At 37.3% G+C, this 1,153,433-nt stretch overlaps 4 protein-coding genes, 2 long non-coding RNA genes and 1 other non-coding gene across 20 annotated transcripts; 3 read left to right on the top strand and 4 right to left on the bottom strand.

Moving 5' to 3' along the window:
- Positions 1-55,640: 55,640 nt before the first annotated feature.
- On the top strand, positions 55,641-55,743 carry LOC113983783. Its single transcript, XR_003539218.1, has one exon. It is a non-coding gene; the product is annotated as a U6 spliceosomal RNA (small nuclear RNA).
- A 190,924-nt stretch (positions 55,744-246,667) lies between these two features.
- Positions 246,668-709,885, top strand: ADGRB3 (adhesion G protein-coupled receptor B3). Of its 10 annotated transcripts, none has more exons than XM_039389000.1 (33): positions 246,668-246,988; positions 249,692-250,460; positions 429,195-429,305; positions 431,540-431,569; positions 434,381-434,542; positions 441,218-441,382; positions 445,052-445,216; positions 446,264-446,428; positions 452,639-452,740; positions 453,273-453,379; positions 470,031-470,225; positions 476,575-476,643; positions 480,590-480,698; positions 509,512-509,658; positions 510,408-510,483; positions 519,171-519,273; positions 524,848-524,891; positions 604,114-604,240; positions 605,873-605,976; positions 609,302-609,404; positions 663,102-663,252; positions 663,803-663,872; positions 668,752-668,818; positions 670,981-671,066; positions 674,503-674,601; positions 674,931-675,102; positions 683,113-683,208; positions 684,605-684,644; positions 686,929-687,572; positions 687,731-687,844; positions 698,442-698,477; positions 707,093-707,197; positions 707,949-709,058. In XM_039389000.1, exons 2-33 carry the CDS (start codon positions 249,707-249,709, stop codon positions 707,967-707,969), a joined length of 4,539 nt encoding a protein of 1,512 aa, XP_039244934.1. In that variant the 5' UTR covers positions 246,668-246,988; positions 249,692-249,706; the 3' UTR covers positions 707,970-709,058. The 10 variants fall into 10 exon arrangements, with proteins under 10 accessions (XP_039244934.1, XP_027569041.2, XP_027569037.2 ...); XM_027713236.2 differs by lacking the exon at positions 707,949-709,058 and adding an exon at positions 709,065-709,885 and having other exon boundaries at positions 246,669-246,988; XM_039388975.1 differs by lacking the exons at positions 246,668-246,988; positions 707,949-709,058 and adding exons at positions 247,115-247,233; positions 709,065-709,758.
- LOC120324785 lies at positions 612,088-616,436 on the bottom strand. The gene is made up of 3 exons (XR_005566356.1): positions 616,352-616,436; positions 614,529-614,627; positions 612,088-612,143 (listed from the first exon to the last, which is right to left on the bottom strand). It is a non-coding gene; the product is annotated as an uncharacterized LOC120324785 (long non-coding RNA).
- On the bottom strand, positions 694,253-761,301 carry LOC120324784. The gene is made up of 4 exons (XR_005566354.1): positions 761,213-761,301; positions 755,802-755,875; positions 720,064-720,251; positions 694,253-695,190 (listed from the first exon to the last, which is right to left on the bottom strand). It is a non-coding gene; the product is annotated as an uncharacterized LOC120324784 (long non-coding RNA).
- A 34,037-nt stretch (positions 761,302-795,338) lies between these two features.
- LMBRD1 (LMBR1 domain containing 1) lies at positions 795,339-868,627 on the bottom strand. 2 transcript variants are annotated; one of them, XM_027713253.2, is made up of 16 exons: positions 868,528-868,627; positions 867,867-868,043; positions 860,101-860,161; positions 853,000-853,097; positions 851,943-852,010; positions 846,609-846,697; positions 842,535-842,608; positions 826,775-826,900; positions 824,471-824,623; positions 818,537-818,601; positions 817,660-817,762; positions 816,430-816,534; positions 814,349-814,498; positions 808,937-809,012; positions 797,428-797,519; positions 795,339-797,270 (listed from the first exon to the last, which is right to left on the bottom strand). In XM_027713253.2, the coding sequence occupies exons 1-16, from the start codon at positions 868,585-868,587 to the stop codon at positions 797,151-797,153; spliced, it is 1,617 nt and encodes a 538-aa protein (XP_027569054.1). In that variant the 5' UTR covers positions 868,588-868,627; the 3' UTR covers positions 795,339-797,150. The 2 variants fall into 2 exon arrangements, with proteins under 2 accessions (XP_027569054.1, XP_039244899.1); XM_039388965.1 differs by having other exon boundaries at positions 796,843-797,270; positions 851,943-852,007.
- A 22,879-nt stretch (positions 868,628-891,506) lies between these two features.
- On the top strand, positions 891,507-1,078,448 carry COL19A1 (collagen type XIX alpha 1 chain). Of its 4 annotated transcripts, XM_027713247.2 has the most exons (51): positions 891,507-891,563; positions 892,574-892,746; positions 894,868-894,997; positions 903,431-903,505; positions 903,990-904,089; positions 925,574-925,697; positions 926,072-926,347; positions 928,096-928,176; positions 930,707-930,832; positions 931,296-931,358; positions 940,085-940,138; positions 962,962-963,006; positions 984,951-985,004; positions 992,891-992,944; positions 993,633-993,668; positions 1,004,985-1,005,032; positions 1,018,530-1,018,583; positions 1,026,403-1,026,456; positions 1,030,858-1,030,920; positions 1,031,705-1,031,749; positions 1,032,723-1,032,758; positions 1,033,642-1,033,677; positions 1,033,786-1,033,839; positions 1,035,839-1,035,892; positions 1,039,198-1,039,251; positions 1,040,480-1,040,569; positions 1,041,167-1,041,211; positions 1,041,331-1,041,408; positions 1,042,285-1,042,320; positions 1,042,423-1,042,476; positions 1,042,565-1,042,618; positions 1,044,693-1,044,734; positions 1,045,383-1,045,436; positions 1,046,805-1,046,858; positions 1,049,639-1,049,692; positions 1,050,649-1,050,702; positions 1,052,801-1,052,845; positions 1,053,457-1,053,507; positions 1,053,590-1,053,634; positions 1,054,551-1,054,577; positions 1,057,515-1,057,568; positions 1,060,196-1,060,240; positions 1,062,313-1,062,357; positions 1,062,464-1,062,526; positions 1,064,961-1,064,996; positions 1,065,144-1,065,188; positions 1,067,601-1,067,771; positions 1,068,706-1,068,772; positions 1,070,573-1,070,728; positions 1,077,303-1,077,380; positions 1,077,618-1,078,448. In XM_027713247.2, exons 3-51 carry the CDS (start codon positions 894,904-894,906, stop codon positions 1,077,752-1,077,754), a joined length of 3,360 nt encoding a protein of 1,119 aa, XP_027569048.2. In that variant the 5' UTR covers positions 891,507-891,563; positions 892,574-892,746; positions 894,868-894,903; the 3' UTR covers positions 1,077,755-1,078,448. The 4 variants fall into 4 exon arrangements, with proteins under 4 accessions (XP_027569048.2, XP_039244889.1, XP_027569049.2 ...); XM_039388955.1 differs by lacking the exons at positions 891,507-891,563; positions 892,574-892,746 and adding an exon at positions 893,654-893,896 and having other exon boundaries at positions 894,868-894,981; XM_027713248.2 differs by lacking the exons at positions 891,507-891,563; positions 892,574-892,746 and adding an exon at positions 893,654-893,896.
- An 8,476-nt stretch (positions 1,078,449-1,086,924) lies between these two features.
- Positions 1,086,925-1,153,088, bottom strand: COL9A1 (collagen type IX alpha 1 chain). The gene is made up of 38 exons (XM_027713254.2): positions 1,153,057-1,153,088; positions 1,152,648-1,152,721; positions 1,151,206-1,151,283; positions 1,150,932-1,151,064; positions 1,143,100-1,143,496; positions 1,135,571-1,135,648; positions 1,134,910-1,134,930; positions 1,133,853-1,133,927; positions 1,133,286-1,133,321; positions 1,133,114-1,133,176; positions 1,131,017-1,131,070; positions 1,130,390-1,130,425; positions 1,125,189-1,125,212; positions 1,124,831-1,124,884; positions 1,123,129-1,123,182; positions 1,121,458-1,121,490; positions 1,121,313-1,121,369; positions 1,120,522-1,120,575; positions 1,119,074-1,119,127; positions 1,116,797-1,116,850; positions 1,115,365-1,115,418; positions 1,114,585-1,114,638; positions 1,114,354-1,114,407; positions 1,114,185-1,114,238; positions 1,113,918-1,113,971; positions 1,112,754-1,112,798; positions 1,111,884-1,111,937; positions 1,111,718-1,111,771; positions 1,102,799-1,102,852; positions 1,101,975-1,102,046; positions 1,098,853-1,098,888; positions 1,098,702-1,098,746; positions 1,096,916-1,096,948; positions 1,094,550-1,094,696; positions 1,093,247-1,093,301; positions 1,091,842-1,092,030; positions 1,089,360-1,089,437; positions 1,086,925-1,088,146 (listed from the first exon to the last, which is right to left on the bottom strand). The coding sequence occupies exons 1-38, from the start codon at positions 1,153,068-1,153,070 to the stop codon at positions 1,087,962-1,087,964; spliced, it is 2,760 nt and encodes a 919-aa protein (XP_027569055.2). The 5' UTR covers positions 1,153,071-1,153,088; the 3' UTR covers positions 1,086,925-1,087,961.
- Positions 1,153,089-1,153,433: the final 345 nt, after the last annotated feature.

Raw genomic sequence — 1,153,433 nt, 5'->3', positions numbered from 1 at the left:
GTGTTTGCATCCAAACTTTATAAGAGAAAATTTCTCAAAATCTACAATAGCTTTTTCATTCAAGAATACTGAAAGCCAACATGCAAGCAAAACTGTAAAGTTACAATTCCCTAATCCTCCAGCAGACTTGGAAACATACAGCACCTCTTTGATGTTTGTAGACAATGTGCTAAGCTGAAGAGAATGGACTGGGGAACCCAAAGGAATTCAGAGTATTTATAAACTGTTCTCTTTGCTCTCCTATTGGTAATTCATCCTGCTTCATCTAGGGAATCAGTAAACATAGCTTTAGTGCAATGGGCTAAAGAGAATAGAAGCTTCCCAAAGATGAGATCTTTCATTTAGAATAAAGTGCAATTGTAACATCGGTGCACTGTGGAATCTCACAGAATCACCATGATAGCATTTTGATTGAAGTAAAAAAAAAATCTAATTACAATGTAGAAACTATTAAACCCAAACTTCAATAAGTAGCTGTGTTTAATGCAAGGAGATTCTCAGATGATGCCATTTCTCAAAACATTCAACTATTTCAAGTTTATAAAATGACGAAGAATGTTTGTCTACAATTAGATATTAGCAATACATATGTACAGAAAAATTTATCCAAAGAATGCAGCAGTATCTTGTGTAACTAATAGACTGCATTAAAATCTATGTTTCAACTTGTGCCTCAGAAAAGAACAATTAACATTTATTGTATCAAATTTGTTGTTTCACAAAATGGCCTGAAGTTTACTTACTAAAAATCACTTCAATAACAGGAGTTCAACAGGTGAATTCTTCACCACTTATAGGTTGCAACATAATCAAGGAGAAATTTGGAGCGAAAGGAATTTGCTGGGATTCTAAAGAGCAGTAAATTTACATTATTCAGGAGGTAAAAATATTTAGCTAGATGTTGTGGTTTAATCCAGTAGGTAGCTAAGCACCAGAGCTGCTCATTCGCTCTCCCACAGAGCAATGGGGAAGAGAACTGGAAGGGTAAAAGTGAGAACACTCATGGGTTGAAATAAAGACAGTTTAGTAGGGAAGGCAAATGCTGTATTCCCAAGCAAAGCAAAATAAGGAACTCATTCACCACTTCCCATGGGCAGGCAGGTGTTCAGCCATCTCTTTTAAAGCAGGGCTCCATCACATGCAACTGCAAATTGGTAAGACAAATGCCATCACTCCAAGTGTTCCCCTCTTCCCTTCTAAGCATGACTCCATATGGTGTGGGAAATCCTTTTGGTCAGTTGGGTTCAGCTGTCCCGTCTGTGTCCATTCCAACTTCTGTGTACCCCTGGTCTGCTCACTGGCAAGGCAGTATGACAAGCAGAAAATACTTTGTCACTGGGTAAAACATTATTGTGTTATCAACACTGCTTTGGTCACAAATCAAAAACATAGCACTCTGCATACCACTATGAAGAAAATTAACTCCTTACCAGCCAAAACCAGTAGAGTGGACTACAGTTTCAGCCAAGTGCCTTTGTAGGAGAGTACAAAAAAGAGTGGTATAGTAGTTTTTTGCAAAAATCAATAAATAGTACTGAGTTTCTGAAGTTTGAGGTATAAAGTAACTAATTCTATCAGATCTTGACTAAAAAATAAAAGTTTTTTTTTAAATAAATAAATAAAAGACCTCTGAGACTGTATAGGAATTCTTAAAACCAAACAACAATAAATCCAACCCACTAAAAATACCTCAATATGTTGTTAGAGTAAATTTAATGTTGACCTAAAAAAAAAGTAAAAAAATGACATGCCTTTAAAAAACTAACCTGTTCCATACTTAATGAAGAAAATCAGAACCCTATCCTAGATAAACCAGGTGGCCTACTGAGCTGAACAATTTCTGACTCTCTCTTGCACCTTATTTCAGCACTGGATGAAACAGTCAGCCATGAAAACAGTCTAAGAAAGTGCCAGATGGATGTAGCACCAACTTCTGAACTTGAGCTTGGATGTTCTGAAAACTGGCCTATTTCCTATTCTGATTATAATGGATGGATATAGACCACAAAGTAAGTGACATTTCTAGAAGCTTATTGAAATTTTCTCTTAGCCTTTGAAAGCAAGTTAGGAGACTTTGCATTGAAGAAGCAATTGTGATGATAACTTATAGAATATATAATCTATTTGGGGACTATAGACAGTTTTTTGGGGACTGTAAGGTGTGATGCCCTACACAATACATGGAACTGGAACAAGGCAGGTTTCTCCACAAACTCATTGTAAGCCATACAGTTCTGAATGATTATATGTAAGAGTATTAAAATAAAAAGCAACCAGCAAGCCAAGAGAATCAATCATGTCTGCAGTACTGACAAAAAGAAAAAGTGACAGAGCTCCTTGGTTAAATTTTCTGGTAAAGTATGTTTGGAAATCATTAGGTAGGAATTGTTTGCTCTTTGTTCATGCTTTATCCAAGACATGAAAACCTCTGGTGCGATAATGATCTTTCACAAAAAAAGTGCAATAAAGAAGTGCTCAGCTCAAACAACTTCTTTTACTAACAGAAAAATGGCAGTGATGCAAAATAAGTTAATCACTTTGGCCATGAGGAACAACTGTTTTGTTTTAATTACTCAAAAAAGTTTAACTTAAACTTTCTAAAGTTCAAAGCAGACATACAAGTTTATATATGCAATATATAACCATAAAACTTGCTGACAGTTGAATGTACTCATTATGAATTGTAAATCAGCAGCACTACTTTCAAAAACAGAAAACTGTGTTAATATGCAGACTTCAGCTGAAGAAATAAATGAAATAAATCAAATATTTAGCTTGATAAATTTAGACATTTTTCTATCTATGCAATGTACTTTCAGATCACAGCTTCTTTGTATTTATTAGTTATTCCAATATATTCCCCAAATACTTTATGAAATTGTATATTATATAAAACACAAATAAAGAATCAGAAACCAGGCATATCTGGTTCATGGCTACTCTACGCATCTGAAATCTTTTATCAAGAAAGTTGCCCCAACTGATTAATTCAAAAAGAGGTTAATGGGGAAACCAGCATCAATAAGCCAGGAAAATCCCTTTTACACTTTTCTAGAATGATCAACACCTCTGAACAATGTAATTCATTGTGGATAAAGACTGTCAGCCTACTGATATTAAAGACTAGGTTAACAGAGGAAAATATCCAGAAAACAACCAATGAATTAGAAACTGATTAAATTAATATCTAGGCACATAGAGATAATCCAGTGAAATAGATTTAATGCTTTGTATTTAAATTATCCTACTGAAAATAATATAATTTAAAATAAAATTAGAGACATGGCAGCTGGGAAGGTAACAAAGTTAGAATCCTATCTGTGTAATTTACTTGCATTTACAAAGCTCTCAGTCTGCACTTTACTTATAATTGGTCACTCACATTTGCTATCTAGGACATGTTCGTTCCATGTGCTTCCTGTAAAATTATCTACTGATAAGTCAATCCTTCAGAAGCTTAATGCTGTGACAGCCAAGCTTGTAATTTCAGTTTTGCATAAGGCATTGCGGACTTCTCTGTTCAGACATTTCTTACTTTTGAGGAGATCAAAATTCAAAGCAAAGGGAAGTAATTTAAAATTGTAGATAAAAACACATGAGTAAATTTAACCTTGTGCAAAATACCCTGAAGCATCAAGGAACAGCAGATTGTCCCATCATGATACACAGTTTGAAGCAGGTTCTTTTCAAGTTATTTCATTGGGATGAAAAAAATAAGCAGTGCTGAGCATTCAAGGTGGTCTCAGCATGGAAGTTCAAGATTGCTACATGAATTGTTTATAATGTAATTTCACTATTTCCATGTAAAATAACTAATGTTAATGAACTAATGAATGTGCTGTAGCCTCCTTTCTGCACCTTGCTCCTCTCCATGTAATTAAAGTATGAGTTAAACTGCTCTGGCCGCATTAGGTTTCATGGCAGATCAAGATCTTTCACAGAAATCAGATTCTTAAATCAATCACTGTGCCCCCCCAAAAATATTTCTGGCATATCACCCTCTGCAGAAGCTGATCTATTTTGACTACCTTTTCTTATTAGTAATCTACATTTGTGTTTTCTCAACACCTGGAAAAATGTAAATTACCGCATAAAAAGGGATAACAGAGACCAGAAATAGGGTGGATTACAAACAAAAGATCTCTCCAATTTACATTGCTTTGATAAATGATTTGTACTTAAAGCTATTAGTTTAATCTTTAATAATCTTCTGTTTTCTTTTACTAGAGAAAAATTTAATTTTACTGTGTCTGTGTCTTATCTACTCGTCAAATGCAGACTTAGTGTTCTCTAACAGTTAGGAGGACGTAAGAGAGTGTTGAAAAATTACATATGATTCTTAATTTCATAATGCTAACTTCCTACAAGAACATTATTCTTACCAGACATTAGTACAAATATAAAGACACTTTTAAGCTACATTAAAATTTTAAGTGTTTATCTATTTCACTGGTAAGATAGAAAGCTGTTTATGAACAGACCGCATTTCACTAATTAAAGCACTTGTGGATAATACAGAAAAAAAACACTTTCTTTTAGGTAAAAAGAAGTCATCTTCCTAAAAAGTTGGCTCTATTTACTGGAAAAAAATTTTCAAAATATTATTGAAAAGAAAGAAAGCCAAAAATGCTGTCTGCAGACATTATAAGGAACTAAGCATAAATTGTAACAAAAGAATGTTTCGTACAGATGTTCCTGTTGGTGCACTGAAACAAATCAAAAGGAGCTCTAAATAATAGTTTTCACATGGAAACATAATTTTTCTCTAAAGAAAAAATTAAAATACACATTAAACAAAAGAAATTACTTGTGACACTTTCAAAATGCTCCCCAGGTGAGCGTTCTTCAGGACAAAGTCTATAGCCATCGTATGTTCTAGGGAGGGCCCTTGATTTGGAGAAAATTATTTTGAAAATGGAGAATACCAGGGATGAGACACCTCTAATGAGACTTCAAGGTCTAGAATTTAAATACCTTTCAAGTTTCATTTAACTTTAACTGTGACTGGCTGTCTTGGAGTAAAAAATGCTGACCTAGAATCAAAGACCCCCTTTCGAGCACCGCAACAGACAGAAATTGAAGAGAACCTATGGATTGCACAGCCAATCTGTGACTCACAAGCACTCTGAGAACATCCTGTGGCAAGCACTTCTGGAATTATTTCAGGAGGAAATACTAACCTCTTCTCTGCACATGGACATGTTTGAGTTATCCTACAGGTATTTGGTGATACATCATGAACTGTATTTTGTGACAACAGTAAGTTTGAAAACACCTCTGAAAGAGGAAAGTCTTTCACAGACCCTAACTATGTGCTTTAACTGCCTTGTTTTTGTTTCCCAACTGCATGACTTTGAACCTGCAACAACATTTCTGTTACACTCTACAGAAGCTTCACCAGTAGGGTTGAAAAGGGTAGATCCATGAGTAGATAGACTTCCACAATGAAATCAGGTATCTGTATATGGTTGCTATGCTGTCAGAACTGTTTGGTGGGTAAACAAACACACACGAAAGTAATGAATTATACTTGATTCTGCAAATAATTTTGCCTGACTCCTACTCCGTTCTTTCATCTAAATTAGATCCTCCTGGTTTTTGGTTTTCAAATTGAAATGCATTGAAATGCATAAATCTGTGTTTAAATAACAAAGTTAACATTTAAAGAGATTTACCAACATTAAATTACAAATGTGCACACCACTGCAATGCAGCAAGTTTGAACAAGTTAAAAACAGGATGGTTCTGAATTAAAATATATTTATGTAATAATTTGAAACTGCAACATCCTTTAAGAAGAAATACTGTTTCCTGGTGGCTTAGTTTTATTTAAAAAATAAATAAAAATTAAAGGTATGTTACAGAGTATAAGTCTCAAGTTTTAGACTTATAAAATAATTTTACTTTCATCCTTTTTTGGATTTTTAAAAAACTCCTCAGACCAGTTATAGTAAGAGAGCTTTGCAAGCAGGTCTTTTTCAGTCCCTATTAAAAATATATGTGAGATCAGGAACCCTCAGATATTATCAGCTTTATAGCCTGGAATCAAATGAGCCTCCACTAATCTTTTATGAAGGATTCTCTTCCGTGATGCCAAGTCCCTCATGATTTCAGGAGATCCTGAAACATGCTACTAGTCCAAAAGGCATCACAGGCACAAAGCTAAAAACAGGACCTTAAGACCCCCCTTGGGAGTCTCAACCTTATTGACTGTATTACATGGATCAAGAGGCTGCTCTAGTAGCATGAATTTCCCTGGTGGTTTTGTGCTGCCTTAATCCAAAACTTTTTAATTGATTCTTTTCCACTTAACAATTACAAAAGTTTGGCAACCAAAACCCCCCACAATCTTTGGAAATTTAGTGAGATAAATACCACTCTTCTGTTCCTTGTGCGTTGGTCTAGACCCAAACTAAGTCAAATAGCAGTTAAATAGACAAATCAGTTTCTATTAAAAACAGCAACGTAGCCACTAAAAGCATTAAACATGTACTCATTAAGTTTTCATTTTATATAATCCTCAACCTTATTATCAAGAGTGTTAAAAGACTTTTAATTACAAATATGCATGTTTAAGAAACAATCCAAGACTGTAAGCTTGAAAGCAATGCATAAATTTGTTAATTTAGTTAGTTTATTTTGCAGAATCTTCTTTTTTTTTCAAGGATTATAAGAGGGCTTATTCTTATAATGATACCTTCAAGTAAGTTGCCAGCATGTAATTCAATAGCCACTCATTATTTGCCTAAATTTAATTGATTGAAGAAATGAAGAACCAGTAGTCCAACAATGTTTTTATCTGTATGATCCTTCCTCTTGTCAATTCTTCCATTTCATGCATTTTATTGTGTATTTTTTGTATTTTGTTGTGTATTTGTTTCCTGTGACTTGTGAAAGTCATACTAATCTTTTCAAGATGCAAACTAATTGATGAATGGCAAATAAGTTCTTTGAATTTTGCCTGTAAGTTGAGATGTGCCAATAATTGGAGGTTAATGTCTGTGTCAGATGTATCATATACTTCATTAATGCCTTCACCATGTTGTTCTGAAAGAATCTGGGACTTCATTTTTACTTCATGTCTAGTTCCCTTGATCATAGCAGTATATTACAAACATATTTACTGTATGTAGCAACAGTTCACACTTGTGACTGGACAATGGGCATAAAGGCCTGTGCAGCCAGAAGCTAAATGAAACCTCTGCATAGTAATGGAGTAACAACCCTCAAGGTGTTGTTGCAAACTGAACAGTCTGAAGAAAGCTGAAAAAGTAAGCCTCCTGGTTATGAATTCATCAAGCCATTCTCTTGCCATGCCTGTGTGTCTCATATTTTTGCCTTTTATGCAGTTAAGATGAAATCTCTTCTATCCTTTGGCTCAGTCCTTTGGCACAAATAATTACTTCTGTAGATTAAAAACTTATGAATTGCATTTTTTTAAGGGTAAAAATCACAACCAAAACAAGAAAATAAACCTTTGCAAACTCAATGCTCCCTAGAGTAATAATTGCAATGACCCATGTACATCAAAAGAACGACTCAACTTTGGGAGTAAAGGCTTCCCTTTTCCTCTCAGTCATTTCTGCTTATGTTAACAGTAACCTACATAAGGCCTTAAGATGGAAAATGCATTGTAAAAAACTGAAAGTATACTTATAAAAAACTGCAACATTTGAATAACACTTGCCACCATGTGAACTTTTTCACCAACACATTCTACAAGCAACAATTGTTTGATTAAAGAAAATACAAAAGTTTCAAACAAGGATCATAAAAGCTTGGAACTGCAAAAAATGTGTGCTAAAACACTGGTGTGGATCTGAGCCTTAATATTTACACAGCACTCTATATGTTTAAAAAGTACCTCAGAATTTTTACCTAATTAAGCCACAAAACACGTGTATAATTCCCACTTAATACACAAGTAAACTGTAGCACAAAAAAAATTCCTTTCAATATACACAAGTGGGTAGCAGATGCAGAATTGTGACTCAAGATCTCTTTATGCTTCACCAAGTCCATATTCTCCCATGCCAACCAAATTTCTGGTAATTGAAAGATAAACTTATAAAAGTTACAAACAACATGACGACATATTCCGTGCTTCAACCAACATCTAAACACAGTAGACTTCCCTGTATTTCATAATGTGTTTAATGACATGAGTTAGAAGACATATGGAGTGTTTCATTCATAACTGGGTTACCTTGGGTTTGGTTTTTGTTTTGCATTGCTTTTCTGGCACTCGGCTTAAAAGTCTCCCTCTGTGGCCTTTTTGTGTGTGTGTGTGTCTGAACATAATTACAGCCAGGTTTTGTTATCTGGAACTTTATATTTCATGTTCTGTATTGCAGTTCAATTTATAGTTTCTAACAGCAAGGTGTGGGGTTTCTCAGTGATTAAATAAAGAGGCTGATAGATATGATTACTTCTGAAGAGAAGAAGGAAAAGAGAGAAGTCTTTGTGGTAGTGTAATTCTGTTTGTTTCTAAGCAAGGGGAATTATGATCAATAAAGCTCATCAAATGAACTATAGTTATGAATAAAATAGTTTTGATCATATTTATGAAGAGTTTTCTCTAAGATTTAGAGCACCAACAGAGAGAATCTCATAAAGCAGGAAATCAAGTTAATTGCAGCAAAGAGAATTAGTCTTCCTTGAACAACAAATGCTAGAAACTGGAAGTGGTATTTCCAGACATCAGATTTGCCTGCACTTCAGTTCGAAGCAGAAAGCTAGACTATGTAACACAGATATGAGGGTTACTACAGCTGTAACTAAACTGAGGCCAGTACAGGTTGCCTACTGGATAGTAAGTAAATCATTCCCAGCCCTGTAATTCTGTATGTATGTTTTTAGAGGTCACCAAGATACGTGGCTTCAGTTCAGCACTGTTAAGTTGGCGTTATACTGATTTTATTGCTATGACTGTAGTATGGGTGTGCATATTCTGTTTGATTTTTCATGACCATATCAGCAATACTCATCTAAAGAAGGATAAGGGGTGATCTGTGAGTGAGGCAGCTGAGCTGACAAATTTTAGCAAAGATAAAGCAGTATCATCAAATTGCATTTCAGAAAGAGATCTTGTTTTGTTTGAAGTGGTAGAATTAATAATTATGGAGCAAAGTGCAGATTTTCCAATAGAGTTTTTTCTATCTATTTATATTAAAAGACTCCTTTGCTTGTATCACACACTAGTGTCTTACAGTGTATTTCTCATGTAGGACTGTCCAACAACAGCAGAGATTCTGAAGGATGAAGTGACAGCAAGGAAAAAGTATCAGAACAGGGGAAAAATGTTTTCAGTTTTGCAGTCCACTATTTCAGTCTAGACAAACTGTATGATCTTTGAGCAGTAACTATGAGCTTATTTAGAAGGTTATAAATGTAATGCAATAGTTATCTTAAAAGGAATTAATGGTATGCTTAAGAAGAGTACGTTTATCCAAAGTCTTCTCTCTGACAGTGACCAGTAACAGATGCCACAGGGAAGAAAAATTATACAGTACAAGTGTAAATACATAGTTCCCTAGAAAATTCCCTCAATTTTTAGCCTACAATATGGAAATAATAAAAGCCTGTGGTTAGAAACATCATTAACTAATTAAATTTTGAACTGCAAAGCTCTCTGAGCTCCTAGTCTATGTATGTAACAACATTACTTTGTAGGACTGGTCATCTAGTCATCTAGTGCTTGCCTAACTTCCATTATAGGTCAGATATAACATTGTGAAACACACAAAGCTCCCCAATCTCAATGGCAGACAATTTGATAAATACTCTTATATCATATCAAACACACTCCAGTAGGACTGAGCACCTCACAGAGGAAATTGTTGCTTGGCATTGCTTTTGAAAGCACATTGTCTCTGATATCACCAAGACTTTCTGAAGATAGGACAAATTTTGCAGTATTTATGTAGTGTATTTTGAAGCTGTAAGAGATTGAAATGCTGCAGAATGGTACTTTTCCTCATCACATATACACATACACGGGTTTGGGTTTTTTTCTTTAACTTGGCAACCCGGTAAACCAAACAACTCAAAGAGCATATCTATTGCATGTCAATAATAGGAATGGGGGGGTTTTCTATGCTAACTATACTTCATACCAACACTGATGTTAGAATATTGATCTGTATGTGCCTGTGAGTACTTTAAGTTCGTAGTTTATAATTCTACCAAATGCGCTAATAGGAACTTTGTAATGCTAAAAGTGCAAGACGTTAAATACCTGTGTAAAATAATGTGTTTGTCTACCCACCTGCAATCCACAAGTGAAGAGAAAAACTCTATCTTATGCCATAAGACTCTGTAAAATATTTATTAAATTAGGGACTATCTTTTTGTCAATGTTTGAGACTATTTACTTAAAAAAATAAAGTCTTTAGTGTTAATTTTTGATATTTTATTCAAAAATAACAAAAAATATTATGTGCTCAGCTGCATATTGTAAATCAACATCTATCTTATAACATAGTCACACAGGAATGATTAGCTCAAAGAAGCAAAAATGGTTGGATAAGGTGACCTTTCAGTCATTCGTATGACTGTCCTTCTGCCACAAAAGCTAGTATTTCTTGCATTGGAAATTAATGGGGGAAACAGATGATCAACTCACCTCTATTCATGTGTACTGCAGTTCAAAAAGAACTCGGTGTTCCCTGGGGCAAATTAGTTGTTGGTAATATGAGCTGCTGCTGTTGGTACAAAGAGCAAAGTAATACAGTAATATTTTACTAGAGTCAGATAGTGTTGTGTAGTAAGAGGCTAGGGCAATTTAATGCAATGCCATTTATTTATAATGGAAGACTGAATCTCCATCCACTGAGCTATAAACTTACATTTTGTTGAATATAGTCTATTTCCCTAGATCACTGAAGATATTAAAATCTGAAGGCTAAGTTATTGATATGGAAACCTGTGGCTGAGCTCTTTAGATCTATCCAGTTTTCTAGCACATATATTTTGGAGGTCTTAGATGTTTGTTTCTTTTTCAGGCTTTATGGTATACTTAAGCCAGTCACATAGTCACTATTTATCTTATTGATGATGTTATAGAAAATATGGCATTAATAGCCAAATGGGACAGAAGTTCGTACATGGTATAAACTGATTTATCTTCAAAATCAGCATATTGTCACTGACCCTTCATATTTTAAGAAAATGGTCAGATATAATTTTACAAGTAAAATCATCCTTCTCAGACTCATCCTTGTATTCTACAGTGGACGTATAATTGACATCACTGAATTGAAAAGTTTCATATAAATTTAATTCTAGAAACAATGAAGAAAGATAGTCAAAATTTTTCTTGTACTTTATAATAATTTAAGCTATGCAACACATGTATTGTAGTGTTATCTCTCTCTTCAACACACACTGTTACAGAGCATTATCCAAGCACCATAGAGGAAAAAAGATTAACTCAGATTTCTGCTTTTGATAGGTCTAATATACTCATGGATACTGAATGATAAACTATAGTTAGAATAAATCATATCCTGATATGGCTGACTTACAGAATTCTTTTATGTCTAACCAGAATCTTAGCCATACCTACTGCTTTTATAATTTTCACTGCCAATGTTACATCTCTATCAGGTCAATTTTTTAGTTTTTTTTTTTTAATTAGAGGCAGGGTACACTTATTTAAAAACTGCCTATACAAAACAGAATCTGCATCATGGTGTCTAATAGGTAATGCTTTTTACTGAAGTGGGTTTAATTCACAAAGATACTAAATTTACCAAGGATACCAAGCTTCAAAGAATGGAAGTAGTAACATATGAATGTATGATGGAAGAACAAAATAGTCCAAGATGCTTTTCCTAAGGATAGTAGAAAGGTTGTTCCCACAGTCCTAGATATGTCACAGACAATGCCATTTTGATCGTTCTCCCACTATTTCTGCTAACAGGTAGATATGATTCATTCAAAATCTGCTCACAATCTTAAATTTTAAAAATCTGGCTCAAATTCCATCTTGGCAAGATCAGAGAATATACTGAAAACTAAGCCAAAACTATCATTACGAGTTTCTCAGATGATGTATGTGGCAGAGAGTCCTCAGATGCTAGTGGAGTCTACATTAGTTTTCTGCGTGGAGAAAGTGTACATAAGAAGAGTAGAAAAATACATACGGTGTATATCCAGACTCTTTTTTTCTCTAGTTACTAATTTTTGTTTTATTGAAGACATTAAACTTGTTGGGTTAAATTAATTTTTGGTCTAGGACCATCAAAATCAATATGACAAAAAAAATTAATCTGATGAAAGTTTGGAAGCCTCTTTGTGTTATGCCCTAAGGCTGATTCACAATCACTTATTACAAGAGAAAACAGAGCTCCTGCATTTATCATCAGGAGTCCTTAGTTTTCAGCCAACGTTAAACAGAACTGTCTGTTCCCCCAAATATTGGTTAATGGGCTTTTGTTTTCACCAGGTCTTTCACATCTGCATATCACATGTTGATAGCTACAGCTCAGACACATTGCCTAGAAGAAAGCAACATATATTCCTAAGTAATATGAGCCTTCAGAACTTATGGAAAAGAACATTACAAAATACAAAATACACCAGCGGAATTACATCTGTTTATATCAGATAAGACTTAGTCTAATGTGCAGTGATATTTCCAAGGGTGACTACCAGCTGTGAATTAAGAATGCATATTCCCTTCCTGCAGCACTTTGTTTGTGCAAGCAGAGTTTGGGGTAACTATATTTTAAATACCTTTCTAATTGTTCACGGCAATTACAGTAATAGTGGTATTGACAAAAAGAAAAGCAAATAGAAATGTTATTATATCCAACAGGGAAGTAAAAGGGCTAGGGAGACTTTTCCTCTACTAGTTAGTAACAATCAATTCAATATTAGTGGTCCCTGAAAAGTATTGTGACTCTACTCACCAAGTTGTTCAGCTTTCCTCTTCTTTTCTTATATATAACTTCATATGCTTTATTTTAAATAATAAAAATCCAAAGTCACAGTGATACCACCTATTGGGTGCACAGACTTCAATCCAATAACATCCAAGCTGTGAACTGGACTGTGTAGTCACCATGCCCTTCACTTTTCCTACACTAACAAAGCTTAAAGACTTTCTGTTGTTAGCCTTGCAGTTTCCTTGGTGTCTGAAGTTAAACACAATTCTCCAAAAGTGATGATGGTGAAATTCCTGTGTTTTGTATTTGATTAGCTGAAGAAAAAAGACCTGATGTCTCCCTAACAATGGAATTGACACACCTTGACAGAAGGAAGAAGCATCATGAAGGGTCTCTTAAAATGAAGTGGTTGCAACTACTTTGATTAAGTTAGGCCATAAGGTGGTCATATATGTAGAGAGCATAGGGCAGGATGCTCTCTCATCCCTGTGAGTTAACTCCTTCAGATGAACGAGGAAGGCTCCAGTTATAAGAAGAATCAATAGACTTGTGATTTGGGATGTTCTTTTTTTTTTCAGTGGTCTCGGACAAAAATCCAGGATTCTTGGCTCTTAGCCCCCTAGACATACTAAAAGATATGACTTAATATAAATATTATAACACACGGGGCAGACTTACTTTTTATTCAGACATCTAAAAATCAAAGGAGTTCTATCTCTGCAATGAATACTGTAGGGTAAGACATAAAGGACGCAAGGAAGAATTATTCAGCATTATACATTCATTCAGAAAAATAAAAATCCCAGTCATATTCAGACATGTTTATTTGAGACATTTCTACAGATGAAGGCCTTTGGGTAGCATATTCACACAGGATCAAGAAGTTAAAGCCATTTTTTCATGCTTAACTGAAAATGAATCAGTGCATTAATTGGCAGAATGTAATAACTTTGTTATCTTAAAATTTACAACACATAACAATGCCAACTATTTAATAATAAACATTTCAATTGGCATTATAATTTTAAAAATCAGAGAGAGATGTATTTCATCAAATTTCCTTCACTATACAAAGAAAGGTATTAATAAAGAGGGAACAAAAAAACCCAGCTTAAAATCAATGCCTGTCTAATTTTGTGAAACCATTAAGATCTCTCGGTACTTTGCTACCTTATGCACTAAGTCACTCTAAAAGATTGCAATGCTTTTTAAGACGTTTCAAGGACACAGTGAAGAAAAATTAAATTATTGAGTAATGTTACTGCTTGTTCTTGTATTTACATTTATCCTTAATGAAGTTAATTTATTAAGAGGGAGGAGGCAAAAAGAACCATACATCACACTAATGTAAAGTCCATGAAAAATTTGTCCATCATGCTGTCACTGGACACTGTCGAGCAAGGTTTGCAACCTTTTTATCTGTATCTAAGAAAAGCTGCAGAATTTAGTTACTTCAGTTGTCACCAGTTACAATATTTTCCCCTGAATATATTTATAAAGAAAAGGAGGAAAAAAAATCATTTGTTAAAAAGAAATAACCTCTAAAGCAAAACCTCCAGAATCTGATGTATTATGTTTCCCCAGATGGCAAAGTGGTGAAACAGAACAAAGAACACCCAGAGGCAGTTGCTGTGGCTTCTCTGTATAGGACTTAAGGAAGATGAAGCTTATGGTCTCATTGTCCCTAATATTGCTTTGGTTCCTTCCACATTACATGCATACAAATTCCCATGTGAAATGTGTGAAAATGAAATTTAAAATAGACTGTAGTCATGACATGAGAGCTATCAGTGAAACCCCAGGTCTTAATGCAATGTGTAAAGTAAGTAGATACTCAGAATGAGATTGAAATCTCACTGCTATAGAATGAGATTGAAATCTCACTGCTATAGAACAGAACAGCACTGTAGAACAGACTACTGGACAATAAGATTATGACAAATCCACGATGTTTTATTTTTGCAACAAGGAGTTAATTTAAATTCAATTTCAAGTTAATTTAATTCTATTTCAACTAAATTTCCTGTGCGAAAACTGAATCTTATTTTCACTGATATTCTACCTATCATAGAAAAGCCCTAGAGTAGAAGCTTTGTTCCAGAGAATTTCCATTGTATTCTAAATCACGTGAATAATCACCATTATTTGTCTTCTTGAAATTAAAGAAGTATTTTAAAATCCAATATTCTAAATTGAAAATAATCAAATTAAGATGAAACTAAGGAGAAAAACAAGCAAAATGAAACCTTTGCAAAGATAGTAAAGTATACAGTTCACTCTGCCTCTAGCCACATTATTTCCTACTGTTTTTTTCTAGCAGTATTTCCATCTCTATCATTTCATCTCAATTTACTCTGTTTGTTTCAAAGACAGGGATGCTGTTTTATTCCTGCTGCAACACAAAACTCGGAGCCATATGGATTGTCCCGCAGAGACCCCTATGGGCTCCTAGAAAGGCTTTGCAGCCTACACATGGTCCTTTTAAAAGTATTCTGCTCCTTTCTAGACCCATAAACCTCATAGGTAATATGAAGAGAAGACAAAAAACTCCCAGTGCTGCTACAGATCATGAATATAAACATGAATATAAACAGACTGACTTCATGAACAACCTGTTTATTAAGAGATACAGAGTCAGTAGGATCAGTGCATCTGCTAATGAGTCTGAAAGCTTTCTTTTTTGCCCTCTAATAGGGCACAGAGGATAGCAGCAATAGTGAAAACATTTAGACATGATGCACTAGATAATCTTGTCTGGCCTGAATTATTACATGGCACTAAGCAAAAACTATTAAAATGTGGGAAAAGGACCAATAATATACAATATATCTTGTGAAAACACTCTCGGGAATTTATAATTTTAAAAAGTTTTTTCATTAAGATAGGATCAACTTCTATTGAAGTATTGATGTTTAGTGTATTTTTCTATCTAAATTTTATTATGGAACATTACCTTTCAAAATGCAACATGTAAATGCAGGTGAATATTGAAACTGGCAATAGAGGGAACTGCTCAGAAAGTTGGTAATTAGCTTTACAACTTGACAGAACCTGGTACCTCTGAAGTTTAGTTGGTTCTTCCTTACCTGTGCTCACTTACTGGTGAGATAACATTGCTACCATCTTTTTCAGGAATTGCATACTTCTCTTACTAAGTCTTTTCAGCTTTCTTCTTAAGTCAGCATTTGGCTTCTGATGTATGCAATACCTTTTATCCCTCTTTAATAAACTTTGGTAACAGACTGTATACGTTCTGAGTGCAATTATGCTTTTCAAAACCAAAACCAATTGAATAGTGCAAAGGCTTTCACAAGTATTTCAGTAAATTATACAAAATAATACAATATTGATCTTTTATCAGTTCAAATAATAATTATCTACCTTTAGATTACAAGTAACCTAGCTATAAAAGTCAAAGTAACAATTTTATTGTCCCGAACTGATATGTAGAAGTCATGTGTAAAAGATGTTGGAGCAATTCTGTGGGAAGCAACAATAATCATCCATTGCTCTCCTGGACAGACACAGCACACACATGCAAATGTATATCACAGCCTCATGGTCTTTCTCATCCTGCAGCTGTAGAAAAACCATGGGAATATTACAAGAGCACAGACTTCTCAAAGAACAGTCACTCTCTGATTCTGCCTTGACCAAATTTCTTAGTCTAAGAGAGTTTTACATCAGCAGTGGCATCAAGAAATTCTGTTGCTGTAAAAGTAAATTCACCAGACCTTGAAATCCTTTTATGGATTTAGACCTACTATAAATTCAGAACATTCTGCCCAAGTTCTGCATTTACTTTTAATGTAACTGCAGTACTGAAATTTTAGCTTGATACTTTTGCTGTCAAACACTTTCCAACAAAGTCCTGACTTTTTTCTGCATCACTTTATGCAGAGCACCATTGTTTTACAACCTATGTGCAGAATTATATTAATGGGCTGTACTCACTATTATCAAGAGAATGTCCCCTTATAGCAGTGAATGGTTAAAGAGTTTTGTCATCAAAATACTGGATAGATCATACAATAGTGTATTGTAATACTGCAAATACTACATATAGGTAAAATTTGCATGTCTACACGTAATTTTCTTGTTGTCTGGGATTTTAAACTTACACTCCTCTGTGGTCTTCTTCAGACATGTGTTGAGAAGTGGATAGGTAGATCTTATTATTCCATACCAGGAAACAGTTCTAAACCTAAACCAAGGCAGATCTTTTAGTCTTTCTTTCTGTAACAGCAAATTATTCTCCATCTCTGCAATTTGAAATCTCAAATTTCAAGTAGCATCTGCACCAATTTATTAGCTGAAAAATTGTCTCTGAATCTCACTTTGCGCCTTGAATTGTTCTCTAATTACCTTTCAGAAAAGGGTATATTCAGATTACATTTCCATTTTTTTAACAGATTGTTTTGGTCTTGTTAATAATACAAGAATGGTCTCTGAAATGCAGATATAAATTATGATTGCATTGCAATATAATTGTAAAAAGCCTATAAATATACTGCATTGTTTCCAAAGTATAATGAGGAGATCATATAGGGATACAACATAAGATTTCAGACGCTGGATCAGCAACTGAAACAAAAATAGGTACTTTGTTTTTTCTCATAAACATATGGTGGAATCCTATCTGATATATTTAACCAGTTTGAGAATTATAACATGTCCTGGACTGTTTTGTTAGGTCTTTTCTAGCTGTATGGGTAAAATTTCTCTATTCTCAATGCAATAGGTAAATCTGAACTTACATGTGAATCATGAAGAATCATGCAAAGTAATTTTTACAGAGGTATGTAGGTAATGGGGCCCCCTGGTGGTCTAGTGGTTAGGATGCGGCGCTCTCACCGCCGCGGCCTGGGTTCGATTCCCGGGCAGGGAACTCCTCCGGGCAGATGGAGCTCGTCAGCCCTGTAAGGCCATCCATCTAAGAGAAGGTCACTCTAAACAAACCTACGTCCCGAGGACTTCGCTGCCACCCTCCGAGCTTGCTCGGCCTCAACAGATGAACCTCAGGATTAAAGGGTGGGCTCAGTTCAGCACACACTGTGTCTCACCTAAAAAATCCACTGCGCAGGCTTGAAGGGTAAAGACCTTTCCCAAATCTTCATTTGCAAAGACTGGCCATGATGTAGGCAATGGTTTCAAAATATAATTTATACTTCGATGCCTGATGATACAAATCCATATGCAATTATACCGGTGAATTCTTATTATATAAGGTGAATTCTTATGTATTGATGTAAAATGCCAAAACAACTGCAGAAGTTTTTTTGGTTTTCTTGGGTTTTTTCCCTTGTTCATTCTTTATGGAGAATGGTTAACTGCAGCCAGCCAGATATCAGTTCTTCAGTTTGGCACATCATGCATTTCTATTAGAAATGAGAAAGCACCTGTGTTAGCACAGGTTTCAGGACAGCACCAATGATTCTTTCACCGATGAATGGTAAATTATCCTTTCCCCTCCGGAAGCTGCCGCGTGGCCTGGGACCACCCCCGGGCCCGTGCAGGGCCGCCCCCAGCGGGGGAAAGGAGAGAGGGAGCTTCGCCAGCATGGCTTTGCGCCATTGTGAGAGAGGAGAGTGGCAGCCTCAGAGCACACAGAGGTTTGCCGGTCTGGTTTGGGGGAGGGGAAGGGTACTAGGTGGGCCATGGGGGTCCTTGGACTGGCAGGTGGGCAGGTAGGGTAGCCCTGCATGAAGTGTCGCAGGTAAGCGGTGCACGGGAAGATATGAGGTAACATGGTGGGGGAAGGATAAGGTCAGGGTGGATAATGGTTTCTTCCGGGGCGTTGGGAGTCTCAGCCAGGTTAGGGCCTTGAGAGGTACTCGAGCCCTGGTGGGTACGGGGGCCGGAATGGTTTTGTTCGTTTGTTTGTTTTTGGCTCACCTGCGGCTACTGCCCAGGTTCGGTATGTTCTGGATATATTAGTTACATCCAGAAAGGGTGGTCAGGACAAAGGGTTGTTCCTGAGTATTTCCTTGGGATTGAATATAGATAGGTGGCAGAAAAGTAGGAAGTGTAAGACTTGCCCTAATTGTTTTAATAGTAGGAATGTAGCCTGTGTACCCCTATGTGGTTGCGAGCTATGCTGGCGATGGTACACGCCTTCGGTAGGGTCGCCCATGCCAGACAGGTCAAAACCGTAGGGTCAGATACAATACATCCTTGGGCTGAACGAGCTCGTTAGCCTTCCGGCAGTCATCCTAGGAGAAGGACAACTCTAATCCCAAATCGGGGCAGATGGAGCTTGCTTAGCCCCGTAAGGCCATTCATCTAAGAGAAGGACAGTCTAATCAAACCTACGTCCTGAGGACCTCACTGCCACCGTTCAAGCTCGCTCAGCCCTGGCAGATGAACCTTAGGATTAAAGGGGGGGCCCATTTCCGCACATACTGCGTCTCACCTAAAAAATCCACTGCGCAGGCTCAAAGGTAAATTATCCTACCTATATCTCTCCTCCCTTCTAAATTAAAACACTTTAAATCCCTTCTGATATACTTTTCCTCATTAAATAGTTTAGATAAAGAGATTTCTGGACTTCCACCAGCCATAATGGCGCCTAATACTAGCAGAGTAACAACTAGTAATTCTGTATGTGTTTATGCTGTGCATAATGCCGCCTGTAGCAAGGTTGCACTAATTGGATTAGGTAAAAGGAAGAAAGGCATCAGAACTGCCAGCCTGACCTCATTATCTCTTCTTGTTACAGTTTAGTTACAATTGAGGGGCGGAACTGAATTCCAGCAATGAATATTCATCTCATTAGGTCATCTGAAGTATGGCAGAGGCTGTTTCCCCCCCTGCCTGAGCCAGATTGGGGAAATGTTTTTCCAGGGTCTTTGGGACATGCTGGAAAGGGGGTCCTTGGAGAGGAGCATCCCGGAAGCTGGGGGACAGGATGTAGAAGTCCGAGCATGGGACAGAACTCTCTCTCTTTTCTGGCTTTGGCTGCCAGAGCACTGCAGACTCTCTGAGTCTTTGCTGGGGCACCCAGCCGTCTCCTCGCTGTCCGACTGAACCCAGACACACCATCGGACAGTCAGTTTGCTGTTTATCCCATACCAAAGCCAGGGAAACCACCACAGCGCTGGTGGTTTTCCCAGCCCCTGTACAGCGCCATCATCCAAAAGTGAAAGCAAAACTCGTCACCTCACCACCAGAGCCACACCATCCCCATGCTGCTGCCATGCCGCCTCAGGCCCCTGGAGCTCAAACCCTGGCAAAGCTGTGCTGCCTCTGCAAGGAGCTGCACCCCTGCGCCAGACATCCACCGCCCGCTGCCCAGCCCCAGTGGGCAGCAGGGAAAAAAGAGCCTTCTGTAGCCATGCCAGCATAAAACCTTTTCAGATGAAATAACCTTACAGATTTTGCTTTTGCCCCTTTTTCCCCTTTTTGTTCCCAAGGTGTGGAGGCGCCACTTGTTTTTGATGGATCTTTGTTTTTGTGGGTAAACCAGTATTTTTCTCCTTGTATTTTTGTAATTATTGCTATATTTTGTTAGTAAATAGTTATTTTTTCACTTATACCTCTATTGTGTCTCCATTGTGACAAATATACAAGTTGTAAGACAGGATTTATTTGTAAAAGATAGAGGCCTAGAGCTATAAGGGAGCCCCTAGATATCCAAAATATTCATATTGATACAATAACATATCGTACAGAGCAATGGGTGACCCATACCTTTCTAAGAGTGGCTGCTAGAAGTGACCTGAGCTGCCCTAATCATTGGATATTCACATGTAGACATCTGAATGATGCACAAGGTGTTTGCAATGCCTGAAGAAGTTTCTCTACTAATAAATTGCATTGTACATATACTGATTTTAAAATTTGAAACATTTCTATACAATTGCCTGAAATGTGTCTTTACAGGTTATAGGCATCATTACACAAACAAACCTATTCCACCATTCCTGTAGGTAAATATTTGCCACCTTTGTTTACTTTTGTAGCGGTTTGACTAATTAAAGTGAATGCTAGATTTGAAAAGCTAGACAATCCAAAATTTCTCACTGAAAATAAAAAACAGGGCAGAAGCTTTATGGGAGTTCTGCTTCACATAATTTCCTTGATGCTTCCACAGCAACGTAATTATTATTTTTGTGCGCAGTGTACACAGAACTTGGATGTATTTCACCTCTGCTATGGAAGAAAGCAGTTCTTAACACACTCCATTTGTCTTGCCAGCCCTAAATCACTTAAATATAAAATATTCTGTCAAGTATTTAGTATTTATACTCCAGTTTGGTATCTATACTCCAATTCTAATTTTATTCAGAATGTGATACTTTTTGAAAGGTACTAACTAAAAAAACCCGTAACCTCCTAGTTTCAGACTGAAATAATTTTTTTAGCTCTCCTAATGGTACACAGACTAATTCTGAACCTTATGCCTTTTTATTTCTTTGGGGGAGTGGGTGAAGTCTGACAAAACTCACAGTATGAGAACCAAGAATTAATGGTGAATCTTTTAGCCAAGTTCCAAGTCTAGTTATTGCATTTATGTTAGATATATTTAATCATCGAACTCATTATGAAGACCTATATAAAACTGTCTTACTGGATATATAAGAACTGAATTTTCTTTCTATATTATCTTAGTGTTTTCAGTAAAGAAAGAAATTACATTTATTTGCCATGGTGTGCCCTGTTAAATTTATGCTCATTATTATATATATCTTAATTCATACACAATTATTAGGCAACATTTTCTGTTTCTCCAGCATAAATTGAGTTTAACTCCTCTTGCTTTAATAGAATTTTGCTGCACATACAGTGATGACACAAAGAACACCATTTTGCTCAGTGACACTCTGCAGATGCTTTCAAATGTCTTCCTGTGTGAAACCAGGACACAGGCAGAATGTGCAGCCTGCATTTAGAGGTGGAAAGCTTTTGTGGTTTCTCCAGGAGATAAAACTTGAGTGGTCCAGTTGAACCCATACTCCTGACTCGCTTTGAGAGTGGCACAGAGCTTAGAAGTAAGGAGACTTGACATACTAAAAATATCCAAAATATTACATGGAATATGATATGTACAAAGACTAACCTTTAGAGATTTCTTTAGAAAAGTGCCAGACATGGGCTTTTATTCCAAAAGAGGCTTAATTTTTCTATTGGACATTTTTAGTGATATAAAATGAAATTCAAATCTAACAAATATCAAAGCTTATTCCAAAATTGAAAAGAAGCAAGTTATCAGAAGAGAGTAAAAGACCCTTGAATAATTGAAAAACAGCTACCTGCTCCATAGGGACTTGCCCTCTCGAGGTTTTAAAAGGGCTGCAAGAAATGCAGCTCGCACCAACCAAAGGGCAAGACTACAAATTTGAATTGAAATATTAATTTTCTAGTAGAATATATATTATTAAATGTAAAATAAATACTAAAATAACTTACTTATTGTAAACTTCTGCATTATCTTTAGGATCATCCTGATTTTATGGGTTATTCTGCTTATGTTGCTTATGCTCACAGGATGGTGAGAAAACTATAACAAAACTATAACAAAAACTAACACCTTAACCCTACCTTCCTTCTCCCCAGGCTTGTCTTCACTCATCTTACATCTCCTTTCCACCCCTGAGCAGTGCAGGGGGATGAGAAATGGGGCTTGTGGTCAGGCCATAACAGCTCCCCTCTGCTGCACCTTCCCTCTCACACTTTTTCCCAGCTCTGACGTGGGCTTACCATGGTCCACAGCTCCTTCAGGAGATCTCCATGTGCTCCAGCATGGGTTCCTTCATAGGCTGCAGTGGGGAAGCCTGCTGCCCATACTCTTCTTCCCGGGTTGCAGGGGAATCTCTGCTCTCGTGTCCAGAGCACCACCTCCCCCTCTTTCTTCAGTGGCCTCAGTGAGAATTGTTGCTCTCATATATTCTCAGTCCTCTCTCTTGTGGCCTTCGGCATGGCATCTTCTGCTACTTCTTCACTATCTTTCCATTGACATGCCCCTGCCTTGGCTGTGGGTTCAGCTGTGTCCTGCAGTGTGTGGATTGGAGCTATCGGGAACCAGCTGTGTCCAGCACCAGGGAATCTGCACCCAGCACAGCCCTCAAAAACTTTCTCAATTTCCTCTAATATAAAGGAAAGTATTTTTTCAATAGTCTCCTACTTATTAAGAACCATCTTTAGATCTGTACCTACCATCAATGGATCTGCCAGCAATCTCACTGAAATTATGGAGAATCTAAATCTAGATATAAAGCTCTTTCCTAAAAACTGCTCAGGTTTTGACTAGCTTAAAAAAATATTATATCCATTACAGTCACCAAAGATATTGCATAAAACCATGCTTGTTTCCTGTGAGTGTCTCAATGGACATCTGATTTATCAAGGTCCTTTTGTCCCATCAGCCAAGTCATAACTGTGATTGAGAAGATGGAGTTAAGGAGTGGTGTGAATCCCTTAGATACCTGGACTAATTGGAAAGTTCTTGTATTCGCTGATTAATTCTAGAAATGGATCATTACATGCCATTTTTTTATTACAACCATAAAGTATAATGTTGACCTGTCATCAGAGATGAAGAAATATTTTAAGTACAACTGCTCAATCCTACTCTCCCTAGAAGTATCTTGTTCTTCTGACAAGTCTTCATTATGCTTTATGGCATTAATTAGAGACACAATATAGAAAAATATTTCAACCGTCTCAGATACTAGACAAAAGTAATATACTTTTTCCACCAATGTGAGCTAACCTCTATATTGAAAGTGCCACTGGAGTATATGAGAATACTCCTTGGACTGTCTATACTTCTATCTATTTAAACAATATAATAGGGATTGTCACTATTTTCCCGGATGGATGTCTTGTATTGTAGAGCAATAACCAACAATATTTTGTATGGTAGATTACAAAAGAAGTTTGAATTGTCTTAGGTGAACTTAGTGTCTTTTTTAACAGTAGAAATCTCAAAACACTTACTAATAATAAATTGAGTACTTTGAGCCAAACTTTTCTTAGGGAAATACCTCCAGCTTGTAGAGACAGGCAGTTACAGGTAGCTTTCATTCAGAACGAGGTGTACCATTACGTAGATGAGCTAATCAAACCTTCAGATACAATACTCTTTCCCTTTAAAAAATAATTGGTCACTAACTGTGTATCACATTGTTGATTGTCTGGCAGTTAAGGTGAAAACATCCACAGGGCCAAAGAACTCTCTGCAATGAACGCTTTAGCCTTTTGCAGCTCTCCCCAGGCTGTACCTGCAGAATAACACAACAAACTGCTATAGTCCAAATGACTTTGGTGCTCGATAGGCTCAGCCAGCAGTAATTGCTCTATTGCAGCTGGAAGGCTTGGCTCATTTTTTGCTAGGAAACATTTAGTTATTTGTCTGGCAGATTTTATGTGGAAATTAGCCATCAGATGATCTGAACTATGTGGCACAGACATATAGAGACACAGTATTATTTTAAAAAAACTAATTTTTGTGATCTTGACACTGGGAAACTTTTTCATGGAGTATGAGAGTCACAAACAGGACAGTCAGTTGCTCTACAGATGGAAACAGGAATCTCTGTTGCATGCATCCTTGCAATAGTGTCTTCAGCTGGGTTGCATAAGCCTTCCAAACTTCCTGTTCTGCTCAGTTTGTAAATTCCAGCTGGTCTGTGGTCCTACATGACTGCTCCAGTTATTGGCCATCTTAACTACGTATAAAATCTCTCTTAATTGTCTTCCCTATGTACAAAAGGCTGGTCTACACGACTATTTCTACATCTGCCGAAACTGTCTCTATTGACCACTTACAAGTGCCTTATCTAAGTACAATTTTGATACTTCTGCAGCAGGAAACACACAGGGGAATGTCTGGAAGGGTCAGATTTTCCACTTGGGATTTTAATCGACATATTTGAGAAGATGAAATTAGTACACCCAGAGCAGAAGCTGCCTGAGGGAAATACTCTGAAAACCTTCTTGAAGCCACCTGGAAACCTTCTGCAACAATTGCTCAAATACTTTGTTGTGACGAATGTGGGATTTCAGTCAATTAACCTGCCTCATGTTCAGTGTGTTGTTTCTGCAGAAGAATGGTTGGGAAATTTCTCACTCCCCAAGGAATTAGCAATCCAAATTAACTGGATATGTAAGAGGTACCACTCTGATACCCAGCTACGCAGCAACTATAATACATAAACTGTATTTAATACTTTAATCTTAAATTCCATAGTGTTTGCCATATTTACAATACCTCATAAAATAGACTTGAGGTACCACATGTATTTTAAGTTGGTTTATAAACTAGATTATAACTACTTCTCAAGCAGAACAAGAAATAAACATGTTCCGAATTATTTCTCTATTCCACCTCCTAGAAGCATTTAACTTCCAGTTGTTGCAGATTCCTAAAGTACCCCAGTCCAGTACTTCCACAGAGGCTACACACAGACTCTCTGCATAAAAACAGACATGTAGGAAACTTTGCAGAAGACGATGGACATGAAAGCAGTTTTTGCTCATACTTTACTCCCAGCAAACTCGGTACCTGCACACATTTCTACAGAAACATGGTCATAACTCTTCAGGTCTTTTACTTCATGCCTTTTACTTTAGGTTAGTTCTTCAACCGAACAGAACTGCTGCGTACTGACAAAAATTTTGAGAAATTTTAGTCCCAGTGATAGTCAGGTACATAAATAACTATACAAAGTAAGGAACAACCAATTTCCAAAAGCAACTCAGATTATGTCTAAGAAATTCTTTTCTGTTGTTTTTTTTCCCCTAGTCTGGAAGTAGCCTGTAATCCTAAAACCAAATGCTTTGCTTCTCCACACGGTGATCTCTGTTGTCTACCTCCACAAAGGAAGATCCAATCTGACTTTTGAGAACAGTCTTTCACACACCGTATCACTAGTGGGAATTAATACAACAGAACAGTCCCAGAGACCACTTAACAGCTGAACATACACAGAAGGAACAATTAAAGAAAGTGAATTTTTAGAAGATTGATTAATTAGTCCAGTTTTAAACTTTCCTGAACCAGAAGTCATTAATAACACACTCCCTGCTAGTGGCTAGTTCTTATTATCAGTCATTATAATTATCACTATGTATTCAAACTATTCAGTCCTTAGCAATCACAGATGACACTGGTTGCCAAAATGAAATACTAAGGATTTTATGCCACTTAATTATCACTGATGGCTTCAGTCCTGAATGTTCTTAGTCTCCACGGTGAAGGTAAGATGGATCTTCAGTGGATGTCTGCTCCCCACCACCAAATTTTATAAGGCTAGTTAATTCCCACCCCTCAGCCTCAACTCCAGGCTGTATCCTGCCTGATCCTAGGGGAAATATTACTTTTTCAGGCTGTGGCAGGTGTCTTATGGTGCCTTATCCTGCTGCTCATGTGCTGCTGCTGCTTTTCCTAAAGCAAAAGAAGTATTTTCCCAGTTCATTAGGCTGCATTTTTTCAACAAGCACTGACTGACTGCCCATTGGTGTGTCGTTAATAGATCTGGGGATGCTGCCCTCAACCAGTCTTCATATTTTCAAGGTCTTTGCTATTAACCCACACTTAAACTGTGCACCATAACAAGAGACACCTGGCATCAAGCTGAGTTCACATCACAATTTCTCATATATTGATAATCAGCCTAACAGGCCAGAGCTGGAACTTCACACTGTTTGCATGAGGCACAATAAGCATAAGGCCCATGGCAGGCAATGGCAATACTATTTTTACTGGCTTATTAGGTAAAAAAATATTCGGGCAGTTATTCTACTAATCTATTCCTGTTTGGGTTCAAAAGAAGCTACAATTAAAGTCTGCTTTGCATGCTTCTACATTTATAGGTGTGATATGCACGTGCTTTAGCTACAGCTGTTTTATTAACTAGTATAGCTGTAGCATCAGGGACTGAAAACTACATAGGGCCAGGCAGTTTTATGAAATTTATTGCTAGATAAGCTTCCTTAGGATAAGGAGCAGCTTCTCAGGCTATGTTTACCAGCAGGGAATCCCTTACACATATTGATGGCGTATTCTTAGTGTTGACTAGGTCAGCCTGGGAAATAAAGCTGAGCTAATTTCATATGTCTATAGAAAATCCTCCAAAAATCAAGTTTTGATCCAAAAACCGACACTGACCTCTAGGTCCTGCTACACCTTTATTAAGCAGCTACAACTGCTTTCTGCCTCTCCTGTTACTCCCTATTAGGCAGAGGAGCCATCAGAATCATCTTTGTACCCGTTAGTTGGCTTCAAGGGACATTCCCAACTCCTCTGCCACATTTCAGTGCCATACCCAGAGTTCGTACTATACATACACTTTTGTGACTGAGATTGTCAATAGCTATTGAAGAAGAGAGTAACAAGCTGCTATTCTTGGGTTTTGAGCTACATGTACTGCATGGCAGTTATATCACTTAATTTTCAAGTATTCACAGGCTGTATCCAAGCTTTTCTCAGCCTCATATATTTGAAACTCTGTAGAATGGCTTAACAGTGTGCAGCTGCTTAGGACAAAATCCAAAACATCTATTTAGGGATCTAAAAATAGGCATTTAAATTTACCTAATTACAAAGTACTAGAAACCCCCCAGCACTGCAGATATGTAACCCTGAAGGCAACGGAAATTCCCCTCTGCAGGTTAATTCAGATTCTGTCATCAGATCAACCAAGCACAAAGTATGTAAAGGAGTCCAGGATCTTCAACTCTTTCCTCTTAGTTACTCGCAGACTCTTTCTGTCTCACCTGATTTCTACATTCCAAGAAAATGACAACCTGTCTTTCATACCCAAATTTGAGATAATTTCTACACAAAGATTCTCCTATTGCCTCATTACTGAATTACTATATCGTCCTGTGTAGGGCTAAGAGCTGGACTCGATGATCCTTGTGGTCCCTTCCAATTTGGCATATTCTGTGATTCTGTGACATAGGAGTTTATCTAGTTAAGGATATGTCCTCAGGAGACCTCCCCCATGCTGATTTCCAAACTCTCAGCTATCTCCTGAGAGTTTTCAAGTCCAGGGTTCAGGATCTGGAGTTCAGTTTCTCTGAAACTCAATCACACCCTACTCTTAGTGGTCTTGACTCTCCTGGGGAGCTTTCATATCTGGAGGGACAATTAATCTCTTAGAAGTATCTAATTGTCTCCAGCCACTATACCAGGAACTCAGCCACCTTATTTCATCATTTTACCTGGCCAAGCTGGTGGGTTAACATTACAATACTAAATAAAGAAGTAGGGGGTACTTGTTTTATGAGTTATGTCATTAAACAAGATACATAATTCCAATAAAGGCAAGAACAGCTGTGAGAAGGAACATGCTGCAAGCAGTCTTCCCATTAATCAAAGAATGGTGTGTTGAATTTTTCCTTTGCTGATCATTATTGCCTCCTAATGCGTGCTGATAGGGATATCTTACTCACTATCTTATCTGTGCTCTGCATTAAGTAATACACCTTGGAAAACTATTAGTCTTTGTTCTTAATATCATGTATATAAAAATTATCGTGATTTAGTGTTGCAGTCCAGGAGAGATGTCAGAAGTTTAAGAGGAAGAATGATAATGCTCAGCAAAGGTAATCCTACTCTGGTATTCTACTGGCATTAAACTTTGTTCCTTGTAATCAGGATTGTATCAGAATCCTTTTCTTCTGGTTTTGTTATGGCTCATCTTAATCAGGCACTCTTTTTAGTATTCACAGAGATCTGGTGTCAATGTTTAGTTTACATCAAATGAAGATAAGTGGTTTGGGTTAGCTTCTCAGATGACAATCTAATTAAACACTTAAATTTGAAAATATAAGTGACATAAAGTACAGAGGTGTTTATATAGCAGTTTCAGGTATAAAACATCCATGATTAAAGCACTACATTTTGCTTTACTCATTATAAAGCAACTGGGCTCAGTTTTATGCAAAGTGAAGGCACACTTTCTTTTTAATTACCCTTATGGGAGTGAAGTATCACTCAATAATGACAGTAAGGAAAAAAACAGCTAAAACAATCCAGCTGCAAATTAAACAATTCAATTATGTATTACAGTAGCTGGGGCAAGACCAAGTCTAATGGGCACTAAATGAAATGGTGACTTCCCATTGGCTGTGTTGGTCATATTCTGTTTGTGTTGCACATTGTCACTGTTAAGGAAGACTGAGGTTGATTGATAAAATGTAGTTAAGAGTCTAGAGTCTCAGACTTAAGTCATAAGCAGCCTGTCACATCAAGTGGCCTGAGATGATCTAGCCATTACTGGTTGTATTTGAGTTGGACTGTGCACGCAACCAACAAATCTGGGCTCTGAAACCCTGCATTCACAGGTGGTTATCTTCATTGCCTGGTGAGTCTACCTTATTATTTTCTCCAGACTACCTTCAGTTTGACTAATAAATGTATTAAATACAGAAAAGTCAAGAATAAATTTTCCGCAATTTCTATTTACTAATAGTCTTTTACCATGGACTGCCTAGCATATCTCAGACTTGCCTTCTTTTAGCATAAAATACAGATTTTTTTTTGTTCCTCTGTTCCTCAGCATAAATTTAATACAGTCTCTCTTCTCTTGAAGCACTTCTTCCATATGTTTAAGATGCTTCTTTTAAGTGGTGCTAGATACAGGTGAATCACTAAAACAGGCAGCTGTATACCCTTAATATCTCTGCATAGAATATCCATTAATCAATGAAACACTATTGAAGTGCCTTGTAATCCAAATGAGAGGACAGTAAATAAATAGTGCCTAACTCTCCACATTTCAAATGCTGCATTAATTTTAAACTTGAGAGAAAGGAACGTACAAATAATCTATCTCTAAATGATAAGTTCAGATTCTCCAACCTATTTAGCTGTCTATATAACTTGGACATTATATTTGAGGATTGCTTCATTATCATAGTACATTTATATGTAAGCTATGCTTTTTTTTCTTTTTCTTTTTTTTTTTTTAACACAGCTCTCTCATACTTCATTGCTCCATACCTCTCCAGGTTTTCATAATGTTTAAGTTTCTTTCTTGATATGGTATGGCATCATGTCAGGTCAGCAAATTCTTCAAAACAATTTCTGATTCTTCAGGAGTCTTTCCTATGATTTTTGAGCTATGACTTTTTAATCCCTGCTCCTCAAAATGGTATTGTACCTAAAACAGGTATAGACTCTAACTCTTAGCTAGATCTCCTTCATGACTTCTACTACACTCTACAGTCCCCTGGAGCTTTCATTCCTTGGGCACAAACACACAGAAGAAGCAAAGAATTAATACCTTTCTCAATCCAGAAGGCTACACCCAGCCCTGTCATCGTTAAGGAACATAGTCTACTAGTAAAACAAATGCTATATACTGCTGATGGGCATTGAACATAAATGTTCGGTCTACTCATCTACCCTTAGCCTCCAAATTTTCTGTACTCCTTTTTTTTTATTATTTTTAGTGATACAAAATGGATTTAACATTTATTGATAAGTTCAAATAATGAAAAATTTGAGCATGCTTACACCTATTATTGTATATAAAAGCCAGAAGTAGCTTCTGCTTGTGTAAGTTGATCCTGTGTTCAGGGAAAAGATTCAGTGATTTTGATTTAGTTACTTTTCTATATATGTTTTTGCTTGATGAAAAATTAGATTATCTTTATGGGGTTTTGCCAGAGAAGGAGGCTCAAAATGGGGGGAGGGGTGTATGGTATGGCTATACCATGGAAATTTTCCATCTGCTTACTTAGAGCATTCTCTGGTGCTCCAATCCAGTTAAGACTACCTCAGCCTATTAGTGACTTATGTCTTTCATAGGACACTCTTTTTGACTGTAAAATAATACATCTCATTCAAGCTCATTTTTAGCCATATTTGCTAAAGATTGTACTCTATTTTCATAGTGCAGTAGCAGCTCTGCCTGGAACTGCTGAGAGAAGAACAATAGAATGTTTTGCTTTCTGGGGCTGCTTTTGGTGTTAAAAAATAATTTCAGAAAATATATCTGTGCAAGTGTGTGGTGGATGATGAAGTGGTACATTTGAAGCAGTTTCCTTTTTTCCTTGTGTATTGCAAACAAAGAAGTGTATGTCCTCCTGCAGAGATTGTTTCCTTATATTTTTTTATGTTACCTTTGTAATGATTCTACATTAAATCACTCTACTTGCAGAACAGATTCCTGGTTTATAGCCTATAGCCTCATTTTTTTATATATTTTATTAATGTTATGAATATTTGGACTTTCATCATTTTGAACTGTCATAGTTTGAAGGGAATAATCTTAATCTTAAACCCCTTCTGCTTGTCATGTCTGATTCCACAGAAATTCTGATTCTAATTTTTTTACCTTAAAAGGTTTTTATTTATGTCCTTACCCCTGTATCTTACTCTTTTCCAGTCCCATATTCCCTCAAAAGATCCTGGTTTAATTTGATTTGAGCTTTATTTCAGTCACTGTACAAAGACAATTTCCCTACTAAAGGCAAGAAAATAATGTCCTAAAAAGCAAGTCCTATGGGAGATCTGTAAATGACAGTCATCTGCTTAAAATATCACAGACTTATTATGCTAAGTATTTCAGTAGTGAATAATGTAGTCCAGTCTTTAAGCTTGCAACCCAGTTTCTTATTTCTCTTCTGGTTTAAGTCATTCACAGGAATTCACTGGCTGAATTATATTTCTGCTAACTTGCCATTCAGTTTTAAGAGAAATGTCATTTTTGTGGAAACCAATTCCTTCCTTGGTTGTGCAAAATATCCTTTCACTTTTTTAATAAAAATATAATTCTCTATATACAGTTGGAGCGAATAAACAGTGCAATAAAAATTAGATGCTCCATTATTGCAGTGTTAGAAGTGCTACTTAGTATTCAAAGGAAATATTATAGGGACTCAGTTTTGATTTAAATAGTGACTTCGGGTCAAAAAGTGACATACTAGTATTATATAGATAGGCTACTAAAAAGCAAAGCTGTTCAGGTACTTGTCTATAGTCTGGCCTTCTGATGGTCCCCACAACATAATTAAAGAATTGTGATGGTGTCTGGTTACTGACAGCTGCCTTCTCGTCTCTTTGTTTTCTCCTTTGTTGTCTCTGATTTACCGCAAGGCTGTACAGTTACTGATCTATTATTCCATTGCCAATCATTAGCTAGTTCTTATTAACAACTTTTTGCCCACTACGATACTGTAGGTATCACAATGTTACACAATCCTTGTTGCTGCATTTCTCCCTGCAGATTTCTTAGATTAAAATGGGCGTTAAAGTAATTTAGACTAAGGAAGTAACAAAATAGAAGGGGCAATTGTGAAGAGGTAAGTGAGTAACCTAAGGTCAGATTTACTGAATCTTAACTAAATATCCAAATAGCAAAGAAGATTAGGCACAACTGTTTTAGTGTTATTTCTTAATTATCCTTGTATTGAAAGTTAACATTTTCATAACATAAAACCTGAAAAGAACTTAATTAAATATACATACACACTTATATATCTTTATATGTGTGTGTGTGTGTGTGTGTGTATTGCTAAGGAAATCTATGTGCTTCAAAATATATCTGTTTTTCTTCTATCAAGTTTAATTTCTCTTGTCTTGAGTGAGGTGTCATTCAATATTCTTATAAATAATCTGGTTAAGCAAGTGCAGGCTGCTCTTATTAACCCTTCTACAAAGTTTAAGCCAACAGGGGTAGCCAATACGCTGCTGGATTAAAAGAAAATGCAAAATAATTTTGAGAATTTGAGGAAACAATTGCATAAAAGTCAACACAAGCAGGTTCTAAGTGATTAATCATCCGCATAAACTTGTTTCAAAGGCATCTGGTTAGCTAATAGTTCTGTATAAAAGCATATAGAGGTTGTAATAGATCACGAAGAGAACATGAGTCAAAATGCTGCCAAAGAAACTCCAACCAAAATAAACCACAACAAAAAACCCCCAGAGGTTATCATGAGATATATAGAGAGAAGCATTGCCTGTTAGATGCCTTTTGTAATTTTTTCCGTCTACTTGTTACTCGTAGGGCCTTAAGGCTGAAACATTGGGTCCAGAGGGTATAGATGAGAACAATGAGAATGATTAGAGGTCTAGAAAACATGACCTATGAGAAAAAATTGAAAAAAATTGGAATTGTTTAGCTTAAGGAAGATTGAGGTGGATTGAGATAATCTTCAAAAAAGAATAAAAGGCTGATGTTGGAAAAAAAGGAATACTCTATTTATGACCACAGTAGATAGAATAAATAATAATGGGCTTCAGTTTCAAAAAAGTATAAATTTACATTTAGGAAAAAAATGTTTCATGGTAATATTAGTGAAGTTTCCTGTGAAACCGTGGCATCTCATAACCTTTTTATTTTTTTCTCGTGAGGTGAGCTAACACCTGTTAGAAACAACTGAGGGAAAGTTGCTGCTGTGTGGGATATTTAAAATATTGTGACCTACTGAATTTCCTACCAGCACTATGAGTACAATATTATAAGACACTTATTTTTCTTTTTACACATTAGTTATGTTATTTCTGATAATATAGTAGATATAACATTCAGTAGGGGAGTAGGGCCTTTAAAAAGTAGTGCTGTGGGACATGTAAATGACAGCAGTATCTAAATGTTTTTACCAGATCCTTACGTGAGGGATTTACTTTGTGTCATGTCTCCTAAAAGTCAAAAACATCAGGCTGCATCCAGAAGGCTGGATAGTTCACAGAATGATATACAGCACTAGAGCATGTAAAACTTTAAACAAAATACAATTTACAGGAAAGAAGCATCAGCTAAATCCTTCCCTATCTTATGAATTCTCAGGCTTTTTTTGAACTTCTTGAAAACTCCACAGGCCTTTGAGCCAGGCTTACATGGCTCCAGTTAAGTCCCTGCTGTGCTGAGTATGTCAAAATCCATTGAATTGTTGACTGCAACTGGCTTGATAAACTGAGCTGTTTATTCTGGGAATTTTATGCATTTGACCAGTTTTGCATTTTTAATAAAATGCCTATGGCTTAACACAGGAAAAAACAATAAAGTTAATGGTGCTGATTCTCATACTGCTTACATCAGTTTGTGTTTGAATTAACTTCACAAATATCAGTGAAATTTCTTCTGGATTACATTAATGAAACCAACTCAGAATCAGGCATACTTTTTATAAAAAATAAATCTATGTTTATTTTTTTAAAAGTCTTCATCACCAAATGCATTAAATACATAGTTAAACACCAAGCTAATAGCATGCAGTATTGTTCCCCCAAGCCATGGCTCAATTTTCTCACTCTGATTAGCTAGCAATTTGTACAATTACACCTAAATGGATGCAATGCTGATTTCACCGCTTATTTTATTATAGCACTAAAGCAGGTACAGAACTATCTGCAATGCTTGTTTACGGTATTACTCATAAACAATTTTTTTACACACTCTATTAAAATTTCCCAGCTTGATTAGCTACCAATCTGCACTAAAACACTCAAGTTAAAATGAAAAGCTAATTGCTCTGAGTTTTTCAGATAATTTACACGCAACAGGATTTATTGGTGCTAATGAAGCTCCAGAATGGGATGGCTTCTACCTCACATCCTTTTTCTACCTTTCTACTCAATAATAAAATACAAAAAAAAAGGTCAATATGAGAAAGTTCTTTTAGATCTGTAGAGTAACCAATAATCTGATGATACCCTTAAGTCTGTGAAAAATCCACTGAAATCAGTGAAACTCTAGGAACTCTAGCTGAAAATTATATTTCAGGACTAATTATTTAAACAAAAATATTCAGTTACAGAAAAAAATTCTCTCAATTCCAGCATATGAAGTTTTGTTTCCTAGCAAAATTAATCTAATTTTGATGCAAATCAGACATTAATTCAGGAGCTTTCTGAATGAATGGGTCATGACTCATTTTTATGGTGCTATCAGCAAGTTTGGGGGGTACATTTTTTTTCCTTTTTTTGTCTCTTTTTTTTTTAATACAAGGGCAGGCAAATTTTGGAATTTTAGAACAAGAGTTCATGAATATAATTTCTAGATAACATAGTTGCCATAGTTTGAAATAACCCCTGATAATAGTTTGTTCACTTCAACAGGTGCTTATTTTCACCACCTAATGGTTCCTTCTTTTCTCCACCTTGCCCGATGCACAATATCCTGCAATGTACAACATATTTCCCCTGCTGTGCAGTTTCATATTGGTTCAAGAGAAGGGACATAAGTCTCTCATCAACTACAGCCCAGCTCATGGCTTGAAAAGGCAAGGCTTCTGAGCCTGGAAATGCAGAAGCTGGGGAAAAACACAGAAATCAAGTCTTGAACAAATACCCTAATCACTGAGAAGCTGTGGTGGGGGAAAAAGTTTTCCCCCTGGAGTTAAAAAAATGGTAACTCCGAGGGGGTGGTGTCACTTGATGTAGACCCAATGAGCACTCCTGCAAAATATAAACATATCACAAGCAGATCGGAAAAGAAGGTTGATCTAGTAGTTGTTGGAGAGAAGTAGCCATGTTCTGAAGCCATGAGGATAAGGGGCAGGAGCCCCATTGGGGGGCCTAGCCCCCCAGACCCTGGCTGGGGCTGTGGAAGACCGGAACAGTGTTAAAAGTGGATCGGGTGCCGTGGTCAAAGGCTGGAGGAGTTTCTCCACTGTAAGCAGCAGCAGGAGATACTGAAAAGCGGTGGCAGAGCAGCAGCGACTGGAGAACAGTGGCAGAGAGCCAGAGGAGATAAGGATCAGCAGAAACAAGCATGAGCTAAGCAGAGAGACAGAGATCCCTAATGGAGAGAGAGAGAGAGAGAGAACTAAGCTCTACAGAGACAGAGTTTTGGGGTAAGAACTGAACCAAATCCTCCATAACCCCTTTTGAGACCCCTCCTAGGAGGAGGGAGATGGACTCCGGCTTGAGAGGAGTCTTGGAGTGCTGCAGCACTGGAGAGAGAGGAGCTAAGAAGCTCAGACATCCCGGAGCTGGACCGGGACGGCCAGATGGAATGCGGAGGGGATGACCTTGTCCCCTCCCCACTGCTGCCACTGCCAAGCTGGCAGCAGCTGAGACACAGCACAGGAGCTCTAATAGAACAGCTGAGGCAAAGGCTTTCAATTGAAAGCTGCCCGAGATGTTCTGACTCAAGGGAGCTTGAATCCCCTGAGGAAGGGACCTCCACGGGGGTCTTACAGCCTGTGATATGACGTGGTGAAGCGAGTCTGTCCCTGCTACGCAGCCCACGGAAGAGAGAGCTGTACTAAAACCTTGTACTAGTCAGTCTTGAAACACTCAAGTCTATTTGTGAATCCACACCCACATAAAATCAAGTCAGTTTCCTAAATGTTTCCACTTGCCAGAGTAACACACATCTCAGATGCTCAGTCAAGATGTAATGTGAGAGGAAAACAAGAACAAAGTCCAAAATCATGAAAGTCCTGATCTGCCCCTGAGGTGCCCCGAAAGAGAATGAGGTCACCATTTACCTGGTACAACACTTGCCTGAAAAGTGTGAGACCTGAAATCTAAAATCATCTTGGGCTGATGAGGGTAAATGCCATAACTGCTTTAAAACTGTCTCAGCTGTTATTTGTAGCTACCTTCTACTTATTCTTCTGGAGATGGATGATATAGATAAAAGTTTCCAATAATCAGGCCCAGAAAAACCCAACCCAACCCAAAACAAAACAAAACAAAACAAAACAAAATAAAACAACCACGAGGGAAATTGACTTTTGTACTTCATTTGGGATGGAATAAAACCCATACTATTGACTTTGGCATATGGTCTCAATTGAACCTTCATATGGGTACAGGCATCTCTCTCTAATCATAATAATCAGATCATAACAGTTATCTTTTTTTCTTCCTTCTTCCCACTCTGCTTCCTGAGCTAGTGGACCGAGGAAGAGGGACTAGGAGATTAGGGGTGGAGACAGACAGGACAGCTGACCCCAACTGACCAAAGGTATATCCCATGCCATAAGATAATATGCTCAGCAATAAAAGCTGGGGAAAAGAGGAGGAAGGGGGTGGTGTTTGGAGTGATGACATTTATCTTCCCAAGTAACTGTTATGTCTGATGAAGCCCTGCTTTTCTGGAGATCCCTGAACACCTGCCTGCCCATGGCAACTATTAAATGAATTCTTTATTTTGCTTTACTTGCACATGCAGCTTTTCCTTTCCCTATTAAACTGCCTTTATCTCAACATATAAGATTTTTCTCACTTTTGCTCTTCTGATTCTGTTCCCCATCCTGCTGGGGCAGAGGTGCATGGACAACTCATGAGAGCTGAGATGAATATGAGAAGCATAAAATACTCCTCCATGCTGATGTGAAACAGATAAATTCTGTAAGGATCACACAGATCACTGGTGGTGTTCTAAGTCTAAGAAAAAAGAAAACAAGACAGTTATAACAAAAATTTCAAGAATGTTAGGCTATTGGCCAGATACCAATTGGCTCTTTAAAACAATTGCACTCAGCGAGCAAAAGTTTTTCTTCAAATAGAGACACTAGAGGGTTTTTTTCACTGATCTATTCATAACTAGAATATGTCCCTGACATATCAAAGTCACTAGAGAACAGCAAATAGAAATTCACAAGAGAAGTTTTTCAGAATAAGAATTCAGAAGTTATCCTCCCAAACTTGTGAGATATTTCTTAGCAAATGTATGAGGTGAAATGCATGTATGAGAAAAGAAACATCCCTTGATAAGTAAGTGATAACAATGTTCGTTAGGAGTTCATTGAATTCAGTAATGTTACTTTTACATTGGCAGGAATAATACTATCAGTAATTGAATTTATGTTATGGTAACTAAACCCTAGAAAAAATATAGATGAAACCACTGCCAGTTTACAGTTTATTTTGAATTCAGAAATATCTCACTTCCTTCAGATAGACCAAATGTCGGCGTTTTCCCAAAGCGTTAAAGCTTTTCAAAAGAAATATTGTGATGACATTAGAAATTAATGTGATAAGCAAGTTTCAGTAAATATCTTGTTAAAATGTCAATAGCTAGGCAAGGAAGACAAACTATTCATGTTCTGATATGAATTTGTACCCAGAAGAAAGCTTTACAGTGTAAAGATATTGCAGAATAAATATTTTCAAGGAAATTAAATTAAATTTTATTTGGAACCGTTACTGTTTCTTCTGGCATGCTTTTTTAGTTATGTTAAAAGATAATTATCCTTCTAAAACTTCACAATCAAACTAAACAATGATAAATAAGCAAAAACTAGTTACAAATGCTGTGATAAAGAATATTACAAGAAATGGGTTATTGCTTCTATTACAGAGGACATCAAACTAGATATTCTAATTGTCCCTCCAACTTTAAAAAAACTCATGATTTTATAAATCTTGAAGAAAATGTCAAAGAAGCTTAAAGATCCCACATGTGATGTAGTTGAGGTTGTTTCAGGAAGCACACAGGAAAATGGAAGCTGATACTCTGTCAAGTAATTCATCATAGATTGTGCAAAGCAACAAACTCGATCTGCCAGTTTTATGAAAAGTTGAGTCACACGTAAACACGATACAACAATACTGAGACTCTAAGTGTCATTAAGAAAAGCTGAAGAGAAGAAAAGAATATAAGTAGAAAACTTGACTCTCTGTGATACTACCTAATGTTAGTCATAGAGGGGTTTGAACTCCCTGGAATCTGAGCTGTGTTCACTAAATGTTGAATTAAGACTTGGAAAATAAATGCATGAAACATCTGCCTCCACACCTCAAAACTAAGGAATTTTTTCATGGAAAAAAAACCCCAAACAACAACATTGCAGATTTTTTATTTTTTTCATTTCCAAATAGAAAGTGATTCTGTGAAAATACATTTATAACAAGAGAATTAAAAGTATAAGAGGGAACATTAGCAAAAGTCCTCTGTATCAAAAGCAAGCTCTGTCAAATAACACACATTTAAAAGCAGGGTTTTATTTGAGAACATACCTCTTCATTGTGGTATATTCCACAAACTAAGTCAAAGTTTGTAAATGAGGAACAAATAATATATTTTTTCCCATTAATAACCCAAATACAAATATTGTAGAAGACTATATGCATGCTGTTGCACTATTTCAGCACTTCAGGACAGAAACAGTTTTATTCTAGAATCTTCAGGGTCTTTGTTTCAAGACCCAATTTATTCTTCAAACAGAACAAATCCAGAAGGAATACAAATCAATGCAGTTTCCTTATTAAAAAAAAAAAATAATTAGTCCCTGCAAGACCTTTTCCATTTGTTTGGTTTTCATATGTCCTCTCAGAATCGTGCCTCTTACTTTAATAGTTTATAGCATATTCAGAGACAGGGAGTACTTAATCTTCTTTTGGACTATTTCACCCTTCCTGAGAGGGAGTCCACACAGCAAACAAAGGATGTGGTTTTAACTTTCAGTGTCTTTTCTGCATTTTGTACCTTAAGCTAAATTAAGGAAGAACTATAACTTCAAGCTTATAGTATCCTCAAGTATCAATGAAAGAATCTAAATATCGAAAAGATATTTTAAATTAACTCAAACCCTCAACTCCAGTGGATCACTCCTTAGTGAACATTTTCTCGTCGTTTGTCCATTTTAATTCAAACAATCCAAAGCAAAATGGGTTTTCAATATAAAAGAGATATTATAAAAAATGTAGAGTTGTCTTCCTTTCTTACTATGTACTACTGCATGGTAAAATACATCTCCATTTCTGAGGCAGTTGCCTATGAAACAGTAATGTGGCAATTAGGATTATTTCAAAATAAAAGGAATAGTGTGGAAAAGCATATCCAGTGGTACAGAATCTGATACCACTCAGAGGCCCAGTTGATCACAATGGCTCTTATGCTGCTTGATTCTCTTGCCTTTATTTGAATTTAAATGCTAACTTTTCCCAACTCTAAAAATAATTTCTGTGATTTTTTTTCGGAACCTGTCCACTATTTGTTTGGTACAAAATCAGCGGAATCTGAGCATTTGTACCTAGACACTGATGTGGAGTTGTGTTATACTCTGACCGAAGTGCATCTTTTTGGGAAATGATATGTCAATTCATAAAATTATAGTGTAGACTAGGTTCTTGAAAACTTTGTTTAGCAACAGGTCACTGAAAAATAGCATGAACTCCATTATGTTTGGCGATGAGCTGTCCAAGACTTCTTGGGATGATTCAGTGCACTGTGGACATGGAACACAGGTCTGTTAAGAGCCTTGTGATGCTTGTCTGGTATTAGATGTAATTGAATATGATTGATGTTGGAACCTTAAAAATGGCTGTGAAAATGAACACTTATGGAAGATCTTTTTAAATTCTCAGATTCACACAATCACAGAATGGGTTGGAAGGGACTGCAGTGGGTCATCTGGTCAAGTGGGTCATCCTGCTCAAGCAGGATCATTCTAGAGCACATTGCACAGGATTGTGTCTGGATGGTTCTTGAATGTCTCCAATGAGGGAGACTTCACAACCTCTCTGAGCAATCTGTTCCAGTGCATGGTCACCTGCACAGTAAAGAAGTTCTTTCTCATATTCAGGTGGAACTTCTTGTGCATCAGTTTCTGCCCAATGTCTCTCACCTCCTATTGCTTGGTCCTACCACCAAGAAGAGCCTGCCTTCATCCTTTTGACACCATTCTTTCACATACTTGTAGACATTGATGAGGTCCCCTGTCAGTTGTCTCTTCCCGATACCAAACAGGCCCAGCTCCTTCAGCCTTTCCTTGTAAGAAAGATGCTCCAGATCCTTAATCATCTTTGTTGCCCTCCACTGCACCTGCTCCAGGATCTCCACGTCTCTCTTGTGGAGAGACTGTGGAGCCCAGAACTGGGCACAGCACTCCAGATTTGCCTCACTAGGGCTGAGTAGAGGGGCAGGATTACCTCCCTTGACCTGCTGACAAGGCTGTTCCTAATGCATTCCGGGATACCGCTGGCCTTCTTGGCCACAAGGGCACACTGCTGGATCATGGACAGCTTGTTGTCCACCAGGACCCCCAGGTCCTTCTCTGCAGAGCTGCTTTCCAGCAGGTCATCCCCTAGCCTGTATCGGTGCAGGGGTTATTGCTTCCCCAGGTGCAGGACCCTGACTTTGCGTTTGTTGAGTATCAGACAGTTCTTCTCTGCCCATCCCTCTGACCTGTTGAGGTCCTTCCAAAGGGTTGCACAGCATTCTGGGGTATTGGCCACTCCTCCCAGCTTTGTGTCATCAGCAAACTTGCTGAGGAGGCAGCTACCCCTTCATCCAAGTAACTGATAAATAAGTTAAACAGTACTGGGCCCAATATTGAACCTTGGGGGACACCACTAGTGACAGGCCTCCAACTAGACCCTGTGCCACTTATTATGACCCTCTAGGATCTGCCGTTCAGCCAGTTCTCAATCCATTTCACTATCCACTCATCCAGTCCACACTTCCTGAGTTTGCCTATATGAGGATGTTGTGAAAGAAAGTGCCAAAAGCCTTGCTGAAATTGAGGTAGACGATATCCACAGCTCTCCCCTTATCCATCCAGGTATCTGTTTCATCATAGAAGACAATCAGCTTGGTCAAGAATAATTCCACTTTAGTGAATCCATGCTGACTACTCCTGTTCAACATTTTGCCACCCATGTGGATAAGGACCTTTAGAATAATGCACTCCATCAACTTCCAGGGTTTGAGGTAAAGCTGACTGGCCAGTAGCTTCTTGGGTCCTCCTTCTTGCCCTTTTTGAAGTCTGGGGTCACACTTGCTTTCTTCCAGTCCTCAGGCATCTCTCCTGATCTCCATGACCTTTCAAAGCTGATTGTGAGTAGCCTCACTATGGTGTCCACCAGTTCTCTCAGCACTCATGGATGCCCATGGATTGATCAGGGCCCATGGACTTGGGGATGTAAAGTTTGTCTAGACAAGGAAGTCTTCCTTAGTCTAGACAACATTCCTGGGTCAGAGATTCCTGAGGACTGGTCTCATTAGTGAAGACCAATGCAAAGAATGTGTTCAGTAACTCTGCCTCCTCTGTGTCCTCTGTTAACAGGGTCCACCCTCCATTTAGTAACAGGCCCACACTATTCATTGTTTTCTTTTTGTTATTGATGTATTTGAAAAAGCTCTTCTTGTTGTCCTTTACATCCTTGGCCAGATCTAATTCCAGGTGGGCCTTGGCTTTCCTTGTTTCATTTCTACTTACCTCTGACAACCTCTCTATATTCATTCCAAGTGGCCTGACCCTGCTTCCATCTCCCATGTGTTTCCTGCTTATACTTGAGTAATGACAGGAGTTCTTTATTCATCCACACGGGTCTCTTACCCCCTTTGCCCCATTTCTTGCTCATCGGGCTGCATAATTCTTGATCTGGAGAAAGCAATCATTGAATATCAACCAAAATCTGGGACTCTTCTTCCATGCAGGACCTGTTCCCATGGGATTCTTCCAAGAAGATCCCTGAAGAAGCTAAAGTGAGCTCTCCTGAAGTCCATGGTTGGTTAACTTGCTGACCTGCTTCCTCCTCGCTCAGTCCAGAACTCCACAGTCTCACTGTCACTGTGCAGCCAAGGCTGTCCCCAATAGTCATGTCTCCAATGAGGCCTTCCCTGTTTGTTAATGTGAGGTCAATCAGCAGACCACTTCTTATGGGATCCTTCACTTCCTGTGATAGGAAGTTTTCATTGATGCTTTCCAGGAGCTTCCTGGGCTGTTTGTACTTATCTGTGTTGCCTGGTCAGGCAGCCTGTAGCAAACGTCCATGACAGTGTCACCCTTAGTCTGCCTTTTTTTTCAAACCCATAAGCTCTCAATTCACTCATTATGCAAACCAAGACAGAGCTCAATACATTTCAAATGTTACCTCACATGAAGGGCAACTCCATCCCCATTCATTGATATTCAATCTGTTATCTCACTGGTAACAAAGTATCTGAAGAGGGAAAAAGACACAGAACAACTATGTAGAAGTTATATTAAATTCTTTGCACATTTAATTGGGAAAAAAGTTTCAGGGTGTAATGAATATTATATTACAGAAACAGGGCAGTTGTTCAAGAGTTGTTCAAACATAAATTTCTTTTTTGATCTCTGTCATTGAGTGAAGGAGATGTAGCAAAGGAGTCTGAAGTTTTCAGTTGTTTAAAAATAATTGCTTTTAATCATATTCTAAAATACTGAAATTCTAAATGATATTGAAAAATAATGATCCAGGAAAGAGACCCAATGTATACTAGGAAATACTCCTAAAAATATTTTGACTGTTTTGTCAGGAAAATCAGATAAGCCAACATAGTCAAGAGAGTAACAGAAGCTACAAGAACTATAAGGCTGTGGCAATAATTTTTTTTTCCTCCATTAAGATGTGAAATTGAAGCTTTGCATCCTCTGGAGCAAGCTGGACCTGCATTGTTTGGCCTAATCGTAGATTCATCACCTCTTTTCTAAAAAAATCAAAAACTGGTATTATTTTCTTTTAAAATAAAGAGAGCAGAAGATTAGGAGAGGTCTTGTGTTTTAATAAATCTTCTGTGTAATGGATTGATACAATTACTATAGAAACCGAGCCATTTCTTTTGGCATTCAATTCATTTGTATTCATTTTGTATTTACAGTTTTTTGATTATAATTCATGTTTACAGTCCACTAACATAAAGGTTTTATATTGGAAATAAAGAATTGGATAAGAAAGCTTTTTGAAAACTGGACAACTGAAAATCTGGCAATGGAGTAGACTGGTGATGGATTTCATGGAATTATGATTGTGTTATCCAAATGGTATTCTCAAAACAACCAGCAGTAATTTACAGTACTAGCTTGCTGACACTCTTAATGGTAGCACTGGGATTAGGCTCCAAATTCCTATTGATACCCATATGCCAAATTTTTTCAACCCTTTTAAAAATTTTTAGTATTTGTAGTCAACATTATACAACAAATACTAAGATAAATTAAACATTCCATGAGTAAATCTCAGGTAGATGGTATTCCATTGTTTTTTTGACTTTTTAAATTGCCTTTTTCAGTATTTTCTAAATGAATAGAAAAAATAATTATATTTTCCTTATTTACAGGATTTCTGATGAACAGCTTTCTCAGCAGTACCATACGCAGAAACATTTTTTCAGAATTAGAAAGCTTTTATCCCTGCTTAGGCTAATACACTTAGGCAAGTCAGCAGAAGTAGTTCTTGAACACAGCAATTTTATAACCACAGATGCAAACTAGATATTGGAAGAACAGTTTGGTGGCAACTTACCATTCCCAGATCTCAAATTCATGTGAATTTTCTACCTTCCTAGTGGTGTTACCCTCTCATTCTCCTCAGAGACATTATGAATGGGATTTCTCTCACTTAACTGTAAATGTTTATGCAGTACAGTCATATTTCAGAAGTAGCCATGTTAGAATTTCTCCACAGTTAGTAGACCAAAAAATAGCTGTGACAAAATACTTTAATCTCTGCTTTTGAATAACATTAATTTTTCCTTGATTTTTTTTTGTTGATTCTCTCCACTGACATAACAGGAGTTTTCTGTGACTAGTTCATACACAGAAATGTCTGCATTTGGTCAGAATAGTATGTCCTCCCTTGATCCAAAAGAACTGTAGTTTCTACATACCTAGATCCAATAGTGCTTTCAGAAGTCATTTGAAAATATGTGACCATCCTTCCTCTTCAGGTGCAACAGGTCATTCTCCTTGATCCTATTTCATGCTCCTGGTTGTAGCTTTCTACAGCAATGTGCTGCTGATCTCTGTGTGGAGGATATGGGACACATTGAGAAAGACCATCAAAAGCAGGTCATATGCTCTGTGAGAACAGAGGATGCAACCTGAGTAGGAAGAGAAAAATAATAGTTATCTTATTCATAACTTTAAATATGTTTGAGAACAGTAAATAAGTAGATTATCTTTGTTTCAAAAAATAGTTTAAATTATTGATTTTGAAGAATTTTTTACAGCTATTTGTGGTATTTCTTCTTAGATAGCTAATCTTCTGAAAGCTCTGAGCAATTCTTAATGAAAATAATAAGTTATATACAATAACTTCAATAATTGCAATATGATAGAATCATGGAACGATTTGAGTTGTAAGGGACTTTCAAAGATATCTAGTCCCACCCCTCTTTCATGGACAGGGACATCTTGTGCTAGAGTGGGTTGCTTAAAGCCCCATCCAGCCTGACCTTGAATACTTGAACAACTTCTCTGGGCAATCTGTTCTCATACCTCACCATGTCATAAAAAATTTCTTCTTTCTGTCCAATATAAATATATATAAATATATCCTCCCTCAATTTAAAGCCATTACCCCTTGTCCTGTCACTAAATTCCTTGGGAAAAAGTGTCTCTCATTCTTTCTTATAATCCTCTGTTATATATTGAAATATTGCAGTATGGTCTCCCCAGAACCTTCTCTTCTGGAGGCTGAGCAACCCCAACTGTTATACTTTCCTCGTAGGAGATGTGTTCCAATCTTCTGACCATTTTTGTGGCCTTTGGACCACTCTCACAGGTCCATGTCTTTATTTTACTGAGGACTCCCTAGTGGAGTAGAAAGGAAGAATCCCCTCCCTCAATCTTCTGGCCACATTTCCTTTGATGCAGCCCAGGATATGGTTGGCTTTCTGGGCTGCATTACACCTTGTCGGTTCATGACCATATTTTCAACCACCAATGTTATCACTGCTCTCAATCCATTCAGTACCCAGTCTGTATTGATACTGGAGGTCGCCCCAGCTCAGATGCAGGTCTTTGCCATGTCAAAATTCATGAGGTTTACATGGGCTCACTCCTCAATCCTATAGAGGTCCCTTAAAATTTCACTCTTCAAATTTCAAGAAACCATGAGACAAATTTTTGAACATAACAATAAATGACTAAATGATTATAACTTTCAAATACTTTTAATTGCCATCTGATATTATCTTAATATTTTTCTTATTTTCTCTGTATCTGTGAGGCCAAGAAAATATTTCAACAAAAAAATAAATTTAATAATATGATAAATTATGAGCAGTAGCAACATCAAATTAGACATACTGGAGAATGAGCAAAGCAAACCATTTTGTTAAATAGCTGCATGATCCAATAATGACTGATGGTTTGGAAGGAAGAAAAATCTAGACAGAAAATCATCCAGAAGCTTAATAACAAAGGTTTCAATTTCCCAGTCACTTGCGTATCCAACTAAGTCAGCTCACTTAGGTAGTTTAAATGAAATTAATGGAAATGTTAGTGGAAGATATAGCTGTCTGCAAGACTGGGGCCATAGAGGGCAATTCTGTTTTCTCTAATAGACAAGAGGAGAACTCTTATTACACAAGCAGGAACTGGTTCAGAAAATGAGGCAAACTAATCTTCAGTTGCCACCAATTAACATATTATAAAGCATGTAGTAAGACCAGTTTATTTCCCTCTTTGCTTTTTGGAAATTCTTAAGTTACTGTTTAAGTTTTTTAAAGGCCAAAATCAGAAGTTTCAGTCATGATAATTGTAGAAATGCATAAGCATATTCAGCTCAAAAAGTGTACAGTCCTATAAATTGGAGAACGAAACAGAAGGAAAAATGTACAAACATATGGGCTGATATAAAATTTCTGCAGCCTGTACTTAATAAAATAAAAGCAGTAAGTAACTAAGTGAGTCACTAAATGATTGAACAAAATATTTCTACTGGAATAAATATTTATTAACAATATTCAAAATTTTGGAATTGATGCTAGAAATGGTTTGTTGCAGAATAAGCTATAAGAACATTTGATTTATTTAAAGTAAATACTTTTTTTTCCAGAAAATTTATGAAGGAAAACGTTTGAATAACCTTTATAAATATTTTTCTTACTGGTAAATAAAGTTGAATTAACTCTACCAATATCTCCTTGTTTTACTTTCCAAAGGGAAAACTGAATGCATCTCATTTAACTCATTCATTATGAATTATGAACCTCAAAACCTAAGGCTTGGAGGTAGAAAGCCAAGCCATGAGTAGCTAGTGCCCTCTTTTATCTCTGCTTTCTAGAATTTCGTCAGCACAGCAGTGCTAATGTCCAACAAAATTCGAATTTTTGCTGAGAGGAGTAAAATATTTTTCTAAATTAAAAATAATGGAAAGGGTGGTGTTATAGTTGTTCTTACTTAGTGCTCTCCTTGTGAAAGCAATTCTGCTGTGGAAAGGGTAACAAACTTCCTGGGAAGTCCCTGGGCCTGCTCCCTTTGATCTGAAGCCTGGAAAACTAAAAAACTTTAAATCGTGCAGAATACATAACTTCACCAGTGCTGGGATACAGCACGAGGACACGTTGTTGCTGCTTAAGTGCTCTGCAATTTACTGCTGTGGGTGTGTTTTGTGGGAGCTCAGGAGTGCTCCTCACTGCAGGTTATTCACCAAGCACACACAGGTGTCCAGGATGAGCACCCCTCTGGTGTTACTCCCTGGCGTTGCAGCTACAGTGTTTCTGTACTCGTCCAGCAAACTCATAATTTGTCTGCAGACCCAGAAGCACTTTTGAATAGTTCCTGTAGGATAGATGGGCACAACCCTCAGAGCCAAGTTCCAAAATCAGAAGATTCACCAGGAGGAAAACTGGATTTCTGAGATTTTTTGAAAGTAAAGATCCCCTAGAGCTACAAATCATTTGAGAAAATCTTGACTCACGTCTTTTTTTCTGTGAATCCCAGAAAGCAGTATCCTGGGCTTTAACACACTTAAACTCTCTCTAATGCTCCCTGACTTGCAGGGTCTCTCTTGGCCTTTCCAGCTGTTCACTGATTGTTCTCAATGCTTGACTGCATCTCTCAACTACTCACCCTCATCCTTTGTGACAGACCCTCTATCTTTGATGCTATGATTTTCTGCCATGTCTCTTTTCACCTTTGTGCCTTTCTCACTACTCACAGGCTTAAGGACTAAACTTCTCTCTCAGATTCTATCAGCAGGGATTTAAGACTCAGCTTCAAAGAAAATTATGCTCAGATGAATCTGATGCATCACTTACGCTCTTAACACAGACTAAAGCCTACTTATGTGTAAAAAGTCTTTCCCCCACACCACCAGATGATGCTTTTAGTAAGCATTGAAATGGGTAAGTTTAATAGGTAATATAATTAAAGCAGCAGAAATGATATGCTTATGTTTTTTCCACACAGCAGTGACAGGCTAATTGTTAATGCATTATCCAAAAAGTGTCAATTTCATAGAAGATGTATCTTCCATTGGTTGCAAAATTCATTTGTTTCATTCTTTTGAAAACTTCTGCAAGCCAGGAAAGAAATCAATATCTCCCTCTCTTTATCCAGTCTTTCCAAATTCTCTACATTGTCATGATCAGGTTATTTCCTCTGCTGCAGACTTCAAATATTGATAAGTGAAGGCTGCACCATAAAGTGCTTATTACCATGGAACAGACTGGGCCTAAGTTTAACGCAAAAACACTATAGGGGATTTGATTTGCTTTTTCAAGAAAAGATAAGGAATTGTAGCATTGTTTACTGTGCAAAGTGCCATGTCCAATCAGCATTAAAGGGTATTTTAGGGCTGCTACCAGAAAGAAGGGTTGTTTTCACTTATGTATCCTTATAGCTGCTAGCTACAAGTTCAGTTTATTTCCCTTGTAGGTAAATACTGTACCTGTACATGAAATTTCTTCAGAAAAGAGGCAGAAAGTGTTTTTTTCTCTTGACCTACTTTAGCTCTTGGAAAAATAAGTAACTTCTCTAAACACTCTATTGCCTGTATGCTGTGTCCTGGACGGCAGCTAAAGTTTGTTTAGAGATCAAATGAAGTTCTCGACAGTATTCCTTTCCTTTTTTTTTTTTATACTTGAGAGATGTTTGTAATACTATATTACATAGGTCACTTGTTGTGTAGACAGGAACACAAAAGGTAACAGTATCTCTCTTTTAGTCAGTTTTTTACACCTAACTACTCCTTCTTAAACAGCAATGCTATTGAGAGGCATTTTTAGGGTTTGATCCTGACATCAAAGTGCTGTGGATGCATCATCCCTGTGTCCAAAATTTCCTGCGGCTGCCATGAGAATTGTTAATGTACCATGCTAACAAATGTCAGCAGTAGTAAAGAAAGGACCACACAGACTCAAAATTTAATTTTAAATCTGCGCACTCTAGAGATTCAAGCTCTGCCAAACATCTAAGGAAAATAAACTATCCCTGGGCGTGTCTAGCAGGCAACACGTTCTTCTCATCCTCACTCCTTGGGCCTTCTGTAGCACCCAAGCCATTCCTATCAAAGACTTACTCTTTAAAGCAATGCAAGTGGATTTTTTTCTCCCTTATTGTTTGCTTCTTTATTTTTTTAAGCTTCATTTATCCACCAGTACATAACTAGACTTCAATTATAGACATGTCAATTAGATTGCAGTTCCTTTTTACTGGAGTTTGTAATATTTTAAGATCTCTATGGTCAAGAGCTACACTTATTTTAGCCCAGATGTTCCCCTATAAAGTATATCTTGGTCTTCTAAATTAAAATGGTCAAGTTAATGTATAGTTACAGATTGCTTTATTCTATAAGAATTTTTGGTCACAAGATTACACAAGGAACACAGATTAAGCCATGAATGTTATCCCCAGTACACCAAGAAAAAAGCATAATTAGCATAATGGTAGAGGACCATGTTATTTTTAAAATGGAAAAGTTCTGTAATTACTAAAAGAGTAGATAAGATGCTAAGTGCAAAAACATAGCAGAATTTCTGATCCAGAATAATTTAATTCACTTTATCTCACTGCCTTGGGCTTATAAAATAACATCACGCATTGTTCAAACTGGCCATTTTAAGATAGTTACACATAGGGAGAACTCTTAGCAAAGCAAAGGCTGTGTAAATAAAGTCCTCAGGAAAGTCCACAAAATTAATGAAACTATGATTTTTTTCCTGAACCCCAGTTACTGTCTTTTCTGCTCACAGAAGAGATTTCATCTTCAGGTTCAGTTTTCTTTCTCAGTTTCTCCACAACATTTGTCTCAGAAGTTCACCTTGAATGAGCTACCCTCAAAAATCATTCTTGTTTTTTCTGTCTTTTATCAACTTCCATCTGTCCACAAACACTAGTATGGTTCTGGACCTTAGTATCTTTCCTAATTCATGCACTTGAAATTTCTCCTCTGTTCTCAAATCCCGTCTCTGTCTAAAGAGATATTTTCAATTTCCTTTTATAATTTGATTCTGTCTTCTTGTGTGTACTGAAAATAATTTATTTCCCTCAGATTTTCCTCTGTGATATTCTCCCTCAGTTATTTGGCTATGTTGTAAACCTTGAATCTAATTATGAAGCAATATTTATCTCTTCATTCAATCTACATTATAATCCATATTTATGCAGAGATTCCACTCCTTTTTCTAAGCATTCAAACCTAACAGGGCAAAAAACCCAAAATCAAACCCAAGGAAAAGTCCAGAGTTTATGAACTTTACTTGAAATATAAATAAGCATCAAGCGTTTTCAACAGTATTTTTTTTCATTTAATTGCACAATAGAATCTGAATGAAGAAGCAAACAAGGTATAAACAAAGTAGGAAAGCAGAACAATTTCTAATTCTGGTATCTAAGGGAAAGGAAATCAAAATATATGTCAGTTTCTTGAGATAACTGTGAATCGTTACCCCATTATGGAAGAAGCAAGGAGACTGAGTGTAGACAGGATTTATTTCTACGCCCATGGGCTTGAATAAAGCATCACGGGTTTGTGCACAGCTTCGATAAGAAAATAAATATGAGAATGTTATCAAAAGTTGAATGGGAAGCAGGCAAATCTTCAGTCCTCTGTTTCATGTGCCTCTCTTACCATGAGTTCATATCCTCAGACGCTGCCATTGCTGCCCCCTACATTGCAATAGGGTACAGATCCTGTGGTGAAGGTGAAGATCCCACTGACTGTGGGAAATTCTTTACAGAAATCTAGTTGTAAGATAGTGCTTTAGTTTCCTCTTCAAAATACAAGACAAAAAAAGAGACAGTTCTTCAGAAAGACTTAAGCACATATACCAAATTATTTCAAAATGAAGAATGAGTAGTATCATTAATTACGATTTGTAGAAGTAGTGTATGTGATAAAGATTGTGATGTCAGCACAATAATCTAGTGATACTAACATAGCTTACACCATTGTCAAAGTTCAGTTCCTCAGATGGAAGAGTTTACTGCAGAGTTTAAAGTAATTGAAATCACATATGCGCATTCCCACAGTCACAAACAAGCCCACACATGCATATACCCATTCCTTTCACTTACCTGTCTATTCCTGTTTTCTGAAGAAACACTTACATTTTTTCATGGAAAGAAGAAAACAACACTTTTAGAGGCAGACGTGAGTCTTAAGTGACTTATCAACAATGAGAGCAGTTTGTATAAAGGAGACTAATGTGAGCCTGAGAACAAGACAAGTGTGGGTTTAGCTGTTGGCTGAGTAAAAAGGAAACAGAGAAGCTGTGGCTCAGTGGACTGCCAAATACAAGGTACATGTACGGCTAGGAAAAGAGAGCCAAGTGTGGTTGACCTACTTATATCTGATCTGCTTTAATACTCTCATATATCCAGTTCTTGAAAACGTTAGATGTTTTCAGGGCCCTGAGTGCCTTCCCTGCTGCCTCCAGGGTTCAGCTGCGTGGGGTCAGGGATAACTTTGAAGATGCTCCTCTCTGACTATGAGAAGCCCCAGCAGTGGCTTGTTCCCCTGCACCTGGGAGATTCTTTTAAGCTCAGGCTCTCTCCCTTGATCTCTAATTGAACAATTCTGCAGGTATTCCAGTCCTGTGCCTCCCTGACTCTGACCCAGAGCCTAACTTGCAGGTGTGACTGCGAGTTTTTAGCTTGGCATTGGACCTGCCTCATTACTATGGACCTACCTGATGTTTTGAACTCTTAGCTGAACAAAGTGACCGCTACCAGAGCTGCTTGCCTGTGTCCATCCCATGTGGCCCCTGCACTGCTGCCACTGCCTCCATCCCTGTCACCTGCCCTTGCAGAAGCTGCCTGCTCTTGCTGCTTCCTGGCAGCTGTAAGAGCTGATTAGCAAGTGCAGCCACTTGCAGAGCATAAATGTCCTATAAATGCCAGGTGGAAGGTTAATAATAAATAAGCACAATAAAAATAACCCTGTCTAATATAAGGAAAGCACCACATGACATGAACTCCTCTGTGCCTACTCTGTAATGGGTGGCTGCCTGGTCAGTAGGAAAGGGGTTGGATTGGTTTCGCCTGATTTTGCTTCATTTTCGACTTGTCACACTGCCTCAATAAAGGAGACTAAGTGATTAGGCCAGCATGGAAAGTGATCTGGTGACTGGATACTTTGGGGTTCCTAAAAGAGATAGGAGGACCCCAGAGCAATTGCCATTGCCTGGTTTGTGAACAGCTGTGCTCTGGAGTAGTCAGCAAACAGAGGTCCCTGCAAGATGCTGAAAGGAGCAGCAACAGCTTTCATATTAGAAAGGCCATATGTTTCTATGCATGGCACATTCTGCATCATGAACTTATATCACATTTAGAAAAAAAATCTGAGATTGTGGCAGCCCCAACATTTGCAGTATTGAAGAGTTTATGAATAGAAAATTTAAATGAAAACAGAAAAAGAATTTTTTTTTTTTTATGGAAAAAAAAATGTGTAAATGTAGAGCACTCAGTGACTGAATTGTCTCATTATAGTTGTGCGCTTGATCCAGCTATATAAAACTATTTGATTCTCAGGGAATTCCCTGCAGTTCTCTGCAGGCTCAAAGGCTTTCAACTCGTAGGTCTTCTGCCAGCATACTGACCTGAGCTGTCTTGCCTGAATCTGGGCATTAGTCTTCATTTAGCTGAGATCACTGGATGTGATCTCTGCTGCTGCACAGCCACAGCAATGAGTTCAGTGAGAGTGACAATCAGCACTATGTTCAGACTTAAAAAGAGAAAATATGAAAGAATTATAATAGTGGGAAAAGAGTAGAGAAATCCAGGTAGGTGAAGCCTAGAAGGAGGGCTTTTTACTACCTATATTTCATTCAGGGCTATTGTTTGTGAGAGATTTTTTTTTTCTGCCTTTGGACAATGTTACAAAGAAAAGGTAATCATTCTCATGGTAGTGATTCTGCCTAGCAGGCTGACAGGTTGAGCACACACACAGAGTCTCTGAAAAACAATCCATCTGATATCAGGTCACATGAATGAGTCATGAGTATTTATCAGTGTGTCTGAATATTTATAGTAGAAAAACATGGTTTGTTTTATATAGTACCGTGCTCTGTGTCAAATAAACTTATGAATCTAGTAGACAGTCTAATGCTGCCATTGCTGTAGAGACCTAATTTTACACATCATGTACATATTATATGTTATACATTAAAAATAGCATTCTGTTGCCTTGGTTTAGTTCTGCTGTAGCCTGTAACAGATCTATAGGAAATCTGAATGTCACTTTCTTTACTCCGGCAGTAATCATAAATTACTTCATGTCAAGTGTCTTGAGAGTCCTCTATGGGCTTCATTTCATTATTTGGCTGTGTATATACCTGCTGCACAAGCAGTGTTCAGTTACCTGGGGTCATTTTCATTCATAGGTATTCTGTAGACCCGTCATTTATAAACACCTAGGGTCCTTGTACACTCAAGCATAAACTGTTCATTATAGTTTCAATCATTTCATACTTACTGAAGTCAATAAAACACTGTCTAAAGGATATTTTCTAAGAAAAATGTACACCACTAAACTACTTAAACTTATTTATAACCTCTTTTTTAAGCATTCAAATAAGCACTCAATGCCTGAATTAAACAGAGCTCTTGTAAAGGCTTCAGAGACTTTTAAACATCTTTATATGAAAACTAGAAAATTCATAGTTCAAATTTATTTATGCAGAAGTTCTCTAAGCTTGTCTTTGAGACTTAAAATCATACTCTACTAAATTATGTTCAGAAAGTTCCACTCAAAGAGAGGACTAAAGAAATCAGCTCTAAAAAAAATTCCACAACACCTTGTCATTTTTTGAATGCTAAAAGAAAAAAAAATTCTGAAAATCAAGTAGCTGAGGGAAATAATTTAATAGAATTAGGGGAGAGATGTTCAGTTCTTGTTTGTGAACACTACCCAAAGCTCTCATATTTTATATCACTGTTCCAGCTTTTATTATTTGCCTCAAAAATAAGGAGAACCTGCATCTTAAAGCAAAATAGGATTTAAGTAGAAAAATGTCTGAACAGCTTTATTTATTAAGCTTTAGGCATATTGACTGCAAGATATCTTAAAACACACACTCTTGCAGACTTTCCGCAAATTTCTAAACAGATTATTAAAAAAAAAAAAAAAGTCCATACTTTTATATTATATTCATATCTTCCTTTGGCTTAAGATAAACGTTTCATACTACACAGGTTTTATCCGTGACCAACTGCTGATAACAATCTATTCAACCTCTCCATGTATTTATCCTTACCCTTTTTCTTACATAAAGAGTTATCTGACACATAAAAAATCAGGATTTATGTTTTGGTCTTAGTTTTCACTTTTTGCTTTATAGAAAATGACCATAATAAAGAAATATGATCACTTATGACTGCACAGGTTCACCTGGTAAATAATAATCTAGTTGTTATAAGGACCGTTTTAGGACATCTCATTTCTTCCACAGTAACAGAATTTTCTTATCTTGGTAACGGCTACTTTCTTACTACTATAAACAAGATACTTATCTTCTTCAGACATCAGACTTAATGATGCCTCAACACATTTGTCCAAATGCTCTGTTTGGATGGGAAATGTTAAATAAAAGTCTGGATTTCTAAACATCACTTTTCGCATAATTTTGTTCCATCTGCAAAAGCCCTGTTACAGCTCTTGGCATTTAATTTTATTTTCTTGGGTTTGGGGGATTTTTGTGGGGGATTTTTTGAGGGATTTTTTATTATGTCTGTCTTAAAAGAGAAAATACATGTGTAAAATGGAGCACATTTTTTATATTATCATATTAATCATAAGGAAGACCTTACATCTTAACTTTTTCTGTAATGGTGGTCAGTTACAGGCTGCCTTAATCCTTCTTGATCATGGCCCATCACAGGTCACATACTGATTTTCTTTCAATTAAAGTGATATTTTCCTAGGTGTTTAGTTTGCCATTGGCTCTACAGAATTAACAGTCAGATTCTATTTAATTTTTGCAGAATTTTATGGAATGCGATAATAACAAAAGAGATTCTTGCAAAGTCTTTAACACCTATTGCAAAAATACACAATAGTATCTTCTAGGTTCTTAGAAATCTGGATAGAATTATTGCTAATGGAAAGAAGTTGAGAGGAGTCAAAAATTCTGTTTAAAGACAACTCATCATGGCTAGGCTTCGTGAACGAAGATTTGGGAAGGGCTCTACCCACATTTGCTACAAGCACGCTGGTGGCTAAAAAGGCCAATACAAGATAGGCAAGTTGCAAAAGGCACAGCAGAAAGACTCCTTAGGTTGTATATTCTGCAAGACGCGGTTCTTTCTGTGTTGTCTTTTCTCCTTGAGAGTGATCCTGCGTGCATTCTCAAAAGCATCAGCAGCGTTAAAGATAGTGTGTCTCCAGGCCTCCCGATTGGAGGACAGAGTAGACCAGTTCTGTTGATCAATATGGCCCAGGCTGAGATGTTGTTTCAGGGAGTCCTTTTATCTTCTCTTTGGGGCTCCTCTCTTGCAGCAGCCGGTGGCAAGTTCACCATAAAGCAAGATCTTAGGGAGACGGTGGTCCTTCATCCTGGAGACGTGCCCTGCCCAGCGCAGTTGAGTTCTCAGCAGCATGGCCTCAATACTTGGACTGCTGCTTGTTCTAGAACAGATGTATTGGTCACATAATCTGACCAGTGGATGTTAAGGATTGTACGGAAACAGTGTTGATGCTTGCTTCAGCAGCACATATACTAAAATTGGAATGATACAGAGAAGATTAGCATGGCCCCTGCGCAAGGATGACACGCAAATTCATGAAGTGTTCCATATTTTCTTTTTCGGGGGTATAGCTCAGGGGAAGAGCACTTGACTGCAAAGAGAACTCATAAGAAAATAAATAAATCTGTAAACCACAGAGACTGAGTCTATTATGTGTCTAGAAGCAACTGCTAAAAAGTGAAAAATTTGTTTATGTTCTTAGCCAAGATATCAGATGTTTGTCTGACAAAATGTATATGCTCCACTTTCAGGCTTGGTCTCCCTCACTGATGTGAAATAAAATGAAATATTGTTGCTGTTTGTTGAGAAGGTCTCAAGGCATTTCTTAACACAGTGTATTACAATTTGAAGAATCTTGCCATGGTTTCTTATTTTTGCTCTATTATTTTTCCTCTGCCTGCATTTCTTCTGATGTTATGTATCTCATTCTGTCCACATTTTAATTGTAAAAACAGCTGTCACCATCAGTTTAAAAGTGAGGTCCAAAATACAGTAAAACCTGCAATGATGAAATTAATACTGTGTATAATATCTGTGATACGAACAATAAAGACTGAGTATAAATAATAACTAATGCATTTCCCTCTAGCACCAAATACTATGAAACAATAGAATTGTATATGTGGTATATGTGGAGGGCAGAGAATAGGTCATTGAGGCTGGAAATTATTAAATTCTCTTTCAGTGACACAGGGTCATTCATTACTGTTGAACACACAAAGGAAATGAGTATGTTTAAATACCTGTGAGCTCTCACACACAACATACAGGTACCTTCCAAAATGTACCCATTTCCAGTCACAGCCTTATCTTTGACTTCTGAATTGGAGTTTGCTTCTAGGACCATTTTAATCCTTCTTTTTTGTCCCTCCTAGTCAAAAGCATAAATTGTTTTACCCAAGAAGGACCTTTACAGTCCAATTTCACTGTATAACAATGTTATTTTTAGGTGAGTCCCATTACTGCCAAAAACAGCTGTTGCAAGTAAAAGGACTGAAGCTGCTTTCAGACACTCCTCTGAAGAGAAGTAAACGGCAAGATGAAGAAATCTTCTGAGTCTTACAGAGATGTCTCTGTAATACTGGAGAGTCCCAAAAGAAGATCAGGTAGGGAAATGGATTAGTTATGTTTATCTGTCCCTCAAAGGCAGTGCTTTCTCCAGCTTCTCCTTTGATTGTAAGCAACAATTAATAGAAAGTTCTCGTGTTGTGTTGTTCATCCTACATATTTATACCTGTACAGAAAGAGGGTTCAGGGATCTTGTGACATCGTATCGAGAGCAGTAAATTGGATTGAAATTTACCAAGAAAATAACATTTTTTCTTTCCTAATTAGAATTGGGTGAAATTGAAATTCCAGTTACTTCTGTTCTTCAGTGTTCTGGATCTCAGCTGAGAGCTTGCCTCTGACTGTTCCTTCCTCCTTGATTAGTAGGCTTCACTAGACAGTGTTGGGGCCAGAGGAATAACAATCCCTCAGAGTGCAGCACTGGATCAAGTTCAAGTTATACAGACCATTTTAGGATTATAATGGTTTTCCTGACTGCATCACGACTATCAGGGTCTTCCAGATTGTGTTACTGTTTGTCAAACAAAATAAAATAGAATAAGATATCAGACCGAGACCTAAACTGTCAATAATTTTTGATGGTAGGAGGGTTAGTTTGTGTTTATTGTTGTTGCTGCTGTTGTAGGAGGGGTGGTTGTGGTTGTTGTTGTTGTTGTTATTATTATTATTATTATCATGCTTTTTAAAATTTATCTTTCATATTGTGATTTTAAGTATGTCAGTAAGAAGCCTGAAGAAAGAAAAGCCACATCTGTTAGATACTGGTGGTTATACTAGGTTCAGAATTTATATAATATTCATTTAAGATCTAGGCACTACAATTAAACATTCCATTTGAAAGTTGCATCATCTAAAACACCAGACTGAAGGAGCAGATATTTCTGAATTTCTATGCTACTGAGAGGATCATTCCATTCCCTGTCACTTCTTGATACTTTATGTGTTGCCACAACAATATGGAATCTGGTTTAGAAAAGGTTGTTCCATACCCTTCAGAAAAATATCTCATTGGAAGACAAAGTGAATTGAGAAATAGGCTTAGCTCATATCCATAGGAGCAGCTGATTAACAGCTGTTTACCAACCGATCTTCATAAAACATCTCTGTTCTTTATATGGGCTTCTAGTCATGCTCCTCCTTAACAGTTTGTTTCTAAGTATAATTGTTTAAGAGTTTATATTACAACTGTTCCTGAAGGCTGTTTCCAGAAAGAGAACTCTTCCTATAGTTTCTTGTCTTTGCAAGGAAATTCCTATTTTCAGGAAATGTTTGCAATTTTCTTTCAACTGACTGCAGAATAGTTACTTTGCATTTCAGTAGATCTCTTTTGAGTGCAGTTATTTATTCTGACATTATCCCTCTTGCTCTGTTAAATATATGACTATTTATCACAAATTCCTGTTAATATTTTCCTCGAAGAAAGTAACCTGCATATATAAATATATTTTCTTTCTTTGATGCTTGAAACTGGGTTTTATACATATTGAAATTGGTGAGAGTACTGGCTGTCTGTCACTGAGGCTAAAAGCAGAGAGGAAAGCTTATGGAAATGGTGGTTAGCTTCAAAATGCCAAATGCTATCTGCTGGAACTGTCCCTGTTTGTAAAAATAATGACACAAGCACAAAGGACACACAGGGACAGACATGCTGGATACGAACACACACAGATTTGAACAATGTCCTGAGAAAAGACCTTTGGGATAAGTACTGGCTAGAACATGTCTTGGAATCTGAGCAAAGAAATGTTCTCCAGCTGTTTGATTCCTCTCATGTAGAAAAAACCAGGATTTTGTTGATATTTTTTGTAAATATAGTAAGCATCAAAGACCTACCTACTTTTAGTCGTTTCTTCCCAAAACAGGAGCAATGGGAAGAACCAAACACAAGAGAAGGTTACCTCTTGAATGCAGACATAAGAATTCTTGAGGATAAATGCCATGTGTTCTTGTTCAGAGGTTTTTTTGTTGTTGTTTTGGTTTGATTTGTTTTTTGTTTTGTTTTGCTTTGTTTTGTTGTTTTGGTTTGGTTTTGGTTTTTATCTGGATTACTTTAAACTGTATTTGGTAGCTAATCACATTTACCAAAAACAAATTGAAATACTGATTAAACACAGCTATACAGCAAATACAGTGATGACAGATTGCCTATGTCCTCATGGTCACCACAGAAGTAAAGTCTACACAAACTGCAAGTGAAAGGGCTCTATTCATTTTTAGTGTACCTTCAACCCAAAGACTGATGGCTTGTCCAAGATCAAAATAGTAAGCAAGGAGCAAAGCTACAATCAAAATTCAGGAACTCCTATTATTTTTATTCTTGATCAACGTACAGTAGGCATGGGGATAAAACTAACAATCTAGACTATATTTTAGATTGTAAAGCTTCACAAGGCAATGCTGAAATCTTATTTCTGCTTATGCAAACAGACTGACAGCTTTGTATGACACAGAAATAATTTTAGAAAGTGTATCTTGTGCATGTTAACTCTTCTGTTGGTCTGATTTGAGCTGCAATTCTGACACTTTAAATTGTTTACAACTGGCATAGAATTTATGGATGCCTCTCAGATGCCTTGTTGCTCTCTGGGTGGTCTAACTTCATAGATGGTTTTTTGCTGCCTCAGAAAAAAGCAGGGAATTATAGGGATTTTGAAGCAAGTGCTCACAAGTTAATAGAATATTTTAGACCAGGGAAAAAATATTTCCTGTTAGAAACGTGTTCAGATCAGATAGTTGAACAACAAGACTAGATTACTGATTTCTTTGGGTATGCATTTCATCCCTGTGCTATTTAAGAGCAGCATGGTGTATCACAGACCTGCAACAAAAAAATCTTCTGAGTTTGCTCTAATAAATCTTTCTGGAATAACATTTCTGAATTTTAACCACGTATTACGAAACATAGGCCACATCTTATATGAAAGAAAAAAGGTAGTATTTAAGTAGAATTATTGTGTCAGTCTATTATCAAACTACTTTCACCCACAGTTTTCTGTCAAGACTATGATGGATGGACAATAAGGGGGACCTTAAGGAAATTAAAGGTGCAAGGTTGCATTTTGAAAGGCAAAAGTTTCAGTCTGGCATATCAGAAATAGGACTAGGTATCGCATAACTTTTTTAATATATGATATCAGAACAGAAGAGTTCAAGGTGGATGTATTAAGAAATGTTTAGTAGCTGGTGTGTTAAAATGTGTATAATAGAAAAGAAAAATTGAAAAATACAGACATTTGGTTTGTGAATCTTAAATAATATTACTGCATGTGTTTCAATTTGCTAGTTAACTCTTGTGTACTTTTCAGCTTTGCAACCAATATTAACTTTTAGGAAAATCTATAAAGAATGGTTCAACAGAATAAAGGAAAGTGCTTTGATGTCTTTTGTTGTTCTTTTTTCCCTTAGCTCCTTCTCTGCTTCCTCTCTGCCCTTTGTATCAAGCTCAATTTTTTCTCCCCTTCGTTCAGATCACTCCACCAGGCTACCCTAGACTGTCTGTCTGATGTGTTTCATTGTGTTCTTCTCCTCCTTCTTTTCCCATGAAACCAGGCTTGACTTCTCCTCCATTTCTTTTATGTTAATAAGTTCACTGTGGTTTTTAGGTCATGGTTCTAGTTTTGTAGCTCATAGTTCCTAAATTTTATTCCCCCAGCCAGTATATTTTCTCGATAAAAACGCATCCTAAAAATGGCTTTCAATTTTTCAATTAAGTAATTTTTCAGCTAAGTAACCATAAAATAATACAATTAATTTTATTTGTATGATCAAGATGTGTACATATTATAAATGTGAAATTGTGCTGTCTTATGGATGCTGCTTGTCCTTTTCCTGTGGTTCCCAAAACCCTGAAAAGCCCTGATTCTTCCTCTGGACAGACTGGCAGCTTCCTGCATGTGGTGCTGATACTATTAGCATCTTCTTCCTTTGAATCTGTCTAAAGTTCAGCAGTGCAGACGTTCATATGTTTTCTAATAAAACAAAATTTGATCAGAAAGTAATAATTAATTTATTGCTATATTACAGCAAGAATACCTCAGGCCCAGAAACTATCCCCCTCCTAATTTGAAAGTTTAATATAACAGATGAGAGTAACTCAAAATGGAGATCTCTCTCACCTCCTCAGCTAAACGTGTATTTTCAGCTAGTTAAATTTCACTTTCCTCAGCTCATGAGGTTACGCTGTATCAAGTTATGTGCTGAGAAAGCAATTAGAGTACTAGATGATGTAGCACAACTGGAGAGCCACATGGGGTTTCATGATAAGAGAGGTTTTTAAAAGACACATGGCAAACAAATAATATGTCGTCTACAGGGATCTTTTCAGCATAAACCCTTCCCTGAAAAGCATAACCCCAGCTGACATGCAAAGCCCTGGTTTCTTGTCCATTGCTTGACCCATGTGCAAGGAGCAGCTGGTTACCAGATTAATAAACCACAAACTAACTGTCTGGTATGTGAAGTCATGAAAAAGGAGAAAGGCCAAGGTAGGATGCTAGAAATACGCGAGACAATTATGAGAAGGGAGTCAACACTGTGCATCTTACAATCAGTGCATGCAGTTTGACAGGTTTTGCATTTTTGCCAGTATCACAGCTCAGAGCTCATTTCTCTGAGCAGCTGCAAAGTCTGGGAAGCTTCCAGCTCACAGGAAATTCTAATTTTTTTGTTTGTTTGTTCATTTTGGGTTGATTCAGAACAAAAAACCTTTTTTCTTTAAAGACATTTTCTGGAAACCATAATGCCATTTTTTAGCCAGCTCTGCTCCATGAACTACTACATGGCAGCATGGTACACCAATTACTGACACTCTCAGTTTGGCTTGAAAGTGGAATCTAATTGCTGATGGCTATAAATGTCACTCTAGGGAAACACTGCCCAAATAAACTTAACAAAACATGAACTATCTAAGTTGTCCATTCAGTGTTCATAATTTTAACAGGTTTTTGTCTTGCTGATTAAAAAAATTTAAAAATAGTCAAGTGCAAAAATAAAAAAAAAATAATTCTTATATTTGAAATAATGCTCCTAGTCTCTTTATGAAAGAAAGACAGTATTCTACACCTGAAAATGTAGCTTTTCTGTAAATTGATTAGGTATTTATAAGTAAAATAAAATATTGTATTTAGCACAGATTCATCCTTCAGCAATTTTGTTAAGGCCAGACAAAAATCCAAACCAGAAACAGAAAACTTTCTAGCATTTTACCCTTAAAATTTTGCAGGATTTTCACCGGAGCTTTTTATCTGCAGTGTCATGCTTGAATAGCTGTAGAAGAGTAGAAATGCTCATCAACATTTCTCATATACAGGATAAATGCAGTGTGTTTCATCATAATTTTAAACCAGCTTAGTTTACATTCCTTCTGAAAAGTCAGTCGTGCTTGTTGGACCTATGTCATGTATTAACGTAAAAATCTTTACACAAACATGCATTATAGCCCCAAATAACCACAACTACCATAGCACTTCTTTGAATCATTGGGATTAAGACATTTTGACATGTTCACAAGAACAGAAAGAACTAGTCATTTTCAACACAGCCTAGACGAGCACAACTGAAGCAACACTTCTGAGCGTATGTCCTACAAGTGAGAAGGAGAATCACTGAATAGTGATCATCTAATCCAACCCTTTTGCATAAGTATGGTACCGTACAGCAGGTTGCCCAGACTGTGTCTAGTTGGGTTTTGAGAATGTGCACAGACAGTGACTCTCAGGACAACCTGTTCCAGTGTTCGGCCACAGTCATGGAGAAGAAGTTTATGTTTAAATAGAATTGCCTCTTGTCCTATCACTGGCCACCTGCAAGCATAGTTTTTCTTCATCTTCTTTACTCCTCCCATCAGTTATTTTTACACATTGATAGGGTTCCCCCGAGCCTTCTTTTCTCCAGGATGAATAGTCCTATATCTACCCTCCTATGTCAGGTGCTCTAGTCCTTCAATGTCTTAGTTCTCGTTTGCTGGACTTGTTCTACTCTCTTGGAGTCTCCATTGTTCATACCTCCCTTGTATCAGCAAGCTCAGAACTGGACATAGCACTCCAGATATGTCTCATCAGTGCTGAGCAGAGGTAAAGGATCATCTCCTTAAATCCGCAGGCAACACTTTTTCAATAGGTGTCACGGTAGCATATGTACCTCAGTATGGAAATCTCTACTTTGTTGTAAAGCTGTCCCTATAGCAGAAGTTTCCAACATCAGCTGATTATTTTTTTTTCATTAACTGTAAAGATGATTCAATGCCTATGAAAAGTAGGACTAAATATGTTGCAAATAAACATGATGTTGTTGGAGTCTGGACTGACACCTAGAAAACTCAGATCTCTGAGCATACCCTTCCAATCCTCTGACTATTGCCTGCTTTATTTTAGCTTTAAAAAAATAGAAGCTAGCTTTGAGCTTGCTTAAGTCTAGAAAATTTGAATCAAATCATTGTTAAAATTTCATCATTTTCTTCTCTTCAACAGAAGCTATTCTTTCCACAGTCCTTGAGGCATCTGAAATCTGCTCAGTTCCTCTGTTTCTACTGGATAATGACCTCAGACTCTTCCCATCATTATAAAATAAACCATCGAGTATCTGTGAGTCACACTACAGCCATAATATCATGACCACTTATCACTCCTGATATTATCCTGTTCCCAGTCCCAAGTGTGCACACCATTTCAGAAATATCCTGACTTGCTGTTGCTAGATCCAAATTGCTACATCACCAAGCATACATCCCAGGTACAAGGTAAAACTAACAGAAAAGCAAAGGTGAGATGAGAGTTGTTTTTTAAACTACCAGTCAGCCATCCTACCTTAAATTTGCCATAGTGTATTAGAAATGCTTACAATGCTAGACACAGGTTTGCACAGCTCAGCATTAAATAGCAGATAAGGGGTGGGATGCTGAACCCGCCTCACTTGTACTAAATGTCTCTTGCCATTTCAGTCTCTTGCCAAATCAAGCAGGTTGAAGCTTTTTCTTCTTTTGCCTTCAAAATATTATATATTTTCTCTTAGAATAATAGAAACATAAAATGTTTAGGTCAGGAAGGGACCATAAAGATCACCTTGTTCCAAACTCCCTGCCATGGAAAGGGACACCTTCCACTAGACCAGGTTGCACCAAGTCCCATCCAACCTGGTCTTGAATATTTCCAGGGATGGGGCAACCTGTTCCAGTGCCTCACCAACCTCAAAATAAAGAATTTCCTCTAATATCTCATTTAAATCTACCCTTCTTCAGCTTAAGGTTATTCCCTCTTGTTTTATTACTACATATCCTCAAGAAAAGTCCCTCTCCAGCCTTCTTGTAGTCCCCCTTTAGGTACTGGAAGGCTGATACAAGACCTCCCTGAAGACTTTTACTGGCTGAAAAACCTCAGCTCTCTCAGCCTGTCTTCATAGGAGAGGTGCTCCAACCCTGTGATTAACTTAGTGGCTCTCCTCTAGACTCATTTCAAGAGGTTAACATCTGTCTTATGTTGGGAGCCCACAGCTGGATGCAGTACTCCAAGTGAAGTCTAACAAGAGCAGAGTAGAGGGGCAGAATCATCTCCCTCTGCCTGCTGGCCTTGCTTCTCTTGATGCAGCCAAGGATGCAGTTGGCCTTCTGGGCTGCAAGCAGGGTCATATTGAGATTTTGGTCCACAAACACTCCCAAGTCCCTCTCCCCAAGGATAGTCTCAATCCATTCTCCACCCATCCTGTACTCGTGTTTGGGATTGCCCCAATCCATGTGCAAGACCTTGCACTTGGCCTTGTGGGACTTGATGAGGTTTGCACCTCACACCTTGCACCTCGTACCTTCAAGAGGTGCACCTCTTGAGCGTGTCAAGGTCCCTCTGGATGGTGACTGTTCCCTCCAGCATGTCAAGTGCACCTGTGCTGGTTTAAGAGTTAACCAGCAGGGGAAGTGAACTCAACTCAAAGGAGAGATTATAAGTCAGAATAACAATTTACTAAAATAATACAGTAAGTACAATCATACAAACAAACAATTGGTCTTAACCCACAAAACCCAAATGTATAACCCAGTACCCTGGGGCATGAACAACGTGGTGTTCCTTGGGCCCCGCTTGAGTCCAAAGTAAAGGGAGAGGGGAAGAACCTGCTGGTGGGAGAGCTGTTGCAGTCTGGTCAAAAGTGGTGATTGGAGTCCAGTATAGGGTGGTGATCCAAGTCTGTTTGAGAGCGATGAGCCGCAGTCCTTCTCTGGATCCCACAGAGTGGTTCCAAATGTTCCAAGACTCCAAGATTATATATCCTGCAGTTCAGGCAGGAATGCTCAGCACTTCCCTCAGGGCGGGGAGTTCCACAAAGGGTGTGAGGACAGGAGCATCCTCCTGTCTTACAGGCCTCTTAACACCTAGTTTATAGCCTGAGGAGTCAGGCTCTATGGGCAGAGGGTGTAAATGGTTCATTGATAACAGTTTCTGGGAAATGGCATGGAAGGCTATAGAATATACAGTTTTGGGTTACACCCATACCCTGATGAACTGGTCTCAGTTGTCCTAACTAGGACAGCACCACACGGCTTGGTGTCATCTGCAAACTTGTCAAGGGTACATTCAATCCCACTGTCCCTGTCACTGTCAATATTATAGAGTGCTGGTCCGTTAGTTCTCAGGGAGCTGTAAAATCATATATAGTCTTTTCTAAGGAAGACCTGGTTTCAGGGTAGTTTGAGAGATGACTTTTTTCTGTAGATTGAAATAGAAAATCTAAGGTTTGGATTTGTTTTCAAATTTTCACTACAAATTATCAGATATAATGGTCAACATCATTAACAGCCTCTATAAAACACATATACTTAGAGACATATGATTTAAAGATTTAAATTATGGATCAAGAAATAGATCTGGATTATTGTATGAAATCACCAGCTTTGTGATCAGTAGCAGTTAAGGCAGCAAACACAAAACACTAAGATTTTTAAGAGAAAGAAAAAAACCCAAAACAGTAAGCTCTACTACACCATTTTATCTCTTTCCATTGCAATATTCTTTCTGTAGTCCTCTTTTTTCTATCCCAAAAGTAAACTAAAGAAGGTACAGAGAAAGATTACATAGATAATCAACATTTTAATTAAGTTTTGATTAAATAAATTAGGATGCACTCTTCTGTAAAAAAATTATTAGAATATATTTATGAAAGGTATACATAACATCATGGACACAACTGAAAAAAAATGAGTAGGGAGTAACTATTTATTCTCTAAGGATATTCTAACCTAGGGGGACATTTTAAAGGAAAAAAAGGAGAGCCTTTTTTGCATTGGACACACCTGACTGACAAAACTTATTGCCATAGAGTATAAAGGATCAAAATACATATATAAATTATGTACTTTAATGGAATTAGATGTAGCAACAAAAAATCATTTAAAGATCATCATTTAATGCTACATCCAAACACCAGCCCAGAAACTTCCTATACCTATAAGTTGATGGGTAATGTGAGAATTATCAATGTTCCTGTAGCCATTTCACAAATTTCAAGAACACAAGGCACTGTCAGACACAGGATATGTGAAAATAATATGTCTATTCTTATGTCCCTGTGATTATAACCCTTCCTCCAGATGAACCCACCAACAGCCATTGTAAAATCAAAACAGACAAGTGAATCTTTTATGTGATACAGACTGTCTGTGATTTGTGGGGAACAAATAAAAAAAAATCACCTTAAAATAGCTCATCATGCATCTGTTAAGATTTCAGGTGTTTCCTAGTGCTGTTTTTCCCTTTCTCTCAAAATGATTTTTCTTAAGTATAAACAAAGTATGTCAGTCTTTATAAAACCTTTCTTTTTATTTTTTGTTCTCTAAATGGCTAAGGGTTTAGTAAGGAACTTCAACATTAAAAATACTGGCTTACCAACTGCATGTGATAGGACGTATCTGGCAGCTTGTTGATGTCATCCATGAAAATGAGGGCAAAAATTCTGTGGCCAGACCAAAGATATGATGAAAAATATATGGGTTTTACCCTCTGACAAACAGGCACTGGACAATAACTGTAAGAAAACATTTCTTCTTTTTTTCTGCCATGTGTTACTATCAGCCTCTGATCTAAATTGCAGCTTTGTGGAATGCTTGAAAATCAAATATTCAAGACAAAAAGATTTGTCTTCAAATCTAATTTATTTAGGTAGATTATTACAGTGAAATAAATTATGATTTCTAAAGTATGGGTTAATTGGTAATGCTAAAAATTTGAAATGCAACCAACACATTTTACTTTATCAAAGCACAGAATTTGGGTTTCGATTATGTAATTGAAAGCAGAAATTGCACGGAAAAAGTAGAAATTAAGAAAGTAGATACTGAATATATATCTGAGATCAAGCTGATGAGCAAAGGTCTCTGAGGTTTTTATTAGCTATGGAAGCCAAGGAACCAGCTGAATAGTATTTAACTGCCAAAGTGCTGCCTTTCAGAGTGGAACATGTTTGGGATTTAATACATAAGACAATTTAGTAGCACTTCAGACTTCGCATATAAAACTGTCTGTGAGCCTAGCTAAGCTCACTACTCCAAAACCTACTAGAATAGTTTGCCTGAAAAAGCCATGACTCTCCATGAGGGAAGCTTTCCATGACCATGTGATAAGAAAAATTGTCTATAACTCACATTATGATAAGGGGAGGGGCTGTATAGCAACTTAGAATCTATTCTAAACCTATTTTCCTGAGAACTAGTCTTATATCTGTGCTTTGCTGACATCCACAAGTAGCCTTTTGTGATACCCAGCCAAGGAAAAATGAAATCATTCCCTACATTTACAGTTTTTATCACCAGAAATAGGTAAGAGATTAGTGATTGCTCTGAACCATCTAAGAAATTGTTACAACATAAAAAGTATACTGAAAACTAATTTCTTCACTGAAATTTCAAAAATTCATACCATGATTGTAGTACATTCTTTGTATGTCACTGTGACTTGCCCACAATGAAAAAGCCAAATCACACTAATTATGTCCAATAAGCTTGGCATATGAATCATATTATTGAATGTTCTTCTTTGGATTCCTCTGATTAATTACAGCATTTTTCTTTCAGAATAATTACAAAATTTATGAAGTGAAACAAAATATAAATTATAAAAAATTATAAATCTGGATTATTTACTCTGGATTAAAATTTTTACAGCAAAGTGAAGAAATAGGTCCTTTTTATCAGTTGGTTTTGTTTCTCTAATGAATATGCAGATTTTCTTTTTCCCAATATATATTTCACTACTAAAATCCCAGGGATTTGGAAAGGTTAGTTTTATTTAGTGGAAGGAAAGAAACAATTTTGATTTAGTTTAATTGCATTCCCACTGACTCCAAATTCTTTCAATAAACTTTGGTGTTGCTTTCTGGAAACTGAATGTTAAAGAGAAAAGGAAAATGAGATTTTTTTATAAGACTATAAGAAAAAATATACTAGACAAGAACAATAGCCAGCTAATCTGGTTGTCTGTTTACACACGATATTAAAACCCCCCAGTACTCTAAAACCTTAAAGTCACCCCCACACACAAAAAAAAAAAAAACCCTAGGAATTTCTCAATATAGTGCAAAATTACTACTTACCTGTCTCATGTTAGAAGTTATTAAGTGAATGTTATCAACATTCACTTAAAAAAAAAGTTGATATTGATAGTAGTTTGTTTGATCTAGTTACTTGAAAAATCTGACAGACATTTTGTGAAAAACAAGAAACAAGCAAAAATCATGTTTTATTTCATAAATTTTACATTTGTTACTTTTCATTTCCTATGAGAGTACTCCTTTGTTCATACTCTGCAAGAATAAATATCCAATTTGCCTCTCTGTATTTTTATTATTTGGAGTAGCATATTGTCATCTCCCATTGTATACATAAAATAAACAATCTCATTTTTTTATGAGTTGTAGAGTAATAACGTTAAATTATTATTTGTTTTTATTTTAAAATGCCACAGAAGTTCTTCTATATACTGGTTCAGGACAACTTAGATTGGCTTTAGTACAAGATCACAATTTTTTTATTTCTTTGTCTTAAAGAAGCTTTCCATAACCATATGGTGTTACAACTCAAAATGCAGTAAATTGGGTAAAGAGACAGAGAAAAATAGTCAGCTCTGAAACTGTGCATTTAACACAATGAACCTAATTGCTGGAGTTTAATTGAAGCCATATTCTTGGTTTTGGTTGGCAGCAGGATTTTCTTCTTTAGAACTCTACTAGTATTCAATTTGCTAGTATTTAAAAATCTGGGTGAACAGGCATTTGCACCAGACATGAGTTTACCTAGTGGGCAAAGCAGCCCCCCTTTGCCTTTAAATAGAGAGATTTGTTCTATCATACGTTTCTCCTGAAAAAAAAAAAAGTACCAAAAATACTGATAAAAGCCCTCAAGCATTTACATTTTCAGTGCACTATAATTAAGTGCCCAAGTTCTCTTTTTTCATTTGTCAAATAAAAACGCATTTTGCCATTTTTTGTGCTTGCAGTAAAACAATAATTGAACACCTGAAGGGCTTTCTGGGGTATATTATACATTTGACAAAGTCTAAGTAAGCAGAAGAAGAAACCACAAAGGATATTGATTTTCTATGGAAGGGTAAGACTGATACTTCTTCATTTGAAGGTTTTGCTTTTATATTGAAAACCACAAAGGAAATCTAGCTTATAAGGAAAGAAGTTAAGAAAGCAGTTTATTAAAAAAATAATAATTATTTCAGAACTATACCACTATGCCATCCTGCTGCTCATAAGGGGAAGAAACACATTTTATACTTAAAAAAAATAAAATAATAAAGACAAATAAAGACATTTCACATGTGCAAAATTTTTAATCCATTCTTCTCTGCTGCATATCCTTTCTGTGCCTGTATTTATAGAATCATAGAATCGATTGGGTTGGAAAAGACCTCCGAGATCATCGAGTCCAACCCTTGGTCCAAATCCAGTCCATTTACTAGATCATGGCACTCAGTGCCACGTCCAATCTGCGTTTAAAAATCTCCAACCAGCAGAAATCTGTATTTCTCCTGATATCCAACTTAAATTTCCCCTGGCGGAGCTTAAATTGCTGAAGAGAAGAGTTAGAAAGGAGTTATAGACGGTGATGAGGTCACCTCTGATCTAACAACCCCAGCTCCCTCAGCCTCTCCCCATAGCACTTAATTATTCTCACCCGAGCACCTCAATATCCTTCCTGAACTGAGGGGCCCAGAACTGAACACAATACTCAAGGTGTGGCCTCACCAACGCAGAGTACAGGGGAAGGATCACTTCCCTGCTCCTGCTGGCCACGCTATTTTTGATACAGGACAAGATCCCATTGGCCTTCTTGGCCAACTGGGCACACTGTTGGCTCATGTTGAGCTTCCTGTCAATTAGTACCCCCAGGTCCCTTTCTGCCTGGCTGCTTCCAGCCACTCTGTGCCCAGCCTGTAGCGCTGCAGGGGGTTGTTGTGGCCAAATGCAGGACCCGGCACTTGGCTTTATTGAACTTCATCCCATTGGAATCAGCCCATCTCTCAAGTCTGTCCAGATCCCTCTGCAGAGCCCTCCTGCCTTCCAGCAGGTCGACACTCCCTCCCATTTGGTGTCATCAGCAAATTTGCTGATGATGGACTCAATCCCCTCATCTAAATCATCAACAAAGATATTAAACAGGACTGGACCCAACACAGACCCCTGGGGAACACCACTGGTGACCGGCTGCCAGCTGGATGCAGCTCCATTCACCAGCACTCTCTGGGCCCGACCCTCCAGCCAGCTCCTAATCCAGGAGAGGGTACACTTGTCCAAGCCATGGGCTACCAGCTTTTCCAGGAGTATTTGGGCTGAGAACCAAGAAGATGCTCCCAAAGGGTCCAGAAGTGCTTGTTTTCCTTAATGAAGCAAACATCAGAATTCACCAGAACATCTGTGTTGAATGACAACTTTAACATCTCTACTGTATTTCCCAGAGATGCACTTTTTCATGGTAAAGTTTTCACAGTTAAGTTACAGTGTTGGTGGAAAAAGAGAACAAGACTCTCATATCTGACGACTAAGGTACAAACACATGGAAGGCTGAGGATCAGGTTCTTATCCTGCTCAATTCAAAACAATCCAAAACCCCTCAGACACAAGGGGACAAGAGCACTCACCCCACACTGAAAGCCCTGGATTTGCCCTCAATATCAATCTAATTTTGTGCTCTACAAAGACTTCTGTTTTCCTTCCAGCAGAGAACAAAAGCAAATTTCAGAATCTCAGAAGTCACCATGTAACAGAATAGTCACCCTGCCATCACCTGCATAGGGAACAGATTTTCAAAGTCAAAAAGTGGGACACCTTATGCCATCTCCCTTTACAGTCATGAAACACTTACATGCTTGGTATTCTGGCTCTGCTCTTTGAGTTGGTTCAGGAAATCTCCTTCAGAGCAGTAAAGCCATCAAAGAAAGTCTTACTGCTACTACTTTTCTGTTATGGGAATATTCCTTTATAAAAACATACAAGGTATTTCTATATTATAGCACAAGAGTTTAGGAAACCAGTTTGCAAGCTAAACTTTGTCCTCCACCTGTTGCTCTGTCATGATTCCTGTGGAACAGCACTTGTATCATTTCATCATACCACTTTTTTCATAAACCCCCAAACATTACTTTAAACTTTATTATAGCGGAATTCCTACATTATTTCATTTTTAATAAATTTAAGAAAGTTACAATCTGTATAAAGCTTATATTTACATGAAAATAAAAAAAAAAACAAAACCAACAAAAAAACCCCCACAACAACAGCAAAAAAAAAAACCAAAACAAAACAACCAAATATATATAAAAAAAAAGATTCTTGAAATACCATGCCTTAACTTGTTTTCAGAACTGGAGAACATACTGCATTTCATGCTGATATGTTTACAGACTTTTCTGTAAAACTCAGTAGCGTCTGCTGAGTGCTTGTAAGTATTTTGAAATCTATACTCAGCAATATAAATTAAATATCCCCAATTTTATCTTTAATAACACCTTTTTCACAGAGGTTCTCTATATACTTCTATTGTGTATATATACAGTTTCACATACATATAGAACATTAATTACTTGAAATAATATTATGTTATTTTTCACAAGGCATTTTGAAAAAGTCCATAATTTCAGTTGCAAATGTAATTACAAAGCAATGAGGTATCTATTCCACATCTATTCCACCTCAGGGATTATATAATTTAAAAAAAAGAAATGTTTGAAAAAATTATGAGCATTTTTCTGCCTTTTTTATATAAGTACTAAAGGTTAACTACATTTTTAAAAAGCATTTTGTATTTCAGACTTGTCTTGGACAGTTTTGAATATGAATTCATTTTTACTTAAAATTTAATGAGCTACATATGTAGAAGGCAAATTCATGACCTTTCACTGCTGTAACATATTACACTCATTTAACCTGAGTGCACATCTCACTGCTCATGCCATATGCACACAAGTGAGATAAGGTGCTTTGAGTCACCATCCCTAGAGGTATTTAAAGGATGTGTAGAAAGGTACTTAGGGATATAGTTTAGTGGTGGAGTTGGCAATGTTACTATAATGATTGGACTTGATGATCTTAAAGAGTGTTTTTCAGCCTTAATGATTCTATAATTCTGTGATTCTATGAGCAAAGTCACCTCATAAAAAGAAAGAAGGGGAAGGAAATATTTGTGAAGTCTTCAAGATTTCTACAACTATGGCTCTACTTCCTTTAAGAATACAGAGATTTGATGAGCTTTCTAAGTTTCTGCAGAAGACCCAGAAAAGTCTAAGGCTGTGGTACCTCACTTACTGTGTAAACTTATTTTGATGCTGTTGATATGACACTTATTTATCCCTATTATGCAGAGTTATCCTGCTATGTAATCATGTACATATATAGTAAAGTAATTGTGCTGATCCTCAGCAAGACTCTTAAGGCTGCTTCTACCTGCAGAAAGGACAAAGATAATCTTACCTTTGCCTACAGAACTTGAAGAAATCTTCTGACAAGCAGAAAAATTCCCACTATTATTAGAATTATAAAATTTAAGTGAAATGGAAGTCCAGATCAGGAGTTATTCACACTCACAGAAATTCTATACCAACATCTAGAAATACACTGACTTGTACTTCCCTGACTCTAAAGCACATAAAATTCAGCTAAGTATGTAATAGGTGTACTAAAAAGAAACTCAGTCAAAGCAGCAAAAACTAAGCAAAATTTCACAGAAGTCTAATATAGACACCAGGAAAAGAAATGGACCTTAAAATCTACCTCTTCTGCAGAAACGACAAGAGGTTCTCAGACAACTGTAGAATTGACTGCTATAGTATTTTAGGTTAGGTAGTGCATGTCTCACAAGAAACTGGGGTATTTGATTTCAGAACCTTCAAAATAATAAACCTACGAGTACTTAAAACCCAAGACTGGATATAGAGTGCATAGAGTGAGTGAACAGTAAGACTCACAAGACTAGCAGATAAACTTGTGCAAAGAAGAGGCATTCATTTGAACTCACTGGGTTTATGACAACTTGCATCAAATGTTATCTTTGCTATATTTGGTTGGCATTTTTTAGGCTGAGAAATTTTTTTTTTCAATACAGAATGATGATAAATTTAGGGCAGAGAACACATATCTACTATTTTTGCTTAGTTAAATGCAGCATTTCCATCACTCTTGATGGATAGATGTTTGATATATTACTTTCTTTCATAGATAGTCAGATGGATGGGTGGATGGATGGGTGGATGTATATTTTGGTGTGCGTGTGTGTTTTCATAAAGTAAAACCTAATATATTTATTGCAATAGGCAGATCTACTTAGCCTATTACATGTGAAAGTTACGTATGAAAATGGATATTATCTAAGAATTTTATTCAACTCACTAAATGAGGCTCTGAAAAAAAAAGTATTTTTAAAATTTACCACTCAGGATGGGTTATTTTTATTTTTTAGTCAAGCTTTGAAAATATGTGATCATATTTGAAAACACACTTTTTCCTTAGATTTTAAGTAACATATAAAATTTCTGTAGATTTTTTTCATACTTAGTAAAAAACTAATAACTTTTAAGAATAAATAATTCATAATAATGAATATCTCTTAAATCCAAATGTAGAGAAATTCTTTATTTTGGGAGAATGCCAGTATTTGGTATTATGTGTTTTTATAAATACACTCAATTTTTTTTTACTAAGTCACATCTGAGTTAAAAAAATACTTAGGTCTGAAGAAACTACAGTACATTGATCTTGCCTTTCCCCTTTTTATGTAGTATGAATATAAAATCCAGCATCATAGCTGGTGGAAGTTCATTTTTAGTTAAGTACTGAAATTGTTAACCTGTCCAGGAATGAGTAATAGTTTGACTCCAGATTCAAGTAAACAGACATCAGACAACTTCTGAGTTGGAATAATTTTTATATTCCTCTCAGTTCTCTCTGTGTACCACCTCCACATACAACTTCTGGAGCTTTAAGACAATTAAAGAAGATAAGTATATTTCTAAGGAATTATGGACTGCTACTCTGTGTACTGTAGCTCCATATGTTGGGTTCTTAAGTTAATGACTGGTTTTGGTTGGTTTCGGTTTTTTTGTTTTTTGAAACATAAGAAGTAGAAAAATACTAAGATGGTGACATTTACTCTCCCGTAACTGTATTGCTCAATTGGTAATTTTTTTCTGCTTTTTAATTAGTGTACTGTGTCCTAAGAATTTATCAATTTCCTATTTCAATTTCTATCTGTTTGTTGTCCTCCAAGCACCAGTGAATTCTAGAATCATAGACTGGTGAAACAATTTTGGTTTGAAGGGACCTCCAGAGATCTTCTAATTCAACCCTAAGACTCGAAGTTCATCCTGTTAAAGACCTCATTTTGAAATTATTACTATTTCTCAGTATTAACATTTCAATGTATTTTTGTACATATTGTGTATCCTGATGTTTTCATGTATAATAAAATTATTAGTATTAGGTCAGAAAACTTATGAGGAGTGGCTGAGGGAGCTGACGTTCTTTAGTCTTGAGAAGAGGAGGCTTAGGGGTGACCTCATCACTCTCTACAACTGCCTGAGAGGAGTTTGTAATGAGGTGGGGGCCAGTCTCTTCTACCGTGCCTGCAGTGAGAGGACAAGAGGAAATGGCCTTAGGCTGGGACAGGGGAGATTCAGATTAGAGAGCAGATAAATTTTTTCACTGTTTGGGTGGTCAGGGGTTGTCCAGGGATGTGGTGAAACCAGTATCCCTGGAGGTGTTTAAAAGGCATCTGGATCTGGCACTGGGTGATGTGGCTTAGTGGTTTAGGGGTTACAATGCTAGTGCTGAGTGGACAGCTGGACTTCATGAACTTAAAGGTCTCTTCCAATCTTGATGATTCTACTATTTTAATCAAGTATTTATAGGAAGAACAGGTTTTCTGATGATTATTATGCAATGTTTTGCCAATATTCATATGTTTGTGGAGATTATGCAAATATCAGATAAGCAATTTTGGTTAAACTTAAGTATTTCAGCCTTTTCTTCCATCCTAAATACATATATACAGCTCTTTACACTGTACAGGTTAAATATGTGTTCCAGATCCCCCTGAACAAACAGTAGAACTCAGACCTAAAATGCATCGTGTCATTTTATATTAACTGTGCTAATAATTTGGATTATTAGACACTTAAAAAAACTAGGTACTTCAGGCATTTTAGGTGTAACATCTATATTTGATCAAGTAAAATTAGGCGTTTAGTCTAGATTAGTCACCCTCTCACCTCTAGATAATAGGAATTCCATCTGCAGGTTAAATATTTTTCACAAAACTTGGCATCCTTTGAGGTTGTTACTATTCAATCAATGAACTCTTAATAATGAACAGTGATATCATACCTGCTTAGCTTTTTAGAAAATTCCTAGCGTGTCATGCCATTAATACAAAGAGGAAGACAGATTCATCATCATACAAAAAAGTAACTCTGTCATTATCCATTTACATGCAGTTTATTGGCTACCTAAGGATTATCCACAGCATTGTTTTCAATAAGTTCTAAATAAAAATGTCTCTGATACTTATCACTGCCTCATTTTTATGTATCAAAGACATTTTTAGATTTTTTGTCTTCACTGAACTGCTGTTTAAAGAAATAGAAGTTAGTAAATCCTCTTTTTCAAACAAGGAGCAAAAGTTCTGGGTAAAACACATAACTAGTCCAAAGCTGCTTTCATGTCTGTGAATCACCTGGGTATGAAAACTTATTTTCTTAGAGTCATTAGTGAATGCATGTAGTAGTTTTCGCTAGGATAGAGTTAATTTTCTTCACAGTAGCATGTGTGGTACTGTAGTTTGGATTTGTGTCTGGAAACAACACTGATAGCACAGGGATGTTTTTGCTATTGCTGAGCAGGGTTAAGGCTTTTTCTGCTCTTCACCCCACCCCACCAGAGAGGAGGCTCAGGGTGCACAAGGAGTTTGGAGGGAACACAGCCAGGACAGCTGACCCCAACTGATCAAAGGGTTATCCCATACCATATGGCATCATGCTCCACATAGCTGGAGGAAGAAGAAGGAAGTGGGAGGTGGCAATTGGAGTGATGATGTTTGTCTTCCCAAGTCAGCATTATGTGTGATGAAGCCCCACCTGCCTGTCCATGGTAAGTGGGGAGTGAATTCCTTGTTTCATTTTGCTTCCATGCACAGTTTTTGCATTATCTATTAAACTGTCAACTCATTGAGCTTTCTCACTTTTATCCTTCTAATTCTCTTCCTCACCCCACTGAGGGAGTACGAGTGAGCAGTTGTGTGGGGTTAGTTGCTGGGGTTCAACCATGACAATATATTGATTTGCAAATGTTCCACTCTTCTTCCCAGGACTTGAAAATACCACTGACAGTAATATCAAAGCAGACTAAAAATTTTTCTCATTTTCAGTCCTTCAAATACTCCAGAAGACAGAGTAGAGAGAACTACAAGGACGAGGCAGAAGATGGGTGCATTAGCTTTGAGTAAAGGAGGAAATTTCTGTGTGGATCAGTAGAGCATAGGACAGTTTGTTTGTTTATTTTTTAACATGTTAGAATGTATTGGTTTCAAATTGAGTAAATCTTTCTTTGTTCATGGATCATTGACTGGGTAGATTGTAACTGCTCCGTTGGAGCCATTATGCTATGTCATTTCAATCCAACCATTGAAAGTGTGTATTCATCCTCTCTGTTCCAACTCCACCAAAAATGTCATTGAAATCATTGCCTGTGTGCTCAGCATATTGTTTTTAAACTTTCACCTAATTGTTATTTATTTTTTTAAATATCATAAGCAGTTAGGCCATGCTGTAAATGAACTGTTAAAAATGTATGCTTTAAAAGATAAAGTAATGGTTTAAGAAAAAAAAATATCTCTACAAGTCAAACAAAAATCATCTAGAAACCTTTTTAAAATGCTATTTAATATTAAAAAATATATTACCAAGGTATAAACACGTTCTCAGACTAGGGCACTTTGCCAGGCTGTGTGGGTATGGAGCTGGTTGTCATTAGCATGCTGAGCATGCCATAGCTCTGCACTGTTTGCTACACCTGCAAATAAAGTAATGATCAGATTCAACAGAGGAAGCTCAAAGTACTTGAGAGAGGCCTTAGAGTTCATCAGCACTTGGAAAACCGTAAAAAATGAACTGAGCAGTATTTCAGGTAGATATAATGCCCCACATGCAAGCCATGAAGGCTATCCTCCAAAGAGGATATTTCAGTCTAAACTAGGGAAAGAATATATGTGAAATATATTGCACATAATGATAATTTCCAATTTCAGATTTCTCTTCTAAAACAATCTATCTCAAGGAAATTTTCTGTGGTCCAAGTAATATCACAGTATAGAAAAATTTCCTGTTATGTCAGAAAAATCAATTACAATACAGAATTTAAATTAATATTTCCATGTTTTAGCATATGGTATTTTAGGATCCTTTCATGGCAAATGGGTTCAAACCCTTTTCCCCCTCCTAATAAAAAGGAAATGAAGGAAAGAACACTAAACACCAGGAAATATGTGATAATTATGTCCTGTCCTGCATGTGTTGATTTTTCAGACGCAGGTAGATTCTGGTTTCTAACTAAAAACTGTATCCAATACCAAAAGGGACTATGAAATGATGTTTTATAATGGGAACAAATGTTTTCTCATAATATCTTACAGCACATCATGGAATCACAGAATGACCTGGGTTGGAAGGGATGTTATACATATACTTCCAAACCTCCTGCCTTGGGCAGGGACACCTTCCACTAGACCAGGTTGCTCAAACCCTCATCCAACCTGGCCTTAAACAGTTCCAGTGATGGGGCATCTACAGCTTTTCTTGGCAACCTGTGCCAGTATCTTACCACACTCACAGCAAGGAATTTCTTCCTAATATCTAACCTAAACCTACCTTCTTTCACTTTAAAGCCATTCCCCTTTTCCTATCACTACATGCCCCTGTAAAGAGTCCCTCTCCAGCTTTCTTATAGGCCCCTTTTCTGTACTGCAAGGCTGCAATTTAGTCATCCTGAAGCCTTCTCTAGGCTGAACAATGCCAACTCTCTTAGCCTGTTTTCGTAGGAGAGGCACTCTAGCCCTTGGATCATCTTTGTTGCCCTGACCTGGAGTTGCTCCAAAAGGTTTAAGACCCTCTTGTGTTGGAGACCCCAGAGCTGGACACAGTTCTGCAGGTGGGGTCTCACTAGAGTGGAGCAGACAGACAGAATCACCACCTGTTGGTCACATTTCTTTAGATGCAGTCCAGGATAGAGTTTGTTTTCTGGACAGCAGATGCACATTTCCCAGCTCGTGTTGAGATTCTCATCAACCAACACCTCCACATCCTTCTCCTCAGGGCTGCTCCAAATCCATTCTCTGCCCAGCTTGCAGTGATGTTTGGAACTTTCCCAGTCAACATTCAGGACCTTGCACTTGTCTTTGTTGAACTTCATGAACAGGTCCACCTCTCAAGGCTGTCAAGGTATTCCTTTCCTCCAGCGTGTCAACCACACCACTCAGCTTGGTGTTACTGACAAACTTGTTGAGGGTGAACTCAATCTCATTGTCTGTGCCACCAACAAAGGTCTTAGAAAATGCCAATCCCAAAGCCAACCTCTGAGGAATGGTACTTTTCATTGGTCCCCACTTGGACATCAAGCCATTGACCACAATTCTTTGAGTGTGACCATTCAGCCAGTTCCTTATGACAGAATGTATTCAGTAAGGCTAAAATAAATGGATTTAGGGGAAAAAGCCACCTATTTAGAATTTCACAGATATCAAAAAACAAAGGACCTCACCCAAAACACAGTGAAAATTCAGCTTTGAAATAGTTCATAATTTCCATTAGCTGTCTCCTTTTTTTATTACCCATAAGAATTGACTTTGTGGTGTGGTTCTAAGCTGTGTATTTACAAAAGAATCATGTATTTTTATACTGATTAGAGAAAAAGCTCATAATAGAACACAATCTAGGGAACAAACCAGCAATTGGCATAATTGGTGAATGACCTGTCTTCTTCCTCTCTTCCCCCTGAAATTCCAGCCCCTGGAGTCATTCACTGAACAAAGGAAACCCCATTAGATTCCTATTCAAAAGGGTTAACAGTATACAAAATGTTATGTTCTCAGAAAAAAAAAAACCACAAAACCAAAACACAAAACAAGACGAAAATGCAGGACTTTTACTTGTCTAGAATTTAGAACAATATTATAAATCTGGCTGCTTTTCCGAAGCTGTTACAGATAAAACTTCCAATATTCCTTTGAGATTACTCCATTGTTTCTGCTATGTCTTAGAGCAGAAGCCCAGAGTCATTCATCATCTCTCAATATGACATCTTGCTGACCAGCAAGTCACTTAGCAAAATCTCCCAGCTTGTTGGCAGTATTATATGCAGAGAGCAGAAAATCTCAGGGGGGAAACAGATCCTTTCCTCCCCCTTTTCTCTTGTCTAAGGTGCACAGATTGCCTGAAAAACAGTTTTTAGGCATCTGTAATTGAATGTGAGATGAACTTCCACAAACTTTAACGAGAAGTAATATTACTACCCAGGCAGTAGAAGTTAGTGCTCTGCTCCATGTCCAAAATTATTTCATTAATATTAACCAAGGTTTCCAACTCTCCCCAGGCAAGAATGCTGTAGTAGGGAAGAAAGATGCAAATAACTCTCACAGTCACCCGTCTAATCACTGGAACGTGCAGGAATAACAAGTATAAGGAAGTGATGTTTGTCAGGTGAGGGAAACAAGTCTTTTCCACTGGGAAAATAGATTTTGTTACTGTAGTTACATATAAAATCCTTTTGTACAGTATTTTAGCATTAAAAGTGTACTTTTTTTTTGTTGCCTTTCACACTTTTAAGCAAAAAAATAATTTGAAATAGAAAGAAGGCATCGATATTACAAACTTTGCATTAGAGAGTGTAAGCAATAATAAAGTCCTTTGTCATGGCCTGTGAAACTATTCTGTTCAATGATAGACTATAACAATTTCAGAATTAAATTTGAATGTAAATATAAATATTTACAAAGAAGACAGAAGTGTCATGAGGACTGTTTTGAAGAGCAGGCAAGTGAGCTTTCAAGGGCAGTGGAAGACCATAATTTCCAAGGTAGCTGTGCAAGTTATTCAACATGAGGCTGAGACATCCTGAAGCTTGTGAGGGCACAAATACTAGTACCTTATCTGATCCTTACCATCCTTTGAATAGCTCCATTCTAATCTTTGTATGGGACAAAGCAGATCTAGAGACCCCCCATAACAGTATAATTTTATGTTCACACTTCTTTAAATTCCTCTCTTATTTTTATCATATTACCTAAAACAGGTTTTTAGTGAAAGCACTTTATATGTTACAATTTAGCACCAATACATTTGACACTACAGGTCCCCAGCCATCATATGTTTGCAATGAAAAGGCCCAGCATGACAGCTAACATGTATCTATCCATAGCATTTGGCTATACATAAAGTATATATTATTTGTATGTTGAATGTGTGTGTACATTATCAAAATCTGAGTCTAGCAGACTAACGTTTCTTTCATACTAGTCACAGAGGGTTTATTGCCTTCGGAATTGTTGCCTAATAACTTCCACTATTGCAGAAGACTTCAAAAAGCTGCCTGGAGTCCCATATGTAAGGATTTTTAAAATTATTTTATTTTTCCCAGTTTGCCTTGGAGGAAGAAAGTGGTGACCCTGCTGTACTGATTCATAGAATATTTCCAAACATGGGGGCTTATTATTGATTGTGAAGTTCGGCAATACTTTATAAGGATTGGTAACAAATTATACACTCCCAAATTATACACAAAATTCCCATCTTCCAGGATTTGACAGTAAGGGGAAATGAAAGAATTTATTATCAAAATGTTCTTCAAAATGGATTATCAGGTATGTTAGATATGCTACCAGTTACTGTGAAGCCAGAGTATAAAACTTAAAGACTCTTGGGTAGAGCAGGAGCAGCAGATGGCTTTGCTAATTTTGCATCTCATCCAGGGACTGTTGTGTGTCTCCCACTGCTGTGACTGTCTCCCAGTTCCCCTTTGACCCTCTGATTCCTCCTTCTGAACATCCCTTCACTTCCATTTCTTCATCCTGTCCTAGCCACATTTTCATCATTGTATCTCCAATCGATTTCTAGAAGCTCCCTGGCAGCACATCACCCTTGCAAAATTAATTTCCTACCTCTTCCAATCTTTGAGGTGTACGCCTGAAAACTTTCTCACTGGAATATATATAATAAAATAAATTGTCAAAAGACAGACACATTAGAAAGGATAAATATATGAGCATTTAAGGACTTAATTTTTAGCTTAAACCTATACACATTAGCGACTTGGTCACTGCAATGCTGCTGTAATGACTAACCACTAGAATCTTCCCTCAGCATATGACTCACCAGTCTTGAGTCAGGTGTGGAGACATGAAGCCTGTAAAGCACCTAGAAAAAACCACTGCTATGCTGGAAGTCAAAAGTAAAAGTGTAAAGAAAAATCCTCTCCTCTCTGTGCTATGGGGGAACATTCTTTCAACGACAGGCTCCCATCTTCCCCCATGGTACTTCTTTCTCCCTCACCCTATATTTTTAACAGAGAACCAAATAAATGAGTTGTCTGGATTATTCTTTTAAAAAGCCTCTCACCTGGGGAGGGAACTGGAGGCTTGGGACACTATCACTCTTCTGCATATAAAGCTCTGCACAAGGTTAAGTATGATAAAATTTGCTCAGGCTATACTCTCCTTCTGCAAAACAAAACAGCTCAGCTTTCAGAAGGCCTGAAAATGGTCCCAATTCCTGAGTAGGGTGTTATCTGGTGGTTGAAGTACTCCCCAGAGAGTAAAGAAATATAGATTTATTTGCATATAAGATGTTAGCCAGGAAAATTCTTTTTTTTTTTCCTTGTGCTTTCATTCAGATTTTGGGTTTAGTATTTCTTCCTCTATGATTAAACTAGCATCCTTGCCCTGTTTCATTCCATAAAATCTTTGCTCCATTCTGAACATAAGATGAATACCCTTAGCAACTTTTAATCTATTATTTATTATTAAACCACATAATTTTATTATTTATAACTTTTCTTATAAAGTATCTTGGGACGCATTTATATGAAGTGCTATTCAAAATAAAATTGTATTGCACTGAAGAACAGTTCTCATTTATTTTTTAATAATTATTTGATCTTGCCTTGATTTACTGAGTCACTAAGGCATCTTATTCCTGATGATTTAAGGGATGCTGTGAAGTTAAAACTCATATAAACTCAGATCCTTAGCTAATGTAGTCGGCAAAGTTCCAGTGCAACCAATGGAGGCCTGCCAATTCACACTAGTTCTGTCCTACTGTAGTTTTAAAAATCTTTCCTCATTTATGTTTTAAATGACACTTTAGATGCCAAATAACTCCTTTAATCTACATTGCTTGCCACTATATAGAGTTTATTTTTTCCATTTCATCTTACTTAGACAGGTAAATCAGACTGGTTTATTTCTAAAAGCCTTTCTGTTCTTCCTCTGATATAATACTACAATTTTGAAATGTTTTCACTGCTAACTCTGCAGGGAAATGTAATAAAATTGAAGCTATATGTTTTGCAAATTTTATGGATATGCTTTTGTCAAATCATAGTCACTGGGAACTTCCTTATTAATATAACATTATAGTGATCATTCTCAAACTCTCTAAGAAGAATATAAAATAATATACACATAAGATAACCCAAGTTTTTGAGTGAATGAATAATTTTAGGTGCCTCCATTTGCAGATACACAAACTGAGAAATCATAGGGACACCTGATTCATCAAGATTCTGAAAAGTGGCATAAATTGTGCATACAAAGAGGGACTCTCAGGGTGAGAAAAAATACAGTGAGAAAGCACTTTTTCCATGTATGAAAAAAAAAGTAGGTGCTATTTTACATTTATCTACCTAACCTGTTTTTACAATTTTTTATTAATATTGGCAGGAAGTTGTTACTAGTACGCATGGCAGAACAGACATCCTAAGACTATCTAGTGCTGTGAAATATAGTTCTGCATTTTGATAAGCTCCATAACTACTTCAGTAGCGCTCTTCATATCTCTAACTTCACCTTCAGTAGCATCCCTAATTTTATCCTCTCTCTTTAATATGACTGCCTACTTGTAATTTTAAATTGTATTATTTTAATAGTTCCCTGGGATCACAAATATACAATTTACTTCAGGTACAGAATGCATATATGGTGGGTTTGCCCTGGCTGGATACCAGGTGCCCACCAAAGCGGCTCTATCACTACCCTCCTCAGCTGGACAGAGGAGACAAAACATAATGAAAGGCTCGTGAGTCGAGAGAAGGGCAGGGGGAGATCACTCACCAGTTACAGTCAAGGGTAAAACAGACACAACTTGGAGAAAATTAATTTATATATCCATCAAATCAGAGTACAAGAATGAGAAATAAACCCAAATCTTTGAAAAACCTTCCCCCACCGCTCCCTTCTTCTCAGGTTTAACTTTACTCCTGATTTACTCTGCCTCCTCACCTCAGCATGAGGGGACAGTGTAGAAGCCCAAAGGGGCTAATGCGTATGTCTCAAACACCGATAGCTGGATAGCTGTGGAGCCAACCAAGTATTGTTGTTAAGAACATGTTCTGAGAAAGAACTGGATGTGGCTGGAGAAAGGGGCCATACAGAGGTAAGACAGCACTTTTCTGGGACAAATGTCCTTGTTATGGCTCCTGGAAATAAGCATAACACAGTACAGCTCAAGCACAGGAATGAGGTTGAGAAGCAGACATGGACTGTCAAGTAAAGACAGACCCAACTGGGGGGATCAAGAGCACCAAAGATCCCCAGAGTCCTCCAACCCATTTCCAGAAAGTCTAGAAGAACAAACTTGAGCATGATAACTAATTTGCATAGAAAACAAGAAACTTAGCTTTGGGAGAGGAACTTTGTCTATCTATCTATATATCTATATATTTATCTATCCATTCATCCATCCATCTATCTATCCCCCCATGAAGCCTGGGCAGAAACCCCAGGATCCTGGACAGCCCCTCAACTGGATTGATGATGGAGCCAGGACTGATGATCTTTCCTGCTTTCTTCCTTACTTCCTTTCTTCCTTTCTTTCTTTCTCTCTCCCTCTCTTTGATCTCTTTCTGTTTTCGCTTTCACCCTAGCCCTTATTCAAAACCCACCACTGTGTATTTATGCTATCAGATAAGGAACTAACACACCAGTTTAACATTCCGTGCCAAGAGTAAACTTTACTAATAAAACTTTGTCAGTTTTTTGCAGATGTTCTGACTTTTGTCCTTTCTTTTTGAACACAAGCATTGACAAATCTCGAGAGCTCCCTTGCCCTTAAGGGTGAGATGCCACACACGGGGAATGGGGATTACAGTCAGTTCATCACATGTCTCTGTCATTCCTTCCTCCTCAGGGGGAGGACTACTTATACTCTTCCTCTGTTCCAGTGTGGAGTGCCTCCAATGGGAGACAGTTCTCCACAAACTTCTCCAACATGAGTCCTTCCCACAGGCTCCAGTTCTTCATAAACTGCTCCAACGTGGGTCTCTTCCACAGGGTGCAGTCCTTCAGGAACGGATTGCTCAGGCATGAGTTCTCCACAGGATCACGTGTTCTGCCATGAACCTACTCCAACACGGGCTTCCCACAGGGTCACAACCTCCTTTGGGCATCCACCTGCTCCAGTGGTCTTCCTCATCATGATCTTCATTATGGGCGGCAGAGTAATGTCTGCTCTGGTGCCTGGAGCATCTCCTCCCCCTTCTTCGCTGACCTCAGTGTCTGCAGAGCTGTTTTTCTCATATATTCTTACTGATCGTTCCCATCAGGGTTGCACAGGTGGTTTTTGCTCTTCCTATGTTATCCCAGATCGGTTACCACTGTCACTGGTGAACTTGGTCTTGGCCAGCAGTGGGTCTGTCTTGGACCCAGCTGGCATTGGTTCTATCAGAGATAGGAAAAGTCCTGAGCAGCTTTTTACACAAGCCAACCCTGTAGCCCCTCTAATACCAAAACCTTGCCATACAAATGTAAGTAAAAATTCCTTATTAATTAAGTAGCATCTTGGCAGCATTATTTTCAGACTTTTTTACTGTAGTGAATCAGTATCACAGTCAAGTATAATGGAATTTGGTGCTTCAATTTAATATAAGCATGAAATAAACTACATTGCACCATATATCTTCAGACTGACATCAATACAAAGATCTGAGAGCTGCTTACTTCATTGAAGGCACATTGTTCCCTTAAATTTTGTCATGGTTTAGCCCCAGCTGGCAACTAAATTCCACCCAGCTGCTTGCTCTGATGAGATGAGGGAGAGATCAGAAAGGTAAAAGCGAGAAAACTACCAGGTTGAGAAAAAGATAGTTTAACAGTAAAGCTGAAGCCACATGTGCAAGCAAAGAAAAACCAGGAATTCATTCACAGTTTCCCATTGTGATAGTTTCAGGGCAGGCAGGTGTGTGAAGGACCAGGAATCAGAATGGGGAAAATTTCAGAAGTGGAAAAAGATGTACAGTGATTGAAAGGACTTTGCGATACAGACTTTACAATTATGTACATACACATTGTATGCTTCCCCAAAATTTGGATCTCCTGGGCATGTTCAGGCTTGTCCACTTCCCTGCTTTCCTGCGGATTGGCTGGAGAAGCTGCAGAGGGGAGACAGCCTCCATTCACCCCTTCTCTCCCCGGTTCCTCCCACATTCCTCCCTCTTTTGCCCGTGTCCCTATCCTGGTTTGTCCCCCCGCTTGTCTGTCTCATGCTCCGCGCTATGTTCTGGCCCTTTCCCCTCCCGAGCTGATAAAAGACCGCATGCACACGTGAATAAAAGATTCTACTTGCACCCTACCTTGTGTCCCGGACCCGTGCTGTGCCATGGTCCCATCCCCCCTTCGGACCGCAGCACAGGTGTTCAGTCATCTCCAGGAAAGTAGGGCTTCATAATGGATAACAGTAACTTGGGAAAGCAAACAACATCACTCTGAGTGTCCTCTCTTTCCCTTTTCTTCCCCCAGCTATATGTGCTGGTATGACACCATATGGTATGGAATGTCCCTTTGGTCATTTGGTGTAAGCTGTCCTGGCTGTATTCCCTCCAAGCTCCATGTGCACCCCCAGCCTCCTCACTGCTAGAGTGATGTGAGGAGCAGAAAAGGCCTTAACCCTGCTCAACAATAGCAAAAACATCCCTGTTTTATCAACATTGTTTCCAGCATAAATTCAAAACATAGCTCCATACTAGAAACTGTGAAGAAAATTAACTCTATCACAGCCAAAACCAGCACAAATGGTTGTTATTTTTGCTATAGAACTGGAAATTGATTTAAAAGAAATGTTCTGACAATTCTAACACATTACTTCTGGGGTTTGATTTTTTTTTAAAAAAAGACTAATATTCAGTTAGAAATGTTATCGATACTGCATTTTTTATTTTATTGCTTTTCTGGGGAAACTTATTTGCTGGTACTATTTTGACAAACCTTTTAATTGGTTAACATAAAATGTAAAAATATGGTAAAAATCTCAGTAGATCATTTTTCAAGTAAGAGAATCAGCAGAGAGCAGAAACATGCATGAAGCAGGAGTTCCTTTTGGTCTTGCAAATTTATCAGCAAGAAATAAATATTTTAACTTTTCACACATGTCCTCATTTCAGCTGGGATAGAGTTAACTCTCCTCCTAGTAACTGGTACAGTTATATTTTTGTTTCAGAGAATAATGTTGATAACGCACTGATGTTTTGGTTTTCTGCAGAATACTGCTTAACATGAAGCAAGGACCTTGCAGTGTCTCATGCTCTGCCAGAGTGGAGGTGCAGATGAAGCCAGGGGGGAGCATAGCCAGGACCTGAACAAGCCAAAGGTCTATTCCATACAATGGAACATCATGCTTAGTATATATAAACTGAGGGGATTTGGCCAGGAGAGGCCAATCACTGTTCAGGAACAAGCTGGGCATCAGTCAGTGGGTGATGAGCAATTGTATCATGCATCACTTGTTTTTCATGGGGTTTATTTCTTTCCTTTTTACTTTATTTTTTCCCCCCATAATTGTTCTTAGCTTAGCTCACAGATTTTACCTATTTCTTATCCTCTTCCCCATCCCACCAGGCTAGGGAGAGTGAGTGTCTGCATGGTGCTTAGTTGCTGAGTCGGGTTAAGCCATGACTTTATAGCAAACTAGTGCATTTGAGAATGATTAAATTTAAAATTGTGATCAATCCTAATCATAAAGACACTGGGTGAACCACTCTCGTGTTAAATTTCAGGAACTAGTAGGTATTAAAAGCCAAGCTAGTCACAGGATTCACAGTAAGAGAAGAGAAATAGGTACTGCTGGCATGCAGTTCATAAAATCAAAATCAGAACTCTGAAATGGATCTAAAATTTCCATTCATTATAAAAAATCCTTGGATGACTAACTCAGTTGTTAACATATCTAGAGCAGAACAAAGTTTAAGATTAAAACATTTATATTTAGGTGCATAAATTAAAGTGTCTACAGACATATGAGCTGTCAAGTCTTACATTGTAGATAATGGAGATCTAGTAAATGCCGTTGGTGTATTTAAGAGAGTGAGCTAATCAGTAATATGGTGTTTTCTTTAGGATCAATTTTATTTTGAGTCACACTGTTCTCCACACTCTACTGGCTAAGCCTTTCCTGTCTGAGAGCTTAGTTAACTAACATATGATTACCCACTATCATACAGGTGGTTACGTACTCGTTAATTTATCTCAGATTGTATCTTGCACCACCTCAGCCTTGGCCATATTGATCACCATAACTGGTCTACTCTGGCCTCCAATCGGGAGGCCTGGAGACACACCATCTATAACACTGCTGTCTCCTTTGAGAACACACGCAGGATCACCCTTGAGGAGAAAAGGCAACGCAGAAAGAACCGTGTATTGCAGAATACACCATCTAAGGAGTCTTTCTGCTGTGCCTTTTGCAATCAGATATGTCTGTCACGTATTGGCCTCATAAGCCACCAACGTGCCTGTAGCAAATGTGGATAGAGCCTTCCCAAATCTTCGTTCGCGAAGCCTAGCCATGACATGACGTATCTTGCACCATTGAATAAGGTTTAGTTACCTAAATATGGATGTTTCATGTCAGTAAAGCCCCGCCACATATGCATGTTGGTGCTGCTGTTGGGCTGCAAGATGTAACATGGGACCTGTGGGAGCCTGTGTCCTTTGGGCACAGCAGCTTGAAGCCAGGAAGGTACCCAGCGACATCTCATACGACACTGGAAATTTGTGTTTAGGCAAACTCTTTTGGTCTTTCACTTAACCACATGATAAATCCTTGTTTGTTATTGATACCCATACATTGTTTGATAAGGATTGTAGTAAAGGATGACAATCCCACTTCTGAAATAGTATGGCTTCCCTGATGAGAAATCTGAATCTGAGTGAGTCTAGCCAAGGCTACGAAAAGGGTTAAGCTGTATATCTCACAACCAACCCTTTAGTATTATAAAAATGTTTTTATATACATATCTATATACATATTTTTTAATATAAATTTAAATTTTTTTTCAGTCAACTATGGCTAAGCTTCTGCTGTCTGTATACAGAAGACTCAAGAAAATGAGTAACTGTAAATTAGAGCTGTGGGAGGCAGGCACACACACAAAACCCAGCATATTAGAGTGGTTTTTTTCTTCTTATATATCATGGCATATTATTTCCATATTTGAAATGAGTTTAAATCTCATCAACCAAGTCAAATATATTTTAGTTCTTCTGCCTCTAGAGATGCAGCTAATTATCATTTCTAGAGGGGCTCAATAATGGAAAATCAAATAAAAACTTGCACTGCTAGTATATTTCAGAATTTTGTATACAAAATTCATAGTGGACTGGCACAGTCAGTTATTGGACTGCATAAGCAAATCTGTTCTATTGGGTAACAGATAGAAACTTTTCTCTCTAGGCCCTGTTTTTGCCTTTTCCCAAAGTGTTGAAGAAAGATTAAACAGATTTACAAGGGTTTTAAGCAATGTCTGTACAATAACATAACTTCCAGAGTAATCTTGAGGCATGTGTACATACATATATATAAAAATATAGCCAAAGTTACTTAGAAGTTTACAGAGTTGTTATCACCTTACAGCTATGCACACTGTCTGATGACATCTAAAACTGTGATCTATAAAAATGAATTTCCTGATTATAGAGCTGCGAATCTGCAGAAAATATGGATGGGAAAGAGTGTTTCTTGTCAAGTTTTGCCTCTACCTGTTCTAATTTCCATGGATCAAATAATTTTGTTTCGGTATTCTCTACAAAAAAAAGATGCAAGATGGAGCCCTTGCAGACATACCTGCTAACTTTCAATTAGCTAATCCAGGTATCAATTAGTATAAATATAGCATAGTAAAATGACAGACTTTTGTGAGACTCGTTTGTTTTTTAGGTAACTATCTCATGGTGGATTCTTTGCTACTGTACAAGACTATAGCTAGTACATGGACCAATAAAAAAACTAGCTCAAGATATATACACAAGATTCAGTCACAAATTTGGCTGGATCATAGAATCATAGAATAGTTCGGGTTGGAAGGGACCTATAAAGGTCGTCTAGTCCATCAATATAGTTTTAATTTTGGCATCTAAATATGCTCCACTTTGCATGAAGTAAATAAATAATTTTTCACCCAGAGAAAGAGAATAAGTGTGAACTATTTCTCATTTCTTTAGAACAACCAGCTGGCAGGCAGAGGCATGGATCCCACCCCCTGCTGCACAGACAGGATAGGGCAGTGGGAAGGCTACTTTGTGAACAGGATAGAGGTAAACACACTGGTGCTCAAAATTTAGCATCTAGCTATTCAGTTTGGCATAAACTTAGGAACATATAGTTAAGGCCCATAAAAACTCTCCAGGGAAGAGAGACTAGCATATAACCTGTTTAGATCTAGAAAGCACCTCAATGATGACTTTAAAGCTCTAAATTTTGGACTTAGAAGTCCAATCTGCACCCCATAGGTACATCCCCCTCTCCTTCTTCTTTAATCCTCTGTCTGTCTATAACATTTAAAAAGTAAAATCTCTCATTTAGTCAATCTTCATCACACTGATAGACATTACCACAGTAGCTAATCACAGTAAGAGTTCCATTTATCTCTCGTAAAGCTCTAAGCATAAACACATATATTTGACCCAAGGTGCCTCCAAGGATATCTGCAGTCTGAAATGCTAAAACGATGTTGTAAAAAACTCCTAAGTAATCTTTGATTAAAGCAGAAGATCTAGAGAGGTACATGTGGGAGCAGCATTAATACAAAATTAGTTCAGTCAGATCAATTCCTTTCTATGCATATAAAATAAATTCATCATGACAGGACACTTGTTACCAAAATATTTCTGAAACTGACTAAACATGACAAGTAAACAGAAAAAGGCATCTGTAAGGAGTAATTTAAAAAGTTTGTCACTTGAAGGAAAAAATGTAAAGAGTAAAGGGCCATGGTCTGCATTAAGTGATATCCAAATAAAGCCACAGTAATTATTCCAACTTTTTGGGTGCTATAACTTTCTTGCACTAATAATTAGACTCTTCATTTTCTTATTCCAGAAATGCAAGCAACACTTTAATGTATACCACTTGGACCACTAAAACACTGCCACTCCCTCAGAGGACCTTTCCAGGAATACCTCTTTCCATCCTGAAAGACGAAGCTACTTCAAGAGAATAGGTGATAGGATGAAGGACATTAAAGTATAGCTCACATTCCTGTAGGCAAGACATGATGGTTTTTGTCCCTCACAAAAAAAGAAACTATATGTGCTCCAACAATAGCTTTTCCAGCTATTTTTCCAAGTTTTAATAAGAAGGGGACACTGCCTTTCCCACTTACTCTCTTGAAAACAATATTTTTCCAGGGAAAAAAGTCTAAAATTTCCTTTTTTCAAGTCATTTGTACATCAAATGAGTGGGCACAGTTTTATTTGTTTACTTGAAAATTGTTTAAGAATCAAAAGAAAACTTGTTCAGAAATTTCTCAGTCTTCACTGTAGAGTTATAATCCTCTGATAACAAGGAATAACAAAGCTAACTTAGACAAAAGTTTAATTATAACAACACTGCAACCCCCCCACATATTTCACTAATGATAGTAATTGAAACAGTGTTTACTTCACTCTCACTATAATTGCACTTCTAAATCCCAAGGAGCCACAGTCATTTTGTTTGAGATGTGCTTTAATACCAAGAGAATGTAACGTCAGAAAATGGAATAATAAATTTGACTTTAGATAGATAAACTATGCTCAAAGACCTGCCTAAGCCAAGTTTATCCTGGGTACTACCAATAAAAATATGTTGACACTAAGAGAAGTATAGTTTTCTCAGTGGTCTGATTGTAAGGCAACTGATTCCACCAACAACTTATTCTAAGGACGTTATGTACCTTAGTATGACAGTACAGCATATCCTTTGCTATTTTGCCATAAAGTCTTATGTTAGTGATATGTTTTCACAGTTTTGTGCTCCTAAAAACCTCATATTCAAATATCACTATAAATTTCAAGACATTTGTAGATAAAGACAGTGCCATTTGCCAATGTGAATTCAAGGGCTTTTTTATTAAGATGCTCATAAAAAATATATGTAGACAACATTTATTATTAAAAAAATGTGTGCCCTATTTGCAGAGGCTTTGAAAAAGTAGTATATAAGTACACAGATACAAACATTCAAAACTCTGTGGGGTTTTGGCTCCTGAGTCTATTATATATTTGGTGGTTTGGAATCAAATTGGTGCTTCAGCCTGTAATTCAGCAAGATATGATGGAAACCGCTTTATAGCCAAAAGTCCATTACAACTTTCCTGAACACTAAAGTGTATCTTAAAGGCTGGCTTTTGAAAAACGAAACAGCTAGTTATGAAATGTTAACTAACAAACACTGATGACCGTAATATTAAATGGAAACTGGTTTTTAAGACCTCTCAATCATGATTACCACAGGATTGCAGATCTAGTCGTGTTCTCATCTGAAGTGTCCAAATTTTGTTGACAGGTAATGAGAATCTAATCAGGTCCTTTATCTGCTGCTTAGGATATTGGCTGGGTCCAAGGAACACTTCTATGGAAGAGATAACAGAGAAAGGGATTTTCAGGGACTTCAGAAAATGTTGCCTTTCAGCATGGCACTTTTTGTGCTGCTTTGTGAAGGGGACTGGATATCTGGTAAATAAAATAGATAGTTCTGAAAACAAAACAAAAGTGACAAATTATGCATGGATGAAACTTAAAAGGGAGGGAAATAGAGTTCTTTGCTCAGTAGCTCGGGGACTGTCTCCCATATGGTTCTCTTCATGCTCATTCCCTTTTTCTTTATTTTCAATCCTACTAGAAGATAAACTCTCAAACAAAAATCCTTCTGTTCAGATTTTCTAGATAGTCATTTTCAAATCTCAATTTTTTTTGTTTTAACAAAAAATATTATATTACAGGCATTCTGGCCTTTGAAGAAGCCAAAATACCATTGAACATATGTTATGCAGTACATTTAAGTCAGTGTTTCTTAAAATAAATTGAAGTTTCTGCTTTTTCTTCTGTAGAAAATCTTTCAAATGTTCAGTGTTTTCAGCTTTTTTGATTGTATAAAAAGCAAATCATATACTTTACCACATCATTCTTGCAGAAGTGGTTTGATCTTAACACTTATAAGGAACCTTCAAGCAAAAAGGAAGTAAAGATTAAAAGAAGATGGAGCTGGAATATCTTGCATTTTGTTTGTTTTTCCTCATGACAAATTAAAAAAAGAGATTCTTATAAATTGAAATAGTGCATAAGCATGTTGTTGATGTGCTGCCAAATTAAGTAATGTATCCTATAAATATTCTTTAATTCTTGTACCATTTATTCATTCATCACTCCTTAATTTTCTTACGATTAGTGGTTAAGAAACATAGATATTAAGTTTAAAGAGAAAGAAGACAAGCACGACCTGGCAATCAACTAATATTTTTAGATGTTATTCTCCAGTAAAGAAATACTACTTGAGATGCTATTTTTATTGTTTCCCCTCCACGTATGTTACACAGATACAAGCATATATGTGCTCACAAAGCTCATTCATCAGGTCATAGGTTCTACATTTCCTGGATATATTAATAGGAGTTAGGGCTGTTAAAAGCATAAGACTTTTGTGTTTAGAGGTGAAGAAAACGCTACTAAAAAATTGAAGAGGAGGTGAGAGGATGAGAGGGGGTGTTGATGCCCCATCCATGGAAACATTCAAGATCAGGTTGACAGGGCTAAGAGCAAACTGATCTCATTGAAGATGTCCCTGCTTGTCGCATGGGAGTTGGACTGGATGATCTTTAAGGGTCCCTTCAAATCCAAACTATTCTATGATGGTTCTATCATTCTATGATTGTCTATTCTACGTTAGCACTGAAAATGGGCTTTTTTTCTTCTAGTTGTAAGAACGTTGTTCACCTTGCTATGTTCTCACCAATTTGTTTGGTTTGTGTAACTACTACCAAGTATATTGCCATACTTGGTTCACATTCCTCCTTGAAAGTCAGTTCAATTTTTTTCCTTTCTTGCCCATGCCCATCAGGGCCCAGACTCCTAGGTACAGTAGAAAGTGGCAATGAAAGACAGATCCACTACTGGTCAAAACCAAGCCCACCAGCAATAGTGGTAGTGCCTCTGGGATAACATAGTTAGGAAGGGTAAAAATAAAAACAAATGGGCAACTGCACCAGGAGTGAGGAGTGAGAATATGAGACAAACAGCCCTGCAGTCCCTAAGGTCGGTGAAGAAGGATGGAGAAAAGGTGGTCCAGGCATTGGAGCAGAGATTCCCTGTGAAGGTCCATGAAGGAGCTGATATCCACCTGCAGTTCAGGAAGGACCCTACACCAGAGGTGGCAGATGGACACACAGGAGGCTGTTATCCCATGTGAAGCCCATACTGGAGTAGGTTCCTGTCAGGACCTGTGGCCCTGTGGAACTCGTGCCGGAGCAGATTTGCTGTCAGAACCTGTGGCCCTGTGGGGGACCATGCTGGAGCAGTCTGTTTTTAAAGGTCTGCACCCCATGGAAGAGACCCACTCGGGAGCAATTGGTGAAAAACTGAAACATGGAAAGGACTTAAGTTGGAGAAGTTCATGGAGGACTCTCTCCCATTGTGGAGAGCACGGAAGCAGAGGAAGAGTGTGAGGAGTCCTTCCCCTAAGGAGGAAGGAGCAGCAGAGACAATGTATGATGAATTTACTGCAATCTCGGTTCCCCATCCCTCTCTGCCACTGGTGAGGAGAGGAGGTAGAGAAAATCAGGACTAAAGTTGAGCCTGGGAAGAAGGGAGGAGTGGAGAAAAGGTGTTTTTAAGATTTGGGTCTATTTCTCATAATCCTGCTCTGATTTGGTCTGCAATCAATTCAATTAATTTATTTTCCCAAAGTTTTTTCTGTTTTGCCCATGATGTTAATTGGTGAGTGATCTTTCCCTCTCCTTATCTGGATCTGCAAGCCTTTCATTATATTCTGTGTCCCCTGACCAGCTGAGAGGGTGAATGACAGAGCAGCTTTGGTGGGCACCTGGTATCCAGCCAGAGTAAACCCAGCACACAGGTACCTGATCAACTGATATCAAGTCTTTATTAGTAGTGGTTCAAAATTTGCATAAATTTGATTCCTTATGCTCAATGACAATAAAATACTTCCTGAATACAAATTTCAAATTGTAGTATTTTTCATTCCTAATTAATTGCCATTTAATTAAATCCATAATGGAATGGAATATGAACTATGTCACCAAATCAAAGTGAAAAGGGCCAGAAAACAAAAAAATATGAAGACGGAAGACTGACAGGTTTGATAAACTGAGAGACATATTTTTTTTATTTTGAAGATACTGTTTGCAATATCTCCCAGAAGTAATACAAAATGATACTCAAAATAGGAAGTAAAAATACTATAGATCAGAGTAAATTTTCTGGTTTCATTACATTGTCCTATACTTCAGGAACTGTGCTAGTGAAATGAATAGAACTACTTGCTTAAGCAAAGAAATGTAGCTTAGCTCATAATACACACTCTTCTGGCAGTCTGAATTCTCGAGCAGCTTTAAAAAGAAAAAAGCTGAAGAAAAAAGAACAAATATAACTTATTAATATGTTCTATATATCAAATACACTGTTACCCAAGAAGCTATCACAAAGTACTTTGAAATAGTTATTCCTCTACTAAAAAACAGTCCCAGGGTTCATAAAAAATAATAAATGTTATTTCAGCAGTATTAATTTCATTCAGTTTTCTCTGACCTTGAGAGAAGTGTTCAAATTCTTGTCTAATAGGGTCATATTTTTGCATCCTTGTGCAACATTAAAAAATTAGATTCCAAAAGTAGTGTTGCATTATAGACAAGGAGATAGTAACAAATCTCAATAAGTTCTGGGGTTTAGTTAAAAATGTTGAGTTTTACAAACCTTTTTCATTTCCGTTCTTCCATCTGACATGTAACACAAAACCAACTGTTCGGTCTCTACAACTACACACGGGAAGACTATTAGGCAGTGGGAGAAATATCAATAATTGTTATTTAACCTCGTAACTCATCTTTCAAAGTAATTTTCAGAGTTGAAGTTGGCCAAATAGGTGCAATGCAGCTTGAAGGGTGCAAATTAAGAAAATGTATATGAAAGTAAGCAGCTACTCTATCACTGCTTCAAGCCCATTATCTCTGCCCTATCAGTGAGAAATACTGTGTTTTCCAAACAAACCTTTGTTGAGAAGCTGGATCAGTTGTGTAAGATGAGTTCACCACCACTGTGATGCTCCTGACTGTACCATGCTTAACAGACATATCTGAGAAGGGAGAATACAGAGAGTATATGACAAATACAGGTTTAGAAAGGGCAGGTCCTGTCTGACCAACCTGATCTTCTTTCATGATCAGGTAACCCATCTGGTGGATGAGGGGAAGGCTGTGGATGTGGTCTGTCTGGACTTCAGCAAAGCCTTTGACACAGTCTCCCACAGCATACTTCTGAAAAAGCTGGCAGCCCACAGCTTGGACGGAGCACCCTGTGCTGGGTTAGGAACTGGCTGGAGGGCCGGGCCCAGAGAGAGGTGGGGAACGGTGCTGCATCCAGTTGGCAGCCGGTCACTAGTGGTGTCCCCCAGGGATCAGTGTTGGGCCCAGTCCTGTTTAATATCTTTATTGATGATCTGGATGGGGGGATTGAGTGTACCATTAGCAAATTTGCAGATGACACCAAGTTGGGGGGAGTGTTGATCTGCTGGAGGGTAGGAGGGCTCTTCAGAGGGACCTGGACAAGCTGGAGAGATGGTCTGATTCCAACAGGATGAGGTCAACAAGGCCAAATGCCGGGTCCTCCACTTTGGCCACAACCCCTGCAGCCCTACAGGCTGGGAACAGAGTGGCTGGAGAGCAGCCAGGCAGAAAGGGACGTGGGAGTTTGGATTGACAAGAAGTTGAACATGAGCCAGCAGTGTGCTCAGGTGACCAAGAAAGCCAATGGCATCCTGGCCTGGATCAGGAGCAGTGTGGCCAACAGATCCAGGGAAGTGATTCTTCCCCTGTACTCAGTGCTGGTGAGGCCACACCTCAAGTACTGTGTCCAGTTCTGGGCCCCTCAGTTCAGGAAGGATATTGAGGTGCTGGAGCAGGTCCAGAGAAGGGCAACGAGGCTGGTGAAGGGACTTGAGCACAAGTCCTATGAGGAGAGGCTGAGGGAGCTGGAGTTGTTTAGCCTGGAGAAAAGGAGGCTCAAGGGGGACCTCATCACTCTCTTCAACTCCCTGTAAGGAGGTTGTGGGCATCGATCTCTTCTCCCAGGCAACCAGCAGTAGGACAAGAGGGCATGGTCTTAAGTTGTGTCAGGGGAGGTTTAGGTTCAATATTAGGAAGAAATTTTTTATGGAGTGAGTCATCACACATTGGAATGGGCTGTCCAGGGAGGTGATGGATTCACCATCCCTGGAAGTTTTTAAGATGAGACTGGATGTGACACTTAGTGCCATGGTCTGGTAACCATGGACGGCGGTGCTGGATTAAGGGTTGGACTTCATGATGTCAGAGGTCTTTTCCAACCTGGTTGACTCTATGATTCTATGAAATATGGATTTAAAAATGCCCGTTATGATGGCCACTGAAACCTGTTGTTTTTTAGAACAGTGTTGAGAAATGGTGAGACTAAATATAGAGACTGTTCTCACTCCTTCCCTAGCAACTTCCCCTGCTCATGCCTCCTCAGTAAAGGACTTGTGAAATCAAGCAATAACAATACAGGGAGAACTCTGTAGGAACATAAATGACTAATGAAGTAAAGTGTTTTTTCAGTTGAGCATTTAGAATGAGAAATTGATACAATAATACAGAGAAAAAGGAGGAAAAGCTTTTGTTCTTTCAGAAGTTAGAATCTGTTTACTATAGAGATTTGTTTGCTTAACCTGCTAAGTGACTCATTGCAGCACAGAGTTGAGCCCTTCACCTTAAATCATCTGCAGTGTAACAGAGTGTAAGAATTAATAGCTGGGTGCTGTGATCCAAAGTGATGCTTTTCTCTATAGTGCCTATATATAGGAAAGTTTTTTATGACAATAGGTTTCAAAATAGCTGAAATTTTCACTTCACAAAGTCTCTATATAAATTTACTGAGTACCCTAAACAAAAAAGATAAAGGATACTCAAACACCGTTTGACTAACAGCTCTTGCCAAAGGAAAGAATACAGAGGAAAGTAAGGTGAAACCATCACTTAATGCTAATCTATATGTTCTAAAGAAGCCATTAAAAAATTTCCTTTTTTAAAGACTATGTCTATTTACAAAAACAACAAATGAGCCAAAAGGAAAGCTTAATTTTAAGCTTAATTTTTAATTTCTCTGATGTTTCCAAGAATTATACACTTCATACAAAAAATATTACTCCACAAAAAATATATCCATTACAAGAAAAAACTAAATTTCATGTAATTTTATGAGAAGTCAGTAGAGTTATTCATAATTTATGGACACATTTTGAAGGATAATATACTTCCTCATATGGACATAAATGTATCTGGACAGTAGGCAAAAATATAGACACTAATAATTCCATTGAAATTACTAAATCATCTACAATGTCTTAGTTTTTAGAAAATAGTGTACTTATTCTGAAAACCTGACACAGATCTTACAGGAATATCACAATCAGGAATTGAACTGCCCTGGCAAAAAATCCAAAATTTGTTTCTCTAGATATCTGAGACATCTTAAATTTCCATACCTGTTAAACAGAAAATAACCTTTGTTTTCATTATCTGTGATAATCTAAAATAGATCAATAATTTAAAATGTTCATCTGATTATCTGGCTTCATCTGACTGAGATAAGCTATTCTACTGGAGGACATAGATTTGCTGACAGCCCTTGGAAAACTGGACAGATATGCAATGAGAACAAATGTATTTAATAGACTAACAAAAAGGAAGATTCTAGTGGTGTATTCATTAACTATTTAGAGAGACAGCATCAAAACTTACAGAGATGTACCTGTACAGTTTTAATTTAGAGTTCCTCTCTCCACTCAAAATCAATCAACTGCTGTTCCTCTCCAGGAGGGACTGGCAGTGTAATTTTGCCTTTATTGTTGCAGTTGGACACACATTACTGATGACCTGTACCTATACTGCTCCAAAGATACCACAAAACTGGTAGTTATTATAGTCCAGGACTGTCTCTTCTACTATATTGGTAGACATACAATGTCAAAGTGCTGGCAGTGGTGGGGTGGAGAGCCCATGCTGGAGTAGGAGAAAAGCATGAAGAGGAAGAAATGGTGGAGAGGAGCTATTATGAACTGACCATAACCCCGAACCCCAGTCCTCCTGTGCTGGCTGTTAGAGGGAGGAGCCAGAGAAGGCAGAAATGAGAGTGCAGTTGAGCCTGGGAAGAGGAATGGGGAGAAGGTGTTGAGATTTTTGTCTGTTCAGATTTTTGTTGTTTTCTCATCATTTATATATATTTGAACCAGTAATAAATGAAATTTATTTTCCCCAAGTCACGTATGCTTTGTCCATGACCGTAATTGATAAGTAATCTCTCTGCCCTTCAGTTGATCCAGGAACATTTCCATCTCATTTTCTCCTCTTGTCCTGTTGGAGTAGGGGGAGTGAGCAAGCATCTGGGTGGGCACCTAACAGTCACAGTTAACCAACCAAAACTGCACAGACATAAGAAGCTGTGGAGAGTTGATGCAGATGCCAAATCAGCTGGATGATGCTATGGCAATCACAGGAACTTTCTGGAATTACACTGTGATGACAGACACATCACAGACCCACAGGATGCTTGATGAATAGTCATGCTCCAAGGAAAATGCTCTCATTTTCCGCGATGCATGTCTTCTCCGCTAGGATTGAAGATCCACTATCCCACTTCTGACTCCTGTCTCTTAGCACTGAGACTAAACAATGTCCCTAAGTAGTCATCAAGATACTTGACCAGTTCATGCTAACACTAAAAAAAATAGTTAAGTAATTTTTTTTGTAAAATAAGTGTATTATTTCCCGTTCAAACACAAAGTACACTTAATCAATCTATTTCCTTTCCATTTCATTTTTCAAGCCAAATATCATGATGCTGCCTCAGTTTCTTCTTTCCCTTGATGCTTTTATTTCACATCCCTAATAATTTATATTCCTGTCCTCTAAAGTCTCTCCTATTAGTCTTTTTTTTTAAGTCCACTGCCCAGTCCTAGAGGCATTATGCCAGATGCCTCCCATGCCAAACAAAGCATCATAATTACCTTCTATGTCTTACATGCATTATTACACTTAATGAAGCAGAGGTTGTAGAGAAAGGTAAGATGTTTTATTAGCCCGATGAATGTAATTTAGATTATCACAGCTGCAATAGTACCATTATGCACTTCTGTAATGCAATGCAGCATTTTCCTCTATAAAGGAATTATTCCTAATTTATTTGTGCAGAGCATAAATAATACAGCTAATTTACAGTAAGTTTGCAGTCCATTGAAACACACAGTTCTTTTCTGCCATAATATCATCTGCCTACTTACTCCCTACTTTTTATTTTACCATTGTATTGTGCATTTTCCCCTTTTGTTGCTTTTTATGTCTTTGGCTTTTGTATGTGTTTTTAGTCTTCCTCTCTCACCCCTACCTTCATTACTCTTTCATACTAATCCTTGCTTTTTCTCTTTATTTACAGATCATTAAGAGATCCTAATGTACCATTTAGTTTCTCATTATCCTTCTTCCATGTCAACATTCTTTTGTAAATTTTCAAGTTTCTGAAACTTTTTATTTCAATAATCTGTGACATTTGCTAATGTATTTCTTCTAGATCACTTCCAGGCAAAATATCTTCAGATTATAGTTTAATCTGTTCTGCCTTTCATGTCAGGTAATTCTTCTACTTTCTGAAGCAAAGTGATCTCATACATAGTATAAGAACTCATTGGATGAGCTTTTATTATTCATATTGTCAAATTTTAGGAAACCAGCATAGGTCCTTCAGTTGCCTTCTACAGCCAAAACAGGGAGTTTAGCTGACATTATGCCTTCTGATTCATCTTTATGTGATGAACCATAACCATAGTGAACTAAAGTATGTTCAGTTCCATTTCTTTTGGGCTATATTATTTTCCTAACAAATATACATAAATAGCAGATCCTGTACTTTGAAGCTTACATTAAAAAGAAAAAAGGAATGACTGCAAACATTTTAGAATATCAACTCCTGCATAGTTTTGTACCCAGAAGCATTTTGGTACCAGCAGGTTTGAGGATTTAGGACGGAATGTGGAAGAAAGAATGAAAAGCAAGCTTTAAATGAAAATTCAGACGGAACCCTGACTATGCAACCATCATGCCCTCTTCCATAAAAGAAGAGTCATTACTGTTTATATTGTATCCTAACTATGCTAACCCATTATATCCCTTTTATTTTATGATTCCATTGCCATTTATTATACCATAAATGATGGAGAAATCTTTTCACAGCAGTCTGAATACAGGTGGATTCCACCATGACTTTAGTATGGCCCCAAGACCACAGCAATCATTTCTGGCAGTTTTCAAACCATCAGTGAAATTTCACATGACTATTTTCAGAGATTCCTACTCCGCACAGTCAAAGGCATCTTTGGCTTTGTTATTCAAGTGCCAAAGGAAGATATTTGCCTTTCTCATTGAATCTAGTATTTACAAAACAGTCTTTTTGTGATCTCTTGCATTCCCTTTCACTCCTCTACTCTCTGTTGGAATGTCTTTCAATATTTGTATATCAGTACTGAGTTAAAAACTCAGTAGGTATGACAAGCTTTCCAGGAACAGACAAGATATTGCAAACTTCATCAAAATGATAATAGCTGTTTATCTTTTTCCAACTTAGAAATAGATGTCTTTGTTTCCTACTAGAGATACAGATAGTCACAATCAATTTATTGATTATTTGGAAATTACTTTCCTTCAGTAAAACATGAGTGTTCACAAGCAAAATTCTATTTCTATTTTCAATCCCAGCAGGAAAAAAAAAAACAAACACAACTCCACACAGTTGTATTGCTCCGTCAACATGAAACACGGTATTTTCAGGTTAAAGAATACTAATTCTGACAGTTGTCTCTGGTTGTCTTACCAAATCTTAAGTCTGTTCAAAGCTGTTTATATTTTTGGGGTGCAGATACTGTTTTGCACTGTAGATACATAAAGCATCTAGATGTGCAACTTAAGTTTTACTGGTTTTGCTCTGGAAGCACACTGTAAACTTTTGGGTTCAGCTATAAATGTACTTGGAGAAAGTAATTAAATATTTCCAATTTTTTTTTAATTACTCATAATTTGGACTTTTTTTTTCCTGTTGGAATAACTTAGCTTTAACTGTACAGCAACCAGTCTATTTTCATCTTTCTGCTTTTTCAATGCATATCTTAGAGTTCCTTAGATTATATCTGTAAGATAATTAGTGTTGTGCATTTGCAATTTTTTTTAGAATGTTCAATCTGTTATGGATTATTCCTAGTCTAAGAACAGTTTGTCCTACTTGAAGCTTCTGCTGGAGTCTCTCATTTTTAAATTGAGATTTTTCTTCAATAAAATTATGTTTTCAGAGATGCTTTCATATAAGTACCGCTTACTACATTGACTGTATTGACATTATATTAGACAACACACAGTTCAAGTAATATATTTATGATAATTTATAATAAAAATACTGCTACATAATGTATTTACATATTATTTAATATAAATATTGCACATAATTTTTCAGAAAATTAAAGTGCAGACTGCCATCTTTTGAGTTGTGACTTCTGCTGTGCCATTCAAAATAGCAGCTGCATGGATATATTGAGTTTAAGGAGATTTATAAGAGCTTATTTCATTTAAACATGTGTATATTTTGCAGCATATTTTGGAGAAATACAGTCTGTGTGAGGATTTTTTAATTAATTTTTTAGTCTAATTGCAACAGATGAAAGGTTGCTGGATGCTTGACTTTCATTATTTTAAAGGCAAATGTTGAATTTGGTGATAAAACTCCCTATTTTTTATTGATTTACTTTTTAATTATTTTTTTCTCTTCTAATATGTGTATTGTGATGTGCATCCAGTTTTCATTTTTAATTGATAACATAAACCAAAAAGCATTCACAGAATCACAGAGTCACAGACTATGCTGAGTTGGAAGGGACCCACAAGGATCATCAAGTCCAACTCCTGGCCCTGCACAGGACCATCCCCAAGAGTCCCACCATGTGCACGGGAGTATCATCCAAATACTTCTTGAACTCTGTCAGGCCTGGGGCTGTGATTCCTTCCCTGGGGAGCCTGTTCCAGTGCCCAACCACCCTCTGGATGAAGAACCTGTTTCTAACATCCAATCTGAACCTCCCCTGACACAACTTCAGGCTATTCCCTCAGATTCTGTCACTGGTCACCTCAGAGAAGAGATCAGTGCCTGTCTCTCCTCTTCCCCTCACAAGGAAGTTGTAGACGGCAACAAGGTCTCCCCTCAGTCTCCTCTTTTCCAGGTTGAACAGATCAAGTGACCTCAGTTGCTCCTCATAGGGCTTCCCCTCAAGGTCCTTCTCTATCTTCGCTGCCCTCCTTTGGACAGCCTCTAATAACTGAATATCTTTCTTATGTTGCAGTGATCAAAACTCCACACAATATTCAAGGTGAGGCCACAGCAGTGCAGAGCAGAGCAGGACAGTGCCCTCCCTTGACTGGCTGGTGATGCTTTGCCTGATGCCCCCCTGGGCACGGTTGGCCCTCCTGGCTGCCAGGGCACTGCTGACTCAGATTCAACTTGCCACTGACCAGAAGCCCCAGGTCCCTTTCCATGGCACTGCTTCCAGCATCCCATTCCCAGTTTGTACATACATCTGGGGTTGGCCCATGCCAGGTTCAGAATCCAGCACTTTCCCTTGTTGAACTTCATATGGTTGGTGATTGTCCAGTCCTCTAATATGTTGAGGTCTCTCTGCAAGGCCTCCTTGCCTTCGAGGGAGTCAACAGCTCCTCTGAGTTTTGTGGCACATGCAAACTTGCTTAGCATCCCTTCCAGTCATGTGTCCAAGTCATTTATGAAAATGTTGAAGAGCACAGGGCCTAAGATGGAGCCCTGTGGAACCCCACTAGTGACAGGTCACCAGTCTGATGTTACCCCATTCACTATTACCCTCTGTGCCCGGCCCATGAGCCAATTGCTCACCCACCACATGATGTGTTTATCCAGTTGTGGGCTGGACATTTTATCCAGAAGGATCCTGTGAGAGACAGTATCGAGAGCTTTACTGAAATCCAAAAAGACTGCATCAGCTGGTCGGGTTACCTTGTCATAAAAGGAAATCACATTTGATAAGCAGGACTTTCCTCTTAGGAAGCCACGCTGGCTGTGACCGATAACTGCGCTGTCTTTCAGGTGGTTTTCAGTACTTCTCAGAATAATATTCTCCATAACATTACCAGGCACTAAAGTGAGACTGTAGTTTCTGAGATACTCTTTCTTGCCCCTCTTGAAAATCAGAACAACGTTCACCAGCTTCCCGTCAGCTGGGACCTCTCCAGATTCCTAAGACTGTTCAAAAATCATCAAGAGGGGTTTTGTGATGACATCAGCCAGCTCTTTGAGGATTCTGGGATGAATCCCATCAGGCCCCATAGACTTGTAGGGATCCAGCTGGAGCAGCAGATCCGACACAATTTCAGGGTTGACTGGGAGTTGATCATTCTCCCAGTCATGGTCCTCCAGCTCAGGGCACTGAGACCCCCTCGGTCCCTCATTTGTGTTGAAGACAGAGGCAAAGAAAGCATTAAACACCTCTGCCTTTTCTCTGTCCCTATGTATGAGGTGACCATCCTCACCCCGTAATGGGCCAATATTATTTCTATACTGACTATTGCCATTACTACATTTGAAATAAACTCTTTTTGCTGTCCCCTGCATTTCTGGCCAGCTTCAACTCCAGCTGAGCTTTGGCCTCACAAATTTTCTTCCTACAGTGGCATGCAGCGTCTCTAAATTCTTCCCATGTCGCATGACCTTGCTTCCGCTGGGCATACAATTGAAACTTGCAGTCTTCATCCTTCTATACAAAAACGAGGACATATAACATGTCAGTTGTTTTTTTGCAATTGCAATACATTTACCTTAGAAAACTCTATTTCCCCCTTCCTTTCTTTTTTCTTTTTTTAAAATTTCACTACACAGAAAGCTTGCTTGATCAAGCCATCCACATTTAGGCCCTTTTCAATTTTTTTTTTTTTTAGGAAACTTCTTATATTACCAAATTATCCTAATTATTATGCTAATTCAACATACCTCAATGTCCTGTCCCTTTAATAAAGAATTAAGTCCTTTTGTTTTGATTACCTGTTTTTATATAAGCAGATATTATTTTATTGAGGCCAGCAGAGACATCACTATTTGCTAGATTTAGATCAAACATTCATTTCATGTTTGAAAAATTAATTCTATAAAATAGTTCCTTATGCAGGTAGGGCTTCAAACCATTTTTCCTTTATTTGGTATCTTGCTTTCCTCCTCTTATTGAAGAATGTTCTGTACTTCTCTCATTTTATTTATTTGTTTGTTTATTTGGTTCCAGTTTCTGAAGATATTTTTTGGACCTGGAATATTTATCTCTGCCCACCACTTTGCTGCTTCTGGCTATTTTCTCTAAAATATGGGTAACAGCAGGTTAGGAGCTCTTAATGATACAAACATATCTATTCCCTGCTAAAAATTCTGAATTATTGCACTCTCTGAAAGACTGCAAATTAATAAATTACCTTGAAAAAGGGCTAGTTTACAGCCATTGTAGTCTGAATTTTATCTGACCAGAAGCTGAAATTCAACTGAAGGAATAACAAGGTAATCCTTAATTTCACCTTGCTCCAGGTTAGAGAACAACAGGAGCTGGGAATTTACCTGGCAGAAGTAGTTTTCCTACCTGTTCTGGTGTCTGAGCTGTCTGGGGCACCAACAGCACAGTGAAAACAAAGGCTATCTGTCCTCATTTCTTCCTCTGCAAAAGAAGAGGAGTCCCACCATCACAAGAGCTGTAATTCACTGCAAAGTTAACAGCAGGGGTTGTGCTGAGAGCACCAAGACACTTCAGCATCTCTTGCATGCATCATTCATTCAAGGAGTGCTTCTTACACAATCTTTCTGGTAACACATACAACTCTTCCGCAATGACAAGTAAACACTGCTCGGTAATACAGTTGTAAATTCAAAATGATGCCAACAGAATGAGAATAATAATTCCATTTTCACAGAATTTCTAATTTCAGCATGATCTATCTCTATTTAAACAAAATTATATTAACCTTAATCAAAGCAGGATTATGCTAAACATCAACAGCTGCAAATTTGCGTTTGCAAAATACAAGAAAAACTTTATCTAGAAAGTTTGACATAAAGAAAAATATATGTTATATAAACAAAACATCTATGTTTTGACACAGCAATTCCATCATTAATAAATTATGAAGTGAAAAAATTCAAAAGTTTTACTTTTTCATAACATATTCGGAATCCATAAAATTTGGGACATCTGAGAAATAAGACATAAATATATAGTTGTGCAGGAACAGAAATTTATATACATAATCACAATGAGAAGTAGCACGATCACAATTAAAATTGTAACTGTAACCCACTAAACTTAGACTGATCCATGTCACAGAGATTTTTCTACTGAGGCTAATTTTTTAAAAAAGAAAATAAGATATTGATAAAATCTGCTACAAATATTCAGTTATAGTTTTCTGTCTTCTCACTTTAGAGATCTCATATTGCCTAAACCCAGAGATCAAATCCATTTTCCAGATAATAGATTTTGTAAGCCCTCTTCTCTTACCTGGTTACCGAAAACAAATTCTGGCCTCCTACACAACTGACACAATATTATATTTCCGTATTTCACCAAAAGAACAAAACCAAACCCACAAAAACAACACTAAACACGTAACACAAACCAACTCTAAACCACCGACACCACCACTGGTGGGTTTTCTTCCACTGAATAACTCAGATAGTATGTCTGCATCTTATATAAACACCACATTACCTGCAAAGAGAGCAGACCACCTAGCATGTGCACCTGAGCTTCAGTAGACCCAAACACACACTTTTACCTTTGCAAGAGTGCTTTTCAGCCACAGGATAACTCCATGTTTGCTGTTTTTCCACTGGGACACAGTCTTCCCTCTCTTGCTTAGTTGTCAAACTACTTAGGTGAAAATATAAATCTCTAGTTTGACACGATTTCTTATTATACAAGAAATTTTCCCTCTAAGTAATAGTTGGAGGACAGGATGTAAGAACTCACTGTGCCAGGTTCAACATCGCTATTACTTTTTCAGTCCTAAAGTACTTCTCGTAGTACAAAATTATTCGGCCATAGAAGATAATCTTCAAATATCAGAGTGACATTGTCCTTTCTGTTCAAAATGGGTATGACCTAACTGGTAGTCTACAAATTTTTCTCTTCTATTCTTTCTGTTTGTTCTCTGACCAAATTTGTTTGCATTTCCTGCTGCATATTGCCATAGCTTCATATTCAGTGTGTAAGAAAGACAGTAACTAGGAGAGGGTATTTTGGACATGAAATATATTAGTTTTGTTGCTTTTCACTAAGAGAAGTGTTTGTCTACCAACTTCTGAGTCAAGGTTTTAACAAGCAAATCATAATATAAAAATATATATTCATGTAGCAATTTTGTTATTAATAAAAAATTATAGTACCACTGTAGTAGTAAACCTAATTTTATCAATGTATGTGAGACAGATGGTGGAATGGATTTGTCCAGTTAAGAATTAATGCTTTGCCCACTGATAACTGTGCTACGTGACGAATATATGCAGCACCTATTATGAGGGTAAATTAAAGATTCTTCAAGTTACACATATTTGGATCTTGCAGGAGAAAGAAAACTGTGTATCAGGTGTAAACTAAGAAGCAGTGATAGCTCTGCTGGAATGAGAGAGCACACAAGCACTGGAAACAGATTTCAAGTAGCACAGTATGGGCTCTGGATCTCTTCTTCAGTAGTTGTACTGCAGAATCAACCTCACTACAGTCACAAAATTCTAAAACATGAATTTACACCATGACTCTTTTGCCATGCAGAACTGACCTGGTGTGTTGGGTCTGGCTGAGCTGGAGTTCATTTACCCACAGTAGTCCTCACAGTGCTGTGCTTTGCATTGGTAGCTAGAAGGGTGTTGATAACACACTGGTGTTTGGGCTACTGCTGAGCACAGCATCAGCAGTGTAACATTCCTTCCCCAAGTAGGCCAGCTGACTCAAACTGACCAAAGGGATGTTCCATACCATATGCTCTCAGCTCAGATATAAAAGCTGAGGCAAGGAGCAGGAAGGCAGGCATTCATTGTCTCCAATGGCTGCCTACTAAGAAACCATCACACATACTGAAGCCCTGCTTCTCAGAGGTGGCTGACCATCGCTGCTGATGGGAAGCAGAGAATAAACTGGCTTATCTTTTGCTTCGCTTTTGAATGCACAAGGTTTCGCTTTGCTTTTGCTTTAAATAAACTGCCTTATCCCAATCCATGAGTTATTTTCCACCTTACTCTCTCCCCTGTCCACTGGGAAAGGGAGTGATAGAGCAGCTGGATGAGCACCTGGCATCCAGCCAAGGTCGACCCACTACATCGAGGAGTACTGGGAATTCTCTGATATAAATGAAGTAACTACAGAGTCCTAAGTGCGTCAGGGATGCATCTAGAACACCTGTTGGAGCATCTTGGTCACCTGCCCCACCCCTCCCATCTTGCCCGAGCTTAATTCCCCAGTTTAATTTGAAATTAAACTCATTCTCTCTTTAAATGATAACAGGAATGCAGAAAGAGAAGAGGAAAATGCAAGAGGAACTCAAAAATCAAATAGTCAAGACCTACCAAACACAAGCGTACATGTGCCTGGACACTGCCTCTGTGCAGCACTTGACAGAGCTTGTGGGTAAAGCAGATTTTTAAATATTTCCCTTAAATTTACCATCTCTTTTCTTATTTTCTTCCTTTATAGTCACTGACAACTGCATGTGTACCTTGACTTAAGGACTGAACTCACTTGCTCATACATAGATGTCTCATGCTATCAGACATACTTTAGGGTACCCCATCTGGTCTCCAGCTGCTACTCCAGTATAGCACAGGTTTCACACAGGTGTCCTGTCTGCCAACAACGCTTGAATGATTGAGGTACCCTAGTGTATCTCAGACAGCACTTACTTATTTGCACTCAAAAGCGAAAATGTGAGCAACTGAGCCTTAAGCGACTTTCTTTAGTGGGGAGACAAATCTTTTGGATCCCGTTCTGATGATTATAATGAGGACCGGGCAGCTGAAAGTTAGGCCTAGTAACATACAGTAGTTAGTTTCCTATATCCATGGCAATAAATACAACGTTCATAATTTATAAACTTACATAGAATTATCAACTTAACCGTGCTACCTATAAACCACAAACATGTCTTAGACTATAGCTTAAATTATGAGAAAAAATTTCCAGTGGAAATAATTTCTGCCTATAAATCCCTTTGACTGACAGTGTTTACCTCCAGCTTTCATATTATTCATCTGGAACATTCTCTAAGGGAAACTTAAATCTTTAGAAAATTGCAAAGAAGGAAGTTATGTTCAAAGATTTTGAAAAATCCTGACTTTGGATAGGCCTAGAAATTAAAAGGGGTCAATAAATTATGCTAACAAGGTAGAGAAGATATTTAACAACACAGTTAGGTCTCAATAAGGATAAACAACAGCTGAGCCTAATTTTTCCTGTCTGTACAACAGAAACCAAGCAGCAAAGGAAAAAAAAATGGATATTTGGAAGCAAATACAATATGTTGAATTTATTACAGTTTTATGTTTATATGTATGTGTGCTATATCTTCAAAAACAAATGTAAAGTGTGTGATCATGCAGCATTACTCTTTCCCGGTATGTTTATAGTCTTATACAGAATATTGGTTTTAGAACAGTATCACTTAATTGTTGCACAGGTACTTCTGTACATTTAAAGAAATACTAATGTGGGCTAACAAACTCTGTATAATACTATTTATATCCTGATTATGTGAAAAAATATCGGTATTTTTCTGTAGAACACTTGGTTTATCAAGAGTATATTAATTGCTCTTTTCAGAAAATGGGAGCATTTGCATATCTATGGCAAGGTGTCAATTTAAGACATATCAAGGCAAGCTATGTGAGTCATAGCATGTCAGAATACAAAGCACAAAGTAACTTTAATTAAATACTGCAACCTGACATTCTATGTCAGAAGCAGATACACCATTACCAAGGTAATCCAATCTATGACAACTTCATTATCTAAAATTTGCAATGCTGAAAAGCCGTGTTAGCTATGGATTGCAAAAGTCTCTTCTAGTCTGGAAGCCTCTGTTTCTTTAGTTTAATATTGTAAGTAATTTACACATCATGCTCAGAACCACCCTTGTATGGACAGAGCAGAATTTTCTTTTCACAAAGGAACCAGCTACAATAAAACATGTTTTCATACATGAAAAATCCTCAAGATCAACATTGCAACAGTGGGAAAGATGTATTTGAAAAAAAAAAGCTGAACAATTGTGCATAGTCAAATATAGCCTTGCATTAATAACCAAGAAAATATTCAACCAGCTTTGTTTGGGGTATTTAACTTTGTCTATTTTAAGTACATACAGCCTGCTTAAAGAGTCCCTAAAGCACCCAAAATTTATCCAGAAATCTAAAATCTTAGCAACTTACTGTCTTTCTTAGGCCCCATTGTCTTTATAGGAAAAAAAGGCCCCTAATACATCCACCTAGATAAATGTTTAAGCATTTCCTAATATCTCTTGGGGTGATTTTTTGTAGTCCTGAGGGAAGATATTTGTCTTTTTAACAGCAAAGTTATGAGATTTTACTAAGGTGAAATACTGTAGTACATAGAAACACTTATTCAAACACATTGCATTTGGCATGCTTCCAACAAAAATGCCTTTTTGTATGACTTTAAAGACATTATTTTGAGACAGTGGGTGCAGAGTACATTACAAATTCTAGATTTTTCATTTCATTTCTCCAGTTAGACAATCAAAGTAGAAATCTATATACTCAAAAAAAAAAAAAAAAGACACTCAAGAACTGTGCCTGGAAGGACCATGGAACAGATCCTCCGAGAAGCAATTCTAAGACACATGGAGGAAAGGGAGGTGATTTGAGACAGCCAGCAAGCTTCACCAAGGGCAAGTACTGCCTGACCAGTCTTCTATGATGGAGCCATTACATCAGTGGACAAGGGAAGGGCCACAGATGTCATTTATCTGGACTTCTGCAATGCCTTTGACGTGGGCACCCACAACATCCTTCTCTCTCAATTTGAGAGAAATGTATTCAATCCATGGACAGCTGGATGAGGAATTGGTTGGATGGTCACAAGCAGAGGGCAGTGGTTAACTCCTCAGAGTCCCAATGAACAACAGTGACAAGTAGTGTCCCTCAGGGAATCCATATTGAGATGATTGTTATTTAATATCTTAATAAATGACATAGACAAAGGGATCAAGTGCACCCTCCTAATGTTTGCAGATGACACCAAACTGAGTGGTGCAGTTGACACACCTGTAGGATGGGATGGCATCCAGAGGGATCTGGAAAAACTTGAGAATTGGACCCATGGGAACCACATGAGGTTTAACAAGACCAAGTACAAGGTGCTGCACCTGGGTTGGGGCAAACCCTGGTTTCATTATAGGCTGGGGGATGAACAGACCTAGAGGACCCCTGAGGAGAAGGTTTTCAGTGTGCTGGTGGATGAGAGGCTGGACATGAGCCAGCAATGCACACTTGCAGACTGCTTTTGATGCAGCCCAGAATACATTTGGCTTACCGGGCTGCATCAAAAGCAATGTGGCCAGCAGGGGGGTGATTCTAACCTCGAAGGAGGTGATTCTGCCCTTCTACTTTGCTCTAGTGAGACCCCACCTGGAGTGCTGCATCCAGCTCTGGGATTCCAGCACAGGAAGGACATGGACACGTTGGAGTGAGTCCAGAGGAGAGCCACCAAGACAATTAGAGTGATGGAAGACCTCTCCTGTGAGGAATGACTGAGAGAACTGAGATTGTTCTGCCTGGAAAAGACAAGGCTTCAGAAAGACCTAATTGGTCCTGAGAGAACTGTTCAAGAAAGATGGGGAGAGACTATTTACAAGAGCATGTAGTGACAGGACGAGGGGGTGTGGCTTCAAACTGAAAGAGGGTAGGTTTGGATTAGATGTTAGGAAGAAATTCTTTACTGTGAGGATGGTGAGACACCAGAACATGCTGCCCAGAGAAATTGTGGATGCCCTGCCCCTGGAAGAGTTCAAGGTCAGGTTGGATGAGGCTTTGAGCAACGTAGTCTAGTGGAAAGTGTCCCTGGTCATGGCAGGGAAGTTGGAAGTAGAGGATTTTTAACATCCCCTCCAACCGAAACCATTCTATGATTCTATGATGATCCTATGACAATATCTGATCATAGTTTTTATCAGCTTGCTTTGGACAATGCTTACAAATTTATTCATTTCTTAAAGAAAACTCCTGGGAAACTTTCCCAAAGTCTCTTCTATGAAGTAAAATTTGAAGATAATTTTCCTCATAGAATAAGCTTGGGAGAGAAAAAGAGACAACAGTCTTCCCAAACTTTGCTTGCTTATTTGTGCTTAAGTTGATTCCACAGATTATGTGGATTATGTATTTTTAGTTTTTTTGCCCATTTTAGAGTAAGTTGTCAGAAATTTAATTTTGTGAGAGTGCTTCAGAAGACCTGTATGATTCCAACAATTAAAGTCAATCTAAAGGACAGTCCACATAGTTAAGTATATGTCTTGGGAAATTTCCAGTCTATGAGTACAAAAAGTTTAGAAATTGCAGCATGGACACAGTCCTTGAAAGTTACACTGTCTAATTGTAGTGCTTCCCAAGCCTGTGGAAGTTAGCATTAGGCAGAGAAATGCAGCAGTCAAGGTACTGCTCTGAAGGTCAGCCGTGTCTTGTTTAACAGTGCTGGAGTTCCTGGGAAAAAGGAAAGAATCATAATCTGCTGAAACTGGCTGTTTTTTTTGGTTTTTTTTTTTTAATGAGAGATACTTAGAGGTGACAATTATAATTGATTTCTCTTGCTCATTATTTAGGTTATCGTCAGGTTCTTGATCCCCTTATTACAACTACAAATTCATATGCCTCATATACCGTGGCAGACTGCACTGCTGTATTCCTGTTTCTTTTTAGCAGTTTAAAAATTAACTGACTCTTTTATCTGGGTACATTTGGTACATGTGCCTATATCTTGTACAAACTGGTTGTCCTGTTGAGTGATGCTTACTCCCACTGACGTCTGCTGTGATAAGATGGAATGAGTCACACTAGGTGTTTGTAAAGGTTAACAAGTAATATATTCAGAGCTGCAGATAAATCACGATGCCCTTCTACGTGGCAGATGCTGCAGAGCAAATTGCTGAGAAATGTCTAAAAGTAGGTAAATAAATAGGTAGAATCAGTAGCTTTAAAATAAATTTAAAGGTGCACAGATGAGTACTATCTCTGCATGAAACAGTGATACTGAATGACCACTGAACATTACTTCATTGTTAAGAATCTGGATACACCATAGAAAAAACCACTTTTTTAGCATCTTCTCACTGTGCATTGCCAGTGTTAAATACAGTTCACATCCTCATTTTGCAGCTTTTACACTGTGCCAGATCTGCACCCTCCCTAGAGGATTTGCTAGCCAAGACAAAATAGCATAATGGTTCTGCTCTTGCTCCCTGCCCCTCCACTATGAGAGTCAAAGAGACAGTCAAAAAACACTGGGGATTTTTCTTTCCTTTTTTATCTTCTACCTCTATTTCTTTCTATATCAAAGGAGCCAAGGAAATCATTGATCATTTCATGAAGGATTTGGTAACTGAGTATTTATCCTCTGAAACACCATTGCAAAAAGGTTTTAGCACAATCTGGATATGTTTAGTTAAGCCAGTTTTCAGAAGCCATGGAAATGTAATGATCTTGATGCAGTCACTACAGATAACTACACAGAATCAAATTAAAGATATTATGAAGCCAAATTCTAGTTTTTACAGTTTTATTCTGGCAAAAAAATGTTTTCCTCAGGTTTTTAAAAATATGTTGCCCATTCTCCTTCCTACAAGAAATCATATAGTTCTACCACTAGAGTAGAAGTTGGTTCATTCTGTCCTTGTGTTGGCCATATTCATTGATGCAGTACTAGCTCTAACTCTCCTCCATCCTTTCTTGACATGAGAGTAAAAGATATATAGTGAAGGCTCTGGATTTTCTATGCTGATGTAATGGCCCATAGAAAATTATTGCTAACTACTAGGCATCTGTTCTGCAAAGCAAGGTCATCAGTAAATTCTGAAGGAGGAATATTTACTCCATATTCCCATATGTTAATTCTAATATGCTCAATATCTTGTGCTTCTTATTTGCTGGGTCTAGACAAGTCTCTGTGCAGACTGTGAAAGTATTATTTCATTCTATGGATGTTTCTATCACTGAGACTGTCTAAAATTGTTTTTCAGAGGCACCCATTTTCTCTGATGATTGGACAGGCAGTCCATCTGTTTAACTAAGGTGCTATGAATCAGGATGCCAAGCCAGCAGTCCACTCATCAACCATTGTAGCATTTGCTTCAGGTGAAAAGTCTACATTTCAAAATGCTGATTACTTATACTGAATGTAAAAGCTTTTACCTATACAGTTACAGTATTGTTTATTATAACAAAGCATTCTAGCTCAATCGATCATTACAAATCTGTACATAAACTCCACTGAACCTTCTGATAAATATATTTGTGAGAGTTGTTGAAGTCATAAATGGGCACCAGTGTTTAACTTGAAATGAATTTCAAGTTATCAGGATAAAAGCCTGCAGGTATGATAGTCATCCTTTGGACAGTTATGTCACCAGTTACTCTTGATGCTTGGTGTTGTTGCTTCTGTTCAGTCTGTCTTTATAACTTTAACTAGCTTATGTTGTGCTTTAGTTCTTTATCAATGACTTACTAACAATGTCACATTTTTTTAATAGCACACAAGTGAATTGATGTAATAAAAGGTATAAAAGCAACAAGGATATTTCTAGATTCAAAACCTCTGTCTTTTTGTAACAGTTTATTACATAATATTACAGAATGCAACTGAGCTAAAATTGTAATAATTGTTTGATATAACTGTTGTGTTGTTTTATATGGTTCTTAGAGAACACAAATAATGTTTCCACAAATGTATCTATGTTTAATATTTTGATATTCAGAAAAGATATTTAAGAAATTTTATCCTGAAATGCAACTGAGTCATCTATGACAAGTATAAATTAAATGAATAATTTTTAAATTATTCTTAATAAGGCAAATATAACTGGATTATTGCCCCATTGTAAAGTCCTGGAGTGATATAACATTTATAATCTCTTTAAGTCACTGACATAGTCCCTTCTCCTTCCATGGAATTGTCCCATCTGTTCCATTTTCAAGCATTTTCTTGCTATGAAATGCACCCTGTGCTGTTCCCCCAGAGCTCTGATTCTGAGAAGGATGAATTTTTCTATGTGATTTGAATTGTTCCAGTACAGTTAAAAGTGTCATCTTTTCACGTATTATTTCATGAGATACAGATTGCTGAAACTTTGCAGAATATGCTAGAAAAGTATCTTTGAAGGCCTGTCCCAGTCATACTCTTCCTGACTCATCACAGACAAGATCCTTGAATACATGGTTCTTTATCATTCTAAAAGTAAACCTTTCAAACTTGCCTCATTTCAAGAAACCTTGATTTTGCACATTTGTTTAACATTTTCAGAAGTACCTAAGGTCTATTTTCAAATGTGACTTATACATATTAGTCTTTAGTGGCATGCAGCTGTCTAGGTGTTTCAACACAAGATAAACATTTTAGATTTTTGAGAAAACCAGAATCTTAAAAAAAATTTGCAAGCGCTGTCCATGGGCAGACACGTACCAAGTAGGGGAAAAATCAGCAAAGGGAAGGAAATCTTCTATAGCTGACTAATATACTGTTTCACTAGAAAAGCAATAGACTGTAAAAGAGGTTCATTTTTTTGCTTTTCTTATATGAGGAAAAAAAAGAGCAAGTTTAGTTAGATATGTAATGTTTAAATGACTTTCTAAAGTTTAGCTGTGTCATTGAAAATGGTCTTTTTTTTTTTTAATCACCTCATTCCCATATACCATTTGTTATGAAAATAAACATATGCCAGCCAGGTAAATGTGTTAACTGTTAACTTAAGGCAAAACAAAAATTACAGCTCTTTACCAAAATCTCTATTGCAGAGCCAGGTGTGAGCTTGCTCCCACAGTAAGTCTACCAATTCTTCTCAATATGCCAGAAAAGGCACGGTCTTGGCCACTGTCATGCCCCATTTAAAGCAAAAGTGGTGATACTCAGGTTTACTTTTTTTCTTCAGTATGTGCATTCAGTGTTGCCAACATAGGGGTCGCAATGCCTGCTAGAGATAAGCAACTGAGGAAAAGAGCAATCTCAGCCAGGAGAGGCCCAAGTGCTACATAAAATAACAGATCCACTTTTCAGGGAAGCTTCATAGATCTAGAGTGTACTTCATCTCAATTCCCCTTCTTTCTCACTGTCCTCCATCATATCACATGTAATCCTTTGTCCCTACTTAAGACTCATTTATAAAAGCAATGTTCAGTCAAAGAATACAGTTAGAACTGCCTTGGTCCCTAAAATAAAGGTTACAGTAGAGAATCTTCTGCAATTAGAGAGGATGATGAACACTTCTGGGAACAGAAGCTAACAAAAATGCTTGCATCAGCTCATGAAACTGGATCCAAATATATGATCAAGGACATCCAGAAAATCAAGTATTTCCAGCATCGCCAATGTTTGCCCTTTTAGAGCAGAACAGAACACACCATTATAGAGCAACCTTCTGGATCTAATTAAAAGGTTCAACACAGAAGGTCATCAAGGGGAACAAAGAAAGAAATAATCTATATTATTTCAGAAACCTGACTTCACTTAATGTTAGGGTGAGGAAAGAGAACCTCAGATTTTCCTATCTGGGAGCAGAATGAGTCTCAATATAAAAAAAAAAAAATACTGGTCCAACTTCATTGCTGAAGAGACAGCACTGTTAAAGTCATTAGAAACCTGTTAGCAGCAGTCAGACATAAGCAATGAAGGCAAAAGAAAAACAGAAGGAGAAAGAGGAGAAAAAAAGAAAGAGGAAAAAAAGGAAAGGAAAGGGAAAGGGAAAGGGAAAGGGAAAGGGAAAGGGAAAGGGAAAGGGAAAGAGAGAGAAAGAGAAAGAGAAAAACCAGAAAAGAAAAAGAAAAAAGAAAGAAAATCGACACTTTGCAAATCAAGTCTGGAGGAAGAGAACTAAAAGAAATTATCCATCTGTAAGGTGATAGATAAGGCTACACAAAAGGAGAAAAAAACTCCTGCTGGTTTCCTGGAAGACTCAAGCTCCTGGGGAGACATTCCCAGAAACTAATAAGAGGATTAAAGGAAAGGAGTGATATGGAGATAACATGACCTTTTTTGCAAACATTCTGCCAGATGGGGAATACAGGAAAATGACCCTTGGGCCTATGTCATATGTCTATCACCCCAAAATTAGTGTATTGACTACAGCCTCTCAAACTGCCTAAGAAAATAGGTATAAAAAGAGATTGGACATAAGCAAGAAAGAGAGGAGAAGTTCTATCAACACTGCGAGAGACAGCTGACTAGTTGTTCTTTCTCCCTCCACTTCTGGGGATGCCTGGAAGGTGAGACGTGTCTTATGCATGCTAGTTAAACTTGTTTCTAAATAACTAGAGTTTACTTTTGCTTCATAGTATTCTTAGTAAGTCGCTTTGCTTTAAAGTTTTTGCTTATGTTTTGTTTTATTATTATTATTACATGATTTAAATATGTTTTTGCAATTAGATCCTATTCCAGACAAAACGAACTCCATAAATTGTCACAAATTTGTAATAATAAACATGCTATTTCATGAACTGTTAGACACCTAGTCCATTTCTAGGTGCTGACAGTTTCATCAAGGGTGAAATAACTCATAGAAGAAACTTGCTAAGGGGTTTTCCTATCACTATTAAGTGCAGTCCCTATATAAATGATATCAAATGTTCTGTCCATCTCAGTAAACCTGGTAAGCGAAGGGTCTCACCCAATGAGATTCTAACAGACTGTTTCGGACATTAAAAGGCTTTGGTCTCCTGTGGGGACACTTATAGACAAAAAATAAATTAATACATGTTGGAGAGAAAATTCTTCTTTTCTGCCCCTTTTAACATGACACTACCTTTAAAAAAACACTGTCTCTTTCTCATCCCCATCACAGTTGCTTTGAGCAGACCATCTTAGGCTGTACTTTACTCTTTTTGACTTAGGATGTTTTTGGTGGTTTGTAATTTTTTGTCATTCTTGAGCTTGTGCCCTGAAATTACTAGCCACAGAGCTTAACCCTTTACCTTGATCCTGCAGATAAATGAACAGGACAAAAAACCAAAACAAAACAAAGCAAAAAACCCAAGATCAATCTATAGATTAAATATTTGCCTGACTAGCTGGCTGTAATCTCTGAAACAAAATTAACAGTGATTTTTTTTTTTCTTTTTCTTTTTGGAGCACCTAGGGGTCCCAATCAAGGACTAGGTCCCAGTATTCAAACATACATAAAAATATTATAATCTAAATAAACTAAAAGATTTCTAAATCTATGATTTTTGCAAAAATTATTAAAAACAATAAAGGAAGTATATGAAGATGAAAAAAAATTTTCAGTGGTCTAACTCTATCATCATCAGCTTTTGTCCCACTGCAATTTTTGTTCATGGATTTTTCTGTGCCTCTGTTTCAAGACCTAACTCTCAGTAAATATCACTACCACTATTGCTAATCTTGACATTATCATCTGCTCTTCTCTCTGTTTTTTTTTTTTTTTTCGGTCCCTAAACATATATCTGTAGAAGATGGGGCAACAGAATGCCTCACTCTTTGCCTCCGGGTTCTGAGCAGACATAAAAGCTAAATCAAATAGAGTTTTTAATTTGCAACTGTTAGCTGCAAAGAAGAGTAGCTATTAATTTAGCTATTTTAAAAAATATTCAGTTTTTATATAAGCTTTTGATAAGGCAATCTTTCTCTTTACTAAAAAGTAACAAAATTTTTAATTCATAACACTATTCATTCTATGTATCCTTAATAGTAATACAAAAATTAAAATAAAATCCTAACAAAAATCATAGTCTTTCATTTACCTGATTTACCCTGTGGCAAGGAAAACATTTGTATTACGCTGATTTGTATGAATATTCAAAAACAAAATACATAACTGTCAAAAATGATCATCAGGCTTTGGCCTTCCTTTTATGTAGTGCAGTGACTGTACTTCCATATAATTTAATTACTCCATTTTAAAACCTTTCTAGAAAGTATATTCTCTGCTTTGAGTAATGGTGTACAAAAGCAATCCACCTCAGCAGTTTAACATTTTAAGTGAAACAATCAATTTGAATGACAATCTGTTATTCATCCATAGAATATATTAACTTGTGAAAAATGGACATTTCTCCGCAATATTACAGTCACACATTTCAGTGGAAGACTTAAAACAACTGGGACCTCAAAACCTTCAGATACAATTAAATATGTGTATGGCTAAATCAGCAGTAAGTGAACTGTTTGAAGTCTATCAGGGTTGAGTGAAATAGCTCCATAACTAGAAGCCATGAATAAAATTAAAGAAGACAAAGACTTAATCACTAGTCAATTTCTTTGTGGATAGAGAGAAAAGAGTCTAGTTATTTGACAGCTTTTATTTATCCAAAGGCCAGAATTAAGAAATATACATTTTATAGAAGCATTCTTTCAATAGATCAGGGAACCTATTCCTTCATATATATGTATTACAAAGCAATATTCATAAAACATGGCCCATGATAAGGAAAATGGAAAAGAAAATATTTTGTGTAAAGGCAGATTCAGAGTCAATTTCCTGTTCCAGGAAACAATTTTACTGTATTTGATTTAGAACTGGATAAACAAATTCCGTCCCCACTGCACCAGGGAGTCTACATGGATATTTTAAAAGTTACAAAATCCCTACATTAAGACTTTAAGAAGGTTGTGGTAAAAATAAAAATATCCAGATATAATTTATGTAATAAAAAGCTTTCAGCCTCATGATGTTTTAAAGCCACTATTTTAAGACTCTTTGTAGAGTTTTGTTCATTATCCTGACAGACAAGTCAAGTATTGAAGGAAGGAACAAGTAGCATGAACCTGTATGAAATAGCATATTATGCCCATAAAAGATGCAGCACAGTAAAACAGCACACCTGTAAAAGCATTTATGCACTAAACAGCTTAGCTAGCAATGCACTGATGGACCATTAGTCTTCCTAGAAAAAAGCACCTGTGAAGACTGCTTCTGCTTTAAGAAAGGGAGCAACAGCCAAGCAACAGGATGAGGCATCTGCTGCAGACTGGAAAATAATTTGTCCTCAGGTTCAGGCAGGGAAAAAGTAGCTCGACGTGGGAGCCAAGAGCTGGGAAATGCCTTGAAAATGAACTGCCTCATAAAAGAAACTTTCATTCTGAATGTGGGGATGGGCAAGAGCGAGGAGATGTTTACTTCAACTCTGGGTCTTTTTGTTGAAGAGCTCTTGGACTTGGTCATCTGCACTGTGGTGACTGAGGACATGAAGGACTGTTGTCATCACTGTTAATTACACAGATGAACTCTGTGTGGCTGAATAATCACAGCTAATGCTGACTGTGATTGCTAAGTAGGTGATAGCTTTGAGTATGTAATGATAATGGTTGATAATGTGAACAAACCATTTGCATGACATGTTGTTAATTAGTACCAGTCTAGAAAAGTTGTGTTTTACCATTACAGGCATTTTTAAACATGTTCATTTATTGAGAAATCTGATTTCTAACTCTTAATTTTTTTGGTTTTGTATTTGTTTTTTGTTTTTTGTATTTATGTGTGTACATGCATGCACGCATAACTCAGGTACGACAAATGGTTTCATCCCTAAAAGTAAAAGGTATTGATAGGGAAATGGAGGAGAGCTGATCCATATTGTGTTCCTACATAGTAACTAGTAAGTGAGCTCTCAGAAAAACTCTAATTTGCTGTATGTGAAAGAATTCTTGTAATCGTCATGGTTGTCTTTGATTTCAGTAGCACTTGGATCAGTCATGAAATCAGCTGTGCAACTCTTCTGTAGAACAAGACTCTCATTTCAAAGTTTTTCTAAGTGGGTCTCTCTAAGAAAGCAGGAGCTTGTTAATATTTGAAGGGTACTGTGCAAAAGAAATGTATCTATCATGAAGGAACAGAATCATTATTGGACAGACTTCAGCTACCATAAATCTGTGCATGTTCACTGATTTCAGAGCAGCTATGCCTGTTTACCATGTTTATGGATAAGATCTAATGATTATAGGACTAAGCCTAGACCAAGAATTTGGCAAGGAGTTTGAGGAAAAAAAAATATTTGCCCGTAAACATAAATGATACAATAATATTAAAATGTTTATCTTTTGCACTACACTTTCTAGTGCATTTTGTCTGAAGTTTTATGATTATCATTTTTAACTAACCATACCTAAGAAGTAGTTCCTCCTGATTTTCCTAATATTATCCTTAAACAAATTATATTGAAGACCTTCAGATCAGAAATGATTTTATGTTTACAAGTAAAGAATTTAGCACAGTCATAAAATATAAAAATAATATACAGCATATAAATGATAGCAAACTTAAGACCTCTTCCCCTTAGTTAGATTCTTATCAACATCAAAATTATTTTACTAATTCTATATCGTTGATACTCTAATATTTTCCTATAGTTAACCACTTCCAATACTTCATAGAAAGATAAGTCTTCCTCTTCTCTCATATCCAGAAAATCAATTATTCTATCAAATAAAGATATCAAGTTATCTATTTTTTTAAAAAAAGTCATGGTTTTGATTTTCCATTAATTTCTATTTCCATAACTAATTTTTTCCCAGTGTATTCCCAAGGTTTCTGCTCTATTGAAATTAAGACATATGTTCCTCTTTCGCTGGGTTATGTTTTTCTTTCTATTAATTCCAGTACAGTATTATTTTACAGGTATATAATATAAGTATATTTCAAATTTGACAAATCAGCTACTCATCAAAATTTAAAAATGTGCCAGTTTTCATTATTCTGCAATGACAATCATTAACTGTCTTGATCTGAGCACATTAAACTCCGAGTTCTGTTTCCTCCTCAGATGCGACAATTTCCTTTTCTATTCTGTCACTGCCATTAGCCCTCCTATCTCTGCCCGTGAATGTAGTTTGGTCTTACTGAAAGTGATGCAAAGTATTAATAATTTTGATTATTAATAACTTGAAGCATTTTAATATCCTTCCAAAATTCTTTTGTTCTCAGGTTTGCGTCTTCCCTTTTGACAGCCATGTCTAAAAGAACTTCAAGACTAAGTAGAGACCAACAACATCTCTCAGGAATAACTTACCCCTGCTAACATCACCAACTCACCCCTGCTAACATCACCAGTGACCAGTTCCTTTGTCTATTAATTATTCGGACAACATGACTGCTGCTTAATGTAACTGTTAGTTGACATAAATTTGTCTATAAGGATTGAAAGTTAAATAAAGTAATAAGAACCTGGAGAATAACTATTTACTTATAAATTCCAGTTGCTGTTACCAGAGTTTCAGTCCCAGATGTCATGTGCTCCATCCGGTTACCACTGGATTCAGTGACAAATTTTTTTAATGAACTTCACTAGGTAGCAAAGTGGGATCGAAAATAAGGGTAAATTTCCCAGTGTTTCAAGTACATTGCTACACATTCAAGGAGCTAAAAAAAATGGCAGAAAAAATCCATTTAGAGTGGGATATAATTCATCACTTGAAACAAAAATTCCCTGCTGAATTTCACATGGCACTATGTAGGTACTTAGAAGATTGAATCATACATTTTGAGCAAAGAATATTAATTTCTCTATTGTCATTCATGTAGTGTATAATAGCTTAGTTGCTGACATAAAACAAAAGGGGGTTGGGGAGTAGTATAGGAACAATAGGAGCAGTAAATGGATTTACAGTCATTAGCCACATGAATTGTATTTCTAGTGTTGATACCACTATATGTTGGCAGTGAAAGTGGTACTAAGAAAATTTTACTTTTCGCGGAAAATATTGATCACAATATCCACCGATGGAAGTATTTGAGTAGAAGTTGAGATTGTATATGCTATGGTTTGATTGGTATTTGAAACCAAGTCAGAAGGGTTCAGACTGAGAGAAAGAATCAATATTACGGAAATTACTACAGCTTTTCCTCTAACATTTTGACCCAAAATAGCAGAAGGAAGCAAATGAGGTGAGTTCTTCTGGTCAGCACATTGTGATTCTGACAAATTGAGGTCTCATAGAATTAACTTTCTCAAAAAACAACCACCACCGTAGGCCAAAATTTTGTTATCATCTGGTCATTGTGATCTACTGGATAGATATATTATGGGTTCATTAATGAATATTTGTATACACTGTACTTGGAGCAGTGCTCAAGGAAAACAATGATCATAACTAAAGGAGCTTAACACATCATCTTTTCAGTTGCTAAAGTAGCACTTTCACAGGCCTCACTTTTCAGCTCAGCTAATTACACTACAGAGATAGGCAACAAGATAAATGGAAGACACAAAATAGGTCAACTGCCCTAAACCAACCCATTGTTATGTTCCTTCTTATCTGCCCAGATGGAAAGTGTGGAGTTGAAACAGATTCCCAGCTAGTGGAGAAACCTTTTAAGTGTTATGTCTATCAGATCTTTATCATGCTACTGTTAGAGGTACAATGCATTCATCCTACTTATGCTTAAGGAAAATGGAGTGACACTGGAATAAAGAAATGCAAACAGGACATTTTTAATACTACTATTTTCAGCACATTTACACGTATAGATAGGATCTGTCTCATTCATTAGTGCTCCTTTTTTTTTCCTTAATATTTTCAACTCTTTCTTGAAAAATCTTGTTCATTGGTAGATATCTCCATAGGTTTATGCAAAACTTTTCGACTGAAACATCTAGATCTAAGGTAACTACTGTTTGAAAACAACAATTAAGTATGTTAATCGGCAGTGGAAAAATAATAAATTGACTAGAGAGTAATGTTTACCTCCCACTCCAGCACCATGAATATTCTTCTGTGTATGCTTTAATTGAAAAACTTATGAGAATCTAAGCCATGAAAATTGAAAAGAACTGTTAGATAAAATTTACAGTTGGATAAATAACTTAATAGGAGATCATCCTACAGTTAATGCTAAAAAGTGAAGATGAGATATCAAAATGTTGACTACAGCAAATAGATCTTAAAATCCATTTTATTTTATTATTTCCAAGCAGCCTCTTGGAAAGTCATCTTGCTTGTGCTGATGTAAAAATCATTTTGTTGTAGTTATGTCTACACAAACTAAAATTGGATTCAAACTAAATTAAGAATAGAAAATCAAAAAGAAAACACAAACAAAACCCCATAATATTACAGGACTGTCTCTTATAAAGAACATGTATATATGCAAGCAGTCACTGCAACAAACAGCCTATAGTTAAGTCTATGCACCTATAAATGTTTAGAACCATCCAAATAGAAGTACAGCTAATATTCTATTTTAAATATTCTTAAGCAAATATATCACCTCAACAAAAAACACATAGATAAAATCAATTTTCTTTGGCTTCAGAAGAGCTACAGCTTCATGTAAGAGCAAATAAGTTAGTTATATTTTTATTAATAATAATACTTACGCATTTCACACACACTGCAGCAGACAGACTCATTATTTTTCTTGACTTCACATGCCTAGTCAGAAACAAAAATTAGAGGAAATAAAGGGAAAAAAAGTACTCCCATCATCTAGGAAGTATGACATAGATTATGACTATGTTAAGGTCAGGCTGAATTACTCTACTGTCCAGTAAGGACTAGAAAACTTTTGAAGTTTTCTGACAGGTCTGTACTAAAGAGATGAGCATCTTTTGTTCCATGCATCATTTGTTCAATGACTTATTTATTGTAGAAAATATTGGTCTTCATATGATTTATTCAGATACCACAGGGTTAAATAAATTCTAATTTCTATATGGAGTACATAATAGCTCTCCTGGAATCAGTCGCTTTTCATGTTGAAACACTAGCATTGCAGACACTGATCTTCAAGAATGAACAAAATGATTTTAAAGCACACATGCACATACAGACACACATAAATACCTTGGTACATTCTGCTAGCCAAAAATGACTCTTGTAAGCAAATTCTGGTGAATCCATGTTATGCAATTAATTGAGGTAATCAAGGTACTCAACATCACAAAGATGTGCCTCTTGCTTCCAGAAATAATCTTGTGATTTCATTAGCTTTTAGAATTAGGACTCATCTATGACTTTAAATATACTACAAGCTCTGTACCTTGCATATAAATGTTCAGTCTATCTGTTTAATCATTCAGTTTTAGTATTTTGCATGATGCCATATGTTCCTGTGACTAAACAATCTGCAGTTGCTATTTAGCTGGCTTTTATTTTTGAGATCTTGGGGATTTAAAATTTCTCTACCAGAAGTGCCATTCCCTTCATATTCTGATCTGCCTCTAAGCTTTACAATCAACAATCCATTTTTATACTCCCTAAAAGAGAACATGGATGGCATGATTTCTTCACATGATGATGTTAATTACTGTCACCCCATCACGCTTAATTTTTCATAACAGAAACTGCAGGGATACATCAAATTAACTTCTTCCTCTTCTGTATGCCTAATCCAAAGCCAAGAAGCTTTATTTCTAAAAGATCTCATCTTTGCGTAAATATATTGATATTTAAATATATTTTTATATATATGTGTAAATATACTCTTTGAAATTTAGAGTATTTCAAAGAGAACAATTGAAATTTAGAATGTCCTTCTTGTTCTCATAAAATTTACATCCATTTTGCTTTTTTGTGTTGTTTGGTTTTTTTTTTAATCAAAATTATATGATGCATTGGGTTGACCTGGGTGGATGCCAAGTGCCCATCAAAGTGACTCTATCACTCTCCTCATCAGTTGCAGGGGAGAGAAAATATAACCCAAAGAAGGCTCTTGGGTCAAGATAAGGACAGGGAGAGAGTGCTCATCAGCTACCATCACCAGCAAAATAGACTCGACTTAGGGAAATTAGTTCAATTTATTGCCAGTCTAATCGGACTAGGGTAATTAGAAATAAAAAGCAAATCCTAAACACTTTCCCTCTACTCTCCCCTTCTTTCCAGGCTCAACTTCCCTCCTGAATTCACTGTTTCATATCCCCAGAGGCACAGGGGGACAGGAAATGGAGATTGTGATCCATTCATCCTAAATTGTCTCTGTTGCTCCGTCTGCAGGGGGAGGACTCTGCCCACTGTTCTCCCATTCCAGTGTAAGTCCTAGGAGACAGTCACAGGAGACAGTCCTCCACAAACTTCACCAACATAAGTGCTTGCCACAGACTACAGTTCTTCACCAGCTGCTCCAGCGGGGGTCCTTCCCATGGGCTGCATTCCTTCTGGAACAGACTGCTCCAGCACGGGTCCTTCACAGGGCCACCATTTCTCACCAGTGTTAGATCCTCTCTCCACAGGTTCTGCCAGGAACCTGCTGCAGCCTGGGCTTCACATGGCATCACAATGTCCTTCAGGCATCCGCCTGCTCTGGTGTGGGATCCTGCAAGGGCTGTAGGCAGCTATTTGCTCCGCTATGGGCCTCCATGGGCTGCAGCCTGCCTCCCCATGGCCCTCACCATGGGCTGCAGGGGAATCTCTGCTCTGGTGTCTGAAATACTTCCTTCCCCTCCTTCATTGGGGTCTGCAGAGCTGTTTTCTCATATATTCTCACTGCTCTCTTTGCCTGCAGTTGTCCGATTGGGTTTTTCTCCTCCTTCTTAACTGTTACCCCAGAGGTGCTACCACCACCACTGATGGACTTAACCTTGATCAGCAGGGGTCCATCTTCTAGTCAGCTGTCATTGTCCCCATTGCACATAGAGAACACTACTGGCAGCTTCTCACAGTAGCCACTCATGTAGCCCCCTCACTACCTAAACCTTGCCATGCAAACCCAATACATATGATCACTTTATGGAATTATGGAGCCACTCAACTGTAGACAGATTACAATCAAGTATTAATTATGACAGAAATACAGTTGTCATCACTTTAAAAATCATAGAAAATAACCCATTAACAATAAATATGTACAACTGCAATTGAGATGGCAATGCTTCATGCTATGCTTGAAATGAGTAATAATTGAACGAAATTGGACACCACTGTCTTACTGCTGTTACAGGCATCATTGCTAATTCAAGGCATCCATAGGTTAATGACAGATCATAGAAGTTTTCACCTACTCAAATCTTGATTCAAGTAGGAAATCAGAAAAAGAGAGAGGCAGGGAAAGATACGTAAAGAAGCAGCCAGCCTTGCACCATTTTAGTTAGCATTCCAGGAGCAAAATAAACTGTACCTGAACCATGTTTTGTGCTATAGTGCACTTAAGGTATCAACTGTTGCCAGTTGTCACTATCATGGCAACTAATAAGTACCCACACTTCTTAAAATAAAATGGGTCTTAGTGATGAAGTCACTAAGGCGATAAGCTTAGTTTTGTCAAGGCAATAAGCTCTGCTTCAGGAGCATTCCACAGTGAAGTGGGGGATCGCAGCACATGGTGGGGGGTCCTGAGCTGGGAAAGCCCGGGGGAAGTGCAAAGACCTGTCAGAAGCTGCTAACTCATGCAAAAGACGATGAGTGATAGCAGTAGACAACTTTCTTCTGAGAGGTATGGAGGCACACATTTGTGTGCTGCTTATTGGGGCTCGTATCAGGGATGTCACTGAGAGAATACCAAGCCTCATACAGTCCACTGACTGTGGCCTGGTACTGGTTTTTTATGTGGGCACCGGAGATACAGCCAGGAGCAGTCTGAAGAGGACCAAGAGGCATTAGAGAGTCCTTGGACAGGTAGGAAGAGACCCTGGAGCACAGGTAGTTTTTTTCATCAGTTTTACTGTTCAAAGGGAAGGTGTTTGAAAGGGACAGTAAAATCTGGCGAATCAACAAGTTGTTTCAAAGGTAACAAAGGTAAGCGTTCAGCTACTTAGACTGCAGGGCTTGCTTTGAGAAACCTATCTACTGGTATCTGATGAAGTCCATCTGTCAGAGAAGAGGAAGAGCATCTTCGGTCATAGGCTTGCCAGGCTGATGAAGAGGGCTTTAAACCAAAGTTTCTGCAGGAGGGAAACCTCAATTGATCCCACTTCTACTTGTTTGATGACAGTGCCAGCAAAAGATATCCATAGCCTGGAGAGGGATCATAGGTCAGAAGGAGAGCATCTGATAAGCAGCTCACAGGAATTCCAGGCACTCCCGTCTGCAAGTCTGGGGCCCAACTTAAATGTCTAGAAGCCCAGAAGATAGGAGGCTAATGTGTATGTCTCCAACACCAATAGCCGGATAGCCATGGAGCCAACTAAGGATTGTTGTTAAAAACATGCCGTGAGAAAGAACAAGATGTGGCTGGAGAATGGGGCCATACAGAGGTAGGGCAGCACTTTTCTGGACAAACATCCTTGTTCTGGTTCCTGGAGACAAGCACAACAAAGTACAGCACAAGTAGAGGAATGAGATCAAGTAGTGGGTATGGACTGTCAACCAAAGATTGATCCAGTAGGGGAGGAAAAAGACCACCAAAAACCCCAAGGCGCTCCAAGCCATTTCCTTTCTTCCTTCCTTCCTTCCTTCCTTCCTTCCTCCCTCCCTCCCTTCCTCCCTGTGGTTTTGTTTTTTGTTCTTTGTTTTCGCAGGGGAAAAAAGGAGAGAAGCACGTGTTGATCATTGGCTTTGTCTGTGCGCAAAAGGGAGTTCAAGCAGATGGGAGGGGAGAGACTAGAAATGATTTCTCTCTCTGTTGTTGGTTTGAACTATTCTGTTGGTATTGTTGTTTTTACTGCTATATTTCTTGTCAGTAAACTGTAATTTTTTTTTTTCACTTATACCTCCTCACATTTTGTCTCTTTGTATTGGTGGGAAATAAAAAGGGAGGGAGTTCATTTCATTGGAGTTCCCACCCCAGTATTTGTCTTTAAACCAAGACAATCATCTTTAAGGTGCTTTCCAACTGAAGCTATTATATGATTTCACAATTATCGAAAACACTTCCAAAAATATTTCCCCCCCCAGATTGGGTTTTTTATGATTTACAGTTTTATGCAGATAGAATTAGCTTCAGGTTATGGGCCCTAAAAGAAAACAGTCACTTTATGTTCAAAGATAGTTTACTCACCAAAGGCAAAATTTACACATTTTGTTTTATGATAGAAATCAAGAACACATACTGGCAGTTTCTGAGGCTCATTAGAGCAACTAATCTGATGCTTTTCTAAATTAATGTAACACCGATTATTTCTTAATACCTTATTTTAACTTATTTTAAGATGTTCTTCCATTTTCATTGTCCTATGAAATCAGCTTCTGGTTTCTGGCAGTGCTTAATTCAGCAACAATGTTTTCTGAAGTGTATCTTTAGTCCTTGTGTCAGATTTAACAGCTTCACTTAGTGTTTTAGTTAACTTCTACACTCAGCTACTTTGCTGTTTATAGTTTCATCTGCTTCCATCTGCTCTGAATAAAGTTGTAGTAAATCTGGCCTCTTGCCTTTTCTGTCAATTTTTAAGTAAAAAGAAAGTAGAGGGCAGCAGCCCCAGACTTGGAAGGCTTCGTGGAAATCCTTACTCCCTCACAGACCTGTGTTGAATAAAACACAAACAGTCCATGAAGGATTTAGGATCCTTAAGGTTTATGATATCTGCTGAGCACCTGGGGAAGGGAAGAAAAGAACATGTAAAAGAAATTCCATGAGAATAGTAAATTATTTTCTACCTATGATTATGAAATTATTCATTCATTTTAGATGCCTTTAGATGGCTTCAGTTACAGTAACATGTGTTTCTCATTTTGATTCATGACATACTGAAAGTTTTGACCTGACTGCTAGAACTAGTTTCTGAAAAATTCAATGGAATTTTTCTGAAAATTCAAATTAAAAAAAATTAAGGAAATCTTTATTATTGATTTCTCTAAGAATGCAAACAAAACACTATTCTCTTGAGCCGACACAGAGAGAGAATGATGAAAGGAAGTAAGTGTTCCTTTAATTAAAACATTCATTTATCTAATCAAAAATGGGAATCACTAAAAACTCAGGATAAAAGAGAGAAAGAGGAAAAGGTAATTGTCTGCCTTCAACTGTGAAACTTGTTTTTACCGGATGTTTGTACTAGTTCTCATTCTCTCCTATACTGCACTGAGGGGGGTGTGATGAAGCTACTGTGTGGTGCTTTCCTGCCTAACCACAGCAACACTAGGGAAAAAAAGGGTCCACAGACTGAACAGATCTATTCTACAAAGTAAATACCAGTAAACAGACAATTAAAAAGTCATCTCTTATGTCTTCTTGGTGCAATATAGTTTGGTAACAGGACACAAAGAATAATAATGTATTTGTCTCACTAATCATTAAGTGGCACAAGGTTAGGCAGCACTACTACTAACTTTGAGACAATACTTCCATTTAGTTGTGAGCTCCCAAATTTCCCCTCATCCAGTAGAGATCTGTTGCAAGTCAGACTTAGTTTTATATTAGAAAGCTGGATGAGTCATTAAAGTGATAGCATGAAAAGCTGAACTATGCCTTGAAAGTATTATGTGGCCTCTTTAGAGAGGCTGTTTAGGCAGTTAACAAACAAGATAACAATTTACTTGTAGAAAACTTGTCTAATAGAGGGGCAGCTTCCATTGGCGAAAGCTGGCAAGAGGAACAGAATACGAGACACTGTGATTCAAGTGAGCACCAGAAAATTCTGTTCACTTCCCATTTCCGAAGTTCCTTTGTGCCAGGAAGAGCACTCCACATCCAAATCTTCTGTTTTGATCTCAACATCACATATATAAGGTAGACATGCCACATATTGGGCAATTAAGACCTAGTGACACACCCCGTTTTCCCTTGAAATAATCGTAAGAAAAGAAAGGAGAAAGAAATAATAATCCCGTGAAATAATCCTAAGAAAAGAACTTCTGTTCACTCTAGTAGGTCCCCAAGGGTGAACAATTAAACCATCACACTTGTGGAGCACACCACAGACCACATCCTTCTCACAGTATATATATGTATATTCACTGACCAGCTTTATTTTACCACTTTTTAACCAATGTCTTCCTTGTATAGAAAACCACGGTAATTATACTTAAGCCCTCCTGAAAGGATATTCCCTGTAACATTAGGAAAACGTAACATGAAAGTACAAAGTATTCAAATGCAAGAGAGAGGAGAGAATGAAAAACAGTCTGCATGAACAAAAAGAAAAAAAAATCACACAGAAATTACTATTAAGAAAAAACTATATATGGACATTGACATATGGGAAAATAGGCTTAAAAACTCAAATACTAAGCTCCTTATATGCAGTACTGAAGAAACTTTAAAAAAAAAAATCATCAGAGGTAACACTATAGACCACTAGAAAAAAATTGTATTAGAAACCTGAATCCTGCTGGAAAGACATTTGATCTATTAGACTTGGAATAGATGGAGAAAGGACATACCTCATGGAAGTGGGATATACTTTTCTCTTCTATGCATCCAAAAGATGGAATTTGTGAGAATAAAACTCATATTATAATGAGAATAAAACTCCATTATAAAGTAACAAAGCAACATATGCAACTGAAATAGAGCAAATAACTCATAGCACATTTCTTACACGGAGGCAAATGTGCTGAAGGTTATATAGAATTATTTTTAAGAGATGAATGGGAGAATTTAAATTATACAACCACATTATTAAATGGCAATCACTAGTCCAATTTTTAAGGAGTCTTCCATACTGCAAACCACAGAACAGAGCAGAGCCACTTTTGTGCCCCCCGGATGCCCCGTCTGGATCCTAGAAAAATCATTCAAAGATGCAAAAAAGAAAACACTGCTCTCTGGCCAAGAAGTTGAGTGCTCTGAACAGGTGGACAATATGTTTCCCAAGTCTTAGCATTCTAAGATTTCTAATGGAAACATAACGCAAATAGTATACAGAAACATTTCTGCAAAGTTTCAGCCTCCAGGGACACTTTCAGACACACTGAATCTCTGCTAGCACCACTTTGATGAATCCTCACTAGCAATGCTTTGGGGCTTTCTTTCACAGCTGAAGACACTGGTGCTTTGTATATACCTCATCTGTGTGAAGTTTGAATAGAGTTCAGCACCCTGCAAACAAAACGTTTGGGTAAACCTTTGAGGAGACCATTTTTTATGATGATTTTCTTCTCAGACTCGTCATTTAGTTTTTTCATGATCTTACTCACAGATTGCAAAAGATAAGGACAAGAAATCAGCTAAATGTTTATTCATAGAACTAGTGTGGGATTATTTTTATCTCAGTAGACACATCATAAGCTCAGAAGCAAAGTATCTACTTTTAAATTTGATAACACTAAGGAAATAAAGTTTAGGGAGCATGAAGATACCAAAGAACAAAGATTTTTTAAAATGTTGAATTTTTTCTTTAAAAAAAAAGACTAGCTAGTGGGAAAAAAAAAAAATCACAGAAGCAAACTTTGTAGATCATAGTTACACTGAGTCAGTTTTCTTAAGGAAAGGCATACATTTTTATTGAAAAAATAGGTTGAGATAAAGAGTGGTAGTAAGCAAGGTCAGATCTCTGCATGGTTAGATCTCTGCATATAATAAAAGGTAAATTGGTTTACCTGTTATAAGCACAACCCCAAGAAGGGGACAAACACTCATAATCTTCAATTAGCATAACATTTTACATGTTTTCACATGTAGTGGTGGTTATCTAGAAAAGATGGTGACATTATACTATAACTGCATCACTGGGTCCAGGCTACTACTAGCCTTTAAATGACCCAAGATTGAGAGGTGTTGTCAGTCAGTATTTATTCATTATTTTTAATTTCCTAAATTTGTGGGTATAGTCTGTTTCTTGCTGTTGAATATCAAATGTGAAATTTAAGTCATGATTCTTAGCTGTAACCATCCACGGAAATTAAATTCAAAGGAAAAATTAATGGGGCCAGAACTAATTGTCACTTACAGTGAATTGAACATTACTGGATTTTTTTCTCACTTGATTTGTTTGGCTTTCTGTTGGCATCACTAAATAAGCTTTAGCCATAGCGAAAGACAAAGCTCATGATCCAAAAATAAATTTCAAAGCTTTGACATGCTTTTTAAAGTGAAATGTACACACCTGATGAAAAATATTCATACTGACAGCTGAATAGTTGAAACTGAGGAAAATAAAATCAGGTATCTTGAAGGATCGCTAGGAAGAAATGCACAAATTTGCTTTGACAGAAAAGAATATGTCTCAGAATACTGAACAAATTGGGGGAGATTTAGTCTCCATTCAACATATATGTAGATATAGCTATGTGTGAAAGTTGCCTGATATTTGCTGCCATGATAGATGGCACAGTTTTAGTCAGTTATGTTAGATGCTTAGTCACAGTGAAGAAGAAGAAAAGGAGAAAGAAAAAAAAAAACACAACAATTTTTATGACACATTTCTACAGACAAAGCACAACAAAATCTCAGAGGAGGCAAGGGTGAAGATAAGGTTTAAGAAGTAGAAAATTATTCAATGTCTTGTGGTAGAAAAGGAAGAATTTCAGAGAAATGGGACAGTAGAACTGAAAAGGTGATACTGATGAGTAAGATGCCAACAGTGCATAAACGAGGAAAGTAGTTATGGGACAAAGTTTATTACGTGAGATCAGAAAAATGTATAGCAATTCTGGAAAGAAATAATATATTCTTTCTTGAGAGGTTAGAAAGGATAAGAACCTTGGAACAAATGGGCAGAAAACAGCAGTTTCAACCTTTTAAGTGATAAATCAGTCTGGACTTGGTATAAGAGACTGAAATGGTTTACGGTTTAAACATTGTTAAGATCACCAAAGCCCACTCTCCACCCAAATATGACTCCCAGAATTCAGGGAATTGGACTGTGTGTTAAGCCTTCTGATGGAAACCTGAAAAAAGATAAAGGTGATACTATTAGATAATCATCTCAGGTTTAAGGAGGAGTGAACAAGGCTGGGAGGAGGCCATAGCTCACAGACTCGTTCACATACTCTCCCCTTCCTGTGAGACACTGGAGTGTTAATGTTGATGGCTCAAACAATCAGAGGGGGGCTTTGCTAACAACGTGCAAAGTAGCTGCGGAAGTGCTGAGGCTGTGCATACCCCCCACCTCAGGGTGTTAAACAAGACAAGAAAAGAGGCAAATCCTTACACAAATGACTCAGCTGCGATAACTCCCCTCTCGGGAAGCACCAAGACTTCCACAAATAGCCTGAAGGTGATAATCTCTGCTGATGGGCCATAATGGACTCATCTGCACTGGCATAATTGGCAGCTGTAATGTCTTTGAAGGTGTCAAAGACTCATGACTGTTACACTCCAGCCCAGAAGTTCCATGCTTTTACCAGCTGTTACACTCTAATTTCAGGCTTCAAGAGATTTTGCCTACACAAACTCTTGCAAAGCCTTTGATACCTTGAGTTCATATCCAGAGAAAAGTCTACACACCTTTTCTCTAAGAGATTTCTTTTAACTTGATGAGAAAATAGGCATTTTGGTAAAAAGAGTTTTACAGAAATAACATGAAAACCAAGGAAAAGCATTTTACTACTATAACCAGTACAAAGAACTTAATTTACAGAAGCATTGTGCTTAATAGCAAGTGACTAGGCAAATACCAACCCAAACTTAGGTGAAATACAAACAATAGGTGTTTAAATTGCCCAGAACAGGAAGAAAAGAGAGATTAGAAGAAATAATAAAGAGAGAAAGAGAAGAGAGAAATATAGTTACCACTCTGGAGGTCACACGTTGAGAGATCAGGAGGGCAGAGACAAAGGCAAGATTGAGACCACCTGTGTGTCCGTTTATAGACTCTGGCTATTGTGGCCACTCCCTCTAGGCGGGACCTTTGGCTCACTGCCGCTCACTGTCCCCCTAGCCAAAGTGAGGGGCATCATAGCCAACCAGAGGCTCTGGGGGAGTGGTGTTGTCACCAGGGACCACCAGGCACTGAAATTGCAACTACCAAATCTCAGCACTGGATCCAATAAGTGGGGACTATTTATCTTTCTACTTTTATGCTTTCTTTCTCTTTCTTTTCCTTAGACATTTACTTGCATTTTATTTTGTGCTTTTATATTGCTATACTACTATTGACAATAACAACCAACACAGCTACAGACCTGTTTTTCTTTGAAACCAGCTGGTTCTAAAATAAACCCTACAGATATATATTCATACACACCAATCATTCAGTGTCATTTCTCTCTAATCCACTTTAAGGGATCTATTAACAAGAACCTGGATTACCCTCACTTTCTGGGGTGAGTCTTAACAGTCGGAAACCGGGATTTGCTGAAATTTCTTGAAAAGTGTGTTTCAGAAAAAGTTACATTGATACGTTCAGGAAGGAGGACTGTAGTGGAGGATGCTACTGCACTGATAATTAAATATCAGAGAAATATGTACACAAATATCTTAAAAATGAAGGCAGAGGAATGGGAAATATGCACTAGATAATGGCCTAACTCTAAGGGTGCACTGAAACTACTCATCATCATGTACAAGCTAAAGTAGTGTATGTTTTTACAGACAGAGGCAAGGTTCGTGCTGCTGGAGAATAAAAGAAAGTAATGACACTGAGTAGCAATAATGAATGAAGGAATAGAAGAGACAGAGTTTGACACCGTAAATATTACTTTGCAATAGCATTGGCTGTTGGAAACACTATTAGAAGGGAAAAATAAATGTAACATTCTAGAGTCGTAGCGATGTCTCTACAGTTGTGACCTTCAAACTGTGTTGTTTACCACTTGGTGCTATTTTGCTTTAAAAATTAATTGAAGGACTGGTCATTGTTTAATTTCAATATTTCTTTAATTTAATTGTTCTTGTCTCCAAAGTAATATTATTTTGGCATAATAGCCATACAAGCACACCTATAAAAGTAAACATGCATATAAATGGCCTGTAATTTTCTTATGTTATTTGTATCATAACAACCATTGTCAAGACTCCCCTTAACACGGGCACCCCACTTGATTGGCCTGTTAAATTTTTTAAGATTTTTTGACACTGTTTCACAAGTGTTTCAAAGCCACTAACTATTTCTGGTTTCAGCTTGAAGGAGTTTCAAGTCTAACTTGATACTATTGCTTCTTCTGTACTGCTTGTAAAACTTTTTAATTCTTTTTTGTATGACTACAATACTGAATGTGTGAGTAAAAAACTGTATGTGAGCAAGAGAGAAGTAGGTTAAAATAGGCGTATTTAGATAAATATATATAGATAAATATAACACGGGCCAATCATAAATTTTAAATTAAAAGTTTCTTTACTGAGGTATGATTATGGTTTTAGACATTACTACACGATGTAGTAATTTCAACAGAAATAGAATTAGGTGAAGTTACATTCTAGAGTTGCAGGCAGAATTTCTGAACAAAACAGTATTAGGAGGATTAAAATAGCCAATAGTCTGACCAGTCTGATGGAGCATAGGGAAAAGAATTAGAAAGGAACAGCTAAATCCTTTTTTTTTCTTGATATGGACAAGAAACATGAATTTGAATCTTTTATATCCAAAGTTAGTATTCCAAGAATTGGATATTTTGTGTTATTATCTAGTTTCCCCCGTAGAAACAAAGGCATTACAACTAATTCAAGAAGGAAAAAAATATTTCATGTCAGGGTATACAAAACATTTTGCACCATCTGCCAGATCCCACAGCTTGTTTATTACAGTTTTGTGGTTGTTGTTGACCAAAGTCTACCTATCTGACTGGCATTTTTCCTTGTCTGAAATGAAGGTCCACTTCCTACTTGTATTAATTTACACTTACTCTTTCACGTACAAAGCAAAACAGTCTGTGAAAACGTTTTTATTATAAATTCAAATAAAATTAAACTCTGCCACTATATACCAACCAAGGATGCTGGTAAGGCCTTTAGGCTGTCGTTTTGGGTATTCAAGCATCAAAAAATGTGTTTTTTAGGAAACTCTCCTGTTGGTTTTGTAATCATGTTGGTTTCCCAAATGCTTATATGAGTGGGTAAACAGCTCAGCCTCTATCCAAAGATGAAAAGCCACCCATGACTCCCAAATAATGTAAATTTAATATTATTTAGGAGTTGATTTTAGAATTCAAGTTATCTCAAATATGGCTTGGACATACTTTTAAATAGGCCTTCTATGGAAATGTTTCTCTAGAGATACTCACTGTGAGACACAAAGTCGAATCAGGGACCAGCAGAGTGTGCAGCCTGGCAAAAGTGGATCAGCAGAGTGGAAATAGTGGTACCAAGAACCATACGTGCTTTGAGGAGCTAACTTCTGATGAACCATGCTGTGTTCCCTTGCATACAACTCCAGGGACACACAGTGTGTGCAAGATGTGTCACTGCTTTTTTTACTTCAGCTAAGCCTTTTAAAAAAATATTCGTCAATTTTTAATTGTGTACTCATATAAAGTATGACTGGGAAGAACCTCATAGGGTTATTTAGTCAAACAATTCTGACCCAAGTCAGGATCAGTTGACATTTTAGCTCATGGCTTTATTTTTTTGTGTGTTTGTTTTTTCTTTTTTCCCCAGTAGACACAGAGAATTTATTACCTTTCAGGTTTTTGGCAGAATGATCAAAAAAGGGACCAGCACCAAACAACTTTTTGCTAATGATCTTTTGAAATTACTAAAATTATTATGTTGCCACAAAAAATGACAGATCATTTCTTCTTTGTGTCTTGTATCAACCCCTGCATGTTCTGTGAAATTCTTTAGCAGGATGCTTAATTTAAATGAACAACCAAATAGTCCTGATTTATGTAAAATTTCTTCCCTGTTGTTTAGCATTACTTTTGTCCTTAATAATTTTTTGTTAATAATGGGTAATATTACCATGAACTCACACAGTAAATGCTAAACAAGGTAAAGCTATTAATTTCTTTATCTCCTTGTCTGTTCCTTCCCAACCCCCCCCAATTTTGCATATCATGGTTTATTATGAACAACAAAGCATTATATTTTGGCATATTTTTTCAAGTAGTTAGGTGGATTATGGTATTATGTGATGCCTTTGAAGCATGTAGATTTTAGACCATCCTTTGTACAAAAAAACACAAACCTACCTAATCATGGAGTATTTTTATGCACAAAACAACAAATGTATTTAGTTAACATTACTTCAGTATTTTTAAACTCAATAATTACTCAAGCATTGTATCTCAAAAGATGCATTTGCCCTGAACTTTCATAGACTGATTTACTATTTATTTCATAACACATCTCCTTTCTATAACTTTCTATAACTTGACACCAAATGATTTTTCTGGAGAAAGGAGTGACAATAAAAGTTAACACTTTATTGCATAATCTGAAATCTTAAATTACTTGTAGTAATTTAGATTATAATAAACCATTAAATAATAATGTCTAGGAAGTTGAACTGAAACTTTATTAATCAGTACTCTACAGCCTGTTAAAATTTCTAGAGAGAACATTCAATGATGGCCTCTGTTAAGAACACTAGCACAGATGAGAGATCTTGTGCTGATTATAGCAACCTTTATGAAATTCATAGCCATTTTCAAGACTACGTACATAAAAATCTACAACTATATTGATATTTGTTATGTTCTTTTAAATGGATCAGTACAAATCTCAAACTGTTGGAACAGATTTCAGAAAGACAATAAAAAGTAATTTGCCTCTAGCAAAAATAAAGCACTTACTAAACAGTGCACACCATGAGAGGATCTCAAAGTACTACATAAAAATTAAATAATTTTGCTATATACCAACACTTATAAATATTAATATATTTGCGTAACATACGGGGAATTTGAAGCAAATGCTCTAATGTGATTCATCTGCAGAATTCAGAAATTAAATCAGTGATCTCAGAGGATCCCAAGGTTCCATCTCGAACTGTTAGGTCATCCTCAAACCATAAATATTTCTGTTTCATATGCATCAAAATTATGTAACAATTAAAATTCCAAACAAGTATTACATCTAACCAAAGTAAAGACAAGTTACAGGAAAGATTATTCTGTTCTTATAACTGTACATAATGCAAATTATTATGCAAAAGTGTAATGCAAAAAAAAAATCTTAACCAGACTATTATTTCCACTTTCATTAGGAAAAAACATTAATCCATTAATGGTTAGCACTGATAAGGATATTTCTCTCAGCATTTTTAGGGGTTATCTGGTGTCTTCTGTTAACGTTGACTGCTTAATGCATATTTTGCTTGTACTAGCAAAAGGCTGAATGACCTAATGAGAGTTATTTCACTGGATTTCTTTCCATGGTGTTGAAAAATGTAGAATTTGGGCAAATTGTTATTACTATGAACGGACTATTAACTGGATAAGTCTTGTTTACATAAACAGAAATTTTGCAAATAACTCTGTTCAATGAGCTGAAAAGTAGCACTAAGCTATAGAAGAAAACTTATGTGCTGACATTAGTAACTACAATGAACTTCTCTTTGAATGTTTTCCTCATAGTATGTAACCTGAAAGAATCTTGGAAGTCTAGGGATTGATTCTGCTGAAATTCATTAAAACTCTAGCTTACAAAATTATTGAACACGTAAAAGAGTTAGTGCCACCAATTTTTTTTCTTCTTTCAGCTGATTGCTGGTCAGTTGTTCACATTCAGGAAGAATGCCAGGCATTTTACTGTTTAATGTGGTTAGTATCTCCATAGAATATTCTAGGCTTTGCTTTCAACCTGAGAATTCCTGTGGCCACCTGTTCTTTACTCTTCTGGAAAAGTGTTCATCAATGGGAAGCATGTCTTGAGACTGTTGTGAACAATATAACCAACCCCTGAAACTAAAAAAAACAAACCAGAAAATCCAGGCTAGTCACTCAGAAACTATTCAAAGAAGGCATTCTGGTCTCTAGTCCAGTTGCTGGCACCCAGGCACATGTACCTACCAACCTCACGTATTGCTGGCATTCAGACACCCTCAGACAGGGGCCCTTTGTATCTCTTCCCCTGCATCCCATAATGTGTTCCATGCACCAGCATTGACTCATTGCAGTGGATGCCACATGTTGACTGATCACAATGAGTCAATGCTGGAGCACCTTTTGGACTGAGTGAGGTGAATGCCTGGGGGTATCGGACTCATTATGGGATGTATGGGAAGAGCATTTGGGGATTGTTCAAGTCTCATTATCAGATGTTTAGGGAAGAATCAAAAGGGTTGAAGGGAATCTAGACAATCTAAGGAGGAGCAAGTTTGGGAAAACATAGGGATAAGGAGATAAAAAGGCCTGGTTGCATGTAAATAGCTTGCTGGCCAGAATTCTTTGTCTGGCCATACCCTGCATTTGATCAGCACAATTTCTCACCATCTTTCTGGGTGAGGGACTCCCACTTTTGTGTGCATGCCTCTGTGAGCATGCCTGCTGGAGCTCTGGTCTGAGTGCCAGCAACAGGTGCAGGGCGACAGGTTGGAGCGTGCATGTGCCTGGGTGCCAGCAACTGGACTGGAGAGACCAGAGTGAGTGAAACTCAAGTGCCACCCCTGGGGTGGGACCAGGGTCAGAAGCCCATGTGTCCATGGTGCAGCACCTAGAATGACTCTTGATGTGGGAAGGCGTGTGATCATTAGTGAATGAAGATCCAGCCAGATGAGCCAGCGAGCAGGTGACATAGTCACCTGGGATCTGGAGGAGAGAGGTGTCTCAAAGGGTGAGAACACAGGGGATGCTCATTTTGGGAAACCAAGGGAGTGCCAGCAGTTACTGGAGAGATTATCTGGAGTCTTTAGGGGCAAGACCTGCTGATGTGTGTGTCTGTAAGGATGAGAGCTTGACTACTGGGCACCAGGGGAGTTCCAGCCAGCTCTGAGTGTTCATGTGTGACTGTGCATGACTGAGATGGTCTGCACCAGCAACTGGAAAGCCGATGCAGTGCCAGGGGCTTCTACGTATGCCCAGTTGCTAGAAATACTGGGATCCAGGCACAGCTACTGGGCAAAAAAGAGTATCTGAGCCCAGCTTCTGAGGAAGATCCATGTTATGCGTATGTAGATAAATATTTATATGTGTGTACATATATATATTCATTCTCACTAGCAAACCTCCACTCTGTTCAGTTAGAGATGGGGGCAGGATAAGGCTGTTGATGCTGCCTGTGTTTGTGGGAGTGCTCCGTGTGTCTGTGATCTGTGTGACAAAGTGTGTGTCCATGTGGTGTATATATGTGCCCTGTGTCTGTGTGCCTGCTGGAACACAAGCTCAGCTTTGCTACTGGTTGCACCTGGCGCATGGAGCTGTAAGAGCCTCAGCAGTCTCTCAGGCTGTTGCACCTAGCAGCAGAATATATTTTTTTGTAACAATAACCTTTTTTAGAAAGTGACCTTTTTTGGCATATTCTTCATAGTATCCTTTTCACTATACTTAGTTTATTCAGTTCTTCCTTTTAGATCACGTTTTCTAGATCTCCAAACTGCATCTGGGATTGTGTTAAATCGAAATTCCTCTCTCTGGCAGACATACTTTTTAATGGTGACCTGTCCAGACAGTACTCTAACTGTTGCCCCATTAATGAGTAAAGTAAATAGGCTGAACATATATTGCAGACTTACATTCTTGACTGTGCTTTCAATACGATGCTTGACTTTGTTCACAAAAGGATGATTTTACAGATTCAAGTTCAGTTTATGATCCCCTATAATCCCTGGAAAGGCAGGGAATTAATTTCTTCGCAACCATTTGTTTTTCTTCTCACTTATGCTGTTAATTATATCTGTCTAAATGTAGTTCCTTACACTTGTCTCTGTTGAACTGCATCTGTTTTTTTTTTCAGGCCATTTCTTCAATTTGTCAAGATAATTTTGGATTCTCAACCTATCCTCCAGTATGCCTACAGTTCCTCCCAGCTATGTGTTGTCTGAAAATTTAATCATGTGCTCTTGATTCCATCATCCCAGTTGCTAATGAAAAAAACCAATGAAGCTCTACTCTGTACATCTTTTCATTCTGGCAGTGAACCACAAATAATTCTCTCGGCACAGTTTTCAAAACACAGTTTAAGGCCTCTGTAGAAGAGTCAACAAAAATCTATTTCTTTACCTGGATTATTAAAGAAAACCCAAAAAACAAACAATAGAAACAACAAAACCCCCAAAAAACACAAACCACCAACAGAAAAGGTTAAAAGTATACTAAATTCCCAGGGCACCTGATGCTGTAAAAAAATTAGGTGAGCTGGGCCAGATTTCGGGTTTTTTCAAACTCAAATAATTCATCTGTCCTTTACACTTCAGAAGCTTGACATAGTATATCAGTTCAGAATTTTTTCTTTGTCTGTAAAATTCTATATCACTTTCCTCTACACCACTCTTCCCCAGAAATTCTATGACCGCTACTGCACTGTCTTTCCTTGTACTTCAGAGTAGGATATATGTCAAACATATATATTTCCTTAATTTATAAGGGTATATTAGCATACCTTCATATCTACATATAATTTTCCACAAGTTTTGAAGCTGTCTAAGCCCTCAATACAGAGAAAATAGACCCCCCGTTTGATTAAACTACACACACAAGTGTCTAGTATCATTTGAGGTCATTCAGGGTCTCCAAGACAGCCACTGGGGGTATAATACCAGGTCTGTGTGAGACCCACAACCTCATTACCTAGCCTGAACATCACAAATGGTACTAGAGGACTAAATTTGAACAACTGAAATGCATTTTAGGTTCTACTGACTGCAGTGGGAATTTAGGACTAGTAACATCTGTTGCTATTTGAGATGTTGCAGGGTATTCTCACTCTGACTCAAGCCCCTGTTTCAAAAGGACACTTGGTGTGGGTACATGTGAGTATTTTAATCAAGCATCTGGCACACCTTCAAACATCTACATAAAAAATCTGAATTTAAGGGTTATAATCTTAAATGGAATCACACACACAGTCATAGATATGCCTTGATATGTCCTTGATATGACAGTGAATTGCCCTGAGATGTTGTCAAAACCTTTGAGTTATGTAAACCATCACTAGTCTAAATTTCTTACTGTAGGCCTATGCCTTGACCTAGATTCAGTTCAAATGCATAGTCTTTGCTCAGACTAAGCACTAAGTACCTGCTGCTGCTAAGATACTTCTAGATGTGCTGACTGACCTCCAGCTGTTTCTCCAAGAGGACTTGTGTCATAACTACCAGGTTCATGAACATATTGCGGATATCCTAACACTTATCAAAAAAACCATTGTATTCTGTATTCAGGCAGAGGAACTGATTCTCTTATTCTGGCTTCACTGACATTGGCTACTATAGTCAGTAGTTCAAGCTAAACTTTTTGGGAAAGCAAAAATTGTGCATTAAACGTTTCATCCTCCTTGGTGTCATCTATTTATATTTATATATTTATATATATAATATATATATATATTTATATATTCCCCAGTGAACAGTAGACCCACAATTTCATACTAATCTACTTACAAGGTTATGGCTACCATTTTTGATGTCTCATACTACTTGCATCTTGTTTTCTGTCTTAGCCTTTCTAACCCAAATCCCTACATGCTTGTACTACGTCTTTATAAACCTCATGGATACTTGCAACTAATTTCTACTTCCTATAAGATTTCTTATGAGTTTAATGAAGAAATCATGACTTAGTCACATTGTTCTCTTACCTGTGCTTCCTTACTTTCTTCCATTTTGGAATAGTTAGTGCTTTTGCCCTTTGTTGTTCCTTAACTCTTTTTACCCTTAAAAATTCATTTATCGTGAAAATTCTATGTAACAGTTTCTTTTACAGATCTGTTAAACCATGCCTTTTTAAAACCATTTTTTTTCTCTAAACTAGGTCAAACTAAACCAAGGAATTTGAAGCAGTGTTAACAGTTTATTATATTACTAAATACTTTTCATTCACTTCATTCATTAACATTTTTCTAACACTTCCAGGGATGGTGACTCCAACACTTCCCTGGGCAAAGGGAAGCAATGTTCAAAATGTAGATATGGGTTAAGAAATTAATTACAAGCTCTTCTAACAAGTAATACTCTGCAATGACTGAAGCCAGAACTCCTTCAGTAAACAGGAAACAAATATTGTCTTGAATGATTGGTCTCATGACAACTCCTCTGTCTCAGTGTAAAGATAGATACAAAGGGCTGTGGTATCTTGTCACACTGATCAACAGCTATGTCACCAAAACATTTTTAAAGTGCCTAAGGGGCACAAGTCCAAGCCTACTTTATTTGCCTAAATTCTATCACAAAGTGAATTATCTTTACATGTTTCCTTCCAGTCATAGCTTCCTCTTCTAGGAAGCTAATCCAAAATCATCAATCAAGGTGTGGTTCAATATGAAATTAATAAACCTTAATACCCCGGTTATATAGGTATCTACATGCACATTGTACCCAAGCTCTCACTGTAGCCAACTGAGATATAGAGCTTAATTTATTCTCTACAGGTAGGTCTCCACTGTAACTATAGATACTATAGGGTGTGCTGCCTGGCATTCATCTATTATATCAGTAAGATCTTTTATCCATAACCTTTCATAGGCAGGTTTTCTTAACTGCCCACGTGTGCAGTGACTGGGATCCTTTTGATCATCTGAGGTGGCAATATTTAGGCAACTGAACTGATCCCCTACTGGCTGTAACTTGTATAAAGAACAGCTCAAGCAAGTGTATGAAATAAATGCAATTTTGGGGTCTAAAATAACATTAGGATTTTTTCAGAAGACAGCTTACTCCCATTTCTCTAAAGTTTCAAATTCAAGAGACAAGCTATTAAATTTATTCTTTCTACAGAACTTTTAGAGCACTTTAGGCTTGATATAAGTTTAAATTTAGAAACAATAAGATTTCTCTTCCAGATATATTTTAAACTCTATTGCTTTCCAAGACCTCTCAGCTCTTATGCTGAATTGATCTGTTCACTATAGCCCTCTTTCATATACAATGTTTTCCTATTATCTTCTTTTAAAATTAACTACTAAATAACAGAGCATCCTATAGTTTCCCATCTAGAAAATATGTCTCAATGACAAGTGGTCAAGCTGAATTAAACGTATTTCTAGACTCAATGAATTACAAGTATTTTGGGGTCACATTTTAAGAGGTTCTGTTATTGGCAGTTCATAGCAATGCATCAAATATCAATGAACACAAGTAACTTTAGCACTGGACAATAAAATGCATTATAGGAGTTGCAAATCTGTCCCCATGCACAACGAAACATCTTCTTGATGCATTGGGAAGAATGAGCATTTATTTATCTGAGTGCATGTACGTGTTTATATTTAGTAATTAGCCAGGAAACATAAGCCATTAGTTCTTTTGCAAGGTTTGTTGTCTGGTTGCTCATAAAATCCAAACACTTTTATTTCTCATTCTTACCACTGAAAAATCTCTGTTGGCTTATCAGCCAATATGACATTTTTGCCTTTTGAGGTTTTGTGCTCAGAATGGTTTGTATAATACGAGATGATATTCAGTTAAGGTATCCTGCATCAAGCAATGTGCTACATATCCTTTCTTATATTCTTCCAATTTTGTTTCACAACAGTGTTAACCTTTCACTGCTTGTATGGGCCTTTTTTCTGAGTATGTTGTACCACTTCTTCATTTGGGCACAAAGCACCTTCACTGACTTTCTATCATTTTTGTTGTTTCATCATCTACAGCAAGAATGCTCCATTAATCCATTTCTATAGGAGAAATCTATAATCTCAAACTACATGACAACTTGATAACATAGAAATGTTGACGAATAGTCCTAGAAATCCGTAAATTAGTGAGCCTTACTCAAATAAATCCACTTTAATTTTCTAACTCCTATAATATTACTCCTATTATTAATAGGAATCCATATGAATGTAATTTAAATTACTCTCTGACTAAATTTGTAACTCCCCCATTTTAAATTAATTTGGAAGATTTAAAATGCATCTTCATGGCAAGAATGCCTCCCAAATATATCTCATGAATACTTATTTTGAGTTTTGGTGCCACTCTTGCTTGAATCAAGGACATTTGATAGTGATGATGGATATTTTAATACAGTACCTATTTAGGAATATCTTAATTCTTATAAATAAATATTTAAGCTTGGTTTGAATGTGTTTGACTGGTTGATGGAGCCAAGATGCAAAAATGATCCTTTGGGGGAAACTATGGTTTCCTGACAAGGAGAAACATAAATTTGTGCACCTAAACCAACAAAATTATATCTCCCTGTTCTCCTTTGCAAAGACAAGGCCTCAGCATCCTCTTCTCATCCCTCCAAGGCTGAACTTCCCTCCCTTAGCCTTTCTGCACCATCACCAGCTCTCTCACACACTAAAACACTGACAACCTTGATTTTTCTCCCTTTCATCTCCTGCCTATACTTCCACAAGTGAGAAGCATCACTCCCTTCACTTCGTACAGTTTACCTATCAGATTCTTTCCAGAAACACCTCAGGGCAAACACTAATCCCTGCTCTCTGAATAGTCCTGATACCTTACTGCAGCACATAGTCAGGTGACAGTAACTGAAAGGAAACTGAAAGCACCTGAGGTACAATTCAGGCACACAAATACAAGCTTCAATCTCTAGGGCCCCTTCAAAAACCCTAGGGTGTCTGAGCTATCTGCAAAGGACTTCATCATGTGAAGTGTGACCTGCAGGAGACATCTTTGAACAATGGGAGGCTAGGGGGAATTTTATGTGAAAAAAAAAATGCTCCTAAAAGTCTATATTTAAGCCACTAAATCTCCTGCTTTCCAAAATGTTTCTACCCGCACATCAACTAACCTCAGCCAGGCATATCTAAATTCTTACCTGCTTCCCTCAGAATATCCTCTGTGACTCTGCATGCCTCTCCATCCCCCTTGAGAATTGCTCACATTTGCAGTAGTAAGTAAAGCTTAGAAGAGGCTTTTACTTATTATTACTCAGTTTGTTGCAAGACAGAACATTACAAGTAGATAAAATAAACAATGTAGGAAAGAGGAGAAGTAGGTGGCAAAACAATTAGCAATATTCAGCAAAGAAATGGAAGCTTAAATTTGCCATTTGTAAAACCAGTACCAGATAATAGTGATCTGTTGATGGTCCAATCTTCTTACATGTAAAATATATACAGCTATGCTGCCCGTAATGCTACAAAATGCCAGGGAATATACTGGGAAGTTTTGCTTCTTACAATCATTCAAGGTCTACCTGCTCCTAGAACAGCTCAGTACACCGAACCATAGGGTGTAATTCTGCATAACGTGATTCAGTGTCACACCGACAGTACCTAAGCTAAAGCTCCAGGCTAAGTAACCTAGTTCCTACTGAAAGATGGATAGCCTTTTTTCCTGAGTGGTGTGTAATCCTAGCGAGGCAATGTATCTATAACAGATGTTGTACAGGTACACTAGTAAAGTGGCAGATTATGTTTTGTTTATGCTATTGGGCTAGAAGTCTGAAGTGCTCAATTTAATTGTGTAGTTTAATATTTGTGTGATTTCCAGTAAGTTATACAGTGATTTTTCTGTCACTGCTGTTTATATATAAAACGATAAACTAGTTATTTGTAGCTATAGTCTATTGTAATTATAGACAATGCTTTTCTTCCATACACTCTATAACTGTACTTTCTGTATTTTCTACAAATGTATGAAATCTTTAGAACAAATACTGCTTCAGCTTTATCTAAGTACCCCCTACAAAAGAATGAGCAGGGGCACGGGGGTTGTGGTCAATCCATAACAGCTCCTTTGCTGTTGTTCAGCTTTTGTTGTTCACGTTTCCCCCCTTCCCCAGCTGGGCTCTCCATGGGACATAGTTCCCTCAACAGATAGCCACATGCTGCAGTGTGGATATCAGCTCACCATGGACTCTCCAGAGGCTGCAGGAGAGTCTCAGCATCAGCAGCACCTACAGCACCTACTACCCTCCTTCTCCCACCTTGGGATGCCCTCTGCTGTTTCTCACTCTTTTTTTCCCTTCTTCTCCCTCAGTGGTATTTTCTCCCCTTTCTTCAACACACTTTCTCCAAGGCTTCCCAGTCTTGACAGTAGGGCTCAGCTGTGCCCTGTGGTGGGTGGGTTGGAGCCAGCTGGAAACTGGCTGTATGGGGTATCTGCTGAAAGAACTGTGGCCCATGGAGAGCCCATGTTGGAGAAGGGGAAAAGCATGAAAAGAAGCACTACCAGAGATGACCTGACCCTGTTCCTCCTCCCCCTGCACTGCTTGGGGTGGGAAGACATGGAAGAGTCATTAATGAAGGAGTGAAGTTTGAGCCAGGGAAAAGGGGTGCTGGGGGAAGAGTGCTTTAGATTTTGTCTTTGTTTCTCACCATCTCACTATTTTAATTGACAATAAATTAGACTAGTTTTCTCAAGTTGAGTCTGTTTCAGCCCATGATGGTACGTGATAAGCGAAGTCCCTGTCTTTATCTCAAGTCACAATCTATTTCATCCTATTTTTTCTTATTTTCTTCATCTGTTCTGTTGAGGAGGGGAAGTGAGAGAGTGTCTGGGTGGGGATCTGACATCCAGTGAAATTCATCCAGTGAAATTTCTACCCACAAAAAAGAAAAATAACATTAAAAAAGAATTCTGTTGTACAGAAAAGTTATAAATATCAATAGCCACATATTTAACCTTGTTTTTACACACATTTCCTGGGTTTTACCTTTCCTGTTTTTTGGTTTTTTTTTAAATTACCCTTCACTTCTCTCTGGAGTCATAACATTTATGGCTTTCATCTGTTGGGGTAGGGGGCAGTGAATCATCAGTGCCCTTTGTCCTTCACCAAGGATGAATTGTGATGCTGATGTTTTTTTCTTTCCCTTTCCAGGATCTAGTTCATTTTAACATTTACTAACCTGCTTTTACATGTTGGTCTTTTTTCACTGGTCAGCAAGTTCACATTATACCCAAATTTGCTAGATATGGTGCATTTTACATAGATTAACTATTTACTTTTTTTCCTCCTTATTACCCCTCAAACTGGTTTTTACCCCTCAAACAGTTACCCCTCAAACAGTTCCCAGTCCGAACTTCTTTAACTGACCACTGGTGAATTGTTTATAAGGATGGGGTTATGACCAGTAAAAAGTCTGTGCCCCATATATTACCATCCCATGCCTGTACTCTCTTATGCTGCATCCTGTATTCCTACTTCTTCAGGCCTCTGCTGTCATAAGAGACATAAATTTCTCCAATATGTATTATTAAATTACAGTTATAATTTTTTCAATTTACACAGAATAATGGCTTCTTACTGTTATCTGTACAAAAAACTGTGATGCTACCACACAAAGATAGGCAGAAGTAAAACCACTTAGACATAGACTCCTGATCACAAAAGAAGTTGCTGTTACAGCAAAAACAAGTAAAATAAAAACTCCAGACACGTCAAGACAACTCCAGAGTGAGACCGAAAAGCCTCATTCATAAGGTCTTCAAAGTCAGTACAAAACATGGTTTAACTTCACTCTCAAACTCTACCTCCTCCGCCACAGCAGCACAGGGGTTGGGGAATGGGAGCTGTTGTCAGTTCTTCACGCTGTCTCTGCTTCTCCTTCCTGCACGGTGGGAGGACTCCTCACACTCTTCCCCTGCTCCAGTGTGGGGTCCCTCACACAGGATGCAGTCCTCCACAAACTTCTCCAACATAAGTCCTTCCCATAGGCTGCAGCTCTTCACAGATTGCTCCAGCATGGGCCCCTTCCATGGGGTGTAGTACTTCAGGAACAGATTGCTCCAGTGTGAGTCTCTGGTGGGGTCTCAAGTCCTGCCAGCAAACCTGCTCTAGCGTGGGCTTCACATGGGGTCACAATCTCCTTCAGGTATCCACCTGCTCTGACATGGGGTCCTCCAGTGGCTACAGGTGGATCTCTGCTCCACTATGGACTTCCACAGGCTGCAGGGGGACAGCCTGCTCCACCATGGTCTGCATCATGGGCTGCAGGGGAATCTCTGCTCTGGGGCCTGAAGCACCTTTGCCCTCTCCTTCTTCACTGATCTTGAGGTCTGCAGAGTTGTTTCTCTCACATATTCTCATTCCTCTCCTCTGACTTCTGCAGGTGTTGCAACAGGGGTTTTTTCCCCTTCTTAACTATGTTATCCCAGAGGTGTTACCACTGTCACTGATGGGCTTGGCATCAGCTAGCAGCAGGTTCATCTTGGAGCTGGCTGGCATTGGCTCTGCTGGACATGTGGGAAGCTTCTTGCCGCTTCCCACAGCAACCACCCTTATAGCTCCCTCACTACCAAAACCATGTCATGAAAACCCTATACAAGTTACTAGCAACAGCAATACAAGTTTTTGTGTCTGCAGGACTACACTCCAGAGAGATATCATGACAGAACTTTGAACAGAAAATAAATTTTTCTATGATTCTGAAGCTATTTATATTCATTGAGTCTTTTATATTAGATAGCCTGCTTCTCTATTTACTAAATAAGCAATTACCAGATACTTGCAGTCTATACTAATCCTCTCCCCTCGACTTAGCCATTCTCACACATGTGATTATGGAATGGACATAATTGGTTCTGCTTTTAGCTGCTTTGCCCCAACAGGCAATTTCTTGCCCAGACAGGAAATTTCATTGACTAAATATGTTCCAGGTGCTAATCTGTGTGTGAAAAGTACAGATTATCAGAGACACTAGTCTAAACTCAAGTAGCATATATATTGCCTCATGATCAGGACCTATGGCCCAAATGGTGATTAACTTTCTGAAAGCTTCTCATTGTCCAAACTGAACACAAGGTATTTATCTATAAGGACTTAAAGAGCAGAGTTGCCTGTCTCAAACATTGTTAAGGCCACAGAAAGAGTTTGCCATGAGATAAGCATAGAATGGAGGGACAAGATGGCACTAACTCCAGGCGTGCCAGGTGGCAGGTGAGATTTGGTTAGCACAGTCTGAATAACATCCAGACAAAAATTCCCACTGTGGCAAACTGTGTAAAGAAGAAACTTCTCATGTGCATGTCACCAGTCAAATGAAGATTACCCCGAGTTATGGGACAGATGGCATCTGCAACCACCAACCACCACCAAAGCCTGGTGCAAATATGCCTCTGTGGATACCTAGAACTTGGACTGTAAATTAAGCCACCACAGCAGGAACTTGGAATAAGATAAAGGTGGTACTATCGTACAGGTGTTATCTCAGATCTAGGAGGAGGTTAACAAAGCTTGGGGAGAAGAATTTATCACTGATAATGGACACAAAGAATGCAGAATTTATGGGCCACAATCAAAACCAACTCAGCAATTGTACTGAAATCAGCTCTGACTGGATAAAAGGTAATTCTGACAGGGGGAGATCATGACCACCAACTCACAGCCCACCAACCCAAGAAACCCACCAACTTAAAGAAGAAAAAGACTGAACATGCAGACTAATTAGCATTAGAAGTGAGAGAATTATTTAAGCAATAGACTAAAAGAACTGTGTAGCCAATGAGTATTAATTCCTTAGTTTGCTAAGACATACAAACAATGAAATGTCTTGAATGACCTCAGGACTCCCACCACTGAGATATCCAGGCTGAAGAAGGACCAACAGAATACCACTGGATCTATGGTTGGTGACTATCTTCTGCTTGATCTTTCCCTCTCTCCCTCTCTCTCACTCTCTTCTGTCCTGTGAGATTAGCTCAGTTGATTAGGGCACGGTGCTAATAATGCTAAGGTCATAGGTTCAATCCTCGTACAGGCCATTTGCTTAAGAGTTGGATTCAGTGATCCTAGGGGGTCCCTTCCAACTCAGAATATTCTATTAATTTCTATTTCTATCTATCTCTCTACCTCCCATTCAATGTTAAATAAAATCCATATTATTGAGTTTGGCATATGGTCTCATTTGTACCTTAGTTTGGGTAGAGGCATCTCTCACTAATTGGATCTTAACATTAAATTGGTGTCACAGACAGGATACCCTTGGATGTGGTGGAGTGATCAGTGTGATCCAAAGCTCTTGTAGGGTTTTCTGGTGTGACCTGGACCTGTTTTAAAGTCTCTTCATGGAGGAAGTCTGACCAACTCCCAGGAGGTAGTGGGGAGAAGAAAATTGACCCTGAGGACTTTAATGACAGATTCAAATAATGATAATTTTTCTCCTCTCTGTATTGACCTGGGAACATCAGACATGTTGAAAGGTTTTCTGGTGTAACCCAGACCTGTTGTAAGGTTTTGTCCAGAAGAAAGTCAAGCTGACCCTCAGGGGTTTAACACCCAGGGTAACTCAAATGGGGACTGTCCTCTACTGATGAAATTAAAGAGATAATGCTAACCTTCTCCTCCTGGCATGATCTGGACTCATAAAAATTGGCATGGCCTACAGACAGTGATGGAGGAAATTAAAAGTCTTGCAAAAGAACATAAACTAAAACCTGGCAAAGGAAAGGCATTGTATGTGCCATTCTGGGTGCTGCCCTTAAAGAATGGCAAAAGGAGTGATTGGCTACTCAGAAATCTGAGTGAAACTATAAGATGGATAATAACCAAAGCAGCTACATATCCCCTTTCCATTGCAACCATGTTGTCCTAAAATAAACCTGCTGCCCATACATATATATAAACACTGGTCATTCGGTGTTGTTTCACTCTAATCCGCCCAAAGGGATCTATTAACAAAAACCTCAGTTACCTGGGATGATGGGTTACACTGTAGGAAAACAGATTACACTGTTTTCACCAAGGCAAAATTACATGAAAAGAAGCAAAACAAAGATACATTGCACAACTAAAACAATTCTCCTTATATCATTAGAATGATTTTTGTCAGACAATGGATGTTTATCCCTTTGGTATATGTGACACCTTATTGGTCCGAAAAATCCCATGTAATTATAAAAAGGAACAAACTTATTCCTCAAAAAATTAACTCTTATTTTTTGTTCCAAAGGAACTTTACCTAGGTTTTCTTGGCTTTTGGTTGATTGTTCAGGTATTTATACAAGCCAAGAAAATGGCTATGCTTTTTATCTTATTAATGAGAGAGGACACGAGTAGAGAAAATAAAGTTTTTATTACCAAATGAATTGCACAGCAGGGTATGATTTGATAAATAGAACATTTCATTTTAACACATAGGCCTTCCTACTGCAGTCCACATCTCCTGAGTAATTTAATGAACTATGATGGTTGAACCAATGCCAGTTTTAATATTCAACATTTTAATCAACTAGCAAAATAACTTGTAACTGAGCAGCACTTGAATAGCACTTCAGTGTGTAAAGGAATATGTTGCAGAAAATGATGCTTGTGACTTTGGATGAATTAGAGAAATTGCTACCTCTGCTGGATGTAACTAGTTGGACATTTGGGGTTGTTACTATTTCCCCTGCACTGATAATTTTGCTCTTCGCAATATAACCAGGTTTACTCTTCCGTTAACCTGGTCTTCCTTCGTCTATTCTCTTCCCATTATTTTCTTACCACTGACTGTTTTGCTGGCATCCAGTGTAGTCTGGAATTGCAAGCATCACATTCATATTTATGTGTGTAAATTTGTCCACTGATGTACATGTTTATTACTTGCAATAATCCAGGCTTGTAATTGCCACAATAGCAGAAGTAAAAGCATGGTCCAAGAATGCCTTCATAGTGGCAAATGTTCTTCTGAAGGAATGAGGTTTTTCTGTTTTGTTCATATTCTCAATTTCCTGTAACTTGAGCTCACAGTGTCCTCCATCCTTTCATTGAGAAAATTAAAACATGCTGTAGAAGTACATTGAGAAAGGCATATCTTGCATCCTGGAGATGTACTCTTTGTTTTCCTAAACTGCCAGTATGGTTGTTTTCTTGTGAAAAGCAAAGAAAAAGGTTGATATTAGAAATACAGAAGGTGCATTAATTTTCTCTTGCAATGATGAATACAGATTTTTAAGTTGGACCTCTGCTTCTACTCAGATTTCAGTTTAGATCAAACAACTAATATTCACCTATTTCTGTGGCTGGCTTTTTTTTTGCAGTGCTCCCACTTGTACTAGCCTTTTTGTTGTTGTGAGAGCAGTTTCAAAGAAGTTCATGCTACATCTCGGTCATTTCTGGAAGTCAACAGGGATTTTTATCTAAGAAGCAACATCCTTAATGTTAGTGTCATGTCTTAAAGGTAAGGCTCTCCCATCACCTCCATTATGTCTGGGTTGAAGAAAGGTGGTTTCATTTTTTTCTATTGAACATCTCTAGTTCCCACAGTGAACCAAGCTGCAGGATGGAGGCACTATAGAGAAGGTGGGCAGTGTGTGTGTGGCTAGGGGTGATAGATCTCTTCCTAATTACAAGAAGTGAAAAGAGCAACAGAATTAAGATGCTGAAACCGGTGGGTTTCCAGAAAATTAGACAGTAGATTTTGGCTTTCTGCTCTCATCCATTCGTTCTGTGAAATAATAGAAATTGTCATCGAAGTGGCCTAGAGCCTGTTTAATTTGGCATAAGCATTTTACAAAAGACTGTCCTACTTTTCCTCCTGCTTGTTTTAGAGAATAATATGACAGGGAAAAAAAAAAGAACACTGAGAAGTTCTTTTTCTCTGTCTCTCCAAGTACGAAATGTACAGAATCCATTCACACAGCTGTTTTCTATATTATAGAATCATAGAACCATAGAATCAACCAGGTTTGAAAAGACCTCTGAGATCATCAAGTCCAACCCTTAATCCAACAATGCCGTGGTTATTAGACCATGGCACTAAGTGCCACATCCAGTCTCATCTTAAAAACCTCCAGGGATACTGAATCCACCACCTCCCTTGGCAGCCCGTTCAAATGTCTGATTACTCTCTCTGTAAAAAATTTCTTCCTAATATCCAACTTAAACCTCTCCTGACACAGCTTAAGACCATGCCCTCTTGTCCTACTGCTGGTTGCCTGGGAGAAAAGACCAACACCTACCTGGCTACAACCTCCTTTCAGGGAGTTGTAGAGAGTGATGAGGTCTCCCCTGAGCCTCCTGTTCTCCAGGCTGAACAACCCCAGCTCCTTCAGACTCTCCTCACAGGACTTGTGCTCGAGTCCCTTTACCAGCCTCGTTGCCCTTCTCTGGACCTGCTCCAGCACCTCAATATCCTTCCTGAACTGAGGCGCCCAGAGCTGGACACAGTACTTGAGGTGTGGCCTCACCAGCACTGAGTACAGGGGAAGAATCACTTTCCTGTACCTGCTGTTCCCAGGTCACTGTTCCGGATACAGGCCAGGATGCCATTGGCCTTCTTGGCCACCTGGGCACACTGCTGGCTCATGTTCAGCTTCCTGTCAATCCAAACTCCCAGGTCCCTTTCTGCCTGGCTGCTCTCCAGCCACTCTGTGCCCAGCCTGTAGTGCTGCAGGGGGTTGTTGTGACCAAAGTGCAGGACTCGGCCCTTGGCCCTGTTGAACCTCATCCCACTGGAATCAGACCATCTCTCCAGCTTGTCCAGGTCCCTCTGAAGAGCCTTCCAGCAGATCAGCACTCCCCACCAGCTTGGTGTCATCTGCAGATTTGCTAATGGTACACTCAATCCCCCCATCCAGATCATCAGTAAAGATATTAAACAGAACTGGGCCCAACTCTGATCCCTGGGGGACACCACTAGTGACGCCAACTGGACGCAGCACCGTTCACCACCACTCTCTGGGCCCGGCCCTCCAGCCAGTTCTTAACTCAGCAGAGAGTGCCTCTGTCCAAGCTGTGGGCTGCCAGCTTTTTCAGGAGTATGCTGTGGGAGACTGTGTCAAAGGCTTTGCTGAAGTCCAGATAGACCATATTCACAGCCTTCCCCTCATCCACCAGGCGGGTCACCTGACAATAAAAGGTGATCAGGTTGGTCAGACAGGACTTGCCCTTCCTAAACCCGTGCTGCCTGCTTTTATCAAATACTATTCAATCAATAATTTCTGTGATTTATTTCATGGCTACTTTTAATAATCATTTCTTTTGCATTACAAAATTGCTGGAACTGCAAGTTTGGACACCTTTCTGATGCCTGTAATGCCATGTTACATGTATTTCCTTTGTAAAAGGCTATGCAACCTTAGTAACTGATTTTAGAGAGGTATTAAAATAAGTTTAAAATGCATCTCATATTCACAATAGGTCTTTCACAAACAGCCTTTTGGTGTAATATTGAAACATTCACACCCATAGTAATTGTACTGACTATTGTACTGCCATAATCCATTGTACATCTACTCTGAATTTTCTCCTCCACTGCTTCCTCCCACCCTATTATTTTTCACTTTATTTAATTTCTATGTTTGATACAGTGTCTATTGTTCTAATGGAAGGTTTCTAATAGCCTTCAATGGGTGTCGCACTCTAAGCCTTTGTTTCTGAACAAAAATACATATGACAAGTTGATCTGTAAATCAATTACTTCAGAAAAAAATTTTCTAAAATCTAAAATTAAAACACTTGTTATAGATGCATAAATGATCATTCTCTCCTTCTCCAGTTGCTAATATATGATTCAAATAAAATATCTATTTTTGGAGTGTTTGCTTTGTAATTTTCAATTTTTTTTAATTTGTCAGTGTTTCTAATGATGTATTTAGTAGGAATTCTACTGTTGATTCAACTGTACTGACATGCTTAACTTGAAAGTCAATTTCTTCAAGATATTTTATTATAGTTAACCTACTGTGATGAAACCACTGCTTCTCATGGTTTGATTATATTTAATATCCCAGAATATATTATTAGCTCTTGCATGAGAGGAGCCCCAAAGAGAAGATTCAAGGGCTCCCTGAAACAACATCTCAGCCTTGGCCATACTGATCAACATAACTGGTCTACTCCGGCCTCCAATCCGGAGGTCTGGAGACACACCATCTATAACGCTGCTGATGCCTTTGAGAATGCATGCAGGATCACTCTTGAGGAGAAAAGACAATGCAGAAAGAATCGTGCCTTACAGAATATACCACCTAAGGAGTCTTTCTGCTGTGCCTTTTGCAACTGGACTTGCCTATCTCATATTGGCCTTTTTAGCCACCAATGCGCTTGTAACAAACGTGGGTAGAGCCCTTCCCAAATCTTCGTTCGCAAAGCCTAGCCATGACGATGATGATGATTAGATCATGTATATTATAGGTTATACAATTGCTTCAGCTTTTCTTTTGCAAATCTGCTTAGCTAAAGTATATGTTTTGGGAAATTTCATTTTGATAGAGAGACAACCCACCACTTCGAAAAGTTCTCCATGCTTTCCATCTTTGTTAAAAATGTACCTACATTCTTGATTTCTTTCGGTGAGCTTTGCATTCTTAGACTGTTCTATGTCTTTCTCCAAAAAAAAAAGTAATTAATGAGTCCTTCTGTACCTACATCTGCTTTTATCCTTGTGAAGATACTCATCATTGCAATTAACTTTGTCTTGGATAGACAGCAAGAATCCATACCAGGAATATATGCAATACTCCAAAATAAGCCCCATCGAGGGACAAATATAGCAACAAAACCACATCTGTGATTGTCTCGGTTATCGCTAACAGAATTCCTAAACATATTGCTAGTACCTGGTCAATTTTATAATTTCATAAGATTTGCTTGACAAAATTTATTTCCTGAAAAGGCCTATTGACTCACTTTAACACAATGCCTGTTGCCTGGATCCTCATCAACCCAGTCCCACATTTTGCATATATTTTTGGGTTTGTTGCTGTTTATTTTTTTGTTCTAAACTACTATCTAGAATACTGGGCTGTGTTTGAACTGACCATGTGGCTTGTTCTTTCTTGGTAATCTTACTCAAAGATTAGGAGCTTTCTAGTATTGTAGATGCATTTCAAGATGTATTAAAAACTGATCTTGACAGACAGATGTTTGTGCAAATTACCAGGACCTGTCAATGTATAACTGTAATGCTTTTTCCCAAGTTACTAGTTGTCTGGAAGGTGCATCATTATGTTTTAGATATTACGAACAAGCAAACCAATAATACATAATTGCTTTCTTGTGATCCCCTTTCTGCTTTAATGTTATCATTGCAGCTGTATTTTTAAATTTTATTCCAAACAATTTTTTTACTGGAAATAAATTTTATTCAGTGAGTGCCTAGCTTAAAGTTTAATTAGAGAACACAAATTTCACCAAAATGTAAATAATAAATTAGTACAGAGCAAACAGACAAACAGAACTCAATTTCAAAGGAGAGGCTTTTGCAATGTGATTTGTAGGCATCTATGTCCCCAAATTTTTAAATGCCTTTTGTGATAGTGTTCACATAGCCACTCAGGTAAATATGTGAATATCATTAGTTCATTTCTAACACGTCTATTTAAAGGATTATGAAACACCATATAAAAGGAAGTTCCAAAAATATTCCAAGAGGATGCTGGTGCATTCCGAGAAGTTACAGTTCTCAAGTGTTACCTCTGAGGTAGATTTCTCCTGCTTGTCTATCTAGCATGAGCACCAAAAAAGATTGTGTACAGTTAATATAGTCAGATAATCTCTTACTTCTGACCTAACACCTTCTTTTAATTGTAACTTTTATTAAAAAAAAAAAAAGACAAAGAAAAAAAATGTTGATAAGGTAATCTTCTTCAAAAGAAACCATATATTTTGTTCTAATATTTTAAAAACCTGGAAGAGTAAAATGTAGGTAAATAACATTTTCTGAAGCGAGAAAACATTGTGGCAAGCACCGTAAGTGATGTATCCTGAGACAGAAAGCATGGAAGACAGATTAACAGAGAGTATATTGTAAAATTCCTTGCAGATTCTTTATCTGATATAATTTATAAGCTGTTTACTAAAATGTTAAACCTTTTTATCTTGGAAGATTAAAGGCAGTAAAATTAGATTCTGGCACATAGACTTGCAGAAGAATTAGTTAGCTTTGTTATTGTAATGAGGTCAGAGATAATTTTTCTCGGGTTTCGTGAATTACTAATTTAATTCTTGAGATCTATTTACATTCAAGTATATCCTGCAGTTCCAATTCTTGTTGAAAAAAAAAATCAATATTTTATTCTCTTTCCTTAAAATATTGCTTGCAAAATATACAACTTGTTGGCTTGCAAACAACAGCCTTCACTGGGGTTACCTATAAACTGTCAAGTTTGGATGAGGAAACTTGGTTGGTAATTTAGAAATGAAACACCACAATGTTACTATAAGAACTTATCATTAAGCCTAATTTTGAAAGCTTTTTTGACAATAAAATCGACCAAACTTGCTAGAAAAGTAAAACATAAGTCAGTCATTGAAACATGATCTCTGCATTATTTCTTCTATGATGCAAGCAATGTTTATTTTGCTATCAAAATTTGGTTTTGAAATGAACGTATATCTACGTGTCCCAGATATTTTCTTCAGATGCATTAAAGTGGAAAATCTCTTGGCTGTCTCCTTCTGTAAGACCCCAGCACCAGTGCTACGAGGTCAACCAGGAGCTTTACTGTAAAAATATACAAGGCACCAAAAAATTCATCCTTCAAATTTATAAATGGGCCTTCAGTTCTCCAATACCTTGAGGTAGCGTAAGGAGAAGACACTTTACAGGTTTTTTCAGGAGGTACTTTTACAGATAAACTTAAGAAAATAAGGGAGAAAATAAGAGATCTTGGCAAAAGTTTAAAGGGTAACATACAATCGAAACAAAGCACTGCACAAAGCTATGACTTAGCACACGCTAACACATACAACTTAGCAAAATCCAACCCATTCAGTCCCAAATTACCCAAAATATTAAGAAAAGAGATTAAAAGAAGAAAAAAGAGTAAAGAAAGAGAGAGAAAAGAGATTAAGAGAAGATCATAGCTACCACCAGAGTCTGTGAGAGTCCACCTTCCACATGTCCCAAGTGGTAGGTCTCAAGCAAAGACAGAGCCCAAGTGTTGCTGTTTGTATGTGGTTTGGCCCTCTATGGCCATCCCTCCCAGGCACGACTTCAGGCCCACTGGCTACTCTGGGGTTTCAAGCCAGGGTGAGGAATGGTGTTGCCACTCTGCCTGCCAATCTGAGGCTGGGTTAGGGGCTCCAGGGAGTGTGGTGTTTTGAAGCTATCCCTGACTGCTTTTGACTGACAGCAGCCCTGGGATTGCTCAAGCAGACTCCAAGGGACTGGGACACAAACGTGCTCCCGGTGTCCAGTGACTGACAGCTTTTCCAGGTCTGTCCCAGGAGGCTCACAGGGACTGGGGTGGAGGATAGGGCATTACCTTACCTCCATGAAATTCTACCTATTCCTCCCCTTCCCCTCTCCCCCCCAACACATTTGAGTTCTGACCCAATAATTAATCTAATAATCCAGTGTCTCACACCTCCCAAAAACCTCAGAGCTAGTAACCATCACAAAAATAGGAACTAAGATATTCAAAATATTCATCCATAATGACAAAATGCGTGCTAACTTTTGCAACTAAAGTCTAAGTAAGATATTCTAGTCTGTGTTTTATGGCATAAAATACTTGAGTATAGACAATTTAATCAGATTTTCAGGTGCTAAATCCTGAGAAATTGCTGAGAATAAGAATGATCAAAAAAATAACCATTACCTTCCCTCTCTATATATATATATATATAAACATTGAATAATTAATTGAAGTCAGTACAGTCTAAATTGGCGGATGACAATAGAAAATATCATACCAAAGACACCAAAATACTTAAAGCAAATAAGATTTTCTATACAATAAGGAATGGAGCCTCAACTTATATAGATATAGACCACTTGAAGATCACTTTTTCTTTTTAAATAAAAAGTAAATAAAACATCAGATCCATGAATCACAAGTGAGAAAGTCACTTTCAGCTGCTTACTTCACTGGCAATACAGTCTTTCTCTCTAAATTATGTCTCCCAGGCAGAGATTCAGCTGTGTAAATACCTAGTAACAAACACTTAGCAGGCACTGAGGCATCTGAAACAGTCAGGGGTTTTATTCCGGAAGGGGCTGGGAGGCATGACACAAATTCTGCAGGAAGACCCCTGCTCTTCTGGGGTGGCAGCTGGGGGTCAGGCAGGATACAGTCAGTATTCACACACCTGAATATTTCCTCTAGCATTTTGCTCCTTCTTATCTAAGCATCTCAGATGATGATTTCTCAGCTTGTATTATCAGCTAATGTAGAACTGCTGCAATTCAGTGTGATTTTACAAACTCTTTGTTATTGTTCTTTTCCCATATTCTTACATCTTATCTTTTCAGAATAAGTTTGATCCTGTTGACTGCCTTAGACTGGAATGGATGCAAAAGACTATAAGCAACTGAGCAGACCTTTCATAACAGCTCAAGGAGCCAGACAAAGTCTGGAAAATATAAGTATTCCTTAGCCACATTAACCCCTGCACCTTGCAGGGAGAATTTTTACTTCCTGCTCTCAGCATGTTTTCACATTGTTATTTGTCATGTATAGCCTGTGTCACAGCCTCATTCTGATGAAATCTATTTTAACCTTTTCCTTCAGGCATGAATCATCAAGGCTATAATATTCTCTCTGACCTCAGATTTTAGTTAGAGAACAGTGTACCTAACCAGGTCAACTGGAATTATGTTGGGATATTTCCCTCAATCAGTCATTTCACCTTTGTTTCCTCGAAAGACTTTTGATATGCTTTAGCACAGCTTTTCTTTCTCTTATTTTGTTTTCTTCTGCTTTCCCCCTTATAATGTATTTTCATTTAATTCAAAGTGCTCAAACAAGTTGACACACAGATAACCTAAGCAGCATGTGACATTTACCTAATTTCTACAGAACAATTCTTCATTTTTCCTGTATGCTAACTAAATTATTGTTTCCATAATGCTACCTCAGTAGCTCTACATATATGGTCTAATAAAATGTCTTTACTGCCCACTTTTATTGCATCCAATATGCTGTCTTTCTACAGTTACAAGAATTATCTTGAGTTTGTGCAGTTTTTTTTAGGACCAAAAAATATATATGAGGAATGGGAGATGTAGCTCTAAAGAAAAACAAATAAACAAACAGCAACCCAACCACAAAACGTGTTCTATGCTGGATTTGGCTGGGATGGAACTAATTTTCTTCATAGCAGCTTGTAAGGTGCTATGTTTTGAATTTGTGATGAAAACAGTGTTGATAACACAGTGATGTTTTACCTGCTGCTGAGCAGTGTTCACACAGCATCAAGGCCTTTTCTGCTTCTCACACCACCCTGCCAGTGAGGAGGCTAGGGGTGCACAAGACTTTGTGAGGGGACACTAGTTGGACGTGGCTGAACACCTGCCTGCCGATGGGAAGCAGCAAAATAATTTCTTATTTTGGCATGCTTAAGCACATGGGTTTTGCTTATTAAATTGTCTTCATCTTGATTCATGAGTTTTCTCACTTTTTTTCCTCACTCTGAGGGAGTGAGTGAGTAGCTGTGTGGGTCTTAGTTGCCTACCAAAGTTAACCCACAACATGATCTTAAGATAGTGTGGGGTTCAGGCAAAGCCAGTACTTTTGATTTATCTATCAAGGGCTTTGACTAGAGTTTTATTAAGAGTGAGAATAGGGTGAATAAACAGTTTCAGAATTTCTCTGTGATGGATTTACTTCTATATGTCCTGGGGCCAGTGGGTGAAGGAAAAAACCATCTTAAAGGAAGGGAGTAGTCTAGAAGAAATCTGCTCTTTTCTGGAAGAGAAATATAAACCTCCTTTATTTAATTTCTGAGAAAAGTCCAGAAAATTTCTGAAGGAAAAAAAGTACAGTTTATTGCCTCTTTCAGAGAAACTCATCATGACTCTGCTCTAAGAAGTTGTGTAGAAGAATTGGAGTGAATGGTCTCATAAGTCTATCACAGTAATTTCCAGACTGTTGAATGCAAGGCTGCAAGGATCAGTTCCTGGATCATAGGCCAAATGGCTTATACTAGATACCATTCATGATGTTTAGGATTAGCATGCAAACTGGGCTACAGCATGGCAAATTGGCCCCCTTCTGGCACCTTATCACAGAATCATTTTGATTTGAAAAAAACTCAAAGATTATTGAGTCCAACTACTGACTTAACACTGTCAAATGCACTATTAAACCATGTCCACATGGTGCCATACCTACACATCTTTAAAATACCTCCGAGGATGGTGACTCTACTTCCCTGGACAGCCTCTTCCACTGCTCGATAAGCTGTTCTGTGAAGAAATTTTTTCTAAAATCAAATCTAAACCTCCCCTGCTGCAACTTGAGGCCATTTTTGCTTCTCCTATACTTGCTAATTGGGAGAAGAAGCCAATCCCCACTTGCCTACAAACTCCTTTCAGGTAATTTTACAGAGTGATACAGGCTCCACTGAGCCTCCTTTTCTCCAGGCTAAACAACTCCAGCTCCCTCAGCTGCTCCTCATAAGACTTGTGCTCTGAACCTTTCCCCAGCTTTGTTACTCTTCTCTGGACTTGCTCCAGCACCTTAATGTTTTTCTGGCAGTGTGGGGCCCAAAAGTGAACACAGGATTCAAGGTGCAGCCTCAACAGTGCCGAGTACAGGGGGACGATCAATGGTCTGGTCCTGCTGGTCACACTATTTCTGACACAAGCCAGGATTCCATTGGCCTTCTTGGCCACTTGGGCACATGGTTTATGGTGACTCCTACAGTGTATTTTTTTTCCTATGCTCTTTCAGTTCAAAGTGCTTGAAGCAACATGAAAAGTGTATATAAAACACCTGTCCCTAAGCTTCAAGCTTTACTGGGAGTTTTACTTTTATTTAAGACTCCGAGAGATTTTGTTCAATCAAACTCTTGCAGAGCCTTTGGTTCTTTGATACCTTGAATTGCAGAAAGAGAACAAGCTAAAAGTGCTTCCCAAGAGAACTTCTTTTAATTTACTGAGAAAATTAATGTTTTGGCAAAAAGGTTTTACAGGAGTAACAAACAACCAAGGAGAAGCAGTCCACAAAGCACTCAGCACAGGACAACCCACAAGTTAGTGAAATATAACCCATGGGTTTTAAGTTACCCACAAGAGAAAGAAAAGAGAGATTAAGAGAAGAAAGAAGTAAAGAAAGAGAGAAGAGGAAAATAGTTACTACTGGGAGTCACATGATGGCAACTTCCAGGACAGAAGGCAGGACAAGATGGGCCCTTCTGCACCTCTATTTATATGGTTCAGCTACTGTGGCCACCCCTCCCAGGCAGGACATCTGGTTCACTGAACACTCAGTGCCTTCCTAGCTGAAGTGAGGGGTGCCATAGCCAGTCAGAGGCTCCAGGGGGCACGGTGTGGGTGGGCTACCAGGCAGGCCTTATCTGATTGACAGCCCAGCCACAGGGCTCCCGATACTGCCACATGTGCTCTGGGCTGCCTGTTAGCTGCAGACCATGTGCCTTCTGATCCTGCCAGGAGGCTGTAGGTGGGACCATGGGCGCTCCCCAGACACACACACAGACAAGATGGTGGATCCAACACTATAATTAAGCAGTCTAATGAGATACAAATCTGGGCTCTCAGAGTGTGTTGCGGGCCACCAAAGCTATGCTTTCAAAGCACAATGCAATGCACGTGCTGGGTGCTCTAGCATATTTACAGGGGTAAGTATAGCAGCACTATGGAAAGAAGGAACAACCAAAAGCAGTGCAGACTTTTCTGTGCTAGGTTTTCCTTTTTTTTTCTTTTTTTTCTTCTTCTTCTTCTTTTTTTTTTTAAAAGACCAAATACAGAAACGTCACTTGCTCTTGCCTGGCAGAAAGAAAGCTAATGGTAGTGATCTGGACGACAGCTGGGAAGCAAACTGACAATTAAGCAGTCTGGACAGATGAGGGTTCAGTGCCCGAGTTTGCTCCCTGGTGAATGTAATTGTCACTGTAGGCATCTACCAGCTATCTGTAGATGATCTCTGTAACAGTCTACCTCTATCAAAATCAGCTATGTGGCATCTGCCACCTAAATGGAACATACCTGGGGGGGGGTATGCAGGCATCATTTCAAAAGTACATTTCCTATACTAAAGCTCTTTTCATAAAATCTGAAACTGAAAGAATGCTGTCATTTAATCTATACGCACTGTACCTGTCATTCTTCAATAGTTTTGTACCTATTGATGTAAGTTATGCCGAATTTAATCATCTGGAACTGCTGGTGCCAAGGTATACTTTGTTTCCATGCAATTTCTGAAATGCAGAAACCTTTCCATATGGCTATCACTTAGGAACTTGCTTTGAATTCCTTTGTCCTCTTCCCATTAACCAGGAGGACAATAGTGCTAGGAAGTATTTCAGGAGTTTCATCTTTTTTTTTTCAAGTGGCTCTCAGTGACAGCTTCAGATGGAAGAAATGTTCCTAGGAAAGTTCCTTCATTCAAGAGCTCAAAAATTGTTTGTTCTTCCCTTAACAAAAAATGCACTCTGCAAGCCGTGTGCGATGTTTATTTATGCTATAGCACCCCCAGGTTAAACAGGGGTCAGATTTATGCCACAAAAGTAAGCTCCCTTGAGGATCTTTGCTGACACTGTAATAAGAAAATTTCACTTTGAATGGCAAGCATGATTAAAATGTGTACTATGCTTTTCACTGTTAGCCACTCATCTGTCATCAACTTTCACGCAAAAGGGTGAGAGAATCAGAGAAACAGACTTAAGCAGATTAGATCACATAGACTTTTAATGAAAGGACTTTCATCTGTAGCAAGCTTAAGGTGATGATGAAACAGTTCAGTTTTATTAAAGTGCAATCCAAGTGCTTCTCTGTGATGGTGAAGGCATAATAACCAATGTTATATGGATTTTCCACATGCCAGAAGGACAAAACATATTTTAAAAAACTGTTAATAATTATTCGACTCTGATTTTTAAAGTGTTAAATTGAGTAACCCTACAAGTGAAGTATTTATTGAGATTTTCTCTACTTCCTGTAGAAATTTTGGTGCGTACTTCTGGTAAATATGGGTATGAGTATACAATTAAATGCACTCATATTTCCATGGCTTAACAAGCTACTGCCAATGACTGAGTTGACCACATTCATGATCCTAATCAGTGCCAATTATAAGTCACATATATTGGCCTCCATTGTATTTCATTATTTAATGTAAGGACAAAAGAACTTCTGAGATTGCAAATGCTTCTGCAATAAAATTAAGAAAAGAAGTCTTATCTTATGAAAGAGGCAGAGCCCTTTACTTGGCTAAGCTGAATATCCAGCTTAAAAATCCACATTTTACATCTAATGATAGCTTTTGTTTATTTAAAAAGTTAAAAATATTTAATCAACATGTCTTTCAAAAGCTTGGTAAAGTAGTGTGGTTTATTATTAGGTAAGATTCATATATGAAAGTGGGTCTAAACTTTGAAAAGTGTATATTTTACTTCCATAAGCAGTAATAATTTTTAATAAGATAATATACCTCCATGAATATAGGAAGAATTAGAGAAAGGCAAAAATAGTATGTGATTGTTCTATTATTTTCCTTGAGGCAACAAAGCAATATAATGTAATGAGTAATAATGTCGAAAAAATATTTCTCTCATATTTAAGCTTTAAAATCATTCTGTGGTAACATACACAAAAAAATAAAAAGAATGAATATGAAAGCATATCTTGAGTATACTTTATATTTAACTGAAACCAGTGAAACCACCTGCCTGCCAGCTTCAAACATCTACTTAAAGAGATATGATTTTCTCCAGTAAGTGGTGAATAACTAGCAGAATTTTAAAAGGCAATATCTAAGGCAAATATGTAGTTGTATATATTATTTATGAAAACATTTTATCTGACATTTAGGGATCTGTTAGTACAATGATTGTAGAACATGGGAGGCAAGTAATCATTTCTCCTGGAGGTTTTTCTATGAGGAACACTGAAACTTTAAACACAGTTTCAAAGATCTTCACTTTGCAGAAAAGATTCTGAACTCTTTTGATGAAAGGGACCTTAGCCATAAAGACTTTACACCACTTAGAGAATTATTCCATCTGTGACTTGCATGGAAAGCTTATATTTTATTTTTGTCTTAAAATTGTCGTTGGTCAACAAGATTTTCAGTACGCTGTAGCACATTTAACCCAAAGTCAGAGGCAAGAAGGAGGTGAAGCAACGGGGCTTATGTATTCTAAAGGAAAAGCTATCTGTGTAAAAGGAAGCTCTTGTCAAACCAAGGAAGCTAAGGTCTCACTGTACCTGCACTAGCCCTTTCAGCTTCTGACATGCATCTTCAAATCATATTCATTTTTCTTCAAATGGTGTAACATGTAGGCTTCATTTTTCCATTCAGTTGCATCAGAATATCGGTCATCCTTTCTTTATTCTTTTAACACAGCTTTTAAAATTATTCGTTTAACATAGGCTTTCTAATATAATTTCCTCTGCAGTTCAAAATTATTTTCCTTCTATACTGCTGTCTTCTCTTTTTTAGTGTCATTTTTCTGTGCAGGGGCACCACATGTACCTTGCTCGGTATTTTGGTATTATGCTTTTTTTCTGTTCATTCTCTTGAGCTACTTAAAATTTGGCTAGCTTCAATTTTGGAAGTTCCCCTGTGTCAAAACCAAGTTTCCATAAATATCCTTTGAGAGGAATTTCTGTGATATGTACAGAATCTCCACTGTGTTCTCTCCCTCTGCAGCCTGCTGCTGACTGTTTTTCAGAAATTCAGAAGAATTTGTAAAGTCAGCCTACATCACCTCATTTCTGTCTCTTTATGTTGTAGTAGAGAGATGAAAGTGGCAAAATAAAGGCAAGTATAATTTGTGGCATTCAGATCACTGGGGCTTTGGCAGGTCTTTCTATCTGAAAGGCAGTTTAAAGGCTTTAAATATATATTTTTTAAAAAAGATTACATAGTGCTGAAGGAATTTTAGTAATATATTTTGGCCAGCTAAAGAAAATTAATGGTTGAAATACTCACTAACATGGTTAATTGATCAACTTTTCACATCCCTAGTATCCACCAACTACAATAAACTTATCAACAACCAGTTACCCTTTGCTGCTACTGATATCATAACAATCCATCTATATAATAAATTTTCAGAAGAAGAAACACAGGCAGTTTTCATGAACAAATCTGTTAAAGATATTTCTAGAGAAATCTGAATTATTTAAGTAAAGTAAATGAATGCTTTTAAATTAAGTGTTCTGATATTTGAAAATTAATCTCAAGGCCATAGGTACTTTCCTACCAATTCAAACAAGACAAAATTCTACTAATTAAATATAATGGTATAATCTATTATGTCTTTTTTTAAAAGAGAATGAGCATTTTTTTATCTACTTTTTGGAGGAAAACATTTTAATATAGCTTACGGTTTCTGCCATAAAATTATTCAGTGCTAATGTAGATATACCTGTACTTTGTAGGGACCTGCAACTAATATTCAAGGGACTTTTCCTCTTAAGCAATTTTAAAAGTACATTTCTTCCTATCTGTAATTTTGTTCTCTGTTTTTATTTTGGGAAGTCACAAAGAACAGATGTCAATGGGATTCTAAACACGATGGATGCTCTGTTTCTGCATTTCCTTTATGGAATTCCCTTGGCAAGGTTCATCATCAGAGCAGGTGAAAGAAAGATAGGAAGCATCTTCTCTGAGATTCAACAGCTTGAAGAACCCTCACCATCATGGTAAGTGCAACTTCTGGAGAAAGTGAAGGATGGAAGCTGGTGACTTCTGATTCCAAAAAGAAGGTTCCTGCCTCCTCTAAAGGTTTACAAATGCAAAATTGGTTCACTCCCCTCAAAGTTGAAGAGAAGCCAGATGTACCTACAAGCAAAGAACCTAGTTCATCCAACTCTAAATATGCAAGACTATCAGGAAGAAATGGTGAGTCATTGTAATGGGTGACTTCCTGCTGCAGGGTAAAGAGACACACAGCTGTCAGCCAAACCCATTACCTAGAGAAGTCTTCTGCCTTCTGGGGGCCAGGATCCTGTATGTCTTGGAAGGACTGACAAACTTGTCTACCCTTCTGACTATCCCAGAAGTAGTTCCCTGTCCAACAACTCAGCATGCTGGGTTACCTCTATAAAGTGGCTGTACAGTAATGCATGCAAATATGGGGAATTCACATGATGAGTTAAAAATCTTTGTACACATGCAGGGCTTTGATCTTACTGGGATCAGGGAAACATAGTGGCATGCACCCATGACGAGAGTGTTGAAATGGAGGAATACAGTCTCTTTAGGAAGGACAATGTCTGATCCTCAAGGGGAAATTTTGACCACCCTGATATCTGCTGGAGGGAAAACACAGCTGGACACAAACAATCCAGGACGTTCCTGAAGTGCATCAATAATAACTTCCTTCTCCAAAAGACAGTCGAGCCAATGAGGAGAGGTGGTCTGCTGGACCTCATATTCACCACCAAGGAGGAACTTGTTGAGGGAGTGAAGATCAAAGGGTTCCAGAGGTCTCCATCTTAGAGGCCCTGTGCTCTTAAACATCTTCATAAATGATTTGGATGCAGAACTTGAAGGGTTACTAAGTGAGTTTGCAGATGACACAAAACTCAGAGGAGCTGTTAACTCCCTCGAAGGCAGGGAGGCTCTGCAGAGAGACCTCAGCAAATCAGAGGACTGGGCAATCACCAACCATGTGAAGTTCAACAAGGGAAAGTGTCAGATTCTAAATCTGGGATGGTGCAACCCCAGATGTATGTACAGACTAGGGAATGAGATGCTGGAAAGCAGAACCATGGAAAGGGACTTGGGAGTTCTAGTTGACAGCAAGTTGAATATGAGTCAGCAGTGCCCTGGCAACCAGGAGGACAACCATGTCCTGGGGGGCATCAGGCAAAGCAGGAGCATCATCCCTCTCTGCTCTGCACTAGGATGGCCTCACCTTGAATAGTTTTGGTCACCGCAATATAAGAAAGATATTAAGCTCTTAGAGAGTGTCCAAAGGAGGGCAACAAAGATGGGGAAGCCTTGAGGGGAAGCCGTATGAGGAACGGCTGAGGTCACTTGGTGTGTTCAGCCTGGAGGAGGCTGAGAGAAGACCTCATTGCAGTCTACAACTTCCTCATGAGGGGAAGTGGGAGGCTAGACACTGATCTCTTCTCTGTGGTGACCAGTGACAGCACCCAAGGGAATGAGCTTAAGTTGTATCAGAGGAGTTTTAGGTTGGATATTAGGGAAAGGTTCTTCACCCAGAGGGTTACTGGGTGCTGGAACAGGATCCTCAGGGAAGTGGTCATAGTACAAACACTGACAGAGTTTAAGAAGTGTTTGGACAATACTCTCAGACACATGGTGTGACTCTTGGGGATGGTCCTGTGCAGGGCTGAGTTGGACTTGATGATCCTTATGGGATTCCTTCCAACTTGGCATATTCTGTGAACCTTGGCTGCAAAGACCATGAGAAGGTTCCTCAGGGCACAGAGGAGGGTGAAAAGCAGGTACACAACCCTGGACCTCAGGAGGGCAGATTTTGGCATCTTCAAAGATCTACTTGGAAGAGTCCTGTGGGATAAGGCTCTTGAGGGAAGGAGGACCCAAGAAAAGTATTAGTTACTATTCAAGGATCACCTCATCCAAGCTCAAGAGTACTCTATTCCAACAAATACAGTCAGGCAAAAATTCAGAAGGCCTGTCTGGATGAACTAAGAGACCACAGGGAAAGGCTGGAGCGAAGAAGATGTCAGCGGATACTTACGCAAACTGAATATATGTAAGTCCATGGGCCCTGATGGGACGGATCCACAGGTACTAAGGGAATGTCAGATATCATTGCAAAGCCATTCTTGATAGTCTTTTATCAATTGTGGCAACTGGGAGTAGCACCTGGAAACTGGAGGAAAGCAAATGTCAATCCTAACTTTAAGAAGGGCAAGGAGATGCAGGGAGCTACGAGTCATTCAGTTTCACCTCAATCCTTGTGAAGGTGATGAAACAATTAATCCTGAAAATCATTTCCAGTTACATTAAAGACAAGAAAATCACCAGGATTAGTCAGGAGTTCGCTAAGGGGAAATCATGTTTGACCAACTTCTTAAACTTTCACAATGAAATGACTGTCTGGTAGACAAGGAGAGAACAGTGAATATTGTCTGCCTGGATTTCAGTAAGGCCTTTGACGCCATCTCCCCTAAGATCCTCATAAACTAGCTGTTGATGTATGGGCTGAATAAGCAGACAGTGAGGTGAGTTATTAACTTCTTGAATGGCCAGGCTCAGAGAGTGGTGATCAGTGACATGAAGTCTCATTGGAGTCCAGTTAATAGCAGTGTACCCCAGGGGTCAATACTGTGTCCATTTTGTTTCAAAATCTTGATTAATTACCTAGATGAGGAAGCAGAGTGTACCCTCAGCAAGTCTGATGATGACACAAAAATGTGAGGAGCAAATGATATGCCAGAGGATTCTGCTGCCAACCAGAGGAGCCTCAACAAGCTAGAGAAAGGGGCTGACAGGAACCTCATAAATTTTAACAAGAAGCAGTACAAAATCCTGCACCCAGGGATGAGCAATTTCCTGCCACCCAGTTGGAATGCAGCCCTCCGGAAAAGGATCCAGGTATCCTGGCAGACACCAAGTTGAACATGAGCCACCACTGAACCCTTGCAGCAAAGAAGGTTAATGGTATCCTAACCTGCAACAAAGTACTGCCAGGAGGCCAAGGGAGGTGATCCTTCCCCTCTGTTCCCCACCAGTGAGGCCACACCTGGAGTGCTGTGTCCAGTTCCAGATTCCTCATTATGAGGCCAAACAAAAGGCCACAAAGATGACCAAGGGACTGGACTCTTTCCCCTATGACAAAAGACTGAGAGAGCTGGCACTGTTCAGCCTGGGGAAAGAAGGTTCAGAGGGATCTTATCTCAGTGTGTGTAAATGACCCAAAGGGAGGGTGCAGAGAGAATGAAACCAGGCTCTTTTCAGTGGTGCTCAGTGAGGGAACAAGAGGCAATGGGCATAAACAGAAATACAGGAACTGATGTCTGAACACCAGGGAACACTTTCTCATCGTGTAGGTAGCTGAGAACTAACATAGGTTGCCCAGGGAGGTTGTGGAGCTTCCATCCTTGGAGATATTCAAAAGCCATCTGGACATGGTTCTGAACAACTAGCTCTGGCCCCACTAAATCAGTCTGGGGGATTGGACCAGATGACCTTCAGCGGTCCTTCCAACTCCAATCATTTTGTAATTCTGTGATAATTGTTTCCTCATTCTACCTATTTAGATAAGAATACTGTCTCATACCTCACAGACCCAAGCTGTGAATTTGGATCATGCCAGCTGATAGAATCCCTAGTGGCTTTTCAAATAACTCTTAGGAGATGCTTTTCCACAGAAAAAAGCTAATTCACTGGACATCTGTCATTTGGTAAGTTAAAGCAGCATGTACTCTACCTTCTGAAATGCCTCATCAAGTCCTAAAAATGAGTAACAATTTTGTGTATGAAGATGCTCTTGGCAGGTCAAATCTATATCTCCCCTCCAAGTACACAGTGATCCAGTGGCTCACCTGAGCTTCTCCAGCCAGTTCGTCTTTAATCTATCAGTCAAAAAAGTAAGATTGCTCTTAATGGGGGAACAGCCTTTTCTTCTTAGCAAAACAACACATCTCTCATTTACTCAAATTATAATTTCATCATAAATTAACCCAATTAAGGGACTTGTTTCCCTTTTTTTTGTTTTTTAAAGCAGAGGGATTTTTGCTATAATGACTTCCAACACAGATTTGTCTTTTTTATTTTTTCTTTCTTTTCACTTCCTTGGTACTCCTCCTGGGTTCTGTTTCATCCTGCAGGAAAGCAATATAGCAGAAAGGTAGCATGTGCAGTCCCACAGGGCACCAGAGATTACAAAGAATTCCTGCTTTATACTACAACATAGGAAGTCAGTTTTGTACTGGCTCATGGGAAGAACCCATGAGATGGTTTTCCAGCTTTGGAAGTATAAAGACATACTTGACAGTCACAATTTGCCTCCATCATTAAGGTAAAAGAATGTTTAAAGCAGTAATGACAATATACTACTGTTTTTACATCTAATTTTCTAGTACCTTTTAGTCTGTACCTTTGCAAATATTCTGGGAGTTGAGCCTTACAACATCCTCATAAATCATGTAAATATCTCATTCGAAAGGCAAAAAGCTCTCAAATGATTTGCCCAAAGTCACATGACAAGTAAACACTAGAGAATAAAATCTAGGAATATTGATTCTCAATTCTTTATTCCAGCCACTAAACTCACTCTTTCATTTAGTTGCACCCAAACTCATACACACTAAGACCCTTGACCTGATTAACTTTGAAAACACTCATGGTAGATTTATTTTCTTCTTTATGTGTAACTTTGTTCTGTCTGTGTGCATGCAAAACATATACTACATCGCTCTTTATTAGCAATTTATTTATGTGCTAATATGCTAGTTTTGCAGAACATTAATGTTACATAGAAGTTTTTGTCAGGAGAGTCCTGTTGTGAAGCACATGTTCCCTTAAGCATGAAAGCAACAGTGTGTTCAATTTTTGGAAGCAAATAATTTAGCCACAGATACAGCTTAGTTTTGAGGGCCATTTGCCCACTACAAAAAACTACCATACTTAATACTTCTATTGTGTGCTACCATTCCATACCTGCTTCAGTAGTAATAGTGTATCACTGTGGATATTCAGATAGTTATTATTTTTGAGGTATTTATTTTCTTCCTAGATATTTTGAAGCTATGTTTTTTGTCTTCCAACATTATCTTTAGAATAGGAGGTTTTATTTTTACCAGTCATTACTGATGCTCGAGCCAAGGATTAAACTAACCAGAGATAGAACATTTTAGAGGCCTTTAGCAAAATCCAAGTTTACTGGCATACCTAAATAGATAGAGAGACAGTCTCACCCTTTTTTCTACTGAGTTGAAGCCTAGGAATAGTTTGAACAAGATTTTCTGAGACTTTACTTTTTTTGCTTGCTAGGCAGCTGCAACACAAAGTGACTCGTTCACTTTGTGCATGTCTGAGTTAGCAGTGTTTTATTTTCTCACTTCTAAAAACATCTAGGTTTCACATCAATTACAGCAGGAGGAATTGGCTGCTCTATAAAGCAGTAGAAATTATAGAAGTAACTAAATCACACCATTTTTTTATTCTGGTGATTTTCAAATCAGATCGTGAGTGACTCAGTCCTGTGTAGTTTCTCACTTCTCACTACTGTGGCACAATAATAAATTAAATGTGTCATTTTTATTCACATTAAAAATCTGAGAGTTTTCTGACTATAAAAACAATACACTGTGAACTAGAGTAATACTTCATGGCAAGTTTTTTTTAGTTTTTCATTATATTACTTTTCACTACCTTCCATTTACTCTATTCCCACCTGGGTGAAAGACAGGGAATAGGAAGGTAACCATCTGCAAAATGAAAGATATTTTTATGCAGAAATAATACTTTCTTTAACTTCCTTTTTCTGAGAATTTCATGTAAATGCTAACTACTTTGTTCTTTCCTTGTTTTTTTACCATAAAAAAAGCACACATTTTATACCTCCATAGTAGTTTTAACTATCTCCCTCCCTCTATTATCTACTTCTTTGTATCCAGGCATTTGTGACTTATCACTTATGGCCTCAGGAGAGTGTTGCTCTTTCTTGATTCCAAGGGTATTGTTATCACAGAAAACATGCCAGGGAACATGGTTCCTGTACTTAGGAAACAGTGATCTTTAAACTCTTAATTTAGCAGTCATTTCAGAGCTAAAACATCTTTCCAGACTTGCAAAGCTTTTGCACTCATCAGTATAACTGAAGAATAGAAAGTCTTTTTCTTTTTTTTTTTTTAATTTGACCTGGGATTAATTCTGATTTGGCAGGACAAACCTGTTACATTTTCATTGGTCCTACAGCTATGTAGGTAAAGTGTTGTTATCTTTCTAACTCTCATGCAAATAGTATAGCCATTGACACATTTAGGGAAAAATTCTGAGAAAACAGGTGTTACAATCACGTATGCCAGCAGATCATAGAATCATAGAATCAACCAGGTTGGAAAGGACCTCTGAGGTCATCAAGTCCAACTCTTGATCCACTACAGCCGTGGTTACTAGATCATGGCACCAAGTGCCACATCTAGTCTCATCTTAAAAACCTCCAGGGACGGAGAATCCACCACTTCCCTTGAGTAGCCCATTCCAATGCCTGATTACCCTCTCTGGAAAGAATTTCTTCCTCAGCCTCTCCTCATAGGACTTGTGCACAAGTCCCTTCACCGGCCTTGTTGCTTCTTGATGCATTCTTTGTTTCAATAAAAATTGGCAGTCACAGTAGAATTCCACTAAAGGGAACCTGGGAAGTTTGAACTGAGTGGCACGTAATTTAACCCTGCCGCTGATTATTCATATGAGGTGTTTCTGTAAGGGATTGTGAGATATGGGCCACTGTTAGAAGCCGGAACCATTATCCCTTAGGCACTATAGAAAGAGATTCACAGTACTTTAGCAAGATCCATAAACCTTCATTTCTCTTTAAACTCTCTTCCTATCACATTTAAGAGAGGATGCGTATTTTGGTTTAGGGTTGTTATTTTGTCCTTTGTTTATGTAAAAATCCTATTGCATCAGGCCAGAAATAAAATATGAAATGTTGTGAAAAAAATATCGTGGTGTAAAATTCTGTTATTGCCCAGTGCAGCAGAAATATGTATGTCTGCATAGATTAAATTGTCTGGTATTTTCTCCTTTCTTTCCTGAGTGAAGAGAACATTGAAACTTAAGCCTCTGAAACCAAGGGAATAAAGTCTGAAGGAAATCACAGAATCACCAAATCTGTCAGGTTGGAAGAGACCACAGTCATGTGGTCCAACCTCCCTGCTCAAGAAGTGTCAACCTAGAGCACAGCACAGGAGCATTATTGAATATCTCCAGTAATGAAGACTCCACAATCTCTTTGGGTAATCTGTTCCAGTGCACGGTCACACACATAGTAAAGAACTTCCTGTGCATCAGTTTCTGCCCATTGTCTCTTGTTCTATTTGTTGGCACCGCCAAGAAGAGCCTGGATCCATCCTCATGACACTCTTCCTTTACATATTAAACACATTAGTGAAGTAATGTGAATGGAGGTAGCTGGAATATAAATGGTGCATTTTCCATAGTACAGCCACAAGAGACCATTCTTAGTCATGCCTACATCTTCTTGCTAAATTTCACTAAGGTGTGTCCAATTCTCTTGATTCAGGGTTAGTTGCTGCAGATGGCTGGTACTTACAGTGTCCTCTCATAAGGGCTTTAAGCGAGATGAAAAACAGGTTTCCGGGGCTATTTTATATAGTGGTCAGAGTAAACAACCACACTAGTCTTTTTCGACCATAAAAACTGTGAGGCTTTGAACTCTTTCTTAACGTTTCCCAGGAGCTCTCTTCTTCCTTTTCCCAACATTTCTCCACAGCATTGGGAGTGCTATAATGTTATGAACTCCCTGAGGAACATCATAGTCTAATCATCAAAGAAGGACAAAATCAGAGGAAAATGTTAGAAACCATATGAAGAGTGTGAAAATGATTTAAGAAGTATAAAATATTCAAAAGATTCCACTGCACTAGCATTCCTGTAATTTCTATCTTTTACTTTGTTGAAAAAACTGTATTTCTGTGATCTGGCACAGGGAGTCATTGAGACATCACCGGAAGGTCTTTGCCTTCCTGCCTCCTCAGTGATAAATGCAATGGGTTTCTCTCATTGTTTTTCTCTGAAGTTATCTATACAAGACTGCTGACATATTCCACAGATAAATAACAAATTTCTAAATAATGCTGGCAAGACCAGCATTACAGGAGCAACAGTGCTAATCAACACATAGACACATAATAAGTAAATAAAAAATAACCAACCCAATTCATTTGCTTACAGAAGAGACCTCAAAAAATTACTAGCACAGAAAAAAATGGCAAAGATATAGTTGTATAATTGCTATTATGTCTTATATATTTGCTCCTTTTGTCTATGAAACATTCAAATAAAGCTCAAAGTCTGGTCTGATTAGATTTCTGCCATTCTGTGAGACTAAAATGGACTAACTAAAGATTTAAAACTCCTAGATAACAAAAAATTAAAGTACCATCTCATGATAACCATAACAGTTATTTGAAGTCTTGTTAAAGGTGCATGTTTTCCACAACATTTTACAGAACCAGAAGGTAGAAGAGAATCTATGTGCTACAGTGAATATACAATTAAAATAAAGATCCTAACACAGCATTAATATAACTTTTATTACTGCTTTCCATATGTCTAGAGAATAATAAGCACAGATGTCTTCCCTGATTGCTTTCCACCGATCTATTCCACTTCACTGTCTCCTTAGCTTGTCAGAGGGTTAGATCTAATTACTGATTAAGACATTTGCCAGTTAAGTGCCAGAATACCATCCATGTTGGAATGGCATCTGAACTCAAGAACTAGACACTTAGACTTATAGCATACATGTCCTGTTGGAAGCTGAGCCCTTGGGCAGAGTTAAAGGTGCGTGGAACAGAGACAGAGTGCACAGAGGAGGCATCCTACTCTCTTTGTGGAGCACCAAAAGGTTTTCACATTTTTCAAAAACAGAACCAATGTATTTTATGAAAACAAATCCAGAGAAAACACACATCTTCTGAAAATCATTTACGTAGAAAACCTTCATCAATTTACTATGAGGGATTTTCTAAGAGAAGAATTTCCATTTCTCCTTGTTATGGCATTACTATAAAAAGGCAGACTTTAAAAAAAGACAACAAAACCTAAAAAAATGTAGGTTATATGGCATTTTATTTGTTACGATAGCCTTATCAAGAAGTTTTTGTGTAAAAAAAAGAAAAATTTAGAGAAACTGTATGCATAATTAAGTCTAATTGAAGCATTCTGGACACTACCCCTTTGAAAAACAACTCATCCTAAAAGGGGGTTGTTGCTAGGATATTATAGCTACAATCATCAGGATAATGTGGTGGGATTTTTAGGTATATACATATAGATAGTTAGATAGATAGATAGACACATATACATATATTTAACAAGAAATCTTCACTGATGAACACCATAGATTATAAACACCATTATAAAAGCTACCTGGTATATTAAAGATTGAATGGAACATTCAATTTCATGCTGAAAAGCCAAAATGAAGTTACTCTTCAAAGTGAAGCCCATCAAAGAGTGTCACAAGAAATGAACAGCCACAACACCTGTTAGCTGCTTGAATAGAAGATCACAGACCCGTAGCTCAGAAGTGAGCTGAGAACACTAGCCAGAGAGACTAAAGAAAAAGAGTGAACAGATGTTGCTGCTGAGGCAATGGAAGTGTGTAGCCGTTTCATTCTGCTGGAATCAAAGACAATTAAAACCATAAGGACCAAAAGTGACCACAAATGGGTGATGAATTAGTCTTCTGATTGGGAATGGCTAGCTAGTTGAAATGATCAAAATAGAGGATAAAAGGAATATATGGAAACTATACAGACCTGAAGTCAAATTAGGCCTATGGGCATAATTATGGCTCTGTTAAGACACCAGTAAAAGTCCTCTCAACTAGAAGAGACCGTTGGATAGTCTTCTACACATTTTCATGTCAAAGAAAGTGTCAGAGGTTCTCCAGGTTGTTCAGGTATCTGTGCCATCTATTTCAGTGCAGTTTTGCCTTGGAGAGTCTGGGCTTGCAGTCAGAGCAGAACAGTTCCCAAAGAAAATCATTTCGCATGACAAATTTCCTACTCTGCCTGAGGAGTGCAAAGGTATTCTCTCCTAATTAAAATATGAATGCTGTCATCTCATAATCTTCCTTGTGAGAAATAACAAGCTTACTAATTAAACGTGCAATTTCATGACATTTAAACAGGTCAATTCTTTTTTCCGTGTGTCTGATCATTTATTTGAGGTGTTTCTTCCAGGCATGTTTATTATACTAACCATAATTAATAACGAGCATAACAGACCCTTCTAAAACAGAAGGGTGAATAATGTAGTTTTGTCCTTTTGCTCAACTGAAGTTATTTTAAAATGGACAATAACTATAATTAAATAGAGGACAGAGGTTTCATATTTGTTAAGTCCTCATCATCTTACTGGGCTTCCCGTGCCTGTCTTCTGACATCTGTCTTTCATAAGGTCACATCTTTAGTCCATTTGGCTTTAATGAATGAAATTTGATTGCATAAAATCCAAGAACATGGAAAGGCAGTCCAGCTTTAATTTAGTGATATTATAAATTAAAAGGATGCTGCCGTAGATAAATTGTAAGTTCTGGTATGGATAGAGTGGAAGACCTGTAGGCACAGACTTTTAAGAGCTTATGTGATTTGCACCATTGTAATAACTTAAAAGAGAACTTGATTTTTAGCACAATTTTGAGAACATGATAAATCATATTTTAGGTGCATGTTTCAACAAGTCAGTCCAAAATTAAATTTTCTGTTTCACAGAAAATTCAAATCTTCTTGAAATTTCCCTTAGTCTGCATGGGATTGAAGAGTAAATGTTTCCAAACATTCAGCTAATCAGAATTTTAAAGTATCCTCTTTTGAAAATACAAGTCCAGTTCCTGTGAATTTACCAAGTTATTAATGAAATATAAACTCCTTATTTCATGAAGTTATTAAGATGATAAAGTTGTGTGTTACAGATTTAAATTTTTTGAGCTAGGGCATGGTCTTTCTCATCAGATTTCTAAAGACAATCTGGCATTTATTACCATCTGCTTTGTTCTTTTTCAATATGAACTTATGTGATCCTTCTGAAGAAAAAAAATGCATGCCCTTCATTGTTTTGGTATGGCTTGGATTTCTTTGATTGTTTTTTTCCCCTAAATGAGATGTCTACCAAGGGGTTGACCTGTTATCTTTATATTTATGCTGTGATTTATGAAGAGTTCACAGTAGTCAACTGTTTGTTACTCTACTGCAGGGACACAGAGCAGGCAACATGTCTATTATGGAGCATTACAGTTCTCAGACCAGGATGTTAATTGCAGTCAGCAATTGTTTGTGTTCATATACCAGGTTATTAACTGCAGCAGTGAGAAACAGATATACTGCCTGCTTAGGGCAGAGAGCTAGGGCAATAACCTCATACACTGCAGAGCAGTGGGAAATGGCAAAACATGTCAGAGCTCTCAGGAATTATAATTTTCTATGTATAGCTAAGGTTAACGGTTGACTTTAGTATAATGAAGATTGAATTGCTCAGAATAAAAATAATGCTTTCTCTTGATTTTTGATTCCTCTTATTTTGGTGTGTGAAAAGAGACTAAACACTTTCACACCTGTGACATCTTTCATCTTTTTATCTTATCTGCCTTAAACTATCCAAAACTTAAGTATTTTACTTTAAGCCCTCAAACTTATCTTAAACTTTTAAGGTTTAGAGAGGTTTTAATTTTATAGGCTTTCTCCATAGCTTGGTGACTCCAGAAAGAATTAATGACAACCTCAAGCAGATAAAAAAATTGGGCAGAATTAACCCAATAGGTAAACAAGCATTGACATATGCTGAATTGCACTTAAATCTTTTATCAACTAGGCTTCAGTAAGAATCCTGGCAAGTGAATTGATGAATTCAGTTGCCAAAATGACACCTAAGACCATTTGAGATTTCCTAAATTGTCTGAGATACCTGCACAGGAATGATATTCATATGCCACATGACAGAGGCAGAGACCTAATTTAGGCATCAACATTGAATTGAATCCTTCCCTTATCTTTCTGATGGCTGAAGTTAAGTGTTGTAAAATCTTTCTGAAAAAGACAATACAGTTGACTAAACACAGCTCCTAATGCCACTTGCAATATCCTAGGGTCTCCAAGATATCTGCATCGATCTGTCAGGTATGCGCAGGCCCTATAGGAGACCAACTCAAATTTTTGGGCCAGTAGCTGAAAAGCTCAAAAGAAATCTTTCACTAAGAAATCTTAAGCATAATCTTGAACCACCCTAAGCCACCTCAGATGACACTGTTTCTAAATTACCACATCAAAAAAAGTATAAATATTGGTAAAAAGAGAAATGAAAACTGTGTTTATTATGTCGTAATTATTAAAATATTAACTTTATTTTGTATCAATAAGATGCATGCCTGGAAGACCTGAAGATTCTGTAAAAAATTATTTCTTCTTGAATACCATGTGCAGTTTCAAATTTCTCTTTTTGACTTATTTACTTTAGAATAAGAATTTATTGATATCTAAGTTTTTTGATAGATTACAAGTGTTCCCTATGTTATATATTGGAAATCATGGCAAGACAAGGTTTTCTGTTTCCTTACATCCAGATTCATGTATTTCAAAATTCACAAAAGGGAAAGGATGTTGTTAATTTATACACATCGGTTTACTATCCTTTATATGTAGGAAATCTAACCTTGTACAAGGCAAAAAAAAAAAATATTTATGAGTGTTTCATCATATATTGTTGGTCACTCATTCTACTATTCAATTTAATTTGTTAATAATATTGTTATGCAATACTTCACTGAAGAGAATTACCAGAAAAGGAAGAGGCATAGAATCTGACTGAAATATACGGGTTATTATTAGCTAAGATATAGTCTTAAAGCAGTTAATAAGCCACGGAATGCAAGGGAATGCATTCTTCCTGGACTTCATTGGTTACACTGCTACTATAGAGCACACCCAGTCTGACAGGTAATGAAGAGAAATGTGGTCTTTAAGATAACTATGATTCAGCACACTGAATATTTGAAAAATAAATTGGATACAGAATTGACATGATTACAATATACTTTGGTCATTTGTTGGAATATGTGAAGGAACTGTATTAAAATCTAAAACAAAAACAGAACTATTGTCAAAATTTGAGATAGATTTTATATACACAGAATAATAGAATAGTTTGAGTTGGAAGGGACTTTTAAAGGTAATCTAGTTCAACGTCTTACAATAAGCAGGGACATCTTCAGTTAGATCAGGTTGGTCAGAGTCCTTTCCAACCTTACCTTGAATGTGTCCAGGGATGGGGCATCCACAACTTCTCTGGGCAACTTATTTCTGTGTTTTACCACCCTCATTGAAAAAAAACTTCTTCCTTATATCTAATCTAAATATATCCTCTCTTAGTTTAAAACCATTACCCCCTGTTCTGTTGCAACAGGCCCTGCTAAAAAGTTTATCCCTGTCTTTCTTATAAGCTTCCTTCAAGTACTGTAAAGCTATAATAAGGTCTTGACAGAACCTTCTCTTCTCCAGGTTGAACAACCCCAATTCTTTTAGCCATTCTTCATAGGGGAGATGCTCCATCCCTCTAATCATCTTCATGGTCCTCCTCTGGACTTGTTCCAATGGGTCCATGCCCTTTCTGTGCTAAGGACCCCAGAGCTGGATGCAGCACTCCAGGTGGGGTCTCATGAGAGCAGAGTAGAGGGGCAGAACCACCTCCCTCGACCTGCTGGCCACACTGCTTTTGGTGCAGCCCAGGATAAAATTGGCTTTCTGGGCTGCAATTGCACATTGCTGGTTCAGGTCCAGCCTCTCATCTACCAGCCCCCTAAAATCCTTCTCCTCAGAGCTGCTCTAGATCTGTTCATCTGCCAGCCTATATTGATACTAGGAGTTGCCCTGACGCAAGTGCAGCACCTTGTACTTGGTCTTGTTAAACCTTCTGAGATTCTCATGGGCCCACTTCTTGAGTTTGTCTGGATTTCTCTGGATGGCATCTCATCCCTCAGGTGTCTCAACTGCACTACTCACCTTTGTGTCGTCTGCAAACCTTAGAAGGGTGCACTTGATCCCACTGTCCATGTCATTAATGAAAACATTAAATAACACTGGTTACCCAATATGGATCCCTGAGGGACACTACTTGTCATCAATGTCCCTTGGGAGTCATTGGCCACAACCCTCTGAATGTGACTATCCAACATATTCCTCATCCGTCTAACAGTCACACATCAAATCCATCTCTCCAATTTAAAAAGAAGGATGTTGTCTGGAACTATGTCAAAAGCTTTACAGAAGTCCAGGTAAATGACATGTGTAGCCCTTCCCTTGTCCACAGATGTAATCACTCCATCATAGAAAGTCAGTAGGTTGGCATTGCCCTTGCTGAAGCTGTGCTGTCTGTCCCAAATCACCTTCTTGCTCTCCATTTGCCTTATCACATCTTCTAGGAGGATCTGTTCCATGATCTTTCCAGGCACAGAGGTGAGACTGACAGATTGGTAATTCCCAGAGTCCTTTCTACGCTTTTTAAAGATGGGTACAATGTTTCCCTTAAGTAATCCACATAGAGTCATATATATATACATATATATATTAAAAAAAATCAAATTCATAGCTACAGGTCTGATTTCCTTTCTCATCTGAGAGGAAAAGCATATACTTCCAAAACAAACCTGTGCTTTTTATTGCTAAGGTCCATTTATTAATTTTGCCTTGTAGTTGTCAGATGTTTAAAATTGGGAATGATTAATTTTGTAGGATTATTTTGAGCCAGACATTGGTAATAAATAATTAGCTTTTGTAAAAATTAAAAATACACAAACTACATGAATCCACCTTCATAAGTGCATTGTTTTCATTTTTAAGTTATGGTCTTTTTTTCAACCTGTCACACTTCTTACTTTCTCTGCTGATCAACCAGGGCACAGCAATGATGAAAGCCCTTTTCAGTCACGACTGTAACACAAAAAATTAATGAGCCTTTGGACCATGCAAAGGTCCAAAGTGAAAGTGCACATCCAGGAATGCACACAACTGACAGAATGTGCTCACAAATCCTTCTAGGAAGTTAGCTTAAACTCTTCAGTTATGAAGTGATATTCATCTGTAGCATCCCCAAAAAAGGGATTCAAATACCTTACTGCCAGAAAAACAGCTACTCTCTCTATTTATTTCTCATTGAATAGAAAAATGGAAAAATAACTGAAAGTAATTTAACTGAGTGAACAAAATTACACTCCAATGAGTTACGAGCCATCAGATACTGCCAAATACCCCAAATATTGCTTACTAATCAAAACCCCAATTTGAATCACTCACTTTCACTAGAATGCTGATATGCAAAAAATATTAGTTATTTGCTAGTTGGGTTGTTTCTGTACTAGAAAGGAGAACAGGGATTGGGCAGTATAAATGCAAGTGTACACAGCTGCAGTGCTGCCCATCTCCCACATGAAAAGGAACATCCAACATACTAAAGTACTCTGTATGTGGGTGCTTTCCTGAGGAGGAAGGATGGAAGGTACTGGGGGCAGGGGGATTCCTTCCCTCGAAGGGTTACTTTGTGGGTACAGAGTACTTCCTTCAGTGGGCTGCAGAGCTCATCTTGATGCTAGTCTTGCTGCTGCTGCTGCCACTACACTGAGTAAAGAGGGAAGAATGACTCAGGGAGATTTTACCTAGTTACAAAATTCAGTGGAGAATGGACCCACACACCCCCCACAGTCAGAGTTGCCCCTGCATGTGTCAGTTCTCTAAGTGTGTGTGCGTGAACACACAGGTATATACAGGCTGAAAAACCATACGAAACTGTAAAAAACATGTATGAAGTCTGATGTAATATGCTGACTGGCCAGTGGATAAAAGATTTAAAAATAAAACATGCTTGGCAAGTTTCAATTCCTACTTGCCAATTTGGAAAGGAGAAGGGTCATCAGAGTAAAGTAATTAAACATTTTTAGCCTTCCTTTTCCATGTTATTGTCTCTTTTTATTGCTCAGTGTTACACTAGCCTAAATATTGCTTCAAAACATGAGCTCTGAGGTCCTCCCCTCATTGCATTCACACTGAGGGTTCTCAGCCACAGTCTCTAGTCACCATTTGTGAGTAATCATGGACTGGCACAACTACCATTAAACACAACAGAACACAAATCTGGTTAGCAGAAAAGACTGCACTTTATAGCCTTTAGCTCAGCAATAAGATGTTTTTGAGATTCCTCCTTGTACAGTGCATTGTAATGGGTTGTGTGATTAACAAGCACCACTGCCAATGGAGTCAGAAACCAGAGCAAAACATTTCCCTGCTCTTGCCAAGCAACAAATTTAGGGCCCAATTCAGTCTGAGTACAGCCAGTTTCCTTGTTACAGAAGCTGGCCATGATTTTTACTGAAAAGCCCTTTGCTTTTAGAATGCAGATGAGACTTCAAGACAACCTAATTAAAAACATTAATGATTTTTTTTCAGTTGCTGTTTGCTCCTGCTTGACATGATTTAATGTCAGATAGCTCTGAGCATCAGAGCTCTCCTAGATGTATGGTTGAAGCAAATTATTCTTCATCTATCTCAGGAACACTGTACCTTCTGCTATATTAATTTTTTAATTTTTTTAATTCTAGAAATGTAAATCACTTCTTCCAAGATCACGTTCCTTTTCTATTGAGCTGCTACTTTCTCAAATATTCATAGTGGTTTCCCAGCATAATAATAAAATCACCCCTTAACCTCTACAAAGTATTTTCATAGTCAGTCTGTTTGGGCATCATTAGCATGGAACAAAAATACTCTGAAAGCAGAATATGGGTAACTCACAGGTTCAGAGCAATTATTTATCGGCCAGTGCATGTAAAACACAGCTAGTATTTAGTGGGCTATGAGGTTAAGCATGGGTGTGCTCACACTCCAGTACAGCACCTGGAGAGTGTTTACCAGCCAGGTAGATGGTGCTGAGGTGCTAAGTGGTGGTGGTCATGGCTCCCAAGAGCCATCATCACAAGTGAAGAGCTGCTGCCTTCCTCCCACTCCATCAGGACTGACAGCCCTGAAGGATCAATCCCAACCTGGCAGCTCCCCACTGTCCCTGACTAGACCAGCCTCCAGCTATATTCATTTCTTTTCTTCAAGATGTTAGCATTTCACGTGGATGTTTTCTCTCATGAATCCTTGACCTCCTAGCAATCGCGGATCAGCATTCCTACTGCTCTTTGTAATTTTTATCTTTCTTATCACTGTACAGACGGTCTCACAGCTTTGTCTCATCAGTCTGAGTCAAGGTGACACAGCTGGAGCATGACAAAGCTGGACCCCTTACACAAGCAGCTAAAATCCCGGCAGTGGGCTGTGAACTTACAGCAGGGACTACAGAGAGAGGGTTACAGTGCTCCATGATATCATATACGACTCTTTTTGGACACCATTTTATTCCATTCATACCTCATTCCTGATTACTTCCCTGATCCTTCTGATTCCACTTGATGTTTTTCTCCTCCACAATGGAGTTTTGAAAGAACAACTATAACTACTAGTTTTCTTCAAAAATTCTCTAGTTTTGTAACGCTGCTATCTAGAGTTGCCACCAACTATTTTGTGTCAGGCACCCAGTATCAATTTGCGATCTACTAGTCATAGAAACAATGTTTGGCACAAGTTGCTCACTGCAGGGTTACAATACTCTGTCAGTAGGGAAAGGATATAATTCTGGACATTTTTACTTATGAGTGAGCAGAATTTTAGCCAAGGAAATACATTTTCTTCTCCTTTAATCCTCTTCACAACAAAACTCAAGAGAAACATCCAGAAAGGACACCATATGGTTGAGAATATGCCATCATATACTTTGTGAACCCTGTAGTTGCTGCTGTCTTTTAGACATTAAAATTGCAAACAGCAGTTTATCTAGGTAGCCAGATCATGTTTATCACAGTACATAAATCCAGTGTGTTGTAACTGATCATGAAACACAGCAGTCATTTCTCTGGGGCTTCCTGAAACCTTCAGTAAGTCATCAAATTCCTCTTTCCTTGGGCAGGGGAAAAAAAAAAAAAAAAGAAAAAAAAAGGCATGATCATTTAAACCCAAATGATATATTTACTTACATGATAAATGTGGATCTCTTCTTGAATCTAGTTGTGGGAGAGCTTCCAAACTGTGCTGTATAGTCAGCCAAGATACAACATTTATTCATAGAGGGTAATATTGATCTTCAGTGCTACACTGTGAATCCAGAAAATTGTGGCTTGCTTCCAGCATTTCAAACATAGGAAAAATGCAGTTTATATTTAGATGCTTAATTCTAGAGTCTAAAATTTTTCTGGATAGAAACTATAACAAAATCAACAAATTGATGTACTATTCTTCCTCAATTTCTCAATATTGTCTCTGTCCAGTCTTCATATACAATGAAAAAAAGAGCAGAAAGGATATATACAATGGGAACATTAGACTGAATTTATGCCAAAAATGAATGCGTAGTGCATAAACATCAATTCCAATCTGACTGTTTTGCTCACCTAAGCAGAACAAAGCAGTAACACCTTTCAGGAACAACATCCATCGAGTAATATAGCACACAGTTATCCCCAGGGTCTAATCTGAAGGTCATCTTCACATGATTTAAGACACAAAATCCCCATTTTCACACGCAGTAATTTGGACCCACCCTACAGTGGTCCACAATATGCTGTTCAAAGTCATTTTAGGATCAGACCTTCTTTCTTTCCTTACTTGATCTAATCACAAGCAAAGTAAAAAGAAACAGAAGTTTGTAGAAGGCTAGAAATGGCAGACCAAGAAATTGCAAAATCACCATTGCTGGATTTACTGCAGTTACAACTTTCAGTATATGGACATACTCCATACACAGCATGAAGGGCCTATAGACATCACTATGTTGCACTTGGACATTCCACATACTGCTGAATTTGAGGCATGACCACCTGCTGGGGCTTGATCTAAGGAATTTTTTACACGAGATCAGCAGTTACAGGCTTAAAAATAAATTTACAATTAAACCTAACATTCAGTATAGTTGTAAATACACCCACACAGATAAATATAGCCTTATATTGGGGAAGAATTTCTTCTTCAGCAGCATAATCATTTAAACAACCTACTCTTTTCTCCCCAGATTACTTCTCAATTTAATCCAAATTTCCCATTTAGTTTTAGGTGGAGGAAATGAGAAGCTGTAAAATTCTGGAGGACACTATGTTCTTTGCTTATTCTGTGAGCAGAGCACACCTTGAAGAGTATCAAGCAATTTCAGTTCCCTTTTCTAAATGAGGGAGTCTGAAACCACATCTCATACTAGTTATATGAATTCCCTAAACACCAAGTGATTGTTCAGTCATTGATCAGTGCAGGAAGATGAACCACAAGTTCCTACCTCCACGTTAAATATGCTCAAAAGAACACTATTTACCGTTACGTGGCTTCCTCCAGCATCAAAGTAAAAATTGGTCTTTAAAAAATGCCTAAACATTTTTGAGGTAGATGACAAATAATAACCTATAGCCCCAAATTTAGAAAGTTCCCCTTGAGCTCAACGTTGCATTATATAATTTATTATTTCAGATATACAGTGGAAACAAGTTCTTGTTTAGAACTTCTTACTGAAAGTTAGGAGATTCAAGAAGCAGTTCTGTATAATTTGGCTCTACACATTATTTGTGTGTTATCAATATCAGTGTCAGTGAGGCCTGTCTTGAGTAATAATTTCAAAATACTAATTTAAACATTTCATAGTGAAATATTAAAAATGTGCATACTCGATTTTGTTATTAAGCAAGACATATTTGACATTTTATTGTTAGAATTCTAACAGATATGAGAGAATTCTTGGGGGTTTTAAACATGTATTCAGCCAAAATGTTCCATGCATGCATGTATTCTAGGCTAATATACAACAATGAAATAAATCAAAATTTGAACAGTACTGGTTTGTGATTTCATTGCTGTGTGAAGAGCTGATGAAATTGAACTGTTGTGTACCATGCCATTTTGCCTGCATAATGTAATAACCACTTTGGGGAAAATAAGTTGAGAATCTCATTACTTGACCAAGATTTATGATGGAACTTGTAAATGTATTTGCTTTCAATAAATCTGACAGTGATTGACCACCATCCTTGTTAACATTTTGATAGACATCCTCCTTTAATGGCACCTAATTACAAAACAGCCTGTGCAATATGCTACTGAGATCAAAACCCGGTCTAGAAATAGTAATAGCTGCCATATTTTACTCATACATTTCTTTTATGGAGATCAGAAATAGCAATCTCCTTTTTGACATGCATATTAGAAAGGCTACTCAAAAAAGATCAGAAATTTTTTCTGAAAAAGGATAAAATCCAAGTCATCAGTAAAGTATTCTGAAGTATTCCTAAAGCACCTACTTCCATGATGTCAGTGTGAAGAGCTCCCCTGTCTGTCTCTGAAGGAAATCATACACTTCCTGTTACTGGGTGATGCAGATTCGTGTGGTCTGCAAGTGAGTCATCCCTGGAGCAGGCAAAAAAACTGCAGGTGATACTTTACCTGTATATATAAGATACTGCATTCAGTATTATGCATTCAGTATTATTCTTTCAGTAGATCAGCTTTACTTCATTTTGCCTAAATCCTTTTCCTCAATTTTTTCAAAGTAGGAAGGTGGAGTTGGAGCATACCCCCATTCCTCATTGTGGCTCTGTTATTGGCATTGGTGCACAAAGATCAAAGCCAGGAAAGTGCCTTTAAAATTTAACCTTTTTTTCCTAGAAAGTCCTGAGTTTTTTCAATACTTAGGATGCAGACACAGAAAAAATTCCAAACTGGCAAATAGACAATAGATTTGAATTATAGATTTATTTCGGCAAGTGCCCAAAAAAGCAGTGTTAACAAAAAGTTACATACATTTGAGGGTAGTATGAAAAGTTTTTGAAAAAAACAGCCTTTAAAATGCACTTCAATGGCACACATTTAAAAGCCCTTCTTGCATCAGTTCACACGGGAAACAGATCAGTTCGGTAACTGACAAGTGTTTCTGCAAGGGGAAGTCTAATTCAAATGTTTCAATTTCTTTATTCAAATTCCACAGTCACGTCTACCACAGCTCACACAGACTGTATGATTAGGAGTCGTGGAGTACTCCAGGGGAATATAGAAGTAATAAAGAATGAGAAGTTTTAAAACGTGAAAAAAATATAAAAATAAACATGGTCATTTTTGACTGAACTTGTTATGAAATTTATATATTAAAAAAACCCTTCTGTATCTTGTACGGGTTAGGGGCTGTTTTTATATTAGTCTGAAATTCATCATCTGTTCCATCAAGTTGTACTGGACTGTCTCATCTTTTTTTCCTAGTTCAACTAGTCTATCTTATGCATGTTTAAATCTGGTTTCATCAGGAAAGATTTAGATTGTTAACTGAACCATGATTAATCATATACCTAATTACATTGCTTTAGTCTTGTGTATAGATGAAGCCTTAGAGTTTTGGGGACTTTATTTTCATCCCCAGTAAGTTACTTTTCTATCTCTTACCTGACATCTATTTTCCAGAGTCTCAGGTTCAGGAAAAAAACAAATTTTATTATTTTGTGGTAGGCTGACCTTGGCTAGTTGCCAGATGCCCACCTAGCTACTCTATCACTCTCCCTCCTTATGAAGATATAGGGAGAAAATATAAAGAACTCATGGGCTGAGATAAGGAAGATTACTTACCAGTTATTGTCACGGGGAAAACAGACTGGACTTGGGAAAAATTATTTAATTTATTGCCAATTAAGCAAAGTATATTAATAAGAAATAAGAATAAATTAAAAACAAACAAATAAAAAACCCTCCACAAAAAAACCCCAACCCAAACAACAAAAAAAACCACCTTTCCCCCACCCATCTTTCTTTCAGGAACAGACTGCTCATGCATGGGTTCCTCATGGGGTCACAGGTCTGTCAACAAACCTGTTCCTGTGTTGTGTTCTCTCTATGGGCTGCAGTTCCTGCCAGGAATTCCAGCATGGGCCCTTTCTGAGTCACGGCTTCGTTTAAGAGACAGTCACCTGCTCTCCTGTGGGGTTATCTATAGGCTGCAGCTGGATATCTGCTCCATGGTGGATCTCCATAGGATGCAAGGAACAACATGTGCCACTGCGGCCCTCTCTGCAGGAGAATCTCTGCTTTGGTGCTTGGAGCACCTCCTTCCCCTCTTTCTGCACTGACCTTGATGCCTGCAGAGCTGTTTCTCTTACATATTCTCACTCCTCTATCCCAGCTTCTGTGTGCAGCACTTTTTTCCCTTTCTTAAATATGATATCAGAGTGGTGCTCCTGATGTTTCTGATGGACTCAGTTTTGCCCAGTGGTGAGTTTATCTTGGAGCCAGCTGGATCTGGCTCTGTCTGACATAGGGTAGCACCTGATGTCTTCTCACAAAGGCCACTCGTGCAGCCCCCAGCTACCAAACCTTTGCCACATAAATCCAATTTGTTTCTTCAATTTGTTTCTCCCTAAATAATAAGGCTGTAGAATGCAATAAAAATATTTAAAAATGTCTAAAATACAGATATTCATAGATGGTAATACCAGACAGTGCTATTTTTTTCATGCAGTCTGACTGCTAGTAAAAACGATCATTTAGTTTCATCCTTTGCTGTGAAAACTCACACCAAGTTCATTACTTATAGTTAATCTGTTTGCAACTCAAACTTATCAGCTTTTTCATTCTTCATTGTACTTAACCATATTGAACTATTCACAGTTACTTCTGACAACAGCCAAAGCTGCCAGATTCCTCTGCAAGCATGAGGAGCACTTCCCATCTTGAGGGATCTGAAGCTCTTCTGTAGCTGCCCTCTGTACTATGGATGAGATTTATCTCACTTAACTTCAGCTGAATAGTCTAGTCCTGGGCAGACAGAAGATTTCAGACAGGAGTTTATCTGTCTTAGATGTCATGGGCTTTAGATACTTCTCCTTATCTTATGAAATAGTCTAGGAGAATCAAACAACTAACTAAGATTAAATCCATACTGTGGATGGGGAAAATCATTCCTCAGTGGTAAGTGAACACTAGCATATCAGTGGTACATAAAATACATTCATTTAAATCTCTCAAGAAATACAATATTACAAATGAATATAATTTCATAGGTTATCATAACAGATTTCATGTTAATGTCCTATTGTGAGGGTGGAAATATTTTTAGCACATCAGCAATAAGCTATAAGTTGCAAGTAGCAGTCTACTTACAGTGTAAGAGGGCTACACAGAATTACAGCAGATTCATGCAGCACATAGTCTGTGAGCTACTCAGGGTCAGGACTGTCCAGAAATACCACTGCAGATACTATTGACTACAGAAAACCATGAGCATTTTCAGTCAACATTTTTACACTGCAGAAGTTTGAATATAAACCAATAGGACTGCAGGTCTGTAGGACCCTGGATCTCTATTACGTATATCTTAGATATGTTAGACCTAATGTCAGCATGGATCTACTGTGTGTTTGATCACTAAAACCCTTTAAGAGTATTAGGCATAATTCCACAATTCATCTAATCTGTGCTCAGAATTTAATGTAAAGCCTGTTATGTTCAAAACAGCCATCTTTTTTCCAGTGCTTTGCCCATTAGGATGACTAATTTTAAAGTTAGCACTTCCATCTAACATGCAGTGTAAGTAAGAAAGTTGAAATATAAAAGTGCACAGATCATTTACAAAGTGTTTATACTGCAAAGGAATGAAATGGTAAGAAAGACAGAAACCTACTTTCTGACACTTTACCCTTATTAAATTCACAGACATTACGAAGATTTCCTTAGCATTCTGTTTTTACCATTTGGGCTAAAGGTTAAATACTAAAATCAACAAAACCATTTTGATAGCTAAATGAGCAGAAGTTATGTGCTTCAGGGGTACTAGATATTTAAATATCTTGCAGTTGAGACTATGCCCACAAATATAACAGAAAACTATTTCCCTGGTTTCCTGAAGCTTAGAGTTGTTTTCAAAAAATGCAATTTTTATTCCTCCTTTCAGATAATCCATCTGCCTACTGAGAGTGGTATTAAGTATCTCAAGACAATCCCATTCTCCTTAGCCCTCATTATCATTTCCCATCTTCTTCTCTATTGAATTAAACAAGCTAAAATAACTCACAGAACAAAACACTCTGGAGGCAAACTGTTTCTAATGCTTTTAATGGTCACTCCCCCACTTGCTGTGACAGTCAATATGATAGATGCCCCTGGAGCAGCCTGATGGGGTCTCTGCAGGGCTTGAACTCTTTCACTGTGGAATCAATCCCACAAAGGACTCTCACAAGTTATTGACAAAAATGGTAGACTTTTCAAACAGAAAGCTTTTTCTTTCTTTCAAGAAAAACTAAGGAATCTTTAGCTGTAGGACCTTCAGAACCCCATGAGAGGCTGTAACATGGGGTTACTCATAGTATGGAAAGGTGTTCTTGAAAGTTCTACCAAAAAAAGGAAAGTAATCAGTGTACGAATGATTTTGTTTACATTTTTAATAGCTTTCCCATAATCTTTTTTTTTTTTTGCACTTACCTTTCCCATAATCTTTTTTTTTTGCACTTACCTGAAAAGAATTTAAATTAACTTATTTTTCATGCAGCCAATCTTCAGTTAAAAAAAAAAAAGAGTGATCATGACAATTTTGAAAATATTTTGTTTGAAGGTAAGTTAACCCTGGAATTCCTCGGTCTATTTAAACTTGTCTTTTTCAATTGTTCATAGTGACAGATTTCCTAATGCTCACCAGGCACTCACGCATTTTATGTTTGTTGGAGTGTGCATCTTGTAATGTTCACAGCTTCACTGATTCAATCATTCCTATTTTTGCTACTGATTCGGAAAGACTTCACAGTATGGGGGAGAACAAGGGGTGATGCTGATTTCGCCCAAGCATTCTTTCAGGATTCAGATATATATACAGAGAGCTTATTCTCACCATTTTCCTCAAAGCGATTTAATTTTCATCATTCTCTTCTCTTTTATAAAATTTCCTTTTACTATTATAGAGCATTGAGTTAAAAAATAAAAAAGAAAAAGGAACAGAAAGAATACAACAGCCTCTGAGCTCTAGATAAGCATCTGTTCAAGCTGTTCAACTTTGTCTCAATAGTTCCATACCTGTATTTTGCAGAGACTTCACAGACAAGGGCATTATCAGCCCTTGCCTCACCCCTTCAATGAATACGTAATCCTTCCTATGAAGTGAAACAATTTCATCCAGAAAACACATGAGCTTCCAAACAGCATGAGACCTAAGACACCATTGAGAGTGGTTATTCCAAATTTGTAGTCCACAGTTTTGCAGTCTCTTTCCATTAGGTTACCTGCATACATTTCCCAAAGGAGGTATGGATCCCTTCAGAAATGTTGCATGTCTGTAGAGTTCTATAGCATACATGAACTTGGCTTTTTATTTGCTGTTTTGCAAACCACAGGGATCTACAGAACAAAGGCTGAAAATCACTGTTCTGGTCTAAATCAGGCATAGCAGAGATGTGAATATGTGTTTCCCCATTTACACAGCGGGGCGTTCCTCATCAAATGTTCACACAGGAGATGGCTCACGAAGAAAAGATTGTGAATCAAATACTCAAAGGACAGGGAGAAAACTGCCTTGTGCAGAAACCAGGAGAGTAGCAAAATCTCCTTGTACTTTTATTTTCTTAAAAAAAATCCAAAGGCTGTAATTTCATAAGATCCATGACAGGAAAATGTTTATATCTTTTTCAGACATTGATAGAATCCTGTTTGTCATTCAGAATTAGTTATGATTTGTCAGACAATTTGATCTGGTGAGGGCTTAGAAAATCTGAGATCTCCAAAGACAAGAAATGCATGGGCCACATTGTACCCACAAAGTAATTTAAAACATTCCTGGAACTTCTTTGAATTCTCTTTCATTTTTTTAGTTATGTATTTATTCCACTTAGAGAATTCAGTTTTGTGGGAAAAGGGAGAGAAATACAGATTAGGAACTGCATCCAAAAGTGATAGTGACTTCCAAAAACAATGCAAATAAATAAAGATATCCAAGCCTCATCAGCACATTTTATCAATGCAGTGTCCAGGTCCTAACTTTATATTCAAACAAATTGAGACTTTTTCACTAAAGATGCTTACACCTATCATTTTTTCAGTTGAAAACCCCCATCTCCTTTCTTTTCTTTATAACGCAATGCATGTATACATATGAGCCATATCTTGGAATGGAGGTATGAAGAAAATACTTTGCTGCTATCAACAGGAATCCTAAAGGAGATTATGATGACAGCTGTGGCTGTACTACCTACCTAGAGTGCTTTCTGAAGTCTTTATTTTTCACCATTGCACATTTAGGTCTTTTCAGAATTCTGATGAAATGTAAGATTATAGAGCTGTCTAACACACACTCACAATCATGGAAAATATTTTTTATTGAAGTGTCTAATATAGGAGTAAGTTTCTTTCATTCACAGAAACAGCACTAACCCATCGCCTACCTACTTGTACAAAACCCAATAGAAATAAATCTGATCAAGTTCTCACATAGCTCAAACTCCCAAATATGCTTAGTACCGTAACAATAAAAATAAATCTACAAAATACTAATAAATAATGCTCCCAATGTACCATGGAAGGTCAAATGATTGTAATGCAATACTTATTTCATGCACAATGCAGTGTAAAAGTACATAATAAATTAATAATTTTCAAATTAAAACCAATAGATTGTGCTCTCTGATTTAAGAAAGTTTAAGTGAAAGCTAAGAAATATATCTTAAATAAAACTGTGGTGTTTAAAAGGTAAGCTTATTATTTCCAGGAAGCTCAAACAATATCTTTTTTTCCTCATATTCTTTTAGTGCATAAGTCATTAGGACAGTTAATTGTAAAACAGGACTTAGCCAAGGAGTTGCAGAAAAAGAGGCAAGTGGTTTGCAAACAGGAGAGCAGTAAAAAGAAAAGATTTCTTTAGGGATTTTACCTAATGAAGACAGAAAGACCTTGGAGTACCCAGAGTAGCTGCTATTTGAGGCTTTCAAGGACAGATCAGTTAGTGTCAGCATCTGTCAACAATGACTGCGTTACAAATGATTCTGCTTTCTATATGAAGCTTGCCTGAGGTTGTCTCCCACAGCCCCTTCCAGACCTCTTTTTCTTGGAATCCATGAATCTGGATTGGAAAATTACCTAAGAGCCTTCATGTCAGAACAAATGCTGAAAACTGTTTCAGCTGTGTTCCTTTGGCATCTGTTCCTACACTGAACAAGGTATTGGAGCATTTGAGAGCCTGATTTCTCATCCACATCCAAGCGGGTTTCAAGAGAAAAGGTCAGGAAACCAGTTGTGGTTCTGTGATCCCAGACCACCACCAATGTACAAGGTAGGACAGGAGAAGTTTCTAGATTTAAGTAATGGGTTGACCTCGAGAGAGTATACAAAGGTAGAGTGATAGGTTGAAAAGTCCCTCCACTGTGGTGGTCCTTGCACAAGACAGTGCCCCTATTCTCTGTCCCCAGTAGAGGAGTGCAAGAAGTAGAAGTGAGCCACATTACCTTGTCTTTGGATCTTTTCTCCCAATGAACATAAACTCTTTCTATTTCTTCATGTTTATTTTAATTTATATTTGCTTTATAAATACTACCCCATTTCCAGCCTTATTGTCTCCAGATACTTGAATATTTAAGAAGGTATATAAATAAGAATATATGGAGATTGAGCATTCCTTTATACAAACACAGTGCTAGGATTGACAGAATATTTGTACTTTTCAGTGACTGATGTTGAGAATTGCAAATATAATTTTCCCGGAGGGTCCATATGGCTCCTGAAAAACCTACTAGTTTTATGCTTTACATTTGAGGGGAAAAAAAGGCTAAATAAATAAATAAATAAATAAAAGCAAGATGCAGGGCAAAAGGCACTAGGTACTTTGTGAGTCTACAGTTAGTCCATGCCCTTTCCCAAGCACTTTCCCTGGTGTTTGAGAGGCAGACACTCCACCACGTAACAAGTCACAGTGTACACAGCTACAATAATTGTCATCAGTGTCAGACTTCTTAAGATGACAGCCTCACACATCCATTCATGTCATCCTTGTTAGTAATAATCCAGCAGTACAGCACTGCATGGAACTGCATGTGCGTGGCAACTAAACTCTGATTTCATTTCTTTTTTTCTTTTGTGTTGCTCCTTTAAATATCTACAACTTCCCTGCAAATATCTTTCGGTTCTCTACAGTGCTATCTAAGCACTATGTAAACAGTTCAGCTGCCATTCAGTTCTCAGAGTTGCTGCTGGCAGAAATTAAAGGATACAAATCATGCTCACTCTTGAGCTGCTAATTCAGTGCTGATACAATGCTAACAACACAGTTAGTTTTCCTGTAGTTAGGACTCAGGAATTTTTGCAGTGCACTATGAAAACTCTGTTCTTTTTCAGGGAGTGCTACCACTTAGGCTTTTGCTAATAACAGTGCTGAAAATTTGGCATGAGATTTGTTCATGCAGATGTAGCCACAGAGACCTTGCTTTTGTGCTTCATTATTGCTATTTTGCTTAATTCAAAAATAAGCCATTCTAGAATGAACATAAATGTTTTATTCTTTGACTATGGAAACAATGAGATGAGAATCCAAGACGAATCACATTTTTGGTAACAATAACTGAAATGGTTTACTCAGCATGCATACATTTTAAGAGACAGTTTCGTAACTGCATTTTACTAGAGGGCAGTAAAACCTTCTGCATCGCTGAGCAGATCCTGTGTCCAAATCTTCATTTACATCCCTGTGTGGGCTGTAACACTGCAAACTTGGATCTGAGTGCACTTTCCTCCCACCTGCTTCTTCTTTCAGCCATTAAAGTTTATCTGAAGAGTAACACTAGATCTACATTAAGCTAGAAGCAATATTACCACTTGTCGGCATCTTCTGTTTTCTTGCAGTCCTAGTTAATCTACGTACATGAGTGTATTTGTTTTTTCTTTTACTTTTGATAGATGGTGATTTTTTTGGTTCAGGATCTTTGCGTTGAAACACCATTCAAAGAGGTTCACTTTATTTATGAAAGCAAAAATATTTGTAAGCCTGCTTTAAATATCATATATTAAGGCAGGCATCTGTTAGTTTGGTTTTTTTTTGCACCCTATGATGTAGTTAAAGAAACAAGGAAGTCCCTTTTTACATAGGCAGCTTACTTCCATTTGCATTTTTCTTCTAAAACATTAGGCAGTTTTATTCAAATACATATTTTCCAATTAAGTGACTTGTAATATGCTTCCCACATGAATGAGAGATCCTAAGTTATGTATGACAATCTTCTATTGTTAGGGTATTTTTCCCACTACGCAATACCAGTGTTGAAATTCCAATGTAGTGATAATAATTAGCAGAAAAAGAAACCAGTTTTATTATCAAGAAAGATATATTTTGGAAGCAGTTGGTTACTTAGCAACAGCTTCAGGTATTAAAACTTCTTTTACTAACATTCAAAAAAAAAGGATACTGCTTTACTGCTTACTACAGTACATTAGATCAGCATGCTTTGTGTAAAGGATTTTAACAGTCAAGAGATGTGACTGTGTTTAAGATTCCTTTTTCCAGTCACTAGTTCATTGTCAGCAGCAGCTACAGAGCAGCTTTATGTGCATTCAGAGACAGCCAGGAAATTAGTTCTGCATGACTGACTCAGCACTGTAGCACTGAGAGCAACTCTCACCCATTTCCTTAAACAATTGTTTATTTCTTAGTGTGATAGGAAAAAACTCAGATACTTATTTGCATTCCAGGTAAAAAAGTATTAACACTAGAAAGGTGAAGACCTTGCTTATTTCTGGCATTATATTACTTTTTCTACAATTATTATTGAAAATTCAGAATAATTCCTGATAACTTGCTTAGTATTTTGTTTGATGCTAAATGGAACTGAGAAGCAAGATGATGGCAAACCAAAAGCAAATGAAATTAATGGAGTCTTTTCAAAGTAAAAAATCTGAAATCAAATAAAATCCTTGAATCAAAAAGAAGGTTTGTTAGACTTTTCATGACAAGAAAACAAGTCAGATCTTTTTAAGGCCTTCATGCATTGAGAATTAAGATGATTCATGGTAAAGCAAAGGCCTAGGATTCAGAGGATAGATATTTGACTTATTCTTTTTGAGCTACCCTTTGCCCAATTGCTTACCGTTTAGCCACCAGTCTAAAGGTAAGCACTGAAAGTCCTAGGGAGTGTTTGGCAGCTTTGAACAGGCCCCAGGAAGGCATTTTGCTGCCCTCTAAATGCAGTATGAAACAGACTGGTCTCTAAGAAAACACAGAACAGAGTGCATCCAGCACCTCGCCTCTCTACCAAACGAATTTATGAAGACACATGAAGTACTCGGCGTTCATAGCATAAGAGTCTTCCCAGAAAATATGGACTATAACACTGATCCTTGAGCACTATTAGGGCTCACTCATTTCTTTCAAAACACATCCGGAAAAAACCTTTCATTTCCCACTACCAGGATAGTGGCTATGGTACTCATGCAGAAAGGTTTCAAAGGTGTAATTCTTCAGTATAGGAAAGCTTAGATGAAAAAAAATAAGAAGCATGCTTATGAAATTCCAGAGCTAACCAGCAACTGAGTGGTTTCTCAGCAACATCATTTTGGATTTGGGCAATATATTCTCTCTAAGGGCTGCTGAAGGGGCCTGAACAATTTTATTGGATCCTAATAATTTCTGCTTCCTTTCTAGCTATAAAGTTAATTTGAAAATACTGTCTGTCGGTGTTTTGTGTTCCTCTTATCTAAAAATGGAGAGTTCTTCAACCAGGGGTTTGCCTTCTATTACAAGTTTCTACAGTGTATTAGTGGGTAGTGCTAAAAGACCACTAAAAACAGTGTGTTTTCTAGTAAATCTCACTATTGCTAATACAGTTTGGCTTCAGCCACATGCAGAATATTTTTCAGTTTTCTTCTTATCTAAAGCAAAAAATCAGCTCTTATTTATGGATTTATCCATTCAGTTGGGTACATTTGTTTCCTGTAGCAACGTGCACTGTTTATTATTAGAGAATGAAAGAATATTGCTTGCTGTTGTGATAATTTTGCATTTTCTTTGATGTCTGATAAGAGATTTTTTTTCTTATTAACCTCGGGGACAGCAAGACAATTTCATGCTGTCAGTAAAATACTGACAAGATTTGGTTCAGAGTTTCCTTTTTTCTATCTTCTTTTAAAAAAATAAAAGCAAAATAAATCTCTGATCTGTAAATATGGATTCCATGAAACATAGAGGACACTCCATATTAGTTATATGCAGGGAATAAAGATAATGGCACTTTAATGTGGGGGTTTTTAATACATTTTACTAGTATGAGTAGCTGAGTAACTTCAGTTTTCAGCCTTCAATGGGTCAGTAAGAAATTCCCAAGTGATGAAATAAGAGTGATATGTGAAGGATAAAGAAATGTTTTAGTGTAAGGAAGACGTGTTATGTGACAGGAGTGAAGTTATCAATTTGAAATTTATATCACCCTGTCCAGTCCAAAATACCTCCTCTCAAATGTATCTGTAACATGCCTTCCTTCAGGATGGAAGACGGGGCATTACAATCGATGTGACCACCCTCACAGTTACTACAGGTCAATGTACCTATCCAGGAACATGTCAATAAAGAGCCACATGGAGTAATAAAAAATTTTTCAGATCATCGTATTAAACATTAAAACCTGTATGCCAGGCATGGTTCACCAAGAACATGTATGCTATATAATTCCCCTGATGTTGACATTTCCTTTAGAAACTTTAAAACAGACGATTCTGAAATAGAATACAGCTGACTGCAAACAGTAATGCATACATCTCAGAGTCCTCACTGAAATTTTGAAAAAAAAAATACAAGAAGTTGGTCAGGAGTTTTATCACCAATTCTTAAGACACCATGTTTAAATAAGTTAAACTTTTAGCTAAACATTCAAATGTAAAAAGAAATGAATGAGTCGGCAATGTGCTCTGAAGGAAGAAATGCCAGCAGCATCCTGGGCCGCATTAGGAAGAACATTGCCAGCAGGTTAAAGGAGGAGTTTAAGTCACTCACATCTGAAGTACTGGGTACATTTCTGGACTTCCCTGTACAACAGAGATATGGACATAATAAACCTCATCTATTGAAGAGCCATGAAGATGTTTAAGGATTGGAACACCTGATGTGTGAGGGGATATTCAAGGGAACTGGGACTGTTCAGCTTTCAGAATAGAAGGCTCAGAGAAGATCTTATGATGTAAATGTAACTAGCTGATGGGAGGGAGTGGAGATGAGAGAACTAGACTCTTCTCTGTGGTACCCAATGACAGAAAAGGGAGCACTGAGCACAAACTGAAATATAAGAAATTAATTGTAATTTTTTTTTTTTTTTTGAGAAGGTGATTTAATTCTAGAATAGGTTTCCAAGACAGGTTTTGGCTGAAGATCTGAATATCCTTGAAGATATTCAGAACAACTGAACATCTTGCTCTAGCTGACCTTGGCTATAACTGGAGTGGTTGGAGTAGGTGATTGACCCATTGTTTGGTGAGGATGGTCACCTCATGAACAGGGACACAGACAAGGCAAAAACGTTTAATGCTTTCTTCACTTCACTCTTCATTACCAATGATGGCTATTGGGGCTCCCAGAGAGCTGTGGCTGTGAGAATGACAAACTTCCAGTCGACCCTGAAATTGTACAGGATCTGCTGCTCCAGCTGGATCCCTATTAGTCTATGGGGACTGATGGGATTAATGTAAAAAGACTCGAAGAGCTAGCTGATGTCATTGTGAGACCTCTCTCCATGACTTTTGAACAGTCTTGGGAATCTGGAGAGGTCTCAGTTGACTGGAAGCTGGCTAACATTATATCAGTTTTCAAGAAGGGCAAGAAGGAGGACCCCAGAAACTACAGGCCTGTCAGTCTCACTTCAGTGACTGGTAAAATTAGGAAGAAGATTATTCTGGGAGATATTGAAAAAGACCTGAAGGACAACACAGTCATTGGTCACAGCCAGCATGGCTTCATGAGGGGAAAGTCCTGCTTACCAAAACTAATTTCCTTTTATGACAAGGTAACACACCTAGTTGATCAAGGGAAGCCAGGTGATGTCATCTTTTTAGATTTCAGTAAAGCTCTCGATACTGTCTCTCACAGAATCCTTCTGGATAAGATGTCCAGCACACAGCTGGATAAACACATCATGTCATCATCACGGCTAGGCTTCACGAACGATGATTTGCTACAAGTGCACTGGTGGCTAAAAAGGCCAATACGAGATAGACAAGTTCGGTTGCGAAAGGCACAGCAGAAAGACTCCTTAGGTAGTATCAGCAAGACATGATTTTTTCTGCGTTGTCTTTTCTCCTCAAGAGTGATCCTGCGTGTGTTCTCAAAGGAAGCAGCAGTGTTATAGTTGGTGTGTCTCCAGACCTCCCAATTGGAGGCCAGAGTAGACCAGTTATGTTGATCAATATGGCCAAGGCTGAGATGTTGTTTCAGGGAGTCCTTGTATCTTCTCTTCAGGGCTCCTCTCTTGTGGCAGCCAGTGGCAAGTTCACCATAAAGCAAGATCTTAGGGAGGAGGTGGTCCTTCATCCCTGAGACGTGTCCTGCCCAACGCAGTTGAGTTCTCAGCAACATGGCCTCAATGCTTGTGACTGCTGCTTGTTCTAGAACAGATGTATTGGTCACATAATCTGACCAGATGCATCATGTGGTGGGTGAGCAGTTGGCTCATGGGTTGAGCATGGAGGGTAATAGTGAATGGGGTAACATCAGACTGGTGACCTGTCAATAGTAGAGTTCCACAGGGCTCCATCTTAGGCCCTGTGCTCTTCAGTGTCTTCATAAATGACTTGGATGCAGGATTTGAAGGAATACTAAGCAAATTTGCAGATGACACAAAACTGGGAAGAGCTATTCACTTCCTCAGAGGCAGGGAGGCCCTGCAGAGAGACCTCGACAAAATAGAGGACTGGGCAATCACCAACCTCATGAAGTTCAACAAGGGAAATTATTATACTTTTTAGTTTTACCTAGTTCTGAGCTGATGTTGCACATGTCCTTTTACAATTCAGGGTGATCTGAGGTTGTATATGCATTTGTATATACCATTACATAAAAGTAGGATAATTCATAGTATTAAAAGCATTATTAAAAAATCAGTACTTATTTTGCAGCGTGCTGGGGGCTCAAGTTGCCTCTTCCTATTCAGATTTAGGAAATTTTGTAAAAGCATACAGAATAAAACCACAGGCAAAGGGAGGCATCCCCTTAGGATACTTGGCCTAGATGGTGTAAGCAAGAGAAGCCTTTCAGAAAGCAAGAAGAAAAGCAAAGAGTTAGACAAGCTAACAAAATTCCACATTTATATATTCATCCGGTTGCATAGTAAGGGGTGATATAGAGCAGTAACCTGAATCAAAGCCTCAGTCCAGAATATGCTACAATCTGTAGATATAGGAGCCCAGACATTCTTATAATATTATGACAATTTATGGGAAGACAGTAGTTACTCAAAGACTAATACTCAGACCACTTATTTCTGGGGGATGCAGAGGGATGGTTGATATCTAATGGTTCAAAGATCAGGCTTACCAGCTATGACAAGAACAACTACTGTGGAAACAGCTAATCAAGCAACTATAATAGATCAAATCAAAGGTAATAGGATTTGCAGTAACTCATAGTGTGGGCCAGATGGAAAGCTGAATGAATTCAACCCCAGGAAAAAAACCAAGCAGCTTGACTATACCACAAATAATGGTGGACAATGGTTTTGAAGAATAAAATGCTTTAGGTTACAAGGGATCTTTCTAAGTCATTTCGTCTACATACTCCTTAAAGCAGGATCAAGAACAAAGTTAGGTCAGGCAGTTCAGGGCTGTTTCGAGTCAAGCTTTGAATATCTCCAAGGATGGAGCTCCCACAGCCTCTCTAAGAAACCTGCTTTAATGTTTAATCACCCTCACTATGATTTTTGATTTTTTTTCTTTATGTAGCCTGCTGGAAGGTCTTTTGCAGCAATTTGTGTCTATTGCCTCTTGTTATTTCACTCTGCATAGCTGTCAGAAGTCTGATTATGTCTTTTCTATAAACCCCTTTAACCTTTGCAGTTAGATTTCCTTGATCTTCTCTTCTCCAACCTGAATAAGTCCTATTCAGTCTTCTTCACCTCCTGCATCGTTTACTCCAGTCCCTAGTCATCTTGCTAGTCAAATGTTGGACTTTCTAAAGCTTGAATATCTCTTTTGTACAGGAGGGGAAGATACTGGGCAGAGTATAAGGCCTGAAAGTGTCAAAGAGAAAGGAGTAATTGACTCGCTGACTACACTGTTTTGTCCACCAGGGCTGCACAATCCTTTCCTGTGCTGCATCTTCCTAGCTGTCAGGCTGTAATGTTACATGAGTTTATTCCATCTCAGATGGCAGGACTTTTTCTCTTTGCTGAATTATTGAGTTTCTGTTAGATTCTAGCTTGTCGAAGCCTCTGTGGAAAGAAATCCTGCCATCCAGTGTATCAAGCAGCCCTCCCAGTCTGAGGTCTCACATCAACTTAATGAAGAAATATTCTGTCCCCTAACAAGGCTCTCAATTAAGAAGTTAAGCAGCATCAACTTCAGTATCACCTGAGAAACACCACTGGTTGTCAATTAGGTTTTTAACCATTAAGCCTAACGGTCAGGCTAATTTTTTCCTATTTATAATTTACCCATTTAGTCCATATCTCCCCAGCTTGGATGCAATGATGCAACATCAGGCAATGGGCAACACTGTCAAAAGCCTAGGTACTGCTAAAGCAAATGCCATTCACTGCTCTCCCTAGCGCCAGCCATCTTCTCGGAGAAGGCATAATCATTGGTACAGAAGGATGTGCCCTTATTAGATCCATGCTAGTTGTTTCAAACCACCTTCTTAACCTTTACGTGTCTTGAACTGGCTTCTAAGAGAATTTGCTTTATAGTGTTCCAGCGAGTGAGGTGAGGCTGACTGCCCTGTTGTTCCCTAGGTCCTCCTTTTTGTTTTTTATGAAGATGTATTTTTCTAGTCATCAGGAAAAATCTACTAGTCAGCGTGACCTTTCAAAGACCTCAGAGAAAAGCCTCAGAATTACAATTGCCAGCTCCTTCAGCACCATCAGATGCATCCTGTCTGGTTGCACAGGCTTGTACATACCCAACTGTATTAAGTAGTTCATAAATCATTCTCTGCTACGGGTAGTACGTCTCTTCCTCAAGCTCAACTACTAGGCAGAAAGATCTAGGAGGTCTAAGACTAGTCTTTACCAGAAAAGATGAAGTAAAGAAGGTAGCAAGGACTTCAGACTTTCCTGTGTCCTTCATTAGTGACAGACCACTCCATCTATAAAGGAAAAATTATTATTTGGCTCTTCTTTTGTTTCTGATGTATCTTTAACAGCCTTCCTTATTCTCCTTCATGTCTTATTCACCTTCCTCTCTCTCTTCACTTTTAAATCTATCTGAATTTTCATCTTTCAGTTCTGCTTCAGCATGTCAGAGCATGATTGTAAATCCCTCCCTGGTATCCCATTCATACTTCCATTTTCCGTATCTACTTCCAGCTCCTATGTACACAGGCAAGTATATCCTGTACTTGACAATCATCTTCTTTCAGCCTAGTCTTAGGAGAGCAAGATCTCAGATTATGGATCATCTTTATAGTAGTTGTGAGAAGTATGATGTCTTATCTATCTCTCTATTTGTGATTCTAGGTTGATTTTGTAATGGTAAGTCTCTGAAGAACTTCTGAACAAATGGAACAGAATATATAATTCTCTCTCAAAACACATTTAAACCTAGGCTGAAGAATCTAACTTTACCTGAAGTCACCGTAAAATTAAAAGAACAGTCAGATTTTTCTCCTGGCAATTCTGACATAATATCATTTTTAACTCCGTAACAGATGTACTTTGAACATATCACAGGAGAAAATTTCCCAGGTGAAGTTTCATTTTCCTTCATCCTCACTGAGAAACAACTGGAATGCAGATAATGTACACTCCTCTAGTTTCTTATACATGCTCATTATGGTTAATGACCTAATCGGTACAATTTTTCACTGCATCTCTACTTTGCATGTACCTAGCCATGTCTTCATTTTCTCAGCATTTCCTAAAATATCTTTTGTTTCCTTCACTTTCAAAAAAATCCTTATCTGGTCAAAGAAAGGTCACTTCACAAAAACAGTCCTGTCTAGTTTCATGATGACAAAAATTATTTAGGTTAAAGAAATTAGGATATTTTAAAAAAAGTAATTTGAAGCTTATATGTACAAGACAATTTAAATAACCTGTTTTTCTCACATGATTAGTCTCACCTTGATATCATTGTCAGAGAGCAATGATTCAAAGGGTAAGGAACAGAATCATGAGATGCATATTGACTAATGATGCTGGCCCAGACATAAGGCAGAGAAACTTTCAGGTTCACGATGTTTCCAACTTACAGATTTCTGAACAAACATGACCATTCATTCTATGGAATAAAGTTCTTCTGATTCCCTTCCAGCTCCTTTGAGAAAATTTATAGCTGCAGGGTGTACTGAAGGGAAAATTCAGTGAACTGTCCTAATGCAAAATTGAAACTGCATAACCATAGGATTTTGTAAAGGGTCACAATGGTGGTGAGATATTTTACACCTTGGATCATAAGTGCTTCACTGGCTTAGATTTTATACAATGTAAATGTAGAAAAAATGGTAAGAAGAGGGAGTTACAATTACTGACAGGAAGTTCAATGTTTTGACAATGATCCAGAGGTGGTGAATTGGATGTACATATAAGCAAAACCAAGAAGGTTCAGAATTAAATATCAGAAAGATGATCTAGAAGTAATGTATAGGTCAAGAAAAGTCCTAATGGAATTAATCTCATACCCAGAAAGACTTAATCCTGAAGGGCCAAATAAGAATGCTAGATGCAGCCAAACAATGAAAATGAATGAGGAAAATTCCCATGAAAATGGAAGAACAGACTAATTAGAATTGACTGTTTGACTTCCATACAGACTGACTGTTCTCTGTCATAAACCAGCCAAGACTGAAATGAACAAATGAAGATGTTTTAGAGTAGGAAGTGTTGTGGGGTAGTGTAGATTAGCAAATACGTGAAGCACCATTAAATTTAAAAAAAAAAATAATTAAAAAATCAGTATAAAATCAAAATTCAAAGTACAAAATTAAATATTGTCATCTTTTAAAAACTCACAAAGAGAGAAGAGTAGCTTTAAATTTGAAAATTTTAAACAAATCAAGCATTCTGAATATCTGTCCAGCAAAACCGTAAGATTTATGTTTTATGGAAATTCAATAGTGATATTCAAAATAACTCAAAATATCATATGAAGACAAGGAACAGAATTATCTAAATACTTCTATAAACTTGCTTGAAGAAGATAGTTTAGCAGTGGGACAATCTTAGCTGCAAAACCATGAAGATTAAAATAGTTTGTTCAGAAGGAATTTGAATGAAGCTAATAGATAACTAGATATCTGTGATTATTGTGATAAGCCAAAGTGGGTAGAGACCAAACTATTGTGTGTGTGACCATTGTCTCTTATTCAAAAGGGAATCAGTGATTCACTAAATAAGATTCAGTGATCAGATGTCTAAGGAAGTGTGTGAGGGATCAAACAGAAGCAGGAGATGGTTTAGCAAAAGGAAAGCTGAGTTACGGGGGAGAATGATCTTTAAAACAAAGAATATAGACTACGAGATACTGATGAACTCTTTCTGTATCAACTTATTGTCAGCTCAGCATTTTAACCATACACACCCCACACACTTTTCAATTATTTTACTCACGCAACAAAATTGCCTTTTTATGATAATACTGATGTATTCTACATAAGTATTGAATATAAACCTAAATTAAATATTTTCCCTTGGAAAAATAATTAAACTTCTTATTCATTTTAGAGCATATCACGGTGCATTTTAATTTGTAAAGAAAAAAGGATAACACCAAATTACACTAATAACCAAAGTAGTGCTAATAATTTTAAAATGAAAAAGATAACAGTTCATTGATTGTGAGCAATTAGTCTATAACAGCAGGTAGCATGAGATTTCATTTCACTGAAGAATTTTTATTTTGTGCCTTCAAGGGATTTAGTTTTTTATGTTTAAATGAATTTTAAAAGAATTCTGAAGCTTCATAACATGTACACACATAATATCACAGTAAACATTTGCCCTTTTCCCATCTAGACTCCACTTACTCTGTGACCTTGACAGCATACAGCACTTAGCTTGTGTAGCTCCCAGGGAAGTCAACTCATTTTTCCTGAAACACTTAATGCTCACTCACACAAAGGCAGTATTCTGGACCTGAACTCCTAGATATGTGCACCTGGATCATGTGTGAATACCGACGATGGGTGTTGGATCGTGGGTGGACCTTGGATGGCTGCTGACTCTCACCAGCCTCTCTGTCCATCACTCACCTCCTCAGCAGGAGAAGGGGGAGAAAGTCAGATAGAAAGCTCATGGGTTGAGATAAGGACAAGGAGATCAGTCACCAGCTGCCATCACAGGCAAAACAGATCAACTTGGGGAAAATGAATTTAATTTCTTGATGATCACAAAAAAAGAAGAATAGTGAGAAACAAAGACAAAAACTAAACCACCCTGCACTCACCCCCGCCTCCTCCTTCTCTCACCTTGGCATTCCCTCTGCTCTTTCTCACTCTTTTTGTTCCTTCCCCCATCCCTCTATGGTGTTTTCTCCTCTTTCCTAAACACTTTTGCCCCGAGGTGTCCCCACCTCAGCAGTGGGCTCAGCTGTGCCCTGCAGTGGGTGGGTTGGACCTGGCTGGAACCAGCTGTGTCCAGGGAAGCCCAGGCTTCTCTTCACAGAACTCACGCTGTCAGTGCTGGGGCACCTGCACTCTGTACAGCTTCAGAATCAAGCCTGGCTGAAATGTGCCTAGTTTTTGTTCCAGGATTTCTGAGGTCCTGATGTAGAGCAGGGGTTTCCCAGCAGTTCTCTGTCTGGCAGAAACAGACTTTGGTTAGTCAGTGCTTATACTCAGGCAGTAGTCACACGCACAACTTGCCAGTTGTTTCTGCAGCACAAGGCAGAGATGCTATATTGGGTGTGGCTGAGATAGAGTGAATTTTCCCCACAGCAGCCCACACAGTGCTGTGCTCTGCATTGGTAGCTAGAAAGGTGTTGATAACACACCACTTTTTTTGGCTAGTGCTAAGCCGTGCACCCTCAGTATCGGCACTGTCCAGCATTTCACCCTTTCATCAGCAGGCTGGAGACGGGCAAGATGCTGGGAGGGGACACAGCTAGGATAGCTGACCCAAATCAATCAAAGGGATATTCCATACCATACAACATCAGCTCAGATACAAAAGCTAAGAAAAGGAGGAGGAAGTGGGGACGTTCATTATTTACAATGTTTGCCTTTTGAAGCAACTGCTACATGCGCTGAAGCCCTGCTTCCTGGGAAGTGGCCCAATATGGCTTGCTGATGGGAAGTAGAGAATAAAGTCTCAGGGTTTTTTTCCTTTGCTTGTGTACATTCATTCTTTCCCTTCTGCTTTAGTAAACTGCCTTGTCTCAACGCAGAAGTCGTTTTCCATCTTATTTTCTCTCCCCTGTCCAGCTGAGAAGGAGCAGTGAGAGAGAGAGTGGTTTTGTGGGCACCTGTGTAGTGGGTTTACCCTGGCAGGATGCCAGGTACCCACTAAAGCCACTCTATCACTCACCTCCAAAGTGGACAGGGGAAAGAAAATGTAATGAAAGGTTCATGAGTTGAGATGAGGACCAGGAGAGACCGCTCACCAAATACTGTCACGAGAAAAACACACTCAATTTGGGGATATTAATTGAATTTATTACTAACAAGATCAGAACAGGATAATGAGAAGCAAAACCAAATCTTAAAATCACCTTCCCTTACCCCTCCCTCTCTTCCAGCTCTGCCTCCTCCCCTCAGTGGCACAGGGAAACAAGTAATGGGGGTTATGGCCAGTTCATCACACATTTTTCCTGCTGCTGGTTAGGGAGAAGACTCTTTCCCCTGCTCCAGTGTGGGGTTCCTCCCACAGGAGACAGTTTTGCATGAACTGCTCCAATGTGGGTCCCTTACAGGGTCACAAATCATACTAGAAAACCTGCTCCAGTGTGGGCTCCACTCTCCATGGGTCCGCAGGTCCCTGCCAGGAGCTTGCTCCAGCATGGGCTTCCCACGGGGTCACAGCATCTTTTGAGCATCCACCTGCTCCAGCATGGGTCTCTTCCATGGACTGCAGGTGGATCTCTTCACCCCCACTAACCTCCAGGGGCTGCAGGGAGACAATCTGTTTCACCATGTTCTTCACCATGGGCTGCAGAGGAATGTCAGCAGATGCCTGGAGCACCTCCTCACCCTCCTTCCCCAGTGACCTTAGTGTCTTTAGAGTTGTTCCTCTCACATATTCTCACTTTGCTCTTCTCTGGCCACAATTCATCTGCACAATAACTTTTTTCCTTCTTAAATATGTTATCATAGAAGTGTTACTATCATTCCTGATTGGCTCAGCCTTGCCCAGCAGTAAGTCCATCCTGGAGCCAGCTGGCATTGGCTCTACCAGACATGGGGAAAGTTTCCAGCAGCTTCTCACAGAAGCCACTCCTGTAGCTCCCCCTGCTACCAAAACCTGGCCATGCAAACCCAATTACAACCTGTCAAAGTCAACCCACAAGAGATGGACCAGCACAGATTGAGAAGCTGCTTTGGAATTCTGTTACTTTAATTAATCCAGTCACTTTGTGAGATGTTTTGACAAAATATATTTGTCTTTCTTAAGATTTTCTACAGCAATACTTTCAGCCTGTCCACCTGTGACACTTTGAGCTCTCCATACCACTTTCTTTGGTTCCAGCCTGTACCAAGCAGCAGGTACTCTCTTCCTATGTGTGGTTTAGCAGCTATTTTAGCAGGATGTAGGAAAATTCTGAGAAAGACACAAAATATCTCTGCTTCCAGATCACTAAGAAGAATTCATTCATGCTTACAATAAGAACATGTCATGACTTTCCATATGCAAACTGGAACACTGGAAGTATGACCACTGCACAGATGGGCAGTGTTCATAACCACTGCATGTGGTCACTTATGTTAGAGGAATATTTATTTGACACCCACCTCTACCAACATCCTCAAGATATTTCAATGCCTGAAGATTTCAAATGCTTCTGCCTAATCCATGCTGCTTGAAGAACTTGCAAAGGTAAATAAAATTCTGCCATACTCTTCTGTGTTGCAAGGCAACATCTAATAGCTGCTTGGCTCATCTCAGTAATCCAAATGATGGCTTCATTTTCACTAGAAGTTGGACAGAAAAAGTCTTCTTTAAACCAAAATCATGCTTCTTTCCATATCTTCATCAATTGTAATACTTTGTCGGTATCTCATGCAGTTGTATCTGCAGTGAAAGCACATACATGTTGGACATAAGGGTTTTACATGAGGGTGGTTAAGAGGAAGAAAAAAATAAAACAGGTTAGAGCTGTCAATAAGGTTTTATGGGATATATGCCTGAGCATAACAACACTATGTCAATAGTAAGGAGAATTACAAATGCACTGCAGTGGCTCAGAAAGAAAATTAGCTTCCTCAGGATCTAATTTGAATATACTTGTTTGTTTTACCAGAGCTGTGTTATAAATATAGTCTAAAGAATGCCAATCAATTGTAAAACAATCTCGGAATGATATACATTCAATTACAAAGCAGTGTCCTGGTATGAAATTTGGAAGACTTTTTCTTAAGCCATTTTAAACTGGACTATATAAATACCTAGACAGCACTTTGTAGATAGAATCATACTCTGAGAAGAGCATTACCTTAACAATCCAATAGATGTTTTGATTTTCTAATTTGTATGACAGTCATCTGATAAGTGTACATAACTAGATGGCTGTAACAAATGCATGCACTTTACTTACTATATTTAGTAACAGCCTCTCAGGAACCTGCAAATATTAATTTCCTTATTCTTTTGTGCTTATGAAATGTTTTTCACAGTATTTCAAGGGCTGTATTTACCAATTAAATATCTAGATCAAATCTACATTATTCCAGTGAGAAATTAATTTCTGTATTACTAATAGCAGCATTCACACTTTTATAGAACTGTTAGTCTCAACCATTGATTATGATATCCCTAAATTCCTATAGTAAAGACCCAAGTTTCAGGCAATCGATATAACCAGGCTATGCCTACAGTAAAAAGAAATTTACTGCCTCCTCTTGCACAGCAACAATTCTGTCAACTTCATTGGACTTGCATATTTCTCTGGTGTTACAATAGCCACTACTGGGTGGCAATCCACTCCTTTTACAACTACCAAGCAGTGATACATGGTTGGAGTAGGTTAGTAGAGCTAAAAACTGAGGCTGTGGACCTGATGTCAGATATACATTTCAGAGATGATTACTCTAAAACCACTTTGGTCCCATGAACCAGATGCTTCTAAACAGCCAGGGTGCCTTATCTAGGCACCCTGGTAGGCAGGCCAGGAGCCTTATCTAGCAGGGTCAGATTAATTTAATCTAAAAGGAATTTCACTTGTGCGCAAGGTCCCTGCTCCATGACACCAACACATGCCTCTAAGACACCAACAGTGCCATAGAATGGGAACTACCTGGGAGATTGATCTCAAAAGTACTTCTCTGATCTTAAGTAAATATGAAAGAACATATAAAATTACTTTGTTAGAAGAGCTTGCTAGAGTAAAAAATAAATTATGAAAAAAGGTAATAAAAAAGACAGTATTAGATAAGGTCAGGTCCATGCATATCTAAGCTTAGCACAAAAAAATTCTTCATGGTCCCTAGGTCAAAATAATCCTCAGTCTAACTTGCATTGCAAACGTTACTGATACTCAAAGGTTGCAATAGTGTCAGCAGCTGCTTGAGGGAAGCATTAAGAAGTGGATTCTGCCTCTAATACTCCTTCAAAGGCCTGTTGTGAAGGGATTTTCAGTGAAGTTGTGAAGCTGATCTGGAAGGGGCAAGACGAGCCATATAACCTTAATAACACTTAAACTACAGCTCTAGGTTGGCAAGTGTTTCCAGGCGGAATTGAAGGGTAAATTTGCCCCTGAAGTAAAAAAATAATATGGCAAGTTACTTCAGTATGTCAAAGGCTAGATAATGAAAGCAAAGAAGAGAACAAATGAGGGAAGGTTGATTGGTTGGTTGGTTTGTTTATATTCTTTGTAAACAGAAAAGAAGGATTTTTCATTTTCTCTGCAGCCAACACTTAGTAAGGTCTACAAATGTTATCCAAACCAAGAATTTCCACAGGAATTATCAGCTCCATGTTTGCATGTTTTTCATATTTAGAGTGAAAGCAATAGGACTTCCTTGCCCAATTCAGTAAATTAAAGAAATATATGGCAAGTAAAGTGTCTTAAAATTTGACATATTAGGATACCTTTGACCTACTGGTATCCTACACTATTATACGTGAGGATGTACATAGTTATTTAAATACAAAACCATGTAGTACAGAACTATATAATATTTTGTTCCTGTATTACAGCATAATGACTATAAGGTATGCTCATTCAAAGATATTCATGAGTTCAAAAGTTTCAACCTGAGTCCATTATCCTCCAGACTTTTTACTTTTCATGTGTACTTTTGGTTCAGTTCTCAGTCAATACAGGAATGACTTAGGGGATCAAGACCTTTTCTTGTCTTTGGTAAAGACATGATGGACATCTCTTAAACACTTAACCCTTACCAGAGCTGGAGTGAGATTGTCTTGCTTGAACGATAGATGCTGCGTGGTTTTGCTCTCCCATTAGACACAATCCCTGTTTCCCATGTGACACAACAAAACTCTCTTCAAAAAATGAAAACCTCTAGCTCTTGTCCAGTGTGGAATTTTTGTTTTCCATCACTGATTCTCAGTTTTAAAGATAATTTTAAATTTCCAAAAATGCCTCTTACTCAGCAGATAGGAGGCTTTGCAATATGTGCATAAATTCTTTAATATTTGTGGTTGTTTGTCTGGTTTATCCAGTTAGCATAAAAGATATGTCTAATTGTGAAAAGGATTTAGTTAGCAGTGGGCTGAGAGGCTGTAAATATTTTGCTTATATATATTCTATATAGGAAAAATTGCCAAAAAGAAAGCATAATATACAAGCATCTATTTTTTTTACATATAGTTGCAAGATTTCGTTCTGAATGGCATGGTATTTTTAAATTGTTAACTATAATTCTTTTCCATTCTTATAGGATAATGAAAAGCAATAAAAAGATAGTTCTGTGAAATATTTTAATTTATGCACATTTTAGAAACCAATTTGGCAAATGAGAAATAGCAAGGCATCTTTTCCAACAACTCCAGGGCAAATCTGATGCTGTTCATCCTTATCATTATAATTTAACACTTGCTCTCTCCAACTTTCTCCATATTTTACTGCCTCTCATAGGAGGAACCCCACACTGGAGCAGGAGAAGAGTTAGAGGAGTACTCCCCTCTTAGGGGGAAGGAGAGGAAGAGACAATGTGTGATGAACTGACCCTAACCTCTATTCCCTATTCCCCTGTGCTGTTCAGGGGGAGCATATAAAGAAGTTAGGAATTAAACTGAACTTGGGAAGAAGGCACAGGTGGGGACAAGGTGTTTTAAGATTTGGTTTTATTTCTCATTACCCTACTCTGATGTGACTGGTAATAAATTAACCTCCCCAAGTCAAATCTGTTTTGCCCATGACAGTAACTTCTGAGTGATGCCTCCCTGACCTTATCTCCACCATTAGCCTCTTTTAATTTTTTTCTCCTCTGTCCATTTGAGGAGGGGGAATGGCTTGGTGGGCACATGGCATTCAGCAAGGGTCTACCCACCACAGACACTTATTTATGGGATCTTGTGGTATGACCTTGCAGTCAGCAGCATAGCAGCAGTTTAATTAAACATCACTGCATTACCATTAGTACCAGGTGATTACACCTCCTTAGACTTTTTAGGAAATAATGTTGACTTCTGGTAACAACTATGTAACAGACTTTATCATGAGGCCTTGTAGGAGGACAACACAGTTTTATTTTAAAAATTTTAAAATATTTTATTTTAAAGCAAAAAAATGCTTAATTCACTCTCATGCACACCTTATAACAAGTAGAACACGTTTGTGCAAGTAGTCTGTCTAACATTCAAGGATTAAAGGGCATGTACTGCAGTGGCCTGGCCAGGACGCCTCATGATGGAGGACAAGAAGCAATGCCTATTGAGTTGTTATCATGTCTCTCAGATTCTTTCTAGGTTGGCACATATGATAGTTTTGAATATCTTTTTTATATCCCTTAGGAGCTGGCCTCAGTTAGGTTTTTTGTTCTTTCAGTCCTGGTCAACCTTTATGCATCATTTGGATTGATTAACTTTCCTTTGTCTCTGTACCTTCATGTCTTAAGATGCCCATCCAGTTCAGGGTGTGGGCTGTCCTTAATATTTTTTTTCCCTAATTTTCTTCTCCTTAGTACGCTGCATGTACCAGCACAGGGATCTTCTTGACCTTCCTATCTAGATGCCATAAACACTTTTTTTTTTTACATCCCTCTTCTGCTATTTCCATATCCAGACACTCCCATCTATTTTCCAGTCTCATTTCTGTTGCAATTCTTTGCAACCTGCAAGGACTGGACGGCATGAGGACCTGAGGTTCAACAAGGCCAAGTGATGAGTCCTGCACTTTGGCCACAACAATCCCATTCAGCACTACAGGCTGGGACAAGAGTGGCTGGAAAGCAGCTCAGGAGAAAAGGATCTGGGGGTGCTGAATATGAGCCAGCAGTGGGCCCAGGTGTCCAAGGAGGTCAATGACATCCTGGCTTGTATGAAGAACAGTGTGGCCAGCAGGACCAGGGAAATGATTGTCGAGTACTGTGTCCAGTTCTGGGTCCCTCAGTTCAGGAAGGACATTGATGTGCTGGAGCGTGTCCAGAGAAGTACAAAGAACCTGGTGAAGTGTCTAGAGGCTAAGTACTATGAAGAGTGGCTGAGGGAGCTGGGGTTGTTTAGCCTGGAGTAAAGGAGGCTTAGTAGGGACCTTATCACTCTCTATATCTACCTGAAAGGAAGTTGTAATCAGGTGGGGTTTGGTCTCTTCTCCCAGGCAATAAGTGACAGCACAAGACAACATAGCCTCAAGCTGCGCCAGGGGAGGTTTAGGTTGGACATTAGGAAGAATTTCTTCATAGAAAGTGTGATTGGGCATTGGAACGGGCTGGCCAGGGAGGGGGTGGAGTCACTGTCCCTGGAGGTGGTTAGGAAAAGACTGGATGTGGTACTTAGTGCCACTTAGGTCTGGTTGGTAAGGTGGTGATCAGTCAAAAGGTGGTGGTCATAAGTCAAAAAGGTTGGACTTGATCTGAGAAGTCTTTTCAACCTAAATCATTCTGTGAGTCTGTGCCATTTTGGGAGCAACTTTGAAGTCACACTGTCTCTCTCATCTGAGTCCAATACTGCGGCCAATAGAGTCCCCCACTTTCTTGATGAAGGCCAAAGTCTCGATCCTTTCATTAGAGGTACCAGAAGAAAAAGGAAGTGACCACTTAAGCAGTTTTAGTGCGTTATTGCACAGAGCAGGAAAACTATTAATAGAAAAATATCCAGGATGACAGCTGATTTTTTAAAAGAAACAGGATTTGCAGGATCATTGGTTCCCTGAAAAGGGTTTTAGTGATTGGCAGTCTAAAATAAATGGGCACAGAAAGGACCTTTTTTTCTGACCCACTGATCTTTTTATGTTTTTACATGTAATGGAAATCAGGAGATTTATGAAAAGAACCTCACATTTGTTAACCTTGTGTTAAAGATATCCATATATCTTATAGCATTCAGAAGATTTTACTAAGTTGATGAAAAATATATGATGCATTCGAAAAAGGGATGAAAATGAGTCAAATTAGTTAGATCTACATCTAATATGATCTCTTGCAACATACACCCTTAACCAAATACTATTAATAATGGTCTGCAGGATAATATGTCATTAGTAGTAATAATTTAAAAATCACCCCTTCATTGGAAGATGAAAACAAACAAAAAGCCTAAATAATAATAGTCTGCACAATGGTGTGTATTTTTTCTTCAATCAAGTAATTAACGAATTTAAGATGCAAGTATAGTCTCTGTAGTTCCATCCCCCACATCCGTAAAACCACAGTTACAGTGAAAGAGAGCATATATGAAGAATACAATTTAACAACCTTTAATACTATTTTCAACAAGCTGCAAATGCAATTGTGGGACTGTTCTATTTTTCAAATTACTTGGTAGGATCTGCAGTGTGTGAGAGTATTATGATAGTATTGTCCTCTTTTACTGTTAATCTGCATAATTATAACTGGAGGTTTGGTTTGATTAAGAAAAAACAATGCTAAACATCTACTCAAATAAGAACCAAACATTTGAGGTTATCTTTTTAAAAAATTCTTAATACTTCATCATTATTGCAAAGGGTAGAAAAATGGCATAAAAAACTATATTTAAAAAACAGTATAAAGAACCAACAGTTATATATAGGTGTTGATATCTATTCTCTTGTGATATAATTTTTTCATAATTCCGCCAACTTATTTGAATGCATATAGTGATACATCATGAGAAATAAAACCAAATCTTAAAAGGCATTGTCCCCACCTGTGCCTTTTTCCCAAGTTCAGTTTAATTCCTAACTTCTTTATATCCTCCCCCTGAACAGCACAGGGGAATAGGGAATAGAGGTTAGGGTCAGTTCATCACACATTGTCTCTTCCTCTCCTTCCCCCTAAGAGGGGAGTACTCCTCTAACTCTTCTCCTACTCCAGTGTGGGGTTCCTCCTATGAGAGGCAGTCCTCCAATGTGAGGAACTTCTCCAACGTGAGTCCTTTCTGTGGGCTGCAGTTATTCACAAGCTAGTTCAGTGTGGAGTGCAGTCCTTCAGGAACAGACTGTTTCAGTAAGAGTCCCCATGGAGTCACAAGTCCTGTCAGCAAACCTGCAAACCTGCTCCAGCATGGGTGCCTTTGTCCACAAGTCCTTCCAGGAGCCTGCTACAGCATGGACTTCCCACAGGGTCCCAGCCTCTGTCGGGCATCCATCTGCTCTGGCATGGGGTCCTCCATAGGCCACAAATAAATCTCGTTGCTGTCGAATCTCTGCTCTGGTGCCTGGAACACCTTCTCCCCCTCCTTCTTCACTGACCTTGGTGTCCACAGAGCAGCTTTGCTCACATATTGTCACTCCTCTCTTTGGCTGCAACTGCTCTCATTCAATAACTTTTTTCCCTGTCTTAAATACATTATCCCAGAAGTGCTACCACCATCTCAGATGGCTTGGCCTTGGACAGCAGCAGGTTCATCTTGGATCTGGCTGGTATTGGTTCTATTAAACATGAAGGAAATATCTAGCAGCTTCTCACAGGAGCCACTCCTGCAAGCCCTGTTACCAGAGCCTTGCCAACGCACTACATTGTCTAAAGAAAGCCTGGACTTTTTCTATATGGATAGAATAATTTCAATATGTGATATTAAAAAACAGTAGTTCTTTTTACTGTGTCCAAAATAATTTGTATAAATTAGTTGTAAAACAGAATAATCTAACATGATGCACCAGAAGTTTCAATCAACTGACCATATTTGCATGCTATTTTTGAGAAGTTTCTTTTTCACTATTCAAAAGTTGCAGTATTTGGTTTATTTCCTTCTAAGGCTATATAAAATGTCTGGTACTTCAGAACAAGAAGGGCACAAATCTATTATAATTTCCTTCAGGGAACAAATGCTTCACTACAATTTTAATGTATTGATTTAGAACTTGGTTTTGTGCATTATTTATTTATTTTAAATCACCTGCATTTAAATGCATTTTTGACAAAGAAAAAGATAATTTATAATATTTGGAAAATATCTCAAATGAAAATTAAAATAGTAATGTAAATAGGCATTATTCATATATTTTACATGAACACAGAATGGAGAATGTTTTACATTTGGACTGCTACTCCACCTAATATCTTCAGACAGCTAAGGATAGCCTATGTAAGCATATAAAGAAGGAGTAGAATCAATTTTGTTTCAGATGAAGGGGTCTTACACACTGATCTGTCTAACAGAATTGATGTACTTCTGAGCAACACCATAAAGCAGCACCATAAAACAGCACTTCAACAATTAAAGGTCTAGTTGCAATGCTGTGATATGGACAAAAAGACAAATACATTCAAATATATACTTCCCAGATGAAAAAGAAAAGGGCAAGAATATTATACTCTAGCAGTAAGTCTTATCAATATGTTGTGAAAGAAAAAATTTTCTACAAACCTATCGTTGCCAGTAACTAGGAAAATGGTGCAAAATTGATTTATATCTCCCTAGATTAAGGAAATAGAGGATATAAATATTGAGATCCACAAATATAGTTGGATCTTGCATATTCTCAAGCTTTCCTGAAATAAGAAAAAAAAAGGTCAAAAGTGGAGGTATTACAGTCAGTTAAACTTACAGAATTTCCTCAACTGGCACAAAGTCAACAGAAATAATTAGCTACCTGATGCTTTCCTTCAAACAAAGAGATAAGGATGGGAGAGGTTTTTGCTGTTTTCAATACTTCATTGATTTCAGGTCATAGAGTATGCTTGTACCAGTGGTACAAGATGTTGTTGACTTCACCCTGCAACTGCAACTTGACTGGAGTCAAGCAATGGGTATCTGTGGACCTCTTTAATGCATCTCCACTGAAAGTAATTTTTCTTTCAAATAATAGACTGTATAGGTATATGAGCAACTTCACAGTAGCATTGTTATCTCAGACACACATAGGCAGCCACCTAAGTACTACTGTCATCCAAACAAAGCACATTTTTCCTTCTTTCTCCTAAAATTACAGCCATTCATAATCACAGAGCTAGTAAGTTCAAAACATAAAAGAACCATTACATTATTTAAACTATCCTTTTCCCAGTGCTGGGCTGTACTTTTTTTTCCTTTTTGTTTCAATATTTCCACTTTTTTTTGTTTTAAAGTTTCAAGTCTAATTGCTATCACCATGTGAAATTATTTCTCTTCTTTCAGTCTGAATTTTCATTTTCTTAATTTCACACTGTCATATTAATTTATAGTTCCTGTTGTTATTTTTTGAACCACTTTTTTCTATGAATTTACAACTTTCAGGTAGATAAGACTTTCTTCACAACTGCCTTGAAAAAAATACTGAACCAAATTAATCAGTTTTGCAACAAACAATTGTTTTCGTAAATCTGTTAAACAGCAATGGACTTTTAATCATACAGTCAAGGCTTGACTACTACAAGACTTAATTTTCACTTTTCTTTGGTCACAAATCAGAAATTATTGTAGCTCTCTACAGAGACCTTGTGGTTTGTAGCAAATGGAGGCTTTATTAATGCATTATGAATGATATATGTAATGATTTTTCCACTAATGTAGAATGTCCTTTTTCAAAAAAGTTGGAAAAAAAAGGATGATTTGATATGATCAGAACATAGCTTGTATATGAACTGTTGATCTATCACATTCTTTCATGCTCTGGAGAGCAAGGGAGTCTATCATCTGCATTTGTGATGGCAAATCTCTTAAAAAGAATAGTTTGACAAAAGGTAAGGGAATCACACATAAAATCTTGTCCTTACGATGTCATCTCAAACAGGCAGATCTGGAACCAATTTATTGAGTGTAAATTACTGCCAATTTTGCTTTGAATAACAAAATGCCTCAGAGATTTCTGAGATATGTAGCCATAGGGAGCTACATATACATGATTTTTATACATGAGGATTTTTATGTTTCTTTAACACCTCTTTCAACTTAATCAGATACTCAAATGCACAACCTAGCACTCAGGGAAATTATGTGGATTTGTCACACTGCCTGCAGGACTTTGGGATCCATGAATCAACGATGGATCAGAGTGAACCATAATTTGTTCATCAGTAACAGATAAATGTGGATATTTGCTGTACTAATGTTTCAGAATATCAGTAAACTAAATAATTATAACAGAATTCAGTTTGTGGTATCAGGGATTAAAAAAAGGAATCTATAAAGTCTGTTCTGTGTCACACAGATTGAGGGACCTTGTTGACTTAAAAAGTGTGAAGGGGAGAGGAGGGGAGGGGAGGGGTGGGCAGGGAAGGGCAGGGCAGGGCAGGGCAGGGAAGGGCAGGGAAGGGAAGGGGAAAGATCAAATTCCTGGGTGCCAAAGGATGAACCTTTTTTTCTTGTCTTTTTTCTTATCCCTAATGTTTTGAGAGTTGCGTTTTATGATGATAATTTTAAAATTTGGTGTGGGAATTAAGAAGAATGTAAATGCATGTTACCAGTGTGGTTTGAGATTTACCTTTTTTCCATATTTTTTTCCTATGACGGTCAATAATTTGTTTAGATAATTAAGTTGAAATATTATTAAGAGGTATACACAGAATATTTCTGATGGATTTTTTTTTTAAACTCAGTGTCCATATAGTTATTTAAATTATTGGTATTTGTAATTTAAGTGACCCACTACCGGCACTTTTACTGATATTTTTCAAATAAAAAATGCAATTACTTTCTGTAGATCTATAAACTCTGTTTCTACTTTAATCTTATTTTCAAACTCTGCTTGAAGAAGAAATAAGTCAAGAATACTAGCCTGAAGTTAAACACATTCTCAACAACTGCATATTCATAACATGAAGCTGTTTATATTCAGCTTGTAGAGTTACATCTTCTTTATCTTTTTACAGTCTATAGTAGATTAGATTTGGTCCTGTGCAGGGCTAAGAGTTGGACTCTGATCCTTGTGGGTCCCTTCCAGCTCAGCATATTCTGTGATTCTGTGAACTGTGGTTGTTTTTCAAAATGAAACATTTCAGCTGAAAAAAACCCCAAAACTGAAAGGGAAAATAAAAAGAGAGAGAGAGATCCATGGGAAAATTCAAAATAATTTGACTTTGCTTTGTTCTAGAAAGCAGCAATTACATTTTGATAAACTCTCAATTAAAATAGAAAAAGTACGTTTTCCACAATGATATACCTATAAACTCTTTAAACATGATTTTCTCCTCTGGAATAATGGTATTTCTATGTTTTTTTCCCAAAAGTATTTATCAGTAGATCAATTTTAACTGCAACGAATATTCTTGAGAATTTTAACTGCAACAAATATTCTTGAGACACACTGAAAGCTGCTGCCCTTAGTATTGCTAAGGGGGAAAACCAAATTCCCCTACTGACCAGAGGAGAATCAAAATTTTCTTCAGTGAATTATGGGTTATCTTTGGATTACTACATTGGTTCAAATAGTATAGAATTCCTTTTAACAAAACCCTTGAGGTCTTTTGTCTCACAATACACTTTTGTGCCACAGTTACTACATTTATTTTTGATGAAGGTCATCAAGGTGTGTGTGACTGATTCTCCAACATATTTTCTTAAGGACATAAACCACTACAGTTTTACACATGACCACTGATGCCAATTTTAAAACAAAATCTAAAACTTAGAAGATAGATACTAGTCCCCTAATCTAGAAAAGATTCCACATCATATTACCACAGTGTCTGCACATGCGCAGGTATGATGCATATGTTCATAATTCTAAACTGAAAAATTAAGTATTACTGCTTTATAAAAAAGCCTATTTGTTGTACAAATACATTACAGTTTAGGAAAGTATCTGTTGATCTCTAGGCTGCAATCTTGAAAGAAAATGCTCTGCAACAAGGGTCTCTCAAGAGTAAGATTTTCAGGTGTTTGGATTAACTACCAGGTTCCTGTAATGTGAAAGAGAGCTAAAACTGTATTGAGATTTCTAATCTGTTGGTCTTGCTGCAGATCTGAGTATCAGGATCAGTCTAGCTATGACAGAACACTTTTCCTCTTTTCCTTTTTCTTTCTCTTTTTTTAAATCTTTTTCTTTTTCTATTTCTTCTGGTTTTGAAGGGAATCTGTAAGCCCTCTCACTTCTTAGTATCCATGGAGGTAGGACTACATGATATCTTCACTGGCAGGTAAGGTGATGAATTTTGAAGAGGTCATGGTAGCTCAATTGAAATTTCCAGGACCTTAAAAAGTTATTATGCAATTAGGACCACTAACTGTGTTGTAACTTGTGTTACCTAGATATTGATACCAAAAAATGTTTACAAATTTCTTTCTGTCAGCAGCTTTCAGGATGTGCAGTTCTGGATCATATTCTAGTTTGAAATAAACTAAACAAGCATCTCTGGCCAAAGATAATGAGTAAAGATGTAGAAAACAAGCATTTCCCATATGAATACCAAGGATTGTACCATTTCTATTTAAAAAACAAAGTATAATAAGTTCCAGCAAAATACTTCAGCAAATAAAAATGGCAGTCCACATGTTAGAGGAATAAAATAGGAAATAAATACATTACAGACCTAAAATATCAAAAGAAAAAAAAGGCAATAAACCTCAGAAAGCCTAGAATGTATTAAAAAATTATTGGTTGTTAGTTTTCCTGCTCTATCATCTTGCAATAATAGACATTTAGAACCCAAACAACAACCAAAAAAGTAAATAAGCTTAGCCCTCACATGTGGCAAGTAAGTAAACCTTGCTAAATAAGAACCTGAATTGTTAGTTTGCTGAAAAAACATAGCTCTTTTCAACATGTCAGTGAATACAACGTCACCTCCCTTGGGCAGCCAGCAGATCTGAGCAGGTTGAAAGCATGTCATGCAATAAATGAGACACTGTCCAAAACTTCATAAAGCATACCAGATCCACTTATTTTACCAAAGTTAACAGTCCATGGATAAGGTCTGTGTTAAGAAAGATGTTTTTAAGGGCTTATGCTTAAAGTTCACACATAATACATTGTACTGTACCTAATGTATCCAATTTTAAAAGCATAAGTGTCTGAAATGACATCAAGGACTCAAACCTGTTGTTCCTGGTATCTTAAGTATGAAACACACTTTCTTTAAGGAACCCTACAGCCTACCGAACATACAATTATACTGTTTAACTTCTTTAATTCTATGTAAAAATCAAACTACTGACTGGCTCTGGGCCGTGAATACTGAGCAGCATCAGATGAGCTGATCAAGCACTGAGACTATGTCCATGGAACTGGAGGAGACCAAGAGTAACCTTCTCAGAGGTGAGTTGCTGAGAAGAAAGATTGTCGGAGCCTCAGCTAAAATCACAGCTCCAACTCCACAGACACAGAGACGAACCCCAGCCATTGCAGAAATGGGAATGGAGAGGGGACAGAGTGGGAAGGATTAAGTGAAATTGATTTTTCCAGAAATCACACATTTCAAAAAGTAAGATATTTTGTGAATTCAGGGTCAAATAATGAAAACTGAAATATAAAAATGTGTTATTTATGAATCCTTATATTAATGTTACAGGTGCTTTATCATACTCTTTTGTCTCTTCACCTGGTGCCATATTGAGTTCAGGATTTTTTCATCCTGCTACCACCAGAAGGAAAGAGTAATTAATCCACCAGAACTGAAAAACACACTTCATCTGGAAGTTCCTGGGGAACTTAGAACTCAACAGGCGCCTAGACACAGAAGTTCTGGGTCTTTGTGTAATTTCGGTAAGAGTAAGAAATCCATCGCCTCCAGCTACCAACGACTTCAGCATTTATAAACCCCATGCCTCCCTCTGAGACAGGATTTTACCTGTGTGAAAGCACATATCTTGGCTCTTGGCTCCTTCTGACTGCATTGGTAGCCAATTCCTGCTGAGTTTGAAGCCATACCTGCCCTTTTTTTTACTTGAAGCCCTGAAGACAATGCACAATTTGATTAAACCATGCCAGAATTGCTATAAAAATACCCCAAACAAATTATTGATCAGAGCACTTTTTTTTTTTTTTACTATTCTTTGATTTATGAGACTCAATTACAGAGTATGGGCTATGCAATCTTAGATAACGTATTCCTCATCTTAATTGTGTAAACAATGTCTTTCATGTGGTAAGTAGGAGGCCTCACTCCAGATCTTAAACTTTTGCGTAATCACAATGACAATGCAGCCATGAGGATATCCAAAAAATAGTGCTCACCTCCTCAAAAGTGGTTAGGCAACCCTAGCCCTGTCTCCATTCTAAGACAATTAAAATAAGAGCAAGGGAAAGAGCTTTATTTTTACCTGTGAGCTGTAAATATTTTTTTTACCCATGTATTTAACCTGTATATTTAATTTAGAGCTGTCTATTTTTACCTGTGACCTGGGCTGTGGGGAAAATACAGTGTTTAAAACACTCTTGGCTAATTAGAGATCCAGCAAAATGTGTTGATGTGATCTTTTAGTCTTTATGTGATCTCAACACTTGCAAGACTTTGGGGATAGGCAACAGATTTTTATTATAGCAGTGAGTAGCAGTTAACCATTGATCCCACAGACAGAAGGCTGCTGTTTGGGGAAATGCTAAAATATTTGCTGACAGAATTCTTAAATTGTTTGGAAAAGGATAGAGGTGATGCCTCACTTTTCAAGTTCTCATATATCCAGATGAGATATTCCATGTATAAGAGCGTAAGAGTTGTTTTGTAAAGTCAGAATCACATCCTTTAAAAATCTGACAGACCAATGTGCTTTCATATGTGTTCATAAACACACACACACACACATATGTGGGCAGAAGTCTACATTTTAAGTCTGTGTAGACATTATATATAGATTGATAGAAAAACAGAGTGGAGAGAGGGGAAGACTGTGGAAAGAGAATTGATGACCTTTAAGTGTGGCTTATCTTGCCTCATTTCAGTCATGTAAAATGTTGATCCAAACTAGTTCACTAGGCTGCCTCCATGGTGAATTAACTGAAAAAAAGGAGATCAAGGAAGGGAGACATCCCACGCTAGGACCTGTATCTAAGGGAGATAGGGTCAAAAAATGAATGTGAGTGCTCATGTGACATCAGACACCCAACTTTGCCTGGAGTCCTGTGGGGTCATTCCCACCCTCTTTGTTCACCCAATTGCTAGCACTATTTATTATCCCCCTATCATTGTCATCTTTTCTGAACATATCAAATCTTTCCCCTCTTATTAAAAGTTGCCTTGAAACTATTAAGAGCCATTTTTCAGGGTTTTACATATGCAGGATCACACTCATATTTACTCTTGCAGGACATCCCTAAATGATGAACCCCTGAATAATGTCTGTGCTACAAGGGGGCATTAGGCTGGCATACAAGAAGAAAGAATTTTAGTAGTTTCACGAACATTGCCTTAGCAGCCCCGTCTCATTGCACACACCTTTAGCTTCTCTAGCAGAACGCACTGTTCTCAGAACATATGAAGGCCTCCATCTTTCAGCTCCTGGAGCATTCTCCCTTTATCTTCCTGTCAGCCTGTCTCCCTAAGCAGTTTGTAACAACTGACCTTCGATTTCCTAGAAATCAAAACATATAAAGGTATTTGCTAACTGTTGTAGCACTTTGATGACTACCTCTGTCAAACCAAAGTTTGCACCTTGTCAAAAAACCCAGAATTGCTGACACTAAGAAATTGCAATACTGTCCTTCACTTAATGTCTCGGGAATGCTGACAGGGATGGATTGTGCACTTTGTTTAGTTATTTATTTATTTTTGCTTATTTTGCACATAGCTTCCTATTAAGTTAATCAGTCTAATACTACAGGGACTGTTCATAACTCACCACAGATATAAAGCAATGGGATTTCAGTGACCAAGGTAACTTCATCAAATAGTGCAAAAATAATATGAAATGCCAGCAAAATAAAATGTCCAAGAATTATCTTCAGTATTAATACATTAATGCATAGTAATTTCATATCCATCATAACTTTCAGTGTACTTCTAAGTCACTCATAAAAAGCGAGCTTATAAAAATCCCACTTAACCTCCTCAAAATCCAATTTTGCAAATCTTTCATTATTATAGATGTTTATTAATAGGGTAACCTGATAGACAAAATTATGAGTGACTTCTGTTGGTTCTTATCCCCTCAAGTACTACTAATCCCCTCAAATACTGCTATATTGTATGTCCTACAAAAATCCCTTCTACATCTCACCAGGGGTCATAACAGAGATTCAAAATTATGCAAACTTACAGACAAAATTAATCATAATCAGTATTTTGGACTGACTTGTTAATTTAGGTTTTTATGTTAATTTAATTGCATATGAATTTTGTCATGCAATATTTTCATGGGCTTTTTTAATAACCACGTACCAGATGGTGTTCCCTAAAAACTATCCATTTTAAACCACTTACATTTAATCTTTTCAAAGGTAAATTTAGTTATACCAATTTTTACCTTGAAAAATGGCTTGCAAAATATATTAAAGTAGTAAAAACACACAAATTAGCAAAAAGACATGAGTGAGAGCCCTGTAAAAAAGCCGAGTATTTATGTACTTAAACTAAGACTTATTCTTTATATAGAAGGCAGGAAGGCTGTTTGTTTTAATGGTAAACTGTAACTTTCCCATATTCATAGATTTTCATAGGACTAGCCATTGCCTTATCTAATAACAAGTCTTTATGAAGGACAGCCAATTAAAAAAAAAAAAAGAAAAAAAGGAAACAAAATTCAAATGTCAAGAGTATGGGTTCAGAAAGAAAACAGAGAACAACCTTGATAATGCTAATGTTATCCACAATGTTTGCATCCTGAAGCCACTTAAATTTCTGTTTAACTTTATGCACCAAATGAATTGAGATCTGAGAAATTTCTCCTATGAATAAAATTAAATGTGCATAGATGTATAAAGAGGTCAGGGCATTCATTTCCTTTCTATTATAGAAGATTTTAGTTTTGTTCGATGTCTTCTGTGAACACATTCCAGCTTTTCTGCATCCAGTGTCATGGTTCTGCACTAAGACCACCCCAGGTTGTCATTGAAGAATAGAGAAAGGAAAAAGTTTTCTATTCTCTTTTTTATTATTGTTCCCTCCTTAGTTACCTTGGCAAAATAAATTAACATCTTGGTGTCTATAGAATACAGTTACTATGACATCTTTTGCAACATTTCAAATCTACAGTTGAAAAAGGTATGATTATTCAATGTGGTATCATAAACACTTTACATGAGAGAAGAGTGAAATGGAAAAAAGAGAAAAAACTATTTAAAAATAAACTATTTAAAAATAAACTAGATACAATAAAAGGGGGAGGGGGGTAAAATAATGTAAGTCTGTTTCATTCACAGTGTCTGGACATTTGTTCCCTCTTGAAATCAAACTTTAGGAAATTGCTTCCACCCCTCATCCCTCATTCTTATGAAAGAGATAACACAAAAAACCCAGAGAACAAAGTGACATGTCTTATGTTGGCAGTGGTGGAGATATGCCAAATACTGAAAAAATAAGGAAAAAGAACTCTTAATTCAATTCAAATGGCAGTTCTCTCAGAGAAAACGTGTGCATGCGTTCATTACTCAAGCAACCCAGCCCATTGTGTATTATCCCTACCCCTGTATAATCCCTAATTAGAGGTTTTCATACAGAACACTACATTACCTGGGTTGTCTGTGACTATAGCATGCTTCAACCACTTCCAAAAATCAACCCCGTACGGTGTGTTCTCTTCAGGCCTTCATAATCATACAAGCATATCCCAGGCACATCCACAGAGTATAGCAAACAAGGAGTCTTCAGACATCTCACCACTCCCACAGGCTCTCACAGCATGCCTGTAAAAACCTGTTCTGGGATATATCTGACAGATCTACCCTGTCTCACCACAGGGTAGACACTAGTTAATTTTGTACTAGCATCTTTGAAGCAATTTGGAAACAGAGGAAGAAACCTGGAATGGTGACATTTGCCTGCCCCTTCCCACTGTCTTCCAACGTCCTGTTGGTGGTGATGTCTGAAACTGAAGATATGCTCTGTTTACAGACTGTAGATTCACCTCACCTGAACTCTTGAACACAGCATCTCAGCTTCCACTCTCCCATGTTTAATGACTAAGACACATCATAATGTCCTTCACTGTCTCCTTTGAGTCAAGACTAGAAAGCTGCTCAATCTACAGACACCCAAACACACATCACACACCCTGCAGAAGAAAGAAGGATGAGGAAGAAAGTCTTCTTTAGGGTCATGTGAATGAAGTGTGCGCACATACGACTCTAGGTATGTAGGAAACAAAAGATTTGAATGAAGACATTCCTTCATGGTGTCAGTTTAGGAGACAGTAATCTGTACACTTTTTTTTTCCAAGGGATTTGAAATATAGTACAGTGAAATACCTTCACTGTTTTCACTCATGGACCTCATGGCAAAAGAACTGACAAAGAGCTACTGGGACCTCGTCTCCAGCTCCTCAGTGCCCTGTGGTTCTTCACAGCAGCTGCTCAAGGCATCATGCAGAAGACTATCGACTCACCCAGATTCAGCTCCTAAGTGAGCACTGACTGCTGAGTCAGAAGGGAAGATGAAGATTGGAAGAAAGTCAACATAATCAAGGGACAGGTTTCTTGCTAGAAATCGCTTGAATTAATTTGTAGCCATAGCACATGGCCCTACACTTATAGAGAATCAACCAGAGAATGTCATAACCAATCTGCTCCTCAAGGTAATGCTGCAAATCAAGGCAAGATTTGTCCATTCAGGTTTTCACACAAAAAGAAAACTGCACAGGGCAGCCTACTTTCTTTAAGGAAAGAAACACAAGCAAACAAAAAAGTCCTTCCCTTGTGCTCAAGGTTCTTTTCCTGTATTTGTGGTACTTACCTCACAGTGTAGCCTGTAGGTTAGCTCCTCACTCATCATAGGGCTGGGCCTCTCAGCAATTCACTTTGATATTGGTCTAAGTCAATTCTGCAAAAGTGTGTATCTCAGCTGTGTACTTGAGACAGAATGCAATCCACAAACATCTTGGTTACCTACTGACTAGGTCAGTACAGGTGGTTGCAGACTAACTGTGATACTCTTGAGTTCAAAGGCAATTCTTGTCAATTCCCATTCCTTAGAGTCATGTTAGATGGAAGACACATAGAGCTGAGGCAAACACTGCTGTGATCAGAGTAGGGTAAATAGTAAGCAGTTATCAAGAATGCTAATCCAGTGCTTTCCAGATAATTTAAATAAGTATAGTCAATTCTTTAAAAAGTTTGTGTCTTCATTTGGGTATTATAAACTGTTATTGTAAAATACACTACAGCAATTTCCTTACTTCTATTTCTGATTAAAGACACCTGTGCTGTTTTCCCTTGTATGTCTTTTACTACAGGAACTCCATTAATCCAATGGTCAACAATTTGTTTGTCCACTGACAAACAAATGGCTTAGTCAAGCAGCAACTGTCCAATCAACCAGTGAAGGACAATACCTTTGAATTTTGTGGCATGAGCTGAATGTACAATGTTCTCTTCTCAATGGCAAAATGTTATTGGGAAAAAAATAAATCTTAGGCGAAATATTTTTTAACTATTCCATTTCCCTTCCCATTTCAGGCAATAATGCCCATTTCTCTCTTCACTTATTTCTCCATCTGATTTGTCAGGAAACATATAAAAACTGTGTGTGTTCCACTGCCATGTCTTTATTCCAAACTCAGTTTTTACATTTATGTTTACCTTACTACCAACCAGCTGGAATAAATAGCAAGTGAGCAAGTGTTTCAACTTACAAAGCAGTAAGTTAATATAAAACTGGGAAAAATGCTTTCCTTTAACATGACAAAGAAAGATGTTAACCTGTCCGAAAGAATCCAGAGGAGAGCCACTAAGTTGATGACAGAGCTGGAACACCTTTTCTATGAAGAAAGGCTGAGAGAGTTGGTGTCGTTCATCCTGGAGAAAAGACTCTGGGGAGACCTTAGAACAGCCTTCCAGTACCTAAAGGGGTACTCCAACAAGAGAGTTGGAGAGGAACTTTTTGCAAGGACATGTAGTGATAGGACAAGGGATAATGGACTTAAGCTGAAGGAAGATAGATTTAGATTAGATATTAGAAAGAAATTCTTTACTCAGGTTGGAGAGGCACTGGAACCAGTTTACTAGAGAAGTTGTGGAGTCCCCATACCTGGAAGTGTTCAAGGCCAGGCTGGATGGGGCTGTGGGTAAATTGGTCTAATGGAAGTTTCCATACCCATGGTAGAGGGGTTGGAACTAGATGATCTTTAAGGTCCCTTAAAACCCTAACTATTCTATGGTTTTATGATACATGTATTAAAATGTAGTCTGGTAAAAATAAATACTTCATGAAAAATTGAACTGAAGTGCACTGGAGCACACCATAACATTCTTTAAAAGCAACGAAATGCATGAGTGCCTCATCCCTCATCTGCTTCACCAAATGGATGAATAATAGAAGTATTAGCAATTTTATTGTTAATAAATGCATGTGATTAATAACTGAGCTTTACAATTATTTTAATTTTGAGTCTATAGAAATGGTTGAGATTTCTTATATATGAAACACCTCTAGTCCTTTTTCTTTGCAACAAGTACAATTTTAAAGTTTTCTAATTAACATCCTGTGTCCAAAAATACAACAGGAAGAAAAATATCTGTGAACATTTTAAAAAATGTTTTCATAAGGGACACAGCTTCTATATTAAAACCACAGAGGTAGTAGGACTTCAGTGCGAAAGTTCAACCTCATAATTAATGCCAGTTGGCACCTCACAAGACATGCCACCTACATCCTTATTTCTAAGTGCTTAGTAGCAGTTACTATATTAAAGTTAATTGCTCAATGGAGTTTTGTAGAATAAAGATCAGATTGAAGAAAAATGTGCAGATTTCAAATCATAAAGTGTTAATTAATCAATACACCATTTATACCAGTACTCATTATTGTATCACAAACCAAATATTTTAAACAAAAAAAAACTCAAAAAACAAACAAACAACAAAAAAGAAATTATGGTGAATTTTCTCCTTTCTATAAGTTACATGTAAAGTATGAGCATTATTACTAATTATAAACTGTGTAGTTATCAGGCCAGACCTTTGCAGACTGTGCCCCTTATTCTGCAAGTATCAGTTTGTTCTGCTCTCAAATGGACATTTCCAACTGCGACCATGTATGTGAATTCAGAGTTTTATTACATCTCACGAATATTTTTTCAATTTTATTCTAGCATGGTAAAAACTGCTTCTACACCACTTCTCAAATTTTAACAAGACATGTCCCTGGCCTCAAAGGGTTCATAGCTTAAAAAAAACTTGTTAAGAATGTTGGAAGACAGTAACTCAAAAAAAGGAAAGATAGAACAGTGCTGCATTAATGAAGACAAGCAGAGAAAAGAGAGTGAATCCAGAATATCATCAAGGTTTTTTAATAGACCATCAGGAAAAAGCCAGACATTTACTCCTGGAAGTCCTTCTCCAGCAACATTTGGGAGGGTAGGTATCAGAACACTTCACACGAACGAGGTATGTTGTTTCCTGACTTGAGGTGTGCCACATACCCCCTGAATTCAGGAATGTTTGTAAAGACTCTCCTCAGATCATAAGAACTCCTCTTCACAGGTATGTGATCAATGGTTAGTCATTCATACTTTTCATTTTTGGTAATTTATGGGCAGGGTTACAGTGGCAGATTGTTTCCAGGCAAGGAGGACACCAAAGCACAGGCTGGGCTTGTCTATACTGTACCAAGCCTGCGGCTGACAGCGGATACATACAGGGACTGCGTGGTGGTTTTCAGTCACGTGCCTTGCAAGCACTGCAGCAACACAGAGATGCTGCCTGAGCTTCAGCACTCCCTGGGGTTTCTGCCAGGCATGAAGCATGCAGCAGGAGGAGTCAGAGCACTTAGCTGGTCCTTACACACTCAGCATCTTGCAGGAGGGCATAGGAGCGTGACCCAAGCGCTGCAGTGATGTCCTACCCCAACTTAGTGTGGGGCCACTGGAAACACCAAGAGATACAGGGTGGGAAGAGAAGGTGGAAACAGGGTCAAGAAAACTACGCTGTTAAAAGGACAAGATATTGAGACAGTTGTGGACATTTTTCTGATGGCTTACTAGGACTTGGGAGGATTCTTCCTCTCTCACAGACTAACAGGACTAGATCTCGCATCAGAGACCTTCTTCAACAGGTTCAAAGGCACAACTTAAGTATGTCTTGTTACAAATGTCAGGTCTCTAGCAGAGAAATTTTATAAAAGGTCTGACTTCCTTTCAAATTATAGACAAAAAGAGACATAGGAAAGAGGATACCCAAAGAAACTGGGGAGTCAAGCAGAGAATTACTTTTACCACCCCACTATCTACTGTCAGAGACAGCAGAAACAAGATTAATTTCACATAATTTCAGACATTTACATCTGAACAGGGAAAAGAGCAACTATCAGCATGTGAATCATCTAACATACTTCTGAGATCTACAGCAAGATTAAGTGAAAAATATTATAGAATCCCCTGTTTCTACTTGTTGATCATACCAAGAGACTGAGCAGCCCAGATATGGACATCTACATATAAGATGTCTTCCATCTGTCTACGTTTTAGCAATCTGTCCAAAATTGGGTATATTAATTCCAATATATATCCCATTGATGGACCAGTTTTCTGAGGAATGTTGGGAGGAAGGGACTGAGAAATACTCACGTCTTGTAGAAACAGTCAAAGAAGGAACCTTGTTCTTCACTGTTGGATGTCTTCAGGTAACTTCAGAAAGTTGCTGTTTAAATAAAAAATAGCCTTCATCTTTTATCTCTATTTCCAAAAAGTTGAAACAATACTGTGGGAATAGAATTCAAAGAGCAATAATAGAGTGTAAAATTAGAATACAGAAGATATTCTAACACTATAGATGCAGTAGCACAGGAGGAAGAGAAGCATGAGAAGAAATACTAAACACATGGAAGAGAAGAAATACATGGTTGAGAGAGAAAAATGGGTGAAAGAACTCTATAAGAGAAAAGATTAGGCAAGGCTCTGTAAGTGGGATGAAAGGATTGTATGAAATATACTGAGAGAAGAAGCCAGTAGAGGCATATAAAAGAAAGGAAGAGATTAGAACAGCTTCTTGTCAGTATATTTGAATATCATGTTTTAGTAGTTTCATCACTATATATTTCTCAGTCTCTTTCACATATTTAAAATGGGTATAAAATAGAAATATTATTCTATCTAAACATTTTACTGAAAACAGGCTACTGATTTTTTTCAACCCTGTATCATTTTTGAACATACAGCACAGTGTAGTGTTTGAAACTACATTTGTTGGCTTCCTTTTTGCATGGTAACCTACTTATTTTTAAAAGCCTAGTATGACACACAAAAAAATAAAGCACAGAAAAAAATCCTATACTAATAAACAAAAATAAAGTTTATGAAGAATAATACTATAAATAGGTTTTTTGATATCAGTGTGTAGCCTTTGATTTCATGTTCTCATGCGATAAAGACATTCATAACCCAATTTCTTCCTGACATAGAAAGCAAGGATTCACTTGCCTACATTTATTTATACATGACATACAGACATTATATGCATCCTATACATACATGAATGTTTACTTCCATATGCACAAAAGCCCATGTATTCACAAGCAGCTAAGACATGAGCTTGTAAGAGCTAAAAAATGTTCAGATAGATTCAAAAATCTTATACTCTCTTCATAGACACACCTATATTAGGAAATCATATGTGTGCATTCAGGCAGGTAAATCAATAAACAGGATGCAGTTGCCAGTGAAAAAAGTCACGTTGTGGTACAGGTACCACTGGAAAATCTGAGATAGGGGATCAGATAATCAATCAGATATCTATACACTGGAAATTCAAAATTTAATTAAATTTAAATTCCTACCCTGGTAAGCTATCATGTCACAGAGAGCAAGACTGAGTAAATTTTGAATCTGAGTTGTTCTGTCTGAACCTGACACCCTCTAAAACACACAGAATTTACAGTTAAGTCAGTTTGAAGGAACCTATACTGAGCCATCCATTCAGGAATTTGTTGCAAGCAGACAAACGACTTTATCAATTATGACTCTTAGGACCAGAATCCATGCCGATTAATTCAGCATAGATCTGCTGACTTCAGTGACACCACTTACATTTACTGTGATAACAGTCAGCAATGTTCATCGAGAACAGAACAATAAATCATTCACCAGCAACTTTTAGTTACATAACTTCAGTAAAAGGTCTAGGATTCACTGATTAACAATAGTGAAATAAGAGATTTAAGTGTGCATACAAGAAGGAAGGAAGAAAGGCAAAAGAGAGAAAGAAAGGGAGAAATAGAGGGGAAAAAATATTTCAGTACAATCAGCCATTATTGGCAGGAGAGGACCGAGAACGCCGCCAGAATGTATGAAACACAAAAGCCTATAACTCTTAGCAGTAGACATAATACATTTAGTGTAGTTGCTATATACTGTATTGGGGTTAATTCCCTTTATTTATTGTCCTTTTCTGATCCAGTGGTAGATAGCTATATAAATTAGTGCATCTCTGCAATTTTGTTCCACTCACCCAAACACAATTTTTCATCTTTAAAAAACCCCAACACAACAATCCTCCACCCTCCTAATACTCTTTTCTTGTGCCTGACAATTTGGGAACTCCTTTTCTTGCAATCTCTCATATTTTGGATAGTGTAGTCAAAAATGTATCTCTTCAGAATGACGACAGCCACCTGCAGCTCTCTACATTAATACCTCACATTTTCACAAAATATATTGCCCTTTGGTAATATAAATGTGTTCCTCTCCTTTCACTCTTCAGTTTGAGCACACAGTACATATCAAGGGCATGATTCTATTCTCACATATGTTTTAGACTGATACAAGGCCACTGATATGAGCTGAGCTACTGCCAGCATACAAATCTCTAACTCAGGTTTCACATTCCTTTAGAATATTAAGTAAACTCAGCTATTTCTCAAATATCTAACATATCCAAAAATCTGCATTTCTTAAACTTTGAATGATACATTCACATCTGTTTTCCCCAAGTACTTGAGCCTCACAGCACCTCTTTGTAGAACTGTGGACTATGCAACCCTTATTGACAGTCATATGAGAAGTCCTAGCCACGTCAGTAAGCAGCTCTGACATTCACGCCTTTGGCTATTATTGTGTGATGTTCTCCCTTTTTCAGATATTATAATAATTTTTATAATGTGATGTCAAAAGTGTGTCTGACATATAAATAAACTTATAAACAAATTGTTTCAACAAAGCAATGTACTCTGGATGCCCACCATGCAGTCAAGGAAGTGATCAGGTCAAGAGAGTATATTTTTTCTTCTTCCAAATATCCTCTTCGAAAATTATAAAGTATGTCACTCTGACATATACACATTTATTCCAAATTTTAAAACATTTATTTAGCTGAAGATAACCCTTGCCACGTTCAATGAGATTTTAGATACTGAACAATTTTAGAACAGGACATAGCTTCATCCTCTTTTAAAACATGGGGGGAAATGAAGATAATGCTAAATATATGTTGTGTTTGCATTTCATTATTCCATTTACAAAACTAATGGTGGTCAGATAGAGAAAAAATAAATTGAGAATTTCTTCTCTGATCTCAATTTGATCTAAGTCTTAACTATATCCTCAAATTTTTAAATGTGAGCACTCACTTTAGCAATTATAGGCACTCAACCAACGTTTTAAAACTGAAATACTGATGTCTTGATATTCTGAACATTAATGTCCAGTGTTTGATTCCAAATTCCAACTGATTCCATGATCTGCACCTCTGAAAATCTACCTCTCTGTCAATCTTAAAATATCCAAAAAGAGTGGAGATGAAAACAGTCATACTAGACCAAACTAAAGTTTTACCCAGCTCCACATTCTTTCAGAAGTGACTGTAAATAAATTCTGAAGGAGGAACACGCTTCTCTCCTAATACATTCCCAATCTACAACTATTTTCAGCTCAGGGAAATTCCTGAAGCACATATGACTTTGCACACTTATTGACAACTCCATCATCACCACCATCATTGGATCTCTCTTTCATATGCTTGTCCAGTCTGACCCTGAGTCTGTGAAAATTTGTATTTTATTTATTTAAATATATATTTTTATTATCTATAAGAAGTTTCAAAGGTCAGTTACCTGTTGCATAACAATCACCTCCTCTGTTTTGAGCATGACTCCTTCACTTTTTTATGATGCCTGCTACTAGACAGGGAATAATCAATCCCCAGCCTGTCTTTCCTTGCCACTTTTGAGTCTGTAGTATCATAGTCTCACAAAGTGTACTTTTTTTCCTTCCCAGGGTGAAGCTTCCTGGTTAACACAGCCAAACCTTGAATGGCCTTTCCATGGAAATATTGGGTATTTGAGAAAATACCATCCTTAAATATTCAGCTTATTAATTTAATTTTTATAAAAATGTGTGCATTTGGATCAAATAAGCATGCAGGGAAGAACTATGGTAAGACTTCAACTCCTATTTCTTTACCATGGAATTTGGAAATCTGAGCTATGATGAAGTTTTTCCTTACATTATGGTTCTTGGGAAGAGTTATGTACCTCAAAAAGTCAACATGCTTAGTGGTGGGCTACCTAAAGCCCCAGATAACTTGAGATACTGCTGCAAGAGACCTTCCTGAAACTTTCCAAAAATTAATTTCAAACTACTACTTCCTGATGCTCAGAATACACAGTTCAGAATCCTCCCATCAAATAAGGTTCATAGAAACTTTCTTTTAAAAAGAAAGTATTTTGTCAGCAGCAGTAAAGCATTAATGCCATACCTTTTTTACTTACCCTTACTAGAACCAAAGACATAAGAGAAAAAAGAGTCACTTGAATTCTGATCCTAGTTTACAAAATTCTTTCTGTATTTCATGCTGAATAGACATTGTGGACTGAGTCCCTGAATGAGGTCTAAGAGGAATAAAAAAAATTGTTGTTAGCCCTAACCAAATGCTGCTATCCTTTTTGCTGGCTTAGCAAGCTATGAGAAGGAGAAAGTGCAGGTTTCAAACTCTCCTCACCCCACTCCAGTAGTGAGGAGGCTGAGGGTGCACAAGGAGTTGAGGGGACACTGCTGGGGCAGCTGACCCCAACTGATCAAAGGGACATTACAAACCATATGGTGTCATGCTCAGTATATAAAGCTGGGGGAAGAAGAAGGAGGGGGGAACATTTGGAGTGATGGCGTTTATCTTTCCAAGCAATCATTACATCTAATGGAGCCCTGCTTTCCTGGGTATGGCTTAACGGCTGCCTGCCCATGGGAAGTGGTGAATGAATTCCTGCTTTTGCTCTCCTTGCATATGCAGTTTCTGCTTTATCTATTAAATTGTCTTTATCTCAACCCATGAGCTTTCTCACTTTTACTCTACTGATTCTTCCCCCAGCATGGCTGAGGTAGGAGTGACTGAGCGGCTGTCTGGAGCTTAGTTGCCAGTTGGGGTTAAACCACCACAGTTTTAAACTCTGAACTCTTACAGAAGAAAGTTAAACTCTAGACATGATTATTAGTCCTTCTTTTTCACTAATGGAAGGAAAAGCTCAACACAAAATGGCATTTTTCAACACTGCACTCTGTGATTAGTGATCTTAACCACACATAAAGTACACAAAATCACTTTTCCCCAGCCTACATAAGGAAAATGAAGGTTATTAAAGAAGTAGTCAGTATCAACTCTGAATTTCTTTCCTTTCAGTAGAGCAAGTCAAAAAGACACAGGGCTGTTTTTTTGTATTTATCACAGTTCAATTTGATTAATGACTAGGCAATATTTTAGAGTAGATTAATAACATCAGAGATGAAAGGGCATTCTTAAAATATTTGTACTCCTTCCAGTATAAAGAGGATTTCAGTGCATTTAGATAATTAACATGAAAACAGTGGCCCTATTTTTTATTTCGATCTTTGCATAAATATTCTCCAGTTAATTTTGTAAAGTTTACGATATAGCCCTCGTATAGGGACTGCAGTGAGTTTCTCCTAGCTTTACAGTCACACAACAGTACAACTAGTTAGTGTCACCACCAGACTACATACATGAAATAGTGACAAGTTTGTTTTCAAATGATAACCATTATATATGCAAGATATAAATTATTGAAAATACTGATTTCATAGATTGAAGGACTAGAAAACATTTCCTGGTCATCTGATAAACAGAGCCAAAGAACACCAATCAACTACGAATGTAACTGGTAATACAAATACTTTTGAGTATCCATTTAAAATGCAACCGAAGAAGCACAAATCCAGGAAATGTGCCATAGAATGACATCTGGTCAAAATAAAGAACTTCAATTATTTATGTGAAATTACAACTTAAAAGCAAAATAAGCAAAATAAAGGGCTTTCCAATAGAAGAAAGCTTTATGTTATTGTCACAATGGAAGTGTAGTAACATAGGAAAATTACTGGATAAATACTAAAAAACTTTAAAAGTACCCAACAGTGCCTTGTTGTAAACTTTCCCAGAATAACAGAATTAACCAATTCTGTGAGGAATTTTGCTCCGTACATAAAAGACTCAATAAATTGTGGTGTGAAAAAAACCTTTAAGTGAAGAGGTCTGTACTTCAGAATGGAAGCCCAGGGCATAGGAGGACATGTGTCAAAGAATACAGGTCACAACTAGGATACTAAGATTGCAGCATTGAATAAGATAAAAAGCAAGAAAACGTAAGAAAACAGGATAATAATAAATCTTATACTGCCCAATTAGAAACAAATCAGGCAAAGTTTACAAATATAGTTTCTTGAACAATTGAAAGAAAGCTATTCTGAGAAATCAGTGTCACCTTGGAAGACATAAGACAGCCTTAAATCAACCAGCTCAGTTTGGTAAGCTGGAGACCCTTAGTAAAATAAAATTTAGACATACTTTTAGACTTCAATAACAATAAGCAGAAAGAAGTCAAGGATTATGGATATCCAAAATAAAACATAAAGTGGTCATAAAATAATGAGGTTAAATGCATCTAGAAAGAGATAAGATAAATAAAAAATGCCACAACACTAAGTTTTGGACAGAGATCTTCAATAGAATGCATGTTAGTTAAAAAAACCATCTCTAGTATCCTTAGATGTGGCATTTGTGTTGCTCACAAAACCAAGAATATTTCCACTGATAAATGCACATATGGGGAGGGGAGGAGATAAACAAGGAAGGTAAGTTGCAAACCAGTGAAGTGAAATGAAAGGATCTGTGATGCTGCTTGAGCTAAGCAGGGAATTGTCAAAATCTGAAAAGGCAGCTTTCAGAAAATGATGGAAATGATCACAGGTTATAATAGTAAAGAGAAAAAAAAAGGAAAAATGAATAGCAAAGATAACTGCTACAAAGCATAGAAAATATAAACATAAAAACAAATTAAAAGAACCCCTTTAAATATATCAAAAGCAATAAACTTTTAAGAGTTACCATGTCTTCTGGGAACTTCACAGAATAAAGACAGCAATTAAAGAAGAGAAGGATGTTGCTAGGAACATAGCAGAATTATTTGCATCAGTCTTCACAATAGAAGATGTTAGGAAGATATCTACTCTTGGGTAATAAAAATTAGGTACTATCAGATGAAGAGGTGCTGGAACAAATCAATCATTTGAAAAGCAGGACTAAAAATTCTGAACAAGGAGTAGTTGAGCTATGCAATCTCTAATTAAAAAACAACTCCTTTACTGGAAGGTAAGAGAGTAGCAAATGTTTCACATGTCATAAAAGGAGTTTAGGATGATTCACGGAATTAAAGATTAATAAATCTTAAATCTGTACCTGGCAAATTAAAAATAAGAAAATAAAACACTCAGAAGACTATGAGATTATAGATCTGTGCAAAGGAAGATGACACCTCACTCATCAGTTAGAATGTTTTTAACACATTGGTAAACTGCTGTAGTGGTCAAAGGAGAACCAACAGACATAATTTATTTAAACTTGTTTGACAAAGTTTCTCACAGGAGACTGATAAAAAGAATAGACAGCTAACTGAAGATCTCTGTTCAGTGTAGCAGCTCTCAGAAGAAGCAAGATATTAAAATTAATCAAGAACAGGACTGAGATGATAACGAAAAACAATGTTATATAAATCAGTGATGCAGCCCCATCTGAACTGCTGTGTGCAGTATTGGTTTCTACATCTTAGAAAGATATCAGAAAACTAGGGAGGGTTTAAGAGAAAAGTGACTAGAATTATAGAAGCATGTTTTTGTGGAAACGGATTTAGATATCTTAAAAGGATATTAAACAGAGGCACGACAGTAAGTCAGAATCTCACTTCTCTCTGCCTTAGCAGAAGGGTATGGTGACACATCATTAAATCAAAAGGTAGCAAATTTAACAGAAGTGATACCATCAGTTTTTACTTAGTATTTATGCTGTGGGACTCATTATTTGATAATGTTGAGATAGAAAAGAAAGTAAGATTGAAAGCAATTAGGTGCTTATGTGGAAAACAAGAACGTATGAAGTTAAACTAGCTAAATGAGTATTGCAGGGGAACTTCAACTTATTTGAAGACTTAAATAGATCTCTGCATACTGGAGACTAGGTGAGATTTTATGAAGTCAGATTGTCAAAAACAGTCATATTCTGGTTTTTCTGCACCTTCCTCAGGAGTCTGCAAAGGCCACTGTCTGAGGTAGGATGCTGCACAGGCCTGATGTGTGATTCAGACCCCTTCTGCCCATACTCTTAGTGCTACCTAGTGCACAAAATTCACTGCTTGAAGCTTAATTATTGTGACTGAATAACAACATTAAAATCTTTAAGTCTAAAAGCAGAATTTAAAAGTACTTGTTAAAATCTTTGCTGAAGAAGTCATACAAAGAATGAAAACAAACAACAAGCAAGCAAATCACTGACCTTTTTAATTTGAAAATTGCCAGCCAACCAAAAGTTTGATTGAATTTGGAAGGTAAAATTGTTTTCTGATGTAAAATCAAATTCTCAAAAGAAGATCAAATTTTTTTCTGAAATTTTTCAATTATTATTCACCCCTACCCCTCAGTTATGGTATATATTCTTGAGCACCATCTACTGGTGCTGCATTATTAATTAGTTATTTATGACTATACAAATCACCTCTCTAAGAAAATTAAATTGAACCATATAATGTTCAAAATATATTTAAAATTGAGAAGGCAGAACATAATCTATTATTTATTAAATTAATCTTTCCTCTTAATAACAAAGACAAAACTAATAATGGCGAAATTCACTTTGAATCTGAACAGAAAAGGGAAATACAATATTTCTTAATAGTTTGTAGCGTCCTCAACCAGAAAACATACACAAGTCCACGAAATTATTTCCAATTTACACTTGCTCTCAACATGTTAGAGCAACAAAATATTTTTCTTTGTTTCATATTCAGGTATTTCTTATATTATATAATACCTGTAATACGGCCAGCATCTTCCATTTTATTTCTTTGCTTCAGACTAAATTAAATAACATTTCTCTTGAGATGGTCACATCAGTTTTGGATTTAAAATTTTCCCTGACTTATAGCAGGGAAATACAGTTTGGTGTAATGCAGCAGAATCTGTAATGCAGAGTAGAAAGTCTATTCTTGCCAAAGGGGATTTTGAAGGGCCTTGTATATCTGAGTGCAGTGGGATGTGGGGAACAGACCAATGCCACTTCTATATAAGCTAAAAGGCTCAGTGAAAATATCCCTCAACTCTTACCTGTAAGTTGACTCTATAGCAAGTTTTATATTGTGCACACAGAAGGACATATCTAAGTGCCTGTAACTCTGGAGTCAGTTACACATGGTGATAATAATAAAGAACTAAGGAAAAAGATTAAAGTCTTTGTTGAAAAACACTTTTATGAGTTTTTTTTCTAAATGTGTGCCTTCAGTATTGGAGACAGACTGTCTTACTTGCTCAAAGGAGTGACATTGAAGGCTGCAACAGTGACCTTGACTTGAAGAGTCCCCCTAAGGGTGACAGGTGATGGAACGAGAGAACAGACCATTCTCCAAAGCCACTTGCTTTAGACTGTGGTCTTCCTTTTAAAATTTGTCCCAAAAATGACAGTGAGTTATAATTCCAATTCCAATTGTGTTGAATTTTGTGCTATGTTCACTAAAATTTGGACTGAAATCATCTAACTGCTGTCACCAAGATCCCAAAGATCTCAAAGTGCTATTGCAGATTGAGAAAAAAAAAAACAACCAAAACCAAAACCAAACAAACAACTAAACAGACTCTTTAACTTATTCCATCCAACATATTAAAATGGGTAAGACTCATTTTTCTCACTAATACAGAGATTACTCAAAAATATTACTTTCCTCTCTCTTTCCTTGTTTGGATCAAACCCAATCTTGCTGAAACAATTGCATTGAGTCTAGAAAGCAGCACTATAAATTTAGCATTCACTATGTTGTGCCTATCCCTACCACACTACTACTGAGCGACGTAACACATCTTTCAGTGCCTTGATACTTTGTAGTACAGATGGTACGTGTACCATGCAGGGCTGACAGCCCTTCCATGAAACAGTGTGGGATTGCATTAATACATTATTCCTAGGTTTTAATAGAAGTACTCAAACAAGATGGATCTACTCAATATTTCCAAATTATGTGTATAGGTTCACTTTACATATGCTGTTCAGACTGTAGTTTGGGAATAAATGTACATACCAAATAGTACCATTCCAAACACAAATGATCTGCATGACCAAATTAAACAAACATATTGTCCCATTTCTACTTATTTATATTTTGCAAACTTAAACATATCCTGACTCTCATTTCTAGACTATCAAAATTCCAGGTATTTCTTATCTCAAATGTTGCGTGACACCTGGCAAACAAAATTATTTCTCAAGTTGGCCTCAGTTCAAGTAGAAAGGCACCTGCAAGTGGATCATGGATATTTGTGTACTCAGAAAAATGGTATAGCCTATTTTAATTAGCTCCAGTCATTAAAACCTGCACTGTTCAAGTGTGAACGCAGCAAATCTTGTAAAGAAATCTGCAGAGTGCTCTGTGCTCCCATCCCTCTGTTCTTCAGATCCCATCATTAACCTAAGTATGATTTGTGCAACTTCCACCCTGTCCTTCAGTTTGTAGACACAGAGAGGCTTAGGAGTCTTCCCTCCCAGATTCCTCTCCAGCATTCCCATGTCTTCACAAAATTAAAAAGTGCAAATTAATCACCATGTTGGAATACCTAGGAGGTTTCTAAAGACAATAGTTTACCATACATTGTGTATTTATTATTTTTTCACTTCCACTCATAATTGAAGGAGCTACAACTTGCCAATGCTATAGGAACAGGTGAAACAGTTCATTCAGGATAGTTTTTTTGTGACTTACCCCCCAGTTCTTCATCTAATATAGAGGAGATGAAAAAAGTATTTAAATAAATGCATTTAAATGCTATTTAAATGCATTGTATGTACACCTTTTGGAAAGCTTCATAAAAGAGTTTGGCAAAATAAACACCTGAAGAAAAGTACAAAGATCAGTGTTTACAGAGCCATAGTGCTGTCTACTCTCTTATATGCATCTGAATCACGGGTCATCTACCGCCACCACCTGCGTCTCCTAGAACGCTTCCATCAACGCTGTCTCCGTACAATCCTAAACATCCACTGGTCAGAATATGTGACCAATACACCTGTTCTAGAACAAGCAGCAGTCACAAGCATTGAGGCCATGTTGCTGAGAACACAGCTGCACTGGGCAGGGCACGTCTCCAGGATGAAGGACCACTGCCTCCCTAAGATCTTGCTTTATGGTGAACTTGCCGCCGGTTGCTGCAAGAGAGGAGCCCCGAAGAAAAGATACAAGGACTCCCTGAAACAACATCTCAGCCTTGGCCATATTGATCACCATAACTGGTCTACTCTGGCCTCCAATCGGGAGGCCTGGAGACACACCATCTATAACGCTGTGGATGCTTTTGAGAAAGCACGCAGGATCACCCTTGAGGAGAAAAGACAATGCAGAAAGAATTGTGCCTTGCAGAATACACCATCTAAGGAGTCTTTCTGCTCTGCCTTTTGCAATCGGACATGCCTATCTCGTATTGGCCTTTTTAGCCACCAACGCGCTTGCAACAAACGTGGGTAGAGCCCTTCCCAAATCTTCGTTCGCGAAGCCTGGCCATGAATGTACACCTTTGATTTGTTCTCCTCATATCACCCTGTCAATGGACCAAACTTTCCCTGAAGTATTTCAAGCAACATGATGATCACCCACATGGAATGTCACCCAATATGGAAGTGAATCTCTAAGCCAGTAACAGTTCAGTTTTCATTGCATTGCATTTGCTGGGCATAGATCCTGCACATCTCTCACATTTTCCTTGGTCAGATATTTTTTGTTTTATTTGTTTTATTTTGACAACAGGGACAAAAAGTATGTACGATTGTAAAAGCTATGAGGGATGTGGTTTACAGCTTGTACCTATGGAAAATACAGTAAAAAGCTATAACCGTGCTTTTGTTTATTTTGGTCAAGTGGTTTGTGACCAGCAATACCTCTGATCAGAATTTGTGCAGCGTGTAATTGTAATCATAAAAGCTCTATATTACTGGAATTCACACCTTGGAGGGTATAGAACAGGGTTGTAGGGGAGAAAACAGACTGATTGATTTGGAAGTTTTCCAGAAGTTTAAACGTTCATTTTCAGAGTGGGTGGGAGGTTGTGTAGCCATGTTACATATGAACTTTGAAGGTGTGGAGGGGCTGTACTGCCCCACAGCCTCAGCAGGGCCTTGTGCTCTGTACAGAATGGCAGTAAGTGGAGCACACGGCAGCCAGGCTGAGAGCTGCTGACTGACAGCAGCATTTATTAAAATGTCATCTCCTAATTTTCACGCCGGATTTCTGTTGTCGTGTAGACTGCCCCAATATCTCACGCCAGAGGGAAAGGCCAGAGAATAACCCAACCCGCCCTGAGGAACGGGAGGCACACAGTCTGAGGGGAGGGAGAAAAAAGCATATCCAACCCTACCCAGCTGTAGCAAAATAAAAAATAAATAAATAAATAAATAAATAAAAGGAGGCGGGGGAGGAGGATGCCCTCCTTGTGCTCCTTGTGGCACGGCTCTTTCCACGAACCTCCCCCGCCTGTCGGACCCCACCCGCCAATAACGGGACGACTTCAGTCGCTGTCGCCTCGCAAACTCCGCTCGCAGCCTGGACAGCGTCTCTCCCGCGCCGGGCATCCTCTTTGGGCACCGCTCCGGGAACCCCTCCGGCTTCCCCTTCCCTCCCGTGCAGAGGGCGGCCGGCGGCGGCCGGGCTAATGGATGCAGCCGCGATCGGGCACAGCCTTATCTCTGCCAGGGAACAAACGCGGCGTTAATTGCAGCCGCTCTGAGGAAATTGCTATTGTTTCCAGTCAAAGGCGGGCGGCAGTTTGAGCGGGTTTATCCCGGGAGCCCTGTATCAGTTAATCTGCATCGCGGGGCCGAGCCGGCAGCTCCTGGGGCTGCGGCGAGTGGGGGGGTTGTGCTTTGGAAGAAAAAATAAGAGGAGAGAGATCAAGTGCCGGCTTCCCGCCCCGGCGTCCCCATTTCCCTCGCTCCCCGCCCGTGGGTTTTTCCTACGCCGAGGCGCAGCCCCAGCGCGCAGCCCCCTCCGTCCGCGGCGAGCAGCGTTTCTGGGGCGCGCTCGGGGCCGCGCAGCCGTGACGCGCGAAAACCACCGCGGGCCCGTCCGCCGGGGTCGGGGGCGCGCCGCGCACACGCGCGGATACGCGCGGAGCGGGGCGCAGGGGCGCGCACGCAGACACCCCCAGCGGGGGCCGCGCACATGCGCGCACTCACGCCCCGGCACACACGGGGGCGGGCGGGCGCTCGCACACGCGCGGGCGCGCACACGGGCGCGCACACCCAGAGCCACACGCAGCGGCACAGACGCGCTCTCGCTCCCGCCGTACTCCCTGCGCGCCCGGCAGCGTTCACACCGCTCCCCGACATCGGCAGCCAAGGACCCCCCCCGCCGCTGTCCGGCCATTAGTGCCTGAGGGGGGGAGGAGGAGGAGGGAGGAAGGAGGAATAAGTCTATTAGTAATAACAGCAACAACAACAACAACAAAACCCACCAACAAATCCGCACTAGCGCCTTAGTCCTTCTCTCAGACCGTCGACTGCCTGGCATCGCCGTGCATCGGGCTGCTGTGCTGGGACTTTGTTTCAAGTAAAAAAAAAAAAAAGGCAAACAAACAAACAAAACCCTTCGATTGCTCAGCCACTTCCATTTTTTCCCCTGCAGTCTCGCTGGTTTGAGGTGGTTGTTTTTTGTTGGTTTTTTTTTTCTTCCCCCTTCATGTGGTTGGATTTGGTGGATCCGGAGCCAAAGCTGCTTTTTTTCCTCAGTGGGGTGTGCGTGTGGCGTGCGGGGATTTTCTCGCTGCGTTTTTTATCTTCTGCTGCTTTTTTTAATCTTGGTTTTGAACCTGAGCCGGGAAAAATGGGAAACGGTGCTTCCGTCAGAAGGGGAATCTCTCCATCACTGTTGTTGGGACGTGTGCCTGTGGTGCTAGTGTTTTAGAGAAATAGCCTGACAGCTTTCGGAGTGGAAGGTAAGGGTGCCCGGGGCATTTCCATTTCCCATTTCCAGGGATTACGACTGGAAAGCTTTTAGCTTGGGATTCCGGGGAGGAGGCGGCGGAGGAGGGGGACAGGCTGTTGCTGAAGGATAGAGACAGCACATACGAAATGATCTCCGCATTTACTTCAGCGCTGCAGTTTAAAAGTTAGAGAAGTCCGTCTTGAGACAGGTCTGCTTCCCTGAGAGTAATTTCCAGCGAGACCGAGAAAACCTGAGGTTTGTGCACGATTGGGGTAATTTGGATTGGGGGGGGGAGGAATGTTAGGTTAATAGGAAGTTAAAATAGGAGAAGTCAGTGGGTCTTCTGTTGGGGGAAAAAAAATAAATGGAGTGATGGCGCCGTCTATGTTCGGCTAAACTACAGTGTCACCTAGAAAATCAGTTTGGGGAATATCCAAACTAAATGCCCCTTTCTTTTCAGCAGAAGAGGATTCTCCCCCTACCCAGATGGGTAGCCTTAAACCTCTGTGGCCGTTTTTTAACCCCCTCTTCCATGGACAAGAATGATCTTTTTAATCTGAGTGTCTAATCCTTTCAGTGATCAGATTCACTCAACATCTAGCAATTCTGCAAACTAACTGAAATGCTGCCGGCACACTCAGTTTGTGTGTCTCTGTACATGTGTGTGTGTAATGCACACAGAGAGAGAGAGATTAAGACACTGTTGTGTTTAAGTAGCATTGTATGAACAAATGCACAACTAAAATGAGGGCTATTTGATCACATTTCTTCATAGGAAACAGCCTAGCACTGCAGACGTCTTTATTTTTCTAGTGCAGATATTACACAGGATGGGAAAAGTCAGAGGCTTTTTTCCTTTTCAAACGGAAAAGTAAATAAGCTCACTTTCTGCTTTCCAGATTATAAAATTAATCCTTTTCCATGGGTGGAATTCTTAATTTAGACACTTATTGTCACATTGGCTTTCAACGCCTACACCATCCTGAATAACACTGCGCAGAACTGCATTGCCTGCAAAGTGCTTCAGCAAAGGGGAAATTGTTTCCAGAATTCCAATAAGTTTCTCTTTCTTAAAACCTTAAATGCTGTACCAGCCCTATTTGGAGAAGGAGGACCATGTTATTCATTGAGATGGATGCTCAGAAAGGAGAAAATCTGATCGTGTGGATAGACCCAGCAGCAGCTCAGCTTTTTTTTTTTTTTAAACCTCTGCTATAAAGAGGGTTAGAGTTGGTGGTGCTTTTTGCCCATTTCAGGATTCAGAGTTTGCATTATAATCTAGGAGATACGAAAATCTCTTCAAGGGAGTTTAATCCGGTGACTTGCTGTGTGTTACGCAATGGGAAACAGAAGATGCCTTGCTGTTTGGTGAGGAGATGAAAAGCTAGGCAAAGACACACATCAAAACTCAGTAACAGCGCCTGTGTGTACGTCTGCCTCTGCTTACTGAGCAACAGTGGAAGAGACTGCAATTTAGAGAGTTTTGAAATTAGGTTAGTATCGCTGCTTTCTGCTTGCATTTAAGAGCAGAAAGCAAAAAGCTACTCATTTGTAAGAGATAAGCAACTTCTCAAAGGTTAATGCTGAAAATGGTCAATTTGATTTTTTTTTTATATCGTTACAGAGATAAATATAACTAAGGTTTGCTGTATCAACCTAGGCCACTGTTGCGAGAACAGAGCATGTGGAGGTTGTGAGGGTTGACAGGTGCAGTAAAACAGCTTTATTTGGAGATACTAGCAGAGAAAATGTAATATGTCTTTCATTGTTCAAGCCCACGGCTGCAAAACACAGGAACTAATCAGACAGTAGAAGATATTTGCAAAAAGAGGGCAAGTGCAGTCCAATAGATGCAGAGATCCTGCTGTAGCACTGCCAGCTATATAGAGCTGCTAGTTGTAGATACTAATACTGTAAACTATTTTATATATCCTTAGAGGTTGAAGCCATTGAAACTATTATCTTAAAAAGCTGGCATTTAGTGGTAGTGTCAGACCAACAATACTTTAATCTGTTTTTGTTTGTTTCTTTGGCAGTGTCAAAATTTTATTAATATATTAATCTCAGTATTTGCTGTCTAAATATCCTTTTTATAGAGACCTCTATATACCAGGTGGCTGGGGTGAAGGCATGTAGGCATATGGGAGATAATGTTCCATCTGTAACAAATAGTAATTTGTGCATTTTTAAATTATGGCTGTAATTCTTCAGTTACCTCTCAGACTTAATAGAAAAATAATGTATAACAACATATGCTACCGGCTTTATTGTTCTATTCCGGTGAAAATCTGCATATGCATATATGAGTATAGCAGATTACTTATTTACTTTTTTGAAGAAATAAATAAATAAATTTCCCTTCTCTTGGTCTGTCAGGTAAGGCATCTAGGCTTTTACTTAAGTTGAGCAGTTCTAGTCCACGCCAGGATGACTACATCCTAGAGAGGAGAGGACATTCCTATTAATAATCTAATAGATGTTGAGTTTTAATTTGCCTGTGGAAGACGTGTCTGTCGCGGTGGCCACATGATGGCGCTGTGAACACAGCGGCAACCCCGGCCCTTGCGTTATAAAATAAAAATTACCTGCCCTTCTTTCTGAAAGGGGTTCTAACTGCAAGCTTGAAAACAGCTGGCTCGAATATTGGAAGGAGTTTGGTTTTCTATGCGTGAAGAATTCTACTTGCATTTTTATTTCATTTCATCTCCTGCAGGCCAAATGACATAGGATGAAGGCTGTTCGTAATTTGCTGATTTATATATTTTCCACCTATCTACTGGTTATGTTTGGATTTAATGCTGCCCAAGACTTCTGGTGTTCCACGTTGGTGAAGGGGGTCATTTATGGATCGTATTCTGTAAGTGAAATGTTTCCTAAAAACTTCACAAACTGCACTTGGACGCTGGAAAATCCAGATCCAACCAAATATAGTATTTACCTGAAATTTTCCAAAAAGGACTTCAGCTGCTCCAACTTTTCCCTCTTGGCTTATCAGTTCGATCATTTTTCCCATGAAAAAATAAAGGATCTTTTAAAGAATAACCATTCTATAATGCAGCTCTGCAATTCCAAGAATGCTTTTGTATTTCTGCAGTACGATAAGAATTTTATTCAGATACGTCGCGTCTATCCTATCAACTTCCCAGGATTACACAAAAAAGAAGAAGAACAAAAATCCTTCTTTGAATTTTTGGTGTTGAACAAGGTGAGCCCAAGCCAGTTTGGGTGCCATGTGTTATGCACTTGGTTGGAGAGCTGCTTGAAATCCGAGAACGGGAGAACTGAGTCCTGTGGGATCATGTATACAAAATGCACCTGCCCTCAGCATTTGGGAGAATGGGGAATAGACGACCAGTCCCTGGTGTTGCTCAATAACGTGGTGCTGCCCCTCAATGAGCAGACGGAAGGCTGCCTGACCCAGGAGCTCCAAACCACCCAGGTCTGCAATCTCACCAGAGAAGCCAAAAGGCCGCCAAAAGAAGGTAGGTGCTTCTTGGAGGGGGGCTGAATTCCACGCCAGTGTGTAAGTCCTGCTGCTGGCTCTCCTTAATACTCACATTCATTTGAGCTGCTCTCCACTCTGGCTCTCCTCTAGACGAGGCAAAAGAGCTGGAGAAGATGCACACTCCCTCAAGGCAGGGAAGGCTGCATTTTCATTTCTAAACTGGTCTGGGCTTCAGCATATAGTTCTGCTGAGCACTGTTGAAACTCCTCACAAGTAAGATCCATCTGTTTTAAGGCCTCACTTACAATAATTCCCACAGGTTGTGAGCCAGGAATCACTCTCCCCCTCACCACCTCTTTACTGCAACCACCCAAATACAAAACCTTGGCCCTCTTGATATGATCCCTTGACTTTGCAAGGAAAACATTTCCAAAGGCATGCAGGCAACCTGACAAAAGACCAAGAGATTTCCATGTTCAGGTCACCTGGTCCTAACTGGGCCAGAACTCAACCACCTAAAACAAAACCCAAAGCAAATGCAATTCCTCAGGGTGAACCCTCTGCCTGAGATACTTGGCAATGTGAGACACTGTGCAGGCAGGACATGCTGGTTTAACCTGCTGGGAGCTCTGCGAAGGGGCCGGGGGCTGCTGCTGCACCTGTTCTCCAGGCAGCTTCGGCTCCCGGAGATGAAGGCTCAGAATCTCATTGCAGTATTAGCGAGGAGGGGGAGGGGGGGCTGATGTGTCATTCCCAGCAGCTGCTTCATGTCCCTGCTGGAAAAAGGGGGTGGCTGTGGAACGGTGTGAAGACAGGGGTCCAGCAATTAGCGTGGCAGCCCTCTGCTTAGTCCCTCTGCTACATACTTCTTGTGTTAGCCTGACATTTTGGGGACGTCGGGGTGGGGAGGGTGATTTTGGGAAGGACGTTAGGGGCTTGCGAGGCAGGGAAGGCATGGGTTGAACCTAGATGGGGGGCTCTGGCTGCAACCTATGGGCGAGGGGGGCCTTCAGAGCTGCCGTGAGGGAGTGGGGGACGGGGGGATAAATTATCGAGCGTTGGATATTGCATTTTAATGCAGGAAATGTTCCCTCTCTCCTTGTTTTTTGCATAGCCACAAAGCTCTCAGTCTGTGGCGAGGCAGTGCCAAGCTCCCAGCCCCCCTAATAGAAGTTGCTTTGTGGAGGAATGTAACATTGACACGTTGTTAGGAGAGAATTTTCTTTAAGGGCAGCCAAGCCCCAGTGCTGTGGGAGAAGAAAAGCTGAACTTGCTCCAGCTGCCGCGGAGCCAGCGTCCAAGGGCAGGGCAGGGGGAGGGGTGGGGGACACTTTTCGGTGTCCTGCGGCTCCGCGCCTCTCCCGCCACCCAGCATCCTGGGAACAGAACGATCCTAACGGACAGGGGAGGCTCGGCTGCCGTAAAAACCTCCCAGAGAAGCGGCGGCAGGGATGGTATTTGAGATAGTTTAGAGCTAATTATTGCCCAGGGAGGCGGAGGCAGCCCCGGCCGCAGCAGGCGGAGCCGGGCAGGAGCCCCGGGCGCTGCGCGGGGGCGCCGCCGCCTCCCCCGCCTGGCGTTGGGCTCGCAGCGCCCGAGACGGCCTCGGGTGAAGCACCGCCTGCGCTCCCTCAGCCTCCACCGTGTGAGAGATGGGAGTCACGGGGGAGCTACGGAGCCCTCTAGAAAATAGAAACGCCGCAGAGCGGAACGCGCGCAGGAACCGCAGCCGCGGTGCGGGGGTCGCCCCGCGTTCTCAGCCTCGCCAGGGTCCAGCGGGACCCCGCGGAGGGGCGAGCGGAGCAGTCGTCGTGGCCCCGGCGCCGCGGGAGGCAGTGTACCCGTGGGAGAAAGGCGCACTATCCCTTCCTCCTCCGCCCCTGCCTCTGATTGCCGTCCTAAGGCACCAGCTGCCTGGTGGGGCCGGGGACGAGGGAACGCGAGCACAGGGGGTGCACAGGCCACCGGGTGTCTTCACATCTTTCCCCAAAACATGCTAAAATCCAAGGGGATGCGTGTCTCCAAGTTAAAGCATCTATTTCAGAAAGGTACTTATTGGAAAGGACAGAGGAAACTGAGGGCAAACACTTGTTTTGGTTTTTTTTCCCTTAAATTTTGTAACATGTTCCCAGCATATTTTGCTTCCAGTTTCAGGCGTATTTTAATTCTTGCCCCTACTTATGCGTTTTCCTCCATATGAGCTTCAGAAATGGCATTGTTAGAGGGGGTGGAAATTTCACTTGGTAGGTGGAAGGTTTGCTTTGCTTGCTTTTCACTGTATTTAGTCTTTTTTTGGGCGTTGCTGAGAATTTTAACATTATTAAAATTATTTCACACTTTTATTTTATTGCTTTAATGCACTTGGAAATCAGTCATCAGATTGTTACTCGAAGTTATAATGAGTTTGCAAATTAAGCCTCACAGTATTTCTCAGTAGCAGTATACTTTTTGTCTTCCACTCAGTTTTGAGCATTTTTTCCTGTTCCTCAGAAGGCTAAAAATGTGCAAGAGAGGTGTGTTGAGTCGTTGTTTTCTGTAGATATAGTCACTTTCATTAGGCACATCAGTCAGTGTATTTGTCTGTATAAAGCTAGTTTGTGGTTCAGTTGAAAGCTTTATTGAAGGATCAAAATGTAGAATGCTCTTGCCACAAACATGATGCAATTCATCACTTCTGTCAACAAACATTAAGGCAAGAAATACAAATTTTGTTTTCACAGACAATCTGCTTTAAGTTATATTGGCACAAGTAGCATAAATAAGGTAGACAATGAGTAAGAGAATGGTTGGTAGGGTTCTTAGTGACAACTGAAAGTACAGTTTTGCCAGTGTAAGTTGAGTTTTAAAGGGAATGGAGTTTGCCATTGGGAAGGTGCTCTGGATTTGATAAGACTCTGTTTTTATGAATTTGTGTATTACTTTTAGGTTTTGTACTGACGTTGCCTAGCAATGATTTTTGGAAACGAATTGCAGAGACCTGACAGCTTTCTGCAGTATTATGAAAACCCTTCCATCCTTCAGATTTGCTTTCATCAAGCTTGACTGTATGAAGTGCAAAATCTTTTCCCAAAACTATTTTCAGTCCCATTTTAGAATAGAGAGCATTTAGATTAAAGCCTGCTGTTTCTATTTTGAATCTCTGAAGTTTTTTACAATTTTGAATATGATAAATGGCTAAGGAAAATGGATGAAAGTCAGTATTTTTCCTTTTTAAGAAGTGTTGCATTTTACAAAAGATGTGACAAGTATACAATGGATGATTGTGTTTCTAAATGTGCTGAAGTGTTGAACAATAAAAGGAACTAGGTCAAAAAAAGAAGCTATCACTATTACTTTGTAATAAAATAGTTTGGAAATATGTGGTCTATTCAACATTTCTTCTGTAGACAGATTATCTTTTGTGTCATTGATTAGAGCAATATTAAAAATTGCTACATTTTCACTTCTTGTATCTAGATCTGTTTCTGTAGCCTTACATTTGAGATGCTTAGCCTAGATAAAAGCACTAGCAAATAGATGTCAGTACTCTCATGGGATCCTGAATTTAAGGGCTATGGGGAATTTGCCCTCTCGATTCTCAGTGCTGTGACTGAACTGTGTTATGAAGTTTCTGTCTATAAGACAAGACTCAGTTCCAAGTCTAGTGGACCTGTAAAACGTTTGCATGTAGTCGATCCACACAATTTTTTGAACAAGGACAAGAAAATCCAAAAATGTCTTTTTTTTACTGTGGCCATTGCCAAACTGTAATATGATTGTGGGGTTTTATAAAAGTTACCTAGACAGAAACTATAGACAGTTTTTCCCCATATTTTACTGCCAAATCTGAGCAGGGCCTTCATAAAACAATTAAAAGAATTTTTTGTCCTCTTCCTTACATCCAACAGAAGAGAGGGGATACTCACATTCATTAAATCTCAGCATTTGGAGTTCCAGGCTTAATCTTGTATATCTCATTCAGACAGTCTAAAGTAGTTTTAATAGGGATTTTTTCTTATGCTAGAAATGTAGCATTGGTCTACTGTGTAGCAAATTCTAACATCTCACTGTGTACCAGCATCACAGTATTCAGCAGTGATTTATTTATTTTTTCCTGATTTCACAACTGGAAACAATGGGGAGATCTTAAAAGAAGATTACAATAATTTATGCCACGTTGTTGAAGAATAGTAAGATGTAGGATGTGGGTAGTTTTGTGGAGCTTTCATGACATGGATGCATTTATTTATATATTATTCCATGAATGCTCGCTTCCTGTTCCAAACATTTAGGATGAATTAATAATATTCACCACATATCCAGAGGTCACTAGCTAGGTGAGTAAGCTGGACATCCCTAGTCAGGAAGTCATAGTCAGTAATACCATGTCAAATCATGGGCCCATCAGAGGATTTAAACTGTTAAATCAGTGCAGGATTTGTCTAGTAGGAACAAAAATTACAAAATGGAGTCCAACAACCTAACACTTCTAGGAGGATATTTAATGTTTATTATGCTATGATTATTTGAGGCTGAAGCAAAACTTAGAAAATCCAAAATAAATAAAAACAGTTGTCCAGAATATTGAATGAGTACAGTAACATACTTGGAAGACTCTTAATAGTTTTTATATCCTGCCGCTTGCTGTGGCTCATTAATTCATGAGTTCAAGGGGACAAAGGAAGATGAACAGTAAGGGAAGAACACACTTTTTAATTTTGTGTGGAAGGTATTTTTCATTATAACTTCACGAAATATTGTTTAGAAACTTTAAAGTTATATTCTAAAATAACCTGTTACCATGCAGGTCATAAGCATCTTGTTATCACACTGTTACAAGCAGTAAAAATCTAGACTGTAAAGAAAAATAATTTCACTTTAAATAATTTTTCTTTTTACGTAAATATTGTCCCTCCTAAAATGCTCATGGCCAAAAACATCATAGAAACTTTCATAAAATCAGTTAAAGACATTCTGTTTGTCAGTCTGGTTCCCAGTGGAAGGAAATATTTTAAGATCTCCTATGGATTCCAGTGTGCTTTATAAAGTGCCCTTTTTGACTTCTTTTGCTAAAAGAAAATGATCGCCCTAAAAATTTATACTCTTAGTACATATTTGAGTCACTCTGAACCACTCATAATAAATAGGATAATTTATCACAGTCATGTGAGTTTGATTTCAAATCCTTTTTTTAAAGTGATGCACTGTAGAAAAAGAATTTATGATCAGAATCTCTTTTAATCAATAAGGCCTCTCTTTGTTTTCAAGTATTATACACGATTATCACAAATGATTGTGCTTTATGCTGTATTGATCATTTCCACCTGATTTACTTCGGTAAACTATGAAAATTCTTGTGTTGATATAAGTTTAGAAGTTTGTGTGCAAGACTAATCAGCATTTCATATATGTGTGTGGAATTCAGTGGGATTTGGATCAACCCGTAAGTGAATTTTCTGATGTCTTCAAAAAGGAAAATACCCAGACCATTTCCTTTACAGTACAAAAAAGCCTACATAAATGACTTTGCTTCCAGTTATTTAAATACTTTATTAGTAAATGTACTTGGCTCAGTCTCTCTATCTGCATGGTAATTTCTTAGGAATCACAGATTCTGTCTGTATTTTGTTTAGCATTTCTAACACTAACAAGATGTCGTGTTACTTATTTTGTGGGAAAGGTGAGCCTGCTTCAGTCTAGTATCTGCCTTCAGAGGGATCACAACTGTCCTGCATAGGATCTGAATACAAGTTTTTCATCAGCTCATTGTTTCTTCAAAACATCCATGGCTTCAGTTGAATAGTATGTTATAACCAAAACCAGGATTTTAGTTCCCCAGCCTGTAATTTTTGCTTGAATTAAACCTCTATTTGTGTACATTATTGCACTCAGACATTGTGAAGATCTGCTCCCAGCTGGGCACAAATACTGCTAGAGACCTCTGCTCTAAAGAGTGCAAAACATAAATAGAAGCCAGTGATAAAGAATGAGGTGTATAAAGAAATGAAGTGTTCAGAATGAAGTCAAAGCAAATATCCAAATTAGGAACAAACTCGCTTGCTGCTGCTTCCAGTGAACAAGTGCTTGATAGTACTGAGTCCTGTACCATCAGATATTTCAGACCAGTCATGCCTTCTTTATTTGCCCTTCTCATATCAGTAGTCTGTGCCTTTTGTCTTCAAATACTTCCATTACCTTTTGTCTGGGTGGATAAGATGCACAATATGTTCACTGTATTTTAGACCTTGTCCTCTGATTTGCTTGTGCTTTTGACAAATGTGGAAGTGTTCCAGTGTAGAACAGCCATTAGCAGAAGTTGATGATTCTGTTTACATAGTGGGAGTGGGATTTCAATTATTAAGTCTCGGTGACTTTACATGGAATTATATTATGACATAATGCAGGTACTGCATTTCTTCTTATTATGCAATGGTTTATACATATGTATTTCTCTTTTATACATTTATATAATACAGTGATTAGATGATGTATTACATCCAGGCTGTTCTCCTGTGTTCTTTTTAAGGCAATTTATCCTCTTCTGTTCAAATCTATGCATATTGCTGTTTTGTTTAGTTTTCTTCTTGCAAAAGCATGGAAAAAATCTGCTCTGTGTGTGGGTATACACAGAGGAATTTTCAGAGGAGACTTGATTTTTCTCTTCTTAGGGAATTAATTTTATGAAGTTTATTCAGTTGTGTTTTATCAAAGGATTCCAACTCAGAGTTGTTGTAGCTCTCAAATTGAAGTTTAGTTGTTCATTTATAAATATGCAGTAATTGTAATAAAACAAAGGTCACTGCAGAATTCCATTGAGCATTATTTGCATTCACTGTTAACAAGAAATATAAAATGCTCTTTAGGACAGAGAAATTGTACACGATATAAAGTACAAATTTACAAATTATGCATCACTGATTTATGAATATTTCAGCATTTGAGCCCCTTGTGATGTTAGTTTAATCTCAAGAGAAAGACAGTCAAATTTTTCAAAGTCATTCTCAGTTTTGTTAATCTTGTAGAGAAGTTACAAAGTTGTCGTCAAATTACTGACACAGTTTTCTGATGTACTAGCCACCATCAGAATTAATAAAAGCAATCAATAATAACAGTATATGAGATCAGTGTTGTTACTTTGCTCTGCAAAGGCCAAATTATTGTCCTTACTCGAGACAAATTCTCCATGGTATCAATATATTTTGGTCTAAATGCAGATTAGATTAGAGCCGTGGAAGAGGTGTGAAACAGTAATAGCATGTGTTCCTACTACCAAAAGCAATTTATTTCATAATTTTCAGTTATAAAGTCTTTTTTTCACTGTAGTTTTACTATTGAAACCGTCATTGACATTGAGTAGAGTGAAGCAGATGTACTTAAAAAAAACCCCACAACAATTTTTTAACCATTTGTTGCACTTCTTTCAATTTTAGCTGGTTAGTCTGTCCCTCTCCATGCTTTACTTCAGTTTCTTGGTTTTTTGTTTCTTCATTATCTGAAGGGGAAACAAGACATATGACATACTCAAATTAGTGTTTCTTTGATAGTGCTGAAAATGCATGCAACTGAAATTTGGAAGCAAGTTATTTTCAGTTATTAAGTTAAAATTTTATTTATATCTCCTAGAAATGGCAAAAACACAGACAAATACAAAATTTGAATCCCATCCATTTTTTGGTAGCTTGATAGAAAATTGGTGACAATGTGGAGAACATGTTACCCACTTTGGGGCAATTTTCACTAATTTGCTCTCTTCAGTTCTTCAGGAGATGTAAAACGTTTTGAGAGCTGACTTTGGTACCTGTTGTTCATCATGTACTGCTAGCTCATTCATATGCAGGGACAGTGTTTGTTCATAGCATGGTGTATAACTCTCAGCCATAGCTGATAGTTACATGCTATTGAACTTCTTCGCTGAAGGACTATCGGAGAATCCAAAGAGCAGTTCTCCAACTCTTAACTGTGAAAAATAAAGATTAACAGGAATTCTAACCTTACCACTTTTAACTAGCATTGGAAATACCTTATGTTAAGTAGGAATCTGTTAACCAGTGTCACCAACTGAGGTTTGTTATCACAAATTGTTTGTGAGAATCTGAGGCCCCATTACTGCTGAGATGGCTCAGGCTTTACTCCTTTCCTGAGTTACGTCAGTACACCAACCAAGAAGAAAACTAATCACCTTGGGTTTTTTTGGTAGGATGATCTTTATGTTGAGTTAGCATGCTACAACAACCCAGCTAAACCTCCCTCAGAACATGGCACACGAAAGAGCTGGAGAGAAACAGTGATGCTGGTTCAGCACAGTTTAGATTTGCTTAGGAAAAAAAAAGTCTATGAAAAAGTGATCAATACGTTACCCTTGCCTGCTATTTTGGATATGTTAGCAGCCAGTTACGTAATACTTTGTTTCTAGGCAAGTGTACCAGGTTTACTTCTGGCAGATGCTTCAAAATAGAGTCCAAGATACATGTTTATCCAGGGCTTCCTGCTGACCATTAAAGAGTGGTGCAGATTGCTGTGAAAGTGTGTGTAGAGTGCTTGGAGACGAGTCTGTGAAGCCATTGTAGCTCATTCCTGTAGTGCAGCTAGAAAGACTTTAAATTACAGGTTAGAAAATCAGGGAATCTAATTCATGCTATTTATTGGTTATGAGAAATAATGTTGTACATGCTTTGTGCAAGAACACTTTTTCCTGAAAGGGTTTTGGAAAATCTTAACTCCAAAGGTTTCGTGTGGAATATTTCTTTGAATTCTAAATGGTTCACTTTTTCTTAGAGTGTTTGCTTCTCTGTCCTATGAACATATTCTTCTGTACTGCATACATAGAAGATTTCAATTGTCTGCAAAGCTGGGCACTTCAACTTGAACTGTAACAAACTGTGTTTTTATCCTTGGAAATGTTTTTGTTTGTTCTGTGGCATTGGCCGATATTTTAAGTGACTGGCAAACATACAGATGCTCCATACTGGTATGTGTGAAGGTTGATAGATGTGCTTCACACTGACAAAGGAGAGGAGGAAAAATGTTCAGCACTGCAGGTGTAATGTGAGTGCAGAGTCTTGTCCAGCTGGTCCGTCTGCACCAAATGTCTAGGAAGTCACTAATAATACAGAGAGGATCATGAAGTTTCACTCTCCTTGGAAGGGAGAAAGGTGCCAAGGCTGGGATATTATCCAATTCCAACACCTAATAAAACTGTGGGAGTTATGTATAGGGCCATAGGGCTTCAGTGTTATTATTTGGGTTATTATTTGGGTTCATAAATGCAACAGGGTTATACCTCTTGAAGCAGAGTTATAATCAGATCAAAAGTTTACTAGTTATTGTCCTGGGAGAATTTAATGTACTTAAATGTACTTAAAAATAAGAGCCAGCCCTGGAACCAGTGTTTCCCCATCTCATAAATGCATGTTCAAGTTGTTGCATATTCATTATCTTTAGTCCAGTGAATTTTTCATTTATTCACAAAAATTAGGGCAGTTTCAGATTTGGGAAAAATAAAGACTATTCCTATTCCTTGATGAGACAGAACCTTCTGAGAAAAAGAGCCACTGAGTCCAGATTGCTCCAAGTGCTGCAGTTGTTTACAGGATATTCAGGTCTGGGTTGGCAGTTTATACACAGATTATGAAATCTTGTGCCTCGTGCAAAGCTTGTTTAAGCTGGGTTGATCCAAGACCACCTTTTTGATTCACTCTGGTTGGGAGTTTGCTACTTATCACAGTAAGGAAGTGCCCAGACCCTTGTGTGCACCTTGCACATATTGCTTATGGCTCTTAAACACCAGCAGGTGTGGGCTTCCCTAGGATGAACATTCTGGAGGTCCCCATTTGGAATGTGCGTCATGAAAGTGATGATGAGGCATGTAAATTTATTTGATTTCTTTTGTAAATGCTTTTTGATGCTTCTGTGCATCAGTTTCTTTCTGTGTGGTATTGTTAGAATGGTACCGCCTCACCTTCTGGTGATATTATGAGGATAAGTACATCAAAGTTTTGCTCTGCAATCAGCATCATACAGGTACTTAGAGTATATGGATTATGCCACCACTGCTAAACATGAAAGGGTTTTTTTCCCTCCCAGGGATGAAAATCAAATCTGTGTTCTTCCCGGGTATTTTTGGTGGTTGAAGTGAAAGTGTATTTTTATTGGTTGCTTTGCAGATGAAATAGATGAAGAGAATGAAGGACTCTTACATTTATCTCCTATTCCATGCTTTTAAGCTTTTGGATAATGGATTTTTGTCCATGTAAAATCGGAAGTGTTGCAAAAAATAGGTTTTAGTCTGATAACATGTACAATAACTTTACAATAACTGAATTTCTAGAATAAATAAGACATGGCAGGGTACCCAAGCATGCCAGGATGTAACATCTCAATATTTTTCAGACATGACTAAATTCCTGCTTTTTGTGTTCATTTGTACATAAATATTCTCATTGAATCAACATCATTATTTATGTAAATAGGATTTAATTAGAAGCAGGTTTGCCAGTAAATACCCTCAATTGAAGTTGTGGGTTCCTGAAATATATCTAATCAATATTAGAACAGGAAACCATTATTTTATTAGTAATATTAATATCTCTAAATATTATTAAAAATTAATCCCAACAACAATAATAAATGCAATCAATCAAATCATTATTAATATATATTAATAATATCAATTAATTTACTATATATGACCTGTCTTATATAAGTTGGATAAATATTCTTTGTTTTTGTTGTCCTAGAACCCAGTTTTGTCCAGTTCCCAGGTCTACACTGATTTAGCTGATCATCAGTGTATTATTTGTTAGCTCTGAGTTCCCCAGGGCCATCCTTTGCCTTTCACTGACCCTTCCAGACCTGTGCTCCCCTGTGCTGCACCTGCACCTGCACCTGGACACCTCTGCTCTCAAACCATTCTTTCTTTACCAGAACTCTGCTCTTCTGCATTGCATTGTTATGCTGGGGTAAGAAGTATGTCATTCTGTACAGAATAACTATTCGTTGCTACCATCTGTAAAAAAAATATGGTTCTACAAAGATAAGCAAAAGTTAAACAAATCAGGCAATAGCTGGCTGGTCATTAGACAAGCTAAATAAAGCTTCAGGAAGAACAGAACAAGTTCAGAAAATACTTGATGTGTCCTAAGGCTTTTTAATTGGCAATGGCAGTACCGTATTTATTGCAATACAGATCTGCACTAAAATACATTTAGAATCATGAAGAATGGCCACGGTTATTGTCATTGTACTTTTTTTTTCTGTTTCTGTTGAATGTGTTCAGAAACTGCCATGGAATTTGTTGCAAAATTTTAGCATTCTAAAGCATACATCTTTTCTCATTAGTTGAAAAAAAAAGTAGTGTCACGTTATTGATTTATATTTGACAAATGGTATCACACTAGACACATCTGGATAAAAACGGGAATCTCTTTAGGAACAGTTGGCTGATGTTTGGCTATGACTGACACAACTACTATAAAACTAGATGCTTTTTAATTCTTATTTTTGTGTAAGTTGGGGTTTGTATTTATCTCTAAAATATGTGTCTGAACATAAAGTTGACAGTCATTTGAGATGACAACCACTGTCAGGGAGTTCTTCCTAAGTATTTACTATAATATGAGCTGTGGAAGAATATGTGACCTAAAGGATGTGAGGATACATGTAAAAAAACACTACAAAATGATCATCTTAACAACAGAATTTACTTAGATCGCATGAGGGTGAAAACTGCAAAAACAAGCATGCAGGATGTTTTGGTGATCTATGGAAACACTGTCCAGCAAATTATTAGATTTCAGAGGTTAGTAAGTGCCATTTTAAAAAATCCTGACTGAATATCTTGAAATAATGCTGTGTCAAAGGATTTTTTTCATTTCTAAGGTCTGTTTTCCATTGTGTGTATACTTCAACCACAATATTTAACTTCAAACACTTGGGCATAGAAAGTTGTAGAAAATCATTTTGCATTAGAATCAATAAATTTTCAATAATCTGTTTGCTAAGACTGATTTCAAAAAGTGCAAGTTATTTTGCTGGCAGCACAGAATGTTGTGAATTGTGTAACCCTGTTAACATGGGTCTTAGCTACATGTCCGATACCAACCAAGGGTTTAAAAGTCTTGTCCGTTCAGTCTTTCCTCACAGCTCAGTTATTGTTACAAGTCCTGAGCTTATGTTTCATGACTACTTACAATCTTTGTACATTTTAAGGGTGAATACTGTTAACTAAAGGTGATCATTTTTTGGCATATTATGGAGAATCACTGTGGTATTCCGAAGAGAAACCTATGTGGACCTTCACACAAGGAGAAAATTAGATTTCAAATTAACAGAAAACATGAAAATTTAGAAGATATTTGTGTCTTTTATACGAGTTAACTCAAAATGCATAAGTAAATGAAACAATGGAGAATAGGGTACAGTGAAGATTTCTTGAGGAAAAAGTACTGAAGATGCTGAATCTCTTTTATTGAAAGACATTACTGTGATATGACACCAAGATAGTGTCTGGTACTGTGATACAGTCGGAAATTCTGCCATTTCAGGACAGGGATCCTTTGGCATAGAGTTAAAAAGACCCCCGGTATTCTTCTTTGTTCCTTTGGCAGACACACGTTGCTCATGGTAGCAGTGATGTGCTGGCGAAGACACAAAGTGCTGTGTTGATCAGAGAATACCTTATGTGCATGCTAACTTGAAGGATGATTACACACTGTGCCTCTCATAAGACAGAACCTCAGGCCACAAAGTCCATTTCAGCATATTTGGTATTTGTAACTTATAGTCTCTGTTAAAAATTGTCACATTGCCCCAGTGGAACTCACAGCTAAATACTGAACAGGCTTCTTGATTAGCAGCTCTTAACACAAGGTTTATACATACTTAAGCTTCCCTTGAAATTATACTGACTCTAAACACGTTTTTTGCTTTTTTCCCACTTTGCTTTGTCTTTCTAGGTTGTTAGCTCTTCACATTACTCTTTTAGCTAAACCGTCAGATTCCTCAGAAGCTTGCACTTTCACAGAGCTGCGGTCTTATTAGTACTCTAAGCTTGCAGTTTATCGTATCCAGGGCATAAAACAGGTGAAGTAAACAAACACAGAAGCTTTGTAGGAATTACAAATGAAAACAAAACAAAACCAAAAGCCAACCCAAAAACAAAAGAAAAAAGTCTTTTTTTCAGTTAGCCTGAGAAATGCACAGGCTTGGACAAAGAAATAGAATCCCTGTATTTAATCCCCTGGTTTTGATTCCTCATCACTTCAGTCACACAACCAGTTGAAGTTGAAGGTTGGTGAAGAGTCTAGTATTCCCAGCTTTATGCTCTACTTTGAGCATGATTCCTCTGTTATAAACTCTGCAGATCTGTTTCTTTTCTCCCACTGCCCTGTGCCATCTGCTTCCACTGGTTTTCTCCATTGGTTTTATGCACAAAATAGGTTTCAGTCACAAAAGGCAGGGTATGCCTTCCAGCCCATGCCTCAGCCATTTCTGGAAGTCCCATTACTTCTCTGATGTAAGAGTCTATCTAGGCAACCAAAATGCAGTGGGCTAAACTAGGATGTGAATTCAATGTGTCGATGTGTCCTACACCTGTATGTCCCAGAGCCCAGTCTTCCCTCTTCACTTCAGTCTCTTCAACAACCAGTACGTAGTGCTGTTTCCTCTGAGTTGCTTCTGCTGACCCCATAAATCTAGTGACAGCAGTATCCCAGGAAAAAGAAAATAAGGGCTTAAGTTTCCTCAGGCTAAGTATAACCGCGATCTTGTGTCTCCTTCTCCTTAAGAGATACTTACTTTAGCATATTTATATATGAAAGGTGTACATCATTTTCTGTAGCTGGTATTTTTGAACAAGAGCAAAAAGTCTTCAGGGTCAGCTCAGTACTCTCTGAGATATATAGCATTGCCCAAGAGCGTATGGAGGTTTGGTCATCAGCAGCCTTTTTCTGGCACACAGCACACTTATATGTTCACCTAGGTCCCTGATAAAGTTCAAAGAGAGAACAAAGTGCAGTTTGCTGTCCTGGAAGCCTTTATTTAGGCCTGTCAGGAACAGGGATGTCCCCACATAGGCTTTTCAGGAGCTAATTTCATGTAATCTGCACCACTTGCTTGAAATGAAACTTTCAATTCTGCTTAGTCCTCTTTTAGACACCAAAGCAGGTATCTAGACCATATGCAAATATTGTGAGTTAATCCATCTGCAGTAATCTTGAAGATTTTAACAATGTTGCTTGTCCAGCTTTGCTTACCTTGGTATTTAATTTCCACTGATGTTAGTAGGATTGAAGGCAAGGATAACCAGAGGGTCTTTCGTGTTCTCTGGTTTTGGGTTCTCACCAGTTAAAGCACAAGAACTACTAGAAAGAGCACATGCACTCTTAAAAATGAAATTCACAGTGGAATTTATAGATTTTATTTATTGCAACCATTATTTTTTCTGTTGATATAAAAGCACAGTTACAAGTTAGTTACTCATTGCTGTAAGAAAGACAAAGATACAGGTGTTATTTAATCAAGATCTTATTTTTTTTACTGTAGTGGTTTCAACGTCACAAATAATTACTACATTTTTAATAGATCTGTCATGTGTAAATGCACTGGAGTCTACTCAAATCTGACAATACCTTAATCTAAATGACATAAGAAGTCTCTGAAATCACATGAATTATAAACAACATTGAAATACTTTCATTTGTGAGTAAAATGTGCTAAAAATGAAATGATTAAAACAATTCAATGTATGTTGTACGATTTCTGTTTCAAATTATTTATGATAAACCATGCTCTATGCTCAGAGAAATGGAAATGATTGTCTACATAGAGACATCATTTACAATTTCCTTTGGAAGATTTAGTTGCTCAGAAACCGTTGAAATCAGTGCTTTTTTACTACAGAAAAAAAACTGTGTTCCTCCAAGCCCACTGTGTCTGCAATATCATAGAATGCTTTAGATTGTCCCCTGGATTTTTGTGGGATTGTCTCTGTGTTGTTTGAGGATTATGGAATGTTAAATACTGTTAGGAGAGAGTAATCCATGTAGGCTGGTTGTCACCTCTGCCAAAGAAACAGATGGACTGATGACCTTTTCAGGGCAATGTTAGATCTTTGTGCTTTTGACTGGCTATGGTGCTGGGAGCACTCTTGCTATCTGAGCTGTCTTTATTCAGTTAATCTTAATTTTTATTACTGAATAGTTGTTTTATTACTGAATACTTGTTTTTTATTCAAGAAAATGCTCTAAATTGCCCCCTCAATCTTTTAGCCACCCTGTCTCTGGCATATTTGCCACAACTGAAGTTGTGCTAGTTCTCCCGTGTGAACATTAAGCAGCATGAATCTTGAACTCTGGCCAGATATCATACACAAATGTCTTTGTCCACACAGGTGTTCCCTACGACCTTTGAGCGCACGTTTCTGTTTTCCAAGAAATTTCATTTTTGTGTACATCACTCATTAGTCACATGATAAGCACAACCACACAGAACTCAGTTGTATAGTCCTAACAATTATGTGTTCCGTTAATGTACAAATCCATGGTAACCTGGGAAAAAATCAATGCCAGCTCACTGAGAAATATGCAGTTAAAATCTTTAGACAGATTTCCTAATGACGTTAACCTGAATTTATTTTTTTTATAATATTTGGCATCTTTCTTATTCTTTTATATGTGTATTAGATTATTTCCTATATTTTTGCAGAAACTGTTGATATACAGCTATCAAAAGGCAATTTACGCCTCCACCAGTAAGTTTGAGAAGTTTATGAGAACAACAGAATCAGTTTCTGAGGCTACCCTCAGCCATTTCAGCGCTAATAAAATAAATTAACAAACTGATGTTGTTCTTTGCAACAGTTCTATTTCATCATTTAGAAAATAAAGTTCATAAACATATGAGCTTTACTTTTTTTTTTTTTAGATTCTGCTCTGAATGTATATAACATAGTTTTAAAGTTAGAATTGGGAAAGCTCTGGATAACATTGATAGGTGAGGTTGGAAACTTGAATCATTTACGACATCAGCGGGGTAAGAAGAGTTAGCTGGACTACTTTTTTTATTGCATTGAGCATTTAGAACCAATAGCAATCCCTGGAAGATCACTTAAGTTAAGAGTCCATAGTCACGATTTGGTTATATTTTAGCATTCCCCTGGTGTGATGTGGTGTGCAGAATTCAGAAACTGAGCATTCCCAGAAGACAAGAGCTCAAGTTTTCCAAATTATCACTGAGGTATTTTTTTAATATATGGATGCATATTAAGATTTTGGGGTTCTTTCATATTTGAGAGTAGTTCATTGTGTTCATGGAACCAGATGGGATAATAAACTCAAGAGATCTTAAAGTTGGTGCCTAAGGCTAAAATTTTACTTTTAGACCTATTTTTGTGAATAGGTTCCAAAATGTTTTTTAAATTATGTGAAACAGATTCATAGATAAATTAGGTTTGAAAGGTTCTGAAGGTCATATAGTCTAATCCCTTTTTCAGGGTAAAACTAATTGAGTATTTTATTTCAGTCTTCTCTTTGGTTCACAGTGAGGTTGTTTTGGTCCCTAGTAGTTTGTACATATGTCAGAATTCAGCAAATACCTAGAGCCACAATAGGAGCTAGTGTATGTGTTGTCAATGAGTTTTGTTATTCCTGTTAGTCACTATAATGGTCCATGGTTTTTTAGTTATTCTTTATCATGCTTCAGGTTTTAGTATTCCAATTAGTAGAAAAATAACTAAATCACAAAGACAGTGTGCAGAATGGCCAAAATAGTTTATCTGAAGAATAGCTAATAAAAAACTCTAGAGAAAATTATCCAAAAATAATTTTGGCTGAGTCGTCTTTAATCTATAGATTTTGGAAAACGTTTGGTGTTTAGCAAGTCAAAGTTCAGTGTTGCCAAGAGGTTGCATTAAAAAAAAAAAAAATTAATAGTTTCTTACAGTATTTTACATCACTCGCACAAAGCAAAGCATGTTTGCGTGCCTTCCCTTTTCCTTGTGATATGTCACAGCTGTACCATGCTGTTGGTAACTTCTGGCACTGAAAGGCAAGATAAGGAATCACTATTGAATAGTGTTCTGGAAAGGGGAAAGAGAAGAGGCAGCCAGACAAGATTATTCGTAGTTAAAGCTTGTAGGGCAAAGATAAGACAGTATAAAAAGAGAAATGGATTAATGCTAGCCAAAGGGGTTAAGATAATAAGGATTTTTGTACAACATCATAGGGGAAAAACAAATACCAAAAAGACTGAAAGGGATGATAATAATCTTATTTAAAATATCTGCGTTAAAAAGCTTCTTTTTAGGAATAAGAAATTAAGGGTGATTCTAGAACAGTAAAAAAGTATGAAGAACTTGACAAACAAGAAATAAGGTCATCTGTGAGAAATCCGAATATGTGGGTATAGAGTGGTATAGGGAATGTGTATTATAGACTATTAAAGTAAATAAATAACACAGGATTGTATATTTTTTTTTAATTTAACAAGAAAATAGTTAACTTTGGAGTTCTAAGAATCCAATTTCTAGACTAGTAAAACTTTGAAAGTAACCTGAAAGGATATCACTATGTGAAAGTAAAAAGATGTTAACAATTACCACAACTTTGTGTATTAAATTTATTTTAATACTATAAATTAACCAGCATTTTTCTGGGGGGGGGAAATTGTAAAGTGGGTAAACAAAAGCATTAAATGAGAAGATATGTATATTATTCATATTTCTATAAAACTTAATTCAGATTGATTTAGGTTTTAACACATTTAAAAACAGACTATGGTCTATGCAAACAGTAGAAATTAATAGCAGTAGGGTACTGACATCTGCATAAGTTTGTATTTGAACTTATATCTTCAGTAGTGATTTAAAGAAAATAATGTACTTGGTGAAACTTGGAGTTTAGCAATAAATTAGGAGGACATGCACATACTAGTGGGGATTGGGAGAAAAGAAAGAAGACTTAAATCAATTAGAAATATGGGAAGGACATAAAATAATAGAATTTAGAATACTGTAAACTAAAACTCTGTCCTGGAACTAAATTGGAATAAAATGGGAAGGATAAATCCTGAAAGCACTAATAGTGAGTGATATGTGGAGGCGTTTGCAGAGAGAAAGAGATGTCAGAGAGTGATTTGGAACTCAAAACAAAAAGTCCCTATGTAAGCAAAGACTAAAAAGGTGGCTTTCAACCTAAATTTATTGTTGTTTGTGAACTGGATATACATTTACAAGTCTTTAATTTTTTTTTATAAGATCATACAATAATGTAATATATGGGAAAATTTCATGCAATATGTCTCTATTTTTCCTAGTCTTAGGCATTATTGTTACATGTTTTTGCTCACTAAATAGGTTACAATGAATCTGATTATATATCTTAGAGACTATAATATATATTTTGATCAACATAACTGGTCTACTCTGGCCTCCAATTGGGAGGCCTGGAGACACACCATCTATAACGCTGCTGTTTCCTTTGAGGACGCACGCAGGATCACTCTCGAGGAGAAAAGACAACGCAGAAAGAATTGTGTCTTGCAGAAGATACCACCTAAGGAGTCTTTCTGCTGTGCCTTTTGCAATCGGATATGTCTGCCACGTATTGGCCTCATTAGCCACCAGTGTGCTTGTAACAAACGTGGGTAGAGCCTTCCTAAATCTTCGTTTGCGCAGCCTAGCCATGACATGACATAATATATATTGTGGATATTATATATTTCATATATGCATATTGTATTTTCCATTAAAACCACTATGATCTGATAGTAAAGAATTTGTATGATCTCATAAATCAGTATGTTAATAAAAGAAAGGAAATTTTTATCCTCTCAACATGAAATAATTAAGATATTGTAGGCAAAATAGGCTAATTTAACTCCTAAATTTATTTGGTATTTTTCATCTAGAATCATAGAATGCCTTGGGTTTGAAGGGTCCTTGAAGATCATCTAGTTCCAACCCTCCTGCCATGGGCAGAGACAGCTCCCGCTACACCAGGTTGCTCAAAGCCCCATCCAGCCTGGCCTTGAACACTTCCAGGGATGGGGCATCCACAACTTCTCTGGGCAACCAGTTCCAGTGCTTAACTATACTCTGAGTAAAAAATTTCTTCCTAACATCTATTCCTCTTGTAGTTTCTGCTTGTCCTATTACTATCTGCCAATGTAAAACGTTGCTCTCCCTCTCTTTTATAAGCCCCCTTTAAGTACTGCATAGCCACAATGAGGTCTTCCTGGAGCCTTCTCTTATCAGGGCTGAACAACCCCAAGCTTTCTCAGCCTGTCTTTGTGGGAGAGGTACTCCAACCCTCTGATCATCTTTGTGGCCCTTCGCTGGACCCACTCCAAAAAGTCCATGTCTTTCCTGTGCTGAGGACCCCAGAGCTGGACAAAGATGAGGTCTCATGAGAGTGGAGCAGAGGGGCAGAATCACCTCCCTAGACCTGCTGGTCGCTCCTCTTTTGATGCAGCCCAGGATGTGGATAATGACATCTTAATGCCAGATATGGATGAAGCATGAATGATAGAAGGACCAGTGGGCATGAGTGACACAAAACAAAGTGTGGGTAGGAAGGCTTAATAGTTCATGGGATAGCAAATTGGACCAACCATCACCATTGCCCCAGGGTGAGATTTTCTGTTCATTGAGTTTTATGAGTATTAAGCTGTCATTTATTTCAGAATAAAAAAAAAGTTAATGAATTACATGTTTCAGTGCTTACAGCAGGACTGAAATGGAACCTAACTGGTGTGTAAACGCTTTTCCTGAGTCTCTGTTGTAAGGTGAATTCTATCCTAAGTACCTCTAGAAAATGTTTCGGACCTGCAAAACAAAGCTAGCCTTTCCAGGGATCACTGTTTTCTCTTTTAAAAAATAGCTTACTTCACCCTGGAGGGATTCTTAAGGGGTCACAGGATATTCAGAAATCAGGGTATTTTTGCAGGAGTTTCTTCTCTGCTATTAAGGTAAAAGCAGTCTTTCAGTCAGCCTCCAGCATTTTTTCTTGTTTGTCTTCTCAATTTCTCATTACAGGATTGATTCCTTGAAGACTAGAGAAGAATATACTCTGGGGAAAGCCTGCAATGATTTCCTATGTCACCCCTAGATTGTCTTAGGGCTAAATACACCAAGCATGTCATACTAAAGCAAAGAATTAATTCACTGCGACCAAGATCTTGGTAAAAAGGATTAGACAGCTATAGGAATAAAAGAGAACATCCTTAGTTATACAAGAGAGAAGTTTAATTCATTTCTTACTGCACAGAATAATTACTTTTTAGATGTTTGGAAAAGACTTGTCTGCTTTGGATTTCTTCTGCTGTCAGAAGACTTGTCTTAAAGTGCCTTTAGCAGGTATATTCTTATATGTTCCAAAACTCAATGCTAAAGAAAACTTAAGATTCTGACATATGTCAGTCAGGTTGTATTGAACTCTAGAAGGCTCACTTTCTTAGTATGTAGAAAGTTCAAATCTGTAACACATTTAATTCCTTGTCAAGATACTTCTAGTAAGAGAATACTTAATTAGATACACCCTTTTCAGATCCAATGTAGTATTTCCTAGGCTCCCATGAACAAATGTGTAGTGAGGCTGTATTTAAGAAAGAAGAAATCTTTATTAGAAAACACATTACAATAGATTAAGGTCATGTATTTGTTCACAAAAATGTGGCTTTAAAATGTATACTTATTTTTTCCCCCAAGGGAACATGAAATGCCATTTATAAGGACACAGTGGCCTCTGAAATGAAAGGGATATAAATGATGGAAAAATGAGTCCTGGAAACACTTTGATATTGTAAGAACACAGAAAGCTGCTTTCTATAGAAAATTTTAACTTTTCTGTTATTTTTGCAGTACATCTTTCAAAAGACCTGCATATTTTTCAGCTCTTCTCATACACAGGAAATAAACAAACACTACTGGTTTTCTTTAAAAAAAAAACAAAACCCAAAAAAACCTGCAAAAAAACCAACCCAAAAAACCCCCCCAAAAACTTGAAGTCTTTTGCACAGTAGTTTGCTGGGGAGACATAAAAATAAACTTTGCGCCTGGAGGAATGTGTTAGAGTTTGCAAAATGTCAAGAAAATTTCTTTTTTTTCCTTTCTTTTCAGCATGCTGTGTTCTGTACAGAAGAACCATATAGAAATTTCTTAATTTAAGGGAAAATAGATCTTTCTGAAGTCTTTGCTACAGAGAAATGCCAGATCTCATCTTTTTAGCAGATGTCATTGAAAAATTCTTTCCAAAGAGAAATATACTTTATATTGAGTACCTCACTTACATACATTGCTCATTAGACTAACAGAGAAACATTGAAATGGCATTTTTTATATATTCTTGGTTTGCACAAGACCAGTTACCTTGCATTGGTTTTTATTTGTTTATTCTTCAATTATAGGAAAACTTGAAAAAAAATCCATGTAAGATAATACAAAATAGAAGTATATGTAAAGACAGAAAAAGAAAATTTCAGCATTTTCTTTGAGAAAAACACTGTTCTTTCCAGACTTAAATATCATTAAATAAGAGGTTCTCTTTCTTTCTGTTTATCTTTGTAGTTGTTCATAAGTAGAATTCCACTTCTGTATTGTTGATGTATTCTCAGATAATAGCCTACCTTGGGCTTTCGTGGTAGAAGTATCTTTTACGTTTCTTCAATGATTTATCTGCAGTAAAATCCTGCCTTTCACTTTAGATTCTGTCAGATTCATAAAACCAACAGAGTAAAAGGCTTTTGTGCCTTAACATATTCAGGGCTTAAGGTCAAGTAGACTATACATATAACTCCATTTCATCTAAAAACATCAGTACATTTATTAATTTTTAAAAGTAATTTAAGCATCTAGAATGTAAACCTCGTATAAGAGGTCCAGTTTCAATCTGTGCTACTCTTCATGATACTCAGTTCAAGAGAAGTAGGCTTTGAAGCAGACCAGAAATCTGACAGTAGGTTTTATAGAACGGAATATAGATGGATTTTCTAACCTTTTTATTGAAGAACATATAGTAAAAAAACAGTAAACAAAATGAATCATCAGAATAGCACACAAGCTGTAATCTTGCATAATCTTAAATCCGCTATCATATTTTATTTCTGGATAGAGTGTTTATCAAATCTGTTGCTAAACAAATGTCTTATGCCATCATTTGATTGATTCATAAAAAATTGATGGTAAAATTCTTGAAAATTTATAAATTATTTCTTTTTCTAAAAGGTTTTGCAATCTCCAGAAGTATTATATAACCTGTTTTTAAATAAATCCCAGTCCTAACATAAACTGCTTGTTACTCTTTTTCTTTCTAATGAAGACAAGGGTAGTGGGATTTGACACACTAATGTGCCAATACAAAAATTTAACTTCTTACATGTAATATGTATTAGCACAACTCAGGGAATGCTTTTTAATGATGAGTTAATAGAAAAGTTTAACCCTCCTTTCTCAAAGCAAACTTGTGACCAAATCAGGATTTTATTAAATGTAGTCTTTTCTAAATATTGTATTATTATTTTTACTCTCTTTTAATCTTTGATTTGAACCTTTGCCCATCAGTGATTGCTTACGTAACTAACATATAATTTCTTCTGTTCCTTACTTGAAAGAACTTAAAACCTGTTCAAAAAATGAAGTTAAATAATTTCAACCAAATCCTTTAAAACCCGTGTGAGAATGTGTGAATCGCACTATCAGTGTAGAAGACAAGTATATTTTCATTTCACAATCTACATCTTCATTTTTGTGTTTGTGCAACTTGTGTTTGAAAATCCTGAGACATGAATTTTTATGGCTGTCATTCCATCCATCTAACTTTTAAATAAGCAGTAGTAGAAAGTCTTCAGCTTAACCTTGCGTGTAGTAGAAGTAAATTACGCTATGCCTTACTTTCTTCAGTATTCCAATTCTTTAAACTTGCAGTGCTAGTAAAAGCAGCATTGCTATCTCAACTCTTGCTCCTATGAATCTCCCCTAGTAATTCTATACATCATTGTACTTGTCTGTCTCCAAAAGGTTCTTGATTTCTGATAAGTTCCTTTCATTTTTGCTGTTAAAAACTGTTTTCTTTTATAAGCAGTTTACTTGGAAGGGAAAGACAATAACTCTGCAGTCCAATAATTGGGCAACTTACTTATGGTGAAAAATAGTAGCGATTTAGGGATATGAATGTGATTTCCCATATTGCCCAGGAGTACTATAATCAAGAAAATTCTGTATTGTCTGCTGTTTATGAGGTCTGTCTTGACCTCATGTACAAGTTGGAAAAAAAATATAGAAAGTTTTAGGTTTTGGTTGGTTCCTTGTCTGCACAGTGCTCTGAATTCAGATTATATTCATTCATTATATTGAGTGAAATTTCTCAGAAAGTTGTTTGAACTAATCAGTTCAAACTGATTCAATTCCATTCAATTTAAGTTCAGTCTGAGAGATCTTGGTTGTCCAAGATCTCTTAGATGCAGTACACAGACCACAGAGTAAAGGCAGAAAATAGTAGGCTTATTACAATGCTTGTGTTCTGATTTCCTGGTTTTATTTGTTGGTTGGTTTCCAAACAGTGTATCCAGGAATATTATGAGGTAAAATATTTTATCCTGCTATCCTACTTAGTACTTATATAGGCTGGATGAGCGAGTTGTTTGTGGCATATCAGAACAAACTGTCTGTACTTATTTCCTTGAAGTGGTCATGTTTGCAGTTCTGATGTACCAGCTGTCATGATATATTGTTGAAGTCTGCCTGCACTACAGGGCAATACACTTTAACTTTGAAGGGACTATGTGCTAGGAGTAGCATGTCTGCAGTTGCTTCTGTTTTTACAAAAGATGGGTATCTTCTACGTCTGAGATTTAGTACTTCGTACTGAAAAACCTGAAGTGCTTTCTCTACCTTAGCGAATTGGTTTAAACTGAATTGTACAAAAAAGCTTGGGAGGACCTTGGGAAATCACATTATCTTTCCTCCTTTCCCCCCAAAAATTCTGGACTTGATCTAAACCATTCCTGAAGAGATGTAAATCTAACCCGTTTTTAGACACTGCCAGAGACTCAGATTTGTCAGCCACCACAGACAAGCTGTTTTACTAGCTGTCCTTAATAAAAGTTTTGGTTGTGATTGGTTTAGTTTTGATTTCTAAAAGTTTTTTCTTATTAACCAGTTCTTTTATTAATCATTGTGAATCTAAAGAAAAAAATATTTCCTTCTTCTTGGTAGGTATCTTTTATGAAACTGAAGTCTGTGATCACCCTAGACATAAGCTTGCAAAAATATGTTTAATAAATCCTTCCATCTATAACTCTTCCATTTTCTAGGCTAATTATCTCCGATTTCTTAATAAACTATAGCTTTATAATTCCTGATTTTCTCCACTAGACTTCCTCCAAGTGAACCACCTTCTGCGAGAGCAATTCTCAAGGCAAGATGCAGAGTTTAAACCAGCTGTTAGTTCAGACAGATTACTCCTCGTGTCTCACAGATGACACAGATGACAAGTGTAACATTTAACTTTCTGAGAACTACTGGATATTGCTGAGTCTGGTCTAGTTAAGATTCCAAAGACTTCTAGATTTCGTGCTAAGTATTGCTGCCTAGTAAGTTATACCTTAAATGTCTCTGTTGCTGTTGCTTAAATAACACTGCATTTGCTCTTATTCATCCCAAGAAAATAGTCAGTTCTCGTTGTTTACTACCACCTTAGAATTATTGTGTGTAATCTTTAGAGTAGTGGTATCCATGTTATTAAAAATGTGAATAGAACGAGAGCCCAAGCAGAACCTTTGGTAATTTTGCTTAATAAATCCTTCTGTTCTGAAAGTGGTCCTCTAATCTTCCAGTTACCTTTTCCATTATGTTTTGCATCTGTTTTATCATATGTTAGTCTTATCTGGACCTTTTTCTTTCTTCTTCTAATTTACAGAATCATGGAATGGTTTCTGTTGGAATGAACCATTAAAGATCATCTAGTTCCAACTCTCCTGCCATGGGCAGGGACACCTTTTGCTTGAACAGCTTGCTCAGAGCTCCATTCAACTTGACCTTGAATAGTTCTAGGAGTGGGGCATCAACAGTTCTTCTAGGCAACCTGTTCCAGTGCCTCCCTACCTTGGCACTAAAGAATTTCTTAGCTAACCCAAACCTACTCTCTTTCAGTTTAAAGCCATTCCATCTCATCCGATCACTACATATCTGTTTGGTTTTTTTTCTTTTTTCCCCTACACGAGAAGTTCACATGTAAATTCACACACTACATTTCTTCCCATCCTTATTCTACATGAGCAGAAGACAACTGTGTCTTAGAGGACAGTATATAAATTTCTACCAAGTGCTGCAGTTGTTTTACTGCATCACTCAGCCAACTGCTGTCCTCCTTCATTCGGGTTAGGATACTTAAGCAGTACAGAGAGGGGACTAAGATTTGTCATTCCTAATTGTTGTCAAACGTTCTGAAAGGTGTCCAATTTCCTCATTCTAGCATTTAGTGTGGTGAAATAAACAGTATGCAGAACAGCATACTTTTTTTTTTAAGGGTAACAGTATGCAGTTTAATAATGTAATTTGAACTTTAAGACATGAGCAACATCCCCATCAGTTTTATAACTCCATTTTGATGTAATGGCTATCCGTTTATCATGGTATTCAGTTGATAAGTAATAATCAATAGATTATTTATTTAGTAACAGTTATACAGCTATGAATATTCTGCAATTTATGTGTCGTTTAAGCTTTTAAAGTCAATCCCCATTTTCAGTTAAGTACATTATATCATAGTTTAGGAGCTGTTAGTGTACAGGATATGTATTGACCCTCTGTACTAGAGTTTTATTGTACCCCAGTTGCTCTCCTGTGAAAAAAAATACGGTTATACTGTCAGAGAGCAGAAACAATGCAATATGACTTCAGGCGCATCTACATGAATGTGGGAGGGGGGACCTGACCTCCTCTGATTACACTCTGAACTCCTGGATAAGAGCCAGCTCTGATGCAAAAACAATGTACTCACATTAGTGAATTTCTGTGCCTTTTTGTAAAGTTCCTTTGCTAGAATATGACACTTTTCTAATGTGACTAAATTGCTTCTGGCCCAAAATGGGCTCATGCCTGACTGTATGGGGTGTGAATGGAGTTCTATCTGTATCCATCCATCCAGACAAGACCTTAGGTAACCAACCACATACGTTAAGTACCAGATTGGGAACAGAGCAAATAATTTCCAGAACCTATTAATCTGACTGTAACAAGCACAAAGGATCTAATTGATTCCTGTGAACAAAAGTTAAATTTGAAAACAGTATGACGTTTTTCTAAAAAATCTCTACTAAAAAAATACATTTTTGCTTATATTTGTCACAAAATCTTCCTTTAGCAAGTGCATAGATATTTAAAATATAATCAAACATGATTTTTTGCTCCACTGGTATTCCCTGGCATGGTTACAATGAGGCTTTGACTGCGCTTGTTTATTCAAGTAAGCTGTTTGGGATTGATTTCTTTATACATAGCATCTAGAGGAGTGGAAGAAGGGGAAAATATTGGTATTTTTAAGTACTCCTACTTGTGATACCAAATACAAAGCAATTTCTCTAACTTAAAGTTTTGATCACCACTGTAGCTCTTTTTAGTAAGGATAGGTACGATGCTGACAAATGAAATACCTAAACTGAGTTTCAAAATTTGCAACTTACAGGAATATATAAGGTCATTTGAAGGTACTTCGGTATCTGTTTCCCCCTTACCCCTTCGAGTGGAGGACTGTGTTCAGCTCTGGGACTCTCAACATAAGGACGCGGACCCGTTGAAGTGGTTCCAAAGGAGGACCATGTTGAGGATCAGAGGGCCGGAACAGCTCTCCTATGAAGACAGGATGAGAGAGCTGGGACTGTTAAGCCTGGAGAAGAGGCCTTGGGGAGATCTTAGAGCAGCCTTCCAGTACCTAAAGGGACCCTACAGGAGAGAGGGAGAAGGACTTTTTACAAGGGGTAGTGATGGGACAAGGGGTAATGACTTCCAACTGAGAGAGCGTAGGTTTAGATTAGATATTAGGAAGAAATTCTATACTCGGAGGGTGGTGAGGCACTGGAACGGTTTGCCCAGAGAAGCTGTGGATGTCACACCACTGAAAGTGTTCAAGGCCAAGTTGGATAGAGCCCTGATCAGTTTGGTCTAGTGGAAGATATCCTTTTTTTCTCAGGGAAAAAAAAGCTCTAAAGAATTTAGTCAACAAAAATGTGAATATAATGGCTTTCATCTGCTACTATGTATAAATGAGGTAAAAAATACTTTTTTTCTAAGCCTCATCTATGATTTTTACATAACAAAACTTGTTCTTAAAGTTGCTGATATCTTCTCTTTTCTCTATGAATGTCTAATTATGAAAAAAGAAAAATATTTGCAACATTTGTAGTGAGGTTTGCAGACCATTCCATTGAATTTATAAAAAAGGATTGAAAACATCCTTCTTTCAGTAGCTCAAATCTTTTCAACCTACTTGATGAAAATAATACTACACTCAAATTGTTATTATTTAGTAGTATGTAGAGGATGTTGAACATTTTATGGCAAATGAATTATCAATTTATTAAACAAGGAAAATTGAGAAATAAACCCCTCAGATTTTTAAAAGTTTCATAAATTCAATTGACTTTTCCATGTTAATTAAAAATAAAACACCACCACCACCAAAAACATCTATCAATCTTTCAAGAACTCATACGCAGAAAAAAAAGATGTAAAAAAATTAGAAAATTAGTGAAGGAGGTCAAAACCAGATTTGGTGGCTTGTGATTCATCCAGGGGAGTCTGTGTTGTCACCAGCATGTCAGCTGCTCACCAAAAATATCCATGGCAGAACTGGGTGGAGACAAGATCATGACAAGACAGCAACTGATGGCTAAAATGCCATTGAAGTTGAGTGGCACTGCTTTAAAAGTTAAAAAAACCCCACTGAAACCCTAAAATACCGTTTTGGTGCAATTTCCCTTATGTGAATATCTGTTCAATAGTTAGGGAACATGTGTTAACATAATAAGAACTACCACCTTTCTGAACCTGAACAGCAAAATAGAAGAAGGGAGATGACTTGATTTCATTGCTGGTTTTGTTTTGTCAATTTACTGGATAATAATCAACCTACACCTCTTCTTAATATCTAAATCCACATTCCTTCTCTTGTTTATATAGTAAAAAAAAGAGATTTTCAATCAATTCTTCTTATTACTAGAACTATCAAAAGCTCTATCGTGAAACACACTCAGCCTTTTCTGTAGGAGTGAAGCCACTTAATGTATTCAGTGGAGCTCCTCTTCAATAGCTTGGTGAGCAGAACTATGTCTTAGTGGAGCTTTTAACCTTCAATCGCTCTCACTTCTATTGCCATTGTGGCCCCCTGATTCTGCGGCAGATTATCCCTGCTCTGCACTCCTGAATTTAATTTCTTAGAAACTAGGAGTGCTTTAGACGAGGGGCTGCATAAAGATCTTTTATGTTTTCTTGGGATAAATATTAAAATTGGCAGACATATGCTGGCTATACTGTGCAGAGTGATCCAGACAGCTGAGTGGTTACTTAAGGATCTGAATGACAACTGGGGACAGCTTAATGGATGTTGACGTTATTGCTTCCATCTCTTTTTGCCACCTGCACTGCACAGATACTGGACTGCTTGTCAGTCACTGATGAAGTGTCACGGCTTCCATCATGGTATTTTATGCTGTGCCACTGCTGTAAACCACTGAGGTTCAGGATGTGACTGCTAAACAGCTTGGAGACTGAGAAAATGCAGGCTGAAACCTCACCAGTCACTGGAAGCTAAACTGTGCCTGGTTGTCCGCAGTCCTGGTCATCAAAGAAAATGGTTATTCAAGACTAGAGAAGGATGTTTTGGAGGAAAAATATTTCTGCCTTGTTGTTCATCAGAGCAATAGAGACTAAAGGGGTGATTTTCACAGGAGCCATTTTACCTCTTAAGAAGCTTTTAAGACATGGAAAATGGAAATCAGAAGTTAAACTAATTCCAGACTTTAATGTTCATTTAAAACTCTTATTGATAAATCTATAACTTAGGAGAAAATAACAATTTATTAATATTTTCAAGGACTTTGAATTATTTTATCTACTACATGTAATAATTTTTATAAATTGCAAGGTACTCAGAATAAAACATCGGCAGTCAGGAGGTTTTGGTACAGTTTAATTTTCTCTAAAAGCTCAAGAGTCAATAGCAAAATTGCACCGTCAGTAAATTTTACTTGAAAATCCTTTCAGGAGATAAAAGGATTGTAGAGAAGCTAAGCAAAACTAATGGAAGATTTGGGGAGGAGTAAGAATGTTAGTTCTGTGACCTAATTTGGTGAGGTATAATCATTCAAAGAAAATGTTCAATGATGAAATGTATTGTTTTGACTATTCACGGTGTTCTAAGATTAATTTAGGTGGTGTCAGTAATTTCCATTCATCGAAGAAGACAGGCCAGTCTCACATAGTCTAAGCTTTAAACTAATTGTGATTCTTTATGTTCTCTAAAAATTAGGCAGTTTTTTTCCTCTATTATTGAAGAAATAAAAGACATAGCAATAATATACCAAGTGCTGGACTGGGGTAATTGTTGGTAGGCATTGACTTTTTAATAGTATCCTCTTGACGGAATAAAATTCAGTTGTGTGAAAAATTTTAACCCTTTTTTTGTACTGTTGACTTCTTCCCTTTATCAGCTTTAGACTAACCATAGGCTGCTCCAGGATAATTTTTAATCCTCTATTTTCTCTTGTAGAAGAGCAGTGCAGCAATTAATAATACTGTGGCTCTAATTAGAAAGCTTGTTTAATAGAGGGACTTTTTATTCCTATGAACAAGGACTTCCACAGTAGTGGAAGGTGGTATGGTATTTTCATATGGTATTTTCATATTAGTATTTCTGTAAGGGTAACTGTTGAGTTGCAGATAGTCTTCTGAATTTTTGTAGAAGTGCAAATGGATGTATGAAAAAGACATGAACCCATGCCAGAAATTAAGTAGCTTTTCTGATATTCCTGACAATTTTTCCTAGTATGTGGCTGCTAGGTTTGAAAGAGCAAAAAGGAAAAGGCCTTAGTTGGGTGATTTATATACTTCTAGATTTTATCAAAATAATAGAAGCTTCTATCAAAGAAGTAAATAGTCAGGAGGACCATGAGAGTTAAAAAAGCCCTGAATCAGAAATGGTAACTTAGCATCATGAGCTTAGTGGCAGTGCTTCCATTAACTGAGGTTACCATTTCTTTATGAGGGACTATAATAGGATTTACATCTTTATATTAAGAGGAATCCCAACTAAAAGGCTTTCATAACTAAGACCCAGAATCCTAAGGGGAGTGAAATGCTCCCATTACCTTTGATGGCAGTTGCACATTCTCCTGTTTCTCTAGACGTATTGGCTAATTCATCATTTACTTGCTTTCCCTCTGAATTCTGCTTTCTGATTAGTTCAGTGTTTTATTTGTGCATGATATTGAGCACACTCTTAGAAAACTTAGAAAATCAATTTGTGTTAAGAGTGATCTACAAGGTAATTACTGTGCCTAGAGTGAATCAGGATATACAATACATTCTGTACCTATACCATTATTTTAAAAAAATTGATTCATGGTAATATGATATTAGTAATTGCTAGTGAAGTCTCTAATCCCAATTATCTGTTATCTTTAGCATACATAACCTTTTAAAAGAGATGAATTTTTAGGGCTTTTCCTGAAGAGCTGAGTGAAAAGGTCTCTCTCTGTATAAGGAGCAAACAAAAGATTGTTCCATTAAGGTATCCAGTGGGTCCATTTGAACATGATTACCATCATGGCATTGCAGAGGTTAGTTGTGTCAATGTAACTGCAAGATATGCTACCTGGACTGTAAAATAAAATCAAAGAAACAAGATGTATCTGTTCTTTAACTGATATAGGACTTACTTTTCTTGTCTTTATGTGCTGCATAAGAACTGTAGGATTTTAAAGTTCCTGATGTGAGGTGAGAGGCAAAGACCAGTAAAAGACCAGTCTATCCAAAAGTAGGTAAACAGGAAAAGGGTACAGAAGGTTAAAGAAGAACGAGTGAGCAGAGATCAGCTTGTTTATCAGAGATCAGGAAAAGGAAATGAAAAAATCTGTAGATAGCCTTGTGTGATTGTCTCTAAGAAAATCCCCAAATGTATTTGTCAGCATTACATTACCCAATGAGCATAGGAAGCTTAAAGATAATGTAAAAAATAGGCAGAAGGCATATTATCAAAAATGCGAATTTTTTCTTGTTCATCTCTAAATTTACCCTCTAAATCTCAACTCATCAGCTGTCGAACCACTGAATGAAGAATACAGGCAAGACTCATGTATTATGGGACTAGTCAGTACAGGAACAAGAAAGATGAATTAAGAGCTACCTCCAGACAGGAGAAAGAGAGCACCTGTACCAGTTATTGTCATTTAGTGACAAGGACTGCCTGTGTGTCTGGCATGAGAAAATTAGTTTATACAAATAGACACCATCTAGGATATTTGATCTGCTGCAACTCTGTTGCTATAAACTTTGACTGCATACATGACTACAACAAGTAATTGTGAGCTGCAAATTCTGTTGAGTGTCCTTCTGCCAGAGCTCAGGGGAATGCAGCACTGGGATATGGGTTACAAGAAGGTTCAGTAAGAGGTCAGTGGGAAAGTAATTGTTGTTGAGAGAGGAAAGACATCATGCAGATGTGAGGATGATGATGAGTCTGTGCTATAGAATTCTTTTTAATTAGCAGGGATAAAATGGAGAATTAATGGTTTTGGGAAGGAAAGATGCAATAATTACTCAGAATTTAAGACTATGTCTTTTAGTTCAAAATGAAGACGCATTCTCTGTAATATAAGGTTTGATAACAAGGAATGTTATTCTCTGTCTACCAACTTAAGGAATGGTTTAGGTTGTACTTGGAGGCTTGAACTCTGGTAATCAAGAAGTTCCATATATAATACATTTTTATGAGCCATTAAAATTAAACCATTATGTCAGAGGTGAGGTGCCTTTCCAGGCACAGGTGATGTAATAACTTGGCTCAGTCAGGAAGAGAGAACCAAACTATTTGAATAATTACTTTGACAGTTAGTAGACACATGATAATGCAGTTTGGGAGAAGTAACCTGAAAACTTGGAAAGGGGGCTCAGGGGACACCTTATCACTCTCTGCATCTATCTGAAAGGAGGTAGTAGTGAGGTGGAGGTCAGTCTCCTCCCAAGTTATAAGTGATAGGACAAGACAAAATGGCCTCAGGTTGAACCAGGGGTGGTGTAAATTGGATATTGGAAAAAAAATATTCATGGAAGAGTTTGTCAAGCACTGGAACAGGCTACCCAGGGAAGTGGTGGAGTCACCATACCTGAAGACATTTAGAAGACATGTAGATGTTGCACTTAGGGATGTGGTTTAGTGATGGAGTTGGCAGTGGTGTATTAAAAGTTAAACTCAATGATCTTAGAAGTCTTTTCTAACACAAATGATTCTATGATTGTATGTGTCTATGATTCTATGAAATGCTGGTTTACTTTGTTGCATTCTAATTGAACTGTATCTGCTCAGGATAGAAAAATCCCAACAAACCTGTAGCTTACAGTAAGGGTTATCTCTATAAGAAATGAGGTTGCATTAAATTGAAAAAAAAATGAGATGTAAGTCTTTATGATTTAGTACCTTGGCTAACTGCTGGCTGAAGGAAGGTGTGAGTATTGGGAGATTCTGACATTTACATTCTGAATGTTGGACTAAAGAGATACTTTCAAGTGTCCCAGAAACTTTGCCTTACTCTCTGATACTTTATTACAAGGAAACACCAAGCTGTTAGACATGCTGTGACCTGTTTATTGTCAGATCATGCGGCATTACTTTCAAAGTCATGGTTGTGCTTTTCCTGGTTTTCCCTTGATCCCTTCAGATTCTGAGAACTGTTTTACTAAGGCAGAGCATGCCACCATCCATTCAGAAAAGCAAGCAGACAGAAAGATATTACCTGCCACATTATCATCATCCTCTGTTTGTCAGTGCTCCGGAGATGAGCAGCGTGATGTGTTTTAAGCAGCCGAATGTGTCAAATGCATGCAATCTCCTGGCTTGTACAGCCACGTTTTTTGGGTCCTTTGCAAAGTGTCACCCCTTCCTATGAAACTATGATTTCACACTCCTGATGTGACAGACTGTGATGGTGTGAGGGTGCAGAGCGAGTGTTTGTTGTTCCTTTTGTATTTGCTCCTCTCAAACTCTCTAAGTAACTGAGGGTTAAGTAGAGTATCAAACATTAGGAGTTGTTTTAGTGCCATGATAGTCTCCAGACAGCAGGAGAACTGCAGAATACAAGGCAGCATGCTTGTAATTCACAATAGGAAGCTACATCTTCCCTTTTGATCGCCATCTTCAGGGAAAAAAAAAGATAAGAGCTCTCTCTGGTTGATAGTTGATGGTTGGTGACAGGCGGGGACAGAAACGTGCTCCTTCTGGAATAGAAAAACCTTTTATAGACTCACACAGTTTGCATTCACAGAGGTAGTCTAAAATTCACAATGTGTTCCCATTAGTTGTACTCTTGTCCTTATATTTAGTGTTTCGATAACAAATGCATGTGAAATGGTTACACCAGAATTTATTTATGTAATAAAATTAGATAAGTTTTTTTTTTAAACTGCTTAGCTTCTAGACAAGTGTATGATTAAGTGGTACTTCAAATACATTTCAATTTTCACATCACATCAGATATTTAAGCATTATATTTATACTGTATTCTGATTTTTTTTCTTCATTTAAAAGCTCCCATTATCTTCAACAGTTTAGGAATTTACAAAGCCTCTTCTCCTAAGGGTTGTATTGTTGCATTGCACTTACTAATGAATCCTGCTTACAAGAGGTTGGTTGTTTTGTTTTTTTTAAAGGATAATTTTGTACATTTGAAAACCTCCTCCATAAGAGGACCTCCTCAGCTAATAATTAAAATGATTATTTTGTTATGCAGTCATTAAAAATGTGTGCTCTCCAGGGGTATTCTAATTTCATGTGTGACAGATTTTCATGTTTATCTTTAAATTTCTTTTGATGGCATTCGTTAGTTCTTAGCATTTCTTGTCTGTTTACTTTGCTAGTTTCTAATTATTTCCATCTGTATTTTTTTCCGTGTGGCCTACATATGTTTTTTCTCTCACTTTAATCTTTCTACTGTTTGATGAGTTGCAACATCTAACATTACATAAAAGTTATATTATTAACATATGATAAAAGCTTACATGATGAAAGAATATAGGAGATTAATCCTTGATCTTCATGATTAAAAATAACTTCAGTTGTGTGGATGATGAGATCTCATGCACTTGCAAATTATATACTGAGATAAAATAATATCCTTTCGAACTCTTTTTTCTACTATTAATCTTAATAAAAGTTTTCTACCTCCAAATTCTAATACTGTATATCTCATGTAAAGTAGCTGAGCATATTAAACCTATAATGGTAAATAGAATTTTTTATGCAGTTCATATTACTTTTGTCTTAGGATATGAAATAGATCCTGTGAATGTAAAAAAAAAATACAGTTTCGCAGAAGGCAATATCAAGATAATATATTCATAACAAGTTCCTTAATAAAGAACATGAGACCTAAACTCTTGATAACAGGTTAAATTATCAAAAAAAAGTGAAGTAACTGGCTGCATTTATAGTCATACAGTGCCTAGTGAAACTGTTGATCCTGTGTAAGGATCACTAATGTCAAATTTACCATTGCCTCATCCTCATTCAAACTAGTGATGCTTCTGTTTTATTTTATGCCTTTGAATATTTGTGTAATGCATATGTATTTCAAATATAAAGATAAGTATGAAAGCATGGGTTTCTTTTCAGTTAGTAATTTATAAACAGCACTTTAGTTATCTGTGGACTTTTAACTAATTTTAAAAGCCTTCTTAACGTCAGTTTTTAGTTTGAAGGGAAAGAAAGTATTGTTTTCTTTAACATGTGAAGTGATGGAGATAAAGATACTCATACTAACTACACTTCTAATTATCTAGGTTCACATGTCCTTCAGTGGGACTTAGCACCTCAGTAATACATTCTTGAGGTTTGCACTTAGAAGCTATTCAAAGTTCTTCCTGGCTGTAAAACCATTGTTTTCTTTTGGAAGGACTCCAATAAATCATCATGAGCTAAATTTACAGTGCTGTTCCTGTATTGCAAGGAGAAGACATTTTGCCTGGTTGCAGTATGACACTCTTGAAAGGGGAGGCATGTAGCAGCGATCTCTAGCACGTCAGGCCAGTGGCTATCAGTGCAAGGGCATGGCAGGGCTATTGTTCCACATTTCTTTATCTTTCCTAGTTTGTGTGTTGCTTCTGAGTAGAGGACTTGGCAGCAATCCATATACTCCCTTGAGTGCTGGCTAGGACTGCTGCAATTCTGCACTGAATTTGCGGAGGCCTTAGAAAAAGAGAAGACTCCTTATTCCCTTCCCACTTGAGGTTACTTGAGGGTTGGCTGCATTCCAGATACACAAAATTAATAGTGGTTATTGTTTAACCAATGAAGTTTGACCAGACATCATGTAACAATTCATATATGTTTGTGTTTGGTATAACGTTTGAAATCACCTTGACTGCATACAACAAAAATGCTGTCTAATTTTCCTCAGATTCAAAATAAATATTTTATTTAGCTAAGGGACCATTAAAGACTAGGGCAGAGATTAATTGGGACTATTAGACCTGAAGAAGTAGTCGCTGACTCCAAACCAGAAGTACTACACCACTGCATGATAGAAAATATACAATGAGTTAGGACCTGCTGCAGAGTTTTTAGAACTAGGTTCTTTGTTTTGGCTCATAAGGAAATAGAATATATTAATGCAGCAAATCTGAACAGATTGTTCTAGGGACTTTGTTCTAGAAGGCTCCTGTGCCCAAATTCATAGTCTCCCAGGACCTGTCTTGTTATATGTAGGTTCTTTTGGGGTGTTTAAAAACAATTGAATGCAGTGAACTGTTTGTGGCAGAGTCTATTAACTTTCCAAATACAGATATATCCACTGAACATACAACCAAACATTTTTTATTAGCATGTCTGATTAGTTCTGTCTCTGATTTGCTTTGCTTTTGGCTTTTGCTGTATGCTCCATGAAGGAGGCAATCTGGCTGCTTGAATAACTTTTGCTTTCTCTTAAAATGATTTAATTTCAAGTGTAGCAGAGAGTATCAAAATATTTTAATTGACTCCATTTCAGCGCTGTTCAAGAATATTGTTCAGTGATTGAAAAGAAAAGAGAATTTATTTTTCTGACCTTTTGAGAAGTGAAAATTAATGTTGTTGATCCTGGAAAAAATGTGATAGCATTATGGCATGTTACCTCTTGCTCTAGATATGCCCAAGTGTTATGCTGTGCTTCAAATTTGATGCAACTTTGTAGATACATGTGCACATTTCTTCAGATAAGCAGGCTTTATAGGTGTGTATAATATAATGGAAGTGGCTACAGAACTAACGACCAAGGAAGCCATATGCAACCTCTGATAGACTTCTGCAAACACTGTCACTTCTCACACTCCATATATTCTATGTATCACATATACAAACAGCCTGTTTAAAAAAAACCAACAAAAACCAAACAAACCACAAAATATTATTTGTGGTCCATTATTACTCTCTAATGCTTGAGATGCCTTAGTTTTCAAACATACAGTAGCAGACATCTCAGAGGGTCACATCAAGGGAGGTGACTGTCCTGCTGTGCTCTGCACTGCTGTGGCCTCACCTTGAATATTGTGTGCAGTTTTGGGCACCACAATATAAGAAAGATGTTAAACTCTTAGAGAGTGTCCAAAGGAGGGCAACAAAGATGGTGAAGGACCTTGAGGGGAAGCCGTATGAGGGGCGGCTGAGGTCACTTGGTTTGTCCAGCCTGGAGAAGAGGAGACTGAGGGGAGACCTCATTGCAGTCTACAACTTCCTCATGAGGGGAAAGAGGGGCAGACACTGACTCATCTCTTCTCTGTGGTGACCAGTGACAGGACCTGAGGGAATGGCATGAATTTGTGTCAGGGGAGGTTTAGATTGGATATTAGAAAGAGGTTCTTCACCCAGAGGGTGGTTGGGCACTGGAACAGGCTCCCCAGGCAAGTGGTCACAGCACCAAGCACCAAAAGTTCAAGAAGCTTTTGGATGATACTGTCAGGCACATGGTGTGACTCTCGTGAATGGTCCTGTGCAGGGCCAGGAGATGGACTCAATGATCCTTGTGGGACCCTTCCAACTCAGCATATTCTATGATTCTTTGACTCTGTAGAAATCATTGTGTAGTTGTGTAATGTTTATAATGCTGCATTTCACAGACTAAAGGTTGAATTTATGACCATTTTTAATACTGGAAGTAGCTACTGAATAACTTGTGCTGAAGCTGGGATATTCCTCTTAAAGGTAATAGTTTCACCTTGAAAGCATGATCATAAGATTTCAAACTTGTCATTTTATAAGCAATAAATATTGTCCATTTCTGCATTTTAGTTCAAGTGTGGTGGGTTTTTCTTTTAATTTATTCTGTTTGTATGTTTGAGGGTTAGAATTCCAGGTTGGGAAAAAAAGAAGTAAATCTGTATCAATGCTACTGTTTTCCCTAAAAGAGTATATACAGGATCTGCCCAAATGATTAAAATATCAGGCATCATCCCTACAAACAAACTTCAGATAAGATAGCCAAGGATGAAAGAAAAATGTCCCACGGAAATACCATGCACATTATACGATGTGTGTATAGATTTTGTAATTTTCCTATGGCAGCTATAACATGTAACAGATAGTTTGTCTATCCTATTATAATACAACGTACAACAGTCTCATATAGCAATCTAGTAAATATTTGAAAGAGAAAGTGTTATAGCTCAGAGATGACAAGTCACCTCATTTAAAACTGTAGGTAGAACAGACACAGAAAATGATATCTAACCCTAGGGGCTCTTCCCAAGTTTTATTTTGGATTATTTGGATTTTTCCATAAAACACATATCCAAATTACATATTCATTATATCTTAGCTTTTCACAGTGGGTACCTGTAGAGTAAGTGGTAAAAGTCTCCCACAGCATGTTCATTTTTAATGAGAACAAAGCACTTACATTGTGTATCACAATCAAATCACTTGTCATTCTGTAATAGGACAACTACCAACTGAGCTGCTCTCACAGAATGCCTTTTTCCTTTGGGCTAGGAGTACAAATCACTTGTCAGGTCTTAGTTATGACCTGTATACAAATTGCAGTCTAGAAAAGGACCATATCATCAAGCTGGTGTTCACTTTGCCCATTACTTATGGTTGTCTGAATAGAAATTAAGGTTCTTATGTCAATTTTCAGGCATTAATCACTGACTTCTCTTTCACATATGGATTGTGATTGAGTGCTCATTATGACTGATACAAGCTCATACTTTTCATTGTACAATCAGGGACAGCCTTTCACTTGTGTAAATTGATACAGTTTTCTTGATGTAGTAGAGCAAGTTTATATCAGCTGAAAAATCTGAATTAAAGCAGTTTTGTAAGATTGTGGAGTCACAAAGGGATGAAACACAGCTGCATAGTACTGTAGCGCCTAACATGTAACCTGCTGATATCTAAATCTATATTACTGTAATACAAAGACTTCCTGTAGAATGTATATCAGAGTTCAGTGTCTCAGAAAAGGGTTTAGGAAAAGCATCATGCTAAGCAGGGAAACTCTGAGTTAGACAGTAGGAAATGCTGAACACAGAAATACATCCTAAATTAGATATCTCTTTAAGATTTAAGGTCCTTACTCAGCACTACTGGGAAGCATTACCATCCTCTTGGGATTACAGTCCTGAGTAATTTCCTGACCTAAGTGTTTCTTGAATGTATTAAATAAACAAATATATAAATAAATTTTCTTAATACTTTTTTTATAGGAGCTACCCTCATGCCTTCCCATCTTTCTTAATAGCTTAATGTTTAGCTTGTTCTAGTGTCAAAGGGATTCAAAAAGATGTTCTGATTTTTGAGGAGGATGACCTAATAATCAGGCATTAGATATGTCAGGGATGGGGCTGAACTGTGTGTTTGCTACCTGATGAAGATATTGCATTCTACATAGAGGAATTAAAGATCTCTTGGTCAACAAAAAACTGCTGGGGGATTCAGTAATGTTACAGAAGATCTGCAACATCAGAAGACCATTCAGTCACCTGCATGAACTAGAATTTCATTACTTTAGGTTCAAATATTTATGATTAAATTACTGTATTGTATAAATAGTAGTGTCAACACCAGTATTTTTCAATCTGCTTTTACTCTTTATATAATAAAATCCGTACAATACCTAGAGAGGAAAAAATATCCTCTAATGTTTCTAAACACATTTTAAATTCTGTTTTCTCTTTTTTAATCAGTGCAATACAAATCCTTGTACTATAGACTTTGGAAAAACTCATCTCTTGCATCCCAAGCATGCAGAATTATTACAAACAGCCTCTTTTTTAATGTATTATGCATCAGCAGTAGGTAATTAAAATTTCTTCAGTCATTTTCTTAGCACCACTTTGATTTACTTATGGAAAGAAGTTTACAAAATGACCATGGGAAAGCAGTTTTCTGCTGAAGGCAGTAGAATGAGAGTTAATAGATCTGTCACAGAAATCCTATATAAAGACATATTGAATACTCTTTTCACTGGTATCCTGACTGTGAAATTGGATGATTGCTGAAAAGCTGTGACAATAAATGCTTAGACAGTTAAGGAATCCTGTCTTCTTGGGAGGTCACAATGTCTAGGCAACTTATGCAAACAGAAGTTGTAAAAAAAGAAGAAAAAAATTATATGAAAGACTCTTTCTTATATACCTTTCAATACGTATTCCGTTATCAATGTCCTTCTTCCAGAGTATAGAAATCAAAAATTTTGAAAATTAACATTATGAAGATTGTTCACATTAGCATAGAAGAAGAGTTCAACCTCGGTTTGCAAATAATAAACAATGATTTTATTTTTTTTATCATGAGAGCTGTGGTGCATCAGTCTGTCACCTGGCTGCTGGTCATGGTCGTGCTGAGGTCATTGATGTTTCTTGTTTTGGCTGAGTTGATATTTTCCTAGTACTTCTTTAAATAGCAGTTTTATTTGGAGGACCCATGATTTGCCCATTATAGTTGAAGACATCGTAAAAACAAACCTAAAACCAGAATGAACTCGTCACCTTGTTTAGCTTTGTTTTTCTTTTTAATGTTAGTCAAAATGTAGTTTTGAAGACACAGGTTTTATGACAATTATAATTTAAAAGGGAAGATATTTTCAGCCATTTAGGAGTGAGTGGACCAAACTAAATTATTACCATTTTCTGAGTCATTACTTTCTCACTTATCAAATGGGGCATAATACACTAATGCATGAATTTTGAGGCTCCTTAGCCAGGCAAAATTCCATTAAATTTAGTGGACATTTTTCTGTGACCTTAAATCTAAACCCATTTGATGGACATTGGATCACTACTCACAGAACAAAATTATAACAAAGGTTTTCAAAACCACCATTTTATAAAATCTCTTTTGTTTCTTTTTGAGCACACAGGAGTTTCAGGAATTACCTATACTGCTTAATTTTTAAGGCATTGGGGTTTTTAACATGGTATCTGTTATAGCTATGTAGAATGTGATTTTAAAGAAAAAATATCTTTACTGTTGCTCCATGTGCTAGTCATTTAATAAGATATATTTTTGTGTGTGGTTTATTCCTCCCATGATATTTCAGCGGTGTAATAGCTCAAATCTTAGGATATTAGAAATATGATCCTTGAGCTAGGTAGACCTAATCTCAGTAAAGGAAATGAAAGAAATGCCCTAGGAAAATATGGCAATTGATAACTTAGCACACATTTTCCCAATAAAATTCAGTTCAAAAGATTTTAAGCAGATTGTATCTGTTAGTTTTTTTACATAATTTTAATTATACGCAATCATTATATTCTTGCACATACCAAAAATGCACTGATTTTTATACATTAATACAATTTAAGAAATAAGATGTTTTATCTATTCAACAGAAGTAGCAGTTTTTCATCAGTTTTACGGTTTAATAAGCAGTTACTGACTGCAACTAGTTGTAAATTTATTATTAAGAGTTCAGCTACAATTTTCAAAAGGCCTATAGATATTTGGACTGAAAGAAATATTGTTGCTTATAAAATTTATTTTAACATATATTACTACACAGTCAGAACAATCAGACTTCAGCCGGCAAACGAGATGATGTTTATAGTCCTCTCAAAGTAAGAATAATTTTTTGTTGTCTTTTTAGTATAGAGAACTTTGAAAAGTTAATCCTATTGCTTTAGCTTCATGAAATACTCCTGGTGCAGTGTTCTGACAAATCAGCTTCTTATAACATGAAAATAATTTCCTTGAAATAGCTTCTTTCCTTTTTGTCCTTGTTGGTGTGTAGTCTTGGGAAAAAAAAAGGTCTAGTAGGGTCACTGTTTCAAAATATGGAGGATTCCTTTCAAAAGAAGTAATACAACTCTTGAATTACATTTCTCTTTTGAGTAGAGAAACTTCATTATCAAAGTGTTAGTCAGGTCAAACCTCTTCTGTCAGCCTATCAGTCATTAGGATATATTGTGCTTTAGCTAAACTAAACCAGCTACTGGATCCTTATGTTGGACCAGGCTGTAGAAAATAAGTGAAAATAATGAAATTAATTTTATTCTACCAAATTAACAGAAAGATAGCAATAATTGTTTGATTACATTAATCTGTTTGATATATGACTTCCATTTTTTTCTGTTTTGTAGATACATAAACTGGGGATTGATTCTATGTCATGAACGTCTCATGTTCATTTGCTTTGTTTTATAGCAACTTCATGAATATAGAGTGTTTGTAAAAGATGTGCTTAAAAAGTACTTCTTTTAATGAGCTTCTGATGGCTTGCACCCTGTTCAGTTTTTTTATGATATTCCCAGCTCAGGGTTTAACTTGCAGAACAGATGGAATTAGTGACAAAAGTATTTGGAATGTATTTCAATTTAATTTTGCTAATCCCAGAAGTAAATTTTATTCTTATATACTTGTAAATTGGATCATTCCCCCATTGCTTACCAAGATAAGTCAGATGCTACCTTTTTTTTTAAGCTACCCTTTCTTGATAATTCGGTTAGGGTTTTTTCCAGGAACCACAGTGTAGCTGCTATGGGCTACATTGAGGCCATAACTTAGAGGAAATGAGTATCCAATGACAGCCTTACTTACATCTGCCTTTACTGAAACTTCAACAGCAATACATCCTAGACCTCGTATTAAGCTTTCTGTTCAGTGCTTAGTTGTTCACAGGATTTGAAAACCTCTCGTGTTGCCTTCCTCTTCTGGTGAAGATAGGCACTGAGGCAGGTTAAGACTGCTCCTGAGAAATGTTAAGCTGGGCTTCTGTGGCATCCTGCCTCCTGCCAGCGCTATGGCAAGAGCAGCTTTCGTGTATGATTTGTGGAGTTAAGGCTCATGGGTTATAAAATGATCGTTCCCGCTGTGAGGACTGGGAGGAGAGAGCAGCTGTTGCAAATCAGGCCTCCTGCATAGCATTAAAACTCCAGATGGAAGTTGCACTGGAGTTATGTTTTTTAGAAAAAAAGAGGGCAAATGTTCTTCTTGGTCTCAGTCACAATAATCAGGTTGAAATTTGTGATATATATATTTTTTTAAAAAACACAGTTTTTACTTCTGTCTACTGAAATTCCTTTGGCCACTGTTAATTATAGGATGGAAGCCATGAACAAATTTGCCCCGGTTGTGAGGACTCTTCAACCCTGGTAGGAGCAGGGTGTCAAAGTACTCTGGGTGTTCCTTGGGATGTAGGGAGTGGGGAAGAGAGAAGCGACTTTGAGTGCAAATGCAATGAAAATTCATAGAATCATAAAATCCTAGAATGGTTAGGGTTGGAAGGGACCTTAAAGGTCATCTAGTTCCAAGCCCCCTGCTGTGGGCAGGAATGCCTCTCACTAGATCAGATTGCTCAAAGCCCCATCCAACCTAGCCTTGAACACTTCTGGAGATGGGACATCCACAGCCTCTCTGAGAAACCTGGTACAGAGTCTCACCACCCTGTGATTAAAGACTTGTGATAATATCTAATCTAGCCCCCCCCCCGTCACTTTAGAACCTTGTCCTGTCGCTATTTGCCCATATAAAAAGTTGCTTTCCCTCCATTTTATAAGTCCCCTTAAGGTATTGGAAAGCTGTAACAATGTCTCCCCAAAGCCTTCTCTTCTCCGTGCTGAACAGCCCCATCTCTCTCAGCCTGTCTTCATAGAATAGATGCTCCAGCCCTCAGATAGTCTTCATGACCCTTCTCTGGACCTGCTCCAACAGGTCTACATTTTGATTGTGCTGAGGACTCCAGACCTGGACACAGTACTCCACGTGGAGTCAGGACACTCTGGGTTATTATAATGAAAGTGGGGTGCTGTGCTGAGTTTTGGTCTGCGCATGCTGCTGTTGTTCCCCGCTGATGGATCTGCAAGTGGGTTTAGCAATAGCCATGATAACACTGTTCAAGTCCCTGACAGCTGGTGGCTACAACATCCTACTTTCTGCCAGTCTGAGACATCTCAAAGCTACATGGCATGTTTGTGCAAGAAAAACAAAACAAAACAAAACCAAACCGCAAGCAGCAGAATACTGCTTGTGTTTGCATTTCTCTGTTTGAAGCACCATTTTGACCACTGCTGATGTCAGTGCAGCAACAGTTGCAATTTCCGTAGCAGTTAATATTACAGCTAATACTGTTAAAAATCTGATACAAATGGAGAAACTTTAAAAGGGCTGTAATACTTCTGCAGAATTTCCACTTGGTCCATTTGACAGTTTTATATGTTTGTTTAGTTATTTTTCCTCAGAAAACCATTAGGAAGGTGATTTGATGCTTTGGTTGCTGCATAGCTACATCATTCAGTACTGATGTGTGCTAAGACACCAATGAAATTTGCATCAATTACTTAAATATTGATAAGCTCAAAATCTTGTTTTGGGCACAAGGAAATACATCATATATATGTGGAGAAATGGATTTATGATTAACCTAACTGGAAACTCAACATTCACATTAAAATACACCAAACAGTTGAGTTTTTGCTACTATAATCAAGTGAGTTTAGTACCCAAGTAATACTGTACAGCTTTATTAGGAATAATACCCTCAAAATTATTAAACAGTTAGACTTGTGAATATCTACTCTTTCTCTGTGCTGCTATACTTGTCCTTCTGGGTGACAAGGTCAGGAACACCAGTGCCACCGGAGGGGGAGGCTAGGATGTCTCAGGGAGCTAGGTCTTCCCCAGGAGGAGCTCATCAGACCCTTCCATTCCAGCCTTGCATCCACCTGTAGTTCTCTTTATGTTTCCCTGTCACAGCCTGCAGACACAAAGGTCTGTTGCTTGTCAGGCAATCACTGCCAGAGGTGCGAGGATACCACTGTCTTCTTAAGACCTCCAGGAACTACTGTGATAGAAAAAAGATGTAATTATATATGGTACTCTGATAGAATTGGAAACTTTTGCTCAAGTGAGGGCTAATGCTGGACAGCGGTAAATCAAAACCATGGGATACTGGCAGAAAAGTAGAGAAATGAGTGTGACAACCCTTTGCAGTTTTGACATTTGACATTTTTGCCAGATTTACCCCATTCTGATTCTAATATTCTGGGCAATTTAGGCTTGTATTTATTGGTTATGAATGTATCTGATCCATTGTATTGCCTTTGCTTGTTAAGCAAATCGAAGGGATTCAAATCGTCTACTCTTTTAGGAGTTTAGGTATTCTGAATCACTGTCCTACAGGCACTTCTGTCTTCCTGTACGAGGGTGCAGGGAATTTAAATTCCTGTTCTCTTAATACAGTCTGCAGTGAGCCATACGACTGTCCTTTTCTCTCTTTTTATGAGTGATTCATGCAGTTTGATAGAAGGTGCTGAGGTAACATTGCTAAACACTTGTCAATTTTGTCAAAGAAGTTTTCCATAATTCATTTCTTATATGACAATCCTGTACAATTTTAAATCATGATATTGCAGTCTGAAACAGTGTGATGGGCGTATGAATAGTTCGGTGACTTCAGAATGAACTGGAAAGTGTATAAATGAACAAAAGTTCATCTTCATAGACTCAGTTTGCAAATTGCAATAAGATTACTTAGATATTCCCTACTTTTAATTCCTTATGAACCTATAACTCAGAAATGGAATTAGCAACCTGGGATAGAATATGGGTGTTCAGAATGTTTCAGTATTTTGGATACTACAGAATCAAAGTAACTTATTAGTGTGACACATGAATAAGTTTCTGTAGCCCATTTTTGGGGAAAGATGTTGTAAAAAAACCTTAAAAAATTAATTAATTAGTTAAAATGTCAAGAATTTGTTTCCTGGTGTTTCAGACTCAGAACATGTATGAAATTTTATTTAAATAAGTAGCAGAAGGGGCCAATAAATGTCCAAAATATTATTCTTAAAATAAATACTCTGTGAAAGTAAGTGGAAAAAATAAAATGGAAGACAAGAGGAGAAGATTTTGTTTAAAAAAAAAACTGGACACTGTTTCTGACAACATGAAAAAGATAACACCCCTTGTAATGATGTCACCTTTGGGGAATCAACGCATCAGTATGCAATGTCTAACAAACTGTGGAGGAGACATTCATCCAAGAGAAATGTCATGCCCAGAGGTGCTGCAATTCTGACAGGCTGAGAAAAACATTGTAACTCAGACACGAATGCTTACTGTTGTGGAGCAAGAAACTTTTTTCTTTTTAGTTTCTCTTCCTTATACCTAATACAAAATATTAAAAATATTAAAATATTTAGAATTATATGCCTTTTTATTTGTAATTGTTATTTAAAATTATGATTGGAAGTAAAAACATGTCAATTTCTGAGATAATTGTTGTGTCCTGGTAGATTACTGCCATTAATGAAGGAAAATGAAATTTTGCTTTAGGCAGGCAGAAAAAAAGGTGAAAGAGTCAGCATTTTTTAAGTCAGACTACGTGTCTTTACTGAAAACCATGCCACAAAGTTTTTAATGTAAGCAGTAGATCTGCACAATGGAGTTGTTTTGTTATAACAGCAACATTCAGCTATTCACAAAACAAACTTTTTTGACAGTTTTTTTCCTATAACAGTTCTGAAAAGGTCAAAGCTTTTTGACCTTTTCAAAATGAAAGACCTCACTTTTTTCACCAACAAATGACATTTTAAAAATAAGCTAATCCTAGTGAAACAATTGTTTTAAAGGTCATAACCAAATGACCTAGACCAAATTAAAAAAAAAATACTTTCTGAAAATTTTAAATGTTTTCGATTTTAGATTTCATTAAAAGACAGGAAAAATATTTGAGATATTTGAACTATTCATAGGATGACAAGAGAATTTCTTTTCCAGCTGTGCTGTAAGCTGTGGAAGATTCACGTTTTAGGCATGTTAAATATTTATTGTTTCTTCACACAGGGAGACTGATTATATCAAGTTGCTCAGGGACTTTTACAGCTGAGTTTTTAGTATCTCCAGAGGCATATCTCTGCCACCAGTTTGGATAATGTTACAGTATTTGACCACTCTCATGCTGAATTTTTATGTAAAGTTAGAATAATCCATGTTTCCTGTGAAGAAAAGCTGAGAGAGTTGAAGCTGTTCAGCCTGGAGTAGAGAAGACACCAGGGAGACCTTATTGTGACCTTTCAATATATAAAAGGGTCATGTAAGAAAAATGCAGAAAATCTTGTTACAAAGATCTGTAGTGTCAGGGCAAGGAACAAGGCTTTTAGACTGAAAGAGAGTAGATTTAAATTGGATAAAATGAAGAAATTTTTGATGATGAGAGTGGTGGGATGCTGGTTGCCCATAGAAATTGTGGATTTCTTTGGGACAGGTTGCCTAGAGAAGTTGTGAATGCCCCATCCCTGGAAGTATTCAAGGCCAGGTTGGATGAGGCTTTTGAACAGCCTGATCTAGGGAAAGCTGTCCTTGCTCGTGGCAAAGAAGTTGGACTAGATGGTCTTTGAAGGTTCCTGCCAACCCAAACCATTCTAGAAATCTATGACTCGATGTTGCAACCTCTGTCTGTTGTCTCCCATCATACTGCTGTCCACCTCTAAATCTATCTCTTGTCTTTGGTGTTGTCCGCAAGCTTTTAAAGAGTGACCTCTGACCCACCCAAACGGATGTTTGCCCTGCTGTCAATGCTAGGGATGCCTTTAGTTAGTCAGCGAGTTGAACTTGATGCTTATAATTGCAACCCTATGCAGTCAACATTTCAGCCCGTTTCTTTTTACCTGCTTATCTAGTCCACATTTGAGATATTTGGGAATAAGGATTTTATAGGAGACATTGTCAAAGAGTGTCTTGTTAACATCAATGCATACTTTCACAGAATATTCTGAGTTGGAAGGGACCCACAAGTCCAGCTCAAGTGAATGGCCCAATCAGGGACTGATCCCACAACTTTGGAGTTATTGGCACTATGCTCTAACCAACTGAGCTAATCTCAGGGTTAAGATGTGCTCTTCTCCAATCCACATGTCATGGGTCACATGATATAGTCTGTGTTCAAAAACAAACTAATGTCATATCCCTTAAAGTAGATTTGAATGCATAGTGCTGCACTGAAATAGTTTGGTGAAAGGCAATTAAACATTTTCTGTGTAAATCTTTATAACTTATTTCAGCTCTCTAAAATATATTTTAAATGCAATTAGTTTAAAATGGGATCTCAAAGAAATAACCTTTTGATATTTAATTTAGCTGCTTCAGAGAACAAGTGAGCGTTGGAATTATAGTGAAACTTTGTAAATTTGTGAGATGTGTATCAGTTTTATAACTGACTTTTTAAAGAAGGAGCGCAAAATATATTTCGACTGCACTAGGATCCATGATATTACCAGAACTGTAGCAAGAGTTTTAGTGCTCCAGAGCAATTTCACTCCAAGTCTATATGACTTTTGTGTTAAACCCCATTAGTGGCAGTGTTCATGATCCCAGTAAGAAAAAGACTCGGGCTTCATAAGGTATTGCTGAGAATATGACTTATTGGAGCCAACAGAAAAATGAAAAAGAGAATAGGTAATGTCATGGTCCTTCCCATGTGGGAACTCCAGGTGTGCAGTGTCATAGGATACACTGCCAGTATGGGCACAGCATGCAGAGGTTTGTCAGCATTGTACTCTTTATTGCTCTTCTGGCATTTTCTTGGAAGAAAACTATTCTGTTCATAATTACTACCATGAAAGAAACATACTTTTGCATAAGAACTTGCTGGTTCACTTTAAGACAGATTATGCAATTAGTGGTACCAAGTGTGAGCTGCCTGCAGCCTCCTCTGTTATAATTAGTCCTCTAAGTTTCTCCTGCAGCCAAGGAAAAAGTGTAACACAACACAGGCCTGAAGCCATGCTGTCCATGCAGTGTAGTACCAGACAGCACAACCTGTTGCACGGATCACTAACTCCTCAATGTACAATAGTCTTCTGGGTAGCATCACTTCATCTCCCATGCTCCATGTCATGTTTGGGCTACTTCCAGCTACTGCTGTGAAATAGATGTCCTTCTTCCAAGAGTAGGGGAAGCTCCAGTTGCAACTGAAGTACACTGAAGATTTATACTCTTCAGCCCTCTCCTTAGAGAATGCTCTCATGTCACCTTTGATTTGTCTTGTCTTTGTCTGAAATGTTAAATAGATACCTGGAGTCCAGAACTGGGTGGGTTTTGCCTCTATGGAGAAGGAATGAGTGCCAAATGAATGCCAGAACTGTTTTTGTCACTCCACTGCCTATAGGGAGGAGTGGCTGCACACTGGATGGCTTCTCCAGAGAATAGTGTTGAAGTGACAAAACAGGAATTGGAAATGTTCTGCATTTTCTAATTTGTAACACCAGAGTACTTACCAAGAATTCCAATAAACAGAAACAGATAAAATTCAATAAAGTAGAAAGAGCGTGGGCTAAATTTTATTCTTCCTACAGTACTGTGAATCTACTCCTGTCAATGTACCCACTGTAATTTACACTATATAGAGAATAGTAGAAGGATAGTTGAAATCAAGTTTAGTAGGTAGCAGGTTTATTTGTCTATCTTCTCTTTTGCTCCTTCTGATGCACATTTACTTTCCCAGTAATTAACTTGTGTGGGTATTTAATTTAATTCACCGCAGCATCAGCCTTTCTAGATTATTGTTTTTCCAATATTTATTCCCCGTATGATGGCAGTCCTGGCTTGTGCAGTTATCCTTAAGGGTGTTTCAGTTTTTCATACTTTTTTTGTAGTGCTTTACAGCCAAGTACTACAAGTTTGATTAAAGTGTCAGTTTGGTCTGACTCATTTATGAGCTTTATGTGCCTTTTTCTCCAAGTGCTACCACTGAAAGCTTTTAGTGGAGGGTGGAAGGCAGGGGGGTGGGGAGGTGTCTATTTATTTTGAAATGTAAGGACTAAATTTAGTCCTTACTAAACAAACTTTAACTGTGATTGATGAGTAAATACTGCATTATTTGTACCCAAATTAATGGATTTTTCATGTTTGTGCCATTAGTACCTATTAGGAGCAGTGAAATGAAGTGTGCTGCAAGTGAAAAATTATAGAATATTTCATCTTCCATCCTTACAATTTTTATATCTTACAATGCCATAAATTCCTGTCAGTGGTACCTAATAGGGCGAAATCCAGGACAGGATTAGGCTGGAGAAATAGAACATAGCTGCAGAAAGAGCAGCATGACAAAGGCTGTCTCAGGATTCAGCAGATCACAGACTCTCCTTTGCTGTTTTTGTTGACAGATATCCTGCATTGTTCATACTGGAATGAAAGCTGTCCCCTTTCATACAGTAGGCCTATGGACAGTAATCCCTTTCTGAAAAAAAAAGTGAAATGTTAGTCTATCTCTGCAGTATATCTTCTGAATCAAGAATATTATGCTCAAATAAAAAAAAAGAAAGACTCTAATTTTCTTCTCATTTAAACATCAGTAAATGAGGAACAATTCTGAAGAAGGAACTAGAAATGTCTGTGAGAAAACAGAATTTCAGCTGCTTAACTTAGTAATATATATGCATCAAAAACTTAAACTTATTGCATGATGTACTTTTGCTTATTTGTTCAACGCTCTTATTTTATAAGGGCAAGGGTTTTTTTAATATGTTTGTGAATTTCTGGTTTTGTCTTCTTTCTAAAAAGCCTTTCTATTGTGTAATAAATGATGATAATGGTCTTAATATCTCAAAGAAATGCTGCTTAGTTTGTGAAGGAACAAAATCACATCTGCATATTAAGTCCAGAGGCTTAAAGTAAGGACTTGGCCTTTGGTTGATTGGTGGACAAATGTTGAATGACTGAATCATTACCCCTTAAGTTAAATAGAGAAATACTGCAGATGTAGCTTCTGCCAGTTATGGCTTTCAGATATTCCTTGGGACTCCTATGCCTCCAAATGCAATTGCCAGCTGACCCAGAAATATTGTGGCTGTTTATGTAATTAGGTGGTTCAGTCATTATGGTATAACTGCCAGCAAATACAATAGCAAACAGAATGATTTTGTTTAGTTTGCAATTTTAGCAAGGGATAATTTGAGTAGCATATAAGAGTAGAGACATTTTTACTTATCCATAGACTTTTTCCGTGACAGATCCTCTTACAAAAGATGTATAAGCCAAGTGATATTTTGGACAGACCTCAAAGCAGAACTTTTTGGACAATAAAAGTTAGATATCATGAAGTTCAAAGCCAGGTTGTATAAGGCCTTCCGTAACCTGGTACAGTGGAACCCCCCCGTGGCAGGGGGATTGGGACCAGATGCTCTTTAAGGTCCCTTCCAACAATTAATATTCTATGATTCTGTGATTCTGAGTTTCTCTTGACTTTAGAGTTTGTTTGAAATCAGAATGAAAAACCACAGTTGCTGTGAGAAAAATACTGAAAAAAATTTTTTGACAGTTTTAAATGTTAAGTAGTACTTTGACCTTGATTAAAAATCCAGGCAGAAGGTAATTAAAATAGAATTGAAAAGATTGCTTAAAAAATATTACTTCAAAAAGAATATTTCAGAATTGTTCATTTGCCTCATTCTGGAAAACATTGGAGTGACATTGCAAATCATGGCTATTGTGAAGAAAATTACTTATTAACAAGAGTAATCCTGACTTCCTTATGAAGAAAACACAGATAAAGAAAATGTTATAAAAAGAAAAAAAAAGTTGCTTCTTTACTTAACCACAGAGGAAAATATAATTAATATAAAACAAAATATATAGAGAAGTGCATAAGATGAAAGTTTAAGAAGCAATCATTCTAAAAGATGGTAAAACTCATGTATGTTGAAGTGTTTCCCAGTCAAATGTAGATCATCAGTCTTAAAGGTGTAGGTGAAAAGCAGCCACCAATTTTTACTGAACATGAGATCTGAACTAGATATGATCTGTAACTTAAGCTGTATGACCAACTTGCTCCCACATCACCAGGGAATGATCTGTCATCAGAATTTATACATGTGAATACTAAAAATTTTATTCATCAACTGTGCTCACAAACCAGACAATACTGAGGAGGTATCTGTGTCAGGTGGACTTGGAAGGTAAACTAAGTTACCTTGGAAATATAGGGGACTTTCATGGCCATGACACATTTAATAACTGGAGTTTGTGCGGTCAAGGAGGACCAGCACTGGTAGTTTAAATATTTGAAAACTTTATCATAGCTGACATGTCTTTACATAATGCCTATGTCTTCTATCCACTTCCATTTTGCAATGTGTATTGTTCATATTTTCATGTTGTTTTTCATACCTAATTTTTTTTTTCAAATACATTGATGGGTTTAAGATAATACAAAAACTGGAGTTTTAAAGAAGAAAATTTTATGTGAGACACTGTAAAACTGCAGGAGTTTGAAAAATGGCAGAATTAATGAATAACCTAATTCTAAGTTGTGATGGGAGGATCTGTCAAAATAAATAGCATTTTTATATTTGTTAGGGGTTTTTCTGGACTAAAGAGAATACCTCACAGAATTACTGATGAGGATTTTTCAAAATGATGATCAGCGGAGTAGCAGTAGATCCCGACTCTGTCTCTAGGCTCCACTGGCTATACCAGCTTCCCAAGGGCTATAATCAGAGTTCAGATGCATTGCTCAAAACTAGAGACTTACATTTGCATATTCTTATTTGGAGCTGATTCCTACACAAAGTGATGAGAAATTCTAACTCCTTTTTTTCTTGTTTTAAATGTTACATGTGACACCATTCACTGTTTCAATGTGAGACGCAGCCTTGCTGTTCTCCTTTGTGATGGACTTAGATCATGCATATTTTGAAGTCGCTTCTGAAGGAAAAAAATGCCTTCTGATGGATATGAGGAAGGGATTTTTTATTCCAATTTTTAGAGATATTTTAGCAATGAATATGAATCAAGCTCTTCCTGTTATGTTTTATTAGTTTTCATCAAATCTACTTTTGTGGTTTTCAGCTGTCTGAGATTACTCAACCAGAATGGCTCCTTACACAAAAGAATTATTTCCTAGGGCTATGAATTGAAGGACACAGACCTTGGATAGACTGGACTCTGAATTCAGAAGGAACTAGCACAAAAAGAAAGCAAAAGTGACATGCCTGTGACAATCCATTTTACCAAGCACAATGTATCGCAGTTAAACTGTACTCATTTGTACTAAATGGAACCTTTTTAAGAAGCTTGTCTCCACTTTTGAGTATGAGGTGCAGTAATCAAAACTACAAACCAGGAATGAGGGGATCAGCCTGTGAGGTAGTATCTCTGGGTCAATAAAATTAAGCAGTGTTTTGTACAAGTGTCTTTTTCTCTCCATTATGTCATCTTGTCATCTCATCTTTACTATGCTCAGGTATTTTAGGAAGACGAGGTGTGTTGGAACTATGGAATAGCTTTACATATATCTGGTATTTTAGCTTGTGTTATCATATTTATTGACTCCTGCACTTATCCTATCTATCCTCCTAGCTGTGAGATACACTGATCTAACTGCAAACTTGAACTATCATCAAGAAAAGAAATAAGTCCTCCTAGCCAACAGAGGAACATTCTGCTTTATAGAAGCTTACTCGGTTTGTGTTTAAATTTTAGGGACATGCATTGTCCCCTTAGTATTTTAACATCTTTTTTAATTTTTTATTAGGATGCTATTTTTATGTATGGAATGATTTATTTTTTCTTTATCTATAGTAACAGCACGGTAATAACTATGTTCAGTTTAATGGTATTCAACCAAAATGTAACAGACTTAATCAGGGGGTAGTGAGCATCAACTCTTTGAATCAATTAGGGAATAGGTATCTAACCCTGTTGGTTCTGCCACTTTTGCTTCCTAAAGCACACTACCTGCACATTTTCTGCTGCTGTATCTCGGAAGTGGAAAGGAAAGGGGCATGAAGTGGGCATTCATATGCTGATGTAATGATAATTAAACAAAATCTAGTAAGAAACACAGCTTATGTTGACTAACATTGTGATGAGTAGCAATGGCCTGCTAAGTGTTCCAAAATACTGCTAAAATCTCAAGATGTATTCTGTTAATAGAATACAGTGAAATAGTATCCAGAGAGGGAAATATTCAAATTTTTGAAACAGGCAAATTTAACTGAGAATACTACAGCTTTACTGCACTTAGAATTATGTTTGCTAAAGAAAAGAAAAGTCTGAAGAAAGAAAATACTGGTATATATCCTATCAAAGGAACCCTCTGAGCCTGACTGAAGAAGCTGCATTTCCGTGACCCTCAGAATGCTGCCAAGGTCGTCCAGTCATCCAGCCCTTTGCTTCTGTGCTACAGCCGTTCATGCAAATTAAAGCTGCCTGCAGGCCTGCTGCAACTTGCAATATGCACATAGCTCTTCAAAGATTTCTGAGTATGTGCGACTTGATTATTTGGGTTAACTTTCTTTTCCAGTTCTTCTTTTATTTGTCAGTTTAAGATTCATGTTACCTCTACCCTTCTTCATCTCATACCATACATCCAATTTGCACATTCTACAAGAAAGAATGCCTTTTTTTTTGATGTAAAGTGAGATGTGGTCAAGGGGAAAAATTACAGCAAGGGAGGAAGAAAGCCTGGAGAAAGCGCTGGGATGCTGCTGCCACAAAAACCTAACGTGTATTCTAGTTTGTTTGCTTGAGTGGTTTCAGTGTTTGTTGTTGCTCTCCTAATTTTGTTATCACTGCAAGCAGCAATGTAAGCAGCATTTTGAATTTCACTTGTTATGAGCTATGTTATAATTGTGTTGTTGCTCATTTGTGGCTGCGTAGTGACTGAAACAGATGTGGCTTTTTGGGGTGAGCAGTGCTCAGGGGCTTATCTATTTGTAATTGCTCAGGGAGCTGATGGATTCAAAGGAGATGGCTCAATGTTACGGCAAAAAAAAACTTAAGCAAGAGTGAGGGCATAGCTCTGAGTGCTGGGGCTATCTACTTAATATATATTCCTTACTCTTTAATCTGTTTGTGTATTCATTTTGTCATGTCCCTGGAGAGCTTCAGATGCAGCAGAAAGCATAATAGAGTTGGGTTTTACAACAAAGCTGTCAGGCAGCCGAGCTCAGCCTTTTGTGCTGTTTCATGAAAGTTTAGGGGCTAGCTGTCAATGAGCTAATCAAATCCCACCTTCCAGTGAGGGTATGGTAACCTTAAGGCCCTCTGTCCTTTTTTATAGGTGAATGAGCTTTCATTTTTGGGTAAATCATACAGTTGTAAAGACTTGCAAAGCAAAAGTCACACTCCCACCATCGTCGCTTTTTCTCTTTTTGAAAAGCCGGAAAACTAAACAGTATGAATAAAAATACTAAAGAATGGCTAAAACCAGATACAAACAGAAAACAGTCTTGGACGGAGGTCAAGGTTAGACAACCTTAACTCTCTTGCGAGAGAAAAGGATTAATTTGTTTCTGGCCGGACATCTGCTTAGCGTTCCTTCTGTAGCTCATCCATCTTAGTATCTCAAGACATCTCATAAGATGGAGTCACCTTCTGTTTCCCATTTGAGACTGTGGTGAAAGCATTAGTTAAAGCTCTGTTTCCTTCAGAGTTCTCTTTTTGCAGTGAGTTTCTTGTAACTGATGCAAAGACATGTTGGAAAAACTATAAGCTGCTCTTGTGGTACTTTGCTCAAGTAATTTCCAGTGATTCTTGGCATATCTTTATGTAAAGTGATCACTACTCATAAACATAGTCAAGCAAATGCCAGCATAACTTCAAAATGTGAGCATAGATTCTTGGGGGTTTTGTCAGTGTTTTGGAAACAAGCTCTTTTGCCTTTGCCAAGCAAGAAGGCAGCCTCTGAAGCCTGGGAACATGTGACTGTTTCCCTGCCTGCTCCCCCTCTTGAAATTCAACTTTTCAGGTAGACTCTTTTCCTCAGATTTTGCCAAAAAATTAACTTGATTTCTGACTGCTTGTAATACAAACTGTAGCTGATAATGAGATTGGAAGAAAGAATATCCTAGTTTCTTGGCTGTATTCCTGTTTTCTTTTCAACCTTGAGCACTGTCAAACTCTAAATGAGTTGAAAATTTTATATGCAGTTATATAAAAAAACCAAAACAGTATTGCTTCGGCAAAACTAGGTTTCCCAGAAAAATGAAATTTATTTAATTTTCTTAAATTTAAAAAAAATAATTCAAAAATTACTTCAAGGCACGATGGAAGGCAAGTTAAATCTTTTGACTTTATACCAACTGAAATACTTTAGTTTAGATCAGTTGGTCAGTTATTTATTTCTGTTTGAAGAAGTACCTCATGAAAACTAGAGCTATGGTGCCTTCCATCCCAGGAATTATCTGTCAAAATCCACTGTAGTTTTTGAGCTGGTTGCATACCTCTATGTGTTAGTGGCAGGCTATGTCTGTGATGCATCATAACATTTGCGCTTCTTTTCCAAATGTGTTGAGATCAGAGGTATAAATGGTTCTCAGACTGCTTCTGTATCGTTAGTAACTTGCTGGTTCCTGCTGTTTGTTGCAGGAAGTCTGAAGACCATTAATGGCATGAAAGCAATCTAAGGGGTTTGAGAATTTTGTCTGTTGGAGGAAATAAAAGTATAAAGAGCCATGGCAATTGGGACTGACTTGAGCCTATACAACTTCAAATGAAATATTTTTAAATTGGAAAAAATTCTTTTATTTTGAAAATATCAAAATGGGATACTTGGTCATATCCATACTGTGATTTAAAAAGGAAAAAAAAAAAGAGGGAAAAGGTTTTAGATTAAACAAAATATTGAATTACCAGGATGGCAGCTCTTACTCTTTACAGATTCCAATTGCATACTTCAGCTCAACTTGCTGATACTAAATGAATCTGATCTTGGGAATAATAGTCAATTACTAAGAACTTAATTATTGTAATTGGTGTAGGCTTTTTTGGTTACATACATGACATTTAAAATTATTTCAGAGAATAATTAAATCTGCTGCAGCTTATATTTGTTATTGTTGAAATATGCCAAAAATACTGCAAATTGAAAAACCCACAAAATTACACATATCAAAAGAGGGTTTTTTAAACCAATTGTGGGGATTTCTGGGTTTTTTTGTTAGTTTTGTTTTTGGTGTTATCGACCTCCCAGTCTTGGAAAGTATGTTTAGCTGACGAAGTGGGGCCAGTATTCATTCAGATCCCTAGTCCTACAAATGCAACAAACTATGTCTAAATATCTGTTTTAGGTCCTCGACTGTGTTACTGCTATTCTGTGCAAATAATATAGGTTATAAAGACACTGCCTTCTTTTATTAGAAAAAATAATTACTTGACTATTTAAATTCACAGGTTCATTTTAAGAGAATCTTATGCAGTAAGATGTGCACACCCTTAGAATAATCTGTTTGGTTTTCTGTTTTTAGAGAAGGGCGAGACTCTACATACTGCACTAGTGCAAAATGGACACTTAGTTACTCTGGCCTGGTAGGAAGTCTTAGGCTAGCAAAGGGCAGCAACTTCACTTGTACTTCATTAATGTAATTCTAAGAATAATCTAATATAGACAGTCTGTTTAAAATTAATTTGACTTCACATTTTTGTTTAAACTGTACTTTTAGGCCATGAATTTTATCTTTTTAAAATTTGAGGCTTTTGTATAGAGTGGAGATGTACCTGCTTTGTAGTCAAGTGCGTAATTTGTTCTGCTACTTCGTGGCACCCCTGTAATTTAGCTCCCTCCCCAAACCTATGCTTGCATCATCACTGATGTTTTATTAACAAATTTTAATGGGTCTTGCCTATTAAGGTAAAAAAACTTCTAGATTGTCTTTCTTCTACACTCATACTGCCAGATCAAGCACAATACACCCACAGCCTTTCTACAGAGAGAACGTGGCTTATCATGAAAAGCATTAAAAAAACAGTAAAAACCCAAAAAACAAAACCAAACCACAAAGCCGGAGCAGTGCAGTGAGGGGGAGTGCTGGAGCAGTCCGGAAGAGAACTCTGTCAAATATGTGCTTCCCACACTCAGTCTGCTGCACCCCTTCTGCTCGTTCCCCTGGGAGCGATGGGACAGCTATGGTCAGGATGGGGGAATGGTAACACAAAGAAGAAGTATCTTAGTACAATATGATAGAAGAAAAAAATATAACCAAAGTGCTTTATGTTAAATATTAAATAGTGTCCAAAAGTAAACGGAAACAGTGGACAGTACCTTTTTTCCAGTCCATAAACAACCATGCATTCCTTCTCTGAGGATACTCTACTCGTATATTAGTACATTTGCTATAGAGTTACCTGGTAGTGTTTTTAGCTGTTCCCACGTTGCCTAGGGTACTAAATGAATCCTGCAGAAGTTTTCTTTGCTGTTTCATCGAGTTTCCTTTGTGAGGGGAAACTGCCCATACTCCACAAGGCAAAATACAATCTTTCTATCCATTCATAAAGAAAAATAAGGGGAAAAAAAAGCTTGATATATAGGAAGAAAATGATATAATCCATTTCTACCCTCTAGTTTGAAGCTCTTAGGAACAACAACAACAACAAATTACTCACATAACCAATGTCAATGAACAGTCTCTGCAACAAAATGCCTATGCACTTCCTAACCTATAGGTTGATTATTGTAAGAATACCAGTTATGCTTTCAGGTAAGAACATTTTTAATTTCTGTCCATATTTCTACTAATAAGAACCAATAAACTAACTAGGAGAGGACAGTGTGTGTAGGTAGTTGGGTCCCATCTTCCTTAGTTGCAGAGATGTAGCAAATAGCAGTGCTGGAGCCATGAGGGTCTAAGTATAAAAATGTGAGATGATTTGTAGGAAAAGGTTATATCTTACTGTACCAGCTGAGAGGGGAGAGATGGAGATGAACTTTCAGGCATACAGAGAAGTATAAGTGAAGATGAGAAGTGTTGCTATAAGCTCAACTTAATTAGATCAATCAGTGACACAAGTTAGTGTGCATTTATGTGGTCATTTTAGTGTAGATTGGATCTTTAAATCACCTCCACATACTGTGTTTGATCCATGGCAAGGAATAAGCTCAGAATTCCTACCAGGTATTCCTACAGAATAAAAGCAAACCAGAAGATTAGCTGTAGGACTGCATTTTAATACTTCAGGCCTTCTGTTTTCTGGATGATACTAAAACTAATCCAAAGTAGCCCTTAAAATGCATGTAGTGTCTACACTGAGTCCATTGCATTAATTTTTTTATTCAATAGATCAGCTTCTACTCAACTGTTTTTTAAGAGATGCAAATTTGCATTTAAGTAGCTTGTTGCCATCATCTATTTTAGTTTTAAGCTTTCAGCCTCTTCTTCCAGACACAGTTTACAAGCCTGAAAACCTAGTTAGGGGAAAAAACATTGAAAACCTAGTTAGGGGAAAAAACATGCTTCAGTTTGCATAACAACCGTCATCATCATCATCGTCATGGTCATGGTCCTCATCCGCCTACAAACTTTGTCTTGCATTTCTGGTTGTTTAACAGCCACTCTTTTCAAAAGCTAAAGAAGAGCAGTGGTGGAGGGGTTAAATATGTACTTCACAAAAACATTGGCATTCTTCACTCTTGTTCTGAGACTTGCCAAGGTAAAGAAATGTGTGAATTATCTTTCACTAGTGTGAAACTAGCAAGAAAAAAGAAGACAATATGTTCAAAAAATCAGTTTAACCAGATTTGGAATCACAGGCTCTGAAAATCTTAACAGAAACCAAATGGTTTCTTTGTGGTGTTACTACAGTACAAAAATTCAGATTGCATGGGGATTATGCTGTGTGTTTCTCCCTTAACATACTTGAATTTCTTTACAGTTTAACCTTCACATTGACTTTTGGGGATATTGAAACAACTATAGTTTTTCTATCATGTGCTTTATCTTAAGTTCCTGATATGCATTCTCAGTTGTAAAAGACTTTTTTTAAAATTTATTTTCTTGGAGAAAGATAACAAAGGTTATAGCAGAACTGAAAAAAGAACAGTTTTCATGAAGGACATATATTAGTTTGGACTAAGGGCATATTTGAAGTTGGTTTTGATGTAGTTGGAAACAGCCAAGTCTGACACTGCTTGTGCACATGAAAGCTCTGTTTCTTACCACTGTGCTTACTGCAGCACTATTCATTGCAGCACTGAAGTACTGGCATATCTGAAATACTGAGATGTCTGAATTTTGCAGCAGAGAGAGAAACCAGGATGAAAATTCAGTGGACGTGGGATTCTGAGGTTGTAGACCTCAATGTGCAAAAAAAAAAAGGGGGGACTGTAAGGGAAAGTGTTTGTTTCTCTAAGGCTTACCTTCGCTTCGGTATTGGGAATTGAGAGCTTAAAATAGTTTTACAGATCCAAAGCAAGTATGAAGGAATACAGATACTCAGTACGTTGAGAATAGTTCTTGTCATATAATGTAGGCATTCTAAGGAAACTGGTGTAGGGGACACTATTTGAAAGAGTAATCTGAAAGAGACTAATCTTAAAGACTAATCTTAATTCAGTTTTAACCTACGAATATATAGAAAGGCAAGAATGAAAGTCCTGGAAGGATGAGTAACCAAGACTAGTCAGGTGTTAGCTTTCCTCCCACCGTGTACAAATGACAGGAGTCCATGGTTGTAAAAGTTTACTGAGACAGATGGCATGAAAGTATGGAAAGTGCCTTGTTGAAGAGAGTTATGGTAGTGTCAGATGCAATTGAAACAAATTGAGGAAGGATTTTGCCAACATTTTGTGTGGAAAAGGTGCAGCACCAGAGAATGTCCTCAGTCCTAGAGAACATATAAAGTTCTCTAGTCCTAGAACATATAAAGACTAAATACTCAGGACAGGAGAAAATCTGGATACAATGTCAAAATTAAAGCAGGAGGTATAAGACTTCATCAGATTATGCTTCAACAAGGCAAAGTGTGAATTAGCACCAGATACAATTATTTAAAAAACATTGTCAATTCAATTTAAAAAAAAGAAAAAAGGAAACAAACAGCCAAACAAAAGTTTTCTTACACCGAGTAGCGACCCATTAGTAATTAACAACAAATTCTAGACAACTCCAATGGAAAATGAACCCTGTAAACTAGAGGTTGAAGACAATTGATGAATTTAAAATAGATAATGTAAAATAGAAGAAATGAGGAATAAGAAGTAATTTTCAAAGGAAATTGCTCTTTCATGACAAAGCTGTGATTTGAAGTCCATGAAAGATGATTACTGTAGAATCAGAAGTTACCGAATATTGACTAATCATTATGGTGGTTGTAAAACAACTACATAGCAAATTATAGATCTACAAACAACTGAACGTACTGAAACGAACACTGTTGTCACTGTCTGCTTTGTATATTGATGATAATCTTGTATGACCTTTCCAGAGAGGGAATATTTATATCCTGTGGAGTCATAAATCTGGCACCTGACATTTAGTTTTTGCACATAGAGCTCGATGAAATGTTCAGCACACTGATGACTTTACAATGCTTTTTTGTCACTACAGATGGCTCTGCACAAGCACAGAGGAAAAGAAAAATTCTGGTATCCTTATGAGGGTATCCACATCCATCCAGGAGAGGTTCAGTGGGATGAAGAACATTGTAACTAGCATCCTCTATGTACATACCATAAGCTGTGACAGCGAGGCAGAAAACAGCCAAGGACAGTAATACTTATAAAGAGGGAAGGACAAGGACCTAAAATTAGAGAGCCCTTCTTCCCAAGATACTAGGATTTGGTAGCCTATTTATCAAAATGGAGAAAGTGAAAGGCTGATTCTAGTGGGTTAGGACAGATAAAAATAATGCCTGCTCCAGAAGTGAAAGTGGAGAACAACAGTATGGAGATATTATGACACTTGTCTAAATTTGGGCCTCATTTGTGGGCAGGAGAATGTAGATCAGTATCTGGGAAAGAATATAATATAACAGATCCCAGTAGTACAGCATGGAGCATTTGAAACTGTGTGTGGCTGATCACATTATATCCCTGCTTTGAGCTCCAGGACTGGTGAAAACATGAAAAGAATCAATACTGATAGCAGAAAAGTAAAAGAATAGCCAGATGTTTATGGAAGTGTACTGTTTAGTGGGATTCAATGCCCCTGTGGCTGTACCCAAATATAGAAAGAGCTTTTGGCTTAATCATTAGGGATGAAGTGGTACTACCAGCTTAGCAGTGGTTATCCTGCTGTTAAAATTGAACTCTCAAATTGTAAATGTTCATTAGTGAGAACTATGGGCAAGGCCTCCAAAGCATTGACATAGTATGCTGCTATATCTCAGTGCTGAAAGATTTACAATCATAGAACCATAAAATATCATGATATCTGGTATCTTTATGATAGTTGCTCTACAGCCTGAACATTCTTGGACAATGGTAAGCTGCTAAAAAGGTTACTGTACATCATCCTGATTTAATCAATTTTTCAGTTAAAAAAAATAAGTAATAAGAACTCAAAATAGCTATTGAGTGACGTGACTGATTAGCACAGCAGGCATAAGTCATGTAGAGCAGAATATGCAAAAAGTGTATTATATTTTTGGAACACAGATGTCCTTTGGGGCATCTTAATCAGGAGGTACTGCAAAAGCATATATGTCCCATTGGGATTTGCAGTTGCTGGTAATAGATTCAAGAGGGTTAGGATGAATGTATGCAACAGTTTCTGATAGAATTTTTTTAAAAAGATAATAAAAAGCAAGTTTCATGGTAGTTGAGTTGGAGAAGGGAAAATCAGGAAAGGGCAAATATATTAGAGATTTGAAAGTGATCTATTACAGCTAAATCCTTTAGGAAAATGCACACCAGATCTAGTCAATAGCCAGTAGAAACACTGAAGTGATTGCAAGCAATCTACCAACATTTGGTTTTGTTAGGGTCAGAGAAAGACTCAAGTTTCAATAAAAGAATTGGGACTAAATTATGTGTTGGCATATGAGATGTAGACAAAGTAATCCATGTGAGTCTTATCACCATATTGCTCCTCTCCTCATTGATTAGTTTTGATACAAATTTTGCAAGTTTGGAAGATATTAAAATGTTACCAAATAGCAATGCTTGGTGCAGTCAAAAGGAGTACAGCAGAAGTTCACTTTCAAGTAAATTGAAGTAAACAAAACAAAACAACAACAACAACAAAATTACCAAACATTCTCTGGCTTGTAATTGCCTCATTTGGTTGAAAGTAAAAAATGGGAAAAGGATGCCAGTGAGGAAGACAGAGGAAAAACCCTTGGCTTTCAGAGGGGAAAGTATTTGGAGGAAGATCAGAAGTCAAAATGTAAGTAGAGAAGGAGCAAAAATAATCTAATCATTTAATGGCAACTTTACCATATTTTGTGGCGGGGGTTGTGGGGGGGAGAAGTGTTTAAACCATTCACATGTGACTGTTCCATGGAGCTCAAGGAAGAAAGTATTTTTGCTGTAGTTATGAGTCATCTTAACCTCTGTGTTGAATATGTGCTGTTACATCTCATTTTTAAAAAAAAATAAAACAACAACAACAAAAAACTGTACAAATTTTAGATGTTGAAAATCTCTAATGGTGAAATAGAAATTGTCAACTTGCAAAATACCAAATGTTTCAGGCTTTTATAGGCAGCAGAAAGGGCTTAGCAAGTAGTAGCAATCAGTTTCAATGTCTCAAAGTAATCCTTAGGGAAATAACTTGTGTAGGCTGAGGTGTTTATAATAGGTTACTTAATAATGACAAAATATTGTCAATGACATAAAAGAAAAATTAATTTACTTTCTTAGAGAACATCTCATCCTGGGTTATAGATAGGAGTGTTTCAGGACTACAACACAGTTATGCAGAAACATCTCCTTGGACTTTGGGCAATTTTTAAACTGAAAATCATTATGATAATAATTGATTTTAAAGTTTCCAGAGAACGCTTTATAATTCAAAATCAATTATAGGTAATTTTAAGAATATTATTTTTTAAAATCATATATGTTGAAACTATATAATTCAATAGGTACTAATTAAGACATAAAATGCTTATGTTTGTACACAGCATTATTGAAGAAATATTTTTTGCCATCTAGATAAGTTACAAATGTACCAGAATATTTTTATTAATGTACAAGTAAACTGAAAGCTTGCTGAGACAGACTTTTCATCTTTCTTTGTCTTCAAATTAAATGAGCATTTACATTTTAAATCATGGCCTGATACAGTCTAAATGGCCAAATGCCATTTAGCAGAAGAACTCTTAATTAATGCCTGCTTTATTAGCAATTTTTAACTTAAAACCACTGCAATTTGTAAAAATTATTATAAATCACTTGAGTGTATACTCTGCATTTGGCAGAATAAAAATACACTTAACTTTCAGTAATGATCAATTTTTAAGATAGTTTGTTCTGCTTTAAAGCCCAATGCTGTGGACATTTTCAACCTATTGCCTCATTAACTACATTTGTATTAAAATATCACTCCATTTCAAATGAGAAGATAATTATAATACCTTGAAGCAAATGAGATGTTATTGCAATAATTAAATCTGAAATGAGATGCAGATAGTTTGGACCTGCTGCTTTGTTGGCTATTTAGTACTGAATACTATTTCCATTGGTCACACTGAATTACAATATTGCATACCAATAACTGTGTAATACCTGTTAGATTAAAATTGCTCCTGTAAACTACAGGATGAGAATTTATTGACCTCTGGATACTTTGTTCGCCATTTATAATACATTATTTCTTTTCCTGTGTAGCTTTTCAGTTGTACACTCCCTTTCTGTATAGAAGAGGGAAAAGAAGAAGGATGCCGAAAAGTTCATCCTCTTTCTTTCATTTCTATAATCATGGTGATGCCCTTCTGCCTTAAGCAGCTAAGGATGAGATTGTAGGAAGAGTCAAGGAAAAAGTTGCTTTCTATAGGCTGTTCCCATGCATTGTCTCAAGACTGAACATACTAATCATGTCTAGCTCGGGCAGAATTTTTTTCCTGCAATTTTTTCCCCAGCTCTTAGACACAGCAAGATGGGGTTCAGAGTCAAGGCTGTTTATATGGAGGAACAGTAATCCACACATTTTTACAATCAGTTGTTCTCATAAACCATAAATTTGTCAGTTCCTTTTGTCCATATTCTATCTGTAAATGACTCCTGTCTTCAGAAAATTCTACCAGGTTATCTAAACATTGCAGTAGTTTGCAGTAGATAATCATAACCTGATTTTTTTAAATGGCTGGTTGTTTAACCACATATAGAGCAGACCCATCAAATAGAAAAAAAAAGTATTTTGTATTTCCTGTTTTGTATATACCTCACTTACAGATGTATACCAGCATTATCTTTTGATGCTGAGAGCATTATTGTTTACATAAAAGGTTAAAAAACAAAAAACAAAACAAAACAAAGCAAATTACAATCAGAGATTAAAGGGACAATGCAGAAGGGGATTTTCAGTGACATGATTTCCATTTGCCAGACGGCTATTGCCTTATCAAAAGATACAATTTTCCCCCGAGGCAGTCTGCCATAAAATCAATGTTTGTAAAAGTTTTATCCCAGTTTATGAATCTGAATTCATGGCAGAACTGTGAATATGCAGGTGGTATAGAAACCGCATGTGTGCTACATTTATACTGCTTTAACTAATAGGCAATCTGGTAACTATCAAAGGAGAATTCATATCAGGTAGGCAAGTGCAGCACGTCTGAGTTCCCTGGTGGCACAGCATAAATGGCACATTGAGACATCGCAGAGAATTGGCTTTCGCGTTAGAAGCCAGTTACTCTAGTTTTAAGGCTGTACCTAGGCAATCCAAACCCCCCCTGCTCAGCAGCTGCTTAACCTGGGAAGTGCTTAAAACTCATTACTTGGCTTTTTGCTTGGCGATAAAATACCCCAGCAGTTGGTTTGCAGCAGTGCTCTGCTCCCTGGCAGAACATCAGTGCCAGGCACAGACAGGCATTCTCTTTCCAACCCAGTTTCACTGGGGTCCACAGGATGGGCAGAAGATGGCCATTGCTCCTTGGCTTCCCAACAGCACGGGTCTCTTCTTAAAATTCACCTGCAACTGGTTTCATGTTGCAAGTAGATTCAGAGAGAAAGGAGAATTAGCTATGCCCATGCTGAAGCAAAAGGATAAAATTTACAGTGATTAAAGGGCTCCGAGGCCAAGGGGAGCTTCAAGTGTGGCTGAAGACACATCCCAGAGGAAAGCTGGTCATGGCAGCATGGAGCTTGGTGTGCTGTGGTTTTCCTCCACCCTGAAGAGCAATGTTGCTTTCCAGAGCCACTGCAGCATTACTGAAAGGAGGAGGACAGGAAAAAGCATAGGACTTTTTTCCTGGTGGTTCAGGACACATTTGGAAATATCCATAGACCTTTTTGTCTTCTGCTGCTTTTGGCACCTGAGAGTATTTGTTTAGGAAATCCCACTTTTATTTCTGTTTACATACAGAAATACATACAGGTAATTGTAATTGTTCTAATTGAAGCCAAGTGCAGGCAGTGATGTGCCAGTTACATGGGAATATGTGCTTAGATGACATTTGTTTTATTCTCCGTAGTGATTTTATTGAGTCTCTTCTGTTTCTTTCAGACAAATGGCACATATATCACAGATACTATAATACTGCAAAAGTTTCCTTGTCTCCCTTTTTACTTGCATAGATCTCGTATTCCTTTCACCATGTTGCTACTGGTTTAACAGGAAAAAAAAAAAAAAAGGGAGAACAAAAGAAGGCTCTCTTATGCCTAAAACCTTAAAATCACTTGGTGGAAAGTCAATGCAATGGGTTTACTCCTGAGTGGACAGGGCACCTTTCCTCAGCACTGGGTCAGGCACACAAACAAGGAGAAACACAAGCAGAAGATCAAACACCTGCAGTCAGCATTTTTATTGGCTGGTGCAGGAGGGTCTTCTCCACAGTGTGCTGGTTTTTTTGATAAACCCTTCTGAAGCTGTTAGCTCTCCCTTACCACTTGTGGAGATGCTTGGCAGATAGCACTAGAAGCTCAAACACACTTTACTGTTTCAGTGTCTGAGTGGTTTTGCAATTTCAAACCTTTCATTAGATATAACTATGTTTTTTGAGACAAGGTCAGCATAAAGATTTCTTTCACTAATTGGAGAGCTTAATTGGATAATCCTTAAATGATGAAGTACATAACAGACTGAGAGAGCTCTCTGAAGTCAACTGTCATTCTTTTATTGTATGATATGGTGTGAGGATTGAAATTTCAGATTTTAGAGTGCAGTTAAAATTGCAGAACTCTTTGAGGGAGCCTGTATTCCTTTATTTGCAGTATACAAGTAACTTACATTGATTGGAAAGGGGTGGTAGAAAACTTCTGCAGGTTGTCTTTTGATTCAGTTATCTTTGAAACTGCTTCTTCTTGGGCCTTAAAAATCTCAAGACCTCAAACTTTGAGGCCTGTCACCTTTTTGAACACAGACCTAAGTAAATGTGTTTGCAGTGAACAGTCGAACTTCAGTTACTTTTAGTATTTTTATCTACATTATTTATAAGAAAAAAATAGAGTATGAATGTTAGAATTGCTTTGTAATTGTAATTCTATCTAAAGGAGAACATTTGAAAAATTACCTCTTCTGAGGTTATTCCTTAGAGCTGTTTCTGTGGCTCAAACATACGCAGCCAGGTGGACAGTATACAAAGGAAGAAGAAAATGAAATATTAAAAGCTCAGAGCACACAAAACATTCTTTTCATAATTTCTGTCTAGCATGAAGTAGGAAAATGACAATCAGAACTGAGCTCCTGAAAGAGTTCTGGGTGTGATAATTGGCTGTTTAATGAGAAATGGTTATGAGAATAAGGCATCTTGCATTTATTTTGATGTGTCACACATCGTGAGAATTTTGATAATTCACACATCTATTTATGTTATTTCTTTAACTCACAGTTGGCTCATCTGTGTGGTTCCAGAATTTATGTCTTAAACAACTCATGAAATTAGAATCTCTGAACATTCCCTCAGTGAAAAATCAAGTGTAAATTAATATTACTTTTTAAAGTAGGATATACGTCTGTTGTCATATGCCTGGTGCTCTCAGAAAGTAACCAGAAGATGGGCCAATCAATTGTAAAACAGCCTTTCCTGTTTCTCTTTCCTCCTCCTTCTCCTCCTCCTCCTCTTCTTAGTTCTGGCATCCTTATCTTACTCAGCTGGCAGAGAGATGATACAATAAAATGAAATTTCAAAACAAGTTACAGTAGGACTGAAATGCACCAGTTATCAATGACAGGAAGGATGGACTGAGTTAGACATCTTGGCTTGTATCTACGTAGTATTTAGGTCTGGACTCTGGCACGGACCATTGTCATCCAGGCTTCTCCACAAAAAAATAATTGTCCCAAGTCAGAAGTCGCAAACAAACAAGAATTTATGTAGTGTGAGTGACAGCAATATTAAATCACCATTGCAGAAGTGTAAAGACTAACTTCACAGTATGGAAGCACCTGACAAAGACTTACTGAGTCATTCAGTAGACCTGCAGAGGCTCAGAAGTGTTTTATAGGTCTGTTGTGTGTTCATAATGCCAATTTTTGTTTTAATTCTTTTTAAAACTTTTGGAAATTAATAGTTAATCCCAATTTACCTGCTGTGATTTTTAAATGAACAGAATCACTTTACTTTGGGCTCTAAATATCAGCTGTAGCTTCATGGCTGTAAAAAATGTGGCAAAAATGTTACTAAGAATTTCATGTCTAGGGATACCTCATGAAGCAAGAAATAACCAATTTTTTGCTTATAAGTTTGAAATACAGAATATTTCCTGGTGAACATCTTTATCTTTTGAAAGCTATCCTGTACAAAGCATCTGCCCTTTATGTGAAAATTAGATGTTCCACAGTGGTTTTTCTTATGGACTTTTTTTTTTCTTAAAATGAAATCAGTAATTCATATATGAAAGTATGCTCTGTGTGTATGGGGAAAAAAACCAACTAAAAAAAAAGAAAATTCCTCTTCTTTTCACATATCAAATGCCCCTTGGCCATTGATAATTGATTATTTTATTCCAGTCTCAGTCCTTTCTACTCAAGTCTTCTTTCACTAGCTATTTCATCAACTGGTTTTTACTGTCACCCTTTATTCTCGTTTCGCTGACTTTGTTTTTTGCAGCTAAACCTCTTACCGTTCAGGATATAGCTGCTTTTTTGTTTGTTTGCTTTTAGTTCTGAGACTGATAAAAACATATTAAGGTTAATGAATGCAAAAATTGTCCATCAGTTTTCAGAGATGAGAATGTCAGAGGTTCAAATTGGGTAAGCTCCCTAGTAACAGAGGCATAATAAACAGCGTTCAGAATAATATAATCTGAGGTTGAAGTCAGTAATGATAAATTCATTGCAATGCTTTTAAGTGTAATCTTCTTCTTTTCACTAGCCTAGATTTCCTTACTTTCTCCACCCTATTTCCAGTTGTTTGTGCTTCACTATTCATTAGTAAATTGTGACAGTACCCTTTATTATTGCTACCTTTGCATTAATGTGATTTAAAGCTTTTTCCTGAGCCACTGTCATCTCTCGACAGATTGTTCTGGAACCTCATAATACCAAAATACTGAAATATTGATGGCATGATTTGAATGTATCTGATTATACCAGCTCCCTGCCTGGCCTATTGTTCTGTTGCCTCTCTGTACAAACACACAGTAGCATGGGCTATTTTGAATAACATAAAGTAGTAGGGGATAGTTCTGGGAGGGTCCACTGAAGCAGTCTTGTAGCAGTGTGGTTTTGTGGAATACATGTTGATGTGTTTAGACCTGTTAAAAATGTCCTTTAAAAATAAAAGCTTTCTTAATTGTCCTAGACAATATGCTGTCTGGTTATGTCTGATACCATTATCCCTGCTTTCCTGCCCTAATATTTAATAACTAATATTGAGCAATTTTCAGAAATGTAGAGGTCTGATTAAAATTAGAGAGCAGTAAAATAACAGTTCAGGAATGCAAGAATCAGAGACGCTGAGTTAGATGCCTTAATGCATTTTTGTTTCCTGCTACTGCTGTCCTGCTGGTAAAACTGTAGCAATGTAAAACCAGTTTAGCAAACTCAGAAGGATTTACATGATAAAATTACTGAAGGCTCCCTACCTACCAGATTATCGGTAGCACTACATGGCTACAGATTTACCACTGGGGTACTTTTCCTTGTGTTCTGCACCCTTACTCAGAGTTCTCAGTGTGGGGTTCAGAGGTTAGCATCCAATGGTGCCCCCAGCAGAGTCATCTGTGGGCCAAAGTCCTGAAATTTGGAAAGCCTTTTTAACATCGATCGAGACCTTTCATCTGATATAGAGCTGCTGGAACAGGAGTGAAAAATTTTAACACTTGTGTCAGTATAATCCATGAAAACAGCATTTTCCTAAATGCATGGTCCGTTACACTGCTGGTCCAGCTGGAAATAGCGAGAATTAAGTCTGCCTTCTTATCCTGTAACAAACCAGAAGATCTCTTTCAAGACTAAAATAAAATTAAGACTAAGATGTACATCCGTGCACAGTGAAATGGTCATACATTTCCATTTAAAAAAAAATATTTTGGCTTTACTTAGAGTAAACATTTCAGCATGGAAAAATGAAGGCTTACTTTTACTGGCCTTATTTGTCTTTTGCCTCACTGTCTACAGCTGCACTATACTTTTTGGTGTTTGCTTGTTTGAATATAAATACACTGTGAAGACATATGCCTCAGAGTAAAGATCTGTCATTAATTGTCTAATTTCACTCATGTTTATACACTAATCTCAGTTAAACAAATGATGCATGGAAGGATTTTCTCTTTCATTTTACTTCCAGGCTGCTCCTGTTATGGATGATAGGAGATATATCACATTTTGTCTTCTTGTTGTCCATGCTGACAGAATTCTCTATCTAACTTTCTAGCAAACATCTTTCTCTAGATATCTAGTAATTCATTTCAGTATATACAAGTTTACTTTATTAGAGATGTAATGGATAGGCATAAAAATATTTTTGAAGAAGAAATTAGAGCCCTAATAGGTTAAACTAGGAAAGAAAAATATAGTTATTGACTTTTTTATTTTCTTTAAAATTAAGATTAACAAACTCACCTTGTTATGACAAAGTCTGTTCTTCATCATTTAAGGCATTTTCAAGATAGACTAATTCAGCTGCCCCTGATCCAGTGTCACTCAAGTTCGACACCCTAACCTTGAGCCAGAAGAAATTTTAAGCCTGAAAAGATTGTTGTACCATCTCAAAATAAGGTAAAGAAATTAAATTGAATTCTGTATAAAAGGCTGAACATTGGTGCAGAACCCGGTCAGTGCCAGATCAGCTCTCCACCTCTTTGTGAACTGTGGGCACAGAAAAGGCACGCCCGATTTTGAAAGGCTGTTGAATCCACTGGCCTTGTATGAGCCAGTCTGGGTCTTCCACAGCAGTGCCAGTAATTGCCAAATACAGTCATTTGAAGTAACAAGAAAAAACCGAAACGTCTTACTGTGTTTTATCAATACAATTTAATGGGTAAGATTGCTTTTGTCTGGTTGAGAGGCACACCTGAATAGGCAGTTAGGTTTATTTGATTTAGCTTTTTTGTGTCTTTTTGTAGCAGTTTGACAGCAGTGTCAGTCCATGCTGACAAGCACATGAGGCTTCCAGAATGCAAGAGTTGCAATAAAAGTATCAGTGGCGCCTCAAAAATAAGCATGAAATGGCTAGTTGTGGCTGTCAGAGGAAATAATCTGACTTGGTAGTGTTTAGAAGAGATGATGTTCTATTTGAATTCTCAAGGATCTGGTGGATGGGAATAAACAGTAAAGACAGAACAACTATATAATACATAATATTTAACTCTGTATATAAATTTTTAACTGCATTATTTGTATTTAACCAAACATATTCCCTGGAAACATTCAAGGTCATGCTGCATGGGGCTCTGAGCAGCTTGATCTAGTTGAAGATGTCCATGCACATGGCAGGGAGGTTAGACTAGATGACCCTTAAAAGATCCCTTCAACCCAAACTCTTGTATCATGCTATGATTTTATGTTATCTTTGTGGTTAAGAATTTTTTCAGTGGAAATTAAACAACTTAGCAAATTTGAATGGGAAGAAGTTTCATAATGCAGATGCAGTTTTGTTGCTTTTCCATGTTATGGGGTAGGCTCTGGGACTCCTTCCCCAAAACATTTTAAGACCTAACCAACCACTAAGAGCTCTGAGTATTTACATAGCATCATTGAGTTTTTTTCTCTGTATAACCCTTCAGTCAAAGGTCAGGCTAGGTATGAACTGTAAAATCTTTAAGCTATCTGTTATGACTCACCCCAGAAAAAGAGGAGAGGAGTAACCCAGGTTCTTATCAATAATTCCCTTGGGGTGGATTAGAGTGAAACGACACTGAATAATCGGTGTCTGAAAACATACATAGGTAGGGTTTATTTTAACAATTTTGTTTTAACAGGTATGATAGCATTTTGGGTGTTGTCATCTATATTATATATCATAGGGATAACCCCTGGGGGGGGAAATGCATAAGGGAGAGAAAGGAAAGACAGGATAAGGCTAAGGGAGAGAAAGGGAAAGAAAAGCTGAGAGTGGACGGATGTATATAGTTACCGCTCACGGGGTCCAGCGATGAAACTTGGTAGTTGCAGCTTCCATGTCTGTCAGTTGAAGTGGTGGCTTTGATCTGCTGGGGGTGAAGGAGGGAAGCCCCCACACTCCAAGAAGTTATGAGTTATTATATCCATGCTCAGTGTCACGGGCCATGCCTCGAGCCTCCAACCTCTCCCTGGGCCCTGCACAGAGTTTCTGTGTCTGGCCTGGTTCCCACCTTTATTTTTAGATTGGCAGAGGGGGGGATGGGCTGTTAAGGGCCATCAGAGGTCCTGCCTTTTCAGGGTTTGACACCTTCAATTGCCCATCAGAGGTATAATGCAACAGTCAAAAGCCTGCAAGCTCTGCTCTTGCCTTTTCAGGGCTTCAGCACTGGAGGGAGGGATGGGCCCAACTGTCCATCCGAAATGCAAGTCAAAAGCCTGCAAAAGTCTCCTAGAATGCATAAATCATTAAATATTTCAGTCTCTGACACTGTCCTATTCAAAAAAATATTACTTTTTTTCTTCCTTTCCGCACACATGCAAAGAAGAAAAATATTTCATAATTGCGTTAGTCAGCATTTATTATAACACTATCCACAGTATTCCTGGTGCCTGGGATTGAAAAAGCAGCTACGTGGTTGATTTTAGGCTGCATGTTATATCTATCTTCATGTAAGCATAGAAAATACAGAAATATAGCAAAGATGTAAACAGATTTCTATATTGTTACAAAAAAAAAAAGGACCAAACAAAAATCCGCAGACCTCTCCTCAGAAAGCACTGGAAAATAAAGGGACTAGATTTGTAGTAAATAGTAATTTTCATCAGAGCAGAGCAACTGCTTATCATCACGATTTTCCCAAAATTACGATGGTTGTTTAGACATACTGATGTGGGCTTTCTAGAGCAGTGCTACTTTTAAGTATTGGAAAGAATGTATGAAAGAAAGTGAAAGAATTTGTCTGTTAGATGGTATTTAGGGATGCAGAATGAGATTCATCTCTTCAGTTCAAAGTTCTGACTTAACCTTCCAGACCCTGTTTATTGTCAATGTCTTATAGAAGAAAAGTAAATTTATAGAACCATAAAACCATAGAACGGCCCAGGTTGGAAAGGACATCGAAAGATCATCTGGTCCAACCTTTAATTCTAAAGTGCCATTAATTAAGTAGTTAAGATGAATTGCACTTTAGAACAGCCTATTTCTCTTCCTTTGTTGTAAAGAAAGCCCAGGTTGGAAAATTGAGATGCCGCTATGTACAGCATGGCCTTTTAAAGTTATTAAATGATATGAATCCCATCCTTAGTGATACAGGGCAAGGATCAAGGGGTACTTAGTCTTACTCATGTGGTTTGATGGTGAGTGAAATATTCAGATTTATATTGTACCTATGTGTAGTCATTGTGAATGTTCTTTTTGTTAGCTACAAAGAATAATTTCTTCTTCTACCTGTTCCGACTTTCTTGTTTTCTGAAATGGGTCTTCCTTGTTTTATATGATTCCTTTTGGATTCCAAAATTTGCTTCAGCTAGGATCTACCAAATTCTCTCAATTTAGGGAGAATAGCTTTATTTTTAGCCTGGTAAAATGCTCAGTACATTTTTAGTATTAAATAATACATATTAAAAAAAATATATAACTTTTCTTATTCAAGAATACATAAATATAATGATTAAAACATAACCAACAAGCCAGGTGACATCATGATAAGTGTAAAGTGGGTTGCTATCTCATTCAGAGTTCCTCAGGTGTGACTTAGTTAATTTGATGTGTCATGACTACATTATTTATGATTCCCATCAGTTACATCAGCAGAGGTGTAAAGGATGGTGTTACAGATAATACTTTCTGTTAGGAAGTTTTAAGAAGTAAATTTATTGGAAACAAAAGTATCTTAAAATAAAGAACAGTTTACAGAAATTGATAGTAATATTTGAACCATATCATTGAACCTTTCCTGAAACCAATTAACTAGAAAAATAAATGTCCAATATAAAAGATAAGAGAATAAGGAAAATTTTTCAAATTACTGTCAGTCCAAATCTAATCAAGATACTACAACAGAAGCTAATTAATTTAGAACATAAGTTCAGATGTTTATTCTTGAAAATGCTTAAACAGTAGGGAAATAAATTCATCTGAGCCTGTGATGTTAAAAGTCTCTTGGTTCATTGGATTTTTTCTCAAATTAAGTTATGAGATTGATTTACAGAAACAGCTTTGGAACAATAACTACTCAGGTTTTTAGCTGAACTGCAAATACGCAAAACTAAAGATACATATTCCTATGTGATTGCATGACAGTACTTATACTTTGATAAACCCACATAAATAACAATATTTTGATATATTGGATTATTTATAACAGTACTCTTGTAAATCCTCTCAAAAATTAAAAGAGGTTGAGACATAAAAATAGAAAATAAATAAATAAATTCTAATTATTTAAAACCTTTTGTTCCATTTTAAATAGAACAATTTATAGCATTTTAAGAGAACTAAAAAACTACATATATAAAAAGTGGGATGATTGTTAAGATTTCTTAGTTGAAAGGTGATTTATTGTTTTTATTTTAATGTTGTCTTCTGATTCAAAATTTCTTTTTGATACTAACATCAGCCTAAATGGATGCTCAATATCCAATAGAAGCAAAGCTGCTATTCCCCCACAGTGTATTCAACTGGACTGTAATGTGATCACAGACACCAAACAGATTGTGGCTGTGCAAAATTATCTTGAAACACAGGCCACAGGAGTTACAGTTTTTCATTAGACTTCTGTGGTTATGTGATGTTCTTTTTATATTTTTGTAGCAGGATGGATGGAGGCCAATGCCTTTTCTATTATATTGCATATATATGAATTTGGTGCTTTGTGCAATTTAAAGATAGCTAGTGAAGTATTAGATAGTATATCTGGCTTTGTTATATCTGAAGACCAAAGTTACCAAGGTCAGTAGATGCACCATCCTAACCATGCATCATGCTGCCTACTCGTTCATTTTTACAACACTTGTTGAAGCTCTTGTTTTATGAACTGTGAAGGAAAGTGCCTTTCTAGGGCTGTATCTATACCATCAAGTGGGGCAGGAGCCATTCTCCGACCCCAAGGCTGACTGGAATGGCACTGCTCATGTTCATATAGATAAATCCCTTACCCTGCAAAACGTGGTAGATGCATCAACACTACGCAGTGAGAATGCTTGTTCACCCAAGACAGACCATTCTTTAAACTGAACCAAATCAGTGCCAGGTTTGGTGCTGTCAGTATGGATAATTGTGGAAATGTGGTTTTTTAGTTGTTACCATTTCTGTTTAGTTAATTATTGCAGATGCTTTCCAGGAGTCCAAAGTAGCCCCAGTGACCACTCCTCTGCTATCTTGTGGAACCTTCTTTTATTATGATTAGCTTCTTTCCAATCAAAGTAAAGAGAAATCATTACTACTGACAACATTAAACCCAAGAAGTAACAAGTTCAAAGAACAGATTTTCTTTCTCCTACTCAATTAAGACAGTCAGGCTTAAGATTTACTTTTGTTGCCATGATCTTAACCAGAATAAAGGAAGTAATGAATATGGATTCATGTCTACAGAATATCTTGTCAGCTAGATAAGCTCCTTCTTTAAATCACATGGAAAAAACTTGCTCTTACTATATAACATTAACTGGATTCCTAACTGAGGCCTGACTGTATACTGTGTTTTTAATTCAAATACAAAATTACTTTTTTATGTAGCTGCCCTTAGTAATGTTATTTTCTTACACCATTAGGTTTAGATTTTTCTCTTAAAAAAAAAATAGTTGAAATTTCTGTATTATAAATAATGACAATTACATCTTACTTGTTAAGAAAATATTTTTTCTAAACTTTATCCCATTCGTGAGATTGATCATGAACTCAACTATTCACTATCATGCAAGTAAAATTAAATAATTAAAATTAGATCCTCAATAGATAGTTTCACTGAGTCTTTCATGATTTATTGGTGCTTACTGACCATTAGGTACAGAAAATAATGGCATTAATGTCCTTTTTTATAGTTACAAGTACTGATGCATATGTGGACTTTTCTTCTTCAAAAAAGGGACATTACTTATGAGTGAAGGTCAACAATTACTCCCTTTACTAATCTTCTTCTTTGTGACCTGAAATCTAAACCCCTTCCCCTGTTCTTTTGACTTTCTAATCAACTAATGATATGGTATTACTCTCTAATCCTTTCTATTATTCTTATCTTAATTCTTCCATCAGGTTCCCTGTGGGCAGCGTGTAAAGGTTTTCTCATTGTCTGTAACACAGAAGATAGAATATTTGTTTGGGTACTTTTTAACAAAAATATCTGTGATATTAATGTGAATATTTGATCTTGAATTACAGTCCTGTCCTTCAGTTTGCATTCATATTAGCTGACATGCAATCTACATAAATAGTGCTGACAACTTCGAAATCCAAGATATCAACCCCATTTTCAGGGCTATGAGTTGCATGTATCCCTGGGCTTTGTTGATTCATCCCTTCTCTGTGAAAATGTTTCTCCCAGGCCTGTTTTTGTCTTTTATTTAATGCTATGAAATGTATAAACTTCCAGAGAATAGAAGATCTGGACAGTACGTGGTCCCTTGGTGATTACTCTTACCACTAGACTAAGATGCAGGCCAGTTTGTGGCGTACTGTGTCTGGACTTGTGATTCTTATACTTTTATTGCACATTGCTTTAGTTTCAGTAAGAAGGGAGAGTGAACTCTAGTGCCTGTGGGTATCCCATAGGTTTGTGTTTAGGTACTTAAGAAAAATTGAAGATGTCTGTTTAATCTGCAATTATAGAACTGACCCCAGGGCATCTAGATCCATAGGTCAGGCTAGGATCAGACAGATTGGACTTCAAAACACTTGAAAACCTCCTGTTTACTATTTGTATGCTTGAGAAAGCTTGCCCCTCACTTCAGTGGGCTGGGCTTATCCCTGGAGATTCACAAATAGCACTTGAATCTTAAATCTACAATCATAAGCTTTCTGGTTTGTCCTCTCACTGTCTAGATTCAGACCATTGAATCAGGCAAACAGAATGCCTCCTTTTATACCTCCAAGTCAAAAATATAGCTGAAGTGCAAGCTGAATTAAATACCACCTAGTTTTTTCAGGGGGTGTTTCAAAATAAGAATGCAAGACTTGGTCCATAAAGTTGACATTGCTATTTTAAGACAGGCAATTTTTTTTATTCCAAAAATAATAAAATTATTACAGTTTCATGTGAAATTATTAATAATTCAGTTTCTTCAAAATTAAAAATGCTGAGAAAGACAGTTCTTGCCTGACTGAGCAGTTGTTCAATAGGTGACAATTCCATTCAGCCCATATTGGTTTACCTTTACATTACCCTGCAATTTAGCAATTAAGGGAAGTTTTAATAGCTGTGGTGGTCTGCACTGCAGTACTGCCTGACACCCTTAGTAGAAAAAGCTGAGTTAATGAGAGCTCATGGATAGAAATCCCTTGCTTTGAGCTACTCTTTCTTTTTCCTTCCTTTGAATACTGACAGTTTGACTCAATAGGTCAACTTGATGTGGAACTAACTTTTCACTAAAGATCTGAAAATCCCATAAATATGGAGATGGATTGGACCTCAAACTTTGTCTGCCTGTTATTCTTAAAATATACGTTGTCATTCAGCTGAACAAGAGGAAAATCAGTACAAGTTATGGTGTAATGGCAGTGGTTTATAAAGAATTTATACAAACATTATTTTAAAAGGAAGAAACTTTTTAGACTAATGTGAAGGTATCTCAGTAAGTGGAGCACACTGACTGAAAAAAAAATTATCAAAGTAGTGAATCACATAGAGCATTCCTTTTCTCTGACGTAGATTCTTGGTCTTCCTGAGAAAACTACAGGTAGTAACTTCAAGCAAGACAAGAGATATATATTCAAGAGATCATATGAGAATTATTTAAAATATAGAGGGAGCAACTCAGACATGAGTAAGAATTTCGTGTGCCATGTTTTTGTGATGTTACTGGGTAAAACAAAAATATTTGCATTTTACAGATCCATTTCCATTCTTGTTTGCTGAATGAAAAAGCTCTACGCAACATGCAGACTAGTCCTGTGATTTACATATGGATCAGATTTCAGTGGCCATTTATTACTGGACCAGCAGTTTATTCTAGTGTCCATAAATTGCTCCACTCTACAAATAGTTAGAACCTTTTTTTACATGGTAAGATTTCATGTAAATTAGAATGTTAAATATCTCTCTAACCAAATAACTGTGTCACCAACAATGTTATATTGTTTAGTAGTTTTCCAATATAAAGATTTTTCTATGGGTAATGAGTACACTAATTTATTTATTTGGTCAGGAAAACTGCTTCTATATTTAGGAAATTTTTATAGTAATGTAGGAAGGTACTTCTCAGTCGTCAGTATTAAAAGTTGCATAAATCTTTTGCCAAGAAGATGGATATGCTAAATAAAAAGAAGGCAAAGCCTTTCTCTTTAAGACAAGGGTTTGTGGGGTTTTTTTCTGTGTGTGGGTTTGGAGGTTTTTTGTTGTTGTTTTTAGTTTGGTTGATTGGTTGGGGTTTTTAAATGCACTTTTATCAATTCATTTTCAGTGGTTTCTATACTGGTCCCTCTTTTCCTTCCTCTCTCTCTCCTTTTTAATAATGTTGTTGGCATGCACTTAAGTTCTAAAATGAGCTGAAACTCTTTTATTTTAAGGAGATCTTTCAGTAATAAGGTGTCTCATAAGCTTTCGATCACTGAACTATTCAGCTTTAGTAACAGATTTACATTTTTCTTTAGGCACATATTCAGCTTTTGCATTTCCAGTGTTTATTTTTCATCTGTATGAAATAAACAAAACCAAACCAAAACAGGCCCCTGAAAACCCCACCCCATGGTTCTAAACTTCTGCTCCAGATTGGTATTGAATCTATGATTTCAGTCCATGTTATCCAAAACTGTTGGAAAATGAAGCATGAATAAACATGAATTGAGATCTTCCTTAAACACTTTAGATGTGAAAGTTTAAGAGCCTACTGGCAAAATTGGCAAAAAACTGATCAGTGTACGCATTGGGATTGTGCACAGATGCCTTTCCAACCATCCTATCCCATTCATCACTTTTGGAAAGAGATCATTGGAATATTCAGCAGTATAAGTCTGTCTCCAATCTGTTAAATATTAGTGTTGTGAAGACTGTGAAGACTGCAAACAGGGAAGTAGATTAAACATCATTTGAAGTATGCACCTTTCTATTCCACGCCTGGGGTCAGTGTCAGCATTTATGGATCTTCGATATGCCATGAGCTTTCTTATAAATCAACAACCTTTCTTATCTGTGGTTCAGAAATGATGTGTATGTGATTGTGACAGAGCAAAACAAAAAGGGGCATGGCACCTCTGAGTAATTTAGCATCACCAAAGAACACAAATCTGGCCATATAACAAATATGCAGCTAAACTCAACACAGAATTACATGGATCAGGATGAGCAAAATACCAACTGGGGAAAGTTAAGACAGAGGAAATAAAAAACCACAAACTTGTCACAAGGTAAAATCACATTTTCAAACAGTTTGAAGGACAGAATTCATATTGCTGATTTGAGCACTGACTCACCAGCCTTCACCTAAATAATCATCTGAGGACTCAGTGTAATGTCAAGAACTCGTTTGAATAACATTCAAGCCATTTAATAGCTCCTGTCATCCTTAAACTGTTGAGAGAAGAATCTGCAAACAACAGTAATTCTCTCAATGAGAGAAACATTCCCTGAAGACACCAACAACTCAAGGCAGAAAGAAATTTAGGGTGGGAAGCAAGGTTGAAGCTGAGACTCCACTAGCAGAAGCAGACACTGAAGAAACTGCTATACACGCCTTGGAAATAATTGATGTCAAGCTATTTTCTCTTTATTCTTTCCCCTTGAACATGGTTCTCACCTGCCAACTACCTGTTCATTCTGATGGAAAAACTTGTTACCCCAAACCAACTCCTTGTTATATATTCTACTTTTTCTTCTTTCTGTCCTCATTCTTTTCATCTTCCTCTTCACAGTCTTTCAGAAACAGAATTATTTTGGTTGGAAGGCAGCTGTGAAGGTCATGCATTACACACACACACTCAAAGTAAGGCTAAATTCAAAGTTACATGAATAAACTCCAATACAACTTTTAACGAGGTCTGTCCTTGAAAATGAGCTCTGATGGACAGTCCACACCTACTGACTGTAGCAATACCCTCAGCCTTCCTGTCTCATAGGAAATTAAATTGTCTTCTTATATTTAAAAGGAATGACTATTCATGTGGCAATATCGACTTATGTTTCTTTTGCTTCTTTCGTTTCATATAGCAGTTATTAGACAACTTTCTCAAGTTTGTCAGTGCTAAATGTATTCAATCAAAGACAATTTGAATGATCTAAATGCAAAAGATTGTTCCATATATTTGAAAGCCTGTAAAATCTAAAAAGATCAATATTCGCTGAAAGATTTGCAAAAAACTGCAGTTATACTTTGAATACTTAAGGTTTTTGCTACCAATTTGTAAAAATTGCATTTTTCATTTTTACATTTTTATTGTTTCAGTTTTATCCACATTTGTGAATAGCTGTGTTAGTCTTTTAAAATAAACACATGATACACCTTGAAAGACTGTTCATTTGGCCAATTCAGCTGTGATAACCAAGAAAAGAAGTAGTATCACTGAAGTATCAGAATTCATTGTAATGTAATCATTGCAAGAACCTAACACAGTCGTTTATAGAAGCTTCTGTGTTCTTTACAGAAATCATGTGTTTAAGAGTGAGTCAAAATTTCTCCTAAGACTTCTCTGAAATGTAATAAAGCATATACATTGAAGAGTCATGAGTAAACATAATGGTGTTACATTGAACTGAGAAGTGAATCAACTTGGTTTCTCTCAGCAGAATGGTGTGCTTTCAGATGGAAAGTTAGTGTGTACATACAACATTTATAATGACTGAAACCCAGTCATCTACCAGTCAAGCTAGTGGTCAGTTCCAGAAGGTATTCCCTGGAAATACTCAGCAACAGGAATAAGGGATAGCCATCTGTAACTGCAGAAAAAATTTTTTGCAATTCCCATTCTTCCTGTCAAAAAATATCTGTATGCTGCTCAGTCAGTTGTATTTTTATGTATTTAAAGCTAGCCTTGGTGTTTATATGTTCCTGTTACAGAAAATAAATAGAGTCTTTGGAGAGGTTCATGTTTTGCCTCATATATTGCTACTGTGATTGGAACTATTATCTGTCCCTACCACCATAAATCTAGGAGAAAAGGCTTAGCACAGGAAAGTTTGAAAAAGTTCATTACCTTCCACCTTTATCCTAGCAGATTATCTTCTGTCATTAACAGAAGGTATGAGGCAGGAAATTGAGTCTATTAAAAAATACAGGAAGAAGTATTAATGACTGGAGTGAAAATATTTGTTTAATGTCAGCAATGGTTTCTTCAGGTGGAGAGGGATAGAGTCAGTGGGAGACAAGACAAGAGAAGGGGAGACAGAGGGCAGTAACAATCTTCTGTGTAACAGAAAGTGCATATAAGCCCTTCTGATAGTCCAAGTGCTTCATTAGTCTTCAGAACTAATGGAGGAAAAAGTGATATTTCTCTCAAACTGGGAAATAGATATGACTGGTTTAAATATCTGGAAAACTGCAGGGTTGATGAAGGCAGGTAAGTGAATGAGTAGTTCTATCTGATAGCTGTCTAGTTCACCGGCTTACTTCTTATACCCTGATCACCTGATGCTGGACTTAGGGAAAAGGAGCACTTTTCAATAGCTGCTGCTTTTTTTATGTAATGAAGAGCATACTTCCTTTCCCCTGAACCATCACACAAAGTGAGAGCAAGACAGGTTCACTGCTGTCTGAGGCCAGTCGTGGATGGGTCATGGGCCGATGACAGTCTCTAATGGAGAGGATTGATGATTTGCACTGTACAAGTTATTGCTTGCTAGCCCTTAGAATTAAGTTAATAAGGTTGTGAACTCAGCTAAACCACATCTGGATATGGTGTCTGTACTTTGTGTGTCAGGCTCAGTGATTAAGTTGCCTCTAGCATTTCAGGGGTTTGGACAGCCTTTCATTTTCAGCTGTTCTGTTTCCCATCAGCTGCTACACAGTGATGGGTCTCAACATGAAACATGCAATGTGAAGTCTGGTTAATGAATGCATGATAATCATGTATTTATTACTCTAATTTGTAAGTAAAAGATTAATGAGTGAAATTCAGTGGTGATGCAGACCCAGTACCAGGCCTCTGTCCCAGTAAGATCTATGGCATATGCAGAGTTTCAAGAATTTATTCTTTTGATCTGGAAATTCAACTGTTAAAACACTCAGCTATCTGGTTTTGCCTAGCATAGTGACTGTTAGCCATCACGAAGGATGAGCGTTACATATTTATAAACTTACTCCACTTGAAAATGTGGAAAAACACTATGGAAAGGAATTTAGAAAAATAATGTATAAATTAATTTGAGTTGCATTTCATTCTAGATTTTTGCATTTAAAATGTTTTAATAATGTACGTTTGTACGCTCATACATTTTCACTGTCTGGGACACTATTATTTCTTTTTTGCTCCTGTTTGCTGACAAAAAGAAATTAATCAAGTACAGTTTGTGTTAGAGAGAGGAAATGTCCCTTTGTCCAACATAAGCAATTGCAGTCTACTTTAACATAGATGTTCACTCAACTATAGTCCTTCAGATGCCTTTCCATTCCAAAATATCATCCATCCAATACCAAGAAGGTCTGCATACTCGGTAGAACAATGTCAGAGAAGACAACTGAACTCTCCACTGCAGACCTTCTATACCAACTCCAGAGAACCACACCTTCTCCCCATCCCCTAGGAGATGGGTAAGGGACTGACACATACCTCCTGCAGTACATTCTGAATACAAAATTATAGGGCTTTGGTAAATCACCAAGGAAATAAAATTCTGAAATTGAAGAACCAGGATGAAGAACATCCTCTTTGTAGCACTGTCCCAACAGAGCCAAAGGGCTTAGAGAGCTTGTGCTTCTCTGACTTGATGCCAGCACTGAGTGCTGCTTCAGCAACATCCTGCATACTGCCAGTGAAAACTGTTTGTAATTCATTCCTGAGCTACTGCTGCAGTTCATAACGAGATGCTGTTCTTTTTGTTTTACTTATCCCAATGTACTAGTTCATCAATTTTATCGCTGTTTATATTTATTTAAAGCAGTGCCAAAACAAGAAAAAAAAGCTTTTGTAACCTGTACTCAGTTGGCTCCCTTGCAAAATAATTACTTGTACTATACACAAAAAATAATTATAGTTCATAATACATTTCATAAAATTAATTCACATTAAAAAAAAAACCTATTTGGGGGGAAAGTGTGATTATGATGTCAAAAAAAGGAAATTTTATTTTCCATTACTAGCTGTATCATAGCTGTTACTATTGTTGAACTAAATCATGTATTAGAAAATGCACTAATTCACCTTCCCTTCCTACTCCAGAGTATCAGGCTGTCAGGTGACTAGCAATTCGGCCTTTTAAATTTTTTTGTGGTATCTTAACATATTATAGAAATCTCTGAAAGTTTATATAGTGTATTGTGTCACTAGTTATAAATAGTTCAGGACTCATTACACCATTAAAGCTGAGAAGTAAGCTAATACACATAATAAGTTTCTTTGACTCTTTTATAAAGCTGCTTGTTTAACGTGAAAATCTCAAGGACATGCATCCCCAGGGGTGGTTGTCTTATGCTCCAGTAATGGAGATTAAATTTGTGGTAGTTAGCTAGCTAGCTCTTTTTCTAACAAGGAAACTAAAATTCATTAAAAACTAATTAGGAATGTATAGGAGGTTAATACTCCATGTTAAGCCTTATTAATGTGAGATAAGTAATTCATAAAGTATCAAAGGACTGCAATGGACAGAATTAAGAAGAATTATACCACCAAAAACTACATTAAAGTAACATTAAGGGTCTTGTTTGAGCTTGAAAAACCCAGGAAATTCAGAGTTAAAGCTAAATCTCTGTTATTAACTCACTTTTTTATGCTGGGGTAATGCACACGATGGTCGTCCATTAGGAAGACTCAGAATACATCATTAGGCATCCTTTTTCAACAACTGAAGTTTCAGTATTAATTAAAAGAGAAATAAATCTTAAAGAATATAGATTATTGACCAAATGGTTTCACATTCTTAGGATGCTTAACATGCAAATTATTGGATAGATCTGAGAAATGTCTGTTCAGATCATGCTATTACTGCTGCTTTCTAAGGCACAGTGACTTGCAAGTTTTAGCAGTCAAAAAAGCTACTGGGCTGTAATACTTGTTTTCTGAAGCATAGTGTTTTGAATGTCACAAATTTCTAAATTAAATAATTAATTACTGTAATTTGTTTTGTTTTTTTTTTTTTCTGTGTAATAATAGGCTTCTTTCAGTCTGACTTTACAGAATAATTTAAAGTAAACAATATTTTGCAAAATCATGCAATAACGTCTAGAAAATAATTTTCATTGTGGTGCTTCAACCTCTACCTGTATCCAGCCCCATTCCTATTTCCTCACTACAGCTGCAGTGAGGCACATATGCTCATGTCCCCCCACCCCAAGCACTTCTGCCCACTTTTAAATCACAGAAAGGGCTGATGTAAATGTCAGCCATAGTCCCATTGCACTAAAGCACTTAACTAGAAAATCTTGTACAAGCTTTCTTCAGCAATGTAAGAATTACTGAAATGACATTTGGGCGAAGGATTAGAAACTGGCATTTGTGGCATCCTATATTTAGTGAAACCTTGCACACTGGAAGGAGAGTGAAGAGGTACAGGCAAAAGAAACTATGTGCATAGCAAACCCTTGCATACGGTCCTTATCATTCCAGTAGCAAAACCCAAAGAAGGAAAACAAATAAATCCAAATTTTTTTTGACCCCAGCAAAAAGATGTTTAGGTCATAGACAACCAAAAGAATTGCTTGCTCTTGCACATGGATAGTAATGTGAGGGAAAGCTGGCCCTGTGCTATTGCATGAGTAAGATTCAAAGGGATATTCCACCCAATCACCTGCGTCCAGTAAAAAAGATGTGCCGGCAATAGATTTTTAACTGAAGTGAATTAACATTTGTGCGTTTCACAGCAAAAGTGAATTTTAAAGATGATTTGAGTGATAAGAAAGTAAGATTTGACAACTTAAACACATGAGAAATACTAATACCTTACACTTTTAAGTGCTTTTTATCCCAAAGGAACTCTAAGTGCTTTAGAAGCTACATAGACGAATTACTTCATGCATCGCTGAAATGCAGCTACCTCTCTCAGTAGGAAACAGGAGAGGCTTTACAGCTCACAGCTTTATAGTACAGTATTGCTAAACAGGCAAAGGAAGATGCTGTAATGTCTTTATTTCAGCTCTCGTCTGTCTACTCAGACAAGAGCATCTTCCATGCATCTGCTTTTGTTTCCATCTTCTAAATGATAAAGTTCAAGGCATTTTTTTCAATACCAAAAGTGATGGCTGGGCCAATAGATGAGCATGTGCCTTAGGAGAGAAAATTCTAACCTGTATTTTATTAAGACCCTAAGTGGCAGCTGCCTGTGGAGGTATGCTCTTTTACCAGAACGTGTAATGAACTTACGTGAGTGGACCAGAGCCTCAGTTATAGACAGTCCTGAGCTCCCCTGAAAATTCTTGCCAATCCAAAGATCCTTAGGAAAGTTGAGTAGCTTTTTTGATAGCATATAAGACAGATGACATGAGATGAGATGTAGGGAGTTTCTCAGGGGGATTTCTTCTCTTCAGTTTTTTTCTTTGTACTGTGAACTATTTTAGGTTTTTATGTACATTGCTTAATTTTACCTGTATTATATAATATTGCCTGTAATATATATTTCAATGTATTGACAATATGCTATGTGAAAAGTAGAAAAATTAGTTGTCTCAGACTTATGAGTAGGGAGATAAAAATACCATTGTTATGGGTAAAAATTAGAGAATTTGAAGTGGCCAGACGTTGACTAACCATTACAGAATTTGTTTCTCAATTATTATGAGGATAACAGCATACAGTGTTCTTAACTTAATAATATAGGCACCAACCCTGTTAGTTGTATGATGTTGAACTGAATTTCTCTCAGTGTTTAATAGAAATTCAGAAGGGATCAAGAGGTTCCTTTTGCATAACTTTTGCAAAGTAAAGGGAATAGTATTTATCTGTTGCTCCTCCACAGAATATAATAATTAGCTGTTTAACTAGAGTATGCCTTGGGGAAAAAAAAACAAAAACCAACAAAAACCCACAAAACAAACAAACACCACATCATCATCATTTAATAATCCCCCATGATGCAAAACCCACTTCATTGCATGGTGATAAACTACAACCTCTAGTCTAGGTATTCACTTAATTTCTAAACAAAATTTGTCTCTCATGACCTTCAAAGGCCACAGAGACCTCTATTTTATCCTTCTATAGAGCATGACTGAGTAATCTTTAAGGTGGCACTCCTCAACATTTTCATCTGAAGTCATTTTTGTTGCATTTCTCTAAACACTGACCAATTTTTCAATATTCTTCAGCATATCAGACCTCAGAGCAGCATACAGTATACTAGACACGCATTCACTAATTGTGCATACACTAGTCTCTTCTCTCTGTTTATTGCTTTCGCCCTCAGAAAGTGATGCATTTTACACAAACAGATAAGCACATAAAACATATGAACCAACTTCTGTTGAAAATAGTCATTTTGCACCTCTTCTGGATACACAGCTATTGAAAACAAAGCCAAGGAGCAAATCTCAGCGTTCCAAACAAGGGAGGTGCTTAATTAACAACCTGCCTAAACCTGCAGTTTTTTTCTGCAGCTCAGAACTTGGCTGAGAGTTTTTCAGCACATGACAGAGCTATTATGACAAAAAAAAACCAGTATGCCCCTTTTCCTCAGCTACACTTACAGAGACTTGTGAAGAATGGTTGAAGGACACAGCACTTTAAGAGGCCTCAAAGGATCCATCATCTTAAAAGCTATTAGGTTTGTATTCCCAGGATATGGTAGGGGTGTCTGTGGATTATGGGAAGTTAGACCTGGCTACAGAAAATATTCTTCCAAAGATATTTGTCTTCAAGAAGCAACAAATGGTTAAACAGCTCATCATAGTGAACAGTTCATCTTCTGTATCTACTCAATATCAGAAGATTTATAGAAACAAGTGATCCTAAATTTGTAGCTTTGGTCATAAAAAAATATGTTTTAATTTTTATTTCATCATAAAAGGAATGGTTCATCCATATAAATGTTGTCAGCAGGTTGTTTAAATTCCATTTTTGTTGTGAAATATCCAAGAAAAAACCATAACACTGTAATTTGATTACATTCTTTTCATTAATTTTTACTACAAACCATACAGAAACTTGGCAGAAAGAGAGCACAACGCCCCTAAGAACTGGGTGGTCGTGGTCAACATGAGCTACTTTCTTTTGTTGCTTGTACCACTTTAGACTTGTAAAATGTACTGTGACACATACACTGTGCACAACATTGCCTAGCTACCTGAGAAACACGTGAAGCAAAATACACTTAGAATATACTTCAAGTCTAAAACAGAGGGCTAGTTTACAAAAATGTAAAAGTCTCATGGAACATGCTGAGTTGGAAGGGACCCATCAGGATCATTGAGTCCAACTCCTGGCACTGCATCAGGTGCTTAAGGATGCAGATAGGCACATTTCTCAGACATTTCTCAGCATTGATGCAGAAATTTGGAATGTTCAGGGACATTTTTCAGGCCTACTGTGGTTGATCTTCATTTTCAAATGCCTCAATATCTTTGAAAAACAATTCTAAAATAAGTAAAGCTATTGTGTTAATAAAATAGAAATTTAGGAGGATTTCTGCTCCAGATTTTACTAAGTACTCTCAAGACACATTCCAGTCGCTGAAATGAAAGACTTTTAGAGAGAGAATAATATGAGAAGAATATTTCAAATAAAATTTAGTCTTTCCCTTGGCTCACAGAAGCAGACAAATCAATACTTTTCTCAAATTTAAGTAAGATATACACTTCAAATCAGGTAGAACGACCCACTGGGTCTTTGAAATGCTTTGAGAAGCATCGTAAGATTGGATAAATATACTTTTAGGAAAAAATAGTGCAACTTAAATTCTTCCTTTTTGCTACAGAAGTCTTTCCTAAAGTCACATTCTCTGAAAAAAATAAGCTGCCACAAGAGTTATTGGCTGGATAAAAACTTTGAAATTAATTTTCTGTCATGACATTCACACAAAGTATTGTGTGGGGGTGAGTGGTTCTTACTGCAGAGGGTGTTGGCAGAGCCTTGACTGTCTCGTCTAAGTGCCTCTGCATCAAGGGCTTTTGGTAACCCTGTCATCAAGCTGCTTTCTATCTTATATGAAATATATCACCATTCAGTGCAACAACTCAAGTTCCAAGTCTAATGTGATTTCTTTGACATCTCTACAAGTAAAATTCATTTCTGAAAATTTGAACAACACTGCAGACTTCCGTGAGTGAATATCTCTTGAAATTTTTATTGGGGGTTTTTGGTATTCATTTGAACCTGAAGTAAAGGTATTTTGTTGGTAAGCAAGCAGTGATGTGCTTATGATGCCTAAAATGGAAGAAGAGAACACAAAGCAGGGGGTTTGTGAGAGAGGGGGTTTAATAACTGTCAACTGCTATTTTAAAGTGTTAGAAACTATACAACTGTATTAAAAATCTGTATGCTAAAAATCTTAAGACTCTTAAGGCATCATTTAGAATTTAGGCATCTGCCCTTTTTGAATGTAAATCAGGTACTGACTAAGGAGGACTTGGAAATTGCATAAACTCAGGTTGAGGAGTGGATCTATTAGTCAGAATATTCTGAATAAAGTTACCTGACATGAGGTAAGGCAGACAAAACAGCTCATTTCTGGCAAAAGGGAAATTTGCCTTTTTTTCCTTTTTTTTTTCTCCACTTCTGACATGTACTTTCCATCTGCTCTGTAGCTCTCCAGGCTCCTCTGAGATCTGATTTCATTCACTATTCTGGAAGAAAACTAAACTCGCAGGAAAAGAAGGATGGATTTCCTTGAATTCAGTGAGTTGAAGTAGCTAATGATGGACTTAAGTGAAAACCAGGGCCAGAGTGAGGGAGGAGGTCTGGCAGCATGGCCAGGAGTAGAGAAGGAGGATTAGGAAGACAAGCTGGTGTGTGTTGGGAACAGCCAAAGTGAGTCAGAGAGACACAATGCTGTCTTTCACAGCTTGGGGTTCCCAGGCAGGGCTGCATCTACTTGCTTTTGTCAAAACCTGTCCAGGGCTTAGTTACTATATCAGTTTTATTTTTCTAGTGAAATACTGCCAAGGAAGAGGATAAAGCAGCTATGATCTTGATGTAGTTGGATAAGTATACTCTTTAACCAGACCCAGGAATCTCCTTGCTCGATCCTGACCAGTTTTAGGGAATACATAGACTTTCTAAATTGCAGCACTTCCCGACAGCAATATAGTTTTAACCTCTTGTAAAGGTTATGGCAGCTAATGTCAGATGGTCAGATGCCAAAGGATTTCAGGTTCCTAAGAAAGTTATGCATTTCTCCCCTTTGTCTTTTTTTTTTTTTTTTTAATAATTTTCCTAAACATTCTGCCTAAATTTCACTTTAGCTGCATCTGCTATTTGGGTCTTGTCCTTTGCTCTATTTATAGCTCCCCTAAATTGTAGTGTAACAGAATGTAAATCCCACTGCAGAGGCCTTTGCAAGATGACAAAACAGTTCCTGTTTAGAAGGCACCCCCAGCCTAGAATGTGGAATCTCATGTCAGCAACTAACTGAGCAGTTCCTGCTCAGCACCTATTAAATAGCTGCTGGAGGACCTAGTCACTGGTCACCTGGGAGTTTCCTGTGTGAGGAAGATTGCCTTTTATTCTGAAATACTCAGTCAGATTTCTGGATACAGGAACCTACAGTTTTAGGTGTATAAAGCTCAGCCTAGCATCTTCCACACTTTTAACCCCTTTTTCCCTAGCATTGCAGTGAAGATCAGAGCCTTCTGAGTAATGTTTCATCATTAAGGTGAGCATCTTAGGTGTGGTGCAGAGCTTCTGAAGTCATAATTGCTTTTGCTTGAGAAAAAACCAGAAGAGGCCACAAAACAGCAGAAAACTGAATGTGCCTCAGTGCAGTGCCTAGAGCAGCCCAAGAGGCACCCAGACAGCCCCTGGAGTCTCAGCACAGACCCCCAGAGTGCTCTAGCTCAGTCATTTCCCTGCAAGACACAGTAAAAAGATAATTTTCTCCTTCTACACTGAGAAAAAATAGAGTTGCCTCTTATCTCCGTAGACTCTTGTTGCATCAGATCCCTCAACTTGAGGCATAAGGGCGAATTACTGGTTTTTTTATAATGATCCAATCTCCTTCAGCACGACTCCCCGATCAGCTTTCATCAAATGATAACGGGCACCTGACAGACGCCTGTTACCAGGCAACCCCTGTGCTCATAAACCAGCTCTCTGTGGCTGAGGATTCTTCATTATCCAGGGTGGTTATATTTCAATGGGCTAACACATAAGTCAATGCCTTCGCTTTGTTAGCCCTGTATGAGACTGTGTATTAATTTTAGCCCAAAATGGAGAGCAGGTGACACTACGAAGGACTGATTTAGCAGTCCAGGTAGACTGCTGTTTGCAACAGGGTGTTGTCCATAGGCTGCTCTTCATGATGACCAAGGTAACAGAAAGTGGAACTAATGTGATTGTACAAGCTAGTTTTGATGCCAGTTCTGCTTTAACAGCAAGCATCGATTAAAGTTATATGCAGTTAAAGAGCTGAGCATGTGTCTATGCAGCTGACCTCCACATTTGTTACCTTTGGTACCTGGAACCGCTCTTTGCCTGAGGTACTTTTCTCACAGACAATTATCATATTATTTGGAGGACTCCAGGGATAGCCAGATTAGGGAGTAATTAGAATTAAGAATAATTGTTGCAAAAAAAGTAACAGAAAACCTGAATAAAAATCAGTAATAGTCCATGTGATTCATGTTTGTACAGGCATTGTGTTTCGTTTACCTTTATGTCAGGGAAACTACGTGGCAGGCTGGAAGGTAATTTTTGGGCTCACTAGATGCCTGATATCTGTAAATGCATGAACTTCGTACAGGACTGTGTTGCCTCAGCCTGGTCATCTCTATATCCATTCACTCTCTTAGCTGAAAGAAGCTAACAAGTACCACTTGTAAAGGATTTGCATGTGATTTGTGAAAACCTGCTTCCCAGGACCTGAGACCACAACTAAAGTTCACAACTAAACTGCCTTCTGATAAGCAATAACTTTCAATTACTGCTCATGAAATCATCAGTCCAATCAAATCTGAGAAATCTGAGTGAAGCATTAATTTTAATTTTTTGCACACACAAAATTAGACAAACCATTTAAGCAAAAAAGTTCATAATTCAGAAAAGAATATCTCAAGAATGAAAACAAAGTCTAATTAGGGAGTTCTGATGTAAGCAAAGCCAAGAAGGAGGAGAGAGAAAGTTTCAATTCTTCCTTTCAGCTCTGCCAGATTAACAAAGACCACTTTATCCATGATTGTGGGAGAGGGCTGAGCTTTAGTTGCTGATTTTTTCAACTCAGTCTAAGCCTTGTGCCAGCAAATGCTTCTTTTTTATAAGTGGTTCCCTGTATTATATATGCATACTTGGAAGACTGCCAAAACATTAGATTTCTATGAACAGATGATAAAGAAAATGTCTTTATATGCTACCAACTGTAGATCTTGTCCTTTCTTTTAACTTTTGCACTGTTCTTAGGGAAGGGCAGAGGAGTAAGCTGAATTGTTCTCACTGCCAGTTAGCCACTTTCTCAGGAAGTGATTTTCTTGTTAAGACAGACTTGTGATCTCTTGTTTGCAGCTAGCTAAACAATAAACCTCAGAAATGTAGGATGTCGCCAGAATGGAGAGATGGAATGAGATGGAGAGCAGGAAAGATAGAGAATTTAGATCACCATCTAAATGGTGATCATTTTATATAAGCAAGGACCAAAAGGAAGCTCAAAAATGCAGCTTCAGTTTTATGAGGCTCACATGTTTGTCTTTAACAAGGGAGAGAGTTTCAGGCTTTTTCTTCTCCTTTCTCAGTAATTTTTATGCACATATAAACAGTTCTTGTAAAAATGCCTAAGTGCACTATATTCCCACAGGTAGCTGATCACTGATTCTGTTACATCTTCTGATTTATGAATAAAGTGATTAATAAATCATTCCACAGAGATAAGGCAGTTTCTTCATAGCAACACAAAAATATTAAACTGAAAAGTAAATTAGAGAGCAACATGTCGTAGAATCATAGAATAGCTGGGGTTGGAAGGGGCCTTTAAAGGTCATCTAGTCCAACCCCCTGCAATGAGCAGGGACATCAACTCAGTCAGCCTGCTCAGAGCCCTGTCCAGCCTGACCTTGAATGTTTCCAGGGATGAGGCATAAAACACCCCTCTGGGCAACTGTTCCAGTGTTTCATAATCCTGATTGTGAAAAATTTCTTCCTTATATCTAATCGAAGTCATCTCTCTTTTAGTTTTAAACCATTACCCTTTGTCTTATTGCAACAGGCACTGCTAAAAAGTTTGTCCCCGTCTGCCTTATAGGCCTCCCTTAAGTATTGAAAGGCTGCTTGATATAAATAATATTGATATGTCCAATTTTCTGTTTATTACTTTGATCAAAATGGAACTTTGGTTTCTAGCATATGTGCATTTTTTAAGAAAAAGTTTTAAATGCTTGGCATTACTATAGTCTTTTACACTCCATGTTGAAGTGTAAATAATCAAATAAAATATCCTGGCAAAGGTATTACTTACTTATTATACCCTGTATTTATGTTTAATTTGTCATTTTATTGCTCCAGCTACAAACACAATGAAACATAACAAAAATATGTGAAACATAAATAGTTGTTGAGTTTAGTGACTTAGTGTCGTTAATTTCGACAATGGCATCGCACCGTTCTGACTTGTTTCCACAACTGCTTACATGTTTCTAAACCTATAATTCAAACTTTTCTAAAGAATAGATGTGGGAAAATTACCACCTGTAGCTGTAAACTCTCCTCCAAGGATTTTGTCTGAGTGTATCACTTTAGGTGAAGAATCCTATGTTGCCTAGAAAATTAGATTGTATTTGAAATTTCTAATTTCTTCATGCTGCTTCATCCCTTTTTTTTTTTTAATTAACATTTTGATTCTAAGAACGAGCTGGTACATTTATTTACCTACCTGTAGATTTTTCTTGTCTTAACAATTGGTTTGTCATACTATAGTGAAACTCTAGAAGTTGGTTGAAGGAGTATTCAGGCTTACAAAAATTATTTTTAAAAGATATATAGATTAAGTATGAAATAGGAAAAGTAAAGCAAAATAAAAATGCTCTCTCTAGCTTTGCTGTGGAATGATAGAATTGTTGAGCAGATCAGTTGCCTGTCTCTCTCATCAGCCATCTGCCAGAGCTGAGATACCAAGTTGTAACTTCCAATTAAGTAAAATATGGAAAGTGACCATCCCAAGGTAGAATACTTGATTTTTATTTTTTAAAAATCTACTTATTCCTGTATTGCACATCAAAAAAAAAAAAAGAGCTCAAGTCTTTTAAGTAACATATCTATGTAAGTGATAACCGAGACAATTTCTCAGCAAAATAAAATTAATTTAAAGTGGCACCCACAGTTATCAAGTGTCCATCTTCTAATGGGGAAGGTCAGTTCAGCAATAAAGAGAATTTTTTCCTGAATCTCAGTTCTGTCTTATAACCAGAGGAAACCAGCAGTAAAACAGTAAACCACACCCCTAGCAAAAAAAGGGAAAGTTAAAATATCAGAAGTGCAGCATCAGGAGGAGAACAACAGCTGCTACCTTAAAGTGTTTTGTCTGCCTATCTGTTGCCTGGGAAATTTTATATTTCTTCTCCCTTACTCCACCATGTGTAAGATATCACAGAAGGAAAACAAGGAGATGTAGGTATTTTCATTCAGAATCACAGCAGACAAAGGAAATGTTTTCCTTTTGCTGAGGTAAAGCAAATGCGGTGGAGACAGGAGGACATGCAGGAAAAAAATGCTCCCTCTTAGCATGACAATCTTGTAGGTAGGACATCTGTCAGATGTAGGAAGCATCCACTTGACACATTTTAAGTGCCTTCCCAAGCAGCTTCACAGTCCTCTAAAATGCTTGCTTATGTCTGTTTGAAGATCGAGTCCTTGGATGCTTTCCTCACCTTTGTCTATCAGTGCCATCAATTGTTGATTTCTACCCATTTTTCTTTTAAAATATGACTAAATATATAATTTCTTTCACTATAAATTGGATCTTGTTCTCCTGATGTCCTGGTTTTGGCTGGGAGAGAGTTAATATTCTGCCTAGTAGCTGGTAGAGTGCTGTGGTTTGGATTCCGTATGAGAATAATGTTGATAACGCACTGATGTTTTAGTCGTTGCTAAGTCATGCTTACTAAGTTAAGGACTTTTTAATTTCCCATGCTCTGCCAGTGAGGCAGCGCTCAAGAGGCTGGGAAGGAGGAGCATGACCTAGCCAGCTGACCAAACTGGACAAAAGGATCCTCCGTACCTTAGAAAGTCATGCCCAGTATAAAAACTGGGGGGAGTTAGCCAGGAGGCACTGCCAACTGCTCAGGGATGGTCTGGGCATCAATCAGTGATGAGTGATGAGCAATGGTATTGTGCATTGCTTCTCTTTCTTCAGTTTTATTTTTCTCTTTCTCTTTGTTGTTCTCCTTTTCCTTACTAAGATATTATTATTATTGTTATTTTATTTCAATTAGTAATCTGTTCTTATGTCAACCCACAGGTTTTACTTTTTTTCCAATTTTTCTCCCCATCCTACTGGTGGGAGAAGTAGGGCAGGGGGTGAGCAAGCAGCTGCATGATACTTAGCTTGATTATAAAAGAATACAAAAGGAAAAAAAGGACAATGATTTGTCTGAAAGCAGAAGATTCTAGTGCATATATGTACACAAGTGTTTTCTATATTTGAACAGCATATTTATGAGTTATCCTGAATATTCATTCTCCAGAAGTCAAAAATCCCTCAGATCCAGGCAAAAAGGGTAGTGTAAACTGCTAACTGACTAAGATTCAGGGAATATGAATTTCTGACCTGTTTTATTCTTGTCAAATGCATGTGGAATAATTGATTTTATAGTTTTCATTCATCCTTTTTTTTCCTCCCTGAAATGCAGGTGTTTTCTATCACTGAAACCTGCAGATAAAATTATTTTCAATTCATTTCAGGAGTACCAGCATATAAGAAATGAGTAGTATTTTATCCTTCAAGAGCAGCACAATAGCTCTTGCTTCATGCAAGATTTTTAAAATGTGAAAATGGGAACACACAAATTGCTTAAATCAAGAGAGAAGGTTGGAAATCAAGCTCTTAAGTTCCTGTAAACTTGGGAGATTGTACTTGCTGGATTCTTGAATCTTGAACTGATTGAACTACTCAGTGGTATGGAAAACAAGATGGTTTCTGATTATAGAAATTCTGTCTACAATTGGAGGAAATCGTAAATTAGACACGTCATATGCATGAATAGCACTTGCATCAAGTTTCCATGATGCAGCCTAACTGGCCTATTTCAGGACTTGGAGTAGTATTTATTTTGAAATGGTTTCTTGAATACATTGATTAGAATCAAGAATACCTTCATAACCTGCCAGTTTCTAATATAATTCCTAGGAGAGTGCAACATTTCTCTATCTGAGAGATTAGGGATTTTATTCACAAAGACTGGACCTTTCAATCAACTTCATAATTTGTTGTATTTGGATCTCATGGAGATATTCTTGATTGCAAACCACTAAAGATATCTAAATTTAGTCTGATGAATTCCATCCCAAGAGAATCAGGGCTGTTGTATAAACTCACAGGTTTGTTGTAGAGTGAATAGAAGAGGTGGAAACATTAGGCTTTCAGGCAAAAATTCTGTCTAATTTTCATATAAACTTATTTCTTTCGCTGACTGGTGCTAGAGTTTCAGAATTGATTTATGTTACTTTTAATGCAAGCCCTTGACACCTGCTTGTCATTTAATGCCAGTTCCATACTGAAGCATAGTGAAAAAGTATAAAAGCTAACATGTATGAATTTCTTGAAGATGTAGCTGACACCATTAGGTTTACACATTATCATTTAGTTCCCAAAGGGTCAAAGAAGTCAGAACTTGTGTTTAACATTCTGTCTAAAGTATATTCCGACCTTGTCACATATTCTGACATTTTGCTCAATAATTCTTAGGAAGGTTGCTATTCACAACTGAATCCCAGTATCAGTGTTTGAAGCTGTCACAAGAATGGAAGCTATCACAAGAGCTTAGCATTCTCTACTGGTTGATCTTGCAATTTAAAAATACCTGTGCACAAAGTGAAAAAGTTACCTTTGTGTAGTAATGTAGATCTTGATGTGATCATCTCTAATGTATTTCATTATCTCACCATCATCTTCACTGAACACTATTTTTGTCTCTTATTGATGTTTCCCTTTTTTCCCAAGTACAAATAAGACATTTTGCTACGCAAAAGATTTTGTGCTTTTCATTTTTCTCTGCCTCTGCTAATCCTCTAGTTTTGAATAGAATAGTTTTGAATATGTACTTTTAAGTAAATGGAATGGAAATATTTGAATTCTGCAACTTTACATTGCTTCACCTTGGTGACTAGTTCTTATTTGGTCTACAATCTTTGTTGTTTATCAGGACAATTTGTGAGATAGATCGGTATGTACTAAAAGCTTTCAGCAGTGACATTTTGCTGGTAAGAACCTCAGTGTAAAAGACTACATTTAGTAAATTTTTTACTAATAAAAAAAAGTGCACTTTCTGTTCTTAAAAATATTATGGTTGAAAATACAAAGTTTTCCTCTTTCTCTGCACTAGTTTAGAGATGGATCTAGTTTAGTTCAGATCCATGGGCATATACATTCTCACATAATACCGTAGGTTAATTTCAGCCCTGTTCTTCTCTCTTCCTCACACAGTATTACTCTTTAAGTTGGTAAATAGCTGAGCTTTCTGTTGCTGTCTTATTCTTCAAACATGAAAATCTATATGTGCATATTACCTAGGATTAGAAAACTCTATGCTAATCCAAGGAAATGTGGTCTGCTTTCAGGTATCTTACAGTTTCAGGAGAAATTTGGTCTGCTCTTACAGTAGTGATGTCTCACTTAATTTTTAAAGTATATGCACAAAAATAAGTTTATAACACAATTTTTTTTTACAATGTCAAGTAGTTGGTACAGTTTTAATAACATGTACACCAGTATACTTTTCGTTTGATCCAGTTGTTCTTTAGTGTCACAACTAACTTCCTTTGGCTTAGGATTTTACTTTTCCTGACAAGAATTGCACTCTTCATGCAGTTCTTACCTTCGAGCACGAGAGCATTTGTTGGTAAGATCACAAAGCTGGAGACAGGAATATATCCTGCTTTTATTCCTTTGTACGCCATAGAGGAAAGACAAATTAAATTGTCCCTGGCAGCTGTAGTTCCAGGAAACAGAGGTTTTTGTTAAGTCACCTATTTAAAATGGTGTGTCAGCTGGCCAGAGGTTTTGTTAATCATGTTTGTTTCTGTGGTCTGATCCTGCTGTCACAAAAAAGTACAGAGAGGCTCGTATTGATTTGAGAAGTAGTTAACTTGCTGCCATAATGACACTGCTGAATAACAACTGCAGTTAAATTATCAGGAGTAATTGTAAAGAATTAAGGAGTCAAAAAACCCATGGAAAAATGCGATCCAATGTGGCAATGAGAGCTCTCCTACAAAGTGCATACCCCATTTGTAAAAGTTACACTCAGTGCCAGAGCTCTCAGAAGTATATTGATTTCCTCGTGAATTCCAATAGTTTCTAATCACAAATAAATTATTCATTTTTCCTCTACAACTAACATAAATATGTGGGAATAAGATTAAAGCGCTATATACACAGATAAAATTCAGTCAAATTTGTAAATTGCCCTTGGGCCAGTAAACTAATAAGATATAGTGACCCACTTAAGCAGCTTGTGTGAGAAAAACTCTTGCATTAAGTCAGCAAAACCCCATTTCTTTGCTGAGATGGTACTTGTAGTATGCTAAGCCTGCTTTTTGTCAGGAGAACTGACTTCTTTAAATGTATGGTTTGGCAGTGTATTGCACAGAACATAATATACCAGCTATGAAAATGTTTCATTGAAAGATTTTACTATATTTGGACAGTTTATATTCAAGTGCTGAAAAAATAATATATTTTTTTAAAAAACAGCACATGCGCCTCAGTATACTTCAAAATACAAGAAAATAGATTATGAGCTTTCTGCATTTAGGATAAATGAAATATATGGTTAGTGCAAATATCAAAGACAAATTAATTTTCATGTAAAATGCAATGTTTTCCAATACTTACCACTTTGAAACACCAGGGAAATTACAGCTGTGGAACAGTTATACCTATCACTAATACATACTGCAAAAATCCATGATGAGCTGGACTTATGGCCAGACTCTGGGTATAATTGTGAAAGTGATCAGTGATAAAATGTGATAGTTGGGGGCAAAAAAAAAAAAAAAAAAAAGGTGTTGCATGGGCATCACTCTCAGATTAATTAAACACTACTCCTATAACCAAAGTTTAAGGAAGACTGGGATTAATTGCCAAGGTAATTTCTTCTGAATACCAATGCAGCTAAATGCTGTGGTACAGGACTACATATAGATGTTAAATCTGTTTAAGAGTAGGCAGCTAATGTGTTTGCTGAAAGGCCTGAACTTTACAGAGACCTCATGGAGGTGGTAGGTAGAAACCCAAAGAGCATATGCTGGCTAGTCAGGAGTTGCAGTACCTGTTAGTATGACCTTTACAGTGGACAGATGAGGGATGAAAGGCCTACTGCAGGTTGTATCTGTGGGTCTGATTAGAGGGTCCCGCAGTGAATAGAAGAGGGTGACTGTTATCTAGGATCTTGTCTTTTGAGGAGCATTTGGACAAGAAAGAGGGGAGATCTCCATAAGCAGTTTAGGTGCCTGCAGTAACCACTGTGGTACCTCATCTTGCCAACAGGAAAGAATCTATCCTTTTATTCATACAGTAAAAATAATCTGAAAAAAATGTCACAAAGACCTTCTGAAGGCAGCAGGCTTTCCAGATGCTAAATTACAAATTGAGATGACCCAAGAACTGCACGAGGAGTTTAAAGATGTGTGAAATGTACGCAACTTCATTAAAAAGTTCATTCAACTAATAATACGTGAGATAAGCTGCTGATGTTTATAGAACACACGTAACCTCTCAAAAATTATATCTTGTTCTGCAGTATACAATTTCACTGCACCTTCTTTAAACAATGTCTTATATCTTTTACTTTGTGCGTAGAGAAAGTAGAATGAAAATTTCATCAACAATAATAGGAGCTATGTGTCTAATTTCTCATTAACAGTTCTGGTTAGTAAATGCTCTTTAATGCTAAGGCTAGTGTAATGGGTTAGTGTAATCTCCCCTTTCTTTAGTTACAAAATGCTTTCCAAACCTGTAAAACCTTTACAACCATTAAATCCTGTACTTTTAAAAATAATTCACCCATAGATTGTGTAATTTATAAATTTATCCTTGACTGACAATAAATTATAGCTTTAGGTACTGCAAATGGGTAATGTAAGGACTGATTTAGTGGCTATGTTGAAAAGCTTTAGTTAGCTTTCTTGCATCTTAAGCACAAATTAATTGGTTATAATCTGTTTACATTTAAAAAGTTTTCTAAACTTTGTGTTGTCATTTGAAATTCTGTTTCATATGACACAAAGACTAAAATCTTTGAAGTGCAATTGTAAACTTCACTGTATACAGAGAGGTATACATGTGAGATATCTATATACCCTTGCCTTCAGCTATGTGTTTGAAAAAATATTTACCCCATCTGGAAGAGGAAGGATTACTTACAAATCTTATACAGTCTCACTTAGTCACCTTTTATTTACGAGACAGCTTTAGGCAAGTGTTTTCAGACATACCTACCTAGATCTAGTTGTAATTTTTTGTATGTACACAGAACCTTGCTTAGATAAGTGACTGAAGTCTTTATTGCATGTTTTGCTTTTGATGCAGGGGAAAGTAATAATTGTTTTGCCAGAGAACTTCACACATGGACCTTGGGCTTCTAGGTTTCATAGGGCAATTTATATGTTTAAATATGCCTGAAAACTTAACTTTGCTTGTTAAATTAATTCCACAGATTGTTACAGGCATTTGAAATTGGAATCCCTATTTCATACTACTGTCCTACCTTTTTATGGCTACTCTTTATTTTAATATGGATGTGTGAAATCGTGATGATTATGAAATGGAGAGCATCCAACTAGTCAATAAAAATATAAATTATGGTACAGAACTTTCCTAAGAGAAGGGGTACATAACAGCACATCATAAATGCCTTATTTTTATAACAATGTCTTTTCAGATAAAAAGCTGAGAAAAGAATTAATGTGTCAAAAGACTATGTTTTGCAGCCCATAAAGCAACAAAGCATTTCTTCCACAGGTCAGCCTTATCCTATATTGTAGATAAAATTGCACTGACCTTTTATCTGTATTGACAAAGATTTCATTCAACAGAACTGATTTCTGACTTTTATACTTGAAAAAGTTGTAAACTTTGACACCATGGCAATCAGACCTTTTCAGCCCAGACAAAATACACAGGCAACTGGGGGAAGATGTTAGAAGCTCTCTTTGAAGATGATCAAAGAAAAGCACTTTAGAGAATATTGACAGACTTCTAAGCTTTTCATACTGCTGTGGTTTTATTCCAGTTGTTCTTCTCAACACTTTTGTTTTTTAAATAGGGCATAAATATAATAGTTTTATCAAGGTTTATGTACAACTTTGAAATCTGAAGTTGATCTGATTTTCTTTTTGAAGGTCTGTATGGAAATGGCAAAACACTAATGTTTCTTATTCCTTAGATTTCTTTCTCAGGGTTTCAGATTATTCTAAGTGTATCAAAAGCATAATTTAATTGTGAACCAGAGAACAGCCTGATACTAACATCCATCAACTTGTCACTGGATACCAAGTGGAAGTATAATCTATTTTACATCCTGCTGGCTGTCATCAATCCAGTGACTACATACACTATATTAATGAGTCAGATGAAGCCCTTCCTTGATGCCACATAACCTGTATTTTCACTTTCCATATACTTTTAAAATGTATTTTAATAGTATGTGGATTGTTCAGCTTCATGGAAAACTGTGTTTAGTACATGTCATCATATGTACTGGATTAATATTCAGGAAACTATTTTTATTTCTGCCTTCATCAGTGATTCACACAGGTACTTTAGATAAAGAACTGAACTACTGAATATTTCAGCTTTCCATCTTTAAAAAATGAGAATAATTTTAGAAAACATTTGCTACAGTAATTAATGCCTGTGGATTGGATCTGATGTAGAAATGCTAGATACTAAGCATGATTTCACCTCATGAAAACGAGACTGGTGCAAACACTCACTATGAGTATTATTTTAGGTAAAGTTCTGCAATACAGACTGCTGAATTATAGAAGTGTTTTTGGTCACTTGGGTGGAGTTTTTTTCCTTACTCTTTTCTACCTTACTTAGTCAAAAAATAATTGCTACTGAGTTTCTGAAAGCCTTCTAGTAAAATCCAATCTGTTCTCCTCATTCCCTTGTTTGAAACATTGACAAATTCATTTGGAAAAAAGAATTTTCCTTTATTATATCAGTGTTAATTATCTCAAATGACAGTTATAATTCTGTAATTTGTCTGGGTTTACATCGTTTAATACTTATGTTCATATTTACTGGTTGATGAACAATACTCTAGAATGAAACTTAACTTGACATATGCAATGGGAAGTTGTGTTAAAAAACATTTTATTAAGCTAAGACTTTTTTAAAGTCAGATCCTCAGCATAAGAATATTATGTAAATCAGGTCAGTTTTTTCCAAACAGTGAAAACTAATGTCAGAAAATACATATTTTAGCATAAATTATTTAGTGAAAAGTTCAGTTCTTTTATAGTAGTGTGCCTGAAGCATTTGAATATGGGCATTTTGTCTGGCCATCGTTAACACATGCCATAGGAGATTTCACTTCCTTCCAGACATTAGTTTCAAGACTTTTGCCATTTGACAGGGCTCTTTTGGTAACACAACTTTTCTTCCATTATATTCTCTGTCAATATTCATGTATTGTCATTTTGCAACATATTTCATAGAATCATAGAATCAGAAAGGTTGGAAAAGACCTCCAAGATATCAACCAAGTGTATTGGCAATTGCATTTTAAATTGCTCAGAAATTTGAAAGTCTATTGTAAAAGCACTGTAAGTCTTTCTGAAAGAAGAGAAGAAGGTTGGAAGAAAGGATCACTGAAGGGTTATAATGTCTGTCCTTTCTACTGTTTCCAACAGGAAACAGTCTTAGCTGTATACCAAGTTCTTGCTTTCTAAAAAAAATAAAATTAAAAATTACATTTTTATTTCCTCTACATAAGTAATTTATGAAGTTCTAAAGTGCACAGATTCTTGTATCTGGGAAGTTATTTTTAGTTACAGCTGAAGAATCCAATTGACAGTTTTAGCCTACCAGCAAGCTTTAAAACTAAAGCTTTGGGGAAAAAACACCCTTGAATTCTTGGGAGTTTTATCCCTGAGGATAAAAACAATCCTCCCAAACCAAAACAATTAACAAATCAACATCATAAATGCATAATATGAGGGCTAGAAGAGACCCTGCAAAGTCATCTAATCTGCTTCTGTACTCCAGGCTAGGATCTGCTATGACACTCATGCTTGACAGGGGTTTCTTGAACCTGTTCTTAATGACACCACCATCACCACTACAATCCCTTTTAAGCATTCATGGGCATTATATTCCAGTGCTTAACTACTCTTGTCATTAGCAAGGTTTTACTAGTTTTTGACTTGAATCCTTACTGCCATTTGATTTCTCAGCATGTCAGTTCCTTCTTCCATCAGCTATGGACATGGTCACTTTTCAAACATCACATCCTAAAGGCACAGGAGCAGGCAATTCCCAAATGCTGGAAGTAGTAGGCGAGGCAGAAGGCTGGCTTGGCTGAGCAGGGATCTTCTCTTGGAAATAAGGCAAAAAAGGAATGTGTATGCCCAGTGGAAGAAAGGTCAAGCCACATGGGAAGAACACAGAGATGCTGCTTGGCACTGTAGGGAGATTTGTGCGGCCAAAGTTCAACTGGAGTTGAAGGTGGCCAGAAATGTGGGGGGCAATGAAAAGAGCTTTTTCAAATACATTAGTGTCAATAGGCAGTGTAGAAATATCATCAGTGCATTACAAGATGAGGATCGTCACCTCACAAACAGGGACAGTGTTTAACACTTTCTTTGCCTCTGTCTTCAACATGGATGACAGACCAAGGGGGTGTCAGTGCCCTGAGCTGGAGGACCATGACTGTGAGAATGATCAACTTCCAGTCAACACTGAAATTGTATAGGATCTGCTGCTCCAGTGGATCCCTACAAATCTACGAGGCCTCATGGGATTCATCCCAGAATCCTCGAAGAGCGGGCTGATGTCATGGCAAAACCTCTCTCGATGATTTTTTAGTTGTCTTGGCAATCTGGTGAGGTCCCAGCCAACTGGAAACCAGCAAACATCGTCCCAGTTGTCTAAAAGAGCAAGAAGCAGAACTCGGAAACTACAGACCTGTCAGTCTCACTTCAGTGACTGGTAAAATTAGGAAGAAGATTATTCTGGGAGGTATTGAAAAACACCTGAAAGACAATGCAGTCATCAGTCACAGCCAGCACGGCTTCAGGAGAGGAAAATCCTGCGTATCAAACCTGACTTCCTTTTATGACAAGATAAGCCACGTAGCTGATCAAGGGAAACCAGTTATTGTAATCTTTTTGTATATCTGATACCAGCAGCTGATGCTAAAGAAAAAACTCAGAAGCAGTTAATTGAGGGTGAGATAAGGAAAGGGTTTAATTTGTACCAAGGCATAGATGTTACAGGATGCGCGCGCAGGCTGTGGCTGAGATATTACATTTTATAATCCTATCTGTCCAATCCCAAGTGTTTCCATCCTGTTGTTTTTGCCCTGGTCCTCCCCTGGCCCAACCCCTGGGAATTGGGTCTGGGGGTTTTTCGGGACCACCTCTTCATCACCATCACCATCTTCAGAGCACAAAGGGTACACGGTCACCCAGTTCTTGACTGTGTTCTGTTGTTCAGGCCAAGATATGAGTGTTCTCTAAACACCATAGGCCTTGCCGTGACAAGAGACTAAACATTTCTGCTGAATTCAGGGGTAGAATTGATATGGGAAGCATGGAATGGGGAAAGAAGGTTGAGGAATGTGTAAACTACTTGTGCTAAAGGGTGAGGAATGTAATATAGCTACTTCTAAAATCTACTTTTACTATAATTACATATAAAGCTTATAAAAATTAGCAAAATCAAAAAACTAAAAGGGTCCTAAGGCATCATTTCAGTAAAGCTTTTTATACTGTCTCTCACAGTATCCTTCTGGACAAAATGTCCAGCACACAGCTGGATAAACACATCCTGTGGTGGGTGGGTGAGCAATTGGCTCATGGGTCGAGCACAGAGGGTAATAGTGAATGAGGTAACATAAGACTGGTGACCTGCCACTAGTTGGCTTCCACAGGGCTCCATCTTAGGCCCTGTGCTCTTCAACATCTTCATAAATGACTTGGACGCAGGACTGGAAGGGATACTAAGCAAGTTTGCAGGTGACACAAAACTCAGAGGAGCTGTTGACTCCCTTGAAAACAGGTAGGCTCTGCAGAGAGACCTTGACAAATTAGAGGACTGGGTAATCACCAACCATATGAAGTTCAACAAGGGAAAGTGCTGGATTCTGAACCTGGGATGGGGTAACCCTGGATGTATGTACAGACTGGGGAATGAGATTCTGGAAAGCAGTGCCAGGGAAAGGGACCTGGGGGTCCTGGTCGATGAGAAGTTGAATCTGAGTCAGCAGTGCCCTGGCAGCCAGGAGGGCCAACCGTGTCCGGGGGGGGCATCAGGCAAAGCATCATCAGCCAGTCATGGGAGGGGATTGTCCTGCTCTGCTCTGCACTGGGGCACCCTCACCTTAAATATTGTGTGCAGGTTTTGCACTGCAATATCGGAAAGATATAAAGCTCTTAGAGAGTGTCCAAAGGAGGACAACAAAGATGATGAAGGACCTTGAGGGGAAGCCGTATGAGGAGTGGTTGAGGTCACTTGGCTTTTTCAGCCTGGAGAAGAGGAGACTGAGGGGGAGACCTCACTGTAGTCTACAACTTCTTCATGAGGGGAAGAGAAGGGGCAGACACTGGTCTCTGTGGTAACCAGTGACAGGACCCAAGGGAATGGCCTGAAGTTGTGTCAGGGGAGGTTTAGGCTGGATATTAGAAAGAGGTTCTTCATCCAGAGGGTGGCTGGGCACTAGAACAGGCTTCCCAGGCAAGTGGTCACAGCACCAAGCCTGACAGAGTTCAAGAAGCTTTTGGACAATACTCTTAGGCACATGGTGTAATTCTTGGAAATTGTCCTATGCAAGAATAAGGGTTGAACTAGTGGGTCTCTTCCAACTCAGCATATTCTGTGATAGGAAAAATATTTCCTCATTTTTTGCAAGAATTTTTTACAGCCTTGAGCACCGCTATTCCATCTTCATCTTTCTGCAGCTGAGCAAATCCAGTTGTTTCAGACTTCATTAGCAGATAAGACATTTGGTCTGATCATTCTCATTATAATCCTTTAGCTGACAGCTAAATCTTTTTTGAATTGCAGTGCAGGATGCTGGACACAGTACTGCATTTGAGGTCTTACCCATCCTGAGATTATCAACAAGATGATTTCATTTGGTGTGTAAGATCCATTCCAGTCTAAACAACCCAGTATAATGAATGCATTCTTCACAGAAATGTGATGGTTTTTACTCAGCAGAAGACCTATTTAGCCATTTTTTCTGTGTCTTGTGGTGACATACTTGGTTTTTTCCATGTAGATAATTTTGCATTTCTCTCTTTTGATTATCCTTTTTTAAAAATTAACCCAAATTTCAATGTGAAATTTTGAATTCTAATCCTGTTTTCCAGTGTATCTGCAGTCTCTGTGCACCTGGTGTCATCTGATGTCTTAATAAGCATTTTAAATTTCCCATCAGAAGTGTCATTAATGAAAGTATTTTAAAAAGTAGACCTTAACTGAAGTGTGTCAGCAACCCTTTGATATTTTCTTCCATGTCAATAATAGACTACTGATACTTAGTGATTATGGTATTCTCATCAGTTTTATATCCACCCCTACAGCTACCTTTTTTTTGATCTCTTTCCTATTTTTTCATATTCTAAACACATTTTTTTTAATGACCATCTGTTATTTCATTAAGTCATTATCTTAATCATTCTTATGATTTTTTAATATTTCTGGTTCACTTTTTTTCCCCTGTATTTGCATGCCAGCATCTAAAGCATTGGATTAATCACTGCTGTCTTCTTGACAAAGTCTCTTATGCTGTCCTCCTCTTTCTCTTTTCTGAGTCCATTTCCAAGTTCATATAGTTTTTACTTTAAAGAGTGAGGGGAGAATATAGTGTATAGTTATAGTTATGAGTTGTAGGTACACACTCAGTACACTCACAGTATACTGGGGTAATATGGAACTGTAGAATCACTCTGTCATAGAAAAGCTGGTTGGAAGAGACCTCTAAAGATCATCTAATATATCAGCTCAAAGCAGAAGCATCCCTGCACTAGGTCAGATCAGTTATGGCTTTATCTACTTAAGTCTTGGAAATCACCAAAGCCTTTCTGGGCTATGTCTGTTCCACATATTTTAATGTGTGTATGTGTGGGAGTGTGTTACCTCCTAATGTCCCACCTGAGACTCCTAAGCATCGATTTTTTGGCATTGTCCAAAATGAGTTTAGCTCCAGCAGTCTCCTTACTATGTTTTGTGTAGTCATAGGCAACTTTCTGTGAATTCTGGCATTTCTACTAGGAGGAAGAACACACTGTAATAAAGTCCATCACATTTCTATATGTTACAATGGAATTGTATTGTAAAATTCCCTAAATCTACAGTTTATAGTTTATGTGTCCCTCCCATTGTATAAATTCAAAATATTTGACAAATTGAACAATATTTCTGTTCCTCTCTGGACAAAGAGACAGTTAAAAGCATGGCTGAAAAATAGTAATGTAGAACATAATTGAGTGTGAAAAAGCTCCACACTTCACTGAAAAATGATGCTGAAATTTGTGACTTTTTATTTAAAAGTTACGAAGGTTATGTCTTTATTTTGAATTGAATCCCCTTCTGGGGGTCAGAGTATGTTTTTTAAGGTAGGAACAGATTAAATGTAATTTCATAAACATATGTGAGACTCTGCCAATATAGCTGTGGCTAAGCTGTAAAAGGACTGAAGTAAAAATATTGCAGTATTTAGACTTCTGAAATTCAAGTTTCTGAAATTGTGACAAAAACATCATAAAATACATTATGGTAAACAGCACAGGGGATTTTACTAGGCTACAGTTTAAAACTATATATATGCAAGGTAGTGATAAAACTGAGCTAAAAATTATAATCTAAAAATATAGCTAGTGGGATATTAATATTTATATTAAACTTAGTGGCAGAAAAAATGCCCTGAGCAAATTTCCTGCTTAAACACTGGTGTTATAAAATACCTTCAAGGTAGGGTCTCAGACAGGACTTTGAGTCCACACTTAATGATATTAAATGTAACAGAATAAATTATGTACAAACCTGTAAAAATGTAGAAATGCTGAAGTCTATTGTAGTTCTCTGTCTGATGTAAATCAGAAGAGATTTGGCAGACAGTAGCAGGCATAAATCAGTGTAAAGAGAGTGAAGAAAAATCAGAACAATTTTTTAATTTAGATGATAAATATTTTTGCTAGGCCTTGAAGAAATTTTGCTCTGGCTTACTTTTTGAAATATAGTATATAAAATAAAATAATATTCGAAATTGATACTTACTTTTGTGTTTAGCTGAATACTTTGTATACTGCCTGCATAGAAAAGGACAACATCACTTAATTTAGAGATAAGCTTATGGTGAATTGAAAGATTTTTCAGGAATATACAGCAATGCTAGGCAATGTGAAGTGTAAAATATTTAAATTACATTGTGAGAAAGAAGCTGATGATGGCTATTGTAACTTGGGAAAGCTTCTACAAGGTCTTTAAACAAAGCGAAAAGAATGTATAGCAAATGAAAAAAAACTACTGTGAAAAATTACAGAGTAGGAGCAGAAATTTGGTCACAGTAGATGGAGCTGCATGAATGAAGCATGAGGTGTAATGTCTGATGATAGGATTTAGTTGAAGTGAAATTAGTAATAAATCAAACCTTCTTAGAGTGAGAGTAATTAATCATGGTAATGGTTTATTGAATAAAGTAGTAAATTCATCACTTGGAGTCTTTACCTGTAATACAATTTATTTCTAAAACTATGCCCCAAGATGTTGAGGTTGATAGTATTTACTTTTGTAGAAGAGAAGAGTATTTCTCTTCTATGCAAAATTTATTAACTAGAAATGTGTTGTGTAAGAGGTAAGAATAAATGACTTTAGGAGATTTCTTGTCCCTTTAAATTCTGTTATTGTGAGTGGTTTTGTCTATTTTAAGATAAAAGTAAAAAGCTGAGAGTTTTTACTTGCTTATTTGAGTCTTTCCTTGGAATTACACTTGCTTATGAACAGTCATGTATTTTATTTCTTTATATATTGCATGCCTTATGTATGTATATACAGTATTTTTCCTTTATGATAATATTGATTGCTTACATTCTTATGAATGTTTGTCCAGACAAGTCATCCAACTGCTGTATGTGTCCATATATAAATAAGCATGTACACACACACTCTTTCTATTAAACAGCTAAGGGAATAAAAATTATCAGGGCTTATGTTTCTTTGCCTTTTCCTGTGTTTCAGATCAATGATATCTCTGTCTTCCTGGAATAGCTAAAATTTGTGCTTGCTTTGGAGTATGACTCAATTCTTTCATGCTTTGTAAATTAGATTGAGGTTTTTATGATTGTATTGGATCGTGGATAATACTATTTACATTCTGTGAAGGAATCTGGTAGCTTTCTGTATTATTTAGAATGAAAATTTGAGATATTGATATTTTACCACGTTTCATCCCAGCTATTTTTTTCAGTTTAGAGCTGTGACCAATTCTGTTATAGTTCTGTCATGAAAGTCCACGTATACATTCACAAAGTGGTTGCTCATTTGCCTTGTCACTCAAATGCAAAATATTACATTTTAACTCTGATAGGTATAGAGGATCTCTCACTTCCTCAAGCTTGCAGCCTGAACAAGCTAAGCCGAGCACACAAAGTACTGTGACAGATCCTATCAACCACTTGGTCAAAGCAGAGTTCTGCATGAGTCTTCGTGGGGACCCAAAAATATTTCATAGTAAAGTTGCTTTTCTATATAAAAAATCTTGTTACATGGTCCTTTGCTATTCTTCTTTCCTCCCATTTTTCTTTTGGTCCTCTGTTGTTTTTCTTATCCACTAACACAGCCCTTTTTTTGTCCAGGTTTTTCATCTGCAGAGTACAGTGTACCGTGTCTTCAAACAACAGAATCATGAGATAAAGCTATAGGGCACTAAAAAATAACACTTGAAAATAACCTGAGATTTTCTCAGACCCCGGTGGCCATTCAAACCCAGAGTAGTGCTGAGCGCCTCTGTCAGACATGATCCTGGCTTTGTGATGAAGCAGACAAGTCTAATTTCCCTTTGACACCTCTGGGTCTAAAGGCCCTGGTCACAGTATGTCAGCAAATGGCACAGCTAATCCTATGTAGCTGAAAGAGTTTTTCTATCTGAGCCTTTGACAATCAATTAGGAGTCAAGGGACTCAGCTTGATTTCCCACATCTTCTAATGCAGGCTACTTCATTATCCAAATTAATTTTGTTCTATACCGTGGTACAGATGTAGATATATAGATGGACCTTACTAATGGAGAATATCCATCTCTTACAGAGAGGTCCCTATTAGTCTCAATAAGAGTCATACATTTACCTAATGTATAGGTTAATAAGCCATGTTCTTTGCCTTAGTTTCCCACACACTACTTTCCCACCAACCTTAAGTTATTGGTATCCTCCACTAAAGCAATGTGGATTTTCTTCACCAAATTGTATATATCCACCTGTCACGAACCTGTAGTTATAATTTCTGTCCTCAAGTCTTAAAGCTTAACTTGTTGCCCCAATAGCAACTCTGTTCTTCTGCAGCTTCTGCCTCCAGAGCTTCAAGCAACCCTTTTTGGGTTGCTGGTGCTTGGTGCTTGTTACGCCTCTCACTGATGATAACCTTTCTGCTTGACTTACTGCTGCCAAAATGATTACAGAAATACCAATCCTGTGCCTGAACATTGCTGAAAACAGTTATCTAAAGACAAGAAATTCTTAAAAAAAATCCAAAGTTTTTCATGAGAGGGATTTTTGAGTTCCACATTAAGCAAGATGTCAACATACCTGTTTTTTCAAGAAACTTCTTCAGCCAAGACTGTTGTTCAAATCCTCAAAATTAAGCGATTCTCAACCTTTATACACCAAGTATGGACTGAAGAATATAATGAAATGTATATAGTAAGAAAATGACAGTTATCTCTTGGCATTTCCAGCTATGTCTATGGCTTTCCTAGAAATGTTTTGAAGACTGGCATTTGTTTAGCAGATACTCAGAGCTCTATATCTTAACCTGGCATTCTGCCTGTCTGTGCTATAGAGAGCTGATGCAGCACTTGTTCAATTGATCCTGTAGTTGCGACTTCCATGAAGAATCAGAAGAAAGGAGCAATTATGGAGTAAGAAACTTCATAATTACTGAATGTATGGGAAGTACTACTTGAAATTTCACGGAGTTTGAAGAGAGCTGTGGAATGGTAGAGGTCAAAAGACAGAAAAGACATTGTATTCACCTGCTGCACAACATTATATGTTGTTCAGGTGTTGATTAATTTCTCATAACCTTCCATTCTTTTACAGTTCTGTTCAGAATTTTTCTGTTACATCCTGCGCTTGAAAGGAAACTGAAGTAATGGTAGCCATACTTTGCTTTAGATGTCTGTATACCTCCAGAGGGGGCCAGAAGGGCTGGGACAAATCTACCTGTCAATCACACATCATAAGAACTCTGGTTATTGGTCAGTAATCTTGCTTTGGATAATATCAGTCTGTTACAGTGTATTTGTAAATGCTAAGATGAAAATTCATACTATGCTTCAGGTTTTGAAAAAAAGAATGGAATTATTCTCCATGAGTACTGTGCACCTGAATTCTTCAGATAGCTTCCAAAAAAACAGTGTGTCTGAATCCTGTTGTAATATTAAAACTTTAAAAGTTAGGGAAAGATTCTGCAATACTGTCTAATATTTCTTCAGCAAGCAATCATCTGGTTCTTGCAGGATTGCAGGACCTGGCTTACAGTTATGAAACATCTCTATCAAGCAATGATACTGTTAAGAGTTATTAGAAAATATTGCTGAGGATATTAATATCTAATTATACTAAACTGATTTGTAATTAACTCCACAGGAGCACAAGAATAATGCTTGCAGAATTAATTAGGACAACATTAAATAGAAGGCATTTTTCTTTTCTATTTTTTTGGTATAAGAAATCAATGTAATAATTTTGGAGGATTTCAATGTTTTTATATCCTTAAGCTTCATAAACATGCAGGTTCCTGTGAAATAATTTATTTTCTTTTTCTTTTAATCTACGCATTTTACTTATGCTCCAATTTGGAACCAAACAAGTGTAAGGACTGCAAGCCAGGATTTCTTCTTCACCTTAATTAAAGATTCTCCAAGTCCCTCAATAAATGTCCCTTAATTTGTCCTATGTAAGATAATGACCGTTTAGGACCTTGGCAAGCCTAAAGGGTTTTTTGAGCTGTTCTTTTGGGCTGCTTAGCTTGATATAAATGCAGTTAGGCATGACCTCATTTACCTCTCATGGAAATAGATAATAGTGGCAAGATGTCAGTCCTTTATTTAGCTGTTTTAATGCCAAGTTTTACCTCTTTTTTCCCCCTCTTTACTACTGACCTTCAGGATAAGCTGCAAAGCCCTACCTATTTGCCAGGTTTTCCATAAGGCTTGAAGAAAGAACATTTAAGAAAGGAGTGGGAAGGGTCTCCATTTCTGTGTATTAGTGAAGGGCTTAATTGGTGTTGTCTCAGCTCCTTAGCTGCAGCTGGAGGGATCACAGCACACAGAAGAGATAGATAGTTAAGAGGTACTGCAAGACACCTCTGTGTTTTTTAACTCTCTTATTAGCATGTATAGTTTTTCTCATGCCCCAGGAGTTTCAAGGGATGTGCACAGTGCACACAGATGTCCTTGTTGTCTTCCAGGGCCACCAATAAATTCCCACTTTAGGGTTACTTAGTTTCAGCTGTACACAGAAAGTAGTTGTAGACTGTCTCAAGGTCTTTGCCGTGTGATTAATTTACATACACTTCATTTTGTAAAATGTGTTTTAACACCTGTTCATTGACTTAAGTAATTTCAATACAGACTTTCCTATAAAAATTACTTATCTGTATTGCTATAGTGCACAAAGGCCTAATCTTCACAGGGCCTTACTGGAATAAGTTGCTCTACAGGTACAGAGTTAGCTGTAATCCTCACATGAAATATTTCCTTCTCAAATAAGCAACATTTGTATTTAAATGTGAAGAATACTTCTCATACCTAAAAGCATGAATCCTCTCTATGTTTCTTTGCTATTTGGCAGCAGACTTCGTGTTTTCACTTCTGTGTTCAAGAGGCGCACAGATCAGATGTTTTCTTTGTCCCTGCTTTCTTTGATAGGAAAGAGGAGCAGTTGTTTCCAGGCTCCACAGCTTTGCACTGAGATACAGCTGCCTCAAGCTAATTTTGGCTGCTTAGAAACACTTTGTCCGTTTTTTTTCTGAAAACCCCTGAGATTTAAACCTACTATCTCCATAGACCCAGGCTTTTTGGTTCACTTGCTTCTGTAGAAGAGGTAACCATTAAATCTAGTTTTAATGTAATTTACTGAGCAAGAAGAAGGAAGCCCAGAAAACGTGGAGTTGATTAGATAAAGTGTGATTGTTGTGTCATGTCTTCTCATGAGCCTTTGAATGTGTATGCTGGTTTCAGCTCTTCTTAGGGAGAACTTCATCCTTGGTGCTTATAATAAACTGTTTCTAATGTACAGTCTTATGTACCTTCTTCTTAGGGGTATTTTCATTTCCAAGCTGATCATGCCACAGTTAGAAAATCACGCAACTGCCTCAAATTGAGTAGTAGTAACAGGTAGCAAAGTTGTTTACTTTTGGCATCTTTTAGCATAACTTGCATCACAGAGTTCAAAGGATATCTCAAAAGAAAGGTGGTAGCATATGACATTCATAGATGTCATTCATATTAGATGACATTCTGAAGAAGGTTGAGTATGAACTATCCATAGCAACCTGCAGCAGAGAGTTCTCAGAGTACAGCTTTGTCAATTTTACTAATATAGTTTGCTGACTACAGAAGCTACAACAGCTTGAACCAGCTAATGTAGTACATTTGTATGCCCCCAGAGGTAAAGTTTTTAGATGCTAGGTAGGACACTTAAAAAGAATAATTGCTTTCCATAATCGAATCCTCATTTATCTCTCCATTAGCAGCATCAGGGCTTATGTGACATTGCACTGTATGTGCTATTAGCAAGGTTGGGAGTGAGACAGATATTAGCGTGCACACGTACAAATGTGTGCATATTTCACACACTTCTCTGTGTGAAAACACATATATGTAACTGAAGGTTCTCTATATGTATGAGGGTAGAAGGTGGGAGCAGAGAGAGAGTGAAAGGTATTCTGAGTGTTCAACAGATGCAGAAAATGCCCTTCTCTTGCCCAAGAAACCCCCATTTTGCTGCCTATCTGCAATACCTCACAGCTGCACCACCTCCAGAGAACACATTTGCTCTAGATTAGAGATGAGTACCTTGTCCAGTGAGAGTCCACAAAGATAAACTAGGGCCTGAAGTATCTCTCCTGTGAGGGAAAGCTGAGAGATCTTGAACTGTTCAGTCTGGAGATAAGAAGGCTCAGGGGGCATTTTATCAGTTTATATATATGCCTAAAGGGAAGGTGCAAAGAAGAGAGAGCCAGGATTTTTGAGTGGTACCCAGTGAGAGGACCAGAGAAAATGGACACAAACTGAAACACAGGAGGTTCCCTCTAAACATTGGGGAACACTTTTTCACTGTGAGGGTGACTGAGCATTGGCAGATTGTCCAGGGAAGTTGTGGAATCTCCCTCCTTGGGAGCCATCCGAACATGGTCTTGGGCAACTGGATCTAGGTGACCCTGTTGATCTGTGAGGTTGGACCAGATGACCTCTAGGGGTCCTTTCAACCAGATGTGATTTCTGCCATCCAAAGTAAAGCTAAATTTTAGCAGAGTAGTGGTTAAACAGAAGGGTGATTCTTCCGGTGACATCTTTTGATTTGAATACAACTTTTCACGTTTGTCCCTTATGTAGGTTTTGATTTTTAATTTTGTATACATTTTAGTCTCTTTGTATGTACTTTATGTGCCAGAACTCCAGAACTGGTGGTGGTGCCTGCTCCAGTGTGGCAATAGCTGAGGTAATTTTGACTAACTCAAGTTCTGGAAGCGGCCTCACTTCTGACCAGAGCATAATAATTCAGAACAGACCCTGCGTTGCTTTGGCTAGAACTCTTTTGATACTTAGATTACCACACTGAATGTGGTAACTGTAATCAAAGATAACTGTATTTTGCACTGCACTTAGTGGTGCTGGCATGGGGTATGTTTGGCCACTAATTATTTTTTTTCTTGCTGATGTGTGGTATGATATGCCATTTTGTTTTTCTGGACTGCGTTCATCTTTTGTCCTTGCCAGGGTTTTTTATTTCTTTTGCTTACCTTCTCAAATATGGCTGTTGTGCTCCTTGAAATTATTTTACCCTGCAGATCTAAAAATAGTTTGAAAATGTTTGGAGGAGATTTGAGACCTGCAATGAGTAACAAATTGCAGGATAGATGCTCTGTGGCCTATTTCTAGTTTAAAATGCTATTGCACAGTTGCATAACTGAATTGTTGAACTCAATTCTCTTGTCCAGTTGTTTTCTCTAAGGTCTATGCTCATACACTTGTATAGGTAAAAAAAACTACGCTTATTTAATATCCAAAAAAAATGCATCAATGTAAGAACTTTGAAATAAAGTTGTAATTAAATTCCAAGTATCATTCTTGATGTTTTAATCAAGAAATTCTTTAAAGAAATATAGAAAACATTTTATTATTGCAGCACCTGTGGAGTTTGCTGATTTTTTTTTCCCTCATCTTTCAGTAGCCAAATTTCAATGTGTTAGCTGAAATTAAGCAGCTATAATTCGTGGAGAGTAGGATCAGATCTGAGTGAAATGTGACTGAAATATCACGCTACAGCTAGATGAAAGAAGGAAATGTAGGCAAAATATTTGGAATGTGTATAAGCCAATTTTTCAATTGATATAAAAATTTATCTTTGCCCTGTAATAATTACCCCAATTTGAAAAAAATTCTTTAAACCACATAAAAACATCCTATGATGTTTTTCTCTCTTTTTCAGGCTCTATATTATGTATATTTTTTACCACTTTCATATATTTTTTTAATTGCTCTTCATTTTCTGTAAATGTTTCCAAACTTTCAGCTAGGTCTTCTGTGGCTGCTCTTCATCCATTTCCATTGCCTCTTGCCTTCCACTGTTACTGCTGAAATCCATGCTATGAAGACAGCAGCCTGTGTTGTTAAGGTTCTCTGTAGCACCAGTCCTCAATCTTTTTTTAATCAAACGACCATTCTTACCAAAATGCTATTTTTTAAACCAAGATTTAAGTCTTACTGGTAAAAGTGAAGCCAAGGGACACGGGGTCAAGAAAAGGGCTAATAGAGTTTTATGTTATTTTCTGCAGTGTTAAGAGAAGGGTTGGTGCTTTAGAAAAGAGTATAAAATCACAGGCATTTGCTTGTGTCTGCTGGAGATGAGAAAGTTAAAACTGAGGTTGACAGGAAAAGGAAAGTATGATGTTGCCTGCAGTCTGTAAGTGCATCGGTATTTTTCTTCACAGAAGTTGTAGACACTCCTCTAAAGGCTTATCTGATAATGGCTACTGTCAACTGCAAACTATCAATTTACAGGGACCTCTTATCTGGTGTAAGGCAATTCTTAACATTCAGGTTTCTGAGCACTTTATTCTCTCTGTTGCCATTTCTTAGGTGCCAAAATATGAATTATCAGAGTCTGGAATTTAAAAAGTGATGGGACTGGGGAAGGAGAGGAAGCAAAAGGCTGAAACTAAATCGAGTAAATTGTGTGTTATGTACTATAAACCCAGTCAGATTTATTGACGGTGCCCTCAGCAAAATCAATGAGGAATTCTGAGGAATTCAGTTTAGTATGTTTCTGATCTGTAAATGCCATTGCTAACCTGTACTAGAATTCCTGCTCTTCAAGGATGTAAATATTTCTCCAAACCCTCTCACATATTCTTTATTTGAAATGCTTGGTTCATTAAGTGAGTTTCTAAATTTTGAAACTGATAGCTATTTATTTATCTCAGCCTGGACTGCCAGCAAATTGTGAGTTTCTTCTGCTTCCTTAATCTTTCCCTCATGGTCCTCATGGAGCTGACAGCAGTACCCTCAGGCTCCATGACAGCTCCTTAATGAAGTTACAACAATTTATCTCTAACTTAGGAAATAATTCTATTTTGGGAGGGTTTGACTGTTTGCTTGATTTGTATTTTAAAATAACAACAGTATTTCTGTATCTGTTAGGATTCTCTCAGTCATTACAGAACAAAACAAAGCAAACTAGAAATCCCACATTTTTTTATGAAGCAAGAAATTCCAGCAAATTTTAAGATCTTCAAGTAAATAACAAATCAAATATATATTTTAAGTAGACAACAGGAAATTTTTTTCTCATTAAATCTTTCCTAACAGATGATCAAGTTGTCGAAGAAAGTAACTCATTTAAGAATGATGGTTTTTTAAAGTACTTTCATTTCCATGACTATGTGTGTGGTAGTAAATGAAATGGGCAAGGGACCACTCCCTGACTGGCTGGTAAAGCACAGCTCAGATCTGTAGCACCCAAGACAGAGAGTGTCATGGTTTGAGATAGTCCCAAAATCCAATTCCCTAGCTCCATCCCCCCTCCCACATCTCAACCTAATGTGAGAGAGGTTTTTCCAGACAAAACACACCAGACTCCAAAGTGGGGGAAAGGGAAATATATTACAATGACTGTACAAATAAATACCATATCACATTATACACATGATCACAAACTATCTCTACCATGACATATGTATTTACAATGGATCAGATCTCTTCTCCCCTCCAAATAAAAGTCCAGGAGGGAAAGAAGGACAGATCCCTTCCAGTCCTTAAACAGCAGCATCTTCTGAGGCAGCAGGTTTCTTCTCATCTCATGCAGCAGCTGATAGCTGGCTTTCTGCCAGCGTCCACGAGGGAGGTATTCAAGCTCCCTCGGCCCCATCGCCTCACAACCGAGGGGTCTTCCGTGGGCTTCGTAACCCCAGACAAGGTCGTTTCACCACGTCATATCACGAAGACACAGGGGGGTCTTCGTGACGGTCTGGTATCTCTTGCAGGGCCTCTGTGCCCTGTCTCTCAGGCTGCCACCGTGGCAGCAGTGCGAGGGGGGGGAAGCCAAGGTCAACTCCCCCTGCATTCCTCTCGGAGCTCTCTAGCTCCTTTCTACAGTGCATGTCGCACTTCAAGGCTCTTTCAAGTAAGAGTCCATCATCTTCCTCCTTCCAGGAGGTCTCAAAGGAGTTTTGGGGATCTGGTATCAGTCTTACCCCCAAGAACTCTGTAGCTCTCAGCTGCTGGCTCTCCTTTCCTCGACTCTCCTTCCAGGAGTCTCCTCTGCAGTGCTGCATGTTGCTTCTGCTGCTTCTTCAGTTCAGGTTCTTATCTCTGGCTCTCTGCCACTGTTTCTCTGGTCAGCGTCGGCTGCTGCTCTGTGCCCATGGAGAAAACATCTCCCGGCATACTACAGGCACCTAGCCCAGCTTTATGCTGTTCCAGGTCCCTGCAGCCCCCCAGCCAGGGCTGGGAGGGGGCCAGAGGGCCCAAGGGGCTCAGAGCCCCTACCTCGTGGCTCTACAACATGGCCACCTCTCCTACAACAACCAAACTACAACTCTTCTTTTCCGGTCTGGTTGTGGTATGTTTACATTTCTGCAGGAGCGCCCATTGGGCAGAACTTCAAAACTTCCAGGGGTTTCCACCCCTTGGGGTCTACCACTTCTCTTAACCTCTGGGGAAAACAAGGTTCAAACCACTACAGAGAGGTAACATTTAAACTGTCGATTGGAAAAGCACCCTGTCCGAGGGTGATTCTTAAGCCTTGATCTGGACTATGGACTGAAGAGTTCTTCTAGTTGACCCAAGCCACATCTGTGCCAGATAGTGAGCTAGTGATTTAAAAGCTAGGATGTCTGTATTACAGAGTTTGAGCCCTAGTTAATGTTGTAGACATGTACTCTATGGCACACAGAACTTTTAGGAAGGACAACTGCAAATAGCTATCTCCCTCCTTTTTCAGTACTTTTTATCCTTCCAAACAAGCATGGCAATGATATGAAAGCAATTCCTTACAGTATCAGTTGTTTCAGTCCTGTTTCAGAACACTGTAATTATAAACTAATGGTATGGATGCCATAAGAAGACTTGATACATTTCATCTGAAAAGCTATTCTATTTCTCTTTAAAATGAACGTACACATCATTGGTCTGACAGTAGAAAGCAGCCTAAATTATAATTTCGCACAATGCCTTTTTGTGCATGCTTCTCAGGTATGGATTGCAGATGTAAAATCAGGGCACTGTTTGTCTCGCTCATATGCATTATTGTCATTATCAAAATTACTACTGAGCTGCAGTTCTTGTACAGTGATATGCTTATTTTTTTTCACTATGGTGATTTGCTGAGATAGAAACAAATTTCTTCACCCATGTGTCTGAGGGCCAAAAACAATGCATAATATAATTGTTTTCTGGGCAGCATGTACCATCTAGGCAGATGATGGAATCTTCTTACCTTGCTGTTTCTAAACCTGTTCAAAACCATTAGGTGGCTTGAGAGCTCAGGTACAGCTGTAACCAATTGCTACAACCTCTTCTTTTTAGAGTGTATGTTCACCCAGAAATCTCAAATCATAAATTCAAGATGAGTCAGAACCAAACCAAAAAGTAGCTCTTGCTCGATGGGAGGACAATTACTGTGTGAGCAAAGGGTTGGACAGAACCTTGAGGTTGTCACATTCAATTGCTATCTCCAAGGCCAACTTCAAAGCTACATGAGATTGTTCAGGCTCTTATCCTGTCAACTTTCTAAATTCTTCAAGAACTGATGCTGCACAACATCTCTGATCTATTGGTTTTGAGGGTCAGGCTCTCCAGATGTATGTCAGACACTGGAATAACTCATACTTATCCATCTACTAATATGCATCATTGTTTGTGCACCAAGGGAGGCAAAGTCTGTCTCCAAATATCTCTTAATGAATGGACTAACTATGAGAATGAGGTACTGCAGTGTCAAAAAAATTCATTTAATCTCTACACTTTTTTTTGAACTGAAAAAAATAAACATTTTCATAGGGAAAATAATTTTTTATTGTGATACACTTAAGACATAGGCAATGATATTCATACCTGTGAACTACGATGATTTGCTTTATTTTTACTGGAATTAGGCAGGTAATTAAAAAAAGAAGAGCATTTCTTTCAAAGAGAACGTACCGTTAAATTTCTCTCTCTTTTAAGGGTCTGTTAAGAGAAAGAATAAGAAAAAAACATAATCTTTCTCCTCCTTAATACAGTGTTAATATCAAATGGTTATAATATAGAAAAAACATCTATATTTTTAGAAAACATTGGGCACTACCTTCTAGACACAGGCATCATGACTCACAGTAGCATTTTCTGTACAAACAAACTGAAGAAAAATTATCAGAAAAGTATTTGCCTATTTTAATTTTCAGATATAGTCAAAGTTACCTTGAGCAGTCTAACTTTGTCATAAACTTTCAGTAAAATTAAAGTAGAAAATATAATTGAGCATGTCTTTTCTTGATTTAGTCTTTATATAAAAATTCCTATGCCAGATCCATCATATTGTTAGCATCTTCTGGTAGTTTATTGTGTGTTGAATATGTTCTGACACTTGGTATTTTTGCAGGATATTCAATACCATTTTAAATTTTTTTTTGTATCATATATGCATCTGCATCTGCAATATATATAATACAGATATATATATGTGTTAATGTTGCTGAAGGCAAGTTCAGAAGGTCAAAGGGGGCTTTTTGATTTGAGGGGGTTTTTTCCTAATTAGACCAGAAAGTTGCAAGTCCATTTGTGTTGCTCTTTGCTTTCTATGGGAAGTACCATGCACAGTTTTAGGCTGGACCTGGAAAAAGGCTATTATAGAAGGCTTCGTGCTCTCATTCATATTTCTTTCATATGAGTAATTTTAACTAGTTTGTGTTTTTAAAAAAGACAGAATCTCCTAACGAGATTGACCATAAGTGAAAGCTGAGGGAAAATTTTGTTGGAAGTCTTTAATTAGAGTAGAACACAAAAGTTCTATTATACTTTGTCCAAAGTATAAAAACACTTGGGAAAAAAATTTACCTTACTGAAGGTCAAAAAATAAGCAGTACAGTAGATGCCAAGAAACACACTGAAGAAATAGATGTGTTTAAAAGCACTAAAATGCTGACCTTCAGAAAGAAGAGTGACAGATGATGCTTTTATTTAAAACAAAAGGTTTCATCTTTTTATGAATCAGATGCATTATCATAATCAGCATCAGTTAGCAGTCTTCACTGACAAATATCATTTTTGACATTTCTAGACTTAGCCTAGTTTCAGCACATAAAGAAAAGACCTTGCCCTTCACTGCCTTTGGAAGAACAGAATATCAAAGGAAAAGTATGTATGATAAGTTATTTAATAAACAAATGGATTAACTTTGAATGTACTTTCTCTTAAAGCAGTTTTTCATCATTTGGTGTTATAACCATTGTGATTCTGTTCTGATTTTAGGTGGGTTAGAGTTAATTTCTTCTCAATAGCTTGTATAGTGCTGTGTTTTGGATTCAGTATGAGAATAATGCTGAGAACACACTAATATTTTGTTTGCTGCTAAGTAGTGTTTATCTTAAGTCAAGGACTTTTTTTGTGTCATGCTCTGCCAGTGAGGAGATACAACAAAAAAACAAAAACGGTGACACAAACTGACCAAAGAGATATTCCACACCTCAGAACATCATGTCCAGTATATAAACTGGGGGAATTACACACAAAAGGGGGCTGATCAAGGTGTGAGTCCAGGGCCTGCCATCAGTCAGCTGGTGGTGAGCAATTGTATTGTGCATTACTTCTTTTCCCTTGAGTTTGGGATTGTGGGGGTTTTTTATTATTATAATTATTATTATTTACTATTATTATTTTTATTTTTGTTTCAATTATTAAACTGTTCTTATCTCAACCTACAAGTTTGACTTTTGATTCTCCTCTCTGGGATAAGGGAGGTGAGCAAAATGGCTGCATGGTGCTTAGTTGCCACCTAGGATTAAGCCATGACTGGTTTTTATCATTTAGTATTATATCCACTGTAATTCATACTAGTCTTCAGTGTAAAGACCAGTTCTGTCAGTACAGGTCTGTAAACTGCAGTCATGCAAACTTAACTACTGGGCTTTGAGATACAATTTTTGTCTGTATGGCAAGTTCAGGTGTGTGACTACGTGCCACTTGCATACTGCAGCTGATCACTATGCTAAAACAGTACATGCTTAGTTCTTCAGTTTTTTATATCCTCCCTTGGTTTTACACAGGTCAAGGCAAGTGTCTCTCTCTTTTTAAGTTTGCCAATTCCCAGTTTATAGTTCAGTCACACTTTTGCCCAATTGGATGACAGTGTAAAAATGTAAAAAGTGAAATACAAAAGTTAGAGTTCAGGTTGTTCTGCCCACTCAGACAAAAAGGAAGTAATGAAAGCTGACAGGTCTGTACCTTTCTTTTTTCGTGTAAGGAGTAATTGAGTACCTCAACTGATAAATTGAATAGAACTATGCCTCTCTGCCTTTCTTTTGATATCCTCTAATACAGGTAATTTGTACCACAAAAGATGGATACAGTCTGAGTATTGCAAAGTTATAACTGTTTACTTATGACACAGATGTCATAAATTCTTCCTTCCTTCCTTCCTTCCTTCCTTCCTTCCTTCCTTCCTTTCCTTCCTTTCCTTCCTTTCCTTCCTTCTTCATCTGCTTCCTGTTACTTCTCTTTTTCCAAAGCCATAAATGCAAGCAGAAGCTTGTAGGATATTTGTTCTTGCAGCTCCATTAGCAAATATGGTACAATTACCAGACTGGGTTGTCAGAGGTGATTTTGCTGGAATTTTGAGAGAATATTAAAAAGAACCATCTTTTATCTTAAGGAGCTAGAAAATAGCAGAAATACATGTACCAGCATTTATGGGTTGATTAACAAAATGTTTCTCTGGCATGTACACTACCTTTTCCTGACTAAATCACAGAGGTCTCCTGGCATGGCATCAAAGAGATGTGGAGAACAACTTCATATTCATCACAGATCTACAGATTTATTCCATTATCTGTCAGCTTCCTGTGTAGAACTTTTTTAGATCATCCTGGACTTTGAATGAGGAAGAGAAGAGAGAAATGTGCACTTAAAGAAAACAGTTGTATTGAAAATTGAATATGGAATCTGTTAAATTCTAGCTAAGAAATACCTGCAATGCTTCTTAACAGACTCCACGGAAGCAAAGATACGTCTTTCTCTTCTGTCCTGGTAAATACTTTATCACAACAAGCAGGACTCTTCACAGTGGTAAATTGCAACTTCAGTTCTCATTTCCTTTACATTTCACATGATGACATTAGAAACGAAGAATTGTCAGGCCCATGTAGAATATAGCATCACTCAAATATACAGAGACCTCTCCAGACAGCATAAATTACAAATTAACCCCAGAGACACAGTTATGTCTTTCCCAATCTCTTGCCTATTTCTAAAGGGAAAAAGAAAAGTGTAATTGGACAAAAGCTACTGTAAAGAATTACCTCCCCAAAATAAATTGATTTTAGCCTGTATCATTCTAGTGATGCAGGCTGTGGCACAGCTCCAGAAACAACTGTACAAATGTGGAAGAGGGAACTTTAATCACTGGAACAGGAAAAGAAGATTGGGGCAGGATGTAATGCAGCAACATTAATATGTTTGTCAAGCTTCACTGCCAAGTCCTGTATCTCATTAAGCTATGCTCCCAGAGTCTTGCAACATTTAGGACTTCTCCAAATGGCTCTCAGGCTTCAAGCATACTCTCTGACACCTTAGTTGGGAGGCTCTTCTAATCTTGAAAAATGAGCTGATGTGGATTCAAGACTGTCTGGAAGCTGGGTGCAAACCAGCTGGATAAGGGACCAAGCTTTCTGTCAAACTTTAAATGTCTGAAGACAAAACTACTTGTCCTTTCTTGCACAAAGACACAGCAATTCCTTCTATTCCTTCTTTCTTTCCCGCTCTAAACTCTGTTGCTAGATAAGAATGGTTAGAACTGAAACAGCTTATAAGGGACCACCCCTGTCAGACAGAGTGACAAGAAGTGACACGGACTGCACAGCTGGTCTTATGGACATGGTAGGTGGATTTTGCCCTGTAGAGTTAGTGTGGAATTCACTTTCAAAGCAAAACATCTGAACTACCCTCCACATGGCTTGCTGATCAGCAGACTATTTCAGAGAGCAGAGTCAAGCTCAGAGAAAATAATACAGCCAGGAAACCACATACGTTCTTTTCTCAGCTTCTCAGAACTTCTTTTTTCGAAAGATGCTGCTAGTCATTTCTGTTTATTATTCTCCCTGTTTCTAGCTGTTCAGTTTGCCAGATGAACATAATTACTGACAGAAATTGCATTTATTTAAAAGTAAAACTGAATTACTCCTACCATGTCCTCCCAATCTGTATGTGAAAGGATTAGAAGGGTGTAGATTACGGACCACTGTACCATTATCATAGACATATTCCTCCATCTTCAACTTTTCCTTGCATATTTCACCTTCCAAATATAATATTTTCCATTCATTTACTGGTCAATCTGTTTATTCCTAAATATAATTATACTAGTTTCACCATTAAGGGATGGGTAGTTGTGCATTCTGGGCAAACCCAGTTTTAGCATCTGCCCAATGCACATCTCACCTGGAAACCAGCTAGCTACTGCTAGGTGCAGTACTCACCTACATTGTAAATCTGATGACATATCTTATTATCATCTGAATATCTGGTCTCAAGGAACAGGTAATAAATAATTTCCTGATAGGGTACTCATTTTTTGTACTTTTTGGTCTCAATAGCCTCCTCTATGTAAAATGCATTTTACATTTCCTATGTCTTAAGTATGATTGTATTGACTTAATATACTATGAGGAGATGTTTGTATAGATAACATGAAGTTTTGGAATGCAAGCTGATGCAGAGCATTCTTCCAAAATATGAGCTGATTGAACTAGCAGATTTCACTGGTGGACATTTGTATCAATGATTCCTACAGTGAATAAGATGAAGCTCCATCAGCTCTGTCTATGCACCAGGGACACAGCTGGAATTTACAGACAGTAAATTCTGTGGTGTACAGTAATCACAATTAAAAAAAAAAGTAAATTAGAAGATTAAAACAAATTAATTAGTCTTTTCACATTTGTATTAAATAATGTATATCCATGTTTTAAAGTAAGAGTTAGAAAGATGGTACAAATGAAACAAAATGGAACAAATAAAAATAAACATCTACAGCTCAATTCTTTTTTCTTTTACTGTCACTCACAATCTTTGACTAAAATGTGGAGTATCTCCAGCCACTGTCCAGTTAAGAAAATATCCTTTTTTCTTCCATTTAATGTGACATCAGCACACTGAGTGAAGCCATAGTACAATGAGTAGCAATACTATGAAACAGAAAACATGAAAAACAGTGCTATGAGAAGCTGGTTTGGCTGCACTGCTGTGGCTTTACATTGGCACCCTACAGACAAGCATCCTGACATCTGACTTTTGATTCCTGGCACTCATTCTAGTCTTTGGTATTCAGCTTAGCGCAATCATGGAGGTTGGATCTACAGAACCTCTGTTTTCTAAATTACTAATAAAGAACAAATATTTTATCTAGGTTACTGTACTTTAAATCAGCCATAAACAAATGGTTACAAGGTTGAGACCTAAGATGGATGCAGTTGCCAAAACAAGTTTTTTGTTGAATTTTACATTGCTTTAAGTACCATGTTTGGACTCACACTTTCTTTACAACCTTCTATACGCATGCACAAATAGATATGTAGATGCATATATATAAAATACATATTTTAAAATGTGGCCTATGTTTTTCTGTGGAATGATGGTTCATGTAAGCAGAATGCACAGTGATCCATATGTGCAGGTAATAGATACAAAGTCATTGAGGCAGGTGTTCCTGGTGCTAGATAAACAAATCTATAGGTGACTCTCATATGATTACATCAACTTTGATCTTCTTATAGACATTAATTTTCTTCCAGTTTTCAATTTTTGAACTCAGTTTGGGTGATTAAAGGAGTACATTTATTTATTTTTAAATAAAATCGTCTTCAAGAATTAACACAGTAGGCAATGTGTACAAGTACAGGGACAATGTGGAGGCCCTATTAAACAAAGGCAAACAGTAGAACAGCAGGTCCCTTTTGTAGTAATACATAGAGGGTTACACTGATTCTTTAAGGAAAGTGCTTCATGCTGAACTGCTATAAATCTGAGAGCTGACAGCAAATGAAGATTTCCTTATATGTCATTTTTGAAGAGGATATTGAAAGCTTCTTCTTTTGCATTTTATTCATCACAGAATCTTTATTGTTTAGCTCTTAGGAGGCAGGGGAAGACTAGGCTTTCTTGCTCCATCTACTCTTATTAGGAACAAAATTATCCTCTTTTTACTCACTTCCACCTATTCCTTCCTTAAAACTTATAAAATATTGCCATATTCATGGTTTCCAATGCTAGACTGAGATTCTCAAGCTTCTGCTTTCCTGGGAAACCTTTGTGGGATTCTGCAGTTCCAAAAAGATTCTTGTTCTCAAAAGATGTTCACAAGCCAAACAAGTCTCTAATAAAATGGTTCCCATAGAAGTTCTCTTCTCTAATGCACAACGTGCCCAGGTGTTCCCCCTTTGTCTCCATTAGACTTTTGGATCAAGCCTGGTTACAGACAGGGAGTGATACCTGGACTTTCTATCCTGCAGTGTCCGAAGTGTTCAGGTTTGTAGTTTTGGTTTTAATACCTGAAGTGTCTTTCCTTCAAAGTGGAACAGACGGTAATGTAAACTATCAGCTAAAAAATGCTCAGTCAAACTAATTTGAAGTGTTCCAACCTGAAAATGGAAGAGCAGATATGTCATGAAAGACTAAACCCTGGAGAAGAATGTCAGACTAGCAATATTACCAGATTGTGCTTCATGTTAGGACATAAACATCAGAGAGTTGTCATGCTCTGAGATGTCATTAATCTTGTTGGGATAACATGTCAAATTATAGGGTTAAGAAGGTAAAGCTTTCTACTTTGGATTGGCTTTTTTCTTTTCTTTTCTGAAATTAATTTTTCGTACCAGGAATTATTCATTCATGGGTCCAGGGCAAAGTAAATGCAAATGCTTGGGAGCCAAGACAGTGAGTTAAAGATGTCCTATAATTAACTTTGTTTTACTAAAATAATGTTTCACAGAGGTAATATCACTGTATTCTTAACATAAGTTATATGCATGTGTAAAATAACGGGAGGGAAATCAGTCTTCCACTGCAACAGCATCTCAACTTGGAAAACACTAAAATGTGGACCTGTGGTCCTGCATACTTGACCCTTGAGTGAGGTTGCTCACATCTTTTGAATGAAAGCAGAGGTATGATGACAGGATTAAGGCCTTCAAATTTGTCTTGATCAGGAGTTCAAGCTGACTGAAAATAATGATCTTTCAAGATTAAGACCTTATTAAATAAAGATACATATATTTCTCTAAGCTGTTTAATATAATGCATATTGCGTATGTACAAAATAAGAATGCAGTAGAAAGATTCAATGCAGAACTACAGCTGCATACTTACTGTCTTTTTATTCTCTTTACCTGTAGTTTATAACAATCCATTCAAATTAAAATGCTATTCTGAAAGTGGCTGAAACACTTTTTTTTTCCAAAGTAGTTGTCAAAAGACAGTGTAACTTAGTGGTTAAAAATATTTACTGAATGTAAATGGAGTTACCCTAAGGACATCTCAGTATTCCAAGAATTTAAATGGTGCTTTGATTAGACTTCCTTCTACTGAAAATAGTTAGATTCATAGAGAGAGGATATATTAAAAATGAATAGCCATTAGCAAAACTAGAGAAGAGGTCATGACATCAGGTCGGTGAGTTGTAAATCAGAAGAATAAAGGATTGCACATTTTATATGAGTAAGGTGAAAACATTACCAGAGAAAAATATGAATTCCTAATTCATAAAGTTATGTAACCAATAAAATGTGGGTTTCTGTGATCCTAGAAAAGCAATATGCACAGAAAGACAGGTCCATCTGAAAACAGTAGGGATTTGTAATGTATCTACCTGATATAATTTATTCCTGTTACCATCATCTTCTACATTTTATGAGGACTTTTTCTCCTTCCTTAAAATGGAAAGGTGCAGGGCAAAGCAAATGTAAAAGCCTTGAAGATAACACAATGAGTTAAATATGTCACTATAAAAATCACTATGTTACAAGAAGTTATTGTAAATTATGGCAATAACCTACCTTTCATGTGCTGAAAAAATTATAGTGACATCACTATAGAGTAGGAAATGTTTATGTTTATATTAAGCATGGTGCACATTCCCTGTAGCAGAAGAAAAAAAGTTCTTCACTAACTAGATTTTTACAGAAGCAGATAAATTTGCTCAGGTAAATACATTCAAAACATTTCCTTCATAAATTACTTAAATTTTAGCTGATTATTTTCAATTCCTAAACAATTGCTAGAGCTAATAAACATTAGATGTTCTTTTGAAGTATCAGGCAGAGCTGAAGTGTTTGGGTCTGGATTTACCTGTACAGGAAATTGCCTCCATCCTTTTTGAAGTGGCATTTGTCATCTGGTTTTCATCAAGGCCTGCTCATTTCTGTTGTGCTGATAGTATTCTTCTGGTAGGGCTAGTGGAGAAAAATAGATTAATGATGCTGAATTGGTACTTAAATACTCCAACAGCTGTAGAATCAATGTGGTTAGTCTGATACAGCTATATACCAATGTTTTCTAGTCCATCCAGTCACAGATTTGAGTTATATTTTTTGTTTAACCACATAACCTCTTTGTGTTCTGACTTCAAGATACTGCTGTAGAAAATTATATAAATGAATCCTTTTTCTCTGAGTGAAACTTACTCAGAGATATGTTGCGTTTCACTCCCCATATTTAAAATGTGATAATGAAGTCTGAAGAAAATCTAGGAGCCCTAGTTTGTTCATATGTGTAAGGTGTTTAGTGATCCTAGGCATTTAGTTTTGCTGGGGGGGAGGTATTATTAGGAAGGGAATTTTTATTCTCTGTAGGCCTCCAACACTAAAGGTTAATAGTCCATATAGCAAGGGAATGTATTTGATTTACTAGCACTAGAAGCATAAACACTGATTCTGATTTAGCAAATGAAAGTTTGCTATACTTCTGTGTATAGGCTAGGACTATAGCCTTGTTACATGAAATAGATAATTTATCTTAAATAATTTGCATCATATGTAAAAGTAATACTGTAGTACTGTTGGCAAAGCCAATCCCTGTTTGGCATCATCCTTTTCATCACAATCTGCAATCTTGACATATGAGCCCAGTCACTTATATGAAAGCAGTGATTGCCTAGAGACAGAAAAATGATTTTTCAAAAGAACTTACATCATTCTACATTATTACATAATTCTATATTACTTTCTATCTTCCTAATTTGAGTTTTGCTTGTGGAATACTACATGTTTTCTAAAGGATATTTTATAATGTTTGTGTCAGGGTTATGCATCTTTGAAGACATAAATAGAAACCTTCCTGAAATTATAACTGAAAATAGAAGTTTATAATAAAATTTAATATAAATAATGCAGTAGAGCTTATTGGCAAAATTGCTACAATACATATCTTCTCCTTAGTGCTGCATTTTGAAAAAAAATTTCGCATATAGGAGGCACATCAGAGTTAAATATGTTAGCACAGAAAAAAGAAATTTCTTCCTGATTTGCGTTTCTCTTCAAAAGAGTCAAGATTCAGCTAAATGAGTCACTTTCCGTCTACTTATGCAAGGTATATCTTGTCTGTGTTGTAATGCACAACAACTGTCTAGACATTCACTACCCCATCAATAGGAGAGCATTCAGAGCCTCAGAGCCCAGGTCTCTGATTTGTTTCCTCAGTAAAGGAGAAGGGAATCATTGAAACCTGTGGGGAATCTGAGAAGAAAATAATATGGATTTCTGTCTAACGTTATTGATGAAAGTTAAATGTCTGCTCAGAACCATAATCAAGCTCAGGAGGTGACAGAACGCTTGTATGAGCTGTTTAAGTGGAAGTGAGGTGAAAAGGAATCCTGTTGTGAAAACATGGGCTATTTAGGGGTTTGGATTGGACAAATATCTGATTCTTAAGAAAAGGAAAGAGATACTGGGAATTGCAAAATGCTTTAAATAAATTAACACCTTCCATCAGGAGTGCCTTGCAATTGATTTTTTTTTCTTCCACATATCTTGCATCAGCTGTAAAGGTTTTTAACTCAGGGTTCAAGAAGCTAGCCATCAAAATGAACATATCCATGGAAGAACAGCTGAGTTTTTCAACTTCAGTAGTTTCAACATTTCCAGCAGTCCATAATGTAATACTCATTTTTCCCCCATTTTTCTTTTTTTTTTTTTTTTAACCATCTTTAAGTTTGAATGCTTCAAGCCTTAACATCATAATTTTTTGCTCCTCAGAACTGATTGCCCTACAGGACAGATTGAAATTATAGGTTCCTTTCTGATTTTTAAGTTTTTTAAAATCTGATGGTTTACTTTCAGCCAGATGGGACTGCCTCTTCTCCCATGACTAAACCAAATGTTGATTTGCATCAAGTTTTTGGGAAAGAGTTCATATAATTTTTGTACTGACTGATCATTTGCATATCAGCCTCATTAATAATGTATAGTCTCACTGCAGTGAATAACCATGACCATCTTTTCTGTATAATTAATTCATATAGCTCATCACTGTCCTAGATAAGTGTACCAATACCTAGAGGTAAACTAGGTGGTAGTGCTACTTATGATCTTCTCAAATCAGACTATAAGAGCTTTTGATCAGTTATTTTAAGCCTTTATAAACTAAAATCCAGAGTTTCCTGATTTAAAACAAAACATGAACCTGCATGAGATGTGTCCATCACTGGGAACAGAGGAGCCCAGGGCCAGAATTACATGACGTAGTCAGAAAGGGAGAAATCAATTGCACAGTGTATTTTACAGTCTTAATTTTGTCCTTTCTTGTGTTCTCCAAGACAAATATGGGAAGATATTCTTTCAGTGAAGTTCTGCAGAACTGAGATGAAACAATGGTGTTTACTAGACTGAAAATCCATTATGAGCCATATGAGGGTGTATGGATAGACCACAGTTGGGACTGCTGTTGCCTCCAGGCATTCACGTCATATGCTGATCATCAAATATGAAATTGCCTTGAATACTGTGATTGGGAAGAGGCTCTGTAATGTACCAGATCTTGAAAGGTTCATTTAGCCCATGAACTGAGCTTATACATACATTTCAGTTTTGGAAGGCACAAGTCTGCCTTTGAATCTTGTCAAAGTTACATATCATGTAGAAAACTGGTTTGATGTTGGGTTTTTTGTTTGTTTGTTTGTTTTTTAAAGGAATAGGGCTTTTCTTATTTCATACAAGACCTACATTACTAAGTGTTATTATGCGTCATAACACTTGGAAATGAAACAGTTTCATTTCTTCCTGAAGTTACTGAAACCTTTTTAAATGATATATTTATCTCCCTGATAGCATCTGTAGTTATATCCAGATATCAGGGAAGACCTGTTTTATGGCCCCTATAGTCCTGAGCTCTTAATTATTCAGCTTTAATTATTAAAGCTTGTAATTTTCTTCCAAGTTTGTTTTCCTTTTCTTCCTTTCTGGGAGAGCCTAGGAGAGCAGAAGCATTAGTGCACACTGATGTCTTGTCCCATCATTTAACTGGGAACATGGCTAACAAAGTCAATAGAGACATGAGAACTGGGAAGTATGCATGTAATTTGTCTGTCTACAGTCAATAGTCCCTCATGTTAGATTGGCTGGAAACCACACTTACCACAGTTTGGGGCTTGCAACATGCCTTCATCATCAGAAGTGGAATACTATGATTAGTATATGGCACAGTGATCATAAAGTAGAAAAAAATGCTGTATTACTCATCTAATAAACCTGACACACAGCTCACATGAAAGGTATTGTCCAGGAAACCTTACTACACTACTCAGATCCACAGGAAATTAAATGGAAGAGTAAACTCTGACTTTGCTTACAGCATGCGTTGATGAGCTAGCCAGGTTGATAATCACTGCTGTAATGGAAGGTAGTTTCCTGTATTTTGGGAAATAACAAAGGTTGTTTTCTTCTTCGTGCAAACTGTTGAAATATGGGCTCTCATGAACATAGAGTTCAGATTGAACTTTCCTTCTGATGTGATTCCAGCAATATCGTTTTAGTAAAGGGTTAGAACTAGCAGCTATTTTTTCATTTAAGAAACTGGAAGCTCAGTTTTTCATTATATTAGTGCTGTATTGCTATTAAAATATTCTGTATCTTCAGAAAAGTCAATTAACCCATTACTTCAGTTTCCGTATGTAAAGACTGGAATAGTCACTTTATAGGAAGGAATGTTTAGAGATCTGATTAATTGGCCAATGCTGCAGTGTAAGCATGAATTCTTTACCCATCTCCAACAACTGAATAATTCCTTCAGAGAAATAAAAAATTGCATTGTTCAACTTGCAGGACAAATTTAGATTTCCAGATGTTCCCACATTAGAGTTTAGTCAAGACTCTATGGCTAACACTTCAATTCCTGTGAAAAATACATATAGAATTGTAATAAAGGACCTTTGTTTTCTCATAACTTGGCTTCATTTCACATAACACATACACATTTCACATATGATATACAACTCTGGGCCATCAGTGTATTGTTAACTATGAATCTACAGATAAAATATGAACACATTTCTTTTTTTTTTTATATCCTAGCACAAAGTTGCTTTGTTCAAAACAGACATTGATAAAATGTAGATAAAACCAATTTGTATAAATTTTTATTCAGAATACATAGGCAACTTTTCTTCAAATAGAGATCTTATCTTCAGTGAGGTCTTGTGTCTTGCTGATTTTTTCACTGAATTTTCTGAAATACAATAGAAAAACAGTAAGAACTGCAGGTTTTTTCGTTTCATGTTTGTGGTTTGTGGGTTTTTTTTGTTTTGTTTGGGGTTTTTTTTGTGATTGGGTTGTTTTGGGGTCCTTTTTTAAGTGAATAACCTGTCTGATAAATTCTCTGGTTTAATAACTATATGTTCTAGTGGGAGCACTATAATTTTACTTTCAGATAGGCTTATGTTTCCAGCTCAGGAAGGTAATGCTAAATGCTAACTTTTTCATGTTTTTATAATGGACCCACTAGTTGCAATTTTCCTCCTGTATAAATAATCTGAGAAATAGCTGGAATGATAAACCAGCAGTGAAGACCTTTTAATTGCCTTTTTTGTTAAAAAAAATAAAAGTCTTATTTGTGCAATATGCACAATAGTCATATTCATATGAGAGACAAAGCAATTAAATTACTTGTTTTTATTATGATAATTCTTCCTTTAAACAGTGAACAAAAGAATACTTGAAAATAGTTTATAAAGAAAAAAGTTGCAAGTGATATTTGGATTATGTAGGAGGAAATGTATACATACAAATTAACTTTTGAAGTGATGAAGTTAGTATTAATTTTCAGATATGGCCTCTGTGTCCATTGTTTCTCAAGTTTTTCTGTAGTTTGGGATAATGTTTTAAGAGAGAAAAAAAATAATTTGTCATATGGTTGCCAAAAGAATCCCACAATAGCTAACAGAAATTACTTTTCAATGGAGTTAAATAAAAATATTTAAGCCTTCCTCATAACTGAGAGGTACAGATTTTTTTCATTTAATAAAATCTGAAATTTAGATATAATTCACTTGTGCTAGGGCCAGTGCCAAAAAAGGAACTGTGACATTTTTTTAAAGTAGCCTGCTCTGCCCATAATGCTGTCTGTGCATATTTCAACAGCAAAAAAAATATCTCCTGCCCTCCTTTTTTTTTTTTTTAATAAAAGTTCTCTTGCCTTCAGCATTGCACATAGGAACAATAAAAGTTGTCAAAAATTAGATAACCAATTTACTTGGAAAATGAATTAATGCTTTCCTCATCTGACATTAATTTTTTTGGAATAGTGTCTCAAGTGGAAAATGTTGGCTTCGAGTGCAGAATAATAACAGTTACTTCTTTAGACTCAACAGGCTGAAATGACAGGACTGGGAAGCCATGTCCCCTGTGTGACTAGAATATCAAGTGACAACCTTGGTGGGGTGTTTTACTCTCGCTGCTCAGTCCTGTGTGGGAAAGAGTGAACAAACTCATTAGGATTAAAATTTGTGGTGCATTAACAAAATTTAATGATGAAAGAAACCGTATTTCCATATATTTGCATGTTGCTTCATAGAACCTAAGACATACTCACTAGACTGTCACTAATATTTTGTGGTAGGTCTCCAATTTGCATGAAGACACTTCTTATTCATGAGTGAGTAGCTACTGCTAGCTCTCTAACGTAGCAGCCAGGCTAGTCTGTAATTGGTTTACTTTGTGTCGTCTGTCGTTCTGTGAAGAGTGCAGCAGCAGTGAGCATGGGGCAATTTTTCTCTGCTGTAGGCACCTCTGTTGGAGAGATACTAGCTTATGACTGGAAATGTGCATTTAAATCATCATTTATTAAGCGTTTTCATCTGCAAAAATGTTCTATGTATTTTTCAGTTTAGCCCTTAAAATCTCATTTTTAGACAGACTGGATTTTTCAATACTGAATGCTGCTCCAGATTTTACTGTCACATTCTTTTTTATGAACACTGGCAATATTTCTCATGATACTTAGTAATGTGAAAGATGACTGTATTTCAAAAGATGGGCAAATTGAAAGTAGAAAGCTTCATGTTGCAAAAAGAAACAAAGAAAGAACTGCAAATTTCTATTTATAACATCGACTGGCTCTTTTTATGTAGGTAAAGGATAACTCACACTGTCTAGGTAAACAACAAGGTCCTTCAGAGTATTACTCTGTTCTGCTTCTTTGGTTAATGACTGTGCTCATCTAGCACATTGGGGCAGTCAGCAAGGCCAGTGAGGGTGGGTGTCAGAGCAACCACTGAAGGACTTTTAGGATTTAATTTGGGTGAGCCAGAAAGCTTAGCATGTAAATAAGAGAATAATAATAATAATAAGCTTCCAGGAAGCTTCTCTGGAAAATTATTACAATTCCATTAATTTATTATCTTACTACAGTCATTAAAACTGTAGCATAATCCATGTGTCATGACAAAGTTTAGGAAAACTCCAAGGGACTTTTTAGATGCTAAAATAGTGTATAGTTTCGTAGATTCATAGTGATTTTTTACAAATACCTTAGAGCACTGTATAATTGCAAAGCATATAAAATTAATTTTGGACAAAATGGTAATTAAACTGCAGCAGATTAATTTTGACCTATGTAAGAATAAACTATAGTCTTTTTTTAATAGTTTTTTTTAAAAATGTATAGTTTATAGTCACCTACAGGTGATTCACGTAAGAATTTGAAGAGAAAAAAAAATTATCCAAATGAACCAAATTGGTATCTCTCTTCTTAATAGCTTATAGGTTAGAAAATTTGTTCCTTCCTCACTAATGGTTTCAACATATCTTGTTTCCTACAGAATTACAGTAACGGAGTACAGGAAGCTATGTGCTACTGTAAATATTATTACAGTCTAATAGACTTTAAGTAAAACAGTGACATATACATCTATGTAAACATAATAATCTACAACATATGCCAGTTGTCTATGTGCTAGAATTTAGATTTACACTTAAGGCCTCCAGCAGGTTTTTTTGATGATGTGTGGTATGCTTCTCTCAACATAAAATGAATCACAAGGTGAATCAGGCCCCAAGAGTGCCTGTTTCTCTCCACTGATTATTAAATGAGTCTAGTGGTCTAGCTGATTTATAAACACTCACTTTTTATAGGTAATCCACATTTAATCACATAAGTCTTACTCTTGTTTCAAGGTTAAAAAAAAGGAATATACTGTGCTAGTACATATAGATTGAAGTGTCAACATACTCAATTTGCTGATCATACATTTTTTCATCACTGGGATGTTTGCTCAGTAAATTACTTCAGACATTAAAAAAGTCTTGCAACTGGAAAGGAGTTCAAATTCATATGTTTAAGCCATCTGGATGCTTGCATTTGGATAGCTTACTGCTATCACTTGATTTGTTGTTTCTTACTGTTCCTTCTTGTTTTCTGGGAACCCTCAGGCGTAATAAATAACTTGTAATTTTTTAATGTTTTTATTTAAATGTAGCTGAGTATAAAAAGATGAAGCATGCAGCCGTGTTTTGAGTAGAGTTCGCAATTTCTTAGAAACTTGTCTACTTCATTAAAGTTGAATTTCACCTTACAACACACAAGTGCTTAACAGTTTGTCATTGTATTTGCAGCAGCAATGTATTATAATTGGAAGTAATGAGCCAAACAAGCTATTCTTAACTCTTCAAAATTACATACTCAGAGATCTGTTCAGAAACTGGGGATGGGGGATGGGGGACACCAAAGGGGTAATTTTTTGTAATTTTGCATAATTTTTATTTCATACCACAGTGAATAATGAAGAAAAAATAATTTCCTAGTATATGAAGACATGTTTTTTTTGAAGTGTGTTTAGCATCAAATCAAGCTGTGTTATGGACAGCACTGGAAACGGAAGACTTCTATTTATCCCTGCAACAGGCAGGACAGCAATGCAAATGATGATAAACTTCAATAATATGGCATCTCAGCCCTGCCCTTGAAAGATTATTATGTGAGAGAAAATAATTATCTTTGCCAACTGAAACATTAGAGCTTTTAGGAGAGTGGCTGTTTAAAACTGTTTTTTACTGACCTGATTTTCAAATAATTTCAGGTGGCAACATGGCGTATTCAGAAACATACTTAATGTACTTAATTTCAGGCATATGTTTCAATCCTAGCCTCTTTCACACAAAGTAATCATGTGCTTCAACACTGTAGTAAAATGGGTTTTTCCCATTACTGACCTCAGCCAGCTATCACTTGGCAGTCAGAAATGGGGAAGGTGCCCTCTCACCAGGTCCTTTAACTCCTCACAGAACACACTCAAGTGCTTCTGTTATCTCCACTGGGAACTGTGTGAGCACAACTTGAGGTGAAGGCACCAAAAAAATGAGGGTGGGAAATGGATGTTTTTCATAACTTTTAACCTATTTTTAATTATTATCCAGATTGCTTGAAACTTATGCCTTTTGTCTTAGCATATACAAGATTCTTTCACTATAGGAAGCCATGGAACTCAGAGTACTCTTTTTTTTTATTATTGAACTACTTCTTAAAATCTGTAATTTTGAAATAAATTTTGCAAACAAAGCTGAACATAGATGATTTCACTAGTGTATAGAGTGTTCTAGTAGTTATAGACTAGGATACAGGAGAGCCTCATTTCCCTCATCTCCTAAATATTTTGACATTTTAGTGTTTTGCCAGATCTGTTTTTAAGCCACTGTTTAAGAGTCGTGGTCATACTTGCATGTTCTCTTCTGGCCTCACAAATTGTTATATGCAAAGTGGAATAACCTCATCAGTTACAGGATCATTCTTTTTTTTCTTGTCATTTCCCTCCCTTACCCCTCCTAATATATAGCTATTGTGTAAAATGCTTTTATAGAAAATAAGAGTTAATATTCCCTCTGGCAAGTATAGAAAGGAAAGCTTTTGTAACCTCTGTTGTGACTGAATGCTTTAACTCTTCAAATCCCAACTCTCATATCAACTTCATCAGAAGAACAGAGCACAATAGGTCTGCTCTAGTAGAGCTTAACAGATTGAGTCCTTTCTGCAAACATAGTAGAGAAAAATCTAGTTTGTGAAGCCTGATAGGGCTTAGTCTAAGATCAGTGCTTCACTTGTTAGCAAATCCCAAAGTAGAACTTCAGGTACCATGAGAGCTTTAATTTGGGAAACTTAGAGCTCTGCAGATTTCAGACATGAGTAGGCAGCAGCAAATTAGATATTTCAGGCATCTGTGTTTTGTATTTCAGTTCCTAAATCCTGGTTATGTCCCACTTTAGATATCTATGCCCTTTTTACAATGTCATCTATAAAACCCAGATCTCAAAGGTATAGCTCTGTGAGAGTATTAGTCTCTCACTGAGTTCAGTAGAAATTTGCTATCTATCTTTAAGTATCACAACTTTAGGATGCTAAATCTTATTTAAAAGCATGAGACTTAAATTCTTTAATACCCCTGTGTTTCATAAAAAGAAAGTTTAATTGTGCAAGAAAGTTGAGGTAATTTTACATGTTTAGGTATCCCACTGGCTAGCTGAATCAAATCATTTGAACTGAACTAGTTGTCTGCAATCCCTCAGCAATGCTTCACAGAAGAGATGCACCTGAGGGAAAGGTATGTTGATGCTGTGTTTATGTGCTACAGATTTCCAGTGTAGAAATACCTAACTTGGGTACTGAAACAGCTCACTATACAGCATGTTGTGCAGACTAATGTACCTTGAGAATATAGGCTCCCTGCAGTAGGAAGCATTTAAAATGGACTTTGATATCTTCACACAACACCGTCAGACTCTGCAGTAAAGCCAGATGCTGACAATGGGCCTGATGAAACTCATCGTGGTTCCGAGTAAGGACCTGATTGAACCACTCTACAGAAAACACTGTGAAAGGAAGTGGGCATAAACTCTGCCATTTGAAGGTCAGAGTAAGGCATATGCTTCTTCTCAGGGCTTTTGGATTGTGCACGAAAGCCAGATCAGGCTTTCCTAAGAAAGAGATTGTTCCTACCTGTTGTACCCTGTGGTAAAAGATGGCAGTTTTCAAATGATTCACTGGTGTGATTTCAAACAGCTTTGCAGCCACCAGGCAGCTAAACTATTCAGTTCTGTGGAGGTCATCTTTTTTTCAGTCTCTGCTGCTTTTGTTGCTGTTTCTTCTTGCACAATTAACTATTCATTGAAGTAAAACTTTGATCCTGACTTCCATCCCCCCAGCTGTGCAGTTTAAGAGGTGGATTAAAGAGTCAGTCAGCAGCATGATATTAAAATTTCTGCAGCAGGGAATGTGTTCTGGGAGGTTATCACGACTTCCCTCTTTTAGCCATGTTTTCTCACCAGGCATCCCAACTTACTCCCTCTCAGTTCTGTCTTGGCAACTCTTACATGGCTGGGCTGCAAATAGGAGCACTCCAAAACCTGGTGCTATTACCTCCTCTAATTTTAGCACTGATGTACTTTGCAATGCAGTACCAAAGAAGTTGGTAAAGGAGGGCGAGGGACTATAAAGGGGTGCAGAGCAAGGCTTAGAGAATTCCCAGGGGCAGGGGAGTTGAAACCCCTTAAACTGTATTGATCATGAAAAACATACTAATGTAGGATTAATTCAAGAGTGTCCCTGCTGTCTTGCATTTTGGCTTGCATTTCATAGTAAAAATACTATGAATCCACACGAAAATAACAGTTCAACAGCATCAGTACAGTCAAAATAGTACATGGTTTCTGTGCAGACTAGCCCTAAAAAATGTACAGATTGTCCATTTAACATGGTCCTTACAGAAGATGTCCATATTCCAAAACTGAGTGGCTCTGGGAAATGAACAGACTTGGTACTACAAAGAGTTGTTTCTCCAGGGTCAAGATTCGAAACACATTAGTGGAGAAGTGTATGCTCTCGCTGCTCAGGTGGAATTTTTCTGCAGATGAATAGGAAGACTTTGCTGCCCAAGGCTGTCAGTTCAGGAATTTTCCATGAAACAAAAAGAAGAAAAACCCTTAACACTGAGCCTTCTAACCTTAATGGTTATTCCTTTCTGGATATATTAACTGATTTTCCTTTTTTTTTTTTTTTAATAACTTAAAGCTATATTGGTATCAGCATAAGCAATGACATTGAAAGCTGTGCTTTCATGATAGAATTTTCTTATAAGTTTTTTGTTAGTGCTCCACAATAAGTGTCTACAGACACTGAAATCACTAGTGCATATTTATTGTGAATAAGTTATATATATGTAGCGGATACAGGTCAGCAAAGAGGAATGCAAAGTTCTGCATGTAGGCAGAACTCATCATCTATTTAGTGCAAGACAGGAAACAACTAAGTGGGTAGAAGTTCTGCAGGAAAAGATCTCAGATTTGGAGAGGGTGACAAATTCTGCATGACTCAATGTTATTAAGCTACTGCAAACAAGGCAAATATCCTACTGGGATTTGTCAACAGGAATATAACCTGTAGGAGTAATCCTTCATCCTGCTTAATGCAGGTAAGGTTTCAGCTCAAGTACTCCATCAAGCTTCAGGAAAGACATAAAGCAATTACATACAGTCCAGAGAAAAGCAATGAAACAGGTCAGCGGTCTAGAAGAATATGGCCTCTGAAAGAAGGTATTTGAGGTTGTTAAGTCTTGACAAAAAAGGGAGAAGATATCATAGTAGTCTTTGAATAAGTAAATAGATGCTATGATGAGAAAGGTGGTATACTGCTCTCAAATAACAGGCTTCAAGGGAGGCACAGGACGCTGGGAAAACCATTCTAAAGGAAAGATTGATCGGGTGTTTGAATGGAGTGCAGTGATGTAGAATTTCTGTTACTGGATGCTTTTAAGAAAAGGTTAGACAAATACCTGTCAGGAATTATTTAGGTCACTAGGATAGACTAGGTCACTAGATAGACTTTTACAGTTGCTTTTTGTAACTATTTTCTATATTTCTCTAAGTACATATGCGACTTCTGTTTTTCACATGACAGATTCTTTGGCTATACACACATCAAGAGAAAATACTAATACAGTTTCCGCACCAGGAACAAACACATATATTTCTGACTTACAGTATTAAATAACAAATGGAAATCTCACAATGACTGTCAGGTCTGTTGAATAAATAATAAGGTGAGAAAAACCATACTCAAATGAGTCATTCAGTACACACCAGAACTCTGTGAAGGCAGAGTCAGTTCTTAGAATACTAAAAAAATCTAAACTTAATTACTGGCATTGCATGAAATCTGCAAGAATATTTTTTTATGTTCATAATGTTCATAATAAAGAAAAATTAAAAGGATAAGTAAAAGGAATCAAATTCATAAAGCACGATACAGTTCTAACTGAAGACTTCAAAGTGATCTTTATAATGAGAAAGAGCAATCATTTACTACTTGTTTAAAAAAATATTTGGAAAAATCTGAACAGGATGATACAGTCCCTGGAGAAGTAAAACATAAAATAAAATATTAGGTGCATTCAAATCAAAAGTACTGAAATTTTCTGGGACACGAAGGTCAAGACCTAGTACTGTACAGTGAAGGAGACTGAGTGAATGTACTATTATGCATAGCAATGCATTAAATACCATCAGCAACATGCGTAGGAGAAGAATAATATTTCATAATTTGTAGTCTTGAACTATTTACTGAAATATCTGGGCATTTTGGTTGCTAGGACTGAAAAAAATGACTTTTTTTATTTTAATACTGGGAAAAATAAATACAAGTCATCGTTATGAAACTGAGCATCATCCCAGGGGTATAACCTTCTACCATTTGATTATATTCTGTTTTATTTGGTCTCACATTAGTTTGTACTGAAATAAAATCTGAATGAGTTATAAAGGAAACACTGAAATGTAAACAAAGATCTATTTCAGCTTTAATTTACTTACTAGCTATGAGGTAGTGCTTGTGAATGAGGGTTAAGCCATGTGTGACAGAGCAGCCTATAGGCCTAAGCAGCCTATTTCATATATGTGTCAAATGAAAGAAGCAAGCAGGCAGGATCCCCGTGTCACACCTGAGAAGTCAGCAGGCTGGTTGTCAGGCATCTGCCTGGGATGATTGTTTTCTTGGTCAATGCCCAGCTGTCTCAACACTTAATGAATGTTTCCAAGACACTGGATTCTTCTTATGTAATATGTGTATTTATATATACATAGAAATATTTATTTTTATAGCAATGACCTAACTCCTCAGGCATGCTGGAAGAGGGGAAATACTCATGTTTTAAACCCATTACATAAGCCTTTTCAGCTAACATAAATTTAAGCAGCAAGTGATTCTGGGGTATGCAGTCAGAGTATTTAGAATATACTACCCAGTCATCATGACTGTGTCTGTACTAGTAAACTCTAAAAATCAGGGTCTGCCCTGGCCCTGATCCTGAGGGAAAGTGACACCGGAGTTTTCATCCATTTGGCTAATTGCTCTTCCCTTCAAAACTGGGAACAACGGAAACAGCAGTAGGAAAACCCACCAGGTACCAAACAACCATGAAGACAGAAGAACTTGTGCCCCTGCTCAGGTGTATATGTGAGAGGGAGCCATAGGCCAAAGGATGGTGGTAAAATATTCTGCTCAGAGCAGCAGAGAACTGCCATGTGTGTATCAGCTCAGCTTCCCCACTATCTGTCCCCTCTCCAGTGAAATACTTGAGAACTGGATGTAACTGGTAGAGAAAATACGGAAAGCTAGGTTTGTGGAGGTGGGAGGATAGACGTTTATGTGCTTGTTTAGTTCTTTGTACTCCTCTCTTTCCCAGTACTTAGAAGAGTAATCAGCAATTTGTGTTGGTTAGCAACTGATTAACTTGAGTAAAATTCTCCAGCTAGTGCCTGGTTGCCCCTTGACACCCATGTTATTCTTATACCCAGGAGGGGACTGGGATAGTACGATCCAGCTCTGGTCAAAGACAAGTCTGAAGCACTGACTGTACAGTACTTGATCCTGTGCTTTGGCCCTTTTTGATAAGGATAATCCTATCATTAGTATAACCTCCAACCAATCCTGGCAACGGCAGAGCCAAGCATAGCATTAACTAACACATTTGTATCTTGGTAGTACCTTTATATCTAGCACATCTTTGATGAAATGGAGTAACTGTTTTCATCCTACTTGTCCCTTGCTTAGTTGCTTCAGATGCAGTTTTATCCAAGAAGAGACCTAGGAGTGACAAGTGAGACCGCAGCCCTATCTTAGAGGAAACGACTCAGACCTAGCGAGTAGTTTGGCAGATTCAGCTACTTGTGGTATGCAAATTCCCAATTATCGACTGACAAAGAAAGAACTGGGAATTGAATGTACTTCAGCTACAGGGAGGTCTAGAAGATAGAGTCTACTTCAGTCCTGCCTCTTGAGGATTTGAATGAGAGATCCATTTTCACCAACAATTTCAGAATGCTTTGTCCTTTCTCAGGACAAGCAGTAGTTACAGCTCAGTGGAGATTTAGTTCAGGTTTTTCTGCTAAACAGGAGATATTTAAAACATCCTAAAACCATAACAAGGCAAACATTTCAATCACTGTGATATTTTAGTAATTTTCAAGATCATTTCTTAAGTATTCCCTTTGAGCAGTTCTTCTTTCTCTACCGTTAATATATTGCTGACTTTTCATTTTAAATGGAGAACTTCTGATGTTGCCTTCTATTCTGCTTGCCTCCTTTCTCCTTACCACTGAAATTACTAGTAAGATTTCTATGTGCCCTGCTGCTCTGGACATGTACTTATTCTTCTTGCAACACTATAAGGTACTGTCTCCCTGGTGTCATTACAGAAAAAAAAATTCTTCTATACAGATAATGTCTAAGTAATAGTAGCAACCTAGTTCAAATTGTTAAACACACTCTTGCCATTTTCAGCCCTTTTCCTAGCATTATGCTCATCCTTCCAATTATCTTCTGGATCTTAAAACCAGTACCTTCAGCAGCATGTCTGTGTGAAGGGAGTAACTTACCATAGGCTCCTGATCTAACCTCCTCCTACAGAAAAACGTCTGCAGGAAAAAAAACCTGCAGGCAAGTCAGGAAGAGATCAGACAGGGCAAGCCCAAGGCCTTGCAAACTGCAGTACAAAGCATATGGTCTCATAGTAGTGATAGCAATACTGTGTTTCAGGGGTACGAGGTAACAGTGAAAGTATTCTCACCACAAGTGTCTGTCACGGAAAAATTATCAGAGACTGTGATAGGCTTTCTTTTCTAATCTCCCCAGCTCCACTTCAGCACATCCTTTCTACTGAATTTTTATCATCTATTATCTTTCTAGCTCGGTTATTCCTTAATTCACCCCCAGCCCTGATCATTTTTAAATTTCAGAGAATTTCAAATAATAATAAAAAAATGAATAGAACTCTTCTTAAGCCATATGCACATGAAAATTTGGAAGAAGCATCTTTCATTATTACTTTTAAACAAATTTTTATTGCTGACAATCATAATAATGAGGTATAAATAATTGAATATGAGTTTAAAGTCATATTTCTCATGAACATGCTAACATAAACTGCTGTAGTTAGTAAATTTTATTTCTAAAATACCTGATTAGAACAAGGCACCTGAAAAACAGCTTGTGTTTTTATGATTGCAGATTTTATCTCAGAAATTAAAATTTATATTGAGCATTAATGTATTAAAATTCATATTGAGCAATTGTACTCATGCAGCTTTGTGTCTGTGTTCATATAAGCTTTTAAGGCACAATTTTTTCCCCAACTTCTACATAAAATTTTGTAAGAGTTTTGGGGACAAGGGACAATGTAAATTAACAAACCCTTTTGCACATGCTAAGGACTGCATTTAATTCTGAATATCCTTTCAGTATCCTTTGTAAACATCAGCTGTCATGCTATTAACATTTTGAAAGTTAATGAAGTGTTAAATTAACCATGGGCCAGATTCGGCTGTGAGAACACCACCGGATCCTCAGCACAGTACCCAGGCCTGCTGTCACTCATTCGAAGTGGCACTTGTGCGCTGGGGTGTTCTAAAATTGAAGCAAGGCTAGGAAGAGAAGCATCTAGAAACCACTAGAGCATGATCACTTAGCTCATATTAAAAAATCCAATTGTGACTTTTTTTTTTCAGGCCATAACCCCCTAATTATGAAACAGCAGACAGGATTTTGCTCCTGCAGCAGTTACAGCCGCGAGTGCTACAAAAGCGGTGGGTGGGAAGGAGGGGTGCCACCTTCCCGCAGGCAGGAAAGGCAGTGCAGCGGGGCAGAGGAGGGGGGCAGGCAGGGCAGGCAGGCAGGCAGGGCAGGCAGGGCAGGCAGGGCAGGCAGGGCAGGCGGTCAGTCCAGCCGAAGCCCCCCGGCAGGCGCGGCCGTGCGCGGTCTCCCGGCTCCCACTAGCGGCGGCCGGGCCGGCGGGAGCGGCGGCGGGAGCGGGAGACGGGCGGTTCCACCAACGCTCTTGGCTCGGGGTTTGTGGCAGAGCTGGCGACGGCTGTTTCCTCAGGAGCCCAGCCCTTGTCTGTGCCTGAATCTCCTGCGGGCAGGTTGCGGGATTTTCCTGGGTTTGGGGTTTGTTTCTTCTTCTTCTTCTTTTTTTTTTTTTTTTTTTTTTTTAAATCAAAGTGCTCCGAGTGGCTCGGTGGGTGGATGGCACAAAGTGTTTTAGATTGTGTGTTCACCGCCGATCATTTAGTTTCTATTATTTATTTCTTCGACTAATTTCTGAGCCGTGTGGCACAGTTGCTCTGCCTGGTTGGATGGCCCAAGCTTTCAAAGCAGGAGAGGGATCCTTCTATTTCTGATTGAACTGAATGTTCTTAATCAGTTAATGAGTTTATTGGACAAATAATAAAAGAGCTCTTCAATATGCCAGCATACTAGTGCAAACACTCCTACATATACCGGTTTGCAGAGATTTTTGGTAACGATGCATATTCTTTTGAAGAAAAGTTGTTTACTGAATATTCATGAAGAGCTGGAGGAAAAAGAGGTCATGAATATGGACAAGTCTAATTTGGCGAGGTTTCTTCTCAAAGCAAAAGGCAGGCATTCGGTTTTGCTGTTGGCATGCAACTATTTTTTTAACTTTTAATGACATCCACATTCAATTCAGCAATGATAAGGTTTACTGGAAAGCTGAATCTCAGGTATTTACCTTTTTTTAGTAAATTATTAGTGTTTCTCTAGTGAAGACATATAGCACTATTCTGCCTTTTCAGGGGAGCATGCACAATACTGTCCATAATTCCTTCCATCTGTGACTGAGAATTGAAATAAATAATAATAAAAAAAATTACATAGAATTCCTTCCTCCTTAAATGTGTTCACTTTTCTGATGAAACATAACAAGAAAAAAGTTTGATCAAAACTTTGTCACTTTTTCTTAAAAATCAGTTTTCATTTCACTTTTCCTTAAAAATCAGCTTTCACCAGGCTACAGCTTTTTAAAAAAAACAGTTTAGAAGCTCCATTTGAGGTTTTAATTTCCTGACAGTTAAAGAAAATAACTTCTGCTTTTACTTTTACTTTTTTTACCTTTTCTTTCCTCTCTCTAAAAGATATATTTTTTCATAATCAAAGATTATGATACTTTTTGTGTTTACAGATGTTTCTAATTTATGATACTTTTAGAAAACTTGGAACAACATAAATATTCACCTGATTTAAAATTCAAATACAGTGTGTAGAGGTAGAGTGAGAGAAAGGAATGAGTTAAAAATATTTCATACATTAGAGAAGATTATCCCAGTTAACCTTGGGCATAACATAACTTGGATGTTTTTCAAACTGTCAAATAAAGATACTTTAAATAATAGGGAAAACATTTAAAATTATAAATTACATCACTATTTACATCACTGAGTCCTACTCACTTTCCATGGCTACTGGATGCTCATGTGTGATTTTTAAAATGTCTGCCAATCTGTTTAATTATTTTTAGCAATTAAGGTTGTAATTTGTGGATGTTGCTTCATCTTCTTGCCATGTTGACTGATGTCTCAATGTGTACAATCTATGTCGTGCCATATGTTCCTTGCTAGCTCCTATTAGGCAGAATTATTTTTTCTTTCTAATCAAGTTTTTGCTGCTACATGTTTTAGGAGAAAACAGAAAAATCAAAGTATACTGGATCTGTTTCTCTGTTGTTATGTTCCTCTTATCTTTTTTCTCCTGAACATGGCAAGTGAATATGAAGTGGCAAAGAACAGAGAATTCTTGTTTTCATGTTTTTAAATGCTCACTTTGTCCAAGTGGAAATAGTTTGGAAAGTATTAAAGAAATAAGAACATCTTCATGCATTTTATACCCCCCTTATGACTCAATTCATGCACATTTTCAAGGTGGCACACAGTCTTTTTTTGACTATAAAATAGAAAGAGTTGAAGCCACCTACCTGCCTGTGGAGTTTGCTGTGGATAAATGAGTGTGCTGGAGCAGAAGCATATTAGGAAGAGAGTGGTTTTAGGAAGTTTGCAATTCTATCAGTCCAGGATGCTTTTTGTCAGAGGAATCAGTTATCTGATTCCCGTTTTCGGTACATTTATATAAGAGTGGAAAAGGAGAATATAAAACCTGTCTCAGGTTTTGTTTTTATTTTTGTGGTGAAGACTAGCTATATCTTTATATGTTGATACAGTGTTTGCTACAGTGTTTGCTACAGTTGGTTGTTAAATTAAATTTACTTGATGGGCTGCTGCTTTTATTTGTATAATGGTGGTTTTGATCAAAGATACAAAAAGATAATACTCGTGATAATTTTGATTGGTGAAATACAGGAGGCACTTCCAAATGTTTTTCAAGCACTATGTGAAAATGAAAAAAACCACAAACATATTAGCAGCACTAATTAGTAGTGGATTTTCTAGGGTGGAAAAAAATTTTAAGATTTGTTCAGAAGCTTCAAAGCTCAATTTTATGTGCTCAACTTATGGTGATAGGAACTGAAGTGACAGTGACAAGGAGTAAACAATATTTACATAGCAAAAACAATTTGACAACTAATTTATAAATATTGTAAATGAGAGGGAAAGCTTACAACATTTTTCAATCAAGATCTCCTTCAGAATTTAGTTCTTATTTTTTTCTCCTACTGTTCTGTGTAGGCAGTTTTATGCTGTTCTCTCATATAGACCTTATTTCATATGAACTTTATTTGGAAAGCAAACTTAGGTATTGAACTGTAATACAAATCCACAGTTAGCAATTGTTAGTACCAAAAGCTACTAAGGACAAATATGTGTTCTACACCTGTGTACAAGCAGATCTCCCACAGATTTTGATTAAAAATCCAGTGCTATGGTACCAAATCTGACTAAAAGACCTACAGTGAAGACCAAAGAGGACAACATTACTATGTTCTAGCAGTTACTTTGGGTGATTGCAGGCAAGATAACTCTGAAGTAGAGGAGTTAGTTCTTGGTAATTCAAGTTACTATTAATTCAACTCCTGTAAGAAAAAAGAAGCTTTACTTATTTTTCAGAAGTAATTTAAATTCCCAGTTTTAGAGCTGTAGATATTTGCAGTTTGCACAATCAGAATTATAATAGAATAACTATAAATATAAGTAAAATAAACATAAACATTCCAAGGGATCACACTTGGTGTTGATCCAAAACACATGCAAAACATTGTACAGAAGCAGTCTACAATTCCCCAGCCTAACTAGTCTGGCATACAAGGTCACATTTCCAAACCAATAACTAAATCCATTCTATTAAAGTCAGCGTGACTCAGTTCACTTTGAGACAACACTGACATTAACACTTCAAAAAAAGACTCTCAAAGGTAGCTTTGACAACAACTCCATAGCTGATCATAATTAAAAAGACAAAATGCCAGGATTACCTTTCTGCTGCCTCTGAGCTAACAGGTCTGTTTGATGCCATCTCAGACAACAGCCTGCTACATTTGATCTCTGGTCTAAGTTTCACTGGTGTCCTTAGGCTAGTGTAAACTATAGTGTTTCTATTTCCAGTGCTGCTCCACTGAATCAGAATTATTGGGGTAGCTATAAAGTAAGCCTAACATGTACATTGCTAATGATTAACTATTAATCAAGTGGATTGTGGTAGTGCCTAGGGACAACTCAGATTCAAGCCCCATTATGTAAGGCACTGTGCAGTTATTCAAGAAGGCTGTAGATGTATTTTCCCTGTTAAAACCAGCTGTGCTGTTACCACATCCGGGCTGGTTCCGCTTTTTACCCTTCTATCCATCCTTACAACTTCAACATATTTGGCAGTTGAACTGCTAAATTCGTTTTGTGTGGCTCCATCTGCTATTTGTTTCCTCAAGAAGTGATCCTTCCCCTGTACTCTGCATTGGTGAGGCCACACCTTGAGTATTGTGTCCAGCTCTGGGTCCCTCAGTTCAGAAAGGATATTGAGGTGCTGGAGCGGGTCCAGAGAAGAGCAACAAGGCTGGTGAAGGGACTGGAGCATAAGTCCTATGGGGAGAGGCTGAGGGAGCTGGGGTTGTTTAGCCTGGAGAAGAGGAGGCTCAGAGGTGACCTCATCACCGTCTATAACTACCTGAAGGGAAGTTCTAACCAGGTGGGGGTTGGTCTCTTCTCTCAGGCACTCAGCAATAGGACAAGGGGGCACGGGCTTAAGCTCCGCCAGGGGAAATTTAAGTTGGATATCAGGAGAAAATTCTTTACAGAGAGAGTAATCAGGCATTGGAATGGGCTGCCCAGAGAGGTGGTGGATTCACCATCCCTGGAGATTTTTAAACGCAGATTGGACGTGGCACTGAGTGCCATGATCTAGTCAATGGACTGGATTTGGACCAAGGGTTGGACTCGATGATCTCAGAGGTCTTTTCCAACCCAATCGATTCTATGATTCTATGTAGGAAGGGGGAGAGATGCTGCTGGAAGTTGCATGTTACTTCATCCTACCTGAGAAGTGTTAAAGTGAAAAATTTTGATCCATTTGAAATCAGGTATTTTACTGTAGTTCTAAGCAGCCAGCTTCTCCTATGCTACTGAACTTTTCTAAATAATAAAAAGTTGAACTCTGAAGTCTCCTAGATTTACTCCTTAGTAGAGCACATTGGCAGCTGGTATCATTGTCGGCAGGAGGGATGCTTCCACAAAAGATACCATGCTCAATACATTTTTGGCACAGTCAGGTGGCCGTCAGTGAGTCACTAAGGTACCTGCTGTAAGTCAGCCTGTTATATTGGCATTCCCAAGTGCATCTGAAATCCAGATCTCACTTTCTTATGTTACTGTTTTTTGGCAGATAACTATCAACAGGTGTGATTATCTGTGATAGGGATCATGTAGTGATGGTGGTTAAAAGCTTTCACAAGTCCTTAAAAGGACTTTTTTTGAAGAAGGTGAGATATTTTTTGGTCAACAGTAGTTTTTTATTAGAATCAGACCTATTCCTTCTGCTGTTACTCTTCCCACTCATTCAGAATCTGAAAAATAAGATGAAAACTGCTGGAAGAATTCTGACTTTGATGTTATTTTCATGAAATACTGTGGGAACAGTTCCATAATAGAGCAAGTGAAAAAAAAGCCACATTCCAGCTGGCAGGAGGAAAAAAAAGCTGGATGAGAAAGCGGTGGTGACAGCTTTATAAGGAAATATTAAAAGAAGAGAGGTGAGGAGAGGAGAATAAGAAATTAATAAAGTGTGAAATGTCAGAGCAAAGGTGAGAACCCTAGCATATTGAGAAAGGACAGAACAAGTTAAAGGAGAAATGGAGAGGTGAGACAGGTAATGGTGAAGGGTTTTTTGTGGTGATGGTCTAAGAGATTCAACAGAACCTCAGAAGATAAAGCAAACTTAGCTGTGCAGAAGTAAAAGATAATCAGCAAGTATATTTCACTCAAAGTACTTAAAAATTGAGAAAAAAAATATAAAAGAGCAACAAAAACTCTTGGAAAATTATATCTAAACTGTGAACACAATCAATATGTAAAATAATCATAAATTTAGAAACTGGTTATATGTTATGGGTTACTGTCATAATTACTAACTTAAACTAACATGGCAGACAAGAGAAATTCTTCAATTCTTGTTCACCATTTTGGAGATGTTTCCTTTCTAAACAGATCATTCACTGGCATCTAAGCAGTCACCTTTCATTGCTTGACACCTCTATCCCCAGGGAAGGGTTTGATGAACTTGTAAACAAGCACCGTACTTTGAAGTTGAGATGAGTATGAGGGTAGACAGCAGACATCACATATGTGCACTGGCTGTAGGACTTCATAGTAGCATTCCTGTCCAAAAATGTGAGTGACTGTTTGCAACATTGTGCCACTTGTACTTTTGCTTTCAGCTGCATCAGCCTTGGAAAAAATCAACCAGAAATCTGTACTACAAAGGTGTTAAACTCCCCTGAGAATATGTTGATTCACTGTTATCGTGTGAATCAGTAGGTAATCATATGGGGAGAGGCAAAAGCTAGTCCACGTGCTTCAATGACTTCAGTTCCTGAAGGCCCACATGTGTTATTTGTATATTGCAGGTTTTTAGGATGCTCCTGTCAAGGTTTTTGGTTCTGAAACAGTATTGAAGTGTAATGAGAATAGATTTTTTTGTAAAATTTCTGATGTTCTCCGTGATCAGCATAGCTTCTCTCATGTTTTTTTTTTCTCTTGCTTTAGGTTATGGTTGAAATTAGTAAGATAAAAGACAGATGATAATTTTGAAAAGTTAATTGAAGTTTAATGAAGTTCAGAAGTTAAACTGAAATTATATGCAGAATTTTTTGCTTGCTTTGTATTTTCTTTTGAATTGCTTATCATTCAGGAATAGGTGAATACCTGAACAAAGTATTCGGGTAATGCCTATTGCAGATATAATAAGCAGAGACAACTTTAACATTAAAAAATGATTCTTATATTAGCATTCCCTTCTCTCTCATTCTCAACTAAGTTGCCAGGGACCACACTCTATGTCCATGCTGTCTGATATGGCAAAGTTTCTAGGAGTATAAAGAAGAAATAACATCACTCTCTCATTTCATGGTACTTAATACTAAGTTTTTATCTGCTACCAAATACTAAAAGTTATATTCCAAAAATGAGAACACCTCCTTCTGTGGTTAAAAGACACAACTGATTAAATCTTCACAGAGAGACTCTTTTAAAGATATTGTTATTTTGGAAGGTGTCCAAGGCCCTGCTATGAGAGACCAACTCTAGCAGTCTTTTTGATACATTTAAGGACTAGATGTGAAATACTTAGGTAAATATATGCATTGTTTTCAGAATGGTAAATAAAAGGATATATCTTAACCAAGGAAAAACCACAGAATTTAGGATTTTATAAGTAACTTTCCTTTCTTTGCATGCTTTCATAAAATCTTTACTCTTGAAAACTGTCAAGGGAAATAAGATGATGATGTAAATTTTGTCAATAGCTTTTTCCAGTTTGATTTGTCACAGTACTACAACTCAAGAGGAATTCAAGACACAGAGTTTCAGTGTTGTTCCCAGCACCACTGCAGTATTTGGTTGCAGAGTTTGATTTGGTTTATAAAAGCGCTACAGCTTTTCTCCACACTTATATCTTTGCAAAACTCCTCTGGAAATTTGAACGCTATTGTATACTACTGGAGTAAGCTTCTCTGTCTCAACTGTGATGAAACCCAGTCAGTTTTCTTAGAATTACTTGAGGATGAAATCAGGGAGGCAGCTGAAAGATTTCCAAGGCCAATTCCCCAGATGATTCTGTCATCAAATTGCACAAGAAGCAGTTTCAACTAAAACACTTGAAAGGATTTTTTTTCTCAATGGATAACTTGGAAATTTGTTGCTTTCCATTATGACTTTGATTGAAGTCAGACTTTGGAATCTCTGGAGTACTACTGTAAGATGAAAAGGTTTCATCTTACTGGAAACGTTTCCTGGATCACTGAGCCATTGCCCTGACTTCTCAGGCTGTACATCTGTTAATCCTAAGTGAAATAAAATTTCTATCCATAACACAGCTCTGCCCAGCAGCAGTTCTGGGTTCTGTCTCGCTTCTAATAAAATGTGGTCAGGAATTGTAAAAGAGTGGTTGATCTTTCAGGTCCCTGCTTGATACCAGAAAGACTATAAACTATGAGGAAAACATAAAAAAGAATGAGTAAAAAGGTGAGTAGACTAGTATCATACTGAGCTATCACCTTTATGCTGTTAGTTTGAATGAGACATTGATGGTGGTCTGTTTCTGCTGCTGAGAGTATTCTGAATGGTAACGGGTTTGGTCCCTGAGGGACAGAGTAGAGCAGCTGAGACAACATTTAATCCAGCAGATGAAGGTACAGTAAATGCCACAGGCGGTGTTCAATTTTATGTGTTAGCAGCAAGGGATAGACATTTAAGAAGTGGAGAAATGGCAACCTTGTGTGATGGGATGTGATGGAAAAACATTGCATTTGTCCTGAATTGGCCTCTTATGCAATTAACTATGCTTTCTGTTGTTTCTTCTGATGGAAATGGCTAATGAGTAGAAAAAAATTAATTGATGGTATAAGCACATTCCCCACAAAACATAATTAGAAGGGTTACTGTATGACACTTGAAAGAAGTGTCTGAAATACATCTATGAAAATCAGACAGAAGCTCATGTTTAGTTCTAAGGACCTAAAGGACATTCTTTCTAAGCCAGAAAGTGGGTTGCAGAATAAGGCTGCAAGATTGCTTATCAGTCTTTCACAGTATACTATCAAAACAATGAGGGTTTTACAGAAAAAAAAGCTTATGGAATAAGATCTCAAACTGCAGTGTAGCAGAGAACACTTACATTTAGTTTTGCTTTGTTTTCTTCAGTTAGCTGTAGGAACTTGAAGCACTTCAAATCTCAGAGTGGTTCTCATGAGAAGGAATCAAGTCAGAACTGTTTCAATTGTACATTCCCCAAAGAGAAGATTAAGCCATCTTATTCTTTCCATTAAATATGTCTACATACAGGGCACACTCTGAAATCTGTGTTCTGTGATCTGTGCTAATTGCCGTGCTGTATGCAGAAGTGTCCAGATAATTCTTCCTGAACACCCTCTCCGAATCAGGAGTGTTCATAAAGCACCCAAGCTACTTGGCCTTAGAGAGGCAGAATTTCTGTACATGTAGATCCACACTACTGTATCTGTATGCATCTGTGCTATAGTGTGTAAGCTCACTGAGCTGTTAGACCAAGAATATACGTGGTGCACAGCATTACCGACTGCAGAAATGTTCTGCACTGCACAGCATTATTAATTGATTGATACTAAGAATCTTGAAAGACATTCTGGCCAAATGTAAACATTGGAAGATATTGTCATTAGCAGCAATAATGACTGCCATATATAATGAAAACTTTTTTCTTATCTGGATCAATTGCTGAAAAATCCCATGTTCCAGGATTCTCTGAATAATATTGTTAAAAATATGGGGTTTTCTTCCTGGGTTACCAGAGTAATGAGTCCTTTTTTCTTTACTGGGCAATTCTGTCCAAACTGTTAGAACCTGGAAGCAGATGTGAATTCCGGTGTGCAGATTTGTCCTCTGCCTACAACCCACCCCCACAGGGGAGGGAAACAGGCACACAGGCCAGATGGAAATACAGAGACTTTCAGACAGGGACTGTCAGAGACTGGAGTGCCTCCTGGGTATCCTGCCATACCTACCTTATTGTGAGTCATGCCAACAGGATTGTGGGCAAGCCACATCAACTACCTGAAAGGACAGTATCCAAACCTACTGATTTCTTTTGGTGGGCAGTAGTAGCTTGGCTAAGGCCTTAGCAGAGAAAACTGAAACTGAAATAAAAATAAAACACATATTCCTCGGCACATGAAGGACACCAGGGTGTTCAGATACAGAATGGCACTCCTGTAGAGGCTGTCATCACTGCAGTGATTTAATAAGGGTATTTCTTAGATATACTAAAATATTAACATTTTTTGCTAATGAACAAGATCTTTCATAACTTTTCATGAGACTCTTTGCTTTCCATTGGTTGTTGACTTGACTACATGACACATCTTTTCAGGGCATTACCTATTGTTTTGATTTTAAATTATTTATTGGAAGTAACTTGCTAAAATCAACAAGAAAATAATGAATCATAGCCAATGAAATCTTATATCAGCCTTTCTTCATACAAACTTAAATTCAAATTTCATTTTAGCCAACAAATAAATCTGGATACCCTTATTCCTAAATTAAATTTTTACACATCAGAAAACAGCAGTGGAAGTGGTAAAATTGTACATATTTGACAAAGTCTTCAATACCAGTACAAGTGGGTAAATGTTGGTCCCAGTTTAAAAAAACCTGACACCTCAACAACATTTTTGTTTCCATCTGATTTCATTTTCCCTTGCTCATAATCAAGTGTCCCAGTGTGAAATAGAAGGACACTGACAAATAGGAATGTTGGTCAGGGACTGGGAAGATACTGCTGTAAATGTCAAATACACCGGTCTAAAATGTATTGTCAACAACAGGGTGTATCAGGGGAGGTGCATCAGGGTTTCATAAGGGAAGTCAACTTAAAAAAATGGGGACTGAGGAGAGTAGTGGAGGTTTCTTCAGTACGAAAGCACAGAATTTTATTTATTTTTTCTAACTTCATTAGTTAGTATAATGTGAGATATTGCCTCTTTCTGCAGAACTTGCTTTGCTTTTATTCTCAGACTATGAGGGCTACAATGGCACATGAGCTCTATACTTTGAGACTTCTCATCTATTCAGTCCTTTCAATCATAGTCTAGTTTTCTTCCTTTCACACAAAATCTAGTGATTATATACTTAATATAACTATATCCCCAAAGCATTTTCAGGTAATTATCCACACAGGATTAAACATGAATGCATTTGGTACGTGATATCCAAGCAACAACTGCAATGTTGTAGATTATTTCTCACTGTTGCACACTGGAGAACCTTTTCGCGTTTGCTCATTTTTACCGGTTTTGGTTGTTTTCAGCCATCTCTCTAGTTGTACTTCATTATCGCCTTTAGGTGGCAGCATTTGAGAACAGTTGTAGTTGTGGGCTGGCCACCATCTGGAATGTCATTCGTGGGCAAGAATTTTAAGTAGATAGGACCAGGCATGTAGGTCCTCTGCTCAGTATCCAATTCACAGCAAAGCTTATACAGAACCATTCAAAACGTAAAAAAATATGACCACTTCCTTCCTAACACTTCTGCTCTCATTTATATATTTTTTATATAGAAGTGTATTTCTACAAATGTATGTATATGCAAAGCTTTTGAAAGCTCTTTTCTTTCTTTCTTTTTCTTTCTTTCTCTTTCTTTTTCTTTCTTTCTTTTTCTTTCTTTCTTTCTTTCTTTCTTTCTCTTTCTTCCTTTCTTTCTTCCTTCCTTTCTTCCCTTCTTTCTTCCTTCCCTCCTTCCTTCTTTCTTTCCTTCCTTCCTTTTTTTTTTTTTTTTTCTAAAAAGCAATTATTATCTAGTAAAGAAATGGGAAATAAAGGGTCTTGAATTTAGCCTGCTGTTTGGTTATCTTTCAGTCACTTTAGAATGCATAAATTACAATGGCCTGAATATGATGTGATCAACAGAATAGTTTTAAAACATACACAAAACTTTTCTCTATTTTAGTTTGCTGAAAAATAAATGAACAATATGTATCTGATGTCAGGTTGTGTATTCCTTATATCTACAAGATTTATTTATTATTTCTCATATGTATTTTATCTTATTGCAATAGGTAATCAAAAAAGACTCATCCTTAGCTTTATGGAGATTGTGGTGTCCATGTGAGGTGGATGGGTAGAGTGAACATCAGTATTGCTATATTTCATTCTACAGATATAATCTCTAATAAATATAATAGAAAAATTTTGTGCCTGTACACTAGTAGAAGATAACTTCTTCCTAGTATCTATCCTAGGTCTGACTTGTTCTAAGCTTAAATTCATTAAATTACTTCTTCATCATGCTAATTGAAGAATCACATGATCACAACACAACCATGCAGTATTCGAATTAATCACATTTGCAAATAATCTGACAAATGCCAAAAGTCAAAAACCTGAGTAGATTGTTTGACTAGATGAAAAAAATAGTAATGGAATTTTTTATTGCAAATGTTTCTTAACATTCAATTGAGGTTTGTTTTTATTTTGTGAGAGATCCAAGGGACTTGCCTCATAATTCATGTTAATATATAAGGATGTAATAAATTATGAAGCTGCATGCTTCTATGCTGGAATTTTTTTACTCAACTAACATAAAAAAAATCTAATAAGATTTTGAGGATCTATTTCATGATGTGTAGACTATAACTGGCCAAACAGTAGAACTTTTCTGAGGAGAGCTATGTATCTATTCCACATAGGAAAAGGAGAAGAGGAGAGCCAGGTCAATCTGTTAGGATCAAAAAAAGAAAGAAAGTCAACCTGACAACCTGAGAGAGTATTCTTTCAATCTGTTCTGTTGATATACTTTGACTGAAAAAAGAAAGGCTGAAAACAGACTTAGTTTCTTCATAGTCTTTGCCTAACTAATATTTTCTGTATTTGTGGCTGTGTTATGCTGGGTTGTGTTGACAGGATCGCACTAACTGATGAGCTCCTTTATTTGGATCTCAGAAGAGAAATTTTATGACAAAATAACGATTGATACACTCAAGGTTTGATCTTTTTCCTTTCTTCTAACTCCTGTTCTCCATTCTACATGGGAACCTGCTATTGAAACAAAGAGAAGGTTGAAGATAAGCGTTCAGCTTGGTTGGTTAAAAGCATTCAGTATGGTTCTTTTGAGAACCATATCAAAATGCTGCAGCAGTTTGATCACAACAAAACCTAGGTTGCATGGAAGAAAAAAAAAGGAAACATAGGCAGGGTGCCCACTAGTTACTGAATGTCTACGCCCATTACTGCTTAGAGAATTACAGAAACTTGAAGTCTGTCATTTAGATGTCCAAATCTTATACAACTAGGATAAAACATTTAAAAACCCAGAAGTCTGGTTGGAATACATAAGAACTGCATGCTGTGAGATAGGGAGACAGATTCCAGACTTGTCTTTGTGGGAATGCCATAGAAAATTCTGAATCAGCTGAAGGTGTGACCCCAAAATAAATTACTTATTCTACTTTGTAGACAAGTCTTTAAGAGTTAGAGTGGCTTTAATTCTTTTTAGCTTAATTTACCAAGTAAGCTAAAAAGAATTAGGGCCATTTTAATTCTGAATGAATAATTTAGTCCGCCAGTTTAAGTGAAATGCTTTGGTAGTTATTCATGAGCTAACCAAAGCCTAGCATCTAAACTGTTTAATGACCAGTGGCTTTAGGCAGCAAGGGACAGAGTGTACTTGTCCCTTTCATTTGCATTTGCAACCACAAAAAGCAATCTAAATGAAGTTTAAAAGTTATCTCTTCTGAATTGTATTTTTTTCCACCAGTGGTTGATATATGATATCCCAGATATGTACTTAATTAACCAAGTCTAACATGCATTGAGGAAGCTGCTATCCACAAATTAATAATTTAAAGGTTTAAGACCCAACATTTTATGCCATTACATATAGTACTTCACTTTCTTTCTAAATTTGTGCTCAGTATTAGCATATATTATGACTACAAGAGAAAGCATAATTATATATTTAGAAAGCTGGGATGGTAAGTCAGATGGATTTATACGGAGGAGTAGTGAGACAAGGAGGATTAGAGCTGCATACATACTAGAATGACAACATAGAACCTTTTTACCCCCTTGATCACATTGAGATGCACGTATATTAATATGCATATTAGTTGTTTTGCCTTTAATTGGTAGCTGTTCAGAGAATGAGATTGATACTGAAGTCTTCATTGTAATGTAGAATATGCAATGTCTTGACTTCTGTAACAATTTTAAAGACAGAATAACATCGGAGGTAAAGATGAGAAACTCTCCTATAAAGTAGTAAATGTTGCTAAAGAATGTAGCTGCAGTGTTTGCCTTTCTCTTGATTACTTACAGATTTATAACACTGTCAATCAGATCTGGCATCACTGGAATGAATGTAGCCATACTGACAACTATGATATAGGGCCATACATAATGGGTTAAGAAAACATCATTATTTTTATTATTGTATCTTAGTTTTTTATTTTTTTTTTTAGAAAGTATCCTAGGATCTACTTGTTCAAAGCATAGAATTATTCAGAAGGTTTAAGGAATTAGTCCTGGAAATTTATGTGTTTATAGGCAAACATCTGCTAGGTCAGAAGGAATAGTTATGTAAATAAAGCCATGATTCAGCTGTAGAAGTCTTAAATATGTTTCTACTGTGATTTCAGTGGAAGATACAGTAGTGTCAGAGACATTTCCAGTACATGAAGGAAAAGTCCTATTTTTTAAAGGCAAGTGAAAGTTCTATGCTCACCACCTACACAGCTGCTGTGCTGTACTTTTTGTTGGTCTGACTATCAGCTTTGGTTCATATTGTGGCATGTATATTTTGAATAGTCTTAAATAATTAGTGTACCTAATCATCCATAGCATCATGTTCCTAAAATCAAAGTCCTGATTCTCATATATCTTTGGAAAGAGGAATTTTAATTTATTTCTTAATGTCATGTAAGGCATATTTATCTGTAATACTATAATAAAATAAACTGTGGTCATGGAAGAAACATGAAAAGAAAAAATAGATATAATTTGTCATAGATGTGCTCTATTTTTTATAAAACAGTAACAAAATAAATGGAACTTTAGGTAATAAAACCTGCTTATATACTTCCCAAATATAAATGCACAACGGTTTTTGTGTGAGAGACATGAGGTAAGCAAATGTACGTAGACGGTCATGGAGAGGAAACCTAAAGAACACACAAAAACATATCATCTTTGTAAACTGACAGTATTGCTCTGTGCTGGTTTAAAGGTAAACCAGCAGGGGAAAATGAACTCAACCCAAAAGAGAGATTATAAGTCAGAATAACAATTTAATAAAATAATACAATAGGTACAATTATACAGACAAACAATTGGTTTTAACCCACAAAACCCAAATATATAACCCAGCACCCTGGGGCATGAACAGAGTGGTGTTCCTTGGGCCCCCTGAGTCCAAAGTAAAGGGAGAGGGGGGAAACCTGTTGGTGAGAGTGCTGTTGCAGTCTGTCAAAAGTGGTGGTTGCAGTCCAGTCGAGAGTGGTGGTCTGCAGTCTGGTTGAGAGCGGTGATCTACAGTCTCCCTCTGGATCCCATGAGTGGTTAAAAAAGTCCGAAGACTCCAAGATTATATATCCTCCAGTTCAGGCAGGAATGCTCAGTACCTCCCTCAGGGCAGGGGGTTCCTCAATGGGCGTGAGGACAAAAACACCCTCCTACCTTGCAGGCCTCTTAACACCTAGTTTATAGCCTGAGGAGTCAGGCTGCTCTGGGCAGAGGGTGTTAATAGTCTATTAACAACAGTTTCTGGGAAATGGCATGGAAGGCTATAGAATACACAGTTTTGGGTTACACCCATCCAGTGATGAACTGGGCCCAGCTGTTCTAACTAGGACATGCTCCCATTAGATTATTCCCTTTTTTTTAGTCATCTCAGTACAATGATCTTGACTGAGGCAGGTTGAGTCTGGGTAACAGAAAAGAGAAGCTAAAGAGCTATGGAGCTGTCAATCCAACCAACTGCATTTAAATAGCCTATGTGTGGCAAGGTGACTGCAAATTTAATATGAAATTATTTGCATTTCTCTTGCTGTTTCAAAATTATCCTCATTGAGCACCTTTATAGCTCCTTTTCTGCTTCATAAGAACTTCTTGTTCTCCATTTTTGTTATCTTATTTTTTTTGCTCTATACCAACAGAGGAGGAAATACTCTGAAAATTAAGTACTTCCCATCTGAGTTGTGCTTCTATCACATAGGTTACTGATGACTGTATGTATATGCTTCAGTGTGTTTATTTTCTAGTTATTGGGCAGCCGAAAGGATATTTACACTTCTGTCTAACTTTTCTCTGCAGGTTGGTTTTCTATTTTGGTCTATTTTTGATCTACATTATTCTTTCAAATTTTCTTTGTAGCGTACGAAGGAATTATCTAGATTAACTAAGCAGTATTGTTTAGTATACATACAAATTAATAAAATAAATTAAAATGTGCTGTAGGTACAGGACGTGTTGACAGTAGTGGAAACCTAGGATTCTCTAAATGTATGGCTTTATGTTTATTGAAAGTATACAAGAACAATTTGCCGTTGCTGAGGTCTATGTGTTGTTTGCTGAACACAAGTGTGGAGCCTTCCTTTGCTTTTCTGAAGCCTAATGAAGTTAAGTGGGCAAGAAGCCTTCAGCTCCTTTTTCAGGAAGGAGGTTACAGAAAGCGTTTGTTGAAATGGAACTGACAGACCAAGAATCAATTTTACCTTAATGTCTAATGAGGATGTGTCCTCATTCTTTTTTATAGATTGCTAGATGCGAAATATTTGTCATTAAAAATTACACCGAAAATGCTACCACTGTTAGTTTAACATTTCTGTTGTAAGTAGTAACTTGGGTCAGAACTGTGTTTCATGGATTCTAGCATGGGAGACTTTAATTGTATGTACATATGAAGTAAAAATAGTGTACTTTCATTCCTTCTCTTTGTATCGTATTGATACTGAACATCACCTCTCATTCTCTTATTACATGATGGAAGTAGTTAGTAAATATACAATTGGACCTCCTGCATTTAATGCTGCAGTACAGTGACATTTCCCATTCTTTTCAGACAGACTGTGCATTCCAACTGGCTAATTTCTTACATTTTGTCAGTCTTCTAACAGAAATACAATAGTTTGTACTGTTTAACACGCTGTGCTAACTTAAATATTCATATTTTGCATAATCATCCCTACCTAAAGTAATTTTGGTATTTTTCACAAGTTTTTAATTTGGTATAAAACATTATTTCAGCCCAATACTTTATTCTAATCCTGACTTATGTCTTAGCAATTGTACTTTCTAAAAGACCTTCAATTAAAAAAAAAAAAGCTTCAAAGCAGAATGCAAAATATGTAAATAATGAAATACCACCACCTTGGCACTGATATTAGAGAAAATGTCTGAAAAAATATGACAAAAAAAAGGAATTTTATATTACTCCTTTTTTTTCAAATTTTCCATAGTTTGCCAATGAAGGTTTCATAACCCAAAGTGTCTATCTGCACGTTTCTGAAACACAATACATATTTCCCAAGAAAAAAGTAGAAATAACTGTTTTACTTTGGAGTTTCTAATACTACTTTCTATGCAAGAATCAAGCTAATGCCATTCAACAAACAGAATATGAGATGCAAAACTTTTCCTTTTGCAGTTATCCATCAGGAGTTATTTTACATGCTGCTGATAAATACATACATTAAAGTTAAATGAAACACTTGACCCACCAGCAGATCTTAAAGCATTACAATTAACAGTGAGTGGGTTTCCCCAGTGTTCAGTGAGTAAATATAAAGCCACAGCTGACCAAATCAGGTAATTCGAAGGATGGAGCAATCCTTCTGAATGACTACAGTATGTTGTTGCACTTTGTTTCACTAATCTAACCCCCTGCTTTTAAATGTGCCTGAGAATTTAGAGAGATTAATGGCTTACTAGAAAGTTATAGATAAATTAATGTGAATACAGTGTGGTGCTGGTACATGAAGGGGGAGAAACAGACGGTAAGTCAGGGGACTGACAGAGAGTCTAAGCTGTAGGTTGAGAGGTATTTTCATGGCCACGAGTTGTACCAAGTAAAACTATGCATGGCTCAGAGTCTCTTGTGAAAGAAACCAGGCAACTGGAGAGGATGCAGAGAAAAGCCTCTGAAATTAAGTACTTATAGAAGGCTATAACAGTAAAGAAAAAAGCAAATATCAATAGGTGGGAAAGTAAAGCTGAGAAATTCAAATATCAAATTAGGGTCTTCCAATTAGTAATTTACAGTGCCAGAGTTGACTGAGCAACAATTTTCTAATGAAACAATCACATGAATACATTTATGAAAAGGAAAGATTTCTAAATTACACAAACAAATCTCAAACACTACCACTGGGATAATTGACTTCTAAAAGAATGAATAATAAATATGTAAGTAGAAGAAAACAAACCTCCTCTCATTTTTTAGGAAAAAAATAACCAAAAGACTGCATTTAAAAAAAGTAAATCTCTATTTGTCTTTGTTTTTCTGAGGTCCAGCTTTTCTGTCATGTGCCATATTTCCAAACTAATATTCCCTCGTGTTTGTTGGCTTATAGCAAACAGCATTGAGCAACTTTATGTTTTCTCCTTCCTAATACCCCAAGGTCATTGCAGTGGCAGCTTTCTGCAGATGTTAGCATCACTGGAGGAAGGCCTGTTTGTTGTCCTGGTGCAGGTGCTATTTAGGCACCTTTGACAGCCAAACTGACTGTCAAGAGAAGTGAGGACCTTGCACCCATTTTCACAGTCAGATCTACATTCGTGACTTTAGTCCTCTTGGTCCAAATGACCATACTTATTCATAAGGAAGAGAGTTCTCCTGCCAAGCTTGGGCAGTCTTGCTGTCTCCAGGTGAAGACCACTGGATTCACCAGCCTCTCTGTAAGCAGGATTACAAGCCCCTGTTCACGGTTTGTGGACTCAGGGGTTGAAGAAAAGGTCCTATTATTGTTCTACAGTGACACACACAGATCTCCAGAACCTTGCTGTGTCACGATTGATCAGACTTCAAATAAAATATCTACTACTGGCTCTCTAACAAGCACCCCACAGGCCTCATCTGTCACTGGTTATTTATATCAAAGTGACCTCAGAATGATGTACAAGCAGAAGATGCTTACGGAACATGATATTGATGATCAAAGAAAATGTCCTACCATGCTGTCAGTGGCCTCAGAACAAGCTCCTTGAGGGCAGCCTGGTTCTTGGCCATCAGTCTCCCCACGCAGAGCACCACAGGATCACAGGCCAGCTCTCTGCCCAAGTCACCAAAGGAAACATTAGCAGTGGAGACAAACACACACTATTCACCCCTTCCATTATAAAACCATTCCAAAAACAGTATTCAGAGAGATCCCATTGGAACAGTTAAGAAGATGCAGAGCATCTGGTTAGGAGCAAAAATGGAAAAGCCAAATTGTTGTTCTGCTGTGGACCAGGTCAGAAAAAATATTCTATATTTAATTTAATAGGCTTTATTCTTTAATTAACAAGTTGAGTGATCATGCTTTATAGTCTAATAGCTAAGGTTTCATGTGGGATCAAAAATGCATCTAATATGTCTGCTTTTAGTTCATTGCAGCAGTTTTGAGCAGTAGCAGAATATTTATGAACTCCTACAAACCCTACCATCAGTTGTAACTCCTTTTCTCTAGTGAAAACTGCAGCTGACAAGCATCATCATCAATAGATTGGACATGATAAAAATTCACAGCCATGAAGCAGTATGCTAAGTCTGAAGCTGAATAAGGTGACTGGTTTTAGGTGCTTGCTTTCCCGGTGGCTCAGTTTATTCATCCTCAGCATGTGTAAAAGTTACCGGCAATTTTTCCATCAGTGCATACGTATATGGAGTACGACATATGAAGAAATACCTGTGTTTCAAAGATTCTTAATTACTATATAATATTTGGTATAAATTTAGAATTGTTAATTTCTTGACAACCTTAGAGGGTAGGATGAGCAGGGTTTGAAGCTGCTTATTGTTTGGCTATTGTCTTTAACATTTTATGTCTGTACATAGTCAATGTAATTATGATTCTTGGATTACATCCCACATAATTATGATTCTTTTATTTCTTTTTTTCACTAGGTAAAGTTGCTATTATTTTTATTATTAAGAATTCTGATGTAGGAAATAATAATTTACTTTTAAGGTAAATCCTAGTACGCTTGAATAGATGAAATAAGGTTTTTCTAATTTCTATTTTGCCAGTTTCTGGAATAACTGATTTTTTGCTTCATGACACAAACAGAAATATTTGGGGCTGACTTAAATGTGTAACTCAGAAAGGGCTTTTGTTTTATTTTCAGTTGTTTGGGGTTTTTTAATTAAAATTCAAATTAAAATTGTAACTATAATACAAAGGAAAGAAATAAAGCTATTCCAACTTTTTGGAAATGCTATTCTTCTGCCTTTCTCCTTTCTTCTCTTTTGTCTGAGACTCTTAGCTTAGATTAACCAGAAAGTCTGGCCTTGAAACAGCTTTTTTACAAAACAAGCTCTTTATATGAAAGATACCACTTATGGCCTACTGGAATGTCCTGTACTATTAGTACAGTATGTCCTGAATTAGATTTAATATTTATCTGTTCATTTGCTGAATAGTATTGCAGTAAACCAATTAATAACCTGCAATTGTTTGTGACACTTTTGTTCTAATAGAAGTTATTTAGCTTAGAGATAATAGTAAATAGTGAAGTAAATAAAATTAAATGTGTATATATATATATATATATAAAACATACTAAAATTTTAGTTAAAAGCAGAGCAATTAAAAAACAGTACCACTTAGCTTATATACCTTGAGGATGCTCTGAATTAAGTTCATATAATGGCAATGAAAACAGAAGCCCTGATGATTAGGTTATCCTCTGTCTTCCTCAACCTCATAATCTTCCTGTGGTGAGCAGAACCAGACTGACCCTGATCAGACATGTGTGCATACATGATTTCTGTGCTTCTGGAGAGACGTGCTTTCTTTTTCTTTCCCCCCTCTCCTCCTTCCCCCCCCATTTTTCTGCTTGGCTGATATTTTTTTTTAGGTATTATTTTAGGTATTTTTAGGTATAATCATAGGACCTCTACTTTTTACTGATGCCCTGAAGCCTGCAGAAATCTCCACATCAAATTCTGTGTCCTTCAAGTAACTGTCTACTTTCAGGTTTTCCAAGACCTGTGAGAGGATGTACTCCTTGCAGAGGTAAGGAGAGGAACCAAAAGGAACTCTCCCAACAATTTCTACCTTAAAGGAATGGAGTTTATGCAGACTCTTTACAGCTTGGTCATAAACACTCTCCAGATCCTCAGTTTATAAGTCTTTTAATTCAGAATCCCTAATCTGTGTTTTGACTCCCAGAGTTAAAAAGTTAAATGACCACAGAAATATTGCACCTCTCCAGCTATTACTCCAAATTTTGAATTTACAGCTAGCTTGTGAAACTGGTGTGGGACTTAAAATTTGCTTCAACTGAAAGTACCAGCTAAGGGATTTATCTTTCCGTACACAAAGAAAGAGTTATCTCTAGGGTGAGGGTTTGGGTTGTTCTTTTTTTACATTTTACTTATATGCTTTGAATAGCACCTTCTTTTCAGACTAATATTTGTGTACTTCTCGATTGCTACAGGCATTTGTTCAGATGAGTACTAGTTGTCCAGCAATCGCACTGCACAAGTGTTTTACTGTTTTTAATGAATTCTTGCTTTTTTAGCAAACTGCCCAGGCCCTGCCACAGGAACCTTAAAAAGGTGTAGTGGCAGATATTCCTAACTTCAGTTTAGTATATATCGAGTGAATACAACCATAACATTTTAAGCCAATAACGGTGATGGGCCTTGGGATAGTAAGAGAACGACAGAAGACATTGTCCCAACCGGCACTTTTCCTCCTGCATCATTGTACTGTGTCATTTTTAATACTGGGAATAGTTTATTGTCATTACCTTTTAAAAGACTGCCACTTAGAGGCAAATCCAAGCTGACCTCATCATGAATAAGGATTTAGTGAAATCACTCTTTAACTAGCTGCAATTGTTCTATAATCTAAAGCATTAAATAGTATGAATATGCATAAGAATCCACATGGTCTAACAGACCAGAGGTCTGTTAGTCCTGTGTGCTGCTCAAAGCCAGAGGAATTAATCCACCTGGAGCCAGTTCTGCTCACACAGCAGTTATACACACATTTAGTTCTGTTATTTCATGACTTGTGATTTACACTGGTGGGGATCATAGTATTGTCATTTACAAGTGATGTTACTCTGATGTATTAAAACAACAGCACGAGGCAGAATGGAACTTGTCTATTCTTTTGATAGTGGAAAATAATTGAAAGGCACCATAAAGTGATCAAAATTATATATTTTCTAACCATGATTACCAATATAGGGAGTTGTATATTAGCATTGATTACTTATTTTTTGACAGAATCTGTTACATAAAAAATTGCTTCTTCATGTCTTTTTGGAACTTGTACTGTTTTTTTTAAAAAGTATAAATTTAAAAATATAAATTGCATGAAAGTACAAAATGGGAACATCTGTTCTATGGTCTAAACTCTATACATGTGCTGTCATATGGCACCAAGCCCTTTTCCCAGAGGTAGACCTTGTGCACCCAGACTATTCTTTGGAGATGTTTTACATATGTTAGCATGTGGGCATTTTTATAACCACGTCTTGCATCAATGGGTTCTGCAGTTACCCTGGGAAATAAACTGCTCTGACTGTAGATATAACTACCTCAGGGCTCCAGTGTCAGTTCTGGCACAGAGCACTCCAGTTCAGTCAGGCTTTGCAAACCCACTGCTGCAGTACTTCGGAAATCTTCATTAAAACTAATGGAACGTTACTTTTGTGACCCAGGATTCCTTGAACAGAGTTTAGTTGAGTTTGCTACTTATATATCATGCAAATAATGATTTTTAAAAAACAAAGATATATTTTCATTTCCTGAAAGCTGTTGCTAAAATTGTAAGATTCTAGTCTTTGAAGAACTTTTATTCTGAGATGTGAATGAAAATGAAGTTGAAGTAACTTTTTTTAAAAAATAAAAACAGAAGATGAAACTTAAATATATCTTAGAAAATGCAAAAATTATTCCGCAGGTTCAATACTGAATGAGCAGTGTGCATTAGGTCTAAAGCTAGGATTTTTTTTTCTGGTCTTCTGAGAACTGATACCTTGTGAGCACCAACATTAGCTTTTCAGAGTACTTAAAATGCTCTTGATTACTAGATTGAAGCAAATAGTACATAATTTATGACTTTCGTGATCAGCATAGTGGTTTTTTTTCTGAATTTTTTGAACTTATAATCTCCTTTGCCTTATTATGTTTTTGAAGTTATCTGTTAATCACTTAACTGAATGTGAAATATGTCTAATTTGTTCATTATGGTAGTAGTGTTGGAGCCATGGTCATCTAAGTATATACATATAGTTCAGATTCTGATTGCTGATTGAACAATCAGAATATGCTATTAAGTCTCTAGTGGGCATAATTTAATTTACTGATTCAGAATTTCTTTTGATGTAAATATTCCATTATACATGCCTACAGTAGAATTCTTTCAGGTAACTAACTAACTGGGATATTTTCAGAAAGCCAACACAAAAGAGACAAAAGCCTAATTTGAGGCACATTCAATTTTTCGTCTGAAAATAGCTTTGTATAAAATCTATTTTTGTAGAGCTCCCTAGCTCAGTATTTTACTGAGCTCCCTAGTGAACCCATTCTTTTCCAGCCCTTTCTAGACAGCAGAGTAAGGCATTTGGAGAGATTTGAAGGTTATCTGCGGGCAGATGTGCAAGTAACACTGTAGATGATTCAAAAAAGGTTCATCGTTAGAAGCAATATGATGAGATTCAAGTCTTAAGCCTCTCTTAGACAGCCATAATACATATCCCAGTTGTAGGTCTCTAGCTGCTAAGAGAAAGTCTCTTTGCACTAAGCAAAACACGACTAACTAAAGACGTAGATATTAGTTATGTAGATATTAGTTTATGTATGTCCATAAGCAATAAGTAGTTCTGAGAATATGTTTATATGTTACAGAGTTCTCAACCTAAATGAGTATCATAAACTGTGTAGCTCTAAGTAGAGAACTAAACACCTTCACTGAAAAATCACTGCTTGCAACCTCCAGACATTCATATATGTTGACTGTTGGCATAATTTCTCCAAACGATGCACCATGTGAGCTAAGACAGCTTTTAGGTTACCACATTTCTTATTATGCTGACAGGCTGGAATGAATTACATGAGATGTATTCTGCGTAGCCACCATGGAGTAGACACTTTTCAATGATTCTTTTTATTGACATCTGTAGGGGAAACAGCCACAATTCGCTGGAGAGTACACTTCCATTAATCATTGTGGAGGTCAAAAGGTACAGATTTTTGCAGTAATATTTGCAGAACATGCATGAGAATTTTAAGTGATTCAAGTGTCTGACATCATGCAGGAATGTAGGAACAATGAGGATACTAAAATCAGTTGGTTTGATGCTTATTGATGAAAGACAAGCATGCTCTTCCACCTCTGAGGATGTACTGCTTCAATAGTGTCATCCTCATAATTCTCCCTAATATGAGCATCAATGTTGTGTCGACTCGATTATGTTTTCTATTGCTTTCTAATTCAATCAGTGAAGTAGGTCAGGAGGCAGTTTGCTATCTAGAGTAGAAATCTGTCACAACTGAAAACCAGCATTTTTTAAAGTTTAAAAAAATATATATGTTGCAAAAAACACCACACACATACTGATGGCTCTGAAAGTAATTATGTATTTGGTAGACCTGTAGAGCATCATTATCAGTCTCACTAATTCTAATGGATTCATTTTCTCAGTCCAGTAAAGTGCTGTTCTTTCTGTGTTAAGAGTAGTACACCACAATCAGATAGATTATGCCCATCAAATACATCTGCTCTTAGGTCAAATTTTCTGCCCCTTTTTTTTTTTTTTTTAATATATTTGTTTTATATTTTGTCATTGGGTATTTGACCTGGTGTTAAGTAGGCAGGAAATCTTGCACCTCTGTTATTCTTTAATGCAGGCTTCAGGGTGAACTTCCCCAAGAGGTGTTTGTCAAATTATGCTTTGTTTAACTCAAATCTGCAGCTGAACAGAGGCATTGCATGAGCAACACCTGTGAAATAAGCAAACTACATGGTACTCTCTGACACTATGGGCCGTAGAGGTAGGAATGATGTGTCAGCAGATACACTCAGATACTTTTTCCTAGTGTGGATTATGCAAGGAAAGTGAAGGAGAACATTGTTTTCTTAGCTTCAGTGAGATATTTGATGTCTTAAAAGTTCAGAATTTCGGAGACCTAGAAAAGTATGCTTTTACTAAAGCCAGCAAAAACATATAATGTATTTTCAGAAGATCTAGGTCCAAGTGATTTTCCTTCATAGTTTTTAGTTAAATCTCTTACATTGTTTTCCTGCTTAAAATCCTGTGCATGCATTTCTGAAGGAAGGATTTAGTTTTAGTTCAGGATTTAGTTTTAGTTATTTAGCACTGGAACAGGCTCTCCAGGGAAGTGGTGGAGTCACGATCCATGAAAGCATTCAAAAAAAATGTGAATATGGTACTCGAGGACATGGTTTAGTAGTGAACATACTAGTGGTGCTACATTGATGGTTGGACTTGGTGATCTTAGAGGTCTTTTCCAACCTTAACAATTCTATGACTGTATGATTGTGAAAATTTGCTCTGAGGTTTAAATTTTGTATCACTGATTTTCTTCTCATTCATTTTGTGTTTTCTCATTAAGGTTATGACTAGAGAAGAGTTATTTATGGGTCTTATTTGTTAAGGCCATAGGTGTCACTATAGGAATTCAGAGAGAACTTATCTCACCATAAGAGACCTTTTAAGAGGTTCCAGGTCCATTTTGGAAACCATTGCAACACCCTCCTATCAGGGGGCTGTGCCGTACGCACATCTCCCATGTTGAACTGGATGGAATAATATGTTTGAAATTGCATGTGTGTGATCATTAACCTGCAAGGGACAGTTAGCAAGGGCTACATCCCCTTGTGAACTGGATAGCTATACCTTCTAGCTCATAGCAGAGCTGTGGTTTTGGAAAAACACCTTCTAGGCTGCATTCTCAGCTGACAAAATTTGGTCTGGCTGGGTGGAACCAGACCAGCTTAAAGCAGCCAAGGCTCTTGTCCTTTACTTTTTTCCTTCTCTTCTCTACATAAAATTTAGCAGCCACCCATAATGTCTGTGTACAAAACAGCCAGCTTTACGGTACCACAGACGATAAAAATGTAATGTGCAAAATTCACATCCAGTGACACTTCCTCCATTTTTTATTATTCTTTCATAAAAACAATTTAGGAGACTTAAACAAGGACAAGAAAATGCTCTTAAAAAGGCATGCAATATCATTTAGCTTCACCTAGAAACTTTACCATTCTAAAAAAAGCCCACACTCAGTTTAACTGGTTTTAGCAAGTACCTGTTTGCAGTACCTGTTATTTAAAATATTGATTCTTGTTCCTTCTCTTCATGCATCTTTAGAATCTTTCACAGACTGTAAGCTTCCCTGTCATAAATTCATAGATAATTCATCTCATATTTTAATGAATGCTGCTATCATTTAGAAAAGATTAGGCAACCATCTGCAGAAATGTTGGCTGTAAGTAGTTGCAGGGCAAGGAAATAGTCTAGATGTCCTTGTGAGTCCTGCTTTCTACAATTACCTTTACTTATTTTTCAGTCTTTCTAGAGCAGAAAAGAAAGAGAAAGAGTTATTGGATTCAAGAATAGCTTAGAAAATTACCATTTATCCTCACTCCTCATCTCTTCAGTTTTAAATGTCTAGAACAATAAAGAGGTATATACTAGCCTGTGTGTAATAACTAGGTAGCTTACTGCAGTGTTCAGAAAAAAGAAATTGTTCATATAAAAATGATGCCATTCCGAAATAACTACTGCACTGGCTAACCATATCAATAATTCAATTAATTAAATATACGACAAAAGTAAAATACTTAATGCAGAAGTAAAATAGTACAAAATATAAAGAAGCAATGAAGATTCCGAAGTATTATTATGATACCATGATTTAAATTTTTAAACTCTACACATGAATAAGTTATTATAGTAGAAACATTAAAATTATGAGAATGCTACAGGAGAATGCATTAAAAATCTTTCATTTAAAAAAGGCAAAAATAGATGAAGGTAATCCCCTGTGTTTTTGCTCTTTAATGTGTTATTACATCCATGAATCTTCTGAGAGAACAATAAGGAATATGAGAGAATAATATACTTCTAAATTTATGGGATTTAAATGTTAAAATTGATAATGTAAAGTGCTTTTATCAGTTTTGTTATTTTTGTTTGAATACAACCATTTTGGGATGGATTACTAGGGAAATATTTGAATGGGAAAAATGTGAACTACAGAGCATCTTCTGCCTCCCTGGCTGTGATAATTACAAATATGCCAGATTTAGTAGATATAAAAAAGGGTAAAGCTGTAGTTTGAGGTTTCATCCACCCCTCCTTTTGCTCTTTGCTTACTTATAATTCTACAAAGCACATGTGAAAACACACTACCTGCTGTGGTGGCATTTGACATTCATTTTGAACAGGTATGAGTCACTTCACTAGATTTTTATGCTCAGTTTCTTCTGCATAGGTATAAGATGGTGAGCAATTGGGACCAGGAAGACAAGTAATAGAGTTCACACAGTTTTAAAATTCTGTGCATATTGAAAGTGAACAAATATTACATCTTTACGATATTCTTCACTGACCAAATCTGTAGCCATAAATTAACAGGTTCAGATCCTACTGAAGATAATGGCTGGCCAAGAGAGTCACTGCAGAGATGCACAGAGAGATTCAGATTGCATTGCCATGAGAAAGTCTAGCTCCTCAGGATTTGTACTATCATTTATATTTTAATTCAGTAATACTTCATTTCTTATGTCATTAAAAATACCAACAAGTAATATTAATCCAAAATTATGTCCTAGGAGCAAATGGGTCTCCCTAGAGACAAATATAAACTAATTACCTTTGTACAATATGTTGACTATTTAAAATACATAATTATTTTCCCTAATTTTTTGAAAGATGAAAGAGTGCATTCATATACGTATTAGAATATCTCTGTGTGTGAAAGGAAATTTTGTATCTAATTTCCTACAAATGCTAACCTGTCTTTTTTCTTTTACTTGATAAAATGCAAAAATATAATTAAAAAAATATACTTTTTTAGTAGAAATGCTTTTGCCTTTTATATTTCCACTGCTATGAAATCCTCTCCATTTTTTCATGGGTAATGGGATATCTTTCTCACTGTGTTCATGAATACGGCTCAGTTCAGATTTTAATTCTCTCTAGTGAAAGAAATTATTCCATTCAGTTTGAAACTGGTAAAAGCTCTTCTATACTGTTTTGAAGAGTCAAAAGAGGACTTTTTATGGGACCAGGATCTATGTAGGAAGTAGGCAAAGGCTGTTTTCAGAATGTTTTCCACATTCATTAAGAAGAGGTTCCCATGGAAATCTAATTCAGCTAATAGTTATGTTACCCTTCTGGCAACTTGCCTGCCTGGTGAGGAAATATCATTTTAAGGGGTTCCCATAGAAAGCTATAGCTTAAATCTGTACTGTAGAGTGATGGTATTCATTGATACCCTGAAGCTCTGTGTCCTGCCAATGCAGCATTAGAGAACAAGTGCTTCCTTGTGGGGCCTGGGTACCCTCCCACAGTGAAGCAGTGCTGGGGACAGGGAAGGGAGTGCTCCTGTCATAGGGTTTACTGTAAGGGAAAAAAAAGCAACTGCAGCTTGTGTTTTGTTTGGTTTGAGTGTTTTGTTGGGTTTTTATTGATCTCCAGTTCTACAAAAAGAAGAAATAAAACAAAAAAAACACAACAAAAAATCAAACCGAAACAAAAATAACAACAACAAGAAAACAGCAAAACCCCCTCAGTCCTTTGAATGTAATGATTTTTTTTTATTTTTATATGTAGGAGAGATAATTTTATAGTGAAAATGAAACAATGAAACAGAAAGTCACGGTTTCTCAAATCAATGCAAAATTGTGCTTCTAAGTCAACACACATTCTGCCATCTAGTGCCCAGAAGAAATTGTACTGACCAGTTGCCAATGTGACGAGAAATCCCAAGTACTGCTACTGCTGCAGATCTTTGTGGGAGAACCTGTAGAAGGAGCTACAAAAAAATTAAATGTGCAGAAAACTTCTGCAAGCTCCTGGAAGTAAAAAATGATCAGATCTACTGAAATTATTTAATAGTTCAGTCAAAAAATTAAACAAACTGATTCTTTCCGTATTTCCATAGTCTTCTTTCTTCCTTTCCCCCTCTGCACCCCCTTCACCTGGGACTTACATCATCATTTTGCATAATTTCTGGGAAAAACATTGTTGTGTTGGCACAGAGAGCATGCCATGCTACTGCACGTGAGACAGTTTGCATTAATGCACATTCTGGCTGCAAGACCTTTAATATTCATTCTGTAGTCAAGAGTAATTGAAAACACTCATTTGGCTATTTACAGTTAGGAGTGGGTAGGACAGTATGAAGCACACTGCTGGAGAGCTGTGGGTGAGAGAAGAAAATGACAGTCACTTTGGGGAATCTATTGGTTTTTCTTGCTTTTAAGGTTCTGAAAAGCCTTCAGGGAGCTGCTCACCGTCTCACCTTCCAGAAGGTTCCGTACAAGCTGACGATACTCAGCAACTCTCAGAGGTTCCTTGACATTGTACATGTCCTAAAGGGATAAACCTAGAAGTCTCAGAATCACTTTTTTTTTTTTAGTTCAAAAGTTCATTCATGTTGTCATCACCAACTGATGCTGAAAAAGGCTTTTTTTTTATTAACTTAGTGTGTTCTGCACCATAAATAGCACAAAATAGCACATAGTAGGTGGTACACCATAACCAGATCAATGCATTTACACTTGAAGTTCCCATGAAATGTGACAAAAAAAAATAACCATAAAAGCCAAACCAGCATGGTTTATAATGTTATCTGATGACTAGGATATATTTGTAGCAATACATATTTATATGTTAAAAATATTATAAATCAGCCTAGGATCTGTTTGATCTGTTTGACACGTACCTTAACTTTAATGATTATCCAGTTGTCCAAAAGCAAAGACTAGTTCTACTACTTGATGAGTAGAACCTTGCAAAGCTGATATTTTTCTTTTGTACTGCTCAGTCTTCCTAGTTTGTATTTTTACACTGTTAACAGATTTTCTTTCTTCTTTGTTCCTACAGAGAGCACATGGCACCTCTCTCCTCTCCTAAAAATGTACACCTACACTGGCTGCAAGACTTTAGCTTCTCCTTTTAAAAACTAAAAAGGTTACTCAATAGAAACAAAAATTCCCGTAAAATAACATAAAAATAAAGGTAAAACCAATGGGACTAGTGATAAGAGTTGCAAATAATACTCAACTGTAAACTCTGGAATTTCAAATTTAATTTTTTTTCAATCCTAGAAGGCATGGAAATATTTTACACGCTCATATGCTCAGCTCATATGCAAAATAAAATCATGGAATCGTAGAATCATTTAGGTTGGAAAAGACCTCCAAGATCATCAAGCTTTGACTGAACACCACCATGCCAACTAAACCATAGCATTAAGTGCCATGTCCAGTTGTTTTTGAACACTTCCAGGGATGGTGACTCCACCACCTCCCTGGGCAGTCTCTTCCAATGCTTAACCGTATGATACATCACATCCATATTAAGATACATGCATTACTAAAATACTTTGAAGTACTGATCCATTGTGTACAGCTGAGGAGAGAGAAAATACGCATCTTATTGCAGGAAACTGTTGTACTTCCATAGCCACCAAAGGACCACTGGCAGCAGGATAAGTTCTTCTGTCAGATAACTAAACCTCAGGTTTTCTACCCCAAATTTTTGGAATGTGTTACGATTTATTATAAGTCATGGTCTGGTTAAAATGATCTATTCAAGGTTCCCAATAATGCTGGTTTTTATTTACATTTTGAGGTATTTATGAGTTTTACCTTCATGCTGTTGGATTATAGCAGTAACAATGTAGTAAAAAGTATTAAAACTCGTTCATGTTTTCAGAGTCATGTTTTAAGAGTCATACTGGTGATTTCTGAATTAGGCCATGTACCTGTTTGTTGCTGAAAGGATTCGTTGTCTCCCTTTATTTAACAAAACAACATAGAATCATAGAATCATAGAATCAGCCAGGTTGGAAAGGACCTCCGAGATCATCAAGTCCAACCCTTGATCCGCTACCACCATGGTTACTATACTATGACACTAAGTGCCACATCCAGTCTCATTTTAAAAACCTCCAGGGACAGAGAATCCACCACCTCCCTGGGCAGCCCATTCCAATGCCTGATTACCCTCCCTGTGAAAAATTTCTTCATAACATGGTTAATATCAATGTTTGAGGTAAAAGCAGAGAAGGACTGTCCTGCACCCAAAGAAAATTTAGGACAGGTATCACAAAAGAAATTCCCTTCAGAATCTGATGTCTACAAAAATACCTTCTGGGTTAGAAAACTTATTTTCAGCAGCAAGAACTAGGTAAGAAGAGTGAGAATGAGAAAAATTCCTTTATTCAGAATGTCAGTTCATATATCCAATCTTATATCCCAGACATCAGGACTTGCATTATACTGACTTGACCTTGCAGGACACCTCTATACCAGATACTGCCTAGATTGAGATGGTTCTTATCACCTTTCCCACACAAATGGGCCCTTGATATTAGTGTGCCATTTAGTCATACTCTAGGCTGACTTGGGTTAAAAAGCTGTCCCTGCCCAGAAAGCATTTAAATACTTCTGCTCTGTGAAGTATTGACAGAAAACAAATGCAAGTGGGTTCATCTTCTACATTCATAACCTAGGATCTGAAAATGGAGGAAAGTTTTATTTTAGTGTTTTTTAGTATTTATTGTAAACTGTGGCAGTCACTTAAGAAAGATATTGTACTTTAAAATGCTTCATAAAAATGCATTACTGTTAAGATTCTTTGATTAAACAATTTTGAGACCATCGTTTATACTTATACGCAGAAAGTGGACATTTCTGATCCCATTACAAAAATGTACTTAATCCTTTTTAAATTTCTTACAAGGGTGGCATTTTAATGAGGCCTCACCCACGCCAGTACACGGCATTTCCTGGTACCACTTTTGTTCTCATGCAGTGTTTGGTTAAATACTTCAGCTGAGTATGAAAATGAGAGCATTGCATAAGTCTGGTTCCATTTTCTGACAAACCTTATACAGACGTTTTTTTAACTTTGTAATGAAACATTTATCTTTAATATATACTTACTATGCTTAATATATCAAAGGGAGATTAGCTGAAAAGTGCATCTCAAAGACCATCAGCAATTGTTGAAATGAATTGAATGCGTAAATTAAAAATGTGTTGTTGCTAAGTGGAAAAATTAAAAAAATTAAAAAATCGAGGCATGATTATCACGCTTGCTGGTATTTGTGAGTAACTCCATTGTTGTGAATGGAGCTACACTGGGTATAATCCAGAACCCAGAAAACTGATCTCCCAGCCTTCCCTTTGCCTCTTCACCAGTGGTCTCTGTCCTGCAGGACACTGCATGTGCCTGCACCCAGCACGAGATGCTGCAGGACTGGGACTGGAACGTTTACCACCTCCCTGTATGCCTCTGGAAAGCCTTCCTCTAGCAAAGGTCTCCCATTATTGCACTCTGTAATTTAAAAAGTAGAACTAAGTCTTCTGCAAGAATGGTGCCGTATCCTCTAAACTGCCTGACGAGCAGAGATCATGGAGGCAGCAAACTGAGAGTAAACATGCCTTGCTGCAATAGTCTCATTGGGGGAAAAGCTATGTAAAGTCTCTTGCCATTACCATGTTATTAATTATGGTTTAAATGTGTCATTTGTACTGCACGTTGTAAAAATTGTAAAAATATTCTAATCATAATTTGCATTAGAGTATCGATTGTAAAACTTTCATTATAGTAAGAAATTTCACACAGAATAAAAAGATATCTTAAATCAGAGGAGCTGTAGAAGAAACGTATTTTGTAAAAATCTATTCATAAAACTTTTAAAAGAGATGTATTTTGTAAAAATCTATTCATAAAATTTTCAGCACACATGTATATATACACATATATATGCTTGTGTGTATATATATATAATTTAATTATCTTTTATATTTATTTCTGGGATGTATTAAAAATGATGAATGTTTAATCCTCAAAATATATTTTATTAACTAGATTTTCAAATATTCTCTTTAGAATGAAAACTGCTTTGCTGTTCTCAAATTAATAATTAAATTTATATTTTAAGTGGTGCAATTAATGAATATTTACAAAAAGAAACACTAATTTGGAAAAATACATTAATAATTTACTGGAAAAGAAAAAACTTCTTTCTGCTGATCGACTCCTTAAAAATCAGCTTACCTTTTATTGTTTCTTTACTCTAAATAGAAAATTAAATATGTTCAATGATTTATCAAAGCAATGTGTTTGCAAATAATATTTATTAGTAACATTTACATCTTATATAGTGTTTTGCATCTTTTGAGGCAGAACGGTAAGTTTTATCTTCATGCCTTTACAAATTGGGGAGAATTTTGAATTTTGCATTTGCAAGGTAACCTTCCAACAGAAAGGTATTTCTTAATGTTTATGTTCTTAGTGTTTCAGACACCTTCTGCCTCATCAGAAACCTCATGTGATGGTAGTTGAAGTACTTTCAATGTTAACCCACATTTCCCAGCACACGCTTCCTGAATTAGAGTCCCAGCAGAAACAGAATATTTAGCACAAAGCTGCAGACAGCTGTGTGTGCCTGGGAGGATCAGAGGGATCCTCCTGTGCTGAAGACGCAGCAGTCCCTCTCTAAGTGCAAAGATCTCTCCACATTAACTCACAGAGAGGAAAAATGGAGCCAAGATAGAAGTGTAGGAGGTTTGCACAGGACCAGAGAGAGAAGATGACAGCAGTAATAGGATAAAAAAACCTGAAGCATTCTTGTGTCCCACACTCGGCTTTTGTGTCACTGATTTTTCATACGTTTCCCTATTAAAATCAGTGTGGAGGGCAAGATAAAGCCTGTAGTCTTTTTAACTGAGAAGTTTCAGAAAGGAAACCGATCACAAGCATTTGTTCTGCTGGACTCAGCCTAAAAATTAAACAGTTCTTTGACTAAATTATTATTATTTCACATTGCCACCATTCCCAAAGATGGCTCATTATCTCTGTTGAAGGCTTCATCAGCCTGAAAGATGAGTGCAGAAATAGAAGTCCTCTGGAGGAGCAGCAGACTCTGCCATAGAACAGCAATGTCTATCACTGTCACAGTCATTTTCTGGTGTGGTTTGCACTGATCCAAGATACAATAATAAAATGTCTGCATTTGAATAAGTGTTTTTGTCCTGTGTTATACAGCTGATTTTTAGTATGTGTCACTGCATTGAATGTTGGTTCATACAATAAAATCATATTGGAAAATCTGCAGACATAAATTTAAGTATTTATTAAAAGCTGAGTGTAGCAAAGTTAAGTTGATGTTAACTGCCATGATCACTTGCCTGACTCTTATCAGCAACTTCCAGGTATGTTTAGGAACATATTGCATGAGACAGTATGTGACTTTTGAGAAATGTCTACACACAAGCTTTCATAAACCTTTATTCTGTCTTTAGAATTTGGAATGATGGGAGATCATACAATTAAAAGTCAGCGACCTCGATCTGTTCATGAGAAAAGGGTCCCTCAGGAACAAGCTGATGCTGCTAAATTTATGGCACAAACTGGTAATACATCAGTTACATTTTTCTATTTACTGTTGTTAATTTTAGCAAAACCACTGCATGTTTCCATAATCTTTTGCTGCATATTTGTCAGTTTTCTAAGCTGATACTTTTTTTGAATCATTTTTTTTTTCACCAGTTAAAGTCCATAAATAAAGTAGCTGAGAATTAGGTAGATCATACAAAAACATGCACTGTGAATGTGGATACTGAATCATTTAATGTAAGCATGAATTTCTTTGGTAGTAAAAGAAGTCTCACATGTACAAGACACAGGACAGCTCACTATGACATATTAACATTTTTTCAAAGATGATAAGAACATGCTTCAGAATGTCTTTATAAATAGACTGAGGTCTAATCCCAGCTTTAGGCATTTATCAAATTAATTAATTACTGGGGTGACTTTAATGTGCATGCGTTCAGCATTTACTATCTTTGGCCCAGCACGACGTTCTATTCTCTAGTTTCCAGATTCATAATTGCTAAATGAAATTGGCCGTAAGTAGTTTTTAATTGGATGTGCAAATTATCTAACAGTTTTTCATCTAAAACATATTTTCTAATTTTGTTTGAGCAACTTCATCTTCTTTATCTAAAGATACCAAAATGATATTGGAAACCTGAAGTAATTAAAAAAAACCAAACCAGCCTGTTTACCAACAGTTACCACAGCTGCCTTTGAGGTCAATAATAAAATTTCAGTGGAGTTGAATTAAGCTTTTATGCACCAAAGCTACTGCCCATTTTGACATTGATAATAGCCCCTTTGTCTGTTGGTAAAATCTAACTCTTTAATGGCACCCTACACACTCCATTCCAGTAAGTTGCTGTGTTGACAATTTTGTGCCCCATATTTTTGTATGGATTTAAAACAACTTACTCTATATTCCATAGTTACTAACCTAGAATATATGCCTGCATCAGCCATACATAATGCTTCCAGTTTTTATGCACTTCAGTAAAAGAGCTATGATTGCTTCTAGTTATATTGCATGTTGACTTCCTTAGTAATAGGGTGCTTTACTTAACAGATTTGCAGAAATCAATATATTAAGCAATCTAAATACATGTATAGCCAATCAGTGTAGATCTGTTTGGTAAAGAACTTAGAATTTAGAAGTCTGTTTACCTCCTGTTAATCTATAGGACTGCTTTTATGGCTAACTCCCAGATACTACTGTAAGAAAATGTAGTGGAAGAAGGGAGCCTAGAGTTCTCTATGCAGTTTTTGTTCAGGGAAGTAGAACTGATTACTCACATACGTAGCTATGACATAGAATGTTAGTTGCTTACTACATAGAATAACACCTCTGCTTTTATGCTGCTTCCTGAATTCATACAATTACTCAAAAAATAAGTAAAATTATCTGGTTTATTTCCTCATATAAATCCCTAAAAGTTTAATAATATCACTTAAAACTTGTATCTGATGATTTCTAGTCATGCATTGCAGTGCATCTGTTATGGGTGCTAGAGAACTGCATTATAAATGCAGCACTTCCTTATACCATCACCTTCTGATAGACTGCGTGTGTGGAGTGGGAGATGAACGTTATACAGGCTTGGTTTTCAAGGTCCTGTTCTGAAAGCATGTGAGATGTATGAGCATTGAGGAAATCTATATTTTCCATGTTGTAGGTTAACACATTTTAAGTAATACTGTGCTCTTTTCGAACATACTAATTTTCATCTTTTCATTTTCATTTTCCTTTGTAGTGATCATTGCATATTTTCTTCACCTCTAATGCATTAATTTTTCTTGCAATAAAATTACTGTGATATCTTTCTAAACTGATTCATAAGGTTATTTTTCTAATACACGTATCTCATTAAATTACCCATGTACCTAATAGTAAATGAAGTCCTAATAGTAAATGAATACTGAGTTTATGAGGTTTTATATTTTGAGCCTGTTTGATATTTTATTTTGTGTAATAATAAAACAGATGCGAAAGTGCACCAAAATGTTTGTATCATTTAAAAAGACAGAGAGAGAGGAATAGAAAACTATCCTGGAAAAGATTTATGAAAAGCATTTAATACTATTAGTTTGATGTACTTAATCCACCAAGTTTTGCTGGGAATGGAAGAGTTTAAAATATCGTATTAAAATATGCATTTTGCTGGTTTGGGGGAGTGATATGAGGCAGTCAAAAATTATTAAAAAATTTTGTGTGAATAATTTATTGTTCTATATTTGTCCTTTTATGTGTTTGGACTGATCCTTCCCTTAGGTGTTATGGGATTTAGAGAGTATAATGCAGGTAAGTTTCACACAGATCAATGAGGCCTTCCATACAGTAAGTTATGTTTCCTCTTACATGTCCAGCAGCAGGGGAGAATAAGGGCTTGGTAGCTTGCCAGTAGCTAATTTGAGGTTGTAGATCTAATATGATAGATATAAAAATGTAAGAGTTCTCAAATAACGGAAAATGAAGGAAAATAAAAAGTAGCCATTTTGAAATTTTCATTTCAGAAAAGAAAAAAATGGAAAAAAGATAAAGCAAACAATGGAAGATATATTAGCATGTTATGCAGTCAGTCGAGGTTTACTCTAGAAAATATAAAAGTCTTTATGTGGTTAAATTAAAAATGGTAAATTAACTATGATATGATATGCCTGTGAAGATATTTCCCTCCTTTTAAATCTTTCAAAATAAGTAATAATCATACTGACAGCAGTACAAAATACTCTGAAAATCTAAAAATTACCAAAATATCATAATGCATTGAACAAAAGAAAGCAAAGCAGGTGATGAGATAAATTGGTTCTTTATTTTCTTTTCATTTCACTGTTTTTGCACCGTACATCATGTTACTGTGGAGGACCTTCTTCCAGCAAATGTTTAAGCATTGTATCGTTTACATATGATAAAATATATTGAGAGTTTATGGCTCTTTTGAATGGACAGTACATATATCCTCAGAACTTTTAATAGTTACTATTATTTCAAAATTCACTCCATACAGTCACACTTCTTAGGATCGTGTTGCTGCTATTTTTCATCATGTCTCAAGGGTTAAGAGCAACATTTTTATCACTTTAAGATATCAAAAAAAATTTTTTAATACTTAATTTCTGTGTTTTGTTAGCTATGCAGTGTCACCATGTCTGTGTTGGATAATTTACACTGAGTATATATGACTGTTTTATATAATGAGGAATGTCTTGAGAAACATAGTTTTGACTTTTTCTACTGTTTGACCTCTTATCTAAACCATTTTAACAAAGACAAAGTCAAACTTCAAAAAAAGTAGGAAAAGACAAAAAATATTAGCCTAGAAACCCATAGTAATACAAGTCTTTTTACCATGTACATACGTCTTATATTGCATATTTTATAATTCTTGATGTCCACCCACGTATTAAATTTATTTACCATGTTATATCATCTAACCTGAACCCAAGCCACGTAACAGCCTAATCAAAGTTCTAAATTCATATTAGAGGAACTATTAAAACAATAATCAGGGATTATTTTTTCATTTTTTCCCTAACAAAGAAAATTACTACAAAAATCACTGATTAATTTTTGTGTGTAAAAAGCTCATAATATTGTCCTTGTCTATAGAAGTTTTTAGAACTGCACACAATTTTATGAAAAGCCGGGGTATTTTCGTGCTAGTTATAAAACATTTTGTCTTGTTACTGAATAAGAAGCACTTTTTTTTTTAAAGCATTGAATAGCCTCAGGATTGCTTCTTAGAGGTATAGCAGAGAAAGCATTTTGCAAAGGCTTCATGCTTGACCTCTAAAAAAACCCAAACCAAACAAACAAAAAAAGAGAGCTTGGGCAGATTCACAGATTCTTGCTAGAAAAGCCCATTTTCAAGAAATAGTATGTCATTTACTGCGTTCTTGGAAGATAGCACCAGAATCTTCCTGGTTTGCAGACAATCTCTCAATTGTGATCAGTATCACAACTTTTGGAAGACTGGAGGTGTATTGAGATAACTAAAATTTTAAGCAAGCTGTTCAAGTCTGCAGATTGTATCACACTATGGATTTTAAAACAGAAAATCCCACTTGTTAAAAAAAGGACATACATTTAAAAATCAATAGAGACTTCAGCGTGCCATTTCACATGATGATTTTTAGTGGAAAAAGCTAAACATCAATGCACAATTATTTACTCAAATTGTTCAGTGAGGTATATTCACATTATTTTTGCATTTGCTTTCTGAGAATACTCAAGGGATCTAGTTTTCTGAACATTATTTCCTTTGGAAAAGGAATTGTGTGTATAACTGTTCATGGAAATTAAATTTAAGCATTCTTTCCCAAGCATCCATGCAAGAAGACTTTATGCATTACTTGCTTTCAAAAAATAAAAATTATGTAATGTGCTGTCTCTCAACAATGAACACATTTCCTCCTTTCTAATATATAGTATTAATGAATCACATCTGACAATTTGAACATAGTGGTATGTACTATGCAGTAGTGAGATCCAGCACACTCAAGAATTTAGCACACCTGTAGGCTGAAAGCAAGGAGTGCAGCAAAAGATCAAACCAAAGTTACCATCCCACAGTTCAGGTTAAAATTTATATCTTTACCAGGGAACTTCTTTCAGATGCTAGATGACTCTCCTCCACTGAAGAAAATATTAGACATTAGGAGGTTGGTTTGTTTGGGGGTTCTTTCATTGAAATTCCCTTAGTGTTAGGGTTCCTTAAATTGTTACCAAGCATTAATTCTAGAGTGATAAAATTTCAAAGATAAATCCTTTGCTATTATATAAAAAGAGTTGTCTATGTTCTTTTAGCATCCTGAGGGCAGTGTTTCTGAAGTGTTGAAGGGCAGTAATTCTCATAGAGTTGTAAGTAATGCCAAAAGATCAAAGTGTTCCCCTCTGACAGGCATTATGTGACTGCAGCACTGTAGGTGTCTTTGTTTTCTATTCATTGCACATTTTCACAGCTGCTTTACTCCATGAATTTTTAAATATTTATTTTGGTGTGTTACTTTTTTCTTTGATTTGTAAGAGCAGATAATAATGAGCTTCAGAAAAAAAAGTTGTGTCATTAATACTTATGTCTATATTCATGTTTGTTTGTTGTCTTGCATACAGGTGAATCTGGTGTTGAAGAGTGGGCCCAGTGGAGTACGTGTTCAGTTACTTGTGGTCAAGGGTCGCAGGTGCGAACCAGAACTTGTGTATCACCTTACGGGACACACTGCAGCGGCCCTTTAAGAGAATCAAGGGTTTGCAATAACACTGCCCTCTGTCCAGGTAGTGTTAGCAGCCAATAAATAAAATTGTGGATGTTTTTTAACTGTATAATGATAAGAATTTGAAACTATATAATTTTTTTATTATTAGTATGGATTTCATAAGGGCATTTCAGTTAAAGCAGAAAGTTGTAATTCTATTCAGCTGTGAAATTTTTTCATGTAGGTTGTTATTTTTACTTTCAGAACATTCAAGATATGCAACAAGAGCCCCTTTTTTCTGGCAGTTTCAGATTTTTTCAAAAAGTCTATATTCTTTCATTTTCATTCAGAAAAGAGAAGGTAACTTGAGTACAAAAGACAAACTAGGGAAGAGATTCAGATCATCAATACATTAAGAAGCAGAGTCTAATTAACAGAGTGGATTAAGTTAACATATATTATTTGACACCATTGTGTGATTTTGTCATTTAGAATACTGTCTTCTAGGCAATGAGCCAGACAATGTTCACTGCAGTTATGTTTTCATGGACTTCCCTTTACATTGTTCTGGCAAGAAAGGGCAGCAGCTACCCATCAAAGGAAAAAAGATCAAACAAAAGTAACTCTCTTACATCTGACACATGGTAAAGGTCATCAGTATCTTGCATCACAGTTTTCCTGCTCCTTTTTTCCAAGAGATCTGGACATAGTTGGAGTTCAGCAGTAGTTATACACTAAGGAGAAGAGACAGGCGTGTACAGATTCATTGCAGAAAGGGCACATCTTTCTTTAGACTTTACCTGGGGATCTGATTAATCTGTGATGGGAAACGAGGGAAGGCATGTGCCCCATGACTACATTAATTTTCCTCTGCTGTGACTGAAATGCAAAAAAAAATATTCCACCCTCCGTGTACAAATTCCTCAGGTCCCTGTAACATTTGATCCCAACAGGGTGGTGAGCTATCTTCAGCTTCTGGGGAAACTCACTCCATTTTTTAAGTAAACGAAACTGTCAGAGAACCCCTGGACTCTATCTCAATTAGTAGTAATATGTAGAATCAAACTCTTATGGTGTTACTTCGTGTTGAAAAATATCCAATGGAAAGGGCATATGTGATCCCATCAGAGGTTTTGTATCAGCATTATAAGCATTTAGGGTACCTCTGTAATGGAAGGCAACTCAAACATGGTAGAAAGGCATTAGGTGCCGAGAGTGGTTCTTATTAGAGTCATGGTTTATCTAGAGACAATCTTTTAAGACAAGCAATTCACATGAGCTTTTCTAATATTTCAGAGTAGAAATGCCTAGCTAGAGCTGAATTTTAACACCTGAATTGTTTCCATACAAAAATGGGAACTATTTCTAAAATGGTTAAGCTAGCTTAGAGTGTGCCACAGATGGGATATATTGCAAAAGAACTCTCAACCTGATAGTACAAAAATGAGAAGTGAAAGAAGAGATCTCTTAAAGGAAAGAGCAAACATTGCAAAAAATCAAAGATAGATTTAAAGATTTATTTGAAACTAGTATTAAATAAGAAGAGGAAAGGTGGTTAATTTTCAAAATTGACAATCTTCATTTCCAAAGTAAAACGGAAAAAAGTTAATTCTTAAAAATCACTTTGTCAAGCAAACTTCTAAACAATGCTCACCCAAAAGGATTGTTCCATATTTCTCAGGTCACAAAGGAGCTTTTTTCTTACATGCTTCCACTTCAGGGTATGGCTTTTGTTTCCAGATGCCCAGTATTAGCAATGGCTGCCAGTTCTTACTGTCTGTACTGCCAAGATATTTTCCTTTATTCTGATAATCTTGATGTATCTTGAGTTACCTTTTCTAAATAATTAGTCGTCTGGGCTTAATTTTGCATTTTGTCTCACACAGTTTCAATAACCTTATTAAATTATGGTGTTCTGTGTCTGACTACAGGGTCACTACTCTGTGGCAGTGTGCAAGAGTTGCAATTTAGAAATGTGCTTTTCCTAGTCACATCTCCATTAATTTTTCAAACATCCCTTTAATTATTAGCCTAAATATCGTCTGTCCTCATTCTATTCTGTATCCTGACTCAGAGAGTTGCATAGTTTAGGATTATCCCTGGTCCATGCATAAAAAACCACCTAGTTTGTACACTAGTGTATTTAAAACAGGCATTTGGCAAAATGATTAGTAAAAGGGTGGGAGACATTATGAGAGCTAGAATAATGTTTCCTAGTCAAAAATTGCCCCTTCAACATAAAAAAGTATGCAGAATGACCTATTGTACTATACTTCAAGCATCTATTCACAGGCTTCAAAGGAACCTGTTAAACTTGCAAACACTATTGCAGAGCTTCCAGACTATTTTTTTCTATTTCCTTTATATACACTTGACATATTATATATGGTGTCCAAGATACTCACTGGGATGTTAGGGAATACATCTCTCTGTATCTCAATGTCCTGGAAAATTTTGAAAATGAGATTCACCAGCTTCACACACACACACACATGCACACACACACATATACATATGCATATATCAAAATAGAACTTTAAATTTCAAAATAATATTCCTGATAATTCAAGTGAAATAATGAAGGAATCACTATTTACATAATTTTTGGTTTATTCATATTTATTCCAGACCAATACTATTCTAGAGAAGTGCAACATAGAAGGCAACAAAACATAGCTCAGGTTAACCTTTGTTGCCATTGGTTCTTTCGAGAGTGAAGACACCTCAGGATCCAGTACTGCAATGCTGCTGTATCATTTCAGTTAGTGAATAATTTCTAACACACCTAAAACTTCAAGGGGAAAGAACATGGAATTTCCATACCTGCAGGTCATCTCAGTTTCTATTTCTCCTTTTCCATTGCCTTCAAGACTTATTACGACAAAATTTAACTGAAGCTCAGCATTTTCAGGCTTATGGGTAAAGCAAGATATGGCAGGAGCAGGAATACCCTAAACCATTTCAAACATTTGCGTGCTCAAAAGCTCTATTTTGGCTGGTAATTTTTTCTTTCCCTTTTCCTAGTGCAACAAGACCCATCATAAAACTTGTCCCCATCTTTCTTAGAGGCCCCCTTTAAGTACTGGCACTCCACAGTAATGTCTTCACGGAACCTTCTCTTTTGCAGTCCGAACAATCCCTCTTTTAATCTGTTTTCATAGGAGAGGTATTCCATCACTCTGATCTGCTTTGTGGTAATGTCTGGACCTGCTCCAACCTGTGCTGAGGGCTCCAGAGATGGATGTAGCAGTCCAGGTGGGGTCTCACCAGAGTGGAGTAAAGGGGCAGAATCCCATCCCTTGTCCGGCTGACCACACTTCTTTTGGTGCAGCCCAGGATACAATTGGCTTTCTGGACTGCAAGTGCACATTGCTGGCTCAGGTCCAACCTCTCATTCACAAAGCACCCCGAAGTCCTTCTTCACAGGACTGCTCTCAATCCTTTTATCTCACATCCTGTGTTGATACTGGGTTGCCCTAAGCTGTATGCAGGGTCTTGTTGAACCTCATAGTGTTCACATGGGCCCACTTCTCGAGCTTGTCCATATCCCTATGGGTAGTATCACATCCCTCAGGTTTATTAACCACACCACTCAGCTCGGTGTTGTCTGCAAACTTGCTGAGCGTGCACTCAATCACACTGGTTATGTCATTGATGAAGATTCTAAACAGTACTGGACCAGTACTACTTACAATGAAACATCAATGGCCATAACAACTTTTCGGTGTCTGTTCAGTTTGAAGTTGAATAATAAATAGCATTTAAAGCCCAATAAAAATTTTCCAAAATATGCTTGTAGGATGAAGGCCAGCATGGCCTCACGCCTCCTCCCACTTCACAGCAGTTGCATATTGTGAACACTGTGGGTGTTCACTTCAACATGATTAGGTTCACAGAGTGGCAGAGAGAGGGAAAGATGCTCTGCAGTAATCCAAACTCGTTGTGCTAGCAATGTTTTTGACAGATAAGTTGGCAATAATCTGAATATTTTTGTCCCAGATAATGAATCTTGCATCTGAAACTGTGTTATAGAAAACAGTAACTCCTCTGTGGGCCAGCTCTCCATCTGGTGTAATTTGGCATAGCTCATCTGGCTGTAATTCTTCAGATGTTATAGGGGTTTTTTCATTTAGAAAATAAGAAAGAAGTAAATGAAATATCAAAAAAATTAGGGGTAAGAAATTTTAAATTAATATGTTCTTTTAAAGCTGATCTGGATGATACTGAGCACTCCTGTAATGCACTGAACATATTAATTCTCATTGATATTTTCTGACATTAGTTGTTTTTTGGTGTTATGCCTTTTCCATCCTTGACTTTATTATTTGTCTACTAGTTTCAGATATACAAGTCTATACATGCAAGAGGTACTATGAAATTTTTACTCAATGAGCTAAAATTTGTCATGGAAGATGATTTTGGATCATTTAAACCACAAACAGATTGAGGTTGCTTTAAGTTTGAGTCCACCTAAAGTGGACAAAATGTTTTGTCTAATGTTCAGATCCAGAATCATGAAAGAATTATTCTGTGCTGCTGCTAATATGTAGTCACTCTTGCCAGAAGAAATATGCAACCTTTTGAGTTAAGACAGTATCTTTAAAGAGCACCTCAGCACTTTCTTTGTAGTTTTTAAATAAAGATAACTAACTTAGAATATTTTTGACAGCATAAAATCAAAATTCCAAATTAATCAATACACTTTAACTTATGCGTACTCTGGAAAACCTCACCCTGTGTCCACATAGCATCAAGACCTTTCTAAATTAGTATTTTTCTAGAGAATAATCTTTTTATAATTTGTATTAATTTTGTTTTGCTAAGTTGAATGCTTTTTGAAATTCTTTTTGCATCTGAACATCTTAATTAACCCTTGTGGTATCAGGAGATGAAATTATATCATTATTATTACTGGCTACTGTTTGGAATCTGGTGTGATAAATTAGTTTCTCATTCATTTTTCACATACGATAAAAATTGAGAATAGCTGTCAAAGTATAGTGCCTGTTGAGAACAGGTGAAACTTAAAGGGTTACATGCACGTATAGTCATCAATTTACTAGTTTTAGAAGAGCTAGACTTTCTGGTTTTGACCAAAATGTCACAGTTAATCAAGGTTTCTAAACTAACTAGACCAAAATCTGTCACTTTTACATTAATTTGGACTCTTCCTCAGTTTTTTTGGGTTTGGGTTTGTTTTTTTTTTTAATATAATGCAGATGGATGTGATATTTGGAATAAGATAATTTTAATAAGGACTGCCATGTAGGACGTGGTTCTTTTTGACTACTTGTACGTGGCCAACTAAAAACCTTTCATCGATTGAGCTGTTATTCAGTGGGTTAAATCTTCCCTGAAAAAAGCTTGACATTTTCTGTCAGGTACAATTTCTCAGAAGTTAGCTAACAAACTTTTTATCTCAACATAGCATCTGAAATGACAATTTTTCTTACTTTTAATGAAAGGCAGTAGAAGTTACCTACTTGCAGAATTCCCCTTGATCTTACTGATGAATTTGTGATAATATGGCAGGGAGCTGAATGTCCTTCTGCAGCCTTGGAACTGAATTTCACCTCAGGAAATGTTATTCTGATCCTTACAAGAAAAGGGTTGTATTTGTAGTAACTGGGCAGGTGATATGTGCCTTCAGGGCAAAGGAAACATATATATGAGAAGTTCTTTCACAGTGATGAAAAAAAGTGAGGACAAACCACAAAATCTATTTCTTCTGTAATGTTGTGAATTTTTTTTTGCAGTATTTTTCAGTTTATAGAGAACTGTCTTACCAGTGCATGTAAGGAATTGTTTTACAAGTATGTGCTTAACTCTAGTATAATAGAGAACTTTCTGAGACTGTAACTCCAATTTTTTCTGTCAAGGGATTGCGTATGGTATGTAAGCTCACATGGATATTGTATATTTCTCCTACAGTTGAAAATACTTAAGGGAGAGAAAGATTCATATTCTATGATTCTTTATATTTATTTTATAAAATATTTGTATATAAAATATTGGTATATGTTTGCAATTTATTGTGTACTCTGAAGGTATCTGAAGTTTGTTGAGTGAACATTTTTCTAAGAGTGATATATGTATTACTGTGTCTGTTAAATCAATTAATATGTTCATTTGAGGAAATGGCACATATCTTTTTTGAGGATGTGGTCTTGGAATTTTTGAGGAATATAATCAAACACATGTGCTGCCATATTTCCACCAGAATTTAAACAACTGAAAAAATTGTAAGATAACTGCCCCAATTTATGATGGGGACACAGTAATAAATTATGTGATAATTCCTATAATTTCAAAAGAAAGCTTAATTTTGATTGCTTATAGTTTTTAGAGTTGACCTGTTGCAGAAAGCATATGCCTGATTTTCACAAAGACTAGCCTCCTGAAAATCAGGTCTATTAAACATGTCAAATCAGGCATCAAAGATGTCATAACTATTGAAAAGGGAAGTCATCTTTCTTAAAAGTGTGAAAGAACAGAAACTGTGGGAGTGAGATTAGTTTAAAGATTAGAAATAATGTTTCAAAGTCAAGTATATTTTTGAGAAAATATGCCTTTTAAATTGAAATTAACTAACTTTTTAAAAGTATTTATTTTCCAATGATAAAGATTACCTATGTACTGATTTTCTTGAAGTTGGAAAAATAATTCCCATTTAAAATATTGATCTTGTTTATTTTCAAATCCTTCTGTTACTTGTTTGTCTGTTTCTGGTTAAAATCTGTCTGGTTTGTTGCAGTACATGGCGTTTGGGAGGAATGGTCACCTTGGAGTTTGTGTTCATTCACATGTGGTCGAGGCCAAAGAACTAGGACAAGGTCATGTATACCTCCCCAGTATGGGGGAAGATCATGTGATGGACCTGAAACACAACACAAACCTTGCAATATTGCACTCTGTCCTGGTGAGCTCATATAGCAACTCTCTGCTTTGTTACAGTGCATTTTTGTAGGTTGTTTGTCATTTTTTTCATAGCTCTTTGCACATAGGAAAAAACCCCACGTTGTCCAAAGTGAGTAGTTGGATAATATCGTTCATAATTGTGACTGGGATTAAAGTAGATAATCAGGATGGTTATTCTGTTCAACATACTACAGAAGCAAACAATTTTTTGTTTCTTTGATGTACTGTCTCTGTAAGGCACAGTATGTTGTGTAGGAAATCTTGATTCAGGATGGGTCTTGGAGAACCAAAAGACAAACAACTTCCCGAGTGTGGCTTAAAGGGAAATATTTAGAGGTCACACAGTTTGTGTCCACTGTATCTGTTTGAATTGTTTGCTTAGAAGTTTACTGTAATTTCAAAAACTGTCACTAAGCAAATAAAAAATGCATGGGCTTCATGTTAAACCTTCCACCCACTAAAACTGAAACTAACTAAAAAAAAATCATATATTCTTTCAAAATTGATTTTTACCTTTTTTGTCTGCGGGTTATAATTAATTTAGACTTAATTTTTCTAAATGTATGTGTACATATATATATGTGTATATAATACCTGAGTATTACAAAAAGTTTGATAAGCATAAAGTTATTTATAATAATCACAGAACCACAAAATCACAGAATATGCTGAGTTGGAAGGGACCCGAAAGGATCATCGAGTCCAACCCTTAGCCCACAGGACCATCCCCAAGTGTCACACCATGTGCCTGAGAGAATTGTCCAAATGCTTCTTGAACTCTGTCAGGCTTGGTGCTGTGACCACTTGCCTGGGGAACATGTTCCAGTGCCCAGCCACCCTCTGGATGAAGACCCTTTTTCTGATATCCAAGCTAAACCTCCACTGACTCAACTTCAGGCCATTCCCTTGGATCGTGTCTCTGGTCACCTCAGAGATCAGTGCCTGCCCCTCCTTTTCCCCTCACAAGGAAGTTGTAACTGCAATGAGGTCCCCCCTCAGTCTCCTCTTTTCCAGGCTGAACAGACCAAGTGACCTCAGCCACTCTCCAACCTTGAGGCTTCCCCTCAAGGTCCTCATTTGGACACTCTCTAAAATCTTTTATAATATAATATATAAAATAATAATTTATAGTTATTGAACTGATTGTAATACTTGGGTATTAAAAAAGTGTCAAGTACGGTAGTGTGAGAGTTCTGCCTGACAGTGTGAAGGTTGCCCATGTAGTGGATTTGTTGAATATCCAGTTTACAACACTGCTGCAAATAGATTCTCCATGACCAACACTCTTCCTGGAAAAAATTGATGGGCATTTCATTAGCAAAGGGTTGTTTGATGATTTAAAAACTGAAATGAAGGAAAAAAATGGAACTTAGTGCCTCACAGAATAAAAACTAAATTTCATAGACTTTTATGAAAGCTGAACCTTGCTTTTCTTCTGGTCAGCATACTCCAACTTTAGGACAAAATATGTGAAAAAGTCTTAACATTGAATGCAGCTGCAAAAATTTTGAATTAATCCAGTTTTTGGCCAAATTGGCAGCTGTGCAATTTTGCATGTGTGTACACCAAACTAACATGATATAGGAGAATGAAGCAGAGTTGTCAACAAGAAAAATGACAAACTAAACAGGAGAGAAGAAATTAATGCGTTCACTTCAGTATTACAAAGTAACACAAAAGATATTACGACTAACCAAAATAAACAATTATTTGAGAATTCTGGATTTTGAACAGTTACTTGTACCTAAATGACTTTCAGAGGAACTTACATAAAGTTACATTTAAAATCTTTTCTCAATGTTAAGATTTGCTGCAATTTGCATGTTCAACTTTATAAGGGAATCTTCATCTTGAATTGTTTATTTTTAATGGTATTTCTAAAACAGAAAACTCATATGCTATTTGCTCCTAAAGATAAAGGGAGATATATGAAATATATATGAGAAGCCACAGAATGAGTTTTCTCCAAAGACAGTATAATAATTGATTCGATCTTTCCTACCCTAAATAATAGTATATAGCCATGAATAAAACTGAAGATGCATTGAAATGTAATTTCCACAATGTTTTCCTCTTCACATAAAGCTTTTATGATTAATGAGTGGAGCTAGCTTCCATGATTGGGAAAATTTCCATTTTCTGCAGAATAAATTATCAGAGAGCAACTTCATAGCTTCAGAAGCATCTTATTGAGAAGTGGTTCACAATAAGGCATTACATAGAATATTTAATATAGGACTTTAGGGAAAAGCCTCAAAAACTCTCCAATTCACTGTTTGCTGAGATTCTTGGCATTAGAGATACAAATAGTATCTTTGAAATGTTCTGTGGTTCATGTCTGACAATAGTAAAATAGTTCACCTCCATACTTCACCGAAGAGTAGTGCACCCATACAGAACTATATGTTTAAAAACTAACCTAAAGATTCTGCTTCCTATTTTAATTATTAACACCTTCAACTTAGGGAGGTGCTATTCCAACCCTCCCTTAGAGGAATCCTGAAAACAGGAATTGGCAAGTGCTCCAAGTAAAGTTCCTCGTTTTCGGCAGTGGTGCTTTTATAGCACTAGTAGTTTTAAAACTAGGTTTTCAAGGACAAGTACTAATCAAAATTGTATTAAAACCTACATTTTGAGTTTATACTGGGTAACTGCAAGGGCAATAAGGAACTGATGATTGCTGAAGTCTATATGGATGCTGGATTCTGAATTAGCGCAATTAGTCATAAATCATCCCATAATGCTTACCTGTTTCAAACATGCTGTCTAGTCCTATTATGTATTATAAACCATATAATTTTTCATTTGTATGGAATCTTAATTGGGATACATTTTTTATTATCTTGGTTTTTAATGTTATTTACCCCAAGAAGCTGTCTGATATACAAAAGTAAAAATAACAGTCATTAACCTTTATTCAGAAGACTATGCATCCACACTCAAATGCACAGGCTAATACAAATTACTAAATGCAGAACTGATCATCATATCCATATTGTTTAGACATTTAACTTGACAAATTCGGAAAGAAGATTGCCTGATACGCAAACACAACAGCAGAACCCAATAAGGAAGGCAGACTGTTTCTGTCCTCCTACATTTTCCTCAAAAGCATGTTGAAGAACTAAGATCGTTTACCTTACAGGGAGGATGAATAATAAAAGTATATTCAGTATTGTAAGTCTATGTAAGAAGAGAGACTATCTGTGAGGCAAAGTGGTAACTCCAGTTTTCCTTTTCCTATTCAATAAAGGCATCCAGTTTTATGGTCAGGACCAATAATCTTATAAGCTGACTCATCTGAACTATCACTGCAACTCTAATAAATCACTTTGAAGGGCTCAGAGTTTACGTCATACAAGACCGGCCCTCACTTTTGCCTAAAAAGACGAGTCTTTTTTATAAGGCCGTCTTTTTAATAAGGCCCTTAAAAATATATGTGACCAAAATCATTATTTATCCTTTGTTATATTAGTGTACAATTAGAGGAAAGGGAACACTCTTTACTTGAAGAAAAAGGAAAACAGTTTTAAATTATTTTAAAGCAGCTCATAATGTCAGCCTCTGTATTTGATTGCTGTAAGAAACCAGGCTGGGCCCAGCCTGAGGGGCTGTGATCACCTGCCTGGTAACTCTGCTGTGTCCATCTCTTTTGTGCCCACGGCGGCAGTGGACGGACAGTGGCAGGAGTGGAGTTCGTGGAGCCAGTGCTCAGTGACCTGCTCCAATGGCACCCAGCAGCGCAGCCGGCAGTGCACAGCAGCAGCCCACGGCGGCTCCGAGTGCCGAGGGCCCTGGGCCGAGAGCCGGGAGTGCTACAACCCCGAGTGCACGGGTGAGTACCGAGCGGGTCCAGCGCAGGACAGAGGGCACATGGCAGGCTTGGCTCGGTGGGCTGCAGGGGGCAGAGCAGGCACCCCCAGAGGGAGGCTAGAACTCAGGAAGTCAGAAACTGAAACACAAGAAATTTCACCTCAACACGAGGAAGAACTTCTTTATGTTGACGGTGGTAGACCACAGGAACAGGCTGCCCAGGGAGGTCGTGGAGCCTCCCTCTCTGGAGACATTCAAAACCCACCTGGACATGTTCCAGTGTAACTTGCTCTAGGTGACCCTGCCTTGCCAGGGAGTTGGAGACTAAATGATCTCCAGAGGTCCCTTACAACCCTAACTATTCTGTTGTGATTCTCTGAGGCCTGGGTCCTCATTCTTATTTATTTGATGAGGTGAAAAGCTAAAGAATGCACCTTGAAAGGCTACATGACACGCTGCACACGCTGCTTTATGGTTTTATCACTGTTTAAAGGACATTCAGCAGTTTGAAGCCTAAAAAACTTAAGTTTTTTATGAAATTGAATGTATATGAACCGACTTGCTTTTGCGCTGAGACTACTTCATGATCTTCTGACAGTACTAAAGCAACCTTTCAGGTTGTGTACATTATGTGTGTACTTACCTTTAAGCCTCATTTTCTCTGTCATAGTATGTAAAAATCAAGATCTTAAAATATCACGTTCAAAAATGGTTTTATTTAGTTTTTTAAAGGTACTTATGCACATTGTAAATGTGTATCATTACTGTACAAAAGCAGTATACAAGTAAAATAAAAAAAAGATGAATGTCAGTTTTGCAGACCAAGTGAAAATTAATGTGTGTCAGTTCTTTTTAGTCTGTCTCGAGATGCCAGTCATTTAGACAACAATCCCATATTTAAGAGACCAGTATAAACTTCCTCATCTTCCATGAACCCACATGTACCACTTCCGTCACTGTTAGTTGTATCTGGAGGGGCTTTCTTTTCTTACCCAAGTAAAGAATAACTTATATATTCTTCTTTATGACTTTAATCCTGTCACCACTTGAATTATGTTTTTCCAAACAGCAAATGGCCAGTGGAACCAGTGGGGCCATTGGAGTGGCTGTTCCAAATCCTGTGATGGTGGCTGGGAGAGGCGGATAAGGATCTGTCAAGGTGCTGCTGTGACTGGGCAACAGTGTGAAGGAACTGGAGAGGAAGTTAGACGGTGCAGTGAACAGAGGTGTCCTGGTGAGATGAAAATATAATCGCTGTTATTATTTACACTACAGTATGCCTTACTTTAATGGATATCTTGAGGAAAGGCAAGATCAATGTCCATAGAACAATAGCTGTAAAGAGCCATGTCTGACCTTGCTTTAGGCAAGTCACTGATGTTTTTCTCTGTAGTGTTTATCTAGCTAGGTGTAAAATTAGCCCAATTGGATATATGAGCACTGCATCATGTTTTAAATAAAGCACAGTACCATAGTAAAAAACTTATCAAAAATATTTTATTTCCTAGGAATGCCTATAGTATTTGGAATGCCAAAGATTTGCTACAGAAATTCTCTTTGAATGCACTATTTCTGAGAATACCAGAGCTGTTTTTGTAAATCATAGAATTCCTGTTATCCAATGTAGGGGTGACATCTTTGTAATACATTTGGGATAAATTCCACTGCAGTAAAAACAGCAGAAGAAGTTGGCCTTACCATACTGTAGAGAATGAATGAATGCATGAGCAACATTTTCTAAAAAGGAAAGTAATTTTAAAAGGCACATCTTTCCTGTTTTAATATAATGCTTAAATATATTACTTTGCAGCACTTTTTCTTTGCTCTCCCAACAGATTTAAGTCTTTCTCAGTGAAAGCTAATAAAAGTGTAGTTTTGAGCTTCTTAAAAAATGGTGAATAAAGAAGAATAACTGGTGAATCAAGTAATATTTATCGGTCAAGACACATTGTCCTAAAGTAAAAGAATGCATTGTTGGATAGGTGAAAGATAACAAAATGAGGTGTAAGTAGGGTAAGATGTTCTAGCTGTTCACTTGGGAAATTATGTGATCTGAACTGCAAGCCAAGAAGTAGCAAAAAATCAATCTTGCGATTTGACTTCTGGACATTTTGCTTAAACGACAGAGATGTGTTGGGTCAGGAAATGAGAAATATATCAGATGTGAATTTTATGTTAGCAACCCCATATTTTCGTGGACAGCATGTTTATCCCTTGATAGCCATCAAAGAACAGTTTTCAAGGTATTTTCAATACTGTAGAACAACAAATCACACTGCATTTGAAGAACAACAAAAAGACTATTTGTAGTTATAAAGTCAAAACACTATACTGTAGAAGCTAACCAAATTTAACTTGGTTTTTAAATGATGTCTTTAATTTTAATAAAACTTTCATTATTTGAAAAGCAGTACAAAACAGAATTTGTGTTGAATTCCTAAAGAAACTGTAATTTCCATAGGTAATGCAGACTTCCTCTATAAAACCACAACACTAAAAGAAGGTTAATATGAACCTTCTTAATAAGTAGACGTTCAGATGAACCAGCTTCTGCTTATAAAACCATTCTTGAAATAATTAACATTTATATATAAAAGTAAAACCATGCTGCTGCAGTCCAATTTTCAAAGGTTGCCACCTGCTGTTAATAAAATATTTTACAGATGTATTTACAAGTCAAATGCACACAGAGCTTTGTTCGCCATTTGGTAAATTTATTTATTTACTTGATTAATTCCAGATAAAATCAGTGTGCTTATAAAAACCATAACCTAAATCACCTTTTAACAAGCTATACTTGTGCAGATGATTGTACATGAATAACAGATTTAATTTATCTGCATCTAGACTGACATTTACTAAAGTGTCTCAGATTTAAATGGAGAGAGTGGATAATTTACTAGAATTTTGCAGAATTATGTGTTGATTTACACTGTGTAAACACCAAAATTTGAAAGTACTATACTGAGAAAATTGTTCAAAATATAAGCAAATTTCATTATTTTTCTGCTTTTCTTCCATAGTCCTAAAATATCTCAGAAAAGCTATTTTCTTCCCAGTGGTTTCTTTTCCCATGTAAACCACTGAGAACATGAGAAACTAAAATGTTGATTTTTTTTTCTTGTATTAGCATTGCTTTGTATAAGACCAGATCCTCAGCTCTGTAAACCTGCGTAATATTTTTGTAAAGGGGATGAAGCTGCACCTTCTTTTATCCCCCAGAGGTCTATAGACTTACAAAAAGTTAAATTATAGCTGACTTTAAACTGTGGAAGCAAAAGGAGAATGAAACGTTTTCCTAGTACGGTGGCTGATCTTAATAAGATGCTATGAAACAGAGCTGTTTACTGACTGAAAATCTTGACTGGACACTTCGTAGTTTGTGTTCTGTATTATCTGAACATTATACAAGATTTTCTTCATAGTTTCTCAGTATTGTTTTCAAATGGTTTGGGCAGGGACTGAATTACATTTATAGAAGCTGAATATAAGCAGCATTAAGGAAGGGAGGCTCAGAACTATCGTCTGAAAGTTGGTTTCTCAAACAGTTTGGTATCTGGACAAATTTTGAGTATCTTTCTTTGTGATTTGTTTTTATTCACAGATATAAATTTTAAAACTGGGTTTTTCCTTCTGTTGTGTAGTATTCTGGGAACAAAAACCAAAAATATGAAGATATTTTGGGTTCAGTTATTTATCCTTTGTTGCATTCCAAATGTCTAAAGTTGAATTTTTCTCCTAGTAGGTCAGCAGTACACTGCACTCAAAGTAGTTTTCTGTGAAGGATAACTTTAGAAAATTTGAAACAAATCAGAGAAAGTAAAAAAACCTTTTAGGTTTGTTAAGTGGCTAGTCACTCTGGAGTCACTGCAGAAAACACACAAGATGAATGAACACTAGATCTGTCCCATAAGAGTAATGAAGACAGCTAGGTAACAAAAGAAATTGAAGTTGATATGTGGTAAGGCATTACATGGCAAGTTGATCAGAAACTTTTAGAAGAACATGTGGGAGAAATAAAGTAATTTCCATCAAAAACTAAGAGATATGAGAATGAACAAAGTACAGCATTATTCAGGATAGAAAACTTCTGTAAATTTATTTTTATAAAAATAGGACCATGTTCTTATGACAGTTTTAAGAATATATTAGGCTCCAATATTAGAGTGTTGGTTTCCAGAAATACTTAATTCCATAATAGTTAAATATATATTGACTCTATGTATGTTTCCAATATTAATGCTTTACCCAGATTTTACTGAAAAGAGATTCTCAACATTTTCCTCGTAAGCATATTGTCAGTGTTAGGAAACCTAATACAGGAACTGTTCAGACCAAAATATTACTGAAAACAATGCTAGACTATCTTGTTTATTAATAAAAAGACAAGAGTGCACAACTGCTACTAAAGATTAGCTAATGATTTCCGACTGAAGCTAGAAGTTTTCTTCAGAGTAATACTACCTAGATAAGATAGAATATGAGAAGGTAAAAAATTCAAATAATTGACAACAACTAAATAATAAAATTAAACCTTTTTGGTTTGTTTTGTCTCTGATTACAACACTATTCTTTTAAGATGTTCAAAAGCATTATTTTCTGTTGTCTTTGTTTAAGATAATATTGCCTGTGGCATTGAATTAGGATTCACAAGAGGAGCGGTAGTTCCACCAACATCTGAGCTACTATATGCCTTAGGCTAACTTACTTCACCCTCATATTACCCTTTCCCGTATTTGTTTCCTGCCTAGGTAGATAGTAAACTCTGTGAGACTGTGCGTCTCTTGCTTTTTCTGTGTGTAGTACAGAGCTTCCACTGATTCTGAGTGGGTCAATTGCCTCTTGGAGATGCACATCCTTTCTCCAGTAATGTCAGAAGATTGTGCTTCTAGACCATTGATCTAGACCATTGACTTTGTTGAGTGTTTGTGCTTAGGTGGGATGAATTCAGGCCTATATTACAGGGGTATAACATGGTAAATTTGAGTACATGCTCTCTGTGGGAAGATATTGCTGAAACACATCATCAGTGAAAGAGATCTGCTTTTTATTTGCCAGTTACGTCAAATTTACCTCAGTATTTGCTGTTTGCTTCTAAATTTTAGCGGTGCTCTGTGGTTTTGTACTGCAAAATCACATTATCTGTGGGTGTGTTATGAATAAATTGTACCATAGTAACAGAAGTACTTGAACTGGTCTGAGCAGAGCCAGCAGGGTCAGCAATGCTTTTTAACTCAGATATGATACCACTCCATTGTGACTATGTCTTCATGAGCAACATGGGTTGGAGCCTCACAGATGCTTTAATGTGGGTGGATGTCTGATGAGTAAGCTCTGTCAGATATACTTTAGTTTTGGGAAGAACTGGTTTATATTTTTTAGGCACAGTGTTCCTTGATCCAGGATATTTGTACAAGGCATTGAAAAGCCAAGGGTCAGCCAGGGACCAGGAAAACTTCTTTACCTGGGCTAAATGATAACAAGTTGCTCCCACACCTCTTTCCTGGTAACTCTGGGTCTTGGCAGTGCTTTTTACTTTGAACACGACACACAGGTGCACAGTTTATCTCTGGCACTAGCCTGAAGTTGAAATATAATCTTGAATTCTGAAAGCTATAATGCAAAAGCACACTAGTACCCTTCCAAATAGATGAGCAATCTCTGATATTACCTGTGACTTGCTAACACAAAAGAGAAAATATGCTGTATATGTGCATATATAGATGCAGGTTTATATTTTTTTCCAGAAAAATAACACATTTAGCATTCAGTATGTGGAAAAAAGTAAGAGTTTTAGTTCTGAGAATCAACACCCAAAATGTTGATTAGTGAACACAACACGTTTGCAATGGTCACAGCTGCATGAAAAATATACTTCTCAAAGAGCTCTAAGCCCTAGCAAATTTATGTAATTTATAATATTACCTCCTTATTATGTTAATTTACGGTCCCCAAAACATAACATTTCTTTTGTTTATAAGGTCATAATAGAATGGTAATTGCATTTGCTTATGTCACCAGATGGCTTATGTTTATCAAAATCTGGCTTTTCACGTTGTAACACTGTCCTGATGCATTCACTCTTTAGGCATATCTGAAGCAGGGCTGGTATTCTAGATTATGAACATAACTAACTTTCTTTAGATTTTGCCATTAATGGATCTCTTGCTTTTTTAGCAGCACCAACTGTCTTGATTTACGATTCAGGAATGCTGATGGTGAGGCAAATTTAGCAAGCAATTTTTCTGCCCAACTGTGATTCATATTAGTATTACTGAGCCATCTGCTAGGTATTCTTTGTCCTCTACAGCTTTGAGGATACAGCTTTGTGCAAAAGTCTACTCAGTTCCCCTGCTCGCACTTCCATCAGCAGAAGTACAAAACAGGGAAGATGGATGATTTTATGGGTTAGGTAATGGGATGGGCAAAATCTGTAGTCTGTCCCTGCCTCTGCTAGAGATTTCCCATGCAACCATGAGTGAATCACTGAGTTGCTTTCTGCCTTATCACACCATCTGTTAAAGCAAATTTCCTTTCTCTTTTCTTTTTCTTGCTTTGTAACCACTTTGCTGAAATACAGTGGGATTACGTATTTTTCCAGGAATACATATAATTATAATAATAAACAATTCTTGGCTTTTCTCTGCTGAACTTGGAATGAATTAGATTTCGGTAACTAGCATGTCAGTGCTGTAAGTTGTGAGACGACTCCAGCCAGAGGTTTTCTGTTAATTCAGTTTACTCAAAAATAATAAACTGGAATCTACAGTAAAATATGAAAAGAAATCTGTAGTTGTGACCTTGTAAAATAAAACATGAAGAATTTGCTGAAGCTTTTTTCCCCCATGCAGCTCTGTTACTACAAAATTGTGACAATATTTTCTCCCTTAAATGGTATTGTGATAAGCAGTAAAAGGTTATTTTTTTTATAGCCACTCAGTCCCACATTATTGACTACTCTTGCTTAATTACCAACTTGTACCGAAACACATTTCAAAGAAATAACCTTCGGAATATACAGCTCTCATTTAGCACCTTTAACACATTTAATGGTTCAGCTGTGGTTGCAGAACTGATTCTTTCACATACAGATTCAATTTTAGAAAAATATTTACAAATTTCCGTGTAAGATAAGCATCATAGCTTATCACATTTTAAGTGTCATCTTCTGATAGATGTTTAATGTTATTGATCAAGATAGAGAAACAAGGAAAGAGTCAAACCTATTAACATTGTAGCTACAACCAAAAGAGTACTTGTTTTCTGGAGAAAATAATGGCACTTGTTATATGAAATAACTACCGTCACAAAGACAGATATACAAAAATTGCAGGATTCTCATTTTTGCATTTTTGTACTTCAAACTTAAAATTAAACCAAATTATGTTAACATACATATCTCAGGAAGAAATAGGATAAGACTGAACACTTGTTTTTCTGACAGCGCCTTATGAAATATGTCCTGAAGACTATTTGATGTCAATGGTGTGGAAAAGGACCCCAGCTGGGGACATGGCATTCAATCGATGTCCTCTCAATGCCACAGGTACAGTACTACTTTGAAATTTTATGATGACAAAAAAGGGGAGGAATATTTTGCATTGTGTCCTAGAGAAATCATTACTAGACTCATGTAAAAATGCATATATGTGAATATATCTATATAAACTCCACATATTTACTCATGCATATGCATGCATATGTGCACATGTACATATATTGTCTCATAGCTTGCATATATGCATGGGAGATATATATATACGTATAAACATACATATGTGCATTATATTCAGAGGCAAAAAGCTGAGGAAAAATCAGTTTGACTGGACCTACCAGGCGAAGTGATGAAAATGAAGCAAAACATAAACATTTTTAAGAAAACAATGATAAAAAGTGATCAAGTATACATTGAAATGTATTTTGAAATCTTACACTAATCTCTATATACTGATCATCATTACATGAAATTGTTTCTGTGTGTGCTTTTAAAATAGTATGAAATATAGTTTAAATAAGGTTCATTCTTGCCAATTGCTCTGACTTATATAAATATTTTCTGTCTTCTTTGTGTCTTACAGGCACCACTAGCAGACGCTGCTCTCTCAGTGTTCATGGAGTGGCCTTTTGGGAACATCCAAGCTTTGCTAGATGCATATCAAATGAGTACAGACACTTGCAGCATTCAGTAGGTGCAAAGCCAGCTTTAGTACTTGCTCTGTTTATTCATTACTAATTATTGGTGTGCAAAAAAAACTACTTTACTCTTGGATTTCTGATAAGAAATGCCAAGAAGAAAATAGACCTGAGAAATAATAATTTATATTAATGGATATTATTTGGATCTTGTATATTACTGGCATTTGTGAAGTAACCTTTGTCTTACTGTAGAAGTGGAAAAATGAATCAGATTCCCTTCTTTCATATCCACTGTGTGAAATTTTTATAGGGGTAATTTTTTCAGAGGTAAGACATATTTTGGTTTATTAGAAAATGAGATACGAATAAATAGGATTTTCTAGAAGAGTGACTTGCTGAGGATTTTATAATACCATGAATTCTTTAATTGCAGACTAGAAAGCCAGGAACGATATTTCTTTTTGCTATCGAATTTAGAACTTCGCCTTTGAATGTAACAATAGGAAATGATTATAGGGTAAAGCAATTGCAGTGTCTTGGAAAAAATAAAGTAACTGTAGATGAAGAATTATTATGTGATGTTTTACAGTATGCCTAAAGAAAAGTTTCTTTGCAAGCATATGCATTATACATTTATCTACTGCCTAAATACGTTTACATGCATGGATGTAATACATTGTGAATTAGAAATATACCACCATGGTATATGCTAGGTATATTGATTACACCGTGATTCCATAGCTGAAGCATTCATCCAGGTTAATACTATAGTGGGAGGCGCGCCTTTGAAGGTTCTCATGGACAATGGTTTTTGCCTGCATGATATATTTTACTGACACTCTTATTACTCTGACTCCTTTTCCAAAGGCCACTGCTCCATTTATCATTCAGCAGAGGGACACTAATTCAGCGCTGTGCTTCATAACTTCCAACCTCTCAACCAAGTGCAACATTTCTGTAACATGTTTAAAAATCTTTGGGGGCTTAAAAAGCAGTAACCTGGCTGTCATCCCTCAAATCTGGATTGCTACTTAGAGAAGATTTTGATGAATACCTTTGAGCTGCATTTCTATTTCATTAGATCCAACTTATTTGGGGGATAGGATTCAGTTTCAGGGAAGGCCAAAGCAAGAATAATTTTTAAAACAAGACAGAATAGATTGTCAAAGGAATTTTTCCCTACTACATAGAAACTTTTCTATTTTATATAGCTTTCTGCATGTTTGTCTTTCCTCTTAATGTTCGTGCTCAAAAAACACATTGAGTTGGCTGTAACTGTTTTGCATTTAATATTTTTGTTATTTTATTTCTTTTGCAACAGCTTATGTCTAAGCTAGTTTGCAACTCAAGGAGTGGGAAATGCTGTTTCATGCTATTCAGTGGTTTGACTTAACTGGCTAACTTTTGGTGAGGCACTGATAGTTTTTCAAAAGCTGCAAGTTTGCCTAGGGGTCATTGTTGAACAAAAGAAGGCATTTCTAACCCAGATCAGATTTATATTTTCTTCTATATTTCCTTTTTCAAAATATTAAATATTAATAGACCACACTATGAAATATTCGATTTACCAAGTAACATTTAAAAATAGGTAAAGCTTCTTTAAAATTGCACAAGCACCTAAACATATCTTAATGCTACACAAAATTTCAGTCCAGCTTATATGTGTATAAATTAAAGGAGAAAAGTGGATTCCTTTTACATTTGAGAGCTGTTCACAAAGAAAACTGGCCTATCTTACATCTTACTGCTTCTCAAAGTGAACAACGTAGCATATTTAAAGAATCAGAGAAAATAGAGGTAACGACCTATAAGGTCATCGCCCTGCAAATGTAGGCTTGTCCCCCCACGATACATATGTTAGTTCCATAAATCCCTGAAAATAGGGCTTTATAAGGAAGCTGCTGACAGACGGTGTTGCTATAATAAATATGTGTGCTTATGAAAGCAATTATGAGATGCCTCAGTGTGCTTAATTTACCAATAAAATTATTTTACTAACTCAGACCAGGAGTGGGGGGTTGTCACTCAGTTCTGTGAGTGTTCCCATAAAATCTGAGTCTGAGCTGAATTCCTTTCATTTATTATCTGAAATACATAAAAGAAAAGTAGGTCTTCAAAAAAAACAATGTTTCTGAAGTTGATTTAAAGCAGTTGATATGCATACTTACAATACTTAATACATTAAAGCATAGAATACAGACAGGTGCCTGTCTCTTTGCCCTCCAAACAAGCCAGATCTGATCCAGAACCAGCCCAGAAATCATGTATGCTGTGCCTAAGAAAATACTCTATAAAGAAAAGTGTTTCATATGATAGGAGCCAGAAAATACTGCTTTGGCCACAGACCCTGCTACCCTGGCTACACAGGTGCTGGACTGGAAGCTTAGTTACACTAGTAAATAAAACTAAACAAGGCGACTGCCCAAGCTTAAAAACTGTCCTTGTAGTCATCTACACTGTTTAACTGTGTATCTGTTAGCATGCTCCCTGACATCATTTAAGACCGTAACAGTGAAGACTCTCCCAAACAATACCTACCATCCTTTAGAGGATAGCATAGCAGAGAGACCATTGTCAGCAGGCAATAAAAGCATAGTTTTCTGGGACAGAGGAGGGATAAAGAGTTTAACTTGAGGGAACCAGAATTCTTTCCTATGTATAGTGTAGAATTTTGCCACATAACTACAGGTGATTGACCCCTGAAAACTGTTTCCTTACTGTATGTAACTACAGTAGGTTCACTGCCTCATGCACAAAGCTTCTTTTATTTTTACAATTTTTTCTATTATTCACCTTGAAGTGACGTGGGACAAAGCTCCACCCTTAATAAGCAGTATTAAAGTAGCAGAAACCCAGTGCACCACATCTCTATTTTTTGTTGATGGGGAACTGAGTGAGACTAATAAAGCAGGAAATTTATCTCCAGTCTTCTGAGTTAGTGTCTAGCCACTTTTCCATCTTAATGTTCCTGCCTCTCCATAGGACAGCACAGAAAATCCCTGGCATGGTAAAAATATAATAACTACAGGGCTTTCTGAAGAGACTTATGCACTTGAACATGATGAAATAGTAAGGGGAATGGTTTGACTTGTGACGATCTGCAGTTAGTTTATGTCTTTCAAGGGCACAGTGCCCTACACAATTCATGTATAGGAGCTCGAGTAAAAGCAGTTAATGGAATGATGCACTTCAGCTATGCCACAAATGTACAGCCTGCACTTCCATTAGTTTATTTTACCTCGTGCACTATGGAATACAAGTTCCTTTTAAAACTCAGGATAACAATTAGATCTCTTTGCATAATGGAACCAATTAGTCATGAATAATTATTCCAACATTTGATATAAATCAGTCATCAAATGAATTCACAAATACTGTTTGATCAGCTTATACAGCTGGTTGACTAATATGAAAATTTATCGATTGAACATATTAAGGGACAAAAATGCCCAAGTCCATGAAACAAACCTTCGGGAAATTATTTGCTTAACTCTAATAATAATACTTAAAGAACCTAATTAGGGTCATTCTTCCTAGAGCACTATAAGTAGAAAATGCAAAGTGATAAATAGGTATACTTTGCCTTCTGGAATCATAACCTAGAGGATCAAGCAATAATTTAATGAACAGAAAAAGAAACATCACAGACTATATATCAGCTTTTTTTCTAGTTTTCTTGCATTGTCGTAATATGCTTGCAGTACCTGCAGCTTTGCATTAAGAAAATGTTTTTAGTCAAGCATGGTGTTTCAGGACTAACAGTCATCCTTGCAGCTAAGAAGGAATATTTTGCCCAGTGATGTGCAATTTGTTAAATGTCTCCTTGAGAAAGAGGAGATAACAACAAACAAATTCTTCAAAGTGTCTTTTTTCTTGTGGATAGAGATGAAGTAAAGTCATACATTTTAATAAAATCTAGTTCCTTCTGGATAGTTCTTGGTCACATACTGATCACCAGATTTTAGTTAATGGGGAGGAATTTCCTTGCCTTCTCTAATTCCAGATTAAATTTTCGGAATTTGGAGGATTTTCTCCCCTCTGTTGGATAGACATGGTTTGGGTTTTCAGACCATTTTGCCAAATCAGTTACTACTGTAGCAGAAGTTTCTAAAGCCTATTCTCTACCGTTGGCATATAGTTTCGTTTTCTGAAAACTGAACTCCTTAAGTCTAACTAACACATTTTAATCTCTTTAAAGTGTGTCTGTTGCTAGCTTAATGGACTGTTATATGTAAAAAGGCACATTAGATGATGATCTAATGACCCAAACATAGTCTGTATAATATTATGAAGTATGCTACTCATTACTAATTATCTTCTTTTGATCTGGAAGCAGAAAATGGTCTGCCTAATTATTTGATGTAGAATTGTTTGCTTTAGCTAGTACTTGGTTAATTTGGACTAGTGTCATCTGAAGTGTTGTTTGGGTTTTTTTACTTTATTTGGATAAACAGGGCAAAGTCTTTCCTGAGACAAAGAAATCTCATGCTGTGATTGGATATGAGTGACTGCTTGACCAAGAATAGAATGAGCGATTAGGAGCCCACAGGCCTATTTCAGATGGTACCTCACTTCCATACTCTTTTGAAGCCTATTGAATTTGGTATACTACAAGAAATAAGACTAGGAAGCAAGATCCCAGCATTGGGAATATCCTATATTATCCTGCTTCCAAGAGGCATAGTTAAAGTCTTCTTCATCTATTCTTAATCCATTCTACAGATAATAGGCACCTAAATTAGAAAAAACAGCAAAACAAACAAAACAAAGTGAAAAACCAAACTGCCACAAGAATCCACTCATACCCTCTTCAATTGCCCAAAATCTAAAAACCAGGAAACAAAAGACTTGAATGGGATTAAATGCAGAAATAAAAATGGGATTAAAATAGTTAATTATAGAAGAACGATGAGTTTACATAGTTTATGAGCTCTTTAGGAATTGATTATGGAAGCCTTTATTACCATTTTAAATTAATACTATTAATGAATAAGATCTCACCATGTAGTATTAAAAACTGATTTTGTGAAAATGGAGAAAATGCTTGAATATATAAGGCTATTTCTATTTTCTCCTCTGTTATGCATTCATACTAAGTAATAGGATTTATTGAATTACAAAAAAAATTAAATTCTGAGGGATCTTCTTAAAAAATATTAGTAATATATAACTGTCTTATCACACACTGGAATAGCCCTTTTGCCTAAAGTGAGATTTCCTCTATATGTCTTTTGGACACTCCAGTTTGGAAGAGATTTGTACTGTGCTCATAAATAATGACTCAAGCTAAAGCCTGTCATCTAGAAACTTTGTTTCTGAAGGTCATCTCCAACATTATCAGAAAATCTCTACTAGTACAGCCCATTATATAAAGCTATGTAACACAGCTTTCTAACCTGGATGATGAAATTCTACATTAAATTGCCATGATAAAATTGAGGTAGTAATTTCTTAGAATCATAGAATCATAGAATGGTTTCAGTTGGATCAGACCCTAAAACTCATCTAGTTCCATCCCCTCACTGCCATGTCCAGGGACACCTTCCACAAGATCAGGTTGCTCAAAGCCCTGTCCAACCTTGAACTTCCAGGGGTGGAGCATTCACAACTTCCACTGCCTCACCACACTCACAGTAAAGAATTTCTCTCTAATATCTAGTCTAAATGTACTTTCAGTGTGAAGCCATTCCTCCTTGTCCTGTCACTGCATGACCTTGTAAAAAGGTGCTGAAAGGCTACTGTGAGGTCTTCCTGGAGGCTTTTCCCCAGCTGAACAGTCCAAATTCCTACAGCCTTTCCTCATAGGAGTGGTGCTCCAGTCCTCTGATCATCTTTGTAGCCCTCCTCTGGACTTGCTCCAACAGGTCTATGTTCTTCTTATGTTGAGGGCCCCAGAGTGGAACACAGTGCCACTTTGAGTGATATAACACCCAATATAACACATTCCTGCAAAATGGGGTGCTTTTTATTGGAAAGTGGGAAAACTAAAACATCTCTTAACTCTTGAGAGTTACAAAGGAAAAATCTGCATATGAATTATCACACTGATGTCAAAATATTAGCACTTAAGCATGGGAAGTTATGCAGGTGAATTTTTACATATGAAACTAATAATATAGCCATAAAAATGCTTTTCGGCTGCTTCTGCTCATACTATAATTTTGTTTCCACTTTTTCCACAGCAGTGTTAGTCATAATTTTGCAAGTGCTTGGCTAAAATATAATTTGATAAAAAGAACTCTGAGGTGAATAATGATTTGCTCAGCTGCAGCTCATTAGAGATGATTTTGTTTTTCCAAATTATATTACAAGGGCAGCATATCAGCCTGTCCATGTACTCCTCACTGAAATGGCTGCTGTACTCTGGGGAATGAAAGGCTTCCTCCTAAAAAATTTACTGCTCTTTTTTTTTTTTTTGTTGCTAGTTTAGTGCTTCATTTCTTTTTATATAGCTGCAGAGCAAAGCAGCCAGGCTTGGTTTTATGGATTTGAATGCAGGGGCCTCAATAACAAGATTTTTGTTCAGCCTCAGTCTGTACTTACACTGGTATACACCAGCTGTTCATCTTCACCTTTGCAGCCTTTGACAGGCAGGGGTGTTATATCAGTAAATGCCTTGCCTTGCTTCCCTTGTAAGCCCAGAATATGTAGGAGTCAGCTCTGTTTTGTCACTTCCATTATCTTGACTGGAGGATGACAAACTTTTCTCTCATCAGAGAACAACTGATCAAGAGAGTGCAACAGGCAACTGTTTTCCCCTGCCTCACTAACATTTTCCCATTCTACACAGAAGATTAAAACTTCAGGGAAAAAAAAGCTAATGACTTCAGTACCACTGTTGCCTTAATGGTGAAGGCATTCATTTGGTTCTGAGAAAGCTTCACCTGCTCTGGCCTGCCAAACTTATTGCATGGGATGAAATGTTGTGGGTTTGAGTGCTTTTAACACCACGTTATAAAGTTAGTACGGTTTTCACAGTCTTCTAACAGATCTGCTTCATCCTCTATAGATATATATGCTCTTAGCCAAAGAAAGGAAATAACCCCATACTTCAGGCACTCATATGAACTACGTAGTATAGAAATCAACTGCTCCATCCCAAGTGAATGCTTTTTTTCATAACTAACCGTGTTACAGTAGGCACCAGAAATTAGTAACTTAGGATCAGTAAAGTGAAATGTGTTGAAAGCTACTCTGGTACCTTCTCCATTCATGACATTTTAGTGCTTTATTTCACCAACATACACCTCAAACTGGCCTGGCTGAACATAGAGCTGTGGCTGGAACTCAGGAAAAAAAGATGACTTTATGACATTGGGGAAAGGGGGCAGACAACGCAGGAGGACTGTGAGAATGTCATGATGTTATGTAGGGAGAAAATCAAAAGGGCCAAAGCCCAACTAGAACTTAATATATATATTAACTTATAATTTTTACTACTGTAAAAAACAATTAAAAATATTTCTATAACTACGTTAGCAACAAAAGGAGGGCTAAGGAGAATCTCCATCCTTTCCTGGATACAGGGGAAACATAATGATGTAGGATGAGAAAAATACTGATGTACTTAATGCCTTCTTTCCCTCAGTCTTTATTCATAAGACCAGTTGCTCTCCAGGTAACCAGTCTGGAAAACAGGGACAGGGAGCAGAATGAAACCCCCATAATCCAAGGGGAAATGGTCAGTGATCTGCTAGACTATGTAGACACATGAGTCTATGCAACTGAATGGGATGCATCCAGTGGTACTGAGGGAGTTAGAGGAAGTGCTCCCTGAGACACTTCCCATTATTTGTCAGCAGTCCTGGCTAACCAGGGAAGTCCCAGCTGACTGAAAGTTAGCAAATGTGATGCTCTTCTACATGAAGGGCCAGAAGGAGGATCCAGGGAACTACAGACCAGTCAGCTTGACCTCAGTGTTGGGGAAGGTCATGGAGTGGATCATCCTGAGTGCCACCACATGGCATGTGCAGGACAACTAGGGGACCAGGCCCAGCCAGAATGGGTTTAGGTAAGGCAGGTCCTGCTTAACCAACCTGATCTTTTATAACAAGTTAAAACCTCTAGGGGATGTAGTCTACCTGGACATCAGTAAGGCCTTTGGCACTGTCTCCAATGGCATTCTCCTGGAGAAATTGGCTTCCCATTACTTGAATGGATGCACTGTTCACTGGGTAAAAAACTTTGGATGGCTGCATCCAGAGACTGGTGGTGAGTGGAGTTACATCCAGTGGGCAGCTGGTCACTAGTGGGTTTCCCCAGGATATTGGGTCAAGTCCTGTTAATATCTTCACTTATGACCTGGATGAGGGGATCAAGTGCACCCTCAGTCAGTTTGCCTATGACACCAAATTGAACAGGTGTGTTGACCTACTGGAGTGCAGGAAGGCTCTGCCAAGGAGTCTGGACAGGCTGGATCAGTGGGCCAGGTATGAGGTTCAACCAGGCCAGGTTCCGGGTCCTGCACTTGTGTCACAACAACCCCATGCACCTCTACAGGCTGGGGGCAAAATGGCTGGAAAGCCTGCCCAGTGGAAAAGGACCTTGGGATGCTGATCAACAGTCAGCTGAACATGAGCCATCAGTGAGCCCAGGTGGCCAAGAAGGCTAGTGGCATCCTGGCCTGTATCAGGAATAGTGTGGCCAGCAGGACAAGGGAGGGCAGTGTTCATCCCTTGTACTTGGCATTGGTGAGGCCACACCTTGAGTCCTGTGTCCAGTTCTGGGCCCCTCACTACAAGAAAGACACTGAGGTGCTGGAGCGTGTCTAGAGAAGGGCGACGAAGCTGGTGAAGGGTCTGGAGCACAAGTCTTATGAGGAGCAGCTGAGAGAGCTGAGGTTGTTTAGCCTGGAAAAGAGGAGGCTCAGGGAGAACCGTATTGCTCTCTACAGCTACCTGAAAGGAAGTCTCCTCTCCCAGGTAACTAGTAACAGGATGAGAGGAAATGGCCTCAAATTGCACCAGGGGAGGTTTAGTTTAAATATTATAAAAAGATTTTTCCTGGAAAGGATTGTCAAGCTTTGAAACAGATTACTGAGGGAGGTGATGGAGTCTCCATCTCTGGAGTTATTTAAAAGATGTATAGATGTGGCACTAGTGGACATGGTTTAGTGGTGGACTTGGATATGCTGTGTTAACAGTTGAACTCAATGATATTAAAGGTCCTTTGCAACTTAAATAATTCTATGATTCTATGATCTTGCCAACATGTACATGCACATTAATCTTAGAGATACTATAGAATGGGAGAAAACATCTACCTGCTTTTCTACACAAGCACATCACAATTTAATTCAACTTGGAAAGACAATTCAACCTGGAAAGCTGCTTTTCTTCCTTTCTGCTTTTGAATATCTGCTTTTTAATAGCCAACCATTCCCCCTTGTTAAATTCAAAGAAAAGTCCCCACTAACATCTGAGGACCTATAATAATTTTTCCATGTCTGGAGGAGACACATTTACCAAAGAGGAATGTGTGTGTTAAATGAAATGTGCTCCTGTGTTTGTGGCTGCTGCTGTGTCTGCAGCAATGAGCAGCTGAGTGTTCCCTGATCATATTGATATTCCAAACCAATCAACACTGCAGCCACATGTGAACTACACTGGGGTCTGGCCAGAGGTAAAGCAATAGAAGGCCATTTAAGAACTCAATACAGAAAGAATTAATCTAATTTTCCCTTAAAGTCTACAAGAACTGCAGGAACCTTCACTCCAACTGAATGCAGCATTAGCTGCAGAATGACTGCACGAATTTGGCTTGGCAGCTAGAGGCAAAAAAGTGGTCACAGCGTCTTACACTTACAGCCTTGCTTTTTTGCCCACTGTTTCATTTGTTGCATTCCCTCACCATGTTTTAGTTCAGGTTTGTTAAGTATGTGAGACACAAAGGATTTTTCTTGTTTATTACTTAATGCAGTACTCTCATGCAGAAATTAAGGCTCCCTGATAATGCTAATTTTCTTGAAGAAACCATTTTGGCTTGTCCTGCAAACAGAAGTGAATGTCATGGGAATGACTGTATAGAAACAAAACCAAATAAATACAGAAATTGGTTAAAATCAAATAGGCACATAAATTGAAGCATTTAATTAGACTTTATGTTTTAGGGACACATACTTACCAGGATGACCATGGAGCATAAAAAAAGAAAGGCAACTCATTTGTAGTACATCCCTTTGTGACCCCTAGCCTCAGCCATTCAGTCAGTATGGAGAACCAGGAGACTTTACCTCAAGCAATGTTATGTCTGTCATAGAATGAAAACAACCTTCTCAGAGTCGTCATTCTCTTTTTCCTCTCAACTCTTGCTCTTGTCAGGTTGCATTATACATAGATAACACAAATCTTGAAGACATGCCCTCTGGTTAAAAACTGAAACAATAACAACAGCAAGATCTCTCACACAGCACGCCAACGTGAGCGGAATTTAATCACAGATAATTGGAGCATTTAAGAGCAGTATTTAATAAAACAATAATAGAAATCTTGGTCAATAAACACAATGATAAGTATAAGGAAAAAAAAAAGAAGTGGTCTGTTTAATGATTATTCATTCCTCAACCCTAGAGTCATTTGTTACTCCACTGAAGAGCAGTCTTATCTATTCAAAATATGTATTAAAATGTTTTGTTGGATCCATCCACAAATTAAAATACTGAAATTTTATAATGACTTTCTCTGTTACCTATTTAGAGGTTATAGTTCAAGGACTAGAATTGACAATATTCATGACGATGATCATGATTTAAAAAAAAGGAATTATGTAATGGGATAAACTGGCAAAAAAAATCTCTTGAGCAACATGGTAGGAGTTTTCTTCTGAGAATGGAGAAAAAAGGTACAAAAAGCACCAAGCATCCCTCTGAGCTGTTCACATTCTTCTTCCAAAAGCGTTTTTGACCTCCAAAGATACTAGATGAGGTTTTCTTCGAAGATGCTTTTATACACCTCATCACATATAGAAGAGCACAATTTCCTGACATCTGTGCAGAGATTCAATTTACCTAAGATTAATGTCTAGAACAACACAGGATTCTGTGTGATTAATCTGCCTCCTTTTCTCTAAAAAGAAATCACTGTTGTGAGGAATATTTTGTTTAAGAATATTTGGAAGTATATGACAGTGGGAAGACTGTTTCTATATGGTGAAGTAATGCTCATTTTTCTTTTCATCAATATAAACTTAGAATAAGTTTCTTAAAGCACAAGGTTGCAGTGATTTCAGCCAAGTGCACTGAGACAGCTTGAAGCACAGTTCTGCAAAAACTTGGTGCAGCAGATTGCACACTGTGAGTGTATAAAAGCAGGAAGGCAAAAGTTCAGTTTCAGGGCACTCCTTACACTTCAGCTTTTCTGGTCGGGGTGAATTATAGGAGGCTTTAGTCTGGGTTTCAGAACATTTAAAGGGACCTGTTACAGAATTGTAGAACTGAAAGGAAATTCATGAGATCATCCAGTCCAAACTCTGGTTCTGTCAGAATCAACTGTACTTGTTATTCCCCACATTTTCTTTTTTTTGGTTGTTATTAAGGCCTCCAATATGGAAGTGTACATAGTTTCTTCAGGTACATCCTTACCTTTACAGTTGAAAAATTTTCCTTAATTTATACCCTTAATATTCTTTGACACAATATATACCAATTACTTTTTTTCCCTTTCCTGGTATACACAAAGGGAATATATGATTGCCTTGCTCTTTGCAGGAACTGTGTATGTTACGATGATTGAGATTGAGACTACTAAATAATTTCACTGATGACAAAGTGCAAAATTACTTTTTATTGCTTTAGCAGTGCCCTTCATAAAATGCTGAATATGGAAAAGAAAAAATCTCCTGCATGATGTTAGGTTATAAATATTCAGATGCATAACTGAAGATGCATATCTTTAGACCTTATTCTGTTTCCTTTAAAAGATGGATGAAATAATATTCTAGAACACTGAAACAGCCTGGAAATAAATGAATAAACTGTAAATAATTTATTATATTGAGGGAAAGTAAACGAAAGTTCTGTGCTAGAAGAGTTAAAGGACTATGTATTGATTATCAGAAAAAAAACAGCCTGTAAAGAAGTTTTCCTCAAATCTGAAAGAAAGCTCTATCTCACAATGACACCACGTTAGAGGTGTGATGTGAATGTTCTTACAATTTCTGCATCTTAAGAGCATTATGAAAAATATTTTATAAAATATTAGTGTTGAGTTGTGGAGGTACAAAGCAAAGTGGTTTGCAGATTAGAAGCAATTTCAGGATATATTTTTATTTCAAACTGTCTTTCCTCACTTCTATATAAGGCTTCCTAATTTGGGTTCTTATATTCCTTCTACCATAAAATGTATTAATGACATCATTAGTAATACCTAGCCATGAATCCATGAATCATAAAAAATAATGAAAAAAGATTGATTGTATAATCACTCTTCAAATTAATAATTCTATTCAGTCTTTTATAGGTTTCTTGAGGGTTCATTGTTTTCTGTCCTTTTAAACCACATCTATCTGTTAAGTTTGCAGTGATTATTATGCAGTAATAAATTTGTACTCCAGTGCTGGGGGCCTAGGAGATCTGACTTTGTAAAGAGGTATTTTTATTATATCATACTTTCTGATAAATCAGGGGACAAAGGCAGTTGGACCCTGAGTCAAAGTCCAGTTAAACAATTCAGTAATTTTTCAAGTATGCAGCCATATAGTGCAAGCAGCTAGAGGTTGGGCTGACAACTGAAGTGTCAGTTTAACAGCTGCTTCATTTCACTATCTCTCGGCTCATAAAGTTTATTTTTAATGAGTCTGCCTGTAAGACCACTAAAAAATGACCTTCACAGAGAACTACAAGGACCCACAGTGGTGGCCAAAATAGCTTTCTTGGGCAGTGTGTAATATCAGGCTGACCATAGCACAGAAAATAGGCAGTATGATGAGAAAGACATTATACTAACTCTTGATGAGAATATACCTACGACCTGAGGACCTCGCTGCCACTGTCCAAGCTCACTCGGCCCCGGCAGATGAACCTCAGGATCAAAGGGTGGGCTCAGTTCAGCGCACACTGTGTCTCACCTAAAAAATCCACTGCGCAGGCTCGAAGGCCTTACCCGCATTTGCAAAGCCCTGTATCACCAGCGCGCTTGTAACAATTGTGGGTGGAGACCTTTCCCGGATCTTCGTTCGCGAAGACTGGCCATGATGATGATGAGAACATTCTGTATTTTCATGCAGAAAGATTATTGTGATAGCTGTACAAGTAACCCACTACATTCAACTCATATTAATCTGGACACTTTCATTGGCTTTAATAATGTTGCACCAGTTTGCATCAACTGAGTGAATCACCTGTGATTTTGAAGTTGTGTTTAGGAGCTGTAAGCTGTTTTACAAGAAAATACATTATTTAACTTCCTATCACTGATAATGAAGAGACTGTTAATTCTTACATTCTTACATTAACAGAGACTGTTAATTCTTAATCCCTGTACATTGCTTGCTGGTCTTAGTCAAAACTCTCTCCTAATGAACTCTAATTTTCACCCACTTTCCTTACCTAAACACATTGCAACTTTCTGTTTTGTTACACTATTACTAAGACTATGCTGCTAGTCTAACTCAAGGCAGTGTGAGCCTGGAGGGGTAGCTGAATATCAGGGAAAGGAACTTCTGGGTTGGAGCTTGGGAGGATGAAAAAAAAGGTGCTCTTGAAACTGTGTATGAGTGGTGTGGCCAAGGGAAGGAAGGATACTTGGGTTGGGAAATTGAGATTTCTGAGTATGACATATTTTTTTTAAAAAAGTACCAAATTGAGCTGTAATTTTAAGAGCTAGTACATCTGAGGTACTTTAAAGCACCTGGTTACTTTTGAAGTAGGTGTAATAATTTAGTCCTGTGGCAATGTGGGCACTTGCTAGACCTTTTTTATCATTGTGTCCAAGAGCAACCAAAATGTCCTGCTGAAAGCACTAAAGGGTATACTACAATTCCCACTTCTGCTGCTAGAGATCTGTAAAATTTTGCACTGAAAAAAGAGCTTTACTTTTTCAAAAACATAAAACCCAGTCAAAACTAGGATAATTTTAATTTATTATTTGCATTCCAAAAGCAGCTGAGACCAAGACTTCTGTGCGCAATGAATGGTCCAAAACCATAACAATTTGGCCCCTACCGTCTTTAAAATGTGAGTTTAAAGTCTGGTAGGAGCATGAAAAAACAAATTGGAGGTGAACATACAGATGAAGCAAAAGGAAGGAAAATAATGCAATACAAAATAACCTGCTAAATAGTTTGACATTTTTCCTACCAGTGTTTATATAAGCATAAGAGCACAGTAGACTTCTTATGAGGATTGATCATATTGCTGTTATTCCTAGTATTGAAAAAACATTTTTGTTCTCCCTTAAACCCTGCCTTCAAGTTGTGTGACGCCTTTCCCACAGTACATCCTGGGGCACATGCTAGATTTGGGAGTTCAGCTTTATGGACCGTCTTTTGTGTTCTATGTCTTTTGGGCTTGACTAAAGGTGCACTGAATATTGTTCATCCTCAAAATCTGGAGATACATTCTGTGGTCAATGAACAGCTGGACGAGTTCCAGAAAAAGTTGTACTCTTATGTGTTACTGTGCTGGCTGATGTTCTTTTAGCTTGCTACTGAGACACAGCATGTGAGCAGATGAGGCAAATGGCAACATTTCACAGGAAAAATGCAAATCAAGTTCATCTTTGCTTCTGCTTGTTCCCAGGAAAGTAGTTCATAATGTTATGTGTACAATGTCAGATCCCTGAATTTACTGAAATTAATTTTCTTTAGTTATCACACCTTTTCCCCCACTATTATTTTCCTACATGATTACTGCCAAAGCCTACTTCTAAAAGGAATGGAAACTGCACAAAATTATGTCTGCAAGCAAGCATCTTGCCTGATTATTTATTACAATATTCTGGAGACTAAGGGAGGTATTTCTGCTGCAATATTTGTTAAAAAATCAAATAGACAAATTAATGGTCTCAGTTGTCACTGAATATTTTTTTCCTAAATATTAATCATACCATTGTGCTGGTGTACTCACAGTATAGAATAGATTTGCTCCCTGTCCATGATGCAGCGAGCAGGTATTCTCCCAAGTCTTAAGTATTTCTAGGGTTTTAGCAAGGCTTTTGTGGTTCATAACAATCCCCAGCTACTATTAGAGACGACTTAAGGCCATAGATGAAATTTGAAGTAGCCACTTTGCCCAACCCCAGCTGTGTTACATATATCTAGTTTACATGAAGACTGCTTAAGAATGTAACCAAAACATGAACCAACAGCATGAAAAAAAACCCAACTACTTAGAGTCTATATGTCAGAGGAGAATTGCATTTTTTAAACTTCTTGCACGAGAGTTATTTTGAACCCTTTCAAACACTGTGCTACTTTTGCTATATATTCTATCCTTTAGTCTATCCTTTTATTTCATGTTTTGTAACGAAGGCCCGCATATCCACACAAAGTGTCTGTGGAGATCTGGAAGTGGCAAAACTATCTTTACACTCTCCCTTCCACATCACCAACACATTGTCACAGAATCATAGAATCATCAAAGTTGGAAGAGACCTTCAAGATCGTCTAGTCCAACTGTATGTTACATTAGTAATTTTTCCCTCTATATATGTCAGTAGTAAGGTCAAGCCCCAAGCAATTAAAGATATATTTATAAAGATGGTGCCAGCGTTTTGGTTGTCAGTTGCATAGCATTTTCTCTTCATCCTTCCTGCTGAGAGTGGGGTCTGTCTAGAGTAATTTTCCTTTGTTTAAAACCCTTCCAATTCAGGATGTTCTGTGTTTCCATGAAAATTTAGCTTTCAATTTGAAAGAACTTGTTTTTGTATACATAAATTCATATGCATGTTTAAAAATAGGTTGTTTAACACATATGCTCTTTTTTTAGCCTTGCCTGGCCTTGTCATATCTTTGTGATACACTCTGCATCTTCCTGGGATGCTAGGTCAACTTTGAGAATTAATCAGATTCACAAGTCAGCTTCTTATCAGGAGTATAGTTCTACCAGCATATTTGTTTCGGATCACTAACCCTGAACAGATCTGCTGGGAGAGCTACTGCTAAAATGTACTCTCCCTTGCAGATACATAGGAGTAATTCATAATTTAATTTGCATTTGTTGGGAAAAGCAAACAGGATTGTTCCAAGTTAACATCTTTGCATTAGTGCTACAGAAGAAAGCACCATAATGCGCCTCCAACTAAACCATCTCTCTTGCACTGACTGGCTAAGATGGGCTGGCAGAGATGAAAGGTCTACTTTCCCATAGTAAATTAGATTTTAAATGTACTGCCTTAGTATTTATTCCTTTCAGAGCTCTTAGTTGTAAATGAGTGGCAGCCATGGTTGTACAGGTGTTCCTCGGAGGAAGGACAGTTCCTTGCTACATCATGGCAGTAGATTAAAGCCACAGTCTGGTCCATGAAGTTCCAAGAAGCAAATGATGAAACACAAGAAATTCAGAGTCTTTCAGTACAAAATTAATGATTCTCTGATAAAAATAATATTTCTGTCATCATAGTCTCTACTATTTTGTCTTATCTTTAACAGGACAAACCTATTTTTTTACTAGTTTTAATATTTAATATTTTGACTGTATTTAGAATTTATCATACCTTTTCCTCAGTAAAGTAGGTTCTGATATTAATTTTGATCTTCTGGTACAGATTAAGGAGCACCTCGCTAAGGGACAGAGGATGTTGGCTGGTGATGGCATGTCCCAAGTAACCAAGACACTGCTGGATTTAACGCAGAGGAAAAATTTTTATGCTGGAGACCTTCTAATTTCTGTGGAAATTCTCAGAAACGTTACAGACACATTTAAAAGAGCGAGTTATATCCCTGCGTCTGATGGGGTGCAGGTAGGAGAAACATTGGTAAGGTAATGTTTCATTACCCAAAAAAACCCCAAACAACTGATGGAGCTTTTGTCAGTACACTGCATGTCAACTGTTCTACCCACTGAATGATAGACATAAGCAGTGTTCACATAAAAGTAAGATACAAGTTTAAAATAGGAAAAAGACTCAACTGCATTTAATAAGACAAATATCTGAAACAATGCATCAAGTGAAAAATGTAAAATACTTTCTTTGTAACCTTCATTATCTTTGTCTTTCAAGGTTTGGTTTGATTGATAGGGATGTGTTGGTATTTTTTTGCACTAAGCATTTCACTAGTGTTGTTTGTTCCAGTACATTTCAGTTCAAAACTAGTTCATTTTTAGTTCAAAATCTCTCCACAATGTTATGTTATTCTGGCATCGCTTCTTCATTTCAGATAAATAAAGCTCATTAAAAGTGCACAGGAGTGATGGATAGTGCATTTGATATGAATTTTCTATTTCACATGTTAAATTAACTCTTCTTGTACAAGAGGACAAAGAAAACGCTGTCAGAGCTAAAACCACTATAATTATTTCTAGATAATAGGCTGCACAACTCATTCTGTAGTGTTGATTAAAATAAATATTACTGAGGACTTCTAAATCAGGATATTGGTTTCATCTGTATCTGAAAATCTAGACATTTTTCAAAGGTTGTAGATGTACTGAAAAAGAATACTGAGAAGGTAACTATATATATTATTTATGAAAAAGAGAGCTTAATGATCATTCATAAATTACTAATGAAGTTATTAATGCAGGTCACGTATACATATTTGTGTAATAGCAAACAGATTATAAATACACTTGGGAATGTATGCATGTAGATGAAGGGAGATATCTTGGAAAAGACAACTTTTCCATAGTTAAGTTTTCAAGAGCTTGCTGTTGCTTTTTACCTTTTCTAGTTTTTCTATGCACAAAGAATGTTAAATTCTGCAATAAAACCAACATTTCTTGTGTTTGCCTGTAGCCAGCTAAAAGTAATAATTTTTTTCAAACAGTGCTTTTGAAAAAGCATTTTTAATGAACAATCCTTTTTTTAATTGAATGAGAGTCTATCTTTTCCTTCTTTCCTGGTTTTACCATTAAACAGTGTGTTGTTCACTGAAAATTTTTCATGCAGTCAGAAATCTAATAGCCCAGTGTGACTTCTTCATGGTTCACAGGCACTACAGAAATCTTAGAACCAGTCTCAAGCAACTGCTTGACACAAGTGATTTTGTTCATGGGCTTAGCAGATCAGGTCATTTGCGGTTTACATACATTACAGAGAATTTGATTCTTTTCCCACTAATAATGGCACCAAAAGTTCTGTTCACTTCAGCAATGTAGAGATGTTTCCAAAATTCGTAACAGTATTCTGGCAGAACTTGGCAAAATTATTAACTATTATTTAAATAATTTTTAATTAATAATTTTGAAGTGAAGACATTAAAATTCATGAGCCACATTCTGAAGGAAATAAGGAAGGATTTCTCAAATCAAAGAAAAATAGCTATATTTCAGTATTTGCATGCCTAAATACCAAGAATTCTTAAATCTCAGCAAAAAAAAAGGTACTTAAACACAGTCAGAAAAAATGAAAGTTAAAAAAAATTAAAAGAAATTTCAAGCTAAGGTAAAATAAAAAGAAAACAATACATGGTGTTCAGGAAAGTAAATGAAATCAGAATCAAGCATATGTTTTGCCCAGGGGATATATTTAGCAATATTCCCATTACTGACATCTGATGATATAAAATGAAATCCTGTCTCAGTAACATAAGTTTAAAATTTACTGTCAATTTCTGAGAAACATGGATTTTTCCATATGTAACAATACTTCATGTTCTACCATGCTCTGTAGGACTGTATTTTCTTTTTATTTTTACTATTATATATTTTCATACTTTCTAGTCCATCATCAAAGTAAGTGACAAAATGATGAAAACGAAGTTAATTTGCACAAAAATTCTTCTTTCTGAAGAAGTCCTGTGTGGTGTTCTAATTACATTCTACATTTTGAACTAGATAGAGAGCAGAATTTTTTAGTTGGTGGATTTCTGTTTTAAAGAAATTATCAGAAAAGAATGAGTGAGGTTTAAAATCCCTGAAAATCATAATTTATCGTTTTGCATGATGTCGGAAAAGTAGGTTAGGATGAATTGTGGGTAACAGTACTTTTTAAGACCTGAAAACAACACTTGCATTAAAACTGAGAAAGGAATCCTATATATGTCTGAGTATATTTATTTCTTATACATTCCGTCCATCTGGATAGTCCCTCAACTGCCTATAATCCCTGTGTTATATCTAGTATTAATATTCATGAATAGTGCAAAAGATGTGATTCAAAGATTCCATAAAAAAAAAATGAACAGAAAAGTGAGATCAAATTTGAAAATTTCAGACTAATTACTCAAAATGAAGGTGCTACTGCCTGATATGCTGCATAGTAAATGTCACTTGTTTAGGCAGACAGATACCAAGAGCAAAATAAAATTTCTAAAGTATACATATCTAGTGGCAAGTTATTTATTATGCAACTCTTTTGCCTTTTGCATCTTTTAACCTTTTTTTTGCAACAATATTTATATATACATTTCATATACAGTGTCAGGAACAAAAATAACCCTGTATTAGGCACTTAAACAAGAAGCTGTCCTGCATCAGTGACTGAAAGTTGCAGTACAGTAACAGACGTAATTGCAAGACGAGTCATTCAATTCTTCTGCAAGCAAGGTCTTTCGTGTAGTATGTGAATGACACTAAAATACCCTGTATAGGTACACTGAGGTAATGAGATGGCCACTGTACTTATGTAAGAAGGATTCTACCAGGAAGATAATAAAAATTCTAAATAAACATAATATAAGCTATAATTTGAAACACTATTCAGAACTGTTGTAAAAGGGCTTGAGCTACCTTTCAGGACAGGATGGCAAAGTGAGTTGTACAATCCCCTGATGCAGCTAACATGAAACAAAGTTTATCCCCAAAGAATTTAAAGCAATATAATCCCATTTATATTAGCCACAGGCCCATTGCTGTCAGTCAGGGATTAAGAGGATTGTCCAATCCTTTTTCCCCCTCCACCTTCCTCCTCCCACACACATATTTCCCTATGTTGAAGTCCAAAACTGGAGGTGACTTAAGGCTATCCATTAATTCCTCTTAGGGAGGAATTCTTCTCTAGCTGTATAAAAGGATTTATGACAGCTTTATGCCTGCAGAGAGGGTCAAAGAATTTGGACTGAAATAGAGAACCGCAGCCATTGTATTATAGAAGAAAAAATTAAAAGGAAGGAAATTAAATTAGGAAAAACATAACTGTCCATTCCCAACTGTAATTGGCATTATTATCAAAAAAGCCTGGGCAAAAATAAAGGACTTCAAAATTTGGTTCTGGCTGTCCCAACATTTCTTGTAGTGGCCAGATCAGTAATATTTAAGCCCTGCCATGAAAGGAAGGAGCTTCAGTCTCCAAGGACGTCCAGCATTTACTGAAGTAATACCTTCGGATCACATCCATAATGCTGCTAAAATTTGGCCTTCATACTTGTCAATCATTTTACTAAAGGGCAATGTTGTTTCTTGCAGCATTCATGCAATAAACAAAAGAATAGTCCAAGTAGAAGAATGAATTTTAACCCTTCCTCTCCTGTTACATTTTTGGACTGCATCTCATGTCTATTCATTATTGAAGCAGGAAATCCATTTAATCATCCTCTTTTTAATTCGCAAAGCACTGGTATTGCTGACTCAAAAAGCTACATACTCCACTGCTACCATAAATATGACATCAACCAGTGATAGAAATAGAAAAAAAAAGATCTCAAGAAGAAAGACATTCTTGTTGCCCAGTTCATCATTTATGGTTTATTGGCAATTATGAAGTATATATCAAGTTATTGCTCATCTTTTGTTTGTGCTTGAGTCTAGGATTATTGATAAGATTTTCACATTTATTTCTGTCAATAATTGGTCATTTTAATGCTTACATGTACCTAAAATAAACATAAAATTTAATTAACACATAACATTATTAGCAAACCCATGTAATAGATCATCTATAAGAAACATTTTAACTCCTGAGTGTTTTTCAGGCAATCTAGGCTCCTCTCAGATAGCTCTCATTGCATGGACATGGATACTGTTGCTATTAAGGCTTAACCTGTTTCTGCAGGGGAATCGGTGGCTGCAATGTAATGCAAAACTAGCTTCAAACCAACTCCCCAGTATGATAAATTATCCCACACTGAGTTCCATGCTGCTGCAGCTAGACGGCTGATGACACCCTAACAAGTTAAAATTAAAATTTCTGTCAGCTACGTTTCTACAATATTGCACTGGAAGAGTGCAGAATTACCGTGTTTTGAAAAGCATTTTCCTCAGGCAAAATCTTCATAAGGTTGACTCTACCTAGTAGAACTCTTCTCCAAAATTACAATGCCCTAAAGTAAAAGTGGTTATAGTGCCATGAAACTGCCTTGGCCAGTTTAGTTTATTTTACCTGGGGAACCAGTGAAGATATACATTTTTCCTAGATGAAATTGCATCTGCACAATTGTGATTTGCTGACCTGGTTGAACTGGCATAATCCTTTAAAATAAATACTAAACATAACTCCTTGCATTGTGCTTAATTTTTCTACTGAAGGCCTGAAAGACATTAAATGTATTCCTGGTATATAAGCAATACATAGTATGTATATCCTCTTCTTATCTTCAGCTTGACTAGAAACTTTTCTTCAGTAATCCTGCAAGTTGGATCAAACCATGAGAACATTTTTCTTTTATGTCCTTTCGTTAATCCATTTTGTTTCTTCTCATTACGTTTTTTGTGTTACTGAAGCTTACGGATATTTTGCTACTGACTTCAGTGAGAGGAGAGTTGTGGCCTCATTAATGTCCAGAATTATTTGATCCAAGTTCAGCAAAGTGTCAGTCACCTCTATATTAAATTTGGTCAAGTTAAAGCAATTTATATCTGTGTGAATTTTATAGTTAACATAGTTAACTTCCTAGTGATTAGGCAAAGATAGATCCTCTTGCTTGTCAAGCAGTTAGTGTTAGGACTAGATTAAACTGGGGAACTGTTATAATGTAAAAATAGTTTTCACAAGTTTTATTCAATTTTCTATCCTAAACTGTTTTACTTATATGGTTGTGAGACACCTTAAGTGTCTGTGACTTCTCATATTTTGAAATTAACGTCTTTTCAAGCATATCAAACACTAAGGTCGGAAGTTATTTCTGCTCTAATTTTTGTCCCTGTGCAGTTTGTACTTAATAATGAGTTAAAGTTACTTCTTACTTAAACCTTATTTAAGTCCTTTTTATCCCCCAAATTGGCTAAAAACTAAGTGCAGGTGAAGTAATGACCATTAATCTGAGTTCCGCAGGGTCCTGTGGTTGGTATTACGGTTAAAAATTTTTTAGAGGTTGGGAGAAACTTATTGCACTCTTCAGTTAAGGTTAGTGGAAAGTACATGTATCTTTTATGAAGGAACAGATAAATTATAATTGGCAGGCTGTAGACAAAATTGACATTCTGCACAAAATGTGATACAAAGATGAGAACAGACTGCACAAATTCTTAGCTTTTAAGGATGAAGAAGTTTGGAATACAAATTGATAGAGAGAACAGACAAAATTAGAAAGGAAATTTCTCCACAAACATTTGGAAGAAAATGATTTTTAAAATGTATGATTCAAAATCGAAGATGTCTTAGCTTTTTCTTTTTCCCCCTTATTCTTAAATGAATAGGAGAATCAGATAAAGAAATTAACAGGCTAAGGCCAAAGAATCAGAAACTATTGCTTTTATGTTGAAATTCCTAAAAAGATAGAGGTAGATGTAACATTTAAAACTAAGAGGCACTTGGTTTCAAACAGTATTTACCAATGAAATACCATTATATGCCCTATGTTTGGTTATTAAGGATAATTTTTATGGTTTGAATAGAAACTAAAGACCCCAAAGCTGGTGTTTTCTCAACTATACTTTGGGTTTTTTGAAAAATATATAGTTGTCTTGTTTCTGGAATGAGAGCAATTTCCAAATAGAACACCATCACACTTAGAAGTTTAGCAAGCCTAAAATAGTTCTTTTTTTATACAAAGCATTACTACGGAACGTGATTATATAGCCAAAAATTAACAATTAACCACGTATTATGTGCCCTATATTTTGTTACCTCATCTCTTCCACTGACAGAAAATAGGCTGCAGAACTGCATCTGTAATAGAAAAAGGAAAGCTTTCTTTATGTCAAATTAAGGATATGGTAGTTTATGCCATTGAAATAATTTTACTTTGTCTTTTATCTAATTGATTTTTCAGAACTTCTTTCAAATCATTAGTAATCTCTTAGATGAAGAAAACAAAGAGAAATGGGAAGATGCACAACAGGTAAGATATTACAAAGTGTAATATATGGTTTTAAAAATCAGGTTAAACATGCACCCGACAGAAAATCCTAAGCAAGAAAATATTTTGGAAAAAACTGATCCTTTTCAAAAAGGAGCAATTTCAGGACCCACTGGCTAATTCCTTAGATTAAAAGAATATAAGGTGCTTCTCTTGATAAACAGATTTTTATTACATTCCATAGGATTATTCACTGTGTCTTTGCTTTGGATGTTGTATTGAAGTACATACAAAAACTGAAAAATGCTATTAAAGGCTATCTGCAGTGCTGCTTTTGTTAAACACAACACATCAGAACTCACCTAAAGACCTCATATGACACCATCAAAGAACTTACAGAAATGTAAACAGTAGACCTTTTCTAAAAGGTTGTATTTAGGAGAACAGTTGTAATTCTCAGACTAACAAATTTCTCAACTAATTTAGCTATGATGATAGCATTGTATAAAATAGGAAAATGTAGCAATAAAAAATCACTATTTTATAATAACAGAGTCTAAAATTCAAATAAAACCCTTTTTTTTGGATATAAGAATTTCCTATAGGCTTATACCAAGAAATTATAAGACAATAATTACGTCATTATAAAAATATAATTATTATATAACTATATAAATATATATATTATATAAAAATATTTGTTAGTGAACATAACCATAATACCGTCAAATTTATTTACATATTTACAGTGACAATGGGGATTAACATAGTTATGTACAGAGGAAAAATCATGGAGGTGGTCAAAGCCAGGGAAACATTTCTATATAAAGAATGCTTAAACAAAGCAAGGTGTTTCAGTATGGGAAATAGTCAAGTGTGCTTATGTGCAATAGAAGATTTTAAAATCAGGAGTGGTTTGGAGAATGCAATGTGTTGTCTTCTTCTACCTCCACCTTGTCTACTTACCCATGCCTTGTCCATCATCTGTCCCACAAAGAACAAGAAATGATTTAGGAGGAAATTCTGAGAACATGGAGGTAAAAGAGGGAAAACAAATCTCCAGTTCCCTCCCTTCCTTGCTGCTGGCAGAAGAAGTGGTGTTAAAAAATGGAGAGGGGACAAGTTATTTCTACTCTTCCATAGCTCCTTCTCTCTATCTCACAGCACTGGTAGGCAGGCAGGAGCCCAAAAGAGCACCAAGATGAGCTGTACACAGGAGCAGTGGGCCCATAGCTACCTGGTTATAAAGCTTGAGAGTTCACTAAATCTTAGAGTTCTGAGATATGACCCCCCCGAAAAAACCATACTGCTGGTCTTATTACTGTTCTTATGCAGTTACACAGGCAGTCTCAAAGAAACTTTGGAAGCGAGTAACCTTTCATATCAGCTATGAAGGATAAGCAGGATTCTTATAAGATTCTTTTTTACTTTCACTATTGAAAGGAAAAAAAAATCCTATGCAGAATATTATTTTCTATGATATTTTGCACAAAACATTGAAAATTTAGGGTTAAAAAGAATTGTATTATAAAACAGAAAAAAGTATCGCTTGAAATTACTACATCCTGTATGAAGATTTTTTCAGGTTTTTATGTCAAAATCAAGGTAGGAACTGAACTTGAAAAGAATCTGTGCAAGCCATTATGTGCTGTGAATACAACCCAGTAAAAACACTATGGACTAAAGGTGATTCTGTTTCTGGTTCAGCCACTCAAACAAATTTTCTGCAAACCTAGGTGCATTCTAACCAACCTTTTTGCCAGCTTGCATAGTTTTCTTAACCTCCTCAACTACTGTTAGCATAGTTCTCTTAGCCTGTTTTCTGTATTCTTTGCTGGAAAGAAAAACTTACTGTCAGCAAATTGCTGATTTCAGTCAAGTGTACAGCTGCAATGCCTCAGCACATCTTTTTTTCTAGATTAAATGCTAACAGTTGATACCATTAATTACAGGTTATATAGGATTCAGATAAGCAACTCACTTTAACGCTTGCCTTTTTTTTTAAGAGCTGATGTAAAGCATAAGCTTTAACACAGGAAACCACTTCAAGTCCACAATGCATAAGTTTTATACCAGTGTTTCAAAACACAAGAACTGTTTTGCATATTCTTAATTCATGATCTGCTGGCATCCTATTGATTAACCAGTAATTCAGATATATAAAAATGCAGAGTACCTCTATAAGACTAACTGCTCAACAGTTTCTGCTGAAGTTATTACTATAAAGTTTTATGTGGAAGAACTAGGGTTTAAAAAATCTTTTCATTGAAATTTTTCTTTAGTACATAATCTGTTAGTTTGTGTACTCTGAATGAGATGGATGCAAAAACCACACTTGCTACCTCAGTAACTCATCATTAGGAAAATGGAAGTTAAATCTCCTTCACTTGAAGCAATATTTGCAACCTCTTAGGATAATAAATGTCACAACAAATTCTTCTTCAAAATAGTATTGCTGCCCTACCTTTTATAAAAGATCCATGGAGAAAACAAAGCACATTGTGAAATTTGCTAAGTAATTCCAAACAGTTATGGATATAGATAGATAAAGCAAGATGACGATGGAGTGCAATATGAAGCAATTTATAGTCTCTATAGGCATTTTTTAGAGTCTGTAGTCCCAGCAGTGGAAAGAATGGGTTGAATATTGCTCATAAAGTAAATTTGGATATCTCACTGATATGAAGTAAAAAGCTCCATGAATGGGTCATCCATTATTTTTCTATTACTGAAAATTGTCTCGTTCATAACAGGCCATAAAAAACAAAAAGAATTTTTTTATATATGTGATATGAACAGAACTTTTAAGCTTATTAATAACTGCTTTGATCTTTAATGCTGTTTTGCTAATGAATCATTATTGTTGAATATAAAAAAAGTTAATGTTTTTGTGATCGTAGTAACTTACAGCTTTGCAAATAAAGTTTCTTGGAAATGTGCCAGTCCTTATCATTTTGAAAGTCAAATTGAGAGGCTACATTAGCAACACCAAGGCTACTGCAATTTATTTTAGTTTACTGTGTCCAGTTCTAGTGCAAGACATGAACATAATGGAAAGAGCCCAGCAAAGAACCATGAAGACATTTAGGGGATTAGAACATCTGATATTCAAGGAGAGGCTGAAATATCTGATGCTATTTTGCTTGGAAGAGTAAGGGTCCTGGCAATACTAAAAAATCTTGAAGGGGAGGGGGATTAAGGAAGACTGAGCCAAGTCTCAGTGGTGTGCAGCGACAGAATAAAAAACAAGGGCAAAACTTAAAATACATAAAGTGCCATTTATATATAAGAAAGACTGTTTGGCTGTGAGAGTGATTGAATGCTAGAACATGTTGTGCAGACAGGCTCTGGGGTGTCTGTCCTGGGAGACATTCAAAATCCAGCTGTATGTGGTTCTGGGCAGCTTGCTAGAGCTCATTTTGCTCTGCACAGAGCAAATGATCTCCAGTGGCCCCTTCCAGCTTCAGCTATTCCATGATTCTACTACTCCACATCAGCAATGAAAATAGAACTACCAGTAAAAATTTATATTACTTACACTTTGATTAAAGCAACAAAATTTATCATCCTGGAGAGGGCACAGTAAGATTTGCATTCAGCCATTTGTATGAATAGTTCTGAAGTTACTGAAGATATCTTCCAGAGGAAGGAAGAATATTTTAATTGGAATTCTTCTGTAATATGAAATGCTGTAACCATTAATGAAAGTAATGGCCAATAAGTTTTTGGTGCAGTGAGTTAGAGCAAACATTCCACAGTTCCAGTGGAAGTCAACAGTCCACAGTTGACTTCACACGACTTCCTGGGAAGTAGTGTCTGTTTGCATGAGGGTTTAATAACAAATGGGTTGTTTTACAGTAACAGAAAATGTTCCATTTTGAAACATGGGAAGAGAAGATGGACTGTTAAGTCTCACATTTTATTTGAATTTGCTGCTGTAGAGATTTTGATATTAAAACTAACGTCATGTCTGACCTTCCTCTGTTAGATCTATCCAGGCTCAGTGGAGTTAATGCAGGTGATTGAAGATTTTATACACATTGTTGGAATGGGAATGATGGATTTTCAGAATTCATACCTAATGACTGGAAATGTAGGTAAGAAATAGAAATTTCTTCTATCAAATTTATGACCTATTGAAAATCAGAAATTGCAAGTATATAGAGTTGCTGCTTCTATCACAATCCAAATTGGGCTGCTCCTCCTCCTCCAGATTATCTGTATTGCTTGATTATCTACTCTCTGGTTTAGCACACATGGAATACCTTACGCACTGGACTTTTCATATCTCAAGATCTAAATGCAAAGGTTCTGAATCAAAACTAGGAAAATACTCATCAGAATACTCTGAACTATGGGTATATGCTAGAGTGTTTCCAGGATATACAGTGTTTCAAATGTTAATTTATAAAATTGTGCTAATTAAGATAATATTTATATACTTAATAGCTTGAGAAATGTTTACTTTGTTCACATTATATCTTTTAATACTCCATTCTCCCAAAGAACAGTCTTTGCACATGTTATGCTGTGATAATAATCAGCATAGACAGATAATCAATAACTAAAAAAGGATCTATTAATTGCCAAAATAATTTAAGCCTAGAATTTCTTACATTAGTTCTTCTATGTGTGACAGTTTCAAAATTTCATTCAGATTTATTTTTCAAACTTTGTTTAAGATACTGGAATGTTGCTAGACAATATAGTCATATAATAACAAAATCAAATATGAAAATGCTTAGCAACTGAATTTCATTTATTAGTAGTCATAAATGCTTCTGCAATATTGCAGCATTTTATTAAAAATTCAACCAAAAAATAGTTTGAAAAGCTATTCTCTAAACATTTTGTCTTTGCTTAGTACTTTCATTGTTCAATTACCTTTCTATAGCTACACTTTTAAAGTGCTGGGAAAGCATTAGGAAGTTATATGTAATGAACGAATTCAAAATATGTGTTTGTCTGATAGCAAAACTGGTGTTAATACATTCTCTCATATTTTGAGTTAGAATCTTATTGCGATAAGTTCTTCAGCATGTCATTAGAATGAGTTAGAAAATATGGTCATTTTGAAATTCGTTGGCAGAATAAAGCAGGGAAAATGTTGGATTGTCCTCATTGAAAATTTAGCTTGCTGTGCAGTAGTAAATATTTATTACTGTTCTTCAGTTCATATTATAGAGTGACAGGACTGTAATACATTTGTCCTCTGAAAAATGTGAAAAAAACCCAAGCTGGAAAATGTTTTAAGAAAATGCGTTCAAATAATCTGTGTCTCTGTATAGTCATGGTTTTGCATGGGAAACAGCAACATCTTTTCAACTGAGTCAGGAACCATGCTGTGCACTGGCTAGTTTAGATAAATGCAGAATCTTAACAGTCTTATTATCTTTCTCTTCCCACATATAAGATATTTTTAGGCACTCAGGAGTAGGCCTGTTCTTAACTGTAAAACCATCAAAGGAATAGAAAGAAACTGAGAAAAATAAAATTAATTTATAGGTTTAATCTGACTACCTAGCTCTGGGCTTTGACATATTGGCATGAATTTATTCCCCGTATGCTTGGTCAACCATCAAAAAAGGATAGGGTCACTGCTGTGCAGATCATTGACCAGAATACTTGAGCTCAGGTGACATGCTGAGACGGGGACAGAAGGTTCTTATCAGCAAGGAGTAATTTCTTATTTTCACTAACAAGTAAGGAATGTATCTGGAATAATTCAGCTTTAGTGTAGCTGTCCTCAGGGGGTTGGCATAGCTGTCTGACTGCCTATGTACTTGGAATTTAGGAAACATTTATGTTGATCTCAGCTGAGAAGAATAAACTATGCAGTTGCTGACTTGTCTTAGCATTAATTATTCTGCACCACTGAGAATTTAAAAATGTCTGAGGTCTTATCTATAACAATAGATAATATTCTTTTAAATCATAAATATTCTTTTAAATCAACAAACACATTTAATGCAGGAAGCGGATATTGTGCATAAAGGAAACCCAACTTTATCTATATTCATCTTTAAACAGACCAATCCAATAGAATAGTTTAAAGAATAGAATCATTGAATGGTTTGGGTTAGAAGAGATCTTTTCCACTCACTCAGGTAGCTCAGACCCACATCCAGTCTGACCCTGAATGTTTCCAGGGATGAGGTATCTACCACCTCTCTGGGAAACCTGTTCCAGTGTTTAACCATTCCTGTTGTAAAAAAATTCTTCCTTGTATCTAGGCTAAATTTACCTTCTTTTATTTTATGACCATTAGCCTGTGTCCTGTTGCAACAGGCCCTAGTACGAATTTTGTCCTCATCTTTCTTATGAGCCCCATTCCAGTAGTGAAAGGCTGCAATAAGGTCTCCCTGGAGCCTTCTCTTCTTCAAGTTCAACAAGTCCAACTCTCTCAGCCTGTTTTCATAGGAGAGGTGGTCCAGCCCTTTAATCATTTTTGTGACCCTCATCTGGACAAAAAATAGGTTCCTGCCTTTCCTGTGCTGGGGACCCCAGAGCTGGATGCAGTACTCCAGGTGGGGTCTCACCAGAGTGAAGTAGAGGGTCAGAATCACCTCCCTCAACCTGCTGGCCATGCTTCTTTTGATGCAGCCCATGACAGAGTTGGGGTTCTCAGCTGCAAGCGCATATTGCCAGCCCAGGTCCAGCTTTTCATGCCTCAGTATCCCCAAGTCCTTCTCAGCAGGGCTGCTCTCAATCAGTTCATACCCCAGTCTGTACTGATAACAGGGGTTGACCTTGCACAGGGTGCAGCACCTTGCACTTGGCCTAGTTTAACACCTTTTGAGGTTCCCATGGGCCCACTTCTTAAACTTGTCTAGGTCTCTGGTGTTGTCATCCACACCACTCAGCTTGGTGTCATCTGCAGACTTGCTGAGGGTGCGCTTGATCCTTTTGTCTATGTCATTGAGTAAGATATTAAACTGTACTTGTCCCAGTACAAACTCCTGGGGAACACTACTTGACATCAGTGTCCATTAGGACACTAAGCCATGAATTGCTACCCTCTGGATGTGACCATTCAACCAAATCCTCATCCACCAGAGTCCCCCCATCAAATCCATCTCTCACCAGTTTAGAGGGAAGGATGTTTTGGGGACCATGTCAGAGGTTTTCACTCTGTCATAGAAGGCCGATAGGTTGGTCAGGCAGGACTTGCCTATGGTGAACCTGTGCTGGCTGTCTCAAATCACCTCCCTGTCCTTCATGAACCTTTGCATAGATTCTATGAGGTTCCCAGGCACGGATGTGAGGCTGACAGGTAGATAGTTCTCAGTGTCCAGGGGTCCTAGATATTCCATAGTTATTTACCATAAAATATTCTCTCAGGACCTTTACATACTTTTTGCTGTATTTTCTGTGTCAATTCACTTTAAAGGTCAGATATATGAGAAAAGTGATTCAGTACTAAGTATGAACTGCTGCTTCTTTTCAGAAAAAAAAAATCCAATTTTGTAGCAAATTTCACAGCAATGCACTGAGTACTTTTTTCCTTCTACTGATTTCAGTTTACAAGTTCATTTCTAATTGAATGATGTTTCTAAGTGAATAGTGGTATATATACAATTTAAACATCTAATTGTGTTTGACAAATATGCTAATCTCCTGACTTCTTCCACAGAGGGGATTTTATTTTCTCTTCCTTTCAAGGCACACAAACAAGTAGCTGTGGCTTAAAAAGTTACTACACAAAAGCCACACTGCAAATTGTGACTGTCCACTGCATATTCTCAGTTCATGACAAATGGGAAATGATGAAAATTACCTTAACTATACAATAGACTATCAAAAGCCACATTATAATGTTTGAAAATAGCTGAGATACAAAAGGACGGTTGCCATACCACTGTTAAACTTTTCAGTGTGATGACTTTTAACTCATATTTTTCATTGCTTCTTAACAAAACATCAAAGACTGGTTTAAAATCCAGATGATCCAATATCTATAATTTAATAGGTTATTTAAGTAGCTCAGTAAAATCATATGTATTTCCATTAAAGCAAGGCCTATCTCCTCAGCTTTCCTCTCAAGGATAGAGAATATCCTATGATAAACTTAACAAATGTAAAAGCAACAATTTGCTTTGATCATGCATGGCTGGGACAGATGGTATTTGTTTTATTTGTATGCTCTCAGTTCTGTGCTATATTCCTTTAAGAAATGATTAGGTGAAATAAAAGCCTTTGAGAGGAGGTAGAAGCCTCCTTCCTCATCCTGCTCCTTCTCTTCTTCTTCCTCCACCTCCTCCTCCTCCTCCAGACCAGCTGAGCAGGCACAGGAAAATGATAGTGTGAACAAACAGAAGCTTTTGCTACCACTCAGAGTCCCTTAATTCACTGAAAGCACAGACCCACCTGCAAGGATACAACATGCAGAGGGAAAAAAATCTTTCAAACCATGTTGTCATTTTCTGTTAACTAATTGCTTTCAGTTTTGTCTGTTTTGAAAGTTGACTTCCTGATTTTAGATTAAAGTAATAATGTTGGCTTTTAATAGCCTTTTGATTTTTTTTTTGATTTTTTTTTTGATTTTTTTTTTTTTTGTTTTTTTTTTTTTTTTGGGCACTGAAGGCCAGAGCAGATCCGTCTTGAGGCTTTGGCTGATTTGGGGTCCCATCACAATAAACCATTGAGAGCTTTGAAGATGTGTACTAGATGGTGGGCAAACTGCTAAGAAGAAATATTCCTCCTTTAACTTAAAAAGAAAATTTCTAAACTGGAAGATTGGAGTGCCAGAGGCATATCTGTCTTTAAAGGTATAGGAGGAATGTGGAACTGGAAATAGGGATTAGTATTAGGAGATATGTATTTTCTACGGCAGATTAGGATTCCTCTGTCAGAGAAAATTTTCCCTGTGTTTTCAAATATATTTCCTTAAAAGCAACAGCCAAAAATTGGTTAAAGGACATTCTCTTGTCCAAAACCAAGCTTACAGCTCTTAGTTGATATTAATGAGAAACCAAATAATCTTGAAGTGCAGTGTGTTGTCATGGATGAACTGACAGAAAATAAAAAAATTTTCAAGTGGAAATCCACTTTTTGTTAATGTTAATTTTGTGAATAACAATGTTTGAATGATCAGTAATTTTATAAAGCATGCAGATATCACAAAGTCACGCAGACTAGTCAAAGACAGGAAAACCTGAAGATCTCCAGGGGGTAACAGAAAAATGAAGAGGATATCTATAGGCAGATTAAATTCAGTGTTGACAGAAATGTAAGAGGGAGTAGTTCAAACCATCCAGAGAAAAGAACAGCATTAATGTGCAAAAAGAACACTAAAAAAATACAGTTTTTTTTTTAAATTTTCAGTAGCCATCATTTGCAATGCTCTTTTAAATTGAGATTTTATGGTTTGGATTCATTTTACTTACTTTAACCATCACGAAGTTTGACAAAATCACCCCAAGCTTTCTTTCAAATCAAGGGAAAATACTGCTTAGGAGAGCAACTCATACCATGTCAGATGTTTAAAATGAGGGTATGGGTTGTCTTCTGGAAGTTCTACCACTGGCTGTAAAGACAGCCTAGTGACTAGCTCAGGCTTGAATGATTCATGTCATCTAAAGCAAAGAGGAATGCTTTTTTGTGAGTAAATAAAACCTGTGAAAACCCACATTGAGAACTGGAATTACATGTACTCAACCGAAAAGTGAATACAAAGAGAAACTAGGCTGACATGTCTGTTTAATCTTGCTCAAGGAAAAACCAAAGATTCCTAACTGTACTTGAACACATTTAATTCTGAATAAACGTGTGACCAAGGTCTTACAAGGGATAAAATAGAAACAAGTAGATGTCTGTATGGTGCATGCAGATAACAATGATATTATATGAAAAAATGAAGACATGTAACCCATACTTCTATGCATAAATCAACTTTTAACTAACAACCTGTTATCTCTCTACTTAAAAAAGGACTGCCGTGACATTGGTGCTCCAATGAGTAATCTGATCCAGTATAGTAATTAACATTTCATTTAAAACTTCATACTGAGCTGCTTACACAAGTTTTATAGACATTGGCAGAGAACAAAGTCTGATTTCTGCCTTCACAGACAGTCTAGAATACCATATCGGAGAAAATTATTTTAAAAGTATCCATTGCCTCCTGTCTTTGCACTTTATTGTTCCACCTTCAATCTTCCATTCCATGTTCATATACATGAAATTTTACAAAAACATTAAATAATCCTGTAGTTATATGAATTATATCATAAAATTTTCCAGTCCTAGCTAGGACACTAAGAAATGTTAGTGAAAGAAGCTTTCAGATTATGTACCTTCTCTAGCTTTGGGAATCCTAGAAAATAAGCAAGTTGGATTTCTGTCTGTTATTGTAAGTTGATTCACCTTTTCCAAGGTAAGATTTTTAGATCTTGTACATTGTAAATCCTGTTTATACTTTCTAGAAACTTCAGCACATTATGTGATTTGTTTACTTATCCAAATGGCATCTGCCTAATCTACTTTGTATCAGAATTAGTGATGTGTATCTTAAATGCAGAACCCAAGATCCTCTGACTCATCTTTCATAAATGTATTGCTGGCCTAAAATATACCAAGAGACTGAATTTATTTAAATGTTTCAAAAGGTCTTTTTTTCAAATATGTTAAAGAAAACAGAAGAAAAAAAAAAAGGCACAGCATTGATATTAACTTGGACAAAGGTGTAAAGAAAAGGTCTAAAATTTTCAGTTAGGAAACAAATATTTTAGTAAACTATTACGCATATACTCAGAATTCATTTGTAATGAAATTACTGCTTGTTCTGAGGCCGTATAGTGCATAAGCACAGCATTGAGAATTTTTAAAGTGGTTATTTGTAGTTAATAAAACTTCAGCTGCTAATATTTCCACATTTTCTCCTAATATGAAAGAAAATTGAACCTGTCACACAAACATAAATTTTGTAGAATGGCCCGAAACACCCATTTAGATCTCTCTCCTGTTTCCATCAAGTTATTCCAGAGCACCCCATGTTTTCACAAAGGAAAATTTAAGGGTAGGGCCTTTAAACCACTGTGTGAATTACACTTGCTATTTTTAAGAATATGAACAGGAATCACTTCTTGTAGTTGCTATAGATGTGTAAATACCTCTAAAATGATTAACATAATTATTCATTTTTTTGTCAACAAGTTTTCACAAGAAAAAAGTAAAGTGAAACTTGCATGGTTTTGCAATGAAATACATTCTTAATAGATATAAAAACACAAGTTATCTTTAATTCATATAATATTTATATTGTCTTCAGACTTATACAGAGCTTTTGAATAACTAGTAAACTACACACCAAAGTAAGCAATATTTAGCTAACCATCTTTTCTTATACTTTATTACATAGTTTTGCTATATAGACTTTTGCCAGTTTTCCTTTCTTCTCAAAAGAGCTTAAAAGAGTCAATGCCCATCATCTTCCCATTTCAGGCTAGGATCTGAGGTTTATGACTGTGTCTATAAATATGAATCAAAAAGGACCCAGTGCAGGCTTCTGAATTGTTGTTCACACTATTTATTTCTTGGCACCTATCCAAACGATGTCGAGGTGTGATTCAGGGAATAGTCCGTGTGAGAAACCAGTCCTCGTAGGCATTCTCATTGCACTGTGGTGTGTAGTTGGTCACACTCTTGTTCTTGGATAGCAAGCATGGTGGTCAGAACAGTTCTAAGTTCTGCCTTCTGCCATATGTTCTTTTCATGCATGACTTTGGCTCCTGGTTCTCATCCTCTTTGTCGCACACTCAGATGTAGCCCACCAGTTTTTCCTGCCCCAAACTTGTATGCTGTTCCTTGAGCAGATGCTTTATTTATGTGAAAGTGAGCACTTGCCAGATTTTTTTCTTCGATCCTCAAAAAAATCCTTCAACTCCTAAGATTCATACACAGCCAGTGTCAGTCCCTTGTTCAACCCATATGTAATAATCTGTGGCTAAACACTTCTAGAAGAGAAAAAATAGATAAAAGAATAGGGAAACTACTGAGAAAAGTCAATTGCAATTTTTTTATGCCCTGATATACTTCTGCTCCATATATATTCATATAATTTCCTTTGCTCCAGTCTCAGCAATTCCTTGATCAGATCAATATGTTGGCTTTCAGAAGACTCAAGCTTTCTCCACTGATTAAAGGAGAAAGACTTCATGCACGCTTTGAAGATCTAGCTCATCGCAGCATCTGATTTAGTGCCTGAAGTAAATGCTCGAGAGCTATATTTCTCTCTCAATATCAAATAAGCTTATTAAATGATTCCTGTTCCCTGAAAACTTAGCTGTGAACAGTGCATAAAAGACTAGAGCTTTTTCACTCTTTTCTAAAACTTCATATCAATGATCCTGATGAAATATGGCTGTCAGTTACTTCAGACTGAAAATTACGAATATCAAGGGAATGTCTGTATGAATCTTTATCAAACAATCTTCATAAATGTGGATAAAAATCTAACTTAATTCTGTAGCTGTACTCAAAGTAATAGTCATAATTGTGTAGCTCGTTTTGTGCATATGATTTATTAATTAACCTTAAAGGTAAAGTTAAATAAATTAACTATTCAGGATTTTTAAAAGGGTACTATAGGAAACTGGAATAATCTATTTCCCTTCTCTACCTTATATTAAGTGTAGTAAAAGGTTCTAAAGAAATGGAAACTATAAAACATGCAGACATTCAGGCTTCAGGATCATTAAAAAGCATGCCTCCAACAGAAGCAGAAAGCAATGACTACAATTTGTGGAAATTACTTTTTGCAATATTTAAGTATATGTATTTTATATACTTGTATCCTTCCTAAATTTCAGCCTTTGTAAACTCCTTTCTGAATCATTCTGTTTTTTCACATGAGTAATTAAAAGCTGTTGTTTTCTAAAGGAATAAACTTTTATGACAGGTCATTTTTTAACAGGTGCATTTAAATGTTGACCTGAGAAATTAAATATCTGAGTTTATTTACTCCTTTGTCTCAGAAAGCTGCATCTTTAAATGACTTCCAACAATTTACAAGTAGAATGAGGCTTAAAGAGATAGCAGTTAAGAGTCTGTGGTGGTAACTTTGCATTAATTCAGTGATGGAGTTAATGCACACCCAAGAGAGTTCATTTCATAGTAAGGTAGTGCCAAGAAGCAACAATCCTGTTCAGTGAAGCATAGTGTCAAGATATGCCAAACAATACAGTCCTCCCCTTAAACAGGAGTATCACAGTCCAGTAACAAGATGCAATTCTAACAGACTGATGATTCATTCTGGTATTTTTTGTCCCTGAAAGACAGTTACCACAAGAGCACCCAGCCATCATTTGATGAGATGATCTGCTTGTATAGTGTGGCTAAGTTACGGCAAATAGCAGAGTTCCCCCTCAGTTTTAATGATTTCTACAAGGTTGTGTTACTCACTAACTACTGAAAATGAAAGAAGGAAAATTAAATAGAATTAAAGTAAAAACTCACAAATTATAAGTTAGTTAAAATAGGAATAAAGCCAGCTATTAGCTCTACATGATACTTACACTGTGTCAGAAAGAGATCTATTACCCAAAGCTCCATTGTGAATGTGGAGTTAACATGGTTTATACTGAGCTAAGGAGGTGGCATACCAACCACCAGAGTTCTTTTTCATTTTCCAGCCTTTCGAGGGTGAGAAAAGAAAAAAAGCAAAACCAACCAACCAAACAGTAAAACACAACCCCCCAAACCAAAAATCAATCAATCAAACAGAAACAACAACCACCACAGAACAAAGAAACAAAAACCCCCAAACAAACGAAAGGAGAAAATAGAGGGGAATGTCTATCTAGAATATTAGACAAATAGACCCTCTGTGTTGAAATTATTTCCTTGGTGATAACTGTACATTTCAATTCCAAATAGTGGTATAGATCTGCCTTTTTCAAACTGCATAGCCTGAAGATAACATAACAATAGAGGTAACTGACTTGAAAAATGAAATATTTCTATCCAGTTGGTTTCATTAGAGTGTTAGTGGATTAATAATATCAGAGAAAAGTATTTTTATGGTAAATAATTATTTTGGCAGTAAGATATTGTTGAGATCAAGCTTCAAAGCCATGTAAACATATGCAGATGTAATTCCGAGTAATCTGTTTATGTAAGTGTAATTATTTTTTTTTTTAATATGGAGAGTTGGAGTTCAGTATATGGACCAAAGATACTACATATTTCTCTGCCATCCTGTTAAGATCAGATTGTATAATGGTAACTATAAACAGAGCTGAGTGACAGTAAGACCAGTTCAAACCGTCTCAAAGGATTCATTTACTAGGTGTGCCAAAATCAAGAACAGGGTCTGAAAGTTTTGAAGTATCTTTTGTGCCTTGTGATTTCTGAACCTATAAGTTCACCCATTTCATGGCACTAGTTTGCTTTCCCTTGACTTCAGCTGTGTTTTAGGACCCCCTTTGCTGCTCTGTCTCAAGGCTGAAATAGAGAATCTCTGATAAGAGTTGTGATATAAATCAGAGGATTGTTCTACTGTGGATGCATATAGCTTTTTCCCACTTTGGAAAATTTCAAAAGGAACTCTGCAAAATACTATTTTTTTTTTTTTGTTCTAAGTCTCCTTTAAAGTGGGAAAGAAGAGAGAAAGAATTTTTCCTCACTTAAAATATGTGGTACAGCTCTCTGGCTTGCAGTGTTTGAATGGCACTAGGTGCATGCACAAATGCTTGAAACACCATGCAGTGGTGCTAAATAGCTTTATATTGTTGTGGATGTTTTTCTTTTTTTTTTTTTTTTTGTTTAAACACTCACTCTCCACATACTTTGAGACATGTAGTCAGCCATAGGCAGCATTCCTCTGTAAATCTTCTATTAATATAGTTTGGGAAATGATCTTGTAGAAAAGTTATTAGATCTCACTGCTTGAATGATTTTTCATAGAATCTGTGGCTCAATGCTTAGGTCTTCTTTAATGACTGTTATTTTGTGTGATTTTTTTCTAACATATAAGATGTTCCACTTTTAGCACCAGTTACATTAGTTAATAGTTAGCAGGGTTACCTATGTGCCGTTTTTTGTAATATATTGCTATCAAAATCTCGTGGCCTCATGCCGTGTTCTGTACTCATTAGGCAAGTATTTTGAAAGGAGATAGATTTCAAGTACACCTCTGGGAAAATAGTGTATTAGTGTAGTCACTTGTACAGTACGTCCTGTCTCTGGTCCTGTTGTAGAGGAGTACAACTAGAATGTGAGCTGGTATCAAAATCAAATACTTGGAAACCCATTCATAGATGTATAAATTGTGCCCTTTGGTGAAACATATTTTGTCCCTATATTGGCACCAAAATTTCATCTCCATTGAAGCAAAGGAATGAAAAGAGACTGGCCTGCCCAAGGGAAAGAAACTGTGGGAAGGTCATCAGGATGGCTGGATCTTCAGGGGTGGGCAGTCAGGTAGGCTGCTTCATCTGCACACAAAAGACTTCTCCTGTTCCTGAGGGAAATGTTTATCAAAAATATAGTGAGCTTATCCCCTTCTTTCTCATTTTAACTTCAAGAGGATACAATATGTTCATAAAGATTAAAGGGAATGTCTTGTTTTGCCATTACGTATCTTAGATTGTTCATTGCAGAAGCATGGAATGAATGTTTTTAATGCTCATTTTGCTTTGAAAATTGCATCACTATCTAGGCAATGAAAAATAATAGTCTCCATTCACAGTCAACAATGCAAAAAGAAAAGTTAATTTCTGCAAAATGACTGTCATTTAACTTTGCCAAATTGAACTTATACCTGTTTCTTGGATGAATAGTTCCACTACTGGAAGACATGGCTGGTGATTTTATATCACATTGACTATTTTACATTTCTGGTTGTTCTTAGAAATAATTTTCAGAAGTTAAAATTATAGATATCCAAAACTCTCATAAACTGAAATGATAGAGACTGCACATCAATAGGGTAAGACATTGAAATATGGCACTACTTGGAAGTGGTATTCAACAGCAAAGTTCAGAGAATTTTGTAGTGTTTATGTAATACTGTTTATCATTTTATATGGCAAGATATTAGATGGAGTTTGCTAACTATATGTGTTTGTTCTTTGGCTGTACATGAAGCATGCATTTAGGAGTTTTCTTTTAAAGTTTGGAAAACAAGGCAAGTAACTGTAGAGGAATTTGGTCATTTTTCTTTCTTGTAGGCATTTGTTAGAATATTTTCTTCTGTTCATAATTTTGTTATTCTTTAAATTCTTTAACAGCATATTCACTCATGAGCTTTTTAATGCATGGTTTGAGGGAGTCTCTGTCTAGTGAGCCAAATGCACACTTTTAATGGATTTTTTTTTCACTGTGGATATAATTTCTATTCATAGCGCCAGTTGCTGGATCCAAATTTTTACCTGTCACTCAGCATTCTCTATGTTCACTTTAATCTGCACTGTTAGTGATTTTAGAGATGTCTCCTAGCTGTATACCTGGGTGATATTGTTCAACCTGCACTTTATTTTTTTAATTTTAGATTTTTTCTTTTATTTAGTGTTTCACTGAAATAAAACTAAACTTTCCATTAAAAAAATCTTAAATGAAGTTATGGTACCTCCCAGCTGTGTTGGACAGTTATTACAGGCTGTCTGACAAGCTACAAATTACTAAATTGCCATAACACTATTTTGTTTCTTCACAGCATTTGAACCTCTTGGTGGTATGGAATGTTAGGACTTAGTGTCTATATTGCCATCTTAATCTTTCATGTTGAAATAGTTTCATTTAGTAGAAGTATCTAAATGGGTAGAATTTTTTTTAATTCAGATCCACTCTATAATATATTGAGGTTTGGACTAGAGGAGGAAATGATTCTGTAGTTGATGGCTAGAGTTTTCCCAATAATGTAAGAAAAACAAGGTCAAGTTACTATTCAAGTGCGACTTCTTTGTTCTCAGTGTAATTATTTGGGCCCATATGAATGTAATTTGTGACAGAAAGAGCTGAAAATGAAAGAAATCATAATATAAAAATTCCATAAGCATAGCATAAATGTAGTACATCATTATTAAAAAGCCCAGAGAATTGCTTATTAAACATACTTTCAGGTTTTGTTTAAGGGCTTCTGTCCCCCTCTTATCCTATCTTGTATATAATTTCCAACCTTATATACTTCTGTTGAATAATAAAATTGTTTATTCCTATTAATGGGCTTAAATGAGCTGTTTCACTTTACTGATTTTACTTCTTTTATAACTTACGCTAAATTCTCATTCATTGTATTTTTAATGTTTATAGAATCATAGAATCATTAAAGTTGGAAAAGACCTCTGAGATCATCAAGTCCAACCATTAACACAGCAACCCTGTGTTTACTACTAAACTGGGTCTCTAAGTGTAACATCTACATATCTTAAATAACTCCAGGGATGGAGACTCCACCACCTCCCTAGGCATCCTGTTCCAATGTTTCACAACCCACTCAGTAAAGAAATTTTTCCAAATATCTAATCTAAATCTCTCCTGGCATAACTTGGGGCCATTTCCTCTTGTCTTGTTACTTGAGAGACAATAATGACCCCCACCTTGCTACAACCTCCTTTCAGGTAGTTGTAGAGAGTGATAAGGTCTTCCCTGAACCTCCTTTGCTCCAGGCTAAACAACCCCACTTCCCTCAGCTTCTCCTCATAAGACTTGTGCTCCAGACCCTTCACCAGCTTTATCACCCTTCTCTGGACACACTCCAGCACCTCAAGGTTTTTCTTGTAGTGAGGGGCCCAGAACTGGATGCAGGACTTAAGGTGTGGTCTCATCAGTGCTGAGTACAGGGGGATGAGCACTGCCGTGGTCTTGCTGGCCATACTATTTCTGATACAAGCCAGGATGCCATTGGCCTTCTTGGCCACCTGGGCACACTGATGGCTCATGTTCAGCTGGCTGTCAACCAGCACCCCCAGTTCCTTTTCCTACAGGCAGCTTTCCAGCCACTCCTCCCCCAAGCCTGTAGCATTACATGGGGCTGCTGTGACCCAAGTACAGGACCCAGCACTTGGCCTTGTTGAACCTCATACAGTTGGACTTGGCCCATTGATCCAGCCTGTCTAGATCCCTTCCTACCCTCCAACTTCCAACACTCCCATCAACTTGGTGTCATCTGCAAACTGATGGAAGGTGCACTTGATCCCCGCATCCAGATCATGGATAAAGACATTTATCCCATTTATCCAGCAGAACTGGGCCCAATGCTGAGCCCTGGGGAACCCCACTAGTGACCAGCCATCAGCTAGATGTAACCACCACTCTCTGGGCCTGGCCACAGAGCCAGTTTTTACCCAGTGAAGGGTGCACCTGTCCCAAGTCATGGTCTGCCAGTTTCTCCAGGAAAATGCTGTGGGAGACGGCCTTTGCTGTGTCAAAGGCTTTACTAAAGTCTAGGTAGACAATGTCCAAAGCCTTTCACCCTTCCACTAAGCGAGTCACCTTGTCATGGAAGGTGACCGGGTAATTCAAGCAGGACCTGCCTTTCCTAAACCCTGATCCACTGGTTGTCCTACATGTGCAACATGTTGCCCCTCAAGAGGATCTGCTCACTCAAGAGCTTACCTGACATGGAGGTCAAGTTGACAGACCTGTAGTTCCCTGGATCCTCCTTCCAACCCTTCCCGTGGATGTGAATGTTTGTGTAAGTTTTTGGGAAAAAATTATTCTATGTCCAATTAATTTCTTGCTCCAAGCAGTGTAACAAGTGTGTTGTTTCAGCACACACAGTGAAAGTCTCATTTCTGGAATGATGACATTAAGCACCTTTTGAAAATGGTTCATTGCCATTCAAATGTCCCTCTGCAATAAACAGTGTAACAGTAGAGTACAAATTTTTAAATCATCCAGATTTAATTAATAGCCACATTTCATATCAAGGTTGGTCCAGATTGTGCTGACCACATCTGTGCTTCTGAAAAAAGTTACTGCTTTGAAATATTATGAAATAACTGAGCATCTATACACTGGCACCATACATTGTTCCTTTATCGTTTAGTTTAGAAATTTTGTTATGAAACTTTGCCACCAGAGTGCAGTCAGTTTGGTTTCCAATAAAGCACCATTTAGATGTTTTGGGATTAGAGACAGAAAATGCATTTAGTACATAAAAAAGTATTCTATAAAAACAATAGCACTGAAGAAACTACACAGAGCAGAGAGAGGAAGAAAAGGGGGAAAAAAGCAATTTTTTTCCAGCATCCTGTAAAATACTATTTCTTGGGTAACAATACTATAATCAGGTTATGGTGGGGAAGAAAGATCATATATAGTGGCATGTTTTGATTGTGCAGCTCTCCAGGGAATGATTTGTACTAGAAAAGCCATCTTGACTGTGGGTTATAATAAAAATACTATTGGAAGGCAAGAAATATTTTTTTTTGCTGGTTATCTCCTAGATATAGCTGTGGAGATAATTACAGTTACCCCAAATATGGCGTGGCAGTAATAGCAAAACTAGACTCTTGTGTAGAATACTTCATGCTGAATAATTTTGCAGAATGAAAGTACAGGTTATTTTTAAAAGAGTTTGCAAAAATTTTCAGTAAATTAATAGCTTCTCTGGCATGTACATTCAGTCACTCTGTGTTAGGACTTTCAGGTGCAGGAAATTCATTGAAGCCATTGTGTTGTGTTGTTGAGTCCCCAAAACTGTTGATCAGTAGAAAACAAAATTCCATCCCTGCTTCTTATTTCCATATTTCATGTTCATGATATTCCATTTAAAAATAATTCACCATGATTTTTCATGTAATAACATGTGCAAATTCTTCCTCTCCACTTTACATCATAGGTATATTGTGTTTTCTGGAATATTGCACATTTTAGAATCAAATTTTAACTTTATAGAGCTTCTACCTACAGGCAATATTTCCAGGAAATAAGGAATAGTTCACTGAAGCAGTATAGTTCCAGTTTGGGAGACTTCATACTGCAATGAACAGCACAAGAAATTAAAGTAATAACAATAGCAATAAACCCCAAATTTGTATTGGAATAACAATAAGAGAAAATAGGTTGCAGATAGGATGTAGTGCCAAAGAGATAGCAGTCACATCAGGTGTGCATGTTAGTAATGCAAGTGTTGCAGAGCCAGACACAATGACGGCTCCTTTTGACTGCATCTGTCATGCCTCAGGAAAACCAGAGATGTTTTCTTCCTCACAGTACTTTCTACACATTGGCTGTCCAAAGTGGTAGTTCTCTACTGCATGTAAAACCAAAACTGAAGGTACTGTAAGGGCATCTGAAAATCTGGTCGACAGGTCTGAATTCAAACAGACTTTTTTTTAAGAATTAGAAGCCTCTCTGCTTCAGGTATAATGCTATGTTATATCTTGAGTTAAATACTTTCACCATATTCTATGATTAGTTTTGGCACTGAGCTTAATAATAATGTGCTTGCATTTTGTATACTCATCACAGGCAAGGGTGAATCCAGCATTCCTAAAATGCAGTTTAAGCTCACTGTGCAATACGTACAAAATTCAGATGATTTTTTTAAACCCTGAGAAGGCAACACAAGCAACTCTAATTAGGCATCTCTCTCTTTCAACTGCACTCAAAATGAATGAACATGTAAGGCACTTGAATTCTGACAAGGGAGACAGTAATGGTATAACATCTGACTTAGTTGACTAGTTGACTGTTTCCATTTCTTTCTTAGCTGATTGGATCTTTTTTGATTCCTCCTCCCACAGCTTTAATAAACATGAAAAGCCTCTCATCTGGGGGGAGTGGGAGGGAAGAAGCGGGGGATGCTGGAGATGGGTTGACCAGAATTAGATAACGAGCTGAGCACAAGGTCCACATGCCATAGTGATTCATGTGATTGCGTTATAACAGCTCATAATAACCAAGCTCTGTCATTCTTTATAGGCCCAATTTTCTAGTTAAATCTTTTTTAAAGCATCTCCTCATTGTGCAGTTGTTTTATTGAAATGACCATAATAACACTAAGATATTTCTCCGGAGTTATTAAAGTTAATTTAGAATTGAACAATGTGAACAAGTAAATCAAACTCCGTCTAATTAGTATTACTTACTACTTATATTGGATAGTGTCTATATGTCCCACCGAGGTACTGAGTTTTGTTCTGCCATGCATGATATAAACAATCTAAATAAAGCATATGTGCATTATCCTGACAGTTATATTTTGCAGTGCCCAAGGGCAACCTTTGACAATCCCTTAAGCAAATCTTAATCCAGTTTATCTACTCCATGGAGAACATTCAAAATGAATTAGACATGGCTCCAGAAAACAAAGACCTAGTTATGAACTCCCGTGAGGAAGGTTAGAGTCATAGCTTCAACATGAAACTGAGACACAGGAGATTTTTGTTTCTAACAGTTCTGTTTCATATTTTCTATGTGACTCTGCTCAAGACTATCTAGAAGGCATTTACTGTGTAGATGTTGCAGCATATGCTTTATCAGGTGCTGGGTTCAGGGAAAAGCAAGAGTAAGCTGCTCTGTGAGAGAAACAGGAGACGACAGGGCATGCACAGCAGCCTTGCTGGCAAAGGGGAGGTCCCACAGCATCCAAACAAGAGCAGAGGAGGTCTGTGAAAGTAGCCAGGCCCAGTTAATATTTCAGATCAGCAGACAAGTCCATAGCAATGAAGTAGATCTGATGTCAAGCTAAGAAATCATATCAAAGCATCAGGGTCAGAATCTGGTCCAGTGGTCCTTAGGAAAGTCCATAGTGATAGGTCACTAGACCTTAACATGGAATCCACAGGTCAAGGTTAAGACAGCCAAAATACATGGCCAGCACAGTCATAGTAGATTCAACTTCAGTGCAGCTCCCAAGTGAAGGGGCAGGGGGCCCAACTTCTCACAACCCTTTTCACTATAGTTTGATCTAAGTTACAAAATTACATAAATTAGGAGCAGATTTTAAGCATGTGCAGCTTAAAATGTAGAGGGGGGGCAGTGTGTGTGTTTAATAGGGATGCACTGGCACTGACAGCTTGGCCATTGTGGTGAATACAAAAGTCAGAATACTAGATGTCCATTAGAGAATTAGTCTGATGCTGACCAGGAAACGCTAAGCTTATGACTGAATTCTTTCTGTCTTCTAAATTATCAGACTCAACAATTTAGTAAAACACTAATTTGAGACATCTCTTGGTTATCTGGGATGAATTAAGCAAACCTGCCTTTCTTTTGAACCCTTGGTTTATGTATTGTGCCTGTTGTCAAATGAGTATTCAAGTAGGGGTTTGGTCTTCCTTTCCTCCTAGATAGTTCAGGTTTTGATGGTGAATCCTAGTGGATATTCTCATCCAAGAAAAGAAAGGTATGGTTTATAATGCCCACAGATGGTTACCCTGTGTTCAGAGGCGAACCTCATTGCATGCAGATCTTCCTACTTCAAGTGATCAAAACATTAGCTCAGTAGTCTAACAAGTAATGTTAGACCAGCAAGTCTTTCTCTGACTTGCCTGGATTTTAAAATAGAAAGCAACTGCAGATGCATTTAATGAGGAGACCAATCTGGTTAGTAAACATACCTACAGGCTTGAACTTTTTGGGGATCTTATCTGTCTAATTTCTCAATCTTTATGGAGCTGAAGTGTAAAGAAAGCACTGGCTTCTTCTTCAGCTTCTGGAAGGGCACATGGAGAAATTTGTACATGCCTGGTGAATTGCTGCAAAAAGAAGGCCACCTGCAATCATTTCCTCCATATCGACTGTTTTGCAGAATATGGCTTTTAATCAGTCTCCACTTTTTAGGATTCACTGGCTGTTTTCCTACTATTAATCTCTGCATTTCTATATCAGAGTAATTTACAGTTCTTTCAGTTTTAGTTTTCTCAGTGTTATCTGAAAGTTCTTCACAACGCCATTTTTTATGATTATGAAAAAGCTGTTCAACAATAAAATACAGTAGAGATCTGTTTCTAGTCTGCTGCAAAAAGCTGTGATTAAAAACATATATTGATTCCACTGTTTTATTTTGTTTCCTCTGTGTGTGGCTTTTCTACATCACATCTTCTATCTCCATGTCTAAGAATTTACTTCTTATATCATCTTTCAATATCCTGCATAACTTGGTTCACATCTTTAGAGATCTGTGAATGATAGGTTTAGTTGTCATTTCCCTAGAGGTAAGACAGAGAATAGCCATCTTTTCTTCACTTCTATTTACTGCTTCTGGGAAGCAATCATCCTACCTCTGCTCTTCATCTCCCCAAGCAATGTAATGTCCACAGAATATTTTTATCAATTCCCTGCTAATGATTTTTATATCTGTTTGACTCCTTACTGATCTCTTGTCCTCTGTCAAATCCCCTCTCTATCTTTTTAATAGTTTTTAGTGGATATCTAATCATCAGTAAACTTGATAAATAAACATATAAATGATGTCTGATTCTCAGCTTTTCTTCTTTCTTCCTTTCTCTGGCAGCTTCATCATCATTCCCACCTTCTGAGCTCAGTACCTTAATATTACCTTTGGTTTCACTCTCTTTGCTCTCATTATGAGCTAGAATCATCAGCAGAGACACTTTTTCAAGTCACCTTGGTGACTAAAAAATGCTTGGTTTCTACACCTTCCCTGCACAGTCAATCTAAAATGGTGTTGCAGGTGACCTTGCCCACTCACTATTACCATGGGTTTCAACTTTGTGTGTAAATTAAAACTCATTCACTGAAATGCCAAATCATTCTATGTCCTGCACCATTCTCCATTTTCTTTCTTGATGCTGAGTCTTTCTTTTCCTTAAGAAGTTTTTTATGACAAGGCAAGAGTTGCTGCTGGAGACCCTAGTTTTAGTAGCATGAATGCACAGTGATACTAAGAAGAATGGAAAAAAATAAAGTTCCTTGAGAAACACAGAGTACCTTTGATGTGGCTCTCGGTCAATTTGGCTGCTCATATCTTTATCTTCTTCAAAATAATGCCCAGAAGATGGAGTTTTCTTCTAGTTAATGACGTACAGTTTCCTACCATGTGTTTAAAGCATTTTTCTAAATAATCACACATTTCAGGAAGCATTCCATTTATCATGAGAATACATTTTCTTCTGACTGCTCATAAAAAGTTGTTTATATTTTCAGTAGTTCAGTTGGGTTCTCTTCAAACTTGTGACTTAGATTAGCAAATTGATTTTGTTTTTTATGTTCCACATTTAGCAGCTTCCAATAGCCATAATAAATATAGAATGTGCATTACTAGTTAGTATATAGTGACAATGATTAAAAATTATAAAAATGCTAAGATTTTAATTTTTCCCCTAGGGGCACCTGCAGAAGTAGCATCTGGAATATGTACAAATTTTATGAAAATACAGCTATTTCTATATGCTCTTTCTCAGGAAATCAAAGTTATATTTTTCATAATTATTTTTAAAGAAAGTTTTTATGGTCTGTAAAAACAATTTTTAATGTTTAATTATTGTTTAAACTTTTAATTTTAATTATTAAATTTTATTTCCATACCTGGAGCAAGGAAAGGTTTGGTAAAAGAGGAATTAAAAATAAATTTATCTATTTTAATTTTATTAATTTAGGTTAGTTATCATAACAAATGTGCAATCAGAAATCACTTATGAGACTGCATATGTATTATTTTACAACAAAAATGGTAATGGGTAACTCTCTTCCACACTACATTGTCTATGGACAACAGAAGGGAGATACTCAGAGATCACTGTTAAGGTAGTTTCTTGATTAACCTAAAGCATTATTCTTAACCTTCAAATGATGAGCCTATTTAAGGCACAGTGTGTTTGACACCAAAGGAAGGACTCATGCAAAGTTCATGCCTGATTAGTGAAAATACCTATGAAATATCTACTTCTGCTTTAGCCTCTGTTGGTACTGTGTTTTGATGCCCAAAGCTTGAATAGTGAGACAGTAGCTGCTTTGGGCTGAAGCTTCAGGGATGCAAGTGCACAGCAGCCATCTAGAGACATCCCTTTCTTGTCTGCCCCTGGAGCAGTGGGTTCTAATTTAAGAAGTTATCATTTCTGTGTTTATAGTCATTAGACTATCATTAGAACTAATATTTGAAGTTCTGTTAAGATATAATTTCATAGGAGCATTTTTCTGACTGTAGTTTGATGTTGGTTCACTGCAAGGAGATTTCATGAGTATTATTTAGAGAAGGAAAATTACCCTGTTTTTCTTATGTTCATATAAGAGGATGCCAATTCACCACAGTCCTTCTGTTATACATAATCTTGTAGGTGGTAAAAAGTGGGTTTATTTTTGTACTGAAGAAAGGGTTTTAAAGGAGATCATCAAGCATGCTTGCATGCAGAGTTCTGTAGCAAATCCAGAGATCCACAAATCAATCTCCTTTAAATGGGGGTTTCACCTGTGTCTGTTGCAGGTTGCCTTTAAAATTATGGAGTTTAAGTGGATAGAGCAAATATGTTATGAATATCATCTTCAGTATGTCCATCTGGCTCTTTGTCGATGGTCCAGACAAGAGTTTGTTCCCCATGTATCCACCATGGGCTAACTTAAGTAAGCTTATTTATTCTACAGAAAACAAGGGTTCTACATTTCAGATCAAAAGAATAATTCTAAAATGTATAAATATTGTTCTAATTGAATATTCTTAACAGAGATATTTGCAGAGATACTCAGTATTCTGAATTTTAACACAAAAATCATTTCAGGTTCTTTGTTCAGAACATATGTGACAATGGCAGAAATTAATTTAGCAGGAGCTGTCACAGAAGGGCAGTATAACATCCACTGTCTCAATATTCAAAACCTATTATGTGAGGAACTCAAGTTTACTAAATGCTGAATAATATAGACCTAGCATGCTGACAATGGACAAATCAAAATAGGATAGAAAAAGAGCAAACAATGCTAATATACACAGTCATTCTCTGTTGTCTGTAACTGGAATGCAATCAAATTCAGAGTTCTGCTTTCTTGCTCTGACAGGAAGGGTTAAGCAGAAGTTGGCATCCTGTGCTGAAGATACCTGTATCGGGTTTTCCAATTCAGTCAAAATACTGATGCCTTTCTAAAATAATTGATCCCCATTCATCTGTATCTTAAGTTATTGCAAATTAGAGATCAATATAATTTCTGTGCTATAAAGCACAACAAACCCAGAACGTTATCACTTAAGAGAAAGGAGAGTCAGAACTGGTATTGCAACTGAAGGGTGACCTCAGTAGCAACCTGTAGACCAGGTCTACAACTTCCTCCATGAGGGGAAGTGGAGGGGCCAGCAACCAAACTTGTCTCTCTGGCGACCAGTGACAAAAGTGGAGGAAATGGCATGAAGCTGTATGGATGGGGTTTAGGTTGGTTTAGAAAAGATTCTTCACCCAGAGGGTGTTTGGGCACTGGAACGTGCTTCATAGCACCAAGCCTGACAGAGTTCAGCAAGTGTTTGGACAATGCTTTCAAGCATATGGTGTGACTCTGGGGGCTGTCCTGTGCAGGACCAAGAGTTGGACTGGATGATTTATCCTGGGAACTACTGACCAATCAGCCTCACCTCTCTGTCTGGGAAGATTGTGGAACAGATCCCCCTAGAAGCTTTGTTAGAGCATGTGGAGGACAGAGAGGTGATTTGAGACAGCCAGCACAGCTTCACCAAGAGAAAGTCCTGCCTCACCAATCTATTGTCCTTCTTCGATGGAGTGACTACATCAGTGGATAAGGGAAGGGCTACAGGTGTCATTTATCTGGACTTCTGTAAAACCTTTGAAATGGTCCCCCACTGCATCCTTTTCTCTAAATTGAAGAGAGATGGATTAAGTGAGTGGATTGTTAGATGGATAAAAAAGTTGGACTGGACCATCACACCCAGAGCGTAGTGGTCAATGGCTCAGAGTCCCAACAAACATCACTGACAAGCAGTGTCCCTCAGGGGTTGCTACTGGGACCATTGTTATTTAATACCTTCATTACATAGATGAAGGGATCCAGTGCACCCTCAGCAAATTTGCGAATGACACCAAGCTGAGTGGTGCACTTGACACATCTGAAGGACGGGATGCCACCTAGAAGGACCTGGACAAGCTCAACAAGTGGGTCCATGGGAATCTCATGCAGTTTAAGAAGACTAAGTGCAAGGGGACAGATGCGGGTCAGGGCAATCCCCAGTATTGATACAGGTTGGGGGATAAACAGATCAAGAGTACCCCTGCTGAGAAGGACTTGGAGCTGCTTCTGGATGAGAGGCTGGATCTGAGCCGGCAATGTGCACTTGCAACCCAGAAAGTCAGTTGTATCCTGGGCTGCATCAAAAGCAGTGTGGCCAGCAGGTCGAGGGTCGTGATTCTGCCCCTCTGCTCTGGTGAGACTCCACCTGGAATCCTGCATCCTGCTCTGGGATCCCCAGCACAGGAAGGACATCGACCTTCCTGTGAGTCCAGAGGAGGCCACCAAGTTGATTAGAGTGATGGAACACCGCTTCTATGAGGAAAGGCTGACAGAATTGGGCTTCTTCAGCCTGTAGAAGAGAAGGCTCCAGGATGACCTAATTGCAGCCTTCCAATACCTGAAGGGAGCCTACAAGAAAGATAGAGACTATTTACAAGAGCATGTAGTGACAGGACAAGGGGGAATGGCTTCAAACTAAAAGATTAGATTAGATTAGATATGAGGAAAAAATTTTTTACTGTGAGGGTGGTGAGGCACTGGCACAGGTTGCCCAGAGAAGCTGTGGATACCCCATCCCTGGAAGTATTCAAGGTCAGGTTGGATGGAGCTCTGTGCAACCTGGTCTAGTGAAAAGTGTCCCTGCCCATGGCGGTGGAGTTGGAACTAGATGATCTTTAAGGTCCCTTCCAACCCAGACCATTCTATGATTCTGTGATCCTTGTGGGTCCCTTTCAACTCAAGATATTTTATGATTCTATGATCCTCTTTTGTAAATACATGAATGCTACAGAATTCAGACTCTTTGAGCATCTTTTGTAAAGATTTTGGTTCAGCATTTAATAAGGACAGGAATCAACTGTTTAATTTGGCTTATGTTGTAATTTTAAAACCTAAACTTCTTATGTGAGAGCTGAAGTTGCATTTAGTCCATGAGCAAACATGCAGTTGTTTTTCTGTCATGCCTTCCAGTGAATCTAATTTCCTGTTCAAAGTGATTAATATTATTCAAGGGGCTAATTCTGAAATGTTACTGGTTTTGTTGAACACAGGAGGCTAATGGATGAATACTAAAGAGAAAGGGACAATGATTCATGCCACTTGTTTGGTTGCTTCATCTTTTGTTGTTTAGCAACCCAGATCAGTCAGAGAGCTACTAGAAGTTTCATTAGGCAGCTTGTAACTCACTCAAGATTATAGGGATCAAGACAATACATTTCAGCGTTTCTTTTCTAGGCCATGATCTACAAGAACTATGTATTTTCAGTCAGTTTTATTGAGAAATTATTAACCACTTTTATGCTGTTTCAAATAAACTGCTGAAATACCATTCACATATTACTGTGTGTAGTCAGCTCATTTAGATAGTGATGGAAAATTCTCTATTCCTATCAGTTTGGCATTAATCAGTTCAAAAGATACTTTATATTATTCAGTAAGTAAAAACAGTTGGTATTTGCCAATTCTGAAATTTTCAGTGGAACAATATCCAACAGGTTGCCTGCAACTGCAGCATGAAAATTAAATAAAGGCAAAAAGAGATGTATTGGTAAAGGATATTAAAAATTAATCCTTTAGGACTCAAAGGAATCACTAAATTGATTAGATTAGACTACTTATATTTTTATGAATCAATAATTGTTATGGAATCATCAAATATGTATGTGTTCTTATGTGCAATTGAACCACTGTCTTGTAATTTATACTAAAATGCATCAAAAAAATGCTCGAAGAATCTTCTCGTCTCAACATGCAGCTCACACTGGAGCTTTTCCTCAAGTCCTGTCACTGGTCACAAGAGTGAAGAGATCACTACTTGCCCCTCCACTTCTCCTCATGAAGATGTTGAAGACCACAGTGAGGTTCTCCCCTCAGTCCCATCTGCTCCAGGCTAAACAAGCTGAGTGACCTCAGCCATTCTTCATACGGCTTCCCCTCAAGGCCCTTCACCATCTTCATTGCCGTCCTTTGGACACTCTCTAAGAGCTTAATATCTTTCTTACATTGTGGTTCCTGAAAGTGCACATAATATTCAAGGTGAGGCTGCACCAGTACAGAGCAGAGCGGGACAATCCCCTCCCTGGGGGCAAAGCTGGCGATGCTTTGCCTGATGGCCCCTCCTGGCTGCCAGGGCACTGCTGACTCATATTCAACTTGCCATCAACCAGGACCCTTTCCACAGCACTTCTCTCCAGCCTCTCATTTCCTGGTCTATGAACATAAGCAGCTGCAGAATCCAGCACTTCCCCTGTTGAACTTCTTATGGTTGGTGATTGCCCATCTCTCTAATTTGTCGAGGTCTCTCTGTAGGGCCTCTCTGCTCTTGAGGGAGTCAATAGCTCCTCCCAGTTTTGTGTCATCTTCAAACTTGCTCAGTATTCCTTTGAGTCCCATGTCCGAGTAATTTATGACGATGTTGAAGAGAACTGGGCTGAAAATGTGTTCCTCAACAATTTATTTTTTTCACCGATGCCTGGAATATCATAGGAATTGCAATAATACAAATAAATAAAAAAAGAGAATTTTCCATATTGGAAGAGTTTTGGTTAATTGTGTCTACAGCAGTGTATGTGCAAACTGTAAGAATGGTTACTTATCAGTATGATAAGTATCAGCATGATACTTATCAGCATAAAAAGTCCATAAAAATGTAATCAGATTAGAACAGAATAAGGTATTACAGCAATAACTCAAACATTTGTCTGAGGCAGTAAGAGATGCTGTATGTTTTGTATATGGTGTATACAAGAATTTTTAGAGTTCTGTAATTTAACATGACATGTGAAGATTTTTTCAGCTTCTGCTAAGATCATTTTCATTTTAGTTTTTCTTTTTTATTCTGCTTTTTCATCTTTGTCCCCCCAATTTACATTCTTATTGTTATTAATATTCTCTTTGACTGTTTTTCCAGTATTATACAGCTTGTATGTATGCATAAACAAGCAAAAATACAATGCCTGTAAGTGAACTTGTTTGCCAGTGTTCCATCTCACAAATTCAGAACATAATGTTTTGGTATGGAAATTTAAAATAATAAAAAAAACCTTATGAGAAACCTTTGTTTTTTCAAATGAGAAGACATAGTGCTTGTGTGGCAGTGGCAGAACTGAATCATTTGGGTTCCAATATTTGAAGCATTGTTTTCTACTACAATAAAAAAAATACAATGAAGTACAAACTGAATAACATGTCATATTATCTATGTATAAGAAACTCACATTTGAGTTTTTAATGTGTGAATGACCCAGCACATAAATAACATACATTTCCCTCTAAAAAGTCTGTTGATTTTTGTGCTCACAATAAGCGATTATTTTATGCTGCAGATTAAAACCAAGTTAGAAAGCCTCACTTCCCAATGGAAATACTGCTGATCATGCTCTGAAGTTTCACTGGAATGAGTTGTAGACTAATATTGAATAAGAATATTAGCTTTCCTAAAATATAAAAATATAAAATGCAGTTCACAGTGGCACCGAAGAGGTGGGAATTGTTTCATGTATCCATCTGATCATGTTGATGGACTGAGAAAGTTTCTTCCAGTCAAATTCTAGCAAATTATCTTACTCCTTAAAGCATCAGTGCGGTGTTAGGCACGTCCTCATGGAATCATTCGGCAAAGTGGCTAAAGAAGGATCTAATAATCTGTGTGGATCTGTAGGAGGCAAACTTTGAAAGACATGGAACAAGCACTTTGGCAAATCTGTTTTAATTACTGGTTTATACAGTGTAATCTGTCTATGCAAAATCTCCAGGATGTTAAGATTGCATCTTCTGTTAAATTAAGTACAGACACTTTTGTTTGATTGTGAGTAGAAAAAAGCCCACTTGTCTGCACCATGAATGGGAATATATAGAATCATAGAAGCATTTAGGTTAGAAAAGAGCTTCAAGATTATTGAGTCTAACTATGAACCTGAGACTGCCCAGCCATAAGTCAAATGTTTAGGCTTTATGTTCTGGTTTTGTTATTTACCACCTAAACATTAGCAAGTATTTTGGAGTTCTTGGTTCTAAGTAGTGTTTAGGTACAATGATAAATGGCCCTATTTAAAATACAAAGAGAGACAGAGTAGAGAGAATATTATCCTAGACCCTCACCATTTATCCAGTCCTAAAGTGGATTTCTGTATTGCAGAGTGAATTTCATTGAATAACATTGATTTCCTATTTCAATAAAGGGAACTGTCATCCAAAAGGTAGATGAAATATTAAGGGTCTACTAGCTAATTAGATACATAGATAGGTATATGCACAGATAAATACTGTGCAAGTAAAAAAAAAACCAAAACCCACTATTTTCTTATACAGGCTGTATTTAATTTTGAAAACTAAATAACTGTTGGTTTAATTTTATTTATGTGGAAAATAAAACAAAATTCTTTTTAGATTTTAAGAACTATGGGGGAAAATCCATTTTTACAGTGCTAATATATTCTGTATAACCATTGATTGCATATGAAAACACGCAATCTATTTTATGCCCCGGTAATTCTGAAACACCTGAAGTCTATTCCCTCCACACACCACCTGAAAATTCATAAGACTAAGCATCCCTTTAGGGCTGGGAATGTATTTGTCAATTGCAGCCTAGAGGGATTGTAACTAGCACTATAAAGCCCTGATGATAGTTTTATAATGGAAAGCCTGAAACAACTTCAAGTACCACCTCGTTAATGTGATTCTGTAATACATAACAGTCTAATTTGAAAATAAGAGTCGGTTATCGAGGAATACATTTGTGAAGTTAATATTGTTACCCTCTTAATTTTCCTCTTCTCTTGGACTGGAATTACAGTTTTCTTTCAAGTAAAATCCACTGATGAGACACCTAATGGTTTTCTACTTTAATTTTGATGTTCTGATTGTTTTACAGTTGTCCCCCATTGTCTTTATGTAAACCCCCTTTCAGAATCCTTGCAGTGAAATCGTTATGCTCATCATAGTCCTGATGTCCAAACTCTTCCAATTGCATTAGCCTCTTCATAAATTGATCGGGAAGTGCATTGGGCAGGAAATGGCTATCAACACGGCTTACATTAAGAATGGAGCTCCAAATGTGTTGTTTGTCATCTCTCTGAGTATACATAAATGCTTGCAGCCCTGTCAGTTCCTTAAAAGTATTTTGAGTCTTACTAGACACGGACAGTGTTGCCATGGAGCTGTGCTGAGATTTCACAGCAAAGATGAAACTGATTTCCAGATCATAGCTGAGTTAGGAAATGGGGAGAAAATGAAAATGAGCAAACAGAATTCTAAACTGGAAGTTAGGGTTTTTGATGGGAAAAGTATAATTAAGAATTCAGAATGGAGATTATTCTTTCAAGAAAAAGAAATCAAGTGTTATACTGCATTACTGTCTTTTGTGTACAAACAATGAGGTCTTTTAATATATGAATCTCCCTATGTATCTATCTTGAAATTGTGCCTGTATAGAGAACAAAAGTTCTGTAATTGCTTCATTAGCCAGCACCTAGCAGTTATGTTTCCCAAAGCAATTTGCAGCATCCTCTTCCTTTCATTGTCACATTTGATGATTTTAGAATTTGCTCTGAAGACACGACAGTGTCCTTATGTGTGAATTTCAGGGTATAAGCCAGTACATTCAATAATACCTGTTAAGAAACTTAATCAGAATCTAGCTGACAAATGATATAATCGATCCATGGTAGAACTGCATAATAAACAGAAGATTGTGCTTTCTGTACTAGTTAATGTCCCATGAATTCCTGCTTTACTTGAAATGTATCATTAAAAACTTTTGTTATTCTTGTACTGTTGACATTGTATGATACTTTAACGTATGAAATCCAATTGTATGATTTCTCTTACTAGTGGCTAGCATTCAGAAGCTTCCTGCTGCATCTGTTTTAACCGACATCAATTTCCCCATGAAAGGAAGAAAAGGAATGGTTGATTGGGCACGAAACTCAGAAGACAGGGTTGTCATTCCAAAAAATATCTTCACTCCTATGTCAACAGGTAAAGAAGCATATCAGCATGTTGATTTTTTTGTTAGCTTTAGCAAGGAGACTCAGAATCTTTGTCTCATAGGACCACTTTGTCTCATAACCACTCATAGGAGTGGTTATTTTTTCCATCTTCAAAAGGAATCCAGTACCCGTAGTTTATCCTAGGGGGAAATGATGGGGTATTATTTCAGCACATTGAACAAAAAGTGCTACAGAAATCCTAGAGATTACTTTCTACACCAAAGAGACAGTGCTTTGCTTAGTTATTGTGCACAGGATTTGATCTGTGGTGGTACGAGGTGAGCTGAAGTGCAGCTCTGCTGAACCCCTTGAAGCTTCTTCATTCCAGCAGACTGAGTCATTCCAATCCAGCTCTTACCAAAGGATGCTCAGCAGGCAAATTACTCTAACTTCAGGTACAATTTACAAATACCTTGCAGTACAGATCTCTGACATCAGAGAATTCACTAGGCATTAAAGACATTCTTGGAGAATACTTAATTATAAAGGTAAATGAACTACCATGGATGTTGGTATACAATGATGGATTTTTTGAAAATGTGATTTTCAATGGTTTAAATCTTTTGATATGTTCCTGGCAATGCTACATCTTTATGAGAGACTTCCAGGATATAATTCAAAATTATGCTGGTTTATTTAAAATAAAACTCATATTACAGAGATAAATGGTATTCACAGTTCTCTATGATGATGAAAGCTTGGGAGAGTTTTAAAATCTTTTTTCCTTACTCTTTTCAGAACTAGATGAATCAACTGTATTTGTACTTGGAGCAGTGCTATACAAAAATTTAGAACTCATTTTGCCCACTTTGAGGTAAGAAATTTCATAAATACGGTATGAATTAAACTATTTCAGAATCATAACCATACTGCATGTAAGGATAAAAGCAGACAGCCAAGACTGCCTTTGCACGTTAGTACTATTGGATTTTTTCCTGATATTTAAAATGTATATGCATATATTCATCTTTCCTTCATACTTAGTCACTTATATGATGCAAATAACCTTTTTTTTTTTCAAATTGGCTTAATTTACATTTTATGTTATCTATATTAAGCTTAATTACAGAAATGTTTTATTAGAAGTATACACACTGATGTACATTAATGCCCAGGCCTCTTATACTTGTGCTTCAATCTACTGTTTGTCCTGTTAGTACAAATGATCTTGTAACGACATCATGACTTGATGTACTAAGGTTGTCTGCTCTCTTTCTACAAAATTCTCTAGCAGTAGTTTTCCAAGTACTTTTTCGATGTAAGCTGTATTCAGAATGGACAGCAGAGCTGTAGAGAGGATCCATTTTGGAAAGAAGACACACACATGTGCAGAGTAGCTGAAGTATGTCAGTTTTGAGAGCCATACACATACATAAAGAAATAGGAGAGCCTCGTGTTTCACCTTTTCCTTTCTGTACTTGATAAAAGACAATTTGGAAATAAGCATTTCACTCCCTCTTTTCTGATTACCACTTAAGATCATTTCATGGTCCATTAATACTACCTTATTTTATATGATCCTGTGCACTAATGGTCTACTAATGCCCTTTTACAGGAAAAGAAAAGACTGTGTCACAACAGTTGCTAATGAATTCACAATCATTAAAAAGAATAGTAATATGGAAGCCACCATAATACTTTTTGCTGCTCCGTTTAACCAAAGCTTCGGGATTTGAAACAAAGGATGGAAAAGTAACAGGCTTTTGCCAAAAACTATCTGAAAACAAAAAAGGGTCATTCCTAATAAAATTAAAAAAACAATTCCCAGTAAAGTTGCAATGTTCTGTGCAATGAGCAGCTGTAACATCAGGGACAGAAACCCCTCTCAGGCAGGCCACAATTTGAACAGTGGTGTCCTGACAAGACACCTGGAAGCCTGGGAAGTGCTGGCAAGAGCCATTTGTGCTTAAGGCATGGTATAAATGACAGCTCATCCACTTCTGAAATGTCGCTAAGCACTTCCCATTTGTTGTACCAGTTCCTGAATTAGCTAGGAAGGAAGAGATGTTTGTAAGTGATTTTTTTTTCTCCCATACTCAAAGAACCAGTGACAACTCACTATTGTCAGTCAGTTCTTTTTGGTAGACCTTAGAAAAAAATCTTCCAGTCCTGGGAAGCATACTTTAGACCTTTATATTGTAAACTGCAGTCTATGATCATGCTTTTTCAGCTCTTACAGGTCAATAGTTTTAGCTTACAGAAAAAAAAAGTAAATCTTGAATGCTGTATGTGAGAAGTCTTTCAAGGCTGTTATTTCATCCATTAGAAAAGTGAGATTTACAGGCCTTATTAGATTTTCTCTAGAAACAATAGCATCTCAAGTAGCAGCAATAAGGGCAGAATAGGAACGTAAAAGTATAGCAACTTAAAAACTATGGAGTATGAAAAAGTGCATTTTGCTTCCCAAATTTTTTGCTTTTGTCTGTTTTGCTTTCAGCTGGCTACTGATTTACACTGCAAAGTAACCATTTCTCTGTACAGTTCAGATAGGTTTTGTGAGTTTCTAAAGCAAAATGGTCTAATAATCTATGTATATCTATACATAAATGAATTATTTAGAAATTCAAATATGAAGGTATCCCACTTTGCCTCTGAATATATTCAGTATTATTTGAATCTAATTCTCAGCTGCCCAAGAAAAGGAAACAAGCACTATTACTTTCTCTTATGTATGTGAACAAGGAATAAAAGTCATTATTAATCCATGATATAAAAATATAACACATATTGCCAGGTACCTCTAGTCTCTTGTTTGTTTGGAATATAGCACCTTGCACTTCTTTAATGAAATATATTTCTTATAATGAACTTATACCAAAACTTTTAAGCTTACATCTCTTACCTCACCAGGAAGTGTTTCATGTTGGATTTCTTTTACCATGACAGTCATATTCAAAATATGATCTCATGCCCTTAAAATAGTACCTAAAAGGTGTCACAGTTTCAAACTGTTTTCATAGAATTATAGAATCATTGAACAGTTTGCACTGGAAGGGACCTTCAAAGATCATGTAATTCTGACTCCCTTCCACTAGACCAGTTCCTCAGAGCCCTATCCAGCCTGACCCTGAACAGTTGTAATGATAGGACATCCACAGCTTCTCTGAGCAACCTGTTCCATTGTCTCAACACCCTTAGAAAAAATGTCTTCCTTATGTCTAATCTAAATCTGTCCTCTTTCAACTTAAAACCATTGGGCCTTGCCTTATCACTACAGACCATGGTAAAAGTCTCAATCATAGGCCCCTTCTAAGTATTGAAAGCCTGCAATAATGTCTTCATGGAGCCTTCTCTTCTCCAGAATGAACAAACTCAACGTTCTGAATCTTTCTTCATAAGAGAGATGTTCCATCCCACTGATCATTTTCATGGCCCTCCCCTGGACCTAATCTAAGTTTCATGCCTTTTTTGTGCTGGGAATCCCAGAGCTGCATGCAGTATTCCAAGCGGGGTCTCACGAGAGCAGAGGAGAGGGGCAGAATCACCTCCTTCAACTTGCTGGCAATACTTTTGATGCAGCCCAGGATACAACTGACTTTCTGAGCTGCAGGCGCACATTGCCAGCTCATGTTCCAATTTTCATCCATCAGTGTCCCCCAGTACTTCACAACAGGACTGCTCTCAATCTCTCTATCCACTACTCTGTATTGATACCAGGGATTGCTTCAACCCAAATGCAAGACCTTTCACTTGGCCTTGTTTAACTTCATGAGGTTTCCACCTCCTGAGTTTTTCAAGGTCCCTCTGGATGGTATCCCTTCCCTCCAGCATGTCGATCACACCACACAGGTTGGTATCATCTGCAAACTTCCTGAAGGTGCACCCAATCCCTTTGTTGGTATCATCAACAAAGATACTAAATGCTATTGAATGTATTTTGACACATTCAGCTGCTTTAATGTTCATTCAGGTGGAATCTTAGCAAAGTCTTTGATACCGTCTGCCGTGGCATTCTCCAGTGAATGGTGCTACATCCAGTTGGTAAACAGTCACTAGTGGAGTTCTCCAAGGCTCAGTATTGGGGCCAGTCCTATTTAATATCTTTATTGATGATCTGGTTGAGGGGATTTAGGGTACCCTCAGTGTGTTCTTGGACGATACTAAGTTGAAAGGGAGTGTTGATCAGCTGGAGGATAGGAAGGCTCTGCCGAGGGATCTAAACAGACTGGACTGATGGGCCAATGGTATGAGATTCAGTAAGGCAAAGTGCCGAGTGCTGCCCTTGGGTCACAAAAGCCCCATGGAACACTACAGATTCGGGGCAGAGTGGCTGGGAAGCTGCTTGGGGAAAAGGACCTGTGATATTGGTCAACAGCTGGCTGAACACGAGCCAGCAGTGTGTTCAGGTGGCCAGGAAGGCCAATGGCATCCTGGCTTGTATCAGAAATAGTGTGGCCAGCAGGATTAGGGCAGTGATTGTCTCCCTGTACTCGGCACTGGTGAGATCACACCTCAAGTCTTATGTCCAGTTCTGAGCCCCTCAATTCAAGAAAGATACTGAGATGCTGGAGCGCGTCCAGAGAAGGGCAACTAACCTAGTTAAGGATCTAGAGAATAAGTCTATGAGGAGGAGCTGAAGGAGCTGGGATTGTTTAGCCTGGAGCACAGGAGGCTCAAGGGAGACCTTATCACTCTCTACAGCTATCTGAAGGGAGGCTGTAACAAGGTGGAGGTCAGCCTCTTCTCCCAGGCAACTGGTGACAGGACAAGAAGAAACATCCTCAAGCTACACCAGAGGAAGTTCAGGATGGACATGAGGGAGAATTTCTTCACTGAAAGGGTGGTTAAGCATTGGAACGGGATGCCAATGGAGGTGATGGAGTCACTACTCCTGGAGGTGTTCAAGAAAGGACTGAATGTGGCATTAAGTGCTATGGTCTAGTTGAGAAGGTGGTGATCAGTCAAAGGTTGGACTCGTTCATCTTGGAGGTCTTTTCCAACCTAAATGATTCTGTGATTCGCTAATTTGAAATTTGAAAAAATCTGCAACTGTAATTAGTGCTGAATTTGTTGAGTTGTTATATTCTTTGTGAAAATTAGAACTGACATGAAGATTTTAAAGGGATCTTTATTATGTTGTTTTATCATTTTATACTTGTTCGAGTACATGAATGAAGGTTTCTGTACATCCCACTGCATTTGAAAAAGGTTTATTTTTGTTTGCTTGCATTTTGCAATGAAAAACTATCATCTCACCTGTGTTTATATTAATTACTATTTCTACTAATCCTGCTTAACTGTGATAAACATTATTGTAATAACCAGAGTAGTGCAGAACATAGTGAAATGGTTAAGGATCACTGCATTAGCATTGTCTATGGAGCAAACACTGTAAAATGTGAAGAAATGTAACATCATCTATTTTTTATATGATATCTAAAATTCTCTTAGCCATGTACAACATAGGAATTAAAAACAACATTCTGGATAAGCATCCTATGGGATCCTTTTCTAAAGAAAATACCAGTTGTTATATATGTCAGTGGTGGGAATGAAGATGAACAAAAATTAAACCAAGCTAAAATAAGTAAAATGGGCTTGTGTTTGATTTCAAAGGCCACATCATTTATACCTTGACAACCTGATAATAGAGGTGATTTCTACTGACTGCAGTTAAATATCTGGAAAGATTTGCCAGTTCCCCTGTGATTTCAGTTCCTGGCTTTACAGAAGTTAAGGTGGGAGTAAAGAAAATATTTGATTGCAATTTCTAGACGAACAAAGGTGACAGGCATTCCAATACATTCCTTAATCTTAGCACTAAAAGGTATGCAAACTCCTGCATCATCACAATGAACTTATTTTTTAAAAAATAAGCAAACAAACAAATACAAAGTATCTCCGTATATCTTTAGGGAAAATTTTCCAAAGCACCTGACCACAGAATCCCCGTCTGGCACATCACAGGTGTTCTGTGAGTAAAATGAGGTTTTTGTTATCTTGGACAGCCTATAAAATATATTACATAAACTCCAAAATTAGCCACATTTTACCATATGGGCTTGATTTTTTTTTGGCATAGAGTCTATTAAAAGTAAGTCTTGTAAACACAGTGCGAGATGAGAACTTGGAATTGCATTAATATGCAATTTTTTTGGGCAATGTGTTTAATCCTACTGGTACATGTATATTATTCTGAGAATTTTGCCAGGAGTCTTTAAGCAAAAGTTTAGGGAAACAAAGATAAAATGAGTTTATTCATCCTCATAAGAATAGAATAATTACTTTTTCCCATGCACAAGTAAATATACTTTAGCTGATTCTATTTCCTAATATACTTTGCTGCATTGCACTGTTCTTGTAATATCTTATGGACTTGTTTATAGCAGATATTGAATATTTTCAGAACTGTAGCCTGAATATTATTTCCACAGCTCTCGCACCCCTGAGCATATTTATGTTATTGTTAGGTTCACAGAAAATTGATTCTCAGTATAATACTCATCTAAAAGATATTATATATAATTCATCTCCTGGGCACTCTGAAGAAATACATTGCATATTGCCATACTGTATGATAGTTTTTACCTTTTCCCTGAACAAATAAGAACAAATAAAGAATCAATGATTTTGCTGTATCAAGTTTTTTCTTTCTGTTCCTTAAACAGCCACCATACTTTTCCTGCTAAAATTTCCTGCACTGAAATGTTGTGTTTCCCCATTTGAAACAGCATTCCTAACCCTCTCCTTCAGGTGCTGTACAACCAAAAAAGCTCTTTAATTTCCTCAGGTCAGGTTTGTTAGACTAAGGATGGAGTACCTCAGACAGGTATTTAATGTGTCACATTATACCTTTAAGTATTTGTAATTTTTCTGTAAACTTGTATACATTGATTTGTAATTTCGATCATGCTGTCTTGAGATAGCAACATGCCTTATTCATGAGTTCATTTTTCTTTAGCAACATAGAGTCATTCTAAAAAGAAAAGAAAATCTGAATTCCCTTATATAAAAAACACCCTCAAAATTTATGCCCAGGTAGGAAAACAGTTTAATAATATAACTCTATTTTATTAATATTGCAGATCAGAAAAGAAACTCTAGGACAGCAGCTCTGGAAGCATTTTACTCAATCAAACTTTGCTGTCTTAAATCTTCAAGGATTTATTCAGCCATAGTCCCAAGGAATTTAATAAATTTTTTTGAATAATTGATTTTTAAACTTAACCTTTATGAGCATCTTTCTGGACAGTCAGCAGAGCACCATCCTGTAAAACTTCATTTCTCATTAAGGTGAATTTTAGATTATTTTTGATAGAATAGAAGGAGCTAATAGTGAAGTCACTCTCCACCATAAGAAATCTGTAAGATAATGCACTTGCCCAAGAAGTGTGACATGGGTCATTCCCATTTTATGTCATTCCCAACATGACAGGGACTGAAACCCACATATTTTACCTTCCAGGACATTTTGTAAAAGCTGATTACTTAAATTCTTGGATAAGTGTTCTCAGAACTAGGCTGTCGTTTCAAAAAAATATCTTAAACAAAGGTAGCAATGGCACCACACTGGTGGTTTTGAGGGAAGTTATCATGATTACGAAGCTTTGAGCTGTAGTTCAGAGGCATCTTAACATGTTGTGTGAGTTTAGAATATACTTGCCAGATTGTATTCTTTCAGAGACTGTCCAAACTGTTAAATATGAAATATGCGACTAGGCACTCAGCCCAGACAGGACAGCAATGAGGGATGCAGTTTTCATTTCACAGCAGTATAGCCAGTTATATTTATTTTCTGGTGAAAGAGTCTGATAGGGGCTCTTGAGAATGTAAGTGGTTTGGTAGAGTTTTCATGAAACTGAGGTAAAATAAATGTACTGAAGTTATAAACTAGGCACTTAGGTGCTCTTTCAGATCTCGTGCTAGAACCATCAGAACAGCACCAAAACGAGATACAGCAAGGAAAAGTTTATTGACGCACAACAACTGACTGTAAAAGAGTACTGAAGTATCAATATTTACACTACTTTGTGTGAATTTCCAAAATGGACATAGTCTCTTAATAGCTAGTAAGCTCTATTTCCACTTGTCATGATCTGTTAGAGAAACCAGTTTTTTCATTATTTGGAATTTTGTTCGTTTGTTTGTTGTTTTTTTTTTTAATTATACCTTGCTTGTGAAGAATTATAGATATTCAACTACTGTCATTCTACAGAATGTACTGAAATATTACCAAGCATTAAATGTTAGTCTGATAGAGATGTTTTCCTCAACAATGTGTGAGATTTTAGAGTACCACTAAAGAGAAGAAATAGGAATTAAGTAAAATAGAAAGCCACTTCTATTATATTTCCATTATGTGATTTGGCTGAGTAAAATTGGACTAGAACTCATACCTTGCCCCAGAAGAATAATTTCATTCCTTGTGCTGAATGAAGTGCCTGCTGAGCTAAGTTTCTATTACTGTAGCCATGGCAATTCCTGTTTCAATGATTCAGGAGAATGGAATCCTCTCCTAAATACAAACTCCCTAAAGAAAATAAGAAATGCAATAACAACGACAATAATAACAAAACAATATTTATACTGTCTATTATAATTACATCTAAACTGCCTAGTTTCTTCTTTGATAATATCTACCTAAATATGACTGAATTTGTCTTTCTGTGAGGTGTTGAAAGCTGCATTACATGCAAAGAAATTACCATAATAATCATCAGAAACAGTAAGGCTGGTAACTGATGGTTGTTCTAGGGTCATAAGAAGCAACGATCTCAGGCATGAACATCTCGTCAACATGTCTTTATGCCTGTAGTAGCATAACCTTGGCATTACTAGGTCTGTCCTGGAAAGGTTGCTATGATACATAGTGATCCACATTTTACATAAAAGAAAAATTGATGATGTGTTAGAAAAATTCACAGAAAATCATTATTTTGCATAACCTGGTACAATAACATAGGATCAAATCTAATCTCACATATGAGATAAAAATAATGTGGTTTGGCAGAATTTAAGTCAGAGCACTTGGTTTAAATTTTAATAAGTATTTAGAGGATGAAGTTGCCCACTCATATACCAAATACATTGTTTTTTTAAAAACTGGAAACAGATAGGTTTTTTTCATGAGCACAGAATCAACTGTACAATCTCCCATTGCACTCATCCATCTTCACAATTTTGCAATTAACAATGAGAAAAAAAGTCCAACACATCACTTTGGAAGAAAAATTACTGTCTCTTATAAAACATATCTAGTGGGCCTATACTGAGAAAAGCAAATGAGATGCACTCAAACATGGACAGAGTGCTTGTGTAATCAATACATTCTTCTAATTAATAACTTGTATTTTAAGGAATTACACTTCCTTATCCTTGGTGCTCTTTAGTCTTGGATATATTGGGTACAGTTGGAAGTGAGTGTTTTCACTACTTCCAAACAAATCTGGTTTCTCACTGAATATTTGTCAACTAAAGTCACTGACAATACCCCATGGGATATAACCTCATTTAACCTCATATGAAGTTAAATCTTCTATTTTTACTTTTTTTTTTTAACAGGAATTTTACAGTTGTTAATTCAAAAATCATTGTTGTTACTATACGACCTGAGCCCAAAACTACGGATTCTTTCCTGGAGATAGAACTGGCCCATCTGTCTAATGTAAGTACAAGGATAGTTGATATGCTCTTACGAGAGTATATGTCAGATCATATGAGAGAAAAAAGAGACATTGTTTTAAAAAACAGTTAATAAAACCTAGTTTAACTTCTGAAATTTAACCTCGGGAACAGTCTAACAGTCTTTGAGGGTAGTGTGTACTTGTTTCATGAATGTGTGTATGCAAAACAAAATTAATTGTTGTTTTGTGTTTTTTGAAGTTTTCATTTAAACAGCAATTTCTACTGAAAAGTTTCCATTAAATGCTTTGATGGTTACAATTGGAAATGTAGTACTGTGCCGAATGCTTAATTTTTTGCTACCTGCATAGGTCATAGAGCTACATAGTTCTTCAGGTCTTTTCTTCTTTGCTTTCATTATTTCGTACTAAAAAACCAGGTTTTACTTATTTTAGCAGACTTTGAAAAAAATGCTCTGGTCCCAATTTAACTTACAGTTCTTATAAATATTTGAGATTTTTTGTGCAATCGTTAAAACTTTTGAGGCTTTAATCTCACATTAAAAATGTTTTAGATCTGAAAAAAAAAGGAACTTTATTTCCAAATATATGAAAAATATGAAGAGTTTTTCTTCTGCTGTTAGTAATCTCCAACAGTCACAGGGATGTACAGTATTAGGAAAATAATGTTAAATAACAAGCATAAAAGTAATTTATGTGAAGGCACAGCATATGAACTCTGTCTGTTTATGTTATTAAGAGCTAGACTTTACTTTGAATAAAACCATAAAGGGTCAATTAGAAAAAACAGTTACTAACGCTTTTGAAAATACTATTGTTATGCAAAAATCTTTAAAGCTCTGGGGTTTTTAGTTATAAACAGTTATTGAAGTGGTCATATAGATGCAATTCAACTGGAGAATTTCCAAATATTTCAGTCAGTAGCAAAATTGGATTAGTGACTCTGGGCAAAAGTATGAAGCAAACTTTTTGAACTCTAGACCTTTAATTAACATTTTACTCAAGGTTAGAAGAAACTATTTTGCCCTCAATGGTTATTATGACCTGCCATTCTGTTCCCAGAAAAGTGCTAATGCAAAGAACATCTCAGCAAAACTTAGGCAGAAAAAAGGAAGAGAGGAATATAAACTGACCTGACTCCTTACCTTTCAATAAGATCAGAAGTTTATTGACAAAGAATTGTGGAGATTTGGGGGTTTGTGGGTCTCTGTTTAACATGCTTTATGGTGGGTAGATTTCATTTGCTGTTTCATTTCATTTTGTTTCCAACCTAAGTTATATCATATATATTAAGAGAAAATATCGGTCATTAACATAACTTTCCTTCCTGTCAGATATTTTGCTAAAAATGAAAAAAATATTTGCTGGAGTAAACCACAAATTAATCCTGTATATCAAGTCAAAAACCCATCACTTTTGAAATAAAATACTCGTTTTGATCTTACTAAGATCATTATTAGGAAGAATTTATGGTAATTTTCGTTGCTAGATTGTATGATCTATTATTTCAACAGTGATTGGTGGGCTACTTAAATGAATCGCAAACTATGATATTTATATTTCGAAATTGCAATTACTATTTACAAAAGTGTAGGGTAGCAGGTAAGAAAAAAAGTTCTCATTAATTTGCTCACTTATGCTAGAAAAGAAATTAAACAATTATAAAAGAAAATAATACCAATAAACAATGTATCAGCATTGAAAATATTTTTAGGCCAAACACAACCTATTAATAGAAGCACAACATGGGCAAGGCTAGACTAAGAAAAGGCTGAACTGCTGTCCCCAGAAGATGAAATTCTAGAAAATTCGTAGAGAGGAATTTTTTTTTTTTAATCCATCCCTTTGGTTAATTTACAGAGCAAGTTTTTGCCAAGTTTGAAAATCTTGCAAATGAAACTTCATTGTTACAAAAGTTCAGATTAGAGACACCAACTGTCACCTAGCTTTGGCAACCTTTCAGTAGCTGAATATTAATTAATATTGTATTAGCTCGTGTCTTGACAAAGCAAAATGACAGTAACCTTGCCAATACATATCAGACTCTTTTTTTTTCTTTTTGGCTCACTTTTTGTCCTATAATATAATCCAGAGAAGCATCAAGAGCTTGTATAAAGTTTTCATCCCTTAAATTAATTTTACCTACATACTATATTTATATAGACTCCTAATCCACCTGCATATATGAGTTGGACTGGCAGATACAATAATATATTGCTCTAGAAAATCTATGAATACGGATCAGTTTTACAGTTTTAATATCTTTAAACATTTGGTGATTTTTGTTCAAGTCCTAGTCTTCATAATGACATTTCAATTATAATATATTACCATAGAAAAAGCTTTATGTTGCATACAGAAAGATAAAACTACTGTTAATATATCTTTAGTGTTTGAACATTACATAATAATGGCTCACAGATTAACCCTTATGTCAGTTAAATAGATTAATTATTAAACAGAAAATAAAATACATTCTCTTTCATCTGATTTTTTTGAAGATCTCCTTGTTATATTTGTTCCTTTCAAAACTTTGTTCTTGAAATTTTACTTATTATTCAGAACAGTTTGTTTGCAAATTGATTTAATGACTAATTTTATAAGCATTTTCTAGACCATGCCTACTAATATATAGGACGATATTCACACATTTGGTTTTTTACCTCCTTATCCATTGACTAAATTAAGTAGATAAGAGAGTATGAAAAGACTTAAAAGAGATAAAAAGAGTTAATATGACTAAGTAAAATTAGCCTTTAAATATTAATTTATTCAAGATCTTTAATGATTTCTTCATTTCATATCAAAACTAACCAGTTTATTAATAAAACTGGAGGATGATTTTTTGGAGGAAGTGCAAATCACAATTACATGTATTGTTTGAAGATTGTAGATAAATTCAAATACAATAGAGAGTTGACCAGAGTGGAATGTGGGTTGCAATGCATAACTTAGAGCACATGATATTTTGTCTTGTGCACTATGAACATGTAGATGACTGTGACCACAATTTTCCAGTAGTTTGGTTAAAGAGACACCAAAGCAATCTTTAAAAAAATGCACAACTCAAACAAAATCCTATTTGCTCCGTAGAGAATATGAACTCTCACCTTCTGACAGTACAGAAGTTTACTCCAGGGATACTAAAGTAATGAGCCAGCAGTAGCATAGAACATCAAGCTTTCAATGAGACTGAAAACCCTGGCTACAAAACACAGTTGGCACTGTGCTGGGTAGCTGTCCAAGTTGCCAATCACATCTGGAAAATTCAATTTTATCTGCTAGGCAGAGATACGTACAAGTAGGCACACACACATATGTCCAAGTAATGAGATATCCAAGTAATGTACTGTAATGTATAAATCAATACTACAGTAGTCATAAATGTTAATGGACGCAATAGCTGCTTCCTTCACTGCAGCTGAGTAATTAACTGGTAAGAGCACTGCCCCCACAAAGGGTGGTGGCTGTTGGAGGCAGCTCAACAGCAGCCGTGTGAGGAGGGATCGCCAAGAGGCCAGACCCAGAAGTACTGTGAAAAAGGGAGCAACAGATTAAGAGCAAAGAAGCATACACAGAGACAGGCTTCTTGTGGTCCTCGCAGTACTTGAAGGGTGTTCGATCAGGATATCAAAAGAGGAAGAAGTTCTGAAAGGCTGCTGTACCCTGGCAAGCTACCAGTCCTGATGGAGCAAACCTTCATACCCTTCTTAAGGAATGGAAGTAATATTTATCCCACTTTCCATGTTTCTGCTTAATCTCTCATTAGTGACTGCAATGGCCAAACATACTGTTTTGTTTTTTTAATTTGAATACATTTCAAAGAGATTGAAGTGTGTGATCTGACAGCAGTTCTATCGTGTTTCAGTTTTCTGCAAAGGCCTTTGTTTCCCTCTATTTTGTAGATTTCTTTATAATGGACATTTTTTCTGAAAATGTTTTTGAATTCATTCTCCTTGAACTGTGGGAATACCAAGCATAAACTGTATGATGTCCACTGCTAGGAGAGAGGTCTTAGATCTGAGAGATGCAAAGCCTTATTATGATGCAGCTATAGGAGTACTTTTTTAATATGCATATAGCTATATCAGATTGCAAATAGAACTTCTTCACCCAGACTTAGGATACAAATTAATACTCTTTATAAAATTACATTTTAAAGAAAAGTTAATTCTGCATCGACATTCTGTTTTCCCTAATTCTTACCTTTCTATATCCTTTTCCATCTATCTATCTGAAAGCTCTTGCCTAATGATGCAGGACCTGGTCTCTGAATCTCAACTGGCCTGTTATCCAGTGCTTTGTTCTGTGCCCTCTTCCCCTTCCTCTTCTTTATCTTATAAATACTTCAGGGAATGGAGCATTCTTTATTTATGTTTGTATAGTTCTATGTAAATATAAAGTGCCATAAGTATATGTTGGTTTCAAATATTTATACTCTACTCATGAAATTCAATGCAGTCAGCAAAATACTGAACCAGAGATTCAAAGTTTCCCTAAATGCCTCTCTCACAAGCATCTCCAGAAGGACCTTTTTTATCTTTGACAAAGAGGTGGATGGAATGATTTAAAAATTTAATAGATTTTTACTTCACAGGTTGCCATGTTTTTTTTCTAAAAATAAAACACTTTTGAGAATGAAATATTAAGGTGTGCTTTGTTTATATGAAACTACTTTTATATCTATTGCATCTACACTGTTCACTAACATCGATATACAAAAATAGTATTTGTTTCTTCAAACCACTTTTCAATTTTTTTAGAAAATATATTTTTATTCTGTACTTTATATAATTTGTTTATATAGTTCTGATTTCTGGGAATACCCAGAGCTTATGATGAACAGGACTATGGTTTTGCAGTTTTAAGTGCCTCTAAGTCAATCTGAGTGAATTTTAATTTTGTCTCAACTCTTCCTAGGCAGCAAAATAAACATGAGTAATAATACTTTTCAATTTCCTGAAACATTCCCCATAGTTCAATGATATGTAATAAACATAGGTTCTCGTCCTGTTCTAAATCAAATAAGAAATTTTCCATTGTTTTTGAAGAGATTGGAGCTGAGATTGTAAAGCTCAACCACATCAGAGATAATATATATATTTTGAGCAAAAAGCTCCACTGATTTAGGACACAATTGACAAATCCTTTTAATATTGAATGTGGGGTCATCTGAAAACTTGGCCTCCAAACATTTTACCCAACATACGCATAAAATTTTTAAAGGCATGACTGGTTTTGACATCCAAGTTCCTAAGGTGTCTAAAGTTCTGCTTCTAAACACACCAGAAATGTTCAGTCAAGTCTCTTAACAGATTAACTTTTATCTCATATTTCACTTCTACCGGGGTATGCCAAATAGACAACTTTATGCTTACCTTGTCTAAGCAGAGAACACACAAGTAGTCTGCTCTTAGGTTCAAGTGCTTTAAAATACTCTATAAGAATTAAGCTTAAGCTTTTGCCACTTCAGTGGTATCAATTCATCAGAGTATAAGGATAATCTTGTAGGAGGAGACTCAAATAAATTTTTAGATACAGCACGACACAGATTTTTTGTATACCAGTAACTAATAGGTTTGTTTGTTTTCTTTTAGGGCACATTGAATCCCTACTGTGTGCTCTGGGATGATTCAAGAATGTAAGTGACAGATGTTTGCTTCTATTGCTATGGCTCAAATATTACAAAGTACCTAATGATATTTAAGTAGTTGGTCAGTAAATGGGTGGTATGAGGGCAGAGAAAAGAAACCTTTGACCGAGTGAAAGTACTGGATTCTCCAGTCACTTGGCTTCCTTTCTGCCGCTATGTAAATTGAAATAATACAATATCTCACCAGGAAGAGATTACTCACATAGTAATTTTAATCTCCTCTCTCAAGATTAAAATGAGGATGTCTAAGAACTGTAGTTCCTTGATGGTAGTTGCTGGGCAACAAGCAAGTGGGTAAACGATGAGACAAATAACTGAGGAAGGCTCCCATTTCTGTTACTGCAGGGAAAAATATAATTTTTAAGTGTGATCCCCACAGCAATCTTCATTTTAGTTGATTGAAATTTTCATTTTAGTTTATTAAAATAATAGCTGTATACTAAGCAGTGAAAGCTTACTATCAGTCTTCTTCTGTTTTTTTTAGTGTGTGTCCCTTCTATAGCAAAAAAGAAAATGTTAATGTATGAAAGTAAAGCAGTAAAATCAGTGTGGTTAAAAAAGAATCCCAAGTTTATGCAGTTGTAATTTGCTGAATTAATCTTTCACAGTAAATCTCCCATTAAAGTCAAGGTGAATTTTGCATACATGCAGATTAAGTGTTTCAAGAAGTATCCCTATATGGTTGTCATATTATTTTAAAGTTGATGTTGTGCTTCTTATCCAGGTATATTTTATATGTCTTATTATACAGACTCATCTGCGGTGTTAGAAATTATATGACTGTGATTTTGTGTGTACTTTCATCCTTGAGCTTGGGTTTACATCAGTACACGGGTGGCTGAGAAACAATATTATAGTACAGAAATGAGAAACTTTGGACATGATACTAGAAATCATTCCAAATACAAGTAATACCATGGTCTGTGCCTCTGCAAAAGAATCATAATGCCATTATTTGCCAGCAACACCATAGTATGCAATTTCTATGAAATCTGTGGGATTAAGTACATGAAAGACTTGATATTATGCATTATTATGAGCACATGGAATGCAAAAGATTTTGAACGAGTTATTTGTTTCCTCTTTACAAAGTTTTGCTTACACAGGAGTGGTTTTCAGTATGCGTTGCTTTAAGCACTGTGTATTTAGAGCACAGACTCTGATATCACTGTTCAAGTCCACAGTATCAGGGGCACATGTACATGAAATTAGACTACTAAAAAAAACCATGCTGTGGATTTAAGAACATGATTAAAAGATTTCATGCAGGTATTTGGGACGAATGTGTGAAGTAATTGCAAACAAATATATTTTGTCCTCACCACTTGTTTTGCAGGTATTTGTCTTAGTATTGCTTATAGAGAAGTTCAGTGGTACCTATAAGTACTGTTTTCAATATGCTTGGAATCTGAATGGAAAAGCAAACTTTTGAAACATCTAAAATTGATGTAAAACTTACGTAAAATAGCCTGAGGTTTTGAGGGAGAAACAAATATATCCTTTGTGCTGAAGGATATATTTTCTAGGCATATTAGTGTAGCCATTGAAGGTGGTAAAATAATTTAAGATTGGAGGTATTCTTGAAGATGTATCCATTTTTAAAAGTGATATAAGCCCTCAAATATTCTCAATAAGATGTGATGCATCTGTAAGATCTGCATGGACACCACTGTGTTTGACACGTGTATGTGTGCTATTGTATGAGAATGTGACACTCTCTCTTACCTGAGTATGCAATGGCAAGAGCAAACTTCTACTTTTTTCCTCCATCCCTTTGGAAAAAAACATCTATAGTGTTGGCTGTGGGAGCATAAGCTTATTCAAAACTTTATTTTTGTAATGCTGTTTCCTTTTGGTTTGGACCATTTTATTTGTATTTGTATTTAGTCAGGAATATTTCAGAATTTGTATTCTGACACTGAGTTTTAAATTATGAAAGCTCTATAATGATGACTCAGTTCCTATTATTTAACAATCTTAAAAAAGAAATAGTTAGGTGCCCACTATTATATTGGATTCTTGGTGGCTTGTTTTCTTTTTTTTTTCCCCACTTTTTTCTAAGCCTCAGGAATTAGTCATCCTCAGCAGCAGGCAACTGGATTTGATGGGTTAATAGCCTAATTCATTGCAAATCCTACAGAGCTGTGATGTACTCATATCATTCCAAATGGAGTAATTTTTGCATAACCAAGATTTAGCAAGTATTTGGGAATAAACCCAACAAAAAGTAGCCCTCTTTTAGTTGAAGGTGTTTAACTAATCAAGTGTCTGTTGTGAGTCAGGTTTTCTAAATTAAGTGGTTTTCAGATGAATCCTGTGTTAGCTTTTATCATCAGCATACAGTCAGCAGTAACCTCTAATGGGTTTTGCCATCTTTTTACCCACTTCTACATCTTTATCTGCATGCCTTGCAAGTTCATATTTGGTAAATGATACTCATCTTGTCAGTTTAATACTTCTCCAGCAGCAAGGAAAGCTTTGTCTATCTGGATTTTGGCCATGCTTTTCAGGAAATGAAACAATGATTACAGTTCCCTGACATCTATCCTTCAAGAAAGTTCTGGATCTGTGAGCTCTTAAATCACATCAAATCATCAAGGTTATCCTACTGCCATGGTCACCCTAACTTTGGCAAAAGCAGCTTTAATCTATTCCATCCATGAGATATGGTGATTCTTCCCTCTGATTGTGTTTTAGTTTTTTCATTCATCAAGCTGGCAGGCTTGTGCCCTTTCTGTAGGCAGCTAGTCAAATATGTGTACAATATTGAGACAGTGCAACTAAAGAATAAGATATTATGTCATGTATTAAACTCAATCCAATAATTCAGCATTTTATTTCAGTTGATTATGCCAAAATATAGAGCACACCTGACTGTGTTGATTGAAACCAGGCTTTTTATGAATTCTTGTGCTTCCTTTGATACTTCCAGCTTTCCTACACAAAGCTGGTAGCATGAGTTGTATGTAAGAGGTGACTTTTCCCTCTCAGAAATCTGAGCGATATCTTCATCTATTCATTTCAGAAAATGTATTTAAATGTTGCCTTCAGTAAAGTCTTAGGATGCTGAATGCTTCTCCTTCTAGTGCGGGGAAAATGTATGGAATATTTGTAATTAACATTCCCAGGAGAAACAATTTTGTTCCTTAAACCAACCAACTAAAAACTCCAGAAAGAGTTATGTCTTTTTTGCTTTGCTCAGATAGTTTGTCTGAGCAAACTATCCCTGCTGTCAGGAACTGTTTGTGATACATTAATTCCAGTGGTTTAGTCTACAAAGAGAAAGAAAAGGAGTTAATCAGGTACTAGGGCTGATTTTCCTACCCCACAGAAGTGATTTTAAAGATTTTAAGATGAAACAAAACTTGAAAGTTTTTCTTTTGTCCCTCCTACCTTTCTGGAAAGTAAAAGAAGACAGTCTCAACTAGCAAGTGATCCAATAGTTAGATGCATTTACTTGGGGACCTCAGGGACTGTCACATCAATTTTTTCTTTATATAAGTTAATTGAGTTCGAAATACACTTTTCAGCCTTACAGGAGCAGCCAATGCCCACTGAGCTGTCAGCTTCTCTGGAGTGTGTTACTCACAATGTGTCCTGCTGGAACTCTGCCATATTATTTAGGAAAATATTCATGGGTTGGGAAGCTGATTCCCAGCACCTCTCTATTTAATTTTACCACTGTTTCTATGTATTTGTGACCATACAAAACCTAAATCTTAACCATATCACTGTCAGGTTTTTTTTCCTAGCACTGTTTTGTTTTATGTAAGTCTGGGTAAGGCTCTGTAAGCCCAAGTGATCAAAGAATCCTTATATGCATGTATACATTTTCATTTAAAGAATGCCATTTTTTGTGGCAGTCCAGACAGTTCTCTTGAACTTTTTTGCCATCTCTGATGTTTATGTCTGTGATAGGTGCCATAACAGACAGTCTGGATGCTGTGGTTTAACTCCAGCCAGCAACCAGGCACTATGCAGCCACTAGCTCACTCTCCCACCAGTAGGATTGGGAAGAATATCAGAAAGGTAAAGCTACAAAATGTATGGGTTGAGATAAAGGCAGTTTAATATGTAAATCAAAAGCCATGCACGCAAGCAAAACAAAACAAGGAATTAATGCACTGCTTCCCATGGGCAGGCAGATGTTTAGACATCTCCAGGAGAGCAAATGTATCATGGACAATGGTCACTTGGATTTATCCATCACTTTCCCCTTCTTCCCCCACTTTATATATGAGCATGATGTCATATGGCATGGAATATCCCTTTGGTCAGTTTGGGTGACCTGTCCTGGCTGTGTCTCCTCCTGGTCTGCCATACACCCTCAACTTCCTTGCCACTGTGGCAGTATGAAAAGCAGAAAAGACTTACACAGTGCTCTGTGTAAGCACTGCTCAGCAATAACAAAAACATCTCTATATTATCAACCCTGCATTCCGCACAAATACAAAACATAACCCCATACTAGCCACTATGAAGAAAATGAACTCTACTTCAGCCAAAAAGCAGCACTATGGATCTCTAGGATCCGTGAAACTTTGGCCTGACAATGCAGCTGGTGCTTGTTCTTTTAGAAATGTGTTGGACATAATGTGGGCACAGGTGTTCTCCACAGGATAGAGTCAGTTGTTGCTGGTGTGCTCCACATCTGTATGCAGTGCAACATGACATCTCACAGCACTGGGTAGGAAAGGGATTTAGTATTCTGAGAGTCTTTTCTGCCAGTTGCTGCAGAAGGATAACAGTATGACAGCATTTTATTCGTCCATATGTGTGCTCATAGTAGTTTGTGCCTGCTGACTATACGGTTGGCAGAACTACAATGCAATTAGCTGGAATTTTTAATATTGCAGGAATTTTGACCTGACTCAGTTTTAGTTTAGGACAAATGATAGGTCTGTTCTATTTTTTTCTCCCACTGCTATACAAATTTACATTGGTAGTGGTTTAGATTTGGTACCCTAAAGTTATGTGGAATTATGAATACCTATATACATCCTCCATTAAAAAGAAGCTTAAAAAAAGTTTACAATTACTTTTATTTTAATTATCCCATAGAGCTTTTAATTATTTTTCTTCCATTGTCCCTGGATACAATTCTGGAGAAATAGTCCATAAGGGAATTTCTTCAATGCAAATAAAGAAGAGTCTACCAGTTAATGGTGATTTTTCTGTCTATAGGGCAGAATACGACTCGGCTTTACGATTTAAGCTTGCTTGCTTTGACAGGGAGTACTGATCTGCTTGCTGTGTCTCTCTCTTCTCCACTTTGACTTTTAAAATTAGCATGATGGACCATTAGAGTTATTTTTTTTGTTTGTCCTAGCCTTGAGAACCTTTGAAAATATGTTCAAGATGACTCTTTATAACTTTCGTCAAAATGTGTCAAGCTAATCATAAAATAATTAGAATATCCTAAGTAATAATTTGCTTATGGAAATATGAATAGTAGCCTCTCCTTACTTTATATTACCTTACAGTTGTGTTATTTTTGTCACCAGAAAGATATGGAGGAAATTGAATGAGAGTAAGTATAGTTTGGAAATATATTCCATCTAAAGCTTTGCTTCTTCCATTGACTTTAGTCAGACTTTTTGGTCCGGCTTTACAGTCAGACTTTGCTTCTATCACATTTTTCAAGGCAGAAAATTCTCTTTCCATATTAGCTTCTATGCTTATGTTCATTAATGAACTTATTCAGAAGATAAATGCCTCCTGGAATGCCTACCTTTATGAAGAACTTTCCATAGTGGAACCTGTGTGATCGCACACTACATAATCTTTTGCTCCTGATGGTCTTGTGTAAAGAATTAGAAGACTACTGAAACATATTCTTTTTCATTAAAACAGTATGGAGTGAAAAATCTGATCCAAACTCCCTTGCAGACAACCAAAAGGCTTTGACTGTTTCAAATCAGATCAGATCAAGTGGCAAACCACTGCTCAAGCCATGCAAGACCTAATTTTAAAATTTTTTCAATTCACAAACTGCTAAGATTATACTGTAGTGCAGAAAACTTAGTTGTGAAATGTTGTACAATATAAAATGGAGCATCTTTATATTGAAACAGTCAGACCAAAATTTGCTCAAGTCATACACAAAATGAATCAGTATATATGGGAGGAATTTATAATTTAGTACTTTTTTATAACACTGCTCTTCACTAACACCTACACAGCTATGAACAGAGCTTACATGGCCTGCTGAGATTTATAATAAAAAAAGGAAATCAGATTAATTCCTGCTAATAAATTCACTTTCTTTTTAATTTTTACTGGGTGATTAATCAATTCGGTTTATTGAGAACTCAATTGCTATTTATTGCCCTTCTGTAAATGTAGATTTTCACAAACTAAAAATAGTGGTTTCTTGTAATATCAGGCAATTAAAATTCTGAAATGTGACTAAAAGGAACTAGCAATTGTATCTTCATAATCAAATTTAAAGATATGAATTGGACTTTTGACAGATCTTTAGTGTATAACGAGGACAAAAGATAATTGAGCAATTTGAATAAACTTCACAACAGAAAAAAATTGGTTGTAATGTGGTTTTGTAGCTACGTTTCCTGAAAAATTCATGTATGTTACTAAGTCAAATATAATGTGATCATTGCTTTCACTAATAATACCTCAAGAAGAAATGCACCAGATGGGATCTGCAAATCCAGCATGGTGGTGGACTTGGGCTGACTTGTAGAGGAAAACAGTGTTTACAAAATCAAATATAGCTTCCAAAAGTACAATATAGCATAATTGCAACTGCAAAAGTTTGGCAACATTTTTTCATTTTTATGATATGCCTCTTAAAGTTTGTTACACCTGTAGATTTAAAAGCAATTAACCACAGACATTCCTATCATCCTTCCAGGTTTACAGATAGGGAAAACTAGAGCATAATGGAAGCAAAGCAGAGTTCCAAATTCCTGAGTCCTAATTGAGGATGCTCTCTAGCTGTTCTCAAAGCCAATACCATTCCCCTGCCACGAAGCAGATCTCTAAAGTTTGAAGAGTGTTATAATGATATTTTTATTTTTTCTTCTGATTCACTCGGATAATCTCATGACTGTTGCCCATTCTGGAGAATTTAGCTCTGTTTATCCAACAGAAGTAGTGCCACAGCACTAAAGGTCCTTGTATTATACCATCCTTAAACAAAATGAAATCTGCTTGCATCACTAAAGACATTGAATAACCTAGGGAATATTTGCTTATCCATGTGACAAGGAGCTGTGCGAAGTATTCTTCTGCCGTTCTCTCCTATTCCTTTGATAGTAGGGGTACAGATCATGTGTATAAAATGCTTGTAAGTAAATCATGATGTTTGTTACTTTTAAATTTATTTGCAGTCAGTACAGAAAAAAACAGAACAACTGGTATAAATATACCTACTTTCAGTAAAATGATAAGGGCAATATGCTACAATATAATTTTTAACACTTGCAGAGTATAGGTTTGCTTGTCTTTACTTCAAAATGTGTGGATCTAAATGTCCTGAATTAATAAGTATTCTCTCTGATAAATCCAACATCATGTAATTTGTTGAATTCTGGTCTGTCTTACTACAAGAAGTGGTTCTTAGCAAAATTACCTTAAATAAATGTTTGAAATAGCATTTTGCAATGCATGCTAGAGGTCATCTTCCAATTCTAATAGTTGTTCTTGAATTGTTAACATTGAAATTGTATCTCTGCCCAATGAAACTGTAAAAATCCGTCAAAAACAGTTGAACACATGTCCAGTGTAAATCTGCCATATTTTATCAATTGCTATCACAAGTATACACACTGTAATGCTGTATCAGCGTCTCACTGACCTCACAGGTGTCTTTACACATAATTAATCTTTCGCTGAATCTCTGTGCCAAAGTTCAGCAAGATGAGCAGATTCAGTTAAATCTCTTCCTGAACCAGTCACTAGAGGGAAGCAAAGACCTTCAGGTGCCTATCCATGACGTCAATCAATGTCTGTGTCCTCAGTGGCAAAATCTGTCAATATTCAATCTAAAATTTTGAAAACGGCCTATTTGGTGGAAAATAACCCTTTGGGAGAAAAAGAAAAGAAAACAAAACAAAACCCAAAAATATATTTCTGTATAGTTGATTTCCAGAGGACATTGTCATTAAAATATGGAGTTATTTTCATGACTCATGCTTTCAGAATTTAAATCTAGACAAGCAATTCAGTGCAGAGTGGATAAAGAAGATGGATTTAAGGTTTTCATTCTTTGAAGCATCCCAATATTAAGAAAAATACATTGAAATATTTGCAGCACAGTAGCTATGCACTTGCATCATATTGCAAAACCTAAGAGATACCAGTTTATTGATATCTTTTTGTTGATCCTCCCTTAGTTATCCATACTTCCATTCCATATTTTTTCTGTGATACTTAGAATCTTATCCTGTACATGCAGTTCTTCAGTGTATACCAGGTAAACAGATCAAGAGAACATCAAATCATTAAATGAGACTAGTTCATCATGCACTCCATTTCAGCACAGAGAAGGCATAATGTGTATATATGAACTTACATTATTCTTCCAGTTTATGAGGGGTTATATGTGAAGTAGGGGTTATATATGAGGTTTACCGTATACTGTGCTTTTACTGTATTTAATTCAGCCTTGTTCTGGTTAATGAGAATACAACTCAACTTACCGTTCTCTCCTATGCGCTGGGCTGATTGAATTCTTTTAAAACAGAAACACTAGAGGCCAATGTTGCATTTGATAAAACATGACATTTGCTTAAAGGAATGTACCTGATATGAATTGAATTAGCCATGGAAATTGAAATGCCCAGAAACAGGGAAAAAATATTAAAAATAGTGATTTTGAGTTTATCACTTAAAATTCTAAATGATTTAAAGATTGCAAGGGCAACATTTGTACAATTTACCACTGAATTTGAATAGAAGATCTTTTATTAAGCTTAAGCTATGCAGGGTGGCCAGACCTTAATGAGAATAATACAAATGTATGTCAGGATTTAAGCAAGTTTAAATGGAAGGTAATATGCTAAATGAACAGCTCCAAGCAAAGCAATTTCACAAAAAACCCCTGTTGTGTTCAAGAGCTGCTAGATTATGGCTAAATAGATTTTTAGCTGAAAGCGTGGTGTATTTGTGATGGCTTTTTAATGTTGTCATCATCTTCTCTGATAATATTGAGTAAGAGAGATTTCTTGCCTAGCTAGTTAACTAAATATAATATACATATGCATTCAAGTGCATGTGCTGGGGATAACATTCTGCAATCCATGATATTATTCTAAGTAATGGAGTATGTAATATAATTCTAAATTTCACAGACTATAGTTAGGATTCTTGATGATACATGTTATCCAAATAATGCCATTTCTAGTGGTTGTCTTCACTGTTCTATCTACCCATAGCTATGGAAGTAGCACAACACAACTTCACATATATCGAAAGCGTGCATTAAAATACCATCGTGTTACTTTTAGTTCATAACTTCACATAAATATGATCCTGATGTCAAGTTTATCAGTAGTTCAATAGAAGGCCCAGGCTTAAACAACATGCCAGATTTGGACCACAGAACCAGAATCAAGCCACAGGTATTGGCACAAATCCAAGAGTCACTCCATCAACATAAATGTCAAAAATAAAGGGATTGCATATATTGACATAAAGAGCAATAGAGAACCAGAAAAATAATATTACTCCTTATAATGAATCTGATATATTTGTATGCCTAGCCTGTAAAAAGTACATTATTTTGACCAAACTTAAAACTAAATCCTTTAGACTTGTACTACTTCATTGTTGCAATTTTAACTGCAGTATAGAGCAGTGTCCTTTTAAATGGCTCTGTGTACTTGCTTTGATATCTACTCAGTTTTAAATGATTATTCACAAAAATAAGCCACTGCTTTATTATAATATAAAATAGCTTAAAATGTAAATATATAAAGTATCAGATAATAACACAAACAAAACATATTTTAAACAAAATATAATTATTTCATTTGAACAATTTCTGATTGCATATAGACAACATAGAGTCATGAAGCTAGTACAGCAATTCTAAAAAGAGAGCAAGACTCAGCAGCATTCAGGAAGTAGTCTAATCTCTTTTTAAACAGTTTATACTCTAAAAGTTATAATGTGTACAGGAAAAAGTCAACAGTGTCCGTTTCTATGCACATCACATCTTCAGCCCATTCTTCCCCTTCTTTCTCCTTCTTGTAAGTGGACAATCAAGCATTCAATGTTTTAGGTACACAAATTGTGTGTGTGCTTACACAAATACTTCATAATTTCATGTACACACAGAGATTAAAATCTCACAGGAGTAAAACGCATAAAAATATTTACCACCACCCCTTCAAGACGTACAGTTGAAAATATGAAGCATCCATCTCTTTATTGTATTACTCAGCAAAGCATGTTCTGTATACTGCAATATATATTTATCTGATGTCAGGTTCTACATGCTTTTAATGTTATTTATATTGAATAATATGTATGAATTTTAAACAAGGTAACATACACCATAATATGAATTATAATTGCGTATTCTTCATTGTAAACACAGAGAAAAACTATGCTAAATTTACCAAAACCATTTGTTTTTATCTGTCTATCTATCTATCTGTCTATCTATCTATCTATCTATCTATCTATCTATCTATCTATCGTCTATCTATCTTTCCTTACCTACTTTGCCTGTACAGTTGACTGCTGAGAATATTTTTGTTTTTTCATCTGAAGCAGACCATTCTGTTCTCATATTTTTGTAATTGATTTACACAAGAAAACTGATCAGACACGATCTTCTTTTCCTCTCAGGTTTTTCCAGTAAATAGAAAAAAATTCATCACAGTCAAGGAAATATACAGATGTCTAAATATCACAGTAAGTTAGCATTTCAGCCAAAATTAGAGAACAAGGTGCTCTTAGGTCCACAACTCTGTGATCTAGTCTCTAGAATTATCCTTATTTCTTTAGTCTAGAAAATGTCTAGCACTTTTGAAAGGACCCACATGTTCCTGGCTTCATTCTCACCTTCCTGCAAAAATAGCAACATCGCTTGTGTGTCATTTTAAGGAACCATGAAAGACTAGTGTGTAGGTGCACAGTTACCTAAGAATGCTGATACAAGTTGAAATCCCAGACAAAAATCATCTTAATCTCAGGAAAACACAGAAGTTGCTTGTTCAGATATTTGCAGGGAAGAACCAGGGAGAACTGGTAGTCAGGTGAGAAGGCATTTGCTAGCACATTCTGCTCTGTATGGAGTTTCTATAGATACTGGGCATTCTATTTTAGAGATATTCTTTTACAACCTCTCCATGATGCTGCCAGCTCAAACTGTTACCCAGATGTCATTTTATAACCTATACAACTAATTTTCCCTTTGTTTTGACTAGACCTTTACATTTTCAGTTTAATTTGACGCAAGTGCCACTGTCACTGGGTACCATATAAAGGTAAACCATCCTTTAGGTTCTATAGATTGTGCTGACTAGATGTCCTTTGACTAATGGAAACTTAAATACTTTGCATACTTATAGGTACCTAATTTTAGAAGTTTCAATACCAGACTGAATTCTGCCCTGTATATCAATTTCTGACTCAGGATATGGATTTTCAAATTATTTCCTTGGGTAAACACTTACTTAATAAAGAAATAAGGGTGGTCTTTTGTAAAATAACCTAAGGTTAAATTTTTTTTTCTTTCCAGGAGATAGCCCTGACCATCATCCTATAAATAATGATCTCATAAAGCTGCTTTCCTTGCAAGCAAAAGTAAAAATAATAAGCATAATTTAAAATACTGAATATATACCACTGACATTGAATTCACAGAACCAGATACAGAAGAATGAACTTCTGAAGTAAATTAATGTGTAAAGTCTGTGGTTCTTGGGGATAAACATCGTCCAGCTTTGTAAATTCGTTGTTAAGGACATAGTGACAACCAGTAACCCTGTGAAGGAAAGATTCTTCAATGAAAATATACAAGATAGCAATATCTTGTCAGAGGACAGGCAGTGCATTCAATAAGTTAATATTGGAAATATAAAATTATTGGATAGACATTTTAAAATAAAATAAAATGAGAAATGAGTCCTCATTGGGACTAAGACATGGTCTGAGATATAATGTTTAGTTTTTAAAAAACAGTTTGTAGTGAGAATCAGGGAGTAACAAAATAATGTTTACCTTATTTCCACACTTGGGTAAGATACTAAAAAATGTATTTTTGTGATCCTGCAAGGGTGATTATGTTCCCAAAAGCACTTTCTGAAGCATTTTCTGCCCTCTTTACAAACTTACTTACAAAGTGAAAGAACTTTATTATCAGCCTTCCATTGTGTTGTCACAGTTAAAAAGCAGAGATTGCAATGAAGATGTTTAAGTAGTAAAAAGTCAATCCATTCTCATTACAACAGCTGTTATAAGAATGTAAAATGCTGAGATTTTTAACTTTTCGGATTTTGAAAAACATAATCTTGCATAACTTTGTGAATGCCATAATTGGTATTGAACAGACTTTCCAGTATGTGTTTAAAAGCAGTGTACATCCTATATTTTGAATTATTGAAGTGCAAACAAGCTCAGGATTTCATATACATGATGACACTTTTTTCTTTTCTTTTCTTTTCTTTTCTTTTCTTTTCTTTTCTTTTCTTTTCTTTTCTTTTCTTTTCTTTTCTTTTCTTTTCTTTTCTTTTCTTTTCTTTTCTTTTCTTTTCTTTTCTTTTCTTTTCTTTTCTTTTCTTTTCTTTTCTTTTTGCTTTTCTTTTCCCTTCCCTGCCCTTCCCTTCCCTTCCTTCCCTTCCCTTCCCTTCCCTTCTTTTTTTTTTTTTTATTTTTAATGCAGTACAACATTTTGAGTGGTTTTAAGCAGTTCTGTTTTTCAGGTTTCAATTCCTGTCATAAAATGCATGTACTATTTATGAGTTTACACAGGCAAAGAATCAATCAGGGTAACTCTTCTGGCTATATGGGTCCTTTGCCATATTTTTTTAATAATGAGAAGGTCTGAAATCTGTGAAGCAGAAAATCCAGTCTATTTCTACATAATGACACAAATAAAGAACACAAGCTTCTCATGATTTATTAATACCAATTGTATCTCATTGTTTTTTATTGCCTCACAAACCAGTTTCTAAGGGCTAAAACTTGAGAAATAACCCTGTCACTATCTTTCTTAATTGAAGTGGGTGATGAACTCCAAAACTTAAAAGCTAGAACTAAATGGCTAACATCACACTCCCCTTTGCCCTACCCACTAATCTAGCACCTTTATTTTCCCATGTGAATTAAAATTCATTTAACAAGACAGTTAGCACTACACCTACAATGTAGAACCCATACCTGAGTCAGGACTACATAGCAAGAAAATTAATTAACAGTAAAACATTATCAGAAGCATTATAACAAGACCTTCATGAATTGTGCCTTATAAATATTCCAAAACTGGTTTTCTGTAGCTCGCACTGACTAATCCACACACTATTAAGTTTGGGTTTTGCTTGTTTTCGCTTATACCTCATATTTTAGTCTCTTCTTCGGTATGCTGTACAGGACATAAATTCTGATCATCATTAAATCACATTTTTTAATTACATTTTATACAGATGAAATTTTCATCGGAGGGATGTTTTCCCCTTTAAAATATTGTAATCAATGAAACGTGTGAAACCTCCCAAGTAGTTACTTCAGTGGTAAAAAGGCAATTAACAACATAAGGATCTTATTTCCTTCAAAAAAAAAAGTTCTGTTTCCAAATAATTCGATATTTATTTATTTTGCTCTACAATTAGTTAGCTTAGATATATCTATCTAAAGTTATTTTTATTTCAGCCTATGTGTTTTTGCCTAATTTTGGGGGAATAATTACATATACAGTATTTTTTAATACTGCAGTTAATGTACCTTGTGTTTTCAACTTGCTCTCCAGCTGGGTGAAAATGCTAGAATGTTTTAAAAATACTATATCAATGGCACTTGTAATTTTTTTCCATCAACTGTGAGGAGTACAGATTAGCCCCTACTGCTGATTTTTAGTGGAAAAATATAAAGCAAAACCATAATATAGCAAAATCCTACATAGCATGCATTCCAATTAGTTATCTAAGTAGGCTCATTATGTTCAATCTATGTGTGTTTAGTTGGATATCTGCACGTTAAATGAGCTTGTCTGTCAAATTATTGGCACTGTTTGTCTCCCTAAATTTAAGCTCCTGCTTTGCTAAGGGAAAGTCTCTTTATTATTTGTCTGCTGAAAGAAAACTTCAGTAGGTTGCTAAAGGCCACAGTACAACTGTAGCAAAGTTTAAAGGAAAAAAAATAGATATATTTAATACCAAGTCTACTCTTGTCTTAAAAAGCATGTCTCGGGTAAAGACAGAGAACAATGATGCCATGCAAAAGCTTGGGAATCTAGGCAGACGTGAGTAGACCCATTTATGATTATAAAGAGATAGTTTAATTTTGGATTTTTTTATAACTGAGGTCTGCTTTTGCCAGGAAAAAAATATTTCTAATAGTCTTATTGACCATCAAAGTCTTCATTTTCTGTTTTACTTGTACACTTCCTTCCTCAAGAAAACTACAGAAAAGACATCTAGAAGTACATGAACAAAACCTAAGTTCATCAATCGAAACAATGGAGAATTTAATACACTGATACACTTTGTCCAAATAAAGGCAATATAAGTACACCACTTTTCTGAAAAGAGACTGCATCAGAATGGCATTATGGAGGGTCATATTTTCTTTCAGTGACTTCCATTTAACTTTGGATGGGTTTATGACTAAAAACAAACAACAGACCAACTGCCTTTCTAATTGTAAAACCTCAGTCAGAGAGCTGAAAGTCAAGCGGTGTCCTTTCTGCCTGTAAGTAATTCTTCCCATTGGAGTGAACTGCCAGAACTGGTAAAGATGCACAAGAGTTGTGCACCATGAGGTGATTCCTCATGTATTGAGGACGCACATTTTCTCTAATTCAATTTCTTAGTTATAGGAGATCTGTGATGCTAAAAGAAGTACTGCTGCTACTGAGTTGATACTGGTATCCTAGACCTTGTTAGTGTCATTTTTAAAAGGAAAATAATTATCACTTTAAAAATGAGAAATCTGAAGCCCAGATGTGCTTGTTTGACTTCCAAAATGGTCAAAAGGTAAGGAGAAGGCAGAGGTGGATGTTGAACCCACAACTTCAGTCCTTGTGAACTCTCAGGGATGCTGTAGTGCCAAATATAGAAGTCCCTGAAACAGGATTCCCACATCTTCCAGGGAAGAGGCATCATCATTTGGTTAGGATCAGTTTCCTTACTTGTCATTTTCTGACCTTATTAATTATATATTATATGTACTTCTGCACAGTGCAACAGGTTGTAAAAATCCAGGTCTCCCTCTTTGCAGTAAAAGGTGTTTGGGACAACACTGCTTCAGTCTTTCTGGCAGTTTCATTTAAAAGGAAATCAGCCAGTCATGTGTATGAGACAGTTATCTGTGAATGTAAATTGGTTTCAGGTGTCAATCTCTGTAGGCACCAACTAAGTCAAATTCTTAACATTTCATTTACCAGTTTTCTTTGATTCATATATCTGTGTTTTACTCAAAGCTGCTGTGAATACTGTCCTCAAGCACCTAACTCTCCCTATTCACTGTTCAAAGAAACTCTCAAGTTTGTGAATTTAATTCTCAATACCATGATTACCATATTATTTAAACACATGGCTACCTTATACCTACCCCCCAGAAAAAGTTTCTCTGAGCTGGAATCAGTCCAAATCTGAACCAAATCAAACATTTTCCTGCTAGTCATTTAGTGCCTTTTAAAAATCATGTGGAACTCAAAAAGATTTTGATGTTTTAGTTCACCAAGAGATAATTCTCAAATGCGATTTTTCTGTTTCACAGTTTCTCTTGAGATCCACATCTTGCCAAAGCATTAGATTAAGATTGCTTAGACACATATTGTTAACAAATCTACAGAAGGGCAATGTTCAAGATCATCTGTAAGCTTGCACAATTGAAGTTGTCTTCAACATAGGACTAGAAATTTGGAGATGCTTTGTTAAAAAGTAAGTTAGAAGAATTTAAAAAAATTATTTCATATCCTCCATCATATATCCTCAAATCTTCCAGATCTTTCTGTATGTATACAGAAAGATGTGAATTTCCAGAGTATATTTTTTGCTTTGTATATTGTGTTGTTTTCCTATTTTATGTGGTTTTGAAAGTAAGGAGGGAAACCCTCCCTTTGGGAAGGGGAAATACTAATAGCAAGATGATGATAGTGTTGTTGTTTAGCTTGGAAGATGATTTTCTCAGTTTTAAGTCTTCCTTGTTTGCATAAAAACAGCAACAAGTATATGTGACTAATGGTAACATTTCAGTGTTGTACTTGTGATGAACTGCAAAATAACACATACCAAGAAGCATCCCACATTTTGCTATTTCTAGTTTCCTTGACTTTCCTATCCAGTGCTCTGTAACATTGATCACAATATTTCAAGTATCACTACAGATGCTCGCTATCTCCAAAGACATCTAGATGCAAAGGGAAAAATAATATTCACAAACTATTTCTACACCAAGTCACTGCAGTGTGACTAGGAAGTCAATATATCTACACTACATTCAGGTCCTGTTTTGGATACTGGTAGCAGCCTAGCTGTGGTAGAAACAGCTCAGCACAGGCAGGATAGTTCTCTCTGATTCTGTAAACTAGGACAAATTATTACATCCTTATGGCATATATGATTAAGACTATGATATACAATTAAAATTATTTAAGTATGCATTTCTAGAAATTCATTTCATTCAATATTTAAGATGGAAATAATAGCAACTTTTGCCTTTCTAAGTACTGGTCAGATAATCCACTGTCTGCATATATGTGCACACACTTTACAGTTGTATTGGACATTTGGTGTCTGGCTACTTGGGTTTTTTTTTTATTGTGGAGGAAGGTCTCCCAGTCAGAAAGTCAGTGGTCCTGGTCAGTGTTTAAATGCACAAGTCAGACATTTACGTTAAAGGAAGAATCTGACTGAAGATGCTGCATGTGGACAATAAAATTACCTGCCTTCCTTTAGTCTTTGATCCAGAATAGCAGAAATGGAAGCAGTGTATAAAAAGTTGATATGAATGAGGACCCAAAAGTTAGAAATTTATTATGCCATAAGATTTGTCTGTTTTCCACATAAAATTAGTAGAAATGTTGAGCAAATATTTTCCAGAGTATCAACAGTAACTTCAGAGAGAAACTTGAGGGTTAGAAAAAGTTAGTTTAATATTGCAGTTTATTTCCATGTTCATACTGTGGGCATTCAAAACAATCTGTAAGGTAACCCTTAGGTGGAACTGGACAGATTAGATTTTATAGAGAGGGACTTCCAGGCAAGAAAACAGAAAGCTTCCTGAGACAACAGTTCTCTAAGTAGTCATCTGTTTCAGTCCATAGCTAGTACAAAAGATGCATTTGCTTTTTCTGATCAGCAAAAGTTCCTCTAAGCAATATTTTTCCTGATATTTTAATTCACACTTCATTTCTTAAATCTTTCTACATAATTTTAAGAAAATGATATTATCTCTTTGTTATAAAATACACAGATCTCCTCATCTCTCTAGATGTTTATTTTTGCCTGCAATACTCTAACAATTTGTATAATTGAATTTCACAGTTTGGCTGAAAGTCATAACTTACCAAAAAAAATATAGCTTGACACATATATAAGGAACATTGTCATAGGCCACTTCTTTCCCTTATATTGTATATGAATAGACTAAATCTGGTTCATTCATTAGGAATATAAAGTGTTTGTGTTACTATATTTTCTAGTAGATTATGAAAATACTAATATTTATCTTTTTGCTCTTACATTCTAGAAAGAATCATGAAAAAGTAACTACTTGTAATTTTTTTTCCCTGTGGAAAGCTCATATTTCTCATTTTGTTAATTTTTCTGTAGTAATTTTTTAGCTTACATCTTCCTTATATTCACTCACAGCGCATGAGTACTTGTTTTCAGTCTCTGTCTTTTTATGGTAATGCCTTCAGAATTCAAATTTTTGACCTATAGTTTCTGATCTAGTTTAAACACGTGTTAACGTCAGCCAGATATTCCTGAAGCTACTGAGAACTCTGTCCATTTTATTATCTGAGGAAAACCTGTTATCCATCTGTCAGGTTTTCATAGTGATGAACAATATATAATCAGAAAGTCGGTCCCTCTAAAATATGCAAATACCTAAAACAAATACACTGTTCCTTATTACATGGCCATATCATGTCTTTTTGTAATGTGAGTAAAAGACACCACAGTGAAAAGATTTGGCTGTTTTAGTTCTGAGTGATGCCAATAGCTGACTGTATTCTCCTAGCTAGGACTTTTTGGGATTGTCAATCATACTGGAATGTTTTTTCTTTTCCAATTATTATGCTTTATGCAAACTTAGTATAGAAATTGAAAATAACCGGGCAAAATACTTCATCAGACAACCTGCCGGTGGGTTTGGAGTTTGTTGTTGAGAGAGAGAATTGGAAGAGAACCAACTGCAGGAATGTCAGTGTTACTTACAAGGTCTTCAGTAGACATATAACGTTAGGACAGAAAGTGCATAATTACCAACTCGGAAGGGTAGGGTTAAGTAAATGTAACTATCGCTGTAAATGATAGACTATATAAGGTACCAGTGCATATTTTTGAGTCAAGGAAGATTCACCATTTCTAAATGCAGGAGGTATTATATCCGACAGCTTTGTAGCCATAGCACCATTTTTCTCCTAATATGCTATCTTCTCACCCAGCCACACTCCCCAAATGCCAAACTCTCAGATATAGTGATGAGATGTAGGCAAATCTATTACATAACAGGAGAATTAAAGAAATGGTTGGAAGCCTTTAATGTGAGATACTCTGAAAAATTTTCAGCCCTCCATGCTTGAAAGACTATTACAGGGACTTTTACTGCCAAAGTAAGAATAGTTAGCAGAAAGATGGAGAGAATTTCAATTATTCTAAAGTTTTCTTCTTCTCTTTTTTTTTTTTTTTTTTGTAATTTATTTTAATACTAAGTCTGTTTACAAGAGTACTAAAAAAAGTGATGTAAGTAATGTTCCTTTGAACATCAGTAATGTGATTTGGGTGTCTTTCATCTACATTTTAGAAAACCTGTGCATTATGTATGCATGCTGGCAAGCTAAATTATTATCTCCCTGTATGCCATCCTTTCTCCATTACTATCTAAGTGCATATGTCTCTCCTAGCTGTTGTAAAAGCATCCAGTATTGTGTCTGTCTTGTCCTTTGTTGGATGTGCTGGTACTTACAAACACCGCCTCTGGCACTGTTTCAGGATCTGTCTGCTACAGAATTGCTCAGGCAGTGTCATGCTTCCATGTACCACTTTCTTTTAATTCACCCTTCAAATTTTACAAGTACATACAATATCTTGTAATTAAATACGCATCTATTCCAAAGTGAAGAGAACGACATATTTTCACTGGGAAAAATATGCAGTTTTCACTTTTAATTTTCTTCATTCACTTTTTTGCAAATATGCATGCCACACACCTTTGGGTGTCAGAGCAAAGTCCTATGATCAAATTATAGCATATATATTTCTGTTGCAAGGGTGCTACTGAAATGAATTTTGAATAATTTTGAATCCAGATGTTCTGAGTCTCTTTAATAGTGGATTTTCCCTATGATAAATGATTTTTAAATTGTCCAATATTTCTTCCTAAATTTATTTTCAAATGTAAGAAATTTGAAATAAGTTTTAGACTTCACTGCAGTTAAAAATTTATTTATTACAAAAATTGTTTGCAGTGCATATAACTACTTTTCACATGTAAGTGATTTGGATTTTAAGATTATGTAACAGCATAATATGATTTGTATTTTAAGATCACATGTAACAGCATAATATGTTTTACTTTCAGATAACTGTTTTTCAGAAATTCATATACACCTTTGAACCACTTAGTATTTGTTTTACTAAAGTAAGTTTGTACATGGTACAAAGTCCTTTGTACATGGTTCATTAGTTAAGATTTTTTCATCTTTGAAGAAATGAAACCCAGAAAAGAATTAATGTATACTACATCTGTCTTTCCAAAATAACATAGGAGAAAGTTGATTAGAAATTCAAAGTACCACTGAGACTCTTAATTGCAACACAACGTTATCACAGTGTTTTATTACTCTGTGTCAAGCAGGATTGGGCAGGGCCTTGTGGATCACTGAATACGGCAACCAGCTTTGGCAGGCAATCACATTATAAGACTCAGTTATTAAAGCTCTATCACAAAACCTGTTATACTGCAACTTGTCCATGTGCCAATGTTGTCCAGGTTAAACCACTCTTTTCCCTCATTACTTTGCTGGTGGATATAACTGCTGTTCTCAAATATCTCTGACTCTTTTGCTAGATTTAACAATTTAAGGTCATTTAGACTTCTCTTTCAGAATGGATAGTCAGGGCAGAGAAAATCTAGTATTCCTTTCTTCACATTACTTTCAATCTGAATTCATTGTTCTTGAGCATGAGTGACAAAAGTAGGGCACATAGATGTAATATTGCACATTAATGATGTGGAAGAGGACAAAGAAGTAAGTAGCAATCTGTTTGAGTCAAAATTGATTTGGAAAAAGCTGCTAAAGCATCTTCTAATGAAATAGAATTAGATATCCATCTTAAATACAAATGTCAGATATGACCTTCGATGAGGCTATTTTAAAGTTTGTAGGGAGATAAATATGACTTAGAACTGTACTGCAGAAATGGTGGGACCTCATTCCAACACACAGGAGCTGATAGAAATTTTTATTTTCATTAACTAAATGCTGTATGTTGCCACTTTGAAAGTTATTTGTGGCAAGCAATAAACACATTGATTGCAAAAGAGTTATTTACATGAAATAACCTTGGATTTAGTGATCATAAATTGACTCAATAAAATAAAACTAAATAGAGAGAACAGTTCACTCCTAAAGTTTCTCCCATTGAAATCAAAGATATGAAAGATTGTTACTTGGTCCAAAAGATTGTTCACCTGAGCAGATTTAAGTGAAACATTTTTGCTGGGAGAAGCTTCTGAACAGCTGTACTGCTGAGGATACAAACACTGAAACATGAAGAGTCTAGTTTTAGAAGTGTTGAAATACCTCTTGTCCCTCTGTTTTCTACAGGAAATACCTCTACAGAAGACTAATATCTAATAAAAGACATAGAAAATAATACAAATATAAACAATGTGGGTTTATGCAGAAATTATTTTTTTGAATAGTCTTCAATAATGATTCTTGGCTTAATGAGTTTTAATAGACATGCAGGAAGCTTCTCATCTGCTATAATTAAGTGTAACTTGAAATCTGTCAAGCAATACCAGACCATGTCAGATGGGATTGTGACCTGTAAACTTTGTGCCGAGTATGTCTGAAATGTAATCAAATGTGTGAACTTCAGCACTGTGTATTTTGAGTATTCATTGAGTACATATGGTAGCTCATAACTTAATTGTATATCATTAAGATAACATTCAAAAGAGTATTATAGTGGTCATAGTATGTGTGGATATTAATACTGGAAAACCAGGAGACATAAAATATAATTACTGTTTTTCACAGGCTTAAAAACTTAGTCATAGAAGTCCTTTATCCTTTTAATAATCCTTTTAACATTTTCCTTTCCAGTAGCTTAATCACAGAATCCAGAGTTCTCTCTAGATATAGGACAAAAGAAACCCTCAACCTAATCAATCTGAAGGTGTATTTTAGCAGACCTTTTCAGATTGTCATCTTTGCCTCCTGAGACAAACTGATCTTTCAGGTTGACCAAACTGACCTCAGGCGATGGGACTCATGATAACTCTAATTTCCTCTCTGTTCAAATATGTACCTGGACGTGTCCCCATCCCGAGCTAGCTGGCTCACTTCCTACATTGTGTGAGTGAGTGGCCGGGTAATCCGAGTGGTGCACCGGCGAGAGAGGCTGCAGCTCAGCTCCGGTGCTTCAGCCGTAAGAGGATCTACCCAGAAACAGACGTAAATGTTTTTAACGCACGGAAAACTTCAGCTGGATCTGAGAATCAGACACCAAGACACAAATCAATAAAATTTATGCTGTCGTAGTTCCACACGTTTGTTTCATATTTTGCCCCCCGCCCCTGCTAGTCCGTCCGTACGGGCTGGGTGATTCCCGCTGCTGTGGTGCGCTCGTACCTCTAGGTGGAACTGAAGGGATTGAGAAGCTTTTTGGTAGGACCTGTACAAACACACATCCAGTGTTTCACAGTTAAGATGATCTCTGCCTTGAAGAATTTCTACCTAAACGGCAAAGTTGTATTACTGGAAGAGAAACAAGCCAGCAAGTCAAACGGCTTTCCTTGAGTGGAAAAGCAGGGATTTATATAGACTTGAAGGTGTATTCATTAAGCAATGAATACACCTGATGGCAGTTTTGTATCACTTTCTAGAACTTCTTTCTGTTGAACTGAATTCCTATTAAATCCTCAGTATATATGCAAAATTTTTTTATAATTAAATTAAATAGATTTCTTTTTCTCTGTAGTTTCCACGATTTAGAGCTGCACTGTTAAATAAATTGCAGGAGAATGGGCAATAATTTTAAAGTATGTAGACTAATCATGACATTTTATCTTTGTCTCTTTTTTTACATTCACTGAGGATTTCAATTTCATTTAGAAACATTACTGGTACAGATATTTTTAACATAAACAAATTAATAAGCTATACTCAAAATATTTGAGAGCTACTAAAGTAATTATTATTATTCCTCATTTCCTGTTTACAAATAAACTCAGCTATATCCAGATTTAATGTATTATATTTTTATTTGTGATCACACTGGGAAAAGGCAAAGGTATTGCTCTTTTGCCATGGTCTGTTGGTCTTCTGGAGAAATCTAGTGAATTATTTAGTATTGATGCATAGATGTCTGTCTATAAGAGATTTTTAGGATCTTTTTATATTGGACAGTTTGTGTGAGAAAGGAATAGAAAGAAAGATGGCTTAACTTTGTCTACTTTATAGGATACACTTATCTTCTACATTTTTCATGGAAGTGAAGTTCACTTGCTGTCCACTTCTCCTGTCTTTTTTTTTTTTAGTATTTGCTTCCCACAAAATTCAAGAAAACAAATCTTTGATGCAGAATTTTGTGTAACATCTACAACATGACAAGAAGAATTACACAGGCTCATTTATAATGGTTCTCTCAAATGTACTTAAGGCACTCAGGCTTATTCTGCTGCTTATACACTGTGGTGCTTTGCCAGTGGAGCTTCTTTAATTTCTGATTGAGTGGGTCATAGAAAAAAAACCCAACTCTTCCATCATGTGTCTGAGATTTTTCTTATAATATGTCAGGAGTGGGAGGTGGAGAATAGGAGTGGGAGTAGAAGGAAAAAGTCCTTAAGTTTTGGCTTTTTTTTTCTGGAATAAGAAGTAGTGTTATTAACTACAGCATGTTGAGATCAGGCCCTTACAATATACTTCTTCAGCTCACAGATATGTGGTCTGTTTGTCTACATGTCCTAGAGGTGCTTGGTTGTCAGGTGAAGTTACAACAGATTTGATTCTTTCTCCTTATTCATTACCTCAGAAAAGTCAGTAATGATCGATCCTGGTGAGGTTTAAAACTCCATTCTCCACTCCTAATTTCTCCAAAGGGGAAGTGGCATTTTTATTTTTCTTGTCAATGTTACTTTATTAAGGGCATCTTTCCACTGCAATCAGGAGCTTGAAAATGTGACATAGGCCACTTGTAATGAATACAGCCTGTGCTGAGAGACAGGAGCAAATATCTCACTTGCCTGTGGCCCTGGGTAAATGGGTAAGTACCTGGCTGTGATAGCAGGCATCAGTTTGAGGCACTTTAACTGGCTGGAGTTATTCTTAAGCAGTTGGACCACACTGGCAATGTTACATTCATATTTTAGGCTAAGATAACGACTGTCATGGACTGCTTTCATAGTTTCAAGGCAGAAATATTCTGATAATTCTCATAGAATCATAGAATCCTAGAATATGCCAAGTTGGAAGGGACCCATCAGGATCATCAAGTCCAATTCCCGGCTCTGCACAGGACAACCCAAGAGTCACATCATGTGCCTGAGAGCGTTGTCCAAACACTTCTTGAACTCTAACAGGCTTGGTGCTGTGACTACTTCCCTTGGTAGCCTGTTCCAGTGCTCAACTACCCTCTGGATGAGAAACTTTTTCCTGATATCCAACCTAAACCTCTCCTGACTCAGCTTCATGCCATTTCCTCCAACCCTGTTACTGGTCATCAGAGTGAAGAGATTGGTACCTTCCCTTCTTCTCTACCTCATGAAGATGTTGCAGACTGCAATTGTAATCTGGTTTGAAAAGTATATTTCAGGCTGCAATTTTAATTTGGTCCTTCTTCTCTGAGAAATGCTCACAATAGTTCCAGATCCTCGGTGTCTATAAATGCAGTTCACAGCTTTATCCCAGTTACTTACACCAGTTAGAACTGAGACGACAGAAACAGAAAGCTGAATAAAATAGCTGTTCTTTTCTTTCTGTTTCTCTTTTCTTTCTCTGTGCTACAATAACTGTGTGAGGTTCTAGAGAGAGAAAAATACAAAATCCATGTTTCTTGCTACAAGAAGTAGACACTCTTTGCAGTGATTCAAACAACAGTCAGCTTAGATTATTTGTATTTCTTTCACTAAGCCTGAAGTCTTGATAACTAACATTTTTTTCAGGTCTTATGACTTTTCAGGAAATAATTCACTGGGAATTCATTAGTCAATTGCCAGCTTCCCTCCTGAGTGTCCCTGGCATTGACTACCCTTCCTGTCCAGAAAACAATAAATACTATGTGTTACCATTTAGAGGATGCTGTTGTGTATCTAGAAGGAAAAGTAGTTAAATTAATTTAGAAATATGAGAGAAATCATGTAAAAATAATGTTTACATTACATATTAAATGAAAGTTCTTTAAAAGTCAGTCTGGAATTAGAAAAAAAAATAAGTGTGTTTGTATTATGTATGAATATGTGGGTATATTTTACCTTCTTGACTGAGATCCATAAAATGCACATATATTCAGAGTGCTTTAAAACTACTTTCTATCTTTTTCCTGAAATCCAGATATTAAAAACAACATAAATGGTGCATTGCATTGACCTTCTCCTTAGTATTTATATGTGCTATTCATGTGAGGAACAGAAAAATAAGCATAGTGTCCAAGAACACTGTGATAATTTTCTGTAAGAAACTTTCCGATGACTTCTTCCACTTATGAGTTTGTAATATTTCCATTTTATCACCCTAGCCTAGTAAACTCATTGTTTCTGCATCACCTGTACCATTCCTGAGCACATAAAATGCATGAGGCAGACTGTGTCTTTTTATCTTGCTTTTCTTACCTTTCTGAGAACTTTTAGGTTGTTAAGAAAACTAATCTTACAAACTGATTTGTTTCCAACAGAATTAAATAAGATTGGCTGTGGGTGAACCGAGGTCAGCATGGCCCAAGGCCAGGCAGGGTAGGGCTAGGAAGGGCTGAACACCAGCCCACTGTAGTGTCACTGAGGCAGGGGCTGATGCCCCCAGGAAGATGACGTGGGGTCCTGGGTTGTGGGCAGGTGGAGAGAGTCCCAGGGCTGTAGCTGGGAAGGGAGATGATGTACTGGCAGTGGCCTCAGGGCCCTGGCTCTTACCACTCTTTGCCTCAAATATGGTTTCTTTCCAGTCAGGAGAGAAGTCAGTCCTTCAAAGATGGGAATTAAATTCTAAACAAACTGCAGTAACTGGAAGGGACTCGGGAGAAAAGCATGTTTAGCACTACTGACCTCTGATTCAGCCTTCAGCTTCCCAGAAGTTCTCAGGTGTTTGTGCGGGGGCAGAAGGAAAAAGTTGCATAGACATATGCGGAAAGTAACACAGTGTGTGAAGGAATGAAGACTTACAGTGTACATCTATGCATTATGGGGCACAGGTAGCCTCATAATTCTAAAATTTATTGATTTTAAAATTCTCATCTAATTTCAGATATAAAACTAAGTTTTCATTTGTTTCCAACTTTGTCTAAGTATGATTGGACCGGTTATTATTGGTGTACCAGGTATTGCTCTCTCCCTAAAATGTAAAGGAGGTAAAATTTAAGCTAAATTCATAGTCATTTGTGTAGAATTTAAGAATCTTTTTCCCTGGTATCTAAACTTACCTCTTTGAAAAGATGTAGGTCTTGCATGCTATGGAACAGGATGTTTAGGGTCAAACACATGAATGTACCTGAGAGCATTGTCCAAATGCTTCTTGAACTTCTTGAATGTGGGCATCTCAGTGAAAACATTATCCCATATATGCAGCCAAGATAAGGATTTCTGAAAAATTTCAGATTCTGTGTATTATGTAGAGTTTTAGTAGTGGTTGATTGCTAAAATTTTTGAAGATCAGCGCTGTCCTAGGCATTTCAGATGTTTTTTAAATTATTTGTGATAACACTGAAACATCAGTGTGGAGCTTGGCAGTGGAAACCAAAAAACTGTCTTTATGCACAAGGACAAAACAACCTAGCTGCAAAGTCTGAGAGTGAAGAGGAATACTTGGGGGGGAGGTAATATTGACATGATGAGTAGGAGAGAGAGATGCTGGCAAGAGAAACTGAGTGGGCAGATTTGAAGCAGTAGAGGGGGAGGGAGTAAAAGGTGTTTAAGAAAGGGAGACTGCAACAGAAGTGGGGAGAGGAGAAATGAAAAACAAGTGCACTGAAAATACAGTGTAAAGTGAAAAGGCTCTGACTACTGGTATATACTCGTCTCAGAACTTAAGGGGAAAAAACCCACATGATTCCTGAATTTTAGAGGATTGTCAGTAAAATATAATGGAATTTCAAACTGAGAGGTTGAGAAGTCTTACCTGTTTATCTTTTAAACCTAAGGAGCTTCATAAAATGAAAAAAAATAACTACAGTATTCATTTGACCACTTGAGTTCTAGATAGTTGTCACGGAAAATGACAGTACTGAAGCTGTCTGTGTAATCTTAATAATTTTGTGCTTTGGTGCAATTTTAAATTATATAATCTTGCACTTCTTGTAAGACACCTGCTTCGCTCAGTGCATAGAGTACATGTCCTCTTCAAATTAATCAAGAAGTTTAGAACATCAATTCTTCCAAGAACTGGAGAGTGTACTTCATTCAAATGGGGCTTTCCTTCTCATAGGCTTCATGAGCTTACAGAGCCAGAACTCCAATTAGTGAAAGAATCTAAGGTGACAAATAGCAAACAAAAAAATCTAAGAAGCTCTGAGGAGGATATAGAACAAAGTGCTGCTGATTGCCAAGAGGAGCAGCAAGTGCTGCCCAAGAGCTGGGTAGTGGCTGTGGACAGAAATACTTCAATGGACAACGAAGTGATCATAGCAAATATCACACAGTTTCAGAAGAGGAAAGAATAGCTTCACATCTAACAGAGTTGAAGGTTGCTATGGAGACTAGGATTCTTATCCTCCCTCTGTCCTCCCTGTGCTGAGTCATATCAATCAAAGCCTTCACAGGTGGTGCTACTTGTATGGTCCTCAGCCATTGCTCATGCAACTCATCCTCAGGTCCAATCTTCGAAACAATTGACTCTTACTTTTGCTTGCCAGTTATGTGTTCCAAAATCTATCCTATTAGTATGATTAATTATAATTATTAATCAGTATTTATTGCAGAAGTTTCTGCAGACTAGTATAGGCTCCATTGCATTAAGAATTTAAAAAGTGATAAAATGGTCTCTCTACTCTAGAGATTGTGACTGTCTGAATACCTAAGACAGGCAGACCACAGGAGGTGAGGCAATGAGGGCAATGGGGTGAAAAATGATTTGCTCGAGGTCACTCAGGAGACATTTAATGGCAGTGTTGGAATGAGATACTGTCAGAATCACAGGAGTTCTGATGCTAGGAGTCATTTGTTTAAAAAGACTACCATGCATTTAAACAAAATGATCTGTAATGGAAGACTGTCACCTGTGATCTGAGCAAAGTAATTTATTATGCAAGAACTATACAGATAATTTACAATAGTTCTTCTGTGCCTTTAATGTATAGTAACTCTAATCACGGAATTGCTTCTGAAATCTTTTATGCTACTTGGCACTCCATATGGTGGTTGGATACTGCAGAAAAAAATATCCTCCAGGAATCATTGAGCCAGGCTTTGAGCCAGACTTTAAGCCAGGCAATCTCCTCTAACAGTTTCAGAGAAAGCCATACTATAAAAATGTAAATGTGGTAGCAATACTTCTTCTTCACACCATTTTTTAAAAGGTAAACGTAAGTGTTGTTCAAACCACAGTGCAGCTTGAGAGCATTTGTAAAGGACATAAAAAATCTGAGTTACTCTGTGTGGCTTTACACGACTGTGAAGGCTCTCTGATTCAGACATTTATCATCAAACCACATCAGTAGACTTACAATAATTGCAACTCTGCACTGGTTTCTTTCCTCTTTTTCTCCCCTTACTTCTCTTCTACACATATTTTGTTGCAAGCACTCAGGCATTTAGGTAAACGTTGCCCACCAAGAGGTGTGATTTTCTGGTGTGTTCACTGGCATAAGTGAAGAAGATTATAACAAATGGGGTAACATGCGTGGATGTGTGTGTGTGATTGGAATGTATCACTAGATACATTAGCAAACACTGAAAGATTATATGCTTATGTGCAATCCAGAATAGGAGAAAAGAGGGAAAGGGGTATCGAAAGGGAGGCAGGAAAGAGAAACTGACAATGGAAAAGGGAAGACAGACTGTTGAACAAGCAAGAGATAGGTTTAAAGGGGAAGAGTAAATAAAGGAGGAAAAAAAAGAATCACTCATGCTGAGTTGGAAGGGACCCACAAGGATCATCGAGTCCAACCCTTAGGCCTGCGCAGGACAGCCCTAAGAGTCACACTATGTGCAAGAGAGCACACTTCCGAACACTTCTTGAACTCTGTCAGGCTTGGTGCTGTGACCAGTTCCCTGGGTAGCCTGTTTCAGTGTCCAACCATCTTCTGAGTGAAGAAACTTTACCTAATATCCAATCTACACCTCCTTTGACACAACTTAAGGTCGTTCCCCTGGGTCCTATCCCTGGTAATCACAGAGAAGAGATCAGTGCCTGCTTTTCCTCTTCCTCTCATGAGGAAGTTGTAACTGCAATGAGGTCTCCCCTCAGTCTCCTCTTCTCCAGGCTGAACAGACCAAGTGACCTCAGCCACTTATCATACAGCTTTTCCTCAAGGTCCTTCATTGCCCTCCTTTGGACACTCTCTAATGGCTTAATATCTTTCTTATATTGTGGTGACCAAAACTGCCACAATATTCAAGGTGAGGGTGCCCCGGTGCAGAGCAGGGCAGGACAGTGCCCTCCCTTGACCAGCTGGAGATGCTTTGCCTGATACCCCCCTGGGCACGGTTGGCCCTCCTGGCTGCCAGGGCACTGCTGACTCAGATTCAACTTGCTGTTGACCAGAACCCCCAGGTCCCTTTGCATGGCACTGATATCTAGCATCTCATTCCTATTCTGTACGTACATCCAGGGTTGTCCCATCCCAGATGCAGAATCCGGCACGTGCCCTTGTTGAACTTCGTATAGTTGGTGATTGCCCAGTACCGTAATTCATTGAGGTCTCTCTGCAGGGCCTGTCTGCCTTCGAGGGAGTCAACAGCTCCTCTGAGTTTTGTGTTACCTGCAAACTTACTTAGTATCCCTTCCAGTTCTGCATCCAAGTCATTTATGAAGATGTTGAAGAGCACAGGGCCCAAGATGGAGCCCTGTGGAACCCCACTAGTGACGGGTCACCAGATGTCACCCCATTCACTCTTACCGTCTGTGCTCGACCCATGAGCCAATTGCTCACTCACCACATGATGTGTTTATCCACCTGTGTGCTGGACATTTTGTCCAGAAGGATTCTGTGAGAGACAACATTGAGAGCTTTGCTGAAATCCAAAAAGATTACATCAACTGGCTTCCCTTGATCAGCTAGGTCGTAAAAGGAATTCAGGTTTGATAAGCAAGACTTTCCTCTCCTGAAGCCATGCTGGCTGTGACCAATGACTGCATTGTCTTTCAGGTGTTTTTCAGTACTTCTCAGAATAATCTTCTCCATAACTTTACCAGGCACTGAAGTGAGACTGACAGGCCTGTAGTTTCTGGGGTACTCCTTCTTGCCCTTCTTGACAACTGGGACAACGTTCACCAGTTTCCAGTCAGCTGGGACCTCTTCAGATTCCCAAGACTGTTCAAAAATCATCAAGAGGGGTTTTGTGATGACATCAGCCAGTTCTTTGAGGATTCTGGTGTGAATCCCATCAGGCCCCGTAGATTTGTCAGGATCCAGCTGGAGCAGCAGATCCTGCACAATTTCAGGGTCAACTGGGAGTTTGTCATTCTCCCAGTCATGGTCCTCCAGTTCAGGGCACTGACACCCCCTTGATCTGTCATCTGTGTTGAAGATAGAGGCAAAGAAAGCATTAAACACCTCTGCCTTGTCTCTATCCCTATGTATGAGGTGACCATCCTCACCCTGTAATGGGCCGATGTTATTTCTATACTGACTATTGCCATTAATGTATTTGAAAAAACTCTTTTTACTGTCCCCCACATTTTTGCCCAGCTTCAACTCCAGCTGAGCTTTGGCCACACAAATTTTCTCCCTACAGTGGCAAGCAACATCTCTGTATTCTTCTCATGTTACTTGACCTTGCTTCCACTGGGCATACACCTTTCTTTTTTGCCTTATTTCCAAGAGGAGATCCCTGCTCAGCCAAGCCAGCCTTCTGCCTCACCTACTTGAATTCCAACATTTGGGAATTGCCTGCTCCTGTGGCCTCAGGAGATGATATTTGAAAAGTGACGAGCATTGATGCACCCCAACGCCTGCAAACACATTTTCCCAGGGGACCTTACTTACTTACTTACTTACTAGCAACCTGAAATCTGCTTTCCTCATGTCCGGAGTTCAGGTTTTGCTGGCACCTTTCCTCCTTTTAAACTCAATCCCTTCGAGGTCACTGTGGCCAAGACAGCCCCAATCTCCACTTCGCTCATGAGATCCACTCTTCTGACAAGGAGCAGATCAAGGAGGGCATCTTTCTGAGTTAGCTCCCTTAGGACCTGTTCCATAAAGATGTTGTCCAGATATTTTAGGAATCTTCTGGCCCAGGTTGTACCAGCTGTGTGGTGCTCCCTGTTAATTTCTGGCAAGTTGAAGTCCCCCATAAGGACAAGGGCAGTTGACTTTGAAGTGTCCCTTAGTTCCTCAAAGAATAATTTGTTGATGTCATTGTCCTGGCTGGGAGGTCTATAGCAGACTCCCATGGTGACATCTGCCTTATTTGTTTGCCCCTTGATTCTTACCCAGAGGCTCCCAACTGTGCCATTGCCAACTGTGAGCTCCATACATTCTAACCCTTCTATAACATACAGTGCCACCCCTCAGCCTCTTCTGCCCTGTCTGTCCATCCCGAAGAGCCTGTAACTGTCCAACAGGGCACTCTGGTCACAGGACTCATCCCACCAGCTTTCACTTATGATGTCAAATCTCTGGGACTGGGCCAAAACTTTGAGCTCCTTTTGTTTGTTCCTCATGCTGCGTGCATTGGTGTAGTAACATTTCAGGTGTGAAGCAGATTGAGGGTTCTTGTTAGTGCTACCAGCCCTTCCCAAAAGGGGTAAGAAGAAATGAGTTAATGGGGTATGAAGACTAAAAGGTCTGTTGTCACAGAAATCAGAAATGAGAAGTGGGAGCCTTGCAGGAAGAAGGTGATAGAAAGAAACTAAATTTTCCCTTCTAATTTTCAAACCTTCAGTTTAGTCATTTGAATGAATTTGACCTGAGTAGTCAGAGCTTTTTTTTTCCCCCCTACCCCCCATTGCCTAAATTAAAATGTAGTAGAACTAGCTGTCAAGGTAAAATCTTGAGGATTCTTCCCCTGCCCTGTGCTATCCCTGTTCCCCTTCCCTCCCTGTCCTTCACCCTTCTTCTGGACTGTCTGAGTTCTCCTGGTTGCTTTCAAAAGCCTTCATTGTATGTAGCTATGTACCAAATGAAGATCTTTTTTGATCTTCTCATTCTGTGCTTAGTCACTTCTTAATATTATGTGAGAATTTGTTGCATCCATGATCATTCTTAAGAGGAATTGAAATAACCTTTAAATAAAGAATACAAAACAATTACAATCCTACTAATCAACATAAATACATTTTAAATGACCTGTTTATTTCTTTGGTGTCAAGAAATCTTATTGGGTTTGATTTCCTAATAGAGGTATATACAAGAAATGTTCTACCCTTCATATATGCTACAGTTAGTTTTAGCTGAAATGCAAATTCTAGCTCAAATTCACAGAGCTCAGGAAGAAATCATGGGGAGAGAGGCAGGAAGCAGGTATATATTTACAAGGTTTTTTTGACAGCATGCCTCTGTAGAAATTAAAAGGTCTGAGGATCACAAGCTATTCTAATGGCATTGCTCTGCTTAGTTTTTATTCTGTAGCCAAGGAAACTGTCAAGTAGTAAGGCTTATTTAAGCAGAGTTCTCCTGCTCAGGATTTGACTAAACCATTTTTGGTGCACAGCATGTTTCAGCAGGCAGTACCGCTTTGGAGTTCCCAACTGTTTCTGGGAGTGTTTCTCAAGAATGTTTCCAACCCGTGTTCCATACCAAGGCCATATATGGCCATGTACACACCGTTTGTATGCCTGCTAACTCTGCTCCTTGTTGTGGAAACCACATAAATTCCAAAAACTAGCTGTGGTGCAAATAATAGATTCCCAGTCTGGATCACCAAGGTGCCCAGGCACCAGGGTATGCAGTGTCTCACCTCCACAACCAAGCACAGGTGCCAATCCAAGAATTCGTGTACTTTAGCCAGCTGAGATGTCCTGAACTCAGTTTTTGGCTCATTAAAGAAAGATCAGTTACTTTTAAGTTGAAGTTTCTGAATTTGAAGATTCATTTAGCAATTTTCTTAATTTATTTTGTACTTATATAAATAAATTTCTTTGAAATACTACCTTTGAAATGTACCTCATAATACACATTTTTCAGAAATCTTCACCATAGAAGTCCTACAGAGCTCTTAGCACTGGTACTTTTTCCCAGATTTAATGAATTGTCTTTATTTATAAATTAAGGATGGGAATTGTTGAGTAATATAAAGTATATCTGGATATAAATTAGGTTTGGTATTTAATAAATACCCTGATGATATTTAATAAATACCCTGATCCATCTTTGTGCATAATTCTGCTGCTTTCTTTTAAGCCTCACTATGCTTTTAAAGGAGCTTTTTTTTTCCCACATACAGGTACTGAAAAGTCATATATTGAGAAGCATTGCTGTTAGTTACAGATGGAGTAAAATGCACAGCAGTGAAAAAGAAGTAAAAGAGTTCTGTTGAATAATGTTGTAGAGTTTCAGGTCTGTTTCTAACATGTCAGCTTTGCTCAGTCCATAAGTTCAGTAACTTCTACTGCCTAGTAGGAGGTCCAATAAATGTTCTTTGAAGGTGGTTATTTTCTTTTCATTTTAAAATATATTTTTACTGATCTTAAAAATTCCACAGATTAAGTTAGAGTGTCAGAAGTAGTTATGTTATTGTTAAGTAAAAGGCATGTGAAAATTTTAAAAATAGACAGGATTCAGTAGTAGTCAATTACTTATTGCGTTACGGGAAAATATTCAACTATAATTCTGCTGTCAGAGTTCTTAAGGGAGGCTACAGGAGATCTGTGTCACTGCAATGTCTTTATTTTTTCTTCCTTTAAAACTCTAATTGCAGTAATATTCCCATGAATCAAGGGAATCCTGGCTTAACTGTAATGGACATAATTTTGCTTCAAATAATATTTGGCCTGTAATGAGTGTAACAAAACCACATTTTATTCTTTAAGTATGCTAGCTAATATTTTCAGTAATTCTTAGGACTAGCTTTTAATTTGTGTATCCAGTCAAAACAGATTTGATGACAAGTGCATGTCTGAGTGTTAAACAAAGAGATTCTCTAGAGATGTAAAAAGGGGCTGTTTTAATACATTCTTTTATCCATGGTTACATATATGAGTTTTAAACAGTCTGCAAATCTCTCCCTGAGAAACCTGCCGTACAAGTTCTTTTTAGCAATTCTACATCTGAATTCAATGGTTGGTGCTCACAACTTGATGCACAAAATCATTCCACAAAGATGCTTGCTGGCACAAATTAGAAGTCAGTAGTAAAGGATTAGCAATAAATATTTTTCTAAAATAAGTTTCAAAGTAACTTTAAAACTTTAAATCGCTCATAAATGTGTTACAAAATGAAAGAAAAAATTGCAGATAATTTAGGAGTGCAGTAAATATAGAGACATGGAAGTAGCTGTTGTTGGGATGAGGAATAGTTTATCAAACCTTAAAGATAAATTAATGTATGTTTCAGCAAGCCTGGTTTTGTTGACAGTACATGGTATGGAGCTAACAGTGCTAAATTCTTGTCCAATTTAAATTCATGCCAATGGCTCAAATCAGCTGCACATGCTCAAGCATAAAGCTCAAGCCCAACAGTTTTTTAGCTGTTTAGTTCTATTCTTCCACAAAGAGAATAAAAAGAATGGAGAGCTGTATTAACACAATATGTTTTCACTTGAGAAGTGTAAGGAGTTATCAGCATGCAGATGGCAGTGCATCAGCTGTGAGAGGATTGGGTTGACAACATAGCATACATGTATCAGCTGATTACAAAGAAAAAAGGGCAGAGATAACCAATTTCTCCCATTTGAGAAGTTTTCTGATTATAATAGTCAAGATTTTGAGGCAGAAATAATTGTTAACAGGCAGAAATAATTGTTATTAAGGAAGGGGTCAAGATATTTAGTAGAGAACTGGTTCAATGTCAGTTCCAGTGAAAAGATTTGGAACAATATTGCACTGTCTTGGAGCACAATCTGTCTAGGAACAACAGCATGTGACAGTAGGACTTACTAAGATTATGAAATTTTATTACAAATGCAGTGTAAAGAGGCCTTACTTTGCTTCTGTTGAATAGAAGAGTTTAGTTGCCCTACCCATCTACAGTCACAGTCAGCTTGGGAAACAAGACCAGTAGCCTTTCACTTTGGCAGGACAAGATTCAGTGTCTAAAGGTTTTTCTTACAGCTCATTATTTTGATTTATGGATCAAATCATGCTTAAACATTAGATAGACATTCATTTGAGAACTGATGCAATATACCACATATTTGGGTCTTCTCACACCCTAAAGAAGTATCTGAGCCAGCTATTAATTCAAAGCTGTGCTCCCAAAATGTATAGTAAAGTATAGCTTTTAGAAACAATTGGCATATTCAAATCTAATTTATGCACGTATTAGATCTCTAAGTGTATAATGATGCACAAAATTAGATGGAAATATAAAATAGCAGCAAGTTTCAAACATTTGGATGATGTATACTCAGGTGTATTCTTTTTATCCTATGTTGTGAGCTGAACATGTATCAGTGTATCAGTGACTGAAAATGATGAGTAGAGTGTTTTTAACAGAAAAAAATATTGATGTAAAAAGGCATTAGAAAATGGATAAAATTAATAAAGTCTAAAAAAACCCTGAAACAGCAAACACCTTTATAAAAACCTGTTAACACAGAAAATATATATAAACTAATGTTGAAATTATATCTCTCACTTTTTATTTATAATGGGAAATAAATACCAGAAAAGGAATAGCCCTGTATGCACAAGTAACACTGACATGAGAACAGATGACTGTAGGAAGTTCATTAATATTTGATATTGAAAATTAAGCATTCAAGAAATTAAATTCATAAAATCACAGAATCATATAAGTTGGAAGAGGCTTCCATAGGTCATCTAGTCCCCTGCTCAAAGGAGTCCAGTTAAAGCAGGTTGCTCAGGTCCCTGTAGTCAAATTCTGAATATCCCCAAGGCTGGAAATGGCACAGCCGTTCTTGGCAACCTGGTCCAATACTTGGTCAACTCATGTTCTGGAAAAGCCATTAAATTTTGGTGATTGTGTGGCAATTAAGAGTGACAGTTATCATACTTGTTCTCAAGAGAGTGCTTATATATTTGTAAACAGGAGCAAATGTACATGGATTAATGTTCAGAATATACCAGCTGACCTTGCATCCTACATATGAATGAAAGAAGGCCCTCTATAAGCTCTGTTCATGAAGATGATGATGATATACTCCAAACACAAGCAAAAAGGACATTAATTCTTTGAGATCAAAAGAATTACTGACTTAATTAAGCCTACAAATGCTCATTTCTAAAAATTTATAGATGAAGGAAAATATACTGTATAGATTGAGAAAATTAAATGTGGTACAGATTTCCTGAAAAGATTGATACTGACAAATATTATGCTATAAATATTGTCTGAAAGCCTTGTAAAGCAATGAAATAAATATTCCATCATCAATAGCTAGGACAAGAGTCCCATGAACTGTAGGCAGTGAGACTTTAGAAGAACTGTATCTCATCAGTCAAACTTCACTGCTTGTTTTGATGCAATTACAAAATTCATGGGCAATTGGAATGAAGTAGATCATATATATTTGGACTCTAGTGAAGTATTTGATATGGCATCTTAGGAATTTTCAGTTTTAAAATTTGATTCAGTACTGCCTTCAGTAAGGTCATGACCATACAGGCTGTAAACTGCCTAAATGAGTACAAAAAATAGAAATAATAAACAGCAGCATACTAGGAAGAGTAATCTAAAAGAGTTGGCATTTGTTAGCAGGAGTTGGCAAGAGTTATATTTGTTTAATGTCTACATTTGTAGTCTGGAAGAAAAAGAAAAGAGCACACTAATGAAGTCTGAAGATGATATTAAATTTGAAGAAATGTGCACATAATTAAAGAAAAAAGATTAAATGGAATTTGAGAAATTACAGATGTGGTAAAACTGAAAAATGCTATTCATCTTACAAATAGGAAAGCCTGTTCCCCTTGAGGTAATAATCTGGAACACTGGTATATTGAAAGATATTGGTATCTGTAAAACACAAGAAAGTAGGTAAATTCAGAAGATTCCATGATGTATTACCATTGGTATATGTAACAGTGATTTTATGGGACTGTAACAATAGTTTCTCCATATGTGCATGAACACAAGTTTCACTTCAGGTGATGCAACTAGGCTGGAAGACATATTGTAAAACTAGGTGCATGCACAATAGAGGGTAATTGAGGAGACTAAGAGGAATGATGTGCAAACAGTGACTAAAACAGAACAGAGCTCAACTGGTTCACCGAGGAGTCTTCAAATTAAGAGATGATTGAGCATAAGTAGGACAAACTTGCCACATTTTATATATTTTCCAGTGATGAGAGCATCCCTTGAATGGATATTGCCTAACATATTTTATGATTATAGGAACTGTTCTTTTGTTGTTCTTAGAAAACATGGGTTCTCAAAAAGGCAGATACAGGAAGAGCAGTTATTAATCAAGTACCAATCTTGTGCTTTAATAAATTATCTCCCATAAGAAAGTGAAGGAAGTAAAAGAGTAATAACATTTGATATTAGGCAATGCAATAAATAAAATTAAAAATAAAAAGGCAAATGCTCCATTACAGCAAACTCTAGTTCCTGCTGGGTCCCCAGGAAAAGTCCTTTCTAAAAATTCACCTCAGTGTCTTAACTGTGTGTCTGCTCCTTGTCTTTGCGAGATTCCCAATCTTGTCTCAAGCTGCCTGTTATCTGAGTTCTCACAGTCTTGCACCTTAGAAGATGTAGCTGTGTGTGCCCAAATGCTACGGGACAATAAGTGATCATCCTTCTCTTCAGAGACTCTCTTGACACCTCAATTGCTAGGCTAAAGCAAGCAGTCATATTTCTGCCAGCTATCCTGCCGCATTCTCAGATAGAAACTTAGCATATAATAAGTTGCAAATCATCATGGCTGGGCTTCGCGAACAAAGATTTGGGAAAGGCTCTATCCACATTTGTTACAAGCACACTGGTGGTTAATAAGACCAATACAAGATAGACATGTCCAATTACAAAAGGCACAGCAGAAGGACTCCTTAGGTGGTATATTCTGCAAGACACGATTCTTTCTGTGTTGTCTTTTCTCCTCGAGAGTGACCCTGTGTGCTTTCTCAAAATCATCAGCAGCGTTATAGTTGATGTGTCTCCAGGCCTCCCGATTTGAGGCCAGAGTAGACCAGTTATGTTGATCATTATGGCCAAGGCTGAGATGTTGTTTCAGGGAGTCCTTGTATCTTCTCTTTGGGGCTCCTCTCTTGCGGCAGCCAGTGGCAAGTTCACCATAAAGCAGGATCTTAGGGAGGCGGTGGTCCTTCATCCTTGAGATGTGCCCTGCCCAGCGCAGTTGTGTTCTCAGCAACAAATAAATTAAAATGAAACAAAGTCCACCCATGAAGATGATGAGCCTATTCTCATCTGCATTTTCTACAATTGTACTGTGTGACTGACTCAGAAGTATGCTTTACCTTCAGCCAGCTACTTGGAATATTCCTTCTTCCCTGCAAGTACTACTAATATTTTGATATAGTATATCTGTGGATAATACCAGGAGAAGGCCTTTGGAAACTTCTTCAGTTCCCATTTTGGTGTCTATTGTAACACTCGTTGCAGGTAAAAAGAAATAAACATATGTAGAGCTAAGGGTTTATTCTAATTGAAATTTTAACAGGCTAATCAAAAGACAAATAACTCTCATTAGTTCAGTTACAATCACAAACTTAAAACTTCATTAGCAATACAAGCAATATTGTTAAACAAAAGCTTCCTACTATCTGCACCTTTTCTCTGGTATTACACTCCCTGTATAATATTCCTCTGTGTCCTAAGCTGATGCTGTCTATATTCCTCAAGCAGAAGGGATACAGTGAGATGTCAGCATCCTGGAACATCAACAGGAAAAGTGCAATGTTCAGGGTGGAGACTGCTGCTTCCTTGGTGCTGAGTATGCTTGGTTTTATTTTTATATGTGTTTTAACACAGTCTGCTCCCTTGCCCAGTATTTTCTTTGGTTCCCAATAAACCAGTCCTCTATTAGTTCCCCTGCTGGCTATACTTGATTTACAAAGCCACAAGCATGTGGTGACCACTGACTGACTGTGATTTGTGATTTCTTGTGACCGTGTTTTGTGGTTGTATTAACTGCAGTTTGTGTTTCTTGTGTGGGACCTCTGGTCTTATCCTGTGTCTCCACTCTTCCACACTGCATTTTATTCTGCAGTCAGAAAGTTCAGTTCACACACAGAATAACTACTTGCCTTTACTGTTAACTAAAGATAAACTAAAACACATTTAGGCTGCTGTATAGCTGCTTTCACAACTGAAATGAATCCAACTGAGAATATTCTGTGAAATTACTGTAAATAGTATAGGGAGACAAGTCCTGAGTTCTCACACTTCAGGTTAACACAAACCCTGTGGCCTTTTTTAATAATGGCATAATTACTGAAAAATATCATCACCACAAAACTTTGCCTTTCATACTTCAGCCTAACATACTGCAGCCAGGGTCACCAGGTAGATAGTGCCTGTCTGCTCTGCCTGACAAAGAAAATGACAGCACTTCTTGGAGAGCTTTCTCAACTTTGCACAAGATGTAGTAACTGTTGTTATGCTGTCACTAAGTTCCAAAAATGTATCTGCCTTATGTAAAAAAAAGAATGCTTTATAATAGTACTTTATAAAATCCACATCATAAAGAACAGTAAGCTGCCACTTTATTAAGGAAAAAAATACAAAAGGCAAAAGAAAAATTGAGACATTACTGGCCTGTGAGTGTAGAGATGTTTCTATCCATCTTATTATGGCAGCCTAATGCTACTATCTAAAAGGAAAACAAGTTTCATGAACTTGTCATGAAGACAACTATGTTTTCTCATCTGATACTCCTAAGTATCATTTATGATCTGATACTTCATAGGACCTGGCCCTTCACCTCTTTTTTTCAGTTACATGCACTATCTAGTGGACTTGTGGATTCTTAAAATACAAATAATGAGATGCAAAAATGAGGGAGGAAGATAAATGACCATATATACCATCTCATTCTTGTCCATCATACATCTGTAAGATTTTGTTACATTAGCCTTATTTTAACTGCTAGATACATTGGTCAAAAGGAATAAGTCAAGAACATATTTATGTGGGTTTTTTTTTCTTTTAACACTATAGTTCATGCTCATCTTCCTTGTTAGTCTTGTAATTGTTGAAGTATAGTTGCAAGTGGTAATAGGTAAGAATCATTTAATGTACAAATGCAAGTGGTCATTGCCATCTTTTCACAAGACAACATGGCTTTAGGATAATAAACAGATATGGTTCCATGTCAATTTTAAATAGAGAAAAATATTCTTAATTTTCAGCTAAAAAATCCTTTATGCTTTTTTTCAAAGGTAGACATTTTCCTTGACACATTTATGTGACTGAGGAAAGCCCATTGTTGAAAATTATTAAAATGGAAAGACTGGAACCAAAAATAAAAGGGAAAAAGAAGACAAATATCTGAATATCTTATTGTAATGAAAAAGCCATAAGAATATTAATTTCTTCCTAATATGCACTCCTAACATGCACTTTCTTCCTCCAAGTCAATCACACTATGCCTAGCAGCCCTGGCTATGAGTGGTTGAGTTACATGGGAAATCAACATCACTGCGGTTCAGTCAGATCCTTATTTGGTGGTCCTACTCAGAATTCATTGGAACTAAATCAGTCTTTTTATTAATAAACTCACTATAAATGGAAAGTTTGTATTGCATCTTTCTTAGAGCACTCTTAGAAGTGTTCTCCTAGGAGAACGTTGTAAAATTTTGGAAAATTACTTTTCTTTCTTGTTCTACATGCTTAATGCTTCCAGCTGTCAAATACTGGAGTGTAATAGTGAAGCATCCAGCAGAGCACTGGACTTCTAAAGCATCTCAATATGACTGAAAAATGTAGTTATTGATCATAAAAAAGTAAAATCTTACATGCAGAGCGGGAAAAAAGGCAATTAGTTTATTTTAAATCTGTATCAGTAAAAGAAAAACAGAGAATCATTTGTCTCTCTATTTCAAGAGATAGCCTTCCAAAACTATTGAAACCACCAAGGAAACATAAAAAAACCCCAATAATTCTTTTTTGTCATAAAGCATTTTCGGTGCTGCTGGAGAGAATGACATAAATTTAATACCTTTCTCCCAAAGCTGTTTGAAGACATTATTGTATTTCTTTTGCTTCTGACTATTGTTCTGAAAATACTTTGAAAGAGATGGAGAACACACAAACACTTTCAAAATGGATTTATTGCTTTCACTGATAAGAGTGGAATATAACCTGTAAATTGTTTTAGGTAAATAGCAATTGGTATAATGCACACAGTTTAGAGTAGACCGTATAATTTGAAATCCAGGTGAAAGACTTACTACAAAAAAATGATTCTGTGTATTTTTGCATTATATGTTCTTGAATTAAGTGTAATTCTTTGAGCCTCTCTGCCTCTCCCCTTCTCGACTGTTCTAGTATTTATTTGCAGACCACTACCATCATTGTCCTTACCCTTGCCAGCTCATCAGGTAAACCACAATATCAAAATAGCATTTTACAATTCTCTTCTATGGCACGTGTCAGTGTGCAAAATACCAGCTCATAATGAACCAAATGTGAGATTACAGCAATGCAATGTTTTTCACTGCTTCACAAAAATATTTTCTCAAACTGTAGCATACTTCTGTATGTGTACTGGTGTACATGTGCATATTTCTAAATAAGGTGAACAAATATTATAGTACTTGTGGCAGGCAATTCAGTCCTCAGCAACATGGCACAAAAAAAATAAGTCAGAGAATTAGGCAAGTAAATCTGTGAAGAACGTCAGTGAAAAGACAATTCCAGGGTAAGAGTCACAGGGTCATTTTGAGGAAGGTAATCCTGCAGCATGTGTGGTTAAAGATAGTATGGTCCCATAGAAGAGCTCCCATGGATGTTCCTTAGACTAAGACTTATATATTCTTGTACTCCATAATGATTAGAACAGGTATGCTATAAAATTAGGTTATCAGATTTATATCAGTCACATAGACAGCTGGTTTGAGTTTTCACTGAGGACTGATTTCTGTACAAAATGAAAGTGCATTGGAGCATTCAGAGCATTTACTTATCACTATAGAAAATGTAATGTGTTGGATATTGGACATTTTATGTATATGTTGAGAACCTTAAAAGCAAGATGCAAGAATTGAATTGGAAGATTCTCTATAGTAAATATGTGAGAAATTTGATGAGTGAAAGATAGTTAGTGAGATAACATAATATATTTTAAGGTAATATTACCTTAAAATATAACATAGTGTGGGTTAAATTTGTATCAAAATGTAGCATAGGATCTCTATGAAATGAACTTTCATACCTGAGTAGAAAGAACATGACATTAAAGTTATGTTGTCAATTAAACAAATGAGATGGTGGCAACGGCTCTGGAGCATAACTCTGTGAATAACTAGAAATACTGCAAAGGCAGAAAACATAACAATAATGGAAGATGAGGAGGCACTTAATGAAATTATCAGGTAAGAGGTTTAAAATAAACAAAGCACTTTTTCACTTAGTATGTAATTAAATTGTGGAGCTGAATGTGCTGGATGTTCTGGAAGCCAAAACTATAAATGAATTCCAAAACCTCCTAGGCATGTTCACTGATGTCAGGTCTATAAATGCTATTATGTATAGTGGGTCCATACGGAGCCTCCAAGTCAGGAAGTTCCCAAGTCCCTGACACCTCAAAGAATATCCAGAGATGTATCACTGTAGGCTTGCCTTGTTCCTGTCCTCGCTTCCAATCAGAAACAATGCTGAGCTAAATTAGACCGTTTTCTACTCCAGTGTGGTAGTGTCATGTTCTTACAATTTTGTATAAGTTTTCTTTCAGAGTGATTCCTGTCTACACTATTTTATCTTTTTTCTTTCACTTCAAAATTACTTTGTCCTAATAACAAACAAATAAACAGACTCCAGTGGGGGTTTCCCACTATGGAAATAATGACTCTTACTTGACCCTAATGATATGAAAGTATTGATAAAAAGCTTATTCTTTTATTGTTTAGCTTTTGAGCCAAGTCATTTGATTTGGAGGGAGGGAAGCTGGTCTACAAATTTTTTAACCATTTAACCCTGTCCATACAACCAGTGTAGCAAAGGCCTGTTCCATTCCCAGTGATAGCCGGTGAAGCAGGTTGTATTGTTAGGTGGGTCCTCCACAGTTTTTCCAGATTTGAAAATGATTAAGGGGAGTCTTGTGCCCCATTATTATGCATTCTTCCAGCAAGAGAATAACAATCAAGAATAAAAGATAATTTTTTAACCTCGATGAAATATATATCCTAATTGTAGCTTCAGAGCTCAGTTCACTGTTATGCTCTGGCTGTGCTTCAGCAACGGAGAACATCTGTAAGCCCAGCTGCATAATGCAGTCAGATCTGTGCAAAGCAGGTGGAGTGAATCTCGTGTGGTTTGCCCTGAGTAGAGAACATTTGCATTTTTAAAGTGCTGAAGAGCAACCTCAGCTTTTTGAATGAAGATACTGCATTTGGCTCCAGACCACTGCAGTACAGAAGTACACTTACTTCCACATGTCAGATCCAGGTGAAGTTGGCCTATTCTCAGAGATGCATGGAAACCACTCTGTTCTCTACAGTAATCAGATGACCTCAAGACATTGCTCTAAACTCTATCTCCTCAAAATCTGTAAGAGTGACTGCACTCCTGCTATCCAGTCCTATGCATCCTGTGCATTTCAGGAAGCAACACACCTGGGATTTACCTCCACAATGGACAGCATGGTATGAAGTAGCCTAAGAAATGCCTAACTAAGTCCTCTGCTTACACGAGTGTGATTATTATAGAGGGAAAGCAACTCGCGTGCACAATGATATGGGCAAGTAGGAGACTACATTATACCCTGTTAAATTCGTGAGCACAGTTACACTAGATGTACACATCATGAGTTGCTTCAACTGTAAATGTTTTTTTGGCAGAGAATATGGTGAGTTCCCTTGAAATCATGTTAAATTTGGCTTACACTGGTTTAAATATTCCCCAAGTTACTGAAGGCTAGCCTAAAATCAAGACAACTCATACTGAATTCTGCCAATCTTAAAAATACACCTAGTAAGAATTTATCAAAGTAAATATCAATTTCAAAACCGATGCAACATTCATGTAATGTCTTTTTGATAACTAGACAGTTGCAAAAAATGAGGCATTAACAAATATAACCATTTGATGCTGCAGAACTGTTCTTAACGTATTTTAGCAAAAGCATTTCTTTGGTGTCCCAACTACAAGAAGCAATCAGAATGCCTCTTAACACTTGTGTTCTCACTGAAACCTCTTCATGTAGGTTTCTAACTAAATCAGTAGCTTCTATAGAAGGAGATGACAAAGATCTTCCTGCTTTACAGGAGCAGAAAAATTGTTTTGGACTCATGCTTTCTGTTAACTTGTTCTTCTGTAGCCCTGAATAGGGACATCAGAGAGATCAAACATATCTTTAATTTCCAGGACAAAATACAGCTTGTGTGAATTTGTCATTACAAGTTTGTATCTTTAGATATGGATATCTTTAAACTGTGCTATTTCCCTGTGGGCAGAAAGTGAAACAACTTGCTCTTTTTGCTTTTGTGTGAAGGAAACCTTTTTATCCTCTGTAGAGAGTACATCAATATCAGGAAGTTAGGTTCTGCTGCACTGAGTCTGAATTCTGCAGATTCCCAGAACTGAAAGAGCCACTTTGTCAATGGATGAAATTGCAGCCAGTCACAGTGAAACGATACCCAATTACAGCTTTCTGTTAAATGCATCATAATGTTACATAGACATATCACAAAACTACCATAGATCAGTGGTGTTTCACACAGAAGTGTTGAACTCCAATGTCAAGATATTAGACCGTGATTATTTTGTTATATTGTTTCACTCTGTTTCACACTATCTTTCTTGTGTAGGAAAAAGGCTACAAATCTCTCCATGGTTAAAAAAAAAAAAAAAAAAAAAAAAAAGGCTGAAACCATGGAGTACTGTGAAGGAATGCATGCTGCTATGAAGTAACAAGCATCTTTGGATTTAAGATAATCACACTGTTTTGTGGGTGATCTCATAAAAGTCAGCAATCTGCTTCCCAAAAGCAGATATGTCTAACTCTCTTGTCACAGTTAGACAATGGTGAATTGAATTAGGACTATGAATACGTTTTGAGGATGGAGAAAGAGAAGAGAGCTAGTTATGTAAATGGAAAAGGCAAAAAGATGTGTTTGAAGCTATAAACAATTCTTACTGAACTGAATGGGATGGCAGTGGGAAGATGATCTCAGAGTCAGTAGTGGTACAGTTCTGTTTCATACCTATTGAATTCACATGAGAACAGACTATAAGCCTCCCCCTCTAACATGGAAAATTACCTACCTCCTAAATTCTAGGTAAAAGTGACTGTGAAACAGTCATGTTCTCTATACCTGACTGCAGATGTATTTTACTTCAGCCTGAGGCACTAAGAGGTTTTGCTCCATAATTCCCCTTCAGAAGAGTAAGGCACTGTGTTGAGAAGTAGGGCATATGAATTCAGATTCCTCCAGAAATACAGAGAAATGGGACCCAAAGCCTTCTGTATCCTATGGCAGTGCTTTAACCCAGGGGAGAGGAAAAAAAGAACTACATCTCTTTGGCTACTATTTTGTGAATTTTCTCTGCAATACTTTTTCCAGACAGATCTGCTCAGCAAATTCAACCTGCATTTGTAAATAGTTTCAGGATATTTTCACTGGCACTACAGCATAAAAAGAAAGAAGAAAAATGTTCATATTGATCTTAAGTTCCTATCTCCAAGCATCATTAATCACAGCCTACCTCTCTGCTTGTTTCACAAAACTGTGCAGATAGTATAGTAATAGCCACATGAGAAAAGTCTACTTGAAGTTAATTGAATGTTTGTATAATGCTTGGTGTTCTAAGACTTTTACTTTATTAGGTATAATTTTGGTCAGCTCACTAATGAGAAAATATGCTCAAGTTGGAGATCATCCAGGAATCCTCAATATAATTAATACAAAGATGTACAGACTAACATGAAAAAGATGAAGAACAGCATGTGAATTTTTTATTTTCTTCCAAATGCTCTCAGTTTACTGTATTTTTATTTTGATCAACTGTTTCTGTTCCTCAGTTGCAACTCTATTTATATAAATCACTGTGCATCTTTAGTAGGAACCTAGTATACATTGGAGACAGACTGTATATAGTAGTTCTACAGAATCTATCCTTAGTGGCAGTTTCAATTTTCCTTTATTATTTTACTTTGAAATCACTTAAATTTCACCATAAACATTTCCTGTGACCATTTCTTTTCTTCTGCTAGCACTGAGCTAGTCCAACGACTCCATCACCTCTAAGCTATTGATCTGTCTGACATCCAATTCAACCTGTTCACAGTTATCTAGAGTGCTCTAAAGATAGATCAGAGAGATTCATTACCTACTTCTCTGACACAAAATGCCTGGAAGAATAACACTTTTCCCTAGTCAACAAGCAAGTTTATTTTTTAATTATAAAAAAAATTATTCACTTGAATAGCAAAATCATGGCAAAATACATACCAAAAAAACCCCCAAATTGCATAAATAGAACTCTCCATGATGGGGCCATGGCTCAGTAGGGTCTCCTGTGTACTTCTTCTCTAGCTAAGTTAGATGCTTAAGTTGAGTCACCTTTAAACAAAAGCTAGCTGGAGTCTTAATTAAAAAAAAAAAAAAAAGGTGAAAAATATATATATCACAAAAGAACGCATTTTTAAAAATTAACTTTCATTTTTATAGAACTGAACTCTTCACATTTCAGCGCATGGATTCATTACACCAGTAGGTCTAAATGGATATTTATGGGAAGGTTACTTTAGACTGCTGTGAATTTTTTTCAGCTCTTCAGTTACCTTGCTGTACATTTGTAAGTTCAATTTACGACAAGTTTGAGAAAGGCAGAATTTGTGTTTGCACTTCAGAAATTTAAGTCAAAAGAATTCTTGAAAATCCAGATTGTATATCTGCACTAAAAATGAGGAAAATTAGATTATTATTAGCTTATTCCTTCAGAACTGTGTTTAGGTCACCTGGAAATGCTAGATGAATGGACAGGAGCACAAAAGAAGTAGTAATCAGCATTTGTAAATCTTCAAACACATCTCCAGCCTTGTGAAATACAAGTTTTGGGTCACTCAGAAGCCAAAAGAAACAGAATTTGTGAAGATCTGAGTACCTAACTCCTTGTAGGAATAACCTGGTGGTCAAGGATATGATTCTGGTATACAAATGTGACTATCACTGACTTCAGAGGGGTCAGGCCTATGTTTTGTCTTCATAATCAAACTCTCCATATACTTTTAAAATTACATGAAATTATAGTCTTTGAGGAAACTGTACCTACATTTTTGACTACTTCTATTGTATTATTATTATTATTCTGTGTATTAGTACAAGATTTGTATTACATGTGTTGCGCTTCTTAGAAAGATCTTAACCATCTTAAGCACACAGAAATAACATGCATTATAAAGAAAATAAGGGTGTTTTTATGTGGGAGCTAAGGAGAAACAACTCGGGGGAAAAGGTGAGTCATCAATATTTAGCTCAGTAGAAATAAAAGCACAGCTCATGCGGCAGACAGACAGGAGGAAAGGAGCAGAAGGGGTGGATGAGGCTGAAAGCAGACTCAGAGAAAGACAATAGGCTGGACTGACTCCAGACACAGCATAGAAATAAACAAGCGTAACGCTGACAAGATACATCGTAATGTGTGCTAGAGGCAAGACCCAGACCTATCTCTGTGGGAGAAGTGTCTTATACTGTAATTAACCAGGAAGTATTCAGGAAAAGAAAACATTCAAAAAAGGTGTGAACTTCTGTGGGAAAGCAGATTCTGCTAGCTAAACACCTAAATTAAGAAGCTGTAAGCAAAGTTAAAACTGTATCAGTTGAATTGCTTTAAGATGTTGAACCAGAGAGATAACATTTTCTGTCTCTCTCTTATACTGTATGATTTTGGAAGCAGAACTATTTTTCTTTCTCAAGCACCAAGAGTTCCTTCGATAACATATTCAAGAGGTACTCAAAATATAGGTGCTTCTTAGTATAGGTCATACAAAGGGTCATAGAGGGAGACACATAACCTTGAAATAAAAGTGACTCAAAGTAAATGAAGAGACATTTCCAGATTGGTAGGGTAGAAGTAAAAGCTTCACCACCTACTCAGAGATGAGATAAGTAGAAGGGACAGGCCTGGAAAAGAAGTGTTCATTGAATAAATGGAAGAGAGAGAGAGAAAAACAAGTTCACATTTAGCCATTGTAGGTAGAAACTGGAATTAGGAAAAGGAAGAAAACAGGATATGGTTATAAACTTTGGCCTGATCCTGAAACCTTTGCAATTGTGAAAATATATTATAACATACACAATAAGGGAAATCTAATGTTTTTTAAAAAATGTAACTTTGTTAGTGAACTGTAGAGTTTCTCGAAAGTGCAAAATTAGTAGTTCATTGTGCATGTCATGTCCTTCATTAATATATACTGCAGTCCTTTTCTGAATCTGTTTTCCCCAGCATCATAAAAACTGAGGCCAGCATTACCAATCTGGTTTTGGTCTTTCCCTTGAGTGCTCTTGACCATCTCAGGAATTCACAGTTGAATGCAGTGAATACTTGCTCACTGTGTGGTATTCCTGCCTCTGCTTCCTCTGAAGCTTGTACTTTTGCAGGCAATATGGATAGATTGCATTTGTAGCAGAGTTGCCAAGCAAAGAGGTCAATTGGCTGGGAACACACTTTATATTCCCAGCAATACTGAATGACCCTGGGAAAATTACTTCTCTTTTCTGTACAAAAGCTTTACCACCTCTGACATAAAAATCGTGTTGACTGCACTTGCAAAATTATTTTCAGATTCACAGTTGTACAAATCTGTGTAATTTTCCCTCATTTTTAGTGACTTTGGTTATGTGTTCATTCATTTCAATAGCAACTTATTTAATTAGCTACAAACTAACTCCACTTGGTGATCAATTTCTTCAGGTCAGTTTTGTTCTGTGGCCCACTGTACCTGCTTTGTCCCTGTTACTTTTTCCAAATATTTCTCTCACAGTCTGTACAGGGAAAAAAAAATTAGTTGAAAGAAGTGCAAAGTCAGTGTGACCTGAATGAATGTGATATTCAGAGCTACTCATATGCAGATATGGCAGAAGAGAGGAGAGCTTTCACAATTTTCATAATTGATGGGGTAAAGAAAACAGGAATTTCAAAGAAACTGCCTAAAGAACAGTTATATGGGGCTCAGAAGAGATAAAAAAGCTGTAAATATTGACCTGCTTTTTGAGATACTCAAGAAGGATCAATAATAGAGAGCTACACAGAGATCACACACGGTGGAAGGAAAAAACAACCCAGAAAATAATAATCAGAGTCACATGATCGATCATAAAGAACCTGTAAAAGAAATATTCAGAGCAAAGTCAGAACTGAAACTGAAGTTTAAAAATCATCAAGGAATCTGTGTTGTAAAAGCTAGTCAGGAAACGGAGGATGATCACTGGTTTTTGCATATGAAGATGTTAGAGACCATGAGGTCAAACGTGTATGGTTTCCAAAACTAGTGAAATAGTGACAGTTCTACAGACAGAAAACCTCAATCTGGGAGTAAAAGATGAATTAATGAGGAATGATATAGTTTATTATAGCAATATAAGAAAATATGAAATAGAAAATATAATATACTAACTGAAAGATGATGTTTTCCAAACAAAACTGACCCAGAATTAATTCCAACATAGGGCAGGATCACAGAGGCAGAATGGAGCTGTCACTTTGCCACTGAAGCTAAATCAGATTTTAGACTAGACTATTGGGGACTATTTTATCTTTTTGTTTCCACTATGAGTTTTCTTTGACCCGTGATCACATTACTGACTTAGTGTTACTCAAACCTATATGGATTTGTTTCTTGTGCCTTGTATTATCAATGAGGAACAGGACCTCTGTATTCTGTTTCTCTCACAACAGTGAAATAAGAAGTGCTTTTGTTTATACACATATAAGTAAAAATGTGCAGGTAAAATTAAACACAGACATCATTTCTTAGAGGAAAAAAAATCACTTACTAGGCTGATCTACTGAACTGATTTCATATATAATACAAATAATGATAACTGGGCAAACCTATAAATCAGGGAAAACAGAGCTATCAGCTGTATTCACAGATACCCAGATGGTTTTTGTATAGTTGCATCTGAAATGTTTATGCACTTTTTTGTATTATGTGTGTTACTTATCTCAGATAAGTTCAAGGTGTCTTTGGTTTTGCAGAGAAGAAACTATTTGATTTGCTTAATTTTTTACGATTGAAAGTGTTCCATTAAAGAAAGTATAGAACTTCAGTGCCTCAGGATGACTCTACACTATATTTACTGATTTGAAATATTGCAGCAGTTCAGTTTTTGCTATGCATCTTTCTTTTAAATGGTAGGGGTTCTGGCTTGCAAATGAGAAAAATAATTTAAAATTATTTGTGTGCTTCATATTTTTAGGAGACCTTAATTCTTCCAAATTAGAATTCCAATTGATGAAGTGCTCCAATAACTTTAAATTCGTGTGTACTCTAGATCCAAACCCTAATCTTTCCAAAGGGTAGAGTTTATGAAACTGTTGAAACTCCTTAATAATTCTGAATTAGATTACAGATACATGACTACAATTTCAGTTTAGTTTTATTTAAATACTTAATTTTAAAAAAAAACTAATTTGAACATAATAAATATAAATATAAACTCATATGGTGTTCAGTTTCTGATATTAGCTCTTGAATTTTTCGCAGTCATGTTAAAAACTTTCTGTTTAATTATTGTCAATGTCGAAGTATTGTTGGGAACATCTGGGTTTTGCTCTGAATCCTTTAGTATTTTTTGTAAGGGACACTCTTCATTTTGTATCACACAACAATATGTATAGACCTTGGACCATTATTAAATTTTTCTATATATGGTCCACAAAAAAATCCAGCTGTAGTTATCACTGACAGAACCATCTGATGATCTGCTGTGGTAGCCAGAGGCAGGAGCTGATCAGCATTTGGAGAGCCAGCTGTTTCCCCAGTTCTTCCTTTGATCTGGCATATCAGGAAGAATATATTTTGCAGGTTTCCTTTTAAGGGTTTACAATGCAAGACTTGGTCATATATGTGCGCGATTTTTGCTGACCACCCATAACCTATCCTAAGCTTGAAGGACTAATACATAGTGTACCAATGTTTATGCATAAAACAAATATAAAGTCATAGAAAACAGTTTATCTACTATTCAGATACAATCTGCAAGATGCTCAGCCCAATTATGCATATTTTTTGTGTAAAACCATTGACCCAGAATTTTCTGGACATTTGCAAAGGAAAGAGAGTGGAGTAGCATTCTATGCAAAGACAAAATTTTATGCATATTACTTGTATAATTCCATACTAAACCATCTGAATGCTCAGAAATGTGAGGGAATGAGGGAAATCTGTATGCATACTTTGTTGAATTGATGTATTGGCATTTGAATTTGATATATATACACATAAAATCTTCCCCATAAGTATGTCAAATTGCCCAAAATTTCATTGAACTACAAACATATTACCATATTCACAGAAGAACACAAACAGATATGTGAGCTTTTTTATATTTAAAATAAGGAACAATGTATTCTTCCTCAGCCTGCTAAAGAGTTAAGAGGGTGTTCAACACTTGACATTGATTTTTTAAAGAATGGCCACATTTACTGGTACATTCTGTCTCACAGTGCTCCATTGATGCCAATCACCTTAATCAGCTAAATAAACTCAGTTCATGCCTGCTGTGCATAACTGAAGAGGTACAAACAAACAAAGCAAAGCACAGCAGTGAAACTGGCTCAAAATGTTACGAATAACATTAAAACACTTCAGGTTAACAGTTAAGCAAATGGAATCACAGTGGAGGAGATATGCAAGTATCCTGATATTGAATTTTATTTAACCCTGCCTAAAAATGGATTTCTGTGTCTTCTCTTGATAAGCAGTACTTGGAACAAAGCTATTGTTTATTCTTCTGTTAAAGCTTCTTTTACATTCTATATATTTTTCATTACCTTTAAAAGTATATGCTAACATAAACACCGAAAGTTCAGAGTTTTAATCTGAGTAAGTGATCCAAATGTAGTGAAATATTTTCATCTTAGAGAATGGAGTAAAGCCCCCTTCTCAACTGTCTGCCCTCCCTTTCAGGCCTTAACTCCATGCAGCTCTGAACTCCTTGTGGCTAACTTAAGACTGTGGAAAAGAAAAAATTAGTGTAAAGATATTTGTTGCAATACCAAAGGTGGTAGAGGCTCCTGTTATGAATAAATTCCAAACATATGCATGTATAACCTGAATGTTTTTAGTTTTCATGAAAAGCTTATGGTCTAGATCGACTACGTAAGAGCAATACTTTTGCACATACTCAGTACCCAGTGACTTTACATCCAGGAACTTCCAAAATGCTCACAGTTTATCCTGGAAATGGAGATCACTCTGTCTTTTTGAACCACATCTGTAAGCAGATAAAATTAATTAGTTCCCAGCTTTCTTAGTTCCACTTTTCTTTTCTGGAGAGTCCAGTTACAGTCAAAAACCACATTACTCGCTTTACTTACTGCCTGCTTTACTTACTGCGGGCAGTATAGTTATTTTAGGGACTTTTTTTCCCTGTATTTTCCAGCGTTTTTTTTTTCCCTATTCTCAGTTACAAAGAGGAGCATTAAGAAAATGAACAAAATTAATCAGATGAGCAATGGGAGAAGCAACTACTCACAATAATAAAATTTGCTCCTAAAACATGTTCATAGAAGTTTTCATTTTGGTAGTTTGGATAAAAGCAACTACTCACAATAATAAAATTTGCTCCTAAAACATGTTCATAGAAGTTTTCATTTTGGTAGTTTGGATAAATTTCTTTTTCTATGCAAACGTATAGATCTTAAAGGAAATCAATAACATCATAACTAGAGAAACTTGACCCAATTTTGGTTAATATTCAGGAATTTTAGGTCTTAAATACCTGAGTTTCAGAGTAGGAAAAGAAAAGAATGCCTCTGTCATGCTGACAGAGGAAATCACCTAACATATCTAAAAAAGTCTTGTCTAAAAATCCCTAAGAGGGAATCTTCTTACATATTCAGTAAACCTTATGTGAGAATGATAGAAAGTTGTTGCATGAAAAATACTTGTTGCATTTATTCATAGCTGATCATCTGAACAGTCTGTTCTTGTTCTGACATGTGAGATGAGAGCCTATAATCAGAAGACCTCCTTTCATTTGGAGATAAAAGATTACTTTTATGAATTTTCTTTTATTTTTTTTTAGATGTTTATTTCACATGTTAGGAAAGAGAAAGCTGGAAATCAAGACTGTGTAAATTTTATGCAAACTTTCAATCTGCCTTGAATTCCAGACCCTATTGACAGAAAAATTGATTTTCAAATTTTAGACTAAAATTCCTCAGATTTTGGCTGGTTCAGCTTTTTAAAATATGAACTGAGTTTCATCCTACTTTGAAAAATTAGGCCCTACTTTTTGTCAAAACTGACTGTTCATTCAAGAAGCCAAACTCAACAGACAAAAGTTCTGCCTTGTGTTTCAGATTCAGATAAAACACAAAACTAGAAAATATTAGCCTGTCTCCAGATTTTACTGCAGGGTCTCCAAAGAGCTCTACCAGAAACTTGTCTGTTGGAGACACAGTTTTCATTGTATGCCCACTGGGATTACATCTGAGTTTGACCCTGATGCCATCACCTGCCATTAATCTAATTGTTTTGGAAAGATCATTTTAAGAACACTGAAAGTCTCCAACTACCTTCTAAAAAACATACTCCAGGCGTCTCCATCTATAATTACATAAAATTAAAAGATAGTCTGAAAAGTGTGCCAAAATAGTTGTAGAATTTAAATTCATTCTCCAGTTCAAAATTGCCAGGGGCTATTCTGACCGTTGTTACTGGGGGTGTACCATACTGATTTGGAACTCTACTGTTTTATGCGTACCACCACTTTTTGATGTGTAAAAATACACGTATGATTTTAGTGCTAGGGGATCTGGATTCTCAGTCCTTGCTTTTGCAGAATTCTTTATAGTGAACCCACAATGACAGATTTACAACAGAATGATTATTTAAAATGGTGACTATTCCCCTGAAGCAATGTATATTTTTGAGACATTAAATTGTACAAAATTTCTAAATGTCCAAACCGTAAGCTTGGCAAGCAGGCAGCACAGATGTGGCAGAAGGAATATTAAGGGCTAATTTTATAACATCAATCTGTTTGTCATCAGCATATAAATGAGATTTAGGCCCACATTGACAGAGCAGATTATTTAAGAGAAGCAGGTATAGACTAAAAATCAGGGCTTTGAGAAAAGAAACCTGTGTGACACCTGCAGAGAAGTTTTTGTGGAACTGATCAAGCCACAGGAGGTAAGACAGTCTCATTTGGATAGAACTAAATAGAACCAAGAAATAACACAACACTTCAAAACATCTCTTACAAAGAATCTGAGTAGAATTGAGTGTCTACTTCTGTCAAAAAAGCTATTATAAGTAGAAGACTAACTGGAAAAAATTCTGCTTGGATTGTCAACCAACTACTGATGACTGTAATGATGAAAGTTTGGTACTGTATTGTGGTCTAAAAACAAACTAGTCCTAGAAGAGCAAATGTCCTTCAAAAGACAGACAGAACAACAATCAGTTCAAGAGCATTAGCAAAAAATCCCCAACTTATCAAATAAATGAATCTAATTATAGGAGAAATGAAAGTTAAAATTAACTTCAGGGTTCTATATCAATTTTTACTGTTACTTACATGAGAAAGAACCAGTTCTGATGAATCAAAGTTAGGATATTAAAAGAGCACATAGAACCATTGAACCTTTTAGTTTGGAAAGGACCTCTAAGATCATTGGATCCAATTGTTAATGTAACATGGCCAAGTCCACAGCTAAACCATGTCCCTAAATGCCATGTCTACATGTCTTTTAAATGCCTCAAGGGATGGTGACTCAACCACTTCCCTGGGCAGCCAGTCCCAAAGCCTGAGAATCCTTTATGTGAAGGATTTTCTTAATATCCAATCTAAACCTCCTCTGGGGCAACTCGAGGCCATTCCCTCTTGTTCTTGTAGTTGTAGAGAGAATTAAGGTCTTCCCTGAGCCTTCTTTTCTTCAGGCTAAACAGTTCCAGCTCCCTCAGCCACTCCTCCTAAGACTTGTGCTCCAGACCCTTCACCAGCTTCGTTGCCCTTCTCTGGACATGCTCCAGCACCTCAATGTCTTTCTTGTAGTGAGGGGCCCAAAACTGAACCTGGGATTTGAGGTATGGCCTCACCAGTGCAGAGTACAGGGGGATGATCTCTGCCGTCCTCCTGCTGATCACATGATTTCTGACATGAGGAATGGATCTAATCCTATCAAATTGATAACTGTTTGAAGAGACCTGACAGTGAACATATCCTTGTTTTTGAAGCACTGTTTGGTTTAACTATCAGCCGGAGTACAAGAAACAGGAAAAACATGAAGAGTGATGAGGGCGTGATCACCTGCTATTTTGAACAGAAAAAGTATAAAATTCTAACCAGAAAAATGGGAATTTCAATGAACATGTTACTTCGTCACAGCTTCCAGAAAACACTCCCAGGTTACCTTCAAGTTTTTACAACAGTAGGAGAGGAATCAATCAGTTCATGTAAGTGTATGCCCAAAACTGAAAGCGTTTTCCCATTCTGAAATTAGTATAATGACTGATAAATATCCAGTGGTTACACATTGATCATAGATAAAAAAGGGCTGATTATTGAGCCCTGGGGATGCCTCAAGTCTGACTCTACATGGATGATTAAAAGTTGTCTGCAGGGTGTTAAATCTGTTAGAAGCATTCAAGTGTAATACAAGTAATTCCCAGACATGTTTCAGGAGTAGAAGGCAAAATTTCCCGGTTTGTAATATCAAATGTTGCAGTAAACTTGCAGAGAAAGGAAAGGAAAACCCTTGCCACAGTTTACCATTTTTCATTCTTTATCTGCTAGGAGGAACTTCAAAGCAGACTTGAAATATTCTTCACCAGCTTTGTTCCAATTGAGCAAAACCCAAAAAGCGCCCTCATACATGAGAACTTAGATAAAAATTAGGGATTTTTAAATCAATTTTTGTTACAAAAAGAAACCCAAACAAACAAACAACAACAACAACAAAACAACCCCACCCTACTTCCTAGCCCCACGATTTAAAGAAAAAGGGATGATCAATGGCTTTTTGGATTTGATATTTGTTTGTTTGTTTGTTTGTTTAAATTTATAGAATGCAGCTAGTTGCTGCAGTCTTAAAGTACAATTTCAACAGCTGCATCTGTGACCATGAGAGAAGGAAAATATTTGTGTATGTTTTAACAAGTAGTAAGTTTATAACAATAAAAACTAAAATTAATATTAAAAAAAAAGGGAAAGGAAGGGAAGGGTTCCAAACAGGCTTTTCCAATTGATTAGTCTTAATAAGTACCTCTGCTTTGTTTTTTCTTGGGAAAATGTTTTTAAAGGCATATTTTTCTCAGGGGTTTTTTATTGTTTTATATTTAAATAATTTATATATTGCAAGCTGACTAAAATACTGGACCTGTGAATCTGTTGCATCACACAGGCTGACAGCAAAACCTCAGATGAAAGGTGCAGGTTCAGTCATAACCCACTGATCACTAAACAGTCAGCCTGTAGTGATGTGACAGGTCTGAGATCAGGCTGGGAAGTCAAGCCAGCAAGGCAAGGTTGGGACTAGTATGGTGCAAGGCCAAGCACAGCATAACTACAGCATAGCACAGACGTGGACCAAGGGCAGGGGCCTGAGCTTAAATGAACCCCTGAGACAAAGAGTGAAGCATATGTACATGGAGGTCTCAGCTTTTCACACCTGTTTTTCTTATGGCATAGGTGTTTTCCCAGCAGTTAGATAAAAAGATATGCAGTTCTGGCAGATCAGAAGTGACCCTGAGCACCAGCAGCCAAGCCTCTGCAAAGGGGCGGGAAAAGAGGTCACAGAGAAGATATATGGGAAAGGACAGTTATAGACTCATCAGAATAATCACAGCCTATTGGCCAAATTAATGAAAAAGTGCAACTTTTATAAAAAGTGTCCTTTCTAATTGCCAGTCACTTTGGCTTCCATTTTTTAATTGTTTATACATAATGTATTACAGTATTAGCATGTACTTCTTTTGGTTCACAAAGTTTCTGTTTAACTCAACAGGAGTTGTATGCACAGATCAATGATAATGAAAAAAAAACAAAAACATTTTTTCAGAATTATAAAATGTTCAATATAGGGCCTTATGCACCTCCTGTGAGGTGATATGGCTTGTCAACTCTAAATAACTTCACAGAAAACGTTGTATCTCACAGCAGGTCATTGTGTAAGAAAATTAGGGGTTGGATCATTTATCCACTTCATGACTCAGTTAAACAGACTGAGTTTGAGTCTGGGCGGGAAAGAACCTTGTTTGAACTATTTATTAGTCCCTTTTACAAATCTCATTGTTTTTCCATACAATGAATACAATACTTAACAGGGGAACTTTCCCACAGAAAATCAATTTTGTGCAATATTATTGTGTTCCTATAAAGAACAATAAAACACTGGAAAAAATCATCAAATCTATTTCTGATTATCATTGATTGGTGTGCTTTATAGCATGGATTTCTTAGTGTGTCAACTAATTAGCTTCACAAATTACTAAGAAAATTCAACTGCTTCCAATTGACTGTTATGAACATACAAAATAGCTTCTGCACCATCTAAAAATGAAATATGACCTTTTAAATGTTTAAACTTTACTTCCCTTTTTTGTGAGTCATGATACTCTGGTTTATGTTCTGTATTATGTTGCTGTTGAAGCAGCATTCACATGCTTAAGATAAGCCAAATGCTTAAAAACATGTTCAATTTGATTGTAAAGTATGTATTTGGATAATAATAAGTGTTTCATACAAGTGTAGAGATTAAGTCTCTTCACTGGCATATGGGGAGCCTGTCCACCACAGAGATTAGGCAGTTTCACTTTTTCTGTCCTGAGCCTGAATGCCATAGGAATTTCAATTCCTATGTTAGGCAGTTTAAATACACTCCTGAGTCAACTACAAAAAGCCAACACTTCAAAGTCAGGCTAAGTGGCTGTACAAATGTCTCGTTCCTCCTCTACTCAGCACACACACACACAAGCGCACGTACAACCTTGAACACTCACATGCTGCGGACCTGCTCCAAAGCCATCAAAGCCAGCTGAGAATCTTTTGCTTACTTCAGCTGTCTTTGGATCTTACATTTGCATTTGCAAAACAGTTCTGCTCAGCTCTGAAATCTATTAGGTCACATCTGTACAAATCCTGAAAGAAGCATAAAACGATTAAAAAAAATAACAAAAAGAAAAAAATAATGCAGCTTTCTAAGCCATGCAGATAAATTGCCAAACTTTTACCTTGTCCAGTTCCCAATTTTGTGCTCAAATGTACCAGATGAAGCACTGTCCTATTACAGTCAGTGGTAGTGGAAGGCACTTCAGCACTTTCAGGAGTGCTCAGCAAATGCAGCTCCCTTTAGAAGAAATGAACAGCTCGTAGCACATAGTGAAGGAGGTTACTCAAGAGATCACTTACCCTTGCCTCTCACCCATTCCCAGCAGACCGTTCTGTAAATTCTGCTCTCAAACACTTGAGATGATGAAGATTCCATAGCTACCCAAGGCAGTATGATCAAGGCTTCACTCTCTCTACAGTTGGGAAGTTTTCACCAGTAGCTCCTGCTTCAGTCTAAGCTCAGCACTTTTTTTCCTGTCTCTGGTGGAAAAGAACAGGACAGTCCTTCCTCTTCCTGGCAACCTCTTATACATGAGAAAACTGTTGTCATGTTTCCTCTCAGGTTCTCTTTTTCCACAATGAAATATGCTGGTTCTTACAGCCTTTCTCATAGGTTGTGTTTTCTGGATCTTTGATCTTCTTTGTTACTTCTATGCTCTCTCCAATCACTTTGCTTTTTCATCAAACATTGTGTGTTAAATTGGAAATTGCCCTTATGTCTGGTTTCAGTAGAGGATTAAAATGTCAAAATATTCTCAGGACACAGATAGAGTTCTTTTTTCATTTGACTTGCAAAGGAAGGGGAATATTTATGTCTCACATTTCTTGGGACACTAGGCAGAGTAGAAGATATTAAGTCTAAACATCAGATCACAAAATTTGTCAACAATGCCAGGTATTTAACTAGGTCTATTTTGGCATTGTAAGACACCAGTAACCCAGTTCAGGCTGCCCTTGGTTGTCCAAGAGTTAATTTCTTCTGCATTTCTTCTTCCAACCATCCTATCTGTTGTATGCTTGATTTTGTACATCTGTCAGTCAGATGAGTTTGAAATCTGTGTAGCTAGTTACTTCTCATATTAGCCTCAAATTAAAATACCAGCTACCTTGTGATGCAGAAGAGAAGGTGGGAAGGAATAAATCTTTTCTTAGCATTAAAAATTTAAAATATGTTAGAGGAAGTGAGTGTAAAAAGTGATGTGACTTTCATATGTTGCAGAGTTGACTCATAAGCTGACAAAGATGGTTGAGAAATATGATCAAACAATGTTTTAGTGACCTATTAATCTAATGAGATTCCAAAGAGGAACTGCAGAGATGAAAGATTACCTGGAAAGAGGAGCAATTGTGGTTGATAGTGAATACAAAATGAAATACGGTATGTGGCTGTAACTTCATAGCTGGAGTAATAAGAATATACACATTCTGTTTGCATGAGCTTTTCACATAATTCCCTTGAGAGGTAGTGAAGAATTTACTTTTCCAAAAGAAAGCTTTGGTAATTTTATATACTGTCTTTTCTTTTAAGAAGCAACCTCCTTTCTTTTATTCAAAAGAAAAAAACACATTGTTAAAACAATTATTCCAGTCCTCTGGCATATAAAGCATGATGTGCATTTGTGAAAGGACCCAAAGCTGGTAAAAGGAAAAATGTAGGAGTCACAAGATAACTGGAGGCCTCTTCCCTTCATTAATGTGATGACTTACTTGTCATGGAAAGCAGTGCTTACAGTACATGCATTTATGGCAATGTTTGAAACAATATATCCAGAAAGACCTTCACAAAACTTTAGTGTGACCTTTTTAGTTTCTGGCAGCAATTTCAGGAAGTCTCTAAACATGAGTACAGATAAAGAAGCAGACTTGTGTGCTGTCCACACTAACATAATCAGATAAATTCTTTTTTAAATTCTATGAAGATATCCACAGAATTAGCAACCTACGATCAGGTTGCTGTTGTCGTTTGTTTTTCAGCTGTCAAAACCACCCTTTTATTATATACATGGTAGCATTAGAACCAGATTCTTCATGGACTTAAATACTTAAAAATGGGACTATCTACATTGCATACACAACTGTGTGAATGCTCAGATTCGCAGTTGTGTGAACAGTAATGTGTCTTGTCAAGGTTTCCTTTGTCAATTCGAGGAACAAAAATACTATGTAAACAAGTAAGTTTCAAGAGGAAAACATAAGATTTACTGGCAGACTATTTTGTTAAGCATCAATAAAATCTAATGTTGCAGCTGTTTTTTTAGTCTTTACATTTATTTCTAAAGCAATTTTTATAAAGTTGATTAAAAGACTACATCAATTTACTTTTAAATCAGAAAGTGTTTTGGGGAAAGTATTGTACTTACAAATGCACCTTTTTTCCATGATTTGGGATCAAATCCTATTCACTGCTCTTTTAAAATATTTTCTAATGTAGTATATGAATCAATATGACTTTCTGCAACATAAGCTTGTAACAAAATTGCAAGCAGAAACCTTATTTATCAAAACCCCCTAAATATTTATTCCTCATGCCCAAGACAATTTTCCCTCACGTTCTTATCCCATTCCTCACTTTTGCCATCACACTTTGTATACACCACAGTTACTACAGGCTCAAGCAAAACATATATTAACATCATGCAAGTAGTGCTGGGTTTGTCCTTCATTGTGGACCAGAAGTTCACATACATCATTGTTAAATGAGGGTAAAATATTTGAAAACCCGTTAATTTTCTGGAGGAGGTACATAAACATGCTGAACACAGAAATCGCAAAGATGTTTTGGGAAAGTTTACAGAACTTTTAATTAAAGTACCATCTGCTATGTGGAGACATAAAAGAATTTCTTGGACGGAATAAGCACAATATGCACAGAGGCATTATGCAATAAGCTTCCCTTTTTCCTGACACCCATCTCAAGTAATGCAGTGTTTCTTTTCCTCCTGGCTGCTCCAGATCACGGTCCTTCTTGAGGTTCCTTGCCATCCTTGTATCCCCAGCAATGCCCTGTCAATAAGCCCTACCTTTCATGCCACAATTCTCACTTTTACAGTATAGGTAGTACAAGGGCCGCTGCGTCAATAGTATTTTCTCTCAGTTGTAAGCATTCATTTTTCTAATAGATACTTCTGAGGAACTCTCTCCCATCAAACAGTTTCATGTGGGCAGTGAAACATTTCATGAGTTTCACATGGTTTCACTCATGGAACAACTACAGTATCCAGGTAGAAAGTACAGCAGTATGATCTTTCTTGCAGTCTAATGACTTCTGCCAGGACTTGTACCAGGATTTCTTCCACTAAATGTACCTTTCCTGATGACGTTGAAGAGTAATGAGTGAAAATTTAGTGGGACAGTGTTACATGAACTTGGCTTAACAAAGAAACATTTTTTAAAACTACTAGCAAATATTTAATTGCCTATTGATATTGTCAACAAATAAATAAAGGGGAGTCTTTTCCTGGATATTCAACACAAGTCATATTCGTGATCTTGTACATGTACTCTAGACTTCAGCTGACTTCTCTTAGGAACTGTAGCATTTGAGAAACATCAAGCCAAATAGATCATGGAAATGGAAAGATGTATTATCAGTCATTTTTCTTTTAGAAATTGGAGAGGAGAGGCTGATAAGGGAATTACGTGTGCAGAGGGGCCTCTAAAACATGTTTTGATAGACAAGCCTGTTTCTATGATTATGATTATTATTTGTAATCAAATTGGAATTGATTCCTAATTCTGCAAATTGTTGCAAAAAGCTATTGAAGTAGCATAAATCTACTTATGGTATCGGTTGTATTTTGAGTTTAATAATGAATTATAATTTACATTATTGATAGAAATTATGCTGATACTATAAAGATCCATTATTTGAACTTAAATTTTTAAAAGATGATTAGGATTAAAATTAAAGACAAATCTGCTCTGATTATCTAGTACAGCAGCATAGTATTTTGCCATCCAGAATATGTGACCAGAGATCCTTACTTTAAAGACCTATTTTGAATTTTAATTCATTGATATTTTGTGATTCTGAGATTAAAATGACTGTGATTTCACAAGAAAGTTGAGCATGTGATTGCCTTTGTGTATATGAGTAAATCTGCTGAAATCACTGGTACATGAAGTAATCATGGCTGGGCTTCGCGAACGAAGATTTGGGAAGGCTCTAACCACATTTGTTACAGGCACGTTGGTGACTTATGAGGCCAGTCATGAAGTTATAGACATATTTAAATATTATGCTGAACCGTGGTCTTAGAAAAGCAATGGGTTATGGCATTTCTGAATTCTATTTCCTGCACTAAAAACCTGAATTTTAAAATAACTTTGTCACAGAAAGGTATTCCAGAGCTCAAGTTGCTGAAGTTAAAAATAACCCAGACTTTGAAGAAAATAAGTTCAGTAGAAGTGGAATTAATTCTGTTTAAAATCTGTTAATTTTTATTATTTTTTTTATATTTAAATGAGCTCAAAATTGGAAATTTGTGAAACTTAGAATTACGGAGCTGTCAAATATTTGCAGCTTTAAAGCAAGTTAACATTTTTCTGAAGCAGACTTTTTTAACATCTCATAAAGAATTAAAGTACTGGTGTGAGTGTTCTTATAACTGGAATCTGCAGGAAATTCCAGTTTGCATTGTACTACATGTTGGTATTAATTAACATATCATTGAAAATGAAGGATGGTTTAATTCAACTAATGCTGAAATCATTTTAATTAGTTTTAATATAAGATGGCCTGAAAGATAAAAAGATATTAGACATTAAAATATGAGAAAAGTTGCAGCTAAGGTCATTGTTTCTATATTTCTGACCTTGAGTGTTTCATTCCTCCATTTTTCCAAAAGTGCTTACATATTTGCATGAGTTTATATTATATAACCTTTAGAAAAAGTTATTCTTTAAAGCATTTACCAGTACTATTTTCATAGGTATCCACCTGTAAAACTAGATATCTGACTCATTAAAAGCATAGGGCAAGAAAGAGCAATAAAAATTTTCTGAAGTGAGCTAAAAACGGTTTTCTGTTCCTATAAAATAACTCCTCCGTATGTTTTCTTTAAAATGTCATGACTTCAAAGTTTGATAGCTGACAGCCCTGCAGGGTTAGATGCAAGGTCTGTGAGTCCAATTGCAAAGCTGAGGATTTGTCCCTTTACAAGTTATTGCCTCTAGCCTTGCAGGGCTGCTAGGTATTGGACTTAAAAGCAGTGACATTTTTAAATACAGAGTAGATGTCACTGGCTTAAAACTTGACCATTTTACTGGATTAAAACATGACCATTTTTAGGGTCAGAAGGTATAATTTTATATAGAGAAAGGCAACGTTATGAAGAAAAGCAGCAAATATTTTTCTGCTTAAACAGTCTTAACAGTTAGGATCATGCACAGAATAAAAAGTGTGAAGTCATTGTTGGGGTAAATCTAAAAGTAGTCCTCAAAAAGTGTATCAAAATCAGATGAGATAAAATAACAAGTATCACTATTGCAACATCTACTATTGATGTCTAAGATGTATATACACATACATATCTCAATAGAATACTGTAATATATTTCAGGATGTGAATACACTTGTAAAATCCCAATTCCACACTATAAAATTTAGGACATAAGAAATTCTCTCTCATTTTAGATAAAACATTAATGCAAAGCAATAAAGATTTCATTCTGGTCAGTGTCCACTTATGTGATGCCAAGAAATTTGATTTGCAAGTTTAGGATGTCATTGCACCTCAACATTATATAGAGGCTCAGCTAAGATTCTGCTGTCTCAGCACTATGTTTTGGGCTTAATATGCATATAGAATGATAGAATCATAGAATTTGTAAGCTTGGAAAAAACCTCTAAGATCATAGAGTTCAACTGTTAACACAGCACTGCCAAGTTCACCACTAAACCAAGTCCCTAAATGCCACATATACAAATCTTTTAAATACTTCCAGGGAGGGTGAGTCCATCACTTTCTTGGGCAGCCTGTTCCAGTGCTTGACAAGCCTAATCTTTCCCAATGTCAAATCTAAACCTTCCCTGGTGCAACTTGAAGCCATTTCCTCTTGTCCTGTCACTTGTTACTTAGGAAAAGAGACTGACTCCCACCTCTCTGCAACCTCCTTTCAGGGTTTTGTAGAGGGCAAAACCTGAGCCTCCTTTTCTCCAGGCTAAAAAACTCCAGCTCCCTCAGCCACTACCCAGAAGACTTGTGCTCCAAACCCTTCACAAACCCTGTTGCCCTTATCTGGTCATACTCCAACACTTCAATGCTTTTCTTGTCGCGAGGGGCCCAAAACCGAACATGGGATTTAAGGCGTGACCTCACTAGTGCCGAGTACAAAGGGACAATCACTGCCCTGGACCTGCTGGACACTGTTTCTGATACAGGCCAGGATGCCAACGGTCTTCTTGGCCACCTGGGCACACTGCTGGCTCATGTTCAGGTGGCTGTCAACCAGCAGCCCCAAGTCACTTTCTGCTGAGCAGCTTTCCAACCACTCTACCCCAAGCCTTTAGCACTGAATGGGGTTGTTGTGACCCAAGTGCAGGAGAATCCTGTGGGAGACAGTGTCCAAGGCCTTACTAATGTCCAGGAAGACTACATCCGCAGCTTTTCCCTCATCCACTTTTGTGACCACCTGGTCACAAAAGGAGATCAGGTTGTTTAATCAAGACCTGCCTTTCCTAAACCTATGTTGGCTTGGCCTGATCCCCTGGTTGCCCTATACATGCTGTGTAATGGCATTCAGGATGATCTGCTCCCAGCATCAGGATGATCGCCTTCCCCAGCACCAAGGCCAGGCTGACAGGCCTGTAGATCCTCTTTCTGGTCCTCCTTGTAACTGGATGTTTCATTTGCCAACTTCATCTGGGACCTCCCTGGTGAGCCAGGACTGCTGGTAAATGATTGGAAGTATCTCGGTGAACACTTCCGCCTGCTCCCTCAGTACTCCTCGGTGGATCCCATCTGACCCCATAGACTTGTGTGTGTCTAAGTGGTGTAGCAGATCACTGACCATTTCTGTTTGTATTATGGGAGCTTCATTCTGCTCCCTGTCCCTGTCTTGAAGGTCAGGAATCTGGGTACCTGGAGAACAACTGGTCATACTATTGAAGACTGAGACAAAGAAGGCATTTCAATACCTGTCCTGGTTTTGGCTGGGATATTTTCCCTTTGTTACTCTGTTTTCCTCTGCATCCAGTAAAGAATGGAGATTCTCCTTGTTGCTAATGTATTTATAGAAACTTTTCTATTGCCTTTTGCAGCAGAAGCCAGATTAAGTTTTACTTGGGCTTTGGCCCTTCTAGTTTTCTCCCCGTGTAACCTCATGACATCCTTGTAGTCCTCCTGAGTTGCCTGCCTCTTCTTTCCCTTTCTTTTTTACCCTGCATTCCAGCCAAAGCTCTCTGTTCAGACAGACCAGTCTTCTTCCCCTCCAGTTTGTTTTTTGGCACATGGTGGTGGCCTACTCCTGCATCTTTAACATTTCCTTGTATAGCCTCATACCTATTATGCCAGGGCACCTGGAAAGTCACAGAGGAGATGTGCCTGCTGTACTAGGCAAAAACTTATTGCCATTGCCCCTATCCCTTAAGTCACTGTGTTCTGCCAGGGGAAGAGGACAGGAAATCCTCCATATCATGCATCCTGTCTGCCTATTGGGCCTGTCCCAGGGAAAATAGGGTGGAATTCCAGTAGTCTTGCTCGCTCTTTCGCAGTTCCTGATGCTCCTCAACCTATTCACCTCCTCCTGGAGATCTGTCACTAAGCAGAGGAGTTCCTTTACCTGGGCACACCTCCCACAGGTGTGCTCACTCCTCCTTGCTGCAGGGCACACCCTGCAGCTTTTTCGCCTGGGTGTCAGTGTGTTCCACCCAGAGCACTATCTTGGCAGCTGCATGTCATGCTGGGTGCAGAGCTTAGAGAAACTGTGGCTTTCTGACAGGTGAATGCCATTGCTTCCTGGCTGAACTTGCAGGGCTTGCAGGGCCCTTCCTGCATGCCCTTCTGCACCGACTGCCATGCCCTGCCCTGGCTGACAGTGGTCCCTAAGGGATTCTTTCATAGGTGTGGGGGGCTTGGCCGCCTTTGCTTCTGGCCCTGCCCAGGTCTGATCAGCCACTGCCACACAAGCTGTGGGTTCCTGGCAGCGCTCTCCACTCCCTTGAGATTCCCCTGGTTTGGGAAACCCCATTATGCACTGTGCCGGAGTGCTCCACTGCTGATCGTACTACCAGTGGAGATGGTTACCTCAGCAACACATATGCAGTGTGAAACAACCAGAAAAGTGAAATGCAATTCATTTGAAAACAAATCCTTTAAACCGGGAATAAAAATTAAACTATAAACTGGGTTGAATAGGCAAAAGATTACTCTAACCCCAGCATCCTGCCTGCCGCAGAGCCTGTTAACAAATGCCTGGAAGAGTGCTTAATAGCAAGGTACTTATTTAGTAGATATTCTACTGGTATGCCTCCTAAATTCCAACAGGTTTGTGGTGTATAGTCAGATTTTTTGTCTTTGGGTGCTGTAGCCTTAAAAGATTTTTTTGTCTATGAATTTATCTAATCACTCTTTCAGTTAGCATAATCTTCTGTCATTTATAACCTCCTGTGGCGATGATTTCCACAGTTTAACTATGCCCTGTGAGAAAAAAATGCCTCCTATTGTTTGTTTTAAATATGCAGCCTAATAATTTCATTTAATGCCTTTAGATCTTATATGACAAGGAATAACAATCATTTCTGGTTCATTTTCACCATGGCAATCCTACAGACATTATCAGACCTCCCTTGACCACCTCCGACCCAGACTGGAGGGACTTACCTTATAGAAGCTGTCCCATGTCTTCCAGAGATTCCTCTAGTTCCACTAGATCTGTTTGTTAGGAAGAGATCAGAACTGCATGCTGCATTCGAAATGTGGGCATACCGCAGACTTTTTTAGTGGCATAGTCATATTTTCTGTTTTGCTATTTCCAAAGCCCTGCAGAAAACTAATATAACTGAAGAACACATCATGTGCTTGACATGCTCAAGCATCTTTGAATTAAAATATACACATAACTTTTCTCCAATGCATAGTCAATAGAAAGATGTTTGCTTATATGTAATTTTAGATATCATTTAGCTGTCTGAGAGATCAAAATATAGTGCCAGGTTCTGATGTGAGTTATACTGAGGATACTCCGTTGAAGTTGACAGGTCCAATCAATATACAGCAAGCACTGACATGAAGTGAATTCATGACATTTCTTGAATACTGTATATGCACAGACAATTATTGCAATTGCTCTCATTATGTAATTTCTAGGAGATATATTCTAGCTAATAAACTTCGTGTACTAAGTAGTCTGTATATAATTCAGATCAAGTAGTGTAATCTAAATTAATTGTATTCTTTATTTATTGCACTTTTAAAACATCAAATAGTGTGAGAACATAACAGAAAGCAAATTACTTCAAAATGGAAGATGCTGTAGCAGTTTTTGCTTGCAATACTATATCTGACTGAAGGGAAAGACACTTCAGATTTGGAGTTTTCAACTAAAGCATGCCACATCTATGTGACACACCACAGACAGATAGACAGACAGACAGACAGACAGACAGACAGACAGACATCTTGAGATATGCCTTTCATGCCAATAAGAGTTGATTCCAGTCTGCAAAAACTGCAACATTAGTAAATACCTTTACTGTGTATGTTTTAGTTACACATATTTTCCATATGATAAATGATCTGATATAATGTAAACATCAAAAATAGTGTATGAGACCTCCATGTAGAGATAGAAGGAAATAAGTATAGCCCTGTATTTGGTAGCATTTTCTTTTGAACATAGAAATACTTTACCTTCACATTTTTATTTTGCCTTTTAGTCCTAGGGATGATCTCTGCCTTATGTTGAGATTCAGGATGACACTGTCTGTCTCTGTTTTAAGGCTTTCAGTTGAAAGCTGTATAATGTGGGTAGATCATTAGTGTATTAACATTGATTATTGTGGGACACTTTCTTCAGTCCCTTTTTACCACACCTGAAGGCTAAAGAGTATACCAGCTTTGTCACTTGACAGAAGACAAGCCCATTGCTACAACTGTTGCACCTGCAGAGTACTGGGTATTCTTCTTGTGCTGTTTCCCATAAGAAGATACAGAGAAACAAAAATTTTGTCAGGAGATGGAAGAAAGTGAATAGGCTAGTAATTGTTGTTCAGACAGACCTTTTCTTTTGCATCTAGTTAAGGCATATATTCCCCAACACCTTTTCTATCCCCTTTTTTTAGACTGTGAAATAAAAGCACTTGTCCAGCCTCTTAACCAATTTATTCAGTTTTTAATGCCAGCAGTCACATTTGTCTAAACAGACAATCTAGCTGGCGTGAGACTAGCAGAAATGGCTTTACCAGAGTAAGAGGACTTAAATCCTGTGTGGCCACTGTTCAATGTAGCAGATTTCTCTGGCAATTCTAGATATATGATCATTACAAATGCAAATTGTGTATTGCATTGTGAATGCATCAGACATATTGTACATGGGCACATCAAATTTGAAGCATGTCCACAGAATCCACTGGACTTCGTGGACCACAGAGCCTCCCCTGAAACACATGCCCTTTTACTATTGAGTCAGCACAATCCATGGTACATAAAGTTTACTGTTCAGACTGTCATTCTTTCCCCAGCATTTTCCAGATGAAATATGGAAGCATCTGCTTTCATATTTTGTGATGCGCGTGCCCTTCTTCCAACCACTGCAGTAGGCACACCTTGCCAAAACCACAGCAGAAAACTTTAGTTGTTATGTCCAGATTATCATCATCCGCTGGCTTTTTTTAAGGCAACACTACCATCACATGAGTGTGAAGTGGTATTAAAAATCATGTCAGTTAGCTGTAGTTTACCTTCCTGGGCAGTTGGTTGGTAAATACAATCACTCAGAAAGATTCAGATCAGCAGTAGCTCACATAGCTGGACTCTGAAGAGACTACATTCAAACCATTTTTAGTTTGGGAGCTAAGCAGACATAATAGTAAGTCTTAAGGTAATAAACCTTACTGAAAGACAAGAATGTCAGGACTAGGACCAGCTTAAAAGAGTCTAAAGTATACACTAAGGAGGTGTGTCTTGCATCTTCTTTTTCTTTAAACAAGAGGATCTCCATTTCCTAAATCTGTATTTGACTTCATTTGACTCTGTAACCACAGCGATTTTCCCACATCTTAAAATAAAAGTGAAAATTGTTAAGACAAGAAAGATGTATTACCTTATAGCATCATAGAATTTAGCTCTCTGTATTATAGAGTTTTCAGTGTATCTTACATCTATCAGCTTTAGCAACATCTGGGTTCTTTAGTTTTGGTTTTTAACCAGATAATAAAAACTATGAGAAAACCTTTTATTTATCTTTATTGCATTACATAACACAGTAGCTGGGGATATACAAAGTCACTGCATCTGAACTGCGTGCTCAGATTTGCTGCACTGCCACATTTTAATTAAGTTTCAGTTATTATATGAATTAGGGAGATACCTGCCACTCAGTCCTTAATGGACTTTGGGAGACCTCTATTCCAGTCACTATACAACTCCAGAGAATCGTAAATCCAGAGGTTCTTATGAGTTTTATGTGAAGCTGTTTTGGCCACCAAGTCTCGCTTCTAACATGCCCAGGAGAACCTTACCATTAACTTAAATGCTAGCCTTAACTAGAAGCTCATCTCTCAGTCATTCTTGACTGTGGCCTTTACTTAGCAGTGAATTGGCTGATACATAAAATGTGGACAGCGCATGTATGAAGACCTATACTACAGGTTTTTTGTCCAGTAGTTCAATAGTTACAAAGCTCACCCAGGACAGGATGAGACCAAGGTGAGGTCTCATCACTGCAAGATTAAGAACCTTTTCAGCAGGAATGAACCTCCATGCTGTAAGAATGAAATCTCCAGGCTGTAGGGCATTTTGGAGTAAGGAAGCTTCTCTAATTTCCTCTATTCACCATTAATCCTATTCTTTCATATCATAAGTAAATATTGATTGTCTGAAAGGGAAAGACTACTCTGTTCTACATGTTGTAGTTAAGGTTTTCAGTGAAGAAAAGATACCCAACTGAAGATGTTAAGCATCAGTCACTACAACTCTCACCTCAAAATGGCTAATTATGATGTCTCTGATCTCAGTCAGAAGCCAATAGCAAGCTATATGCCTTTGTCCTACTGAGGTATTTGTATCAAATGTGTTTTTAATGTGTGGCCTGATAACCAATAAAAGATTTGGTGCAGGTTCAGTCAGGATGCTGGCTGATTCACCAAAGAGAGAATAGGGAGATAAGGATTACTCTTATTGAAGCAGTTGTTAATTGGCCAGTCAGGTACACAAGATAACATCTGATCTAACAAAGAGACATCTCTCAGGAAGAAATAGAATACTTATTTTAATTAAAAGGGGTGGTCAGATTATCTCTCGAATAAGAAAGAAATCAATGCATTTGAAGAAAAACAGATTAGATCTGTTTAGGCTCCTGGGAAGGACTTACAAAAAAGGATTCAGTATAAAAAGCAAGTGCCTTACACAAGAAAAAGGACATAACCTGAGCCCTAACATATAGAGAAAATAGAACTCTTTATAAACTGAATGTTTAGGAAATCTTGCATAATAACAACTGGATAAAAGAGGAGACATACTGCTGACATAATCCCCATGTCAGTAGAGCAAATGTCAGTTTATTTTATTCCTTTTTGTTTATTTTTGTCTTATTTTATTTCTCTTTTTTATTATTATTTTTATCTTATACACATTTGTAACTGTGCCCTATTTTTTTTTATTGATTGTTTGTTTTATCTCAGTCTGACTTGAGTTAAGTTTGTTTTCGAAGTGCAAGGCGACAGGAAAAGGTCTTTACTTCTTTCTTTTAAATTGTACACTGAGATAATTTAACTCCAATTGCCATGACTCCACAGCATGTTCTTCAGAGAACCCACGGATAACTGTTGTAGGATACACAGTAGGATTGTGTAAGAGCAGCAGGTGGTATCACAAGATACAGAGGAGGAGATGCTGACAACTAGGAGGGTTCTTAGTCATGCAACTAAGATATGAAAGAACAAGTATGAAACCTGAGGATCTTCAGACAGCATGTAATACTGATGTTTGAATGCTCAATCTGCAGAGTAAGTAACACTGAAAGAAGCAGGAACTGAAACGCGAGTGCCAATCCCTGTCTTGCAGTGTGGCTACGAAATCCATACTTTGCTTTACCTGTGTAGTTCTGCATAATTCTGCTTCAACAAAAAGGGTTGAGAGTACTCTCAAACCCGAATGTGCTACAGTTTGGGGTTAGGTCATCCACTGCAAATCTGTACCTATTCAACACCCCTCACGCAGAGCAGGAAATGGAATTCATCTCTTCTATCTCAGAACCATTGAGCTGTTAGATAAAAGGGAGACTCTCCATTGTCCATCTTTGAGGGGAACCTAACTCCAGATTTTGAAAGGTAGTGTGTGAACATCTAGCTCTGAAGGAGAGCTCAGCTCTCTCATGTGTCACCAGAGCAATGAGCATCATTTTAGTGCCTGACCACTAAACATATTTGCTTCTGCCATTCTCATTTTGTGTCTTAACTTTTTTCCTTCATTATAATTGGTATCTCTGGAGCCTAATCCAAAGCACACTCTGAGGAGGCTGGACATGTACTGGTTTTAGTTTTATCTGTCTTTTCAATCTAGGATAGCATAGGATGTTGTAACAGTAACACTGGTGGAAGCCCAGCCGCTTTTCTTCCCCTCAGTTTTGTTTCACACTTGTTCCTCTCACTGCTGATCACAGCTGGCCTTGAAACTTGAACTAACAATACTATGCTTTATTGCCTGTCATTTGAAAGAAATATTAACAATAGCTACAACCGCCACCCAGGCTTTAACATTCTTAATTTCCAGGATAAACTTCTGAGCTCCTAATCTTTCCCAGCCCCTGGCAATATACAATTTACAAAGTTCCTTTTTGCTAGAAGGCCCCGTGAGTAATAGTACAGTGTGAAAGATTTTGTAGGTTGATCAATTGGAAAACACTGCATGACAATTTTTCCTTAGTTCATCATAAATCTACATATTTATTTATAGTCTAAACAAAATAAAATGAAAGATTTTACTGAGGGGTGTGCTGCATAAGAGTGTAGAAATTTTGTAGAAAATAAAACCTTTTGCTTTCCAGCTAGTCCTCAGAGATCAGAGGGGCTGGGTGCAGCTAGGCTTTATTTCTGCTTATAACCAATTCAGCACTATAAGCCCAGTGCATTCACTAAAATCCCAGATGCATCAGTAGTATGGGTCTCATTCTCAATCACAGATTCACAAATTGTGTGGTTTACCACTTCAACACCAGAATTTGGTCAAGGTCAATAAGAACTTTCATGAACAGATTCACAAATAATATGGTTTACCGCTTAAACACTGTAAGTGTGATCAAGTTCAATAGGAATTTTCATGAACACAGAATCACAAATAGTATGGTTTACCAATTTGACACAGTAAGTCTGGTTGAGTTCAATAAGAACTTTGCTTCCTGTAGTTTCTAGGAAATCATCTTGGGACTAGATATCCTGGAAGGGAAGTGTGGCCCCTGGTCTGCTCCATTCGTTCTGGAGGTCCATGAGGAAAAAAGACACAGTTCTTATAAATTCTCAACAGATGCCAACATCCTTGTATGCAGGAGGAATGCCCAGTACTTCTATGCTGCTTCTCTGAGAGTTTCTACAGGGTCAGACATAGATAAAGCTATGGAAAGTGATTGCTTTCCCTCCAGTTTTTAGTGCATGGATTCTCATCTTCGTAGGAGATTTTTCTCTATAAATTTGAGAAAGGCAGAAGAATGCTGTTGTTCAAATGTTGATTCATTAGGCTTTTTAAGATACAGAAACAGAGCTGAAGGATTGTCATTTGTCTGATGCTGTTCAAAAACATGGATGAATCCCATACCTCTAAAAATGATGTCTGCATGGTAGCAGTATTACAGAGGACCAGTAATCAGGAACTATACAGTAGGAGGCAGGAAACTTCTAGTATTTTTTTCACCCTGGTTTTGACTTATAATTTCTTTGGAATTTCCTTCCATTTTACACATTGATACTTGCAATATCCTATTAGTAGGGCAACTATTGATTACAGCACAGTTCATAGATATTGTGTGATAGATCATGTCCTAAACTGTTTGGAAGGGGAAGTATAAAGAGTAATAAAATATTACCACAAGCATTAATACTCACTTCCATATATCTCCCCTTTTCATGAATGATTTATATATAGCAGCCAAACAGGTAACCAAGGCAATTTTTGATCCTTTCCATGGACCTTGCTGTGAGCTGTACATTATTAGAAAGTTAGTCTAACAATGCATGCTTGTGACTACAATGACTCTGCTACAAATCCTACTTTTTAGGGTTTAATATCTCATCTGGTTTAAATCATATTAAAATAAAACTTGGTTTCCACCCCAGATACACATTCGTTTTACAAAAGAATTATCCATATAGGATTTATTTTTGATATAAAGATCAGCAAGAAAATTAAATTTTCAAAGATTTCTACTTTCTTTGGCAAAAAAAGGAATTCACAGATATGTCATTGAGGACAAATAAACAATTCAATGTCTGAATAGAAAAAGTGGCCTCAGTCTTCAGGAAAATGAAGTTTTCTAGTTGGAGATCCAGTCAAGATATTCATCACCCAGCTTTTTTTTCTGATACCACACAAATTCAGACATCCTTTTTGGGACATTTCAAGTATTTTAGACATGTAGTCATAAGGCGGTTATTTTTTTCCAATTTATTTATTTTCATTTCCATTATTTAATACATTGGATTTTCTAAGTATGTGAGGGGAAAGAAAGCCTTGGATCATAATGACATAATGTTAATCATATTAACAATTTCAGAGTAAACAATACTTTTTTAAAATGCAGCTTTATGTTTGACATTATTAAGGAAAATGTGTTTGCATCCACCTTTTCTTTGTGCTTTTTTTAAAAAATTATGCATACTAACAGTTAGGTCATGTCTCAGATATATGGACATGCACAACTGAAAGGAGACTCCTGCAGCTGAGCCTTCCCTCTGATTTCCTTGGGATTTTAGGTCCAGGTGTAAAGAAGTAAGCAGGTGTTGGAAGGACTTTATCTTCACTAATATGCCAGCTAGCACACCTGAACAGGATGTCTGTAGTCTGCTACTCATAAGGGCCATGAGCTTCTTTCTTACCTTTTGCTAGGCTAAAAAATTCTGATATCTGCATTTTCCATGTGCTTCTCATCATTATATATCATTATTTACTGAGAATAGAGTTGGAATACCGAAGTCTGTCCTGAAGGAAAAACAGCACCTAGTTGAACAGAAAAAAATTATATAAAAATATACATACTCAAGAATTAAACAGAATTAAAACCATCCCAGCAGAAATTCTTAACTTCTATGTAGTTTGCTTTCACCAAAGCTGTAATTAAATACCTAAATAACAGCTTCTTGCTGTTAAGTAATGTAACTTAATGATTAAAAAGCTTTCTTATCCTACTTTAACCACAGATATCAATCATCAAAGAAATTACTCAAGTGAGCTACCATCATATATGTATAGCAAGATGATAACTCTTTGCTTCTGATGATCAAAACCCAGGCAACTACTTGGATCACTAGTTGCCAATATGGGAAAAAAAGTAGTTAACAGTGTTCCTTCTTCCTTGTCTCACAAAATCTTCCTAAAAAAAAAAAATTAAATCTTTAATCTGAAAAACATTTCTTCAAAATAAACTAATAATATAGAAAGTGTACAATATGAGATGAAGTCCTTTATTGAGTGGGTTTGATAACAAAGCCATAACTGATTTTTATATATCAATATGTTAAAGTAAACAAAACAGTGCAATTAGTAAGATATGTTTATTATTATTTTTTTAAACAAATAAACAGTAAATGGCAAACCGTGTCATGAGACCAAGAAAAATACTGCAAAATAAGGGAAACTTAGTTGCTAGAATATCAAATCTGGCCTGATCATCAGTCTTGGCCAGATTGGCAATTGTGTCTGTGAATGAATTTTTTATTCTACAAATGTACTCCTGTCCTGTAAACTACATTTCCTTTGCAATATCTGAGAAAGTCATATTATCATTTTCAGTAGTGACCATAATTAATTTATAATGCAATATTGCATGTAACATTGTCAGAGTAAAATCCACATTTTTTCTTCTATATCATACATGATTAAAATTTTATGTATATCATTTGGCTATCATTTTTGTTGCATAGTATATTCCCAATCTTGATTAGAACTAAGAAGTTTATATTAAACTCTGAAAGGTTATTGAAAAGACACCACAATATTCCTCTAGCTGTAAGACTACTCTGAGAAGGACACACATGCAGGTAATATTGGAGCTGAGGGGTTTTATGATGCATATGCCATATTAGCCACAGAACCAAGAGCCCAAATTACACCCTACTTAGGATTTTTCCCCTACTTCCCCTGCTTCCCTCAGCTGCAGGATGACACAAGATCTGCAATGGTAAATCTATGCTTCTTGGGAATTCCTTTGCTTCTCTCATGGGAATTTTGCCAGGTTGATTAAATCATCCATAGCTCGGTAAAAAAGTACAAAAATTGCCAATAATGGGCATGAACCTTCATCTATATTTGATACATATTTTCAATTCAATTATTTCCCTTGATATAAATAGAACTTGTGTTAATAGTACCTGTCACTCCTTTATAGCTTTCTGCATAACAAGAAAGATCCACAGGAATAATAGGTGCCCTTTTGCATATTCATATGATCACCCTAAATGTTAGACACATAGTCAAAGAAAATCACACCAAAAAGGAATAAAGCTTCTAAATATGAGATAGATTCTGGCTGGCCCAGAAGAGTTGCATTACACGAGGGACCGATCATAAATGGAGGACTTCATAAGAAGTGTAGCATTGAGATGTACTAAGTATAACAGTTTTAACTCAGTATTTCCATTCCTTATTTACTTTATACCTAAACCCAAATACTTACTTTATGTCAACAAGTCAAAATTACCAGCATCTCTGAGCAAATTGGTAATCATGCATTTACTGTTTTGCTGGCATAAGTGTCATGCAACAAATTGCAGTTACCCTTTTCTTCTGGTTCTGCTCATTACTCCATCTCCTTCATGGACTTAGGATAACATTCTGTGGAGCTTCTGTCAGTGATAATTTCAACAGGCTACAAATATATATTTTTAATGAGGTTTTGTGGGGTTTTTTTAAACTGCATCAGTTAGAAAAGAGAGAAAGAACATATTTAATCACTGAATTTTCATCTGCTGCATATTCAAACACAGTGCTGTTATGCGAGAAATTGAAGTGTATCGCTGAAAAAAATGAACAATAAAATCTAAAAAGTGTCCATATTAGACTGACTCTGCTCCTGCCATGTCAATCATTGCCTTATTGTTGAATCCACTTAAAATACTTTCTTTATTTCAGTACTAAAATTTTCAGTAATGCTGAAAAAATTTTGCAAAATACGTAGTGTATTTATGGCTCAGCTACTGTATGATTAGAATTTTGTATTTGTGCAAGTGACTTGAAGAACAGAATGAGCCCCCTTAAACCTGCTGGATTGCCCATGGTTTATACTAATTTAAATATAGTTATAATTGTAACAGATGTTCTGTTTAAGACTAAACTGGTGTCTGTGATTGTCTACCTTTTATAATTAGAACTTGTCTAATTCTTATGCATTGGACACCATCTGTAAGGATTTAGTTCTAACTGGACATATTCTGCATCCAGTGCTTTTCAGCACAGGCTGAATTCAATTTATTAAATCTTATTCTCAGGATGACTAATACCATTCTTTTGTTTTAAAATATGTCAATTTCTCTTAAGCTATCAATCTGTAATATTTAATCAGCACAGATAAATGCATTTCATTTGGCCTTAACTGTGTGTCACAATAAGAGAAGAGACAGGAACGCTAATAAACTGAATTGTTTAAGTTATCCAGAAGATAATGCTTCCGAATTAGAATATGTAACTATATTTTTCAAAGTGGATGTTGATTTAGCCTATAGCCCTCTGAAAGACACAATTTGTGAAGGAAAGCTAATAAACCGCTTTAGTGGCTTGAAGAATTGGTGATTTTCTCTCAGTTGTTTCCCTCAGTTGCTGTTTGTTTCATTTATTACAGGATTCTGTTTCTAAGACAATAGTGTGTAGGGGTTACGTCTGGTGTGTTCAAAAACTAGTGGCACAAAATGCTGAGGTGGCCTGGGGTGAACTGCACTCTGAGAGCAGGCTTGGGATAACAAATTGCTTTTGCATGAGGGCCCTGGCATATAGAATCACTTATATAGGTGTGTTGTCAAGGCAGAGGAGGTGAAACAAGGGTGGTCACAGGGACTGGAAATTATTATTCCCCCACCTTGTTTCTTCCCCCCTTCATTTTTCCTTTTTTTCAAGCCATTTAGTGACCTGAGGTGAAATGGACAGGAATTGACAGCACACAGGCTGCTGCTGGCAGCAGAGTCACTGCAGTTGCTCCTTGGACATGGAAGGAGGAGGAAAAAAGAAGAAAGAAACCTAGTTGTTTTCTAAACATAATACATGTAAAGATAACATGTTTACTTTAGTGTAAACCAACCCCCTTTTCCCGTAGAAATTATTCTCTCCCCACCCCCACCCCCCCCCGGCAGTTCAGGAAAAAGGGGAGATGATTTTTTCTCTCTTCCTCTCCTTCTTCTTGCTCGCACAAAGAAAACGTGGGTTGATACCATTTTTATTGTTCTGCTGGGGTGGGTTTCAGACCTTGTATTAGCATATTGAATGTCTAATTGAATTCGGGGGCTGTGTTAATCATCTTGTTTTGTTTAAGGGTGGTTGGTGAAAGGTGCCAAAAAATGATTGCTTTGGCTTGGGGTTAGAGTGGTGCTGCCACCCCAAGAAAAAGAATCGAGAAGGGGGAGGGAGCTGGGGAAAGGCGAGTTGACTGAGTGATGTCTGGAGGGCGAACTCGTGTGTCTCTTTGGTGATGTGTGCTGCTGTACTGAAATCCACCCCTCTGCTGGAGCTAAGGCAAGAGTTGGAGGCATCTGATGCTGCCGTTTCCAGGGTGAAATTTCTAAGGCTGGTCGCTAAAAACAACAACCAAAAAAAAACCCCAAATCCTCAGCAAAAATAGCAGTCAGAACAGAAGATCCAGCATCTCGCGGTCCAACTGACATAACCCAGACAGACGTTTGAGAACCACATGGTTTTAACCTAGCCACACACACCGGGGAAGGAGGGGGGGGGAAGGGACTAAAAAAGACACTGCAACTACCGAACATCACATTTCTTACAAAAGGGCCAGGAACAGAGCCGGTAGGAAAAGGGAAAAAAAAAAAAAGAGAGAGAGAGGAAAAGCCTCCCCCTCTTCCCCCATGAGTTTTTCGCAGTGCTCTGGTGAGGCTCGGAGGTGGCTGGCAGCGCAGGGGGCGGCTGCTGGCGCGGCTGGCGGGGCTCGGCGCAGCGCAGCGCGCCCGGCGCTCAGCACCGCGGGGCCGGACAGCTCCGCGCCCCGCCCGGCCCGGCGCTGCCCCACAACAAGTACCGCGCCGCTGTCCGGAACTCCGCCGCTCGCTCCCCGCGCCTGAACTGCATTGTCTCCTCACCGAATCGGCCGTCAGGCGTAATTACCCCCGTTTCCCCCCACCCCCTCCTCTCTCTCTCCTTTGCAGGAACGACTCTTTGGGAACCTGGTCCACCCAGGGATGTAAAACTGTGCTTACCGATGCATCCCATACGAAATGCTTATGTGATCGTCTCTCTACCTTCGCCATTTTGGCTCAGCAACCTAGAGAAATAGTAAGTAACAAAGGGGGGAAAAAACCCCAGTTTTAATGCAAAAGGCAATGCGGGGGGGGGGGGGGGGGGGGGGGGGGGGGGGGGGGGGGGGGGGGGGGGAGCTGGTCCATCTTTCCTCTCAGGTATATTGCAGACGTTGCACTGAGGAATTGTTTAATATTGCAGGTAGGCAAATGTTAGTCTCCTGGTGTCTACACTGTCTCAGATAAATGAATTCCAGATTCTGTGATATAACTAATTCCTCATGAAATTTGCATGCTCTCGAACTCCATAAATATTTCAGAGAAAGCCTTATAATTGTGGTGAAAATGTGTAGAAAACTTTTGTATTGAACAATTAAGGGAATGTACAAGGCTTTATTATTGCTCTTGGTAGGAAAACCTTAGATACTGTAGTTAAACAGATTGCAGATCTGCATTGGACATTTTCAGCATAGATTTTCTATGTAGTCTGTTTATATGATGTAAGAAAAATAATCAAGTTTTCATGAGAAAGAGGGGACATTAAGTGTATAAGCAGACACTCCCAGTATTACTGAAAGTAAAAATAGCTAAAAAGAAAATATTTGTGAAGTTATCCTGCCTAGGCATAATTTAATTTTCCTGGTTTTGGAAGCGTATAATCAGAATCTTTTTAATAGCAAAGTAAATCAGTTTGGAACAAAGTGGTTGAAATAAAATACTACTTACTGCCTGAGATCTGGCCTAAAAGTGCATCTGTCTTATCTCCTTTTTGGGTGACAAAAGATATCTTGATAAATGTAATTTACAGTTCATCCCCAAAGCTTTAAAAAGCATTTTGGTAAACCAGGCACGATATCCTTTCAAACTTTTAGATCTAAATTTTTTCCATATGTATTAGCAAAACCCATGTCTATTTCAGGACATGAGCACATAAACCTACACAGTAAAAACCTGATCTGATATCTGAGGATAATAGTTTCTTTTTTAGAAGGGAAAGCTATTTTGTTTTCAAGGTCATTCATTTTTTTTTTTCATTTTGTATTAGTACACAGAGTACAAATGAAATAATTCTGATTTTGAGGCTTTTTTTAATGGAAGACTTATGATACTGTTGCCATAGATATCATGCCATTTCTTCTAGGCAATCAGGAGCCCAAGGAAATTAAGCATGTGAGAATAGTGGATTGAAGTCAAAGTTATTAAAAGTCAGAAAGTTTGGTAATTCTGCAACAAGCATGAATCAAATTCTGGGACAAATTACTGGATGATCTTTAATATATTACAGTGAAACCAAGCTGTTTGTTTAATGCACAATCCTAAATATTGCTACTTCTCAAGAGAAATGTATCTTTTAATTAATGTCTACTGGGGAGTCATTTAAACTTGTACTACTGCCATAGTCTCCTGTTACATTGTAATATTACTATTTCATTTTTTAAAGTATCATGCAGGTATTACAAGGCATTTTAAAGCTCAAAGGCCTCTGAGGAATGTATTAAGCAGATCTCAGAGTTATGTATGGATCAGTTTTGGAACTAAGTTGATTTCTGCTTCATAAGTAGTATTACTGAAACTGTCTGCGACAATGTGGTTGCTTTTTTTCTTTTAACTTGTTGTTTTAATTGCTGGAGGATGTTTTTTCTTCATGGTTGTCTGTTGTAACCTACAGATCATGGAATCATCTGGTACACCATCAGTGACCTTAATAGTAGGCAGTGGTCTTTCATGCTTGGCTTTGATCACCCTAGCAGTTGTCTATGCAGCATTATGGAGGTATGTGATGGATTAAGAAAGCTAAATGTAAATACATAGTTATATTTAGTTGAATTGAAATTTAGAGAGAGCATTAGATGCAACATTTATTGTTTAGAACATTAAAAAAAATAAAAGCAAAATGTAATGCATGTTTCGATGCCTGAATTTATTGATGTGATTGATCAGTTTTACTGTCTTGGCCTACTGGTGATGTATAGCCCGTTCTTCTCTTTCCCCTCTTCAGTGTGAATGGTATTGCTCTTTTGGTGGAGTATTCATAGATAAATAACAACAGGATTCTTATGTATGATATATTTCATGTGAGGCTTCTGGCCTGTACCTTTAACTGCTTTTTCTCCATTTACATTTTTAAACAAAACTTATAAGTGATAAAATAAACATCAAAGTGGCACATCAGGTATTGAAGATTTATGGAGGTTTAGTCAACTGGTTTTGAATTTAATCAGATCAGTTATAAGTTTGAATAATGACCACAAAATTAAAAAATCTTAAATAGTGAGGTGGTACATTCCAGTAATATTTCGATCCTGATTTTACAATATTAAAATATTATATTGATTTAAAAGTGCAATAAATATTTATGGAGTAAATTAATTTGAGAAGTCAGGAGAAATAGCATGATGTCTTAGTGCAGAAGAAACACAAAATTAAGTTGAAAAGTCATGCAAGTGAACATGGATTCTCATTTAACTTTCTTTCAATAATAATAATAAAAAGGTTCTTATGCAAGTAATAGGGAACATGGGGATAAAATAATAATTTTTAGAGTAATGTAAAATCAACCAGTAGAATTCTGCTTGATAATTTTACACCCTTTTCTCTTACACTTTCTTGTGTACCACAGAGACTCATAGGATTAGACATATATATATTAAATAAGAATATCTAGTTACATAAGTCATGATGGAAAGAGTATAAAAAATATCAGCTCTTATCTGTCAAAACTACGAATGAGAATATTTCAGGATATAATTCCCATCTGAAGAACTATAGTGTTATTTTTGCCCTCCCTGATATATTTAGCACTTGGATAGAAATACTGTCATGCTCAGTGGAACTGATCTTCTCCATTATTTAAATTAGACATAAGGAAGAAATCTTTTACTTTGAGGGTAGTGAGGCATTGAAATAGGTTGCCCAGAGAAGCTGTGGATGCCCCATTCCTTGAAGTGTTCAAGGCCAGGTTGGATGGAGCTTTGAGCAACCTGGTTTGATGGAATATGTCCCTGCCCATGACAACAGGTTGTAACTAGATAATTTTAAGTTCCCTTCCAACCCAAGCCTTTCTATGATTCTATGATTCCATTAACTTCTAAGCAGGGATAAAATGTTATGTGTTATGGATTTAATGTGGATTCTGCATCCAAGTTAAGACGGGATAGCTCATATAGATCTCAGTGTTCTATCAGGGAGATATTTTTAAAGAATTATGACAGCTGAGTGGCATGTCATTTGAATCATTAAAATATGTCTGCAATGTGTTTCTTCAGAGCACATAGTAAACAACCATAGGGAGAAGATAGACACTGAGACTTATATGTACATATACTTGTTTTTATAAATCTAGGGGTAGGGAGAAATCTAATGTTTTGACCCTATGTCTGCATTTATATTTTGGAACACCCACCTTCCCTTTGAATGGCAGGACCTCTTTAGAAGTGATATGAGTTAGATGTATTCTGATCCATAAAAGGCCTGTATGAGCATTCTTTTATGGTTCATTGATTTGATCCCCCAACTGAAAATTCAAACTGAAAAATAAATTCAGTATCAATCAAATATTCATCTGTCCTTTTCCTTTCCCTTCCCTTTTTCTTTTCCTTCCCTTTTCCCTTTCCTTCCCTTCCCTTCCCTTTTCCCTTCCCTTCCCTTCCCTTCCCTTCCCTTCCCTTCCCTTCCCTTCCCTTCCCAAACCTTCCCAAACCTTCCCAAACCTTCCCTTCCCAAACCTTCCCAAACCTTCCCAAACCTTCTCTCAATAGTGGACTGGCAGAAAAACCAAAACCTTCATAACTTAATTCAGTGCTGAAAGCTCCCGCTTGCACTGTATTTACTCAAATACTAAGGTCCTTTGTAGTCTATGGATACTCAGTGTTGGGAACTGATAGTTAACAAGTTAGAAAGTTGCAGCATGCTGTCTATGTGAACAAAGGCATTAGACTTTCTGTATTTGTTTGCCAACACATAGAACTAGCCTTAAGAATGTTGCTATATTTTAAGAAAAGATGTGGATTGTGGTATCAGGGTTGTTATGTATTTAACTAAAAAAGTGTAATCACTTGTATCACTTGATATATCAGCAAAAAGGACTACAATTAATTTCACGTCCAAAACTCAGCCTTTCTTGTGGGCTCAGCAGCCTTTTCTGTGACTAGAGTATCAACTACAGGTGTACAGCTCAGGAGGAGACAGCAATATTAACTGAACTCCAGTGAGCAGCATATAGAATAGGTCATAGAATATATAAAGATATGGCATGGTCTTCAGGGGAACTGAGCCCGCTTAACTTTCATTTATTTTAGTAGTCAACATTTACTGTTAATAGCTCTAAAAATCAGGTCAGAAAGCTACTTCATTTGAAACCGTGGTCATTCTCATTCTGTTCTGGAGCATATAAAAGGCTGTATACAGAAAAAGGCATTTTTAAGGAAATATGTGATAAGAGTTTAAGACTTTTTCATCCTAAACATACATGTAAAATGAATATGATAAGTTTACAAGAGAGACTGTGATGCTTTCTGCTATAATTTAATCTTTCTGTACAGACATAGCTATTTTTTTGGCATTCAGTCTTATGAAGATATTACAGTACTATTGTTTCTCCCCAAAAATTATTTTATGAATCTCTTGGAACATCAAGAGCAATGTTATTGTTATCTCAATAGTGTGTTTCAAAATGCACTGCCATAGTATCATCAACAAACCTTCACCTTATTTATGCATCGTGGACCAAATCTTCTGTTTATGTAAATCACCATATTTTTGCTGAAGATAGTAATTATGAGTGGTCTATGCCAGCTGTGGATATTCCCAGGGATGAGCAGAGAGCATAAAACATTCCTTATATGAATGCATGCAAGCCCGTTACTTATCAGTATGGTGTTAGAACAGTGTTGCCAGCAATTTCTAAAAGAATCGTTACATTACAACCAATGGTTGTAATGTGATAGGTCTCTGATACTTTCTGAGCACTTGAAAGAGAGGCACTTCTCTTTCATAGCATCTTCAATATTTAATGTAAGAACTGCATCAAAGTTTTGTATAACTTACTAGTTGTTTTCCTTTTAGAAAAGTTGTACCCTCTCTTTGTTTATTTAAACAGGTACATCAGATCTGAGAGGTCAATAATTCTAATCAATTTCTGCCTGTCTATTATCTCATCAAATATCCTTATCCTGGTTGGACAAACTCAGACACATAACAAGGTATGATGATGCATTGTATTGAATTTGCATTTAAAGATTGATATCTTTGTTTTATTTGTGTTTAGCTTAAAATAATTACATACATTTAGTCCTATACTCATAGGACTCGGTGGTTTTGGTAAAATATTAACAGACAAGGGAAAATATTTACTGTCTTTCATAGTCTTTTTTTCCCTTCCAAAAATCCCTTTTGGTATTGTTCCCTCTGGATAAGCTGTGTTCTCTGTGGTAGACTTGTGTTTTATAACTAAATTTCAAAGCAAAAAAGTTCAAAGACTCAACATCAAAAGCACAAATTCTGGTTCATTATAATAGTTGTAATAGGATTGTGCTACAGTGTTTTTGTCTTTTTATTAATACACTGGTACTCGAAAGGCAAGTAGGAATTGCTTAGAAATTAGACCATGTTTCTCGAAAATGTGCAGAAACAGACATCATGACAAGCCATGGAACTGTTAGATCTCTGACTGGTGTAGCTATAAGAAAGTAATAAACCTGCATACCTTACTGATATATTGCTGATTTATTGCTAATCTGTTCTCTGAACATAGTTGTCATTTGTCCCTGTTCTGTAGAGCAGGATTGCCAGTGTTTTGAGGAATCACTCAATGCGTAGTGATGATGGGCAACTTTCAGAAGCGACAATAAACGGTTGCTTAAAAGTAACTATAACTACAGGATTGTTTGGAATAGAAAATAATATGTAATTGGTTAATTGGACAATATGTGATAGAATGCTGTTAAGTTTTGGAGTAAGCAAGTTTTTGTAAAGTTGTTTTTTTCCCACTGTGTTAAACTACTTAATGCACTGCTTATCTTAATTTTTCCCAATATTGAATGAAACATATTCATCCTCTGCTATAGGATAACTGGTTTTTCTACAACACACCTGTAATTAATAATTTTTTCTTTTTAAATAACTGCTTAGAAGTTTAGCTGCCAAAAGTCTCATAAATTCAGTGCAAGTTACATAGCTGTACTTTGTAAAACATCCCCAAACCAAACATATTTATTTCCAACACATAATTTGACAAAATTATTGAAATTAAGATATCAATATGCTTTTAAAGTTTTGAAAGTATGTAGAGTGTCACGTGAAAAGAGACAGGAAAGAAGAATTTTCTGTCCAACCTGTATTAATTTATATTTTGTCTATCAGTGTCCTCCTTTCAGGAGATCAAAGCCTTTTAATGTCCAAAAAATTCTGTCAGTGTCTCACATAATGAGACCCTTCACTTATAAGATTCGCTGAGATGGACAGGACATTTGGTACCTTTTTATATAAGGACTGCACCGAAGAGCGGTAGAAAAACCCCTCAGCAGGTTTCTCCTATGAGTTATTTCACCATCGACTAAACTGTCAGCACCTAAAAATGGACTCACTGTAACAGTTCATGAAATAACATGTTTATTAATGCAAATTTGTGACAATTTATCGGGTTTGCTGTGTCTGGAATAGGGTCTAACTGCAAAAAACCCCCACACCTAAACTATGTAGTAATAATAATAATAATAATAATAATAATAATAATGCAAAGCATAGGCACACACGCTAAACAAAAGCAACTTACAAATAAGTAAGGCAACTTACAAAGAATAGGTAAAGCAAAAACTTAAGCACCCTCCCAAAAGCAAAAGAACTAACAAAGAATAAGTAAAAATTTTAAAATGCTATGGAGCAAAAGTAAAATTAGTATATATGTATAAAGCAATCACTCACCCCACAGTGTCCCGAGAAGGTGCAGGGAGAAAAGGCAGCCTGTTGGTTACCTCCACAGAGTTGCTGGAACTTCTCCCCGATTTTTGCTTATGTCCAGTCTCTTTTTATACCTTATTCTGTAGGCAGTTTGAGTGTCTATAGTCAATAAACTAATTTTGGGGTAATAGATGAAATAGGCCCAAGGATCCACTTCCTGAGTTCTGGCAGCGAGGATGTTCAGAAAAAAGGCCATGTTATGTCCATATCCCTCCTTTCTTCATCTTAATCCTTTTATCAGTTTCTGGGAATGTCTCCCCAGGTGCAGGGGTTTTTATAGGAAACCATCAGGAACCTTTTTCTTTCTTTTGTGTGGCCTTATCTATCACCTTACAGTAGCGGTGCAAATGAACAAAATATGGATTTGTAGAAGAAACCCATGTAACTCTCACAGATTTTATTCAGGGGAAAAATAGTCAGAAATGTGCTAGCAACTTCAGCATACCAGCATGCTGAAGATTAACCCTCCCTGGAATTTCAGCACTGACACGCACAGTCATATATACTATTTTATTATGTATTTCAAGAAAAGATATGGTTCAGTAGCTGAAGGTTCCTGTGTATATTGCCACTGTAGAATCAGAGTTTGAGGGTAGCAGAACAACTGTTTTGGGTAACACACTCCCTAGATATGCTGTCAGCCTTTCTCTGATGCTTGACTCAAGGAACTTTGAACCAAAATATGCTCTTAATCCAGTTCCTTCTATTAATCTTAATTTATTTGAGCTCTCTCACTTCTGCTCACTTCCGAACTCCTGAAAGCGCAGAGATATTGCACTGACACATTTCTGAGGCCAGCAGATCCTAAAAATGCAGATTTTCAAAGGAAATAATTGACAAAAAAAAAACCAAACACATCACAAAGTTTAGATTTTTAATATACAGCCTGAAAAATACCACTTTTTTCTACACTTGTCTTCTTTTTGAGTCCACATCTTGCTTTTGATACATCTACCACCCAGGACCTTCTAGCCAGGGAGCACCTATAATGGATCAAGGCCAGAATACATTTTTTATATCAAGGAAGACATTCCTTGTAACAGACCAAAAATATTTTTATCAGTGTCCACTGATATGTGAATATATTGTAGCTCCAAGAGGCTGGCCTGTGAATTCACCATCAACAAAATAGCCAGCTAAAGCCACTGTTTAGAGAAAACTTACTCAAATGAAAGCAATCAGTTCCGGGTATGACTTCATTGTGTTTGTAAGTAGGGATATGTTTAGGCATTAGATGTGTTTGAATTCAAGTTCTGAATTTTTTATTTTCAAGATCATATGTCACCCAAAGAAGCCAGTGTTTGATTTTTAGTCCATAGTTCTAGATTGCAATACTGACATCTGTAAGAAAAATTATGTTTTCATTTTGCTGAGTTGGAAAATTAAATCTGTACATGGAAACTTTAGAAAGAAAATCAGGTCATGACGTGTGGTTTAAGATTAAAAACATTTTAGGTTTTTTTCTGAGACTTTTTTATTTACTAGAAGTCAAACCATGTGGGTTTTTAGTGTTTGTTTGAAAATTTTGGAAGAAATTTTGGAAATATTTTATTAAGACAATGTAATATTCAAGTTATCAAAAATTGTTTGCTGAATAAAGGCTAAAGTAATTTTTTATGGCGAGAAGATGAGCTCTTTTTTTTAAAATGTATTAGAGAATATTTGATATATATGATATGCCAAGTTTGAGTTTGTCTATTCTGTTCCATTCGCATTCTTATGTTCATACTATTCTCAGACTATTGGGGCACTTAGTTAATGTCCACACGATGCTGTAAATATTCACAATACTGAAGCATATCCTTTTTTTTCTGTGCTTTAGTTTGGCTCTGGGTTTAAATTGTCCCTAGCTCTCTATTTGAGAATATCAAAGATATATTTATAACGAACAGCATATTTTCGGTTTGTTTGCAGTTTGTGGTTTTCTTTGTCTGTATTAAATACTTCACCAACTACTTCTATTTTATATTGAAAGCTCAATATATCATTCGTGTTTCCACAAAAGCTTCTTTTAGTGAAGGCTAAGTGAGTTTGAATATGGCATTCCCTTTGGTTCAACTAAGTTCTGGCTTTTTTCAGCAAAAAAAACCACCTCCCATGGATAAAAATGGACAAAACATCTACCAAGGATATGTAGAAGGAATTAACACTTTCAAACAACCATAATTTTTCCATTTCTAGTATTCCCTTTTTAAAAGTTGCTTTTTTTCTCCAGTTTCAATAACTTGAGGATACCAACAGTAGACCAGATATCTAGGTCATGGGGCTTTTTAGCTTGTTTTGGAGTAGTTCATGATGGCAGTCATGGAGGGAAGTAGAATTATTCTTGGAAGATTTGGATTGGGATAGCAAAAAAGTCTTTTGCAAACAGAAAAGCTTTGGTCCTTTATTCCTTATTAGCCAAACATGTTGTGCATTTTATTGAAGGACACAGCTGAGAAATGTTCTGATTTTTTCATTATGTTTTCCCAAACCTTTCAAAACACAGAACTTTATTCAAAGTTTTCTTAATGCTTCAGATTGTGTAAGAGATTTCATTTTTTTTCAGATCCTGTTTTGAAATACAGGTCACTGAAGGCTGAAATTACAAAAATATTATGAAAATAATTATGTATCTTGTTTAAATTTAGTTGGTGTTATACTGTACATGAGAAGCATATTAATTTACTTTAGTATTTCTTTCTGTGTCTTTTTTTCTTTCCAGTGTTAAATGTTAGCCACATAATTGCTTTTAAATTTGAGGATATGCAATTCCTACTACAACTGAATTTAGTTTTAATGCTAAAATTAAGTCTCCTTAATTAAGGAAGGGTAAAACTTCTCATTTATAACATAACTGCTCAAATATCTGTTATTTCACAAATGCTATGAGATGTTCCTGACATCTATAAAAGCATTACATATTTACTTGGAAGAGACTGAGGTTTTTTTGAGGAAATATCTATCAGTGATTTGTAGCATTCACTGTATTATAACTCTTGCTATTTTATGTTTCCTAATGTTCATATTGCCATCAAGAATTGTTGTATTTCTTCTATATGTGGACCTTTAATGCTTAAGCTATAAACTTTTACTATGCTTCTGATCCCATTTAATGAATAGATTCTCTACCCCCATAAGTTATTGATTAATATTGTGTGGATTTTTTCATAAACTCTCTCTCATTTTGCATACATCCAGAAAATACCCTGGTTTTTTCAGTTTTGCCTTAAACACATTAGCTGTTTGATATAAACAGTTCCAGTATATCTGTTTTTTTTTATGAAGAAAACAAAGATGAATACAATTTAAAGGAAACCATAGAATTCATTACACATATGGGAAAAAGTTAATTATTTTCTATATAATCTGTTTCTGACTGTACTTACTTATTGCTGAAGTTGAGGTCACTTGAGAGAAACAGTCATATTTTTAAAAATGCCATCAGACTCAGTACATTTTGTTAGCCATAGTCAGGTTTCTTGTGCCTATCAAGGAAAGAGCAGGGAAGATGTTAAGGCAAGGTTTAGTAACCCTGATATTCTGTGTCATCCCTCTTTAATTGCAATATTCAGTTTATTATTCTTGCTCTTATATTTTGAAATGCATCTCTTAGACCATACCTGAAAGGATATGAAAAAGGCATGTCCTGACCACCTAAAGCACATAACATAACCTTGATAAATACATTGTAAACAAGCAACAACCCCATAAAAATTTGTAGATAATAAGATTAGAATGTTCACTAAATAGACTGACTGGACAAAAATAAATCACTTCTAGTATTTTTTAATAGAGGTGTGAGGCTGAAAGAAGCAAATAGAAGTCGAAAGAAGCTTAGAATCCCCAGCGTCCCATTCCCATAGCACTCTGAAGTAGCTGACTGCGTAACTAGAGCTCCCTCAGGTTTTGAGAGGCAGTGGGTGGTGGGATCCCCTGAGAAATCTGCAAATGTTCAGGTGATACTAATGCTGCCTCTAACCATGTGGCTCTTGCCCCATATCTGCCACTGCCTTACAGATGCAGGCATCATGGCAATATATTTCCTAGGAAACAGCGGGGGAGACCTAAGAGCAGATGGAATGAACAGAGAAATGATGCTAACACAGCATTAAGGTTGTGTTAGAAAATCAATGAGGGAATTCAGTATATCAGGCAATAGCACTCCATATTTCAAGTCTTTCTGGAGAAGTTCAAGGGAATATCCTCCATTTAAGCAGCTGAAGCCCAGGAAAATATATCCTTCCATTTTTTGCCAGTATCCAACTTCCAAATTAACACCTACTCTGCTGATTGTCATCTTTTTCTTTGTGTAACAGCTTTTTGAGCAGCTGACCCAGAGAGTGTCTGATATGGGTCATTCATCCCAGAAACATACCAATAAATAGGTCAGCAGTGAGAGCGCACTGCACCACACACATCTGTCTGCTCTGTGTTTGGAAATTCAGAAACAATCAAAAGGAGAAGAACACACTTAACTGAATAACTATTACAGGAGTAGGTCTGTGTAAGCAATGCTGTTTTACCATGCTAAATTCTGACAAAACCTGTTAACGTCAGCTGAATTAACTACCTGGTTTTAGATTCTCAAAAGAACCTCTGGGAGCAGATCTTTCTTACCCAAGATCAGTAAACATGGTAATTCATGTTACTGTTACCTGCCTCAGAGAAGAAGGTAACATTCTTCTCAAAAGTGCCTGCCAGACCATGTCTCAGTGTATCAACATTATCATTCATTTTGCTATATCTAAACAAAATGGACATTTTCATTGTAAGTGGGTTACAGGGAAAAAACTGGTTAGATATTAGGAGCATGTTTTCTCTGCTTCCAATCCCCAGAACCTTTTAAAGCGCTTTGCGAGCTATTTTAGAATCGTGGAATTGTTCACGTTGGAAGATCTGTCCAACCTCATTCTCAAGGCAGGGTCAGCTGTTCAGTCAAAATGGGTGGTTCAGGGCTTTATATAGTCAAGTCTTGAAAACCTCTAGGTGTAGAAACTGCGCAGCTTCTTTGGGAAAATTGGTCCACTGCTTGACTGTCCTCATGGTCACAATGTGTTTCTATATATTTGATCTGGACCTCCTTTTGTTTCAGCTGATGCCCCTTGTTTTTTGTCATCTCACTACGCATCACTGTGAAGAACCTGGCTTCATCTTGTCAATGACCTCTCTATAGGCACTGATAGGTTGCTCTTAGATGCTGTTAGCTTACCCTTTCCTGAGGTAATCCTCTGCTGTCCTACTCTTCCCAAAATTGTGGAGGTTTTCCTCCTTGCTCTTCAGGAGTTGTTTAGAGTAGTTTTTTCTCTTCTAGAATTCACCCCCACAGCCCTAGGGGAAAATAGCTCATTCTCTCACAAACACCTGTTTGAATAATTTCAGACAATCTGTTGATGATTCAAGCAGCTATTTTTGGGCTTCACACCTCTTTTCTATTTCTCTTTTGCTTATTTGTTGAATTTCAGTGGAAATAGAAAAGCAGTCAATGGGAAATAGATCAATCTACAAACAGTTAAATGTTCATGTCTTTCACTTGCATAATCTTATTTTTAAGAAAGAGGAAACAATAAACATTTCTAAGCAACAATAGTAAAAAGGATTTTTAAATGAAATTACCATAGCAATTGACTTCACAAGACTAAAGGGTCTAAGTAATAATGATAACAACAGCAACAAAAAAAACAACATTAATTTACTTGGTTATTTTCTTTCTAATATAAAAGTTGAATTTCCTATGGATTTTCATATGTGAGTTACCATTTTGTAGGCATAGAACCTCTTTGTCACATAAACTGAAACAGATACAGAAACACAGTAGGATTTTTTTCATAGGTATCTGGTGAAAAAATATGTTAAAAATTACAACTCTGAGATAAATGCAATGAAATCTTATGCCCTACTGCAATGATTAATACATCATTACTCTTTCTGTATAACAGAATGAAACATAATAGAAAGTAAAATCTCTTTTAAAGGACTATCATTTAACAAACAATAGTGTAAATTTGGTGCAAAATATTATCTACCTATTATACTGGATTTTATTTGTACTTCCCTACAACTCCCTGTTGTGTCTGCATATTTTCAGGAACATATGGTATGCTTTAACCTTGACATGCATTATGAAGTTCATTCGTACAGTTTTGCATTTTTTTTCCTTGCATTTTCCTAGGTCACAGTTTTTAGGCCTCTATATCTTGCAGTCAAACCAATTGAGAGCATTTTATCAGGAAATTACTTTATTGGATTGGTCTGATTCTCAGATTGGTCTGATCAGAAGCTGTAAAATAAGCATTTTTTCCTTAACATTACACATTTCACTCTGTGAAAGCTTTGGGGCTCATTCCTGTGATTCTTATACATGAAAGTATTCTCCAGCCCTACATTTACTTTAGAAATAGTGTCACACAGAAGTTAGGAGAATCAGGCTCAGCTATGGTTCAACAGTCAGTATGAAAATGAATCATGGGGTGTGTGTTTGTTACCTATGGTGGAAGTACACTCAGTTCTGAAAACAAAGCTTGTTAGTGAATCAGTTCACTCTTTATGCTGGAGTCCCTCTTGCTTTTGCAGCAACTGAAAAAAAAAAAAGAAAGAAAATGAATCATGTTTTGCTAGATTAAATCAAACTAGTCCAGGATGCTGTTTGAGCAGCAGCCAAAAACAGCCACTCCAGAAGTACAAGAGGCTCTGCCCTTGGCAAGTGTGAGTTAACATAATCTGTAGATTATTTGGTTGTTTAATTTGTGATTGATTTTAAGTCATGACCAAAATAAACTTTCTCTGAAGTGATAATTGTTCTCAGGTGCTAAGATTAAAGTCTGGATTCCAGTGCCTATGTCTAGACTTGTTTATTCTTTTTCTCTCCTCTCCCCTCCTCTCCTCTCTCCTCCCTTCCCCTCCCCTCCCCTCCCCTCCCCTTCCTATCCTCTCCTCTCTTCTCCTCTCTTCCCCTGGTGAATCTTGTCTGCTTGGCTACAAGTAGTCAGGTTGCAACAGGAAAAGTAGAGCTTCGTTCTCATTTCCATTTTCTCTCTTTTCTACAAGGTGATAGTAAGTGAAATTTCATGGGAACTGGGACAAGCAGTATGCAAATCTCTGTTCTAGACTGAGACTAACAATCAGATAGAAAGATGAGGATGATCCCACAAATTCTGATCTTTCCTGCTTTTTCCTTCTGAGAAAGAAAATGTGGTCACTGTGGGCTGAACTCAATGAAGTCAGCAATCACCAAGCATGATCTGAGCATATTTATTACATCATGAGGAAAACCAATGTTGTTAGAGTCACTGGATCACAGCAGGACTTCATCATGGGAGATGTGCTCAGCTTGTCAAAAAAAGGGACTCCTAGGTATGATTAGGGACCCAAAATTATGCACCCAGCATTCCTCTTGGTGCTAATGTAGAAGGCTTGTAGTGCCTCTAATTTTAGACTGCTGCTGAAACATGACCTTTTTATACTTGTTTTCTTGGACATGCATGCTTATTTTGTTGAGTCTCACTGAGTCACACCATAGACATTAAGCCTGGTACTGAAAAACTGACAGTAACTGTGTTCTAATATTTTTGTCTTTTGATGGCTTTGTAAAAATTCATATAAAACTGACATTGTGGATGAATAAGTAGGTATTATGTGAAATTTAATAGAAAATTATGCTCAGAATAACTGTTGAAAAAACCCTGTAAAGGTAAATTTACAAAGCATGCACTTGGCTATAATCATGGACATTTTTAATGAATGTAATTGTGAGATTTCCAGAACCCTGCAGGGAAGTGTACATGTTTGTAATAAAAAAGCCTCAAGCTGTTAAAAGTGATAGAAATCTGTAATGTCAAGAAAGTTCAGTTTGCACTAGATTTCTGGGTTTAAAAACAGGATGGAAAACATATTGGTATCTCTCTCTCCTGAAGAAAACTGAAATGTATCTAGCACAAGGAGTCCAGCAGTTGGAAGGAAGTATGAATAAGGTTGGCACAAAATATTGTTCCATTAGTAAGTGATTACATATCTGTCTCTAATTAGTATCATGGCATATAATTTGTGCTCTGCATTCTTCATTTCATAAAAAGTCACATCTTCAGCCTATCACATATTTGCTAAATAATTTCTTTTAACTGGAAAACTAAATAGATTTATTATTCTTTAAATACCACTTAAAGTTAGGTGAAGGCTTAGAATGAGGATGGCTTCCTTAACAAGCTTAGCTGAGCCATGTGGGACAACAAAGCCCGAAGAGTCAGAACCTACAGCTATTGAAATCTGGATTTTAAAAAGATAGGATTAATTGTAAAGCTGTTGTTATTTGCATTGAGATTTTACAGTTCTTATATTTAAGAGGGCTTTTAAGTCTCTGTTTTTTACTGTATATCCTCTTATGCCAAGTCAATCAGAATTCAGGCTTGAGTTTTAGCTATTTAATTATTGCTATAAAACCTTAATTTTGACACTACTTATCTTTTAAAGTAAATACAGAATAGTAATAACATTTTACTGAACTGAATGATCTGACAAGGCATTGCAGTTGTACTACAATGGAAGAAAAATGGTTTTGCTAGGAGTCATAGTTAGACCTTGGTATAAAGGCAGCATTAATGATGGACAAGAACTGTTGCTAGACTCAACTGCTCTTGTAGCTATTCAGAAACCACAGCTTGTAAAATCACTGCAGAAATAAATATGTAAGAGTTAAACCTGATCAAGTGCCTGCTTCTATTCATTTCTAAAGGATTCTTCCTTTTGGAAAGATGATTCAACAATAACACCAGTAAAAATATATTCTAGTCAGATTTTTAAACCTTAGTGAAAGTATTCAATCATATTCCATAAATACCTAAAGAACATATCTGTCCTAGTTAAACATTAAACAATCAAACATGTCTTTTTAATTGTAGGAAATTTTCTGTCAATTGCAAATAGGAAGCTTTTAAAACTTTGAATTGTGGCATTAATCCCGGTGCACACATTTTGCCAGTAGAAAATGCAAAGCCTGAATTGAATCAGAACTAAGCCAAATTGCATTGCCTTGCAGTTGCCATGGCTAGGAGCATGCACACAAGTTACTGATACAACTCATCTGACAGTTGTTGTGCCATGATGACTTTATTGTGTGTTAGAGTCTCTGGAGGTCTCAGCTCATTGAAGTTTCAATACTTCAGTGGATAGGTATGATAAGCAAAGCAGAGCCAAAGAAGCGCATTGAGGTTTCTTTGTCAAAGGAGCACTTTGCAGAATTGCCATTCAAGATACGTGTATGCTGCACCCAGTGCAACTGGACCTTGGTATCTGTCAGTGTTACACTGTATTAGTGTTAAATAATACGAATTTATACGAACTTTGCTAGTCTCATCTCGTGGTGCTTCTGTTCTCTATATTTAAACCTGTCATCCTGTCATCTAGGACTGGTTTAGGTCACTTGGATTCGCTTGTCTCCTTTATAAACTGGTGAGCAGAAATCTGCTAGTGCACCATGAAAGCTTAAACTTCTGGAAGGAAATTTTCTAAATGGTCTTGAAAAAAAGGGATTAAAAAATGGATGATTATGAATGCACAAAACAAGTAGCCTCCCAGTGCAGTCCCCAGCTTCCTTCCTCTCCTAAATTCTTGTTAGGCTCATATGCACAATACTCCGCTGTGACAGTCGCGTTGTCTCGCAGTGGTCTACTAGAGGCTTTTGCTTTCTGTAGCTTGTAAAATATAAGAATAGATCTGTAATAAAACATTACCCAGTTTTTAAATACAGTAAAATAATAAAATGAAAAAAAAAACAAAACAAAAAAAACCCCCACAAAAATCTGGAAGGGAAGACTGCTTTCCTACAATGCTCTAAACCTGTAAATACCAGTTGGATTAGAGATGCTGCTGTGTGTTCAGAAGATGGCACTGATTTCAGTAGTTGGCTCTGCAGGCAGTTATCTGATCTGTGCAGGTCACAGAGTATCCACTAAGGGAATTCCCTGCAGAGGAGCAGAGAGAATACAGATAAACTTTCCATAGGTAATTTGGTTATATCATGTCATCCGGAGTCTGATGGAGATGGATCTGGTCTGGAAGATTTTGTAAGAGGAGACATCCATGCTAAGTATATAGTTTAAAATTTAACATTTTGTACTTGCTAATTTTAGTTGCCAAGTTACCAAGATGCATCTGAGAGACATATAGCATTAATTATTAATTATTGTTGTTGTTGATAAAAATAACCCTATCATTAAGGCTCTGGGAGTATTTCCAACATCAACAAATTTCAATTTGATTTATTAACTGATATAAACATTTTTATTTTATTTTTCCCTCCAGCCGGAACCTCAACTTATTTCATACTTGCCCCTCCCATAGTAAAAATCTTGAATAAATGTATCAGACTTGCATTCTCTTCTCAATGTCAGCACATTGAAATCTGCCAGCTCTCTTGTAGAAACACCAACAGACCACACCTTCAACTGTACTAAAACTGTTCTTCCCCCAATTCTGATCTTGTTAACCTTAGAAATGTGGATTGGTACGTAGAAGCAGTGGATGTTATGGAGAAGGCAGGACATGAAACTGTCAGATAAAACCGAGCAAAAAAGATGCTCTGTTTCCACTGAACAGTGAGGGTAGTGTCACCTACAGGGAAAAGCTGTACTAGAAGCAGTAGTGCTGTGAAGAGGACAAACTTTGCTTGTATTGATTACAGTCACACATGAGTGGAACCAGAGAATTAATTTATTTTTTGTATTAGCAGAAGTTTCCAGCTGGTCTGGAAGTGTCACCCACCGAGCACTCCACATGTTGAGCAGATTAGAGTGGTTAAATATTTAGGCCTCAAAAGCTGGTGTACCAGTGAAACACATAGAAGAGATGAAAGGTCACAACTTCTACTCTATGAAGTAGAGTACTAATAACAGTACAAATAACTGGAGGAAAATTGGGAATTCAGGGGCTTCTACAAAGGCCTTCTCCATTTTCAAATAGAGAAGACAGTTTACAGGATGTAAGCTTTAACTTCTGATCATGTAGGATTTTTCAGCATTTGAATTTCATAGTGAACAATTTTCTGATGATAGCAAGACACTGGAACTTATACAAAAGAGAGGCAGCATCCAACTACAGTATTCAAATCTTTAGTGGCTGCGGCCAACTGGGCATGTTTTGTTTCAAGGTCATTTCTTACTGATGAGCTCACAGTGTTCATGGACCATTAGAGGGTTTGTCCATTGCTCCAACCTGGAATCCAACAGAAACAACTTCCTTGAGAATTTACAAGTCAGAAGTTATGAGTAACAAGTTAGAAGGTCATATGTGTGGTCATGATGAGTTGAGTACATTTCTTACTTTCCCTAAGACACTCCCTGATCTTAGATGTTCACTGATTTTAGTGCATTCCACATGAATAACTCTGTGCCAGATAAAAATTCACCTCTTCCCACTGATGTACTATTTTTTTTCTGCAGATAGTCTGTTGGTGTATATTGTTTTAGGTGGGAACTGCTTGCATCCCATATACATTAAATTTTTAATACAAGACATAGAGCCAGTGGTTAATCATGTGGTTAGCCATGTGGTTAATGATTTAAAATAACTGAAGGGATTTTATTTCCTTTAAAAGGCTACTAATGCATTATTTAATAAGTCATAATTTGTATATAATAAAATGTCTAGGTTCGGTCAATGACAATTACATTACTTAGGAAAAATTTGAAGTCACACACACTGAAAACAGTACAGAAGCATTTGCTTTCCATCTGAAGCTGTAGAGTGAACATCTGTACTTCTTTGAGCTTTATGGGACACACTGGATTTTGCTTAATACTTTTATGGTTATTTACCTTTCAAAATAACAAAATCAAAACAGAGCTCAAAGCACTTCAGAGAAAGAATTTTTATATATGTTAATGATTTCTAATCAGGAAGAAAAAATACAAAAAACTAACATAATATGTTACTAGCAATACAGTTATTCTGTCTTTAACTATATGCAGTGCCTTCCAGGCCATAGAGAGCTTGAGTGGAGAACAACAGACCAACATGCTCAGCAGACAAGACAGCCATCCAGTTCCTCTCCTCTTGAACATCATCTCTTGCTCCAAGGGAAAATCCTTGTGAAAACAGAGCTGTGGTACTCCTGGCTTTGTGGAGAAGAGGGTCACAGTAAAATTATTTCACTTCCTAGTCACTGTGAAAAATGCAGGTAACTGTTGAGTGTGGTGGTGGTGCTAGTTTGACAGTTGGACTTGATGATCTCAGGTCTTTTCCAACCTTAAAAATTCTCTGATTTTATGATTATTGGGCAGGAGTAAGGTGCTTCTTGAGCTTCTTGAGCGACAAAGGTATGATATCTGTCACTGGTTGTCAGAAAGGAGGAGAGAGAATTTTTCACCCAGGCTATCCTCAGGCAGCAGCCAAGCACCACTTTACACAGCCCCTGCTGTGTGGCATGGGGAGGGAAAGGTCCTAGTTTCGAAGGCTGTACTTTCTTTTTCTGTCTCCTCCTTGCAAGAAATGTTCATAGTGACATTTTCCTTTCAGGTCTACACATGGAGAAAAATAATCTATTTTCATAATGAAGATTAAGAAAGAAAAATGATCATTGCAGTCTCTGATTTCATCAATCCTCCTTTCTTTTTCTTTTCTTCCCTTCATTTCTTTTATCTTCTTTCTTCATTTATTGCTTGCCTTGCTTTTATGATTTGTGATCTTCTACTTTTGCTCTGGCTTTCCTCACCCTTTCCTTTGTTTGGCTTTGTCATCCAAGACTATGACCAAAGCCAATATTTGGGAATTAAGGGACTACTACACAGGGCTTCTCCATTTTCAAATAGCAGGACAGCTTACAGGATACCAGCTTTATCTTCTGATCATACAGGTTTTCTGCAGTATTTGTATTTCACTGGAGAACAATTTTCTGATGGTGATAAGAGACTGAAACTCATAAGAATGAGAGGCAGCATCCAACTACAGCATTCAAGTCTTTAGTGGCTCTGGTCAGCTGGGCAGGTTTTGTTTCCAGATCATTTCTTATAGAGGAGCCCATCACATTCCTGGACTGTCAGAGGGCTTGCCCATTTCTCTAACCTGGACTCTAACAGAAACAACTTCCTCAAGGATTTACATGTTAGAAGAAGGAAAGTTTCTTCTCTGTTCTTTTTCCAACCCCCTCATCTGCCTCTCTTTAATTTTCTGAGAGGCAGAGATCTTCCTGCTTGCTTTGTCCACTTTTTCACTCAACTGTCAAGCTTCTCAACAGATAATCTCTTTAGAGTAATGGCTACCCTCTCTTCTGTTGCCTTCAAATTATCAAATTCCCTTTCTCAGCAAGGATAAGCTGCACATTTCAAGCTCAGTTATAGCAACTGAATGCAGTAGCTCTGCCTCATAGATAGAAAAATGAGAAATAAAGGAAAGTGTGGTTATGAGATGTGATAGCTCAGTAACAGTCTTATCATGTGCCAGTGAGACATACATTGTACGAAAGCAGTTCTCCATTGCTGTGCTTCTCAATAAAAAATGTTTTGTTCTTCTTTCTGCTATGGAACTATAGTTTAAAAGACAGTGGGGAGCAGAGATTATATTACTATATATTTATTATAGAATTATAATCTGCAATGATGTTGTATATATATATTTTGCATATTGTGGAATCATTTGAAGAGGCTGCCACTCAAAATTCAGTAGCCCTAGCTGGGGGCTTATATCCTAAGCCAGATAGCAATTTAACGCATTCTTGACACTCTGACAGCCCCATGGCACAGAGTAGGACTGAAAAACTGCCTCATGCACAGGTACAAAATAGCCCAAAGATCTAAGAGCCTGATCTGAAGTCCCTTCACAAAACCATCCATTCTGTCATGTGATTGTCCTGTTCCTGTGTGGCTTTAAGCTATTATAGGAAATCACACTATGTAGCTTTTTTTTTTATTTAGCAGGCCAAATGTCACTATCTCCCTTGCTGTACTTGTGCCTTGAGGTACTCTGTTCTAAAGTAGGCCAGGCATTTTTTGCTTAATTTATGGCTAATATTACCTTTTAAAAATTAAATCTACTTTTATAAAATTGTGGGGTAATTTTTTTATCTGTTAAAAGATAAAAAAACTTCTTTTAAACTCATTTAAACAGAGAAAATTGAACTCATTTTAAGCAGAGAAAAGTGAACTCAGTAAATAAATAAACAGATTATTACACACCCACTTTCCAGGCTGATCTTAGGCCTCTTCTTTTATCTCTATGCTGTCAGAGACTGAGAACACTAGACTGATGCTCAGAACATCATACCACTTCCCTGTATCTATGTTTACTAAAATCTGCCTTTTAAAATCTGTGTTAAACTCTGGGCTGGTTGAAGAACATTAAACAGGGCTGGGTGTTAGCTTGTACCTGCAGCCAGTAAACCCTTGCAAAGTGGCAGGAAAAGTGTACCAGCAGAACTGCTTGAAAACCATCACAATCAGCACACATGAGTCACTAGGTAAAGTGAAAAACAGTGAAAATCAATCCTGAAGCCTAATTCAGCTCCTTTGCATTCTGTTCAAAATGCAAACAGGCCTCAAACCCTCTGGTGCCTGTTTAAGCAGTTAGTTTACAATTGCTTTGTATCAAGGGCTCAGCACAAAGTAGCTTGAATACACTAGCAGATATATCCTTCTTCATTTCTTCTGGCTTCTTGTCAGAGTAATAGAATGGGTGCTGTTCTTTTGATTTTTGTAATTCCAAATATGGGATTCATTCCCTCCCAACTCTCATTTAGGGGCAGATTTTCCATACAGTGCTTTCTAAGCTGCACAATGCCCCTAGATTACAAGGGGGGCTGTGCAGCATGAAATCCGGCAGAGCTTTGAAACTAAGCTTAAACCCCTGCAGTGCTTTGGAAAGTATGGCTATTTATTCAGCACTACGTTGGAGCCAGACCTGGAGTTTCACAAATATTGCTGGGACAGGACTAAGGTGTTGCACATAGAACCTATCCAAGGCACACAGTTTTGTATTGACTAAGCCTAACAAAATAACAGCCTACCATACATTTGGTATACTTTTAGATAATGTTGTGAAAAACTAATTGTGGCAGATCCAAAATTTCTATTTGCATTATATTAACTTGTTTACTTGTTGGATGCCCTTGTTTGCCATGCAAATAGCAATCCCTATCTTTTTGGTTGGTTTTTTTTTTTTTTTTCTGTTTGAGCCATCTTTTCTTATGGGAGAGTTTTCAATATATCAAGACAATATAAGTTGCAGAGTGGATTTGAAATTAAAAAGATCTAATAATTTGCTACACAGCTGTAGTAAGCAGGTTATTTAATGAACTGCTGTTGATAGATGATAGTGCCTACAACTGAATTAGACCCTAATTCTGAAGTGAATTCTTACCCCACCAAAGCTCTGGAACCTGTGAAACAATTCCCTTTAAGAGAGGCCTTTTTTTTTTGCAATGATTGTGGCACGGTATAAGGCTAAAGTAACCATTATCACCCAGCTATATGAACCAATTAGTTTTTAAATCATTGTTGCTGAACAATAATTCATGGTTCATATACTTAACACCCTTATGGAAAAGTCTTGTATATTACTTGCAAAAGGATAAATGTTTTGTATTTCCATTATTCTTTTAAAAAAAAATTGTATCTTTGTTTATATTTTTGGAGAATATTCAGGACATGTCTTGAAAATATACATTCCAGAGCAGTTTGGAATAAATTCTAAAGAACTCCATTTGTGCATGTATGTGCAAGAGTGTGCATGTCTGCATGATGTGTTCCTGATAAATGTAGGATTTTCCAAATAGAAATCTGTCACATATTATTTTTTTAAAATACACAACTTTCTTTGATTATGATGGGATCTAAAAGTATGTATGAGAGTAAAATACAGTTCATTAGTGATTACATCTACCAGGCTCAGAATCCTGGAGTCAACACGCAACATCTTATTAATGCATTTTCAATATGAGCAAAGATGAAAACAAAGGCAATGTGCTAGAAAGAAATTCACAAAAATATCTGAACACAAGGGCATGCATAACCCACAATATATGCTGCTCAATCAAAAGGTAATATGATTTTTTGTTGGGGTTTTTTTCGTGCTTTTTTTTTTTAGATATGTTTGAAAATTATTAAAATGGAAGTATTCTTTTGGAAAACAAAAAAAACCCCAGTCAAACATTTTGGTTTAATATTGTAATATTCTAATCCATATCAATGCATAATATAATCTGTATTTTCCTTTAGTCTCATTTGAGGTAAATTAATATCAATTGAATTGAAGAATTCAATTAATAATAAGTTTTCCTTAATTCAGAAATATTTAAGAGTTCAAAATAATATTTATCCTTTTAATGAGGGTGACAGTGGTAGGTGAAGTCTTTACTGTAACAGCACATTGGATATTTTTCTACATATTTGATATCTAGTTCTATGCATCATGTGATTTCCTGTATCATTTGTCTCACATTCATGGAATTTCAGTTTTTGTTAGAAATATCAGCAGTTTTTATGGCAACAAGAAGCTGCGAATGTGTTACAGGTTCATGAGCAAGCAGCTCAAATTGCATCTTATTTTGTGTAATGATACAGTTGCTTTTCAATGAGCTGAGAATCGAGTTGTGTCTTATGTTAAGTAGTCGTGACATTACATCCAGCTGAATTTATTACTCTTTCTATTAAGTTTTTCTGTGAGCAATCACAATACAGACAAGGCTTCCATGTTCACATTTTTAAGCAGCTAGTGGGGCTGATTTGCCTACAGCCTCCCAGGGGACAGGGGGTGTTCCAAGCATTTTACAAAAAAAAGTGACAGGTTGGGCTCTTTTAAGCGACTGTGTCACTTTCTTTATGCCTCTAGATTCCTCCATCTCAGCAGAAGAAACATTAATATAGATTTGCCATGCAATAATAAAAAACTGATTTAACTTTAACTTTGCAGCTCTTCTGTTACTGATCTGGCCGTGTATAAGCAAAAGTTCATGTAATATAGAATCAGGACTTCACCGGATTTTCGGTGCCTTCTCTACCTTTAGGGTAGAAAGATTTGATTAATTGATTAATCTAACTAGAGATCTTAGGATGATAGTTAGCATTTAACCAGGGGTTTTTGTTAATAAGACAGCATTAATAACTTACCCTTTTCTTGAAAATAACAGTATGCAAACACTAGTCATCAACTCCACTTACATTGTGGCAGTTTAACTTAGAGCAGTTGAAGATATTACAGATGTATAGATGATTGGCTTTAAAATTGTTTGTATTTTAAGCATTAAGCACATTTCCATGGGGTATATCCCCAATGATAAGTGTGAAATATCATTCAAAATGCAGTAGTCTAGATTTAATGAAGTCAGTGAGAATTCTGTGCCAACTCTAGTAGCTTCATGGCTTTGCCCTTTGTGGAAGGACTGAAGCACTTGAAGTTACTGATGTATAGTCAGAAATGAAATCCAGATACTTTTAATTAAAAATTTTTAAAAAATCTATTTTTTTAGATCTCAAGATTTCCACAACACAATTTCAGACTTGCTGCAAAATGTACCCTCTCTGTGAAGTTTGACTGCTCAGCATTTTGTTTGCCTCCAAATCCGTGTATGATACAGAAACCAGATATCCTCCCAAGTACCAGCTCTGAAAGGCCTAATCTGTTCTGTGTTCTGAGAGCATATCTAAGCTACAGTGACAAAGCAAATATCCTAACAAAAAATACCTAACACTGCATTTTTTTTCCCTCTGGGAGCTAGGCTGTGGGTAGAGAAGAGATAAATTCGTAAGTGCCCACTGTCAAGTTTTGTACTACAGATATTCAGGTTAAAATGTGGTTAGGAGGCCTCTGCTTCTCTGAAATCAGTGGAAGGTGAAACTCAGGACTAATTCATACAAAGCAACATCTGTGGAATTCAAATGCTGTCTTGATATAATTTAAATTTTTAAAACTGTTTTCCACTTCTGATCCTGTGTGAAACCAAACTGTCTGTCAGCAACACCTTCTTAAACAAAGATTATAACATACCAAGCATTTATGCATGAAAATGTTGATATTAATTATCTTTCCATAACAGGATTGTGCTGGTGATTGTAATAGAGTGTCATCATATGTTTAGAGAATTTTCAAGCTTACCTAAATACACATCAACTACACTCCTTCAGCAGCAGTTAGGCTGGTCCTTGGTCAAAGATTTGTACACAGCAGATAGTGGGAATGTTACCTTTGTATACCCCACCACTACTCCCAGTGATGGAATGGTGCATCCTAGGATGCCTTGGGACCAGTGCACAGCACTGCTCCCCGGCACGTGGAGGAACTAACTGTAGGTGCCCTGTTTTTCGTGCCAACTGGTCTGTGTGCTTGTCAGTGTTATTTTCTAACACTAGTTTCCATACACATTTTATAACAAAATATGACTGTTGAAATGGTACATTTAACATATATGTCAAATTTGTTTGGATTCTTAAACACAATGTCAAGTGTCATTTAAATGAAAAAGAATTCAGGATAAAGCTGTCCGCATTCAGATTCTTTCTAAATTTTTGTCATTGTACGCCTTCTCTTGTGATGTATTTATGATATACTGTGAGATGAAAAAATAGAAAATGTGAACTTTCACAGTTGTGTTTTAAGCCAGAGTCTTTATAGATTTCCAATCATTTAAATCGTTGAGAAGTATCATTTATTTCACGGAAAGATAAAGATTGGCTATAGACTGTAAAATTAAGCAGATGAAAGCTGTTAGCCTTATTTAGCCTCATTTTCATAGATCACGTAGCATGAAAGGCAACATTTTTTTCATTTTTGTATGGTCTCACACTCATTCCAGGGTTGTAGGCAAGATTATAACAGATTTCGAAAAGTTTGCGATGGATTTATTACATTTAATGAGCATGCAATATGTGGCTCCTCAGCCTTGGCTGACATTTTGAAATTAGACTTCCAGCAGTGAAATCTTGTCAGGGATGTGTTTTAGATTACTCAAGCTTTCATGATTAGAGCTTTTCGTACATAATGTCAAGTACAATCGTCTGTTAAAGGCTAAATGAGCATACCATTGTTAATGCAGTAGCAGCACAGAGAATACACTCTAGAGAGTTTAAATTTTTGCTGACTTGGAACTTAACTTTATTATGAACTTTATTCATAGTTCTATTCTTGAATGTATGTGGAGACATAGAGGAGAAAGATCCTTGTAGAGCTTTAAAAAGTGTGTTTTAAACTTTTTACAGTGTATATTATATTAGAACAAGTTATTTGAGTTATCAAGAAAACAAAATATTTTATTTTAAATTTCTGTCAGGTTATTCACCATGTATAAATGAGCCTTTTATATGGCAGATATATACTTATATATAAATCAACTCTACTATACTCTTTCTAAAAATATGACTTTTTAACACTTTTGTCTTGCACAGCAACACTGAAGACATTACCAGACAAATAAAATGCCATGTGCATGATATGTTTTCTCATGTTGTGTGCATTAATTTGTACTGAGTTAATTCAACAGCTGTCTAAAATCCCATATCTTTTACATGGATAAAGCAGCATTTGAGCCAGCTATGTTATCTCAGGCCCAGATCCACAGCAAGAATTTAGGTGTTAACTCAGGAGTATGGAAGTTTTTAGTCGGAAAACCCATAAAAGGTAGTGCCATCAGTGCCCTGACATAAAATGGCTAGAATCCACTGTTCAAAATGTATAAAAATTTGTGAGCCTTCAAAAAATGTGTGCACAGATATCAGTGTGCTGAGTCAACAATGCCTAGACGGGAAAATGAGAAAGCATTGAGGAGTGGTTTGCAGCTCACCACTGCAAGCTTAGCATTTCTACCTGCTCTAAAATCATAATTAGAGAGCCCTCTCCAACTTCAGGTCGGTCCTCCCCCTTTGTGAAGGGAGCAAGACACAGGTGTTCATTTCTGTCCTTGGCTTTCATCTTGCCTTGCCATGGCTGTGTGCAAGATTTGAGTTCTAATCAAACAAAACATGATATTTTAATTAAAAGGTTGATCTTTAACTGTTAAAACTCCATCAACCCACCAACAATTAATTTGGTCTTCTTTTTTAATTGATTCATTCCTCAGTACAAAATAAACTAATTGATGGTTTAAGTATTTTGCTAGTTTAATGTTTCTTATTTTGAAAGCAAATATCCTCATAATCTATCTGTCAATGGGAGACCATTATCCTGTGACAACATTTTAATCCACTGAAATCTTCTCTTAATTGCCTTGACTCTTACTGTGTGCTTGATTTCACCAACTACTACCAATCAATGTAAATATTTTTGTCTGTTTTCTGCACTGTTTCGTGAAAACGTATTTCCAGCAATACACATTTCCAGCAATACACATACTTTTGTATACAATCACTGTTCTTTATAATGGAGCAATTTTTAGTGCTACGAGTGCCCCATGAGGCAAGACCACAAGGCACTAAGCCAAGTAGATTATTGGAATAAGCAGGCCAACTTCTTGTGACTTTGCCAGCATCAGGCCAATTTATAGTAGTGTCAGATTTGGTTTACATCATTTCATCTGACAAAAACATCCCGTCAGTCTACATACTTTGCTTCAGATTTAACAATTTTGTTTAGTAACTGACTGTGGTAGCTCATGTTTTGTGGGGTTTTGTTTGAGTTTTTTTTAAATGGTGCAGTCTTATAAAATCAAGCTGCAGAGATAAAATGGCCAGAAGGCTATTTCAAGCAGCCCTTGGAGGATCTTTAATATGATCTTCTTAGCCCAGTGTAATAATGTTGTGGTAACATCAGACCAATCTCAAAGCCAACAACTGGACAAGCTGAGACTATAGCAATAAAAAAGGGAGACATCATTCTGCATTCCTCCCTTGCCCCTGTCCTGCAATGACCAAGGGCTCCAGGTGGGACCCATAGGAGCCCTGTTTGGAATATACAAATTCATACCATATTCTTCCAACAACAACCATGTGTAGAACAACACCAAATGTATTACAGTGAAGAGATTTGGTTTTGTGTGTGCATTTGTTGCATGGCACTTCCTGAATTGTGCTCTATACACTGTCACCATGTGAACACTTACCCTGGAACATCTGAGATTTCCTAACTAGATGCATAATATAGTAAAGGCTACTAAATATTCACAGAAGTCTAGTGACCAGTGGAATTAAAACACAGTGCTAGAGTTTCAACTTGTGTGAAAAAAACTAACTCCACTGACTTCAAGACAGATACATAGGCTGAGACCAGACTAGTCAGTGCTTCTTAAAGCAAGACAGAATCCTGAAAAAGAGAGAAAGCACATAGTGGTTTTCCACCTTCCTGAAAGAATGTGAGGAAACATTTACAAAGTCTGTAATTATTAAGGGTGCAAAGGGCATGGGTCAGGGTAACACAGTGGACATAAGATTAAACCACCATTCATATTTTGAAAATATGGTGACAAGGAGAGCAACGGAAGTGTGCAGGTACAAATAGCATGCAACTCATTAGTGTATCAAACCATCCTTGTCATCTTATTTTGAGTTTGAGTTTTGAACAACCGACAGTGTGTTTTAGGGTTATTAACGACCTTCTGCTGTGTCTGAGTACTGATGGAAACTGCAGAGTTAAAACCTTAGAGAAGACAATTAATCTATTTGGAAAATAAAATTTAAAGTCTTTAAAAAATCAAAAAAGATATTAAAGGCAGTGATAACTTCAGATTCTGAACAGAAGGTCCTTAAAGTGTCAACATGGGTGGTTCTGGAGGAGAATTCATCCATTACTGGAAATCTATATTAGCATGAAATTAATCAGAAATGAACAATGAACTCCAGCTCATTCCATCTCCCTTTCTTTGGCTGCATTCTCATATATCTGAGAAAAATTGTCTTTCCTACCTCCTTTGGAGAGAGCTAACAAGTTCCCTGCCAAGGTGAGCCAGTGAGGCTCAGTCAGTAGCTCAGGTAGTCTCCAAGGAGTCATATCAAAATGAAACAGTCACCCTCTTACAAGAGCAATTAATAAGTAAGTTGCACTAAAAATTTGTTTTAAATCATTAAGGTTGGTGAGAGAGAAGTAAAACTAGAAAATTGTCTTGTAGGTAGCACAGTATATGGTTTATATTTCTACATTGATTTCAAGTTTTCCTGCACTCTAAGTTGATCAGCAAAAATATCAGTCATGGTTTTTTTCTGAGATTTCCAATATCTTCTCCAGGTATAAAAATAATGAAGATTAAAACATTCTGACATTTACAGGGGGAAACTCTGAAAAGGTGTGTTTCTCAAAATCAAAATTATTCAGTTACTGCCTGAATATTTTCCATAAATGTCAAGTTTTTTCTCAAATTATCTTGAAGATAAGTCTGAGCATAAACTGCTGAAATTGTAGGAAGAATATTGCCTTAACTGCAAATCTTCCCAACTGTTTATGACTAAATCAGATCAACGGCAAAATGTTCTTTCCAGGACAGTCTCCAGTATCTTCTACATGTCTTAAAAGCTTTCTTGAGTCTCCAGCAAATGATTGAGATTACACTTATGCATTCATTTGCATTCATCCCTTTCAACATATGGGCTAACACAATAATGGAGAGAAGTTATTAATTTTTACTCAACCGAGAAAAATAGAAGGCCTGAACATAGCAAGTTCACAACCAGATACTATAATATTTCAAAATGACTTGTGCAATGACAGTCTTCCTTCTCTGCGTAGGCAGAAACGCTTCTTTGTTTGTTTAATTCAGCATTATAATGGCAGGAGATACCTTCCTCTCTCATTCCATCAGACATCATTAAAAGATGATGCAATGAGCAAGACTAGTATATCACTAGCTTCTCTCACTCTGCTTTTTTCCTGCCTTCACCCTTTGTAGAGTCAAACAGGGGAAACTTATTTAATGACCTACCCTGATGAGTACAGAGACACCATCCACAACTCAGTGGAAATGTGTATTTTATGATTCAGAGATTTATTGCTAGTATATATCCTACTATCCTGCTGTAATAGAGTACCTTTTCAAGCTTTATTCCAAAAATACCACTTTTCAGTCTTCCCCTTTGAAAAAAGACTCAAGTGTGAAATATTCACTGAAGACACATAGCTGCAGACTATGGATAAGGGCACATCCCTGACAAAGGAGGAGCAGTTTGTCTGAGAGAACCTGCCCCATGGAGCCTCCAGGGAAGAGGGAACCTCCCCAGACCCAAACGCAATAAGGGTGCCCATTCTGAAGAATTAGCTTTTTAAAGCTACTGGCTAAGCCTGCTTGTAAAAGAAATTTTTAAACTCCTTCCTGTTATGCCAGAATCATTAGTAGTGTCTTGGTTTAAGGGAAAAAAATGCATAGGAAGCTACTGGTAGTCTATCAGCTACACTCGATTACACTCCATCAACTGCTGGCAAATTTTTTCATAGATGCTCTCTCTCTCTCAATTTTCTCTTTGATCAACTGGCAAAGAAGACTTACTGTAACAGAAGAGAGCTCCCATGCATGTTGAGTCTTGCAGAGGAAACTGCAGCAAATCTCTCTGACCTAACACCAGGAACTGACAATTTCTTGAAACACTAAGATTCTTTTTAAAATCAAAATTATCTTATTTATACATTATATAGCTTAGTGATGAGATCCCACTATCAGCTTGGGTGTGTTTCTTTCATATACCAAATTCATCCTTCCAAAAGTAGAGAATGACAGTTTATCTTCACATACTTACAGGCTAATGACAGGCACTCAGAGGGAAGCATCTGCCAATACTGAGAATAATGAGTTCTTTCTCATACCTACAAATCCCTGCTTATAACAGTCTTTGTCCTTATCTTGACAATATCGTACAAGCTTTTCCACTTCAAGAATCAGACTTTCAGTTTTCTCTCTGCTTGCCCACGTGTGTTGTGCAAGTAATATCCCTTGTATTTCTGTCATAATGAAAATTCATAGAATCATAGAATCAACTGGGTTGAAAAACACCTCCAAGATCATCAAGTCCAACTCTTGATCCAACACCGCTGTGGTTACTAGACCATGGCACTAAGTGCCACATCCAGTCCCTTTTTAAAAACCTCCAGGGACGGTGAATCCACCACCTCCCTGGGCAGCCCATTCCAATGTCTGATTACTTTCTCCATAAGAAATATCTTCCTAATATCCAACTTAAACCTCCCCTGACACAGCTTAAGATTGTGCCCTCTTGTCCTACTGCTGGTTGCCTGGGAGAAGAGACCAACCCCCACCTGGCTACAAACTCCTTTCAGGGAGTTGTAGAGAGTGATGAGGTCTCCCCTGAGCCTCCTTTTCTCCAGGCTGAACAACCCCAGCTCCCTCAGCCTCTCCTCATAGGACTTGTGCTCAAGTCCCTTCACCAGCCTTGTTGCCCTTCTCTGGACCTGCTCCAGCACCTCAATATCCTTCCTGAACTGAGGGGCCCAGAACTGGACACAGTACTTGAGGTGTGGCCTCACCAGCACTGAGTACAGGTGAAGAATCACTTCCCTGGTCCTGTTGGCCACACTGTTCCTGATCCAGGCCAGGATGCCATTGGCCTTCTTGGCCACCTGGGCACACTGCTGGCTCATGTTCAGCTTCCTGTCAACCCAAACTCCCAGGTCCCTTTCTGCCTGGCTGCTCTCCAGCCACTCTGTGCCCAGCCTGTAGGGTTGCAGGGGTTGTTGTGGCCAAAGTGCAGGACCCGGCATTTGGCCTTGTTGACCTCATCCTGTTGCAATCAGTCCATCTCTCCGGCTTGTCCAGGTCCCTCTGAAGAGCCCTCCTGCCTTCCAGCTGATCGACACTCCCCCACAACTTGGTGTCATCTGCAAATTTGCTAATGGTACACTCAATCCCCCCATCCAGATCATCAATAAAGATATTAAACAGGACTGGGCCCAACACTGATCCCTGGGGGACACCACTAGTGACCGGTTGCCAACTGGATGCAGCACCATTCACCACCACTCTCTGGGCCCGGCCCTCCAGCCAGTTCCTAACCCAGCATAGGGTGCCCCTGTCCAAGCCGTGGGCTGCCAGCTTTTTCAGGAGTATGCTGTGGGAGACTGTGTCAAAGGCTTTGCTGAAGTCCAGACAGACCACATCCACAGCCTTCCCCTCATCCACCAGGTAGGTCATCTGATCATATAAGATCGGGTTGGTAAGACAGGACCTGCCCTTCCTAAACCTATGCTGGCTGGGTCTGATCCCTTGTCCATCCTGTAGGTGTTGTGTGATTGCACTTAGGATGGTCTGCTCCATAACCTTGCCAGGCACTGAGGTCAGGCTGACAGGCCTGTAGCTTCCCAGGTCCTCCTTGCAGCCCTTTTTGTGGATCAGCATGCCATTCACCAACTTCCAATCATCTGGGACCTCCCCAGTGAGCCAGGACTGTTGGTAAATGATGGAGAGCGGCTTGGGGAGCTCTTCCTCCAGCTCCCTCATCACCCTAGCATGGATCCCATCTGGTCCCATAGACTCGTGAGGATCCGAGTGGCTCAGCAGGTCCTGGATTACAGGGGGCTATTCGGCTTCCTGTCTCTGTCTACCAGCTCCGGATACCAGTTGTCCTGAGGACAACCTGTCTTACTGTTGAAAACTGAGGCAAAGAAGGTGTTCAGTACCTCAGCCTTTTCCTCATCTTTGGTGACTATGTTCCTCCCCATGTCCAACAAAGAATGGAGGTTTTCCTTGCCCCTCCTTTTGCTACTGATGTATTTGTAGAAGCACTTCTTGTTATCCCTTACAGAAGTGGCTAGATTGAGCTCAAATTGTGCCTTTGTCTCTCTAATTTTTTTTCTACATGACCTAACTATATTCCTAAACTCTTCATGAGTAGCCAGCCCTTTCTTGCATAGTCGGTAAGCTCTCTTTTTTCCCCAAACTTCTAAATTCCCTCTTCAGCCATCTGAACAGGGAATTCCTGCTGGCCGTCTTCCCCCCCAGCTCACCTTTCGGCACACTGGGACAGCCTGCTCCTCTGCATTCAAGACTTCCTTCTTTAAGCATGTCCGTCCCTCCTGGAACCCTTTGTTTTCAAGGGCTGTTTCCCAAGGTACCCTCTGAACCAGTCTTTTGAGTAGGCCGAAATCTGCCCTGTGGAAGCCCAGGGTAGAAGTTTTATTGATGGCCCTCTTTGCGTCCCTGAGTATTGAAAACTCTATTATTTCATGGCCACTTTGCCCCAGACAGCCTACAACCACCACGTCTCCCACCAGGCCCTTTCTGTTTGTGAACAGCAGGTGTAGCAGGGCCTCACTCCTGGTAGGCTCATTTACCAGCTGAAGCAGGAGATTATCCTCTATACACTCTAGGAATCTCCTAGACTGCCTCTTCTCTGCTGTGTTGAGTTTCCAGCCAACATCCGGCAGGTTAAAGTCACCCACAAGGACAACGGCTGGTGATTTTGAGACATCCACCAGCTGCTTGTAGAATAATTCATCACCCTCTTCATCGTGGTTAGGTGGTCTATAACAGAGTCTCACCAGGATGTCACCTTGTTGGCCTTCCCCCTGATTCTGATCCACAGGCACTCAGCTTTATTGTTACTGACTTCAAGTTCTAGAGACTCTCTAACATACAGAGCCACCCCTCCACCTCTCCTACCTTCTGAAGAGGTTGTAGCCATCCATGGCAGCACTCCAGTCATGTGAATCATTCCACCATGTTTCCGTGACGGTGACTACATCATAGCTTTCCTGCTGCATGGTGGTTTCCAGCTCCTCTTGTTTGTTACCCTTATTGTGTGCATTGGTGTATATGCACTTCAGCTGGGCTGCTGATATAATTTCTAACTCTGGCTTTCCACCCTTAGGTTCGTCTCTGGAGAGCCTAGTTTCAACTCCTTCCCCCTTTCAAACCTAGTTTAAAGGTCTCCTGATCAACCCCGACAACTTATGAGCTAGAGTTCTGTTGCCCTTGCTAGATAGATGAAGCCCATCTGATTCTAGCAGGCTAGGTACCATAGAATATGCCCCATGGTTGAAAAAACGAAAATTCTGCCGGCAGCACCAATCATTTAGCCACCTATGGATGAGTTTTCCTACTCCTCTTTCATCCCTGCTACTGCAGGAACTGAGGCCAACACCACCTGTGCTCCTGTCCTATTAGCTAATTGACCCAGTGCACTGAAGTCCTTTTTAATTACCCTGGTACCTCTTTCATTAATGTCATCACTGCCAGCCTGGACCACCAGCAGTGGATAATAATCAGAGGACCAGATTAGCTCAGGGAGTCTCCTAGTAATAGCCCTCACCCAGGCCCCAGAAAGGCAGCAGACTTCCCTGTGGGATGGATCCGGTCAGCATATAGGGCCTTCAGTTCCCCAGAAAAGGGAGTCACTTACTACAACTACCTTTCTTTTTTTCTTTATAGCTGTGGTTGTAATCCATCTAGTAGACAGGGTGTAACCAGGAGACCCTTCAGACAGATCCTCTTCTTGATTGCCTTCTGCCTGACTCTCTGAGTCCAGGGCCTCATACCTGTTCTTTAAGGGATCCATGAGAGGTGATGGGGGCAGGGAGGGGATTCCTTTACCTCGCCGATCAGGGTCCTGTTTCCATTCCCCCCCATCTTCTTGGTTTGCTCCATCTGCCTGATGGCAGGAGGGGCAGGGCTTCACTGTCTCCTGCTGGACTTCTTTTGGGTTTGAAAGGGTGCAAATCCACCGGTCTATTTCCCTTTCACTCTCCCTAATACTTCTTAGCCTCTCCACTTCTTCCTTGAGCTCTGCCACTAAGCACAGCAAATCACTCACCTGCTCGCATCATACGCAGGCATCTTTCACACTGCCCTCTGCTACTGATGCCAGGCTCAGACACTCTGTGCAGCCAGAGACCTGAACAGCTGCATCTTTCCTCGGGGGTTCTGTCTGGGTTAGCACACTCCCCCTGAGAGCAGCAGCAATGGCTTTCGCTTGTTTGGAAACCATTGCTGGGTGGAGTTGAGTTGCAGGGGTGGGGGGGGGAAAGCCACACACCACACACCTAACTCACAAGCCACCAGAGAGAGCTGGGAGGGTGGCTGTGCCCTTCCTGTGCGAACTGCCACACAAACTGCCACATGCCCATTCCCACACTCCCTGCGGCAGTTTAAATCTCCTGGAGGTGACCTCAGCTCCACTCTCTGGTCAGCTGATTAGGCCTCTCAGGGCAACTGGGTAACATGTAAGCTAAAACTGGTAAACTCAATGCTTAAAATATGGTCTTTTGGAAATGGTGATATAAAAAGATTTTCCAGGTTGGTCCTACTAGCTCAGATTTCATCTGGTGAGGGAAAAGTAAACCTCACAGCTCACCATTTATAGATTAAGTAGTAAATGTGGGTCTTCTTGGCGAGGGCGGGAGGGGAAGATGGGGGAGCAGCAATATTTGTGTTCTATACACTTGAAAAAGATGTAATCAGTTAATACTTTAATGACTTTATCATAGCTGCCTCTGAAGTTTTGTCATGTTAAGTACTTCTTAGATTAATCAGTTGAATGGTAGGCGTACTGCCCTTACAACACAAAAGACAAAATTTATAAGAATTGTGAAATAGTATTTATCTTTCTTGTGGAAGTAACTCTGAACACTATTTCCCCACCTTTAGGTTTAAAATTAAAAAGGAGAGTCTTCTGTCTGTCCATATTTGCTTAGCTGAGTCACTATGTACAGAACATGATATATTGTATTAATTTTTTCACTTTCCATTTGCCCATTTATCTTACAGCATCTGAGTTACATCATTTCCTAAAGACCTCATTACAAAGTGTTGTGTACACTCTGTTGTATTAAAAAGACTATTCTGATCAATAAGCAAACTTACTAACTTTAACTTTTTAAAGAAATAAGCTTTAAATTTATTGCATTTTTAAACCCGAGATCTTTATGCATTTCATTATAATTCTGTATATCCAAAGAGTCCTAAAAGGACTTCTTTTGGAAAAAAAATAGAATCTGATTTTTGCATTTGCGTAGATTTATCAATTAACCTGCACAACTATAATAAGGAGAAACTTAATGTCAGAACAGTATAATTAATTTATTAGACAAAAGTCCACTTATCTGAGCAGTTTTCTAATATCTTATGCAAGTTTTCTAAGTGCGAAGCAAGGTCATGGCACCATTATGCTTTCTCCCTATTTTTTATCAATGTAAGCACATCACATATATTAGCATTTAAGCCACAAGGCAGGCCAATACTTAGGAAGCAACCAAAACCAGATGAAAAGAAGCAGTCTAAATTCCTACCTAAATTCTTACCTAAGTTGCAAGGTCATCATAATAATTGAAAGAAGTCTAACATGGCACAATGTCAGCATTATTCAGTGAGAATGCAGGGGACAAACGCATGCATTTCAAGTGTAAGTGGGGAAGACAATGTAAAGTAAAATGGGTGGACCATTAAAACAGAAAGAGTACCAACATGTTGACTAGCTGACTTGGCACCCAGTGCAAAGATGTATTATCCATCATTCATGAAACTTGGTTTGTGGAGAAAATACAATAACACATAGAACAAGAAGCACCTAGCAGCAGAATTTGCAAGCCTTAGCTTTTTTTGGACAAATATTAGAGTCACAGGGTATTGTCCTTCTTTAATGATTACAGGACTGGAGTGCTTATGATCATGTCCCCTGTGTGGTAAAATATAGGTTTTTTTGTATAGGACATAAATCAGAAATCCATCTTCTCAGAATGAAGCTTTAGACAAGTATCCAAATACACCCTTGCTTTTCTGTTTCCCTTGCTGATTAAGAACCTGAGATTTCCATGAGGAATTCAAAGGTTATTTTTTTATGATGGAGAAGTATGCCCAGGACAAATGAGGCTAAAAGGATAATACTTGAAAAAAGGAGAGTGGCAATACTGAAGAATCTATTCAGAGAAGACCGATAGCTGTAACAGAAATGAAGGAAAGAATAGAACACTAAAAGTTAAATAAAACCTAGAGAGATTAAAGAAAAGGTAATTAAAAATGACATCAAAAAGCATAAATTCAACTAAAAAAAGTTAATGTTGATGTGAAAGCCAAATAGAATTATATTTGAGCTTTAAATCATTATTAAACCCCCGAGAACATACAAGTATCAGAAGTGTCCAAAGCCAGACATCAATTTTCATTGTCTTCAAGGCAAGCCTGTACTTTCCTTTATGCAGTGGAGAATAGAGAATATAAAATTCTAGACATATGAGATACAAATATCGGGTGAAGCAGCAGTGAAACTGTATTTGCCTGACGTACCCAATAATAATAACAGGGGTAGTCAAGTGACTTTGATTAGTGCGCCTTTTAGTGTTGAGTAAGCCATCTTGCCCCTCATTTGTAACAAAGGGGATATGTTTTCCATTACTGTACATTAAACTTTTTCATTAACAGACAGTAATGTAATTTGAAATGGGAAGTTGCTTGACCAGCAAAACTAACTGATGTAGAAGAAGAAGAAATGATCCTGTTTGTCTTGTGTAAGAGCCATCTGACACAACTGTGGTCCATGACCAGTATGGAGAAACGAGTTTGTAGCAAACACAAAGTAACACTCTCACCCTCTAGGAAGAGGGGGATCTCTCCTGTAATTCAGGAGAGATTTGCTGAAGTGAAGACAAATTATTAAAGGTGCTTAGGCATCTAGAGGTGCATCTAGAGGTGCACCAATGAGGAGTTCATCCTTGGTCTTCTCATCACCACTTGCTTGCCCACTTGCTTTTTGTGAGTTGCTACTGATACTGGTCTTTCATTCCAAATATGGACAACAGCTTTCAAACTGGGAGAATACTGCAGAATTTAAGACCATTTTACATGCAACAGCTTGCATAAGGCTTTAATAATTGTTCTTCAATTTTTTGTTTGACATCATCTTCCCCATCACTTCGCACCTAGAATGACTTTATTAGTGTTGAATCATCACCTGTAGAAACAATGTCTGGTTTTGAATATTGATGCTTCTGTAATTGTCCATGGAATGCAAATGCCCATACATTACCGAAAGCTTTTTCCTATTAGATGATCTAATTTTTCCTGCTTTCATATAAGTTTTTTGTTCCATCTAAAGTGAAATAAGGGAATAATTGATCCCTGATATTTTAACAGGAAAGGTGAAAGTGCTTTTGCATAATATTCCAGTTTAATTGTTCTGTGCTAGTACTTTAATACATTTTGCGTAACATCATCAGTTGTGAATGGTAATGAACTGAAAGAATTTGGACAGTGAGGTTTGCTATATTCCCAAACACTATTTAATTCTGTAGTAATCTCACAACTGTACAGGGATGTCAAAAGGTCTTGTTAAACTGCAGGGATCTGCCTGATACGTTGTGGACATCCAAAACATTTTAGTTGAAAGTACTGCACTGTGAAAAATTTGACACAGAGTTATTTGGAAGACTTAAAAAAAGGGCTTGACTCTTTATTGTCAAAGACTCGACATAACCATTTATTTCTGTGCAAAGAGGGTCTAAGTGCCACAAAGCCAGAACAACAGTATTTACTCCCACTTTGCACTCATATTAAGCAAGAGTTTATATATATACATATATATATATTTATAGAAATACAAAGGCACTTAGTGCTTATTCATGAAGAGAAAGCATAAGTACTAAGGCATGCAATGGCCAGAGAAGTTCAACTAGTAGAATATTTGAAAAGATTACAGCTTTAGTTGAACTACACACAGATAATACAAGGGCAAGATGTTGGTATTGCTGAATCTGGAAAAACTGAAAAAGAATAAAAGTCTTTTACTATAAAAATGATCTATTAAATTTTGTGAGTGAAATGTAGAGATACATTATTTCCTGACAGCTTGTCTGAGAAAGAGGACAAAGCAAGCTGTCTCTTTTTGTAACATTTTCCATGAAGATATTAGTGATAAGTAGTAAATACATTGTTTGGTCTTTGACTTAAAATTCCCTTAAATCCTCTGACTCAATAAAAGTTTATGTGATTCGCATCATTCAGTATCTGGGACTGTATTTGTCCTGACAGTGCTTGTGGAGGGAATTATTATTTTTCCTACTTCACAAATGCAGGGAGTGAGAGGGGATATTGGTAATATTTCATATAATATGTGCCCCGATATTTTTGAGGAAAGTAATAAATCATAGAAAACCTTCTGAAAATTTTGGATTCTGAATCAAACTTTGAGACAGTAAGGGAAGCATTAATCAAATATTTTCAGAAAGAGAAAATAAGATCCATGTTTTGTTACAAGGGTTTCAGAGACTGTGGCTTTGTCTGTACATCTGTAATTAACTAAATGGTCCAGGAAATGTTCTCTGGCCCTGAGGGCAATATGTACAAGCTCTTGCCTTCCAGAAGAAGCAGGTTGCAACCATACAACCTTTTGGCCTGTGCTGTCCAGAGGAGTGTGATGAGTGTTGTGCAGAACTGTGTTGCTTGGCAGAGACCATGGCAATGATCATGCTAGGATTCCAGCAGTATGGATAGTCACCTATCAGGTGTTTGAACCCATAGCCTATCCCTTCTTAGGTTGCTAGTGTAGACATGGTCTGCATTTTGAAAATATTGACTTAGTTTGAGTGCATGTGATGAGGTCTTGAAACTGTAATCACGCTGATATATCTAGCAAAGTCAGTGCTACAGGAATTTTAATATGTTCTTCTTAGGAAAAGAAAACAAAACAAACAAAAGAAAACAAATAACCCCCGAAACAAAACAACAACCTTAAAACAAAGTCTAAAATAACAACACTAAAACCACTGCACACTCCTTGTGAAAGAGTTTTCTAGAATCTGATAAGGTATATTTTTTGTTTGCTTACTTTCATCACCTTATTATCCTAGTGTCCGAACTCAGTTACAACAAGCTACCACATAGATTATTGTTCTTGGTGCACTGACTTTGCTTGTATCCTGGTGTCACTCAAGTTTTGGAAGAGATCTCTTCCTGAAGTACAATATGGATTTGACAGTGCTACCTCTTCAAAATTTGGCTATCAGTTGTGTGCAAATCAATTCAGCCCTTCCAATACAATAGTAAGTTTGTTAAATGCTGACTTCACTAATACTTCCCTCCTTGGCAGAATTCGGCAGGTTTCTGGCAAGTGTAGCCATTAGTTATTCATCTCTAATTTGCTGAAATTAACTGTCAGATCCTGATATTTTTTCCAAGACAAGGTCAATGTAGACCTGAAAACCTTTCTTTAAAGCCTTTTCTTCTTGTGTTGGTAGCTGCCTAATTTAAGCGGTGGATAGTGGCCATTGCCATAAGTGTTTTTGCCTTTGTGTTCAGTGCTGAAGAAAAATCAGTCAAAATCTTGAAGTCTAATGTAGAATGTCATGCAAGAATTTTAAACCTGAGAATTCCACTGAATGTTAATGTTTTTTTCAAAGTTAAAATGCAAGGGGGACAAAATTGGCTACTAATGTCTCCTTTTCCACTTCAGGTTTTCAGTCAGTTTCTGTAAAGAGTTTTCACATTACCATAACTCTTGCCTGGTCTTCTTCCAACTACTTGGTGTTTGTCTATTGCATGCTGATCACAAGAAGCTGTGCCCAACATTGCTGTTGTTATAGAATGACTCTGTAAAAAGACATAGGATTAAAATGGTTCTTTTATTTTCTATTTTTTCTTTGACTTTTTAAAGTCATGTATGTGACTCTGTGAATGTAAGAATTAAAAATAGTTTGTAAAAGTTCCTCCATTTATTCATCATAGCCAGGTATTGTCTTAAATTAGAAACACTCTTGGTAGTAAAGGATTGTCAGAAAATATCTTAGTTTCCATTTTATTCATGTCGTGCTTATGAATGTCCCAATTTGTAATCCCATTCAGAGACATATCCATTTTTTGGACCTCAAATCTGCATTTATCGATCTACCATATTTGTTAACATCTTTAGTGTAAATGTACACATTCTAGTCATATATTCAGATATTTAGAACTCCGGATGAGACCGTCTCTGAGCCACAACTAGTTCTACTTAAGGAGAGTGGAAAGACACTGACAGTTAGACAGTCTGAATTATTGTTGTAGGGGTGCTCAGGTGCGGAAAGTCCATGACCAACACTCATTAGATATACAGCATCCTGACAAGGGTTTTGATGCAGATGTGCAATAAAACAGATTCTTTAGCTAGGTGGATTTGCCGGGAACCTTCACTAACATCTGACTGTCGCTTGGTCACTAACATTCAATTTAATGCCCAGTGAGCTACAGACAGCACATGTTCTTGTCTGTGTGTCCTTACAAATGCACAATTTCCGTGATAGGCTTCAGTTAATTCTTCACAGTTGTGACTTTCTCTTTTCCTCAATATTGCCTGATAAAATTCCTCTTTTGCTGCTAACATGTAAACTGTGTTGCTATTTTTTAAGGCTTCGTGAGACCTCACTTTTCCTAGTGTGAGATCTGGGTCTAAATAAAGCTGTGCTGGCAAATTAGCATCTCTGATGCTACCAGCTATCTTGTCTTTTATTAGTGTCTACTTTTAACATTCTGTTTTTGCAGGGTTCAGCAAGACCGAACTGCAGCAGCTAAAAGCTGTTTCTTTTTTCCCCCTGTCTCTCTTACTCCTGGAACCTTCAAGTAAATTTGGCATTATCAAATTAACATTCTTTCTGCCTAACCTATTAATATGAAAAATCCCTTGTATTTTGTTGTAGCCTTTTCTTCCGCTGACACTCTGTGAAGGGACATATAGAGCATTCAGCAATGTAGACAGTAAGATTCCTTCCACTCCTTGTGTCACTGGGCCTAATATTTGAGCTTCAGCTGAAAAAATTTTCAAATGGGGATATTCTTTCTGCTTATTGTCCTCATCCTTCTGCAGTTTAGGGTCCTCTCCTCTGAAAAGCTGCACAGACCACTGCCCAGCCTATTGCTTCACCTCCTGATATAAAGACACAGTTTATTTCTAGTGATCAAACTGACATTTTCCAACACCAGAAATATCAGTCAAAACAAATCTGTTGCCCAGACAGTATGGGCAAAAGCTGTGGATCAGGGTGACCTTTTCACTCAAACCCATCTGTACCTAGCAGGGAATTCTAACCCAGGCCCAGCTGCAGGGGCCAGATGAGCCTTGCAAACCTTCCTTCTCCAAACTTCAATCCCACAGGCAAAGAGGATGAAATGTCTGTCAGTATGGCTTTAAAATTTCCCGTGGCGAACAACTCCCTTACCACTACAAAAAGACACAGAGAGAACAAAGATCTGACCCCTTCAGTTTCAGTTGCTCTAGGAAGATTGTTTCATTAAAGTTTATCAATATATTTTAGCAGATATAATTCCATTAATTCTAGCAGCTTTGCTAACACAACAAAGAAGATGTCTCAGATCCCTCACTTCTGGAAGAAGTGATGTATAAGTATGCCTGTCATATCAGTTTCAAAACAGGGGCTAGAAAAAGGGATTACAACAAGGTGAACCAGTCCAATGGCTCAGATAAACTAAACAAGTTCAATGCTTACTTGGTCATTTTTAATGGGTTTAAGCCACAAGACAAATGGGAAGCAGTGCAGCTACTAGTCTCAGTTGTGCGTTCTTATTACAGACATGTACATCCCTAGTCCTTTTTATTTTTATGAGAAATGTTTTTCTGAACATGTCTATTTCAGTGACCGAGGCATTCCTTTTCTAAAAACTTCTTATTTTAAAAATTAAATGAAAAGAAATACATTTAGAAAAGTAGAATTCTAAGAAATGTGTCTAGCACATACAAGAAAGATCAGCCAATGATTCTTGTATTAAAATTGAATGGGAAACCAAATATTTCTGTTAACAGAAAATTAATCCTAAATAAATGTTCTGATCATCAATTTGTCCTTTTGCTTAAAAAAAAAAAAAAAAAAAGGAAAAAAACCCCATCAAATCCCCCCAAAAAAGACCAAATAGCTTTTACTGGCTACAAATATGTAATAAGACTATGAGAGTTGTATATCACAAGCCAGCAATTTCAAGAATGCTATTTATTTTTTCAACTCACAAAAATAAACCAGAACCCCAAAATATAAGCATATATAAAAAATAATTTTGAAACAATAGCACAGCAGCTTTGTTCCTGAAAAATACTCCAGTGATTATGAAGGGGCAGAGGAGTGATTTACAGTTTTTCTTTTTCATTTTAAAAGAAGAGAATTTATAGAATTGCCAGGAAGCTCCTATAAAACCAAACAGCTATAAAGAGCCAAATTTCTTGGCCTGACTTCCATGAGCTATATTACTAGATTTTTAATCAAGTAATTAAACCCAAATTTGCAGATAGCCACAGACTCAAAATAACCTGGGAGATCCTTCATGGATTTGTTACTTTGCCTTTGACAACTCTGGACATCTTGCTGAGGCTGTCTGCTTCAGTCAGGTAGAAAACCAGAAATCAAAAGGACAATATCAACAATACATGAAGCTATTTTTATAGTATCTGAATTGGTCTCTATGGAAACATTTTTTAGCCTATTTAGATTTTTTTAAAAATCTCTATATCTGTCTTCCCTTTCTGACATTATTCCATTGAGTGACAGATATTGATAGAAATATAAAACACAATGTCCCCATACAGACACCTGTTGAGTTTGGAAGAGTAGATTGTTGTTTGCTTTATATTTGACCTTTCCCTTAAATAGATATTTCAAAGACATCCCACTAAATTTTTTTCCTTTTCTTTGAGAAAAAGTTACTAGGAAAAAAGAAAGATATATTCAACTTACAATCCAATTACTCCAAATATGCATAGATATATAATTTTTCGAATCTCTTCAAGTCTGTGTTTGATGAGAGTGGTGTGTGTGTCATTATCACTGTTTTATAGTTTGTGGAGACAAATACAGACAGGAAAATAAAATAATTGTCCAAGGCCAGCCACCCAGCTAGTTGTTTCACTGACTGTACTGGCAGATTTACACATTTTCAGTATCTTAACAAGTGGTTCCTAATATTGGACTTTATACTTAAGCTCCCCTTATTTGGCTAACTATATCCTTGTCTCTCTCTTCTGCTGTTGTATGAAAAAAGCCCACAAACAAGCAGGAAATAAATAGGACTATACCCTGAGAACTGTTAAAATGACTGCCTCAAAAGGCCATTAACATCATAGAGAAAAAGAAATCTGTATGAAAGTACAGGAAATTTGTTTTTATAAAATCCCATTCAGCTATAAAAAATCAAAGTATTTAATGTACAAACAGTAGGTCTAAAACTTATGTTCTTTATTGGAGGGGAAAAAAAGCTAAAATTGAAGAATGATGACTATAATGAAGTGCAGATGATACTCCTGGGCAGTGTAGGAGTGAAAGCAGCTGGTGCTGGTCTGGGCTACCTGTACAGATTAGTTTTATGGATGATCTGGACCTTTGCATAAACAGACAGTAGAGCAGTGCCTGTTCTTCACAACTATGTAGATGAAAGGGATTTTCTCTGCACTGGAAGAATTCTTGTCCCTCATGAAGTGACCTGATTTTTAAAATTATCTGGTATAATTTTGCTACCTGCCATCTTTAGAACATAAGAACAGCAGTATCAGCTTAGTTCAGTGATCTGCCTTATTCACTGTGCTGTCTACATTAACCAGACATACAGGAAAGACTACAGGAACAGGGAATGAATGATCCTATCTCTGATATGCCTTCATGACTTTTTGCAGTCAACAATTTAAAGATTTTCTGAGCTAGGACTCCATCCAAAGCATCCATCAGTCAGGCTATTCTCTAATCCACTTTAAACTCATTTATTTCTTTGGCTACCTTCAAATCCTAAAGCATTGAGTTCCACATTTCAATTTTTGTGGTGTATCAATGACATAAAAATGAAATAATATGTTGAGCATCCTAGATCTAACACTTAACATTTTATTTGCATGCAAATCATATTATTTGTATCCTGAGCAGAGTTGTTTGTCTTTACAGTCACTCACAATAACTGGAAGTAAATTTTAAAAAGCACCACAGATGAGACTGATTCATGTGTATCCAACACTTAGACAAAATTGCAAATGATCGGCTGCATCCTGTTGGCTGTTATGTTTTGTGCGAAAACCAGAGTGCTGTGATACAAGCCAAAGTGTCATCATTTCAACTTCATCAGAATGTGCTTGTATTTTTAAGCACCAGCAATTTTCTTACAAATATTATAAACTCTGCAATTTATTTAATTGAAAATTTAACATTAGATGATTTGGGATTTAGCTTAAGAAACTGTTAGAGGAAGTTTTGAAATGTGTATGGTGGTAGTTTATTGAGATCAATTGAGTAATTAAAATGGGTGTTCTCACCAGAAAAGTTGTTTTTTTTTTTAAATGTAAGTAGAATCAACCAATCCTTTTGTGCCACATATAGACAGAATGCTGTCTTACAACTGGCAACATAAATGTAGAATAAAAAATATTCTTTAAAAATATTTTAATGGCTAAAAATAACAAAGTTACTTATAGGAGAGGGGGAAAAAAGCCACAAAATACCCACTTCATCTGGATGAAGTTGATACAACACTAGTTCTAAACTAATTAGCAGCAATAACTTATCATAAAGCCATCACAGCATTGCCATCTTCAAGGGCTGAAAACAATATATCTTTAGAAATTATATTCCTAGCGAGAAGGTAATATTAATGGAGGAAAGAAGCAGGAAATAGCAGCACACTTAAAGCTGACTAGAGCTAGAATCGATGACAAGAAGCAGTCAGAAACACATGAGTAATTTTTTAAGCAATGATAAATTCAGGTAAGTATAATTGCAAAATCAGTCCTTCTTCTGATATGTAGGGTGAAGATAAATTAGCAGTTGTGTAAACCGAGCAATTATGTTTGCCCTTTGACTAATATATAAAACAAACTCTTTTCCTACCTGACTTTCATTGAGGTACTTATGCCCAAAGCTATATTAAATTTCCGGGGGTAAAGACACTACAAGAATTAAACTTCTATCAAGGCATTGCCTTGAGTGATTATATTATTGGCAATCACGTTTATCAGGTGTCTTGGAGTGCTGGGCTCTGAACCAACACAGAGGGAGAACACCAGGGTCTCCTCTCTCAAGGAGACTGCAGCCTGAGTCAGGCACAGAGCACATACAGTTCACAACACTGAACTAAAAGCAATAAAGGTGTAGTTTTATGTAAGTCCATCCTCTCTTTGGTAAAATATATGTTAATTCGCACAGTAATCTCATGCACTTTGTTAGAGAATACAATGCTTCTTACAAAGCCTTAATATCTTTTCTCTGTGTGTGTGAGTGGCCACTGTTCTGAGTGGAGCAGCAGATTAAATAGCTGCTCCCATTAACTATGGGAATCTCAGGCCATCTTGTCTGATATGATACAAGAATGAAATATGTTTTAAACAAGTGTTCATAACAGGGGATTTGTACACCTCCTTCTTTCTCTTGTTGCTGCTTAGATGTCCATAGCTCGGAAATCTATATGATTGTCTTCATACTGATCATGTAGACTTCTGGCTCCCTCCTTCTCCCTGAAATAGCATCCTTTTAGACACTGTAATTCTTTTATTCCTGTAGGCATCTTTAATAGGAAGCTTTTCAGATTCCTTGGAAAGCATTATCTAAGAGGATAGATAATACCCACCTGGAGAAAGCTATCATGTTGCTAGGCACCAGTTCTCTGTAGTTCATCTTGCTGAAATCGCTGTGCACACTCTCCAGTGTCCCTCCACAAAATTTTTCCTTCCTCATTTGGAAATCTCTTTTGTTCCCAGCAGGAAGCTCATGTTCTTAGACTCCCTAGGAGTTAAACAAAAGTGCAACCAGTAGATACGAGGCCTTGCAGAGAGCTTTGGGTCCTCACAAGACTCCTTACAGTGACTCACATAGGAAGAATGTATTTAGAGAATATGGGAGGATGAACCTTGTACTCGCTGGTATCTATGAGGAACCAGTGCTATCTAAACAATAATAATGTCCCACCTCCTTCTCCAGATTGTGTTGACCAGAGCTGATTCACCTCACCTTACATCACAAGTGTGAACTAACTCAACTAAACCTTTTCTGTGGCTTCATGAGAAGAAACAGAGGGAAGTGGAATACAGGCAAGAAAGCCAGGGCCAATAAAAAGCCTGCTATTCTCCTTAATAAAGAAATCTGGCTCAAAGTAATATGATAGAGAAGCCTTTACTAGTTATAACTCCTGCGGCACCTGAGTACTCTACAAAACCATTTCCTCCTTTGTTTCTTTAAAACACGCAGGTTTTCATAGTGTTCTTCTTTAATAATCACAACTTCACAGATTTTTATAATTATGCTACCATAATCATCATGAAAGTTTCCATACTGCTTTGTCATAAATATTAAACCTTTTATACTACTGGGTTAACATGGCAGATAAAGAGAACTGATTTAATACGATACCACACAGAATTTCCCCCTTGCTGGAAGACAATGCAAAAGTACAAACAGCATAAGTGGTTTCACCTTTTATAAGACAAAAAAATTCCTGACGTTTTGCTTTCTTGTGCAAGTGATGTAAGGAAACTAATGTCAAAATATTATCTGAGTGTAGAAGTTGGCTTTTTAACCTATTGTTCTCATTCCCATTCTTAATCAAACTTCCATATGCATGTGTATTCACAACCTCTTCTCTCTGGTTGTGGATACTCTTGCTTTTCTTTTTCAACTTCCATGGATTATCTAATTACTCACCATCCCAGTAGCCATAGTATAAAATGACCAGAAGCTGTCTCCTTTGATTTCCTCAGTTTGCACATGAATCCATTGCTATAAAATCTTTCTTCTATGTGAAAATCACTGAGATTTCATTACTATAATTAAAAAACCATCATTGCTCAAAGTTTTCCCTCTTCTGTATTTAGAGTTACTCTAAATTTATAACCTATTTTTTAGTAATGTTTTGCATATAAAGCCCTCTATTAGGAATTTCTTTCTTCCAGATATAATTTAAACCTGAGGATGAGGCAGCTTCATTGCCATTATGTGTATCTCTGCATGAAGTGAAAAAAAAAAAAAAATGGATGGCCTCCAAAATAACCCAAGGCTAATGCAATAAAGGCATTAGAAATTATTATCATGACCATAAGAGGGATTAATGTGATTCATGATGCTATTGTATACTAAGTTTGCATTTACTGTGTTACACCTGAACTAGGACACTGCCAGTTGCCCAAATTGGAGATTCTGTGCTTTCCTCTCACTCTGCATTCACTCTCACATACATAGGTTGACAAGATCTGATATAGAGCTGTAAAGCAGTCTCCTCTGTCTTCTGTCTGCTGAAAACACTGTTTTGCAATGCATAAGACGTCCAAGGGTCACTCTGCCTCCACTTGCTTTGCAACTGTGATAATGTGTGCTCAGATTCTAAGGCTGCAGGGAAAGAACACATATTTATGAAAAAAAAAAGAAAATCAGGTTTTCAACTAAATGAAACTGTGTTAAATCACATACGTACACATATGTATGCCATTAACAACTTTCAGATTAATTTGCGTTAATTTTTTAAAAAGTGCCTGTTTGTATGTGTAAGTCTATACATTGTATGAACACTGATTCAAAAGCCTCTGTTATCCTCTCTTCATAGGCATGTATGGGGGCACTCATACACACTTACACACTCCATTTGGGTTCGGTGTTAGGTTCCCATACTGGGTTCAGGTGGGATGGAGTTAAATTTCTTCACAGGATCCTATATGGTGCTGTGGTTTGGATTTTTTAGTAGAAGAGTGTTGCCAATACAGTGATGTTTTGCCTACTGCTGAGCAGTGATTACACAGCAAGATCATTTCTCAGCTGCCCTGGCAGCAAGTAGGCTGGGGATGGACAAGAAGCTGGGAGGGGACACAGCTGGGACAGCTGACCCCAAATGACCAAAAGGATATCCCATACTGTATGACAACATGCTCAGCAATACAACTGGTGACAGTATTTTAAAGGTAGCTGTTGCTTGGAGACTGGCTGGGAAACAGTCTGGTGGTGGGAGGTGGTGAGTGACTGCCTTCGCATCACTCGGTGCAGTTTTTTTCCCCTTCACTTATTAAACTGTCTTTATCTCGACCCACAGGTTTTTCTCACTTTTGCTGTTCTGGTTCTCTTCCCCATCTTGCTGGGGGAGTGATCAAGTGACTGGGTGGGTGCTTAGCTGCTGGCTGAGGTCAGCCCACCACATTTGCTAAAGCCCACCACATGTTTTATTGGGTAAGAGAACAAAGTCAAAGTGTTCTACATGCCTCTGTAGGTGGATATGACTGACCCCAAGCACTGGCATGAAGTCATCCGTGTTCTGGATGCATTAACGTGCCTCCTGGTATTAGTTCGTCCTGCACTAGCTAGCATTATCCCAGTCAATGCCCTGTGCTTGGGATAGCTGGAACTGGCAAGGGACCAGTGACAGCAGGCTGTTTGGATGTGGCCACTTTATTTTGGAGTACAAAGAAATTTACTGATACAGACATCTTCTGTATCATTACAGCTGGTTGCAGGATGAGTGAGTGCTTTCTCATCCATTTTGTTAGCAAGGACAAATATATGTAACCATAGTGTATCTTTAAAAAATTTCCTTTATCTCTTATTTTTGAAATATAAAAGAAGTTATGTGGTATGAGAAGACTTTGTATTTCCACAATAATGGAGATATTATCTCCCATTCATGGATTATTTCTGGTTTGGACTTAAACTACTTCTCTCAAAAGGGACCATTACTCACTGTCTCCATACTGCTAATCATAGAAGACACTGTCCTTGAAGGAAAAATGGGCACGCTGGAAACTGAGAGTGCTCTTAGGGGCAAAATCATCCTTTTTCTGTTGTTATTATTATTTTTTATATATAGACTTTTAAGGCCTACATATGCAACTATGATTAAAAAATAAACATTAAAAGAATAAAGATGGGTGACAAATGGCACTGTTGTAATAGTGTAGCAAAGCTATTGGTTCAGTGGTTTCAGTCAGTCATGTAAAAGGGTGACACTCTTTCGGGTATGCAGAGAAGGAATCTTTGCTGACACCAATATTCCAGACAAGAAGATGGACTGTTTTTATATGACAGGATTATAATCACCACTATCAGACTAAATTAAAGGCAACTGCAGGATTTGTTGTTGAACTTCTCATTCTAGTCATCATTTTGATTGCTGAGGAAACTCCCTAAAATTACAGCAATTTTATTGTTAGCAAATAAGATCAAAATTTAAAATAGAGCAAACAGATGATCTGATTTAATAGTAGAAATATTTAAGTGACAATCACATTTTCCTATAAGAAAAGGTTCTTACCCATGTAGCATTGGGTAAGTTTTTACCCATGTAGCACTGAGTGGCAACACAAGGCAGTATTTTCTGTCTACCCAATGGGGGCTTTTCTTTGTAATTTTTTTCAGCAGGACATCAGTTTCCATTGGCTGCATTTGGATCCTCTTGTAGGAATTTGAATCCATTCTGCTACCCTCTTATGTTATGCCATCTCTTCAAGGAAGCTTCTTCAATTCCTTGCCTGTGTCAGTGCCTGGACATCTCGTCCTCTTTTCCTCAGAACTCCATAGGGACATTCCTCTCAACTGTGCTCTGAACCACTCTTTTCTTTAGGTGCAGTCATTGCTGACTCATGTGTAACCCTTGTGCTTAGCTGAGCCACCTCTTCATTACCCATCCTGGCTCATTGCCCCTAGCTGCTCACACAGCTCTCACTGTGAAATTTTAAATAAATTAAAGTTAGGAGGACTTGGGACCTTTGGAAAATGGATTGGTCATCATTCTAATTAATTGTTGGCTCTTGTATTCTTCATTCTTCTCCAAACAGGTATACCCATATAGCTAATGCAAACAAATATTTTTGTTTGCAACAAACCAAAGAGAGATCTAAAAAGCTGGCTATATTTATGTGGTAAACTGAAATGATTATACAGCACGTTGTATGTTACAGCCAAACAACTTTTGCTTCATGTTAATGCAGTTGTCTCATTATTATATCTCTTCAAACCTGCCAAGAGCATTTGTCTTCATTTAAGAGAGCATACTGCACTTTCCGTATTTTAAAATTTAAGCAATATGGAATTTTCAGAATGTAAAAACAGTTCCTGAAAAACAACTGTCCTGAAAACCAAAGTATAATAACATCAGTGAAGCTTTTTCATTATTCATCCATAGTGCATACCTTAATTTGCATAGTTCCCAAGTAAACACAAGTGTTTCTGACAGTCCAGTAGTACCACTCTGACAGACAGCATGCATTTTCTTTTTTATCTTGTCTCCAGTTACAGAGACTTTTCAGGCCAAACTGGTCATTCATCGATATCAGTCCAGTCCCTTCTGTTCACATTGAACCTTCAGTTCTGCCTCTATATTGCTATTACCCACAATGATTTACTAATTTAATAAGTTTAATTCTTCAATGGTTTTCATAGACCAGGTTGATTTTCCTTGCCTATCAATTCAGAACACAAACCTATATTTTATGCACAAATCTATATTTTATCCGTCTTTAAATAATGAATCTTTCAGAGTTAATAGTGCAAAACCTCTAAAGGCTATTTTTATAAATCAATTTTTCAAGGCTGCATCACCTTCGATTTAATTTTTTTATTGTCATTCCTCAATAGCTCAGTAATGAAGAAGTTGTTTTAACAAAGCATACAGGTGATTTCCACATTTTTACCTAAAATGAGCATTATTACTTTACACTCAAAAGGGTGTTTTTTTTTTTTAAAAAAACCAAACAAAAAAAAAAACAAAAAAAAACAAGAAGACAACTAGGAAAGCGTGTCCTCTGGCATAGTGAAAAATCACTATTACACACTGTGGTAACAATCTGAGACTAATTAATCGGGAAGGAATTGAAAAATTTGTATTTAAATTGATTTTATGCTTCACAGTTTTAAAGGGCTTCTTATTTTTCTTTTATATTTGCCTGAAAACCTGCTGATCTGAGTTTCAGAAACTTCAAAAAACTTTCCTGTGAGGCCACAGTTAAAATATTAAGTTATTTTGTCCTGACAGAGTTGACATTTACCTTGTTTAAAGTGTTTAACATCAAAGCCAACATAATAAATTCGTGATGTGAAGTAGACCATATCCACTTACCAGAAAAATATTTATCCAATACTTTGTAAACATTTAAAACACTTAGAAATAGAAGCAAGATCACAAGCCTCTGCTCTTACACCTTTCATTCCTTATTCTATAGGTGTAACATCCAGTATAAAGCCCACTTAAATTAATGGGAATCTTTCCACTCACTTTTGAATTAATCCTGTAGTAGAGGATCCTATTCCTTCATTTCCTACCTGCCCAGAAAAATATACATGTTCACAGCACAAAGGCAGGAACAGAAGAGATTTCCTTCCCAGGATTTGTAATAGAAGAAATTAAGTTGCCTCTGAGTAACCTGTCCTGTGATACTGCTTGTACAGAGCTCATTTGCTTAAATATAACATGGCAATAACAATCCAAACCAGGAGGAAGACTAAAATGAATGTGAGTGTAAGGAAACCATATGAGAACTGCCTTCCACCTGGCTTTCAATTTAGTGTAGGCATACCACCAAGAAAGCAATTCTGAGTTAAGCAATACAAACCTGCACTTTGCACTGACAGTCTCCAGAGAATGCCATAAACACGAAATGGATTTTACTGTCTCATATGTTAGTCATAGTTGAGCATAATATGAATTATTCAGCTGAATTTCTTGCCTCTATTCCACCTAGTAACCAAAATGAGCCACAAATATTTCTATAGTTCTGATGCAAATTAGCACACTATGGCTTCCATCCCTATAGCTGAGCCTTCCAGGGCAGGCAAACAGTTGTGTGCAAGCTGACCATCACACAGGTTTCCTGGCCCAGGCTTTCTTTCAGTCTGTGTGTGGGCCTGGGTTGGGAGAGCAATTTTTGGCCCAGGTCAAAGCTGTGCCAAGGAGTTCACAAACAATTTATGCACATGCCAATGAGTAATAGATACCTTTACTGTTACTAGCATGGACATTCTGCCATAGGGCAGGAAAAGGAAGGTTTGAACAGCAGCAAGCTCCTTTAAGGAATTCTTTTCCATCCCAAAAGACAGCAGCCTATTCTTTCGCATCTAGCTGATAGAATGATTTTGTACTGTGTACATTATAAGGTCTGGAGAAGAATAATGACTAGCAGGGGAATTAATTTGAATGAAAAGCAGCAGTTCTCTACAGACATAACTGAGGGATGCCAAAGCACTACTATATGGTATCAGATTTAAATGCAGAGGTTATTGATATGGCTGATAGAATTGACAGCTATCAAGGGAGAACTTTGAAGAAAAGTAACTGCAAAGGGCAGAAGCTAAAAAGAAGGGTCTGTATACTTTGAGTGGATCATATATGATCAGTATTTCTATTACTGGACTCTGCACCTGGGAAAAAATGGGAGACATTCTTACTAATCCTCATAAGTAAGCATCAAAAAAGATTGTGAGTGCTTTACTCACAGAGAGATGATTTCCAGAAATCCCTTTGAGGTCAATGTTGGTAAAAGAGGAGCAGGAACTGAATTTGTCAGTAAAGTATGTAGAGAAACTTTAGGTGAAATAAGAAGACATATTTAAAGTGTATATGGAAAGCACAAATGCAGAGAAAACTTACAATTTTGAAGTGTCAGTTTGCTTTCAGACATACTTACAATATTGTACTAGCATCACGGCAGTTATAGTGTCAGATAAAAAGACAGACTCCAGAAGAGAAGAAAAATGAACCTTAAATAGGAAAAAAAAGCCTTAAATCAAAATAATTGAAAAAAATTTACTGCACCCTGAGACTGGGCATGTGAAATGGTCCCAAAATTTATCAACTGTTGTGATAACTTGCACATGAGTACAAAAAACCCCCAACCAAAACCAAAACCAAAACCAAAAATAACATTTAAACTTGGGATTGCAGCGCTGTTGATGATAAAGATGTCCTTCGTGAAAATATAGTTGTAAACTAAACCAAAGAAACTGCAGAAACAGCTGGGTCATTTATAGCCAGCTTATGTGCTATTTATCAGAAGCTAGAAAGGCATCTTGCTTGTTGTGGGTAAAAAAATGATTGAGTAGAAGTACAAAAAATGGAGTGTCCTTACTTGTCACTCATTATCTTTGTGAGGGAAATCACCTAACTACTCAAAACCTACTGCTGTTGTGCTAAAAAAGTAGTTTGCTTTTAAAATCCAAATAAAGGCTACCATTCACATTGTCTTGTACCACATAGAGAATCCTGCAGTATAATAATTAACTGTGCATAGCTCATCACACAAATACTCATGAAGTCAAATGCTAATTATTTTGGACTATCCTGTCGGACATCAGAACACAATGTAATGAAGCCTTCAACTTGAGCCTTCAACTGCTAAGGACATTGGAAAAGATTTTTATAACATCCTGAAGTTTTTCTGAGAGTTCATTAAAGTAAACAGTTTCATAGCTGTTGGTTGAAAATGCAAATAACATTATTTTACAAGAATTATTTCCACTACATTGCTATTTTCAATATGAGTATCAGATTTCCTAAGTTCTCTGCTTGAACAAGGGGTTTTAGCAGCAGTTGAGCCTGTCAAAATAAAAGAACATTGGGTTTTTTAAATTATACATTCAGAGCTTTATGATGCCAGTAATATTAATGATCCTGGAAGAGAAATTTGAAAGACTACAGCTATGATTTTTCAGGCATTTAAGATCTTAACAGTTTCAACTATGTTTGCAACTAAAGAGACAGTCTCCCTTGCCATATTTTTCTGATTGAAAATATGTCCTCCTTCCAGAAAAACACTCCTGAGAAGACAGTTCTTGCTTCTTTGTCCCACAGTCTCTGAATTCCGTCTATTTTATCATGGCAGTTTACTCCATAAATAAGTATTTAATCTAGCCTTCAATATTATCTGACCAATATATCGTATCCCTGTATTCTGACAGTGTCTGCTGTTCCTGAAGCAAATGAGTTTAAAAATAAGAAATAACAAAAAATAAAATTAAAAATAATAAGCAACATTTTCTTTTATGAATGTATATTTTTGATTTAGAGAAGGAAAAGATAAACTGTTTCATAGTTCAGGATTTGAGAGTCACAAAAAAACAATAAAATACACCAATTTTGTTACAGAATTACTTTTCTGTTCTTTACTATGCCCTTTGCATTCTTTTTGTTTTGTTTGTCCTTTATTTCATTTATTCTTTATTGTGGTCTTTAAGTGTTCATTGTGAACTCAGTGCATGGTCACAACATCATAAGAATAAAATTAGCACCCATTTAATTCATCTCTTTAGGCCTATCTCCTCAGAGATAAGTCAAGGGCAAGATTTTTTCCATCTCCAAGAAATTTTATTATTTAAATGATTTTCTACTACTTCTCACTTTTACTTCCTTAGATAATCCAGCTGAGTGTATTTTAGTCCTGTTCATTTTGCTATCACCAATGCAGATTTCAAATTTCATGTTTATTTTCCAATAGCATCCATTCTTATACTGTTTATCACAACTCAGAGACAGGCAACAAGTTTTTTGAAGAAAAAAGAACCTGTTTCAGGGCAAGACAAATCAGGTGTCCTTACTTAGCCCTCTTTGTCTTTGTGTGGAACATTGTGTGGAACTGCTAATAAAAAACAGAAAAAGACTCTAGTATTAAAAAAATCTCATTGTTCTATTAAAAAAAAAAACAAAACACAACAGCCAGATGCTCAAAATTTTTTGATAAATTCTTATTTTAAGGTTACATTTATGACCTACTTTTGTAGGTCATAAAAATTGATGTGTTCTCTTATTCATCATTCTTACATTAAAAATATTAATTACTAGAATAAGTAGCTTTGAATTTCTACTGTTTTTTACATTTCCCAGCTGTGTTCAGTACACTCATTTGAAGTGGATGTCTTACAAGTATAAGAGAAGGAAATAATTTGATACCTGGTGTGTGTTCTTGCTTTCAATAGTATATTGTTTATTAAAAAGGGATGAATGGTCTTACTTAGATATTCCAGATAGCTAAACACCTGAGACTCAATTAAAGTTCATGAAACTAGGCATTCTGAGGACTGAAAAGAACTCCCTTCCCCCACTTGTAATTATAATTAAATATGGGGAGCTGAGAGCAAAAGCAATGAGAGGAAGAGGAGGTTAGAGAAGTTGACTTAATTTCAGTCTTGAAGAAATAATAAATTAGGCTGTTAAAATTCATCTTGTTGCAAGTTGACAGGTGCTCAGCACATGTAATTAATTCAGTGAGTTTTAATAAACTAGAACTAGAAGCAAATAAGAAACATCTCGTAAAGCAGTGGGGAAGACGTGTACCACTATATCCTGGTGCCCATATGCTGACATACTGTAGTTCTCTGTGAGTGATGGGCCACAAGGCCCATGAATGATGCTGCTGCATGTGCAGGAAAGTGAGGGGAGGTACTGGTCCTTGGTAAGGAAGATGATGAGAGGAGGGAGCAACTGGAAGTAGTCCATGACTTGGTGAGAATGAAAAAAATGTTAATAAATACTCACTAAATTTAGACATACTCAATGCCCCATTTAATAACAATGTTTGATGAAAAAGAATTTTTGTTCCTATTTGGAAATTGGCTTCCCAGATACAGCACATTCCCAGACTGAACAGTGTTGTTTGCTTATTTATTTATCGAAGAGGAAGAATAAAGAAGTATGTAAAAGCCAGATTTCCAGTGTGGTATTGGATAACCATGCTGAACCCATGGCTATGCCTGGGAGGGGCCAGGTTTTGTTTGCCAGGACTGCTTCTCTGGCTGGAGAAGGAGGGAGACTGAGTTCATTGCAAGCGCTACCAGCACACGAGTGTCATCAGGATCCCACAGTGGTTGTTAGGTGATGTTTTGAGACTGATTTGCATGTTTCTGATGGCATATGATGCAAATATGCTGTCATATCAGTAATACAGAGTTACCATTCTTGTTCATTAAAGACCCCTCTCTGCTACTCAGGAGAGTTAGATTTAATCAGCAGTCATATATTCCAGCTAGAGCACAGACCACCTTTCATAAAACTTGCTTCTGTCTTCTCATTTTGTGCTCAACATGATCATTAACATTTTCATCACAGTTCTTTCTTCAACAATAGCCACGTCCACATTTGTCTTAGATTATCATCATCTATCTTTCCTTCAATACAGGGGATAAATTATGAATTAAATCCTACAATCTGTACTCAAGTCAACAATAAGAGTTAGCAATGTTTTCACCAAAAAGATCAGGATGTTTGTATTTGCATTATTTGTAAGAGAAATAGTATATTTTTTTCAGAGTAATGCTATGTTTTACCTATGCAATTCCTTCCTAAAAGATTCTTTAATATTCCTCAAAAGTAATTTTGTTGTCAAATTCTTCTCCAACAGAACATGCTAGTTTTTGCAAGAACATTGATAGGAAAGCAAATTAAAGTTACATAGTAGGAATTCGTAACATATGAACCAGCTAGTTAAAGGAAGGCAATTTCTGCATTTTCTGTTATAGTTATTGTGTGTTTCAATGCAGAGCTTTAATTTTAAATAAATGGAATTTTTGTCTGTATACAGGAAATACTGCTAGTCAGGCTTTAACTGGATAGATTTTATGAATCCATATACCTTAGGGACATCTAAACATAAGAATTAGTGACAAAACCTAGGGTGGAATGATTAGTGCATTTTCAGGATCTGCTGGTTTTTTCCAGTTTACATTCCTTGCATTTTTTTAATATTAACAATAATTCTCTTGCATATAATTATATAGAACCCCTTTCCCTAGATTTAAATAGACAATTTGACCCAGGATTAGAAGGCAAGGTGTTTGTCACATCTGTAAATTTCAGCAGGAAATCATTAAGTTCTGACTTAATGTTCATAAATTTTTGAAAGATGTTGATATCAGCTAATGCTAGTATCAGGTGGTATCAGCTATGTATTTGAGATAACTATTGAAGTGAACCATAACAATTGATTTCAGATAAGAAACTGGGAAAATTAACACCACAGAAAATTCAAAACAAAATTTATTTTAAAGTAATTAAGAATAGAAAATGAACTAAAAAACATGCATGCTGTGATATATGGGTGTCATATATGTCATATCCTTCCTACCAGCCTTTATCCAACAATATATGCACCACAACTAGGAAGGTGCATATTTTCTCCCTAAATAGTTTGCTCAATTGGGATTTTAGTAAAAAAGAACTGACTAGCCTTAATAAAAGGCTAAGCATAAGGTAGCTATTAGATGTGTATGATGCATAAAGAAATAATCATAAAGTAATATCTACATTTCTCAACTATAAATTTGCATCATTAATATTGGGGGTGTGAACTGTTTTGATTTTTTTAATCTTGACATAATTTTGATGGTTTAAATTGTGATAGATTGTGCTAAGGATATTTTCAACATTACTGAGTTTGGTTTTGGTTCTGGGGTACAGTGCAGACTGCATTTTATAGCCTGCTACTGGCATTTTAAGTAACACAGTGGAGGGCAGATCATCATTTATGCCAAGAAGCTCATTTATGTAAGCTACAATGTCAAGTTTAATTAAGGGCTACAGTCACAAAAGAAAGCTGATTGCACGTGCTCAAAATACTTTTCAGATGACAAATGACTGATACCCATAAAAACAATATCCAGGATAATTGTTAAGGTTATGATACTTAAACCAGCCTAAAAAGATCTAAGGTGGTATATTCCAATGGGTTAATGTTCTATAAGATTGAAATAAAAAAAATCAAAAAAATCAAAAAATCTATTACATAAAATTCAGATTTATAGTCAGGCTCTTTCTACATGGAGGAAAGAAAATATAACTGGCAATTAGGAGCATTTGTATCCCCATATTTTCTTTGTTCAGCATAGTGAGATTTTATAATCAGTAACTTATAACTGGCTTACCGAATGGCTTTTTGATGATCCCTGGTCAAAGTAAATGTGCAGAGAAAATTCTACTAGCGTGATTTATTTTGTGTTCTTTGTCCCTGCTTGAAACATTCAGTGTTTGGGAAAACAAGTCAAATCCTCTTCTGCTTAATCCCCATCAACATCTCTCCTTCTCTGTCTCTTTATGGCCACCACATCATAAAGGGAGAGTTGATGCTAAAGATAAAGGTCAAGATGATAGAATATGACAATTCTTTAAATTGAAAAGAGGAATGAGTGTCCCTAAGTATTCAGCATGAGCTTCTCTTTGCTCCCTGCAGGGCATCTGCACCACAACCACCGCATTTTTACACTTCTTCTTCTTAGCTTCATTCTGTTGGGTTTTGACAGAAGCGTGGCAGTCATACATGGCTGTTACTGGAAAAATTAGAACACGGCTCATAAGGAAACGTTTCCTGTGCCTTGGATGGGGTAAGGCAGTAAAATTATTCCTAAAAATGGTTGGAATGAAAAATTTAATGCAGCAATGGTGTCAGGAATATAATAATTTCCTTCATTTAACCTGAAACCAGACAGCATGTTACTAAAAAGAAAACTAGGTGAGGAGCCTTTCCACTTAAGCTCAAGCTCTGCTGGTGTATATTGTAGCATTCTTTTATAAGTATGTTTTAACAAAATTTTAGAAGATTTTCAGCAAAGTACTGTAATATCAAGAAATCAAAATAAAACAAGACAAAAACTTCTCTGAATATTGATGAAGTCTCCTTCTAGTTCTCTTTAAGACCTGACAAATGTACCAGTAATTTAAGTACATCAAAGTGGTACACCGTGGGCAGAAAACAGTGTCCTCCTCCCTGCCAGTGCTTCAGAAAAACAAATCCTGCAACTGTGCTTCATTAAATAATTCATTCTGTATAAAATTGGCCATTTTGCATTAGCTTGCCCTGTCATTTTTTGTCCAGGCAAAACAGCGATATTTTACTCAGCATCTGATGATTATTACTGTTTTGTTTTTTTTCAGGATTGCCAGCATTAGTGGTTGCAATATCAATAGGCTTTACCAAGACAAAAGGATATGGAACAGCCCACTAGTAAGTCAATCTGAAATGATAAAATATGTTTTTAATTATCAAGATTGTCATACCCCAGGAACTGCCTGGCATACGCTAAAGGCTCTACAGCTATCCATTCACACTCGGAACTGGCCTAAGAGTGACTGAGTGATCCACAAAAGAACAAAGAGAAAACAGTATGCCAGTCTTGGGCTGAGCTCAGCAAAGCACCAGACACCCTGGACTTCTTGTGAAGTTTTGAAATAGCAAGCTTTTAAGAAACACGGAGGATTAGGTCCACTTAGACACCTAACGTTTAATAGATTTACAAAAGAGAGTGTTAAATGTTATGGCTAGCCTCTGCCAGCCTTTAAACGTCTGAAACTGTACTGGCAAGAGTCTCTTTGGCACCTGGGTTTCTGTGCACCAAGTGCATACCTTGACTTTAATACTCATGAGCTGTTTGGAGCCAAAGCCCTGCAGATGTCTAAAAACAGTTCTCCCATCCAGCCCCTCTCTCTTGGAGAGCCTGATCCAGCTGATTTCCTGGACTGGGCTTTACTTGAGAGACAACCAGGAGGAAATCTGTGCACTTCATTTACATTCAACCAATACCTTTCCTGTTTAGCCACCTGGCTGGTTCAAGTGTGTATTTAGCACCTTGGAAAATTCACTCCACAGAAGACTGCCCTTTGGTCTTCTGATGAAGAAGGAACTGGGGCTGAGCCTTCCTCCTGCCAGTGGAGAGCTCCAAACACCATTATATATATGAGAGTATATTTCCTTTGGTTGGCCTATTTGGAGCTCTCTTCACGTTGCCTAAGAAATTAAATATGCATCTGGACAGAAAGAGAGGAAATATGACTCCGTAGTCTGTTAATGAGGGCATTCATCAGAGATGTGGATGAGTGAGGTCAAGACTTCGCTTCAATGAATATTTAATTATTCCTCTTAGCATCATCGAGTGAGATCAGGATTCCCCCTCCCTTCCCTATGTGTCTCACCATCTTGGCACATGGCGGGGGAGGCTTCAAGCCCTCACTCCGGGACTGGATGGGAAAGGATTCAAAACCAAATCTCCTCTGGAATACCAGCTCTAACCACTGAACTTTTATAATTTTAAATGGTGACAACATGCATCTTGAATTTTTTAATTAGGAATGTCATATGTAATGGAAGTGCTTAACTTGCACTTAGAGGTGGCAAGTGAAACAATGGTCTTATTTCTCTTTTGGGTGTTACATTGAGGACCTTCTCCTCTGACATTTTTTCTAACTATTGTGCTTATCTTGCTGGCTTTTTTATTATTTAGTCCTTGAACCAGGACTGGAAAACCATATAGGCTGTGAGAATTACAAATTACCAAAGAACAATGTCAAGACCCCACTGGGGATGTAGCTTTGTCCCTTGCAGGATTTTCTACCGAAATCATTCATATGTGAGCACTTGCTTTAGTTACCATTGCTTCCTACTTCCTTCCTGAGCTGAATACATTTTTAAAAGGGGATATACTGAAATATTCAGACAAAGCAACAAATCATTCATTAAGGGTAACCTGTAAAGTAAAAAAGAGCAGGTCTCTGTATATGTAACAGTTCCTCTCCCAGATTTCAAATTTAGCTGACAAAGTACTGTGGAAGAAAAGAACAAATGGATGTGTGCAAGGGACAAACAGAACCATAACACAGCTTTCTCATCTTATTTGCAAATGTATTTTATTGGCATTTGACATCAGAATTGCATAAAGAAAACAGTGAAGGCAATTTCTCCTCCATCACCAGCTGATGTGGTGTCCCACTCCAGAAGGCAGCAAAGAATTTTGTCCCATGACAACTGTTGGGTGGTGTAAAAGCAGAGCACCTGTCCTGCCCCTTCTCCCATAACTAAAGAACTTGTGTAACTTTTTAAACTGCTTACACTATATTTTGCCAGTTTGACTGCAATCAATTACACACATACTGCCATCAGAAATGTATTCTGCTGCAAACTATTCCTGTTCTATAAGATGCTGATTTTGAAAATGAAGGTTTCAAATGGAGAACATTAAAAGTGAAAATTGAGGAATTTATTCCAGTCTCATAGTCCCACACATGAAGAGATTCATGGAAAGAGAGAAGGTCCAAGGATCTTTGAAGCAGATCTCAGTTTTGTACAGTATATGTCAGAATTGTTCACACTGGAACAAATTCTGTGATCGTCAGTCTCTGCATCCTAATTATTAGACAGTTGTATTTCTGTACATTTAAAACTAAATGTGAACTTCATACAGACACTTATAGTGATATAGATAGAGAAACTGAAGGGATTTCCTAAAAATAATTAAAAAACCACAGAGACAAGTTTTTAAATATTTCCGGTTGTCTGAAAAAGATGTGTGTACAAAAGCTTAATAGCTTTTCCCAACTGTTACTGTAAGACTAATAAATATTTTTGCTACCTCCCTTCAGATGATCACAGCTATGAAAGCATCACTACTACATGTTATAGTTAATAAACCTGCATGAACTACTCATGTTTACATTCAATACTAGTTCTAGGAATTCATTATACCAGCAAAAATTAAAATTCTGTTGTAGTCATGTTCTTGCCATGCTCTCTTAAGAGAAGAAACTGTACTACTGGAGAGCATCAAACAACTCTCAAAATGTACAGGACACAGGAGCAAGTGTACAGATACTTCATCACTCAGCAGAATTTTATGACCATGTAGCATGATCCTATAAAACCACCAGTGGCTTCTCTTAATACTAATCAATTTATATGGCCTTCTGCTATGTGCACATCAGGAAGAAAGAAGACAGAACAGGAGAATAGAATAAAACCAACTATAAAACACTGAAAAAAAGCTATCAGAGCAGAGAAATAGAAAAGAAGATGGAAAAAAGAGTAAAAAATTGACAATTGTTTTGTGTTGTAAGGGCACCTGAAAATCTATCTTCAGAATGTCTTCAACAGAAAAAGAATGGGAAAAAGTGAATTTCAGAGTCATCAACTAGGCAATGTCGAATATGTTGCAATAATGATGTCACACATTAGTGAAAATCCAGACTACTGAAAATTCAGGTTGTGTAAAGAAAAGAGGACAACATCTACATTTTTACCAGCTCTGCCTCTAAATGGAAATCACTCTTTTCAGCAACTATTTTACTTGAGGACATGGAAAAGGAAAGGAACACTTCTCCTTTGGTCTTAAAGATTTTTAGAGTAGAAGCTGGTTTTGTTTTATTTAAAAACAAACAAACAAACAAGCAAACAACACCCCCCAAAAAAACAAACAAAAAAAGCACACACAAAAAAAAGACCAAACAAACAAAAAAACCAAAACAAACAAACAAAACCAAAACCAAACAAAAAACCACACAAAAACAAAGCAGAACAAAAAAAACACAACCTTCCTGACACTTTTTTCAGCACAGGTATCTGAAATTAACTTTCAAATACAATACATCAACTATTTTTATGAACTGATTCTTCTGTCTCCCAATAAACACGAAAATTTTAATTACATATCTTAATTACACAGAGTGATCACCTTTCATAAGTTTAAAAGTTCATACTGGTGAGGAAATGCACTATGAATACATTTCCCCCTCTCAGAAAGATTCTGACCATATCTAACACACCTTTGGAAAAAATAGCAAGAAAAATTGCAGAAAATTTTGAAAGCATTTTTTTGACATTACAAAAATAAATTGAACATTACTGTTGTAGTTGATTTTTGAGGTAGGATGTATAATAGCTTGAAGTGTATTAAGTTTTTAACACCATGGCAGATAGGAACTATTTGCATCCATTTATCGTTCCAGAATTTAGCACACTGGTGCATTTGGGTTCATGTGGCAGTTTTCACATGGCTTCATTGCAATGGAAAATAATTTTATTCTTTGTAGTGCGAATACCAGCCCTAACAGACCATTAATATTATGATGTGCTTGCATTTAATTTACTTAGTTTTCAAAAGTACAAAACCACTACTATAAAATAAAGAACATATGCATGATTCTGACGTGAATGTTTCTGGATGTCAGATCTAAGTAAATTATTTGAATGCATATACTTGAGCTTTCTTATAGGTAGGTGTGATCATGCATTCAAATAAACATGCAGTTCTTTGAATGTGTAATCACTGGGAAAATAGCACAGCTGCATTTACTTCAGTGTGTGAAGCTCCTGATCTTTTGCAGATATGAAAAGCTTTACATCATGGTATATAAAATATTTAGAATCTGATCCTATAAGTGCTCTGTGTTTGGAAATCTGATGATTTTCAGTGAAAGCTCTGATGCAGTATGACAAACTCTGTAAGATTAGTAGGTCTCCAGAAAATACAGTTTTCAGATGCTTTAAAACATACATTTAAATTGTTTGCGAAATATTCCAAAGAATACAGAACAGTTAGATCATATATGATTTTTCTCTAACGGGAATATTGTCTTGAAGATGTAGTTCTAATAGTAATTATTGAATGACAGGATATGTAGAAACGTTTTTTTTTCCCGAAGTTCTACATTACATGTACTTGACCCTTCATTGCTTTAAGTATAGAACTATCAGACATGGTAAGCTGGAAATATTTGTAGACACCTGCTTGGCAAGGCCTGTTCACTTAACTCATCATACGTGGTTAAAGGAGATTCAAGAAATACTTGCAAATTTATTTTCTATTGTGCTCTTAATGCGTTTTAGGCATTTCAGTTTATATATAATTGACATTAAAGATTTTGAAACATTAACAATTGGTAATGGAAATGCCTTTCAGCTCTCTACATCATCATATCAACAAAGCATTTCTTTCTCGTGTGTGCATATGAATCTCATATGTCAAAAAAATCTCATGCTGTAGTAATTATTGGTTTTTTTGACAATGTGTTATACTTATTTTTAATTTGTGTTAGTTGTTCTCTAATGTTCTTTACAGCTGTTGGCTGTCTCTGGAAGGAGGGCTACTTTATGCTTTCGTTGGACCTGCAGCTGCTGTTGTCTTGGTAAACATTAATATAATTTCCAGTATTTTCATATGAAATGATGGAAAGTGCTATTTCAATTATAAAAGCTTAGCTATACAGTAACATTGCATTTTGCTGTAAATACTGAGATTAGTATTGTTTAACATACCTTCAGTATTTTGAATTCATGATTGATTTAATTATATCACTTTATACCAATTAATTTTCCGTGTTTATACATTAAGCTGTGAAAGAATAATGTACTGATTAGTGGCACAGAAAACTTTTTACAGGCATCACTGAGTTATTATCAGCGGCATCTACGCAATTGTCACTTCCTTGTGAAATTCAGTGACATTCTTGATAGAGTGCTGCTTGGCAGTGTATTGCTGTGCCAGCAAAAGCAACAGAAGGAGTGGAACCAGCCAGCAAGTTCTCCATGGCTACTGCTTTAGAAGGCAAAGAAAAAAGTCATAGTTGGAAAAATTTCTTGTTTATGTAGTAATCTTCCACATCTCTGGAAATGCATTTAGGTGTAAGATTCACTTTTGCCCGATTGTAGACATCTGCAATGTAGATTTCTGCATCTAATCTAGTTATCCCAGCTATTTTTCATTGTCAGTGGAGAAAAATACACACTTTTAGAGCTCAAACCATCAGAAATATTTCAACTGTCTACTTCAGGGTAAGATAAATTGCATCCTATCTGTGCCATCAGCTATCAGTCATCTACTTTGCAGTCTGTATGAATTTTTCACAATAATTTGTTTAGCATTTTTCCCTTACAGATTTTGAATCTAATTCCTCTTTCCACTCCATCAATTTTATACTATGATAGTTCTATCAGCACCAGTTATTTCCGATTTTCCCTTGTAAAAGGGAATCGGTCTTACTAGTCATCAAAGATATAGCTATTTAGCTACATAAATTTTCCTGAAATGGATGTTTACTACTCCCATAGAGTTTGTCTCATCATTGCCTGGAGCCAAGCCAGGATCCTTTTGTACAACTCACAGTCATGGTAGAGGAGCCAAGGATGTTTACGAAAAGCCAGTCATAATTTTCACATGGAACTAACTGTATGTTCTCTGTGTAATTGGCAAGTCTTTGTTCAGAGATGTTTGAAGTTCACAGTAGCAGTTTGCCCTACCATTAGCTAGTAGCTGTGGAAGGAGCTGTTCCATGCAGCCACTTAAGCCTAAGTGTATGAAGCCAAAGAATTATATAACATCAGCTGAAAAATGTTAATGCTGAAAATAAAGCTGAAGAAGAGTTGGCAGGACAGACCAGTAACAATTAGGTATTTTGGCACAGGTATTGAAAAACCTGTTTGAAAGGAAAAAAGGATTATCCTTTTCTAATAAATAAAAAAAGGAACATTGATTTAGTAGATTCAAAAATTGGTATTACCTCTTTGCAGGGCCATGTAGAAACAGGTTCATAGAGTTCATTTCAATAATGCAAATGGATAATAACAGTCATTAAGTTTTCCATTAAATGCCATTAGTATGTCCATTAAGTGCCAAAGTCTGACTGCTGAAACACTTTAAATTTTTTTAGGTTAGATCTTCAACCCATGTATGTGATCATAACACCATTTACTTTAATGGAGCTAAGCAGACTTACCCCAGGAATTCATCTGGTCCACAAAAATAGTAAACTGCAGTCAAATAAGGCTCAAAACTGGCATTTTGGTGAATAACATAGACTAGTGACATAGACATAGACAAGTGACAAATGGAAAACCACAGGCTGGTTCTGCATAAGTGGGAACACCCACATGGGACACAAATGTTTAAAAACGAACATGGTTACAGTCATCATATGTTCTGACTAGCTCTTCCCTGTGCACACAACTCAAATATTCAATGGTTTTCCTGGAATAGGATATATTGTTTCAATTAAAACTGACAAAATATTAAAGCTATATTACTCAAGCTTCTGGCCAACAGACATGTACATAAATACAGCTTCATACCACATAGAATTCAAGATTCAAAAACAAGCCTGTTGCAGGGTGCATATTTGTTACCCTTTTGAGAATATGGCCTCTTTTGGTGTGGTCAGGGGCAATGCTACACAATTTCTGAAGGAAAAGAGGAGGCATTTTTCAGGCCTGTAAGATCCTTATTCTGAAGTAACAGGATACAATATTTTCTTTCAGGTACTGAAAGATCAACTATTTGTTTTCTGTTTGACAGGTCAACATGGTGATTGGCATTTTGGTATTTAATAAGCTTGTTTCCAGAGATGGAATCCTAGATAAAAAACTCAAACACAGAGCGGGGTAAGCAACAATTGGGTTATTTTAAAGCATATTAAAATTTTATCCCCAATTTTAAATTACAGATATTCACCAAAAATGCATTTGATTGTGCTGTGAACTTTTATATCAGCGTAACAGTGTGTCTAACAGATTCCATTAATCTCAAAAGCTGCTGTTGCATTATCCTGACAGAATGCAACTAAACAAACTAAACATAATAAAACACAAGTACAACAGTATTAAGTTAATAAAAATGAGAATAACATAAATCTGAGCAGAGGTTCCACAAGATTGTTACACATGTAAAGTTGTTGCAATTAGGAAAAGTGCTTTATGAAGTGTATGTATTGAAGGAACTGATTATTTTTGTCTAGCTGTCAAATTTAATGACTATGGGTGGGTATGTTATTCGTTTGTGTTAACTGTTATAAAATATATCTTACAGCAATGTATCCCTTAGTGAAGTCAATGTTATTCTGCCATTTTGACTATGTTAAGAATCTGCCGTTGTTCTTACATCCAAATAACATCTGCACAGGTGTATTTTCTAGATTAGTATAACAGAATTTCAAAGTAAAAAAAAAAAATTGTTTAAAAGTGGAAAATATAAAAAGGTAAATGTAGTATTATTACCTACTTGCATTTACATTCAAATTCTGTTTGTTATCGTGAGAAGAAAGAATTATGACAGTGGTGGCATCGGAAACTGTTTTTCAGTGGATGACAATGATTTGGAGTACCGCAGCAGCAAACCTAGATTCATTGCATGTTGGAGAAAAATATTTCACAAGTCCATCATCACCTTCTTAATGTTTATGAAACTATATTTATACTTTGAATAACGATTTTTTACAGTTAAGTTTTCTAGTATTGTATTTTGGGTCAGCTTGTAGTTAACTCCACCAATATTTGCATTGCTAACAATGATAAGCAATGGTATCTTCATTTTACTGTGTATTACTGCTGTGGGTAAATTTATTGCAGTTTCACTTTTAATTATTTTACCTTGTAACTAACAGTAGCATTCCTAATAAGTCCAGTTCATTAGTTAGATGAGTACATTTATGATAAATACTTCACCTGGTGTGATTTCTATTTAATATTAATTCAGTTAAGTCTTTCTGGTTTTCAGTTCTTTCACCATTGTCTAAGAAACATGTACCAAAAGGTTTAATTTTATTTCTTCCATTTTCCTACTTTTTCATTAGAAAGTAGTAATTTCTTAACCTTACTTTTTTGTCTGTGTTGTTCCATCAGCATTCCTAACTCTGTAATAACACTAGTGAAATCTATAATGTTACAAAACTACCCAAATTATTTCAAAAGTAGCAACGACTTAGTAATCACCAATTCAAATTCACATATGTTCTAATTCCAGTGATATAAGGAGTTGGAGCAGCCACAGGTTTGGCTTTGTACATTTTGTACAGGTATTCAAACTTAGATTTAGCTGTATTTTTTTCCAGCTACTCAATTGTAGGCCATAGAAATCTATTTGCTTATACTTTATTTTCCTCATGAAACAAATAACTTGCTTGCTAGTCACGCAACTTAATAAAGAAATATTTTACTTAAAAAATAATTTAATTTTAAAATAAATGGATAAAGTAAAGATTATTCTGTCACAAATAATCCAGTTATTCTGGGAGAACATGTAGATACCGTAATGAGAAACAATCTTAACTTGTATGATAGTATGAGATGGTGGTTTGGCAACAGCATTCCTTGATACTGCTTGGCAGATGATATCTCTTGAGTTATTCTTTGGAACATGGAAATTGGTTCAGCCTTTGACCTCCACTAAAAAAGTGATCGTCACTCCTTTCTCAAGTATCTCTTGCCAGCCATGCTCAGAAAGGCAACTTCATTCTTTCTGGCAAATATTGGGCTTATGTTTGTCAAAAGTTCAGGTGTAGGATTTAAAGCAAGTGAATGGGGCAAAATATACTAACTCCATGTGCCTTTTACCATCTTAATAAGCATATGGAGAATAAACACATGGGGAAAAAAAATGGTGATGGATCTAAGTCATGTTCTCAATCATTTTCCTGACAAAAGATGTAGCATATATATAGATCCAGCCAGAAAATTTGTATTTGGGTTATATACATATGAAATTCTATTATTATTTGCAAGATTCAAAGCTGGTTTTTAGAGGTAAAAAGAATAATCCAGTCTGATAATGTTGAAGTATTGCCAGGCAAAGACAAAAGGTAATTTCCCAAGCTTAGTTTATGCTTACCTGAGGCATTTGTCTAGTTCATTCTTTAATGCATATCTTTAATTGTTGTAAATGGTGTGTTATTTTCACACCCCACAATCATCCTATAAAAGATCAGAGTTCACACTGGTTTTGTACAGAAGAAACTGCATTTTTATGGGAAATATACTGCACTTTTTAATGGAAATTCTTCATTTGGTTTATCAAAATGCAACACATCGGAGTTCAATGTTGTTTTGGGCAGTATGTTAAAAGTCTTGGAATGCTGGGTTTGGCAATAACAAACAGTTCTGTTGGTTGAAATAACTGGGAAACAAAACCTATCTTCACCATGTTGATCACTTTCCAGATGGGAATAGGTAAAGCACCCTTCCTGTTGCATCTCAGTCAGTTACGGTTATTCCTGATTCTGATAGCAGAAAGAGAAGGAATAGCAAAAATCTATTTAGTTGTGTCGGGACATTGAATGCATGCTATATGAAAAAGAAAACTTAAATTCCTGGTTTTGCCCTTTAACTCTTCTGACAGGTGCCAAGGTACAATTGTCCGTACAAAATGCTTTGAGCTTAATGCTTGTGTACTGTGTTTTATTAAGAAGCGGAACAGGTCACACTTTTTTATAGTACCAACTGATATTTATTTCATCAGATTCCATACATTTCAAGCCCTGTATTCAGACCTTCACATGGCATGAATAAAACCACTCCAGATGTTAGTGGGCTGTGCAGGTCACTAGTATAAATCTGACTATACAGTGCTATATGTACTGATTTGAAGCTTGAATAAATTTTGCAGTTTTCTTTACCTATTAATGCTCTGTAATGGTTCATACTTTGCACTCCTCTTTTATGTGTCTTATACTCTTTCTCCAGCAAGTTTGGATGCAACAGTCTTTTAGCAGGTCTGAATAGAGGGATTTCACTTTGTGTGTCTACCCTAGCATGTGCTTATGTTTACTTCAGTGTACTGAGCAGTACTGGATATTTGGGGCCTTTTTTAGCTTAAATGGAAGAAATAGAGTTTGCATGAAATGAAGCCCCATAGCATTAACATTTAAAGCTAACAATAATGTAAAGTACAAAGTACAGTTTTGCAACAACATAGAGCATTCATTCTGAATAAACCTACTTACTTTTTCTGCATTACGTCATATTTAAAAGCTAAATTTCAGTAGCAACGTTTTTTGGTGACAATTCAATATTTTGTTCTTTTTGTGGGTGTTCTGTTTGTTTGCAGTCAGATGAGTGAGCCTCATAGCGGTTTGACGCTCAAATGTGCCAAGTGTGGAGTAGTTTCAACAACAGCTTTGTCAGCCACCACCGCCAGTAATGCCATGTTAGTCCTGATCATTTACATCTTCTTGTTACAAATCTTTTACAGTGCATGTGAGACAATAGTTTGATGATGAAATTGTGTTTTATAACACTGTATATAGTGCTAAGCACATTTAAATACTTTTAAACAAAAAATAAAGAAATTGCAACTGTGTTTATTAACTGAATACAGGATATTCTATAGAACATAAAGTATGAATGTTACATTCTTGTTTGTGATTTTCAAGTTAAATTGATTTAAAAAATCCTTAAATATATTTTATATTAATAGTGAGCTTTCATTAATTTTTTACAATATTACAACGCTGCTTTTCTCCTCTTTTTCAATAGGGCATCCCTTTGGAGTTCCTGTGTGGTGTTGCCACTTCTAGCCCTGACTTGGATGTCTGCAGTTCTGGCCATGACAGACAAAAGATCAATATTATTTCAGATACTTTTTGCAGTATTTGATTCGTTACAAGGCTTTGTTATTGTCATGGTCCATTGTATTCTCCGAAGGGAGGTGAGGAATGGCTTCCCGGTTTTTCTAAAGGGCTATGCTCCTGTTAATCTCTCAACTCTCTTTAATGTTATATAGAACTTACTCTGCAGAAATATATTTCATGGAAAGACTAAGGTATTTTATGGTGAGATGTATAGGAATGAGTGAAAGAGAGAAGGGAAGATCAGTTAATGCCAAGTGCAAAATGTCAGTATAAAACTGTACCAACTTAATTCAAGGTGTCTTTTGATCTATCCCAAGTACAGTTTATTTTCAAGTGTTAGGCTTCCCCAGTATTGTGAGTATAGGGAAATGTGAATGCAAATGCCTTTCTGAAGACAAAAAGCTATGGATTTTTACACTCTGTAAAACAGATTCAAATACAAAATTATTTCTGCTTATACTGTCCCTGAAAGAGGCCACAAGGAGATGATGTGTTATATTCATGAAGATATACCATTCTACAAACTCAGGTACATACTAAAGTTATGGGAGCAGCAAGGAAGAAGACAGATGAGTGCTTTGAGAACAGTGAGGACAAGCCAGTACCCTGGCTTGCCCTTCACAGCTCAGTGCCACCTGCCTCAGGATTCATCACCACTGAAATCTGAGGGCAGAACTCCTACACAAGTGCTCTTTAATCCGGCTCTGGTGACAGCTTCTCTAACCTATCTAACCTGCTAACTAACCCCACATTTTTATTGAGATGGATTTGAGAGTAGTAGCATAACAGCTTTGTTGGCAGATCTGTAGTAATGGGGCTGTCTATCAAAAATGAGCAGGTGGAGCTGGACTGGAGAGTAGTATCCTGGTCCACTATCACATCTGTGGGCTAGTCATTTATCAGCTTCAGGATATTTACCACACCAGTAAACCAAATTATACTGTCCAGCATGGTTCCCTGTGACTGACGAGTTATTTGAAAGCACTTCAGGACTAAAACAACCAGAAAGATGTTTCGAAAAGGGTTTTTTGTCAACTCCAAGTGAGGAATCTCACACAGTGGTTTCCCTTTCCACCACTGACACCCTTTAAACACTGAAATTTAGTATATTCATAAAAATAATTATGAATAACATAATTTATTCAAGTCTTTCAGTACTGCACCACTTTACATGAGCTTTATATCTCTATCCTGCACAGAATACATAGGTGATTATCTTATCAAAGATTTAAGTTTTCAATTTTTAAAGAAAAAATCAATAACTTGCAGAAATTGGCGCCTTACGTTCTGCTGATTCCTTCACCTTTAGTCGTGCTGTGAAAGGCAATGGACGTTTGTATTTCTTAGTTTATCAGCTTTCCCGTTGGAAAGGGCTTACTCCTTTAATACATTTTCTTTCTTTTTTTCTTCTTTTGACTTTCCTTTTTGTTCAGGATAAAAATATGTGCAGAATAAGATAATACTCAAGACAAATCTATTTTGTCTAGAACTGTCTTGCAATACCCTTATTTTCTCCAGCATTTTCTTTCCCCATAAGATTTACATCTGTGAAAGAGGGTAGTATCATCTGTAAATCTGAAAGTCATCATTTCACATATTCTTTTAGTAAAATGGCAAGACACTGCACCTATTTTCAGTAGAAAGAATAGTGGTTTCATACTGGTTTTGCTGTCTATGAAATTTGTGTATCCACTGGGATTTATTAATTAGCTTAGAAAGTGCATTCTACCTCCCGCTTACTGTCCTAGGGAACAGTTTTTTGTTTTAAAATATATATATTTAGTTCCAGGTTGCATGTGAAACATTCAAAACCAAAGCAGTATGACAGCATTATGTTTCACAGAGTCATAGAATATCTCAGATTGGAATGGACCTATAAGGAGCATCGAGTCCAACTCTCTGCTTCTTGCAAAACTTCCTGAAACTAAACCACGTGACTAAGAGTGCTGTCCAGACACTCCTTGAACACTGACAGGGTTGGTCCCGTGACCACTCCCTTGGGAAGTATGTTCCAGTGACTGACCATCCTCAGAGTGAAGAACCTTTTTCTAGTGTCCAATCTGAATTCCCCTGTTCATTCTCTTTCCTCATGTTCTAATTCAATTTCCTTGTGTCTTAATTCCATTTCCTCGTGTCCTTTGTAAGGATTCAGAGAGACAGCAACACAGCCTTTGATTTTGATGTCATTCATTTTGTCGAAAAACAGACGAAAATTCATGAGAAATTCTAAATGTAACATAGCACAGCACTGTATAAAATATAAAATAAAAAAATTTAAAAGTCAGACATTGAAACCTGCATCAGTGCAGTAATGCAGAAGATTATTTGGAAAAAATGTATTTTGACTAATGATGAAAGACGAAAATCAACAGACATCTTCCAACAATTCCTTAAGCCTTGAATTAAAGACAGGTTTCTTACTCTAATGACAGCTCTTTGCTGCAATGCTTCATTCCCAGGTAATGTTTTGACAGTGCTGAAGTGCTCATAGAAACATTCTTGTCTGACCATACTTGCAGAGAGGACTGTGATGATAGAGGTGGAATTAGTCTCTTCTATAAGTAAACTCAATTTTCAAATGCATAGGATACCTTGACTGGAACCAGTTTTAACTCACTGTTTCTAGTGCAAGCAATATGCAAAAATATGTGGTTATAAATATGTTCATACAGGAATTTAGAATCTTCATTGTTTATGTGTAGGCAATCAGTAGTTATGGTTTATTTTATTTGCTGCTTTTTTAGCAAATCACAGAGAGAGAGAGAGAGAGAGAGAGAGAGAGATCGATATAGAGATATATAAAATCTAACTGCAAAGAATCATTACTCCCTTTAACTTCTGAGAGGAGTTGTTCCAGCAAGTCAGTCTCAGCAGTTACTCATCCTGGTTTTAACACTGAGATTCTAGAAGAAAGGCATTGATAAAACAGGTAAATAATCTATCTACACGGTATTTAAAAAAAATGACTTCATGAGAAGATTTCCCAGTGAGGTCCAAAAAACACTAAGGTTTGTCTGGGTTCTCCCTTGTCAAAAAGGAGGAGGAGTTTTTCTTCAGTCCTGCCAACTTAGGGAGCAGTAAATGTACAGAGACAACTTATTCTCTAATCAGTATACTATCTCCAGTCAAGCTAATAATAGTGATGGTGGTAGAAGACAAAGAAGCCTAAGCATATTGCTGATTGACCTCTTATTTGACAGAACACAATGAATCTTCTTTAGTCCTCCATATTTAAATTGCAAACTGGACAAAACACTTGAGGAATTAACAAAAGCAATATTTTTCATACAGGAAAAGTAAAGTAATAGAAATGTCTTCAAGAAGAGGAGTAAAAGTTGATGCACTTGAAACAATTTTTGTTTCAAGTCTGCACTTAGTTCAAATTGCAGCATCAAAGACATAACTGTTTACTGCAACAAGCTACTACACAGAAAGAGTTGTAACTCCTGTAAGCTATGTTTCAATCTGGCTCTAGAGAGTCTGGCTTTCTAGCTCCAGAGACCCTTAGGCCAAGACAGTGGCCATCTTGCAGAGTGTGGAATGCTGTCTTTGCACTGCCCAGGTTTCCTTCCAGCTGAAAGAATAGTCTGTTACTTTTGGTTGTCTGCAAAAGCATTTAGCTCTGCCAGTGCCTGTCAGGGAAACCTTGCCAACGTATTTGTCACTCTTGATGAAAGCTACAAAGCTATCTCAGTTATAGCCTACAGGATTGATCTAATATTTATAGCGTGCCGGCACAGGCAAAACAATAATTCTGACTGTCAGGAAAAAAAAAAATGGGGTGGAATATACCACCATAAAATTCAAACAAAGAGGACAGCCCTGCTTTAGTATGCCTTTATCGTCATTACATTAAAAAAAAGACAGAGTTCTACAATTATATGTAAAATCCCCATTTTTCCTCTTAGTTATATTGATATAAACATAAATGATGGAAACATTTGTTACTTTCTCTAGTACTCTGTATTGAAGATCTTGTGTGACAGGGCTGCATTAGGAAGCCAACTAAGTGTTTGACTTAGTCGGCACTATGTGTCATCTATTTCTGTCTGGCATCAATTCAGTGTCTTTTGGAAAGAAATTAAATCTTTCTATACTTCTGTTTCCTTACTTCTCAAATAAATATAATACTTCTTAAGCATAAGACCTCTTATAGACCATTTGGAAATTTTGGAAGAAAACATGCAAAATAGGGTTAGGTATTACTGCTTTATGTTGTCTTCTTAGCCCAGAGAGCTCAGGGCTGTTTTTCTTTCCTCACCTTGCTGTTTAAACATCTTATTGGGCACTGGAAGATGGTGATGTGTGTGTTACAGAAAAGAGAATGATAGGAGAGGTGTAGTGTGTTGACTCTGGCCAGATACCAGGTAACCACTAAAGCCGCTATCTCACTCCCCTCTACAACTGGACAGTGGAGAGAGAAAAAAAATCAGCTAATAATTCATGAGTAGAGATAAGAGCTGGGAGAGGTCAGTGACTGATTACCTTCACAGGCAAAACAAGACTCAAAGTGGGGATAGTACTTATATTTATTACTAACACGATAAGAGCCAAACAGTGAGAGATAAGTCTTAAAAACACCTTCCCCCCCCCTCCTTCCTTGTATGTTCTCCCTCCTCCCCCCAGCAGTGCAGGGAGACGGGAATGAAGGTTACGGTCAGTTGTTGTTTCTGCCGCTGCTCAGAGAGAGGAGTCCTTCCCCTGCTCCCGTGGGGTCCCTCGCACAGGAGACAGTCCTTGATGGACCTCTCCAGAGCGAGTCCATCCCTCGGGCAGCAGTTCTTCCCAGACTGCTGTCCCATGGGTCACTCCTCCATGGGGTACAGTCCTTCACGGATGAGCTGTACCAGTGTGAGTCCCCCACAAGGGCCACAAGTCCTACCCAGAAAAACCTGCTCCAGCGTGGGCTTCCTTCTCCACAGGCTGCAGGTCTCCAGCAGGACCCCACTCCATCCTGGGCCTCCCACAGGGTCACAGCCTCCTTCATGCATCCACCTGCTCCAGCAGGGGCTCCTCCATGGGCTGCAGGTGGGTCTCTGCACCCCGATAGTCCTCCATGGGCTGCAGGGGCACAGCTGCTCCACCATAGTCTGCATCATGGGCTGCAGGGGCCACGGCTCTGGCACCTGGAGTACATCCTCCCCCTCCTTCTGCACTGACCTTGGTGTCTATGTTGTTATTCCCATGTTCTCACTCTGCTCTTCCCTGGCTGGAATTTCTTCTGCACAACCATCTTTTGTTCTTAAATATGTTATCACAGGGGCGTTACGATTACTCCTAATTGGCTCGGCCTTGGCCAGTGGCAGGAAGTCTGTTCTGGAGTAGGCTGGCATTGGCTCCACAGAACAGAGGAAGCTTCTAGCAGCTTCTAACAGAAGCCCCCCCTGTAGCCTCCCCACCCTTACTACTGAAACGCAGCCACAGAAACCCACTACAACAGGTTAGCCTCGAAGCTTCTTCATCTGAGCAAAATAGTTTGCCTGATCTGCTTGAACACAAGATGCTGTAAAGCTGATTTGGATCACACTCAGTAACTCCTTTTAATTCTGGTGATGGGAGGAATCCATGTGTATTTTCTTCTTTAGCTGTGCTCTGCGGAGTAGAGAGCATTTGGATTAAATGCATCGTTGGTGTCTAGAGCCCACATTTCTATATTGCAGGAGAAAAATAAAAAGTACATGAGTAGGGCGAGGGTAAGTTATAAAAGCTTGGAGCTGGTTACCGTTGCTAAGGAAACCACTTCCCTGGTATCTGCATGTTCATCACATCTGTCTCTCCTGCTCTGCCTGGCTCTAAGAAAATCTTGTATTTTGATGCTAAAAGGAAGGGAGGGAAAACAAGATTATGTTTCAAAGTAAAATGTATAAAATGTAAAGACAGCACAGCCTTTACATACTCAAACAACAATTCTGAAGAAGCAGTTTGAGAAAACTAAGCTGGTATTTAGAAAGTTCACCCATTTTGTTTCTGACTTGGGCGAGGACACCTAGAAATTGCAACATATGTCAATATGATGAATACGGCTACATTTGACATTCTGTTAACATGTTCAAATCATATGCTGCTTGCACTTCAGAAACGCATGCGTATTTAAGAGGATCCTAAAATTAAGATTCGCTGCTTAAATACAGAAGATAGTGAAAGGATGTGAAAATCTTGAGATCTCTGGAGCTATCGGAACTGGGAAAGCTCTATGAACAGAGTGTCCCAAAAATGAGGAGGCCTACTGCACAGAGTGAGATCAAACAGTATGTCCTGAAGTAAAAATGCTTTGGAGTCAAACATCATAAGCCTTGAGATCAGATTCAGCACAGCTGGGGATGCTTTGGAGGGAATTTTTATTTTATTTTTTGTCAATTCACTGTACCAGTGCTTATCCAAGTGCATAAAACTCTGAAGTGTGACCTAACTTCAGCATTGATAAACTGAGAGAAGACTTGGATTAAATTTGCAGCAACTAGGAGATGCCAAATTAAATTAACATCAAACACACAGAAAACCAAGGCGAGTGTAGTGCCTAAAATCAAAATCTGAGTCTCAATACAGCACACTTTAAATTACCACATGTGGTAAGTCTTGGTGTTTTTAAATTAATCCAAACCTTCCCACCTTGCTTCACTCTTCTTTCTGCTCTATATTCAGCTTTCTCCACCTGCAGCAGTCACTTATCAAGACTGCAGAACACTCTTACTCATTTAATGGTTGAGCACTTTAAAATAATGCTTCATAATTACAAAATTATTTTTTTTCTACTTCATTTTCCCTTTTGTGATAGCTCCTAAACAACTTGCAATAGAACATGATGGACTGAAAGGGGACAGCTTCTCATCATGAACAATTAATGGTTTATCCTCTTCTGCTCTTCACAAAATGTCCATGAGTAGAAGAAATTGTCTCGCTTTTGATTATTCTGAATATGACATCAAGTAATTTTTACAGATAATAAATTAATGTAGTTTTTAATATGCATTTCATCGAGGATACTTTCATTTTCAAACAAGAAATTATATCAGTTTGTTTTGATTGAAGATCACCCAATCAAGTTCCCGTTTTCCAAGTCATTCTTGCAATCAGGTGTATGATTATACATATCTAATATGGACACTTGTGTTTCTGTAAACAACATTCACGTTGTAAAACTTTAGATTCCAAAAGTTGCCTTGCCGTCCTTATTGTTGTACACCTGAAAAAGCAGCAAAATATATTTGCATTCTACTGTCAGCAAACAGGAACAGCATTTTCCTTTTGAATGTGCCTCTCTGTTGAACCACATCTTTCTGACAGAAGTGTTGCATAATAGTATTTCTTTAGATATATGTTCCGCCCAAAATGGAAGTAAAAATAGCCCTTCCTGTGACAAGATAATTCCTCAAATGTATTGTATTTTAGGGACAAGTCTTCAAATTTACTTTATGGATCATATAAGTAAACATCAATTTCTGAGGAATTCCTTTTCTACTTTCAAGAAATCTGTTGCTATGCAAAGAGTCCACTGTCCTTCTTTTGCTCACACTGAAGATATTTCTCTGATCTGAGTTTTACTCCTAGAGAATATGCAGATTCCCTATATGTGGAATTAGAGGTTATGATTGAATCGGTAGTATCTTTCAAATAGACTTATTCTTTAAAGGAGAGCACCATGTGTCTGATTACACTAACTGATAAGAACTGTCTTTCAAGAATCTTATTTTGATCAACCAGAAGATACATTTTATTTTGCGATGGTTAACAGTGTATCTATTAATCCTGTTATCAGACCTGTACCAAAATGAATGAGAAGACAAAGCCAAATACTATCACTAAGAAAGATTTGGCTTGAATACTATGTCATCACTTGCTAATTCTGGTAATAGGTGAATCTAATTCTGTGTTCTTGATGTGATAGACTGACAGAATTTGTAGCAGCCACAAAATATAGCAAATGTAAAAAATGGCAGAAATAGACATTTATGTTTATTGCTTCCGATTTATTAAGTGTGGTAGAGAAATGTCATGCATTGCATTCCATATGGTTTAATTAAATCTCTAATAGGAGTAGATTATATTATGCTACAGGAATCAGTAGGTATAAAGTATTGTCTTCACAGGTTCAAGATGCATTCAGATGTCGGCTGAGAAACTGCCAGGATCCAATCAATGCAGATTCTTCAAGTTCTTTTCCTAATGGACATGCTCAAATCATGGTTAGCTTTTATTTTCTTCTTTGACTATGAATTTAGTGTTCCTAGACAAAAGCAAAAGCTTACTGTATTGTATGTGGCAGGTATGCATAGCTGAAATATTAACACAGTTTTAAAGCATAAGTCTGTTTAGGTCATTATCTGCTTGCTTAAATCTCTTAGTAAGTTTTAAATTACTGGTGTGATTATTTAGTGGAGCACAGTGAATTAATATCTTCCACTAGTGCTCTTTAGGACAAAAGAGTTTTACACAAGAATATGAAAATAATCTAATTATATATCGTGACTTTTTCTACTGTCGATGTAAAGAGTGCTGATGCATTTGGGAGTCTTCCTTTCATGAGGCCTTGAAAAATGTTCTTTTCAAACTAAGTCAGAGAAAGCGCTAGAGGTTCTACAGGGGGAATCTACTTAGTGTCTTGAATTAAGAAGATAGTGAATAACTCAGTGTGTCAATTTGGATTTACTAATATTGTTGGGTAGTATATTAAGACAACATATTGGTCTCTTCACTTTCAACAACAGTTTATCATTGACTATAATGGGGACAGAATCAGGCCCTAAAAATATGCAAGGCTCAGCAAAAATGCAAGACTCATCAAGCAGATGCCCTTCAAAAATTATGACTCAAAAAATAATTTAATGTTTGGACTCCACAAGCAAGAAAGAGATCTGTTTTACTGAACATTTTGCATATAATAAACTTCTTGTGGAAATAAAACAAAAATTAATTGAATTCTCTAACAGAATAAATAGTTTTGTTTAACTGGGAAAAGTGTGCTTTGATTTCCAACTTTTAAAATCCATTCTAAGTTCTTACAATTAATTTTTGCACAATAAAATAAATAATAGTTGTTCTATTACAACTAAAAAATTTTATGTGATTACATAAGTAGTAAGGAATGACAGAATGTTTTATTACAAATAAGCATGTCATAACAGATTAATGATGTTACAAACAGGGTGGACTAATTGGGTTACACTTATTCACAGTAATTTGTATGCAGGTTATTTTTCATAGTTCTGTTCATAAAATTACTATGAAAAGCTTTCTTAAAGAAGATCCTTAGATGAGATGTAGAAGTTATTCTTCCATATACATTAAAAACTACACACTGTATCATTTTATTAAAATTATATATTCTACTTGCACCTATTTTATTTTATTTTTTCTGGTCAGGCAGCATACTTTGAAAACCACCCAGTTATACTTTAGGAAACTTTGTAAAGCTCTGCTGTTGTAAAACAATACACTTCACCTTCTCAGCAACAAGAAACCACTTTTAAGAGACTGTGACCCTGTAAGTAGGACATTCTGGAAGCGCTAGTTGCCAAAAATGTATTGTGGTTTATTTTTTAATTAATAATGGCTTTTCTGTTTCATTGTTTCTCATTACAGACTGATTTTGAGAAGGACGTGGACATTGCTTGTCGGTCAGGTAAGACCATTGAGAGAATATTTAGCCAATAAAAAGAAGATTTGTACTAGTTTCTTATGAAGTGAAAACCAGAAAAAATCAGGGTTTAACCACTTAGAGAAAATATTTATAAATGCAATCAAAAAGAAAAAGTGAAAAGTGATGTCACTGTATGAATACATTTATTTCATATTCTTACAAAAGCCTTTAACTAGAATTCAGCAGTTGAAAAGTAATGAAAAGTGTGATTGTCTATTGGAAAGCAAATAGTTTTGGAAAGAAGACCTCTCTTAACATGTTAAACTTTCCTTGCCCTATTACACAAGCAAATGTGATACAATCATTTTGCTATAGCAAAACAAAAAATAGGGTATCTTAACAGCTATGTATATGAAGGATGCATCAATTTGTGTTAATTTTAAAGAGGGTTTGTTAGGACTCTGAGTGAAATCCACAATAGTTTAAGGAAATTAAATTTTATTCCTCAACTTGTTTTTTTTTAAAGATATTTCAGTGGTATGATCTTTAATTAGTCAGCTATGTTTGTTTCCACATATTAAAAATAACACATTTTCAGGAATTTATTTGCCAACCTTGTTAAATAAAGTACAGTGTGAAATAAATGACCATTTAAACCCTACAGAACTTTTTAAATCTAGGAGATATTCCCAAAGGACAGTTCTTCCTAGGGCAGCAGTCCTGCCTAGACACCCTCGGTTTTCAGTGAATGGAGAGAGAAAGAGAGAGGGGGTGTCTTTTTCACAGGGTGAGTCAGGGCAGAAGCCTGACTTAGCAGTTCTGCATCACCCACCTGGGGAACACTCTCTCTTTGCTGGCTGTATGGGGAGCCAAGAAAGCTGATCTCATTAAGGTAAAGTCTGGGTTTCCAGTCACCCACCTTTAAAAAACTGCCAATTGAGTTTCTTGCGATATTAGTTTTTCCCTATAGATCAGTTTTAATATGCACACGTATTTTGAAGGGAATAGGATAGTACATTGTAACACAAATGGGTGTCTATCACCATCCAGTGCAGACAAAAATCGATATCCACGTAGCTCCTACTTCTTACCTTTGATAACATAGCGCTGCAGTATGGGGAGCCTTGTCAGAGGCATCCTTAAGGAGACGGACTTTGAATCCAGTTATGAGCAGGCTTTACTAGATAAGCATTTAAACTCACTTTCTTTTAATGAAAAATTTTGGAATAGGTCACTGTTTGAAATGTCTTAACAAGTGTCACTGGAAGCAATGAAGCAGCCACTGAATTCAAGTATTTGTGCACCGCTGTTTAGAAGCAAATTGTTTTCTTCATAATGGACAAATGAGAGTTACTGTGACATAGGAGAGTGGGGTGCCTTATAAGCTGCTTGCTGTGGAAGAAGGCAGTGAACTGACAGGCACTGGGGGATCTGGGTCATCAGAGCCCTTAGGCAGCTGGAAGGGATGTAAATGTAATACCTGAGATACTTCAAGTTGTCCTTCTGTCTCAACCCATGAGCAGGATTTTATTGTGCAAACTAGCACTGGTGTGAATTAAAATATTTTCAACCAGGACCAGAAAATCCTTGCACTTAGCTGGAATAAGCCCAGTAAAAGTGGGTTATGACTCTTCTATAAAACATGTTTATATCCTTTATAACCTTTTCAGCTGCAGCAAAATATTCTTTCTTATACCAATGGAATTTCTTCCTAGTGTGGTAATTCTTTCGTCACTTCTTTTTGAAACATAATTTAACAGAGAAGAGTTTTTAAAAGCCAGTGAAAAGGAACATTTGGGAGCTCAGGAACACATGCTCATGGTTGTAATCTTATGGTAGGTCATTACAATGGATTGACAAAATGATTCTGCCTTACAATCTGTTTGACATTTTCTGGGAGGTTATGTGGAGTTAATAATGGCAGTAGATGTCATAGTATTTTTTTTTTTGAAAACCCTTAATGAGTTCCACATGGCAGGCTTTTGCTTAAGCTGTAAGTCACCTAATATCTATGTAAGGCAGTAGGAATAAGTGAAGGAGTGTTTTAACTTATATAAATGACTGAAGCTTAGTCAGAAATCTGTGTCAGTTGTATACAGCAGATTAAGAGATGTTGATTTAAAAAAACAAAACAGAACAAAAACAGCAACAAAAAAAGCCACACAAAAGCACTTTCCAAAAATTATTTATAAAATGAGAGTTTTTAATTGGATAGAAAAAGATTTAAGAAGACGCACTCGTAAAGGAAGCACTGCTAAATAAAGCCTCAAGTAGCGTTAGGTAGACATGGTTTCATGCTGTAAGAATTCTTTTCTCTGACCCACAGTTCTGCATAAAGACATTGGACCTTGCAGAGCAGCTACTATAACAGGAACACTTTCTAGAATTTCACTGAATGATGAAGAGGAGGAAAAGGGACCAAACCCTGAAGGAATGAGCTATTCAACCTTGCCTGGAAACATCATCTCCAAAGTCATCATCCAGCAACCAACAGGGCTCCACATGCCTATGAGTATGAGTGAACTGGCCAATCAGTGCTTAAAAAAAGACAACAGTGAGTTGCGGAGGACTGTGTATTTATGCACTGATGATAATTTGAGAGGTGCAGATATGGACATAGTCCATCCTCAAGAACGGATGATAGAAAGCGATTATATAGTCATGCCCCGGGGCTCAGTAAATACCCAGCCATCACTGAAAGATGAGAGCAAAATGAATATAGGCATGGATACCTTGCCTCATGAAAGGCTATTGCACTACAAAGTTAATCCAGAGTTCAATATGAATCCCTCTGTAATGGACCAATTTAATATCAATTTAGACCAGCATCTTCCCACCCAAGAACATATGCAGAATTTGCCATTTGAGCCCCGCACAGCAGTGAAGAATTTCATTGCCTCAGAGCTGGATGACAATGCAGGATTATCAAGAAGTGAAACTGGATCCACAATATCAATGAGCTCTTTAGAGGTCAGTGGTGCATAAACAAATTGCATGCTCTGTTGTTCTAATTATATGATAAGACAATAAATTGTGTCTTGTGTCTAAGGGGTGAAGCTAATGTTTTAATTCAGTATAAACTGTTGTTTGGGATCATACACTGCTGTTCATATTTCTCTTATTATCAGAAGTGTTTATACCTAGAAAACAAGACTAAAGTTTCAGAACCAGTCTGTATGAAAAAATATAGTTCTGGAGATTTAACATTCCACACGACTGCTGAGGATTTCGTGACCTACCAGGTAAAGTCCACTGGAAAATTCTGTGTTGCTATGAGAAGAAAAACTGTTCCTGCAAGATACAAGTGCTAATCATTGGCCTTACCTGCAAGCACATGCAGTTGAAAATATTTGCCATTTTATTGCTGACAATCATATCTGTCTCAGATATGATAGGTCTGATTCTGCTCTCATTAGTGTAAATCTTAGATTCTTCCATCCAGTAGTTCACCATTTACTGATCTAGTTTTGTTTGCATGTGTGTGCAGGCATTGGTACAACTGATGTGTGCAATCAGTACAGGTGGGCTTCATGTAGAGTATCCTAGATTCCAGTCAGATTGGAAAAGTGAACTGAAAAGCCTTTAAAAGGGTTTCAGTTATTACTACAATCTGTCTGTGGGATTTAAGCATTATGAAAGTGAAAATTATTTAAATAATTTTTTAAGACCTAAGCATCAAATACTGCCATTCCTATTAAGCTTTTATTTATGCAAAGCCAGCAGTGAGGTGGAGTTGATTTCATACTTGGGCCTCCTTAAGAATTGGAAATAAATTTCACCAGCATTTCAAATATTGTGAAACACAGCATTTTGTGGGAAAGACAAATGAGAATGACATGGTACTGATGCATTCTCTGAAAGAAGTTACAGGTGGAAAAAAAGTCTACTGTATGTGCGATCTGGAAGCCATTAGCTATTACTCTGAAATGTTTGGACCCGTCTGTGAAGGGAAACAGAGACTTAGCCTGATTGTTCAATTTTTTAGGCACGGAACTGTAGCTGATATTTCATAAATGGTACATATTTACTGATATTTCTTTTAAAATGGAGTTGAAGTTTTATGGAGAGTTTTGGCAAAAGAATTTAGAATTTCTTTTCAAGAGGTGTCTTTACAAGCTTTGAAAGTGAAATATTTTCAGTTCTGTTTATATTGAGTGTGTACCAAAATAAGTTTTTACAAGACTGGATTTAACTGAAAAATTAATTGAAAAGGAAGTGTGGGGATTTGCAGTAATCAAAAATGATCCACGTTTTGGTGGTTGTTAAAGCGAATATGTATGAGCTCGGACAAGTTTTCAAAATTATGTCTAAAAGATAATGTAAGTGCTTGCCCACTCAGTGCTCAGACAGACAGGCTCTTTCAAAGCAAGTTTACATTGTTAAAGGAGTTAACTGCCCTCAGTTCACGTACGTTATTTAATAGATATCAGGTGGTACACAGGAGTTCTCAAATTTAATGCAACCCAGAAGCAGGGTAACTAAGGTCAACTTCCAGTATTATCCTCTCCCACCTATCTACAGTACTGTCTTTCAGATACTTTTTGTCAGATATAGAGACTCAAATCCAGTCCAGTTAAGAGTATACATATGGATGAGATAGATGAGAAAAGTTCATAACTCTTTGAGAAGATAGATGTACATTCCACCATACCATCCACTCTAAATTACTCTCTGGTGATACTACTTCTTTCTGTTGCTGACAAATGTCATCTAGGACACCTAAAAAAAAAAAAGGTAGACCTTATTCAAGTTATAAAAACTGGGACAATAGTTACTTCATCTTACACAAAATTACAGTTCCTGAGGCCTGAAAATCTGTGAGTATAATGTACTGCTCCTTTAAATTTATTTTAACTGTATTTATATCATATTTAAAGTTTACCTCTAAGATGGGATGTACACACCAAATCTCAATCACTATTCTGTATATCCTTTCTATGCTCAGAAAAGACTAATAAGTATGTAGTAGAAAATGTAGTAAAACATAATAATATATGATAGTAAATATTTAGTCTCTTTCAACTCGGTAAACGCATTAGGTTTAGAAGTCTGTATTTTGGTCCAGGAAGCGGTAAACAGTTATGTTATTTAAGCTCATTGAACACAGCATAATCCCATGTTATATGAAAAAAAAACCAGATATTAGGGCAGATCGGAAATAAAAGGAACTGGTTTGGCTTTTGTGTCTGCCTTTGTGGTTCTCAACTCTACCTGATGATATAGCATTACTTCATCTTCTGATAAGGATGTGCTGCACTGAATTGAAGATAGGACATTAAAAAAAATGTATGTAGAATAAAATCAGAGTCTCAAGCAGATCCTGATAAGCAGATCCAGCCAAAGAACATGACTGTGTTTTTACATATGCAGTGTGTAAGCAAGGGTTGAGGTAAAGCTCCAAAATGGAGCCGACCAGCTGGATTAACTTTTGTTGCTGCCTTGAACAAAGTAAAGAAGAGAGCTCAACTGACTTTTTTTTTCTTAAGAAGATTGCAAGACCTTTCAAAGACAGAGTTTTTCTGACAGAATGGAGCAGCAAAACCTGCAGCAGAACATTCAAGATCATCCTGCCCACAGTTTTCCTGACTAGACCACCTATAAAGAAGATCTGGAGCAGTAGGAAGCTTTCCTCTCCACTCTGTTTATAGTGGAACACAACTATAGTATCAGCAAAAAAAATGTATATCCTGACTTTTAACTCTGCAGGGAGGATTCATCAACCTCTACCATTAGATATCTAAATTTAGGCATTCACTGTATAAAATGGAAAAAGAGCTCTTCATATTTGGCTCCCCTTTAGAGTCAGTCGAGACAAATAGCCATTTTTAGGCCACTTTTAGACATCTGCTCCAGGATGAAGTAAATCACATGCCTCAGTGCAGGTGTTGCTTTTCAGATTCCATAATGGAAGCCAGAATCAATAGTTCAGACATGAACATCAAAAATGTAGATGTCCTAAATTGTCAGATGAATCCTACAGCATGCCACAAACTTTCTTCTTAAACTTCTATATCTATATATTTTTTCCTCAAGAAAATGCTTAGATGGTAACAGTTACATGCTTTATTTTATATAGAAGAATTTCAGTTTTCAAAAGATAGTCTGAGAATACTATAATATTTACATACAAGTATAGCCCAGACAAGTATAAATTTAAGGATCTGCAGATTCACAATGTGCAAATCAGTGATTTTTATTTTATTTGGCATGTACCCAACAGTACCCATGCGATTATAGACACAGGCAGGCATATTAATACATCATAGAGTTTCTGAGGTGGAGTAATCAAACATCTGGCTAATCTTCTGCATATCCCTTATACACATGGATTAGAACTGGCTTTGCTACCTTGGCATCAAAGTGACTTGCAGTGTGCTCCTTCAGTTCAAAGTGTTTTGATTTTAATGAAGAAAACACTCAGTACAATCTTTTGGAATGGGTTTTGTTTTGAAAATGTACACTCAGAGTGATGTGCTCATTAAAGTGAAATTACTTTGAAGTGAAGTATTGCATTCCCAGCTACTTAGATGCAGAGTAAAGTTGGGAAGTTTAGATGCAGAGGAAGAACCTGATGTGAGCAACATATCTCCAGGATAAGTAATTCACCTGTTTTTATTGTGCAAAAAAAATGGAAGAGGGAGTAGATACCTGCTGCTGGACTGTGTGAACAGACTTGTATCATTACTTTTGTGGAAGAAGAATGAAGGGTTCTTTCAAGGGAACTATGCTTAGTATAGTGTGAGCAGAAGTGGAAAAGAGCTGAACGGAGACAAAGACTTTAAGCTATTATAAGGCAAAGGACATGCAAAGCCAGGCAATAGAAACATTTATTAAAGGGAATAATGATCATCTGCTTTATAAGAAAAGGAAGGAAAGGACAAGACTTCACAAATTATTTGCCATGTAAAGGACTGGAATTCTCTTTCCAGTCTCATATCTTCCTTCTTTATTTTTCTGTCTCAGTTTCTGCTATGAGATCTTTATGTGGAGTAAGTTGATTGTGTGATCAAAATAATCCTTCTGTATTCTGTATTCATTCATGAGAGCTCTTAATACTTTCAAAGACAGTCGACTCTGTGGTCCTTGGCCAAATCACTGACAGGGACTTTAGGAAGAAAATACTGTTCAGTTGATAAAATAAAGGGGCATGTGAAAGATAGTGAAACACAAAGAAAAAGTAAAGGTGTAGATAAAAAGGAGAAAAAAGACACATAAAAAAAGGGGGGGGAATATGGCAGAAATGGAGAATAAGCTTAAAATAAAAGTATTCGGAAGAATGAAATAAAATCTGCATGGAAGGAACAGGGTCTAAAATAATAATAAGAAAAAAAAAGGAAAGGAGAGAAGAAATACACAGTTAAAATAGTCAATCTCATCAATAAAGTATCAGCATCAGGCAAAACAAAAGCAAAATGGTGTGAAGTCATTTTGATTTATGACATGAGAAATAAAATAAGAGAGAACAAAAAGAGAGAGACGAGCACCACAGGAATTTCTTCTTTATCCTGTTTCCACATTGCATTTATTTTAAGGCATTGTGTATCTCAGATTTCTATCCCTCCCATTCCTCATTTCATTCTTCAATAAGTTGTGGAGACAGCTCTTGCGAATTTTGTGACTGTCAGTGAAATGAAGTCTAGCCCTGTAGCAACCCTCTCTTTCTTTCACGTGAGTGTCTCAGATTCCTCTGACTTCAGAAATTGATGCAGTTTATTTTCAGGTCACCCTATAGAGTGCGAGTAGAATCAGGCAGAGCTGATTCTAGTAACTGAAGATGTGAAGTACTGAAATTTTATAAGAACTGAAATTTTAGTCAGTATTGCAATGTGCAGCATATATTGCAGACTTTATATTGTAGTTGTTCATTTAAGAAATGCTACATTTTACCCCAAAGCATTCAGAAACACAAACCAAGTGGTTTTGGTTGATTGAGTAAATACAAATGCAGGCTGCCTTATGAAAAAAAGGGAGCAGCAAGCCACAATAATTTGCCAGTATAGTTTTAAATTGAGATCTCTGAAGTTATGTTTGTGCTGTGTTGATGTGCTAAATATGCCAGCATATTTTAAAGACATAAAATTCCCACATTAAAAAGCTATTTCACTTTTTTCATTAAAATTTACTTGCTTTATGTTTAGCTCATGTTGTGAACTAATAGCAAACATAATCTACTATTCATAAACCAGGGCGTTTTTCAGTTATATTCACACAAAAGGCATTTTAAATCAAAACTGTCTATCCACGTTCCACTTTTATATCTCTGAGGGCCAAAAAAGATTTTCCTTTACATTTGTTCTGGGAAAAAATCCTCCCCAGGCTAAGATCTTGTATGTCAAATATAATCTCAAAGTGAATTATAAACTGCTTATAATAAGTCTTTATATTAATGGAAGCATGGTTATAGTCCTTACTATAATATGGTATCTCTGGTTTCAGTTATACTTTGCACAATGCAATATAGTTTTAGGAGTATCTGATGTAATTAATCAGTGCAGTGGGTTGACTCTGGCCAGATACCAGGTACCCACTAAAGCCGCTCTCTCACTCCCCTCTACAACTGGACAGTGGAGAGAGAAAATAAAAAAACAGGTAAGAATTCATGAGTAGAGATAAGAGCTGGGAGAGGTCAGTGACTGATTACCTTCACAGGCAAAACAAGACTCAAAGTGGGGATAGTACTTATATTTATTACTAACAGGATAACAGCCAAACAGTGAGAAATAAAATAGTCTTAAAAACACCTCCCCCACCCCCACCCCCTTCCTTGTATGTTCTCCCTCCTCCCCCCCAGCAGTGCAGGGAGACGGGAATGAAGGTTACGGTCAGTTGTTGTTTCTACCACTGTTCAGAGAGAGGAGTCCTTCCCCTGCTCCCGTGGGGTCCCTCGCACAGGAGACAGTCCTTGATGGACCTCTCCAGAGCGAGTCCATCCCTCGGGCAGCAGTTCTTCCCAGACTGCTGTCCCATGGGTCACTCCTCCATGGGGTGCAGTCCTTCACAGATGAGCTGTACTGACGTGGGTCCCCCACAGGGGCCACAAGTCCTACCCAGAAAAACCTGCTCCAGCGTGGGCTTCCTTCTCCACAGGCTGCAGGTCTCCAGCAGGACCCCACTCCATCCTGGGCCTCCCACAGGGTCACAGCCTCCTTCATGCATCCACCTGCTCCAGCAGGGGCTCCTCCATGGGCTGCAGGTGGGTCTCTGCACCCTGATGGTCCTCCATGGGCTGCAGGGGCACAGCTGCTCCACCATGGTCTGCACCACGGGCTGCAGGGGCCACAGCTCTGGCACCTGGAGTACGTCCTCCCCCTCCTTCTGCACTGACCTTGGTGTCTATGTTGTTATTCCCATGTTCTCACTCTGCTCTTCCCTGGCTGGAATTTCTTCTGCACAACTATCTTTTGTTCTTAAATATGTTATCACAGAGGTGTTATTTTTGTTCCTAATTGGCTCGGCCTTGGCCAGCGGCAGGAAGTCCATCCTGGAGCCAGCTGGCATTGGCTCCACGGGACAGGGGAAGCTTCTAGCAGCTTCTAACAGAAGCCCTCCCCTGTAGCCCCCCCCGCTACCAAAACGCAGCCACAGAAACCCACTACAATCAGGTAGTGGTGTAATGCAGACTAGAATAAGGAAAAAAAAACAGGCATTTCTCATTTTACAGAGACAGAGATTTTATTAGTTGTTTAGCAGGAGCAGCTCTTTCCTGGTGCCAGCAGATTAGTGTGTGCTGGTGTATGGAAATTATTCTTCAGAATTCTATTTTTGTCCCTCAGTAGAGTTTAAAGTTGTTCTGGAATTACACAGAAAAGCTATACATGATTAGCACAAAGTAAAATTGATTTAAAACAAATTACTGCTGCAAATATTTTTTCACAGAGTTTCACTTTGGTTGTGGTATGAAGGTTGGGGAGTTTTTTCTACTAAAATGGATTCTATCAATTAAAATCAAAGAGCTGTAGAAATCAGATGGCAAAAATCTTGTCAGATCATGTCTTCTATCAATGTAAGAGCATTTTTTACAGTATATTTCTTTAATACATAATCAAACTTCACTTTCAAGATTAGAGTAAAAGGCTTCCACTGCAGATCATTGCACAGTTACATAAACTTTCTTTATTCCCAACATGATCTCTGATTTTTTTTCAGATTTTTCCGAGACCAGTTTGTTTATGTGTTTATATCCTTCTAAGGTTTCTGAACAAGCTCATGTGTTTGCTTCTTCCAGAGGCAATGTTTAAACAAAGTTGTATCACTCTTTTATCCTTTCCTCTTAAAAGTACATTTTGCTTCTCTTCTCTGAAATTTCACCAATTTACAGGCACAATTTGGCTTCTTGGCTTCTGCCAGTGTGACCTTTTTTTTGGAAGATTTATAATTGTGCATGGCTTGCAGTTCACTGCCTACCCACCCCCCTTATTTTTTTTCAGAATTATGCAAGTTAACTCCCTGCCACTGAATAATTGCATGGGTCTTCAGCTTTTTAGATAGTCCCTCTATTACTTTTCCTTGCAGTTCTCCAGCAGCTGGGATTCTTCAGCTTGGAAAACAGATGACTGAGGAGTGAATAGGGAATGATTATTCATATCTCCTATAATATAAAAAACAGGAGCATCAAATGAAATGTCAAAGGGATAAACAACATAATTTCCTTTGTCATGTTATACTTATTTAAATTGTGGAATTCAGTACCCTAGCACATTTTAGATGTCAAAATAAGCTCCTCCCAAGGAAACTCCTAAACTACTGAAGACGTAGGGAAGGTACTGTACTAGAAACTTTATACTGGACCTGAAACATCATAGCAGAACCTGGTCAAATACAAAATACTATATTCTACTAACATTAATACTCAAGTAGATCTCCAACTGATCCTTGAAAAAAACACCAGCTTCCAGTGTCATTTTTATGTTGGCTAAAATCATTCTCAGTTTTCCAGGTACATAAAGGGAACAGCTTTTTAAAAGAAACATAACTGGTGTTACCAGTTCGGCAACTCATTTGATGCATGGAATTTTCACCCCTTACTCCATGCAGCTGCTGCCTTCTGTTAGTTTTAAGTGTAGAATGAGCTAGATGGTTGATTTCTGAAAGCATTTAAGTATGTGTGCAAAACCCCATTTTTCTCAGACAAAAGAGACATAACAAATAAACTTCATAAAAGAAAAAAGTATATATACAATTACAAAGTAATTATTTTCATGGCTTAGGCTTGTTATGTATCATGCAGAAACTAGGAGAACAATTGAATAAAATGTCAACTTCCAGTTGGGACTGAAGGGACACTCTTTTATCCTTGTAAGTTTTCCAGTGACTTCATGTTTCTAAATATGTTCCCTCTCTCAAAAAATAACACTGCAGTCATTTCAAGACAATTACGTAGTAGCCAGGAGGACTTGATCGTTTACCTAGTGGTGTCAGTGACAATATTGCAAATAACTTTCAGTGTTGCAGGATCATATTCATAACCAGCATCCTTTGGTTTTCAGAGACCTGCAGAACTTCACTGCTGCCATTTGGGTGTGTGGCAATTAAATACTTTTTATGTCTTTGGAGAATAGACTGTGGCAGCACTTGCACTGTATTTCATACTATGCAGCCATGACAAAAATGTGAAGCACAACTTTGTGAGTTTAAAATAAATGTTTGTGATTAGATTCTTGTTGAGCCCAAGAAAAATCCTCACTGAGATAAACCTGTGGTATGACCTTTTTGGTCATAACTGGTGTGAACTAACAGCAAAATTGCAATAATTGCCTTTCTCTGACAATAGCACAGTTGAATATGTTGCAGTCTGTTAGATATGTCTTTGTGCCATGTAAACAGTGATAGAGTTTTCTGCCTGCAAAACCTAATAATTCAGTTATACCAGGAATATTTTCACTGCGGTTAAACAGACTTAAGGCAAAATAAAAATGCTCCAATTTTACAAACCACAGTACCTAGCAATCTACATATTTCTTCCTGATTTTTGTTTTACTTAGGATTCTCAGTCAGACGATTCAATGATATCTGATTTGTTACTGAACTCTAGCTTAAAAATAGCTTTTTCAAGCATTTTTCAAAGCTACTCCTGTAAACTTCACCTTGTTATCTGCTGTACATATTTGTTCTTTTGTAGCCACTGAGCCTTTTCAGCTGTAGATGTGCTCTAATTGTACCTTAAGAATAGATCCTTCTTCATCAGAAATACATAGATTTCTTCAGGTGCTGATTTACTGTGGAATGACGAAGGCCTATGTCAAAGGTACACTTGTACCATGGCCCTCTTAACATGAGTGAAACGAAAGAATTTAGCTGCTTTAATAATTTCGGTATAACGTCCTCATATTTTTTCTTACCTCTGATACCTTTGTTGTTTCCATGTTTTCGTGTCACTTAGTTGGGAAGAGTTGTTTAATTTGTTTTAAAATATTCTCTTTAAAGTGTGCTAGGTTAAATCAAGCCTTCATGATTAAAGATAGCTTCTCCAGAGCTTGTTGTTGGTTGTTTTAATTGTATTACACTGTTCTTTGATACTGCTTCCCAGCCCTTTAGGCATCAGTGTCAACATGATACAGAGATACTCTTCATATTATTGTGGATTGGAGCATTAAAATTTTACTGCAAAACCAGGCAGTAACAAAGTGGTATTATCAAGGGCTCAGGGACCAAACATCATCTGCTCTCTACAAATGAAAGATTTGTAAAATCATTCCTTTCAGTTTCAGGAAAACCAAACAGCTTACAAAAACCTAGGGTTTTTTTAAATCAAATAAAATCAAAATCAGAAGCATTATTCTTCTTGACTTGGTGACTTTGATTTGTATCTCACTGAAGAAATTAGGTGCAATTTGAAAAAATTCCTTTACCATGACTTAAGCCAGCCTACCCTACCACAAAAATTAGGGTTAAATTGTAGCAGTAAGCCTATTTGGTTTTTTTGGGGTAGTCTCCTTCCTGAAGATGATTTGTTTCCAATCTCATGTTTTTTGCACTCTTTTCAGCTTTTGCAACCTAGCTTCTTCTTTCTACATCTCTTTAATCTATTGCAAGACATTTAATTTCCAACCTCAGAGGAGAAAAAAGATATTTCTATCTCTTATTTATAGTATTTCTGCTTCTTTTTGATATAATTTGGCTTTATAATTGGTTTTGTTTATAATCTAAAAAATTCTGTGCTAAATTATTTGTGATATGTCTGAGCAATCATATTCTGTTGCATTTTATTCAAGTGATTACTTCACTAGTAAATCATTTTTGCTTTATATCAGATGCTTTGAATCAGATTTATCATAAGTTTAAAACAAAATCATTGCTTTCTCCATCCAGATTGTCATTGCAAACAAACAAGCTGAAGCTGTGGCAAGTGTAGATGGCTTTGGCTTGATTTTGCTATTATTTATTCCATTAAAATCAATGGAGTTGTACCAATGTACCAAGCCTGATGTAGGAAAGTATCAATTTCTGTATACCTATAAAAATCTAAATCATAGATATGTATAGGTAGCTGTGTAAAAAGTATAAATATGATGATAATTTTCAAATACCACAAAAGTATAGAAATAGGTATATTTTATACACCAACAGGTTCAATTGCATGCAAATAACATGCACATCATGCATCCCAGTGAAATGCAGTCTGGTTTTTTCAGGGAAAATAATATGATATTGGTCTAATAAACCATGCAAAGTCACGCATTAATTTTAAATTATCAAGATAAAATCTACCTCCTCTTACAGAATACCTAATATATACCTGATAGGAAAACAGGAATGTTATTTAGACTCATTAATATGATTTGGTGAATAGTCCCCTTGTTAATACAACCTCTTTTTTCTTTTTTTTTTACTGCTTAATAGAGAAGAAAATCACGTTATTCGGACCTTGACTTTGAAGTAAGTTTTACTGAATTATTCCTGATTATTAAAAGCATTTTCCTAAAAGTAAATGTGTTCATTTTAGCAGACTTTAGCCTTCTGACATAGTAGATGTGATAGGGTTTTTCAATTGGTACTGTACAGAACATGATGAACAATTCATTAAAACTACTTTGGTGCAACTTGTTTGCAAAATGTTCTGAGATCAAACTGTCATATTGCAATATTAACCATCATGATTTCAGTTTTTAAATTCTTTGCCTCTTCATTTTCATCTGGATTTGTTTTGTTGGGTTTTTTTTCTGTTGCTGGCTCTCTACCTATTGAAAAAGTGTGACACTTTTGTAGAACAGGCTACATCAGGTAGCAGAAGGTTGCTTTGTTCAAAAGATTCTCAATAATTTTTTTATCTCTCTTCAATACCAATTTACTGCCATTGGAGTTTCACATCCAAGTAGTGATTATGAATGTGTCAAATTTTGAATGATAAAGTGCTGAAGGTGTCAAAGCTAATGGATCATGTGCTAAATAAAAATCAGGTTCCTGGAAGGTTCTTTAGGCTGGATATCCACATTTTCAGACTCTAGACCCTTTTGAGTGAGAACGTTTAGTTGTGATAGTTAATGACCATTTTGTTCTACCTGTCAGTATGATTGTTCTCTCAGAGTTTTGTTTATTTGAGCGGTTTTTTTCTCTGATCCCTACCAGAAGGAATACAACAGTTAGTTTTCAAGGGAATGTTCGTAATTTATGGGTTTGGGATTTTTACATAGGTTGTCTGTTTGTGCACAGAAGTAGTTTGATACAATTCATTATGTGTGTCTCCAGAGAAGCTGAACAAATATATTTGCAAGAAACCTACAGACTTGAGATAAATTTGAAAGCCAACAATCAGTATATATCAACCATAAATTCAAAAATTCCCCTGTCTGCATGCGCAAACAAAAGCAATTTTTACTATTATTTGGGCTGTAAGCACACACATGTACTTCCAGATTTCAAATTCTAGTTCGTAGAAAAGAAAGAGGCAGAACTAGCCATAGCAGTGGTCATAGGAGACTTGCAAGGAAGAAGGGTTTGCTTTGGTGACCTGCTTTTGCTGAAATACTGATCCTCCATGTTTGATGGTGGCTTCTTGGTAGTTTAGCATCGTGTCTTAATCTCTTAGGTCATTTTGGCCCGAAGACTATAGCTACCTTAAGTCCTCATGTAATATCTCAAATAATGCACCGGAGAAAGATTCACACAGGAAATTTTAAGGAAAATAAAATTAAAATATTACCCTAAATATGTTTTAGGATAAATGCATAGAAAGTAAGAAGAAATAATAGCAAAATTCTGATGAGCAAGCAATTCTAAAATTAAATTCAAGTAATATGCTTGGAAGTTTTGTAATTATAGTGATATAAAGAATTTTAAATTTGACTTTTCTTTATTGAAACATAGAAATATCATGCTGTTCACAATCAGAGCATTCTCTGTAAACAGGTACTAAAACATTCTTCCTATCACTCAGGAACATAATCTGACACCAAATAAACACCAACAATGCAGTGTACATTCTACTCTCAAGAGTCAGGCCACCCATTACGTATTTTCTCTTGACTCACATGGTTTCAAAGAATCACAGAATGGGTAAGGTTGGAAGGCACCACAGTGGGTCATCTGGTCCAACCTCCCTGCTCAAGCAGGGTCATCCTAGAACACATTGCACAGGATTGCAATGTTCTTGAATATCTGCAGTGAAGGAGATGCCCACAACTTCTCTGGGCAATCTTGTTCCAGTGTGTGGTCACCCGCATAGTAAAGAAGTTCTTCCTCATGTTCAGGTGAGACTTCCTGTGCATCAGTTTCTGCCCATTGCTTCTTGTCCTGTTGCTTGGCATCACCAAGAAGAGCCTGACTCCATCTTCTTGACACCCTCCCTTCAGATACATACATACAGTGATGAGCTCCCCTCTCAGACATCTCTTCTTGAGGCTGAACAGGCCCAGGTCCCTTAGCTTTTCCTTATAAGAGAGGTGTTCAAGTCCCTTAATCATCTTTGTTGCCCTCCACTGGACCCACTCCAGGATCTCCATGTCTCTCCTGAACTGGGCACAGCACTGCAGATTTGCCTCACCAGGGCTTAGTAGAGGGGCAGGATCACCTCCCTCAACCTGCTCTTCCTAATGCACTCCAGAATACCATTGGCCTTCTTGGCCACAAGGACACACTGCTGGATCATGGACAGCTTGTTGCCCACCAGGAGGACCCCCGGGTCCTTCTCCACAGAGCTGCTTTCCAGCCTGTACTGGTGCCCAGGGTTATTCTTCACTGGATACAGGACCCTGCACTTGCCTTTGTTGAATTTCAGAAGGTTCTTCTCTGCCCATCTCTCCAAGCTGTTGAGGTCCTTCTGAAGGGCTGCACAGCACTCTGGGCTATCAGCCACTCCTCCCAGCTTTGTGTCATTGTGTATGTAAAATGCTTACACCTTTGTCTTGACTTGTTTGCAATATTGTTGCTTCATGGTCTAATATTTTTAGAATTACTATAAGAATGCAGGAAAATATATTTGTTTGTAAAAAGGAGAGGATGAGGCCTTTGGGAGTGACTGCTGAGGAAGTGAGAGTGGTAACAAAACTGTGCCAGTTGCTACTGTGTTTTAGAAGTATGGACTCAGACTAACCCCATCTCACCTCCCTGTTTTATGATTCCTCTGATTATGTCTGTAGGCTTTCCTGTGTCCTTGCACTTAGTGTGTCCATCTCTCTAAGGTAAAACAAAATAAAAAAGCTATAAAATGTTCAAAGGGCCACCCAGATTCCTTCACTCAGTAAGACATCCTGATGAAGGGAATTGAGATAGTATGATGTGTCCAAAATGCTGCTATTTAGATACCTCAAAGCAGCTTGACTGCAAAATAGAATAGAGTCTGGAGGTGAGATCAAGCCAGAGTGATTGGACATACTACTTAAATGTTTAACACTTTCTCTACTTTGTCTCTGAGCAGTGCCAGCTGGCATTCTCTGAGACAATGCCCTTCCACAGTTCTGATAAAAAATGATAGAATGACATGGATGTGGTTCTGAGAATGAGATGCTAAGTATGCAGTATGGACAAGGCTGTGTCAAGTTTGGCTCCCTCTGTCCTTTTCCTTTTAACACTCTCCCAGCAATCTCTACACCCTCAACCTCTCACATGTCTCTCTATATCCATACAAGACAAACACTCAGGCTATACCCACCTGACTATATTAGGCATTTGCGGGAATATTCCTGGGTGACAAACTTCCAGCTTCTATATGGATTAATTTTTAGAATGACCTTCACTATTTTAGTCTGGACGACCTTTGCCTCTCCAAAAAGTTTTTGAGGGTCATTAGGGAACCAGCACCATCTGGGTGCCATTTACAGTAGACAATTTGATTGTAGAATTCTTACTTGGGAGACTAAGAGAATTTAGAATAATTTAGTATTCATAGAGAACATTACATGGTAGATGGTGCCAGAGAATAGTCTTGGACGTTTGACTTAATACTGCAGAGTCATAGTTTCATAGTTAAAAAAAAAAAAAAGGTTGTTCTAGTGGGTTCCAATGGAACATTCACCTCAATATAGATAATTTGAAAGAAAAACAAATAAACATGACAAAACCAATTTTTATCCAAGAGCCACAGATAAAACTCAAAGCCAGCTGCTATGTAATGTGAACACAGCTAGACTAAGACTACTCAACACCATACTCTCTGTCCCTATTATCTCTAATACATGCAGAAATACAGATGTAGTTTTAAGGGCCTTTGCAATGGATTATAAGTAAGAAAAGACCTGTGACTGTGCGGGTACTGTTATAGAAAACTTGTCTCCATTCAAAGGAAAGAGAGAGGGAAAAAGATGACATCCAAACTGGTAGCCTTATCATATATCTTAAGCTGGTTAGAGAGGAATGTCTCAAAACTGAGCACCTGTATCTTGTTTTCCCACTTTAGATAGTTTACCATTGCATTCCTAAATTATCCCTTTATGTAGGAACAAAAAGACAGACTGTAACAAATGGGGATTAGTCTGTCCACGGAAAGCATTTCTGCTGCATAATATGCACTCCATTATTAGATTTTGTAAAACGCTGACTAATTTAATTGAACCTTGAATTTTGCTAAATGAACAGTCAACATGCAACAGCTTTACAGCTTTTTTCTCGCTATTACCAAAGATTAGTTTAGACTCATTCATGCAGTCTGATATTCAAAACATGACCAAAATTATTGGTCTGGACAATTTGGATCCTTGTTGCTGCTGGCTATGGTAACCCTAGCTAGGTGCCCTCTACCCCCAGTCATTTTTTCCCTAAAGGTGTACAGGTATCTTTTTCATTAAGTCTCAGTACTAACAGTTAGCTGTCAGATCAAATAAAATTCATTCTAATTATGTTGAACAGAAATACAGATGCTGTAGAAATTCCCAGGAAGACTTTAGAATAGGTATGCTCTGGCAATCACAAAAACATACAGGAGAGATAAACACTACTATTGACATGCATTTTAGGATTCAAGATCACAGCTACTTTTGAATTCTATGAGACTGTCTGACTGCCGTATTTCCCCAGCAACCCCACTCTCCCCTCTCTATCAGTCATTCATTGAATCTACTCTGCTAATAACATTTATGCCAAATAATTCAGAAAAGTGCCTTATTACCCTGATCCCCAGGATTCAAGTCATCTCTGGCTCTAAGGGAGAGCAAGAATACACTGGACAAGTGTGAATACCAGAATGTCTTCTTATCTTTCCACAGAGCAGTAGGTTCTCACCAGCAATGATGCTAAATTGATAACTAATTGCCGGAGCTGCATTCATTCAGAATTTTGTCTGCCATAGATATTCATTATAACATTACAACTCACAGAAGTTTAAAATCCTTCTCTTACTAACCTGAAGACATCTCTTGAAGGCAAAGGTAAAAAAAAAATGCCTGCAGGGAAAGATCCCTTCCTGTTCCCAAGTTTGGCAACTGATGATACCTATAACATCTTGAAAACACAGCATGCTTCCGTTATATGGTTGGGAAGGCATTCCCCCATCTGTTCTTTTCACTTAGCTGCTTCATACAATACTTGAGAGACAATATTTTTACCTATGACAGTATAGAAAATCTCTAAGGAAATTAAATGACATTGTAATGATGATGATGATGGATGATGATGGATGATGATGATTATGTTGTTATTTATTGGCCACAAATCATAGAATCACAAAATACCTTTGGAACAGACATTAGTGATCATCTCGTTCCAACCCCCTGCCGTGGTCAGGGACTCCTCCCACTAGACCAGGTTGCTTAGAGCCCCATCCAACCTGGCCTTGAACACTTCCAGGGGTGGGACATTTGCAACTTCTCTGGGCAATCTGTTCCAGGGTTTTACCGCCCTCATCAAAAAAGATTTCTTCCTATCTCTAATCTAAACCTACACTCTTTCAGCTTAAAGCCATCACCATGTGTCCTATCACTACACACTCTTGTAAAAAGTACATCTCCAACTCTCTTGTAGGCCTCCTTAGGTACTGGAAGGCTGCTATATGGTGTCCCAGAAGCCTTCTCTTCTCCAGGCTGAACAACCCCAGTTCTCTCAGTCTGACTTCATAGTAGAGGTGCTTCAGCCCTCTGATCATCTTTGTCACCCTTCTCTGCAGTTGCTCCAACAGGTCCATGTCTATCTTATATTGGGGACCCCAGAGCTGAATACAATACTCCAGGTGGGGTGTCATGAAATATTCATGAGAATATTTGTTCTTGAGTTAGAGTTTAGCTAAAACCCTATCATAAATTAAAAAAAAAAAAAGGGAGCTGGGTACAGAGTTGTGTTTGAAGTTCTTCCCATCTTGATGATAGCCATCCGCACTCTGAATCCCTTTCTGTGAGCAGATGCTTATCAGAGTAAGGCATTGTCTCTTCAAAACAAACACTCTGTGTCTGACTTATGAGTGGGGGTAGAAATGTGAAAGGGGTGTCAGTTCAGCTTAACCACCTTTAGGCTATGGGGCACAAGAGTTATGGAACCTGCAGGAAAGACCACAAGAAGATGTGTGTCTGTAGCCTGGTGGCTAACTCAAGTGCTTCTGGCAGAGATGTGGAATTAATGGGCAGATATGTAGCTGCATCTAAAGAAAGTGTGCTTTCAAAGTGCAGCATGAGAAGTTCATTTTCCATCCTGTTCAGGTCTGGTACTATCACAATCATCCAAGTATATAGTGGTCAAGATCTCCAGCTTTGTTTTGATAAAACTTATGTATTTCTAAGATTAATAAAGTGTCGGTTTTCCCACTGCTCATTTCATAGAGAAAAGAGATTAACCCCCTACAAATACTCTGTAGGTTGTTTTCTCATAAAAGAGAAAGACCCATATTAGAGCATATTTCCTAGGAGATAAGATGGTACTTTCTAACCAGGAATAAGTCTAGAAAATAAAGTTAAAATTGGAAATCGAATGCACCTCACCTTCAGTTCAGATTGTTCTTTATAAGCAGTGGGGAGGGGGTGGCTGTCAGTGGGTAGGAATTATGGAATGGAAGCCAGGAAAACACAAAGCAACTGAAAGATCCATAGGTGCATGTTCATACCAGTCATTCTGCTATTAAGAATAAAATTTAAAGCCTTTTTTTTCTGGCAGACTTCCCAGTGCAAGTGTTTTATTTCTCCTCCCACCTGCTTCTCCTCAAGAATAATGTAATGAACTGAGTAAGACATTTGCATTATTCATATTTGCTATTTAACGACATCTTGGGTACACGATTTGGGAAAAGACATCAGAAAGTAGCATTCTCTATATTCTTAGCCTTCTACTAAAAAGTTTCCAAATGGAGGTACTTGTTTCACAGTCATATGCTATTTACTGCTTTTTAGAGCCAGTATTTTAACCCACCAAAACTGTTTTATTCCGATCATCATTTCTGCTTATTTCAGCCAATAATAATCTTTGAGATAGAACCTTTCCTTTTTAAATTCTATGTATATGAAATTTGTTATATACTCCTATCTACTAAAACAGCAGTATCTTAAAAGAATCCCCAGGAAGTCACTAAAGTGAAACTCCTCTCAAAAATTTAGATCAGCTCTCTCTAGTTAAATTACATTGTGCAAGGAGTTTATTACCAAATCCTGCACAAAGTTTTCCCTTATTCACCCCAAAACTCATGTTAAGTTAATAGGCATTTGATTGCTTGATGTATCTCATGTCTCATTTGTGAATAATGTCGCCAATTTCCTATTGTCAGAAATGAAATAAGTTCTCAAGCTACAGTGTGGCTATATTAAGGATAATATGGTTATTATGGCATAGCAGTATAAATGCATGGCCTAAAGAGCAGTCACATTTCATGAAATCTATAAACACATAATGCAATTGAAAGATAAAGTTAAAATTGGTATTAATAAAGGATTATTGAGGGTCAACTACTGCCACTCCATTTTAAAAGGTACTAGCCTAGGCTTGTCAGGAGTGTTATTTGCTGGAAAGGGTCACACTGAGGTACCACATACATAAGTTTGCAGAGTTTGCCATGGAAAATCAGGCTTGACATTTAGTGGACTTGCACAGAGGCCTGTGTCCTGCACCTCTTCTGTCAGCATTACTGGCTGCTGCCTTGACTGTAACTCAAGTTCAAACAGTTAGTTACAAAAGCTTAAGAAAAGTCAAGCTGAGCCCATCCACTGTTGGACTGAGGTGAAGCATCCTTAGTCCCTCCTGTCCCTTGTCCATCGAGACCACAGAACCATGAGACTGGTTCAACAGTAAGCAGCCTTCATGTTTGCTCCAGAGGCTGGTTTGAATCCATAAATGAGCATGAATTTCTTTGAAAACAACTCTGATGATAGAGTTTACAACATAGACTTGAAAAACAGCTTTGCTCTCCATGTAGCTACCCCAGGCAGATTCATGGCTGAGGCCTGTGAACTGAGGCCTGAGAACTGTGAGGGTTGTTTGGGGTCCCCATCTCTTGCACAGGAGTGCCATGTAATTAGTGGAAGAGTGCCCTATACATGGGCTAGAGGGAGGATGGTTTCCAATTGCTTTGTCCATAAAATAAGAAAGCAAGTAAAATTGAAAAACTGTGCCTACTTTTCTTAATATGAATGCCTTTTCAACTGCATTTTATAATGATTGGAATGACAAGATGTCTCATTAAAAAGACATAACATTTGGGGATTTTCCATTTTGAGCCAAGATTTCTGAGTTCAGCATCCTCATAAAAATTGCTCTGACAGGGACAATTACAAACTGCTGTTGCTTTGCTACAGATATTAAAATATTAGTGTCCATGCTGGAATCAGAAATTCTAGAAAATATTCCTAATGTGCAAGATAAATGTTCTTCTGAGAAATCGCCATCACTTCCAGAATGCATCTAAGCTAGTGGAAAAACACCAGCTCAATAAATGTGGGGTGAAAACAGTTTCTTGTACACAGGATGAACATTAAACAGAGCAGAGAGAAGGCTCGGTGCAATTCACTTCCATTGGTTGAGTCTATAGGGAAAAGATGGCCCTGCCAAATTCAATTTACTTTATTATGTTGGGAAAAATAATGTTCCTCTTAAAAAAAAACCCAAACAGATTCAATTATAAATATAAGCAATTATGTTCCATTTTGCAGAAGGTCATGCATACAAGAAAGAGGCACATGGAATTGTTTCAAGAGTTAAATCAGAAATTTCAGACTCTGGACAGATTTCGGGATGTACCAAAATCAGGCAGTATGGTAAGTTTTCCTTCTATTATATTTAAAATATGATGGATCCTAAAGAACAACAATGAAATAAGAGCCCTTTGAATTCAGTATTTTTCCCAAGAAGACCTCACCTTTAAGCAGCCTCAGAAGTGAGAACAGAAGATATTTTCAGTAATCTAACCTATGACAAGACTCATTAGGTTTTACAACTAGACCATAACTACTCACTGACATCATTATAGATGACAAGTAATTGAACTGTAGGAAACAGATTTCAAATCTGCATCTGCCTACTGAGTCTAAAGGGCTTTGTATAGACAAATCAGCTCACTGATATAATTTGGCCAATAGGGTTTTTCCTCTGGCTAGGCAAGGAGATATTAAATTAGTTACTACAAACAAGTCTACCTAGATTTACCTATACGTGAGATGGTCTGGAAAGCACACAGGATCTCTGTAATACCATGTCTTTTCCATAATAGGTTTATAAATATTTACCATGGGAAAAGCAAAAATTAAATCATCCTGAGTTGAGGCTGCTATCGTCATAATTCAAATTTATACACACACACTCGTACACACATGCATTACACCCTGACTGCATCTGATAATGAGAGCAAGTACATAGTTGATTTCACCTAATTAAAACAGCTAATTTAGTCTGATATATTTGTTAGCAGTAATATTTTGATTAGTAATAATTTTTATATAATTTTATAATGTGAAAATTGTATATTCAATGGAACTAAGCTAGAATCATTGTATTCTATAACTTTTTCAGAAGAGCTGCTCTCAGACATGAAGAAGAGGTATTAAGCAGATGTGAGGCCAATGGATTTACATCATTTACATCATCTTAATCCAGCAGAAATTTAGCCCTGATTCTTTGATGAACCTTTAGCTGTGATATGTGTTATTTTGTATCAAGTTCTCACTCACTTCTCCTTCTGAGATTTGTTGACATGTACAGTTTTCATTTGTCTCCCTACTTGAGATTTGCTGTCTGTATAAAGCTGGAATTAATTCAAAATCTCAAAGGGAATCTCAGTGAAAGAGTTGTGTTTACTCTGTTTCACATCAGCGCTGTGTTTTTAAAAGGTCTGCCAAAAAAAGCTGCCTAGAGGAATGGTCTATCTGTAAGAGTCAGAGAGTGATCCAGGTACCTAAATATAGGCATCTCAGACTATTTTAGACAGTCTCAGAGGTCTTAGTTTACCACATGGTACAGGCAGTGATGACACAAGACTCAAAGGAGACCTGCACCTCTCATGAAAGATTGTTGGAGATCAAATAGAAAGTCCAAAGGCAACTAAAATGGTGCAAAAACGTTAGGTTTTGGCAACTGAATCCCACCCATCATGTTAGAGCAGAAATCACTAATTAAATTGGTCATAATCCGTAATGTCTTTTACCCTATAAAACTTAGCATGCAAAAAAAAAAAAAAGCCAAAACCAGCAAGGTGGCTCTCACAGCATTTTCAAGGCTTCTGTGTTTCTGTCATGCACCTGCCACAATTTAAAATCCAGCTGGCAATCTCTCTTTCAAACCATTCCATATTTCAGGCAGCAAACTGTCCTCTATTACCTTCCCTTCTCCCATTCTTCTACACAACCACTATTAGAAAGATGGCTATTGGGACTGGATCACTCGGCCATTCCTCACTACATTGGTTCTTGTGAAAGAAAGGGCTTAGCTGGCAGCTCAGGTGAGGAGCCTGCCAAAGTGTTGATTGTTCACAGAGAAAGAGTTGCAGTGGTGCTGAACACCCACCAGCCTGGCTCCCTGCAAAGCCATTTCCTCTCTCTGGCTTCTGTGTCTCATGAAAGCAAACAGCCTTATACATGGAAACCACATTATTTCATCCTTGGTTTTAATTCTTCTTTCTTTGGTCTTCAGGAGAACTCAGGACCAAGCAAAGCTCCATGGGACAGTTTCAAAACCACAGGCGACTACCAACACTATACAACGATAAATGTATTAGACACAGAGGCAAAAGATGCTTTAGAACTCAGACCAGCAGAGTGGGAGAAATGTCTGAACTTGCCCTTAGATGTGCAAGAAGGTGACTTTCAAACAGAAGTTTAACAAAAACAAACTGAAAAAAACCAGAAACAAAACAAAAATAATTCGTTGCACTGACAATAAAGAGACTTTGGGAATCCTGACAATCCTGACGCTCCTGTCTGAACATTGCGACTCCTTTATGTCAGGCTCTTCCTGTGCCAAATGTCAGTGGTTTTTTTCGTACAGTATATTCCCACTAGTGCAGCTAGTGGAGAACCAGGTGTACAATTCTTACCATCGTGTGTTGTAAGTACCCGTGGAATGGATTTGTAAGGTAATCTTTATAGATAAACCTCAAGCAACGATTCATGTTGTAACAGCTTCATTTGGTTTAGTTTTCAAAAAACTTCACCATGAAGCACAATGTATATATTTATGCAGTTTTTAAAGTTTATAACAGTCTGTTTGGCCATTACTACACTTTTTACTTTATAATATAAAAGCAAAGTTTTTGTCATTAAATGAATGTCTGTTGAGCTACATTCTTCATTGCTTTAAATGCAATAAAGTAATAATCTCACTTTTATATGAATAATATATTTCACATCTTTATTATTGCAGTTTTCTCTGGAAAGCTCAGAGTAGCTTTCTCTGCTGCAGCTGTGTATAAAATATTTAAAATGTTGTATGGTGTAAATAAACCTTTGTCTACATATCAGTTTCCTAGTGCATTTTATTCCATATTTGTTCATCTTAAATTTGAATATTTATAAAATTTTCTTTAAAAACACACATATTTAATATGTATTTGCAGTTTTAATAGTATGTTGTATGTAGCATCTGCAAGGAGTTTCTAAATCATATTAGTAGGTTTGCATAGCCATTCTGCATTTTCTTAGGTATTCTTTTGTGACAATGTACCATATAAATTGGACTTGTCAGAATAATACTACAGTTGTTCTGTTTTATAAGAATTTTTGTCTAGTAGCAGAAAGACAAATAATGGAAAATAACTTTCAATACACAGCACCCAAAGAAAATGTTGACTTAGAATCATTACATCTCGTGCATGGTCTCGTTGCTTATAACGAGAAAGACATTCAAGATAAAAAATTTCTAAGTATTTTAGACAAAAAAAAAAACAAACAAACACAAAACCGAAAAAAACCTGAGTGTGTTTCATTATAAATCCAGAGCAGATCATGATTTGTTTTGAAAATGCAGTTAAACAATTAGGAATAGGAAGATTAAATCTCCTTTTCCATGCTTAGAACCAAAAGCAGATCTTCAAAAATCTCTCATCTACAGTATAGCCATGGGGAACACGGATGGGAGGATATCTCAAATCTTCAGATGTCATATTTCTAGAAAAAAGTTTCAAAAATTATTTTGGTTTCTGCTGTACAAAATTGAATATGCTGCAGCCTACTAGATGGAGAGCTCTTACAGAGGAAGAAAACATGACCACCAATCTGCTTAGGAAGGAAAAAGACTAGAATAGAGGCTTGTCAAGGAGCACTTAACCCAGAACATTGGTAGAAGAAGATCAGCATCCATCTGTTCAGAGAAAAGTACTTAGGATCAACCTTAGGACCAAATTGCAGAAAAGTGTTTCAGTCTGTCATTCTTTTCTCCGGGCCATAATAAGTTATTTAAGCCACAAAACAGAGCCTGACTTTGCCTGCTTCAAGAGAGCATCTAATGCAGAGTGCAGACTAATCTAACGCTTCAGGGTCTAAATCTTTAAACAAATAAGAAATAACTAGCTACCAACCTGGTATCAACTGCATTAACTGGCTTAGAGGCCTAGAAGTTATATAAGTTAGATGATGTAGTACTATTGAGGGCACCCTTATAAGTAAGGATGACACTAAATTGGGTAGAAGTGTTGATCTGCTGGAGGGCAGGAAGGATCTGCAGAGGGATCTGAGCAGACTGGATGGATGGGCCAAGGCCACTATTGTGAGGTTCAATAAGGCCAAGTACGGGATCCTGCACTTGGGTCACAACAACCGCATGCAGTGCTACAGGCTGGTGGCAGAGTGGCTGGAAAGATGCCTGGTGGAAAAGGACCTGGGGGTGCTGATCGACCAGCAGCTGAACAAGACCCAGCAGTGTGTCCAGGTGGCCAATAAGGCCAATGGCATCCTGGCCTGTATCACAAATAGTGTGGTCAGCAGGACCGGGGAAGTGATTGTCCCCCTGTACTCAGAACTGTTGAGACTTCACTTCAAGTCCTGTGTCCAGTTCTCGGCCTCTCACTTCAAAAAGACATTGAGGTGCTGGGGCGTGTCCAGAGAAGGGCAATGAAGCTGGTGAAGTGACTAGAGAGTAAGTCATATGAGGAATGGCTGAGGGAGCTGGGGTTGTTTAGCCTGGAGAAAAGGAGGCTCAGGGGAGAACTTGTTGCTTTCTGCAACTACCTGAAAGGAGGTTGTAGTCAGGTGAGGCTCAGCCTCTTCTCCCAGGCAAATAGCAACAGAAAAGAGGAAACAGTGTCCAGCTGCACCACAGGAGGTTCCGGCTGGACATCAGGAAGAATTTCTTCACTGAAAGTGTGGTTAAGCATTGGAACAGGCTGCCCAGGGAAGTAGTGGACTTCTCATCCCTGGAGGTGTTCAAGAAATGACTTAACATAGCATTTAGTGCTATGGGCTAGAAGGTGGTGTTCAGTCAAAGGTTGGACTCAATGATCTCAGAGGTCTTTTCCAATCTAAATGATTCTGTGATTCCATCATGCAATACATCAATCAAACAGAGCTGGCCCTTTTTCAAGAGGCTGATGCAGAAGGAGGCAGATGGCAAGGCTGACGATGCAGCCTACTAACTTCTCAGACCAGATAGTGCACCAAAAACCTCTCACTCTTGTTTTACATCAAGTCCTAATCTAAAAGATATTTTCCCTTTAGATAAAGATACCACAGAAACTGTGCATCTTCTAATGATTTCGCTCAGTATGGTAGCAAGTCTCAATGAGAGCATATTTTACAAAATTTCCAATTTTTTAGACCAAGTCAGGAAGCGTAGGCCCCTGAATCCACATATAAGCCTTACTATCCCCCTTGACTGATCTAAACATAATACAAATCTAGAACACCACGGTATTTCAGTAACTGTACTGCAGAAATGCTTTACATCACCTGTTCAATTATGGTCTAGTTAACTGCAGAAAGCTTAGGGTAGGTTACGAACTTATGCAGGAAACATGATAAAATCAGTTTACACTCAATATGCAGATGACCCAGTTGTGCTGTCATTAATAACCCAGTGGATTCAGGTTTAGCATTAGCCTGGGTGTTTATGTATCACATGGCAGTCACAGATGTGTTTTCAGTGTATGAGCCCCTTTATTTAGATCTTATGCTGCCCTGACCAGAAAATGGTAAAGATTTTTATTTTCTTACATACTTCATATTTAGAAATTAAAAGCATGCTGAAAGCCAGTACGTATGTGTATATGCTAGGAAATGAGAGGCTGGAGAACAGCGTTTTGGAAAGGGACCTGCAAGTACTGGTTGATGACAAGTTGAATCTGAGTCAGCAGTGCCCTGGCAGCCAGGAGGGCCAACTGTGTCCTGGGGGGCATCAGGCAAAGCATCACCAGCCAGTGGAGGGAGGGGATTGTCCCTCTCTGCTCTGCACTGCTTGAATATTTTGTGCAGTTTTGGGCACTGCAACATAAGAACCATATTAAGTTGTTAGAGAGCTTCCAAAGGAGGCCAACAAGGACGGTGAAGGGTCAGGAGGGGAAAGCATATGAGGAGCAGCTGAGATCACTTGGCCTGTTCAGCCTGGAGAAGAGGAGACTGAGGGGAGACCTCATTGTGGTCTTTGACATCCTCACGAGGGCAAGTGGAGGGGCAGGTACCGATCTCTTCACTCTGATAACCAGTGACAGGACTGGAGGAAATGGCATGAAGCTGAGTTGGGACAGATTTAGGTTGGATATCAGGAAAAGGTTTTTCACCTAGATGGTGGTTGAGCACTGGAACAGGCTTCCAAGGGAAGTGGTCACAGCACCAATCCTGTCTGAATTCAAGAAGCGTTTGGACAATGCTAACAGGCACATGGTGTGATTCTTGGGGTATCCTGCAAAAGGCCTGGAGCTGGACTTGATAATCCTGATAAGTCCCTTCCAACTTAGCATATTCTATGATTCTATGATTTGCCTTCTGATTTGATTGCTTCCTATTAAAACAGAGTTTGTTTTCCATGAGCAAGATGCCACACATACTTACAGCTTCTGAAATGATGCACATCAGACTGAGCCTAGCAGGAAAGTACAAACTTATATGTACTGGTTTAAATGTTGTTAGAGCACTGAGCAGATGTTTGACATTATAGGCAAATAAAAATTGAGACAGGACTCCCTAAATTATACTAGACAGAGACACAACAGGGGGCAAGGCATCTGCCTGCCAGGGCCAGCTAATGCCACTCAGCATGCCCTGAGTTACCTCAGCTGGACTGCAGCTGCAGCTACAGAGAGGTTCAGGTGTTTGAGGGTTGCTCAGGTGTTTGAGCTAGCCAGTGTTGCTGCAGCTGGCACTAGAGCATACTGAGGCAGTTGAGCTCAGCACAGAGTTCACCTAGAAGCAACTCAAAATACATATTCCCTAGACATACACAGAAAAGGTAAAAACTTTTTCTTGTGAAAGACCTCATTTTCTCAACAGTTGCAATACATTTAGCAATCCATATGCAGTTCCTCTGTCTTCCTATTACATGCATATTCAGGGAAATATTTTTTTCTGGCAAGTCAATGCTAAACAAAATATGGCCTGGATTTTTCAGTATAGGGAAGCAGCGCATACAGAAAATCAAGCTGAGCAGCCATAGATCACTCAGACAGCAGTTCAAGATGTCCATGATTTCAGACCCAAGCTGTGTAAAGAGGTTTAGTGTTGCTAGCAAAATCATTTGCAACATGGACCTTTGCCAAAGTTGATGTTATTTAATCCAGAATCTTGGAGGTGAATTATGAATTAGTCATTATTAAACTTCAGCTCCTACTCTGGAATATGTCTTGGAAAGAAGGAAAGAGTATAAGTGGTGCTATAAGGGATGAGAGGTAGGATAGAAGTGCTGCCATTCTGATGCACTTTTGGAGTGCAATGGGCTTAATGTTGGCATATATGTAATGCTAATGACTCTTTACGATGAAGATTTAGGACAAGGGTCTTTTCCATTCAATTAACTACTGAGTCTTAATTTCTTCGCAATCATGAATCAGTGCTCTTGGAAATGTCCTTGCACTCCTGTGAGATCCTAATTTGCTTCCCTGATGATAAGACATAAATCACCTCATATTGTTTTACACAGGATTAAAGTGGGGTAATTTCTTTAAAAAAACAACCAAACAAAACAACCAAACAAAAAACCTCCAAGCCCCAAGCCGTATCAGGTGAAATGTTCTCATGCTTTGGCTTGTCTCTGTTTCTCATAGTTGCTAGGCACTGCTGTACTTAGAGACCAGATTTAACAAAACGTCTGCTTCCCACTTAGAAGCAGGCATCCATCACAGCATCAGCAGTGTTCTTTCCATCAGGTTATACAAGAGGATATGGAAATCTGTGTTAGCAATCAGCAGATGGAGACATTGTGTATTGATAGTAGACTTTCAGTTCCTCAGGTTCGAGGCTGTGCTGCATCTCTGGATAAGCCACAAGAAGCAGTTTGTATGAGCAAACTTTATTTCCCTCTCTCAAAAAAGTGATTCATTTCTAGCCAGGTCTTAACCAGTGCAATGCTATAATCTTTTCTACTTACTTTCTAGTAACATCTTTCTTTGCATGGAAAGCAAAAGAGGCCTCACTAAGAAAAATTCAGTTGCTGATAAGATAGGCATAACTACTTACCCTAGCACTCCCACTGAAATGTTCTGTCCATTAATTACAATTGTAAGATAAAGTAAGAGCCATTTATCTGCTTTTGGCACAGTTGCCTCTTAGGCTGCGTTGGACCATCTTGTGCCACTGAGTTACACAAATTAACTGTGCTACAATACTGCTCCTCTTGTTTGTTCTGCACTAGTTTCATTTTATATCTCATTATTTCTTATGAGGAGAAGTATTAACCAGTTGATCTTCCTCTCTTGACTATACAGGTTTCTACTATAGGTCCCAAAGTCACCTCTTTTTTCAGGATTGTAACCCATGCTCTGTTCCTACATAGAAGTCCTTCCCTGATTTCTACCATCCTTGTCTCCTTTACAGCTTTTCCAGGTCTGCTCAAGTTCGTAAATAATTTTCAGTAAATCCTAAACTGAGTAACACTAGAGTATTCTGTTTTTTCCATGTAAAAACAGGAAAAACTCAACCAGGAAGCTTCTAAAATTCCTTTTCATTCAGTAGGAAAAAAAAAAAAAAGGAAAAAGAAAACTCAAAAATAGTTGACCTTTCACTTTTTAATCTAACTATTTCATGGAAAACATATGACCAAAACCACTTGGAGTAAGAAATAGGCACCAGCAGCTTCTCTTAAATAATTGTCTCAGCAAGTGGACTTTAGTAATAATTTTTTTTTCTTCTGCTCCTTCTCTTTGGTGCTGTGAATGCAAACTTTCTTTTGTAAATAGCACTGCTGGAGCAAGACTGGTAGAGAGCTCTCTACAGCCCACTGACTGGGGTTTACTGTCACAAGATGAGTGAGAACTATGTGGATCCTTTCAGATAGAATAGTAGTTGTTTGCCACATCCTGTGAAAGCGTGATGAATTCTCAACTTTTTTTCCAGTTTTTGTAACCCTCCTTCCTGCAGCTGTGTTTTCAGAGTGATGTCCATCACTTCCTGATTCTCTTCTTTAAAACACAGAATGGGCACCTGAGAAGGGAAGGGCTTGGGAGCTACTGCTCATGGCTGCTCATCCCTTTGGCTAAGAGTTAAGCACCTCAAGAGAGGTGGGATTTGAGAAACAGCTCTAGTCTCAGTGTTTTTTTTTTTCATGTTGATTAGCATGGGCAGCTATTGGGAAGTCTAGCTGGAGATGTCTACTTTGTATGCATTGTATAAGCAGGTAATGTGCCTTGTTCAACATATGGACTCAGGCTTAGGAAACAGGCACCTAAATCTTACATAATACAATACTGACCATCAAAAAATCTAAGTCCTTTTGTAGGTCAAATCCTTAGGAATTGAAACAATTTTAAAAATCTGGTCCTCAGAATCCAACCATAAGAACAGCAACAAGCTAGTGTTTTTTCCCCCCATTATCAGTTCAGTGATTTATTGTATTATGTCCCTAGGCTGTTGACTCAGGAAATTGCAAGAGGTGATGCCTAAAGGACCTCTCAGGATAAGAAAAGAAACTGGAATTGATTAGTATGTATGTTCCATTTCTTATTTGGTGTCTCCTTGGACCTAACCACTTTATTTCCTGTTCTTCTCAGGAACTATGTATTAGAAAAAGGTTTTCAGAGCTGTTTTTAGTAATTAGATTCTTAAATCAAGCAAGAATTAGCTATGACTTCTAAAGACAGATAGGTAGAATACATTATATTTAATTTAGAATTCTAACTAAAACACTGTCCTGCCAAGCACAGAACTCTGCAGGGTAATCTAACTTTGCCTATCATAGCTGTCCAGGTTCTTTCTGCAACCTAAAGAAAAGGGAGGCACCTCTGAAGCCCAGCAAGACCCAGGCAGTTCTCTAAGTTAAATACAGATTAATTGCACACAGAATTTAAAAGCCTAATGTCTAAGCTCCTATTATAATCACTGCAGAACAGGTCAATACAGTCAATGGAGTCTAAAAGCCAATTCAGCTTCTAGTAAAAGAGGGATCCAGTTAATACGAGATGTCCTACAGTTTGTGAGATGTTTACATGGGGACTGCACATAGAAAAGACAACTGAAGGGAGACCTACACCTTTCTGGTTCCAGCAGGGCCCCACACCACATCTAAAATGTACTAGCCATTTGGGTTTGGACATGGGAATTCAGTTCCAAGGGAAGATTTTCTGCTATGCTCTGGGATATCCTGCTTGCAGCTATCACTCCGGAGAGGCATGGGGTTATGGGTCTTATGTCAGATTTGTCTTATATCAGATTTGTCAGCTTCGTATCAATGTCAGAGCTACCCTCACTATCACACATTGCTACTACTTGCTCAGAATCTACCTTGCCTGCTCCTCTTTTGAACATTTATGTCAGTTCAAGTAGAAAATTCATCTTCTCCATAATTTTTTTCTGACACCTGTATGTGTATTATCCAGATTCTCATCCTCTTCAGAGGTAAAGAACCCACAACCCAAGACAACCTAAGTTGCCAAGTATCAGTAGATTTTGAAAAAGTACATTCTGGAGGATTATATATGGGTTAGATAGGCATGATGACTCATGGAGCCAGGAAAATGCCTTGAGTTGATGTTAGATTTCAGCCACAAATGGTCTGATGTAGAATATGAATGCTTGCTATACTCACCTGGCACTGCAGTCTTGATTTCTCCCTCTGTGAGGATCTCCTAGCCATTGGGCAGTAGTCAAGCTACATTTTTTTTTTATTCTAGCACCTAATGATCATATTTCTGTTTACACAAAGGCTAGACTTGAGAACATGACTAGTGTGTCTACTCGGGATGCTGTGTGATCCCTTCCTAAAACTTAAAAGGTGATAGTTCAAATCTTTCTAAAGTGAGTAGGATAGGGAAGCTTTCCAGCTTCTTCATGTTGTCTTCCTATCAGCAGATAATGATGCAAAGAAGGAAAGACAGTCCCACCCTCAAAGCAGATAAAGTCAGTAATAATTAGGGGGTAGATTCAGGCCATGATGAGAAGAAATTACACAATGTAATTGACGCCAAAACATTGGAGTGGTTTCTCAACCACTCCCTTAACAAATCAATTTGGTCTGGAGATGCCACAAATAAAAACCAACTAATCAGTTCCCAAGAGAGATTACACAGAAGTAGAAAAGATAATCTCTTATACTATAAAGAAATCTCCAACTATTATAGCTTGAGAAAGGAGGGAATAGTGTTTTGTTTTACAGTCCAACCCTAACTGTGTCTTAAATAGTGGGTTTCAGGCTCTACATGTGGAAAACTATGTAAAAAATTAAAAAACAAAAGTTATAAACTTTTAAAACACCTATGCTTAACTTTTGATCTGAAATATCTCTACATAATTTCATCATACGTAATTTCAAAAAAAAAAGTTTCAAAATAATCTGCCACAACATCATCCTTTGTTTGTAACATGATGGCTATCTTTTGAGGGCTGTGCTGGTTTTGGCTGGGGTAGAGTTAATTTTATTCACAGTGGCTAGTAGAAGGCTTTGTTTTGAATTTGTGCTGAACATAGTGATGATAATATAGAGATTTTTTTTGTTATTGCTGAGCAGCGCTTACACAGAGCCAAGGCCTTTTCTGCTTTTCATATTTCCATGCTGGCAAAGAGATTGGGAGTGCATGAGAGACTGGGAGGGGACACAGCCTGGACAGCTGACCAACTGATCAAAGGGATATTCCATACCATATAACATCATGCTCAGTATGTAAAGTGGGGGGAAGAAGGAGGAAGGGGGGATGTTTGGAGTGATGGTGTTTGTCCTCCCAAGTCACTGTTACATGTGATAGGGCCCTGCTCTCCTGGAGATCGCTGAACACCCGCCTGCCCATGGGAAGCAGTGAATTAGTTCCTTGTTTCGTTTTGCTTGTGTGTGCGGCTTTTGCTTTCCCTATTAAACTTTTATCTCAACTCATGAGCTTTCCAGCTTTCACCTGTCCAGTTCTCTCCCTGATCTTACTGGTGGGGGAGTAAGCAAATGCATAGTTCTTGGCTACTGTCTGATGTTAAACCACAACAGGGACAATTATCCAGATGATTAAAAGGTATTATTTATGTATATTCAAAGTGAAAAGAGACTATTTAACCTGACCTGGAAATTTTATTTTTTGAAAAAGGTCATTACAAAGATATGTGTATTGAATTAAAAGAAGATTTTAAGTAGGTTTTTTTTTTATTTAATTTACCATAGCCACTTAAGACCCTGTGTTCCTCTATAACTGTGATGGCAGTAAAGAAAGTGATTAATTTTCGTGGGGAAAAGGAAGATCATTCTTCTTCCAGCAATTAGTGTTTGCATAGCAAGAGGTTACCTTTTTTAGTAAGGAAACCTATTTGAGGATGACAGTCTTCAAAGTATCCATTAAAACTTCAGATCTTAAGAACTCAGTGTAAAAAAGTCTCCAAAAGGTAGAAAGAAAACATCCTTTTTTCATCTTGTTTGGAAATGAGTTCCCAAGAGAGGGACCAGTTTTTGCATCTAAATAGGAGGTTGAAACCTGGAATGAAGACCTCTTCTTCTATTTTCAGTACACTTAAAATCACAAAGCACTGGAGAACTTTGGAAACTCCAGTGATCTGAAGACACCACAGAGTTCACTAGGAATCAATAGCACATTTTATGTTGGTTATTCACTGGTAAGTACTTGACTACAAAACCATTTTGAAAGTTCAAGTCCAGAACTTTTACTTTCAACCTTGGCCAGTTATGTGGCATTGTATTAGCAAGCAAAGAAATAAACAGACAACTTTATGGTAGTCCCTAGAGGATTTTTTTTTCAAGATATGTTGTCTGATTTGGAATAATATGGAATAAAAGGTATCAACTAAAGGTTACTAATTCAAAACAAATAAACAAACAAACAAAAAAAGCCCAGGATACTGTTGTACATCTCTGCGGCACGCTGCTGTTGGCCCACCCCTCCTGCCTCTCTGCATGGCACTCCTGCTTGGACATACCAAATGGTTGCCCCAGTTTGATGTCATCTACCAACCTGATAAGAATGCACTACTTAGCATTTTTGACAAAGATGTTAAATTGGACAGGTCCCAGAAGACATCCTGCAGCGCTGTGTTTCTAATCTACCTCTAACCATTTTTTTACCCACCTTGCTGTTTATCCGTCCACTGCCATCCTCTTGGCATCTTAACTTGGTTACAGTCCTTCTCATAAGACCAAAACTACCAGTTCCTGCAGCTGACACATCTTCCAAATGTTTCAGTTCTTCAAGGAAGGATCTCCTGAGCTAATATTCGGAATTTAACAGGCTGCAGCTCACACACTGCTTGAAGACCTCTTCCATGGAACAGAAAAAAACATTAAGTAAGTGAGATTATTTGAGGAAACCTGTCTGATTGCAAGTATGTATTTCAGGTAATTAAATAGGTGTTGCAATACCAGCTGCTGTATCAGGAAATGCTTGTCAGTTGGCATCCACATTTGACTTTATCCCACGGACCAAACAAACTAGAACATATTTATCTTTCTTTAATGACTATGTTTTGACTACTTGTGACCTGTACTATGACTCGGATATTGATTTTAGTCTTTAGTAGGGTAAGTATTGATACAGTTATAACTTCTATCAAATTTCCAGATTGCCTTTCTTACCCAAGCTAGATGACTGGTTTTAGTATTCATTGCAATGTTGACTGAGAAAGATATATTTGTTACAATTTTTGAAAGTGAATAATTAATGTACTCTCCATTCTTCCAAAATATCTCTTTTAAAAAATTCTAACCACTTATTAAAAGTTAGTTATTAAGAAATGGTGTGAATAATATTTCAGGATGGTAATATATTTATTTTCAAATATAGATGATGAGTATTTTGGAATCTTATTTTTACACAATAACTGTGTTATATCATGTTGTTTCCAGCCAAAACTGACTGTTTGATTACCTAAATGGAGGTAATGACACATTAATGCATTTTACTTGTTTCCTTGTTTCTGAGTGAGAGGATGAGCACACCTCCTCCTGTCCCCCTACTCGGATGTATCAATGGCTTCACAGTGAGACTCCTGCCCTGAATCTGCCACAAAAACTTGCTGCCTGCTGGTAGCAAGTCGAGGACAAGCTGCAGTTAGACTGCTGTGGAAATGCCAAGGCTGGGCAGAGAAAGGTTTTGCTCAAGGTCCCCAGAGCCTGTTCTGGGACAGAGCAGGTGTGCAGTTCAGGTGATACTCTGTCCACCACTCACATCAGTCCTGTGTAGGTCTTAGGCATATGAACATGCTGGCTGCTTGACCTTTCTTTCCCTTGTCTGGCAGCAGAGGAAATCACATTGCAGGGGTTTTTTTTGTATCATTGCAGGTTGTTGGGACAGAGTGTGTGAGGGAAGGCCAAAACAGAAGCAGTGTCATACAGAAGGGATGGCCCAGCAGCAACAGACCTGTTGTCAATCACAAGGAGGTTGCTTGTTCCTTTTTCCAGAAACTGATTCCTTCTCCCAGCTTCTGAGGAGAGCTACTGCTCTCCCATACTGAAACTCCACCAGAAATACAGCTGAAGCCAGATGTGTGCTCAGGAGGAATCTTCTAACACGTCTTTGTCCACCTGTGCTGATGTTCTTTCACCACCAGCTGTAAATTCCTGCCCTTATTGTGGGGACAGGCATAACTCCATCTCTTTCTTCTGCAGGCCCATGTAGAAGTGAGGCAATTAGCAACACTAATTCCCTTTGATCAGAGAAGTAAAAAAATCCCAACACCAGCATATCCTACCACTGTGCACCCTCATTCTTCTGAGCCTGGGGGGAGATGACCAGATGCCATTGCTGCACTCCAGCATGAAAATCGTGTTCGTGCTAGTCCGTATTCTAAAGCATGAGAGAAGTAAAGGTTCTACTCCTCCATCCTTCTCTCAGGCCTAAGAATAATGAGGAGTGTACATTACCCTCTGTCTGGCACCATTTAGGGTGTGCAGCACACATCTGGGATGTGCAGAAGCAAATTGATGGTTCTACCTCTGCCATTGACCTTCCCACCATACCTTCCTGACAGCAGTACTGATTATCTAGATGGAAGAAGAATGAGGGAACAAAGTGAACTGTCTCAGCCAGTTACTGGAAAAAAGGAGTCAAATATCCCATCCTCCTTCTTGAAGAATTAAAAATGATGGAATTGCTAGGAACTTTGTTGTGGACTCTTATTTCCTGGCCTACTGCCTGAGGAAAGGTATTGAAAAGATTGAGGGGACTGTAAGAGAAAACAGAGAGTCTAAAATAGATTGAAAAGAGACTGAAGGACTTAAGTAAGGCTGTTTAAACTGCCATTTTGTCTCAAGAGCTTCTCCAAAAAACCTTTAGCGACTCAGTCATCAAAGGAATTTCACAGCGATCAAAACCCAAATTATTTCAATTCACTTATTTCCTAGCTCAAGGAGTGACTATTGCAAAGTTTACAACCATTTTAAAGGGATGTCTCATCTCAGCAGTTGCTTTTGTTGCTAGTATCCCAGATGTCTATCTGCCCTCTCTGTGAACCAGACACACAGTGGTATGCTAGTTAGTTTTACTTCTACATCAAGCTCATAAAATCAACCCACGGTTCTCTTCAGGATGTGAATGTTTGTGAAACACCAGTCACCAACCTTGACTGACAACTCCTCTTGCAACCAGCAGCACCTGTCTGTGAAGCCAGGAGGCTTTTTAGGTTCACTCTATACAACCACAACATCAGAGTTAACATCATGAAAACTGAATTAACCTGGATGAGAAAATGACAACAGTGAGTTTTTTTGCCAGGGAATACTTCAGCTTTATTGCAGCCACATTGTCATCTGCATCACCATAGATGGACACAAACAAGAAAAATATATCCCCTACTGCCTAAGGCATTCTGGACGGGCAGAAAGGCTGGTGGAGAATTTATTTTGGTGACAGCTGGAGGGGCCTAGAGGGCTGTCAGCTCTAATACAGTCAGACTGAGGATTAATTCCCACATGCAAGATGCAGGTATAGGCATCAAAATTTGGAACCCACTCAATCAGGGGAGCAGCAACGTCTGCTCTGGTCAGCAGGAGATGTGGCATTTGCTACAGTACTCTCTGAAATGGACAGGTTCAGGGATTGCCCTTCAGCAGACGATTCTTGAAGACATCCATAAGCTGGCTGTTCACATTCCTGAGTACTGGAAAATTCTTCTCTTTTACATGAGAACAATATAGATTTACTCCCAAATAAAAAAGGAAGATCACAAATTAAATTACTTAGTAGTAAACTGTTGGAAGTGGAATTATAGAGATTGGAGAAGGAATCCCTAACTCAACTCTCCTCTCAAGGAAAGAGTCACCACTTGAACAAGATCAGACTTTTATGGACTCTTTGAAAATACGTGTTACAAGTTTATGTTGTATTTTATGTCTTATGCTATAATTCCTGTTTATTGTACCCCAGTTTTCTCCTCTATCCCCTTTGTCCTTTCATGTATTATCTCTTATTTCTCATGTATGTAAACCCCATTTTCCTACTGGTCATTATTTGGTGCATTGCAGCAGTTATCCGTGCATGGTTATGTTTTCCCTTTATGGTTGTAATTTACATGCTCCGCCTTAACTCTTCCTTTTTTTCTAGCACCTTCCCTACCCTACCTTATATAAGGCGGAAGCCATTTTATGTTAAGGCCTTTTAGTTGTTTGCTTTTGACCTGTTCAGTTGTGTTCGTTTACATTTCACCCATAATAAAGCCATTTTGCCAGTCTCACCTACGAAGTCACGGACCTACTTATCTGTGGCACGTGCCACAGTAAACTACTGATTACTGCAGGTAAATCACCTTACTTGAAGAGATAAGCAACTTAGGCCAGGTTTTGTTCTTTGTTATGCCACATAAATCTGGAATAAATCCATGGGTCTTATCTGAGTTTTCTGTTATTTATACCAGTGTAAGCAAAGCAAGAAATGTCTAGCTAGCTCTTTCCCCATGCTAGCATAAACCGAGATTTGCACATCTGATGTGTATGTAATGTGACTAAATTTCTTCTATCAATCTATATAGGTATATAGTTCTCTCACATGAGACAGGAAAACACATCTACAAATTTTTTTCTTTTTCTTCTTTTACAGGAAGACACTGGTAAGGACAGGTCATGGGCAAGAGGCAGAAGTTGAACTCTAGCTGTCGTTATCGATATCTCAAATACCATACGAATCTTCCCAGAAACACTGAGAATTTCAGTCTTGTTTGCAACTTTTCTACAAGTTGCCCTTTCAGAAAATATTAAAAAAATTTGTATTACCTGCACTTAGGGCTAGTCATTAGGTTTTTGTAATTACAGTGTTTCCTAGATGTGTTCTGTCACAGATACACATCTGTGTAATCTTATTGTATAAAATCAGTCTGTCTTTAAAATCCAGATAATGGAAAAATAACACCTCCTGCCTAGCAAAGTTATTGCTTTAAGTGTCAAACATTAGACTTTTCAAGACTTATGAACCTGTAATAAGTATGAATAATTTTCTATGGAGAGTCTGATCCTGAATACAATTACTCATCCCTCAACTGGCTACATTTTCAAGAGCTTGAAGAAAGACAGAAAAAAATCAGCTTTTCACCTGAACTTCTTCACATTTAAGACATCTTTCTTTGAACCAAACTTGCCATATGCCAGATTTGGATTATTTTAGCTGAATTTGACGTTCTCCTTGAGAGATCAGATCACCACATGTGTCATCTGAAGAGTCTCAAAGGAAAATATAATGTTCTGCAGAAGTATCACAGAACAGAAGTTAATCCAACAAACCTCCAGCATACTGATACTGCAGATATGAGATATTCTGAGGAGGGGAAAGTTTCACTGGTATCCTGTTCCCTTCTTCATACTAATCTTGGCAGACTCCTTAATTCCCTAGGGCAAATCTGACCAACTTGAAACTATGCCACCCTAACAGATTGATACAACTATGAGGACATGAGACATTTTACAATATATGTGTGAAATGTGGCAATCTCCTGATAAACCACGAAATTATTATCTGCCTAGAGATTCCATAACTCTTACAGACAGGATAAGTGCTCAGGAATTGCAGTAAACATAAAAATTAAAAAAAAAAAATACAATGAAACAAAGAAAATTAGCTTCCACAATTGCTGGAGGCTTGACTCTGACTTTTACATGTGTATATGTTTGTGAGCATATATCTGCAGAAAGCTATTAGGAAAGACACTAAAATGTGCTTTCCTAGCTCTTCCATATCTGACAGCAACTTCATTATTTCTGTGTGCAAAGCTATTCTATACCCTCATAAATGACAAACAGATGCATTTATTTTAAGTGATGTTTTCAATGACTAAGAAACACATTACTTTTCGTCCATAAAATCAAAATTCAAGTGTGTCCATACCAAGTGAGTTAGTCTTCTGAAAGAAAATGATTAGTGCATGACCAATAGAAGAAAAAAATAAATGCATCTTTGTAAGGGAACAATTTTGCTCCACGAGTAACTCCAGAAAGCCACACTCTGGTACACTGTCATTGGAGTTCTTCATTTGGCTCTTCACCAAACCAAGTTATAAAAAACCAGCATCAAGCGTCCCACAAACAGCTACTCCTAGACTACTGCAAGCAAAACTGTGAACACCAGAAGAGATTTTTTTTAATAAAAGTAGATCCAGGTAAAATTGAAGACTTCAAGATATCTGAATCATATAATAAAAAGCAATTTACCATTCTGCCTGGAGAGAGAGGTTTTCAATCATTGTGTCCTTCCTGCAATGACTTATGAATCAGAAGCATAGATGTTCTTAAAAAAACCCATACAACTAAGTGAAAATGAATATAATAAGGTGTAGGCTGAGAATAGCACATACAGACAAGAAAATAAGTGAGTGGTTCTGCCAGGGAGACTCAATGGAAAATAAAAAGAGAATAGTCCTGGGCCAGGCACACTGCAAGATAACATGATAAAAGTTATAGCAGATGAGGTACACGACAGAGCAAGATGTAGACACGATAATAATAGAGAGCTGAGGCAGAAGAAGTACAGGGGTAGTCAGTCACAGATACAACTGAAAAGGACTTGGACACTGCATAACTGACAACACATGCTTGGTTCCATTGGTTCTTGCAACTCATACCTGAAATGTCCAAGACATGTATTTCTTAAAATTACTAAAATTGGGAAAGAGTTGACCTAATGCTTGAGGCAGTTTGCACTGAGGGATCCACAACCTGAACCTCAAAATTTCAGAGTAGAGAGGAACTTATCTGCTCACTCCTGGTAACTGAGTACACTCTTTAGTGTCAGGTAGTCGTGCTGTTTTCAGTATCCAGCCTTTGTCTCAGGTGATGCTCAGGCACAGGCCACCTGCAATAATGGTGGCCTGTCACCCACAGCTGAATAAAGTAACTCACGTTCTGTTGGGTTGATCCAGAAATTACTTGCTGCTATAAGGCAACTGAAAGCCAAAGGCAGAGCAAACAAAGCTTAAAGGGAGATCTTGCAAACACATGTAAAGACACTTCCTTCAGCCTTTCAAACCAAAAGCAGTCCTGTTTGCTGAGGGCTGTCTCAACCTACCTCCCAAACTCAGACCAATAGGAATATATTGTCATGAGGTCATTGAAATATTGGCCCTGCTAAAAACATTTCAGAAGTCTGCAGCAGTCATGGGGCAGAAAGACATTCATAACATGAAGACAAGAAAAGTCATTAACAACCTTGAAGAACATTTCTATCTGCTTCTGGACCTCAAACTTGTGAATAATCCATGTGGAGTGGGCACAATCATCATGGGTACAGTGGGAATGATTTGCCTGACAGTTATTGTTATGCAGCATCCCCCTTGAACCAGAGAGGGACCAAAACTAGGCACCTGAAACTTAGCACACTACAGTACAATTCAATACAATATATTAATTAGTAACTTTCAGCAAAACGGCTTCCTGAGCGCCCCTAGAGCTAACACTCATGACACATGAATTCTTGTTGAGTTATTCTGAATGACTCTGACTATCTTCTAACACCAAGGGGTTTAGAAGCCTCAGCTTGGTGATCACCTGTCTGAAAGATATTATTCGGTCTTATTCTCTCCAGGCCTCTCTCCAAGCCTGCAGTAAAAGGCATTTTTAATAGGCTTAAAGCAAGAAAATACTGCTTAACAAATCTGCTGGGGCTGATGTGTTTAACAGCACTCACTTTAGAAAGATGTGCTGATCTACAGATGATTTGTGATGGATGTGATTTCTGACAGCTATGAGTATTAGTGTCCTTGAATGCTTTGGGAACACAAGTCAGGGTAACAGGTTAACATTCTTGAATACAGTGTTTTAAAATAGTGACTGCACTTGCTCCTGAGCCATGCACATGAAGGAAGTAATACACACAAAATTAAGGAAAAGAAATCTCAACCTCTGGTGTAATAACTCTGTATGTACACAGAGCAGATAAAAAGGCATAATTTCAAATTAGCTTTATTTTAAACAGTTTTTCCCAGTTCCATAATAGAAAGAAGTCTGACTTCCTGAGTACAGATCCATCATGAATTGCGTTCCAAATCTGTTTCTCTTGTGCTTGCTTTTCCTCTTATGAATGAAAAAAAAAAAGTATAAAACTGTGTTTTGAAAACCTTTGGAATGGTAAGGTGAGAGGGGGCACAAAGGTGAAAAGCATGCCCTCCCCATGACAGAGCTATTCATATATCAGGTTACATTTGGAGGAGCATGGCTAGTAAGGGAAACTGTATCCCATCTACTCAGCAGTGGTGAAATCCATCTGAAGGTTTCTAATGCCTAGTTTTGGTCCCCCGCAGTTCAAGAGCGATGTGGAAAAACGTGGAGAGGGTCCAGTAGAGGATCTCCAAGACAGTCGCGGGTCTAGGGAACATGATCTACCTCTATGGGAGAAAGTGACCTCCAGAAGTCCTTTCCTACCAATATTCCTATCAACCTCACACAAGTACAATCCATGCTGCTTCTGAATTGTGAGAGATTCCTGAAAAAATTGTGGAGGTGTAGGACAGAGGAGATTGTTTCTTTTTTTTTTTTTTGTCAGATAAGCAAGGGTTTATAAAGATGAGAGTGTAATAAATGTTGGACAATCAAAAGGTGCTTTGAAAGGTATTTGGGATTAAAGCTTTAACCCGCAGAGGTTTTTAAAAAGAGTAAAATGGAATTCCATAAAGTCAAAAGTCAAACATATTCTATGAGCCAGAATAATGCAGAGGAGTCAGCAAAAAGCTGGAAATGATCTAAGGAAAAATCAAAACATACTCCAAGAAAGCTAAAGAGTGAGAGAAATTCATTACAAAGAGGCAAAAAAACCCCACAGCTGTGTTCTGTAAGTATGAAAGTTAATGAAAAGTTGAAGTTTGAAATGGAAAGAAGTGGTAGTAGAAGGAGTGATTTCTTTGTATTTCTTTGTAATGGAATCCCTGATCAAAATTCAAATAGGTAATGAAAATGCTCTTTATTTCACACAGGCTTGAAGCTTTTTCTGTTTTAGCCAAAATTTTAAATCAAACACTTCTGGATGAAAGTAGAAGTGATTCTGGCCATTTATGTAATTGACAATTTGTCTAAAGATTAATTTAAAAGCCAAGGTTGCAATTAAATTATGTTTTTAGGTACCTATCTACTTCTGGTCTAAGCAAAGGACCAAGAGATGATGAGATACCACACCTGAACAAAATGCTAGCATTTTCCCTACATTCCCCTGAGTTTTTAAATCTTTTTAGAAATTATAGAAGACAACTTTAATTCATAAAGGAAGATAGGCCATTCTACAGAATGATTTGCTTAAGTGTGATAAAAAGCTTCTAAATACATTTATAAGACTCATGGGACTTTGACAACATCTGATACCTTAACTATTGTAGTATATATAGCAAATAGATTTTACAATATTTAAGGAGATAAGAAAATCTATAGATGTGCATTTCCCATTATACCTGGAGTCAGTAACATTTAGAAAACACTTCAGTTTTTCCCAAATCTGAGAATTTTCATAGAACAGAAGGCTTGGGTTCCTGATAGATTATACGTTCTTTATTTTCTACAGAATAGGAGTGTGAGGGGTTAACAAGGATGTATGAAGGAAAATAAGAATTGTGATTACAAATTTGTAGTAGTCCGTCTTCAACAGAACTATTGTAATTTATTTAAGACTGCTGGAAAAATGATTCAGAGCGTAGGAAGTTCAACGAACATGAAGTTTTACACTAATTAATCTGTTAATAAAAAATTTTTCTTTGGGCAAAGAGAATATCTTCAATAACAACCTTTTACAAGCCAGACATTATATAGAGTTTCACTATCAGCTTCACCTGCCATAAAATAAAATTCACTACATGAAGAAATCTACTTTTTTTTCATAATGCAACTATTTGATTTTTTTCTTGATACTTTTTTCTCATGTCAGCACCCAGAATCTCCTCAGGAGGTTCCTCAAACCTCTACAGTCCATTTCTATTCCTTTTTAATCAAGTCTGACATATACTAAGATTGCCAGTGAGCCACTGAACTACTTATTTTTTTATTTTTATTTGAAGCAAAACTGTTACTGGTTCTCCTTTTTGGAACAGAATTGGAACATCCAGTTAGTATGACTGGTTTTGATTCTCCCTTCCATCCCCACATCAAGATTTGAAACCACTAGGTAATGACCTCACCAAAATAAATTTAGGAAAGGGTATTCAAATTTGTCTTCTAAGTATATAATTGAATTTTATGCTAGCCACATTTCCAATGGCTTATTGAGTTATTCTGTCAAAATGAGAAGACCAACTTGATCTCTTTTACAAAAAGAACACTCTCATAGAAGAGGGGATTTATTGTTTATTTATCTTTAGTTGGGAAAACAGAGGTGCATATTCCCATTAGTAGACCCTGAACTAATACAGTAATAATAGAAATACCAATTTCAGTTGTAAATTCTTCCACGTCAGATACCATGACGTGGTCAGATACCTTTGAAAATGTTAACTTGCCATCTAATCTTGAGTCTATTAAAATAAGTTCAATTTGTTTGCTGTTTAATGAGAATGCAGCTCTTTTATGCATCCTAGACCTTTTCAGGATCTCTAGAAAGATCTTCAGGGACATTGTAATGGAACAAATGCTATGCTAAACTGTTCTTTAAACCCGCACAGCAGAAGAAACTGGTACCTAAGCCCACTTCTTAAAAGCAGCAATTAAATGAGCTCAAACAATACTGGTTTTCAAATAGTATGACAATAACATCTGTTGCTATGGGCTCAGAAAAATATTAATAGATATGTATGGTCACAATGTAGTTTATTTTGCAGCTATTTTCCATACTATAATGTTACAACAAGATTATTTAAATGCAAAATGGTTTAATCCCAGCATGTATTTTGTGATCAAATTAAAGTAAGTATTGGGAAATGGGTGAATATCTCATCCACTTTACTACAGTGCAAGTCAGTTGTGAACTATTAGCCTGATAATTACTTTTTGGGAAATTTTATGTAAACTAGCACACTTTTAAACTGTTTCTAGATGAAGAATGAGTAGCATTCCCTACTACTGAATGATAGAGGAAGTTTGGGAAACTAGCTATGAGTACCTGTCAATGCTAGGCAAGACTGACTGGCAGTTAAGCCTCACTTAAATGACTGTCTGGAGGAGCTAATGGTCTGAGACAATGTTCATTGCTCACACAGTCATTAAGTATAAGAATCTACCTGACCTGGAGGTCATTACTGCTTACATTAATTACTGCAATGACAAATACTCCATGCGACACTACCACATCTCCCTAAAGTCATTTCTGCATCAAAACCTCCCTCAGATTTCAGATCTATGGTGACATCTGGCAGCCAAGGAACAGCATGTATAAAACATTATCTGACTGAGGACAAAACACCAAATGTTTGAACTGACCAGAACCACCAATTCAGATTAATGATTCAAATCAACAGGCAAATTCAGCCTGTAATTTTGTCATGACCCTAAACATCCCTTCCCAAACAGTAAGTTATGATTAGCTACAGATCTTCCATACTTAGATGTTCAAGAATTATTGTGTGTGCCTAAGCCTTTGTACTTGCCCAGCCCAAACAGTTTTTTTAATCAGATATAGATCTGCTCAGAGCTACATTAAATAAATTAAGGTAAAAAGGTTTGGTGCTTACTTGAAATGAAGTACATCACGAATAACCTGAATTACTATTGTTTGGTCTGACAGTCGAAGCTGCAATTCATCTACCTGCAATAACTGCATCTCATAAGAGGTCTCTGTTCTGAAAAGATTTGAGTTCTCATAGGTATACAAGCAAAGGATAGCAATAAAAAAAGGTCAGCATTTAAATGCATTTAAGAAATTCGACCTAAAGAGACATGCTCAGTATTAATTCTCAGGTAAGAAAGACCTGATACCCATGTAACCTCCAGGGACTTAACTCCTCACGCTGCTGTGGCAGTCATAGCAGAGTAAAACCACTCACAAACTTTATGAAATACCACAGTAATGGTCAGGAGACTTTCTTTACCACCAGGATTCTTACTAACTGGCCTTTATTAGTAAGTTTGGACTGTATTTTGAATTGTTTACATTATTATTCCTCAGATGAACTGAAAGATCATGTCCTTAGTTCTAAGTCCTCATGTCCTTAAACACTTGTGAGCACCAGTTATTCACTAAGTACCACTGGCTGAAGTCAGAGTCTACTCTAGTGAGCATTTAGTCCCCAGTACACAGAAGGGTTGACAGCCTGGCACTGGCTGGTAGGCACCTGAGCCCTTTGGAACAACTCACTTCCGTTTTACAGTGCATTGCAGAACTACCACATAAAACAAAAATAAGATCTGCTTTCCTTCAGATTAGTTAAAACCATTTGTATGTTTGGAGTATGGAACACCAGCACTGAAAGAAGAGTGTAAAGATAACCATTATCAATACATTGATTTTGATAGTTTCCATTTACTTATTTCCAAGACTGTAGATGTCAATGCAAACAAGATCTCTTTATTGAATATAATAGATCAAGTGGACAGTTTCTGTAAGAAAATATATGGAAGAATGTAAAAACCTCTCTAAGGATCATTAATAAAAGGCTGAACATTCTTTCAATATATCCATGTTTTTATAGTAGTCTCATGCTCTGCTTGCTGCACATACCCTAATGTAAAAATTGTAATGCCAGGTCTCTCTGTTCTTGACATGTTGTATTATAAATTATTATAAACATCTCCAGTGCTGTTGGTAACCATGCGAGCTGCTTTCTTGGGGTATTTACTATAGACTTTCAAAAAGTGCTACATGACTTATGAGTTTGACTTCTTTTTATGGCCATGGTGGCTTTTACAGGAATATAACAGTGTTTTATTAGTGTACTTTTCAAATGTTTAGTAATTCAACAACAACAGTTTGCACTGACTTGCTGTACAGCCCTAGCAAACTACTGAGGTTTTAAAAGCCACAAAAGGGAACCAAAACCTAAAGAGAATAGTCTCTCTGCATCAGTAGTAATAGCATTAAATACTTTGCAGGTAAGAAGGCCTAAATGGACAATTAATTATAACTTTTCTCTGGTTCCATGCAAGCAAATAAAAAATGCAACACCTTATAGTCGGTCCGCTTTCTCATGCTTTGCCCAAAACCAAAACAAGTTTAACCAAGAGCAACTTCAAATCTTGGAAAATGTCCAGACTTGTCATTCACAGACAAGATGGGAAGATGAAGACTTTTATCTTGACCTTTCTGCTTTAAAATATGAATGTAAATGACAATGTGCCTTTACATTTTAAATGAAGGAGAAGGTAAGATCCACTTAAGAAATATATGCTCCTGAATCTAAATACTTGATTTGTTTTTTGATATAAGAAACTCAGCTGTCAGGAAAAAAATGTGTAGCTTCAGTACACACTGCTTTTTTTTATAGGTATAAAGTTAAGGTATGCTAGTATAAACCTCTAGCAGGTAAGTCAAAGTGTAAAAATAGAGACTTCAGGCACAGAAAGAAGTAATTAGATAAAGTAAGGTGAAAATGAAATGGCAGAGCAAGTTATCTAAAACTGCACATTGTTTTTAGAGACTTGAAAGAATGTCATGTCTGATAGCATCAGAAGTCAGACAAAATGCCTAGAGGATGAGAATAATGGAATCAGGGTCAGACAAGGAAAGATTATCCTTATCAAATTATGTACAAGCAGTAGGTGAACCTAAGCCTGGCTAGAAACCAAAGGGTGAGCTGGAGCAGGGATTATGTGGGTTAACCTGACACTTCTTAAGGATTTGTGTTAGATGCCTGGGTGAGATTACATTGAAGGGAAAAACAAAAAACTGTCTAGAAAGGAATTCCTGAAAGACAGACTGTAGAAAAAAAATTTAAGATCTTCATGGATAGGGCAGAAAAATAAAGCAAGAGTGTTTCAGAGCTTTGACACATAGTTCTACCTCAAACTCAGCAACACAATTGAAATAAATCCAACAAGAGGTCCTTTTCTTTTGCTCCACAAAGGTATTTGAAATGGTCACATTTGAAATGTTATTTCACAGTTATGCCGAGTAGTACAGAAAGTAGTAACTTTTTCTCCATTTTTGTAATGTGGTTCCATGGCATGCTTTTGCACAGAAAAGAGTATTAGGTTTAATGGTACTGCTTACTGGATCACAGGTCAGGCAAAATGCTCTGAGAAGACAGGAAGATTCAGCCTTACTTTGAGCATCTGAGCAAGAACATCAAGAACACCTTCCATAACTCAGGAAAAGCGTGAAATCTTGGCAAACAAGGAGCTCGCAAAAGGAGTCAAAACCAGTAGCCTGGTAAGAAAGGCAAAGGGCAAATATACAAACAAATCTCAGAGGAGACTGACATTCAGGATGTCATAGAAAGACTCTTGGCCTCAGAGAATGCCCAAAGAAAAAGACCTGACCCTGTCTTCCTGTGGGTAGAGGTCTTCTTACTAAACCCCTTTAATTCTGTTCTTTCATTTTCTCTGGTGTTCACATTTTGAGAAAACTCAGTTTCAGAGATTCAAGTCCTACTGGTGTTCCCAGAGGAAACACATTAAGAAATAAATCTCCCTCTGTACAGTTAGCTAGTTTAGGGTCCATGCTCACAGGTGTGGTTAAAATCCTCTAGTTATATCTGAAGCTCTACAGGAATTATTTTCAAATATAGGTTACCGAGATAAGAAAGACATATTTAATTTCTAGGTACATCTCACATTTCAGAAGAACATTTAGAATTTGAAATAAAATCCTTTTTATCTCATCTGTACATTTCTAAGTTTATCATGTTAGATAAATCCACATGCTTCCATTGTCTCACAGTGGTTCAAGCAACAAAGATACTTTATATAGGCAAGACCAGGACCAACTCCCGTACCTGACTCCCTGTTATTTGATATTAAAAGAAATGATCATTTTGCAATAAGCATATCTGAGAGAGGAATTAATCATTATGGATAACTCTTATTCTCTCACATATCCATCACTCTCCCATTAGACCTTTTTTCTAGTTGCCCACGTCCTTCCCCTTACCAGGATGCTACCTAACTCTTACCATAACTGCTCATGCAATTCATTATACATTAAGTGCATCTCTGTTTTTTCTACATTTCATGCTTAACATACCCCACCTCTCAATTCTTAATAAAGTTTTTGGTAAGGTTAATGTGAGCAGTGAGAGCAGAGCTCTCTGGTGAGTCAGGAAGGTATGGCAGATGGTGCACTGATGTGTTAATTAAATGGCTGCTTTGCCTGTGATCTTCCTATTGCTCACCTCCTGATGCTAAGAGCTGAGAAATAATGGAAGGGGTTAATGAGACAGAAATTTATCCAGGGGGTCAAAACTTCAGCTCCTTAACTCTAAGTACCATCTCAACAGTCCTTCAGCAGAAGGGACAAAAGCGACTGCCACCATTGCATGCCCCCTGACTACAGAACACTGCAACCTGTTGCAGGACTCAGGTTTCCTTGCAAATTTTATACAACAGAGGCAAACTGAGGGTGGCATAGTGTCAGGGAATGAGGAAAAGGTTGAGGTACTTAATGCTCACTTTAACACCAAAACCAGTTATCCTCAGGGTATTCAGCTTCCAAAGTTGGAAGTTAGTGACAAGGAGCTGAGTGAACCCCCACAGTCCAGGAGGAAATGGTTAGTTACCTCGTATGCCAGTTGGACACCCACAGGTCTACAGGCCCACAATGGATTAATCCGAGACTAATGAGGAAACTGGTAAAAGAGCTTACCAAGCCACTTCAAGTATTTAGCAGCAGTCCTGGTTAACCAGAGAAGTCCCAACCTACTGGAAATTGGTAAATGTAACACTCATCTACAAGAAGGATTAGAAGGAGAATCTGGGGAACTACAGACCTGTCAGCCCCACCTTGGTACCAGGGAAAGTTATGAAGCAGATCATCTTGAGTGCCATCACGCAGCATTTGCAGGGCAACCAGGGGATCAGGCCCAGCCACCACAGGTTTACGAAAGAAAGGTCCTGCTTAACCAGCCTGATCTCATCTTATGGCAAAGCGATATACTTAGTAGATGAGGCTGTGGATGTTGTCTGTCTTGACTTCAGTAAAACATTTGACACGGTCTCCCACAGCATTCTCCTGGAGAAGCTGGCAGCCCATGTCTTGGACAGGTGCACTGTTTGCTGGGTGAAAAACTGGCTGGATGGCCAGGCCCAGAGAGTGGTGGTGAATGGAATTAAATCCTGTTGGCAGCCAGTCATTAGTGGGGTTCTCCAAGGCTCAGTATTGGGGCCAGTCCAGTTTAATATCTTTATTGATTATTTGGACAAGGGGATTGAACTCACTAAGTTCTCAGACAATACCAGTTGAGTGGGAGTGTTGATCTGCTGGAGAGCAGGAAGACTCTGCAGAGAGACCTCGACAGGTTGAATCAGCGGGCAGAGGCCAACAGTATGAGGTTCAACAAGGTTAAGTGCTGGGTCCTGCACTTGAGTCACAACAGCCCATAAAGTGCTACAGGCTGGGAGAAGAAAGGCTGGAAATCTGCTCAGCAGAAAGAGACTTGAGGGTGCTGTTGACAGCCTGTTGAACATGAGCCGGCAGTGTGCCCAGGTGGCCAAGAAGGCCAATGACATCCTGGCCTGTACTGAGAACAGTGTGGCCAGCAGGACTAGGAAAGAGATTGCCCCGCTGTACTTGTAAATACAGAGACCACACTGGGAGTACTATGCTCAGTTTTGGGCTCCTCACTTCAGAAAGGTCACTGAGTTGCTGAAGTGAGTCCAGAGAAAGGCAACAAAGCTGGTGAAGGATCTGGAGCATAATAGGATTGGCTAAGGGAGCTGGGGTTGTTTAGCCTGGAGAAGGGGAGGCTCAGGAGGGACTTCATTGCTTTCTGCAACTACCTGAAAGGAGGTTGTAGGGAAGTGGGGTTGTAGGGAAGTGAAAGGACAAGAGGAAATGACCTTAAGCTGTGCCAGGGGAGGTTCAGATTAGCTATCAGAAAAAAAATTCACTGAAAGAGTGATTAGACATAAGAATAAGTTGTTCAGGGAGGTGGTGGAGTCACCATCTCCAGAAATGTTCAAGAGGTGTCTGGATGTGGCACTTGGAGATATGCTTTAGGAGCGATAATGGCTGTGCTGTGTTGATGGTTGAACTGGATGATCTTGAAGGTCTCTTCCAACCTTGATGATTCTGTGATTCTGTGGTTCTGTTATGTTGAAGGAAAAACATTGTCAAGCTGATATTGCCAAATACACCAAAGGGGAGAAATTATAGTAATAGCACAGCTGAAAGGACAGGGACAAAACCAGTACTTTACAAAATAGCTGCTTCACACCTTTTCCTGGGGTACAAAAAAAACTGTCTCAAATTTATTGCTCACACACCTAGTTCTTTCCTATCTACCACAGTTTTAATACATTTACTTTTTCAGAGACAGTAATTATATACAGGTAGCCTCAGCTTCCACAAAAGTCCTTGCACCTCCAGCAGCTCTTTAGTCCAGTCAACAGAGAAACTTAAGAGGTAATTTTATCTCCTTTACTGTGTCCTCACTAAAACCCTGCACTGTCACATGAGAGTCCTGTCATCAGTTTATGTTTAACATACGTGATGCAAAGCTATTATTCTTTCTTCTCAGACTGTACTTCAGTCCCATTTTTCTTCCTCAAAGGAGAACCACATTGCTTTTCCAATACTGTGATGCCTACAAAAACTCTTAGTATCCTTTGGTATCCTGACAGTCCTGTTTATCCTTCTGACCAATGTCATTTTACTTCTTTTGTGCTTATACCCATCTGCTTTCCTCACACTGAACACTCACTGCAGCAGGGATTATTTCTTTGTTCTGCATTTCAATAGTTCGTGGAGTTGAAGTAGGTCCTCTAGTTAATGATTACAGCTCCCAGATGCAATGGAAATATAAATATATTAAACAATGTTAATAAACTTAGTCACTTCATTCTAGAAGTTGAACGATATCCAAAGACCGTACGCTACCTCTGTATTATTTCTGGGGACATTTATAGGGATAAAGACCCAAAAATTTAACAACCTGTGTGCAAACCAATAAATATCCAGGCTGAAACAATACTTTTAAGAACAGTAGAAAATAACTGTCTGGTCGATTCATTAATGATAATACTTGGCAGGTCATCAATCGTTATGCATCTTTCCAAACAAACCTTTATAGGTATCCTTGCTTCACACACAACTCCCTAAGCATGATTTTAATCTATACCCACCTACTTTTTGTTTCATAAGCAGTTACAATGGGGCCAAAGCTACATGTTTCACTCTACGATACAAGGGAAAGTCTGCCTGGGAGTCAGTAGGAAGCATGCCAAGATTATACTATATACTTAGAAAACCTGATAGCTGTTTGGGTAATTTTGAAAATCACTATAATCTTCTATCTATCTCTTTTGGTTTCTAAATTCCTTGGAAAATATTACTAATAATTTTCTTCGTTGTCTTTGAGCGGATTACTCAATCTTTGTATTTGGAAAGGAATTTTAAAGATATTAAGGTACAAAAGGGCAGAATAAAGAGGGAGAATACAATATTGAGAAACTGGAGAGGGTCCAGTATAGGGCTGCTGAGATAGTCAAAGGCTAAGAGCACATGGGCTACAATGACAGGTGGAAGGAGTTGGACTGGTTTAATCTGACAGAAATTAGATAAAAGGTGAGTTAATTACCTTCCTACCACTCCTTAAAACAATTATAGAGCTAAAGTGATATAAAGATTGGCAACCACCACAAATTATGGTTTAGGAAGTTAAATAATAGAGGAAGAAAAAATCATGAGAAGATCAATTCAGTGTTGACACAGGTTGTCTAGAGAAGTTATGGACTCTCAATGCTTCCAGGTTTTCAGGACTTGGATCTTGTATGAGTCCTGTTTCTGGCAGGGATACGGACTCAAGGCTTTCAGAGGTCCCTTCCAGACAACATTTCTATGGTTCTGCAATACTATGATGTAATTTTTTTAAAGAATTGAGACAGTGAACATTTTAGAAATGTCAATGTCTTTAAAAAGCATCCCTTTGTACCTTAGTTGATCATCTGTAAAATGAGTACCATACTTCTCTACATCCTAGTTAGGGGATAGTTCCCAAGGGGACTATCTGCATGAATCAATTAATTATGTGAAGCTGACATCTACTATATTTATGAATGCCAGAGTAAATGAAAAATAAAATCTAAATAAAAATATGTGACAAAAGCCTCAACTGGTCTAAACTGCTGTAACACTAGTGACTGAAATTATATTACAGTAATTTATTCCAGCTGAGCTACCACCCCATGTTGTTTATTCATCCAAATGAGCAATTGTTAAGTTGAATGCTGCTCAGTATGAATTATTAAAGTGAGGAACTTTTGAACTTTAAATATTGGCTCTCTAAAAAGGGATGTTTGCCTCAATTAAGTATCACCATTGGGGAAACTTTAGAGTTGTGAAGGACTCCAGAAAGAGCTATGTTTAAAGCACTATACTTACTGAAGGCTAGTTATAGTGATGGACTGCTAAGGACTAAATTGCGAAAGGAGAGACCATTTCTCATGTTCTGTTAGAAGTATAGCAAAAATTTATACCTGAAAATTCTAAGCTTTTATATTCCTTCAAATCTATTTCTATTTCAAAACTGCAATTTCTTATGCAAATCTGAAGGACAAAGAAAGGACCCTTACCACACTTAATTGGCCTCTGTGTTTGCCTGAAAAAAACTTGCACAGTCCAGCAACGCACCATAAATTGAAACAGTTTTCAAACACACCTCCCAGAAGACGGAAGAAAAGTTCATGAAAAGGTCAAGACTGCAGTCATCAAAGCAGTGGAATCAGTGCTTAAGAAGAGAACCACCATTCGCAGGGAATGGAAGCGTGCCAGATAAAGACGCTGGTGGCCAGACTTCTTCTACTCTTCTGTAAGAAGAGGGCTAATTTCTTAAGGAGCTGTTAGAGAATTATGCTGTCTCCTTGAAAATGGGTCATCACTCAAGAAATCACTTCCAAGGAAAGAGGAAATCCTTTCCGAGAAGCCAGGTCAACTTCACAGATAGTCTGGTAAAGAGATTGAATGTGATAAACATTGTAAAAGGGCTTAGATTAAATTAAGTAATTCTTTATTGCTATAGAAAGCCAGCTGAGCTTTGAAGAAAGAGCAGGCGATTAATTTAATAGGGTAAAAGATACTGCTAGGACTGGTCAGTAATTAATTAAATTGGAGACTAGTGCTCAGGTAAAAGAGTGAGCAAAATCCAATAGACTTGGGAGCATGTACCAGTGAATTAGCCACTGGCAGTTTGAACAAACTTCCATACTATCATTTATAAACCCCATTTACTAGATGGTCGTTGCATGCTGGTACAGCCCAAGAAGCAGGAGGTGCAGTGCTTCTATCCATAAGTACCTGTCATTTGGAATCCCCTGATGAAAAATACTAGAAATAGAGCCTTTTCTTTATTAGTAATAAAATATATTCATAGCATAAGAAATACAGAGTAATAGTAACATTAACAAAGAAAAAGGAATGCACCTATAACTCTTTTTCATAGCAGACTGTCTAAGGCATGACAGCCTCATTCTTTGCAGGCCACACAACTCTGTACTCTTAGCACCGCAGCAACAAGAAGGGAAAAGCAGAGGGGAGCACAAGGAGAGCACGGCTGTGCTGCTGAACTGACAAACTCACACTGACAAGACCACACTGACAGCTTCCCTCAGAGCACTGTGAATGTTTCTACAGGGACAGCTACAGCTGGCCTCACATTCACATTGCCCTTTTAAGTCAGTGCTGAGCCCAAATCACAGCTATACTTAGAGTTTACTGTCTAGTGAACACTCTTGCATCCAGGTGGGCTTGCAGCTTCCAGCCCCTACAACTGGCCCAGCTGGTGAACAGCTAACTGACTACGCTGGTGTCTACCACATGCATATGAATATATTCAGTATAATTCTGATTGCTCTTTGTTCCCTTAATATATAATCTTTTCCTCTGTCTGAGTTTTCATAATTTTGCCTACACAAATCTAACAAAATAATATCCTCAGATGATTTCCAGTACGGTCAGCAAAACCAAGTGTTGTGTTTGGACTGTAATAGAAATTATTTACTAGCAGACACTATGATTGAAAAACCAAGGCTATCTACTACATGCACTCAGTGAGGCAAATGTCCTTGGAAAAACAGCATGCAATTATGTGGTTGAAGGCTATCTTAATGTATATCCATCAGAAGTACGTTGGTATTTCCAAATTTTTTGAAAGCTTGATTTTGCAGTCTTGAAAATACTCCTCTAACATAATTTTTTATCTTTCCTCATGAAATCTCTTCCGTCATATGAGTCAAGAGAAAAACTATAATGTAGTGAAAAAAACACATGCAATCTGAACTGGACAACTGATTGCAATAGCAGGTTAGCATAATTTCAGATTTTGTCCATACTAACAAATAGAAGTGTTTCAGGACATAGGCAAAAGTTCTTCATCTGTAATTCGTACTAATAAATTGTTAGATCTGCATCTGACATGTTTTCATTTGGGCCAGCTAGTCTTCTCCCAGATCTCCCATTGAAAAGGGCCACGAGCAGCCAGAGATAAACAACAATCAAATTGGGTGCAGCCCTTCTGCTCTGGAGCATGAAAGCATGAAATAGCTTAGATGTGGCCAGACAGTATTAGCCATCTTCACAGCCAGAGCTTGGTACTACCTTGTTCAACAGCATAGGAATAGCTTATTAGCTCTTCCTTCACAAACTGCTTCCACCTGAAGTGACATTTTTCCTCACCTTTTTCTTCTTTACTCCAGTTCCCTTAGGTTTCCCAATCCAGTCTCTCAGTTCAGCCTCAATTTCCCCTATCACCCACTCTTACCTCTAAGCTCACCACCAGTTTTCTCTGCAGTGTCAATGTCCCAGTTAGTAACAGCTGACGTGATGTAAGGCTAGTGAGAGTGCTGAATGTATCGAGCACTGCAAGTGCAGGGTCAAAACCTCCAGGAGCCCAGTAAAGAATGCTGCCAATGGCTGATGATGCAGTCTGTATCATACACCAGCCCACAGTATTTTCATATACCAGATACCAGCACTATAAGCAGCTCCTTTGGCAACTGCAGCAGCTGCTGTAGCAAGCATTATCTGCTGCAGAAAACTAGGAATAACTGAACATTTACAAACCTGAGTCTTCAGTTCTTGACATTATTAGTTTTCAAATCAAAGTGGGAAAAATCACAGACTACATAGCAAAAGTTTTCATTGAGGTCTGCTGTAATATTTGGAATATCCTCCTCATTTGTGTTTTCATTAGAAACATGAAAAGGCTAGAGGCATGAAAGGTGCACAGAGCTGTACTTGCTCTGCTGTGGAAGGTATGTTCATATGTGCTCCTGTGCATGACAGTTCTGGCATTACTAAGTATTTTGTACTAAGTGGTTTGATGAATTTGTACACAGACTGATGAAAATGTTGTGCACGATAATCTAAAAGTAATGTAAAAATACAAGATCATTTAATTGCGTCTCTCAGTTTTTTACCCAGAATTGAAAAGAGAGATGTGTCCCTACCTATCTATTTTACAGCGTATTAAACATCTCTTGCCAGGTCTTTTGGGTAAATGTCACTTAATTTATGAATGTTTAGAAAGCTTAGAAAATAGATGAACAGTAAAATAAGAGTTATATTTGATGGCAAAAACAAAAAAAAATTCAGTACAACCATTTTAAGATACTGGGGTATCACTGTCATTTCTTTGGATGAAAGAATTCCTTTCATTTCTGCTTTTGGGTTATCACAGGCTTTGGTAATAGATATAATATGTCTCTAAGTACAGAAGGCAGCAGACAAATATCTCTATCTTCTTCTAGAGGAGACTGATATGACAAGGAGAGGCTGATGTGTCACAGTGGGGACATAAAGGAATTACTTCATAAAACTGTGTATCTATAAATGTAATTTTCAATAAAGACTATACGAAGTACAGTCTTCATCTCAGAAAGATTCATAGGAATAAGTAAGATACCAGCATTGTAAATGCCTCTTTTGGCAACTGCAATAGCTGCTGTAGCTCTGGCAGTAACTCGCAGGAAGTTTTTGACTTTAAAGTCACTTCTATTGGCAGATGGAGCATAGGCCAGAAAAGCTGTATGTTCTTTCTCTCTCTTCAGAAAGCACTGAGAGATCTTTAAATTTCCACTTAAATAATCACCAGAAATGGATACAAGTTTAGTTTTGGCTTTTTCCTCATGCTTTTTTTAAGTAGGTTATTTTCTCATATAGCTTTTGGAAACTGTTACCTGAAGCATATCCTGATAACACAGTTGATGCCAATTATGCGCTCTCTGCCCTCTCCTAGGCAATTCTGTTCATTTAATAATTTGTTCTGAAGTGGCTAATACATTATGCCCTTAACACCTGAGAGATGCAGCAGTGGTCTGTATTCTACTGAGTATTATATTCCACTTTATTCAAGATCCCCTTCTTCAGCTGAGGCACCATCTGGGCCACCCACCGTATCTGGATTTGAGAGCTCCCTCAAGACCAAGAACGGAACATTTCTAACAAGGGGGTGACTGCTGGGTAAAAAAACCCAACTGCTAAAAAAAAAACCAAAAAACCAAACAATGAAACACCTACACAAATCCTTTCATTTCTTTACCTTAAAGATCTGTGAGAAACAAACATGGTGCATGCAACAGGCAAAGATGACAGTTCTTGGCACTGACACATCCTAAATAGCTGGAGAGTGTCAGACCAGCACACACAGCAACCTAGGCTGCAGCAGATTTACACTGTGGCATTCAAAATGAAGGGCACTGTATTTGGCACTTAAATTAGCGTAGCAAGGGGGAAAGAAGACAGAGAACCAGGAAAGGGAAGGACATGCTATTCCCTCATCTCTTCAAAACTGACCAGAAATGCAATAAACTCTGAAATAAAACATTTTAGCTAGCATGAGATGACAGCTGCTATCCTTTAAAAACTGGTAACTGCTAGGTAAAATGACCATAGACATTATGTCACACAAGCTGTTTTTAAGTTAGAGAACAGAAGTTATCCCACAGTACATCATCAATCTCAATGATATGAGCAGTGAAACCAATGCCAGAAGTAGCATACACAAGCAGGAACCAGCCAGGCTTGACACAGCTGAGCTGCCTGCAAGCAGCAGTTGTTGGTTCCACAGAACTGCCCGTCCTGTTCCTGTCATCTCAGCACTTACTACCAGCCACCAGTGGTGACACAAGTAATGTTGGTCAAGTGTGAAGCTTTTACTTCCTTGACTTCTCTGAAGAGGGAGCCAGGGAACATAGTTTCCCAGACTGAGGGATTTTGGAAGTTGTTTTGTTGAGAAAAATATACATGCCATGTACTTTCTTCAGAAAACCGAGGGCATTAAACTGGTAGGTATAAAAGTGGTTCTCTAATAGATCTTGTTCAAAACAACCTCCAAGAAACCTTCATCTACCAAACAGATGAGCTGAACAGATGGGTTACTGAGTTCGCTTGTGCCTGAGGAAGGGTACTAATAAGTTGGTTTTCACAGACTCGTAGGAGATCTTTTAGACTACGCCCGCTTGGAGCAAAGCTGTGAGGTCTCTCCCTGCAGGAGCTGATGTGCATCCAGCCAGTGTATGCACCTATGTTGCTGTCCTGAAATCTGTCATCTTAGACATACTGTCATAATACCACATCTGTTTTCCACCCCTCTGCTAGCTTCTTTGGTGCAAGCTGTGGAAACACAGCACTGAGTTCTGCTATGCAATGCTGACACACCCTTAGATCCTCTGCGCTCCCACAAGAAGGGCGGGTAAGGATCAGCATACTGAACTTGTATTAGGAGAAGTCTCTAGGTCCAACATGGGTTACTGAATACACACACCACGATGTTCTGTGAACACGAGAATACAACATGTCAAATACCTTGTATTACCATAGGTCGCATTCAGTAAATACTAAAAGCAAGGTTTTAGAAGGCCTGCTGACCACAACCCAGATGGCTCGAGCCACCCAGGCACAGCTGAAAGCATTAGTCACAGACAAAAACATCAAGACCAAAGTCTATCAGGAGTGAACACTCAAAGGAAGAAACAAGTGGGCTGTGACATTCAAGTATTATACTCAACACGCGATAGAAGAGAAGGAAAACTCAGTGAGGGATCCACTGTTTAACAGTGTCTGTTTAACAGATCTAAGTTTGATTAACTGGCATAGCAATTAAGACTATCTTCTCTCCCTGTTTCTTGAGTCTGGTACTATATGCATTTTCACTTCCTTCACTGTGGATAGTATTCAATAATATCTGTTCATATTTCAAAAAATTGTTAAGAAAGCATCTCTACATCCCATGTACACTAAGATAACTAATGGAACATGGTATTGACCTAAAGGTATTTAGTGATTTTGAATGGAAAATATCTTTTTTTCCACTTTTCATATATTTATGCAGTAGCTAATAACACATGAATGTAAGGAGACCTGGTATTTTCTCTCAAATAGAAAGAAACATATAAATTTATATCAGTACCTAAATAATGAATCATGTCAAAATACTAAATAAATTTCAGTTTTTAAAAGGGATAAAAGATGTGATTTAAAATGTCTCTCCCTTGAACTACTAAAGGTATTGCAATAATTCATCATCTGAAATCAAATACATAATTTGTAAACTTCTTGAATTCATACAACCCAAACAGTTTTTCTGATTGTCTCCCAAAGGATCATTAGCCTATTTTGAATAGCCACAACGTTTTTGTTAAAGACTTGCCACATTTGACTCCAGAGATGATAATCTTCCAGGGGAGAAAGTGAAGCTATTGCTATGTGTTGTGTTCTTTGTTCTTGCACATTAAAAGTTACCAGCGCAGGCAGAGCCACTTACATTCTGCATTCAGATGCAGTGGTGTAAATCTGGTACCACCATTAAAATCCACGCAGTTGTTATGAATCGACATTAGTGTAAGCAGAATTGGACACAGTGCATATTCCTTTTCATTAAAACTCTAAAGCATTTTGAAAGGTAAGAAGCACTGAAAGAAATGTATAGCATTAACAGTTATTGATGTGCACACTTTCACACATAGCAAGTCTGAGTATAAACTCCAAAGGACTATGGAAAGTGACAACCGGATCATGTGAGAGACATAGCACAAGTCAGTTCAAATGCTGGGGAATGAAAACATGCTCTGTACTCCCACACCTGCTCTAACACACATCTGGCCCAGCTCAGGCTCTATCAGTGGCTGTGTACATCTAAACTGGAGCTGGAAACCTGGTAGTCATGTACCAATTTAAAGCACGTGATGACTGACTTTTGATCTCAGAGGTGTGCAAATTGACAGCTACTGATTTGGGTTGTTTTCATGTTTATTCAAATGTTATGAATATTCAAGCATATCAAATTTACAGAGCATAGAGGAACACTTCATACATTGTTTTACCCCTCCATGCTCTTCCCATCTTAAAGCGGTGGACCTGGGATACAGATCACTAAAGCATGTCCAGCTAATGGCTGGAAGTCTGCTCTGCATAGACAGCTCTCACCTCCCTCTCAAGTTCACACAAGTGTGTGAATGAACAAGTCCAGGGATCACTGCACTTTGAGTTGTGCAAATACACATACCCAAATTTTCCTATTCATGTCACTTTACATTTACCATGCACAATTGTTTCTTGTAATTGCTTAGGGATGAACATTAATCAAATTTTCAGGCCAGAGTAACTGTTACAATGGAGTGCTAATAATCCTTTTTTTACTCTGCCTTGCTTTCCCCTTCACTTTTGTTTCTTCCATTTTGCTATTTCTTTTCTTTTGTGGCATTCCACCACCCTTCTCATCATGAAGGTCATTCCACCCTCTCTATCTGTATTTTTTGGGGGTTTGTAATCCCTTTTTTACAGCTGCTTGCCAGAGCTGCCAGCTAGGGTGGCTCCATCACTCATCCGCAGATCCCTTGTCAATTGGAACGGACTCCAACAGTTGCTCCAGCTCTATGCGTCATGTTGCTTAGCAACATGCTTATTGGAAGACTTTTTAGTAGTAGTAGTAGCAGTATTGTTTGAGAAGGTAAAGTTTTTGTAACATTGTGACCATTTTAAACACACTTTCATGACATAATTTCCTTCAGTTCAAAATAAAGGAAAATGTTGCTCAGGGGAGTGAAGGAGTAAAGCAAATGAGTCCTGCTGTGGTACAGAGATAATGTGACATTTGTTTGCATGGGTATCACTACACAGGAAAAAAAACTGACAGGTATAACAACATTGCCTTATGTTTTGTGATTCGGAAAGCCCTGCATACAGAACCTCATCCTGATACTAAGTCTTTACATTCTCTGCCAAGTGACTGAAGGGAGAAGAATTAAAATTAGTCTTAGAAGCAAAGGAAACAGTGGGAATATTAATGTTCTAATTAAAAGAAAGGAATCTTGTATGTCCAGTGAAGTCTCTCTGTAGACCAAGTCCTTGAAAGTAGAATCAAAGAAAGTTGCAACAGATGGATACTAAATAGATTTCTTTATTATTATTATTGATTATTTTTCTAATGTTATTAGATCAAAGTAGTTAACTGCATTTTAAAGAAGGTAATTTTACTATAAGCAGTTATTTGTGTTGGGGAAGGCTAGCAAGACAAAGGCTTGTGAGTCAGGAGCCTGGTTTTTAATCCTGGTCCTTCAGAGTCTTTCTGTGTAACCTTAGGTAAGTAACTTATCCTCTGTGTTTGATTCTCCTGATCTAAATTTTAGGTGTTTCCTTCCTAGCTCATTGGATTCACCATAGCAGAGCCAATTAGCATTTCAAAAAATATGGAGATCTTTCAGTGGATGGTGCTACATAAGTATAAATTAATATTTTAAAGGAATAGAAGTTCATACAGAAATATTCTTTGACTCATACAAGGCACTTTTACTCTCCACTTGAGACATTAGTTTTGGTACTATTTCAGACCTCCCCAGGTGTATGACTGAAATATTCAAAGTATGTACATGGATTTTATGTTTATGAGAGATGCCAGTTTGAAAGGTACAAAGATGGAAACAATCTAACCACAGAAGAGATCCAAAGTTACTGTTAATAAGGCACAAAGTCAGTGATTATGCCAAACAGAAAATACCTCTCCTAATCTTGACACAGTAGTTTTTTTCCCAATGTTTGTATAGTTATCTCTCCTAATCCAGACATTTCAACACTTTCCCCATTCAAAAGTAAAGTCCTATGCATCTCTAAGGGACTGTTTCTCTGTTTAGATTTAGGCATGTAAGAAGGAGAAAGGATGAAGAAGATTACAGTCTGTCAAATAGGATTTATTTCTTCTATGAGTAAAATACACTTCAACAAATACTAAAGGAAGTCCCTTGCTCTAAAAAAGTTAGGGCACCAGGAAAAAAGAGCAATAACAAGTGATGCAGAAAATTTGTTTATATTCTGGGCTTCACTCCTCCCAAAATTAGTTTGCTGAGGCTTAACAAAATGAAATTTAACAATCAGCAGGAAAGTAAGCCAAAAAAAGAGGTTCAATATTTACTAAATCAATGTATTCAATTCAGCAGGGTCTTATGACTTTCACTGCATGCACTACGGAAAAGGAAATAGGACAAAAAATTTTCATCCCTTTGGGCTTAAGAACATTGTCAGAAATCTACCAAGTTTCAACCACAGAAGTCCAAAGGACTAGAAAAGGGAATCTTTAAAAAGGGGAGAGTGGGGGGTGTGGGCAGAGGGGGTAGGGGAAGGATCCAGACAATTACAGAGCACAGTTGACTTCAATTCCCAGAAAGATTCTGGAACAAACTCTTAAACAATCAATTCAAAAGCAGCAGAAGACAGTAAGATGATAAAAGGCAGCCCACTTGAGTGTGTTAAGAACTGATGATGTCAAACCAATCTAATGTCCTTGTCTGCCAATATAATTGGCATAATGGATTAATGGATTAAAAGGAAAGCAGTAGATACGATGCATCTTGCTTTAGCAAGGAATCGGAAACGGTCTTGAGACACATTCTTCTAAAAAGGCTGAAGAAATATGACCTAGATCAATTGTTCCCACACCGTAAATACAAATAGCAGTGCTACATGAACCACTTCAGTGATATGCAGCAGCTGCTCCTGTGCCAAAAGCAGTAGTTGTGAGATGTGGCACTTCAGACTTAGCTGTGAGAGCAGAGTGAGATAGAAGATGTGGCTGCAGAGGTCAGAGGGGTTTAAGTGAGTGAAAGAAAGGGAAATGGGAAGTATGATGAAAGGAAATGGGCAGTGAAAAATATGAGTAGGATCCCAATTTAAGTACTTAAAGCTCACTTAGATGAGCAGGTCAGGTAGGAAACACCAGGTTGGAGAGGCAGAGATGGTAGGTTAGAAATCTGGACTGGTACATTAGAGTGTACCTGAATGCATTTTTTTGGGGGGCAACAGACTCATCTCAGTGGATTGTGCATCTATTGTAATATTGATCTGCACCTACATTTTCAAGAGGTTTAGAATTTGGCAGCTGATCTATACTGGAGCTAGTGCACTATTGCTCTGTCGCTGCTTGCAGTCCAGAAAATCTGGACAGGTGTATAAAAACCTAAAGTTCAAATGCAAAAAATAGCCTGACTATAAAGATAAACTCTTTAATAGACACAGAAAACGAAATGCCACCTAGGAAATTTGTAGAAATGCTTTCTTTCAAGGCTTCTAATGTCTCTGATATTCATCTGTGAATGATTCTTTATGCGGCTTCAGAAGAGAGGATTATGCTGGATAATCCTGTGAGGTCTTCTCCAGTCCTGCATTTTCTTGGGGCGGCCTTTTATTGGCAATTAAAGAAGTAGCACTGCACTCTCTGGACAAGGTCCAGTGAAACAAAGCACAATCCTGCCACCAAAGCTCACACTTGCAGGAGACAAGCAAGCTGAAAGGGCTGACCTCTGCTCCTCAGAGCCTCACCTGAAACATATGTTAGCAGGAAGTCTGCCTATTATCTGCTCTCCTTTATTATTCTCAAAAATTTTAAGAGCAAAATAAAAGAAGCTATATATGAGGAGTTGAGAATTTAGTGCTAAGTTGGTGAGTGCTTTAAGAGCCAAATGAAAATATAACAATTTCAGGAACTTCAATATTCAAGACAAACCTACAAGTCCTAAGAAAAAGAAACAGGGTTCAGGAGACATTGTGGGCTATGAATTTGACACTGAGATAGGAAAAGGGTCCCCTGTGTGGGCCCCCTGAGCCTTTTCTGAATGTAGAAATTAAATGGTTCCCAGACAAAATGGTATAGGATTTCAGCTCTGAAGGACTGATGGCTGAAAGTGAGGTTAAGGGTGATTAGGAGTGACAGAGAAAAGTTCCTTTAGTAACTTGGGATTTATACTTTTACACTTTTTAGAAGGTTTTTTTTGAGATATCCCAGTTTTACAGTGAACACTCTGTGAATTCTTCCTTCAAATATTTCATATATTTGGCATGATATCTTTAATTAGTCAGTCCCTATAGACTGACCAGTACAACCACTTGAAACTGGTACAGCATAGCTTATTTAAAAAAAAAATAGGCTACTAATGCCCATGTACGTTCCTTAAAAGAAGATTAATCCTTCAGAATAGCAATAGTCTATATAATTAGGAGCAATGAAATCCAATTAGGAGGGGAAAAATCAAGGAATCAGCAAATATCCTTCTCACTGACATCTATTTGGCTGGGGAATGGCATCTCAAGGCAAATGGTGTGCACTCCATCTTTTGTTCAGTTTGCATTTTAATGCCCAGAACTTCAATGACTATTCAGTATAAAGCAACCCTGCACATAGTGTGAATTATAGCCTTACTTCATCTAACTTCTGTTTGTATATCATATTTCTTGAATTAAAAAAAAAGAGAGATTTTCACATAAAGCATACAAGCCATTATTTATTTTCTCAATATAGATTAGACTACAGTCAGAAAGAAATAGTTATAGATATCTATAGCAATTTAGGGCCTTTTTGTGTTGATTTATTGATGTCTACTCAAGATTTCAGCTGCACTAAAAGATGCAAATTTTCACCCGAGGTTGCAGTCATTGCTTTCAAATCACCAGGTATGTTCCATCAATATTTATGGATATTGCCTCCATAAGAATAAAAAACCACAATGTAGGTATTGAATCCAAAGCTGCACTAGAGTATACCTTCCTCTTGGCATACACTGAAATAATCATTCGTTTCTATAAACTAAAGCTGTGTCAGTTAACCAGTTTCTTAAGTGACTGCCTCCAGCTGCTGGCAATTCTTTAGAAAAGGGTGGCTTCAGTCACTCACAAGGGGCAATCTGTGCTCAGTATCTCACCACTTTATTCTCACTCATAGCCAATGAGGCAAATGATTTTCCTGCTGGGTTAATGACCTCTGATTGTACTATTCCTATAGTTTCACTAGCCTGGCCTCACAACATGGATTGTTCTGACGCAGATGCTGTCAAGTTAAGGAATCCAGGTTAGAGTCAGCAGTTGTTTTGAAAAAATAAAAAGGATATTTAAAGTGGAATAATAGGAAAAAACAAACCACTTATAAACTGTTGTTGAAGAACAGAGGGTAATTTTTAAATTATTTTAATAGACAAGATAGTCTTCAGGGGTCAATTCCTTCTGTGCTAACAGAAGCAGGCTGGAGTACAGCATTATAGAACACAGTCTATTGTCTCTGCAGGTTGGTGGTGGCTTCCCTCTCCTTGACCCTGCTTTGCTTCTGTTCAGACCTATATATTCTGTTCCCCTTTGTAGGGACAAAGGGAAGACAAAGCAAAGAAAGGCAAGGGAGGGTAAGGAAAGGCAAGGGAAGGGATCTCTATCAACAATCAATTAGTCTGATAAAATTAAATACTGAACTTCAGGTTTTATAGCTATTTCACATTTCCCATAGCCTCATCTGAGCAAAGGAAAGCCATTTTGGTTCAAAGCTCATGGAAGAAAACAAAGTCATCTGAAAGTCATTGATCAGCAGCCAAATCCCTTCTTAAGTCTGAAAATGAGGATTTATTTCCAATAAGAATACCCTTAATTTTATGAAGAGATCATTTTGCAGAATCTGGAGCAAATGCAACATGATTCTGCAAGAAAGACCTTGAAATCTAAAGGTACATGTATAAGTCAACAGGCTTCAGTTAGAAATCTGTTATAATTAAGAGCTGGTTGAGGAAGACAGCTCATGTTTATAGGCGGAGGCTTATCTTGAAACACCTTGGAAAATACACCATATGCATCAAATGGCAGTAGACATAATGGTATGTTTACTTACAAAAAAGTCCCTGGTTCTCAGGGACTTATTGGGCACTTCAGAAAAACAGAAGAGAACATTTCTATATAACCACAGTAAATTATCATCTTTATTGTTCCACCAGCATTTTTTCCCCACTACCTGGTCTTAATCCAGAGTGTGTATTAATTAATCACCATTATATAAATCTTAAATCACATTGCAGACTACTTAGGATTCAGCCCATTGGTTAGTAATTAACCTACCTTGCCTTTAGCCATAAACTTTCACATCACAGCCCTGCTTTTGATATATGAATCAACAAGTCTGAAAGTCTTAAACTCTGTTCAGATTAATAGCTGACCAAATATAAGAGATTTTTCCATTTAAAGACACCTCCTACTCTTTGAAACTTACTACTTTCTCAAAGCTAGGTTAACATGACACATAACTGTGACTTAAGGCACCATGGAATTTAAGATTTCACACACAGACGACAGTGATAAAATTCCTATTGATTTGCCATCTCTTGCAAGTTGGTATGTTCTGCATATTCCTGCCAGGAAAGCTCTGCAGGTTTCTGCTGATCTGTAAGGGTAGCTCAAGGCAACCATCTGCATCTCCTTTTTGCTTCTAAGGCTACGACCTGTCAGTTTAAGAAAGAATAGGGTTCTGAGCCTGTGTATCCTTTCAGGTTGTTTACCTGACATGTCTCAGCCATCCCTCTGGACTCTGAGCACGTTTGGGAACATCTCTGGGCCTGCAGGGGAGAGGTACTAGAGAACTGTGCTAAGTAAGGTTCAGATTGGATCATTTTGATTCTACCTCGATATATGTCTAGTAACTGCATTTGCACTGTTCCTCCTCCAACTACGGCAGAGCTGGCTGGATGCTCCTACCAGGCTATGGCTTCTTATTTCCTTTCCAGAATCCTCTCACTTCTGGTAACACAAGAAGTCTTCCTTACTTCCTTCCTTTTCAACATGATGCTGACCTTCCCCATTTTCTTTCATTTATACTCACTCTGTGGACTGGACAGCGCACAAGCAGCACTTGACTGATTTTTGTAAGGCAGTGATGACAGGAGAAGACAGAGCTGCATATGGAACTACTAGCAACTGATGTCAGGAAGAATCAGACCCATTTATGCAGTAGAGGGGCCAGAACTGAAATGGAAAAAATATTTTCTCTAGGCCACCTCTTTTTGTTTCCTTCCTTTGCTGCAAAACAGGATTCTAGTTCTGGGAAGCGTTGATTAAACAAAAGAGGGGCAGGCCGTAAAGATCCATGGAAAACAGAAGGAGAGAAGGAGGGGGAGAGGGGATTTAGGAAAAGAAATGGAGCTTTAGCTCAAGCCATTTGATAGATGTCACAGTAGCAAGCCTCAAACAAGGCAAAATCAAAGTATAATAACCAGTCTTCTAATTATATTTCTGAAACCAGAAATTTTGGGAACCTAACAATCTGGATGAAATACTCCTCTCCTTCTTTATTAGTCAAATCTCAGAAAGAGATCTGTGGCCCACTTAAATTACTAGTATTTGAATTACATTTAATTCCCAGTTGACTACAAGCAGTTGATTTGGTTTCATCGCAATAAAATTACTAAAATTACTTGGGGGGAAAAAAAAAAGATGTATGGAAAGATTTCTTGGCTCCTGCATAGACATTAGGGGGAAATGAAGGGTGTAACAGCATATAAGTACTTACTTTCTTATAAAATCTCTCCTGAAGTGAAATATTTTAAGAACAAAATATCTTCTTGCAGAAGCTATGCATTTCAACAAAATTAGAATTACCTTAAAACAAGATCATGTCTAAGATTGTTTGACTATGTCACTTTAAAAGAAAAAAGTGTAATGCTATGAAATAGAAGCTCATGAGATCATTGCTTATATCAGCTTTTTTGCACTCTTTATTGATATTTTTCACCTCCCACGGCCTCATTATCAGACTGGCAAGGTTCTTACTTATTTTTCTCATTCCTTGTGGAATACATAGATTTCAGATCATTTTAATCCTGTACTTAACTTACTTTCCATGATGGAATTAATCATTCTTTTCACATATTTCAAAAGCTGGAAAAATGTACCGCCTCAGATTTACCCATTTAAAGTAATTACCTTCAGTATGATTAATTAAAGAGTACATTACTGACATGTGGAGGTGGTTTTATTTATTTGATATTCTTTGTCTGACCAGCAGTAGCATAATAGCAAGAATATTAAAAAGGAAGAGGGAACTGGCATCACCCTACTTTTACAGGACAAGTATTCTTGTGGAAAAAGAGGAAACTTTCACTGGAGGCAAAGCATGTTTTTTGGCAAGGCCTTGAGCTGTGACTCAGGGTAGCAAAAGTCATTTTCCTGTTCTACCACAGATTTCCTCTGTTATCCTGTACAAGACTGCTTAAGCTGTGTGCCTGAGCAAAAGTTAAAAATATCTTCCTTCCTTTGACTGCTGTCATGACTATTTATCACATGCTCTTCAAGGGAAAAAATATTTCATCTCTTTGCACATGTCTCTACAGGGTCTCTACTAAGCTGCCAGGCAGGTAGACAGAACCTACAGTTCTCCCCCTGCTTATCATAAGAGGAACACAATGTCCAGAATTCACTGCTCAACTAAGTCACACTCAGTGAGCACTAGCCACTCTTCCAGGCTTTTGGAACAGACATGTTGGATGCCCACAGAGTACTCACTGCAGAGAATTATGGTAGATTTTGGAGCTGAGTTCATACAGATTTCTGCCATTTGGAATACTTAACCAACAAAACGATGAGCCTCATATAGAAGTTATTTTTCTTTATATTGTCACAATTAAGCCTAGTATATTTTTCCAAAATACCACAGGGAAAAATAACAATGATTAATTATTAGGAAACCCTGTATTTTACTATATCTAATTACAAATAGATAAAGATTACTTAGAGATATATGCTTCTCAAATGCAGGCTTATTGTTATTAATTTCACAAGTTGAAATTAATGCTTACTTTCTCTAATAGTTAAGCTTAAATTTAGAATTTTCCAATTTAAGTTATAGTTAAATTAAAGAACACACACACACACACATAAACTTTAAAAATTAGTCAGAAATAGTACTTTGGCTTTGTCTTCTTATGGTGCCCACTAAGAGAGGTGTCTTTACAGATCATATGGAATTTCACAGGACACAGGATATTCTAAACCTGGAACTGAAAAATAAGCTTAGGAAAAGTTGTTCTAGCTGAAAAGCCTTTCTTGATTTTGAAGAGGTCAACCTCTGCTGACTCTACCAACGTCAGAATATGATCCAGAAAGGCAAAGTGTGATTAGACTTCAGACTAAAACACTTACCTTTAGATGTGTACATGAGAGCGTCTAGAAGTATACAAGCTTCTAAGTTCCTACTATGATCGAGGAAGATCTTCCCAGTTCAGTCAGTTGTGACTCAGGATTAGTTCAAGTCACTTAGACATCTGAATTTGGTTAGCTAAACTGCATTTTAAACCTTGCTAGGTGTGCTAATTAGGTTTCCAATAATCTGGGCTGAATCCTGCCTTTTTTATCTCCAGACTACTCCCACACAGTGTGTATTCTGTTAGTGAAAACTGATGTCTTGTAATCATCTGGAAACCACTAAACACTTTGGGTAGCCTTGTAATAAGCAGCCCTGCAAGGTTCTACTTCTTGTGTGGGCTGCACCTGTCATCGTTTCTGTTTCGAACAAGTTATACTTGTAGTTACACTGCGAGGGCTAATGAAGCCTTGAAATGGTTGATTCACAGCTCATGGGGGAAGGTCTACACACAGAAAACACTTACAATACTGCCCAGAAAATCCTGCCCAGAATGCTGCAAAATGATTATCTAAGAGAAAATAAGGATTCAGTATCACAGCCAGACACAACATCAAATCAAAAGCCTTGATCAGAAGGTGTCAGAAATGTCATCCTAGCCTCTCCTCCCTGACTGATGCTTTCTCCAACTCATTAGCATCAGCACAGTATGGTCCCTGCCTGGCATTTTGTCAAATGTACCTTGATCATCCCTGGACGATGGCCTGAGTCTCTTCAGTTGACGTGGTGATAGAAAGCTGTGTGTCAGCTGAACAGCAAAATCATTGCAATCCTTTCCACATTGTTACCCATTCTTGGGGCCCAGTAGAGAAAGGGGATGTTCAGCACACAGTTTAATAGAAGTGGGCAAAATAAAAATGAAACTGCTGGTGATATTGATAAACTCTGCTGTGAGTAAAGTATCGCTTACCATGTAAAATGGTTAATACTGTCAATAATGGTCCATACAATTTGCAACTTCCATATGAAACATCTTCAGCCAATCTACAAATAAGACAACAAAGTTGACATTATTAAAGGCTATGTAGAAAATTGAGAGCTACTTCTCATTCTGGGATGAGTTTTGCCACTGCTTTTAATAAGGAAAGATCCTGAAGGCCCAGTAATCAGGTGGACAGGAGAGAGTGTATCAAACATAAAGTTTAAGGACTGAAGAGCCTAGAAGACTACAAGACTAATTATTTTTTACAACCTGATGTTTTCTTTGGCATGCTTACAGAATTACTGTGGTCTCCTACTGAATGTTCAAAGCTTGAGAAGTCCCCATCTGTGGCTGATAGCTGGGGTCCAAACTGTTCGCATTTTCAGGAGTGTGCCAAAGCATTGAGTCACTCATTTATTATCTACAGCATACTGTTTTCAGAAGTGTTTAGAGAGCTCAGTCTCACAAAATCATTGCTGAGGCAAATCTTTTATACTGATGAAATCTTTAAAAGGGGAGTTTAAATATTCTTTGTGGTTATTTATCTTTGTAGGAGGAGGTGGAGCTAAATGTAAGTCAGGTTCACAAAAGTTATGTTTCCATTCTTTGTAATTAATTTATTTAATCTTGCCAAGCAACTAATCAGGACCTTTTCTCATTTTATTCACTTATCCTCAACAAATATTCTTTTAGGACTATCATGGAATATTATTAATTGTAATTTATGCTATTATATGTTTATGATACTGCCAACAGATGAAAAGTATAAGACAATGTGGAAATAAATATAAAATGCAATACCAAAGGGTTGCAAACTGAAAAGATCGCTAATTTGCTGTTTATTCTTCAGTATGTTACTCAATCTCTTATAGTATTTTTGCGTCTGTTTATTATAATTCTCCTTAGAGTCTATCTTCTTTAAAACTGGCACTTAGTAACAGATCTCTGACCTAAAGTGTACCTGTCCAAGGTCCAATATCCAATATAGAGATGTATAATCCAAGGAAACACATAAACATATGTTTTTAGTATTAAAATTCACCCATTTAGCCAGTATCCATACATCAAAAATAATTTGAATAAAAGTTACATGTATATGACAGGATAAAACTAGAAGCATCTTTTAGGAATATTTCTTCATTTTAGAAGAGATCAGAATCTATTTCCTTCTAATCCAGGTCAGGCTAACACTACTCAATGCATAGATATTTCACTTGCTTTCATCTGTGAAAGGTGATGCAAAGATCCCTGCACCAAGAAAGAATAAGGCTGTCAGCCTATACAGTACCATTCAAATATAATATGGACATCCAACCAAGGTCTGAAGGCAGAATATGCCATCTGACACTTTATCCAAATGTAGAGGTTGTCTCATCTTGGATGTGCATAGAGATATAGGGTTTCTAGATCCCAGCTGATTTTTTCAGGGCCGATCTGATTTACCTCAACTGCACATCAGAACATTACTGTATACACATAACCTTGAACAGTGCGGTGAGAATACCTGATTTTAAGAATATTTATGTCTCATTACCATATTATGTACAAACTTCAATCTTAATTAAGCTAATACTTTTGTACTTTTCTGTAACTGAAGAACTAAGACACTGAGTGGTCTGTGATGTAGGTACAGAAGGTCTGAAGTTAGTGAGTAATTTCAGCTACAGGCCTATCATATGATACTTCTCCTCCCCTTTACAAGAAAAATTCAAGTTTACATGTAGCATTGGCAGCCTGGCAAATGCTATCAAGTACAATTTAATTTACTCATGACTCTTTTCCAATCATTAGAGTCAAAGGAAGTGTTTCATCAATGTAACATGGTCCTCAGACGTTGAAAATCTTGCTTATTATTTTACATGAGAATAACAGCATTGTAGCCAAGAAGGTTATCAGAAAAACACCAATATGCACATCTGCAGGATTTGTCACAAACCCTACAAGCAATCTTACTCTTCTCCAAAATAATCTATTAGCAATCACAATTGGTGCCCATAGCTTCATATCACAGCCCTGCCTTCCTCCCTTGCCGCAGACACTGTGCCACATGTCCTTGTTTGACATGGTATCTGTCTAAAATTTCATGATTACAGCCTCCCAATTGCATCAAGATACATCTAGCCCATATGATCCATGAGAACACATGCAAGAGAAAAAAATAAAAAAACAACAAACCAACAGTCAAAACATTCAGGACTAGAACAGTAGAGCCCAGACAATGTGGTGTGAAAACAATGGGCATGTACTGTCACAGCATGAAGTGAACAGCATGTGGAACATGTAAAGATTTGGATAAAATTAACACCTATCCCTTAGTGTAGGACTTGGAACTCAAAGGCTGTCTCCACATGTTTCAGGCAAAAGAATAATTTGATTTAACATCTTGACATTGCCATATTTCTTTCACATCTCTACCCCATCAGCCAAAGTTGAGTGAAAATAACTGATGAAACCACACAAATTAAGCATTAGACTGAATAACATCATAATTTTTGTGCTGTCTGCCATTGCGCAAAGAAAATATCAAAAGCCAAAAAAAGTCTGATCAATGTCACCTTAGTTACTTCTGTTGCCTTAGTTTCCTATAAAAAGTAATAAGGAATATCCCTCTGCAGATTCTTCTCTGCTTCTAGGTAGAGCATATTTCTGTGCATGATTCAAAATTACATGGCAGGAATTTTGCACTAAAATGCCGTGGTCTTGACTCGTTAGTCAAATAGTGACACAGTGTAAATCTTCAGGGCGAGATGCCTTCTTGAGCAAAGAGTAGGAACAGGGCGATGAGGAAACAGGAAAGTCTACCATCCAGCAGTGAGGGATAAAGACTCCCAACCAATAGGACTGTCCATTCCATACCACAGAGGAGTTGTTACCCTGCATATTAGGTAATCAGATACTTTCATTTGCTCATAATCCATCAAGATTTTCAGCTAGTGTGTGAACATAGCACAGCTGGATTCAGAGACAAGGCAATTTACCCAGATAAGGATCTAGATTAAATTCAACTAAAGGGGGTTTTAAACATGTTCTCTGATGATATAACTCGATAGTACATGACTAGAATAGTCAAATCCTTTGCTCAAAATTGAAACTGTTCTTCTGTAAAGCGGAGTGAGAACACTGCCTTTGTTTTAGGAACAATGCAGACCTGGATGCAGAAGATCCCATAAAAGGGCTTGTATTTTCTAGTATTCTAATTCTAACTTGTTTCTTACAAGTTTCTGGGTTTAGAGGTCACAGCTAATTGCCAGCCTCAAGTGTATCTAAGGGAGAGATACTTTAATTATAATTAGCATAAATAATTACAGGTACATAAAAAGGCAAACCCCAACAATATCTCATAAGAAAGCATTCTTTGTGCCATGTGTTCCTGTGCACCAAATTGATTTTCTATTCACACAACCTCTTTCATTTCTCCAATTATGAACCTCAGCCTAATTTTGAGGAAACATACACAGCAGGTGAAGATGTGAAAAGGGCAGTTGCTTCTGACAAATGTTGTGAATCTCCCTTTTATTTTTAATACTGAACCATAATCTGCACAGATGATAAGGTAATTAAAGCATAATGAATGTAGGGTAAATTATAATGACTGGTATGGCTTAGGAAAAAGATGCTTCAGAGCAGCATATTAATGCCTGAGAACAGGGCACAGTCATTATGTCTTACCAGACCACTGACGACAGATGGCTACAAACTATAAATGGGTAAGGAATTTTCAAACCACATTGGGCATAGTGATCTTCATAAAAGAAAGACTAAGAAAACTCTTTATCATAATTAAAAAAAGGACAGACTCGTCCTTAAACTGCAAGATACAATTGTCCGGGCATGGGGAAACATGTATTCATCTTGTCTCAAAACACTGAATCCCTTCCTAAATATGAACCTCTGTATACTCAAGAATATACTCGTTGCTTTAGTTTAATCCCTGCCATGGTGGCCATTAAATTTCACATCACTTTTAAACAGTCATCCATTTCCTAAACTCTACAATGATTCAGAGCAAATAGCCTGTGACAAACCAACAGTGCACGAAACAAAACAAGGACAGCCCACATGTGTATGTTGGCACTGCTGTTGCTCTCTCAAGCTCTAGTGCAGACTGAGAGGTAACCATATCCAACTTCGAATCCACCCTCTGAGAGGAGGCTGCAGGATAAGCACAGAAGACTTCAGTTTAGCAAACTTAATGGTGGAATAAAGACTTGGGAAGTGGGCAAGGGAGTTAATGCATCTGTTCGTTCTTACTCAGTTAAAAACTATGGCTAAATGAAGAGCTCTAAAAAATGGTTTCAGATATGCATAATTGAGCCTACTAAATGTTTTAGTGTTTTATTAGTAATTCTTAGAGTAGGATTTCACTGTAATGTAATAGTACAGTCTTCATTATATAATCTCTCCTAGTGAAATTTAGCTGACAATCCTATTTCGTTTTCTTCCTTTGGCACCTTGTTTAGATTTCCATTTTAAGTAGGACTTTAAGATACACTTTGGCAGAAAGCTTCCCTGCACAGAACATTCCATTTAAAAATTAATACCTTGCTGGCTCTGCTAATCAAAGCTGGAAGAGTTTACATTAGTGTTTTAAAATCAGAGTGCATAGTTCATTAAAATCCAGCTTCACTGAGCTTAAAAGAGAGGTGAATGCAAATGGGTGCAAGGGAGACTGAGCTGCTATTACTTTTATTCCTTTCCTACTCCATAGAGTCTGATTCATTTACACTGCAACTTTTAAACGTGACCTTTTTAATTTGGCCACTACACATAAGAACAAAGTTATCTCTACTGTTATATATTTTATATGTTCCCATGCTAAAGAAGAATACAAGAAATTCAAGGACCATTCTTTTAATTTACTACCATTCTGCTAGACTCTGAACAAGTAAATTCTTAAACCCTAGAGTAAGCAGTGATCCAATTGAAAAACCAGTATAAAACAAGGTTGTAATGCACACAGCCTAAGAGATACAGATTTTATACTACAGAATATTATGAAGATATGAAATTTGCTTACTTAGATTTCAACAGGTCATCCCTGAATTTGGCTTGTGAATCCAGAAGTATCACTCATAATTATAGACTTATGATACTACTTTCATCACTGTAGATTATCATGATGTTTCTTCCATGTATTTCTAATTCACAGTGTGAAACTCCAGTCTACATATGCTAAAGCTGAAATAATTATTCTTTGTAAGCATGCTGTTGGCATCAACAAAGGGCTCAGTTAAACTACCTAGAGACATCCTCTGAAAACAAAATCAGCACAAACCATGACTATTTAGGACTCTGATTTACCTTTGTGAATGGAGTTATTTACTACACAGTCCTTGTCCATCCTGCAAGCATTCCACCCCTCTATTTCCTAAACAAGGATCTTGATTGGATTGAGTTACCTGTACATTGTTCAGCACCTCAGAGCAGCCTCCACATCCAATCTGTCATCATGCTGTAGCCTCCAGAATAGGAGGAGACTCCTTCAAGAGTGAGGAGACTCTTTCTCTGCTGTCTTCCAAGTAGAATGAGATTAGACAGGGCTCACGCAACATCAGTTACACCAGAGAGATTTGTCACTGACCAGGCAGAATAAACTTACTGCAAACACTGCAGGAATGAAGTACTGAATTTACTGCTCGGTGTCTAGATCTGGCTTCCTAGTTTACCTTGACATACCCTAGCAGAAAGAATTCATGATGTCCAGGAGCACTAGTGAGAGAAAAACTCCTTAAAGATACCTTTTTTTGCATAAGTTTCATTTTAATTTGTCTACTGAACATGTTAATTTAAGAATTTCATGATTAATTATGGAAATTGTCTTCACCAAGCTGGTGTCAATACATAAACTTGTTGCCTTGTCAATATTCCCTTTGCAATTTTTCATATGCAAATAATTCTTACGAAATCAAACACAAATATACTGGTTTTATTTGCCTTTAACTAAAGTTGCCAGCTTATTCAAGAAGACAAGGTGATTTCTGTTTCAGCGTACTTAGTATGCAACTCACACCAGGTGTGTTTCTTAGCTCTACATTTTTCCTGGCTGCATTTCTGTAAAGTTAAGAGTTGACTTTCTCATTTAAGCTCCCTGACTCAATTGGGCAAATTGTTATATAGACTCTTTTCCAGATGAAAATTTTTTCTTTTGGTAGCCAACATGAACAGAAACTACTTTATTACTCCAAAGGCAAAACAAAATCTTACCTGAAACTTTCTAAACCTTACATAACTGAAGCTCGAGTGGGATCTATGCCATCCATCTGTGGCTAGTGGAGAGTTCTCTCTCCAGGGAAACCTGCACACTTTGAATGCTCCAGCAGCTTTGATAAAAGAAGCACCAAAGGTTTGTGCTGCCATCCAGAGCTCAACAGGCTGGAGAAATGGGATGACAGAGCTCACCTCATGAAGAACAAAGGGAAGTACAAGATCCTGCAGCTAGGGAGGCACAACCCCAGGTACCTGCTGGGAACCACCAGCAGGAAAGTAATCTTGCAGGAAAGGATCTAGGGGACATGGTGGACACCACATTGAACACAAGCCAGCAATGCAGCAAAGAAGGCTGATGGTATTCTGAGCTACAGAGTGCTACCAGCAGGTTCTTGGAGACGGTCCTTCCCCTCCACTCAGCATTGTTGAGGCCACACCCGAGGTACTGTGTCCAGTTGTGAGCTGCCCAGTACATGAGAGATGTGGACATAATGGAAAGTCTAGCAAAGTGTCGTAAAGATAATGAAGGGACTGTGAGCTCTTCCTCTTCTCTGAGGAAAAGCTGACAAGAGCTGTGCTTCTTCAGCCTGGAGAAGAGAAGCCTCAGGGGGGAATTTCATCAATGTATATAAATGCCCAAAGGGAGGGTGTACAGAAGATGGAGCCAGGCTCTTTTCAGTGATGTCCAGTGACATGACCAGAGGCAATAGGCACCAACTGGACCACAGGAGGTACTGTCTGAACATAAGGAAACAATTCTTCTGTGAGTGACCAAGCACTGGTACAGGTTCCCCAGTGAGGTTGTGGCATCTCCATACAGTTGGAGATATGGAAAAGCCATCTGGATATAGTCCTGGGCAAGCAGCTCTAGGGCACCCTGCTTGAGCAGAGATGCCAGAGCAGATGACCTCCACAGGTCCCTTCCAACCTTAACCATCCTATGATTCTATGAAAAAAGTCTTGACAACAGCTTCCCTTGCTCTCAGAATTCAAACTTGATTTCTGTATACCGTCATGACAAACTGATGTAGAGGTAAGATTAACAGGGCTTTTCCAGAACATCAAGTTCTGACTCTAGCTACTAAAGGTACGAAAGTATTACTAAGGGAAGCTATGAGATTAGTCTATGTGGTGGATTAGCCTTGGCTAACAGCCAAACCTCCACACAGCTTCTCACCTTTCCCCTCCTCCTTCCAGTCAGCAGGATGGGGGGGGGCAGTCGGGAATAATAGGACATTAAAACAACACCCTTCCCCTAGCCTCCGCCTCATGTATCTGTCATGCTACCATCTTAAGAAGCTCGGATATACTGTCAGTGTGTAAGCCCAGAGGATCAGCACTGCGAATAGAACAGAACAGAATGCTTTGTGTTGGAAGGGACCTTAAAGATCATCTCATTCCAACCCCCTGCCATGGGCAGGGACACCTTTCACTAGACCAGGTTGCTCAAAGCTCCATCCAAACTGGCCTTGAACACTTCCAGCAATGGGGCATCCACAACTTCTCTGAGCAACCTGTTCCAGTTCAAATTTGTGATTTCTGATGGTTATCACATATTCAAATAAGCATACTGAAAATAAAGATCTCTTTAGCTGTCCAGAGGTCTCTCTATTAATTTCAAGTGATGAGTGTTTTATAAATGCATTACCCATTCAGGTGCAGAAATCAAAATTAGGCCTTCTCCCACAGGGAGCTGTGAAAGCCATGTAGGATACACAATCATGCCACACTGAGAAGTCAAGTAGTCAAGTACTTCATGTCAGTGACAGAACTGCTAGAGCAGAGAAATGAACTCTTTTCTAACCCCCTAACAGTCCAGTGGTGAGACATTCTCCAAGAAGATGGGACCGAGAAGAGATGGAATTGAAAACCTTTTGGTTGAGAAAGGGGAACTGAGTCTTCTACATCCTGGATAAGTGCCTTATATGGAACATTGAACAATATAAAGGAGGAAACCTAGGTAGGTCTTCTGGTGCCATGAAGCAAACAAATTTTTAAATTATCTTATTTTCATTATTTGTAAGAAACTAATTAAGCACCTGTCTTCAGGACACAATTTCCAAGTCAGTGAAGTTTCCAGAATAGTCAGTTCAAGATGCATACTGTTGCATCCTGAGGATAGAAGAAAACACACCCTGTATATGGAACTAAGGATTTCTTCTGAGGCCAGAAGGGGCAAACAAGGAGATAATTTTGAATATGGTATAAAGGGCTGTGTCAATCCTATTGTAGAAAACAGGTAAAAGGGTGAGGTCAGATGACCATATTTGTTGGTAGGAGTGCCTTTGGGCCATCTGATGGTGTCTCTGGAGTTGGACCCTCAGGGCAGCATTGGACAATGCTTCTCATCAGGCCCAGTGCTCTTAGCAGCATCTTAGTATCTCACCTTCCTGCACAGTGACAGTGAAGTTCAAAGATAACCAGGGCTTTTCCCCTGTGTGTGACCTGCTGCAAGCGCAGGTGAGGCTTCCAGGCTCAACAGCTGCTTCAGTGACCTCCTGTCCAGCCTGACTCCTCATAATGCATCCAGCTGTCAAATGAAAGCTTCCTGAAAGGTTTTGGATTCCACCAAATTTTTCCCTAGAGGAAGGACATCATCATTACCTGTAAGCAACTTTTATTTTGGGAGTGACAGGAAATAAACTGTTCATGTTTTATGTTATGGATATCACTTGTCATATATTGTGAACACAATAAGCAGTGCTTGTGCTTCCTGAGCAAGTCTCAACAGTATTTAAATCAGATAATGAAATAAACATTGCTGCTGACAAAAAAGAGACTGGCCAGAAGTATAAGCCTAAATCAGCAAAACCTGAATTAATCACAAATCTGTGGCTCAGTACCAAGTCTACTAGTGAAAAACTAACTACAGAATAACATAAAATAGAGAGAAAGGAAAAAGGAGAACCTGAGCTGGGTGTCACTGTTCTAAGACCTGTGCTAGTGCCAGTGGCTGCTGCCCCCCTGCTCCAGCTCCAGCCTTGGGGTTGGCCCTGATGGGGAGAGGGTGACACACACACAGGCCCCTGTCCCCCAGTCATTGCCTGACAAACCATAGCCCTTTGTGTGTGGCTGGGGGCCACTGCCAGGCTGCAGCTGGCAGCCCAGGAGAAGGTAAACACTGAGAAGAAAGCCCCACCATGAGCATCACTCTCCTCCTGTTGAGGACAGCAGGATGCTGACGCTTCACCGTAACACATTCTGCCCCTCTGCTCCAGGAGGCAGGAAGCTGTCAGCCTGCATTGTCCAAGCTATGTTGTAAGGACAAGCATGATTACCCAATGAAAGGGATCCATATTTGTAGGTTTTTTCATGTAAGGATATTAAAGAGGCATTTTTTTCCTTTTTTTAATCAGTTGGTATTACCGCAATTGGACTAACAATAAATGCTCGATGTATTTTCCTTAGACTTTTAAAGTATTCACTGCCCTAACAATAAATTCTTAGTTCCATGTACATTTATATGCATATATTATGTCTTCCCTCTTTGGCCATAAAAAAGAATTTTTGAGTGCATCATCTGCTGCTTTTTTGCCTAGGGGAGCTTTCTGTTAGCTTTTCGGCCATAAGGGTTCTTATTTCATCTTACTGACTGTTTCTGTGAAGAATACCTTCATGAGAGTAGCAGCCTATTACAGGGACCAGAGGCAAAGAACCTGAGTCTAAATAAATTACCTGTAACTACTTGGGAAGGGTCAAAAATAAGCAGGAATTGAACTGAAATCATGTCTGTGCTCAACATAAATTCACCCTAACTGCCGGCGTAGTACTTCTCCATGGTACTTTTCATCCCTGGGGCTTCCAAGGCACTTTATCTATGAAATCTGTGTGTTAATTATTCATTAAATTCTAGTTTCATCTTCCTGATCTTTGATATATAGTAGTTATTCTACAGGACACTGCAACAGAGAACATGGGTAGAGAAGTAAACTGTTAACTATATTAAAAGTGAATCATAAGGCAGAACATACTTACACAGCTAAATGTATTTTCCAGCTTAAAAAATAGCACCTTCAGCAACATAATGCCTGTGAAATTGTCCCGTATATCAATTTGTTAATAAAAAATGTGTCCTATTGAATCACTGACACTTTCTACAGAACATTATATTTGATGGCCATAAAGCTCTTAAGGGCCATGACCTACCAATAAAACCCTGCAACGAAAATAATCTTTCCCTTAGATTAATTCATAATGAAACTTTTCTGTTTTGATATCTTGAAGTAATTTTGATACCTGGAATTGGGAACTAACTGAAACTTTCTCAGAGGCCACAAATTTCCATTCCAGAGACAAATTTTCAAGAACAGTAATGAGTTCTTGGCATTCAGTACAACAGCATTTTAGTATGATTGGACATGCTCTGGGAGAAGGAAAATATAATTTTCCCCTCCTCAGTTGGAATAAAAATTACAAAGGAGAAAGGTGCAAAAGAAGCCCACAATACCAGCTTTGTCAGAGAAAATTTACATCTCTACAGTTTTAAAGCAAAAGGCTTTCTGCATTCTTCCATTTTAGATTTTGTGTCTGAGCTGGCAATTTGCCTGAAGGACTGATCCTTTGACAGAATTATTGTCAGGGAGGTCAGCTGTAAATTTCAATCAGTCAGTGCAGGGCACATGGAAAACATTGTCAGGAACGTTTTCCTGCAGCTTGGCATCAGATACAAACATTGAATATATGGCTCTAAGCATAAATCTTCAAATCCTAATTCACCCTGGAACTGCATAATTTTAAATTCTCACTACAGTCTGCTACTTAGGTACAAAATCTCCACTAATAGAGCTACTTTTCTGTGCTATGGAGAGAACTTTGGCCAAACTTACTGGAGCCAATGAACTTCTTGGAAAAGAGAAAGCAAACATTATTTTATAACAGATATTAACACCCAGGAATTACTGGGATAATCACTTGCTAAGCACTCAATTAAGAGGAACCATGATTATAGACATAAAGATTATAATGGACATCCATATAAATTATATCTAAAATAAGACTAAATTACAACATTTTAATCCAATTTTTGGTGTTGCCAGCTCATAGATTTTAATCATGTTTAATCATGGGGCTTTATCTTAAAAACTTTAGATTTGATATTGTCTGAAGACACCAGGACATTACTACCAATTCAAATTAAGGTTAAAAAAAAAAAGCCAGGAAAAAAGTCAGGGAAAAACCCAAACAAACACACTTTATATTTTTAATCCTTCTGGTTACAGGGAGAAGCTTGAAAATAGGCCACTAAGGTAGAAGGGTCAAAAGGGTATTGACAGAAAGCATGTGTCTGAAAGCGTTCTAACACATCTAAACATATCATGATAAGTAACTCTTATTACCAAACTCATGTCATGATTTTCTAAGTCCTGACTCACATCTTTTAAAGCTTTGAAGCAGCTGTTTGGGAATTTCAGTCCCTACAAGGTTTAGCATTATTCAGCCCTAAAATATTCTTTCAGGCCCATCCTTTCATATCAGCATCCAAATTCCGACCATAGTCAAACTGATATATGTAGGCAAACTAAGAGATGACAGCATTGCCTTTAAGATCCTGCCTTGTTGAAAACATTTTCCCAGAGATCCTACTTTGCTTTGGAGTTGGGGAAGCAGCTTTCAAAACGCAAAAGTGAGATAGTGGCGTGGGAAGTGTGAAATGGAAGAGTGAAGGCCATTGCAAGGGCAGGGGTAGCTGTTGCCATCTCACTGAGCAACAGAGCCCATCCTGTTGGTGCATCCCAAGACTCATTTTGACAGCAATTCAAGACAAAGCAAGCACTGCTGAACTGATTCCAGTTATTGATGTCTTTCTTGTACTGGGGTGCTCAAAACTGCCGACAGTATTTCAGATGTGATAAAATAAGGGAGGAAGACAATCCATTGCTCTGCCTACTGGCTGTGCTTCTACTAATGCAGACCCATAATCTGTTTGCCCTCACTGCTGGCTCACACTCAGACCACTGCCCACCAGCACCCCCAGGGCCTTTCCCACACAGTTGCTCCCCAGTCTGGCATCCCCAGTCTGTGCACAGCAAGGGCCCCTTCTCAGCACTTGGCATTTGTCCTTACTAAATTTCATTATGTCGCTATTTTCCCATTCCTCCAACTATCTACATACCTCTGGATAGCAGCAATGCCTTTGAGCATATCAACTGGTGCCACTCAAGTTTGGTGTCAACTACAAATTTTACGAGCAAGCACTCATAAGCAATCATAGATTCCTCCTCTAGGGCGATAAATAGGGTATTAAACAGGTGAGTCCCATCCTGCATTCTGCAAGTTTTCAGATACCTTCAGTGCAAAACACTGTGTGTGCTGGCTGAGCTGGGACTTTGGTTCACCCATATAGGTCATCTGCATGTCCCTTTGGGAAGACACAATCTAAAACAGGGGAAGTGGAATCAAGAACTCTGGGTCAAGTTGGGACAGAATTTGTAACAAAAGTTTCCATGTTGTTCTCTTATGATAGTTACATAAACTAATTAACTGAATTATAATGTTGAGTGAGGAACAAGCCCCTACTACAGGCAGCAGTATATCCCTCTGACCTCTGTAACGTGGAGGGTTCAGCCACCATCTTTTAGCTACTTATGTACATTCTCACTCAAAAACTGAAAGGGCAAGCATTTCAGGCAGAAAGATAAAGGCAGTGTACACAAGTCCTCACAGGTTCAAACAGCCCTTCCAGTGCAAGGGAGTTCAGAATGAGATTCACACAAGGTCTGGATGTCAGTGTTTGAAAGAAGTTCTCATAGTTCTCACATGGGTTCTCGTAGCACTGTACAGTTAACTTCAGTCCTGCTCTGCTGACACAAACCCAAGTCTTATGTTAGCAGGATAAGCAAACTGTTTTCACTTCTACTTACCACTTAAGACAAAAATAACTTCTGAGGTTCGTTCTGTCCTCTACAGAAACAAAAGTCTTATCTTGCTTGGTGGTTTGAGGATTCAGAAAACACAAACTTAAAGGAAAGGCTGTTGGTATTGAAATAAAAGCTTTTTTACATCCTCTGTTGCTCTCTAAAAAATAATCAGTTATTATTGGATATATACAAGAGCTAGGACAAAAGCTCAAGACCCAAGTTTCCCTACACCAACAAAGGATAGGCAGACAGGATGGACGAAAGGAGAAATGTTTTTTAAAGATCATCTTCCTCCTTCAGGGCTGGGGACACAGGGAGGACTTTGCAGTAGTGGGACAGGATCTTCAACAGCCCAAAGCTTTGAAGTGAAATTTGGGCCTTTCTTCCACTGTGTGCCTGCTATAAGCGACAAAAAACCTTATTAGGATACAATAAACGTATATAACTATTAATAGTAAAAATTCATCTAGAGAGGAAAAAAAGATTTTATTAAGACTGTTAACAAGCACATTCCCTGCTGACAACATATTTCCATGAAGAGCATAAACTGCAGGGTCCTCACATGGGTTGTCACAACATCCTGCCCTACACTCCAGCCTGTTGCCTGGGATCCTGTGGCCCAAGCTGTTCTGGAGAAAGGCACAGTTACCTCTCCCCTTTTTCACCGCATTAATGTCTTTTATTGAATAACTTATTTTGTCACTTTTTTTAAAGATATATATTGCCTAGATCAACATCTTAAAAGGAGGCTACTTACAAATATGAAGAAAGGGTACATCTGCAAATATTTCTTCCCAACCGCACTGATACAGTATTTCATTTGGAATTTGTGAACATCTTATAATCAAATTGTTGTTCATATGAAAGTTTAAGAAAAGTCTTGAAGTATACATTTGCTCATTAAAAGAATAAAAGGAGAAAAGAACAAAGCTGTATTAAAAAATCTTATTGCCATGGTAACCAAACACAGGCTAATTTTGTAACTAAATTGTACTGGGAAGACAGAATAGATCATTACCTCTATATCACCTATTCAAAGATTAAGAAACCTCTCAATTAACGATGATTTCTCAATAAATATTGATGACCTGAATATGGGTTATACAAGTAATGAAAAGCCATAATTTGAAACATGTTTATATGATATCATCAAACATTTTCAGACAAGCATCTTTGTTTTAAACATTCCAGAGGCTATTTGCAAAGAAGAAAAAATGTGAAGTTAATGATTACATTACTTTCAAATAACGGTGTAATATCTAAAGGCTAACTACCTGTGCTAGGGAAAACATTCCCCCCAAATTGCTTATAGAGGATTAAAACTGTACACAGTGTTTTGCACTGAAAAAAAAGTAGCAGATGTGTTTGATTGGTAGAACTGTATAATGAGTTATGAGATGCTCACCTTACCTACGCATCACCTACCAGTGCTCCAAGCATATGAGAACTTACACGGGATGCGAATTTTTTAAAATGCCACAGAGTGCAAACGCCTCAGATTAGTAAAGGGGGTAAAAAGATCCATCAGACTAGTTACTATCACCAGGCATGAAAGAGACGTTAGATTGATTTCTTTGTCCATTTAGGATTTGACCTTTTACCTGAAGCTACCAACAAAGGCTTCCATCTAATGGCAATTTTGGTAGCAGTGTCTGTGACATGCTCATCCATCTATGGCCTTCTACCACTTGCATCTCCCTAGTAACTGAATACCCACTTCATTATTAGGATCTGGATTGCACTGAGCAGCACATTTTCATGAGTTACCACCTATTCAGTCCTCACAGAAAGCCCAGACTTCTCTACTTCACTATAATATATTGCCTGCTGTCCTGTACTTTATGGAGCAAAATATTAATGTAGAGTATAACAAATTCCCCCCCCCAAATAAATTAGTTTAGTGATCATCACTTCATGGCACACTGAAAATGTCATTATTTCTTTCAGAAAAGGTAACAAGGAGGTGTTATTTAATATTCAGAGTCTCTTTTTTTAGTTCTGGTACTGACCAACCTGTTCTGAATGAAAACACACATCTCTCTTTTTTTTTTAATAATTTTTTGTATGGTCCCATCAAGTCTAATGGAATAGAAATAAGTTATATATCTTAATAGCAAACATGCGTTATTTCAAATTCCTGATAAAATCCCAGAAAAACTTTTCTCAGTAGCACTGCTGGCAAGTTTTCTTTCAATACTTCCTAACAACCATCTAATTATCCACGATGTCAGATGTTGGACCTTTTTTTTTGCTCAGGTTCTTTATAGGATTGCCTTCATTTTATCTTCAGGCAATCTAAGATGCTACTTCTTATGTGGTCAGATACCATTTCCCCTTATCAATGAATATTTCAGTATTTCATATTAAGTATTCATTGGAGCAGGAAATAAAACAACGCTGTTTTGCTTCCCTACCGGGTGCCCTAACTACTAGCCTGTACAGCCCCAGTCTGTTCTGCATTTTGTTTTTCATTTAATGAATATTTAAGTAGTGTGTACAAAGTGGATTTATTACAAGACAATAAAACTTAAGGACTGGTGGAAAAATATTGTACACCCTGATTCTCAAGTCAATGGTCTCTAAAAGAGGAAGGGGAGGGAAGATATACACTTAATCATGTTAATCATCTAAATATGTATTGGAACCTCTGTCCTCTAAAAGTAAACATGTTTTGTCAATGATGCCAGTACTTTCATATGATAGAAACTAAGTGATCTGAAGCTACCAGAATTTAGGAAATGATGAGTAAAATTTAGTTGCAAAGTCAGCTTCAGTGACTGCAAGTCTAATGGATATTCTGTGAACATTAGCAAGAGCTAAATGCTACACTGAGGCACTTGGAGGAGCATATGAGTACATCTTCTTTTTGATGTATCCACAACAGGGTGTCCAGACTCAACAGGATTTATCTGATTGCTACAGAGACAGCAAATAGTTTTCTGTTTCTTAAAGAACCTCACTATGAAGGTCATCCTTAGGAGCTCTGTGGAATTAATTTTCCACATTTCACTCATTCTTTTATGGGTGATTTTCAACTGATGATGTAAGTGCAAGTGAATGAGGACTAAGGAAATACTCTGAAAAAGAATCTTCTCTGGTTTAATTATTTCTAATTTTGATGACAAAAATGACGTCAAATGAAGTTTGTTAAGAATTAAAAATCATTTACTGAGAATGTGCTATCATAATTCAAATCCATGCTATCCATGAAACAATGCCAGCATCATCTCACACTACAGAAGGAAGTTATTTTAGCACAGCGTTTTGGAGGCTCTATTATAATCTCCAAGAAACAGTAAACATCTTTAAACAAATTGCATGAAGATTTTGTTTTGAAAAAGTGCAAAATGAAATCAAGCTTTGAGAAGACAGGCTCACTGAGGCATATATGACATCAAGACAAGGACGACATGAATTTGTTCTCTCACCGTCCTCACCTCACTGGATAAGGGTAAAGCCACACAGTCAGAGTAGGAAACACTCCAACTCTCCTTAGTGCACATAGGGCTGTGAGAGAGACTGTCCGGAATCAAACCTACTCTGCATATTGTAAGGGACTGTGTGATAAGGAGACAGTGAGTTGAGTAAAGAAACTTCGTTCTACAAACAAAAAAAAAAGAGGAAACGCCTATGGATTCACCACACAAATCTACTGAAACCTAACACAGGATTGAGTAACTGATAATTATGCCAAAAGCCTACTCAGCTGTCTAACTACCATAAAGAATAACAACAATGGAGAGTTAAAACTTGATGGACAGAGGATCATGGAAAAGCCTTTACATATTTGAAACAACATATCTGTAAGAAGTCAGTCCTGCTCAGTACCAGCTTTACAGTGTGAAATATCTCTATTTATCACCAAGAGGCAGGCCTCTTAAAAAGTGGAAGACAATGAACAACTTATTCTCTACCTCTGCATAAAACCACTCACATGGGAAGTGTCTACTCATTAACAGAAAATATGGCACTACTAATAAAATGGACAAAAGACAGCCTCCAATAGAGTGCACTGAGTAAACAACTTCAATTAAAAATTGAATTTTCCTAATTGAACAACAGAGAAAACAACAATATGCATTCCAAATGCAGGGAGCGCTGTTGGATCGCTCGAGGTGCAGAGCCTGCAGTTCTCTGTGATGATCTGCAGGGGGCGCTCTTGGGCTCTGGCGGTCACCACGTGGGGAGGGGGGCCTGGGGGGTGGTCTCGGGTTGCGGGAGAAGCCGAAAAGAAAATGGGGACCCTTTCCCCAGTGGAAGAAGGGGGAAAGGAAAGCAGTCCGCCCCCACAGAACTCACCGTTGTCCTCAATGACGGTGTCTCGCACAAAAACTCTCCGATGAAAACGCAGTAGGTCCGAGCTGGAGACAAAGACAGCTACCCTGTCTCTGTCCCAGAGAGAGAACCCAGCAAACTGACTTCTCCTTTCTGAGGAGAGCCAGCAACCCCCCCTAAAACCTCCTCCCCTCTCCCTCCAGCCTCTGATGGTCCATCAGTTAGGAATGCAGCTCAGCTGGCTAGACCTTTTGTAAAGCTAATCGCCCCCTTTTCCATTTGGACTCTGTCTTTCTTATAGTGGGAGGCAAGGGAAGGAAAATTTCCCTCCTGGGATTTATAGCCTATAACAGGCAGTCTCTCCACGCTCAGGTAAAAGAAGAAAAAGGTTTAGTGTGACATCGGTTCCTCTACTTCTGGCAGTCAAGAACTAGAGAAGTTCTCCTGGATCTATACCTGGCTTCTATTACCCATTTTGACTAGCTGTAAGAATATGGCCATTCTTTCAGAACACTATACATTTTCATTTTAAAACCTCCACTTGTGGATTATTCCTGCTGTATTAGACTGAAGACATTAGTTGAATCATAAAATTTAACACTGCAGTTAACCTATTCCTACAAGTTATTTAAAAAAAGGTGTAGTCATCTTCTAAAATGTTCGTCCAAGTAGGGTCCACTACTTACGGTTGTTGGTTAAATTCTACAGTTGGCATTCATAATTAAATTATTCCTTTGTCTAATTTACAGCCTAAAAGCCACTTTAAGTCATATAAAACCTGAAACCTAGGTAAGAATATTAAAAGCCTTTCTTATTCCCTTTGCCATTCAGGTATATGCTCTAATTGAGCATTCAAAATGTAATCAAACAACTCTCACATAAAAAAGTATATAACACAGCTTTTCTTAGATTTCTGTACAGATAGGAAAAACTTATATTTTACTTTTCAAGAATATACTCAATTGAAAGGAACTTTCTTTCCGCTACCTTCCTTATCCGAATTATCCAAGTATTCCCAAAAGTGTTGTGCTGGTTTAAAGGTGAACCAGCAGGAGAAATGAACCCAACTCAAAAGAGACCACAAGTCAGAATTACAATTTAATAAAAAATAATACAATAATACAGTTATATGGACAAGTAATTGGTTTTAACCCACAAAACCCAGACGTATAACCCAGCACCCTGGGGCATGAACAGAATGGTGTTCATGTTTGTTGGCCCCCGTGTTGACCCCCACATGGTCCCCCTGAGTCCAAAGTAAAAGGGGGAGGAAAACCTGTTGGTGAGAGTGCTGGTAGCAGTCTGGTCGAGAGTGGTGGTTGCAGTCCAGCTGAGGTTCTGGTCCTCCTCTGGATCCAATGAATGGTACCAGAAGTCCCAAAACCTCAAGAGTATATACCCTCAGGTTCAGGCAGGAATGCCCAGTACCTCCCCCAGAGTGGGGAGTTCCACAATGGGTGATTGTGAGTCGTGAGTGTGAGGACAGGAACATCCTCCTATCTCACAGGCCTCTTAACACTCAGCTTATAGCCTGAGGGGCCAGGTGTGCTCTGGGCAGCAGTTGCAAATGGTCTGTTGTTAACAGTTTCTGGGAAATGTACATGTAGAATGCACAGTTTGGGTTACACCCACACAGTAATGAACTCGTCCCAGCTGTTCTAACTAGGACAAGTATACACACATAAAGACAAGCAAAGAATTTTTTCTTTTGTATGTCAGTAAATGAAACAGAAGACAGAAAAGGGAGATGAAGGAAGACATGATGTTGGATAACAGGATGTGCGAACTCTTCAGATCTTTCTGGTTTTGTACTTGTGAATAGAAATGATTCCTACAAGTGTTGCAGTTACTGCAAGACTTTGTGTAGATGAGATTAGGGGACAAAGAGAAAACATTTGAAGGTTGATAGAGCTTATAGAGGTGGTAGTACCTTTCTCCCTCAGGATAGTTTGGGTTGTGTGCCAGGGTTTGAATCTTCCCTTTAATTACTTACTGACCCAGTGAACAAAACACATTGGTCACACATCCAAGTCTCACACGCTGTGATTTACTCTGCTTTGCAGCACTATGCTGGGCCATTAGACAAATCATCCATAGCACTTTCTAAGACCATGACTCAGTGAAGTTGGATTACTGCCAATTCAGAAAAGTCCTGCTAAAACTAGCTGTTAAAAGTTATTCAGTGGAGCTTCCGAATTTCTAAAATTATCAGGACCACAATTTAAAGGTTCCACATCATTTACAATGGCCTCTGGTATCCTTTTTGAAAGCAACAAAAAAAATCTCACTTTTTAAGTAACTGATCGCAAAAACACTTACAAGAAATGTTGGCTACATATAAGGTATCTCCCTTTTCATGGACCCTTGTCAGAGACCAGATTTGTATCTTACTGGGTAGTTTGATTGACAGGTCGAATAAACCATGTTGTCTACAACTTCCTCGAGAGGGGAAGAGGAGGGGCAGACACTGATCTCATCTCTGTAGTGAGCAGTGACATGACTTGAGGGAACAGCATGAAGCTGTGTCAGGGGAGGTTTAGGTTGGATATTAGGAAAAGATTTTTCACCCAGAAGGTGGTTCGGCACTAGAACTGGCTCCCCAGGGAAGCAGTCAAGCACCAATCCCGTCAGAGTTCAAGAACTCTTTGGACAATGCTCTCAGGCAGATGGTGTGATTCTCAGGGCTGTCCTGTGCAGGGCCAGGAGTTGGATTTTGAGGATCCTTGTGGGTCACTTCCAACTCAGGATATTCTATGATTCTATGATTCATGACAAAAGGTAGCATTTTTACTTGCAAACAAGACCATCTTCAACTCTAGACATTAAGACCAGCCAAAAAATCATAGTTTAGCTCTTTGGAGACGTTACCTTAAAATTTCCTTATATTTTATTTATTTTAATGAGTTTAACTTTTTGTATATACCCAAATTACAAACCTGATTTCTCAAAGAATATCTTATTGTTCCCACGGGAGCTGGAGGAGCTGATGATATATGATAGGGATCCCTCACTGTCAGCCAGCCAATTTAAAAATAATCAATCATCAGAAAATGGTAAAATAAAGATACTGAACTGTACTAATGTGTGTTTTAGATGCCACCACGACACTTTCAGCTGTGACCTCATGCACTGTTAAGATGAACTTTCTAGGCTGTGTCAACCTCATGTGTAGGTGGGGTGAGTACACACAGTAGTTGCATTCAGGACACAAAAGACTTGCAAAAACTGGTACCTTTAAACAAAACAGAGATTTCTCCAGTATTAAAAATATAAAGAAGGTATATATTGTAGAAGAGAATATTACAGAGATTCTTCTTCAGAAAAAATATTTTCCTCAGGGCTCCTAAAAAAAGTGTGACTCAGATTATATTTTGAGAAGGGAACCAAAATGGAAGACTTCTTTTTTTTTTTCTGAACAAGTAAACACTTTACGCTACACATTAAACAATAATTTTTAACGTCAAATCTAAGCCAGACAACTGAGTATCAAATAGAGTTAACAAGCATCTTGTGTCCAGAATTGGAACAGATGAAGATTAAGCAATTGTCTTTCAAAATCCATAGTTAATTGAATATACAATTTCCAAGTGCAAAAGTAGCCAAATAATTGTTAGACTTGTGAAGAAAAAACATAAACATATTTCCTGTTTAATCTTCACTTTTTTTGGCCTGTTTCATTGCTATTGGAGCAGGGAAGGAGACATGCCTACATAAACTACTAAGGCTATAGCAGGAAATCTTGGTTCATTTAATGTGGTTTGATCCTTGCAAGTGCTCAAATAGTCTTTTGAAAAGAAAACTGAATCATTTATTGTATACATATCACTTTTTTCAATTAAAAAAAACCAAATCCAGAACTCCTGAAGTCTCAAGTGGTATTCACTAAAAAGAAGGATTCATTCCCCAAAGCCAATACTGTTCTTAACATTCAGAAGTTCTGGTGCAATAATGGAGATATGAAATATGGCTGAAAGCACAAATAGCCAAACCTGTGATAGAAAAACAATTTATTGTTTTTGGTTTTTTGTATAAGTGGTGGTTTAGACTGAAACCACACTCTCAATAGAAAAGGAAGTGCTGGGGAGAATTCTTAAATCAGTATTCAGGTAGAGTTTCTCAGCATGACAATAGTCCTCTCACACATTGCTTCTAAGGAGCTGCTATAAATAGATTTTTGCAAAGTACCACATTTTCGTATCACTTCTGCTGGAGACCTTAAAAACCCAGCTGTATCATTAATACCTTAATCTAAAGCCTATAATAATCTATAACAATGAAAGATGTGAACAAGGTAGGAAAAAAACCATTTAAATAACAAGGATGTCATTTACTTAGTAGTGAGCAAATATATGTGGGCTTCCGCTTAATTTCTACTTAAAAATAGAAGTCCCTGCACTGTGGGACTCAGCAATATAGGAGCAGAAGCCATTTGTCTGTGCTATAGGAATCCAGAGAGATGTAGATCATGATTGGATTTCATTACTGCTGACATTTCAAAAAGCCATTAAAGGAGCGCACTCTCATTCCCAGCACTTACAGTCAACCATCAAGTAAATCTAGTTATAGGTAGAGATGAGGACAGGAAGGCTGTAGGGGCATTTAGGCCAACATGTAAACATTTATAATGGCTAACATATACAGGAATATATATATATATATATATATTCCTGTATATATAGGCACACACAAGCATAAAGGCACTTGTCATGAGCACTTGACAGCTAGCCATGGGTTCCTCACATATTTCACCAAGGTCACTAAGGAAAGATTGACATTGAGCATGAAGATATTAGCACCGAAGGAGACCCTTTATCTCAAGTAGAGGATAAAACATGAGACTGAACAGATGATGAATCAAGTCCAAAGTGAGAACTGACAGAGAATGAGAGCAGGCGAAAGGAGTTTTCAAGAGCCAATGGGACACGTTAAAAAAAAAAATAGTAACTTTCAGTTTGTGCCCATTGCTTTTGGTCTTGTGACCGGGCACTACTGAAAAGAGCCTGGTTCTGTCCTCTTTGCACCCTCCATTCAGGTATTCCTATTCATTGATGTATCCTCCTGAGCCTTCTCTTCTCAATCCTTTCTCACATGAAAGTTGTCTCAGTCCCTTACTCATGTTTGTCGCCCTTCAACCATGTGGGCATTTCAAACATTAGTGTTTGCTTCTAAATTTTCCTGTACTCTTTTGGAAACACTGGGATGTTTTTCTCTCTCCTTTTGAAGACTGAAGCTTTTTGGCCAGTGAAATTGCTATGTTATTTTCCAGTTAGAAGATCAAGGAAAATTATCTTCAATTATAGATATTCTGATCACTTCTTGCTTTGTGATATACAACATCCCTTCTCAAACTGATTTGAAATTGACTATAGAATACAATTATTCCACAGTCTTCTTACTTCAATGCCTTGTCCAAAACCCAGTGTATATATATGAGGTCAAGTACACTTGATTTCCAAATCCTATGAGGAGGTGCTGGGGTTTACTTTTGCATCTAAAAACTAGAGCAGAAACAGCTGCTGGGAGTTGCATTTAACTTGCAGCAGATTCCTACATGAGATCTGTGTAGAATAATGCTGCATGACATTTTAAGATCACCGTGAATCTTGGAATCAGAGTCGAGCCTTCAGAAAAAGAACTGATGCTCAGGAGACATAAAAACCTGGTTTATTCTCTCTTTCCATGTGAAAATTTTCTATTGTCATTACACTTTTTAAGAAAAATGAAGCTGGCCTGTTGTCCTGACCCTTCAGATAATATTTTCTGGAATCAAAACATTATCTTGTTTTCTCTTTCAATAAAATGGGATTCCAAGAAGAAATGAAAGGGGTTTAGAATTATAGTCCTCTGCTTTTCATTAATTCCTACAGTAACAGGAACTGAGCACATTTGACAGTTTTTCAGTATAATGAAAAATCAGTTTGCTCTCTTCACTTAAAAGAGCAAAAATTTTAGCTGTAACACCCATTCAAACAAAGTAAACTAACACTAGCCTTCAGACTAAGTCTTCATAGAGCAATAAGGAAAATTTAATGAGAATGTTATTAGTCATCCTGCACAAACACTTTAAAAGGCTCAAGGAACAGAACTTAAAATGAAAGAGCTGTGTATATGGCATGGCTTTGAAATGAACATTTGGATCTTAATTTGCAGTGGTGAAGTTTCATACAAATAGAAGAAAGTATGTCAACTACTGTTTTTTATCCCTTGTCACTTCAGCAACTCAGAATACACAGTTAAATTGCTCTGAGGCATCCAGCAGCACATGAGACATGGGAATGGCCAGGCTGCCATGGCAAAACAGGCTGCATTTTTTCTGGTATTTAATTTCTGCATTGTTGGTCCTGATCCTTCAGTAAATGATACTCTGAAATTATTGTGCTGGCAGCTGTAACAAAAGGATGTGGTCACTCATCTGTTTCTTCACAAACTAGTAAAATCCTTAATGGTGCCACCCAGAGATTTAAGTTATTGTATTCAAGCATTCCAGCACCAAGTACAAGGTGTGGATTTACACTGCCTTGAACTACATACTTTAGATCCTTGCAAAGTGAATAGGGATAGTAACTTAAGAACGGAACACACAGCTGCCTGCTTTCCCATTAGGATCAAAACAGGCATCCATAAGAAGTGCCAAGTCAGTCATATACAACGTATCATTTTTTCCTGAAAACAGGGTGCCCATGGGAAACAGTTTGAGAACCTGACACACTTTAAGACACATAAAAAGATTTTAGCCACGACAACCTAGGGCAAAAGAGAAAGTATTTGTGTCAGCATCATAAGGTAATAAATTAATTCAGGCAGGATACAGAGGACAAGGTGTCAGTACTTGCCTCAGACTGAGGGCTTTTCCCACTTCCTCAGCAGTTCTCCAAGCACAGTGCAACTGCAAATCTGTGGAAGGCTGAAAGGACAAGAATTTTTTGTCGATCCTTTTGACAGTAAGACACCATGCAGCAAAATGTTATATAATGAAAGCTAAAAAAAAAGAGCTAAAGGGTTCTTGTAAGCCCTATGGATACTTGGAGCCTGATCCCAGAGAGGTTCTGAACAGGTCAAACACAAACTGTTTCACCCTACAGGTGAAAAGGCCAAGGGATGCTTTAATGCCAGCACAAGTTTTATCACACAGTCATTGCACAGTATGTTCTATTGGCAGCCAGGTCAATATGCTTGCACCAACACCAGCCCCTTTAGGTCCTCCATGCATATCAGACCTCTCAGAAATTAACAACTCGTTTTTACCATCAATTGCAAAGATAAATGATGCAAATAAATTACTTTTCCAATTTGGATCTGAAGTACATGATCATTTGGATTTGTAACTAAAAGAGCATTGATTGCACCCCAGTATGTTCGCTATGCTCTGCCATACTTGCACAGCACCAAGGCTATCTCTGCTTCTCATGCTGCTCCTCGGCGAGAGGCTGTAGGTGGGCAAAAATTTGGAGGGGACAGACAGGACAGCTGACTCCAACTGAGCAAAGCGATATCCCATACCATATGACAGTAATGAAAGAGGAGGAGGCAGGACATTCCCAATTATGGCTTTTGTCTTCCCAAATAATGGTTACACATGATGAAGCTCTGCTGACCAGGAAGCAGCTGAACATCTGCCTACTGATAGGAACTAATAAATAAATTCATTATTTTGCTTCGGTGCACAGATATTTTTCACTTATTAAACTATCTTTATCTCAAGCCACAGTTTTCCTGGCTTTGCTTTTCTGATTCTCTCTCCCATCCTGCTACAGAGGGCTGAGGGAAGAAAGTGGGCAAGTGGCTGGATGCTGATGCTGGCCATGGTCAGCCCACTGCAGCTAGGCTGGCAAGACAGATATTTACCACAAGGGGCCACAGACACTACTAAAAGAGGCAATAACTATTTATTCTAATACAGTAGAATAACTTCCACTCAGGTAGCAGAGGCTGAAACTCTGGCTAAGAATGCCACCAGTCCGAAAGACAGAACACACAAGTGGGATATCTGAGGACAAGGCTATGGTTAAAGTAAGACCAAAGGGAAAGCCAAATCCAAATCTTCCAGGCAAGGACTTCACCTACAGTCATACCCAATCCACATCCCTATGCATCACTTTCTCTAATTACTATTACTCATGTCTAAACAGAAGATGAGGTTATAACAACACTCCATTTATGCTGTAAACCAACCAAATACCATAGAGGTACATTGGACTGGCATTGTATCCAAGCCAATAAAAATAAGGGACATGAAGGGAAGGGAAGGAAAAGAAAAATCAAAAACCCATGCCCTTCATCATGATGGGGACTTCATCATGAAGGGACCACTTTAGAGCACCAAATCAGGAAGATGACACAAGTGTGGGTAATTTGTTTTTTTTTTAGTACCTATTGAAAAATCTAAAAGAAAGAAATTTCTACTTGACCTAGTAAAAATTTAGTACCTAGATCTTCATTGTGGAAACAAGTGCAATACAATAAAGATTCTTCATCAATGTCTTAGAGTAAAAAATACTGGACTACCTCTTCCAAAATGGAGAAAAGAAAAAGGTTTGCATATAGCGTTCATTCACATAAATTGGGGAAAAAAATTTAATTGAGGATGACAGTAAGAGGTAAACTTGTATGCAAATGGCCATGGAATGATACTACTAATGCATGTTTAGTTAGGCAGTAAAGGAAGAGCACAGATTTTAAGAATGTAGCTTCAAAACGAATTTGCGGGTAAGGACAGCTAGGAGACAAGGATAAGATTTTGGTGGGGCAGGGTGAGATTTTTCCAATTCCTAAAGAATGATAGTAAAACCACCGGGGAAAAAAGAATCCTTCAGCAGATAAAGGACAAGAATTCATGATCTGCTCAGCAGCTTGAAACTTGAAAAAATCAGCACATGGAATAAAAATGGGTTCAAGTTACTAACTGTAGGAGACTCAAATGAGAAAGTCCATCCAGGATAAAGTAAGACAGATGTTGTTCCTTGCTAATAATCATCAAGAACTTTCAATACAGGAAAGTCATAAGAGGAAGACCAAAGAAAGTGAAAAGACAAAGAAGGCAAGAATTCTGGCTGGAAAAGCAGAAAAAAGGCAAGACCAAATGAACCACTGGATGTTAAGAAGATGTTTCAGAAAACTATACAACACATACACCCCATTTTTATCTCTATCCCTGAGCTTTCAGAATCCTGGACTAGACAAAATGCAACTGATTTGATGACTTACTCTTGCACAGACAGCAAAGATGAATGTTAAACCTGTCAAGAGTAAGTCATCAAATCAGTTGCATTTTCATCTACAGCATTTTTCTATATTTTTCTTCTACACTTGGTTATATGGGTAACATTTTCTTGCTATCTTTAACTGAATAGCTCTTACTATCAATGTTACAATGTGAAAACTGGAACATGAGTGCTATTAAACAGGGGGATGGGGAGGGAGAGGGAAGGTACATCACTTAAGTGCAGCACATTGTCACATTTTGATTTGGTCTAAATTATTTGCTTAACTTTCAGAAATTCTGCCCCAAACTAGCCTGTTTCCATTAGTGACTTTATGTCACTGAAATTGATTTACAGCTCTTCAAAGATCTATTTTTCGACCCAATTTATCTTCATTGTCTGGCAGTCGCCAGCAGTGGATATTCAGCCCTGTTCTTCCCTCTTAAAGAGATATCAACAGAAGTTAGAGTTGCAATCTTTTTTTCCATCTGCTCCTTGACAATACTTGAAAAAATGTGATTTACTTGTTGTACAAACCACTATAATGGGGAATTAATGTCAAATGGGCCACTTCCTTCTGTAGTGTGAATTCAGTCTCCAAAACACTTATGATCCAGTTATTAAAATTATTAGAGATGCCTCTGCCTGAATTAAGGTGCAAAAAAGACCATATGCCAAAGTCAATAGTATGGATTTTATTTAACAGTAAATGTGAGGTAGAAAGAAAGAAATAGAAAAAAGGGAGTGGGGGGATGGAAGAAAGAGAGGGACAGAGAGAGATTAGATAGAAAATGTACCACCACTCTGTGGAGCCCGGCAGCATCCTGCAGGTCAGTATCTTCTGGTCTTCTTGGGAGTGAGGGTCACCCAAAACACAGAGTCCAGTACTTTCAGGAGATGACCAGGCACCTCCCCTGATGAGGGGTGGGGGAGGAAAGCTTTGCAGTCTCTTGCAACAGGCTCTGGATTTGTTGCCTCACTTGGATCACCTGCAGTCCTCTGGTGGTGGAAGGCCTCAGGAATGAGTCAGGGGGCCCTTTGGGGGTCTTTGATGTTTGTGACCCCTTCTCAGCTGCCTCCCGGAGGTGGGAGGGGCAGTTTACTTGTTTTTTATGTGGAGATTTCACCATCACACACCCAAACCCCTTCTCCTCCTCTACCTGCTGAGCCTTGTTTACTTCTCCCTAGACCTGAGATAATTGGACAATAGTTTTATCTCAAGTTCCCATAACAAATTCCAGTTAGAAGGCACTGGGGAAGGGGGTTGTGCTTCGGTGGCCCCTGACAGGCAATTGCTTCTTTGCAGTTTGACAAAAGGTTTTTCCATGATTTTGACAATGTTTAAGACACGAACAACATTTCACTCTATCAGAAAAACCCATAGTGTGGAACACTTGTAACTACTTTAAACCAACATGGAAATACCACTATGCTACAAAATATAGTCCAACAGTCCTGCCTCTAAACTCCTTCACACTCTCACCTGTAGGAAGCGACAGAGAGACTACCAGAAAATCTTGAACAGCAGGTTAGAAGTATTGCCCATGAACAAGAGACTTTCACATGACAGATATTAATTAGAGGCTCTAATGTGTGTTGGTTAGCATGCCTGCAAGACTTTAACATCTTAAGCATTTGGAAGCATAACGCAGGATCTTGCAGCTCCTTGACACAGACACCCTCCTCTAACAAAATGCATAAGAACAGGCTTGACAATGCTAGAAAAAGATTTTCCTTGACAGACTCCATAACTTTCCTAAACAAGTTCCAGAAATTCAATGTTCTTGCTATTAGAAAGTTATTCCAGAAGGTCATCCAGCCTGTCCCTCTAAGTCACATTTTGAAACCTAATCATTCCTGTTACTCTCACAAGAATTTTGTCTGATTTGCTCATGTGCTTCTGAAATGCAGTACCCAGTGCAGCAGGAAGAATTCCAGGTCAAGCCTTAGGATTGTTAAGTGGAACAATGATTTTACAGTTCTTGTAGGTCAGCTACCCATTTATGTGTTTCCATCAATTTGCTGAGGAGTGAAAAAGAAACTGTTCTTGTTTAGCTTGCAATGTACAATAATTTTCAGAGACATTTCTAAGGTAGAAATGGTAGCCATTTGTTCTTCATTTGGCTGTCTGATCACATCACCCATTCCCGTAATTTGTCAGAACTTTTTACAATTTATTCTTTTATTCTACAGTGCTTGCACTCCTCCCCAGACTTAAACTATTTGCAAGTTTATTAAATCTACATGCCATTTCATCATCCAATTGTAATGCTATTGTTGTATAACACTGGATCCAGAACAGAGGGAAATACCCAACCCAACACGTTTTTCTGAGTTTATTAATGATCCATTAATCTTCTGAATGCAGTTCTCCAATCACTGCTGCATTCATCCACTAGTATGTTTCCTGAGAACACTTATCAGAATGCCATCAGGACTGTAAAAATGCATTTCCTTCTCCATAATGCCCATACCTTTCTCAGGGTAGAAAACTGATTTCAGTAAATCTCTATCAATTATTAGGTATCTGCTGGCAAGCTTCCAGGTACTTACCAATTAATTACTCAACTATTTTTTCTTGGAAGCTGACTGGGCTGGCCTTTTCTGACTACTACTTTCAGCTCTACAAGTGAAAGAAACACTAGACTTGCTCTTTTTTCCAGTGTTCTGACACATCACCACTGACTTTTCCAAAATAACTGAAAGGGTCTGACATCTCAGTCCTTTTTTTTTTTGGGGTTGGGGGGAAGGGGGACAGAGGCAGCAGAGTAGGGGAATGTTTTCTTAGGATAAAGTTCAATAGACTTAACCTAAGAAAGTATCTTAGTGAAAAATCTTCTTAATCTGTTCCATCTTTATTCAAAGCTAAATTTTACCACTTCCTCACTGGATTCAGCCACAAGCCCATCAGAGTCCCTTGTGACCCTTTCAGCGAAGACTGGTACAAGAAAAATGTAGTAAATCCTCTGATGGCCTGAACAATGCATGGATGAGACCCGAGTCACAGATGAGTCCTTCCTTGTTTTCTGATGTTTACAGGATTACCTTTTACTGTAATTTAGCCCTTCTCTTTCACCTTTGTCTCAAAGATGATTCTGGGCTCCCCCTTAAGGCATGAAATTGAGCCTGACTTACTCCATAGTGAGCTGTGAGCCTCCCTGCTCAAACAGTGCAAATGCATTTATGTTTTAAGAAACAGGCAGGTTTCTTAAAACAAGTTAGCCAGCTCAACTCTGTCTGATCAGTTCCTTGTGGACCCTCAAGGAGCAAGTGTCCACTGCAATGCTTCAGCACAGTCCAAGAACTGTTTTGTGGTGACCTGTCAAAAAAACCTGGCTTCTTTTCCTGCAGGTGACAACTGTTCCCTAGTCCATGCAAGTCTGTTGCTCTCTGGATACCTGAATCACATGGAAGGGAACTGGGCACTGCCAAGACATTCCAGAGATCTGCTGCATCTTTGTGTGAAAAATGTAGTGTTATCAGCTTGCCACTTAGACTACTTTTATTTCAAGTCATGGTATGGCAAGACACCCCAAAAAGATTTCCGGATTCAAAAGAAAAAAGAAAGAAAGAAAGAAAAGAGGAAAAAAGGCACTAAATACTACCAGTACAGAAATAAAGATTATGTAAGATTAGGGCATTATGAGAGCCAGAGGTAGAAAAAGAGAAGGGACAAGAAAAAAAGTCCTCAGTGACCAGACTTCCCCCAGACCTAGGTCTCCCTTAGCTAAACAAATGACCTCCAAAGTAGCTAAGACAGCATTACACCCACCTTAATATCCAAGTCTGCAGCCTTGATATGGACCTCCCTCTTTCGTGCTAGAGCACCTTAGTTTTTACAGCTGTTTTTCTGGAGTCTTACAAGGATGGACAATCTTTCTTACAGAGACTTCCGATGTGATTGTTTGCTGGCTGTCCTAGGTCAGTCACTATCACTTCCTTGCCTCCAACCACGCAGTATTTCTCCCTCCTTTCCACATCTTAGTTGCTGTTTATTTTGTGCTAATACAGTAGCAAACTCAGTCAGCTCACAAACAGATTAGGCAAGTACTAGATGCTGCAGGAATATGCAGAGAGTATCCCTTTTGGCAGCAAGCTACTAAAGTGTAGTGGGTTGACCCTGGCCAGATGCCAGGTACCCACTAAAGCCGCTCTCTCACTCTCCCACTGCAACTCGACAGATGAGAGAGGGAAAAAAACAGCGAAGGATTCATGGGTTGAGATAACAACTGGGAGATGTCACTTACTGATTACCTTCACAGGCAAAAGAGACTCAAAGTGGGGATAGTACTTAAATTTATTACTAACAGGGTAAGAGCCAAAGAGTGAGAAATAAAACAGTCTTAAAAACACCTTCCCCCACCCCTCCTTCCTTCCATGTTCTCCCTCCTCCCCCCCAGTGATGCAGGGGGACAGGGAATGGGTGTTACGGTCACTTGTTGTTTCTGCTGCTGCTCAGAGAAAGGAGTCCTTGCCCTGCTCCAGTGGGGTCCCCCCCATAGGAGACAGTCCTTGCTTTTAATTCAAATGGGCACTGTTTCCCTTTTGTAGATATATGTTATTGTATTTCACTAGTAAAAAAATAAACTGATACAAGAGTGAGAAGAACTCCCTCTCTGGTTTGATAACTGTCACTTCTGAGAATTCAAAATATATTTAAACGCAAAATAATTTACACTAAACTTTAATAAAATGTATAGTTTGATGTAGCATGTAATTTTACAGAAGTGTCCACATTATGACCATTATGCTTCACATTCCTATCTCCGGAGGAAGATGACACATAGAAGTTATTTTGATACTCCGGGGCAACCATTTCCCACCCTAGGAACTTTCTGAAATCAAACTTCATTGCTGTGGAACAGCATTTTTCATAACTAAGAACCAACCACATGAACATATAAGATGCAACCAATATGGCTCATTACTTGCTTTTGGAAGAGACTAACCCTACAGCAGAAAAGCAACTAGAAGTGCTTTAAGGATAGTTAAAAACTGGCTTTGGCTTGCTGGGACTGGACGACTTCAGAGACTTTCTGACAAACTCCTGACTGGAGCACATTGGAGAGTTTTTATTTTTTCCTGCATGTTGATGACTGCCACTGTAGGTGACTACAGAGCAGGGTCCTCTTCAGAACAGCAGGAACAAGAGCAGCCAGCTGAATCCATTCCAGTACGGAAAACAGCTCTCACCCAGAATACAATTTAACAGTCAAGTCCAACATGCAAAGTTTTATAATTGCAAAAGCTCACACAGGAGCATTACAGATTTGGAAGTATTGGCATATTCCAAAAAATAGTGATGCTGCGATAATAATGAGCTGTGATAAAATGTAAAGGCAATTAAAAAAAAGTACATCTGTCAACTAGCAGCATAATCTCTGCAGTTAAAGTTGAGGATTTGCCAAAGAACCACTGAGAATGGCTTTGGAAAGAGTTCAACAATACAGCCATGTCAGAGAGCAACCATGTGGCACTAGGTACAGCAAACACGTGTAGATTCTTTTATCCATCAGAGGACCACAACTTAGGAGAATTCAGCTACACAACCAGATTACTTAAATGCAATTCCAACGCTACTTGAGAATAGATTTTGCCAGATTGGATTATTATATAAACCAAGTGGATTCCTCAAAGCACTTGGAGATCATTCGCCCACAAGAACGGATGACAGTCTTGAAAAAGCATTTAAAAAAAACAGGCTGAAAAACAAATGCAAAACCACAAAGCATAAAAAATTGTTATTGGAGAAGAGTGAGTTAAGTTCTGTGTTTAACTTAAAACGAGTAGGTGAATCTAAATAAGGCCCTTCAGAAACAGATGGAGTGAGATTAGAAGTAACACTATCAGAAGTGATATGCTAGGTGTTTTATGAGATGAGCTCTTCAGTTCAAAACATCCCATCATATCGGACAACTCAGAGTTGCCACAGCAAAGGGTTGTTCAGGCACTAGCCTAAAACAGGACACTAATACGGAAACATTTCTATTTGGAGTACATTCCTTGAGACAGAAATTCACGTACGTGAAGAGCAGCCCTTCTCCACATTATTCATCCAGCCCAATGATAGATTTGCCAAGTCTGAATGACGTACTTATCACTGTGTCTTTGGCAGGGGACCTGGGAGCCTTACTGGGAACTGTGAAGACACATCCAGCAAGCCTGTCAAAACAGGGCCTGTTCACACATCGCTGAGAGAATGGGACAGAACCATCCTCACATGATTTCTGCAGTGACACCGGAAATCTGTGGAAACAGCTGAAAGGCATTAAAACAGCTCCACTGTAGGAGGATGCCAGCTTGTCAGGAAGCTGATCTTGAGCTTTTTCTAAAACAAAAAGTAGACGTGCTTCATAGCAGCAGGACTCCTGTTGATAGGATGTGGATTTCTACTGTTACCCCTTGGAACTGGCACCATTTGTCTGCTCAGAAAGCCTTGCACATCAGTGCTGGTTCCACACATGTCACATGGTAGCACTGCTTCCACAGCGTGAAAAATCCTTTGTTCAGCAGGACAACATAGCAGGATGAGGGATGAATGAGTACTTTTTTGTCAGACTATGCTTCAACACAGCTGTTTTCAAGCCTGTAGGACCAATCTAGCTACTCTTGGAACACCTCCAAGACCAGAAAAATTATAATTTGCTGCCAGCCAGGCACACCACCCTCTGGTCAGAACACCACCACCACCACTCTTGCCTTGTGGACACACCACAGAGCAATTTGCTATAGAAGAAGCTGCTGCTTCTGCTTTTCTCTTTGATGTCAGCAGATTTTAGAAGTCTGCATTACATCAAATTCAACAGTAGGGACAGATATCAAGAGTATGGTTGTAAGGATTCTTTTCCAGGTGTGAAAACAAAAGTTTGTTCCAGTCAAATTCAGGACAGTGTCATGTTCTAGCAGTATTGGGTAGGTAATCACCAGTTGGCAGTCTGCATGAAGAGGGTAGTACCATCTGCATTTCAAACAACAGAAGTCAGATATTATATATATTCTCTGCACATCTGCAGAGAAGGACATCTCTAAACACACAAGGTACCCCAGTTACAGGTATCTAGAAAGTCCAGTAACCCAAACCATGCAATAATAGCTTTAAAAAACACCTGGAATTAGTCTGATTCAAATTACATGGTTCAGATTTCATCAGATAGGACTTGCTCAGACTAAATTCTGCCCACATCTTTTAATCCACCTTTGCTATGAATACAAAAGAACTTAAGTGCCAGGTCTAATCATCTAGAATAAGAACCCACTCAGCTTCACCATATGTTCCTTTTTGCCACATTCCAAAATAGGCGACAGAGCTCTTGAGACCTAACTCATCAAGAGAATGAACCTATGATTCCATGAAGAGAATCATAGAATGGTTTGGGTTAGAAGGGACACTTAAAGGTCATCTAGTCCAATCTTCTCTGCAATGAGCAGAGACAACTTCCATTAGATAAGCTGTCCAGTTATGTAGTAGAAAAATCTGATTCTCTGTCAGCAATGAGTCTCTTTATAGATCAAAACTTAGGAACCTACACACCAGATATAGGTCCTGCACACCTGTAACTGGCAAGCTCCTTTCTCAGCACTCAGCTTTGCATAACAATCCTGCAGCATAAACTCTCCCCACAATGAGAATTAGCCTAGAGTGAAGCAGCATCTAGCTTTTACATATCAGATTGTCTGGAATTCAGGTAGCGTTGTCCTCTGTGGTGCAAGCTCTAAGTTATTCTGTGGATCTAACACATGCAAGAGTCTTTTCCCTCAACCTTTGTCTTTCCTATGAAAAAGTGCTTCTTCAAACACACGCTTTTCCTAGAGCTGTCAGCATCTTCCAGCATATTGTCAGGTACCATTTGGACAGACTTTGAACAGGCCAGAGCTATGAGTCACAGATTAAAAACAGCTGCTACCAAAAAAACCCATTCTCTATCATTAAGTCTCAACACTATGCTCAAAGCTAGTCAAGAAAGATTACAGTCCATCTTCTGACAGTACCCTTCTGCTCCCTCTCAGAACCAGAGTCATGACTAGGTAAGTCTGAAACCTGTTCTATAATAATTGCATTAGTCAAGCATTAATTTTTTAGTAATGTATTTTCAAATACCTAAAACCTGATGGCATGTTCCACTCCACTCATTAAAAGGATGGGCTTTATATATTTAATTCCTTCATAAACTGAAAGGAAAACAGTTTTATATTTTCCCTAAGCACTTCAAGCATGAAGAACATTCCAAATAACCTAGGATCTGAACTCCCAGAGGTTTTTGGAGGAGCTGCAACCCTCATTCTTAAAAATCTAACCCTAAAATAATCCTGGTATCAGTCTCTGCACAACTTAAAAGGTGTATCTTTCTAGTCAAGGATATTAATAAAAATATTATTTATTTGGGATCAATTTCTGAAAAAATAAAGTACCTGCTTCATAGCCAGGAGAACAAGGATTCTTCAGGAGTTCATATTTTCCAATTATGATTTTTTTTTTCCTCCATGCACTAGAAAGATATGTCCATTGTTAAGAACTTAACTTTCATGTTCAAATAAGAACTGTTCTACGTTCAGGACTTTGCACCTCAAAACACAACAAAATGCTTTTCTTTGCAATAAATTTAACTTTTCTTTATCGGTCCATTCCAAAAGAACATTCTATGCAAATCAGACAAACCTGCCATCAGCATCTTGATCATTTTTATTTGGAAACTTTGAAGTCAGCAGGCAATAGGGACACAGAGTTGCACTTTTCTAACTTAAATGTTTAGAGAAGAGTTAAGTACAACTCAGAGAAATCAAAGACATGTAGATGTGTTGTTTAGGGACATGGTTTACTGGTGGACTTGGCACAGTTAGGTTTAACACTGGACTCAATCTTAAAAGTCTTTTCCAAGTTTTCTAAACAATTCTATGATTCTAAACTTGAGATGCAAATGGTACCTTTAAATTATATATTAAGTGTCACAATCAAACATTTCTGTCCCAGAGCACTCCATCAAGTGCTTAATGCAGTAGTAAGTCCATAGGCTGTAAGTCTGGGGAGGGGCATGTGTGTGCATAAGAAATATCATAGACATTCACATTTTAAGTCCTTGCTGTCCTGACTGAAGTACTCTCAGGTGAAGTGATACACTTACTACACGTGGGAGAATTTTCAAACTCTATACAGGATACAGTAACAATGATTAATGTTTAGGCAGCTTAGCAGCAGCAGAAGTACTATTAACTCAATCTATATTTTACTTCCTTGCAGGAGGTTCCACACATATCCAGACTTGAATTTCAGTAGGAACTACACACATATTCAGCTTCACATTTGCTTTGACTGTTCTCACAATCTCCACTGTTTTGCAAGACACTTGCATGATTCTCATAATAAGGATTTTGACATCCCTCTGCAAAAATGCTCAAAACATTTTAAACTTGTTTTGTTTACAAGGCAACCTGCATATTTTCCCTGTGGAAAAACACAGACATAACACACAAAATAAGGACTCAATATTAATCAGCTGTTATACGGGATGGTCTTACATGTCCTTCTAGGTGATGAACACAAAACTTACCACATCTGTAGCTGACCTCTATTATCAGCCCTCCAGAACCCAAAATTCTTCTGTCTGACCCTCTATATACATCATACTTCCAGAGGTGAATCTGGAAGCAAGCTACAAATAGGGGTTATTAAGTGTGCTTAAACTGTCTGTTTATTTCAAAGAAATAATACTCTTTATAGCTATAAATTTGATTGAAGTGCTATCACTCATGCAATCTCTCTGAACAGGAGAAAGTTAAAAATAGTCCAACTTCCAGTAATTTCTGTAACAGACTCATCTCACTAAAACTGATCAAGAACACTAGATTTTATGATTAATTTCATTATCCAGAATTGGCAATTGACTTAATTTGGAAACAGAATTTGTTTTAGAGTATTAACAGAAAATGGTATCTTACCACAACCAAAACTTTTGAGAAGTACAGTCAAAATACACATTTGCAGGAAAAGAGAATAATTCTTAGTTTCATTTCTTTGCTTTATCTGCAAGACAAATGACCTTGCAGGTTACAAGAAACAGATCTACACTAATGTAAGAGGATGTATTATCAATATGAACCATAATCGTTAACCTAAGAGGCTGAAAAATGTTACAGTTTGAATATTTCAAATTATTTTTGACAATTTTAGAAAGGGATGAATTTTTTTCTTTTGCTTAGTCTCAGAAGCAGTGCTTTATTTCCCTATCCATACTCAGAACTGTATCAGTGCTGTCATAATAGGTTAAATTTCTACTTACTTACAGGAGAAAAGTTACCTTCCACACTTTATCAGCTACTTTAAACACTTCAACTTTACCCCTGCTATGCACAACAGCAATTACTAGTATTTTACAATAAACCACATAATCGTTTCTACAAGGGGGTAATGCTTTTCAGAATGCTGGGTCACTCTTCAATTAAGAAATTTGTGTTGACAAAGTCAAGTAACAGCTGGAAACTCAAGAAACACAGTTTCTAAGGAGTAGAAGACATGTCAAAGAATCTGCAGAGTTATGTCTACACTGATTATTCAGAAGCAAAACATAAGCATTGAAAAGGTTCATTAGTTTTCAGCTTAGTTAGTCACATTATCTGAGCATGCGATTACCATTCTACGCAGCATGACTCGTACAAGTACATTGTACATAGCAGATTGCAATTTTCAGCGCAAAATCTCAAGTCCACACTGCAACCACTTTTCTGAAGTTCAAGCAGAAAATACAAAGATGTTGCAGATATATCTCTGCACCTCTACTGGGAAAGGTTTTTCACTTGTTTCTGACAATCAGCAGGAAATCTGCAGGACACAGTTTCAGCTAAGGAACAAAACAGACTATTACAAGCTTTACTGTACTTATGACCTGTAACTCTGGATAAACTACCAATCACTGTAGTCCAAGCAGCAAATTGAGAACCAATCTGGCACATGTTGTTGCTGAATTCTATTAAACATTCCTGGTGATCACAGTTTATTTGACATGTCAGTGAGATTTAAGGCTCTCTAGTTTCTAAATGTTCATGAACCTCCAACATGGTAGAAGCTGACTGGAAAAGTACAACAGCAAATGTAACTGAAGCCAAGTCTGACAATAGCACTACACTTATTCAGAAGTTTTGAAAGCTCACACTATAGAGATGGAATTATCATTCATTTAAGCAAAGCAGCGAAACAATCCTGATGCCTTTAAGTGACTTCATTCCAGAAAACGGAGATCTTTGAAGACTCAATTGAAGATGTTAGACTTTTGCTTACAAGGTAGAACACTATTGTAACATGACTGTAAAGTTCAAATTTGCTTCAAAACCTGCAGAACACTGGACTATCATTTCACAGCTAACAGCTAAATGAGAGAGAAGTGCTGCCACAGCATGGATAACTTTGTGGACAGAAAGTAATTAATTGTTTTACTTGCAAGTATTTTATTTAAGACAGCACAAGGGACAACTAGGAAATAATATACTGGAAGTTCTGTTTCTTAAAAGTTCCTGCAAGTATCGATCAAAGCCAATTATTTTAAGTCAGGGCTATCTTATATTTCACTGCTAGTTTTCTTTACTGGGTGATAATGGATGTACAAATCCAGTTGGTGAGTTCACACAGTAAATTTCAAAACCATCTCCAGTTCATTTTAAAGGCACAGTACAGTTAAAAATGTCAAGTTTCCATCACATGAAGTGCTTAGAGATGAATTCCTGAGTGTATATTCATTACAATTACATTAGTGCATACAAAATCTTTTAAAACCTTGTCAGTCAAATGGTTCATTGAACTCCTGAGAAATTTTAGTGAGGATGTGGCAGGTGAAGAATAATTCCAATTATGAATGCTGACAGTTATTTACTGCTTGTATGACAGAGGGTGACAGCAGATGTCTGAAACAACTTTTGAACTCTCCCATAGAAGCCTGCTTCTTGATAGCTGCAGCTTGCCATGGGCTGCTGCGGTGGGTTGACCTTGGCTGGACATGAGGTGCCCACCCTGCCGCTCTATCACTCCCCTTCCCAGCAGGACAGGGGAGAGAGTAAGGTGGAAAAAAACAACTCCTGGGTTGGGATAAGACAGGTTATTTAAAGCAAAAAGTAAAGCAAAGTTTGCATGCGCAGAAGCGAAAGATAGCAGGGTTTATTCTCTACTTCCCATGAACAGCGCTGGTCGGCCACTCCTGAGAAGCAGGGCTTCGGTACGCATGACAGTTTCTCAGCAGGCAGCCATCAGACAATGAATGCCCCCCTTCCTGCTCCTTGCCTCAGCTTTTATATCTGAGCCATGTCATATGGTCTGGAATATCCCTTTGGTCAGTTTGCGTCAGCTGGCCTACTTGGGTCCCCTCCCAGGATCTTGCCCTCAACTGAGGAAGGAATGTTACAGTGTTGGTGCTGTGCTCAGCAGTAGCCAAAACACTGGTCTGTTATCAACACCCTTCTAGCTCCCAATGCAAAGCACAGCACTGTGAGGGCTACTGTGGGGAAATGAACTCCAGCTCAGCCAGACCCAATACAGCTGCTTATTAATCTGATTAACACTTGGATTCAAAAAAGTGGTGAATCCAACCTACTGAATCCAATTAAAGAGACAGTCACCAATTCAAAGGCAGATCATTGTATTTCTGCATATAGACTATTTCGACAGGAAACAGGACTGGATTGGGAAGAACCTGGAAATTAATGAAATCCTAGAAACAGGAGACACAGCAACATATGCCTAGGCAATGACCGGGCGTCTTGACCACTGACCCTCTAAGGCCATGTACAACATGAAGCAGCTACACGGTACAAAACCAACACCTTCCTGCCAATCTTGTCCAGATGAGCAGCTATCTCCCAGTGAGAAGTCAAGGCAGAATGGATATAACTCTGCAAAACTGGGTGTTACAAACAAATCTGTACATGATACAGGCAAAGAAGGAAGTGATAATTACCACAGGTTAAAGCTGAAGATGAAAAATTAACAAAACCCACAAAGAAAGGAGGACATCTGAACAGCTACCTTTATTTAAATTAGCTCGTGTAAATTTTCCATCAGGGCATCCACAAATAAGTATGCTCCAACTTCCTGCTACCTTTTGGATGCAGCTTCCAGACAGCCAAAATCAGGTTCCACCTTTTGTTTGAGTTACTTGAACTTCTTTTAAATAATTCCCTGAAAGTTTCACCAATGGTCATGTTTAAATAGTATTCAGCTAATTCTAGTCAAAGGGAGTTCAGACTGACTAGTCAAATTCCAGTACCTACTGTCACTGTTTGAATACGTTTGTGTCCTTTCAAATGTCTCATTGGCAGCAAATTGATTGATTGGTATTAGTTGAACAGACCTGACTGCATATTTGTAGCTCATGATAACCTACAACAGACATTCTTCCAGGTTGCCACCAACATTTATGCTATTGGAGTAGCTGGCACAGAAGGCTTGTTCAAAGACTTCAGTTTTGTTTCTTCCTATAAAACTCCAAATATCAGTTCCCTGTGTTCATGCATTAACTAAGCAACTCACCTAAGACTTCCTCAAATACTGAAGCTAAATTAAAATTCAGAAGTTCCCGAGACCCTGTTGTTCTGAAATACTGCAGGAAGAGGCAGACTGTTCTTGAAATAACTTTAGTGTTTGCAAACATGCAAACAGGACATAATAACTCCCCCACATTTTAATAGCTATTTAACAATTAGTCTTGTAAAAAGACTACGTAAGTTACATTTCCATGGCCTTGCATGGACTATAGTGTCCCTCAGGCAGCACTAGAAGTTTAAAACCCTGTATTTGTAATCAATGTCTCTTTCTGAGTCTGTGAAAGGTTATCTGAAGATTTTTTTTCCAGCCTTAGAAATATAGCTCAGTAACTATATAGCTAAAATAGGATTACTTTACAAAAACAACACGAATGACAAAAATATTTATGAACTGTGTTTATATAAACATATTGGCTTGTAAACAAGTTGACAACATTTACATTAAATACTGAGAGAAAACTTCAAACTAGACAATTTGCATTAAAGAGAAAAATATGTTAAAAATTAATTGCATCTCAATTATTCCATTAGTTATGACTAAATCAGGCACCTGGCAGTTTCAGAACTGAACTGTGCTAAAACACTGCAACAGTGCTGAATATTGTAATTTACACTAATGATTTCCTCTGATAGAGTAAAAGCCACCTCATAGTTACCCAAGGATTCCCATGGTAACTCAGTGGGGATAATAGTATGAAAATTACTTATTTTTCATGGACTGGGAACTCACCACCTAAGTGAATGTTTTTGGCATACTTTAGAGAACAGTCTCTTATTAGCTATAGTTTTGTATGGATATCCCAGAAATGCCAGCAAAACTAATGCAAAAGTCAAACCCTTCCAAAAGTATAAATCTCATCCAAATATTTCCAGTAATATTTGCACTGTTTTGCAGGATTTTAGCTAATTTTTTTATGCATAAAAAAGTCCTACATGTTGAGCATGAAAGTATTTAAGAAAACTTAAGTTAACAGAAAAGCATAATGAATTATGAAATAGTTACAACAGTTCATCAAATTATACATCAGAAATTTACATACATGTTTAATCATAAAACAATATTTTCTATATATTATTCAAACAGCTTCAATATTCATTCTCATTTAACAGTGATACTCAAAAAGTGATATTCAGGTTTTTTACCTCTTTAAGTGATTACAGTTATTTCTTCTATCTTTACAGGTGCAAGGATGCTTATTTGGATACAAATTCCACATAGGTATGACTTTCAACATAACTTTAAATTACACTTTTTTCATCTTGAAGGCAAAAGGATATCAATGGTAATAAACAGACAGTTCATCATCACTCATGTCTGAATCATCATCATCCACTTCACCTTCAATGACTGATTTCTTGCCTTTGCAGCACGAAACAATTAATCCAATTAAAAAGACCTGCAAATTTTAAGTAGTAAAAGTTACTGTTAATTCAATTAAGGGGAACAGAAGGGCAATATACGTAAAACAAAGTAGCATGGTGGTGATGCAAATGATGCAATAACAACTACTGTAAATTATCCAACTTGATTTAGTGATCTCTAAAAGTACTTACTGCAATGAATGCCCAGTTCCCAAAGTAATAGGCAGCACTGAAGAACCAAAACTTATGAAGAAAGAGGTACGTTCGAGTGACAATACACTGATCTAAAATGAAAGGAAATAGTACTGATTAACATAGAACAAAAAAAAAATAAATCAGCTAACCCAAATATAATAGGATAATAATTTAGCAGTTTTAGAGAGTATTCAGATCTGCAGAACAATTACACTCATTAAATCTCATTGACTCTCCTCTCCCACGAAGGTATACAAGACCGGCATTTGTTGTTACAAAGAGTGACTGTGACAGGTAACACTAAGTTACAAGTTACACAGGTAACCCCATTACCACTGGGTACAATTTCTCCTGCAGATGTGTCAATTATTAACTAGAATCTGTCCAAATGGAACTCACTTCCCATTTTAAATAAACCATAGCCATAAAGAGATACAAAGCAGATTTTGGATTAAACATACATTTCAGGACTCTGAAAAAAAGGCGCCTCTACCAGGATTGCATAATCAATGTCAACTACAATATGTTGAGTGACGTAGGCCAAAAAACCCCAATATGTACTGAGACTTATCTCCAGATAAGAGAGGACTTATTTGTACCTAAGACCTAAAAACATGGTTAAACCTTACTCCTCTAACATGTATTTTTTGATGTGTTTGCATTTTTCCTTTTTAAGAGGCAGATTCTAACAAAAATAAGAATCAAATTGCCCAGGCATTTTCAGCACTGCAGACAGGGAGCATAAAGGTTTGCATGGGACACTGAACCTGTGACATTTGAGAGATCAGGTCAGGGTGGCCAGCAGGACACATGAGCCAGTTGAACCTCTCCAGTGCAAGGAGTGCACTGAGTTTATGCTAAGGTATAACAAGATTTTTTTCTTTACTTACAATGCTTCAAACCCCACCTAAAGCCCATTTCAGAGCAGGAATTCGTGTCTAAACAATTTGAACACTAGAGAAAGTAAGCCACACAAATTGCCTGTTCTTCCCTCAGTTTGGACCATAGGTTTGGAAATATTCCCCAGGTACAGTTGAAGTACAGAACTTCCTGTCTTCTAAACTTCTGAGCGATAGGTTGCTTATACAGTTATACAGTTTACCTTTCAGCAGCCATCTAAGTAAGAAATGCAGACAAAGTGGAGATGCTTCATAACTGCAGATAGTATTGTCAATACCATATGCAGCTCTCCAGCTGGTTACCTGAATTAAAACAGCTAAAAGACTTTCAGATAACTCTTCACTGTAATTGGATTAAGTAGATGACGGTAAATATTTTAGAATAGTTTGACCTTGAAAAAACATTTCTATGCAATGTGTCACAAGAGCAGCTAACTAATTTTTACCTATTATTTCTGAACTAATATATTACTAAATTGGTTGACATAACACAACATTCTTAATCAATTTATTCCTCTGTATGACCCAATTTAGCATAAGTTATAATGAACAACCTGAATTAGGATAACTACTTGTTATCCAGAATGATCAGTGAGAAAATTACTGGCACATCTTGATCACGTGGAACAGAAATATACATGGAAAGTTACTAAGCCTCCAACAGATTAACTGCCATCACTTTAAAAATACAGCGTATTATGTAGTGCTGACCAAGGCACAAAGCCAAGATTCAAGATAAAACAATGTTTTAAACAAAGAATGACAAGTACTAACAGTCATTACTACCTGAAGAGTCAACTGTTTTTGTTTTCAGTTCATTGATGACTCAGTTTATCAACTAGACAATGAAAGAGATAATACCCTCTGTAAATCCACAGATCAAACTGGGAGGAGAGCAGAGAACCAACACACTAGATGACCATATTTAGGAGAGACCTATTTTTCAAGTCCTTTGAAACAGTCCTCAAAGTTTAACAGAGACAGAAGCCCTGTACTTGGAACAAAGAGACACCATGCAACACTGCAGGCTGGGGGTTGACCAGATACAACTACATAATAGGAGAAGGTTCACCATTGGCATGGGTAAACATTGAAGCTGCTGTCTGTGGAAACATTTGCAGCTGGATGGACCTGAGCAAACTGTTCTCCTTGACCCTGTTGGGGTGTTGGACCAGACTGACTCTTAAGGTCCTGTGTGTGCCTGAAATCATTACACAAACGTAGATGTAGAGACAACACAGATCTAACTGACAATGGCATTTTGGATGGAAAACCCACAGTGAGAATGTCATCCACAGACAGATTAAGTTTACATACCCAAATTCAAGCAGAAACTAGTTTTGCCTATAATACACTCAAAACTACTGCCAAAAGAAAACCTGCATCTTTACTGCAGGTAAAACCTGCTAAAACATAAAAGCACTGCATATTTCAAATCCTAAACGTATTGAAGACATGGCTTCAGGTATCCAAGAACACTTATTTCATACAGCTCTTGCTGTGAATTACTTAAAAGCTGTGCTGCAAAAAGCAGCTGCCTCTTACAGTTTCTAGGAACGGTTTTGGTCACAGACCAAATTGTTGAGATGGACCAGACAAAGCAAGCTTCAGCAGCCTTCAGATACTAGCAAGTATATAAAAAGTTTTGTAATTTCAAGTTTCCCTTTTTGTCTTGTACCTATGATCTCAACCTATCTTTATCAATATTTCAGTGTTATGGTCATTCAAGGACTTCCAGTGCCCACAGAAGTTTATGTTAATGATTCTACTTCACGTATTATTTCCACAGCTTTCTCTGGAAAGAGATTCATGGAATAGCAGCAACAGCTGCCTCAGCCACAAATACAGTATTTCTTTGTTTTCTTGTTGACTAAACAGGGAAAAATGACTTTGTTTTTTAGTATCTCTTACTCAGCAGTTTCTACAACAGTGGTTTCTTGCATATTCTATTTGAGCACATCCCCACTTACTCCACATTCTTCTCTGCTGTGAGATATATACATACACACAAAAGTAACAGTAACCTCATTCATCTGTTGAGCCTGCTTTTGCACTTCACAGTCCTGCTTCTCTGTTGCTGCTACTTCACTGGTTTCACAAGTTAAAATTAATCTCTCATACAAAGCTTTTACAATTTTCGGGTTGTGGCATCCTATAACAGTGATCTTTCCCTTAGCTAACTTCTCCCAGAAATTGCTTAAATCTTCAGTTCATCACTCAGCTTTCACAATAATGCAAGTCTTTAAGAGTTCACCATCACTTGCTTCAAGGTTAATTTTGCGAAAAATTTACATCTTTGATCTCTTTTCAGACTGGAAAGTATATGGGAAAACACACTATTCACATACAGCAAGATCTGAAAATATCTCTCAACTGGTTGTATGTAGCTACAATAGCTGCCCACTTAAAGAGATGTGTAATCACTAAGCTTCCAACATTTCAAGCTGACAGCACTTTGAAGCACTACAGTACACTAGAAGCATGAGTATCAAACCACTCAGATGTTAAACAACAGTTCATAGATCTTAAAAGACTGTAGATAGCTATGTCTAACATACACACACAAAAAACTGCCTGCTATTAATTCCCAATTGTTTGGCTTTGGTGTGGGCTTTCTTTGCTCAGCTGGAAGTGGTAGTGAGATGGCACCTAAAACAGACCTGTAGAGACCAAAAGTCTAGGTGGATAAAGCCTAGTCCAAAAAGCTACCTTATTCAACAAAAGCTGCTCAGTAGGTTTGGAATCTAATCCTGACAAAGGAAAAGATTTAGCAGGCTAAGGAGAAGCCAGGAACTTTGAAGACAGGAGTAATGAGGAGTCTGGAAAAGCTCTTTGGGACAAGCTATTATCTAGAAGGCAAACTCTGCTTTTTTCAGCGCTTCAAGCTGCAGGTAATTTGTGTATGAGACTTCACATGGTGTATTTGCAAATCAAGCACAACCTGATATAAAACTAGACAGACAGAAAAGTGATGTAATCAATGTAAATAATCTGGTTTTATAACAAATAGTCAGATCTGATTTTGTAACAAAGGTTACAAAGCCTAGATAACCAGCAGCTATTTGCACTTACTTTACACTACATGAACAATTGCAGCAGCCACACAACTTCTTGATGATAATTACACATTATGAACTTTTACATTAAATGGCTCGAGAACTCGCAAGTCCCATCAGGGCTAGCAGGGCTTTATAGCATAAGGAGGCTTCCAGTAAGATTCTCCAAGATTTTGTGCTGAAAAAAGAAAAAAGTTCCTGAATGCTAAATAACAAGAACCATGTCCTACTGAGCAATCTGGGTCACATAACTATTTTTTCCAACACTCAGATTTAAACAAAGTGACTTGTACGAACAGGATTTGCATTCTTGTATGAATGCAAGATTTAGTTGCAGAAAGAGGGTTCTGGATCTCAGAATCAACAAAGCACAAACAAGCTTTACCTAAACGTAACAAGAGTTTTCACCACTTCCCTCTATACACTCAGAGCTCCCACCAGTCCTCTTTTGGCCATTTTAAATTTGGAGTTCATCTTCGCACAGTTATGGCATTATAATGCAAAACTGCACCCAGCTATAAGGTTTCTATTTCAGTTTCTTTACAGAGATTCTGCAAGGGTGCCAAGATTTGCATGTATTAACAGACTAGGTGAAAACCATTTAATGAGATTTGAAGAGCTAAACCTGTTAATCTCATTTTTCATAATTTTAAAGGATAAATTGACTTTAATGTTTATTAAATACCTCCAAGTGAAGAAAATACTAATTCTACAAGGCCATGTGTATAGTGCAAAGGTACAGCATTAGCCAATAACTAAGATCTGAAGCCATGTTAATTCCAATGAGATAATACCCATTTTCCACAGAGAAGCAATAAACCCCTATCTCAGCCTGGTGAAGAAAAGTGTTCTCAGTGTTTTTGTTGAAACTAGACACCTTTTGAAACACTGTGTACAATTTAGGTTAATTACAACAGTGGCCAGATGTGTTCAAACACAAGCCATAATTGCTACTTCTTGCCTTTAAAGTGCTAACTTAAATTTGAACTTCTGCAAGATGCATTTCCTGAGTCTCCTTTCAGTAACTAAAGGCAAATTAGTCTTGTTTTAAAGACCTAGCTAGTAACAAGCATCAAAGTCAATACCCTAGGGATGAACGTGGATGTAAAATTCCAGAAAGCAAGCAGTGGACAGCATAACCTATCATTTCGATACTAATCAAAACCTTTTCCATTAGCTATCTATAACATTTTGGAGTATCAACTTGGCACAAGCTTAAACTTTCACTAGTTCAGACTTGAAACTACAGTACACCACTTGACCTTCAAGGTTAACTAATTTTGTCATATTGTTTCTACTGTCTTCATCTGATTACTTAAAGAACAATGTGTCTTGTGGAAAGAAGGATTCCTTGATTTCCCTATCCTGAGATAATGCTACATGAAAAGAACTTGGAACATGGGAAGAAAGAAGATACTTCAAAAGAATTATCTTGACCTCTTTATATCCTTACAGAGTACCTCATATTCTGTCTGCAGACAGAAGTATTTACAGGCAGCTGACAATCAAAGAAACATTTAACAAAGCAGAGCAACCTTCCATGCTGAAATGCCTTCTTTATTCTCTGGAGAAGAAAAACAGTTATGATCATGACTAAAGAGTCAAAAGATGCGATGCCAAGTTCTTTTAAATAAGAAGTTGGATGTGAATTTGTGATTTTTTTCATCAGTGATGCTCTGAAAACAACAGCTTTATTCCTGTCTTCTTTAGACACAATTTAGGATACATGTGGCTGTAATCCAGTCAAGTTTCTCCCTCACGGTTCAGAAAGGATTTGCCCAGTCCAGTGTCATTCATCCAGCCACTGAAAATATTTCCAATACATGCTGCAATTAATGTTTCTCAGTGATTAAAAGATGTGGTGGAATTGCTACTTAGAGGCCAAATATTATGCCTTCTTTTGTTAAGAGAACTGCCTTTATTTAAAAGGCCATTTTGTAGACAGTGTTGGTAGGTTTCTTACTCAAAGGGTTCATTACTTGCTTTTAAGAATGGATGTATACCCCTCAATCCTTTACAAGGAGCTTCAATTCTTATTCCAAAGTACTGATAATATCAGAGCATTTCACTTGACTGTTGGGCTTAAATCCAACAGGAAACAGAAGTAGCATGTAGATCCAAGAAGAAACTGTGCAATTACTTTACTGTCATTTAACATTTCATAGTTTTTAGAAAATGCAGCCTCATCTCTCTCCAGTTATGATTACTTGGAGGGAGAAGAGGGGTAGTTCATATCTGTCCACGGTGGTGGGGTGCAGAAAAAATTGCAGGACTTGATGTATCTACAACTGCGTGTCAATGAACAATGCACTGCAAAAAGATATTTATGGCACTCTTAGCTGCTCATGCTGTTTACAGCTGCCAAACAGGGCTTTCTGTGGTCAGACCTGCACCACTGTGTTTATTTATACTGAGTACTTATGGTTATAGAGGACTTCAATAGTGTTACGCATAAGTAGAGTGTCATAACTTTACTTGCTCTAAGAAATCCAACCAGGAATTTTTTCCTTCCCCTGCCCCACTCTAAGAAGAGAGAGTTTGAACGGGGAGGGGAAGGGGGAAATTAGCTTTACAAAGGAGCTGGTTGGCAGAACTGCATTCCCAGCTAATGGCCCATCTGAGGCTGCAGTGAGGAGGAAGGAGTTTTTCTTTTCTGCTGCCTTCCACACAAAGTGGGAGAACAGTGTGGTTCTCTCTACTCTGAGACGGGGAGTCTGTGTGTGCATTTGGAAAAGCTTTGAGGTCGGTTTTCTTGCTCTCGACCTGGTCATTTCTGACCACTTGCCTCAGCTTGCTTGCACGCTGCCCTTGCCTCTAGCCTGAACCTGCTGCGATTACATTGGAGAGTTTGTGCTCGTTGGGAGAAAAAGAGGAGCCTTGAGCACCAACAGCCAAGGACAGCGGTGCGTTCTGTGGGAAGTAGACTGCCCTTCTTTCCCTCTATTCCCTTCCCCTGAGAAGTACTCAGACTGTTTTTTTTTGAAGGGGACTTTTTGGTTGGGTACAGGACTATTGTCTAGTTGTTTTTTTGTGTTCTGTTACTGTCTTTGCCAACATACGTATATCTTTTAGTAAAGGGTTGTTATTTCTTCCTTTTTTCCATACTTCCTCGATTGGAGTCTCTTAGTTTTGGATTTACAATTGCTGAGAGAGAGGAGTTTGGTCCATCTCAACTCATCCTCCTTAGCAAACATTCCAGACTCTTTAAACTGAGACATAGAGATTCAGGGCAAAGTACTAGTAAGGTCATTCACTAAAGTAAAAGGAAACTGGACAGAGTCCTCACTAAAATCATCATTTAGGTTTTATGTGAAACATTTTGTAATTGTGCAAATTAATTAATTTAAAACAACAATTTGCAAGTGGTAACTTATAGTCAAACAGCTCTTCATACAAAATTACAAAATATTGAAGGTTCTGAGTAATTTGCTTTTAGTTTCCCTTTGCATGTCTCCTGATTTCTCTAAAGGAGAAACAAAGAATATGCTCCTGTTTTGGCACTTCTCTTTGGGGCTCCTTTTCAGCTTGACTAATGTCTACATCTAATCTTTATTCTCACTAAAATAAAGCCTGAGATTCTGAACTTCTTGACTTCTAGCTAACAAAAGTGTCTTGGAAAAAGGCGCAGATCTAGTTAACTCAGTAAGACCTTCTCAGTTCAAAGCCTCAGAAACTGAGATAATCTTTCTTCTTTCCCCCTTGACATTTAGCTCCAAGTCAGTGCAGGTCTGTGAAAAAGGTCCAGCAGACAGACTGTACCACACATTTATCAGGCCTTGGGTAAGGCTCATTTCCCCAGTGAAACAAGTGAGAGAATCCAAGGGGGATTCATAGCATGTTGTGCATTTAAAGTGCACGATGCTTAAAAAAAATAATTTAGGGGGTTGTTTTTGTCTAGAAAGAGGTAGAGAGTGTTTATCAGATATCATAACTAAGGTTGGGAAAAGTCTTTTATATAGCCTTGTAGCTGAGCCATTGCTCATTTACATTAATCTCATTAACCTGTTTAGCTAAACCTATACCAAGCTTTCAGTGCATTAGTCCAGGTGAAAGAGTCTTAATCAAATAACTGAACTGTGGGCCCAACAGTTCAGCTGGCATTAGGCCTTGAAAACAACAATCAAAGGAGATATTTGCCCAACTGTATCGAACACTGAAAATTAGTGTCTTGTCTATAACAAATTTATTAAATTTGTTGCTCCAAAAGACTACTTAAAAAGCTTTTAAAAAGTTTAATTTAACCAGAACACAAAACTTGTGCAAGATGTTGAAATATAACTTTAAAAAAAAGATACTTTTAGTTGTAATATGCACCCTACCCTATTATTTTGTGGCTTCTGTTCTGTTTCATGCAGTTATGCTACTTCAGACTTTGGCATTGAGTATAAAACAGATTCACCTCCTGCATATCAGGAGTAGAGACGAGTTTTGCTGCATGAAAGCAAATAATATAATGCTAAAACAGTACAAATTATGTATCTAGCTATAAATACTTGAGAGTACATTTTTATAAGATGGCATTTTAACTGCCTTAAGTTTCCCTAGGACGTGTAATTGTCCCTTTGACCAAGCCAGACACTAGTTTGAAACAAATCTGTAGGAAATACTGCCCATTAAAGACTAAAGTTTTAATGACATCAAAATTTTTGAGAGCATTAGCTGTTACAAGAAGATCAGGTCTATTCTACCACCTCAGATGGAAAAAAAAAAATCTACTTAGTAACAGCAAGTAGAGATCATATCTGCAGCATTTGAGTATTCAATAACACAGCAGATTGCTATAAGCTTATCTATCAGCACAGACAATAAAAGTTTGTTTCATGTTTAAGGAAAAACACCTGTTAGAATTAACTCAGTTTAAATGGAACAAAATAAAGGGCAGAGAAGAGAAATCAATATTTGTATTTAGTTCCAGTTCGATGGTTTACATAAACCAGAAGGCAATTCAAACTGCAAGTGCTTGCCCAACACCTTTATCTTAACTTAAAGTTATTTGCATCTATTTTTGCCCATGTCTAATATCCTTAAAAACAAGGAAAATTGTATTAAGAGTCTAGTTTCTACTTCTGAAATAAGTTTCACTTGCCAGGATACTGTCTGATCACAGAAAGGAGTAGCATCTAAAACAGTTATTTTCATTAGTTTTGTTCCTAGGTATTACAAACAGCAGGTATTTCAAGGCAACCACTACATTTCCACTTTCTAAAACTGACTGGATGAAACAGTGAATAAAGTGTCTTCACTAATGCAACTTTTTTTTTTAGTATTACAAAATAAAGTTTTCTTTCATTTATAAAAACATTTGAGTGGCCTGACTATCATCTGCAGTTAATACAACTCCACTATAGCCTTTTCGTTGCATTAACGTTCACATTTAAGAAATACCCATCCATCTTCTACTTACACTAAGTTAGCACAGGACAGCATATCAACACCTTCTCCACCTCCTTCCTATAAAGAAGGGGGAATGTGACTCAAAGATTCCCACTGCAACAGCACGTTAACAATGACAAATCAAAGCCATCATTTACACAGACCAACTCTTGTATTCAGCACATCAGGAGACTAGTTTTAAGCATCAGCTATATTGTCTCCCTTAGTTAAAGTAAATTAGGAAAGAAAATCAAAGTACGAAAAGTATTCAAAAAATCAAGTATGGGTGCAATTTCATATGTTTATAAGGAACTGGGGTTGGAGTGAAATAATTAAGCAGCAAAATCTGAGGAAATCAGACTATTTTAATTTCTCTCACAAAAGTCAAGACCAATGAGCTTTATCAATGCCACTGAGTATATTCTCCCAGCAAATAGTAGCCAAGTCAAGAAGCTGTTCACAAGAAATAAAAACCTATACAACTTGGTCAAAGTGATCTCATTTTGAAAGACAACAGATGTTCTTCTAAATTCTGCCAAAAATAGAAGTTTCTATTTTAATCACAAAGATACAGCAGCCTAAATGTGAGTTGAACAACTATATTTGTCAAAATAGAAAAACACTTGAAACTGCATTAAGTCTAAAGATAGCAATCAAAAAAATGGATGAATGATTTAAGTATGAGGGAAGACAGGAGACAAATTCATTCCCCTTGGGAAATGCTATGAACCACCAGGAATAAGACTAATACATACATACTCAGTTTGAAGATATTGTAAATACAAGGGAACCACCTTGCAAAGGAGACAATGGCCTAACAGATTACAAACAAAGAACTAATGGTCCAGTTATCTCCACTAGTACAAAATCTTGTCCAATAACAAGTAGGAAAAAACCTGAGGAGCTGTTAAGATCTTCTAGAAGCAGTCAAAACCCAGGAGTTACAGAATACTGATAATAAGAGGAGAATATAGGACAATTGATAGAAAATCAATTAGAAAATAGTTAACAAACATTATCAAACATTATCAAACATTTTTTAAGTATATAAATGCACACTTAATACAACTGCTCTTCATACAGAGGAGTTGAAAGTTTGCCAGAGTAAGAACAATTGAAAGCTTGGGTCTGAAAAGATCTGGACCATTCTGAAGGCCATAAATCTTTTGCTGAGATCAAAGCAATCAATATAATTGATTGTGACCTTAAAGAACAGTATCAGTATTGCAATGGCTGGTGCAATTCAAGCTGTTTCAAATTGTGAAAAAACTGTCCATATGCAGAGGGAAAAGAAGGTGAAACGTAACACTGGAAAAGACAAATCCAGTATGATTTCAATTAGTTTGTATTTTTTTTAATGAAACCAGGCTAAAATTCATTCACGCCTTTACTCAAGTTTCAAAGACAAATAAATACCAAATAAAATGTTACTAGTCTCTCTAAAAACAAATAAAAATATCAACGTTAAGACCTGCATAGATGGAAAGTCAAGGAACACTTCAGAATTACCTATCTGCTTGATAGTCACTACTCACAGTTCTATAATATCCATAATCTTCTGCCCAAAGGTCAAAAAGGGATGGTTAATAACACAAATGAGCAAGAGTTATACTTGATATTATAAGGAACAATAATTAAGAGGATTACACGAAAATAATTTAAGAGGTCTAGTTCCACTGGTAGTGTTGCTCATGGAAGAGCCCATGTTTACCTATTCATCAAAATTTCATAACTCTTATCTGTAAAGTTCCACTAAGAATTTCCAGTTCCACTAATTTCAGATCTTAGTTTTCCTGAGTACATTGAGAAATTTAATAGAATACTTGTCTGGACATTTCTATGGTAAACATATACACTGAAGTGACACTTCCCATGCTAAGCTATTCACCAGCTCGGATTTATTTTCAACATCTTGTACATACACATTAAAGCAAATGAGACATTTTAAAGTGAAGAGGAATTCTTTGTTGGCCAAAGGTTCTACTAAAAACGGTCATTTCTTCAAATGAAGGAAGCTTTAAGGAAGCTATTTTTTGGTCTTAGCTACATATCATAGCTTATTATTATATATTATACCAAAGCAAATAAAAGCCATGAAGAGAGCGATTGAGTTGCTTATTACAAACAACCACGCATCTATCACATTAGAAATATAAGAAATAAATATATTTAACTCACCTTCAGGTGCATCTGCATCACAGTCTTTAGATACAAATGTCACATTCCTTGGTTGGCCATCAATTGTCTGATTACTCTGCATTATAAATATGGAAAATTAGTCTATCAGCAATGTTCGTCCAATGATAGTCTCCAAACCAAATACATTTCCAAATAAGTTTTTAATTTTATCAAAACTGCATTGACAAAACTCTTACAATATTTAAACAGATTGTTTTTTGAACAATATATGTAGAGTAAGCTGTAAATGGTAAAACATGAACATTTTTAAGTACCCTTTCATTTAAAAAAAAATATAGCTTGTGTTCTTTTTGAAGACACAAAAATCAAATTTCATCTCTGAAATTAAACCTTTTAACTGTCCATAAAAGGAATCTGAAACTCAACTTTGGTGCTAAAGACACTATGAAAATATTAGGCTTCCACAATGATACCGAATGCAATTCTCTTCCGGTCTAAAGGCCAGATGGTAATATCCAACACATTTAGACAGCCGAAATGGAAAAAGACAAATTACGCCGAAGTTAACAATTTAGAACCCAAATGTGCCTGCTTAAGTGGCCCAAATCTTTGGAAACCCAATCCTTTCAGAGACTGACATGAACTCTTTATGTACCACATTTTTGAAAGGGTGAATAATTTTAGCCGAGTCCTTTGCACTACAGTGATTTCTTCATACATTAATTCACTTTAAAGGGTCTCATACCTACTTTCACCTTCATGATTTCCTAAACAGAAAGCCCTCTAAAGAAATCAGTAATGGTCAACACCTTTTCTCCTTCAGACTGAAGGAGAAAACATACCAGCAATCAGTACAAGCTGGTACAGAAAACTGTCTCTTTGACAGCTTAATTGAGAAAGTTTATCAATATTAAGCAAATACAGCCTTCACTGTGAACATTCAAGAGAAACAACCAAGTGTCTGTCCTAAAGGATCCTTTAGGATAGCAGCAGTTTATATGTCCAGTTAATTTTGATTAATGCAAAGACAAGGAAGTGTGGAGACCACTACTGCCTCAAAAAATATGGATCCCAAAGGAGTATGATTAGTCACAGGAATCAGTGGAACCAAAAGTAGGAGGACAATGGATAGAAACAATAGGAAAAGAACAGAAGACATGAAACTTCAGTTATTCAGTGTACATTTAGTAGTGGCCCATCTCTGGGATGTATTCCAGCTGGCTGTCACCATTACAGCTTACACTGCTCAGAGAGTGCTTCTTTCAAAGGACAGCATTGTACCTCACACAATTACACAGGGCATACAAAATCCATAGATCAGTCAATCACAACATGGTCATTTCAAAAATTTCACCTTCCTTATCTTTATTCACTTCAGTATTTTAATAGTGGGGTTTTTCAAATACAACCTATGGGTTTTCTTTGATAACATCTATGCTTTTTTCTAGGTCTTACATCAGTGTTGTTCTCCATGAACACTCCTGCAATTTAAGACTTTTTAGCACAAGTATTGCTGGAGGAGAACTCTAGTGTTCTGTTATCCCACCTAGTCCAAGGCTGAAAACTGGAGGCATCAAGGACAAGCAAGAGACAAAACCAAGTACAGCACTCAAGCATGTGTGCTGTAAGAGGTGACACATTTTGAATACTTAAGAAAATAGCAAGCTATCATATAATGGGTTAGGTTACAGCCTGTAACACCAACATAATTTGCTCCTGCTTTATATTCAGGATCAAGAAATTGAAAAGACCTGTTTGCACACTTGGCCATCTAAGGGATACTTCTGGATTCCTACTGCTGACAGAGACACTCGGGGTCCTGCAGTTTAGGTCCACTCCTACAAATTATCTGTGTGATGGCTGAGGAAGGAAAGTGACTGTTCCCTGGTTAAGGACCAGAGCAGCAAAGGTATCAGTGTCACTCATGGCATATGCTGGCCTTTTAATTCCTCTCTGTGTCAGTCAAGTCCTAAAGGTCCACTAGGTACAAACATCAGCAAGCAATGGTCTTTCTTTCACACAAATGCAAAATAACCTTTGACCTAGTTGAATGGAAATAGCAATTATACTTGAGTATGGGCAAAATTATGATTTCACTAGAAAGCTGAGAAGGTGGCCTGGATGTGGATAGAACTCTGTGAAAGGTTATGAAGAGACTCATGGTTGATTAACAGATGTTACAAATTGCCTTAAGAGGTGAACCCAAGCTATCCTGGGTGTTTGAAGAGCTATGAAAGTTGACCAAAGCTCTACACAGGGACTCAGTTGGTAAGACCACTATATCCAAAGGAAACTTTCAAAAGTTTCCTACAGACAGCATAGTTGAAAACACTTTTGATGAACTGGGGTCACATGCTTTGAACACACTGGTGGTCAAAATATTAATAAAGCTAGCAGCCCAGGTCTCGCTAATGTTAATTGGTTCATAAGAGCTCCACTTTTCTATACATACTCAGTTAAAAGGAAAAGCCACCAGCACTTCCAAATTAAAAGTTCTTGTCAAGAGTAAAAGTCTCCAAAGGAAACAGTTCAAAATTTAAACAGGAATTCAACCTGTCTAATGCATTACTATAGATTTCGGTTACAAATTAGTTTAACAGGTTAACAGACTGGGAATTACTGTAGAGCAAAGCAAAGGGAGAAGTACTCTTACACACTGTCTTTCTGTGAGCCACCAGATTGTAATATACATGTTTATCAGCCCACCTATCCACTAAGCTGACTTGGAATAATCCTCATTTTTTGCTTGTTTTTTTACACAGTGCTGGTTACCAGTGGTGTTACTTTAAATGATGAACTTGACAGTGGTGTGTGAGCACAATGAAAACCCAGACTGTCCAAGTGAACTGGTGTATACAGTTCATCATCAGGAAGCCTGCCATGTATAGGTCACTTGCCCTGCTTCTGCATATGTTCCTGGATACTCCTACATCCATAATCATCAATTTATAACTGTTAAGAACCTCTTCATTGCTAACATCCACAGAAAAGTCTGTTGCTCCTCTTCATTCCCAGACACCATCTCTCCTTGTTTCTAAATATAAAAATCTGACATGCAGTTGTCAGGGTAGTCAGACAGAAAATGTGTCTGGTACATTCTGAAAGACTCTTTGAGAGGATGTTGTCTGAAGACGTAACGAGTAGATAATTTGGTATGCCAGGGAAGTCCAGATGTAGTTTACCAGCATATTCTTTATGCCTTGCATTATTTTAACAATAAAAGCAGTTTCTACTCAAGTTGTAATATGTACTTTAAGCACAGCTCTTTGAAATGAAACATAAGAAGCTGAAGGCCCAGAATGGCTATCTTGCCCACAACAATTTTAATCCTTTAAATGGAAAGTTATAGCTCTACTCAACCATTTCAGCTAATCCTTCTTGCATTGCTGACCAGGATTGTATGTCAATAGCTGTAAGAATGACACAATAGCCTTCCTACTGCTGTGCTCTATTCTCTTGATCCTTCTTGGTTACAAACTATATATTTATGTTTGGATACTACTTGTCATAAACAGGTAACATGCAAGTGTGTGTTTAGTGTCAATCTTTCTGCCTCCCTCAATATAAGCACATTTTATTTTATTCATAAAGTAAAACAAACTGCTCGCTATAGTTTTTATTATTTGTTTTTCTCTTCAATGTTCCATGTTATCTGCCAGCTTTATCATGAAAGATTCCTTTCTTGGGTCATTGCAAGGCCTAAAGACCGGTTTGGTAGGACCTTTAATGAAATTTTCTGTCCTACCCTTACACCCACAATGGCTCTGCACTGTAATTGGAGATATACAATCATTCTACAGTATAAAAAACTGAACTGCCTTTTGCAGGCACTTTAGCTCATAGCTGATACCGATACAGCTATATATATGATGTTCTAAGTTACATACATAGTACATAATCATGCCAGGAGTTCTATGTAAACTCACCATATAAGCAAAATGCTTTCCTAAATTTACTTTCAGATTAGTTTTTTGCTGCTACTACTCTAATTCTGACAAGTTGAGCCACTTTATAGATGCCTACGCATGTTTATTTTGTATTAGTTATATCTAGCATAAAATCTAATAAAATGCATTACACTTCTTAAATACCAAACACTCAAATCCCCTACAGTGATTGTATTACTGTGCTTGGATTGACATGAGGATGACCAATTGCCCCTTACCAGACAATTGAGATGTAAAGACAGTAGGAAAGTAGCATTTATTGAATCCTCCATTTCCTACAGTGACAATTCTACCACATCAACTCAACACATTTAAGTTGATCAGATTCCTCATCTCTAGCATGTTTAACACTACTCCAATTTCAATTTCTCCTTGTAATCCTTTTGTACCAAATATTCTGTATCCACCATGTAAACCGAAAGAATTGATAGTGATAAATCACAGAATTTACTAAATAGTCGCAGCTAAAGGAGGTCAGTGTGTGTTTTGTTTGGTTTTTTTTAATTTTTAAAGTAGTGTGCTCCCCCAGAGGTACATCCTCCTGGAAAACTAACTGAAGTATTCCAAATGCTCAAAGCAGCATACAGTTACTTCAATCTCATTTAAATCCCTTCTTTTAACTACTCTGGCTCAACTATTTTGTCTGTGAAACTCAAACACCAAACAGCACACCAGGAGATCCTGACTTCATTGTGCCTGAATAAGCAACCAGTTCACAACCTGGTCAGTTGAAGACCAGATCTAACAAAGTCTACACCTGTAGGATATCAGACCTCAATAGACAGATGTCCATGAAACCTCTCAAGATTCTTATGATATGTAACACTGAATTTCCCCATAAATATGCAGCCTGTCACTCAAACTAAGATGAAATACAATAATTCAAGTCTTCAGGTACAGAAGATGAAAGACTTAAACCAAAATCTTGAAGTACACAAAAGTGCAATAACAAAAGCAGAGACTAAATTTTAACTGGTTAATTCTGTAGATTTTAGAGAGCAAGAACTGCATGGAGTTTCATCAAGTTGGACAGTCTTAAGTGTGATTAATCAGCATATACTTTGCTCCAATCTGATGAATTTCTACCGTAATAAGTTATCTTTGTCATTCCTCACAAATATGCACATAAAAACTATCATCTGTGAATAACATTGATTTTATTCTCTACATAGCCTTACACATTAAAAATAATCCTCACTGCAGTCACTTAGCATACCAGTACAAAATCTAGTGGAAGCTGGCAACTGTCTTATCAGAAAGAGTAAAGCAAAACTCAGGAGTTTCACACTATCTGAAGATAACCTAGAAATTAAGCTGTGTAATATGTAGTACAATTGGTTTCTGGCTTGTGTATTACCAACAGACCTACTAGTATTTAAAAAAAAACTGGCTACAAAATTCTCTTCGAAATCTGAGAATACGCCTGACTTTAAGAGTTTCTGTAAACAATACATTTTTGGATGCAGAAAATTTAAACATAAAATAAAAAAAAATTACATCTCACCTGCACCAGGTATTTCTGGCTTCCATACATTACATATTGTGGAGCAAGACTGTAAATCATGTAACTTGTATGAAGAACTATCAACAGAAGTATCATACAGAGAAATAAGAGTGCTTGAGGTCGAGTTTTTCCTCGTCTGATTTTATAAAGCTGAAACCAGAAAACAAATATTAACACAACAAAATTATTTTTTTTCCTGAAGACATTTAAAAACCTCTCTAATTACAATAATAGTTTTAATTCTACTGCCAGAAGTGGGAGGTTGCTAAAATGATCCTCTGGCAACTTAACTCCAGTGACTCAAAGCAGGTTTTCAGGGGTATTTACCTAAATTTCAGAGCACAGCTGTTTAAACAAATTAAGTACTGGTTAAAAATTAAGTAATGGCCCAAAATATCTACACACCAGTAGCTAGTAGGAAGATTAAAATGATGTTGCCTATCACAAACTGTGTATACTTATAACAAACTGTGCCTTGGTTTGTCAAACAATATTATGCCCTTCGGTCAAGGTGGGGTGTCATCTATCACTACAGCCCCAATCAGATCTAGAAACAGAGGAAGGAGTTATGAGAGAGCATTCCCAAGCTCTGAGGAAACTTGCCTACCATATGGTGGCTTCTTATTCATTTAACATTGCAGGGAACAATACAATCCCTCATTGTTATTCTGTAGATTTTAAAAGGAGAGTAGGCACATAAGCATGGAAATATTTAACAAAGTATCACAGGCATGATTGTCACACTATGGGACACAAATCTGCTTTTTCAAATACTTTTTTTTCAAATATATTATTTGCTTAATATTTAGATATGCCATATTACCACTGTACTCTTTTACTTCTTATGAAGCTAAACTTGCTTGTCATATCTGTGAGATACTGGATCCAAACCTCACTGAATTATTGATACGGGTCAAAACCAACTCACTGTGAGTGTGTGTGGGGAAGGGCTGGCCCTAGACCTGCAGGTACATGGTAAGGCTGCCATATCACATAAGGCTTGCTCAGAGCACATAGCCTGCAGCTAAGAGGGCTGGGTCCCTGAGAGCTCATGGCAGAGCTGAAGGCTTTGTAGCCGAGCTGTCAGTCAAGGCAGACCTGCCTGGTAGCCCACCCACAGCACACCCCTGCAGCCTGTGACTGCTACAGCACAGCTCACTCTGGCCTGAAGGCACTGACTGGATATCCTGCCTGGGAGGGAAAACTGAACCATAGAAATACATGAGACTCCATCTGAGCTCCCTCTCTCTTTTCTCCTGCTGCCTGCACCATGTGAATCATTGAATCTTGTTGGTAACCATTTTTCCTTTCCTCTCTCTCCTCTCTTTCTTCTTTCTTCACTCTTTTAATCTATTTTCTTCTTTATTCTATTTTACTCTTTTCCTTCTCTTGTGGGTAACTTAAAACCAATGAATTGTGTTGTACTAAAGCTAGTATATTGATTGTTTGTGCTGGTTTTTATTTTTCCTGTGGAATGGGTTTTTGGCTGGATGTTTTAGTGAAATATTTCTTCTTGATTGTATTTTATTCCTGTAAACTCTTTTGTCAAAATATCTTATTTTTCTCACTAATTTAAAAGAATTTCTCTTAGAGAAGAGCATGTGACTCTCTCTGGATAAAAATTTGAGGTTATAACAAACCAAAAGGCTTTTAAAAAGTCTTAAATAAAATGTAACCACTCTGGGCAGCTTATGGCTTAAAATCTAGAGCGTAACAACATCGATGGCAAATCAAGCCCTTCTGACTGCATGCACATTTCAGATTTTGACCATAAAATTGACTTAATACTTCCAGTACATCAGAATCATATGGCTTTAACTTAGAAAAGTCAGAAGCCAAAGTGACACTGATTAAATACTTGAAAAAGACTCAGATGACTACTGCTCAAACTGAAACATCAGTTTTGGTCTGATAACTAAGCAAAATGAAACAGCTTCCAAAAGCAGTGCACTGCTTCCACTCACTACACATACAGACATCAGCAACATCCCGTATTTATGATGCACTACATAAATATATTCAATAGCACATATTTGTTAAATATCTGCATATTAGAAACTAAACTCTTAAGTCATATTTACCCTTATCCAGAAGAACCATATACCCATATTTCGAATCCCTGCCATTGAAGTGAAGATAAAGTACATAACAATAGTTGTAATAAGAATATAATCAAGTGGAAAAACCTAGAACAAAAACACAAGCAGTTAAAAAGACAAGGAAACAAGCTCTTCTCCCACTTATATCTAAATAAGTAGTTTCTACTTATAGCGTCTGTGGTAGCAAGAGTCCTATTTAAAAGTTTTACATAGCTGGCTCCAAATATAGCTAGCATAGCTGGGTGCTAATAGAGCTTAGACAATTAACTTGCCAACTGAGCATTTTTCTTAATTTAAAACTTGCGCTAATTTTGAAGCATTATACATTTTTAGGCCAAGAAATACTTAATTCTTTTAAATAGAAAGTCTCAGAATGGAAAGTCCACAGTGACAACAATCATTTTAGGACTACATAGGCATTCTATTTGTGACATTTTTCTGATCATATTTGCATACAAAATTTGATTTTTATATTTACATTAATAACAGCTTGAGAATACTGCTGCTGAACACTACTTTGCACAGTAAGTTGCAAGCTTAGGTGTTCCACAATTTAAAAACCCTGGGGAAGAATGCATTGTGCTGGCCCACTGTACCAAGAACAAGGAAATAACTCAACTAGGGGAGAATAAAGCACTAGCTTATATTAAGGCTTTTCTTTTTCTTAGTTTACCCATGAAAAACTAAATTTGTACATGGACTTGTTGCCTTTCAACTCTATGGAAGTTAACAGTGTTGGGTTTGTTTCAAAAACTAATGCCTTACTCTAACATACATAACTTCATAGAGGAATATATCTTTCAATGTGCAACAAATATATTAAAAAGTGGAAAAGTGCATTTACTTCACTGAAGAGGGCTGAACTATCCAGTACACCAACAACTAGAATGTAGATAGAGCATGGGAAAAAGTTGCTTTTATTCTGTGCATAGTAAACACAAATGCAGTCATTCTCCATTGCCACTGTGTTCTCATCACATCGAAGTTAAGTTTCAAGCACCACCTTCCTTCCCCTAACTAGCTTCCACCCAAAAAGATTTTCATATCAGTAACTTAAAACTAAAAGCTAGTAAGGAATTTGCCTTGCTTTTACTGAACACACATGTAGACAATGTTGTTTTAATTACTTGGGAAGAAGTTTGCCTTTTGACAGTTTACCAGAAAACAGAGGAGCATCCTTACATATATATATATCACCAATTTTTTACTTACTCTTTGAAGAACTGGTAACAACATATTCAATGGATTGGTCAGATTAGTTCCTAAAATTATAAATCCTGAGTCGAAACCAGCCGAATGCAGAGCTTTGTCCAAACTGCAATAATCAGAAAAGTTGGGTAAGTACAACAGTTCTCCCAGACCTTCGTCTTCACTTTAATCTAAAAGGGCAACTCAAAAAAAAAAAAAAAAAAGCCAAACTAAGCCCAGAGACTGATAACTTTCTAATATCTATATAGATACACACTTTGCTTTGCCACAATCATTGCACTTGTTCCATGAAAGTTACATTGATTTCTGCATCTCCTCAGCATTTTAGCTTTTCCCTAGTTTGGGTCATATTTGCCCAGTTTGAAAAATTAAACGTGCCAACATTTGGGACCTCTGGTTAGTGTCACTCTTTGTTGAAATCCACCAGATCTGCAGCTGGCCATATAGTTTTCAATGCCATCTAACAATTACTATGAAATGGATATCATAATAGATTAAAATATGTCACTTACTGCAAGAATTTAAGCACCTGTTACCCAGCCAAGAAGTACCTATGTGCATCAAGATTCATTCAAGCAATCATAATATTTTTGTAGTCTGAATTAAACTTTCTTAACATATATGCTCAATTTCTCTGCTGAATCAAAACAGTTTTCAGCAACATACAGTCAAGTCAAGCTGACCCATGTTCTTCCTTCAATCTGTTTTAGCATATTTTGCTGAGTTTCACTATATACTATTATAATGAGAAATGCAGCTCTAGTGACAGAAATGTAAGGTAGAAAGCAAACCACCTCTTCAAGCAAACCACCCCAATTTTGATGTTAGAGCAGAAACTAGGTAGTTTAAGTGGTTAAGGAAAATGCTGAAATGTACTTACTTTGACAAGAACAGAGAGACAGTGAAGAGCAGTGCCACAATGATGAAGAATACTCCCCACACAATCTAGAGGTAAAAATTAAAAGCAATGTAACTGAAAGTACTTTCAATTGATGCAAGAAGTGAAGAGTTGTCTAGGTTTCAGTAAGGGACGAATGAGCTTGGACACTTCAGAGCTTAAACACATTTGAAACAGTAACTGTTTGGTAAAAAAATGAGAGAAGTGCGAACAAAACTTTTACTATGTTAAACACAGTTTATGTCAAGTACATCACATTCTCCAGTGCAATACACAAGTCTACCCCTCAAGTCAAAAGTGTCATTAAGAAAAGAGATGACACATTACATCAAATGAATGCAGCATTTAGCAGAATGCACAACCTGTACTTACTATATTACCATGGAAAACCTTAACTATATACATGCATATAGCCTTATTTAAGGTAATTAGAGATTGGTGCCTTGACCACTACACCTGTGTGTTCACCTTCCAAGATGAGGCAACCTGTGCACACCTTACAAGGAACATCTCACCTTTCCCAAGTAAAAGCTCCCTTCTGTAGTGCTACTCCAAAACACAGTGACCAAATCACTGGGAGCTGATTTTTCATAAAACTCAAGTAACCAAGCCCAAATGGCAGGTCTTGATTAAAAACAAAAGGAGAGTGGTTTTATTATGCCTACCAAATATAGCACTTGAGCCAGGGATTCATTCTCTAAGCTGTCCTCAACCAGAGTACCTCCTATTGTTTTTCCTGGGCTACAAGCTAGTTCAGGAAACCATTCTCCACTTTGACAGGTTTTCTCCCTCAGAATCTTTTCTTTGGGGAGGTTAGGGGATGGCACACAGAAGTGAGCCTAGACAGTAAACCCGTTCAGTTACAGTTCCTAGAAACCCAAGTCACGGAATATGATCAAGTAAGCATGCTGAACTTCCTAAAACAATCATGTTTTCAGATAGCTAGACCTGAGACCTAGACAGACATATTTCCAAACTGTATATGCAGGAACACAGTGCATGGTCTTCCACACGAAGAGTTTCACCATTTAAATTATTTTATTAGCCCTAAAACTTGACACACAGCCATCATGAAGAGGTTAAGAACTTTATTACAGCTGCTCATTAAAGATACTGAGAGTTACAATGCTATTATTGTTCATTTAATTCTGAAGATAAACTTCAAACAATATTAGAACATCACTTATAAAGCAACTCCAACTATGTAGGCCTTATTAGGTATAGATTTAGAAACTAATACCAAGGTAAGCATTAACTTGTGCATTTCCACATAATTAAGTGTACTAAGATTTTACTTCTGCACAGCAAACTCTCACTAGGTATTAGCTGTACAGGGAATAGATGTTTAAACCAACTGAGGCCAAGAGTCTTAATCTTGCTTTACTTCATTACCTTCTGCCAGCTATGGCTACTAAACTGGTATCCATATCCCCTCTGGAATATGCTTGTCTTTTGAAGTGATGTCTAACACTTAGATAAATCACTGCCAAAAAAAAAAAAAAAAAAAAAATCACTCCTTTCCCCATTTTACCCTCTACTGCAGTCCCATTAAATACAAGATTGAGAGGCTAATACTAAAAAAACAAAACAAAAACAAAAAAACAACTTCATTCTACTTTAGTTCATCCTGTATGTCCACAGTACTATTAAGACTACTGAACCATAAATTATTTACAGTTTACATCAATCTATACTTACATAACTTCAAAGCATCAGCTGACTTAGGCCTTTCACAGAAGAGATCCCTGTGTTCTTGTCTAGATTTTCCTCATACTTAACTGACTACAACAAAATGACACCTCATTCCCAGGATATTAACCAACACTCAGACTAACATACTCAACTGACCATGTCAGTTGAGTATCATTTTGTTCTGGTTAAGGGAAAGAGTAAGTATTGCCTTATCCTTGCCCACCACATAAAGCCTAAGATGGGCTATAAAGAACACTACAGCAGGAGCTATATACTCAGTGTTGCCTTTTACTTGTCACCTATAGCAAAAGACAAATAGACAATCTTATCGCGACAATATGGCACTGCTATTTACTAGCTTTAAACCAACTAGAGTATCTTCAAATATTCTAGATACACTTCACCATGAAAATTTGCAAAATAATTTTGCTTTGTGTCACAGTATAAATGAGAAGGAGTTCAAGCTCTTGAGAACATGATTACATGTTCAACTTCAGAGAAGAGGACAGCAATAAATCAAAACCTCTTGTTCTCACAACAGGACTATTTAGCAACTGATGCTGAAAAGCTTTTAGTACTAGAAGACATGAAAACAAAAGCCTGGCTTTCAGCCAAACACACAGAGGAATTTAGTAAGGTCATTATTTTTTTAAAAAGGAACTTTCAATGCATATTAAGAGAAGTCTAACTTCCAATGCAAGACAAACTTTTTTCCTACTCCCTAGTCCTTTTGAAAGCAGAACCTCAATGCAACCATACATCAAGCTGTGTTACCTCCTCCACTACAAGCAGTTTGAACCGCTCCATTGCCAGGCCATTTCTTGATATCCATCAGCTACAGGCCCCAGGCCCCATACCCACTAGTACTCAATCATTTGCGCTGTCATTGGACAGCGTTCAGAGCTGCTGCTTGCACTTACATCACTGATCACCTCTAAGTGTCTGCTTGGGTCTTCTAATCTACAATCTGTTGTGCAAGCTAATATGCATACTGCTAACTGCCAACAAAAGAGTTAACTGTGCTTTTATGTAATACTGCAAATATTGCAAAAATAATGAGTTGACGCAATACTTACTAGTATGACTTACACGGCTGTCTGAAACGAGCTCCTTGAGTATCTTAATAGAAAGCCTCTGCTCAAACAAGTAATGACACAGCTAAAGCAGAACACAGTAGGAACTGGTTTATTTAAAGCTCTGTCTTACATATGAACCCATGGGATTAAAAGACATGGCTAAGCAAAAGACAAGAATGTCAATATAGGCATTTCTCAACATTAAAAATGGAAGCACACTTCTCCTAGGTCACAGTGGAAAGTTGAATCACATTCCAGTTTAATATGTCAGGTCAAATAATTGAGGAATAACTTAGAAATATCAGAAATAATTTAGAACTATCAACTGATTAGTGTATTTTTCCACTGCTACTGCACATAAATAAGCCACAAACTAAGAAGTCTTTTATGACATTTTTCATGCTCTGTTTATATCATTTTCCCTGGTACTCCCTCTGCAAGCTTCTAAACATTCTAACCCTGCATCACTCTTGTTTGAGTTATTCAGAGAACTCTTTGCCTCCTATTGCTGCTCCCAAATCTCAGTCAAGGTAAGCTATTTCAACTATGGATAATTCCAAAGTGTTAAGAAGGAAGTTGCAGCCTACAGAGATCCCACATGCTAGGTGCTTCTGATAGGAACTACAGCCCGTGGAGTAGACCCACTGGAACAGAAACAAAGCATGAAGAGGACACAGCAGCAGAGTAGAAGTATTATGGATTCATGGCAACTCCCTACTGCCCATCCCCTCTGTGCCACAGAGTCAGGACAAAAGGAGAGAAGTGGAATCTTGGAAAGAGCGAGTGCGGATCTCTTCACACAGATCTCAAAACAGAGCACTTGATTTACTTATATTACTCAACTAAGGCATCTCTTCAGTTTGTTCACAACTGTTGTGATGTACCCCATGAAAATAATGATGCAATACTCGCAATTTACCATTGTTGAGTAGACTTCCATGTTTTACTTCCTATAGTGTTGTTCACACGCTGAACAAACATAGCTATGTGCTCTGGAGTCTGCTTTCCTAAAAAATTTTTATACTTATCCCTAGAGCAATACCACATTTCTCCTGCTGCTGAGAGTATCAAATAAAAGCATGAGAAACCACAGTAAAGAAAAGAGAAGCAGGAAACAGTACATTTTGTAGAAAGAAATTAGACTAATTCAACGTGACTTGACAACCCCATGCTGGCCAATACTCATTGCCTTGGGATCTTCCAGATCTGCTTCTTTTGACTAAATTGAAAAACTAACTTCATCTTTGTGTAAAACAATCAATCATTCTCAAAACTTAGTTTACTCTCCGTCAAATAAAGCTTACTCTTCAAAGAAAAAGTTTTGCCTTTGTTTAACAACAAATCACATATATACTTAGATAGATACTTAGCGTTAATAAAACAACTAAAGCAAGAACGTTAGAGGACACTATGCAAAGACAATCTGATTACAGAAGTCTGAGTGGAGACACTAAGTTAAGACTGTAAAAGACCTTGATGACTAAGTACATCTCCTGAACATGTTATTCTGTTCTGTCAGTCCCAGTAAGAGTCTGCAACTCCCATAAACGTGACCATCCCAAACACAAAGCAGAAATAGGGTTCTCTTGCTCCACAAGAAATGGAATTTCTCTTGAAGCCTGAGAAGCAGCCACATTCTTGAACAGTAATATACACGTGGCACTGAAGGTGAAAGTGTTGTAAAACAGTAAACAAAGCCTCCAGATAACTTCTGCACTTCTCCACTGAACAGAACTATTACCTATGGATACTGAAAAGATTTTTGTCTTTTCTTTAAAGTCACTAACTGAATGATTGATAAGATATTTGCCAAGACATCCCAAATGCTCTTAAAGCAACAGTAAAACAGTTCTCCAAGAGTTAAGATGTAATTAAGTGATAGACATTAATCACCTTCACAGGACAGCTCTAGTCAAAGTAAACAAGTTTGCTAACATGCTTCATAGCACAACCCTAGTCTAAGTGAAAATCTGTCAGGAAAAATTATCCACCTGCAACTCTCCTTTAGTCTGCAATTCAGGAGTCAACAATTCACAGTGACTGCCACAGTTACTGGGAGAATAAAAAGCATTCAAACCACAAAAACAAGGAGGTACTTGAATACCATCTTTACTGTAGGTGATAAGCTGTAACTAATGATATTGTACACTATCCTACAAGAACACAATGAACAGTTAAAATCTTACAGACAAAAAAAGATATGGCAAATACACTTGTCAAATTTTAGTTTAATATGAAAAGTTATAGAAACTACATAACCTATACTGAATATTTTTTGAATCAAAAGGAAGCATCCAAACTGTTAAAGTGAATAGTTAAGGATATTTGCACTTTCAATTAAATGGCTAAGTCTATGCTTGTATCACAGCAAGATAACTCTTGAGAATTTCACAATGAAAGCTTTTGGTCAACTGCAATTTCAGCCCATTTCCATTGGTACTTAGCATTAACAGTAGCAGTGACAGAAGAAATTGCTTATAGCCTGCTCCCCTCTACTCAATTTTCCCAAAAGCAGCCTACTGCTAAAGTTTCTTCCTACATCTAGTTGGCAAGAAATATTTTATCTAGCAATACTGTTCATAAAAGTACGAGTTTTTTAAAACCAAGTATCTACTAAAAGTCAAAATCCTAAGATCAAAAGGAGATCAAGATAAAAGCTTTGCCCAAATAACCGTCTCATTTGCACTGGTTAAGTATTACCACATAAATTTCTATGTAGCTAGCTTACTATTGATCAAGTAATTCCTTGGCAAGTCGTTTATTCCAAATGCATATATTCTCAAAGCATCTCTGACTTCTGATGGATACATGTAATTGAAATTAACCTGACAGCTATAGAATTCTTCCTTCTCCCCATTTTCACATTTGATAGAAAAAATAAGATATTCCAATTTTCTATGGCAGTAGCACTATAGCAGACAAGCTAGGATTTGTTAATTTCCAATCTTAATCATAGTTGAGACAAATTAAAAGGTTTTCCAAGAGCTCAAACAGTGTTTGCTGTCATTGTGTAGTGTAATAGTAAATAAAAAAAAAGCTGTTGATATTCAGGGTGGTAATTGATAAACTTGACCTATTATTTATATGGGAAGAAGAAAGCTGGAAGTTATTTCAAATTAAGTATCAAAAACTGAGAAAAAAGTTTTACCTTTAAAGGTCGGATAGCTTCACAGAACTTTGTCCACCAGCTTTTCTCAATAGATTCCAAATGCCTCTCTCTCCTTCGAAGTGTCCTTAATCTTTCTTCTAATTGTTTTAGAGTTCGTCTATCCCTTGATGACAGAGGGCGGCCATCTCTGCACTAGTTACCAAAAAACAGTGCAAGAGATCAAGAGTCACCAAATCAAGAAAACAAACTTGATACCTAGTTTAACTATTTATAACTCTCAAGAATTTGTAGTATATAATTTATGCATATGTAATTTCTATGCATATCAAGAGGATGAAGTGCAAAAAAGTCATAAGCTGCAACCGGAAGAATTCCTATTAGGTGGTAGAAACCACTTTTCACAATGAAGAATTAGCTGAGTGTACCAGACAGTTTGTTAGATAATTATGTTTAAGAATGTACTTTAATTGTGAGCCTTTAAACACTGAGTGGGAACCACTGCACTCTTGTAAATTGAGTAGCAAATCCTTAGATCTCAGTTACATGTTAATAAGCAAAAGCAACAAAACAGGTATTAGATAGCCAAACCAAAACTGTTTGTAACACTGATGCTAGTATATTACAACCTGATACTTAGACAGAGATTCTTATATAGTAGGAAATGTACTAAAACTGTATTTTAAAATTTTGAAATTCTTTATTAATTTTTCCCTTATTTTAAAACAGCCTTCCTGCAGATAGTGTAACACTTCACACTCAATAAAGTTAAAAAATATTTTAAATAAATTTCTCAAAAAGTTTACAAGACTGGGATGACATTCTAGGCATGTGAACACTTCAGTTGGAGACCATAATGCACTTTTAACAGGAACACATTCACCATACCCTGTATAGCACCTCAGTGACAAACTTTGACAACAGTCAAGCTCCCAATCTGCAAGTTCAAGCTTCAATTATTTAAGACTAAGGAAATAAAGATGTCAGATGTACTAGTAGCAGAAGATCATACTATTTAATAAATTTTTTCATTAGATTAAATAGCATACTTACATACTTCTAGTTTTTAGTGTATACTACTCTCAGTAACACTCACTTCCTTCACAACTTAATGCAAATGTAACTGAACAATTAAGATTTCAATTACAGAATGAGGCAGAATCCTGACTACAGTGCAAACTAATTTTACTTGTTTTATGGATTAAAGGCCATATTAAAATATAGACATAACTTAGCGACTTTCTACTTTTTAATCCTATGTTAGCTAGACTGATCAACAAGACCAATTGCATGCAAATTCTTGTAGTCCAACAAGGTCTTCTATAATAAGTCATGATCCATTTGTCATATGTTTCTCATTTTTCTCATATTAATTTCAGTAACAGATGCCTTTGTTGTTGTACTAGTCTGTACAAAACCAAAACGTCGTAATTTAAACTGGGGGAGACTACTTTTTAGATTTCATTGTTCAACAAGGTGTCTAGAACACTGGAGGTGCACACACTGTGTACAGAGGTAAGACAAGTATCAAGGGAAGACTGTTGGAACAGTTTCAACATTGCTGAGGTCTACTATCACAGAGCACAACAACAGCACAGATGGACTGCCAGGATGGAAGTGAGGCATCTTAATATCCCTTCCTCCCAGTCAAGGCTGTGAAAACAGTGGTCAACCCATTATCTGAAATGGGTTGAAAAAAGGGTGGGAGATTTCCCTTATCTTGTTCGTAAAGTAGAAATCCTACCCTTCTTTGGCTTGCATTGGAGGTTGTTAAAAGTGTCTTGCTTACATTAGGCACAGAATTCCCATTAGCGGCAAAGTCATCAGGGGTTTACGTTGGGATGTTTAGGATTTAGAACAGATTTCCATATGCATGCATTTCATAAAGAAATTATTTATAACAGGAAGGTACATTAACTGAGAAGCAAGAATATCTGGGGCTGTTATTTATTCACACAGATGATTCATAGTTTGATGAATCTAGCTCATGACAGCTCTATGTGGCAAGTATCCAGTGCTAACTACACTACATTGAATAAGTATCAACAAATTGGATGCCATTTCTAGCAGCAAAGTGAGGTTACTATCTACAAAGTATCTCTTCCATCTAAGCAGGACTGGAGAAATTTTACTTGTTAACACTATTATTAGCTAGACAAAAATAACTACTACTGACAGAGAACCTAATCACCACTACATGTGACCATATTTGTTTCCAAATAAATAACTGCAAGCTATTCACTTCTTACTTGTTAGTCTTTCCGAGACAAACTCTCTACAGCATGAACCATAAGCTAATAAGCAAGCAAAAAATCATTAAGAAAGTGAGAACAGTGAAGACCATACCTTTGATTTAATCCTTAATAAATGTTGCTCCACTTCTTCAATACCTTCAGTGTTCTCTAAACGTTCATAAGCTGCACTGGTAGTTCCCTTAATCAAGTTTAGAGGCAAAGCTGACATACCATAAGCCTAAAATGAAAAGGAAACATACACATTCAAATGTTCTGCCATAGATTTTCATCTGATAAGGCTGCTGTGTGTCGTAGCTATAAGCTATCAGTACTGGCGTTTTTTTCACCCCTTCTGCATGCTCTAAGAAAATCAACTATTTCCCTTCTTTTTGAGCAAAACATAACAGATATACTACGCAAATTCCAGTATCCCACATTGTTCCAATGGTACTTAAGTGTTTCCTGATTACTTAGAAAACAGCATGTGTTAAGACTTTGTATAAGCATGGTATACTGAAGATTTACCAGACTAGTTCTTGTGTTTTGTCAAATCACATAGCTTCCCAAAACGTTAACGTTCCCACTTCAGATCAAAATCAAAACTTTGTGCAATACAGGAATTCCTAGATATTGAATTTAAATAGTTTTAGAAGCACAGTATACACCCTTTCCTTGCAGAACACTACTACCAGTAGTCTTCAACCTACTTTAAAAAATAAAATTGGGTAGAAAGTACATGATTTACTAAAAAAAAAAAAAATAATAATTTGGAAGTAAAAAGATAGCAGAAGCTAGGTGAACACCTGAACTCTGTTACATTCCAAGACTGTTTAGATACCCATTCGCATTCATAAATTTTGTTGGCATTTACTCCTCATTATAAATTCTAAATCATTCCAAGTGTTTGGCCAGCTTCTACATCAACAGTACACCCATGCAAGGTCTGTAAGATTTGCACTAACATAAGAAGAAACAGATATTTGAGGTAAGATAAAGAAGAAAAAAAACCTCTATTTCCTCCCTGCTACCCTATGATTCTTATAGATCAAGGCCAAGGTCAGAAGTTTCTCCAAGCAGTTTAGAGACATTAGCCATAAGTCTGTCATTTGTTTACAGTGAATGATAGGTTATTCTTGGGGAAGACCTCAGCAGGAAGGTTCTTTTCTCTCTCAATCACAATTAACATATGCAATTTACTAGAGTGCCTGATACATGAACACTTGTCAACTTCTGAAAACAGAATTGTTCATGTTGGAAAAGACCTCTAAGATCATCGAGTCTAACCTAACACTGCCAGGTCCACCACTAAAATAGGTCCCAAAGTGTCATATCTTCGTCTGTTAAATACCTCCAGAAATGGTGAAGAGCAGCTTCCTAGATTTTCACAGGAATACCACTCCCTCCTTCAAGCTTTACATTTCATACTGAGAACAAATTTAACACAAATGCTGGTGTGTTAAAAATGCCACCTTACATGCTGTCAGATCACATGAGCTTTGTTTTCACAAGGCATGATTTGACCTGCTTAGAAACCTACTTAGGCATAATAAAGTCTTCACACATGGCACCCAAAGCAAGACCCTGTCCATTTTTTGGTTTTATTTTTGAATGTCATATAATCCACTACCAACACCCATTTCTAGGCCCATTTAATCAAGAGGTCTTATTTACTATTACTGTAGCTCAAACCCACATTAACTCTTCAAATTGGTAACCATTTAAGATCTGACAGAGCCCACAAACTTCAGTTTGACTCTGCAAGCAATAATTTTCCAGAATTTCAATAAAAATTCCTCTAAGTATTAGGTTAGAAAAGCATGAAACAGAACTTTAGCAAGTCTGACAGCCTTGCTGATTTACTATGGAATTAGGTTTCTTATTTCTGGAATAACAATTACCAGTAAATTGTTGGAACAATGTCAGTTAAGTTGAACAGACAGCATGTGTCTCAACAAGCTGCAAACCCAAGGAAACAACAGTCACTGATAAATCACTTCAAAAAGTTAAATAAGGATGTAAGAGAAAAATATTTTCCTTCAAACATTTCTTGCAGTATATATCAGCAAAGAACTCATTCAGCTGGAGCTTTGATAACTTGCTCTACTTGACTTTTTTCCATAGCTATACAGCATTAGAATTTGGTGTCCGATAGGCTCTTAGAGCAAAAAGTAGCTATCTGCTCAGTGTTTCAGGACTTCACAGCTGATAGTCTCATTTGTAACCGAAAAACGCAGATAAAAAAGGTGCTTGCAGCACTGTTTACAGACCTCCAAATAAAGTTAAACTCCCTTTTTTAAATCTACAAAAGGTAACTGACAATTTCAGTTCTTATGTTAAAGCTTTGTTCTGTAGAAGTGTTATATAGAAAAGACACCTCTTATCACAGACCAGTGATGAAAACAATTTCATGCTTTCCAAGACATTGTAGAGATTCTGGTTTGAACACAGCAAGTCAGTCATAGGCAGGCCTACTTACAAGACTGAGTATTTTCAGTAAGGAAAATAACTTCGCTTATGATGGACTTCACAACTCTTCATAAATGTGTTTCAGTTCTCCCTTTAGAGTATCTTCTTTGAAAGCGTTTAGCTCTTTGCCACCTACATGAGCTAAAAAGCACTCTCCCAATTCTCTTCTCTGGGCCAAAGAAAGAAGTCCTTCAACCTTTATTTATCAGTTGCTCTCTGCAACTCTGTAATCACTCGGACAAGCCTCCCCAGGAGCCTCTACAGTTTTCAACAACTGGGGGACCAAAACAAGACAGTATTCCCATGTGTGGCTTTGGAAGTATCAAGTACAATGAAATAATGGTTATGTTCTTCCTGATGCAAGCCCAAGACACTGATTGTCTTTCTGCTGCAAGGAACACTGCTGGATCATGCTCAGCTTACTGTCACTTCCAGGTCCTTTTCAGCCAAGCCATCCCCCAGCTGTTAGACTCAAGCTGCTCAGAATTAACCCATTCCAAGAGAAGGCCTTAACATCTCCTAAACCTGATGTCATTCTTGTTGGGCCAATCTTCCCTGTCAAGGTCTGTATGGCGGCTTTTCATTCTGTTTTATCTAATTCTCCGAGTTGGAAATCATTCTTAAACTACAGGTCTACTCAACGCCATCATCCAGGTAATTTCTAAAGAGTGACTAGTATTGGGCCTATATTGAACCTGAAAAGCTCACTCAGAGAGTGGCATAACTCTAGAATCTGGGGGAAAGTATAAACACCATCCAATATCATAACTAGAATGCAGGCTACAATTTAACTGAAGTCCCTCTGTGGAACCCAAAACATTTCCAGCCACAGACAAAAACATTCAGTATGTAGAAATGCATAAGAGATTACTATAACAAGAGGCCTAAAAAAATTTTACAAACCTAAGCTTAGAAGCTATTAGATTTCACCACCCAGCAAAGGTTTCCACCTGTTCTTCAAACAGTTACCATCAACTAACAAACACATCAAGTATAGACTCAACAGAAATAGTTAAGAATTAAAATTCAGAGCTTTAAATCTTCTAAGTTTCTACCAAGCAAAATACAGCTCTCAAAGTGATGCATTGTGTTGCTGTTTTTGCAGATGTGAATTATATACTTGAACATCAAGCTTGCTCTAGTGATAAAGGCAGTCTAAGCTCCTTCCTTGAATACAAAACATGATAATAGTGAGATGATTATGCAAGTAAGCCTCCCATCATCAGTGTGGGAAAAAGATACATTGGTCCTTCAAGACAACAATATATATATATTGGATGAAGGACAGAGAAATGAGTCATCTCATGTGATGTGTCACAGGTCTGAACAGAAGCTATATTAGCTCATTTTCAGAGCTGCATTTCCCTTCAGGCTGATACAGAAGTTCAAGGCTGCCCCGGACAAAGTTTTAATCCCCTGGGGTTAGTACAAGTGTTAAATTATTCATAGACTATTATTTTGGGCATCTGCAATTTAACAAGCAAGCAATGTATTGAAGATAGCACAGGAAAACCAAAGCTATAAACACTAAAGCCAAGAGAGGGCTAAGTCCTGAAACAACCTGTGGATTCAAAGTTTTGAATATGAATAAAAACAGACCAAAAGAGCCTTTAAAGTAGTTAAGGCAATTTATATACATGAATTTAGATAAAACATGTAATTAATTCTTAACACGCACTACTGAAACAACAGTTTCCAACTTATTTTTAGACATCCTTTGCCTAGAAGTGTTAAGTTAGGTAAGAAACACTGCACCAAAGAGTAAAAACAGACATGCAAATGTCTGTACAGGTAATTGCAGTATACATGTTTGTTTGGGTTTTTTTCACTACATAGGTTCTTTAAAATGAAAAAAAGTACTAAATACTAACTGTTTAGGCTGGATGCTGCAAGCCTCAGGCTGCTTTCTGCTGTTACTGGATGTCTGATCAGCTTCATTGAAACCACATTTTACAGTAGAATAATCTAAATTTATAGCTAAACCAACTTATTTCAGAGAAGATTCCCCTCTCTTGAATCACTGCAAGTGATCCACGTAAGAGATCACCCCCTATCAATCAGATAGCTTAAGGGCTGGAATGCCAAATTCTAAGAGCTCGCTCCTCAGTAAGTACAAGTTAGAGCCATCATCCATAAGCAGCTGTCTCGTTCTCAAATTTGAGTTTCTACCCATGGGCAATACAGTTAACATCTCTGGATGGACAAAGTCCATATTTATACTTCACAGACTTCTTGAAGTAGGTGGCTGCCTACTCTAAAGGAGCAGAGAAAAAAACAGAACTACTCACAGCAACAGAAACCCCTGCTTTACCAACCCTATCGAAAGAACATTCTAAACAAAACTCTTGAGACTTCTGACTTATTTGTTATTCACAGAAGTGGTAGCTGGGTTTAAGACAGCAATCTATCTGTAAAGCAGGAGCCAGTAACTCACATGAACACAACTAGTTCAGTACCATTATGCAGTTTTCAGAAGGCACTGAAGAGCAGCCAGAAGCACTCTCCAGCAGTTCTCTGAACACACCACTGAACCCAAATATACTCCAGACAGAGCATTAAAATACCTTATGAGAAATTACATGAATATTGCTTCCAATTTGCCAAGTCTTCACTTCTCCCATGTACCTTTCCTTCCTGTCCATCTGCAGCAGATTCATCTATTCTGTCATTCCACAGTTAAGATTAAGAAGGAAGAGCTGCTGTTCTGATCCTTAGTCTCTTGCAGACTCAGCAAGTTACAACATTTTAGACTTGCCAAACTCACATAACCCATGGTCAGAGAAGGGAATAGTCTTTCCTATTAGCTGCCTGCTATGTTAATAGTCACTCATAAAGAGGAGGCAGAACACAAATGAAGTTGCAACAAGTTGTAGAATCATATGTTACTGAAGTTGCACCAAACAACTACATCAGGGATTAACCCTTTTGTACTTAAAAGATCCAGAAAGCTTTTTCACTTGAAACCATAACCTCTAGTTTAAGATTTCTAAATTGCAGGAGCTATGAAAGACTTTCACCTAAAAGAAAAACATTATTAAGGTGGGAACAACTAATCATCAACCATATCCACCATAAGCCCAGAAATCAGTTATGAGGAACACAGCAAAAACACACTGAAATTAATATAGCAGATTACTTAAGAAAGGAGTTAAATGAATTAAAGTTAATTTTGAACACCTACTGCAAAAAGCCTGAAACCATCAGGCATTATACTTTAAGTTAATTATGTTTCATTTTCTATATCTGCTAAGTTCAGCTAATAAGATATGTTCAAATGATTAACTTGTGGCTCTAACAGGATACTTTCTCCTTGTTAGGGATCAAACAGAACAGTTAAATTATTTCTGATCAGCTTGGTACACAGCTGGAACTGTAAGTGAAGACAGCTTTTCTGGTTAAATATATTTAAGAATTAAACTTGTGATTTCAATAAATTATCAAAAAGTACTTGCATAGCATAGCAGAAAGACTTCCCATTCAATTTCTTTTTAGAGGTCTATATGTCATGCATGTGGCTTTAAAGTGGCTATCACTGAGGTGTTTTAAAAGATGGATATCTAATCTTGGGCAAGAAGTGTAGAAATCAATATTGACAAACATTTCTTGCACAGCACTGCCCTCTAGTGAAGTCACATGAAAAAGCCAAATAAAAAAGAGAATTCTTTTATCACTGTATAAAAGGCATAGAAAGTGTTCACAATTTTAAAGATGCAAATATTCAATGTCCTATTTTCTTACAACAGCTTGTTTCAATACTTCACCTGAAAATGTGACCATGAAAGACAAAATGTTCAATTCTATCAACTGGACTGTGATAAAAATGCACCTATTCAAGTTAAAAACAGCTAAATTAGTTTAGTGTATGCAGTATTTAAGAAATAGTCAAGTATGAGTTAATTCGTTTCAATACAAGTGTTCCAGAAAAAAAAACTCTATTTAAAGAATGTTTTGGTAGAGAAGAGATTTTTCTATATTTGTAGCCTAATTAGCTTCTTGTTTGCATAACGTTAACCATGAAGGAAGTCACATGATACCTTTTATCCCTCACTGCAATTGACATAGTTCAGCTGATTATACTGAATGCTTTTATATGGATACAATGCACTGTTATCAGCATTGCTTCTGACAGAGCAGGTAAGTCAGTCCAATTAAGTACTCTCAAGTGAGGTGCACTGTCGGGTGTCATACCAATACAGGCAACACTGAGCTTGTGTAAGAGGAACTGGGACTCCACCTTTCTTGAAACTGTCCCTTCTCTGTGCAGCTAGACTGGTCAGTTCTCCTGAAAAGTAATCCAACTCCACAAGTAATTGTCGTCTGCTTTCTCACATTAAAGCCACCTGTTTCCGTCTCTGGCTATCTATTCATACTGCCAATCAAAGACAACAATCGGAATCCAAGAATCTTATTTCCAGAACATCATTAAGCATAGCAAATTGGGACAGCAGTTCACATATCCTCAACCTGTGAGGAGTTAAGGAGAAAGTCTCCTGAATGCATCTGAAGATGGCAGACCATCTCATGGACAGTTGCGTATTGGTTTATTTTTAAAAGCTCATGCCATACAGCTTGGAAAAATCACTCAATATCGTATCTAGAAAAGTCTCAATTATTTCACGTGAAGTTTTAGCATTCAATCTTCAGCTGCTATGAGATGACAATTTTTTGAATTGCCATCAAACCATCGATTCGAACATCTCGAATCATGAACAGAGTGGCAAACAAAATAGGTATGTTCTGTACGGCACTTCTTGCACAATCATGTTGTATGCAACATGAACCTTGCATTAAGCACTTCTTTATCCATTTCTCTACTATTCATCCCTACAGTCTCTTACTACACACCTTCATTTTACATAATAATCTTTTCTCTCTAACATGCACACTGCGAGACTGTCTCACTTATTTGTCAATGCCTCTACACTACAATTGTTCTACTACACACAGTGCACTTATGCGTGCTGGACAAAACTTCTGCAAAAAAGTTAACCCTGCTTCAGTTGTAATACTAACCATAACTTTTGCCTAGCTGCCACCGTCTGTATTGCTCCATTAGGCTTGGAAAAGCATTAACAATCAAAGATTAATCTCCTTTCAAGCTGCAATTCTAAAATCTCAAAGTACAAAACTATCAGCTATCCACCAGTTTAATATCTACAGTTCTCCAAGAGAGTAATAGAAATAAGGCCGTTAAAACAACAGTCAAATTGGTTTGCTCTTATTTACTACTTCATAGAGAAGTGAACATAATGAAACAATTACATTTCTTTTGTATTTCAGAATTGATATTGTAGTGACTAAATGGTAATGACAATGAATGCTACTAACTTATGAATTTCTGAATAGCTGTTTGATGTCTACTTAAAAGAACACCACTAATGAACAAATGCTTCTGGGGTGAGACAGATTATAAAAGCTTTTAAGCTCTTTGGCTGTTAAGTCAACTGCAGAAAAGTAAATCATGCTCTGGACAAAAATTAGGTGTGAAAAGGTCATTACATTTGTGAGTAGACAAACTAAGCTTTCCAACATTTCCTCTTTCAAGACAGAAGAAAATAAGGATCACTTTATAATTCCATAAAAAAAAACCCCAAACCAAATAATGCTTACTAAATGTCTGGAGAAATTACATAGCCAATTATAATCATCCTTCAAGGTCATGCTAAATGAGATGCACAAGATCATTCAAAAATCAATCTGCCTATCATTGTATGAGTAATAGGTTATTCTGCCTTGAATTCAAATAGCAATCTGGAGCTGACAACAACTATTGTATTAACACCTAAGGCAATACAGAACCATTTCAATGCAAAACACATTAATGAAAGAATAGATACAAACTACATCATCTGCAAAACTGTTACAAACTCTCCCCTGGTCAAAACCAGTACAGCACTGCAGGCCTAATTTATCATTTTCTTGTTGCTATTGCATGTTCACAGACATAAAAAGCTGTCAGTATAAATCATCAAGGTCACAGATTTGCAGAGCCCCCCCCCGCCCCCCGAAGATCATTTGTTCACATTTCTTACAAAACAATTTTAAATATCAAGTGCTGTACTTCAATAATACACATTACTTAATACCAAAAAAAACCAGCAAACTTTGTGTTATTAAAGCTTGAAAACAAAACAGCAAGTACCAATTCAGTATTATGCCGAGAATTGAGACATACCAAAAAAAAACCCAAACAAAACAGTCTAAGTAATGTTACTCATTTAAACATTGCATATATTTGAGAAAAATTACGTCTCTTTATGCTTGTCAGTAACATTAATATATCATGTGAACATTTGTAGACTTCATCTTATTATTTCCCCCTTGAAAGTTAAAAAAATTTAGAATACACATCTTTCCCAGTTGCATCTTTCTTGTCTCTTCCTGGTCTTCCAAAGTGTCAATTAACATCAAGAAAAGATCATTCTTCAGCGTATTCAGCAAGAAAATGCAACATGAAGTGTGAGTTCTAGTATTATATTCTAGAAGGTCACGCTAATAAGAATCATCTCAAAGTTAGCCAAAAGAAACATAACTGCAGTTTTTATATTTTTACATCTATTCACAGAAGCAAGCAAGTTTGCTTCTTGTACAACTAAGTTGTAAAGTTTCAAAACTATGGAAAAAATAATTTGTATTTCTTAGATTGAGAGTCAGTTTTCAATGTTTGCTCCCCCACCTTGAACAGGCAATCTCCCCATCACTAGCACAATGAGCCTCTAAAAATTGCCACCTATCAAAGTATTTGGAAGTTATTACTATCTTCTGACACACAACAGTCTTGGAAGAGCTACCAGTTATTGAAACATAGAACTAACTTCAGACATCACTGCATAGTGTTTTTGAAAGTGCCCACTGCACTTTTCTGAACACTGTACTGAGGTGAACAAATCATAGTAAGAACCTTTAATAAATCTTTTTTTCCACAAATTAACAGCTACGATGGAACAAAAAGTTATCCAACATGAACTAAATAAGATTATAACAGTAAAACCAGTATTGTTGAAATAAATTATTCTAACAAAGAACCAATCTTACTGTCAATCCCTGTCTCCTCAAGCTTTTCATAAGCTAGAGCCAAGCTTAAACAGAGGACACCTCACACCATGATAAGTGTCACCCATTGGTACCACTGCTAAAACCTGTAGGTCCACACAGAAAGACTGCAGAACCCTTGAGGCTGGGAAAGACCTCCAGAGGCCATCTGGTCCAACACCAAGGTCACCTAGAGCTGCTTGCCCAGGACTATGCATATACAGCTCCTGAGTATCTCCAAGGAGGGAGACTTCACAATCTCCCTAAGCAACTTGTGCCAGTGATCAATCACCTTCAGTGTTCCAGCTTGTGCCTTCTGCCTCTCATCCCATTCCTGGGCATCTCTGAAAAGAGCCTGGCTCCATACTCTGCACTCTCCCTTCAGATATTTGTACACATTGACAAGACTTCCCCTAAGTCTTCTTTTTCTCTTGGTTAACAGTTCTAGCTCCAAGACTTTACTCGTAACAGGAAGAGCCCAGAACTCCACATGTGGCCTTACCAGGGCTGAGTAAAGGCAAAGAATCACCAACAACCTGCTGGCAATACTCCTCCTAAAGCAGCTCAGGATACTACCAGCCTTCTTCACAGCAAGAGTACACTCCTGGCCCGTGGTTCACTTGATGCCCACCAGAACTCCCAGGTGCTTCTTCTCAAAGCTGCTTTCCTGCTGGGTGATTCCGTGCATATATTTGTGTGAGTTCATTCTGCACTGCTTAGCACTTTCCCTTGCTGAATTTGATAGTGTTCCTGTCAGCCAACTGTCCAACCTAGCAAGGTCTCTCAGGAGGGCAGCACAACCCTCTGGGGTATTAGCTCCAGAGGGCATCATCCCAGTTTTGTGCCACCTACAAGCTTGCTGAGGGTACACCCTGCCACATCATCCTGATCATTAATGAACACACTGAACAGAACTGGAACCAGTAGTGATCCCTGGCATATCCCACTAACGACTGGCCTCCAACTAGACTTCATGTCATTGATCACCATCCACTAGGCCCAGACATTCAGCCAGTTTTCAATCCACCTCCCTGTCTGCTCATCCAACCCATATTTTGTAAGCTTCTCTGTGGGGATCTTATGGGAGATGCTCAGTGTGGGTTAGGTGTGGGTTCTCAATGTTTGGAAAATGCACATCAACAAGAGATGTCAGCATGTTATAACAGTACAGGAGTTGTGAAGAGCTGGAGGCTGACATGAGAAGCATTGCTCTAAGAACAGTTCAGCTCAAAAGTCAAACCTTTTGAAACTTCAAGAGTTAAGTTTGTATATCTGTCCATAAACAGATATGGATATCTGTCCATAAACTTGTTTCAGAAAATTTTGAATTATGTTTTAAAAATGGTACTGTAGCAATATGAATATGGTCTAGAAACAGAACTCAAACTGTTAGATATGATTTGAAAAAAGTCATGCTGCTAAAAAACCAGTATTCTGCTTGACCACACAATTTCTTTGGGTTTTTTTTGTTTGTTTTGGTTTTTGTTTTGGGGTTTTTTTTTTGTCCTAACCTGTATGTTTGCTACACTTCAAGTTTTTGGAAAATTTAGACAACTCAGTTCTCTGCCCACCTCTTAGTAAAATAAGTACCGTAGGAAGAAAAACTGCTAATTGGAATGGCTAGAGTCAAAAAACAGAAACGAAGCTAACAGAAGAAAAGATAAGGCAAATGTAAGGAAATAATTTGAGAATTTACTGTTATGGACTTCTTATAAGGTGAGAAACTTGTCAAATACAGCTAAGATGTCTGCTGTAGCTTATCCTTATACACTACTGTCAAAGTGTTTAGCCTCACGCTAGACACCTGTCATCTTGCTTTGCCATCAAGTGTTAGAGAAGCTCTGTTTTTCCTATGGAAGTCCAACACTACTGGAAAAAGGTTCCGACTCCAAAACCACACAGCTCACAGCCGGACACTGTTATGGGCCCAGGGAAGCCGCAGTTGTCACTCTGCAGAACTGTCTCAAATGTCATCACATAGAAAGCCAAACACAACAAACCAATTTATTTTCCAATTTATTTTCCACTTAAAGTGTGGAGTTAAAAATACTTTCTAAACACTCCTTTTTTTCCCCTCAATCACTCTCCTTGCATCTCATTTATATTCTCATTTGAATGACATGGTGTTAAGAAATACCATAAAATATTTCATTTGCTCCTTTATTCAAATATTAGCTGTTGACTTCTGAAGATATTTCATAGCAAGCATGAAACTTGAATTAAAATCTAATTATTACCATAATTCTTGCTTTTAACTAAGAGCATCTGCAAAACACACACAATCTTCTGTATTAAGTTATCACTGAAAGCTGTTTTGAGTTTTATATTAACTCCTTAAGCTGGTAATTTCCATGTTAGTACCCTCCCAGTGATTTACCTTCAGGGATGAGATGCTGTCAGGATCATAATTTATTACTAATCCTCTCCAAATTCTTAACTAGCATTTCACAGAAACTGAGGAGCTCAGGAACTTTTCACACTAAATAAATTTTATTTCTTCAGCAACTTCAGTTTTAACAGTCTATTTCATGCTACGCCATTCAGACACTGGGGAAAAACTCAAACAAAAAAGGCAAACGCTGCATTTTCCCCTCAAACTACGACAAAAGCTCTTCTCTGTATGTATCACTAGATCAAATTTACTGTGATTTTGATGTTTGAAGTCATAATAAAATGGAACACAGAAAGCTAATATAATGACAACCACATCAAACTGCAATGTTATCTACCTTTCTATCACATTCAGTAACACAAGTCCTCAAATGTCAGCAACTTTTGTCCACCACAGAGCTTCAATATGTTGTCCCCCCATCTGTCACCTTCCCCCCCAAAATCCCAACATATCAAATGCTACAATACAGCATGGTCTGATAAGCAGTCTTATCAGACTTGTTACATTAATAGCTCACCATGTATTTCAGAGTAATACATTAAATCAACCTGGACCTTCAGAGAGGCCCAGAACACTCAATCGATCCTTAAAAACCAGATTTTTAACTGGATTAGTCATTGGGGCAAGTTTGCTAGTTCCATACTTTAAACTGCAGCCATTTACTATCTAAAGAACACCAGCCCACTGCATCCCTCCTCCTGTGGAAGCAGGAGAATATGCTTTCACAAAGAAAGCCTAGAAGCACACACATGCTAAAGTGAGCTTTTTTTCTCAGTTTCTACTCAAATTCAAGGCTACCTGCTGACAGTGCCAAAGCCTTTTTTTACCCCTCAACTTTTCACAGTATTGTATATTACCACAATGCAGAAATTCAATTTCAGAGCAGCTATAATCTAATTCCTCACACTGAAGGCCACACAAAGCAGTACCGTTAACACACATTTTAACTAATTGTAGAATGGATAAATAGAACTGCCACGGACTTAAATAGAAGCACTTGATTCATCTGTTTCATGGTACGATTAAATCAGTCAACTGCAGTCACTGCAGGCACAGTATTCCTACTTATTTTTAGTATTTTGTGTTATAGTAGGCATTCAATGTAAAGCCATGTTTAATTAGGTATGAAAGGATTTGCTAACATATCACTTATTACAATACAACCTTTATTAGACTCTAATTTAGATTTTTTCCTTCACTATGAATATGACTATACAGAGGACCAGATACATCTTGCCTTAACCTTCCTTTAACATGCAGTTGCAACACTGGCATTGAAAGAGGCTGAAGACATGCACAAGTCAGGGGAACATAGAAAAGATTTCAGTTACGTCTGTACCACAAATCCTCAACTCTTCACTGATATAAACCAAAGATCTGCAATCACCTCTATCCAGAGGTGCAGGAACTGAGATACACATTGTGTCCCCATCTATTCTTTTTCCATCATCTGCTAAACATTTGTGGAAAACTTGGAAATAGTTGCTTTTCTTCTTGTGTTCACCCCCGTATAATAGTGTTCTCTTTCTATGCTTAAAAAAAAAATAAATCTATGACCAATGATCAAACAGTGGTTTGATGACTAAGCACAAAGACCTCCCACTTTTGGAAACTGGGACAAACAATTTGATAGGCATGCAGAATGCTATCTGAAAAACACAAGAGCCTAACTACTTACTTGTCAGATGTCTAGAGCCAGAGACAAGCATTACAGACAATGCCTCACAGGCTTGCCTGTGCACTAATGCCTTTATCTCATCTAGAGGCGAGTTTTATATCAGGCTAACACAGCAAAAAAACCCCGTAACACCAAGAAGTGCAAAGCTACCAAGAAAAAGACAGTTACTCCCTTCCAGAATCATGCATCTCTTCCTCTGAAGTGGAACAATCCAAACTGGTAAAGAAAGACTACACGCTGGGCCAACCTCTCCCTTAGACTTACGGAAGTGCCACAGCCCACTAACTTTTCACTATTGAACTAACTTTTGCATTTTGTCATACCACTGGAAAAAGTCCTGCCAGCAATAAAAATTGGAATGCAGGTACATGGCATCCACATGCTGTCAAGGTCACACTCTATTCACTCTTCAGACCATAATAACAGCATTGCTCACGCTGTTAAGAGGTAGAAATCACTTACATATGGAAGCCCGACCATCACTGATAGTGGGCAAAGTGCTATGAAAGCACTAGAGCATTAAAAAACCTGCTACCGATCCAACTTTGAAAACAGACCTTGTAATAGGTGGTTTTCATTGTCTGCCACATTTGTACAGTCCACCCATATATCAAAATCAGCTCACTGTTTAAGCATAAGACTCTACAGTTCCCTGAACAAAAAAACCTCACCGAGGTTGATAACAGCCCCCTCCTGTGTGAGCTCATCTCTAAAACTTCTATTAAATGGCTCATCCATTTCTCCCGCTTTGCCTTAATGCTTACATACTCTAAAACAGAAGGGATAGTTTCAGAATGACAAAATTTCATGCTCCAAGCATTTGCATGGACAGCTCAGTTGAAGTTTTCAAAGGAACAAATAAGCCTGAAATCTTAGTAAACAAGGTATTCAGACAAGACTTGCTCATGCTTGATGTTTACTTATTTATCTCTCAGTATCTGTATAAGTCCTAAATACGTTAAGACTAAGTCATCAACATTGAAGACCAAGGTATTGTCTTCATCTGAGAAAACACAGACAACACAGAACACTGAAGTTATTGAATGCTGATGGAAGCCACATATTTCCAAGTTCAGCTAGTGTTGAGGACAAAAGTATATTGTAATACTCAGCTGAATGGTGCCTACAGCCAATCTGTGTTCAAAAATAACAGTGGAAGTAGAAAATATCAGCAATAAATTGAAAAATCTCCAAGAATCATAGAATCATTAAAGTTGTAAAAGACCAATATCATCAAGTCCAACCTTTGGCTGCATACCACCATGCCCACTAAACCATAGCACAAAATGCCACATCCATCCACATCTAGGGTTTTTCTCATACATTGTGAAAATAAAACAAATTTACTGCTGACTGAAATGTAAACAATCTCACATTTTAGATCTTTATAGACGTTTGCTAACAGTTATAAAAACAATACTTGGTTGTTTGAACAAAACGCTGATGTTGTTCTTCCAGCTAATGAGTTTGGCCTTAATGTTAGTCTCATGGAGGTTAAAATAACACTACATGTGCTCTTCAGTAATGTAATGCAGTTGAACAAGAGATTAATCTTTCCTTCTATACTTCAGGAAAACAAATTTAAAAGCTGACATTATTACAGGCTAAGTGAAGGTCTGGGTCTTTTTTGACCATCACATGACATAGATGTCAGTAAGATAGCCTGAATAATTTGATGACCCATGTCATTTTAAAAAAGGCTTAAAGTAATGAAATTTATGGTCGGGGTCAAGTTAAAGCACCTAGTCAATGGGCCTGAGAGCAATTCAGCTCACCTAAGATACCCACTAGCTGATCCACCCAATTGTTCTCCTACCTACTGCACAGACCCTAATGACCACTGAGCTGTCAAGGTTGACACATCTCAAGAACCTGTACTGAATTGCCTCACATAATTCTGCTACAACTTACACCAGCCAGAGAGACAGAAAATCATTAACTATGCTTGTTCCTCAATTAAGAGTTTAAAGGTAATATTTAGCTTATCCCTTATCCCCTCACCCAGTTAAGACAAACCCTCTTTCTTATATACTTGTTCTAGGAGAATTTCATACACTTATAGCCTGAAACAAAACACCTCCTTGGGTAGCAATGCTTCAAAATAATTTTTCTCGTGACCTCTTGCTACAGAGGCATTTCAGAGTTCACAGCAAAGCTACATGGGAACAACTTCACTATGCTAAAGCCAGGATACAATGGAAGATAGTTATATTAGCAAGGACATGAACTTAAAGATTAAAACTTACCAGGAAAACAGAAGATACATCTAAATATCATGAATGAAAAATTTGCATAACAACTTACTGTGTAAGTGATAGCCGCCAGCATTCCAATCACAGTCAAAGAACTAATGGAAAATGAAAGTGCAGTCAAGCCATCTGCAAAAAAAAAAAGAAAAGAAAAAAGCCTTCTGAAAATACTTACAGTAGATGTATAAGAACCCTTCTTCCTGAATTGGTTTATGGATGAGATTTAAGTTCAGGAGAATAAAGAAAAAAATTGCGACACAGTTACCAGCCATAACTCAGATGAAATATTTATCTAGCATAGTTTTTTATCCACAGTAGATCTTCCTCGCACATTGCAGGAAGTGGGACAGACTCGCAGAAGTTGCATTCAGTCAAATGGCTGAAGAGCCACTAATGAACTTGGTCCCATAGCTGTCTAATGATTCTTCAAGACCTATTGCTGGCTTCCCTAGGGTGCTGTGGTATGCTTGCACAATTTTTACATGCATTCTGGATGGTTAATCTTAATTTTCTTTATCACCTAATTTCTCCTACTAAAGTATTATACAGAATCAGTCAAGTATGGTTTCTTCAACCAACCAAAAAAGTCCAGGCTGCAGGCGTCAGCTTCACCCAGTGGACATGCAGATCTACAAACTGGAAGAAGTTCAGGGGTCTAAAGAGTTACTGTAGCCTTATTATCATTCTAGAAATTAAAAGGGATAGTAAAAGATTTATCAAACAAAAAGGCAATAGACTCCCTGAAACCTCTTGCATAATGCTTCACAACAGGCCTGTCCCTAACCTCACTGTGCAGGACACATCACAAGTGGTTTTGGTTAAATAGTAACACGGAAACTTACAGTAGATATTACAGAAATTAACCTTCAGCAATCAAATTCATATTTCTGCCTGGTCATAACCAAGCCAGTATTTAGAGTTCTTCCCCATGTTCTTCCCTCTAGTTAATTCAAGAATTTAGGGTACAGTAACTTTTATTCTTACTCACATAGAATTACTAGCCAGTTTCCATTCTTATTTTCTGAACACAGTACCAAGCAGTCATAAACTGAGATCCTCCATGAGAAGCTGCATCTTTCTTCTGACCAACCCTACAGGCCTCCTTCCTAAACTAATACAAGAGCACAACCAAATCCAACTTCACAGCTCAAATCTCTCTTTTGCTGTTTTTGCCACATAATAGCAAACAACTTTCCCAGCTAAAAGCAATATGTCCCTAGATTTCAAATGCTAAAGCTATGTTTAAAACTTATAAAAAACTCTCCAAAAAAAAAAAAATCACAAAACCAAACCCTAAGCCTAGCACTATTCTCCCTTCAGTACTTGTGACTCCCTTCAGTACTTTGACTTAGTTTCTGAAGCTCAGGGGAAAAAAAAAAACAACCAAAGGAGTGACCTCTACTTGCAACATATCACACAATGTACTTACCATATTTGATGTTCCTTCTGTACAAGTATTTGAAACCAACATTTAATATCCATCTTAAAAGTCTGAACTATGCTCAATGGAACATTAAAAAACTAACTAGCTGAAAAACTTATAATTGTATACTAGAAGTATATTATCAGGCTCTGCCTCAGTGGATGAGTTTGTATTCCTTTTATTATGCCACTACCAACTGATGATGTTGGATACTTGTTCTCTGTCTCGAGATCTTTATATTTCTTTGGTCCACTGCAGACAGGCAAAGGAAAAGGGTAAATTAAGATAAAAACAGGACAACAGGTACAAGTAAAGACAACAGGCAAGCATTTTGACCTTATTTCTCCAGCAACTGGAACACAAAAGAACCTTCTCCAGGCATTTGCTGAGGCTTCTAGCTGGGGAGCTGCCTCTGGCTCTCCAGTCCAAACATCTGTTTGGTCTCCCACAATTTGCTGTCTGTGGAGTAGCTCTACAAAGCCCAAGGTCATCTTGGGAGACAGCAATCTGAAGATAAACCAGCAGTGTGCCCTACCAGTATGGAAGTCCAATGGCATCTTGGGCTGTATCAACTGGAATATGCCCCTCTGTTAAAGGATGGGACCATATAAGGAATGCTGCAGCCACCTTTGAGGCCCCTGCTACAGGTAAGATTGACAAATCTGAGCAAGTTAAGAGGAGAACTAAGTTGGTCAGAAATTGGAGCACATGCTGTGCAGCAAAGCTGAGGAGCCAGGCTTGTTCAGCCTGCAGAGACAGCTTTGGAGACACTTAATGCAGCCTGTCTGCTTATTGAAGAGGTGGGGTCCAGGGTCTTCACTGGTGCATAGCTGTCCAGTGTGAGTCAATGGGTGACGGCATTAAACCCACACCGGGTAAGAGGAGAGATTCTTTCACAATGAGATAAATGAGTTTCCAAATGTAGGGGGTTTTCAAGAGCTAGCTGATAAAGCCCTAAGCAATCCAGTCTGACCTAACAGCTTCCTTCTTGGTGCAGGACATTTGACTAGATGATCTGAGGTCTCTTCAGCCTGAATTATCCTATGAAATTTCAAGTCATAAGAAAATGCTGATGGAGTCAGAACACAAAAACAGACTTCCACATCCCAACCCAGCATCTTAATCATTATACCTTCCTCAAAATAATTATTAACTATACTATATTTTCATAGCAAAAACAGATACAGAGATAAATATTTCATTACAGTCATATCAAGGTAGCCTGGAAAAATCAGCTTACATCTCAGCTCAACCACTGTCAGTATCTGTATAAACAATCTGAGAAGCATTTATTCCTATGCTGTTATAATCTTTGCGAAGCAAGATTAACACACACAAGCAGACAGCCAAAATGCTCAATAAGCTATGGACTTGTCCTCCCCATCTCCTATGCTGACAAGCACAGTTTATAGCACAGAGCATATTATGATTAAAGAGTCTGCAAGGATGTAAAAGCAAACAAGAAAGGTTGAGTATTTAAATGGCAAGAGGAAGATGAGGCAATATAGGAGCCTGTTGTTGAGTGGGGCAGGGGCCCTGGTGATATAGAACTTTTCCAGGACTTTTCCATGAAAAGTCCGAGTTACTAAACGCTTTCTTTGCCTCAGTCTTTTACTAGCAAGATCAGACTTCAGGAAACCCAAATCTGGGAGCTCAGGGAAAAAGGCGGTAAGAAATACGTACTCTTAGTGGAAGAGGATCAGGTTACAGAATACTTCAGCCAGCTGTACATACAAAGTTGATGGGCCCTGAAGCACTGACAGAGCTGGCTAATGTCATTGCAGGGAACTTATAGTCAGTACAAAATTCCTAGAATAATGCAGAATGGGACTTGACAAAGGCTTGTATCATTATATTCTAAAACATTCACACAGAAGCCAATACTCTGATACATAGAGAATGAGGCTCAAATACTGGAGTACCTGTGCATTGGGATTAATGTTTGCTAGACAACTTTTAGTTATCTTCCTTTGGAAAGCAACATGAAATCTGTCTTATCTCACCTACAAAACACTTTCTTCACACTTTTTCCCTGAAAATGGAACACATGAATTGCACTGGCTAAAAACATGAACTGCACAAGCTAAAGGTTAAATATTACTTCATGGAGTTTGGTCTTCACACTAGTTCTTTACAGCCCTAGTATAACAAATGCAAACACAAAAATTTTAGAAAAGGTCAGTACTAGGAGAAAAAAGAGAAAAAGTCATAACACCCATAGGATTTTCCCATCTAAACAGACAAAGCCACTTACTAGTTTCATTCTTCCAGTGAACAGCAGTATTGCTTTTCATTAGGTACGATTAAAGACTGTTACACAAGATACACACTCACCATACCCTAAAAGTCAAACTTCAGCATGCAAATAGCCTTTAAGAGCTGCATTAAGTAAAAACTATAGAAGAAAGTACCTTCCCCTCCCCACCACTAATATCAGGACACAATATTGGAACCCATGCTGTCAAATGCGGACTGTACTGAAAGCAGACACTGCCAGTGTCTCCCCTCTGTACTTTAAAGACAGTTCTAAATTTTCTCTGAAGAGGAGGAACAATCTTATTGGAAAGACTTAGTGTAGGTGAGCAGTTAAAGTCAAGTTAGAAAACTGTCACAAAGGAAGTTAATCATCTTGTTCAGTCAATGACAAGTGTGCCAAAACAAGTTAGTAGCAATTTATGCAAAGCTCACAACAAATCTCAAACTTACGACTACTTCCAAATTCTTCAAACAGGAGCTTCACTTTTTCCCACTCTGTGGAATTCTTCTTGTTGGGAATATCCAAAGGAACAAAAGCACTGTAATACAGAAAAAAAAAATTAATCTTTCTTACCCTAATTACTCAAATATAAAAAGAATTCTACTTTCCAATTAAGAAGATGGAAATCCATTCATTCCTGAAGAATCAAAGTTTTGTGACATTAGGCTTCAAAAATTCTGAAGGCAGTCTTTCATTTTATTTACATTCCCCTAAAATGCTTTATTTAGACCAACAGAGTACATGTATGAGCGTGCAGAGTCAGGCCCGAGGTCAATGAACAAGTGATTTTCTATTTACCAGTCCTAAAAAAGGTAAGGACCCTACACTCAAGTATCATTAAGATTTATTAATCTGATTTACTATCCTGATTTGATTCATATGCAATGCAGAGGAGCAAGTAAACTTTAAACATCAATTGAGACAAATTCTCCTATAAATACACACTTCTGAAAGCCAAAATAAAACAATTAATGATTTCCAAAACAAGTATTAAAATTTAAAGGGACATGTTTATCTTCCATTATTACAACTAAACTAACACATCTGCTGCATTCCATTCTTTGTTCTGTAGTTGGCCCAGAGAAGTTCATTCAAGGTTTTTGATTTTCCAATAAGCAGAGACTAGCAAAGAACACTCAGAGAATAATGTCAGGTAGAAGAGTCCTCTAACTGAAAGCTTCATCTTGTCAGTCACACCATCTGAAGTCAAATTATAAGAGTAACTCTTCAGCACCTCTATAGACAAAACAGTTGGTTTTGTAACAGCTGGAAAACCAGTATCTCCATACCAAAAAACCACTGAAATCATCTCTTTGAGACGTGAAACAGGATGCCTACAAGTCACAAGGAAGTCAGATTTGAAAGGAAACATTTTAGACAAAGAATGGGAGAACCCAACCCTAAGTCCAACAAGAATGCTCACAAGTATCTTTCACACTTGTATAAGAAAGAATACATTAATTAGATCCCCACTTCAAGTCCCAAACAAATACGCATATCCAGGAATATGTCTCAAACTTCCAAGTACAAAAAAGATGCTTATGTATCAAAAGTTAGGGCTAAACCAACAGTGTGCTCTCATTATCACACTAAAACTAAACTGGTAGTCTGCAAAAAAAGCTGGCATTTTAAAAATTAAAATCTTAATTTCTAAAAAATTCTTGATTTGCAGCTTCTTGACTGCACTAGAGGCAGATAAAGGGCTAGCATTTACTTAATTTGACGCATGCTTGTTGACTTTAGATTTTCTTCTTGTACCTGCCTCTAGCAGTGATTCTTTCTGTAAAACAGCATCCAAGCAACATGAAGACATGGGTATTAAAACCAAGTTAGGCAATATTTCTACTTACAAGAGAGATAGAAACACAAATAACTGCAGGTTTATTTGCTAAAAACAGTTAAAATAGGAGACAGAACATAAGTAAACTCAAGTCCTTTTTATTTTAGCATCAGTATGGATCTGGTATCTGTAGACCACAGCAGGGAACAAATGAGATGGAAGAACATCTTAGGATACTTAGAACTTGCTTGCCTTTTTTCCCCCAAGAGTAATAGGATTCCCTTTTTTTTTTTTCTGAGACTACCTACAACCAGCATGTCAAAGGAAGGACACTAATCAGAACAGGAGCCACTGCATATGTTATACACACTCTTCAATTATTACTCAGATAAATCTCAACTGAAGGAGATGGACATCTGATTCTGCTCCTGCTCAAGTTCCATGCACAAGACAGAGTTAGCACACCTAGCCATCTACAGACCTGCATCCAGTCCACACTCCCAAAGGATCTCCAAAACACAGCCTATCTATTGCATCAGCACATCACACAGCAGTTTAGGCCTATTCTCCATGCACACTAAGCAAGAAATTTGACCAAAGCCTTGGCTATTTTGCTGGGTCGACTATATGGTCAACGCAGCCTAAGGGTCATAGTAGCCATCAACAGAATGAGAAGTTTCCATGCGAAATAACTCCATTTACCTGTCATCACTGTGATCAATACAGTGCCTGAATAGAGTACAAGCACCAGGGCAGTGTAGCTGAGAACTTAGGTAATGCAAGCAAACAAAGCAGCTCAGCTGTGATGTGTGACACTTGGAGTTCTGGGCATAAATGAAAGTATTAACTGCAGTAATTTTAAGAGTAGAAGAAAACTGCTATGCTGTTCAAAACACATCCTGGGTATATTATGCTTATGATGTAGATCAATATCTAGGCTACACAACAAGGAAAGTAAATGCAAGATGAGCAGTTTAAAACTATTAACTTTTGGCAGGGCTAATAACACACAGGTGTAGATGGGTCAAGTTTGATCCTTAAATCAAAGAACTGTCAGAACTGTCATCCTGAGGAAATTATTTTCTAACACATTACATTTCAACTCATATCACAGAACTCGCTTTAAGAAAATAATTTGCATAACTATTTATAGGTTAATTAGACATATATTCAAGCTTTTGAAAAACTAATGGTTCTAGAAAATTTAAGGTAATCAGTTTGATTCCAAACACTGACAATCATGGAAGCATTCCTTTTAGGACCAAACACTGATTAGCATTAAAAGAAAGCATTTTATTTCACATCAGACTGCTGTGCAAGTGTGCCTTAACGTAGACTGTAGTATCTCAAGCCCCTTGACAAGCACATGACATTTAGAGAAAAGTTATCTACTTTCCTTGTATTACGAGAAGGAAAGACATTACAAGTAAAAACTACTTCTGAGTATTCCAATATAAATTTGTCCTATACTTTGCTCTTAATGGTACTCCACATCAAGTTATTTGTGTGCAGAGGATTTAAGCGTTACAGACACGCACATCTTTGCCACAGCAATAGACTAACAGACAACTGAAGTAAGAGGTATAAACACTACTCCTGATAAGAATTCAGACAGTAACATCCTGATAATTGAGCTGTGTTACCAATTTAGAAAAAACCTCCAAGGTCACAGCTGTTTTGTGCCATGTTTCCCACAACAATCCAAAAGATCTCCAGTGGAGCAAGGTCAACATCACAGTAAGAATGCGAGATTCTTAAACTTTGAACTTAATATAACTTCCACGATTTCTTTGAGGAATGCTGACCAGGGAAGAGGCAGGAACTTCTTATGCAGACCTTTAAAGCTATTTTTTGACCTGGTTTAATTATACAGATGACTATAGCTAAATCAATCAGAACAGAGGCTGTCTGGCTATGAGATGCTAGTCATGTAAGCACAGGAAGACAGACTACTTGCTAGGCACTTAACTGGAAATATTCCAACCCCTCTTGCTCTTGTAAACTGTATGCATGAGTATTCTAGTCCATTAAGCCTAGCCACCTAGAATTAAATCCAGTACGTAAAGTCTGTTTTAATGTGGCTTTGATCATGACTGCCAAAGAGAAAATCCCCTCCTACTACCAGTAGGCAGTACTGCAAGACTGGTTTTCACTACCACATTCAGTTGAACCCCTCACATAGAAGCTTCACGTAGAACTTATCTCTTTCTTATCACACTGGGACTTCTGAGGGCACTCTTTGCCCTTGCTATGAAAACAGCTGACTAACTCTAAGCCAGAAAACTTCTCCAGGAAAAGCATGTAAATAAACACCAAGACACATGCTATTTAAATACACACACATATATATAACTATACTAGAACTAGAGAGTTCACATTTTTCTGTAGCACAGTCACCTCAGTTGCTTCTAAAACTGAGCCTTTTTCCCTTCAAGGGAGCCTTACAGGCTCCCTTAAAGGGGAAATACAGGAATTACATTGTTCTGTAGCAGCATCTTGGGTAGCAAGGGTGCTTTATTCTGAGGGCATTCGGATGATGCTACTATTTTATCATTACCACCTTAAGAGTGTGCAGGTAACCTACTATGTATAATAGCAGTAAAACCATTCCAGTTAGAATGAGAAATACCAAAATCCCTATTGGTACCCAAAGGAGTCCTCCCTCTCTGCAGCAGATACTGCTGCTGTTTATCAGTGTTTATCCTGCTGTTTATGCATCTCTGGAGAAGCAACGTTCAGTAACTTAGTCCAAGACCAAGTACTACAGCTCTGTGGTTTGCAAATCAATCTCACTGTCATATGGCACAGTATCAGAGGGGATGATGTAAGCTGCTGTAATCTACAAGTTTTGTAGACCTTAAAGAATAAGCCTAACTGCACAAAGGACAATTAAGAAGTCAAGAACCAAGTTCTATCTTACTAGGAGAGAAGAACAAACATGCTTACAACTACTGAGGATTCAGCTGACACCAATTAGAGATAATACTAAATTTTCTAAACTGGATATGTTATACAGTACATATATGTATGTCCATGATGTGAGCCAACAGTCAGAAACAGCTTTTTTCAGAAATTTTAGTAATATTTCTAGACCATGATTAAGTTGACAACTCCTTCAGTCTCTTATAACAGCAAATATGCTGTTATAAGACAATAAGGTCAACAGACTTGTTAGAAACATACTTTTAATATTTATCAAAACTAAAACATTATGCCAATAAGATGGCATACAAATAGAAGCATTAATTTCACTCTAGTTTCCACTTCACGCTCCGGTACTTTGACATGGATCATTTTAGCATATAATTTGTAATCTTAGCCAACTTTATTGCTGCAGTCAAAATGCTAAAAAGCTTATCACACAGCAGACATTAGAAACATTCCATATTGGTGTCCACGTCATACGTAGTGGTGATCTGAAACTGAATTTGTAATACTGCTTGGAGTTTCAGAATAATGGCACTTGCTGCAAATAAGTTATTCACTTCAGTAACATTTGCCTTTCAAATAAATGCCAGCAAATTCTTTATCATACAAGGCAAAATTACATCAAGTATAACTCCACACTATACTTACATTCCTCAGAGAACACTTCCATTTAAGAAAGTATAAGCACATAACTCCTAAGCATATCCTAAAAAACTGTTTTGCCATGAAGCATTTGATAGAGGCAGAAAACAGAACAAGCACAGATTTTTCACTCCCTGTTGTACACCGAGGTAACAATGTAGTGTCATACCCATCACATCCTTGATATACATTTACAGCGTACATACAGTCAACTTGGAAACACAAGTATCTCCACAATTAGGAAATCATTTTAGCTTCCACTTAAACTCTTTCTTTCCAGGTCCCAGTTCTCAGGATATTTAAACCCTATTAGTGATTAAGCTACATGGTTCATTATACAGACTGAGTGCATCACAATCTTCCTCTTAGAAGCACACAACAGAACTTTGCTAAATAAATCTTGCATAGAACAGTGTTCAATACAAATACTTACCCAATTAAGAGAAGAACTGCACAAACTGTGATGAATCCCAGAGTGTATTTGAGTGCAGTTTTAACCTGCTGTGTATTAAAGAGAAAGTTAATATATTGACATAAATTAAATCCAAAGGGATTTGTCCAAACTATGAAAAAAAGTATACTTAGCATAACAGGTATTCAAGGAAAAAAAATCTCCATAAAAACCATGGGTAATTTTAGATATAAGTGAAAAGTACACATTCTTGAAGAGTCTCATAATTTGAGAACTATGAACAATGACATGGAATTATGCTTCTATCATAACCTATGCACTTAAGCAACTGTGGCCAGAAGCCAGAGTACATTTGTTCAGTACAGTCTAAAAGAAAATACTTGATCCTTTATATTATGGCTATGATTAGAAGTCTTCTCATGTTAAGGTTACAACTGAGTGGAAGGGAAAACAATCACGATCAATGACTAAAAGGTTCTTCAGAAAAGTATTTTCATTTGAGAAGTTGGCACTTTACTGGCATGCATTTACTGTATACCCTGCAAAGTCCAGCATTTCAAAAACCTTCAGTGCATTACAAATATAATCAAGTGGTTATAGCTTCAGGTAAATTACTACTACCTACTTCAAGAAAAAATGCAAACACTTTGGTAAAAAGACACTAAATTTGAGTACTTATCTCGCAATCAGTATAATTTTCCTGTCCTCTTCTTTAAAACCTGTCCATATATGTTTCCTATTCTAAAGAAAGGCTCACATAAGAAGCTTTAACTTCCTGTATATGAAATTTGGCTCAAAAGATTTTCTAGAAAGTTTAAAGAATTCATGCAAATACAGATGTTAATTACTTATCTCACTAAAGTTTCATTTCATGCAAGACTACAGTGCTTAGAGTAGACAATGCCAGACTAAGTCTTACTAAGAGTTGCTCCAGTATTTTTAAGAAACTGTTACAACAGACTTAGAAATGGTATTAACACTGTAGTACGTAAGTTAGACAATCATTCTTGCTTTCATTTTTTTTGGCTGTATTCACTTGCCTTTCCACTGCTCGGTGCATTTGCTAGAGTAAACTCACCAAGCATGTGTTGCCATCATCATCTTCCTTCTCCTCATAATAGAAATAGACAAAGGGAATCCACAGAAAGACGCAGAACAGTATGATCGAGTACAAAGCTAGAAAAAAAAATTAATTAAGTGTAGAGACAAAGTTACATTGGCACTTCATTTACTGCATAGTAATTCAAAGAAAGAATAAAATATTAGTTTCCTCTCATTCTGTTATTAATTTCAAGCATTGAAAAGTTAATGAAATTCACTGGCCAGCATATGAACTATTACTGTTTTGTGAACTCCTAAGGACTTGATAGAGTTAACCCTTTCAGACTAAGGATTTCAGATCCATCTTCAACAGTAATAAACAGACTAAAAGTAATAAACTCCTAGAATCACAGAACATGCTGAGTTCCAAGGGACCCATCAGGATCATTGAGTTCAACTCCTGGCCCTCTGCAGGACACCCCAAAAATCACACCACATACGGAGGTGATATGCAGTACTAGCACACTGAGGAAGAGCTAGTGTAGAGGATAGTGAATGAAAGCAAGCTATGCCACCTAATAACAAGTTGTACACAGAAAAGATAGATTAAAAAAAAACACATTTAAAGCTATTTTGATCACTGGGTTCAATTTCAGGTGATGTTCTACTATTAATGTAAGTACGTTATAGATGGAAGATGTGGTTCTGTCACTGATGACCTCAATTCCCAAAACAAAACAAACTGTAGCAATATAGTATCATCACGTCACATTCCTTTCTTAGGAACGACTTTTTAGAGGAAGGACTAATTGGAAGTTGCAACAGACATTTATCTGAGTAGCCACTAAACCAAAACAGTCCTACTGTCATATTACTTTGATGCACAGATGATCATAAAAGAAAGTTTAAACCAGCTAATTTAACAGACATGAAGACTTTCTCATATATGTCTTCACAAATACTAACTGGTAACTTTTGAAGACATTAGGACAGCTGGTCAAAATCAAATGGCTGATTAGAGAGTGATATGAAAAGGAAAGGCCAATTTCAGATACAGAATTTCAAGTTTAAATCTGCAGCTCTCTGTATTATATATTACATATGTTTTAGCACATCATTATTTAGCAAAACCTTTCAATACTTTTAAGTATCTTACATTATAAACACTACAGAAGTCCATTAAGAAACTAAAAACCATCAAGCAGTATGTTACAGTCTTTGCACCCCACAAGAAAGGTATTCTGGAATAGTTTACCAAGCCCTCAAAATGTTACAAGTATCACACAACAAAGGTTGCTTGTGCAAGCAGAAAAATCACACCATTGAAGGGCTAAGTAAAAATACCCAAGACCTGCGATCTTCGGCTATTTTTCATCTTTGCCTTATTTTGCACAACTAATTGGCACCTTTCCACCACTAACTAATATATTCATCCCCAACCTAAGTTTGTGACCTCTTATCTTGGCTAGTGCACTCCTCATCATACTCATGTACTTCAAAGAAATCTACCTCAGCATTTTTACTTAAGGTGGTGTAGGAGGCAAATCAAGTATTGCCACCTAGAACCTAAATATGAATCAGGATTTTCTTTCTAAAATTCATTACTTCAAAAAATATTCCAAAGTGTTAAAGGTACCTACTGTTTAGAGTGCTGATTTAGTATGGCATTGTAAGAAGAGGAACAAGTTCCCTACTTCATAAATTCTCATATTAGCCAAGAGTATAACATTCTGGGCGCCTCAGTTCAGGAAGGACATTGAGGTGCTGGAGCAGGTCCAGAGAAGGGCAACAAGGCTGGTGAAGGGACTCGAGCACAAGTCCTGTGAGGAGAGACTGAGGGAGCTGGGGTTGTTTAGCCTGGAGAAGAGGAGGCTCAGGGGAGACCTCATCACTCTCTACAACTCCCTGAAAGGAGGTTGCAGTCAGGTGGGCGTTGGTCTCTTCTCCCAGGCAACCAGCAGTAGGACAAGAGGGCACGGTCTTAAGCTCTGCCAGGGGAAGTTTAGGTTGGATATTAGGAAGAAATTCTTTACAGAGAGGGTAATCAGACATTGGAATGGGCTGCCCAGAGAGGTGGTGGATTCACCATCTCTGGAGGTTTTTAAGATGAGACTGGATGTGGCACTTAGTGCCATGGTCTAGTAACCACAGTGATGTTAGAACAAGGGTTGGACTTGATTATCTCGGAGGTCTTTTCTAACCTGGATGATTCTATGATTCAGGGCTCTAGAACACCTTAAAAATTCAGTCTCTGAAATGTAGCCTTAGCACATTGTAGAGCAGTAGTCATACTTCTTCAATATTGTGAATGCTTTCAGAAATCAAGCCTCTAAAATCTAATTTTTTTAGACTAGGCTTAGACCACAATGCATCAGTAAATTAGGCACGTTAAGTTACATGCACCATTAATGGGGAGAGTGGGTTGAATCAGTTGGATAGAGCACGGTGCTAATAATGTCAAGGTTGTGGGTTCAATCCCCATAAGGGCCATTCACTCAAGATCTGGACTTGATCTTCGTGGGTTCCTTCCAACTCTGAATATTCTGTGAATCAAAGATCAGAATAATCAGCCCACAGAGGTCACCACAAGCACAGAGACATCCTCACTTCCAAGTTATACTGCATTGAATTCAGCATTCCTTACTCATAAGGTACACACATCCATGTTTCTTCCAAGAGGACAGAGGAAGGAACATAAATTCAAGTGACTATAAACTGTGTGGGTAACTTTATTTACAGAGAATCATTAAGGTAACTCTGTTACCATAGTAATTTTATAGGACTGTAACAGAAAAAAGGCAACTTTGTGTTTGCTTTTCCCAAGTAAAATAATTCCAAGACAGACCTTCTTGTTCATACATCATGTGAAATCACAGAACTGTCTGTGAGAATCTTTTAGTTAGAACTGAAAATTAAATTTGTAACTCCCATAGTTAAAGAAGCAAAATATTGTTCTTGTTATTATACTACAAAGGTAACTTTAAAAAATGTGGCCAAGTTCCTGTCAACAAGACAGGAGACTGATCATCTGGGGTTTTCATTTTAATTTTCAGAATTCATGAAAAAGAAAAAGCAGCATCTTTCATCAGCTCATACAAGTTAGTTACCCAAGGGCAAGCCTTCAATTGCCTGTTGTTCTGCCCAGTAAAAGCACTGTTTATTCCCCGAAAGGCTAACCTTCAAACACCAAGGTCTTGCAGCAGCAAACAGCCAGTCAACTGACAAAGTCAGTCAAGTGACAAAGATATTCCCTTCCCCCTAATTCCTCTGTGCCCTGACACACACTCTTGGCTTTCATTATCACATTTCTTCGAACTTCAGTTTTAAATCAGGGACTGCCCTTTGCTCTAGTTCAGAGGTTCAGTTTCTTTTACAAAACATTTTTCTGGGTTCTATCAGAAGCTTGAAGCACTACCACTCGCAGGATGCTTTACTGCATAGCCAGTACAACAACAGGTCCTGCCACTCAGTCAAGTAACGTTCCATAAGAATTCCTTGGTAAGGTTTGTCTGTTGTAAAGGTATTCCTCAGAGACAATTCTTATCTCAAGTCAAAATTATTCACTGTGTTGATCTGAACCATATCAATACAAAGACACCTGAACTATGAGAAAGTTAGACTCCATAGTAGTCTTCAAGTAATTATAGCAATGTTATTGAGTGTTTTGACTGAGTTTTCTTTTTTCTCCTAGCAGTATGAAGGGCAATTAAGAACACAAGGAACAACAAAGAATAGTGAAATATAGTAGGTGAAAGGAACCAAAATATCAAGAACTGGGAAGGTTTCAAGCAGACTATCCAAGACCAATATTCCCTCGAATCCCCTTGAGAGACTACAGGAGCTTTAAGAATATTATGTGATCAGAAGTATCTTACATCATACAAAACTTGGTTTTCCAGATATCATATATTAGTGCATTGCATAACATCAAAACTACTAAGTTGCTTAAAACAATTTGTTATATACTCTCTCACTTTTTCTTCTGAGAAGTCACAAGTTGCTTCAGAAAACATAGAATCAATCTTTCTTCCCAAATCTATTATTTTTTCATCTCATAAAAAATTCTTCAAACAAGTTTTCATCCAAACTGGAAGCAGAGATAGCTTGTTTTCTCAAGTGAAAGTTAAGAAACACAAAAAAGTAGTGAAATTAAAATCAGACGCTTGTTTGAAGCAGGACAGTTAAAGCAGTTCACCAGTGTTTCAATGCTACGATAGACTTCCATTTTATGTTCTGGCACATTGCTTGTAGAAAGATCACACTTATTAGAAGAATGTTTCTATAGATGTAACTCCACAATATTTGCCAAGTACAGCTATGGGGATCTCTCACAGTACTTAGAATGGTTTCTCCTAGGACCAGACCATGAAAACAGTCACATTTGATTTGCATCTATGAATTCCTAGAAGCCCAAGACCTTGTGTCAATGGCTCAGTATCAAATGTTTGCAGTAAGCAGACAAAATTCCATCTGAAAAATACCAAGTACCCTTTTGGATAAATTCTAACTTAAACTCAAGAACTTGAACCTAGGAACCACCATACACTAACTATTGCTGATTAAAGACAAAAAGAAATGGAAAATCTGAAGTCTAGCATAGCCTTTGAAGCACACGGGAAGAGATCCCATGGAATTTAGCACCCAGTCCTTGCCATGCTATAGTCAGGAGACACTTATCACATGCAGGCCAAGAGATTTCAGTTTATCTCCCAGGAACAGGAGTATCTACCAATGGCATCCTTTCACCACTCACAAAACTTGACCAAAGGACACGGAATGCCAAGATGACTCCAACAGTAGGATTTACTCACTCAAGAACATGGCTCCAGGTTACTGTCAATTGTTTCAACCCCATTCCTTGTGATATAAAGCAAACCGTGTTGGATTGTTTCCAATTATAACACTTTCTGAAAAGAGTTTTCCTTCCAAACAAATTAACATGCTTTTTTTAGAGCATCTGACAACCATGGATCATTCCTCAATCACTCAAGTACTGTCAGACATGTTCTGTTACAGCTGAGTTTAGAACAATTAACACACTAAGCCACTACGGCTTCAAAGCAATCAGTAGACTGGTTTCTTACAAAAAGTTTTTAGGCTACTGAAATCCCACCTCAAAATACCGTTATTTCAAGCTTCACTCTGAAAATATCTTGTTTATCATTCTACCACTACAAACTCATTCTACTTTTGTACCAGTCTAGCCAAGAAACCAGGTGGGTATGAGAGACAGAAAATTTTTTTGTGGGGGTTAACAACTAAGGAAAAAATAGAAAGCTCTTCTGCGTTTAGTTACAGCTTTATCAGTAAAATGCAATACAAGTAGCAAAGTAATCCTTAATATTCTAAAACATCAGTTAAACCACAGCCTCCAAATTCTTGTAAAAATTAGAAGTGACTTGAATTGAAGGGCAGTGACCGAAGTGCACCAATTATTGATACTATATGTTGCCAATATAACTGCAGGAGTCAAGTGGTATAGTAACATAGTTATCACTGCATTTTCATGAGACAAAAGAAAACACTGGAATTCATGTCCTTAAGTACAAAAGGATACTTGAGTTTTGCTCATCCTGCTTGTTAAAAAAAGAAAAAAAAAAAAAAGACCAAATACTTTTACAAGAAGATACAAGTAGAAAAAATTGAATAGTACTGCAAGACTGGAAAAATTGTTTAACTTAATCCTTCTCAGCTCTCCTTCTCACTATGCTGCACAACAGCAGCAGGGAACTAGATTATGTAGGAGAGGCATTAAGTTGTGGTTTTATATATTACTAATAGAGACTTCTGAAAATAAGTTACCTATTACTGCTCTCTTCAGTGTAGCTCTAGTTATAAAAATGTCTATCAACTGCTCAAATTAAGATAACAACAGAAAAATGTTTTTAAAAACATCTTTAAATCTCTACCACCATCTGGAGGATGCTATGAAATAAAACATTCCTCCTACAGTATTTCAAGTAGACCTGTCCAGACAAACCAAAAACAAAAGCAGTTTTCCAAACTGAAGTTCTAATCTATTCCAAAGATTAGTTTGGGATTTACCAAGAGACTCAGACCAAAACATTTTACAGAAATTCATCAGTCTCACTAATCCACTAATCTATAGAAAACTGCCCACAGAAGAGTTTCACAACCGCTCCACATAAGAAGTTGTGAAATGTTAAATAACACCTAAAAAGAGTAGAAAGCAAATACAAAGCAATACCACTATTATATACTAAAGAATCTTTGTGGAAGATAACTAGTTTGTAGAAGTTCCTTTTTGAAAACAGAAGTGTCTTACTACTTTTGACTTTAGGTTTCACTCAGCATGAAACTGCACATTTTAGTTTCAGTCAGTATCACTGGTAGGCAATAAACACCGTGTAACTTAACAAAAAGTCCAGTATTTAGAACCATTTCCTGATCTAAAAAAATATATTCAAAAGAGCCAACCTATAGTCTTCCAAGACTTCCAAACGTCAAGTCTCAGGAAATGTTACCAAAAGCAGGCAACTACCTGCTTTGTATCATTGACTAAGGCAGGTATTTCACTCAAACAGTGATATGCACTCTTCTACAGCTGCCCCTTGCTACTCATTAATTCCATAAGGACAACTAAAAAACTGATCTACGACTATGCAGAGGTTTGCTGAACAATAAATTTTATTATTACATTTAATTTCAGTCCTTTTTTTTTTAACTTCAGTTCTGTTCAGGGATTATCACTCTTGAATCAACTCCTTTATGCTCCTTCACAGTAGCTGTTACTTTGAACACAGCATTTGCTGAACCTGAACACTTAAAAGTGTCACGCTCATGGTTGCCTGAACTTTTTACATGGTAGGCAAGTTTCACACTGCTGCATATATTAAGCATCATGAAAGTTACAGCAAAACCATGTTGCCCTTAAGGGACCACTGAATATACACACAGGAAATATGTTAACCATAGATTATATAACAGAAGCCTTTTCATGGACTGGCCTTCAGTATATTTGCATTTTCAGGGGGCTCTTGAAGGTAAAAACGTTCCCTGAAGGGCAGCAAGTACAAGACTAATGTTTAACCAAAAAGGGACAATCCAGTATGATCTCTAAAAACTTCATGCTTTCACTTAAAGGTCCTATTAACTGGAAAAAAAATAAAATACTTACTGTAATATCCATAAAGTACAGTGTCTTCAATTTGTCTTGAAACATTAGCATCAGCCCAGATCTAGCAATAAAGGATAGAAGCATTTATCATCAAATGAAACAAAATAACACTACAAGACAATAACTCATTAAAGAACACATATACATAGATGGATATTAAAAAACTATGTCAAAAAAAAAAAAAGATGCTAGACTGCCAGCAACAGTGAAAATCACTGGGCAAACAGGAATGGAAACAGGAATAAGCATATGACAGCTTCATAAAGGGCAGATTTTAGACCTGAAAGAACACTGAGTAGTTTTGGCAGCTCCCATGTATGTTCTGCTAATTCCCACAGTATCTTCATAAGAGTCTCTTAAGACCATCACAGAATGGTTTGGGTTGAAAGGGACCTTCAAAGATCATCTAGTCCATCCCTCCTGCCCACGGGCAAGAACACCTTTCACCAGGTCAAGTTGCTCAAAGCCCCATTCAACCTGATCCTGAACACTTCCAGCGATGGGGCATCCACAATTCCTCTGGGCAACCTGTTCTAGAGTCCCACCACTCTCACCACAAAAAATTTCTTCTTCTTGTCCAATTTAAACCCACACTCCTTCAGTCTAAAACTGTTGGCTTTTGTTCTGTCTCTACAAGCTTTGGTCAAAAGTGTTTCTCCATCATTTTTATAACCTCTTTGTATATTGAAAGGCTGCAATAACATTTCTCCAGAGCCTTCTCTTCTCTAGGCTGAACAACCCCAACTCTTTCAAACTGTCTTCATAGGGAAGGTGTTCCAGACCATTTCTGTGGTCCTGTTCTAACAGCTTTCTTGTGCTGTGGGCCAAAGAGGTGGACACAGTACACACAATATTTCTATCACAGAATACCTTTGATTAAAATTTACATTTACAGATGAAACAGTACTTAGACATAAGAATAACAAATTACTTTTTTTATGCCCAGTTACAGCTCAGCAACTTCTGTTTTTCTAGTTATTTACCCAGTTTCATCTATCATCTCCCTTTTGAGAAGTATGAGACTTCACTTCTTTGTTTGAGCAAGACTTGTCCTACATGAATATTGAATTTAGCAACTTAGATCCTATAACTCCAAACCCAGCAGCACTGATAGCCCTTATTTGAACAAGAGCAAAAGTAACTATGTTACTCAGTCCTGGGGAATGGTTCAGAGTGTGGAAGCAATGAAAGTGAAAATACAAATCTATGTTGGAAACAGCAGTCGCCAGACGGCTGACATCAAGCTCTTGCACCCATTCCCTTTTTCTCCTCCTAGAGAGGAACTACTGGTTTAAGGAAGCTAATTGTCTTATAACAATGGTTGGCAGCCAAACTCGGGGATTGAATACAAGGTCCAAAGGTCCAAACCTGCCAGTACAGCTTAAACATATCCAGAATTGTTTTAGTCTTATGGGATCCAATCTACGTGTGGTCAATATCAAGACAGTAGTTATCCAGAAGCAAAACTCTTTAAAAGCTAGAGAACACACGAAAATAACTGAATTGGTGAAGAAAAACAAAAACATCCAGCACTGTCAAAGCTCCTTTCAATTTCCATGCCCAGGCTTTTTCTAAACTGGTAAGAGCAAGCCCTTTCACTTGTAAAGATGCATGACTAGGACAGAGAGATATGAAAGTGCAAGTGAGTATACTCCTTAATGACTGCTACTACAAGACTTAAAGATGTTTGGCACTTGCTTTATTAGTTCTCTCAATATTCATAAACTCTTATAGAATATGGGCTTGATAACATATCACGAATACTTGATTTTTCTATTATCTCAGAAAGTCAGCACCACCTTCCTTTTTGTTACTGTATTAAGACTTCCAGTAGGTCACTTTACATTAAGCTTTTAAAATTCACTGTCTGAACTAAATTAGATTATCATCCAACTGGAATTTCAGTAGAAAAGAACACATGCATTTTGACATGTAATCAGCAAAAAGGAAGGATGAAAAATATTTTCACAGAAGGGGACAGAAGCAACACCTGAAGTGTCTGCCAGGTGCACAATAAGCTAAATCTTTGAAGACTGTCAGGCTCAAGCCCGACAGCATTTCAACTAAGAAATTTCTAGGCATTTGCATTAAAATACACCACAAAAGAATCTGATTGTAATAAGTTAATACTATGTAACACTAAAGCATTTAAACTGCCTAATGTTAAAAATTAAGAGATTGCATTGCTTTAATTATGCCTAAGGGAAAAATCAAGCCTGAACTGGACAGTTTGCATTATTTGCTTCCAAGTAAGTATTGGAACAAGGTCTCTCCTGTAAATGATGGAGACATTCAAATGCACACCAACCAAGGTTAAGCAAGAAAAACAACAGTAAGACCTGATGTTTAAGTGGCACAGTCATTGTACAGGAAGAAGTAGCTAGTAATGGAAATACCAACAGAGCTTAGCTGCCAAAGAATTGCTTCTCCCTCAACTACAGAAAAGCATTAACAACATTTATAACACAATACAGATGTAGAACTTGAAAACATTGTAACTGCTCTTCATTTTATTTCTCAAATTAAGTTGCATACAGGACCAGATTAATGTTCTAGGAAACATACACTACACTGCACTAAAATAGTGAGATGTTATCTTAAATAAACATGTCAAGATGCAAAGATGTGTGCATTTCACCATCATTTAGATCTGCCCCAATGTAGAAACTTCACACTACTCTGCACAGAAAGAAACTGTAATGCAAGCCAATTTAATATTTATTACGTCAGCTTTCAGTCTGTTGAAGTCCCACATTTACATAAAGAGGCAAAAAACCTTATTCTGACAAATTATGCATATGCACACACCATCAGTAACTCAAAAGCAGTAAGCAGTTCATCTGAGGTGTTTCAAAAGCTAGTGACAGCAGCACTGTCTTGTCAGAAGCAAGAAACAGTGCTACCTAGTGAGTGTCAAGAGCTCTGACATTCTCAGCATCACCGGTGACATATCAAGCAGCTAGGTATATGAATTTACTGAACTAGCACACCCACAGCTCAGCTGAGAACTCGTCTGGACAGCCTGTAGATCTAGTCTGTTTTTCTTCTCCATCCATTACAATCTAAGCTTACAATATATACAGCAAATACCTTAGAAGTACAATAGATTAGGAAGGTTAGAATTCATTACTGCCTTCAGCAACAGTTTAGGGTTGAAAATGTGACCACAAATTCTCTTAAGATCTGCAGAATTCAGGCACTCTGCACTGTTCTGCTGTATTTCATTCTGTTCCATGTAGTTTGGCAAGCATATAACACACCACCTTTAAAATACCCATAACAATGCATTGCATTGATAGATAAGGGAAGTCACAAATTGCAAGGGTATGTGAAATGAGTATGATTACCCGTATTAAGCTATTATGCTTAAGTATTCCTTAACGTAGGTCATGTTAAATGCACTTACAAGTGTAAAAAGTAAATATATTAGTAAAATGTTGCTGCGTAAGTAAGGATATAAAAGAGGCAGTTTAAGACACTTCCAGTTTACCTAAATGCTAAAACCAAAGCAAAGCTCCCTCAGAAGATTTATTTAGCAATTATATTCATATAAAATTAGTTATGAAGAACATTTGCTCCCCCAGTAATCATTGAGTTGAGTCTTTTCCAGAAACTGTGTCCAGTTAGTAACTCATGTTAATGTATTTCAACAGAACACTACTATTCCAACCATACAGATAACTTCCCCAAATGAAAGCAGTACAAGTTAATCTGACAGTTTTGACCTTCCCCACTTTTTAATGGGGGAACAACCATGAATTTCATTCCTTTGTCCCCATTAAATGTGACATTTCTACTGTCACTGCTGGACCCTGCAAGAGTTTCATGAGTACCACATTACAGGTTACAGTATTTGTGATGTTTCATCAAATGTAGATGAAGCAGTCATTCTGCTGATTAGCCTCTCCAAACCTCAGCCAATAAAAGGAAGATACAGTATGAAAGACTGGAGAGTGGGTCATAGCATGGTTACATAATCAAGAAGTTTCATATCCAGGTCTCAGATCTTCCAGCCTGTTACCTCCAAAATGGGACAGTGCCATAATTTTGACTGCCAGATGGAGAGTAACACACAGAAATATGCATATCTCAGGCACATCTGGCTACTGTGAATGTTCTGGCCAAGTATTATTACTTCAAAAGTAGTAATTCTTACTCAGGACAAGAAGCACGGTCTCAGACAATAATGATTTCTCAACTAACACCTTTCTAAAAATAAAATCCCCTGACATTTCTAGTGGTTTGTATTCTGAGCATCTATATAATGAATTGCTCCCCCACCACCATCCTTGCAAGATGCAAAAAAACCTTTTTACAGACCATTCTATTAAGTATCTCCCACTAAACAGATGCTACTCCTTGAACCATTCAGAAGACAACTGGCTTTTAACAGCTCAGGTTGTTGTGATACAATCGGTCTAATCAGACAAAGAACATGCCACCGGCTTTTAACTTCATACAGCAGCAAGAATCCATACATTTCAAAGTGAGAAAGGTTTCATGACCTTCTCTGCCTTCTGCTAAAACAACAGTAGAAAAAAAACAGTGTGGTGATGGGAGTATCCTTGTTTCCTGCTGCAAGAATGCATCAGTTATATTTTAAATATTTGAAACCTGTAGGTCAAACCCAGAGGGCACCAATTTTAAGTCTTTAAGCTATGGTGAGGTTTTCTGTTCCTAAGCGCTTGTTAAAAATCAAACAAGCTTTCAGATCAAACAGATCAGATACAAGTGGATATATTTGAAGCCCATTGAAACAAACTATAGCATTGTAAATGCAAACAGACAAAACCTTGAGCTCAAAGTGGTGCTGGTGAATATTACCATAACATCACTTACAAGGTAATACTCCATTCTTTTACTAGTAGTAAAACCAAAAGCCTTCTTTCCTACTTAAGCAGCACTATGAATCAAAGCAATCCCAGCCTCCAGGAAAGGTGTTGCAGTGACTTCTACTACACAGTTAGCGTGCAAAACTTTCTAATAACAAACCCGCTCAGTTCACTCACTAAAAAACCTTTAAGATAACATCTGGTAAGTCTCTCAAAATATGATGGGAGACACCATTATGTAACAAATGCTTCAAGCCACTTGTTCACAGTAAAGAATAGTTTGTCTTAAATAAAAGATGTATAAATAGTACCTTAACAGTCCTGTTGAAATGGACAAAACCTCAAGGTAAACAACCAAGGCAGACCAAGGTACAGCACATAGCCCTTGTCAAGGAAGGCACCACAGAACACATGATGGAAAAAGGCTACACAACACCTTAAAGTGAATTCCTCCAGAAAGCAGCATAATTTTCACAGCCTTCAGAAGGGTGCTCTGCTTGGGTAATACAGTTCAGACCATCAAGTCAATCCTCCTAGCCAAGACATATACCCTCTTCATTTGTCACCGATCCCACACACAATGAGAACTTTGAACCATCAGACCATGTGTTCAATTTAACCTGTGCTATCGACATAATGTGCTTCTCCCTAAGTTTGCTACAAGCCTGTTCAAAGTAAAGCCTCAAAAATATCCACAAGTTGGTAGAAGGGCAAGATTCATTAAAAATTAACCGAAAGTCCACATATAGTACCTCTTCCTCCTAAGTTGAGCATCTTTGTCTTTCTCATCACTCTAACACTGACAGCAGAAATTACACTTCGGAGGCACAGAAAAAGACTACATAACAAAAAGAATTGTTGACCTAGAATCTTGGTAACTGCCACTACTCTTGCAGCATGAGCCCTGAAATCATCCAGTTGGAAGGTCTAATTTATCTACAGAGAATATTATTCACATTTGCTACTTGGATCTACCTCAAAAAGTCACTGAGAAGACTATAGTAAAGACTTAACTCCCTCTGGCCATCCACAGCAACAGAGGGTTCTTGCCAGAGTCATAGTGAGAGGGTCTTGAAGTGCTAGGTTTGAAAGAATAGTCCAGAGAAAGTCCAGTCTCCTGGAAATATTCTGAACCCAATCAAGTCTGTCCTACTTGTGAAGCAGTAGCAGGAAAGAAGCATGTGTTACCCTAGACAATGTTAAAGCTTTAACAATTAATAAAGATCTGACGGTAAGATGTTGTCAGCCTCCTACCTCAAAGTTACTTCTAAACTGAAATTACCAAATCAGTAAAGTTGTGTTTCCCTACAGGTTTGTATGTTCTGTCTGATTTATTTCAACACCTGTGTTGGAAAAAATGCACTTATATCAAAAGATCTCATGTTACCGCTGCAAAGCTAGAAACTCAATTCAGCTGAGACTTAAAAGACACAGAAGAATTCTTCTGCAAGGCACTATGGAGCAATTTTATTTCAACAGGCCATCAGAAGTATCTACAAACGTTAGGAATTAAGCAGGACCAAGAAGCTTCAGAAGCACAGGCAAAAAGATACTTTACAGAAGAATATACACATTAGCAAAATAGGCCTCCTTTGCAACAGAACATTCTGCTTAGTCCCCATCAGATGTGCACTTTTCAGCTGGACCTATTACTCTAGATAGTCAGGCTCAATTTATTTCTTAATACTGAGTATCATTGAATTGCTGGAATCCTGACACGTGAAAGATCTCTTCTGTCTTCTATATCCACTTTAATTCTGAACAAAAAAAGTCTGAAGACACAAATTTTTAACAGTAACACTGAGTAATGCCTTCATTTATTTTATAATACCATTAAGCAATAGAGATGACAACATTCCCATCATGACTCAATTCTAAAGGCTTCTTATGACTTGCATTTATATAATCACCAGCAAGCTAGTTTTCAAGCATTATCACAGATCCAGAAAGACCTACATTTTCCTTTGTGAGTAGTGTTGAAAGGGAACACAGTTTTTGAGCTGCAAGCATTTACCATTTTCCCACTCTACCATTTGTTTCAGGATCATAACCTTTACTATAGATCCAGGTAGGCTCCAGACCAAACTAAGTAGTTATTCAAGTTACCAATATGTTCCAGTCCAACCTCTTGTTACTTATAGTGTCCTCACAAAGACACTGTGTCTCTACCTTCAAGAACTCCCCTTGAAATTGAAAAATGCCAATACTTGAAGCATTGGGAAGAACCCCTACTTACAGCAATGCTTAGAGCAGATGACAACAATTACTCATCTCATTAAGAACTCATTTTGCACAGCAACCTCCTACAGTTTATAAATATAGTAGGTTCAGTTACGGCTCTATCAGCCAAGAGGAGATATTACTGTATTTCCCTCCCTAAAGGGTTTTCGCAGCTTTCCCTCTTTCAAAAGGGTGCTTATTAATTCAGGTTTTAAATTATAGGTAGATTAACACAGTAAATCTTTATAAAGTCTTAATGTTTCCATACCAAATTTTTTGCTGGCAAATAAGACAAAAAAATAACCTAAATTACAAGTGGGCAATACAGTCTGGTTTTGATCAAAGGTGCAACAAATTTTATTCCATTATGTCCTGTTATAATGTACTAAAAATCCAACACTTAAGCAACTTGTTGATCTCTTCCAGATGGTACACTCACTCTTGCACAGCAGAAGGAATGAGCATTTGGAAAGGAGTAGAATATTTAAGATAAATAAAAAATCTGAAAAAACTGAAATCTAGTTTAAATAACAGATCTCAGTGTTGTATGCACAGCACTAATACCCAGCTTCAAAAAAACCTCATCACTAAACAGTTTAGTGTTACTATGCAGGTATTAGCATTGATTTTAAACACTTTGACAACCTAAGAACATCCTGTTGCAACACAAGTGCTTCTTCTGAAGAGGCAATTAACATTTTTACAAGTCCATACCTTAAATGTACCATTTTGGTTTTTCATATATGAAACCAAAAAGATGTCCACTGGTAGTAGTGCTGATGTGATAAGAGCAACGGCCAATGCAAATATTGCTGTTATGGTAGAAATCACTTCACTTTCCCGCCGACTCTGGTACTTGCGCACGTAAACCCAGCAGAAAATTAAAATGGCCTGAAATACACAGCAGAAGAGGCTTACGAGTTGAATAATAAGAATGTCAGCAAACAGGTACTGATGTTAGACCCTGTACTGACAACTAGCAGAGCATCAACACACGTTTTACTCGAACACTGAACATCAGCGTCACATTCACCACACACAAAGTCACCCTTTTCCTTATCAACAGCGTGAGCAACATCAGCGCTCACGCACGGAACGGGTGAAAACACAAACAAGCAGCGCGGACTGCGCAGGCAGGAGGGCAAGGCACCCCCGCCCGCAGCCCCGGGCTCTGCGGGGCCCGCCGGCACCCCGGCCGAGGCACCCGCGGGAGCGCAGGGAAGCACCCGCTGCCGGGGCAAGCTGGGGGGCACTGCCGAGAGGATCCGGCGGGGAGTCCAGCCCTGGAACAGCGAGGGGCCGAGCGAAGAGGGGCGGCCGGCCCAGGAAGGGACGTATAGAGGGGCCGCCGCAGGGCGGGGGAGCCGCCTCTCACCAGCAGAGCCAGGCCGAAGAGGCACCATCCCGTCAGCAGGTCGGAGGCGGCCGCCGCCATCTTCGCTCCCGTCAGCAGCGGGGCGGCCGCCCCGGGGCGGTGCTTATGGAGGGGCGGGAATGGCGTCACCGCGGGGCCGGCCCAACAGCGGCCGTGACGTCAGTGGCTGCGGGCGTGACGTCAGGTGCCCGCTCTTGCTGTGGTCAGCACAGCCGCTTCCGTCCCGGCCGGACACGGCCCGCTGGGCAGGGGAGAAGTGAGGGGAGGCAGGAGCCCTCTTGTCCCGCTCCGTGGCAGAGCGCAGCTGTCGGGGGTCAGGAAGGGGGGATCGGGGCGCATCGGAACGATGAGGTGCCTTCACCTCCTGCTCCCGCATGGGGTTTCCCTGTCCTTCCCTCCCGAGGCCGGGAGGCAAAGGCAGGGCAACGCTCGGTCCGCGGGGACTCTTGCCTGAGGGGCGGCGGGAGGGCAGAGAGGCGGTATGGGGAAAGATGAAAAGTGCGCTAAGAGGTATCGGGCACTTTTCAATCCCTTTGTTGTTGCTTCTCTCCGTAAAAGTACCTAAACCATCTCCGTACGCCGCCTGCAGCCGCCCACAGGCGCCGCGCGGCTGTGGGGGCGGTGCCGCCGTGTCGGACCCGCGGATGTGGGAGATTCCCACGGGAAAGTGTGCCGGCAGCCCCGCACCCCGGTGCCTTTGCCTCGGGCTCGACTTCACCACGATGGGGCGGCATCGTGGTCTGGCGGGAAGCCCCAGCTCGGGACGGCGTTCCCGATTTGAGGGTGGCCGTGGGTGTGGGGTTAGGAGGTGCTCTGGGAAGCTCGCGTCCCTGAGAGTGGATTTGTTGGCTCGGGGAGTGGGAGAGGCTCGCCTGAAAGGTGCTGGCGCCTATCTTAGTTTCTTAGTATCATCGAGGTTGGAAGAGACCTTTAAGGTCATCAAGTCCAACCATCCATCCACTGTAACCCCTAAACCACTAAAGCACATCACCCAGCGCCAGATCCAGATGCCTCTTTAACACCTACAGGAATGGTGACTCTGACACCTCCCTGGGCAACGTATTCCAATGCCTGACCACACTAATTGTGAAAAAAAAATTTCGACTATTCAATCTGAATCTCCCCAGTCTCAGCTTAGGGCTGTGAGGTTGGGTGCAAAGGGGTCTGTCTGCAGGAGTGCCCGGGGGTAGCCTGGGGCCCTGTCCGGAGCACAAGCTACTGTTCCAGGGGTCTACAGGAGGCTCAGGGGTGAAAATGTGCACGAGCCTTGCTGGTTCCTCAGCTTCGTTAGAAGGGGCTCCCAGACCTGCCAGCATGCAGGGGTGGCCTGTTCTCATCCTGAAGCAGTCAATACCTTTGCTGTTTCTATTTGTTGTGAGAGCAGAGGTACTCATGATCCAAGTTAGAGGAGGTTGAAATTCAGACTCTTGTTTGTAGCCTTGGGAGAAGAGACTGTTTGGGGCAGGGGGAGCTTGGCCCTGAAGGGTTGAGCTTCCAGGTGCTCTGAGGCCAGTGGGGATGGTGGGAGCTTGTGGTATCAACAGTGCTCATGAGCTAAGTTTGAGGTCAGATGAGTGGCAGGACTTCTTGTGGGCTCATAGCCTTTAGAGAAGGCATCTGTTAGTGAAGGGGTTGTGAGAGCTTCACCCCAGACTCTTTTCTGCCTCCGCTGAGCCTTAATTTATTACAAGACCTATACATGAGACAGCAGTGTGTCATGCTGCTCATGAGCTATATCCAGGGCATCTGAGGTGTGTGCTCAGGTGAACTAGTTCTCTCTGGAAATCATATTTGGTGATGTGTGTGGTGGAATAGCTTTGCCAGACAGTGGCTGATATCTTTGCTGGGCTTCAGTTTTCTGTGAAAGTGTTGTGACAGCACTCACAAGCTGTGCCAGGGGTGGCTGGGAGCAGCAGGAGTTCAGATGAGTTTGCAGCTTTGCAAGAAGGGACCCTCTGTTTGGAGGGACAGGAGCTTACCCTCAGATTGGAACCTTACCCTCAGAGCATGCTGTACTTCTCTGTGTGTTGTCAGGACACTGGTGTGTGGCACCATTCATGAACTAAGTGATAAAAGAGCTGAGGAGGGTTCTGGAGAGCTTATAAACCTTGCATGTAGGTACCTGCAGGGGCTTTGTTGACTCGTGGAGGGAAATGTTGCTTGCAGGGGCAAATACATGTGCCATGTGTTAAGTTACTGTAAGAACAGTGGAGGTGAAAGCAAAATGTAGTGAACATTCACAAGATGCTTGAATGGTTGGCCATGGGTGCAGTTTTTAGGTGAGCTTGTAGCATTTCAAGAAAGGCCCTGCTGGTGGAGAAGTGTTGTTTGGGAGGCTCATTCTGGAGGGGCAGATGATTGTGCTGGGTTTCCATTTGATGTGAGAGCATGGGCAGCAGGCAGGTGATATTGCAGTGACTGTGGTGTTCATGAGCTGAGTTCGTGACAATCCAGGGGGGTTCATAGTCTGATGAGAAAAGCAGCAGATACTATATGACTATAATTAGTTTTATGACAGTAAGCAGACTGCGTATGTCCTCTTAGTTTGGTTTTTTTGTTGTTTTTGTTGTAATACATACACTATTAATGTGTATGTATTATATTCACCATAGAAAATATTTCCCTGGATGTGATTACTATTAAATATGTATGTAATTCAAAATTGCCGTAGAACCCATGAAGAATTAAAAACCTTAAAGAACTGCATTAAAAATAAACTATTCCCAAGAGGGAAAGAAAGTAATTTGCCCTTAGAGTATATAAAGTTTTTATGTTTTGTACAGCACACCTTTATCAATAAAATATTGATATACCAAACATTAGGGACCTGTAACTGGGTAAGGGTTAACCCTGCTGTTAAAATAATAAAAAAACCCCTGTAACTATAGCTACCACAATTCTTTTTGGTTTGACTCAAATGGTAGTATAAATATTTAACTTGTTATAGTAAATAGGCCTTAAGTCTAACTTCAGCACGATCAAAAAATCTTTTCTATTCTAAACAGTTGAGTTTATGTAGTTTAACAAACATGAAAAAAAATCCAGTCAAAACCCCCAAATTGTATATTTTTCTCTAACAGAAAAATCCAATCTCTGAGTATTTTGTTAAAATCTTCCTGTATTTTTGCAGTAATTGCCATTTCTCTATCAGATCCATTCTTGTTTGGTAAATATGGTTGATAACCTAGTTTTAATTGGGTAACAGACAAGGTTTTCAACATTTCAGTAAAAAATATCATATCCTTGCAGGTAAAATGATTACTGTAATTCATAGTTTAAAGGAAGAACTTCAGTTTTCGTTGGAATGGAAGTAATGGTTTTATGTACAGTGCAGGCAAAATAGAAGGGTTTTTTTATGTTACCATTACACTACGTGAATATGGTTTTTTAGTGCCATGTTACCACTAGCTTTCTGAGTCTTTTTTCTTTATTCCCTAAAATTCAGAGTTTATAAATTCAAAGCATTTTCTCTCTTATTTTAGTAAAATCTTTATCTGAGGAATTATCTACAAGAAGACTTCAGAGAATCAATTTAATTTTTTTTTTATTTACCATTCCGTAGGACACTGCACATGTTAAGTACACACAAAAATGCAAAATACAGTTTAATAGCAAAGCTAGTATTTTTTTAGATATTCAAATAGTGACCTTTGTCTATGCCTTGTGCCAACAAAAGTCCTATAAACATAAGTCTTAAAAATGGTATTCAATTCATGTGTTGAGTTTTGTGATGCAGAGAGAAATATCATTCCTTGCTTACAATTCTGGGGAACCTAAGACTAGCATTTTTCATGACTGTATTCACAGCTCTATCTGTAAGAGGGGTCTCATGGGTAAATTTGAGGTCATATTTCTGTGTATTCACAATGTCTATTGACAGCATATCCTGAGGATACGTTGGTGTCATGGTTTAGGAATAGTATTCTCTAATTTAGTTCTCCCAGTAAAACATGCCACTCCTCCTGCCCCCTCCAATCAGAGGCACAAAAGCCAAAGATCTCAGTTGGAGATTAGAAAAATTTATTGGAAACCACAATGAGATAAGAAAATGAACAGTAACAGCAACAATATTAATAACAAAAGTGTATAAAAGAGAGAGTAAATCACATGCCAGAATGCTCACCATGGAGCTCACAACCCAACTGCAGTCCCACCACCCTGACACAAGAGAGCCCTTCCATCTTTCTGTCTGGAAAAAGACTCCCTTCCCCCACCCTCAGCAATGACGTGAGGTGGTACAGAATAACCTCTGGGTCCTGGCCGTGCCCCCTCCTGGCTACTGCAAGAAATCAACCCTATCCTGGCCAGAACAGGACAGCTGGTTAGATGTTTCTTCACATACCAGGGCTATGTTTGTGTTTCTCAATCACCGTAGACAGCTTCCAGGATGGCTACTGTTTGTCGTGCCCCAAGCCTACCTGTGCTTTACTCAAGTGTAGTGTTGTCGGGTGAAGATGAGCAACCACAGAACAAAACTATGTCAGGCACGTGGGTCATTAAGAATAATCAATGAGAGATCATAGGTCAAAAAATAAGAGATGAGGCAACTGGTCACCAGCACAGAAGAAACATTTCCACTCTGCAGAAATAGGACAGGAAGCGAGAGGAACAAATGTACTTTTTTTTGCAGAGCGTTATTGCTTGAGAGAAGGTAGAGGGCTGTGGTATGAGCCAGCCAGTGAAGTGCTATCATTCATACCAAAGTTGTTGATCACCTCCAAGCTGAAAGATAGTGTGGTGCCACACTGAGCGCTTGTGATCCTCATGATCAGTAGTTCTAGTCTTGGCTGCAGTGGTGTACAACAGTGCTATGTTTCCAACAGCCAGGTTAAGCTAGCATGGCTTACAGGATGAGGTTAGTAGTTGTCCCTGTGGTGCTGGTCTCTCCAACACTCCAGTAACAAATGTGCCTCTTTTTCTGCCTAGACACAGAGATTTGTCTTGTCCTCTTTCATGCTTCTTTGCTCTTGCTAGTAAAAGCTTGTCATCGAGATGTCAAAACGTGCAGCAAGATCAGTGAATGCACTTAAGAGTGGTAGTGGATAGAAGTACTTGTGTAGGGCATCGTGTATGGGGTCACGGGTGAGAAGAGTACAAAAGTTGATATGATTCCTTTAAAGGTTTTGTTGGGCATGTTTGTAGCTAGGGTTGATAACTGCAAGCTAATAATTAACTATCTCTTTAAAAATTCTCATTGCACATACAAAAAAAAATGGGGGGGATTTTTGCAAGTCACTGAGATAATGTGTGAATGAAAATACAATGAGTGAGTCCGAAGAGAGTGCTGTTACAGTATTCCTCAATAAAACCTGATAGGCATTGTGGCAGTAGCAGCCACAGTGTAAAAAATAAAAAATTATATTGGTGGACTTCCCTAAATGTCATCCTCCTTTGCCAGGCAAGACAGCTGCACAATGCCAAAAAAAAGACTACAAAAACTTTGTTATACAGAAAATAAATTATTTTAAAATAAGCATTTTATTTATATTGCTTACAAAATAAAACCTTTTTCTAAAAAGAACCATTATAGTAATTCTTATGTATAGTGAGAAATAAGTCCAAACAATGTCTTAGATGCCACTTAATAGCAAACTTGTGAAATTTACTTTTCTTGAAGTATTCATGTGGTAAAAAGATAGAAAAAGAAGAAGAGGAGTGATATTATAGAAATTAAAGTATATGAAACAAGATACAGTCTTCATTTTGACCAGGATGAGGGATTAGAATTGTACTTGAACTAGATAGTGTACATACCAAAGGGGAGCAGGTGTTCCTTCTCACTTGACTGAGCTGCTCTTGTCACCACTTGATAATCCGCCCAGTTTCAAGGGGGCTGAAAGCCTGTGGGTTAATGGCAATGCCATATTTTAAAGTTTTCTGATCAACTCTGCTTGTTCTATATTTTTTTCTCATGTTAGAAGAGGTGTTGAAACTGAGTTTAGCATTATTTGACAAAACATGTAATGATCTTATACTTGAAGGTGTAATTATTCTTTGTGTTATGTGGCTTAGAATCCACTTAAACCTGTAGATCCAATGGCACAGAATATATTGGACCTGGTACTCTGCAAGTACACACAATTAACCATTGGCTCTGATAACTTTTTTTTTAAAAGTCCCTAAACTTGACTGTAACTTCTTGAAATGCCTTTTGTTTGATTTGATGCTCTAGTTCATTTACCACTGCTGCAGACCAAGCTAGATTTCTGAGTTTGGTGTGTCATACTCTACTGTGTCAATACTTGCATCTTCCTTCTGTCACCGTACTTTGTACTTATTTCATCTTATTTAACCAGTAGCATAGCTTTGGGTTTCTTCTTAAACTCTATTTGTAGTTAATTTTCATTCTGTGAATTAGATTTTCTGCTGTATCCACAAACTTTACTTGGATGTCATTTATCACTAGGTTAATATCAACAGAGCATCATGATGTGTCCTTTCCATCTTTGCTCTTTGTATTGTTTCCTTATCCTAAAACATGACCTTGTTTTAAGATCTTCAGTCATGATGATCTCTTCAGAGAGCTTGGATTTAGGGCATTCTATCATTCCTTTTTACTGAGATTTCCCCTTTAAGCCTTATTCAATATCAGTAGTTTGTACTGTTGTATCAGTGGCTCAACATTTATATGAAAAATAGGGACAAGGCATAGTTCTATGAACCTCATGAAAATTTCAGTTTTACCTTCAATTGGTTTAAATCAGCTCAATTTTCATTTTGGGTAAATGTAGGGAAGAGAACAGTTTTCAGAAGTAGTGGTGTCATACTGAGAAGAAAGAAATTGTCCCATTGGATTGGGAAGAAGGCTTTTCTCTATATTAATTGCCAGGTAATCATATAGTGGTGTTCCTTGCAGCATACCCATCAGCAGTGGCACACTGTTCCTCAGGTAGCCCAAACCGAAGACTGAATCATCATTTTTGGAGGCTACAGATTTCTGTGCCATCAATTCACTTTTTGTGTCTATTTATCATCATTTATTATCTTAACCAGATTTTTATAATAAATTCCACAAAATAGTTTATCTAAATAAATTTGTATAATTGATATACATAATAATTGATGTACTTAAATTGGCTCATTGTCCTAGGGAAAGCATAGTCCCTTGAGCACAGGAGTTTCTAACCTGTGTGTGTCTTCTCTTGCTGTGGTAGTATTGAAGTAGGGAAAAAGTGGAGGTTGAGGGTTTGGTGTTTTTTTAATTTTGGAGCAGAGATAATATTCTAAATGCTTGTGACTTGCAAATAAAAATAAGTAGTTGAGTTAGAAATGTAGAAGTAATCTATGGAATAATTTAGAGTGGTTATTCTTTTCATAAATTACTAACAAGTGCATAGTAATGTTTATGGAGGTTCTTTACTATTCTGTTCCTTGGTTTGTTTACTTGAATAAAATCGGAATATTAAAAAAGGAGTCTGAGGGCAGAAGAGGTGATTAATTTCTCCAGGAGACAGTGAGTGTAGATCCGTAACATTTTCTTGAATGAGGGCTGTAAAAACAATTAGAGCCTTCAAGATCAATTTATTTCTAATTTTATTCTCAAAAAAAAAATAATGAATGCTTTTTTGTATGTAAATTATAGTTCTGTATGAGCCGATAAGAAAGAAAGCAATGTGAACTTCGACAACAGAGATGTGTGAACATTCCCACAACAAAAATGAGTGTTAATGATGTATTACCATAAAACTCCCTGCCTGATATTTTCAGTCAGAGTAAAAAGACATTTCCCCAGTATTTTTCTCATGCTACTAGTCAAATAATGAACTGTCTGCTTGATCATATTAGATCATCCAAAGAACTGTTTTCTGCATGTTTGTCCTAAATTATTAGAAGTACCACTGGTCTTTTGTACGTGGGAAAACTGCAACTAAGGTGTAAACTTGGAAGGAAAAGGTTTGGAGATTTTCCCAGGATGGATGAAGAAACAAGATGGATGACCATCTGAATTTAATGGCAAAATTGCCAGTAAGTTTAGCTTTTGACAAAATTAATATTCAGAGGTAGTCAAAAAGGCAAGTAATGATAGTAATAGGAAGGGCATAGTGTAATTGTCATTACACTTCACGAACAGTGAGCTGTTTTGATGTCCGTATCAAAAAGTTATATGGCATTTTAGGTAGTTTAGGGGAGGATAATCATGAACAAAATGAAGAATAGCTTTTTTGCACAGAAAAAAAGTAAGTAATTTGGAATCGCCATCTTGGAAAAGATGCTACTCAAGGAGAAGTAATAGAATTTTAAGGGCTCTGACTGACACAAGTAACAAAGAATAGAGAACAATTAGTCCTGTTCATATATAAAAAAAAAATTGGGCACAAAATAGACTAACAAGCAGGAGATTTACACTGCTTCCTAAAATTTAAACAAAAAGATACCCCTACCATAGGATGATCTGAATACCAACTATGCATAGGTTAAAAATTAATAGAGAAATTCATGGATGAGAGGTCTGTCAAGCAGTATTAAGCACTCTTGCAGAGAAGCAGCCTCCAGCTCAGAAGGTCCCTAAGTATGGGAGTGCCAGAAACGGACAGGATTTGCAAGAGAAGCTTGTTCAGCTTTCCCTATTTTCCAAAGGGTTTGCTGTTGGCATCCAAAGGTCAGTATAGAAAATTGCACAGCCTTTCAATCATTCTAGTTACCATCTTTCAGATAGTCCACCTCAGTATGCCTGTTCTTAAAACATCAACAAAGGCTGGTGTTTTTGTTGATTTGACAGAGTTAGAGGGTAGTCTTCATGGTAAAGGTGAATTTCTTCTGGCTCAGAAGACTGATTCAAAGCCATCTACATTATTTAAACCTACCATATGGACTGCATAAAGAATCCTGAACATTAAGGGCTGTCTAGCAGCACAGGAGAGGTTATTTTTATATTATAAAGAACAGTATGAACAGTTGAACCTCATCTCTAGCCAACAAAATAGGCCTTAAACCCATACCCAGGAGCACAGAAAGTTCAAGAGCTGATAAACAGGAGTGAGTTCAGGGAAAGGTCACCAGGGTAGCTGGGTCTGGACCACTTTTTTTGTGTGGAGAGCTGAGGGAACTGGGCTTGTTCAGCCTGGGGAGGAGATGGCTGTGGGGCCCCAATAGCAGGCTGGCAGGGAGGTTGTCTAGACAATGGAGTCAAATGGGGCACAGTAGGAGAAGAGATAAAGAAGACATAAATTAAAATAGGAGGATCTGACTGGTTATATGGAACAAAAAAAGTGTAAGGACAATTAATCAGTGGAGCAAATAGCCCAGATAGATTTTGTAATGCCCATTTTTGGAGGTTTACAGGACTTGACTGATAAAACCTTGAGCAAGCTGGTCTGGATTCACTGAGACCCTGCTTTGAGCAGGAGATTAGACAAGAAAGGTTCCAAGAGTCACTTCCTACCTGAACAAGTCAGTGATTAACACCACTGACATGGCAACTGTATTTAGATAGAAGATAACATTTAGAAGAATGCAAAGGAAATCATTATTCTCAGCAATTGCAGCAGGAATTGAACAGTAGGACAGTAGTGCAAAGTAATGTCCCAGAGAGGAGGAATACCATGAGATTACAGCTGCTGACTGTGAAGTTTTATCATTTTGGCCTTTTTGGTCAGTAGTGGCATAGCAGTAGTTACCTCTATAGTTTTGACTTCACACAAGAGCAAATTATTTTACTTTTTGCTAATTCTGTCCTATCCAAAATGTGGATATCCTATCCATATGTGGATCATGTGATGGTTGTCAGTGCGTATGGATACAACCAAATACTGCTCTGTACATGCCTGTATCCTGAGACAAAAAAATTTTAAGCATGTAGAGTCAAAAGACGCTGATTCTGGCACTGGAACAGGTTGTCCAGAGAAGTTGTGGATGCTCCAACCCTGGCAGTGTTCAAGGCCATGTTGGATGGGGCTTACAGCAACCTGGTCAAGGGGGGTTGGAACTAGATGATCTTTAAGGTCCCTTCCAAACCAAACCATTCTATGATTCTACACAAACCATGCAGAGCCAGGCCTGTGCATGTACATAGTGAGGATCAATCTCTGAGTCTTGATTCAGTAGTGAAAGTTCTGGCATTTATAATGTTTATTTTACAAAACCCAAAGAAATGCTAGGGCTTAAAGCTACTACCAAGACTTAATATTCCCTGTTCCGAGTAATAGAAACAGCATAGAAGGATATATGATACAGTAGTACTTTTTCTTCTGTGTCCTTGACAAGGATTTAGTTTAACGTATTCTTCCTGTTTCATTTATTTCCTGCAAGTGAACTGCTTTTCTCTGTGGGTTGCAGCTGAATAATCATTCAGTAGTGGGGGGGGGAAACACAGTGGTACTTATAGAGGAGGTGTGACGTCAAAACTCCCCGTTTTTTAATATATAAAAAAATAAATTTTAATTAATTAATAATTTCAAACCACTGCAATCTTAGATGTAAAAATCCTGCTTGAGTGGCAGGAGCCTTCGTGCTTGGCGCTTCGGGGCATTTTCCCCTGTCCCCCACCAGAGGGCTCCCGCGGTGCAGTTCTCCAGAGCCGTTTCCATGACCAGTGCAGTCAGCGGGAGGTTTGCCTGAGATCTCAGGAGAGCTACATCTTGCAGCTCCTTACGTGGAGAAATTTCCCATTTCTCCATAAGTTTTAGCATAGCAAGAACTTAAGGAGTTGGTGTGTAATATATGAGTGATTTATATTTTTCAAGTTATGTATGTATCAACTTTAAATCCAGTTTTTCAAAACTAAAACGGTTTGTTCCAAATCTTACTTTGTCTGGTACACTGTCACTATTGATGGCACCATTGCTTTCTAAAGCATTCAAGTCTGTAATTCAGTGCCATCATAAGAATTTCCATTTCTGTAGATATGCACAACTAGAGAATACCTAAACTCTGCTATTTCTTCACTATTATATATTCAAGAAAGAATCCTTTTCTATTATTGTATGACTGACTTATCTAAAACATTCTTTCCCGTATTTGCAACCATAGTGTTTCCATTCTGAACTCTGATGAACTCAGTAATTCAAAAAGAGATGGAAAATCATAATAAATCTGGTCATGTTGATCTTTTCACCTTCATCTTCCAGTCTCTGTTGATCTCTTATTTGTTGAACAACAGACATGCTAAGAGGAGTTTGTACACTCCTGTGTACTGTTGTATATTGACAGACCTCAGTGACTGTTCTCATTCCTTTATTCCAGCAACTAGTTTGTTTTGTCCTTGAAGTGCTCAGTTCATTTGCCAGACTCTGTCCCCCTTTTTGGCACAACCTATTAAAATACAGAATATCCTTCATAAGCCAGTCCACAGACCCTTAAAATACCCCTTACTACTAATTTTTGATTTAATACCTAAAGTGCCATGCAACCAGTTAATGGTCATCAAAGTGATGATTTCTGATTTTTTTTCTACGTCTTATTTATATCTCCTTTTTATAGAAACATTTAGTACGTATTTGTATTAGTGTAATTCTCATTGCTTTAATTATTTCATGTATTTTACATCATGTTTTAATTTTTTTAAAATGGAACAGGCTACCCAGAAAAGTGGTTGAGTCACCTTCCCTGGAGGTATTTAAAAGACGTGTAGATCTTGCACTTAGGGACTTGGTTTAGTGGTGGACTTGGCAGTGCTGGATTTGTGGTTGGACTTGATGATCTGAAAGGTCTTTACCAATCTAAAAAATTCTATGAAATTGGGTTTTTTCTTCTTACCATACGAAGTCTTCAACATAGTAATACAGTAGATGCTGGTAATTTAATATTTTATCTAATAAGGAAACACAAACCAAGTTCTACTGTTCTGAAAGATTACATCTTGAGATTCCTCCTAACATTTACTAAAAAGTGATACAGAAATGTACAGATTTTATGCAAAATTATGCATGGCAGGTATTCGCTTCAATAATTATGCATTTTTATTTGTTTTGTGTGTATATTTTATTTGTGTGTATATTTCATTTGTGTGTATATTTTTTTTGTTTCGATATAAAAAATAAACTTTCCCGTTCTGTTTCTTCACTGTCTTATCATTTGCTTTCTTATAGTCACCAAAGAAAAAAAGATCGTGAGAAATTTTACTGTTTGAGGTAACTGTTGGCTATAAGGTCTCCAAAGTTTTAACCAGAGGAAAGAAGCAGTGCACAAAAGAACCAGGTGCACAGGCCATACCTTTTTGTAGAGGCAAAGGACATCAAGATATCCCACAAAGCACATTTTCAGTCACTCTGAGAAGAAAAACTCTGGTGAGAATCCAGTATGAAGAAGAGTTGAAAATATGAAGAGGAGTTGAACCCAGACGAGTTGATAGCCAAATTATTGTGTGTTCCATGTTGACTGCATAAAAGATGTAGAGCAAATACACTCTGCAAAGAATTTGTTTTCTGTGTTAGCATACTTGATATTACAGGAGGGTATTTAATGGCATGGGCTTGGTCTTTGATTAGCATGGAAAAGAGAAGTCTTCAGGACATCTAATAGCAGCCGTCCAAGACATAGGGGGCGGTCAATGAGAAAGATGGAGCTGAAGCTGTTCAGAAGCATGCAATGGGAGAATGACAGGTGGGCACAAGTGGAAATGAGAGAGATTCCAACTGGATATGAAGGACCATGAGGACAGTCAAGGAGAGGAGCAGGTTGTCTGCAAAAGTTGCAGCATCCCTCCTAGGAGGCTTTCAAGACCTGGCTTGCTTCACTACCTGCTGCTGACTACTATTTTTGTAGCATATCATACCAGTACTCTTACACTGGTAAAGATATTCTGTTGTAGATGTTGCTTAAATTTCTGCCTCCCTTATCTGGTTTCATCAGTGTATTTTCAGTTTGTTTTTTATATTAGGTATCAGTTTAGCTTTGCCATGTTTGGGCATAGTCTCCACTGTGTGGACTCTATAATATTACAGGTCATTTAGCAGGTACCTATGTTTTACCTTGTTTTCTACAGCATCAACTTACACTTGTTGATCTTACATAAATAAGTTCTGTTTTAATTTTATGCACATTTAAATAGCACACTCAATGTGTGATATTTTCTAGAATTTTACAGGTTGTTTTAAAACATTTTCCAATGTACGACCATTTGTATAAGGCTCGTTATTACATTCACCATCGTCTTTGCTCATGTGTGGTTTTATGTTGGTCACCATTGAAGCCTTAGCCATTGCAGATGTTATTAGGTTTTATTCCATTTGGGTTTTAGTTGTGCTGACTTTTCGTAACTTTCAAACAAATAACACACTATACCAATGTGTTGAAAATATGAGCACTTTCTTTAAACACACCTGACACATCTATAGGATAGACCTCTAAATAAATCTAAAGCATTTTTGTTGTTACTAGCTATTTTCTCCTCAACAGGAGCTCTCTAGGTATATCTGTACTGTTTTTTGAAAGTGTTCCTGTGACCATCATTGAATTGGACTGCTTCTATACATAAAACAGGTCTGCAAGCACTATTTTGGTTCACAGTTTTGGATGAGAGAGAGCAGCTTTGAATGATGCTAGTGACTAATCAAGTATTTTTGAAAAATAAGCAGTTACAAATTAGATGAGGCATTGCTAAGCAACTTATAACACTTGTTTCAGTCCTAGTTTTCCCATTCTATTTTTCCAGTTTTTTAAAAAACATAATGTTCTCACGTGTACTTAGAACATTCTCTTAAATTCTGGAGATTGCTCAGCTGGCTTGCTGCAAAACTATCACATTACTGCTAGATAAACATCATTAAATTGAGCGCAAGGCTTTGCTTTCCTTGGCTAGAAAACATTGTGAATAGCTTGCTGTTGACATGAAAATGATTAAGTAGGAAATAATTGCATGTCCATTTTTGTAAGTTGATTTAGATGGCCCAGGAAAAAGGGAAATCAAATATAAGATTTCACTCACAGGACCAAGTACTGCAGGGCTAAGCTCACTGAGCAGTATACATCCTTTTGGAAAATGGGAACTCTTTAAGAGAGGTAACAATAGCTTTGTGCACTCTGTGATGGCTTAAAAAAAGATGGGTTTTAATAGGAAGAAACACTAAGTAGCAGTAGTGTAGCTGTGTTACTGCTTTATATGGTATTGATGGCATAACTATGCCATTGTGTTAGCTTCTACTGCTTTCTAATTGATGTCAATGAGCAGGAATGGTTCCGGAAACAAACCTCAAACCAACCAACCAAAAAATCCCACCTACCACAAAACTACAGTGCATTGTAGTGAAAAACAGGTGAAATGAAACAACAGCTTGACAATCCATCTTTGTTATTCAGAAAAAGAGAATAGCCTAACTTTGTACATGGAAATAAGACTTCTGGTCTTATTAACTAGCCATAAGGCTAGTTTATACCGTAAGGCTAGTTAACAGATAACAGATAAGGCATATCATAATCCAAAGGCTGAAGCCTAAAGCTAGAAAAACTGAGAAAAACAAGTCACTTGGAAAAAAAAAATCACATAAATATTGCTACAAATGCAACTATTAGCCTAGATATGTGGTAGAATCTTTATAATTCCATATATTTAAAACTAGATTATATATTTTTTTCAAAAAGAAGAAGTATAACTTGCCTATAAATTAGGAATTTTTCAGGAATGACTGAATATCATTTTACGGCCTAGATTATGAAGGAAATCGTAACCTTCTCTGGAAGTAATGTACTGTGCCTAGATGGAAAATGTCTTCTCTGGACATGGTCCTGGGCAACTGACTCTAAGTGGCCCTGTTTGAGCAGAGAGGTTTGACCCAACAGTGTCCACTGGTCCCTTCTAACCTTGGCTCTTTTGTGAGAAGTGTCAACAGTATCAGACTGGTACAGAGAGAGAAAGCCAAGCAAGAGCCATGAAGCCAAGGAAGTTAAAGGAAGGCTTCTTGCAGTAAAGGTAAGATCCTAGCCCAAGTCTCAGTGATGACAGTTAGGAGAAGGGTTTTTGAGAGACCAGGAGAGCTCTGAAATGTAAGTAGCAACTGAAAGCTGCAAGATTTCAGGATGGGAAGATTTATCTGCAAAGATACCGTGGATGGTGAGTAGATATGTTTTCAAACCTTTTTATTTAAACTGTTTCACCTAGTAGACTAAGCTACCTCTATTTAAAGAGTTACTTTGTTAAAGCTTTAATAAAGTCCACTTTTAGATATGAGAAATATTTTAATTTGATAAATTACAAAGTAATACACACGTAGCTCCATTTCAAGAACTTTTTCAACATGTAGTCAGGTGCAGAGATCATGGCCTGGAAAACACAGTGATGGATAGCAAAGCCTCATTCAAAACATAAAGGAAAAAAAGAGCAAGCCTTTCATCTTGTTAATTTGGTTTTGGTGTTGGGGTTTTTTTATCATGTTATTTAGCTATCTTTCTGTTATAACTGGAAAAAGATGTAATTTAATCCATAGGTAACTGACAAGAACACCAGTAGTCTGTCTGGATATCCAAGATCAGGAATTCCAGCAACCAATTCCAGCAGGAGAGGAAAATAAAGAGTCTACATGCAATGAGGTCTGGAAAGGGATGAGAAAGCAAAAGAGAGGGAAGAACCTCGACCATACTAAACAAAAAACAAAGAAACAAAAACACACCACAAAAAAAACCCCTGTGTTAACTGCAGCATACCATTATGGAGGCTGTTCTAATCCAGATGAGAAATTAGTGGAATCTTGGCTTCTAAATAATTTTTTTTCCAGTGTCTGGGTCAAAAAATTTTGTTGTCTTTGTTGTTCAAGTTGCACTGTTACCACTAAATGCAGCACAGCCTAGGTAGGATCCACAAATGTCTTTCTGGCAAGCAATCTCTTTCTGGTATATTTATTTCTTAATTGCCCTCTCTCTAAGGATGACAGGAAGCATGGGTAATACTTTCTGTTTAGAGTGAAATCCTGGCTTGACTGAAATCTCTGATACTCCTAGCTCACAACAACAGCAGCTAAAGAAAGGTCATAGAAAGCAGGTGTGACATTCTGGCGCAGCTGAAGTTTATACCAAAGCACACACTGACTTAGTGAAGCCAAAATTTCACTCTAAATAAAAAAACTTACCAACACTCCCCATGCTTAGCAGAAAAACCTTATTGTCCACGGCCTAAGTGTTTTACTTGCACTAACTTTCTAGTTCTCTTCCATTATTCTTCACAGTGGGATCCTAGAGTGGAGTTATATAGCAGTGATCTCCCACAAGAGACAGAGGAGAGAACGACCCTGTGCTAAGAAAGCAAATCTGATGTAACTGAAAATTCTTATTTTATCATGTCTGGTACAGGCAATGCTTGTGGAATATTCATTTAAGTCCTCTGGACATGGAATTTGATTCAGTTTATTGGTTTCAGTCCAATTTACTCTGTGAACAATTTACATCATTATAAAAATGTGTTGTAGTAGTGTAGGTCAATTTTGTAGTTAATTTTTATCCATAAAAAGAATATAAATATTTCTAAGTATATTAGACTACCTTATCTAAAGATGTCTAAAAGCCATGCTGGTCCTACAGTTTATTTAAGCTTGCTGAATTCCTACAGATTCTACAAAACCTTTAACCAAGCACGAATTCAGTTCAGAAACTTAGCTGTCAGGTTGAAGTTAGGAACACTGTCACTCTAAAATCAAGACAGACACTTGCAAAGAAAGTTAATTCCAAATCTGTATTTCCCAAGGGAAATTACATCCTTCATTGAGACACTCAGGTGCCTCACACGACTTGCGTTCAGATTTCGCTCTTGCTGTTTGCTTACATGTGTAGACAGGAACATAACTCACTTCCATGATTGGCCTAAACTGAGAATGCTTAAAGCTGGATTTAAACTTGTGATTAAATTACTTTTAGCTTATTAACTCGTGGTCTTTGCACCACAGGAACACAATCATTCAAGTAAATATGTGTAGTCCTTTGTCTTGCTGTAATTGCAGAAGTGTGCTTGGATGTAGACAGCTTCTTTCCCAGTGCACTGGGAACATTTCTCCAGCGTTTTGCTCTGTGGTACCACAGGCAGCCATGGGATACACTCAGACCTCCTACTGATTTATGTAGTAAAGCTCAGTACTAGGGAGGACTCAGAAGAAGGCTTGCCAGCTTCGTGATTTGGAACTAGGCTAGTCTAACTTGGCATTCAAACCTAGGTTCTGATGGCAAGAAACACTTCTGTGGGGATGTAAAGACAAATGTGTGCCTGGTGCAAGCTCTTGTTTTCAGTTATGTATTCTTCTGCTTACAGGCCTTCTGTGGATAGTTGTTTTTAATTTTTTTTTTTACTCCTGTCAACAGGCTTAGCTTATTCAGTTTCAACCTTCTTTTCCTAATTTTATTCTCTAGGAGTCAAATCCTCTGTTGAAGCAAATTTTAAAGTTCCCTAAATACCAATGAAGTATCTGTAACCTATGAACAGTTCCTTAAAGAAATAACCTCTATTCTAAATCCTGGGAATATGAACAATATTGCAGTAGGACAGACAACCTCAATGTTGCTGATGAATGTTTGAGCAACTCGATCCTCCATCAGTTTGTGAGGTGTTTTTTTAAACAATTTGACCTTGTAGTTTTAACACATGAACCAACTTCTTCCCAAATAGGTTTGAAAGCATGCTAATTATTCATGCTAAAAAAATTTTGGATAAACCAATTTTATTACGAAAAATTTTGTTTCTCTGTGAAAAGTATCTTCCCCCTGTAGAAGCCCAGAAGATAAGAGGCTAATATGTTTGTCTCAAGTACTGATAGCGGTGGAGCCAATCAAAGATTGTTGGTAATAACAACTGAGGGTTGTTGGTAATAATACACTGTTAGAAAGAACAAGATGTGGATGGAGAAGGGGACCATATGGAGGTAGGGCAGCACTTTTCTGGGACAAATGTCCTTGTTCTGGGTCCTGGAAATAAGCACAACACAGTACTGCACAGACACAGGAATGAGGTCAAGAAGCAGACCGCAGGGGAGGATCAAGCACACCCAAGATCCCTGAAGCCCTCCAACTCATTTCCAGAAAGGTCCAGAAGAACAAACTGAGTATGAAAACTAATATGCTTAGAAAGTGAGAAACTTCTCTCCAGGGTGGGGGAACTTATCTACAAAGAAGCACCTCCACAAAGCCTGGGTGCACATGCACCCCAGGACCCCAGACGCCCCATCAGCTGCATCAATGCTGGAGCCAAGACTGGTTATCTCTCTTTCTTCCTTTCTTTCTCTCTCCTTCCCCCTCTTTAATTAATTTCTCTCTCTCTTCCCTTTCATCCTACCCCTTTTATCCAAAACCCACTGCCACGTGCTTATACTAGGAGGTCAGGGTGGGAAATTTTTTTCACGCAAAAATACAGCTTCACTAAATAGTTGCAGGATACCACTTTCACCTATTGGAACATAGCTGGTTCCAGCATTAAGAATTGGTTCCAACACAATTAGTCAATGGCTAATTGGCGAGATTAAGTACTCAGTTAAAATAAGCAACAAGATATATCTGGATTACACTTAGCAGGAAAGGGAAGAAACCAAAGCAGTTCCTAGCAACTCCAGGCTTCATCAAAATGGCATGTTCATGCTAAATCACACGGCCTTCCTCCAAACTTAGATTTCTCCATTGTGTACAAACCAGATTTGACATGCCAAAAAAAAAAAACAATTTAGAGACTGATACAAATGTTACACTTGATACACTACATAGCTACATTTGTTTTAGGAACCTTCCATTTATTTAAGTAGTGGCCTTTCTAGGAGCTAGTATTGGATTTTGCATTCCTCGTAAACAGTAAAATTTATTTGAATCGCCATGCATAAACATACAGTCATGCAAACACAGTCTGATAGGTTCATCCTTTTGACTGTCATTTTCTATTAGTACTCAAATCGTCAGCTCCCAAAAATACATATAAACACAGGGTGACGTAGGATGTTGAGTTGCGATATGTAGAGGCCAGTAGGCTGGTTTAGAAAGCATGTGGCAGCCAGGGTTGTTTTTTTTCTTTTTTTTGTATGTACTTCTGTCTCACTATGAACTGCAGCCTTTTAGATGCTATTGAATTCATAGTTCTTTCACATCTGAGATCATAACTAGATAGCTCTAGGCAGACATCAAGCTTACATAAATCTGTAAAACTACTTACTTAAAAGTATAATAGTTAAATCCTGAGAATATTTACTCCTAGATGAGAGGCAAATAAAGTATGTGGATGCAGAGATACAGATTAACTATGGACTTTAATATGACTTTCCTGATTATTGTGCCTATTTATTCATCAATAAATATTAATAAAATACTTGTCATTTTATTATTTCATTTTTATGTTGTTTGACGGTATTGAAATTGAGCATGAAAATAGCATAATGGTAAATAGCTCTGCATGAACTCAGGGTTCTGGATGTGTTAATATAATTGTAGCTACTATGTTGATAAAACTGATGGTCATACGTATTAGTTAGTCTTGCACAGGCAAATTTCTAGAAGTTATTTTCTGAAAATTTGAAACTATTCATAACTAGATGTATAAGTGGGTTATTTATCATTGTAGTATTCCGTTTGTAAATAACATTTGGGCAAATTAGCTGGCTAGAAAGGACAGAGCAGTAGGAGACAGACAGAAAACAGGCACAGAATATTCAGCCTTCTGATCTGAAATAAAGTTGGCCATTAAGCCTGTAGGGCTTATACAACCTAGTCTTTTTATAGGATCTTAAATTTTGGTGATACCTTTCCTTTGCTCTTCACCTTCCTTTTCCTAATATTTGCATCATATAAATTTTAAATTAATATATTGCACTGATTTAAAGATGTTTTCAGACTGTGTGTAGGATTTTAACATATTCATACAGAAGTATTGGGCAAGCACCTGTACTTCCCAGCAAAACCTAAAACCTGGCTTTGATCTTTTCATTATGTGTAATGACTTTTAAAGACATATGGATACTTTAGTCTAACACAAGCCAGAAGTTGTGCTTTGACTTGTTTCGGAAAATCGCCTTTCAGCTTTTCTCTCCCCTAATCAGGTGTTTGACCACTTACTTTTTTTCTTGTACAGTAGGAAAGCCATCAAAAGGCACATATTTCTTGTGTTACAGTTAGGATGGATTCCATACGAAAGCAGGAAAAGAAAGAACAACAGTGGTAAATGTTATTTTTCAATTATTTAATTGTCTATGTCTTTGTGTGGTTCATGAAGCAATAGAACTTGTGGCAAGCTGTTTGTAATATGGCTCTCTCTATATATGAATTTATTCATCGGAAGACAAAGTAAAGCATGCCTTTTAATATATTAAGGACATACATATTTTGACACTATTAATCTTAGCATTGTTTCTCTAAGCCCGGACTGATGTTTTACCAAATTCTACAAATCCAGCTGTATTTCAGGTTTGAATAACTTAACTGAATTTTTGAACACTTAAAGAGTAGTATATGCAGAGAAATGTATTTTTCTGGAATGGTAAGGAATACTTTACAAAGCATATGATAACAGCTGTTGGCATGTTTGCAACTGGTAAATATAAGCAATATATCAAAAGGTTGATTTATTTACTTTGAAATTTATATATTTTGAATTAAAATGTCACTATTAAAAATATGAAACATATTAGGACCAGATGCAGCTAAACATTGTGAATGATACAATGCCACATTATTTTTTTTTTGAGATGGGGTTTATCAGTGACATTGGAATTGAAGATAAAGAACATAATTTTTTTTTTTTTGGTTGCCATACCATTACACTTATTAGCAATTGCTGATTTTAAGACATTTTGTAAAGTGCCAAAGAGTGGAGAAAATACTTGAGCCAAGACAACAAATACCACCAAAGTATAGTGATAAGTATTCTCTCTGCTTTTTTTTTTTTTTTTTTTGAGTAATTTTTGGCCCCTTTACTCAAAAACTGAGTGCTTCCTAAGTATGCAGAAAAAGAAGTTACAGTTCGGGTTTTTTCCTCTTTTCATCTCCTATAGAAGAAATGAAGTGACATCCAGTTTTTCTGTTGGCTTTGCTGCTTAGCAGTGCTTAGTACATGTGCACATGCTTATAAATAATTCCTTTTTGATGTAATTTTTGCCAAAGTGCCCTCATTTGAGTGACATTTTTGCTCCATTTACATCAATGTTAAAATTTCCATTAACTTCCCCAGGGCTGGGATTCCACCTGTTTTGTCTAAGTTCACTATAGTTCAGTCTCGTGTATTTAAAAGCATTTATATTTTAATTGCTTCAATGGAATGCAGTTGTCGTGACCGACAAATCTTGCAGAGGGCAGAAAGGATCATCTGGCGAGGAACAACACCACATAAGGGCTTATACAACAGAACAGAAATACTAAGCTCCACATTCAGTGGGAAATAGCGTGGTAAGGGGCGTTTCAAATTAATCTCCTTTTACAAAATTCTTTTCAAGTAGGATACTGCTGCTCTTAGAGAGTTTTTTCCAAGTTTACAGCTTCATTCCTGCACATGCATTGTCGTAAGCAACACAAGTTTAAAACGTGGATCTAATGAGATGGAGACAAATCTGTTAGCACTGCACAGACAGAGCGAATATGCTGCTTGGCTGGTTTGGATATTCTAATCGTGACGGAAGAGTGAAAATGAGTGTTAGCAATAAAGAAAAATTTTCTACAAAGTAAGTCAGTACCTTTGCCAGAGATTCTCTCACCTTTTCCCCCTGAATCCTGCCTGCAACTGCAGTCGTAGTAAAAGCTGTTCAGTGGAGCAGTTCCCCCTTGGTGCGGGAGATGGAACATTCTCTGCATGTCTGTGCTAAGTATGGCTTCAAACCTAAATTTCTCTTCTTCCTGTTTCTTGGTGTATTTGCCTTGGCTCTTGCCTGGATCCAGATCTAATCCTGTCTTCTATGTCTTTTAGCTAAACTCTGAGATAGCTGGAAAACCATGTTACCTCAAAGATAACATGGGATGTCATCCATTGTCTTCAGGTGCTTCAGCTCCCCGGATACAAAGAAAAGACGACAATCTATAGAAAATTTTTCTCTGGAGCGCATCAGTAACCAGGTGAACAAGCGTACAGGTGTTTGGAATTTTTAAGCTGTTTATGGTAACAAGAGATGTTTTGCCAGTTGTGGCTTTGCTTATTATTTTTTGGGGGGTCATGACAGGGGTTTTTAAAGAGTAAGGTTTTTCTTGTTCCCAAGTTTCACATGACTAGTCATTCAAACTGTATTTATTAACGTGAACAGTGTTGTCCATAAACATGTATGGTGGCAGTCCCTAGCGTTGACCTTCTCAACTAGTATAAATCACAGTAATTCCTTTGATTTGTGTGAACTAGAATAATCCTGTTTAGTTGAAGATCTGGCCCAGAGTACAGGAAGTGTATATGTTAGTCAGGGAAGGTTGTAGCAGTTTCTAATTCTTCTACTTACTACTTTCATGCAGATGTGGAGTGTTCTTTAAAGTTGACATGGTCCAAATAAGGTATTTAATTTTCTATTTGTAGTATCAATATCTTGGTAAGTGAAGCAACACCCTTGGTTTAGGAATTATGTTTCATTATTGCTTCATAGAAAAAGAAGACCTTATTTGGATCTGGACCTTCAAGCAATACTGAAATTTTGACAGACAGAAATATTTCTTTAAAGAATGAACTGATTGTATGTGCAACTGTTATGCAATTAAAATGTTTACCTAATTCAGAACTTACAGTGACTGAAATTAATGAGACCATTTATATTCATGTAACACAGATGAATCCAGGTAATTAGGACATGTAAATTAAGTAAAAAAAAATATTTTTTAGAATTTTGTAGCTTGAAAGAGCAATGAGAAATACAGTTCCTTTCAAAGCAAAAATGATTATGCCTTTCACTAGGGGTAGAGGTTTTACAAAAGGTCTTTCAACTGAGGATCTCACAACTCTGCTTGAAACAGAGAATTAGGGCTCAACACTGAAGCCTTTATCAAGTGAACAGTCTGAAGGGGAAGGAAAGTGCTCTGATGATTTTTCAGCTGTGGGATTGGGCTCTTGTCCCTCACTCTGTGAGGTAAGACAGCTTTACTTTCTATAATTTACAGAATGAGCAAGCAAGAAGTGTGACTTGCCTAAAGTTACACCACAAGTCTGTGGCAAAGCTGTGGAATAAAGCACCCCAGCAGATGTGTATGTAAGCTGCAATTTCATCTTTCTCTTGTGATTCTAAGTTGGGAAGAACAACAACTGTTTTGAAATTCAAACCAGAAAGATAATTATGTCTTTCCATGTGATTTGTTGGTTATCCTGGCTAGCTATCTCAATTGAAATGAGGAAACACTTTCCAAAATCTGGTGGGTGTGTGGGAGGGTTTGGGATATGGGGATTGGGAGTGGAAAAAAGTTTATCCTATGAATTTTCTGACCTGAAGACCATTTGGCTAAATTGATGTTAAGCTGATAAATTCTCATATGACCATCTTCAGTTTTTTTCCCCTGTCAGAACGATTCTACTAGAAAAAGCTAAAATATGTCTTGGATATGCATAAATGAGATATGTTTACTTAAAGCTCTACTCTCTGTCTTCTGTGTATCTATTTCTAGTCATTCCAGTCCTCTCCGTCCTTCTATCTGGTTTACATCTTTAAAATGCAATTCAGAAAACTGCCACAAGCACACTTGGAGAACCTGACAAAAGTGCAGTTTGGCACATTCAGATAAGAGCCAGTAGCAGCGCTCAGTCTCACTGTTTCATCACAGACAGAAAATATTACAAGTGTAAGAACACTCAGGTTTGTAAATTATAGATTTTAAAAGGCAAAGCAAATGTCAGTAATTCGCTGAGCATTGCAGCATCAGTGCCATAAACAGGTGTACTTCTTGGTTTCTTAAGTGGCTGATTTTTAAATTTATGATCAAGTATATAAAATTAATGACGTATGCTTACACTTAAAGGATAAAAGCTAGTTTCTTCCAGTGTGCTAATGTACATAATTGATTCTTTACAACTAGAAACCAGATACTCTTTCATTCATGCATTCATCCCATGGCAGTCTAATTTATGGAACTGTGGTGCACTGTTTTTTTGGGGGAGGTAGTAGGAAGAATTAAAAAAAACCATTTCTTACATTGTTACCTGTCTTGGGATATACACATATGATTATGTAGAATCTGTGTCTGGGTGGCTGTTTGTCCTTTCTTGCAGAGTATTCTTGCTCACTGAGTGGGAGGGTCACACTGTATGAGACTAATAAGGACAGAGCTGCATCCCCCTCTACCACTCTTTGGAGACTTACTCCAGCAACTCCTCAGCACTACAGCAGCTCTGTACAGGCATTTTCAGTGCTTCCGGGGGACAGAATAATATAAACATTAAAGGTAAGCAACTCATTATTTGTAGTCAATTCTCTAAACATATCACATGTGCACACATACACACATACTACACTATTCCTGGCTTGTTTTGTGGTGGTTTTGTTCGTGGGTTTTTGTTTTCCAAAATAACCATTTAAGTTTATCACTGCTAATATTAACTATGTTTTGTATAAACATGATGTACACTGTAAGTTTTTAATGCACTGCAATCAGCCTATGCTATAGTATGCTTCTCATGACTCTGTAAATACATTGTACATGTTAGTGGGTGACTATAGGTATATGCAAAGATATGCTAATAGAAACAGCCCTATTAAATTAGCAGTAATTTACAAAACTGATTAAACTGTTGCAAATTGCCACAATTCTGACTGTGCATGTATTTACATTTAAAAACCTACCTATTAGTGTGTGCCCTTGTAATTAGCTCGCGTACCGGGTGGCCTGCACGCAGTTAGTCGAACACGCCGGTGAGTGAGCTGCGGCAGCGAGTGCCCTCCGAGGAGGAGGCACCGCGCCGCGCAGCATCGGGGATGCCGAGGGGCGCGTCCCGCCGGGCTGGCACCAGCGCTGCCGACCCCGGCCCGCTCCCGCCCGCGGCGGCCCCTCACCTGCGGCCCCGTGCAGGTGCCGGCGCGGCCCCGCGGCAGCGCCCGGCGGCACCGGGTCTCCCCCGCCCGCCGGCGCCGCCGGCCCGAGCGAGATCCTGGCTCCGCTCCGCCCCGGGGCCGCATAGGAAGCGTCGGCGGGCGCTGCCCCTCGCTCGGCTCGCCCGGGCCGGCCGCTCCCGGCGCCGCAGGAGGGTCCGGGGAGACGGGGCGGGGGCGGCGGGGGGGCCCGACAGCGGGGCCGGGGGCGCGGAGCCGAGAGCTCAGAGAGCGAGCTCCGGCTGCGGGGCGGGGGCGCTGCTCGGGCTCCTCGCCCAGCCCCGCCGCCCAAGCTGTCCGCTTGCCTTTCCGCCTGGAGTGCTGGACCTTCCCTCCGGCAAACCCGGCTCGATCCGAGAGAAATGAAGCTGCCGGCACTGCCGAGTTAAAATCTGAGCTGCCGAGGGCTCGGGTCGCTCCACAGGCGCCCCGTGGGCTCCGGAGCGCCAGCTGAGCGAGGGAGCGGAGCCTCCGGAGCCCCCGGCGGGAGGGCACCAAGCCTGGAGGTGCGGCGGCAGCAAGGGGGTGGTGATGCTGGTTGTTAGAGCCCTTCAAAAAACGAGTCCTCTGAAGCGGCAGCTCTAGTGAATTCCCGATGCCTGCTTGCAAAGCAGGTGCAGGAAATTAAATGATAATGTTATTTGAACATATATTGGCTTCGCTGCTGGTGGGGAGGCTGGAAAAGTTAATGATGGTGTAGTTGCTGTCAGTGCATGTGACTGACAGAATAGCTCTGATGATGAATAAGGTGCCCTGTGAAAATAATTATAAAAATTGCATCTTAGTTATGTGTTTTACTTTTCTTACAGAAAATGATTAGATTAGAATTAGATTAGAATAATATTTGCCATTTTCTGTGTGTCATTAAATCTGCGTGTATCTATGCGTCACAGTTGACTTAGAAGAAAAGCTGAACAATAAAAGCTATGTTCTTGAAGCCAGACTGTACATTTGTGAGATTTTAAGTGGCAATTAAATATAGGCTGCTTGCATATTTTGCAAGGTAAAGAAACAGCATATTTTGGTTTCTGTTGTGCTTAAACTGAACCAACTGCATGTTGTTCTTTGTTCAATTTGAAGACTACTTCAGCAGTAGTAGTCTTCAAAGTCACTGGAAGTGTTGTGACACCAGTTTAGCTAATATATTGAAAATTGAAAAATAATTTGGGGAGAAATATAAAATTATTAATCACTAATTAAATGGAAAATCAGGGCCTTTACAACTAATATATCTGAGTTAGTTTTTCTAAGGTGTTACTTTGAAGTTCAATAAAGAACTAAAAAGGAGTATATTTGTCATTTATTTCTAAATTGACATAAGACTTTTTGTAGCTCCTTAAGCAGATAAATTATACACTTGAATGTTGCTAGCAACTTTCTCTTCACAGTTAAGAAATTTTTGTTTGCAGTTTTCTGATGGAGTAAGGCGAAAAGAATAAGATGAAACTGTTCTAAAAATGCTTATTTTCTGTTTCAGATTTGTAGCTGATTGTTCATATGTGTTCAGGGGGAGATGAACTACATTGGATCCTGCATAATTTGGCTTTGTATGGCAGTCTTCCTCCTCCTTCCTGTTTCTACTTCCGTGGCTGTGAGTGACCAGACAGGTACTTCCACTTTTCTTGCCCATCACAGACCAAAGGCATAAATCTCAGTACTGAAAAATTTCTAACAGATAGCAACAGCACATGGAAAATAAACAGTATGAGGAGATAAAATTATACAAGATAATGTAAATCTTTTTTTGTAGAATGTCCTAGGTTAGAAGCAGTTTCAAAATAGCCTTCCTGTGCTTGGAAGAATCGTGCTTGGAGGCAGTTGTAGATCCTAGGAGTTTTGTTTTGTCCTTTTTTTCTGTACCATACAAACCAAGATTATAAATCAAAGTTTGTGAAACTTTTGTGAACAAGTCACGTGGCTTTATTATAGCAGACTAGTTATCACACTGACCTAAACAATACTTCAAAGATCTGTATCTATCTGTATCTATCTTAGACAAAACCTTGTGCCTGGTGGGGAAAAGGAATATAGTGATATTTTCTAACTTAAAAGCTGTTACCCATATTCTGCAAATTTTCTCATACTTCTTTGTTTTCTTCTTTCTCCGTCCACATGTTATCTAGAATTTTCACTTAAACTCTACAGTAACTCTCCAGGGTGTGGTAAATTCTGTCTTAAAGGCACATCATGTGTGCTTCTCACATGAGGAATGTCAGTTTTCTGGAATTGCTCAGCCTCCACACATACCTCAACTTTCTATAAATTTCTTACATTTACTGGCAAGAAGAACAGGCTTATTGTTATTTAAATGAAGTACTTTTTTTTCAAAAAGTAACTTAACTTTTAGTAATGCTGTTTTTTCCAGAAATCTGATGAAAGATAATAGAAGCTATACATACACAAAAACTTTGAATTTCAATAGCACATTCGAAACTCAGGCCCAAGAAATTAAAAAAATCAGTGACTAGGATAATGATCCTTTTACTACTCCTGGAAACTATAAGTAGTAATATTGAATAAATAATAAGTGTAATGTGTGGGCTCTCAGGTAAGAGTAATGCATTGTGAAGAGTCTGAATTTAAGTCAAAGATTTCTTTCCCTTATATTTTTAGGGCAGCAAGGCTAAGTGCTCTACTGATGAATTATTCTTAACCCCTGTGAGAGAACAAACCTACATCGTAGCTGTAAAATCATTCTATTCAACTGTCTGAAAAAAGCAAAATAGGTTGTATTTTCTGTCACTGCTAGCTGGCTAGTTGCAGAAGGGAAGTTTTTAAAAGTGCTAAAATCATGTGAGTGCAGAAGGTTCCCTAACAACATAAATGAATAAATGGAAACTTGAAAAATGTTAAAACAAAATTCCAGGAAGAATTTTCTCTTTTCTTCTATATTCTTTTTTTCCCCATAAAGAAAATATGTCTTAGTAAATGTTGGACATATGTGACAGGTACATTAAACTGTTAATATACAGTGAATCTGAACTCTGCATTACATTCTGTTAGAAGTTAGTGCCTAGGCAGCCAGCAGTGAAGTTGCAGTTTTCCTTAACCTGATTGTCACAAATGGATCAAATATGGGTCCAATTGAACCACTAGGAAGAAGAAGAGAGATTGAACTTCTCCTGTGAATAGCTGATGGTGTGCAATTGAGAGATGCTTCTGCAGTTTGTGGAGATACAGGCAGATGGTGAGGAATAACAAGTAGATAGCTGCCAGCTTGAGCAGCTCTGGCAACAGCAGGGAATAGGCTCAGAGTGAAGCCTTAAGTTGATAATGGGAAAGAGACTCTTCTAGAGTCTGTAGGTATGGTTACTGTCCAAAAAAGAAATACAACTTGTAGACCAGTAAGCAGGAGTTGAGAAAGAACGAACCCCGTAATGGAGCAGCAGTAAAACGAATACAGATCTTTCTGCAAACCTTTTGTTAATCTGCCCTGCTCAGCTGACACGAATACTCTGTGTTGCAAAGTAGTCTTGCTACAGTTTGATAATTTATATGCAGATGAATCTGTTACAAATTGGAAATATGCTCACTTCAAGAAGAGAGGAATAGCTAACCTCTTTTTTTTTTTCCTCCTCCTATCTTGCATTAAGACACTCTAAGTCATTCTTTCTTTTGTCTTTGTTCTCTCCTATGCACCAATTCTGTTTGGATCAGCATCTGTCCCTCAGTATCTGCCTAGACAATCCTTCAACAACATATGCCTAGCATTTATTTCTCACTGTGCTAATATGAAAGCCTTTCCAGTAAAGCAAATTTAGAGACAATCTGGGATTATTGTATTTACATCCTGAAATTTATCACCTGATCTACTTGATTCTAAAGGAATGGCTTTGAAATTCATGAAAAAGTATGAATTAGAGTTAATTTAAGGGTGATGAGGGAAAGAAGTGTGTTAGGGAAAGGATTAACTTGTGTGTATATGTAGGGGAGAGCTTTCTGAGCTGGCATGCCAAATATACTTATTCTTTGGGTCAATATTGTAATAAATAACCACCAGTATTGAAAAAAAGGTCAGTGTGACAGAGTATGCTGGATCATCTTGGAGCAGTCCTCTTTAGGCTCTGAGTGTCCCAGTAACCGTTAGATTCACAGCAAGAATTTCTTTCAGTTCTTGCCTATCCAGAAGCTTTGCTATGCTGAATGTTCATCAGAAGGAAACACTCACTTCTCATGACAGAATATAGCAACTCTGAGGGAGAGGGTTCAGGAGTTTTCCACAATCCTGTTTTTGATCTGACTTCAAGAATATTTTGTTCATGTTGTCAACTTATTGGGAATATTTGGGTTTTGAGAGTGGATATGAGCTGTAGTGACACATGAAGTTCTAATTTAATCATTCCAGAATGCTCTATATTAAGAATATTAATACTCTGTCTCATTCCCAGATCATTGCTTCTTTTTCAACTTTGTTTTACAATTACTGTTTTTAAAGTCACTTGCTAACCCATGAAAAATGTAGTATAAGCAAAGTCCTGGGACTGTCAGGCATGGTGAATTTCCATTGCCTTTTGACATGGAATGTGTTGTGAAAAGTATAGGCTCTAGATTATAATTTTGGATAGGCACTTTAGCCCAAATACAGAGTGGTTTCAAGTATGGAAATCTGTTCAGCTTTTTTGGTTTTAATGTTTTCAGTATGGCTAGATACTTCTCAAAATCAAGATAATGACTCTACAGTACCTCTCATATATTCATATTTCTGATATTCCCATCCATCCTGACCTTGAATATTTCCAGGGATGGAGCATTTACCACCTCTCTGGGCAACCTATTCTAGTGTTTCACCACCCTTATCATGAAGTCTAGTCTAAGTCTAACCTCTTTTAGTTTAAAACTATTACCCTTTATCCTGTCACAACAGACCCTGATAGAAAGTCTGTCCCCATCTTTCTTACAAGCCCCCTTTAAGTACTGAAAGGCTGCAGTAAGGTCACCCTGGAGCCTTCTCTTCTCAAGGCTGAATGACCCCAACTCTCTTGGCTTGTCTTCACAGGAGAGGTGCTCCAGCCCTCTGATCATTTCTGTGGCCTTCCTTTGCATCTGCTCCAGCAGGTCCATGTCGCTCTGATGGTGGGGCCACAGAACTGAATGCAGTCCTCCAGGTGGGAGGGTCTCATGAGAGCTGAGGGGCAGAATCCTCTCCTTCAACCTGCTGGCCATGCTTCTTTTGATGCAGCCCAGAATACAATTGGCTTTCTTGACTATGAGCACACACTGTCAGTTCATCTTCAGCTTTTCATTCACAAGTATTCTCAAAGCCTCTCTGTCATGACTGCTCTCAATTGCTTCATCCCACAGCCTGTTTTGATACTGGGCATTGCCCTGACCCATTGTGCAGCACCTTGCACTTGACCTTGTTGAACCTCCTGAGATTCCCAAGGGCCCACTTGTTGAGCTTCTCCAAGTCCCTCTGGATGACATCCTGTCCTTCAGGTGTGTCAACTGCACCACTCAGCTTGGTGTAATCTGCAAACTTGATGAGCATGCACTGGATCCCACTATGTCATTGATGAAGACATTAAATAACACTAGTCCCAATACAGACCCCTGAGGGATACCATTTGTTACTGATGTCCATCTGGACATTGAGCAGCTGACCACTATCCTCTGAATGTGACTGTCCAACCAGTTCTTCATCCACCAAGCAGTCCACAAACCAAATCCCTATCTCTCCAACTTAGAGATGTTGTAGGGACTATGTCAAAGGCCCTGCAGAAGTCCAGATAACATCCATAGCTCTTCCCTTGTCCACAGATGTAGTCACTCTATTGTAGAAAGCCACTAGGTTGGTCATGAAGACTAGCCCTTGATGAAACCATGCTGGCTGTCTCAAATAATATGAAGTCCTGTTTTTCACTACTTACTCTTCCTTATGGGAAAATAGAGTTTCCCAGGGTCTAGTATGAGTATCCTAACCCTTGAACTCCATTAGTTGGGATTTCTTAATTCTGTCTGCCAAAGCTGTTTGTTACTTTCATAACCATATAAATAGTCACCAGACTTAAGTTGACTTCTTTACTTTATCATGTCTCCGTCATGCTTTTTCCTACCCTTGTCTTAATTAACACATATGTTGTAATGTAACATGATCTGGTTTACAGAGTAAAAAAGGAGTAAAAAAAAAAATTCACATCTCATTTCCTGGTGCCTCTATACTTGAGGCTACAGGTATGTAGGATTTCTGAATTCTTGACCTTATTTGAAAGCAGGTCAGCTGAGTCTGCTTAACTTTAGTACAAATACCTTTGGGGTGGACTCATTGGATGTTGTTGCTGATATTTGCATATGTGTTGCAAACTCTGAAGATGTTCCCTATGTCTATATATTTATGAAGTTTTATCCAGTAAGTGTGAGACAAAACTTGGCTAATATGTGTTTGAGTCGACATAGGATGATGGGATATTAGGGCTTTGCTGTTTGGCAACATTCATTAGGCTGGTCATGCTTACTGATGGAAACTTCAGTGCCCTTGCAACGTGCATTTCAGTGGTGTTAGATGGCAGCTGAAAACTTCAGCTGAACATAAAATTTAATTGTAAAGTAGCATGTAGGTACTTGCAAAGTGAATCTAGCCTTTACAGGTTACATTTGATCTGGAAAAGCCAAGAGTGCTTATTGGAAGTTACGGTTCATAATCAGGAAGTGCACACAAGAGATGTCTTTAAGAGAGACTGAAGCATGCTCCAGAGTTCCTCTGTCCTCGTTTGCTTGGAATGGAAAGCTGAGCGTGGTGCTTAGATGGAAGTTGCACTGTCCTTCAACAGGTGTCCTGATTATTCCAGGAATTAGGAATATGTCATTGCATGTTGCAGCAGATATTTTAGATGCAATGCCCTTTTTTTTTGTTTTTCATAATTCGATTAGAAAACAAACAAAAAATTCTTACTATTGTTTTACTGGAAAGACAGAAGATCAGTGGTCTGTGATGTATCTGCTTGGTCTGCATAAATACATATTTCAAAATGATGAGGTTGATTTTATATTAATAGGCTCGTATGTAGAACTCATTGATTTATAAATATCAAGGTCTAATTTGTCTTATGGATAGGTGAACTCGTTAATTTATAGATATGTTACCTTGACCTTTGATATCACTGTTTTAATATGAAATTTTTAGTTCAGTCCACACAGATGCAGTTTTACCATGTGCAGAGTAATCTCGTGTATAAATGTAAGCTCATTCTTTTTACTATTTCATTAATTTTATAATAATGTATTCTAACAGGGCAGATAGGTTCATGGTTTCCATATCTGGATTAGCAGTAAGGGTTTGCCTGTTTCTTTTCCTTTCCTGAGTATCTTTACATAGACATTCTCATTCAGCTACCCACAGGCCGAATGGGCAAACTGTCTGTTTTGTCTTAGGCTAAAGAAAATTTAAGGACCTTCCAGCAGTACTAAAAATTGTGGAAGAGGTTAACTGTACAAGCTGTAACTTAGAAAGAATTTTCATCAATCTATAGCAATGAAAGTCGTCAGTCTTGGTATGGAGAGGGTTTGGTCTTATTATTTGAGAGTTTTGCCTTAGCTCTCTGGTAAAAAGAACAGCATTGGACTAAAGGAGTACATCAACAGTATGAGACAGAAGATTCATGGTAACCCTTTCAGTTCTTTGGGGGATGTGGAATATAACCAAATATCTAACACTCAAATGGCCTGTCTATGCTGTGACTGTTATGCCACTGATAAAAATAGGTCCACAGTCTGTGGCATGTGAGGAATCATTGCTATCATCTGAAGAACACAAAAATTAAGACTTGAGTCTATATTTGGATTTGGAAGAAAGTGGCTGTGGGGAATAAGCTAAAAATTCCTAGTCTTTCACACTAAATCCTCATGTAAGTCAATGCTGAAAAAAAACAAAGCACACTTGTGTCCCAGGTTCTCTAGAGATTACTACATCAGTTTAGGGTAAAATCAGCAGTAAGTAATATCTGTCTGCTCTTATTTTAAGTACTGTCAAGAGTTTAACCAAAAAGGGAATTTGCCCTGTAGTCTTTATCTATATATTGAAAAAAACCGTGGTTAGAAAACACGTAGATATAAGAAAAAATTCTGTCAATGTATGTCTGACGTGCTATTGTGGCTTCAGTTAAAAATGGCTTCCTTTACACCAACATATTTGTTAGAGCTATACTTACATAAATCTACCATAACTGCATTCCTTGTTTTAGAGTGGCAGTATATAGAAGTCTGTAGTTTAATAATCTTTATATCTGATTGACGATTGAGGTTTGTAGACTAAAGGGTATCTAAGGTGAACCTGTTTCTGTCCCATACTGTGTGTATATATCAAATGGTGTATTGAAATTGCTATGTTACTATGTAAATCCAGTGAATGCTTTTCACACTACATAAAATTCCCTGCAAACCAAGAATGGTGAAAGATTTAATTTCAGAGATTTCAACATGAATATTCATTACAATTCTGCATCCTTTATAGGGAAAAGGAATTTATGTTTTTTAATTCATATGCTTTATCTAATTCATCGTGAAACTATATCTATCAGTATAGGAAAAATCATGTATATGCCTGTATTTATGTATCTATTTGAAGGAAAGAAAGGATTTATTCCCTAGAAGTAAACTAATTTATCTGTGATGTTATTTGTAATTGTAGATTGTTACTTGTAATTGTAATTGTAGATGTGAAGGACGTGGAACTCAATGAATCTTACAAAAAAAAAAAGTGTCACTCGGTTCGTTCTTTAAACAATGACATAGCTTTCATTAACCGTATAATCAGGAGGTGTCCTTATGTCTGTATTATATAATCTAGTTTCACTTTTACTAGTTATTTCCAATTAGTTCTTCTTAATGCAGACCAAATAATGAAATATATTTAATAGCACTCAAGAGTTTTGAAGGATACTATGCTTTCTACATAACTACAGAATGAATGACAAATATCATGCTTTAAGATTACAAATACAGCTATTTTGAATGCCAATGGTTGTCTGGATGCTGTTATGAAACACTTAAATATAGATAATTTTCAGGTTAATGGTAGGGCACTCCTTACTCTTTTCGTTGAACTGACACTTGAGAAAGCCTCTCGACCTTCGCTGTTCAGCAACTTCAGATATACCTTGGACATCTTTTTAGTTTCATTAGCTCACAGAGCTCTGTGCTTGATAAGCTCATAGGCCAAATATCATTACTTGTCATCGTTCATTTGCTGGTTTTATTAGGATTTAGCAGGGCTCTTTGCAAAACTTGTTAAAGAGCGAGCCCTATTTATTACCTGTGCACCAAAACCTGACATTTTTCTGTATTTGCTTCTTAAAAGTGGGCATTCCTATGTGTCTGTTAAAAAAAGTAAAGAACTAAGATATTGTATATTAATAATACAGTTTTCAATCTAAGCGTTCCATTAGACTTAACCTCAGTTTACCATGTTCCACAATTTAGAATATTCTACTTGTTTACCAAAATACTTTGGTTCAGATTTACTCCCCTACTTAATTTTCAACCATTTTTTTTTAAAATATAAGTATTGTTGGCATTTTTTGTTACAGGATATGATTATAGCCTTGTTAATCCACATTTTGAAATTACCTACTGTTCCCTGTATTAACAATAGATTATTTTCATAGTAGTCAAGCATCTATGCTTTATTTTTTCATATTCATTAATAGGAGAAAAATATTTTCTAACAATATAGTCAGAAATTCAAAAGGAACTTAGAGCAGATGTTATTGCTTTATAGAGTGTTGTAGATGGAAACGGTGTGGTAACAGTTTAGTGTTTTTCTTCTGGTTGCATAGTTCATATGAACTTTAACCAGAAGCAGCTGAATTAAAATGAGGTAAAACTTGTATCTGCTCATATTCTTGTAAGTGTAGTATAGAATCTGAAATATCATTGCTCCTATTTAGATGTTGTAATTTGTTTTATAGCTACTTTTCATATCCTAAAGAAACAAAAAGAAACATTCCTGTTAATATTAATATCACTATCATGATAGTTTTTTACGATTAATTTTAGTTTGATAGCATTTTATGATGTGTTCTGTTTTAAACTGTGTTCTCTTGCAGGTGCTGTGTGTCCTTTAATGAAAACAGCTGTCCGTCATCTCAAACAAATCAACGGAGACAGTCGTGGTGTTTCAGGTAAATGACTGAGCTAGTGTCTATATTAATTGGCTAGTAGTGGATGTAATCATAGTCTGACTGAAACTGGCTTTAAAATTGAAAAGACAGGACAGAATGCCACCCCCAAGCTCCAAAAGCTGCTGCTGTTGTTAGGAAAGTGGGATTAAAATCAGAGTGTGTTGTTCTTGGGAAGTATTGCTTCAAGTTCGGCAGCCACACTGATTTCCATAGTTTTTCCCAATGATCCCGCATTCTTATCAGTTCAGATGATAAAAGGAAATAACAAATGCATTTCTCAGGTAGCAAAGTCATCTATCAAGTGAATTTTGCACGAATAGTTTTGTTAAAATGAATATTGAATTTTTTTCTGTCTTCAAGTATTGATTTTTGAAATAGCTTGTCAGTCTGTATTCCAGAAAGTCACCAAGCATGCTAAGAGTCAGTATTTACTTCTGGTTTTTAAATCCCATTAAATTGTATCATATTGTGTCATATTTTATAGGATTTGATCTGGCAGAAAGCTTTTCTTTGAGGCAAACACCTTGTGGAGGGGAAAAGATCTGTTTTAAACTGGGAAGTGCACCTCTCATTAGAGATACAAGGTAAGTAAGATACTACTTTAATCCTTAGTGATAGAGTTCAGACCCAATGCTACTAATTACCTGAATTAACTAATTAACTGAATAACTTAGCAGTGTATTCAAAGGACACAACAGAAAGCAGTACATCTTGTTTTCAGTCATTTTGATCTGTAACAGGTTTTTTTTTTCTGTGGGAAGCATTTTGATTTTGGTGTGTTTTTCTTTTGGAATCTGGAAGTATCTAGGTAGTAAGTTAATTGTGAATATCACTTTCTCAAATCATGATTTTGATACTGAAAACTCTGTTGTTAATACATAAATATTTATAAAACAAAGGAAACAAATAACTGTCATGGTATGACAAGAAGTATTATGCTAATCTTCCCTCAGTGAAGTTGGCTGTCCTCTCTCATTACTGCTGGCAGGATTAAAAAGACAGTGTCACCATTTCTTTGAATGTTATTTTTTTTTTCCTGGAATTGACATATTGCTTTTGAGCAGCAACAGGATGGTGGGTATTCATTGTAGAGGAGAAAGTAGGCAATATCCTATTCTGACATAGGGTGGGATGAAAGGCAGAGACTGCATAAAAAATCAAAAGGAAGGTGAAAGAGAGTAAGGCATAATGGGACTGAATGGATTTAAGTTTGCTCATGGACAAGGAAATGCCAAGAAGCAGTTAGGAATGCAGTTTCAGGTTCCCTGTACTCAGTGGAGCTCATCTCAGAGCTTCTTGGTTGTGTTGTGCTCTGAGTCATGGGACTGTGGTTTCTGTACAGCGTGTTCCTGTGATGATGAGGGAAGCAACTGTATTCCCATGTCTTCAGGTTGGGTATTTTCTGTTGCAAGAGGTCTGGCTCCAGCTTGCCTAGTTAAAAAATACACCTGGCTCTCGGGTTTCCCCTTTGCTTGGATCCTGGGCATGGCAAAGATGGACTGTGGGTAGCATGAGGCCAGGAAGGAGGAGGAAGAGAGTAATTGGAGGCACCCAGACACAAAACAAAATGATCTTTGGGAGAGGAGCATGATGAAAGAAAGAGAAGCTAAATATCCTAAATTGCTAGATAGATTCCGAGTTTTTCTGACTTACTAGGTACTGTAAGTGCTAAATGGTTATGCTTTTGTAGTTTTGCAAAGTTAAACTAATCATGGTCTTTTTTAAATACCATGGACATTAGCTATTAAAGAAAAAATTACTAGATAAAATTCCTTGACATAGGGAGTGCTCTTCTTTTATTAGGACCTTGCCAATATTATCCATATTGCCTTTAGAAGAGGAGCAGGAGAAATTAGGTACCACCCATAAAATCTTTACTGAAAATGTAAGTTTGTTAGTAAGAAAAATTTCTTTTGAAAACCCATTCTTAATTTTTCAGATTTTTACAGATTTTTTTTTAAATAAGTGAGATTTTGAGGGAAACATGAGAGTACATAAGAGTAGAAAATCAAGACAATAACAAAAACTGTGGAGCAGTTTTCCTTTATGAATTAGAAGCTAAGTAGTGCTAAGAAATGCATGTTGCAAGCTGACTTTATTTTGAAACAGTAAGCAAATCAGTGGCAAAAATGGAGCAGACAGGAGCTATAAATTACAAAAGGGTGGATTATTTAAAATTCATATTACTTTGAGGTAAAAGTAATGATTTGAAGTATTGATTTCTAAGAATGTCTAAGTGTTTTTGGAAGTAGTCTGAGAGGTGATGTTGAGGATAAAAAAATGTAAGATTTTTTTTCCCAGCTTCTATTAGTAGGCCTGAATACTAATGTCTGTGTTTTTCTTTTCCTCTTTTAAAAGCAGTGTATTAGTGAACGTAATGAAAATGGGGAATTCACACCATGGCTGATAGCTGTGACTTTACGAATGTTAACTCTTAGGGAAGTTAATACTTTGCTAAGTATTAACTTAATACTTGAGAAAGTTGCAATTTTTTTTAAATTTTTTTTTTTAAAACTTTATGGAAGAGGAGAGAAATCTAAGTTCTTTCTTCATGTGTTTTATCTCTTCTCTTTATCTCTTTCCTGTATTTTATCAGCTTTTAGAAAGGAGTCAAAAATTGCTAGTTTTTCTTCATTGTCAGTGTAACGGGCAGAGGCTAAAGAATTTCGGTGAAGGGTGAACCTGGATGGCAGGTGGTTTGGCTTTACTTGTCTCAGTTCTCCTGTTCCTCTCCGTCCCTGTTGTTGTCTTCCATGTGTCCTCATTAAGGAAAAGCTAAAGGGAAAATCTTTCCCGTTTCCCCTAAAAATATGCATATCTAATGGATAAAAAGTTTAGGTGGATGAGGCAACTGAGATGATTATTAATAAAATAAGCATATCCATGCTAATGTATAAATATAGTTAGGCTGAAAATTAATATCTCGTTATTGATGAGAATAAGGTACAAGATAAGATTTTCAGTCCCCTTGTTGTCGAATTAAGTAGTGCCTCTTACATATATCTTCCTGAACAATAGAAGGGTTCAAAGTATTTTCAATAACATTCAAGCACTGAAAAATTTCCATTAAATCCTAACACTTCATGGCAATAGTCTCGCTCATGCTTTTTTAACCTTTCTTCACGGAACTGCATGTAATTAAAAGTAAATTCTATTCCCAATTAATGCAGTTTGTTAAATATATAATGACTTTCTGTTGTTGCGATTACACTGTGGTTCCAGACATCGCGTGTTATTAGACGCACACAAGTTTTCGGGATCGTTCTCCCTCAGAAAATATTTTAGTAGACGTGGTGAGCAGTAAGAAGCAGAACAGTGTTTGTTATCCATCCTGCAGGAAATTGAGAGTATCTGATTAAGCTGACTAGCAAGTATCAAGTAACTTGGCACATCTCCTCTTGCATTTCATTCGTTCAGTCGTAGTGTGGGTAATAGAAAGCTATGCTGTGCCATTTTTCTTCTGTGATGCCATTTTGGTTTTTTTTCAATGGACCTGGAATAGTGTTGCACCTATTTATATGTTGTAAATAATTTACAATGCTCTGTCAGCTTGGGAAATTGATTACATTTATTTATGCTGGATTTTAGTTATAGGTCTTTGTCTCTTTCTGTGATAGAGTTCTGTACATATTTTGTTTTGTGATAGGAGATGGATAGCTTTTATTATGTTCCATGTAATTTACTGTTAAATATGAATGTAATTCCAGTAATATTTTCTGGATTAAAGTGTGATTTTAAAAGTAAAATACTGTGACTTAATTATTGCAGTGCTTACGTGAACTTTAATAGAAGTTCTCCCTGAGGAAAGTAGTGTAACTGAGCCTTTGAATCATAAAGAAATTCACAGGAAAATACTGTTATGCAGACAGTCTAATTATATAGTCATAATCACACCATAGAATCATAGAATAATCATAATTGTATAATGTTTTACTTTTATTTCAACAAATAAATTGTAGAGTCATATTTTTTTCTCCACAGTTTAACATGTACTGTCTATGTAGTATATTCCAGTGTGGTATAGATTTTTCTGACAAAAGCAGCACAGGGCTCTGTGCTGATAGCAGCTCCATTAGGTCTACCAGCAGTATTCAGTACTTCTGGACATGAAGCCTTTTAGGCTCATCTTTGTTATTCACTTGCCTTAGAGTAGATAGCACTATGAAGAATTAATTTCACTGTCTTTCCCTGGAGATGCATGAGATGTCAGCTGTTCCTCATTCTCACTTTTCTGGGTTGCTGGTGGGCCAGTTTTTTCCTCTTCTGAAAGCGCCAATAAAGGAGATAATAAGTTGATTTCATCTGAGGTTCTGAAGTTTTGGAAATGGATGTTAATGATTAGCAAATCTGCATGGCACTGTCACAGCTTTCTTATTTTGTAGTTTGTTTGGCTTGACAAACCATATAAATTTACTGAGGAGATTATCATAGCTGACTGTTAAATGATCTGAGTTACAGCACTTGGGATCACTCTCACGACTCTTTTAGGAATTCTTCCCTTTTATTCTAAGATACTACAAAAGAGCTTGGATTTTGACTGTATTTGGACTACTGAGCTCCACTAGCAATGTTGTCACTCACTGCTGCCAGAAGAGCTGTGGTCTGGCCCATATTTCAGGGAAAGTGTTTCACCTCTTTGTGATGTCTAGTTACTGGAGGCAGAAATAGTGTTCCCACTTGTCTCAGTAAATTCCAGGCTGGAGGATTCTTTCTGCTAAGAACAGAAATTCATGATGAAAGAATATTTATGTGGGGGTTTCTGTTCATTTTTAGTGCTAACCTCTTTAATCGCAAAAAAATGTGGAGGGAATTTCATTTTGTAAAGCACAGCTGGCATGAAGTGAGGCAGTTTCTGTGCTCACTGTTAGAAGCCTTTCATGACTAGCAGTATGCTTTCCCAAAGGCACCTATCTCTAGGTGGCTTTGCAACTATTTACTTTGCTGTATGTTCTCTGGCTGTATCTGCTGAGACCTCCCTCTTCACCAAACTAAAAAACCAAGTTCCTTTCATATGACTTCAGCTGTCAGTGAAGGTCCTCATGGGCACAATTTTTTATTAATTTTGCCCATGGCATGTGTTTTGGGCAGCAGAGTCAGGTTTAACAGTCTTCTTGAAAAATATTTTTTAAGATATATTTTTCTTAAATATAGTATAGAATAGATAGATGTGAAAATCACCAGTTTCCAAAAGATTTCATCAAAAACTTTTAAAACATTGGCCGAACATGGCAATAGGTTGTTACCCCTATTTGGAGGCAGTAGTTGAAATTATTCAAACCAGCTTTTATCTGTGCTTACACAAAGTCTTGCTAGCCTTTGCTCTGTTAAAATATTAGATGGTTATGTAAGAAACCACCTTTCCTTTACTGTATCATGTATTTATTTAAGATCTTTTGAGCAGTGGGAGCCAACACTGCCAAGACTGAAATGTCTGGTATTTTGGTTGCAGGGTATTTTCAAGAAAAGGGCCTTGTTTTTGGAATTTACTTCCTGAGTGTGGGAGCCTGAATGTAGTAAAAAATCTTGATGGTGTTTTCAGGTCTTTCACATCAGTGGATCAGAAGCTGTAGTGATTTAGTCTTTTTTTCCCAATTCTTTTTGAAAGGTACTGAAATAGTGTACTTTGTGTTTATTTCCAGAAACTTGAAAACTTACTGTATTTTATAAATTGAAAAGAAGGAAAATACAGTGATTACTATTGAAAGAGCAAATTGGTGCTGTACCTACCATTTAAATACCAATTATTTAATTTCATAACTAAGGAGAAAACTGTGGCCTCTTACCATAAAAAATGGCAGAACAATGCTTCTTTTAAAGAATAAACACATGTGAATGTTTTTGTGCATATTTGGGCTTATTTCTACCTCATAATTTCAAAAGGAATATGCTAAGTTCTTTTCGTAAGATTCAAAATGAAGGTATTAATGGATTATAGTTTCTATATTGAGCTTGAATCATCCTATAATTTAATATGCAATTTACTGCACAGAAATAATTGGGAAAGCAAAGGTAAAGACAGACAGGTGGCAGAGGGGAAGAGTACGTGTGCAAAAAAGTCTGGTATTTACATTAAAAGCAGGCTGTGAAGGAACAGAGAGTTAGAAAATCTATTTTAATTATGCCACTGACTGTAACAAATTGGAATTCTTTGATCTGTAGTGTGTTCCCCCAACAGTGCAGTGCTTAGTGGGGCAGTGTTGTACCAGTTGAATTGGTAAGACAGTGTTGGATGAAGCAGATTGTTTCTTTTCCTTTTTTCCCCAGTGATGATGTTCTTGTTGTAAAGCGCTTGCAAATAAAGGGAAGGGGCTTTTGGGAGATGTGTATTTTAAGGACACTTGTACACAACAAGAGTGTGGAGGAGACCAGCAGCGTTTCTGTGGATACCCATGTGCCTCATAGTTCAAGATGAAACTTAAGGCAGCATTAAGCAAATCACAGAAGCACCAAAAGAAAAAATAGTAAAGACAGTTTACTTTTCTTACATAAAGAACTTTCCTTAATTTGGAAAACATGTATTTCATTGTTATTTTTGTCGTTCTGCCTTTGTTTTAAGGGAAAAGTCTGTCCAGTCTGAATTATTATTTGGAAGAAAATAAAATTAGGAGCTCGCTTTCCCAGCACTCGGCTCCAGCTCTCAGCCTCATCTCACTTTCTCCACATAAGCATCAGCCTCTGTGGTCAGTGAGGCTGGTGGCTGATCCCTGTGGCTGTGTGATCTCCAGCAATCACAGCTGATAAGGAGCAAGATAGCGCTGCCAGGGCTGGGACCAGCCTGACCTTAGCTTAAACAAACCCTGAAATTGTACCTTCAGTTTTTAATGGTTTAACCTGCCCTGTGGAAAACATTTCCAGTGTTCTGATTAAAACAACGGCATCTGCAGTATCTAAGCAATTTCACTTCTGCTATATATTCCTGTAGGGAATTCCTTTCTATTTTTATCTGATATGGATGCCAAAGCTATTTTTCAGTTTTCTTATTGGATAAGATAACAAAATCTAAAACATATACTGTCATAGATATTGAAGTTGCTAGACAAAGTTATTGTGTTATTAGATTTCTAGATTCAGCAGAAGCGATTTACCTGGATACTTCTCAATGACCTTTGAAAAAAATTGGACACAAATTCTGCCATAGGTTGTTCAATTTACCAACTGAAGAGAGCCTTAAGTAATTCTAGCCTTTGGGGAACTTTCAGGAAAGTTTACATGTCTCTTACTCCCTGCCAAACATGCTGACTTCTAAAATCTTTGCAATGTTGTCTTGGTTTATCTTGGCCACTTTTTTTGAAGCAAAAGTCTCTTAAAAGTGAGTACAAGGAGGACGCAGATATAAGTCCATATGAGATCTGCGTTTGATGGTCTTAGAACAAAAGTACAGTTGCAAAATCAGTACAGTTGAAGATGCTTGGAAAACCAGAATAGCTATGGGTATATACAACCATGATATATGCAACTAAAGGGTGGGCTCAGTTCAGCGCACGCTGTGTCTCACCTAAAAAATCCACTGCGCAGGCTGGAAAGGTTAATGACCTTTCCCAAATCTTCGCTCACGAAGACTGGCCATTACAATATGCAACTAGAATTCAATGATATGTACTGGGCATAATGCATGCAGCTGAGGATAGACTGTAGCCCTATTATCTGGCAGGATAAAGTTAGAGACTGAAAGATCATTTATCAGTTTTGCTGATTGAGCTGAGAGAATTCAAGTGTCTTTATAAAATGCATATAATTTCTCTAGCTGAAGCAATGGTACCATGTGCTTCAAAAGTCATTTATCAGCAGACTGTGAAAAAAATCCCAAACAACCCTGTAATAAATCATGTCTTTCTTTTTCTGGCTTTTGTGATTTAACACTCTGTGAAAGCTAGTTTGCTTTAGCTATGCTGTCAGGCATTTCTCCTCTTAACTGAAGTTGTACCTACAAAAAGATTGTTTGTGCTGATACATCTGTGTTTATACTGGAGCTTTGTTGTTTAAACATGTCATAGAGATATCGTGCCCTTCCTCCACCTTGCCTCTGAGTTTTTATATTTTATGTCTAAAAATAGTTCATGATCTGTCTCACAGTGAAACTGTCTGGTGTTTTTTCTTCATTACACTGATTTTCATTTATTTTCAGTTGGGTCTGAGAGATTTTTGGCCTCTAGCATTTCTATGTGAGTCACTCTGCAGTTTTTATCATCATGCTGTGAAATATTTTTTACTTAACGGTGATAAAGTGACAAATTTTTAAAAATACTTCTTTAGTTTTGCTGGAACAGTACAGGCCATGCTATGGGTTTTTCTCTTGGAGGTCTGTATATCAACTTGAGTTCAGTCATAACTGTATACAGTTTGCTGATTGCAGTCTTGTCTGTCTCAAGTCAATATTTTTTATGCCACAAACTCATTTATAAACTTGGAGTGATGAAATAAACTTCAGCTTGTAGAATGATCTGTAATCTCTAGAAACAAGTCTTGATGTACAGCTATTGGTGTATTAACAGAACCATGTGCAAGAGATAATGTTATTTTTGGATTTAGTCAGTGTGACTAGTTGCAGTATCTTAGAATTCTATTTTGAAATAATAAATCCTAAAAATACTCTGGGATTGGGCATGACAATACAGGCCTCGAATAACTTGTTGATAGTTCCTAATATGGCATTATGCTTTTAATGTTCATGTAAAAATGAATGTATCTTTTATTTTGGGGATTAGACAGCTAATTATTAATACACCTGTAGTAGTAATGTTAATGTTTAAGTCCTTGATGAACTTCGATTTACCTTTTTTACTCAGTTTTCTTTGTGAACTCTGCTGAGAGGTTCTGCTTAGAAAATTTTTTTCACTGAAATGTTTGTAAAGCACTAGAACAGACTGCTCAAGGGTGTGGTGGAATCACTATCCCTGGAAGTTTGGAAAAAAATTATGGATATGGCACTTGAGGATGTGTTTTATTGGTGAACATGGTGCCGGTGCTAGGTTGATGGTTGGACTTGATGATCTTAAAGGTCTTTTCCAGTCTTAATAATTCTGTGAATGTTTAGTAAGAAATGTGCATGCTCATAATGTATGGTGAACATGTTGATTTACTCAAATACTTTTGAATGCATATTTTGCTTTAGACCACTTCTGAGAAGTAACAATACAGACAGCGTCATCAAGGTGCTGTAACTCCATGCACACTTTTTTCCCCCTCTTATTGGATCTGTCTCTTAAGCAAGTGGTTCAGAATTCTAGATGACTACCAGTTTAAATTAATCTATGAAACTAAACAAAAAGCATAATAGTATTCACCAGGAGCATATACAGTAACAGGAACTGGTTGCCAAGACTTGGAGAGAAGAAGTGCCCTTTTAGCTCCAATTCTTGCACTCAGGACCCTTCATGGTGGATGCACTTACCTTGTAGTATAGTACATACAATTGCAGCATTAAATTATCTCTCTTGCTGAGGACTGATATTTAGCAGCAACTTGTACAGAATGAGTAGATAATGCTCATTCATTTTATAGATAAAGGTGGTATTTGGAAACAAGGAGTTTTGGGAACTGAGTCTTCTATTGCAGTAGTTTGCGGTTTTTTTGGTTTGGGTTTTTTTTTGTTGTTTGTTTTGTTGTTGTTGTTGTTGTTGTTTTGGGTTGGGGGGTTGTTCTTTGGGGTTTTTTTTTTGTTTGTTTGTTTTTTGTGGGTTTTTTTTGTTTGTTTTGTTTGCTTTTTTGAGGGGTTTTTTTGTTGGTTTTTTTTTTTCAATATCTCCTGTGAAATTAAGTCACTGAGAATTGAGAATGTTTAACATATGACATTATATTCCTTGCTGAACTGTGGACAATATGTGATAAAGACAGTAACTCACAAGAATAATCATATGGACAGAGGCACTGGAAGAAAATGTGCTACAACAGGACCAAACATAAAAGCTGAGTTGTAGCAGTAGTTTAGTAATGAAACTGTATGAGATGACTTGAATGTCTGAAAAGGAAATGCTGTCAGATATGTGTTAACTCAAAAAGACTTTGAATAGATTTCTTATTTTGATAGGTTACTTTCCTTTCCACACGACTTTCTTTAAATTTAGAAAGTGATAAATAATTGTATTACTGTTAGTATGTGGGGACAGATATGCTATGCTACCAGGAAATTACATAAGCTTAAGATTGTGAAAGTGTTAGGAGCACTAAAAAAACACTTTGTGATTCAAGATAGCTGATATGGTTTCATGGAAAGGAAAGTCACGACTCATTAACTGATTAAGAGTTCTTGAAAGATCAAAGTTATAACACAGCCTTGCTTCTCTTTTCTCCTTAAAAATGAGTTAGCACTACTCATATGAACTCATATTGTGCCTAAGAGTACATTTTTTACAGCATCCTAATTTTTGTAATCAGAATTAACATATCGTCTTAAACAGCTCATGTTGGATTGAGTTTGTTCTCATACACAAGTAAATGTGTACTCCTATCCAACTGGCTCTAGATGGTCCTGCCTGAGCAGAGGGATTGGATCAGATGACCTCCAGAGGTTCCTTCCAGCTTCAACCATTCTGGGACTCTACGATTCTATTATAGACTATACTGTTAACAGATTTTCTTCCTTAAGAATATAGTTTCCATGATGTAGGGTCTTAATTCCATTGTCAACCATATAATTTATAGGGTAAGAGCGAATTCATCAAAATGCTGGTTTTGTCATAGAATGGTGAGGGAACTAAGTATTTCCTTTTTAAAACTTCCAAAGTATTTTTTTCTCATCTCATTGCATGCTTATATGTTACAATTTTATGTAATGCAAAATATTGGTGATAATAGTGGTATTTTCTTTACTGTCATAACTTTTCCACATTTTATCTACTAGTTGGACGTGCAGTAAGAAATATGATGTTCTTAGAACTTTTGTCAACAGTACAGGTTTCAGTCTCATCCTTACTGTTGAAAAAGAATATAATTCATTCTAGTTGTGTTACTTTTGTGTGGAATTTACATAGATGATTTAACCTCAAATTAAGTTATAGCTGATGCATTGTTTTAATGCAAAGTTTTTCTAATGTGGAGTTTTCAGTGTTTTGAAGAAAATTTGTGAATTCCTAGCTTCCTTGTTTGGATATAAGGCATCAGGCCTGCTTCCCCAGTCTGAGAAAGACTCCCGGTCATGTTCAGTGTTCCTTCAGGTTGGGGTTGGGGTGTTCTTTTGATGTGAAGCTTAGGAAAAATCTAAGTAAAATGTTCACTGACTTATCACTGCTTGAAGTCTCCTTTCAACACCTCTGTCTTGGCTTTAATGCAAGACCCTAACTCTCTTAACATGCTTTTTTTCATTTCTCTCCTAACACTTTAAGGGGGATACCTGGACATTTCCCAGCTGGGTCTGATGGTAACAGGGTTATTAGCAAGTCACAGGTCTTTGGCCCATCCTGTTAAATATAGTTATGACTCAGCAGATAGCAATGCAATGTTGGTATTTTTGAACTTGATTTATTTTTAACTTCATTTAATCTGTAACTTACCAAAAATCTCATTATTACAGAAACTGTGAGAGTCGAAGGCTAAGCTGTATGTATCTTTTTTTTTAACTTGACTTTAATTAGACAATTCATTTCTAACTCCAAGACTTCAGAAAAGTGATCATTTCCCGTTTCTGAAGATGTTATTAAGTCTTCCAATGTGATGCAAATTAGTTTTTTGATCTTTCATTTTCCATATTCATTCACTTAAAATCTGTGAATGTGAACAGTTTTTACAAACTGTAAAGGAGCACATTATTTATCTAATTATCCTTCTAATTGTAAGCAGAACACCAGGCTTAAATATTCATAGACTAGTCATGCTGTGTGTAGGGGGTGTTAAAGCAAAAGCATGTTCTCTCTCTAGCTTCACTCTTGCAGCTGACAGAGCTACTTGTTTCAGGTCAGACCCTGGTATCTGGTGTCATTAACCTTCTTTCCTACTCTGGTCTCTTCTGTTGGTAACTTAATATTCACCACTTACACCTTCTTTTTTTGGGGACATAACTGGAACCAAGATGAGTTGATCTATCCATCTACAACAGTCTTGTAGGCTGTAGTGCCTTAGGTCTTGTGTGTGCCTTCTTACTTGAGCACATCTTAGCATGACCTGCTTGTGACTTTAGCCTGGAATGAGTTTATTTATAGGCAGTCCTGTGTGCTGAAGAGGAGAGGGCTAGTTATCCAGGCAATTATTTGAGGTTAGGAAAAAAAACATCCCGTGGTTTGGTTCAGCGTCACTCCATACAGCAGTCCTAGTTCTCCCTTTCCACTGCCAGCCACGCTATTATGTTCACTGGGAGTGCTCAGCATTTTCATGAGACATGCTGGCCTGTGAGATACTTTGCCTTTTACCATCAGCTGGGCTTGTCTAGGGCCTGGCAAAATGAACCCAGGAAGGAAAGGGAGAGCCTGTTCTAAGTGTAATCGCTTTGCTGGTACTTGTTCCATTGATTCAGTGTAAAAAGCTACCAAAAGTTTGGAATGGGGATGAGGGGAGACTAAACAGGAAGAAATTGAGTGTTCTATGGAAACAAGGTTTTTAGGTTGGGTAGCATGATGTCATGCAGAAATACACAAGGTAGCTCTCAAAACACCAGCATGAGAAGTAGGAGGGTGCGAGTCTCTCAGCATGCAGCTCTGCTGGAGCTGACTAACCCTCCTGTGTACCAAACTAAAAAGACTGTTCTGTTTCTGGAATCGGCTGGCATCTCTAGGTACCTGTGCAAATGTCAGAGCAGAAATGGATGCTTAGATTTCTTCCTCCTCTACGGAAGATTATATGGATATATAGACCAAGTATTTCTTGATGACCTCCTTCCTTTCCAAAGCATGAAGTGCATTTTCTGTCTGTCTTCTGACTGAATGATCATGGCATTTTCTTTGCTTTTCCAGACAACAGAAACCACTGAGATATACAAATAATTAATACTGTACCCTAGGTCTTGCTTCAGGGTAGGAAGCATGTAAAAGTGTGTACAGAGCAATTTTCAGTGCCAGTTGACTGTCAGAGGTTACGCTGATTATTTTTTTCATTAACATCTTCAGAAGGTTTCTTGATCAGCCTAATAATTTCATTCCACTGTAGATAATCATGTTTAGCATGAGAACTTAATATCTCATTGACTTCAGAGTCTGTCAAATAACAGACTATACTAACTAGACCTGTTGTCTTTGTTCGATTTCTGGGAGATAGCTAGAAGGACCACATGAGTTACAAAACAGCTCATAAAATATCTAAATAAAAGCATGGGTAGATGTCAAAAGAAACACCTAAAGTTCCTTTAGAAGTACTTAAGTTCACATCCTCTTGATGGTTGCAATTTATGAAAAAGTACCACAATTGGATTTTCCGATGTTTAGGACAGCAAAGGGGCATTTTTACATAATCTCTCAAGACCAAAAAGCTTGACGCAATTCTTGAATGAGCTGAAGAAAACTTAAATCTCTGCCATTCTTTTAGGCACATCTTAGTTTTAAATTTTGAACAAAAGCTGTGTCTTAGGAGAGAATCGCAAACCCACCAAAGTTTTGTTTTGTTTTTTGGGTTTTTTTGGTGGATTGCTTGTGAGGAATGTGACAGACTCTGAGTAAGTTTCTTTATAGAGGCAATCAATTTACTAGTGTGGTTCTGAGTAAGCCTGGGGTGTTCATGCTGGGCAATAAGACGTGTACAGGCCAGTTTCAGTCCCTACAGTGAATCACGGAAGTAGAAACCTGTTAGAAAAATGGGAATGGGGGACGTGCCCATTCGTCTGAAGTTCTACATGTCAGTACAGAACGGAAAGTAGAATGAGGTATATATCTATGAAGGGCATGATTCCCAGCAGGAGATGCTGGAGTTCAAGAGAGATGGTTTTCTTTTGAGTTATTTTTATATTTTCAGTGTAGATGGATGCTGGTACTGGAAGGAGATACTGCTAACTGGCATTTTTAAATTTTGATGCATGAGCAGATTTAGCATCCATGGAATGTGGAGAAATGCTCAGTTAAAGAGCACATTTTATGAGAAACATCCCTGTATTTACAGAACTCTAAAAACAGTAGACTGAAAGTGGTTTCTTATCGTATGTCCATGTGAGGAGGGGCAGATGGAATTGAAGGTATCAATTACTGATCCATCAGTGTCTGCTACAGAGGTATTACCTGACTGCCACAGTTACTGAAAATATGCATTAGAAGAAGCAGACTGGGGCAACAGAAGCTGTTTTTGGTCACTTTGTTCCAGTAGCATTAGAAAATCTTTGCATGATTCTCAGTCAGTAAGTAATACCAACACATGGAAAACCAATCTGGTTTGAGCAGCATGAGGCAGAGGGACACCCTAAAGTGTTGTGCAATTGCATGATTCGGAGAAAGCAGATGAAGAGGAAATGTTTTTCTCCTTTGTGAAAGAACTAGAGTTCCACCTTTTTCTTATGTGTTCCCTGTCTCTCAACTTGTTTGTTCCCTGGTCACCTCCTGAGGAAAAGAAACAGCCTTATTGCAAGACTTGTGTTCAGCGTAAGGCCTGAGTGAGTCACTCAGATTGACTTCAGTCTTTCTGAATGACAGGTAACCAGGCATTAGATGTTGAGCTCCAAAGCGTCTGAAGGAACATCTCAATGCCTCTACACTGCAGAGACCACCCAAATCTTTCTAGTATCTTATACATTTCCTTTACTAGCTTTGTACATAAAAAGGCAGCTTACTCTACTATATCTGTTGTTTGTATACCCTCTGTTTCTTTATGTTTTCATAAATGTATACCAGTGCAGGTATGGAAAAAGATCATTTGGAGTATGAGATTACTTTGAGTAAAGTTTTAGCTTGCTGAAGTAGTAAGTCTCTGACCCTCCTCGTCCCTGACTAGTCTTCCTTCAAAACGTTCTCTGGTGGTGTGGCTGTCAGTCTTTGCCACCCCATGTGCCTCTGTGTGGAAAGATGATTAATTTACTGTGCAACATTCATACTACATGTTTTGGAAGGGGAAACATGCTGTTTGAATACAGTACTTTCTAATGTGGTACACTTGCTAATTTCTGAACCCATTTTGACATATTTTATGTTTTAAAATACATTCCTTATTAAAAGAGAGAGATGAAGAGTGAGCGACTCTGTGCTGAAATCACACATTTGTGGTTTTGGGAGCCTTTGGTCTTTGCTGGGGCTGTTTTTATTTTCCAGGTAGTAAAGTTCACTGATTGTTCTGAGACCTGTTTGGTTCATAAAACAAATATCCAAACTGAGCAAGGCAAATGTGTATCTTTATTAAAAGCACTGAAAGCTGCCTTCCACCAGATAAGACTCCAAAATTCTTAATGTTGATTAACTGATTTTTTTTTTTCCCCCCAGAAAAGTTAAAATGCACAGAAATTGGCTAAACTTGAAAAGCAGACAGTTTTGTTAGTCTGACATCTTTAACAGCAATGAAAGGCTGGCCTTTGACTTCATTAGGACCAGGAATTCACTATTAATACCTTTAAATAAGGAAACAATACTGCTGGAAACCTTGGGGTAAAGGTACTCTGCACGGCATAACAGTTTTGGTATTTCTACTCCTCTTTCAAACCAATCTTTTTACAAATGCCCTTTAAAATTTTGATAGCAATAACATTGACTTTCACCTCCCAAAAATTCATGAACAACCTGTATATTGTGAGCTTCAGCTAATCTATACTTGTTCAGTAAATGAAAGCAGAGGCATGCCGAAGTGTATGAAATATTAAGTAAATCCCTCTTCTCAATGTTAAAATAATCTGCAGCTTTGCTTTCAGCAGTACATTTCATGAGTGGGTTGAGCTCTCCCTAAGTAATTAATAACTCTTAAGCTGTCTGAATAGTTTCCCTTGAGTTGCATCATATAATGTGTCGTATGAAAACAACTTGAGGCCTAATGTAACATGAAACTGTATAATGCATCTTAACGTGATTTGAGGAAGATGGATGGGAAGGAAATTATTTCTTATCCTGACAGAACAGACAGCTGCTCTTAACTTTTATTTGAAAAGAATTTAAAAAACCCTTTCTGCCCACAGATTGGTAAATTGTTCTAGTTAGTTATTTCCCCTTCTCCTGTTGTACTAGTCAAGTTAGGTAAAAACTGAGAATCAAAAATCTAGTAATTTAATGTAGAAATATTGAGAATACTGTGGAGATTTTTTTATTTGGTCACCTGAGCTTTACTTTTTTATTCGTGATAGATCTGAGTTTAAATTCCTTTGCAAACACGAAAAGGTTAGCATGTCAATGCCTCTACCAATGTAGTACTAAAGAAATTATTACTCAACATAGGAAAGTTGTTTAAACTAACTCCTTGAGCTCTGGTCACCAAATGATTGTAGCATTGTCATGTTACAAGTGACATATACCAGGTAATGGTATATGTCAGCTGGAAAAGATGTATCTTGCCATAAACTCTAAACATCTCTCATTTCACTCTCAGGAAATGTAAGTTGGCTCATCTTTCTCTTCTTGGAAGACATACAGCAAGTTGGAGGCTTCATTGATACTTGTAAATACGGAAGTTTATCATATACTGTAGTGTATTCTCATTCGATATGGAACAATTAGAGTTCATAAGATTTAAAAATAGATGCTGCTTTCCCATTAGTACCTTTTTTAAAAATAAAAACAAAAGGTAAATAAAGGATTGCCTTACTAAATTTGATATGGGTAACTCAATGCTGCTTTACAAAGATAGAACTAAAACTGTTTATAGCACAGTGAATACATAGTTAATTCATTCATAATTACTTCTTTTAGTATGGTAGCACTAGCAGTTCCATCTGGTATCTGCGTTTCAGAAATTTTCCAAACTTTTGAGGAAACAAACGAATAATCAAATATTTTGCCAAAAATTATTCTATACTTGATCATTATAAACAGTGGAAAGTGTGCACAAATATAATGGTAAAGTTCATGCAAAATTCCTGTCACTGCTCTTCTAGTAACCTTGTAATGTACACCTGTTTTTAGGAAAAATTATGGCTACATTTAATCCAGTAAAAAAGAGGAGAACGCCACAAAAGACTTTGCAATTATGTGTATACATATGCTTTGATAGAGTGACACACTGTTGTTGCAGGAACATCAGTGTGTATTTATTACCATTCTGGCTCCATCTGCCTCATGTTTCAACCAGTGAAACATTAAGAAATACCTGAATGTATGGATTTCTAACATATCTTTGTAAAATCTAAAACCTTGTATTGCTAGGAATCTTCCTGCTGGTTATCAGTAGTGTCCTCAATTTGCCAGCTGCAGCCTCCGTAATTTACAGTACACCTCAACCCAGCTGGCCAGGGTGATGTAAATTCAAATCTCTGTATTCAGTTTATGTGCTTTAATTCCTGCTATTGTTTTCAGCAGTTTCCACCAAGGGTGTGCTTTGCTTTGAGAGCACAGTGCTCCATTCATCAACTTTAATTTTTTTTATATATACTAGTAACAATATGGACAGAGGGAAAAAATCAAACTGTTTAAATTCCACCTAAAGTATAATTTAGTCAGACTTTGGACTCCTCAGTCTGAGAATTATTCAAATTGCCCACTCTCAAGCACCATCTATCCCCTAGTGGCACCTAAAATGAATAATTTTGGGCAACTAATTTCCTCCGGCATCTGGGCATAAATTCTGCGGAAGACTAGAAGCACCATGGCTTAAGCAGACAGGCATGTAACTCCCACTCAGGTTTCATTGTGACTTCAAGATGTGTGTAGAGGTGCCTGAACGTTGTCCATGTCCCTGGAGGTGCCTAAGCCATAGACTGTGCTTAAATCACACATAGTAAGCTTGGACAGCATTGAAGCCGACACAAGCCACAGTAGTCATGAGTGTTTTGAGTGCAGAAGAGGAAGAGAGAATATTTTTAATAACCTTAAAGTTTTGTTTGAGCAGTCATCTGGGAATGCTGTCTGATTTGGATTGTCCTAATCTGAGGAAATTTAACAAGAATGAGAGAACTTGACTATTGTACCACTGAAAAGGGTATTTCCTTTTCACAAAAATCTCAGAGCTGTGTTTTTGCTCCCCAGTCTGATTATATAATTTGGTTCAGATACTGTTGTCCAAAAAAGTCCAAAGAGGCATCTAGTGGAGGGATCAGATACCCAGGATATCCTGGGCATCTGCTTTTCTGTGTTAATTTGTAAATTCTTTCTTCTTGTCTTTATGGATGAATTTGCACACTTACTAGTTGCTACCCACATTTCTGTAACATTAGAACTTGCTTAAGACCTGTCATCTCTCTTACTTCTTTTGGTGTAGACACCATGATGTGCTACCGGAAGTTCGTGTTCACAGCACAGTTTGTGCTGTGTGTACCTCTGTAGACTTCAAAATGAGCTTGGTATAGGTTTCCTTCACCCTTTTTCTCTCTTCTTTTCCTGTTATTCTTTCCCTGTGCCATGTGGAAAGGGTAAATACTTGTCGATGGAGTATTTGTTCAACTGTAGACGTGTGGACCAACTTGCTTTTGTATTTTTCATTAACACTTACTGCTGTTTTTTTATTGTTTTCATCCTGTACATGACATCTCATTAGTTTTCTGAAGTTTTAAATGTTGGTAGATGTGATCAGGTGAAACAGTATACTAAACATTCAAAGGTCTTCTGAATTTCAGATTCAGTCATCATGGCCAGGCTTCGCAAACAAAGATTCAGGAAAGGGCTCTACCCACGTTTGTCACAAGCGCGTTGGTGACTAAAAAGGCCAATATGAGACAGGCATGTCCGATTGCAAAAGGCACAGCAGAAAGACTCCTTAGGTGGTAAATTCTGCAAGGCACAATTCTTTCTGCGTTGTCTTTTCTTCTCAAGGGTGATCCTGTGTGCTTTCTCAAAGGCATCAGCAGCATTATAGATGGTGTGTCTCCAGGCCTCCCGATTGGAGGCCAGAGTAGACCAGTTATGATGATCAATATGGCCAAGGCTGAGATGTTGTTTCAGAGAGTCCTTGTATCTCCTCTTTGGAGGTCCTCTCATGTGGCAGCCGGTGGCAATTGAATACTGAATTTCAAATTCAGTATTCTGTAAACTTTTGGCTTGACTTTTCTCATGTTGCAATATGAGGTTTTATGTTCATGTTTCTGTTCCCGTTCATTTCTTTTTCCCATCAGATGTCATTGTATACCTGTTGTTTAAAACACGGACATACTTTGCCTATCTTTGAGGAACTTTTAAATTAGCTTTACAGAGTAGAAGATACCATGGCAGTAATACTTAAATATCACTAAAGTATCTTACTAATCATCTGTACCCAAGTCACTTCAATGCTTGATGCATGCTTTTTTATTCTATTACACTCACTTTAAGCCATTCAGGGAGCAGGAGCATAGGGGAAATTGTGTATGGTAGTAGATAGTGTGCTAGTTTTCTGAATATTTCATCCCATCATTTTGTCCCTTTTCATGCTCACCATCTGCCTGGAAGGGTTGAAAGTTAAGTGTATACTTTAAAGCATCTTTTAATGACTTTTTGGTAACCAAGGAATGTTCATATAGGTAACAATGATAACTCTTCTCAAAATAAAAATGCTGTTTCTATTATGTTTCTGGTATACAGCACTTGTATATCAAATTTGTGCTGCTTGTTGACCAGACACTGGTAAAGGTTTTCCAAGGCATTGTGGAATACTCTCCATTCTTGAGATTTCCAAAACTCAGCTGGACAGGACTTACAGTAGTTGGATATAATTTTCAGGTTGGCCCTGCTTTGAGCAGAGGGTTAGATCCATTGGCCTTCAGAGATACTTTCCTACCTAAGTTACCTTGTGAATCTAACTGAATTTATCCTTGGTCCAATTCTACTGAAATTTTCCCTCCTTTGTTGACTTCACTGAAATCAGTGTAATGCCATTAGGAATTAATTTGATCTCGTGTGCTTTTCTCATTACTCCCAATATGGTTTTCTTTGTCAGTTCAAAGCTAAGAGAAGTTAGAGTGAACTCCTCCCCTTTTTCATAATGCTGGCCCATATCTTAACATTTTGTTTCCTGAATGATTTGATAAACAGTTAAGGAAAGTAATTTTATACCATGTGTACTCACACAATCAAACTTATTTGAAAAAATTCTGAAACAAACACATTCAGAAGACTTAATAGTCATACATCTAGATGGCTCTGAAAGTGTTAGAAAGGCTTACAGTAAAAAGCAATGAAGTGGTGGGGGTGGGGTTGTGTGTGTGTGTGTGTGTGTAGAAAAGAGTGCTACTATGTCCAAAAACTACTTCCATTTGTTTTCTAGATTTATCATACTAATCATGGTTTCCTCTCCTTTCATTTGAAGACTTCTTATCATTTCTCTTCCACAATTGTCTGTCCTTTGCCTATTAATGTGAACTCCCCTGTGTCTCCCAATATGGAACTTAGCTGGGAAAGTTAACAGATTTTTTGAAAGCTAATCAGATGCTCCTGCTGTCAGATGTCCTGTCTGGTTTACAGCTGTAAACCTGAGATACCATCACCTTAGCTTGCCTGGGGTGCAATAAATCATAGGGCTGATCCCACATCCAGATAGTTTATTGTTCTGCAGACACATTCATGTATTACTGAAGGTATTTTTTTATAAATCATAGAACATATTCTTTATGCTATATTTAAAATACATAGTACAAAATAAAGATCTAAGTCTTGCCAAGCCTATTCACTTTTGCCTTGCCTTTTGACGTTCAAACATCTATAGCTGTACAACATCATATGGGTCTACTAACAATGTGGGAGAGCAGCCAATTTGATCCTGGGATAAAAAAGGAATCAGCTGTGGGAAATAAGCCGAAGAAGTGTGATTCCCACGTAAGCGACTTAAATAGGTGTTAGTCCATAAAGAAGCTCTTTAGCAGGATTTAGAGCAGGCTTCTCTGCACAGGAGGCATTTTTCCTAAGATCCTAAGTTAAGTACAACAATTTTCAGGAGGGTTGTGGGGTTATTGTCTTGTTGGCTGTAATGCTGTGCTCTTTCTTTCCCCCTGCCTTTGTTATTGTTTTGTTTTTAATAAAGCTTTATAGCACATTACTGTGTAATTATATGCCCATTTACAGTTTTTTAGAACTAAGCCATTTACTTTGTGTGACCATGGGAAACAAATTTGAAGAAATTTTTCTGCTGCATGGGGTCCTCAGGTTTCTTGAACTCTGCTCCAGGGAATGCTTTTTGCAGTATGGCTAGCTGGGCAATCCTGAAGTTTTCAGCAAATGACAATGTGAACACTTAAGCTACTCCAGTGTGTAGAATTTGCATCTGTCGTTTTCATTTGTCTCACCTCTGCTTAGAAAAGAAATAATTTGAAATGCAGAAGCTTCAAATGGAAAAAGCTGATTGCACCATCCTAACTTATTTAGTACAGAATTAGTGTATGTTTAATGGTTACCAAAGTCTATAGAGTCAAAGTAAACACTAATTTCATTTTTTGAGAAATACAAACTTTTCAAATAGTTTATAGAAGTGGTGTTACAGTGCATTCTGTGATATAGGTCAGGCAATTTTTTTTTGAGACATTGGTGTATCTTAGGTAAGAAAGGAATAACAAAATCAAACAACAGCAAGTTATTCAGTCTAAAATGCATTCCTTATTCTTTTTCGAGCTTGCTAAAGTCCAGCTGTTCTGATACTCATGATGTCCGAGTCATTGCCCATGGAGGTCACTGGATCAAATCCCTGCTCAAAGCTAGAAAGCTAGATCAGGTTATTATGAGCCCTGTCCAGCTGTGTTTTGAAAGTCTCCAAGGATGGGGATTATTGCACAAATCCTCTACAAAACTTGTTCAAATATCCCAAGAAATAAATTGGGAAAGCCAGTATTTTAAAATATGTTTATGTGTGGCATTCATTTTGCAGCAGTTCTTTTAAGACTCCTATTTATATTAATCACAGATGTTAGAACAAAAATTAATGAACAAAATATTCAGTCATTTACTCTTATAAATAGACTGAATTGTACTTTGAGGAGAAGCACTTCTGATTGCTGAGGCCCGTGAATTTATATGAGTGTGAGCAAGTGTTTGACTTCTTGTTTTCACCAAGTATTATTTCTATTCATTCTTTTTAAGCACTGCTTGTTTGTATAAGAATATCAAGAAATCTTTTTCCTCCCTCTTTTTGCAGGCAAGTATTTCCAAATGGGCTTCCTGAAGAATACTCTCTAGTTGCTGCATTCCGTGTACGGCGAAATACCAAGAAAGAACGTTGGTATATATGGCAAGTTTTAAATCAGTATGACACACCTGAGGTTAGAGTCATTTTTTATTTTTTTTTCAATAAATTTCTTTTTTTCCCCTCATATAATATGACACATTTAATAGTGGATGTTTCACTACTGGATTTAACTTCAGTTTATAAGGAACAGATTGCTCTGAAGAAATTGATGATTTCTTCTAGGAATGACAGAAATTTAGCAAATCTATTCAGTTAAGACTGAAAAGTAGGATAAAACACATGTTATGATTTATAGCTGATAAGTACTCACCAAGTTACATAGAAAAATGCTTCATAATTCTTGCCCAGTCTATATAGTTGAAGTATTTTTATTATATATAGTTTATGCATGTGCTTGTTTCTTATAAATTTTTAATGACCACTTCTTTTATTTTATTTTACTTTCAGATCTCTGTCCTTCTGGATGGTACAAAAAAGGTGGTGGAGTATATGACCAAATCCGCTCAGGGAAATATACTGCACTACACTTTTAAGAGTCGAGAAATTTACCCGTTGTTTGATCGGCAGTGGCATAAGCTTGGTATTAGTGTGCAGTCAGGGATCATTTCGCTCTATTTGGATTGTAATTTAATTGAGAGAAAGCAGACTGATGAAAAATTCACCATTGACTTGCAGGGAAGGACACTGATTGCTTCTCGTGCTGCAGATGATAAGCCTGTAGATGTGAGTAGTATGAAAAAAAAAGAGATAACTTGAACTCATGTTTTAACCATACTTTTACTAGCACAGTTGTAAAGAATCATGTAGATAAAAGGTTCAAAACCAGTTGTTACTTTTGAATGTGTATTTTTAATTTGAGCTCCTCAAGTCTTTTCCTCAAAATAGTATTCAGTGCTGTAGCATCTGCTTAGGCAAACCTGTCGTCTAAGTAACTACATAAAACTCAGTCCTGGTTTAAGGAGTCTGTTTTTCTGTATTTACTTTGCAGAATGAACCCCCTAGGTACCGTGGACATATTATTACTATGTTTAAAGATAACTTAAGTGGTAATCTTTTTCTTTCATTTTTGTGAGATCAATTTGTAAGTTTGTATCAGTCATCCATTACATGCTGTTTCTTTGACAGAGAGGAGACACAAAATAATTAAGGATTACCTCGATATCAGGGTGTTTCAGGTTAATTCACCTATGTAGAAATAGGGGCACGTTGTTCATGGTTGTCACTCCCCTATCCAAATGAGAGGGATTACGAAGTGGCTGGAGGTGTGTTTCCTGCAGCCTTAGGTGCAAGAATTACCCAAGGCAACCCCATAATATTCTGGGCTGTGTTCTGTCCCAGAGATGCTCTCTTCTGTTTCCTCATGCAGAGAGCTCACAGCAAATAATTTCTAATCTTCAGGAAATGTCAGTTTGTTTTAAGTACACTGACATCCAGCTACCAGGTTTAAAACATCTGCCTTAGAGTTTATAGTGACCATCTGAAAACTTCAGCTATACTATGTACACTGTAGGGTTCCAGATGAAAATAGCACCTTGTAACTGCAAGCTAACATTGCGGGAGGAGTCATTCTTGTGAGGCTCTAAACAATTTGGCCTGGACTTGGAGCTCGTATTTCATGGAGCCAAGCTCATGTTTAGTTTTATTTTCTAAGGCTTGAGTTCAACGTTGTTTGAAATGTGTGTACAATCTCCTCATTTCCAAATAGCATGAAGAAAGAGCAGATCTCTTTTTTGATTGCGTGGACAAGCTGGATAATTCTGAGTGGAAGTTGTCTATTGGGACTTACACATTTGCAGGAAAACATTATGGGCTTAAAGCTGATGAAGGCAGCAGAGTGGATCCTATATCAACAGTCACTCTTCTCAATACCAAGTGCAAGAGGGAAATGAAGAGGATATAAAACCAAAGCAGAAAGAGGCATATGAAGACAAGATTAGCTAGTTAAATTTAGATGCTTTTCATCTCACCAATCCACCCAAAATCTCTGAAGTAAAGCTTTACGTACAGAATTTATGATCTTTTGCTCTTCGGGTGATTTAGTGGCAATGTCCAGGCAAAGGTCTGTCCAAAGCAGAAAATGATGTGTGCAATAGAGAGCTTATCAAACCTTTTCTCCAGTTCCCTGCAGAGGAAAATTACATTCCTGAAAAGAATGTTTACAGAGGATGTCTAGAGGGGTAAAATGCCTAGAGGGGTAAAATGCCTGTGTAACATAGCAAGATCGATACAGACGAATGCAACTTACATGAAAATAAATAAAATCTAAAATGTGATTTACATCAAGGTAATAGACTGCATAATTTGCTCCTTGAATGAGGAACTGTGTAATTGTTTTGGATTTGTCTCTTTCTAGCATTTCAGAAATATACAGTGTTTCAAAGAGAAAGTTTATTATGCCAAGATAAGAAAAAGCATGCTGTAACACAGAATTTTTTACATCTCATATTAATTTCTTTTGTATTTCTTAATAGATTGAACTTCACCACATAGCAGTTTATTGTAATCCAAAACTTGCAACAGAAGATACATGTTGTGAAATATCTGCAGACTTGGTAAGTTGTCTGTTAAAATTAAAATGTTAATACAAAAGAAATTGCTTTGTTGTTTCTTGCTAAAATGTTGTAAATAACTTTCAATAGAGGTGTTAGTTAAATTACCTTCTAAAAATGAATCCCATATCTAGAGCCATGGTACATAGTTTCTTGCTGCCTAACTAAATGGCACAGTGGGACATCAGTAAAAGGCACTAGGGGCTGCTAGTGCTTTTTAAATTCATTTCTTAACGTTGATTTAATATCTAATTAGTAACTGAGAAAGCCTCAGAGAGTAGGAAACAAATCACTGAGGTGACTTGAGGATGGTTTCAAACAACAGAGGCCGTTTCAGTAAGGTTGCATCTTGTGAAGCATTATGGATGTAAGTGTAGAAGACCCTTCTGGAAGATGTTACTGCAAGGAGATTATGGTTTTTTGCTTAAGGAAGCTTTCCTGTCTGGAAGAAGGCATGTTTCCCAGAGACAATTTTAGATGTTTTCTCCTCCTGCATTCCGAAGGAGCTGACTCCTGGGCATAAGAGAAGCTCTTGCAGACGTGTCTGAAGGCCCTGCAGCAGGCAGGAAGGGGGTGAGGGGGGGTAAGGATGATAGAAGCCCTGAGAAGAATGGGGTGTGTGTCTTTCTTAAGCCTGTTGCAGATTTGTTGTGTTCTCACCTTTGGAAATAAATTCTCCTAAATCCTTCCACAGCTTGGTATTTGGGGGTACTTGTGTGCATTTGACCTTTGCACAGATGATATAAACAAAGCCCATGGAGGAGTCTGCATGACAGTAGGAGGAAAATAGGAAGGCATTGGGCATTTTCCTTATTTCAATACACTAAGATGGAATGGGTGTTTCGTTACTGGCAAGTTATAGTGCTAGATTGATGGTTGGACTTCATGGTCTTAGAGTTCTCTTCCAACCTTGATAATTTTAAGAAATACTTTCTTCTTTGTAACGCACATGCTGAGATGTATATGTTGTTTAAGGGAAAGTACTAATTTAGTTTAAATGGTTCACTTTTCCCTCTCGTTTTGATAGACAAAATCAGTGTAAACTGGAAGACACTAAAATTATAGAAATGCTTGACGTTGAGCAAAACAGTTACACCTGCAATCTAGCCCACTTGAAAAAGAAAAAGAAAACAAAAACACAAAAAAACTCAAAAAGGAAAAATGTTAAAATGTTGGTTGTACTAATTGTAAGTAGTTGGTAAGATCAGGCTCATCTGAGACAGCGGGGAGTACCATCACCAGTGAGCCTGTAGTCAGCAAAAATCCCCCAGATGATACAGAAGGACTGATTGATTCCATTCAAAAAAAGAGATAGGAGAAAAGCATACCTGGAAAGGAGAGAGAAAGCTGCTCAAGAACAGAGGAGCAGAACACTCTGGGAACTGACCACTGATGGGTGCTCAGAAGCAAGGAAGGGACTGGATCTAATTTCTGGGGGAAATGTTAATTTTAAATAGTAATTTTTTGTTCAAATATATTTCTAAATATGTTCCTGGTAATAGTGCAGGCTTTCTCTTGAATGTATAAGCTCATGGAAAAGTGAAATGAATGAAATTTCTGTAGATTCCACTTTGTGCATGGAAATACAATTTATTTATCAGTTATGAAACAGTAGCAAAAAAGCACGAGCAAAACAAACCCTAATCATATGAACACAAAAAGCTCAACAACAGGCTTTTTTAATAACATCTTAAACATTGATTCAGCTATATAGCTAAAAACACCATCAGTTTCATTTCTGTGTCTTATGTTTAAGATGTAAAAAATGGTGGGCTACTTGTTAATGACTTCCATATTGAAACCAGCATTACAATTTCTGATTTATTGTTTCATGACTTCCTTACCAGTTATAAGGGCTACATTTTCAGTAATGGAAGGGAAGGAATTTATACTTAGATACAAATTTCTAAGTAGTAAATCCTGTGGGAATTTCTTTGACAGAAGGCTTGAAGGAAACCTCATTACATCTTAATGAGAGCTTCTGAAATTTATCAGGTTCTGTTGGCTTGTCCTGTAGTATATCTTGAGGTTGGCTCAGCTCTCAGGAGTTAAAGACAGGTGAATATTGGCTTCAGGGCTCTCATGGTTTCTTTCCAAACTATGTATGCCTGAAGTATTTCATTAAAAAAAAATTATGGAATTTTCCTTTGCACTCACTCTTACATTTTGCATTTTGGGGTGGGGGGAAGGACAAGATGAGACTGAGAGGTACTGTCTTTTTTTTTTCCCTGTGGGCATTTTCTGTTTCACTACTTCTCATTTTGGGACATTTTATTGCTCTCTCTGGGCTCTTTTGGAAGAAATTGGGACAGTCTTATCAGTTTTAACTGGCATTGACTTCAGAACAGAAGGATCAGAATATCTAGAATTCATTTTATTACAGCTCTTTTCTCTATTTGGCAATTGTTGTGGCTTTTCATAATATGGTGTGTATAGGAGTATTAAAACAGGAGGTTTTAATAAAACTACTGTTTTGATCCTATTTATCTATTAACTAAAGTGGACCAAAAACCAGAAAATCTTTTTATTTTAGTGCCCACGTGAGGAAAGGTTATTTCCTACAACGTTGTCACCAGCAACTGCTCATGCCAGCAAAATATACACGCTTCCAGGAATGCAGCAAGAATCTAGAGAGAGATGCCACTGCTTTCCAAACAAAGTATGAAGTTTTCCTATTGCTTTTTGGTGCATGATGCTGTTTAATCCTGCTAGGTATAAAGAATAGTGGCCTTTTTTTTTTTTTAAGTTATGAAAAAATCTTATGGGTTTGTAGGATTGTAATGTACTTACGTTATATTTCCCAGTTAAAAAGCAGTAAATTTTAGATTTAGTTAATTTAAACTTAGAGATGTCTATATGGTTTGACTGTTTGAATATACACCCAAAAAGTACCATGGTAAAAATGAGAATTATATTTAGGCATTATATTTAGTGTAAATGTTTTGATTTGAGAATAAGTTATATTCTACATAATGTTTGTTTTCTTTTAATCCTTCTCCTGGGTGTTGCACTGTATTTATTGAGTCATTTGCTTTTGTTAGGCTTCTGTGACAAAGACAGGAAACTGAACCAAATATATTTTAGATCTGCTTTATTGCCTTTTTTATTTCTTTAAAAATAAGGGAGAAGCAGGATTGCCAGGAGTATCTGGTTTGCCAGGCCAGAAAGGAGAAAAAGGAGAAAAGGTAAAATATCAGTTGAATTCTTTCTTTCAAATCTTTGTCTTTGGATTATCTTTCTTAAATAGTACTATATGTATTATGTTAATCCTTAAAAGGAATTTCGCTATGCACAGTGCTTGGTTCTGCATGTGGGCTTCCTGCCAGGCAACTTACAGCTGTCTCACTTTGGGGTCACCTCATCAACTCTATGGAACACAGTTTACCGGTCTGGGAAGCACATGCCTACTCAACCCTGCTAGCATTCCATATTGCCTGTTCCCCTTATCAAAAAATAAAAGAAGTCATGTATGTAGTCTGACAAGGATTTTTCCATTCATGTGTGTATGTCACTGCTGATGGACAGAATCCTGTGTGGTGGATTCATCCTTGCAGTCATCAGTAGGAGGGTATGAGTTCACCAATATGCTGTCACTGTATTCTTTGACAACAGTCGTACCTGAAACTTTGTTAATTGTGAAGAGAGAGGGACCTGACATTGGCAAGTCCCTAGGAGAGGCCAGTCAGTGCTCTTTCCTTTAGGCCTGTTCTGAATTTTTCTCTAATGCTTACCGTGACATTATTGGTTGTGTAGGTTGGGGATTTCCTAATAATAAAAGTCAACATATCAGATATTTTCCCTTCACACTCCATTCCCTAAATTTTTTTTGAGGATGCTGAATTAGGACATGTCTAGGAATGTGTCTTCCTTGTGCTAATAGAGGGGGCAACTTGAATAAACTATTGCAAATTGCCCAGAAAGACAGGGGGATAGGAAATGAGTTCAGGGAATGCAGTGTGAGAGGAAGATACTTAGAATCCACGGGTTAGGATGGAAGCATCCTAACCCAGCATCCTACCTCACAGCGCACTGTTAAATATGTGATCTGAAACAGTTTGTTAAGACAGGCAGCGCTGTTCCTAGGACTGCAGTACCTGGCTGAAGAGGGTTCAGTTCTGGGAGGGCTTATCTACACAGTCGATGTAGATAATTAAGTAAATTCCTTGGTGGTATATTGCTCCCCTCCGGTGCATATTTCACTTTTGATACAAGCTGTATCTTTAGGTGGAAAAAAAAGTTAAGTCATGTTAGTTTCTATAGTCCAGGTGAGCCTAGAAGGATGACTGTCAGTGTTCAGAATTAATCACAAATTTTTACTGATCCTATACACTTGCTGAGTATATGGAACAATTGTCAAGTTTTAGTGTTAGCCTATGTTACCAACGTAGGGAGTTTCCTAGCATTTATTTGGAAAACTGCTCTTCTGTTCCTGACCTGATGCATTTAGGCTATTATTGCTACTAAGATGGGAAAGGAGACTTCTCAAGTCTGATTTCTTTACCATTTAGTCTCCCAGCCAATTAGCCAATTAGTATTTATCATGCTAAGCATAGTACCTCTAAATAAAGCATGTATGTGCCTGTGATCACCTCTGGTTCTGTTCTCCCATTCATTTTACAAAGAAATCCTCATTGTGTGGATTCAAAAACCACCCAAGAGTCAATGAACCCTGCTGCATTCAGCAGTTTGGCCTAAAGGTGATATATTGACATTTATCAATGTAATTTCAAAAAAATTGAATGAACCAGCAGGTTAAAGTCTGGAATAGTACAGCAAACAGGTAGAAAGCTGCTTAATTTGAACCTTCCTTATAATTAACCAGTACTTGTTAGTTCCTAACTTTGCAGTGGGGTGTTCTGTGTTGAGGGGAAGGATGTGGGGTGTGGATGGAGGACTGTGATCTGATTACTGCTGTGATCAATAAGATTGGCTCACTGTTGACCTCTGGGAGCAAACAAATCCTTTGTTGAGTAGTGCCAACGATGACGGAGCTGACTCCAATATTCTCTGAGGTTTTGGTACCATTTTTGTTCCCCTCTGCATTTCTGCAGTTTTCAGTAACACTCACTCTCAATGATGGCCATGTTACATCAATAATTAGACCTGGAGAGGCAGACTCCAGAACATTCCAGACATGGAGGATACATGATTTATTTTCAGATTATGCAAAGGAAACTAACGAACTCTAGTTGGATGTTTTGTAATATGTTATACATTAAAAAGGTAGCTTCTTGGTGACTTTTCCCAGTCACAAAAAAACGGGATTTCTGTAGGTTGTGTGTGGTGCTTAAACCTATGTTTCCCCCTTTCCTTGTGTTCAGCTTCTTATTTTATTTTCTTTTGCTTCCAAATCATATTACTATAGGCATCCAACTAACTACATATGTAAATTTATATTTACATATATTTATATGTCCTTGCAGTGGCAGCACCCCAGTGAAAATATAATTTTTTACCTTCTTTTCTAGGAAATTTCTGTATCTATTGATATTATCTTTTTCAGCACAATAATCCCTATCCCTTTATTTTACTTTATCTCATTCCAAATTTTTATCCACTGTAATTAATTGCATGAATGAATTTATGTGTCTTTTTTGTTGCTATGAGATTGGCAAGAAAGTCTCTATATATACAAGTTAGTGTTAGGTTATATTCAAACCTTCGGTCTAACACAGCTTTTCCCTAAGGTCAGACTGTTCAGGAATATCTAAACTATCACCAGGTACAAAGTATGATACCCAATAATCCTTTTTCAGGCATTTAAAATATAATTATTAGCCTGTTTCCACTTTCTTCCTGTACTCTTGGCTCATATTAGTGCCTCTGAACCTGGCCTTACATTATGGCTTCATGAGGACAGTTCTTCACTCAAAAATATTATCTCCAGTGCTTCACGAGTAAAGTAGTCAGTTTGCTCTGTAGGATTTTATTAGCTGGGAGATCAACTTCTGCAGCAAAGGACCACCTCCTGTTCTTTAATTTCTGAATAATTAAAACTGAAAAAGTCATCTGGACCGACTTTGCTGATCTCTGCCCTTGAAACACAAGTTTGGACTGCTTGACAGCTTTTTCCCATGGGATGAAAGCTGAGAGGCAACAGCAGTCAAGAGTACAATTCAGGCTATCCTTGAATAATAGCCTGTTATTCTCATGGCAGCTTGCTTCTTAGCACAGTGTATTTCACAAGTTGCAAGTGGACACAAATCAGGTGGAAGTCTCCTATGATTTAACACATTTTGATATCTGAGCTGTGGAACTGAGTTTCCTCTTCTGCTGGGGTGAGTGAGAAATTTACCATGTTTTCTGTTTTAGAAGCAATTTCTACTACTTCAGCATGGTATATAGCTACTCAGGGTCTTACAAATATATTAGTTGTTAGCAAATGTATTTTGATAAAGATATGAAGGTTCTGTTTTGTCCTCAATATGTATTATTGCTCTAGTAAAATATTTGTAATAGAACAATAAGCAAAAAGAACTCCTAGAGAACTCCTTTCCTGCTCCTCTGACTTTCCTCTTAAAACCCAATCCACCTGATTCTGCATATCTGTTGTATTAGGTTGAGCATGGTTCCTTTCTGGTCCAGTTTTTGTTGCAGATGTCCCTGATAGGGACTTAAAAGCTAAAATGCATGAAAAAGAAAAAAAAGAGGCAAAATATGGCTGGCTGTCAGTGATGACAAAGTCAGGAGCTGCCAGTGTACTTGGTAGACTAAAATTGTTAGAGTGAGCAGATGAAAATACTTCATGCTTATAAAGTAAGAATTTATGGATAGTCCTACTTATGTTTTACCATCTAACAGTCCAAGTTATCAAAGTATAAGGAAAAGTACCATTATTAATGCAGCTTAATTTTTTCTTATAAAAAATTCTGAAATGTATACTTTGTTTCCATGTTGTTATATATGCTATTCCAGTATTCATCTGAGTCCTGAGGATTGCAGTTTAAGTATTCTGAAGGGAGGAGTGGAAATGGTGGCACCTCTTTGAGGTGCTCAGACTATTAGGGGGAATGTCATACTTCCTCAGTGGGGCCACTCCAGAGCTGAAGGTGGAGCAGGAGAGGCAGCAACCACTGGCCCTGGCACAGGGGTTTAACCAGCAATACCCAGCTCAGGTCATGACAAGGCTAAGCCCCTGCATTAACAGGTCAGTACACATCTAGGGGCTCTTGCTGGGAGTAATGGGGATGGTACTTCCTCGTCTTTATACTCCTTGCTGCTCCCACAGTACCAAAGGAACTCTGGCATGATGCTGCCTTTGGGATGAGTTTTCTTTCTCTTGGCATATTCTCTGAATGTGAATTTATTTATTCTTGCTTGATAATATTACACTTTTTTTTACCTGGACATTTCTGATTATGTTGTGTACTGGTTTTGACTGGGGCAGAGTTGATTTTCTTCATAGCAGCTAGTTTGGGGCGGTGTTTGGGTTTGTGCTAGAAATAGGATTGATAACACAGGGATGTTTTTATTACTGCTGGTCAGTACTTACACAGCATCAAGTTCTTCTCTGCTCCTCACCCCAACCCACCAGCGAGGAGGCTGAGGGTGCACAAGGAGCTGGGAGGGAATACAACTGGGACAGCTGACCCCAAGTGACCAAAGGGATACCCCAAACCATATGGTGTCATGCTCAGCATATAAAGCTGGGAAAAGAAGGAGTGTTGGATGTTTGGAGTGATGGTATTTGTCTTCTCAAGTCACCATTATGCATGATGGAGCCCTGTTGTCGTAGAGATGGCCGAACACCTCCCTGCCCATGGAAATGGTGAATGATTTTCTTGCTTTGCTTTGCTTGTGTGTGCGGCTTTTACTTTACCTGTTCAACTGTCTTTATATCAACCCACAAATTTCCTCATTTTCACTCTTCCGATTCTTTCCCCCATTGCACCGAGGGGTGGAAATGAGCGAGTGGCTGCGTGGGGCTGAGTTGCTGGCCAAGGTTAAACCACAACATTATGGCACACATAACTGTGGTGACAACTGGGAAAGCTGATTTACTTAATCAAATCTCATCAAACCAAACCTGATTAAGGTCAAGTGTTTTGATAACTGATGTATGTTACTCATTTTATCTGAACTAATAGGTCCCCGTTGTAGACAAGAGCAATGTCGTAATGCAATGCTCTAGCGGTGTGTGCTCTAGGCCATGGTAATGTTACTCTCTTTACTAAGTGCATTTGCTTTTATCTTCTTATTAAAATCGTCATCTGTACCTGGTTAGTACTGAATCCTGCTGAGAACATTTTCCTCCTCCAAAATTCCTTGTAGACTGTGTTTTCTAGATTAAATATTACTATGGCAAGTTAATCCTACAGCATATTACAATGTAAATATATCGTAAATAGACATGAGACAAAATAACATGTTTAAATAAAATATATTCTTAAGAGTGATTTTTGGTTTTATATGAGAAAGGACTGTAATTTGTTAACTAGTTATCACTTTGTCATTCTTTCTATCACATTGGGCTTTAGGTTTTCAAAGTGTAATATTGCAGGCAATCTCAGATGTGCAAAATTGTTTCCACTTCAGATAGAAGGCTGATTGGTGACTTTGAAAAGAAGCATGTTTGCTGTCTGCAAACTCTTTTTTAGAATTTAGATTGGCTTAGCTTTATGGAAAGTTGACAGACAGAAGCATTTTTTTTTCTTTTTAATTTCAGCATGCTTAATTTCCATGCTGTCTGTTTATGTGTTTACCAAAACAAACATCATCAAAAAGATAATAGCCATCCTATTGCTTGCAATAGATCACAATATGAAAAAATGTGCTGTGGTTTAAGTATTTTACTCAATAAATATTTTGTACTCAGTTGAAAAAGATTTTCACTGGTACTCTTAGTAAATCCTAACAGTAGACTCACGATTCTACCTTTGAATGTTGTTACACTGAGTGTACCTCATTGTACTACTAGTGTTCACCACCTTACGAAGTTGTTCTTCTGGCATCATATACTTCATATGCTTCACTTTCCTGAAGGACTTTGAGATTTGCAGAAGGAAAACAAAATGTCATTAAGAAAAAAAAGTTAAAAATGCATTTGCTCTGTTTTTGGTTTTAGTCTGTCATGCTGCCTACATGAATTCTGTTAGGGGTCATACAACCAATAGTTCTGACCTTTATACTCATAGATGCGTGAAAAACTATAACGTTTCAGCCTGTGGTTAATAAAATCACAACTAGAAGACAGAAGCATAACTTGCAGATCTAATTTGCAGTGGAAAATAATTGTCTTCAAGGTGGGGAGTCTATCTGCAGTTAGTGGAACAGAAGAGTAAACATACCTTGGTTAATTGGCTAGTAAGGCTAAAGGCTTCCTGGAGTGTAGCAGGCTATGTAATTGTAGACTATACAGTGTATAAAAATACACTGCTGAATGTAATGAAGGTCTGGTCTATCAAAATACTGGCAAGTGGCATAAGGAAACAGAGCATGCATAGATAAGAGAGTCACTCTGTGAGTGATTAGATAAGTTAACCAGGGCCCAGTCCTACTTCTTTATTTCTTGTAGTGGCAGTGGATTGATGTTCACAAACACAGGATTTTGGTCTACTTTTGAGACAGAGCTGTCTGTGTCTTTATTGATGATCTGGATGAGGGGATAGAGTGCATGCTCAGTAAGTTCACAGATGACACTAAGCTGGGCAGGAATGTTGATCTGCTGGAAGGTAGGAAGGCTCTGCAGAGAGATCTAGACAAGCTGGATCCATGGATTGAGGCCAATTGTATGAGGTTCAATAAGGTCAAGGGTCAGGTCCTGCACTTCAGCCAGAACAACCCCATGCAGTACTGCAGGTTGGGACAGAGTGGTTGGAAAGTTGCCTGGTGGAAAAGGCCTGGGAATGCTGGTCGACAGCCACTGAGCATGAGACAGCAGTGTGCCCACGTGGCCAAGAAGGCCAATGACGTCAAAAATAATGGGGCCAGCAGGACCAGAGATCTGTACTTGATGCTGGTGAGGCCTAACCTTGAGTACTGTGTCCAGTTTTGGGTCCTTCACTACAAGAAGGACATTGAGGTTCTGGAGCATTTCCCGAGAAGGGCAACAAAGCTGGTGAAAAGTCTGGAGCACAAGTCTTATAAGAAGTGGCTGAGGGAACTGGGGTTGGAGAAAAGGAGGCTCAGGGGTGACCTTATCACTCTACACAATCACCCGAAAGGAAGTTGTAGCCAGGTGGGGCTCAGGAAGAATTTCCTCACTGAAAATATGGTCAGTCATTGGAACGGGCTGCCCAGAGGAGTCATGGAGTCACCGTCCCTGGAAATGTCCAACAAACAAATGGACTTGGCACTTGGTGCTATGGTTTAATTGACATGATGGCGTTCGGTCAAAGGTTGGACTCGATCTTGGAGGTCTTTTCTGACCTTTATGATTCTGGGATATAAAAAATACTGGGTTTATGTACTTCTTGACAATCTTACTGCTCCTTTCTTAACTTCAGAAAGGTTAACTTCATTTCAGAACAGAGTTATTGTGTTTGCTCTGAAAAGATAAAGCTACTACAATCTTTCAGATTTTGGGGGGGGGGGTTATGGGTTTCTCTTTTTTTCCTTTTTTTGTCTTTTTTTTTAAACTTTAGAGCTGTGTTTGTATTCTGATACTGAGTTCTGAGATACCTAGCTGATGTTATAGTACCATAACTGCATTAATTAAAATCTCTTTAAACCTGATAGAGAGACTTAGGTTGTAATTTAAGAAATGGTTATGCACTTTATGTGGGGACAGTCTCATGCAAAATGCAGAAACAGTCATCCAGGTAGGAAACCATTCTGCTTGTTCTTGGGGAAGACATGGAACTGCTGGAATGTGGTAGAGTTGTGCAGTTTCTAATGTTTCTCTTGTGAACTTTGGAACTACTACCAGTAGGATCTTGCTATTTAAAAAGTTATGCACTTTATGAGTTTAGAGATCTTGGGCACTAACTCCTCAGCAGCAACTTTTGGGTGTACAGTTTTAGATTTGAGCTCCAAACCTAGATTTGCAACCTATTTTAGGAACCATTTATTTGTGTAAATGTGTTTCTTCTGCTTCTTTGTGCAACCCTTTCTCTCAAACAACTACTTGATAGTTATTTCTATTCAAACAAGTGATGTTTTCTTTATAAAAAATTGGATTACTCCAGGAAAGGCTGCAGCATTTTGTTTACTAGAGAATGTTCTCTTCTTGGTACAAGTAGACACACCTACTGTTATAGTTTTGTTTTTAAATTAAGACTATATGATTTCAGTGCTTTAATTGTATTCCTTTAACATCCAAACAATTTTTATCTTAAATTTTATAAACCTTATACTTGACATTTTAAAACAACATTTCTGTGTTTGATGTTTTCTTATGTAATTTTTAATTCTTATGGTCCCATTTGCAGCTGCTGGGATCTTCCATAACTCTCCTGATCAGATGGTCATTTGTCTCTTAAAACTAAAATATGTTTATGGATTGCTTATGGTTTGGGGTAAGGTTTCTCTGAGGGGTAAAACGGAGGGAGAGAGGAACTGAGTTTAAATAGCGTCTTTTAAAAATATTGTGGGCATGCGACTTTAGACAAACCTGTATTACTTGTTGAGGTTTCTCAGTGTAGAACACAGTCTACCTATTGAAAATGGACCCTCTTTGTTTCACTATGCTGTTGCAATGAATTCCTTTAAAATCAGTGGACCTGCTTTTATGGAAATGTGGATGTACAAGTATTTGTCAGATGAAGGTCTGAATTGACATTGCAGGTGTATTAAAATACATTTATTTTGTCTGATTTTAGTGTTACATGTAAGGCATCCTCCTCCACAGTGACTACATTACTAAGCAAAAAAGCAGGTAGAAGATGCTTTTCTGTTGAGTCTGATATGACCTGAGTAGTTGTGTTAACCTCAGAGGTCTGTAGAACTTCTAACTGATCCATTTGTTTTGTAGGGTGAAATGGGCATGAAAGGACAGGATGGAGCTGCTGGTCTGCCTGGCGAAAAGGTATGTTTGTCTATGTTGATATGTAATTTAACTCATCAGAAGTGTTCATTATGTCAGTGGATTATCTGTAATCATGTACAGAAATGGGAGGATAGAACACTTCTATTAGAAAATTGACTTCTTACCTGCACTGCCATGTTTTTGTAGCACACTGAAATGCCACACAGATCAATAGTATTCTCTGCAGATGTGCTCATTTGGTGTGTTTTTTTTTTTTTCTGTAAGTGAGGGAACTAAAGGGACTACTTATTCCACTGCCCATTTGTGGTCTGCAAGCCTAAATAAGAGCTCTTGTGCACTCAACAGTCTGCTTGGTAAAGCTTGGGACAAACACCACTAACCTCTTAAGCAAAGACTTGGAATACCTGAGGAGGCATGACAGCCTAGCCTGTGTATTCGAGAGGATAGGTTTCATTTCAGAATGTTAGTGTGCAGATTAAGACAGTTGTATGCATTTATTGGGTTCAGTGCTAATTACCCGTATTAGAGGAATTCTATAAGTCTAACATCCAGCAACTTCAGCTCTCATAACACTGAGGAAACAGGTTGTTGCTGGAGTTTCTAATCATTTGATGTCTTGTGATTTCATTGGTTTTCTTTTCCATAGAAACAGTTGAAATAATAGTAGATTTTCGGCATATACGTGGAAGCCAGTTAATATATAATGAATGAAACTCTCCAAGTACGTATGTTAGTGCCGATTTTTTAAAAATGTTTTAAAATTTAATTCAGTGGTATCTTCAGCATCATGATTTAAGTTCTCAACCCTCAATTCTCTCAATTTAGATTCTTTTGCATCATGTACTTCCAGTTACTGTTCTTTCAGTGCCGTAAACCGTTATGTCTTTTAAAGACAGCTGTTGCTGTGAAAGGCTCAGAATTTCAATATTGAGCTTTATTGTTTGACATGATGATCTAATATGTATGCAGTGTTTTAGTAATGGCAAAGGGTTTGGTTTATTTTGTAGTTATCCAGATTTCTAAGTAATGAGAGAAGCAGAGTTTCACATCATCAAGTTTAAAATCTGTGATTTACTGGACATAAAATTACAAAACTGTCTTTTATGTTTACTTACTATTTATGTTTCAAATTGTGTTTTGTTGAAAGTGGGCAGTAGATATATATTATTACTAAAGATTTGGTTTAAAATCAAGGTATTTGCTGCTGATGTTAAGTAATATGTGGTAGAAAAATGGAGAGCAGGCTGCAAAGATGTTCAAAGGACATTGCAATATTGAGGAACTGAATTCTAAAATGATACGTAAAACTCAGAGAAAGTAATAGTCAAGTGATGCAGATGAAGAGGAAAACAAAGGAAATATGCGTTTTGTGTAAGACTCTGGAATAGCTATTATTGTTCAGGAAAGTTATCTTTGAATTACGGATCAGTGAAAAAATGGACTCGCTGTTTAGTTCCAGTCAAATAAACAAACAGAATTTAGAAATTATTAGGAAGAGAATATGGAACAAAGCAAAAGCATCTTAATATCACCATTATTGATGAATCCATATTGTGCTGCAACTTGAATGATGTATACAGTTCTGATTCTCACATCTCAGTGTGGATCTAATATTACCAGAAAAGATTCAAGTGAGGTGTCAAGAGTGATCAAGAGCATTGGGCATCTTCCAGTTAAGGTGTGACAATGTGGACTTCAATCTGAAAAAGGCACAACTAAGATAAGAGGTGTCCTGTTCTGTGCTCTATACAGTAATGAATGGAGCAGAAAAGATTAATAGGGATTTATTTATTTATTCTAGTCTTCAGTGTGTGAACTAGAGCATCAAACCTATCTGATAGCAAGTTCAAAAAGGAGAGAAAGGGCTCATTCTTTCTGTTACATTATTACATTTTGAACACTGCCACAAAACTTAAAAAGTCTGCAAATGTATTAGAAAATTGATGGAGTAAAATCCACGAAGTGTGTCAGGTTACTTGTCTGAGCTCCAAGACACTGAAGTCTGGGAAACCCTCTAGAGAAGTTTTTATGGCTACACTGTTGTTTTTCTGTAGACACCTGTTCTTGCCACAGTTGTAGTCATATAACTGATTATAGAAACCTTTGACTTGATCCAGCTAAACAGTGTTTTACTCTACTGTGCTCCTAGTTGTGAATTAATGGGAAGAGTTATTGTGAAGCATTGTACATTGATTGAGATTGATCTAGAATGTAGCTGTGTTTTCCCTTGGCTCTTCCTGTAGCTCCTACTCTGATGTTATCTTGCTTTTAAAATTACCAGGCTATGTTGCTTTTCCAGTACCAGTTATTATTACAGTTTCCATGGTTAATACTGTTTGGGTTTTCTTTTTGCTAAGTGCCTTGCAGATTCATTGTCAGGCCAAATCCCAAAGCTCCTGTTAGTTTACATAAGGCTCAACAGTTAGATCATATTTAATATCAAGACATTGTACTTTGTCTGAACATTATAACTCTTTTAATTCAGACTATGTAAAAACCATACCATTTTTGCAAATTAAAAATGAACTACCATGAAATCTAAAACTGTCAAAACTGAAAACTTTTAAAATAAAAAAGGCAATCAAAATATTTTTTACATGCATAGCTAGATGAAGAAACTGAGATCCAGCTACCCAGCTTCTGCTAGCTGGATTTGTCATATCTGTGCAGAGTAGTACAGTGCTGTGTTCAATTATCAGCTTCTTTCTGGAGGCAGATAACATGCTCTGCCTCTCAGCTGATGCATCAAGAGCTATATAAATTTGTGGAGTCTTTTACTTTTTGCTCCTTCAAGTGTGGTGTTCTGGATGCTAACAGTGTACATGATCAAAGACAACTAAACGAAGTAGAGGAACAGCACCAGGCCTGTCTGAGTTCAATAAGCATTTGGAGAATGTTCTCAGGCACACAAGGTGATTCTTGGGGTGTCCTGTGCCGGGCCAGTTGGAATCAATGATCCTGATGAGTCCCTTCCAACTCAGCATATTCTATGATTCTATGATAAAATACTCTAAGCACTGTTGTATACAAAGGCATCTCCTACATTTCAGGAATTGTTATGACGTACTTCATACTTTTTTTAAGTGTTAGTTTTATTTTGGGAGGGTTAGCAGTTGCTTCTAATCCTTCTCCTTATTATGCAGTGGTAGGGTTGGTGTTGGCGTCTATTGTGGGGTGTGGATGGTTGATGAGTTTGGGGGTGTCTTTTGTATCGTTGGTATTATTTTTGGTATATTTGGGTGGGATGTTAGTGGTTTTTGTATATTGAGGTGCAGACTGTGCAGTGCTGGGAGAGCATTCTCAGGAGCTAGTGCTGTTTGTTTATCCTCTTAAAACCTTCAACATGCTTTATCTTTTGTTGGAGATGTTATAATTAGTTAGAAACAGGAAGAAGAAAAAAGAAATTTTATAATATTTTTTAATGTAAATGCAGTTTGAGGCTTCAAAGAACAGAGGGCTTTTTGTAATACACCCCAAAACTATCTGCTGCAGTACTCCATTCCTCATACTTCTTTCCCTGGAGAAAGGGGAATAAATAAGCAACAGATTTTACTCATGATGTTATGTGTAAGCAACAATATCAATTCATTTGACCTATTTTGGATGTTTACATTAGAATGAGATAAATTTGGCTATTGGAAGTCTTGTTTCTTTAGATTATCTCAAACATAACTGACATTGTCGTGAAAAACTGAAATTATAGTAATACTATGCAATAGACTCTAGTATTTGAGAGAATCTCAACAGGAGAGTCTTCCAGAACAGTGCTCAATGCTTGTATACTTGATTTTCAAGATCTGCATAAATGGTGAGACTTCTGTAAGCTTCATATGTAGCCTTGACTTTCAAGGATCTAAGATGTGAAAATTGTTCAGTCTGTGTTCAAATGTGACACTTGGACTTCTGTCACTTTTCAGACATACTATCACTGACAACATAATTTCCCATTCACTAAATGCTGCAGTGGTTTTGCAACAGTTGACTGGATAATAGGTACATAAGTAAGTTGTGTAGATTTCTAGGAGGTTCTTGCCATTTTAGAGGTTGGGTCTGCTAAGGACTAATACAGTGAACAGCATTTAATTCTTGGCTCTAGGATGACATAAGAATAGCCTTAACACTCTAAAGAAAACAGAGGAGTGTTCAGGCTGTAGTTCTACCATTTTGCTGTTTTTTCTAATGCAGTTCTTGTAAGCTACCAAAGTAAAAAATGAGATTTCTATTGACTGCCAACACACCACAAGGTGCCTGTTGTCTCATCTGCCTTTAGGTCAAAAGCAGTCAGTGTGATGGTGCTGATAAACAATCTAGAGAGTCAAGAATCTAATGCAGTCCCTGGGAGCTCTACGTCAGGCCCCCAAAGTCACAGCATAGTAGATAGTGGGTACCATTGCATATGTGACTGTCTATTTGTTGCCCACCTACCTATTTCCTTCATCCCTTTTTCAGGGAACTGTCTTAAGAGATTTTTCTTTTAAATGGTAAAACCTACTTAGGGCAACAGAACAAATCCTTGAGAGTATCAGAGGAGATAGTTATGAGCTGTTAATTTATAGCTCTAAAAAATAAGAGGGTAGTAGTCTTCCCTTGGAAGGAAACTTGCTTGCTTTGTAGGTTACCAGAAAAGATGGAATGATCCCTTTCCTGCAATTAGGACTGATTTGTAGCTCAGCCTTCTGGGAACACTTCAAGATAGCTGTCAAATCATAATACAAGAAGAACTGGAATGTTGTGATAAATCAGAATCCCTATGCACGTGAGACCCTATGCCTTGGCCTTCTGGAGATGTTCAGCAAAGTGTGTGAAACCAGCCTACTTTTTGGCAATTAGCAAGTGAAATGGACTCTGGATACACTTTTGAAATTATTTAATATAATTAGATTGCAGACAGAGTGCTGGTTATGGCCTGAGAAATTAAATCTGTCCTGAAGTGTAGGTTTGAGGTGGCTGGAGTACTTTAAGGTGTATGATAGTCACCTATCTGTTGCAGATCAGGCTTCACAAGTTAAGCATCCTTTTATAATATACTTCTAGGTGTTTCGAATAGTCTAGCTTAAGGAAGTATACACTTTGAACCATAATTAGGATTAAGTAGTCAAACCTTAAAAATGTGTTCTTAGTCATTTTCTGAGGATGGGGGGGGACATCCACCAACCACCAGATCTCTCTGTTCTCATTTACAGGGAGCTCATTCTGTGCTTTTCTTTCTGAGCTTTTTGTAAACTTCAACAAGTTGGTTTTGATTTGCCTCTGCATAGTTGAGAATTTTCTTTTTCCTGCCCTTCACTCACTTAAATAACTCAAGTCCTTTCCTTCTCTTTGCTTCTGGGTCTATAACGCCATGGCAATGAAGCTCCAAATTGAATGTTTATTTATGTCCTAGGTGCTAGGTGATGAAGTCCTGTTCGGGTTATGGGGTTATTTTTTGCTGACCTTTGATGACTTGACAGTCAACATGAACCTCTCAACTGTTTTGGCATATACATTTTAGGGGGTGGACCATCTCTGTGTACTTGAAAAGTTTAGCAGGAGAGTTCCTCCTTCTAAGATATAGGTTGCCACCCTCGGGAGTTGTCGACCTTATTGCTCTCTCCGAGTACCTGAAAGGAGGTTGTAGCAAAGGGTCCCAGGTAACAAGAGGAAATGGCCTCAAGTTTCACCAGGGAAGGTTTAGATTGGATACTAGGAAAAATTTCTTCATCAAAAAGGATGGTCAGGCATTGGAACATGCTGCCCAGGGAAGTGGCTGAGTCACTATCCCTTGAAGTGTTCAAAAAATGTGGCATTTGGGTACATGGTTTACTGGTGAAGATGTCAGTGTTAGGTTAAAGGTTGGACTTGATCCTAGAGGTCTTTTCCAACCTTAACAATTCTGTATCTTATGTGTTATGAATCCTGCTAGCCAAAAAGATCTTATGCCTCTGAGAATGTTCTGATGGCAGTAAGGCTCAAAGGACTCAAGCTGCTGAAGGTGTTATTTGCTCTGTTCTTGGCCTTTCCGTATTTGTCTATTTTTTTTTATTATGAAAATATTTTTTCTACTTTATTGGAGACTATGTTCTGAAAAATAAAATCGATGTAGGCAGAACTATAAATCACAACATTCAGAAGACTTACCAAATTAAACTGGTTTTGTCCATTCCCCTTTATCCAAACCTCCATAGTAATTGCTTTCTTATGATTCATAGTATACAATTCAGAGCAATGGAGATGATGCATCTATGTTTCCTATACTACATTTTGTGAAATACTGTGACAACGTTCACTTTGAATACTTGACTTTCAAATGCCTTATTTTGCAATCTAGATTATGAACAGACAACATAAAATATTAAATATATTGATTAGGCTTTTCAAAATAGCTGGTTTTGCACAGTGAATATCTCACTGAAGCAGTGAGATATTCAGTATGCTGTACCAAATGTATGAGTGCTATTTGTACTTTGAGTCATGAAAATGAGATTGGGTTTACATGAAACTATGCAGTAGGTATCTGTAAAAGGATTATTCCTTCTTTTTTTCAAATGCATGTATTTGTGATGATGATGACCCAACAAAATGTACATGAACTCATATATTTTGTGAACTAGAAGATAACAGAAGTAAATAATGCTGTTTGTGGTGGCCTTTTTTTCTCATTTAACTGTGTGCTATCGTTATCTGTAACTTCAGTTTTCTCAAGTTCAATATCAGTGTGCTGTCTTCAGTCTTAACTGATTTTGAAACCCAACACTGATTATTTTATTCTTGATAAATTTGATTATCTTTTTGTTATAGGATTCTCTTTATGTTTGGTACAGGTAAGGAAGTGATTAGTAAAAGACTTCCCAAAATGTGATATAGATTCCATTTGTGGTATGAATGCTGCATCAAAACAGTCTACTTTGTATTGCCTGGTGGGAAGAGCTCTCCTTTCCTGGTGGTACCTGAGAAAATGAGTTTGAAATCTGCTGTATTATAAGATTATTTTTTAAGAATGAATTTAATTCAGAAGCTCAGTATAAAACATGTCTTTGAAACATCCAGTGCTATCTTTTACAAGATAATTTAAATATTTCTACATGAATTTAAAATTTTCGAAGCCCCCAAACAACATGCTAGTGTAGCATCTGACTTCAACTTGCTTTCAGAGATGCTTTTAATACCCATCTCCATACCGAGTTACTCCAGGGTTGGGTCTTCAAGGCCAGCTATTTAATGAAATCCAGAACCTGAAACTTGTAAAATGTACATTTGAATTAAAATATGATTGTGAAGATCCTTGCAACCACTGACCTGCTTTCCCCATTGCTGCAGTTAGACCATGGGCACTCTGTCTAGAATTTTCCAAGGCATATTTGACTTGGCAGAAGAGCCATGGATATATGACCTGTTATGCCAGTTCAGCATATGCTTCTGGAGCATTAATCACTCATGTAAATATGCAAATCTGTGGGGACATTGATGTTGAGCAGTCTTGGTAATGCATGGTAATGCAATTTTTTCCTTGCAGCTGCCTTGAAAAACCTCTGGATTTGCCTTCCACATTTCATGTGCTGTAGAGGTCCTTGACAGGGGTCAGGATATTTCCAAGGTAGCTCATCAGCATCTTTGAGAAAACTTCCAAAAATGCGTTTGGAGCACTGGATAGGTACTGCTTAAATCCATCATAGTCTGTCTTTTATTCAGTGCCATCTAGTTTCTGAGCTCCTGTTATTGCTAATCAGTTATATTTTAAAATCTTTAGATAAGGTATGGACATATATTGTTCTAGTTATGCAACTTTTGAAAAATCTTTGTGCTGCTTTACTTTGGAGTCAAAAGAGTATAATCAGAAATATAGGAAAAGTATTTGACATCAGAAAGCTTTCCAAAATACTCCTGCTCTTACAGTTGTGAGCTGTAAGAATATAAAACCAAAAAAAAAATTTAATAGGAAATACAATGCAAATTTTTAAAAACAAGGTTTTTTATGGGTAAACAATGAAATAGATTAGCCTAAAATAGAGAAAGACGGTGGTTTTCCAATTGGAATCTTTATTACCACCAAGTTTAAAACCTTGAGGTTGAGAATTGCTGGACATTGGAAATCAGGTGGTTGGACACCATCTATTTCAGTAACAAATTTGCTATGAGTTTTGTATTCTTTTTGTGTTTTCAGTAATATCTTTGTGTATAATTAATATACATCTGATTTAAAGAGATGGATGAATATGAAAATAGTAGGTCTCAGCAGATTTCTGACGTATAAATTTGCTTTCTAAAATACCTTACTGGGAAAATACACTTTAAACCACTATATTTTCTAAAACTTGTTTCATCACTTCAGCATGTATAGTTCTTGCTTGCTTGCTCTCTCCTTAACATTACAGGGAAGTGTTTTGAATAGCCTTTGATCATAAATTTGATTCCAGAGAGCTGTCTGCTGTGCTGACTTATTTTTGCCTTATTAGGTGATTTTTGCAGTTCACAACTCCAGGAACTGTTGAGCTCCTTGGTTTTTCAATTCCTAAAGTTAAATGACAGCAGTTCAGTTCAGTTCTTGATGGAAAGCTCCATGGAATCAAATTACCTTACGTGGCATTGCTTGAGTGTTATTTCCATTCTGGAGGGAATGGTGTTACTGACTGCTGTAGGTGTTGGTGAGCAGAGACTTGATTTAAGGAATCATTGTTTTTGAGGAAAAACAAATTATACTTCAGTCCCATCTGAGGAAAGAAATGGCATTGTCTTCTGTCCTCCTGGGGCTTCGTTAAAAATCAGATTAGTATGTCTCCGTAGAACAAAAGTGCAAATGTATTTTGGAAGCCAGACATCAATTCTTGTACTGCTTGGCATAAAAGCCGTGAGCTCCTTCAGGCAAAGTGACACTGGTGAGATAAGAGTGGGAGTGGAAGGGTATATATACCCTCTGGTATTTGCATTGGAACTGTAATAACCAGTAGAATGTGGCTGGTCACGGGGGCCTGGAGTGCAGCAGCAGCCTTTGTGATGTGAGGTGTGGCCACGGCAATCATAGGTCACCATCCATTTTACAGGGGTCTGGGATGCTGGGAGCAAAACGGAGCATGGCATGCTGCCACACAGGGCAGGCTTTTGTTAGCATGTTATGTAATGTGGAAGTAAAATATAATGCAGATGTTAAATAATGCAGTCATTAAATGCAGCTCTTTGTTCCTTAATCAGAGATTCATGAATACTCTAGCTGTGAGCCTGCCCAGCTCTGGGATTCTTAACTATGTTTGAAAAGCCTCAGTTGGGACCTTACAGAGTTTGAGAGGGCAGGGGGAGGCTTGAGGATTCTTCTTCAATTGTTCATAGTTTATTGGAGCCTTTCTGGAAGGTTTCTGTGGTACATAGATTTTAGTTTTGTATGGTTTTTTTCTCCTTCAGTTTTGAGAGTTAGAGGCTGTATCTTTTGAAACTGATATTCTGAACTTTCCACATCTCATCAGAAAGCCGAGCTTTAAGAGAAATACTTGTTATTACAAGATTTAGCATTGTAAAAACTGGCAGCAGCGCATTGCAGAAAATGGACTAATGGGGGAGGAAGGATCTTTCTTACTGTACTGCCACATTGTACAGCTTGTCTGACACATTTTGCTTAGTTTGTCTTCTCTTGAGGCATTAAGTATTGGACCTCACAGAATACTAGATTTTGGGCCTGATGAATCATATTAGGATAATTATGTGTAACTTATGTTATTGTACTTCATTTAAATTATATATAAGAGTATTTTCTCACTGGATAATAACGCTATTACAAGTAGCACATTAGATTTCTTTTAAAAATTGTCAGTGTCATACAGTAGAAAATTCATACATAGTACAAATTATACAAAGTTCATAGATAATACTGTTGGCTGCGACTTGTGACCTTTTAACTCTTCTTTGCCCTTTTTTAGTGGGTGAGTTGTATTATTAATATTTAAATTAATGCAGCTCAGATGTCCATTTTTAATGTCAATGAATATACTTCTTCCCCCAAAAAACCCTTAAAATTACAACGTAGGTTTTATATTCCAAATTCCATGTAAATTGCTTTTTTAAATGCATAGATACTGAGTTGTTGGAAATAAAAACTGCATTTTAATACTATAGTAAAATCATTCATAGGTATTGCAAACTAGAATGTATTTTATTTTCTAATTCCCACTGCTAGCCAGTATTTATAAACACCTAAAATCCATACTGCATGTTTCAAGTCTGAACTGATTAAATCAATGTGACATGCTGAGGCTGGGCCAAGTCCTGTCTAATCAGCAGTCAGCACTGTTGCTCTGGCATGAGGCTCCCAAAAATAGAAACACAAGAAGTCAAACAAGTAAGTGGAAGGGCACTAAAAGAAAAAGTGCTGCTAATTCCACTGTTGACTTTCTGTCTAATGGATTCTTGTTCCCAGGCCACACTAAGTAAAGCAACTGGCGCGGGCTGTGTTCCTGCAGATGGCTCAGCAGTGACACACGTGGCCCAGCTGGGTGACAGGTGTTTGATTTGTGTTTAACAAGTACCTCTTACAAGCCAGATTTTTTTTCTTTTTACAGATACCAAGAAGCTAGTCAGCTGATGCTTTTCTTCAGAATTAACACCCCTTTCACTATTCTCCCTTTCTGTTGTGAATGACAGTTCTTCGATTTGTCCCATACAGATGAAGATAACATGATTTTAGTTTGTAATAAGAAAGACACTAAATAGGAAAAATTAATTCATAGTTTAATAGTTGTAACCTGTTATCTTCACACATGGAAGGTATTTATAGGTATTGACAGTATTATCTCAGGAAATATTTATTTAGCTGTCCACTTCGCAGAATGAAAATTCACTTAAAAAGTATGCACAGAAGGAGAATGCCAGACTTCTGAGGTGTTATACTCCTCAGAACTTCTGCTGTTATACTCCATGTTAGTCTGTCTTGCTATAAGAAGGTCTTAAGACTTTCTTGTACAGTGTAGCACAAGCGTGAAGGAAAAGAAATTCCCTGTCCAGTGGAGCATACAGTATTGATAGAGGTGCACCAAAGGCCATGAGGGAAGAGCAAAGGCGGGAAACTATTTAGCAGACAAGAATTATGTACAATGTGTGCAGTGCTATTCCTTAATGAATTTTTTAAGCTTTTTTTGTAAGCTACTCGACAACATCCTGCATAACGGGAGAGGTTGTCTCAATCGGAGTTTGGGGGGGAGGTGGGTGGGAGTTGTGTTTTAATTAGTAGAAGATACTATGACCTTTGCAGCACTTGTTAGTCAGTGCCATGATAGCAACTCTCGTGGGAAAGACAGCAATGAAAATAGTAGGGCATCAGGATACTTTTACTAGTCGTCTTTGATTAATGAGAACCTTAGCCAGTAGGATGTGTAATGTAACAGTGGCTGTGGCGAGTTTGTCTTCCCCACCCCATTTCCCCATACTTTGGCCTGAGAATTTTTATTTTCTGATATCGAATCCATGAGGTAAGACTTCAGGAACTGTTAACAGAAATGTGTGTCTCTTTGCAGGGACAGGGTTGTGATGCCAGTGTTGTCAAATAGCCAGAGGAAATACCGCCCTGTAGAATACACTGTACTGGCAGTACTTCTGCTGAACCGCAGAAAAATGAGAAGGGAATGCAGCTGGAGAAATGGGTGTCAGAGTAGTGTTGATTCTCTAAATAAACATTGGGCTTTAGTGAGAGGATGACTAAAACTCACACAAAGAGCCTTGTCCCTCAGATAAAGGAGTAGCTCCTTTCTGTCGTACCATACCCTGTGGTATACAGAGTAGGCTAATAAGCCTCAAAGAGGTTAAGAAAAGGCCTGAAAGGGGAAAGTACAACCCTACTGGGCTGAGATGTCAAGGTGCTCAGAATTGATAGAAATTGAAACTTATCTTCAGGGAGTAGTTCCAGGGCTCCTATGCTGACAGGAGATCCACTGATCCCAGATTCTCAACTGAGTCTAGGTGGTCAGTATATCCTCCTAATCTGTCTCCAAAATAAATGTCAAAGGGGACCATTCTTGAAGTGAGGAGATACATTTCTTGGGAAAGTCTTAAACATCCATGTGTAAATGGAGACATGGAAACTGTATCTTTAACTGCTTTATTTATCAGTAGCTGATAAATTTGCAGCTACACAAACACATCAACAACATGGTATTTCAGAAAAAATACTGATATGAGTTAGTTCCTAGATTAGAAATTCAAGTCTATGTGCAGTCTGATTCACCTTAAATGCTTATGTTTTTCTACTGCTTTTTTCTTTTGCATTTCATATCTGCGTGGTTAGATATTATATAGTTAACAGTATTTCATAGTCTGTGGGGCAGATATTATTTTAATGTAAACTCACATTTGTACCAGCTGAGAACCTGCCTCCTGAAACTTCAGTCTATGGAAGTGGATAGTGATGATGATAATAATAATAATGGTTCTCTAGTAAGGAATAGCCTCTGAAATCTAAGGGTTTGACAAATGCTGTTTACATTCCTAATATAAACTTGGGGTTCCAAGTATTATGATGAGTATAATGGTCATAATATATTGTATTATTTTTTAAAGATCTTAGCAATAAATTCATATTGAATAATGCTTTTTAACATGTATTTAACATTATTGCATTTCAAATATTGTTTGAGCAAGGCCAATTAGATTAATTTCCAATTCCGTCGAAACTTTAATAGGATTTAGGTTTGCTTTAACACCATGTTATGGCTGGATTAGCAATAAATCAATACATGATGTGTAAGTTTGATCATTTTCCTTTTGACATATTTAATGTAAGGGAAAAAACATAGTTGTAATGAACTATCAGTTGTCCGTGACCATAAGATCAAATTTTTTTCTGTTGTCCTGCTTCAGATGATAGAAATATCCAACTGACTAGACTTAATTTTCTAAACTGTTCATCTAGAAAACATTATGAATCTTTCAGCCAGAAGCCTATTTGCCTATTCTCAGTACTCTACAAGAAGTGTACTCATGGATTTTGTTTGCATTTTCTTTATGCTCTGCATCTGGTGTTATAGGTCAACTGAACTGGATTATTATCAAGCCCATGTCCAATTTGTGTCTGCACTGCATTTTTGAGTTGTCACCTCTCCAAGGACATGCAGTAGTAGTGAATAGCTCTTGCATTTGCCAAACACAGAAGGAAGACTTACTGATAGCAGAGGCTCTGCTTCTGCTGATAATTTTTTGATGGCATAGAAACCAGTCCTTGACACAAAGACTTCAGTCAGTTTATTTTCAAAGAAAAAGGGGGGGGGGGGAAGGCAGTATATCAGCCTGTAGTTATGCATGAAAATAAATGGAGTGATCCTTTCATCTTTAGTTTTTCAGAACAACTTCTCTGACTTCTTATGTTGGGTGAAGATAATTTGTGGGAGGAAAATACAGGAACAAAGTCTTGACTTATGTACTTTATTTGTGAAATATATGTGCTTTATATATTTGAATGTAGAAATTATGTGAGTTGCATGTTTCTAAGACATGCTAATAGCAAAAATGGGAAACAATGCCAACTAAAGAGAGTGCAATCTGGATTAAGGAGCCCTGTGGCCATGTTCTTTGATGTCCTGAGCTGCCTCTGGCCACTGATTCATCAGTTTGCATGCAAAGCACCAAAACCTAGATTTTCAAGTGTCATTTAATTTGGGGTGTATTTAACATCTAATTGCCTGAATGGATAGGCAAGTCAGTCTTGTCCCAAAGATGGGTAATGGGAAGGGATGGGAATGAGGAAAGATTGATGCTTCCTGAACTCAGTCTATGTTATAATATGCAAATGAGTTCAGTAGGGTAACAGTCATTTGCCTTTCTCTTGAACAGCTACTTAAAAAAGCCACAGAAACCCTGATCACTAGGACATGAGTCCTCTGACCAGCCTACCTTGATCCCCTTGGCCAAACTATGGTGTATCTGCTCTGCTGGGGCTGCTGTGGAAGCTGGACAGAGCAAAGGAAACAAACTATTTACCTATCACAAGCTCTTCTTCATCAGGTTATTTTAAAGGAGGATCTTATTCTTACTCACATGGATCAAGTTTCTATCAAGGATAGCACTGAGCAAGTACTCAGCAAGTGCTGGTAGTTCAGCAGTAACCAAGAGGGAATGAAAAGATGGGTAGATGCAGTGAAACCAAAATGTGATATTGTTTAGAAACTTTCTGACATGACTAATCCATGAAATTCATGAATCGAGTTTTAATAAATATAATCTGATTATATTTTTATGTAACTCATATTCTATCAGATGATCCTAACCATTAACAGGAGCCTGTTTAAAAAAAAACAAGGAAATATTCCAGTAGGCTAAGGAAGGTGTCATCTAATGGACTATAATTGGTGTGGGATTTTTATTTGTTAAAGTCAAAGCTCTGACCCTGCTGATGGCTCTGGAGTAGCTTGGTACGTGCTCCACAGGGGAGGATGCTGCTTGAGCCCTCTGACAGTACGTTGTTGAACATTCCGCTCCATTTCTGCAATGCTAAAAATAGTTGTCCTCATTTTAAAACACCGGCCTATTAGATTATTCCAAGGGTCTGGCATACTTAGGCTAATGGAGGGCACATATCCATAAATTATCAAAACAGTAAGTAGTGTTTGACCATGCTCATTTTACTTCTATTAAGACGAGTTTCCTTGCTAGTAACCCTGGAGTACCAAGCCTATTCTGTAAATCAAGCTCCTGGCAGTGCCCCAGTAAATTTAAAAATAAAAGGAGAAATGTTTGGTTTTCATATTGAGAATAGAGAAGCATCCCACTGCTTCTTGGTGGCTTTTTTTTTTTAATTTTGAAGAATCATGTCTGAAAAATGCTTCAAGTATTTTACAGTAATTGTTTCTCTTTCCCAGCCTTGAAAAGCATTTCATGAAGTTCCAGCATGTTTGCCTTTATAAATCTTGTTAATACTTAAAATAATCCAAATAGCAAAAAATGCATTCCAAATGATTGAAACAAGTTTCTTTCAAGTCTTGTTTTTGTTTTCTTGGGTTGTTGTTTTTTGTTTGGGTTTTTTTTTCTGTGGTTAGATAACGTGATTCCTAATTAATTTTTGGCACCATGTTGTTTAGCAGTACAAGTAACCAATGCTCTTGATAAAGTTTGTGTACTTGTATGTTAAGATAGCCTCTCCTTTTATCTTTTAAGAATCTTTTTAATGTGGAAATCTTTTATTTGGGCAGACCTATGGATTTTTTTGATTTTTAGCTTTTTGTAGATTTTAGAAGTAGCTGTATTATATCCCTTGCTCTTAGCACAGCAGTTTACGCATTTACCCAACCCTGTTTCCCCATTCCATATCAATTCCTCTAAATTCCATTAGCCTGTTTAGACTTCCCTCAAGGTAGGCCTTCATTCTATTTAAGAACATGTGCACCCTGGCTTGAACAACAGGATACCACGTGAGCACAGCGACCTTCAAGCCCAGAACTTTGGAGGAACTCCAAGGACTGGACATGCTGTGAGGAAGACGAAGATGGAGAATAGGGGGTCCCAGAGCCCCCTGCCTCAATTTCCAGAGGGGTGTGCCGAGGGGAGGATCTGGGGGGCAGATAAATCTGGGATTGGTTGGGATAAAACCTTAAATTGTGGAACCCCGTGGACACAGCAGGTGCGTCATATGTATTCCTGTGGGCCTCAGGCCTGAAATTAAAGGACCTACTCTCTTTATCTTATCTCCTACACTAATTTGGCCTGGAGTCTCTTTTTCTGCGGTCTCTTAAGGCAACAGGGGGAATAGCTAAATATTGAAGTCAAGGTGTAAAAGTTAATGAAAATGAGTTCTAAGAAGGTTGTTAAGTACACACATACAAAGCATCTTACTCTACCTTCAAAACCTTTAGGTGTAAACTGAGTCTCTAATTTTATAGTGTTGCCATGCAATTACAACCTGCAAAATCAATAAATGATAAATATATTAAGGACCATGATTACAAATACACTGCATATTTCCAAAATAATTAAAGCAACCACAGCATCAATCATTTTTGTATTTTTGCATTGTTGTGTTGAAGGAATGATTTATGAAACAGTGATTAAACAATGCAAAAGAAAACACCTATGGCTTTTCTCCACATAAAAACCCTGTGAATGTGTTTTGGGTTTCTTTCTAGTTTACAGTCATCCAATACAGTGGGGAATATGAAATATTATTATCTGGTAACAGACCATGAAGAATTTTTCACAATTCGTGCTGTAAATCTGGAGAAAATGAAGGGCTAAGGGTTACTTTTAATGATTGATTAGAATTTTTCCCCAGCATGCTATTATGTATTGTTACAGAGGGGAGCTGGAAGGAAGATGTTGGAAACTGTGCCATGAGTGGAGTTAGAAAAATGCCATTTTAACAAGCTCCTTTAAGCTGTATTTTAATTGTTGTATGTCATGAGGGCTTTGTATTTATTTGCTTAATTATTTATATAATTTTGATGAGCAATTTTTGTTTTATGGCACTTTTTTTTTTAAGGGAGACTGGAATTTTTCCTTTGTCTCTGTTCTTTTTGCATCTGAGAGGCATTTATCTCCTCTTTGGCTTGGAATCAAATTTTTTTCAAAATTTTCTTTTGTTGCTGATTTCTGGCTTGGACAGAAAACTCAGTTGGGTGGTGTGCAAGTTACTAGGGCAAACTTCTGTCAAGGACATAAGATCCATGAATGGAATGGAGAAAACATTTCATTTTAGATTCTTTTAATAAGTCTTCTTAAGCTCCCATATGAAATCGTATGAGCACAGATGAATCCTGACAGAATTAATTCAGTAACTGTAGTTTTATTATGAAAATAATTAATGTACTTCATGGTGGTATATTTCATGAATCTTTAAATGGAGGGTGGCTCTTAGCTTTGAGTGTCAGAACTGGGTTCTCACTAGGCCTGTAATTGTTTAACATGCTTTGCTAAGAAGGAATGGAAAAGAAAACTGCTGCAGTATTTTATATTTTAATTCTAGATGAGATACTACTAGGTTTTTAACTACACCTTTTCTTTGCTAAGAAGGAATGGAAAAGAAAACTGCTGCAGTATTTTATATTTTAATTCTAGATGAGATACTACTAGGTTTTTAACTACACCTTTTCTTTGCTAAGAAGGAATGGAAAAGAAAACTGCTGCAGTGTTTTATATTTTAATTCTAGATGAGATACTACTAGGTTTTTAACTACACCTTTTCTTGCAAAACCATGTATTAAATGCAGAATTGAATTGCCTGTAGCTCTCAACTCAGAGCTGTTGATTAATTTTTTCTTTTATTCAAATACTTCTTATTCAGATACTGAATATGAAGTTTACTATGTTTCTCAGCTTGAATAGTAACCTCTTAGAAACATTTTTTATTAACAAGGTGATTGGTTTTACTTATATGCAGTTTCTGAGCATAAACTTTTAAGCATCTGGTTTCCTGAATGGAATTTACAAACTCAAGTTAGATTCTTAATTTTCATGGGCAGTGCAAGGAGAAAGTCATTTGCGAGCCGGGGGATGACAGTCAACTGTACAGATGACTTACTTTGCTCTTTTAAAAGACACAGTAATTTAACAGCATATACAGAACGTTCCCTTAGTAAGTAGGACAAACTTGTCTGATTGCAAAGGATGAAGGTTTGAATTTCTTCCTCCTGAGTAGGCTGGGCACTCCTCTAGAGATGGGGAAAAGATCTGAAAAACCCCTTTGAGCAGAGCTAGAAGCCAACAGTCAGCTTTGTATGTACAGTTTCCTGTGGGACCCAACTGTGGATCCGTGTGCACTCAAGCATCTGATAGGTATTAGGGAGAGTGGAAGCTGTGGTACACTTGTTGGGATTTTAGTTACTTGGTTAGTATGAGAGTGTCTTCTGGAGTATTTTTTTCTGAATCAGAGACTGAAATAAAATTTAAGAAAGCTTGTCATGTGATCCAGATTCTCTCTTTTGTTGTTGTTGTCCATTTGTCTGAAGCAACCTACAGCTTTATCTGCTGCAGAATTAGATAACCTGTAATTTTTTAGTGGCCCAACATTTTGAAAGTGAAAAGTATTCTAATGAAATACAAGTTAACAAACATAAATAACCCTAGAAATGAATTCAGCTGTTCCGTAGAAAAGGAATGAGAAGCAATGCATGTCCAGATGCCTTTTTCCCTTAATTTAGCCCAGTTGTGAGTTGGGTTTGTAAAATGATGACTGTGCACATTTTTGAGATGAGAGATGGCACTCCTTCTTCCACTCTTCCATTTTAATCTTTTTGCTCCTTTCCAGAGGTGGAATATTGTAAGAAGGCCAGAACTTACAAAAAGAGACATCTGTATTTTAGATCTTGCTGATAATATTTGTTAAAGTTGCCTCTTTTCATGGTCAGATTTTGTTTTCTGTTGATTCCAACTGTTTTTAACAGCAATTATTTGGAATGAAGTCTAAATGTCTGTCCAGCTAATTCCTTTTAGAAAATTATAGAGGAAATAGTTCTGCTGCTTCAACAAGTTAAGAGACTACACAAAACCCCCATTATTTTGTTATTATTAAAATTTCTAGAAAGTGTTCTGCAGCATGACCTGGATGCAATTTGTGTGTCTTTAGGGCATATAGTTCCTGTAATATTGCACAAAGGAAAGGAAGGAACTTATTTTCTGCAGATGAGGTAGCCAGCATTTTGTTCAGAAACAAGCTTAAAACAGTCTATCAATTTATACATTCAAAGCCAGGATCTCCTTGACTTGTACTGCAGGCATATTTAAAATACTGAAAATCAGACCAGCAATCCTGCAGTGAGTATCAAGATGAGCAATCAGTGATTGTCCATGAAAAAACTTGTGTGAAATGTTTTGCCTAACTTAATGAGAATTTTACCATAGAAAGGAGGACTTAAATCAGTCATAAATGTTTTATTTTTCAACTTTCACATTTTTATTTCTGCAGCGTTTGAATTCTTTGAAGTAAATTACCAGTGGCTAATATTGTTGTATTTTTTATGCTGTCAAGTGGAAATTACCTAAGCTTCCTTATCTGTGCTTTGTATTTCTTATTTTCTCTAGTTGGTAATATTTTTTTTCTAAATTCAAATATGTACAAAGAAATCTGGAATGTGTTTCTGAAACATAAGGAATTAGTTAATCACTAACATAGACACAGGCAGAGAACTGACTGGTTGAGCAGCAGCATTGCTGAAAATGACGTGGAGGTAGACATGAGACTGAATTATGAGCTAACAAGTGTTCTCCAGTTGGAATAAAGTAAACCACATACAGGCCTATGTTAGTAAAACTGCAGCTAGCAGGTGCTTAGTGGTGCTGCATCTGATGTGCTGGGTCAGGTTTGGGACCTTCTCCACTCTCATTTCTACAGGAGAGGTGGAGAAACCAGAGAGGGTTCAACAAGGAATTAATTTCTGTTCAGGGGCCTAGTAAACAAGACCTTTGAGGAGAGTTTCAGGGAGCGAAGTTTGTTGAGTCTGGCATAGAGGAAGCCAAGGAGTGATTGAAACTGTCCTGCAAACCTTAGGAGCCCAGCTGGTTAATCTTCAAGGACAGCTTCCTAAAACCCCAAGAACTGTTCATGCTGTTATGCGGAGAGTTGAGTGAGAGTATGGCAGAAGGCCAGCATGGATAAACAAGATGCTTCTGACTGACCTCAGACACAAAAACAAAGTAAACCATGGAAGCAGGGGTGAGCTACTCAGTAGGAACATAGAAACATTGCCAGAGCATGTGGTGATGGAGTTAGGAAACCAGAAACTCATCTGGAATTAGAACTATTGAGAGAGTTTAAGGGCAGCATGAAGGGCTTCTGTTAAGTGCATCCATGGCAAAAACAAGGGTGAAGAAAATGTTGACTTCCTGCTTAATAAGGGACATGAAAAAGGCTAAGAGTACCCAATTCTTTTTTTTTTACCTTGTTTTTTCCCTAATAAAGCTTGCCCTCAGGCCTTCCAGGTTAGTTAAGCCTCCTAGCAGAGAGTGTGATAATGAACCATTGCCCACTGAAGTGGAAGGGAATGTTAAGGAGCACTTAAGCTACTTGGACATTTTCAAGATACTAACCAGTATGCATCCAGGGGTGCTGGGGGAGCTGGCTGTCACTGAAGGGCTGTCATTATCAAAAAATAATGATGGCTAGGGGAGGTCACTGATGACTGGAAACAAGCAAACATCACATTCATCTTCAAGAAGGGTCCAGCGAACTGCAGGCCAGTCACCCTCACCCCTGTCCTTGTAAAAATTATGTAGCAAATCCTGGAAGGCATTTCTAAAGACATGAAGAACTAGAAGGTGACTGTGAACAGCCTGTGTGTATTTACCAAGGACAAATCATGCTGACCAACCTGATTGCCTAGTGTCATAAAATGACCATCACTGTGGATTAGGGGAGAGCAGTGGATGTTGTATACCTTGATTTCAGCCAGGCTTTTGGCACAGTCTCCAGACATATAATTATACTAGAATCTGTGAGGTTCTGACTGGATAAATGGACAACAGGGTGGATGGAAGATTGGTTTGATTGTTGGTGTCAAAGGTGGAATAACTGCTCTGCAGTCCAACTGCAACTTAGTATCTAGTGTCATACTTCATGGGGTGATACTGGGGACAATATTTTTTAACGTCTTTATTAATAACCTGGACGATGGGAGTCTCAGCAAGTTCATGGATGTTATCAAATGTGAGTGCACTGGACGGTAGGGCAAGAACAATATTCAGTGTGACCTCAACATGCTGGAGAAATGAGGTAATGCAGAATTCAGTAAGTTAAGCAAAGGCAAATGCAAGGTCCTGCCTCTGAGAAGGAGTAGCCTCATGCAGTAGTACAAGATGGGTTAGGTGCCAAATTTCTAGAAAGCAGCTGTACAGAAAAAGAGTTGGGAGTCCTGCTGGATGCCCTTGTTTTGGTTAAGGCCAAAGGCATCTTGGGCTGCGTTAGCAAGTGCATGGCCAGCAGATCAGGAGGACTGATTGGTGCTTATGAGACCACATCTGGAGTTCTGTGTCCAATTTGGAGCTTCCCAGGAGAGGGTAAACAGCACCTCATTAGGGTGAGTCAAGTGTAGGTCCACCAAGATGGCCAGGGGCTTGGAGCCCATGATGTACAAGGGGAGGCTGAGGGAGGTGGGCTTGTTCAACTTTGAGATGTTTTGAAAAGTGGGAGGGTGAGGTGTGATGTGCAGACTAGTTGCTCTCTGTAACTACTGGTAGGATGTGGAGAAGCCAGAGCCAGACTAGGCCAGGTACACAGTGAAAGAATGAGAGGCATTGAACACAAGCTACAGTCAGAGAAACTTTGACTCTGTCTAAGAATAATTTTTATATAATGAACTTGGGATTGAGTAAATACAGGATATATGCAGTCTCACAAATGGGAAAGCTAAATGAAGAAAACATTCTAGGAATTTGGCAAAAGCGAGTGTTAGCTGTGTTATATGTCCAACAGCTGGAGAAGAATGGGTATCACAGAATTATCCAGGTTGGAAGGGACTTTGAAAGAGCATCTGGTCCAACCTTTCAAAAGAAAAGGAAACTAGAAGAACAGAACAGAAGTTGTATATATTTGAAAATTATTTCAGTTATTAGGCTCTCATTTTTAGGTGAGGACATGTGGAAGTTTATTTCACTAAATACCATTTTGCATGCTTGGTCTCAGGAATGCTTCTAAAATTGATTTTATGAGCCATTTCCGCCAAAAGAAACAAACAAAAAGCAGCCACTACAGGTAGTTGATGAAAGGTCCAGAACTATTTGATAATCTATAGATCTGCACACCTCCAAAGCTTTGAATTTAATTCCTATATGTTTAGTACATGATGCTATATCAGTTGAAAGATTTGACAAACTGCTGCTAGAAATTTTGCAAGCTGTTCCAGTTAAATTCACTTAAACCTCAGACTTCTATTTAAGGAAATTACACTCTCTGAAGGGTGAAAGAATGTTTAGACATTGCTCTTTCTAATTTTTGAAAGGAATTTTAAAAAACACCATTAGCTTTTACTTTGGAAATTTTCATCTATAGACCTGTAAAAACCATTTGTGTTGTACTGAGGCGATGAGACTGAATTCTAAGGAATTGCAAAGCCGTGAAAACCATGTCCTGCTAGATGATTTGAGGGAGAGAGATTGTTTGGATTTTTTTAATTAGGTAGTTTTTGTGCTGCCCATATGTAATTTTGCTTGTCCGTTTTCTGTATGTCTCAAAAAATATGCAAGTATATATTAATAAAAACCTAAAGCATGTGTTATTCTTGTATAATATAGACAGACAGCAGATTATTTGATGAAGACATTAACATAGTAAGATTCTACATTATGATTCTTTTCTGAGCTGAAAGTTAGGAAATTGGAGTTGGACGGAGCATTACAACAGGTCTTTTTATTGAAATATTATCAAACAAAGAACTCAACCTGCTGAAATAAGCTAAGCTTGTATTAATATTTTAAAACTCACTCCTTCTGTGGGTTTTTTGGGGGATTTTGTTTTGGTTTTAATATATGGGTAGTTGGATATGGTTTTCCAAGGGAAAGAAGTTAGTTTTCTTTTCATAAATTGTATCTTTATATTGATCTGGGTTGGAGGCCTTCACAGCTGACTAGTTATATTTAAAAATTAAAATTAAGACATTAATAGGAATAAATGTATTAAAATTGGTTCTGCAGAAGAACAGAAGGACTATAATGAGCAGGTTTAGAATCAGTTAATAGTTCAGAATTTTTAAATCTGACAGGATCCCTTAGGCTAAGTGGAAAAATCAATGACTGCTCTTAATTGACAAAACTATGAAAAGCCATGTCATTTTTTTGTAGAGGTTTCACACCTTTTTGAATGAGAAACAACCAGCATCCGAATTATTTCTTTTATCTTGTAGTAAATGTTCAGTGCAATAAAGTTGTTTTAAAGGATACAATTAATTCAACAATGTTTATGTTTGAGAATTGTATTTTATCCTTCTGTGTTCCAGGGTGAACGTGGCTTTGCAGGTAGCAAAGGCGAAGAAGGTGAAAAGGTAAATTATTCTGTCCATAGTTTTCATTTATTTTTTTGGTTTGACAATTTGATATTTGGCCAGCCAAGCAGAGCTTTGTGCTGAAGGTCTTCCTTAACTCTTTAATTATTAAAATTCTTATTTTTTTCCTTGTAATTGCTTAAGAACAAGGAGTTTTTATGTGTGTTACTGAGTGCCATCAGTGCTTCTTTTAGAATTTTTTTTTCCCTTAAGAGAAGATTTACTGTTGAAGCCCAACAGAACAATAGCCACTGGACTTCAATAGTGTTTACTGCTATGTTATTTTTATGGCAACTACTAGTAAATGTCTGTTTATATAGTATGAAATGTATGATGAGATGATGTGTAGGTATTTATAGTACTTAATTATTGCTTTTTCTACATTACAATTACTTTTATGGGAACTTTTTATGTTGATTGTAAGTACTAAATATTCTACATACTTTTTTCCTAAGAACCTAAATTTACTGTAATAGCAAAATATAACACTTGGTACAGTGTAACTGACTGCTAATTTAAAAATTAATTTTGATTTACATAGTTCTGTGTACCTACACAGTAATCAGTATGAGTTCTGTCTCCTGTACACATTTGACTTGGAGCAAATTGACTTGACTACCAAGGCCTGAGCCGAATGCAGGTCCATTTACCTGTAGCAGTTCAGTCCCTTTGCTTGATGTACTGGTGTGTTGCCCTGAGGACAGTCTTAATCTCCTGACAGCCATAAAATGTTTCTGAGACTAAATTCCAGGATAAGCCTTTCCTTGTTCTTCGCCAGTGAGTATCAGAAATGGAGCTTGAAGTAATTTATCTGAATTGCATCTTTTCTGCAGTGGCCAGAAATAGTTCAACAGCTTATGTATTAAAATGGGAGTTAACCTGGCATTGTACAAGGCTGTTGTGGCTCACAGAATGCCAGCATCGGGTGGCTCTCGATGATGCAACCTAATCTTCTTGTGTGACTTCAGAAAAGCAGGTCTGCACAGGTCATCAAAGGCAAGTAAGCCTGTGTTGAGGGACAAGTGGAAGGAGTTTGCCTAACAGGAATTAAAGTAACAGTGGTGATAGTTCACGGTTGTAACTTCAGTTCTTAACCAGGTTAGCCTGGTTACTGCTTTTTCACTGGTTTTGGCTGATTTGGATTAGGCAACCTCAAATATGAGTCTTTTCTTGGGTCATAGATAGTTTCTCTGTGCTTCAGCCCATTGTCTGAAAAAGGTGCAGAAAAGCATTTCTGCTGAATTTATATATCATAAAGATGAAGAATGAGAGAGACTGCTATTCTGGCAATATTCAGACTGATGAAAACAGAGAGTAGGTGACAGCTTCTGAATTTAAAGAAGCGTAATATATTTGTGATTTAGGCTGCTTTGGACATCAATATATTCACTCACTCACCATACCTCTTCATAAGTGTCAGATATCTTTCCAATGCTCATATTTTAAAGAAAGATTTAAAATGTGGAGTTTTTTAAAGGAGGAAGTATTCCAGTAGCCAGGATAGAAGAAGTATCAGAATTAAAACCCAGCATCCATAGCAACTAACATTTATAATGTGAGAATTCAGCCTCTGAAAAAACACACTTGTTAAGCTTGAGTGTTTCTAACTGCACTGACAGATCTTATTTTCTTGGTGGTATCATTATTCATCAGTTCTGATGGGCTTGTGGATTTTTCTTTATCTTTTTTTTTCCCCCTCCCCATAATTGCTCTGCAGCTGTGCTGTACTCTCCTCAAGTTTTATGAATAAATTGTGTTTGGGCACAGGCACATGGTTCCAGCTGTTGCTGCCACTCTCTTTGCTTGATTTTCCCTCATTTTGAAGCAGAGATAAAATGACCCAACCACTGGCAGTTTCCTTTTTCTTATGTGGAAGCTGAATCAGTGTGTTTAGACCATTTTTTTTGATTTTGTCTTGTAAATTCAGAAGATAATTAAAAGATCCCATTTAAAAATACTTCCAGTGTAACTATTAATGTTGAATTTAACTGTCCTTCAGATAAGGGAAATGTAAGAGTGGAAGAATCTTTATTAACCAACAGTCACTTGAAAATAATTTGGGTCAGTCTCATCAGAAGCTACACATATTTGTGAGAAAGAGTACGTTTTTCAGGTTATGGGAAGTAGGTCTTTAGCAGTTAACCAATTCAGCTTTAATTCAAATAATTATTTAAGAATAACACTGTTGAGTTTCTAGTTACTAAACTCCAGTATAAAAAAATGTATCAACACATTTACATTTTAACATAACATCACAAAATATAACAGTTATAGATACTACTTTCTGTGTAACGTGATTACAAAGCCTGAAGTGGAAAATTTTCCTATTACCAAAAAATTCTACCTCATGTTGCAGATTAAGGAACAAGATTCTTGCATATCACCTAGGGTGGGACACAGCTGCCTAAACATGGGATATTTGCTATTCCAAACTCTGCACAAAAGTGCATGAAAATGTCACATTTTTGGTTTAGTGACCGTATAATTCCATAGGACTGAAAACTTGAAACCAGCTCAGCCTTATACCTCTTGGTTCACTAAATAAAACTTAGTTGATTTATTGTGTTGTGTTCTGCTTTGGCAGAGCAAGCCTTGGGGACATCAGAGAGATGTAGGCAACTGAGGCGACAGTGAGTGATCATTTGTACACTACAGTTATGGGAAACATCCATAATTTAAATTATTGAGGGAGATTCTTTCAGCCTGTTTAAAGGTTTCTTTGCGACACTTGGTTCTTCTTGAGGAATCCAAAAGTCTTTTTCTGCCTTCAACCTTTTTTTTGGCCGTGGTTGAACTTGGTTCTCCCTTGCAGAACGCAGTAATCGTAAGGGAAGCTACAGACTGCATGTGCAGGTGTTATGCTGCAAGTTTTCCCTCCAAGAGAAATACACTCTAACTGTGAATTTATTTTAATTCTACTTTGTATTCTGCTTTCCTTGTGTTACTTAGATAATGACAGTCTTATATGGTGGTCTTATAACTGCAATGAAAACATTGGTTTACCCTTATATAGCATGACTGAAAAAGTATAGCTGAAAGCAGTTTTGATTGGTTTGCTGCCAAGAAGGCAGACTAAATCATGTGGATCTGTCCTCCTTGTGATACTGTTTAGAGCTGTAATTTTACAGTATGGTATAGAAAATATGACTATTACATTTCATGATGATAGGAAGTCAGGAGGGACTGATAATAACTAGAAGAAATACAAAATGTTCTTGGTATATCCGAGATGTAGTTGAAAAAAAGTAGGATCAAACATAGAAAGAATAAGTTCAAGGAACTACTTGTAGGGGAGAATAAATCTGAGCTGCAAAAATCCCAAATCAAGTAATATCTACTCAGAAATTAAGATCTGAGGGTAGATCAAAAGCTGAACACAGGTAAATGAAGTTGCAACTGAAAGACTTCTACTAAGATGTTCCAAAGTAGAGTATTGTCTGCAACAGTAATTAAAAAGTCCTGTGCTGTTTGGTTTTGATATGGCTTCAATTTAACAGATTTTGAAAGGCAAGCACTGAGAATGACTGAGTGCTCAGGAACACAGAACCTTTGAGGCAGGGTTGCATGACTGGAGATTACTTAGTGTGGAGTCAGCTGAAAAGAAATATGTTAACAGTCTTCAAATACATAACATTGCTGCAAAGAGGAGAGAAATGGTCTATTAGTGTGACTGTAGTGTATGCAGAGCAATGGGCTGGAAGTGCAGCAAGGAAGATGCTGTGTAGCCAATAGGAAAGGCTTTTTAATTTTAACACTGTTATTTATTATGGAAGTAATTTCCTCTTCCAGTGGTGGCACTTTTTATCCTGGTGGCACTTTTCATTCTGGTAACTCGAAAGGGAATTAAACTAAAGAAATACTTGCTTCATGAGATTATCTTAAATGATTTTTCCTTTTTCTGTTAATAGCATCAAAATTATGCAAGACATCACTTATTTCTAATTGGATAAGCACAGATAAGCAAGGGAGTTTCTTTTTAAACTTGTTTGGTTTTAATGGACTGTAATAGTTTTCTGTGATAGGACAGTAAAGCTCTGGAACAGGTTGCCCAAAGTGGTTTTGCATCATCTTTTCATTGAGGTTTTCAAGACCAGCCCTGAGCAACCTGGCCTGATTAACTAACAGGCTCTGGGCCTGGATTTCAGCCTCTGTAGGTTTCAATATCTCAGACCTATCTTAAAACCTGCAGAGGTTGAAATCTGGTTTGTTATTATTTATTTTGATACTAAAGTATGTGCATCCCTTGGGAGTTGGAATTGTCCCAAAGCCTGTTAGTTAATCAGACAAATAATCTCTAAGATGCTTTTTTCCTTTGTTAAATCTGTAATTAATTCTCTTTTAATCTCCTGGTTATTGCTTCCTTTGGTCACTCTAGCTAGTACACTTTACCGAGGTCCCCCGTTTTTTCTGTCATCTTGTTTACCTTTTTGGATAGAATATGTATTTTCTTTAGTGTACTTCTGATATGATTCTTTCTGTAACTGAGCTAGAAAACAGAGAATTCAGTTTTGTGGGATATATGGAACATGAACACTACATAAATTTCATTACCATTTGGCAGCATGTGTGGAACAAATCTAAATTTTATTCGCAATAGTGGTGATAGAAAAGCCAACACATTTACATCTTAACTATAGCTGAGCGAACATGACTTAATTGTCATGAGCAGATAATAGTCATTTCATGGAAATGACTATTCATCCCAAATTCCTTGCCTTCCTTAGCTACTTCAAAATGTTAGCATAAAATCTCTGTTTCTCTTTTAACTCAGAGAGGCAAGTAAGGTTCGCTGCTATATAACTAAATCATAGTACTAGTTGATATCTTAGGGGACTCGGAAGTTGTGGGTGGCTGAGTAGGAGGATAGCTGTGCTCTGGAGAAGGACTCTTCAATTGCAGTTTTCCTGGGCTGGCTGCTTTGCTTTATAAAGCATATTCCCCTCCCTACTCACACTTGAAATAGAGGATTTTAAAACTGGATGTCATTGCAGCTGAGCTATGTAGCAGTTGATGTGCCGTGATATGCACTTGTAAACACATGATCTTTAAGTTATTTTACTGTATTTCTTTGATTGATACTTCTCAGTAAAATGCTATAAATAAAAAAGTTACATGTATTGTACTAAAGAAAACTTTGAGAATAAGACCATAATGATAGTAATTTATTATTTTCAGAGTTTCATCCTTTTATCTTTACTTTTTGCATGTTTTAATTTTGCTTTTGCCTGTGTATACATGTGAGAAGAGAGGAGGAGTCTGGGACTTGTCCAGCATGGATGTAGAAAAAATTTTCATCTGCTTAATTTTCTTCTAAATGCAGGATGTTCTTTGTATATATTTACTATTTTCTGAAGTACAATTTGAATTATCCCAGGAAATAGGGCTTCCTTTATTTCCTTTAGGAGACAATTCCTAATAGATCTTAGTGTCAAGAAGATTTCCTGGAGGTTCAACATTTTCTACTTTCACACCTAATAAAATACTCCTCTGTCTATCTTGCATCCATTTCGAATACACAAGGCTATAAACTTCCAGTGTGTCCCCAGGTGTAGTCTTTTATTTCAGTCTTCAATATGCTTTTCTTAAATACGCATAAGTAAATGAAGAAGGAATCATCTTTCCTAGGTCTAACACACTGGCTGAAGTTAGTCCTTATTTAGTCTTTCTAATATTTTAATGTCTGTGTCACAAATCTCAGTGATGAAACCAAATAACTCAAGTTACTTGAAATCTACTTGATTTCAAGTTACTTCCAATCTACTTGAAAAATAGATGCTATTGTACATGGATAGAAGACAGTCATGAACCTCAAAGGTTCAATAATTAAAAATGCTAAAAAATTAAAATTAAGAGAAGCAGTTAGCAAACCTTTAGTGTATTAGTAGAGTGCTTCTGTTTGTGAGCTGTATATTCTGTAGAAACGCTTCAGTCTGAGTAAAAGATTAGAAGACTAAATTCCATAAAATGCAAATCTTGATATAACCATGGACACTCCATATCCTGTTGGTCTTAATGTTTTTGGAGTAATGGAAGAATGTGCATTTTGCATTATAGACTAAAAGTCCAGCTCCCTAGTTTGCTTGGATGGGAGTGGAGTTGGTGCTACTGTGCTGAAAATGTGGCTCTTTGCTTTGCTAAACATCAATGCAGATACTTTATTTGGGCAGGGAGAAGAATTTTTGAAGTCCTTTAAATCCTATTTCATGCAGGCAATAGGGTGCTTTACTACCTGGATTTAAAAATGAACTGAGTTTTTTCAGACTTGTTTCCTAATGCTATATAGGCAAGTATTAAAGTTTTCTCTTTCTCATCTTGTAACTATTTAGTCATCTCTTTGAACCTTTTTTTTGTAGCATTTTAGATTTTTTTCATGAAGTCCTCTGAGGTTAAATATTGTTTACAAGTTTTTATTTGAGATTTCTTTTTGTTACCAAGCAGATCACATATAATCACAGAGATACAATAATCTGTACACAGATATTCTGGGGGAAAAGGAAAAGCATATTAATTGTGCAGGAAATCTCTCCCTGAAATAAAAGCAGTCACGTTGGCATTTATCCTAATAAGATAAATGTTACCAGGACTTATCAAGTAGTTCTATGGTATTTGGCTTGATCTGGTCCTCTTCCTACTGTTTAACGTTCTTGCCCTTTGAAACAGGCTTAATCAAAAGTGCCAGTTGGGAATAGTCCCTAGCCTATGCTAACTTCTGAGCTGCGCCTGGGAATTATATGGGGAAATGCTAATTAAACTCATTGAAATGTCTGCAAAAGACCTTCACAGCTGGGGTCTATCAATTAAATTATATAGATGACCAATTTCCAGGTCCCAAGCTCTATCACTCTTTAATTTACTTACACATACCCATTTGGTCAGATTAAAGGTTCATCAGGCTCAGCATCCTGCTTCTAATGATAACCAGAACTGGTGCCCCAGGGAAAAGCAAAAGGACAAAGTAAGCAAGTACAGTGCTTTTCCCCATGTACTCTTACAGCCTCCAATTTTTTGAGATTGCATCTCAGCCAGATGTGTTTTCAGTGAATTTAGTAGTCTTAAATGGACTTTTGTCCCATTAGCAAGTGCAGTTTTCTCTTGAATTCATGTAAAGTTTGAACATCTGCAATATCCTGTGGTGAGGAATTACACTGTTTATTTTTGTGGTTGAAGAACTACTTCCTTTTGTTTATTTGGAACCTGCTTCCTCTTAATTTGATTTGGCGTCCCCTACTTCTTTTGGAAGATCTCTGTTTTCCTTTTCAGTATCAATCAAGAATCAATTAGTATCTATTATGCATTCCTGAGCTGTCTCTTTCAAACTTAAGAATATCAGCTTACTTAGTATCTCATGCTACGAAGACTGTTCAATATTTGATCATCCTTACTAGCTGCCTCTGGATCTTACTGAGTTCTGTTGCAGTGTTTAAAGATGGAAGAGACAAGAACTTTGTTTCATTCTCTGTGCCTTTGTAATGTCTCCCCTCAGAGACTTTTCTATCCTCCCTTTAGCCTTGAGTGTGGCCTAAAGATCTCACTCTTGATCATTTTGAACTGGCCATTACCAGTCATTGCATTTAGGAAGCTGTGTTTTTGTTCACAGGTGTTATGGCTACATAGGGCACGTAAGGATATTACAATCTTCATAACTTTATGTATAACTACACTGAACTTTATTTGTCCTTTTGCCATGTCATTTCACCTCATCATGCCTGTATTGAGTTTGTCACAGTTCATCCTCATCTGTTTTATCCTGTATAATTTGGTATCTTCACCAGATTGTTGTGTACTTCAAAGTGGTTTTCACTGAGGGTTGAATGTAAAGACTTCACATCTTGCTGAGAACAAGATTGATGGAAAAATTGACTTTTTCAATACCTTTATGCTGGTGTGAACTCTCAAGCTCTTTCTGCCTTGGATTAGAAATGTAATATTTGACAGGTGCAAAGTTTTTTTGGCATTAGAAAGGTATCTGCATCTTAATCTCTGAAAATGGCCTTTTGCACGTATTGAGTACAATTGTTCAAACACTTCTTCAGACTGACAAGAGTCCAAGAAGTGTTTGGACAACACTTTCAGGCACATGGTGTGATTCTTGGGGCTGTCCTGTGCAGGGCCAGGAGTTGGACTTTGATGATCCTTGTGGGTCCCTCCCAACTCAGAATATTCTCTGATTCTGTAATTTACTTCAGACAGCAAAGCTCTTCAAATTCCAGTTGCTCCCACAATGTAGGAAGCTTCTTGCATAGGAGGCCCAGATGCGGAGCTCTGGGAAAGAAAGCACACACAGTGCTCTGTAGAAATACCCAGGCTGGTTCTGAACAAGCTATCTGGGGTGTCAGAAGCATTGCAGTTTCCTTAGCAGGCACTCTGTTGAGATGTAAGGCTTAATAGTGTAAACAGAGTGACAAGTCATTTGGATGTACTGCTTCCAGTAACAGTTACTTCTGTGCCACATGGGATATTTCTGTGAAGACATATCCAGACTGGATATCATTACAGCTATAGGTGCCTAGAAGGTATGTACTAGTTTGGAAACAGCTAAGACTGTAAGTCTTTTGATTCATAATTTTAATAAATGGTAATTAATTTAAAATTAATTTGTAGAAATTTGTATATGTATGAAACTGTGCATATTTAGCAGCTGAGGAGAAATGTCCATTGGCAGTTGCAGAGAGCACAGCATCATCCTCTCTCTTAGTAGACATATTGAGGTCTCCATTACCATTTACAGCTCTGAGGGTTGTTGACCAGTAGGATCAACACTGGGGCTTGGGTGAGGGCACCTGTGTACAGTAGATAGGGTAGAGATGGGCATGGACCTGGAGTGGCCTACTTGTGGAAAACTGGAAAAGTGGGTGGCATATGTGTGTGTATTTTTGATAGAGATGGAAGAGACTGAGATTATTCTGAAGCCAGAGTGGGGTACATCAGTACTAAGGTGGGAATAAAGCTAAGATTTCTAATGTGCCCTAGTTCTTCCATTTGACTGCACTGCATCCAGGAGACATTTGGTCTGTATGTCATCTGTAAGTAGAAAATCTTACTCCTTTTCAGACTCAAAAGTAGAACACAAAATTGCTGTTTTCCTTGCTTTTTGTCAGCTTGGCTAGTGAATTCTTTTGATTCTGTGATGAGTGGAGGGTGTCCTGTGCTTAACCTGTGCTTTTGGCTCAACTAAGGAGAGGGGTCATCATCTACTGCGGGAACCTAATCTTTTAGCTCAAGTGATAAAGTTTATTGCTATGAATTACTCTATCTTCTGACTCCACAGATCAACTTTGGTGAAAGGCCTTATTCTTTATGACGTATTATTTTTGTTGTTTGCTATTTATTAATCTGAACAGACTTAATTTAAAAAAGATGATTGCTGAGTCAAGAGATAAGAAATGCCAGAATATAAATAATTTACAAACTAAATGCGACCTCAATTGGATTAGAGAGAAGCCTGGAAATAGCCCATCATATGTGTTCCCACAAGATAGTGTCAGAGAAATAGGTCTGACTGAAGTTTAACATTCAGTCATTTTTATTCAAACTTATTTTCTTATTACTGCTTCTGTATTTAGTTTTTTATCTACTTGGTATTTTGTTACATATTCTGGATTATCTGTTCTTTCTTTCTTCCTTTTTCCTGGGTCATAAATTACCTTTCCTTTTGAACAGACGTCCACCCATATGCATATTTGTCCATTCTACTTGCTTATTTTAATTTTTCAAGAGCTGTTTAGATGTCACCAATACCTTTAAATAATATGTTAAAGAAAGAGTTGTCTTTAACTGGAAGTGCTGTGAGAAGCAATGTAAGTACAGTGTACCATAACACAAGTACTTCAGCTCCTTACAGATCTTCTGGAAAACATCAGGTAGTAGTATTGATCTGGTCTTACAGTTAGCCAGAACTAAAAATTAAAGTAGTTTCATGTGGCTATAATTCTCTCTTTTTTTTCTTTTTTTCCTGGCAATAAATAGGTGAGATATTTTTTCTCGATCCTAGATCTGGTGATAGGTTTAACTTTGGGTGTATTTCCCCAATTTCCAGTTGAAAGCGTACATTTACACTATTAAACCTGTATGTTTGCATACATATTTATGTGTACACTAGAATAAGTCATCCCCTTATAAGAAAGTCATCTCATAATAGTACGATCATAAAAATATTTAGTAACATACCAAGTAATAGATTTCTAAATTCAATCCCTTCTGACTTAATTCTTTCAATTTACTGCAGTGCAGTTTTTAAAGGAAAGTTTTCTTTACCAAGAACTTTAAGCCAGAAAGGAGGCTCTGGAGGAAGAATGCATTGCAGCAGTAGAGACTAATCACAACTGAGGCCTTGCTGGCAGCTGCAGTGTATTACTGTATAATACTGAGCTGAATAGACCTCCTGATATGTGAATCTCCTTTCTTTCAAATAGGAGGCAGTTTTTGGGAGTTGATGAGTGAAAATACACTGTAAAACAGAGCTGGCAGGACTCCATAGCAAGGAGACCATCAGTACACTGCAGCTGTAACTATCAGTGAGATTATGTTGTATGCACTGTTGCAAAGGAGTATTCTTTATGAAAAAGAGTGTATTGACAGTGTCTAATGAGAAGAAGCAATAGAATAATGAGCTGCAATATTCGAAAACATCGTTTAGCATAAATTGCATATATGCTTACGCAGCCTTGTAGTTCTTATAGTTTAGCTTCAAATTGTGAGACCTTTTTAAAAATTCTTTTATGTAATATTTCTAAAATAAGCATGAATGCAAGGAAGTAAATTTGCAGATGAAATCACAGAATCATGGAATTGTTTGAGTTGGAAGGAAACCTAAAACTTTAGTTTCAATCTTCCTACCACGAGCAGGGACATCTTCCACCAGATCAGATTTCTCAAAGCCACATCCAACCTGGCCTTGAACACTTTCAGGAATGGGGCATCCACAACTTCTCTGGGCAACCTCTTTCAGTGCCTTGCTACCTGAATAGAAAAAAAAAATTCTTTCTTTCACATAGTCTAAATCTATCCTCTTTTGCTTAAAGATGTTTAAGTCAATGAATTCTGTATATGGGCTCTTGCAATTCTGAGAGTTGTTTGCAATGAGGAAAAGGATCAGAATTCATTAACAGAGTTTGATGAAAGAAGAAACAACATAATGGCTACTCACATTGCTCACTGTAGAAGAGGAGATGACCAAACTGTGTTCATTAACATTCTAAAATTAGAACTCAGTGTGTGCATGTGAGCAGGGAAGGCTTTCCACAACCTGCAAAGACAGATGTGGATGTTACTACTGAACAGTCAGCAATATACATCTTTAAGTATATTTAAGTCTCCAAAGCACTTATTTTTTTTTCTCCACTTAGCAGTAGTTGATTTGTTAAGGTAATACTGTCAGTGATAAAAACAGTCTTTCTTTCCAATCTCATCCTTTTCAGTGCTTCTTCCTATCCTCAGTGCCCCTGTGCATTGCTGTTGCAACTGTTTGTGCAATTCCTAGTAAAATAAATAAGTTGGGGGAATGTTTAGACAAAAAAAAAAACCACCTCTATTTACTGGGTTTATGTCCCAGGACATTCTGTTTCTCCAGACTAGTGTCTGGCTATTCTTCAGCAAGCAATGTATTTCAGAAGAATAGGCATATTTTAGTGACAAGAAGGTGCTGCAGTCCTATACAGATGACTTTTGGGGTTGGAGAAGAATAGCATCACAGAATCACAGAATATGCTGAGCTGGAAGGGACCTACAAGGATCGAGTCCAACTCCTGACCCTACACATGAATCATGAATATGTGGTTCATCCCCATGAATCACACCATGTGAGAGTATCATCCAAACACTTCTTGAACTCTGTCTGGCTTGGTGCTGTGACTGCTTCCCTAGGGAGGCTGTTCCAGCACCCAACCACCCTCTAGATGAAGAACCTTTTCTTAATATCTAACCTAAACCTCCCCCGACACAACTTCAGGCCATTCCCTTGGGTTCTGTCACTAGCCACCACAGAGAAGAAATCAGTGTCTGCCCCCTTCTTCCCCTCACAAGTAAATCGTAGACTGCAATGTTTCCTTTTGGATGAAGCTAAACTAAAAGGTGTACTCTGGGAACAAGCCTGAGGTACTAGAGTTGCTAATTGCTCTTGAGTTCATGGAGCCAGACTAAAGCTATTTCAGTGTAGGTTTAGAATAGCTCCAAAAAAATACATACAGTGTTAATATCTAGTATTCTCCACCATTTGTTCCATAAATCCTCTGCTCTTGTGCCACACTGTATGCTCATGAAGACATACCTAGAAAATACTTTGGAGAAGACCTGACATAACATGGCATGTTAAGTCAAGGATATTAAGGCTGTTATAAAAGATCTGCACAAAAGTTCGAGAATGTACATGCTAATGTAGCTAACCCAATCAGCAGCTCTGTGATGCTCCTTTCTACAGTATACTCATTCATCATCTTTGTATATTGTCAAATTTTAGTTTAAGAAACCAAAGAAGCTAGCTTAGAAGAGCAGCTAATTTGCAACAGACGTTCAGAGTTTCTGTGACAGTAGGTGAAGACTGAGTTGTCTTAGATGACTATAGGGAGCATATCATTGGTCCTCCTGGTATGGTGAGACCAGTACATCCTGTGCACAGATAAAGAAAAAGGCTTTGCCCTGGTACCCTTTCAAGTTTTATGTGCTTACTGAAGGCTAGGATTAAGTTAAACTTCCTTCTGCTGTCAGTAGCTGGCCAGTTCAGATTTCCCAGAATGACCTTTCTAAAGATACTTCCTCCCCTTCAGTAGGCTGCAGATCATTCTCTCGCCTATTTATTCTAGGCCCATTGATTTTTCACACTTCACTGCACAGTGGTCCAGCTAGAACAGAAATATAATTGTTCCTATGGACAGTACCCTATGGGCTAATTGAATGGACATTTGCGAGGAGAGTGGAAACTGTTGATTGTGATCTTCTCTAAAAGAGAGAAAACTTCCTGCATTAAATCTCTAATTATAAATTTTTATGCAAAAGGCAGCAATTTCCTACTTTTTTATCAGTGTTTTGAACTGACTTTAGTGAAGTCTGACTGAGCAAGATGTGCATATTTTGAACACAGATCAAGCCTCCTCCTCAGATAAATATCCATCAGAAGACTGAACATATCACACCTTTAAACTGTACCAGGGTCCACGAGAGCTTTATTGAAACACCAGTTTCCTGGTCTAAAGAATGCATTTCTATGATCTTATTAAACTACTTACTGTAGTCTGAGAAAATAGAGATAGCTGATACTGCTGTCTGTGGGCCTTACAAACATGGTTAATAGTCACAGCTACATAAATACTATTATTTTCGTTGTCATGTGACAGAAATAAAGCTAGAGGTGCAGCCTTTGCAGAAAAGACATAGCAGTCCATCAGCTTGTGCAAACACTTGACATTGCTTTAACCATCTGCAGAACATCTTTTAGAGTATAAATAACAATAGCAATACCCTGCCAAAACCATGAAAACATGGGTGTCTAAAAAATAGTATGTTCTGTGAAAGCAACACTATTTGTCAACTGCTGACAAGAAGAGATTGACTTTAGGTTTCCTTAGGAGACAAGCCTTGAAAAGAAACTAGTTTATTCCTCCTACGGAAAAATCTTCATTCAACACTAACACTAACCCACTATAAACAGAAACCTCCCCACTAAAAGGCAGATAGAATTTTAAACAATTGTAGCTGAAAGTCAAACCCGTTTCTAGTATTTGTTTAAGAAATGGAAAAATAATGTGCTCATTAAGTGAGACAGTTTTTTTCTTTTAAGGTTTTAAACTATCGATAGATAAACAAGATAGTTCAGTTTAAAATTACTGTGGAGTTCAGTGAGGAAAACTTAAAGCCAAATTCAGCTATTAGTTTTGTTCAGGAATGATGTAAGAACAAAATTCTGTAAAAGCTCAGGTATTTGAGCAAGTGAGAATATGTATTATGATTACCTTGTATGAGGCACGGTACGAAGACAGAGTGGACCATTTATTTGATCCCAAAGGTATTATAATTACATTGTAAGCATTTAGACAAAAGATGGATACCTACAGAACAACCAGACTTGGTTGGTTAATTAAAAAATAAATAATATGACAATTGATGCTTCACCTATTGCACAGATTTTGCATTCATCACACTAGAGAAGAATTTGGCTGAAGGGAATGGTTATTGAATGGGGATAAACGGAATTGTCCACATGTAAGCCTTGCAGTGCTGACTTGTACACGGAGTTTTGCACTTAGATGTCCCTATATTTAAGTGTGTGCATGAGAACCAGCAAAGCAGAAGATAAATAATGAAGAGAGTTTTAGCAATGACATTCCTGATAGGTGGGTGAGAGCAGGTTGAGGGAGTATTTGTGAAAATAGTGTGATCAAGCCTGCATGAAAGTAGGAGCTCTGTAGATGAAAAGGGTTTAGTCTGTGGTCTGGATGTGGTTTGTATCTGAGAGGCTTCTTCAAGATTATTTCTGTTTTTGCTGACCAACAGAGTCAGTGTTTTTTCAGTGTCAAAAAGAGGAAGCTTTCTCAAGTTAAAAGTGTTGAAAGAAACATTTAAACCTAGTTCAAACTTAGATTAGATATGAGGTACTGGAAAGTTAAGGCACGCACTTGGCCAGGAGTCAAGTCTGGATGTAACTGATGACTCATAGAAATGATTGTTGATTTTCTATTTCAGATGAGATTAGCCAGAGACACTGTAGAAAGAGAGGAAACCTGGACCATGAATGTACCCTGTATAGCCTCTTCATGGAAAGTTGCATGTCCGAGTTGTCTGACTGGATTCATGAGCATTTATACTTTGGAAAGCCTTTTCCTTTTGGCTTATGAGGAAAGGTATAGCACAATAAATGATATGCAGTGCACCAATTTTTAAACTAGTATGATATTCTGTCAGTAGAATGTATTGCAGAACTCAGCCAGATGTAGTGATTAAACAATAGGATATCCATTACTACTTACATGTGGTTTTTTTCAAGTTTTTAAAATATATTCTGTTTCTTTATGTAGATTTAAATTCTTGAAATAAACATCATACTGATTTTTTGGGGGGAAGCTTTGAGTTATTTTAGAAGGCCGTTTACACCCACTAAAGCCTCAGCACAGAAACATTACATGGAGAATACCATGAAAAAGTTTAGTGACTTTTCCTTATAAACACATTTATTTGACCGATGATACTTTCTGAAGAGAGTATCAATGTATTCAAGTGGATGTTAAGAATACATATTATCTAGAAGACTGAAACTCTGCTTTCAGATAGCTCATGCTTTAGCTTGTACAATTTTTCTTACCTTTATGAATAAAACTTTAATCTTGGGTTAAGAATTTTTCTTTCAAGTTAGGTCTGGGAATATATGCTCAAATAATTTCCATAAAGAGTGGAGTTTTGGTTGTTGATTTTGTTAGTATTGTTCTCCTTGACATTGAAATGTTTAAAGGAAAAGAAAAAAAACCTGAAATGGTCATGACAGGATGAGCCATAACAGGATAGCATACAAAATGAAGTTTGCAAAACATAACATCTAAATTTCACATGGCAGAAAGAAAAACCAGTGCGAGCATCATAAGCATGATTACTTTCAGTTGGGAGATTTATTATTGAAAAACAAACTATTAGGTTGTGATTAGTCTTGAACACAGTTCAGTAAGTTAGATTTAGCCAAAACCTCAGTATTTTTTCTTCTTGTGCTGGCTAATGTCTATGACCCAAAAGAATGAAGTTGTGGTTTATATTTCTTTTGACCTAAGAAGTCTCTTAGATTAAATAGTAGTCTGTGTATCTTATTTTTTCTACTTATCACAGAATAACTTAATCCCTTTTAGTATTTCTTTCATTAATGGTCTTTAATAGCTCTAGGCAGCACTAGGAAATGTTAGGCAGTCTTTTAGATTTCCACAGGATAGGGTTACATTGAAGATAAGAACCAAGGTGATTCAGAGGTCTGTAAGGAACACCTTAAGAGATCATAGCATTGTTCACTTGTGTTTTCAGTAAGGCATTGGTGATAGCCTTGCTGTGACATTTTCTATGTGTGAAAGAATAGAATTTGAGGTTTCTTAAGGTTTAGTTCTCAAGTATATCATAGTCCTATAGGCTATGTAAGAAAAGTTTTCAATAAGGCAATAACTGAGGACACTATTGCTCATCAGGGTGCCATGGAATTAGTAGACTTGTTTAGAAATCATTGTTTGTGGATGTTGCAATGTGAAAGTTGAGCTTTCATGAAGAATGTAAAAGCCTGCCTAAGCTACTTGGATACAGTGGATACAGTCCTTCAGTGTAAAGAGGTTGCTAGCTCTTCAGAATATGTTTATTGGTCCCCTGCTTTTTCATCTGTGTTATTTGGCTTAATTTTTATTTTGCTGTTCTTTGTCTTTTAACTTGTACTGTTCAATCACTGTGCTTGGCAATAATGGCATGAGAACAGAGCAAACATCTCAGTCATTTTGTTATTCTGTATGTTGTTGGCATTTGTATTAATGCTTGTCTGTCTTTCAATACCTTCATGAAAAAAGAATTTATTTATTAAATGAGAGAATTTTGACTCCTTGAGACATGTGCCTCCTGCAAAAACTGTAATCATTACTTACCAAGAACATGATCCTAAGACAAGCTAAACCTGTTTTGACCTGTGACTTCGAGACATTTTTCAAGAGAGGGCAATCATAACAGAACCAAGGAACAGTCTAGAGAAAATGTTATCATAGAAAAGTGTTCAGGGTTATATCTGTCTCTCCCTCATGAAGACACACATACAATGAAGTATCATCAAGTCTGTTTAGAGCATTCTCAAGCAAAATCTACAATTAAGGCAAATTGACTGTAATCTTAGATTGTTACAGTACTTCTCTACCTTTTTAACCCAAATTTCATCCCTCACCTCCCAAAAATCCTTTTGACCACAAATGAAGCCCATTATTTTTAGTATCATTATGGAAAACTTGATGTCCTATTTATAATCTTCTTTCCCATATTTGAGATCCACTAGCATGTCCTATGTTCATTCTTTACTCCTAACTTTTTTGCAACCTTTCTATCATTCTGATTTGGAGAAGAGCGGATACTTAAAGTTGACAAAAGTCCATGAAAAAGATAATACCCTAAACTAGATGTTGTTTCTCACTGTTCTCGTCAGTGGCGAGGAATCCAGAATAACTGGGTTCTTTTCAGCTTGTGTTTGGCAAATGGAGAATGGAGTTTAGCCTTTTAAAAACAACTTTGTGTTACAGATCCCCATGTATCATATGATCTATGATAGTCCCCAAATACTTTTCTGCGACAGTGCTGCATGGGTTATTCTCGTTGTTAGTGCATTGGATTTCTCCATTTGGAGAGCACTACACTGAAACTTTTATTGGACTTGGTTTTTTCATTTGGTTTGGGGTTTGGTTTTTTGGGTTTTTTGTTTGTTTGGTTGGTTGGTTTTTTTTAATTGTTGTTTTTATTGATCAAAATAATTTTGCATTTTAAGTTTTTTCTACTAAGAATGAAAATGAATGGATGCCTTATTCCTGCTGACAGGAGGCAGTTCATCAGTGCAGCTTTGGAGCCTCGGGCTGGCGTAGCTTCAGATAGTTCTGTGCCTAAGGTTTTGGCCTCAGCTGAGGTGGCAGTTTGCCTTTATATCGCTTCTCTGGTTAGAAATGCTTAGAGCTTTCTTAGAAATGTGACTAAGCACTAATTAGCTATCATGAACATCTTCAGTATTGCTCAGTCTGTGTAAGCAAAAGGAAGGAAAGACACATTATCCACTATGTTCAGGCATAACATTTGTTTAGGGCTCTTTCATAAGACGACAACTGCACAGTTTGGAATTAGAAGGTCTTTGGTCTTTGTTTCTTGGTAAGTGTATCTACTGAGCCCTCTGAATTCCTGATCCCTATGAAGCTTTTTGATCATCAGATTTCTTGTTGTGTCTGAGTATCCTAAATAGGTGGGTTTGGGAAGGCACAGGCTTCATGGTGGCATCCTTCCAAATCATCACTGTTGATTTTAGTTTACTAGAAATAGAAGTGTATTTCTGCAATGTATTATGCTGTCTTTCTCTGACCCTGCTTAGGAAATACTCTTATGTTACAGCCTACTTGGAAATGAGCTTCTCGCATCCCTGTTGCATCCCTCTTACGTTTCCTTGCATAGTTCCTCCTAGTCTGAACTGAAATAAAGTCATTAGTCCTCCTTGCTTTCCACTCCTTTTAAATGTACAGTGTCTCAGCAGTCTTGAGGTGCTTCACCCTGTGTATTGCCACTCTCCTAGAGTGTACCATCTCACATTCCGCAGAAGGTTTAAAGGTCAGGCAATAAGAATATTATTGAGGTCTAACTCTTCATAATACCAGCTCTCCAGACTATCAGCAAAATCAGAAAGAAACGTAGGGTTTGTTTGGGTTTTTTTTAACTGGAGATGGGGATTTTTTTTAATTTCCTAGCTTACTCAAGAAAAACCAATGAGCATTACTAAAAGCTGAGATCAGTTTAAAAGTCATGGAGAAACGGTCATGAGAAAATAAAATTCATGTAGAGCATTCCGCTGAGACAGAGCTGTAGCATAACACAGAAAAGTATTTAAAAAAAAAGAGGTCATAACTAGTCTTAAACATGAAGGTGAAATCATGGAGTTTCAGAGGTTAAAAATTACAAGGTAATTACACTACTGAGTTAGTGATACTGTATAGCATGCATACTTTGGAAAGTAATTCAGCTAGTGTTAACAATGACACTCCAATTCTTCAAACAAATTATGACAGGAATTCCTGATTTGTATCATTAACAGAGCAGCGTTGCAGAAAAAGCTTTACCTTTTTAGGTCAATTTTTAGGTATGAATGTATTTTATTTCCAAATAAATTACTTTGCCTTTATAATAAGGGGGGAACAGTGTGCAAGGAAAATGAGGCAACCTTAAAGTGGATGAGTGGGTTGGAGGCTGGTACTGTCGTCTTGCAGAGGCCGTGCAGGAACCCCTGGCTCTAATTAAAGAATGCTACCACTGAATTCAGTGTATCTACTATTACACACAGCAGACTGAATCCCTCCCAGCAGTTATTCTGGAGCAACCCCATCGGCTTGTTCCGTCAGGGTAATGGAATGCAGAATTCACCCAAAGAAATACAAATAATTCTGTGTTACGTTGGGTTAGTTTTGGTTAACTGATAAACAAGGCTTGACACTTTGAGAGTTTTGTCACCCTGTTTATGCAATAAATAGTCTTTAATTCTGTCATCTGAATAAAGTATAAGCAGGCACGAACATTAGATATAAAATGGCATTAAAGCATTTTTCTCTCTTTTTTGTTAATCTATGGGGTAAGCCACAACGTTGATTATTAACAGCCTCCTCTACACTGCAGAGTGGCTTCAGCAACTCTGCAAATCGGCTAGATTTGAAGCTGTTAATTATGCAGTATAGTGTGCTCCATAAAGACAAAAATGAGCATGACTTGGCTCAGTTCTCCTGAGAATAAATTGTAAAAATTGGACCTCTCTTTGGTTTGAATTCTGTCTTCACAGAGAGCACGGACATTCCATACAACAGGCTTGGCAAGGACAAATCATGTACTCCATTAAAAAATCAGAATATGTTCATAGTAAAATCACATACTGGCAGAAAGCCAGGGACTCTGCAGAGGTCCAAGGCTCATAAACAGGGGGTGCTTTTTATCATTTTGTCAAAGAAATTGATAAACATCTTAAATCCAGATATCTTGGAAATCATAAGGAAGGGGTTTTTTCCTTCCCTGCATTCACCAGCCACACTTGTATGTGTCTAGAACTACCTGATGGCATTTTGAGGTTACCGTCTGCCTGCTGTAGAAGACAAAGGCACATTCTCCAACACACACTGCTCCTCTAACATCGAGGCACATGATAAGTGAGGGTGAGGGGATGGTTTTCTTTTGGCTTAGGCTCTCTGTTTAGCTTTTTATGTAAATGTAGATGTTGCATAACAAAATATGACATGGTACTTTTACCTTAGGTGTCCAACTATACATCAGGGAATTTATAGAATGCTACTACAACTGAAGCAAATCTGTACATATTTGTATCATTTTCTCTTAAAGTGTGAAAGCAGATACACAAGCCATAGAAGAAAAAAAAACTCCATAAATAGCAATGATTTTTTAAATCTTCTAGAAATATATTCTCATAAGATATTATGTCAAATATATGAATGCATCTTTATAGCTATTGCAAGATTGTAGCAGTGTAACTGATACTAGTTGAAATATCCTGAAAGCAGTATTAAATGTTCAGTATGTCACAGTGATGAAAAGTAAAATGTCATTTTTGCAGTTTGTTCTAAAAGTTTAAGTGAGCTAAAAAAGAATAGTACCCTTGGGACTTCAACTGTTTTTTTTAAACTGACAGTGAAAGTGCCCTAATCCATAGAACAAAGAGGACTTTTTAGTTTAAACATAGTAAAATAATAAGTGTTAAATTCCTATCACTGTTTGGTGTCATTTAAATTTCTGCAATAAATGCACAAATTTATCTGGTGGGTTTTTCTGGGGGATTTTTGACAAACAAGAAAGGGAATACTTGAAGAAAAACCATAACAGTATGATTCAGGCTAATGTGTAGCATTAAGTTTGTTATCAACAAGATGTATTAAAATGGAAACACTGAACCAGCAAAGCCATCTTTTGAGTGGGATTATTAAATTCACGGTTAGTCGCTGCTAATTTGTTAGTAGTCTTCAGTTGTTTGACAAAGCTCATACAAACTCATTTTGCAAAACTGATTATTAGATGAAATGCCCTCTGTCATTGCCACTGGAGGAATTGCTCTGAATCAGGGCTGTGTCACAAATGGAGTTAGCTGAATGATCTCAGTTCAATACCATTTACCTAACAGAATTATGAAGATGATGCTGATGTAATGAATAGATTCTGCTCAGACAAATGGAGTCCCCTGGAGATAATGAAAATTCAGTGCAGGGCTGTTTGTTTTCTTTGGTTTATATGAAGAGCTTGGACTCTAATGAAGTCAGTCCTTGCACTTCTATCAGAATTATAGAATCCTGTTACTTTATGATTAGTTACTGTTATTTGACAAAGTTCAGTTGAGTGAAAGAGATGCAATTATAGAACTGCTTAAGCTTGTTGGTTCTTGAAGACATTTTCTCTTAAATTATGCTTCTTTAGCAGGTGTATTTTGTTCACTGGGATGAAATATGTGTTAGCTAGAATAGCATAGTAGTTAGAATTAATACAGAACTGAATTCTGTCATGTATCCTACAAGAATACTCTGTTTTGTAGTCAGTATTTTATGAGCAAACACATTAACCAGCTATAGTCTATTCTGGAGGATCCTTCCCATCATTTTTTAAATTTTGATTAATAATGTTGGTAATTGTCATGCTTGGAGAAAATTTTCAGAACAAAAGTTGTTTACATTTTTCAAAGTCAAAGACAAATGATAATATTGAGGACATGTTTTTTATCAGATACTTAAAACAAGAATTTTTTATTAAAAAAGAGTCTCAGAGTTAAAAAAATAATGTAATATTAATATTAAGATTTTCAAAAATAAAACTGTTCCCTGTTTTTATGTTCTGTTTCATCACCATGTTCTTGAAATACAGCAAGAATCAAGAATGTTTTTCTGTTGTGAGTCTTTATGGGTGTTCAATAACACTATGAAGTATAGAAAACTGTAGCTATCAGAGTGTTAGACATTTTTCAGAGGCATTTATTTAAAAAGAATTTCTGTTGGAATTTAAGAAATAATTTTGCCTATGCATCCAGCAATGCATATATAGCACTTCATGTCATCATCATCATGGCTGGGCTTCGTGAACGAAGATTTGGGAAGGCTCTATCCACATTTGTTACAGGCACTTCATGTAGAACAGAAAAAAACAGTAAAATATTGTTCCTGTTAAAAAGCATCATGAATTAGTATTTGCCTTGTGTATATATAATGAATAACTATTCATTCTTTTAGGGTGAAAAAGGAGATAAAGGAGAACCAGGACCAGAAGGCATGCATGGAACAGAGGTAAATCGCATGATAATGAAACAGTCAAGTTACAAACTTTTGGGTGGACAGTTAAGCAATGTGATTCAGAATTTATGTAAGGAGAGGGATTTAGAAATTATGTACCTGGAGATTTAACATCCACAAGATAATAGGGAAAGAAGAAGAGATACATTCATGTGAGATAGCAGTTCTTAGGGCTTAATGTTGGACAGGAGAGCTGTGGGCAAGGATCTGTTATATTCCATTATATTTCTGCTGAGGGCTCAGGAAATAAACTGAAACAAGTGTGGGGATTGAAGCAATATAATATAAATGAGAATCATTACTGGTTAGATAATGTGTTGGAAAAGAGGGTACTTTGGGAGGCAGGGTAAAGCTAGACCTGTAACTTTGCTTTCTGTAAAGGAAAATAGAGAAGTTGTTAGCTGTTCATGGGTGAGAGCCTTGAGTCACTCACTGTGGCTTGTGTCTTGTGTGCTAAAGTCAAAATTTCACTTTTAATTTTCACTGCCACATTTTGCTGCCTACTTAGTTAACTGGACTGGTCCATATTTAAGTTAAAGCTTGAGTCTGTGTCTAAAAATACTGGATAATCCTGATCACTGAGTTCACACTCAAGCTTGAACATGAGCTTACATGAGCTTAGATATGCCCACTAGGAAACCTTACTTTTGCCTATTTTATTTTTAATTTTTCATTTATTTTTGTATATGTGAGACCAAGATGAGAGGCCAGAAAATCAGATTTTTTTTTTCAGTACAATACTAAAATGGTCAATTAGCATGATTTCAAAAGAAGATTTTTTTAAAAACATAACAATAAAGTCCAGCAAGCTGTGATTTTTATCCCCTCTTCCCCTCCAGTCTCCCTCTTGACCTTCCTGGAGGTCACCCTGGCTTTAAGTTTCAATGAAGGATACTGTTTGCTCTCCAGTTGCAAACCATTGCAATTGAAGGCTGAGAGCATCTTACAGATGGGGAATGACTCACATTAGGATTAGAATCCAGACACAGGATTTGGAAAAATTATTCAGCAGTACCTTTTAAAGCAACTTTAGCAAAAGGGTGAAAGGGTCAGCATCTGACACAAAAATACTACAGCAATCTAGCCAGGTCTGCTGAAAATGCAGTAAAACAGACTACGTAATTATGAAATTTTACATCACCTGGCTTTTAATTCACACTGTAACCATAAAAATATTTTTCCTATTTTTGCTTTATTATAATGTAATGCTAGATAAATTGGTCTATTTTTAAGTAATAGTGTATGTCTTTCATATGAAAATGTATACTATGTACTAAGCTGAAACTACATTTAGATATTCAAAGTGATGTTCTCTTGTAGCCTGCCTGTCTGTAAAGGTGAACCATATACTTCTGTCATGCATACATATATGCTGACAGCATGGAAAAAACACATCTGTGTTTCTTTCCATAGCCCTGGTGACATTTCTGTGTTGGTCTTACATGATCTCCTTTACTACATGGGATCTTATTCCATCAACCTTTTAGAAAGAGTAAGGTATACTAAGTATCTGATGAACTCCAGGACATATTTAACATAGTGGCACTGTGAAAGTGAAAAATACTGAACATTTATAATTTTAAATATTTATTGAATTATTGCAATGTGTCAAGAAACAGTACATTATCATTGTGGGAACTGTCATTAAAACAGTTTGGAAGTAAAATTGCACAAGGCAATATAACATTGTATTTGAATCCACACATAATTCCTTTTTAACAACACTTACATAAAGTGTTTTGGATTCAGTTATCACTGTGCATGGAGATGCCAGTCATTAAATTTAAAGGACTGTGCATCATTCACTCTTTGTTGCTATCAATGTGTCTCTAACTCATTCTGTATATAGAAATGTAACATCTGATATTTCTGAAATAATCAAGTTAATCTACTTACATTGGTTTAATCTTCAGTGATGTATAAAGAAAACCTGAAAACACTTAAAAGTCTGCTGGCAGCTGTTGTCTCTTCCTGGGGAGTGAGGATTTCCATCCTCACGAGTGAAGAACTTTAAGATGATGACAGAACATTTTATCTTGCACAAATGGTAGAAACATATTTGAATGTATTTTTACCAAAATCAGGAAAGTAGGTGTCACAGACAGTTTTGCTTGCTGTTGCTACTCATGTTTTCCTAGCTGTACGGAAAGTTCTTTCTAGAATGAAGTAGCATGGCAGAGGGAAGCCAGACCTGATTTGGAGACTAGGCTTTTTGTAATGATGATTCTATACCTAGAAAGTTTTAATTCCCTCATCCCTCACTGGTCGTGCTAACTAGGTCAATCTCACTGAGAGTCAGGTTTTGAGGCAGGAACTGTGAATATATTTAACTGTTCTGCACATCTCCCAGTTCATCACGCCAGGAATCTGAGCCAAAATTTATAGTGCCGTGTCCCAGTCTGGGACATCATTCAAAATCCATCTGACAACATGAGTGCTTACTGTAAATACTACTAATGTGGTTGCCATTGTTTTTGGTTTCTTAAGGAGTAGTCATAAATAACATATTACTAATATATTCCTCCTGTGCTACATGTTCACATTATACCTGTAAGCAGGTATTTGCCTGTATGGGATGAACAGCCAGTTTAAGTAGTATGTCTCATTTATCCCTTGAGACTATTTTAGCCACTTGACATTACACTCAGGTGACACATTGCTGCCACTAAAATCCTGTAATTTTTTTATATGTTGCTTCCCTCCACCACTCTTTCAGATATCTTTTCTTACATTTGGATATGAGACTTGCCTGTTTTTGTAATTGAGGAGTTATGAATTCTTTGGTCTAGCTGACAAGATGGTGATAAGTCAAAGGTTGGACTCGATGGTCTTGGAGTTCTTTTCCAACCCTAATGATTCTGTGATTCTGTAATAATGCTGTCATTTGTATCACTGCAGCAAGTGGAGCCTCATAGAGACACTGTCTGAAAGAAACTCTGATAAATACATTCATATCCCATGTGGAATAAGGACAAATTTGCAATATAAATATCCATGAAACTATATATGGAGTAAGATCTATGTTATATTCATATTCTTGCCAGTTGAACTGAAATGAAAAGAAAATCTTTATTGCTGAAACTTTTAGATGCTTTTTTGAGTCCTAATTTTCTTCATCAGTGGTGCTGGTAGGAATGAATAACATGGGATACTGCCAATTACTATTTGCCGACATAAATTCAGTCCTTCAGCAAAAGTAAAAGAAAACATCAAGTTTTATCATGCATGTGTCATGCATAGATAGTGGAAAATTAGTGTCTGTCTTGTAAATTGGAAAAAAACCAGCCACAACCAAAAAAACCAAAGCTGAAATTCAAATCTAGTATATACATTAAACCAAGTGTTTAACTAGTTATTTTTATTTCTTCTGCTGGAGAAGGTAATACCATAAGTGACTTTTCTAAAATTTTCCTACATAAAATGTTCTTATTCCTTATGTACCTGATGTCAAAGGATGGATCTCTAAAGTTCAGTAAGCAATGAAGAAAATTCCAGGTTTTCAATCAAAGATGGAAAGCATATCAGACCTTTTTATTTTTATACATGCAGGAAAAGGTAAACAGAAGTATGAACATTTTTAAAGGGATACAGTGTCTTGATATGATAGTAACAGTTATTTACCTTCACACCCTCAAGGCCTGTCTGTCTAATCTTGAACTCTTTTAGCATTAGCATTGCAAGAAAACACATGGATAGGAAGGGAAGAATCCTATTGCTTGAAAGGATGAAGTTGGTAATGATATTTGTTCTTTCTAGAGTCTGAGAATTCTGTTAGGAACTAAAGTATAAGGAGACATTGCTCAGGGGACAGTAAATTCTAGTAGTGTACCAATTTGAAGTTTTTGAATTACATTAATGAGAAAAGAGCAATGACAATGTTTTAAAGTACATGAAAGATAAACTGAAAAAGTTTTGAGCTTTGAAAACACTTCACTAAATTAGAAAAGTTATCCCAACTTATACAACTTGGTGTTGTACAGCTGACTCTGAAGCTGTGGTTAGTGTAGAATTCTATTTTATCTTTAGATTTTAAGGCTGCTCTGGGAAGAAAATGTAGTTCTGTTCTTAGTCATTAGAGTATTTCCAAGTTCCACTACTCAGTAAACTGATTTGATCTATAACAATGTATAAACATCATTGTTTAGGGTGTTGGATTGTGTACTGTATTTCCAGTACATTAGATAATATGTATTGTTCTAGGAGATTTTAACCTGATGTGAAATTGAACCAGATTACTCTTAATGCAGGCCAGTGAATTGCAAACAACAAATTATGTTTTCCCCAACAGATATCTTTTAGAGTGAAAAATCAGTTCTCCTAAAAATATTACGGCAATCTTACAGCATGTTCCATTGTCACATGTGTGCAGCATGGCATATGCTGTACAAATAGACGGAGTTCCAGTGGGCAACACTTGGCTCATGTGGAACTGCTGAAGTCCTCTGGTTGAGGTCCAGCTGACTTTTGCATTTTTTTCACTGAGAAGAATGCCTGATGTCAGCTGATGGTACATTTTACCTGTTTTATCTATTTTTCCTTCATTCCATGAGAAGCAATACCATTGTCATCGCCTCCAAAAAAACTGCCTCTAGTTTAATCTTTCCCCCACTGGACCCAATATTTCTGACTTCATATCCTTATTGACATTTGCAATATAATTGTGTTACAGTTACCTGTCTTATTTTATTTATATATAGAACATTTTTCACTTCTGCTATTTCCAGTGTTGTTATCTTGTTAGCTTTGAATCGGCCTCATACGTATATATTCTAATGTTCGCTTTGCATTTTGGCATCCACAGAGGAACCATAATGTAATTTTATTGTGACCGATAAAACGACCAAGCTGCAGTCCTTACAGAGGAGAAAACATAGCAGCTGAAGACTGTTCATCAACTCAAAAATGCATATTATTATATTGGTCCCAAAAAGGTAGAATTAGATTGGTATAGAATTCAGTAGCTCGTTTACTCTCCGTTAATGAGAGCTGCTGGAATTTTTAGGCAGTTCTTGAATTCCTGGCAAATCTGATAAGAGACTCAGACTGATAGAAACTTGTTAGTTTTCAAAACTGACCTTGTTCTTGTAAAATATTGCAGAAAACAAGCTTTTCTAATTTAAGCTTTAATCTAAAATCATCCAAATTATATCTGTTTAGATAACCACATTCATTTTACTGAAGCATTCTGTTCTGGTGTCTGCCAAAGACAGGATACCATACTGTACTGCGCTAGAAGGGGCTACACATTTGACTTAGCACAGGAATTTTTATGACATTTTGGAGAGTGAGCAGCAGCTAAACCTCTCAGCACCTTCCAAAGGGTTACTTTAAGGAAGAATAGGCATAGTGCAGTCCCAGATGTGTTTTTTTCAGCATTCAGTATGTCTGAAATTTATTAAGATTATAATATTTTTAAATGTATATGTAATGTGTAGGAGAACCAGAAATACTTCTAATGGGATAGCATTCTAAGCGAAATTTTTTTCTGATACTACTTTTCTTTCTTGGGGTTTTAAACGGCAAATAAAAGCTAATTCAAGTATTATAGAATAAATACGTTATATATAAATCTTCCTGGGTCCTTAAAAATCCACCTTCAAACACTGCAAGGCTTGTTGTCAAACATGTAATTTCCCCTTGTTCTTTTATTTGAGGTCAGTTTCTGTGGTCATCATCTCTGCAGTAGCTGTGAGACTACACACCTCACCGAGGCGCTCTGCAGGAACACTACTAAAAGCTTTAAACACAGCAATTAGGAAAAATGAGGTTCATAGTTTGACAGTGCATGGCTCAGGCTCAGTATCTTTCATTTTCAGTTGCCTTTTCTATTCAGTAGAGACACACAGATATATATCACTGCCTGTGAGTTGCAGATTTTTTTAGTGATATCTTTTCTCTTCTGTAAACATACAGCCTGAGAACTAATTCTTAAACTCATGCATATTGTTCCACTGCTGATTTGCTAGTATCGATTTTGAATCAAATCCATAAAGTTTGCATACCTGAAAAATCCCTAAAATGGCTTTTAGAATATGGAGTGGCTGTGTTTTATGCAGTCTTTGAGAAGGAGGTGGAAGGTAAAATGTAGTAAATGGAGACAATATTAAGGCTATGTCATAAATATGCAGATTGTAAAAAGAAAGCAATTTTTTGGCTTGGTTTTTGAATCCATCTGCCTATCACATTTTTTAAGTTCAAACAGCAAAACTACTTCTGATTTAACTATTACGTATTTGGCAAGCTTAATAAAGGACAAATCAAAGCTAAATCAGGGGTATTTACAACAACCACAAATTTAATCCAAAGTGGGTACTTAAATGCTCATATAGTTCTAAATGATGTTCCTTCCAGATGGTGAATTAATGTAATTTTAGCAGGAAGTGAAGTTGCACAAATACGCAGTATTTAGAACACTCACTGATTTAATGTTTCTGTACCCACCAAGGCACAGATGTTAGTTACCATTTTTGTGCCAGTTGTCTCTATCTTTCCAATAATTGCAAACTGAGGAAGAGAGTTTGCAAGGACAAAAAGGGAGCCAAGAACAACTTTAGTTTGTAAACCGTAATTCAGATGTAGATTAATCTTTTCTATCCTTGTCCTATTTAACCTCCAGAATAATAATGATGGTGGCCTAGTTGTGTGGTATCTCATTATGATTCTGTCCTGTATTGCCTACATTGTTGCCATTTCATTTCTAAGTGAAATCTTTGAACTTGTACATGGTCTCCTGTCCCTTGCTGCTAAAGCAGTGATCAGAGGGAAGACACAAGCAAAGCTCTTGGCTTACGCAAAAATGAGTTCCTGGTAGGTTTGTCCAGCACGAGAATTAAGTTCAATTGTTGCTGGGCATTGTTGTTGAAATTGCTGGGCATATTTCAAAACCTCTTGCTTTTCCATTTTTTTTTTTTTTTTTGCTGCAAGAAAACCACAAAGATTATGTGCTGGGTGCTAAAGATTTTTTTTTTTTTTGAGTGCTTCTGGTGAGAACTTGTTAGCAGAAGAGCTGTATAATAGATATTGTAGGGGGTAGATTCAGAATAGGTATAAATAGGAAATACTTTACAATAAAAATGGTGAAAACTGGAACAGTTTGCTTAGAGAGGTTGTAGATGCCCCATCCCTGGAAATGTTCAAGGTTGGGTTGGATGGGGGTCTGAGCAACCTGATCCAGTTGATGATGTCCCTGTTGGTTATAGGGGAGGTTGGACTAGGTGACCTTTAAGTGTCTCTTCCAACCCAAACCGCTCTGCCCCTGCAAGTGTGAAGTTGCTGCATGTGTAATGTGTAAGGCTAGGCAATAGTATTTGCTTCTCCAGCTGAAGGCAGAAGTAAGGAAGGAAGTATGAAAGAATCAATTATTTCTCTAATTGCCTTTTCAAACACTGGTGAAGATGAGAGTGTTGGAAGATATGCAGCAGCTCTGAGCTGTACCTTTCTGTAGCTCACCAGCTCAGCATTGCTACTTGAAACATGGACTCTGCAGTTCTCTGTCCATCTCTGCCTCTTTCCCAATTTTAGAGATGTTTAAGTGAATGTACTAGTACTGTCTAGTATTCTGTTTTATCTTTGTTGGCCATGCAAGACACAGACCTACTGGGACTTCAAAGGAACTTTGCATTTCTACTTGCTACTTGCCATAATGGGGCACAATAAAGTAGACTGGCTTTATATGTTTAATTATGTGTTGAAGACACATGTGGTCTTCGATAGATATCTGTCCACAAAATAATTAAAATGAAGGATTTTGAGATAGTGCTAATAATGGGATAGAATTTTAAGGCTTAACTGTTTAGTATATAGTAATTCAAAGCACTGTACGATTTAGTCCAACATTTTTCACAGATCACAACAAATAAGTATTTCTTTTCTTTGCCCAGGGACTAAAAGGTGACCCTGGTAGACCTGGTGTGGCTGGTCCGAAAGGAGAAAAGGTACTTTTTTAATCTATTAAGTTGTATGTATATGTGAGTATGCATGACATTCTTCAGTTGTGAACACATTGCCATAACTATGTGTGACAAACACCCACTGCTGCCATTTGTGTAACTTAAGGATTGAAGAATATGAATACAGGCCGACTAAATGCAGAAGACAAGTATTCATTATCACAACAAATTTTAAAAGGAGTTCTGAGCAGGAGACTGAATTTGGTTCTGAATTACTCTGTGGATGTTCTTGTTTGCTCCCATGAACTAAACCTGAAGGTCTCAAATGTGATTTGTACCTCAGCAACCTAATTCTGTGAATGTTTTACACAGTCAGATGTCTTTAAATATGTGAGCTGTCACACTGACTTCAGCAGCCACCTTGTGCATGTAAGCTGCAGCTTGTAACTTAACATATGCAAATGTGTTTTGAAGGATTGCTTTTTTTTTTATAGCTGTGAGTCATTTATGCAGAGGCTTGGCATTTTTTTTCCCTTTAACCTGTGGCAAACTGTGTATATGTCTACCATTACTGGAAAAGAATATCCCTTTACTCACACATTTTCATAATGAACATGTTCGATGATTATACTGAAATTACTTCTGCAGTGGTGCATATTCTCTAAAATGACTAGAGGTCAAATATATTTAACTAAAGAGATTGCTGATTTATTTACTCTGCTGTTTTAACTAGGGAGATGCAGGACCTCCAGGACCAGCTGCCTTGAGTGTGAGTACATGTAAAACAAAAACAAACAAAAGAAAACCCCTAAAAAATGCTGCACATTTTTCACTTATTTGCAGTGTAAATACTTTCCCTAATAAACATAAGAGCCAACTCCCTCTCTTTAGAGTGCCTCAGCATTTTCTATATGGCTTGTGAAAGGAATTCTGTAAATATAAAAAAAAGCACATTTAAAACATCTTGTTTCCCACCAAATGCTAACAAGAATATTACATTGTTTATTCTGTGTATAAATAGTATAGGCTTGTTGAAATGAAAGAATTCCCTTGTTGTTTTTAGTGAAAAACATTTTTCAGTAAAGCTTGCAAAAATTACTAATGCTTTTAAGATACAGTATCAGGCTGTATTCTGGCTAGATAGTGCTATATAGATGGTGGATGATGTTCTTAATTTTCTTGCAATGATCCTTGCCCCAAGTATGTATAAAGCCTGAAGAAAAGTGTCCCCAAAATTCTCCAGGGCAAGTTTTACTTTGTAAAAGTAAATTCTGCTTGAATTCTAAGTGGTTGTGTTCATGAAATGAAAGGAGAAGCCCTCCCATAAAGGATAGTCTATTTGGATAAAACCAATTCAGAATGGTGCAAAAGAGCACGGGAAAAATGAAAAAAAAAGAAATAGACAGAAGCTCCCGAATTCTCAGGCTGTAGTTTCACAATATCGGTAGCTCTTCCCCCATAACTCAGTGTTATGAACTACTTCTACACTATTCATATTACCCATGTAATCCTAAATAAACTTCATAAGGACTGTCATTCATAATGTAAATTATTATATACTGTCTTTTCACTCTTTTAATTTGCAAGACCATAGCAGCTTCTCCATTAGATCTTACAAACATGGAAGGATATAACCAGAACCCCATATGATAAAGATAAATTCTATTCTTAAGGCTTCAAAATTAAGTTGCCATGTTTTATGGTACTTGTTTTTTGGATGATGAAATCTAAATATTCTGTATCTTGATTTCCTGGGGATAAGTTAGTACTGTGTCCCAAGATCAGTGACTCTTTGCTGTAGTTCATGTCTTGTTAGAGGTAAACAGGTCCATTTATGTCCTTCAGCTCTTGAGTATACAGTCAAAAGGTGTGTTGGAAGAGTTAATATTGAAATAGTAGTAGTAAACTGCAATAGGATTGTTACTGCCGTGGATGGATTGGATAGGTTTTGTTTTAGATAGATTCTTACAGGCCTTGAAAGGATCACTGAAATAGGAATAAGACATGTCTGAGGATAAGATAGGGAAAAGAACTGAGGATATCTATTTTGTGTGTGCTATAAGAGCATTTTTTATGTAAATTGTGGAAAAATTATGACATCCATTCTGATAGAAGCACTTGGATATGTTCCTCTTCTGAATGGGTTCATTGTGTTAAGCTGCAGTTGTGCACACTTATCTTTCCTAAAAATTGTACTTGGAGGTCAGTAGTACAATATCGAAAATCAAAAGCTGCTTTCAAATTGACTGAACTTATACTTTCTGTGATGTGATGTGATTCACTTTCATAAAATGGACTATTAAAAAATTGCATTTCTTTGATTATAGAATGCTGTGCAAATGTTTTAGTTCAGTCAATACAGGCACAGCAAGATGTCTCTGTGTTGGTACATTCACTGATGGTTGTCTTCACAGTTTTTAAAAGAAAATATTTAAATTTTTGGAAAGCAGAGGGATGTTAGTAACTGACATACTGAAATGTGGTTTTTGTGTAGCTGCTAACTGAGAGAAGAGATAAGGGTTTAGCAGTTTGAAGACAGATTACAACAGTGTGGGAATATGTGGCCCAGCAGGAAGGCTTTCTCTCCCTGCCACTGTAAATAGTCACGCGTTTCTGCTGGCAAGAGCTAAAAGAAGATGAATGACATGAATAATGGTGACTAGGGGAAAATCTAGTCCTCAGAGTTGTTTTATTTGTGTGACTTCTGTGTGGCCATGACTCCTACAATATATAATCATGAAATGAAAGCAAGATGTCGTATCTCGCTGTGAATAAGAAGTAGGTCAGATAATGTCAAGATCCATGTGTCACTTAATGAGAACGTATTATGTCAGGACCATTCATGCTGTTATACCCAAAATGTAGCATAAGTGTTTCAGTTAAAGCAAAGTTTTAAAATGTTCCATTCATTTGGGACTCAGGCATAGTGTCATAAATTTATCCTCTGCTTATAGTCATATTTATGTTTTCCTAATTTGAAAATTATTTATTTTTATGCAAAAGATAAATAAATTATTGTGCTGAGGGGCAAGGAGGGAAGAGGAGTGAAAATTATGACACACTGTTAGAGCTAAGTCCAAAATGTGACTTTTGGGCAGGGAGAGAGGGAATATTAAAAGGGACTTTTTGCTCCAGCTGGGCCTGGATCACTGATCTTCTGCCTCAGTTCAATTGCACAGTGAAACAGGTGGAAAATGATGGTGTTATACAGAGCTCTGCTGCCCTGTGCAGCTTTTCCATTCCTAGAAATTTCCATAGAAATCATACATCAGTGGAATAAGCTGAGGAGATCTATAGTATATTCTAGAATCAGTATAAACTAGACCATCAGCAGTGTTGTTCAGGGTCAGAACATTCTCCCCATACACAGACCTGTACCATGGTCCTGTCCTCAGCATAGGGAGTGTGAAGGTGGCAAAAGACTGAGACTGCTTCACTGCAGTCATTTCCAAACATGGTTCATGGTCCTTTGGTCTAGGGAGAGTTGTCTGTAGGTAATTTACAGGGATATGTAACAGCAAATAGTAGAAACTCTTGTTTTTTTTATTTTTCTGTGCTATTGGTACCTGCAAAAGTCTAAAATATGTCAGTGACTCTGTGTCTAAAAGTGTTCAGGCATCCCTGATGAGTAGGAAATCCCCCACAACTCAGAACCATGAGAAGCATGGAAACATGAGAAAATACAGAAGAGAGTGAAGTTGCCAGTACTTGGAGGAAAAACCTGTATTTTTAAGTGTTCAGCTGACAGATATAGCCGTTATTGTATGAAATGAGGGATACTTTGAGGTAGTATGTATGGCAGAATTCATAAATACCCAACAGCTGTTACAACCTATTAGGTACATGAGGATATACCAAACTGCAAAACAGAGGAAACAATACCACTGGTTTTTAAGTTGCAAAAATTATTTTATGAGTTTGAAATAGAAATTTCATAGCTCATAAAGTGCATTGATCTAAAAAAATAGTAGAGCTCTGGATCATCCTGTTTAATGTCCTTAACAGAAATTTCATACTGAAATTCTAACACATGCACACTTAAAATTTCTTACTTGCAGCAATAGTAGAGAATTCAGAAAGCGATGGGATTAGAGTTGAATATGTTTCTGTACATTTCTTTAAGGCGCATATGGAAGTCTTGTTAATATGATTTCATCAATCATGCATAAAGAATTAGAGAAAAGAAACAGCGTTGTAGCACAAAATATTCTAAGCTGTAAAAAGAAATATATGAAAAAGTTTATAGGCTTTATGTAAAATCCTAATGAAATTAGTAATTTCAGTAGTTTTAAGTATATTTGTTTGATTGAGGCATTTTTCACACAAATGCATTTTATTGTAAATTTGACATATATATGTGCATATTTGAGCCCTTTTAGTAAAGATGTAAAGTTTTCCTATGTTTCTATGGAGTCAGTTAACACTACACAAGTCCGGATACACATATTTATTTTGTCTCCTCATCTATGATGGTAGTTTCATGGGAGTAGTCCAAAGTCATGATTGGTTCTTTATGCAACCTTTAATTTCTCTGCTATGTTCTGAATTTCTCTGTAAGTACTAGGTGTCTCTTTTCTTTAGTACTTTTCAGGTGTCTTATGAATAAATGCTGCAAATATATTTTGAATTTTTCTCCTTTATTATGTCCACTTTATGCAGCAATCTGTGGGGGTTTTTTTAAAGTTTAAGTTCCCTTATCAATTGTACTGTAGCTAAGAAACCTTCAGAGAAGAAACGGGAGGGATTTTACTGCTCTGTTGTGCGGCTTTGTCAAAATATGGGATTTAGTGGCAGAAGCTGGGGACTGTTTTCTGCAGGGTCACAGCTGGCTCTGCAGCTTGCCCTCTCTGGTATCCCCAGCTTAAGCCTGTGCGTGCCGTGTCAGAAGAGTGACAGGTGAGGGAAGGTAGCGTAGCCATCTCTTGTAAAATATATGATAACTATTCCTCTTGACACTCGATACGCTGCTTTTGGTTCCTGAGGAAAACGAGCGTCCACCCATACGTTCCTGCGGACCTATCCCTTTCAGGAGTTATAAAATAGTCATCCAGATGGCACCAAGTGTTTACTCAGAAGCTGAGGCTTAAGTCGGTCACAGACAGAAGTCCCCAAGACTTGCTTACTAAACAGATAGTTGGAATGTTGGCTCCTAGGTCTGGTTAAATGGAGCCAAAGGAAGCTGACACACTAGTGTGGCGTGTAGGCGGCTGTGGGAGGAAGTTGCAGATTCAGGTCCGGGCAGGCTTCACTTGTAACTTTTGGCTCTCCCCTTCGTAAAGAAATATCAGCAACAGATTACACAACTTTTTCCTCAGTTATTCATGTGAAGCTAAGGAAGAAGACACACACCCTCCATTAGTAAGCAGCTCAACTAATATTGCCCTCACTTTCTTTTCATGGAATGACATAAAGGAAAGCAATTCTACTTAATAAAGAAAGTATAGAGAGAAAATTACATTTTCATTCTAAATCTCTTCTTTTCTTGCACATACTCTAAGAAAAATCTGAATTTTTTCTATTCAAGCTTTTTTAATTGAGGTATATTAATTTCATGACAACACTAAAGTCTTCAGTTGTTTTGCATAAAATATAGTGACCTTTAGCTCTCACAAATATGCTCTTCTTCAAAAGGCACTTTTTAAGTATGGGAGTAGATCCTATTAAGATTACCTCTTTATTAATATAGAAAATGTTTTAGCAGTTACAGTCCAGTTTTTATCTTCTTTGTGCAGTAATACTGATACTGAAGGCACAAGTGAAGATTGATAGCTTCATATAAAATTCATTTTTCAAAAATTCTCATTCTGCTAAATTGGCATGAATGCGATTTATATGTCCTCCATTAGAAGAATGATTTGCGAATAGTCCCATATGCAGTAGACATCAATGTAATAAATCATTTCAAATTACTCTGCAGGATTTTAAATAATGCTTTTTTTACTCACAAATAAGCCTATGTTTATTAAAAGTACTATGTTCATGAAGTGTGAACTTCTGTGAAATTGCTCTTCCAATTTCCCTTTGAAATGATTGTCTCTCAAGAAACGTAGATTTTGAGTTAAGTTACCAGAGAGAGCTAAAGAAATAGCCAAACCCAAAGCATAATGAGATCAGTGAGGAACATATTTTCTGTTTGCTCCAGTAATAAATTATCATGAAAATGTGGCTGATCATGTATTCTGGCAGACTGAAATACTTCTGCTAAATGCTGTCTCCTTTCTCAAAGAAGTAAATGGGTTGGCCGCAGTTTTGAAAGAAAAATGGCCTAGTAGCAAAACAGAATGGTAACACTGAGACCAACATGGTGTACAATGGATGTACTTCAGTAAGGATGTGAATAAGACAAAGTCATGTTCAGAAATGGTGAAGATAGAGGTAGTCTAATTTCCCTCATAAATGGCAATACAACAGGAGATTAGTTATCTTTCTGTGATTTTCCTGTGCCATTTTCCCCATATTTGTATATTCCCACATATTTGTAACAGTGAGGTGCATCTGTGAGCTCTGCGTGTTGCCATGTGATTGGCAATGGGTAGTCCTTTGGACAAGAAGAGGAAACCATCATAGTCATATCCCTCTTCCTCGCCCTCCTGTTTGGGCTTCAAGGTAGGGCAGCAGGACAGCCAAAGCAAGTAAATTGCCTCTCAGTAAATACCTGAGAAACCAACACTGTAGCCATGTTGACTGCAGGGAAGGTATTCATATTTCAGCTCCTTTGCTTGCTGAGTATGATAGTCTGTTTTTACCTGAGAGGAAACCGTTTATATCCCCTCAATATGGTACAAATAGGCCCAAGAGAAAAACAGCCTCAAAATACAGTAGAAGGATCACAGTGACAGTCATGACCTGCACAATAGAACTTGTTCTCTGCAAACACCTCCTGATGAGTAGATGCATTTAAGACCTAATTGAAATGCATCTTGTTGCATGCTGTCTGGAATGCTGTGACGTTCTTGCATCAGTGCGTCCACAGCAGTACCATCCATCCCACAAGCAGTATTTGAGTGGCTGGAGAAGGCTTTTCAGGTTAGTCAGGATGCAGTTATTCACTGTGACCACAAGTTGTGCTTTGTCAGGAATCTGGGAATCTGTGATCACCTGTTGAATTGTGTAATTTTGTACTGCTCTGCTTGAGGAGCTTACAGAGGGATCATTGTATATATAATTCAACAGTATGATGGCTTTTCCTTATCCTGACAAGGATTGTGCTTTAAAAAACTAGGTCAAACCCCTGCAGTGGGAATTGCCCACCAGTTTGCTTTTAAAAGTGTTTTAATGTTGACGTTGTTTCAGCAGAGCTATACCTTTCTGTTTATCAACAAAATGTTCTCAGATTCCTTAGCCAAATCATGTCTATTATAGCTAGGTGTTTTTGAAGTGGCAAGTTTTAGCACTGTAAAAGCTTGCGTATTCTAATGGTTAAAAAATGACCTATTCTTGCATTAGCACAAGGTGTTTCTGCAAACCTAATTTAGGCTATCTCTGTCTTTGCTTGACTTATCTCACTAAACTACATACACTTTCTCCCTGTCTAGTAGCATTTATTTTGTAAAAATTGAAGTCTTATGTTTGCTGGAATTCAGTGAGGGAAAACTGGATGAGAGTAATTTGTGTATAGTACACACAAACCAATCTATAACGGTCTACAAGGAAATAATTTTTGTGCTTTAATTAGACCTGCCTTGTTATTTTTAGCATTTGCATTATATTTAATTTGTTTTGAGAAGGAAACGAATTTCAGCTTGGAATGTATTTCAGCAACACTACCTACAAGTACATAAGGCTTCTACTTCAAAAACTATCAGCTGTGTTTTGAAGCAACTTTCAGAATACCAAAAATATACATTCTTGTGTAATATTTTACTGTCTTGGTATCCACCATAAGCTTCTGTAATAAGTAATATGAATAACAACTTTAAGTAACCTCACTCTTCTACTTCAGCGGGGATTTTTTTTTTTTTAACTTTGTTTTATTTACTGAGAGGTCACAATAAAAACTTTGCTTTTTGAGAGTATGTGTTTAGGCAGTTACTCTGAGTAATTAAATTTATGAACCAGGTCTCCACCACATCTCTGCAGATGCTTGTCGTGATGTATCATGTATTTACCAACATTTTTGTATCTGCAGAGTCACAAGACAGGATTTTAGCCCTTCTATAGTAAGCAGCTTCTGATAGCTACATGCTGGCCCATACATTTTAAGTTAATAGCTTTTGAAACTTAAAACAGCTTAACAGGCTGAACTGGTAGCTACTTCTATTGCCACTTCCTAACACATTTTTCTTTTACTATTTCAAGTTAAATAATTCTTGTTATCTTTTATCTCTTGATACTTGCAAAAAATATTAGCTGTTAAGTATTAAAATGTTAATTTCTACTGGTACTTCCACTGACAAGCAAGTTATTTTAAAAGCTCACTTATTCTACTGGAGCATTTTTTAAATCTGTTGTTTTTCCTGGATTCCCTTAAGTAAAGCTTAGACTAAGCTTTGATGATATTTCGTTTAAATATCTGTCAGCACACACTTCATAGTGTGTTTGCTTTTTCTATTTTATATTCTAATCAGCACCTTTTCTCTTGTCAGCGCTTCCCTTTACGATTTACCTCTTGTAAAGGAATTCACAAGTTTCTACTCTCCTTATTCAAGATTTTGTACAACCCTCTTGTGCCTACCTGTGCATCATGCTTCATCTCTTTTCATAGCCATCCTTATTCACTGTGACAGAATTTCTAAGTTTCAGATGCCCTTAACCACATCCCCTGTTTACTGATTTTTTTTTTCCCAAGCTACATGGTAACGTTCAAGACATTTACACTTCGTGTTCCTCAAGCTCTTTCAGGTACCTAACTCCAAGGGGCTTGCCTGGTCCATGACAGGAACAGGCTTTATAGACTGTGTTTGTTATTTTAGTTCACTTCTCTGTGGAGTAGGTAGAAGGCTACCACCTTCCAACCTCAAAGGTGGCCTTGCAGCGTCAGAAAAATCCTATACATATTAGGCCACCTCTAAGGATGCATCATATTTTCCTGCCAGTCTGATGTCACAGGAATAGGCTGTTTTTATATCTCACTTTGCCTTGTGCTATTCCTAGACATTCTTTTGCTCATCAGCATACCCATCCTCTGGCCAGTTCAAGAGTATCAGAGTGACACACAGTCAATTATTTCAATTACCTTTCATTACCTGAAGGGGGCCTATAGAAAAGATGGAGACAGACTTCTTAGTTGAGCCTGTTACAATAGCTCAAGGCATAATGGTATTAAACTGAGGGAGGGTCAATTTAGATTAGTTATAATAATGAAGCTTTTTACAATGCAGCTGGTAAAAGATTGGAACAGGTTGCTCAGAGAGGCGGTAGATGCCCCATCCCTGGGCACATTCAAGTCCAGGTTGGAGGGGCTCTGAGCAACCTGATCTAGTTTAAGATGTCCATGCTCATTGCAGGAGGGTTAGACTAGACGACCTTTAAAAGGTCCCTTCCAACCAAAACCATTTTATGATTTTATGATTTTAATTGCTTTGGATGTTGTTTAACTGGGGAGATGGTACATGTACAATAGATTCCCTTCTGACAAAAATGTTTTCAACACAATTTACAGCTGATCCTTGATCTCCAAACAAAGATCTCCAGAAGTTAAATAGGAATAAGACCTAAGAAATACTTTGATTTACCTTCCTACAAATACATATTTCTATTCATTGATAAGTTTTATAGTTCAAGTTTTATTCATCCCTTCAGACAGAATTCTCTGTAGAAAAGGGTTCTTTTTATATTTCTCCTGCAGGTTTCTTCTGCAGTTATTTTTCCAGGATACCTTTCAGTGAATGTTGAGCAGGGATAGCAGTGCTAGGTCATTACTTTGGCCAAGTTACTACAGTTTCACAGCTGTGTTAGTTAACATGCCCCATGTTGTTCTATCACTTTTTAAACCGAAGATCCCACTGAAGTTGATGTGAACTTTTACCTCTGTTTCAATATCAGGATATGGCTCCTTGTACAGGGGAGTCCTCCCTGCCTAGTTACCAATTGTACGCTGCTCTCCTCCCTTTCCTTGAAGATAAATCTCCTTATCTGGTTCCTTTTTCTAGACAATAATATTGTAGAGAGAAGAAAAAGAATAAAAGTAGTTCTTGGACAAAAATGTTGGCTATTAATTATCATTATTGTGCAGTTACATTCTTGTGTAATTCTTGTCCCCTTGGAGCCTTATTGTGCAGATATGTGAGGCTAAGTATTTCCTCCGCCATAAAACAGACATTGCAGGTTTTCGTCTCATTCCCCTGCGTAAGTTGTCACTAGAAATGAAAGATTAACAAAACAAAATTCCACCTCTTCCTGAATTCCCATAATTTCTTTACAGAATTAGAATATTGCTAACAGTTGGACAGACAGAATTCTCTGCAAGTTCTACGTTAACCTGAGGAAAAACTAAAGAAGGTTTACAGAGGTCACATTGACATACTGCTTTATGGTTTTGTGCATGTGTAAGCTACATATTTTGCGCTGTAATGAACTTACCATGATTTATTTGTTGGACACAACATTGTCATGTATATTCTAGTTCCATAAACTTATGGTGAAAGATGAAAATGGTGTGCATCAACTTTGTAAAAGATCCTAAACCTTTTCCTGTTTACACTATAAAATGAAATAAAAGAAGAAATATCCTGTAGTGAAATACTCTCTGAGGTACATTTTTAGCTTCAGTGTTTGAAAGTGGAGAAAAGATAGGAATGGAAAAGCTCTTGAAGTGACTACTTTTATTTGAAATTGAAGTTGGACTTCATTCTAATCAACTTAAAACATTACTTGAAGATCTATGAGCTAGTAGCTTTGAAATGTCTGCTTACTCTCTCAAGTTTATCTTGGGAATTAGAGATCATAATGAACTTTTTAAAATAATTTTTGGAAATCTGAGTTCCTTTTAAAATCATGATTCTCAGGGGGCCTAAGTTCACCCTTATTGGGGCAATAAATATGTGTAGTTGATTCTAAATTAGGAGTTTGAATCTGACCAAAAAATAATTCAAGCTGAAGCAATGCCCCGGTCTGAGTCATTTAAATGGCTAAGAATTTAATATTTTAATATTTTGAACTCTTTTATAAACTAAAGGTAAGTTCTTTAATTTTATTACACTCTGTGACAGTATGCTATATAACATACAAGACTTTTTTTTTCATTATACAAAGTAGAATTGTTCCATACTCTTTGCTTGTTGCACTGAAACTGATTTCATGTTTCTTGTTACTATAATGGAAATTGAATTGCTTCCTCAAAGTAACATGTTCCATGGTGACTCATAAAAAAAAAAGGGGGAGCGGAAGGGAGAATGACTGCTTTGAGTTGTTCTGAGTTGTTATTTGAAGGCTTTATGATTACATTGTACATTAATCAGATATAAAATTAAAGCCCTAAAGTGTCAGAACTGGTCTGTGATTCCATCTGTGATTGAAAAAGGCAGATTCTTGCACTAAGTTCAGAGAGAAAGCTCACAGGTCAAGGGTATATTCAAAACACCCAGAGTTCCTGTGCCTGGTCAGAGGAGAGAGTGAGAAAAAAGTGGCACAGAAGTGTTTTGAAAAGCTGAGCCAGACACACAGAGGAAACAGCACAGGCCAGTTCTCACAATGCAGCAAACATAAGGTCTTCTGCTATATTTAGTTCCCTTTCCCTGCCTTCCCTTCCCCCTTCAGTGCCTATATTTGAATTTGAGTTGTAGAGTAAGTTGTCTTTCATTTAATATATTTTTTTTCTCCTTTTTTCATGTGGTATCCTAACTTAATAGAATATTCACTTTTCATATAATATTGTAGTCAAATATAACTATGCTTAATTAGTGCTGACTTACCTTTTCTTTTCCAAAGCCTTTATACGGTGGAATGTGAGTCACAATTGTTGTTTGCATTTTTTCTTGAACCTTAATATAACATTGAAAGAATTGTTATGAATAACCAATTTTTATTATTAGAAATAAAGGCCTTGTCTTGACATCTGGCTCTTTGGACTAGTCTTACTTCTGTAGAATAATAGAAGATGAAAATAACACTGAATGTTTTATTTGTCTAATGTTCGTATTTTCAGGGTTTGCTGGAGGGTCCCCAAGGTCCACCTGGCAAAGAAGGTCAAAGGGTGAGTAAACTCGGTGAACAACTGGTGAGTGTGCTGACTGACCTTGATGTGCAACTTCTGTCTAAGCACTAATAAAAAATGGTAAGGTAGCAGCTGAGTATGAAGCATGCTGAAAACAAACTGAGCTTTGACACTTGAGTTCTCTCCAGTTGAGGGAGATTTAACAATTTCAACCATCTAAAGTGTTTTAATGACTGGCAGCACAGATGTAGATATTGTATTTTGTGCAATGTGTTTCTGCTGTAATTTTAAGTGAAATAATATTAAAACTTTTCAGTTTTCATTTTATTGCAGGGGTGAACCATACCTTACAACATCTAAGATATATGAAAATATGAATTTAGGGTCATTATCTAAAATATTAACAGAAACCAGTACTGTTGACCCAGGCCTTGTAGATGCCATTACACAAGTGTCAGAGCCTAAAACACATATACAAAAAAGGAGATACAGTAAAGGGTGATGGGGAAGGGTGGTTAGATTATGAAAAATACATGAAATAAACCTTTGGTTTTTCAGAATTTTAATATAATGAAGTAACTGACTGACTGGTTTCTCCATGTTCTGTTTTTGTTTCCCCTGACTTATTGAATTTGGTAGTTCAGTAGAAAAGATAACAAATATTTATGATTGTGTTATCACAAGAAATAATTCAGTTTTATAAGTTTATAATCTAGTGTGTTCCTAAAAGTCTGGAAAGTTATTAAGACTCAAACATTTCAATATTTTTGTAAATTAAGTTGTGCCCAGTTTATGGTTTTGAAGTTGGGTCTCAACGCTTCTTGTTTGATTTAGGCATCTTGCTTTTAATATCTGAGTTAAAATATCTGAAGTGAAAAGATTTAGTATTTCTCATCGTTGATCTTAATTATTAAAGGCTAGTTTAATGATTACAGTAATAGTAATTATACTGACAGGGAACTAGTTCTTGAACAAAATGAACCCCAAAGCTATGTTTTATGTTGGTTTTTAAGCTGTAAAAATAGTACTAAATTTCATTTAAGTTGAACACAAAGATATGACAGTTGAGTTTATTTAAGTTTCACACATAAGGATTAAGAACCCATTCAGAAAAAGTCAATGTAGTAAAGATTTCAAAGTTATGCGATGAATATGTTGTTAAAACATATTTACTAACGTATGAACATGCTTATTAAGAATTTTAAAATTACCATGACTCTTACTGTTGTGCTGTTAAATATCCAGGATACTGTGAAAAGCTATAGATATCCAGTTTTAGCATATTTAAAGTTTTCTGTGGAGTACTGAATCTGCAGAAAGACACAGTTTATTAGTTCTTCTTTAGGAACAGTTGTAAATATGGCTGTGTTTTTAGAAACTTTGCTCCTGTAATTTCTTACTTTTTTAATGCAAAAATTCAGAGTTAACACACTGTATCATATTTAATGGTGGATAAATGAATTTGAAAATACTTTTTTTGTTTTATTCCATTTTACAGTGGGAATTAAGGTGTTGATTCCTCATGGACATTTTCCTACTCACATATAAAATAGAACTGCTGTCTCACTCCAACATCTATGAAAACAGGAGCACTGATTGTTTTGTAATCTTACCATGCACACAGCTGCCTTGAGCCAAACAATGGGAACAGCAAACTGTAGAGCCTTGGCATCTGTCTTTATCTTTCTACCAGTAAGATGCTCACAACAATCCCCTTCGTGGTGGCCACTCCTGCCTAAGCACTAACAACATTGTTTGCAGTCTTAATTCAACTCCCATGTGCTTTCACATTTGCAATACATTTAATTACACAATAACATACCATTTGTAACAAGATCTCTGCTCTGTTTAATGACAACCAGGACAGTGCACATCTAATGGCTATTAAATGTTCCTTTTTATTCAATTATAGATGTCATGTTCCTCTGTTCTACTTCCAGCAGATCCTCCAAATCTTTCACATTATGTGAAGTTACTGCTTTTGTCATGGGCTGTCTTCTGAAGATTAAAGCATATTATTGAGTGTGTAACTAGCTAGTAATTTTTTCTTCAACATATTGTTCAGACCTAAAAGTGATTTTGTGTCCATTTTGCAGAGTTGAACTGTAACATATTAGTGACAACTAAAGTCACTTCAAAAACATCTAAATGTATCTATTCAATTTGGATGCCACACTTTGAGAACATGAAATTTTTTTTAAAACTTTCCATGTATACTGTACTTGGTATATTCAAAATTTTAATTTCCACTTACATCAGCAGCACTTCTAAGTGCTCAACTCCTTTAAAAATTGGCCTTGGATTAAAAAATCTAAGGAGCTGAGAGGAGAATCATTAAGTGTGTAACTTACAGACCTCTCAATACACATTGAAGCAAGATAAAAGGAACTGAGGAGAATTAACTGTTGATGGTGATATTGAAGAAACATGCAGAAGACTCATGTTAGAGCTAGTCACTTAGGTAAGTGACAATACAAAATGAGATAGAAAGGCCAAAGTACCCACTTTTATTCACATCTGTTAGCCAATGTTGTGTTTTCCTGTGGGCTCAAGTAGTCCTCAAACATTTGTTATTCTTACAAAAGGCCGGCATTTCCTCTCGCTCTACCATTAGTGACTTTGTACAGTTTTTTAGTTTTTTTATCTTTAGTGAAGTGTTTTATCTTAGACGTGAGACCTTGCTCAGTAAGAGCTTTAGGTTTTAGTTTTGGTCACTGAAAGAAGTGAGCCAGCAGAAACAGCTACTCATTCCCTTTTCCTCATTCCTTTATAAGAAACATTAGACCATTCTGTGGGCAGGCACTACGTTCATCTGTAATTTTTTAGCATCCAGCATGTTGGCTTCAGGCATGTTACTGCTGCAGCAACTTGATACTATTACACAAGTGCTCAGAATGGCATCAGGAGTTACAGAAGGTAACTTGACATTACTCAGAAAAGTCCCTAGTCGATATTACTGACCTACAAATAATAGAAAGATTGGGTGCTAAGCTAACATTGCATGGAATTTAAACCACAGTGGACAACTATGCCATCTTCCTGTCTCTATGTTATGCAGAACTTCATTATTTTTCTCAGTATGCCTGCACTTTTTAGTTATGTATATCTTTCACAGAAGTACAGTTTCCTGTTGAAAGACAAGAGACTTCACAAATCTCCCTGATTTCCTTCTTCCAGTGTTTCTTGTCAATCACATATTTCAAAATATATATTTTATTTTACACTTTGGCATGTAGCTAATCCTCCAATGGCCTTCAACAACTCTTTTATTTACGTCTGTTTTATATTAAAGAGGTATTTAGAGTTTTTTTCTCTATAATCAAATCACCATTCCATTAATTTCTGAAAAAAATTCAATTAAGGTCCATCAGCTCCCCATGTAAAGAATTTTCTGAAGTCTTCAAATAATTTTGTCATGTTCTGCTTTCTTAAAAATTTCTACTACCTATAATTTACAGAATGAATGGAGTTTTCCAGATTCTGCCTTTACTGTGTTAAACGCAGTGAAGTTAAATGCAATGAAATTTATATTTCCAAAATAAAATTCAAAATGTTTTGAAAATTAATGCTTAATTTCAGTTGGATATCTTTGTAGCACGAATGTTTCCCTGAACTTTATACATTTTTATAAATACTATTTTTTAGTATTTATAAAAATATTATTTTTATAAATACTATTTGTTAGGCAGCTATACTGTGAAATCTAGAAAGGGACATTTTTCATTCTCAGTTAGCCTGTAGAAGACCCAGGCCCAGCATGCAGCTAAAATACACAGCAGTTTGTACCAGAGTTTTGGCTTTTTTAAGGTTGTCTTGATAACTTGAGATTCTGGGCGCTTTTTCTGAGATTTGGGAAACTTATGAGGATACTGAGGATACCTGTTGTTTCCAGGTAAGGGTAACTCTAGCAGCTTCTGACAAACTCCATCAGCTGTCCCTGACCAGCGGGTGCCTGCAGCCTTTTTTCCAGCTAACCCCTGAGTAGGGACAGTCAAGCACCCTTTTATCCCAGGCCGGGACAAGGACTATGTAATAGCAGTTTGTGCAGCAATAGCAGAAGTAACCAGTAGATGTACAGCAGGTTGTGCAGCAGGTCATGCAGAAGGTCACAAGGCACAGGACCAAGTGCTACTGAAGTAGTGCTGACAGCTCTTTGCTTTCAGACTTTTGTACCCAGGCAGATTCAAATGGAGGACACAGCTCTGTAAGTCCATGGGGCCTCACACAGTGCATCCACAAGTGCAGAGGGACCTGTCTGATGTCATTGCAAGGCCTCTCTTGATTATTTTGAGTGGTCATGGTGACTGGCAGAGGTTCCTGAAGACTGGAAGAGAGCAAATATCACTTATGTCTTCACAAAGAAAGGTCCAGGGAACTAAAGGCCAATAGCCTTCACCTCAGTCCCTGGGAATGTGAGAGATGAAATACTCCTGGAAACCATTTCCACACACATGAAGGACAAGAAAGTGATTGGGATAGTCTGCATGGATTTATGAAAGAGAAATTATGCTTGACCAAATGCCTCACTTTCTATTATGATTTGACTAGCTTGGTGGACGAGAGCTGAGCACTGGATGTTGTTGACCTCAGGTTTAGCAAAGCCTTTGACATTATCGCCCATAATTTCATCTTGTCAACTTAATAGACAAACTGACAAAGTACAGGTTAGATGGGTGGATGGTGAAGTGGATTGAAAACCAGTTCAACAACTAGGTCTAGAGATTTATCATCAGTGGCACAAAGTCCAGTTGGAGATGCATCAGTAGTGACTACTACCCCAGGGCTACTACTAGAGCCAGTACTGTTCAACATCCTCATTAACAGCATGGACAATAAGGCAGAATGTAGCAGAGAACTGGTGTAAGGGAACTCACATGAAGATCAACAAGGGGAAATGCAAAATCCTGCATCTAGGGAGGGATAACCCCAGATATCAGTATACGCTGGAAACAAACTCTCTGGGAAAAAATTTTGTGGAGAAGAACCTTCTGGACAATAAGCAGACCATAAGCCAGCAGTGCATCCTCATGGCACAGAAAAAAAAAAAAAAAAAAAAAAAAAGGAGGCCCAGAATATCCTGGGCTGCATTCAAAAGAGTATTGCCAGCAGGTGTGGGGAGGTATCCGTCCCGTTTGCTCAGCACTGGTGAGACCATGTTAAGAAAGATGTAGACATACTAAAGTGGGTCTAGCACAGGGCCACAAAGCACATTAAAGGAACTGGAGCAACTTTCATAGGCTGGATAAACTTTCATTGGCTTGGAGAGCTGGGGCTCTTCAGACTGAGAGGGCTCAGGGGAATCTTATCAGTGTATATAAATACCTGATGGGAGGGAACAAAGAAGAGGGAGACAGATTCTCCTCTGTAGTAGCCAGTGACAGGACAAGAAGCAATAGGTACAAATTAAAAACCAAAAAATTGCATCTAAACACAAGAAAGCACTTTCTTATTGTGAAGGTGATCAAATACTGATACAGGTTGCCTAGAGAGGTTGTGGAGTGTCCACCTGTGGAGATGTTCAAAACTTAAATAGATACAGTTCTGAACAACGGATCCTGCTTGAGAAGAGGGATAATACTAAATGTTCTCAAGAGTTCCCTCCAACGCAAACAATTCTGTGACTTTTAATTAATTAGCTCTAGCTTATTCTCAGCATAGCTGCCAACAACTTCTTTATGTATTAGTAGGATTTTTTAAAAATATTTTATATGTATTTAAACAAACTGATTCTCTATCTTGGTGGTTTCCCTGGTTCCAGTGATTAATTGAGTTCCAGCATTTACAGATCTTTCTATGATATCACAGCCTGTGATATTCTTGATCCTCTATTCATTGGGATGTTGCAGGTGTCTTGAAGTAAATATTTTTGAAAGAACTTCCTTATTTCCAATTGTTTTGTTTATAATACCAAATACTTCACTTAAGAGGAAGTTATTTTAGCATTATCTTAATAATAAATTAAATACCTCATAAAACTGAGAATCCATTGTAGTATCTAGTGTTTCAGCACTGATTTCACTAAAATTACAAATTTGGAGAGATCTCATGGAATTACAGTACCTGTTTCATGCTAATAAAGTTTATTCTTTGAGATTACGAATTTTTCTAATCAAGCATGAATAAAATTATCATGACATAGTGGAAAATCTTCCTAAATAAATAAATGGATGGGGAGCTGTTAGATTTTCTTAACATAATTATTTAGAGTGACATCAAAATTAATTTAAATTCAGATTACATTTATCTGCTTTATAGAACTTAAATATTTCTTTGACATAATTTGTTTTCTAGTTCAGTGAGTAAATGTTGTACTTAACCAATTGTAAAACAAGCTTTACAGAGCAATGATAATTACTGCACAGTAGGTCAGGCTCCTGGCACACTGCAAACAATTTTCTTCACAGCTAAAGCTCTAGAGTTTGGAATCTCTTTTTATCTTCTCAGTCCTTCTTGACTTTGATGTAAGTTGTTTTTAAGTATGCAAAGCTCTAATCTAATTTTATCTTTAAGTTGGAGTGCTGTATGTTCCTTCACTCTGATATTTTATAGTCCAAAAATGCTGAATGTAAAACAGGGAAATAATTTTCAGTTTTTCTACCAGAATATCTCTAGCTTAAAGTACAAAACTAGTAAAATAGGATACAGAAAAAAAAAAAAAAAGAAAAAAAATCCCACTTTGGCATTTAAAAATTATGAAACCATTGTAATTTAGAATGCTAAAGACAGCTTTATCAATTAGAAGAGTTCTATTTTTAATTTAATTCCCTTGTTAAATTCCATTGAAGAAATTAAAATCTAACTTTTAATGGAATAGCAGTAATTAATTAACTTTTAAGAACTCATTTAGCGTTTTCAGACTCTCTTCCAAGTACTCTACTATTAATATTTCTTTTATTCTTTCAGCAAAAGGAATAAAAACATGAGAGAATAAGAATTTTTTTTCTCAAAAGTAAAAATTAAGGTATAAACTATCTAAATGTAGTTGAAAACTATTTCTGCAAATGATTTTGGATTTAAATTGGACATCGGTGGATACATTTGAAAAATTTTTTGTAGTGATTTTTTGTAGTGATTTGTTGGCAAAATAGGTTGTGACATTTGACTTCTCAGCACTGCTAGGCTTATTTGAGGACTTTCTTTTTATGTTTGTTAAATGCATTTGAATTTTATGTAGTGTGGCTAGGCCTTCCCTTTTAGCATTTTATTAATACCACAATAGAGAAATTAAAGATATTGGAAATCATTCCTAAAATTGGAAACCCAGGACTGAGCGCAAGAATGCTTCTGCATTAGTGAGGAGCTCCGACTTTTCTTCGAAAACAGAGCATTAGGGTCTGTGTGCTCTCTGTATTCTTCTGTGAGCTGTGTGTCTGTGAAAGGCTTTAGTGGGACATGAGGGACAGACTTGCACTTGTTTTCTGCAAATGCCTTAATTTCTTACCTTCTGGCCTTATTTCCTGTGAGTTTATTCAGGTTTAACATTTAATACAGAGGTTAATTTGTAATACGCTGGATACCATAATACATCCTAGAGGCCAAAGTTAATAGGATTGAAGAAGGAATTGTACACTGAAGTCCTAGCGCTGTATTATTGAAGGTGAAAAGGTTTTATTATCTGTGACATAGATTTCCAATTTAGGAAAGAGAGTATCCAAACTACAAGATTTCTAAGGATAAAAAAGCCTCCCATAGTTATGCAGTTGTGCCACTACCAGAGTTAATGACAAAATTCTTATTTATCTGCAGCTGTGCAGTCAGGTGGTTAAATGTCAAAGTCCTCTTGAAAAATTACCAATTTTTTTGCTAAATGTGTAGATACAAATAATGACTCAGTATTCAGGCTGTGCATTTGTTGTAGATTTGTAATTTTCAGTTTCTGATCTGTCATAGTTGATTGGGATTCTGGAGAACATTCTTCTATCCTACAACTGGTCATTAGATATGCACAGCTAAGCAACTGGGTTTGATGGGTGATTGATCTGATTTTTGTGATTAATTCTAATCTTCTGTTTCCTATTTGCTCTTGAGCTGACTTTCTTACTGATACTGCCATATGACATCTGCCTTCATTCCCCTAAAATGGCAGTCTGCCAAGGTTTTTACCATAAAACAGAGCAGGGCACTGTCACTGGCTTTGGTCTGGGCTGGGTTTTCCCTGGGTTAGAGTTGGTTGCGGCTTTGCAAGCTTCAGGTGAACTGCCAGGCACGCTGGATTCCAAACAGAGGGGGAAAGCTGTGAAGCTTAGAGGACTGAGACAAACGAAAGCCTCTTTGCTGTACTCTGAATTAGTGTGGACACTAGGACTTGTCTGGCTGCTTAGTGGCAACTTTGGGCATCTGGAGTAACAGCCTTTCAGCTGCCCAGAGCCCCACTCACATAGCTGTGTTTAGGCAGCCAAGGCACTGGTGGGGCATCTGTGGGTTGGGCATTTGAAATGGAGGTCTTTACTTTCCACCTGCCTCCTGTTTTGATTCTATCTGTTCCTTTGTCAGTCTGGTTTTGAGGATTATCCAAGAGAATCTTAGTTTACCTTGGCAAATGAACTACATAAGCCTCATTAATCTTGCATAACAACTGTAGTAGATAAGACTTTAAAGCCCAGATTTCTACATTCCCTAGAACTAGTTCCTGTTTTGAAATGTGATGTGTTTCAAGAACCATTAATTAGCAGTTTCTCTTGAAAATGCACACGGGCTTATTCTAAGAACTTCTGCCTTTGTATTCAAGTATGAGTGTTCTTTAAATTATTAATTCCATAAATAATGTCAGTATTCCTACATAACTCTACTCAATTTTATTCTTAAATAATCCATACCTTTTTTTAAACACTAGGATTAGATATTTTACTCTTCTAAAGTTAGATATATGCAAATAGATGGATGCAATATGATACAGCAGGGGGTTACAAAATAGGCTTTGAATTCTTGCACTGTACATTGGACCTGCAGCAATTCCCAGGGCCAGCAGTCAGAATCAGAGCACAAGCCCATGGAAGGATGGACAGATCTCCTCTTCTAAACAGCTTTTCTTCTTACGTAAAGCAAAGCTCATCAAGTAATTTCAATTCATAGAAGGGGCAAAGGAAGAGAGAAATAAAGAATGCAGCTGACCATGTACTTCAGCTGGGCACTCAGCTGGGTTTCCTGAAGCACAAAATTTCTCATTTATTTTATTTGTAGTATTTTGTCTTTGTTTGCCCCTAACCAAGCAGTTGTTATTTGCATGATTTGTGTGTGTATCTTAGCTGAAGTCTGTCCCATGGAAAAGAGGAAAGTAGCCAACTGTCCAGATTAGTTGGGGGCAGGCTCTTGATGAGTCAAGGGGATAGGATACAATATCAGTAACATGTAGAAAACTTCCTATCACATTAATTGCCATCAAAAAATATATGCAGCACAAGGGAAATAACCAGCAACTGTTTAGGTCTTCTTCAGATATGCTCAGTAGCATTAGATAACTTTGACACTACGTATCCTTTTTAAGTTAGTGTAGGTGGTATTGCATTTTTTATTTAGTTAAAGGAAGAATGTGATGCCTAGGGCTTTTACTTATATTTTGAGTGGGTTTATAACCTCAATATTTGCTCAGTGAACTCAACTAAATAAAGGTAAAGGGCCTCCTGTGCTGGCTATCAGCCCTATGCACAGCAGGATGGCAGTAAGTACGGCTGTTATGGGGCTGCCAAGACCTGCTGCCGAGCAGGAGATGGGAACTGTGGCTCTCTGCTAAGCCTGCTCTACAAACTGGAGAGGACATTGAGATGTTTTTCACTTCTTTCTTGCCAGAAGGATGACTCAAAATCAAATTGTAAATATTTAGTCACAGCCTGGCTCATGGCCTGCTCAAGGCAAGATCATATTTGGCTTGTCAAAACATTCTTCTAATTGTTTTAATTATCCTGAACAAAAATATAAACTGATTTTCTCTACTTACACTTACTGTAGTATAAATTCTATCTATTCCATGCTGATGCTGAGAAGTCATAGAGAAGGAATGCTGACAAGTAGGTAGAGCTTTGTGTATTCCTAAGACTAAAGTCTCCGTATCTATCTGAAAGGCATTGATGGAAGGTAGTGGTTTGTTACGCATTTCCGTGTTAAAATTAAAATATCAGTTTATAAAGGTGCTTGGAGAAAAAAAAAAAAGGACTTCTATTACTCTAGAAAAAGTTTATGCTTCATACTGATCCCTGTTGTTGCTTTACATGGAACATAGCATAATGACTAATAATGATTAGATAAAAGGTTGGGCAAGTGTTTCTTCTGTGTTTCATTGGGTAGGTGTTCTACTAATTAAAAAATGACAGTGAAAAAAAAACTACCCACAATTTTTATTTTTTTTTATATCTGATTTTTCAGAAAGTTCACCGAGTTTTGTCTTTGCTATGTCATAAATCAAATTTTAGCTCATCTTGTAAACAGAGATAAAATTGCCTTCCCAACATATTCCATGTTTTCCTGTGTAATTAACACCTCGTTCACAGTTGTGTCTGCCAGTCAAAGCCCTGTCTTCTTCTTCCTGACACTTCCTTGATACTTTGTTTAGACTGCTGAGATTTTAAGTGTCATCCTCAGGATACTTTAAAGAAGTCCAAACAGGAAAAGGAAGGTGCTTCAAGAAGTCAACACTGTAGATCATTATAACTCAGAGGAACTATTTTAAAAGTAAGGAGCAATTTATCTTTGTTTATTCCTTACATTGTTACCTCTCAGTCTGTTTTTCATACTTTCTAAGGGAAGTTTAGTGAGTTTTTTTAAAGAAAGTCAGGGAATATTAATTTCCAAATGTATTTCTGTAGTAGATATCAGTCCAAAAGTACAGATCTAGCTAACTACAGCCCCCTTTCCTTGTGCATGTGTGTCTTTCCTGGCACTGTGCCTTCTGTCAGGCCAGACAAGGTCTTCAGTTGCTCAGTGAACTGCATCAGTCAACTGACCAAAGTCAAAGAGTACTCCGCTTTTTTTGTAGGCCATCCTTAGCCCAGATGAGTTTCCATCTCTGGCTTTTCCCAGGGCTGTATGGACTGTGTTAGCAGCACAGCAGAGGACATGCTGGGGGTGCGTAATAAGGGCAGTATAGCCATAATCCCAGTTTACGCACCTACTACTGTATTTTGGTTCTAAAAATTTATCCTGAGCTGCCCCAGTTAAACCCCTGCATGTGCAAGTACTGGTGAGACTAAACAGCTCAGCACATAATGTATGTCTCAGCTAGTTAAGACCCAGGAATTTGGCACTCCAAATATGCTGAGGTATTTTTTTTTTCACACTGCCCTTAAAACACACTGACTGACGGAGGACCTTTATAAAACCGTGGTGGTAGCGTACATGCTATGTGGCACAATTTGTTCATTCTTCAACTTGAAGGGCTTCAAATTCCTACCTCTCTCAGGAGAGTCCCTGGCTTCTAGGCAAGAGGTTACCCTGGTGACCTGCAGGTGTGAGGAAGACAGGGTTTTCTGACAGGGGGAGAGCCATAACCCCCCCTTGTGCAAGACCCAGAAGGATCACTCTGCATGCAGTCACAGTGTGACACAAAATAGGCCTTTATTAAACATGGACGCCGGCTTATAAAGGGAGAGCAGGGACCTTTCTGGAAAGAAGGGTGGAGATTGGGAGGAGTATTAAAGGAGTGGACAATCGCAGCAACAAGGGGTGGAACTGTTTAAACATGAACAAATGGGAAACTGTCTCTGGGGAGAACTGGTGAAGCAGGGTAGAACGAATAAGGAAAGGGCTTAGACAGAACCAATAGGAGAAAGGGTAACAGGGGTACAGTGAAGGGAATTGTACACCTTATAATAAGGCATATTATGCTAACAATAAAACAATTACACAACTGAGTAAAGACACTGGGGAACAGACACTCTTGTAGTCATGATAGTCACATTCAGCGCATTACAGCGTAAGTACACTCCGATATATTTTCATCCTCTTCTTCTGATCTCTCTTCACTAAGTTTCCTCCACCACTCATAGGATTCTCTTGGGGCACCTTCAACAGTTTTCCACTCTTACTGTCGTCATCTTGTTCCCCTTAGCATCAAGATTAATGAAAGGCAGAGCATGAGAGTGGTTTCTTACAGATCAGGGATCTCACCTGCAAAAAGTGAAACTGGATTTTACTTTCTGTTCCTGAGATTACTTCTGCAGTTTGTGCGAGATCATAATTTAATAAAATACAGAAGCAGGCTTAGAAATAGGGACCACAGCTTACAGAAATACCCCTATGTGTAAATTGTGAACTGTCAGCAAGCATTTTAATTTTTTCACTTTTTAAGCCAAGTTTTCACCAGAACAACCCCCTAGAGCTTTACATTAATTTACACTTGCCATATACAAGGGAAAAATTTAGTCTTAATAGATATAATGCTTCTTTCTTTTCTTAGCCATCACACCTAGATATTAGTTATTCTCACCTGTTGCTACTAAAAATGTGCATCAGATTTCGGCTTGGCAATAAAGATGTAAATTCCTGTAAATTACTTCCATTTTTATGTTGATCTTCCTAAAAAAAAGCACATGTGAAAACAGCAGTTGTTCAAGTAAGCTCTGTACTAAAAAATTATAGTAGTTACATAAGCATGTTTTTTTTAGAATCTTAGTGGAAAGTCTCCCTTAAGTAGACTTTTATGAACCTTACTTTTTAGTGCAAATGATTTGCATGTGCATTATATATACACAGATGGTAGTAATTGCACAAAGAAGGTGAATTGTTTTTGCAAATAAATCTCTGACTTGTGTGCTTGTTATCACATCCCAGGGAAGAAGGATATGGGTGTTTCTTAATTAGGTTATATTGTGTGAGGGAACATGATTCAGGATGGAACATTTCCGGGCGTGGAGAGAAGCGTGCAGCGATTGGCAGGACTTTGTCGTGTGGACTTCGCTGTTATTATGTGGTTTCATTGTATTCACACTGCACAGTGCACAGCCTGGACAAGCCCAGGCTTGCCGTGGGTTTGCCCCCACTCCTCCCCCTTTTGCTGGTGTCCCTATGCTGGTTTGTCCCTCTGCTTGTTGGTCTACTGCTGCGCCCTGTGTTCTGGCCCGTTCCACTCCCAAGCAGATAAAAAAGAGAGTGGGCACGCCTGAATAGAGAACTCTGCTTGCATCCTTCCTCGTGTCCCATCCCCTCTTCGGACCGCGACAATATTGCACATACGTACTTACTGTGCAAGTCAGACTGCTGGAGCACAGTGTAACATTCCAAGCTCTGGTATATTCAGACAAAATATAATTTCTTCACACCTCATCAAGGTGCTTTGTTAATATCCTTGCCAATGTGTACTCATATTTGAGACAAAGTTTTAAAATGTGACAGTAGATGTTACAGGGATGCAAATAGTTTGTCATAACTATTAAAAGCAATCCTAGAAGCAGTGACTGATACAGAGTATTCATTTTGGATGAGTTTTGATTTTTATGGTTTTTTCATAAGCAAGGCAAGGCAACAAATGTTTTCTTAACATTCTTCTTCCGGATCAGTCCCTAGCCACAATATTTATAAATGTCTGTTCTAATTTTTTATTTCTAGGGAAGACGAGGCAAACCAGGTCTCCCAGGAAAACCGGGGCCACCAGGACCTCCTGTGAGTAACTAGTGAGAGGAATGGGAAATTTTCACTCTGTCCTCAGACTTTGTTAGCATTTTTGTAGCAGGTTCCTGAATATAACTATAATTGAAAATAATTGATCTATGTGTACTCTGCTCTATCTATCAAACAGCTACTATTGCTAGCCTTTTGATACAGCAAGTATAAAAGGACTGGGTCCACAAATATAAGGGACTACCCAGGAGGAAAAAGAACAAGATGCAAACTTCAGCAGGGGAAGCAGAAATTGACGTTTCAAAGAAAGACTGGCCATATATGCTAAATATGAATACTGTGCATTCATTTTCTTAGCAAAATGTGTGATGCTCTGTAGAAGAAGGGATAATTTCTGTCTCAGAGGGGTAATTTGAAAGATGAAGGACTGTGTGAAGCATGTGCCAATTGTCTGAATGGTGGGGAGGATTATACCCAGCGTTGGAATGAGCACTCAGCTGTAGTTCAAATGAGTTGACTGAAGAATTAAAAAGATTAAGAAATACATGGCTCTATTAAAGGATTTGCAGTATGAAGAACTTAAAGGTTCAGCTCAGATCTAAGAGGTTTGGGATTTTATTTTTCTCCTTTACTTTTTTTTAAAGATAAATGATTTAAAATTCAAGTCATGCGTGGATGTATACTAGTCTTCAATAAATGCAGCTCTCCTTGGCTGGAGGAAGATTTGGTCATATTAATAAAATTCCCTGTATATTGTATTGTAAAAATGCTGTTATACACAAATACAAAACAGCTGTTCATGGATTAAACTTCTGCTGCTTTACATTCTTAATATAAAACAAAGATTTCATAATTCCTTCTTCTACTTACCTAAAATAGGTAAAGGCTAGTAGTTTATGCATCTGAACATTTGATTCATACGCTTCAACCTCATCTTATTTCTAGAGAAGAGAATAATGCACTGCTGTGTGAGACGCAATGACTAAAATAAAATAGGTTTCATCCAGCCTCATCTAAAACAAAAAGTGCATACATTTTATAAATACTCTTTCCTTGCAAAATGTGTTCAGAATGAGGAGTTGATGATGAAATTCATTTATCCTGCATAAAACTACATAGATAAAAATTAGTCTCTTGCACAGTTTGGACTTCAGAATGCTGAAATGTTCCTGCAGACTGCAGGAGGCCAAACAGGAGAAAAGGAGTGATGCAGAATCTTTCTTAATACAAATGCCAAAAATAACCTTTAAAGGATAAAAAAGTAAACCATAGCAGAGGTCAATGTTAAACCTAATCTACTTAGCTTCTCATGAGCTGGTGAAAAAGTTTTTCTCCATTACAGATTTCTGCCATCATAGATTTGCTGGCAGGTCAGGCTTGTGAAGATTTATGATCCTTGACAGATATACTAGAAATCTTGAGTGTAAGCTAAATTGCGCTTCTATAACTGAGATATATTTCAGATTTTCTTACAGCAAATAGAAAACTCAACTTTGTCAGCATGGCAACATCCATACAAGGAACTCCGTATGAGTACTGTAGCCTACTACTACGCACCAGAAAAGCATTCCTCGAGCAGTCATGGCCTAAATATTGGTTAAAAGTACTTGTTTCTGGTATAACTATCTTGATGCACTCCTTGCTTTGGGTACACCTATATCATCATCTTGAGTTCTTCTTCCAAGACTGAGAATGCAGAGCAAAGAAAAGGCATACTCTAAAAGCAGGAATGCCCACTAATGTGCATTGGCAGTATTGCCATGTTTGAAGTGCCACAGCTTGTACATACCGAAAAAACCTTCAACACAATCCATCATTCCCCCTCTCTTCTTGAAGGCTCAAACCATATTAAATTGTACTATATTGTGCTTCCCTTTACCCCTTTTCTGCTAATAGTAAACAACTTCTTTATGCACATGGATGTGCCTTTACTTTGGCCTTTCCAAAGCGCAGCAGAACTGTCATACCTGCAGGATGCTGGTTGTCATAAGTTTGGCATACACAGGATACAAAATGGTTAACAGATTGACTGAACATTTGAAAATTAGACTCTCCAGGATAAGCAAGTTTGGGGTTTGGTTGATGCTTCAAAAGCATATGAAATTTGTATTTGAGAAAAAGGAGATTCAGTCATTAATTATCAGGGTAGCTAAAGCATACACTGTGTGCTTGAAATTAATAAATTTACCTAATTTATTTATCAGTTTATGCCATGATGTTAAATATTTAATTTAGATATTAAAACATCCAGGTGCTTAGTAATGACCAAAACAAAAAAAACAAAAAAAAAAAGAAAACCAAAACCTGTGAGAAGGAAAGTTTTGCCTCTTTCAGGAAGAAGTTGGCAGACAGGATACAATACTCAGGGGATTTATTTTAAAGGACAGTCCTAATAACAGTGTATGCAGATAGGGATTTGTGTGGAAAAGATTGGTAGTAAAATTAAAGAAAACTGAAAGTTACAAAAATTGCAGTCAGCATACATGCTGTGCTTTCACATGACAGCGTTATAAGGACACATTCTAACAGTCAAAGATCTACTTGTCGCATGGCAGAATTGAAGACTTTTCTAACCTTTTCTAAGTATCTCATCTTTTTTCTTTTTTTTTCCTAACCTAATTGCTGGGGATTTTTTTTTCAGTAAAATTGGTGCTTGTAGTGAATTTCTAGTCCCTTAACATCATCTGCACATCTTTGGTTAAAAACCTGTGTTGGTGTCAGAAATGTAGATTGATTGGCAACTGGTAATTAAACTACTCAGTTAAAATGGGACTTCCTATGCAATTTCTTCCAGATATCCTTTCTTTTGTGTCATTTTCCCCTTATCCTTTCTTTTATGTATTTTTTTCCCCTTTGGAGCAAATCCTGTGCTCACAAAAGCCAAGGAGTCAATGAGGAGTTTTATTGATCAGTTATAAAAATATTTTTGTAAACCTACCCAGGTCTGTTCCCCTTTTGAGTATTTGTTTAAAGTCTATTAAATATTATAGACTTTTAAAGTGTTCTTTTATTCCCCTTCCTTTTCAGAATTCCTGGTACGCATCCTTGCTGTCTGATGTACTGTTCTGTTATTTCGGTACAGGAGAGCTGAGATGTGTGCTCACATAACTCTCATTCCAGCAGGTAGCAATTTGTGCTGAAGTCAGAAATCCAGACGGTTTAAGTTAAGCAGCAGCTCCCTCTAGTGCTTTTTGGCCCTTTCTCCACTTTGAAAGAGCCTAGGTAGCAGTTTAAACCTTCTGTCAAATACACTGTTCGCTTCAGTCTCGGAAACATTGTGAAAATTGTGATTGTGAAATCAAAATCTCTGTACCCTTCAAATGTATTTTATATATTTGCTTGCTTCCGTTTTCTTCTAGAGTCTTCTGAAAAAGAGTCTCTCTCTTTCACGTGCTGTTACCCTGCTCAGCAGGACTCTTCACTGAAATCGAAATGCTGATTTTACGAAACAAAATGAAATAATAATAGGATGCTGTGAGGTTTTAAGTACAGCATTTTGATCAGATTGCAGAACTGCGCTGATTACTCTCTTCTGCCATAGCTTCTAATAAAAAGACTACAGGACTTATAAACACAGAAAGGGTTCCCAGCAGACTGTAGCTTGTTTTGAATTATGTATAATGGTTCTCCAGTTACCACACTTCTTTTCTTTTTTTTCTCACTACTTAAAAGCAAATGACAGAATCACAGAATGAGTAGGATTAGAAGGGACCACTGTGGGTTATGTGACACAACCTCCCTGCTCGAGCAGAGTGTTCTTAGAGCATTTTGCACAGGATTGAGTCCAGATGGTTCTTGCATGTCTCCAGTGAGGGAAACTCCACAACGTCTCTGAGCAATCTGTTCCAGTGCTCAGTCACCTGCACAGTAACGTGTGGAATGTATTCGAACTTAGTATTTATGCATTCTCAGCCTCAGGGTGGAAAGGCCAAATTTTGCAGTCTTCATTTAGGCAAAGTGCTTTTCTGGTCTTGGGTTGTAGAATTACTATCTGCCTCCTTTTGTGTAGAGTTTTGTTAAGAGGAGATAATTTATTTTTCTGTTCTACGTAGAAGATAGCTGCCTGATGTTAGGCACTGTTTTACATATTATGGTCAGTTGTGGGAGGTTTTAAAGCTGGATTTTTTGGGGAGGTTGGGATTATATTTATTTATTTTTACTTTTCAATGAATCAGCAGGTATTTCTATTTACATAGATGGGAGAGAGGACAGAAAAAGGAGTTTTACTTGTTTTCCCATTAAGGGCTAACTTTATCTTCTCTGCCCTAATTTTCTCTGTCTCTACTGGAACTGTTATGACTGGAGGAATTCCATTTCTCAAGAGCTCCCATTTTAGTGGGGCATCAGCTTGTTTTTAAAATAAAAAGAGCGCTAAGCTAGAGTTGTGCTACAGACTTCCACCAGTATAACACCATTCTTTGAGGTGAGTCTGAGTATGATTTCTGCCCAGTGTTGTTGTTTGGCAGAAGTGAAGTGTTATCAGCACTAGTTTTTAAAGGTAGGAAACATGATGACTACCTGTTTTGGCTTGGTGCCATCTTGTCAAAGCTATCTGTTGCAGAGGTGGAAAAGAAATTTTGGGTGTGCTAAATCACAGGCTAGTAAACTGTAATCACAATTATTCATTCTCTTAAACCAACACATCCAAAGCTATTGTTTTCAACCAATAGATTTAATAGATTTATTTCATGATTGCTATTAGCCCTTGAAGCTCATCATTCAGTTCATCATACTTTTTCAAGGGGCTGAATTTCATAAATTTTGTCTTCTCAAGTATTTTTCCTTGGAAGATTAGCTTTGTGTTAAAGTCTTAAATTAAAATAGAGTTACATTTTGTTTGTGTTGCATGTGATTCAGTAGAAAATTTCACTTGAATTTCTTCATTTAATTACATATGCTTTTGGTCTCATGATTCAATACGTATGTCATTGCCACAAAATTAGTTATCTTAACTAACCAGCAGTTCGCCTTGGAAATTTCATTTCCTCTGCCTCAGGAAATACTGTCATTCCTCTACCAATGTTTTGAAAGGGAGTGAATGTTATCATTTAATTACAATAAGCAGAAAATCAAAGCAATGGTAAGTGAAAATTGTCAGTAGCATTTCTGGTTTTCCTGGACTTTCAGCTTCTTTTTAGAAGAGTATTGGAAATGCTTACATGGTAGGATGGGAATGGCTGGCAAGGATTGGTCATATTGCTTGTTTCTATGCATTAAGTTTTTATATCCATATCAAAATATAATTTATTTCATCTATGCTATTGTGGCAGACATCATGCCTTCATCATTCTTTCCATTTGCTCTTGGAAATAACTTGGAAAAGTTATACAATACTGCACGTCTGCACTGATGAGTTGCACGTCTGCACTGATGAGTTTCACAATGTTTTGCATTATAGTAATCAGAAAAACAGTATCTTATTTTAAGGGTCAGGCACCAATGTGAAATAAAAGGACAAAGTGATTACACTGAGTCACTTGCAGGCTGTGTTCTCCAAAATGGCCTATTCTTGAGATGCAACCGGTGCAATTGTTACACATTTTACTGCATGGACTGTGAGATTGGGTAGACTTTTTCAGCAGTCTCATCTATAGAGAAATGCAGATGAACTATAAAAGTAAAGGGAGGGAAATATATTGTAAGCCCCTGTAATTTCACAGTTTGGAGCTATTTTCCTGTAAGCACCAGTGTTTCTATTCCTGCCTTGTCTGTAGAAATAACATCTGAAACCTGTTTGTAATTTCAGAAAACAATCAGGACACTTTTTCAGTTCTTTTCTTATTCATACAACTGTACTCTCTGTGAGCTTCGCTTCTCTCAATTACACAACTTGATATTAAAAAAGAGAAAGGAAATCCTGCTCAAGTGAGCTTCAAAGTGGCAGATGTGCAAAATTCTCAAGCGAAAGCTAGAAACTGCTTGTACAATAATTTTTCAATTGCTGTTAATTTGATTGCTTCTTCACTTGCAAACCAATGCTACTGTTTTGGGGGTTTTTGTCTGTAGAGACTTCAGAGTGCATTGTGCAACTATATTAAAGGAGTGGAACAGTGCGGAAGGAAAGAAAGAGACTACAGTTTAGGAAAAAAGTCTAGAATAAAAATATTTTCTGTTGTACACTTGTTTAAATATGGTGTTATAGTTTTATTATAGAAAGAATGATGGAAAGATAAAATTATTAAATTTATGTCAATTTTTGAAAACATAAATACTAAAACCAGAGGTTGTTTGTCTCTGGTAATACAAAAGCTGTGGCATAGTCAGGAATACAATCCAAATGCCTGAAGTTCTCCTTGACTGTCTTAGTCATGAGGCAGTTCGGGGACGGGGATGTTCGAGGTTATGTCTGGTTTTCAAAACTGTGACGTACAATGGCTTTTCATTTCGTCAAGAATTATTTTAGGTACACATAATATCTGACATGTTGAGGTTGGTGGCAGGTACAGATTTAAAATTCTTCCTGGGTTGTGTGGCAGAAGCAGTTTCATTTGTGTAAAAGAAACAACATGGAACATGGTAACAAATGTAAAGGGAGAATAAGTTCTTACTTTTGACTCCTTGGAGGATTACAGAATCCTGCAGGGATCCTGGGTTCAAGGATTCAACACCACAGGACTACAGTTGAGACATCTGAGCAGTGTCATCATGGTTCAGTCCCAATTCTGGATTGCCATCTTTAATATGGATATCAAAGTAAAAATTCTGCCATTAACTTCAGAAATCAGAGTGGAGTGAGCATCTCAGTGAAAACATCTTGACTATATTTATCTTATTTTTAACATAAAATCGAAGTGACAATTCACTTCAAAATAACATGAATGGAAGAATTTATGGCCTTGTATCTCTTCCGATGTTGGGAAAAAAGAGGGAGTGAGACACCTGTGATGTTTCATGTGGCTTCCAAATCTTCCTAATGTCCCCACTAACACAAAAGCTGCAGAATGTAAATTGTGATTATAAAAAGCCCCAGAGAAGGAGAGCTACTTTTGTGCCCTGTCAGACTAAGTGACTTAAGTATATTGTAATCCTGTTATTGAAGTCAAATGTTTCCTACAGCCATGTGCGTGGCTGTAGTTCTTATTGCATTATATGAAAATTTCAACTCAAAGAGAGTAACTATGCTAATCTGTAAATTTAATTGACTTTTAATTCATAAGATCTTGACTGAACTGTCAGTGTTCTGCTCTCTTCTACAAAACTTAAAAATCTCGTTGATGGCCTGGTTTTTGGCAGACTATGCCAAAAAATGTTGAGTTTCATGTCCAAAAATGGTTTTTTGCAAGCATATTTTTTTATCTCTCCATCCTAAGTCTGTATTTGAGTAGGAAGTTCCTTTTTCACTGTTGAATTTCTTGATGAAAGATCTGTATTTAAGTGTAAACTTGCAGCGCTAATAAAACTAGGAAGTTAGTGTTCTCGAGAATTCTGACATTCCTCAATTTCACCTTCTGTACTCTTAAGTTAAAAATTTACCTGTTTACTCACACTAGGAGCTGCTTCTACATCAGACCCTATTCTTTGACTTAGCAGAAAGAGTTTTAAAATGCTGCAGAACAAAGACGTTGCTCATACCAGAAGGGATTTGTATCAAAATCAATATGAATGTCACTACTGCCTTCTCTGACAGACCAATTCACTTCAAAATAAGTTGCTGGTTTCCAAAATTCAGAGATTTAGAAGCTGACTTTCCTCCTCCCCTATGCCTGATAAAAAGATATAATGAAGTTACAGAAAATAATTTACTGTATGACCAAACAAAAATATAAACTCTTTTACGTCCTCACTGCTCTTAGAATAAAGATATGCAAACATAAACTTAGTTCAATTAAAATGACCTTTTGATACATATTTTTCCATATAGGGTCCTTCTGGACTAGAAGGAATTCTGGATTCATTGAACAAACATTATAATGAGGTATGGAGATTTGATATAGTGTCTGTGTGGGTTTATGACTAAGAAGTATCTAAGGTAGAAATGACTATAGTTTTGATCCCTGCAAACCACATTCCAAATTAATCCAAAAGGTAGTTCCTTCTGTGTTCTCTTTCTGCATCCCTTTACAAGCTCAGGCCACACTCCAGTCACATACCTACTGTGTCATCTGTCTTGCTGTCTTGCCTCCTATCCATCTTCTACTCACTGATTTTTTAACTGGTGTAACTCAAAAAGCAGGTGGGTGGACCATGGAGCTGTTAGCGGGAAGCACCAGCTCCCCACTTCTAAAACTAATTGCTCTAAGTTGTACTTGACATTACATTCTTGACCTGCTCTGTCATGATTCTAAGAGTAAAATAGAAAGACAAGGCATAATTTTTAAAAGATCTGCTAGCAATCCATGAGAACTGTCCTTATGTTTGTATTATAGACTCATAAAAATAGTCTTAATTACAAAACCACCTGCAGCTAAAACCACTTAATAGAAAAAAAAAATTAAAATTGGATAGGATGGCGTTCCACATGGCAGAGCTTTGAAATACATACTACAGATATTTCAAAGTTGTAGTGTCTGCCGTTGTAAGAAACCATAATTCAGAGATCACAGCGGTTTGCTTAATTGATGCTAGAGTAGTTAACTTATCTGATCAGAAAATTCTGTTTAATTGAAAGACTTATGAAACACTACTACAGCAATATTTGTTCAATATAAAGGCTAATGTGTGTATCACACCTTAAGTCATGAAGGTCAAGCCTGGAAGACATCCATCTAATATTTCTTTAAATATTAGAATGTATAACTATGAAGAGCAGGTGAATTCAGGGTATTCTCCTATACAACATTTCTAGACAAATACTGAAATCTTTTCTTGGATAGATATTTTGGAGCTAAGTTCATGTCAAATATATCTTTTCAGTTGTTTTTATGACTGAAGTGATTTCTCTCTTATTTCTGATATTTAATTCATTTCAAATCAGTGTATCACCTTAGAAACTTGCATTAGGAATTAAGCATGGGGCATTTTCATGCCTGGAGACTTAGTTTCTGGTTTTGGTTTGCCATTTCAAATGTATGTGTTGAAGTTTTCTGTATTTTAATTTTACACCTTTGGTTTTCTTACCAGTTAATTTTTTCCACCAAAGAGCTTTTGCTGATACCAGCCCTGTTTCCTCTATCAATACCATATTTATTGTAACTCATTCCCGAACTCTGCACTATGAATTTGTTTTATCCTGATAGTACCTTTAAGGTAATTTTGCAAGAGGAAATACAAGCAGTGGCGACCTTCTGGAACTGATAAGCAGGTGTCTCAAAAAAAAAAAAAATTTTTTTTCTTATCACTGTAAGGCTCTAAGTGTTTGTAAGGTGGCTTATATTTCCTAATTGAATATTCTGGAAAAAAAGTTAGACCAGCTGCTACGTGTCTATAAATTAATTGTCTTTTAAATCCTGTGCACCTTAACAACTTTTCTTCCTTCAGCTGTCTAGTTTGAAGACTTTAATGACTCTGTCACAAGCAATTAACTGTTCAACAAGGAAATGCTGTTTGATTCCTGGTGAAAGAGGAGATGGCTTTCTGATTCAAGCAACAGGTTCTAAATATGCAACATTTCTGTAACTATGTGTTCAGAACCTCCTGGAGTCAAAATAAGTCTCTAACTGCTTCAGCAAACATATTAATTCCTATACATTTTATGATGGGAGTAGGATGTTTCCATCAAGGACAAGACAAAAAGTCATCAAAGACAAGGACAGTTTCTCTGCTTTGCCATTGATTCATGCAGATGTATGCACCAGTAACTTCCCTTTCTCCCCCCACACTATTATATAGTATGGCAAGAGCTGATTTTGTCCACTGCACCTTGGAGGCACCAAACAATTTTTTGCATTTCCAGTATATAATTCCAGTATATAATTGCCTCAGTAATTTGCATTGGTAAAATGATATTTGAGTGATACCCTGAGATTTCTGAGATTCCTCACAGCACAGGAAATGATCTTGTCATTTTCCATCACTTTATGAATGTTCTTAAGGATCTCATAAGGTCTTCTTTCAGTTTGGTGTTTAAAAGTGTTCATATTGTGACCACATTTTGGTTGCTATAGATATCTTAATACCTTTTTTTTTCCCTGAGGATGTTAGTTGGCTTCTTTGTGTTGGTATTTTCAGGAAGCATGAGAAACTTCTACCAAGAAATGTGGTGACTCTTAAGACCCATCATAATTAATAATGTCTCTTTTTTTTCCTCTAATTTCTCTGTTTCTTAGCAGATTATTTGCTGTTCTTCTGAGTTCTGTATGATATCAAGAAGTAGTTGTTTTTGCATGATGTAATTAAATAATTTGTTGCAACCAAGGTTCTTCTGGCTCAGTATCAATCACTTTATTGTGCTAGGAGGCTGGAGTGCAAGTCTTTAAAAGCATAATATACTTGATCCATGTATACAGTGAAAGAGAGCACTTTAAATACAATTGCTGATCGCAGCAGCAAATTGTGATGAACAGCAAACCAAGATCAGCAATCTTTCTTTAATGAAGGCGAGGGGAACCTGCTGAGGATAAGTAGGAGCATTGATCCTTAATGGGCTGGGAGACAGTGCCGGAGACTTTCTTCCCTCATTCCTCCTTTGTGCCTGTTCTTGCAAGGCATGTGACTATTTTTATGTTCCTTCTTGTTATGTCTGTTGTGCTTTCAGCGTAAACAAGGTGCTTTGCATGTATTCAATACATGCATTTTTTTCCTCTTCTTTTTGCCAAGAAACTAGTCCTATCCTGTACTGCAGGTTACATTCCTTCAGTGATTGGTAAACAATGCCTCATGATTTGAGTTTGTTTACCCTCAGGCCTCTGTTATCATCCTTTGCCTGGGCTTTCAGGGCCCCTGTCATCTTTTTTACTTATCAGTTTCCCACACATAAATAGAAGGTCACTTAGTCAAACTTGCTTCTAAACATCAGTTGAATCTAAAATGTTCTACAACACATAAAAATAAAAATGAAACCAAAACACAAAGAAATTGAAACTGTATCACAGTCTTTCCAAGAAATGTTTTAGAATAATTATAATTCACAGTAATTTTAGATTATTCTGGAATTATTAATTATTAATTTTCTAAAATTTTTTTTGCTTTACTGTATTTTACTTAAATTTTGTTGTAAGGAGCAAATTACCTATAAATATGCAAAGACCATAGAAGCAGTTATTTAGTCTAATAGCCTCTTTTTTTTCTCCATGTATGCATAAGAAATGCACAACTAAGTATAAATCATAATTTTTAGTATACTCATTATAACAGACACCTGATTGTGCTCAGTCCAATGGTAGTCAACTACTTCTCAACAATACCCAGGTTCCTTTATCTGGGTATCTGCCTCTGGCTCTGAAGCTGATTTTGATAATTAGTGTACCAAGAGTGTTTACAAACCCTAAATACCTAAGAAAATCCACCATAACACTAGCATTTCTAAAATAATAATGATTTTATTAAACTGATTTTATTCAGTTTATATTCAGTTACCTACTTCTGAAAATATTAGCAGAGTGCAAATGGCACTTCTATTCATCATGATGTTTCTCTATTTTAGAGATATGGAAACTGGAATATGGCCTGCTAAGGGTGATACATGTTCTAGGGCTTAGATTCCTTGGGTCTAGATGGGTGTTCATTTTTCAGGATCTTTTTTTGTTGTTGTTGTTGTTTCTTTTCCCATTGTCATTAAAAGAAAACACATTCCCCATAGGTAGTCCGAGTCTGGCTTTGTGAAAAGGAAATAATTTGCTTTGTATTTTATTGTGTCTTGTAGAGAAGAGTAAATAAATGCAGTGCAGTAAACACCTGAGCACATATACAACCCGAACCTCTGGTCCTTAAATCTGTCTATTTTCTTTGAGGAGCAATGTGAGGAGCCTGTTGACCATGTTTATTCCCACTCCTTCTGGCTCACTGCTGTAGTAGACTTAAATTAGTTCTACATTCTTTTGCATTTCATGCTGCTCAAAAGTAAAAAGCTTGTGGTTTTTTCATAGGAGAGAAGTGGATTTTATTCTTTTTTAACATACTTGAGGAATGTGCTGTAACAATGAGCATAAAAATATGTACTTTGTATTGAGTTTTTTAAAAAAAGTCACATATTTGCACAGCAATGTTCAACAAAGACATTTCCCTTTTATGCTTTTATTCATGTTCTGCTAGTCTGGCTGGTTGCTCAAATACATTACCTAGCTGTACTGCATAGGCATTTGTTATCCCTTTCTAGTAATACATTAGGACTTCTGAATATTGGTAAATTACAAGAAATTGTTATGGTAAATAAATTGTTACTGTAAGTGAATGGTGACATTTTCTGTTTTTTGATCTTTGTGATACTATTTCTTTCCAGAGTGATACAAGACTACTAGGAGTACTTGGGACCCCTGGACTTAAAGGCCAGAAGGGAGATGTTGTAAGCATTTGACATGAACTTGGAGAAATTTCACAGTGCCTATCTAACCTGTCTCTGCCACACTTAACATAGTATCTTTTATTTGATTTATCACAACAGGCTTTGAAGGAATAGATTTTAGAAATGATTGGCACTTTGAACTGTGTAGTCCAATATCCAGCTCATCGTGCTGTCCTGCAGGAGCAGCACGTGATCCTTTGTCCTCTAGTATAAACAGAAAGGAAAAATGCTGAAAGGACTGTGTGTGGTTTCCATAATGCTGTCTGAGAAGTCAAATGAGCTGACCTGCCTGCTATGTGGAAAAGACTCTGAAAAAGTTGAAATTTGAAAAATATTTTGAATAGTAAATCATGAATATTTAAAGCAGTTTCTCTGCAACAATAGGACTTTCTATACCAAGAATACTTATAGACAGCCTCTAAATATTGCATGGAAGTCAAATTCTGAATCTACACTATATGACAGTATGTTGTTTATAGTCATCTGTCCTGTGTAAACAGTGGAATGATTTTTTAACAATTGCGTGTGTTCCAAACTTGTGAGAGAAGAGACAAGTGCTCTGGATATGTCACAGAATTAACAACATTTTTTAGGGAGAAGCCTGCAGATCTGCTATAGAATACAGTCATTTAGATTCATTTGCACATGTTTAAAGCTTGATTTCCATTGCAATAATGGTTAAGATGTGGCTTACATAGAACAAAGTACAGGTAAAGAAGGAGAGAGGTTTATCTGCATTTGTCAGAATATAAAAAATTTTAAAATTAATTAATTTTGTTAAAAGGGTCAGAAAGGAGAATTGGGAATGACAGGTGCAAAAGGAGAAAAGGTAAGTTAATTCTTTACTTCTGTGCTCGTGTGTTATGCTAGAAGTTAACTAAATATACTGATTATTAGTGAAATCTTGGAAAATATACAAGAGATCAAGAAAATGTATTTGGGCATAGGAAAGTTGTCATTCTCTAAATATCTGTATTTATTCAAGCACCTCCTTGTGTGGGTATTTATATATGCAAGTAAATTTCCCTGTTCTAGCAGTTCACAAAGTCCTTAGTTTTAAACACATTCAGACTTTCACTGAATACCAGTTTAAAATTGTTTATATAAGTTTATGACCAAAGACTGCCTCATAAATTAGGCACCATTCACATTTTTTCAGGTTATGAATGTGATCTTCAATATCTCTATGAGAAAACATAAGTCTTTAAATTATTAAAATTTAGAAATAAACCTTCTAATTTAGTATCTTTTAGTTTGAGAATAAATTTTCCAGAATGACTGGGGGGGAAAGTGGGGCATTATTGGGGAACAGGTGTATATTTTGCTTTTCTAGGAATGTGTTCTTCATCTGTATACCCAGTTCTTCATCTACTGATTATTAGGCATTTTGCTATTCAGCTGTTAGGCTTCCAGTTGGTTTCTTTGGTCATGTCTTTCTATACAAATAGTTTTCATACAAGCAGAAACATTTTTTTACTCTGTTGATATCACAGATTTATGATTTTGTGTGCTATAGAGCACTTGAGTTTGGCAATTTTTCAGTTTTGGATGCATTATCACTCTCTTTAGTTCACGTTCCTGACCCTCCCTTGTACTCCTGCTTGAAAGGATAACACCTGCCATGGTCTTGGCATTAAATCAACATCATCCTTCAAGTAAATTTTTGTAGTCCATATATTTGTATTGTATATAGGTTTAAAAAATGCAATATTTTTCAAGGACTCTTCAACAAAACCAGGCATATGAACTATTTACCATTTTTAAAAAAAAACTGTGTTAACCTCTTCCCTGTGTTTCCTTAGGGAGAGCCTTCTGAAAAAGGGGACAAGGGAGATCCAGTAAGTATAGCATGTTTTGAACTGATGTGAATAATTTACATTCAAGATTATTTCCATACCATATTCATGCTGTAATTCCTTGTCTTTGTACATGTTCATTAGATTCAGGGATTATGTGGGATAGCATATATTTTGTCTCCTGTCTTACACAGGTTATAAATAAAAAACAGAGATGCCCAGTTCTTCACCATTTCTGTTGTTGGTACAGTCCATAAACTGAGTTTAAAGCACACACCTTTTTTTATTTTATGTGGAGGTTCTCTCTTTCAGTTATTTCACAAATTTTTTTGTGGCCTGAACTGTATTATTTTTATGCCCTTAGTGTGGCATTTAACATCAGGCAGATTTGATATAGTCATTTTATGTGTGCGTAACTTCTTTGTTATTTTGGGGCATATTTTTAGAACCCTCATTCTGTTTACCTATGTTACTTATTTTTAAGTAATTATTGTCCCCTCTTATGACATTTGACAAAAGCTAGTTGTGTTTTTTAATACACAACTCAAGGTTGCTTAGATTTTTGTGATTTACATGTTATAATAACCAAAATAAGCCTTACTGCAATAATGTGTGGGTTTGGAGATGAATATTGTGTACCAGAAGAGATTTCATTGTGAAGAATAGGCTTTTGACTGGAAAAGCTCTTATGCAAATGTAGTATTTTCAAACATGTTTTGCTTTAAAACATTAGGAAAACCTGAAAAAAAATTAGTTTGAAAGAGGAATGCCTTTCAGAGTTTGCAGAAAAAAATCAGAAATTCTTTAATGCTTTCTCAATATTTAAGTTTATAAAATGTGTTACAATATTTTAAGTAGCATATTAAACTCTTAGCTGATCTTAGTTTAAGTTTTAACTTCTTATGGTTCTATCTAATGTTTTCAGGGAGAGACTGGAATGCAGGGATCAAAAGGAAATAAGGTATTTTCTGACTTGTGCACACTACATACATTGCTGATACACATAGCTGATACTGGAAGATATAACAGTAACCTTGGATTTTTTTGTTTTCTCAAACAATGTCATTAGGGTGAAGTGGGAGACCCTGGACCACCTGGTCTTATCGGAAATCCAGGATCAAAGGTAGGTGAAAGGTATTTTTGTGTTATTAACAGCAAGTGCATTCTATGCTGTTATATAAGAGGACTGAATGCTATCAACTCCTTAGCTAGTATTAAAGGACAGAGAGTGCAAATAGTTTATATCAAAAGGTTGTGCTTGGATTATGGCTATTTTACATAAGATTTGCATTTTACATAAAGTTATGTTGATCTCAGCATCATTCAGGAATATTTAAGCAAAGCTCAAATGTTATTTGGTCACTCAAGATTATGAGCACCCATTTTGCAATTACAAATCCACTGGTAGCTGGGTATATTCTCTTTATCCATCAGTGAGGCAAGGAGTAACCACTGCCACTACTACTTACCTGTTCCTCTGTTTAATCTTATGAGACTGTAGGTGATGTCAAACCAGTCATTGCCTTGCTTTGAGTCTATCCTCATAGGCAAACTCCGGAACTGTGTACTGGACAGTGAGGTGGATTGAGAGCTGGCTGAACAGCAGATCCCAGAAGGTCATGATCAGTAGCACAGGGTGTAGATGGAGGCCTCTCACTAGTGGTGTCTCCCAAGGTTCAATACTGGGCCCAGTATTAACTTATTCATCAATGACTTTGATGAAGGGGTAGCTGCCTCCTCAGCAAGTTTGCTGATGACACGAAGCTGGGAGGAGCAGTTGATGCCCCAAGGTGCTGTGCAGCTCTTCACAAGGATCTCAAAAGGTTGGAGAGGTGGGTAGAGAAGAACTGTCTGATACTCAACAAAGGCGAAGTCAGGGTCCTGCACCTGGGGAAGGAAGAACCCCATGTACCGATACAGGCTGGAGGCTGACCTGCAGGAAAGCAGCTCTGCAGAGAAGGACCTGGGAGTCCTCCTGGCAGACAACAAGCTGTCCATGATCCAGCAGTGTGCCCTTGTGGCCAAGAAGGCCAGCGGTATCCTGGGGTGCATTAGGAACAGCATTGTCAGCAGGTCAAGGGAGGTAATCCTGCCCCTCTACTCAGCCCTAGTGAGGCAAATCTGGAGTGCTGTGCCCAGTTCTGGGCTAGTCAGTCTCTCTACAAGAGAGACATGGAGCTCCAGGAGTGGGTCCAGTGGAGGACAACAAAGATGAATAAGAAACTGGAGCATCTCTCTTACAAGGAAAGGCTAAGGGAGCTGGGCCTGTTCGGCCTCGAGAAGAAACGACTGAGAGGGGTCTTCATCAATTTGTATAAGTATCTGAAGGAAGGGTGTCAAAAAGATATATCCAGGCTCTTCTTGGTGGTGCCAACCAACAGGACAAGAGGCAATGGGCAGGAACTGATGCACAGGAAGCTCCACCTGAGTATGAGAAAGAATTTCTTTACTATGTGGGTGACCGAGGACTGGAACAAGATTGCCAGAGAGGTTGTGGGGTATCCCTCACTGGAGATACTCAAGAAAGTGTGCCATGTGCTCTAGGATCACCCTGCTTGAGCAGGGAGGTTGGACCAGATGACCCGCTGTGATGCCTTCCAATCTTACTCATTCCGTGATTGTGTGATTCTGTGAGGAAAGTAGCTGAAGCACAAATGTTCTTGAGAGTCTCTCATGATGCCTTGTATCAAAGAAAGGTAGAATTGGAAACTGTTAAAATGTAACCTCCACCCAACACTATTCATGTTAGATATGATAATACACAAATTTTAGAACATCAAAAGAAAGCCCAATGATAATGGATGTAGTTATAGAATCCACAAAACTGTTGTCTTAAAAATGATTCTTGAAATCTTGATTTATTCTTTTATTCTGTCTGACCCTTTAGGTATTGCCTTGGTATTGACTTGTATTTGCTTTGTATAAATACTTTAGGTTTTGTACATATCAGTCCCCAAGATTTATTGAACATTAGAGTAAGGGAGAATGAGCAAACTCTACTTCTTACTTCATGTGGAAGATAATTCTTAATGCCAGATGTTTTAATCTATTTATATATAAGTATGCTTTACACCAAATTACAGTAGTGTATTGACTTTTCCCTGTATTATATCATTTCACAGGGACTGCAAGGCCCTCCAGGACCTGTCGGACCCAGGGGACTGCCAGGAGAAGTTGTATGTATTGTGCAGTTTCACCAAGCTGTAGCAGTGTGGTGTGTGAACAGTTAGCCAGTGGAACAGTACCACAGAAGTTATAATAGGTGCTCCTTTCGTGGGTGGTACTATAGCAATGATGGGTTGAAGCACAATCAGATGGAATGCCTCCCTCAACAGGCCTTTAATCTCGAGTTTCAATAAACCATCTATATCCTGCTTCTGACACCATTTGACAGCCTGAAGTGGATCTGGATATTGGGATTTATTAAGAACCACCGAATTGAGGTCTTTTACCCTTCCTGATTATCTCTTGCTCATTCCCATGTTAGCATTATATCCTGACCTCCCTTTTCAGCAGGGAGATTGTTGCTTGGCCAGGACAGCTGGGCAGCAAGTTGTCTTGGTTTGTCTTGTGCAGCTTCTCACAGTTACCAGCCGCAGGTACAACTGGCTAAGGCTCACCAGAGATTCAGTGTGCCCTTAACCTTTATGTCTGAGTGCAAAACTGGTGGGTTGGGAATGTCAAACAGTGATATGTCTCAGCAGAATCTGAATGTTTCTGTAGTTATTATGCTTTTGGGTGTCCCACATTCAGGTCTACCAATGGATTGAGGTTTGTCAAGGTGATAAGGGTATCCTTCATGGGCATTTTAGTGTAATTGTAACCATTATGCCACTGGGGAACAGGCTGGTGGGGTCTGCTGGCTGGTTGAGATTTCTTAAACTGGTAGGCACCTCCCTGAAGATCCAGAACACCTGTAACACTTGTGCCTCTGGGCAGGAAGAGCATGGGTGAAATGTTAATCCAGTCTGGATTCTCTAGGAAACGTCTTGAACTATTAAGCACCATTACAGTAGACTTGAAAGTTCCCTGTGCATTTGACTGAACACCGTAATATAGCAGAAGCCTCTTCTGGGGAGGTGGCTGCCTGTCTCTCTTCCAAATTATAGCACAATCCCTCTTTAGGTGTGCAGGCACCTATGTTCTGCCTAATCCCCCATATAAACTGAAATTAGGTTTCAGTCCACAACACTTGTGGTGTCACATAACCTAACAAGTGGCACCTACCCCGTCTTCTTGGTTCTTGCACCTGCCTTCCTCCATAAACCATAAAATGGCTTTTAAGTAGCATTTTGGAGATTTGAGTGGTTATATCCAAGAACTGGATCAAAAAAAGCAGGCAATGGAGAGCTTAGGTTTAGCCTAGCAGAACAGAAGCTCCCAACAGAAGCACCTAGGTGCTGGTGTTGTTGCATTTTGTCTTGGGCCTTTCCAAGCATGCTTTGAGACTACTTTGTTGAAGAGAACTCTTTTTTTGAACAGACTTTTATGTCATATGCTTTTTTAATATTAGAATACCATTCTAAGTGATACACAGCTGGCAGACTTTTTATGTTTGACCTGTAAAAAGTCTAAGGTATGTAAGCAAAGTGACAACTGGAGTACAACATCTTCAGCTCGTGGCAGAGGATAGAAATACTAGTATTCAAATCTTCAGTTAGTTATTTTCTACTGGCTTACTTACTGACCATTTCTTTATACCTGATTTTCCTACTCAGTTTAGGCACACATTTTTTCAATTGTGTCTAATGTACGTATCATCTATACAGTAGTTTGTAAGCCTCATCTGGTGTGCTTCTATTTATGTATAGATCTCCAATCCTACTGTGAAAGATAACTACATACTGCATTTCTCTCTTGCTTGTGTTGCCACCATCCCACTTGAGTTCATAATTGCTGCTTTTGAAACTGCTGTTCTGATAGATCTTTGATCAAGTGGCATTTTGAACAGATAAATACTGGATATAATGTATGTAGATCATAGATACAGACGATTTTGAAGACTCATATTTGTACATACAATTCTAATATGTGAAAACATATTTAAATATATTATAGAGACGTGTTTATCTCTAGTCTTGTTGTTTTGTTTTGTCTTCTAAAGATTAAACATTATGGATTAACAAATATATGCAACAATTTTATGTGGTATAATGAAAATTGTGAAAGGTTGAAAATTGTTTTACTTTCACTTACATCATCAAAGAGTCATCCAGCATGTAAGACTTACGTCTTTTCTTTTCCTAAGAAATCCCTCAAGCTTTGTCCAACAAAAAAAAGAAAAAAAAAAGAATTGTAGAAGAGTTGGGGATAGAGTAGACCATGATGTCTAATCCATAATCAGTAAATTTAAAATTCCATATATTTTTATACTGATTTGGTCTTGGTGTAAGCAGAATGTCCTTCATAAGGGTACCTTTTTTTCTTTCTTATGCTTTTAATTTGGATGGTTGGGTGAAACAAGTAGCTGTCTGTATTAAGCAGAGAAAGGAAACACACAGCTCTTGCACCTTCACTACTGGCATGAAAATGTTGTCATCCTTCATATGTCAGTGTTCAAAAAGCTGTGTTTTACACTCTGAAGAAAAATTAAAACAATATGAATTTCTTTGTCTTTTTCTTAGAAAGTTCATTTTCTAGTCCAGCTTAAGTTTCAGACTTGGATTTTACTTTTCAGATTGGGCAATTTTATCTCTTACTGTGAAAATTACTGGTATTAATAAAACACTTGACTAAACGATTGAATAACATTGAAGGGTCATGGAAAAAGTTTTCTGTATTTGTTACAGCATAATAAGAGAACCCAATTAAGCCTTCCTTATTATTTAAATAGTTTCTATTTAGGTTTTAATCTTTTTTATTTCTCTGCATTTATAAAAATCCTCAATGAAAAAGAAAAGGGAAAATACTGAAGTTAAAATCAAAATGTAAAAGATGAAAATACTTAGGAAAAAGAAAGGGTGGAACATATTTTATTTGCTGAAAATTTTTGACTGTCCATTAAATATCTAAAGCATTTTAAAGGAATTTTTTTGATTAAATAATGTGCAGGGGTGGGAGTTCATTGAAGTTTTTAAGATACCAATTTGAATAATTAACTGGTGTAGGGAATCATGCAGACCTTTATGGGGAGAAAAGATGAGACAATTATTTAAAACTCAAGTTTTATGTGCTACTGCCCTCTTTGAAAAAATTATTGATTTTTCAAGACTTTTGAAATAGAAGAAATAAACCTTTCAGTCTCTGCCACTCTGCCCTGAGAGGGTCCAGAAAATAATCTTCATTACTGCATTTCAATTAAAAGAAAAATTATTCATATCTTTAATTAAAAAAGCATTCATTAACTTATACTCTTTAACATTTGGTGTCAATACTAATGCATAATAAATAATCCAGTGTAAACTAGTTTTTGTCTGTAATTTTAAATAACCTTTAAGGGAATAGCTATAAAAATGTACAGTTATGTTTTTATTAATTCCAGGGCTTACCAGGAGAGCATGGGGTACCAGGAAACCCAGGAGTTAAAGGAGACAAGGTATTTTTTTAAGTGTTTTTAATTAAGCTTGATATGTTAGAGCATATTAAATTATCACCTCAGAAGTAACCTTCCATCCTTTTGTGGTGCATCTGTGTGGCTGCTGTATGAATTGATTTTAAAATGTACCAGCAGCAACCTCCTGTCTGCTTCTTGAAGATGCTGCAGGCCAGTTTGGCAACCCAGTTTCTCTTCAGATTTATAATTTAAGTAACATTTCAAGAAGGTTGCACTGCACCCTTACATTGAACCTGTGCAGTGCAGAAATACCAGTGCAGGTCCTGACTACAGAAACCCATTTCAGTGTAGTGCCCTACCTGGACTAATGTGTAAAATCCCACTTCACAGTCAGACATATTCATCTTGGCAGAGCACTGGGGCAACTACACTGTCTCAGATGTAAACCAAGGCTGTGTCTCTTTATGACATTGTATTTTACTGTGTACAAATCCCTTAGAATTCAGATACATCAGCAATAGCTAAAAATTGTATGTGTGTATGTATTGAATGTAGAGAAGGGGAGAAAAGAGGATACACAGGTGTGCTCTGAGCTATGTGATGTGTTATGGTATTTATACATTGTGGAGTACAAGAGAAACTAATAAAATCCATTAATAGTTTGAAAAAGTGAGCTAGAAGACAGAAGAAAATAACTGGAACAAAAATCTACTCACCTCATAAAATGGGAAGTAGTGGATTCAGAAAAAATCACAGAAATGTTGCAAGAGCATGCAAAAGACAAAAGGACAGCATAATATAAAGCCCAAGTAAGCAGCAGGAGTTAGAGGTGTGGAACAAGAGGCACTGCATGCACTGATGTAAGAAGTAGAAGTGTAAACAGGAGTACAGTGAGGACCCTGGGTTTAGCACTAGTGGTAGACAGCTGGGGAGAGATTGCAGTTGGTGGAAACAGGTGGAAACCTGTTGCTGTGAATTAACTGTCAGGGTTTAATGAAAACCTGTGTAGAGGGGCCTGGGGACCACGAAATGTAGATCAGTTGCATTGCAAGCATGGAAAATCAAGACGATGCTTGTTACAATTGATGGTTGTGTAGTCCATGCCTCCTCTTCTTCTGTAACTTCTTGAAGGAAAATATCAGTGCTTTTTTTTCTTCTCTATTTATTCTCAAATACTGACACATTCAATAATAACCTTGGTAATATTTACAGTTTTTTTCATAGGAGAAAATTCTCACATTTCAATTAGCGATTCAAATTTATTTTGTAGGGTGACCCTGGTGGGATTATGGGACCACCTGGACATCCAGGTCCAAAAGGTGATATGGGGCCTCCTGGACCAAGTCTGCCTGGAACACCAGTAAGCTCATAATCTGAAAAAACTTTTCCGACTTTATTTCTTGGGGGCAACTGTTAAACAATTGTCACTGTGTGATGAAAGAAACCATAGAATCATAGAATGGTTTGGGTTGGAAGGGACCTTAAAGATCATCTGGTCCCAACCCACTATCATCAGTAGGGACACCTTCCTCTAGACCAGATTGCTCAAAGCCCCATCCAACCTGGCCTTGAACACTTCCAGGAATGGGGTAGCCACAACTTCTATGGGCAACCTGTTCCAGTGCCTCATCATCCTCATAGTAAAGAATTTCTTTCTAATATCTCATCTACTCTCAGTTTAAAGCCACAAAGCAAGTGTTTTTTTAATGTAATTTCAAAATGGAAATATATATTACAGTGCATACATATTATAAGTGCACTAAAATATAGTCTGAAAATAGCACAAGACTCACACATACTCCTAATGACAGTGGTATTAACAAGGAAGACATGGAAATTTTTCACAGTTTATTTCTGAAGGATAACTAATTTTGGCAATAAAATTCATCTAGTCTCTTGGATTTTAAAACATAATTTGTTTTTTTTCCTGTTTTTTGTTTTGTTTTGGTCTTTTTAGGGTCCCACTGGTGTTCCTGGAAACCCAGGTCCACGGGGACCAAAGGTATACAAAATAGATTATTTCTGTTTCAAAAAAGTAAAAAATAAAAAATAAAAAAAAATTTAAAATGGTAGTTTGCATTTTCAGACCTATTGTAATGGACAGCCTTATACCTTTCACAGGGAGAAAGAGGACTACCTGGTGTACAGGGAGCACCTGGGGAGATGGGGCCCCCTGGAATAGGCATTCAGGGATCACCAGTAAGTATACCAATGCCCAGAATTTGGGCTTCTCGCTGTGCATCTCTGTGAAACTGCAGTAAGCAAACTAAGTGTAGTAAACAGCCATGCTGTGAACTCCCTTCTGACTTGACTCCCAACTCCCAGCTTGTTTCACATGTGGCTGTGTGGTTTAAGTTCGAACATGAAGCAAGTTAATACAGCCTATCTAAAGCATTCATACTAAATAACTTGTAGAGCAATAACTGTTTCAGTTATTCAGCTTGTTCCCCAAGTTTCTTTCTTTCTGTTGCCTTTAAATAAAGCCCTCTGCAGTGTCTTCAGTAAAAAAATTTGCTGATATTGATGGCGTAGATGTTGGGTGGTACATGAGTTCTACTCCAGTGAATAAGACAAGCTCTCTTCAGTCCAACTGAAGAACTGTATCAGCTGATACATTCCAGTTTATGGACAGTACTCTGGTACAGAGAGAAAATGTTTGTGAAAGGTAAATAGAGATTCACAGTGAGTTCTTCATCTAAAATAATCCTTAAAAATATCTTTTCAGTTAAAATATTTTCAAATCTGAATTTTAAAAATTATCCATTTATATCTAAATAATCTAATTTGTTTTTATTCAACTGCTCATTAGCTTTTCTTAGGAATCTCCTGGCTAAATAACAAGTTTCACCACAAATCATTAATTTTTGAAGTTCCTTGCCCTTAAAAATGGGCCTTAGCAAAGTCTTGAATTCTGTAATTTTGACAAAATTACATTTGGATTTAAAGCCAAACCTTAGAGCAAGTCTTTCTCACAATGAAAACTGCAGCTATATCCCACATTCAATATTTTTTAATGGAGTTCATCTCCCTTATCCTAGAAAGTGTAACTACTGATTATTTGGAGTTTTCTTGCAGGGTCCTATAGGTCCAACTGGATCAACAGGTGTGCAGGTAGGGTATAAGTTTTGTCTTTAATATAAAAAGCATTAATTTAATTTAAGAATTTTACAGGAAAAGTATTTTTATGTCCTAAATTACCTTTCCTGCTCTTAGGGCCCTAGGGGACCGCCAGGGTTACCAGGAACTCCAGGTACTCCTGGTATTAATGTAAGTGACAGTTTTCTATATATGCAACAAAAAGTAATGTGTGCCTCATCAATGATTAAAGGCCATCAATTTTTACATTTGTTTCTAGGGCACTCCAGGAAGAGATGGAAAACCAGGACTACCAGGCCCTCCAGGTGATCCTGTACGTATAGAGAGAAAGTTTGTGCATTTGTTTTGGTGCAAGTATTTTAAATTTAAAGGAGGTGAATACCATAATAAGTCTAGAAGAACTGGTGATATGAATGACAAAGTGGAAATACTTTCTTGGGAAAGACAGGAAAACAGTCATGTTACATACCTTTGCCTCAATAAAACTTTGAGACTGTCTTCATTATGTTTTTGTAAGCAAGCAAAAAATGCTTAGAATTACTTGCCATGTAGTTGATGCTTATCAAAAATTATGGATCGGAATATCTATCAGCAGAACTGTCAAACTTGGAAAGAGAGGTCTTTCCCATGCTCAGTTCTTGTCAGTGATTTAATTTTATTAGGGTAAGTAGATAAAAACTCTGAAATTGGTACAGTGCATTGTAAACTAAATGTAAGTAAAATATTTGATGCTGCTATTAAATAGACAGGTCTAAATTATAAAACTAATAGGAGCATTATTGCCTTTTGCTGTTTTGAAATACTCTTCTCTTTGGAAAGAACATTTTTTAAAGGAAGATGTAGCAAGCAAGAGTGATTCTGGAGAATTAAGGCCATTTTAACATTTTCAAAATCCTGCTATGTATCATACACTTAGAGTTTGGCACACAGAGTTATGACTTAAGTGTGTGTGCAGTTGGACTGGACTTGCCATACATAGGGAGCAGAGGAGCTGTATGGCACAAACATGGTAGGCTTACTCTTGTACCTCATGTGCTCTTGCAGCTGGATATTGGCACCTTCCGCACTAAGGCTTTGGGGTTCTGTACCATAAAGTGATATTACAGCTAAAATAAGAATGCTAGAAAAGAGGAGAGCCTGGGGAAATTACAATTCTCTAGTCCAGCAGGAAGACCAAGTAACATTGTAATAGCCTGACTAGCTGTAAAATTTCATCATAAGGGGAAGGAAGAAAAGCATGTGGTAGTTGTTTTAAAGTCTTGTTACAGGTTTTTAAGAGCAGGTGATACTGTCTATATGCAGTTTACCTCTGTGCAGAGGATGAACTTCACACCTTACCTAGTTATGTCCTTAGGTTGTGTTAGGTGGCGATGTCTCACTCTAGAAAACTCATCAGCCTGCTTTCAAAGTTTGGAGTGCTACCCTCTTAGTGGTGTACTCTTAACTATGTTTGTGGTTAAGTATGTTCAGCAGTGTGTCTCCTGAGTTGAAGTTTTAAACCCATTACTATTAACTGGCAGTTTTTCTAATATGCTACAAAAGTGCTTACGTTTTGTTTTTCAAGATGGAAATGATTGAAACAGACTGAACAAAACCAGTTAACATATTTTGAATATGCCTAATTTTATAGTATGCCCAGGGCAATTTTTTATTTAGCAATTGCCAGAAGAAAACAGCATTGGTAATTGGAGACTGTGAGTGAAGCTATGATAACAAGGGCAATGAGTTTTTTCAGGGAATCTTTAAATATGAGTTTAATGGCAGGTCTTGAAAATCTGAGACATGCTGCAGTAAGTGTAGTCTTATTGATTGATCTTTAAATGGGTTAGCTTTAGTAGCCAATTTAGCGCTGGCACCACAGAGTTACGCACTAATTCTTAATGTTTAAAGACAGGAAAAATGCTCTTGTTGCTGTAGCTGGATTATTTTCGGTATCTGAACTAATTTATGGAAGTTATCTTTGGCATCTCCAGAATTTGTGCTGCAGCTGATGGTAGAGTCAAAGCCTAGGAGAAAGGGGAAGGAAAACAATTGAAGATAATCAAGTGAGAATAGTCTGTGACACTTTTCAGTTGTGTTAAGTAGTTGCTGATATGCAACAAAACCAACAATATTAGTATGTTCTGGAGTTATGCTGTTGTCATGGTTTAAGAAAGTTCTTTAAAATGTAACAAAAAATTATAATTGTGAGGTTGGATAGGCAGCGATATTTAACTATATTTGAAACCCTTGTTTTAATTTTGAGTTTTCATTTAAAAGATAGCTTCAACCAATATATATATATATAGTCAGCTCTCTTTGTAACAATATAAACTTTAGAAATAATGAGAACACATCATAATTAGTAATGTGTAAAATACTAACTGCATCTGCTTTTTTAATTTCAGATTGCACTGCCACTTGTGGGAGACATGGGTGCCATACTGAAGGTAAATATTTTTAGAGGTTAGATATAGTTCTTTGTTATAAACGTGCTTTTTAAACCAAAATATGCATTTAAAAGTTTCTGTAGGTTCAATTCTGACCCACAGGGCTAGCCTAAAATAATTTTGTGATTTTTGTAGATTTTTGATTTGTTTTCTAAAAATAAGCGAGGTTTGTATTCTATAGGAATTTTGCCAAATAGTGTGTGAGGTAGTAGCCAGCAAGTGCCTGTCCAACACATCCAATACACAGAATGAATTGCAACAAATATACCTCGTTCTCCACTTTTGCTTTTTAGCATTAATTTCAGTAATATACCAAATAGGGAAAATAGTCTAGAATTTCTAAGATATTATTTTGAAAAATAATGAAATTTGGAGTGCTCAAACCTAAACACAGGTGTGTCTGGGACTATCTAAAATGAAGTAAAAAATGTGTTAACAGGGTTTGAGAGATGGGGGAGAAACAAGGAAGACTCTCAGAACAAGTATATTGCTTAGAAGAGAGCAAGGACTGAAGAGAAGGCTTTGGGGTAAAATGAAGGGAAGGTCAGAAAGGCAGGAAGGAAACAGTCTCTATAAATTGGTCTGCATGGATCAGATCTATGTAACAAAAATGGTTATTTGTCACTTGGTTTTCTGTCTGTTCCGCAGGGTGATCCTGGCACAAGAGGACCTCCAGGCATCCCTGGTAGAGAAGGGCCAAAGGTAAGTTTTGAAGAGAGTACTTTTCATTGCTTTGGCTCCTGTTAGAAGTAAAAGGCCAGATTCTTATCTCTTCCAGTCTTGACTTTCTTGTCTGATCCCTATCCATGTGACATCTGAGCAGCCTAAAAGTTCAAACGATTTTTCTGGTTCAGCCCTCATCATGAGTCAGTTTGCCTTCTCTCTAAGGAAAGTGAGCAAAATAGCTGAGTCCCACACTGGGATAGCTCTTCTGTGTCTTGCCACCTTTAAAGCTAGCTCAGATTTGACTGTCAAGTAGTGCATTATTATCTATAGACTTATTTTAGGTGAATCAGTCACTCAAGAATCCTGTGGTGACGGAAACTTCCCATGTCTCCCTCAAGCACGCAACAGCTGGAGCACCCTGTGCCTTTGCATTCTGTTTCCATGGGAATAACACAGCTATTTCACTGGGACTTGAAGTTTCACTGACATCAATCAAAATCCTGCTTCACTGTAATCAGATCAAATGCCACATGCTTTGGCATATAGATATCTTCTATCATTGAGTCTAATTCCATGACAAGTGAACTTTCTCCATTTCAGCAAGCGTTTTGAGCTCATTGGTGTTAATGTCTCCATCAGGCCTTTTGTCTAGTTTGCCTGCTAGGTACAAACCGCTCATTTCCTTTCACCTCAATTGGAGTGATATTTTAAAGCTTTTAGGTTCTGGATCCCTTTCCCCACCCACGACATGGGGGAGCCCAGTTCTAGTTCCATCTCCATCTGAAGAACCATTCCGACGTCTTGAGGGACGGGAAAAGGGAACTCCAGCACTAGGGGTTTCTCAGGCCCCGAGCCTGGAGGGGAGAGGTGCCCTCCCCTCCCCCCAGCACCCACGTGGCTCCATGGCAGGCACAGAGACAGCACACCGGGCGTGGAGAGGAGGCAAGAGGGAGTTTATTGTTGGGAAGGGGTTTATAAGGCTTTTAGGAGGGTCAAAGGGAAACCAGTCACAAGTTCAGGGTCACACAGAAAAAAACCATCAGGTAAAGGGTCAACAGCCAATAGGAAGGGGTTAACAAAGGACCAATGAGAAACACCTCAGGACACCTTCCCAGGACACTCTGTATGGAGGACAATAGCCCTTCACAGGGGGGTGTTGGGAAGAGGGAGGCAGTGACACTGCAGAAAATACAAAAAGCCATTTTGAAACATGTTTAAACCAATTTCTCATCAGATTCACTGCTACATTAGGTTGTTTTGAGCCTTTTTTTTTCTGCTCTAGGCTCCATGGCTGTTAAGGCTTCATAGTAATATATATTAAATGTGGGTCATAAAATGCCTTACAGAACATGAAATTCATTGTTCTCTAACAAAAATATTTGTTTGAATGTTATGTTTTTATAGGGAAGCAAAGGTGAACGTGGATTTCCTGGGCTTGCGGGAGAGAAGGGTGATGAGGTACAACTACTTCATTTCTACAGCAGCTGCGTTCCTATCTGAACCTGAGTAAAGACCTAGACTGAGAATGAAATGCACAGGATGTTTTTTAGTTCTTTAAAACTGCTGAGATAGTCATGTATTGCTATAAGTAGCTCTCAATTCTGAATTTTCAATAAGATTAACTGTTATTATTCAATTAAATAACATCTATTTCATTTTTGTCTGTGAATTTTTACTCATTTATATATTTTAAAGCCTCATATACATTTACATGCTAATTCTTAAGAGTATGGTATAGAGCAATAAATAGGCAAATGCCAAATATTTTCAGAAAATACTTCATGTTTATAACGTATCTGCTTTCATTTTATTAGATCCCCTTTAGAATTTATTTTCAAAAACATTCCATTAGGCAAATACTCTGATGGGAATGGTCATAGCAGCAATTACTATTAAGTGGAAACTGGAAAATGTTTGAAGAGGCTGAATTCAAAGTATTTACAGTATTTTGCATCATATACTGCATTCGTAGAGTTATTTCTGTGTCTTTATGGAGAAGGAAAAAATTCTCTTGTAATCAGGGAGTGCTGGCTACAAGACACAGCACCAGGAGAATATGAAACACATTTAGAGTGTATTGGTTGAGGGGTTTGCAATTCTTTATGATCATTTTACATTTCTTTGGCACTAAGGCCATGTAGACTAGTAGAATGAGAATAATTTTCAAAAAAATCTGTGTTCATCAGTATCCTTAGCTTCCAAATGTAAACAGTTATATGAGGAAAAAAAGATGCAGCAGAAGCATTAAATATGTATTCCTGCTACTGTTTTGCCCCAGAGTTTAGCCTGTTGTCAGCCTAAAGTATCATGCTTATTTTTCCTTTTGTTTTACACGATATATAGATCTCATTAATTCCTTGCTTCTTATCAAAACAAGAGCTTCCTGAGGTTGAATTCAGAACATATTCCCTGAAATGGTGGGCAGCCATAAACAAATTTCATGCAGAATTTTACTAAAAAATAAATGGGAAAGTAACACATCCTTTGTGTACCCTACAGGATATCTCTACAATTCAGTCCTAACAGGCTGAGGGATTAGTGAAACCATTTCAACAATTCAAATACTATTTAACTTCTGAAAACCAAGTGAGATGTTTCAGGCAATTAAGAGGGTAATAATAGAACAGCAAGTTTATAACTGGCAGTTAGGGTTTTTTTAAAGGACTCTAGGGTAAATTCATAGTAAATTTTTCATTAACTCGGTGGGGTGTTGTGCTGTATTAATAAATTAACTGCTCACGTGCTTCTTCACTGTTTGAGAGCTCGTTGCCTGCCTTAGCTCTGATATTTTCATTGTTTAGTAGTAACTTTTGATTATGACATTGTGAGGGTGCAAGTGAATTTTTTTGTCAGAAGCACATATGAAAAAGCTTACTAAATTTAAAAACAACTTTTTTTTACAAATTCTTTTAAAAAAATGCATTTATTTTCAGTGTTATGATTTGGTTAGCATGGAAATAGGAAGAAAGTTTGAGAAGCCCCCTGAAACTCTTTGAAATGCACTCATCAACTTCCATATGCTTTTAATATATGACCTTTAATCTTCATTGAAGCTTAGTTCTCTTCCTTTAAAAAACATGCCTTTTTTTCGGGGGAGGGTTTTCTTAACATCAGTAACAAGAACTGCAGAAAAGGTTCCTTTGGCTTCATATTAATTTTCCATATGACTACAGCATCAGAGTAAAGTAATTAGAAATGAACAGAGCACATCCTGCCACTATGAAAAGCTGCAGAGGCGGATCAATGTCCTCTGTGTGTAGAAGCAAGAAAGGGAAATCAATGTCTCTCCCTAACTCCACATTTTTCCTGATTTATTTCTGTCTGAAATTTTTCCCTCAGTCTCTCCCTCAGAGGACCTATTTCAGGGCTCCTGACCTCTGTAGCTTTCTAGACTGCCCCCTTAGCCATTCCTTCTCAAACACAGCATTTAACAGGAGAAATACACCTTCTTCTTGTCAGCGGATAGACAGATAAAATCAATCTCTGCTGGGAGGTATCTGTTTTCCTTCGTGGACTATAGGCAGAACCAAGAGCAGTTGGCTCTCATTAGTACATGTCTTTTACATGTCTAAAATTGCACCTAAGCCTGGTGTGGCAGAGGAAAGACTTTCAGTGGCATCCAGGCTTATCTCAAATCCCATCTGTATTTACTGTAGTAAGTTGCAACACGTGTATGTTTAGTAAGTGGATACCAGAGTCAATCAATTTTACAGGCAATAAAATCGAATAAAAGCAGGAAAGTGGATCATTAAATACTGTGTAAAATGTCATGTTCCATTATCAAAAAAGCAAAATCTATAAATCAGGCAGAAAACAGTATTGCATTTAGATAGCATCAGGAAACACTGAAAAGTCTGAGTAAATGTCTTCTCACCAAAAGAAGAGCCTTTTAGTGATAGAAAATAGAAAATTGATCTCTAAGGAAAAGCCAGCTGTCCTGTTCTTATCTACACAACTAAAGACAAAAAGATTTACGAGACATAAGATAACAATGTGAAAGGTTGAAGGACAAGTGGTGTTTATCACTCCAGCAAGAAGTTACCTCTGACCTTGTCCAATGATAATCTCTTCCCTGCATGTCAAGGTGTTGGTTTTTTTTCATTACTAAAAATAATGCACCAACCTTTTAGAAGAAAATGCATTTTAATATAGTTGTAATACTGCTGGACATGCTGAATATAAGCATTTTTTATGTAAAAGTGGGAGAGGAACCAGATGTGTGCTCTTTTAATTTCCAGGGTCTTCAAGGTGCTCCTGGACTGCCAGGCATACCAGGACCCAGTGGACCATCTGTAAGTGTTTGGTATCACCTGTGATCTAATTTACCTCTGGAGAGGTTGCTGTAGCTGTCTAGTTTCTTATTCTTTCTTTTATCTTTTAGGACAGTAATAATAAAAACCTTACCCATACTGGCTCTAATAAAGTAAACTATGTTGGTGTTGATGTTACTGAAAATACTGTCATTTTCTGGGCTCAAAGTTTATGTAACTTAAATAGGTTTCAAGTTTTAGCGTTACTAGAGAGTCTGTGAGGTTACATGACTTACGGCGTGCGCACTTGCAGTGAATTATGTATTTGTACTCAAGTTATACTTGTTAGTAATAAAAATCTAAAAATAATTCCAGCTAGTAATTCTGAAAAAATTCAGTGCTGAAACCAAGTAATTACTTGCATTCTGTTTTTTGTTCTGTAATTACTTGGTTTCACAAGTAAAAAACAAAGTATGAGAATAATCTGACAGTATTTAAAGGCGCTGAAATATATCATTAGAATTTTTGGTATTATTGGCAAAAGTCCTCTTCAAAATTTTTTCAAATTTTATTTTCTACATATTGGGTGGAATCATGTTAGTTAGTATGATCATTATTCATTCCTAGGTTTCATGGCAGTACTAATGCTTCTTTCAAAAACTGTAGCACGTGTAGGAAGTTTAATGTGGAATATATAAACTGGCATTTTAGCAGTAATGCGTGATTCTTAGCAGTATCAAGATGTGCCAGTTAGAGTCAGTGCATTTAGTTTGCCAAGGTGAAAATGCAACTGCAAACACAAGTTTTACCCTTCAAAGGACTTATCTGAAGGACACAACTGTTGTATCAGACAGAAGAGAAATATTTAAACCTGAAGCAGCAGCATAATTAGGTTTAAATGACCTTCAAAAAGCAAAAGTTTTAAAAACTTAGAGACAATGTAAGAATACTGTGTTTCATTTTTTCATAACTAATATAAAGAATTCTGTGTTGTGCAGGGAGTCACAGGAAGACCTGGACATCCTGGTCCAGCAGGGGCAAAAGGCGAAAAGGTATTCCTTCTCTTTAGTCTTGGTAAAGATCTGTGAAGGTTTTGCAATCCCATTACACTCTTGTGTTTGGGAGCTTTTTTAAACAAGTGCAAGAGTGCAAACAAGAATGTGACATACATTTCAAATTTTTATTTGTGTCTTAATACAAGTACTTTCCCCAAGCAATGCTGTGCATATAGGCTTATATTTTGAATTGCAGTCCTTGTGGTGTATGTAAGTTGCAGAGAATGTTCTCTAGGTCTAAGGTATTATATTAAGTTTAGGAAAGTGAAACTGTGTTTGTGAAATAGAATATGACTGGTGACTGCTTGGTCTGCTACTCATTCTTTTACCAGTATTAAAAGTATTTGCATACTTTAAAAGTGCTTCACAAGTACTGAAAGTTATTATTAGTCATTCTGAAAAAAATGCATATGCTTCCTTTATACTTAATTTACACTTAATTTTATACTTAATTTACACTCTTGTAGCACTGCTTTTTATGAAACTTATGTACTCTTTTATCAGGCGATCAATATTATCCACTGTAACTAAGAGGTCAAACTAATTTCTCGGGTTCCTCAGATCAGAGAAATACAGCAGAGACAAACTTAGTTTGCTGCAAAATACTATCTGGTACAAGTTCTCCGTTTTGTATATGAATACAGCTTTTTTTATTTTTTCTCTATTACCTTGGAGTTTTTCAGGCATAACACTGCCACATCAATGTGTGGGATCCTACTAATACTCTGCAAAACTTTGACTCTGTGTGAGTAAGAAGGGAAACTATTTTGTAAAGCTCCGACATTATTTCAGTATAAAATTTGAATGACAGTTTTCTCCTTGCAGACTACAATAAGAAAAATTTACCCCAGTTATTTCATTTTTATGTAACTGAATGCAAAACCCAAGTCTTTGTTAGTTCCTTGTTCACAATTTACACAGAAGTGAGAACGAGAAGCCACTGCTCTATAACTTGTTCCTCATTCAAAAAGGGCAAAAAGAGTGATGAAGTAAATGAACTACAGGCTCAGTAATTTTCTCCTCCCTCCTTCATCTGGGGGGACATGTTTGAGAAAAGATCACATAATATGCTTTCTAAAATAATAGTATTTTAATACCCCAGGAAGTATTCCAAACCACACTTTGGAGGCTTAGTTTCTATCAATTAGCAGGACCATTTGAAAATTATTCTAGTATAAGCATTTAACTACAATTATATTTTTCTGGTGGCATTGAACACTTAGCTTGACTTTTGCCACCTTAGTAATTTTAAATATGTGACCTAAGGGTCTCACTGAGACGTGTTTAATAGGATTCAACAAAGTTAGTGAAAAATTCTGACAGACTTGTTTCAAACTATACAGTGTACTTTACTGAATTGTAGTGATAAGATTTCGAAAAGATTTTTTGGGAAATTTTGTATTGAAACCTTTGTAACTCTATACTAGTCAGAGACCCCACCATTCTGCTGGGGAAAAATCTCAGCAGCTATATTTTTTTTTTAATATAAGCAATTCAGTACACATCAGCAGAACAGATTACAGATACAGATAACAGCAGATTAATATTGTGTAATAAAAACCAAAAATATATTCATTATGTCTCTTAATAAAGAAGATTTTTTTTAAAAATCCCAATTTTTATTCAGTGCATATCTATGTAAACCGAACTTCTCAAACTGTAGCTCTTCTTTATTTACATATGAATGATCAGCTGAGGACTGGCTTTTACAAAATAACATACAAAGTTAACAATGAATGTTAACTTTTATCTGCCAGTTGCTTAAAAATTCATATTAACAAATCTTTTTTTTTTTTAATCTTCCTCTCTCTCCTGGTACTTATGAAATGTCTCACAACCCAGGTTACCACTACTATTTTGCCATAAGGAAGTTACTACACATAAAGCAGCAAGCAACTAAGAAAATAAAAAACTAGTACAAAGTAATGATTCATAACTTGCCTAAAACTTAAGCAGGAACTGGGCAGGAGAATTTATTCTCGATATTACCTGCTTGTATCTCTTGTTTATTGTCATTATGGTCATCATAGCTTGAGTATGGAATAAATCTGGCCAGTTACAGTAAATAAGTCTTATGAATCTCTTGCTCTACTAGGGTAGTGAAGGCTCTCCTGGGAAACCTGGACCACCTGGGCCTCCGGTGAGACATTTTGTTTTATATTTTGAATGTTATACTAAGAACAATATACCTGTGAGTACAATGTAAAGTAATAAAAGGAACTAACTGTCAATCTAATACGTTAGTATTGCAGGATGGAAAAAATTTCTTTTTTCAAAATATATCTGTATTCCTTTTTTTTTTTTTTTTGCAATTCATCGCTGAGTAAGTTCAGGTCACTAAAGCCATCCTAGAAAGCTGGTCAAATTAGTTAACCTTGGCATCCAGTGTTACTAGAGTAATTTGAGAGCCTGGGTACATGAGATCAGAGAACTCAGGGAACCTAGGGAAAGACTGTGAACTCCAAATTAAGTGGAATAGTACCTAACACAAAATTTATTCTGCAGAATTGTAATAATAAATATCAAAATATAACATACACTGAGATTTAGAGGTTTCTGGTTTTATCATTCAAAAAAAAGTCCCAAGCTGCATTGGTATGTATCTTGTGTTCTTTTGAAATGTCTGGAATCTTTGACAAATTGAGAACAAAAAGTATACCACAGGTTTGCCAGGCTACAGGACTTGAACAGAACAATAATTCTGCCTTTATAATTCATAAATGACACTTATTTGGTTTTTATGCTTTAAAGGGTATGCCTTACAATGAAAGAAATGGAATGAGCAGCTTGTATAAACTGCAGGTATTTTTCTTTAATGTTAATTGGTTTTTTTCAATCCACACCTAATTTTGGCCCAACTCAACTTTTAAACTTGCTGTTACAGGGAGGTGCGAGTGTCGCTAGTTATCCAGGTCCACCAGGACCTCCGGTAAGTATTATCAGAAATCTAAGAGCTAATTGACATAGTAATAGGGAGATTGGTTGGTTGTGTGGAATTTGATTTTATATCGAAAGATTGAAAAAATAAGTGTATGATTGGTATGTAGAAAATAATATAGAGTCTGTGAATTTATGCTTATTAAGTATTTTAGCACATTTTGGAGAGTAATTTATTTTGATTTAAGTATTTTGTCCTAGCAAGTAAAGGCTGCAGAAGTGGTACAGAATTTTGTATTGGACTTCTTAGTTAAAGTATTCTAATATCTAAAATCATGTCATATTGTATTTATAGTTTGTGATGGCATAGCTTCATAGTGGATTAAATTTGGTGCCAGAAATGAGAAGCTCATGAAGTCTGATCTGAGTTCTGTCACTGATTCACTGTTTCTAGCTACAGTAAAGAAAAATGTGCAAAACCAGGAATTATATTGTGGCAGTAATACAGGGCTGGTGTCTGCCACGCTGCAGAGTGCAAATGCACCACTTTGCAGCTGGACACTGCTGCTTTGGTTCTTTGGAGCCAGAGATACTGTGCACTTATTTTACATCCTCCTCCTTGTTAGCATCATAGGCAGGTTCTACTGTTTTGAGATGATTGTCATTTTGGTAACTACATAAATATGTTGTAGCCATCAGTGAGGACTTTGTCCTTACATTATGTACCATTTATGGTTGTGGCCTGGCACCAAAGTACAGAGCTGTCTTTCTCTGTATTCTGGAACAGCAAAACAAAACCCAAATTATTAAGATTTTATGATAAATTAGTCAACTGAGAGAGCTGGAATTAATACTGATTCTAAATGCACTGCATTAGCAAAGTATACTCATAATGCCATCATTAAAAATATCATCTTATTGTCTAAGACATTCTTTAAATGTTTTTCCACTTTGGTTTGTTTCTGCAGGGTCCAAAAGGAGATCCTGGAACAGTGGTATGTATGTCTTTTTTGGTCTTAATAGAAAATTCCCAAAGTAGTTTGACACATGATAGTAATTACAAGGGTAGAAGAGTCTATTTGCATTCTTTAGCAGGTAGCTTACCTCCTGAACAATCAGTACACCTGAAAAAGCCTTTTTAATTGCCAGGCTTGTGAATTTTGCAATTTTGGTAAATTTTCTAAGTGAAAATGTAATGAACGACTGAACATAGTATTAACAGCTTATGGATTCATCTCTGCTGAGCTGTTTCTGGATATGTCTAAGACCAAAGAAGGTGAAATAAAGGCAGAAAATACCTTTGGAGCTATTAGATTGTTCTCAGTATTAAATTTGAAAGTGATAATGGTCAAGGTACAGTGTGTGCTACATCATGCCAGCTAGTAACAAGTAGAAGTTGATGTTTTCTTCGAAAATGGCATGATGGCTACTTACAGTAAGATCACATTGCTTCTTGTGAGCAAGAGGATGATGACCATAGGAGCCACTATGCCTTTCAGCTATGCAGGTCAACGTTCAAAAGCAGATCTATTTAACTTTTTGATTTATTTTTTTCACATTAAACAGTGTTATGTCCTTTTTATGTGATTGTTCTTTAAACATTATGAGGAGGGGAAAGACAAGTAAGGGAAGAATCTTGAACAGTTGCATAGCACTATCTGCCAGCAGAATGTAGATCCAAACCCTGAATGGGCGTACATTTTCCAAAGTCCTTGCCTTTATAATAGAGAAACTGTATTTGTGATCATCTTGCAGTGTGTTGCTACAGTTCCTAGACTTGAAGGTGGAAAAGTTGAAACTCACAGGTATTGTGTCTTGATGGCTGGACATCAGTGCAAATACCCAGAAGATAATAGTAACACTTGAGTGTTGATGGTTGAGCCCAAAAAATATAATAGTATCAAATATCATTTTAAATTAATATTGTTTTAAAAATTGGGTAAATGCTTCCACAACAGTTAAAATTCTAATAAATTTTGTACTTATTTTTTGAGTCTAAAGAATGTCACATAACTGCAGAATTATTGTGACAGCACTATAACACTGCAAAGCAATGAAACAGGTGCTGTTCCTTCGTGATTAGTGTGGTAGAACTGTGTCCAGCAGGCCTCTTTTGAACTTCAGGCAATATGACTGAAATGGGATGAGTACTATATGTCAAATAATGGAAACTGATGCAAAAAATTTACCGATAAAATCGGTATAGTAGAAGCTGAGGTGGTTAGGGAAGGAAACTGTCCCCAATCATGCTGTGTTCCCCATGGTCTGCTGGTAAATTGTCTACTTGATAAAGATCAGGAAACCCTGAAAAATATTGGAGATCATTTTTTGAAACAAAATCATGTCCCTTCCAGCAAAGCAAATAACATCTCTGCCTCCTACTAGTGAAACAAATTACTGCAGGGTTCCATTCAGGAGTTCATTCAACCACCAAGAAGCTGACATTTGACCTCTTCAGCTGCTGTCCTGTCTTCAAATTGTTAGTCTTGGGCACAATAAATAAGGAGATGGTTCAGCCAACATCTTGAATGCATGATAATAAAGAATCAGGGTCAGAGGAGAACACACGGATTATTTATATGTCACTGGAGACTGGCCTTGTCTGAACACATCAGGCCACAATATTTGGGAGATGATGATGTGTCTTCTCTTGTTGAAGGGTTCTTGTCTTCTAACTTGGGTCCATATTATGGAATCTTTGTCTTCAGTATCAGTGTGAAATTACTGAGGAATGTCTCTACTCATGAAAGCAGCATGCCAGTACCACTTAGATGTACCTTTTTTCCTACCAGTGAAGGCACAATATCTACACAAATAGAGTAGCAGAATTAAGTGCAACCAGCTCACACTGACCCAACCAAGATCAAAGTGGTATAGGAAGGTAATATCTTTAAGAGCTGGCTTGGACTTCATCTGTCATGAAGGTGCATAATCTCCACTCAACCAGCTCATGCAGGGTTTAGGAATATGTTTGATTCTTTGCCAAGTGTTAATGGAAAGTCAGCTACATGAAAAAGTATATTTTGATTTATGAACCAAAGTGATAACTATGCTTGTCAAGGACAAGAAGAAACCCAAATGAAAACCCCTCAGCAGTGACAGCAAAACATAAAGTTGTGAGATAGTTTCCTAAAACAATTGAATAATCTGTTTTCAAAAGAACTCACAAGCCTCTTCTTTTTCACCATAATGCCCAGAAGCTGAATACATCTTTCTGTATCGGTGTCCACTTCCTACTCAGGAAACACCAGCTACCAAGCGGAGTTTAGGTGTGGGAAGAGAGATCTGTCAGAGACTTCAAGAAATCCGGACGGCAATTTGCCATGGCTTTTGATTTAACTGACAATTGCTGAAATACTGGAGTTGTTGGCTGTAGTTTAAATCTCCATGATAAATTATCAATTTTCTTTCAAAAAGCAGTTAATAGGGCTTCCCCTCTCTACATGTTAACCTGATTTCTCTAGTGGAGCATGTATCTGGTTTTCTTTCAAAACTTGAAAACCTACCCAGGGATCCAGTCTGTGCATCCCTTGTTGCAGAGTGACCTTTGTTCAGGGAACAGGGCGCTGAATTACTTGGAGTTTGGTTCTCTGATTGACAGTGTATGCTTACATCTCAAGGCTCTGCTGCCTGGAGGTGCTTTAGAGGTGACCTTGGCTTGCAAGAGCACTGAAGTGGAGTCTTCTGGATTACATTCTTCGTCAAAATTAAACCACTGATCCAAATATTCAGACAGTGCCTCTGAGAAAAATTTAATTTACAGATCAGTAAAACAGAGTATAACAAAATCTGTTCACCTAATAACTGGTTAGCTGTTTTACTAATCTCAGGTTAAATAATCTGCTGTTGCTTGCTGTTCAACATTTCTCAAGTAGAGTACTGAAATTCTAATGTATACAATCTATTTTAATCAAAAAAAAAAAAAAAATCAGGGAGACCCAGGACCAATGGGCTTACCAGGACTGGAAGGACTCCCAGGGGAAAAGGTAGGACTCTTAAAAAGAAGTAATGGTGGCTTCTTCTTAGTGGACATTACCTGCAACTAAATGTTTTCTGAAACCATGTTTGAATTTTTTTTGTGTATTAACGATTCTGTGTGAAAAAGTCTTTGCACATTTATCTATACTTTTTTGCTTTACTGTGAATCTAAATCATATACTCCTCCAACATAACATTTCATTTTCTGCAAATGGAAAACTCTGTGTGGGAGGTCTTTTAATATTTTGTTGTCTTAACTTGGTAGAGCACTTCTGTACTTGATAGTCATATAGTTAACATGTTTCTCTGTATGGTCACTAGTTCCTTTTCTCTATCAAACATTGTCTTGTGCTTGCATTCCATCTGTCTTGTTCTCAGCCTTTTGCTTGCTAGTTGTGGAGGCCGATTATGAATTTAGCTTGTCATGAAATGCTAAAAATGTCAGTATTTTGATATTCATTTCTAAATATGGCAAAGTACAAAACATCAGAGAAATGAAAAAATCCATAAATATGCTTTCTGTCAGCAAAACCAATTTGATTTTGCCCATCAATTTAAGAAGAAAAATGAGTAAATTCTTTTGCAAATGAAGTATTTGTTCAGCTTTTTTAATTACATTATTCAATGACTTCATGCAAAAATAGTTTACTGAAACTTTTTTCACCAAAAAGCAATGTAAATTAAAGTTTCTCTCTTGATATCACTGTGCATTACTGCTACTTGTGCAGAGTGGGGAGTGACAAGATCTAAGGTAGATGTTTAAATTACGTGAGATGATTCTTGCTCTGTAATACTTCAATTTACAAGCAAATAAGAACTAGTCTGATTTCAAAATGAACAAACACAGGGAGATATTACAGGCCTAACTTAGACAAAGTGGGGACAGGAATTAAATAAAGGGAATAAGCAATGGATCAAATTGTATAAACCAGCTAAGTGAGTGTTTGGCCCTTTCCCAGAGTAAAAATATCTTTTCCTTAACTAAATTTGGTCAAAATTCCACATTTCTGGTGCAAATAAATGAACAGAATCTTGGAGCCTGCCAGTCCCAACAGTATAATGCATACTGGTTTTTAATATAGAGCTATTATGCACCTCTGTGCAGCAGAATTTCATCTTCCACCGACAAATGTTTGCTATAATTTCATGATAATTTCATGAACTGGTTTAAGAACTTTATGTCCTCTGGATAAAATGCCCCTTCCCTCAGCTGTGCTGACACAGTGGTTTGTGCAACCATGCTGCAAACCACATTGCTGAAAGCACCACAATAACCCTGAAAAAAAAAAAAAAAAAAGAAAAGAAAAAGTTGCAAGGGCAATGTTAGGAATTTTCAGTTTTGTCATCATGGCCACCATACAGGGAAAACACCACAAGTTCTGGGTCCAGAATAACCACTGGGACAGTGTGCAGTACTCCAGACAACATGCCCTACCTGATGCAGATAGTGCTCACTGTTCCAGAGGTGCATGTTGTGTCCCTCACTGAGGGACAAACATGCATTAAGGAACTTCTCTCAGCCTCCACAACAGGAGAGATTGAACTGTGGCCTGTAAGCAAGTTGCTTCCTCTGGACATGAGGTCAGACATTTAACTTGTCATCTGTCTACACTTCGTGTAACAGAGTTAAGTCTTTTTAATTAGCAGCATTGCCATTGTGCACCTGAGCAAAATTATGAGAATGAGACAAAACAGCATTAGTTACAAGAACAGAAACCAGAAATACCAACACTCCCTGAGGCTCTTCTGCACAGCAGAACATGTGTGTAGCTGTGCTGGCAGAGCTTTAGCAAATCTACTTCTGGTAATATAAACTCATCTCAGAAAAATATTGGCCTGTTAGTATGGCTTTAACAGTGCCAGGACTTTTCTGACATGAATATAGAAGCTAGGACCCTAATTTTTTCTTACATTTTTAACCAGTGTTACAGTAGCAAAGCGTAGTGCTGCAGACCAACACACGTCAGCAGTGGGTTAGAGCAAATACCGCTGAGTAGAGTTTTACCACTGTTGACCTCTGTCTGCTTTGGTTTATAGACCTCTCAAGAAAGATGAATTTATGCCCATAACTCATCACCTCCAGCAAAAAAATACCCCATTGTCTTAGCTTAAAGCATAGATGAAGATGGGTGTATGCTAAAATGAGGACCTTTGCCCCCCCAGAAAGGGCCATGGCACAAGCAAATTGAGGGTGCTGACTTTTAGTAAATGAATGAGCGGGTTGCAGGAAGACAAAAACTTCTTTGAAAGACACATCTTAAACATGGGGATGTTGACATGAAAGTGAATTACCCTGTGTGAATTTTGGTCATTGTCATGACTACAAATTGTAATTATTTGGACAACTTCAGATAAGTCAGGGACTTTCCATCCCTTTTCAAGGGAGGCCTGAAGCAGAATCAAAGGGATAGCATAGAAACATAATATAAGAGAACCTAAACAAAGGATTTTGGTTACTTGCTCAGGTCTGTAAAATGAGCCACTGGCAGAGATAAATATTAGCATTTAGCAGAGCCTGTATCTTGTCCCCATTTTCAGTTCGCTGAATAATCCTTCCTCAGGTTTTAATGGGAATACACAAACAAACTTCTGGTTTGATTGTTGCCATTTAAGTATAGATTTATCTTTTCTTCAGGGTGACCGTGGACCAGCCGGCACACCAGGAGTAGCAGGGACACCGGTATGTATGTTCATTAAGGAAAACTCAGTTTTTTAGAAGCTGAAAAAGCAGGTCAAGCAAGATGCTGAGCTGTAATCTCTACCACTGTGGGACATGAGTGCTTGGCTTATACTTTATAGGCAGGTAGGAAGATTGTGTTTTTCCTAAAGAAATTAGATTTTTAATAGCATTGAGGGTTCATATTATTATTAAAATGACAGGAGGGAGTGGTGTGAATACATGATAAAGCTGGAATTTGAAGCTGCATATGCTTAGCTAAGAAAGAATATGAGATTCTTCTCATTGCCTCTATTTAATATAGATAAAGACTTTTTCTCTGTTCATGGGCTTGCACAAATTTCTGAGCATCTTTCTATCACAAAGAAAAGTTATGAACACTAGTTATTGCAATCCACAAGGATCTGCATATCAAGTCAATCAAACATTTGCTTTAGGGAAATGCTTTGTCAGCATGTGGTATTCAGAGAGATTTCTGAAAGTCATCCAGAAACTTTGTTGTAGGTGAAAGTAAATGTAACTAATGATAAATTGAAATTATAATTATTCATTTGTGTTCCTAAAGGAAATGAATACATTATATTGCATTCACAGTTTAATAAAAAAAGTTTATCCATATTTCAGGAGGCAATATGGAGTTATTTATATGCAAATAGATTTATTATTAAATTTGGGCAGCTACCAATCCATTTAGGAGCTGTTTAAATTATAAATATGTGTTTCATGAAATAAAAAGAAGTTTGTGTCTATGCACTGTCATTTCCATTAGCCACTGATTTAGTCTATTTACTGTGAGTTCTAAGAGACAACATGATCTTAAACAGCTTCATTTCATTAGGTTCTCCTAAAGCAAATTGCACACTTAAAGGAAAAAGAGAAGTATTTCTCTGAGTTTTGTAGCAGATGTAAGGGTTTCAAAGTTTGTTGCTCTGAAATATATTTCACAATGTGAATAATAATGCAGTAGCTGGTTAGGATTATCACAATTGTTCATTCCCTGTGTATTTCCAAGTCATTGGATGTTGTCTATTCAAGTTGGATATGAAATATTTAATGAGGTCCCTTCATCACTGATGGAGTTGCATTCTGTTGATTATATTTAAATCTAATAAAATCCACCGAAATAAATTATGTCCTCCTGAAATTAATTTATATTTTATGCTAAGAAGTTTTAATTAACAAATTAATAGACATATGAAAAACAACTTTTTCAGTAGCCTAGGAAGAGTGTGAAACATATCCACATATCCTACTGGAAAATAATTTGTGTTCCTTCCCTGTCATTATTCCCTAGATTGAATAGTGGACTCTTTTTCCCATCTGAGAATATAAACCTCTTATTTACACTTTGGCACTTTGCTGAGATTGCTGGGATTATGAGGGAAGCTTGGGCTGAGGTTCTGCAAGCATTTCCATCAATGCCTATTTCCTCAGCACTTATCTTCAGTCCTGTTGTTCCCAAAGTTGTCACTGATGTTGATGTATTTGATTCCTCACTTGTACAAGTCACCTGAGGATCTGGTCTAATGCTATTTCTGGGAAATATAGATTGAAGTTGTTAAAAGAAAACCATTATATATATATATATATATAAAGAGAGAAAAGAAGATTTAAAATCAGCATCTAAATGATGAGATGAGAGAGGATTGTGAATTCTGACAGGCTGAACATAAAACAACAATAAAAGTGGCCAAAAAACAGAATGAAGAAATTTTGCAAAAGACATTAAGTCAGTAATAAAGTCATACACAAAAAAAAAAAAGTTAGGACTTGGAAGGACCTTAATCTTGATTTTACATATACCGTGATAAACTTTGATCTGCCTATGACTTCTCCTTGTGGAAATCGTGGTGTTGTAAAAGAAAACCTCATGAAAACATTATCTCAGTATTCAGAAAGTGTAAAGAAAACCCAGGGATTGAGTAACATTGTACAAAAGAGCAAGATTTTTCATTAAATAATGAACAAGAACATGAATATTTCATTCACATATATATTTTCTCTTATTTTTTACCTGGAGGAAAATTCTATTTTGCTTCCTAGTAATTTGAATCTGTAATATTCTCTGTTTGCAGGGAAAGCCAGGATCTCCTGGGTCCCCAGGGGTGCCAGGGGAACCTGTAAGTACAGATTTGAGTTCTGGACTCCTATGATAATACACGAATATTTCAAACACCTAATGCAAGATTTTACTGACAGATTTATGTGCATTTTCTTCTTTCTTAGGGTGAAAGAGGACCTATAGGAGATATAGGCTTCCCTGGTCCAGAAGGGCCACAAGGAAAACCAGTAAGGAATTTTATACTGAATATATACAAAAGGATGTTTTAGTTTATCAGAAGTTACACAAGAAATGACATTACATCTTGCTTTGTGTTAGTCTAGGTAATATCTGAAGAACACATTGAGCTGTAGGGCTCAGTATTAACCATCCAGAAAAGAATTCCTGGTATTGTGGTGTTTTAATAGTTAATTTTACTGAGATGTTGCCTTTAAAGGTCTTATGAAGGTCATTTGGATTTTGTTGACATAAAACTTCCTCTAGTAGTTTTTCCAGGGGGGGAGTATGAACCCAGAAATTTAACACAGTCTATAAAGGATGGGGTGACAGAATACATTCTCAGTTTCAGTTTAGATAGAGAAGCATGTGCTTCATGACTCTGAATATTTTGGCTCTTCTTTATACAGGTGATGCAACACTGCAACTGAGGCATTTGCTATTCACTTAAGATGTGTCTAATCTGACCTGTATATTTAATGAAAGTGTGACAGCAGTGTGGTCCGCACTGTCCAAGATGGTTTAAAACAACCTATTTTATATTCTATAAGGGTTTAGCTAGAATAGCACATAACTCATTATCTCCCCAGAAGCTTGGTGTTTTGGGGATGAGCATGAGAAGCAGACCATTGCAGCTTGTCAGCACAACCACACATTACACTTCTGCCTTGAAAGAAGAGACAATTTCTGTAACTTCAGCAGCAAATTAGCCCAAGGTGCCTAATCTGTATAAAACTCCACTTTGCAGTTTAAGAGGGAAAGAAATATTCCTGATGTCCTCATGCAAGTCCTTTTTTCTCACTCAGTGAAACAGCAGTGAGTTTGCTGCATGTGCAAATACATATACATCCTACTAAATTAAGCAGTGCCAGAGCATTTATCTTGAAATTATCTGGCATTGTGCAATTGTTAATATACTCTCTGACATTATTTTGGCCCATACCAACTAGGACCCTTAGATGGACCCAGTTCTATTTAATACTTTATTGATGATCTGGATGAGGGGATTGAGTGTATCATTAGCAAATTTGCAGATGACACCGAGTTGGGGGGGGAGGGCCTGTTGATCTGCTGGAAGGCAGGAAGACTCTTCTGAGGGACCTGGACAAGCTGGAGAGATAGTGTGATTCCAACAGGATGAGGTTCAACAAGGCCAAGTGCTGGGTCCTGCACTTTGGCCACAACAACCCCCTGCAGTGCTACAGGCTGGGCACAGAGTGGCCGGAGAGCAGCCAGGCAGAAAGGGACCTGGGAGTTTGGATTGACAGGAAGCTGAACATGAGCCAGCAGTGTGCCCAGGTGGCCAAGAAAGCCAATGGCATCCTGGCCTCTATCAGGAACAGTGTGGCCAACAGATCCAGGGAAGTGATTCTTCCCCTGTACTCCCTGTACCCCCTGTACTCAGCGCTGGTGAGGCCACACCTGGAGTACTGTGTCCAGTTCTGGGCCCCTCAGTTCAGGAAGGATATGGAGGGGCTGGAGCAGGTCCAGAGAAGAGCAGTGAGGCTGGTGAAGGGACCTGAGCACAAGTCCTATGAGGAGAGACTGAGGGAGCTGGAGTTTTTTAGTCTGGAGAAGAGGAGGCTCAGGAGAGACCTTACTGCTCTCTATAACTCCCTGAAAGGAGGTTGTAGCCAGGTGGGCGTCGGTCTCTTCTCCCAGGCAACCAGCAGTAGGACAAGAAGGCATGGTCTTAAGCTCTGCCAGGCGAGGTTTAGGTTGGATATTAGGAAGAAACTTGTATGAAGAGAGTAATCAGACATTGGAATGGGCTGCCCAGGGAGGTGGTGGATTCACTGTCGCTGGGGGTTTTTAAGATGAGACTGGATGTGGCACTTAGTGCCATGGTCTAGTAACCACGGCAGTGTTGGATCAAGGTCTTTTCCAACCTGGTTGATTCTATGATTCTATGATAATGTCACATTCCAGTTTGGAGGATAACATAGGCCTGGAACAGTTTCCAGCAAGAGGTATGAATGAGAGCACCCTCTTTTGGGAAGGAAATAGGTTTAGCCCAGGAGACCAAAACTGTGCTGTGCTAGAAGTCCTAAGAACCAGGGAGTGGATCTAGCCACTTAATATTAAGGCATAATCTCTGCAGCAGCAAATGGGTAATAGGGCATCAGGGCTAATATCTAGAATAAGAGAAATCTCTTCTATGGTTATATAATGACTACCTGGTACTGAAAAAGTGCATGTACAGGTCCATATTCCACATTTGCAAAATTTCCATATAACTCATCATTTAAAGTTGAATGCTCATAAAATTTGATGCACATCTTGATGGGGTTTGTATTTCTATATTATAACCACACACACTTCTGCCTCTGCAAACTTTAGAATATTTACTGATATGGCACCAAATATTGAGCTTTAGCCCTTATATTTTTTAAATACTTAAGACTATTTATTTTAAAATTGTTGTGTTTTGTCTTTTCTTTATAGGGAATCAATGGAAAAGATGGATTGCCAGGTCCTCCGGTAAGAAAACAAGTTTTTGTGTATTTTATTCTTTACAGATACCATAGCTGTTAATCCTAGGCAGTTGCTTTCAGTTCTGCTATCAAATGAATATACAACAAAGCCTTTAATTGATAGGTTTATCTTTTTTCAAAAACCATTTTTCAGGGTGCTGTGGGGAGACCGGGAGACAGAGGACCCAAAGGAGAACGTGTAAGTCCCCTATTATGATAACTTTTTCTCTTTTTACTGAGCTTTTAAGCACCTCATCATCACATATTTTATAGGCAAAACCAAGAACTTAATTCTTTGTAAACATCAAGCAGTCTCTTGACACCTAATATGTTTAGTCCTAGATACAGCTTTAAGGAATTAGAGTTGAATTGTCTTCTGCATTTGGAGGAAAAACTCATTTTATAGACTTTCTAACACAGTTGACCTGGAAAGTGTAAATTGATGAATCAGTTGAAAAATTGAAATGCAGCTGATCTTGTGGTGTTGTCAGACTTTGCAAAAGCTGTGAACTTGCCCTATTGTCATCCTTGGGATGTCATAAACACAAATCATGTTTATATAAAACAAGCTTGTCACACTTGGAAATGCCAGTGCTATGCCTTACTGCTTCCCAAACTCTTTAGACAGTTCTGTTTATGGTAACAAGATTGTGGTGGACAGGAATGATTACAGGAGTTGAGAGATGAGTTATTTTATGTGTGTGTGTATATATATATATATATACACACACACATATATATATGAGATGCTCTTATTATAATGTTGCTAAAGCCCTGATGTCCTAATCCGATGGACAGCACATTTGTCTGATGAATCAGAAAAGCATCTCCCTGTGTAATGTGGAAAAGGAAGTGCTGCTTTATGACACTGAAGAGACATGAGGTTTTAACCATTATTACAGTTTTCAGTGTTCTGGTTTTTGCCTTTAAGGACACAGGCCTGCATCTGTGAGAGATTGAAGTGAATACAGAAAATAAAGTCAAGGTTTTCTTGCAGCCACTATTACTGCTGTGCACCATACTCCTTCAGTTTGAGATCAGCTGTTACTGTTACAGAAAAGAGAAGCAACAAAATTCGAATGACAGAATAAAATTCTTGAGGTTTTCATGTCTAATAAAAGTATGTCCTCACGGAATCCATTTTAAGAAGGGATAAGCCACCTGGGCTGAAATAATCTTATATACCCTTGGAGTGACTAAACACTGCTGTTCTTATTTCTTTATAAACTGAGTGACAAAGTAGTTGAAAATACGTGATTTATACCAATCAGAAATGCAGTTTTCAAGTCATTTCAACACATAAAAGTACTAGTGGCTGGCTCATTTATTGCTATTGTCTGCATACCTTGATCACAGACTGTGAGCCTGCTGGACTAGAGCATGTAGAAATCCAGGAAAAACAGTAGTTCCTTCTGCATAGAACTTAGTACAAGATAAAATGTAAGAGATGGGAGAACACTAGAAGGGAGGAGGACTGAATAAATCAGCACCTTATGCAGAGTTCATAAAACACAAATGTCCTGAGTTTTGTACAATTCACAGTGGAGCGTTTAAAGAGGAATCTGGAGGAAGATATGACCTAGTTTTCTGTATTTTTACAAGGACCTTCTTCAAAACACAAAGAAAACACTGGAGGCAGTTAGAAACGCTTGTTTGAAAAGTTGCTGTAGTATTTGATTTACTTCCTACACATTGGCAGCCTGTAAAATGTGAATTGTTTAGAAGAGGATCAGCTTCAAACTGCCATAGCACCGTGGTCCAAGAGAAACCTGCCTTTTTCTTTATCTCCACTAGAAAAGCTATCTATACCTTCTCTGCAGGGTTCTAAACCTGAGAAACGTATATCATAGAATCACAGAATGGCCTGGGTTGTAAGGAACCTTAAATAATATCTAGTTCCAACCCCCCTGCCATGGGCAGGGGCACCTTTCACGAGATCAGGTTGTCCCAAGTCCCATCCAGCCTGGCCTTGAACACTGACAGGAGTGAAGTACCCACAACTTCTCTTACAACCTGTTACAATACCTCACCACCCTCACAGTAAAACATTTCTTCCTAATATCGCATCTAAACATTCTTTCTTTCAATTTAAAGCCAGAACACTTGTCCTATCACTACATGCCCTTGTAAAAAGTCCCTCTCCAGCTTCCTTTTAGGCCCCCTTTCGGTACTAAAAGTAACTTGTGTGCTAGTTGTCTCTTTGATTAACTAAAGTTTTGTGTAAATGAAGGCATAAAATATTAGGCTTCTATGGAAAGTTACAGGAAAAATCCTGGTGCCCTGTGCCTGTGTGAATTTGATCACCTAAATTTTACTTATGCCATAACTGACATTTCTAGATCCTTGTATAAGGGCTAAAACTTTCTGTACCCAAGTCCTGTCCCTGAAAAGTGGGTTACAGAGTCAAGCTGTTCTTTCTGTCATTGACTTCAACATCAAAAACATAAGAAAACATTTTCAGAGACAAGGTTTAGCCTATAAAATCAGCTTCCCCTCATGACTCAGTCTATTTCTGAACAGGCAAGAATTTTCTCTTCAGAATTCTTGGCTGACTTTTCCAGGTTTGTTCCACTATATGCAATTATTTTCTTTCTGTTTTTGTTTTACATAGGGAGATCAGGGTATTCCAGGGGACAGAGGTCCACAGGGTGAACGAGGGAAACCTGGCCCAACAGGAGAAAAGGGGGATGTGGGTCCTGTTGGCCCACCGGGAGACAGAGGCTATCCAGGATCACCAGGTCATCAAGGTCCCCCAGGTTCACCAGGACCCCCAGGGTTTCCAGTAAGTAAATAGAAGTTTACTTTGGTTGCTTGGGAGTTCATGCAACGTGAAGGTAGCATGTGCTGAGCAGTGCAAATTTAACTGAGCAATACCACAGTCTTAGAAAAACTGAGGCTTTCTCTCAGATAATTTCAGTCTTCAGGTAAGGGGTGGAAAAATATATCCAGATGATCTGGCAGTTCTTTTTAATAATTATTTTAAAATGTCTGCTATGAGTGAACTTTAATTATTTACTTGTTTAGTTCCTTCATATCAATATGACTACTCAATACAGTTAATTTTCACATTTTCTGTAAGCTTAAGAGCTAGAGTGTAAGTCTTTGCAAACGGGAAAAAAAAGGAGGCAGACAAAATTTATTCTCAGTTGAAGGGAAATCAGCATTTAAAAAGACAGTGGAATGCTGCTTGTCAGTTGCAGATATCTTAGTTTGTCTCCATGTGCACATAGGCACACATCCATGTTATGGATACTTTTTAACCTCAATTAGGTAAAGTAAAGCTAAAAAACTTTTCCAGTGATGTTATTGGTGCTGTGGTTCTGTTCTTGTTGGCTGTGCATCAAAGCAGTTAGTCCCTAGAGGGGGTGAGAAGTTGACAGGTGCTATGCAAAAGGCAAGTGAAGCATAGTCGTGTCACTGGACAGCCTTACTGTCTTGTGCAGGTTAATTTCCATACACGTAACATGCTGGTCATCTTGACAGCTGGGTGTGCCTCTTCCACTTCATGGCATTAGTATCTTTATAATATTATAATGTATTTGCAGTAAAGTGGCCTTTGCAGTTAAGTAAATAACACAAATATATTAAAACACTTATTTGTTGATGAAAGGTTTATATTTTTAATGCTAATTTCAGCATTTTTTATTTTTGTAGCATCATAAAGTTCACTCTGTATGTTCTTTTTGATGCATATCACCTTTCTTTTTCCTCATCAGGCTGATGCAGTTTCACTTGAAGAAATAAAAAAATATATCAAACAAGAGGTTCTTAAGGTTTTTGAAGGTGAGAAAATGAAGTATTATACACCTAAATATAAATCTTAAATTCTGCTCGAAATTTCTTTAGATGTCATCTATCTTAAGCTGCTGCCTTGTTGCTGTAGCGATGTTGAACAAGTCTACATAATTCTGTTTAAACAATTAGAAGCTATAGTATCTGTTAACCAGAGTATTTCCTTATGTAAAAGATTAGCATTAAAAGGTAGTCTGCTCCAAATCATAATACCAAGCATAGGTATGTATCGCTGTAGTTAATATATGCAGATACATATATATCTACAACATATCATTAAGACATTGAAGAGTTACTAAAGCAGAGACAATAGAAATATCTAATTTTTTTGCCCTCTTAGTGAGTGACTATTTAAATGAGAGGAAGGCTTGATAGCTTTCAGTCATCCTGGTCTAAACTGCTGTGCAGTTTGCTCAGCAAATATCCCTGCTGAGTTCCACAGCTCCCTTGCAAGATCAACATCTTCTGGCTCACTTTCAGGCTAATACCAGATTCATCCACGGCCTTTGTATTATGTAAGATTTCTTAGATGTCTGAGTCCATACTCTGAAAAGGAAATATTTTTCTTCCCCAGCATTTCCTTAGTCATGGTTGCAAAGCTGTGACTCAGGTAGGTGTCTGAAACAAGATTCTGCTTGAACACCCCTTAACAGTAGCTTCTCTTCCATTGCAAAACGCATTTCTTATGTCTTCAACTTCTCTATTTTGTCATTAATATTTGTGGATAAAACCCATTTTATCTTTTAGGGATAAAAGAAATAATATAAAGCTTGGGGCTTTTTAACCTGTTCAGGTAGTTTTTCACTTTATAACAAGGCTATCATTTTGTGTATTTTCACCCTTCCCCAGATTGCTATCCCTCAGGAGTTCAACTTACTATGTATTTCAAGAGCAGTTTGTTGGCTGAAGTCACCTCCTTCTCCCATTTAAATAGTATTTAGTCTATTCACAGAAAGAAGGTGCCCTGCCTACAGGGAATAATGGAGTTTTGTCTTTGTAGCCATTGCATTTTCTACACCTCAGTAGTGTTCCCGCAGATCTTCCATTTTTTGACATAGTTTCACTTTGCCTGCTTTCTGTCACCTTGCTTCTTTTTTGTTTGATGTCCACTCTATTCTGATTTTTTTCTTGAATCTTAAAACTCCACCACAGAAAATACATACTATGTTATATAATGTTTAGGTTTTTAATCTGTTGTTTTAAAAGAGACAGAGTCAAGATTAATACCTATTTTTCTGTCTCTAATGAACACTAAAATGTTACCAAGTGCACTTTATTCCACCAGCGTGAACAGTTCATCCTGAAATATTTGCAATTAATAATCTTTGCTGAGAACTTTCAGGTTTTTTCACAACTGTTTTCAGGGTTTCAGTACATTCCAAGAACCTTTCTTGGTATTTAACCTCTGCTTTGCAACTTAATATGAGTTATGAACATATGAGGTAGCTCTTCATAGGTGTGCTAAGTAATAATTATTCTGTGTTTATGTATTTTAAGTACCTCCATGAACAGGAGTCAGAAGTCATTTAAAATGTTGAAATACATTAGTAATAGAGATTAGTAATAGAAACTTTAATACAAATTCATTCTGATTATTTCAAAGGGTAAAGACTCAGACATGAGTCTGAGTTGGAACTGAAGGTCTCAGTGCGTATTGGAGTATTCAGTACCTTGACGTTAAGGAGGACTGAACACCTTACTTCCAGAAAATTTAGCTGGTGCTCTGGGATTTACCTGTCATTTGCTAGCAGATTTCTTACTCACTTTTCCTTGTGTCTTTTATTAATGAAGAAAGGATGGCTCAATTTGTATCCCAGCTGAAGCTGCCTGCTGCAATGCTTGCCTCCCAAGCTCATAGTAAACCAGGGCCCCCAGGAAAAGATGGGTCACCAGGGCCACCAGGAAATGATGGTTTGCCAGGGCCACCAGGAGAACGTGGAATTCAAGGTAGGAATTCCAAAAAATGTTCCCATAAATTCTATCTAGAAATCCATGTACACTTGCTAATGATTAAGTAAGCCAGGACTACCTATCTAGCTTCCTAATGATTAACTTTTAAACTTATGTACTTACGTTTTTCCAGACTAGATCTAAATATTAACCCATAGTAAATGTGTGGATTTTACTGATTAAAAACTCCTAATCAGTGCATTTTATTCTAATAAGTGATAAAGTTAATTATTGACAGATATCTAAAGCTGATGGAACTACTGTAGCACTTATTTTTTCCTCCAAAATATTATAATAAGGAAGAAAAACTATGCCAGCACTCTAACTGTTTAGATCCTGCTCCATATTGACAGACAATCTTATTTATGAAAGAAAATTTGATCTTCGGTCTGAGTGCTCTCAGCTTTGATCCTGAGACAACACAGGGGAGGAAAAACTCTTTTAGTTAGAAGCGAATACTCTTTTAGAAGTAAAACTGAAGTATTACCACCTGAGTTCTTCTTACCATGAATAAATCTATTTTCACAAAAAAATTCAGAGTAATCAGCTTTTTGCTATCCCCCAAAGGGTAATTTGTGCATCACAATGCATTGGGATAGTATAGGACTTCCATTTCACTGAACTGTCTTTTACTGCAAAATTGGCTTTGAGGGATCCATTTTCATTGTAGTTGTGCTCTATTGTAGAGTCAGCCTTTCAGAGATTAAAAGGCAGTGGACAACAAGCTAAAAGGAAAAAAAAAGAATTTATCGATGAATAGTATTTTTGCGTGTGTTATATGTAATTTGCAGTTTATCTGTAGGTAGTTCTTTATTATCTTTTGTTAGTTTGGTCTGCTCTGAAGTCAGACCAAGTCAGACTGGAATGAAGAAAATGAGTGCAAAACTGAAGATGTGTGGATCCTAAAGCTATCAGAAGAACAAAGACTTACTAACATTGATAAGCACAAACCCCTGACAGAAGCTTGAAAAATGTCATGAGATCAGAATGAGAAGAACAAGAATAAAGGATCAAGGAAACCAATAAAAGGCTTAGAATCTTACAACACTGACTTCATCGTTACCCAAATATTCAGATTGCCATAAATAATCCATTTCACTGTCAGTGCCAGATTGTTCAATGATGATGTATGTGGTGAATAGTCTCAGATGCTTCTGGGAAGTGAAACATTGTACTAGATTTCCTTTCCAGCTAGTCAGCATAAAGAGTAAAAGATGACAGCTATGGTTTTTTTTTGGGGGGGGGGATGGGGAGTAAAAAAAGAAGAAAAAAAAAGCAGCTTTTTCATGCCTTATGCTTCAGTAAAAGTAGTGCCCTGTATACACAGGATTTCAATTTGTTTTACTGTTATGCTCAATACTCTTTTTTGGCTTGTAAAAGGTAAGCTAAGTGAGAAGCATTTAATTCTCTGATACTTCAAGATATATGAAAATACACTTGCAAGGAAAGAAAACAAAATGTTTATCTTACCTTTTTTACTCTCTGAGTAAGAAATAGTCCTGTAAGAGAAGCACACTTGCAAATACCCTTCATGCCTTATTCAGTTGTGCCTGTGCATGGTATTGCTTTGTACCAAGAGTAAAAAGAAATTCAAACCTCTGAGCAGATTGAAAATTATCCTTCTATATTCCAGCTTGTTTTCAGCCATAAAATACATAGCAAGCAAGACTTCTTGGAGAAACACATTATGTGCATATGTGGCTGAGACCATCAAGGTAGCATGTTGTGTGCACAAGTCCTAATACACATTTGGTATTGACTGACAGATACTCCTTATTATATTTCTCTCTTGGGTGTAAGCCAGATTGCCAACTCCAGAGATTTGTTGTCTGCAGTAATATGTGTCTGGGCTGACAGAGTGAGTCACTTGTCCCAGCAGACAGTGTGAAGAAGTAGATGCTTCCAGTGAGCAATTAACAGGACCTGTCCTGTTTGTGATGCTGCATGCTGAGCAGAGAGCCTACTAGAGCCAGCCAGCAGGAAAGGCAGGTGTATCAGACACTGTGTGTCCAAGGAGGTGTTTAAATTTACTTATGGATTCATAGGGGCCCCTCTATACACCCTGAGTGTCCTACCAGTTTCCCAGGGAAATTGTCGGGAATGACTTGGCTGGATTTACACCAGAACCTCCTTCTGCACAGCAAATCAATATATTGGGGGTTAGTCCCAGAAGGAGAAAACATAGGTACTAACTTTTAGAAATGTAGGCATGGTTTTCAAAAATTGTATTGAAAGAATAGCTAGACTCCTGTGCATAGAGTCATCCCCTTCTAAAGAAGTCCAGAATTCTTACCTCCTGGCCTTCAGCAAGGTTGTTCATAGTGTTCCTCAGATACTTCCCAATGGTTCAGGTACAAATAATTTATAGGATGGTCTCAGTAAAAATATAGCATGCAAGCAAAATATAATGAAGAATTGCAACTTCAATTATGAAACACATAAATGGTATTCACATAATGACTGGAAGATTTTTATACTTATATATATTTCTTCATTTTAAAAAATAACCTATGGCATATGCATCAGCAAGCTGATACCCTGAGGCAGCGTTACTGGTGAAATGTACAGCATTTGTTTAAGGGGGAACAGAGGAATTTGACTCTATATGAGTTTTAAAATATGTCAATATCTCATAGAGAATTAGAAAGTTTATTTCAAGACTTTACAGACAAGCTCTAGCAATGTCATACATTTGCAAACAGTCAGCTTGTCATGTGTTAGAGGATCTAGCTCAATTGACTTCAGTGACTTAATTGGATTTTTAAAACTGTAATAGTAAGTCACTTTTGGTCCATTAGATGAAATGCACCTTGGGATAATTCTGCAATCTAGATATCCTTTATGTTACTATGACTATTGATTTTTTTCTCACTAGAGAAAAGATTTCGTCTCAGTTAAAATTCACTCTTTCTATCAAATTAAGGAAATTAGTTTGTTATAGGTCCTCATAACTCATGGTAGCCTCAAGGAATCAAGCATCACAGTTCAGAAAATAAAAATACCATGCAATGAATAGTGAAAGCTCCTTATCTTCATTGGCAATCTCTATTGTAAAATTTATGTCTCTTACAATTTATAATTTGTAGAGTGGAAGCGTGTAGAAACCTTGGCTGGCATCAGGAACCCATTGTAGTGGATGTTGTTCAGACAAAGTCACTATTCTGAAATAGCTGTGCTGGTTTCAACAGTTACCATCTTGTAAAATGTTCTGTGCTGCGGAAGTTGAAGTAAACCTGTTTTACTTTGATTTGAACCCCAGGACTGTAACACACAGAAGGAATTCGGAATATATACTGGAGGCTGGATGAGAGGATGCTCTTAGCACCCTCTCTGTTGCTTTGCAGTCTTTTCTTTTTAAGAACACAGAGTATTTGCATGGTAAAACACAGTGGGTACTTTGGTCTCATTGTTCCCTGATATGGTAATCTGTTTGCCTCGTATTTGTATTAAAGAATGTCAAATTTCTCTAGATAAGTACTTGACATGCTACTTTCAAATGCTGTGTTGTCCATGCTGATGGAAGAGGGTCTCTGTGATAGAGGTGGAATACCTTCTGGAGCAGTTTAAATACCTTTTACCTCCAAGTTCATAGACATGAACTTGGGTCATTTCCGTGTGGAGCTGAGGGTGTTGCGGTAGTGACACTTCTGACTATGATGTCTGTGGGAAGCATCAAGTGGAGAGCTGTATGTCAGCTGTCACTACTCACCTATGAGCAGAACTTTATCCATTTGAACACCTACCTGGTACATATTGCTACCAAGTGGTTAGCATACTACCCATGGTTGGGTATGTGTTTATAATAACAAAACTTTTGAGTTGCAGAAATCTCAACAAAACTTCTGGAACCTGAGTGAAAGGCTTTGCTAAAACAGTTGCCTTTTGGATTAAGCAGGTGCCTCTTACTGGAATTGTAATTCCACCAGTAAGATAGCATCTTATATGTGCCTTTACATTAAAAACAATAAATCAAAATCTAATTTATGTGTATGGTAATACTTTCCTTTGGCTGTGTATGAATTTGCCACTTTAAGCTCAGAAAGAAGGTGATAAAAGTGCAATCATGGTCCTGCTTATAAGCAAAATATACCTCATTAAAATCAAAGATTTTTCTGCCAAAATTACACATTACATTGTTCAGATTGTTTACATATAGGTCTGTTTACTAATACACTGGCATCCCATTAAATAAATCCTTACTGTCAGAAAAGATATCTGGAAATTTTTGTATCAAACTTCAGTGTCAGCAGAACTTTCCTGCCACTGTGTACAAATTACACCTTTGCATATGTATTTGGATACAGCCAGTAATGGTTTACACTACCCTGGATCATGTATTTGTATTGGCAGGCTGATCTTTGTCCAATAGTGATTTTGTGTTTTTTTCCTTATTGTCTTGAATTCCAGTGATGTTTACAGAATCATTCAGTCTATCTTAGTGCCTTTCAGTTACGGTGTGTCAGAGACCTACAGTAACGGTTATCATGGAAATTGTAAATGTGGTATATGTTATCTGTGATTTCTCTCTCTTCTCCATAACTAAAGAAACAGAAAAGCAACTTATTAGTGGCAGCACTGCTTTGTAAAATTACAGTTTAACTCTGTGTGTAGTGGGAAATGAACTGTAACTATTGACTGTAAATTAAAAAACATAGAGAAATATATAATAAATAGGACACTTAATGGTTGTGTGAATCCTGTGGTTCTATGATTAAGCTTTTCAAACAGTAGCCAAAACAGCATTGCACAAGATGATTCAGAGCAAAACAACTTGATGTAGTTATAAACACTACTGTGGTCATTAAAGAGCAAAACCAGTATTCAAAATTAAGTACAAGCACCTGCATATTCCTTTTTCTCAGTCATTATAGCTTGTGTGCATATATGCCTTGTACAATTCTGCTTAACACAACTCAGTGACCAGAATGCATGATTAATATTGTTTGTTTTTCTGTGAGCTTTTAAACTGTTGATTTCCTTTAGTTATGTTATGTATGTCACCCTGCATGCATTTTCTAATGTTTTTGCCTCCCTGTAATTTCCTTATTGCAGTGCTGAGGGAAGATTGATGCTCTGTTTTGAAACCTAGAATGGTTGAAATAGATAATAGACTCTACTGAAGTGTATAATGAGCTTTTGTGTAACAGAAAGCTTGAATGCTCTGAATTGAATACCATTCCTACTGCATTGTGTCTGTTGTAACAACCCTGAATTGGTACCCACAGTACCCACAGTAGTCTCTTTCTGGAATATCCTGTAAGGTACCACTGTTGCCATAGACCACAGCACATTGACAAGACAACCTTTGCCATTCACCTTCCAGTGCCTGTTAATCTTCATGAGACATCAGGTGGATTGACACCACCATGTTGGCTGGTCAGCTGTGACTCTTCTCTTTGAATTCAAACTGAGTTACACTTCTTCACAAGAGGAATTTTATTGTATGGCTTAGACAATGCTAGAAATATACTGGTCCCTTATGCAGGACAAATTTCATTCCAAATGTGACCAGAAATTCAAATTAATCCTCAGTATTTGTCACCTTACACGTCTGAGGTGCTGGGGAAGGAAGAAGGTTTCCTTGGAAGGAAGATGGTTTCCTTATAATCTCTTGTAAAGTAATGGGTTGTGGCAGGTGTCACACTTGTTCCTTTAAAAATGCCTTCATCCCCTGACCTGCATAATTTACATGATCTGAACAGAAAAGGTACATTAGTAGATGGATTCTTAACTTGAAATATTAAGGAAAATGCTTTACCAATAGCCACGAGTCCTCTGCTCTGAAGCAGCCAGAGTGTTTCCAACTAATAAGACACTTTAAAAGCAGTTCAAGGAAAAAGAAAAAGGCATTGGTCGTGAGTTGCAGCACCTGAAAAGGTGGAGGCTATTTAGATAAATACAAAGCGATGGCCTGTGAAGAAAATGAACTACGTTATTCAAAGTATAATTAGTAATCACACTAATCAAGTAGACCTTGAACCTGAAATCTGCACAAGCTCTAAAGATGCCTCATTCCACATGAGGGCTACTAGGTAATGCTGACAGGGGAGTGGGTCTTGTCTCACATACAGGGGAATGTCTAAGCATAAAACTGCCAGTTTACAGTCTAAAAAGTGCAAATGTAAGGATTTGTGTAGAACAGAGAGGGTGAAGTCTTGCTCAGTTTGTGGGCTACGAGAGAAGGACTGGTCAGACTGCAGATGGCCTTTGGATTGCTGCCTTACGTCACTTGATTGAACAGGGAACACCAGAGCAGAATATGCATTTGGGTCTTTATTAGAGGAGCTTCAGAAAGGTAACTTAAAATCTTGGAGAAAAGTCCAACCAGTGAACAAAGCAAGAGTCCTTTGGCAGAGGATGCAACAGTTACTACTAGAAATCCTCATATTTTCCAGAAGGAACTTAGAAACTTAAAAGCTGTCTTAGGAAAAAATACCACTCTCTGAAAAAGAAGTGAGCATGTGCTTTTCCAATTACATTTGTGTTGGTAATTTCCTGTTACAAAGGTATATAGAAGATCACTGTTTATAATAAGAGGGTGCTCTTATTTTCATATCTTTATTCTGTGTAGGTTATAGAGGACAGAAAGGGGAAAGAGGCGAGCCTGGAATTGGACTGCCCGGTAACCCTGGACCACCTGGCCCTGCAGGTACAAGTCTCCAGATTTATTTCTGTTATTATTATTTATGAACTAATGGGCCTTTCTCTCATTTTTCACATTGGTTTTACACCCCTGCCTTTCCTCCCAAGCTGAGTCATAGCATGAGGTCAGACCCACCTGCCTTCTTGTGGATGAGCTGGTGTGCAGCTGACTGTCAGTGATAAAATGCGGGACACTACGCATGTTTTGGTGAGGATTCTACTAATTCTAACTTTGTTTTACCAGCTGCCGGCCTGCCAGGTCCACCAGGAACACCAGGCTCACCCGGACCACAGGGACCACCTGGACCCAGTGGGAGATGCAATCCTGCAGATTGCTATTACCACATATCACAGACTCGGTCACACACCAGCAGAAAATAAAAACCCTCTCCCCCAGACACTTGGGTTCATAATCACTTTTCACTCCTCCCAATAAGTTAATTTAATTTTTTAAATATTTGGTGCATTTTTATTTTTTTTTCCTCGACACTGCATGGTATATAGATAATTTGTAAGGCACAAAATTGAGCTTTTTTCTATGTTTTTTGCAGTGTCGTAATTAAGAAATGATGATGTATATTTTCCAGAGTGCATTCCATGTGTTGTTTCTCATATTTATTTTGCTTAGAACAGAAAATAGGCACAAATAATTTTCATCAACCTTCTTTCTTCAAACAAAAAATATTTTGTTATTACTTAAGACATTATGTATGCCCCAGTAAGTAAGCTGGCTTTATTTTTCTTGCTGGTGGTGAATTTTAAATCAAAAATATACATTTCTGAAGTTTCAAAGCGTACTTGTTCGTGGCGAACGCAGGACCTGAGCTGGAGCACTGGGAACTCTTTTCAGACTAAACATTCATGTCCCTCGAGGAGGCTCTGGCACACCTTCTGAAAAGGGTCTTTGTTGTGCATCACAAATGCTGCCCACCATTTCAGTCACGTCCAAGATGTTGAAGAAGGAGACGAAGATGTGTTTATGATCTCCCTAATCCCATCCAACGCTGAGCTTCACACTGACTGAAAAATCGCCAGGTGTAACCTCAGGAAGTGTCTCTCCTGAGTGGATGTTGTCCCAGCTTGTATGTTCATTTAGTCATGGCTACATGCAGTCCAGATATTAAACTGCAAAGGGCTGGTGTTGATGTTCCCAACTGAGAACTGGCATGTATTCTGACCATCACATGGACTAAGTGTACCATTGTTGCCTGTAATCAAGCTACTCTGCCATTAGGTCTGCCTACAGCAAAGGTGACCCCTTGCTTTAGAGCAGAGAGTGGTGGGTAACAGTCCAAGATGGGAACTTCACAAGCCTCTGATCTTGGCAGTGGTACAGTTTTCCTCTTCCTCCTGCAATAATCACGTGCTGAAATAAGCTTGAGAAGAACATGGAAACTGTAGAGTGTAAAATTCACAGGTCCTAGTAAATCGCAAAAAAGTCACTTGAGTGCAAGAAAGATTTGGAAAAAAGTACAAAACCCTCCTTGAAAGGTGTAATACCAAGAGCACAACTGCAGACAGTTTTCAGGCAATGAGTAAATCCTACAGGACCAGACAATGTCAGCCAGATAGAATGAAGTGTACATCCTGTAGAGCTCAAAGAGTTGAGCAAAAGAAAATCTGGAGAAAATTAATCACACAGAGGCTGGTTGTGAAAAGGAGGGAGGAGACATGGCCAAAGTTTCACTTCTGATTATTAGGAAACAGATCATTCTAGGTTAGTCCTGTGGAATTTTCTACAGTGCAATAGAAAGTGAAGGTGCTATGGGAAGAACGAACACAGATAGCTATAACCCAAAACCTCAAAATACATCTGTAGTGCAAAGCCATACTGAGGGCTCTCATTCTGTCATTAGGAAGCCGGGCACCCTCCCACATCAGGCAGAAAAATGGTTTTGATGACTTTGTGTTTGAGCAGTACGGAGCTGCCAGGGAAGCATTCTCACACTGGAAGTGCTGGCTTTCAGAGAAGCTGTTGTGAAACATGAATCTGGCTGAATTCTTGGTTTTGCTGAAAAACAGTTAAGGAATGACCAGTGTGAGTCTTTAAAAACAGAAATACACTGGCATTTGTTCTGAATAGAGTTCCTAACACTTGCACCCAGAATGAGATGAAAGCAAGAGGTAAAAGAGTTAACCCAGGCAGCTGAGGAGCTCAGGCACATATTCTGAGGGGGAAAGCACACATCCCTGACATATTCATCAATTAGATGTTTGGATGAAAGAGGGTGCTTGCTACAAAGAGATGTTAAAGGAAACATAAGGATGAAAAGCTGAGAATAAACAACCAGGACAGACAAGGGCAGCAGGAAAGAGGAGGATGCTACCTAAAGGAAATGTAATACACCCTACAGCTGGGGACGCCCTGTGGGGTCAGGGTGGTTTGTATGTCCCTCGTGTGGTTGGGAACAGATAGATCAAAGCCCCCCAGCAAACCCCAATCCTCACACCTCCTTTTCTGCTCATCCCTCCCATCCCTTGGGAGGCAATAGCTGCCCCTTCTTTAGGCCAGCACATCCTCCGCTCTACGGGCAGTGGGCGCCTGTCCCACCAGGGTGAAGGTGCAGGACAAGTGGTCCTGCCTGTGCTTATCTCAACTCACCCCACTCCTCTTCCAGACTTCCTGTGCCCATGGAGTGTGTTTTGGTTTGCTCTGTGGAATTGATCACCTTTCCAGATCTGGTCCTTAGAGTGCCAAGGCTGTGAGAGCACTGGGAACTGGTGGGGCAGCTTGAAACCAAGCAATTGTCTGTCCTGAGGCACCTCCTGCAGTGTGGGCCCTGGGTCTGCCAGCCCAGCAAGTACAGCCTTGCACCAACGCCTGTCTCGGTGTCTGTACATGTACACCAGTGGAGGAACAGCCCTACATACTGGTTTCCATTCTCTGAAAGGAACTGCTGGTCAGGTATCTTGCATAAGCATTTTCCCTCTTTTTTTTTATTTTTGTTGTTACTTCTCTAGTAATTCCAATATGTGTAATAGTCTAAACATTTTTTACTTCATAAGTTAATTTTTGACTTCATTTTCTGTGATAATATTGAAAAGGGTGCTGTCTTGTGAATGATATTCATGCAACTTAGAGGTTCACAAGCAGCCCTATCTGGAAGGCTGTACATAGACTATCGTGCTTCATTAATGGTATCTGTATATTTTGGGGCTTTTAGGTAGCTGAAACCCAGCATCTGTCATCTGTCAGATGCAATTGCTGTATGTTAATTTACTTGAACTTATTGGAAAGCAAAACACTTTTTATATTTGAAAAAGTTTTATTTTTTCATCTATGTTTCCTACAGATGCCTTTTTCTTTGTATAGGCTCAAACATAAAGGTCTTTTTAAAATGCATTTGAATGGTTTCAGTTGATTTACAGGTAACTTTGGTAACTATCTTGTTGCATTATTTTTATTTTGCTAAAAGCCCACTTTAATTTTCTCATGTGAGAAAATGGGTATTTTTTTATAGGGGCTATCTTGATATCTTTTTTAAGATGCCACGTTCTTCACTGAGGTGGAACAGTGTTAATCCCATCTTAACTTTACTTCGCACTGGCTTGCTCGTACTCTGTATTTTTAGAATCAAAAATGGAATGTAGCTGGAAACATGTTTCTGCATGGTTTTCAGGTTTGGCCCCTGAAATTTCTTTGCAGTTTCGGACTGATGTTGTTGTAGTTTTTGGGGAGGGGTTGCTAATCTATTTTGCAATTTGCTTTATCACTTTTGTATCTGTTTTGAGCAGTTCATGCTGCAGTAACTACAAGGAACTAAACACAGGGGATTATTTTTTCCAGTAACATGAGGTCTCTGATTTGGGCTTGTTTACGTGCAACAAGACTCAGAAGAGAAATAACTTTGACAAAATATTTTAAACCTTTCTTAAAAGCTCTCTAAGCTTTATCCTACTTCAGGGTCAGACTATTATATTTTATGGCAAGTTGCTCTGTCACCTATTAAGAACATGTTGAGATTTTCTTGAAATTGCTATGTACAGAACTACTCAGTTTACCTAAAGAAAGAAAAAACTTGGTAAGAGAGAAACTTTACCAAAGCTGCAGTAGACCTCCTGTTGTCCACATGGTGGAGTCTAAAACATCCTTTCAGTACAAAGGGTACAGCCCAGGCCTAACTTGCCGAGCAGTGCAAGAGCTGACCCAGTGATGCGTATTCTCACAGCACAAGAGTCAGTGTTTCTCATTTTGTTCTTGAGCCTGACTTTTTTTTTTTTTAAATCTATTTAGTTTTGCATGGCAGTATTTGCAGAAATACTGCCTTTCTTGGATAATTATTGTTATGTAATATTGCTTAGACTTTATTTGTGTTTATTATTATATTTTGTTTTGTGTATGTTAAAAAGAATATGTATTAGTGGGACATCCCACTTTCAGGCATCATTTATGTCCCCTAAAATGACGTTTGTCTCCAGGGGAGGAGGGGCTTACCTATGGTTAATAAAAATTACAACAGCATCCTTCATACAAGCTGTAGGAACAGCAGTGCAGCCTGATAATATTTTGAAAACCAATATTCTTGTCTTAAACTGGACTTGGTTTCAATCCTAAAAGAGCACTATGATACAGGAACAGGATTGATTGTATCGTCCATCCTTTGTTTTATGATTTTGGGTTATGATAGATGTTAGATATGCACAGCTTTGTTAAATAATTGTATTTTTAAAATTAATGGATAATCACACAAAATATCTTGGAGCTTCTTCTTTTTCACAAGGATGAAATACTATTTTTCATGTCAGTGTTCACTCAGTTTTTTTCTTCTTTTTCTGAAATGTTTACATAAAATTCTTGTAAAAATCCCACTGGCTAAACTAGCATTTGATAAACTTGTTTCTCCAAATATACTACTTAAAACCAGTCCCTAACATTGCATTTTATGAATGCAGTAGAATTGCTGCTCTAATGTGACATGTTAGAATAAGAAAAGTATCTCAGAAATCAAAACACTGTTGGTTTAGTGTGGGTTTTTATTGAGTTTTTGTTAGTTTCTGGATGTACCAAATCATACAAATTTTCTCTGAAATCTGATATGTCCACTACAACTAGATTGTATTGGAAGGATGTTGAAATCCACCTCTAAACACACAGGCAGGTGTAGGCCATGGAGAACAAGTTTAACCCTGACCTTGTCATCGTTGGTGTTTAAGTGGACAACTTTAGCTTCACAATACCTTAATGAAATGTTGTTTTCAAATATTAATTGCTAAAAAACATTATCGATTCTAGACCAAAATAAATTTGTAGCTAAAAAGATTGGAGTCTACATGTCTTTTAGTTTTCTTTCTGAGTCTTCGGTTCTATAAACACAAATGCATTTAATTATTTACTGCAGTTTTAATGTAAATATATTGTCTCCAGTCAGTATGTTTGAAGGATTCTCAATTACATACCTTGGTTTTTTGTATTCTTTCATTTCTGAATGATATGCAGCTGTCACTGAATGAATCATAGTACATGCCGACTGGTTGCTTCCTTCCTTCCTTCTATTTTTGGTTTGCAACATTTAGGGTTCTGTTCAGTGGAAATGTATTAAGTGGATGGAAAATTGCTTTTTACATTATGATGTGGCCATTTACATCTGAAACAGTATTCCGGATGGAAATGGAAATGTTTCACATACTTTCTCTTTGTGCCTCTGTCAGAAATGTTAACTTTTCCTTCTGTGTCAGATCACGAGAGGGAGGATGCAACTGCAAATGGGAGAAAGGAGACACACAAAGCCACTGCAGTGAGCTCTGGGGAGTGGTCAGAGCAGGTTGGCTGAATTTAGGGGGTGGGCTTTTGACCATGCTGAAGTCGTGCTTCCTATGAGCTGGTGAAACTTTGGGCTCTACAGTCTGGAGGGAAGAAAAAAAAAAAGTGAAAAACCTTGGCCTTAATATGTATATAATTTATGGAAGTTAATACATTCTCTGAATCAGGTGCAGATAACTTTCTTGTCTAAATATGAGATAATCACTTTTATTCAAGAAAGTGATTCACTGAACTGCTTAACTTTAGAGAACGTTAGGCATTTTCATTGTTCTCTTGCTGCCTAACTCTCCCAGGAGGAAAAAGAATTCCTATGCCAATGGCATTTTAAAGGATGCTAGGTAATAATCTGACCACTAAGTTGATTTTCTTTCTTCCGATTTCATAGTGGCTTCAGCAAGTTCATTTCATTCATTGTCTGAAGCTGCCAGGTTTACTTGTCCCTTTGGATGAGCATGCAGCAAGCGAAACAGAACAGGAATAACAAAAGATTGAAGAGAGGGGAATAAAACTGAAACTGTAACAAATTATACAGGAGCAACATATAGCATGGATGGGCCTGGAGAGTGGTGGTGAACAGAATTAAATCCAGTTAGTGGCTGGTCACTAGTGGAGTTTCCCAAGGGTAAGATCTGTTTAATATCTTTTTATCAGTGGTCTGGATGAGAGGATTGAGGGCACCCTCAGTTTTCAGACTATACCAAGTTGGGCAGGTTGATCTGCTGGAGGTTGAGAAGGTTCTACAGAGGGATATGGACAGGCTGGCTTGACAGATGCTGGAGATTGCCCTGACCCATGTGCAGGACCTTGGCTGTGTGGAGGATTAATCTTGCATGAGGTTCCTATGGGCCCGCTTCTCGAGCTTGTCCATGTTGTGCTGGATGGCATCCCTTCTCTCTGGTGTGTTGACTGCACTGCACAGCTTGGTGTCATTGGCAAACTTGCTGTGGGTGCACTTGGTTGCACTGTCTGTGTCACAGACAAAGATGTTGAACAGTGCCAGTCCCCATCCAGGCCCCTGAGGGGAGGACCACTTGTCACTGGTCTCCACATGGACATTGAGCCATTGACCACAACTCTGTGAGTGCGACCACCCAGATCTGTCAAATCCACGTCTATTCAGTTAAGAGACGAGGATTTTGTGCGGGACAATGTCAAATGCTTTGCACAAGTCCAGGTAGATGATGTCATTCCCTCTTCCCTCATCCACTACCACTGTAACCCCGGCATAGAAGGCCACCAAATTTGTTGGCAGTGCCAGGTTAACAGTCAGACTCAATGATGTTAAAAGTCTTTTCCAACCTAAACAAGTCTATGAACTGGTTATGATTTTGAGGACATTTTCTCTGGGTTCCTGCCTACACTGAAGTAACTGAGGAGCTAAAATATGTATTTATTACAGTGCGAGTAAGCCTCCAGAATTAGAAGTGGTGACAGAGATCACGATGGGTAAAAGTGATTTTCACTGGCCTTTTGTTCAGTTAATCTCATAGCATTTTTTAATGCTGAACCTGAAGGAGATGAGAACATGATTTACTTGGGACTTCACTGAAATTCCAGGAGCACCTGGTTAGAATTGGTGGCACGCTGTCAGTGGCTTGTGAAACCTCTCAGTCTCTTTGCATTGTACCTTCTAAATTTATTTGTTTGAACTGGCACTATTTTTTCTCTGATTCACCATAGTCAATAACCTTTGTTTTAAATTCATAATCCTGTCTTTATTTTCCAAATTGTTATTTACTTGAATGTGCTGTTACGAAAAATCCAGTCCCTGGTATGTTATGGTATATGGTGTACCATTCGTCAGGTACCTTTTTTGCACTCTTGTGCAAGATTTGAAATTGGTAAGTACTTAGATTAACCAATACATCCCATAATGACTTACAATGGGCCTGAGGATTTATTCTTCCGTTCTGTATTTTAAGTTAAAACTTGTGAGTCAGCTTGAAGGCAGAAAATCTGTCAGAATCTTAAGCTATCCACTTATATAGATTCTGCATTGAATTGACCCTCAGTGTTGAATTTGATTGTAATAATTTTTATTTGTTTTTTACATATTAATGTTTTTGCTTCTACATGAGTTTCCTTCCATAGTGGAATTTTATGCATTTTTCAGATTATATTTTCTAAAGCACTTCACATTTGTATTTAAATGTTGGGGGTTTTGCTTCTTTTGATTCATATGTGTATGTATTACATATGGAAAACAATATTTTCATTCTGTTATCAGATGGGTTTCTTTCTTTTCAACAGTTTTACACACTTTATAGTCAAAATAAAAGTTTGCTGGTGAAACTACAGTTTGTCATTACTACTAGTTTTTTATTTGTTGCACTATGTAAGCAGTACTTCTGAGGATTATACCTTAAATCAGTAAAATCTGACCTAATTCTAAAACACCTTTATGTGTGCCCAAGCCACTCACCTCATGTGGAATCTTCTGGATATGTTCCTGCAGAATTAAATTCTTTGCACTTATCTATTTTGGCGACTTCTTGTAGTATTAATGCAGGGGATGTTGGCTATGAGTTTGGCCAAACTGGAGGTGCATGAAAACCGTTCTGTCCCAAGCTTTGCCCTGAGTCTTGGGGCAGGATGGCATGTTTCTTTATGCCTATTTTCTTCCCCCATCTTTTCCCTGAAATCTCACCCAGTGCTGCTTTTGTGGAACTAAATAGAGCACAGTAGCCAGGTGTAGATAAGACTTGTAAAGATTTGACCTCTTTTATATTTATCGTCTAAAATACTGGGCTATGCAAGGGACAGAGAGACATTGATGCCTTAGGGTTTTTAGGATTTTTAGCTTTTTGTAGATTTTAATGTAGCTGTCACACTTTAGAATAGTAGTTAACACTCACCAAACCCTATTCCCCTACTTCATATTGGATTTCCGAAATTCTTTAGGCTTGTTAAAGCTCCTTTCAAAGTAGGACTATAGTAAACACATTCTGTTTAAGAACAGTCACATACCAGGCCTGAACAACAAGATACCATCACAGTCAGAGCAACATTTAAGCCAGGAACTTTGGAGAAGCTCCAAAGACAGTATGTGACGTGAAGAAGAGGAAGATGAGGAAGAAAGGTGTCTTGGAACCCCCGACTCAATTCCAGAGAGGCATACCAGGGGGCACATGTGGGGGCAGGTAGTTTTCAGATCAGACAATAAATTGGGGAACCCCTGGACGCAGGGCGTGCGCCATTTCGTACTCCTTGCACCAGAAGGCATTCATTAGAGACCTGCTCTATAGGTTATCTCTGCTAAACTTGCCTGGAGTTTTTTTTGCTCCCAATCTTTAGGCAACAGCATTATCAGAATTAATCCCATTTAACTAATTCTAAAAAGTCTCAAGTATACTTTATTTTAGTAGGCAGCTGAATCAGACATTTTTGTCTCAAGTGATCTCTGTTTAGGCACTTTCTGTCAACACATGAGGTGCCAGAAAAATGGCTTCTAGATGCAGCCAGAGCATCAGGTTTGGTCTGAGGAAGGTTTAACTACTCATTTTTTAATAATTCCTTTTGCTGTATATATTATACCAGTACCTTTACCCTTATGTTACATGCAAAATGCAGAGCTCCATGGATTGTGTTCTTTCTCTCTGTTGTCACATGGCAAACAAGTCAACTGTCTGGAACATAACCAGATAGCTAAGGGCTAGGAAAAAAATCAGTGCTTAAAGCAAGCGTGCCAAAGTTTGTATTTGAAAATTTGGATGCTAATAACGAAATTAAAGGAAACATCGTAGGATGGTTTCATTGTTATCTTGGAGAGAGAGAATAAACTTCAGAGAGGTAAAGTCAAAACCACAAATAGTTTAATTTATACAGAGAGCAACAGAATATCGACATTGCACATTTTCCTCTAAAAACTGAGTATCTTCAAAAAAGGCAACTTGGGACATCTAATTGCTGGTTTCTGGTTGTTCTGTAATCAGTACTGAATGTAACCATACACAAAAAAAAGATATAGGAGATTAAAATATCATTTATTTGGGGGTTTGTACAACCACAGATGTTACTTCAAAATCTGTAATCTTTACTATAAAACATATATTTCTGGGACTTAAAATTCCCTTGACAGTGGCTACTAGCCTTTTATTTAATTCACATAGAAGAAGGCAAACTGAAATAGGCTTCCTATGAAATTACAAATGCAACACAAATTTGAGTCAAAAATGAAGAGGTTATTCCACATGGGTTATTCATGAGAACCCAGTGATCGTACCTTTACAGAGATTGACAGCATAAAAGGTGCCAGGGGTGGCAGGTTTTCACAAGAAAAGTCTCTCAACTCTGTTTCTGCAATTGAATGGAAGAGCTGAAGGAGGTTTAGCATATCCTGGACAACACATACATACAATGAAATGACTGTGCATGAAGGGTGTGTGCTAGAATTTATTTTATAAGTATAAAAGAATAGCTACAACTGCAGGAAATAAACTGTCCTTTTTTTATTTGATGGCTGAAGTCATGTTATTTCACTGTACATCATACGTAGGAATTAAGTATGGGAGGAGGAAAAAAACACAGAAACCCTTTATTAAAAAAAAATCAAAAATAAAAATAGACAATTGCCTTTTATCCTCCCCAAAAGGAGAAAGAACCAGAAGGCATCACCTGTGTATTTCTGTAAGCACCATTGTTGCAGCTTGTGTTGCTAAGTAAACCTTTTGAAAAAATGTACAACCACTGTGTTAAAAATACCTTACTGAAACCTTGGTTGAAAGGTTTGTCCATGTTTACATTTCTCCTTCATTCCTTATTTTTTTCTCAGCTGTCTGTGCAAGAAGTAGATTGATGCTGACACGCGGTGGCACTTGCGTTGCCCACTCACGGCCCTTTCATGTTCTTACCCACTCTCTGTCCAGCCTGCACTCTGCAGGATGCTGGCTCACAGTACCCAGGAGGGCCAGGAGGGCCAGGGGGACCAGGAACCCCAGGCTGACCGGCCACCCCAGGGGGACCTCTCTCACCATCACGGCCTTCCCTGCCGTAGCTGGCTTTGCCTGGTTCACCTGGAAAAGCAGATGCAGATCTAAACATTGGCAGCAAACAACATGCTTACTGTACATGTAGCTTTACTGAACATCCCGTTCTCAAAAGCTGTATGAAGACAGCTTTTCACTGCTCTCAGGGAGGGGTGCCAACTTGGAGGGACAGTTTTCCTCTGACACCCAGGCTGCAATTACCCTGCTACAGCAATGAAATTTCAGTCCCAGTGCTCTCCAGTTTTACTGGTGCAGTTGTCCTGCTGTACGAAGCTCTGCAGTATAACTGATTGCAGCACTGCAGCCAGCCCTGCTGCTGATGCCTATGACAGAGTAGATGCTAATTCCTACTACAGTTTTGTTAGTGCTCTGGAAAAAGACATACCAAGAATATATTTTTTTTCTCCACTGAGATGGTTGGGGAAATGGATGTATAGTTTGGAACTGCTAAGAACTAGTTGCTTTTTACTTCTAAATCTTCAATGGAGAAATGAAATGCAGTAATTTCAGTAAGCCTCTTTCAGTGATAGATTTCTACAGAAGACAACTCTGACTTACACAGATATCCTTGGGATCAGTATATAGTAACCTTCTATTTTTTTTCCTTTTTTCAGGAAGAGAAGAAATTTAGGTTGTTTCTGTCTATATATAAAGACAGAAATATGCTATAGAGATATCGATGGAAATAACGTTTATGTTCATTCCCAGGCCACTAGAGGCCAGCTGTGCTGCATCCATCAGCAAGAATCTCCCATGGAGCCCTATTATATAATATTGCAATTAATTACCACAGAAATAAAAGAATATACTAGATTATGAGTGGAGATTTTGAAGACTGCTGTGCCTGTCAGTGAGATAATCTGAGGGTTGTGGCTTTTTTTCATTTATTTTTTATATATAATTATATGTGTATGTAATCTATATGAAATATAGATTTATATTAGAAGAGGCAATTTTCATTTATTTGTGTGTAATTGCCCCTTTTTTTTTAGTATTTGTTTACATCTTCCCTAACCTTTCTACAGTGAGATAAATGAGGTGGTGGCATTTTAGTAAAAAAGTTTTTAATTCTGATTTTTTACTGAATCCTTACCTATAATGTAAAAATTACGAAACACTGTAATTTGAAGGCTTATTGTTTAATAGACACCTTTTATCTTTTCAAAGCATCTTGAAATATCAGCTTTGACTAAATTATTACTACATCTCTTCCTCTTTACCCTAACCCTCTTATATTTACCTGGCAGACCTCTTGGTCCAGGATAACCTTTCAGTCCTCTGCCTGGAAATCCTCTTTCTCCTCTTTCTCCTGGTTCACCTAAAGCAAATTCATGAAATATTAGTTATAGCCTGCCTGAACTATCATTTTCAGTAAATTCCCTTTCAGAGGTGAACAGTTAATAAGCAGAGAATTCAGCTGGCTATATATATTCTTATCAGATTTGAATGATGTCCTGACACAGATCCTTGTAGAATGGGATTTGATTGGGGTTTTTCTCCCATTTGAGTCATACTCAGAAGCAGACATCTTGGAGGGGAAAAAAACCACATGGAGCTGGAGAGTAAGTACCACATGAGATAAGTCACAGCCTATATAACAGGAATAAACCAAACTCGGAGGACTACACAGGTTCTTTGGAATATAGAGAGTGAGGTTATTGGCTTCTGCAAGGCCATGTGAACTCAGCTAAGAAGTGAATTCTCAAGCGCTGGTCCTTGAGATGGCCAGTGAAGAGAAGAAAAGGGAAGCTGGCTGAAAAGATTACAGTCTTCTGTTGACATCCACGTAAGACATTGTTCTACCTTTGTGAAAGAAATTTGTTCTTGTCTAATAGTATCTGTTGTCATACAATAATATCATTTTCTTTGGTGGGCACTCAGCTTTTCTTCAAACTCACATCTTGCTCCAAACCACAACCAACAGTAAGAGGAAATTTTTTTGTTGTTTGTGTCGTAAACTCAAAATTCTGTTCAATATATCTATTCCATAAAATTATGTATATATTCTCAATTGTGAATACCCTACATTGATTTTTTTTTTCCTGCAAGTCAAAAGTCGCAAGTTTATGCCTAATAATATTTGCCTGAGCTTTATTTTATGCTTCCATACCATCTGGTACTGCAGGGAGGAAAGACAGAATAGACTGCTGAGTTCATGGCTTGCCTAGACTCTTGACTCGTTGTTAAAATCACTGTACCTTTGTATCTTCTGTTGTGTCTCATGGTTACACTTTGCTGTGTTTCTATCTCCTTTTTATTGTGACCTTCTAAATCATTCTCAACATTCTTCTTTTCCCTTTTATCACATGTCCAACGTACCCTTTTCCCCTCACTCCAATCTCAGACAACTTCCCAAATGGATGGGGAAAGTCAGTTCATCTCTGTGACCTCTGTGGAACTCTGGTAACTACCAGGAACCTGGAGTGAAGTACTGAGAGTTTTCATGTTGGCTGCCATGTACCATTATAATAGCTTTTGCACATAAAGGCATTCACTTCTCATGTATCTGTAATTGTATTTCAATGTTTACTGAAAGGGAACTTTGGAATTTTATGACAATTAAGATAGAAAACAAAGCATCTTGCTTGTTTGGATTTTTTTTATGTTCTGTAGATTTATTTTTTTCAATATTAACACAGCACAGCCTGCTGTGTGTTGAATAAAATACAGTATACCCCATCACCTTTGTATCTCTATTTTGTTTCTTCTGCAGATGACATTACATTAAATGAAAACTAACAAAGCTCCAGTAATGATGTCATTAAAATTTGCTTCTTTTGTGTTCTCTTCTTTCTCTCAAAGGTTTTCCCAATTTTACTTTCAAATAAATCTTGAATCAAAAGTAAACGCTCTAATCCAGCAACAGACTAGGTTTGTGCAGAAATATAATTTTTAAATAAAACCTCCTTCAAGAAACAGATTGAAATTGCTGCTGAATAGAAACTAATACATTTATAGTGGTCATAAGAATGTAGAAAATTCTACTGTATAATCCTTCAGAGGAGAACAGAACCTCTCAGTCATGAACAGAAGAGATTATCTTTGATCAAAGATTTTTCATAAAGTGTAAGGCAAGTCAATTTTATTATGGATTTGTCCTTTCCAAAGAATAAATAGATTCTGGTACCTGGTGCAATGATGCTAAATGGCTCAAGGCTTAAACCCAAATAAAAGGCAGATAGTTATCAGTCACTTTTAATATGATAAACTGGGTGCACTTAGAAAAGTAGAATAATTCATTTAATGATTGAATCTGACCACTTACATGGGCTTTTGGGACCACAAGTCCTGCAGAAGTGAGGTCAACCACCAGGCCAAGTAGAGGAGAGAATCACTGCTGGAGTCACACCTGGTTTTTGTCATCAAATCACTTATACAATGTGAGAAAGGACAAGCATCTGCCCTGAACTAGAAGTAAGATGCTGAGTCAGAGTCCTAATATCAATTCTCTCTCTCATGGACTTTTGAGGTTTATGTTTTTCATCTGCTAAAAACCAGATTTCTAAACAAGTCTTGCTAAATCCAAGAGAATGGATTTAATCTCTGTGGTAACTGACACAACAATTACAGCAAACAGTTTACGTTCCTAATTCAGGGTCTTTTGGGACTTCACATGTGTATAATCTACATCCACAACCTGTAGTCCAAGGAAGGGGGGGAAAGAAATCAACACGAAAAACTGAAGCAGTTAACAAGTGAAAGCCAGTTACAGAATTTCTTACCTTTAGGACCTTTACGACCAATCTCACCAGGGGGACCTTTAAGGCCAGGCAAGCCACGGGGGCCAAGCTGTCCTGGGAAGCCGTTTTCACCAGCAGGCCCTGGAGCACCTGGTGGCCCCGGTCTGCCAGGAAGACCTGGAGCACCAAATTCTGGCCTCCTAAGACTGGCTGCCAGCTGAGCTAGTTGTTCTGCAATGAACAGGGAGACAGAGTTAAAGAGCAAGTGGATTTGAATGAAGAGATTCCCACGATCACTGAAGAAGACCGTAGGTCCCTCTGCTATGCAAACTGACAGACTACACTCCAGCACCTTCCTTTTGTGCTATGCTATTTACAAAGTTTATTACATATAAGGTATTATCCTAGGACTATGCAAACTGCATAGGCACACTGTGCAGAAAAAACTGCGATTTTTTTCTGAAAAGAAATTTAATGTTTGCAGACTCGAATTACTTAGATATTTATAGTTTATTTAGAAATGTCCTTATAATTTTTACATCATTTACATTTCAATCATCTAGTAAGAAACTTCTAATTCTGATGGTTTAGAAATAAATTCGAGCACGAAATGTGATTTCACTATAATCCTCCTCAATATTAATCTGTCTTTCAAGAGACCACTTTAAAAGGCCTTTTTAACCAATTTATAGAAATTTTTTTTAAAAATACCCTGTTGGGTATTTTTAGTCCTCAGTGATGACTACTGAGAATTTTTAAATCATGAGCAGCAATGTCATTCTAGTAAACTCTTAACATTACGATAGCGTAATATCCCAAAGGGCATCTTCAATAGCAAGTACTGAAAAGTTTCTTTTGTACTTACAGGGCAGCATAAATTTTTAAACACAGTAAATCCCATGCACCAACCATATTAGAAAAGCTTCAAATTTCTCTATGTGTCACAAACTCAGCAGTATAATTAGGGTTTTGAGAATCTGCCTATTGCTTTAATTTTACCCTATGTTATCTCCAGAAAGCCTCTCTCTGCATTTCACATTTTTTTACCTATTTTTCACATAGTTTGTTTGCTGCAATCTAGTAGTGTGTGAGTACAAAATGCTAAAAAGCTTTCAGTGAAGCTGCGTACTTTTATGTATACAAATGCAGCAGGTGATTTGAATACAAAATGCATGTATTTCATAAAAATACTCTGGTCTGTGGCCTGCTTACTACACCAATAGTATGGAATCAACAGGTAGTTCAATGAGGCTACAAAGTATATATAAATAAAGGATTTTATAATACTGTGCCTACATTCACACCTGGAAAGATTTTCAGCTAAGTCCCCTGCTGAGGCCATGCAATTTGTTCTGGATAAGAGTGGGAAAATCTTGGTTGCCTCCATAGCAACAGATTGTCCCAATTAAATGAACCAGAAACATGAAATACTTTTTAGCATATTTACCTTGCATGACTCTCATGCAAACCTGCTTAATGTGCTGATCGGTGGGCTCTTTTCCCTAGAATTAAAAAAGTAATAAATTTAAAAGAAACAGTTGATGTCACAGTACAATTTATAAGTGTATCTGATGCAAAAAAAGCTGGTCAGTTGTCACGGTTTAAGCCCAGTCAGCAACTAAGAATCACGTAGTCATTCACACACTGCTCCCATACCAGTGGGATGGGGGAGAGAACTGGTAGAGTAAAAGTGAGAAAACTCATGTGGTGAGGAAAAAAAGGTATAATAAACAGAAAGTAAGATGAAGGAGAAGGCATTGGAAGAAGAAGGGAATAAAGAAGAAGAAGAAGAAAATTAAACCTAAGAAAGACAAGTGATACAAATTAAAGCAATTGCTCATCACCCCCCACAAATTTTTTCCCTGATTTTATTGCTGAGCATGATGCCATAAGATAGGGGATATCCCTTTGGTCAGCTGGGGTCAGCTGTCCTGGCTGTGTGCCCTCCCAATTTTTTGTGCACTTCCAACCTTCTCACTGGTGGGACAGTGTAAGAAACAGAAAAGGCTTTGATGCCATGTAAACATTGCTTAGGAGTAACTAAAACATTGTAGAATGGCTTGGGTTGGAAGGAACCTTTGAAATCATCTCGTTCCAACCCCTCCAACGCCCCCTGCTCAGGGCCCCATTCAACCTGGCCTTGAACACTTGCAGGGATGGGGCATCCACAACTTCTCTGGGCAACCTGTTAGTACCTCACCATTCTTACAATGAAAAATTTCTTCCTAATATCTAATGTAAATCTATGCTTTAACTTTGAAGCCATGACCCCTTGTCCTATTCCCTTCAGTGTGCTGTAAAGACTATTTTCAGTACAATTCCAAAGCATAAGCCGTATAAGCCACTATGAAGAAATTTAACTTTGTGCCAAACAAAATCAATCCACCTGTCACTAAAAGATGTTCCAGTTCCTGCAAGTGCAACTATTCCAGCTGATGTCAATTTGACCAGCATGGTAAATACTGTGAGTGAGGCACCCTTGTGTCAAACATTGTTTCATGCATGCTACAGGGGTAGGGCAGGCATAAGAAAACAGAGCTGAACTGAAAACTGAGGGCCCAAGGACCCATCTGTCTACAGCCCTAAGATTTCTCTGGTGTACGGATGTGTTTGATGAAGTACAGTGTACTTCAAACTGCACTGTGGCACTTCAGTTTTGCACGTGTACACGTCTCCTGATGCAAAACAGGGATGATGTGAGTGACAGGTAAGTGTTCAAAAGATACCAATTACATGAAAACAGTACTTACAGCTGGACCTTCACTGCCAGGCAGACCTGGGGCACCCTGTTCACCCTGCAAGCCTCGTGGTCCAGGGGAGCCTCGGGGTCCTTCCATGCCAGGCAGTCCACGACTTCCCTCAGGCCCACGGGAACCAGGGTCTCCAGGATTACCAATCTGATAATGAAAGAGTGGAATTTCAACGGACTGCTATACTAGTGTTAGAATTATTCTGACATATCAAAATTGTGACAGGAGCTATCCAGAAATGTAAAGCAATGAGTGCTGGAATGTACAGTTGTTGAACAACTTCTTTTTAGATAAGTTACTGGAGTCAGAAGTTGGGTGATTCGTAAGAGGTCTGTATTCATCAGCATTAACAATGACACAGTCAAGATGGATTTTTTGTCAAAGAACAGAACTCTAGTACTTGTTTCTACTTCTGCCCTCATGCATGTCAACATGCAACATTTCTATACATTAAGTGCTGCTTAAGTTACAAAAATTCCAGGTCCCTGCTTGCTCCAAATGCCTTTCATGGCCTTTTGTATAGAGTACCACAGTATGAACCTCTACCATCTAGCCCCAGGTTGTTTGGGAACACACGTTTGCTTTGTTTAATTTGTCAGAGCCAGAGCTAGTTCAGTGCCTACACTTGAGTTTGCTGGCAGAGGGGAAGGAACATCCTCACACAAACTGATGTTGAGAAACTGCCTGAATGAATGCAATGACCCTTTACTTCAGGAATAAATTTAAGCCTGGGAAGGAGGAAGGGGTGGGCAGAATGTGTTTTTAAGATTTGTTTTACTTCCCATTATCCTACTCTGATTTTGATTTGAAATAAATTCATTTAATTTCCCCAGGTCAACTCTTTTTTGCCCATGACAATAACTGGTGAGTCACCTCTCCTTGCCATCACCTCAACCTATGAGCCTTTTGCTATATTTTCTCTCCCCTGACAAATTGAGGGAGGGGGTGATACAGCGGCTGTGGTGGGCAGCCAGTGTCCAGCCAGGGTCAAGCCACCACACTTACTTTCAATATGAGTTAATTTACTACTATTAATCAATAGTAGTACTGACTGGGAAAAGTTAGTAGTACTTAGTTAGTAGTACTAAGTAAGGGGAAAAAAAAAACCTGACACCCCCCCAAAAAAAACCCCAAACAAATAAACAAACAAACAAAAAGACTCCAAACATGCAAAACAAGCAGGAAAAAAATCCTACACACTCACGACTTCCAAAATCTCCGGGGAAAAAAAAAGAGCAATACCCTCTGAAAGAGATGCTAAAGAGCAAATTAAATCACTCAACTGTGGTATCAGCTAAATCCACAAGATGGAGCCATTTCGGTTCTATCTGTGCTGCATCTCAGACAACTGATTGCTGTCTCTGTTAGAAGGAAACCCAACAAACATGCTTCAAAAGATGTATCAAGAAGACAGGAAAATTGCCTTTATGGACTATGCAACCAGGAGACCATCATTCTTTTCTTCCCCAGCCTGGTGAATTATTAGGTTGCCTGATGGATTACTCATTCCTGTGTAGGTACTCACTAGGATAAGCACTCTAGGGTATCATCAAGACAAGATTTTAAAATCTAGGTGGATAAAATTATGGATTTCCTCTCTATCTCTTCCTCATGTCCTTCTTGTAGGATCTTGATGGGCAGTAAACACTCTTTAGCTTTCACTTGCTTAACCCCAAAGTTACCCAGACCACTAAGAACACAAGCAGAGTTTTTTCGTTACGATCAGCCTCAGTTCCCTGTGGGCAGAACTGTTGGTGTTTTAGTATCACAGCCCATACTGTCAGATGCTCTAACAATCCCATTCTTTAGTGATCCTAAAATAAAAGAATGAATTCAACTCCCAAATTATTTTTCTTATGTGACATACAAGCTTCTGTTTACCTTTCACATCAAAGTTATCATTCTGCTATTAAAAAAAATGAAATAAAAAAAGAGGAATCTGGGCCACAAATACTTCTCATTTCACAGACCTCACAATCCTGCTGCCAGCTTTTTTACAGTGTAAATATTACAGGCTGCAAGCAGTCACTGTACTGAGCCTCCTTTCTATACAACACCTGTAAAAAGAGTGCATTTGTTTTCTTAAAAAAAAAAAACATATTTGTTGGCCAGAAAACTGCTGATGAATGATGCTTCTCTTTTTTGGATTTGGAATTCAGGAAATTAATTCCTTTCCAAAGTGAATTTATTTTAATACTGACTGTATTCAAAATTTAAATAGAAGAAAAGCAGTTCAAACTCATTCAATTTAATTGTGATAAAGAGCTCAGCTTGTTATATGCATTATTTTTTCTTAAATCAGAAAACCATCTATCTGACCTACTAGTTCTCTGTATTTCTGTAACAATGCTATCCATTATACTTACAGCTCCTTTTGCTCCCGGTAATCCCATGTCACCCTAAGCAAAAATAAGACAAACTATATTAGAAGAGAGTCTCCATTACCACAGACATTACAAATGTAGTAAATTTGATGTGATTTTTTTCACTATAAAAAATGTTGACATATTTAGTTTATTTATGCAAAATTGCACCACAAATTAATTACAATTCCTTTAAAAATAAAACTTGAATTTCAGGGATTTTTTGCAAAATGTCTTTCTCACAAACATTTCATTAGGGTGCAAATGAGAAAGCATGTTTGATATAATTGGTTTTGTATTGCTTATCTTGGACTTAGATACATGGCTCTAACCTCCCAAACCACAGCTACAGCACAGGACAATCTTAGACAGAATATTGCTTGTAAACCTTTAGAGGAAACATTATTTAGTCAGGATTTTCTAGTTTGATAGAACTATGGATATCGGTGTTGTGTTAGCCCTGATAAAACTGCAACAGAAACCTGGCAAGTGTCTACCTAGTGTGCTGTGAAGAAACCAAATCCCTAGAAGCTGCTATTCCCAGCAACTTTTCTCCTCACTTGAACAACGCCGAGATCCCTCTATCACTGACTGAGAATAGCAGTCCCACTGTTCTGGAGTTTTTAGTTTTCCCTCTGAATTAGAAAAGAAAAAGTTTCAAAATATTGTAATCACTTATGAAATTGATTAGTATGAAGACACCAAAGAAAAGGAATTACTCCGGGAGAGATTCCCAAAAACTGTATTTTCCCTCTTCCTAAATGCCATTGGTGAAATAATTGTTTTCTAGAGGTTACAAAGGCCACTTTGTCTGTTAATGAATATGACATAAATGAAATAGAAATAACAACTTTTATCCAGACTAGCTAGTAGCACATTTAGACAACCCATAGCATTGCTTCCTGTGAATCTGTATAGTGATTGTAAAGCTCAATTACTAGCTCACCTATGACATCTAGCTAACTAGGGCTGTTAATTAAAAGCCTTTCAGAATTGCAAAGTTTGAGGAAAAAAATGCTCATTTCCAGCACGTAATCTGGCTACCATTTTTTAAATAGGGAGCAGTTTACTTCCTTTAGAAAGATCAAGTTCTGGCTTCACTGAATGCGGCACCACAGGAGCCACTGGACTAGTGCGTTTCTCTTCATGGAGGAAAACAAACCCTCTTTACCCAAGGGCACTCCCCATGTCAATTCACAACATGCCATTTTAATATGGTATATACACACATACACACATATATATATATCCCTCCAGCAATATAACAGCGCCACAGCCTCTTCCCAGACCATTCTCCCTTTCCCTAACAGCCAGTTGCAAATCTTATTTCTAAAGTCACTACAAAATATTTCCCTCAAGTCTGAGTTATTAGGGATATTTATTAACTCTGCTCCTGTTTCACCAGAATTAAACTACCTCCTCATCCTCACTGCTTCAAACACCAAGAATTTATCTGTCTGTGTATGCATATATATTCATATATAAACACTTAATCCATCTCTACAAGCTTATCAATATTTATATATACACACACACACATATACCCTTCCTGCAAGGCAGTCTGTACTATATTATACACCTAATAGAACACGTATATTTTAGAGTGCTTTTCAAACAGCAAGAATAGAGAGACTAGACCAACAGAACTGCTGTGCTCTGCAATGCCCAGTTGGTATAAAACTGAAATGTGACTTTCAATGATGAAACCATATGCTTGAAGCACTCCAACAAAGTCTTAATTTACAACAACAAAATATTATATCAGGTAAAGAAAAAAATAACGCCTTACTAAGTCACCCTTTTCTCCTCCATCTCCTTCTGCTCCAGGTGCACCCTATATCAAAGAAAGACACACTGTCAGCCTTCAGATTAGTCAACATAATGTACTGTGGCATTTAGTATAGTGACTTTTATGTTCCATGATTTCTAACATGACTTACTTGTTCACCTTTAGGTCCTGGCTCACCCACTGAACCCTAAAAGGTTAAAGATTGAAAAAAAAAAAAAAAAGCATTCAGAATTTCAAACTGCAGGTTCAAAAGTGTACTAAATGTTCTTCAATCCCCCCTACGATCTAGCATTAATGCAAGAGACCTTTAAAGCTGCGAATTTTTGAGAACGACAATGAAAGCACTTAAATCTTACTGTGTAATTTAGGTGACAGACTAAGGGCAAGGACTAGTATGGAACATATAATCCACTGCCACACTGGACAGTACAGATTCTGACTGTCAAACTCCTTTCTGACTGTGAATCTCCCCTCTACATGACAGATGCTCTTGGTAGCTGCTACACGTCTGCTCTGCAAATTGGTTAGAAGCTATAGGTAAAGAATCCTGCAAGTGTATCACTTTTTCTAGCATTGTTATGTGTTCCATTTCGCTGTAGGCTATACTAGCCCATCTAATGGGGATAAGCAGAGACATCCACAAATGCAGTCACAATCTTATCTTGCTTGCTGTTTAATTCTCAATGTTTTTTAGCAAAACTGTGTCTACAAGTTTGATCATTGCAATCAAAGCTGAAGGGCTTGTATCTTAAAGTTGATGTTCCTTTTTTTTTAAATAATAACATTACTATGTTTCATTCTGCAACAAAATGTACCTGTGTGGACAGACAGGAACCAAAGAGGAATAAATTAATGACCTGATTCATTTCAAACATACATAATTTGTTTCTATGATAAAATTATTTCTTTTGTAGAACGTTGTATTGTTTAAGAAAAACTTAGTATTTGTGTTCTGTTAGAAAACCGTTCACATCACCCTTAATGGTCTTTGAATTCTGTGCACATTCAAACATATGCATTCTGAAAGAACTATAACTGTGCATGACGGTGAGGTTTTTTTCTAAAACAGAGATACAGCATTTTCTCTCCCATTTGAGAGAGCCATTTAATTCACATAACATATAGGCACACAGACCAGTCTAACATTTAAAATTTAATGAATTCAGACTTGTTCTCATGTTCTTGAGAATGAAGAGTCACTAAATTATTCACAAAGCTTAACAGCACAAATCACAGAACTATTTAACATTCCGACTTTGTCAAACAACATTGAAACTATTTTGCCTGAAGTGTTCTCAACATTGTGCCTCACTAAGGTTTTCCAATTACTCACCCAAAAAAGACATTGATTTTCAACCTAACATCATTTGGAAGATTCTTTTTCTCCACTTAATCTTCTTTAGAGCAATAAAACTGCCAATAGATACAGCTGACATAGGAGAATCTATTGCTTTTGGAAACCTTGGCCTGTAATATTTGTATTAGCAAACGTAAAAATCACAGCTGAAACTATCTGAATCTATTCTATATTGACTCCCAAAATTTCTAAGGAGACAATAAGGCAAGATGTCAAACTATGACTCACTTTTCTTGACATACTGCTTATCTAATTGCAAATATCCCTCTCAAATCATATTCAAGAATTGTTTGCAAACTGTCAGCATCATCCAAAACTCTACCAGGGGCTACTTTAACTATTTAGCAGCATAAAGGATTGTGTTCCAGTGCTAAGGTCTGGCACTTGGCTTGGTGCCAAGCCAAAGTTTAGCTTTACTAAAATAGACAGAACCAGAGTGTCTGAAACCAATTCAAAATATGTGAATCAGAAATAGAGTGAACCCTGCATTCAGATTTTGTCAAGTCTTACTTTTACATTTTACTTCAATAAAAACACTTCTGATGATGATTTCTTTGGTGGTGTTTCATTCTTCAAGTAGTCATCCCTTGCATATTGACAAGGTGCCAGTGGATAGTACACAATATTTAACAGATTTGGGATCAAAAACAACTGCTAAAATATTTGTGAATTCTACTGGCTTCTGACTGCTATTTACATGAGTTCTTATCATGCACATATAACTCACAAGAGAACTTTATAGGATTGATCCCGGTGTAGAAAACCACGACATTTTTAAATCAGAAAGGGAAAAAAAGGTTGCTTCAGTCAGGAACTTACTCCTAGTAGGGGTTGACCCAAAGACTAGGGTTAACAAGCTACAGAGATACCAAAACCTTTCCAAACCCTGACAAGGTTGTTTGCCTCCGTATAAGACTGATGCAGTTGCAAAAGTTGAAGGCAAGAGAAAGGATAAAGTGGCACAATGCTCTGCAGGCTTGTGACTTGGAATACATACTGAAGATCAGTGCTGCTTGCAAAGCTGCAGCCATGCTAAGCCTGACCCTGAAAATTCATTCCAGCCTCCGTGCAATTGAAGAAAAAAAAAAATATGAATCAAGGATACAAATACCTCGACAACTTCAAAGACTTAGAAACTTATTTTTCAGTACCTGAGTAGCTTTTAAAAACTGCTGAAAACCAATGTGAGCCCTATCTAGCAGCCCTGTGATGTACACTGGGAGCACACCAGGGGCAGGATTACTCTGTTCAACTAAGACATCCACAGCAGTGATACCTATAGGACCAGGAGTCCTATACTTTCTTGATTTTCAGTGGAAAGTGAGAGGCACTTCACAAGTGTAATTCATTTAATACCAAAGTAGATCCCTCAAGTAAGAAGGATGAAACAGTATAGAACTGATGATTTCTATAACCAATACATCTGAATTTTGGTGAGTGAATTCCATTCTCTGCAGTCTCCTAAACCAAGATAAAAACATTTTTGGGTTTATGTACCGTCTTCATTGACATTTGTTGAGTAAAGCAAGATATCTTCTGCAGTTATGTGAGACCCCTAGGGCCAAGTTCTTTCCTCCTAACAAAATATTGGATGAAGTACTTATACAGATATTATTTCTACTGCAGACCAGGTCTGAAGTTCCAAAGTTCTATAGTGACCACAAACCCTGACTTACAATTTCAGATGTGGTTGTCAATTATTTGCAATAAGATTTAGGTCTTTAAATGATTCAAACACTTTATAAGCTACAAGTAGTTGATGTGTACCTAGAGCATCACTTTCAAGCAGTTAATATATGTACATACAAAGGAAGAAAACAGACATTAATTCATATAAAAAATGAAAACAGTGCTCAAACTATTGTGTTTACTGCTGGCATCAACCTGCAATGTGTATGTATGTATGCATTTCTTACCCGGTCACCCTTACTACCAGGTAGGCCTGGAGGACCGGGCAGTCCAGGAAGTCCAATATTACCCTGGGGACCCTGTGAAAATAAGTCAAGGATGTAAACTTAGCCAATCTGGTTTGGAATGAACAACTAAAGGTCATACCCTGACAAGCAGATGGGGCAAAAGCTCATTCCCAGAACAGACTTAGTTTGATGAAAGAGGATTATCTGATGCAAATAGAGTTGATCCAAAGTACAGCACTTAAAACAGCATCTTATTATGAATTCATTGCTGATAATCAGAATACAAACGGCTTACAGGGTTTTCCACCCTCCAGTCCCTCAATGACAGTCTGGTTCTCTTAAAAATACTTCCCAAGACCTTGCAGTCTGCGATTTGTGCATTCCTCTGTAACAGTAGGCTCTTTCAGCCAAGATCTCCTCAGCTATGCTTCTGATTGATACTGTGTAAACACTGCTGGAGCCCTGGTAAAAGGTGGCATTCATAATCTGCTCCATTCGTTATTTTCATGTAGCTGTTAGCATAAGGCCAGTCTTTCACTGCTCCGGTTCCCAAGTATATGCAGCCCACACAGGACTGTGCAACTCAGCTTTTTATATCATATGATTTATGGGTTTTTTTAAGAAGATGTCACACACATCTCCATATACTTTAAAACACCTTTTTCTAATATTAGCACAGTCACAGAGGACTGAAACTCAACCATCAATGGTTTCAATGCTGTTTCCAGTTCCCTACATGGATAAATGGGTATGTGTAGTTCCAGATGATACCATGGTTCCTTGAAAGTAAACATGAGCAGTGAATACGGAAAAAACCTGCTTACCAATTTCCCTGGTAAACCTGGAGGACCCGCAGGACCTGGCTCCCCTCTGCTACCCTGATGGGAAATAGGAGAACATTACTTTCTGAAACATTTTCTGTGAACAAGGAATAAAGTATCATTTTTTTCTTCTTGTTTAGTGAATTACACTACCTAGGAGTTGGCTTTAAACTTCTGTTTACTAGTGCAAAAATACCACATGCATTAAAAACAGTGAAAACATTTTAATTTATAGTGGTACGTAATATTTAGCTGACATTAAATGATTCAACTAATTCATTCTGCTGAGTGATTATGCCCAATGAAGTTCTCTTCATGGAATTGCAGCTGAGAGTTAGCTGTTGCAAACATATGTACCTCACTAAGACAACTGGTGCACACACTTAGCTTCAGGCTTTTGCTCAGTTTCATCAACTGAACTCCTACATGACCACATACTTGAAAGCTTGTGATCCCACACGAACGATGGACAAATGTGAAAAGTGTATGCAAAAGTCATTGTTAAAAAACTCATTTAGGTTCAAAAAAAAGTCTAGACTGTTACAGGGAAGGTTTACCTTTAAAAATCCCCCTTCATATTAGGGATAAGCATAAATACGCATTTCACTGGGTCTTTATATCTTCACTTGAGACATGTTTATCCATTCAGATCATCATATTCACATTAGTGTAACAAATCCACCTCTTCATGCATGCATTTGAATATATACGCTGGCTGAACTTGATATTAAGTCAAATTTTCAAAGATTTTAAATGTTTCTTGAACTAAGGTACCTTTTTCAAATGGTTTTGTCTCTTATGATTAAACCTTTCAGAACACCTCAGTAAGTTTTATACCTTTACTCTCACCTGTACAGATATAATCCTATCCCAACACAAGCCTAAGTGTCACTTGAGATAGTTTTCTTACCTCCACTGTGTGAATACATAAGGGGTATTTGCTATAAAAGCATGATACAGCACGTAAGATCATAAAATAGATATGTAAGTAGATAAACACTTATATATATAACTGTTTCTAAGTTATAGATCTATAAATAACTTAGAAAACGTGAATAAACTCAGACCTAAGCATTCTAATGCTGTATACAACAGAAAATTTAAAATATAGATTTTTTTCATAATAACTATTGTGATGTACTGAACAATAAAAGGAGAAGGTAGACATGGCCTTTTACACCAGGTCATAAATGCAATGACAGATTCTCACACAAGCTTAGGAAAACTAACTCTACAACTCAAGAAATAATTAGGTATCCTGGAGAGATCACAGAAGAAAATATAAATAGACTTTTCAATTAATTTACTTCAAAATATTCTATGATGTTAAAATAACTATTTTTTAAAGCACTTTGAATAATATCTAGGAGCTTTGTTATGTTAAAAAATACAAGAAAAAAGCCCCAAAAATCATCTTTATCTTACAAACCAGAAGATGCATTAAACTTTTATTTAGTCAAATAATTCTGTACTGTGCCTCTGATCTGAACTACTAATACATTTATAATGCAAAAAAGAGGATTAAAATTATGATCAGCATTAGAAACTTGTTTTTTCATATATGTCATAACAGTCATTGCCATACAGCGATAAAACAAAAGCAATATCACCTTCCACAGAGTTAAAATAATATAATAAACCTCTGGTTCTGCTGGTCATACAAAAGTCAAGAAAAATCTTCCATTGTATTTTAAATGCAAAAAAAAAAATCTATTGTCAAATATATAACACAGGTATTTGTCAAACACATTGCTTTTCTAGATGGTTTCAAAGGTTAGTAGCAGGAGACTGGAATAAAAATGCAGAGAATTTCCAGTAAACATTGGCATTATGTCTGTCAGTACAGGTTACCTCAAACTAAGGGCCACTACTGCAACATGCGCAGGTTTTTTTAGCATGTAATAGAGAAACTGTAATCCAAAGAACAACCAGGAATCCTGGTGGCCCATGGCACAACTCAAAAGACTGCAAAGCTTCCTTCAAGTTTTACCTGACTGAAATGGCCCTAGCATAGGATTCACATTGAGCTAGTTACTTGTGATTCTCTTCATAGTGGATGAAGAAAAAAGGCATCTTAAGATGTCCTCATGCAAACATTTAAAATACTTCACAAGTCCAGTTCATAGAAGCATCTAAGTTTTCTTCACGGACTATAGGAGGGTTTCTGCAATAACTGGTTCAGCTGTTGACATCTGTACTTGGTCAGAGGAAATGTTCCTCTGTGCTGTCACTCATAGGCAGTTTTGCCATGTCCTCAGCCCACCTTCCTTATACAGCAACCCTCTGTACAACAGTGCATAGTTTCAGGCCACCCACAAATCAATGGGCATCATGCACTGGCTTTAACAATAAGACAATCAGAATCTGTATAATTTTATGCAATTTTGACACTAGTTTAGAGTGAGCTGGGACAGACTGACTTTCAAACATATTGGTAAATGTTCCATGCCTTTAATACCATGCAGACTATCACCACAAATAGCCCCTGAAGCCCTGCAAAGCTTGGTCACTGCCTAGAGGTTGTTTCAGTCCATGATGTTAGACTGAGTAGACACCAAGCATGTTCCAGGACTGCTCTGGTACTTTAACAGAGTAGACAATTGATTTCTGTTAAGTATACTATCACTTAGCATGTGAGTACTGCTGAGGATAGGGTCATTCTCCTGGTAAGGCACATGCAGAGTGGTAAGTAACAAAATCCACCTTCCCTTTATTCCAAGGCAGGATTGCTGGATCAATGAAAGGTTTAATGTCTCTCACAGTTCTATTAGATCTATATTTGGCCTTTGAATGTAACATATGTAAAAGGACATTACAGGATTTACAGTAGACCATCCTTTAGTTTGTCTGGAATGGTTTTCATCCAGACACTTTGAAGATAATGCTTTTGTAGAATTGTCACAAGCAGTTACAGAATGCCTTCTCATAGTAAAACAATGCCACTTGTTTATTGACTTCCTGTCCATCAGCTGAGTAGAACAAGAATATACCTGAGGTAATTTGCATCTCACTTAGCTGCACAGATAATTGAAATACTGATCAGGACCGCTAGACAGGTAATCCACAGTGTATATTGTGATAAACTCTTCTCTACTTAAAAAATTGTTTAATAGTATATGTCATAGCAATTTTAGTATATTCAATAGCAGAGCCATAGAGAATTACATTTGTGCAGAGTAAAAAAATAACAAACAAAGTACATTTTGGACTTTTTAAAACTCATATTCAAAGTCTTTCAAAAAATGTAACCCATTTATCAATTATATGCTTGTGAGACTTTAACTTATCAAATTTTTTATACAAAAATCTCAGAGGGATTATTCATTTCACTTCAAGGATTTATCCATGAAAGTATCAGTAGGACTCTTCTTTGACCCTCAGTACAGTATTGAAAAGCATCCAAGAATATAAACCACTATTCGATAGAAGAGTAAACAGACAACTAACTTTGAGATTTTAAATGTACCATTTCAACTTTCTCAAAGTATTAACTAAATTGTACTGCCCTGGATTCTGGTAAAAACATGTCATGTTTGCCATACTTTGGGCACAAGCAACAACAAGCAACAACCTACTAGCTGCCATTCTCTTCAAAGGTGATACTGTGGCCAAGTATAGAGGACAGAGACCTTTCATTCTGTGTCTACAGTGTTAACTGAAGTCTAGGTTGGTTTTAGTACACTAACTCCATAACAAATCCAATTTTTACCTAAATTACTGTTCACACTGCTTAGAAGAAGCCAACATTGTGATATCTGCTGATCTCCAGAGGTCTAGCATGCCCAGAAGTCAAAGAAAGTTGGAGGTGGAGGTGGAGGGGTAAACAGACGTAGCAGACAAGAATATGGCCATGTTGTTCGGCAGGACAGGGTGGATAGTGTGAGAACTGGAGAGACTTGGATCTTATCAGGTTTGGCTGGGATATGTAGTCTGCGAATGAGGGAGAAAGAGTGCTACCCTGTACAAACCATGCTGTGGAACTGGGCAAGGTCGGAAAGTTTAGTCACATTCAGCTAAAGGCTTAGGTTTACTGGACAAAAAGTGTACCTGGCAAGATGGAAATGCAATTTTTCCTTTTGAGTCTGCCATAAACTGTGTAATGCTAGCTAACCCTCCAGCTGTATCTTAAATGTAAACTATGACACCACTTGTGGAGCACCTCCGAAATTATAGATACTAAACATGTCCACTAATACCTAAACCTAGCCTATAAACTCAGACAAGGACATTTCATCCTACCACACTACTGATACCAACTACAGAAAGTGATCCATTATTTCAGTTGCAGTCATGTAAAAAGAATATGATAGAAAAGCTACATTTTAGTTATACTGTTACAGCAACCAAAGTTACATTTCAGCGTAGGTAAGACAAAAATATCATTAAGGACCAGAAAATTAATTTAGCTGAAAGTAACTTAAGGTGCTGGAAACAGCATTCTCTTCTAATTTAGGTTGTTCAACATTTTAATACTAAATCCAAGGTACTCACCAGGCATGAGACAAAGGCACTTCCAAAGAGCAGAGAGAGCAAGTCAGCCCAGCTGACCAGGGTCCCTCAGAAGTTTCTCAGAGGGGTTATGGTATCAAATCTTAGGCAGCTGAATATTTAGCCTCTGTTGCTAATGTTGGGAAAACATGTACTACATCCTATTTACAAAACAACATATATGTGCTGGCCTGCATATACATCAAATTCGCTCAATTTGCTAGACAAGTATGAACTTTAAAGTGGTTACTTAAATGTTACAAGTTCTCTGAAAAACCACTGGGTGGGATACACATTCTCCAAATGTTTACAATTTGAATATGGAATAGCTGAAGAAAAGCAAAGGATGAAAAAGCAGAGGCAGGGGTCAGTATTTTTGGCAGACATATTATGAACAATTAAATCTTACTAAATCTCAGCAAATATGAAAGAAATTGGTTAAGCAGCTTAGGGAGCATGGCTAAATTCCACTGATTAGGAATGACACCCCCGCATTTGAAAATTCCTTCCTTTGGGCCACCTGCCATTATGATTGATTTAGAAAGATTGAAATCAGAAGAGAGTTTGGTAATTACTTGGATTGGTTAAACTAATGTGAAGCAAACATAAGGTTAACCAAGAAAACAATTAGAGTGGAATGGAGAATATGTTTCATTTAGAATGAAAAGGCAAAATTTCCATGTTGTTCCAGTTGTTTTTCTCATTTACTGAACAGATGAATAGCAATTTTTCCCCCCTCCTCACTTGCTAGTTGAAGTTTTTTAAGTAAAAGCAATAATAGACTAAAATGATACTTTTTAAAGTAATTTTCTCCGAGAGATAGAAAGTGAGGCAAGAGTGTCCCAACACATGATTTTGCCTAGTTTTAAGAAGAGCTAGTAATTTTGTTTTCAAACATTTAATATCTGTAAAAGTTTACAGACTCACAAAAGGTCAAAATTTGAATCTGCTGTTTAGTAAAAATACCTTCCCAGATACATTCCAACATAGTTTAACAATGAAAATAAGGTTGAAATAACATTATTTATGCCAGAGGACTCTAGAGATTATTTCAAAAACAGTACAGCGGCATTAATTTGTCCCACAGAGTCACTGTTGATAGTGCTTTGTTGTGTAACTTTTCAAAAAACTACACACTAGTTGAAGGTGTCTCAAAAAGGTGTCTTTTGCAAGTATATAAACCCGAAAAGCCCAGGTGATTTTTAAATATAACAGAAATGTAGGTATGTTGGTTTTCCCTAGTATAGATACCAGCCTGCTGTCCCTATTAGCACAGTCAGCCTTGTTATCCCTCTACAAACCTTCACCAGAGGTCCTTTCCTCTACAGTTCTGGTCCCCCTGGAGATACCAGCCATGCTGTCTTGCCCCAGTTGCAACGTGAAGAACATGGGTAAGTGAAATGGGAAAGTGAAGAAGATCTCATGTCACTGTTGCTGTGCAGCAAATACATTAAGGGACTGAAATTCCCCATATCCTGCAAAACATCAAGTTTTTGTCCTACTCCAAGGAAAAAGCCCAGCCCCTCTTGACCTCTACCTGAGTCTTTTATACCAAGAGTGAAATGGAACAAAGGGGTAAAGGAGAAAAAAAAAAGAACTGAAGTGAGTGCTAAAGTGGATAATTCAAAATAAGCAGGAAAAGGGCAAGAAAAATACATGAATAGTAATAATAAAATCCTCAGGCTTTGAAAGTGGTTATCCAACTTTGGTCAAAAACTATTGAGTGTTAAATTTGTGAGAAAATTCAAAAATCTGAAAAAAAAATTCAAGAAAAATTCTCCTTAGATTAATTATAAGAGCTTATTTTCAAATTTTCTAGTTTTAGAAGTTCGAAAATCATGGTATGTAGAATTATTTAACCAGTGGACTATTGTTTTCCTAGAAATGTAAGCACAGAATTCTTAAAGCTAAGGCTCAAATGTATCTGCCACATGGACGTGCTGCAGAAAACACTCTTTATTCTGTCCTGAAAATAAATATTGACTCAGCTTAGACCACAGCTCTCTGAATTTCAATAGTTCAACCCTGTGTCCTTCCTAAACAAAAAAACACCCTGATCATTCCCATTTCTTGTGTTTACTTGTAGTAAAGTGTTCCCAAAAAACAGAAAGTTTTTCCAGTCACATGCTGCCTGTAGTCTTAAGCAAATGGAAGCTTACGTATTCAAGGTTCTTTAGAGCTTTAAAGGAACTATGGATGAGAAGTAGACTACTGTTTGATGTTCCACTTACTTTACTTTATAATCAATAACTTACTTCCTTTCTCCATTTTGTGTTGACCAAAAGATTTTTTTCTTTCTATGCTTTTGTTCTAATGTTTATGTGTTTTCCATAATGAGTGCACTTTGTAAATACAGAGAAAATAAAGGCAAGATACTCGGATATCTTGCAGGTCTCTAGAGTGATAAATGGAAAAATCATTGTGTTTGATCTGCATTAAGTATTTCTTTCCATCTACAGGGTTACTAATAATTAACCTTGTGTGTCAACCCCTGTTCTACGGACTGCTGATTTTGTAAATTCATGTTCAAATTGAAAGGATTAAAAGCATAGTTTAGCAGATTACAGTGCATTATCAAGAGTGGGCAATTACTTTGGTCTGATTCAATTATAATTCTTGTTCCTGTCACAAGTATACAGTATCAGCCTAAGAAGAACAGGGCTGAAAACTTTTTCTAGTTTATCCAACACTTTTAACCACAAAGAACAAAAATAAATGTTTGCAAGTTGGGTATTTGGGAGGCTGAAGATAGCTGTAGTCCATCCTAGTAAGTATATGCTCATATAGTCCCATTTTTATATTATCCTTAAGAAGCTCTGGACACAGCACTCATACAAAGACTCGGTTCAAAATAAATGTGATCTCACGCATCTAGCACATGAAGAAAACAGAAGAAAACGAAATCTATTACTTGGCTGACTGTTGGTGTATGTTTAGGAGGTAATTCAGAGAAGATTGTCTGACCTTACAAATATATCACAGACAGTAGCTCACCAAGCCCTGTATGAGAATTACCCTGCAATTGCATGAGTAAAACTTATTTCATGGTATGATAGCAGAAGCTCAGAAAATTCCAGGAAACTATCCCTAGGGCATCAGTGAGAAAAGAGAAGTTCAAAAAAGCAATTGCTTATAGAGCCTGGAGCTTTGTTAAAGTCATCAGAGTGAATTTTGGTACACGAAAATTTTCTTCAAATCACTGACCCTCTCATCCCTCACAGAAGGATTAACAGCAAAGGGAAATTATATCAGCCTTATGCAGCTTCAAACCATATTAGGTCCGCTCTAGAGGGAACCAGAAAGCAGTACCCAACAGACTCTCCAGTAACCAGCTGTCCTCTGTCTTCAAAACTGAGCCTTAGCAAATGCCATCAGTTCATTTCCTTAGCAGATTTATGTCCTGCAGCAGGCTGCCTGTCCAGCAGCAGTTTCTCCAGTCTTTCAAATCTTCCTAGTGTTGAGGAAAATCTCCAGGGAAAGAATTACAACACTAGTGTTTCCAATGAGAGATAGCTGCTATACTTCACACCACTACAGCTACATTCGTAATGCCAACCAGAAAGGGCCAAGGCGCAGGCACGAGCATCATCCCACCATCATTCATGGCATGCTTTTGTCACAGGCAAACTGGACTTTCCTAGATAATGCCCAAGAACAGTTTTGGGAACACAAGTAAGAGATAGTTCCTCATGAGCAATCGGATTGTGCCCAGTCTGTTCTTAGGCATTAGGGGTGTTAAGGGAGTTTAGCAGCATCAGGACAAACCACAACAGGCCAGCTGACCAAGTGTACTGAGGACAGTCTCTGGCCATTTCCTTTACAAGGCAGGACAAACAGCTACCTTTCCCTCATATCTTGCCTCGCTGTTCACACTGCGTGCATTAGAAATGGGTTCTATCAAAAAAAACAGTCATGTTCTGAATACTTAGTCCAAAGTTCGAAATCCCAGAATATACAGCTGAGCATTGTAATATAAAGCACAAGCTTCTTCAAGAGGCTAGAACAGTTAAAGAAAAGAGCACATGATCTACTGACAGTGAATTTAAGCTTTTCAATGCCAGTGATGAGAGTAGAGTGTTGCAATGAAAGAAGGGAAGTTTGGTTACAGCTTTTAGTCACAAACCACCCTCATTCCCTCCGCTTGGGCTTTTACATGGCATATATAAAAACAAAGACAAGAAGAATATAAACAAAGGTTTAAAATCTAACTTTTCATCAAAGCCAGAAGCAATCATAGGATATGTGCTTCTGTATTTCTCTATGTCATGATGCACATCCTCCTGGTACAGAAGGGGGATAAAGAACAATTAGTATTTACCTCAAAAATTATCACTTGTGTTGAATAATAATTTTACCTCATGGTAGCTTCAGCAACCCTAACTTGAGACACTGCAATATTGCATACTCTCAATTAGAAATTTAATCCATACTTACTGGTGGTCCCCGGGGTCCCGTTGGACCTGCTTCTCCCTCTGGGCCCCGTTGACCCTGTTTTGGGGAACAAATTTGAAATGCAACAAATTTGAAAAGGAATTTTTTTGCACAATGTAAAAAAAAAATTCATTTTTCTAGATCTTTTGAATAAGATTAACAATTTTACCTGTTTACCTGAATTTCCCATCAACCCTGGTACCCCAGGAGGACCTCTATTACCCTGTTGGACAGAAGATGAAAAATATTAGAAAGCCAATGTTTTGCTGTTCCATTTTAAAATAAAAAATTAAAATAAGCAAAGTATTAACGTCTAAAAAAAAAAAAAAAAAAACAGCCTGTATTAATTTTTTAACTTCCACTTCTATTTTGGTTTTCTTTCAACTTTCACCTAATTCCTTCGATCTAATTTTTCAAAAGTCACATTTCAGTTCCTTTGTTGTTTACATGTTGACGAATCCCAAACAGATTTGATTGCTGCTCTCAAATTACAGAAGGCAATATTATTCTATGTAATTTCAGACAAAATTCATGTCTCAATCTAGTTTTATTTTTCTATTACTTACAACTAAACTCAAACACTATTGTCTGAAACATTCCATAGTCTCATTCATACAACACCTTTTTAAGCTTAATTGGAATTGATGCTGCAGTTTGGTGGTACCTAAATAGAGATAACAACCTCTGTGATTTAATCAGCTTAGGGCAGCTATAAATATTTTTATTACAAGATCCGTCATTTCAAGCGTAGTGAGGTAGCCATGTCACATGCCTCCTCTAGCAATGACTTCCACAACTTAAAAAGGAAATGGCCTTGTTTAGGTATTATTTCATGTCTGGAATCATGAAAACCACACCAATTATCACAAGAATCATGAAAATGCACAGGACTAGAGTTGATTTAAAAATATATTTAATTCCTTCAGCAAAGGCTTGTCTCTTACCACAAGAGGAAGTTCATACAATCTCACTGAATACTTTAGAACTTGATAAGCACAAATACAGTATTATAAGAAAGTCAATACTCAAGATGTTTTACCTTTGGGCCAGCAATACCTTTCACACCTGGAGTCCCTGGTAAACCCTGAAAGAAATAGCATTTATATTTATTTGTTTTTAAGGGGGTTGGAAATGGTGTTAAATAACATCTTTCTCATGCCTGAGTATTTCTAATCCTTTCACTTGATATTGAAACTTTTTTATCCAATAACAGACCAAGCTTGAATTCTTTCTGTTTACAAAGTAACAGATAAGGAGTATTATTCTGTCTTCAAAAATTGCAAAAGGAGCATGGAAAAGTGAGGAATTGTGACTTTTGCTGGCTTAGACTGGAAATAGATTGTTGGTCCCTGTATGCTGAGGCTGCAGGTACAGTTTAACAGATACTTTTAGTACACATTTAATTCCCTCCTCATTTCTGTGCAACAGTTCATAGCAGGTATGCTTTTATCAAATTTTCTTTCAAGCTGAAAAGTTCACTTAGTATTAAAAATTTACTTCCAGTTCTGTTTTAATACAGCTCCTTCACTACATCCTCACAGCAATTACTCCGACAGCATAGTGTTTTAAACAGATTTCTATATAGCTTTTGACAGTTGGCACAGTTTTCAAACTTAGTTAATGCACAAGGATTACCTTCTAAAAGAGTACATAAAGCACTACTGATTCCCTGTAAGTTCACCACAGGGGATATACAAGAAAATTCCAGTGCCTGTCCCTTGTGTTCCCCCTCCCTTCCCCGAAAGTATGTGTGTGATGCATTCCAGATGTTCTGAGCCAGCAGAATATCAAAAGATGATTGTTCACCTCAGGTGTGTCAGACTAGCAGGTCAGCTTTTCCTGCTTGGTCTGGAAAGGGGTTTGGCCCCAGGCAATACAATGAGACCAGCTCTAATTGTGGGGTCACACCATAATATCCACAGGGTCTCAGATATGAGAAACGTGAGAAGAGTTGCATAGTGGCCACAAATGTTTGGTGAGATGAAGTCCCTCACAGTGGCAACATAAGGAGGTCTAGGCTTTTGTGCAAAAGTTTTGAATACATATAGCAGAATTTCCCCTTGCATTACACATACTCTCCCTGGGTCTTTTGCTTAGATTTTCACTTAAATCACTCCAATATCAGCATCAAATTAACCTATACATGGCCTTTCTGTGGTTTAAACTGAACCTCCCTTGCAAAGGTAAAATACCTGATACTTACTGGAATTCCCTGAAGTCCTGTATCACCTGGAGCTCCAGGTTTTCCTGGTTCACCCTGTAAAACATTTTAAGTTGTAATTTATGCAAATCAAACATAAGGGAAAATTTGATTTCTGGAACACAAAGTTGGAATACTTTTGGATCTGTAGTATGGGAAACTTCATTCAATTACCCTAATAACATGCATAAAGCCACCGTCAGCAGCCACTAGGGAATGAACAAATCTAGGGCACTACCAAAGCTCTGACATATGCCAGCTGTGCCTTACTTTTGCTCCAGGCATTCCAGGGATCCCTTCTCGGCCATCAACGCCTGGTAAGCCCTTGAAAGAAGAAAAAAAGAAAAAAAAATTGATGTATTTTTGGAGAGATTTTGCCCAAGCACCAATATTCAAATTAGCATCACATGAAGCAAATGAAGAAATTAAATATACATACAGACTCTCCTTTCGGCCCAGGGAGACCATTTATTCCTCTTGTACCTTGAGGGCCCTAATAATAATAATAATAAAAATTTTTAAAAATTAAACACATTGAAATTACAGATGAAAATAATGTCAACATTCAGTTACATACTACTTTGAGACTACCAAATATACTCTAAGTTTATATGCTATTAAGTAACCAATGTTTGCAAGTCAACATGAGTCAAAATGTGTCTGTGCTCACCCTTTCTCCCTTCGGACCCATCTCTCCTAGGGGACCTCTCTGTCCTTGATCTCCCTACAGAAAAAAACTTGTTTTAGAAATAAAACCATAATACATTTCCATGTAATTATTAGCTAAGACTCTCAGAAAATCAACACGTACAATTCAGGCTCAGTTAAAGCAGACATCTCAAATTCATATTACATTTAAAAATGCAGTTTCTTAAAACTGCAGCTGACAGATAAATTTTAAAAAAACACAGCTCAAGCCATCCCTTGGGATTTCAGGAGTGTCTAAGCAAAGGATGTTGCACTTGCTTATTTAACTCATAGAGTTACTGGCTATTCCAAGCCTAAATTCCAGCTATGGAAGCAGGGAAGAATTTAGAAACAACAAACAAGCAAAAACACCCCACTCGAAATAAACCCCAAGCCCAAACAAAACACACACACGGAAAAAAAACCTTCCAACAAAACACCAAAGGGCACAAATTGCCCTTTTACAGGTTTATACCTTGTTCCAGCTTTATACCTGGAAAATTCCAAGTCACCCTAATAGACAGTGAGACTCAGAAGGAAGAGGTAACCATAACATACCAAGAAGTTAAAATGGGTTCATCTACCTCACAATTCTTTGGGGATATTAAGAGATTATTGACTTGATATCACTGTAATAACATTTATTCACCTATGGGAAATTAATAGAATTGGATTAATCAGAGGCTTTTTTGATTCACGGCCACAAAGTTTCAGGACTTAGTATCTAACTGGGGAGTGTTTGGCTAACATACACTCTACTTACAGGTGCACCAGGAAGACCTTGGGGACCAGGATCACCATCAAGCCCACGAGCTCCCTACAAAACAAGTAGATAACACAAGACATTAAAATGAACTGCTGAAACACAAACAACTTAAGCATCCATCTGGTTTGCTGGGAGCTACAAATTCTCTACAGCTGAGGGGGTTTATAGTTCCAATAAAAAAAAAAAAAAGGTAAATTTTTTTCTTAATCTATCTTGGTTTTTATGGAGTTATGCAAGCAAATATTTTTTAAATAAAGAAAAATATCAGTCAAAAAATTACATTCAGATCATTCTCTAAAAAATCATATTGGAATTGAGGAGTAGATCTTCACACACTACTTCAGAAAATGTCTGTTTTCCCTAATAATACTACATCTTTCAGCACATAATAGAATATCATCAAAATGTGAAAAGAAAGCATCAAGTGCAGTGCAGCTATTTTTATCTCATATGTTTCAAGGAAACAATGCAATCACTACCCTGTGAGTAAATTTAAATGGAGAGAAAAAATATTTTAAAGAAGATTTAGAGAAAAGTGGAATTCCTTTGTCAAACAGATGTAGTAAATATTTTGAATAGACAAAGCAGCACAAAAATGTAGGCAAATAACTATGAAGAATGAAAAGACAAAAAAGCAAAGTAAGATAGTAATAGTTTAGCAAATCTGTCCAAGAGGTTAGGAAGGATCACTCATGAAAAGATTCATAATCAGGAGAAATTTGATGTATCTGAGGACAGACAATCACAAGATAAGGTTTCTATGATTTCAGTTCTGGAAATGGAGACAATGGCAGAATTGTCTCCATTCTACTCCTTCCAGAAATTTTTACCATAGAGATTTAGCAATATCACAAGACTAGAAAGCTAACAGTCAATTTTGAAATAGCAGTTAGAAATACTTTGATGAACAGGGGAAAAATTACCCAGCAAAGTCATGACATTACAAAAACATTAATTCCCTGGCAGGCATTTAAGACACAGATACGTTAAAGACAGAAAGAATGGAAAAAGAACGAACCCTCAACAAAAAATCCTGGCAAAAAATGGGATGATAGAAGCAAAAGGCTTTAAGAAGATGCAAATCAAGGAGGGACTACTTAATAAATTTTAGCTTTAAATCAAACATGCTGTAGTTTATAACTGCTGTAACTTGCTATCTTGCTTACTACATACTTGCACACGTGCATAAGTACTATAAATCCAAGGGTAAAGAAGGGAAGGTGTGAAAAGTACATGTCCACTTACTAAGCAGAACAACCAAGCTGCCTTTCTTCCTAACAAGAAGTACAGTAGCTATGGAAATACAGTTGGTAGGAGTGAGAAAATGAAGGGGGCAAAAAGGAGAAGCTTAAATAAGCTTTAAAAACATTCAGGGGTGTACATTTTTTTTAATATAGGCCATTTTATGCAAAGAAAGGTTAATACTCACTTTGGTACCTTTAGGTCCCATTATACCAGTTATACCTCTGATACCTAGGATACCCTGAGAAAGAAAAGTTTATTCAAGTTATGCTTAAATGTTTTCGTCAGAACTGCCCTAGTTTTCAGACAGAAGACTCAAGAGTTCTACATGCTTGCTTTATGCTTATTTTACTATTTTCCTAGTATAAAAGGAGAAATCCAGCTGTTGCTGTTATTAGAATACTTAATTTACAGGTAATGTGATATTTTACTAATTTATAATTTAAAAAATAATAAAAAGCTATCTGGCTGAATTAGAAAACCACAAATAAAAAATATAGATATAAAATAAATATAAAAGATAAATATAAAACCATAAGGGCTGAAAAAAAACACTAATTTCTTTTCTTGGTTACCACAGAGTTGAAGCACTCTTGCCATGCAACTTGTGTGAGAGGAACACATGAAGGCCAGATTTGCAAAAGTGCTAAGTTGTCTTAATGGGGTATAGGACAGATTCAGGAGAAAGGTACCTTCAGACTCCATAGAACTCCAGAGGCAAAAAAACAGGGCAAGGTTTTTGAGACTACAAGTGCTAAGTTTATATGCCCACCATACCTGAGAGACTGAACTCAGTAGACATCCCGGTGCAGCAGGATGTACCATAACTGTCATCACTTCCCTTCAAAATACAGTCTCATGGGAAATTTGGCTTCAATTTCTTCCTTTTCCTGAGAGACTGAAACTACATGAGATGTCTCCTCCCTGCAGAGACCAAACCCTCAGCCATAATATGTTTGTTCTGCAACAAGAAGAACCCACTACAACTGTGTTAATGAAATAGCTACAGGCACTTCAGCGCAGTGTAGGCAAACCTACTCCTTGAACCAGACTCTGCACTGGCAGCCTTTACTTGCTACTAACAAAGTTACATGGAGTCTTGCACAGAATAGTTAATGCCGTCTCAACCCAAAACATGAGAAAAATCATGATAACTCATCAATGACAACAGCAGCCCAACAAGGATTCCATTCATACAGGTAAAAAACATAAAAGAAAACAGAATGGAATATACAGCCTCTCCATCTGTGGCTCTAAAGCATCCTCTTTTCCGTAGGTTGTCTGTCTGACACTGCTTTCTGCATATTATGAATCCTATGTTTTAATAAAAAAACAATTATTTTAAAGCTTGTTTGTAAGGTCAACAACTGCTGATACAGTGAAATGTTGTGAGTAATGCTTTTTAAAAAAAAAAAAGGAAAGTCAATCTTTAATTGGTTTTAATTCCACAGTGTTATTTCAGGGTGATTGAAGAACTTTACCAAACTGAGTTAAATTAATTGGTCCCTACAAGCCTTTAAGACAGCAGAAGCTGGCTCCTATGCAAGTGCTTTGTCTGCACCACAGTCCCAGGGATAGTTTTTCAGGATCAAACATAAGAAGGAATGCACACTTTCCTTTACTTAGCCTGTTCTTTCTTTATCTTTCTCTAGTCATAATCCAGAGGTTTATGTTGTTTTACGTTTGTGTGCATAGAGAATTTTGTAATGTAGGATTTGGATGTCACATGCACCAAGGTAAGCTGCTGTATAATATCACATGTGGCCATCAAAGGCATTAAATAGTTTCATATCTAAGAAAAAATCATAAGACCCAATCAGAAAATAGACCATAGAAATTAATGGTGGTTATGCCTGTTTCTCTTACTTAGAATGACCCGTTTATTATTTTCGCTAGCTCTTTTCAGCTGCAGAAACCATAACAGCTTCTCAGAAGGAACAAGCTGAGGAGGTATGTGCCTGAACTGAGCACAGTAAAACAGGACAAGAAAATAACTCCAAAATCAGAGGTATGCTGTGATTGCTACTTCATCCCCAAGTTGGCTACTCATCCTCATCCTCAAGGCTACTTCATTCTCTTAGCTAAGTCTGAATTTTACAATTGATCGTATTTCAAATAAACATTAGCTTTGCAAGGATGAAGTCAGAGTCATCAAAATTATGCAAAGAAAGGCCAAGAAAAAAAATCCAATTATTTTCACCATCTAAGCACAACACAAAATTCAGGACATGAAATAGTTTTTAAAATTAGCCTTTCCATAGAACTATATGGAGCTTTGTGCCGAGCGATGGTGTAGCTTTTTGGAGAGACTTAAATAATTCTACTTTTATTCATAGAAAACATGGCACAATAAAGTGAAAGATGTATGGAGATTTTATAATATCTGTTTTCTTACAATAGTAAGGAATACGGATATGACATACTGAAGCAAATAGGTAACACTATTTAAGAGGAAATACTTTACTGGAGGGCCTTGAGCTCCCACTTCACCGATGGGTCCTTGATCCCCTTCTTCACCCTGGGAAAGCCAAAGGAATACATCTGTAGGTAATCCATAACATGCATATTGCTCTCTCACCATACAAGGTGTATCTGCTCCTTAGAGTTTTCTGTCACCATGTCCTGCTTGAAAGAAATCCAAACGAAATCACACTACTTCCTCAGACAGATACTTGTTCAGGTTCACATGCCATTCAACTATTAGTCAACAGGGTAATTTCAAAGAAACCTCAATATAAAGAATTTTACTCTTAATCCGTCATTCCATATTTTCTTGACATTTATCTCTTTAGGTTTTCTTGTTCTTTTAGATTAAAAGTGCAGTGAAGGTATTTTCATGCATGTGAATGTACAGAATATGCTAGTAGATCTGCATCACAATACCTCATTGCACTTCAGAATTTTTTGGAAACTAAAGTGGAAAAATGCCTTATCTGGCAAACCCCCTCTTTGATTAGATAGTGACCTCTTTCATACAACGATAGTGCATAGTAATGGAACAACAGTACATATGGCAGTTTAATTTGTAAAAAGGGATAAGACAACGCTCAACATCCTCCCCCACCCAAAAAAAAGGCAAGTTGTTTATAATAAATCAGTAATCTTTTTAATAGGATTAGGAATAGAGTGCGGGGTTTTTTTAAAAAACTTTTCTCTGATGCTTTTTCCTCCAGCATTGAAGCATGGACCAAGGCAGTGCAAATCTTCTGAATTTTTCATACAAATATTTCCCAGAGAAGTTGTGGATGTCCCATCCCTGGAGGTGTTCAAGGGCAGAGGAACCTGGTCTAGTGGAATGTGTCCCTGCCCAGAGCAGGGAGGTTGGAACTAGATGACCTTCAAGGTCCCCTTCAAAACCATTCTATGATTCTATGAAGGTTATATAACAAGGTTAATTCAAATGAAACACCTTGAAAGTTCACTTTTCAGTTTTCAAGCTGAATTGGACTTGGCCTCTCTAGTTACCATCATTCTTTGCTTGTGAACTTACACTGTGTCCTTTCCCTCTCAAATATATTTTTCTCTCTTATTCTTCACAGAATTACTCCTCTGTGCCACAGAACTATTAACTTGGTAAGTCCACAGAATTTTTGTGCATTTAAATGTTTGAAAGTTTTTCAATTAATAAATTTAACTTATTGCCATGATTTCCATAATAATTAAATTAAATGATCAAAGTAAAAATCAAGATGAGTATGACTTCTGCATCATAATAAATACAGAGTACAAGTGAATAAAGAATAGAGATGTGCCTTCGGTTACTCTGGAGCATTATGATGTATAGTATCACTTCATGCATTCTATTAAAAAAATTAATAGTTCTAACAAAGTGTAATATGTTTTTTGAAGAAGAGGCTAAACTACCATTAGCCTGCTAAAAAAAACAGCAGTTTTTCATCTTTTTATTTTTACCTTATAACCTTGTTTTCCTGGTTCACCAGACTCTCCTTTTGAACCCTTTTGTCCCTAAAATAAATGTAAAAAACCCCAAATAAATAAATAAATAAATAAATAAATAAATAAATGAATGAATGAATGAATGAATGAATGAATGAATGAATGAATGAATGAATGAATAAATAAATATTATTCAAAATTAAAATACAGGTTTATAAAACAGACCCAGACTGCTAAGAACTATCCTGCTGTTCCCTCACAAACCCCATTCACCATCTTCTTCACCTGTCTAGGAAACAGCACATACTAAGTACCCTGCTCAAAAATATCTGCTTCTGGATCTAACAAGGCTGCATTTCTAGGCAAGTTAGTACTTCTTACATTACCCTACAAAAATTTCCTCAGGCCAACAGTATTCCTAAAAGCCAGTAAAGAATGCATTAAAAAAATAGGTCTCCCAGGAAGAGAGAAAGAAGGAAAAAATACTAAGGATTTGGGGGAATATTTAGAGTTTCTGGAGTCAGACTACAAATGGTCCAGAAAGTGAATGAAGCAATCTTCCCCATACTCTAATCCTTTTAAGACCACACAAAAATTTTACCCTGAAGATTAAAGCAGCAGCAAGAGATTTCAACAGAAGAGGTTATTTTAGCAGTCAAGAGTTGAATAACCCTAAGCAACTACACTGATGTAACCTTTTTTGAAATTACCAGTGAAGTGCCCTTCTGTCAAGTCAGCAATTACCACCCCCAGTGCATTGAGACAGCGTCTCTATAAGGAATGCTTGAACAAACAAGTTCTCTTACCTTCATTCCCATTAAGCCAGCGTGCCCTGGGCGGCCAGGTGGACAAGCATTGGGACACTGGAAAAGCAATCACATAGTTACTACCACATAGGTTAAGTAATGCTGTCTGAAATTACTTATAAAAACACATGGAAAACAATCTTACCAACAGGTCACCATCTCGCAGGCCAATTGTTCCCTAAATTAAATTATATTAATCAAAGTCAGTAAAAGAGAAATAATCAGTCCTGACTCATTAGGCAATACAGGTATTAGACGAAAGAGAAAATACTACTATCTAAAGACAGAATTAGAAGTATAATCAACCAAAGGATCTCTGACACAAAAAGCATCTAAACTGTAGGATTTTATTGAAGGATAGCAGGTACCTGCAAAATCCTGTCCTCTAACTTTTATCAACTTTTACAAAAAAAACCAAACCAACAAACAAAAAAAACCCCCGAAATATTTTTTTTTGCTTTCTAAGCTACCTCAATCATATTTTCTATTAAATATAGATCAAATAGAACCAAACCCCATACATTTCCAACAGAATCCAAGACAATTTCTATAATAGCAGTACCTTACTACCATTCAGCAAAAGATTCAGATCTTTTCAGAGAAAATAATCTTCCCACAACACAAGTACTGTTAGATGACAGTTGCAATAAACCAGACATCAGTGTACAATGAGATGGACTCAGTGAAGGGAAGGCCATTCCTCATATTAAATCAAATACTTAATGGAAGCTAACGGGAGGCTTATGAGGCACAACAGGGAGAAACATGATTTCACAGCAGCAGCTGTGTTCTCTAAAGCCCAGTGGGAGGGAGCACACCATTTTAGATAGAAGCATAGGGAAGTTTAAGGAATGAGTTGCTCTAGATTTATAACAGAATGATTTTAAAAAAGGCGAGAGTATTTGGGTCCATAATGTCTTTAGTTGAAGTGGGACTGTGGCACTTCAGAAACACAAAAAGGACAAAACATCAAGGAATAGAAGCAGCCATACTGGGAATTTGTTTCTGCTTGTTTCCTAATTACTGTTCTACACTTGTGTTTTTTTACAATACCTCTGTCAATTCTCTGGCAACTTCCATGAAAACAAGAAACATGACATAGGTAAACTATATAAACTTAGGGTCTGTCCCTAAAGAGTGGGGAGGAGGAGGTTCCCAGCAGAGGAACAGTACAGCTTTTAAAAAGGCGTTAGTACACCACGTTTCCCAGCAGTTTGCCTTTCACAGCACCCAGAATCCAGTGTGTTTGCCAAACTGTTTTATCTCTCTAGGCGGGCAAATTGTCACAAAAAAAAGGCATAACACACATCCCTACTCCCAAGAGGTTCAAAAAAGATAACTATTCTCCTTGAGCAGCAAAGCACTGCTGCAAAGCATTCTTCTGTTCCTTGTAAGTAGCAAGCCTGATTGCAAGAAAGGCGTAAGAACTCAACCCACCTAGAAGCATATATTTGTCTCATGAGACAAACATTAAATTTTTCTTCTCCTAACACAGAAAAGTCTACCTCTGCTGAAGTAATACCAGTGAGACCTGACAAAGACTATATTTACAGCAATATTATTATTCACATGGAAGTTTAAAACCTGTGTATTTACAGTCTGTAGAAATGTGAAGGCATCATGACAGAAGTTACAGTTTGCATTTCAAACTACCTGTTTATAACCACAGAGATTAGAAACTTACTTTCTAAATGTAAGATCAAAAGCCTGCTGAAATCTTAAACTCAGTATTCAGCTGTAGGACTTCAGGAGAAGTTTTGTTCAAGCAGCAACAACACAAAATTCAGATGTTAGCACATATAAAACAATCACTTACTGGAGGACCTGGTGGTCCTGGTGGCCCTGGTGGCCCTCTTTTTCCTGGATCTCCCTTAAAAAGGGTAAAACATTTTTATATATTGATAGTAATAATGACAACCAGTAGTTACATATTCAGACCATACAACAACAGTGAGAAATTAAGTGGCTATGGAAGGACAAACTAGATAGCCAATTAAAACATCAACCTACAACATGACTCTCATGGTAGAATGGGAAAATAGTTTTTTGAGTAGAATGGCAGTTGTGCTGTGAAACAGGAGCCACAAAAAACCAACAAATTTTCAGCTGCTTTAGAACACTAAAACACCTGACCTGACAAGATCATCTATGTACTCTTCTGTCTTATAACTGCTGCTTCAGTTCTGAAGGAAAAGAATCCTAATAATTGGCAGAAGTGCCCAAAGCAGAGAGGGGAAAATCCCCTTTTTCAGAGCCTAAGATGAATTTAACAATTTAGAATCTTCTCCTGTTTGTGAAGTTTTGATGTCTAGTGCTCACATAAGTAAAGAAAATGTAGAACCTCTGCAAATTATTTTTTCTGAATGCTTTGAATTCAAATATATATAATATTTGGGTCATGACCAACTTTTAACTTACGTCACTTTAATAATATTTTTTACATCTAATTAAATAATGAGTGCAATTAACAAGATGGATATAGAGGAATTATTCACTAATTCTCACAATGCATGAGCTATAGAGCCATTCTTTTCCATACAATGTATAATTATACTGTGCGACTCATTATTACAGTGTGTTATGGAGGCGTAGCATACAAATGGATTCACTAGCAGAGGACAGGTTCACATGCGGCTTTGGAAAAAGGTATCACGGATGCAATTTCTGATTCTGGTAGCCTTTGAACCACCAACTGCCAGAATGTGCAATGATATGACAGAAAAATTCCATTCTACAAATAGCCTGTACACTTCCATAAGTATCCGCTCCTGCCCTTGCTACAGATAACACAGAGAGCTAAGATGGATCATCTTCTGAAATAGACTGGTAGCTTTTAATATTCTTTTTTTAATTCATTTATATGATTGAGCACAACACATGTATTAAAAAGTAGGCTTTATTAAACAAAATTTTTATGCTGCTTCAGATTTCAAGTAAGAAAATAACAACTGGTTTCAACTTGCACTTTGACGGTAAAGTACGGAGTCAAAATGGGACAGTGTGATGAAACTGAGTGCACAGCTTAGCAGTAAGGTCAGTAGATGGAGTTACACATAAATGAGACTAAGAAGAAATGCTGAATTGCCATGTTCACTGATATGTGATCATGTACCATAATGTATATGTGAAATGATAGGAGAAAAGTTAAAGGTCTACATGTAATGTTAAGTTTTACATTTCCTGTATTTCTGGCAGGTTTGCTTTTTGATTTTAGCTTTCCTTGAATGAGGCAAAGTAGAGTATAGGACACTCCACGAATCATTTCATCCTAATCTAACAGGTGGCCCTGACTTTGGTCTATTCATTGTTCCCTATTTCTGACGAGCTCCAAACACAGTCTTTCTTCTACCAGTCAGTAGGTCAGTGGCCCTGGCCTGATCATGAAAAAAAAATACATTTGAAAGTGCTGTTAATAGCCGAAATAGTGTTTACATGGCCCAGTAATTATTCCTTTTTTCTTTAAATAACTTCTAGCAATTGAATAAATCTATATTTTCAGCAAACATAGGAGTACTTACAGGTGGACCAGCACGACCTACTTCCCCAGGAAGTCCCGCTGCACCAGCTGGACCCTAAAACAACCAAAGTAAATAGTATTTTTAAATCATACAATACCTATGTAACAAGCATCCAAGGAGTGAGAATGTATAATTCTCTCAAAAAACTATGCCTTCAGACCCCAATATTCTTGCCCCATATATGACAGACCAGTGCAACCTTAGTGGTAGCTGAAGAAAACATACATAACAGACATAGAACATCTGGATTAAAAAAAGTCTCTATTTTCACTGAATTACTTTTTATTACAGTATAATAGCTTTATTGAATATTTAAGTAGTCGGACAATATATTTATTAATTGCAAGAATGAACTTACAGGTGGTCCAAGAAGCCCCTTGCCCTGTGAAATACGAAAAAAGGTCAGAAATGTGGAGAGGATTCCAAACCTATTCAAGCTTTTGGTAAGAACAGAATATTTGGGATTAAAAGATATAAAACCTCCCTGTTGTTTGATTCTGCAAAATCATTTTCAAAACTTATTCAACTAATGCTAAATATAATTTTTTTAATTAAATAACCAATATCAGATGAAAAATTAAATTACTGATTAAGTTGCCTTACAGTAGCATTTAATTACACATGTACTCCAACAAAGGAATGAAGACATTAAAGCCTTTGGGTTTAGCTAATTATCAAGTACAATGATGAACATATCTATGCTACAATAATTTCCTTCTAACAATGTATTTAAATTGATAATAACTGAGAACTTTTTTTGCCCCAGTGCTTCCCTGAGGTCTAAATCCACTAAACTAGTGCTTTTTGGTAATCAGAAAGAACACCAAACTGCTCCTGTTTACATTTTCCATCAGTATTGATCTGAATCACTTTAGTGAGAAGCGTCCAAGATACTTCTGCCTATTTGGACAATACACTCCCTCTAAGAAAACTGATCCCTCAGTCTTGCATTATCAAAGCAAACGTAAAATTTTATGGAGAACAGTGTCAACGATACATGTGAAACACTAACATAAAAAATCCTAAACACACTGAAATCTTGAGATTTGATGTGATAAAGCACCTGGACTAAATGCAACTTTAAAAACCACTGAATATCAAGAAAGGATTGTATTTGTAAAGCTGCCTTTACAAAACTTGGTACAATGCAGGGAATATTTCAAGCATTTATCAGGGTCATTCCATTTTAACCATTTAATACACAGCAGAAAGTAAGTTTGCATAACCTCCATAATCCCTTTGCTATTACTTTACACTTCCTTGCTGCAATTCGTTATAGTATACACGTCTATATTTGACTATACAAATCAGACTTTCACTGCATCACATATCCAATATTATAATATCACCTGCCTCTGAAAGAAGGAAATCAACTACTTGCAGGTTCTCACTGGAGTACCCTTTCCTAACATGCCCCTAAACAGCGGCAGAGAAGGCCAACGATACCAAAAGAAGCAGCTAGAGCTATTGTGTCCAGCCCACATAGCAGCCCAGGAGAAGCCTGTCCCCTCCTCTGCCCACTCCACTGCATCTCTTCAGCTTACTAATTAGGACTCCAAGAAGCAGGGGCTCTCCCTCAGCAACCCATGCCTCCCCCTCACGCAGCTACTCCACCCTTCTTGCCATGAAGTAGACCCAGTTGCAAAGCTTAGAGCTGCAGTGCAATCAGTCAGTAAGGACATACACAAAGCAGTTTATGATCCCAACCAGCTGCCCATGTTCCTGCCTTTGTCTGTGTCCTAAAGGGAAAGCCTCTCCACAGAACCTGGGACTGCAGCCTTACATCCCCAGATCCTTGCTGCCTACTTTGGAGATGCTCATCTGACCCACGGAGCACATGGAGTGCAGGGACATGGGTAGTAATCCAAAGTCTGCAATCACCTGCTCAGAGACACTTACCCTGCAGGTCTGCTAAGTACCACTGCCATTCACCACAAAGAGTCAAATATTAGTATTTGTATGTGTACCCTGTGCTGGATACTGTGTTTTAGTAGACCTTAAAATATTTTCAAATGCTCTGTCACTAAATACACACAATCCTATCCATATTCCAGATGCATAAACCACTAGAAATTTATCAGCTCATAGAAAAGTTTGAGGGAACTTAACAGAGAGAATGGACTGAAGAGTGCAATACATGCACTCAATGTAGCAGGTCCATTTACCAGGATTAGATCAGAGATATCAGCACATTTAAATTACTTCTGAAAAAAATTGCTTGAATTAATCAGAAGTATTCTACGAATTTTGTAAACCTGTCATTTGAAACATTATCTGCCCAACAGATGAGACAAAGAATAAATTAAAACTAAATGATCAAGGTTGTGGGTTCGATCCCTATATGGGCCATTCACTTAAGAGTTGGACTCAATGATCCTTGTGGGTCCCTTCCAACCCAGAATATTCTGTGAAATATTTAACACAGCTATCTGAGAAATGAAGCAGGAAAAAAAAAAACAGAGGAAAGGGAAAGTAGAAGATGGTAGCTGAAGATTGCCAGGATACATTCTAGGGAAGAAAAAGCAGAAAAGCAAATGCTGTGTATAAAACATTACATCCTTAATATTCTTTCTAGAAGTTAACCTGAAGTCCTAACTTGGCTAATAAATTCCAGTGGATGAGCTTGAAAACACTGATAATAATTTAAAACTAATTAATGTTGCAGCCAAGGCTTCTGGTTTTCTGTTTGCACTAAGCATTTTAACAACTTAAGCAAGGGGATTTTGTGAGAAATGAACTCTTTGGATAAGCATCCAGGGACTACTCCATTTGCGAAAGGCCACTGGCTGAATTCAAAGCAGTGCATAATTACACCTAAACACTCAGCTAATCATGCAGTTAATATGCAGATTCATAAGTGTGCTCAATATGTTTCTAGTAAATGAGGTCTCATGGATCAAACAAAAGACCTCCAAAGGTTAAACAACCCCATTGCTTCACCTTTGTAGTAAAAGCTTCTCCAAAAGTCTCTGTATCTGAAAATTAGAACCATCACACTCCAGCACTACCACTTCTACCTTTTTGGGGGTTTGGGTTTTTTTGTTTTGGTTTGGTTTTGTTGTTGTTGTTGTTGTTATTAGGTTTAATCTCACTAAAGGTGAGATGACAAGTGCTGGCCATTTTGAGAATCTTCCATAACTGTGTGTTTTCTTCAGTAGCTTACAGTCATTCATCAAAGGGAAAATTGCATTTATACAAGCTTTCCTAAGAGATTTATTTTGAGCATTAATCTTTCCATATGGATTCAGCATGCATATGTTAACAATCATGGAGCTACAAAATCAAACACTAGGCTTCTTCCTAACATGTGAGGTCTAAGGATTAATCTTAACTTTAGTAAGTACAAGGGTACTTATTAGTATTTATTAACAGTACTTAGTCATGAAGTGACTAAGTATATCCAACTTTTTTTTCTTTAAATAAATAAGACTTCTCACTTTCTCATTATAAATATTCCTGCACATTCACCTTAAAATACAAGCTTCAGCTGCTTATTAAGCAGAAGTAGGACAACTCCAAAAGCAATCCCTACTGAGGTTCATTGAAGCATTATCGCCTTAAGGTTGAGAGTCTCAGGGCAAACAAAAATCACTCAGCTTTGAACAATGGTCCAAAATCTTAGCATATTTATTGCTTTTATAGTCTCAAAATATCACGTGACAAAAGAACTGCTGCTCTGAACAGAATCAGCATTCAATCTTGACAAATTGGTCCAGTTTTCTGCTTTCCCAAAGTAGCATCTCTTCCTCAAAATTGAAATTAACCCTCTTCATACATATTTTATATACATACTTTTCCTGGAGGCTCTAAAATTATTCATTCTCATGTTAGTCTGTTAATGGGGAGCTAAAATCATGTATGTTTTCCCCAAGTCAGTTTTTATTTCAGTTGACAGGCTAAAATACTACAGTATTTTAACCAAGTATTTCTGTAATTGAGTTTTATTTCCCTATTTTTTCCAGTCATAGAATCATAGAATGGCTTGGTTTGGAAGGGACCTTAAAGACCATCTAGTTCCAATGCCATGGGTAGGGACACCTTTCACTAGACGAGGCTGCTCAGTGCCCCATCCAACTTGGTCTTGAACACTTCAAGGGATGGGGCATCCACAACTTGTCTGGGCAACCAGTTCCAGTGCCTCACCACTCTCACAGTAAAGAATTTCTTCTGATATCTAATCCTAATCTACTCTCTTTCAGTTTAAAGACATTTCTCCTTTGTCCTATCACTACATGCCCTTGTAAAAAGTCCCTCTCCATCTTTCTTGAAGGCTCTCTTTAGGTACTGGAAGGTTGCAATTAGGTCAATCCAAAGCCTTCTCTTTTCCAGGCTAAACAATCCCAATGTGCTCCATCTCTCTATTCATTTTTTCCCATAACATACCTGACAGAGTTAAACTACCTCTTCATTGTAGCTTCACATTTTATAATGCATTGCATACAACCCAGAAATTATTTCCACTAATATGTGACAGCAAAAAAATTAGAATAAACAAACTGAAAACCTCAAGCTCCTAACAGAAAAATGTAAAGGTTTCAGTCTACCTAGAAACTACCTCAGTTCTGCTATTTTCTGTGACTAAATTTCGCTCATATATTGAGTCTATATATTGACAAACCATTATAAAAGTATTACCTATGTTCCAGATTTTCAGGTAAGAAACTCCATCCATGAAAATTAAAGTAAAATGTCCACAGAGTGATTAATCTTAAATTTTAACATGTCTATAATGTAACAACTTCAAGAATAACTTTATTGTTTTCTCTCTGGCCAAATATCAAAACGACTGTTTATCATAAATTTAATGAGTGTTAATAGGATAGGGTCAAAAACTCAAATATACAAGGAGTGGTATACTGGAATACAATGCCTCTTCTATTTAATTTAAATCATTTTTCCAATATGAATCTAATTTTTAATCACATTATGTGCAGCCCTATTACAATTTATGTCAGCCATCTTGTTCCATTACACATATTCCTTGAGGTTTTTACCTAGTCTAAATTTCTACATGCCATTCATCACTCACTTCTTCAACCTGTAAAATTCCTAAAGTTCACAATTATTTTCAACCTCAAAAGTGGATGTTAAACCCATCTGCACCCCACTGGCACAGTATTCTTTGTGTGTCCTTTCTCATATTTTGTCTTGTTTTCAGAACGGCCGAGGGCATCTTATACAGCATTTAGACTTCAGTGATCCCACTTAAACACATGGCAAGGAGCTGAAAACAGGAATAACTGTAGACTATGCAAATGAAACATGGGCTTTCTTGTCTCTATAGCATTTTCACAAAGAAACGGAAAATAATGGTGTAAGTCTAGAACTTGGGACCACATCACACACACTCTTTTCTATAGCATACAAACCAAACATAATATTTGCACACTTAGATATAAAGACAAAAAGGTTCCTTGAAGTACTACTTTAATAACTTATGAGTTTTTGAAACCTCAGAAATAGTTTTTGACTTTTCTTCACTACATTTAGTAGTAAGAATCCTTCATATTAATATTTAAGGTGTAAAAATCTTCTTCATATACTAAACATATTACTTACTGGAAGTCCACGAGCACCTGGCAGTCCTGGCTCACCCTTTAAAAGACAAAAAAATCAGTTTTTCAAGAGTCATTAGCCAGAAAGTTTTGTAAAAAACATACAGGAAAATGTTGTTATCTTTGGGGGATCTTTTCTATATTTAGTGGACATAGTCTGCAAGTATTATTCACTTCATTAATGCTATGTTGGTTTCAGTAAGACTTGATACAAAGGAAATACTTTCTCAGTATTAAAAAGATACAGCCTCAGGGCTTTTGTTTCCCCTACCCCAAAAAAATTCAAACATGCTGGTTTCTGATCACTCTGACTTCTGATCTATATTTCATTTGTATGATTGCTGATGAGGTCAGGTTTCACTGCATATTACAGTTACATAATTACAATACAAGACTAAAAGAGCTTCACTACTACCGAAAATGCTCAGCCTTAATGTCACCAATGTAATATCACCATTCCTTGCTGCTGACTGGGGGAATGGAAGCTGCTTTGTACTGTGTGAAAAGGGCCTGTACTCTATAGATATTTTAATATTGTCAGAAAGACTGCAGCATATTATTAGTTGCATAGAAACAAACAGAAATCCTGCTTTAAAAAAATCCATAATTTCATGCATCATTTTGTTCTTACCTTCTGTCCTTTTGGTCCTGGAGCTCCACGTGAGCCATCAGGTCCTGTGAATCCCTTTGGAAGTAGTGCATACAGTGTTAATGCAAGGGTTATGTGGTTTTCTTAATTACAACAGAAAACATTCTAAAACATAGAATAATGAAGCTATTAAATGAAATAAGTAACTGCAGGAGACTTACAATTCAAATATCTACATGTACAGATAGAATTGCACAAGTTCAAAATACTAGCTTCTGGTGACAAACATTAATGCCAGTGACATGTGTCTTCAAAAATGATTCAGTTAAATCATTATTAAATAAAACATGATCTCACATAGTCTTATTTCCTCTCAATGGGAGATTGGTGAATTTAGTTCATGGCTCAGCTTAAAAACCAAAAACTGTGTTTTCCATTTCAAGTAAACTGTTCATTAACAACACACACACATAAAAAAAAGTCAACAAAGCTACCAGGCCAGATTTAAAGCTAGTCCTTGAACCCACTTGTCTTTCTGGATAAAATCAAAAAGCAACCATGGTATTATAACTCCAAATTCATTTAGAGTTCTTTTGTTTGTTTTTGTTTCCAATTTTATAGCCAGTTTACATGGCTTAGGAACTTCCAGATATCCATAAGAGTTTTTCTTCTATGTTTGTCTGATACTTTTCCATTTTGCTACACTTCCACTTTTTTTGGTACACTTCCAGCAGTTCAGTGTTCACACAATTGTTCTGACAATTTGCTTTTGAAAGCTTACATGATCATTACAGGCAATTACTGTACAGTATCTTTTCACAGCCTATTAAACTTGACACTGAAATAACTCATGAAATAAAATGAGATTTAAAAAGTCAGAACTGCCTCACCAATTAAATACAAAAGGTACTATAAATCTAAAATCCCAGTTAAAAGTTAAATGCATGGTAGGAGTACAGTAAGGTCCCATGTTTTGTCTTCAAGTGAAAATAAAAAAGGCTCAACATTTCAGAAGACTGTATTCATTCATCTACTAATACAAGGGAATATGCAAGTGTGAACAAATATCAAAAGCTGAGCTAAGTTTAGTGTGTTCTGTTTCATCTGATTGTGTTCCCATGAATTTTGGCAAGGAAAATAAAACTATGCCTAAAGTGAGTATTGTAAGAGGCAATGATTTCTAAAGATCTGCTTATGGGTTTTTGTAACCAGCTACAAATGGCTTATGGGCCTGTATTGTTTTCAGGAAAAAATGAAGTGGTATGAGATCCCACTCACAAAGCCCATTTGCTCTTACAGATATGAAATCTGAACAGTTTAATTAAAGACTGTTCCAGATCCACGTCCACTAAATCTCTTCTCAAAAACAAATTAAATTTCAGCTCTAACAGCACTGCAACTTTAAATAGGCTTTTTCATTTTTATAATTTGTAATACTCTCTAATATGCTAGTTTATTGTATATAATCTATATTTTTGATGTGTTAAATGTTAAAAGCATACTTCCGCATATGTAAATTAAACATAAGCTTGCCCACTTCCTGGCATAAGATCGAAGTACTAATGCAACAATCTCGTTTCATAGCAAGAAATTCTTTCCAATACTGCTCTCAAGAGAGAGAAATATGAAGAGTTTCCCAAATCTGTTTGAAAGTTTTTTATTGCCACAAATTTATTCAAGAGATACGACCTAACAGGCCACCAACACTAGATGATGTTGAAACTTTGATCCATATTATTTTCCACAGAGACAGGAAGATGTATCAGCAGATCCTCCTCATGCCCTTGCTGCTCTGCCCTGCTACCAGAGGCAGCTTCCAGAGGCAGCAGGATGTTTCCCCACCACAGCACTGCTGCCCAGTGCCCTCTCCAGAGCAGAGTGGCATCACCGACAGCCCTTGTGCTGCTTCTCAGCTGCTGCCCTGGCAGTGCTCAGCCCAGCTGTGCTCCTCTGAAAGGGCATCTTTAGCTTGGAGAAAAGCTCCTCTCCCACCACAAGCACCTCTCGCAGTCAGTAGCAGCTATGAGGAAGACAGAGAACTCAAAAGGAAATCATACTTCTCTGGAAATAGACTAAACTCAAGTATTTTTCCTTAAAAAAAAAAAAAAGACAAATTTCCAGAAAATCAAGTTTACTCACATCAGCTCCCGGCTCTCCAGGCAACCCAGGGGATCCTGGTTTGCCTGCATCCCCATCTGGACCCTTCAGGATTTAAATGAACAGTTAAGCATGTTTCAGAGAGGGAAACACAAACAAAACTCAAAACATCTTCTCCCAAAGGAGCAAATGCAAAGTAGCTGAAATCACTTACCGGTGGACCAGGGGGGCCACTTGGACCTCTCTCTCCCTAATAAGATATGAAAAGGAAGGTATTAGCCAGAACTACAGCAAGCTTTTATGGTCCTTCAGGAAAAACACCAATTTACAGATTATCAGAAATAGTCCTGAACTGATTCTTATTGTAGAAAATTAATATTAAATCCGCATGACCTCTATTACAATCCAGCAGAAACTTCGGGCAGGACTCAAGAGAAAATGCATAACAGTGCCTATCAGGAATAATGCCACGAATCCTTATCATGATACAGCATGAGTGATTCTCCATAATCCCTTTTGAGATTAGATTTATAAAACTCCTACACCCCATCCAAGGCAGATAATCACAGCATATGATGCTGATTACATAAAATAAATAATCCTGAATTTTTCACATAATCTCAAAGGCCACTTCCTCCCCTACTCCAGTCGACTACAGAATATGAAACCCATCAATTCTTATGTGTACGTGCAGCCAAATTCACGCTTCTTGGGGTCAAATGCTGACAGACAACAGAGGTACAACTCGAGGCATTTCCTATTTCCAAGGCAGGACACTTACATCAATGCCATCAATACCAGGAACTCCTGGTGGCCCTGGTGGACCCGGGGGGCCTGGTGGACCAGGGGGGCCTCTCTGACAAAGAGTAAAAAGAAAGAGAAATTAGAGCCTGGCAAACCACCGAGCCAGTCTGGGGAGACTGGCATAATGAGAGGCTACAGGTTAGTCAGGGGCTTACAGCTGTGATGAGGAGCTGTGTCCTCACTCCATGTATATCACAGGCCCTATATCCCATTTTGGCTGCCACTGCCATGACTAGGAACACTTCCCCCAGGAGTGGAATGGGGAAGGTGCTAAACCGCACTCCCTGGGCCCAGCCACCCTCCTGTGCCCCACAATGCTGGCAGGACCAGGGTAAGGCGAGGAGGGCTCAGCTCCCCACCAAGCAGGATCTGAATGCCACATGGCAATGACAGGGTGACAGAAATAAAAGTGATCTTTGCCAATCAAACACCAAAATTCACTATGCTACTCTAATTACTCATTCAGCCAACACAAAGGAGACAGTCCTCCTGAGAGTTCGTGCTAGCAAAGAAAATTTAGAAAAACCTTTTCCCTATTTCACTGAGAGGCTCAGCAGCTTCCCCTGGTTCCTGAGGATTACATTAGCATCTACAGAGGCGCTTTCTCAAAGCCCCAGGCTCCCGAGGGGAGGCGGCAGGCGCCACCAACTTGCGGAAACCCAGGGAAAGGCTTTTTACACGTCTCCGTGCCTATAATGGGGGACTCTGTTTTCTTTGGAGCGAGCTCTGCCCGCGGCCCCACAACGGGGCTCTGTGAGCAGGAGGCTGGCCCGAGCCCTGAGTGTGGCCCCTTGCTCCCCCCAGTGCTACTGCTCTGGACACCTTTCCTCCGCACACCAGTCTTCCCAGAAATAATCCGTCCAGCGGTAGTTTTACGTGGAGCTCAAGCCCCGCCATGCCACCAAGCACCTGCCCGATGCCCACCAGGCAGCACACACACACACACCCCCGCGGGTCGGCAGTAGGGTATGGCAGAGTGGCCTTCAGTCTCTCCGCGTCTGAACCCCGAGCGCCGCCCTTTACCTCCCACTTACCTCGATTACCGTCTGGCTTATCTGCAAGGGAGAAGAACAAAAGTCAAAGTCAGAATGAGCTTACTTGAGCCAGGCAGAGGCAAAGCGCCTGCAGGTAGAGCCCCAGGGGCAGGATGCGCCGCAGAGCCCGGGCCATGGATGGAGGGAGCAGCCTGTGGCTGCCGGGGCGGGCGAAAGGTGAACCAGCTGCAGCCCCTCCCGGCTGCTGCCCGGCCCTGGGGAGGGTCGCGGGGATTGGAGGAACGCTGGCGGCCGGGAAGTGGAGGACTGAGTGCCAGCGGCACTTTAACCCTTTGCCCTGCCGCTGTTGCTTGGGGATCGACCCTCGCTGTCTCCCGCGGGCTCCCCGGGAACTGGGGCAGCTGCGGAGAGCCGGCCGCGACAGTCCCCCCGCCTGCGAGGCACAGAGCCCAGCGGTGTCCCAGCCAAGCAGCAGGTGAGGGGCGGGGAAGGAAGCAAGTCACGGAAGGGTTAAAATGAGGCCGCTGTTGCTGCTCTGGGGGGTTGGATTTCTAAAGGCACCAAATTCCAGGCAGGTGTGGTAAAAAAGAGCATCTCCGGCCAGGAAGCGTGACAAAGAGCGAGGCTCCTTTGGGCTGCAGCGGCGGACAGGGAAGGACAAGACAGGACAGAACAGGGCAAGGCAGGACAGGTCTCTCACCCGGGCTGGCAGCTCTCCGCAGCCTTCGCGCTGGGGCCGCAAGGGGTCGCAGTGAATCACCATCCACTGGATTTCGAACTGGCAAAGGAGATAAAGATCATGTTAATTCGGGTCGGAGGGTCACGCTGGCGGAGGGTGTAAGGGGAGGAATACTGGCACACCACGGCGAGTTTCAAACGGTGGGTGTTCAATGACAATAGCTACAGGTGTGTACGGGAGAGCTGGGCCCGAAGCAGTGCATTACCGAACCCCTAGCTGCAGAGGTCTTTTAAACAGCAGCGGAGGGATTTAAGGAGAAGGGAAGATTCATCAGGTGTAATTTTTTACATATTCCTTATAAACACTGGCATTTTTCCTCACACTGCATGGTCAAAGAATCACAGAATACAGAGTTGGAAGTCCAAGTTTTCCTCTAAGTGGATAGTTGTGCCCATGGAGAATGGTAGGTCCAAGGATGGAAATCTGGTCCAAGTGTGAGAAGTTCAAAAAGCAGGTTTATAGGCACACTGGCGACAGACTGAAATTGAGTAATATACTTGTGTAAAATTTCATGTCTTCTTTGAATACTTGTATTTGCTGCTGGAAAACGACACAGGATTAAGCCAAACCTCTTCTCAGAAGCTGCAACTGAAATTCACTTGATGTGCTGTATAGATTAAAAAACAAACCCTGTGCTAAAAGTTATGGAATCACTCAAACATAAAACTTCAAAAGTATATCCATTGATATATAATGCATCACATGGAATCTTAAGTACCAGAAGCACATTAAATGGTGCATATTCATTGTATCTAAGTTTTTAAGTCTTGCATTGTTTTCCCTTCACATCACACATAGTATCAGCCTGGCTTATGAACACTGAGTGGTTTATCCAGAGATTTTTCAGTTTTTCAGATTTTTCAGATTTTTCACTTTGAGGCTTCTATTCCTTTCTTTTTATTATGGAGGGCTGAGGAGTTGGGGAGAAAGAGATGTTTTGGTTTTGGTTTTACTTTGTACAACATAAATCAGTCTTTTTCATGCAAGTGTTCTATTTTTTCTGAGAAGCAGAAAATAGAAGTGAGTGTCCAGGGGCTTTCAGTTCTCATTTCTTTTCCTCTCTAGGTCTTTCTTCCTATTCCACGAGCTAAAGTAGCTCCCCACTGTCACTAGCACAATATTATGTCTTCATGCTTCCTGGCTGCATTCTGTACTCCCTGTGGGATATCTAATTGCACTCTTCAGTCCCAACCCATAAATGATGCAGAAGGCAGACTGGCCACCATCCTTACATTGACTTAGTTGCTTACTGACTGCTAGAGCCAGTAAATGCTCTGAGTCTGAAGTCCTTTAAAATCTCTGCAAGACACCACATATCCAAAAACTGAAAAGTTGCCGCTTTTCTTTTTTTTTTGGCTTTCACCTTCATCACTTCAGTACTGCCACTCCTGAAATCCTCTTTATCACATCTCTGGTGTTCTGTTTACTTGGCAGTCATCACGGTTTCCAGAGTGCTGAGACTAGAGCACAATGGAAGCAGTTGTTTCTTTTACCTATTATCTGACACGACCATCTCTGAGTCAATTCTCTCCCTCCTTTATCCACTTCTCATTTTCAAACTTTTCGTAGTTCTTAATAATAGCCATATACATATAAAAGAACTGAATATATACTAATACTAATTAATACTACAAGGCAGCCATACAATAATAAAAATAAGAGAGTATCTGGAGTCTGAGGACAAGGACTCATAAAAAGACATCAAAATGGGATCAAATGATACCTATATGTACATCTGGATTCTGAGTCCTGAGTCTCTACATTATTCACCTCCAAAGCTTACTTGAAGAGGGAAAGAGATCTATAACTGGCTCTAAAGCAGTTTATAAACTATTTATGATTAAACTAATAATCTATTTCTTATTTAAATTAAGTTATACATGGTTTTAAATGACAGAATTTCTAATTTTTCTATTTGACTGTTTAATATGAAATTAAAGTTATAATAAATAATATTAATATTGATAAATCATCCACTCTGTGGATGTAATGTGAAATTGTGTCATTCTACACTTCTTTTCTTAGAATGCTTCCCTCATTCATGACAGCAAATGAGCAGGGCTGTGGAAATGGTTCCCTTTCTGCAGAAACCATAAGTTTGGCAGTAAATGGAGTGAAAAGTGGTAAAAAAAGAAAGGACAGCTTTTGGAAAAGACAGACAAATGTCATTGAATGAGCCTGGTTTTGCTTCATGATTCTTATATAGTGCTGACAAATTATTTAAATCAAAATAGCCTTATTAGGTAACATTCTGCATGGGCCAGGAGGAGGGAATTGGACGTCTGAAAGGAAGCATTGGATACAGTTTTGCAAAAAAGCTGATCAGTAGCAACTGTTACTGAAATCAATGGTCTGGAGTTGTGCTAAAACAGTACAAAATCTGTAAACACTGAAAAAAATTATTTAAGACATACCACCAGCAGGCAATATACGCATCAGCACATTCTGCAGGGTTTTTTTTTGGTGAAGATAATCTTCATAAAAGGGAAGGGGAGGTACTTTGATGGTGTTTGTCTTCCCAAGTCACCGTTATGGGCAATGAAGCCCTGCTTTCCTGGGGATGGCTGAAAACCTGCCTGCCCACGGAAATGGTGAATTAATTCCTTGGTTTACTTTGCTTGTATGCATGGCTTTAGCTTTACCTATTACACTGTCTTTATCTCAACCCATGAGTTTTCTCACTTTTATAATTCTCTCCCCAACCTCACCATGGGGTTGAGGGAGCAAGCGGCTCTGTTGGGCTGAGTTGCTATCTGAGGTTAAACCACAACAGATGTTTAAGACTCATGGGTCAATATTGCTGACATATTTTCCAGGTTTCCTACAGGATTTCTGTTTCATCTTAATTTCTTGGTCAGCACAGATATAATTAAATTAGCTGTGTCTGTCTGTTCGCTCTTTTGTCCTCTTAAATTCTATGGAAATGCCTGCAAATGTCCACAGCTTTTCACATCTCCGTATCAACTACATAATTCAGTTGTCTTATTAGTGCTTTAGATGAGAGATGTGAAAGTTAAGTAAGATGTAAATGAGACCTAAATATATAGAGTAGTATTTTCAGTATAGCATTAGTCACAGGGATGCATTTAGCAGTACCGTAGGCTTTAAGGAAAACCATGACTCTCAGAGCACAGTTTTAGGTCTCTTCTGGGAGAACTGGCTCCTTGTACCCCACTGGGCTATTGTTGGCTTGGTGATGATTCAGGGGAAGACATCCCTTCAGGGGAAATACAACTCAGCTAAGCAATTTTCAGGTGGAAGTTTTCTACAATTTTTTGTCAAGGATATCTATGTTTCTTCTAAGAGAGGCCTGCTATCAACTGTTTGTACATTTGTTAAGTGACTGAGAATAAACTATATGTATTTAAACACATCTCATTCTAGAGCTATTTTAAATGAGTTTTATCCATTTTTCTACATCTCTATAATAGGTTTTAGAGCTTCAGTTTTCTTGCATCTTTTTTCAAAACCTTCGAACAGTACAGCCAATTCTGCCATTGTTTGACTTTCCACTGCCAAGGGTTCAGCCTTATGGATGTGAGATTTCACAAGGTGAAAAAAAAACCAAACTGAGACGTGACTTTTTACAGTTCATGAACACAATCTGTTCTGTGGTGTAAATTAATCCCTGTTCAGCAAATATTGATAAGCAACTTCCTCTTAGACAATACAAGTCATGTAGCTGCCCTTAATTTTTCAATGCCCTAGAAGCATTAAATGTTGATCAAATAATGACCAAGGGTCACTTCCAGCAAAGTGTTTAGTGTCTAATACAACATAATCATGTTAATGCCTCTGAAATCACAGAAACTAAGGCAATTATATCATCTCACAGCAATTATACTTTGAGCAGTAAGAAATTAATTCCCCTACTTTCCTATAAAAAACATGTGATTTAGGAAGTAAGTTCCTTTCAGTTTTAAATCTCACGTTGCTCAGAATTTATAGTGGATTATTTGAATTACTTTTATATAAAAAAAGCTATTTTCTTTTTTTATCAAAAAAAAAAAAGGATAAAAGGCATCTGTAAACCTGTATAAAATTTGCCTTCTGTAAAATATGCCAGAAATCCTGGAGTAAATCTTTGTAAAGGCTCAATGTTAAGATGCAGTTTCTAATGGAACTATATCTATTGCTCTCCCAGGCAGTCATGGCAACAACAAGCAATAAAGAATCTCTTTTAAAATTATATGTATTACAGTGAACCTATAAGAAGTAGACCTCTTCTGCAAGATAAAGAGAGTACTCACGGAATGCTGGAAAAAAAAGAATAGGAAACACATAATTTATGTCTGTGTAATATCATCAGAAGTAATATAGTTTAACAATGCCTGGAAGTAAATTAGAAATTGTACCTGGAGCATATTAAATACCCAAGACTGTTGAGATGTTTAAACTGACTGTAGTCAAGCAAGATAAAGGATAAGCCTAGAATATCCCCAAGCACAGATTCATTTAGTCAATTTAAAGAAAAACAAAGTGCAGAGGCTAAAACAGAACTTTCTGCAATATAAACAGACATTTTAAAATTAGTAGTCCATCAGATTATGTAATTTCTTTATCATAATTTCAAAGCATATGGTCTTCCTAAATCTCCATTTTTATAATATCAGATTGGACCACTACCATTGTAATTTCTGGCTTCACAGTACAGGCCATGCAATTCAATCTGGTGAGTCTAATGTCAAACCCACAGTTCTGTCTGAAATAAAGTATATTTTTAGACATCCAGACTCAGTTTAAGAATATAGCTTGACTAACTTTCTTCCCTGACAATTTGTTTCAGTACTTCATTATTCTTTTTGTCAAAAAGTGTGCATCATAATCCTGTTTTAAGGCTTTAATATTTTATTTTTTTCATAAAATACACCACATATGACTGAATCTTCCCAGAAACATGCTAAAAGTATAAATAAATATTTTCTGCAAGAAGTGGTGAATTGTAAAATTTAGTTAATTCCATTTTGTTCTTTCACTCTTGAAGATGTCCTATAGTTAACATAGCTTCACACGAGTGCCTAATTATGTACATTCTTAAACACAGACAAAGCAGAACTTAATGCTAGACACATTTCCCCACGAGATGCCTGAAGAGCTTTGGGTAATCAGTGTTCCTCATTTGTATACCTTGCTGTAAAGAGCAAGTCTCTGCAAAACACAGGCTGGAGAGGAAAGGGGATCAAATTTAAAATTCCTCTCCTGTTTTTCCTGAAGTCTTTAATCATAGCCAAAAGTCACCCAGAGCACCAACAGGGAAGGGAGAAAAGCCCAGTTCTTGACAAGGTGACCTTAATACCTCATCTCTCTCTTCATTTGTAAGCTGCCATTTCTAATTACTACTTCAATCAGGCAAAAGGAATCCTCCTCATTTTTAAAGGAATTACTCTTGTCTAACTTGAGGGCCTGGTTTGCTGTAGCATTGTATACTAGCTGTTGTAAAACTATTACATTAACACCTATTGCTTTCTGGGCATTTAATCTAAATATATTTCCAAATAAGAAAACAATATTGACATAGATTTTTTTTCATCCTAGTAACATGCATAGAATATGCGTAATGTTTTCATCATCCCACGCATCCATTCATCCACCAGTATCACAGAGCAGTTAGCAAAGCTAAGATACATATGCAGCTAATGAGCACATTATCAGCTCCAGCTCATTACTTTTGAATCATATTTTCAAAGACTAACTTTTTGTTTTCAGCAGAAATAGTATAACCTTTCAGCTATTGATATTTGCTAATCCACATTTATAGCAACATCCTAAATAGCTCCTTTCAGACACCTGGAGAAGCTTTCTGTCAGCATTCTTCAAGTAAAACTGGTTTCAGTGCAATGCAGTACAGTAATTGTACACACAGAGGTGATGAGACATGAGATGCCTCTCTTGTTGCAATGTTTTCCCTTTCAGGTTTACACAATGCTGATTAACCTGTATCCACGTTTTTTTGCAAACAGCATGAAATATAGTTAAAAATTATGTCTCACTTCACTCTTGTTATTTCAAAGTTGTTGCAAAACTTAAGTATAGGGATGTGGAAAATGGTTACAATTTATTAAGTATCTGGTTCTTTTTTACCATTCAACTTGTTTTGAAATGAATACTCTATTGATATAAAAGGAATCTTGGAGAATGAAGAGGATAATATACAGAACTTTGCGAAGTTTTATGGGGTTTTTTTCAACTGTGTTTTGAAACTATTTTCTTCTAAACTAAAAGTGAATCCAGAAATAGCCTTTCCAAAGTCCTAAGTGTCATTTAGTGCCACAGTAGGAGAAACTTGTCACATCATTCAGCATAAAGTGCAGTATAATTCATCAGCTGAAAAAACACTAGCTGAGAAAACACTTTCATGCATGTCTGAAAGGCAAAATTCAGATTCTACAAATATCTTTCTGTCAGAAATTACAGGCATGTCATTTTTATGTGCGTTATATTAATTGTTTATCTCAGAAACTAAATCAGATAATCAAATAAAAAAATCCTGAGGTTTTCATATTGAGTTTTCTTTGCTGAAGAGCACAAATATTTCCACAATTAGACTGAGCTTAAGTGTCTACTACAATGCACAGGGAAAGGTAAATATCTAACAAAGGGATTCACAGCAGCCATGATATGGGAATGGAATGCCCTGAGCTAGCCAGGAGAAGGTATTGTGGAAATGGGTAGGCATTATGTCTAAGCTATTCTGGGCCCTTTGCTTGGATTGGATCTAGTCTCTAATGCTACCCTTATTCCTCGTAGGATTTATAAACAAAAACCTTCTTTGAGAGTGCACCATCTACACCAGGTCAGTCTTTTTCAAAAAACTCAAGCTACTAAATATTAGAAGCAACCGCTAACACAGTCATACTAGGAAGGACAATGATTACAGCAGTCTCCTGAAGTATAAGGTACTTATTATAATCTCTGATTTAGGACTGAGGTTTAAACATAGGTCTCTTATTTCCTTCTAAGTGGCTCAAAAAGGACCTCCATCAATCTCCCTTACAGGAGTTAATCCCTTTGCATTAATGATCTAAAATATTTATTCTGCCAGAGACACATTTAATTGCCTCTAGCTGATGGTTGGTGCATGCATATGAGAGGGGTCCCAGTTCTTGCTCAATAAATGTTTTACTCTCTTTGGTGTGAGGTACAGCCCACAAATCCATGTCCTTAAACTTCCTTCTAGTTCGCACTCCACACATGAATGCCCAGCTGGTACATCCAGACAGAGTATAATCCATTGGAAGAAGTGTGGATGTCTGAAAATTTTCATTATTGAGACATAGACATAATCTGGGTCATCTCTTAATTTACACGGTATAAATATATGCGTGAAAAATTCAAAAAGCAAAGCTAGTACTTACCTGCCAAGGAGTTGTTATTTTCTGCCATTTCTGCTTTCAGAAATCATTTGAAGATGCATTCCACACACAAAAAAAAAAAACCAAACATTTGATGCAAAACACTTTTTTGCAGTAATAGAAGGTTTGGGAACTTACCGGCACTGAAATTTCAGGATTATTTTTAAGTTTTCCAAGCACAGCAAAGCCATCAATGCTGATTTTCCCTTTTGGTTTTATGCTTAAGGATTCTATTTTAACACAGTCAATAAAGAGTGTGACACTGTTTGCTTCCACAATTATCATAAGCTTGTGCCACTGAGAGTCAAACAAGAAAGGCAAATGCAAAAATGACGCCGTTTGTAGTCTTCCATCTGCTCCTTTATAAGAAAACTCAACACTTTTCATTTGACCGTTAAGATTCACTCCAACTTGTTCTTTTCCTGAAAAGTCCTGAATCTGCCAAATAGTCCAGTATTTCTGAAGTGTGGCCCCAGTCATCCGAAAAGTAGTTAGAAAGGAATATTCGTCAGGCAATCCGTTGGAATATATAGCACTGTGTAGGATAAAAATACAGTAGAATTGTTGTGTATTTGTTCTGAAAAGCTCCACATATCACCACAGAGTAATGAGAAACCATTACTCAATGAAGCCATATTTCAACCATGCTTGTATCAATGTTCTTCTGCATGCAGAGTCTCAAAACAGGGTGTCTTTTTGAGTCATTACTGTTGCTAATTGTAGAAGGAACTGATTCAGAAATGCAGGTTCTTCCAACGTTGCACAATGTTTATGATAAGCCTTTTAAGTTTAATGGATGGACTCCTACTTCAGATTTAGAAAGTATATCCTACAATTATCCTATTTCCCGCTATTAGACATATTAAATCGGTCAACACAGTGTGACTTTATAACTGCCCAGGTAGATAGTCAGTGCAGATCTGATTTGATTTTGATAAGAATGTCTTTTGCAAATGTGTTTTCTTGTTCAGCCTGCCAATAACCCTTTTGTTAATGTATTAGCTATCTCTTCAACAGAAATCATTCAACAAATCATTCATTAACAAATATAGGCATGGTGAGAACCCACACTAAAAATGTATTATGTCCTGTGACATTCAACCACAAGACTACAAGTAGAAGGGACAGATTGGCCACATATAAAACACCTCATTTTTTTTGCAATTCCTATAATGTGAGATTTGGAAACACAGGTAGGACTGGCTGTGTCACTGTGCAAAATAGTAACGTCATTTTTTATCTCACATATATCACTGAATCTAGTAGAATATTTAAGAAATATGCCTTTTCCTATTCCATGGATCATAAAACTGTAGTGTCATATCCAGTTGATATCAATACAGTATTTGCCATCTATCCACATTTAAGAAGAAGTTGTATTTCAGTAAGTTTCTTAAGTATGAAGATATGTAGAGCTATTTTGTCCCAACATTCATTAGAACAACTTCTCAGACAAGTAGGCATTTTGAATAAAGATAATATTTGACTGGCAGATCAATCCTGTCTTAGCAGCTATTTAGAGAGCATTAGTGAACCTTGGAATTTAGGGTAAGAGGGAAAAAACCAGGAAAATGGAATACATTAATTCTCTTTCTGTATGCTTGATGACTACTGATTTAGAAAGAATACTTCCAGAGGCAATCTCCCTAATTTGTAGTTAATGTCCCAAGCTGTAGTACAGCTTTATTCCAGCAGACAGCGGCACAGCCTCAGCAGATTTCAGCGAGATCAGGGCGAGCCTGGCAGCGGCAGCAGTGGCTTCACCTTAGGAATAAACTACCCACACTGCTGATGTTTCTCCTTTTTCCCTCGAGCCTTTACATACACATGAAAGCTAGTAGATAAGAAAGTGGAATGTTTAGCTGGAAAATTAGCTCATTATACAAGGTGTGGAGATATACAAAGTTGAAGAGGGGTCTCATTGCCCATACCTTTAATCTGTGGTTTGCTCTGAATTGTGTCTCTGTTGACTGTGGATGAAGTAGTCAATCTCAGCTGGTTTTGTTTGATACGATTTTACCTACTTTATTGGCTCTTGCCATCTCAAATGCAAATGTCAGTGTGTGGACATTGTACCTTTTCCCCTGTTCTGAGCACTTTGCAGTGTTTACTACTGTCCCCTATCCCTCCTTGTGTTAGGCTTCTAGCTTATGCAACATGCTTATATATTCTTTCTGCTCTAAGAAGATACTTCCTATCCCTATCCAGACACACATTCACTCTTACTAAGCTGCTGATCCAGTTCGACATGTCTTTTACAGCCCTTTGTATCCTTCCTCTGTAATATCTCTTAAACAAGTATTTCAATCTCCTCTACTGCTAAAACCTTAGCTCAGCTGAGTCATTTATCTCTTCAGTTGCTGAATCCCCTGTTTGTTCTACAGAAGAGCTGATTTTACTACTACCACACTGAAGGCAATATTGTTAGGCAATTTTTAAATAGCCTTGGTGTGACATTCCACTTTCTCTATTAAGTTCAGTGACTTCTGGGGATCTGATACACAGAGCTCCACAGCTAAAAGAAGCAGTACTAGTTCCAGACCCACTGTGGAGAGGTTTTCATTCTTCCACTGCACTGATAAGTTTTGCTGTCATGACAATACTGGTTAAACTATCACACACATTTTCATCCCACCTCAGCTGATAAAACTATACTGTAAAAAAAAAACAACCTAACAAAACAAAACAACCAAAGAAACAAAAAAAAAAGTAAGTAAACATACTTTTTGATTAGAAGATTGTTTATACCAGATTGGCAAATGAATTTTTTGCACCATATTTAGCTATATACTTTCCAAGATATTATTCTTTTTTTGGACATTAAAATAAAAAAGAAATATGTTAACTTTTTCAAGAAATATACAAAGAGAAGTTGTGTAAGAGCTTCTGACAGTGGTAAGAAAAAGTTAAATTATAAGAAATTTATATAAAGAAATAAAGATAAAAACTCAGTGCACAAACATGGATAATTATTTACATTTTAAAAACCTTTTAATAATCAACCAGAAGAACTGCTGCCTTTAAAGACTCAGTATCAGTAACATGACTCAACATAATGAAGCATGACCCATCACCAGAAAGGTACTCTGCAGGGGACTGCTACTGTGTAAGATTTATACCTATAATTCTACAAGTAAAGTAGAGGCAGATTCTCATCTCAGTTACTCCAACGGTAACGATCCTTTCATGGTTTCAGTGTATTTCAGAATGCAGTTCTTCTCAAACCCTGTAATCATTATACAGGCAAAACCCTTCTGAAGACAGCATTTTAAAATAGTAAATATTTGTAGTCCATGGCAAATTTAGCATGATATTTAAATAAACAATTGTAGACAAGTTATGCCTCCATCTCACTGCAAAGTGAAGAGTAATGGGCTCTGTAATCTTATCAAACAGCTGATAGCTATATAAGCACTCAAATTATTTTGGTAAATTATTTTTAACATACATGTTACCAATTTCATTAATTTATGGGGGGGAATTTAGCAAATATAAATTTAGATTCAAGTAAATGAGCAAAGGAAGAATTAATATAGAAAAATATTTCAAGCACAAAGGCCAGCTTCATTCCTGACCCATTTCCTATCCAGTTAAAATTGCCAGGGATATAAACCATCAGAACCTTTTTTTTTTTATCTAGTTTTGTATCTTAAGTTTGTAAGAAATCATTCTAGTCCTGCTTTCCTTGTGTACTCAGACTATTATTAACTGCTTTAAACATATACAAAGTCAAATCAATTTTTTATCAGATATTTGAATATTTGCTCTTTTTTTTTAAAATACCTGGGAGTGGGAAGTTTGAAACATTTGTAATTAATCTAGGGGAACTTCTGAAACACTATTATTTTCTTTTAATCTTTTTCATAAATACCTAAGACTTTTATTAATCCTGCAGTTTGAGCGCTTACAGGGAAGATTTCCTTGAGATTTCAAAGCTAAGTCTACCGAGGCATCAATACAACCAAGGTAAGTCATCTGGCTAGGTGATGGAAACCCTGAGCCATCCCTCTGACTTCAAGATTCATCAGGAGCAGAGTACATTAAAAGGTTAACTATGTACCTATATAAATTCTACGAAGTAACTGCTTATTTTATTAAATTTGTTTCTTTCAGAGTTAATTCCTTGGGTGAGCTCCGTTGCCCACTGAGTTAACTTACTGCTTGCTAAAATGTTAGAATTTTAGAAATGTTAGCACAACTCACTGGAGGTGGCTGTAGGAATTGCTCTGGCCAACCTCATGATGATGCAGTACCATGTACCCTGGGTTGGGGGTTCCTTTGCTCAATCTGGAGACACTTGTGTCTGCATCCCCTCATTCTGCCTGCTATCACAGCTGACCTGGCAGGCACTCCCTGGCAGCCATTGAACAAGCAATAAAAATAAAACTTAACTCAGCACTTTTAAAAAGCATCTGTCCTAAGTCATTTGCCAGAAGTCATTTGTTAGGGCTCATTACTCTCAGCTGAACTTTATTCTTCAGAAACATCCAGTTCTGAGCTAATTATTTCTTTTATGAGCTAATTAGCTTCTTAGCTGCATTTTGTCTTTTCCTTTTCAATGTCATCATCAATATCTGTGTTGGATACCTTACTTGTAATGTAAAGTGAAAAGAACCTGAAGAACTTTGGTGGCTGGATGAAGTAAAGCCAGACCTTCAGGCATATGCATTTGAGGAGTATTACTTCACAGAGAAGCATTGTTCCCAAAGGGAAAAAAAAAGGCCAGAAAATCAGCCTACCAAATTCTCTGGATGTTCCAAACTTACTGATACAGTTTTATAAAATTCCAATTTTCACTTTATAATTTCTTATCATAATGTGTTTGTCATCTCACCTGTCAAAGTTGCCTACAGTACACCACTACCTCAAATATAAACACTGCTGAGAAAGCAGCTTCAATTTTTATGTTGCTCTGCTTTCTAGTGAGTTGAGGATTCAGGCAAACAGGTATAATTTCTGGATTCGTAGGCTACCTTCATGTAAATTAATTCACTAGGCCTAGGAGTGTTCTCTGATATTAAGTTCAGATGGCATGAAAAATTTTAAACCTGCTTACTTCCAAAATATATCGACTACGTGCAACCTGTGCGTTGGGAATGATCTGGGGCCTATACTAGCCATCAAGCTGTGCCCAGGAATTGTTTAAGAAGTGCTTATCAGTCTGCACCCAAACCATGCCGTGGTCTTTTATTTTAACAGTGTAGATGATCAAGGAGGGACCTTGTGATGTCACAGTTGCATTTGTGAAGCTGAAGGTTTAAGATTTCTTCCAATGCATAAAGAAAACAAGCCCTTTTCCCACACATAGAGATGTATCATGAACATATTTTTTTAAGTTTTCAATTAAAGATAAACACAATTATTATCCAAATAACCAGTATTAATTTTGTGCTTACTAACTGGTGGACACTTACAACATGTGCACAGATCAAATTGAAAAATGATGAGTTCACTAAGTCCAGAGACAAAAGGTATGAGTAATGGCAGTTCCACACTAAGTTATTACACACACTTATTACACAAACAACACTGTATTGATTCTTCAGTAGATTTTATGCTAGAAGAAACACTGGCCAATAGAATTTCTTTGGATGATGGGAGAAGCTAAGTTAAGACTTGTATGCAATCATTTCTGTTCATTGTGTGATATACTTCTGCACCTTGGCAAAAATGCTAAGCAGCAAAAGTACCAAGCTACAAATCAGTAGCATTTTAAGAGAGCTCTGTGAGCTTTTCAAGGCATTAGCTGTTGTTTCAGCAAAGGCTGAATCAATACACAGAGCCATGTCCATTCAATTGACCTTTCATTCCCACACCACTGTAGCATGGGCTTATCTGCCTCAGTATAATCATCATGTGTTAGTCTAAAAAGTTATTTTACAATTGCCAACCTGTTTATTGAGGGTCCCTCCCCAGTGCTCCTACAGCACTTAGGCTGTATCAGCCATCCAGCTCGGGAAAACCATGTTGGCCATTTTTTCAAAACTGACTCTAGTTTTGCCTCCCGCACCTCTTGGCTCAGCAGGAGCGCACAGAGCCGGAGGCAGGGACCGAAGGATGACACCCTCCGTGTGAGCGCCCGGATACAGCTATGGTGGGTTTAGCACCGCGGGCACGGACAGCTCCGCAGTGGTGCGGGCGGCTCTGCCCTGTCCTGCCCTTCCGTTCCTTCCCCTCCTGTCCCCTTCTCCTCCTCTCCCCTCTCCTCCCCTTTCCCTCCTTTCCCTCTCGTCCTCTCCCTTCCCTCCCCGGCGCCGTGGGGTGCAGCTGCTGCCCGCTGGTACCCCGGGAAATATCTATTTTATCGTTAAATAATCTAGTTGTGAATAAAGGGCAGAGAGGGGTGGCTGGAGGGAAATGCAGGAGTTCAGGGCTGCTGTGATGCCTGGGTTGAGAAAACCAGAGATATACCCATGCCGTTAAAGAGGCTCAACCCTTCTTGACATGTTCTATATAATTTGCTAACCCCTATAATGCTGCTCAGGGTTATATCCCAAATTCACACGAAAAAAAACCCCATCCACATTATAAAGATTGTGTGGAGGGTTCTGGTCTTAAAAAAAATTGCTCAAAACAACTAAGGTGTGACTCTCCTGCGCTGTTAGCCTCAGCTGCTTACTGCCAAGTTCACTTCTTCTGAGTCAGCTTACTGAGAGGGGCACACTGTAAATAACTGGAGCAGAGCAGCAAGCTCGGGCTCAGTGACAGAGGAACAGCAGACTGATGCACTAGAGCACAGTCAGGGCTCAAGCCTTAATCCATTCCCTGGCCCAACGAGTCCAGTGGCAGGAGTCAGCTCAGATGCCATAGTGTATCAACAGAACTGGTATAGGCTTGGTCATGGATAACTTTTTTATATCAAGCACACATCTCACTAGAGCCATCTATCGCAATAAGTCTAACCTTTCTTAAAAATGAAACATTACTGCTTTGATATCTCAATTTGTTTCTGAGTTCAAAATCTGAGAATCTCCACCTTTTAGTGAAATGATGATCCCATTTGCTGTCTGTGTTTGAATTCACATTCGTGCACTAGCAGCCTTGATTTGTGTCTGGGATTGAAAGCAGTCATGAGTAAAATGTAACTAATCACTTAAGCTCTAAATTAGCTTAACCTGGCGGCTACGAAGGTAGAAGCCAGGAGGACTGCAGCAAGCAGAAGTTGTCAGTGATAGCTGGAGTAAGACAGAAACACTTCACACCCCAATTATTCCTAGCTGAAACAGTAGTCACATTAACGGTCTTGCCAGTTAATTGCTAAGTAAAGGCATTCTTAATTACATAAGGTGCTGGAGCAGAATCCAGACTTGCCTAAATTTGGCAAAGACAACTCTACCCTGCTGTACTGTCTCTATTCCTTCACCAGCAGCAAGTCTAGCCTGTAAAGCACAAACACAATTAGATTCCTAAATTCTGGTTCCTATCACCACTTGACTGTGACATGCTAAATAATAATTTTCAACTTTTATAGATTAAGTGACCGTAAATTGGTTGTTTACCAGTTATCCAAACAAACAAAAACATCTTGCCAGAGAATCAGTCAGCTGTTATCCTACCTCATCTCTGCAATCCTTACGTGATCAGATTGATCCTTTGTGTCAATGTTTTGAGAAAACTTTTCTCCCTGTCCTCCTGTTATTTTTTCTTTGCCTCCCTTTCGCTTTTCGAGTCATCAGCAACTTTGACGTTACTTTCTAGAGGTGAATCCCTTACTATCGGCAAATCTGGAGGCACTCTGAGCACTGTCATTGGTCAGAGGAAAGTGGAAGTCCCTGAAATCATTGCTACATATTCAGTCTGGTCTGGTGGCAGATATGAAAAAAAAAAATTGAATTTCTCTTTCCCCTTTCAAAAGCTTTTCAAATTAGGTGATCTAGTGGGAGGGATCTAGGTCTGACGGGAGGTTCTACCCCTTAAACAATAAGATTGCAAAATATCTGTATTTTAAAGCCAAACAACAAAGGCATTACCTGGTTGGTATCCTGAAGTCTACATTGGGTCCTAATTTATAGGCCACTTGTAGAGAAGTGGAGCCCACTACTCTCTCAATAACTCCTTGGGAAGCAGCTTTTTCTATTTGGAACTGAGAAATCAGGTCAAAGCCTACAAGAAAAAACATGCATATCCAAAATGTAACTTTCATTTTAATTTAATTAGAGAATTGTGCAGTCACAGGGCTGAATATAACCTGATAAAGTTTTCTGAACAGCAGCTTTTTCCTGAAAAAGTCAGGATGCTACTTGCCTGGTAAGTCATCTTGACCAATCCTGATTGTTGGGCAGAGCTCAGTTCTGTGACTGGCACCCAGAATGACTGGTAGTCCTGCAAAACAAGATGAATTTATTAACCATGTGCCTGCACATTTCCTCAGAACATCTTAGAAAATTAAGTGAAGTAACTGTATGATTATTATTAATTAAATAAATATCTAAATAATAATGTTTACAAGTATATAATAATTTAAACTGTACTCAGAGAAGTGAGAGGTCTAAGAAAATAAGCATCTGTTTTTAGAGAGCTCCATATTTAACTTGATTGATTATTTGATTTATTTTTTTTAAGCCTTTAAATGAGAATGTTATAATAATTCTTCTCTTGCAGAACTGTGGAGAAATAGTAGTAGTAACATAAGAAGTCCTGCTGTGTAAGGAGTTTTGGTTTGGAACTTTTGGTGGTTTAAGCAAAAAAAATGCCGGTTACCTAAGTCAACACTCTCCTAGTCCCAAGGAAACTTAAACAAAGTTTATGCCAACTACAGATGTTGTTGGGAAACAGTTGGCAACTTTTCCAGCCTCTCTAGTATTCCAGGTCTTCCCACCTTTCTTTGTGCCACATTTGATCACTCATGAAATACAAGGTGGAGGCAAGAAGAACTTACAGACCTTTTTCGTTTACCCAAAAAAGAACATAGAAGAAATTTGTTTGAGGAAACTAAATTTGAACATCTAATTTTTCAGAATATTATTTGTCAAAAAGCCTTGTAATGAGCATAAGACCTGCTTGATTCCCCTAATTTAAGGAAGGAGAAAGAAAAAATAAACATTTGTTTGAAGAGTTTAAGAGCCATGTACAAGTCCAGTATCAAGTCAATCTGGAAAATGTTAGTAAAGTGGATAGGGAAGAATGAAGAGTGGGAGTTGGAAGGAGATGCATTTCTAACCTACAGAGAGCCTCTTGTGTGCTGCAAAGGCTCAACCCTAAATGTGGGTTTCCTTCTGACAACATAGGCTTAAAGAGAACATTCAGGTTGACATGTTACACCATAGAAAAGACCTCATTCTATATTATTTAATGAGACATATGGCTGACATCCAGCCATTTACATTTTATGCCCAACAAATAAAGTATAACCAGTTTATTGACACATGTAGCAGAAGAATATCTAACTAGAAGCACTGAAAGACAGGGGAAGGTTTGTGTCCTGTATCTACCACCTATATCCAGATTTTAATCCATACCTTAAAAATACATCTTATAGCAAGTTTAAAACCAAACACATAGCTCTCGCTTTTCCCCCTCTTTTTCATATGCATCCTTCCATACATACATCCATACATACACATAGACAGTTCTCCCTTTGTGTGACGGCTGGCAAGAGAGGATTTTTATTTTGAATAAACACAGAACATTCTTCTGACATTCAAAATTACAGAAAGATGAAATGTGGATAAATTCTGTCTCCTTACTTGATTGGTGCTGGATGGTTGCTGAGATGAAAGACCACAAAAAACTACACACGTAAAAGAAAGCTGTAATTTTCCTGTGAACAGAAAGAAAACTCAAGTATGAATCTATAGTTTCTGACAGATTCTGTTATTAAATTTCTCCTCCAAGCCATGCACAATAAATGTATAAAAAAAAAGTTAAGGATTTACTAACAGATTTGACAATTTCTTTGACAAGAAGATTTCTTTACATGAGAACTTTTTATTTTTGCCTTATAATAAAACATGTCAATAAAGTTCTTTCTATTGGCAGTTCCTTCATATAATGCTTTCATAAAACCAAACAACAAAGACAGCAGCTGGCAAGGACAGCTTTGACTGTTCTAATCTCTTATTTACAGATGTCTGTAAATCCCACTTGTTCTCTTACCAGTGTCTTTTCATCTTCACTGCTGGCTTTGTTCACTTCTCTCATGTGAATACACGGTGTATATTGTCACACTCCCTGCTTCCCTCTCATTAGTCCCACAGAGGAGTGCAGCAGTGGGTGCAGACAGCTCCTCCTGTCCCTCGCAGAACCCAGCAGAGAGGGAGGTCCAGGCTGCTGGGGCGGTTTTAATCTTGCCAAGGGAAGGAGGTGGAGGCTGGACAGACATGTGTCCTGGTGGGCTCTGAAGGCAGATCTCTGGAAGCAGTTGAATATAAAGAAACCAAAAGAGCAAATGAAAGGCTACTGCTTTCACCAGCGTTAGAGCAGGGAGATTAGGAAAATGTGAATTCTGCAATGCCATTCTCTGAATGGTGGGG

This window comes from Pipra filicauda, unplaced genomic scaffold (genome assembly GCF_003945595.2).
Source record: "Pipra filicauda isolate LSUMZ 115617 unplaced genomic scaffold, ASM394559v2 scaffold123_size2130275_pilon, whole genome shotgun sequence".
Classification (NCBI taxonomy): Eukaryota; Metazoa; Chordata; class Aves; order Passeriformes; family Pipridae; genus Pipra; species Pipra filicauda.
This window is presented reverse-complemented; position numbering and strand designations above follow the sequence as displayed.

Bases quoted from the DNA above. Each gene is read 5' to 3' on its own strand.
- COL19A1 (XM_027713247.2), top strand. From the start codon at position 894,904: ATGAACTACATTGGATCCTGCATAATTTGGCTTTGTATGGCAGTCTTC. The intron at 1,041,409-1,042,284 runs GTAAGTATACCA...GTTTTCTTGCAG, and splicing joins TAGGCATTCAGGGATCACCA to GGTCCTATAGGTCCAACTGG. The intron at 1,042,619-1,044,692 runs GTACGTATAGAG...TTTTAATTTCAG, and splicing joins CAGGCCCTCCAGGTGATCCT to ATTGCACTGCCACTTGTGGG.
- LMBRD1 (XM_027713253.2), bottom strand. From the start codon at position 868,587: ATGGCGGCGGCCGCCTCCGACCTGCTGACGGGATGGTGCCTCTTCGGC. The intron at 868,044-868,527 runs GTGAGAGGCGGC...TGTGTATTTCAG, and splicing joins TCTTCGGCCTGGCTCTGCTG to GCCATTTTAATTTTCTGCTG. The intron at 818,602-824,470 runs GTAAAACTTTTT...TTTTACCTCTAG, and splicing joins AAGCTATCCGACCTTTAAAG to ATTGTGTGGGGAGTATTCTT.
- ADGRB3 (XM_027713236.2), top strand. From the start codon at position 249,707: ATGAAGGCTGTTCGTAATTTGCTGATTTATATATTTTCCACCTATCTA. The intron at 429,306-431,539 runs GTAATACATCAG...TCCTTCCCTTAG, and splicing joins TAAATTTATGGCACAAACTG to GTGTTATGGGATTTAGAGAG. The intron at 441,383-445,051 runs GTGAGCTCATAT...CCACGGCGGCAG, and splicing joins CAATATTGCACTCTGTCCTG to TGGACGGACAGTGGCAGGAG.
- COL9A1 (XM_027713254.2), bottom strand. The intron at 1,111,772-1,111,883 runs GTAAAATTGTTA...TCCCCAAAACAG, and splicing joins TGGGAAATTCAGGTAAACAG to GGTCAACGGGGCCCAGAGGG. The intron at 1,089,438-1,091,841 runs GTAAGAAATTCT...AATTTGCTTTAG, and splicing joins TGGTCGTAAAGGTCCTAAAG to GTGAACCAGGAGAAAGAGGA.